Source organism: Pan troglodytes, chromosome 4, assembly GCF_028858775.2.
Source record: "Pan troglodytes isolate AG18354 chromosome 4, NHGRI_mPanTro3-v2.0_pri, whole genome shotgun sequence".
In the NCBI taxonomy this organism is placed as follows: Eukaryota; Metazoa; Chordata; class Mammalia; order Primates; family Hominidae; genus Pan; species Pan troglodytes.
Genome location: NC_072402.2, coordinates 80454419 through 81607851, shown reverse-complemented (window position 1 = coordinate 81607851; position 1153433 = coordinate 80454419). Strand labels below are relative to the sequence as shown.

Sequence of the window (1153433 nt, the reverse complement as noted above, 5' to 3'; positions counted from 1 at the left end):
CAGCTGGGCAGGAATTAATTTAACAAATGTTTATTAGTAACCTGCCACAGGCAAGCCGAAGCACTGCATTAGCTGTTGGGTTACTAAGACGGGAAATCAAGACAAGTAAGAAAGGAAAGCTGCACCATCAGAATACATACGAAGAGTGAACTGGGAGACATTGTTTTTGGTTTTGTTTCCATAGACTGTAATGGTAATAGCGTCCAGCAGTTCAGTACTCAAAAACAGACTAGTATTTATTTCTCAATTAGATCATAAGTTCCCAGGAGGCTGCAACCATGTCTTGTAGGCCCATTATCCCCAGCACAGTCCTAGATATACAAGCTAGTTTATTGAGTATTGATATTAGAAACTAGGAGAGCCTGGTATACTTAATAATCAATGTTCAAAATGTTTTAAATCCAAGATAACCAAATGGGGTTTTTGGTCACCCCAGTTACAGGGCACGATTTATCTTCAACTGTGAAGGAAGTAATACATTGACAAACACCATCACTAAGGACCCAGTTACAGTGTGGAAATGGGCAAAAAGAGATGAATTGCTTTCAGTTTTTCCAGCAGTTATCATCAAGGGGAGAATATTGCTTTAAGGCCAATTCATATTCCCCAATGGTCATAGTTGCTCCATTTTATACGGTATCCATTCAGCATTTTTTGGCTTCTTTGGCCCAGAGGGGAATTGGGAATTCAAGCCAGTCATTTGAGAATCCATGCTGTGCTACAGAGAAATCCTGCTGGTATCCCATGGCTGTGTTGCTGCTGGTCCTGTTAGCTAAGTCCTTCCTGGCTCAGCAATGTTGTGTTACACTACACACAGCTGTAGGGAGAGGATCATGCCAAAAACCAACAGTCAGGGTGTTTTTATAGACCTAACATTTACTCAGTGTTCATAATATGCCTGCAAATATTCTAAGCTCTTTACATAGATTGATTCATACAAGCCTCACACCAACCCTATTGGATGGGTACTGAAATTATCTCCAGTTTAAGATGAAGAAACTGAGGCAGAGAGACATTAGGAAACTTTCTGAAACCCACACAGCTATTAAAGGGAGACACTGGGATATAGATCCAGTCTCTGAGGTGCCTAAGTCCAGAGTCTCAACTGTCCTACACTTTATCAGACTTCAGAGGTCCCTGCCACCACATCACTTTTGCTGAGGGCCTCCGCTCCTGCTTACTGGAATCCCTGGTCTAACAGCCACCCCACTGTCCTCTACATGCCTGCTACACAGCACTGTGGGACCTAAGCACTTACATCCCTTCATTCCACTTTCTTATCCTGATATGGTCTGGATCTGTGTCCCCACCAAATCTCACGTCCAGTTGTAATCCTCAGTGTTGGAGGTGGGACCTGGCAGGAGGTGACTGAATCGTGGGGTTGGATTTCTCATGAATGCTTTAGCACCACCCCTCTTGGTACTGTCCTGATAGTGAGTGAGATCTCATGATACCTGGTCATTTAAAAGTGTGTAACACTTATTGGGCGCAGTGGCTCATACCTATAATCCCAGCACTTTGGGAGGCTGAGGCGGGTAGATCACCTCAGGTCAGGAGTTTGAGACCAGCCTGGTCAACATGGTGAAACCCCATCTCTACTAAAAATACAAAAATTAGCCAGGCATAGTGGTGGGCACCTGCAATCCCAGCTACTCGGGAGGCTGAGGCAGGAGAATCACTTGAACCCAGGAGGCAGAGGTTGCAGTGAGCTGAGATCGTGCCACTGTACTACAGCCTAGGCAACAAGAGAAAAACTCCACCTCAAAAAAAAAGTGGGTAGCATCTCCCCCTTCTCTGTCTTGCCCCTGCTCCAGCCACGTAAGACGTGCCTGCTCCCCCTTTGCCTTCCACCATGATGGAAAGTTTCCTGAGGCCTCTCCAGAAGCTGAGCAGATGCCAGCATCATGCTTCCTGTACAGCCTGTGGACCTGTGAGCCAATTAAACCTCTTTTCTTGATAAATTACTCAGTCTTAGATATTTCTTTATAACTGTTGAACAGACTAATACATATCCTTAATCCTTTCTTTCCACATCACCCCATGTGTCATGTGCCCACTGCATACCTGCCATACTTCTACCAGCAGCTTCATACTACATTCTGTGGAATACCCTCTTTAATCTTCAAACCCTTTCTCAGGAGCATTTTCAAAGTAGGGACAAAAAAAGAGGGTATAGATACAGAAACATATCAGACAGATGCAAACATAAAAGAAGGTTTGGTGCAATTAGATAAGCACAATTCCTTGATTTTCCTTGCCAGTGATAAGATATATTGATGATACATGAATATATTCCAAAGCCTAGTGGTGAGACAATACCTATGTTACATAAGGGAGTGAAAATAAAAGTTAGTAACTAGGGATCTTCAACACCAGAAACACCATAAAAGACACTCTGTGTAACTGTTGAGACAGGCCTTCATGTTCTTCATGTTTGTAAAAATATGTCCCTGGTATGATAAATATCACTCCCAAAAGTCACTTTGAAAAATTCTGAAACTGCTTTCCAGACTCATTCATAAAGAGTGTAAAAAATTTACCGTGCACCACAGTCAGCATCAATGACCACGGAAGGATGATCAATCCATTCCCATAGCCTCCCCAGCTGGTGATGTGGGGTGGGCTGGGCTGCTGGGGGAAGTGCTGCACTCAGGCCAGACACAGCAGGCTGAGAGTGTGGGCACATTAACATTTCTCTGGACAGAATCTCTGGACTTCACCTTTTCCCTTCCTGTTCCTGGATGATATGCTATTACACATAAACTCAGAAGTGTAGCATTATTTATCTCCGCATTTCTCACCTGAAATGTTAGTCTTTGCCTTGTTATTATCAATTCCACCACTAGCATAGGTGGCGCCATAAACTATAAAGGGAGTAGAGAGAGAAGGTTGAAGTTACTGTAGGGTTTGATGTCATTTCTTTACTAGATAGGAAACTAGACTTATGACTGTCAGGTGTGTTTTTATTATTTCACTTGTAAGGAAATAAGAGGCTCTGAGAGAGGTTTTCTGTGAATGATCATCTCCAAATGGGCTTATATATTCTCTTCTGTTTCATTCAAAATTAAGTAGAGTGACCATATAATTACTTATCGTCCAAGCCAAAGCACTTTTGACAGTAAAATAAGGCACGATTAATAATTAAGTCAGTATAACCAGTATACCAGAACTATCTCAGACAAACTAGGCTGGATGATTACCCTAAAGCTAGGCAATCCTACTACAAAATGCTTTTCTACTCAGAACTGAGCCTGGTAGAGTTTATCATTGGTGCTCTCTCCACAGGAGCTGGGCTACCTGACCAATATTTCATGTGATGTCCACACTGGCTACAACCACAGCATCTCTTTCACCACTGATATAGTCTCCATCGTTTATTCTCTCTTGTTATTAACACTCAAAAATATGGCTGTCCATGTAAGTATGTATTAGCTTGAATTGAAAATATTTATTATTTCCCTGGCTGACTTACATAATATGGCCAATCATCCCTGAGTTCTCTTTACAGAAAACTAAATGCAGTTTAATTGCATGGTTTATTTTGCAATTGTAGTATCATTAACTCAGCAAGCTTGTCACAGAGTCAAAAAGAGTGACCAACCAATACATCCGCTACAGCTAACACCATGGATGGGAGTGCCCAGTACATCAAGCTTTGATTTCTATTCCCTGGGAAGGTGAAAATGAAAGTTGGGCAACTATTTATAGAATTGAAACAAGCTGGATGAATATGTCTTTTAAATCGTCCTCACTATCCAAAGCATGGAGATCATTACAGCTCAAGAAATGAATGAGTGTTCATTCTGCATCAAATTCTCACAGTATCTCGCTGCCATCATAATCTAATAATTTAATACCAATAGATTACCAATGTACAGTTATTTGACCTATTAACATTTTAATTTTAACCGGTTTGTAAAACGAAAATGTCTTCAAGACCCACAGAAATAAATCTCCATATGAATGACTTCAGATATTTGACCCACACCAGTATTCCTTGAATCATTATTACCCAGGGAAGAACACAGTGTTTGATTTGATGTGACCCAACTTGCCTGTAAAGACACCTGACCATCTGCATCTCTGGGAACCAACTATTCCACATAAATGAATTACCAAATTTTTGAAACACACCTATTCAGATGCTAAACATCATCAACTCATTCTCCAACTTCTTAAAAAATTATTAGTAGCTTTCTAAGGGAAAGTGACTATAAATTAACTTTTCTTGAGTTTCAGAGTCATCTTTGTGAGCCTTCATCATAGTATTTCTGCAGCAATACCCTCAGTGCCTGCTTTTTTTGTGGTGGTGGTTGTTCTCTTTCCACTCAAGGTCAGCTGTCACTTCTACTGTTATTAAGCTTCCTTCTAACACTATGTCAACTCCTGTCCTTCTCAGTTATTGCTGCAAAACTGCCAAGTGGTCAAAAACTAAATGTTGAGGCTGGGCGTGGTGGCTCATGCCTGTAATCCCAGCACTTTGGGAGGTCAAGGATGGCCGATCACGAGGTCAGGAGATCGAGACCATCCTGGCTAACACGGTGAAACCCTGTCTCTACTAAAAAAAATACAAAAAAATTAGCCGGGTGTGGTGGCGGGTGCCTGTAGTCCCAGCTACTCAGGAGGCTGAGGCAGGAGGGTGGCATGAACCCGAGAGTCAGAGCTTGAAGTGAGCTGAGATCGCGCCACTGCACTCCAGCCTGGGCAACCTAGTGAGACTCTGTCTCGAAAAAAAAAAAAAAAAAACTAGATGTTGAATATAATTAAGGATGGATTGTTAAGAAACAGTCACTTGGATACCATCTTTGTTTTTCTCATTTTGGATTTGGAACTAAGTTGTCAAAAATTCAAAACGAACCTTCTAAGTAGACTGGGACTATCGTCCCTTACTGAGTCTTCCTTCTAGCCCTTTCTGTGAAAAACATGTGATTTTCTTTTCTTACTTGTTAGCCATTTCCTAGCATTTTGTGATTTTTACATCTCTCTTGTTAGTTGAATAAATCCAAAATACAGGGGGTTTTTTCTCCATTTTTTACACTATATTTTAAGAGCTTCACAAGAATAAGAAAGTCAAAAGACGAAACAGGTGAAAAACCATTTCCAAACATCTGGTCTATTCAAAAGAACTACAGAAAACGAATCACGATTGCCTGAGCTGGGCTTCAAGACGATCTGAGAGGGAACAGAAAACGAATGCACACAGCTGCCAAGCGTTGCATTTCAACCTCATCTTCCAAATTTCAAAATTCCTGTGCTTGAGGCAAAGTCATGCCAAATTCCCTCATGTCCTAACATTAGGCATTCCTGAATTACCTTTGTCTTGCGTTCTCCTGAAAATAGCATCATAGAAGGTCCAGAACGCTGATAAAAACAAAATAATGACTGGCACCCCAGGCTGAATTACACAGATCACGGGATTCCATCAATGTGAACTTGACTGTCACTGTCATCTCTCCCAACATGCATAAACCAGAATGTCATCAGCAAAACAAGGCAGAGAACAGAAGTAATTACCTGGCTAATTCAAACAGAAATAAATGTCTCTTGTTTTGGCTACATTACTAAGGGAATCCAGGCAGAAGTGTCTCTCCTACCTGGATTCTCTAAGCAATTACCTCAAACATCCACTTCATTACGAAGCCTGTCAAAGAATATCCAGTCCTCAAATTTATTAACAATAGTATCTCTAAGCAAATTACTGAAGTAACATTTAAATCCAGCTGTCAATCCCTCCAAGGTAAAATTCATAGCATTTTATTCTGCAGCTAGCTATGCAGAGGAGGGAAATGGCTGAAAGAAATGCTAAAATCCCAAGCACAAATTTGCTATAGAATTAATATCACAATTTGTCACTGATAATGAAAGCATATAAAACAGGTCCTGACAGCACGTTATTTCTGTTGCAGATCATTCTTTATAAAATCCAAAGAAGGTTTTCCCTTGCAACCATGGAAATTATTTTTTCCTTAAATTTACAAAGCAAAATAATATTAATATTGTGGTTAGTAGCCATCTGCTGCATGAGAGTCCTGTGCAATCATTAGTCTAAACTGATGGCATTGTGGCAAGCTGCCACCTCCCAAGAGGCTAGCCTCTAAAACCCATCAGCATCTTGCAATTAGTCTCAAATCCGAGAGGGCAAACCGCAAACCCGGAAATCGGCTCTACGGGAAGATCCATGTCATTAAACTCTGTTCTTAGATACTGAACCCCAAAATATTGTCATACCCCAGTCTATATTCAGAGCCATGCATCAGCCAGGCCAGTCAAATGGAGTCACCGGGCGGCAACAAATAAACATGAGGCATTTGGGTCCAATGCCAGGTCCAGCAGAGAAACTAGCGACCTGTATTCCACTCAACAACAGTGGTTTTCACTACAAAGTCAGAAGAGGATCAAGCTGTGAGGAGTTCAGCTTATCACAAAATCTCACTGAAGTCACTGTAACTTTTAGGTTTAAAAAAAAAAAAAGCCACAGAGGCAGCAACATGCAGAGGAATTCAAAGGAGGTGTGAACTAAGTAATATTTCTCACACGGTCTCCACCATAAAAACTTGCACCAGAAATATCTAAATTTAAATGTTTCATCCAGTAGGCTCTGTACTCTCTTGCCATTTTTACTAGCCTGTTCTAATGATTTTCATTTAGAAATGCAAAAGGATGCTGTATTTTTAATGTTTAATCAATCTTCAAGAACTCTGTATGTTTGTAATCATGGGCCATATGAATGCTTGCAGAGTAAGACACGTGCCCAAAAATGATTTAGCAAGATGCACTGTAACTGCTTTTCTCTGGTATCATAATCACATAATCATTTTCTTTTTGGGTAGCCTAGATGCTCCAAGCAGTGGGTGGAAAGGGGGAAGAAGAGATAATAAGGAATGAAGAAATCAAACTAGGATGTCACAGTTAAATGTAATCTTGCAATACTTATGCAGATAATTCAAGTTCCACCAAACATTTTGTCTCATGTAGAAGTTTATGGAAAAACTTGAGTGTAGGAACAGGGGGATGCATGTGATAGAGTTGGAGCACAAACTCACGTATACACAGAACAAGTCACGCTGTGAGAATCTACTTGTTTTCAGTATAAAAATGATGTTTTTTGATAAAACTTATGTGGGGCCTAAATGCATTTGTAGATAAACGCACAAAAAAAGTAATAAATGAAACCACCATCTTTAAGCACACCATATAACTTGCATGCACTTATCCAAAACCCTCATTGACAAACTGTCAGAGATGTTTTAAAAAGAAAAAAAAAAAGACAATGCAGAGGCATATAACATTGCACAATGTATTAGACTAATCTTACATGTACCATCAGTGATTTAAAATAAAACTCTTAGAAGAATCATCCATTTAATTTTGAACTGTCATATAAAATTATCAGGTCTTCCCCCTTGTCTCGTGGCATCTTGAAGTTCTGAAGGAAACTGAGGAGAGGCAAGCTTCGTGCTTCCTTCTTCTTCCACTTTAGGTAAATATCATATTAAAATGAACAAAAAGCAAAATGAATCTTAAGAGATGAAAGGCTGAGCTGTGAGGATCAGGTAGAGACAGGAAGAGTCTACCACCCATTGCTAGAGGTGGTAGAAATACTAATTAACTAGTTGGATGTCATCATATCAGTAGACAGGGTTTAGGCTCCAAGCACTACAATTCACTGCTCAGAGCCAATCTCTCCAAGGCAACAGCCCCAATTTGCTATACAATAGGGTAGCTCTGCACTTATTTTTCGCCAAAAAAATCGTATTTTGCAAAATAAACAGCAAACTAGCAGAAACCTTACCCTCCTCTTCTATTGCATATAATCTCTCACCTCCACATAAAGCCATGGGATTCTTTCCTGCCTTATCAGCTGCAACTTGGGTCATATTCATATCTAAGAACAGAAAGTGTCAACACAACCATTTGAAACAAATATGATACCTGAACCTCATTAAATATATTGAGTTAAAATCACACGCAAGATTTGGGTTCAGCTGTGACCACTGGCTGGCTCAGTGACTTAGACACGTTATTTAATCTCTCTGAGATACATGTTACTTATCAATAAAGTGAGATTATAAATAAAGTGAGATGAATGACTTTAGAAAGTTTTCATGGGAATCAAAAAGGCAACTTATAAAGCACTGCTTGTGTTCCTGGCCCATAATAGGCACTCAATAAATGGAGTGATTATTGTTGTTCAAAAACACAAAGTTATAAGTTTTCTGAGAATTTTAGGGTCTTGTTTTTAAGTTAGAGACAAGTAAACTATAAGAATAAGCTTTTCAAAACAAAGAGCTCAGGATTTAGAAGTTTTCATCTCATCCCCAGATTCTGTTTCTAATAGTTGAAGATAAAGTACTCTTGTGTCTACTATAAAACGACTAGAAGAAAACAGAGAAAACACTTTGGAACACTGATCAAGGCAAAGAATTTATGGCTCAGACCTCAGCAGCGCAGGCAACAAATCAAAAATAGACAAATGGGACTGTATTTAACTAAAATGCTCCTACACAGCAAAGTAAACAATCAATAGAGTAAAGAGACAACCTGTTGAATGGGAGAAAATATTTGCAAACTAGTCATCCAGCAAGGGACTAATATCTAGAATATACAAGGAATAAAAATAACTCAACAGTAAAAAATTATAATAATTAAAAATGGGCAAAGGATGCAAACAGACATTTCTCTAAAGAAGACATACAAATGGCCAATAGGTATATGAAAAAAAATGCTCAACATCACTAATTATCAGGGAAATGCAAATTAAAACCACAGTGAGATATCATCTTAGCCCAGTTGAAATAGCTATTATTTAAAAGATAAAAAATAACAGACGGTAAGAACGTAGAGAAAAGGGAACTCCTATACACAGCTGGTCGGAATGTAAATTAGTACAGCTGCTATGGAAAACAGTATGGAGATTTCTCAAAAAACTAAAAATAGAACTACCATATGATCCAACAATTCCACTACTGGGTATTTATCCAAAGGAAAAGAAACCAATATGTCAAGGGGATACCTGCCCTGGCATGTTTATTGAAGCACTACTCACAATAGCAAAGATGTGGAATCAATTTAAGTGTCCATCAATGGATGACTGGATCAAGAAAATGTGGTATATACACACTATGGAATACTATTTGACCGTAAAAAATGAAATCAACTCATTTGCGGCAACATGGATGGAACTGGAGGTCATTATGTTAAGTGAAATAAGCCATGCACAGAAAGACAAATATCACATGTTCTCACTCATATGTGGGAGCTAAAAAAGTTGATCTCATCGAGGCAAAAAGTAGAATGATAGTTACCAGAGGATGCAGAGTGTGGACAAGAGGGGAGATGAAAAGAGGTTGAGAGGTTAGTTACTGGTTACAAACATACAGTTAGATAGAAAGAATGAGTTAATAACGTTCGATAGCACAGAAGCATGACTATGGTTAACCACACATGTTATATATTTCAACACAGCTAGAAGAGAGGACTTGAAATGCCCCCAACACGTGGAAATGACGAATACTGGAGGTGATGGATACCCCAAATATGACTTGCTCATTACACATTTTGCATGTAACAAAATATCATATGTTCCCCATAAATATGTACAAATATTATATATCCATTTTTAAAAACCCTTGTTTCTAAATCCATTCTAACTTCAAACAGTAGATTCTTGTTCAAGACTCTTAACCTGTCTTGAGTTTGCTTGCCCTACCTGAAAAAATGATGGCCAATGTAAATGCACCCTCTACTGAAGAGAACTGGAGTGAACATGCAGAGGAGTAATGGACATGAAGCATTTTATAATCTGGATAGTGCTGTATAACACAGGCTATTACATTGGGCAGCGATGTGCCATGCTGATGTGGGGTGCCAGAGTTCAAAGCTCCACTCTGCTACCCGCTGGCAGTAGCAGTGTGAGAAGCCATGGACATTAAACTCTGTAAATCTCCATTTACTCACGGGCATGATAAGAATGATTACTTCACAGAGCTGTCCAAAGAAACAAAAGAATATAAACAAAAACTTTTAATACATCGCCTGGCACACTGTAAGTGTTCAATAAAGGTTAGCTACTGAAATGTATTATGGACCTTTTTGGTTTACAAAATATTGAGTTCCTTCTCCACTTTGCAATTAGAAATGTTTCATTTGTGTTGCTTTCGTTTTTTTGAAGGTTAACTAATTATTAGCAATTTTGATAACCACTAAAAAATGTCAAAACATCCTTTAAATGTCTTTATCTGCATTCTTAAGACATGGTTTGTGATATTTTTCAAAGAAGGCTTATATCCCTGATTTTTAATGGGCTTAGTGAAATCTCCTACATGGTAATATTCATGGAGATATGTGATTACGCTTATAAAGACTTTACTAGTCATAGAAACAGTAATAATCGCTTTCCTCAAATTCTTAAATCTTACAAAGAAGTACCAGTTCATATCACACTGTAATACCAATTAATAAAAAGGCATTTTAAAGTATTCAATGCCTCATTAAGAAAAATCAGCTTTTCCTGTGGTTGTTCTTCAAGACTATTATTCCAAATCCATAATGGGCAGCAACAGTTTCAACAGAAAGAGCTTTCCTTTGTCCCCCTAGTGGCCACATACAAAATAACAATAGGTAAAGAAAAGGCTTTCAGACTGCTGGAGTAAAAAACCACTCAACGCCTTCATTTTACAGAAGAAGAAACTAAGGCCAAGAGATGAGGACTTGGCCAAAACTACACAATTTTTCAGCAAGCCATCAGCATATGAAAAAGGCTTTTGGATGTTATGAATATTATGACGTCTGGAAAGATACCCCAAAATAGACTTACCTAAGATTTTACAATTTTCTTGTAAATTGACACTAAGAAGCTTTATTTCCAGTTTTCTTTTGCCTTCTCAGAGAGATAATAAGTACAGTTTCCCAGGGGCAAAGATAAGACCTCAGCTGTGACCAAGAATTCTGCCTGAATCCTTGGTGAAGGATTCCTTTTTGAGGAATAAAGACTACCCCTGAGGGTTGAGAAGTGTACAAAGATAGCTCTCCACAGAAAAGACCAGCAAGAGTCAATGCATCTTTTCAGATGGCCAAGGGCCCACAATGAATAAGACATAAAGGTCAATAAATAAGTTAAATTCAGTTTTTCTCAACTTTAAGGTACCCCCAAATAGGGAAAAATTGGAAGCAGGCAGGGTACACACATGGCAGAAGATAAAACTGAATTTTCTTAATTTAAGAAAAAGAAAACTTATTTGCATTATTAGTAAGCCTGTGTTAGCCCAAAAATTTAACAAAAGTACAGCTTTTGTTTGAACATAAATTAAGGAACTGAAGCCATTATCCAGATATTTTGAGGCAAATAATAAAGAAGACAGTCACGTAACACCCAAAATATGTTTATCTTAAAATTAGAAATTTCAGACTAGAGCAGGTTTCAATTTTTACATCACTTCACATAGATTCCACAGAAAGTTCTGTCAATCTGGAGGCACCTACATGATGATTATGACCACAGGAATTCACCTCAAAGTGTACGTTCAAACCTCAGCTCAGACGCATACTAACTGCGTGATCTTAAGCAAATTACTTTACCTCCCATTCCTCAGTTTCCTTATCTACACACAAGAATGATAACAGTATCTAGCGCATAGGCTGTCAGAGGATTAAATGTGAATAATATACATGGCGAACAAGTACTTGGCACATTGTATGTATGCAGTAAATATTAGTTACTGTTCTTATCAAAATATTGAGGAACCCATTTTCTATACTTTAAGCCTGAAGAGAAAGCAAAGATAAGCAGTGAATAAAAGTATCTTCAGACTGGATCATGGGAGACATGCTAGTCTGGCCTCTCTAGCTCTAATGAGATGTCTGACTTCGGAGAAATCTCTCAACTGGTGTGATCCTTGTTTTCTTATCTGCAAAAAATAAGAGGTTGGATCCAAGTTCAAGAACCTCAAGCTTGACAAAAATGTAAAAGATCATTCAGTTCCAAATCTGATACTTGAGCTCATTTACAACAAGAGCTTGTCTAGATTGTGATTAAATGTCTTCAGGGATGGGGCTCACGTTTATCCTAAAGCTGTCAGGCCCTTTTATCTTGAACACAAATGGCCTGAAAATCCTTTTGTATGTTGAGCTGAAATCAACCATCTGCATGTCATCAGGGCTACAATACCAATGGCAAGAAGTAGCACCATTCCTTAATGTGTTGCTGAGAAAGAAGAGACACTGACAAGTATACCATGACATGATGTTTTCTTATTATGTCAATCGTAAGAGACATCAAAATTTCAGAGTGGTTAAAATATGAAAATATGGGTGTCTTAGAATCAACTAAATGCAATTACAATCCAGCGGCTTCACTAGCTGATCCTAATTGAAGTGTATGGCACATTAAAACCCAGTCTAATTTTCTTCCATAGGACAGTTCCTAAAGTATTTGCAAAGTATCCTTGACCAACTTAAACCTTTCCTTTTCCAGTCTTACCACCTTTAGCTCATATGCAAATCTTAAGACTATAACCATCTCCAGCTTCTGTCTACAGAACCCATTCTAGTTTATCTGAATCTCTTCTTATTCATACATGTGAGCACTAAGCACTTTTTCTACCACCCCAGATAAAAGGATGACCAAAACAGACAATGACTCTGCCATCAATAATTCAATGGATATGCACTCTAGAACATGTAAACAATGACATCAAGCCAAAGTACTATAGGTATTCTATGAAATGCAGTAGAGACATAGCAAAAAAAAAAAAAAGTATATTTAAGTGTGGTACTCAAAGAGGAACAGAAGGCTGTAGGTGAGGTCTGTCTATTCTGAAGAGACTACTAAAGCCTAGACAGAGGGTGGTCTTTCTATCTTCTCATCTTAATCTTTGTCTTCTTTTTGACAGCCATGATATACTGTAAAATTCTGATGTTCTCACAATCTATAAAATCCCAAAATATTTTTTAACACATGCTATTATATTGTCTTTCCCACTCCAACCTGTCACTCTTCCCATCAAGTGCTTCTATAATTGGAAGGGGGTTGGTGGGAGAGAATTATTTTTCCCTCTGGAGGAAAGTAGAAGATGTTCTGTTTATTCTGGTCTATACACTTATTTAGAAGAATGTACTGAGGCAACATATTTCCTCTTAAGGAACTGTTTCTTCTAAACAAGGACATGCCCCTTCATTGCCATAATACAATCTTGATTCTCAGTCTACCAAACTTGAGTTGTACATATCTGATCAGGCAAATTTATATTTTACTACAAACCAGTGAATAAAATGTAAAAATAATTCAGCAAAATTGAAGTCCACACTACTTACTATGAAATACCCACAGTAGTAAAATACCCTGTGTAGGTCAATAACATTTTGCTGCTGTGCATTTATCACATTTGGAAATCTTCTGGCATATTGCAATCTACCTATAGTGATGAGTCAACTATAATGATCAAGATGTCTTAATGCATCCTGGGATCCAACCCACTTTAAATACAGTATTGGAAGCTGTCCCAGGATTAGAAAACCTGGATAATCACATGAATTTTGTGTGAATTTATTTTACTTTGTATTGAGATGTCTATGGCTCTTACAAAAAGGGAATTCCATCGAGGTTTCTTGTCTCCTTTGTTTCAATTCAATAATATCCAGAGTGGTTAAAGCTTTTTTCCCCCTTAAACACAGTATGTGTATGGCGTGTTTGTGTGTGTGTGTGTGTGTGCAGCAGAGGTAGGGGATGGTCATTCATTCCTCACTGAAATCTGTGCTTGTGCACACCATGATGATTAAGCCATAAGCATTGTACTATGTGTGCTTTTCCTAGCAGCAACACATGTAGGACTAAGTTTTAGATCAACGATTTGGATTGGTTGATCAGAGCAGCCGATGCCAATATTCTTAATTAAGTTCATGGTTTAAAAAGTGAATTTTTTCTCCTAATCAAGAATAATTGTTAATGATCATGAAAACACTTTTTTATCAGGTAATCGTTGCATACAGATTTGTATTATCTAAAAGAAAGTCAGAAAACATAATTATTTATTTATATGCATCCCCATTATAAAGATAAGATAGCCTCTTAATCATCTGAAGAGAGATTTAGTGGAAGTTGGAAAATCCTTCATCAAAATTAATATCCCTAATAATGGTTTATAAAGGAGATTTTTTAAAAAAAAAAAGAAATTGAAACTTTGCAAGCTGTAAAAGGAGAGAAGTACCAGTAATTTTGACCGAGGCATCTAAAGTAATGAAGTAGCCTAAAAACTGATGAGATGTTTCAGCTGTACCAAACTACTGAACAAAACAAGAGAATTGGGGAACAGGACACTTTCTGGATTGTCTTCCCAGGATATAAGGACACTCCTTAAATGCTCCCCCTCTATTTGGTCCTGGGGGTGCTAGCCCCAGCTGATGGGTCCAAGACAGTACCGGACCAATCAGGGTCATTTTCTTTTCTCTCTTTTTTTTTTTTTTTTTTTTTTTTTTGAGACAGCGTCTCACTCTGTGGCCCAGGCTGGAGTGCAGTGGTGCAATCTTGGCCCACTGCAACCTCCGCCTCCTGGGTTCAAGCAATTCTCCCACCTAAGCCTCCCCAGTAGCTGGGATTACAGGGGCGCACCACCACATCTGGCTACATTTTTTTGTATTTTTAGTAGAGACAGGGTTTCACCATGTTGGCCAGGCTGGTCTCAAACTCCTGATCTCAAATGATCCTCCTGCCTTGGCCTCCCAAAGTGCTGAGATTACAGGCTTGAGCCACCGTGCCGGGCCTCAGGGCCATTTTCTAAGAAATTAGAAAGGCGGCTGAAAGAGAAACCCTCTTTTCGACAGGTAAGCTCTGGAACTGTTGGGGTGCTGTTCTGCCCTGTGGACTGGAGGATGAAGGAGGCAGGTGTGAATGGAGACAAAAGGAAAGCAGAAGTGTCCTGAGGAGGAGATAGAGCTAGGAGTAGAATGCTGGCGGCTTCTCCGCGCCTGCCCCTGGGCCTTTCCAGAGACTCTGCAGAATTGCCACCCTTAACTTTCAGGAGAAACCCTATACAATAATGACACATACCTCTTCATTTGCTTAACTATCTCTGATGGGCTACTGTTACTTGCCAACATGTTTTGGTGTGATGATAGAGAACAAACCAGAAACAGAACTTACACAACTCCAAGTAATCATTTAGCCTCAGCAACTCTCAGTTCCCAGTCTCTGAAATGAGGATAACATAATTCTACATATTTACATCAATCCTGTATTTGAAGATAAATAATTATTGTGACAAATATTACTAGAAAGCCTCAAAAATCACATAAAATCCTTTAGTACAAGAGCTGTCTTTTATATAATTTCATGCTGCCACCTGAACTGTTCAGAAGCAAACGGATTGTCCACTCATACAGTGGTTGTTCTAAACACCTTTGACATGTAGCTTAATGGGGTTTGAAGAATAGTATATTGCAAACAATTAGAGGTTTCCTTTGTGAGATATTAACTGGTTCAACAGACAGAAAATCAACTTCACTATCAACCCTCTTCTACCGTAAAAATCAGCCAATTTGCACATTTTTTCTGCTAAAGGTGGTCTTAAAATATGACTTATTTTATTGACATATTTACGTATTATGTATTCATGTATTATCCTACTACCACATATGCTAGTAAATTATACCTGTACATATAATCTGTGGGTCTCTATGTCTGCATACACACCTGCACACCCTTTTACCAATAATATTTCTGCTTCTTGTGTGTTCCAGTTTCACTGCCTTGGACATGTTATGTAACCTCTGTTTTCTCTTCATCAGTCTGTTTTCTCTGTCTTAATTGGGAAAATATGACACCACTTGTTGAAGGATGAATTAAATAAAATAGTCTACAAAAGTACTTTGTAAACAGTAAAGGACTACACAGACACACAGAGCTAATATTTCCAATTAAATGTATAAGAAATTCATAATCTGACGAATGGACTATGAATCCAAAGCAGCTTTCTTCTGCCCCATTCTTACTTCATACGTGTTTAAAGAGCTCTATGAAAAGAAAATGTTCAGCCTCTTCTCACAAATTGGTAGCAATTCTTCATTTGGGGAAGGTCTTTTCCAGAAAGAAACTCAAATCTTTCCATCTTCCATGTGCAGAACATCTGTGCTAAAACCATTCCATGCACACTTCTTTGAAGCACTGGCTGCCTAAAGGAATACTTTGATTTGGGCTTTATTTAAATGCCTGAACTTCTATTGGAGAAACAAAAGGTTTTCTAGTAAGAGCTCAGTTGGGAACAGGACCAACCTCCAGCCAGTTTAACTACTCAGAGGCCAAGCAGCCTGGCATTTCTTAGAGCTCTGTGCAATGGAAATCTCCCTGAGAACTTGCAGCACAGGCGAACAGCTGGTTTGGGAGGCTAGTGACCCCGGGTGCAATCACTGTGGTAATTAGATTTAATTTTCCTAATCCAACAGTGGCTGACTCCATCATGCCTATGTCTCCTATGTAGAAAATCATTACTCTCATTTAATGGTACTTTGACATGTTTCACATTTTTGTGGCTTAGTACCTTAATATTAGATATTACCTCTTTGTAACTATCAATCTAGCCATTCGAACAGCTATGTGTACTAAAGAGTTTAATTTGAAGGTTATCCAACTTCGGCAACTTTCCAGAAGGATCTTCGAACGTTAAGCAGACCTTGAATATCATTGTACACCCCTCTTCTGCAAGTCTTTTGTATGCTTGTATCAATTCATTTAGAACGATGGTATCAGTCATAAGTCATTGGCAAGCCTGAAGGGTTTGGGTTTTCAGTGTTTCTGCAAGCCCAGGGAAGCATGGCTTCATGCTACGACATCCTGGGGTCACTCCAAAAGAGTAACAGAGATCATGGGGCTACGTGAAAGCGTGTCTTCCTGGGAGGAGAGAAGGAAAGACATGTATGAATCTATCCATGTCTGCTTGCATCTGGAGAACGCCTGTTTATGTTGTAAAGAAAAGCCATCGGTATTGTCATCTCAGGAGACCGGCTTGTTTTATGTGTGTGCATGTTATACGTGCTATCACACGAAGCTGGCCAACTGATAGAGTGACGAGGTACTGTGTCCCTGGGAATTGTAATTGCTTGGTCGGTGAAAAAAAAAGAACATCAGACCGTTGCTGATAATAGCACAAGGTGCATTTTGATAGTATAAAAGAGGAAACAGACGGAGTCATACAAGTTCTGAGTATATCTTAAACCCCCTCCAAGAAAAAAAAGAAAGAAAGAAAGAAAGAAAGAAAGAAAGAAAGAAAGAAAGAAAGAAAGAAAGAAAGAAAGAAAGAAAGAAAGAAAGGGAAAGCCTGGGGCTGAAGGAGTGTTCCAGGGAGCGAATTGCTCAGGACTTCAAACACTGGGAGTCATTCTGTCAAGGGGAGGGGGCGGGCGGGGGCAGGCACTGGGCCTCTTTAACAAAGTCCTCCTCTCTTTGCTCCCTCCCACTTCATTCACTTGCAAATCAGTGTGTGCCCACAAGAGCCAGCTCTCCCGAGCCCGTAACCTTCGCATCCCAAGAGCTGCAGTTTCAGCCGCGACAGCAAGAACGGCAGAGCCGGCGACCGCGGCGGCGGCGGCGGCGGAGGCAGGAGCAGCCTGGGCGGGTCGCAGGGTCTCCGCGGGCGCAGGAAGGCGAGCAGAGGTGGGTTCGGGCTCCGTTGGCTATGCATACATCTCCCTTTTTTTTTTTTTTTTTTTAATTCTGTAGCGTTGATAGAAGCCAATCAGAGAGAGAGCCCTCTCCGCCCGGTGGGTGCCGCGCGCCGGAGTTGGGAGGGATGCTCTCAGCCTGCAAGCCCGGGTCAGGGCGGGCGCGCGGGTCCGGCTGCGCGGGCGGCGCTGCTGCCGCTGCTCAGGACCGACGCCGTTTCCCGGGGAGCCTGGGCACCGCTCCTCCGCCTCCTGGTAAGACCGATCCGCCGTGGGGCTGGGTGGGGGCACCGGGAAGCGGGCCGCCGGAGAAGAACCCGCTGCCTTTCTCTACGCCGGCAGAGGCTGCCAGGGGAGCTCTGGCATTTGCAAAGTTGGCTGGTCAATTACCAAAGGGCGCTGGTGCGTGCAGGACCCGCCGAGCCGTTTGGGGCTCGATTTATCTCCACCTGCCCGCATCATAAGGGTCTGCGTGGTGACTGCTTGGGCTGAGTTACATTTCTTAGCTTTTGGGGTAAAGCAGAAAATCAGGTAGTCTGAAAACTCTGGAATGCTCCCAGTAAGGAAAACTTAAACTAAAGAGACGATTTGGCTGGTAGAAGGAGCTAAAGAAAACTGTTAGCTTGCACGTTCCGGGCAACGCCTGCCGGCTCATCTAGGACAGAAATGCTTAGGTTGCAAGGAAAGTCCAACATTGGACTCCGAAAATGGAGCACACTGTCCAGGGAAAAGTCATGTGGAAGGCGCAGTTCGCTCGTGCTCCTCCACGGCTGGCCAGGCTCAAATCTGGGGGATAAAGCCTTCCCCGGACTGATTGGAGAGTGGTTGGAGTGCGCTTGGTTTTCGGTGCCAGATGCTGGAAAATTGGAGCCCCCAATGCGTTAATCCCAGAATTTAATAAAAAGGGACGCTGCAATGTTGTGGACTGCAGCAGTTGCAGAGCTGAGATTACTTCTTCCGTAGTTAGATATTCTGTCATGAGTTACCGTAGATCTCGAGATGGGAGATGGTGGAGAGGTCAGCGTGGTGCTAGGAAGTGTCACTGCTGCAATAAAATCCATATTTTATGGGGAGTTAAATGCAGGTCTCTGTCAGTGCAAGGGGCTGGCCACCTGAGTTAACTATGACTCAGAACATTCAAGAACCAAGAAGTTTAATCATCTGGAATAGCCACACATTTCTGTCTCCTACTCCCATTTTAAAAAAAAATTTTTTTAATGATGATAGTCATACTATAGAGGTGTATCAGACCGTGTCTCTGCGAATCTTCACTTTCACTTCGTAAAGCACACAGTGGGAAAGAAGGAAGAGGTTTTCCCTGCAAGAATGTTGCAGGAGTGGCTGTTGTGTACATATATGGCTGCTCTGGAGGGGTGCAGATCAAAATGTGGGCTTTCTGAGTGGTTAATTATCCAGGGGGTTGCAAACTCCTCCCTGTGTTGGAAAAAGGAACCCAGGGATATGCCTAGTTAATGTACAACTCTTCCAAGAAGGACTAACAAATATGCTTATATGAATAGTGCCAAGGGTTGCTTATTTCCTTATAGTGCCAAGGGTTGCTTATTTCCTTTCTTTTCTTGCTGAAAGCTTTACCTGAAAAGGAAAACCCTTAGGATTTTACTTTAAGAGAGAGAAAAAAAATCTCTTCCAGTTTCACCTGAGACTTGAGCATCATCCCTTGTGTAATAGTACTTGCACGGCTCTATGCTTGCTATTTTAGAGAACCGTAAAACCAGTTGTGTGAAGAAAGTGGTATGCTTGAGCAGATGTCTTCATTATGTCATAACCAGGAGGGTAAAGTTTATGCCAGAGGCCAGATTGTCAATGCAGAGCTCAGAAACTTAAAAGAAACCCAACAATTGACTGGAAAATGCAATCACATAGGATTGTATCTCATCCCCTTTTGCTCTTTGGCATGTTCTAATTAAAAAGGTACTGAAGGAAAATAAAAGACAGATCTTTTCCCACCTAATGTAATGGTTCATGCCATACTTTTGAAGCAGAGGAAGTAACCAATTTCTTCAGAAAAACTAAGAGGCAGCAGCCCATTTTTGAAGGAAAATGGCGCCAATTCAGTTCTACTGTATTTGTGTCTACAATTATCTTTTGCTACCATTACAAGAAAGTGACAGTTTGGTATCTCCATAGGGACTTTTAGTCCCTTTACTATCTGGCTTTTACACCAATTTATTGCACTTACATTTTGTACTGCTAACTCTGCAAAGATAATATATGGAAACATAATCATTTTCTACCAAGTTGCCTACTATCAAAAAACGTGTGCCCTACCTCTTCCACCCACCACTTCCATAAGCTTTGCAAGGAAAAACTTAGTGAGGCACTCTTCCTTTTTAAGAAAAAATGTACCTTGCAAAATACTGCTCGAGACACTTGAAAACAGCTAAAAATTTTCTAGAAAGCACAGCTACAGTCACAGGGTATTATATGATACTGTATTATTATAGCACCAAAATCTGAAAATTAGGACTAATTGAGTGAATGTCCCACAGAGATTTCTTTAAAAGGAACGAAATGTGACCAATATTCTGAGTGAAACTACAATCTTCCTAAGGAATTGAAATGTGTGGTCCCCCCTTCTGGCCCCGTAGTTGCTTTGCAGTCATGAATGCCAACACACTAAGGCTGAATCCTTTGAACTATTCAAACTTTTTTTAGTTGGAAGGGACCTCTAGTGGGTCACTCCATGCATTTCTCCCTGGAGTTCAGCTGCAGAATGGATTTTGTTACCTAAGATAAGAGTATAACAACTTTTTCTCTGTAGACAAGTTAGTATTCTCTAAGCACTATCTTAATATTTGTGACAGGTCAAATCATTATTGCTATTATTTCTGTACTTCCTCTAATTTAGGGGACTTACAAATATTTTTATGGTTTTCTGAATATCTAGACTTTTGGTAACTGCTGGATGATTCCAAATGAAAGCAATGGCCAATTAATAAAGAATTTACCATCATCAATATAAGATTTTCTTATTTCTGATCTTTTCCAAGACTCTACTTCCTTACTTCTAATTTACTCAATAACAATAATAACATTATATTTAGAACTCCAAAAGTTCTACATGAAGAGCGCCGCCACCCCCCCACCCCCAACCAACAACAAGAAAAGAAATATTTGCAGGAAAAAAAAGTGCAATGACTGTTTCAGAAATCTGTGAACATTCACAAGTTATGCTGAACTAAGGCCATCTAATTCAAAGAATTCCCCGTTCAAATAAATATATGTTGAACATCCAAAAGCTGTTTAGATACCTGTGTCATCCTTACTCCAGGTTTTTTCTGTTTCATTTCTTTCCTTGATGTATCACAACACATTTTAGGTAACCTACTCCTTAAAATACTCTGCCTGGAACTTGGAGTAACATAATTTCTGTAGGGTGAATCAGCCTCTTCTGCTGACAGCCTGCAGGTTTCAACTTCCAATTTAAAAATCTGTTCTAAAGTTTGAAATGTGTTCCAAATAAGATAACATCCAGCAGAATCCAGTTGCCTTGTGCTTCTTGCTTAGTCATGGCTGCTTATTCTTTGGTGTCCATCAGAATTAGGGTCTCACTTATAAAAATAACAAGCAGTGACTCAGTCTGAATTGCATTCTTAACAGTGTTTCAACCTAGTCAGTGTCTACTGAGCACACTTTATTTACTTCACAAAAAAAGTGAAAATGTAGGCAATCAAACTTTCTCTGGTTTAAATATTTTTCTGAATAATGATTCTAAATTCAAAGACTCAAGAACATTATGGTAATAGGAGAATTGCAGAAAGAAGAAGGCATACACACACACGCAAACACAGCACCCAGTTGTGACAATGTTCCAAGAATATTAGAGAAGAAATACAGAAATGCAGCATATGGGCTGATTTTCTTTTCTTCTTCTTTTTTTTCATGTTGTTTTCTCCCTTGGGATTTTTATTTTATTTTGAAGACAGATGAGTGCTTGAAGCACTTTACTGAAACTAAATAGTAATATTTTTGTTCCAGCTTGCCTTTTCCAAAGATTAACTGGTCTACTTTTTTAAGTTTCTATTCGTACAGAAGCCTCTCTTTTTCAAAACAATCTTATGAGGAACTTCAGGTTCTCTCTAATTAGCTATTGAACCAAATGTGTATAGTGTTTGTGATGCTATCACCCACAAAGTAGGAAGATAAGGGAAGAGGGGAGAGTATAAACAACCCTTCAAAGAAGTGGTGCATTCAAAATTACTACAAAATAGTTGGGTCAGAGGGAGCCATCTGCAGCCAACAGTCTAGTTGTTCAAAATTGAACTCTCCAAGAAACTTTCAACTCTTCCAACAAAGAAAAGTTATTGAAGGCTGAATGCTCTGAGCACACATTCATAAATGTGGAGTAGACTCATATGCAGAGACTATTAAAGATTATTTCATCTGTTTAATATCTTTACACTAACACCATTGGGTGCTGGTTTCTTCCAGCAATCAGATCACCTTGTTATGATTTATAAGAGGTAGAATTTCATTAATGCCAGAGTGTTAATATTAAATTTGATTCGTCATGTAAATGGGCAGCATGGTTTGCAAGCTTTTCTTAGTGTATGTGGTACTATCTTGTGAGAGAAACGACTTATGAAGAAGATGAGGCACATAAAGCTAGCATACCACAGGGTATGATTTATCTTCATATTTCAGCACTTGAAAGAACACTGTGTTTTCTCTTTCTCTAATTTCCTAAATTGGTAGGTCTGGCCAAAAGATATCCAAGAGACCCAATAAGTTATAGGAAGAGAAAACAGCAAGAAAAAATTAACTTGGGGAAGTGTCCAAGTGAGTGAAATGGAAAGAGATGAGGACGTAAATTTTTACAGCAGAGGGAAACATAAGAATAGAAATAGAATCAAAATTGCCATTTTTACATAGGGTGCATTTTCCTCTTTATAAATAGTGCTACTGTTAAATGCCACTTTATAAACATAATTACATCATTAACATATTTATACACACTACTCTTCTCTACCATAAAATGCAAACTTGAAAATTACCATTAAAAAATCACCATCTAAGGGAGGTAACCCTGGGTGGATGGTAAATTAACTGGAGGAATATCTTTTTCAAAGTGGTCTGAAATTGCATCAGAATCAACAAAAAGATTTCCTTAGTGCATTGAAGAATATCAACTCTTTTCCTTCTATTATCTTTATTGTCCTGCATGCTAAATAGAAAAACCATGTATTCCTCTGATGCCTGCAATCCAAAGTATACAGTAATAATATAGACCAAGTATTCTACTTGTCACCCATTTGGATCCTGTGTGTGATATAGCATGATGAAAGGCAGAGCTACAAGACAGCAACCCCTCACCTCTTTACATGGTAAATATATATATATACGCACACATACACGCACACACATATGTGTATATATATATGCTCAGAGCATATATATCTATACACACACATATATATAGTGGACAGAAGGAAAAGAGTTGATAATATATGTGTGTGTATATACATATGGTGTATACATATGATGTATATATATGATATATATGGTGTACATATATATGTACTTTACATGGTGTATATATACGTACACACACGTATGTGTATATATGTACACACATATGTGTATATATGTACACACATATGTGTATATATGTACACACACATATGTGTGTATATATATGCTCAGAGCATATATATCTATACACACACATATATATATCATGGATAGAAGGAAAAGAGTTGATAATATATACGTTTGTGTGTGTGTGTATATGTGTGTGTGTGTGTGTATGTGTATATATATGTGTGTGTATATATATATATATATATATATATAGCAAAGATAAAAAGCACTCACCAGTATCTTGGCTCAGAACTTTTATACATCCAAATAATAATGATAATAAATAATAAACTAACCTTTACTGAGCTCTTCTATGTCACACCCTCTTCTAAGTATTTTACATGCATTTCGCATAGCAATAATTACACAGTAAATCAAAATGACCCTATTATACTTGTATCCTCTTTACTTAGCCCTTTTTTGGTTTGAATTTCCAGGGAATCTCTGTTTGAGCCAAGCACTTAATGAAGGTGCTGTTAACAAACAGTTGTGATGTCTTAGAAGTAAAAGTGTGACTCTCTCTGAGAACTACAGAGCAGCAGAGGGCATGGGAATGATTTGATTATTTTGACCAGAGCTTGGCAGATGTGAAGGCTCAGGAAGATGTTTTTAAGTTATTCATTTTTGAAAAATCATCTGCAAGCATGTGTCAGAATTTATAATTGTAGTAGAAAGCATTGTGTGGGCCATTTTTATGAACATAATGATGGTACTTTTTATATGAGAATAAATTATCTTATCCTGCCTTCAGAGGGATCTTTATGAGGAAAGGGGTATTTCAGGAAGGTAGCTAAAATGACACCTGTTCATTGCATTGAGAGGGGAGGGACACCTCAACCTCACAGCACCCACTAAGGGCATCAGTCCATTCTCAGCTCGTTGACATTACCATGGATGTAGCATTTGGGACTCTGGGTAGAGCTAAGTAAGATAGTGTTTGTGTCCTTCTTTATCTAGTAAGTAAAAATAATTTTTTATGACCACATTTATTTTGTTACTTCATTACTATCACAATTTGGTATTTGTTCTGAATGATTTACCAAGTAAAATTTCACACATACATATATATATATATACACACACACACACACACACACATATACACACCACTACCATGCCACCAGAAAACAATCCCCACAAAAGCAAGGAAAGAAAGAGGGAGGGAGGAAAGGAGAAAGGGAGGGAAGTTGGGAGAAGGAAGGAGGGAGAGAGAGGAGTGAGGGAGAGAGGGAGGAAGGGAGGGAGGAAGAAACCCTCTTAATACAGTCACGTTTTATATGGTTGACATTGATGAGCCATTTTCATTATATTCTCTTCTTTCTATTGCCACCATTCAAAAAGTCATGTAGTTAATCTAGGCTTCAAGGAAAGTTTGATCATTAGAAATATAATCAGAGAATGTGAGACACAGGAAGGAGCTTAAAGATGACTTTATCTAATACTCTTCATTTAACTGTGAGATAACTGATGACCAGAGAGATGAATAACTTATCCATGGATATATTTGATTTATTTTGTTCTCTTATCTCTATCTTTCTCTGCTGTGGCTTGATTTCTAGTTGTTGAATGTTATTGCTTTTTATCATCACCATTTAATTCTGGCATTAAAAATTAAAGAGGAAATTTAAATAAAGAATATTATTATTTATAATTATTCTGTGAAGGGACAAATGTGGATACTTGCGGTGAAGATAAGGATGTAGGCTTCTTTAAGAATTTTGTGTGTTCCTACATTTTGTAAATTTCCTATTGCAAAGAAGAATTAATATTTTCCCTCAAAATATTGACCATTGCTAGGGAGACATATGATAAGGTTTGGGGTTTTGTTTTATTTGTAATGGGTTGATGGCAGTTTTGAGTAAACCTTATCTAAATCAGTGATTCCCCAGGAGACCCAAAGTTGTATCCATCTTTGAAATAAAAAAAATCATTGGTCAGTGGTTAGATATGAGAAATGATGACAACCTGACAACCTATTGTGTGTCTCATAAATCTCAATTTATTTGATTTAAAGAAATCAGACAGTAACCTTCCCACTGCTTTGAAGTTAAAATGTCAATTCTTTCATGGAAATATGGGGAAAGATTATGATGGCTTTTTCCTTGGCAAAATTTAAATTTGGCAAGTAACTCAATGTCAATCCTCTCCCCTTTAAAAAATAAAACTGTTAATGTTCCATGAAATCCAAAAGTCTGGGGACCACTGGTTTAATACAATGACTGACATCATGTTGAGAAATGATTGACCTGGTTCTCTTCCTTCTTATCTGGATGAACAAAAAGTAAAGGGGAATTATAATTATATTTAAAACACCAAAAAGACAAACTAAACAAAAGCCATTTAATGAAAAGGTATCCTTGGGTCTCTTAATTAAAACTTACAGAGATTAATACTAATGTTTGGAATACTAATATGATCTTTGACCATATTAACATATCCTCAAAAAAAAATATGCTTTGCCAAGCTCATGGCCAGAATGTGTCATTAATAGTGAATTTGCCCACTTGATTACATAGTGGATAATTCAGTGGGAAATGAAAAGTTTTAAATTTATATCTAACTCTATAAGCTGGAACAAACACAGCCCACTTTAACCATATAAATTATAAAATCAGTGTCTTTTTTTTCTAAAAGTGAACTTTGTATAATTGTAGACAAAAATTTACTAACATGTTGGTCTGTGTTTTGAGATATGCATTTTTACTTCAAAAAGCAATTGCCTTCTAGTGTATAGTATAGATTTCAGTCATTAAAATGAGCTTATCATATTTTTAACTGCAAAGCTTAAATCTCCTTTTGCAGAATTAAAAAAGAAAGAGAGTCTCATTAATCTACTAGCATCCACTTTAAAATATTTGCAGGCCGGGCATGGTGGCTCATGCCTCTAATCCCAGCACTTTGGGAGGCCAAGGCGGGCGGGTCAACTGAGGTTAGGAGTTTGAGACCAGCCTGACCAACATAGTGAAACCCCATCTCTACTAAAAATACAAAAAACTTAGCCAGATATGGTGGCAGGCACCTATAATCCCAGCTACTCAGGAGGCTGAGAGGGAGAATCGCTTGAACCCAGGAGGTGGAGGTTGCAGTGAGCCCAGATCACGCCATTCTACTCCAACCTGGGTGATAAGAGCAAAACTTCACCTCAAAAAATATATATATATACACGCACACATATATATGCAACTGTATGTATATATACACATATATACATACATGCGTATATATGTTACATATATACATATATGTGTATATATGTAACATATACACATATGTATATATGTAACTTATGTGTGTATATATGTGACATATATAAAACTATATGTATATATACACACACATATATATGCAAAATATATATATATTTGCAACTGCTCAGTTTTGTACTCAACAAAATATTCTAAGCTCCCCTTAGCAACAGTTTCTAATTTAATACCAATCAAAATGGCTTGTGGTCAGTCTAATTACCAATGCAAAATGATAAAATCTACCTTGACTGTTACATTACTGCTGACTCCTCATTTGAACCAAGTTCAGCGACTTTTCTCCCAACAATTATTCTTGTATTAAGCTACTTGTTTAAAAGTATCTAGTAGAGATATTGTCAGTGTTTCATAAAGGATTAATTCTATTAGTGTGGCCTTATGATAAATATCAGTTCCACATTTTCCCTCTCTGATTTACCTGCTTTTTTATAAAGCGAGAGAGAGAGAGAGATGTTTCAGGCAGGTCCTTTTTTTTTTTTTAATTTATTTATTTTTTATTATTGTACTTTAAGTTTTAGGGTACATGTGCACATTGTGCAGGTTAGTTACATATGTATACATGTGCCATGCTGGTGCGCTGCACCCACTAACTCGTCATCTAGCATTAGGTATATCTCCCAATGCTATCCCTCCCCCCTCCCCCAACCCCACAACAGTCCCCAGAGTGTGATATTCCCCTTCCTGTGTCCATGTGATCTCATTGTTCAATTCCCACCTATGAGTGAGAATATGCAGTGTTTGGTTTTTTGTTCTTGCAATAGTTTACTGAGAATGATGATTTCCAATTTCATCCATGTCCCTACAAAGGACATGAACTCATCATTTTTTATGGCTGCATAGTATTCCATGGTGTATATGTGCCACATTTTCTTAATCCAGTCTATCATTGATGGACATTTGGGTTGGTTCCAAGTCTTTGCTATCGTGAATAATGCCACAATAAACATACGTGTGCATGTGTCTTTATAGCAGCATGATTTATAGTCCTTTGGGTATATACCCAGTAATGGGATGGCTGGGTCAAATGGTATTTCCAGTTCTAGATCCCTGAGGAATCGCCACACTGACTTCCACAATGGTTGAACTAGTTTACAGTCCCACCAACAGTGTAAAAGTGTTCCTATTTCTCCACATCCTCTCCAGCACCTGTTGTTTCCTGATTTTTTAATGATTGTCAGGCAGGTCCTAATTAAGACAACAGAATGAAGTGGAGTCACTTACGAGTTAATGTACCCAAGAGGAGGTGGTCCCAAACCTCCAGATACAAAAAGTGCCTGCTCAGCCATAACTTTTGCATTCATAGCAAATGCTATTACCTGGAAGAAAATTGCGTTTAAGATAAGAATGCAGGAATGTCAAATGCAAGTGCTGTATTTAGATATTTTGTCTGATACTTTTTTTCTTCCTCAAGTTCACTTTTGATTCTGTTACCACACTCCAAAATATCTTTCCAAAGAGCACTGTGGTTTGTTTTTCTTAGAAAACTTTTTCTTCTTGAGTTTAAATGGGCATGTACTTTGTGTTCCAAAAAGCAATGAAATTAGATTGAAGAGATGACCTCAGTACATGAGTGGACAGAGCAAGGTGCTTAGTGGTTATCTGAATAACCACTTTCTCCCCAAACGTAACGCTAGGGAGGACGGGTACTTTATTTAAAATATGAAGTTGGAAGCAACATAAGAGTAAAGTGCTCTCAAGCAACTGAGTTTAATTTGATGTAATAAAAGATTTCTATGTGGTGGGCAGAGAAAGGAGAAATTATTGAAACCGTAGGCTGGATTAATTGGGCACTATAGAATAAAAAGTTGGCTTTGCACCTTTGAGGTTCTGAACATTAATTGAGCATATGTTTGCTTCCCAATTTCTCACTAAACCAAAATGGATTTTTAAATGGCTTTTTTCTCTTTTTTCTTTGTATGATAATCTTTTTATCACGGCTGGTTAGAGAAACCAATCACAGAAGATGAGAGCCAAACCTGTCCCGTTTTGGATTTTAAAATATGCACTAATGTCTATAATCTTGTAAAAGACTTTAAAGCGAGAAGTGAAATTTGGACTGCATGTTAAACTCCACAATCAAAAGAAGCAGCTACAAGATTCTGACTACCAAGGAGATGCTGAGTTTGTCAAGTACTTTCCAATTTAGGTTTTACCTGATTGACAAGTGTTCCTAAGAATGATATTCAGCCAAGACTTTTGGGAAAATCCATTATTTGATTCCCTGCACAGCAAAAGCCCACCTGATACAAACATAAGATGCTTTATGGAATAGATAAATCCAGGTTGGGGGAGAAAGGAGAAAATGGCTTTAAAATATCACTTTGCCAACTCAAGATGAGAGTTTTAAGATGAGGGCATCCCTTGTAACTGTAAGCACATAGGGAAGGCTCAATAAATGCTTACTAGGTGAAATTCTTCTCATGTAAGCTACGAAAGCATCTCTTAAATATTTTTACAACTGATTTTCTGTTCAAGCTCATGCTTGCCAGTGAAAATACACTTTTCTATCTCATGCTAACAACTTAATTTTTTATAATTCTGACCACTTTCAAATGAGCCTATTTTGAAGGAAGCCCTATCAGTGGTGTCCTGAGAGCCAGGAAGACTAAGCAAGTTGATAGGGCAGCCCAGCTTTCAATAACGGAGCAACCAGCCCTCACCTTCCTCCAGGCAGGCGTTTTATTAAGGTTGGTATTTAACATTGTTGCCTGGAGCCTGATTAATAATTTATGCCTTCCTAAGCAGATTAGCAGAAGTCTGTCATTTTGATTTTTTAATTCTTAGTTTGTGTTTGGAAACAGAATGTACCCCTGAGTTTACACTTTTAACATATTTTATTTTTTAGAATTCATACCTAAACTAAACAATGTCCCTGCCAAGATTTTTTTTCTCTTACAGTTTTAGTAGCCATGTGTGTGACCATGAATTTTCTATCATAAATAAAACAATTGCTTATTTGCTAAGTGAATGACTTTTTTTTGCCTCTCATCCAAATAATCCTATATGTTCTTTTTAAAGTATTTTGAATTTTGTTACTTAAGGATTAAAAATAAGAAAGATGACTGGGAAAATGAAGTAGAATAATAAAATCTAACACTTAGCACTTACAATATTTCAGGCATCGTTCTAAATATCTTACATGAATTAAATGTTCACAACAAGACTTTCAAGTAAATACTGTCAATCTTCTCAGATTTAAAGATAAAACTAGGGAACAGAACAATTAAGCAACTTGCCCAAGGTCACATAATTGGTTCTTTTTGGAGCTAAAATTCAATCGTGGCACCCTTGAGAACCCACATTGTTTGAACTATTGCATTCTTGTGGCTTTTGTGCTCTATATACATGTACTGAGATCATAGAATAGATAGACGACAGATAGATAGATAGATAGAATAGATGGAAAATAGACAGATAGACAGGTAGATAGATGGATACATAGAAAATAGACAGGATAGATAGATTCAAATGTATGAATCTCAAATACAAAAAAAGTCAAAGGTATAGGGATTTTATATATACATATATCTTATATGTAACATGTACACATTTCTCAAGGCTTAAAAATACAGTTAGAAAGGAAATTCATTTTCTTTTTCATCCTTCAGTGAGTGTACCAGTATATTCTATAACAAGTGAGATCAATTAATTATAGCCCAAAGCAACAGGTTTCAGCCTCATAGAGGCCTTTTAGCTTTAGGCCTATCTGTTCGCTTTAATTTGAGTCAGTCTTATAATCACTTACTGTTGGTCCCAAGGGAAACATCACAAGGGTGTTTGAAAGGTTCAGAGTCATCATTAATTACTTTATTCATTCTGTAATGTTTACTGAGGGCCCCTGTGCTCAGTTCTGCAGAGAAAGCAGGTAACAAGACAAACATACATTGACTAGCAATTTAGGGAAAATAGATTATTTCCTCATACTCTATCCCAATAATACTAGCTTTGTATATAATGAATAGGATATTCAGAATTGATTATGTTTTCTATTCGCCCATGCTTACATCTTACATTAATACAGAAATTAGCTTTGAGTTTCATGATTTGTAAGGTTTCTATTCATTTTCAGGTTTGGCTTTGAACCTCCTACTCAGCTTAGAAAGAAGCACCATACCTCCCTTCACTACCAAAAGCTTAACATGGTTTTATATTTTTGATGATATGCCTCAGAATATTTTCTTGGTGGTTCCTTCACTAATCCCTACAATTTCCCCAGTGATTTTTCCACAAAGCACAAAGCCATACATATACTGGTCAGTCGAAATACAGTTCAGCAAGAAATCACTCTACACAAGAAGACTAGTTAAAATTTAGGATTGAGGTGATAGGATTTCAATTCGACTCGGCCATTTAATGAACACTTTTGGGCAAGGCATTGTGTCAAGTGCCACAGATAATGCCATGCTTTGATGTCAGATGAGGTGCAGTATGTGGTCAAAATTAAACATGACCATTAAAAGCTGCTATTTTAGAAAGTTATTCTTTCAGAATTCAGGTCTTTTAGTCATGAAATCTATTGGGATCTTCCATTACTAACTCTGGAGTTGAATGTGTTGACACTCACACTCCTTGCTAATATCCAGCTGACCAGTGCTCCCACTCATCTTCACCTGGCCAAATCTTATTGGATCTTCAGGACAAAGACCAAGAATCTGCTTCTCCAAGAAGCATTCTCTGACCCCCACCTACCTATCTCACTCTTAGCTTAGATTCCTCATGGTGTGAGTGTGTCAGAGCCTTTACTTAGTCTAAGCGTAACTGTAAAAACATCTTTTCAAAAGTCTCTGCATGACTGTCTAGGTCTCACCTATCACACTGTAAGCATCTGGAAAACAAAGCCACTGAGTCTTCCTTTTACCAAAAAGGCCTAGCCTTGTTTTTGACAAATGGCAAGAACACATTAGATGTTTGTTGAGAGAACAAAAGGAGAGAACTCATTATGAAACTCTGGACAACATTTATATACCTCTCTACATTTTTTGTGTTGGAGGTTAGTTTTCTTTCCTAATAATTTGATTTATTTGGATACATCGAGGCAATACACTTAAGAAGCAAGAAGATTGGGGCCAGCCTTCTAGACTGTTCAAAGGGTTACACCCAACAGAAGGGAAATATTCCCAAGATGACCTTGGTGCCTGTTGGGGTGATCAAGCCCAACACCAGGCCGTCGGGGCTACAAAGTCCAGTGGAGTCAAAGGAATGAGAAAAGGCAAGTTAAGAGTGCATAAAGTGTATCCAGGGGGCTAAGGCTAGATTGGAGGCTGTGAAGGCCCCGAGCTCTGGGAGCCCACACTATTTATTGCTGGAGTAGAAAGGTAGCAGTGCATCAAGTGTAGCTGTGACAGTTTAGCATTTTCTTTGACACATATAGAATATGCTCTGCTGCTTGATATAACGGAGAGCATGTTTATGAGCCTGGGAGAGCAACCAACAAGTCTGTGCACATTCCAGAGGCTACGAGGGGTTTTATGCCCTGAGCCCTGGATTCCATCCAAGCCACAAGGGGTTTTATGCCCTGGGCTTAGATTTGTGGCTTGGCAGGGCAGCCTTCCACCCTTTGGCACAGAGCTTGGTGTTCCAAAGGCCACGAGGGGTTTTAGACCCTGGACCCCGGACATCCTCCAAGGATCTTTTGTATTACGACAAACAAGCCAGTCCTGCCTCAGCTCTTCTACCAACAGGTGCCTTTGGCCAAATGTCTGAAATAGGGTTACAGATTCTATAACTGATGGATCTACTAACAGGATAATTGGGTGTCTTATAGGAAAGTTGACATTTTTTTGGTTACTCTACTCCAAGGCATTGAATTGTTTACAGTTTTTATTTGTTCATGGTGGAAACTGTGGCTGTATATTATTTCTTATTGGTGTAGGCTAGTATGATAAACTTTGCTTATCTTTTAGTTTGTTATCAACCCATAGTAGCACATCAAACTGAATCTACAAAAAAAATCTATGGAAAACTCTTATGTATGTGTTTCATGAGCAAAATTACCTTTGCTTCAAATTCCAACCTTGGAAATGTTTCTTGAGTTTCTACAGGAAGTCTAATACCAGATTCTATGTACCTTGTTGTAACCTTGAACATGCCTGTACCAAAAAGATTGAATTAAATTCAACTGATTATGTAGTCCAATTTCATTCCTTAAGTGGCCGTCAATGCATGGAATAGGATCTTCATGAATATTGCTTGGCAGTGAAACATGCAGTTCAACCCAGCTCTATCTGAGCATGCCAACTGTTTTGTAAGGTTGTGAGATGAAGTGGGAGAGGTCTGGATGATTTCCCTTATATTTCCCTATTTAATGTGATATCCATCATTCTGAAGCCAAAGGTATATGGAGAATTTTAAACTTACTAATCAATAGAATAGAAATTAGGTTTTTATGTTTGTTTTTTTTTTTAACATAAGTGAATTTCCTAGACTAGAGTAGGTACCATGGTAGCTTTTGGCAAATGTTCTACTGCATCTCACCACTGTGGGAAATTGTAACTTCCAAGGAAAAGGAGTAGAAACTACAGGCTCAAAAAAATGAGATCAGTGATTCCCAGCATTGTGTTTGAGCCTCTGCACAATTCTCTTGCTTAAAGCCTTCCAATCAGTAACCTCTCTTATTAACACAAGTGATCTAAACTGGTTAAGGGCATCCTCTCCCACACTGCACATCCCCAGCTTTAGAATGAGAAGTAGAGAGTTAAAAAATTTTCAGGAGTGATTAAGCTAGTGGGAGTAAAGGGGAAGGCAATAAGTAACCCTATTAACGGGAAAGGCGGTCAGAAAAGCAAGCTACAGTCATCCATGCTCAGCATCCTAAAGATCTGATTGCTTCTCACTCTGATTCTCTAAGTGTTTTCGGCTGGTATATTGGGACACTTTGGACTATGAGTAAGAGAAAATCCCATCTCGAACTGGATTAAACAGAAGTAAAATTATTATTTTACATAAGAGACAGTCTACAGGAAAGCAGGCTGCAATCGATCTGTTAGATCAGTGATATAACCAAAATTTCAGGATCTTTCTATCTCCCTCCTGCTATCCTCAGCATCAAAGTCATTCACCTGGTGATTTGCCTCAGAGTCGAAGATGGTTGCTGGTGGCAATTGGAGCTACACCCTTCCATATTTTTGTCTAGTAGAAAAGAGAAAAAAAATCTTTCTCACAATTAAGGATTAAGGGTAATGTCCTTCAGCTCATTGTGCCAACTTAGGTCATATGACCACTCAATACAATATTAAGTGCTGGAAATTCTAGGTGCTACTTAGCTTTTTAGAATAAAGACCCATTCTTGGGACCAACTTTTCTTAAATTGTGTGTGTGTGTGTGTGTGTGTGTGTGTGTGTGTATTTGCAGAAGGCAAATACTTGAACAAAACTGAGATTCTGTTTGGAAGAAAGAAAAGGGTGAGAAAGATGCTGGGTAGTCAACAAACACCATAAACTATGATTTAGTCACTTAAAGTCAGTACCGCTGGGGGTGCGGCGACTCACGCCTATAATCCCAGCACTTTGGGAGGCCGAGGTGGGTGGATTGCTTGAGGCCAGGAGTTCGAGTTAACATGGTGAAACCCATCTCTACTAAAAATACAAAAATTTGCCGGGCATGGTCGTGCGTGCCTGTAATCCCAGCTACTCAGGAGGCTGAGGCAGGAGAATCCCTTGAACCTGGAAGGCGGAGGTTGCAGTGAGCCGAGATCACGCCACTGCACTCCAGACTGGTTAACAGAACGAGACTTCGTCTCAATAAATAAATAAATAAGTATTGCTGATACTTTGTGATTCTGATACTAAGTGAAAATATAAGTACGGTCATCAGTATCTGTAGAAAATTGGTTTCAGGACACCCCTCCTTCCCCCAGCAGATACCAAAATCCAAGGATGCTCAAGTCCCTTATATAAATGGTGAAGTATTTGCACGTAACCTACCTACATCCTCCCATATACTTTAAATCAACTCTAAATTACTTATAATACCTAATACACTATCAATGCAATGTAAATAGTTGTTTTACTGTATTTTTGTACTTGTATTATTTTGTATTGTTATTTTTTGGGTTTTTTTTCCTGAATATTTTTGATCCATGATTGGTGGAATCTGTGGAAGCTGAACGCACAGATACAGAGGGCCAACTGTATTGTATAAGCAAAGGATTCAATGGAATTCTATTTAATAAACTATAGCTTTAGAGGTAATAGATAACAAGACCCAAATCCACGAATTCTGTTCAATGAGGGTTACCTGCAAAATGGCAATTTAGAGCAATACTAATTATTTGAAGGACCTCTGTTCCTATCTTTTATTTTAGCCTGTGTGTGAAGTGGGTTTTTGGTGTGTTTGTTTTGGGAATAGACTGACTAGAAATACATCACTGTCCAAAAGGAAAACATTTTTTTCATCTAGGGATTTGAGGCTTAACTAGCTGAAAGGAAAATATAATTTCATTTTGTTCTCATAGTCTCATTTAGAAAATAACCTTAAGAGATTCAAAGGACATCAGGCTATGTGAGCACTTTCCATGCTCTGTGGGGTGGGGGGATTTGGCTTGGGCTTCAACTTTATGAGTATGTTCTGAAGTGCTTCTTAAGAAAGTTTTTGCCTTTAGCTCTTTCCTAACCACTAGAGCTTTAAGAAACTTGAAAAAAAAAGTGTTCTTCAAAAATAGAATCACAAAACAGTTTTCTTTTTTCTTTCTTACTATAAATATCCCAAATCCTTCTTTAGGGACTTTTTTTTTCTTTTAGGTTTTACTGGAAAGGCGAATAAGCTGAAATGCAGATGTTTATCTAAATCCAAGTCAAAACAGTATGAGAAATAATTATAAAATATAAAATGAAAAGCCAACAGAGTTCTACATCTATTATCTGGGTAATTTTAGGCAAAAAAATGAGGTTCTGGGGTTGTTTTTTTTCACAAATGCATTTAGGTGGTTGTGATGTATGCCACACAACAGGATGTTCCCAAAGTGGAATAAAATCTAGAATCTTAAATTTTGTTCTTAATCTTGTTTGTATTCCCTGAGAACTGACCTTGCCACGGTGTGAGTTCACCTCTCTGCAAATGTAACTAGGACAAATATGTTTTGTTTGTGGTTGGGTTTTGTGCTTTGTGGGGTTTTGCTGTTGTTTGTTTGTTTGGCCTAGCAATCTGGGGACAGAATTAAGGAACCATAACCATAAAAGCTCCATATTTAATTAGGAGACTAGCTGTATGTGTGTGAAATTTGGAGAAAAGGGGGTATCTCATCACTGAGCTCTTCATCTGTCCTACTTTTGTATGACGAATGAATCCCAAGTTGACTGTCTAAGAACTACCTTGTCCAAAAGATGCCCTGTTGGACATTTCTCTCGTGCAGTTTCCACCAATAAAATGAGAATAATGATAGTTTTGACTTAATCAAGGTGTTGTGAGGAATAACTCAGTTAATTGCTAATAGAACTTCCACAAGGGGCCTAGCATGTGAAAACACCCCCAAAATGTCAGATGTTTCTGCTGCTGCTATTGCTGTTGTTACTATTATTTCTTCCAAATTTTCAATCAACTCGGAGGTCCTGGGTATTTTTAAGCAACCTGCAAGCTTTTTAAAAATTTTTTCATTAATTGGAATGAGCCATGACATTTTTTTGTGTACAAATATAATGTGCCACCGGGGCTAATATTCCCATAATTCTACTCACTGAAACGTGATTTGGCTGAAACCGTAATGTGCCAAATGCGGCTGAAATTCAGAATTCCTCAGAGCCCCTTCAGCACCATTCCCTAGAAAATGTGCAACCCGATTTCATTCTCATTTGGGATTAGGAAGGTGTGAACCAACTGCAGCCAAAATTAAGTAAGAATGGGAGATGTAAAATCTGTGAAGAAGTTTGTCATCTTGGCCTGAGGGTATTACTCTAACCTGTTTGCCGGGCTGCCCTTGTCCACGGGGTAACGACTGGAGAAAAGTGATAGATCACAACTGTGGCATCAAAAACTCATGGTGTTCACATGAACGTGCACACACACACACACACACACAGCTCCACCACCAAAAATGCCCCAAATAAAATAGGAGAATTGACTTATAATTCTAGAAATCAAGGCTACCAGCTAGTTGAAGCTGCTTTTCTAGCCCACGCAGATGCCCCTGGACACCTTCCTTTGCTATTCCCCACTCCTGTTTTTCCAGTAGTCATTTATTCATACTCAGTCATTCATTTACTCATTTCTATCTTCAACAAGTACTGATTGTTTGCCTACTATGCACTAATTACAGAAGATAAGATGATAAGCATAATTACTTTTCCTTCACCGAGAGCTTTATGTCTCTAGAAAAATTCTCAAAAAATATGTGGTAGAAGTTATTTTGAATGCGTACTCTTCAAATCTGAAAACACAGATGCAAGCTACACCGCTGGCTAGATAATAGGGATGTTATCTGTAGATAATAGGATGGGAAAGAATGTTAGAACTCAAACAATGAAAGCACAGAATGAAGGCTGCAATCCACCCATCAGAAAATCTCCCAAGCAGCACAAGTTGCAGATATTCAAATGCAGAACAGATGCATTTTACTGCAAGGATGAAATGCTTCAAATCAAAATTGTATCTCCAAATCACACTCACAGGAATTGGCTGTTGGTGTCTCTGTCCTGTGTGGAGCTCAGCAAGAAAACAGGGGTGCTCCTTAGCTGTTGGGTGAAAGGCTGTAGAGCGTGGGTGAAGGGTTGGTTAGGGTGGTGGGTAAAGGAAAACAGCAGACTGTTAAGTGAAAGAAACAGACCAATCTGTGCGATAAACTGCTGCTTAAACAGGTTTATGCAGAATGTGACTGTATGTCTTTTTAACAGCCTCTAAAAGTCCTTTTTTTAAAGCCTTTTCGGAAGTAGTTTCCTCTTTTCCTGTTGGACTGTCAGTTGGCAGATGCCTCTGGGAAACGGGGATCTGCTTTCTAAAAGGCTCTTAAATAATGTTGGTTAAAAATTGCTTTTAAAGCTATCAGCCGAATAGCACATTGCCCTCTTCCCCTCACCCTCCCCAGCCCTATCTGATTTGTCAATTACCTCCTTCAGAAACCTCTCTCGTTCTCTGACACCTGTGCTGACATAACATCCCCCCCCTGGCAGGCACCTGCCAATTCTCACTGAAAAATGATTGCTAAACATTTCAGCACCAGCTCCCAAGAAGAATTCCCTCCTCTGCCCATTGGCACCATAGAAACAGCCATTGTTCCTCATAATTGTGAGTCCGAGGCTTCTACTTTGTAACTCCCTACCCCTGTGGCATTCATGAGCTCTGGAACGTCACAACTGGGGAGGGCCTGTGTTGAAACGGCAATGATTTACCAGAGGGGGCCTTGATGACCAGAAAGGTGCACGGAAAGGAATCTGTGCCTTAAAAAAAAAAAAAACAGGCAGCAGGCTGGGAAAAAACCAGACACACTGGGCAAAGCTTCTGACTTCAGAAAGAGGTCACAAGGCATGTCAAACAACTCAACCACTCTTGTTTTTAACGTTTTTCAGAATTAAATTCTGCAGGCCATTTTTCTACATCCTAAGGGGAATAAAATATCATCCATATATTTTTAAAAGGCATTAATTAAGTTTAGCTCTGACACCCAAGAGTAATGGTCCCTGACCTAAGCCCCAACCTCCAACTAGGGGATTTGGATGAGGCTAATGGTGGTTGCACAATCAGATCTGTGTCGCATATTGAATGTAGGTCAAAGGATGACTGCTCTCTGCAGAAAACAAAAATAATCTTTCTAAGACACCATTTCATATTAGCATAGGCCCATATGCTCAGGATCAGAAAGAAATTATGTTGTATCTAAAAGAAATCACATTGGAAGAAAATCACATTCGAAGCTAAGGCATTTGGCAATGGAACTACATTTCTGTAAGCCTTTATTTACTGATTGCAGATAAATTTTGACCTGAAATTAATGAAAAAATGTGAGCATGTCCTGGTAAAGTTTTGGAACCTCATAGAAACTGCCAATTTTGAATGATTTCATACTATAACATTCATCTCGCTACTTTCAAAATGTCTAGCTTCAAAATGTTTGAACCTTCGATGTAAAAAGCTTCACAATTCATATTAGTTCATTCCTGAGATCCAATGGAAATGGATTAAGTTGCATATATGAGTGATTCGATTTTACTGTTTTTTTTATCTAGTTTCTATGATTGAAATTATAGTCCTGCTGCTGAGGAGGTATCTTACCCACTTTGGGATAAATTGGCAACTTTTTTCTGCTATAATTCTCACTGAATATTCTTTTGAATGATGTGTATAATTAACATTAGTATATTTTCAACTATAATTAGAAGAAAAGTCCTTTAGTAAGCACAATCAACTAGTTAGTGATGCTTTCTGACACTTTGTTTATTGAAAACACTTAATTACTTTTGAATCCTTTAAGTACAATATCACATAGATACTACATTTATTGGACCATAATAAACTGCTGTGGGTATGAATACTATTCAACCTAGGTTTCAATATAGTTTCTACACTGGTCCCTGAAATAATTTAAGACATTTAATTTTCTAGTTTTACTATCCACACCTTTAAGAATGCTGTGAAGGTAATAGGTTTAGGGGTACCATCAATATTTAGGTAATAAAAAATGTAAAACCAAATAGCTGGAAGCCAATTCAGTTCTACCATGTAAAATAATTGCTGACTGGAGCAAATCAATGCTTTGAAGATGTAACCTAATAAAAAATATAACTCTGATAAAGTTAGGTAAATTGAGAATTCTAGGTCTGGTGTGCAGCAGACTCATTATTTATTCCAAAATGATGACTTTAATGTCTCCATTTCTATTTCTCTTTTTTTTTCTCATTGTGGATATTCAAAGTCTCCATGTCTAAAGTAAAGAGCTTTGCCACGGGTATCCAGATGCAGGACGGAATCAAGTCTAAGAGCCAAAGCCTTCACCTGGTACTCACCAGCAGAGTGAGCCTGAGAAATCTCTTTTTCTCTCCATGTCCTACCTCCTAACATTATTAGGAAGATTGAATGAGATGGATGGTAAAGGCTTTGCACAGTTCTTGACTCACATGTAAGGAAACCAGGCAGCTCCCTTCATAGAATCAAACCTGGATTATCCAATTTGACGATGGACAGCAAATTTCCACATAGCAACCAAGAGACAGATGACCTAAAACCTGTGTTTCCTGATAATGACTGTGTGTTTACACTCACCGTCATAAAGTAGGAAGAAGGCCCTTTGATTTTTTTTCAAAATCTATGCCCTCCTACAGCAAAAGTATAAAGGGGTCTTAAGGTGTTTTAAAGTTCTACAACATAGTCTATTATATTATTTAGATCATGCATTTATGTACACATTCAATGAAGTTTTGGAACTTAAAATACATCTGACTTTTTTTTTGAAAACTTAGGGTCTGTTCTAAAAAGTGAAATAATTTCAGAGTTTAAGAAGTTTGCTTGCAATCTAATGCTTATTTTGTCAATTCAGTTGCACATAAACATTACCGTACATGCCTTGAGGGAAAAAATGTTGTTGCTCCAATACAGGGGACAGCAATCTATGGCTCTCAGGCCAAATCCAGCCACTGCCTGCTTTTGTGTGGCCTGCAGGCTAAAAATGGTTTGTCCATTTTTAAATAGTTAAAAAGAATCAACAGAAAAACAGTATTTTATGATATATACTGTATTACATATTATTTTATATAAAATTCAAATTTCAGTGTCCATAAATACAATTTTTGGAACAAATTGTGTATGTATTGCCTATAGCTGTTTTCACTTTACCATAGCATAGTCAAATAGTTGCAACAGAGATGTGTATGGACCACATACACATCTAGTGCATGCGGTAGTAAAGATAGTAAAAATCTTTACTATCTGGCCCTTTAGAAAAACAGTCCACTGACTCCTGCTGTAATATAGCAAGCCCTGCAAACAAAAAAAAAATGCAACAAGGAGTATTCAACTTAGAAATAGGTTTTATACCAAAAATTCATTGGGAAGTCAGTTATCCATGAAAACCAAATAATAAATGGCAGTTTGATTCCTGACTAGCCCGCAAATGCCAATTAACTTATAATTGATTTTAACTGTAGTACTAAAAGCCTGAGTTATGAAGTTTAGAAATATGTGACTGTAAGTTGCAAAAGAGATGAGGAAAAGATTTCCATAAACTTTTCCTGGTTGAGAGACAGTAGAGAGGCTCATGTGTGGCTTTAGGGTCCTTCTCCCTGGGTGCTGTTGTGCTCTCTGAGCAGAGGGACCTTATATTATGCATGTTGATATTCCTCACAGTAATTCAGCCCAGGGCATGTATAGGTGCAACAATATAGACCTGTTAAATGAAGTGGGGTTCGTACATTTCTATGTTCTGTGTGTTGAATAGTCAATTTTCCATATAATCTTTGTCTCTCTTTTGTTAGTAGGCAAAATTTTTCATAAATTTAGATCCGTTTTAAGAAAAACATTTTTAACTTTCAAATATAGTGGTTTTCAACTTTTTACATTGTAAACCACAATAAGAAATACATTTCACATCACAGCCTAATGCACACATCCATATATACTCATAATTAAAACAAAGGTTATTCAAAAAAAATTTTCTACATCAAAAAGTATCTGTTGTTTCATATTCTATTCCGTTTAACTATTTTTAAATTCTCATCAGTCTTACCAGATGGGTTTAGTGGCCTACTAATGCGTCATAACCAACAGTGTGAAAACCTGGACCTATATTATTTCAAAATAAATAGCTGGATACTCACAAGTGAACTGATTCAATCAGTTATTTCAGGACTATTAATTGAGCACTTTAATAAGTACCTGGGCCAGACACCATGCCAGACACTGGGATGCTGTAATCAACAAGACATCCTCCCTAACCTCAAAAAACTGAATGGTTAGGTGGCGAGGTAAAACACAGTAAGTGATGTTGAGGGGGTGAACATTTCTCAGCTCAGCCACAGGTACACACAGGTTACAATATAAAGCCTCCAGGAGTAAGAGAATAAATCCACGTCCCAGGCCCGGCTCTGCCTCTATTTAACTAATGTTTTCATTAACCTTGGATTTAAGGCATGGCTTCCTGTTTTGTTTAAGCTATATTTAGCTTAACTACAGTTAAAACATTGTTAAATTGTTAAATACAGTTAAAAACTGTAAAAGATACAGTTAAAAATTGAATGTAAGTACAGATGAAGCTAAAATTCGATATTTAGAAGTTTTCTTGCTGAAATAGAAATGGCATTTGTTTTTTTATTGTCATTAAAGTCTATTAAGTTAATTTTAATTCGCTTTTACAACCAATTACTAAAAATGGCATTATTATTATAATACATTTGAAATTCCAGAACAGTTAAAATCGTGGAAATACCAAGTTGAAATATACTTGCAATATATTCTTGCAACCATTACTATTTTAAGCTTAATTATAATATATTATCCAATGAAGCAATTAGGCATTTTATAAGCAGATAAATTCACAAAAACAGAAAAAAAGGACACAATGCTCAATCATTGTATTTAAAATTATAGCCAAAAGAAAACTATACCTGAAAGAGGTTTATCTCACATGTCTCTAAGATTTATAGTTAATTAAAGTAAAACATGGGTAGGTAATTCCAAAGGCACAGCAATTTCATCCATTTAACAAAGAGCTCATTTTACTGGTAGAAATTGTAGATATGAGAAAGCACAGGGTTTTTTGTTTTTAAAGAAATTGGACCCACTCTCGTTTATTTCAACAGAAAATTCCTAAGTGTGTTCTTGCTATCTTCCCCCATTCCATCCAAGCCCAGGGTAAGCTCTGGGTTCCTCTTCTGTGAGCCCCACATTCAGCCCATCAGAGCACAGTCATCTCTTCTGCCCAAATATGTCCAGAATCCATTTCCTTTCCTCTCTCCACTTGCAGAACCTAAGTCCAAACCACAATTTATTTCCCCCTGCCCAAACTCCAGCACAGACCTCCAGCTTGTATCCCTGCTTTCTGTCTCTTGCTTCTGTGAAACCCAGGGTCTAACACAGGGTCATCTATAAAATTTAAGTCAGAGCATGTTACTCCTGCTGCTTCAAAAGCTCCCGTGGTTCCCACAGCACTAACCCACCCTCATCCCCTACCACTTCCCTCTTTCCTAGCACACTCCGCTTCAGTCACATTTAACTTCTTTCCTAGATGGGATGGTTAATTTTATGGGTCACCTTGTCTGAACCAAGGTGCCCAGATCATTATGCCAAATGTTTCTATTAAGGTGATTTTTGGATGAGATCAACGCATTTTTAAATTGGTGGATTTTGAGCAGATTAGCTTCCATAATGTAGGAGGGCCTCATCCAATCAATTGAAGGCCAAATAGAACAAAGACTCAAACACACAAACACAGCAAGAAGGAATTCTGCCGGCAGATGGCCTTTGGATTCAAACTGCAATTCTCTTCTGAGTCTCCAGGTTACCTGTGTTTTAAAGTCCTACAAGATAAGCCATCAGATTTTTTTGACTCACCAAGCCTCCATCCACAATTGTGTAAGCTAGTTCCTTAAAGTCTCTCTCTCTAGATAGGTAGGTAGGTAGAGAGAGACAGAGAGATACACATACACACAGCCACACACATCACATCCTGTAGGTTCTGTTTTTCTGGAGCACCCTGGCTATAATACATCAAACATACCCAATTTTCCCTGTAACACTTTTGCTCTTGCCATTCCTACTCTCTGAAACTCCCTTTCCAGGCTCAACATGACTGCCTTCTTCACATCATTCATGCCTTCTTTGAGCTGAGGCATGAATGATGTAAATGAGGCAGTTATATGTTGAGCTCACCCCAGATACACCATCACATTACCCAGTTTCATTTCCTGCATGGAGTTTCTCATCCTGAAATGACTTCTATTCATTTGTTTATTTGTGTATTGTCCAATTTCCCCTGATGGATTCCAAGTTCCAGGAGGGAAAAGACCTGTTATATATTGTTCTTTGTTAGGTTCCCAGCACCTAGAACAATGCATGGGACAAGTATTCAGTAAGTATTTATTGAATAAATGAATTAGTTAAAATGTTAAAAGTTCAAGTGACTTCTATGCACTATCAATCAACCATCAGAATTTGTTTTGTCCAGGAGGTCAATCTCCATTCACAGTTCATACAATGAAGAAGACAGTTGTATATCACATGAAAAAGTTGTTCCCCTCTTAATTTCCACACATATTGTATCATTTAAGTCTTAAATGAGGAAACTCAGATACTTACTAAAATTGTCTTAAACCTCTCTTTTATTTTGCATAGTTTAGTGTAATACATTTGTTATTAAATTAGAGCTAGAACCTTATCCTTCCTTTGTACACTTCCACAATTAAAAACAGTTCTTTATATTTTTCTATGACACATCTTCCGTGTTGGAGAGCATCAAAGCATCTTGTCAGTGTGTGGACCTAGTTTCAAAGGTTCTACCTGCTAACCAGTTCCTTTTTTGAATTAATGAGACAATGTTGTTCATGTTGCCAAAATCAAAGCAAAATACTGATTTTTTTAAATGTGAGAACTCAGGAAGCAGGACCAACTCCAACAGATATGCTAAATCCACTTAAAAGTGTTTGGAATATTTTAACTTCATAAGCACATTATACTGCACTCCTTATATCTCATAGTATCTGATACTCTTAGAGTTAGTGTGAGTTATTAAAGTGAGGGATGCCAAATTCTCTATTTATTTCTTCTCTCATCTGTTCATTCATTTCATTATGAGGCATTGCTAAGGACCAAGTACTGAACTAGGTGCTAAGTATACATTGGTGAATAAAATAGACACAGTCCCTGCCCTTGAGAAGCTTACAGTCTCATGGAGGAAGGAAAAAAAAGGTAATCAAATAAGTCAATACATATGTACATAAAAACTATAATGCATGCTATGAAGAAGATGGACCTGGAAATAAAGGTAGCAAATCACTGAGGGGGCATATTCTCTGATACAGAAGTTATAAAAAGCCTCTTCGTAACAGTGATATTTTATCCCCCAACCTGAAGGATGAAAAGGAGGAAGCCAAGAGAAAAACTGGGGGTGGGAAGATGAAAACTGGCCAAGAGTCCCAGGAAGAGGGGTCAGCATGGGTAAGGAGTGTAGGGAAGCAAGTGACTGATCCAGTTTAAGAACTAAAGGGATTTTTTTCCATGGGGCATCATCCTGAACATCTGGATTTATTCTTTCTCTTAGCCTTTGACTAAGATCTTAAGCGGTCTTGCCTGAATTCTCACCCTATCCTGGATACAGGCTGTTCAGGGGGGAGACATTTAAATAGAACCCATGTAGTTTGTCATGCAAATTGAATCTCTTGAGCAGAATTCGATTTAATAGATGTCCCAAATGTTCATTATGCAAGCACAGCCTGGCTGCACATTGACGAAGTCCTTTGTCAACAGCAGCGACTCAGTCTGTCCCCAGTCACTCACTCACTAGTCAAGCACTCCAGCTGACTGCCAGAACCCTTTAGAAAGTAAACACTACTGATTAGATAGGTTGAATCAATACTTCTTTTCCTTACATACCAGTAGTGTTGTATGTAACAGAACCAGAAACCCTTTATTGGTCTTGTGCTGAACTCACATACTTTTCAGTCATCTGCAGTCAACTTTAATTCTATTCAGAAAGAATTAACACGCAACAGCTCCAAGTAATGGAATCTTCGAATTGAGATAGAAATCATTCTCTAGAATTTTCAAAAAACTTATTTCATTGATGAAGATTTTATCTTTTTTTCAATATTTTTTCACTGACCTTTATTAAACATTTTATTAAATACACCTGAGAAAAGACTGTCATCAAAGATTGATGACTCGTGGAAGAAATTGGAAGGAATCAGAAAGCCTGGCTTAGAGTTATGATAAAACTTGATGACGGTGCCATCTTGCACTTGATCTTTTATTCACAATTTGCACGAGCTAACAAGCTTAGGCACATTCGTCAGTTAATCAACGCAAATGTCGTGTAAGGTACTGGGGAGAGAGTTGTTTAAGAAAGATGATGTGATGTGGTAGACAAGCTTGGGTTGTAGAATATTACACATGAAACTTAAAATTCCAATTTGGCCATTACAAGTTAGGAGTTTTTGAGACAGGTAGTTCCTCAAGTTATTTAATTTTTTTTTTCACTTGCAAAAGTGGGGATCAAATCTGCTAGACTTGTTGTGTGGATTATATGAGAAACCATACGTAAAACCATCCGGGAGGCTTTCTCCCCAGCTAGTCAGCTTTAGAATGTGTTAGCTTGCCTTTCTCTACCTACTAACATTTTCAATGCAACTATAAAATACCTTTTTCTATTGTAGTTTTAAAAATAGGGAAGACTTCCCTTCTATAAAACTTCTTACAAGAGAAATAAATCTTAAAATGGCCAAGTAACTTATTTGAATAGGGATATTCACTACTTCTAGGAATGTTTTAATATTGGAAATATGTAACTGTTAATACCGGATACATAATGACCAAACTCTGACAATCAAATGAACATTCCTTAATGCCAATTTTTCCTTATTCTAAGAATGTAATCCTGCCACCTTGTAAAAGTGATTGATACAGGTGTAAAGTTTGCCCTGCATATAAATCAGAGAAAGTGAATTAGATATAAGTATGTTAAGTTCCTTATTTCTCTATTTGTCATATGAATCAAATTTTATGCATTTTACATTTTGTCTGGAACAATGCTACAGAAAGTTTTTTTAATTAAAACTTTGCAAAGGAATATATTAAATCAAGCTTAATATGAAAGTGTTTTCTGCTCATGATTCAGATATCAGTGCAATTAGAATCATCTCCTGGGTGCCAAGTTCAGTGCTAAGACTTTAGTACATTTTATCTCACTTAATCCTCTTAATATCTATAAAACATAAGTATATATTTACACATATAGAGATAAATTCATTACACAGATGAGAAATTGAGATCCAGAGAAATTAAGAACTTCCTTAAAGTAGAATAATTCACTAATGGTGATTTTATAACCTAAATCAAAGTCTGTCTAATTCCACAGAGCCTCTATTACACCTGGCAAAAATAAAACTAAGCCAATCTACTATAAATTATAGGTCATCTGCTGTTTTCATTATTTTGTGCATTATCCTAATCAATACCATGATCCTTAGATATCTGAAGGACTATATTTTCTTGCAAAGTTCTCACTTTTTTGAGACGGTGAACTCATTTGTTCTTTTGCAGTACCAACTCTCTCTCTCTCCCGCACTTTTCCTCTTTCTCTCTCACTTTTCCTCTCTCTCACTCTTTCTCTCTCTCTCTCACACACACATTCTTTTCAGCCACCTCTTCACTCTCTCAAGCTACACAGTGTCTTTCAGTACCTGAAAAAAATACATCTCATTTTCTTTCCCTGTTGACTTATGTACAAGTTCATTGACGCCATCTTTATCTTTAGAGTAGTAGAGATTTGTTTAGAAGCCCTTTTAAAAGTGAACCGCATTTTCAGGACACAGTTTCATAGTGGGGGATAAAAATTGCTCTTCAAACTTGTTTGATGCATTTTCATCTCTTTCTTTAACTGCTTTGCTCACAATATTCTGACTTTGTATTTATTTCTCCTTGAAGAATTTGTTGTCACAAAAATTAATTACTTTGCTGCTAATAAAATTAGGATTTCAAAAAAATGGAAGCTTTGTAACATTATCCCTCCTTCTGGGAAACATACTTGTGCTCTCTAATGTGGAACTTAGGAGTTTTATAAATCCAGTACTTTGTTTAAATAGTTTAATGAGATTCTTATTTTATTCTTGTTTGTAATTATTTGTAGAATGTGCAGCTCTCAGTGATTTAATTCTTAAAAAACTAATTAGTATGCTATGGAATGATTTGTCTTTTGTTAATTTCTATTAACATTACATTTTGGTTCCGGTGGTGTATGTTGCACTGGATTCCTTGTGGGCATCAGTGGATGAAAGGCATGTTTAACTGTGTCCAATATAATCGTTACTAATTAATGAACAAGTGAAAAGAAAGAAGAATGGATATTTTGATGCACCCTTCATTTGGAAGGCTAAAGTTTGAAATTCTATAAAAGAATTTAAAATGTATTTGCCAAAATAATTATTTTTTTAAAGCTATACTTTATGATTGAAGAATACTGCCCTGCTGCATAGAGAAAGATTTATCAATGATGGTGATAATGACAATGGTGGTGGCAGTGGCGATAAACAACAATGAAAAAAATAATTGTCAACATGTACTAAGTGCTTCTGTGGGCCCAACATTATGACAGTATCTCATTTAATCCTCATGGTAACCCTGCGTACTAGTCTGTCTTCAGACTGCTAATAAAGACATACCTGAAACTGGGAAATTTACAAAAGAAAGAGGTTTAATAGACTTACAGATCCATATGGCTGGAGAAGCCTCACAATCATGGCTGAAGCAAGGAAGAGCAAGTCACATCTTACATGGATGGCAGTAGGCAAAGAGAGAGAGTTTGTGCAGGGGAACTCCTCTTTATAAAACTATCAGATCTCATGAGACTTATTCACTATCGTGAGAACAGTACAAGAAATACCTGCCCCCATGATTCAGTTACCTCCCACTGGGTCCTCCCCACAACATGTGGGAATTCAAGATGAGATCTGGGTGGGGACACAGCTAAACCATATCACCCTGTAAGACATGGATGATTTTTATCCCCATTTCACAAATGACAGAACTTAAACTTTGAGAGTTTAAGTAAATTATCTAAAGTCATATGGACAGCTAGAAGACACAGTTAATCTCCAAGTTTCCAGAGACAAAATTTGAATCACTCTCATTAGTGGTTTTTTGTTTGTCTGAGACAGGGTCTCACTCTGTCACCCAGGCTGGAGCACAGTGGCCCAATTATGGCTCACTGCAGCCGTGACCTCCCTAAGCTCAAGTGATCCTCCCACCTCAGCCTCCCAAGTAGGTGGGACTATAGGCACGTGCCACCACACCCCCTAATTTTTGTAGAACAGGATTTTGCCTTGTTGCCCAGGCTTGTCTCAAACTCTTGGGCTCAAGTGATCCACCTTCTTCAGCGTCCCAAAGTGCTGGGAGTACACACATAAGTCACTGCACCCAGCTCTCAATACTCTTTTTAGCCTTTATAAATTAACATGTAATCTCACAATATTTATATTTCAGCCAAGTTTTCTGTATTGCTTAACTCATAATTTTAAAGCAATGGTTGTCAACTACAGGCGATTTTGCTCCCCAGGGAACATTTGGCAATACCTGGAGGCATCTCTGACTGTTACAACTGGGAGGTGCTACTGGTAGAAGCCAGGGATGCCACTAACATCCTGCAATGCACAGGACAGTCCCACAACAAAGAATGGTCTGGCCCAAATGCAAATAGTGCTGAGGTTTTGAAACCCTGTTTTAAGGAGTTGTCCAATGAATGATTTTCTGGTAATCATGCCTTTTTATGGCTCGATTTCTGTTCTAACTGTTCTATTTGATGCATAAATGACTCTGGGCTTTGTGTTTATAGAAGACACTGCATCAACGCAGAGGGCTGACATCATCCCTCAGAGTCTCAGAGGATGTGAGCCATGTATTCTTTGGGCTTGTTGATATTATTACTCTTACTATAGACACAACATGAGAGCTCATTCTAGACATACACTGTCTGTATTAGTCATTCCCGCATTGCGATAAAGAACTACTGAGACTGGGTAATTTATAAAGAAAAGAGGTTTAATTGGCTCACAGTTCCACAGGCTGTACAGGAAGCATGGCAGGGGAAGCCTCAGGAAACTTACAATCTTGGTGGTTGGCGAAGGGGAAGCAGATATACCTTACGTGGCCGGAGCAGGAGGAAGAGAGAGAAGGGGGAGGTGCTACACACTTTTAAACAGCCAGATTGTGTGAGAACTCACTAACTGTCATGAGAACAGCAAGAGGGAAGTTCACCCCCATGATCCAGTCACCTCCCATCAGGCCTATCCTCCAACAGTGGGGATTACAATTCGACATGAGATTTGGGTGGGGACAGAGAGCCAAACCATATCACTGTCCAACTGTGTTACATATTCAAATGTGCATAATGGTACTGCATGGTGGTTGCGGTTTTCCCCACAGAGTATTGTGGATAAGGAATCTGAATAGCACAGAGGTTAAATAACTTTCCTAAAATTGCGTAGCTGGTAAGTAAATGAACCAGAATGCACATTCCAAGTACATACTCCATTCAACATACCCCAGGTATAATTAGCAGGAGAAACATAGAGTCCTACATCCTGCCCTGGTCCTTTGCTGCCCTAAGAATAGGGTTTTTCCTGAAATAAAGTAATGCACTTCTCAGGTTAGATATAACTAAGTAGCCCATTGGGTAGGAGGTTTGAGAAGACATGTTCTCATTGCACAGAAAAATATACTTTGAACAGTATACACAGAGTACGTATGTATGTATGTATTTTTGAGATAGCATCTCACTCAGTCACCCAGGCTGGAGTGTAGTGGCAAAATCTCGGCTCACTGCAACCTCCCCTTCCCAGGTTCAAGTGATTCTCCTGTCTCAGCCTCCCAAGTAGCTGGGATTACAGGTGCCCACCACCACGCCCAGCTAATTTTTGTATTTTTAATAGAGACGAGGTTTCACCATGTTGGCCAGGGTGGTCTCAAACTCCTAACCTCAGGTGATCCACCCACCTTGGCCTCCCAAAGTGCTGGGATCACAGGCATGAGCCACTGCGCCCGGCCCAGAGTATTTATTTCTGATGGCATACAAGTGATCATCTCTTCAAGTAATCAGCCGCTTTCTTTTCTTGGAAGAGGAACCCAGGGCACAGAGAGGTTGTGCGACTTGGCCATGTTCACACAGCGTATTAGGGAAGTTCACAACCAGAGTGCAGTTCTTCTACTTCTTGTCCCTTTTTGCCTCCTCTCCCAGGGTCCCCACCTCCTTCCTACCAACACGAGAAGAAAACGGTCAATTCAAACTCCTCTTGAACATGAAATGCTTTTACAAACTTGGAACACAAATTCATCGTTTTTGCTATTTTCAGAAACTGTTTGGGACTGAAAATACGTTGTGAAAAACTAGGCTTTTGAAGATGAGACAGTGAAATCCCACTATCCTCATTATTATGCAATCAAATCACTCTGTGAGACTAATTAAGGATTTTGAAGTATGTTGTGTTTCTCAGAATCAAATGTGAAGAAAGGTGGTCTCATGGCTTTCATAAGAAAGGGCTGAGCCTGTTCCAACCATATAAGGGCAAAGCCTGAAAATGACCCGTCCCTGGAAGCTGCTCAGCTTCTCCCAGCACCACACATCGGGTTACAGCAGACACACTCCTCTTAAAACAGGGCTCCTCAAACTCCAAAGCACACAAATCTCCCTGCCTAGCTGATGCTCGGAAAGAAGAGTGGAGGTATCTCCTCACCCTATCCCACTTCACCCCCTTTCTGAAACTAAGTTGGGCGAGAGACAAGGAAAGGAACGTACGGCAGGAGAGCACCTCCGCCCGTCAAACCACATTCTCCCAAACCCTCCTCACCCTCTCCTCCACTCCACGGTGGACGTGGAAGACAATCTACTTGGGCTTTGGGATACTTTACATATTTTCATTATGTACCCTTTCAACTGATATTTTTTATTTGCCCAGTCCCATATACTGTATACAAGTATAGAAGTACATTAATATAATAAGCATAATATAATAAATAAACAAGCATATACATTTTGAAGTTATTTGCTTTATAGTTTTTGGGAGTTCTGAAGAGAAATATTTCCTGGCTTTTTCCCAGCGTTCTAGAATAGAATGTACACCTCCCCCTCCCTAGCAATGCATCAGAGGCAAACACCCTAGTTCTTCAACCTCTTCCTAAAACCTCACAGACCAAGGCTTCTGCCAAGCTTCCTCCAGAATTTACATCCTTTTGGCCTCCAACCCCAATTTTATTCTGTAAAGAATCAAATATAGCTTCCCTGTCAGCCACAAGCTGTGGCCGTGCTTCTCAGATATTCCCTGCTCATCAACATGCCCAGTCTCCATGTTCCATCCCACCTCCTGAGGGAACGGACCCCTACCTTAACCATCCTACATCTAAACAAACGAAGCTTAAGAAACCCAGAAAAGACAAGGAACCAGTATTAGTTGCTTCTTGCTGCTGCACCGCACACCACAAAACACATTACCACAAAACAATACAAACTTATTCTCGTACAGATTTATAGGTCAGAGGTCAGAGGTGATTACAGTGGGCTAAAAATCAACCTGTTGGTGTGCTTGTGTTCTTTCTAGAGGCTCTAGAGGAGAAGCCACTTCCTTACCATCCCCAGCTTCCAGAGGTCACCTGTTTTCTTGGCCCCTTCCTCCATTTTCAAAGCCAACAGTGTAGCATGTTTAAATCTCTCTCTCTTTGTCTCGGACTCATGCCTCACTGTCCCATCTTCTCTGACCCACCTGCCTCCCTCTTTTAAGGTCTAAGGACCTTTGTGGTTATATTGGACCCACCCAGATGATCCAGGATAATCTCCACAGCTCAAGATCCTTAACCATATCTGCGGTCTCTTTTGCCATGTGAGGTATTAATAACATAGTTCTGTGGATTGGGACATGGGCATATTTGGAAGGCCTTTGTTCTGCCTGCTACAGATCCCCAGTGCCAAGGTTCAGGAAGTGAATCAGCTGGAGAAGGAAGCTGCATTCACCTTGATTCCAAACTTCGTGGAATGGAGAAAAGTATGTCCCAGGGTCAGACACCCATGGACTCCCACCCCAGCTTTGCCAATAACCCAGTTGTACAATCCTAGGCAGTGGTCCCCAACCTTTTTGGCACTAGGAACTGGTTTTGTGGAAGAAAATTATTCCACAGATGTGGTGGGGTGAGCAGAGGATATGGTTTCAGGATGAAACTGTCCCACCTCAGATCATCATGCATTAGCTACATACTCATAAGGAGCATGCAACCTGCATCCCTCACATGCGCAGTTCACAATAGGGTTCGCCCTCCTATGAGAATCTAATGCCTCTAATACAGGAGGCGGAGCTCAGGCTACAATGCTGGCTCACCTGCCACTCACCTCCTGCTGTGTGGCCGGGTTCCTAACAGGCTGCAGACTGGTACTGGTCCATGGCCCCAGAGGTTGGGGACCCCTGATCTTAGGCATGTTATTTGATCTCTCCAAGATTTATTTCCTTTCCTGTAATGTGGGGAAAATAATGCATCTCTCATAGGGCATAAAAAGTACAAAAGTACCTTATATAATGATAGACTCTTAGTAGATGTTCAATACAGGTTAGTTCTTTCTCCATTCTGACACTGACAGGTCTAATTACCCGTCATACTAACTAGCACTTGTGTGCCATTTCCAAGGGTACCAACTGCCCAAACTATATCATTTTATTTAATCTACAACACAGCCCTCAAGCTCTACTCAATTCTCCAAAACCTGAGTCCAATCAAGGTGAAGAGACTCAGTCAGTGATAAAGGAAGAAAGGGCAAAACAAAGACTGCAAGCCTACTGGTTTGACTCCAAATCTGGTGCTTTACTACCCTGGCTAACAGACCTCTTGTTATCCAGTTCTGGTCACCATACTGGTTAGAAATTAAATGTTTGGCCAAAATAGATTGGAGGGTAGGAAATGAAGCATATTGCCTGTTATCTTTGTGAAGTTTGCAGAAAAGCAAAACAGAATGAGGAACTGGAGGCTCAGGAAAATATTTTCTCTCTGGAGCTGTTAGGCATTTGTAACAAGTTGTTAAGGCAGCTTGGCTCTTACGACTGTATGGCTGGTGCCAATTTGGAAGCTTTTATAGGTCTCTAGTTCCCCTGATATTATTGGCTAAACCAATAAGTGGTTAATTTTTTTATGTAAAAAGAATTCTAACTCTGAAAACACTTGTGAGAATTCAAGAAACTCAGGAGTCCCACCTAAGGATTTTTTAGTGAAAGAATGAATTATGACAAAGAGAAATGCAATTGTGGACCATCATAGTAGCTGAATAAACATTTCTCAGTACTTAATGTCACAGAACATAGGAAGAAGTTTTGTGTTTTTGTTGTTGTTGCTCTTAATTGGGATTATTAAGGAGCAGCATAATTACGGGCTGAGGCTTTTTGCCCTTGGTGACGTAAGGGACTTTGCTCTCCATTCTCCTGGCTGGTGATTATCAGGCCAGTGACTTGGATCCTGGTATGACAATTAAGATTGAGTAGTGTCATCTGTTTCATAATTAAATTCTATCTTCCATATCCTTTGAATGCTGTATGGGCGTTTAATTGGCGGATGCTATTTCTGCTACCACTGTGGCGTGTCTGAACAACAAAGTCAAAATAACAGTGATTCCGCTCCTTGCAGAATATCCCAGTTGAAGAGAATTTGCTTTCTCTTTGGCACAGAAAGAGCCCTGAAGTCCCAATTTAGACACAGCAGTTAAGAAGTTGAGGGCCTCTGAATTCCTGCAGGTTCTCACTCAAGGTGATATTTAGGGTCTACCATTGCAAATTAAAAGATCAACTTAACTTGCATGGGAGAAAAGTCATCTCTGTCCTGTAGATGACTTCTCCAAAGACATAGAGAACTCACTAGGGGATCATACACAGGTTTGTCTGTATAACCATCACAGGCAGAGAAAATCTTTTTTTAAAAGTCTGGCTCATTTTCCTTCACTTACTAGAAAAAGAGTCTCTGAGAGTATGTATTAAAGTATTTATGTTAAACACCGTTAAAATACACTTCCAGTGTATTTATTAACAGAGAATTCAGAAGCATTAGGCCTCCTCTCCTGTTGCATCTTTAAGAAAGCAGCGGAAGATGTTTAAGACCATGAGTAATGTACTCAGTGAAAAATGAGAAAAGAAACTTATAGGCAAAGCAAAGAGAAACAAATCCTCCGTGCAAAAATGAAAATGCTATTTTTTTAAAAACTAACCTATGATTTAGAAACCATCTGCAGAATAATCTTGATTGTGTCCTCAAGTAGAACAACAAATCCATTGAGTTTAATCAAACTCAAAATAATTCTAAAGAGAAATTAGAGATGTATACAAAAGAAGCTAAACAATACAGTATAGCATCCAGGTAAAAATATTATATGCTAATTAATAAACAATTGTAGGGGACTTCATGAACTGTGAATGAAAAGATTAGTGTGAATCTTTATGCAAAATGCTTAAATCCATGTTAAGACGAACAAACTCTTTAAAATGTAAAACCTACACATATAAAAATATGCAGGAAACACAATATGCTCTTTTAAATATTCTTCTAATCACATGATTATATTTTAATTATAGTTTTCATTTGTTGAAAGTATATTCAAATGCAATATTTTTCTTTTCTTCTGGATAACAGTCTTCACTGCCTTATTTTCATCTTAAGGTGATTCAGCCTATAATGATTTAGAGGCCAAATGTTCAAACTCTTTTTAACAGATTACTCATGATGCAATTAAAATTAAATTATGTGCATAAAATTGATATTTTAATCAAATCATTGCGTATCTCCATAGTGGTTTAGCAATAAGGAGAAAAAGACTGGCCTGAAATTCCCAGGATTTTGTCTTCCTTGCCCTTTGGGAATTTCTTTCCTTTTTAGTATCCTTAACAGATTACTGTTTGGCGGGGTCAGAATTCTCATGAATCATATTTAAAGCAGTTCCAGCTTATTTTGAATATTTCATGGATGCTTCCTGTCTCAGTCCATTTTCTGTTGCTCGTAACAGAATGCCTGAAACTGGGTAATTTATAAGGAAAAAGAATTTATTTCTACAATTTGGAAAGCTGAGAAGTCCAAGGTCAAGGGGACATATCTGGTGAGGGCTTTCTTGCTGGTAGAGACTCTATGCAGAGTCCCAAGGTGGCACAGGCCACCACATGGCAAGGAGGCTGAGTGTGCTAGCTCAGATCTTTCTTCCTCTTCTTATAAAGCCTCCAGCTTTACTCCCCATGATAACTCACTAATTCATTAACCCACTATTTCATTAATCCATTAATCTATGCATGAACCTCTTAAAGGTCCCACGTCTCAATAATGCCACATTGGGGATTAAATTTCAACATAAGTTTTGGAGGGGATAAATATTCAAACCATAGCACTTCCTCTGTAGCTCAGCCTCTAACATAAAGAGATAAAAGGGCATTACCATGTCCAGTTTTAGACCTTTGCTCTTAGAAGAAAAATATTCACTTAAGGAGTAGAGTAAGCCTACTATAATTATGTTTCTTTTAAAATCACCCTGATTTGTTTCTCTTGTTCTGCAGGAATTATTTTGTATCTTCCCGTTCTTGACCTCTATGTCAAATGACTGTTTCAGACTTCACAACTTAGGCATTACCATTTAGCTTCTACTTCTGGTCTTACACTACTTTGTTTCTCACTCTTTAATTAGAAATGGTTAATTTGACTTCATGTCTTAAGGCAAGGAGAAAATGAGTCTTAAACAGTATTAAGCTCCCATAAATATTTCACTTTATGCTAATTCCTGTGCTTCCAGCTGAGCCGTTTGAAGTTCTCAAAAAAGTGTTTCTGTTCCCCTCAATTAAATACATAACTGGAAAACAGTAAAATAATTATCAGTTTTACTACCCTGCACTTTATTTTCCAAGCTTTCATTCTGGACGTTTTAAATTTTTCTTCCACATTTATGTAACCCAACCCAGTGTCATAGGTGCTGCCTCCAGGCTGGTTAGACTCTAAGACCCAGGCTTTGGAGGAATCTTAGAGCTCCCTCAAGTGGACATACGTTTAATGCACCCTTAATCTCTACAAAACGTTTTTGGCTGCACCCTCCGTCCAGGACAGGAGTATTTAACTGTCCCAATTTAGAAACATAAGTAGTTTCCTCTTTAAGCTAAAAATATTCTGAAAAGAAAGAAAAGTTCAAACAAGTTTGCAAAGCAAATAGATTTGAGTGGCCAATGAAAACATATCAAGTCAGGCTTTTTAGTTATTGGTTTTGCTTGTGAGAATGTAACTTGGAATTATTAATTACAATATCATCTATTCATTTGGATAAAATGTTATCTGTTGAGGAAATTATAAATGCAACACTTGTATGGCACTTATGCTATTGCCACATGTACTATACACCAGGCATTGTTCTAAGAGTTTTCCATATATTAATTCATTTCGTCCTCACAACATTCCTCCAAAATAGGTCCTTTAATACTCCCTGTTGTACAGATGAAGAAACTGAGTCACAGAGAAGTTAACCTTTCAAAGGTTGCAGAGCTAGAATATGGAAGAGCCAGTGTGCAAACCCAGGCAGTCCAAAGTTCACTATATCATGCTGTTTCTTACCATGCAATGAACAACTGAATATACAAATACACACACACGTACATAGACATTTCTCTATAAACACACTTATATGTGCACATATGCCTTCACATGTTACACATCCACACACATATACACACTAATGCACACATATACACATACGGAGAGTATATATTATAAGGAGCATATTTTACACAAAAAATAATCAAAGTATAAAAGCTAAAAGAGAAGAGAGATAAATTACAAACATTTTAATCAAAGCTTTAAAAACTTTACTTATCCAACCTGGGCAACATGGCAATGCCCCGTCTCTACAAAAAAAAAAAAAAAAATACAAAAATTAACCGGGCATAGTTGTGCACACCTGTAGTCCCAGCTACTCAGGAGGCCGAGGTGGGAGGATCGCTTGAGCCTGGGAGGTGGAGGTTGCCATGAGCCAAGATCATGCCACTGCACTCCAGCTGGCATGACAGAGTGGGACTCTGTCTCAAAAAAAAAAACAAAAAACAAAACAAAAACTTTGCTTATCATATTTCCTTGTTATTGCTTATCATTACTCATTAAAATTTCTGGTCATCTCATCTCTTACTCTAATTCACTTACTCTGACCTTGCTTCATTAAGACCATTGAAAGTTTCTTTCCTGTGTGGCTACGACATTTGCTGTTTTTTCTACTGGAAACTTCCGCCAGTTCTTCCCATGACTGGCTCATTGTCATGATTCCAGTTTCTTCACGGAGAGGTCCTCCTTGACTTTATAAAACACCCACCGCCTCACTCTCTACTACTCAGCATCCCTTTACCCATTCCACTTTACCTCCATAGGCCTCACCAATGATTCAAAAATATATTACCTGACTATCATTCACTTGCTTCGAGTGTGTCTCCTCTACTAGAACGTAAATTCCATGAGGCAGGACATGTTAGGAACTCAAAAGATAATTCTCAGTGAATGATTGAATTATTACATGTTCCATTCTGATGGCTTTTGAACAAATGAAAAATTGTGATAATAGTCTATATCTCAAATACATTTTTTGTAATGTTTTTCTGTTTAAAGTGTGTTCTTAATACTTTGACTAAGTATCAAATTTTAAAGTCTGAAAATATTTAAATGTGTAGCCTCATAACAATTGTATTTAAAGGTTTTTTTTATTCTTTATTAACATGTTACTCTTGCCTGATGTTGTAACAAGAACTGATGATAAACTAGATGTTTAAGTATATGCAAAAATTGTGCTAAAATAGTACCAGAAAAGAAAATTTGTAAATCTGTAAATTTCTATAAACTGGGATAAAATCTTAAAAGACTTTTTCTGGTTTTATTCATGGACTGTGTCACCATTTTAGAATCTTATTACATATATAGAGTGTATGTCTGCTAATTAAGTCATATTTAGCAAAACCATCAGAGATTGATAATGGGAAGGTATCCACAGAGTAACTACCCTAAAAGAGTGTTACTAATAACTAGATGCCATTTTCCTCATACTTGCCATTCAGCATCCTATACAGCTGATAGGTGGGGAATCCCGTCTCTACCTCCACTCCACCACCAGGTTCTCACTGTAAATCATAGAATGGCCACATTCCTTCCTTTCCACTTCTTTGCTTCTCTTCTGTGACTCTTCTCACTCCCTACCACAAGTATTTAATCAGTTTTTATAAAAATAGACCTTTCTTCTTTTCTAGGCTCCAGGCCTTCTTTCTTAGGCCTCTATTATTATATCGATTAGCTCAAATTATATACATAAACATATACATACATATGCATGACACATATGTATACATATATACATGCATACACATATGCATGTGTATATAGGTTTGCACATATACATACATATATACTCTTTATGATATTGAAGCTACTTTAAAATTAATTTCTTGCTCTATTAGCCTAAGTAACTCAAAGCATCCTGTCCCCAAGCACTCCATTATCCACAGGTGTGTAATATGAAGGCCTCCCTGTGGGGGTGAGGGGGTTTGTCATACTGTACTCAATATCATCAGTTAATAGATGGTTCAACCTATTTTAGATTTTGAGATACTGAGCGAGTTGCCAAATATCCAGCTGAGAAGACCATGGGGTAGAAGAAAATTTTTGAATCACCCATTCAATCCTAGATCCTACTACCGTATAATCAATTTCTTTAGGGTTTAAATATATTTTTATGATACCGTATTATTTCATCTTTTCTATTCCTTTTTCTTTTTTTTTTTTTTTTGCCTTGTATGCCATTCTTTCAAGCCCAAAGTTAGAAAAATTCCATTTTTTTCAGTCAATCCATTACATCAGAGGCAACACCAACAAGAGTAATTTTGTGATTTGAGTGGCTTTTGTGTGTCCATAAGAAAATGTTGTTTTGTGATTTCATTTCAAACTCGACAGTTATATAGCTATCCTCCATTCTAATACATTTAAAGTCTTCTTCTATTTGATTTTTACTGTTCTCCTTTATTCTTTTGTCTCCAGTTTGCTCTAATGACAGTGAAAACTAAGTACTCATACAATTTCTCTGCAAGCAGCTACTGACCACGTGGCGGGAAACAGCGAATGTTATGCATGACTTACTACACAAACCCTTTACTTTAGAGAAACAAGCCCCAAATAAGTAATTTATTTGTAGCAATAAAACCCAAATGAATAAATCTTGTTTTCAGAGAACAAATGAAAGACAATCTCATTTCCAAACATATGTTCTGGTTTTTTAACCCCAAATGAAAGGCCAAAAACTGAATATACTGAAACACAGGCAAGAAGCAATACTTTAGCCACATTCTAGAATATTAATTGTTTTAATTATGGAATTTAAATTTATTATAAAATAATTGTTTTACAATTTTTCTTTTCCTTTGATCAGAAAGGAATTGTGGACATTTTGAGACATTCATTAACCATATTTGTATTAATTTATGCCCATTGTTTGTACTCATATGATTGATATTTGCATTTCTATTTGCTTTTAATTGCCAATAATTTATTCTTTTTTCCATTCAGTTTTTGAACTATAGAAAACATTTGTCAGATTTTTTAATGAGAACCAGATGCCTAAAAATATGTAACAATTTATTATGCGGTATAAATTTTTATTAATGGTGTATATACAAATAGCAGTTCTACACTGTGGCAAATGATTTACATTTTCTATATTCAGTTGGCTAAATGTAAGTAGTTTTGTTAATCGCAGGAAAATTAATGGGAAAATTTGAAGACATTCCTAAATAATGACAATATTCACATCAATTATCCTCATTGTACTCTATAGTTTACTAATAACCACCTCAATCAAGGTGTCTTTCACTGAAACAAATCACTCGAGTTTATTTCAGTTACAGTTATACGACTCATTGAAGGATCATAATATAGTCCTCTAATTGAGAAGGGGTGGGCACACAATATGAATGAAGGTGATGGGAAGCAGAGAAAAGGAGGCACATTTCTCTCCGATTGTCTTAGTTCCCCAAGGTGTCCTTCCCAGGCCCCGCCTCATGGTGAGCTCTGGCACACCTTTGTTGCCACGTGCTGCATCCTACCACAAACACCATTAAATCCTCTCCAACTTTGGCTGGCCTCTCTGCTATTAATCTACTGGAACATTACTGGGGATTTAAAAAAAAGGAGGGCTCTGCTTGGGAGGGATTCCCCGCCCCCCATCTCCCAGTGTCATTTTGTCCTCTCTCTGAACTTGAGTGTGCTGGCTGTGAACCTGTTTTGATCAGCAGAATTTGAAAATCTGGTCCCTCGTGCTGGGATTTAATGTCAATATTTGTGCCCAACATCTGAACGGAGAAGGGGGTCCCCAAGCACTGTTCTCTCCTCTAACTGTCTTTCATCACAGTTACTGCCTTATTCGATGTGATTTCAGATGCTTGGGGAGTGCTGTGGAATCATGCTAATAAGATGGTAAGGAGCAAAATTTGTCTCATTTTGGAAGAAAATTCACATAGATTTGTACGTTTAAGAATACACTGCCACTTAGCCATATTTTTGAACATGCAGAAAAATAACTTTTTGGCAAGATAGTATGTTTTTAAGAATGAATGAATCCATTTTGTTTATCTAAACCTCCCCGTGTTTCAGAGAGGACAGCTGAACGAGGCAGGTTAATGTAAGGAATAATATTTAGTAAATAGTTAGCAATCAAAGACGTGTCGTTTGGAAAAGAATGAATCAGCCACCAGGTTTAGGGTCCACGTTATCCCAAGGCTAAAAGGAGCTCTCGGTAGACTCTCAAGGGCATTGCACGAGGTAAGCAAATCTGTGTCCTTAAAAGGATGGAGGTGTCAGCAGATGGCGATAGCCACATGGTTTCCCACATGCTATCAGCACCCTAGATCATATGGCGAACACTTTGAACCACGCTATCCACAAGCTATTTATTTATTGTCCAGAGAGATCATACTTCATGTTGCTCACATCAGGGTCAAGGGCAGGCTGAAGGCAGAGAGTCCAGTCTCTATCTTATGTAAGGAGGTTTATTCCTCACCAACAGTAATAAATCTGAGCCTCTCTCCATATAGAATCTCCAACCCTGAACTCAGCATTTTTGATAGGTTGACCCCCAGACAACCTTAAACCATATAATTAAAAATTGACTTTTCATCCCTGAGACAGAGGTAAGAGAATGGATCTGACCATTTTTCCCCCCAATATTTCTTTGTGTGTGATATACATGTCACATCCTCAATTCTTTTCACACCTTGTTATTCCTTTCACATTTTTTTTCCGGGAGACAAAGGAGAAGCAGCGAAGTAGCAGTGGAAGTAGCAGCGAACAGAATGCATTGCTGACCCTGTATTATGCATTGTGCAAATGCGGGCAGCCTATTCAACTTCTTGGAAACTCTGGAGTCAGTTTCCTCCTCGGTCAATGGAGATCATGAGGTCTACCCTGCAGGATTGTTGCAATAGTTAAGTATTCCAGAGATTTTTTAATCCCCTTCCTTAATGCCTAGTACCTAAAAGACGGCCAATGGATGTTAATTCCTTTCTCTTCCTTTGGCTCTTCTCTTTAATGAAAACTTGAAGGAAGAAGAAAAGACATTCTCTGAAATCAGGACCATCTAAATCTTTGTTCAGATATTCTTGTAATTTTTGCTTTTTACACAAGTAACAAATTGATTTTTTAAATTATCTTAAGGGGTACATTTAGGGATTTTTTAGTCTGGTATGTAATTGTCAGAGGGTGGCAGCTGATGATAATTTAATCAAATTCTATTGTGCATTTTAAGTATTCTTTAAAACAATCCAATGGGAAAGCTAGAATAATGCCCTGTGCTCTCTGGTGAGAACTGAAATGTACCCATTACAAAGTATATTTCACTATTTCAAGGAAAGACAGTCCATGCATAGGAGTGGCCTTCCCTGTCACTGTCTCCCCAGACCCTCTCACTCCAAACTGCTCTACTTTCCATGGAGCTATCTTGGTTCAGCTGTTCCCTTGAAAGGAGACAGAAAGAACTGTCTTTCTAAATCCTTTTTTTCTTCTTCTTTTGTTTTCACTATCATAATCCTAACAATTACTGCAATTATGGCAGTAAGTAAGAAAGTAGTGAAAGAATCATATGTGTTTTAAAGAGAATGGAAACCATAAGTTTTAAAGTAAAAATAGATGTAAAAGGTTTTTTAAAATAGTGAGATATTTTACTTTGTTTTGTGCTGAGTCTTCAAAATCTGGTGTGTATGTTTTGCACATCTCAGTTCAGACTAGCAATATCTCAAGCGCCAATAGACATGTGTAGCTAATAGCTACTGAACTGGACAACATAGCTCTGGAAAGTTTTGCCTCTTCTCTATGCTGTGTGTATGTCAGCTTTTTCCTAACTTTGTTCTTACTGGCAATGTAGGATATTCAGAAGTTAAAAGCTAGTCTGAGTTTTTGATCATACATTTACTTCTCTATATATGTTTAGGAAAAAGTAACACACTTAAGTAGTCAAATGCCCAAATACAGTTTTGACCAATGGCTAGAACAACCATGCCAGTTCATCCTTCATAAAATAATGGGGAATGATATTGCTGGTTAGGGCGTCTATTTCAATGTATCGTGGCTATGTGGTTCTGGAAATCATAACTGTTCCTCCGCAGGGCATCATATGGTAGATACATATTGAAATCTGCTAAATGTGAAAATTTGGAAAAATAGTAGGAGAATCACAGAATTTCATAGCTCTAAAGGTCCCTAGAGGATATTGTGTCCAGCCTTCTTATTTTACAGTTAAAGAAACTGAGGCCTAGAGAAGTTAAGAAACTTGCCAAGGGCCACAGAACAAATTAGGAACACAGACGAAATAGAAACTGGATTTCTTGGCTTCAAGTTCAGACTTATTTTATTTTACACATAATTAAAAGTGGTTTAGTTATTGCTGGGATACTTCTGATGATTACCAAATCCGTATTTCTTATCCACACTATTTTAGTGGAAGTTTACTTCTCTGCTTATGTTTAAAGGTTTTTAAAAATAAAATTTATCTTTTAGAAAACACTGATATGAAATGTGAAATGATATAAAGAAGCATCCCTAGAAGCATATGGAAGTACCTATTTACAAATGAGTGGCTAATAAAAGCAACTGTAAAAGCAAGGTGAATTTAGGGTTTACCCCAATTATAACAAAATGTGTGACCTGCCAGCAGTGCTTCTCTTATCCTCACAGGCAGTTTAAAGGGGGCGCATGTGATGAAAAGTGAAGAATCTGACAAGGCAAAGGCATAGCATTCATTTTAAAACTCACTTGCACAAAGGCTATTAGAAGAGTCACAGAGGAATCCATAGCTCTTTGGTACAGGGGTGAAACATGCTTGCCAGTTTCACCGGCCTTCACTTTATGAGGGGATGGTCTACCCCTCTCTCTAGTCTAGGAAAAAAGCACATAATTTGAAGAGACAATTCTTCAAATAATCTTTCAGATAAATGAATAGGATTTTACTTTCTCTTTTTATTCATATCAATTTATTACCTGTGAATTTTTCTGCAAAAGGGGAAATGAATTGGACCAGCAGGTCTCAAAGTATGACCTGATGAACATTCACTCCTCCAAGACAATCTAGGGTAAAAAGAGAGTCCCAGGCCTTAAAAGCCTATGGAATTCTGCTTTGTATATGACTGTCATGAGATCCATTCCACACTTGAGCATATTAAAGGCTGTGAAAAGACCTGAGGTAAAGAAAAAACTATTGCCTTTGTTTAGTCCAGATTTACCCAAGTTATTTGACCATAGTGATTTTTTTCCTTCTATAGCATTTATATATATCCAATACAATTACAGTCCTATGAAACACACTTTGGGAAATGCTAACTTTAGGTATTTCTTTCTTCAATTTGCGGGAGTAAGAGGACCTCCCAAGACCAGAGGTGCTGATTGGTGTAGGACATGAGGAAAAGTTTCCACCAACATTAGTACTCTGAAGCTCCCTGGCCTTTACTTAGAGACCAAGTGTTGCAGGCCACAATCAGATCATTTAGGCCACTCTTGAAGCAGAAAATATGAGGCCAAACCAGTGACACCATCATCCTGCACCTCACAGGCAGCAGCTCCACTAAGAATACCTCCCTCTGCTAGGAAAACTTCGCTCTACTCAGACAGCTCACCAGCTACCAAGAAGAAGCACAGCAATTTTTATTTGTTCATTTATGAACTCATTTTTTCCACAATTAGAAGACATAGTGCTGGGATTCATTCCGATTATCCTCCATGCTCATCTGGCAGCACAGAGTGAAAACTAGAGAAAATGGGTGTGTGATGATAGTGTCACTCTAAGTTGTGTGTAGCACAGTTGAACATTATGAAATGACTTTATCTCTCTTCCATTGCTACATTGTTTCATGCTGTCTGAATCTCTCTTTCCTACACTGTCCATAACAACTTGGACAAATTCCTTAACTTTCTGATTGCCTTGTCATTTTTATAGTCCAGGCTAGTCCTGTCCAATTGGAAGTTCCAGTGTCACATGTAGTCTAAAGCTTTTTCAGTTCCTTGGCCTCAGCCAAGCTGCAGCCCCAAGGAAACTGGATTGGTGAGAGATTGTTTCCCTTTTCCTCATTCCCATGAATCTTCTAGTTCTAACCCCTCATCATCAGGTGCAGAGAGGAGAAAATGGACAAAGCAAGTGTCTCTTATCTTACTGGTCATGGCATCTCTCAGCCCATCTTTGCTGGCCATCAATACTCTCTGTGTGGCTGGCATTCAAATAAAGCTCTCCCATGTGAACCAAGGCTGAGTTTTCAGGCATCCAACAGGGCTGCCCGACTGCACAGTTTCCCAAGATGATAGACCAACTCCAGCTCAACCTCCTCCAACTCTCGTGTTTGCATCTCCTTATAGTCTCTTGCTGTTTAGATCCCCTCATCCAGAAAGTATTCCTCGTGGATGGAATATAGGAATCAAGGCCTGTGGCCAGGCTCTCGTCTAAAGTGTGCCATTGACCCAAGGGGTTAGCTTTTAAGGGGCTTTCTATTAGTTGGGGTAATGCCAGCTGCTATAACACATAAACCTGAAAATGAAAGTGCTTTAACTGGCAGAAGTTTATTTCTCTTCTGAGTAAAGCCTGAAGTGGATGTCCTTGGTCAGATGATGATGACTTTCAGATACCCCTGCTCCATCTATCTTACAGCTCTGTCCTTCTCTAGAGCCCTGGCATCATCAGCATTAAGCCTCTGAACAAATGGAGTGCAGAAGATTGCATGGGAAGTTTTTATAGGGTAGGCCTGGAAGTAGCAAACGCTGCTTTCTTCACAGTCCACTAATAGACCTTTGGAGGTCAAAACTAGCTGCAAAGCAGGTTGGAAATTATAGTCTCACCATGTGCCTAGAAGGAAAAAGGAAATGTGTTTTCGTGACTATATTGCAGTCTATGCCATAGAGTTGTTCCACTCTTCCATTACCTTTTTCCACTCTCCATGGCAGTAATAAGTGTCATTCAACAGCGTCCCTGAGCTACTCTTGGCCCCTATTGCAAAGCACCAACCTTATTTCCCCTTGATAATCAGGGCGAATCATCCCACAACACAGTGGCATAGTTTTTCCCTTTTGGCCCAGTAGCCTGCAGAGCCCAATAATCAAATGGCAGTCTCAACATTCAATTAAATGGACCCATTGTTGTGTCCCCTAGTGAAAGTAATTTTCTTTTGCATCACGAAATCTTTGAGCTAGCAGAGCCCAAATCTGTGGAATTGGAAAATAAAATATTTACAAGTGAGATTTACATGTAATAATGAGAACTACCATTCTAACTATAAATTCAGTTTATGGAGACATTGAGCTCTAGATTGAACTCTAGATCAGCTAAATGTTAATCACTAGATCAGAGCATCCCATGGGATAGGAGCCCAACCTCACAATGTTGTCTCTCAACTGTTGCTGGAACTGAGTTCTCAACAGGCCAATCCACTCTTTTGGGTAATGAGGAACATGGTAAAAATCAGAGAATCCCATGGGCATGAACCCACTGCTTTGCTTTTTTTGTTGTTGTTGTTCAGAAGCAGTGTTGGGTGGCTCACCATAACAGTGAATGTTGCAATGTAAGTCCGTTGACAGTAGCAGTGGCAGAATCGTAGCATGCAGGGAAAGCAAATCTCTATCCAGAATTGTGTCTTTTACAAGAGGGAGGAGATCTGATAGAACTAACCTGCAGTCAAGCTGCTGCCTGGTCTTCTCTACAGAATAAGAATTGGGTAGGGGGGGTTAGAAGAAAATATATACCACATTTTGGTCATGTGCAGTGGCTCACACCTGTAATCTCAGCACTTTGAGAGGCTGAGGTGGGAGGATCACTTGAGCTCAGGAGCTTGCCACCAGCCTGGGCAACATAATGAGACCTCGCCTCTACTAAAAAAAAAAAAAAAAAAAAGGTAAAATTAGCCAGGCATGGTGGCATGCACCTGTTAAGGTAGATGAGCAGTCACAAAAAAATAAGTGCACTTCAAGTTTCTATCACTCTAAGTCTTTGGATTCCTTCTACTATGTTGTACTGATGAATCCCTGGCACTGATAAGACCTGTTTTGAATCAACCAACCAAGCCAATAGAACCCAGAATATCTGCTAAGTGCACACATGCACAATCAAAAATTGTGTTTCTCTCTACCTAGTATAACACCCTTAGAATCTCCTTCTTCTCAAAATCTTGCAGTTCTTCTGGTGTGAGAACCCTCCACTCCTGGGTCTGATTTTGTAATTAGCCAATGGAGCCTGCTGAGGTCGGCCACTAGATACAGGTCTGGAGGCAGTGCGGGCTGGTAAGGTGGGGACATGAGGAGAAGGGACATGCCTTGCAAGGTAACCATCCCAATTAGGTTACTAAGCCATCTTTAAGCCAGACCATATCAGTCTCAGCAGACAGAGGAAGATGGCCTGCTATCGCCAGCAAGGAAGCACAGGGGGTGGTTGGGGTTTCAGGATATTCAGCTCATCGGAATCTTCAGTGTTTCTGAAGATTTTAGTGAAAATAGTTCTTTCAATTTCTACTTGCAGCCCCCTCTCTCCCTAAGACTCACGTCTGAGTCCCTGGGGGACAAATCCAAGTGACAGCATCATGCCGTGCTTGGAATTGTCCTTCCAATGTGATGGCTGAGGCTTCTTTACTGGCCCAAGCTTGCCTGCTTGACACTTCCCTCCCTGAGAACAACTTCTCTCCTGGGAGGCATCATAGCATCTCCAGCTCAGACTCCAGGCAGGCTGACCCCAAGTATGTCAGGCACATCTAGACCTGTTAGATCCCAGAGGTAAACACAGCTCATGCTAAAACAGGAGTCCCTGCTACATATCTTTAAAGCAAACCTCAATTCTATCCACTCTCTGCTCAACATCATCAAAGACATCTCATGAAAATGTGCAAATAAAATGTTTGCTTCCAATCTCACGTATAGGTTGGGCACCAAGCCTATAAATATTATTTTTAAAGGAAAAGTTCATGATGTGAATTTGAGACAGTTTTAAAGTTCATTTGTTTTTATGACAATTTCAGGCCAATTTTGTACAGTCTTGTTTTTATGGCCAAATCAAACTCTAAAAGCACTGGATTACCTGCCCAAAGATGTTAAATGTGCTGCAGTGACTTAATTTTGGTGTCATGTTTATATATTTTTAATTGTATTTATTAGGAAGTATTTGCCTATTTTTCTAACTGAATTAAGCCAGATGTGTGTATGATAAGGATGAAGTCTCTTCCCAACTCAGTTGAAACTGATTATCAAGACAAAGTAGACAAGGATAGAGATGCAACTCCCATCCTGTGCAGAACTTACAGATGGAATGAAGGACAACCTCATCAAATCAAGAACATAAAAGGTGGTCATAGAGAGGATTCTGAGATGAGATTACTGAAGAAATTCCTTTGGAAGCCTCTGTTGTTGCAGACTCCCCACCCACCTTTGTTAAGAGGAGCTGCTACCTTCCCATCTTAAGCCTAATTAAGGGAATACTTCATTAAGGGGGACTCAATTGTATGACACAGAGAGCTATGAAATGTGTTCCCTGCAGTTGGGAGGCTCATGCTGGAGAGAGGGAAAGCAGACAAGAACTGGGGACTGAGAGGGGCTGGCTCACTATTCAGGTGACCGAGCCAGGAGCATTCTGCTTCACTGGGATCAGCAAGAGTTTATCAGTATATAGATGTGTATTTCCCATGGACCAGATGTGGGCCACTTGGGAAAGAACTGTCATGGGGTTGCCTTGGGCTGTAAACAATAGGGCTGCCTCGAGGAACAAGGTGGCCTGAATAGAAAGAGTCTTGAAACGCCTGGGACCTAGGAAAGCAGCCCCAACCTGAATAGAACCATCTATGCCTGGGGCAAGGTACTTACTATAGGAGAAGAGGGTCCAGAGTTAGACGACCTCTGAGGACTCCATCAAAGTTCTCCAAGAGAGGAAATGTCCACTCTAATCATATACTGATTAGAGCAGCTTGAAAAGCCAGGCCCAGAAAATATAAAGAAGAGTCCCATGACCTTGCTATTTATCCTTACTAGCAACTTTGACACTGACATGGAGCAGGAAACAAAGTCATAAATGGGGATCTGTGGCTAGGAGAGAGGAAACAGAAGAACCACATCTCTTTCCCCAGTGCAGACTTCTAGCAGGAAGCAAGTCCCAGTGGAGGAGGGAAGATTCACACCAAGCTGAGTTTGGAGGTTTGACCACTGCATGTATATGACACAGTCTGATTACTGAATTGAGGCTATCTACCAACTAAGGAAGGCCTAAAATAGTCATGGACCCTGGAACAAGGAGAGATTACTTCCATCAAAGGAAATTTCAACAGGCAGCGGGAGATCACTTTGCATGGTGATTTCAATTCTTTTCCCTGTTATAAATAGACCATCACTGAGTTTGTCCTTATTCTTCTTCTCTTTCTTTCTCTCTCTTTCCCTTTCTCTCTCTTTTCCTCTGTCTTTCCCTTTCTCTCTCTTTTCCTCTGTCTTTCCCGTCAGCTTACAGGCCTTTGTCCAGGATGAAATGTTAAAAGCCCTTTCCTACCTCTGCAATTTCCACAACTTGTGTGTCCCAGCTCACGGGGGTTAAGAGGCTTGCTGGCTAACAGGGGACATTACAGGGTTTTTACTTTTAAGTTGAATAGTTGTTTAACTCATCAGAATGGCAGAAAGTTGAAAACTAATATAAACCATGATTATTCCTCATCATGGATTTTTATCTACAAGAAATATTTAACCTAAGCCATGAACCCAGTTATCTACGTAGCCAGCTCCTCAAAGCATGTTTTTAACTTTCTTCTCACTTAATCTAAAAGTTATCCACAAATTTCTTAAGACACTTAGGATAAGATTCAACCTCTACTTCCAATATGCCATAATTTCTAGAGCAAGTCTCCTGACTAAAGCCATCTTAACATTTTCTTTTCTCTCTCTCTTTTTTTTTTTTTTTTTTTTTTTTTTGTGAGACAGAGTTTTGCTCGTCACCCAGGCTGGAGTGCAATGGCACAATCTCTGCTCACTGCAACCTCCACCTCCTGGATTCAAACAATTCTCCTGCCTCAGCCTCCCAAGTAGCTGGGATTACAGGCACACACCACCACACCCAGCTCAATTTTTTTTGTATTTTTAGTAGAGACAGGGTTTCACTATGTTGGCCAGGATTGTCTCCATCTCCTGACCTCATGATCCACCCACTTTGGCCTCCCAAAGTGCTGGGATTACAGCCATGAGCCACCGCACCCAGCCTTAACATTTTCTTAATGGACTCCAACATAGCGATGTGACAAGAGCAACATAGAGTGGCACATGCTTTACTGTTGCTTAATTTTTCTCACTAAGGAATAGAAATTTGTTTTCTGCATCCCCCACTCCATTGCACCCTATTGCTCAGCCAAATGGTTAAAATTTTAAATTAAAATGTCAAGGATAATTTATTGGTGAGAACCTACCCTGACTATGTTTCAATTGGGGATGAAGTGGGATGGTCAGGGGGAGGAAGCTCCACCTATCATCTATACAGTAGAAAGCAGGGTTTACAGATGTCTATGTTATCTGGTGTTTCTCCAGCGCAGCCCAGGTGGGCCACACTCAAGCCCAGGATTGTGCAAGAGGCCAGGCAAAGCCACAGTGTGAAGGTGACCCTAGAGCATCAGATTTACAAACTTTGAGGGGCAAACATGATTTTGGCAATAAAACAATTTAGAATTCTTATTGAGTAGACCGCAAAATGTGCATAGGTGTTTAAGATAACATTGAAGAGTTTTTTGTGTTTTGTTTTTTGTTGTGTTGTTTTGTTTTGTTTTGTTTTGTTTCTGAGACAGAGTCTTGCTCTGCCACCCAGGCTGGAGTGCAATGGCATAATCTCGGCTCACTGCAACCTCTGCCTCCCAGTTCAAGCAATTCTCCTGCCTCAGCCTACCAGGTAGCTTACAGGCAGGTGCCACTATGCTTGGCTAATATTTTGTATTTTTAGTAGAGACGGGGTTTCACCGTGTTAGCCAGGCTGGTCTTGAACTCCTGACCTCAGGTGATCTGCCTGCCTTAGCCTCCCAAAGTGTTGGGATTACAGGCATGAGCTACCGCACCCGGCCTAAAGACTTTTTTAATTCCGCATTTTGGGTTCTGCCCTCATACCTTTCAGGGATCTTAACTCAGGACATCTCTGCAGAAGAGTTTGAGAATGGGCTGGCTATCATAAAATCAAAAGTTATAGATGATCAAGAGTTATCAATTCACCAAATCTTTACCAAAAAATGACTTAAAAATAGCTAGTAGGTATCTGCTCCTCTGCACACCTGAGTCATTTGTTCTCCACATTAATACCTTAGGACATGAATATGGTCACTCCTCAGTTTAGAGGAGAAGAAGCTAAAACTTTAAAAGGTTAAGTAACATGTCCAAAGACTCATAAGTAAAGTAAAAATTTCAACCTATATCCAGCTGATTGCAAAGCTCATTCTCTTAATCAGAACATTCCACCTGCTTCTATCTGGTGGCATATTGGTTTGCTGCCCCCACATTGACTGGAGAGGATTGCCTTAGACAAGAAAACATCCAAGGATGCTGTGGCAGGTGTCTTGGTGTCTCACAGGCAATTGCCACTACAATCACTCATCAAAGATAAAGTGCCAAAGTCATTTTTCTTTAGTTGTAAGCAGCAGGAAGTGTTGTGCATGCAGACAGCAATCTGTTGAGCTATGAAAAGTGATGATTCATTCTGTTTTTAAAAAATATTTCTAAATGACTTTAAATGAAAACAAATATTTTCCCATTAGTGGTAGCATCAGAACACATAGTAAATTTCAAAGCACCTGTGACCAAAGTTTTAGGATGAACGCTGCCTTGTTCTTGCAGTTTTCCAGGTTTATATAAAGTGTGGCTGACTCTAATTGCATTAGCAAAATAAAGGATTCCTGTAAAATTACCCTGCAGCCCAAATAGAAACAACCAGAGAAGGCTCAACAACCAAGAGCTATGAGAGGTTATTTATTTGCTAAAATCTTATTCTGGAGACTTTTTTCCATACAGTTCAATGTAATTTAGTTTTAAAAACTAAAAGCCTGTCTTATGTAAATGAAGGTGCCTAGCCAACATAAGGAAATTGTTTTAAAGGTTTTTATTAAGTATGTGTGTTATATGATTGTTCTTTTAAGCAATTACACTATCCACTCTGGCCAGGAAAGCTTTCTTCCTAATGATATTAAAACAAGAAAAAGGACTCATTGGTATGAGTACGATGTTTAACTGTTCAAATTAAAAGCAGACCTCAAAGCAGTCTTTCAAAGTAAGTATTGGAAATAACTTTTCTGTGAACTAAAGCTGGTAATGACTTGGGGGAAGCAAAACCACCTCTCTGTCCTTTTTCCACTCATTTCCAACTACTCTGTGCTAAGGTAGTCCCTGATAATCATACATATTTTATTTTCATCCAACTTATCAGGCGTCTTAATTTAAAAAAGAATCCCATAGTAAAGTACTTACTCAACACGATGAAAGTTCCCTTGCCTTTTGCAATTTCTATTTCATGACAGCCTTCTCTTTATATAGTTCTTTTCATCTCTTTATTTTAAGGACTTGTTTTAGACTCTAATTATTCTTGAGACTTCGGGTTAACACTACCATTAAATCTTGTATAGGTAGATGATAAATTGGTGGCTAACAAGTTGTACTGATCTTTTTCTCAGAATTCTTCTTGTTTGAACTCAACCATCATAAAGCAATATTAAGAAATATCCACATTCCTGAATCCTCTCACAAGCAAAACATGCACACACACACACACACACAATTATACCACCCCAAAAAACCTAGGTAGTATTATGAGAGATCATGCATTGTCTCTAGAAAAGGATTTATGTTGGCCCTTTGGCAGGCAATTTGAGGAAAAATTCTAAATAAGTTATGTCATAGTTTGCAAATTTCATGCTTCATGCCTTTAACCATTTCAAAAGGATCTTAGTCTCCCCCTTCATCCCCTCAATAAGAATTCATTAAATTAGTGTTCCCTTAAAATAAAGATAAGATGGAATGCAGAGGGTTTTTTTTCCCTAAAAAGTTCTCACCACGAAAATAATAATGATGTGAGGTTATGCATATGTTAATTAGCTAGATCTAATCATTCCACAATGTATATATACTTCAAAACATCATGTAGTACCCAACAAATACATGCAATTATATATATATTTTAAATAAATTTGGGGAAAAAAAGGTGAGCCTAACCACTGATAGTCTGTGTTCCTTTCCTTCACAGCACAAATGAGGATGTCCCATTTTCTGCCTTTTGGGTTTTACCAGCTGCTGTAGGTTTTCCATACTCAGTAGTTGCAGTAGACTGGCTGCCCTCTGTCCAACATGCAATGCCACTTGGTATCATTCATGGTTTGATCCCGAGAACAATCCACCTATTATATAATTTTCCCCTCTCATGTCATTCCACTGACCTCAATCAACTGATGTGGTGATGAAATGAAACACATTCATGGAGAAGCTGAGAAAAGTGTGCAAAGTACACCTACAAGGAGAGTTTCCCCATGTTTTCCATAATGTGGCCATCCAGAATGAGGAAGGAACAAGAATACTTGAACATCACAGAGACCAAACCATTTCCACATGTCAAAACCAGAGAGCCTGGGATCAAAGTTATACTTGGAAAAGGGCTGTAAGAAATGAAAAACCACCTAGTAGCATCTGTACTTCCCTTAAAATTCAACTTCCACTGGCTTCCTCTGAATCCATCAGGGTCTTAAATATTTAAAGAAAGGCTAAATTCAGAAGGTATTTAAGAAATAGGCAGGCCCTGCTGGGTCCTGATGAGTCCAGTGCCTCCGGGAGCTGCCCAATGGGCCAGCAGTCTCTGTGGAATCCAGGTGACCCTTCCCACTAGGGATTGGACCAACACTTCATGCAGCTTTCTTCCAAGGTCCCCAACGAAGGAGTGATTTGAACCCAAGTCAAAAGGATGCCCTACAAGGCTAGTTTGAACAGAACCCCTACCCTGATGTGACTCCCAGAGAACAACTGACCAGAGAAATTGGCACTCCAGAATTTAGAATACAGATGTGGTTTCGAAACCAGAGAACATAACACCTCAGACAGAGTCTACTGGGGTCTGGATTGGGGTCGATTTCCTGGAATTGCTATCAGGGAAGAACTGGCTGCACAAACAGGCCTCTCAGAGTCCAGAACTCAGATATGGTTTCATAACCAAAGAGCTTGGCACTGTGGCCAGAGTTGTAGACTTGTGAATTCCCTGGCAGAAGGCCCCAAGTCGGAGACCTCACATGACTGTGTGACAAGGCAAGGCAACTTGTGCATGGCCCCTAGCAGTGGGGTCACTTCCCTCCCTCCAGTTCTTTCAGCAACAACCAGCTCTTCTTCCACCTCACACATGTTTTGGTTCTCGGGTTCCCCCTGGGGTCGGAGTGAGCCAGGCACCAAGGGTCATGATGCTCCAGCCACCAGGCTGTGCCGGGAGGAGAGATCTCTCCACCTCTTCTGACACTTAGGAGTCACATGTCAACAGGCCCAGCTCTAGGAGGGGCGCTCTTACATCCTCTGGCTCCTTTCCAGCCCCCACACCAAGGAAGATGCCAGGATGACAAGGACAGTGACACATGGCCTGGCAGTACTGCCCTGTAAGGACTCTACACAGCCCCAACCTGGCAATCCTAAGCACCAGTTGCAGGGAACTGGTCAGCAAGACACATCTCACCTTATGCAGTGGTGGCACAAGGGGCCCCAAGGAGTGATGTCAAATGGCCAGCTGGAGCAGGGGCACCTCAGCAGCCCACAGAGCCTGCACACACCTGGACATCCCTGTGGCAGTAGCGGGCACCACCAGCTGCAGAGCCATCTCAGGCACTCGAGCAACCGCACAGCTCTCTGCAAAACCCATCCTTTTAGGTCAATGCCTGTCAATCGTATAGTTTCAGAAAAAGACACAAGCCTGCCTGAATCCAAGTCCACAGGAAAAGGTCCCTCCACCATTTGAACCACCTCTCAGTGAGGAAGAATTTGATGCTCTGCCTGATGTGATGCAGACCTCACCAGGGTGTCAGCTTTGGGAGGAGCAAGGCCTCCTTCTCACCTCCACCATCTAGGCCACTTTCCTGGACACAGAATCAATGTGATACCAAGAAGGACAAACAATGCACACACTGTGTTTGGCAGCAAGACCAATGCGAGAAAAAGCACCAAACACTTAGAAACCCAAAGGGAGCATTTTGACTCAGTCTTGTGGGAGGCGCTTGACTTCTGCTCTCACTTAATGGCCTATATGATTGTTGCAAAGCTCTCTACTGCCCCTGTAAGGCATCATGGGCACCAAGCCATGAATGCCTTCAATGCATCCTGAAGAACCAAAGCATTTTTATAGCAAACATCACCTACTCCCTGCAATCCTCACCGCTTGGGCAGTCTGGACTATACAGGAACTGGAACCAAACCAAACCAGGGCGAGGACACTAGGTCTAAGGGGGACATCTCCACACTTCTTTCCTTCTGGCAAGTTCAGAAGTCACACCTGAAAGCAGGTAGATTTCTAGAATATAGGGGGATGCTGTATTTTCTTGTTCTGTGAGTTGATAACAAGGAGTTTTTAATCTCAGCTCTGAGAGTTGCAAATGGGAATTGGAAGTCACTTCACTACCCACCTCTTGGGAACTGATTCCACAAGTTTATATCCATAATCCCGAGTAGGCTTCATGACCAGTTTTCCCTCTGAACATTGAAATGTAGAGAAAATGACAGGAGAAGTTAGAATAGCAACTCCCTTAGATCATTGAACAAAGCATATGAATGTTACTCTTCTCACATTGTTAGCATTTCTGTATGTTAACCTGTACTTCTACCCATCAAGCTGCCCTTTTTATTATAAATAAATGTCAAGTTTAAATAAATCTGAAGTAAGATTATTTTTATGTTCATATTCCAAAATGACACTTCAGAAGTTTATAAAAAATTCCAGGCCAAGCAAAATAAAGACTGCAGCTAATTTCCTCTTTCCCATATAGCTGAAGCTGTATTTTCTAGACATTTTAGTCCATATCCATCAAGAAAAAAATTCTGGGACAAAAATTGGAGCCTTTAATGCTGATTCTTTGCATCTTAATTAATGGTTGCCCATGACCTGGAACACCAACTATTGCACTTCTGGCATTATTTGAGGGTGGCTGTGATTCAATTAATTGAAATTTTTTGCTGTGGCTAAAGAAAATGTGAAATGAGATATTTATAACCATGGATACCTGGTTTTTATTTACAGTCATAAGAAAGAAATTCTACATTAGTACGGGAACCACAACATCTTCTAAAGACAGGATGTCAGAAATACTTGACAGAATACTTTTAAGGTGTATTATGTGTGTGTGGTGTGTGTGTGTGTGTGTGTGTGTGTGTGTATTTTTATTAATCATAAAAATGCTCATTTTACAAAAACTTTTTACTGAGTTGTGGAAAAAATAAACGGCTTCATGAAGTACATTAAACAATTGCTAATCAAATAATCCAATCAATAATTTGGATGCTCCAAATGGAATGATACCTGAGTTTGCCAGTAGTTTATAGAGCTAAATTATATTTTGGCTTAGTTTTCATATTCAGGGAAACTCATGTGATAATTGGTAGGTGTGCAAATATACTGGCACTTTAGATTCTTATAAGGAAAAATACATTAGGAAATTCTATTTGTCCTGTCAAACGAAATAAATAAGAGCAAGTCAATGGCATGCTTAAGTACCAAACGATGCCTGTTCTTAGGTATAAAGTTTTCTTTTCTGAAGAAAAATAATACATAGAAAAAAGAGCTTTTTGTTTTTTTTTTTTAAGAAGGCTGCCTTTTATGATACTCTGACAATGTTCTTTACTGATATTAACTGACTCAAATACAGTAAATTGTTACATGTGCTAGTCTCATATGGCTCTTTGCAGGCAATAATATTAAAATCAGTACTGGCTAATATTTATTTCCTGATAATGTAGCAATGTGCTAAGTGTTTTATGTACTTTATACGTTAGTCTGCTCAAGCTGTTATAACAAAAATACCATGGACTAGGTGGCTTATAAACAACAGAAATTTATATCTCAATGTTTTGGAAGCTAGGAAGTCCAAGATCAAGGCACCAGCAAATTCAGTGCCCAGGGAGGCCTGGCTTCCTGATTCATGGACTATCTTCCTGCTTTGTCCTCACATGCCAGAAGGGGTCAAGGGATCTCATATGGTTTGGTTCTGTGTCCCCACCCAAATCTCATCTTGAATTGCAGTTCCCATAATCCCCACATGCCGTCGGAGGGACCCAGTGGGAGGTAATTTATCATGGGGGCGGTTACCCTCATGCTGTTCTCATGATAATGAGTGAGTTCTCACAAGATCTGATGGTTTTACAAGGGACTTTTCCCTCTTTGCTCAGTACTTCTCCTTCCTGCCATGATGTGAAGAAGGACATGTTTGCTTTCCTCTTCCTCCATGATTGTAAGTTTCCTGAGGCCTCCCCAGCCCTGCTGAATTGTGAGCCAATTAAACCTCTTTCCTTTATAAATTACCCAGTCTTGGGTATGTCTTTATTAGCAGAGTGAGAACAGAGTAATACAGGATCTCTCTGGGATCTCCTTTCTAAGGGCACTAATCTCATTCATGAAGGCAATGCCCTCATGATCTAATCACCTTCCAAATAACTCACCTCCAAATACCATCATATTGGGGATTAGGCTTCAACATATAATTTTTGCAAGCATATATATATTCAGTCAATAGCACTGTATCATATTTAATTTTTATAATAAACCTGCGGAGCCTTAGAAGAAACCTAACTCAACTATCTCACCTGGAGCGAAATTTTAAATAGGACAGCCAAAGAACCCTGCTCCCAATTCAATGTCATTTCCCAGACCTGTACAGGTTGAGGCAGAACTCGTGGATTTGAGAAATTTGGTGATCAGTTTCAGCAATATGGAAACAAACTATAACAGGACTGATACAGGGTTTTTTTTTTCAGAAGCGAATCTGAATGAAATTGTTAATATTGACTAACTTTTCAGAAAAATCTGCTTTTTAAAAAAAGAAAAGGTAAATACAGTAATCCCTCCTGATCTGAGGTTTCTCTTTCCATGGCTTCAGTTACCCACAGTCAACCACAGTCCAAAAATATTACATGGAAAATTCCAGAAATAAATAATTCATAAATTTTAAGCTGCACGCTGTTCTGGACAGCGTGGTGAAATCTTGCCCCCTCCCACACCATCCTGCCTGGATTGTGAATTTTCCTTTTTACCAGCTTATCGACGCTGTCTACACGACCCACCTGTTAGTCACTTAGCCCTCGTGGTTATCAAATAGACTGTCCAAGTATCACAGTGCTTGTGTTCAGGCCACCCTAATTTTATATTTTAATGCCCTAAAGTGCAAAAGTAGTGATACCAGCCATTTGGAAATGCCAAAGATAAGTTGTAAAGTGCTTCCTTTAAGTGAAAAGGTGAATGTTCTCCACTTAATAAGGAAAGAAAAAAAATTGTATGCCGAGGTTGCTAAGATCTTCAGTAAGAACAAATCTTCTATTCATTTGTGAAATCATGGAGAAGGAAAAAGAAATTTGTGCTAGTTTTGCTGTCTCATGTCAAACTGCAAAAGTTATGGCCATAGTACATGATAAGTGCTTAGTTAAGATGGAAAAGGCATTACATTGTGGGTGGAAGACATGAACAGAAATATCTTCCAACTGACAGCAATTGGGTTCGATACTATCCTTGATTTCAGGCATCCATTGGGGGTCTTAGAACGTGTTCCCTGAGGATAAAGAGGACAACTGTACCAGTTATGCTGTTTAGGAAAATAATTTTCTTAATAATGATATTGATAATTAGTGGGATGTGCGCATTTTATTTCTCCAAAAGATTACAAACTTATTTTTGATATTTTTTCTTCTGATGTTTTTCATAAAGCTACAGGGATAACAGGATGTATCTTAGAAAGACTGATTTCATTTTGTTTTTTAGATCATTCACTGCTTTCCAATATCAGTCTTTACTAACACAAGTAATCATCATTAACAAATGGAGAAAGTGGAGAAACTAAAAGAATAAAGGAAGTGTAAAAGTTGGTAACCTATTAAAATTAGAACTAAAAACTCAATATCATCAAAATATTTCTCTTTCTACACAAATGCTCTTTCTATTAAAAAATATTTTTCTGTAGTTTTAAATAATTAAAGGGCCACATTACCGACCTATTAAAAACGCAACATCCAAATATTCTGATATTCTACCATGGAATAACTGAATAGATGAAGGAAATTGAAAAGTGCTTGATTTGATTACTTCGAAACATCAAGCAACAATGAGCAATTATTTTGAACAACAGCTCCCAGTGGGAATTGGCTTTTCCTTGGCCCTCATTGCGTTCTTGTGCCCATTGTTTATAATTACACAAGCGCACTGTGACGGTGCCGGCGTTAAATTAGAAATGGGGCGTCTTTGACAACTGCAGTAAAACTCAACAAAAGACGAATGTGATTTTTTTCTGCTTCCCTTCTTCTTTCACATATTTAAACATGTATTAATTAACTTGTTCTGGCAAGTGTTTAGTAAACATCGAACAAGGGCATTTCTTTAGTGGTATAATTAAAATTCTCTTTTAAATGTTTTGCGTGATATTTTATGTGCAGTTTGACTCTAGTAAACAGAGGTTCTAACTAAAGTTTTTAAATTAAGGCCATCAAAATTGATAAAACATCCAGCATCCCATTCAAACACATTCTCTTCCTGTCTAGAGCAAGTTTAATTTGACTGTCAGTTAACACGAACCTGAATTAGTGAAGATGTCCACACCTTCACAAGCCCCTTTCTGTCTTATTAATAGTTAGTCTCAGGGAAGAAACCTTTTGGTGTTGCAGTATCCCTTTAAGTTATTATACAAAATTTATTACATTAATTATTCTAAGTTATTATACCAAGATATTATGAGAAGCATCTGATTTGCATTATGAATTCTCTGCAAATAAACTTACATAAAACACATTGAATGAACAAAGCTATCCAAACAGCAAGTGGAGCTTTGATTATTTCTTTCCATTATAACTTGGCATAAAGGGTTACACCTCTGTAAATACTGGTATCCTTTTGGGGGAGAAGTGTCATGGTAGTGTTTCAATGCTAACAGGCAAGTATCTGAAGAATCACTATCCCTTTTTGCTGTGTGTGTGTGTGTGTGTGTGTGTGTGTGTGTGTAGTGGGAAAGGTGAAGAGAGACAGAAAAGAATTCATTTGGCCTGTAATGCATTGATTGACCTGAAGTGAAAGATATTTTCAGGGAAACTTTAAATTCCCCATCTTTAAATTATTCATACATTTTTTCATTTTAGTCATGTTGTAAACAACTCCAAAAAGCAAAGCTTTAAATACAAGAACGGTCGGTAAATAATGAGTGATTTTACTGGCTGTCAGGATTACTGATGTCTCAAATGATCTTTCTTAATTAGTGGGGATTAAAACAGATTCCTCCCCATCACTTTCTTCAGACCTTGGGGTCTGTAACTGAGCTGGCCAAGGGTGGGAACAGAAAGGCATTCCCTCTGGCTCCGAACTTAGAATTGGAGCTTGCCACCCAGAGGTAAGAACCACTTGTGCTTTTGTAAAAGAAAGAGCAAAATAAAGTGTAACTCCGACTCCATGGAGAGCTTGCCTAATTCTGGGATTTTCTTAGCAAGCCCTCGTGGCCCTTACACTAAGCCATCTTTCCAACCTGGCTGTCTTTTGTTTCTGTTTTTTAGTAATAAAGGTGATATATTGGTCTTCATCCAACACTCCTGTATTTCTTAATCTTTGGAGTTTGGAAGAAAAAGGAAGATGCTATTTATCAGGTGCCTCCCCTGAGACCCCAAAACTTTACTATTCTTGATTTAAAGAAGAGGAAATTGGAACACATTGTATCAAGTTACTTGCCAATGCCTCATAGCTAATAAGTATGATACTGGGATAAAAATGGTTAAACTGGCCGCCTCTGTGTTTCTAAACACACTGCTATTCTATCCCTGGGTATGAGCACATCGGCCCTAATTTTATACATGAGAAACAAGAGCTGAGAGAGGTGGAATAGCTTGTCTGAGATCACAAGAGAAGAAAGAGAGTAAGATCTAAACCCCAGCCTTTCTAAATACCATTATCACGACTTTCGACAGTAATTTTCCTCGTATTTATTCTGCACATCCATGCCTTTTCAAACCAAACATTCAAAAGAACTTGGACCTTTGCTTAATGGTTCAAGGTCATTTTTATGAATATCAGTGTGCTGTATTTGTAACACGGTGATACCTCCAAGTGCTGTGAAGTATTCGCATGTTTGGTTGTTTGTTTGTTTTGAGACGGAGTCTTGCTCTGTCGCCCAGCTGGAGTGCAGTGGCGCGATCTCGGCTCACTGCAAGCTCCGCCTCCTGAGTTCACGCCATTCTCCTGCCTCAGCCTCCAGAGTAGCTGGGACTACAGGTGCCCGCCACCACGCCCGGCTAATTTTTTTGTATTTTTAATAGAGATGGGGTTTCACCGTGTTAGCCGGGATGGTCCCGATCTCCTGACCTCGTGATCCACCCGTCTCAGCCTCCCAAAGTGCTGGGATTACAGGCGTGAGCCACCGCGCCTGGCCACATGTTCGTTTTTATAGTCATTAGTCATATCTTCAATTCACGCATTTAGTCATTCTTACATTCAGCCATGCACGCATTCATCTATACATTCGCTTATTTTACAAATGTTTATCTGGTGTTACTATGTGCCAGGCACTGTTCTTGGCTCCAGGATGTAGGGCTTCATCACTCTCCCAAGACCAGCCCCTGACTTGTTCTGTTCTGTGCTCAGTTCTTCTGCCTGCCTTTTGTAGCTACTCTGTCTGTGCCTTTCAGCTACCCCCTCCCACTAATGTTGATAGTCCAGCCTCCAGCACTCACTCATCCCTTCAATTTGTGGGGGATTTAAAAACCTGATGATAAATTTTTTCAAATTTTGTCTGAAATGAGAGTAAATACAACCTAGATGCTGTTTCCATGAGCAAAATACAAATGACATTGTGGATATTACAGCTAAGAAGGAGCCTCTAGGTTAGTTGGGTTTTATCCAAGTTCTGCCACTCACTAGCTATATACTCTGGGCAAAGTATTCAGTCCCTCTAAGTCTGTGTTTCTTATCTCTCTGAAAGAGAGGATAAGAAAATGGTCCCCATCATGGAGTGTAAATTAGTTCAACCATTGTGGAAGACAGTGTGTCAATTCCTCAAGGATCTAGAACTAGAAATACCATTTGACCCAGCAATCTCATTTACAGGTATATACCCAAATGATTATAAATTATTCTACTATAAAGACACATGCACACATATGTTTACTGCAGCACTGTTCACAATAGCAAAAACTTGAAACCAACCCAAATGCCCATCAGTGATAGACTGGATAAAGAAAATGTGGCACATATACACCATAGAATGCTATGCAGCCATAAAAAAGGATGAGTTCATGTCCTTTGCAGGGACATGGATGACGCTGGAAATCATTATTCTCAGCAAACTAACACAAGAACAGAAAACCAAACACTGCATGTTCTCACCCATAAGTGGGAGTTGAACAATGGGAACACATGGACGCAGGGAAGGGAACATCACACACCGGGGCCTGTTGGTGGGTGAGGGGCTAGGGGAGGGAGAGCATTAGGAGAAATATCTAATGTAGATGACAGATTGATGGGTGCAACAAACCACCATGGCATGTGTATATCTATGAAACAAACCTGCATGTTCTGCACGTGTACCCCAGAACTTAAAGTATAATTTAAAAAAAAAAAGAAAAGAAAATGGTCCCCATTACAAAGGATTGTTGCAAGACTTCCATGTGTGTAGAGCATTTATCCCATTACCTGGCACATTTGTTTGCTGCTCTTAGTTAGCTTGTAAGTTTTGTAACAACTCTTTTTACCTCTTGGAGACCTCCATTGGTGTTATTTTTTAGGGAATTCATGAAGACTCAATTCTAAGGCCACAACTAGATTGAGCACTTGTCATGTGGGCAGCAGCCTGGCACACACCCCCTTAGAGTGCATTCAGAGTGAGGGCACCCTAGTCTGATGCATGAATTGGGATATGGCTTTATTACATACTCACTGCATGACCATGGACAAGCTATTTGACCTAAGTTTCAGTTTCTTATCTGCAGAAATCGGAAGAATGTTATCCACCTCTCAGGATTGTCACGAGAATTCATGAAAGCACCTTTGTGATGGGCTTAGCAAGGTGCCTAGCACATAACAAGTTCAGGGGTAGAATATAGCAATGTTAACCAGTATTATTATTTATGAATTAGACATCATGTAATTGATAAAAGACGTACATATATCATCCAAAATTAATTAAACATCTCTACTCTTTGTAACACTTTATGCAAGTATTAGCCTCTAAAAATCATCTATGATACGCCAAGTTCACAATTACTTAATGGTAAACTGAACCGTGTGATTGCTTTTGCAATTTAATCAAGTTAAATCTGTTTTGGACTTGCCATCCTCACTAAGATACCTTCATCTCCTGCAGGCCCAGAGCTGCCAGCCAATACTCTCTGGCTGCCCTTTCACTGAGCTGTTAAAAGAAGAGCTAGCTCATAGAAATCATCCATGCTAATTTGTAAGAGGGTTTTGACATCTCCCAGTCTTATTTAAGCTTCATTGTCTTCCATGGCCATGTGTCTAAAAGAATTAATGTAGCTGCCAGGGAACCTAACATATAAGCAGAGAATAATATGAAAACCAGTCTTTCCTACAATTCTGCAACCTAAACCTATAGTTTGCTACAGAAATGTTTAAATTCATACCATGAAGAGCTAATTAAAAGTATAAAAATGCTTTCTCTTCTTCTTTGTTCGCATGAGTAAATCTTTTGGGAAAAGACAGGGTCCACGTGCCCAAAGGGCCCTCAAGAGCCAGGCAAGGTGCTTAAAGGAATGAAACAAGCAGGTCTAGGAAAACCCCAGTGGAAGGGAGATGGCAAATGGCATTTGAACATAAGGCCCCAGCAGGGGAGCACAGGAAGGACAGTGGGGACCGTGGCAGCCCGGGAAGCCCTTGCACTGCTGTGGGAGCAGCTCCCTCCGCTCCAGAAATAAAGGCCACCAGAACTTTCGAGGTTTCAAGTTAATCCACAAATGAGGATCTATTGATTCCTTGAAGAGTAGCAACTGACTTAAGTTTCTTAATTGTAGAATAAAAGGCATAACAAAAAATGCACAAGAGGCAAAATGTGGCCCTAGGATGGCCTATATGTGTCGTCTGCTAAGTAAGATCTTTGGCAGTTTAAGTAGCTGTAGCCATCTTCATGTTCATAAGTAAGACCTCACATGAATTAATTCATTTTTATGCTCACAGCTATCCTATGAGGTAGGTACTATTAATGTCATCCCATTTTACAGGTAAAGAAACTGAGACACAAATTGGTCCCCTCTTTGTCCAGCCAGCATTGTGCGGGGCTGAGATTCTCACCTTGACATGTGGCATGCCGGAGTCTGCTCTTCATCATATTCTCATATTTAAATAGTTTAGTAGTTCTCACAATTAAATAGTTTGGACTTTGCCCCCACATGTGGTAGAAAAACTTTGTCTTTATGCTCTGATTTAAGTTTTGATCCATTTTGTTTTCTGTTCCAAGTATTTCACTTCAGCCCCCCACTACATATAAAATGCCATTTTATGTGCTGTAACACATTGGATTTTATCTTTATTAATGCAATGTGGGGAATATGATTTCAGAACAAGGGCAATCCTGTTAAAATCGCTTCATCTGGAAATACATCAGTTTGCAAACAGATTGGCATATTATCCACAAATATAAACATTTACAAAAATATATATCAGGCATCATTTGGTGGCTCTTGCCATAATGATTCATTGGCACAAGAGAAGTGCTTCATGGTGAGAGGTGCCAAAGCTGTTTGACACATTTCAGTGGAGTTCATTACACACACGAAACGGAACCAATTTTACTCAACAGTGACTTTGACATTTACAGAAAGATGAAATGGAGGTTTAGAAATGAAGACTTCATGTGAAATCCCTACCAAAACTTTTAAATTGGTTCTATCCTTATGTTACCACTTCTAGAAGATCAGCCATGCTCTATAGACACATTTTTATTCACAGCAGGTGGCCACCTATTCAAAACAAAGTTTCTTGGGTTATCGGGAAATTGATCTTGAGCAAGCTTAATTGGCTGTAAAACTCTTCTCTCAGAATAAATACCATATTTTTTTTTAAGATGTACTTGTAGGAAGGCATGTTTCCCTTTGGCTTCACTCTGTTTAATTCGTCTTCCTTATTTTTTCATTCTGTTTCCTTAATTTTCTGAGCTTTCATGGATTAAGTACCATCTTCATCCTCATTGCCCACAAAGACAGGGCAGGACTCTTGAGATTTCAGGCTCAGAGTTGTAATGCAGTAAGACAGATGTTAAAAAGTCATAAATAACCAGCTGTTTTCTACTTCCTTAATGATATAATGCAAGAAAAGGTACCAAAAAGTAATAAGGTATTTATGATACTTATGCTAAAAAGAGTTCTATATTTATGGGTTAGGAAGAGTTAAGTGTAGATCATCCAATGGGGTAGGATGATCTAAGTATAGACCACATTTACAGAAATGTAAAGTACTATGCTACAGTATGTGTATGCAACACCATTTATCTGAAGAAACAATTCATAATAGGTTGTAAAACATTCTCTTACTATGGTAACTGGTTAAAGTATATTAATAACGTTGCTTTACTGAATGCTTATTGTGCTTTCAATGCCAAAGTTAAGGCTCCGCATACTAAAGAACAAATGTGCTTGGTTTAATTTGTAAGTCTAGATAGCATTATAGTAATATTGCACTGATTAGAATTAATCAACAACACCAGAACAAGTCTATGTCAAGTCTAAATTTTAAAACTTGAACGTAATTATATTGCTTTCAAATCTGTCTTATATTTACTTAGTCTGCAAATAGTGTAATAAAATCAGTATCTCAAAACCAGATAATACATTTGAGTCATTCAAACTGCTATCAAACATGTCACCAGAGAAGCAATTCAATCAATAAAAAAATTTCTAATTAGCATATTAATTATTTGCGAATAAAAGTTGATTCCAAAGTACACTAGGGAACTTGAGGACATGCTAGTTTGTCTTCTCATTCTATATATCCCTATGAAATATTTTTGCACTATTAATTTCCAATAATCTAGGGGAAAAGATTTTGCTAATCAAAAGAAAACGTCAGCCCAGACTTTGCATTAATTATCACATATTCTATCTTGATAGGACTTGAATTAATAAGGCCCAGGCTCCTCCAAAATGGCACGTATTAAATAAAATCTGGACTTGACCATGCACTCTTGTGGATATTGAAGTACATATGCATATTGGCTACCAGGCAAATAAATGTTCAAAGTATGCAATTACCAAAGCTATGTGGGCCTTGCCCCACTATCCATAAACATCTCAATTACCTTCTAGTCATCAATAAAACAGGGTTCTGCAAAGATTCAAACTAGTTTTCTTGACCACCAACCACTTTTGCATATCAAATTTCCGAGCATACAAACGATTCCCTGTAGAAAATAGAAAGTTCCTCACAAAAAACTAAGATCCCAACAAAAAGAAAAGGAGACATAGTCTATTAAGCAGGCTTTTACGTCCACTGCTAAACTGTCATTAGACTATAATCAGGTAGTTCACGTTTTATTTTTATAGAGTTGTTCATGTTTCTAATTGGTTGGCTCCTAATGCTAAGAGGGAATGGAGGGTAGGGTGAGGGCAGAAAAAAGGTTCAATATCTACTTCGTTTTGCTTTTCCTCCCTCCCACCATCTAGTCTTCAGGTATTTTGTGATTGAATAACCCTGCCTGCTATTTTAAGTTCAGTATCTGAGCATGCCCTTACTTCTTTCCCCTTTCCATTTACTTCCTGACATCTACAAAATGAGCCACCACATCTGATTGCCACTTACCACATGGTTCCCCTCTACTTTGCCTGCTCAGAAATCAACCGTTTCCCACAGTTCTCAAAGTTGCGCTGCTTCCGGGCCATTGTCTTCCTTTGCTTGAACGTATGACCGTTCTGCACCGTAAGAATCCTGTTTTTTGCATTTAGGGGCATGCTTGCAGCATACTAATTTTTTTCCCATTTATGGTTTTTCAGGTTAAGTAAAATCTAAAATTTGGAAATTGTTTTAGTTCATTTTCTATTGCTTATAACAGAATACCTGAAACTGGATAATTTATAAAGAAAAGGATTTTATTTCTTAAAGTTATAGAAACTAAGTGCAAGGTCGAGGTGCCACGTCTGGTGAGGACCTTCTTACTGGTGGGGACTCTCTGCATAGTATCACATGGTGAGGGGGCTCAGCATGCTAACATGTGATTCAGGTCTCTCTTCTTTTTTTTTTTTTTTTCAGACAGTTTTGCTTTTGTCACCCAGGCTGGAGTGCAATAGCATGATCTCTGCTCACTGCAACCTCTGCATCCTGGGTTCAAGCGCCTCCTGCCTCAGCCTCCTGAGTAGCTGGGATTACAGGCACCTGCCACCATGCCCAGCTAATTTTTGTTTTTTGGGGTCTTTTTTTTTTTTTTTGGTAGAGATGGGGTTTCACCATGTTAGCCAGGCTGGTCTGCAACTCCTGACCTCAGGCGATCCACCCACCTCGGCCTTCCAAAGTGCTGGAATTACAGGCATGAGCCACTGCACTTGGCCTCTCTTCCTCTTCTTATAAAGCCACCAGTCCCACTCTCATGATAACCCATTAATCCATTAATCCATGAACAAGTTAATCCATTCATGAGGGTAGAAAGAACCCTCACAATCCAATCATGTTTTAAAATCCCCACCTCTTAATACTGCCACATGGGGGATTAAATTTCAACATGAGTTTTGGAGGGGGCAGATATTCAAACCATAGCAGATATCATTCATTTTAACTTATCAAATTCTTTTCTGATATAACATTAGAATAATATCAGTATGTTAATTACCTGTACCATTTTTACAGGGGCAAAATTACTAAGTTAAAGCTAGTTCTGATTTTCTTTCACCTGAATAAAGATGACTTTTAAAACCTTAACGTAATAAAATGGAAAGAAGAAAATATAGATTCTATGAATGAGTCCATCCTCCAGTGAACTTTCTTTTGGCCCATATTCTTCTTCATGCAAACAGTGGTGACAAGTCACACAGTATCTCTGCCTTCCCTGTTTCTATACCACTACTGTTAAATGCTGAATTGAAGTCCACACAAAAGAAAACAATTAGTATATAAATTACTTTAGATTTTTCAAGTGCTTCTATTCTTTAAGAAAATTTTGACTTGCTTAGAGATGTTTTCTGATCAATAAACTATCTTCTGCAGATGTTTGCAATGTATTGTAGATGGATTCTATACATGCAATACAAATGAGAATAACAACAATAATTAGTGATTAGAATACCTAATACTTATTAATACCTTACCAAATGCCAGGCACTGTTCTAAATGGTTTGCATGTAATGCCTCATTTAATCCTTATAACACCCTATGAGGTGGATAGTATCATTATCCCATTTACAGAATAAAGAAACTGAGGTACATTGAAATGAAACCATTTTCCCAGGTTCACAGAGACTAATGTTGCAGACCCCAGCACTGTTGATCATAACCACTATGCAATCCTGCCTATTAAGAAATAGTAAATGAGAATTGCTAAGTTATATATTCAACAGTTTAAAGGAGTTTTTTAAAAAAACTATAGAATTTCACAGAGAAATCTATCCCTCTAAAAAACTAACATCAAATATGAGTTTGAGCATATTGATCATAGTAATTCAATTACATATATTAAGTTTTTAGCAAAGATGCACCCTGTCAAGTTGATACAAAAAGAACTGGGTTGTAGCAAAATTAGATGTTGTAGCCTACTTGGAAATACTACTTAAATTTTTATCACTTAAAATCTCATTACCAACTAAGAAAAAGAATGAAATACTTGACATTTTGGTATCTGTGATATTAAAAAGAACTAATATTTAATATTCAAGTGGCAACAGCTTGTAGAGTTTGCACACAACACCCACAGGGATCGATTTTTCTCTAAAACGGCCTTCAGGAGTCTGCCTTTTAAACAGCTGACACCTCCATTCTCTCCATCCCTCTTTCCTGCCAGCACCATGGGGTGCTCACAGAGTGCAGCAGCAGACGTGTAATTCTTCACTGCAGGATTTGTCTTTGCAAATAATGGAGAATGAGGGAAATTAAGAAAAATGTAATTTCCACAGAATTGACCTCAGTGTAATCTCTGCTACTAAAAATGAATAGATGTCTTTAGAGGGCTTTTCTCCATATGCACTCTCAGTCCCTTTTATATACCATCTATGAGGAGAGAGAAGAATCATTCGTACCTAATTGATCGTCAGTCATTCCACCCCTGTACCAAGGCTGCATTATGACAAGTATACTGTTGCCTGGCATTTTTCCAGTATGGCTAATTGTCGCAGTACTAATTTACTTACCTGTGGAATATTCAACTTCCCCAGCCTGCTGTCAAGAAGATGCATAATAATGGAATAAAGGATTTAAAATGCCGAATACTATAAAATATTTCACTTATCTTTCAATAGAAGGCTTTGACTAAGCCATGTATTAGGTGGCTATAATTACTCATTGCTGGAGTGTAAAACAAACAAAAACCTTGTCACATATACATTTACCTGGTAGAATGACAAGAATCAAGTGAACCAATCTTTTCTGATGTAGAGAAAAAAATACTAATCAGATTACCTAAAACATGTTCTTGATCTGCATGGTTTAGAGTAAATGTACCAGTTCAATTACTATTATGTTCCGAATTACAAAACACTTCCTTTTTGTTGTTGTTGTTGTTGTTAGTATTATTTAAGACAATGTTTTTTTTTTTTCTTTTTTTTTTTGAGATGGAGTCTCACTCTGTCACCCAGGCTGGAGTGCAGTGGTGCAATCTTGGCCCACTGCAAGCTCCGCCTCCTGGGTTCACGCCATTCTCCTGCCTCAGCCTCCCAAGTAGCTGGGACTACAGGTGCCCGCCACCACGCCTGGCTAATTTTTTGTATTTTTTTAGTACAGACGGGGTTTCATTATGTTAGCCAGGATGGTCTCGATCTCCTGACCTCGTGATCTGCCCACCTCGGCCTCCCAAATTTGCTGGGATTACAGGCATGAGCCACTGTGCTTGGCAAGACAATGTTTTTTCTATATCAAATAGTAAGACAAAGGAGTAATTTACTGTTTTCTTCGCCCAAAAATGTGGCAAAGTTTCTTAAGGAGATATAGGCATATATGGCTTTAATTGCATAAACTAGTAAACCAATTTGGGACATCTATACCAAGCAATCTGGCCACCAGGATTTTTTTAATGGTAGATTGTGTTTTTGAAAATTAATATTTCCCGTGGAAAATTACCACTCAAAAGTATAATAGCTGACTTTTTTGTTACAGTTTGTTACAGCTCTTACAGTTGATGGCCCTCACTGTGGTACTTAGATATGTTTGACACATCTGTGACAATTACCTAGCAACTGTGCAACTGTAATTTTTGTTATAACAAATGTCATTGTAGTTTTACCAGTTTTAACAAATATGCTTGATTGTTTATGATACAGGCAAAAATTTATAGATAAAGTTTAGGATTTCCTAAGGAAATTTGAATAGAATCGCTCATTTAATTCTTACAGTCTATTAAATACAAATTCTATAGGTTGCTTAATCACCCATCCTATAGTATTATTAGGTCCTCTAAGGAAAAAAAAAAAAGTTTTCTGGTCAAGTTTGGGAAACGCTGGATTAAATATGTATAGGCTTATCTTTATTGTTGCAAAATATCACTTTAAAAACTTTATTTCAGGCACTTTGATATGCTAATCTGCACTCCGAAAAGAAGGTGTATGGTCTTTTCCAACCTTATTTGACCCAAAGTTCCTATCACAGCTCATCTCTGAAGCCAAGAGTCTGCAGAGCTGGCTCTGCCTGACTCACGCCTGGCACATCTCAGGGATTCAATACATTTTAGCAAAATTTCAACATTATCCACTTTCAATTGAATTCAAATGGTCTGTGATATACTTTGCCTTAAACTTGTTCATGAGGATAAATATGCAAATAGAATCAGAAACACAAACTCATTTTTTCTACCAGATCTCAGCCCACATATTCCAAGGTAAAAGAGTAGCGCAATAATCCATTCTGGCACATTGACCTATGGCAACACTATTCCTTAAAATAGGATTTTTAAGCGGTAGAAAAGGAGAAAGAAAACAACAGCTCCCTACCCAGCACATGCCTTCCATTTAGCATGTCTGGAAGACCGTCTCCTTCGTTTCAAAATTGATAGCCAACTTTTTTTGTTGTTTTGCTATTCAAATTTCTGTCCTCTTTTTTCCCAGCCTATTTGCTCTAACACTGAATTTTAAGCATCTCTAAAAATGCTTGTTATGTTATTATTCTTTCCAGATATCCTCTGAGAGCCAAGCAAAGAACATTAAGGAAGGAAGGAGGAATGAGGCTGGATACGGTGCAGTGAAAAAGGCACTTCCAAGAGTGGGGCACTCACTACACAGAGACTCGACGGTGCCATCAGCATGAGAACTTACCGCTACTTCTTGCTGCTCTTTTGGGTGGGCCAGCCCTACCCAACTCTCTCAACTCCACTATCAAAGAGGACTAGTGGTTTCCCAGCAAAGAAAAGGGCCCTGGAGCTCTCTGGAAACAGCAAAAATGAGCTGAACCGTTCAAAAAGGAGCTGGATGTGGAATCAGTTCTTTCTCCTGGAGGAATACACAGGATCCGATTATCAATATGTGGGCAAGGTAGGATTCCTTTGAGTGCTTTGACATGCTGGGTTTAAAGCCTGAAGAAGTTACTTCTAATAAATAGACGGGGAGGATGTGTACTATTCCCCAATATAGTAAGAATTGTTGCTTAACTGGTAAGACTTTTTTTTTTCCACTTGAGTAGTTACGGGAAGAAGACTGTAGCAAAAAGCTGAGAAATGTTAGCCCTGCAACAAAGAGAGAGAAAATGCTCCAGTTGAAAGTGAAACACCCACAACCATCCGCATAGGATTATCATAAATCCTTTAATTTTTACTGTAGCTTAAAAAATGTGGTCTGGCTATTCTATAAAGTAGGGTGTATTAAAAATCGGAATGGAGAGATTAAGCTGTAAGGAAACGAAGGCTCCTTTTTCTCTCATTCTAAAAGCAAATGTTCTGAGCTATAGTCCTTTGGCCAAGTTCAAATTAACTACTTCTTAACTCTGCTACCTATAGCACCATCCATTCTCTGGCCAAATGGAGCCCTTTGCTGTCAAAACCCACCACTGCCTTAGATTTGGCAGCTGCTGCTGCTGCTACAGTTTAGTCTTATCTCAAATAGTTGGCAAAAAACAGGCATTTCAAAATCTTTTGATTTAACTGTGGCAAAATTTGTAAAAGAGAAAAATGCTTATGTAAAGGTACTCTTTCCAAATATCATCTGACCATTTTATTGACTCCAGAAAGTAAAGTGAGGAGGCATCACTTATTATAGCCCTCACAGATTCTGGAGCTGAGTCAGGGAAACAGCTTGGTTAGCCTGTCATCGTGAGTTTCGTTGGAATTTTATCATCAGCTCCATCCTTGTTGCAGAATATCTGCATACTGAAAAGATGTCAAAGAAAAAACCAGGGTTACAGGTTTGTACTTTGTAGGTTCTGTGTCTCATAAGGTAATGTGATTTTTAAAAAATCATTGTCACACATCCCTTCATAAACAAACTGATAATGAACATAAAAAGATACATGAGAAAATGCATTCATTTATGATTACAGCTATGATTTAAAGACATCTATATTAGGATATCATGCAAAAAACATACACTTTGCAGATTCCAAAGGCTGCATGTTCACACTTCAATCTGTGATCAAATATCCCTGAATAACCATATGTAAATATTCTCTTTAAGTATTTACCACCGTAAATGAAGGAAAGCCATCCACGGCTTGGGCTGATGTAACCAGGAAGTATTCCAATGATGTGAATTATTAATGTAGAATAAAGTAAGAGAGGAAGTATCCAGTGAAGGGGTGAACGTCAACACAGATCCCCAAGGATCTAGCCATGTATTTGCTGTGAAATTCACACTCTGTGTGACTATTAAAGACAGTTCAGCTACTCGTACTTCACTCCATTTCCTTTGTGAAATCTGAAGAACACTAGGTGAATCAGGTGATGGTTGTAAAAAATAATCATCATCTTAAAATCTTTAAAGCACTTTTTACAACACAAATAGCATTGTTGCCATAGAAGATTAAGTTTTAAAAAGTGCTTTATCTAAATGATGGTTCCCCTTTTTCCTTTCCAGTTTTCCTCTCCAATTGTGATGCCATTTTACATCTATAATGCCACATATTCTTAAAAAAAAAAAGCGGGGGGGCAGGTTATTTCAGGATACTAGAAACAGCAGTGGCTAAAACCTCGTAAGAATCAGTTTTACAATTATAATTGTGAGAATATTGCCATGGGGAAAAGTTATAAGCTGTGGACTCGAACAGATCCGAGAATGCGTCACTGTGCTGCCAGTTGCCAATTATGTGACCTAGGACAGGTTGTTAGCCTTCTGGGCTTTCGTTTCTTCATCTAGAAAGTGCATGCAGCAATGCCTATCTGGTGGAGTTGCAGTAAGGTGATAAAGGCACTAGTGACAGGGACAAAGTAGGTGCATAAAGAAGTTAATATTATTGGTAAAAATCCATTGTATATGTTCTACTAAATCCATGTGCAACACATTGAAGTGGCATATTGACTTTCATATCACTGCAGAAGTAAACTGAGGTAATTAACAAAGCTCAGTGGAAAATATAGAGAATCATGGCAAAATCTCTTTACAACCACAGCTTCGACTGGATTCGTTGGATTTGGATCTTTTATGGGCAGCTAGATAAATTTCCCTCCCTCTTCATCACCTGTCCTTCCCTGCTGCCCCTCCTTCTCCTCCTTGTAGTTATAACACATGAGATATTTGCTGGAAAAAAAAATCAAGGGCAACAACTGAATTTGTCAAAGTTGCCTCATGGCTGTATCAGACACGCGTTAGAGGTGGTTTTGAGCTGTTGATATGGCATTTCCTCAAATTCCTCTTTGAAGTTATGTGATATAAACAGATGAAACAATTAGACTAGTATTTTTTACCACAATTAAAAATAATAGAAAAAAATACATTTTTAAAAAAGATAAAGGAGAGAGTTGCCCCTCATTTGTGGCCACAAGTTGGTCCACCTTTAATTTATCTGGAATAAAAGAGACACCTGATGCGATTATCCAGCTCCACTAGGTCAGGAAACTTTTGGCAGGAAAAAACGATTAGACCAGAGCAGAGGTTCCAAAACCTTCTTGGTTCACAGAGCCTTTAGGCTCAAAGAAATACCTTATAGTGCCATGTATTAAATAGTTAGACTCAAACAACTTAATAAGAATTTTTGTTCTAACAACTTAATAATTATTTGAAAAAATAATACACATAAATTGACAAAAAAAATTATTTCATTCTTAACCACACTTACAAATGGTATGTGTGCATCTCTTGAGCACGGCACAATTTCTCAATCAGATCGGACACAGCCCTCTCATTTCCTTTTCCACCTTGATCTTTGCACTGTAATTGCTTTTTATCACAGCCACTATGGAAACCCCAGCTTTAGAAATATAAATCATTGAAAGGAATGCAGCACCACCTACTGTTGAAACTGTGAACTACCTTGAGCTAGTAATTCGCAAGGGGTCTGCAGAGGTCACGTGCTGCTTATTTCCCTCCTTTTCCTTCCTTTTTTTAATTTTATTTTTTTTTCTTCTTTTTTGAGCTGGGGTCTTGCTCTGTCACCCAGGTTTAAGTTCAGCAGCGCAGTCTCCGCTTTGCAGCCTCGACTTCCTGGGCTCAAGATGTCTTCCTGCCCCAGCTCCCAACTAGCTGAGACTACAGACATGAACCACCACACCAGGCTATCCCTGAAAATTTTTAAATATTTCCTGGTCAGCTCCCTCCTGCAACCCAGGTTGCCTCAGTGCATACTCTGGGAACCACTAGAATAGTTCAGTTGACATATAAAGGTGTACCAAGGCTAATAGAACCTTTAATCATGCTATTCAAGCAGATTACTACTAAATAAAAATCACTCAGAGCCTATCGTGGGTGCCTAACACTCAAAAGAGCTATCTGTATGTGGAAGGATAGAAGCATTAACTGAGGAAAAGTAATGCTGTTGAGAAAATAACACTTAAAATAGAAGAAAGAAATATTTACCTTATAAACATCTGTTTGTCTTTGTGTTGATTTGAAATTATGATGACACAAATTAATTTGTGGTAAGTCATTGTAGGATGGTGGAGTGAGGAAAATGAGAGTAAGTGAGGGAAACAAAAGGCTTTCAGGTGTAGAAAGGAGGAAAAAAGGGAGGGTCATGGGTGGCGGTGGGGTTCACAACAGCCAATGACAAGAATAGACAAGATGGTGCTTTACAACTGAAGCACAAGCAACTGCAGCGAGACCTTCCTCCTCTGTCTTAACCTTCCTCAGCCTTCCACTGCGTTCTGTTTCCAGTGAGATGAATGCAGAGACACGGACAAGACAAGGTGGGGAGGAATAGTGGAGAAAGCCCATTATAGCTGAAATATTGACAAACCAAATTCTGATTTATGAGAAAATGTCAACATCCACTCACTTAAAATGGTAGTGGCAGGGACAGGTAACAGGATAGGAAGAAATAAGTGGTCCTGTGTCGGGTAAGTTTCTGAGTTCGTTTTAAGATATAAAAACGGGATGTGATTGTTTTCTAAACCACATCTCCATTTGGGGGCTGCTTGGAGCTGCTTTAGCTTGAGTGGCATCTGTGGCACCTGGGAACTTCTTAGGAAGGCAGAGTCTCGGGCCCCACCTCCAATCTGAATGAATCAGAAATCTGCATTTTAACAAGATCCCCAGGTGAATCGTACACATGTTAAAATTTGAGAAGTGCTGCTTTTAAAAATACCTTCCCTGGGTCTCACCTCCCCAGAAATTCTGATTTAGTTGGTTTTTAATTATTTATGATTGTAACATGTTGCCAAATTTGGAAACCACTGTCCTAGGAGGACGTTACTGCCAATCGTGATAACAGAATGTGGCAAGTTCAGTGATAAATTGGGCATCCACAAAGTGTTATCAAAATAAAAAGGAGAAGAGCCAACCAGGCTCTGGGGCTCAGCAGAGCTTCCTAGGTGTTTGAACCCCATCTAAAGACAGAGCCGGTGTTAGCTTATACTGCAGAGGGAGAATTGCCAGGACCTCCCAATTAATCGGATGAAGAAGCCAAAGGTCCGAAAGCTGGAGTTCAAAGAGTGAGAGATTTAGAGATTGAACAACCAGCAGAGTGAATGAGTCCTAATACTGACACAGAAAACAAAGAGGTACATATTTTCTTGTCAGGGGCTAAAGAAAAGAGTATTTTATTTTTGTACAAAATCCACTTGGGTTATCTTTGGCTTATGTAAACTTAATATAATAGAAAAATAGAGGGAAGCCTTATAATTCCACATTTTCAGAGATCCCTGTAACTCTCTAGCCTGTTTTATGTAACATAGCAATTTCTTGACGATGATTGGTATATAGTCTAAGATTACATTCCATAAGAAAAAAAGAGCACAGGTAGATGTAGATACAGATTAGATTTTGAAGACATAGGCATTCATTAATACAAAGATGAATTTACTTAAAATACCAGAATTATGCCTAACTTTAGGCAGAAGATTTGCACAGTACCATTCAACAGCTACAGCAACACTTAATTCCCATCTGCTCCATTTTATCTTCCACAATGTTCTTTAACCCCTCCTTCCACACAATGTGTACATAAGACCAGCCTCCACTAATGCATTCGAGGTGCTTCTATTTTTAGTAACATGCCAGGAGATCTGTTTTTATGGAATTTAATAAACTGTATACTTTCAAAGGTATTTTCTGATGGAAGTTGGTGTTGGTTTTGGGGGGACAGTTTTCAAAAAAATTGATAGGCTGTATTTTTTTAAAAATATTATGAAAATGTGGGTTCTATTTGAGGCCTTAATGTACAGGCTTTCCCAATATGCCTTTATCCTCAGTCTTTAAAATTAATGCCTACCCAATTCAATGAAGCCACTCTTCTCAAGATAATTAGACAGTAACGTTTTAACGGACCATAAAAATAAAAGTTGTCAGCCATACACACCTTTAAAATTAGAAATGAGCAATTATTTGTTACTATAATTACATGATCCAAATTAGTAAACATGAAGCAATATTTTATCCGTTCTGAAAGGTTACTTAAAAGATGCCATCGTTGAAATGTTGCTTTTTTAAATTCTTACACTAATTTTTTTTTCCTAAAAAGAGCATAAGCTGAAGAATAGAAACCTCCTGGCACTAATTCCACGCGTGATTCAGCGAGTCTCTGAACCACTTGTTGCTTCAAATAGCAATGTCAGATGAAAGCATCGTCATAGCTGATATTTTCCGAGCATTACTTTGTTCTAAACCCTGTCCTAAGTGCTTCAAGTGGGTTATCTTCATTGGATCCTCGCAGCAACCCTAATGCATGGGTATTGTTTCCATACAGATGAGTAAACTAAGGCTCAGAGCAGTCAAGTATTTCAGGCCATTGTCTCACACTGCTAAGACCCCGACAGACGATACTGTCTGACCACCTAGCTACTCAGTTATACACCCTCGCCTGTATGTCCACTTTGCAAAGCCATTTTGAAGCACAAGTGAAAAAAACCCGGAACATGCGTTGGTGTTCAATGATTGCATTCTACGCAATACCACAAATACTTATTGAGAATCTATTGTGTGAAACCCAAAGGTAGAGAAAAAAAAATTTTTTTTAAAGGCTACTTTTAAAGAGCTGCACGAATGTCTGCCTTATTGTTATGCACATTCCTTTTACTTTTTAATTTCCAGAACACATTAGTGGTATTCAAAATAGTTACATGTGAGCATTTTAAAAGTAGATATGCAATTAGTGATCTTTCTGGTCACTGTGATTTTTTTTTAAGCGTCTTTTTCTTTCCCTTGATAACCCTCTCTAAACTTCCGTTCTGGTTCAATGACCTGCAATAATCTTTTCTCCCTGAATCAGGGCAAGTGCCTTGGGCACATCTCTCTTCTTCATCATTTAAATTTAATGCTCAGCCATTTAACTAACATTTTTATGTTTCTATGAGTTAGCACATTTAAGAGAAAGTGCATGCATACACTGGCTCATTGGATATACTTCTTAGAAAATATTTCTAGAAGTAACTTCTCAACAGCCGTTATTGGCAATAATCCTCATTTGTTTCTACTGAAAGTGAAACCAACTGATTTCACTTTCTTAATGACAAAAGTTTCAATCTGCTATTTAATACTAAGAAAACGTCTTGTATAGCAGCAATTTTCTGGCTCTTAAACTTCCCTCTGTGCACAGTAGCTCATGTGGAAAGCAGAAAAGTTAGAATGTCTGGCCTTGATCATAAACCCAAGGTAACTCTTACCCTGGCCAGTCGCACAGCAGAGTAACAGAGAAAGCCTCACAAGGAACCGATCCCAGATCCTCTGGCTTCCATTTCATCATGCATGTGGAATCCTAGAGCCTCCTGCTTGAATTTAGTTTGTTAAACAAAATGGAGGGATCGAGCTGGGCATGTGGCTTACGCCTGTAATCCCAGCACTTTGGGAGGCCGAGGCAGGCATATCACTTGAGGTCAGGAATTCGAGACCAGCCTGGCCAACATGGCAAAACCCCATCTCTACTAAAAATACAAAAATTAGACGGGCGTGGTAGCGCATGCCTGGAATCCCAGCTACTCAGGAGACTGAGGCGTGAGAATCACTTGAACCTGGGAGGCAAAGGTTGCAGTGAGCCGAGATCTCGCTACTGCACTCCCAGCCTGGGCAAGAGAATGAGACTCTGTCTCAAATAAATAAATAAATAAATAAACAAGGAGTCAAAGTAAAGAAAAGAGTGAAGAGTTTGGATCCTTTTTGTTCCCACTGTAGCTGTTACTTCCACACTCCAACAAGTTAAACAGAGGTAGAAGTTGTTGCAAGGTTAGAGAGGCTCCCGTGCTCATTTTGGGCACAGCCCTTTGAGTCTATTCTATAGGCATTGTTAAGTATTTCTTTATTGATCAGCATAACTTGTTCGTAGTATTAGTAAACCACGTAGATACTGATTGCACCAGAGTTCTTCATTTTTTTGTCATAATATGGTCTGTAGTAGCAGATAGGAATATAAATAAGCTGAATGCCAACATCCTAGTTTACATTTCTTTTAAAATCAAGATCTCTAATTGTTTTCAACTTCATTTTAGATTCAGAGAGTACATGTACAGGTTTGTTAGCTGATTATATTCCGTGAAGCTGAGGTTTGGGGTATGGCTGATCCCATCACCCAGGTACTGAGCATAGTACTCTACAGTTAGTTTTTCAACTCCTGCCCCTCTCCCTCCCACCTCCCTCCCCACTCTAGTAGTCCCCAGTGCCTATTGTTGCCATCCTTACGTCCATGAGTACCCGATGTTTAGCTCCCGCTTATAAGTGAGAACATGCCATAGTTGGTTTTCTGTTCTTGTGTTAATTCACTTAGGATAATGGCCTCCAGCTGCATCCATGTTGTTACAAAGGACATGATTTCATTCTTTTTTATGGCTGCATAGTATTCCATGGTGTATACATACCACATTTTCTTTATCCAGTCTACCATTGATGGGCACCTAGGTTGATTCCATGTCTTTGCTATTGTGAATAATTCTGCATTGAACATGTGAGTTCATGTCTCTTTTTGGTAGAACAAAAATCCCTAATTTTAATTTTGACTAAATTTTATTTCAAAAATCAGATAATAAATTCCTGACATACTGTAATCAAGCATCAGTAGATTCCTAAACCACAGGTGTTTTTCATTTCCATTGATATGAAAAGCCAAGAATACATTGTAACCAGAATTATACATTTAACTTTTAGAGGCCTCAACCTCTCTAGCCAAATTTTAAAATGTCTTCCTTATGTTCCACCCACATTTACCAAAAATAAACAGACATACGGGAGGGGTCCTCCCTTTGACAGCCTTCATCAAATTAGGAGATTATGTTTAGATGTCAATGTGCCATTGCAACCTCGAGGGGGCAACTCTGTGTGTGTTGGTGTAGGCTGCTGGGCGCAAACTCCCATCTTCCTACAAGCTTTTATTTTGCCAGTTACCAAGATGACAATAAAATGTAACCGTCATGAACATGCTAAATAACATCAGTGTTCTTTGCAAACCTTTCTTTCCATCTAGAATTGAAGATCAAAAAGAAGTACAGAATTCCCCATAAGAAAATTAGAGCTTTTTTATCACAATTATCAATACATAAGTAAAAGTAATGGGTATTCTCAAAGGCCCATGTAAGGAGTCAAATTTGAAATTATGTGACCTGGAATAAGAAGCAAAGAAACATGCCAAAATATTTCCCAGGGAAAGCATTTATAATTTCTTCCAGTTTTTTATTCACAGAGAATATATATGCACAAAAAAGAGAGGCATTTTAAAAGATTAAAATATATACATATAAAAAATATGAATAAATATTTTAGGTGAGTTGGTGTGTTTCAACGGACTTGAGGGCAGTGATAAGGGCATAATAAAAAGCTTGAAATATCACTCTGAATATGGGATTTAATGCCCACTAGAGAGAATGGAGATTGGAGTTAAGAAGGTAGTTGAAGAAGTTATCTCAGTTATGGCCTTTTTGGAATAGATTTGGCTGAGAAAATGCTTTTCATTCATTCAACAATTACTTGCTAGAGAGTGTAAGTCCATAGCATGAGCAGACTGTCTATGTTTCAGCCTCAGCTGCACTTCTGACTACGTGTGTAATATTAGGCAAGTAATTTAATCTCCCTGTGCCCCCTCGATTCCTCAACTGTTAAATGAAAGGAGTCATAAAATTATTGAGGTGAGAATTAAATAACTTAATACACAGAAAAGGCTTAGAACGGGGCCCAAGATATCACACTTACCAGTAAGGAACTAAAGCAAGGGCCGCGTAAGGAGGGAAGGTGCCCTGCTGTGAAGTGTGCCTTCAAAGAACAGGTGAAATGGAGAGAAAGAAGAGCCGAAGGTGAACAGGTGATCCCACTGATGGCCAATGTTGTGAAGCCAAGTATTATGGGTCAGAAGATGCTGCCGAAGCAGTGAAGGCAGCTGAGTCTGATGCATTAACAGCAATTCGGGGCATGAGTTTATATAAAAATATGAAGTTGCCTTTATTATTCTAACTATAAGAAAAATAATATGCACACGACACCTCACATTGTTTGATGATCCCTGGCAACTGGTAGATTCCCCTCTATTTAAGGATATTTATCCTTTCATTTGAAAACATCATCACTTTATGGTACAATTTGGGGTTTATATTATTTCAATTGCCATGAATGTTATTTTAGAATCTGATTAACACTTGTTTGTTTGTAATAAGAAAGTTTAAGGCACCCGACAATTTTTTAAATGATCTTTTCACTTGGGTTATAATAAGGTTTTAAATAGGAATCGTTATCACAGTTAAGTTAGGATTAATATCGTAATCTCCTTATATAATTGAACCAAAGTTTTATTGTGAGAAAATTACTGTTGATTTAATTATTTAATTACACTGAATGTTTCACCTTTTTAAGAGCAGAATAATTAATTCTTTGTTTAAGGTTGAACTTTGACCTTAAATATATTGAGCAGTGTTTCAAATTGGATCCCAGGCCTACTCTTTCAATTAGCACTTCAGATATCGAATGCAAACTTTGGAATACTTACATCTTTGCAAACTCTGCAAGACCCTAGCCTACATGTCTTACTCATCCTTATATACCCAATAGTGCCTAGCACATATTTTTGCACATAAAAACAGCCAAATACTACTTGAATTAAGCTACAGTGAGCACAGAATATTAAAAAACCACCTTGTTATCTAAAAACTACCTTCCAATTTTTCCAGCTTTATTGAGGTATAATTGACAAAAATTATATATACTTAGGGAGTACAATATGATATTTTGATATACATTGTGAAATGATTACTATCATGCTAATTAGCATATCCATTACCTCACATAGTTACCATTTGTGTGTATGTGTATTTGTGTGTGTGTGATGAGAACATTTAAGATCTATTCCCTTAGCCAATTTTAAGTATACAGTATTATATTAACTGTAGTCTCCATGTTGACATTTGATTTCTATGCCTCCCAATTGATTGATGCAATGGTTTGATATGAATATCTTTGATAGTGTTTTGCGGCATTAGCTTAACAATGGAAAATCTAATGTCTTTAAAGTTCAAGGATGTTTTAGATAGTAAACATATAAACCAAGTGTGTTATGAAAGTCTTTCTATGAAAACTACCTCTGGAAATTTCATATCAAAATGGCACAAATATTTTATGATACAAAAGAAGAAAACTCAAGCTTCCTTAGTGCAAAACAAGGGAACTAAAGACAACATGGTGGTCCGTGCACAAACTAACAAGAAAAATAAGAAAAGATAAAACAAATAATATTGTATCATGAAAGCTGGTTCCTTTGAGACTTTTACAAATTAAAATCAGACATTATTTAGGGTCTTGGTAGAAGAAAGTTTGAAACAAAATGAGAAAAAGGCAAACAGATTTGGCCAATGGAAAACAAATTTCTTTTTCTTAAAATTGCTAAGAAGCTACATTGTACAGACAATTCAAGTGTTCAGCAAAAGAGAAATCATTTAAAACCTGAGATTGTTGATTGCAACGATTCACAAAAATATCAGCTATAGAGAGAAATGTGATAATATAGGGACAGAAAAATTCTATGTAATGACATTCTTTTTTTAACCAACTATATATCTTTTAATCAACATATTTTGAGTTCTCACAGAAAACAATCATTTCTGGAAAATAATCTCATCTTAATGCTTTCTACTACTTATGAGTACACATCAGAAAAGAAGCACAAAAGAGGAAATGTAGAGAAAATTCTGCTTTAAAATACAGTTACACAAAGCTTTAGCATGCTGGATTGTTTTGTTTACATAAATTGTGAAACATAAAAATCTGGCTCATTTCCTTATTATTCTAGAGCATGAGGCTTTTTGAGGGGTCAGAGGTATTAGGGGTCAATGAGGATCAACATCCCCCAGGCAGCAAAGTTCCCCTTTAGGAAATAAGAAAAGCATTATACTTGAACATTGAACAACCCAAGGGTTGAGGGCACCAACCTGCATAGTTGAAAATTCTTGTATAACTTTCAACTCCCCAAAAACTTAGCTACAAATGGCCTACCATTGACTGGCCGCCTTAACACATATTGTGTATGTTATATTGTTATATACTGTACTCTTAAAGTAAGCTAGAGAAAAGAATATATTTTTAAGAAAATCATGGCTGGGCACAATGGCTCATGTTTGTAATCCAAGCACTTTGGGAGGCTGAGGTGGGTGGATCACCTGAGCCCAGAAGTTCCAGACCAGCCTGGGCAACATGGCAAAACTCCATCTCTACCAAAAAAAAAAAAAATTACAAAAAATTAGCCAAGCGTGGTGGCATGCACCTGTAGTCTCAGCTACCTGAGGTCGGAGGATCTCTTGAGACCAGGAGGTCAAGACTGCAGTGAGCAAGATCATGCCACTGCACTCTAGCCTGGGTGACAGAGTGAGACCCTGCCTCAAAAAATATATATATAATAATAAAAACTAATAAGAAAATCATAAGAAAGGGAAAATATGTTTACTATTGATTAAATGGAGGTGGATCATCATAAAGGTCTTCATCCTCATAGCCTTCATGTTGGGGAGGCTGAGGAAGAAGGAGGGGTTGGTCTTACTGCCTCAGGGGTGGCAGAGGCAGAAGAAAATCTAAGTATAAGTGGACCCATACAGTTCAAATTCATGTTGTTCAAAGGTCAACTGTACTTTCTTATGCTGTTTGTGCCTTGACTGTTCTGTCTATCCTCCCAACCACATATATCATGTTAAAAGAAAAAACAAAGGGCAGCTATTTAGCTTGTATTAAAGCTATGATCTTGCTGATTACCAATCCACTTGCCTCTTAAAGGAAAATAGAGTCTTCAAGTCAAATCGAGAAAATTCGTTGACTTGGGCAAAGTTGAGTGGTGGTACTTCATTTCATTTTATCTCCTTTTCAACAGTAGACATCGCTTCCCTGAGTTTTAAAATGATAACGTGGCCGTTGAAATCTTGACTGCCACGCAAACCAGCAATTAACACCTGAAGAAGGGGAAGGTGTAGGATGGGAGAGAGAGAAAAGAGAATTCAACACAAGAGAAAGTATTCCCTGGCAGGCTACGAGTCATCACAGATTATCTTTTAGCAGAGTTTCATGGCAGAAAACTTGTAGTGAAGATAGGGAGCAATGATAATATTGTCTCGCATTGTGTCGAGCTTTACAGCTTATAAAATGCTGTCACATGTACAAGCATTCCTCAGGTGATCCACATAACCACTCTCTAGTTGAACTTTCTCAGGGGATCCACATAACCACTCTCTAGTTGAACGTGATTCATTCCTTTTGCGTGTAAGCAAACACAAGCTCAGAGGAGTTCAGGGACCCCAGGGCCATTGCCAGCACAGTACCAAAGCTGAGGCTAGAGTTCAGCTTTCTTGAGGGGTTTAAGTCTGATACTCTTTCCCTATATCACATTATTAAGATATTAAAGTAGCAGAGAGTATTTCAGATATGGTGGGCAAATGAAACAATGACATACGTGGGAGGGAGAGGAGCACAAATTTCATGCCACTGACATTGCAGTGAGGACACTTTCCCCAGCGGGGTCGTCAGATAGTATGAATTTCTCTTTGCTAGTGTTTCAGTTGGTTTCTTTAACTGAAAGAGGAGGAGGGGGAGAAGGAGAGCTTTTGAAATGGAGAAGGAAGAGGAGAGGAGAAGAAAAAGGACAACAGAGAAAGGAGAAAGGGAGCTTTCAAAATGAGGAGGATGAGGAGAGCTTTTGAAATCTAAGCTGGTTCCCAAGCAAAAAAAAAAAAAAAAAAAAACCAATAAATGAGCTCATTATCTTCTTTCCTAGAATCATTTGCCATTAATTCCCTGATGGTATGAGAGGTTATAGAATTCAATTTACTCATCATTTATTGTGCACATACAGGATGCTTGAGAGTTATGAATTCAAGTAAAAAATAGTCATTTGTCTTATAGAGATACATAGCTTTAACTTTTTAGATCCTAAGTAAAAGTCAACATAAAAGAATATAATATCCAACATATTTTTTACCTTTCAGGAAGAACATGTTTTAGAAAAAGTCCATTTGCTATTAAGGAACACATTTTTTTTAAATTTCTGCCCTTTGAATTATTATATCTCAAATGCCTGCATTTTATCTATTGATACTCTCCTCCAAGGCATATGTGTCAAAGAGAAAGAGAGAGAGAGGGAGAAAGAGAAAGGGGGCTGGGGGAGTGTGTGTGGGGGGTGTGTTTGTGTGTGTGTGTCCTTTTTTGGTGATTGCTGAAGAGGTTACACTATAAAGCAAAAAGGTAGCATTCTAACTGGTGAGTTACAACGCCTTACTCAATCAATTTTTGACTGGGATCTGGCTCTCAGCTTGATTTACCACTGGCTTTCTGAAAATGAAAATGTTAGACTAAGCAGGAGCTGAGACTAATGTCACAGTCTGCCAAGGCAAGAGGGACCTTGGACTTCAAAAGCCAAGCATAAAGCAGTAAACAATGCCTTTTTGGGGAAATAACTTTATGCAGTTAATAAACTAAAAGGCATTTGTTTAATTGACGAATCCCGAATGAACAATAACATTTATTATAGTTTGTATCATTTGTGGCAGTAGAATTTACGAATAACTTAGCCTGGGGTCTGATAATAAATACAATGAATACAGAAATGTTTATAATCAGTGTGGGGAGGGTTGCTTTGATGTGAATGAGAATAGACTTTGGAGTCAGGCAGGCCTTGGTATCCTTTCTGGCTCTGCGCTTAACTTTGGGTAAATTACTTAATCTCTCTGGCCTCAGTTTCCTAATCTGAAAAAAATGGAGAAAATAAAAGTTACCCCCTGGAGTCATTGTGAGAATTAATGCATGCAACACACTAACCATTTTTGCAGTACCTGATACACAGTAAAGTGTTCAGGAAGGGTTAGTTTTCCTCCCTCCTCCACTGGGATTCTTGAAGGACCACACGCAGTTTCAGTTCACGTTGAATTTCAGAAATATGGAGCTACTGTCTTAGTTTCTTTTTGCTGCTGTAACAAGTCACCACAGATTTGTGGCTTAACACAATATAAATTTATCATCTTATAATTCTGGAGGTCAGAAATGGGTTTCACTGGGCTAAAATCAAGGTGTCTGCAAGATGTCTTTATGGAGGCTGCAGGGAAGGATCCATTTCCCATCTTTTCCAGCTTCTAGATACCACCTGCATTCCTTGGCTTCTCAGCTCATGGCGCCTTCCTCCGTCTTCAAGCCCAAGTTCTCTCTCTCTCAAATTCTCTCTCTCTCTCTGTCCTTGGCTCCTATCATCACATTTCCGTCTCTCACTCCAACTCTCCCCTCTTTCCCTTGTAAGGACCCTTGCAATTACCTTGGGCTCACCTGGGTAATCCAAGATAATCTCCCCATCTCAAAATCCTTATCTTGATCACATGCATAAAGTCCTTTTTGCCATGTGAGGAAACACAGTCACAGGTCCTGGGAATTAGGACATGGACATCTTTGGGGGAGCAGGTGCATTAGTCTGCCTACTACCACTATTATCACTCTAAAGTTTTGTTCATTTAAGTTACTCTGGTACTTTTGACATGAAATTCAAGGTATTGAGTGTAAAAAATAATTGTCAAGGGAATTAGTAAATTTCTGCTGTGTTTAGGCTTAAACTTCTTTTGCTTTTAGCACTTTGTCGAACATTCTCCTCCACATGACACAAGGTCTATTTCAGGGGTTATTAAATGTAACAAAAAACAAAAAATTGAATTGAGTAGGGTTATGCTGAATCTCTGCAAATACAGATCCCTTATGGTATTATTTAAGTGTATTTTAAAAGTCACAAGGTACACATTGATAAGAAAGATGGAAGGATGGATGGATGGATGGATGGATGGATGGATGGATGGATGGATGGATGGATGGAAGGAAAAAGAGAGAGAGAGAGACAGACAGATTTAAGTTTGATCAATGTTCTCAATTTTCTGACCCCAGGGGACATTTGGAAATATCTGGAGACATTTTTGGCTGTCACATCTTGGGAAGACGCTACTGGCACCTAGTACGTAGGGACAAAGGACTCTGCTGAACATCCTATAATGTATGGGACAGCTCCCCAAACAGTTACCTAGCCCAAAATGCCAATAGAGCAGAGACTGAAAAACACTGAATTAGATAATTCGTTGTAACTCAAAATATTGTTTGGTACAGAGTAAGCCTTTAATGAATGTTTACAGAACTAAATGTAAAAACACAGGGAAAAAAATGTGTTGTGGTTAATAGAGTAGGCCACCTGGACTCAAATCTTGCTCTTATTCATCATGCCATGCTGAGAAGTGATTTACCTCCTATATTGCCTCAGTTGCCTCATCACTTAAGAGGGGATAAGAATAGAATCATAATGAGTAACAAATTATGTAATCTTTGTGACCAGTTCAGGTCATGTCCTGGCCCATGGTATGGGCTTAACAAATGTCTGCTATTATCATTTTTCCAAATCCCAGCCAGACCAATTGCCAGATGATGAATCACAAAAGAGAAGACTTTAAAGATAAAATATTTACACCATTATAAAAATCAATTAAATCATTTCTACTATATAGGAAAATACAAATTTGGGGGGTCATAAGAGCCAACATGGTGTAACAGAAAAAGAACATGAGATATGAAGGCAGCCTGATCCCAGGTTTTGTCAGAAAAATAGATTTTCTAGATTCTCTCTCTTTTTTTTTTTTTAAGATGGAGTCTCACTCTGTCTCCCAGGCTTGAGTGCAGTGGCACGATCTCAGTTCACTGCAACCTCCGCCTCCTGGGTTCAAGCGATTCTCCTGCCTCAGCCTCCTTAGTAGCTGAGCCTACAGGCAGGCACCACCATGCCCAGCTAATTTTTGTGTTTTGGGTAGAGACAGGGTTTTGCCATGTTGCCCAGGCTGGTCTCAAACTCCTGAGCTCAAGCAATTCACCCACCTTGTCCTCCCAAAGTGCTGAGATTACAGGCATGAGCCACCGTGCCCGGCCCTATTTTCTAGATCCTTTTCAAGCCCATTTTATAGATCAAGAAATAAGCTGGCCAACCAAAATAAAACTCACTAATTCCATGTATTAATGTAGTCACCAAGCATTACTTGCAGCATGCTCTGGCACGTAGGTCATTTTTCCGCCCCAGCTATCTCAATGGGGTTTGTACTAGGAATTGGCCCTTCCATCTACTGAAGTTTGTATGGTAGGACATTCCCGAAACCAAGGAACTTCACATTCCTGGCTGTCAAATAACACATACAAAGACTTATTTCTACTGCCCTGAGACACATGAATCTGAATCCACAGGGTGGAACAGTGGCAAGGTTTGGGTAAAGGTGAAAGCAGAGTGGGTTTTTCCCACTTGCCCTGGGGCGATCACGTGGTGAGGGAGAAGCCCTGTTTCATTCCCATGAGCCTTCCTGGGCTTCTCCAGAATAAGAAGGGGGTGGATTGATCCAATAAATGGTCCAGTAGAAGGACAAAGCAATCCTGTAGCTAGGACTACATGTGCTAAGGGTGACAAAGAAGACATAGCCAGACCTCGAGGGCAGTATGTGATGCCAGTGAGGGACGTGAGATGTAGCTATTCACCTTGATCACTGGAGAGCAAAGGTCATGATCTGCCAGAACCACAGATGCCACTGAGGAAAGTAATACATAAGAGATATTCTCTAGAGACCAGAGGATCAGAGGGCAGTATGAGGACTATCCTTGGCTCCAAAAGACCCCAAATCCCTCACTGGCGAAGGCCATGTGGCTTCCTCTCCTTCATGCATGCAGATGTCATCTCGGACTGGATCAGGAGCAAAGCAGGAGGAGAAAGAAACCAGAAAGACTGGGGTTTATCCTAAAGAGACCGTATTACTGAATCAGGAAGATTTTATTGGGATTGCACTAAATTACTGAGTCGATATTCAACCTGTATTGAGCTTCTAATCCTCAATGGCACTAGAGCTTGAGGGAAAAGCTATAAACAAAAATAATTATAAGGAAGCTGCATCTTTCCTTGCACGTTTGAGTGCAGTGTGAGAAAATATGTGACCCTGCAACTTACGGGAAGGAGTGTTTCTATTTTTGCTGACTTTATGGCTTTTCTTACCCCAGGCACATACTCAAGGCCTCTTCTGATTTTCTCCCACACTGAGCCTTGAAACCGTGCCATGTGCTCATATCGGTTGCTAAATCATTTTTCTCTCATCAGTAGTCTAAGCTTCTCCAAGAAGTCTTCCTAAACCATCAAAGAGCTTTCACATTCCCTGATTCGGTCTTCTCCAACTTACAAGTTCCTTCTATGCTATTCTCCAGCTTTTTACTTACCTTGTGAATCCTAATACCTAATAACAGTAAAGTGTCTAATTTCTGCTTTTTTCTGTATATTTTATTCCAACGTAAATGGCAAGTTTATAGAAGGCAGAGTTTAGATGCTTTTATTCATTGCTTTATGCAACTGGTCAGACCGATAAGTGTTTATAAATGGTCGTGGTTGACATAATTAAATTATTTTATTATGAAATAATGTTTCCATGAAATGGAGCATTTCTCTTTAGTTGCTGCAACAGGAGGATACTTGAAATATAGTTCGGTAAAATCTTGCAGCTTTTTCACCATTAACAGATGACTTCTGACCCAGCACCCAATGTATTTATGATGGTCAATGAATTCAATGTACTTACAATTGGTCCATTTCTGTCAACAAATCCAATACAAGTTGGCTTTACTATTGTGTTGAAGTTGAATTTCTTATTAAAAAATGCTTTCAGGTCTGAGGCAATAACTTGAATTACCTCCTCAGATTGTTCAGATTAGACCATGTGTCTAATGTTTAGTAGTAATTGATAAATTATCTGGCAATTTCAGGAATGTATATTTTTGATCTACAGAATTATCCTAAAGTCAAGAAAGAGTATAGAGGACACTAAGATTTATTGAGTGTCTGCTATGTGCCAGAAACCTTCACTGATCATTGATATCTTATCCAATTTAATTTTTACAAGATTCATTTATTTATTCTTTCATTCATTCCTTGCTATCATTGACTATTAGTGTCCATAAAGTGCCTGTATATCAGGCTCTGAGAATACAGAAGTGTCCTAGACAGGTTTGGTGCCTTCCTTTATGAACCTGCAATCTAGCTTGGAAAACAGCTGTAAAACACATCATCAGCAACAATAGAATGTGCTGATGGCTAAGTGGGGAATGAATTGATTGCATATAGGAGGAGACTCTAACTTAGACCAGCAGCTTAAGGAAGGCTTCTCTGAGGTGATAAAGATTAAGCAGACCTGGCACAGGAGTTGGCTTAACTAGGTGAGGATATTAAAAGGGATTGATGTCAAGGGAACCACATGCAGGAAGGCGTAGCTACGAAAGAGCTAGTTAGTGATGTTATCTTCAAGAAACTGCAAGAAGTAGGGTATGGCTGGAACCAGGAGAGTTAAGGGGAGAACGATGGCTGATGAAGCCAAAGAGAGGAGGAGCAGAGGCCGTGCCGGGCTTTGGAGGCCATGTGAAGGGGTGGGGATGAGGGCTTTATCCCAAGAGTAAAGAGGACACTGCAGAATTTAATTAGAGGAGGCTGGCATCTTCAGAGTTGCTGTTGTTCTTAAGTTGATCTAGTTACAGAAAGGAAAATCTAAAGAAAGCAAGCCTGGGTGTGTGTTTGGAGGGCCTCCTTGCGATAGACCAATCAGAAAAGGCAGTAGCATGGACCAGGGTGACAGCAGTGAAAATGGGAAAAGGAAAAAAGTAGGTGAATCAAGCTATACATAAAAGGTAGAATTGACTAGAGTTGGTGGCTTAATGAATGTGGGGATAGTGGCAGAGGGGATGGCCTAGGATGACTCCCTGGTGGCTTTTACAGAGATGAGAGGAGGAAAATGATTTGGAGAGAAGGTGATGAGGTCAGTATTGGATGTGCTGAGTGTAAGTTGTCTAAGAGACTTGCCTAAGAGGTGACTATATTCTTGACTCCAGATCTCAAGAAAATGTTCTTCCCTGGAGTAACAGATAGATTTAGGCACTGATGGTACAGAGATAGCAATTGAATCCATGAAAATAGATAGAGGATCTCATGTGGGGAGAGCATGTGAAAGGAGGGAGACAAGGACCAAAGACACAGGCCTACAGGATACCAGCGTATAAGGGGCAGAGAGAGGAGGCAAAGTTAATCATTTCCAGTTCTATATTAGGACTGAATGGAGACTAAGATCAGTTAATTTATTTCACTGATTAATAGGAAAGTCAGAATTCAGATCCAAATCCCACCACTTTCCCAAAATCCACCTTTGGATATTTGGTGTTTATGAATTCAATAGTAATTTATTGAAGGTTTTCTCTGAGGTAGGCCCTCTACTAAGCATCTTACATACATTATTTTATTTATTGTCCGAGAAACCTACTTGTAAATTAAGTATTATTATTATTCCCATCACATAGATGAGGATATGAAGGCCTGGAGAGGTTAACTAAGTTCCCCAAGGTTATGTGATGAGTACATAGCGTAAATTTACACTCACCTCTTTCCCTTGCCTATGTCCATGCTTGTAACTATTATGGTTGTACTAGTTAAGGCAGTGGCTCTCAAACTTGAGCACTCATCAGAACTACCTAAGGAGTTTCTTAAAACACAGCACTGGTGGGCATCCCCTGAGTTTCTGATTCTGGAGGTAGGTGGGGCCAGAAATTTGCATTTCTAACTAGTTCCCAGGTAATGCCAATGTGGCTGGTCCAGGGACCGCACTTTGAGAACCACTGAGTTAGGGTCAACGCGGAACTACAATAACAACAACAAAACTTCAAAAACATAATGGTTGAAGTGCAATGTCTTTTTTTCCTCTTTCACATACAGGCTGGTCGGATATGAGGTTATTCTAGAACCTGGGTTCCTTCCACTTTGTGGCTTGCCATCCCCTTGGGCACTGTTCTCATCAGCCTGGTGGAAACCAGGTCACTGCCTCATTTACATTGCAACCTGTGGAAAAAAGAAAAAAATAGGACTAGAGCAAGCCAATTCCTGCTAAACCAGGGACACTGAAGTTGCACCCTTTACATTCACACATATTACAATGTGAAAACTGAATCACAGGGCTGAACAGCCACACACCCAGCTGACCCACAGCTGGGAACCTGCCACAATCATATGCTGCCATCAGCTTTCTAATTGGTAAGATAATCATCACATATAAATTAGTTAACTCATGCCAACTTATTAACATTCAAATACAGCAGAATAAAATGTGTCACATGGAATTTTATTAAAATGTACTTTGGATTTACCTAATCCTATAATCTCTAAAACAGAAGCAACTCTAATCCCTGCCATGTACTTCAAGCAAGTTCAATTTCTTCCTGATATAAACTCTACCCAACAAGCTTTTCCCAGCCTTCACAACACTAAGTCTATTTATTAGCATTACGTATACATGCATTATATATAAAGATGTATGTATACATGCAGACATCTATACATATACGTAGATATTGATGCAGTTAAGCCTCAATTTGTCATAATTTGATTGATTGTGCTAATTTAAAGTAACATTCCACCTATTTAACACAAAGATGTTCTCTCTCTCTGCTGTAATTCCTGTTTCTCTCCTCAATCCCAGACAGCATCTTTTCAACACCACTGTTCTCTAATTGTCTTATAATAGCTCAGATTAGCAATCATAACATTTCTTAAAGAGCAACATTACATTTGCACTACACCGTACAAGTCCTTAGCCATAATTCAATTTTTCATTTTAGCCAAACATCACTTCATACCTTTTCTAAGCCCACATAAGGCTGCTGAAGGTACTTTTCTATGTGTGTCATCTAGGTAAGCTTTTGTTTGGATTGTTTTTGTTGGGGGGAGAGGGGGTTCTTTTAATTTTTATTTTAGATTCAGAGGGTACATGCACTTGTTATGTGAGTATTACACGTGTAATGGTGGGGGTTGGGCCTCTAGTGTACCCATCACCCCAGTATTGGACATTGTACCCAGTAGGTGATTTTTCAGCCATCACTCCCCTTCTTCCCCACTTTGGAGTCCCAGAGTCTATTTTCCCCATGTTATGTCCATGTGTACTTTTTGTTTAGCTCCCACTTATAAGTAAGAACATGTGGTATTTGATTTTCTGTGTCTGTGTTAGTTCATTTAGGATAATGGCCTCCAGCTCCATCCATGTTACTGTAAAGGACATGAATTCATTCTTTTTTACAGCTTTGTAGTATTCTGGGGTGTATATGTACCACATTTTCTTTATCCAGTCAACTGTTGGTGAACACGTAGGTTGGTTCCATGCCTTTGCTGTTGTGAATGGTGTTATGATAAACATATGAATGCAGGTGTCATTCTGATAGAATGATTTCTTTTCCTTTGGATAGATTACAGAATGATTTACTGAATTGCTGGGTCAAATGGTAATTCTACTTTTAGTTCTCTGAGAAATCTCCATACTGTTTTCCATAGAGATTGAATTAATTCACCTTCCCACCAACAGTGTATGAGAGTTCCCGTTTCTCCACACCCTCACCAACATTGTTTGGACTGTTTTCTGTCTTAACAATGCATATGCTGCGGAGATTGCATTTGGTCACTGACTCAGATGGTGACTTGGGGACACACAGGAAATGGGAGCAATAGGGCAGCATTAGCTGGCTTCATAGACCACTAAAAATCTTTGTTATGCCTTTGAATTTGATTTAAAGTCAAGTTGGAATTCGGCACATTTAGCGTGTAAAAACATGCTGTGTCCCCAGGAAACCACAACACCCAGCAGGCAAAGATGCTGCCATGGTTTTGGTCCCACCCACCATGGAGCTACATCTACAACCAAAATCCCTGTGTTTATTTGCCAAGATGCTGTATTAAAAAAAAAAAATGGGCACAGTGGCTCACACCTGTAATCCCGGCACTTTGGGAGGCCCAAGGCGGACAGATCACTTGAGGTCAGGAGTTTGAGACCAGCCTGGCCAACATGGTAAAACTCTGTCTCTACTAAAAATACACAAAAAATTAGCCAGGTGTGGTGGTGGATGCCTGTAATCCCAGCTACAGGGCAGGCTGAGCCAAGAGAATCGCTTGAACCTGGAAGGCAGTGGTTGCAGTGAGCTGAGATCGCGCCACTGCACTCCAGCCTGGGCAACAGAGTGAGACTCCATCTCTTAATAAATAAATACATTTTAAAAATCAACAGAGGAAACAGACAAAGACCAAGAGCTCCCTCTGGCACGAAATGCTACAGGTACAGTAGTAAAAAGTCTTACCAGCGACAGGTGAGATGTGACTTTCTGTGGCAAGTGGATAATTTTTACTTCATGGTGAATCGTTAAAAGTGAACCAGATGATTAAACTTAATGGAATAGCCACATTAAACTGAAATTAGTAAAAACATGCCTTGGGCAGCCTACAACCTTTTATTTGTTGTTGTTTAACTTCTGTCTTTTACAGTGGCCATGATGGATGACATCACAAAAGAAAAAATCCAATTAAAATCTAAGTGCTCAATAAACCCCTAATGTCTGATTTTCACCACCACTTTCACAGGCACTGATGTCTTATGTTTCCTTTTTTTCCCAAGAAAAGAACTGGCCCCAGGGGAGTTTGATGGCAGAGGAGGAGAGTGGGGAGAAAAAGCAGAGGCTTTGGGAGGTTTCTGCTCCGTGTACTCGGTCAGACCCAGAAAATGCACTTTGGAGGGAGGAAGGGGGAGGAAGTGAAATTGCTTTATTATCAGACAATGCAAAGAGAAGAGATACATTTTCCCACTAGTTTTCAAATATTGATAAATCAGAATTGTGATCTGCAAAGCAACCCTTGCTCACACTCTTCTTTAACGTCTCCTCTGCCCTTTAACATTGTTTCGGGTGTTTGTTCTATAAGTCATCCAGATGGTCTCACCTGACAGCTAAAAATACATTTCTGATTACTTTTACCTGAATAAATCTTGTGACCAGATGTGGAATTCACCTATTAAGTGTGCAACAATTACATACTGAAACCGATGAAAGAACTAGTGGAGGAGAGTGTATAATCCAGTGGAATGCAGAATATAATAAATCACATGTAAAGATAACAATTGCCCCCCACCGCCCAGTTAAAGAATACTGGCTTTTGATCACAGATTTTACCTTAGAGATACCATGTGTCTGTAAAATTGGGTTTTCAAAGTCTTGAAAACAAAGTTCTCAAAGTCAATATAGGAGAAAAAATATGCTGATTATAAACTAAGAGTTAATAACAGTAGCACTCTCTTAAATTTGGGAGGCACTTTGTAATCTATAAGACCCATATTATGCTTTTGTTGCATGTTTACATGGTGGTTAATGTACTATTTGCATGTGGTCTTCAATTAGATCTTCACAACAGCCTCGCCGTGTAGCTCTTATTATCTTCATTTTGCAGATAAGAATCCTGGCTGAGGGAGGTTAATTGACTCTGCTGTGTTCTTACACTTGCTGAGTGAAAAAGAATGAACATGGCTCATGCCTAGGACCGTGCCCCCCGCACTGTGCCAGGCTGCTGACCACAGCTGCCCTAGAGCAAGGATCCGCCAGGTGGTGACATTGGTTTCCTTACTCATGGGTTAATGAAATATCTTTTTAAGAGCCTCCTCAGTCATTCGAATTTGACGATGGAGAGTTAAACTTTCCCCAGTGGCTCTTTGTGTGTCATGATGGTTTCAGCGTTTCCTTAGCATATCCCATCACTCAAATCATGGGATGCTCTTGTTTTACATTTCTGATTGCATTTCTCACTTCTAAGCAATTTCCTCCCCATTCAAATTTATCTTCCATTATTTCTGCCAAATTGCTTTCAAGGCTACTAATTATATGAATAATATTCTCTTCCCCAAACACCGCGATTAACTAGCTTTTGCTGTGTTACATTAAACACGGTTTCTCTACCTCTAAAAATGAGGAAGTTGCACCAAATAATCTATTAAGCCTCTTCCTGCGCTCAAGAGTTAATCTTCAGACTCTTTTCCCATGAGCTGTGTGATTTTGGAAACATAGCACGCACCGGATTCTCAGTTTTCTTGACTCTACAATGATGGATTTTAAATGAGTTCATGTTTCCCAAACTATCTTTTTTGGAAAATTGGTATGGGGGATATCGATATAAGTTACACCCAAAAAGGATTCTTTAAACAAGACAGGGAAAACTAGATTACACAGAATCAAATGTAGTTTCAAACTGCAGACACTCAGAGCCTTTGACATGTTAACAGTGACTCTAAGAAAGAGGCCGTATATAAAGTATTTCTTTCCCTCAGCACTTCCTGTAAATGATATTACATGGAATACACTTTTAGACTAGGTTGGATTATTTTTAAAGTCTCTTTTTGCCCTAAGAGTCTATTTTCAAATGTGTAATGCTTCTCCGAGCATTTTGTGCAGTATTAATCAACAAGAGAAAGACTTGGTATAACTGTTGTTGCTGTTGTTGTAGCATAGCCCATATTCTGTTTAGACAGAATTGAAGCAAGGTAGAGAGTAGCAGCCTTCCCACTAACACTAACTTCTCTATATACCATGGATGCTTAAAACTCTGGGGATTTATAAATAGTCCTCCTCAATAAAAAGCACTTTTTGAAAATTTGCAAATAGGGTTAAATTATCTGAAAACCTGCAGACTGAATATATATATATATATATATATATATATATATATATGTGCGTGTGTGTGTGTGTATGTGTGTATATGTATATATATGTGTGTGCATATATATATATATGTATGTGTTTGTGTATATATGTCCTATAGACCTATAGTTAGGTCTAGGTACCATCTAAAGCTATCATCTAACCTTTTGCTGGGTGGAAAAAAGGGAATTTAGGAAACAATAGGAAATCAACACTGTGGATATAATCTCTGGGAAAGGAAACATGGACTACTTATCCAAGTTAGGATTCTCATCTTCTATTTCCATGGTATCCTTAGTATTCATTTAATTCCAACTTTTACCCAAACCCATTTCACTGACAGTTAGTCATCAGAGTCTCTGCTTGATTACCTTTAGGAGCAGGGAACTCACCACTCATAAGACAGACTATTTCAATTTTAGGTTGGCTCTAATTATTAGAAGGTCCTTTCCTATCTTATACTAAAGTATAAATATGAAATGCTATTGTTCCAAGTGACCTGTAAATTATCTAGTCAGGTGATTTTCAAGGTATTGCCCTTGGCAGCACTTAGGATATTTCTCAAACGCTTCAAGTTGAATTTCATAAATAAATAAATATCACATCTTCCCAGAAAAAAATGATTATAATCTCTATCACTAAAGACTCAAGGAGGTTGCCAAGCTTCCCTAAATTCACCAAGATAATAAATGTAAGGTAGAAATAGAATATACCCAAGTCTCTCTGATTCAAAAATCAAAGTCCTTTTCTAAATAGGATATTGCTTCCCTAATATGTTTGTGTACATGCAAGTGAGGGCGAGAATGTATTAGTGGAATGTGAAAGCTGTAGTGAAAAATAGGAAAATCGTGAAAAGAGTCTCATTCCAGCCACCCTAATATGTCCTTGGCCACCTTGCTATTGCTCTTGCCTTTTGTTTTCCCTTCTTCAAAATAAAGATTACTAAATTTTCTCCCAAACTCTGTTCCAGTTCTGAAAAATTCCATGATTATAAGGAAACATGTTCATTAATGAATGGTATTTACCATTAAGAGGATATGCAAATAGTAAAAACAAACAAACAAAAAAAAACTTGTATTCCTTAGAAAGAATTTAATAAAAGTTAATGTAGCATGCACCAAAAAGACAAAAACTGTTTAGAACCACATGCTTGACTTTTACTTTCTTTAATTTTTTTTTTTCTACACTAGTTACATTCAGACCAGGATAGAGGAGATGGATCACTTAAATATATCCTTTCAGGAGATGGAGCAGGAGATCTCTTCATTATTAATGAAAACACAGGCGACATACAGGCCACCAAGAGGCTGGACAGGGAAGAAAAACCCATTTACATCCTTCGAGCTCAAGCTATAAACAGAAGGACAGGGAGACCCGTGGAGCCCGAGTCTGAATTCATCATCAAGATCCATGACATCAACGACAATGAACCAATATTCACCAAGGAGGTTTACACAGCCACTGTCCCTGAAATGTCTGATGTCGGTGAGTGAGACGTGACTTCAGCCAAAAGCTGGCTCTCCCCTAGTGCATCCACTGAGTAAGGAATCCCACGAGCTCAAAGTACTGAACTGCATGAATTTAGATGCTAACTTCTTCAATCCATGTATGTCCTTTCTGTAAGTGCATATGTTTCCTAATACTACTCTAGTCTCATTTTGTGATTATTTTAAAAACCACATTTCCTCTAAAGAGGGTCTGAAAAGTGGCAGGGTGGGAGTGGGAGGTTGAAAGAGAGACCATCTCCTTTCTCTCCCTCCCTAAATGCCCATTCTCTTTCTTGGGCTGAAAGACAGCAACCTTCTCCACTTCTCTTAGCCTATGTGGGTGTTAGGGTCCAAGTAACAATCTCCCAAATAGAAAATAAAAGCTTACATTTACAATCCAGTCTAAAAAGTAGTGATAGTTGCTTTAAGTGACTAGTAACTGTATATTTGGAAAGGAGATCAAAGAACTTTTTTTAATACATAAACAATAGGCACGTTATGTCTAGGGAGTGGATCCTTTACTACATGGTGGAAATGAAAAGACTTTCATAACATACATAGAGTGAATTAATATTTTTTACACAATACCACTACTTTTTTAAATAAGTAGTGGATTTAATTTGTTTAAATTGAGAGAAGTAAACAGGATTTAAATTAAGAAAAAGAATTCTACTGACATCACTCTTAGCCACATTGAAATACTTCATGGGAGACACTGACAAATTTTAAGCTACTTATATAAAGGATTATTTTTATTTTCACTCTGTCAGATTCAAAAGGGCTGAAATTACATATTAACTTTATTATGATTCTGTCAGTTAGATATCAGAGACACTGTAGTTCACAGATCCAAGACATAGAAAATAACAAATCCATGGAAATCGTTGTAAAACATCTACATTTTTCTTATGAAGAAATTGCTTTTCTCATTATTTAAAGCCACTTTGTTTTGTTACAAAAATTGCAAGCCTCACAAAGCAAAGAGGGAGATGACTGGAATTTTGTTTTTTCTTCTTCTTCTTCTTCACTGGTTATAGCAGCAGTAGAATGGCATTCTTTAAATTTGTTAGGAAAAAAATTTCTCCTCTACGTGGTAAAAGGCAGAAGAATTCATGAAGAATAGTCTCTTCATCAGCACCACTCAGGGCAACTGTAACCAGATATGCAGGTATTGCACTGCACAACTCTAGGGAGTGCCATTCACTTTTGAAGCCATTATAGAATTAAATTTGTATTACAAACATTTAGGGGTAGTTGACAGTAACATGTCTTGAGAAAAATAAAAAGGCTTTTTTCAGTTTGCACACAGACACAGTTATGGTGACATTGATCATCCTTAATTGATATCTCATTATTGTGATTATAGAAAGGCATCTTCAAGAAATTACATAAAGGCAGTGGGACAACAGCATGGGAGCAAAAATGGACTTCGGTATCAAACAGAACTGAATTTGAAACTATCTCCACTAAGAACCAGCAGTGTAGCCCTGGGCAAATTATTTGATTTCTCTGATCCTCTAGTTCTGTATCTTGAAAAAATAAATAATAAATGTCAACTCCAAAGGGCTATCATGAGGATTAGATGATAAAACAGGTGCAGAGTCCCTAGTACAATATCTGGCAACGAATAGACATTTAAAATGTCCAGATATCATATTCTAAAGCAATCAAATTTTGTGTTAATGTTAAATAAGAACTTGAGTGTTTGTTGACTTGACTCTCACCCTAAAATCATAAGATGTTCTCAGTCTCCACACCTCCCTTGCCAAATTACAACGGTGGGTGGTCTGTTTTGTGCATCAGCACTATACATTCAGGGCATCCAACCCTAACATACTACAATCTATTTCTTCAATAAGTGAAATTGGCTATATACTACAAAAGCAATGTAGAGTTCCTAATATTCCCTGGATGTAACTTACCTACCCCTTTCATGGAAAGGGGAACTCCAGCAGTATGCTTACTGGTTATCTGATACAAATAACAAAAAACAGCCATTAAGTGATCTTAATCCGAGACCCTTATCCTTTCGGGAAGTCACAGAGCCCTTTGAGGATCATATAAAATCTACAGAATTTCTCCTCAGTGAAATAGACCTGTAGGCATACACATGAAAATTTATGTGGAATTTCAGAGGGTTAGGAATACTTTGAAGATTATTAGGCAACTGTGGTATCTAAAATAAGAATGCTGATCTGAAATGTAATAGCCTTCTTTGTATATTTAAGTATAATGACCTTTTGGAATTGCAGATTCCAGATGTTTGTGCTTTGCTGTTCCAATTCATTGATTCTTTATGTAATCCATAACTACATTCTTTAAGTTTCAAGGTCTTTCAACCGTTTAGAACTATCAGATAGATTTATCATTTAGGATGCTTTTATTGGTAAGTAACAAGAAATCCAACTTGAACTAGTTTAAACAACAACAAATAAGTATTTATTTGTCACATTACTTAAGTCCAAAAGTAAAGCGGGCTTTGGACAGGATTTGATCTGAGTTCTAGCTGTTTTTCTGTGATTTTCTATTCTATCCAGCTTTGTCCTCAGGCTGGCATTTCTAAGATCACAAAATAGCTGCTGCAAATGTATATCAGCACATTACGGTCCAAGAAAAAGAGTATCTATGACAGAATTTCCAGCAAAATCATGAGTGGCCCCTGATTGGACAATTCCTAAACTAATTCCTGTGGACAAAGGAAGCAAGATGCTGATTGACTTTGTCCTGAATAACTCGAAAGAATCACTAAAGCAAGAGTCCAGTCAAATCCCGCCATTGGAGATGGGTTGGAATCAGTTCCACCCCAAGTCATGATCATTCCCATACTTCTCTGTAACCTAATCCTTAAAATATTTCTAAATGTTGATTGTATTTCTTTAAAGAATCCAATCCTTTTTCACCCAGCATCCTACCAAAGTTCTCGACTTCCTCAGCATGATATTTCCATACAAAATTAAGATCGTGCTGGTTTTGGTGTGTGTCAAAGATTGATATGAACTCTTGATGTGTTTTCAGTTTATATTTCTGTCATTACAGGTACATTTGTTGTCCAAGTCACTGCAACGGATGCAGATGATCCAACATATGGGAACAGTGCTAAAGTTGTCTACAGTATTCTACAGGGACAGCCCTATTTTTCAGTTGAATCAGAAACAGGTTAGACTTTTTGATCTTCCTTTTTATAATCTATAATTTTAATTGACATGCTCAGCTGAGCTAGCATATTTTTAATAAAAATAATCAATGTGATTGGATTTTCTTGCATACATCCACCAAACACTAATGATATATTTGTAAACATGACATCTGAATCATTTTAATCAAAAAATCTGGCAATGAATCTTTCACCCACCCTTTCTATGGAGTAGATTGAGAAAAATTATGTATTGCCTTAGTTTTCTTCCAGTTTGGGGTGAAGCTAAAAGGTAAACCCCTTTTTGATAGTATTGGTCTGTTTACAGATATTCGGAATCTTCTTTTTCTAATTATTTAGTAGGGTTGTGTCTCTCTATTCTGCTCTGAAATTAGATGTAGCCATGTGATTTATTTGGGTGAATAAAATGTGATAATGATACAAGTCGCTTCTAATTAAAATTTTCAAAGCTGGTACACAATCTGCCACATTGCTGTCCCTTGCCACAGTGATCATGGAAACCAATGTTGAGATGTAGTCTGTAGCCTGAATGTCTGAGTGGTATGGTGAACAAAGCTACCTGCTTACCTGCTCAGAGCATGAGTGAAAAATAAACTTTAGTTGTGTGAAGCCACTAAGATTTTGCATTGTTTGTTATCAAATCATTGTCTAGCCCATCCTAACTGATGGAGTCCTAATCAAAGTGAAATGCCATCTGGAATCCTCTTTTCAACATCTCATTTTTCTGTTTTCTGTATTTTCTCCACAAAGTAGCAACCTATCTTATAATGATTTGTTTTTAGCAAATATCATTTGTATTGTATAGTAAACTGCACACATATTTTTATCATAATGAGTCAATTTCCTTTTATACATTTTTTAAACATCCATTATTCTTAGTAGAAATCAAAACTTCCCTAGGTTCCCACATCCAGTTGGAAATCTCTGTGTTAAGTGCTGCAATGAACTTGGAAAGAATCCCAAGGAGAAAGAAAATGTTGAGTTGAAAAACAATGAGGATGAAAAATTAGAATTATTCAACTTAAAGGACAAAAGGCTGAGGTGATCTCCTGTATTTAAATAGAGAATTACTATTATTTGGAGAACAGAAAGCAGCCGCACTTTCACTGAAGGCAGGACTATAGGAATAAAATTGACCTGTTGTCTGAAGTATTCTTGTTAAATATTTTAAAAAAGATATTTTCGCTTCATTAGTTGTTAAGCACTAGAATGTGTTTCTGCAAAAGGTTATAAAGGCTTCTCCAGTGAAATTTGAAAGAAAGTTAATTTAAGCATAAACCTTACATAGAAATTGGGCAAACTTTTAGAAGTTCTTTAACTATTTTATAACAACCTAACAACAGAGATAAATTTAACCTAACTTAAAAATTTTGGTTGTCATTGGGGCCAGTTGAACTAAAGTTCACGGTCAGCTTTAGGAATTCTAAAAGGCTGAAAGACCTTGAACCTTAATTCCAAAATTCTCTAGAATCATACAAGATGATCATTATGAGAGAATTGATGTTCTATTTTCTAAAGACCATAGTTTTACAATTTAGAAAATCCTCAGAGCATTCATTATGGTAGGTGTATCTGAGGGATAATTAGCTAATCCATAATGGGAAACTCAACAGTCAGTTCAAGTATGTGGCTTTCCTAACAATTTCCTCATAATTCACCTAAATGTCTTTTATCAAGCATATTATAGTATACCTTTATACCACAAGCCATTTTAGATTCTGCTGTGTCATCTTATAACACTTAATGTTTATACATCCATAATGTAATTATAATATTGAGTGTCTTATAACCCTTAATAGTCTATACTATTGCAGAATCTGACATGTACTTATTTTTATTCTCCTTGTATTACAGACTTTTTTTGATGTATCTATCTCCCCTGTGTGGTCGTAATATCCTTCAGTATAAAGGCTGCATATAATTATTTTTATATCACCATGACATCTGCATAGCATTTTGCATATTGTGGGTGACAGTTTATGTTTGTTTGCATAAATCAATGATTCCATAAAGTATTCTTAATGCATCCCTTTGCACTCTTAAATTTCACATCCACAGGTATTATCAAGACAGCTTTGCTCAACATGGATCGAGAAAACAGGGAGCAGTACCAAGTGGTGATTCAAGCCAAGGATATGGGTGGCCAGATGGGAGGATTATCTGGGACCACCACCGTGAACATCACACTGACTGATGTCAACGACAACCCTCCCCGATTCCCCCAGAGTAGGAACATTTGATTGAATGAATTTCTTCAATGTGCTTTTATAAAACTCGAACTTTAAGAATTTTTATTTTCCATTGTCATCATTATTGTCAAAGTTAGTGGACTTAAGAAGAACTGGTACTTTTATTAAAAATGAGTTGACAACATGGCATACACTCAGGAAATGTGAACATTTATGTTCCTCTATTGGTAATTAGCTGAGTGATTTCTGCTGTTGTTGTAAAGGCAACATCATTGTTTCATTTCTCCTTATTAAGAAAACTACCACAGACATAAATCTGCTCATGCAGAACATATGTATACAAGCATGCTGCAATTTGTTGGAAAAAATTTGACTTTATGTTTTGTGAATTTAATCAGGCAAGTAATCTCTTTTAAATCCTCACAAAGCTTTATAAGGGGAGGATTTATTATTTTACTGTTTCTAAAAATACAACTGTGGAAGTAACTAGGTACTTAATCCATTTGTAATCATAAGTCGTTTTCTACATTATGGTTAGTTGAGATACCGAAAGTTGTCTCCAAAATCATTAACTCTAGTGATTAGATAAAAGGAAGAAGAAGGAAAAACAACCTCCATGAATACCAACTTGGTATCAGGAGTATGCTAAAAATTCTCACATAGAGCTACCCAAGAGGGAACTGGTTTTAACGTAACTTTTCATCCAGGAACAAAATCCCTTTGGGACCATGATCTCCTACGAAAGCTATCTCAATTATTCAATAGAAAACCCACTCATTCTATCATGGCATTTTAAAAAAACTAATCAGCTGATACGGGCTTCCTTTAGGGTAGAGCTATACATGGATCAATAGGAAGTAGTTTTATTTTCTTTATTTTTTCAAGTTTTTAATCAGAGTTAGCTAAATGCAAAAAGATCAGAGCTAATTAAAGAATATCTCATATAACAAGTAGAAGAAAGGTTCTATGAGGCCTACCATTTCCCTTACAGAGGCCTGAAATGAAAACTATTAGGATCACCAACAGTTTGCCCAAAACCTGCTTTTTAATATGGAGATTCCCTGGGGAAGAATAACATAAGGGTTCCCCCGCACCCTGGTACCACAGGAATTTGTAACTCACTCTGCTCTGCTTAGATAGCCTGTGACTTTTTAATGAGCAATATGCCAAGGCAAGGGAGGGAGAAGTTAGAAAGGGGCAGGAGGCCCTAAAAATGGAAGTTGAAAACACTAGAGAATACTTAACCTGGGGCACACCAACTCATGCCTGTAATCCCAGAGCTTTGGGAGGCTGAGGGAGGAAGACTGTGTGAGGCCAAGAGTTCAAGAGCAGCCGAGGCAACATAGTGAGACCCTGTGTCTACAACAAGTAAAAAGAAATTAGTCAGGCACGATGGTGTGCACCTGTAGTCCCAGCTACTCAGAAGGCTGAGGTGGGAGGATTGCTTGAGCCCAGAAGTTTGAGGCTGCAGTGAGCCACGATCACGCCACTGCACTCCAGCCTGAGCAACAGGAGGAAATCCTGTCCAAAAAAAAAAAAAAAAAAATGCTCTTTTTGAGTTACGTACTTGAGTCAAAAAAAGTTTAAAAATTTTTTTAACCTGCTTTATCATTTTACCAAGTATGAACTCAAGGGATTACTATTACTGAATGCCTACATTTCAGTAGTGCCATAGACTGTTTAAATTCTTTTCAAATCATTTGTATGAATGGTTAACAAAATGTAATTGAAAAGGGTAGAATAAGCCTTGGTTTTACTATTTTATATTTTTGGTGCTAAGTACATCATGGCCTGGCCAATCTAAACTGAAACTCATATGTAGTCTCTCTAAACTAAGTTTGCAACAGGAGCATATTTTTTTTAAAAAGTGTCTATATAGGAAACATAGGTTTCAAATTAGAATTACAAATATAAGTATGGGAGAAATCTATGCATAAAATAATAAAATTTAAGAGTCAAAAGAAAAAAATTAGGAGTTTTATCACTTAATGTATTTACCTATATCTCTAACCCTACAACTAGGTCCAGCTCCATGTATGAATAAAAGAATATCTACCTGGATACAGCCTCCAAGTTGCTATAATTTCTTTCCACCTCCAGCTATTATTAGCAACGGTAGAAAGAACTCTTTTAAAGAATACCTAGTAATTAACTAAAAGTCGCAGTTCAGATTAAATTCTTCTCTACTCTTTCTGTTAGATGAAGTTAACAAAGGGCTTTGAAACCTTCTGTGCCTCCTGTAGCCATTCAGTTGTTCTCACAATCACACCATAAACTTTGGAGCCTGTTTACAGACAAGAAAAGTGTTCTCCATTTGCAAGGAAACAGGTCATGAAATAGAAGAAACATTCTTAACAACCACGAAAGTAGACATAAGAAGAACAGGCCACCATTAGTTATTTTGAGGAAAGCACACATCTACCTGATGGTAATGTCTTAAAGAACTGTTAGAGAATAGGTTTTGTTTTTATGATGATAGAATGTGGTTAGTCTATGTTTGACTTATATCTGTCTGGTGATTAATAGGTACATACCAGTTTAAAACTCCTGAATCTTCTCCACCGGGGACACCAATTGGCAGAATCAAAGCCAGCGACGCTGATGTGGGAGAAAATGCTGAAATTGAGTACAGCATCACAGACGGTGAGGGGCTGGATATGTTTGATGTCATCACCGACCAGGAAACCCAGGAAGGGATTATAACTGTCAAAAAGGTAATGCCGCTTCTTAAACACCATACAAAGTGAACCCATTTACTTTTCTCCAGTTCCTAAGTTACCAGGGGCAATTATATCTCACATAAACATTCCTTTAGATTTTTATTTTACTTATTATTTTCAGAAAAATGCCAGTTCTGGCCAGGCATGGTGGCTCCCGCCTGTAATCCCAACACTTTTGGGGGCCAAGGCAGGAGGATCTCTTGAGTCCTGGAGTTTGAGACCAACATGGCAAAACCTATCTCTGTTAAAAATACAAAAATTAGCCAGGCGTGGTGGTGGGTGCCTGTAATCCCAGCTACTCTGGAGACTGAGGCAAGAGGATCGCTTGAGCCTGGGCAGCAGAGGTTGCAGTGAGCCAAGATCACACCACTGCACTCCAGGCTAGGTGACAGAGTGAGACTCTGAAAAAAAAAAAAAGAAGAAAGAAGGAAGGAAGGAAGGAAGGAAGGAAGGAAGGAAGGAAGGAAGGAAGGAAGGAAGGAAGGAGAAAGAAAGAAAGAAAGAAGAAAGAGAGAGAGAGAGAAAGAAAGAAAGAAAAAGAAAGAAAGAGAAAGAAAGGAAGAAAGGAGGGAAGGAAGGAAGGAAGGAAGGAAAGAAAGAAGAAAGAAAGAAAAAAAAAAAGAAAGAAAGAAAACCAATTCTAATGACACTGAGATCTCTTGGGTTGGCTTTCAGGAACCTAAAATGATATGCATTCATGTTAATTCTATACATCCAATGAATTTTTATTAAGAACCTCCTAAGTAAATAAGTAATATAAACAAATGATATTCGTAAAAATATATAAAGTAAATACTTTAAATGAACAGTAAATAAACAGTGCCAGACACTGCTCTAGGTGCTGGAGGTGCACTGGTACATATAACAGATGTTCTCTGCCCTCATGATACTTCCAGTCTAGGGGGAAAGAGACAAGGAGCCAAGTAAACAAACAAACAAATATACAACTACAAATTGTGATGCATACTGTGAAGGAAGAGAGTACAGCAAGCAGTGATCAAGATGACTTGCATCACAAAAAGAGGATGTATAAAGACCACAAGTTTAAATTAAATACCATAACAAATTTAAATTAAATACCATAAATTTCCTGGTACCTCTTTAGCTACTTTTTGGAACACAACAATAAATCTTTTGTGTTCTGATTTCTATTTTTTTCCAAAGTACTGGTTCATTATTTTATCCCCTAAATCGTGTAGCACCACAGGGCAGCATACAAAAATACGGCAAAAATTAAAAACCAATGAATTGTATGCTTCAAGACTAAAAATATTAATTTTGGCTAACTTTTTATGATTTCACTTTTATCATGTATGGTGTAATATTTTCTCTCTCCTTTAGCATACTATTATCTTTTCTGGTAAATAAAAGCATCGGTGGATGTAAATAACAAGAGATTTTTTTTCCTCCCAAGCTTTGGATTACGTGTCTTAATATCTGGAAACACAATAAAACATGTTTAAGTGACACTCAGACTAATGTTTTAAACTATAATATAATTAGGAAGCCCATTAGTGTGCATTAACCTTTTTAATTTTCTTGGTGCCTTATCAGATTCGAACTGAAATTTTGCCTAGACGACTAAATCACATTCACTGACGTCTAGATTAATTGTGTTTCTAGTGAGCCTTGTCATATTATCATCTAAAACTAAAAGTCAGCAATAAGCATTTGGGCTCACCATGTCTCCAAAAGCAGACCTACTTTTCCTAAAGACCCTTGACAACAATGATCATTACTTTCTTTGACAAATAATTAGCCCAATGCCCTTTTCAGGATACCATTTGGAATATTTCATTACCTCATGCAAAAAACAACAACAACGACAACAAAAAACTTTAATCTGTGTTGTCTGAATGATGATGAGGGATTCACAATGCAAACCTGTGGCTCTCAATTCTGGCTGCACCACAGAATCACCGGGGGAAGTGTTTAATAATGTAGATTTTAATCTGCATGCCCAGATATGTTGGTTTAATGGTCCACGGTGGGGCCAAGACATTGGCCAGTTTTAAACACTCATCAGTGCAATTAAAGCCAGATATGGCCAGGCACAGTGGCTCACGCTTGTAATCCCAGCACTTTGGGAGGCCGAGGCAGGTGGATCACGAGATCAAGAGATCGAGACCATCCTGGCCAACATGATGAAGCCCCGTTTCTACTAAAAATACAAAAATTAGCTGGGCCTGGTGGTGCGTGCCTGTAGTCCCAGCTACTCGGGAGGCTGAGGCAGGAGAATCACTTGAATCCGGGAGGCAGTGGTTGCAGTGAGCCGAGATCACGCCAATGCACTCCAGCCTGGCGACAGAGCGAGACTCCGTCTCAAAAAAAAAAAAAAAAAAAAAAAAGCCAGATGTGAGAACATCTGACACGGAATAACCCACTGTGTATTTGCCAACTTGCCCCTGATGGCCCCCTCTAGTGAAACATGAGTATTTTTTAAGTGGGGACAGTGTGGGCTCTACCAGACTCCTGCTTCCAAGTGCCCTTCCTGCCTGGTATGATGCCTTGTACCTCACTACCCACTTTTAAGTCAACAGCAGGCATGGTCTCAGCCCATACATTTTTCAGGGCTGTGTGGCATCTGAACTCCTTCACAAACTTTATAATCGTTTCCTGCCTAACAGCCTAGATATAAGAAAAAAATTACATCTTATCTTTTCTCCCTTTGCCCAATATCACACAAATGTGTTTCTCTAAGCAATATGATCGCATTCATTTATCAGTGGTTTACACCAAAAATGTTTCGTGTCTTGGCTTTCTGTGTCTTGGCTGCTTTAAATATGTCACTTCTTCCCCCACCCCCAACCTCAAGCTCTTGGACTTTGAAAAGAAGAAAGTGTATACCCTTAAAGTGGAAGCCTCCAATCCTCATGTTGAGCCACGATTTCTCTACCTGGGGCCTTTCAAAGATTCAGCCACGGTTAGAATTGTGGTGGAGGATGTAGATGAGCCACCTGTCTTCAGCAAACTGGCCTACATCTTACAAATAAGAGAAGATGCTCAGATAAACACCACAATAGGCTCCGTCACAGCCCAAGATCCAGATGCTGCCAGGAATCCTGTCAAGTAAGCACACTTCTGCGACGTGTCTCTTTCATAAGCTTCACTCAATTTATATTCAAATATCTGCCTGCACTTTAGAAAAGATGAATCCCTTTTGTTCCAATTAGACAACTGTGTTTTCCTGAAAAAACTATTCTAAACAGCACCTTTAACTCTCTTTGCTCACTGCATAAATATTATTTTGACAGAAGTACAGTAGTCCCTTGTTATCCCTGGGGGATTGGTTCCAGGCCCACCCCCGTATTAAAATTTACAAATCCGGAAGTTCCTTATAGAAAATGACACAGATTTGCAAATAACCAAAGCTCATCCTCCCCCATACTTTAAGTCATTTCTAGATTACTTATAGTACCAATTCAATATAAATTCTATGTAAATAGTTATTATCTTGATGTTTTTAATTGTAGTTTTGTTTATTGTTTGCTTTTTGTTTTTTCCAAACATTTTTGATCGCCAGTTGGTTGAATCCACATTTGCAGAACTTGTGGATACACAGGGCTGACTGTATAAACCTTAAAAAAACACAAATTTGGGAAGGAAAACAAGCTATAAGGAGTTTACTGCTTAAGTAGAAGTAGTATAAGGTGATGCAGCTGAATAACCTGGGATTATTTTTCAAGATTTGAGATTTTTTTAAGTGTAAGATTTGTCAAAGAGTGGCATAGAAAAAGTATGATTTTTAACAAATCAAGCACTGAGCTTGACAGCCTGTTTTTCAAGTGTAGAAAAGCCTATCATGTAACACTTAAAAGACAGAATTATCCTCCATTCGGATGGTTTTTCCTTTTGTAGATGTAGATAAAAACAAGAATCATTTCATGATATACGTCTGTGAAATCCTAGGGAAATTAATACAACAGAGTCCAAATGTATGCTACGTAAACTAATTCTGTTTTCCCTGTGCTTTCCTTACACCTTAGTTGTAAATCATGTTGCAATAAGGCCTTATTGCTCTTTGGGACCACTGATGCTTCAGTATTCTCGGATCTTAACAGGAAAATGCTGGAGTCAACCAACCTCCAGCCTTCAGCCAGTAGCTTAGTTGACTAAATGAGAAAAGTGCTAGCTGGGCACGGTGGCTCACGCCTGTAATCCCAGCACTTTGGGAGGCCAAGGTGGGCAGATCTCTTGAGGTCAGGAGTTCAAGAAAAGTGCTAGACCAGAGTAGCATTGTGTCAATTACTCCCCATAAACAAAGTAAGCAGACTGAAAAACTAGAGAAACTCTTGCCAATGAGTTCACAAATAGATTCTGGTCAAGGTGCCAGCCAAGTGCCAGGTACATTCTAGGCACTAGGGAATACAGTCCTCTTCCCATGAAGCTTACATTCTAATTGGGGCAAGCAGAAATAGACAAACAGTAAATATGTAATACGTCAGGCAAAAGTAAACTTTAAGCAGGAAAATAAGGTAGAATAAGGAAATAAAGAGCACCTGGAGTACTATTTTAGATAATGGGGTCAGGTTTGACATTCTTGGTAGGGGACTATTTAGTAAAGATTTGAATGAAATTAAAGGGCGAACCATGTTGATGCTGGGGGAAGAACATTCCAAGAAGAGAGAAAAGCAAGGGTAAGTCTGATACCAGAGCTTGCTTGACAGTTGAAAGAACAGCGAGGAGGCCTCCGCAGCTGGAAGAGAGTGAGAGAGGGAGGCGAGGTCAGATATGAGGCCCCAGAGAGGTTTGATAGCTGATGAGGAGTGTGGCAGGTCCTGTAGGTCTTTGTAGTTGATGGTAAAGACTGGATTTTATTCTGATTGAGATGAGAAGCCACTGGAAACCTTTGAGTATAAGAGTTAACTAATCTAAAACTCCGTTTTAAAAGGATAACACCAGCTGCTACATGAAGAATATTATTGCACATAAAAGAATGTGGGGCTCTAAGGCAGCAGTCATTTTCTTACTTTTTCCCAGTTGAGCCTTTGTTCAAATGAAACCTTATGACAAGCCCCACATCTCAAACACAAAAATTCCTGGCTTACTTTCAGGGAACAATTTTAAATCACTGGGCAAATAAACTCTTGTTTTAGCATCCTACTGGAATATCTACAAGACACTTTGAATTGGGCTGTGGTCAACAATGTGAGCTCCATGGACCAAGTGTTTCTCCACATACATTTAATATTGTTAATAAGGAAATGAATGTGGTTTTCACTAATATAGCTTTCACTAATATAGTTTTCACTAATATGTGTGTATTTTCACAACTACTCTCTCTTGGAGTTTGTTGTAACTGCATAAGGAAAAAAAATCTTAGCAAGTAAGTATCAAATTCAATTTGAAAGTGTTAATGCTAGAAGTTTACAAATATGAGCTTTGGTTATCTCCTTGATAGATCAACTTTTTTTAATTAAAAGAGAGAATGTTTTGCGAATTCAGGGAATATTTCCATATCTATATTACTTTTCATACCAAATACCATTTTTACCCTCTGCATTATTTTCTGTTTTATGAAAGAAAGTAGTTAGCTTGTCAGATTATGTTGGCTGTCAGCTAATTTTTAAGTTTTTTGCTGCCAGCCTTTCCTTGGTACATATGGATTTGATACATAGATATAGATTTAAGACTAGAAATACTTATAGATATATTGGTATATAAATGGTATTCCAGTGCCCTTTTATAGGATAAAATTCATTCTTATATTAGAAAAATACATTCATACATAATTTTTGATTATTCAAGACATAAATGTTGAACAACTAAGTGCTAGACAATATGGTAGGTGCAAAATTAACACTAGAAAATTCTTCCCCAGAGCACTGATTTATCATTACACAGGCACAAGTCTTTAATTCTTTAATCACATAAAATTATTTTCTTCTAATAACTTCATCTCAAATTCCCTTTGGTTTCTGTGAAAGGATCTTATAATATGTCACTATACATACAAATTGTGAACAATTTATGCAAACATACATCCTTTCCAGGAAGAACCACAAATCTTCCTGACTTGAGGATATATTAGAAGACAAATTATTTAATCACAGAATACAATGAAGTCCTAGAAAAAAAAAAAAAAGAGCTACCTAGCAGAAGGATCTGCTATAATCATGATGGGATTTTATCTTGTTTCTTATCAGTGATAATTACAATTAATGTGACTGGACAATAAATATCCTTGATATAAATTTAAATTACCTTGAAAGGAAAAAACAACAAACAAGCAAGGCTTGTGTACAAGCAACTTTCCTGAATGATGTGGGCATTTTAGATTTTCTATTAATTTTTAAATGTCCCAACAAAAGGAAAAAATACAATTTTGCTATTTCCTAAATAGTTACTATCTCTTTCAAATTGAAAGCTGCCTTCAACTAAAAATTCTCACCTCTTACCCTTTATGTCAAGGTTTGATAGGAAAATATAATTACTTGTAAAATTTAAAACTACAATGGGGGAAAAGACACAAAGAACAAAACAAGATTATTGCTGTATATTATTGTAACAGCTTACAGAAGCAGCACATCTTAAGCTTAGCATTTTCCATGAGAAAAAAATATATATCTAGATAATTATTAAATTTCTTACGAAGTCTATGAATATTGAGATTTCCTTTTTGTAATTAACGATGTACTATAAATATTTATCATTCTCAAATTTAAAATAAGAAATGATCAAGTAAGTACAATGCTGTTGCCTGAATTCTTAATAAATATTGATTCATGACATAAATGGCAAAACAATAGCTGTTTCATTTGTTTCAACCCTTTTGATAATAAAAACATAAGTTTATGTACATTGAAACTGAAACTCCAATTCAACTTGATATTATACCCATTGTGAACTTCATTAATTCTCTTTAAAATCAGGTTTAAATGGCCTGCAATAATTGAATATCTATTTCATTTAGACACTCACTAGATAACAAAAATAAATTTTATGAAGATAAAATATATTGTTCATTATAATTCACTACTTGTGTTTTAAACCAAAATAATGCATTCAAGTAGAATCTTGGGTGCAGTATACTATGGCAAGTTAGTTACAAGGGTTTATTTTTCTTAGAGCACCCATAATAATTCCACATATATCTGCCTAGTCAGGTCATTTACTTATATTGAATTTCTACTGAGGCAATGTTTTTAACCTCATAAAGTTTTAAAAATCCAGCTGAAATGGGCAATTTTTTTTCTAATGGCCTTAACATATCAACTTTCTTCAGTTTTCTCTGTAATACCCCACCCCCACCCTGCTCATAAACATAGTGTATTAGTCCATTTTTACACTGCTATAAAGAACTACCTGAGACTTAGTAATTCATGAAAAGGTTTAATTGACTCCCATTTCCACAGGCTGTACAGGAAGCATGGCCGAGAGGCCTCAGGAAACTTACAATCATAGCAGAAGGAGAAGAGGGAAAGGAAGGGGAAAGTGCCATACACTTTCGAACCATCAGATCTCATGAGAACTCACTCACTATCACAATAACAGCAAGGGGGAAGTCTGCCCCATGATTCAGTCACCTCCCACCAGGTGCCTCCTCTGACACATGGGGATTACAATTTGAGATCAGATTTGGGTGGGGACACAGAGCCAAACCATATCATTCTTCCCTTGGCCCCTCCCAAATCTCATGTCCTTTTCACATTTCAAAACCAATCATGCATTCCCAACAGTCCCCCAAAGTCTTAACTCATCCCAGCATTAACTCAAAAGTCCAAGTCCAAAGTTTCATCCAAGACAAGACAGATCCTTTCAGTCTATGAGCCTGTAAAATAAAAAACAAGTTAGTTACTTCCATACAATGGGGTTACAGGTATTGGGTAAATGTTTCCACTCAAAAAGGGAGATATTGGCCAAAACCAAGGGGCTACAGGCCCCATGCAAGACTAAAATCCAGCAGCGCAGTCGTTAAATCCTAAGGTTGCAAAATAATCTCCTTTGACTCCATGTCTCACCTCTAGGGCACACTGATAAAGGAGTGGGCTCCCATGGCCTTGGGCAGCTCAATTCCTGTGGCTCTGAAAGATACAGCCCCCGAGGCTGCTTTCATGGGCTGGCATTAAGTGCCTGCAGCTTTCCCAGGCTCATGGTGCAAGCTATTGGTGGATCCACCATTCTGGGGTCTGGAAGAGAGTGGCCCCCTTCTCACAGCTCCACTAAGCAGTGCCCCAGTGGGGACTCTGTGTGGGGGCTCCAACCCCTCATTTTCCCTCCACACTGCTCCAATAGAGGTTCTCCATGAGGTCTCCACCACTGCAGCAGATTTCTGCCTAAACATTCAGGCATTTCCATAAATCCTCTGAAATCTAGGTGGAGGTTCCCAAATCTCAACTTCTTGCCTTCTGCACAGCTTCAGGCCCAACACCATGTAGATGCCACAAAGCCTTGGGTCTTGCACTCTCTGAAGCCACAACCTGAGCTGTACCCCAGAATGGTGGATCCACCAATAGCCACAGCTCGGGCTGGAGTGGCTGGAACACAGGATGCCATGTCCCAAGGCTGCACAGAGCAGCTAGGCCCTAGGCCTTGCCCATAAAACCATTTTTTTTCCTCCTATGCCTCTGGGCCTGTGAGGGAAGGGGCTGCCATCAAGGTCCCCGAAATGCCCTGGAGACATTTTCCCCCTTGTCCTGGCTATTAACATTCGGCTCCTCTTTAGTTAGGGAAATTCCTGCAGCAGGCTTGAATTCCTCCCCAGAAAATGGATCTTTCTTTTCTACCACATGGTCACCATTTTAAATATAAGTTCCAGTTTCACATCATCTCTTTGTTCACACATATGAGCATACACTTTAAGAAACAGCCAGATCACTTCTTGAATGCTTTGCTGCTTAGAAACTTCTTCTGCCAAATATCCTAAATCATCTCTCTTGAGTTCAAAATTCCACAGATCTCTAGCATAGAGGCAAAACACCACCAGTCTCTTTGCTAGAGCAAAGCAAGAGTGACCTTTAATCCAGTTCCCAATAAGTTCCTCATGTCCCTCTGAGACCTCCTCAGCCTGGACTTCACTGTCCATATCATTGTCAGCATTTTGGTCAAAACCTTTCAACAAGTCTCTAGGAAGTTCCAGACTTTCCCACATCTTTCTTTCTTCTTCTGAACCCTCCAATCTGTTCCAACCTCTGCCTGTTACCCAGTTCCAAAGTTGCTTCCACATTTTCAGCTATCTTTATAGCAGTCCCCCACTTTCCTGGTACCAATTTTCTGTATTAGTTCATTCTCACACTGCTATAAAGAACTACCTGAGACTGGGTAATTTATGAAGAAAAGAGGCTTAATTGACTCACAGTTCTACAGGTTGTACAGGAAGCGTGGCTAGGAGGCCGCAGAAAACTTGTAATCATGGCGAAATATAAAGGGGAAGCACTACACTTTTAAACCATCAGATCTCGTGAGAATTCACTCACTATCACAAGATCAGCAAGGGAGAAGTCTGCCCCCATGATACAATCACCTCCCATCACGCCCCTCCTTTGACACATGGGGATTACAATTTGAGATTAGATTTGGGTGGGGACACAGAGCCAAACCATATCACATAGCTATTCTAAAAACTAGTAATACATTTACAAATAAGACAACATTTCTCAAAATCCACTAGTCTTCCATCAGTATTAGGGTTGGAATGTTTGGTTTCCAAATGCTTCTCTTGGTTTCCCTCGAATTTATTCAAACTCTCCTTCTTAAATATTTATCAAGTTCCTAGTCTGTTCCAGGCACCACTGTGGTCTCCCACTGATTTAAGTGATGTAGATGATTCTGTCTTTAGTGTTTCTCTTCCTCCACTGGACATTGTTTTCTTAGACAGCTGAATAGGAAATCTGGGATCAGACCAGATCTTAATCTTGAGCTTCAGACTAGATATCTCTTCCTGAACTTTTCTCAGGCACCTCAGCTTCAGCATAGCAAAAATGGAACTTACCCATCTTCCCCGAATCCTGTTTTTCACTCCTTTTTTCTCTGTTTGTGGCAGCACCGTTCAACTATTCTCCTCAATTCAACCAGTGATCTTTATTAACAATGATTTAGATTGTGGCACTCCCCTGCTTAAAACCTTTTGTAGCCAGTCGTGGTGGTTCATGACTATTATCCCAGCACTTTGGGAGGCTGAGGTAGGTGGATCACTTGAGCTCAGGAGTTCAAGACCAGCCCGGGCAAAATGGCCAAATCCTGTCTCTACAAAAAAATTAGCAGGGCGTGGTGACACGCACCTGTGGTCCCAGCTACTCTGGAGGCTAAGGTGGGAGGATCGCTCAAGCCTGGGAGGTTGAAGTTGCAGTGAGCCAAGATCATGCCACTGCACTCCAGCCTGGGTGACAGAGTGAGAGAGTGAGACCCCATCTCAAAACAAACAAACAAACAAAAAACCCTTGGGTAGATTCGCATTGCATCTAGAATGAATTCCAACTCCTTATCACAGCCTTCTTCTGCAGTCTAGACTCTGGCTCTCTCACCAATCTCATCTCCTATCTCCTTCTTCTGCCTCACTAACCTTGGCCACACTAGCCATCTTTTGCTTATTTCAACAGATGATTTTTAAAATTAAATGGAAAGTAGAAAAATAACCAACACCCTACATATGCATACAAACACACACACACACACACACACACACATTAAAGTTCTCAGGTTGTAAAAACTTGAGTTAAAAATGAAACAATTACTATATAAACTTGATCCAAATTTATACATATTAGAAAAGAAAATTTAATGGTGATCTTCAAAGTCATGCAACTTGTCTAGTGAGTTTACTATTAAGACCTCCATTGTGAAGAACTAATTTCTCAAAATATTTTACTTAATGTCAAGTTGTAGATATTCAAATATGCACTAGAGATGGAAAAAAATTTATGCCACAGATATTCTGGGATATGATGTGTACCAGATGTTTTATGATGTTCTATGATGTGAGAATAGGAAATAGAAAGAAAAGCCTTTCTTAATTCCACTCTGCATTTTCAGGTACTCTGTAGATCGACACACAGATATGGACAGAATATTCAACATTGATTCTGGAAATGGTTCAATTTTTACATCGAAACTTCTTGACCGAGAAACATTGCTATGGCACAACATTACAGTGATAGCAACAGAGATCAGTAAGTCCTACCTAATACCACTGCTGTCCCCTATTAATAGACTGAGTGTCCCAGCAAGGGCTGGCGGAGCGTAGCTTGTCACCATGTATTGACAATCCCACTTGATATATATTGAGGGAAAAAGCCCTGGAGTGGTTTGCAGTAATGTTTCTTCTAGATATACATTGGCTCACACATAAATGGAGAGGCAACCATGGAAGTTCTGTGGTTTGGAAACAATAAAATGGGAATGTATCTCACAAATGAGATTGAATTGGTACTCGGTGGATTTAATTCCAAAAAAGCTTATAAATTAGAACATTACATAAACAGCTGAAAAAAAACAGACTCTCAGTTAGACACTGTGTGTGGGGGCAAAAGATGAGAGGGGTCAAGTATATTGTAAAATGTGGGCATTGTTTAGAAAATTTTAGATATCAATTCCCTAGCTCACTATAGAATTTCTATTTCAAAGTCTTTACAGAATTAAGAGAGATAAATTATCACTTTTCTATGGTATACCAAAGTGAGTATTACAAACCATCAAGTAATCAATAAAATGATTAGAATGAATTTTATGGTAGCCCCCATGAAATTGAAGGCAAAGAACAATAGTGCCAAAAGAATGCTTCAAATAAAATGATTACACACAATGAAAACTAATGTAGATGGTCAATACAATGTACAGGCTGAAGAACATAAGTGAAAAATGATCTTTTTTTACTTTTTTTATTATACTTTAAGTTCTAGGGTACATGTGCACAATGTGCAGGTTTGTTACATATGTATCCATGTGCCATGTTGGTGTGCTGCACCCATTAACTCGTCATTTACATTAGGTATATCTCCTAATGCTATCCCTCCCCCCTCCCCCCACCCCACAACAGGCCCCGGTTAAAATAGAATTTCAATGTTTAAAACTAGGCTTCTAAATTACAGCTCACTTTTTAGTGTTTGTGTTTAATTTTAAAAGTTCTAAACATTTTTAGCTCACTTTGGGTATCTAGTGTGAAATAGTCCATATCGAATAGTTTATTACATTTGTATTCTCTGTCAATATAACTCATGAGATTTGAAGTGACTAAAGGATATTTGGTAGAATAGTAACCAATATGGGCAAAATGAAGCGTTGCTTTTAGATAGCGATAAGGACAGCACATTAGAAATTAGTTAGGTAGGAATTTGCTCTTCAGAATTTTTCAAGATTTATCTTGAAGTTCATGTTAATTTATGTTAAGGGACTGATGTAGATACCAAAGATAGAGCATCTTTAAAGTTTTAAAATTATAAAATTATTTCCCATTGAAAATGACCATTTTTCCTAAGACAATGAAATTTTATTTTTTACCAAAGCAGTCATTTCATAAATATTTTAATCTTTGTGCCTTAAAAAAAGTTTTTAAGATTTAATGTTTCTATGACACATTTGAAAGTATGGGTGACTATCTCTTGAAAGTTAATATTCAGCTGCTCTAACTTTCAAAGAATAATATGAGTAAAATTTTAGACATTTTAAAGAATCTTACTGTCTAATCTTCTTAACAACCTTTGATATAACAGAAACCAAAAGTTTGGTAAAACCAGCTCCCACTCACCTCAGGGCCTTTGCATATACTGATTCCTCGACCTGAAGAGCCAGAAATATTCACATGGCTTAAACCTTCTCTTCATTCATGTCTCTGGGCAAATGATATCTCATCAGAGAAGCAGTCTTGGTCATCATTCTAAGTAACACCTCTATTTCTCTCAATCCTTTTTCCCTACTTAATTTCTCTATAGCACTTAACCATCTGACACATTATATATTTATGAGTTTATGGTTTGTCCATCCCCATTACAATAAAGCTCCAGGAAACAGGATCTTTGTTATGTTTCCTACGTGCCCCAACATCGTAAATAGAGGCTGCTATATATTAGGTATTAGATGCTCACTAAATAATTACAAAGTGAAAAAACAAATAGACATACAAGTGAAGTAAATGAAGAGAGGTGAGGTGATAGATGCTAACTCCTGATTCTTACACTAGGAATCTGTCTTCCATACTATGCTAGAAGATTATCACAGAAGGCAACCAAAATACTTCATTTATCTCAGGTCTGCAAACATTGATTCCGCTTTATCATTAATTTCAAATGAACAGCCTGGGCTTTCAGCCTGGGCTTGGAGTCAGACAGATCCAAGTTTGAACCTGGACTTCACTCTTCACTGTCTCTGTAAACACAGATAAATTACTTAACTTCTCCGTGTCTTAGTTTCCTCATCTATAAAATGGGGGAAGTACCTCTGTCTACCTCAGAAGTTTGTGAAAATTAAATAACGTAATACAGCAAAGTGTTTAGCATGACATCTTGCTCTCGTTCAGCACTCAAACTAAACCACTAAGACTAATAACTATCCTTTGGTCTTCTGGTGGTTCATTCATTTTCCCTCTCCTTCCTTTTGTCCATATGCTCCCCATCTGCCTGCTTCCTTGAAAATCTACCTCTAAAATGCCTTTCTTGGTTTTGTGTTATCTTAAGGTTTATTATACAGTTGAACTATATCAACACAAGTGGCTTTGTCACCCATGTATCTCTAACAGGTGCATCCAACTCCAGATGTACCAAACAATCTAATTCTACTTTTTGTGACCACACTGGTATTTAATGCCCAGTAGTACAGCAGCTTGGGGACTCTGTGCATGAATGAGAATGAAGGAGTTGAGCGGATGTTGTCTAAAGGGAATCAGCAATCAACATGTAAATGCCTTTTTCTTTCTTTTTGGTATGTGACAGATAATCCAAAGCAAAGTAGTCGAGTACCTCTATATATTAAAGTTCTAGATGTCAATGACAACGCCCCAGAATTTGCTGAGTTCTATGAAACTTTTGTCTGTGAAAAAGCAAAGGCAGATCAGGTGAGTTTCATTAAAAAGTATATTCAAGTTGAACATCAGATTAATTTAGATCTTCTTATCATTCAGATGATTCACAGAGCTGAAGGAGAGTTGTGAATTATCTATGAAGTGAATGCTACGGAAATTAATACTATAAATAAGAACCAGGACTTACATATGAGAACTAACAGTTTCGAAGAACTGGAAGTTCATCGAAGACTGAGGCTGATTCCAAATCGATCTTAAGTTTTTATTAAAATAGATTAGTCACGGCTTTATTGGAAAAATCTTTATTGGTGAACAGATAGTTTAATTACCATATGTACTTGAAGTAATAACTAGAACATACTTTATAATTGCCTATAATTCATGATTTCACTTACTTACATTGACCATCTGTGTAAGTAATACAAATTCATGAATGTTTTACTGTTTTACACATTTGTCCCCACATGAAATAGGCCTTTGCTGCCAGTGATATAAAAATTATGTTTCAGTTTGTAAAAATAGAAGTACACTGTTAAAGTACATGTGCAAGTAGAAAGCTGAAGTTACCGTGTTCTATATACTTATTTTCTTTTTCATTTTTTGCAAGTTGATAGCTTATGTAATGCTAAGAGTGCATTTCTAGACAGACTGTCCAAAGAGCACTTCTACTTTGTGAAGTTGCAATGTTGTCACAGACTATTGGGATATTTTATAGCTTTGCATCACTCAAGGCTAAATGTTTCTCAATCAGGGTGATTTCCTCCCTGGGGATATTTACAGTATCTTGAGAGAGTTTGATTGTCACACTAGAAGGTGCTACTGATATCTCGTGGGTAGAGGCCAGGGTGGCTGCTAAACATCCTACAATGCACAGAACATCCTACAGTGTCCCCACAACAAAGAATCATTCCCTGCCCTTTGGCTTTCTAACCCGTAATAGAGCAGATTCACTGTATATTACTTAAAGGCTATCATTTTTATAATTAAATTTTTAAATCATTTTGTCAAGCAATTTATTGCAAAATGGTAAGAAACACTTTTGAGTTATCAAAATTTTATGGCAGAGTTTTGGTTTTTCTCTTAGTTGATTCAGACCCTGCATGCTGTTGACAAGGACGACCCTTATAGTGGGCACCAATTTTCGTTTTCCTTGGCCCCTGAAGCAGCCAGTGGCTCAAACTTTACCATTCAAGACAACAAAGGTAAATGAGTTCAAGTTACCTTCTCTATCTATCTTCATCTATATCCGTACCTGTATCTGTATGTATATGTGTATATGTATATGTACATATCTGTATCTATATCTATCTTTTCTTATCACAATTGATTCAATACATGATGCAGTATCCACATACATTCACCACTTTGCTTTCCGGTTCCAGACAACACGGCGGGAATCTTAACTCGGAAAAATGGCTATAATAGACACGAGATGAGCACCTATCTCTTGCCTGTGGTCATTTCAGACAACGACTATCCAGTTCAAAGCAGCACTGGGACAGTGACTGTCCGGGTCTGTGCATGTGACCACCACGGGAACATGCAATCCTGCCATGCGGAGGCGCTCATCCACCCCACGGGACTGAGCACGGGGGCTCTGGTTGCCATCCTTCTGTGCATCGTGATCCTACTAGGTAAACTGGTTCTCCCTGCCTCCTATCTCCCCATGGTGAGGGGCTCACACTGTTACTGTGACACTCTAGATTTATCTGCCTCCCCCATTAAGGCATACAGCCTGATCTAGGTGAGTCGAGTTACATACTGAGAATCTGTGCTGTACGATGTGAACTCATTTTTGCTTGCAAATGGCTTTGGAAAATGAACAGATGTGAAACTTGCCCGTGTCTTTGCTTGCCCAGGAAGCAAAGAATCTCTTGTCTATCAGACTGGGAATGAATCTCGGGGGATTTCAGGGCAACATAAATGTGCCCTTTTCATTTCATTCGTTGTGTAATTTTTTTACTTGGAAAACGTTGTTAAGTGTCTGGCATGGAGTGTATGATGAGGGCCCTTTCTATAAAGGTAAAGTTCAAAGATCTATGGGAAAGTGGGAAGAGGAGTATGATGACTTTTCTCTCATCCTAGAAAAATAAAAACTATGAAATTTTTTTAACCCAGCAAACTAATGTTGATTTACCATTTAAATGATTACCTTCTTAGCATTACTCTCTGATTGCCACATGCATAAGGTCTATTTCTCACACTCAACAATAAATAACTTCTGTGATTGAGGAAATCAGTATGGGGGCCCAAAAGAAATGAATGTAATAAAAGTGGAAATCAGGGTCTAACAATGATTCAAATGAAATTTTTACCCCTAACCAACTAATTAAGCCTACAAGTCGAGCTCAGATTTCTCAACAGGTCCTTGACTGTGAACTAAGAAATCAAATATTTGTTAACGCAGCCCTTCCAAAAATGAAAGCAAGATTTGTAAAGCTTGCCTATATAGTGAAAAGAAAAGGTAAGAAGTTAAGAGTCAACCTGAATTATACAGGGGGAAATACTCTTTTTTAAAAAATGAAGACAGAATGACTTTGAGAAGAGTGAAAGAGAACCCGCATTTCACCAAGAACAGAATGCCCAGGGATCCCTGCTCGAGCGCTCCTTCACACTCCACATCAACCCTGCTAACTATAACAGAAGCCTTGAAACTCAACTACAGAACTGCGATTCTCTTTGTCAACTAAGACTTGGGGAAAGTATTTTAAGATATGCACATAAATAAAAACTGACAGTGTGCAAAGACAAATCATTGTTTCTAATGGTGTGAGTCTGTAAACATTGTTTTGGAAGAGAAAGATATGAATGTTCTTTTTGATCAAAAGGGTGATTTTTTAGAAGCCTTGGATTGGTAGGGCTGTACCCAAGGAGTATTCCATGGACTCTTTTTGTCATCTATGGAAGGAGAGATGACTCTCATCTGACAGTGGTGATTCTTCCTTTCTGTCATCATCTACCCATTTTCTCTTCCCCCTTTTCTTCCGTCTAGTCAACTCACTGAATCTCGCCCTTTCATTTCCTTCCTCCAATGAATTCACTGTCTCCTCATGACTTGTAATTGGCCTCAGTGCCTCCCACATCTTGTTTAATCTCTTTGGAATTCTGTACCTAACAAAAAAGGAGAAAAATGGGATTTAGCCTTTGTTAGGTATACACCATAGGTCAGATGCTGTGCAAGATGCTTTACAAAGGTTTTTCTCACCTAATCCTCAGCACCATTTGGTGTATAATTATCTGTACCTTAAATATGAAAACTGCAGCTCCAAGATGTGAAGTAATGTAGCCAAGTCACGTGTCTAACACGTGGTAAAACTGAAGTTCCCAACCTAAATTTTCTTCCCCAGGCTTGGTGCCTGAAGACTGCACTCTACTTTCTTTTCAAACTTATGAAATGCAGGGCGATTTCCAGGCCAAAAGACAGCCCAAACTTAAAATGTGACGATAGAAGAAAGTGGAGGAAAATGAAGCAAAGCCACATTGATATAGGAAGAAATCTGGAGTCCAGAAAGTGGATCATATGGTAATGGATATTTTACAAAAATAAAACAACAGTAAAAACAACTAGACAACTACTACATCTCATGTCTTATGGTGCCTTAGAGCTTGCAAAACTTTCACATTTATTAACTCATTCATGACAATAAGACTGGACACTGTGCTATTGATTTTCTTTTACAAATAAGAAAATAGGCTTAGAACGGTCAAATCATTTAATTTAACCCAGATCTCTTTACCCTCTAGTTTTACGATGAAATTTGAACACAAATTTGCCCAATTGTCCCTCTATCCCGCCAAAAATCATACTGCTGTCCTCTGGCTTCAAAAGGGTAAGGGAAAGGGGGAGACTCAGTTCCTGCTGAGGGCACCTCATAGGGCATCACTTTCTAAGAATGTGTTTGCCCCATGTGCTTAGCAATCACATTTTCACTTTATAAAAGTTAGCTCTGAGAGCTCTCCTTCTGGACAGCGACACTCTCAAGAAATCCTGTTCAGATGTGTATTGGGCTAATAAGAAAAGATATAAGCAGTTTTAGCTGTAGAAGAATTAGACCTTGAATAAATGCCTTTGATTTTTTGAAAGTGCCCTCTCCCTCCTAGACAGTTGCGCTTTCAGATGTGCATAAGACTAAAATAAAAGCTATAGATACCTTAAGCCAGGGAAGAACTAGGAGGTGATAAATGCCTGCCCCTTGCCTTACGTGACTGAATGAGCCCATGTACATAAGAGCTTAATTCTTGGAGAGACAGTTGGCTTGATTCTGTTCTCTCATCCCAATGGATGTCCTTACTTCCAACCCTCTGTTTTGCAAATCTATGTCATTGTTCACACTGGCAACCAGTATGAAAGGTAGATCATGAGCATCCCTCTGCCCAAAGCCCTGCAGTGTTCTTCATGTCTTTGCTCAAATTATGCAACCTCCCTCCAATAACATATACAAAACTGTGCTGGCTGGGCATGGTGGTTCATGCCTGTAATCCCAACAATTTGCGAGGCCAAGGCAGGTGGATCACTTGAGGTCAGGAGTTCAAGACGAGCCTAATCCAACATGATGAAACCCTGTCTCTACTAAAAATACAAAAATTAGCTGGGCGTGGTGGTGGGTGCCTGTAATCCCAGCTACTCAGGAGGCTGAGGCAGGAGAATTGCTTGAACCTGGGAAGCAGAGGTTGTAGTGATCTGAGATCATGCCACTGCACTCCAGCCTGGGTGACAGAGTGAGATTCTGTCTTAAAAAACAAAACAAAACTGTGCTGTATGTTCATATGGGCTCCTCAAACATATACAGAAGTATTTTTCTCCACCTTGTTCTGCTCTGCTCTTTCATGTTCATATTGCACTTATCACCTTCTAACAATTTCCTTATTTACTACACACATTGTTTATTTTGTCTCCATCCAACTGTCTCCCACCCCACCCACCCACTCAGTGCCTAGAACTGTACCTGGTACAGGGTAGGCACTACGTAAATATTATCAAATGCATGAATGAATAAATACCCTGAATGGTTGCATCAAACAAGGCATCAGGATACTTTCTGGCAGCAAAAGAGGGTGCATACAACTACAAAACCACACACTTGAAAGTGGCAAAGTTACATTTCCTTTGGAAATAGTCTATACTCCAAATCTGCTTCAAAACATGGCAATTATGACTGCAGGCTTTTTAGTCTGACCAACCTGGATTTGAATTGCATGTACATGTAACATCTTTAAACTTCAACTTCCTCTTATGTAAAATGGGGTTTTAATGATGGTATCTACTTGTAGGGCTATTATGATAATTAAATGAGATTCAGTATGTTAAGCACTTAGTACAGTGCTTAACACATGGAAAGCTCTCAACGGGTAACCAATTATTATTATTAATACTAATGAAATTTTAATATATAGATACATGGGTGTGCCTACATCTATTATTATATAGGTAGTTATGTGTACTCACTAAAAAGGCATTATTCTGTAATTCTTATTGCAGTAATTCAGTTTTCATGTCTCATAAAAATTGGGCCTTGTTATGGATAAAATAGTAAAGAGACATTACTGTGACTTCCTGTAATACACTCCTCTGCACAAACCCAGTTTAACAATTCACTTTTTGGCCTAGATGGCTGTTTTCTCTCTAAGCTTTTACTGTGTTTTTATTTTTTTCACCCATATGTCCATTCATAGATAGATGTGTCTCTCTACAAGTAGCCAGCTGTGTTCCACCCAGCCAGCTGTGAAGAAAGATCAGGAGGTATTTAAACACAATTCTTGTTTTACCTCTAATTTGAGTTAGGAGGGAAAAAATCAAAAGAATGAACATTCTCAATAACAAACTTATAGAACATGAACCTTTGAAAAATAAAAAATAAAAAATCTCACTTACATGTATTTATTTCATTTAGCTCAAACAGAAATAATATGGCATGTGGATTCTTACCTGCCCCCTTCAAATTAGCCAATCTCGAAATCCAAAATGGCTTTCTGAATTATATCTGGGTCTCTCCAGGTATTTTCTGCAATAATATTGCTTTATATGTAGGAAAGGTATGCAAATATTCAATGTCTACTTTGGATTTTAAACTAAATTTTACACTTTTCTCAGGTTAAAAAAAAAAAGGCATAGCGCAAAAGTTATTTTAGATGTGGAGTTGTGCAAACTCTTCAACACATTCCCAAAGGTGCCAGTCTTGTCCTTGTAACCAGTTTCAGAGCATTTTAGGTGTTCAGCATAATTTGCACCCTGATTGCAGTACTTTCACTGAGGCCGAGCTTCTTTTCTTTATTATTTTTTTCCTTACCTTGAAACTAGTTTGCCATTTCAAAGTAAAAAGGAACTACTGCCAAAATATGATGGTGTTTTATCCTCTACTCAAATTATAACCTTCTTTCAAATATTTACTCCATTTTATGGGTCCCGGTTTGATCATGGATGGAGGCAAGTGCATCCTTAAAGAAATAAAAGTTGAGTCTGCATTTTCTAGAGAACTTTTAAAACTTCACATTTGAGCACGGTGTTTCTTCCTGACATTAATTGGGCAGCAAATTAACTTTTCCTTCCCTTTCTGTTTTGTTTTCTGCTTCCAGTGACAGTGGTGCTGTTTGCAGCTCTGAGGCGGCAGCGAAAAAAAGAGCCTTTGATCATTTCCAAAGAGGACATCAGAGATAACATTGTCAGTTACAACGACGAAGGTGGTGGAGAGGAGGACACCCAGGCTTTTGATATCGGCACCCTGAGGAATCCTGAAGCCATAGAGGACAACAAATTACGAAGGGACATTGTGCCCGAAGCCCTTTTCCTACCCCGACGGACTCCAACAGCTCGCGACAACACCGATGTCAGAGATTTCATTAACCAAAGGTTAAAGGAAAATGACACGGACCCCACTGCCCCGCCATACGACTCCTTGGCCACTTACGCCTATGAAGGCACTGGCTCCGTGGCGGATTCCCTGAGCTCGCTGGAGTCAGTGACCACGGATGCAGATCAAGACTATGATTACCTTAGTGACTGGGGACCTCGATTCAAAAAGCTTGCAGATATGTATGGAGGAGTGGACAGTGACAAAGACTCCTAATCTGTTGCCTTTTTCATTTTCCAATACGACACTGAAATATGTGAAGTGGCTATTTCTTTATATTTATCCACTGCTCCGTGAAGGCTTCTCTGTTCTACCCGTTCCAAAAGCCAATGGCTGCAGTCCGTGTGGATCCAATGTTAGAGACTTTTTTCTAGTACACTTTTATGAGCTTCCAAGGGGCAAATTTTTATTTTTTAGTGCATCCAGTTAACCAAGTCAGCCCAACAGGCAGGTGCCGGAGGGGAGGACAGGAAACAGTATTTCCACTTGTTCTCAGGGCAACGTGCCCGCTTCCGCTGTCCTGGTGTTTTACTACACTCCATGTCAGGTCAGCCAACTGCCCTAACTGTACATTTCACAGGCTAATGGGATAAAGGACTGTGCTTTAAAGATAAAAATATCATCATAGTAAAAGAAATGAGGGCATATCGGCTCACAAAGAGATGAACTACATAGGGGTGTTTATTTGTGTCACAAAGAATTTAAAATAACACTTGCCCATGCTATTTGTTCTTCAAGAACTTTCTCTGGCATCAACTACTATTCAAAACCTCAAATCCACCCACATGTTAAAATTCTCATTACTCTTAAGGAATAGAAGCAAATTAAACGGTAACATCCAAAAACAACCACAAACCTAGTACGACTTCATTCCTTCCACTAACTCATAGTTTGTTATATCCTAGACTAGACATGCGAAAGTTTGCCTTTGTACCATATAAAGGGGGAGGGAAATAGCTAATAATGTTAACAAAGGAAATATATTTTAGCATACATTAAAAGTTTTGGCCACCACATATATCACGGGTCACTTGAAATTCTTTCAGCTATCAGTAGGCTAATGTCAAAATTGTTTTAAAATTCTTGAAAGAATTTTCCTGAGACAAATTTTAACTTCTTGTCTATAGTTGTCAGTATTATTCTACTATACTGTACATGAAAGTAGCAGTGTGAAGTACAATAATTCATATTCTTTGTATCCTTCTTACACGACTAAGCTGAATTAGTAAAGTTAGATTAAATAAAACTTAAATCTCACTCTAGGAGTTCAGTGGAGAGGTTAGAGCCAGCCACACTTGAACCTAATACCCTGCCCTTGACATCTGGAAACCTCTACATATTTATATAACGTGATACATTTGGATAAACAACATTGAGATTATGATGAAAACCTACATATTCCATGTTTGGAAGACCCTTGGAAGAGCAAAATTGGATTCCCTTAAACAAAAGTGTTTAAGATTGTAATTAAAATGATAGTTGATTTTCAAAAGCATTAATTTTTTTTCATTGTTTTTAACTTTGCTTTCATGACCATCCTGCCATCCTTGACTTTGAACTAATGATAAAGTAATGATCTCAAACTATGACAGAAAAGTAATGTAAAATCCATCCAATCTATTATTTCTCTAATTATGCAATTAGCCTCATAATTATTATCCAGAGGACCCAACCGAACTGAACTAATCCTTCTGGCAGATTCAAATCGTTTATTTCACACGCTGTTCTAATGGCACTTATCATTAGAATCTTACCTTGTGCAGTCATCAGAAATTCCAGCGTACTATAATGAAAACATCCTTGTTTTGAAAACCTAAAAGACAGGCTCTGTATATATATATACTTAAGAATATGCTGACTTCACTTATTAGTCTTAGGGATTTATTTTCAATTAATATTAATTTTCTACAAATAATTTTAATGTCATTTCCATTTGGGGATATTGTCATATCAGCACATATTTTCTGTTTGGAAACACACTGTTGTTTAGTTAAGTTTTAAATAGGTGTATTACCCAAGAAGTAAAGATGGAAACGTTAAAAGAAGAGAAATGTAGTATTTTGGGTTACCTGATTAGAGTGAAAATTTTTTACAATCATATTATTCCTTGTGTCTTCTGAATGGTTTCCGATTTTATAATGGACTGCCCTATATAGTAACAAGTATTTCATGCTTGAGCTATTTCCTGCTTTCCGGGTTTCTTTTTTCTAGTTCTTCATACACACACACACATACACACACACACACACACACGAATGCAAACAAAAGGCTATATGAGGTCTTCACTCTAATGAATTGATATGTATCATAGTCACAGGTAAGTGTTGAAAAAAGCTTAGTAAAGTTAGAAGCTAGTTACTCATAGCAATAGAACAGCACCTTAATCACACGATTTACTGTAAAATTAAAGAGGTCTCTATCTGTATGTTTCATGTCACGTAACAAATTGAATCAAGGAATATAGTCCTGTAAAAAGAAAGGTATCATCTGAAGTTGAGGATTGACACTAGCAATTTCCAATGTTTAAAGGTAAGATCTGCGTTCTCCTAATAAGTAAAAGTAAGTAGTTCTATAGCAGAATATCTGAGATGTAATTGGCAAGGTATTTTATCCCTCCCTGAAGATGACACAGCATACCAAGAACAGGTTAATATGATTACTTATGGAAATAACTTTAATCTCTTATCATAAAAGCTGATGATGAAGTAAATTTATAGGAAATTGGATGATTTGAGACTGGGGCTAAATATTTAGTACCAGGGTATTGTAAGTATCAAGTTGGAGTGACGTTTTCCTATAATTCAGACTCTTTGACATCGTGGAACCAATAAGAGTCATAGTTCCATCATTCTCCAGCTTCGTCTCACTTCCTTCCCACCCCACCTGAGTATCAGGTCAAACATCATTGCATGCGCAGGTTTTTTTTTTAATTGCTAGGTCCCAGGCAACATGAAAGATTACTGGAGAAAAAAATAATTTTCAGTTCATCTTTTTCATTGTCTGTTTCCTAATTTTAGATGTTGGTGACGGGAAAGATGGAAGGAGAGTGGGAAGAAGTAAAATTTTAATATTTGTTTCAATCACTTTGAAACTAAAATTCATTAAGCATAACCAGATTGCTTTTGTGGGTTGTTTCAAGGACATTGAGAGCTTTCTGATGATATGTTTTTGCCCTCTATTCAAAAGCAAGAGTTCCTTTAAACTACTAAGATATTCCCTAGAATAAGCTGAATTTTAAAAGACATTAAGCCATTGTTTAAAGCCCCTTCACTTCCTGGCCACTTACTTCTGAAAGGCCTAAAAAACATTTGTGCCCAAATAAGTAAATAAACCAAATGGGAAAGAAGCAAAGATTATTCCATAGAACCACAAGAGAGGGAATGTGGGCACGGTAAATAGATGTTTCTTTCAGAACTTTCCTGCCTTTACAGTTTGGGTCCATAAAGGGATGTTCAGCAATGAAATTCCCTTTTCAGATGGAACAAAACCTGCCCATTTAATTTTAACTCAGTATAAAAAACGTGTGGTTTAGTTTTTATTTTCAGCTCCCAAAGAGTTGTGCAGAAAGTCTTAAATTTTTTTTTTTTTTTTTTTTTTGAGACGGAATCTCGCTCTGTCGCCTAGGCTGGAATGCAGTGGCGCGATCTCTGCTCACTACAAGCTCCGCCTCCCGGGTTCACGCCATTCTCCTGCCTCAGCGCCCCCAGTAGCTGGGACTACAGGCACACGCCACCACGCCCGGCTAATTTTTGTTGTATTTTTTAGTAGAGACAGGGTTTCACCATATTAGCCAGGATGGTCTCCATCTCCTGACCTCGTGATCCGCCCGCCTCGGCCTCCCAAACTGCTGGGATTACAGGCGTAAGCCACCGCGCCCGGCCTTAAAAATTGAATCTATAGCTTAGGCCATCCAAATTTTATAAATCCAAATTAACTTTAGAATGTTTCCATTACTTTCACTTTTACATATATAAATTTTCAGTGTCCTGATTGGCTGAACAATATCTCACATCAAATGCTTTGCCTGGAAATAGATATCCCACTGGGGATAATGGTGTGTAAACTATGACTTGGACAATTCTATATACTCAAGCACCATAAAAAGTATGCAGTTGAAAAGAAAATCAAAGTTGATTCCTGGGTGCCAACTAAATATTCAAATCAGGTACTCATCCTTATCAGCTAAATTTATTTTCACCAGGAACAGACCACCAAATAAATTATTTTGTCCTAATAACTAGTTTTGAAGCAGTGTAATTACTCTGGAAGAAAGCTCTAAAAAGTCATGATTCCCCCACTGTTTTGAAATGTATCCTCTAACAAGGATCATTATAGTGTAATCTTAATTTTTATGTTTTATCAAGATGAAATCTTGTTTGAATTGTGACATTATAAAAGGGGACTCAAAAATCCAAGCAGTCTACTGTGTTTAAATTAACACCACAACCTTCCTTATCAGATTATAAGAGTAGAAAAATTAACACTTGGTGTGTGAATCTTCAGGAAAATGAGCTATTTCATAAGCTCAAACAAGCAGCTTCCTTTTCCAGAGAATATAGAATTATATTATGGTCTCCTTAAATGTTTAGTAGCTCTTACGGTCACAGCATTTTTAATCTCCCTATGGCATCTTTATGGAATAATTTTCTAAAGGGATAATTCTCTACTAAAAATATCAGACCCCGACCATATTTAATGTGGAGATCAATACCCTCTTAGAAAGAAAATACATTGACTCATACACTTGTTAAAAGTTAATAAAGAAATAGCTCATTTTTAAAGCCGGAAGTTTACGGTCTCTGCATCGTCAATTTAATTTAAGCATTGCTGAGACAATCTTTAATCTACTCCCCTTTTTGTAGTACCTTATTTATGGTGCATTTTCATTTTTATTTGGGGGAAACGTTAGCCCAACAGAGCCGGCAGATGAAAGTGTTGAAAAGAGGTCAAATGGAAACAAAGGCTCTTACCCGCTGTATTTCAGACAGCACTGAGGCACTCAGCCGAGGAGCCACTGGGTTATTAGATTAATTTCAAAAGAGCTGTTACAAGTTGCTTAATTCCTTTTTTTTTTTTTTTTTTTTCAAAAACCCATGAACCACAAACTCAAATTTCTCCTCAAATGGGGTTAATCTGACAAATGAGGCATGGACCCAGCCTTGTGGAAAAAGCATTCCACGCTAATGAGATCTTGGTCTTTCTTGTGAGGCTACGTTATTTATGTAAATATGTCTGGAGGCACCTTCTCTAAGCTTTTAGTTTTCTATGATCTATTAGTTTAGTGTTTATTAAAGAATCAAATGTATAGAATTACCAGGCATTCGTGGGGAATGCTGTGTAGCAAATGTAAAACTGACCTGCTCGGAAGAAACGTAGGAACGCTTCAAACCCACTGTATTGTTTGGTTTGAGATTATTTTCATTGCTTTGAGAGTGAACTGCCTAAGAGTAGGCCTTATAATAAATGCTATGTGCGTCTTCAGTAGTTCCAAGCTAAAGCAATTTGGCATTCTCCCACTGTGATTTGTGACTTTTAAACCCAGAAAATAAAAGCTTTTTGGTATTGATTGTTTTTAATTAAAAATACTTCCAAGTATAAATTGAAACGGATGCCACCCTTGAAGATTTACTGGCGGGAATGCTCACTCTTGTCGTTTTCCTCAGTATCGTTCATGTCTTTGGCAACAAGAACACCTGATGAAAGCAAGCAATGCTCAGTTCCCATCAACATTTCTAGTTAGGGGGATTCTCATAACCCCACAGTTTACCTGAGAAAGTTTTCTGTGTTAGAAGAATGGGGTCGAGAGTATTAACTTTTAGCTCAGTGTGGCCGGGCCTTTTGTTGCAGTCAAATGGCAAATACGCACTCCTTGAAATGGCTTCTTTTATTTGGTTTTGTTTTCTTAGACTTATAAATTTGAAAAGAATGCAATTTAAAAAGTGATTTCTCACAAAGAGTAAATATGCCTTTTGCAAATCAATTTTTGTAACAAGTTATTTATATGATATTACTTAATAAACTGGTTTTTTTCTAACTTGCTTTTTTTTCAATTCTCTCAAACTATTGTTTATAATCACAGATTTTTTAAATATACATGCTGACATACTTTATCTTTCTGAACCTGCTGTTTTAACCTCTCAGAGAGCTAACAAAAGCTGACTTGTTGTACAATAATTAGCTTGTAAACAATAGTTTTTCCCAGCCAGCAATATATATCATTGGCACTGCCCTGCAGATTTCTTACTGCTGGGACATCAAGAATTCTACTACTATTTATGGAATTGCTTTATTGAGAAGAAAGCTGTTTATTTTCATGGTAATTGCTTTAGATTTAAAAAAAAAAAAAAAGGACAGTTCTATATTTTTGCCCCTCCCAAATCTCCATCCATTATTTCACTCCCATAAAAACAATTGTCCCTGGGTCTCTGATTTAAAAAAAAAAAAAAAAAAAAAAAAAAAAAGATAAAACAGCAGTCAGATCTGAGGAACATAAAAATAAAACCCTTCCAGCATTCTGATACTATGAGTAAAGAAAATGTTTTTAGCATATTTAGAGCTGTAATATTTTACATGCATGTTCTTTTTTAAGCTGCCTTCTATTTCTACAGGGGCCATTTCATAATTTTTTTTAACTGTGAGAATTCATAGCTTTGCAAAGAAGATTTTCATTTATTCATTTGTTCCATATGTATTAGGCGCTCCACTGTGTGCCGCCAAATATTTGACAGTAAGTCCAATTGGTGTACTTTGCTTCCTCTCCAGAAGCTCATGGTATGCGGGGAAGAAATGAGATAAGCTCATCACCACAGTACACACTAGAAGGTGCTGTGGAGACATCTCATGAGAGATACTGATGAAAGGGTCCTTAGGAGGGAGAAACTGTTTCTGCCCAGGTAGAGGAGTGTGGGGGAGGCTTAGGAATCAGTAGAATTGAGATCAAGTGAGATAAGAAATCAAAAAGAATAGCAGGGGAAAGAGAAAAGAGATTTCAAGCCATGTCACTGGTCTCCGCTGAGGTCCTTGAAAGAGACTAGTCTTGGAAAAATCACATGACATCAGAACACAAGGATCACGAATGCCAAAGAAGATGACATTTGTTGTTTTGCTTTTGCTTTTGTTTTTGTTTTTGTTTTGCCATTTAAAGTTAACTTGGTCAGAAACAGAAACCCACAGAAGGGAATGATGCAATTAGAAATATACTTTTTGAAGAACATGTACATTGTCCAGTAGTATGCACAGTGCTCTACAGCCAAGTCCCTCCCCACACCACCCCACCCTGGCCCCAACTCTGCAACCCCACCAGGGTTATGGTACCCCTGAGGCAACGACAGAACAAATGAAGTCTGTAGGATTCTAGAAAACTTCCCTTACCTAATGGTAAGGTAGGCAGGGAGTGCAATGTGAGGTCTCAGACCTGCAAACATTTAGATAGAGTAAGCTTTTTCCCATCACCTGAACAAACCACTTCCCATAATAATTATATATTAGGGTTATTAACCTGGCGGCGGCAGCAGACAAAATCCAACATCTCCATAAAGTGTGTTCCTCACTATTGCAAAGTTCAGGGTGTTTGTAGATCTTTCTTCCCCGGTAGCAATGCCATCTGGAACACACTGCCTGCAAGGTGACCCTGACAAGGAGAATTCAGTCACATGGCCCCAAACTAACTAGGAAGAGGCAGGGAAATGTAGACAAGCACATGTGTATCCACTGAGCGCTAAGAGCTTCTGCCACATACAGCCTCAGTCCCTGTCAATCTTGCAATATCTTTCCCAAATTCCCCCATTTCAGTCACCATAATAAACTACATTCCGTAATAATCATGAAGGTGTTATTAATGGAGAAGGTAGGAAGTTGTTCACAAATTCAACCTTCAAGTTAAAAACCATTTTAAGAGGTGTTTGTCCACCATGCCTGACTCCGATGCCCATGGCAGACATTGCCAATCAATTGACATTTTTTCATGGATCACCTAGATATAACCCTAGAATCCCTAAAGGGAAGGCCCCAAGCAGCCACCAGTGGCAGCGTAATGTGACCTATGTGCCATCCCCACCCTAAAAGATGAAGTTTTCCAGTAAAAAAACTTGTTTTCTTTCATTCTAAGTTTTGTTGACCACTCACCACCAACATTTGCAAAGAGCATTCTGGTCTTGTGATTGCCAAAAGTTTGGAATAATGAAGAAGCTGAAAAGCCTTGGCATATATCTTGATAATAAATCTGAACCATGAAGTAGGTATCTCTTTGCATAATTCAGACATTAATTTCAGCTTGGTTGAGACATCTCCCATCAGCGATACTCCTGAACTTTTACATTCATTCTACCAAAAATCATTTGAGAACCTATTCTGAGCCAGGCACAGATCAAGGTGATAGGGATTCAGGGTTAAACAGGACACACACCCTGTTTTGTGCACACTCTTCCATCAAAGACTGCCATGGTTTAATATCCTGTCATTAATCTTAATTCGCCTGACTAAACATTTTTTACTGAATTACATCCTGATTTTTTAGAGCACCTTTCTAGGTTTCATTTTCCTGAATTCAATACTTTTCCAAATATGTTATGAATAGATATAGCTCTTTAAAAGAAGTAGATTGTCTCCTACCTCTCTCTACAATATACTTATTCCTTTTTTAAAATGTCTTCCTTGACATAGTCGATCATCTTATTGCTTCCTGAGCCATTTGGTCCGCAAACCTTAACTTTTTAACGGCGAATAATGTCATGTTTGCACGTTGGTTTTTTAAAAAGCCTCCTTAGACTCAGTAAAGGATAGGTTTTATTAAAGCTTTTCACTTTGCTTAGCTGCCTGATAATAATGCCTTACTTTTATACAGCACTTTAGAATAACTATATCTATATTACTTAATATAACTCTCATGAAAGCTCTGTACAATAGGTTCTAACATTCACAGAGAAAGCGAGGTCATTTGCCTTTAAGTCCCCATCACAGGAATTCGAATTAAACTCACTTCTTTTAACTCAGACTCTGCGATCTGCCATCGAGCCCCACATTTTTCCCTTTGAATGCATAGTCCAATCCTACCCATTTATGAGAATATTTATTGGGAGAAAAAAGGATACTTTTTTTCCTTTATACAGATTCAGATGATGTCGGACACTGCTGATGGCTGCAGCCTCAAAGATATTCCTCTCCGCAAGATCAGTCCAAAGCCTCTCTGAAGAAAAAAAAAGAACCCGAAGAGCAAAATTCTGCTATTAACCCCAATTACCTAGCTGATTCCTATTATAAAAACAGAGCAGTATTCCTAAGGAAAAATATCCCCAAGACACATAAAATTCCACCTAAGACTACAAAAGCTCTAATTGCTTTTATAAGAATAAGCTTGACACTGTTGAACTGCAAATATCAGATTGTAATGAGCCCTCTGAAGGGTGGGAGTGCTCTGTGAAAGGTGAGGTAAGAGGAGAGGAATTAGGACTCGCTGTATCTTCTTAGGTGATTTAGACTGTGACTGAAGGAGTAGTTGTAGGGGAGGAAGGGAGTCTTGCTGTGTCCCTGAGCAGCTATGGAATCCACTTCTGCCCCCCCCCCAGAAATCCCCAGAAAACACAACTGCTCAGTTAGGTGGGTGTCCGCGTGGCAGAAAAGCAGCCACAAATCTTTGTTCCCAAACTAGAAGACACATACTTGCCTAATTTTTCTGTAACTGAACTTAATTTCTGTGTTAAACCCTGGTTCCTCTGAGGAGCAGAAACTCAACTTGAGTCATATAGGGTTTCTTTCCACAGTCATCACTGATATTACAGGTAAGTTCTAAGGGACTAAGGTGATGTCAGGGGTTGAAACTTGGAGGAAGAAGAGACATAGTCAAAGCTTAGAGCTAATCTGCTAAGAGAGCTAGAAGGAGGAGATGGATTCCAGAAAAAATATGGTAATTCTCTATCTTAACCCTCCCTGTCTGTCCTCTCACCCATCACAAAATGAGAAGACAAGTTTATTGATCAGAAATTTGTTTATGTTATTGCCATTTTTTTCTTATTCTCAGAAGGTCAGGATCAAAAGCTTAAGAAAGATACCTGATTCTTTCCTGACTTATGGTTTTGGCAGAGATTCAGAAAGAGCTGACAGTTATCTCAGAATGCCACTATTTCCAATTTAATGCTAATTTATGACAATGTTTTCTTATGTTTTACTATCTCAAGCATTATTAAATGTATTCAGTTATAATATTAAAATATATTAAATAGTATATTAAGGATTGAGCCCATTTTCACCAATTTTTGAACATCTCTTATGCGATAAGTACTTTACTATCTACTTTAAGTGAAAAATATATTCTGTCTTTATCATAAATCAAGAAGAAAATGACAAACTATTTTTTATTTATGAATACATTTATGTAAAAATCCTGCAAAGTTACAAAAGTTAAATCGCAATTAAATATGTATTTAGTAAGTAATTTATACTGAAAACAATAAATGTGTTAAATCCAGATTGTTCAGCTCCCTTTTGGTCTGATACGGTTTGACTGGGTCTATGCCCCAATCTCATCTTGAATTGTAGTTTCCATATTCCCCACATGTGGTGGGAGGGACCTGGTGGGAGGTAATTGAATCATGTGGGCAGTTACCTCCATGCTGTTCTCATGATAGTGAGTTCTCACAAGATCTGATGGTTTTATAAGGAGGTTTTCCCCCCACCTTCACTCTGCACTTCTCCTTGCTGCCACCATGTAAAGAAGGATATGTTTGCTTCCCCTTCCACCATAATTATAAGTTTCCTGAGGCCTCCCCAGCCATGCTGAACTGTGAGTCAATTAAACCTCTTTCCTTTATAAATTACCCAGTCTCTGATATGTCTTTATTGGCAGCATGAGAACAGGGTCCAAAGCATTTACCTTAAAAGAGTTCAGCAAAATAAAAGTATACAAATGATAGCTATCAAGTGAGAAAAGGTTGAGGGACAGATTGGTTTGGGCATTAGACCTGAGCTGGGCCTCCAAAGAGCACGAGAACCTATAGCAAAATCACCAGAATGCTCTCTAAAGTGCAAATTCCCCAGTCCAACTCCAGAAATAATCAGGGCTGTTTTATGCACTCCACAGGCCTTAGGCATTCCTAAGGGATGAGGAGGGAAGTTCTAATATTTTTAATATGTTAATATTTTATACTGTTTTTAAATTGTATTTATTTATTCATTTAAATATTTAATATTTTAATATCTGCATATACTTTACAACTTACCCGTACCTGTTGGATGCAAAGCATGGGCTTGTCTTGTAAATAATAAAGGGATTAAAACAGGTGCCCTTTCTGGAAAAGGTTGCAAGTTTCTAATTAAAATACCAGGAGTAGTTCACACACATTTATTTAAAACCTCAGATGAAGCTTCCCACAACCCCACATGTTTTTTCAGAACTTTTCTGGCTACTTTCCCTGCATATATCAGTCAATAAGTAGATTGAAATCCCTCTAGAATTGATTCACCAGTCTTCCTAAGCATTTGCTTCTATTTTTCTCTTTTTAGAGTCAGCTGTTATTCTATGAGCCTCGGCTGGGGAACTCCTCTCTCACAGGGCCCAATCAGAATTCCACTTCAATTAGCTTAATTGGAGGAAGACGCAACCACATTTTCAATTAAAGTTCTAAACAGGCTATTAGAACAGACTATTTTTGTCTTCCAGATTAAGCTCTCCTAATAGTCATTTTTTAAAAGGTAAAAATCTTAAAGGAGAAAAAGTGGTCACAATTAGATCAATTACTGCTAGTAATCATTTCTCCTAGTAACGTTCGGTCTTTTCACTTAGGTAATTTGGAAGTAAGACACTTACTCATTTTTCATTAACTTTAATTTTATTAAATTAATATATTGGTTAAAATGCCAAATAGTTCTTCAAAGCTTATGGCAAAAACTTTCCACTCCACTTCCAACTTGTTACCCACAGATACCCAGTTTGACTCTTCAAGATAGCGCTTCTATTATTGACATCCGAGTTTCTAAATAACAGGAATCATTAGAAGCTACCATTTTCGTAGGCGAAAGGGGGTTAATATCAACAATTTTAGATGGTTCAACTTAACACTACTAGTTCTGGGGTTTATAGTTTTGACTATTGTCTACTGACTTCTCACTATGGAGAGTAAGGATTTAGACTACCTACAATATTCCCAACACCCCTCCCCCCCACTGCCCACCTCTCTCTCTCTAAAATACACACACACAAACACACACACACACACTCACTCACTCTTCCCTCATCATTCCAATATAGTTATAGCACAATTGGTAGTTCAACATTGAAAGTTTCTATTATGACTCCTATGTAAATATTGTTCACAGTTGAGCCTTATACTGCACTATAATTTCACTTTCTTCCTTGTTCCACTTTATTTTTTCCTGAAATTAACTGCCTCTTTTTTTAATTGCTTACTTTTCTATAAACCTGTCATAATTCAGACATAAACCTCCTGACATGATCCTTAAATCCCTCTCAACCATGTAAGGGAATCTGAGCTTGGTTTTTATAATTGTTTTTGTTTGCAATAACACTCTCCATCTCTTTGAAGTCATAAAAATGTTTTAATGTTTTTGTCTGCCCCCTGCTGGCTTATCTGTTTTGTTTTATTGGGTTGGTTTTTTGTTGTTGCTGTTGTTTCCTGAGTTTCTTTTCTGTTTGCTTTGGTCTTTGTATTCTAGATAAGAAGTCTTCCTCAACTGTCTGGTGATCTTTAGCTGTCTTTTCATAGTTAATAGTGAGGTACCAAAAAGCTATTAAAAGCTCTATATGTCAGCTGGCAGGCCTCACAATAGAGTGATCAAAGGAAACCGATGGTTTCATTGGGACACCCAATTGCCAGCATTTGTAAACCTTTCGTTTTGGATCCATTGGTTTCCCCTGAGAAGATTCCTTCAATCTCCTTTCTAAGGGTGTAATTCTGGCTACCAGAACTCAGAGAGCTTTGCAGGGGATCCCAATGTTCAAAACATAGATTTTCACTTAATCTACCTTTGGAGTGCAGCTCTTTCCCCTACTCACAAATGCCTGATGTTCCTGCATGTAGGTCCTCTTTTGATTCTGCTTTTCTGGAGAGTAAATCTCCTACCTTCTGCTGGGATGGGGAAAGAGTCGTGAATAAAGTCATCCAGCTGTGCAGGGTAGGGAAGAGGATCTGAGATCTAACTGCTCCTTATACAGATTTGTAGTCAATCTGTTTAAGCCGCACTCCACATCCTGGCAATCAGAGGCATTTGGCATCTCTGACTCCTGACCTTGTCTGAGTTTTGCATTATGAATCGACTTGCTTCTTATTGGATTCCCATTCCTGTGCTAGCAATTAGGCCTCAGTTTCTCCATTCTGCTAGGTAAGTTGCTATTCATTTATCCTTCTTTCATCGTTTAAACTTTTAGAGACATAAGAAGAGGCGAGTGCAGTAATTGAAACAAGAGGTGAGAATGGCCAGCACTAGCACAGTGGTAACAGTAATTTGAGTTTTACATTCATGGATTCACAAGAGATTTTAAATGAGTTTGTGGTTTGACTACATTGTGGACCATCCCTGCATGTTTCTGAAGTGAGCATTTATGTAGCTTGTGATGCTATTATACAGAGGGTCTAGGAAAAAGAAAATATTTGAGGGAAAGATAATGTGTTCAATTTGAGCACACTAAGTTTGAGATATTTATGCGACATTCAAGAGAAGTCAAGCAGCAGCTGAATACATAGATTTGAAGTTTATGGTAACCAATTTGGAATGTAGATGTAGCTTTGAGAATCAGCAACATAGGGATGATAACTTCAGGCAGAGGAGTGGATGAGATTGTGCAGGGAGAGTCCTTAGGGCATGAAGGGAAGAGGGACAAGACAAAACCTACCAGAACACCCATATTTAAGGAATAGACAAAACCAAAATAACTTGCTATGTAGACTGAGAAATATTTACTCAAGAAGTAGAAGAAATGCAGGGAGACTTGATGTTTCCAACTTTAGAAAGAGTTATAATAAAGATGGAGAGTTAGCCCAGAGGTCAACTAATCTAAGGACTGAAAAGTTTCCAGTGGACGTAAAGAAAGGAGGTAACTGAAGACCTTGGCTACAGCAATTGCAGTGGGAGATGATAGGACCCCAGCCAAGTTGCTATGGGTAAGGGTGAGAAGTCGGTGAGCTTTTCCAACTCTCTCTGGCAGTTAAGAAGCGGTGAAAGGAAGGGTGCTGGAGAAGATGTAAGCTACACATCCTCTAAGATGATAGATTTGGAGTCAGGAAGTTTTGGTGTTCTGTGGAGAAGCAGGCATAGTTACCCCTATGGAGAAGAAAAGAGATGACTGGGAAAGAGAAGGCTTTCCAGATAGTATTAAAGACCAAGTTGGTGTTCAAGACCATGAATTTGCAGTAACCCTTATCTCTATCCTAATGTGATTAAGACTTGAATCATCTCCTTTTCTCCAAAAATGTGAAAGATGTAATGTGATATAAAACCATTCACCTTTCCATTAAATTTGTAAGCTACATAAAAAATGTAGGGAAATAGTAATAACATATTTTTATAAAACAATTCAGTGACATATTTGACAATGTTAAAAATTCAGTCTCTTGTCACAGTTTGGAAGATCAAGTTTCTTCTCAGAAAAAGCCTATAAATGCTTCTCTTAGACAACCTATCTGATTATTCCTGCTTCCTTAGTTTCAAGTGTTCTTAGAGAATAAGTAGGTTGCAATATGTACAAAATCCACTCTTCTAATCATGAGATCCCAATGTTGCTTTGCATCGACACCTTTTGATTTAAATCTGTATTATTGTCTTAGGAAACAGAGGACCTCTTTAAGCAAGTCAGACTTATCTTCTTTCACTTGGAAATTTTTTAAAGCATCAGTTCTTGGGGTCCTCTATTCACAATCAAATTTGCCTAGGTCTACATTCTCCATACAAGAGTGTCCTTAAAATTGTCCCTGGTCGGGCCGGGCGTGGTGGCTCACGACTGTAATCCCAGCACTTTGGGAGGCCGAGGCGGGCGGATCACGAGGTCAGGAGATCGAGACCATCCTGGCTAACATGGTGAAACCCTGTCTCTACTAAAAAAAAAAAATTAAAAAAATTATCCCTGGTTATCAGTGAGTAATATATATGTCTTTTGGGGAACTAAGTTGTTAAAGGGATGCCTAGTGTCATGTTATTACTGTATATAAGGAACAGCTTTCATCACCATTTACAATAATCAGGCTCCTTTATTTCTGCTTTGTTGGTAAAGCCTTCTAAGAAATGATACATATATGGTCAATATGATACCACATACATCTTTGTTATCCATCAATGTATCTGCTATGTTACATGTACAGTAGGCTTCCAATGAATATTTATTGAATACCTGAATAAGCGAATTTTTCTCTTTGAAGAATACTCTTTAATAACTATTCTTCAAGAATGTCAAGCTGTGTCTAAAAGTAATCAAGTGTGACAATTGTAATATTTCCCTAAGCTTTTATACCTTAAATTTTGCACGCTTTCACATTCACTTTCAGGTAGCAAGTGCACTGAGCATCTTTTTCATGTTTGCAATGATTCCACATATTACAGATTCTCAGTGTCGAGCGATCGCATGCATTGACCTTGAAATCCCCAGATACATTATTGGATAGTGACTCAGGAAAAGACATTAAATTTTTCTGTGTGTTGAATATTGCAGCTGGGCTTCTTAATCGGGAGAAAAAAGGTTGAGTACCTGGGGGACAAATGTTATATACACACTGAAAGACAGTGTTCATCTCTTTTGAATACATGACAATGGAGAGGACAGTGGTGCTGAGCAAACATAACGTCAAGGGATTAGTGTGGGCCATGAAAAGACACTGCACAATCAGTGCTGAGGGGGAAAGTCTCATCCAGAAGCTTTGAAAATATTGTTTAAATTTGTCAAAAGTTAGGTTAATTTTTTAAAGGATTTGGAATTAATTGCTTTCTGAATTTGTATCTCTTTGTAGAAAGAAAACATTGTGGGCCAGGCACGGTGGCTCACACTTGTAATCCCAGCACTTTGGGAGGTGGAGATGGCCGGGTCACCTGAGGTCAGGAATTCTAGACCAGTCTAGCCAACATGGTGATACCCTGTCTCTACTAAAATACAAAAATTAGCCAGGTGTGGTGGCAGGTGCCTGTAATCCTAGCTACTCGGGAGGCTGAGGTACAAGAATCACTTGAACCTGGGAGGTGGAGGTTGAAGTGAACCGAGATTGTGCCACTGCACTCCAGCCTGGGTAACAGAGCAAGACTGTCTCAAAAAAAAAAAAGAAAGAAAAAAGAAAACATTGTTCCAAGCACGGCAGTGGCTCATGCCTGTAATCGCAGCACTTTGGGAGGCAGAGGAGGGAGGATCACTTGAGGCCAGGAGTCTGAGACCAGCCCAGGCAACACAGCTAGACCTCAGGATGATCTATTGTTGGGGTGAGGGTGTGACAAAGAGTGACAGTTGAGAATCAGCAGCTAAAAGTTCCCACCCAGAAAAAAAATTCTTTAATCACTGGTTTAGGTGAAAATAATGATTTTCCAAATGACAGCTAATGGAATGTAACACTTTTTACACATACAAACTGTTTTGTTTTCAACTTACTCTCAACCTCCCAAACACCCCAGACATTTAATGTAGGGTTTGCTTTCAGTGTATTTTGGCACTAACTTCTCTTTGTTTCTGGATCCATTTATTCAATTGTTTCTGAAAGCATTTGTTGTGCACCTGCTCCATGTATCCTTCTTTGCAAAGCTCTGTCAGAGATAAAAAGAAAGCAGCGTTCTTGCTTATCCTAGAAGAGTTGTTAAATATTTTCATGCTGGGAATGGCTCAGCATTGCTCATTAAAAATGGCTGTATATACCCTCACCAGTGAGAAGAAGAAATTACTTGATTTCCCTACCTATTTTACCCATAATGAATGCTTTGCTAACTAGCCTGTTAGGTGGCTTGAGTTAATAAACCCCCCAAGGAGAAATTAGTAGGCTACCTTTCCATTTATGGAATTGGATACATTGAATGATGCTTCTAAGTATTTCAAGGTATTTAACTTTGCATAATTTTGCATGGAGTGAGGAAAGAAAAACAGCTAAACAAAAAGTATTGCTTCCCATTTGTAGTAAAATTTTAAAAATTAGAATAGTCCAAATTGCTAGTGTTCTTCCTTTATCATATGAATTACCAATTCTTTCATATTATTAGAGGAAAATTATTTAAAAATTAAATTTTTAAGTATTCTATTGATACAAAAATAGTACTTGATGAAGCTAAAAGTATAATCTTTTGACATATCTTTTGATTATTAACTTCTTGTTTCTATATTTTCTATAGGAGAAACCTTTGTATTTTTAGATAATTTTCCAATTCAGAGGAAAACAATATACCCTAAGTGTATTTCTAGAGCAGTGGGTTTTGTTTGTTTCTGAGACAGGGTCTCGCTCTGCCACCCAGGCAAGAGTGCAGTGGCATGATCACAGCTCACTGCAGTCTCGACTTCCCAGGCTCAGGTGATTCTCCGGCTCTAGCCTCCCAAGTAGCTGGGACTACAGGCGCACGCCACCACACATGGCTAATCTTTTATTTTTTTTGTAGAGACAGGGTCTCACTGTGTTGCCCAGGCTGATCTCAAACTACTGAACTCAAGCGATCCTCCCACCGTGGCCTCCCAAAGTGCTGGGATTACAGGCATGAGCCACCATGTCCAGCCTTAGAGCAGGGTTTTTATTATAACTTTCATAGTGTTCATTTGATTAGAACACTAAATGATATTACTAACAAATCTGCATCAAATATTTTTCTCAAGTATCAAAATAACTGGTAATTAAGCAGCATACTTAACGAACAGAGTTCATCATCCTTTGAAAATGTAAAACCAAATATAATTAAATACACAATCAAAAGGACATAAACCCTACATTTTTTAATTTTGTTTAATGTTTGTTTGATTGCTTATTACAAACAAAGTACTCACTAGAAATAGAAAAAAATTAATAAGACTTAAAAATGTTTATAAGCTGGTTGGAGAACCAAACAGGTAAACCAGTGAATACAATTCAGTGTTATTGTAGTCACCTGGTGAGGTATCTGTCAAGTCTTGGTTCCCCAATAAATGACAATCCCACCCCAGCATGATTCGGTTCTTTTACCCATACCTCGTTAGACAAATGCGTTAGGTAGGTCAAGTTTGTTTCCCTTAATTACACCCAAACAAAAGTTGACTAAGAAAATGATGATGAGTAGTGGTTTGGGGTGCAAACAACAGGCAACAGGCAGATCCCAGAGCACCATGCTCCAACACCAATATGCTGGTAGCAGAGGGAAGTGCGTCCTGTCCTCCATCTCCAACATGCAAAAGCTGCTCTAGCTGAGTAGAAGTTGGTGACAGCAGATCAAGTCCAAAGCACCACAGGTGGGACAAAGTCCCTGCCTCACTAGCTACCAAAGAAGTGAAGGCTCCTCAAGGAGGCCACCCACTCCCCACTGTTCCCTCTGTCTGGACTCAAACTAGCATTATGTGAACTGCATTGCTGTCTTTCCTGCCATTAGACTCCTGTTGGGTCAAACCTATAAACCTCAGCATCTCCACAAACTCAAATTTCAAAGAAAGGAGATAGAGGGGTAATTGGACCACCTTTCCCAGACAACTCTGTGTTTCCTATGCAAATTGCCCTATCTGCTTCAAAGCTGGTTATCCCCTAAGACAACGACAAAGACTGAGTTATACTTTGGGTCCTGGGCTGGACCCTGTCTGATACAAATCTGCACGACCCTGGTCTAAATCAAGGGTCTCTCTGCCTGTTGGGAAAGTGGTTGCCAGGGTCTCTGAGTAATGAAGGGGAAAGAAACCCTAGGGTACTCAACTTTCTAAAAATGAAGGGGATTGTGAGGGTGAAGTGTCATTGTCTCACCCATAAAACCCTTTTGAGAAGAGATGACATTCAAATTGAGTCTTCAGGTTGAATAGCAACGTTTCAGATGGAGTTGGCAGAGTAGCCTTCCAAGCACAGAGTAGTGAAAAAAAAGTTTCATTGTAGTAAAGGCAAGTCATTTAGTGTGACTAGAGCCAATGATTAGTGTGACTAGAGCCAATGATTAGTGTGGAAACGTTGAGCTGGAAGCACAATGCCAGGGTGTTTGAATTTTCTTCCGCAGGCTGTAGGACGTCCTTGAAGGAGGTAGAGCAGAAAAGTGACATAATCAAATTAGGGATCTACAAAGTTTAAAACAAGAGCAATTTAGAGAATTAAAGTAAAGCTCTGAGTTAGAAGGCTGTTATAGTAATTTAATCAAAATGTAATGAGGGTTTCTAAATAAGACCATTCAGTGAGAATAAAAAATAAGGAAGGCATTTTGGAAGGATATATGCCAGAACTTATTGACTAACTGAGGGTGAGGAAGAGGGAGAAGAGAAGGCTAGGATGACCACTGGCTCTAGTGACTGTGAGAACAATGAGCAGGTGTGAAGAAAAAAATATGTCCTATATCGGTTTGCCAAGGTGTTGTAATGTTCCCTGATTTCTTTCCATCCAAAATTCATCATCAGCTTTCTCTGTGGAGTATATTAAGCTAGTGAGTGATGTTTATGCATTAGTTTTCCATTGCTGTGTAAAAACTGCCATGGACTTAGTGACTTAAAACAATACCTGCTTATTAGCTCACATTTCTGTAGGTCAGAAGTCTGGCACATCATGCCTAGGTTCCTTGCTCAGGGTCCCACACTCATGGGATCAGCTGGGCAGGGCTCTTCTCTGGAGGTTTGGGGAAAGAATCTGCTTCAAAGTTCATTCAGATCTTTGTCAAAATCTTGCAGCTGTGGGACTGAAGTTCCCATTTACATGCTGGCTGTCAGCCGAGGAGGAGTGTCAGCTTTCAGAGGCTACCTGCATTCCTGGGCATGTGGCCCCCTCCATCTTCAAAGCTAGCAGTAGTGTGCTGAATCCTCATGATGCAAATCTCTCTGACTTTCTATTCTCCCACCAATCAGAGAAAACTCTGCTTTTAAAGGGCTTGCGTGATAAGATGAGGCGCACCCAGGTTGTCTCTCTTTTGGTATGTACCGTGACATCACAGGCGTAACACAATGAAACAAAGGCCACAGGGGCCATCTTAAAACTCGGCCTATCACACCTTCTAAACACAAAGCTAAAAGAAGTGATTCTCCTCCAAGACCTGGTGGTATGAAGAGGTATATTAAGATCAGAGTAGAGAGTTCAATTAAAAAATAGAATCAGAGAGCCAGATGGAGAAGTCAATGTGTCTCTGAAGAGAAGATCCAAAAGCAGAGGCTGCAAGAACGATGAACAAGAGCCAGGAATCTGAGTCCAATAAGTCAGGATAAAAGGGAAAGAGGTAAGCTTGAGGTAAGACGGCGACTTGAACAAAGTATCTCACCTCCTGCCCGGCCCCTTGTGATAGTGACACAGTGATTTTGAAAATGGTGAAAAAGTTCTGTCAACACTTGAACAAGGGAAAATTCCCCCACATGTCATAACTTCAAAGAGTTACAGTTGAGGTGGAACAAGATGATAATAAGTACAGGAGGTCTTGGGGAAACCCCAGCAACATCCTCCAAGTTGGAAGGCCACATATCAAAGAAAAGGACGGATGGTGGAGCAAGCAGGAAGCATGTCCCAGGGAAGCACAATTACTTGGAAGCAACTATGCCATGACCCCAAGAGTGCAGGCTGACCTTCCTAATGGAGAGTTGGTGGCTGCTGGGCTGGATGATGTGACGGGCGGAAGAAACTGGAAAGAACGGCCACCACTTGTGCCCAGAGTAGAAGGTTGAGCCACATCAAAATCTTGGACATAGATATTTGGCCCCTGGAAAACAGTCATCAGAGATTCAACATGTAGGTAAATGCTTAGAACTGAACTCATATCATTGCTACCTGTACTCCTTTCATTAGTCCCGGGGACAATCACAACCTTGATGGGGACTCATCCAACACTCTGTCTCCTCAGCTCATAGCCAGTTAACTTCTCAGAGCTCCAGGCCATATTCTGACTGTTTCCTCAGCATCTGTACTTTTGCTGCACCTAACCCTCTCAAACACAGCATGTCCAAACTTGCCATCTCCCTCAGAACACTCCTGGTCTCCTTCAGGGTTTTATATAACAGGAAAATCATCCTACAGCCTTTCTGTTTGTGAACACTCAAAACCTAGGTGTCATCTGTAGTATATCCTTTGCTCTCATTTTCATAGCCAAGGTGTCACCAAAGTCCAGATATATTGATCTCTTAAATATCTTCCTAATTCATGCTCTCCACGACACCCTGATCCAGATAACACCGTTTCTAGCTTGGAGTAACTTCCCAACTGGTCTTCCTATATCTGCTTTCATCCTGCCAGTCCATTCTCTATACTGCAGCCAAGGAGATCTTTTCAAATCCTAAATCTGAGTGCTTCACTCCTGCCTAAAATTATTTGGCGTTTTCCCATTGCCCTTAGGATGGAGTAGCAGTTCCCCAACATAGGCTACAAAACTCTGCCTGGTGAGGCATGTGCCGTGCACTCTGCCCTCTCTCACTGCACTGGCCTCTCTTTTCCTCCAACACACTTCGCCCCGAAAGTCCTCTGTACATGCTATTCCCATTCTTGGGATGCTGTTTTCCATCCCAACTTAATTTACTTCTTACTCATCCTTCAGATCTCAGCTGTGTTCACCCAGTTCCCTTCATTGTATTCACACACTATACCACATAACTTTCCTTCATCTATCATTTATCACATTGCAATTACACATTTCCTCTGTGCTGATTTAACATCTGACCACAGTAGACTGGAAGTTCCATAGGGGCTGGAAGTTTTTCCCGTTGTGTTCCCCTTTTATTGCCGTCACCTAACACAGCACCTGGCAGGGAATAGATGCTCAGTAAATATGTATTGGTCCAATGAATGAATGATTTACTGAATGAATGTGTTTCATCTAATTCTAGAAGAGGGCCAGACAGGCTCTACCATACTTGGGTTTTTGTGTATTTGTCTTCCATTTCATACAGCTTTATGTTAGGATTTTGATCTAATTGTTTTTAGCATTTAACTGAAAATGACAGACCATTATGGATTGTAAACTTTGTAAGCTTTTTCATTACAAGTGCCTTTTTCTCATTCATTAGTTTCTGCCCTCATTTCAGTCTTGGATCTTGGATAATATTAACATTACAACCCCTGATTCCTTTTTGTTTCCATTTGCCTTGGTTTGTTGTGGGACTTTTTTTTGCAGGGGTACAAGAGTTCACCTACTTTTGATTTTCAACCTTGCTGAGTTGTGTTTTTTTTTTTTTTTCTTTCTCTCAAAATCTCAACAGATTGTTTCCTCCACTTGCATTTATTAATCTGATCATATCTTTGGTCTTAGTGCTAAACTTCACTGTTGTTTTATGTTTTTAATACCTACATTGTCTTATATTTTCCTATGTGATCTGATTTCTCTATTTTGTTTTTGTGTGGCTTTCTGTTTATAATCAATTTTTAGTTTTTAAATGTTATATGTTTGAATAACACATTTAAACAACCTGAAACAGTATCCATACAAAATTCCTCAAAAGGAGATGAGGAAATTCTCATGCACACCTCTCCTCTCAAATTTATACACCCCTCCGTATACTGATTTGGCCAGTTATATTGTTGTTTTCAATTATTCTGGTGTTATCTTTATGCATTAAAATAATGCACTTAAACCTTCGTCATTTGAATTATCAGTATTAGAATTTCTCAAGCTCCATAATGAAATATTGAATAAGAGGAAATGAAGAAATGGACACTTCCTCCCATGTCTACTTCCTTCTGACCTCTTGACTATTGTACTAACATCATTATTTCTAACCTCTTGACTACTAAACTAAGATTATTATTTCTATTCGGTTATGATTTTTAACATTCATTCTTTTCTAATGCCCTAATTCCCAGTTGTTTAGACTTGGTGCCATATCTAAATAATTTCAGTACTCACATCAGTATTCTCATTTCCTATTCCTGAGCTCATCATTTTCATTAATCTCTTATCTCTTGGTTAGCTGGATTTCAGAGTTAAGTAGATTATTTTTTTTGCCAAAAAAGAAAGCTAATGTGTACCATATTTCCTTAGTGCTTTTGTGTGTCAAATTAATCTGTTTTCTATATACTTGAATGACATTTAACCAAGTATAGAAGTCTCAGAACACATTTTCTTTCCCCCAAAGACTTTGTAATGATTGCTTCACCATTTTCTAGTATTGTTGCTATGAAATTTAATACCAACTTGGTTTTCCCTCAATATAGGTGAATTACCTTATTGTCTGGTTTGGTTGTATTCATTTATTCAACAAATATTAGTTGAGTGTCTATTATGTAATAGGTACTATCCCAACTGCTAGGTTTATATCAGATTCTGTATTCTTGACGCCCAACAACTTTACCATTATCAATTATCCCAAGACAGGAGGCCATGGTATGCACCTTCAATCCACAGAATCAAGTCTTCTTCTATAGCAGCAATTTTTTATAGCAGCAATTTTTATAGCATTAAAATCTTTTCAAGGGGGTCTATTAATTCTGTTCCCTTCTTCATGCAAAAGTATTTAAAATTGTATTCACTTCATGATTAAATTCACCTTTAGATGTGTATTGTCCATTTGCCTTTATTTTGTTTTTTACTCCACTCACCCTACTTGCTTTTGTGGTCTTTCTTTTTTGCCTTCTAGCTGTCAAATACCTGTACATGAGTCTATGCTAGATTCTTTCTCATTATGACTTTTTTTTTTTTTGAGACAGGGTCTCACTCTGTTGCCCAGGCTGGAGTGTAGTGGCACAGTCTCGATTCACTGCAACCTCCACCTCCTAGGTTCAAACGATTCTTGTTCCTCAAGCCTCCCAAGTAGCTGGTACTACAGGTGCATGCCACCACCCCCAGCTAATTTTTTTATTTTGGTCTCAAACTCCCGACCTCAAGTGATCCACCACGGGATTACAGGCATGAGCCACCATGCCCAGTCACATTATGACTCATTTTTAAACAAGGGAAGCTCCATCTTGTTCAGTTTTTTGCTCAAGAGTTGTATGAGGAAGGAAAAGGGAAGAGAGAGCCAGGTCTACAGGAGTAATATTGTCCTGGATGACTTTCTCATCTACTCTGCTGTGCCTTTGCTGCAAGGACATTTCTCCTCCCAGTGACCCACATTCCTTCTAAGAATGAGCAGAAGGTTTCTGTGGCTCACAGTGAAGCCCCATAAGGTTCTAGTTCTCTGTACAGTGATTTGGCATTTATTTTCATTCTCCTCAGCTGACATGGATTTACTGATCAAAGGTGACTCCATATCCAGAGCAGAAATGCCCCAGGGCATGGAGGTTAAGAGGACAGGCTTGGCATTTGAATCCAGGCTCTGTAACTGACTTGTAAAATTGGGATAATAATAGTACCATCCTCATAGAAATTATCTTTGAAGATTAACTAAGTTGATACATGTAAACTACTTAAATCAGTGCCTAGCACACAGTAAGCACTCACTAAATACCAGCAATTGTTATGTGATACTGTTAACAGTGGTATTATTATTACATCATGTGCCACCAGCACATTTTCTGCAAAGTTCATGGATTTTTTTCCTTCCAGTCCCATCTGGTCTGCAGTTCCTCAGGGCAGGATGTAGAATTAGTGATTCCCAGTAAGGGACAACTGGAAAAGCCCTTTGGAGCTGTGCCACCTACTGTTGGAGAACTCTGCAATGTGAATGGACGGTCCAATGTGAATCTACATTTGGCATCTTCTGGAATTGGGGCCAAATGCCCCTATATTTAGAAGCAATTCTTCATAGCTTGGGGTTGTGTCTACTAGTTTTGTTAAAGATGGACTCTTGGGTTAGAATTTGTGTTGCTTTCAGTTGATATTAAAGAGTAGAGCTTAGTGCAATTATCTTTATGCTGTCATCTTCAAGCAGACGCTCTTAATATTCTTAAATCCAGAAATATTTTTAAATAAGCGAGAGAATGGCAAACTCCTTTTTCTCCACTGAAGCTTAAATATGAAGACATTATAAGAAGGATTTAAGAGTTCTTAATGCGGTGTTCATAAAAGCACAGTTTAAACCCCAAAATCAGTTCCTACAGGAGATTATTAAATCTTATTCCAATTTTGCACTTGTGACTCAATATTTTTTTTATTTAGAAAATGGTTTTGCCTGAGAAATGGAAGTATAGTTTTAATATAAAATCTTGGTAAATTTCAAATTATTTAAAATTTTCATGAAATATTAACTGAGTATAGACATACCTTATTACCTTTTTATATATAAGTATATATTTTATATTATATATAGTGTGTATATACGTAAATATAGATATTCAAAAGAAATCTATCTATATAAAAGATACATTATTCTTCAAATAATATAAACCTGGTTTCAACCTGTCTTGCACGGATCAGTTTGAATTTTATGGATTTCACTTTTTTGAGTCCATGTCTGTCTTAGTCGATTAAGAAAAGCAGAATAATTAAGCCAGTTAAGGGTTATTTGTGATTTTCATGGTGATGGTGGTGGTGACAATCATGATGATAATGATCTCATATTTATAGTGGATGGGTACTATGTTTATAAATTATTTCATTCTCTTGTCAAAACAACCACATGAGGTAAGATCAATTATTATGCCTACTTCACAGATAAGAAAACCAAGACCTAGGGAGTTAAGTCATGTTCCCAGCATCATGCAACCAGCAAGCGGCAGATTTGCCAAGCCAGACTGGCTCAAAATCCATGCTCTTAAATAATGAGTGAAGCCATTCCCCCATCCTCTAATACTACCTCTCCAGTAATATGGGCACCACAATATTCATTTTATAGGAGGAAAGAAAGTATATTTTCAACTCAAAAATTGGCTCAAGTTCACCCAACTCAAAAGAGAGAATCTTAAAATACACTAATGCTCTTTTCACTACAGCTCTTGAATATTAGAAAACTGAAGGTATATGTCCCAGAATAAGTGAGAATCTTTTAAGCAATATTTTCTAAATTCACTTATAATTCTTTTAAGACCTATTTTCCCTGTCCTAAGAAAGAAGCAGGGGTGGGGATGCTCTCAAAAATGTTCTTTTCCATGGGTGGCCAGGTCTTCTAAAGCATGAATGAATCTCCAAAACAAATGATCACTTGACCATTCAATGTAGGGAGAAAGAAATTGCTCTGAACAATGATGCATATAAACTGAATTTTTGAGGTATAATAAATATGATTCTCCTTGAAGGAGATTTTTTTAAATCAGGTTGCTGAAGTAAGTCAAAAGAGACAAATATAACTCTTTGCTTGTGGAGGTTAATCATAAAATGCATCTTTGTTTTAAAATCCCATGAATGTTGGAACGGAAGACCATCCAATGTCAGTTCATAAATGAACCATTCCCTTTGAAACTTTGACAAATGACTCCCTGATGTTGCTTCTGTTTGCTGAGGAGGGAAGCAGTGGCCTTCTGGGGCAGCAAGTTAAAGATATTTCTATGAGATTTATGTGGCACAAAGCACTCTCAAAGACAAATCAATGTATCCAAGTAGAGCATTCTAATGTAATCACGCTGATCAAGAAAAGTGTTTCATCAACACAGATCTGTCATTTCTTCCTCTCATTGTGTGGAGCTGCCTAAAGGTTTTATGTCCCTGAAACAAGGCTCTGAATGGCAGTCTTCAGTCACATTTGATATTAACAGAATTCCATAAAATCAGTCATCACTCTGGATGCATACTTTCCCTTAGGAAAACCATTGAAGTTCAAACTTGGTGGGAGAAGTATCAGAACAAAACTACTAAAGAAACCTTGGGGCTGGGCACAGTGGCTCACACCTGTAATCCCAGCACTTTGGGAGGCTGAGACAGGCAGACTATTTGAGGTCAGGAGTTTGAGACCAGCCTGACCAACATACTGAAATCCCATCTCTACTAAAAATACAAAAATTGGCCAGGTGTGGTGACACACACCTGTAGTCCCAGCTACTCAGGAGGCTGAGGCAAGAGAATCACTTGAACCTGGGAGGCAGAGGTTGTGGTGAGCCCAGACTGTGCCACTGCACTCCAGCCTGGGCCACAGAGCAAGACTCTGTCTCAAAAAGAAGGAAAAGAAAAAAACATGGGGACTGGGCATGGTGGCTCACATCTGTAATCCCAGCATTTTGGGAGGCCAAGGTGGGAGGATCCTTTGAGCTCAGGAGTTTGAGACCAGCCAGGGCAACATAGTGAGACCTCATCTACAAAAAAAAATGAAAATTAGCTGGGCATGGTGGCATGTAACCATGGTCCCAGCTGCTGAAGTGGCTGAGGTGGGAGGATTGCTTGAGCACAGGAGGTTCAGGCTGTAGTGAGCCAAGGTCGCACCACTGCACTTCAGCCTGAGGGACAGAGCAAGACCATCTCTGGAAAAAAAAAAAAAAAAGGAAAGAAAAAAACATGGGCCTGGATTATGGCCTCAGAATTTGTTGTGAACCCATATTTATACACAATGTTGACCTCAAATACTTTGGCAAATCATAAAGTCTGTAGGGGTGCAGGAATGATGATGTCATTCATTGATCCACACCACTTCTGAGAGAAGATTTACGGGTATCTTGATTATGGTGGGATTCTCACCAGGCCTCATCTTCAGCACTCTCCAGTTCCAGGTGATGCACAGCCTAGCAACCCTCCCCCTGCTGAGATCCAGCCTTTGAGCATCACTGCCCTGGTTTTTCTTTGATGAAGCTAAACAGTGCCCTGATTAAAATTTTCCAAGCTCTTGACATTGAAATAAATGGAGTGAGGGAGAAAAAAAAACTGCCTCAAAATTGTGTATGAGAATGTATTTAAGAAGGAAAACAGGTTGTTGATGGAATTTTAGAGGGTCAGTAAATATCCTTCTCCCTGTTGTGAACTGAACTGTGAACCCCACCTCCACCCAAAATTTATATGTTGATGTTGTAACCCCCAGTGCCTCAGCATGTGACTGTATTTGGAGACAGGGGTCTTTAAAGAGGTAACTAAGTTAAAATGAGGTCAGTCAGGTGGACCCCATAAGAAAAAGTTAAGAAAGAGGCCAGGCGCAGTGGCTCACACCTGTAATCCCAACACTCTGGGAGGCCAAGGCGAGTGGATCACCTGAGGTTGGGAGTTCGAGACCAGCCTGACCAACATGGAGAAACCCTGTCTCTACTAAAAATACAATTAGCCGGGCCTGGTGGTGCATGCCTGTAGTCCCAGCTACTCGGGAGGCTGAGGCAAGAGAATCGCTTGAACCCAGGAGGCGGAGGTTGTGGTGAGCCAAGATCGCGCCATTGCACTCCGGCCTGGGCAAAAAGAGCGAACTCCATCTCAAAAAAAAAAAAAAAAAAAAAGAAAAAGAAATTAAGACAAAGAATCACACAGAAGGAAGACTCCATGAAGACACGAGGAGAAGGTGGCCCTCTACAAAGGGGAAAAGTCTCAGTAGAAACCAACTCTACCAACACTTTGATCTCAGATTTCTGGCCTCCAGAACTGCAAGAAAATAAATTTCTGTTATTTAAGCCACCCAGTCTGTGTCCTACTTTGTTATGACAGCCCCAGTAAACAAATACACTCTACTCCAGAGTTCAGGACCACTGGTAAAAAAGGCTGGACACAGAGCAATGGCGCCAAAGAGTTAGCCATATTATTGATAAAATCCATTTGAGAACATGGTTTTAAATCAGCAGTCATAGGATTTGCATGGAATGTATCACCTCCAAACAAGCAGCCTGCCCTGGAAACATGTCATATGGAGGAGCTGAGGAAGTGCTCCATGGATGAGCAGACAGATATGAAAGAAAGAGGACTCTCTGGGGGGAGTAAGGAGATGGGGAGGAGCTGGGAGTGTTCCTCCTGTCCTTTTTCCTCTGGGTGGGGCAGCAGAAATCCCTCCCTTCTCTGGAAGTATGAGAAATAGGAAATGAGTGTCTCCATGCTCCCACCCCCAACGGATCTCAAGCTTTATTCTGCCATGTGCTTCCTAGAGAGGTGAGGTCAACTCTGGTCATCTTCACTTGGAAAGGCCATATTCAGCTAAAATGTCACAAAAGGAAATCTCACCTTCCCCCTTCAATGTGCTGATCTTTCTATAATTCTTTCCCAGGAGGAACGACATCATCTTCCAACCCTGGGCTAGTTTTCTCTTTCTTCCTGTTCTATGGATTCTTCCTCTTAAATAGCTTACAAACCTGTCTGCCCCACTTCAGCCCATGGCCAACGCTTCAGTCAATCCCCTCATTACCCACCCTGCTGGATTCCAGCCCCATCTTCCCTACTGGCTTCTCTGCCATGTGTGTTCTTCACATTGTCACCAAAGTGAAATGCCTAAAAGCCCAGCTGGACCACAACTTCCCATAAATTAAAATCCTTCTAGTTCCTGAGAAGTCTGCATGTCCTGGCTTCCTCTCCCACTGGGTCTAGCCAGAGCCAGGGGGAACCAGAGTCCAAGGGTCCTCAGACATCGGAGATACCAGGCTTTGATGATGAACAACGGGAAGACATGTTCTGCACAAGGTCTTGGGAGAATCTCCACTGGCAGTGAGGAAGATTTATCTCTCACACCACGTGGAGGGACATCCTGGAGGCGAAACCTCAGCCTCCTTCCTTCCCTCTACTCCTTCCTCCCCACCAGAGCAAGAAATTAAAGAATTGAACCAATATATCCCTCTCTTTTCTGGCATCTGCCTGCCCATAGAGAAGGTGTCATACTCTTAGGACTAAGGGTAAATTTTCATGTAGAGGCTTTGTCCCTGCAGGAGAAAGTGTGCATCCCAAACACCAGCTTAAAGAAGTGAGTTGTTTTAATTCTCGGGGGCAAACTAAGGAAGTCCATTTGACTCTAAGACTAAGCCTCGGCCTCTTTAAAGTTTTGTCAGCACTAAAGATAATTTGTTGATCTCCATCTACCTGACTATGGAGTTTCCATTCTGAACCTGCTTAAGGAAAAATGATGTCTTTCAAACTCACTCAACCCTAACAGTTTTGAAGGCTTGTGATTCTGCCCCTGGGTTATGGGTCTGTGATGTTAAGAGATTATAAATGGACATGGTAGGAAATGTCACAGTTAATGACGTTTGCTTATAAAAGGGGTGAATTATAGCAGAGAGGCCCCTTGGATTGTCATGCAATTAAGGATCATCTATGACAGAGGCTTTCAGTCTTTATCACTCGCTGTTTGTGGAGCCTGTTGCTCTCAAAAACCTCTACCTTTTGAGTTCTCCATTTTCATCAATAACACCACTTTCTTGATAATCATCTGACATCAAAGCTCTGTCACTATCTTCCTCCTTTAATTCTTTCCAACAAATTTGTTAGCAAGCTATGAAGATTCTACATCACTGCATCATCTCCTTCCACTTAACCGTCATCTGTCATTGTTGCTTCTCATTGGAATATTACAATAGCTTCCTAACCCGTCTCTCTGAATTTTGTCTCCCTCTTCTGCAATTCAGCCAATTCATTGCTAGCAGATTAATATTTCTGAAGGGCATATTTGATTATGTCTTTCTCCTATTCAAAAACAGTCAGGGAGTCCCCACTGGCTTCTACGTTAAATCTGATTTCTTCTGCTGGAATTCAAGGAAAGCCCTTCGCAGTAAGGTTCCAACTTCCCCTTTCAGCTCTGTTTCTCAACATTTTTGTATCATAGACTGGCATTACCATCACACAGCTCTACACTTGTCTGCCCTTTTGCTTTTGCTGGTATGTTCCTATGTCTGAGGATATCTTTTTTCCCCCTGTGATGGAGCTTCAAAAATAAGTAAAAATAATAGGCAAACCACAACTATTTTGTGAAATCTCTTATCCTCCCAATCCTGACAAAAGGTTGAGCTTTTCTCCCTTTTGACACCATAGCATCAGAGTACTTTGTGCTTTTCTTACCCCATTTATTTTATTCTACTACCATAGACATATATTGATTCGCCTCTTCTGTCCAGCAGCTCCAAAATTTTCTTTGGACAATTGTCCCTTTCCTATTCTCAGGCACGTGGTTTGGGTGGAATTTGCTTTCCCATTGTTTTCAAGCAAAACATACTGCTTCCTATCTCCTCCTCTCTTCTGTTTCAGAGTCTTGAGAATTTGTTTAGGGAAGAAGATAAGACTTGATTAAGAACCAGGAGACCTAAGAGATATCGGCTGGGACTTTGAGAATAAGAGCCTCCATTATCTTCCGAAAGAACTCCAAGAAGACACAGCCTCACTTTCTCAGATGTTGTAGTGAGGGTGTAAGGTCTAGAATTGCACGAGTCATTTTGGTAGCATGAGGGGGGCCAGCCCAGAGATAAATCAGGCACATAAAGGAGGGGACATGAGCTAAAACAGTCATAGAGAAATTGTGATGTTTTGAACCTCTGGATAAAACAGCACTTGGAGCCAGGCCTAATTTTGTACTTGTCAATTAAGTTAATAAATTTCTAATTTTGTGTAAGCCCATCTGAGTTTGGTGTTCTGACTCCAGCAACAAATCTTCTGTCTTCATACTAGACATATGGTATCTTTTTGTTGGGATAGTTTAAATCTACTGTAATGGATCTCACAGTGCCTTACGTAGCAGCTTTTTAATAGACCTCTTTTAATGGGATTGATTTGTGCAGTGGAAAAAAAATGTTTCCATGAACTTACTCAGGCAACATTTTTGAAAAGAAAATAGAATATTCACTGTTTGCTGAATTGAATTGGATACACTGATACTTACTAAAAACACATTTTATCAAACAGATGGATTGTGGAAAATCGCTTGCAAACCCCATCTTTAAAATTTCTGGTTGTTTAGGAAAGTAGTCAGCAGGTTCTTTTCCTTATAGTAGAGATTTTGTAAAATAAAAGGTAATTCCCATACATCATCTACAATAATAAACAACTCCTGAAATTTGATTATCTAGGCCATTTCTATATTTAAAATGGTCTAGCCCATGAATAGACATGGAGCCACGTTTATTTTTAATAATAAAAATAAGGGTTCTGAGTTTATATGCTTAACTGCATAGAAAACAATCTATTATAAATTTTAAAGGCCCCAAGGGCCATTTCCAAGGCTTCCAAAATTTATTCTAGGTATGTTTTACCTTAGAGGCTGGACAGAGATGGACTCTCTGATAAATGTGTGGCTCCAGGTAAAAGTCTCACTGCTTACCTGAGTCTCATTCCTAGAAAGCTGGAGTCCATGCACAGAGGTGGAGAAACCAGAAAAGTGCAGACTGCTATATGGGTTTTCTATTGCTGAGTAGCAAATTACTATACATTTAGCAGCTTAAAAAACAATGCCTGTTTATTAGCTCACAGTTCTGTAGGTTTGGAGTTTGGCACAGCATGGCTGTGTTCTCTGCGTAGGGTCTCACAAGGCTGACATCAAAGTGCTGACTGGGCTGAGTCCTTCTCCGGAGGCTCTAAGCCATTCGTTCTGCCTCCAAACTATTCGCACTGTTCACAGAATTCAGTTCCTTGAAGTTGTAGAATTAAGGTTCCTGTTTCCTTGCTGGCTGTCAGCCAGGACTGCTTTCAGCAGCTCAAGGCCACCCACATTCCTTAGTATGTGGCCTCCTCCATCTGTAAGCCAGCAATGGTGTGTCAAGTTGGGTTTTTTTCTTTCTTTCTTTCTTTCTTTTTAAAGACAGGATCTCACTCTGTTGTACAAGCTGGACTGCAGTGACAGGACCACAGCTCACTGTAGCTTCACCCTCCCAGATTCAAGCAGTCCTCCCCACCTCAGCCCCCTGAGTAGCTGAGACCACAGGTATGAGCCACCACACCTAGCTAATTTTTTTTAGTTTTTTTTATACAGGTCTTGCTATGTTGCTTGGGCTGGTCTTGAACTCCTGACTCAAGCCATTCTCCCACCTCAGCCTCCCAAAGAGCTAGGATTACCTGTGTGAGCCAGTGCTCCTGGCCTCAAGTCCTTCTTGTGCTTTGAATTACTGACTTCCTGTCTCTGACCTCTAGATCTAAATTTGAAGGGCTCATGTGATTAGGTCAGGCCCACCCACATGCTCGCCCTATCTAATGTCAACTGATTTGGGAGCTCAATCACATCTGCAAAACTTCCTAGATCTGCAAAACTTCCACAGCAGCACCTAGATTAGTGTTTGATTAAATAATTGGAAGAAAGTATGTGTACATCAGGACCAGGAGTCTTGAGGGGCATCTTAAAACTGCCTATTATACCTGCAGTAATCAAACATCAGCCCCCTCCACAACAGGCCACCAGATCTCTTCAGGAAATAACAATTCTCCTGTACCTTGGGTTTTCTTCTCAATCTGGACTAGCCTGGGCCTTTCTATTTCCCCTCCCATCCAAGTGATATGGAAATCAAGCCTTACACCCTTCTCTTCATTTCCTCTCAGATCTGTCTTTGTTAGCTCAGGCTGCCATAAGAAAATGCCACGAATAAATTTATTTTCTCACAGTTTTGGAGGCTGGAAGTCTGTGATGAGGGGCCAGCATGGCTGAGTTCGGGAGAGTGCCCTCTTCCTAGTTTGCAGATGGCCCATCTTCTTGCTAGTTTCCTCATGTGGCAGAGAGACTGAGCAAGTTCTCTGCCATCTCTTCTTTTAAGGACACTAATTGTATCATGAGGGCCCCACCCTCATGACCTCATTTTAACCTGATTACCTTTCAAAGGTCCCATCTCCAAACACCATCACATTGGAGGTTAGAGCTTCAACATATGAATTTTGGGGGGACACAATTCAATACATAGCAGTACCAAAATAAAAATTTCACTCATCCCACCAGAGATAATGAACACTTTGAGTACAAGGACATCCCAAACCATACAGAACAAAAAAAATATTTTTTTCCTACCACTTCTTCCAGCCTGTTCTCCCACTCCACACTATTCCCCGCAAACAGCAACAGCAAAATGTGTCTGGAGACACATTTCTATCTAAGCTGGATTCAGAAATCTATGCTCCTAAAATAGGCTTTTAACACTTCAGTCTCAAACATCTACATCCAGGTTAGAGTTGACTTCAGCCTAGTCCTCGAGAACAGTGGTCCCCAAACGTTTTGGCACCAGGAACCAGTTTCATGGAAGACAATTTTGCCGTGGACTGAAGGTGGAGGATGGTTTCCAGATGAAACTGTTCCACCTCCGATCATCAGGCATTAGTTAGCTTCTCATAAGGAGTGCACAACCTAGATCCCTCGCATGCGCAATTCGCACTAGGGTTCACGCTCCTATGAGAATCTAACTCCCCCGGCTGATCCAACAGGAGGCAAAGCTCAGGCAGTAATGGTCACTCACCTGCTGTTCACCTCCTGCTGTGTGGCCCAGTTCCTAACAGGCCATGGACCAGTACCACTCTGCAGGTGGAGAGCTGGGGACCCCTGCTATAGAATGAAGGGTGGGCACAGATTTACATCTCATACAGACTGTCAAAGTAATAAGTTTACCATAATGGCTCTTGAAAATTACACTACTTTGCAAACAATGATTCTTTGCATTAGTTTCCTATTTCTGCTGTCACACATATCCACAAATTTAGTGCCTTAAAAACAACATATTATCTTCCAATTTCCAGGATGAAAAGTCTAAAATAGAAAGGCAAAGACTACATTCCTTCTGGAATCTCCAGGGGGAATCCATTTCCTTGCCTCTTCCAGCTTCTAGAGACCCCCTGTCTGTATCCTCATCTAGCGGTTCCTTGCTTGCAACTGCTTCCGTCGTCACTTGCTTTCTCTGATCTCCTGCCCTTCCCCTACTCATAAGGACACTAGCAATGACAATGGCCCACCTGGATAATCCACAATAATCCCTCCACCCCAAGATCTTTAACATAACCACATCTGCAAAGTCTCCTTTGCCGCATAAGGTAACATATTCATGAGTTACAAGAATTTTGACATGGACATCATTGGGTGGAGGCCATTATTCTGCCTATCACGTGCCTTGTTTCAGTATAATGACTTTTGTATCCCAAGACATACTAAATAAATGAGATATACGAAATCATATTCTGAAACTATATGTTCAGGCAAAGCCACATTCACCAATTTACTCAGTCCAATGGTTTCTAGTTAGAGAATATCAACTGGAAAAAATCTGAATTGTGCACGTTTAAATGTTTAGCTTTCTGTATACATACACAGAGAAAAAGAAATGAAAAAGTGGCCTCTTCCACTATCTTCATTCTATTGCACTCTTGCACTATTTCCACATCTTCCAAAGTGCTGTCATGTTTAGCTCTATTTTGCCCTGAAGATATTTGTGCTTAAACTTAATTTCAAATGCAGTTTGAATGCAACATAAACACAAGTCCCAAAATGGTTGAAAAACTGGTGAAGAAAGTGGTGCAGGGAAAAAATATGTATACTAAACCTCCATTACATTACATTTTATGTGCAAATTCTATGTGCTTTACAATTGTTGTTTATTAACTATTTAATCTTGTTTTCATTATCCAAATGATGTATTTATCTCTCTGACAAAATTGGTTGTGAGAATTTCAGGTGAGGACAGAATTAATTACAATTAATGGAAATATTTTTCATGTAATAGCTTTTCACTTAATGCCTGGAAAGAATTTAAGCGACAGGAGGGTGTTAAGGGTATTTGCTTTGAAGCGGTTCACCCAGAACAAAAGAACCATCTTCTTTCTCTTTCTTTCTTCCTTCCTTCTTTTCTTTCTTTTCTCCTTCCTACTTCCCTCCCTCCCTTCTTTCCTTTCTTCCTTCCTTCCTTTCTTGACAGAGTCTTGCTCTGTCACCCAGGCTGGAGGGTAATAGCACGATCTTGGTGCACTGCAACCTCTGCCTCCTGGGTTCAAGCAATTCTCCTGCCTCAGCCGCCCAAGTAGCTGGAATTACAGGCGTGCGCCACCACGCGGCTAATTTTTATATTTTTAGTAGAGAGGGGGTTTCACCATGTTGGCCAGGCTGGTCTCGAACTCCTGACCTCAGGCGATCCACCCACCTCGACCTTCCAAAGTGTTGGGATTACAGGCGTGAACCACCCCACCCAGTTGAACTATCTTCTTTAGAAAGGAACTCTGAGGCCTCCACTGAAGTAGACAACTGCTGGCAGTTTTTAAATGGCAGGTTTTCCAACTCCTTCCCAGACTTCAAAAACCCTAAGGCTGAATTTCAACCACAGCACCTGTTAGAGGTATAAATATGTGTATGGAATTTGATTTTGATTAATCCTCATTCCATAATGTTGGCTCTGAAGAAGCTTGCTCCTGGGTGGCCAGATGAATGGCCAGAAAGCAAAGGTGGTTTTCACATATTACATTCTAGCAAAGCAATCTACCCCCAATGCTTCCAGGGTGCTGTCATTGGGAAAGCAAAATTGCACTGTAGAGGTCAGAAGCTCCTATTCACCTCTTCCTCTTCCTAGCCACATGATGAGAATTTTTCTTTGGTAGAACCATGATATCATTGTGGAACAGCATGATTATAACTGTAGTGCCATGGGTTGAAGACATTTTTAGAAAATAAATCTCAGCTCATTCTGTGACTTTTTTGAGTTCCGTAAATACTTTCAAGGGATGTCAGGCTGAAATGTTTAATCACACTAATTGTTCCTACCAGTCCTAAACCAATGTGGGATATATACATAGCCCTTACTCACCTCTCTAGCCTCTAAGAATGAGCTCAGCAGCATGTTGAAAGTGGTACTGCATGTACTGCCTGAAGCACTGATTGGGGGATGTCATGCATATCACTCATACACCTGTACCAGAATGTGTCTCTACTGTTTGGTTCCATTCGCCCAAGAAAATAATGGAGGATATTGGCCAGAGTTGTAGGTATAAAGAACACCCAGACAAAGAAGTGATCTCAGTGCACAAAGGGGCTTTTGCTTGACAACACTACAAGGGTTTGCTGAGCCGTCTCCTTGACCTGCATAATTCACAGTTCTTCATTCCAGGGCCATCATTTGTTTAAGCATGGGTCACATGACTTCAGGTTTCACTCATAACTTCCTATACTCTGTCATTCTCCTGCCTCTGAGAGGACATGGGTTTGTCACAGACCATGACTTTCGAGTCCTCTAACTGTGCTTCCAAAAGCCTAGGGTTGAGTGAGAAAAAGATAGTGATTGATGGGCTACAGCTCAAGCTAAACCTAGGGTGGTGTGTGTGTGTGTGTGTGTGTGTGTGTGCGTGTAAGCCTTGAGAACTACTCCCACTACATTTCACAGAAGACAATCCAAATTCCAAATGTATCATCCCAAGGCTCCAATTGCCATGGCACAACTTTTGATACAATCCCAATAACTATTTTTGAAAAGCCTGCCTATCTAAGCTTTGCATGTTGTTTGTCCTTCTCCTATCTCTTGTCCATCATGTCTATTTCCTATTGTTCTGGTGGTTGCCGTCTTTGCCCATAGAGTCTGGGAATTCTCGCAGAGCTCTGCAAAGCCTCTTTGTGATGCACAGTATTTCATATTCTTAGAACATTTATCAGAGGTATTTTTATCTTTAGTATGCATATTCTATTAGCATAGACCACTGCAGCATATAGCACAAACAAATCACACACAGGCTCATGATTATTTTTTTCTAGTTCAGTTAATATAAAGGTAACATGGATATATTGTAAGAAAAAAATCAAATAGGAAAAAACAATTTTTGATGGAAAGAAATAGTCTCCTACCTTCCCCCCAGTTCCTCTCCCAAGAAACAACATCTTAACTGTTTCAGTTCTTTAATTCTTATACTTGTTACTTTCAAAATACTAAATAACGTGCATATGAGATTTCTGAATGTATCAAATTTATATTTAGCCTATTGTCTCCCAGAAATGAAAGATGAGGATTTAATTAACTTATACAACCGTCCTCTCTTCTCCCACCTTTTCCTCCTTCTAATATTTGATGTATTATCATGTTTACTTCTTTGCTTGTTTATCTTTAATTACTTTAAATAATATACTTATGCCTCAATTTCTTTTGTAGCAAGGTTCAATTTTCTCCAGCCATGTTCTTGGGCACTTAAAAAAAAAAAAAAAAAAAAAAAGATTAACTTTATTTTCTGTAACTAAAAGACCACATTTTACCAGCTGACATAAACCTTAATCATTGTCAATTCCAAGCAAGCACAGTCATTTTACATTTAAACTCTATACAGTCCAACTGAATTCCTCCCTTACCTCCCACTTTCCTGGGAGGGCAGGTCTTTTCTTGGGGATTTATGTGGTGCCAAAGCACTTTGGGGAGGTATCCTAGGTAGGTATGCCCTAAATAGATATGGTTGACCTCTGTCCTACTTGGCATCTCCTGATGTTTGGTCATTAACATCTCTGTTGACATCTGCTGAGCTGTTCCAGGCACCGCCATGAACTCTGGTTATTAGTTCACATGGTTTGAATCATCCATGTTCTCATAAAAGATTTCCTTCAGATCCACTCACCATCTTAACCCTTCTCTGACCCTTTAAGGGAAGTGAACAGTTCTCCAACTGTCTTCTGTGACTATGGGGACACAGGAATCTCAGCAGGGCTGTCTCAGGCCCTCCCCTGAGCCTTGGCCCTCCCCACTACAATTCCCATTGTACAGCTATGGCACACTCTGTTAGGAGGTGGAGGCACTTCTGTGAGTCTTGTGTTTAGCTTGCTGCCTCTCAGAAAGGGGTGTACTGCTCCTTTCTTCTCTTACTCTTTTCCAAACTACCCCCTCCCATTACTGGAAAGCAGTCCCTATTCAGACGCCAAGAGAGGGTTCTTGGACCTCTCACAAGAAAGAATTCAGGGCAAGTCCGTAGAGTAAAGCAAAAGCAAGTTTGTTAAGAAAGTAAAGGAATAAATAATGGCTACTCCATAGGCAGAGCAGTGGTATATACAGCTGCTCAGCTGAGTATACTTAGAGTTATTTCTTGATTATATGCAAAACAAGGGGTAGATTATTCATGAGTTTTCTGGGAAAGGGGCAAGCAATTACCAGAACTGAGGATTCCTCCCCTTTTTAGACCATATAGGGTAACTTCCTGACATCACCATGGCATTTGTAAACCGTCATGGCACTGGTGGGCGTCTTTTAGCAAGCTAATACATTATAATTAGCATATAATGAGCAGTGAGGACAACCAGAGGTCACTTTCATCCCCATCTTGGTTGTGGTGGGTTTTGGCCAGCTTCTTTACCACATCATGTTTTATCAGCAGGGTCTTTGTGACCTGTATCTTGTGCTGACCTCCAATCTCATCCTGTGACTAAGAATGCCTAACCTCCTGGGAATGCAGCCCAGTAGGTCTCAGCCTTATGTTACTTAGGGACTATTCAAGATGGAGTCACTCTGGTTCAAACACCTCTGACACTCCCACTCCAGGATTGGGGTTGGGGGCCGAGGGTGGCCAGGACACAAGCAAGCCCCAAGCACTTGCTTTTCCCCTGACTCTCTAAACCTCTATCCTCCTTCCTCACTTCAGGCAAACTAACCTTTATGCCCTAATTCCTTCAGAGATTTTTCCTTGGCTACTTAAAACCAAGCTTTTGGAATTCAATGACATATTTCTTTCTCTTGCAAAGCAAAAGCCTTTGGATTTCAAGAAAATAAATTTCAAAAGCACACTTAGAATTTCAAAAGCCAAGAACTTGATCAATGCATGTAGCCTTGTCGGCCCTCCTCTGGAATGCCTAGAATGCCTCAGCCTAAAATATTTTATTAAATAGGGAGAAGATCTCAGGATTAAAAAACAAAAAAAAATGTGGAGGTAGATGAGCAATGATTAAATATTAAAACAGGCAAGATTCCAATGACAGAAGTCAGTTTCTCAATCCTACCCTATGTAAGACAAGGCTATTAGCATCACTGTCCTTCATTCCTTCCTTCCTCCTCATTCCACTTCCTTCTTTTATGTTATTAGCCAGTTGCTGTTCAGTCTCAAGTAACGGAATATTTAATTTATAATGTCCTAAATAGATATGGTTTAATTTACTCAAATATCAATGAGTTCAGGCAATCCAGAACTGATACAGTGGCTAATGATGTCATGAGAAACCTAGACTCTCTTTCTCACTATACCCTCTTCGCACATTGGCTTGCTGTCCCATGGTTGCAAGATGACTGCAGTTCTAGGAATTACATCTGTAATCTGGGCAGCAGGAAGTGGAAAAGGGAAGAGAGGGCCAGGGGCAGCTGCATCAGTTACCTTTATCAACCAAGCAAATATTTTTCCTAGAGCGGTTTCCTCCATAAATTTGTGTCTTACTGGCCAGAATTGTGTTGTATTGCTACCACTAGCTGTGTAGGTGACTGGGTGAGTATTTATAGTTACTCCCTCTACTATAAAAGCAAATAACAGCAAAGGAGGTTGCAAGCAGGTGTTGAGTAATCCAATTTATAGTGTCCTCCCTTTGGCTCCTCAATATTCATGTATACTCATAGAACATTCCTTACCCCACCACCAAGGGAGACAATCACAGTCTCATTCAGTTGCTGCACCAAGCTTGAAGTCCACAAATTACAGAAAAGGGGTCCCAATCCAGACCCCAAGAGAGGGCTCTTGGATCTCACGCAAGAAAGAATTCAGGGTGAGTCCACAGAGTAAAGTGAAAGCAAGTTTATTAGAAAAGTAAAGGAATAAAAGAATGTCTACTCCATAGACAGAGCAGCCCCAAGGCATCTTGGCTGATACAGATTACCTTGGACTTTCTTTTCCATGTGGCTGGTTTTTGCCTACGACTGAAGGTTCTTCCTATTTTTTCCCATGACTGATGATGTTCATTCATATTTAACAACAAAAACCTGGGTGATTGGTGTAGCTTTCTTCTGCCATTGTATAAGTAGATCTATATTCCAAAAGGCTCTCTCTTTGAGGGAATTCTGACTGCGAAGTCTATTCAAATGACTGAAGCATATCAGTGACAGTTTTGCTTTAGCCTGCTTTAGAATAAATGAAGGGCCAGCCTCTGTTAGGCAGTAGGTCTACCACAGGCAATAGCACACAGCTAGGACCTTAAATTTTCCTTTGAGTTCATTTTTGTTTTACAAAATACCCCCCTCTGTTTTTGCTGATTGTTTGGATGGTAGGTTGGTGGATTGGTGGGTTGGTTGGTTGGTTGGTTGGTGGGTTGGTTGGTGGGTTGGTTGGTGGGTTGGTGGGTTGGTTGGTTGGTTGGTTGGTTGGTTGGTTGGTGAGTTGGTTGGTTGGTTGGTTGGTTGGTTGGTGGGTTGGTGGCTTGGCTGGTTGGTGGGTTGCTTGGTGGGTTGATTGATGGATTGGTTGGTTGGTGGGTTGATTGGTTGTTTGGTGAGTTGGTTGGTTGGTTGGTTGGTTGGTGGGTTGGTTGGTTGGTTGGTTGGTTGGTTGGTTGGTTGGTTGGTTGGTTGGTGGGTTGGTTGGTTTGTTGGTTCGTTGGTTGGTTGGTGAGTTGGTTGGTTGCTTGGTTGGTTGGTGGGTTGGTTGGTTGCCTGGTTGGTTGGTTTACAGATAAGTCTCAGGTATTTTGCCATTCTGCATACAGAGCTGTGAGAGAGAGCTGTACTTTGTACCCTGCATGAAATACGCCCAATGGGAAAACCAGTTCATGTTCACTTTCTTGATTCCATAAACACCCACATGTATTCATAATAAGTAGAGTTTTAACATAATTCCTATGAGAATTCCACCCACCTATGTAGTTGTTCCATAAGTTGTTCTTTAATTAGTGCCCCTTACTCCTGTCCTATCCTATGGTTTGATGTAGAACCTAAAGTCTCTTCAAGATTCTTGGCTCTTACTTGCTCTACTACCTCCCATAGCATGTTCTGGGCTTCCGTCATTCAACACATTTCTGTTCTCTTTCTATCTCCCAGAAATTTATTAAACTGATTAAACTTTCTTATCTATTGGCTGCCCAACTCTCCTTGTCCTTATCCTGGCCTTCTCACTATGGGTTAGCAACTTCTATCCTTTTTTGGCCCCAGTGGGCTTTGGTGACTCAAAAGGCAAGCATGTGCTCAACCTGCCATCTTCTAACCAAAGCACATATTTTAGAGTATATCGTGTTACACTCCTGCAGAACCTTTCTGAAAGAATGCATCACACACTAATAATGATATCAATATCAAAGTCAAATATCTGTGGAGTCAAAGTCAATATCTGAGATTGGAATCCAGTTTTCCACAGCTCCAAAAGTTTGAGTGTATCATTTTTTTCTGGTTTGCAGGAAGTTTGATGGCATGTCTTTATATCATGGCCATGGGCAGGACTTGGAAAAAGTTTTACCACTAAAGCGTCTATGAACTCAAGAAAGAAAACACTGGCTATGTACAATGATGACTGTGATCTTTTAAATTTATCTCAAATAGCGAACCTACCAGTCATAGTAAGTATTTCATTACTTTCTAATCCAGTTACATAGTTTTAATGCCTAACTGTAAAATAATACATGACTCTGTAGAGGAAAAATGAAGTTGAAGTAGTCTATGGAATTTATAAATCCAGCCCTTGTGATTGGAATAGAGTTTGACAAATGGGTCTCCTAGAAACTCTTTCTTTCATTACCAATGTTACTACAGCAACATGAACAGCAGTCCTGATTTTAGGAGAAACTAATCTCTAAATTTGAATTCCCATGATACTCAGATGGAGAGAGGAGATAGAAGAGATTTTCTGAATAATTATTTTTAAGATTGCAGAACTATCATCTGCGTATTGTCCCAGCTTCCAACCTCCATTTCACAAATTAAAGTAGGACAGAGTCTAAGGGTTTGACACAAATCCTGGTGCATCAGAAAATGCCACAAACTGTGTGGCAAAACTCCATAGGACACTTGAGCAGAGAAACAAAGGGTGGGGTCTTGTTTTGTAGGTGAATTGTTTAACCTCCTGCTCTAATGAAGTACCTAGCAACAGGAGAGGATAGTGAAGGCCCAGAGGGCAAGTAGCCTCCTCATACTAAACACTGCATGGTGAGCCTCAGAGTCATTCCTCTTGCCCTGGGGAGCCAGGCCCTCAGGTGCGGACTTACGGTCCCTCTTTGCTTGCAATGAAAGTCCAGAATTAACTGTTGCCCTTTCTGGCAGCAGCCGCCAGCTATTCTGGTCATACTACCTCTACCATCCACCGCCTTTCCCCAAGGCTCTGACCTTAGTGGCTGCCTTTTCCACAGAAATCAAGCATTTCTGATCACTGCTATACTTTGTACCCTGCATGAAACATGCCCAATGGGAAAACCAGTTCATGTCCACTTCCTTGATTCCATAAACACCCACATGTACTCATGATAAGTAGAGTTTTAACAAAACTGCTGTAAGAACTGCATAGATGCAATACTAGGTAAAAAAAATTTTTAACCTATCCCTTAAAATGTTTCCAGTGTGGACATATTTTAAAGCTCTCCAGGTGAGAGAGCAACTACTTATTTGCAAGGTGGTGCTGGGCACTTATTCCCCTACAGTCACTTGACGGCCCATATTTATCTCATTACACTTAAATGGATAATGAGATGTATCCAAAAGAGAAAAGACCACACGGGAGGAAATTCTGCATGAGACTGTCACAAAGCAACCTAGGTGGAAAATAACAGACTATTATGAAATGCTAAACTGGAAAATAAGTACCTGAACACATTTGCACTGTAACAGAGATAGAGAGTGGCACTGAACGTTTAAGCTCTAATCAATCTAAAAAAGAACACCCGAACTATTCAAAGCAAGGCTGGAGACCCGTTTGAGTTGGCAGAGGGTTTGCTTTCAGTGAGTTGGAGTATTTTCTGCTCAGGCTTAGATTTCTTGTCTTTTTGCAGATGTTCATTGTAAGTCCATTTTCGCAGAGACTAATACTTATTCTTAAACAAATAGTGAGTGTGTGTGTGTGTTTTCTGCAAAGGGAAGAAAGAGCCAGTTGTAGTTCATGACCCCGCTTACACATGGTCAAGATGGCAATAGCACATTCCTGGAAGGGCTTTGCCAACTATTGCTTTGGTTGCCTTTTCACACCCGTGATTTAAACTGTTCAGTCAGCTAAAATGGATAACAAGTGACCTGGTGCAAATTCCAGGAATTGGCAGGACAAGCTCCAGAAAGCACTCAGCCAAATGACTCCGCAGTTCTATTAGACAACCCACAAATTCTTCTGGGAACGGGCCAGAGACCCCTTTGACAATGAGCATTTCTGATTCAGGGCATATTGAAGCCCATCTTCAAGTGAAGTGAGAGCATTACTTGAGAAGTGAGTCATTTCCAGGGCTGAGGAGTAGCTGTGCTTTTAATTTATCTATTGAGCTTCAGTCATGATGAGTAATAATCTTATAGAAAATATCAGTTCTTCACTAGGATATCCATACCCTGAAGCAGAGTGAGTGGTTTGCGGGCTTCCTCATAGGACTCAGGAACGCCTGATTTTAAAGTGCTAACTAAAAATGCCCACAGACCTTTTACAGTCATTCTAATACAAGAGAACAGTGAGACTTGGTACCTAGTTTTTGAGTTTGTTGATCTTGTTTTCTCTTGTAAGGACACTAAAATATAACTCATAAATATGTTATTGATTTATAAGAGTGAGGAAAATTGAGTGTTTTTTGAACGCCTTTCATCTCCCATAATTAAATTTCTGAGTGTGCTGATGCTCACAGGAAAGGAAGGAAGGAAGGGAATGGAAGTTTTCTGAACAATTAGCAAGATCTGATCATGTGTCCTGGGCTTCACACACTTTATCACATTTAATTCATACACCGCTCTAGGAGATATTTGGCATTATTACTTCAATTTTATTTACAAATTTAGCTCTCTAAAGTCACAACATTAGTAAGTTTTGTCTAAAGTTTCTGAGAAGACCATACTTCTCCCATGATCTTTTTCCTTCAACCAACTCAAAACTATTATCTAAAAATAAAGTGGTAATTTTTCTTCTTGAACCACCTTAAACATGAAAACACCATTCATTTTACTCTTGTGGATTACATTATATTACATTAAGCCATGAAAGATCAGAGAAACTCATTGTCGTATTCTTTGTTTTATTTTTTGTGGGTGCAGCTTGCTTCTTTGTTTTATAGATTGAATTTAGGATTAATGCTCAGTCTACTTCCAAGGTAACCCAAAATAATTGGCAAACTAACGCACCATATTACATTTACATCATAAATAGAACTTAGCTGGTCAAAAGGAACTAATTCATTCAGTCAGTCAGTCATTCAACAAATATATATTAACTAAGCACTTCTCTGGGAGTCATCTTACCAGGACCAAGATTAACCTATTAGTATACCTAAGTATGCAGTAATATCCTGGTAACAAAGGGGAGAGGGAAACATGATATATTACAAAATTTGCATATTCTAATAAGTTAAAACTTATTAGAATGGATATTAGTATGGAGGTCTGGTGTGGTGGCTCACATCTGTAATCCCAGAACTTTGGTAGACCGAGGCAGACAGATTGCTTGAGCTCAAGAGTTCAAGACCAGCCTGGGCAACATGGCAAAACCCGGTCTCTACCAAAAATACAAAAAAAAAAAAAAAATAGCCGGGCATGGTTGCATGCACCTATAGTTCCAGCTACTCAGGGGGCTGAGGTGGGAGGATCACTTGAGCCCGGGAAGTCAAGGTTGCAGTGAACTGTGATCATGCCACTGCACTCCAGCCTGCATGACACACTGTCTCAAAAAAAAAAAAAATCAATAAATTTCACATAAGAAATAAATGATTCCCAGAATAAAAATCAAGTAAATTAGTCATATGGATTTTTATAGAAGGGACATTGAGTAACCCAGTGGATAAAACCAAAACTGCCATTTTGAAAAGGACAAGGCATGCTGTCCAAATACATAGTTCTTAAATCGATCCTCCATACACTTACGGTTTATAAGAATTAAACTCTTGGTCATCAAACAACATGGATCAATAACTGGCACAGAGAAGCATTTCTGAACCATCAGACAACAGTACAAGCTTTCAATCCCCACATTACAAGGGAAAAGGATCTTCCCCCCACAAATTTGTTTTTTCAAAAGTGAATTCAGTAAACGATGATACCAATCATCTATTTTTTAAATGCTATGGTATGCTATCAAAAGCCAGATATGCATTACTTCTAAAATATTCGACATAAAGCACAAGCATTAGGGATTGTTTAGATTTTGCTTCATGGGGTTTGAGCGACAATCCAAGATACAGAAAAAGGGGAAAAAATGCCTCAGACATTTATAAAGAGCACCATTCATTTCTTTGCAATAGAAATGATTCTTCCAACCTCCAACAAGACCCTACCTACTTTTTCCTAATTTGGAATTGAGAAGGGATAGAATGTAGTGAACAATTCTTCCGAAAATGCAAGAAAATACTATAATACAAATGTAATAACACAATAAGATGAGGTCTGTGGGCATACCTGGAAAAGTCTGTTTCCTGGTTCTTTTCTTCTTAAAACATGACTACTTTTCTCAGACCTCTCCCTACTTGACATTCTGCAAGCATTTGGCCTTTTTGACAACCCCGCTCTTTTTTAGCCTCTGTCCTCATTGCTTTTAAGATGCAAGTGCTCTAGTGATTATCTGCTGCTCTTTTGGACCACGCCTCTCACTCTTATCCTGGTTTCTCTCAACAATATACCTGGACTGTTATGCCCCAGTGCCCCCATCTAAAACAACGTCATCTGACCCTCTGCTCTGCTCAATCTAAACTCTTTTGAGGAAAACTTATTCATTCCTATTGTTTCCATTGTCACCTCAATTTCTCTATGAAAACACTCTTTCACAGAGCTGCAATTCGAACTGTGTCATCTGAACTTCTGGCATCTCAAACACAACATGGCAGAAACAAAACACACTCCCTGGCACAGTGCCTCATGCTACATGTCATAGAACAGGTAGCATCATCACCATTCTCCTAGATATGCAGATAAGTTATTTACACGTTGTTAGTTTTGCCTCAACAGTTTCTAGAAAGGTTTTAATCCCTTTTGGCCATGGACCTCTTTGAGAATCCAATAAAAGCCATGTGTCCTTGTGGTGATCATGAACAGGAGCCTCTCTGCTCTCCCAGCTGCTGTGCTGAGACATAGAGCGGCTGCATTGGCACCTAGCCTCTGCTTCTGACAGCCCGTTCCCAATTACTAAACACGGCAGGAATACTAAGCACAGCCATTCCTGGAAGAGTAGAGGCTCCTCCGATGGGTAATTTGGCTGGAGGATTCCCCCTTAACCCTCCTTCCTTCCTTCCTTCTCTCTCTCAGAGCTCTCTCAGCCCCTCCCAGCATCCTCTCTGTTTTCTCCCACAGGCATTTCTCCTGTGAAATGTCTTGAATGTTTAATCCCATCTTGGCATCTTCGCTGGGGGATGCTAGCTAGCAGAATCCTCTCCCCAGTTACATTCATATGTGACTCCCACAAAATCTGACACATAACCTTTTAGATCTGTGCAGCCCCTCAGTCCACCCATGGGCCTTGTCGGGATCACCGAGCCAACGTGTTAAGAGCCTTGTGCTGGGACTGAGCGTGGTGGCTCCCACCTGCAATCTCAGCACTTTGGGAAGCCGAGGTGGGCAGATCACCTGAGGACAGGAGTTCGACACCAGCCTGGCCAACAAGGTAAAATCCCATCTCCACTAAATACAAAATTAGTCAGCCATGTTGGTGCGTGCCTGTAATCCCGGCTACTCGGGAGGCTGAGGCACGAGAATCACTTGAACCTGGGAGGTGGCAGTTGCAGTGAGCCGAGATCGTGCCATTGCACTCCAGCCTGGGCAAAAAGAGTGAAACTCTGTTTCAAGAAAAAAAAAGAGAGAGAGAGAGAGAAGCTTGTGCTGGAATCTGCCCTTTTCTTTCCACCTGCACCACCTCTCCCCTACACTTCTAGTTCAGGCTTTCACTTGGTACTTAGCACAGTCTTAGATTTATCTTTCACCTCCAACATGTCTCCTTTCCAATCCATTCATCATGATCCTTCCAGAACTTTTTTTCTAAAGAGAAACAAAATCATTTTCATTACACTCCTGTTCACCAACCACCAACTGCTTGTCATTACTTAGAAGACGGCCCTCAAACAAGGTTGTCTCTGCTTCACCCAACCTTCTCCTTTCCCTACCAACACCCCTCTACAGCCACAAGGAGATTCTTCTCATCCATTAGGTTGCTCCCATGCCCTAAAATGGACTTTCCCACTGTTTTACCAATTAAAAATTCTTCTCTTTCTTTTAGACCCAATTTGACTGCTACCTCTTCCCTGAAGTCTATTTTCTACCTTTCTCTCAACGCTCATCACAAATGGTTCCATGAGAAGCTGCCTTCCCCAGTACGCTGTAGATTCCACAGACGATTTAGTCATCATTTCCTCCCGCACAGAGCAGTGCCTTTCCCAGAGCAAGTGCTCAGTAAGTATTCATTGACCTGACCTCCACCCAAATGCATGGAGAATAAACTCAAGGCCCATCACACGGATGTATAAGACTTTCCACAATCCTGTTCCACATAGCACCCTCCCAACCCATGGCAAGGCTGTCCTCAAGAAGCCTCACACGATTATTTTTGTACTGGCAAATTGACCACCATCCAGTGTCTGATATTCAATCTCAGAAACCAAAAATGGATCTTTCCCATTAGCCAAACTCATTGGTATGATGTAGAAAACCAGAAAGACAGTTTACCATGTCATACTAAGCAATTCCTGTTGAGGAGACTAGAATACTTGAACTGTCTCTGATCAGCACTTCTCTCTCCATAAGCAAATCTAGAAGGAAGGCTAAGTTACAATCAAAAGAATGCATGATGAATATAAAAAGAGAAGAAGAATTGGATTAACGGAGTATTTAATAACATCATTTATTCGCTCCTTTGTTCATCTAATTGAGTATCAACTCAGGCTCTAATGCTGCCTCTCCTGATGCCACGCTCTTCTTGCCAATGAAACCAAAAAATTAGAAATCATTTGGTTAAAACTCCCTCTTGGAGGGCATTAGGACAAATACCTAATGCATGTGAGACTTAAAACCCAGATGACAGGTTTATAGGTGCAGCAAACCACCATAGCACATGTATACCTATGTAACAAACCTGCATTCAGCACATGTATCCCAGAACTTAAAGTAAAATAAAAAATAAATAAAATTTTTAAAAACCCCCTCTTCCCTGACAGAGTTGGATGGGGACAGCCAAATTTCATTTGCTAGGCTCCTTAGACTGACTAACCCTTCTTCTTCTAATTGTTTTTTTGCTATGTGTTAATTTTATAGATTGTATCTTGTTACAGTGCAATCCCCTGGGCCAGGGAAAGGCGTTTATTTTAGGGTGGCCTTGTGTATCTATGCTCTGACAGATTATGCACTGGCAGGCTTCTTACCTCCAGTTCTTGGGGGAGTGCATCACTGTGGCCTCCTTGCTATCCTCCACTTGTCTGCTTCATGGAGTTTTCATCCCAGCCAGCCTGCTAGGTTTGTTCTGAAAACACACCTCACTCTACTCTGCTGTAGTACGTTCTTCTTACCTGGACCCCACTTCCCTCCCCCTCTAGCTCTCCAAAGCCTGCCCCGTACTTCAAGAATCAGGTCAGACTGCAGTTCCTTCATCTGCTCCCTCCAATTATTCCATCCCATTTGCAAATCCTCCCTTCGTAGAAGGTCCATACGTACTGAATGCCATGTATTGGTCATTTTACCCTGTGCTGCCAGAGCTTTTATTTAACCCTCTATTGAGTGAATATAATGCACCATCAGCTAAATCATAAACTGTTTAAAAACATGGATATTGCCTTATAAAGTCACCATTCAGAGAGCCATCATGCACTTGCAGAGACAGAGAATGCCTTTCTCAGTATCCCCTTCCTGGAGCCCTCTGCCATCATGATGTTGTTCCTCCTAGAAGATTCCTCATGGCTAAGCCCCACTCCAACCTTGTCATTCTTCCCACTCACTATGTGCCCTTCTGCCAAAGTCTAGGCTTAAACTTTACTGGCCCCACCCCCTGCCTCCTGTCCCCCAGCTTCTGTCTTGCCCCCACCCTTTACTCTTTCTTATTACCTTGGAAGCAATCTATTTCCTGCCCCCAACCAGCTCCGTCGAGCACTCTGGCCCCCAGCCTGGGAACTGTAACCCCAGGCTCCCCATCTTCCACCCCACCTGTGCCTCTACCCCCTAAAAATCTGTGTTCTTGCTGAATGTGCTGCCCGTGAAGTAACTATTCCCCACCCTCCCTCCCCAACCCTAGCTGAGAGGAAATCACCACTGGAGATCCCAGAAGCATAACAATTGTCCCTTCCAAGTAGCAAGAAGTTACTTCATCTTCTCATCAGGACAAGGTTTCCAACTCTGTTGCCTCTGCAGGGGTGGATTTGTGGATCCTGAATTCTGGCAGCTGTGTGATCCACATCTTGGCTAGCACCAGAGGTCTCTGGCTAAGTGCTATGACAGCAGGGATTCTCCAAGGCCAAGCCCATGGGGTTCAGGCCAGGGATGATCAATCATCAGGCAAAGGTTCCAGGACATGAAGTGCATCACAGGTGCTCTCCAGGAACAGGTACCCAGCCATGCAGGACTAGGAGAGGCCCAGGGCAGCCCTGATTCTCACATGTCCACCCACTGGCAGGAGCTGACAGCTGTGCATGACTAGCTCTCAAAGGCCCAGCTGCATCCTGCCTCCTCCTGCTTCTGTTGAGTCTGGCAGCTACAAGCAAGAGTATGGGAAAGCAGAAGACAGGAAGACAGGTGAATTCATGGAAGATGGAGGCAGAGGGGAAAGTAGAGGCTCTGCAGACCCCATCATGGAGAACAAGAAACCGAGTGGGAGCTTATCGACTTCAGCCTTACCCCAGGACGCACTCTCAACCAAGTTTACTCTCTGAACAGCTCTGAAACTTTTGGTTCAGTCGTGGCTGAACCAACAGGAAATCAAGGGAAATGGCACTTATTTATTATGCAGCCGTAGGCCAATTCCCCAGATGTCATTATTGCACTTCCAGGCCTTTTGCTTAGGCAAAGAAACAGAGACCGAAAGAGACTTCTGAGACAACAGCCAGCAAAGAAGCTCACTGCCTTTTGAAGGGGTTCTCCTCCCATGGGAGAAGAGCTGCTCTGGTCACTTCTACAAGTTCTAGCTGACCAGGCAGGGCCCTGGCTGAGATCTTATTTGGGGACTGATCCTCTACCCTCTTCTCTCCACAAATCAGTGAGCTTTGAGGGGAACTTGACTGCCACCAAACATGAGGCTTTAGGACTGGAGAAGCTGGCAGACAATGGGGTCCCCAGTGATGCCCCTCAGATGGGGCAAAGATATTCTCAACTACACCTCTGTCAATGGTATTAATGGTTTTTAAATGGTCTGTCCATTTTTTCATTAAAAAAGGCACAGTATTAAAAACTTGCCTGGAGTCAAACAGCTAGTAAGAGGCAAAGCCAGATCTTGAGCTTGGTTTGTCAGGCACATAACCACTCTACATTATCTTGTAAACGTCAAAGAAATTTTTTTCTTTTTATTGCCTTAAATCTATTTTAATGGGAATCTTTCAGAAATGGAGCCTTATTTCCATAGATCTGAAAATAGAAAACACTGAAGATATTGACGCCCCCTCGTTCCTATTCCCTAGCCACTGAACAAAAACAGCAGTTTCCTTCCAGCAGCCGCTGTTTTGGTGTAATCCCAATTAAAGTCACTAAGCTTCAAAAATGCACCCCTCTGTCCTGCAGGCCTTGATGACAGGTGAAGATGAGGAGATGGAGGACTCAGTCGGCCTGCACTGCTTTCTTTTTTTCTTTTTTTTTTTCTTTTTTGGAGACAGAGTCTCACTCTGTCACCCAGACTGGAGTGCAGTAGCGCAATCTCGGCTCACTGCCACCTCCATCACCCCAGTTCAAGTGATTCTCATGCTTCAGCCTCCTGAGTAGCTGGAACTATAGGCGTGTGCCGCCACGCCTGGCTAATTTTTGTATTTTTAGTAGAGACGGGGTTTTGCCATGTTGGCCGGGCTGGTCTTGAACTCCTGACCTCAGGTGATCCACCTGCCTCGGCCTCCCAAAGTGCTGGGATTACAGGCGGGAGCCACCGCACCCAGCTTAAAACATTATTTAATCTTGAGCTTACAAATAAATTTATGATCAATTTTAATGTGTATCATGCATGCCCTAGAAAACAGCATTTAGCCAGGCCTTGATTCAGAGTTCTTATCGTGAATACACAGTATTTGGTTTTTTAATAAAAATATGGTTCTAGGTCTAGAATTTTTTTTATTGTTATAACTCTGGACCTAACACGTCACTGGTTCCAGCTATGTCTCTAGCTATTCTGAGACATTCCTTTTCTTTTTCTGTCTTAGTACATACACTGCTTCCCATCTGAAGAGCAGGAGAACTGAGACTCGCACACTTGTTGAAAAGCCTGGAAAAGAAGAGTTAGTAAGTCTGAGAGAGAAACTAAGGAATTACATACCTGGCTTTATTTGAGGCAGGAGTTTTTTTTGTTTTTGTTTTTGTTTTTTTGAGACGGAGTCTCGCTCTGTCACCCAGGCAGGCTGGAGTGCAGTGGCGCGATCTCGGCTCACTGCAAACTCCGCCTCCCGGTTTTATGCCATTCTCCTGCCTCAGCCTCCAGAGTAGCTGGGACTACAGGCGCCCGCCACCACGCCTGGCTAATTTTTTGGATTTTTAGCAGAGACAGGGTTTCACTGTGTTAGCCAGGATGGCTTCGATCTCTGGACCTCGTGATCTGCCCGCCTCGGCCTCCCAAAGAGCTGGGATTACAGGCATGAGCCACCACGCCTGGCCTGAGGCAGGGTTTTTTAAGTGAGGTGCTTTAAAACTCACTTCTTTGGCAGGGCTGTATTTTGGAGAGTTGAAGATGTAAAGCTGGTAAGTGAGAGTCTCCCCTCTTTAGGTAACCCCACAGCATCCCAAAGGAACAGAGGTGACCTTTTGTTTATTGACAACCAACTTGGACTCCTAAAAGCCACCATCTACTTGAGGCCTTTCCTTGAAAACACCTGACCTTTCTAGTTATGCTAGTGGTATTTTAGCTGAGCAAAAAAAATGTGAACAAAAAGGACAGAGATATAATATACAGCCATTACAACTTTACTCCCGAAACTACATTTCAGTCAGCAGAGTGTAAATGACTTATCTGTGCAACCTAGACACATCTGCTAATGTAGCATTCCAATTCATTTGGGTAACGTTGGACCTAGGAGATGTTCCTTCATATTTCTTTTGTGTCAATCATCTCTCGTATCTTGACTTTCTTTTGCTAGTCCTGTCCACAGATGCCTTGTATTCAAACTAAAGGCGAAGATTCCATTCAGAGTCCTCTTCCAAACACTGTGGCTTCCATTCTAAAATACCATGACTAGAGTTGAATAATCCTCACAGCCAGCCATTTATGGCCCAAATCCCTCCAAATTACATTCGATAACAAGTAAACGCTTCTGATTCAGAGGCCCTCCAGTTACTTAATTATAGGTCCCAGCTAAAATCATTTTTGGCAGATGTTGTACAAAACGTAACTGGTACATATCCAATTACATAAAACAGGTACATTTATTTAGAAACTAAAATAAGGACATCGTTCAATTAATGCATCCTGGCAGTATCAAACTGCTTTGATCAAAACTATGTTATCTTTGGGAACATTATCCAGGTTTTCTATGGTCATTGAGGAGAACTAGTACCAACTGCTCTAACAGTTTATGGACCCAAAGCTTCTTCTCATGCTCTATAGAGTAAAATTTTCAGGGCTTCATTAATCATTTTTTCAATCACCAGAAAAGCCCCAGAACTATTTCCCAACAACAATTCTAGCTTTCTGCATCTTGTCTCCATGAAGTGGTCAAACAGCTATCAATCCAAGTAGATGCCATACTTTGCCTACTCACATTTCATTAAAAAGTATCAAATTTCCATGTTTTCTTTTTATTTCCAAAGGATATAGTTCCATCCTCAACGGACACACTGTCTCTCTAAAATATAAAACAGTGTCTGAAAATACAGCCAAACTATCAACTGGCCAATTCTTATCAAAACCACAGGTTAAGAAAAATGATGTCAATGAACAATTATTTAAAATACATAAGATAGGTTGAGTGTGGTGGCTTATGCCTGTAATCCCAGCACTTTGGGGGCCTAGGAGTTTAAGACCAGCCTAGGAAACATAGTGAAATCCTGCCTCTATTTAAAAACATAAATGACCCGATGCCAATGCCATATAGTCTATCCCTTGATCCAATTTGACATCAACACAGTTCAGCACAGAACTGAACCAAGCCCTCTGCAGAATTCCCTTCGCTGAGCTGTATTGTAGGTGCTAAGGCCCTGGCATTAATCAAGAGACACTAGAAGAAAAGCCTTATGATACTAAATGCTATGTTTATTATAGGAATATTGCTTGAAGACATTGCCTTCTCGGTCACTCAGTGCCTCCTTTATGACCCTACTGTGAAATGAACTTTGGAATCCATGCTAACATAATCTATAGCCACCCAGAGAGATATAAGCCTTGTTAAAATCATAGGTGTCACTTACTCCGGTTTGCAATAATGGGTAGATTCTTCCAGTCTAGACATCAATACGATGGTGCCTGGAGGAGCTCCTTAACTCAGGACTTTATGGATCTATTAAAAAGACCAGTGGGGACTGTATACTTTATACGATATAGTAAACTGGAACCTCAGTTATGATGACCTGTAATTCTGCACAACAGAGTTGTGGTATCAGTTACCAGACCTGAATGAAAGGCTGGTTGGGGCTGCATTTCCTTCTTCCTCTTGCTTTGTTTCACTCTCGCTGAAGTGTGTGTTCTTTCCACACCATTCCGGCTCCACCATGTCTGAGTTGGAATTTTCTTTCTGGTTTCAGAGCAACTTTCCCTGATATTCTGTTTGCTTTTGGTCCAGTTTACTTCACCTGCAGCCTTTGGCAATTGTTGGCCAGGAGGCACCTCTGCACGTGCCTTCTGCTAAGTTCCTTTACAAGCCCAGGAACGGCAAACCATCCCTTTCTTCCCTTGGTGTCCCCAGTCCGTGCCCTCCATTAAGGATTGTTCTGCTTGGGCAACACTGAGATAATGGGAAGGTTTTATTCTGCTTCTTTTGCCTTGAAAAGTGATGTTCTGCTGATTCACACTCTGGGCAGAATTTGGGGGCACTAAGACAGTCCCTGGCTAACTCTCTGGTGAACAGCCTCCCTGGCTGGCACAGTTCAGGAAGGCCCTGGCTGAGCAATTTTACTCAGTGTGGTGGGAGAGAATTGAGGGCTTTGGTGCCTTGAGACTTGGCTCTGAATCCTGGCCTTGCCTCCTACTGCTGTGTGATCTCAAGCAGGCTAAGTAACCTCTCTGAGCCTTGGTTTCCTCATCTACAAATAGTACTTACCTTGGCAAAGTTTTAGTAATGATTGCAAATTACTGCTTCTCTGGAACAAAGGAAAGGGGAGAAGATAAAGATGGGGTGGAGGGGAGAAAGGGAGGGGAGAAAGGGAGGTGAGGTGGGGAAGATAGATATGTATGCATTTATTTTCAATAAGAATGAAAAACCACATCTCCCCGTTATTCTTTTGACTCTCAGGAAACTTACAGATAAATCTGATATCCAATTTGAACAGTAAAGTAGACAAAGTCTTCTGACCTGTAATTTTAAATGTTTATTTCTCCTGGATCTTTTGTTCCTACTTTCACCTATTCCTGGATGCTCATTTTTAAATCATTTTTTTATGGTTCATTATTTTGTGTGGCTTTTTTATGTGAGTTTTGAGCTTTGCCTGGGGCTTGACAAATGTCTGGAATCTTTTCCAGGATGAGATGTAGTATATATAAATACGTACATTTAGAGGTGTTGCTGTGAACATTTTTGTGGCACTATATGATAATCTAATCTGTAAAGCAAGCTCACACCCGGTCTTTCTTAATCCTCCCAATGAACTCCAGGGCTGAGATGAGGCAACTCAGCCTCTGTGAGTCGCTTTCCTCAGATCACTAAACTCTCCCAAGGGTCAGAATTTGACGTGCAACCCAGGTCTTTTGAATCCCAACCCAAAGCCTTTTCTTCTGCTACCGAACTGACTCTCTGCGGTCATAACCCACTCGGGTTTGCTACTGGGCCTCATAAATAACACTGATAACAATAGCACACATGTATCACGCACCTGCTATGCGGTGGACATTTTACATGCATTATTGTATTTAGTGCTCCCCACAAGCCAGTGGCATAGCTGCTGTATTATCCTCCTTTATAAACCATGGGCCATCCAAAAGGAGGCTCCCCAAGGTCACACGCCCAGAAGGGGAGGACGGGGGACTTGAACCCAGGTTAGCTCAATTCCAGAGGCCTTGCTGTTACCCACTACCCTCCAAAGGCATCAGTTCTGTCACTGAGTGACACTTCCTGGGGGTAGTGTTCAAAGAACGCTGGGCCTGTGTGATGTCACTGCGTGGCTGTGATAGAAGCAGACAGCAGCAGCAGGCTGTCCCCGCTTCCCTGACCTCTACCCAGTGGGCAGCGGGATCACCTTTGCCACTAACCTGCCGCGGCTCATTAAAGCCTTAGGCCTCCGTGATCTCCTTTGGATCTGTGCAAAAGGGTCACAATCTCAAGCTTTGTTGAAGTTTTCCTTTGCCGCCTGTTTTAAGACCTTGACATATATGATAATAATAAAACACTCATATGAGGTACTGGCCCTTAGAAGCATCCTGGGACTGGTTTTGGAAGTCTAATTGTTACCTTGAAGTCTATTCTTTTTATCTTTTGGATTTATTCAGCTTTTAGAGTCTTCTACCTTAAGATATGCTTTTAGGTTACGATAAACAAGGCTAAATATTTCTGGAAATATTCAAAGAAGGACGCGTTTCTTTTTCATCTTGATATGTGTGCCACTTCTTTTAATGTTAATAGGATTATTTTGTTTTCTTCGTTGGCTGTCTACCCTCTCAACCCAAGCTCTGGATCTGCCTTCTTTCTGGCTGTATCCACAGTTCCTAGCAGCACGCGTGGTCCCGTCTCTACCCATTCCCAGATGTCTCATCTTAGGCTGCTCCACAAGTTCTTGAAGTCTTGGTTTTGTTTAGTTCTTTTTGTTTGTTTGTTTGTTTTTTCAATCATGAAATGAGGATAACAATGACTCTTTCTACCTCTCAGGTTGTTATGAGGCTAAAGTGAGATATTGTATGTTAAAGTGCTTTGGAACCACACATTGCCATAAAAAGGTAAGATCGCCACATGGTCCCTGGTGCAAACTTCTGATAAAGAGCATGTGCTTAAGGAACATGCCAACATTAGTTACGAAGGCACCTGGGCCTGCAGCCTAATTACCTGGAAGAAAAGCAGAAAATTCTATAACTCTATCGTGTTGACTACCCATCATGAATCACAGGCATTGATTGTGGAACCGAGGTTTTGATGACCAGCATTTTAATCCAGATCATCATGATCAAGTCTGCAGAGACAATGGGCAGAACACAGTGTTTTAGTGCAGTTTCCTTTATGGTGGCAGTTTTCAATCTTCTCAGAGCAGGTGTCAGCAACTATAACCCCTGGGCCAAAGCCAGCCCGCCATCTGTTTTTATATATTCCGCAAGCTAAGAATTGCTTTTACATTTTTAAATAGTTGAAAAAAAATCAGAAGGATATTTTATGGCATGTAAAAATGAAATGGAATTCAAATGCCAGTGTGTATAAAATTCTGAATGTTATCAATAAAAATTGGTGAAGATTTGTTGTCTTCTTATAAGTGCCTACATAATAGTCTCGATTTTGCCTGTTGGCCCACAAAGGCTAAAATAAGTACCATTCAGGCTGGGTGCAGTGGCTCACGCCTGTAATCCCCACACTTTGGGAGGCCGAGATGGGCAGATCACAAGGTCAGGAGATTGAGACCATCCTGGCTAACACGGTGAAACCCCGTCTCTACTAAAAATACAAAAACATTAGCCAGGTGTGGTGGTGGGCGCCTGTAGTCCCACCTACTGGGGAGGCTGAGGCAGAAGAATGGAGTGAACTCGGGAGGTGGAGCTTGCAGTGAGCCGAGATCTCGCCACTGCACTCCAGCCTGGGTGACAGAGCAAGACTCTACCTCAAAAATAAATAAATAAATAATACTATTCAGTCCTTTATACAAACCATTTGTGGCCACTGTCTTAAAGCATTCATTCGGTACTCTGAATCCAAGGGATTCAAAATCCTCATCTATTTGAGCATCACCGTGCCTCTTGAGGGACTTAATGTGCTGAGACTGTAACAGAGAGATGAGATCCATTCAGAGAAGGCTGCAACTTGGGGACTGAACAGAGCAGTCCATTTGGGACCCAATCAGGATGGAAATGACCAAAAAGGGAAATGGGACAGAGAGTAGAAGAGAGATGGAAAAAGCTAACAGGGGAAGAAACCAGCTCCCCAGCCCCCTTGGCGATGTGACTGAGATATGGCTAGACCATGTGTGTGCTCTCAGGTCACTTGGTCAGTCTGGATGTTGGACTTAATGCCTCTTTATTCTATTGCTCACTTCCATGATTGAGCAATAGGTGTTTTACTGATGCTCTCTCTGAGGAGACAGAGGGGGGTCTGCCATGTAAACATGTAGCATTTCGTGCCCCTGCCATCGCTGCCTAGACTTTTCTCTGCCCTGCCCCTACCCCATCCCTCCTCTGCCTGGATGGCACTCTCATTATCTGGCTCCCAGCCTCTGAGAACCAGGGGGCACATTCTCACTCTCCTGTTCTCACGCCTTCCCCCCAGGCTTTTGGTTTCTCTTTTCCCTCCTGTGCCATTTAGCGTTGTCCTCCCAAAAGCAATCCTATGTTCCCTACCTTCATTGCTTAACTCTGCCTTGAGGTTTACCAGCAATTTGTCTCGCTGGGGAGTGGGCTGTAAATGACACATGAGGTTTCCCAGACCCAGCGGACACTGAGGGGTGAGGTGGTGTTTGTGGGCACCTCTGGTGGCAGTTGGGCAGCATTGGCAAGGGCTGCTGAAGACAAAGAGTGTGGCTGAGAGAAATGGAGATGGCCCCATGCTAGAGGAGAGGAGAGACCAAAGCAAAAAGAATAATTTCCCTGGCACCCGCCAAGACCCAGGGCACAGAGTTGAATTCTGAAAAAACTAGAAAGGTGACCCTAGATGCGACTGTGATTGTGCCAGGCCAGGACAAAAACAAAAGTGCCATGGCTCCAGGGGGTGCGTGCACACCGAGGCTGTCCTGTCACTCTCAGGCCTTTATGGAGTCTGCAGTCTACATGTGCTCTGTGTGTTGTGCAATACTGCAACATCAATTAAGCTTCTTCATGTAGCTTTACTAAGAGCGATGGACCCAGGAGGGCTGAAAAAGTGGAGGGAGGTGTACAGATCGCCACTGTTCCGTGCAGTAGGTAAATTCACCAAGCAACTTTTTGATGAGGAAGGACGCATTCCCAAGGGAACGGGGAGAACAACAGAGCAAGTTGGCTGAGCAACGGCCACCTGTGGCACCAAGGACAGAATGTCACTGATGACTTCCCGACAAGTGCCCTTTCCTGGGAATAATCTATTGTGAGAGAATGAAAGCTTATTCTGCCACCAACTCCTTTAAGCAGAAATGAAGTCTTAGTGAGTAAAATAACACTGATTAGCACGGCACTGCAGAGAAGCCTCAAGGGTCGGATTTCACATCCCCTTCGGACTTTCTCTTCAGGCAGTTAAGCATTCACAAGAAAATCCCTTCTCTTTATGTGGCTTCTTCAGCCGCATCATTCATGAAACAATTTTCAAGAGAGGAAACACAATAAACCACCACACTTGTATTTCTCTTATCTGAGATGCCTCTTGAAATTTCCAACTAATCTTGAACATGGTTAATTTCTCCCCACCTTCACGCCTCAACCATTAATTTTTTTTTTAAAGGGAGAGGAAAAAAAAAATAAACAGAGGTCCCTTGTGTTACTCAGCAAGAGTATGTGATTTGTAAGTTTCTAAAAATCCTTCCAGCCTTGCTTATTTTGACAAAACTACTTAACACTTCAAGCAATGAACTACAGGGCATAAAAGTATAATCTGCAGAGAAAACCTTAATCCTCTATAGTAACCTATTTGAATCTCCTCAAACACATTTCCGTGTGTAGGCCCGGAGAATTAAGTCAATTGTTTGATCTGAGAAGAAAGACAATTAGGGCTCTCTCTTGATCTTTCTGGTTGAATTCTAGTCAGGGGCAGCCACTGTTCTCCACAGCCCCATTTGAGACCCCTATTATTATAATAATAGAGGTGAGCATTAAAATCGCTACAGTTGAGAGTCTCCCTGCATTTTCATTATAAGTTGTTTTATCCGGGAGTTTCAAATCATGATGGGCTAATATTCAGCATACAAATGATTAGCTAGCGCAGGTCTGGTTTTCTTTTTTTTTTTTAATAACTTCATTTAAAATTTCTTCTTTAACCTGACAAATATTTCAGCTGAAGTGAAAGAAAACTTGCAGAAGCAGCTACTGGGTGATGGGACAGCAGTGCCCATTCACTGCTGAGTTCCTGGCAGAGATGAGGCAGGGGTCTCTTCAAAGGGATGTCTCTGGGGCCACTGATGGTGCAAGAGAGGGACTAAGAATCTAGCTGGGGCAGTCTTGAGGAAAAACTGGGAGTTCTGCCCTCATTTGCTTACTCAGAGCAGCTCCCAAATATCTACATAGGAACAGCACAATGACAACAATCTAGCTGGAAATGAAAACTGGAGATGTGTCTATATAGTTTCATTATATAAGATTGAATAGAGATCATTTGTCCATAGCAAAGAATATTAGAGAGGGAGTTGTTCCTGGAGATTATGGGAGTCGGTGACTGAAGCCTATCCCAAGCCACCCGATAGTGCTGTCACTGATGACTAAGCCTTTCCTCGGGTTTCTGGAGTTCTATCTTATCATCTAAAATAATGCTATGGGAGCTCTTATTCAGCTGCTTTGTCCATTTTATATGAGCTCCCTGACTCGGAGAAGTCAGGGAAAAGCCAGAAGACAAGAGAAGATAAGCTCCCCTGCTTCCTGCCAGATTCCACTGGGCTGGTGGGGTCTGTTTAGCTCACAGCCAAATCCAAGTGCAGAAATCCAGAGAGGGTGAACCTGCTCCTGTCTCCAGGGAGTCATTCTCTGCCTTAGCCCGAGTCCCTGCAGGAGGGTTGCATCCAGGTAGCGGGAGTTCTACTGTAGGTCAATTGAGGCTTGAGGAAGAATGGCAAGGAATGCCTGGCTATTTTTACTTAGCAAACAGTAAGGCAGGGCTCATGAAGAGCCAGACACTGTGCTAGGAGCCCATGGTCCCAAGGCGGGTCAGTGATGATCTTGTCTGCCAGTGGCTTGTGGCATAGTTGGGGAATATGGGTAAGTCAAGAGACGGCGACAACTCAGTGTGAAAAGCGTGATTCAGGAAAGAGCCCGTGAATGTACACTGAACCTGGCTTTAAGGTCCAGGGGAACGTTTGCAGGAGACAGTGCCTGAGCTGAGGCCCAAAGACAAGTAAAAACTAATCAGCAAGGAGGTCGCCTATTTCAGGCACGGCAAAGTCCTGTAGGGGAGAGATGCAGAATTTATTTAAATGTCTGCAACTGGCCAGGTGCGGTGGCTCATGTCTGTAATCCCAGCACTTCGGGAGGCCGAGGTGGGAGGATCACTTGAGCCCAGGAGTTCGAGACCACCCTGGACAACATGATAAGATCCTGTCTGTACAAGAAATAGAATAATTAGCTGGGTGTGGTAACACACACCAGTGGTTTCAGCTACTCGGGAGGCTGACATGGGAGGATCACCTGAGCCCAAGAGGTCAAGGCTGCAGTGAGCCGTGATCACGCCAATGCACTCCAGCCTGGGCGACAGAGTAAGACCCTGTCTCAAAAACAAAAACAAAAAATCTGCAACTAGTTCTGTAAGGCTGGGTTGAATACCTGCTCTTGAGGCAACTAATGCCATCACAAGGAATTTGGGCTTTATTCTACAGGCTATGGGAAACTCTGGGTGGTGGTTGTTTTGTTTTTTGCTTGTTTGTTTGTTTTTGTTTTTTTGGAGACAGGGTCTTGCCCTGTTGCGCAGGCTGGAGTGCGGTGGTAAGATTATGGCTCACTGCAGCCTCAACCTCCAGAGCTCAAGTAATCCTCTTGCTTCAGCCTCCCAAGTAGCTGGGACTACAATTATGTGCCACCAAACATGGCTAATTTTAAAAAAAAAATTTAATAGAGAAGGGGTCTCACTTTGTTGCCCAGGCTAGTCTCAAACTCCTGAGCTCAAGCAATCCACCAGCCTCAGCCTCCCAAAGTGCTGGGATAACAGGCGTGAGCCACCATGCCCAGCTGATAAAATATTTTAAACACAATAGTAACATGAAGAGATTAGCTGTTTAAAAAGAGAACTGGAGTGTATTAGGTGTTTTGGGGGGAGTTTTGAGACAAGGTCTTGCTCTGTTGCCCAGGCTGGAGGGCAGTGGTGCTATCATGGCTCACTGCAGCCTCGACCTCCCAGCCTCAAGCAATCCTCCCATCTCAATTTCCCCAGTAGCGGGGACTACAGGCGCATGCCACCACACCCCGCTAACTTTTGAATTTTTTTGTAGAGAAAGGGTTTCACCATGTTGCCCAGGCTGGTCTCGAACTCCTGGGCTCAAGCAATCTACCTGCTAAGCGTGAGCCACCATGCCTGGCTAGAATGCATTAGTTTTCTATTACTGCGTAACAAATTTCCTCAAACTTAGGTGCTTAAAGCAACATCTCTAGCCAAGCTGACATATAAAATTAACCATCACAAACATCTATTACCCCAAAGAATTTGAGAGCTGGGACTATTGAAATAATTATTTTGGGGGGCATGGAGGGGGAGAGAATCATGAAATACACATTTGCCACAAATTTTGAACCTAAGCCTTAAAATCAAGCCTTTATATTGAATACAGATGATAAAGGGAAGAAAAAGTAAATGACACCACAAGAAAGCAATGCATCAAATGCAGAGTGTGGGAAAGACTGTGGGACAACTGACCCAGTTTCTTCAACTAGTCATGAAAAAAAAAGGGAGTGGAGAACTGTTCTAGATTTAAATGACCTAAGAGACAAAAACCAAATGCAATGTGTGGATTTCTCTGTTTTGCAAAGTGCAAGACAGAGATCAAGAATCTAGTTAGGGTGGTCTCAAAGAAAAACTGGAATTTCTGCCCTTATTTACCTCCTCAGGGCAGTTCCCAAATATCTACATGAGAACAGCACAGCAACAACAATCTACTGGGAAATCAACCTGGAGATGTGTTTACACAGCTCAACTATGTAAGAGTGAATAAAGATCATTTGTCCATAGCAAAGAACACCGGAGAGGAAGTCGCTCCTGTAGATCACGGGAGTCGGTGAGTCATTACTGGAACAAACTAGCTGGACATGTGAATATGGACTGTTTTTTTGTTGGTGGTGGTTTTTTTTGTTTGTTTGTTTTGGTTTGGTTTTTTTGAGACAGAGTTTCGCTCTTGTTGCCCAGGCTGAAGTGCAATGGCAATCTCGGCTCACCGCAATATCCGCCTCCTGGGTTCAAGTGATTCTTCTGTCTCAGCCTCCCGAGTAGCTGGGATTACAGGCATGCACCACCACGCCTGGCTAATTTTTTGTATTTTTAATAGAGACGGGGTGTCTCCATGTTGGTCAGGCTGGTCTGGAACTCCCAACCTCAGGTGATCCACCCGCCTTGGCCTCCCAAAGTGCTAGGATTATGGGCATGAGCCACTGCACCCAGCCTGGACTGGTCATTTTAAGTTATTAAGGAGTTTTTGATAATTTTCTTAGGTGTCATAATGGGAATGTAATTAAAAATAAATATATAAAATGTTTGGTCTGAAAACAAGCTTTTTGTCCTGGGGAGTATGGTAAGGTAAAGTCAGCAGCATGGCAGACTAAAGTCACCCCTGAAGATTAAACTGATCTCTACCCTTCCAGAAGGAATGAGTCACTGTCTCTTCTCTGATCCTCTGTATGGCACCTTATATTCATGGATGTATGTGTTTCCTTTTCTAACTAGAGAGCTCCTTGAGGACAAGGACTCTGCTTTTAACCTTCCACACCCAGGATATATTCGATGTTACAAATACTGACAAAATAAATCTCAGAATGCAACACATCCTCAAAACCCCTAATTCATAAGAATTTATTTTATATCACAGTTGTTATATTTTAAATTTGCTTTTTAATCTAAGAGTAGGGGCATTCCTGAACCACAGGTGAACAAGTCAACATTTAGGAACTATATTAGCCCATTCTCACACTGCTATAGAGAAATACCTGAAACTGGGTAATTTATAACGAAAAGAGGTTTAATTGGCTCACAGTTCCTCAGGCTGTACAGGAAGCATGATGCTGGCATCTGCTCAGCTTCTGGGGAGGCCTCAGGAAAACTTACAATCATGGTAGAAGGCAAATGGGGAGTGAGGTTTCTCACATGGAGAAAACAGGAGGATGGAGGAGGTGCTGCATAAATGATATCTCATGAGAACTCACTATCATGAGAATAGCACCAAGAGGATGGTGTTATGGCATTCATGAGAAATCCACCCTGTATTAGTCCATTCTTGCACTGCTATAAACAAATACCAGAGACTGGGTAATTTATCAAGAAAAGAGTTTCAATCAGCTCACAGTCTGCAGGCTGTACAGGAAGCATGGCAGCATCCACTTCCAGAAAGGCCTCAGGGAGCTTTTACTCATGGTAGAAGGCAAAGCAGAAGCCAGAGCTTCACATGGTGGGAGCAGGAGGAAGAGAGGGCGGGGAGGTGCTGCACACTTTCAACCAAATGTAGAAAGAACTCACTATCACGAGAACAGTACCAAGAGCATGGTGCTAAACCATTCATGAGAACTCCACTGTCATGATTCAATCACGCCCCACCTCTAACACTGAGGATTACAATTCAACATGAGATTTGATGGGAGACACAGATCCAAACCATATCACAACCCCATGATCCAACCACTTCCCAACAGGCCCCATCTCCAACACTGGGGACACAGATCCAACCATACAATTCCACCCTGGACCTTCAAATCCCATGTCCTTCTCAAATTGCAAAATACAATCATCACTTCTCAACAGTCCCCCAAAGTCTTAAATCATTTCAGCATTAACTAAAAAGTCCAAAGTCTCATCTGAGACAAAGCTAGTCTTTTCCACCTATGACCCTGTAAAATAAAAAACAAGTTAGTTACTCCATGATACAATGGGGGTATAGGCATTGGGTAAATACTCCCATTCCAAAAGGCAGAAGTTGGCCAAAAGAAGGGTCTAAGGCCCCATGCAAGGCAGCAGGGCAGTCATTAAATCTTAAAGCTCCAAAATAATCTCCTTTGATTCTATGTCTCACATCCAGGGTGCACTGATGCAAGGGCAAGGGATGGGGTCCCAAGGCCTTAGGCAGCTCCTTCCCTGGGGCTTCTCAGTGTTCAGCCCCTGCAGCTGCTCTCACAGATTATAGTTGAGTGCCTTTAGCTTTTCTATGTGCAGGATGCAAGCTGATGGTGGCTCTACCATACTGGGGTCTGGAGGATGGTGGCCCTCTTCTCATGGCTCCACTAGGCAGTTCTCCAGCGAGGACTGTGTGTGGGGGCTCCAACCCTACATTTCCCCTCCACACTGCCCTAGTAGAGGTTCTCCATCATGGCTCTGCCCTTGGAACAGGCTTCTGCCTAGACATCCAGCCTTTTCTATCCATCCTCTAAAATCTGGGTGGAAGTTCTCAACACTCAACTCTTGCACTCTGTGCATCTGCAGGCTTAACACCACATGGAAACTGCCAAGGCTTACAGCTTGCATCCTCTGAAGCAGCAGCCCAAGGCATACCTGGGCCCCTTTTAGCCACCAGTGGAGCTGGAGCAAATGGGCTGGGGAAAGCAGTGTCCCAAAGCTGTGCAGGGCAGTAGGGCCCTGGGCCTGGCACATGAAACCATTTTTCCCTCCTAGACTTCTGGGCTGTGATGGGAGAGGCTGCCAGGAAGTTCTCTGAAATGCCTTTGAGGCCTTTTCCCCATTGTCTTGCCTATTAGCACTTGGCTCTTTTTTACTTATGCAAATTTCTGCAGCCTGCCTGAATCACTCCCCTGATAATGGGCTTTTCGTTTCTACCACATAGTCAGGCTGTCACATTTTCCAAACTTTTACACTCTGCTTCCCTTTTAAGTGTAAGTTCCAACTTCAGGTCATTTCTTTACTCATGTATATAAGCATAAGCCATCAGAAGTAGCCAGGCCACATTTTGAATGCTTTGCTGCTTAGAAATTTCTTCCTGGCTGGGTGTGGTGGCTCACGCCTGTAATCCCAGCACTTTGGGAGGCCAACGTAGGCAGATCATCTGAGGTCAGGAGTTCGAGACCAGCCTGGCCAACATGGTGAAACCCCATCTCTGCTAAAAGTACAAAAATTACCTGGGCATGGTGGTGGGCACCTATAATCCCAGCTACTCATGAGGCTGAGGCAGGAGAAGCTTGAACCCAGGAGGCGGAGGTTGCAGTGAGCTGAGATCACACCACTGCACTCCAGCCTGGGTGACAAGAGCGAGACTCCATCTAAAAAAGAAAGAAAGAAAGAAAGGGGGGGGGAGGGAGGGAGGGAAAGAAGGAAAGAAAGAAAGAAAGAAAGAAAGAAAGAAAGAAAGAAAGAAAGAAAGAGAAAGAAAGAAAGAGGGAAAGAAGGAGGAAAGAAAGAGGGAAAGAAGGAGGAAAGAAAGAGGGAAAGAAGGAGGAAAGAAAGAAAAAGAAAGAAAGAAAGAAAAAGAGGAAGGGACAGAGGGAGGGAAAGAGAGAAAGAAAGAAAGAAAGAAAGAAAGAAAGAAAGAAAGAAAGAAAGAAAGAAAGAAAAAGAAAGAAAGAAATTTCTTCCACCAGATACCCTAAATCATCACTCTCAAGTTCAAAGTTCCACAGGTCCCTAGGGTAGGGGCACAATGCAGCAAAATTCTTTCCTAGGGCATAACAAAAGTGACCTTTGCTCTGGTTCCCAATAAGTTCCTGATTTTCATCTGAGACCTCCTCAGCCTGGCCTTCACTGTCCCATATCACTATCAGCATTTAGGTCACAACCATTCAACTAGTCTCTAGGAAGTTCCAAACTTTCCCTCATCTTCCTATCTTTTTCTGAACTCTCCAAACTCTTCCAACCTCTGCCTGTTACCTAGTTCCGTAGTCGCTTCCACATTTTCAGGTGTTTTTACAGCAATACCCCACATCTGGTACCAATTTTATTAGGGTGTTCTTGCACTACTATAAAGAAATACCTGAGACTGAGTAATTTATTTTTTTAAAAAGAGGTTTAATTGACTCACAGTTCCATGGGCTGTACAGGAAGCATGATGCTGGCATCTGCTTGGCTTCCGGGAAGGCCTCAGGAAAACTTACAATCACGGTGGAAGGCAAAGGGGAAGTGAGGCGTCTCGCATGGTGATGTCCAACTTGACACCAACACAGTTCAGCACAGAACTGAAAAAATATTTAAATAGTGTTGTTAAGTACCTGCCTCAAATGGTGGTATCAGTTGAGGTAACACTAGCTGCTAGAACAGAGAAATCCCCAGACTGAAGTGGCTTAACATATAGGTACTTGTTTCTCACTTACATTGTCTAAGCAGGATCCCCCTATCAACAGAGGGGAAAGGGTGGGGTGGGGTATGAGTGAGAGACTGCTCCATGCAGCCATTTGTGTGCTCACTGATGGTGGCTGTAAAGGTCACCCTCCCTGGGTATCGAGATCTAGCCAGCAAATCACGATAAGAGGAGGAAGAAATAGCAAACCTGCTTCCTAACACCACAGCCTTAGTTCTTCACATTCCTTAGGTGAGAGCTAGCCATGCAGCCTCAATGAAATGCAAAGATACTGAAATGTGGCCTCCAGTTGGGCAGTCATGTTCTGACAATAATTCTACAAGAGGAAGAGAAATCTTTGCGGATCAAGTAACCATCTCGTGTATGTTTTTTTGGTTTTTGTTTTTTTTGAGACAGAGTTTCGCTCTTGTTGCTCAGGCTGGAGTGCAATGGCGCTATCTTGGCTCACTGCAATCTTCGCCTCCCCAGTTCAAGCAAACTCCTGCCTCAGCCTCCCAAGTAGCTGGGATTACAGGGATGCGCCACCATGCCTAATTTTGTATTTTTAGTAGAGATGGGGTTTCTCCATGTTGGTCAGGCTGGTCTTGAACTCCCAACCTCAGGTGATCCGCCCACCTCGGCCTCCCAAAGTGCTGGCATTACAGGCATGAGCCACTGCACTCAGCCTAGGTTGTTCTCTTAAATGTTCTGATATTTATAAGTAATATGATAATCCCTAATATGCTTATCTTTATTTCACCTTTCATGAGATAATAAGTAATAAGTCTGGTGAAAAATTTTGGGGCTGGTACCTATAAGGAATATTTCTGCAAGGCTTCTGTAAATATGTCTTTACTCCCAGTTCAGAACAATTACCTGGGAAATTCACAAGGGGTCTTCATTTTGTACAAGGTAGTTGTAGAGAAATTTCACAAAAACTTCACAAACTTATGAAAGAAGATGGAAATAATTCTTTAAAAGCCTGCTGGTTTAAGAAAATCTCATCTAGTGATGAAATAATTCAAAGGAGAGTTGAGTTCCTTTGCCGTTATAAATTTATCGAATGTATTAAACCTAGTTTCAAAGCAATACATCATTGAAATGGTTTTCTGTCTTCAGCCTGGAAAAACAATGCCCTCCCTTGTAGAAGTACATATGCCACTGATTTTTCTGTGTCTGTTTCTAATCTGTACTTCAGCCCAAGCATCTTTGTTGGGCTACAAAACCATATATGTAACTGCTTATTAAACATCTCCACAGAGGCATTCTACAGTCCCCTCAAGTTCAACAGAGACAACTAAACACCTACTTTCTAATCCTGCTTCTTTGAGACGGAGTTTCGCTCTTGTTGCCCAGGCTGGAGTGCAATGGCGCAATCTCAGCTCACTGCAACTTCCGCATCCCGTGTTCAAGCAATTCTCCTGCCTCAGCCTCCCGAGTAGCTGGATTACAGGCATGCCCCACCATGCCCGGCTAATTTTATATTTTTAGTAGAGACGGAGTTTCACCATGTTAGCCAGGCTGGTCTCAAACTCGTGACCTCTGGTAATCCACCTGCCTTGGCCTCCCAAAGTGCTGGGATTACAGGCATGTAATTGCAGCGCCAGGCCTAATCCTGCTTTTCTAAAAATAGTTTGCATCTTGATTGCGCAAAAACTGGCCTGGTGCTCTCTCGCTTCCTTTCTCCTACCCTAGTGGTTCTTGACCAGGGGGGATTTTGCCCCCAGGGGATATTTGGCAATATAGAAAGACATTTTCAGTTGTCACAACTAGGGGAAGGGGTGTTACTAGCACCTTGTGGGCAGACACCAGGGATTCAGCTAAACCCCTTACAATGCACAAGAGAGTCCCCTGCCCCAACAAAGAATTATTGGGCCCCAAATATCAACAGTATTAAAATTGAGATACCTTGCCATACCCCATGACCGGTAGATTTTTCTCTCTTACATGTCTCAAATCTGTTCCATTCCAGCATCCATATTCCCAATGCCTTGTTTCAGACCTTCATCACATCTTTCATGAAACATAATAATAGGTTTGCTACAATCTGAATGTTGGTATCCCTCCACACTCCAAATTCATGTCAGAAACCTAATCACCAATGTGGCATTAGGTGAGGCCTTTTGGTATGTGGTTAGGTCAAGAGGACAGAGCCCTTACAGAGAGTAATGCCCTTATAAAAGGCCCCGAGGGCGACCTTGCCTCTTCCACCAGGTGAGGACACTGCAAAAAGTGAGGCTTCACCAGACAACACATCTGCAGGGACTTTGATCTTGGACTTCTCAGCCTCCAGAACTGTGAGAAATACATTTCCCATTTATAAGTCACTGAGTTTATGGTGCTAGTATTTAGTTACAGCAGCATGAATGGACTAAGGCTCCTAACCCATTTTCTTGCTTCTCAATCCTGTTGCTTCCCTGGAAAGCAACATATCTTCCCCCACCTTGCAAACTCCCTCTCATCAAGCTTCAGTGAATTCCTCAAGTATTAACTCCTCTGTGAAGCCTTCCCTGCCTGGGCTACTTTCCCTTCTTTCCTTCCCCATTTAGAAGCCCTTTGTCTGCACACACACCATCATTTGTCTCCCCAGCCAGACCCTAAGTGACTTGTGAGAAGAAACCTACATATTCAGCCTCTGTGACCAATAGCACTTAACACTCAGCTGAGTGAATATTTGAACATCCTCTTGCTGACTCTTCTAATCAAACTGGAACATGTGAGAACATTGGGTTGGGTAGGAGGCGGGGCTGGAATCTGTGGTCATAGGGGCCTCCTGAGTCGGCCTATGTGGCTATGTGGCTAGCTAGTTACAGAATTTAGTGTCGGCCTCACTGTTGCTCTGTAGAACCCTGGGAGCTAAGCTGCGCTGATGTGTGTGGCAGGTTCCACTACAAGAGGTGCTCTAGTGTTTTATGGACTTGACTTCTCCAGGTTTCAAGAGCCATTAATATGGACAGAGAACTTGAAAAGGACCAAAGTGCTACAGAGAGTAAAAGTCAAGGTCCAACAAATTCCTGAAAAGCATGTCGGCTTTGACATTATTTTTATGCAATTCGAGAGTAGTAAAAGTGCTTATTTTTTAAAAAATTCAACTATTTCCCCTGCTTTTTTGCTTTTGCTCATAACATTTTCAAGGCCATCAGCATTCTTTTCCTTCCAGTCCTGCTGTCTGCTGCTCATATAACTTAAATAAAATGCTCAGAAAGAGCGCACCAAATAGGGTGGTAGATGTACTGAAACCAGTGTAGCTCAGAAATGAGCTCTCTTGGCCATGCGCGGTGGCTCATACCTGTAATCCCAGCACCGTGGGAGGCTGAGGAGGGTGGATCGCTTGAGGCCAGGAGTTCGATATTGGGGTGATCAGACCCAACACCAGGTTGTGGGGGCGACAAAGTCCAGCAGAGTCAAAGGATTGAGAAAAAGAGAGTTTAAAAGAGAAAGGTGGGACACCAGGGGGCCATCGCTATTGTGGAGGCTGTGAAGGCCCGGAGCTCTGGGAGCCCACGGTATTTATTGGTAATCCAACAAACAGGTGGTGAGAATGTGGTGGTCAAAAGGACACGTTGCATTAAGCACATGATTTACAGCTGTGATGGTTTAGCATTTATATGGAACATGTTCTGCTACTTGAGATAATGGAAATAGGAGCCTAGGAGGGCTAGAAGCAAGGAGCCAGCAAGTCTAGACACATTCCAGAGGACATTATGCAAGCCCTGCCTCAGTTTCCCTCCCAACACTTGGCTTTTTCCCAACATGCCCCCCTTCTCTTTTTTGTAAAAGAGAAGGTATCATTATTACTATCATTAGTAGCTATCATTATTACTAGCATAAGAGGTGGCCTCTTAATTGAGCAAGGCAATTGCAGGCTGTGCAGCCCTTAATTGCCGGTTGGTGATCCAGCTTCATTTTTCTTAGCCCTTATTCAAACTGGACTTGCTCTGGTTTGAGTGCTTCCCACATATCTCCCCTTTCCCTGTTACAAGAGGACCCTTAATCCTAGGGGTTGCAGAAGGATGAAGGTCCATCTTCTGTAACTTCTTCATGCTGAATAGGGGCGATGATATTCCTGCCTAACTATTAGGGTCTCTTGTATTCAGGGTAGAGAGGAGCTGAGTCAGAAAGCATTGGTCCGTTAAGCATCGTGACTCTGGTCGGTCTTCGTTCCATCTTCGCATTCAGATTCAACTGGCTCATGGCTCATACTGGGGATCCCGGTCCATGGTTGGGATTCATGGGTCCCTCCAGTCTCCTGTTCCATGGTCGTACACATCTTGAGGGCATCCACAAGGTTCATTCATCTCCTGCAAAAACACAAGTATACCCTCACACACACCCCCACCCCCATTAGTAAATCTACTGAAACAGAAGCAAAAACTTTTGTGGCTATAGCCGGGAGGTCACTGATAATGAGAAACAGGCCCCTTCTAACAGAAGTCACAGGGAAAGCAAATTGAGGCTTAAAAGCAATCCTTAAACCTTCAATTTGCACCGTACAGGTGGGTCCTAGATGCGGTGGCTCAATAGATCTTCAGATGTTTGGTGGGCACGCACATAGACACCTGATCATCACCTGGAGAGACACAAGCAAATCTTCCCCGTAAAATTATCTTTAGGCAGGGATCAGAGGAAGTAGACTCAGAGGTAAGGAGAATTTTGGGGCCTAACGGCTTCCTGATGTTTGATAGGTGTTCCCTCGGAAGTTAGGAATTCCCTTTCTCTCCATATTGCTGCGTGGGCATGGAGGACTAGGTAAGCATACTTAGGGTCTGTATATATATTTACCCTTTTTCCTTCTCCCAATTCTAGTGTATAATGGCCCCTGCTTTTGTTAGGATGTCTCTCCCTAACAAAGGAGTGGGGCTTTCAGGCATAGTTAGAAAGGCATGTGAAAAGAGTAAACTTCCCCAGTCACAACTTAGTGGCTGGGAGAAGTATCCAGTGACTGGCTGTCCTAGGACCCGTCGGATAGTGACAGATCTGGAGGACAGTTTTCCGGGACAGAAGAGTAAGACTGAGAAGGCTGCGCCAGTGTCCAGCAGATGGTTAACCTCCTGGCCCTCAATGGTCAAGCATACCCGGGGCTCTGTGAGGGTGATGGCACGGGCTGGCGCTTGCCCCCGGCACCCTCAGTCCTGCTGCTGGATCATCTGGTTAGTGGCTTCTGACTCAGAGGAACTTCGTCCCCTGGGGCAGTGGGCCTTCCAGTGATTCCCTTGACATAAGGGGCATGGAGGAGGGGGTGGCTTGTTTCTATTCGGACAATCTTTTTTTAAAGTGTTGTTGTAGACCGCACTGGAAGCAAGCCCTATTAGGTATTCAGTTTGCCCAGCCTTTCCCTTTTCCAGAGCCTCCAAAGTCTGCTTGCCTGAGGGCCATGACTAAAGAGGTGGCTTTTTTTTTTTTTAATCCCGTTTGTCCCGTTCCACCTGCTCCTCCTGATCTCTATTATAAAAAACCTAGGTTGCCAAGTTCAGTAGGGTTTCTAAGTTTTACTCTGGGCCTAAGGCGGACTTTTGAAGTTTTTTCTAATGTCTGCAGCTGACTGAGTGATAAACTTATCCTTTAAGATTAGTTGGCCTTCAAATAGATTCAGGTGACAGAGAGGTATGCTTTCTCAATGCCTCCCTTAGTCTCTCCAGAAAGGCAGTAGGATTTTCTTCCTTTCCCTGTGTTATAGCGGACATCATTGAATAATTTATAGTCTTCCTAGTTTTCCTTAGTCCTTCTAGCATGCAAGTTAGCAAATGTCTGCGGCACCAATCTCCATGTTCTGATTCTACGTCTCAGTGAGGGTCTACACTGGGAACTGCCTGCTGGCCTGTGGGGAATTGTTCTCTTTCTTCTGTTGTCATCCTATCATTGACCTGACTGAGATACCAGAGATCGCCAAACTCTCGGGCTGCAGTTATGGTAGCACTTCTCTCATTTGGGGTTAGTGTCTGATTTAGCAGTAACATTATATCTCCATGTCAGATCAAAGGATTGTCCTAACCCTTGTAAAACATCAATATAACCATCAGGGTTATCTGAGAATTTACCTAGGTCTATTTTAATTTGCTTCAGGTCTGAGAGGGAAAAAGGTACATGCACTCTGACTGGGCCGAATTCTCCAGAATACATCTTAGGGGCATTTTTGCCTTGGTGGGGACGTTTCCCATCTGAAAAAAAGAACACAGGGACGCCAGCACCCCTAGTCATTTTCCGATGAGCATTAGTCCTAATGCATCCTCTATGGTCCTAATGCTTTTTCCTTTCCAGGGTGTATAACCACCCATGGGCCTCTGCTTATTGGATTAGTTACGCTCACCACTGTAGCAGTCCTGCACCTGTTTTCCCACCTTTCTTGACCACAAAGAAAGGGGTCCAGGCTGCTGGATTCTAGTGGTCCTTTACCAGCGTGCCCAACATTGCCTTTGCGCTCAGAGGTGAGTTCTACAGCTGGGCTGGGTTCCTGAGTATTTCATAACAACCCAGCTGCCCCATCAAGATGCATTCCCATAAACAACAGTTCTTATGCAAATTCGTTTCAGAGGGTGTAAGTAACCTTTTGAGTCAGGATTGAGATAGTTTTTTGATTCTGTAAGTACTTTAAGGCTTGGCTGAGTGCAAACAGCTCGCATGTTTGAGCGGACCAATTATTAGGCAATTTTCCTAACTCTGCTTCTACAAGAGCTTCCCTATCAATTACTGAATACCCATTGTGGGTTTTTTGTTTTTTCAGTCACCCAGGAGGAACCATCTATCGTCCTGTCCTGAAGGGAGTTCCTCCTAGGTCTGGTCGGACCTTGGTATGGTAATTAAGATTTAAATCCCTCAGTAGGAAACCTGCTGGGTTAAGGGAATTTTCAGTGGTTAATGTTAAATCAGCTTTTTCTAACAGAATAGCCCCAAATTACTCAAAAATTTAAGATTTTTGAGTAAGCTACCTTTTTGCATATATATATATATATATATATATATATATATATATATATATATTTAGTATAGCTCTGAACTAGTGAGGTGTGCTCACAATGAGGTTTCCTCTAAAGGTTATTTTTCTATCTTCTTCTGCTAGCCAAGCAGTTGCCGCTACCAATGGAATGCATTTGGGCCATCCGCAGGTTACTGGGTTAAGGATTTTTGATAGGAAGGCTACAGGTTGTCAGTGGGCTCAGTGCTTTTGGGCTATGCTCTTGTTTACACTGACAACAAGGTAGTATTGGAGTGTTATAGGGTCACGGAGAAGACCTTCAATTATACGTTTTAAATTTACCCTGGCTTTTAAAGGAATAGGGTACACTTTTTTCTTTAACTACTTGTATATGTCTTTCTCCTTTGTAGATGGATTTTAGAAACACAGCAGAGGGACGTTTGCTGTCCTCCCTTGCTGGATTATAGTTATGGAAAATTACCATGCTTTCAGGGTCTCCCTCGGCTCTAGCCTTTTGAATAGAATTTTGTATAGCACCACCAATTCCTCCAGGTTTTAGTGCTGCAACTACAGGAGCAGTAAGTTTTGTAGCTAATTCATCTTCTCGCCCATTAAGGGGTGAGAGAGGAGGTGGCCTTCACTTAATTCAGCAGGTGGAGCCGACGGGCTAGTAAAACATACTTTTTCCAGTTTCCCTTTAATTTCCTGTTCCTCACATTCAGAATCTGTAGTTTTTTACACTCGTCCTCTTCCTTATCTGAATCTGCCTCATCTGTTTGAAATGGCTCAAGAGCTGCTTTTATTGGCGCCCACATTGACCAAACTGAGACTGGAATTTTTGCTCCATCTTTATACGTTTTTTTAAATCTCTGCCAATTCTCTTCCATTCCTCCAACTGCATAGTCCCTTGTTCCGGGAACCACAGGCAAAACCGCTTTACTGCACTAAGGAGTGAGTGATAAATTCTGAGTACTATCTTTCACTCCCCCTCTTTGTAATAAATGCCTTAAGAAATTTAAATAAGCAGAATGTCTGCTTTCACTTTGTCCCATTGTTACCCTGGTTCTTCTGAGTTCTCAGCTTTCCTGCCGAGCTTCTTTTAGATGTTCTCTACTTTCACACGTTCTGGCATTCGTTCCTTCACCCGCGGTCTTTGTCGCCCCACGTTGAGCAGCCAGGAATATTGGGGTGATCAGACCCAACACCTGGTGGTGGGGGCGATGAAGTTCGGCAGAGTCAAAGGATTGAGAAAGTTTAAGAGAGAAAGGTGGGATAGCAGAGGGGCCATCGCTATTGTGGAGGCTGCGAAGGCCCTGAGCTTTGGGAGCCCACGGTATTTATTGGTAATCAAACAAAGAAACAGGTGGTGAGAATGTGGCGGTCAAAAGGACACGTTGCATTAAGCATATGATTTACAGCTGTGATGGTTTAGCATTTATATAGAATATGTTCTGCTACTTGAGATAATGGGAATAGGAGCCTAGGAGGGCTAGAAGCAAGGAGCCAGCAAGTCTAGACACATTCCAGAGGACATTATGCAAGCCCTGCCTCAGTTTCCCTCCCAACAATCAGCTTTTTTCCAACAGTTTGAGACCAGCCTGGCCAACATGGTGAAACCCCATCTCCACTAAAAATACAAAAATTATCCAGGCGTGGTGGTGCACACCTATAATCCCAGCTACTTGGGAGGCTGAGGCAGAAGAATCGCTTGAACCCAGGAGGTGAACATTGCAGTGAGCTGAGATCACGCCACTGCACTCCAGACTGGGTGACAAACCAAGACTCCGTCTCAAAAAAAAAAAAAAAAAAAAAGAAATAAGCTCTCTTCTCCCTCCTCACTTGTCTCCTGGCATCACTGGTGGGGAGGAAGGGCATCAGGACAAGTTTTTTTTTTAAAGGCACCACCTTACATTTTTATGATTAGCAAATGAAGACATCCTGGAGAGGTATCTCTCTCCAATGTGCATGTGTGTGTGTGTGTGTGTTTGTGTGTGTATACACACCCTCAAAAAGGTATGTGGCAGCACTATGACAATAAATTGCTTACAACCTACACATCTTTGATGAGACTGGTTAATATATATATCTACCATTGGCATATAAGATGTGCATTACTATGTAGCCATCAACAACTATATTATGTAAATGTGAATTTGTCGCTCAAAGATATTCATATTTTAAAAAGTTAGAAAGGCTATGGAAACCATATGTATGGTATCCTGTTGTTAAAACACATGAATGCATGTGTGTATTTAAGTACAAAGACAGTCCAACAGGACATAAAAATTATCTGGGTGATGGAATCATGAGTGATTTATTTATCTTTCTGCTTATGCTTTCTACTTTTTCCATAATAGTTTCTAAGCAACATTTGTTTCTTTCTCCTGCTAATAAAAGTAATGTGTTTTTCAATTTTTATTTTAATTTTTATTTTTTTGAGACTGAGTCTTGCCCTATCACCCAGGCTGGAGTGCAGTGCCGCAATCTTGGCTCACTGCAACCTCTGCCTCCCAGGTTCAAGCAATTCTCATGCCTCAGCCCCCAGAGTAGCTGGGATTACAGGCGCCCGCCACCATGCCTGGGTAATTTTTGTACTTTTAGTAGAGATGGGGTTCCACCATGCTGGCCAGGCTGGTCTCAAACTCCTGACCTAAAGTGATCTGCCTGCCTCAGCCTCCCAAAGGGCTGGGATTACAGGCATGAGCCACCGTGCCTGGCCCATTTTTCAAATTTTTGATAATACATATGTAATATTTAATAGTTATTTATATAAGAAACACTCCCAGATACCTGAAGCGTTCACTTCCTCTCCTCTTTCCCATCTTAAATAATACCCTTTTAGGGAGAACTCCTCAAACACCTCATTGAAAACTGCACCCACAAGTTCCTGCTTTATTTCTTGCCATTGGGCTCTTGGTCTGTTGTGGGTATACCTGCACTAGCACCCAAGCTCCTCAAGGACCAGGGGTTTTGTTTGTTCTGTTCACTGCTATAGCCCCAAAGGCTAGAACAGTGTCTGATACATAGGAAGCACTCACTATATATTTGCTGAAATGATGAATGAAACAGATTTGTTTTACAAAGAAGTTTTGCCTTTATTAATAAGAAACCAGTGATGTTTAGTTTGGAATAACTTTTTTTAAAATGTTATGTCTTTTAATGTCATGTTAGCCTTTTACTGCAGGGCCCACTTAGAGAGGTTGATAAAAGCTATAAACCCTCCTCCTTCCTGCTCCCCATGCCCTCTCAAATCTCAAACACACACAGAAAATTGAATATAGTATTGGGAGGTTTTTGACTTCCTTGAAGTCTGTTCATTAACTTCTTAAAGGTTCCACTAACCCCAGGGTGAGAGCACTTGGTTTAAAGTGTGGCCTGGCTTAGAATCATGATTTCTCTCCTATTCTAATGATTCAAAGAATCTGTGTGACTTGAATATCAGTCTTTCCCCCTCTCCCATTAGCCAATTAATTGTTAAACGGATTCCTTCTACAAAACACTCACTGCTTAGAGAGAGGTAAGTTCAATATTTGCAGCTGATAACTTGATGAACAGCCACCAGATGAAAGCTGAACAATCTACTTAAAAATCCAGAGATTTGAAAAAGGATAGATGTTTACTAGAGCACAGTCAAAATGTCTAGTAAAGTCAATTTTTTACTTGTCAATTGAAAGTCTAGGGTCACAATCTGGGACACAGATGGAAAAACAGGATCTATTCCACATAGAATATGCTTCTTGAATTTTATTATTTAAAGAGCAAAATAAAAGGAAGTAATGCACATTCACCAAAGTCAAGTTTTCCATTAAATAGAAGAAAAAATCTAATACTTTGTAATAAAGACCATCCAGCTAAAAACAGATCATTAAAACAACAATAGCGATTTGACTCTGTATTTTATTTCAATGAGCACACTTCATTCATTGTCTGCAGGCTAGGTCTCAATAGACAACAGTCACAGTTACTGAGCAAGTAAATACTCCACACTTGCATGCCCTCCTTTATTTCTTGATGTCTTCAGTCTCATCTGGCTCTCTCTCTTGATGCTCTCTTTCCCACCTCATTTCTTTTAACTCTTGTCTGTACTTCCGTTCGATGAACCGCTTCTGATGGGCCATCTGGGGAAAATTATCTGACACAAGGAAATATATTTTATATTTAATAAAATTATATTTAATAATCTAGTGCAAAGAATAATGCAACTAAACATATACACATACAAATATACATGCATATGAAATGTGTATAATTGTATTTTATAAGGCACAAGATAGAAAACTGTTTTCTTCCCTTATTCTTTCATCACTCAAAAACATATTGGAAGTCTGGATGAGTGCCCCTGATTGTAAATTTCAGTATCTGATATGAACTTGGGTATAGCAGGCACCGAACATACAGAAATGGCAAAACACAGACGTGTGGCTTGGGAATGTTACCAAGCAGGTGCTTTAGCATCACTCTCTTAGCAACAGGTGACTTTCTGGGAGAGATGAAAGGATACAGTAAAATGGAGTCACAGTTTTTGAAAAGCTCAAACTAAAAACTTCAAACAAATGATATTATCACACCATTATTTACCAAGAATTAAAGATTCAGAAAAGAGCAAAGAAAGATCAGGTGGACAAAAAGGGGCCACGTTCCAAGTCATTATGTCTGATAATTAATTTTTAGGTTTATGATGACAGGCCCAAAGCTGTATTTGCAAAAGTAACTCAAGTAGAAAACTTATTGGGTTAAAGCGGACACATAACCTCATGTTTCAAACACATGAAGAATCCAAGATGTGGGCGAGCATGGCATGCTTGGGGGCAAGTTCATTTATTTGCTTTAAGAACAATGTGTAGTGAAGTGGATCTACATATACAGCAGGCCCCTCATCAGTGATCTCGCTCTCCATGGTTTCATTTACACATGATCAACCATGGGCCAAAAATAGGCGAGTAATGTACAATAACATATTCTGAAAGAGAGAGAGAAGGCACAGCATACAATCAAGAGTACATTCACACAACCTTCATTACAGTATATTATTGTTCAATTTTATTTAATTATTGTTAATCTTTTTCTGTGCCTGATTTGTAAATTAAATTTCCTCATTCAATTAAATTTTGCATGTGTAGGGAAAAATATAGTCTATATAATGTTCAGTTTTATCTGCAGCTTTAGGCATCCACTGGGGTCAGGTACCCCCATGGATAAGGGGAGATGACCGTATAATAGATCCTAAATTCTTTTTTCCCTCTTAATTATATAGTATACCATCCTTACACCAGGTTGAAGAAGGGACAGGGTGGTAGGAAAAGCATCTGAAAGACAGGTGGGGAATCAGCAAAGACCTGGTATGTCTGGGGGTCAGAGATTGATTTTATTTATTTATTATTTATTTATTTAGAGACGGAATCTCACTGGAGCGCAGTCTCTCAGCTCACTGCAGCCTCCACCTCCCAGGTTCAAGCAATTCTCTGCCTCTGCCTCCCAAGTAGCTGGGATTACAGGCGTGTGCCACCACAACCGGCTAATTTTTGTATTTTTAGTCGAGATGGGGTTTCGCCATGTTGGCCAGGCTGGTCTCAAACTCCTGGCCTCCTGCCTCGGCCTCCCAAAGTGCTAGGATCAAAGGCATGAGCCACCGTGCCCGGCCCAGAGATTGATTTTAAACAAAAAAAGAACATGACATCTGTATTTTGGAAATAAAACAGTAATAAAATCCTATTCCTGAACTGATCAAATTGATTCCTTATGTAGGTTTCAAATATAACTACTTTTTTCAAAAATAAACAAATCCCACTAAGCTGTAAAGCAAGTTTCTACAAAATGAACTCTATTTCTGGAATAAACTCTATTGTAAAATCAAATTTGCATTTGAAAAACAAAATTCACATTTAACTATTGATAAAACTTTAAAAATATATCCTTATAGCCCTTTTCCTATGAAGTTGTACTACATATATATGCAATGTAAATGTGTATATACATACATATATACATATATATACACACACACACATACACCTAGACACTTGAACATTTAAAATCATTACTCATTGGGAAAGTACAATATAGGTACGTATTCATGGGTATACTTTTTTTCACTTATTCTAGTATAAGCATTTTCCCATATCGTTAGTTTTTAAAACCATTACTGTAATGCATACAACATTTGGGTATAGCAAGGGTTGGTAAACTACTATCCACAGGCCAAATACAGCTATCTATCTGTTTTTATAAATTTTTATTGGCAGACAGACACACCCATTAAATAGACACATCCATTAGTTTGCACACTATCCAGGCCAGTGGGCTGCAATGGCAGAGTTGGAGAATTGCGACAGAGATTATATGGTCTGGGAAGTCTAAAATGCCTACTATCCGGCCCTTTACAGAAAATGTTTCCTAACCCCTGGGATATACCACAATTTATTAAACATTTTCCTACTCTAAAACACATAGTTTTTTTTTATCTGCTACTATAAATCAAGTTGTCATGATTCTCATGGTATAAACTTTTTTTGGCGGGGAGGGGAAGAGACAGGCTGGAGTGCAGTGGCATGACCATAGCTCACTGCAGCCTCGAACCCCTGGGCTCAAGTGATCCTCTGGCCTCAGCCTTCCAAGCAGCTAGCACTATAAGTGCATGCCACCAAGCCTGGCTAATTTTTTTTTTTTTAATTTTTTGTCTTCCACCTTGGCCTACCAAGGGTATGAACTTCTTTAAGGAACTGCTACATACTGCCAAATTGCTTTCCAGTAGTTTAAACAACTCACTCCTACCAGTATGGATATGCAGGCCTGTCTCAGAATAGGTGATCTCTCCAGTACTGTTTTATAGTTGAAAACAAACAAAAAATGGAATCTCACTTTTATTTCACTCTGATTGCAAATTTATATGTACAATGGATGAAGTTCCTAATAGCCAGCTTAAAACTCTCAGTGAAGAATCCATGGATGCTGGACCCTGGCAGCATCAGCGTCTGCTCCCACTAAACTCCCTGCCCCTGAACAGGAAACTTTGCTGATTTCCACTTGGCTGTTGGCCTGCTTGCCTTTCCTGGAATCTCTCCCATGCCTGAGGATTCTGGGCCTCTTCACTTTTAGCTTCCCGCATTTTGCTGTCTCCTACCTCATTTAGCAGGGTACTTGAAGCATAATAGAATTGCACTGTCATGTTGCGCCCACAGGTTCTGCTGTGCAGCACAACAGACCTCAGAAGAAAAATCCCTTGCACTTAAGCCTTCAGTTTACAAAAGACTATGCAGTTTCCTACAAGGTCAATCATGTAATTGAAGTTTCTTCAACCCACGCATCCCACTCCTGGGAACCTATTCCACAGAACTAAAAAGCACCAATATATAACATTTATTGGTGATAATGATTTTAAAAAAAAATGTCCACCAATAATAAAAAGGCTGAATAAAATATTGCACACCTATAGCAGGAAATATTATGCAGCCACTAAGAATGAATTGGAGCTGTTTTCTATAATCTGCAGGGCTGCTCATGATACATTATTGAGCAAAAAAAGGTACAGAGAAGTATGTAATAACAGCCCATTTAATAAAACAATGGCCAAAACAAAAAACAGAAAACCTTCACACGTATACTTTTCTGTTACAAGATTTTAGAGAATAGAGAAATGTATGAAAGAAAACACAGGCCGGGTGCAGTGGCTCATGCCTGTAATCCCAGCACTTTGGGAGGCCGAGGTGGGTGGATCATCTGAGGTTAAGAGTTCCAGACCAGCCTGGCCAATATGGTGAAACCCCATCTCTACTAAAAATACAAAAATTTAGCTGGGTGTGGTAGGAGGCACCTGTAATCCCAGCTACTGGGGAGGCTGAGGCAGGAGAATCACCTGACACCTGGACCGGGGAGGCAGAGGTTGCAGTGAGCCAAGATCGTGCCACTGCACTCCATCCTGGGCAACAACAGCGAAACTCCATCTCAAAAAAAAAAAAAAAAGAAAGAAAACACAGCAGGCAGTTCACACAGGTCACCCGCGCTGAGATTAGGACTCTAAGCAAAAAAGGAAACTGCAAATCAAAAAGCACTCAGGAATACTTTTATTTTTAAATATAAGCCGATTTTAGAATGTCTCACATTCTACTATATTCTCTGTGTAAAGAATAATTCTGAAGAAAACAAGATCACATTTTATCAATACTTACCATTTTTCTCCTTCCTCATTTCCTTTCCATAAAACACTCATTACATTATGAACATAATTATAGAAAAAAAATAGGCTTACATTTTTCAAGCGCATCCATTGCTGCTCCCATTTCCGCTTGCTGAATACTATTAAATAAAATAAAAGTAAGACATTCTTTAATTTCAAGATTCTTTTTTTTTTTTTTTCAAAAAATGCAAGGTATGGCTACAAATCTTTCAGGCTGATTTTCACGTTCAGTGCATAAAATCTCCTCTGATTACTTACACTGTCACACACTGAATTGTACAGATAGGAATATACACAAGAGCATGCAGAAATGTCATTGATTTGCACAAAGCCTCCTTAAGTTATTCACTCCACACTTTAATACTGCAATAAAATGCCTTCCATTTATGTTAGGTCTGAAGTATTTCATACTTAAGTTTGAATACCCTCACTGTAAAGTTTAAAGAGGAAAAGAATAAAAAATATATACAGACAGGTTTCAAATCATTTCTCAGTTTAAGATACAGACTGGAGAGTTCAAAGAAAGGTGATAATATACATAATTCTTTTCACCTAAAGATGCTAGCGTTTCCATACAGCTCAGGTGAGTAGTAGTAAATCAAATGTCTAACAGAGCTGGACACAGTGAACTCATACCTAAAATCCCAGCACTTTGGGAGGCTGAGGGGGGGTTGGGACCACTTGAGGTCAGAAGTTTGAGACCAGCTTGGCCAACATGGTAAAACCCCGTCTCTATTAAAAACACAAAAATTAGCAGGCATGGTGGCACGTGCCTGTAATCCTAGCTTCTCGAGTAGCCAAGGCACAATTAGAGGTTGCAGTGAATGGAGATCATGCCACTGTACCCCAGACTAGGTGACAAAGTGAGACTCTATCTCCAAAAAAAAAAAAAAAAAGTCTAATGGTCGTGTCGTGCGACATGACACATCTTACACGCACAGCTTGCATCAAAGTGTGCTCTGGGTAACTAAAACTAGGCAGACCTTCTTACCAGGTAACATAGTTTTCTCAAGATAGCTAAAGCCCCCTTACACAATGGTATTCCCATGGTCCAGGGCTGATTCAGGGCTTGGCTTTGAGACAATTCATGTGGGGACATTAATCCCTGGAATTCACTTTGCTACTACTCTTGAACATTTTATTCTCTGAGTTAAAAAAGACAGATGACTCAGTTTGGAGATAGCAGCTAGGGAATTAGACACACAGGATGTTCATTCAAAGCAATTCCAGGTATTCTCTTCTCATACCTTGGTCCTTTCCCACAGCCTATTCTTTCTCCCTTGAAATAAACAGCCACAGTGTAGGTTCGGGCATGGGATGGGCCCACTGTCTGCAGAGTCCTGAAAGGGAAAGGAAAGAACATTTATTATGGTAAAGTGTTATTTGTCATGGTTACTATGTAACTATGAGGAAAACCATGTACTTACTGCCTAGACAGAGTTAAGTAAAATAACAGGAAATGTGAAAATGGCAGAAAGGTAAAAAGAGTTAAGTTTTTGATTTGCTAATCCGACAAATATCGAGAGCATTTGAAATAGAAATTTTTAAAAATTCTGCATTGCATTTTAATATTTCTTCCCAAAGTAATATAAATAACATCAAAAGGCTAACAGTGAAGTGTAAAATATTTTCAAAGAATTTCTAAGTGTGCATATTCACAAACTTTTATCATGAAAAGTTAAGAGCTCCTGTCTATTGGTTTTCAGTGCTAATCACAGCCTAAAACAATAAATATTGGGGTAATACACTTCAAGCCACATCTGAATGCTTTCACATCCTTTATGGATTCTTTCTAATGTCTGTATCTTATCTAAAAGATCAGAAAATGTATTTAATTTCTGAAACATCTGAGATCACTTCAAAGGTACGCTATAATGCCAAGTACACAACACAATCGCCAAAAAAACAAAGCTCCAGGTACTTGGGATTTTAATGACATGGTGCGGATTTCAAATGCAGTAAAACTGATAACTTCATGGAAAAGGGAAATTAAAAGTAGCCAACAAAGATAATGGAATGAACATAGTAATCTTAAAAAAACCCATGTAAAACAACCCCATGATCTTGATAAAATGAGCAAACTCATCTTGTACTTTCATTTGGGGGATTTATGAGAAGGGAGCATAGCAATTTCCTTTGTGTTCGTACGCTCCATGGGATGAATGTGCACGAGTGACTTCTTGAAGGTAGTACTTATTACAGTAATCATGCCTGTGCTATGGAAAGTTTAGCATCCTCATTTTATTTATTGAACCTTAATTATCACTCTGATGAGGAAATGCTATGAGCCTTTCATAGAATACAGTTTGGATATTCATTATGCTTATTAGGCACATAATAAAGTGCTATTTCTAAATATTTGGGGCTTTTTTCCCCCAATAAATAAAGGAAATATTGTTTAGCAGTGACAGCTTCTTGGTGTAATTTATACTAGCTTGCTGTGGGGTGACTCAACCTCTTCTTCTGGCTTTAGTTTCTCTTTAGCAAAAAGGCCTATAAAGTGTTGTGACTGTTAAATAAAAACACGCGAAAGGATTGAAAATTCCCAACTGCCAGTCTAATGTTTTTCCTTGTGTATTTTGAAATTTGAGAAAGTCCAAAGGGGAGCTTTTACTCCATACAGAACACACACACAGATGCGTGTGCTTGCAACCGTGTATGCATCCACATGGGGTGAAACAGTTTTGAAATAATCTTTAAACATCCTTAAAATCATGTATCCAGACAATACCTTGAGATGCAACCCACCTATTTCAATAATCCTTTCATTTTGTAATTCCACTTTGAAAGCATCTTCTTAATCAACCTATGTGTGTCTCAAGATAATTACTCTACTTCAGAGCTGAACCTCCTGTTTTCATCAAAACGGGTATTAAGTGGTGTAGTGACCCATTACTCACCTACATTCCTTTTTAATGACTTTTGGCTACCACTCAAAGGATAAAGATATTCAAAGTACATGATGGCTTTTGACACACATTCTGAGAAGAAAAGTTCCAAGTTGAAGCCAATAGGGGTTCAGGGAAAGTGCAGAGAGGTACCCAAATATTGCTACAAATAATCATACATGATCTTCTCATCTGGGGGCACAGCCCAGCAGAAGTTACAAGCAAGAAGACAAATATAAAAATGTATATAAAAACCACTGAATCCAAATTTTCTTTTTAATCTCATAATCTTAGTTTGTCTCCCTCCCAGGCAGTAGTTCACAGAGATTTTTAGAAATGGGAGAGAACATTGAGATAATGGAGTGGGACCCACTTACTACAGCTAAGAGTGAGAGCCCCAGTGAGTTTCCCTGTGGGGCCCAAAGTCACACTAGCAGCCAAGAAGTCTCAATCCTGGGTTCCTGTCATGATCACCCCACAGTGACTCATTCTTCAAGGCACATGGAAAGTCAATTCTAGGCATGCTGGATCCAACCAATGGCCTGCAGGCAGCAAGTACTTACTTGTACAGAGGAATGTCTGGCTCTTTTCCTTCTGTCCTAAGTGTCAAGCAACACTGCTGAAGCTGGGATTTGGGGTCATTCCAATCCTGATTCAAAATGAACTCCTGTGGAAGTCCCCAAAAACTATTTAGTAATGGGTTCTGGAATCACCAAACATAAAGCAGACCACTAATTCAAACTTTATATGAGCTTACTTTCAATCGTGGAAAGAAGCAGACATTCATGAAAGTATGAACATATTCCAAATCCTTATCAATGTACAGCGCTGCAATAAATGCTGGGGAAAAAAGAATACTTTAAAATAAACCACAATCACTGCCATCTATCAGAAAGAGTAAGAGACCTAGACTTTTAAGCAAAATTTTAGTAATAGTTTCAACTTCCAGGCCCTCTTTGTTTTTTAGTGCTACCGTTTCATCTTCCCCCACTTTTTATCATTAATATCAGAAGCAGCAAGAGATGTGTAAGATGCAAATCATAGAGTACAAACACCAAACTGCATTTAGCTAAGGGCTAAAGGAATAGCTTAAAAGGTACACAGAATGCCGCTGTATATCAGGGAAAAAATGCTATCTGAGCACCCAACCCTGTTCACATCAAATAAGTCAAAATATTACTTGAAGATTAGATATGATGCCAGAATACGCACATTCTTGGGTCTTGCCATTTTCAACACCAATCCTGAGATCCCCTGTTTTTAAGGATTCTATGTTAAATTTAATGAACAGAAATGGGGTAATTTATAGATTCAATCTGCCCAAAAAGAGAAAAACTTAATACTGATCTTAATGACAACAATATGTCAAATTTTGCATTAATAAATGGTGACCCCCTAGGATGACTTCATTTAAAGGTACCTTGACAAAGCAAACAAATGGTTCATTTTCAAAAGAAGGAATAAAAATAGCTTTCATTGAGCTAAAAAAAAAAGAATGATCTCTCTGTTTAATTTTTATGTGATTTTCATCTTTAAATTACTTTTCTTTCATTGAAAAAGAAGTTCTTTTAAGTTCCTTAGTCAGAATGCCTTTGCACTTTGTAAATAAGCTAGTTTTGCATGGTAGACTTTGATACTTGAATATAATTCCCATTGTCAAAAATACCGTAACATTAAAAAAAAAGTTCTAAGGCTCAGTGAATGGCCCACTTATTTTGAAGTAATACAAACAATACAACTATGTGTATAATCCTTTCGTTAACTATAATAGGATTATTTACAATGCTGCCGGACCATATCGGAAACTGCAAAAGATGACATTTGTCCGCAGAGCTTTGCACTCATTCAAAACAATGAATAATAGTTTCAGTATTTAGTGAATAAATTACCCTTCTTTCTTCTGTGCCCCTATATGAAGGCTGCTGGGTGGCAAAAAGGCTCTGATTTACAACAACTGATCTTCATATTCTATTACTGTTTCACACAAAGGGATGTGGTAGCTGAGTGTTAGGATGGAGGGGTATGTGTTGGGGGTACCACTGAACATAGATTGAACATAAAAATTCATTATTCACATGTCTTAGTTTCAAATTATTTTCCTTCAGAAAAGCTTTGGTAAAAAGCATAAATAAAAAATTAAAATAGCAAACAAGGTTTCTTTAGCCAGAACATCATAATAATGAGGAGGAGGACAAATACGGTTACTTGGACTTAAACTCTGAACCTGAAGGTTGAGAGAAAAGTGTGTGGCACTCACATTCCAAAAGGTCCGCCAAGGTCTTGGTGCGAAGCGCCACGGGCCTCTTGGTCTTGTCGTTGGTTATGGCGTACTCCTGCATGCCCAGCTCCTCCGCTACCTTGGCCTGAGTTCTGTTATTCACCAAAGAGCTTCGCAACAACTGCCCAAAAGGAATGGGGGTACATTGAGAACACATTTCACTTTTGACCTCTCTTATTCCTGCGTTGGACCCAACTAGCCTGAGAGGCTGTCACTGACAGGGACACCAAAATAAGTGAGGTCTATGGCCTCAACCATCACCCAGATGACAGTGATATGCTCCATGCCCATCTACCTTCTCCTTAATAACGTACTCCACTCTACTATCCTGGATTTTTACCTTACTGACATAAATGGCTCATTTACTTCTTTAGGAGCATTGGGGCAGGGCTGTGGTGGGGGAGCGGGGATGTATAATAAGATTTAAGGTCATAGTTTCTAATAAGTTTAATGCTACTAAATAAGGAAGCATTAAGAGTGTTAAAAATCAATTTTATTAAAGTGTAACTTACATTCAATAAAATGCACCCATTTTCAGTGCACAGTTAGATGAGTTTTGAAAAACATGTACATTTTATCACTCCAAACAAATTCCCAGCATCTCCATGCAGCGAATCCTTCCCAACCCCTGACCAGGCAAACGGCCTACTTTTTGTCACTGTACATTAATTTTAAAGGATTTTTTTTTTAAGTCTAAAATAAGCTTCAAGTTTCATGGCACTGATGCTAATTTTGATATTATAGGACTTAAGTGAGGTTTAGGTAAATACTATGAAAAGATTTAAATTATTTATTTACATTTTTATTTTATTATTATTTTAAAGATTTATGGTATCTAGCTTGAGTCTCAGTTTTTCATACTGATATCCTTTTTTTTGAGACAGGCTCTTGCTCTGTTGCCTAGGCTGGAGTGCAGTGGTGCACCATCTTGGCTCACTGCAACCTCCACCTTCTGGACTCAAGCTATCCTCCCACCTCAGCCTCCCGAGTAGCTGTGACTATAGGCGCCTGCCAACATGCCCAGCTAATGTTTGTATTTTTTGTAGAGACAGGGTTTCACCATGTTGCCTAGGCTGGTCTCGAACTCCAGAGCTCAAGTGATCCACCCACCTTGACCTTTCAAAGTGTTGGGATTACAGGCGTGAGCCACTGCGCCCAGCCCATACTGGTATCCTTTGTCTCTAATCAAATTAAAATATAATTTTCATATTTCAACTTTAGGAATTCAAAACAAAAATTTCTACTAGGAATTTCATCAGACAGCTAAGAGTCCTCCAAGAATTTCCAACTAGTAACACTATACACTGCATGAAAATTATGCAACGAATCCATTATAGAAGTGTCCATAAAACAAGTATGGTTTAGGCATTAACACTCATTAACCACTCACTAGGGAAGAGGAGAGGAGGACAGCCGGGAGCAAGGAGGTACATACAAAGATGGGAACTCACCAAACAAAAATGGAACATAATCATCCCTGATCTCTAAGATTTGGGAGAGTAATGCATCTACAACTACAACTTTTCTTAGAATACATATAACAAATTCTCGGTCTATTAAAAAACTTCCTGCTAAGAAACATTCCTGAAAACAGGGACGAGGAGCAGGAAGCAGCTGTGAGTTGTGCTGGTATTCCACTCCCTGCTGTTCCATGTTGCACTTTGTTTATTAGATGCAAGTTTTATGCTCTGTGGCTCCATGGTGTCAACAGAGCTTATGAAAATCAAGATTTATTCTTAGTGTCTGATAGTGAATCCTTGACAACAGATAAATAAGAAACAATATGTTCTTAATTTGTCTGACAATGATTCATGAAGCAAAAATATAACTTGATCTTCATAAGCCATGCTTGCTGTTGAATTTCAGACTATGATTCTTTGCCTGTCTCTGCTTTCTTTCCTCCTCCTGTCTCCCCCTTAGCCCCATCTTTTCTTCAATATAGAGTTTCACTAAAATTAACATCCATAGAGGAACTCAAAATTACAAGGCTAGCATATAACATTAATATAAGGCCCAACCAATAAAGAGCCCATTAGCCTAATATCTTGTAATTATGGAATAATTGAGCTGAAAGTGATACATCTTTTTTGGCTTGGATTTCAAATGGGGACAGGGAGCTTTCCTAAAGTAGAGGCTGTGGGGGAATAGGATGGCTACTATGGGAACAAGGCTATGCTGAATAAGATGGGTCCTCTCCGAATATATGCTTTCAGTATGGGAAGAAAACTCTTTAAGCCGTGTATATGGAATGTTCATGCCTCAGATACAACAAGCCCGACGCACACATGAGCACACACAAATGATGATACCTCACTGGCGGCCAGGCCCCACCTGCCACCTTCCAGTGTCAGGGCCCCTCACTCAGTGCTATACAGTAATGCTGTCTGACGGTGAAGGAGGAAAGCAGTGAGGATGGAATCAGAAGTGCTTCCAGTTTTATTTCAGACAAGCCCTGACAGGTCTTAAAGCAGAAGGGTGGCCAATAATAAGTGAGATCTGTAAGTTCTTGCCAAAAACCCAGAGCCTGAACCAAAAATCAGTGGGGGAGAAGGAAGCTATACATCATCCATATTCTCATCGTCAGTTTAAATTTAGAAAATGAGTTGAAAAGAGAGAAGACCTTGCTCTTTACCTAGACAAGAAAGTCTGAATGGCAGTTCTCTAAATGACAACTTTCATCCTTGTCCTTTGCTGAACTCTACTTCATAATGAATCATGTTATTTGCCAAAGAACACGACCCAGGGGTATCAGCAAGAAAGAAAACCTGAGGTTACGGCAGTTCAGTGCACCAGTGGGTGCAGACCAATTACATGCCAGGCCCCGTGCTGACAGCTGAAGATCCTGAGAGGAGCAACGTGCTGCTGCTGCCCTCAGGAACTGACACCCTCCTCGGAAGCCACGTGCAGACCGGCTGTTGCAATGCACTGTGGTGGCTGCAGTGCCAGCGCAGAGACTGCAGATACACGCAGGTGCTCCTCTAGACCTCAGCCTTCCAGGGAGGCCTCCTGGAGGAGGGCTGACATTTGAGTAAAAGCATTTCAGGGCCTCATTTACCTGGCTGTAACACCAGAATCATAAGGTGCTTCTGAAAAGCTGGTGCCCAGGCTTCTTTCAAGAACCAACGAATCAACATTTCTAGAGATCTAACTTTTGAAAAGATTGATGTCGGTGGATTCTGATGAACACAGAATCAGAACTGAAAAAGACTGAATGAGCCAGTGAGAGAAGGGTGGGAAAGGGTTTGCAAGGAAGAGAGAGCAGCTATGGCAAATGCAAGGGGCCATTACACAGCAAGGTGACCACTGGGTGGACCTGGAAGGGAAATCAGAGCCAAGGGAGGAGAGCTGATGCAGTGAGGCTGGCAGGTGATGTAAAGAAGCCTGCACTTTCCTGTAGGGGAAGGGGAATCCCAAAAGGTATCAAATGGGGGCAGTTGTGAGGTAATTTTTTTTTTTTTTTAGAAAGATTGTTTTGGCGGAAGGATTTAAATGAGGGCAAGACATGAAGTTGAAAAGCCTGTAGATGGTGATGTTATAAATTACTATTTTACAAAGGGGAAATATCTATTTATATATTTTAGTGGAAATCTAGAAAATAAACATTAAGCACCCAATTGAGCAGAAGACAGTTATCAGACTATTTTGCAAACAACGCCTCGCGTTAGAGATAGCAAAAAGCAAAAGATTTCGCACCAAGTTACCTGGGTTCAAATTGTGGCTCTGGCACTTCCTAGTTAAGTGACCCTGTCTAAGTTATTAAATCTCTCTGAGCCTCAGTTTCCTCATCTATAAAATGGAGAATGTAGTACCTAGCTCTCACGATTGTTTTGAGAATTAGAGTGGATGACATATAATCTAACTACAATGACTGGCATATGATAAACACAACAGAAATGTTAGCTGTTGCTGTGTTATTCACAACAGCATCATCATAATTCGACAAAATATGTTTGCTCTTCAGTTATGGGAAAAGGTTCTAGAAAATTCTAAGAATTCCTCTGAATTTGTTTTCAATGTAAAATGTTTTGGATACCCATCCTGTCCACTCACTGTCCTCAAAATTCCCCATTTTACCAGGTGCTAACAACTTTAAAAAAAATACTTCCAAAAAGACAAAGTTTAATTTGAAATCACCAGAAATGACTAAGAAGACTATAATTAAAGCTCTCTGTAAACCTGAGGAAAGGACTGCTGAATTCCTGGTGCAATGTCAGAGACCAGTGTAAATATCCCAGATCTCAAACTCTGGTATTGAGAATCCAGGATGTTTTCTATTATGCCAGCATAGCAGTCTTTCATCATTACTTTAAACTTTCATAAGAAAGAGATTTATTCGTTTAAATAAAACATACATATTGACAATCTTCCTTCAAGTTCCCAATTTCACTCTTGAATCTAAAGGGAAAAACCACAGCTGGGGGATGAGCTACCAAAGAGGGCCACCTAGTGTAAAATAAGCAGACTGTGATTTATTATTTTGAGGGCTTAATATAAGAACACGGGGTGAAAGCAGAATATACTATTGAAAGTGACAGTGATATGCCACACAGCTCTATTATACCAAGAGTGGTCGCCAGATGGTCTCCATTTCCCGTGATAACTAAAGAAAAGGTACATAAATGCTAGCAGGCAAATACAGGTCAGATACAAAGAGCCAAATTATGTCAGTGACAGAAATCCTCAAACAGGAGGCTGTGGAATCTATCTTCTCAACGAGATCTTTTAGATAAAATACCTGTTTGTCTGAATGATTTATGCTCAGTGCTGTGTGGAAGCATCAGGGCAGGATTAGATCACTGGTTCTTGAGCTTTTTATCTGTAATCCTTGCTCTCTTTCCCATGATCCCAAATCATTAAAAACAAACAAAAACTGTAGGTTCATCACCACTATAGTGCATGCCACCATTGGGTACAGTGCCTTGAACACAGCAGGCATGGAGATTAGCAACTATTTTTAGCAAAGAGTAAAGGCTAAGAAAGAAGAATGATACAGAGGAGAAAACTCCTATGGCTTAAGATTTCCAAGGGTTACATTACAGGCATCCTGGCCTGTGTAAACACTTAATTTAAGGTGTTCTCACAATTTATACCTTGACCCTACTGCATACACCAACCTAAAAACTAAAAACTTCAGCATAGGAAACAGAACTTCTTCCCTCTATAACCCAATGCAAACTCGGTTATCCTAGAACAATTGGATAAGCCTAACACTCCTTCCCGAGTAGGCCTTTTGAATAGCCAACTTACAGAACAGAATGTTTTTCCCCATCAGCATTCAAAACTTGAAAGCCATATTACATTTGCTCAATTGTCCTTATTCCCTTTAAGTGTGCAAGGGAATGGCTCAAAGCTAATTAATGCCTCCCAATGTGAATTACTGTAGCTGTGTGCTCTTTAATCACAATAATGAATCATTTGCCATCCCCCAACCAATGCAACTGCAATAAGTAATCCTCTCCAAATTTTAAATTAATTTTAATCCTTAGACACTCATAAGTAAGCCTTCCGCTTCTTCCCTTATATATAAAGCAACAGTCCACTTCCCTCCAGTGCCACTGCCTCTTCCCTCTTGACTTAGCTGACTGCACAATTGTCACTCTTCTATTTATTTAGCAAAGATGTACTGAGGGCCTATCATATGCCAGGCACTGCTGAGCATACAGTGATGAACAAAAACATGCTCTCAAAGAACTTCTAGTCCATTGGGGTAGGCAAACTGAGGTAAAGGCCAGGAAGGAAAACAACACAGAATTTTGATGGGGGGGGGGGCGGGATGGGTAAGGGTGGTCAGGGAAAGTTTCCCGCATCCAGAAGTCACACCAGAAAGGACATCTAAAGGAAGAGTAGAAGATACCAGGCACATAAAAGTAAGGGCTAGAACAGAACAGCTTCCAGGGAGAGGAAGAGCATACACAAAGGCCTGCTGGCAGGAGGAGGCCTGGAGAAATGCAAATAGCAGCTCAGTGCAGAGGTGCAGAGCGAGAACAAGAGCCTGTGGTATGAGGCTGGGCAGGCGGGCAAGGCCAGACCACCCAGGGCTTTGCCTGTTCTTTAGAAACTATCTGAAGAGCAACTGTAGAGAGTTAAGCTGGGATAGGATGATCATTCAGTCAAAGCATACTTGCTGAGCACTGATATGCCAGGTACTTCCCAGGGACCAAGGAATCAGGAATGGAGAAAACAAACAAAAACCCTGGCTTTCATGGAGTTTACACTCTGATTGGAGAAGACAGAGAGTAAACAAGTACATTACATACTATATGCTAAGGAGGAGAAAGGCATGAGAGGTTCCAGGCTGAGAAGGTGTGCTAGAGACAAGGGGAAGTGGTTGCCTATTTATTCAGGGTAGGTTAAGGAAGGCCTTATTGATAAGATGACATCTGAACAGAGACCTGAAGGAGGTGAGCGATTTGGCTGTATAGATTACCAGGAGAACAATACTGCAGCCAGATAAAATGCACTGCAAAGGCCCTGAGGCAAGGGCTTGCTTAGTGTCCTGCAGGAACTGGCATACAGGCCAATGTGAAGAGTCTTATGAAAAACAGTCAGAGATAGGGAGCCAGTTCATATAAGGTGACTGTAACAACATTGTCTTTTACTCTTGAGATGGGAAGGTTTGGGAGGTTTTGTGCAGAAGAGGAATGTAATCCGGCTTCTCTTTAAAAATGATCCCTCTAGATGTGCTGAAAATTGACTGGGGCGCGGGGTATGAATCATTTGGGAGGTTATGGCTAATAATCTGGACTACAGTGGCTCAGACCGGGTGATAATCATAAAAGTGGTCAGAATCTACACAGAACTTAAACAAATGTACAAGAAAAAGGAAAGGGAAAAGGCCAAAGACACAAATTAGGAAGTAGTGTAAAGATGTATTCAAAGCCATGAGACAGAATGAGATCACTTACGGAGCAGAAGTTGACAGAGAGGAGGTCTGACGACTGAGAACTGGGCCACTCCAATGTTAAGAGGTGGAGAGAGGAAGAGAAACAACCAAATGGGACTGAAGATGAATGGCTGGTGTCGTCACAGTGTAGTCACTGTAGATGAAAGGCCAACGTAGATTTGTTGTGAAGAGACTCCTTTGACTACAGCATGTAAAATGGATTGGGCAGGGGCATGAGTTGACATAGGAAGACGAGGGTAGGAAGCTGCAAAAATGACTTCACAAAGGCCTGAGATCTGGGCCTCTTGAAGGATTTCTGCCTGAGAGGCTGTCCATCTCTCAGAGTTCAAAAATGCCCGTAAGAACAGCAAAGGCAGGCTTTTCAAATATTAGGATACATCCAGGAGACACCTGGGGACTCCAGGAGCCCACTCCTCTCACGGGAAGATGCTGCATTGCCTTATGTTTTGCATGAACACAACCTTCAGATTCCTATCCTTTGCAATTTAATAAACGTCACTTCTTTCAACTGGGTCTCTATCAATCACACTGTAACTCTGTGTGTGTGGTGTGTGTGTGTGTGTGTGTGTGTGTGTCACAGAGAGAGAGAGAGAGGGAGACAGAGAGAGAGAGACAGAGAGAGAGAGAGACACAGAGAGAGAGAGAGAGAGACAGAGAGAGGAGAGTCTTGCTCTGTTGCCCAGCCTGGAGTGCAGTGGTGCAACCACAGCTCCTGGGCTCAAGCGATCCTCCCACTTCAGCCTCCCAAGTAACTGGGGCTACAAATGCATGCCACTCTACCAAGCTAGTATTTTATTTTATTGTAGAGATGGAGTCTCATTATGTTGCACAGGCTGGTCTTAAACTCCTGGGCTCAAGCAATCCTCCCAGGTTGGCCTCCCAAAGTGCTGGGATTACAGGCATGAACCACCATACCTGGCCCTTGTAACGTATCGATAGTTATGCAGAAATTAAACTGCAGTGGTCCAGGTGAGTAAGGCAGGTAGGGAGGATGTGGGTGACAGAAAAAAGCTCATAAGGAAGAGGATAAATTCAAGAAATACTCGAGGAGTAACACTGTCAGGGCTTGTGAATGGACTGGGATATAGAAAAGGGAGATAGAGAGAGGCATTCAAGATGTCTCCTAGGTTTCTGACATGCAACACTGAATGGGTGGTGCCGCCATTCAATTACTCAGGGAATACTGGACAAGGACCCAGGCAGGAGACTACAAATTCAGTCTTACACATGTTGAGATGTTGAGAAGGCAGCTAGGGCTGGAACTCAGAAGGGGGACAGGACTGAAGAGATCAGTTTAGAAGTCATCTGCCAGTAAGATGAAACTGATGACACACATTGAAAAGACTGGTAGGAGAGTCTCTATTAAAAAAAGAACATGGCCTAAGAGTGAGCATTTTAGACATGGACTGTTTATTAGCTGTGAGACTAAGATGTGTCTGCAAAGCAGGCTGAGAAAGAGTAGCTAAAGAGGAAACCCAGGAAAGTGCACCGTGACAGAAGCCAACAAAGCTTGTGTTTCAAAAAGGAGGAGGGAGCAGCCATGTTAATGTTAATGGGAGTTGGTATCTGTTAGAATCTGCATTTAGCTTATTCTTTGTCTTTGTCTTGCCCGCAGATCTGCTGATCCTGCTAATTTCTACCAAAGCATTCTTTGAATATAACTCAAAAAGCCTTCACATAATTTTATCATTTGTCAACATCACTGTAATAAGCTAGTCAAAAACTTTCTAATATTAAGACAGCAGGGCTGTTAAATACATTTTGGATAAAACTACACTTCTGGCATTGAAGTGACTTTGGAAAGAACACAGAACTAGAGTCTCTCATCTAGTCCTAGTTTTACCTTTCTCTAGATCATGGACAGGACTCACGCCTTTCTGAGTTTTGGTTTCTGTACTGTTCAATGCTGGGGGTGGGGGAGTGGGGTGGGAGGGGAAATGTACACGGTCAGCAGGTGGGAAACAATAAACTTCCCATCTCTATAAGATCTTAGCATTCACAATTAATTTTGTAGGAATACCAGGGGAAATGTGTGTATTTAAAGCAAACATTTTCAAAAGTGGCCTCTATAGGGCCCTAAGATGAATTACTATTTCAAACTATTTAGTTGGTTTGGCCATTTCTCGGGCCAACCAGATACTCTGACACGTATGAAGTGTCAGAGGATATTGAACATGCAATTTATTGTTTTTCTAATGAACAGTAAGATACTATAGTTCATTTCTCAAAAATGTTTATAGTTTATGAATTTAATATTAAGTCATGAAAAAGATACTTTCTTGTCCACCTAAAAACTGTTAACTTTAAATGGTAATCAAACTGTTAATTAAAAAAAGAGTACTGCTGATTCCTCAGCACTTATGATGGAACTCAAGAGATACTCATCGAGTGAATGAATGCTAGGCTTAGAAATTCCACTGAAAAATGACATCTAAACAGCCAAGTCACCATATTCTCTCTAGTTCCAATATTTATGTCTCACATAAACTATTTCCAGGGCTCACGGTTACAAAGATAAAATCCAATTCTATTCAAAGCAGAACACACATAAAAACTGTAGAGATGCAAAGTTTGAAAGACTTGTTATTTGCTTCAACATACTAAAGACAGACTGCACTAAGTATCTTGCAGTGTACCAGTATTTTTCTTTGCCCAATAAAGTATTTGCTTTCTCAATGTCCAGTCCTCAAGGGACTTCTCAAAGGTTACTCATTGTGCCTTAAGAGATCATCATGACCTCCTTCTGGATGTTTTGTTCACCATTTCAGGATATTATTGATTGGTTTCACAGAGTAAAAACAGTACGCAACAAATAAAAAAGCTCACAAAAGTTTTATAAAATGAAACCAAAGTAAGAGGCATAGGGACCATTTCACTTTGTTTATAAATCAAACCTGTCTCTGTAACTCCCTTTCAACTCTGCCATGGTCTAACCAAACTAAGTCCCTACTGCCTCTCAGTCTTCTCATTTTTTTTATGCCATGCCTTTTCGTTCTGCAGTCCCAGTGTGTGTACTGCCCTTGCATAGACATTTCTTCCCACCAAATCCCAATGGCTAAATCCTAACCATCTTTAAAGGCTCAAACATCATTATACCCATGAAGCCTTCTTTGAACTCCACAGATAGAAGAAACCTCGTATTTTCCTAAACTGCACAAGTACAGCAATTTACCTAGGCTTCTTTATAATATTTAACATGTTCTACCTTGCATTTAGTTATAGTAACTTATGCTTTCTATAGTGTGTATCTACATGTATAAACTCATGATATATATACAGTGTTTATTTTATGGTTATTTATTTAAGCTTTAATCTCCTCTAATAATTTTTAAGCTCCTTGTAAACAGACTTGGTGTCAACTTATCTTTGTTCCTTCCATGGGGCCTAGCTCAATATTTTGCACAGAGTAGGCAGTCAGTAAATAAAGGAGTATAAAATGAGCTCTCATTGCATATGTGCTTTGTATACAATTTGCACAATGAAATGAACAAAGCCATATGATAAGCTAAAGTCATTAAGAGTAAGAAATTAATTACATAGATATATATTTGACCCCTCTAATCTTCACTCTGCTTTACAGCAATCTTATTGGAGGAAGTGATTTAACCAACTCACAGTTAAGTGTCCTTCATGATGATCTGGGAAATGAATGAATAAGTACTCTGTGGCTACCAGTTGCATTATGGAGTCACCTAGGAATTCCATTCTCTGATTGTGGCCTCTGGAAAAAGAAACATCAAAGTAAAGAAATCAATAACCATTTATGGATTTCCAAAAAAACACCCAGAATTTTAAAAAAGGAATGACTTAAAAAGACAATGAGTTCATTTTGTTTTAAAGCACAAAACCAAATACAATTCCCTAAGGCCCCTCGATTGAGAAGAGATCTGAGTTAATATAGGCTGAGTTTTAAAGAAGAATAAAGTGAATATTATCTAAGGATTAAACGATTGCCAAAATAAAGACTGGTAAACACTGCCTGGTCAGAAGCTGAACAGCATAAATTGAAAAATCAAGCATAATACAAACAACAATCTTGAAAGAAAGCAAACAGGTCCAAGAATTTTCTTTGCTAAATTTATTGAAATATATACTCTGGCCGGGTGCAGTGGCTCATGCCTCTAATCCCAGTGCTTTGTGAGGCTGAGGCAGGTGGATCACTTGAGCCCAGGAGTTTGAGACCAGCCTGGCAACATGAAGAAACCCCATCTCTACAATAAAAAAAAAAAAAAAAAAAAATATATATATATATATATATGCCATATATATAAAAATTTGCCATATGTGTGTGTATATATGTGTGTGTGTGTGTGTGTGTGTGTGTGTGTATATATATATATATAAATTAGCCAGGCATGGTAGCACACGCCTATAGTCCCCAGCTACTCAGGAGGCTGAGGCAGGAAGAGTGCTTGAGCCCTGAAGGTCAAGGGCTGCAGTGAGCCGTAATCATGCCACTGCATTCCAGCCTTCACAACAGAGTGAGATCTGTCAGAAAAAAAAAAAAAGAAAGAAAGAAAGAAAAAGAAAAAGAAATAACATACTCCATTATTCAAAGCTGGAATCCAAATTTAAAAACAAAAAAAATCTATGATAAGAATCTTTCATCTTTACAGGTTAAAGAGAGTTGGAAATATTTGGTTTGGAAGAGGGGAGTAAAAAAATGAACAAAAAACAACCCCAAAGAAGTAAAATTTTGCTTCTTAATTGTTTCACTAGCTCACCTTCAAATCATTCATCTAGAGCAGGGGTCAGAGAGCCAAATCCAGCCCACGGACTGTTTCTAAGAATAAAGTTTTACTGGAACACAGCCATGTTCACTCATTTGCATTTCATCGATGGCTGCTTTGATGCTACTATGGCAGAGTCGAATCACTGCACACAGGCCACATGGCCCACAAAACCTAAAATATTGAGTATCTGTCCTGCTGGAAAAAGTTTATACTTCCTTCACACTTCTCCTAAAACTTCACAGAGAAACCAAGATGCATGATAATGGAACCAACAACATTGGATTGGAGCATAACCCCAGGTCCACACTGAGGTCTGTCTGCTCACCCATCTCACAATGTGACTTTCCTGGAAATATATTTGAAATCCCAATTCCTTCGAAGGGCATGCTCCAAAGGTCTGGGACTGCCTCGTCTAAAGGGTCACATTGGGACTACATGAGAACTTTTAACTCACAGGGTCAGATGGTTAAATCCCACAGTTCTCAATGTGAATGCCCTTGCCAGAAGTCGAACATGAGTAAAAATTACTCCAATTGCTTCTTCAAACTCAGTAAGTTTTTGTAGAACCGGAGAAGTTTCAATAAGTTGTCGATCAGTATTTGGCTCTTGTAGCTACAGGAAAATAGAAATAAATAAAAATCATTTTTTCATTTTTGGTTATAAGTGCAATGATCAATTCTAGGACGGTGTTTTGTAAAATTCCTTCTCCCATGAGCAGAAATTTCTGAAATGCCAATAAAGCATGGAAGCTCGTTTCTCATTTCTTTGAATGGCAAACAAATCTAATATTTAAAGAAGGTTCAAATAATATTTTCCAATCTTCTATCAAATTTCAAGGCCAAGTACTGTACACAGATAGTTCAAAATCCCAAGTATTATACTAACTCTCCAAGGAGATTCGAGCTGAAGAACAGCTGGTAGAAAATATATATATCTAGTAAAACAATGGTTCTTAAACTCCAGCATGCATGTTAAACGCAGCAGTCAGCTGGGTCCTGCCCCCAAGATTACTGATTTCCTATGTCTGGAATCAAGACTGGGAATCCGTCTTCCTGACATGTTCCCAGGTGATGCAGATGCTGCTGGTCTGGGTCTGCCCTTTAAAAACTACTGCATTAAAGTAATTTACTACTGTGTTTTCTAGGGACCAACTTATTTTGGCAATGAGCATCATTAAAACAGAGTTCAATGTACATTGGAGATTATTATACCACTAGACAGGTGGTGCTCCAACAATGAGCCTTTAACAACTGGCAGAGAGCAAATATGAAAAGTGTGATTAAAATGAACATTTGCAACAACTTTGGGCGCTCATGTATTAATGAAATATTTTTAAAGTACTCTGAATTAATGTCATTTCTTACTGTAAAGCCTCTTATGAGAGTTCAACCACTTCTTACATTTATTTTATATACATATATAAAAATAAGTATATGAGGATACATATGCATGTTTACATACACGCATATATCTCAAAGTAAAACAGAAATAAAAGCAAAGAATAGTAAGAATTCTTAAACCATCTGGGGAAATAGGTGCCACCACCATATGTAGAGCTTTTAAATTCCAAAATCTTGAGTGAAAAGCTATCACACTATACTAATTTTTTAATTTACAGTAGGTTTTATACACTCTGAATTGAAGCTTTCAATTTCTAAGATCCAGATTAGATTATACGTTAACAATGTTAATTTAGTATTTGTTCTACTTTTTTAGTATGCTCAGACTCGCTTCCATACTATTAACACTTTCCCTGCAAAAGCAAGTGTGTAGATATACTGGAGTCAACATTTCATGCTTTCAATATCACCTTTTGGTGGTGGTGGGGCATCCATAACTACACAGTAGCTCTTCCTTCCTCATTGAGGGAAGATGACTCCCAATGCTCCCCCTACCCTATTCCAGACCACATAAACACAATGCATGGGTTCATTCTCCTATTGTTCCAAAGTTTTCCAGGTCTGACACCTCAGCTTAAAGGCACAATGCCACCGAAGAGAATCAAAAGATAAAAGTGGGAAAGGAAAAAAAGGCAAAGGAAAGTAACATGAATAGCTGGAGTTATAAAGCTCACTGCAGACAGGGAGGTCATACTTACTTGGAGTGGGTGGAGAGGATAATTGAGCCAGACTTCGCGCAGGTCCTGGAAAATGGAGTGATGCCTTTAATGCTCAAGGGAGCCATTTAACGCACTCTAGAGCACTAAATAAAATGTCATTATTTGAAATACGGAACTATTTCAGACACTGACTCCACTTATGGCAAATTCAATAGTGCTGGCAAACTAATTTTTTTTTTAAGTGTATTCACCACTCAAACCGCCTGTAGTGACTCTAATTAGCCTATTAAGCTAGGGGGGGAAAGAGCCTCCTCTAGTCCCAGAAGTCAGACACCTTTTAAAACTAAGTTACACATTTGGTTAACTTAATACACTGCACTAAGCTGCTCTTTTAATCATATTTTTTTCTTACCATTGTCCAGAAATGTGCATCAGCTGTGCCTTTTGTAATTAAAACTCATTTCAAATGTCCTTCATTTTAGGCACTAATTCATTATCATATGAGCTATTTTAAGATGGAGTGGAAAACGCCCCATGTCATCTTCATAAGATCTTACGTTTATGAGATCATGCTTTTACAGTGGGTCACTACAAATGCTCACTTGAACTACTGGAATGAGTGAATTTTATGGAAACCCCTAGTATATTACTGTATCCACTGAGTTAAATCTAGAGGTTATAATGAGAACTTCCTCAGGATTAAAGTGTTTTTCCTTTAGTTTCAGACTCTAGGGAGCCTGTGACTGAATTTACTTCCCGACCTTGATGTTAGATTTCTGAAATAAATAACAAAAAAAAATCCTTAAGAGGAAAAAATATTTAAGTTTTTTTTTAGAGGGGAAGAAGTATAGGAAAATTTAGTACCACTTGTAACACACAGGGTAATAAAAGTAAAATACCTAATATTTCTTGCACAACTGATATCTTAATAAAATACACTCAGGGTTTTTTAAATAATATTTTTTAAAAGCATTTAAACATCAAACTTTCTTTGGGGCACTTTAAAGGACTTCTCTTAACCAATTCAGAAATCTTTCCTTTGAAATCTCTGTAGTGCAAATTATATTGATTGTTCTTACCTTCTTACAACTTTCTCTCAATGCTTTTTTTCTTCCTCCTTTCACCCTAAGTGGACATTTATCAAACTTCGGCCCCTTGCCTGACCTATTCATTACCATTTCCACTGGAGAATTCCACTATTTCCAGTGCTTTACTACTTCAGTTTGGATTACTCATTCACTTCTGCTGCAGCACTGACCTCTTACCTAAGCTCCCAGTCCATAACTCTAAATATCACATGGGCACCTATTACTCCATATGGAACATGATCAAATGATAACTTTTCACCTTTCTCCTTAAACTAGAGCATCTGTTACAGAAGACGGCAGGCTTAGGAGTCAGGCTGCCTGGGTCCAATCCTGATTCCATCTTGGCAAGTGACTTAACCTAAGCTTCCATGTCCTCAAGCTTAAGACAAAAATAATTGTAGGACCTACTCAAGCTGTTCTCTGACAAACACCCTGAGCAATGCACTCAAAGTATTAAACCCAGAGCTGGCCCACAGAAAGTACTACTATTAATAATGATGACAAGAACAACAATGATAAAGAGCTATTTCTTCCAACCAACCCCAGTCTCCAAGGCTCAAAATTCCCAGGGATCTTGATTCACCTTTCTTCTATCACCTTCATGTCTTACACCGAAACAAGACTGTGATTCCTCCTTTCATGTCTGCTGCCACCCATCTTGGTGTAATAGCATAACACCCCATGACCAGACTAATGCACCTGTCCATTTCCTTTCATCTACCCGATAGACACCGAGATAGGGTTCTGCTGCACCTTGGTGTCAGGGGAAATATCCTGAAAAGATCTAGACTGGAACCCCAGTGCTACCATTTATTAGCTCAAGGACCTTAGGCAAGGTCTCTACCTTCAGCTGGCTCTTCTGGAAAATATTCTGATCAGATCATTTGTTCATGCAACATGTTTTTACTGAATACCTAACTCTGTCCTAAAGAGGCCTAGTGAGAAAGAATGAAGGTAAATAAGTGCAATTTAATACATTGTGGTAAGTCTCATAATAATGAGATATATACATATAAGTGTTAGGAAAACTGCCTGGAGGTGTCAGATAAAGCTTCAAAGAGGAGATGATTCTTCAGATGTGTCCTGAGAATATGAAGATTTTGGCAAATCAGTAGAGAGTGAGAATCAAAAACAGGGCACCAGAAACATACAAATAATAAGTCTTAAGGTACCTAGGCACGAAAAGGTGATTCCTAGTGAATGGCACAAAGAGGGATTAAAAAAACAGCTGACAGTCAGATTATGAAAACTATTAAATGCTATGTTATGTAGTTTATAGAGCTTGGGAGGCTGTAACCAAAGATTTTAAGCAAGAAAGGCCCTAACCAAATCTGCATATTGAAAAGAAGAAATGTGGTATGAATGATGGACTGGAGCGGTGGGGGATGGCAGCCAGTTAGAGTTCAAGTGAGAAATGAGGAGGACAAAAATGAAAGCAGTAGGGTAGCAATTCAAGAAATATTAGGGTCAGAATTGATAGACTCTTGCAATTGATCAGATAAAAGGAGAAGAAAGCTTAGGGACAAAAATAAATCCTAAGGTTTCTGGTTTAGAAGATAAAAGTAAGGAAGGAGGAACACATTTGGGGGTTAAAAGTGATGGGTTCAATATTACACATGTTGAAATGAGGTATCTGTGAAACACCTGTGAGGTGCCCAGAGGCAACTTGAAAAGACACTTTTTCCAATTTCTGCAGCTCCAGAGAAAAGGCCTGAGTCAGAGGTACTGGGACAGATGTGTAAAGAGAAAAGGTGCGGAAAGCAGGGGCATAGGAAAAATCACATTAACACCACTCTATCTTCCTAAGCGGGCCATTAACATAATCAAAATGAAACAATGGATCTGAATGTACTGGGTCAAACATGAAGGGTTACACAAAGACCAAAATACAAAACCAGCAAAACTGGGGCTGAAAGAGTAAAACTCAGTTGAGGGTGAAAAAGAAAAAAACAGCCCTGCTGTTTACAGGGCTGAGAAGACAGACACAGATAAAGCCAGCGGCAAAGTGAACAGGAAACAATGTTTTCCTCAAGGTCTTGCAGCTGCTGTAAAATGCCATTATGACCCTCTGACTAAGGATCACTGCAGATACTTAATCGCCAAGCTGCCCTTGCCTTGGGACGGCACCCAATCCCAAAGTAATCTCTTGCTGCTCCTAAACTGGCCACAGCCAAGAACCTCCTAAGAATTATTCAGCACCAGCCCAGGCCTCACAAAGGATGTCTCTCTCCACCCCCACAACACAGCCAATCAACCTGACTTTGTTGCCTACAGGTTTGTCCCTGGCTGTCTTTGGCTAATTAGGCTTTCATGATGCCTTATTCAAAAAAGAAGTACATTGGTTCACTAACATCTCTCACATGCTACAACTAATAGGTGGAAACCAATATGGAGATGTCAAATGAGTCAGTGTCCAAGTTTGTGTACTTCAAAATGCTAAAGAGGAAAACCCATACATTGTGAGCCTTATACAGTTTCACAAAAGACACACTAAAACAAATTCAGAATCTCAACCACCCTGTTTGTAAGATAATGTTCACACTCTGCTTTTAATCCAGTCATTTATTCACTTCACTCTTCTAACAAATCTGTATTAAACGCTGCACATGCCAGCATTGCACTAGGTACTGGAAACATAAGATAAGCTCACTAAGTAGACAACTGGGAGAGAGGCAGTTTAAAGAGAAAAGAATCTAAACACAGACTGATGCAATTAAAGAAGACAAGTAGAAAACTGCAGCAAAACAGAACAACAGAACACAGTGGATTGGGGGATGCAGGTAAGATGGGAGAAGGGGGCAGGGAGGGGGTGGGGGTGGGGGAAGGAGTCTAAAGGGTGCTGGGGGACACACAGACAAGACTGCAGGAAGGAAAGAAAGCAAAGAGGTTGCTGAAATGACCCACAAAAGGTGAAGGCCAGAACAAAGAAAATTTAAGATTTGAGAAGAGGTCTTAAAACACACACCATCTGATACAGATGCAAATCAAGATGCACATGTGTTTATATGTGCAGGACAAAAATGGGGGACACAGAACATCTGTAGATAATCTTCCCATAAGGAGGAAATTCATACATAAAAATCATCACGTATCTCTAGAAAAACAGATACAAAAATCAAATCCTCAGATATGAACATTGTCCAGGTCATATTTTCCAAAACTATTGATCTTTTTTTAAAAAAACTACCCAAAGTAATACAGTAATAACGTCTGACAGCCATTTAAGCTGAAGGTTTCACAGAGGCTTAAACCTGGCTTCCCGTGTTCTTTATTGCTCCATGAGGGCTATTTCATTCAATTATAATGACATTTCAATTTGGAATACAGAGTTGCTTCTCCCTTTAAATGTTAAATTGACTTGTTTTGGTGCAGAAAGCATCCAGTGTGCTCTATTACATGCAGGATTAAAAAGGTATCTCTGGCAATATTAATAGCTTAATATTTAAGTAACAACAGAGACTATTTTAGAATCTATCATTTTTTCTTAAACTACAATTTGCTTTTTAAAAAAGTACTTTCATACTCTTCATCCATAGCCCTATCAGAAACTCCCTATGAACTGACATTTAAAAATAAATAAACATTTATCTAGTCTACATAATTTACATAAAAACAAATCATACACAGAAAAGCCGAAAGGCTATCACTTCAACTAAGCCTGCATGGAGTAGATACCCAATGACTCTAAAATATAAAATCATAATTAGCTTCAAGACACTTCAAAATGAAGTGAAGTCCTATTACATTTGTATTCATATTTAATTTATAAGTGACCATGAGGAAAGACAGGTTCAGGCCAAAGAAAAACTCCTTGTGTAAAGGTCCATGGAACTTTCCATCTGCAAGAGTTGAATAAGCCATTTTGGTGTATTGAAATGTCCCATCTATGGTAGATCTGACTATTTTGTTTCTCCTATATTCTCTTCAAATTACAAAGACCAGCTGAAATAAAATCTTCTGTAATAATATATAACAAAAAAAATCAAATGATTCCATAGAAATACCGGATCATTAAAGAGCAAGCGTCCAAATAACTGCTTGGCTTCCTCCAGGCTTCCCTCCAAGTAAACAGCTCCTAGATGAAAAACAGAGAATGCCAAAAGAGAGTCTCCATCAACAGTCAAAGAAAATGACATATCTCTATAATAAAGCAAAAACGCAAGCCAAAAACTACTCACAGAAAACAAATCAACATGTTCAGAAGCAATTGTCTTAAAGGTGACATTTCCCCTTTTTGCTATCCTTTGCGTTACAAATTAGACTGAAATAATACGAAATTAAATTTACTAAAATCTAAATCTAATATTGTAAGTAAAAGAGGCCAAATATCAACTATTATGAAGGGTAAAGGTATAAACCTTACTAAGGGAGCAATGCACAAATACTTGACTTTAGTAAAGCAAATGTTCTGTTTTATTTTATGCATTTATAGTATACGTTTCAGATCAAATGTATATAGATACCTAAGGAAAAAAAAACCTGATAGACAAAACCCAAGTCTAGATCAATGAAGGCATCTGCAAACAAAATATCAGGGGAAGCTTTACCTTTAATTTGGAATAATTAAGCATTAGGCAAACACACTTATGAATCATAACCAGGAAGTACTATGGTAACATTTTAACTGGGTATCAATTACAATAGAGTACTCATATTTTCTTGAAATCAAATGTTTACACTTGTCTTCAGAAAGGCTACTTTTCCATGTAAAATGTTAAGGCACTTAGTTACCGGGGCTTTTGACAACTAAAGACATTCATTATTTATTGATAATTGTAACAATGATAGTCAGAGTAACAGTGGTAGCAGCTGTTGTGGTTTGGGAAACACTTATGTCCTGGGTACCATGCAAAGCATTTCCACATTCTTATCTTCACTTTCATGGGGTACCTCAGTAGGAGGATGTTAGAACAGGATTTAGGCTCATATTAGTTGATTTGGGGGGACAGCTTAAGGAAGTAGAGCTTTGCTCTGGATTGGATGCTGCCAGAATCAGATATTAAGATCACTATGACAACTCTGCAAGGTAAGTGATACTATCTCCATCTCACAGGCTCACAGATGGGGAAACTGAGGATCAAAGAGATTAGGTAGCTTGCCAAAGACACAGATCTGATAAATGATGGAACAGGAAATTGAATCATGTCTGGCTGGTTCTGGAGGCAATGGTAACACCAACTGTCAAAAATATTATGTGTACAGAGCAAAGTAATTCCATGCGACAAATTCTTTGAAAATAGACATATTTGTGAAAAACAGACATAGCTGTGAAAAGACTGTGGATAATTATTAAACATTCTCTTCCCACTATACATCAGCATGAAACTACAATGGGAAGCTTTTATATTCATTTTCAAAGGAAGAGGGCAAAAATGGTAAGAACAAAGCCCTTTGAAAGCTAAAATGTACTTGATCATTTACTTTAAAAAAAAATCAAGTTGTCAATCTACTGTAACATTTCATTGTAAAGCATACAAACTTGCAGTCGCCAGCTAATTAACTCTTCATAACTTTCCTGTACCAATGGCTAATTGTATTCTGGTTACAGTCAAAAAGAAGCCAAGGAAGTAAAGTGCCTGAGTGAGGAGTGAAATGTCAACATCAGTCTTGCTTCAAGTGAATCAATAACAGTTATACAGACTCAAACCCTGGGTGGGGCTTAAAAAATGTGGTGTTCTCAAGATGTTTAAAACAGAAATCTTACAAATAGTTTAATCAAAAGCAGCACTGGAGTCTCTCAGCAACCTAATCTGTTTGTTTATGTATGTGATCCTGAATCAAATCTGGAAAGTAATCCATCTCCATATTAACTTACCTCATTTCAATTCATTAAATACTAAGCATCTACATGACATCAGACACCAGACACCAATTCAGGCAGTAGAATGCAAAAAAAAAAAAAAAAAAAAAAGAGGCATGTTCACTGCTCTGAAGGAACTGAAATAACTATAATATAAGGTGGTAGGTGTCGTCCTAGGAACCTCATGTGCTTTGGGAACAAGTAATTCTGTCCCAAGTTTCCACACTAAATTTTATGTGCTCTCCAGACTGTTTAGACATGCAAGAAAGTAGACTTCTTGAAGAAGAGAGAAATTACCTATTAATGCTTCAAAACAATTGGCCATTGCATGTCGAAGGTCCGATTCTCTACAAAGGTCAGGCCCGTGAGCATACAGCATAAATCGATCCAGTTCAAGTTTCTACAAAATTCACAATAACAAAACGTAAGAAAGAGTTTGCCAAAATCTTAACTATAGTAACTCAGCATCTCTTGCAGAGAGTTGGTGCGGAGACGAGATGGGGGCAGCGTAATGGTTACAAATCCATGAATATATTAAGAGAGAGTTTAGTTTAACATTCATTAGAAGTCCTATACATACAGCTCAGTTTTCACTAACTCAATTCTTTCCCAAACAGGCTTCTACAAACTCCAATAGTTCAAGTAGGGTTCAGAATTGATCAGATCTGAACTTTCCAATTCCAAGTTCAGATCAAGCACTAGCCCAGGCTGGAATAAGACTCTGCTACAAGCCCCTGGGTTCATCCAATATGCCTAGGGAGAGAATTACAAACCTAACACAAACTTCTGAAAGTCAGTTTTACGTCTTTGACTCAAGTCATGTGGTACTGACAATGTCAGCACCATACAAAACAGATTTTTTTTTTTTTTTTGAGACGGAATCTGGCTTTGTCGCCCAGGTTGGAGTGCAGTGGTATGATCTTGGCTTACTGCAACCTCCACCTCTTGGGTTCAAGCGATTCTCCTGCCTCACCCACCCGAGTAGATGGGACTACAGGCACCCACCACCACGCCCAGCTAATTTTTGTATTTTTAGTAGAGACGGGGTTTCACCATGTTGGCCAGGCTGGTCTCAAACTCCTGACCTTAGGTGATCCAGCCACCTCAGCCTCCCAAAGTGCTGGGATTACAGGTGTGAGCCACCACGCCTGGCCCAAAATAGATTTTTATGTGGTAGAGTAAGTGAGGACCCTCAGAAGACTTCAAAATGCCTTACACTTCTAAATCTTTATTTTTATTTGTTGTGAGGATTTGGGGACCCCTCTGCACTTGTGTCCCCCTTATGAGGTTTCCATACTCATCTCTCTGTGGGTTCACTGAGACCTTCTGAGCAATGAATTGGATTGATCTTAAGGGCTCTGAAAATAGCATTTGTAGTGAATTGTGTTTCCTTTTCTGATTTGGCCTCAGAAGAGTTTAGAGCCAAATTTGTAGCCCAGTTGTAGGTGCAGGGCTGATGAATACGTCAGTGTATACTAACTTTACCTCTGGATTCATTTCACTATCTTACTCATAGTTTTCCTTTACTTTGATCTCTGTGGCTGCTTATTTCTTATCCCATGGCATTACAACATACAAATCAATTCCAGCCTTTTAGAACTAGACAAAATGTGAAAGAATATTTTTTATACAACTCCTGAGATTGAATAAATGGAAATCATAATTCTTTCCATAAAAAAGAAAGCTACAAACATTGCATAAATATGCAATAAATCCATTTCCATTACCATGTAATTCAATTCAATAAATACTAAGCAATAACATGCCACATAACATGGAACAAATCACAAGTCAATGAACAGCCTAGGACAATATGAGTTCCACCAGTCCTCAGACAAAAGACATAGATTCTGTGTGTCTCAGTATGTATCTTAAATATCCATATTTATTCATATTGGAAAAAGACAAAGACAATAAAAATAAGACATATATGCTGTAGTATTTTATACTGTTTGAAATTCGTGATTATAAAACATACTCAAATGAGTTTTGACTACCGCAAATGCAATAGCAGAAAATATCTCTTTTTAAAAATTGATCCCAAAGTGCAAGAGTTTATACTAGAATATGTAAATTTCATCTGTTTCACAACTTCACTGGGAAAATTTAATTGTTTGCTATCTCTGGAGCCCTGCTTGCGAGCAGACTGCAAGCCATATTTTATCTTATAAACATCTACTGTATTCTGGAGTGCTGTGATGTGAATTTCCTGACTTCTTCTAGTCTCTACTCTACATTCTTATTTTTCCATGCCCGCATTAGTACAACTTTTTTTTTTTCTTTGAGAAGGAGTCTTGCTCTGTTGCCCAGGCTGGAGTGCAGTGGCACAATCTAGTCTCACTGCAAGCTCTGCCTCCAGGGTTCACGCCATTCTCCTGCCTCAGCCTCCCGAGTAGCTGAGACTACAGGCGCCTGCCACCACGCCTGGCTAATTTTTTTGTATTTTTCAGCAGAGATGGGGTTTCACCATGTTAGCCAGGATGGTCTTGATCTCCTGACCTTGTGATCCGCCTGCCTCGGCTTACCTCCTGTAATCATGCTGGGATTACAGGCATAAGCCACCACGCCCGGCATTAGTACAACTTTTAAAAAGGATAGAGTGGTGTGCTACTGTTTATGTTTTAAAATGTTCATTAGTCTGGAAGGTGACCTAGAGCTTTCATTAGATTCTCAAAGGGGTCAACAATTCTCCATCAATTCCCTTCCCTTCCAAATGGTTAAGGACTACAGGTCTAGACGGAAGAAAGGTGGGACTGCCACAGCCTTCTGCTGCAGCCAATGGGTGTTGAGTACTATGGGAATGGCAAGCCTTGGGCTTGGTGGAAGAAGACCACAGAGAAATCCCTGAAGGGAGAAACTAGCCACCTCTGTCATTAGTCATGGCTTTGTACAGCACCCAATGGGTTATATAATAGCTTCTGTTTTCATGCTACGGCAATTCCCCACACTTTGTAAATATCCTCCCTACAAGTGTTTGAAAAATAATTATGCCATTCCATTACATCCTAAACTAAAAACAATAAGGAATGGAGTGACTACCTACTTATGAATATGTATTTCCAGTGGCATTTATGTGAATGATCAGGAAGCATTGTGACAATTAAATCAACCAAACACTTAAGCAGTTTTACATAGAGTTGTGAAATTTCATTCATTGTGAGCCTGCTAAAACCAAGTTAGCTTACCTGGTTGCTTACAGGTTTTCATTAAGACATCAATATTTACTTTCTCAAATGCCACTAAAACCAGTTCAAAGCCTACCACTGTAGCTACAACGATGATGTTATCACATAAAATAAACCAATGTGTTATTGCTAACACATAAGCTAAAATTAACCATATTTTGAATATAATTAATGCCTTGGCAAGATCAAATTAAGAAACCAGTCATAAAGCTAGGATGGGCTTTATCTACTCTTTCTATCAAAATCAAACTTTCATATCAAAATTAAGAAAAGATACAAATTACTTTAGGCAAAACCCACAAAAGTTTTTCCAGTGGATCCTCAGTGCTTGGGGATTTAAGAGCCACCATTCTGCCTACTATTAAATAAACCCAGAAGTCTATAAAAATGTAAGGATTTATCACAAGAACATGGGTAGCATCAATAAAAACAGCCCCTACAAAATTATTAACATCTTTGTGTAATTACTATAAACAAGTATTATGCGTAGCACTTTATAAATAACATCATTAAAACTCATAATCTCATTTAATTCTCACAACCAGGCTGTGTGCCAAGGGCTAATGTCATTTCCATTTTACAGACGAGAAAGCAGAGGCTTGGAGAAGAGAACAACAATTTGGCAATTTGTCCATGGCCACCTGTTTGTAAGAGGAGGAGTGTGGACTGGAATGTTCTTATCAGCCATGATTTATTATAATAAGACATAATATGGAGATGGAAACATCAAATCAGATCACATTTATCTGAATTATGAAAAGGTTCTGTTAGTCACTGAGCTAAGTCAATGAGGCTAGGGGAACAGCCTAAACCCTAAATCTTAATAGGATTTGTGATTTGGGGGATTCTCAAAGGTGTAGAAAGTACCCCTAGTGGATAAAAAATGGTCTGTAATATTCTGTTCAAAGCTATCATTTGGCTTGTTAATGTAAATTAAAAACAAATGTACTACAGAAATACTACACAAAGGGAAAAGACAGTATATTTCATTTCTTTTGCTTTGTTCCCATGTTCCTTTTCCCCAAATGTTTAACTGTGTTCATGCACATCTGTCAAATTTTTCTTCATCTGTTCTCAAGTTACCTCACTGTGGAGTTCATTAGCTGCTGGTGAAACTCACAAAGGTAACAGAACTAATAAGACTGGATCCTTAAAACCCAACAAAAAATACTTCCTGGTCTGTAAAATATTAACACTCCTAATATATCCTAACGAGTTACTTATTCAAATGCAAAATTATGCATGGACCGCAGAAGAGCATGTCAGACGTAACTACAAATGCTGCAGATGTCTTCTATACCTTTGCTAGCATGGCAAGGTGCTGATTCTGAACAATGGCAGTCCGATAGGTTGCTAATCCTCCTTCTTCCAGACTAGGAAACAAATAGTACAAATGGACGCTACAAAAAAAAAAGAAGTACATGAATAAATATGCATCACGACATTCTGTCTGTGGCTCTGAGTCACAGAAACAGGGCTGGCACACAGTAGCTGTGCAATGGATATCAGGTGAATCAAACTAAAGGATCTGATTAAAGTCTTTGAAAGTTAAATGGTAAGAACAGTATATCTGAATGTGCTAAAACCCAGACAGCACCATTCACTTGTATTTTCACATTTATTTCTGTTAAAAGATTTCTCTGAAATCTGATGACAACAAAGAGCAGAATAATCAGTTACACACTCTAAGAGCAAACACATTAATACTAAAAATTGGGAGTGAAACAAATGCTTTTCCTTGAGCTGTGTTACGTGTGGCCCCTGGAGAGAGGAGTCCCTTCTCCTGATTATGTCCATCTTGTGAAAAGAAATAACCTAAAGAGAATAAAAACAGCTCAAGAGAGTTCCAAGAGAAGCATGTATTGTCTCCCTTTAAAAGAGAAATTGTGTCAGTATAGAAAAGCAAAACACACTTTCCTGCCCCTATTCCTTTTTTTTTTTTTTTTTTTGAGACAAAGTCTCGCTCTGTCACCCAGGCTAAAGTGTTGTGGCATAATCTCAGCTCAATGCAACCTCCACCTCCCAGGTTCAAGTGATTCTCCTGCCTCAGCCTCCCAGGTAGCTGGGACTACAGGCATGCACCATCACACCTGGCTAATTTTTGAATTTTTAGTAGAGATGGGGTTTCACCATGTTGGCCAGGCTGGTCTTGAACTCCTGACCTCAGGTGATCCACCCGCCTTGGCCTCCCAAAGTGCTGGGATTACAGGCGTGAGCCACCGCGCCTAGCGTCCTACCCCTACTTTCAAATTAAGGATCCTAAAATACTTCTGGAGAGAAACACACACACAGACACACACACACACACACACACACTAGAAAATCTGGTCATTAAAATTACTTGTAAGCTTTACTTCCCTTGAGATCAGAAAGAGTAAGAAAGGGATCAAAGACAAATCCTAGAAGATGAAATGACATTTTAAAATATCATCCCTTTCTTTACAAATTGAATATAAGCTCTGAAGCATCTAGACCAAGACAAGCTGATCTCTTGTGGCTGTAAGCAACTTTAACATATACTTGACAGGACAGAGACACCAGCCTTTCATCTTGTAATCTCACTCATTACAGCATCAGTGAGTGCCAGTTGTCAGGGCAAGAGCCACAGACATGTGGCTTCTGAGCTCTACAAAGGAGATAAAATACACGGTGTATCAATGCCTTATTTGGCTAATTACAAAGAAAGCAATGTAATAAGTATGTTACCTATAAAATGTAATTATTGAGGAATTGTAAAAAACAAAAAAGCCTAATTACCTGGTTAGAAATTCAACAACAGCATCACCCAGGAATTCCAACCGTTCATTGTGGTTAATCCTACAACAGGAATTAAAAAGGTTCCTTAATACAGCATACTAACACTCCCCCCCACCCATCCACCCCCGCAAGAAAAGAACACATGAGGGTTAGCTCCTTTAGTAATCAAACCACCTTCCCTATTCCTCATAATTAAGAGCACAGACCACCATCTTAGCCTAGAGGCATCTGGCACCTGCCTAATGGGAAGGAGGGGTGCATTCCTTCATATCACGTGGGTCAGGCTTTCTACCAGGGGGCTTCCTTCCCCTGGGAACCACAGCCTTCAAGGTGATATCTCACTAACAATCGTGAGTATTTCCATACTACTATCAGGTAGAAGACATAAAGAAGAATGCCTTCAGTGGATTTTCTGACCACTGAAAAATCCATTTTGATACAATGTCCTAAAGACAGTTCCCCATCACTCCAACTCTAAACTCAACCCAGCATCTGAAGTCCTTCAAAATAAGTGTAATCTATGTTTTCAGTCTCATTACCCACTCCTACCCTATCCTATCTACTCATTGGGCCCTGCTCCAAAACTGCCTGGCACTCTCTGAAAGAGGCATCACTTAAGACACTCAGTGTGCCTCTTCAGGCCAAGCTCCCTGCCACCCTAGAGCCTTCCACTCTCTCGCATACAATGAGCCACACTGAAAATCTACTCACCCCTCAAGGCCCAGCAAAAATGTTATCTTCTTTATGAAGCCCTGCCCGATGCCCCTCATCAAAATTAATACTTCTCCCTCAGTGCACAGATCACACTTTATTTAGACTTTAATTATATGATGAAGTCATATCCCACAGGCTGTTATTTTCTCATGTTCACATACAAGGCTGAAATGACCAAGAAGGTGGCCCATGGAAAACCTCCTCCTGTGTCTCAGTGAAGCCAATGGAGCACCCTCTCTCAGTACTAATGTGCTTCTCTCACTGCCCCGTTGGTTGAGCACAGACATGACATGAAGTGATTTAGGTTTTCAACAGGCCACACTGGCTGCTGTGTAGACACTGAGTGCAGGACAGAGAAGCACTGAGGAGAGGCTGCAGCAGATGCAAGGAGACTTTCCTGCATGGGAGGCTTAGGCTGGGGAGGTCACAGTGGAGAGGAGGGAAACAGTCACATTTGGGATGCATTTTGGAGACACAGCTGAAAATAAGTATCGATAGCTGGAGCTGGGATTTGGAAGCTAAGTGAAAGAAAAGAATGAAGGTCAATGGCTAGGCTTTAGCTTAAGTAGCTTGTGAGGAGTGGTGCCGTTTACTGTGGAGGGGAGGACCAAAAGGAAAGCAGGTTTTGGGGAAAAGCAAGAGGTGCATTTTGGACATGTTAACTTCAAAGTGCCCACCAAATATCCAAATGGAGAGATCCAGTAGAGTGCTACATATTAACCTACTGCTCATGGGCTAGGACACAGTTGCTAATGAATCTTTAGGGTTGGTCAATGTTAGACAGAATTTCAGGTGATGAATCATATGACACCACTTGAGAGGATGCAGCCAGAGGGAAAAAAAGGTCCCAGGAACGAACCCAGGGAGTGCTAAAGTTGAGAAGTCAAGCAGGAGGGAAGCCAGAAAAGAAGACCTGGCCAGGGAGGTAGGAGGAAAACGAAGCCAGTATGCTGTCCTCAAGGACAGCATGGTATCCTCCAGCCATAGGGAAGAATGTGTTTCAAGAGAGAAGTGGTAAGTCATGCCCAATGTTGCTTAGATTCAAGTCAGATGAGAACAGACCACTAATTCAGTCCTGTGAAATCACTGAGGACCTTGATAGGCTATCTGTGAAGTGGTGGAGACAAACCTGCATGGGAGTACAGTAGGCTGGAGAAATGATAAGTTGTATGGAATTGTACAACAGCCCTCCCATACCCATGGTTTCACCTTCCACTGTTTCAGTTACCCCTGGCCAACCACAATCTAAAAATATTAAGTGGAAAATTTCAGAAATAAACAAGTCATAAGTTTTAAATTGCATGCTGTTCTTCAACATATGGTAAAATCTTGTGCTGTCCCACCCTATTCCACCTGGGATAATCCCTTTTTCTAGTATCTCTATGCTGTCACTTAGTAGCCATGTGGGCTACCAGATCGATTGTCATAGTATCTCAGTGCCTATGTTCAAGTCATCCTTATTTTACTTAATAATGGTCCCAAAGCACAAGAGTCATGATGCTGGCATATTGTTATTTATTTACTTTTTACTTTTATTTTAGGTTCAGGGGTACCTGTGCAGGTTTGTTACATAGGTAAGCTGCATATCATGGGGTTTGGTGTACAGACAGCATGTTGTTATAACTATTCTATTATTGCTGCTGTTAATCTCTTACTGTGCATAACTTATAACTTAAACTTCATAATAGGTATGTATGTGTAGGAAAAAACATAGTACATAAAGGGTTATGTACTATCTTTGGTTTTATGCACTCACTAGAGGTATTGGAAGGATGGGGAGGGATGACTAAATATGAAAAGAACCTTAATGTCTATTTCAAGGCTGGCTGCTGAAAGAGAAAATATGAGTTTGGGGATGTACAAGGGGAGAAAAACCAAAGGGATGCACTGAGGAGGGAAGGAGGACACGCAGAGCCCATGGGGCCTGAGCAAAGACAGCAAAGGACAGGCTTGGGCATGAGCAGAAGCTGGCCTCACTAACTACAGGGGCTTTCTTAAATCTCTCTGACACCAACCCACATCTCCCCAAATAATTCAACAGCTGCCTGTCGAGTCTCAACCCATCTGGCTTTCAAGGCCATTCTTTATCTAGTTTCATCATACCCACCTCTTTTATCAACTAGCAACTTTCAAGTCCATGTTGATCAACCTGCACAACTGTACCATGCACACACCATCCCCTCTCCCTTCCCTGCTACCTCTCCCAAATTGCACTCATTCCTACAGTCAACTGGGAGGCCGACCTTAAGTACTGGAGCTGCCAGGGGTGCGGGCTAACTCCTACCATCCCACCCTCATTCCCACAAAACTTCAACACTTATCACTTCATTTTTAACAAAATTAGATCATATCTGTATTATTCTGTTTCATGTGTGCCAGTTTAATTTCCATATTTAAAGTATCCCTATAGTTTCCATATATAGTAGAAAATTTAAAATATTTGTAAATTATTCTTAGCTACAAAATCATCTACTTAGAAATTTAAGCACAACTGCTATCATTTCACTTATCGCATTAGTAAGTTTATTCTTCTACCCTACTATTCCTCCACATTTTGGAATTTTACAGGAAATAAAAGGTAATAGGAAAAATCTGCTAGGTTGTGAACAATGAATAAGTGATTCTGAACCCTCCTTTCAATTTATGGCCTTTAATTTATGTGAAAACATCACTCTGGAAAGCAATTACAGGTTAAGCATCCATAACCCAAAATCCAAAGTGTTCCAAAATTTGAAACTCTTCAGTGTCAATATGATGGCACAAGTGGAAAGTTCCACACCTGACCTTATGTGACAGCTTGCAATCATAACTTTGTCTATACAAAAGTATTAATAATATTGTATAAAATTACCTTCAGGCTATGTGAGTCTAAACTCATCTGGTTTTCAAGGCGATTTCAAGGCCATCTTATATATATTTCTTATATATGAGATATATATGAAATATAAATGAATTTCAGTTAGAATTGGGTCCTATCCCCAAGATATCTCACTATATGCAAATATTCCAAAATCCAAAAATAATCTGAAACACTGCTGGTCCCAAGCATTTCGGATAAAGGATACTCAACTGTAATAGCCAATAATGGGAAATGAAAAAAAGAGAGAGAGAAAGAGAAAATACATTCATGTCTAGCTGACAAATTCATAATCTCATAATTTAGTTTAAAAAAAAAAAAAAAAAGGGCAGGCCAGGTGTGGCTCATGCCTGTAATCCTTTGGGAGACTGAGGTGGGAGACAGCTTAGGCCAGACGTTCAAGACCAGCCTAGGCAACAAAGTAAGACCTTGTCTGTACAAAAAATTTTTAAAATTAGCCGGGTGTGGTGGCACGTGCCTGTAGTCTCAGCTACTCTGGAGGCTGAGGTAGGAGGATCACTTGAGCCTGGGAGGTCAAAGCTGCGGTGAGTTATGATTGTACCATTGCACTCCAGCCTGGATGACAGTGGGAGACCATGTCTCAAAAAAAAAGCAGTAGGTCCTAAGACAAACTTTTCTTATTTTTATCAAATGTATGCTAGACTTTAAAGGACTTTTTTTTTGTCGCTACTCCACTAGCCAAGAGTGACTCAAAAGTTCCACAGTGGAGTATGACACATTATATTAACAAAAAAAATTTTCAAAACTTTTCAATACTGAGATTTTGCTTTCTGTCAAATACACCAGAACTTCAAAAGCATCTGCCATCATTCTTGGAGAAAACATCAAGGAATAGAGGCATGATTTAATGGTAAGACAATGTTAACTCCTAAGTCCTCCTGCAATTTCAAGAAACCTATTAAGCTGCTGTCCTGGGTAAGGATAGAAATAAGAAAGAAATAGTGAGTTTTAAAAAACAAATTCTTTTTCATGAGCCAGTAAAATAAAAATGCATTTTCTGTGGCACAGGCTTTATCTTCTTCCTAATAGTGCAAAGTACTACACAGAAAAATCTTCACATGGAAAGCAAGAAACTGGGGACAAAGGAGCTGGGGACAAACCATATTTGGATGTCTAATGCATTTTTAAAGAATAATAAGACATTTAGTCAAATATGACAGTAAGTCATATTTAGTATATGCTTGAAGTCATATACTATTTTAACTGAAGTCATACTGGCATAAGTTTTACCTTAATTTCTTTTATAAACTTTCATGGAGACAAAAACTACATCTAAGGTTTTAATAACCACAAAGTTGGATTATTATTCATTTTGTTGAAATACAAGGTCATGGTTCTAAACAGATTTATTCAACAGAGAGTCTGCCATTTATTAAATAATTTGCCCAAATCCAACATATGTTTTTCTGTATCTACATTATGACTAAACTCTGGCAATAAGCCATAAATAAGAATGGGGATTAAATACCACTTTAGTTTATTATTATACTCTACAATTCCTAAGCCAACGGTTTATCTGGAAAAATGGGAAGAGTGGGCTGCTAGTCCTCACAGCAGTAGCAAATCTTTTGTTCCTTCTTTCATTGTTTAGACTTTCTTTAATCACCCTCTTTATAAATACTAGCAGGTTCCAAGATGAGATGTTTACTGAGCAGTAAACACTCCATTTGTTTTTAAGAAGTGAATCAACAGAGGCATTATGAAATCTAGATTAACTGTAACATTTATACAGCACATTTTGTCTGAGATTTTCAATGCACTTTATAAAACACAACCATCTCCCTGTAACAGTAAGTACTGTAAGGTGCCATTCACTCCAAGGAAAGCCATCTTGGGATAGGCCAAATCCAGTGAGGGTACACAGAATCTTTCGCACTCTGGCATCCCAAGCCTCAAGCAGTGACTCGCAGAGTAGAGCTAGAGGGTGCCTTGGAGGTCAGTGGGAACTTCTACCCAACTTAGGATTCCTTCACCTCACTGCATCTGCCTGGACACTTGTAGGGAGGACAGGCCACAGACCCAGGAGATCTGAGATCCAGTAGATCTCAGATCTACTGGACTTGGGAATTTAACTTGAAGCATTTAGGGTGATGGAATTTACATATATTTAATATATATTATTGTGCTTTTAATGCAAAATATACTTGCAACTGCCATTTCCTTAAATATAGAGACATTAACAAATAGTCCATATGTGTCTCTGTTGGTCCGATTTTTTTTTTTTTTTTTTTTTTTTTGAGACAGTCTCACTCTGTCGCATGATCTTGGCTCACTACAACCTCCACCTCCTGGGTTCAAGTGATTCTCCTGCCTCAGCCACCCAAGTAGCTGGGATTACAGGAGGCCACCACCACGTCTCGCTGATTTTTGTGTTTTTAGTAGAGAGGGTTTCATCATGTTGGCCAGGCTGGACTTGAACTCCTGACCTCAGGTGATCCACCCACCTCGGCCTCCCAAAGTGCTGGGATTACAGGTGTGAGCCACCACGCCTGGCTGAGATTTTTATGCATTATATGTAGCAATGACTCTCCAAAAGAAAAAAAAAATCAAATCAAACCAAGGCAGCTTGGTTTTCCCCTTTGTTCCATTGCCACTCTTCTGGTCCCTCCTTCCCAAGGGTCTTACTGATAATACATCAATTACTTGAATCCACCAAATGCCTAATCCTTCAGACACCCTTTTTGTGCTAACAGTTCATCACAATTTGCATCAGTTCATCACAATTTGCATGAATGAATTAAATATAACTATTCAGCTCAGATTTAGGTGGTTAAACAGTGACATTTAAAAAATTATGGGTGGCATATTTGCTTGAGATAACAGCATCATGAAAGTTAATTATTTTGTAGTTTTCGTGGGCAGCCAGGCTATCAAGAATTATTTATTAATTTTAAGGCTTCATGCCTTTTTTGTAAACCCTAGCCCATCCCAACTGAGATTAAGAAAGATACTACCCAGCCATTTAAACTGCTGACCGTAACCCTTCTTGATCACCCCGCTGCCCTATTTCTAGTCAATAAGTAAATAGCCTGGGATAAAAGTAGTGTGACGAATGGCATTCCTTCCTTTAATACTTATTTACTGAGTACCTGTTCTGTGAAAGGCACTAGTTACAAAGAACAGGGAGAAAAAACATGGGTAGGACCATAGCCCTTCAAAATCTTACAGTCCAGTAAAGAAAAATAGCCCCATAACACAATTATGGGTGCACAGAAGAACAAGAATATGTTCCATAAAACAAATACCAGCAGGATTTGAGCAGGATATTACAAGGTTACATGGGCATGACAGAGGAAGTTTTACAATGACGATCAGCACAACGGGGAAGGGACAGGGTATGTTTGACAACCCAGGTAAGTAGCTCTGTCTTACTTGGGTCAGTCCCTGTGAGAAGCTGTGCCCAGCTGTGGACTGCTAGCTGATAGCAGTCAACTAGCAGCAGATCCTGGCAGCCAAGGCCAAGAGGCTCTTTCTGAACAGACACTTGGGGTCAACTCTGCATCAGCAAAAAGATCATATTCAGGGCAAGAGGCTCTCAACACAAGCAGCAAAGGCCAAATGTCAAAGGACAAGAGAGATTATTTGTTTATTCTCTGTCAATAATATCATTTTCAAAATGGTAAATTCAAACATCACACAGTTTCTCAGGTATCATCCCTTCTGCCACGGTAAGAAAGCCACTACTTTGTAACAGAGCAAAAGAAAACATAAATCATGGGGTTCGAATGACATTATCAAAAGACAATTTACATACCAACAACTGCGGTAGGGGAAGATGAGACAAAGATGATTTAAACCCAGATTTTCATCATTGAAAAGTACATGTCTATGGTGTTCATGCAGCCATGTTAGAGGGCTATGGGTATATAGAATTCTACTTATTAAAATACAGACTTCACAATGTAGCAGGGTAAAATAAAACCATGGTCACACCATCCCCGAGGGTGTGATTAAGGGCTGTTTTAATTCATTCTTTTCTGATCTTAGACTCTCACAGAACATCATAGTGAGGTATATGGGCATATGATCATTTTCAAACAAGAATTTTAAAGCTCTGTCCTGCTTTTCTTTTTACCTCTTGATTGAAGAGGTTTGGTTTCTGATAACCTCAAAAGAGAACAACTCAAGGCAAGTCAATTTTTTAAAAACCTGATATATGAAGGAGATATTGGAAAAGGAAGCCGTGTCAGCCATTGCCGGCAATTTTTGTGGAGGCCAGTGGGCAGCTGAAGTAATTGCCTCGATTTCCTGTCACTTCCAACCCAACTCTGCCCACCTTTAATCCATCTCAGTCTGGATCCCCAGAATGATAAGCATAGCTATTCCACTTTCCAACTCCCCATCTTAAAAACAAAGCCACCCTCAAGCAGTTTCCTCTACTGGCTTTCCATATAGAACCTGCTGTACCTCACACACAAGATAATCCTCCTTGCAAGCAACCCCAGAGCCTCATCAGCCATTAAGCATTTGCTTCCATTCAGTTGTCAAACTGTGTTAATGAGTTTATACAGACCTAGGCCATTCCATTCCCAGATTCTTCAAAGGCCTCAAGACCACACATAAATGAGAATATCAATATGGGAAGGTATCTCATAAAACCAGGAAATTCGATAAGAAAAGCTAACGTACAAAACTTGCCAACTCGTTATATGAGGCCAGTATTACCATTATAATGAAACTAGACAAAACATCACGGGAAAAGAAAACTACAAACAAGTATCTTTTGTGAATACAGACACACAAATCTTAAGCAAAATACTACCAAACTGAATACAGCAGCACATGAGAAGAATGAGACACCACAATCAAGTGGGAGGCATCCCAGGAAAGCCAGGTTGGCTTAACACCCCAAATCAATTAGAATAAAAGAATAAAATGACATGATTATGTTAATAGCTACAGAAAAAGCATGTGACAAAATCCAACACCATTTCATGATAAAAACACTCAGCAAACTAAGAATAGAAGACCTTCTTTACTCTGATAAAAAGCATCTATAAAAACCCAACAGCTAACACCATCCTCAATAGTGAAAGACTGAATGCTTCCTACTGAGATTAGGAAGACAAAGATCTGCTCTCAATACTTCTATTCAGTATTGTACTGGAGGCTCTAGCCAGGGCAACTAAGTTAAGAAAATGAAATTAAAAGGATTACACGGGAAGAAGTAAAACTACTGCTATTTGTAGATGATATTATTTCAAAAATAACAAAATCCTAAGGAATCCACTAAAAGACTATTAGACCTAATGAACAGGAGCAACAAGGTTGGAGGTCATAAAACCAATACACAAAAATTGACTGTATTTCCAAACACCTGCAATGAACAACCTGAAAATGAAATTCAGAAAATAATTCCAGGCCGGGCGTGGTGGCTCACGCCTGTAATCCCAGCACTTTGGGAGGCCAAGGTGGGCGGATCACAAGGTTAGGACATCAAGACCACCCTGGTTAACACAGTGAGACCCTGTCTCTACTAAAAATACAAAAAAATTAGCCGGGTGTGGTGGCGGGCACCTGTAGTCCCAGCTACTCGGGAGGCTGAGGCAGGAGAATGGCGTGAACCCGGGAGGTGGAGCTTGCAGTGAGCCAAGATCGTACCACTGCACTCCAGCCTGGGCGACAGAGCGAGACTCCGTCTCAAAAAAAAAAAAAAAGGATTCCATTTATAACAGCACAAAAAAGAATAACATACTTCAGAATAAATTTTGCAAAAGATGTGTACTCTGAAAACTATAAAACATTATTGAAAAAATTTAAAAAGACAGATAAATGGAAAGACATCCAAGTTCATGAATCAGAAAACTTAAGATTAAGATGGTAAGCCTGGGCAACATAGCAAGAGCCCTGTCTCTATTTAAAAAATAAAAATAAAAAAGGTTAAGATGGTAATCATCAACCTAAATGCCCTTCAATGATAGACTACATAAAGAAAATGTGGGGCCAGGCACGGTGACTCAGGCCTGTAATCCCAGCACTTTGGGAGCCCAAGGCAGATGGATAACTTGAGGCCAGGAGTTGGAGACCAGCCCGGCGAACATGGCAAAACCTCGTCTCTACCAAAAATATAAAAATTAGCCAGGCATGCTGGCGCACACCTGTAATCCCAGCTACTCAGGTGTCTGAAGCGTGAGAATCGCTTGAACCCAGGAGGCGGAGGTTGCAGTGAGCTGAGATCATGCCACTGCACCGCAGCCTGGGCAGCAGAATGAGATACTGTCTCAAAAAAAAAAGAAAAAAAGAAAAAAAAATGTGGTACTTACACACCATGGAATACTATGCAGCCATAAAAGCGAATGAGATCATGTCCTTTGCAGGGACATGGATAGAGCTGGAGGCCATTATCCTTAGCAAACTAACACAGGAAAAGAAAACCAAATACCACAGGTTACATGGACACATAGAGGAGAACAACACACATTAGGGCCTTTCGGAAGGTGGAGAACAAAAGGAGGGAGAGGATAAGGAATAATAACTAATAGCTATTAGGCTTAATACCTGGGTGATAAAAAATCTGTACAACAAACCCCCATGACACAAGTTTACCTATGTAACAAACTGCACTTTAAATAAACATTTTTTAAAAAGATGGTAATGATTCCCAAATTGATCTACAGAATCAACATAATGCCTATCAAAATCCCCACTGACTTCTTTGCAGAAATTGACAAGCTAATCCAAAAATTCGTGTGGAAATGCAATAAACTCAGAATAGCTAAAACTTCATCAAAAGTTTAGTACTGCAAAGGACGTCATCGAGAGAGAAAAGACAATTCACAGAATGAAAAAAATTTTTGCAAATCTGATAAGGAATTTGTATCTGAGAATATATTTAAAAACTATTATAACTCAATAATTTAGAATAACCCAATTAAAAATGGGAAAAGGATCTGAATAGATATTTCTCCGAAGAAGATGAACAAATAGTCAATAAGCACATGAAAAGATGCTCAATTTCATGAGCCCTGAGGGAAATGCAAATCAAAACCACAATGAGATAATACTTCATATTCACTAGAATAGAAGGGCTAGAATAAAAAAGACAGACAATAACAAGTGTTGACAAAAATGTGAAGACATTGGATCCCTGCTATATTGCTGCTGGGAATATAAAATGGTACAGCCACTTCAGAAAACAGTCTGGCAGTTCCTTAAAAGGTTAAACAGAGTTACCATATGACCCAGCAATTCTACTCCTAAGTATATACCCAAGGGAAATCAAAATATATGTCCAAACAAAATCTGTACACAAATATTCAAAGCAGCATTATTCACCAGCCAAAAAGTGGAAACAATCCGTGTGCCCATTAACTGATGAACAGATACATAAAATATGATATGCCCATATCATGGAATATTATTTAGCAATAAAAACAATGAAGTATTGACACATACTATACTATGGACAAATCCTGAAAACATGCTAAGTAAAAGAAGACAATCACAAAGAACTGACTTACATGATGCCTTTCATATAAAATGTTCAGAAGAGACAAATCCATAGAGGTTGAAAATAAATTGGTGGTTGCCTAGGATTGGGCAGGCTAAGGAATATGGGGAGAGATTACTAATGAGTACAGGGTTTCTCTTTGGGGTAATGTCAATGTTGCAAAATTAGATGATGGCCATGGATACACAATTTTGTGAACATACTAAAAACCACTGAATTGTATGCTTTAAATGAGTAAACTGTATAGTACGTGAATTATATATCCATCGAGTTGCTTTTTAAAAATCAACTTTACCTTGAGGGAGTTGGGTCATCTTGGCCAAGGCGTGACATGATATTTATCAAGGTGTTAATCCCTATTTAAAATAAAAAACAAATACACAAGTAAATACGGATAGAAGAATCATAGGACCATCATATTACAGTAGAAAAAAATTATCTCATCTCAATGTGATTTTAAAAGGTTTGGAATCTACCTGTCTAAAAGTGTGATAAACAATTATTTAAAACACTGGATAGGAAAAAGAAATTTCTCTAAAAAACTCATCAACCCTTATTATAGTTCTTGCTCAAAGTAAGTATTATAAAAGAGTCTGTGGGGCCAGGCACGGTGGCTCAGGTCTGTAACTTCAGCACTTTGGGAGGCAGAGGCGGATAGATCACTTGAGGTCAGGAGTTCAAGACCAGCCTGGCCAACATGGCAAAACCCTGTCTCTAATAAAAATACAAAAAAACTAGCCAAGTATGGTGGCACATGCATGTAATCCTAGCTATTTGGGAGTCTAACGCAGGAGAATCGCTTGAACCCAGGAGGCAAAGTTTGCAGTGAGCTGAGATCGTGCCACTGCACTCCAGCCTGTGTGACAGAGTGAGACCCTGTCTCAAAAAAAAAAAAAAAAGAGTCAGTAAGCACTAGAATATGAGACGGTGAAAGAGTCACCCAGGGAACCATTCCTAGAGGCGAAATAATTTATAACAGAAAACACAGGCCAAAATAGGAGATTCACATCTTAAAATCATCCAGACATACCTTTCTTCCGCATGTGCATGTGATGAACTTTTCTGTCTCCGTATTTGGGCTGCCGAATTCCACAGTTAGACAACGAATTCCTGGCATGATCAGGATTCATTCCAAAATTTAAATGATGACTTGGATGAGTCATGGCCAGCTAAAATTTCAATGAAATAAGTTCAGTCTTTAAAACAGCATAAACTGGGTGCAGTGGCTCATGCCTGTAATCCTAAAGTGGAGGGGCCACTTTAGCCCAGGAGATCAAGACTAGCCTGGGCAACACAGTGAGACGCCATCTCTACAAAAAATAAAAAATTAGGCTGGTGTGGTGGCACCTGACTGGAGTCCCAGCTACTCAAGAGGCTGAGGTGGGAGGATCACTTGAGCCCAGGAGGTTGAGGCTGCAGTGAGCTATGATCATGCCACTGCACTCTAGCCTGGATGACAGAGGGAGACCCTGTCTCAAAAAACAAAAACAAAACAAAAACTCAGCATGGGAGCACCATCTTTGTATCATCCCAAATTAAGCAGGAAAGGGAGCTGTCTATGCAGTTGAATTCTAAGCCCTGATCTTTCCATCTTATCTCCCCAAGTATCTGTAAACAGACAACCTACAGAATGGCAGAAAATACTTGCATACTATATATCCAACAAAGGACTAATATCCAGAATCTACAAGGAACTAAAACAAATCAGCAAGAAAAAATAATAATAATAACAATAATAATCCCATTAAAAAGTGGGCAAATGACATGAACAAACATTTTTCAAAAGAAGATATACAAATGGCCAACAAACATGAAAGAATGTTCAGCATCACTAATCATTAGGGAAATGCAAATTAAAACCACAAGGAGATACTACTTACCACTTTACCCCAGAGAGAATGGCCATTATTAAAAAATCAAAAAACAGCAGGTGTTGGTGTGATGCAGTGAAAAGGGAAGGCTTATAATACACTGAACTTTATATAAGCTACATAAATTAGTATAACCTCTACGAAAAACAGTATGGAGATTTCTCAAGAAACTAAAAGTGGATCTAACACTTGATTCGGTCCTTCCACTACTGTGTATCTACCCAAAGAAAAAGAAGCCATTATATCAAAAAGACACCGGCACTTCTATGCTTATGGCAGCACAATTCACAATTGCAAAGATATGGAATCAACCTAAGTGCCTATCAACGGATGAGTGGATAAAGAAAACGTGGTATACATATACCATGGAATACTACCCAGCAATAAAAAGAATGAAATAATGATTTTGCAGCAACTCAGTTGGAACTACAGGCCATTATCCTAAGTTAATTAACTCAGAAACAGAAAACCAAATACCGCATATTCTCACTCACAAGTGGAAGCTAAGCTATGGGTACCCAGGGGCATACAGAGTGGTATAACGGACACTGCAGACTCAGATGGGGAGTGTTGGGAGGGGGGGTGAGGGATGAAAAACTACCTATTAGATGTAATGTACACTATTCAGGTGACAGGTAAGCCCAGACTTCACCACTATACAATTCATCCATGTAGCCAAAAACCACTTGTACCCCTAAATCTATTGAAAAAAATTTTAAAGTGGCCAAAACAAACAAAAAACAAATTTCCAGATCTCTGACGCAAGCCCTCTTCTGCAAACAAACATAAAAATCCACATCTTTAGGCCGGGCGTGGTGGCTCACACCTGTAATCCCAGCATTTTGGGAGGCCAAGGCAGGCACATCACCTGAGGTCAGAAGTTCGAGACCAGCCTGGCCAACATGGCAAAAGCCCGTCTCTACTAAAAATACCAAAATTAGCCAGGCATGATGGCGGGCGCCTGTAATCCCAGCTACTCAGGAGCCTGAGGCAGGAGAATCGCTTGAATCCGGAAGGCGGAGGTTGCAGTGGGCCGAGATCACGCCATTGCACTCCAGCCTGGGAAACAAGAGCGAAACTCTGTACCAGAAAAGAAAAAAAAAAAAACTACATCTTTCAGAGAAGTTAGAATACTCAGCACCTGGAAAGGAGAGCCATAAAGGAGGAAAAGTCGGAATAAGGTACTCAGAGTTGACAAATTTTAGTTTTAGTCAATTTCTTTAGGGACGGTCTCAAATAAATGTAAGAGAATGGGCTGGAAAACAGCAGAGGCAACCAGGGTAGAGCAATGGAGAGAACTATGTTTCTAACAATCCTTGTCACTTCCCAGGATAGAGAACCCAATGTACCATTTGTGACCTGCAAGATGAATTACTCCTATCTTGTTGTTATGTGAGTTTACAGGAGAATAATTCTTACCTGCAACAGACAACGATCTTGGAAAGTATATCCTATCAACTTGTCCAAATGCATTAGGCATTGGTGGTAGCGGATATGATGGGTCAGAACAGGTAGCATCATTGCATGCTAGGAAAAAAAAAATTCAATATGTTTAACTTTATAAAAACTTATAAAGTCACTTCATTTATTTTACAACAAGCCAGAACCATTTTCACATTCCAAATTCCATCTCACTAAGTCCTGAAACAGCTTATTGGCTGCATGGCATTCTGGAGAATCCTCTGTGAGAGACTGTAGCTGTTAAGAGTATATAGTCTCTAGAATCAGAATGCCTGGGTCCAAATCCTGCTCTGCCACTCATTCACTGTGTGACCTGGGGCAAGTTATCTTACCTCTCTGCCTCAGTTTCCTCACCCGCACAATGAGAATAATAAATATACCTACTTCCGAGGATAGCTAAAAGGATTAAAAGAGGAAATACAAAAATCTTCTTAGAACAAGGCCTGTTAGCCCTCATTCCATTAGGAATAGCCCTGGTTCTATCAGTATTCAGCAGGGTAGCTTCGAGTAAGTCACATGCATTTCTGTGCCTCCTTGTCTATCTTTAATTAAAAGGGAATGGATTAGGATTCATTCATTCTGAAACTTTTTTAGGGTCAAGATATTTTTGGGAATCCAAGGAAAATGACTCTTTCCCCAGAAAAATGTCCCTGTGCACAAACATGCAAAAGTTGTACACAATTTTAATGGGTTCACAAACCCCTAAAGCCCACGACTATCCTTGAAGAGCTTCTCAACCAGATATGCCACCCTAAGTTTGACATTTAATGATCTAACATTCTGAAGACAATTTTTATAAAGCCACCAGTATAGTTAAGGTACCAAGGACACAGAATTTAAATTTTTCCTTCAATCCCTTTTCATTTGGCTATAAATTCCTTATTGGGAGATAATTTCATGGAAGGCATATCTTTTTCTTTTCCTTAATACTATTTCCCAAGAACACAAGAGAATGAAAGGAGTCATTCTTATTCATCAGAACCTGGAGGATGGACCCAGCCCACAGAATGAGTGACATATGCTTTATATTATTTCAGTCTTTGAAGTGTTTTAAGCTGGTATTGTTTAAAAATACATGAAAATGGATTTGCTTGAAACTATAGAAATTAGTTATGTTATTAACTTATAAAGAAAGATTCATTCTACCAAATAGGATCTCTAATCAACAAAAAAATCTTTCTTGCCAGTTCAATTCAGTAAGTATATAATTGAGCACCTCCACGTGTAAGGCCTTACAATATGTGTGGAAGATAGAAAAGGTAAAGACATTGTTTTTGCCATTAAAGCTAGAAATATGCCATTAGGATTTGAATTATCAGCACTTTATCCACTTTGCTTTTATAAGTGCTGTGCTGATAAACACAACAATATGGAAACAACATGCACAACCAAAGTCTAATAGTTTTCCAGACATTTAAACTGCAGGAAGCTCAAGAGTTGATGCTAAAAACTCAAGGTGGATAGGACATGGGTTAGGACATGAAGACTATTCAGTGCAACTGCCTTTCTAAAGCATGAACTCAACCTGGTGAATTGTTTACTTTTTTAATATTTCCTATGAGAGATGAATCGCTGCCTGTCAGGAAAATAAAACCCTCTTTAGAGTTTGCTGATTATTAAAAAATTACCTTTATTTTTGAGACAGGGTCTCACTCTGTCACCCAGGCTAGAGTGCAGTGACACAATCACAACTCACTGCAGCCTCGACCTTCCAGGCTCAAGAGATCCTCCCACCTCAGCCACCAAACCCCAGTAGCTGGGACTACAGGCATGCAGCACCACACTCTGCTAATATCTGTGTTTTTTTGTAAAAATGAGGTTTCGCCATGTTGCCCAGGTTGGTCTTAAACTCCTGGGCTCAAGGGATCAGCCTGTCTCGGCCTCCCAAAGTGCTAAGATTACATAGGTGTGAGCCACTGCGCCAGGCCCGAAAATTACTATTAACTTTAAGCCCAAATCTGTATCTTTGGAAGTTTTATCCCTTTAATCCTAGTTCTACTCAGAAACAAAATGCATTTAATGGCAGGCTTTCCACATCTTGTTTTAGCTAACCTACACTTTACTTCCTTACTTCCTTTAACCTTTTCTCATGTAAAACAGCTTTGAATCCCTTAACCACTTCCTCTAAACCTGCTCCAAACAAAGCCTGTTTCTTCTTCCAAATAAACCTTTCGTGAGTACCATGGAAGGGTATAGATGACCCGTGTCCATCTTGAATCCCAGACATCAAGTCTCAATGTTACCTACAAGACTTTAAATTTCTAACTCAGTTTTTAAAAGTATCAATCTTTGCAATATAAAAATACAATCATCTTTATGTCTGGCATCTTTATGTCTGCCAACTGCTTTAATTAAAAAAAAAAAACCCTCAAATTCTCCCATAAAAATAGAGCAACTAGACTAGCAAAATGAAAGACCAATGAATATTATCTACATAAAAACTAAATGACAAGGCACCCTCTTGAATCCCTAAATAAGAGTGTATGAGGAGAAAGAGCTATGTCTCAGCATCTGTGTGAGAGAAGAGAGGCACAGGCCCTGATAATGGAAGAAACTCAAAATTAACAACACATGTTCACCACAAATAACCCAAACTGGAGAGAGCTCTGCCGAATCTAATTTACTGAGTGAATACGGGAGGACAGTTTAACTATGCTTAAGACACCTGGGACCTACAAACACTGAAAACACAAAAAAACAAAAAATGAAGCTCCCTGCAAGGTAGAAGCCCTACAACCAGGAGAAAGTGTTGGGAGTGAAAGCCACATTTCGCAAGAGACGGAAACGAAAGGCAAAAGAGAGGAGGTCCAGACAAAAGCAGAGGGGGCAGATTTTAGCGTGAAGCCATATTATTTCTTTTATCACTGCAAAAATAACAGGAGGAGGAGCTCCAGAACCATGAAAAACTATCCTGGCTTATACCTCCTTTCTAAAAGTACAGGAAACTATTTCATTTGGTTTATTTAATTTTTAAGTTTCTTAAACAGCAACAGAAAAGAATCATGATCAAATCCCATTCAAAGATTTTTCTAAGAAGAGGAGTAGAATAACATCCTTGCTGATAATAAAAACATTCCAGAGGCCCGGCACAGTGGTTCACACCTGTAATCCCAGCACTGTGGGAGGCCGAGACAGGTGGATCACGAGGTCAGGAGATCGAGATCATCCTGGCTAACATGGTGAGACCCCGTCTCTACTAAAAACACAAAAAATTAGCCGGGTGTGGTGATGGGCGCCTGTAGTCCCTGCTACTCGGGAGGCTGAGGCAGGAGAATGGCGTGAACCCAGGAGGCGGAGCTTGCAGTGAGCCGAGATCGTGCCACTGCACTCCAGCCTGGGCGACAGAGCGAGACTCTGTCTCAAAAAAAAAAAAAAAAAAAATTCCAGAGAAACATACCAATAACCTTCGAAATAAGAAAAGAAATTACTAAAACAATAGGAGGATTAACAAAAATTACAAATAAATATTACATAAATTCAGAAATGAGATTAGAGGAAAGGAAGATTTGAAAAGAAGTGACAAAACTCAGGAAAAAGAAACATAAAAGGAGATAAGCATTTCAAGATTAAACAAGAAGGAACACAAAATCAGATCAGCCCAATGAATAGTGCTTTTGAAAAATAGAAATGAAGACTTCAAGAGAAAATGACAGATCCAGAAGAGAAGCAAAAAAGATATAAGATGCATATATCTTATAAGAAGATATAAGATGCAAGAAGTAATTACTACTTCTTGAATGAAGAATTCGAGAGAACATGATAGATCCAGAAGAGAAGCAAAGAAAATACAAGATGCATATAAGTGGAGTACTTTAAAAATCAAAATAATAGAAAATAATGAAACGTGTAATACAAGAAAAAGAAAATTTCCTGAGATAAAAGACAACTTGAAAGTATATACTGAAAGTATATACAGCATACCTGAAAAAATTAACTGAAAAGAGCTGAGACAAGAGCTGAGACATATTCTAGTAAACTATTGGTTTCTAAAGAAAAAGAAAAAATCCTTTGGGCACTCAGATAAAAGGACCAAGTCACTTAAACTCATATTGTTATCACACTTTTTTTTTTTTTTTGAGACGGGGTCTCACTCTGTTACCCAGTTTGGAGTGCAGTGGCACGATCTCGGCTCACTGCAACCTCCATCTCCCAGGCTCAAGTGATCCTCCCACCTCAGCCTCCCAAGTAGCTGGGACCACAGGTGTGCACCACCACACCCAGATAATTTTTTGTATTTTTTGTAGAGACAGGGTTTCGCCATGTTGCCCAGGCTGGTCTCGAACTCCTGAGCTCTGGTGATGCACTTGCCTTGGCCTCCCAAAGTGCTGGGATTACAGTTGTGAGTACCTGTACCTGACCATATTGTTATACTTTTGACAGCAATGTTTTATGCCAGAAAACAATGAGAATGTATTTAAAATATTAAAGAAAGAAAATGGGATCCACAGATTTTATATCCAGCCAAACTGACCGTTAAAACAAAGGCCACAGGCAAACTGTGAGGAACATGCAGAAACTCAAGGACCACTGTTTCTATAAGCCCTTCTTGAGGAATGTTTTAGAAAATGAGCTTCAGACAAACAAAAAAGGGGAGGTGGGAGATTGATAATGACATGATCTGATGATTACTTGCAAATATATTTTTATTGGTACATAATCACAAGTGAGTCAATATACGAAATAATTAAACATTCTAACATTGATTAGTACAACCATCAGAAAACAAGGGGAGAATAAGAAATACATAAAGAGTAGGATGAGGTTGCTGTCTGCCTTATTAACTTGCAACAAAAGGATATCACTTCAAATTAGGTGCCAGGTGAGAGAGAGGATTATGGGAAGAAGCAGAGAGAAGCTATTTTTACTAAAAGACAACAAGATACACACACACACACACACAGACACAGACACACACACACACAGAGAGGAAGAGAAGTAAGGGAGAAATGTAATTATACTATAAAGTTGTCAGTATAAAGGTAATCATTAGAATAAAAATACAAGCCTTCCCGAATACAAAGGATATGAAGAGGAAAAAACAAAGCCAATATAATGGATTTCATAGTAACCACTAACATAAAACTGTTTGACAGACAGAAAGCCAAACATATCAATAAGCTCTATATATTACTACAGAGTGATCTCCCAGACACATGGTTTTGTTGTTGTTGTGGTTTTGTTTTGTTTTTTAGAGACAGGGTTTCACTCTGTCGCCCATGCTGGAGTACAGTAGTACAATCATAGCTCACTGCAGCCCCAAACTCCTGGGCTCAAGTGATCCTTCCACATCAGCCTCCTTAGTGGCTAGGACAACAGGTGTGCACCACCACACCTGGCTAAGTTTGCAATCCTCCTGCCTTGACCTTCCAAAGCACTGGAATTTAAGGTCTGAGCCATCACACCTGGTCCAGACACATTGTTAAGTGAACAAAATCTCAGTAGAGAAAAGTGTAAGATACCACCATTCATACAAGAAAGAGGAAAACAAAGAAAATACATATATATTTGCTTTCATAAAAATAGGAAATTAAGCCTTTTTTTTTTTTCTTTTTTTTTTTTGATGGAGTCTTACTCTGTTTCCCAGGCTGGAGTTCAGTGGCGTGATCTCGGCTCATTGCAACCTCTGCCTCTTGGGTTCAAGCTATTCTCCTGCCTCAGCCTCCCAGGTAGCTGGGACTACAGGCACACACTCCCAGCTAATTTTTTGTATTTTTAGTAGAGACAGCGTTTCATCATGTTGGCCAGGCTGGTCTCGAACTACTGACCTCAGGTGATCTGCCCGCCTCGGCCTCCCAAAATGCTGGGATTACAGGCGTGAGCCACTGCGTGCGTAGCCAGGTCAAGCCATTTTTAAAAGATAGTTACCTGTCCGGGGTGGGTGGCAAGAAAAGGATACAAGCAACAGAGATAGAAGTTAGACTTAAAAAAAGTACACTTGACCCTGTAAATCTGACTGCAGAGTCATGTAAACATTTTACATAATTATAAAACAATCTTTCATTTTTAAAAGGAACCTAGGTCAGGCACAGTGGCTCATGTCTGTAATCCCAGCACTCTGGGAGGCTGAGGCAAGAGGATCACTTGAACCTAGGAGTTTGAGACGAGCCTGGGCAACAAAACTAGACCCCATCTCTACAAAAAATTGAAAAATTAGCCAGGCATGGTGGCACATGCCTGTGGTCCCAGCTACTTGGGAGGCTGAGGTGGGAGGATGTGTTGGGCCTAGAAGTTCAAGGCTGTAGTGAGCCATGATCGCAGTGTCACTGTACTCCAGCCTAGGTGACACAGCAAGACCCTGACTCAATCAATCTGTCAGTCAGTCAATGGAACTCTTAAAATCAAAAGTAAAATGAAACAAATGAATTCTGTGTATCCAGTTTGTGGCATAACCACGGGATACATAAAATTGAGTGTAAATCCCCAGTGAGATACAGCTATAGATAATCAAAGACAAAAATGAACACAGACAGTCCCCAACTTACAATGGTAAGACTTACGATTTTTTGACTTTACAATGACATGTAAACAATATTAATTCCGTATGCTTCTTGACTGATGATATGCTGTGTCCCAATAAACCTATCATAAACTGAAAATTCAACTTATGATCTTATGATATTTTCAACCTACTCTGGGTTTATGGGTTTACTGGGATGTAACCCCATTGTAAGTCAAAGACCATCTGTACTCCCAAACAAACAAGCAACTATTTTCCATCACCATATTGGTGGTGGTGCTGTTAAATTGCTAATCTGGGACTACTTGTATGTTATGGAATAAATCAAATGAGTAATTTTTGGTGCTGTCCCACAGGATCTTCATCTTAGGGTAATCAAATAGTTGATGAGGAAAAGATCCTTTTTCAAAAGTATTTTAAGTAATAAATGAAGAAAGACAGAATTTGAATATCATTTTGGCAGACCCTGGGTCTACATAACGATCCATCAGTGACCGATAATGTCACATACAAATAAAGAGAGTCCTCACCACCAGCTATGAAAATATCTTGCAAAAAAACTGAACTTAAATCTGGTCAGTGCTATTCAACAGAACACTCTATGATGATGGAAATATCCTATTATCTGTGCTGTTGTAATGGGCAGTAGCCACATGTGTCTACTGAGCACTCAAAGTGTGGTGAGGGCAACTGAGAGGCAGAATTTTTAATTTCATTTAATTAATTTAAATTTAAATAGCCACATGCAACCAGTGATACTGGGCAGTGCAGTTTTAGATCTAACTACCAATTTATAGGAAACACAAGGGGCAGAAGTACCTGGTAAATGACACCAGAAAGTTGCAATCAGCAAAACTCAAACTACACTGTAGGAACTCTACAAGACACATAATCCAATTTCTTCAACAACAAATGTTTGCAAGGGAAAAAAAGGAGAAATGGAGTGAGAACCTACAGATTAAAGAGACTTAAACAACATCAACTAATCACAATGTATAGATCTCACATGGATCCAAATTCAAACAGACTAAAATAAATTTAACAGACAATGAGAAAAATGTAAACATTGACTAGGTATTTGATGATATTACAGAAATGCTTTTGAAAACAGTCGAAGCTAAGTGATAGTTCACAGAGTTCATTATACTTTTCTCTTGCATCTTGTATGTTTTAAATTATTCCTAATAAAATATAATACTAGCCAGATGAGGTGACATGCACCTGTAGTTCCAGCTATAGGAGGCTGAAGCAGGAGGGTTGCTTGAGCCCAGGAGTCCAAGGCAAAAAGGCCAGAGTGCACTATTATTGCACCTGCGAATAGCCACTGAATTCCAGCCTGGGCAACACAGCAAGACTCCCATGTCTTAAAAAAAAAAAAAAAAAAAAAATCTCTCTCAGGTCAGTTAGCCTTTAAACAAATCTTTCCTTTCTTCACAAGCAGCACTACGCTCCAATTAAAAAATCAAGTATCTCATACAGACTAAAAATCAAAATTCCTTTGTTAACAATAACTATGAAGCCATTGCCCTCCCAGACATTCCTCCTTCCCCCGCTACAAGATCTAATTTAGAAAATACATCCTTCAACTTGCTGTCCAAAGTCTCTGAATCTCTAGAGATGTTACTTTTCACTGTTGAGTCATTCCTTGACAAATCATTGAGCAAGAGAATCAGATAGTTTGATAATGCATGGCAGCCTTCCATCCCATTCCAGATGGCCACTCTAGGAAGACAGCATATTCATTAATTAGTCCAAATACAGCTCTCTGTCCACTCAATACAAATACCAACCACCACAACTCAGCTTTCCTCAAAGGCCAACAGCTCTCCAGGCACCTGTGCTTCCTTTTTTTTTCCTTAAGAAGTTACAATGTCTCCGCATTTGGCATGAGTCTCCTACTGGTGATGTGACTGTGATGGTGCAAATTCTTTGCTCCTTTTTTCATGTCTTCTGAGTCAGTTTATTGATTTCCATGGACCACCTTCTCAGTATAGCATAGGGTCCAGGTGCCTCCCTCTACAGAAGATACCAATTTAACCTCAGTGTGTGAAACCCTATTCTTAAAAAATACAGATCTTACTGCAGCATGTTGCTTTTCTTCCTCTTCTGAGTCATTATGCTGAATTTTTTAGACTCAGATTCAGGTTTTGATTCCTTTTTCTTCCACATTACCCAGAATTCACTCTAACAAGCAGCAACACAGAAAAAATTCTTCAACAATTTATCTACAAACATAGTGACAGGTCCACATTCGGTTCACATATAATTACAAGTTATAGCACCCACCCCTAGGTTTTCAATCCTCTTAACATTGGCTGGGGCACCAGGTAGAATTTTCTAATCTCCTAACAACCCTTGGTAACTTCTCTGGTTGGGGAAAATGTACTTCCAGAGGGAGATGCTGGTACTGAGGTCACTCCATCTCAGATTTAACACAATGGTTTCGTCTCCTGCAGAAACCAGATAACATCTCAAGGCTTTCACTAGCAACCTACTAGCAATTATTACTAAAAAACAGTAGGTTCTATATCAATGAACTACCAAACACAGAGGAAAAACTACCAAGGATTTTAAATAAATCCTTTCTTGTAAAAATTATGAGCCTATCTGTTCAAAGACTTTGAACAATCATAAAATTATTCAAAGTATTCGGTGTATAAATTCACTTAACTGCTATTTCCCAGTCAATTAGATTTTTATTCTTCATTACCAAAAATACTAAATGCTTTCATTTTGGAGGTTTTAAACTGCATTATGATATGCCACCAGCTTATGTGAGGAAAACACAAAAGAAAACATTTATTCTAATATAAGAAATTAAATATCATTGTAAGCCACAGCCAATTCTACTGGCAAAAAACAACAACAAAAACACTGTTGGTCCCTTTCTCAAAAAATTACAGGTTTTATTAAACATTCATTAAAATCTTTACGTTAAGAACAAAGTAAAGGCCAAATAAACAATAAAAAATGTTAGCATGTGTGACTTGTGACTAGACAAACCTGCACTGGACTAAACATTTATTAAGGACGTAAAAAGACTACCTTATCCTAAAAATACGACCAAAACAGCTTCCAAAATATATTCATAGATGTTTGGTCATTAATGCTACATGATAAAACATTTTATCTGATTTCTTTACAACAAAACTAGAGGGAATGGCTTTGCTGCCTTCATTGTTCACTGAAGGAATTTCAAGGTTAAAAAAATTCAAACAAAATATATGGCAAACATCGATAATTTAAGGGCAACTGTTCAGAACCTTTGTGTGATGCATGTAAAATACCTGAGAATTTTAAAACATAAAAATTCCAGGAAGAGCTAACGTATCATCTGTGGCAAAAACTCTTAGTTAAAATGTACCCAGAAGTTCTCTACTTGTCAAAGATTTTCTGTAAGATGTACCTGTAGAAAGGAAGACTTTCTGACCATTAATATGCAATAGGACAGACTAAGAGAAAGTTCAGTGAGAAGAGTCAAGGGAGTTTCAAATGACTAGCCCATGGCTTGCATAGTCAGTGGTTTATTTATTCCCACATTCATAAAAACAGTTACCACTTCAAACAGTTACCAGTTCCAGTTCATTCTGGCACAAGGAAAGGTATACATAAACATAATGAAAATATTTGTTGCAAAAATACTTATTTTGAGCCCAAAGTCAACTACACTAGTTTACTTTTGCAATTTTCCCCTAAATCATTTTCCCCTAAATCTTACTGTAGGGTTTGTTTTTTTTTTTATTTAAAGTTTGAACTAGGTTGCTCCTGTGTCATGAATGAGTTGATGAACACCTCCAAATTTCCATATGTTGATGTTTTAAGTTCAATGAAGGTTAACAATTTACTTTCACAACCCCAAGAATATTCACTGATGGTGAAATAATATTTAATATGTCAAAATAAACAGATACTTCATCTGTTCATCTAACCTTGACAGCTACAGAATGCATCCAGGATAATTTGATTTTGGTGTGTAAGGTACTATTTCACCAAAGTACAGGGTTTTTTGGTTTTAATAGTTCACTCTCAGCCCCCATGTTGCCACTGTGTAAGTGGCATTTCCTTCTCTTCCGCTTCTATGGACTTCTCAGGTAGCTTGCTGGCTCATTTTCATTCATTTATATGCAGACATTTCTTTACAAACCATAAAGCAATTCCTTCTGTATTCAGTATATGAACTCATAGGCAACAATTTACATGCTTTACCAAGTCATTTACATATGAGTAATTTTATCAAAATCTTAAAAAGACTTCCATTCAGAGGACCAGAGAATGGAAGCATGGCTTCTAAACAGATGGCAGTTCTCTCTGGAAGAGTGAGAGTTCTACAGAGGGAGGAACGCTTATTAGATCATAAAGCATTCACCTTTGCAGGAGTTTAATCGGGATCCCTTTTCTTCCACCAGTTAGGCAAGGAAACTGAGTGAGTCCTTTTGCCTACCAACCTCGAAACAGAATATAGCATATCACACAGCAAGAGACAAGATCACTTACTCCTCCAGCTGCTTCTCAACTAGCTGAGGGTAGAGGTAGGACATTTGTGATATAGCTGAAGAATATAAAACTGTACTGGAACAGATAATTCAGCACTCTTGTTTGCTTCACAAAAAGAAAAAAAAAGGCTCAATGCTTCAGAAAAAAAAAAAAAGATACTGTATTCAGTGGCCTTAGGGACTGCTACAGGAGGTGGGGGAGAAATCAAGTAAAACAGGACACTGTCTCCACTCCCATCTCCCACTAGTCAATCAGGCAGTTATTCTTTATCTTTTTACAAATAATGGCTCTAGAAGGGTTTTGTATGAAAAAAAAAATACTTTGAAGTTAACCAAAAACACAAGTTCAAAACTACTAACTAGAAGGTCTGGAAGGCGCCTTCTAGTTCTTAATGCTCAACAATTTTATGATCTCTTAGACAATCAACTCTGACTTATCACTGAGATCATCAGATTTGGAGCAAACTGTCTAGGATTCTGCTCACTGGTCTGATGATGTCCACCTTTGGATGACATTACGTTGGTTTTGGGGAAACATTGACAAACAGAAAAACCAGGTGATACAGCTTCAAATCGCCCTGAGAGAGAATCAATGGAAGTAAAATATTCATCTGAAAGTACTGATAGTCATAAGATATTTGTCAATTGGTAAAATAACTGTAGACTTGGTGAAAATAGCTGGCTACCACTGTAGATGATTACCCTGAAAATATGGCAATATTACACCAATAGCAGTTCATCTTAATGCAAAAAGAGTTAGCTTTGGACATCACTTAGTAAATAAATTGTGTAGCAATACTTTTAAACCCTGCTAGTCAATATAATAATTAAATGCCAACACTGATTTTTAAAAAAATTCATTATGATGAAATGAACACTAAGAAGAGCTAAGAGTAAGCTGCTTGAACTTACTGCAACACATGCTACCATTGAAACAGATAAATGGAAGCCTGGAAGTATTCTTCCAAAAGGCTGAACACAGCAAACTGCATTACCTAACCATAGCCTGTGTACCCATTTCCTTTACTGTAATTATCATGGACTTCATCCAATATCAATTGTGACAAAAGAATCAAGTGAAAAAACAGAATACGTTGGTTTAGGGGATCTTTAATCACATATAAATTCCACCCATAGGAAAAACAAAAATGCTTATTAGTCAGTCAGTTACATATAGCAGAAATGTTACTCTATTGCGTTCACCCAGGGAAAATATATTATCATTTGGTTCAAATATGAAGTATATACTGATTCTGTTCATGAATGCCTTCCGTTCTCTGCAATATAAATTGCAATGTAAATTTGAGTCATCAGTCTAGAAAACATACACTTTAGGAGTCTGCTTGTATGGCTGCTGGATTATCTCTTTTGTATAAGCACCTATACATGTGCTGCAAACAGGCAGATGCATAAGCAGATGCATGAGGACAAACTTACCTTTATCCAAAGAGAAGACACTGAACTGAACACTACTAAGTAAGCTTCTCCCTGCCCCAACACCCACAAGTACAACATACACACACACACCAGCATCAAAACAGACAACAAAAACAAAATCCAAATAATAGAAAACAATTTATAGTTGATATTCCATTTAGTCTCAAGGTAGTATTTTCTAAAGAACATTCTCAATTAAGAAACCCTCAGTACCAGATTTGTTTTAAAGGAAGAAAAGCATGGGCATAACTGTGTCCTCAGAAGTGTCCCCACCTGACAGACATCAGAACGGATGCCAGTTTTCCAGAATCCTTGGCTACTTAGCTCCACCGTTACTTCTCGTCTCATTGTATTCTTCTGCCGTATTTTTTGGAGGGCTTCCTAGAAAAGAATTCGTTATGATGAGTAACACAACTGCTGTAAAGCAATAGTAAGCCAAACATCAAGCGTTAGAAAATAAGTTGGATTCATTTAATATTACCCTTACATTCAGATACTCAAACCTCTTCACACAAAATTACAATATTTTCTTTAAAATGGAGGCTGGAATGCTCAAAGCTTGGGGTATAACGCAGCCCAGCCTTTCTTGGCAACTAGATATGAAAAACTCTAAACCAAATCTACCATTCTGGTATTTTTGAACAAAATATGACCTTTCATTGATAAAGGAAGCAAAATGTGGTTTGGGATTTGAAATGAGCATGTAAAATTTTTATCAAGCCTCATGTTAAGTATTTACCTCTAAGAAAGAAAGCAAATTAACCTGCGACCCACATAATTCTAACAGTTGCCTTCTAACTTGCAAACCCTTATAAAAACTCTTGCTACAATGGCATACTTTATATAAAAAAAGACTATGATCCAAAATATCACCTGTGAGACATGATTAGGAACTAACTCTTCCCTTTCACGGCCCTTCAAATAATTGTAAAAATAATTGTATATTTGCATGCATGCAATTGAATCAAAATCTCATAGGAATTCATAATAACAGGAACCACCCCCACCCCCACTATTGATTAAGTTCCTTTTACAGGCCAAATAGCACAAGAGGCCCATTAAATGGTGTATTTCAGAAGTTCATGGAACTACCTTTTTCCTTGAGTGCACCAACGGAGGAACACTTTAGTCAGCCTCTCAACCTTAGTTCCCTCCTTTATAAACAGGCTGATTGGCCTAAATCACAGTAAGTGACAAAGCCAGAATTCAAACACTTTTTCCAGCTTCAAAGCCTTGCTCTTACACAACCCCAGCAGAATAAAACCTCCCTGAGACAATAATCTATGTTGATACTGAAACCGTTTATTCTTATAATTAAAACTAAAACGTAAGTTATCCTGGATTACAGGGATAATACTACCCATTAGTAAGGAAATATGGAATTTGGGATACGAAACCTTACAAAATAAGTTTACCATACTAAACTGGCAGACCAATGGAAGACAATCTTTTCCAACTTTAAGACCAAGAAATCTGAGTAAGGCCCAATGTTGTATAATGTGCAACCAAATTAAAGATAAAAGGCTGATTCAACAAATTTAAGCTTTAATATCTATAAAAGATATGTTTGATTCCCAGTGGTAATAATCCATCAAGAAACTGGCATTTTAGGGATTGATACAGTTAGGATGTTTTGGCCCCTCCAAATTTCACATTGAAATATGATACCCAATGTGAGAGATGGGGCCTAGTGGGAGGTTTTTGGGTCATGAGTGGATCCGTCAAGAATAGCTTGGTGCCTTCCCCGCAGTAATGAGTTCATGTGAGATCTGCTTGTTAAAGAGAGTCTGGGACCTCCCTCGTCCCTCTCTTCCTCCCTCTTCTGTCATATGACGTGCCTGCTCCCCATCCACCTTCTACCATGACTAAAAGCATCCTGAGGCCTCCCCAGAAGCCAAGCAGATGCTGGTGCCATGCTTCTTGTACAGCCTGAAGAAACGTGCACCAAATAAACCTCTTTTCTTTATAAATTACCCAGTCTCAGGTATTCCTTTAGAGGAATGCAAAACAGACTAATACAGGGATAAAAAGGCTCTCTCAAATACTAAAAGATTTTTTAAAATCAATTCGTATAATAATGTGGGGGGGAGGGTAAAGTATGATTTTTTTAAAAAAAATCTTTCCATCTTGTACCAGAAGTATAGTGTGATACAACAATCATGAAATAAAGCTGAAGCACATCATCGTTAATCACCAAGGAATGGAGTTTGATACAGACCTCCCTCTGTGCCAGCTTCTGTTTGTCAGTTTGTTTGACTTTGGGACTATTTGCTAGGAGGTGGCGAAGTTTCACATAACTCTTCCACAGTTTTTGGTACCTAAGGAAAAGGACAGGCAAACATCTCAGGTAAAGAGAAGGTAAACCTAAAGTGCAACAAAGTCAGTTATTTTAAGAGGCCTCTTCAAATCATACATTACATTCTTTTGATTATTCTTAATGGCAGAAAGCCATCATTCTAAGGAAGGCTATGACTTTGAGGCTGAGAGTCAGGATGGACAAGAGTCAACTGGAACGTGGTGATTAAGTTGATTATTGCTTATTTCAGTTGGAAATGAGGTGTGACTATATGAATGAATCTCTGGAAAGAATTCCAAAGACACAAAAACACCTCAACCAAAGGAATCATCCTGTTTCTCACTGTTACCTCTTGAAAATAACAGATTTTATTTAAATATACACTTTCTGATATTTGTTGAAAGAAAGACCCCTTCCTTAGGGAGACTGTCAGTTGCTGAACTACTTATACCAAATATAAGTTGAAGAGTATTAGAATAGAGAACCCCATTTGTGCCAAAACCCAAGCTACATAGCTGTATCCATTTGTCCACTGGAGAGGATAAAAGACTAATGGTGTATACCAATTTGTATTTACCATGACAATATAAGCATATTTGTTGCAGCCAAATAAGTGATAACCTAGACCAGTCTAAAGGATACTGTCAAAGCGTCCTGGAAATGAAGCGAATATGCAGTCCTTTATCAATTCACAGTCCTGCCATCTGAGAGTCCACAAGAGCCTCATCACATTCTACTAACATTTTTCTGACAAGAAGGGATTTTCCAAAGATTTTCTGTCACATTAAAACTGTTCCTTTCTTGGCCTTAGCTGGGCCTCTCCTTTTTTGAAAACTTTTTTTTTTTTTTAAGAGAATGGAGGAAAGAAAGAAGTACTTACACAGTGCCTGGTTCACTGCTTCATACTTTTATCCAAAGGGGGAAAAAAAAGAACAAAACCCTTTAGCCTCTTCTAATATATGTCAGCCAGAACTGTATTTATGAATTGAAAATCTCCCATGCCCTTTTCTCCCACTATGAATCCTTTTAAAAAAAAAAAAAAAAAATTAAGTCAGGAAGCTGTTTGTGTGTTTAGCAAGGTAGGAAATCCAAACAGTCCCGAAGAATCTAATGGTACTATCTCCATTCCCACACATCCTAAATCTTCTCCCAGAAAACACTAACATGCCAGTTGGAAAAATCAAAACGTGGAAAGTTACATCAATCCTAAGAGTCAGAAGTCACGGCTCCTACTTCCAACACAACCTTGACTTTGCATGTGATCTTGAACTCTTAAGATGCCCCCAAAAAGAGAACTCTGCATAAATTCGGCAGTGCTAGGAACCAATATGTGCTACTTTCCTCTAGAGGGCACTGAAAAAATAAAAAATAATAATTATTATTATTATAAGGATGAATAAAGAAAAAGTTCCTTAAAGTTTAAAAACATACAAGGACTTATGTTGACCAAGTTTGCCAAAAATATTCTATTGAATAATAGTTTCTTGCACTCAAATATGTAGAGAAAATAATTCTTCAGGAGCTACCACAATTGTTTCATTTGGGTAATCTAAATTGGAAGCATGGCTCATTTCAGGTCTTAATTTTTAAAAAGGAAACATCCACTAAAGGGTATTTCTCTGCTAATTTGGCTGTTAGTAGAAGGTGAAATTGGCTAAGACAAACACTGAGAAATATCTTACTGTGGGTCTCCTGCATAACTCAACTGTGCAGGGCGTATCCCAAAGTGGACGATAATCGGAAAAGTAATCACATCGGGGTTGAACTGTTCACGATCCAGTTGATCGATACGGACAGAGCTTGGTTTCTAGAGAGAAAAATCAAAGCCATTTATTCCCATAAGAAGTCTTTATGTATTGACTTTAACCTAAGTAGGGAAGGAATAAATCGGACTTTTTTCCAGGAAAGCCTTGTCCCCAAAGGGAAAAGGTCATTTAAAACCCTTTAATTACAGCAGCTATACTATCTAAAAACTATAATGACATCCTTGTAAATGAGCCGATGCCATTTGGCATAATGAACAATGATTTTGTCCTTTTTTGCAGTCCACATAGAAACCTTTAAAAATTAAACTTTTAAAAGGACACCTAGTCAGATATAACTTTTCCTTAACCTCTCCGAAGGCACAGGGGAAGGATTCCACATCACAGGCAGAGCCTCTTCTGCTTTAATTTCACATTTCAGAATGCACAGACAGATGCCTCTATTTAAGTTTTTTCCCTCACTTGTTCTCAGTGGATCTTATGTATTCCTTTAATTCTACATCTTTAAGTTAGAAAGTATAGTGGTGCAAAGGCCAAATAGTTAAGCTTCTCTTATTATGTCCATGTAGGACATTTGTGTATTTTAACAGAGAGCCTCATATTTTTTTCTTCATGTCTAATAAAGGAAGACGTGAATGGCTCATTCCTTCTGGATCATTTGTGAAATGGCTTTCATCTTGAAAGCTTAAATTTATGAAAAGATGGTAAAATCACAGAGAACAGGTTTCAGCAACCTCCTTCCTTATAATCACCTCTCAGGACAGTCTCAATTAGAGATTCAGTTTTTACTAGCACACTGTAGAGTCTGCGGCTCAGTTGCTTTGGAGGCTAAGGCTGTTAAAACTGATTCACACAGAGGCCAATAATCTTCATTCTGTCCCACAACAATGCCCAACAATTAGAGTCTGGTTGGCTGCCTGGTTTCCCTGGGACAGAGGAATTTCAATGCTAAAACCAGGAAATCTCTCAGCAACTGGGACAAACTGGTCACTCTACCTACAACTGTGATACCAGCCAGCCATCTGACAAATATTCAATGAGGTGACAAAGGGGATAAACTTGGGTGAATTCACCCACATTACTTAAAACACTCAAACCTTTGGGAGGCCAAGGTGGGTGGATCACGAGGTCAGGAGTTCGAGACCAGCCTGGCCAACATAGTGAAACCCCATCTCTACTAAAAATACAAAAATTAGCCGGGCGTGGTGGCGCACACCTGTAGTCCCAGCTACTCAGGGGGCTGAGGCAGGAGAATCACTTGAACCCGGGAGGCAGAGGTTGTAGTGAGCTGAGATCGCACCACTGTGCTCCAGCCTGGGCAACAGAGTGAGACTCTGTCTCAAAAAACAAAACAAAACAAAACAAAAAAACCCTCAAACTTTTTAAGTGTCATTTAACAAACAAAATGTCACTAGCTTCTTGAAAAGTTGGTCTCTGCTCTCAAAATTTGAAAATGGAAAATATTTTGTTCACATGTAATCCATTATAAAATTATTTAAATGCCCATCAACAGTAGCAACGTGCTATTTAAGGTCAAAGAATTACTTTCATTATTTTGTACAACAAAAGAGCAGGATACATTTTTAGAATGGGAACTGTGGAATAGAATGTTATTGAATTATTCATGTTTCTGTGATTTTAAACACCATGCCATGGTACCAACACAGGAAACAGTGATTTAAAATATCTATAGTATCTCTAAATTTATGGCAGGGGTTGAGGGAGCAGGAAATGAAATATATTCTAGACTTTGGCTACACCCTATAACATTTATTATGCCATCTTTGTTTAAGAATAAAAAATGACAAAAGTCACTAATGACAAAAGTATTCCTTGGAAGATTAATTCTTTTAAGTTCTGCAGCAATATAGTATTTAAAGTGACCATAATGGCTTGAAAATTTTAATAAATTTCCCAATATTCTTGCCATTTTGCAATCTTTCAAAGCAAGTCCTACAGAGGATGAAATGTAGTGTGGTGTCTACCTTGTCGTATGAGTAACTTGCACACTTCTCAGTAGGATGTTTTCATAATACTGAATTCTCAAGATTTTTTTCCTCCTTTAAGCATATCTTCAGATAAACAGTATAAAAGAATTAACTTCAACACATTCCTAAGCCTGACACTGAAACTTCCAATAAAAATCTTTCATACTGACTAGGTCTGACTTCATGTTGTTAATACTGGCTTTACAGCATCTCAAGGATGCACAGTTAATCATGCCAATAATTTCTACAATTTCTCAATTCCTCAGAGATCTTACTGTTTAGGAAGCACCCCTGGCAAGCCTATCCCAGTGATAGCTCCTAAAATGAGAGGCTTTCCTGATACATCCATTGGCTCAACCATTCATCAAAGACTCCTTTCATATGTTAGTGGTCTTTGGGTTTTCACCTGGGCAAGCATCATACATTAGTTTGGTGCAAAAGTGTTGCGGTATGGCAGACCCCCCCCCCCCCCGCAACTACTTTTGTGCCAGCCTAACATATAACTTCACTAGCACCTGGCTCATATAGTAGTCCCTTGACAAATTAGTTGAATGATGATCATGGTGATCATAAACTTCATCTATGCCACTGGCTCAAAAACAAGCAGTGAGAAAATCAAACGTTTGAGGATTTTTTTTTAACTACAGAAAACTGGGCCTCACTGCCTGGAGTATATAAGGTAGCTATATCCTTAAGCCAGGGTATCCTTAAGTTTTTTTTTAAACTCTCCAGCTGATTCTAGATTTCAGGAAAACATAACTATACCATGGAAGGAAGTCCAGGGTGAACGTGCTCCCCCCGTGTCTACCACAGAACATGGAACTCTCCAAGTGGAACCACCCAGCTGAAACTGGACATCTCCCACCACCACCGCCCCATCCTCTGACTCAGCATGAAAAGTGACAGAAGGAATATCAATATATGCAACTGTTTTAAGAATAAAAATAGAATTCACAGTCTTACTCTGAGAGTGTTATTACTTACATATTTCTTTTAAAGTTACTTTAATAATTATGCGGCTTAACAGTATAACGTAAAAATTATACGATTTTCTGGTTTTAAACATGTTTTATGTTTAAACATATTTTTATTAAACAATTTTACTTTCTGGATTTGTTTAAAAGAATCCATACTAGCCAGAATGTTTTATTTGCAAATAGCAACATTTTGTTTGTGCAGATGTTACTGTCATGCTACAAAAAGTAGATCCAGAGTTTTTAGTTTATGAATCAAAGCTATTAAGCAATTGGCAGCTTTTTAGAAAACAACAGCTTTGTTAAGTAGATTATTCCATTTATTTTCACAGAAATATTTTAATTCTTCATTTCTATAAAATTTTATCCTTATAAGATGCCAATATATAACTATTTTATGAAACAGTAACACTAATTTAGAAGAAAAAAATTGATATAAAGAAAATGTTATGTCTTTATATAAGAACTAGTTTTCTTTTAATTATATCCTTTTAATGTTTGCATTTTTTACTTCTAAAATTGAATATTAAAAGCTAATTTTAAAACAAAAAACTTAAGTAGCACCCAAAGAAATGTAAAATATTTATAATAATTATGGTGGAGGATCAATAAAAAAGAAGGCTACAAAAAAGATCAAAGGATATTAACAAGCAATTAACAAAAGAAAACATGAATGGGCAATAAACATTTAGAAATCAAAATAAACACAAAACTGAACTAAGTCATTTCCCGCCCCCCAACTCTCATCAAATTCCCTTAGTATAACCAGCATGAAGATATGGTTGCTCTCATATGCTCCCAGAGTACAAATTTTACAGCCCTTCTGGAAAGCAATCTGCAACATGCATCAAAAGCCTTAAAAATGTACCTATCTTCAGGTAGAATAAATTTACTAAATTAGGTGAATTTACGACCAAATATGCCTAAATTGTAATATTTTCTTATTTACTAAATATTTAAAGGAAAAATTATCCAAGGACAAGAGCAGTGAGTACCTAAAACTTTTAAAATGTGCTGTTACTGTTTTCATGAAACATTCAGATCTGGAAAAGAAGGTCCTCCAGCCTCTGAATATACAGACATCAGAACATACCGTCCCAGGGTTGGTAACAATCATGCCTTTGCATTCTTCTGCATATTTCTGCCACTCCAGCTCCTCCCACTGAAGCATATTGGCAATCTCCTCCTCGGGCACCAGGGCTTTGCTGCACCTTAACAAGTACAGGAGAATCTGGTGCATGGACAGCACTTCCTTTCCTCCATCTTGGGTGGGAATGGGAGTGGAGAGAAGGGGAAAAATAAGGCTACTCAACTTACAGCAAATCAACAACTGAATAAGGAAAAAAACAAGACAATGGAGGAAAAAGAGCACATACAAAAAGGTAATGTAAAATTTACACTGTTTAACCAGGTGCCAAATAATATGAAAGCCATTTGTTTCATTGATGAACAGTGCTCATAAACCATCTCATTTACTAAATTGGCAACAACAACATTATAAATGATAAAAGGCTCCATTTGTGAGGTATGAATATAAAAAAGGTGCCTATCTAAATAAATTTAAAGCCACCTAGCACAAATAACCATAGTTTATAATATACAGAACCATGTTAGGTCTTAAATATTTTATCATTCTTTCTGAGGTAACAGATGAAAGCTCTTTAGAAGTGATGTTACTGTCTTAAGGAAATTCTAAGCTTTTGTGAGATATTTATGGATGTCTTCAATAAGCTGTTGTTGCATTATGGTCTAATTTTTTGGTGCTAATGTGCTGCACCTGCCATGATGAACAGAGCTAAAGAGCCTGTGCTAATATCATGGAAGATCATTATGGAGTTAGTACATGGATAAAATACCAAGTGCTCTGAGGCCTACAGAAGCATATAGCACCAAGTACAGGGGATAAAAATAACAAAGGGCATCATTCAAGTACCTTGGAAAAAGCCAATTAATCTAGTATTTGATGAACTAAAGACATCCACTTCATTTGGGCATTAATGTGGGGTCCACGGGCTTCTGCCTTCTCTTTGGACTTAACTTCTGGACCAACATGGGCAACCATTTTATATCTCTTTTCTTTGCCTACACCCAACCAAACAAAGGACAAGAGCCCTGAAGAGGACAATCATTACCCTCTCCCAGGTTATGAGATAGGCTATGAACAGTAGTACAGGACCAAACACTTCAGGGAGAAAGAAAGGGACCAAGAGCACAAGATGGCAGCAATGGGATGGCATAAAAGAGAGTGTCCTCCTTGGTCAGAGGAATTAGTGGCACCGAGTTTGAGTCTGGGGCACTAAACAAGTTTAATGTGAATTGCTGTGGGCTAAGAACTTAAACAAGACTGCATGTCTGAGAGAAAAGAGAGAAAATATCAACATTTCTGTGTGAGCTGTGTTCCTCCATCTGAGATGTTACTCTGGAACTAGACCACATTGCTATTCTACAGCCAATATATATGTAGGCATGCATTCACTCATTCATCCAAATATTCATTCATTCAACAAATACTTATTGAGTGCCTTTTATGTAACAGCCACTGTTCTAGGCCCTGAGAACACAGCAATGATGGAAACAGCCAAAGCCTTGCCTTCCTGAAGCTTCTACTGCAGTAGAAAGAGACAATATAAAAGAGCTACATAAAAGATCAGGTTGAGGTGAGTGCTACAAAGAAGAATCAAACAGGACAAGGAACTAGAGTTGTATCTAAAAGGATGGATAAGAAAGGAATCTTCTAAGAGGTTTCACGTAGGCAAAACTTGAAAGGAGCAAGGGAGGCTACCATGCAGCAGTCTGGAAGAGGAGAAGAAAGAGCAAATGCCCTAAGGTGGAGTGGAACTGTTGTGCCTAGGAACTGCAAAGAGGCCACTGTGGATGGTGTGAAGTGAGAAGAATGTGAGAGAGGCAGCAGGGAAGTCAGATCTTACAAAGCTTTACCGCTCATTAGGAGCTCTGGAGTTGACTCTGAGATGGGAGCATGTTTTTCGCCATATGTGCCATGCACTGTGAGTGGTCCCATGTCAGTATCACTAGGGAAAAAAATGCCACAAGCTCTAGGTGCTCAGGAAGCACATAGGCTAATAATGATTGATCACAATGGTTCCTAAATGAATCTTTGTAGATAACACTCAGAAAATAAAGTTCTTTTAATCAAAGTTCTAAAGACACTGTGCTTCTAAAAAATAATGATTGTCCAAGAAGTGACAAAGTCACAAAATACATCAACCCACATTAAGATATGTTATATCTACTAATTCATAGCAGTGACTTTTTTTTATGCCTCTTTACAAAGCAACTGCCTTAAATGCAAAAGTCATCATTAATAAGCTAACTTCCATAGCGTTATGGACTCAATGTTTGTGTTCCCCCAAATTTCATATATTAAAATCCTTTTTTTTTCTTTTTTTCTTTTTGATTCAGGGTCTCTGTCATCCAGGCTGGAGTGCAGTGATGCCATCATGGCTCATCGCAGCCTCAACCTCCTGGGCTCAGGCAATCCTCCCATCTCAGCATCCCAAGTAGCTGGGACTACAGGCTTGTGCCACCGGGCCTGGCTACTTTTTTAATTTTTTTGTAGAGACACGGTCTAATTATGTTGCCCAGGCTGTTCTCCAATTCCTGGGATCAAATGGCCCTCCCACCTTAGCCTCCCAAAGTGCTGGGATTACAGTGTGAGCCACGGCACCCAGCCATATATTAAAATCTTAACCCCCAGTATGATGATATTAGGAGGTGGGGCCTTCAGAGGTAATAAGGTCATGAAGGTAGAGCCCTCATAAATGGGATTAGTGCCCTTATAAGAAACATGAAAGAGCTTGCTTCCTCTCTCTTTTATCCACCAGGTGAGGATATAAGAAGATGGCTGGCTGTGAAACAGTAAGAGGACCTTCATCAACAACCCAACCACGATGATGCCCTGATCTCAGACTACCAGCCTCCAGGACTGTGAGAATAAGTGTTTGTTGTCTAAGCCACCAATCTATAATGTTTTTGTTAGTACAGTTCAATCGAAGACACATAGCTAGGGGCATATTTCTCCAAGTCAGTCTCAAAACACATTTCCACCTGGGCATGGTGGCTCACGCCTTAATCCCAGCACTTTGAGGGGCAAAGGTGAGCAGATTGCTTGAGCTCAGGAGTTCAAGGCTAGCCTGGGCAGCATGGCAAAACCCCTCTCTACAAAAAAATACAAAAATTAGCCAGGCATGGTGGTACATGCTGGTGGTCCCAGCTGCTCAGGAGGCTGAGGAGGGAGGATCACCTGAGCCCTGAAGGTTGAGGCTGCAGTGAGCCGTAACTGTGCCACTTCACTCCAACCTAGAGAACAAAGTAAGACCCTGTCTCAAAAAATAAAATAAAATAATAAACACACATTCCAATCCACCTGCTTGTGACATGTGTTCCTCAATCAGTAATGTTCCTCTCTTTGCTAAGGAGCCCAGCAAACCCACAATACCTGTCTCTCAGTCTGAGTCCATGATAATCACCAATTTTCTAAGGGGACTGAGGTGAACAGGTGGATGAGAAAATTCTAATGCCAGAATACGTTGTCTATACACTTCACATGCATACACACAGAACAGCAGGAATAAAGGAAACCTAGAGAACCCTGGAAAGAACTGCCACACTAACTAGGTTCACTAGGAACTAAGGAAAGAAGAAAATAGTTTTTGGCTTATAATGCCTATACTTGGTGAGATTACTTAAGAGTACCAGGGACTTTAAGGACACAATAGGAGTCTAAAATACCGTAAGAAGGAGCAGAATGTTGCTTTGTGTAAGAATTAGAAAAAAGATTCATATTTTCATGGAGGGAGAGGAGGATGACGGAGGGAGTAAATATACACAGGTCCAGGTATATAAAACAGCACTACAATCTCCACACATACATTTACAGCTGCCTGACTCCATGGCACTTCAGATAAAAGGGAAATGGACTGGGGACAGCGAATTTAATGTGAAAAGACTTTTAAAAGAGCTAGTGGGAGAGAGGAATACTTAAGACTACAAACCAAGACTCCCTTAAAGGCTTCATTTCTGTAGAAAATGATTAGTATAGATACTGTCCAATTTAGGAAAGGCACAACTAGATTAAGAAATAAGGCCATTGGCCGGGTGGGGTAGCTCACGCCTGTAATCCCAGCACTTTGGGAGGCCAAGGTGGGTGGATCACCTGAGGTCAGGAGTTCGAGACCACCCCGGCCAACGTGGCAAAACCCTGTCTCTATTAAAAATACAAAAATCAGCCAGTCATGGTGGCAGACTCCTGTAATCCCAGCTACTCAGGAGGCTGAGGCAGGAGAATCGCTTGAATCTGGGAGGCAGGGATTGCTGTAAGCCGAGACTGTGCCACTGCACTCCAGCCTGGGTGACAGGGTGAGACTCTCTATCAAAGAAAGAAAGAAAGAAGATCACAAGGTGCTTATAAGAATGCCAGTTATCCACCTTCTTATTTAGGTACAACGCTAATGATGAGGCAGAAGCGAGTCACATAGCAGCATAGAAACTAGACATAATTAAAAATATACATATACACACATCAGGTGCAAAGTTAACAACACTGAAGGAGAAACCACAAATCCATGTTGAAATCTGCTAAATATTTTAAATGGCAACTAAACCTTAAAGAGATTTTATTTACCACTGTAAAAAAGTAGAAACTCAGGGCAGATAACCAGAGGTGAAAGGTATCTCAAGGAAGGGGGATTGAGACTCTGCTCCCTGTCTGGTTTTGGGGTTCGATTTCCATGGAAAGGTAAGAAGAGATCCATAAATTAGAGACTCCTGCCAGAGCCCACAGGGCATGGGCTATATCTCTCACACCCAGCCTGGCAAAAAGACACTCCATAAACATTTGTGGAATGACTTTCTAAAGCAGACTAATAACTTGGCCACTCGCACTCAGGCTGCCATGAATTCACTAATGTTAATGAATTGGCTCTTTCGGTTTGTCTGCCTTGCCACTTGTTTATGTTGGGGATTTATGGAGCCATGTCACTGAGGGCTAGGAAGTAATTTTTATCTTGTTGGCTGAAATAAATAGGACATGATATAAATGAGAAATGAGAGCGGGTAAGCTAAGGTTAGCAGGAATTCCGCCAACTCTGGGACTGGAACTGTGACAACAGCTCATTATTCGGGAAGAACTGGAGTTTGTGTTTCAGGGAATGAATCTGGACAGTCATTAATGAACTGACAGACTTTATAAACTGTTTCTTAGAGACCCAATTCTCTCAGTTTATATTGCTTGATTATTTATATGGTTATTTGGGGAGGGGGTAATTTGTTAGAGAATCTGTATTAAGAATATGGCTGCTTATAAGAGTATTTCTCAATTGTTAGTACTCAACTTTAAGAAATACAAAAATATTATCCCCTTTCTCTACACTGACAGTAACTGTATGACTGCATTTCTGTGTCTTCTGGATATTCCTGCTGAGACATCCTAATAATCTTATTTTCTAAAATACGTATTAACAAGTCTTTTCTAAATTTTCCAAATGTATATTAAGTTGTGGTACTAATAGATGGTTTTGCAAACTACACTTGCCTCCTGGAAATTTTGCAATACTCTCCCACCTCCTGGCCCCCTGCCAGCCACACCTGAGAACTACTGCTCCAGATGGGGCAATTTCAAAGAATCAATTTTCTAGACAGTCAATTTGCAAAACTGATTCAGGATTTGCAATGCTTTACTAGGGCAGTAATATAAGCAATGAGTAGGCTTTCCCCTAAGTGTGATCTCACTATCTTGAATCACGACCTACCTTTGCCCCAGTTACACTCAGAATAAAACCTTATACTCAGTCTAGTTCATATCAACTATTTTGCGACCAAAGGTAGAGAGTGGGATAGGAAAGAAACAAAAATTTGAGAAAAAATTTTAAATCTCAATAAACTGATTGCTCTATGATTTGGTTTCTGGTAAACTGGTCAACATTGAATAATCCTTGGTTTAAACTATCAAGCTTACTTTTGGGTAAAGTTGTATAAAGCAACTGGGACAGCTATCTTCAAAAGGGATAAACTGAAGAATTAGAGAAATATGATGATGACTTACAAAACTTGAATTTTCAGTTAGATATTATAATAAACTGACATAAACAAAAAGCAAGTAAGAATGAGAAAACCATAAAATATCTGAAAAATGCGGAAAGCTACTCATTCTCAAAGAAGTTCAAGAAACATGCAAATAGTAACATCAGACTTTTCGCTTATCAGATGGACTAAACCAGGAATGTCCAATCTTTCAGCTTCCCTGGGCCACAGTGGAAGAATTGTCTTGGGCCACACATAAAATACACTGACACTAATGACAGCTGATGAGATTAAAAAGAAAAATCCAAAAAAAACTCAAAATGTTTTAAGAAAGTTTACGAATTTGTGATGGGCCACATTCAAAGCCGTCCTGGGCCATATGTGGCCCATGGGCTGTGGGTTGGACAAGCTTGGACTAAACTGTAAAAGACTAGTAACATCCTGGCCAGGTGTGATGGCTCACGCCTTTAATCCTAGCACTTTAGGAGGCTGAGGCAGGCAGACCTGAGGTCAGGAGTTCGAGACCAGCCTGACCAACATGGCAAACCACTGTCTCTACTAAAAACACAAAAATTAGCCAGGCATGGTGGCAGGTCCCTGTAATCTCAGCAACTTGGGAGGCTGAGGCAAGAGAATCGCTTGAACCCAGGAGGTAGAGGTTGCAGTGAGCCGAGATGGCACCACCGCACTCCACCCTGGGTGAGAAGAGTGAGACTCTGTCTCAAAAAAAAGACTAGTAACATCCAGTACTGGCAGGTGTATAGAAAAAGAGTACTTTCTGTTGGTCAGAAAGAGTACTGTTGGTCAGAACTACAAATTGGTATGTCCTTTCTAGAGAAAACTTGGCCAACATCATTCTGAGTTTAAAATGTACATACTATCTTAACACATAATTTCACTACTAGAACTCTACCTTACAGAAACAAACAAATGCAACAGGATAGACACAGACTATTTCTGAAGCATTTATACAAAATGGGGAAAAAATGGAGAACTCCAGAATATTTGTCACCATAGGAATTATAAACAAATTAATGTCCATCCATACTATAAAATGCTAAGTATGCATCAAAGAATGAAGCAAAGCATTTACAGTACAGAGAATGCCTGAAGTATCTGAGTTTAAAAAAAAAGGAAGTTGTGTAACATATTTAGTGTTATTCCACTTGAAGAAAAAAAGCATAATTCTCCTTAAAGCAGTTAAAACAATACAAATCAAGCCATTTACAGCATTTACCCATTTTCACATGTTCAGAAGGAAGTGTTCACTGTTTTTACTTTACATACTTTTGTATTGTTTGTATACACACACATACACACAGAGTCAACTCAATCAAAAGCAAAAGCAACACTTCAATTTTCTAAAGAAAGAAATTGTTCTTTTCAATAAATGGTGCTGGGTCAATTGGATACCCATGTTGAAAATACTGAGTTTTGACCCATATCTCATACCAATTGTGAAAACAAATTCAAGACTGATTACAGCTCTAAAAGTGAAGAAAATATAAATGAGTATCTTGACTTTAGGGTAGGTGAAAATTTCATAAATATGATACAAAAAGCTCTAATCATAAAGGAATATATAACTATAAATTGGACTACATAAAAATTAAGAATTTCTATTCAACAAAAATCATCAAGAAGATCAAAAAGCAATCTACAGAGAAGGTATTAGATATATATATATTCATGACATTTATATTCATGTTCTATATTCACTATATATAACATATATTCACTATATATCTGTATCTGTATATTTGAATAGCATATGTACGTTCACCAAAGACATGTACGTGTTGTTTAGTGAGCATATATATATATATTTTTCTGTTACATATATACCATACCAGGTGGAATTCTGGGTGTGTGTATATTAAGCTTTGTAGACACTTTCAGTTCTCCAAAGTGACTGTACTGCTTTACCTTCTCATTAACAGTGTATGAAAATTCAAGTTATTTCACATTCTCACCACTTGGCATTTATTTTTTCTTTGTCAATTTAGCCATTCTGATGTGTGTTCAGAAGTATCACATTGTGATTTTAATTTGCATTCTCCTAATGACTAATAAAATGGAGCACCATTTCATATATTTATTAGGTACCTAGATAGTGTTTTTTTTAAAGTGCTCATTCAAGTCTTTTGCCCGTTTTTCTATTGGCAATGTCTATATATATATATATATATATATATATATATATATACTGAAAATACTCAAATGTCCATTAATCATAGATAGGTTTATTTTAATTTAGTCATCCCATATAATACTATATAGTAGTGAGAATGAGCCAACTACAGTTAAGTGCAACAGGATATGATTCTGAAATACATTAAACAAAAGACAGAAGCAAAAGAGAATATAAAATTCTAGTTTTTATAGTTTAAAAACAGGTAAAACTAATACATGGTGTTTCAAGTCAGAATAGCGGTTACCCTTGAGGGTCTCAGCAGCGACTGGAAAGGGGTCCGAAGGGGGTTCTTGGAAGCTACTAATCTTGATCTGGGTGCTGGGTGGATGGTCATATTCACTTTGTAAAAACTCACTAAGGTCCTATATTCATGATCCATGCACTTTTCAGTATTTATGTTATAGTTCAACCTAAAGTTTACTTTATAAAAATGAGAGATAATACCAAAGACTATTTGAAAAGCACACTCACTAGTAACCAAAAACATGAATACTTAGATAAGGCATTATTATGACCAATTAAATAAAATCAGTAAACAAGCATTTACTGAGTCCCTGCTATGTGCCATGAAGTATGTTAGCACTAGTGATACAACAAGACAGACAAATGTTTACTCTTCAGCCTCATGGAACTCACCACTGAAATTTTTTAAAAGGAAGAAAGAAAGGAGAGAAGGAAGATGGGAGAGGCAAAATGCAAAAAATGAATAATAATGCATTTTTCATGGCAGCACAAACTGATGTTATTCTTTTGACAAGAAATTTGGCACTATATATCACAATCTTTAAAAATATCCATCTGCTCAATGAATTATTAAAAAATAGATGCAAATCATATACTAGTAGATGACAACTACGTAAAAAAAAACCCTTCTGCACAGAAAAAATGAAAATATATATCAAAATGTGTTTTTAAATTCACCATTTTCTAAAAGATCTTTAACAAAGTCACATTATGAATAACAAATCAACCGTAATTTCCTATCTAATACCAAAATGCATTTTATACATCAGGTATTTTTCTGTATCCTTCGGGGTCTTCTTAGTATGTATATTTTCAAAGGAGAGTCTAATGAAAAGGTAAACCCTGTTTAAAAACAAATCAATAGACCTTTTTCTTTATGACAACCTAAATGTTATCCCCACATAGTTATGTGAGAGTTGAAATCTCACAAAGTAAATATCCAACATCAGATTTTTCTTTAAGGTGATTTTAAAACTGCCCACTTTCTCTCAGACATCTGTTTGGTCATAAAACGCCTACAGGAAAGTAGATATAGAAAGGAAAAGGCTTTTCAGCAAATTCACTCTAACACCATTTTCTAATAAGTTTACTGCTGAAGCTCCATTCTAAAATCAAAAGATTCATTCACCAGAAGAGAAGAAACGGCATCTCAATAAAACAAAACCAGATATAAAAAGGAGAAAAGCCTTTGAATGCATTTCTAAACAAAATAAACATGAACAGTAATACTAAAAATCTGAGTAATGCTAACCTAAAATAAACTAAGCCATTTTGACTGCCTGGACTGAGGAAAGAGTATCAGGAAAAAATCTTGAGAAAAATCTAAACCAGACAGAGTAGACAAGAAACTAAAGCCACACAAGAGGAGTCAAAGAGACAGGAGGAAAGTAAGGAGCGCCCAGGCACCAGAGCAGGGAAGAGACTAACACTGAGGCACATCCTCTGCACTTGGTCTGTAGGAGGCTGCCTCTGGCATCGGCAGCTGCAGTGGGCTAGGGACAGTTAGAGAGGGTCTGGCACTGAAGCAAAACTTGGCTGTGAATGGACAAGGGCACTGGAGGAAGCCAGACTCCGACAGGCTCACTGCAGGGCTCTCAGGCATGAGGGAGACAAGGGCTCCTGCCCAAGGGAGACAGGGGCTTCTGCCCATGGGAAGACAGGAGGCATAAGGAGGACAGCACAAACACAGCACTGAAATTCTTTAACTGCTGATATTGGGTGGAAAGGCTACACGAAGAAAAGCTCCCCAACCAAGATTATAGACCTCAGATTTATAGTAGCAGCTATGTTTTACTCTTCAGTATTACTGAGCGGCCCACATATAGAAGAAAAGGCAAGCAGTTGGGTTGATGACATTAACTCGGAGATGGTGGCCATACAAGCAGCTGAGACAGCTAGAACTGACAGGGTAAACGTCAGAGCACAGGACCTGGTGGGGAAGGCAAAGGAAAGTAGCCATACATAAGGAGAAGAGGGAAGATCCAAGTAGATGCAAAGGCAATAGGGACATGAGAGGCTAGACTGAAGGATGTCACCAGAAAGTGAGATAATGGAGTCAAATTCTAGGGAGAAATTAATGTAGGTTGGTGGCATGGTCCAAGGTTTTATCTTAAGATTAAGTGGCTGAGTGGTGACAATCCTTACAGTAGAAAAAGTCAAATAATTATATAGCTCAGGGTAGAATGGTAAGTGAAGTTCACCAGGCTGGTAACAGAACCTCGTGGAGAGAGGAAACTGTAAGCCAGGTTTCACAGCATTTGATAAAGCAGGTAATTGACCAGGAAATAAATAAAGAAGGAGTGGGAATAGGGTGCCAGAAGCCTCAAGGAGAAAGATTTTGCAAACAAAAAGGCAACCAAAAGATTTCATTAAAAATACTTTTTTTTTTTTTAATTTTTAGAGATAGGGCCTTGCCATGTTGCTCAAGCTGGTCTCAAACCCTCACTGGGCTCAAGCGATCCTTCCTTCTCAGCCTCCCAAATAGCTGAGACTATAGGTACATGTCACTAAACTGACTCCAAGCATTTTTAAAAACACTAAATATAATGCCAAATATTACAGTTGGATTCTTTTTAAAAAATTAGAAAACAGTTAAAATATTGCTTTAAAAAACTGTCATATATTTCCCTATATTTTATTGGGAGAAAAAATTATTTTATACCTTTTTTTCACTGTAAAATGAATTCAAGCACATGTCAAAAGATAAGAAAAAAATCACTATAATCCTACTACCTTAATGTAACTATTATTACAGTAATTTTTTCAGCAGTTATAATCATATTGCATTTAAAATTTTTTTATTGTTTTCCAATTAGCCATATGCATTTTTTAAGCCACAATCATTTCTCCACATTAACACACCTGCATGATATTTTGTCAAGTAGATTTCTAAAATTTATAAATCTGTTCTTCCATTGTTCATCTAATTTGGACTACCATAATTTATGCAGGGATATAAATCCACATGTATAATTTTACATTTCTGTGCCTAACCTGAGAAGTAGATAATTAACAGTATCGAAGGTGGGAAAGTTGTCCCTGAAGACTGAAAGGAAAATGGCAAGCTTATTTTCAGATGCACTATCTCACCAGGTCACTGACAAGCCAGAAGATTTACCTGGAAGAAATCTTACAAAACGTGGCATGAAATGAAATCTTGGGCAGCAGGGAGGACTGTCTTCAAACAAAGGACCTGAAGCAAACAAACGAGAAAAAAAAAAAAAGAAAACTCAGTCTTAAAAAACAAGCACTGCAACTTAATTTCTAAGATTTATGATAACCACAAAAACTACCACCAGAAGTAGAGGCATAAAAAATACCACCACCTCCTGCCACTCCTCCTCAGTGGCTAAATCAATCATTGGTAACTGCCACAAGCACCCAAGGAAGACTGCAATGAGGAGACTACAGGAAGGCAAGAAGAGCATCCTCTTCTTGCCCCAAGTAGCAAATACATACAGTAAAATTATTTTTAAAATTCAAAACTATCAAGACTTATTATAATTGAATTATTGTATGATATAATGTGACTATGTGTTCATTCTTTCCCATTTTAATCACTACACTAAAAAAAAATTGTTGAGAAATGCTATCAGTTTGAAAAGCCATTCATCAATAAATAAGTAACCGTTTGCTAGAATACGGATACTTCCAACCGCCGGGCGCAGTGGCTCACGCCTGTAATCCCAGCACTTTGGGAGGCCGAGGCGGGCAGATCACGAGGTCAGGATATCGAGACCATCCTGGCTAACACAGAGAAACCCCGTCTCTACTAAAAATACAAAAAAAATTAGCTGGGCGTAGTGGTGGGTGCCTGTAGTCCCAGCTGCTCGGGAGGCTGAGGCAGGAGAATGGCGTGAACCCGGGAGGTGGAGCTTGCAGTGAGCCGAGATTGCCCCACTGCACTCCAGCCTGGGCGACAGAGCAAGACTTCGTCTCAAAAAAAAAAAAAAAAAAGAATACGGATACTTCCAAAAAGTAAGCTACTATCCAAGAACCAAGTATCAAGTCTTTGAATCTATCTAGTTCACTCGAAGTGTCTGCGTGTGTGCATGTGTGTGTGTGTGTGTTTTAATGACTAACCAAAGTTTTGCATTTAAATAAACTTCCATCTTAGAAGATTTATTACAGCAAAGTTTACTAGCTTTAAAATATTAACTAATGGTAATTTCCCAGGTACACATATATCAAGGTAGTTACACATAATAACTGGTACCATCTTCAAGCTGCTACCAGCTAATAATAAGCCCTGTCAAACTGTATAAAGTAAAATCCATAGAAACTTATTCATGTCAAATGATAACAAGCATTCCTGTGAATAACACTTTTCTCTGGGTATTTAAAAAATAAGAGAAATTTCAACTATTTCCCTACAACTTTTATAAGAGTTTTCACATATATCATAATGTTCTTCCATAAACATTACTCTCTTCTTTAAATCCTATTACTTACCTTTAAGATTCCAGTCATATAATTCCAAAATATCTCTGAATAGGAACAGTGAAAAGAGTTCAAGCCCTTTCACACAAAAATTCTGAAAAATAAACCAAAATTAAATTACTGTAGTTTGGCAAAATATACATTAACTGAAGGTTCAACTTGTTCTTGTCAAGTGTCTTTAAAAGTGTCTGTTAAAACTATACTAAGACCATATAGTTTCCTGAAGAGTTTGGCCACTGATCACTAGTTTCAGACGGAAATGAAATAGACAATAATGCCATTAGGATTCCTTAATGTCAACTTAGCCCTTCTCAGTATACAAATAAAATAAGAAATTCAAAAAGTAAAGTCTCACTTATATTAATATATTTTTCTAATTCAATTATAAACTGTGTCAGAATCTTCTGAGGATGTTTTGTTAATTCAGATTATACATATGCACCTGATAGGCTTGTCCCCCACCCCTGCCCCATACATCCAGCATAATTGTCATGGAGTTACCAAAAAACAGAGGTCCTGTGTACCCAAAAAGTTCAAATAAGTAATGAATGCAAATAAAGGGCTAAGAAAATTATACAACTCTGCACCAAAATTTCTCCTGTAAACAAGCTAAACAGATGATATATTTGCAAGTGAGACTTATCTCATAATTCTTCCTCCTACTTGTTTTGCTCGGAGTTCATAAATCACCCTGCGTGAGATCACGCCAGAAGTCATAAACTTTTACAATAGCAAATGAAGGCATATGACCTTAAAAACCAAAAGGAAGTTAAAAAAAAAAAAACAAAAACCCTTCTAAAGCAGGAGAATGAAGGGGTGGTTCTTTTTCTTTAATTCTTTTTGAAAGGAAGGTACAATAAACAACACTTGCTCAGAATGAAACAGGTGCCAACTACGCACACATGTGATGCCGATCAATTTCCCCCTCCACGCTCCCTGCCCATGACAGAGCTGTCCCATTAAACAAGGTTTGCAAGCAGAGCCAGGGGCTCCGGAAATTGACCCTGACTCCAACACAATGTTAAGTGCACAAGCTTGTTTGCTGTCTAGTTGTTATTTCTTAGTATGATTTGTTGACACCACTAAATTCAAGATCAGACTATGAATCATTCTGAGATTCACATTAATCTTCCTTTGGAATTTTAAATCTCTTGCATATATTGAGATAAATCTGCTGTTGAGCACTCGCAATGAAAAACAATTAGGAAAAATATGTAAATATATGGGAAGAAAAATGAAGCAAGCATTGATCTTGTCATTGGAGATAACGAATAAGATTATTACAACAGCTATCAGATTGTTTCACTATTCCAATTTCCCCTCTGATAATGGCCAGTAACCAAAATCTGTCCCCTACGTAAAAGAAACTAGAAACAGATGTAAAGTTAATATCAGCAGATGTAACACAAGGAGAAAGGGGTACAAAAACAGGTCAACAAGTTGAAAATTGGCCTGAATTTTAACCTTGATACTAGAGCTACATTTCACTGACTCTTTCAACAGTGAATATGATACTTTAGAGATATTCCTGGCAAAAGCCAGATCTGGCCAAGTTCAATGCTTTAAAATAGTAGTATGGAACAAGCAAAAGAGCAAACTACATCAAACCACTACACAATCTTTTCCCTTACCTCCGGCATCATCTCTTCAATGAAATGAATCGTGTAGTCTATGTTGAATCTAATTACTTTACACAGTGGAATCTGCAATAAAAAGAAGTGAGGTTCAGTTCCCCAACGTCTCCCTGCAGGCTCATATTATACACGTTTGTTACCTGACCCAAAAGGCCATGAACCAAATGAGAAGGCTTCACCTTCATCTCAGCGGCTAACAACACTGCACACGAAGCTTGACCACAACTGCTGGATTTTAATGACAAGAACCCAGCTGGCCTGGCCTCGCCAAGAAACCTGCATAATGTGGTGCTTAATTAACAGTATTAGCAGCAGCAACACAAACATGACAAGAACCCATTAAAACCACAAATATCGCCTCTAAAGAATTAATAAAACCATAACCATAAACATTTCTGTTTCTCAAGTTTTTAAAATATTTTAGAATCTCTGGCTCCTTAGGCAGATCAGGGATAGTAGGGTGATAACTCATCATTTATGGATTCATAGGTCACTGAAAACACCCAATTCATGCTGCCCATCTGGCTCTTGAGCAAAGGCAATTGTGGTAATAAATATAATAATAACAAATGATAATAAAAATAATAATAGCTAACATTTTTTGAGCCAGGCAGTGTCCCAAATGCTTCACAATATTCATTCATGTAACCATCACAACATCCCTATAACATGGGTTTGGCTACCATGTCCACTGAACAGTGCAGGAAGCTAAGGCAGAAGAATCATCAGGTACCATGCCTAAGATAACAGGTAGCTTGGTGAACTGCGAAGTCTTTCTCTAGACTCCAGCTCTTAGCCACTAGAGTATACCCCTCTCATTACCTGTTCTAATAAGATACATGTGAAAATGAAGGAAGGCTCTGCATAAAATAAATCCACATCTATCTTACTTTACCAATGTATCATCAGACAATTGCCTACTGCCTACACACAACAGGTTTTCCATAAATATATTTTTGAATGAATTAAAGAATGAAAAAGGGAGGGAGATTACTGCAGAGAATTGGCTGGCTAGCTGGGGAAAATAACAGACCCAGAAGTCCCAGAGATGCGTTAACTGAGTTTTTCTGGCTGCTTAATCTGTCCATAAGATGATTTTATACAGATGTAATCATTTTCATAAACCACAGCAATCAGAAAGAAACAAATTTTAATTCTATCAGTGAAAGGGATGGTAAGAAAAACAGAAAAATAGTCTTATAATGCCATCTACTGGAAATCCTTTTCTCAGATACAAAGTTTAGTTCTTGGGGGCTTTTCCTTTTTATTCTAAAGAATAGTGGTTAATTTGAGTGAAATTCATAATAGCCATTATCATTTTTAAGTTCTACTTTGTTCTTTTAATCATTTAAAAATATTTAAGAGTTACAAAATTTTGCATGATTCAATGTATTTTTAAAATACCTATTCTTTGCTAACAACTATATTAGGTTCATAAGTACTCTAAAATAAGCTACAGGTCCTATCTTAAGAGGTAAAGATGTGTAAGAAGAAAGGCATGTAAGCAAATACAAACAGAATACAATGCAATGTAACTTCTAAGTTCAATTAAAAAACAAACAAGCAACCAAAAAAAGTATAAAGTACAAAAGAACCAAAGAGGAGGTAACATATGAGTTGTCTTCAAAGATGAGGAGGGGCCGGGCACGGTGGCTTACGCCTGTAATCCTAGCACTTTGGGAGGCTGAGCGGCGTGGATCAACTGAGCTCAGGAGTTCAAGACCAGCCTGGCCAACATGGTGAAACCCCATCTCTACTAAAAATACAAAAATTAGCTGGGCGTGGTGGCGTCTATAATCCCAGCTACTTGGGAGGCTGAGGCAGAAGAATCACTTGAACCCGGGAGTTGGAGGTTGCAGTGAACCAAGATCATGCCACTTCACTCCAGCCTGGGCAAAAGAGCAAAACTCCATCACAAAAAAAAAAAAAAAAAGATAGGGAGGAATTTTCCAGGTCATCCAGAAAAAGTTGAGGCAGAGCAGGTGTTTAGCTTCTAGAAAAATGGAGGAAAGGGAGCTGAGGAAAGAAGTAGTAATTTCACAGTTCAGACAGAAGTGCGTGGAGAGAGAGAGATGCCAGATGATCTAGAGAGGAAAATATGAACTCTATTATGTAGCCCTTACAAACCATGTTAAGGTCAGGGCTTATGGATATATGGCAACAAGAAATCATTCAAGTACTTTAAGTTACAGATTATCATCATTTACATTTCAGATGAGACACTGTGGAAACAGTGTGGGAATGGCTTGTAAGGGAACAAAGAAGACCAGACTGAAGTCTAATGCAATAGTCCAGGAGCCAAATGAAGGGAAGACTGGAAAGGAAGAGAAAAATTTTAAACACAGGAGATATTACTGAAATATACAGTGACCATTCTGATGTGGGAGGAAGAGTGAAGAAAGAATTGAGGATCATTTCTGGGTTTCTGGCGTAAGTGACCAACTAGGTTACTTAATTCAGGAGGTTGTCCCCTTAGTACCTCAAATTCAATATGCAGGGAAGATGATGAGTCTAGTTTCACACAGGTTGAGGGTAAAGTATCTGAGGAAACATCGAGGAGGTTCATTTCAAAAGGCAATCTAAAATGTGAGAGTGGAGTATTAATACAGAGGTACATGTCACAGCTATTAATATTGATCTGGTGGGGATCAGAATATGCATGGGTGGAAATGAACTACTCAGAGAGTAAATAGGAGAGAAAACAACCAGAGCTGTTGGGAATTCTCAAGAGATAGGCAAAAAGCAAATGTGCAAACTTTCTTCCTTGCTATCATAGGAAAAAGCACTCTGCTAGATGATTTATGCACGTACAGTCCTTTCTCCATTTCATTTTAAGTAAAATCACTTCTTGGAATTCCTTCTCTGACCTCTTCTCTTTGTATATACTTTATTTTCTTTTGGGCTTCCATCCATACCACCAGAGCCCTTCTCAGACACACAAATTTGGAAAGGCAGGATCTCCTCATCTATTCAAACTGTAATCTCTCTCTAAGTGTCAAGAACAGCTTGTTATTTTGCTACACAATGGTCAACCAAGAAACTGTGTAACTTCAAAGATCACCAAAATACCTCCCAACAAATGCCATCAAATAATATAAATGACTACCATCATGTTTGAATACTTAAAAGAACATCCTATACTGACTTATACTCCTATCTCACCCTAGCAAAAAACTCAAAAAACTAAAAAACTCTCCAAACCTCCATCTTCTAACTCTACTACTTCAACACACTGATTGACCAAATCCAGGGGTCAGCGAGTCCACTGCAAATGGGAAGCCAACTAAAGTGGGAGGGAAATGATCCAGGGGTTCTCCTGTGCTTTTGAGAATACGACAAAATACGGTGTAACTCATACATATACCTTACATTTTTTTTCTTTTTCTTTTTCTTTTTTTGACACGGAGTTTCGCTCTTGTCGCCCAGGCTGGAGTGCGGTGACGCGATCTTGACTCACTGCAAACTCCGCCTCCTGGGTTCAAGCAATTCTGCCTCAGCCTCCCGAGTAGCTGGGATTACAGGTGCCCGCCACCACACCCAGCTAATTTGTGTATTTTTGGTAGAGACAGGGTTTCACTATGTTGGCCAGGCTGGTCTCAAACTCCTGACCTCAGGTGATCTGCCCGCCTCAGCCTCCCAAAGTGCTGGGATTACAGGTGTAAGTCACTGCACCTGGCCCTTTTCCTTTTTTTTTTTTTTTTTAAGAGACAGGGTCTAGCTCTGTCAACCAAGCTGGAGTTCAGTGGGGCAATCAGCTCACTGCAGCTTCAAATTCCTGGGCTGAACTGATCCTCCTGCATTAGCTTCCAGAGTAGCTGGGACTGCAGACAGGCATTACCACACCCAGCTAATATTTTTATTTTTTTGTAGAGATGAGGTCCCCCTAAGTTGCCCAGGCTGTCTTGAACTCCTGGCCTCAAGCAATTCCCTTGCCTTAGTGCCAGGATTACAGGTGTGAGCCACTGCACCTGGCAAATACACATATCTTTAAAACTTCAGATAAGTTGTCAGAGCTCTTAACATCAGGTATTATAATAACAAATGTACTACATAAAAAGGTAAAATTCTCCCAGAATGCTCTATACTCAGCCAACAAGGCTTTCAATCCACTTCAATTCAAGACCTTAAGAGAACTTATAGAACTAGATTTGGTGGAGATTCTATCATTACCATCATTTGCATGACATGCTTACTGACATTCTCTCTCTAGCAAGAAAAGGAATCAGATTGGTAAAGCAATTTAACAATTCTTTTCCTTAGGAGTCTATTTCAAATTCAAGAGGCCTTTGATGGATCTAATTCCTATGAACTGCACCACAGTCAGCTTAAAACTCTATTTTTATCAACATCTCTAATATAAATGATAGGGTTTGTCATAGAATAAAGTTCTCACCGAGAACTTGAACATTTACATAAAATATATGCTGAAGCCAGGAATTTTTTCTGTCCTTTTGTTTTATAATGACAGTAACGACTGTGACTAATTTAGCATCAGTGGCCTCTCAGGCCAAACCTTGTGCTGGGGGATGTTTTTAAGAATGATGTTTTCTACTCACTTTTGCTGTAAACCTAAAACTACTATTTTTTTTTAAAAAGTCCACATTTAAAAAAAATTATGTCCGATTCTCACTAAAACCCCAAGCATTGCTATCATTAATGAAGTTCAAAGAATTCACTTGTCCAAGGTTAAAAAAAAAAAGGATTCGAAGAAAGATTCAAACCCAGCTCTGTCTGAAATCCTTTCCAAAGAGAGGTGCCAGTATTTATTATGTGCCAAACACCATGGTAAACACTTTTCATGCGCCATCTTATTTATTTTTCACAAAAGCCAATGAGATTGTTCCCACTAATACCCTAATCTTACAGATGAGAAAGCCAAAGCTTATAAAGATTGAAATGTCAAATCGCAGAGCTATCACTAATTTTAAACCCTGGTCTCTCTAAAGCCACACTGCTATCCTTCTTTGTTTAAGGTGATCCTAAAAGTCAAAATAAGATCTATATTACTTCTAGGGAATCAAGAAATAAGATGAAGAATAGTTTTAAGTATTTTCACGCTAACTAAATTCTGTGTATTTATAAGCCCTCTGTGGGGAAAAAAGAGACAGGCAGTAGATGGTGGGGGGTGGAGAGTAATCAACTCTAAGGCTATGAGATTTGGTGTAACAAAGGGTTTCAAAGTTTGTGACACTTGAAAAAAAAAAAAAGCAAAGAAATCATGAAAATTCAGAAACCTCTTAGTACCTTTCCATAAAGATTATTTAAGAATGGCCTAATACTATTGCTTTTCTATATTTATTTATTTGAGACATAGTTTCACTCTTCTGCCCAGGCTGGAGTGCAGCAGCATGATCTTGGCTCACTGAAACTTCTGCCTCCCAGGTTCAAATGATTCTTGTGCCTCAACCTCTCAAGTAGCTGGGTTTACAGACGCACACCACCACGCCCAGCTAATTTTGTATTTTTAGTAGAGACGGGGTTTCGCCATGTTGGCCAAGCTGGCCTTGAACTCCTGACCTCAAGTGATCTGCCTACCTCGACCTCCCAAAGTGCTGGGATTATAGGCGTGAGCCACCGCACCCAGCCCATATTATTGCTTTTCTACATTAGTGAACAGATGGTCCCCCCGAAGAAAAACGTAATATATATTATGAAATGATTTTATTTTTACATTACAATGTAATCATCTTCTCAAAGAAAATTCTCTAGGATAAAAAATACTGTGAAATAAAGAAAATCTCATTAGGAAAACAATTTGTCTTAAATTAGCATCGCTGCTATGGAATCATATCTACTTACATAGAAAAAAAGAATGACAAAAAGGGCTAAGGTAAGGCAAAGATTTGAGTCTTAACTGTACTCTCCAATGGAACAGAATTTCATCTGTGAAGTAAACAGTACTAAAATAATTTTTCAAATTGCAGATGTAATTTCACGTAACCAAACCAGAAGAGGTTAAAGAACATTCTATTTGATGTGGATATACAATAGCTACAATTCAGTAAGTTCTACAACAGCATCTGTACTGGGTCAAGTACACTGCCACACATCTGTTCCTGTGCCACTGCCAGCCAATTCACTCTACATCCAACTGCAATATGAAGTAAGAAAGACAATTCCTGGGACTGTGAGCATGGAGATGGAAAGATTTTGACTCATGGATCAGGAACTTCCATTTGAACTAATTACCAACAAAGCAGACTTAATACCTGTATAAAAATATCATGAATCCATATGTCAAAGTCTCTTGAAGACATATTCCTGGGATTCAAAAGCAGAAAATGTATTTCACGAATTCAGGCTCCAAACGTTCTGAATAAGCTGTTTCTTTTGCTCAGAGACTAAACAATGGCTTCTCCTTAAAAGTTTCTTTTGAAGAACAACCAACCCAAAATAGCTTTAACACATTACTCCACAGTTTATCCTCCTTTTCCAATCTTTCACACTCTCAAAATGTTACTCTGACACATGTTTACTTACACCATTTAATGCAGACCGAACCCGTGACTCATTAGCACAGATGTCACAATGCCACCTGATGCACTGCTGCAGACTTCCTGCAGCTCATTTACAATACAGAGGGATGCAGAGGAAATGTTTCTTAGGAGGCAGATGACAGGAAATGTTTTGACTTTTGGAAAGAAGGGTTGAAGGAGGTACAAGGAAAGAGAAAAGCAGCCAACTGGCACATACTTACATTGGTCAGGGGGGCATGTGCAAACATAGAAAATCCTTCAAAGATATACTCGTGATCATCGTATTCTATAACAGTTGGCCTGTCAGTCTAAAAGCAAACAGAAACACGAACCCCAAATTAAATAAATGACATGAGTTGCATATGCAGAAATCCATCAGGACACAAAGTAACCAATAGAACATAAGGACTTCCTTTCAGACACCAGGGAGAAGTTTATACAAAGTTTAATTTTACATGAAATTATCTGGCTTCAGATAGTAAGTATAATATTTACGTACTTAGACAATGAATGATGTAATATTATGGGTGCCATAAATAAATAAAAGGCTATATTAAGCTTCATTTTCTGGGAACTTGTTTATTTAATCTCACAATACTACCAGTTCTGTTCTTAATGAACTATGTTTCTGAACTAACAGAAGTCCTAACAGGAGCAAGGTAATAACACAGCTGACTCAAATGCAAAGTGGAAAAAGACTCAGCATCATAAAGTGGAGACTAGCAACAGCCTAGAAGTCTCTCAAAGGCCTCTGGGTGCCAGAAGGTCAACCCCTCATAGCTCTATTCCCAGCCTCTCCAAGAAGTCAACCAACCAAACACTGCAACAAATCAATTCCCACACAAGTTCAAAGGCCTTAATTCCCTGAAAATTGGATTTGTAACTAAATAATACATATATCAATCTAAGCATGAAGGCCTCTATTCCTTATGCCATTCTTATAACCCAACATTTTGTGTGTGTGTGTGTGTGTGTGTGTGTGTGTGTGTGTGTGTGTGTGTTTGAGATGAAGTCTCACTCTCTTCCCCAGGCTGGAGTGCAGTGGCATGATCTTAGCTCACTACAGACTCTGCCTCCCAGCTTCCAACAATTATCGTGCCTCAGCCTCCTAAGTAGCTGGGATTACAGGCGTGCACCACTATGCCAGGCTAATTTTTGTATTTTAGTAGAGATGGGGTTTCACCATCCCTACTAGGCTGGTCTCAAACTCCTGACTTCAGGTGATCCACTCGCCTCAGCCTCCCAAAGTGCTGGGATTACAGGCATGAGCCACCAGGCCCAGCCATTTTTAACCTTAAATGCTAAATATGGCAGTAATTATTAAGACTGATGACCTATAAGACATATTTCTAACACAGATATTAATTTCATTCGTTTAAACATTATCTATTAAGAACAACTTGGAAAGAGGGGGAGCAAAAGAATATCGAAATATCTATTATTTGTTTTGCCAATATTATTGTTAATTTATATTTGAAAAACTTCACAAAGATGGTCTAAATTAAATAAAAGGAAAAGAAAGCCAGGCACAGTGGCACATGCCTATAATCCCAGCTACTTGGGAGGGTGAGGCAAGAGGATCACTTGAGACCAGAGTTCAAATTCAGCCTGGGCAACAAAGTGAGATCTCACCTCTGAAAAAAGAAAAAAAAAATGAGCAAAAATGGTACAGCCACTTTGGAAACAGTTTGGCATTTCTTCAAAAAAAAATTTTTTTTTTGAGACAGTCTCACACTGTCGCCCAGGCTGGAGTAAAGTGGTGCGATCTCGGCTCTGCCTCCTGGGTTCACGCCATTCTCCTGCCTCAGCCTCCCGAGTAGCTGGGACTACAGGTGCCCGCCACCATGCCCGGCTAATTTTTTGTATTTTTAGTAGAGACGGGGTTTCACCGTGGCACCCGCCACCACGCCTGGCTAATTTTTTGTATTTTTAGTAGAGACGGGGTTTCACCGTGTTAGCCAGGATGGTCTCGATCTCCTGACCTTGTGATCCGCCCATCTCGGCCTCCCAAAGTGCTGGTATTACAGGCGTGAGCCACCGCGCCTGGCCACCATTCACTAATTTTCAAGAAATGTGGAAGTGTTCTATATTTTCTTCCCACTCCATAGCTCCAACATTGTTGGCTATTATGAATTTGGCTATTAAGTGATGCCAACAATATTTAATGATAAAAAGATATAGCAGTATAGTGAAGAGGAAGCTGAAAGAAACGTCATCGTGAAAAAGGCCAATTTCTCAACATAAAAATAAAATATTTTTCAAAGTAAGAACATTTGAGAACAGAATCAATAACTTTAGCCTATTCACATTTTACTCTATTTACATTTTAAATGATATGCATGTGATTCTTTAGAAACTTACTAAAAAGTTCGTAGGCGGGGAGACTGTGATCCGGTAGTGGAAAAGTCTGCCAGCATTGTTGGTCATAGGACGACAGGGCTTGATGGCCTGAGGGGAAAAAAACGAAAATCAGTTTACAAGTAAAGCAAGAGTACTTTTACTTAAAAATATATTGTATTTCCTAGATTCACATCTAACAAAAGAGGTTTTATGTCTGTTCCTTCACAGACTGGTAGGAAAGAACAGTATTGGCTTTGCCATACCTAGACCAATAAAAAAGGGCTGGCCAGTCTCCAGCTCTCAGTCGCTTCCTCAGGTGCTGGTGAAGCAAGGATGACCAATAAGGCCGCAAATATCTGAGGTTTTGGGGCCTCCAAAATATCATGAACTTGGTAAATGAGCAATTATCATCCATGAGGGTACCAGGGGGACACCCACTGGACTGCTAGTACACATAGGTGGCCTTGATGAAGACTTGGTGTTCTTCCATCTGGGTCGGTGGGTGAGCAGGCCACGTCAGTTGTAAGGAGGGTCTGAAGGAACTCATGAGGCTTGCCGGAGATGGGCCCATTTGGGAGTCCCCTTTATTGCAGCTGCCAGTAGAAGTAGCTCTGCCCTTGTTGCAGACAGCTGGACAGGGTCTTGTCCTGTGGGTGATGGGCCTGGGGAGGCCAAGGAGAGCGATGCCAGGTGTCTGAACCTCTGGCTACAAGGTGCCAAGTTGGGGCTGGGAGAGATGTGAGCTGCAGCTGGAAACACTTGGTTGGGTGGTTGTGTCTTGGCATTTTCCAGCATGGCAAGGGCCCACAGAGCCTGATTAACTTTGGAGACCAAGAAAGCTCGTTTGGCCTGTGATGGGACTCACCTGAAAAACAACTGTAAAGTAGGGCCAGGAACAGTGGTTCATGCCTGTAATCATAGCACTTTAGGAGGCCAAGGTGGGAGGATTGCTTAAGCCCAGGAGTTCAAGACCAGCCTGGGCAACAAGGCAAAACCCTGTCTTTACAAAAATTAGCCTGGTGTGGTGGTGCATGCCTGTGGTCCCAGCTACTCAGGAGGTTGAGGCAGGAGATCACTTGAGCCCAGGAGGCAGAAGTTGCAGTGAGCCAAGATTGCACAACTGCACTCCAGCCTGGGTGACAGAGGGAGACCTTGTCTCAAAACAAAAACAAAAAGAAAACCATAAACATCTGGCTGCAAGGTGGCCTATACAGGGCTCTCCCAGCGGTGCCCCAGTCCCATGGAGGTGGCAGCTGCATAAACCCACTGAAACATGCTTAAATGTTCCTTCCTGAACTTTACACCAGCTACTTTCAGCCCCTGATGGGGACGTTCATGCTGAGGTGTGCTATTCTCCAAGCCATAAACAGCCACTGCAGCAGAGGACAGGGACAGCTTATGGCTGCCTGCTCTATGCCCACAGCCCCATCAAGTTGTGCTCCCTGGATAACCTTGACTGGGTGTTGAAGTCATGAGAGATCTTACCATCTTTGGAGATAGCTACCGACTGTTACATTTTTCAGTCTGTGAGTTACAGTCCAGTTCCTGTGTGATACACACAGTACAGCCAGTGACAACTTTCTCACTGAGTCCCTGCATCAGGTCTTTGAGGAGGCTCTAAATTTCTGTCCTTGACAAAGGGTGAACCTCTTTGCAGACTTCCATGGTGTCTGGGGCATGCCTCCTCATCTGAGCAGGTTGTGGAGGTGACAGCCACTGTCCTAACCATGACCCAGGTGGTGACTGGTAATGCCTGTAGTGCAACCAGTGGTAACCCCATGCACTCGGGATCATCATTCCACAGCTTGAAGGCCTACGGATCAGCCAGGCCAAGTGATGTGACTCTGAGCTGAGCCCATGTGACTGGGGTACGTGGCACCCAGCAGGCATCTGAGGGTAGAGCACATCCCTGGAGAAGCTGCGCAGTCCCATCAGGAGTGCAGAGAGGATAATGTGCCCTTCAGTGATTGTACAGACTTGCAGGGGATCATCTTCTAATTCCCCCACTGGCAGACAACAACAGAGAGGCTTTCTGCAGATAAACCTGACCTAAGACTTCCTGGCCTATGGTGTCACAATCCCAGGATCCTTCAGGCCGAGGTGCTCCTCTGGCATAGCAAGGGCTGGAGACACGCCAGCCGGCAGTCAACTCTTGAAGCCAAGGGCATCCCTGACATCCAGACAGTCCTCCTCCACTTGGGAGCCTGTCCCCCCTTACTATGGGCCTGGAAGGATCTTAAGAATAATTTTGGCATGTGCCTGGTGGCAATTTCCATAACAGAGGTACAAAGTGCACACAGAAGGTAGCAACTGGCCAGAAAGCAGAATAAAAACTGCCAGTCCCACTGTGGAACAGTCCATAGGGCTCACCCAATAGCTGGATCAGAGATAGCTCCCATTCACTCTCTCATGATTCTCTCATAGAAATGAGTGCCATTACTCACCTGCTTATGCAAATCCCATCACCATCCCCAGCTGTCGTGTTGGTGGCTGGGGTGTTTTGAGTGGACCTAATTAACCAGCTCTTTCAGGAGGGACTTCTCCCTTTCCATCTGATTCTCCTCAAAGATAAGTCTTAGCCACCAACCGATGCTCAAGCAGTTTATTCTGCTTATTCTCTTACAAGACAGACAGCAGACGCAGGCCAGATATAGCCAGGGACTTAGATGACCAAGTCACCAGGAGGGTCTTCATCCGGAGACCATTCTCAAGTTTGGAGGATCCTTCTCCTTTGCTTATACCTGTATTCAGTCCAGGTCAGTTACCAGGTGTCTCTTTTCTAAAAGGAGTTTAAACTATTCTTGGAAGGGGAAACTTTGTTTTAAGACTTATGAAAGCTGCATCTGTGCCTAGGTGGCCTTGTCTCCTGGAAATCTCCAGGCTAGGTTGTAGACTGCTGACATAGTCTGACACGGACAACACTGCTGACATGGAGTATCAGCCCTGTGAGACACCTGAATGAAGTTATGGCTACCCTTAATCTTACAGCCACAATATGCCACTTACAGTATACTCCAGAGGGGGTTCAGACTACAAGATTTAAGGATCTTTCTAGATCTAGAATCCTATGACCATCTTCCTTTTACTTGTAAAATAACACAATAACTGACCTTTGGTTATACTTATGAATAAACTGAAAAAAAAAGTGGGGAAATTAATCTGAGAACTAACAGCAGTGAGTGTTAATAGGAAATTTAAAAAGCTAGAAGGAATAAATATGCTGAGTAAAAATCGAAAAGGTCAGAAATGAAGAAAGCATGAGAGGTGGTGGAACAGTATATGCATGGATCTTAAGACGGGAAAAGGCTGGCCAGGCACGGTGGCTCATGCCTGTAATCCCAGCACTTTGGGAGGCCAAGGTAGGCAGATCGCCTGAGGTCGGGAGTTCAAGACCAGCCTGACCAACATGGAGAAACCCCATCTCTACTAAAAATACAAAATTAGCCAGGCGTGGTGATGCACGCCTGCAATCCCAGCTACTCGGGAGGCTGAGGCAGGAGAATCACTTGAACCCGGGAGGTGGAGATTGCGGTGAGCCGAAATCACACCATTTCACTCCAGCCCGGGCAACAAGACAAAACTCTGTATCAAAAAAAAAAAAGACGGGAAAAGGCAAACAAAGCCAGCACAAGAAGTGTGCTGTGACAGCATCAGTTGTGATGGCATCATTGGGTGCACCTGTGATAGACATGGGGCTGTGCCACGCAGACCCACATTCAAGGAGGGACTTGCTGCCTGGCTATGGAGGGCACAGACGGCAGGGAGCTTCCAGCTATAAGTTCCTTCAGGATCTCTCTCCACTGCAGATCTCCATCCTCTGACCTCAGGCACGGTCCACATCAGGTACTGAGCAAGGCAGAGGTATAAAGGCCCAGCCATTTCAGCCCAACTCAAACGGGCAATATGAATTCCACAGATCACCCCCAGGCTGAATGCAGCTTTGGTGGGCCTCACTCACAGTTCAGCCAATCCTTCTGTCCAATCCTGCTTCCACCCTCTTCCTTTCACAGGTGTTGATTCCTAATAAACATCATGCACCCAAAACTCCATCTTAGCATCCGCTTCTAGAGAACCCAAGATGAGGCTGTTGGTACTAGGAGTGACCCAATAAAACAGCAAATAAGATGGTGTTTTGGAGCTCAATCACCTCCCAACAAGCAATGAAGACGCCATCACTGGTGGTAAGTGGAACACAGACAGCCCCTGGCACCAGATGGCAGGGCAACTCAACTTTAAAGATGGTGAATTAGAAGCTGTACACTGGAAGCAAGCCAAACACCCAGGTGTTTAAGACTGTGGAGAAAATGGTAGCTATAAGAACAATGGCTATGATCCTTCAGGGATGGATGGCTGTCGCTAAGCACCAGTGATGCTCTACCATAGTCCCCAAACCTTAGTCTGCCCAGAAATCACCTGGAGGGCTGGTTAAATCTCAGACTGCTTGTTCCCCACTCCCAGTTTCTGATTCAGTGGCTGGGATGGGGTGAGAATCTGCCTTTCTAACAAGTTCCCAGGTGAAGCTTGTATGAGTCTCATTTGGGAGCCTTCACTTAGAGAACCACTACACTACAGAAGTATAACAGCAGAGGAGGAGAAAAGACTATTAGAAACCAGATGTGAAAGCCAGAAGAAACTCTCACTACCTACAGTGGGAGGTCACAGCAAGGCAGGACCAAGCCTAAGGCTTACCTGTGAGAGTGGCCAAGCCTCAAAGAAAATTAGCCACAGTCAGGGCCCAGGAAACCTGAAATGGGGACATTTATGTTTTGACTCCCCAGATTCCTCTAAATCATCTGACTGCAGAGATGGCACATCCCTCCCAATTAAGAGCAACCACTCACTTGTGCCAGAAGACAATGGAAGAACCTGCAAGGCAACACTATCCCCCTTCACACACCCCTCAACCAGTCTCCCCTCCTGGCCAAAACCTATAATTGGGGTCATTTCAGGGCCCCAACTGGGGAGGTGCTGGAAGGAAACAGATTATATTTCAAAAGAATTGCAGGAACTAACTAGCATGTGGCAACAGCCAGAGAAGTCTGCAGAGGACCTGATGATGAGAGCGCTTGATCAACAGGGCCAGAACATAAAATTGTTTAGGGAAGAGTAGATTGACCTGGGAGCACTCAGGATACAACACCACCAGGGTATGTTGAGAACTCCCTACCAGCATGGCTCCTAAAAGCATGAAGAAGCAACGGCCCACGCTGAGCAAAGCTGAAATACCAGAATTGCCGTGGTAGACAGTGGAGGAAGGAATTCAAGGACTCAAGGAAGTTAGAATGGATAAAGTATCTACAGCTGGAAAATATGCCAAATAATCGTGTTGCATGGGAAGCCCCAGAGGACACACCAAAACAAATGTGCAGGTGACAGGAGCACAAACATCATCAGGAAGATCAGTGGTAGCCTCCTCTGCAGGCCAGGGCTGACTACAAAAGTGGTCAGAGAGCAGAGCTCGCCAGCAGTAATAGGGATGACAGAATCCTGAAACAAGAGATGCCAGGTGATAGGACTAAGTGCTGGAAGCCAGGCCAAAGTAGCAGCCAAGGGGGTCTGACCCACAAAGAGTCATGGAAATAGTTAATAGAACATGGTGTCCTTCGGTACAAAATTAAGTGGGTAACCAATAAGAGTACTACTTAGTTTGTACGAACATAAGAAACCAAGAATGGATAACCAAGACACTGAAGGCAGGTCATTCCAATAAATAGTCACACTATTCCTTGCCCAGTTCCAGACGTGATCATGTTTTTTGGACTGAAATCCACCAACTGAAGAGGTGGCCAGATCCCAGGAGGAAGGATCCTGTAACAAAATAACAGCCCTGTCATTCCCCAAAGGGGCTTATGGCCATTTACCTGGGGAGCTGTACACTGGGAAAAGAGGAATAGCAGACAGTTCAAGCCATGTTAGATGCAGTATCTGAATCATCATTGATACTTGGAGACTGGATACATCACTGTGGTGCCCCAGTTAGAGTAGAGAATATGAGGCCAAGGTAATAAATGGATCTTGGTCAACGTCTGACTTACAGTGGGTCTACTGAATCACAGATCTACCCAGTGGTCCTTTCCCTGGTCCTTGAATGTACCACTAGAATTGACATTCTTGGCAGACCCAACGTGCTACTCGACACTGGGTCCTTGACATGTGGAATAAGAGCTATCCTAATGGGAAAGCCAAGCAGAAACGAAATTACCACCACCCCCGTCAACCCAGGCATCAAAACCAATATTGCACTGTGGGGATGGAAGAGGTCAGTGCCACCCTTAAGGATCTGAAGGATATAGGGGAGATGGTACCGGTCCTATCTCCAATTAATTCACCTGTCTGGCCCCTGAAGACCTGAAGGATGACTGCAAACTACCACAAACTCAACCAAGCAGGAACTCTGATTGTAGCTGCCGGGCCAGGTGTTGTAGTTTAGCTAGAGCAGATATAAAGTATATGGCAACTGATTTGGTGAATGGGTTATTTTCTATCCCAATCAGAAATGAGGATCAGAATGGTTCACAGACATTTATAGTTATAGTTTTGCCCCAGTGCTCCCACCCACTCATAATACCAAAGAGCTCCCGACGGTCGGGGCATGCTGTAGAACCTCACACTGCTCCATTACACCTCTGACATTACGATGATCAGGCTAGAGACCTTGGTAAAATGCATGCACCGCAGTGGATGTGAGATAAACCCTACAAAGATTCAGGGGCCTGCCGCAGCCACACAATTTTTAGGAGTCCAGTGGTCTGGGGAATGCCAAGACATCCCCTCCAAAGTAAAAGACAATTATTGTATCTTCCACCTCCTACAATGAAGAAAGCACAACACCTAAGTGGGCCTTTTCAGGCTCAGGAGGCAAAAGAATGCACATTTAGAAACACTGTTCCAACCTGCTTACAGAGTGGCGCAAACAGCATCAACAGCTGCCCGCACTGAGGACAGCCCATGTGAGAAACGGCCTCAGCTGTTCCAGGCTACAGTACAAGCAGCCCTGCTGCTGGGGCCATATGTTTCGGCAGATACTATAATGTTGGTGGGAAAAGTTGCCAAAAGGAATCTGTTGCAGGCCACATTGGGAGAATCACAATGCTGGTCCCTGACGTTCTGGAGCAAGACCTGCCATCTATAGTGAAGAATTATGTGCCTTTGAAAAAATACTCCAGATGTGCTACTGGGCCCTGATAGATATGTAAGGCCTGGCCAAGAGATACCAGATACACATGTGGCCAGAACCACCCATCATAGGCTAAATTCTGTCAATCCCATCAGGCAATACAGCATCAGCAACAATCCATCATAAGGCAGGAGTGGTACTGCCAGAGTCAAGCATACCCAGGAGCCAAGAGCACAAACAAGCTGCCTGGGCAGATGGCCCGGATCCCCACAGCTCCACCACTGTTGCACCAGCTCCCCTCCCTCAGCTGATGACTAAGGATGTATGGATGAAAGCAGAGGAAAAAGCCCAAGCTTGGTTTACAAATGGGTCAGTTGGCAAGAGTGGCTGAACCGAAAACAGATGGCACTACAGCCTCACTCTGGGATGGCTCTGAGAGATAGCGCTGTGGGGAAATCTCTCCCAGTGGGTGGAGTTTCAGGCAGTGTACCTGGTCATCCACTTTGTGTGGAAAGAGAAGTGGCCTGAAGTTAGAATATAGATGGACTCCTGGTCAGAAGCAAGTGACCATGCTTGCTGGTCAGGGGCCTAGAAGAAAAAAGATTGGAAGATGACGGATGAGAAGGTCTTGGGGTAGAGACTTGAAGGTGCACAAATGGAAGGGAGCATGACGAGCTCTATCTCACACATGGAGGTCCACCAGACAGCAGCCACCATGGAAGAGGTACCAAGCAGACAAAATGACTGGGGCAGTTGGTGTCAGCCACCCTCTATCCTTAGCCACCCCAGAGCAACAGGAGGGGCACATGAATGAAGTGACCACAGTAGCAGAGAGGAGGCTTCACATGAGCCCAACAGCATGGACCCCGCTTATCAAGGCTAAGCTATATAATTAAGCTAACTTCTACTGCCAAACATCCAACTAGCCAGATACAATGACTCATGCTGAGCCCCCAAAATGGGACCATTCCTCCAGGAGACCAAACTGTCACCTGCCTTTCCTGCCTACAGGTCCCTAGCTGGCACCACTGCCCATCTAGTCTCCCTTCAAGGAAGGGCCTGCTGTCCAAATGTGCACTGTGTAGTCAGCACACAGCCTGTAGCTATTGGCTCCTTCAGGGTCAACCTCAGCTGCAGAGCCCCCTCTCCCAAGGTTGTGCCCTTCCTGGGGTACTTTGCTCTGGGGACTGAGAGAGATGGGGGTATGACAGCCATTCCAGCACAACACACAAAAATTCTGACAAGCCAGGCCTGATCAGACCCACATCACAGGTGAATAGTTCCCACCTCTGCTCTTTTCCTGTCACAGGTGTTGATCCCTCGTCAACATCTCAGAGCTCCCAACCTGAGGCATGTGCACAAACGCTCACAAGATGCCACCTTGTCCCACAATTCCTCGCTACGCTTGCCAACTTTCAAAGACAAATGAGCAGAAGTGATGCAAGTATTTCAAATTATCAGGCACCATCTCATAGTCTTTATTCCCATTATTGTTGAGCCCTCAAACAAGTTTTAAATAGAAATTAAGGTTTTACGTATACTATGTTTAAATATAATGCGCTGAATTATAAAGTGAGGAGCTTGGGATTAATAAAAATAGCTTACAAAAATAAAAGATAAAGGGAACAAATGAGGGACAATAATTGAAAGGGATAGTTATATATGACTCTACAATGTAAAAGTGTTCTACCTATTCAGTTAAACTTATTTAGAGGGTCCCTGATAAACCAAGGGCGGAGATGCAGGTAAAATAGTCAATATATATTCGGTTTGGTGGAAAGGACAGACTAACAGAGAGAGAAGACATGCGCTTCAAAGCACTTTACTAACAGCGTCGCTCCAGGGCCATTCATAGCCACTTATGATGAAACATAAAACTATAATATGTACAGCTGAAGAATACTTAAAATGGGAAACACATATCAAACACACCATGCCTATTTTAAATAATAAAACGACTAAAACTTTTGTTAAAGTTTCCTTGAGAACATTCCCCACTGCGCTCCCAAAACCCAAGTGCTTTCCTCTGCAATTATCAGTAACAGAGACTATTAGGGAATATGAAGAGAATTTTGATGGTATTATTTCATTTATGGGGGAAAGAACAGCAACAACATCTGTCTACTTCTGGCTTCTCGGCATTTACAAACATAATAACCCAAACCAGTTACCTCTTCTCCAGGATAAATGCTGTGCCTAATTCCTGTGCGTCTTGCCTTTGCGCTGCATTTGCAGAGTGGTCCATCATTCATCTGTCAGAAACACAATGTAATTCGTTTTTATTGGAGGGAAAAATCCACACCATGCACGGTGATGCCTCCGAAAATGTGTGGGTTTTAATGTCATGAGCGCTGAAGCTCTGAGAGGCTGTCACGGTTAGAAGATTAAACGGATGTTCCAAAACCAATAAAGCTGCAAACTGTCTATATTGTCTGATAAAGGGAAACCGTGTGACAACACCGCATTCCTGAGTTATTTGTGCAGCCAAGCAGAAAATATCAATGTCAGCACACTGTTTGCCCCCATCTTCTTCTACCAATTCCCAGGACACTTTTGTTTCCCTATTTCTTATCTCAAGAAAAATGACTCTTTCACAAAAGCAAATTTTATATCCTGGAGGAACACATAGAGTGTTTTGAAGGTGACCTGCGGATTCAATGTTTCAAAAAGAGAAACTGTAAGGTACCTCACTAGCAGAGAGAAGAAAATGCTACTAAAGCCAGAAAAACTTCCCACACTGCTCAGGTTAGATTACATCTCTTTCCCTGAATTTGTTTTAGTGCCACGAACTCCGCCCACAAGGCTCCATAGGCAAGCAATTCTTCAAAACCTCTGGAACGGATGAGTGCTAAGCATGGGGATGATAAAGAGCACCGGGTCCGTGTGCTCGATGAATATCTGTTCTAGACAGGAGAACAACATATATATGATGTGCTTCATAATTGAAAAGAAAAAAAAAATCACTCAAAAGTAGGTACTGCTGGGGCGTCAAACAGATGAGATGGACAAGAAAACAAAATGGCTGCTCCACAAGAGGCACCAGCACGCATGAGAAAAGGAGAGAAGGCAGAAGGTCCACATCATGCTCTGGGCCACAAGACCCATCTAAATAAAATGGACCATTTATGTGGGGGAAAAGACCAAAAGAAGCAGAACTAAGATCAAAATCTGAAGGGCCTCACAAGCCAGGTTCATGAGTTCCTCTGGTATAGATGGTAATACTGAATCAAAAACAAGACCAGAGCTCAGATAGGGAAAATGAATTTCCATTTCCCTTTTTTTGTAATAATTTAAAAATATAGGCTGGTCAGAGTGTAATGGTTTTTACAAGTAATTGATCACAGCCAGTTACAGATTTCTTCGTTTCTTCTCCACTCCCACTGCTTCTTCACTTGACTAGCCTTAAAAGAAAAAATATACGTATACATATATACACACACATATTTCTTTAAAGTTATTGAGATTTATAACTCATTATGTCCAATTAAAATATAAAAGTCAATAAGACTTTTTGAAAAAAAAGTATTAAAGTAAAAAGCTATACCTTTCTTTAGCCTCTTGGGAAATCTAAAGATCCAGGTGGTACAGCAGAGGAATAATATCGCTACCAAAAAGAAATATTATGTTAAGATATTATCTAAAGTAACAGCTGGCAAATAAGAGATGTAACAGGATTTCATCAAAAGTTATAACACAGCTGTGCGCAGTGGCACACGCCTGTAATCCCAGCACTTTGGGAGGCTGAGATGGACAGATGACCTGAGGTCAAGAGTTCAAGACCAGCCTGGCCAACATGGCAAAACCCCATCTCTACTAAAAAATACAAAAATTAACTGGGTGTGGTGGTGGGTGCCTGTAATCCCAGCTACTCATGAGGCTGAGGCAGGGAGAATTGCTTGAACCAGATATGCAGAGCTTGCAGCGAGCTGAGATTGTGCCACTGCACTCCAGCCTGGGCGACAGAGTGAGACCCCGTCTCAAAAAAAAAAAAAAAAAAACTTATAACACACTCCTAAGGCCGGGTGCAATAGCTCATGCCTGTAATCCCAGCACTTTGGGAGGCCGAGGCAGGCAGATCACTTGAGGTCAGGAGTTCGAGACCAGCCTAGCCAACAGGGTGAAACCTCGTCTCTACTAAAAATACAAAAATTAGCTGGGCGTGGTGGTGCAAGCCTGTAGTCACAGCCACTGGGGAGGCTAAGGCAGGAGAATTGCTTGAACCTGGCAGGTGGAAGTTGCAGTGAGCTGAGATTACACCACTGCACTCCAACTCCAGCCTGGGCAACAGAGCAGGAGTTTTCTTGAGACTCCGTCTCAAAAAAAAAAGACAAAAAAAAGTTATAACACACTCTTAATGCCAGTCATGACTTGTTGTGATGAAAAATATAAAAAATTAACTTAGTGCTCACAGATCTCCAGGGAAGCAGAGACATCCTACATGCTTGCCTTTTACCAAGGTCTGGGATCCTACATATTCAGCCCTTCACAAGGCTCAACTATACAGAGGACACAAAACCAATAACACTAAGCAGCATTAGAAAGACTGTTTACAAAGCACTATTGAATTTCTGATAGAAACAGGTATCCATGGAAATCAGTGTAGAGGCTTCTTGCGAAACAGGAAACAACAGTCAAGTAAAAAGACTGGAGGGCCAGGCGCAGTGGCTCATGCCCGTAATCCCAACACTTTGGGAGGCTGAGGCAGGAGGACTGCTTGAGCCTAGGAGTTTGAGACCAGCCTGGGCAACATAGCGAGACCTCATCTCTACAAATAATTTTTTAAAACTAGCTAGGCAGGCCAGGCGCAGTGGCTCACACCTGTAATCCCAGCACTTTGGAAGGCTGAGCCAGGTGGATCACCTGAGGTCAGGAGTTCGAGACCAGCCTGATCAACATGGAGAAACCCTATCTCTACTAAAAATACAAAATTGGCCAGGCGTGGAGGCGCATGCCTATAATCCCAGCTACTCAGGAGGCTGAGGCAGGAGAATCACTTGAACCCGGGAGGCAGAGGTTGCGGTGAGCCAAGATCACGCCATTGCACTCAAGCCTAGGCAATAAGAGCGAAACTCTGTCTCAAAAAAAAAAAAAAAAACTAGCCAGGCATAGTGGGACGCCCCTATAGTCCTAGATACTTGGGAGGCTGAAGCAGGTTTCGCCTGTGAAGTCAAGGTTCCAGTGAGCCGTTATTGCGCCAGTGCACTCCAGCCGGGGCAACAGTGTGAGACCAGGTCTCAAAAAAAACAAAAAAGCAAAAAAACCCATATATGGAGGCAGTTTATTTTACGGGGGACAAAAATGTTCTAAAATTCAATTGTAGGGATAGTTGTGCAGCCCCATGAATATACTAAAAAATGCTGGATTATAAATTTGAAGTACAATTGTATCATATGTAAATTATAACTCAACAAAGCTGTTTAAAAAGAAAACCAAGTTTTAAAATGCATTGGCAGTTCTACAAACATTTCTGCTCAATTCCAAAGAGTAAAAGGAACACACAAAATACATTTCTGCCAGACGTTCTATAAAAAAAAGATGGATAGCTGTCATCTAACAAGAACCAGGAGAAAAGCATTTTAATTAATATAGAATGTTATAAATTTACTCACAAAATATAAATTTTAAATTATCTTTTTATAGATATGCCTTAGCTTCCTAACTTTACATGCATTAAAGATATAATTTTTGTATGTATTATATATCTGTGTGACACAAATCTTTTTTAACAATGCTAATTTTATTATGTATTACTTCATATTAACAGTAATTAAAAATAAAAATAATTATGTCCACTTATTATGTTTCTAGCTCAAACATGCTTAACAAGGAAGAGAACTTGTGACTGTTACCAACTGAAAAAAAGAAATCTTATAAGACTTATTTACTATTTTGCAGCAAGATACCTTCCAGGTGAACTACTTCTAAAAAGACCTCCAAGTTCTCTCTCCTCATCCTACCATGTGTCTCCTTCCATCTACTGCAATTTAATGAGGCAGGGCCATTACTCCTCTCCCCAACATGGAATTTACAAACATCATCAAAAATGATTCAAGGGACAGCTGCTCTGGTGCTTATGCTTTGGAACTAACCTGAAGCTGAAAAGAAATAGCTCTGAAGGACAAAACCCTGACAGTAAAATTCAGTTTCAATACTAGGCAACATGTATCTTCTGAGCCCAGAGCAATAACCGTTATGTCTGGGTTTGCAACCTTCACAGCAAGGGCATAAAAACACGCACCTGGCCTGGATCGTTGTACCAAAGTTCATCATGAAGTCGGTCAGGGTGGGCCTTTTTGCGTTTGATTTCTGCAATAACGTCAAAAACTTCAGAGTCTGAGCTGCTAGAACAGGTGCTGTCCTCATCAGACTCACACTCGGATTCACTGGAACTCTCTAACAGGGGTTGGGAGAAAAATACAGAAATTGATGGAATTAACAAACTGGTTTTTTTTTTTTTTTTCCTGAGTTGGAGTCTCGCTCTGTCACTCAGGCTGGAGTGCAGTGCGCGATCTCAGCTCACTGCAAACTCCACCTCCCAAGTTCAAGTGATTCTCCTGCCTTAGCCTCCCGAGTAGCTGGGATTACAGGCGCCTGCCACCACACCCAGCTAATTTTTGTGTTTTTAGTAGAGACAGGATTTTGCCATGTTGACCAGGCTGGTCTCGAACTCCTGACCTCAGGTGAAACACCCGTCTCGGCCTCCTAAAGTGCTGGGATTATAGGCATGAGCCACCGCACCCGGCTGACAAACTGGTTTTTGTGGAGGCTTCCAAATGACCTAAACCTCTAAAGGTAAGAAGAGTTCTTTATTCTTCTAGAAAATACTTAAAGGCCTACTCTACACCAAATACTCTACTAAGCAACACCATAAAAAAAAATATAGCCCATAATGCTAAGTCACAATCTAGTTGGGGAAGCAAAGAAAATAAAGATCTTTAGAGAGAAAGTAAGACTTGATGAGCAATGTCAGATAAAATGAAAAACCATAGTAGTAGTACGTAGTTTAACACTTAAGCTATGTAATGATCCATAAAAGGGCAGTTTCACTGGGATCCAGAAAGGCTGGTGATAATTTCAAAGAAGGAGCACATGTGACCCAGGCACTGCAACAGGATGGGAGAAGCATGATAAGGAGGAGAAAAGAAGAAGGGAATGAAAAGGGAGCATCGTAGGCAAAAGCGTGGAGCTAAGAACACAGTGGACTAGCTAGAGCGCAGGCCACACGGAAAAACACTGGGAGATTAGGGGCTGGGAGTGCTGGGAATGCCACAGCGAAGACTGGGAATGCAAGACCAAAGACTTGACATTTCTTTTCCCTCAATAACAGCAAGAGAAGATGTTAGTCCTTAAAGTGACTGAATAAAAACAGACACAGACTTATGCTAACTGAAATATGCCAGTCACAAAAAGACAAATACTACATGATTCCACATATATGAGATACCTGAGAGTCAAATTCATAGAGGAAGAAAGTAGCATAGTAGTAATAAAGGAACGGGGGAACTGGGGTCTGGGGAGTTATTCCTTAACAGGTCCAGAGTTTCAGTTTTATAAAAGGAAAACAGTTCTGGAGACTGGTTGCAAACAAGGTCATGTTGAACCCTATTGAACTGTACGCTTAAAAATAGTTAAGATGGTAAATTTTGTATTACTTATATTTTACCACAATTTGAAAAAAAAAAAAAAAAAAGACCTAGAAGTTAGATTAATCCTACATAGTGAGATTCCATCTCCACAAAAAGAAAAATAATTAATTTTTAAAATAAATTAATCCTATAAGAGATTAACATAGTAGTAGCATAATGAAATCCAACATGGAGTTGTATTTACATGTACTGCATGAGATAGATGCTACTGTCTACTGTCATCCCTATTTTACAAATGGGAAAAATCTAAGGAGATGAACCTGTGGCCCAAGGTCACATATCAAGTAGGTGGTAGAGCAGGGATTCAAACCCAGGCCATCCAACTCCCAACTCAGGTGTCTTTGCCCAGTATGGATAACTGCCTCTCAGCGTGTGGGATGTAATGGAGGTGGGCAGATGAGAGCCAGAGAGAACATGTAGCTAAATGCACACTGAATGTCTCATCTGTGCATGGCATTCTGTTAGGGGCTAAGGATACAAAGTGATAAAAAGCAATTTCCATTCTCAAAGATCTCACAACCTACTTGGAACCTCAGAACATACACATGAAAAAATAGACCACCTTATGAAAAAGCTATGCAAACTGTCTACACAAGTGGAGAGAAACCTTCAAACAGAGCTGGGCTATAGTCGCTGTTTCCCTCATCAAACCAGGCGCACCTGGCAAAGGAGAGGGCCAAGGAAGGACACCTGTCCTCATGAGAGGCAGGGGGCATGGGCTCCTGCTCTCGGAAAGATGCTGAACTCTTCCGACTGGACAACTCTCCAAGGGGCACCCTTGTTAGCATGCCTTGCAAATGAGGTCGCTGCTGTATTCTGCCAAATGAACTAAGGAAAAATACGATCAAAAAGAAGGAAGTTCTACTGCTATGTATCTTACTGACTGTAATTAAGAAAAATAAAATGAAAAAGAAGAAATCTCAATGTGGGACTCTCAAGGGTATTTCCCCAAAATTTAGGAATGAAGCTATAATCGCAAGGGTCTCAGGCTAGTTAGTGACTCTGACTCACCTAAATCTTCATCGAGCTTCGTCTTTGGAGGTTCCCACGGAGGCCGAGCAGCTTTGGCCTTTTCTTGCCTGCTCCCCAACTCCTCCTCAAATTTGTCATATAAGTCACGAAGCCTACTCGTTCCAACCACTGTAGAATCTCCCTTTTAAAAATAAAGGATCAATATTAGGAACTATATCAGTAACGATCAAATCAAAGATATGTAAGATCTCACAGGTAATCAAAGCATTTTTAACAGCAAGATGCTATTTTTCAACCCTCAATTTAACAAACATTTGAAAACAAAATGCTCAAGTACTGGCAATCATACTCTGAATCAAACACACACTTATCGCTGACACAGTCTTCAGGTAAATGTGCCTTGCCAACATTCAGAAACATTAGAACAGGCCAGGCATGCTTGCTCACGCCTGTAATCCCAGCAACTTTGGGAGGCAGAGGCAGGAGGATTGCTCGAGGCCAGGAGTTCAAGACCAGCCTGGGCAACATAGCAAGACCCCACCTCTATGAAAAAGAAAAAAATTAGCCAGGTGGTGTGTGCCTGTGCTACCTGGGAGGCTAAGGCAGGAGAACTGTTTGAGCCCAAGAGCTGGAGGATGCAGTGAGCTATGACTATGACTGTGCCACTATACTCTAGCCTGGGTGACATAGAGAGACCTCATCTAAAAAAAAAAAAAAACAGAAAAGAAACATTAGAACAGTTCATCTATGCCCTATTAATATGACATTTTTTTAAAAATCATGACCCTCAGAGAATCATGACAACTGACATCAAATACCCTCGTAGGGAATGTACACTTCCTACTGAAAATCACTGATAACCTATCTTCTCCTATATCAATCCATCGAGCAATAAGAAATATCCTATATATCCCCTCTCTCTCTCTCACACACACACACGCACACACACACACACTCTCATGCCTTAAACACGAGGACATAAACACGCACACACTCTCTCCCACACACACACAAACACATACCACAAACACGGGACTCTGCAACAGATTCCTAGAGAAAATTTTCCACTTTTCCTCACTCAATTTCCAGGTTGAAAATCACTTTACATGTCCACACTCTGACTTAGTAGCCTTAAAATGTAAAAACCAGACCTGTCAAATGTAAAATTAAGGCAAATCATAAAATCTGGTACCCAGAAGAGGGGATAATTCAGGCCCCATCTCATTGTTGGGAGTGGCGATGCTGGTATAGCTTTGACATTCTCACCACCTTCTCTGCACCACAGACGACAAAACTCAAAGGCAAATGTCTGCCTTTTGAGTTTATCAGTCTTCCTCCTACACTGGAGTTTTAATATACTCATAACAATGTAATAAAAAACAACCAGCCCTGCCTGTTTAAACTCCCTGAACTTCAGTGTCTTCATCTTTATTGTTTTAAGAATAATAACACCTATGGCAGCCATTCTTCCCTTCTTCCTAATAGAAGCAGGATTCTGTAAGATTTGGAGAAGAGAACTCCTGATCTCTGGGAAGGTAGGCTGAGCCACCAGCCCCTCCCAAAGATGTCCATGTCCTAATCCCCAGAAATTAAATATATATGTTAACTTACATGGCAAAAAGGATTTGCAGCTGGGAGGACCCAATCTTAGTACAGGAATCCTTAAAATCAGGTAACCTTTGCCAACAGGGGTCAGAGATACAACAGAAAAAGAGGCAAGAGATATTCAAAACATGAGAAGGACTCGACCGCCATTGCTGGCTTTGAAGACAGAGGAAGGGATCCACAAGTCAAGGAATGCACACGGCCTGGAGGAACCAAGAAGTGCCCACACCTGACAGCCAACAAGGACACAAGGTCCTCTGTCCTCCAGACACAAGCAACTGAACTCTGCCAGCAACCTGAATGAGCGAGAAAACAGATTTTCTCCAGAGCCTCCATAAAGGAGCACAGATCTGCCGACAACCTGATGGAGCCAGTGAGGCCCACGCTGGACTTCTGACCTCCCAAGCTGTGAGATGACAAATGTGTGTGGTTTCAAGCCATGCCATTTGTGGAACTCTGTCATGGCAGTAAGGAAAAACGAATCCCTGGGGTAGGCATGTCACATGGCTCTGGTAAAGGGATGGAAGCGGAGTCAAGGGATGAAAGGAGAGCTCGGGCAAGACACTAGAAGAATGCTCACCCAACATGCCTTCTGCGTCCTGCGTGTGGGGACGCGGGTGTGTAAGGACCTGAGGCCTGCTAGTCCTGCATCATCCTGCAACTGTGGAAGATGCTCAGGAAGACAGCAGGGCCTGCCATCACTGAGCCACTCAGTGAACACCAGCCATGGCCTCCCTCCAGGTACCTTATTATGAGAAGAACAAACCCAGCTTGTTTAAGTCCCACTTAGTCAGGTGTTATTACTCCTAGCAGCATTTCTAACGGACAGAACCACCTTCTTGCCAGGGGTGTTTTCAGGGTCAACTAAGACAACACGAGAAGCATGGAGTAACATTCGGGCACCATGAAAGTGCACAGTATGTGAGCTTTCCCTTCCCTGTACCACATCAACTATGACTTAAAAGCCTGCTCTAATTTATCAAATAAAATATCACACCACTATGAGAGACTTCTCAAATCCTTTGTTTCCAAAAACACAGAAATCTCCTTTCAAGCTCCCCACAGATACGAATCCAAATAGAAGCTATTTTCACAAAATTCCAAATAACACAACCCTCTCTTATCTCTTATCTAATCCCATGCACTAAATCTAACATCTGCAACTTTTCATGCCCTAAATCTGCACGAGTTCATTAATTAAATGAATGAGATGTCCACTCATTCATTTAATCAATGAACATTACTACATGCCTACTCTGTGGCAAATATGCCTAACAGGATGGAGGCATAACGCCTAGGGGGAAGAGGGGAAGAGAGAGCAAAAAGGTGACAGTGACAGAAAATAAAATGGAGATGGAAGAAAGAAAAGAGAAGTGAGCATGTAGAAATAGTGGTGGAGTCTGCCATGGCAATGAGCGCGCCGGCTGTAGCACCACAGGCGCCCCGGCCCTGGCAGCATGTGCTCTAGGAGTCCTCCCTCCAGCCCATTCATTAAGGGTGACAATGGCTCTCCCTTTCTACAAAACTAGCCAATATGCATGGGCAACTTCGTAGGGTTGGTGCTCTTTTGGTCAAGGATACACTTCGAAGAGACAAACTCAAATTCTTCCTTATTTTTCATTTTGGAGAAAAAAAACACACACACACACACATATACACATACACACTACAAACTGCATAAACTAGTTACATGTGAAAGCTTATGAAACCACCAGTACTGAGACTACCAGTATCATTAAAAATGTAGAATAGGCTGGGCACAGTGGCTCACACCTGTAATCCCAGCACTTTGGGAGGCCAAGGCAGGAGGATTGCTTGAGCTAAGGAGTTTGAGACCAGAGTGGGCAACATAGTATGACCTCATCTCTACTAAAAAATAAAAAAAAATTAGCCAGTCATGGTGGCACGTGCCCCGTAGTTCCAGCTACTCAGCAGGCTGAAGTGGGAGAATCACTTGAGCCTGGAAGATCAAGGCTGCAGTGAGCCACGATGGTGCCACTGCACTCCAGCCTGGGTGACAGAGCGAGACCCTGTCTCAAAAATAAATAAATAAAAATGCATTATAAAAAGATATTTCAATTAACCTACTGCACTCTTGGCTTTTAGCTTTTTAAAACGGCTTTTGTCTGTAACAGTGATTCTCAACTGGGGGTGATCTTTTCCCCCCAGGGGACATTTGGCAATATTTGAAGACATTTTCGGTAATCACAACTGGGGAGGGGTACTACTGGCATCTAACAGGTAGAGCCCAGAGATGCCGCTAAACATCCTACAATGCATAGGGCAGTCCCCACAATCAAGAATTTATCCAGCCCCAAAGGCCGAGAGTGACAACGCCGAGAAACCCTGGTCTACAGCTTGTCTGCTACTTCAGACCTACCACCTGATCCATGGGGTCACTGGAGTAGTAGTTTTCTGAATGAGTGCATCGAATCCACACAGGCTTAAGAAGTTCTTCTTCTTCCTCCTCATTCTTGTCAGGCATGGTCTCCTCGGGCTCTTTTTCCTTGATTGAGGTATAGTTCTTGTCTTTGCCAGAACTCTGGTTGTCACTCCATCGGTCTTTTTCTTCCTCCCAACGAGCTCTCTTCTTCTCCCTACTTGGGGAGCGACTTCAAAAGAGGGCAAAGGAGGTTAATTATTAAAAATACTCTTCCATTGTAAAAACTATTCTATTTCACCTATTTGGTGCATTTTTCACCTAAAATATGAATACCATGCCAAATCACCGTGTGTACTTTTGTTAAACCAGTGACTCCCAAATACCAGTCTGGTGGCATCAGAATCACCTGAAGTTTACTTGTTTAAAAATACAAATTCCCAGGCCCCACCCCAGATCTACTTACTGATTCACAGTCTCCAGGGGTGGGGCCCAAGAATCTGTATTTTTAATAATCTCCCCAGGTAATTCTGGTGTGCATCCAGCAGGTTCAGGAACAACCGATAAACCGTAACTCCTAAAAGAAAAAGATATTTGCAAAATGTTTGGAAATGTCCACATATGGACAATTTCAGCAATGAGAATACCAGTTTTGAATCCTCCACATCTGTCTTTGCCAGGAAAAAAAGATTTTAAGACTTCACAAAACAGGGTCTCAATATGGCCATAAATTTGGCCTGAGGACTATAATTATAATCCAAGAGTGAACCAGTTATGTCATCCCTAACTGTCTCTGGAACCCCAGTCTTGGGCATTACTACTTGGTGAACCAACACTTTGCCTAATGTTGGTCCTCACAGATATTAATATTAACTCAGTCAATAAAGAAAGATGAAAAAACAACTCCATCTCCCTGACTTCCTGGGGCTTGAAATCTGCAAAGACCCATCCTATGGATGTACTTGGAGGGAAAAACCTATAGGGTCAGCTGGGCGTGGTGGCTCACATCTGTAATCCCAGCACTTTGGAAGGCCAAGGCGGGAGGATCACTTAAGCCCAGGGGTTCCAGACCAGCCTGGGTAACATGGTGAAACCCTGTCTCTACAAGAAATACAAAAATTAGCCAGGCATGTTGGTGCACACCTGCAGTCCCAGCTACTCAGGAGGCTGAGGTGGGAGGATCACGTGAGCCTGGAAGGCTGAGGCTGCAGTGAGCTATGATTGCACCACGCACTCCAGCCTGGGCAACAGAGCAAAATGCTGTCTCAAAACAACAATAACAACAAAACCTACAGGGTAGATTTTAATTTAAGCCCAAGAAATTTAGGTAGAACACAGAGACCTTGAGAATCCAGCTAAGTAGAAAAACTGCTTTGTAAGATCAGCTGGTAGCCTTCACAGCTCCACTAACAAACTTACTACTATCCATGTAAGTTTACATCCAGATCAAAGTAATAAGTATTCTCATTAACTCTACCAGTAACTTGTAATTTTCTAACAGGGAAAGTCTGTATGTATATATATGTGTGTAGGTATGTATACTTTGGGAGGATTAGAAAGATTATACATATTATTTATATAACTTCTAAACATTACAATACGCATCATTAGTTTTGTTACCAGAAAAAATACTGTCAATGTATGTTCGCTGTAGAAAAAAATAAAGCACAAACATAAAAACCACACATAACACCACTCAGAGAAAATCACTATATTTCACAAATGTTTTAATGTTATAGCCTGACCTTCTCATTCAGTAGTAAATCAGGAACACCTATTTCAATAATTATATATTTGGAGCATTTTTAATAGGTACATTATTATTCTTTTATATGTATATACCATAATTTAACAAAACTAATAATAGTCATTTAGGTTAACATTTACTTCTCTTCCACCATAAACAATGCTATCATGAACACATTTGTGTTCTTTGCACACTTGTCAGATTCTTTCCCAAATGCATACTTTTTAAGGCTTCTCTCTAGTTAGGCAGTACTCGTTTAGACTACCATCAAAACCACATAAGAGTTCCCATTTCCACACATCCTGTCACTATGGTTATTTTTAATCTTTGCCATTCTGATGAAACAGTATTTTCATATAATTTAATTTGAAGTATTTTATCAATATTGAAATGAATATGTTTCATACTTAAGTCTTTTGTGAACATTCTGGTCACAGGCTATGCAAATTTTTTAAAATTATGATTAGAGTCTTTAATTTGTTGAAACAGTTTTCATTAAGATAACTGTCCTCCCTCTGTCATATGCATTGTAACCGTTTCCAGTTTCTTGCTTTGAAATCTGTTTGTTTGTTGCTACATACAACTTTTATAAAGTCAAATCTAGAGATCTTTTTATGCTTCCTGCCTTAGTATGCTTGGAAGCCATTTCCTATCCCAAGGTTAAAAAAAGATTTTATATTTTCATCAGTTACTTTTAACACAATTTTTAATTCTCTGTCTCCAAGGTGTAAGGCAGAAATCTAATCTCAATTTTTCCTCCAAATGGCTCACCAATTGCCAGTTTCTCCTCTGATTTGAAAAAAACATATTCTTTATCACATATAGCTTTACATATTTATTAGATGTACGTAATATATATTCTTGAATGTTGCTCTGTAGTTGTTTCAATGATCTATTTAACCCATATCAAATTTTTAAAATTATTATATATTTCCAGAACCTTTAATTCTTCCAGAGTAAGTATCCTTGCATTACTATTTTTCTTCATTATCCTAACTTCTATTCCAAGGAAAAATTAAAGAGTCATTATGAAGTCCTAAAGCCAGTACTTAGGGTCAGTTATGGTGGCTCATGCCTGTAATCCTAGCACTTTGGGAGGCCGGGGTAGGAAGATCACTTGAGGCCAGTCGTTCAAAGACCAACCTGGGCAACATAGCAAGATCCCCATCTCTTTTTACATTTTTAAAAACTAAAAAAAAAAGAAAAAGTACTTTAACTGAAGTTACATTAAAATTATAGATTACAGTCATATGTCACTAACAACAACAGAGATATATTCTAAGAAATGAGTCCTTAGGTGATTTCATCACTGTACAAACATCACAGTGTGCCTACACAAACTTAGATGGTATAGCCTACTACTCGCCTCGGACAGGCGGTATAGCCTGTTGCTACTAGGCTACAAACCTGTACAGCATGTGACTGCACTGAATGCTGTGGGCAACTGTAACACAGTGGTAAATATTTATGTAACTAGACATATTTGAACATAGAAAAGGTCCAGTAAAAAAATAAGGTATTATAATCTTTGGGACCAACATTGTATACAGTCTGTCACTGAAATGCCATGTGGTACATGACTATATTGTGAAGAAAACTGGTATTTTTACGACATGGTCATCCACTACGGGAAAAGGACATACCTTCCTTTTATTACATCACCTTCTTTGTCATCAGCTACATTTTATAGTTTTCTTCCCATTGGTCCTATGCATTACAAGATGCTTAAATGATTTATTAATAACTTTCCATAGTGAATTTTAATTTGTCTTTGCATTACATTTTCTAACCAGGTAGTCCTTTTTACTTAAAAGGCTGTTAAAATACTGTCAGGTAATAATGGCAACTCTTAGCTCCTAGGGACTCTTTTTGGTTTGTTTTGGTGCTTACTCTGAGGCTGGCACCCTGCTAAGCACTTTACTGACATTTCACATTTAATCCTGACAGCAAGCCTAGGAGGCAGATATTAACATCCCCTACAAAGGAGGCAACAGCTTTGAAAATCAGTCACTTGCCTAATACGATAAAGCTAAAAGTGGTAGTTAAATGCTAATATGGTTGATACAGACATTTCAGCATGTTCTAAAAAGAAATTCCACCAAATGTTTTATTGCCAAGAAACACAGGCAAAAGACATCCTCACCCATCCTTTTAAGCAGGCGTTGTGAATGATGTAATGAATGGTCAGGGTCAGTTGTTGTGAACATCAGTTAATATTTTTTTTTAACACTTTGAGAAGGGCATTTCAACACAGAAACAAAAGATCTTTTTTAGGTAAGTGTCTCAGGCACTCCAAAATTCAAAATCCAAACTCCCAATGTTTCTTCTTACCAATATGCCACAGTGCAAACTGGTAAATTTTCCCCCTCACAGTATTTCCATCTCTAATTTTTATTTTCTGCTGCGTTAGTCAGAACTTACAGAATTCAAGTCTACCTTCTCTGCAAGCTACCAGGCATTAGAGAAGAAACCATTAAACCGAGGCTATTTCCAGCACTTATACATGAAAAATCATCCACCTCAAATAGGTCCTCAATGATGTCCACTGACACAATACCCTGGCTTTTCTCCTGTCTCCTCTCCTCCTCCTCAGGCCCTCTTTTCATCTTTCCTAATTAATCCCATCTAACCCATGGTATTTCATCCTTCCTAATTAATCTCATCTAATCCAGAGCAACATGTAAGTGTCCTATCAAACGCACTTACAGCACTTAACTTTCCTTTTCCTATTAAGTGGGGGCCTTTGTTAATGCCTATATCACCCATACCAGTACAATACCCGGGACACACAAAAACACCATGTTTTTAATTACCATGTTGATTGTATCACAAGGATATTCAGTAACAATGATAAGCAATGCGGCCTCCTTGCCTTTTTTCAAATTTGTATAGGAAAGGCCTGCAGGTTTCAACACCACATTTGACTCTTTGGGGATGGTATCCATCAGGTTCATCGTGAGCTAGCATTCTTCATCATGTTAAAGACAACTGTTAATATTTCTAGTTTACTAGTTTTTACTCACATATGGATGCTGGTTTTAGTTTAAATACCTAAAAGGTAAGTACTGAGATAACCCTACAGATTTTGACACATACAATACAGATTTTCTAATATTAACTTTTCTATCCATGCAGTCTTGGAATAAACTCTATCCATTATTTTAACAAACTACTGAAAACACTTGCTAATATCCTAATTCGTGTTTTTATATCCATATTTGTAAGAGAGATTGCTGTGTCGTTTTTGTGTCATTTTTTTTCCCTTGGTTAGGTTTTGCCATCTGGTTTTTCCTGCTACTACAGAATGAGCTGAGCTTTCCTTCCATCTTTTTTTAGTGTTCAAGACCACTTTAAAGCTTTTTTTAGAGGTGGTGCAGAGTAAGCTTTTTCCATTTTTCCAGAGTTATTGACCTATTAAAGTTTTCTGCTTCTTGTGTGAAATTAATTTTTGTTTTCTTAGAAATCAACCCATCACATTCAAGTTAATTTTTTAAACGGTTTTAAATTTTTAAATTTCTTTTCATTCCTGTAATAATACACTTTCTCAAACCTAATGTTATGTAGATTTTTCTTTTATTTCCCACTTTAAAAATTGTATTTGCATTTACTTACAATATAGTTATATCACCGTAGTTCTATTTCCATTTCATTAATTTATCTTTAAATCCCTTTTTCTGCTTTTCTTAAGCTCCACCAATTTCTATAGCCAAGTGCTCAGATAATAATTATATACATAGTTACCATTTATTTGGCACTTACTTCAGGCCCAGTTCTAAGTGTTTGACATGCATTATCTCAATGACCCCTTATCACTCAAGAAGGTATATATAACTGTCCTTATTTTACAAACGAAGACACTGATAACTTTGCCCAGTAATAAAATTGGGAGAGCTAATAACTGACCCCGAATCTGTCAGATTCTAGAGTGCTGTTCTTCATTACCATTATATTAATGTAAGACCACAAAATTTTACTTCGAGATATAGAATTGATTACACCCTTTAAGTTTTGGGTGATAGCAATCTCAATGTCATTTTCTAATGAAAATATGACTGCAGTTTTGCTCTTTTTTTCTGAAACATGTAAATTTAAGAGCATAATTATGAATTTCCAAGGTTTTTTAAAATGATTAATGTATAGTTTTATAGCACTGTGGTCAGAAAAAGTGGTCTGTATAATTTCCAATTTTTGGAAATTTATCAAGATTTTCCTTGTGCATAATCAATGCATCTTGAAAGTAAAGTATTTTAAATTACAGTCTGCTTTAGCTTTTCACAGGTCATCTTGGACAGACTCTGAGGCCATTATGAAGACTTGGCTGTTGCTCCATACAAGCACAAAATCTGAATTCAAGGAGATAATCCTATGACTTCTTTCAGTGTCAACTCCTTGCTTACCTTCCAGATCTCTTATACTCTTTTTTGTAGGACCTTTCCAGAGATGGTGATCTTCGGTTGTCTCGATGCCTGTGTCTCTCCCGTTCTCGCTCTCTTAAAGGAATTAATACACAGAGCTGTTTTCAACAGAAAGACTCAAAAACACCATCTCTTTTCACTGAATTCATCTTGTAAATAAATGGACCACATCTAGGAATTTTTCAGGCACTGTTCACTGGGGGACATTTTTATGCCTTCTTAATTTATTAGAGGATAAAGGAGCTTTTCACTTTACAGAAGTTAACTAACTTGGAGAATTTTTGCAGATTTCTTTAAAGAAAGAAGTCATACATGATGCTACGCAATAATGGGAATTTTATCCTAATCTTCCTTTAAAACCTTGCAATCAGCCAATCCTTGGTTATTTAACCTAGAGGGAAAACTCTAAAGAACTCCACATCCTATTGATTTCTAAAAAATGCTCTATTTCACCTATCAAATAAATGTAAATTATAAAGCTTTTATAGTGAAAATTAGGACAAGGTTCTATAATGAAAGAGCTCTTAATGCTTATGGCTTATAGGCTTGAGTTGTAGATCTAGCTATCACTAACCTGCCATGAGGCCATGACTAAGTCACTCGAATGCTATTTTTCATCTGGAAAAAAAACTAAATAGAGATGTTGGGCTTACTTAATGTAAAAAAAAATAGATGAGGAATTTTTAAAACCTTCCAATGTAAAACTGGGGTTTAATAATATTAATAGCTTTTGAGCCTATTTAACAATGAGGACCTAGAAGAGAAATCTGAACTCTAGTGTGTCTGAATCAGAACTACAAGTCTAAAGGAAGTAACCTTCCAATCTTAGAACAGGAAAAATAAAATGCTATATTAACCTGAGTCCAGAAAGAAGACCATTAAAATGTTTGAACTCAAAAATATCCCCCAACCTATCACCAAACAGAAATGTCAATACATTGAAAATAGAACTTACAAAACTGACAGAGATCGGTGAGTGCTTAGGTATTAAAATAGAAATTGCTTTCCACTTAAAGATTCCCCTGTTCTAAAGGAAGACTCCTTTGAATAATGTTTCTGATATATATACAATCCTCAGATATATACCAGCTATCCCAAATAAAGCAGCCAGAGATTTGGATTCTACATTCTTCATCTCATACGCTTCTAAAATCACAGTTTACATTTGGGCAGTAAATCTTAGTTATTGTATAGAAATTAGTGAACCATGCCACATGTCAAAGATATATGTAATTTGTAATGGCACGGCTGTTGAAAAAAATAATTGCCTACATTTCCAAATAAAAACTCTAATTAGAGGATATTTCTAATATATTTTTTTTTACCATATAGCCAATAGAATTTTGCATTTAAGAATAACACTTCTATCCAGCCTGGGCGACAGAGCGAGACTCCGCCTCAAAAAAAAAAAAAGAATAACACTTCTAATGATGACTGGTACCTCTGAGTGGGTAGGACTTGAAAAGACCAATTTGGATATAAACCATATTAGTAACACTATTAAGACAAATTCTTTTAAAGCAAGAAAAGCTATGTTTGTGTTACTTTTCCCAAGATTCTTCCTTGTTTGCAAACATTAAGATATTCCTTAGGTACATTAGGGTAGTTCTCCAATAGCTACACATTTACTGTCACAAGGTCAGCCGTGAGAATTCTTGCGTGGTAGCACTCCCTAGCTAGGTGAAGCCCAGGGCACACATCCTTACCACTCTGCTCAACAGTGTGCTTGGTGCACTACATCTGCCTGTAGCGATTTCTTTCCTTATCCCTGGAGTAACTTTCATTTTTCATGACAACAAATACATATATCCACTTTTTCACAGACTTTTCTAAAAACAGTCCACCCTAAGACAATCTTGCAATTGTTATTCAACCACATTTTGGAGGCAGAGAAAAATAGGGAAGACAGAATTTGTAAAAGGATAGATTCACTTACCCCAAGAAGCAGGGGAGGGGCAACAAGAAAACAGACTATAGAATTTGCATAAACTTAACACAATCCAAATTTATGAAGTTTCAGTTTTCCAAATATACTTCTAGAAGTTATATTAGGACTTCATGTGCTCCATGTTTGTTTCACAGAAGCATGCCATATAAGACAGATGACTGACATTCCACCTAATTAATATCCCAAAGGGAGCCAATTATAATGTAGCTATGCCACTAGGCAGCTCCAGAGCAAATGCCCCAAGCACATTATAAAACAACTCGAATATAAATAAAGATCGTTTTAGAAAGATATAGATCCTCATAGTAAAGGAGTGTGGTTTAGGATAAATCAGGTTAGAAGTAATTCTTACAACACTTGATTTTACTGAGATCCGCAATTCACAGGACATCTGAGTTTCTTCAAACAAATACATAACTCCAAGTTGAAGCCTTGATGGAAAAATTTAGGATTTACAGCAGAGCCCTGACAACTCCTCTAATTATAGCATCTCAAAACAGAGGCGGAAATACAACACTATCTAGAATGTTTGCTGCAAAATGTTTTCCCAGAAGCAAAATTATTAACAATTACTTTAGAGTCTGAAGAAAACTATTTACAAACTATTTACTCTTTCCAGTTAACATTTGCACTATAAAACTGTAACATTAACTATCACATGCCAGCCAGGAGCAGTGGCTCACACATGTAATCCCAGCACTTTAGGAGGCTGAGGCAGGCAGATCACCTGAGGTCAGCAGTTCAAGACCAGCCTGACCAACATGGTGAAACCCCATCTCTACTAAAAATACAAAAATTAGCCGGGCGTGGTGGCAGGTGCCTGTAATCCCAGCTACTCAGGAGGCTGAGACAGGAGAATCACTTGAACCCGGGAGGCAGAGGTTGCACTGAGCCGAGATCGCGCCATCACACTCCAGCCTGGGGGACAAAAGCAAGACTTTGTCTCCAAAAAACAAAAAACAAAAAAAAAACTATCACATGCCTATGCCTTTGCCAACTAGTCCATCACAGAATATTGACCAGAAACAGTAGTTCATGCTGAAAAGATTTTTAAAGTCTACCAACTCTCACTCAGCTTTGGCCCACCAGAAATCAGTCATCCCTACAAGTAACACATTCCCTTCTATCTTCTACCAGGCCACCAGGGAGAGGCAACAAAGCATTTTCCTTCTGAACCTTCTGAGCACTAATCCCTCTCTTCAGGGCAGAGAATGACCACTATCATTTAATTTACTGGCAAAATGTTCAGTCAGAACCAAATTGATAGAGCCATGAGAAAAATGTGGAAACAGATGTGAACTGGTTCCTAAATCAGCTGCAGAGCAACAAGAGCCAAGACCAGCTCTCTGCAAACCCAGAGTGAAGTGACTTGGTCTGGGGAGCTCAAACACTTTTAGCACAAAAGTTCCACAAGACAATGAAGGTAAGTACACTACTGGGGAAAGAAAGAGAAGCACCGTAATTAGCTTGACAACAGAAGATCTCAAATCTTCATCAGTGTAAGGGTTCACTGAGGCATAAATAAACATTAGCACAATTGATATGTGTCTTTTATTTTTCCATATAAACCAATGGTTCTCAGGCTTTTGGGATAACAGACTCACACCCTCCTCTTTGAGAACCTGATGTAAGTTTCCTTCTAGAAAAACACACACACAAAAAAAGTTGCATATAACTTCAGAGTATTTCTGTAAGCCCAGCTAGAATCCCAGTTTTAGAAATGCCTCCTTGAAACATTATTTCTCTCATATTTATACATATTTGATCTTTTGAAAAAAGAAATGTAATATAGAATGAAACAGTATTTTTAAAATACAACTTTCTTCAGTAAGAATCCATTTCAATGCAACAAAATCAGATTAAAAGCAATTTTAGGCCAGGCATGGTGGCTCACATCTGTAATCCCAACACTTAAGGAGGCCGAGGTGAGTGGATCACTTGAGTTCAGGAGGTCAAGACCAGCCTGGCCAACATGGTAAAACCCCGTCTCTACTAAAAATACAAAAATTAGGCCAGGCTCAGTGGCTGACACCTGTAATCCCAGCACTTTGGGAGGCCGAGGGGGGCTGATCACCTGAGGTCAGGAGTTCGAGACTAGCCTGCCTAACATGGCAAAACCCCGTCTCTACTAAAAATACAAAAAGTAGCTGGGCGTGGTGGTGCACGCCTGTAATCCCAGCTACTCAGGAGGCTGAGGCAGGAGATTCACTTGAACCCAGAGGCAGAGGTTGCAGTGAGCCGAGATTGCGCCACTGCACTCCAGCCTAGGCGACAAAGCAAGACTCCATCTCAAAAAAAAAAAAAAAAAAAAAAAAATTAGCCGAGTGTGGTCACGTGCACCTGTAATCCCAGCTACTTGGGAGGCTGAGGTGAGAGAATTGCTTGAACCCAGGAGGTGGAGGTTGCAGCGAGCTGAGATCTCGCCATTGCACTCCTGCCTGGGCAACATAGCGAGATTCTGTCACCAAAAAAAAAAAAAAAAAAAAGATATTTTGAAAACTAACTTTCATAATGTGTAAATAATCTTACTTCGTTTTACAAAGAAACCAACCAAGAAGGCAACAATGTACAATAAATTTCTACTTATCCTAAAACTCAGAAAGTCCTTCCTGTTAACTAATTTGATTCTTTATTAACATGCAGATCGCCAGTTCCAAAAAAACTCAAATGCTATAACCTGATATGATGATCACATTGAACATAATTTAATCTATGATAACACAAAAAATACAAGATCTTTCATCTCATGGGATCATCATTAAAATGTCAACTGTATTATGCAGAGTAAAAGTCTTATATTCACTGAAATGAATCTACACTGATATATTTGGAATGCTTTTTAAAAGCAATTTTTTTCTGACATCAACTTATTTGTCAGTTGTTTCTTCCTCTTGACAACAGAGTCCAAAATGTGCTTCCTTTCCTTATATAAATCAAGATGCCCTACTGGATCCTTTTGGTTTGGTTGTCATAAATGGAGAATGACCGTGCCTGGGCCTCTGCAGTTCATTAAAGAACTACACACAAGTGGTTTACCTGCTCCGTTCGTAGCTGCGGTGGCGAGATGGTGTTCTCCCTCGGTCATAATCAGATCTGTACCGGCTGTCTTGTCTTCTCCTGTCGGGACTGCGGCCTCGCTCCCGCCGATCCAGGGACCGATGCCTCTCACCTCGCCCATGACTGTGATCTCGGTGCCTGTGGTCATCATAGTGTTTCAGCCTTTCTGGGGACCTTCTCTCACTGGGAGCCTTTGGGAGTGGGTATGGAGGGAGATGTCTGAAATGAGGACTACTGCTGTTATTAGCACTGGGCAGGAAAGAACTAGGGTTGTTCTGGAAACTATTAAAACTGGGAGGTGGGAAGTTGTGGTGAGAATAGCCCGGAGGGTACTGATAATTAACCTGCTGCGGCATGACTGGAGGGGGCGGGGGATGAGGCATGGAGGGAGGGGGCATCATGAAGGGGAAAGTGCCTTGTCCAGGAGGTGCCCCAGGGACTGGGGGGTTATTAGGACAAGGCATTGGTGGTGGCATGGGAGGAAAACAAGGAGGAACTGGGAAGGGGTGCCTCATCTGGTGGTTGGGGAAAGGCGGCCTGATTGGGCAGGGGGGAAGAGGGCCTTGCGCTGACGGAGGCATGGGCGGGGGGAAGGGTACAAAGTCTGGTCGTGGAGGGAGAAAATTGGGGGCTGGAGAGTTCGAGAAAGTGGTGGAAGGGGCACTTGGAGGTTCATATTGATATTGCACAGGAGGCTGCTGAGGGTGAAGCAGCCTCAGATTTTGGGGCCTAAAGGATGGTGCTGAGGGTCTGGCTCCATGTCCTCCTCGTCCTCGGGGACACCCTCGTCCCGGGTGGAACGACATTCTGTGACTTCATGGCAGAAAAGAAAAAGGGAAAAGTTTTTTTAAAAAATAATCCTCACTATGTAAACAGGGTTTCATAAATGCCTGACCATCTTGATGAGCAACTCAAAGACCCCCTAGTCAAGCCACTGGAATAGGCCACCCATTTAATACTGGGTTCCTGCTAACATCTGAAACCCTCATGCTCAATAAACTCCTCTTCCCCTTTCTTGGCCACCCAGCCCACTGCTATGTTTAGTCCCTGGACCGACCATTCCTTAAAGCTGCTCCACTTCCAAAATGACCAATTCAACATCCCATTGTTCACCATTTGCTGTCATGCCTTTGCTCAAGTTCCCCTCTGATCTTGACCTCACAAGATCAAGGGGGCTTGCCTCCCCAGCCCCCACTCCCATCTCCAAATGCAGATTTGGGATTACCACCCCCCCTCTGCAATCCTCCACCTCTCCCTGATACCAGACCCTTCACATCAGCATTTGAAAGTGCTCAGGTCTATTCCAACATAAAGTACTTTCCTTGGCCTCCAGGTCTCCCTTGACTTTGCCCCTTCTTTGTCCTCCCCTTTACAGTCAAATGACCTGAAAAAGTTGCTACAGACCGAATGTTTGTGTCCATCCCAAAATCCCTGCTGATGAAACCATAACGCCGATGTGATGCTATATGGAAGTGGGGACTCTGAGAGGTAATTATGATGGGATTAGTACCCTTATGAAGAGAGAAAGAGAAAAGAAATCCCTGCCACCCACCCCTTACCAGGTGAGACTACAACAAGAAGGCAGCCACCTGCAAGGCAGGAGGAGGGCATGCATCAGAAACCTGGCTGTGCTGGTACCCTGATCTCAGACTGCCAGCCTCCAGAACTGTGAGAAATAAATGTTTACTGTTACCCAGTCTATAGCATTTAGTCATGGCAGCCCAAGCTAAGACAAAAGTGTATATACTTCTAACTCACTCTAATCCGACTTCAGCTTCCACCACCTCTCCAATAAGTGACATGATCAGTGCCCACCTTGTCTTGAAAACCAAAGGTCATTTTCAATCACCTTGCTTGATCTCTGTGCAGCAATCAGTCCAGTTGCCTCCCCAGCCCCCATCCCCATGGATGCGTTTCTTGGCTTCCTGACATGACGCCTTTGCTGTGGCCTTCCTACTTCTCTGGCTGTTCCTCCTGGCAGTCTCCCATACCAGCTTCTTCTCTGCTAGGGGGCCTTTAACCGTCTGGTATTCCTCAGGGGTCTAGCCCAGGCACTCTGCTCACTCTCTCTTCCAAAGTGATGCTACTCACCTGCACTGCTTCAATTGACATCAATCTGTCAGAAACTCCCAAGTTACACCTTTAGCCCACAACTGCTGAGCTCCAGACCCACACTGCCAATTACCAACCCCATCTCTCTCCTTGAGTGTCTCACTGACCTGGACCAACAAATTCAACATAACATATGCTAAAAGGAATTAATGACCTTCCCCTCCAAGACAAACATTTGCTCTTTTCCTAGTATTTCCTATCTCAATAAATGACACCATTAATAGTCCTTAAGACATATAACAGGGAATCATCTGACTTGTCCTCCCTCACCCCCCATCCTTAGCTAAAAATTTACTTTAAAATTGCTGTCACTTATATGGCAACTATCCCTTAATAAAAAATAAACAAAAAATCCAATTGTTTCTGCTTCATAAATATTTCCTGAATTCATCTACTTCACACCATCACCTCTTACATGGCTATTACAATAATATCCTTGCTGGCCTTTCTACAACCACTGTCACTGACCCCAGGGCTTTGTTAGGTTCCTTGCTCTCACAACACTCTGTGCTGCTTCTTAGCAGGTCCTACAATAATTACAATCCACCTTCTAAGGACCTAATTCCACCTTTAATGTCTGCCTGCACCTCGGAACTGCAAGCGCTGTCAGGGCAGCGCTCTGGGATTTCTATTAACTGTTCTGGTCTGGCTTCCCAGCCCTGGGCATGGCCCTCTATTGTATTGTGCCCACTGTTGAAAGAATGAGCACATTATCCCCTCTCCCCATGTATCTAAATCCTTTCCACCCTCTATAGCCCAGCACCAATGTCTGCTCCTCTCTCGGTTCTCCCAAACTATTGCCATTCCCATCACGGCACTCACCATGTGTTGCCCTGCATCATGATGTTCCGCCTGGATATGTCACATCTTCCACAGAGAATATAAGCTCTAAAAAACAGAAAGAATAAAACAGACATAAACATGTTTCCCAAACTGCCAATGCTACAAAATATTTCTGCAATTACCATAACACTGATTTTGCAGTTTCCAATACACTTAGCCTACAAACAAAATTAAAAGCATGTTGAACTGCGTTAAAGTTTCCAACTAAATTTTTAATGTCCTTAAATTTTAAAATGTCATTATTACTAGTTTTGCCAACTCAAAACTATCAGCAGCTAAAAAGACTTATAGGCATAGATCATCTCTAATTTGTTAAAAGACTTGGGAAAAATATCATTTCCCCTCTCCCCCTTCATACTCTCGTTTCCTTCATGGTAAAAACATGTAGGCATAGGCCGGGCATGGTAGTTCACGCCTGTAATCCCAGCACTTTGGGAGGTCGAGGCAGGCAGATCACGAGGGCAGGAGGTGGAGACCATCCTGGCTAACACGGTGAAACCCTGTCTCTGCTAAAAATACAAAAACTTAGCCGGGCATGGTGGTGGGCGCCTGTAGTCCCAGCTACTTGGGAGGCTGAGGCAGGAGAATGACATGAACCTGGGAGGCAGAGCTTGCAGTGAGCTGAGATGGCGCCACTGCACTCCAGCCTGGGCGACAGTCTCAAAAAACAAACAAACAAACAAACAAACCATGTAGGCATAGACCAAACACAAAAATCACAGTGAGACCAGCATTCAAATTCAAACTTAACCAGAATCTTGTTAACACACCAGTTAATGATTCTTAATTTTCATTCTCAGTTCCTCCCACAGAAAAACACTGTAAACATGAATGATTTTCCAAATACTTGAACTTCAGCAAAACATTTTTTAAAAACTCCATAAATATTGAGTACAAAAAGCTGTAACATAGAAACATTTTCCTAAAGTCTTTCTAAAAGTCTCATCAATAGAACTTTACTATGTAGACTTTCAAATGGCTCATGAAAATAATTTCAGATTATGCTAGCAGTCAGTGTGCTTAATAAATAATAGGCACCAAATAATATCTGATTTTTTTTTTAAGACACAAAGTCTACTCTGTCCCTAAGCTGGAGTGCAGTGGTGCAATCATAGCTCACTGCTGTCTCTTACTCCTGGGCTCAAGAAATCCTCCCACCTCAGCCTCCAAAATAGCTGGAACTACAGGCGTGAGTCACTGCACCTGACTCCTTATTACTATTATCCAGTCCAGTACCCTCATGATAAACCTGGGGCCCAGACAGGTGTTCCTGCCACCATAGGCTGCTCACTGCCAACAGAATCAAGTTCAAACTCTGTGCTTGGCATTTAAGGCCCTATTGACTCTGGACCCAGGCTTGTTCTCCAGTACCTTCCCCAGAAAGACCCTACTACCCCATGTTTTCCCAACGGATTACCATTCGAGTACAAAGAACCAGCTAGTTCTTTGCTCCCGTTCTCCTCTCTAAAATCTCCCACCCTAGGCAGAGGTTGCAGTGAGTTCAGATCGTGCCATTGCACTCCAGCCTGGGCAACAGGAGCGAAACTCTATCTCAAAAAAAAAAAAAAAATCTCCCAACGTATGAATCTGCCCAGTGATTTTCTATCCATCTATCAATCTTAAATGCCACCTCCTCTATGAAGCCCTTCCTGATTCCCTTAGGTAATCCCATTCCCTCTAGACTTAGTCTATACTTAATCCTTTTACAGCACTTACCAGAGACTGCCTCATATCATAATGAAGTATGCACATGTCTAACTCCTCCACTAGATTATCAGCTCCTTGATGATATGGGTTGATTCACAGTCATTTCTGTATCCTTCATATCCCCAGGAAAAGCAACCTACACACAGTCGGTGGTCAATAAATGTTTACTGTCTCACCAATAGTATATGTTTCCATGTTGCTACTGTACATTTCCCTTCCATGTACCTCCGCAACAGAAAGCAGACCTTTTCACTGAGTCATGCAATATTTAATGAGCCCATACATGGGACGCACTGTCCCAGGCCCTGTAGACTCAGAGATAATAAGACACACAGCCTGTAGGATTCAAGGAACTCAGAACCCACATACAAGTAAGTGTTTTAAAAATACAAAATAATGCAATAAACACACAAAAAAGAGGTATGTGCAGGGCTTAGGGGAACACAAAGGTGTGTGCCGCACCTAGAGGTGGGCAAAAGTCAGGGTCATGAACACTCTTGTACAGTGTGTAACAAGAGCTGAACATTCATTGCCAGATCCTCATGGATGTTTCAGTAGTTAGAAAATCTAAAAATACTAATCATGAAATTGACCTATTGAAGGCATAGTCCGGCTGTGTTGTGGATGCAGACTTTAATTCAAAAGTCAAGGAATTCACTGCACCTGGAAAAGTAACTCTTTTCTCCGTCTGTCTCTTCTCGGTTGCGGTTTGGAAGCAGAGACACTGAAGGAGCTGTCTTGAATAGTTAACACTGCCAGAACGTCAGTGCATGTAAAAAGAATTTTAAAGTGTGACTACATTTTTATTGAGAACTCCCTCTTTCCCCAGGTGGATCTGCAGGGCAGTCACCTTCATCCTGATCCATAACTGCACATTTACTGTTTGCATCTCCCGCCAGATGGTACGCCCCACGAGGCAGGCGCTAAGCTCAGGATCTCACTCCCCTCCGAGAGCCGGGCGGCCCCAGGCCTGGACCATAGTGTGTGCTCCACAAATGAATGAAAGGTCTCCTTTTTCACTTCCACTTATTTGCGGGATCCAGGCCTAGGGTCGCTCTTTTGCCCTTAGCTGCAGATCTGAAGTGGGGCTGCCCGACCCCAATTCCCGGACGCTTTTCACCCCAGCCCCGGAGACTCCAGCCCCGTTTAAATCCTGACACTCGGAAACTCTCTTCTAACACTTGCAAAGTACCCCTTTTACCTATAAAAGGCTCTCGGGCCGCGAGATCGCCGTCAGAGCAAAGCCAGGCTACTACTGCAGGTACCAAGACAGTGGCACCGCCCGCGCCTCCGGAACAGGAAACCGAGGGAATTAAAAAGCAAACCTGAGAAAGCTGGGCCAAGGGAGGGAAAACTGTTCAGCCCACCGCAGGGCCTTGTGCGCGGTGATTGGCGCGTCAACGAAAGCGATGGACGTCTAGACCAATCGTCAGCAAAAGACCCTTTGGAGCTCGCGCCCCCTCCCCCCACGTCCTCCAATCCGAAAACGCAACCGGGTGAGGGAGCGCTTCCGCCCGGAGAGCGCTGGCCGGGTTGAGGCGCCGGCTTTCCCGGGTCTTCTCCAGCTGCCACCGCTTTACTGCAAAACTGACGGGCGCAAAAACATGAGTGACTCCGCGGGAGGGCGCGCTGGTCTCCGGCGTTACCCCAAGCTCCCAGTGTGGGTGGTGGAGGATCATCAGGAGGTGAGCGGACGGCAACAGGGCTCTGGGGCAGAATCAGCGGAAGCCCTGACGCTCAGAGGGCCAAGCAGAGGGCGCAACCTTAGCATCGGAGGCCAGAGAGTTAACCAGAGTTAAACTGCCCTATTCCGTTGTTGTGGAGAGGACCCCAAAACAGCTAACTAGGAAGAATGAGAACTGACATTTATGGGCGCTTCCTACGAGTCGGGGCAACTTATTTACCTCGGTTTGCCCCCAAATCCCAGAACCAAACAAAAGGTGGCATCGGGATTCGAAACCGGACAGTCTGGCTGCAGAGCCCTGTGTCCTTAACCTGCAGTTAACTCTGGCTTCCAAGTGTCTCCTGGAATCGCTACCACAGCCCTGCTGTTTAGATGGGAGGCTTTATGCTTGGAACGTGGGCTCTGATCTGAAATGGGGACAGTAATCGTAGGACTCACAGGGCTCTTAGGAGTATTATTGTGTGCATACTGTGTTTAAAAATCTTTTTTTTTTTTTTTCTTTTTTGAGACGGAGTCTCTCTCTGTTACCCAGACTGGAGTGCAGTGGCGCGATCTCGGCTCGCTGCAACCTCCGCCTCCTGGGTTCGAGCGATTCTTCTGCCTCAGCCTCCTGAGTAGCTGGGACCACAGGCATGCAGCACCGTACCCAGCTAATTTTTGTATTTTTAGTAGAGACGGGGCTTCGCCACGTTAGCCAGGATGGTCTGAACGTCTGACCTCACGTGATCGGCCCCCGCCGGCCTCCCAAAGTGCTGGGATTGCAGGCGTGAGCTACTGCGCACGGCCCATATTGCGTAAAAAAAAAAAAAAAATTTAACACGGTGCCCTGCATAGATAAACACTAAAAGGGGTTTCCATGTTTATGGCCATGCTGATTTACAGTAGCCAAATTGGTGTCTTAATCTAGACTTTTCCAAGTCAACAAAGGAGACCCATGGATCTAATAAATATGTTTTAAAGTAGCATCAGTAGGCTTGGGATGGGAGGCAGTTCTCTGGATGTTAAAAAAGAAGAGGGATTTACTGATGGTGACAGCTAATAGAAGAGGAAGATAGGTTTCTCAGGACCTGGATATAGTGTCTATGACCTTGAGAGAATGAGAAAGCCTAGGTTAGACGGTGCTTTCAAATTAGGTATTAAACCTAGAATTAGAGAAGATGTAAGAGGAGAAATGGCCTTTACAGACCACCTAGCCCAACCCCACCATTCTAAAGGTACCAAAAAGACCCTAACCAGCCTGGACAGCAGAGCGAAATCCCATCTCTACAAAAATAGAAGTGAAAAAATTAGCTGGGCTTAGTGGTGCGTGCCTGTAATCCCAGCTACTCAGGAGACTGAGGTGGGAGGATCGCGTGAACCCAGGAGTCCAAGGCTGCAGTGAGCCATGATCACACCACTGCTTTCCAGGCTGGGCAACTGACAAGACCCTATCCCTTTTTAAAGGAAAAAAAAAGAATACTTTGAGACCTAGGGTACCTTGAACACCTAGTTAATGTTAGAACAGGCATTAAGCGGTAGTTTGTTCCTGAGCCCCAGTCCTGGTCTGTTTCCCCACATGACCTGTTGAGTTCAAGGGGGCAGCAGGAAGGCAGCTGGAGATGCAGGTTGGAAGTTCTGAGGACAAAGTAATGCTTGAGATTATCACCTGCACCATCTACAGTAAACAAATTTTATGTTTTTCCACTTTACAGCAACATAGTATGCTTTCAATTATGTGCATTATTTAGCATTGTTTTTCAGTCTGCAGTTGAGTGTGTGCTCGTGGTTTCAGTGTTAATTCTTATTGTGTGCCTGTGTCTTTTACAGGTTCTACCCTTTATATACCGGGCCATAGGCTCAAAGCATCTTCCTGCCAGTAATGTAAGTTTTTTACATTTCGACTCACATCCAGACCTCCTTATTCCTGTGAATATGCCAGCAGACACCGTGTTTGATAAGGAAACACTCTTTGGGTAATATGTGATTTTATTCATGGTCTTTTGTGTTTGAAGTACAATTTGCAGTAGATAACAAGCAATTATAGGAAATAGACTTTGCTAAACTCATGGGTTTGGGGGTTTTTTGTTTGTCTTTTTGTCTTTTTCATTTTATTTAGAACAAGTGTTGACAACTTTCTTAAAGAGCCAGATTAGCAAATATTTTAGGTTTGCTGGCTATATGGTCTCTGTTGCAACTATTAATCTTTGCCTTTGTAGTGCGAAAGCAATCACAGGCACTGTGTAAAAAATGACAGTAGCTGTGTTCCAATAAAGCTTTATTTACAATCTGGGCATGGTGGATGAGCCTGTAGTCCCAGCTACTCAGGAAGCTAAGGTGGGAAGATCACTTGAGGCCAGCAGTTCCAGGCTGTGATCAAAGCCTGTGGATAGCTGCTGCACTCCAGACTGGGCAACATAACCAGACCCCATCTCTTAAAAGAAACAAACCAAAAAAACTTTGTTTACAGAAACAGCCTAGCCAATGTTTAATCCTTTTAATATTTGCCTTTATAGAGACCATTGGATTCTCACGTCTATTTCTGCATTTAGTCCATTGCCATATGTTGTTTTGGTTGAAATATATGATGAAGATTTAGGCTTTCACGGGCATGTAATTGGAAAAGGAAAGAATATTTTGATAGCCTTTTCAGATAATTGTGAATATTATTTGATAGTGCGCCAAAACTTGAAAAGTAGTAGTTTATTAAAGCTTATTTGAAATGTAGAATTCAGCAATTCAGTATCAAGTGTGAATAACCATAGTTTCTTGACCACTCCTTTCAAGATAAATGGTGTTCACCTCGAAGTTCAATCACAAGTGCTTTTCCTTGAGACAACTGTTATGCTTCAAACTATGTAGCAGGAGAGCTTTCTATGCATTTCTCATTTTGCCACACATAATATTTAAAAATGTATACTCAGGATGGAAATTTAATAAAATCAAGATGTTCTCGAATGAAACTTTTATATTTATTTATTTATTTATTTTGGCAGTGGTTGGTAATGAAGAATATAGTAACTACTAACAGTTTGGTGCTGCTGCCTTAATTAATGTTGGAACATCAACCCACCAGTGCCTTTGCACCATCTTTGCAAATGTCAGTAAATGAAAACAGGAAATAATACCTTAGTATTTTCATGAAAATAGTTTTGTAATAGTGATGTCCCTGAAAAAGTCTCAGGAACCACTCTAGGGACCACACTTTGAGACCTGTGGTCTTAAAATGTTGTGGATAAAATTACACTTGGGAAAAAATAAAAAATAAAAGTTTTAATGTTGTCTCTATGTTTCTTTTCCAGAGAATTAAGTATTGAAAATTGGATTATGCCTGCAGTTTATGCTGGCCATTTTTCACATGTAATATGGTTTCATCCCACATGGGCTCAGCAAATCAGAGAGGGCAGGCACCACTTTTTAGTAGGCAAAGACACTTCTACCACAACAATCAGGTAATTTCCTCATATTTGTGAATATGGAAGTGATTGAATGTTTCTATCTTATTTTGGATTCCTATAATAACTTCATAAGTCTCTGCACACAAATAGGGTCAGATTAAGCCTCGACTTCTCCAAAGAGTTCTCAAAACACGAAGAACAAACTTTTAAGTCTCTTGATATTCTTCATGTACCATTTATATTTAGTTGCTGGTCAAATTAGATTTTGAATGTAATCATTATCCTCTGGAATTTGGGCTTCATTGGTGATTAACTCCTTAAACCATTGAAGTATCTTATAGATTTATATATTCAGTAGTACATTTTACTGTTTCCTGTCAATATAACTGTTGTCTGCTGAATTTGCCGCAGTGGCTCACGCCTGTAATCCCAGCACTTTGGGAGGCCAAGGTGTGCAGAAGACGAGGTCAAGAGATCGAGATCATCCTGGCTAACATGGTGAAACCCCGTCTCTACTAAAAATACAAAAACAAATTAGCTGGGCGTGGTGGCAGGCGCCTGTAGTCCCAGCTACTCAGGAGGCTGAGGCAGGAGAATGGTGTGAACCCAGGAGATGGAGCTTGCGGTGAGCTGAGATCATGCCACTGTACTCCAGCCTGGGCAACAGAGCGAGACTCTGTCTCAAAAACAAAACAAAAAACAAACAAAAAAAAAAAACAATAATTAGCAGTGAAAGGGCAAAATTATCTCACTTTGATTTTTTTATAAATCCAACTGCTGAATAAGTAGATTTGGGGCTTTAATTTTCTTTATAATATAATTAGTTTCAGATAAGTACTTAACCTAAAGTAAATTACAGTATTCTCTGACTTGAGATAAATATGCAACTGTTTTTATTGTATAAGCTATTTAACAATGTTTTGTGTATCTTGTGATACTATAATACTTTCAGAAATATCAATATCTTCTTGACTTTAAAATTCTCTTGTGATGGGATAAATATTTTAAACAGTATAGCCATAACTTTCTAGAACCTTAAGGATAATGGAGTGAAATGGTAATACGTTGAAAATCAGATAGTCTTCCTCATTGAAAATGATACTTTATTTCTAATTTATTCTTAATGATACAATTAACTTTTGTAGTATATAATCTTGTCATTTGCACAAATAGCTTTGTTGTGATATATGAAAATTGTATTTATTTCAGATATAATTCAAAAGAAATAAGACTCAGCATATAAATATTGTACATACTACTGGTATATGTGAAATAGTAGTAGGGTTTTTATTGAGTACTTCAGTGAGTAGGCCTGATTTAACCTACAAAATCAAATAATTTTCAGCAATCTGACACAGACATTTGAAACTCCATGTGTGATTAACAATTTTGGAAGATTTTGATTCATGACTTTGGTTAATCCTGCAAGTAAAAATGTATGGAAGAGACACATATACATGTTGGTGTGCAGTTTGACAAATACTTGCATGTTTGTATGATAGGAACATGGGAAAACTGCTGTTATTAAAAAGAATATTAATTTAGGTTGGGGGATACAGCCTCATCTTAGGGTTGTACAGTTTTAATAAGCTTGGACATTAGTTTTACTATGTCATTAATCTATTCTTGGAAAATAGCTTTTACAGTTTATAGCTGTGTATGCTGGGAGAGGTCAAGTGGGAAATAAATATTAACCATGATTTTAGGTGGGTAAGGCATGCCTCTAGAAGAAGTATTTGGCTTCACTGTTTGAAGTATTTACCAAGTCACCTTTCATATTGAAAATATTATGGTTATATAGAAATTAACAAAGCTCTAAAATATGTCAGGGGGAGTTTCTATTAAGAGAAATTATTTCCAGATGAAACTTTTCTCTTCAATGATTTTTTGGATAAAGATTCAGCTGGTATGAGAGAGAACAAAGGAACACTGGCTTAAACAAGAGAGTTTATTCTTATATTAGAATTCACTATACACAGTCCAGGCCTATGTGGCAGCTCTAGAGTTTGGGGAACCCTAGTTCCTTCTACCTTTTTGCACCACCATCTCTAGAATATTGCCCTTGTCCTTATAGTCCAGGGTGGCTTGCCACCTCTGTGTTCATATGCCAGTCAGCAGGGAACAACAGGAGAGCAAAGCTCTGTATGATTTTCTTCCATTCACAACCACTGGCCTGAATTTAATCACATGGCCACACCAGGCTGCAAGGCAGACTGAAATGTAGTCTTTATATGGGGCAGCTGTGTGTCCGGCTAAGCATTTGAGGAATGCTATTTCTACAGAAGAACAGGAAGTATAAATACTAGAGACTGCTCTCAGTTTTTGTCAAATAGGTCCGTTCTTATATTTCTGCCATACCATAGTGAAATGTCAACTGATTTGCCCATTCTTCTTAAAAATCGTTTTTTCCTCTGATTCAGGGTTACAAGTACAGATCATTACTTCCTAAGTGATGGTCTGTATGTACCTGAAGACCAGCTAGAGAACCAAAAACCTTTACAATTGGATGTAATTATGGTAAAACCTTATAAACTCTGTAACAATCAAGAAGAAAACGATGCAGTGTCTTCTGCTAAGAAACCAAAGCTAGCCCTGGAAGATTCGGAAAACACTGCCTCTACTAACTGTGACTCTTCTTCAGAAGGACTGGAAAAGGACACAGCAACACAGAGAAGTGACCAGACTTGCCTAGAACCATCATGTTCACGTTCTTCTGAAAATCAGGAATGCCAGACTGCTGCCAGCACTGGGGAAATTCTGGAAATTTTGAAGAAAGGGAAGGCATTTGTTTTAGATATTGACTTGGATTTTTTTTCAGTCAAGAATCCCTTCAAAGAAATGTTCACTCAGGTAAATAATTGTATTTTTAACACATAGATCTTGAGAATTGTATGGCTTTTCTCTAGATGAGGAACCAGCAAACTCTTTAAACAGCCAGCTAGCAATTATTTTAGGCTTTGGGGTTCACATTCTCTACTAATACCCTTTTCTGTTGTTTTCTAAACCTTTTAAAGTTGTATATACCATTCTTAACTTGAGGGCCATACACAAACAGGCTATAGGCTGTGGATTGCCAACTCCTGCTGTAGATAGTATTCATTATTTTGCATTTATTAATTGGGGTAATGTATACATGGGTGATGGATAAAAATTAAGTCATACAGTACAGGTATATACAGTCAGCCCTCTGTATCCGTGGGTTCTGTATCCCTGGATTTAACCAGCCACAGATAGGAAATATTCAGAAAAAATAAAAAACAACTAGAAATAACAATACAAGAGTAAAAAATAATACAAATAAAAAACAATACAGTATAACAACTATTTACGTAGGATTTACACTGTATTAGATACCACAAGTAATTTAGAGATAACTTAAAGTATATGAGAGGGTATGTATATGTTATATGCAAATACTACACTATTTTATGTCAGGGACTTGAGCATCCACAGATTTTGGTATCCACAGGAGATCCCAGAACCAATCCCCCACGGATACCAAGGGACAAGTGTACATTGAAAAACAGCACTCTCTTATCCCCATTCCCTCAGTTCTTTGCTTCAGAAACAAATACTGTGATCAGTTTCTTGTATATCTTTCCAGCGATATTCTATATATAAATCCTGTGTAACAGATTATTCCTTAAACAGTGATGTGCCTGATTACTCACCTAAATATTTGTAATAAATATTTGTAATGAAAGTTTCTAGAAGGTTACATAAGAAATTCAGTGACAGTTATTCCTTTTAGAGTGCTATCAGGAAACCTGGGAACACAAGGATTTGTATAGCCTAAATACCCTTTGGTACAATGGAGTTTTTAAAAAGCATATATTACACTTTATTATTTAGTACCAATTTTTTAAATATCATTAGGAGAGACAGATGTTCATCTTTTTTTTTTTTTTAAGAGCATGTTCAGGCTGGGCATGGTGGCTCATGCGTATAATCTCAGCACTTTGGGAGGCCAAAGCAGGAGGACCACTTGAGCCAAGGAGTTTGAGAACAGCGTAGGCAACGTAGCAAGACCCCATCTCTATTAAAAAAAAAAATTTTTTTTTAATCTAGCCAGGCATAGTGGCACGTGCCTGTGGTCCAGCTACTCAGGAGGCTGAGATGGGAGGATCACTTGAGCCTGGGAAGTCAAGGCTGCAGTGAGTTGTGATCGTACCCCTGCACTCCAGCCTGGGTGACAGCGAGACCCCATCTCATAAAAAAGAAACATGTTCAAAAGTTAGGGGAGTTAAGTTCTGTTGTTACCTCTACTGCTTATTAGCTATATGATCTTAGGAAAATTACTTAACCTTTCTGACCCATAGTTTCTTCAAGTATCAAATCAGAATAATATACCCAACTCAGGATTGTTATAATGAATAAAGCACTGAAGATATGCCACAACATTGTGCTTAATGAATTTTAGCCCTTAGGTATAACCTCTTCCTGAGAATACTCCTAAATAGGATTACTGGGGCCAGGTGTACCCACCTATATAATGGATCCATGTAGCTGTGCTAAACAAGGGGAAACATTATCCTACAAAGTTTGTATAGCAAGCCTCTTTCTCCCCTTGTGTGGTGCCTCCTGACCGAGGTTCTATGTCTTTGACATTCTACCTCCAGTATTGCCTTTGTACTTCAGAGTTCTCTTCTGTTGTTAGAGAAATGGCTGCAAAGTGAACATAGGGAGTTCTTTGTTGTTGTTATTAAAGATATGTATATTTCCTGTAAACAGCTAAGTCTGTTTAGATCCTAGGACATGGCGTTTATATAGCGGAATATTTAAAATATTTTCATCTCGTGACCCATTAGCCACCAAGTATGCTTCCTTAGGTAATTTTTACATAGTATTACCATGCCCAGCTGGATAGAGTTGCCTTGAAGAAGTGATATTTACAATAAAACAAAATTTTACAATATTTACAATAAAATTATTACAATAAAAATCTAAAGTATACATTTTGCCTGATTCTCCCATACATACCTTTAAATAATTATCTAAGATGTTCTTGTATCACAAGGAAGGTTGTCTCTTCCTTAAAGCATATCATTAAAAAATTTTAACTTTTTTTTTTCTGGTATGTGGATTTTTTGTTTTGTTTTCCAGGAAGAGTACAAAATCTTACAAGAGCTGTACCAATTTAAGAAACCTGGCACCAACCTAACAGAGGTATCCTCCATTTGTTTCTTTGGGGTTTTATTCACTTATCATATAACTAATATTATCTTGCAAATTACCACAGTGATCTCAAAGACTGCTCAAAGTGTGTGTGTGTGTGTGTGTGTGTGTGTGTGTGTGTATTGGCGAAGCCCATGGTTAGTACTTGAAAATTATGTTTTAACTAATAGAGCCAAGTTTTTTTTATAATGGGATGTTGCTTGTTTTTTGAAAGAATAACTATATAATCTCAGCTTTTCAATGTATTTAAAGGAAGATTTGGTAGATATTGTTGATACTCGAATTCATCAATTAGAGGATTTAGAAGCCACTTTCGCTGATTTGTGTGATGGTGATGATGAAGAAACGGTACAGAGATGGGCCTCAAACCCTGGGTAAGACTCTCAAACATTTTTTTCCCCCAACTCTACTAACTTTCAGTCCTAGATATGTTCCTAAATTTGCAAGATACATTGCTTTTAAAAAAGTAGTATTCAGCTACTTGGGACACTGAGGCAGGAGAGGATCACTTGAGGCCAGGAGTTCCAGACCAGCCTGGGTAATGTAACAAGACCCTGTCTCTAAAAAAATGTTTTTTAATTAGCCAGATATGGTGGCACCTACCTGTAGCCACTACAGCCACTGCTCCCAGCTACTTGGGAGGCTGAAATGGGAGGATTGCTTGGGCCAAGGAGTTTGAGGCTGTAGTGGGCTGTGATCATGCCACTGCACTCTACCCTGGGTGACAGAGACTTGTCTCAAAAAAGAGAGAAAAAAAAGAATTAGTATTTCAACACATTTACTAACAATAGTAGACATTATTGAGCGTTTTCTGTGTACCCTTTATCTAAAATTTTTCCTTGCCTTATCTCATGTACTCCTTACAACAGTCTTATGGTTTTATTATTATTATGTCAATTTTATAGATGAGGAAACCAAGGTTAAGTAAATTGCCCCAAGTCACATAGTAAGTGGGCATGTTTTTAGTCTTTGTATGGTAGCTGCCCCTAAATATGAGATACTATACAAGTCTTAAAGAGAATTAAAGATGAGTAGTACATAGGCATTCCCTGTTCTAAGTAGAACAAGAAAAAAATACTAACCTAACAACAGAAAAGTAAATTACTTGACAAGTAAATTACAATGTGAAAACTTGGCTGGGCGTGGTGGCTCACGCCTGTAAATCCCAGCACTTTGGGAGGCTGAGGCGGGCGGATCACGAGGTTAGGAGATCGAGACCATCCTGGCCAACACAGAGAAACCCAGTCTCTACTAAAAATACAAAAAAAAAAAAAAATTAGCCGGGCATGGTGGTGGGCGCCTGTAGTCCCAGCTACTCGGGAGACTGAGGCAGGAGAATGGCGTGAATCCAGGAGGTGGAGCTTGCAGTGAGCTGAGATTGCATCACTGCACTCCAGCCTGTGGAGACTGAACTTTTTTTTGAGACTCCGTCTCAAAAAAAAAAAAAAAAAAAAATGCAAAAACTTAGCTTCTTTTAAGGAAAACCCAAACACAAGTGGAAGGGTATTTTCAATCTCTTGACGTGAAGGAGCAGTATTTGAAGGCTAGATTCTCCATCAGGTAATTTATTTGACTGACTGTTCATATTACCTTGAAAGAATGGAGAGAGAAGTTCTTTTTGAGTGAAAGCCTTTAGTATTGAAGCTGGAGTGAAAGAATATTGACATAAATATTACAGTGATTTTTCTCTAAAATAATTCTTAAATCATGTAATCTCAAACAGCCAGAAAACTAAAATAAAACCATCAAACAAACTTTTTGTCCCCATGAGCATAGGAAAACCAGAACTAGCTTATTTTAAAACTAATCTCCCACCAACTGTCATATTATTCTCTCTGGTGTAAACAAAAGAAAATCAGTTGTAAGGTAGCAAGATAAAACGGGAAATTAGAATCAATAGTACTTTAGGCCAGAGCATGAGCAGCCACTAAGATTTGTCATGTTTTGGTTATTAAAAATAATTCAGCAGATCTCTAGAAGAATATGGAAAAAGCTGAAACAGTGGTTGCCTCTGGGGAGAGGAATTCTATGGCTAAATGATGAAGTATATGAGTGAGAAATTACTTCTTTTGCTATGTGCACGTATTATCTATTCAAAATACTCATTGTAATTTTTACTTAAAATATTCAGAAACATCCCTAAAATGTAAACATCATAAAGCTTTAATTATTGACACTAACAAAGCAGTGATGTGGAAGAATAATTCACAGTAATATTAATCACATCAGTAAGTATTGATTAGGCACTTTAACATCAGTTAATGGCCGGGCGTGGTGGCTCACCTCTGTAATCTGAGCACTTTGGGAGGCCAAGGTGGGCAGATCGCCTGAGCTCAGGAGTTCGAGACCAGCCTGGGTGACATGGTGAAATCCTGTCTCTACAAAAAAATAAAAAAAATTAGCCAGGCATGGTGGCATGCGCCTGCGGCCCCAGCTACTTGGGAGGCTGAGGTGGGAGGATCACTTGAGCCTGGGAGGTCAAGGCTGCAGTGAGCTGAGATCGCACCACTGTTCTCCAGCCTGGGTGACAGAGGGAGACCCTGTCTCAAAAAAAGAAAGAAAAAAAAATCAGTTAATGCTTTCTCCTCTTTAGTATAGGTTTCTAAGATGATTCCCTGTTTTTTGAAATGATAGAAGAGGGAGATAGAAAAATAAGTCACAGGACAGGAGTCTTCCTAGAAATACTGAAAAATACCTATTATTTTGTTATTTCATGAAGTCTCAAGCTAAGTTTAAAACTTCAACAACAACAAAATAGGCCTGGAAACCTTGGAATCCTAAGTCCAGCCCACAGACTTCCACTGAAACCCACTCTGCCTACTGAGCATGCCCAGTTAGCTCCTCATCACCAGCAGAGAGTTCTATCACAGACTTGAAGATATGATGAGACTGCAACAGTAGTGAGTTTAGACTGTGCTTGGTATTGAAGGGAGAAAAAAATAGCATAAAGGAAAAGTAGATGACACTGAAAGAAAAGTCTCCCCAAATCAACCATGACCCTAAAGAGCCAGACCCTCGGCATGGAGGCTTCACTATGTCTAGGGAAGTGAGGTGGGTGGTTAGGGTCCAGAAGCCTAGAAAATGTCATTAATTAAAAGGAAAAAGTAACAGGACAAGTGGGCAAGCAGGCAGGCCTCCATGCCTCCTTTTTTCTTTCTTTTTTTACTCTCAGCAAATTCGTGAATATTTGTAGAGGAGGAATTAAAACACTAGAAGCATTAGCCAATCAGAGCTTCCAAAAGGTCCACCTAAATTTAATACCTTAAAAGCATCAATGTGGCCGGGTGCGATGGCTCATGCCTGTAATCCCAGCACTTTGGGAGGCCAAGGCGGGCGGATCATGAGGTCAGGAGGTCGAAACCATCCTGGCTAACACGGTGAAACCCCATCTCTACTAAAAAATACAAAAAATTAGCCAGGCGTGGTGGCGGGCACCTGTAGTCCCAGCTACTTGGGAGGCTGAGGCAGGAGAATGGCGTGAACCTGGAAGGCGGAGCTTGCAGTGAGCCGAGATCGTGCCACTGCACTCCAGCCTGGGCAACAGAGTGAGACTCTGTCTCAAAAAAAAAAAAAAAATGCATCAATGTTATATCAGATGATGTAGGATTTTTCCGATTATAATTGTATTTACTGGCTAGGCCTGGGTTCACACCTGTAAAATCCCAACACTTGGGAGGCTAAGGTGGAAGGGTTACTTGAGGCCAAGAGTTTAAGACCAGTCTGGGCAACATAGCAAGACCCTATCTCTACAAAAAGATTTTAAAATTAGTTGGGTGTGGTGGTGTTCACTTATAGTCCCAGCTACTCGGGAGGCTGAAGTGGGAGATTCCTTAAGCCCAGGAGTTCGAGGCTGCAGTGAGCCATGATCACACCACTGCCCTGTAGCCTGGGTGGTAGCGAGATCCTGTCTCAATAGTAATAATAATTGTATGTACAAATAAACATGTCCTTAATTTTTTTTTTTTTTTTTTAGCTTTCAGGAAACAGCCTTTTTTCATCACAGCATGCTAAAAACACTTAGTTTTCTTGCTAATCAAAATAATTTTTTTTTTTTTTTTTGAGACAGTTTCACTCTTGTCACCCCGGCTGGAGTGCAATGGTGCGGCCTCAGCTCACTGCAACCTCCGCCTCCCGGGTTCAAGCAATTCTTCTGCCTCAGCCTCCCGAATAGCTGGGATTACAGGCATGCACCACCACACCCGGCTAATTTTGTATTTTTAGTCAAGACAGGGTTTCACCACGTTGGCCAGGCTGGTCTCGAACTCCTGACTTCAAGTGATCCGCCCGCCTCGGCCTCCCAAAGTGCTGGGATTATAGGCATGAGCCACCGCACCTGGCTTCAAAATAATTTTTAAAGTCAGTAGAACTTCCCATTTTTGAAGAAGAAATCTCATTTTCTTGAATGCTCACTTTTAGTCTTTAACACAATCTGTAATCTTTTGGGTAAGAAAACAGGAAACATTTATTTCTTAATATTTTAAGATATTTGAACAGCTTTATCTTTTATTTCCCAAGTGCCATATGAAGCATGTTATTATGGTAAATGTTAGTATAATGTATCATTTGCTATTGTCATTTTAGTTGTGGTGGTTGTGATGTTTAATTGAGTGGGATGGCTTTTTTCCAGAATGGAATCACTAGTTCCCCTTGTACAGAGTTTGAAAAAACGGATGGAAGTACCAGACTATGAAATGGTAAATATTTTATATTAACGTGTAAAATTGACCCTTTGTAAAGACAATTTTCTGGGTAGAAGAATTTGCTTTTTGTTAAAGTGGTTCATTTTTGTTTGTGTTCCTGTGAAGTCTGAACAATTATTAAGAAAAGAAATGAGTGAAAAAAATACATACATTGAAACAGAATACTGTTTTCCTGGAAAAGTCTTCCAGGAAAAACTTTTTTTTCTCAATTTTACGTATGAAGCAAAAGTCCTGTGTGTTTTTTGTAATTGTGTCTGTGGTCAGATCTCTCTTCACCAGACAAAAGAAAAGTACACAATTTCTAAAATGGTCCATTTTTTATTGACGAGTATTTATACTGCCTTTTGCCTGCCTTCTTTTCCTCCCTATTTAAAAACTTTTCCGTTTGTAAAAACCACAAGACAAAGAAAAAAGAGAGAGCTGTGACTAGCACATTTTAAATGTGTTAGCTGTTTGTCAACAGGGATCTGAATGCTATGGCCAAAGATACTTTTAGTCATAATTTATTTGTATATCATTTTGCAGTCTTTGAAGCATATATTTTCCCATTTGACCTGGTACTTGAGATGAGAAAGCTATAGCTTAAAATGTTCAAGTGACTTTTCTCAGATTTGATGCCAGGGCTAAGACTTCCAAGTCTCCTTCCTCTTAGTGTGGTCTTTCTCTTACTTCAGTAAGCTGGGTTTGCATATTTTATTTACTTATGGAATACAGTCAGACCGCTGTGTTTGACTAAAGTTGAAGTATTGATTTAAGTATTGATTGAATTTATAAGAATTTGCTGGTACTCTTTAAAATAAGAGATGTCTATTTTCACACTGCTGATAAAGACATACCTGAGACTGGTCAATTTACAAAAGAGATTTAATGGACTTACAGTTCCATATGATTGGGGAGGCCTCATAGTCATGGCGGAAGGTGAAAGGCATGTCTCACATGGTGGCAGACAAGAGAGAGAGCTTGTGCAGGGAGACTTTTGTTTTTAAAACCGTGAGATCTCGTGAGACTCATTCACTATCATGAGAACAGCACAGGAAAGACCCACCCCTACAATTCAATCACCTCCCATCGGCTTCCTCCCACGACGTGGGAATTGTGGGGGTTACAATTCAAGATGAGATTTGGATGGGGACACAGCCACACCATATCATTCCACCCTTAGCCCCTCCCAAATCTCCTGTTCTCGAATTTCAAAACCAATCCTGCCTTCCCAACAGTCCCTCAAAGTCTTAACTCATTTCAGCATTAACTCAAAAGTCCACAGTCCAACATCTCATCTGAGACAAGGCAAGTCCCTTCCACCTATGAGCCTGTAAAATCAAAAGCAAGTTAGTTACTTCCTAGATACAATGGGTGTACAAGAATTGGGTAAATACAGCCGTTCTAAATGGGAGGAATTGGCCCAAAGGGGCAATGCAAGTCTGAAGTCCGTCGGGGCAGTCAAATCTTAAAGCTCCAAAACGATCGTCTTTGACTCCATGTCTCACATCCAGGTCACCCTGATGCACAAGGTGGGTTCGCATTGTCTTGGGCAGTTCCGCCCCTGTGGCTTTGCAGGATACAACCTCCCTCCTGGCTGCTTTCATGAGCTGGTGTTGAGTGTCTGCAGCTTTTCCAGGCACACGGTACAAGCTGTCAGTGGATCTACCATTCTGGGATCTGGAGGACGGACAGTGGCCCTCTTCTCACAGCTCCACTAGGCAGTGCCCCTAGGGACTCTCAGTGGGGATCCGACCCCACATTTCCCTTCCACACTGCCCTAGCAGGGGTTCTCCATGAGGGCCCTGCCCCTGCAGCAAACTTCTGCCTGGGCATCCAGGTGTTTCCATACATCTTCTGAAATCTGGGCAGAGGTTCCCAAACCTCAATTCTTGACTTCTGTGCACTCGCAGGCTTGATCAACACCACACGGAAGCTGCCAAGGCCATCCTCTGAAACCACAGCCCGAGCTCTATGTTGGTCCCTTTTAGCCATGGTTGGAATGGCTGAGACACAGGACACCAAGTCCCTAGGCTGTACACAGCACTGGGACCCTGGGCCCTGCCCATGAAACAAGTTTTTCCTCCTAAATCTTCAGGCCTGTGATGGGAGGGGCTACCGCAAAGGTCTCTGACATGCCCCAGATACATTTTCCCTATTGTCTTGGGGATTAACATTTGGCTCCTTGTTACTTATGCAAATTTCTGCAGCCAGCTTGAATTTCTCCTCAAAAAATGGAATTTTCTTTTCTTTAACATTGTCAGGCTGCAAATTTTCCAAACTTTTATGCCCTGTTTCTCTCTTAAAACTGAATGCCTTGGCCAGGCACAGTGGTTCACGCCTATAATCCCAGCACTTTGGGAGGCCAAGGCTGGCGGATCATTTGAGGCCAGGAGTTCAAGACCAACCTGGCCAACGTGTTGAAACCCCGTCTCTACTAAAAATACAAAACTTAGCTGGGTGTGGCAGTGCACACCTGTAATCCTAGCTACTCAGGAGGATAAGGCAGAGAATCGCTTGAACCTGAGAGGCAAAGGCTGCAGTGAGCCGAGATGGTACCACTGCACTCCAGCTTGGGTGACAGAGCGAGACTCCATTTCAAAAAAAAAAAAAAAACTGGATGCCTTTAACAGCACCCAAGTCACCTCTTGAATGCTTTGCTGCTTGGCAGTTTCTTCCACCAGATATGCTAAATCATCTCTCAACTTCAAAGTTCCACACATCTCTAGGGCAGGGGCAAAATGCCACCAGTCTCTGCTAAAATATAACAAGAGTCACCTTTGTTCCAGTTCCCAGCAAGTTCTTCATCTCCATCTGAGACCACCTCAGCCTGGATTTCATTGTCCATGTCATTATCAGCATTTTGGTCCAAGCCATTCAACAAGTCTCTAGGAAGTTCCAAACTGTCCAACATTTCCCTGCCTTCTTCTGAGCCCTCCAAACTGTTCCAACCTCTGCCAGTTCCAAAGTTGCTTCCACATTTTCAGGTATCTTTTCAACAGTGCTTCACTCTACTGGTACCAATTTACTGTATTAGTCTGTTTTCACGCTGCTGATAAAGACATACCCAAGACTGGGCAATTTACAAAAGAAAGAGATTTAATGGACTTAGTGTTCCACATGGCTGGAGAGGCCTCACAATCATGGCAGAAGGTGAAAGGCACATCTCACATGGCAGCAGACAAGAAGAGAGAGCTTGTGCAGCGAGACTTGTGTTTTTAAAACCATCAGATCTCCAGCTGGGCATAGTGGCTCACATCTGTAATCCCAGCATTTTGGGAGGCCGAAGCGAGCAGATCACTGAGATCGGGAGTTCGAGACCAGCCTGACCAGCAGGGAGAAACCCCATCTCTATGAACAATACAAAATTAGCCGGGCGTGGTGGCGCATCCCTGTAATCCCAGCTACTCGGGAGGCTGAGGCAAGAGAATCGCTTGAACCCAGGAGGTGGAGTTTGCGGTGAGCCAAGATCATGCCATTGTACTCCAGCCTGGGCAAAAGGAGTGAAACTCTGTCTCAAAAAAAGTAAAATAAATAAAACCATCAGATCTCCTGATACTCATTCGCTATCATGAGAACAGTGCAGGAAAGACCCACCCCCACAATCACCTCCTACCAGGTTTCTCCCATGACACGTGGAAATTGTGGGAGTTACAATTCAAGGTGAGATTTGGGTGGAGATACAGCCAAACCATATAATGAGCAAAGCAAAAGAATATTTTGGTGAAACCTAAGCAAATCCAAGACTTAAACTTTTTTGTTTTAACTTTTTTTTTTTCCCCTGGGAGCATACATTCAAATTGCCCTGAATAAACACTTCCAAGACTTACACTTTTTAAAAATGGTAATTAAGAAGATCGTTTTAAGATACTTAAGGTTTGAAAATGTTTAGAGGCCGGGAGCAGTGGCTCATACCTGTGATCCCAGCACTTTGGGAGGCCAAGGCAGGTAAATTGCTTGAGCCCAGGAATTTGAGACCAGCCTGGGCAACATGGCAAAACCCCGTCTCTACAAAAAATACAAAAATTAGCCAGGTGTGGTGGTGCACACCTGTAGTCCCAGCTACTTGAGAGGCTGCGGCAGGAGGATTGCTTGAGCCTGGGTGGTTACAATGAGTTGAGATCCTGCCATTGGACTCCAGCCTGGGCAACAGAGTGAGACTTTGTGTCAAATTTAAAGAGAGAAAGAAAATGCTTTGAATTCATACAATATTATCAAATATGTCTGCAGGCAGGTCTGCTTTAATCATTACATTGCATCTGGGTTTTTTTCGTTGGGTGGGTTTGATGTTTTTTGGGGGGCAGGGAATGGCTAGGGCCCAGTCACAGATTGTGTAATCCATTATGATGTGCCCTACAGCTGCAGAGATAGAACGCTAAATAGTTTTTATCATTTTGGCAAAATGAACATCCAGAATTCATCCTTTTATCATACTGACTGATCATTGCCAGTTAAATTGTTGATGTGTATCCAAAGCCTCCAATAAAATAGTTGATTAGTGTGTTTTTTCATACTTTGCACTTGTGTACTCTAGGCAAAACTATGACATAGTTAATTTCCAGTTTTCAAAACATTAAAGTTAAGGTTGCAGAATGGTAGCATGTGAGCCACTTCTAACTTTCAGGCAAGTTTAGTTTAGTGCTAAGACTAGAACATATTCCATTCAAATTTAAAACACATAGGTAGATAGCAGTAGCTTATGGTTATACATAAAGGATACACAAGAAAACAGTTTGGTTAAATAAAGTAGGATAAATATTTTCTCTTGTATCCTCTCAAAGCTTTGAATGTAGTACTAGGTGCACATATTAATATTTAAAAAGTAAGTAAAATAATGTGTTAAAAATGAGATAAGAATATGTACAATTTTTTTTTTTTTTTTTTTTTTTTTTTTTTGAGACGGAGTTTCACTCTTGTTGCCCAGGCTGGAGTGCAATGGCACGATCTTGGCTCACTGTAACCTCTGCCTCCCATGTTCAAGTGATTCTCCTGCCTTAGCAGGAGAAGCTGGGATTATAGGCATGTGCCACCACGCCCGGCTAATTTTATATTTTTAGTAGAGACGGGTTTTCTCCATGTTGGTCAGGCTGGTCTCCAACTCCCGACCTCACGTGATCCGCCTGTCTCAGCCTCCCAAAGTGCTGGGATTACAGGCATGAGCTACCACGCCTGGCTTCAACTTTTTAGAATCTAGATGAAATGGATAATTTGATAGAAAATGTGAATTACCAAAATTGACCCAAGCCCAATAATCGTAAAATAAAGAAGTAGTTAAAGAATTATTCTAAAAAGAGGCATCTGGCCCAGACAGGCATATAGGCGAGTTCTACCAACACTTCAGAGAGCAGATAACTTTTATGACATAGAAACTGTTAGGGAAAAAATAATCCCAATGCATAAAAATATTAAAAATTAAAAGTTTTTCATATTTAAGGTGTTGGATATCCCAGTTACCCTGATTTGATCTTTATATGCTATTATGAATGTATTAAATTATCACATGTACCCTGAAAATATGCACTCTTTTATGTATCAGTAAAAGTAAAGATTTGTCAATAAGGCCATTAATGATTAAAGAAGCTTATAAAAACAACTGTCATACAGTGTAATTTTTAATTGTCTTATTTTCAGGTTCACCAGGCTGGTTTAACCTGCGATTATTCAGAACTTCCTCACCATATCAGCACAGAACAAGAAATAGAGTGTCTTATTCAATCTGTGCATTATTTACTGAAAAATTTACCAAATCCTACTCTTGTGACAATTGCAAGGTAAGTGTGTTCGGCAGAATAATGGCAAATCAGAGATGTGCACATCCTAATCTCTGGAACCTGTGAATATGTTACATTATATGGCAAAAGGAAATTCACAGTGTGATTAACTTGAGGATTTTGAGATGAGATTATCCTGGATTTATCAGGTGGGCCCAATTTAATCACAAGGGTCATTAGAAGAGAAAGGCAGGAGGGTCAGAATCAGAGAGAGTGATTGGAAAATTCTACACTTCGGGCTTTGAAGGTGGAGGCCACAAGCTAAGGAACACAGGCAGCCTTTAGAAGCTAGAAAAGGCCAGGGGACAGATTATCCCTGGGATCTTACAAAAAGAATGCAGCCTTGTCAGCACCTTTATTTTAGGACTTCTGACCTCCAAAACTATATAATAAATTAGTGTTGCTTTAAGCTACTAAGTTTGTGATGATTTTTTATAGCAGCAGTAGGAAACTAATACAATCTCTGTAGGTAAATATGATTACTAATAAAATAATACAAATTTTTTTTTTACCTACTCAGCTCAAAATTTAGATGTTGTATTTTCTCTTCCCTGTTTTTTTTTTTCTTTTCTTTTCTTTTTTTTTTTTGAGATGGAGTTTCGCTCTTGTTGCCCAGGTTGGAGTACAATGGCACGATCTCGGCTCACCGCAACCTCTGCCTCCCAGGTTCAAGCAGTTCTCCTGCCTCAGTCTCCAGAGTAGCTGGGATTACGAGGATGTGCCACCACGCTTGGCTAATTTTGTATTTTTCATAGAGACGGGGCTTCTCCATGTTGGTCATGCTGGTCTCGAACTCCCGACCTCAGGTGATGCGCTCGCCTCAGCCTCCCAAAATGCTGAGCTTACAGGCATGAGCCACTGTGCCTGGCCCTTTCTCTTCCCTATTAGTGATGATACGCAAACAACGTAGTTACTGTTATCTTGTCTTTGACATTGGTAATATTCAGATGAACACAAGAATTCTCATTTCTGTGTCTACCAATTATTTAGCTGCTGCCATGTTTTAAATTTGAATATAATTGCTGAATAGTTATAACAATTTAATAATGCTTTCCTGTGTTAATTTTTGGGCTGGTTTTGTATGGAAGTATGAGATTCTAAAGTAAGTACTTTAAGTACTCAGGCTAATAATATGTAATTCATGACAAACATTTTGTAATATCCTTTTATCATTCTGAAATCTCATGTAACCTACCTATATATAATTTAAATATATATAGATAATATTCATAATATACATTATATATAGGTAATGTAACCTACTATACACATAATACCTATACACATAGGAGGAATTAAAGTAATTGGTAATAGAATATATTAAAATGCCAAACTAGACTCACATATTTAAGAGATGCAGTTAAAAATGTACTGTAGCAGTTATACTACGTGATGTAAATGTAGCAGTTACACATGCAAACAGATACCATGTGTTGACCAGATGCCATGAACAGCACTGCCATAATGACATTTTTTCAGTCATTGAACAGCCTCTTCATAAGGATCTGCAGTTAAAGTCCAGTCTTTCCCCAATTGACAGAGTAGTTGCATTCCTGGAAAATTTAGTTCATATTTAAGCATTTTTTAAAAATACTTTTATATATAAACAAGTGTTCAGTTCTAGGCTGTATTAGTCTGTGTTCACACTGCTGATAAAGACATACCTGAGACTGGGCAATATACAAAAGAAAGAGGTTTCATTGGACTTATAGTTCCACGTGGCTGGGGAAGCCTCACAATCATGGCGGAAGATGAGGAGCAAGTCGTGTCTTACATGGATGGCAGCAGGCAAAGACAATGAGAACCAAGCAAAAGAGGTTCTCCTTATAAAACCCTCAGATCTCATGAGACTTACTCACTACCACAAGAACAGTATGGGGGAAACCACTGCCATGATTCAATTATCTCCCACCAGGTCCCTCCCACTGCAATGGGAATTATGGGAGATACAATTCAAGATGAGATTTGGGTGGGGACACAGCCAAACTATATCATAGGCTCAAAAAATTAAAAATCACTTTTTCACTTACATGAGTACTCAGTAGACTTTGAAAATATTCAAGACACAGGACAACTATTCATATTGCAGGATGATCCTGCCTGTTGCAAGCCCTGTAGCAGCCCAGCCCTCTTATCCCAGTCCCCTAAATGTCAATAGCATCCCCTATTCATTGTGTCAATCAAAAATGTACTAAGAGATTTTCAAAACACCCTCATGGGAGTAGCTCCCATCAAGAACCACTCTAATAGTGTTTAAAGAAGTCAAAAATTGGCCAGGCACAGTGGCCTCACACCTGTAATCCTGGCATTTTGGGAGTTGGAGGTGGGTGGATCGCTTGAGCTCAGGAGTTTGAGACCAGCCTGGGCAACATGGCAAAACCCTGTCTCTACAAAAGAACACAAAAAATTAGCCTAGGCATGATGGCATGTGCCTATCGTCCCAGCTACTTGTGGAGCTGAGGCTGCAGTGAGCCAAGATCACACCACTGCACTCCAGCCTGAGTGACAAAATGAGACCCTGTCTCAAAAAAAAGAAGTCAAAAATCTTTCCAAAAGTATTGCAGTACCCTTTATTTGTTAAGACTTATAAATTGAGTTTTTACATATGACACTTTAAAGTAGGTCTTGCTGAGCATAGTGGCTTACACCTGTAACCCCAGCACTTTGGGATGCCAAGGTGGGTGGACTGCTTGAGCCCAGGAGGTTGAGGCTGCAATCAGCCATGATCATGCCACTGAACAACAGGAAGCTCTTGTCTCAAAAAATAAAATAGGCCTTTTTCCATATGTATATGTTACTATTTAATAAAGTTTCTCAAGCTAGACGTGGTGGCTCACCCCTATAATCCCAGCATTTTGGGAGGCCAAGGTGGGCGGATCACCTGAGTTCAGGAGTTCAAGACCAGCTTGGCTAACATGGTGAAACCCCGTCTCTACTAAAAATATATAAATTAGCCAGGCATGGTGGCAGGCATCTGTAATCCCAGCTACCCAGGAGGCTGAGGCAGAAGAATCGCTTGAACCCAGAAGGCGGAGATTGCAGTGAGCCGATATTGCACCACTGCACTCCAGCCTGGGCAACAAAGCGAGACTCTGTCTCAAAAAAAAAAATAAAAAATAAAGTTTCTCTTTATTATTTATGTGTCTTAAATTTTCGCATCAAGCCACAAAAATAACCTGGTCACTAGAGCATAAAATGAGTTTATCAGTGGTCTTACAGATTATCTCTTTAGGTTTGAAATACTTGTACTAAGGAGTAGGCCAGATAACTAATTCCAGTTCCTTCTATAAAGATTTCTGTGCTGCTCTTCTCACTCTGTCCTCTAGAAGGCTTTATTCACCCTTATCCGGAACCAGGAGACACTGGTTAATCCAGTTGTAACTGGCAGCAGCATTGTAACTGCCCAGTGCAACTCAGGTTGCAGTTGGTAAGTTCTGGAAAGACTCCCAAAATACAGATATCTTCCCCAACCTACTTTGCTCTTTTCTGCTTCCTACTGCCTAGGAAAGTAAATCCAACACCAGCACATCGCCACATTTCATTTTGGACCAAGCCATGGATCCTTTATAATTTTGTAGTTAACAAATCATTTTTAGAAATAGGATCCTTTTATCAGTTGGAAAACCTCGACCCTCATCATTTCTAGCCCTAGCACACACATAATAAAAGATGTCCCATCGCTAAGATAATAAGCCCCTGTATTCCCAAGCAACATCTCACTTTCAGGCAAACAGTGGTCTAGCAATCAAGCATTAAGGTGCACACCGCATGTCACCTTGCACAGGTTAATCTCTTTCAGATTTCTTTAAAGGGATAGTAATTGTGCCTATTTCATAGAGTTGCTGTGAAAATTAAAGAACGTAATTTATGTAAGGTGCCTAACATGGAGTAAACCTTTACTAGCTTTCAAGTGATATTAATCCAAAATTCAGCACACCTTAATTTCTGTTTTACATTGAAATGAACACAGGCAGCTTTTCCTCACAGTATGATTTTATCCTATGTGTATTTTTCTTCTTTCTCTTTCTCTTGGTTCTAGGTCAAGTCTGGATGATTACTGTCCTTCTGACCAAGTTGACACTATTCAAGAAAAGGTCCTCAATATGCTACGTGCCCTCTATGGAAATCTAGACCTCCAAGTGTATGCAGCAGAGTCTCCTCCATCTTGAAACAAACAAAACATTAGGCTCCTGTTGTATCTTGGTTTAGTAACAGGCCTTTAATTAACTTATTTGTAAATGAGTCTTCCAGAGAACACTGTTTTATATTAACTTTCAGTTGAAATCCTTCAGATATTTTGAATCTCTAAACAACCATTGTCAGTTGTGGAATGATGGTAAATTTTTTGGCATCAAGTCTAATAACCCCAACTGATAGAACTGTTGCTTATCTGTCTTCCTTAAGTATTTTTTAGGGTTTTGTTATTTGCTTTTTTTTTTTTTTTTTTCACTTTTCCCCCAGGTCTATTGGGCTGTATGAGATTCATTCATACTTCATTTATTCATTCAACTAATATTTATTGAACACTTACATGTACCAGACATTATTAAGTGCTGGGTATATGGTAATGAACAGAATAGACAAGGCCCCTGCCCTTTTAGGGGAGACAGATGAGAAGTAAATTACAGGTTATGAGAAATGTTATGAAGGAAAGGACAACAACCGACATGTCTTAGTACTTAGGGTATCATGGCTTTATAGGAAAGTAACATTCTCTCTCTTTTTTTTTTTTTTAATTTTATAAAAATAGAGATGGGGTCTCACCATGTTACCCAGGCTGGTCTCAAACTCCTGGGCACAAGCAATCCACCTGCCTTCACCTCCCGAAGTGCTGGGATTACAGGTGTGAGTCACTGCCCCAGCCAGAAACTAACATTCTCAAAAGCTACTACCAAAAAAACCCCACAAATTTGCCAATCCATGAAAGTATCATAGGAAGTCTACCTTTCCAAGGAATTTGGCATTGTGGCCCTGCTCTTGCCAAATGCTCTCCAGCATTGTTGGTATCAAGGTGGTCTGGTTGAGTAAACTTGACCAAACAAAAATTAACTGTTTTTTGCTTTTCTGTTTTTGTTTTGCTGATCAAAAAAGCCCTTCAGGGTCTTTTGTGCCTCCAGGAGGTCGTTGTAGATATCAATAATATAGTGCCTAAGTGCCACTTTATTGGCAAGTCTAGATTGATACTTTTTTCAGATAAACCAGCTTTTTATGTAAAGAGTAAGGGAAAAAGTTAAATCTTTAATTCTGACCTGCCATAAATACCCAAAGATATAAACTGTCTTCCACCACCCCCCTCATAACTAAGACATCCTTCCTGAGTCACTCTTAATCATGAAACTTGATTTTCTCAATTGGCCAGTCTTCTGATCTTTAGTATCTCTTTAGTTCAGTAATTTTTACCTACCTACTTGATTTATTTTCCTTTAAAAGGTGAAATGACATTTAAAGAAAAACACCCATCATTCCTCAGTCCCAACACAGCAGTTCTTTTCACTCTTGCTTGTAACTTTCAGGCCTTACCCACATGTGTTCCTATAGAGTTGCATGTAGCTAAAATTATAGTGTGCTGCCTAACTTTGTGCTAATAACCAAGGACACACATTATCATTGCCTCTCAGTGGATGGCACCTGACCCCATTTTTCCAAGGATTCTATTTTCCAGTGAATTTTTGTCAACGAGTTAATTTCCCAAGTCTGATAGCATGAATGCTTATTTGTGCTGTGAAAAGCAGAGCAGCCTGACTCAGCTTTCCATTTTCATAGGATAATATGTGCCAAAAAAGGTTTATTTTCTTGGTAAAATCAGAATTGTAGAATTGTGCTATTTTTAATTTTTTAAATGTTTGGTTAGAGCTTATAGACATTACTTTTATGATTATTTTGTGTGCTAAATAAGTTAAAGGGTATGTTTTGAACTATAGCACTAATTAATGTGTGTGATCTTAGTATATTGATAGCTTTGATTTTGTGAGTGGTTTACTAGTCATTTATTATGATTCCCATGAACTCTGATATGATTCATTGTGGTTTTAACTCAGGTTGAATAAAAGCATCCATTTCTTTTATAGGAAGGTTTGTTTAATTCTCATGTTCTGTGATCAACTCTTTGAGAATAAAATTCAGTCCCTAATAGTTGAAAAGAATCAACTTAGTAAATTATGTCTTGCACATTCCAAATAGGAAGGTATTTACTTTATCAAGATGTGTTTCATTTGTGTTCTAAGTACCAGTGAGGGGATACTGTGGTACAGTGTTTTGAATTGTGTACTAATATCACTAAAGCATGGGATTTTAGTGGCTTTTTTAAAAATGTGACTTAAGTCTAAGCATAGACTTTAACTTAATAAGTTGTGTATTTCCTAGTATCTACGGGGAAAAAATTTAAGTCCAGCCTTTCATAATAACCTTTTGACTGTCAATTTTAGATCTCTTTAGAAACATTTCCTATAGTTGGCCAGGCGCGGTGGCTCACGCCTGTAATCCCAGCACTTTGGGAGACCGAGGTGGGCGGATCACGAGGTTAGGAGATCGAGACCACCCTGGTTAACACAGTGAAACCCCGTCTCCACCAAAAATACAAAAAAAAAAAAAAATTCTCCAGGCGTGTCGGCAGGCGCCCGTAGTCCCAGCTACTCCGGAGGCTGAGGCAGGAGAATGGCGGAAGCCCAGGAGGCGGAGCTTGTGGTGAGCCAAGATCGCACCACTGCACTCCAGCCTGGGCGACGGAGACAGACTCTGTCTCCAAAAAAAAAAAAAGAAAAGAAAAATATTTCCTATAGGCATGGGTCTTTATGTGTTCTAGCTTCTCAAGGAGCTCTTAGTCAATCCCCTTCACACTTTTTTTTTTTTTTTTTTTTTTTTTTTTGGAGGTAGGGTCTCGCTTTGTTGCCCAGGCTGGAATGCAGTAGTGTGATCTTCGCTCAGTGCAACTTCAACCTCCTGGGCTCAAGCGATCCTCCTACCTCAGCCTCCCAAGTAGCTGGGACTACAGGTGTGTGCCACCATGCTAGGCTTTTTATTATTATTATTTTGTAGACATGAAGTCTCACTATGTTGCTCAGGCTGGTCTCAAACTCCTGGCTCAAGCAATCCTCCTGCCTCAGCCTCCCGAAGTGCTGGGATAACAGGCGTGAGCCACCATGCCTGGCCTCCTTCACTCTTTTTATGATAATCTCTCCTAGTCTTGACTTTGTTTTCGCAGCAGTGGCCCTGGCTTGCTGGTAGTAAATTCATCATACTGCCAGTAGTTTATAGTCAGTGGTGTGTTTCTCAGTACAAGATTCTCTCATTCACTGTACATCTCAAGAGAGAGCACTTTAGTGAAACTTCAGTTTTTGTTTGACATCTTTCAGAAATGCTTGACATACAGTCTTGCCTTCTCAAAGTATAGTGATACTTTGCTGAGAATCAGCATTTTTTATTGTAATTTTTTTTTTTTTTTTTTTTTGAGACGGAGTCTCACTCTGTCGCCAGGCTGGAGTGAAGTGGTGCGATCTCGGCTCAGTGCAAGCTCCGCCTCCTGGGTTCATGCAATTCTGCCTCAGCCTCCCAAGTAGCTGGGACTACAGGCGCATGCCACCATGCCCGGCTAATTTTTGGATTTTTGGTAGAGACGGGGTTTCACCATGTTGGCCAGGATGGTCTCGATCTCTTGACTTCGTGATCCACCCGCCTCAGCCTCCCAAAGTGCTAGGATTACAGGCGTCAGCCACTGTGCCCGGCCTATTGTAAACATTTAAGATGTACGACATGATGTTTTGATATACATAGTAAAAAGGTTACTATAGTCAAGTAAATCAACATATCCACTTTTCACATAGTTGCCCTTTGTGTGTGTCTGTATGTTTATGTTGACAAGAGCACCTAAAAATCTCTTAGTAAAATCCTGAGTGAACTGCAGCATTATTAACTGTAGTCCTCTAGGCTTGCTCATCCTGTGTGTCAGCCACTTTGCATTCTTTGACCTACATTACCCATTTCCTTCTCTCCACTGCCTGTTGGAACCACTGTTTTATTCTCTAGCTCTGTACGTTTGACTCTTTTTTTAGGCTTCACATGAAAGTGAGGGTCAGTTTTATAAACACTCATTGTCCTGCTCTGCTGTGTCGACTTCAGTGGTAGCACTTTTGTTGCAGTTGCAGTGTTTGTTTCTGCACTAATTGGTCTTGGGCTGCCTCTTGCTTTTGCAGTTCTAGCTGCACCCTGGGATTCCAGACATCAGCACCATCCTTTCCCTTTATTCTCATTTGCATTCACAAATGAAGTTATAATAACTAAGGAGATTCCCACAAACCTTGGTTCTTAGAATAGAGTTCTCTGAACAGTGAACATTCTGGTCACTCACTAGGAGGGTCTATCTTAACATTGCAAATTAGTAAATTGGTATTCTATACATTAATATCTTGTCAGTTTGATTCCTGTAATTCAGAAACAGGAGTTCTGTGATGGAGGCTAAAACAAGGCTGAGATGGCACATTTTTACTTTCTTGGAGGGCCTTCATTGAATAGTCAGCCAACCTCCAACTACAGCATCTCTACCATTTTGCTAACTTCAAACGTTCCTTGACAGCAAGCAGATCTCTGAAGCCTGTCAGTCAGCTATTAGCACTATTTAGAAGCCCCTGTGGCCGGGCGCGGTGGCTCACGCCTGTAATCCCAGCACTTTGGCAGACCGAGGCGGGCGGATCACGAGGTCAGGAGATCCAGACCACCCAGGCTAACATGGTGAAACCCCGTCTCTACTAAAAATACAAAAAAATTAGCCGGGCGTGGTGGCGGGCGCCTGTAATCCCAGCTACTCAGGAGGCTGAGGCAGGAGAATGGCGCGAACCCGGGAGGCGGAGCTTGCAGTGAGTCGAGATCGCGCCACTGCACTCCAGCCTGGGCGACAGAGCGAGACTCCATCTCAAAAACAAAAAAAAGCCCCTGCACCCCATTTGAGGTGACTCATGCCAAAATTGAGCTGAGTGAGAAGTTCCATGACTGAATGCAGGAGAACGTGGTAAGAATGTGGGCTCCAGGGGCCAACCACCTGACTCCAGTGTTCCCTTCCCCATGTGTGAGCTCTGTGACCTCTCTTAAGCCTCAGCTCCCCTTTTACAAGAAGAGAACTTAACTCAGCCAGGCGCGGTGTCTCACGCCTGTAATCCCAGCACTTTGGGAGGCTGAGGCGGGCAGATCACGAGGTCAGGAGTTCGAGAACAGCCTGGCCAACATAGTGAAACCCCATCTCTACTAAAAATACAAAAAATTGGCCGGGCATGGTAGCGGGCACCTGTAATCCTAGCTACTCAGGAGGCTGAGGCAGGAGAATCGCTTGAACCCAGGAGGCAGAGGTTGCAGCGAGCCGAGATCGCGCCATTGCACTCTGGCCTGGGTGACAGAGAGAGACTCCGTCTCAAAAAAAAAAAAAAAAAAAAAGAACTTAACTCCTCAGGACATTATGAAGAAAAATACATATAAAGCCCTCAGCACTGGAATCCTTTAGTAAACATTGGCTGTTGTTTCCAAACTCAGCCCAAATGAGAATATCCTGTGGTGGCTGCTCCAGTCTCAGCTGCTCTTCTCATAATTCTCCAAATACTGATTATTTTCAACCACCTATCAGCCCCCATCATATATCTGTGAATAACAGAATTTCAAGGTTAGAGGTCTATTCAAAAAAGGTAGGTTCTTGCCCATAAGGAAGGAAGTAAGAGATCACTTTAGGCAGTTACTGATAATTAAAACTTTTGTCTTTCAGTTGGTGCAAGCATTCATTTATTCACAATTTTAAATCTTATACTCTCGTGCAATTACAGAGGGTCAAAGAAGTCAAAGCTTGCTCCAGCTTCTTCTTTATACTTTCCCTTCTGCATGCTTGCAGATAAAACTCAGATTTGTGATGCCAAATTTTTGATGTAGACAGTGTTTGGAAGTTGCTACCCCTGGACTTACGAATTGCCTTCATAGAATCTAGGGTTATCCTCACCATTTTTGGTACAGCTGATTTATAGGCAACTTGAAATAACAACAACAAATCCCTCATGAATCAGCCGAAGCGTGACAGGGAGGTGGGGTAAAGTGGGTACCTCCACCCAGTTCACCAGTATTTCCCAAACCACTCCCAAGCATTTCCTTCACCTGGGCCTCAGCCTGACCAAAGATGAACCTCAGCTTGTTGAGGGGTAAGGAAAATGGGATCATTAGAGAAAGGGGGAATGCCTTTGTCAGCTTGGCTTAATAAGATGACAACCCATCAGCTGACCCTGATGACTCAAGGAGGGAGGCTGAAGTCAGGGTTAGCGCTAGGCTCAAAGGCCAGCTTTTTGGGCAAATTACTCTGAGAAGTGCACAGCCACACTGTCTGCCCTCTGCAGCATTGCCCCATCTGGAGCAGGTATAATGAGGGGCAGCATCATCACAAAGTGGCACCTGAAGTATTGGTGGCTTTGGAATCAGTCTAAGTCCAAGTATTTCCTCTGCCAGTTACAAGTTGTATAAAGTTGGACAACTTAAAGTGCCAGAGTCCCTTGATTTAGGCACGATTCAAGGCCCAGCTTGCATTCCTACAGGACAACTATGCTCTGTCAATGCACTTCAGTGAGCTATTTCTGCCCTCCCCATCTGTCCATGAGCTCCTTGAGTGCCTCCTTATACATTTTTGTTGCTCCAGTCTCTGGCATGGTCCCTGTCACACCATAAGGCCTCTAAACATGTATAATGAATTAACAAATACTGAAAAATTGTGATGGTCACTGGAGGCTCGGTGGTGATAAGCCTTATTATCTGCCCTATATTATACATCCTATTATGAACATGCCGTCTTTGAGAGCACATTAAACAAATGCATTAATGCAAGGATGAACACTTACCAAGGATTAAGTGTATTGAATACAAGAATCCAGAACAGCTAAAAGAAAAATACTTGTAATGTAATGATTGTGTCCATAGAACAACTGTGTTATAAACAAAAGAAGGCCAAGGCAAATTGTGTTATTTTCCCAGTAGTTTTGTGATCTGTTTTATGTTCTTACGGTAAGGCCTGATAAGAACCATGTTCCACAATGCATGTATAAGCATGACCTAAAAATACGTATAGTTTAAATTCCTGCCTAACATTCAAAATCTAACATTTGATATATCCAAAAACTGTATGAACTTTTGATCCCTAAAAATATATTGTTTTGCCATTAAAGGAGTGACAATTATTCTCACTTCTGATACTTACTTCCATTTCGAGGTAACTTCTGTTACAGTCCTGCCTTGCTCTGCCCTTTTACTCCTTCCTGAGTGAGGAAAAATGAAAGAAGAGAATTACAAGATGCCTTCTTATAGAAATATATGTTCTGTTTTGCCTTTCCATGCCTTTGGTTTGTAAGGACAGGCTCCATGGGAGAGGCTTACAGTTGTCCCATGCTGCCAGTGGATGACAAAGTCTGTCTCAATGCAGTGTTAAGAAGCTAGCTGTTGCCACAGACATAAGCCATGTTCTCTAATATGTTTCATCAGTAATAGTGATATATCCATCTGCCTGAAGGCCTGCGCCGATTTCTGAGTTAGTAGAAACAGGAGAGAATGGTGATGTTTCTTGTGCTTCCTCAAACCCCAGCTCAACAGTGCTTGCTCGTTAAATAGTATGGACAGTTTATAAAATAGCAGCTCTTTGGAATTCTAATCAAAAAGGAGGGCAACTCTGACCATTGTGAATTAACCTAGAACAACATGCCTTCTCTGAATGCAGTCTGTTTTTCTGCTATACAGTGTAAACATTTTTAAACTTAAGATTTGTTTTGCTTTTAGACGTTTTTCTTGGATGTCCGACTGGTCATTTCGTTTTTATTTGACATCATGCTAAAACAGGTAACACAGCATCCTTGTAGGCTTCCTGTATAAGCAACAGCCAGTTATAAAATATTATAGAAAAAAGATCCTATTTATAATACCATAACTTCAAAAAAAACTATTAGTAAACAAAATAAAAAATTATTACCACCTATACAAATAAAACTTTATAATATTACTAAAGAATAAAAATGAAGACATGACCATCTATGAAGAGAATAATAGTGCTTATGTAAGACGATTCAATATTATAAAGGTGTCACTGCTTCTTATATCAAATTCTAATGTTTATAATTTCCATAAACATACCAAAGGAGGTTTTATTTTAACTAGTGAAGCTGATTCTAACATTCATACGGAAAAATGATCATGCGAGGAGAACCCAAAAAAATTGTGAAAAACAAATGAAGTTATTAACTCCTACTAAGTACTAAAATACATTATGAAACTATGTAAATTAAAACAGCATAGTATGGGCATATGAGCAGAGAAACTGATGAATGAAACAGAATAAGGTCCAGAAATAGACCTATATTAGAGTAAGGACATCTGATTTAATAAAAAGTAACTAATGTCTCATACAAAGTGCAAGTTTATTTCTCATTTTCATAAAGTCCAGAATGTGTTTCTGCTCAGCAGACTTTCCTCTTCACAAGGATTCTGGACTCAGGCTCTTTGCATCTTTGGCTTTCCCATCCTTAACAGGTGGTTTTCAAGGTTTTCTTAGAGAATATCTCTAATCCACCTAGCAAGAAGGCAAAGAGGATGGGGCATCTTTTGGGAGGCTTTTATCTGCCAGGCCTATCAGTTCCTAACTGCAGGAAACCTGGGAAACGTAACCGGTTGTATGCCCAGATAGAAGAAAGAGCAGGTTTGGAGAACACCTACCTTTCTCTCCCACAAGACCCAAGTACATATGGAATTTGGTATACAATCCAGGTGGCATTTTATATCAGTGGGGAAAGATGAGTTAGGAAGTTGCATTCCCAATTTACTCCTTACAACAAATTAATTACAATTGAATCAAATTTTAATAAAGTGAAAAAGAAAAGAAGGAAGGAAACTTTCTAGATCACAGGAGAAAAGGAAAGATTCTTAATAAATAAGCATGCTTGGTTTTTTGTTTGAGACAAGATTTCACTCTGTCACCCATGCTGGAGTGGTGTCATGATCACAGCTCACTGCAGCCTCCACCTCCCAGGCTCAAGCAATCCTTGCATCTCGGCCTCCCAAGTAGCTGGGATCGCAGGTGCGTGCCACCATACCCAGCTATTTTTTTTTTTTTTTTTTTTTTTTTTTTGTAGAGATGGGGTCTCACTGTGTTCCCCAAGCTGGTCTCTAACTCCTGGGCTCAACTGAACCTCCCACCTTAGCCTCCTAAAATGCTGGGATTACAGGCATGAACCACCAGAGCCAGCATGTTTTTTTCTTTTCTTTTTTTTTCTTTTGTTTTTTGAAGATTCAAATGAATATGGGATTCAAGATTGTGTAGCATGATCATTCCAGGTTTCACAGTCCTACTGCTTCCCTTTCTGGGCCCTGAAGTTAACATAGGACATCTGCCCTGGGTGTGAATTTGGCATCCGTTGCAGTGCTGACATTTTTATGATTATATTCTGAGTCTAATATGCAGCATACTCTGCACTCCTGCAGCAAGAGATGAGGATCTAATTAAAGTTGGCCATGAAAGCCTTTGGCTTTCATAGCATGCCCTGAGTTGATAATTGGCTTACCTGCTGTTCTCTGTGCTATTCTCTTCAAGGACTCCAGAAAAGTTTACAAAAGGCAGCCACCTCCACAATCCTTCCCTAGCCGAGTGCTTCCCCTTCTGCCTGTACCTCATCCTAAACAATCATTGGTGAAATTCTTAGTAAACATGCTAAGCCACGGGCTATCACTTCCCCCACTTAGACCAGCAGTGAGGTTCTTGTTGCTCCTGACCGGGGCGTGAGCAAATTCTCATATCCCATTCTGAGGGTCTCCTTTATAGGACCAGCTCTAGTACCATCCGTCTTAGTTTAGGTTTCCCCAAAAGCAGACATTAAGGCAAGGATCTGGGTGAATGTAGTTTATTTGAGAGGTGATAGCAAGAAGTGAGGGAGTGGGGAAATGAGATAAGGAAGGTAGCAAAGTGATTAAAGGATGTACTAACGAGATTACTGCTTTAGCCAACAAGAGCTCAGTTTCACTAGGATCCCCAAAAGAACTGGTAGGAACATGCTTCAGAATTGCCTGCTGAGACATGGGAATTTTGCACATTTATCCGTTGGTTCTCTTTCCTCTTTGGTTGAGGGTTGTCTCTGAGAAGCTGATAGGTTGTTAATTCCCAGCCACCCTGGGAAGCCCACCCTTGGATGGGCTAAGCAAGTTACTGTGACACCTCAAAATGACTCAGGAAAAGAAGCAGAAAGATACAGACACACGTTGGATGCTGTCAGGATGGGCAGTAACCATCCTCTGCAGGTAAACTTGGAAGGGAGATGGAAATACTGGATGGGACATCTGCAGCATCTGCTATAGCAAGAATTGAGAGGCCATTTCTGTATTCCTTTCTGGCAGTTTTAAACCGAGTGTGTTCCTGAAGGTGTGGGAAAACAAGCATGCTGATATATTATTGTTAAAAATACATATTGGTGCAGCCTCCGGAGGGCACTTTGGTGGTAGCTATTAACATTGAAGTATACTGCATACACTTTTAAATTCAGATTTTAGGAATTTCACTTCCAGGAATTTATCCTGCAGATACTTGTGCAAAGACTGACACCACCTTTGCAAAGATTCTGACAATGAGAGAAACGTGACATGGCTGGCTCCATCTTGCTTCTAGCCTCACAGGCTGTTTTTGCTCATTCCTGAGTGTAGGCCAAGCTAACCATGAGAGGAATTTAGTTTACAGCTTAACTTGGAAGCAAGAATGATAATAGTCCCTCCCTACAACTAACCTCTTCCTTGCTCAGGGACCAAAAACTAATGAAAGGCCACGAAATTAGCATTATGGGAGGGGACGGAATTCTGCTAAAATGTGGGCATAGTTTTTATAATCCCCTACTGCTCAGGAGTCGTGTGGCCAGAGGTCACAAGGTTTGTGACTTCCTCAATTGCTCCTATAGATAACAACACTATTGTAGAACCCAAGACTGGCTTTTTTTTTTTTTTTTTTTTTGAGATGGAGCGAGCTCTGTCGCCTAGGCTGAAGTACAGTAGCACAATCTCAGCTCACTGCAACCTCCACCTCCCAGGTTCAAGCGATTCTCCTGCCTTAGCCTCCCAAGTAGTTGGGATTACAGGTACCTGCTACCACACCCAACTAATTTTTATATTTTTAGTAGAAATGGAGTTTCATCATATTGGCCAGGCTGGTCTCGAACTCCTGACCTCAGGTGATCCACCTGCCTCAGCCTCCCAAAGTGCTAGGATTACAGGCATGTGCCACTGCGCCCGGCCCCAAGAGTGGTCTTTTGAGATGCTTTTCAGACTTTTGCATTCTGGCAACTGACTGACCCCATCCAGACTCGTGACCTATGACTCAACCAGTCCTGTGGCCCCACACCCAGAAGAAGGCTCAGTGCAAAAGGACCATTTTCCACACCCCTATGATTGCATCCCCAACCAATCAGTAGCATCCATTCCCTAGTTCCCTGCCCATCAAAGTATCTCTGGAAAACCCTAATCTTCAAGCCTTTGAGGAGACCGATTTGAGTGATAACTCCAGTTCTTCTGCTTAGCTGTATTAGTCTGGTCTCACATTGCTATGAAGAAATACCCAAGACTGGGTAGTTTATAAAGAAAAGAGGTTTAATTGACTCACAGTTCTGCATGACTGGGAAGGCCTCAGTAAACTTAAAATCATAGTGGAAGACAAAGGGGAAGAAAGGCACCTTTTTCAAAGGGCGGCAGGAAGAAGTACCAAGAAAAGGGGCGGAAGCCCCTTATAAAACCATCAGGTCTTGTGAGAACTCACTCACTATCACAAGAACAGCATGGGGGTAACATCCCCCATGATTCAATTACCTCCCACTGGGTCCCTCCCACAACACGTGGGGATGATGGGAACTACAATTCAAGATGAGATTTGGGTGGGGACACAGCCAAGCCATGTCATTCTGCCCCTGGCCCCTCCTAAATCTCATCTCCTCACATTTCAAAACACAATTATGCAGCCGGGCACGGTGGCTCATATCTGCAATCCCAGCACTTTGGGAGGCCAAGGCGGGTGGATCACCTGAGGTCAGGAGTTCAAGACCAGCCTGGCTAAATGGTGAAACCCCATTTCTACTAAAAATACAAAAATCAGCTGGGTGTGGTGGCACATGCCTGTAATCCCAGCTACTCAGGAGGCTGAGGCAGGAGAATCGCTTGAACCCAAGAGGTGGAGTTTGCAGTGAGCCAAGACTGCACCACTGCACTCCAGCCTGGGTGACAGAGGGAAACTCTGTCTCAAACACACACACACACACACACACACACACACAATTATGCCTTTCCAACAGTCCCCCAAAGTCTTAGTTCATTCTAGCATTAACCCAAAAATTCAAGTTCAAAGTCTCACCCAAGACAAGGCAAGTCCCTTCCACCTTTGAGCCTGTAAAATTGAAAACAAGTTAATTACTTCCTAGATACAATGGGGGTACAGGCATTGGGTAAATATACCCGTTCCAAATGGGATAAATTGTCCAAAACAAAGGGGCTACAGGCCCCATGCAAGTCTGAAATCCAACGAGGCAGTAATTAAAGCTCTGAAAAAATCTCCTTTGACTCCATGTCTCCTATCCAGGTTATGCTGATGCAAGAGGTGGGCTCCCATGGCCTTGGGCAGCTCTGTCCCTGTGGCTTTGCAGGGTACAGCTCCCCTCCTGGCTGCTTTCATCGGCTGGCATTGATTATCTGTGGCTTTTCCAGGTGCTCAGTACAAGCTGTTAGTGGATCTACCACTCTGGGGTCTGGAAGACAGTGGCCCTCTTCTCTCAGCTCCAGTAGGCAGTGCTCCAGTGGGAACTCTGTGTTGGGGAGCCAACCCCACATTTCCTTTCTGCACTGCCCTAGCAGAGGTTCTCCATGGAGGCTCCATCCCGGCAGCAAACTTCTGCCTGGATATCCAGGCATTTCCATACATCCTCTGAAATCTAGGCAGAGGTTCCTAAACCTCAATTTTTGACTTCTGTGCACCCACAGGCCCAACACCACATGTAAGCCACCAAGGCTTGGGGCTTGCACCCTCCAAAGCAATGGCATGAGCTGTACATTGGCCCCTTTTAGCCACAGCTGGAGCTAAAGCAGCTGGGATGCAGGGCACCATGTCCTGAGGCTACATAGAGCAGGGGGGCCCTGGCCCAGGCCTACAAAACAATTTTTCCCTCCTAGGCCGCTGGGCCTGTGATGAGAGGGGCTGCCACAAAGATCTCTGACATGTCCTGGGGACATTTCCTGCATTGTCTTTGCTATTAACATTCAGCTCCTCATTACTTATGCAAATTTCTGTAGCCTGCTTGAATTTCTCCCCAGAAAATGTGTTTTTCTTTTCTATCGCATCTTCAGGCTGCAAACTTTCCAAACTTTTATGCTCTGTTTCCTCTTGAATGTTTTGCTGCTTAGAAATTTCTTCTATCAGATACCCTAAATTCTCTCTCTCAAGTTCAAAGTTCCACAGATCTCTAGGGCAGGGGCAAAATGCCACCAGTCTCTTTGCCAAAGCATAGCAAGAGTCACCTTTGCTCCAGTTCCCAATAAGTTCATCATCTCTATCTGAGACCACCTCAGCCTGGACTTCATTGTCCATATCACTATCAACATTTTGGTCAAAACCATTCAACAAGTCTAGGAAGTTCCAAACTTACCCACATTTTCCTGTCTTCTTCTGAGCCCTCCAAACTGTTCCAACCTCTGCCTGTTACCCAGTTCCAAAGTCACTTCCCCATTTGTGAGTATCTTTATAGCAGCACCCTACTCTCTGCTGTATTAGTCCATTCTCACACTGCTATGAAGAAATACTTGAGACTGCGTAATTTATAAAGAAAAGAAGTTTAATTGGCTCACAGTTCCGCATGGCTGGGAAGCCCTCAGGAAACTTACAACCATGGTGGAAGGCGATAGAGGAGAAGGCACCTTCTTCACAGGGCAGCAGGATGGAGAAGTGCTGAGCAAAAGGGGAAAAGCCCCTTATAAAACCATCAGATTTCATGAGAACTCACTCACTATCATGAGAACAGCATGGGGGTAATCGCCTCCATGTTTCAATACCTCCCACTGGGTCCCTCCCATGATATGTGGGGATTATGGGAACTACAATTCAAGATGAGCTTTGGGTGGAGACACAGGCAAACCATATCATTGGCCTTGCATTAAACTTTCTTTACTGCAGTACCACAGTCTCAGTGAATTGCATTTGTCTGTGCAGCAGGCAGGAAGAACCCATCAGGCAATTGCAAGACTTTTATACAAGGATTTTCATTGTGACAGTAAAAGACTGGGGAGGAAGGTCTTTCAACAGGGACTAGTTAAGTTATCAGACATCCATATGGTGGTACCCTTACCACCATAGAAGGGGGCTCCTGTCTGTGTACTGATATTGAAAATTCCACTAGGAGGAAGAGAAAATATAAAATGATTAATAGTATATACAGGATGCCACTATGTATTTTCTTTTTCTTTTTTTTTCTTTTTTGTGTGTTCTAGGAGGCAAGGATGTATTTTATTTTTCTTATAACTTTTCTGTCATTCCTAGGGATTTGAGATAAGAGGGGGAGGCTCCAGGGTATGATTAATCTACCACATGATAGATTATGAAACTAATATGATGAAAACTTACAAATAACAACAAAGTTCAACAAGGTGGCTTAGATAGCAGATGGACATTCATAAATTAGTAGTTTTGTGATACACCAGTGATATGGTTTGGCTGTGTCCCCACCCAAATCGCATCTTGAATTGTAGTTCCCATAATCCCCGTGTGTCATAGGAGGGACCCAGGTAGTTGTCATAGGAGTTAATTGAATCATGGGGGTGGTTATCCTCATGCTGTTCTTATGATAGTGAGTTCTCATGAGATCTGATGGTAAGGGACTTAAGAGTGCCCTTTGCTCAGCACTCACTCTGTCCTGTCATCCTGTAAAGAAGGTGCCTGCTTCTCCTTTGCTTTCTGCCATGATTGTAAGTTTCCCAAGGCCTCCCCAACAATGTGAGACCGTGAGTCAATTAAACCTCTTTCTTTTATAAAATACCCAGTCTCAGGTATTTCTCCATGGCAGTGTGAAAACAGACTAATACAAATAGCAATAGATGGAAAATGTAATGGAAAAGAATTCACAACAGAACCTAAATAATAAATATAGAAGATCTTTACAAGGAAAAATGTAAACTTTATGAGATGTAGAAGAAATCCAAAATTGAGAACATTATTGGTTATAGACGATAAATTTCAGTATTTTAACATGCCAAGCTGGGTGCAGGGGCTCATGCCTATAATCCCAGCACTTTGGGAGGCCAAGGCAGAAGGATCACTTGCGCCCAGGAGTTTGAGACCAGCTTGGGTAACATGGTGAGACCCTTTCTCTACAAAAAATACAAAAATTAGGCCGGGTGTGGTGGCTCACGCCTGTGATCCCAGCACTTTGGGAGGCCGAGGCAGGTGGATCACTTTGAGGTCAGGAGTTCAAGACCAGCCTGGCCAACATGGTGAAACCCCATCTCTAATAAAAATACAAAATTAGCTGGGCATGGTGGCACACACCTGTAATCCCAGCTACTCAGGAGGCTGAGGCAAGAGAATCATTTGAAACTGGGAGGCAGAGGTTGCAGTGAGCCAAGATCATGCCATTGCACTCCAGCCTGGGCAACAAGAGTGAAACTCCATCTCAAAAAAAAAAAAAAAATTAGCTGGGTGTGGTGGTGCATGCTTGTAGTCCCAGCTACTGGAGAGCTTGAGGTGGGAGGATCACTTGAACCTGGGAGGTGGAAGTTGCAGTGAGCAGAGATCATGCCACTGTACTCCAGCCTAAGCAAAAGAGCGAGACTGTCCAAAAAAAAAAAAAAAAAAAAAGCCAGCTCTCTGCAAGTTGATATGTAAAATGTAATCCCCAAAATAACCCAACAGTCTTTAGCATACAATTTGGCTAGCTAATTCAAGAATTCATAAGTAAGGCTAGAAGTGTATGCGTGTATGCATAGCTTAGACAATTTTAGAAGGAAAAAATGGGAGAAACTTGCCCTGGCAGATATCAAAGCATGTGTTTAATATTGTTTAAAATGTCATATTGATGCATGAATAAACAGACAAAATTAGTGAAACATGATGAAGACTTCAGAAAAAAGTTTCCACGTACATAGGAATTTAATATCTAATAAAGGTTGAAATTTATCAGCGGTGAAAGGCTGGACTACTCAAGAAATAGTATTGGGAGAATTGGCCATGCATTTAGAGAAAAAAACGGTTGGTCTCTAACTCACACTTAATAAAAATCAATTGCATATGGATTATATATCTCAGTAAGATTATAAAAGTATTATATAAAAACATAGGAGACTGTGTTTATGACTCTGGGGCAGAAAAGCCTGAATTAAGGAAAGTTGCAAGGGAAGAGATTTGCATAACCATGTCTAAATTTAAACCTTGTAAAAACCTAAAGGCATATGCAAACTTAAAATATAAGTATTAAAAAAGTGCAAACTAGAAATAAATATAACATATAACAAAAAATTTTAATTTGGATATGTATAAGAATAAGACAACTCAGCAGAAAAATGAACAGACAAGGTGAACTGTCAAGTCACAGAAGAGAAAATATGAATGATCAGTAAACAAAGAAATAAATTTTATTCTCCCTAGTCATGTACAGACATGTAAATTAAAGTAAGATGTAACTTCTCACCATATAACTGGCAAAGCATTAAAAAAATTTGGTAATACTAATCAAGAATGTGGAGAAATGGTACTTTCCTACTAAAACTGGAATAAATTACTTCAGCTTCTCTGAAAAGCAACTTGGCAGTAACTCAAAATAGTAACTATTCTCAGTGACCCAGTGATTCCATTTCTCAGTATCTATCCTATGGAAATACACAAATATGTATTTGAGGTGGCATGCACAAAGATTTTTTTCTGTATAGTTTGTAGTTGAAAAAAAGTGGACAATAACCTGAACATTTACCAATACATAATATAGCAAAGTTTAGAATGTGTTCAATAGCATTGCATTTATGAAAATATAAAGACCTCAAAAACTATATTATATGTTTGTACAGGTACTTACATACACAAGTGTTGGGGCTCAGAAATTGATGCCCCAAAGTATGGTGCTTTGGCATGCTGAGTGCTTTTCACTAAAGGAAAATCAAGGTCTGTCTCCCTCCTTCCCTCCCAAAGCGCCAGAGTATGGCTTTCTCTGAAGTTGCTCTAGAAGGAATACAATTGTGAGTCCCTCCCTATAATCCCATTGAACAGGGAAGATTAACTCACAGGAAAGGAGCCTAAACACAGGCCTAAAGTATTCTTTCGAAGACTGCTACCTGGAAGACTATCTGCATTACAACAAAACCTCTGCCAGACATTTTCAACCTTAACCTTCCATAATTTGATGCCACCTCCCCACCCCTGGAAACCCCAAACTACTATTTCTTTCTGTAGCCCAAAATGCTATTTAAGCTTCAGCCATCTGGTCCTTCTTTGAGTCTCATAGTTTGTAGGACTCCCATGCATATGCACATAATCAATCTGTACGCCTTTTCTCCTGTTGATCTGTCTACTGTCCAATTTATTCCAGAGACTAAAATTATCAAACCTTCAGAGGGTGGAAATAAAGTTCCCTTTGCCCCTGAACATAAGTATATATATATATATATGCATATATATATATATTATATATATGCATATATATATTATATATATGCATATATAATATATATATATATGCACACACACAGACACACACACATATTATTTTATTTTATTTAACTTTATTTTATTTTTTGAGATAGGGTCTTACTCTGTCACCCAGGCTGGAGAGCAGTGGCACGACCTACAGCCTCAACCTCTCTGGGCTCAGGTGATCCTCCCACCTCAGCCGCCCAGATTGTTGGGACTGCAGGGGCAGGCCCCCATCCCTGGCTAATTTTTTATTTCTGTATTTCGTAGAGACAGGGTTTCACCATGTTGCCAGGCTGGTCTTGAAATCTCGGGCTCAAGCATCTGCCCACCTCAGTCTCTGAAAGTGCTAGGGTTACAGGCATGAGCCACGGCACCCATCTTATATACATGTATATATATATTTTTTATTTTAAAGGATATTCACTGTTTAGGGTGATAGCCACTAACTGTATGTAGCTATTTTCATTTACACTCGAATTAATTTAAATTTAATTTAAAATTCACCTCCTGGTCTCACTAGCCATGATTCAAGTGCTCAGTATCCACACATGGCCTGTGGCCACTGTATTGGGCAGTACAGACATAAAGCCCTTCCAGTATTTCAGAATATTCTATTGAATGCTGATCTCAACTCTTAGTAAAAATCTATAATCTTCCTTATCAAAGAGGGCTCCATAAACCTGGAGCATCAGCATCACCTGAGCACTGGTTAGAAAGACAGAATTGCAAGCCCCTCCCAAACTTACTAAAACCAAAGTCTACATTTCAACAAGATCCTTGGGTAATCTGTATGCACATTAAGGTTTAAAAGCACTGCACTAGCATCATCCTCATGAGCTTTGAGAAGCTCCTTTAGCAGTCGATCCTCTTTTGCACCTGGCAAAGACTTTCCAGAGACAAAGTATCTGGCCATCTCCCACTGCTTATCAAGCAGTAGCAACCTGGTTTGAATTTGCTCAATTATATGAGTTTGAACAACTTTGCATGCTTTGTAGGATGGAATTGATAAAAAGGAGGTAAAGAAATTCACACAGATTTACTAATTATTCCTAGAAGATGGCTTCACAATTGCAAGATATTATAAATAAGCCATTCACAGAGATCGCTGAAAAGAGATACAGTAAGTGGTTGTTTTGTAGATAATGAGCAATATATGAGTACTTGGCTCAGAACAAAATTTCCAGCAATATCATCACATACAAATTTCTACTCTCTTGAAAATTTAGATGGACTTGAAGATGATGGCCTCTTGAAATGTGTTAAAAGACTCAAAAAGTGATGATGAAACTACTGATAACAGGCATTTCTGCTACTAAACAGCTTTCTATAAAAGACTTATCTTCTGCAAACTTGCACACTAAAAATAACAGGGCTTATGGGGGAAAAGTGTTGAAGCAGGCCACTCAAAGCCTATACAGTTTTATAATGAGAATTCTTTAAAAGCAGAACCCTGTAAGAAATACTAGCATAATAATAAGCAACACAGTAAACTCTTAATAGAAAAATACTACAGTAAGTATAGAATCTTACCTTTAAAAAAAAGAGCTGAAAGTAGCTTGATGGAAGAATGTGTAGTAAGGAATTGGGGCTTCTGGGATGTACAACAAAAACAAAATGCACAAAGATGGTGGAAACAGTATTTTGCACAGCCGAGACACAGCATGTGACCGAAATGAGCAAACAGGAAGAAGAGGATGTGAAAAAATGCAAAGTATGAAAGAGTTAACTATGCCGGGCGCGGTGGCTCATGCCTGTAATCCCAGGCACTTTGGGAGGCTGAGGCGGGCGGATTGCCTGAGCTCAGGAGTTCGCGACCAGCCTGGGCAACATGGTGAAACCCCCGTCTCTACTAAAATACAAAAAATTAGCTGGGCGTGGTAGCGGGTGCCTGTAATCCCAGCTACTCGGGAGGCTGATGCAGGAGAATCGCTTGAACCCGGGAGGCGGAGGCTGTGGTGAACCAAGATCGTGCCATTGCACTACAGCCTGGGCAACAAAAGTGAACTCCGTCTCAAAAAGAAAAAAAAAAAAGAAGAAAAAAAAGAAAAAAAGAGTCACTATAGCATGCTACCCTTCATGTAAAAAAGAAGTGGGGGTGGGGGTGGGAGGAGCCAGGCACGGTGGCTCAGGCCTGTAATCCTAGAGATTTGGGAGCCCAGGCAGGAGGATTGCTTGAGCCCGGGAGTTCAACGCCAACCTGGGCAATGTAGTAAGACCCCATCTCTAAAAAAAAAAAAAGGAAAACAAAAATTAAGAAGGGCGTATAAGAGAACAGATTTCTTATTTGTGCAAAAAATATACAGAAAGATAAATAAGAAACTAAAGAGATTGTTTACCTACAGGGTATGGGTAGCAAAGGGGTGAAAAATGGAGAAATTCGAAAGGAGTTACAGAGAAGGGAAGGAAGTAGTAATGACTGAACAAATTAAATATACTACAAGTGACTCATGACCATACAGAAGGAGATGGGGAAGAAAATAATTAAGTAACTTTGAAAAACAGTATTTTGCCTGGATACTGAAAAGCTAATGGCAAAATGAACTATTTACAAATACTGTACTCGGCTGGCCGTGGTGGCTCACACCTGTAATCCCAGCACTTTGGGAGGCCGAAGTGGGTGGATCACTTGAGGTCAGGAGTTCGAGACCAGCCTGGCCAACATAGTGAAACCCTGTCTCTACTAAAAACACAAAAATTAGCCGGGTGTGGTGGCACACGGCTATAGTCCCAGTTATTTGGGAGGCTGAGGCAGGAGAATTGCTTGAATCCGGGAGGTGAAGGTTGCAGTGAGCCGAGATTGCGCCACTGCACTCCAGCCTGGGCGACAGAGCAAGACTCCGTATCAAAAAAAAAAACAAACCACAAATACTGTACACTAGTTAGTAAATTAATTTATCATAGGGCTATGGATTAGCAATTCAATAAATACTTTGTGTATATACTAGCAATGAATAAATAAATGAACATTATATATAAGAGCCATGTGTCTCTCAAACAAATAAGTTACAAGGAGGGAAAGGGAGATGGCTAGAAAGAGCCTTGTGTTAAACTGGAATCAGATATATCAGTATTACGATCATTTTTTTTTACATTTTGTATTTATTATTTTTATAAAGATGGGGTCTTGCTATGTGGCCCAAGCTGGTCTCAAACTCCTGGCCTCAAGCAATCCTCCCACTGAGGCAGGACTGGTAGTCAAGGAATTGACCATGTTCTCAGGACAAACAACCATGGTGAGCATACAGTCAACACAGTAAGCCTCAGCATTTGCACTGGGCTCACTCAAGCAAAGCTGTCTTCAGCAGGGACTTTCCCTTCTAGAGCGCATGCATATTTGGATTTTACCCATCCTCAAACTGACCCTTTGCTCATTATAACAGTAAAAAACACACCCCGGGTGGAGATTTAAGATGCTAATGAGACATGCAACATATGAACAAGCATGTACAGTTACTGCGCACGTGCACCCAGAGGACCCCCTAGTACATGCTTACTAGCAACACCTCTTTCCAACTCCTTATGAATAATCATGGGAGACTCCCATAAAGGAGTCTCCCTAGCGCCAGTCCCTGCTGTCTCATCCTTATGAGCAGCCCGCCCTGAATCCTCTCACTCGGTGTACTGTCTATTCTGTACCTAACTTCCAAAATATTCTTTTTCTTTTGCAATAAATGACTCTATGCTGCACTTCTTTTGCTGTGTGTCTCTTGCTTAAATTATTTTAAACAAAGAAGACAAGAACCAAGTTATCACATCAGCTATCAACACCACTTCGGCCTCCTAAAGTGCTGGGATTATAGGCATGAATCATTGTGCCCAGTCCAAAATAATTGTTTTTAATATATCAAATATACACATACACACACCTTTACATATAGATGTGTGTATATGTATGAGTTAGTATACATACATAAATGTCCTAGCTCTGTCTGCTAAGAGTACCTAAAGGCAATGGTACTCCAATGGCTATAAGCATACCTAGATCCTAGGTCATGAGCTCCAAACACCATTCTCCTGTGAAAGGAACCAAGTCTCCTTTGCAAAATGCAAAATGAGCCTGGAATAGGTTATTGCACTAGAAAATAAGGAGGTGCTTGAAAGGATGGAAGCATGTTGAGAAGACACAGGAACTAATGTGAAGGAGAGCTCTCAATGGACAAAGCTGGAACAACTGGCATAACCAAATTAAAATAGTATTGGATTTTAGCTCAGAATAAAATAAATTTCCATGAGTCCACACTGATACAAATAAGTGATTGAATAAATAAATAAATGGGAGAAACAGGGTATTTATTCCTTACAAATAATTCTAATTCAAAAACATAGAAGGAATAATAGAAATACAAAATTACTAGGCAAACACCACCATAATTGTTGCAGGCATGATTCATCTGATGGATGCTAAAATCGGTCATGAATATTGGAGGAGAAACAGGATATTTCACAGTATCAAAGTATCTCTCTGAGATATTTATCATTTACAGAAGACATTTCGTGCAGAACGTTATTGAGAAACCACAGTAACCAAATTATCAAGGTTAACATCACCAGTAATGAGTCTCATTGATGTCATTATGTGCTGACATGGACACAACATCACTTCTGGGGTAATCTTACCAAAAATGCATAATCTCAATCTAATCATGAGAAATCATCAGAGGAATCCAAATTGAGACATTCTGCAAAGTAATCATTAGGTCATGAAAGACAAGGAAAGACTGAGGAACTCTCACCGATTGGAGGAGACTAAGGAGATGCATGATTTAGCAACATGGGATCCTGGATTGGATCCTGAAACAGACAAGGGGCTTTAAGGGAGGAAACTGGTGATATGTAAAGTCTGTAGTTTGGTTAATAGTATGGTACCAATGTTATTTTCTGGTTTTGATAATTGTGTAAGTTAACATTGGAAGAAGCTGGGAGAAAGGCATATGTGAACTCTTTGTGCTATTTTTGCAATAATTCGGAAAATTATTTCAAAAGGAAAAAGGAGGGCATGGAGAGAAAGTGCACTGGTTTCAATACTGTACTCCTTTGTATTTGGGGTATTCAGCTGTGCTCATGTGCTTGCATCCTGCTGCTCTTTCTTGGCGGCACAAAATATTACATGCTGGGCAATTTTGCAGATGAACCAATATAGTTTCCACAGCATACTGACCTAATTTCTCTACTTTCAATCTCATAGGAGCTAATCCACCTTAAATAACTGTAGCAGAATAAACCATATTAAAATTGCATGTGATATGTTTAAAATGGCATCATTGGCCGGGCACATCCTAGCACTTTGGGAGGCTGAGGCAGGTGGATCACTTGAGGCCAGGAGTTAAGAGACCAGACTGGACAACATGGTGAAACCCCGTCTCTACTAAAAAAAGTACAAAAATAAGCCAGGCATGGTGGCATGCGCCTGTGATCCCAGCTACTCAGGAGGCTGAGGCATGAGAATAACTTGAACTCAGCAGGCAGAGGTTGCAGTGAGCTGAGATCATGCCACTGCACTCCAGCCTGGGTAACAGAGTGAAACTGTGTCTCAAATACATAAATTAATTAATTAATTAATTAATTAAAATAAAATGACATCATGAAGAATAAGTGGAGGGAAATCAGTATTTTAAAGTTAATATATGAGCACAAATAGCCAAAACAATCTTGAAAAGAAGAACAAATTTGGAGGACTCACACTTCCTAATTTCAAAACTTGCTACAAAACTAAAGTAATCCTAACAGTGTGGTACTGGCATGAGGGCAGACATGCAGACCAAAGGAATAGACTAGAAAGCTCAGAAATAAACTCTCACATATTGGTCAATTGATGAAAACTGACCATATGTAGGTGGGTGCCAAGATCATTCGATGAGGAAGGAACAGGTTTTTTTTTAACAAAAAGTGCTGAGAAAACTGTATATACATATGGAAAAAAATGACATGGAATCCTTACCTTACACCATATGCAAAAATTAACTCAAAATAGATCAAAGACTTAAGAGTTAAAACTATAAAACTCTTAGAAGAAAATATAGGGGAAAATCTTCATGGCATTAGCATTTGCTAATAATTCTTGAATATGACAACAAAAGCATGACCAACAAAGAAAAAATTGGACTTCATCAAAAACTTTCATGCGTCAAAGGACATCTGCATTAGCGTTCTCCAGAGAACCAGAACCAATAGGAGAGAGATTCACAAACACACACACTCATGCACAGAGAGAGGGTGAGAGACAGTAAGGAATTGGCTCATATGGTTATGGAGGCTGAGAAGTCCCACAATGCACTACCTGCAAACTAGACACCCAGTGGTGTAGTTCTAGTCCAAGTCTGAAGGCCTGAGAACCAGAAGAACCGATGGTGTAAGTCCCAAGGACAGGAAAAGAGCAATATCCCAACTCAAGCACTCAGACAAAGAAAGCAAATTCTCCCTTTCTCCACCTTTTTGTTCTATTCAGTCCCTCAACAGATTACATTATGCCCACCCACATTGGGCAGAGCATTCTGTTTAACTCAGTCTATCCATTCAAGTGCTAATCTCCTCCAGAAACACCCTCACAGACACACCAAGAACTATCTGGACACCCTGTGACCCAGTCAGGTTGACACATATGCAATCAAGAGAGTGGAAAGAGAATCCACAGAATGGAAGAAAATATTTACAAATGATATATCTGATAAAGGATTAATATCAAGAATATATAAATAGGGCCGGTTCAGTGGCTCACGCCTGTAATCCCAGCACTTTGGGAGGCCAATGCGGGCAGATCACAAGGTCAGGAGGTCGAGACCATCCTGGCTAACATGGTGAAACCCCGTCTCTACTAAAAATACAAAAAAGTTAGCTGGGCGTGGTGGCGGGTGCCTGTAGTCCCAGGTACTCAGGAGGCTGAGGCGGGAGAATGGCATGAACCCAGGAGGCAGAGGTTGCAGTGAGCCGAGATCGCACCACTGCACTCCAGGCTGGGCGACAGAGCAAGACTCCGTCTCAAAAATAAATAAATAAATAAATAAATAAATGAATATATAAATAGCTCCTACAACTCAACAACAAAAAAGAAACAATTCAAAAATGGGCAAATTTCTTGAATAGACGTCTCTATATAACTGGCCAATAAATACATGAAAATATGCTCAGCCTCATAAATCATTAGGGAAATGCAAATCAAAACTACAATGAGGTATAACTTCAAACACATTAGGATGGCTATTATTAAAAAAGCAGAAAATAACGAGTGTTGGCAAGAATATGAAGAAACTGGAACTTTCATGAATTACTAATGGGAATGTAAAATGGTACAGCTTCTGTGCAAAAAAGTCTGGCAGCTTCTCAAAAAGTTAAACATGGAATTACCATATGGTCCAGCAATTCTACTCTTACATATATACCCGAAAGAATTGAAGCATTATTCACAATATTCAGAATGTGGAAACAAACCAAGTGTCCATCACAGATGAATGAATGAATAAAATGTGGTGTGTGTGTGTATATATATATATATATATATATATATATATATATATATATGATGGGATATTATTCAGCCACAAGAAGGAATTAAATTCTGATAGGCTACAACATGGATGAACTGTAAAAGCATATGCTAAGTGAAATAAGCCAAACACAAAAGGACAAATATTGTATGAAGTACCTATAATATGAGGTACCTATAATAGGTATATGATATGGTTTGGCTGTGTCCCCACCCAAATCTGATCTTGAATTGTAGCTCCCATAATTCCCACATATCATGGGAGGGACCCAATGGGAGGTAATGAAATCATGGGGGTGGGTTTTTACTGCTGTTCTCATGATAATGAGTAAGTCTTATGAAATCTGATGGTTTTATAAATGGGAGTTCCCAAGCACACTCTCTCTCACCTGCTGCCATGTCTTTGCAGACATGTCTTTGCTCCTCCTTTGCCTTCTGCCATGATTGTGAGGCCTCCCCAGTCATGTGGAACTGCAAGCCGATTAAATCTCTTTCCCTTATAAATTACCAAGTCTCGGGTATTTCTTTATTAGCCGTATGAAAACACTAATGAGGTACCTATAGTAGGCAAATTGATAGAGTCAGAAAGTAGATAAAGCCTAGCAGGGGCTGTGAGGAGGGAGCAATGGGAAGTTATTGTTTAATGAGTATAGAATTTCTGTTTGGAATGATTTAAAAGTTCCAGAAATCTGCCAGGCACAGTGGCCCATGCCTGTAATCCTGGCACTTTGGAAGGCAGAGATGGGTGGATCACCTGAGGTCAGGAGTTCGAGATCAGCCTGGCCAACATGGTATAACCCCGTCTCTACTGAAAACACAAAAATTAGCCAGGTGTGGTGGCGCACGACTGTAATCCCAGCTATTCTGGAGGCTGAGACAGGAGAATCACTTGAACCCGGGAGGCAGAGGCTGCAGTGAGCAGAGATCACACCACTGCACTCCAGCCTGGGTGACAAAGCAAGACTCTGTCTCAAAGAAAAAAAAACAAGTTCTAGAAATGGGGAGTGGCGATGGTTGCATGGCATTGTGAATGTACTTAATGCCACTGAATTGTACACTTAAAAATGGCTAAAATGGTACGTGTTGTGTTTATATAGAGTATAAATATGTGTGTGTTTTTATACAGTAACACTATAATTTGATTTAAAGTGCATATGTATAATCATAGTAATAGTAATTATAAGTTGGTATTTGTCTGTTTTGTCCACATCCCCCAAAGTCTATACATTCTCTTGTCCAAAAAACATTTTGGGGAACCTATTATGGGGAAAATGAGGGATCTCCCAGATAGTGTCTGTCTTATCTACGAGCGTGCAGGGGTTTGTGGATGATGACAAATAGAAGAAAGGGGAAGAGGGTGCTGGCCTCTCCATAACTGAAAGAAGATCATCCTTTTTGCCCTGCCTAGGAAAAAGGACACTACCATGGGAGACTTTGAGAATGCTCCAGAAAAGAGGGAAAGCACACATTCCCAACCTCAAACAGAAGGAGGGGAGATCACCACAAAGCCTGCGGCAGTAGCTTTATGCTGATAAACGTGACAAATCAGATGAAAGGAGTTTCTTGAAAAACACAACTTACCAAACTGATGCAAAAAAAAAAAATTGAAAATCTGAATATATTAATTTTAAAAGTTGAATTGAGAATTGAAAGCCATCCCTCAAAGAAAACTGAAGACCCAGATGGTTTCCCTTGGGAATTCTCCCAAACATTTAAGGAAGAAATAATACTAATCTTACACAAACTCCTTTTTTTTTTCTTTTTTTTTTGAGACAGAGTCTCCTTCTGTCACCGAGGCTGGAATGCAGTGGCGCAATCTTGGCTCGCTGAACCTCCACTTCCCAGGTTCAAGCAATTCTCCTGCCTCAGTCTCCTTACAGGTGTAAGCCACGCTCCCGGCCACAAACTCCTTTAGAAAACAGTTTCTTGGCCAGGCCCAGTGGCTCACACCTGTAATCCCAGCAGTTTGGGAAGCTGAAGTGGGAGGATTGCTTGAGCCCAGGAGGTCAAGGCTGCAGTGAGCCATGATCACGCTACTGCACTCCAGCCTGGGCAACAGAGTGAGACCCTGTCTGAAAACAGAGAGAGAGAGAGAGGAAGAAGAAGAAGGAGAAGGAGGAGGAGAAGGAGAAGGAGGAGGAGAAGGAGAAGAAGGAGAGAGAAAGGAAGAGAGAGAGAAAGAGAGAAAGGAAGAGAGAGAGAAAGAGAGAAAGATGGAGAGAAAGAAAAGAAGGAAAGATAGAAAAGGAAGGAAGGAAGAAAGAGAGAGAGAGAGAAAGAAAGAAAGAGAAAGAAAGAAAGAAAGAAGGAGAAAAAAGGGTGGGAGGGAGGCAGGAAGGGAGGGAGGGAGGGAGGGGAGGGGAAGGGAAAATAGAGTGTTGAAAGGAGCAATACATGAAAAGGAAGGATAATACATTGTGACTAAGTCGGGTTTACTTTAGGGATGCAAAGTTGCTTTAACACTTGAAAATCAGTTGTTGCTATTTGTCACACTAACAGAATAAAGGAGAAAAATCATATGGTCATCTCAATAAATGCAACAAAATGCCTGTGACAAAATTCAATAATAGCCATCATGATTTAAAAATGAAAATCTTTTAGTAAACTAAGACCAGAAGGGAACTTCTTGATAAAAGTCATCTAGGAAAAAACCTAAAGATAATAGCATACTTAATGGTGAAATATTGACTACCTTTCCCTTATGGCTGTGAACAAAGCAAGAATGTTCACTTTCCCCACCGTTATTCAGTATTATACTGGAGGTCTTACCAGTGTAAAAAGGTAAGAAAAATAAAGTCATACATATTGGAAAGGAATAAATAAAACCATTACCATTTTTTTCTTTTCTTTTTTTAATTTTCCAAAGGGCCAGGTAGGCATTACCTTTTTTTTTTTTTTTTTTTTTTTGAGACGGAGTTTCGTTCTGTCGCCCAGGCTGGAGTGCAGTGGCGCGATCTCGGCTCACTGCAAGCTCCGCCTCCCGGGTTCACGCCATTCTCCTGCCTCAACCTCCGGAGTAGCTGGGACTACAGGCGCCCGCCACCACGCCTGGCTAATTTTTTTGTATTTTTTAGTAGAGACGGGGTTTCACCGTGTTAGCCAGGATGGTCTCGATCTCCTGAGCTTGTGATCCACCCGCTTCAGCCTCCCAAAGTGCTGGGATTACAGGTGTAAGCCACCACGCCCAGCCGGCATTACCATTTTTAAAAGCATTAAAATTTACAAAATACTTAGGAACAACTTTAACAAAAGACATGTAAAACCTCTACAATGAAAACTATAAAACACATACTGCCAAGACTTATGCTAGCAATTTAATGACTGCTGTTTATTAAAATACTTTAATAATTTTAATTATTAAATATTTAATTAAATTATTTTAAATAATTATTGTTATACTTATTGTTAATTACTAAATTTATTAATTAAAATTATTAAATTTTAATTAATACATAACTTTAAGGAGGTTCTTGGAGGTAATGTTTTCATGAAGGCTTCCTTAAACTGGAGAAAAGCCTTACATAGGTCCTGGAAAGACTCTCTTTACCACTATCAGCACTATTAACAGTTGCTAAAGCATTTTTATAACAGAAATAATTGAATACTCAATTATTATTAACAGTTGAATATTCTAAAATGATTCAATTACTTTGAATAATTCAATTCTCTTTTTTCTCATTCTACCTAGATAATACTGATGTCCCCTTACCATAGCCCCTTATATATGACATTCCAGAAAAGGCAGGGCAGCACTGTTGAAAATCCAAGCACTTTTTCTGGCTGATTTTCCATTGAAGTTAGATGAGCATACACTGCCTACATTCACAGAAAAGAGAAGGACGGTGTTTATCTTCCTCACTCTGAAGGCCACTTCAGGAGCAACCCATTCAAATCTCCTGGGTATGGAGGGTCACTCTTGCTCTTGCTGGCCAATGACCAATATATGCAGGGTGTTCACCTGCTACTGTGATGAAGAGGTACAGGTAAAAAACAGACCCCCGTTATCTTCCTCTTTTCTCCTTCTTTATCCCTTTCAGAGGTCCCTATTTTTCCATTTTTGTGAGCTTCATTCTAACTAGTTTGCAGATAAAACCATTTTGCCCAGTAAACAAACAAACAGACAAACAAACGAAACCTTCTACTTGTGTGCTTCGTGTACTATCAAGCAGTATTTGGGCTTACACCTGTCTTTGTCAACTTGAATTAATTTAAGATAAACATTTTTTAATATTTAGTTTGGGTTTTTCTAGCTAAGATTAGTAAAGAAAGCATAAATAAAAATTCACTGTGGGGATTTTTAAACCCTTGGTTAATTTTACAGGCATTGGCAGAAGCAATGCTTCTCTTCCTGTTCATCGATTCCAAGTTACAAATAGGGACAGAGAAACAGTTTAATGTCTTTCCCATTTAACTGAAACTTAAAAAGTAGCATATTTGCCTCCAGAAAAAACTAATGGACTCTATGATAGGCAAAAATGTCTTTTCCCCAAAGAGGGCCTTATCCAAATCTCCAAAACCTGTGAATAGGTTACGTTATAGGGCAAGGGAGAATTAAGTTTGCAGATGCAACTAAGAAATCCACTGATGACCAGGTGCAGTGGCTTATGCCTATAATCCCAGCACTCTGGGAGGCCAAGGAGGGAGGATTGCTTGAGCTCAGGAGTTTGAGACCAACCTGGCAACACAGCAAGACCCCCATCTCTGTTAAAAGAAAAAAAATCCACTGACTTTGAGATGGGGAGAGTAGCCTGGATCATCCAGGTGGGCCCAGAGGTAGCGTCAGAGGGGTGCATCATGGAAAAGACTCAGCAGTCATCACTGGCTCTGAAGACAGTAGGGGACTGCCCGCCAAAGAATTCAGGCAGCCTCTAGATGGTAGAAAGGGGAAAGACATGGATCCTCCTCTACAGCCTTTAGAAGGAACAGAGCCCTGCTGACACCTTGATTTTAGAGACCCATTATGAACATATGACCCTAGAATTATAAAATAATAAACTTGTATTGCATTAAACCACCAAGTTAGTGATAATTTTTTACAGAAGCAATAGGAAACTAATACAGAATCTTTGTTCATTAACAGGTGCATGCCACCACACCTGGCTAATATATTTTAAGTTCTAATCTTTAATTGTGGGAATATCTTCTTTTAATTAGGGAATTTCAAGTTTAAAAGAGTAAAGCACTGTCCTGCTTTCTGTTTCTATGGATTTGCCTGTCTGGACGTCCCATAAGTGGAATCATACCAGGAAAAAAAAGTATCCTTTTTTCTTTGCTAAATAACGTAATTAAATAGTTTGGACACCAGGTGGCCCTAGACTACCAGATTTATCAAAGGAGTGCTTTTCAGTTTTATGATCTTAACATATTACTATAAAGGCAATGATGCAATTTTCTTTTAATAAGAAGAATGTTAAAAAACATCCCATTACATTTGCATCTAAGTTTTTTGACTATTGCTGGTCAGTCACTTAAATTAGTCTTGACAAATCTTTAAGTTGGTTTCTGACAATTGTTGTGTGTGTGTGTGTGTTTTTAATCTAGAAAGATGAACTAAAACTGAATAGGTGTCACTAGAATATGACACAAGGGTAAGAACTTTTTTGGTTCCCAGTGCCTTGAATACTGACAGCATCCCATAGCCGGCACCCGATAAATAACAGTTGAATGAAAGAATAGCTCATGTCCAGTTTGCACATATAAATTTGTTTCTGAATAATCTGGAACTTGAAGAAAATCCTTTTGTCCAAGAATTTTTAATTTAGCACTATTCATAGAGCACTCATTTCTTTAAATGTGCTTGCAATGCATTCTCCTTTATGCTAGAAATGAACAGCCATTCCTCATTACATGATTACGTGCAGTCCGGCCTGCCCCCGACCCAGGTGTTTCCAGTTCTAACCCAACACCCCTAGGCTTCCTACTCTCCTCCCAGTGTCTGTGAGTGATCTTGGGGGAGAGTGTGGTCAGGTCCACAGTGGACCAGAAGTCACCCACCTCCCTGGATGCAGGGGCTTGCACAGTACCTACCTGTGCCCTTGGATACTTTGTGCCCCTCTGCATTAAGCCCTCTCCTGTTGCCTGTCACGCCCTCCAAGTCAAAGTGAAAAAGTGTCCGCTTCAGAGACTTCTTCCCAGTTGCAGGGATGGAAAAATAATTTTCTCTCTACCCTTAATAGGTCTTAATTGGGACTACCTCTAACAAAAGAGAGATTAACATGAGAAAAACAAACAGTTTATTACCGTATATGCCTCATGTATATTTGGGAGGAAACTCTGAGAAATGCGTCAATATTTAGAGTGGATCTCAAAAGAAGCATTTAAACTTCAAGCTTAAATATCATCATTCCGGGAAAAAAAGAAAGAAGGGTTTGGGGAAAGGTCTGGAAAACACCATAAAACAAAGGTAAGGTTTTTTGTGCAGATTTAAATGTAAGCCTTCTCCATTGGTTATGAGTCTCTACTGATTTACTCTTCCTTTTTCCGTGGTGCAGAGAGAGACACTGTTACAAATGGAGACTGCCTTTAAAGATGTAAATTTCTTTTTTAAAGGGTAACTTTTCAGAAATACTCCTGTGTCTGCACTTTCTCAAAATAACCAGCTCAAAATAAGCAACATGCCAAGGAGGCATATTTTGGGGTGGCATATTCTGGTCTCTTACAGTCATATTTGGTGTGGTATGTTCTGAGCCCCAACACAATGTACTCTGTCTCCAGATATCTTGTAAATTCTGATTCCTTCATAGTACTTTGTTCTCACTGTGTTCAAATTGTTTTATATTTAGTTGTGTACAGTGGCACCAGATTATAATTTCTGTAGATAAAGGGTAATACTTTATCCTTTTTTATATTCCCAGTACCAAGCCAATATTGGGAATAAATAGGAGGAAAAGAGAGGAGAGGAGAAAGGAAAAAGGAAAAAGGAAAGGAGGAAGGAAAGGAAAGGAAAGGAAGGGAAAGGGAAAGGGGAGGGAGAGAAGGCTGTCCTATCATCAGGCTCAGACTGCAGATGGGTAAAATAACTGCTGCTGATTTCTTAACATTTAAATATGGGTGTGTGGCCAGGTGCGATGGCTCACACCTGAAATCCCAGCACTTTGGGAGGCTGAGACAGGCAGACCACCTGAAGTCAGGAGTTCAAGACCAGCCTGGCCAATGTGGAGAAGCCCCGTCTCTACTAAAAATACAAAAATTAGCCAGGCACGGTGCCTGTAATCCCAGCTTCTCAGGAGGCTGAGGCACAAGAATTGCTTGAACCCAGGAGGTGGAGGTTGCAGTGAGCCAAGATCACGCCACTGCACTCCAGCCTGGGCACCAGAGCAAGACTCCATCTCAAAGAAGTAAAAAATATATATATGTGTATGTGCATATATGTTTAATCCAGGAAAAGCATAAACAGAATTACATTTATCATTTCGATATAATTTCCATTTGCAAACTCTTGGATGGTAAATATAATGAGACCTAAAATTAATGCTGCCTTTCCTCTTTAAAAAAGATAAGGAAGGAATTTGAATGCAAATTGTAATATTTTTCTTCAAAGGGGAATGATTTGCCAATCTTTAATTTGATAAAGTTCTTTATGCTTCAAATACATATCCAGGCTTTAAATATTAATAAACCTCAGAAAGCAGAAATAAAATCCTTAACCCTCCATGAATTAATTACCACAATTTAAAAACTCCAGTTTTACAAAGCATATCACAAAGTGCAAAATGGCTTTGCCAAATCATGTCTTCTTTGTGGTAATAACTCATATGATTAAATAAAATTTTACATGTGTTAAACTGAACATTAATGCTATAATTCAAAATTCTGATTTTGTGATATTGTATAATTTCAACTATAAAGTTTTGCATCATATAAAATAACTGTAATTATTATTTTTAATCAACTTTTATTTTTTATCAAAGTGCTATACTTGAATAGTATGAAAAATCAAAGATTGATCAGTGCAGTGGCTCACGCCTGTAATCCCAGCACTTTGGGAGGCCAAGGTGGGCAGATCACCTGAAGTCAGGAGTTCGAGACCAGCCTGGCCAATATGGTGAAACCCCATCTCTACTAAAAATACAAAAATTAGCCGGGCGTGGTGGCGTGCACCTGTAATCCCAGCTACTCTGGAGGCTGAGGCAGAAGAATCGCTTGAACCCAGGAGGCGGAGGTTGCAGTGAGCCGAGATTGTGCCACTGCACTCCAGCCTGGGTGACAGAGTGAGACTCTGTCTCAAAGAAAATCAAAGATTACGAAAATTGATTTTTACAAAATAGCCCCTTCTCTTCACTAGCCTACTGCCACCATTCACCAGTAACTAATTTCAATTTTTGTAAGTTGTTTTCACTGATTTTACTTTTTTATTTCTAAGTAATGTGTACATACTGTTGTTGTCTCTTGGTTCATCTCAGTAGACATATCCATTGATTTCCAGTTAGGAGTAATAAGGATTTTAGCTTACTTATATCTTTTCTTTTCCTTTCACCACCTTCCCCAAAAAATAAAATCTCAAATATCTATTTATTTATTTATTTATTTGTATTTTATTTACTTATTTTTTGAGACAGAGTCTTGCTCTGTCACCCAGGCTGGAGTGCAGTGGCACAATCTCGGCTCACTGCAACCTCTGCCTCCCAGGTTCAAGTGATTCTTATGCTTCAGCCTCCTGAGTAGCTGGGATTACAGACATGTGCCACCATGCCCAGCTAATTTTTGTATTTTTATTAAAGACAGGGTTTTGCCATAATGGTCAGGTTGGTCTCGAACTCCTGACCTCAAGTGATGCACCTGCCTCAGCCTCCCAAAGTGCTGGGATTACAAACATAAGACATTGCACCTGGCCAAAATCTCAAATATCTGTAAAATTTATATTCAGTGTTTTTATAATTTTGTCTATGTATATGTAGTATGCAGTTTACTTCTGAGCCTAGTAGCATGATTATATATCCTTCCTTATGCAACTTGGTTTTTTCTGGGGTTAATGATTGCCTAATTTAAAGACAGTTTCTTAATTTTCTTTGGACAGCTGACTATTTCCACACCCTCAACAGCTCTGTAAAATGATTTTCAATTAAACTTTATACAAAACATGTCAGATAATTAAAGAATTACATCACTGTCTGCCCTGCTTCAGTTCCAGACTCTTCCTAGTGCCCCCATGTTCCTATTCCAATCTGGATGGTTCCACTGTGGGCTTGTTGCTTAATTGTTGTATTGGAACTTCCATTTCCCATCACCCGGGAAATTCTTTTTGCCTCTCTTGGATCCTCTGTTTCTTCAATCCCATGTATTCCAAAATCCCAATATCTTCCTCTTAATTTAGTTTTTTTTATGTGTGAGAGAGTGTGTGTGTGTGTGAGTGTATGTGCATATATGTGAATGCTTGGACACATCCTTAAACAGCTTTCTAAGAAAGGCGATTGGGAGTGTCAACCTTAAATAATGAGATTCAGAAAATACGATGAAGAACAGAGTTTGTTTGAATGCAAGGCTTAAGGATGACCACCCGGGAACACTGACTCCAAACTAACAGGATTGGCATTCCGGAGTGGAGAAGTTAAGGTTTCACTAATACATGCAGAGACAGAGAAATTTTAGCAGATTACATTTTCCTTAAAAGACCAGTGCATGCATTACAGTGATTTGATTGGTTATGGATTGTTACATTCCAAGGCAGATTACTTTATACTCTGTGAGAAGGAGTAGTGAGAGGGTCTTTCCTCTGGTGATATTTAATCTTCCTAATTATTTACAGAAGAAAAAAGGCAGAAGTTGCAGCTGCATGCGGCATGACTCAGGCCACATAGCCACATTCCTCTCAAGGCTCAGAATAATTTAAAGTTCCAACAGCTTTAAGTTTGAATTGTTTAATTTCACATTTCCCTCTTTTCATCGATCTTTTGAAGAAACCATCATAGATGAACTCAAATAGTTTTGGTTCCTTTTAAGTTCAGGAGCTTAGTCCTGTGTTGCTGGGTGGGCTCATTCCTAGAGTGTCATATCCCATGGCAGGAGGAATTTGTCAGGCAATAAAACTGTTGGGGTGGCGGGGCAGTGGCTCCTGCCTGTAATCCCAGCACTGTGGGAGGCTGAGGTGGGGAGATCACCTGAGGTCAGGAGTTCGAGACTGGCCTGGCCAACATGGCAAAACCTCGTCTCTACTAAAAATATAAAAATTAGCCAGGTGTGGTGGCGTGTGCCTGTAATCCCAGGTACTCAGGAGTCTGAAGCAGGAGAATCACTTGAACTGGGGAGGCAGAGATTGCAGTGAGCCGAGATTGCACCACTGCAGTCCAGCCCAGGAGACAGAGTAAGACTCCATCTCAAAAACAACAACAACAACAACAAAACTGTTGGGGTGTAGGCTGAATTTAAAGCAACATGAAGGAAGTGATTTTGTGACCTGAGTCAGGCTACATAGTTGCATCTTCGATTAATGCAATTCTTTGAGCAACCATTATTTTAGTTTTTTCAGTTGTATGTTGACTCCATTGCAAACCAATGCCACAGAAGTAATACAGACAAAAACAGGACAAAATACAACAAATGCTTATAATTCCAAGAACGCATAAGAGCTTCTGTGGCAAAGTTCCCCAAGATCTAAACCTGCTTCTTAGCCAATCATTTAGAGTGGGTGTAGGATCTTAAAGTTTAGTTATTTAGGTTTTCATATCAGCCATTAATTTAGTGATGTTATCTGATTCTTCCAGAACAGAAACACAACACTTTGTCTTTATGATAACATGGGTTCCCCGTGTATTATCACAGGGGATACAGTGAGTATGTTTAAAGCCATATGGTTCTGTAATGCAGCCTTTCTCTCTTTTGTTTTTTTGAAACAGTCTCATTCTCTTGCCCAGGCTGGAGTACAGTGGTGCAATTTCAGCTCACTGCAACCTCCACCTCCCAGGCTCAAACAATTCTCCTGCCTCAGCCTCCTGAGTAGCTGGGACTACAGGCGCACGCCACCACACCCAGCTAATTTTTGTATTTTTAGTAGAGATGCATGCCCAGCTAATTTTTGTATTTTTAGTAGAGACGGGGTTTCACCATGTTGGCCAGGCTGGTCTGGAATTCCTGGCCTCAAGTGACTCGCCCACCTCAGTCTCCCAAAGTGCTGGGATTTGAAGTGGTGTTGTTTTCCTGGGATAATACGGGAGGTTTGTTGTCGGATGACCATGGAAAACTAGGTCGCACACACACAAAGAGTGAAGTTAAGAGTGGAGGTTCAATAGGCGAAAGAGAGAATAGCTCTCTCTTCTGCAGACAGAGGGGTCCCGAATGGGTTTCTGCTACCACCATGAAATGCAGAAGGATTTATAGATGGGTTTGAGGATGCGGTGTCTGATTTACATAGGGCACGAAAGATAGGCCAGGCCATTGCGCCATTTGCATGGCACACAAAGAATTGGTTAGGACTAGGTGTGATGTTTGCATAGCACCCTGATGAAGCTGGCCGCCCCACCCTAATCTTTTATGATGCAGATGGGTTCTCTACCCAGCCATTGCCATGTTGCCTACCTTTTTTTTTTTTTCCTTTTTTTTTTTTTTTTTTTTTTTTTTTGAGACGGAGTCTGGCTCTGTCATCCAGGCTGGAGAGCAGTGGCATGATCTCGGCTCACTGCAAGCTCCACCTCCTGGGTTCATGCCATTCTCCTGCCTCAGCATCCCGAGTAGCTGGGACTACAGGCGCCTGCCACCACGCCTGGCTAATTTTTTGCATTTTTACTAGAGACGGGGTTTCACCATGTTAGCCAGAATGGTCTTGATCTCCTGACCTCGTGATCCACCCACCTTGGCCTTCCAAAGTGCTGGGATTACAGGCATGAGCCACCACGCCACGCTTTGTTGCCTACCTTTTTACTATACACGTGGTGACAAAGAAAAGGAAAGATGGGGCCTCCATGTTGAACATACCTGGCTTCCAGGTAGCCCTTTTCTATTGGCACAGCTGGCCAGCATTCACCTGTGCAAGCTTCCAGCTTGCTTATCTGTGTCTGCAGCTTGATTTTTTCAGGCTGCTCTTTGTTAGAAAAGAAATAATTCTGTGGCTGCTTTTTGTTAAAAGGGAAATTCCACCAAGAACTCTGTTGCCCTTACTATCTAAATAATTTCTTTCTACCTCCTGTTTCAGGGTTACAGGCATGAGCCACTGCACCTGAACAATGCAGCCTTTCTCATAAGAGAAACTTTATTGTTTAATAACAAGATAATCATGAAACTATCATTTAATGTCTTTTTTGTGTAATTGGTTAAGGCCTTTACATGCCAAAGGACCTCTTCAATACCCCATTGTGGCAGAAAGATGGAAGCTAATTGATCATACCAATGAAATACAGAACAAACCCAATAAGATTATAAATGAAGAAGATTTGCAGGCTTTGTAACTTACAAGACTGTAAATTATGCAATCTTGTGCCCAGGCATAATGCAAAGAACACTGCTCTAACCATCCTGGGAGTAACCATGGCCATAGTTTGATGCCACATAGCCAAGATGTCCAGTTTGGAGCTGTCCAGTTTGGAGCTAGCCAGTGTTGGAAATAAATGCTCAGTGCTGCAAAGAATCAGCCCTCCGGCAAAAAGCTTTCTCAGCAAGTGAATTTACCTCTGCAGAAAGGTGTCACTTGCGCCTGGCATGGTCACAAGAGCACACTGAGTGGGATAGGGCAGGGGTTTTTATCTCTAACGCAGCAGCTCCTGTAGCTGTGTCCTTTCCCCACTGACTGGAGTCAGACCACACTATCTAAGCTGACCTGGTTGGCTACTGTTTAAAATTGAACAGGGCTAATTAGGTGGGAAGGGAGAGGCTGTTTGTTACAGTACAAGGCATGTTTGGTCATGTTGGGGCACAGTAAAGGTGGAAGGATGTTTTGGTGGGAAGGACAATTGCAGAATGGGTAGCTGAGGGGATAGATGTGAATTACAGATTAGGGCTGGCTGGAAGGTTATTTACCATAACTAGGGGCAAGGAGAGGTACAAAGAATGAGGAAATTAGGCTTGAAAATAGAGAACAAGGAGCAAGGAAGCTGAACAAGCTGACTCTTTGAAGAGGAGCTTACTGTACCTAACACCAGTAAATACCTGTGCCCCTTCAGTGGCATGTCAATCAATACTGTGTAATATAATGGTGTGGATGCACTGTTCCTTGAGTATCCATCCCATATCTCTTGTACTACTGGGCTGTGTATCCTTGGTGTAATTCTTTCATTCTCAACATTTAGGGGCAAGCTGACTGAGCTGACTGAATAGGGAGTAAGCCAGATAAAACCATCCCAAATTTGCGTTATACTATCTTGAAATTGAGTTGTCTTACCTCTCATTTTGAGCAGTACCAGCAATAAAGCTAATGAACTGGACTCTTTTTCTGAAAAGCCTTCCTATGTCCCTATGTCCTTTGCTCCTTTGCTTTTAATGTTTTGTTTTGTTTTGTTTTAAGACAGAGTCTGGCTCTGTCACCCAGGCTGGAGTGCAGTGGTGTAATCTCCTCTCACTGCAACCTCCACCTCCTGGGTTCAAGCAATTCTCCTACCTCAGCCTCTGGAGTAGCTAGGATTACAGGCATGCACGACCACACCTGGCTAATTTTTTTTTCTTTCTATATTTTCAGTGGAGATGGGGTTTCACCATGTTGGCCAAGCTAGTCCCGAACTCCTGACTTCAAGTGATGTGCCTGCCTCAGCCTCCTATAAAATATTATTAAAAAGGCCCAGACATAGTGGCTCATGCCTGTAATCCCAGCACTTTGGGAGGCCAAGGCGGGCAGATCACTTGAGGTCAGGAGTTTGAGACCAGCCTGGCCAACATGGTGAAACCCTGTCTCTACTAAAAATACAAAAATTAGCCGAGTGTGCTGGTGGCCGCCTGTAGACTGAGCCCGGGAGATGGAGGTTTCAGTGAGCCAAGATCATGCCACTGCACTCCAGCCTGGGCGACAGAGTGAGACTACTTCTCAAAAAAAAAAAAAAATTATTGGCCGGGCACGGTGGCTCACACCTGTAATCCCAGCACTTTGGGAGGCCGAGGCAGGCAGATCACCTGAGGTCAGGAGTTTGAGACCAGCCTGGCCAACCTGGTGAAACCCTGTCTCTACTAAAAATACAAAAATTAGCCAGGTGTGGTGGAACATGCCTGTAATCCCAGCTACTCAGGAGGCTGAGGCACAAGAATCGCTTGAGCCCGGGAGGCAGAAGTTGCAGTGAGACAGGATCGCGCCATTGCACTCCAGCCTGGGCGATAAGAACAAAACTCTGTCTCAAAAAAAAAAAATGTATTAAAAGGCCAGTGATACTTATCATTTCTAGTCATGCTAGTGTTAAGCACCAATGAGTATTCTTGAGAAATACAGATATATTTCTTTCTTTCTTTTTCTTGCTCTGTTGCCCAGGCTGGAGTGCAGTGGCATGATCTTGGCTGACTGCAACCTCTGGTTCCCAGATTCAAGAAATTCTCCTGCCTCAGCCACCTGTGTAGTGGGGATTATAGGCACCTGCCACCATGCCCAGCTAATTTCTGTGGATATATTTCTGACATTCTATCCAATTTTGTTCTTGGAAAGGAGATATCCACCATGTTAAGCCAAAACCACCAGAAAAGGGCATAAGACCACACACCCAACAAGTGTTTTCTGTAATCCATTTGCATTGTCCTGAGCCTACTCCAAGAAGAGGTTTGCTTCATGGACAATAGCTTGTGACAGTAGCAGCAAAACATAAGAACTAGGAATGAAAAGAAAGAAATTTGATAGGTGGGGCACAGTGGCTCACACCTGTAATCCTAGCACTTTGGGAGGCCAAGACAGGCAGATTACGAGGTCAAGAGTTCGAGACCAGCCTGGCCAACAGGGCGAAACCCTGTCTCTAATAATAATACAAAAATTAGCTGGGCATGGTGGTGGGTGCCTGTAGTCCCAGGTACTCAGGAGACTGAGGCAGAAGAATTGCTTGAACCTGGGAGGCAGAGGTTGCAGTGAGCCGAGATCGTGCCACCAAACTCCAGCCTGGGTGACAGAGTGAGACTCCATCTCAAAAAAAAAAAAAGAAAAGAAAAGAAAAAAAAGAAAGAAAGAAATTTGGTGAGAACTTGCAAGTGAACACCTTCTCCATCTATTAGTCATCATTAACATTAAACATTTTCCGGCAGTAAATGAGTTTAATAAAATTAAATATTCATTTAGAGATACGGGCCTCGTCCAGTGTCTTGGGAAAGCTGACTACCTCAGATGTCATCTTTTTCTTGTTCTTGTTGGTTCTGGAGAATTTCCATTTTAGCTCACTGGTTTGAGATGAAGTCCAAATTGGCAAAATGGCTTTCTTTACATGGTGATGTATATCCAGGAATCATTGGTTGGCACAAGAATTTTTGGGGCACCTGATAAGATTCCTTCCACCTCGATTGGTAAGAGTCCTTTAAAAGTAGCGTTTCCAATCAACAAAATCTCCTGGTTGAAGTCCATGGTCCTTGAGTTTTTTTGTCTCCTGGGAGCTCAGTGTGGAAAGAGTCTTTTACTAACTTACAGTTTTTAGTTAGCTGCCTTATAAGGCTACTGCAATAATAGAACATATCCCCTTTTAATATCATAGATTCACGGTTTCCTAGAGACAATTTAATAGGTGTGACTGTAATAATTTCAAATGGAGACAACTGACATTTACCAAAAAGGGTCAATCTTAGGTTAAGCAAAGCCAATGGAAGAGCTTTTGGCCAAAGGAATTTCTCTGTTTTTTTTTTTTTAGATGGAGTTTCGCTCTTGTTGCCCAGGCTCGAGTGCAGTGGCACGAACTCGGCTCACCGCAACCTCTGCCGCCAAAGTTCAAGCAATTCTCCTGCCTCAGCCTGCCAAGTAGCTGGTATTACAGGCATGTGCTCCCACGCCCAGCTAATTTTGTATTTTTAGTAGAGATGGGGTTTCTCCATGTTGATCAGGCTGGTCTCGAACTCCCGACCTCAGGTGATCCGCTCACCTCAGCCTCCCAAAGTGCTGGGATTACAGGCATGAACCACTGCACCCGGCCTTGGCCAAAGGAATTTTTAAAACCTCGGTTAATTTTTGCCAGTTGAGTTTTGGTGATTCTGTGTGTGCATTTCCCTGTCCCAGGTGACTGGGGGTGATAGGCACAATGGAAACATTGGAGAATGAGCAAGATTTTACATGCTGACTGGATTATTTGTCCAGTAAAATGAGCACATCTGTCCACTGTCACTGTGAAGTTGTAAAGGGACTACCCATGTTGCAATAATTTTTTTCTAAAAGAATTTTACTTATCACTAAGGCTGTTGCTCTTCTGCATAGAAATACTTCCACCCTATGACAAAACATACAAACCGTTACTAGAACCTACTTATATTCTTGTAATGGTGGTAGCTGAATAAAATCTAGTTGCCATACCTCAATTAGGCTTTCTGGTAAAGGAAAATGACCCGGAGAACTATGTAAAGGTTTCCCTGGATTATGTTTTGGACATATGTGGCAGCAATTATATATCTTATGAGCAACAGTTGGAGATTTCTAATAATCTTGTTTTTCTCAAGCAATCGTCTTATCAGGGCTCCAATGAGTTAAATCATGCACATGAGTTAAGAAAGATAACTGTAATTTGGTTGGAAGCATAAGTAGACCATTTGGTCCATATCATAGCCCAGTCTCAGAGAAGTACATTCCCCCTTTACTTTCCCAATTTTCTTGTTCTGTTTTTGGATCTTTGGATTGAGCTAATTTTATATCAAAATCAAGTGCTTTCTTAAAAGCTAAAATGGGTTTTCTTGTTCAGATGCACTTAGTACAGCCCTTTTTGCTGTACTATCTGCTAATTGATTTCCTTTGCTTTATGAAATATTTGACTTTGAATGGCATGGAAACTTGATAAAGGGTAAGGATTTGGGCAATAATATAGCTTCCAATAATTCTGAAATAAGGTGTCTATTTTTTGTGGACTGACTGGAAGAGGTTAAAAATCATCTTTATTTCCATAGCATTCCAAAGTAATGAGCTACTCTAAAAGCCTATCAGCTATTTGTATATATATATTAGCAGTTGTTCCTTTTGCCAATTGGCAGGTTTTAATTAATGCTATTAACTTTGCTTTTTGAGCTGAGGTCTCTCCTGGAAGATAAGCATTTTCTATTTCCTCAGTCAAGGATACTATAGCATCACCTGCATGGTAAATTTCAGATCTACCCTTTAAGTAAGATCCATCCGCAAACCAAATAACATCAGCATTAGTAAGGAGGGTTTCTTGCAGGTCCATCCTAGGAGAGGAGCTGGTTGGTTAAGATTATGCAATCATGTGGTGTTTCATCTGAAGGCAGGGGCAGTTGAATTTAGAAAAATTTAGACTTTTACATCTGGAGATTGATTGGGGAGCAGAAAGAAGAACTTTTTATGAGAAGCCAGTCTACTAACTAAATAGTGTTAAATGTGGTGCAAGTTGAGAAGTGCTTCCACAGAATGTGGAATGAAGACTGAGGGGAGATCCTATCACTGTTTGTTTGGTCGCTGTAGGGACAGTAGCGGTTATTGCTGTCATGCAAGGTTGCAGTTCTTTAGCTGCGGGGTCCAGTTGTTGACTGTAGTATCCTACAAGTCTATTTTGATCTCCATGTTTTTGAGTCAGAATGCCTAAGGCAGTCCATGAACAAACAATGAAAATGAAATGTTACAATTCAGATAACCTAACACTGGGGCATCTATAAGACTCTTAAATTTCTTCCAGTGTTAGCCAGGGTTGGTGGCTCACCCCTGTAATCCCAGCACCCGAAGTCAGGAGTTTGAGACCAGCCTGGCCAACATGGCAAAACCCCATCTGTACTAAAAATACAAAAATTAGCCAGGTGTGGTGGCATGCACTTGTAATCCCAACTACTTGGGAGGCTGAAGCAGGAGAATCACTTGAATCCAGGAGGTGGAGGCTGCAGTGAGCTGAGATCACACCACTGCCCTCCAGCCTGGGCAACAGCAAGACTCTGTCTCAAAAAAAAACCAAAAATTTCCAATGTTAACTGATTTTCCTCTGTTCATTCCAGGGGGTCTAGTTTACCTTATTTAAAAAGAGTATATAAAGGTTGAGTTTTTAAGGAGAAGTTTGGAATTCAGTTTCCTCAGTATCCTGTTAACTCCCAAAATTCTCTCAGTTGTTTCTTAGTTTTGGGGGTAAGGAAGGCCAATATTCCTTTTATTCTTTTTTTTTTTTTTTTTTGAGAAGGAGTCTCACTCTGTCACCCAGGCTGGAGTGCAGTGGCGCAATCTCAGCTCACTGCAACCTCCGCCCCCTGGGTGCAAGCCTCAGCCTCCCGAGTAGCTGGGATTACAGGTGCCTGCCACCACGCTCAGCTAATTTTTGTATTTTTAGTAGAGACAGGGTATCACCATCTTGGCCAGGCTGAGTCTTGAACTCCTGACCTCGTGATCCACCTGCCTCGGCCTCCCAAAGTGCTGGAATTACAGGTGTGAGCCACCGCACCCAGCCCAATATTCCTTTTATTCTAGCTGAATTGATAAAGAGGCTTTCCTTTGATATTAGGTAGCTTAAATATCTTACTTGTTTTTGACAGAATTGAAGTTCTTTCTTTGAGGCTTTGTGTTCCTTTGAAACTAATCATTGTAATAAATAAATTCCATCCTCTATGGAGGTTTGTTTATCTCCTGAGCAGAGAAGTAAATTGTCTCCATACTGTATCAAGGTGTATTTCTTAAGGAAGTCAACATCTGAAAGGTCTGCTATTAATATTTGTGAAAAATAAGTTGTACTATCAGTATATCCCTGAGGCATAACTGTTCATGTGTATTGTCTATCTTCCCAAGTGAAGGTAAAGAGAAATTGATTATCTTTATCCACAGGAATGCTGAAGAATGAGCTACATAGGTCTCTTACAGTAAAGAACACACCTTCAGTTGAGATGGCAGTCAACATGTATGCAGGTTTGGTAACCATTGGATGTGAGGAATGACGATGTTATTAATTGCCCTCAGATTCTGTGCAAATCTCCACCCTCTACTGTTTGGAGTATGAGCTTCTATAAAAAATAATCAAGCCTCTTTTCATATAATCCAATAGGTCTTATCCCTTCCTATGCCTCTGATCTTAGAGAATATTGTTTAAGGTTTGGAAAAGGTTTTGATGGATTTATTTGAATTTTAATTGGGGCAGCTAAGATAATTTTTCCAATATTGGTGGAGAATTTTGACCACAATGGATCAAGTACTAGTTTTAATCTTTAAAAAAAAAACTTTTACTAATATAAAATATGGAACATTTCATGAATTTGCATATCGTCTTCATGCAGAGGCCATGCTAATCTTCGCTGTCATCCCAATTTTATTATATGTGCTGCTGAAGGAAGCACTCAAGTACTATTTTTAACAGCTCTTGTTACATAATTCTTCATTATTTAACAGTCTACTTTCCTTCATGACAATATTAATTGCTAGTTGTGATTTAAAAGCATCAGAATTTGAGAAAATTTTGGACCTAATAATTCTATTTTATCTTCTAATTCTAAATACATCCCCACCTCCTTTTCGTTTGAGATGGAATCTTGCTCTGTCACCAGGCTGGAGTGCAGTGGCACAATCTCAGCTCACTGCAACCTCCCCTTCCCAGGTTCAAGCGATTTTTCTGCCTCAGCCTCCTGAGTAGCTGGGATTACAGGCGCATGCCACCACGTCTGGCTAATTTTTGTATTTTTAGTAGAGACAGGGTTTCACCACGTTGTCCAGGATTGTCTCAATCTCCTGACCTCATGATCTGCCAGCCTCAGCCTCCCAAAGTGCTGGGATTACAGGCATGAGTCACCGGACCCGGCCTTCCCCCTTTTGAAAGAAAGATATGTGAGTATTATATAACTCTAGGAAATCTCTCCCTATCAGATGTTTGGAGGCTGAGGGGACAAAGAGGAAGACATGTTAGGTTCCCTCTAGGGGAGCTAACTGAAAAACTATAGGTTGAAATTGATGTAGTGATACAGGAGTATTTATTTCACCCATGATTTGTATTGGTTTTTTACTCTGAGGAATGTAACCTCATAATAAGGTGAGACATATCACTGATAATGTAGCCCCAGTGTCATTAAGAGTTTGTATTTGGTCTCCATTTAAATTAATTCTAACCTTCCCTAAGGTATTTATAAGGAGGTAAGAAAAGGTCCATTTGGTTTCCTCAGAGCATCCTTATTCTTTTTCTTTGACCTGTTGCTGTCATTTCCATTTTAGTTTTCTACAATCCATTTTGAAATATTCAGGCTTTTTGCAGTAATTGCAAAGCAGGGGATTGGGTCAGTTTGGGAACTTTTTAGGCTGTTTAGGGGTTACAAATTGGTTGGACAATTGTTTTAATTGTAAACTCGTGATCTTATTTGCTTTTCCTCCCTGCTTAACTTCCCTTTCCTTTTATTTCTGGGTTAGGGTACAGGACATTTGATCAGCAAAATTAACTAGATCATGAGTTTGAGAGGTACCCCAAATAGGGCATTGTCTTTTTGTTATAACTGCCAATTCTTCACTTAATCCATTTACAAAGCTTGAGTTAAGGAGAATATCATTTTGGTGATTAGTATAACTTTCTTCTGATAAGCCTGAATATTATTTAAATGTTTTTCAAATTTTTCATAGTATGACATTACAGCCTTATCAATATTTTATTTGCATTGTTGTATTTTGCTCCAGTCTTTAGAAACCAAAGGGAATAGTGGCAAGTAAAACTTTGGCAGTATTGCAGACCCATTCATGATCCTCTAAAGGATTTCTCCAACTTGCCTTTGCTATCTAATCTTTGGCTTTAATTTCTTTTCTTTTCTTTTTTTTTTTTTTTTTTTGAGACGGAGTCTTGCTTTGTCACCCAGGCTTGAGTGCAGCGGAGCGATCTCGGCTCACTGGAAGCTCTGCCTCCCAGGTTCACACCTTTCTCCTGCCTTAGCCTCCCGAGTAGCTGAGACTACAGGTGTCCACGACCACGCCCGGCTAATTTTTTGTATTTTTAGTAGAGACAGGGTTTCATCATGTTAGCCAGGATGGTCTCGATCTCCTGACCTCGTGAACCACCTGCCTCAGCCTCCCAAAGTGCTGGGATTACAGGCGTGAGCCACATGCCCAGCCTGGCTTTACTTTGTAACACTAAATGTGAACCAACTGATATAAATCAGAAAATCTAGGATCATAAGCGTGAATGTTTAATTCAAATTCTCTAGCAAATTGTGCTCACTTCGGCAGCACATATACAAATTCTCTAGCAAATTAACCAGGCATCGTGGTGCATGCCTGTAATCCCAGCTACTTCGTAGGTTGAGGTGGGAGGATCATTTGAGCCCAGGAGGTGGAGGTTGCAGTGAAGCGAGATTACACCACTGCACTCCAGCCTGAATGACAGAGCAAGACCCTGTCTCAAAAACAAAACAAATTCTCTAGTAAATCCAGTAGGGTCCTGAAGAGGATCCAGGAATTCTTTAAACCAAGGCAGATTCTCCTCTACTGGACATAGGGTATTCCCAAAATGGAGTCAGAACAGCAGAAGGAGGAGGCAGAGGTGAAGGAAGGGAGGAAGGGAGGAAAGGAGGAAAGGAGAAAAGGAGGAAAGGAAGAGGGAAGGAGGGAGGGAGGGGTGAGGAGAGAGGGAAGGTAAGTCCAAACAAAGAAGTTTTGACAAAAGAGAAAGAAGAGCTGAAGAAGGAGAAATTTCAGCAGTCTTTTTCAATTTAAAAATTGTTTTAGGGCCGGGTGCAGTGGCTCATGCCTATAATCCCAGCACTTTGGGAGGCCGAGGCGGGCGGATCACAAGGTCAGGAGATCGAGACTATCCTGGCTAACACGGTGAAACCCCATCTCTACTTAAAAAAACAAAAAATTTAGCCAGGCGCGGTGGTGGGCACCTGTAGTCCCAGCTACTTGGGAGGCTGAGGCAGGAGAATGGCGGGAACCCGGGAGGCAGAGTTTGTTTGCAGGGAGCAGAGATCGCGCCACTGCACTCCAGTCTGGGCGACAGAGCGAGACTCCGTCTCAAAAAAAGAAAAAAATTGTTTTAGGCACTTTTGTTTTTTCCTTGCAAAGAAATGATTTTATCAGAACCTCTTTTGAAGCTTCCAAGTACCACTGAAAATCAATCTGCCAGTTGCTTTATTTTATTTTAGTGCCAGCTTTTTCTAATTGAGTGTGCAGACTAGGTTAGGTACTTAAAAGGTACCCCCATTTGGCCATTATAATTTGGTCATTGTGAGTTGTGTGAGACCATTTTTCTAAATATTTGCATATAAAGATGCCATAAATATTAAAAATGAATCTAGCTGATGTTTCTAAGGGTGGATCTCTCCATAAGGAAGAAGACTCAGTTTTAGAAGTATGATTGCTCAGAATTTAGACTTTACTTTTGAATGACCAAAAAGACCTAGTGGGAGGTGTTTTGGATTGAGTGTGCTGATTGTGGGAATAGCTCTTCAAAGTATCACCCTGGAGTCAGTTCTTCTCGTTTATGTGTCTTGGTGGTCCCAAGACACTTGAGTGCTTAAGGCACTAGGTGATCAACTTGTATGTGTGCTCACAGGATTAAGCAAAGTTCCCCATATATTCTTCTGAAGGGATTCCCTTTAGAACAGTTTATGTCATCAGCGATAAGCTCCAACACTCCCTCAAGACCTTACTCACTAAAGGTGCCTTTTGGCTGGGAAAGACAATGTCTCTTATCTTCAGGACTTATCTTATCCTCATAGAGAGCCTTTTGTAATATTGTCACTCCAAAAAAAGAAAGCTTAGATTTGTCAATTGAACCAAGCTTCAGAATCTGACCAGCTCTAAAGTTTATAAAATTTTCGCTTAAGCCACAGAGATTCACTTCCTCTTTTCAGAGAAACTGTTTTCTCCCTAACCAAAATTTGGTACAAGAGAAAAGGTTGAAAAACTCCAAGCAGTAGTTCCAAATAAAACCTTAAGCTCAGAGAAAAGTGAAAATTACAAATCTGCAATTATCAGAATCTCTAGAGAATAACAAACCAAACTCCTACCTTGTTGTAGAACTTCAGTTCCAACCCCATTGAGTTAGGAATGTGTGTAATGCAAATAAAGTCTGCATCCTCAACCAATCCAGGAAAACTCAAACTTGAAAGGGGCCTTACCAGAGATTTGCATAGCCTGTGAAGTCAGGAAAATGAAAATCATTTGTGCTGGTACCAAGGCTCAAGTTGTTGACAAAGCAATGAGGATTGCTGAAGTTCTGCTTCAAGTCCCATCATGGTCGCCAAAATGTCAAGCTTAAGTAATGAGATACAGAAAATATAAATTTGTACAGAGTCTATTCAAACACAAGCCTTGAGGATGGCCGCACGGGAACCAGTGACTACAAACAAACAAGGTCAGAATTCCAAAGTGGAGAAGTTAAGGTTTCAGGCCAGGCGCGGTGGCTCACGCCTGTAATCCCAGCACTTTGGGACGCCGAGGCGGGTGGATCACGAGGTGAAGAGATCGAGACCATCCTGTCCAACATGGTGAAAGCCCGTCTCTACTAAAAATACAAAAATTAGACTAGTGTGGTGGCATGCACTAGTAGTCCCAGCTACTTGGGAGGCTGAGGCAGGAGAATCACTTGAACCTGGGAGGTGGAAGTTGCAGTGAGCTAAGATCGTGCCACTGAACTCCAGCCTGGCGACAGAGCAAGACTCTTGTCTCAAAAAAAAAAAAAAAGTTAAGGTTTCACTTATATAGGCAGAAACAGAGAAATTTTAGCAGATTACAGCATTTTCTTTACAAGACCATTCCCTATATGAGAGCAATTTGATTGATTACAGATTGCTACATCCCAAGGAAGATTACTCTATTGCTCCATGAGGGAGGTAGTGATCTGAGGGGGTCTCATGTCTGAGGCCATTTGGTCTTCTTAATCATTTACAAGAAAACAAGGCAGAAGTTGCAGCTGCATGCTGCGTGACTCAGACTACATAGCCACCCTCCACTTGAAGCTCAGAATAATTCAAATGTCCAACAGCTTTAAGTTTGAATTATTTAATTTCACAGGAGGTACATTTTTTGAAGACTTGTATGTGTAAAAATGTCTCTTTTCTACCCTTTTACTTGATAGCAAATTTGGCTAAATATGTAATTCTTGGTTAAACAAAAAAATAACTTTCCCTTGGAAATTTGAAGGTATAGCTCCATTATCTTCTACCTTCCATTTCCATGAGAAGTTTGATGCCATTCTTATTCACAATCTTCTATTCATTAATTTTCTGTCTCCACCCTATTTCTCCACTCCCACCAGAGCTTTTAGAGACTTCTGTTTATCCCTAGGGTTTGAAATTTTGTAATAATAAGTCCTTTGTTGTCACTGGTTTATGTTATTTGATGGTAATTTTTTTTTTTTTTTTTTTTTTTTTTGAGATGGCGTCTCACTCTGTCACCAAGGCTGGAGTGCAGTGGCATGAGGATGGCCCATGGCAGCTTCGATCTCTTGGGCTCAGGTGATTCTACTACCTCAGCCTCCTGGATAGCTGGGACTACAGGAATGTGCCACCACGCCTAGCTAAGTTTTTGTATTTTTTGTAGAGACAGGGTTTCACTATGTTGCCCAGGCTGGTCTCGAACTCCTGTGCTCAAGCAATCCTCCTGCCTTGGCTTCCCAAAGTGCTGGGATTACAGGCGTGAGCCATTGTGCCTGGCCCTGTGGGATATTTGTTTGTTTGTTCATTTGTCTTTTACTCATTGGGCTAGATACCAAAAAGGTCTTTTTGAGAAAAGGCTCATGTTCTTCAGCTCTGAAAAATTCTCTTACATTATTTTATTAATACTTTTCTCCAGCAGTCTTTTCTGTTCTCTTTCTGGCACTCCTATTAATTAGCTGTCAGGCTTCCTGGATTGAGCATCTAATTTCTTATGTTTTCTCTCTTATTGTCCAATTATTTGCCACTTTGCTCTGGTTTTGGATTCCCTAACTGTACCCTCTACTTTACTATTGAGATTTTCATTTCTGCCGTCTAATTTTTATTTTCCTGATGTTTTTGTTGTTGTTATCTGAATACTCTTAAGTCCATTTATATTTGAGAATGGAACACAGAAAAGCTGAGAGCTGGCCGGGCGCGGTGGCTCACGCCTGTAATCCCAGCACTTTGGGAGGCCGAGGCGGGCGGATCACGAGGTTAGGAGATCAAGACCATCCTGGCTAACATGGTGAAGCCCCGTCTCTGCTAAAAATACAGAAGAATTGGCTGGGCTTGGTGGCGGGCGCCTGTGGTCCCGGCTACTCGGGAGGCTGAGGCGGGAGAGTGGCGTGAACCCGGGAAGTGGCGCCGAGATCGCGCCACTGCACTCCAGCCTGGGCAACAGAGCAAGACTCTGTCTCAAAAAAAAAAAAAAAAAAGCTGAGAGCTGTGTTTGTGAACAAGTGTGTGGAGAGTGATCAGGTGTGGGCAATGACCATTATCTCAGGGAACTCCCAAAGGCCAAAATGTGGAGGTCTTTTCTCTATGACTATTTAATTTCTCTAGAGGAGGAACCTGTAATTTCTTGCCAACCTGGTAGATAACCTTGCTGCTGGCCTTCTGAGAGAGAAAGAGAGAGTTGGGGTAGAGATGGGAAGAATAATAGTCATGTTTCTTCTTGATCATCCTACAGCAAAGAAGAAAAAGTGACAAGCCACAATAACAAACCTAGACTTCCCAATTATCTGTTCAATACCTCACTTTAAAAAATATGTACATTTGTACAGATAATCAGGGACCCTAGATATCTGTTTTTACATCAGTTCTGTTTTCAGTCCCACTGCTTACTCTTGTCCACCAATGTATGTCCACTCTTTGCTCCCAAAGTTCTTCAGGGTTCTATCAGTCAAATAATCTTCCTTTTTGCCCATAATTTCCTCTGGAAACCCTTTAAGATATGCCTACCTCTCACTCTACATCAACAACCACTCCTTTGTCTGGTGTTCATCAACTGATAGCCCTTCTACCCTTTATATCATCACTTGGGCTTACATATTTTCCTTTCATTAGCTGTCATTACAGAGGAGTCTCAAAAGAGACAAAAAATAAACAAGTAGATCAACTATTTTTCATCAAAAATATTTAGAAACAATAAGATCTTTTTGCAGAGGGTCATAGCATGTTTTTTGTTTTTGTTTTTTGAGACAGAGTCTCACTCTGTCTCCCAGGCTGGAGTGCAGTGGCACAATCTTGGCTCACTGCCACCTCTGTCTCCTGGGTTCAAGCAATTCTCCTGCCTCATCCTCCCGAGTAGCTGGGACTACAGTCATGTGCCACCACGCCCGGCTAATTTTTTTTGTATTTTTAGTAGAGACGTGGTTTCACCATGTTGGTCAGGCTCGTCTCAGACTCCTGACCTCAAATGATCTGCCCACCTTGGCCTCCCAAATTGCTGGGATTATAAGCATGAGCCACCGCGCCCGTAGTGTCTTAAGTGTCTTAAGCCCATAGTGTCTTAAGATTGCAGTCAAAGAGAAATACTTTAACGAAAGCAATATTCTGTATGAAAGCATATATGCTAAGTTATTCATTCTGGCTTTACTACCTGCTAGTTATATGATTTGGAGCAAATTATTGGATCTCTCAAGAGCCTCAGTTTCCTGCACTTTAAAATGCAATTCATAATACCTCAAGTATTGTCAAGAGTTATGAGCACATATAATGTGTTCAGTCAATATAAGTTCCCTTTTTGCTTTGAAATGAACAAGTAAAAGATGACAAGGAGTGATAAAGCTCATCAAGACTGGACTTCTTTGGTAAAAGCAAAGCTCAAAAGAGTAGGTTGATGACTACTTTACTTAGTGACATCTTACTAGGGGGTCCATTGCAAAGAAAAGAGCATTTTCTTTTTGATGGGTTTTACTCAGTTGTTTTCTTGTTAAGTGTTGCCTTTAAAAACCACATTGTTCCTTTCTCTTCCTCAAGCCATTTTCTCCCTTCTTTTTTCTGCTTCACTAGTCTTACTTGTTTGAAATAAAGAGAGATGAAGTGTGTCAGCCATGATCCCAGCAGAAAGCAGGCTTCACTTAACCTAGTTCCAAAGACAGGACTTTAGTAAGGGAATTTTTTTCAGAGATATGGATAAAGGAACCAACAAAGGTTGTGGAGACACCCAGAGGCTAGCAAGCAAGAGTAGCCATGACCACATGAAGGGCAAAGGAGACAGGGGGGAGGAAATAGAATTCCTGGAGTCTGGTGAGAGCTGGAGATGGGAAGGTGCCATCCAGCAGAATCGATAGTTGTGGAGAGGTGTCACTACTATCAGAGGCCTAACACCAAAACAGAGAGGAAGAGGGGAACAAATAACCCATATGTTTCTCTTCTCCCACCTTCTGATCTCCTGCTAGGGTATCCCATTGGCTACTGCAAGCCAGTTGTCAAGAAAGCCTGGGATGCTGGGCACAGTGGCTCACGCCTGTAATCCCAGTACTTTGGGAGGCTGAGGTGGGCGGATCACCTGAGGTCAGGAGTTCAAGACTAGCCTGGACAACATGGTGAAACCCTGTCTCTATTAAAAATACAAAAATTAGCCAGGCGTGGTGGCGGGCACCTGTAATCCCAGCTACTCGGGAGGCTGAGGCAAGAGAATCACTTGAATCTGGCAGGCGGAGGTTGCAGTCAGCTGAGATCATACCACTGCACTCCAGCCAGGGTGACAGGAGCGAGACTCTGTCTCAAAAAAAAAAAAAAAAGAAAGAAAGAAAAGAAAGCCTGGGAGATATCCTCCCAGGGCCCTGAGCAGAGCTGAGAGAGCCTCTGCAGGGGACAAAAGGAGAATATCAGTATATGAAGATTCTAAAAATATCTGTTGCATTACTTGGGGGGGAATCAAGATGTGTGAAAAGCCTAAACATTCTCAGTAATATAAAGTGGTTGAAATAGAAAACGTTAAGCCATCTTATGAAAAAAATATTATTCACTTTACCTTTGATGCCTGTCATATGTAGAAATAGATTAGAACAGAAATGCAGGAATTTCTATTTAGCAAATAATATTTTTTCATATTGCATGTTTCATGCCTTAAGGTGACTCCTAATTTATCACCTCAGTGAGGGAACCAACTGCCACTCAGGGAAAAAAAACTCAAGAGCAAAGGAGTCAGCTCTGCCTTAGTGGAACAGACCAGGTTAAGGTGTCAAGCAACTGTTTCTATGAGTGCAATTTCAGGAAATGTCTCAGCCCTGTCATGGATGTCTCTAAGGATTTGTTTAAAAATTCAAATGCCATTGATTTATCTATTGTATGCTGAGAAATCCACTGTGCCTTCAGTCATAAATTCTAGATGATGCTTAGTTTAACTTGCTCCTGGAAGTGAGACAATTTATTCCTTGCATTTTACTTAAAGCCTAATGGTATGCCAGGCTGCTTTCCCCTTTATTGACACAAAAATCTATTATAATATTTTATCTAAAAAGTATGCCCCGCTTTAAAAAGCTGTGGCTAACATTTTGGTGCATTGTATCCAGTGAAACTATCTGTCAAACAGTGTGTCCTCTTTCAAGCTAGTAGTGTTTTGTTTTTGTTTTTTAACCAGGAATCAATAGATGGGACACAGAGGCTGGGAAACTCCAAAAATTGATTGCAAAATGTTTGGCATGCATGCAGTTTTTCTGGGAAAAAAGCTATTGTTCCCATAAATACTCAAACACTATGCCTTCCTCTGCTTCTAAATCAATGAGCACTCCTCTATCAAGTTTTCATCAGCCGATGACCTGTGTACCTTTTATTTCATTATTTTGGCTTATATACTTTTCATTCATTAGCTGTCATTACAGAGGAATCTCAAGAGAGAGGAAAGATACACAAATATAATCAGCTCTTTTTAATGTTAAGAGCCATGGCTGAATATAAATATATTGAAAGGAAAACATGGGTGAAGGATGAGAAACTAGAAAAAGCTTTTTTTTTTTTCCGCAAAATGGGAATAAAATATGTAACAAAGATACCCTTCCTGACAGTCTTATTGGCTGGCCTTACAGTACTTTATGTAAGAGAGTTTGGAGTATAAGAAAATAGCCAGGTGTGGTGGCTCACGCCTGTAATCCCAGGACTTTGGGAGGCTGAGGTGGGCAGATCACTTGAGGTCAAGAGTTCGAGACCAGTCTGGCCAACATGGAGAAACTCCGTCTCTACTAAAAATACAAAATTAACCAGGCGTGGTGGTGCATGCCTGTAATCCCAGCTACTTGGGAGGGCGAGGCAGGAGAATCACTTGAACCTGGGAGGTGGAGATTGCAGTGAGCAGAAATCATGCCACTGCACTCCTTGGCAGCAAGAGCAAAATTCCATCTCTAAATAAATAAAATAAAAAGTGAGACAATATTTTTGCTGAAAATAATGATTTGTCCCTGAACAGGAGTAGTCTCATGATTCTGGATTATAACCCATTCTCCTTTTGAGACTTCCATCATATTTATTCAGGGGTTTTACATGATGGTTGGGTGATATTCCTCACCCTGACGAGATAACTCTAGGCAGTCCCATTGATGAAACAGTTCATATACCTAGGAATAGTGCATTGATATAAAGCAATTGCTTTCTGCTTTGGCAGGTATTATATAGACATGGAATAAGAAAGGGATCTCAAACTCAAATGCCTATTGGGAAGCGGGGCCCTTATGAGGTAGGCAAGTAGTATTGAATTAAAGAATTTATGCTGCATCTGAAGGGGGCAGCCTTTACTCAACACCATTTTTTTGGGGGGATAAAAAATTACAATGTGCAGAAGTTGGCATCTAATTCAAAACATTTTACAACACTGTGTGGGATGAACATATGTTTTGAGGGTGTGTTTGGCCCAAGGGCTGCTGGTTTGGGTCTCTGGTGTAAAGTAGTTGTTCCCAAGCCTGGCTGCAGATCAGAATCATCTGTGGAGCTTAAAAAACACAGATGCCCAGTCCCCTCCCCAGATTTGCTGAATAGAATCTCTGGGGGTGAGGCTGAGGCACAGCCAAGATTAAGACTCACAAAAGCAAAGAACCGGTGGATGAAACAGCATTTACCATCATTAAAACTATAAAACTTAAAAATGATCTCAGTAAGGCCAGGCGCAGTGGCTCACGCCTGTAATCCCAGCACTTTGGGAGGCTGAGGCAGGCGGATCACCTGAGGTCGGGAGTTTGAGACCAGCCTGACCAACATGGAGAAACCCCGTCTCTACTAAAAATACAAAATTAACCGGGCATGGTGGTGCATGCCTGTAATCCCAGCTACTTGGGAGGGTGAGGCAGGAGAATTGCTTGAACCCAGGAGGCTGAGGTTGTGGTGAGCCGAGATCATGCCATTGCACTCTAGCCTGGGCAACAAGAGCGAAACTCTGTCTCAAAAAAAAAAAAAAAAGATCTCAGTAAGGGAAGTCGGAAGACAAGTGAACAAACTGTCCCATGGAAGAGAAAAAATGGTGAAGGACTATAGGAATGCCTTTAAACATTTTCCTGTTTCAAATTTTGTTTTTCTCATCCTATTTTTATAGAGCTATGCTTTCCAATATTGGAAGGCACTAGCCACATTTGGCTACTTAAATTTAAATACAATTTAAAGTTCAGTCCTTAGTTGCACTAGCCACATTTCAAGTGCTAAGTAGCCACATGTGGCTCGTGGCTCCTGTACTGGACACAGGTATAGAGATTATATATGAATATCAAGAGAACTTTATAGACCTTTTAAGCCATTCTTGTGGGACTCTGATATTTCAAGGTCTGCTAATTTTTTTTTGTTTTTTTGCTTTTGTTTTTTGTGTTTTGTTTTTTGTTTTTTTTGTCTGAGACAGGGTCTTGTTCTGTTGTCCAAGCCGCAGTGCAGTGGTGCCATCTCAGCTCACTGCAACCTCTGCCTTCTGGGTTCAAGCGATTATTGTGCCTCAGCCACTCTAGTGTCTGGTAGCTGGGATTACAGGTGTGCACCACTACACCTGGCTAATTTTTGTATTTTTTTTCAGTAGAGATACGGTTTCACTGTGTTGGCCAGGTTGGTCTCAAACTCCTGGCCTCAAGCAATCTACCTGTCTCAGCCTCCAAAAGTGCTGGGATTACAGGTGTGAACAACTGCACTTGGCCAAGAACTGGTAATTATTAATACAGAATACAACATTTCTAAAGTTCACAAGGATTTTTCCCCTTAGAAGCAGTAATGCTGGCTGGGCAGGCACAGTGGCTCACATCTATAATCCCAGAACTTCCGGAGGCTGAGGCAGGAGGATCGCTTGGGCCCAGGAGTTCTGGGCTGCGGTGAGCTATGATTGCGCCACTGCACTCCAGCGTCAGCAACAGAGGGAGACCCTGTGTTTAAAAAAAAAAAGAAGAAGAAGAATGCCTCATTTAATGCAAATTAATTAGTAAATGTGGAGATATTTTTAAAGTAAAAAAAGGATTTGTGCAATCACTGGATAAATATTTACCCAGTGCTTTCTAAATGCCAATCACTCTGCTTTTTGTATTTTGATTCGTGGAATCAAGGTTAAAAATTGGCTTGGGCAGCTTCCAAGGGATATTCCCAGGTATGCATATTACCCTAGTTTTTGGTCTACATTTCCCCTTTAATTACATGGAATTTCCCTTAATACAATAGCTATAATTAGGTTAAAACATGTTGTTTGGTGTATGTAAAGTAACCTAATGGTTAAAAGGAAGGTGAGAAAAGCAGCAATGGCTAACAGCAAAGAAGTGTTCCCTTCGTCAAAAAGTGCACCTTTCCTAGTGATGAGTTTTGATCTGACCATGGCTAGATGTAGATGTGACTCTCCTCTACCCAGCAGTGACCTTCTAACACCATCTAACTAGAGTAGCATTCCACATAGCCATTAGTCACAGCCAATGCATATATCTGACTCCTATTCAAACTATATTCTGGAGGATAACAATCTATAAAGATAGACAAGACAGGTAGAGCCCTAAAGTTAAGGGTTTCAAGCGTTGGGGTTAAGTGTACACTTTTAAATTTGTACAAAAATCTGGATTATTGGGAAGTAGAGCATCTTAAATTTAAAAGCAGACTTTAAAGTACAAAAAGAAATCATAAAATGATATAGGAGAAAACACCATTGGATAATAAGAACCGCTTAATATAATACATCTTTATGGAGATCCTGATTAAGGTAAGACCAAGGTGAGTGAGAAATAGCTGCAGGGCACAGGATAGGAGTAAGGGTGATGCTGCACGGTGGCTCACACCTGTAATCCCAGCACTTTGGGAGGCCAAGGCAGGCGGATCACATGAGGCCAGGAGTTCGAGAGCAGCCTAGGCAACATGGCAAAACCTCATCTCTACTAAAAATACAAAAATTAGCCGGGTGTGGTGGCGTGCACCTGTAATCCCAGCTACTCAGGAGGCTGAGGCAGGAGAATCGCTTGAACCTGGGAGGTGGAGATTGCAGTGAGCTGAGATCGCACCACTGTACTCCAGCCTGGCGGACAGAGAGAGACTCTGTCTCAAAGAAAAAAAAAAAAAGAAAATGGAATGGCTTGGTGCCTGGGAGTCTTCTCTAGTCATGAACTGTTAATAAATTCCTCAGGGACATATGGACTAAAATTTAAAATGGCCTAACAAGTTAATGTATTTTTTGTCGGTGGTATAAATTTCATTGAATATTTTATAGTCTCTATGTGACTCTTAGGATCATGATAAAGGCTGAGGCTGCTTCTGGGATGCAGTTAATACTGGAGTCCTTATGTCTGACATGGTTATGTGTCTCTGATAGTGTCAAGGTGTCATTACTAAGGAACTTAATTCTGGAGTTTTGCTGCTAGTCTCCTTTTATATTAGAAACTTTGGTTCTCTAATCTTATTTGAAGTATGAGCTACTTTTTTTTTTTTTTTTTTTTTTTGCGACAGAGTCTTGCTCTATTGCCCAGGCTGGAGTGCAGTGGCGCGATTTCAGCTCACTGCAACTTCCGCCTCCCAGGTTCAAGTGATTCTCCTGTCTCAGCCTCCCGAGTAGCTGGAATTACAGGCATGTGCCACCACGCCCCGCTAAGTTTTTGTACTTTAGTAGAGACAGGGTTTCACCGTGTTGCCCAGACTGGTCTCAAACTCCTGACCTCAGGCAATCCACCCGCCTTGGCCTCCCAAAGTGCTAGGATTACAGGCGTGAGCCACTGTGCCTGGCTTTTTTTTTTTTTTTTTTTTTTTTTTGGTAATGTCAACCAGATCTGTGGGTTCACCATCATCAATGAATGACTTGCACAAAATAAGTACCATCGTCACTTGCATCTCTCTCATAAACACATGTGCTTACATCTATCTGTATTTATAATTTACATGACACACCAGGCTCGGTGATAGGTGATGGGGGAAAATATCCACAAAGTACAGACCCTCTCTTGAGGATTTCATATTCTTAAAGGGGAATCCTATGTGTGAACAAATAATTACAATATGAGGAGGTACAACATTGAGGGGATGACATAAATACACATAGGTGGAGATTGTGGAAAATAAGTCCTCTTTGACTTGATGTTGAGTTTGCAACAGAGATAAAGAGCAACAAGAATGGGGGTATTTTGGTGTATGTTCAGTCTAAGGCTGCACAATCCTGGTTTAAATCTTGGTCATCATCCTGGATTGAAATGGCCCTTAAACCTCCTGCACATAGACTGAAAGCAGCTGAAGGAAGAACCTGAAATGAGGCCAAGAGAGAACTAAGTAGTGAATGGGAACTAAAGTCTTAAAACCCGGAAATGTCAGAGATATAAAACACCAAATAGGTGAGCCTATTATTTTGGCCGGACAAGAGAGGGTGATACTGGCAATGTGGAGTGGCACATGGTGAAGAAATACTGTCAGGAGTAGTTCCATGGACTTGTCTTTCAAAATAGCAAGTGGGGAGCTGACTGGTTTATTGTGAGGAGCAGTGACATGGAATGGCACAAAATGCAGCTAGATCCATTGAGCAAGTTTACACAAATATAATTCAAGAAACAGAAGCAAAACCCTGGGTTTTGGCTAAATTGCTAAGTGACATTATTCATGTTAGGTAAACTTGGCCATGGGTGAATAGTCATGTTTGTATCCATAGTATGAAAACCAGTGCTATTGGCCGGGCACGGTAGCTCACGCCTGTAATCCCAACACTTTGGGAGGCCAAGGCGGGTGGATCACAAGGTCAGGAGTTCATGACCAGGCTGGCCAAGATGGTGAAACCCCATCTCTACTAAAAATACAAAAAAAATAGCAGGGCGTGGTGGCCGGCGCCTGTAATCCCAGCTACTTGGGAGGCTGAGGCAGAGAATTGCTTGAACCCGGGAGGCGGAGGTTGCAGTGAGCTGAGATCACACCACTGCACTCCAGCCTGGGTGACAAGTCGAGACTCCCTCTCAGAAACAAACAAATAAACAATAAGCAAAACATAAAACCAGTGCTATCAGCTGTAATTATAAAATATGGGTGAGGTAAGAAGCTTAAATAAATCTTTTTTTTTTTTTTTTTTGAGATGGAATCTTTCTCTTTCGCCCAGGCTGGAGTGAAGTAGTGCAACCTCGGCTCACTGTAACCTCTGCTTCCAGGGTTCAAGCAATTCTTCTGCCTCGGACTCCCGAGGAGCTGGGATTACAGGCACCCGCCACCACCCCTGGCTAATTTTTAAATTTTTGATAGAGACAGGGTTTTGCCATGTTAGCGAGGCTGGTCTCCAATTCCTGACCTCAGGTGATCCGCCTACCTCAGCCTCCCAAAGAGCTGGGATTACAGGTGTGAGCCACTGCACCCGGCCTTAAACAAATGTTTACTAACTGAGAATATCCTAAGTCCTTTACTTTTTCTCAGCTGGACAGCAAGAACTCTTGCTAGGAACTGTTTGTTCCCTGAGTGGTCTTGTCCCTGCCACAGTTCATCTAGTGTTATCACGTTGTCTAGGATTGAGAGTTCTCAAAGGTAGAACTTGTCTTTCACATGTAGCACTAAGCTTTAAGTATCCCCAGACAAGGCATGTGAATCCTGTTATCTGTTTTTCTGCCCAGTATTCAACCAGCATGCCCTGGCACCACATTTAGGCTAGGTGTGTTTTGATGGCTGGGTGTACTCGCTGTACCAATTGTTGAATATTTTGAATATAATAAGTCCTCATATAATGTAGTTGCTAGGTTCTTAGAAACTGCAACTTTAAGTGAAATGATGAATAATGAAACTAATTTTACCCTAGGCTAATTGATATAAACAAGAATTAAGTTGCTACGACATATTTCTGGTAACAAAAACATTACCAAATTTCTTTTTTTAAGACGGCGTCTCATTCTGTTGCCCAGGCTGGAGTGCAGTGGCATGATCACGGCTCACTGCAGCCTCAACCTTCTGGGCTCAGGTGATTCTCCCATTTCAGCCTCCAGAGTAGATAGGACTACTGGCTCACACAACCACATCTGGCTAATTTTTTAGTTTTTTGTAGAGATAGGGTCTCACTGTGCTGCCCAGGTTGGTCTCAAACTCCTGCCCTCAAGCGATCCTCTCTCCTCTGCCTCCCAAAGTATTGGGATTACAAGAGTAAGCCACTGCCCAGGTTGGTCTCAAACTCCTGCCCTCAAGCGATCCTCTCTCCTCTGCCTCCCAAAGTATTGGGATTACAAGAGTAAGCCACTGCCCAGGTTGGTCTCAAACTCCTGCCCTCAAGCGATCCTCTCTCCTCTGCCTCCCAAAGTATTGGGATTACAAGAGTAAGCCACTGCACCAGGCCCAAACGTCTAAAAAAAGACCAAAACACTTCTAATTTTAAATACTGAAATAAATGTGAGCTATACATACGTTTAAGAGAGACGATAAAAACAAGTAAGATCATCGCTTATTCCAGTTTGGGGTCACAGGTGGCTGGAGCATCTCCCAGCAGCTCAGGGTCCAAGAGGAGCACCAGCCTGGATAGGACGCCATCCCATCACAGGGCTCACTCACACCTACATCCTGACTGGGACCATCTAGACATGCCAGTTCACTCACTTTCACAACTTTCAGATGTGGGGGAAACCAGAGTACCCGGAGAAAAGTCACACAGACATGGGGAGAACGTGCAAACTCCAGACAGACAGTGGCCTCAACCAGGAATCCATTTTTCTTCTTATGGACATTATAATGAAACAACATTGAATGAAATAACATTATTTGAGGACCTGCTGTATTCACCTCACTGTATTAAGAATAGGTAGGGATGTATATGATATGGAAGAATAAAATAAGGCAACTACTGTTTTGTTTTGCGTTTTTTTTTTTTTTTTCTGAGACAGAGTCTCACTGTGTCACCCAGGCTGGAGTGCAGTAGCACGATCTCAGCTCTCTGCAACCTCTGCTTCCTGGGTTCATGCAATTCTCCTGCCTCAGCCTCCCAAGTAGCTGGAATTATAGCCGTGCACTACCATTCCTGGGTAATTTTTTGTATTTTTTGTACAGATGGGGTTTCACCGTGTTGGCCAGACTGGTCTCAAACTCCTTACCCCAAATGATCTGCCTGTCTTGGCCTCCCAAAGTGTTGGGATTACAGGCGTGAGCCACCATGCCCGGCCAGCAACTGCTTTTAACAGATACACTTAAATTTGTACTTTCAACTTGACAAACTTTAAAATAATTTTCTTGGATGAGTCCTTTTCAGAATATTTTAAAAACAACTTTAAATTTTTTTCCTTCAGATATTTCTGGAAGGAAAAGATTCATTTGGATAAGTTGTGGCCTGATGGTTAAGAAGAAATGATTTATAGTATTTAAAGTTGTAAGGCCAGGCACTGTGGCTCATGCCTGTAATCCCAGCACTTTGGGAGGCCGAGGTGGGCGGATCACCTGAGGTTGGGAGTTTGAGACCAGACTGACCAACATGGAGAAACCCCGTCTCTACTAAAAAATACAAAATTAGCTGGGCATGGTGGTGCACACCTGTAATCCCAGCTACTCAGGAGGCTGAGACAGGAGAATCGCTTGAACCCAGCGGGTAGAGGTTGCGGTGAGCTGAGATTGTGCCATCGCACTCCAGTCTGGACGACAAGAGTGAAACTCCATCTCAAAAAAAAAAAAGAAATAAAGTTGTACTTGTTTTAAATCTCATGTTGTTAGATCATGGTCGGATCATGTTGTTAGGAACTGCAAACACCTTTCTTTTGAGCTGCACCCTATGCCGCAGAGATGGAAAGTAGATCACACACTGTGACAGTGTTAAGTCGCCCCTAAATATAAGCACTAAAACAAAACAACACTGAAAGAGCTAAAAACGTGTAATTTTTCATCTTTGTGCTGGCGCAGACATATTTGTGGCTGAGAGAAAATGTAAGAAGCTACCCTTATTCAGTCTGTAAGTTCAGCTCTCTGCTAACTCAGGTGAAAATCTACCATGAGGATCTGTACTCCTCATGCTTGCTATCTGAGGAAGTAAGCATGAATTCCCATTACGAGAGGGGCAAGAAGAGAGATAATTTGGCACGGGTGTGCTGGCTCCAAATTCCCAGCAATTTTTGAGGCTGAAGTGGGAGGAGTACTTAAGCTTAGGCATTTGCGACCACCCTGGGCAATATAGTGAGACTTCATCTCTACAAGAAATTAAAAAATTAGCTGAGTGTGGTGGCCCCCCAAAGTGCTGGGATTACAGGTGTGAGCCACCGTGCCTGGCCCTTTACCCTCTTTTTATAGATAAGGAACCTATGACTCATGGAGGCTGAGGGATTTTACTCATGGCCACACATTCAATGTGCAGCTGAGGACAGACCCAGGACCCCAGCTCTCCATAGTTCTACAATGTTCCATGGAAGTGAGCAATAAGGAAGTCCAACCCCAAGGTCCATTAGGTAACATGGCTGGTTCTGTACTGGATCTGTGGCTACTGCCATGGCAGCCAACTGAGCTACCCTTTGGTATGGAAGAGTTTCATGCTTGCATCTCAGGCTATTCTCTGCCCTCTTGCAGAGTCAGGACTTACACTGTCTTAGTATATGCCCCCTAGTTCCTAGCACAGTGCCTGGCATATACGAGGCACCCGACAGGTGTTTGAGTAAAGACCTTGAAATGTTGCCAGGGCATAAAAGAGAGAGCTGGCCTTGCTACTGAGCTCACACAATCCAGGCCTCAGCTGTTAGCACTCTATGGGTTGACCCACATTTTGCCAGCTCAAGACGTCTCCTTCCTTGGACATTGGGGCAGGAGGCAGAGTTGCTTTCCTTTTTAACCAGAGGAGAGTAATTGTGACTGGTCTCATCACTGCCCAAGTACTGGCAGCCACGCGGGAAATGAAAGAAGTCCACTCAGTAAGTTTTCATTCATTTGGAAATTTGGCTTTGTTTACTCAGTCCCAAGGGCCTTACTGTAAATGTAAGATGAGAGAGCAAGGTCTCCAGAAGTTCCTCCATTTACAGTGGGCTGCTTGTGTGTGCGTTTATGGATGGGCCGGGGAGTCAGACATCCCCCTCTGTCTTTTGGGAGAGCCCACCCTGGAGGCTGTGGGAGTGTCTGCAACACCAGCTCTGCCAAATGAACTCAGCGAGGGATACCGCATTTATGGAAAGAGCTCGCAGAAGCAGGGAGAATTCCCCATTCTATGTCACATCAAACTTCACTTTTTAATTTGCTGCTCTACATTGCTACCTAGTCCTAGACCACTAACTGCCAAGCTGTCGCAATAAAATATGCCTGTACCATTAACCCAGTTTTGCCCTGTATAAGCCGGAAGTTACTCTGGGAGAAAAGTTGAAACATGGGCCAAATTCCAAGTTGCTAAGAGTGCTTAGGCAGTCTCTAGCTTCAAGATGGTATCTCTGACACACACACCTCTTACGTGACATCAATAATTCTTTTTAAAAACTGTTTTAAGTCTGCTGTGGTAGTGTGTGCCTGTAGGCAATCAAAGCTCCCTGCACCCTCGAACTTTTGGGCTCAAGCACTCCTGCCTCAGCCTCCCAAGTAGCTGGGACTAGGTGTGCACCACCACACCCAGCATTTTTTTTATTTTTTTTTTTTGAGACAGGGTCTCTCCATGTTGCTCAGGCTGGTCTCAAACTCCTGGCCTCAAGCAATCCTTTCCAAAGTGGTCTCCCAAAGTGCTGGGATTATAGGCGTGAGCCATTGCAACCACCCAGTTTTTTTTTTTAAGGACTAAATGTTTATTTTATTTTATTTTTTATTTTTTATTTTTTTATTATACTTTAAGTTCTGGGGTACATGTGCACAACGTGCAGGTTTGTTACATAGGTATACATGTGCCATGTTGGTATGCTATACCCATCAACTCATCATTTACATTAGGTATTTCTCCTAATTCCATTCCTCTGCTAGCCCCCCACCCCTCAACAGGCCTTGGTGTGTGATGTTCCTGGCCCTGTGTCCATGTGTTCTCATTGTTCAACTCCCACTTATGAGTGAGAACATGTGGTGTTAGGCTTTTTCTTCTTGTGTTACTTTGCTGAGAATGATGGTTTCCAGTTTCATCCATGTCCCTGCAAAGGACAGGAACTCATCCTTTTTATGGCTGCATAGTATTCCATGGTGTATATGTGCCACATTTTCTTTATCCAGTCTATCATTGATGGGCATTTGGGTTGGTTCCAAGACTTTGCTATTTTGAACAGTGCTGCAGTAAACATATGTGTGTATGCATGTGTCTTTATAGTAGAATGATTTCTAATCCTTTGGGTATATACCCAGTAATGGGATTGCTGGGTCAAATCTTACTTCTAGTTCTAGATCCTTGAAGAATCACTGTCTTCCACAATGGTTGAACTAGTTTACACTCCCACCAACAGTGTAAAAGTGTTCCTATTTCTCCACGTCCTCTCCAGCATCTGTTGTTTCCTGACTTTTTAATGAACACCATTCTAACTGGTGTGAGATGGTATCTCATTGTGGTTTTGATTTGCATTGCTCTAATGACCAGTGATGATGAGCATTTTTTCATGTGTCTGTTGGCTGCATAAATGTCTTCTTTTGAGAAGTATCTGTTCATATCCTTCACCCATTTTTTTGTTGGGGTTGTTTGTTTTGTTTTGTCTTGTAAATTTGTTTAAGTTCTTTGTAGATTCTGGATATTAGCCCTTTGTCGGATGGGTAGATTGCAAAAATTTTCTCCCATTCTGTAGGTTGCCTGTTAACTCTAATGATGGTTTCTTTCACTGTGCAGAAGCTCTTTAGTTTAATTAGATCCCATTTGTCTATTTTGGCTTTTGTTGCCATTGCTTTTGGTGTTTTAGTCATGAAGTCTTTGCCCATCCCTATGTCCTGAATGGTATTGCCTAGGTTTTCTTCTAAGGTTTTTATAGTTTTAGGTCTAACATATAAGTCTTTAATCCATCTTGAGTTAATTTTTGTATAAGGTGTAAGGAAGGGATCCAGTTTCAGCTTTCTGCATATGGCTAGTCAGTTTTCCCAACACCATTTATTAAATAGGGGATCCTTTCCCCATTGCTCGTTTTTGTCAGGTTTGTTGAAAGATCAGATGGTTGTAGATGTGTAGTGTTATTTCTGAGGCCTCTGTTCTGTTCCATTGGTCTATATATCTGTTTTGGTACCAGTACCATGCTGTTTTGGTTACTGTAGCCTTGTAGTATAGTTTGAAGTCAGGTAGCGTGATGCCTCCAGCTTTGTTCTTTTTGCTTAGGATTATCTTGGCTATGCAGGTTCTTTTTTGGTTCCATATGAAGTTTAAAGTAGTTTTTTCCAATTCTGTGAAGAAATTCAGTGGTAGCTTGATGGGGTTAGCATTGAATCTATAAATTACTTTGGTATTTTATAGTATGGTCATTTTCACAATATTGATTCCTCCTATCCATGAGCATGGAATGTTCTTCCATTTGTTTGTGTCCTCTTTTATTTCCTCAAGCAGTGGTTTGTAGTTCTCCTTGAAGAGGTCCTTCACATCCCTTGTAAGTTGGATTCCTAGGTATTTTATTCTCCTTGTAGCAGTTGTGAATGGGAGTTCACTCATGATTTGGCTCTCTGTTTGTCTGTTAATGGTGTATAGGAATGCTTGTGATTTTTGCACATAGATTTTGTATCCTGAGACTTTGCTGAAGTTTCCTATCAGCTTAAGGAGATTTTGGACTGAGACGATGGGGTTTTCTAAATGTACAATCATGTCATCTGCAAATAGAGACAATTTGACTTCCTAATTTTTTAATAATAAAAAATTGTTTTTGTTGTTGCAGCATTACCATTTGTATCTTCAAACTACAACAGTTCTTAGCAACTACTAGCAGCTCACAATGATTGGCTTGAGCATTCTAGCACGAGTCATTGTTTTTCCTCTTCTTTTCCTCTCAAATCCCCACTGGAACTCTTCAGTGGATTCTATGGGCATGGAAAGCCTTTTGAAGGACTGCTAGAAAATAGATAAGTGGAAGGAGAAATTATGCTTAAAAAAAATCTCAGGCTGGGCGTGGTGGCTCACGCCTGTAATCCCAGCACTTTGGGAGGCCGAGGCGGGCGGATCACCTGAGGTCGGGAGTTTGAGACCATCCTGGCGAACATGGTGAAACCCCGTCTCTACTAAAAATACAAAAAATTAGCCGGGCGTGGTGGCGGGAGCCTGTAGTCCCAGCTACTCAGGAGGCTGAGGCAGGAGAATGGCGTGAAGCTGGGAGGCGGAGCTTGCAGTGAGTGGAGATCGTGCCACTGCACTCCAGCCTAGGCAACAGAGCGAGACTCCGTCTCAAAAAAAAAAAAAAAAAAAAAAAAAAAAAAAAAAAAATCTCACTGTGCTCATCTTAATTTCTGGGTCAGTAGATTTCCTTCAGGGAGCTTTGATTTTTAATTAATAGCAAAAGCATGAGCCTTGGTCAAGACCCCAGGTGCACATATAAACCACTGTGGGAAGATCCTGTGAAAATCACTGTCATTTGAACATTGTAAGGCACCTAGCCACAAAAACACAACAACAAACCCCAGTGCGTTGTGAAAGCCAGGAAGCCCTGCCTTGTGATGTGGGCAGAGTGAGATGTGGCGTTAGCGTGTGCCCCTGGGTCGCGCAGCCCCTACAACATTAGTGAAACTGGCTGGCTGTCTACATCTGTAATTGCACTAAAAGGCCATTAGCCTAGGCTGCTTCCAGTATTCCTCTCTCTAGGCAGCTATACCAGAGAGTAGGAGCAAGGAAAACTCAAGGTTATTTCTTGAAAACAAAACAAAACAATGCAAAACTGGGATTATTGTGACAGGCTGGGCTTTACCTATTGGTCTTGGTCGGTAGTTGTGGGGAAGACACTCATAGGATAACAAGCTGTTCCCAGGCATGGGGCTGGCAAAGGGGCTGGACTCATCTTTGAATATCTCACAGGGAAAATACACAGGGGTCCTCTCATCCCAGCAAGGAGCGTGAGATGCCCTCGTTTCCAGCCATGGGAAACCAGAGTGACAGGCAGGGCACCTTGTGTTGTCAACTCTTGATGCCTCCTCCAGTCGGGAGCCACAGGGAGCTGGCGCAGGGCTTAGGCTGTTCACAGCAGCACCTTGTTCTGAGTTCGGAAGAGCTGTGGAGCTCTTTGTTTTTTGGGTGCCTCTGAGGAGTTGCCCACACCTAGCAGAATTCCTCAGAGGCTCGGGAGAGAAAAAGGAACTCTGTTCTGTGCCCAGGGTCTGTGGCTTTGGTTTACTGAACCACCTGACCTAGCTCACACTTGATCTTCCTCCCAACTTCAATCCCCTGTTCCCCTGGGCGATCCAGCTACAGCGTTTGCTTCCCCACCTCCTTGCTCAGAGGCTGCCCTCCCCTCCCTTCTCTGCTCATGGCAGCCTATCTCCTCCTGTTGTTTGACCTCAGCACCACCCCGCCCCCGCCCCGCTTTCATGCAGTCATTTCTTTTCTCAGAGTTTTCACACCCTGTGAAGAGCCTCTGGGTCCTGCCTCTCTCTGGCCCCTGTTTGCGCTCTTCTATTCTTATTAAAAGTTGATTCTCTGCCGGGCACGGTGGCTCATGCCTGTAATCCCAGCACTTTGGGAGGCCAAGGCAGGCGAATCACTTGAGATCAGGAGTTTGAGACCAGCCTGGCCAACATAGTGAAACCCCGTCTCTACTAAAAATGCAAAAAATTAGCCAGGCATGGTGGTGGGTGCCTGTAATCCCAGCTACTCAGGAGGCTGAGGCAGGAGAATCGCTTGAACCCGGGAGGCGGAGGTTGCAGCGAGCCGAGATCCATCTCAAAAAAAATAAATAAATAAAAAGTTGATTCTTACAAAGTCAGCACAGTTGTCACTTGATTCTACTCGGATGCCTCTCTAGGTGCTAGAAACTGCTTTTTTCACATGTGGGCAAGTACAGAGGATTTGTGCCACTTGGCTTCCTGTGCCAACCTAACATGGCTGCCCAGGTAGGTAGCAACAGGTCTTGGCCAAAGATATACAATGGAAGCTGCCTAAGGCTGTGCATAACCTTTGTTTTTTTGTTTTGTTTTGTTTTGCTTTGTTTTGAGGCAGAGTCTTGTTCTGTTGACCAGGCTGGAGCGCAGTGGTGCCATCTTGGCTCACTGCAACCTCTGCCTCCCGGGTTCATGCGATACTCCTGCCTCAGCCTCCCGAGTAGCTGGGGTTACAGGCGTGCACCACCATCCCTGGCTGATTTTTGTATTTTTAGTAGAGACGGGGTTTTACCATGTTGGCCAGGCTGGTCTCGAACTCCTGACCTCAAATGATCCACCTGCCTCGGCTTCCCAAAGTGCTGGGATTATAGGTGTGAGCCACCGCACCTGGCCTGTGTATAACCTTTGGCTCAGGAATGATTAAAGATGGGAAATCCCCTCCTAGTAAGCTGGGAGTTCTGGGATGGATTCAGCTACTAGAGAGATAGACGTTCACCTTGGCGTTATTCCTTCCCAGCCCACAGCCCAACTCTGCCAGGCCGCTGGGAAGCTTCAGGTGGAGGTGGGACATAGTGATGCCAGGCTGGATCTTTCTTCCTTTGGCAGAATGAAGTGGCTAATCACACACATAGAGGGAGGGGAACTTTTAATTGTGAACTGAAGATCAAAATGACCAAGGACCCAGTGTCAGTGAGGCCAGGAAGTCCATGTAGAGAGAAAACACCAAGAGCGGCTGGGAAAAAGTGGGCCTTCATGGCAGGTGGTAGAGATGGTAAATGGAGAAGGGAGTGTGTCCTGAGCTGAGCCCTCTAAGAAGTGGACTCTGAGATGGAGATTTGCATGTGGTAAGTTGGTCAGGGAGTGCTGCTGGGATCAACATCCGCGGAAGGTGGGGAAGGAAGCAGAACTGGGCAGAGGGAGGAGTTGGTCTGTGATGCGGTCTCAGCAGAGGTCTCAGCTAACCTTCCGGGGAACTCAGAAGCTGGGATAACTCTGGGACAACTCTTCCTGAGCTAGGGCAGGCAGGGGCCTGGATCTCTATTGTGCCTTAGGAAGCGGGGTGTGTCCTTGGGCAAGGCAGCTCTTTTTAGCTAAGGTAATTCCCACAGAGGGCTGACACCTGAGCGTTATCCCTGAAAAGCGAGATCACAGAAAGCAGTGCATGGCAGTATTCACTGCACTGTGGAACCTGAGGACTAGCGGCCAGGACACTCAGAAAAAGGAACTCTCTAGAAGCACTGTAAAGAATTAACGAAGAGGCCAGGCGCGGTGTCTCACGCCTGTAATCCCAGCACTTTGGGAGGCTGAGGCAGGCAGATCACTTAAGGTCAGGAGTTTGAGACCAGCCTGGCCAATGTGGTGAAACCCCGGCTCCACTAAAAATACAAAAATTAGCCCGGGTGCGGTGGCTCACACTTGTAATCCCAGCACTTTGGGAGGCCGAGGCGGGTGGATCACCTGAGGTCAGGAGTTCGAGACCAGCCTGGCCAACATGGCGAAACCCCATCTCTACTAAAAATACAAAAATTAGCCAGGCGTGATGGTGGGCACCTGTAATCCCAGCTACTCAGAAGACTTGAACCAGGGAGGCAGAGGTTGCAGTGAGCCAAGATCGTGCCATTGCACTCCAGCCTAGGCAACAAGAGTGAAACTCCATCTCAAAAAAATAAAAATAAAAACAAAAATTAGCTGGGCGTGGTGGTGCACGCACCTGTAATCCCAGCTACTCAGGAGGCTGAGGCACGAGAATTGCTTGAACCCAAGAGGCAGCAGCTGCAGTGAGAGTGAGCTGAGATCATGCCACTGCACTGTGACCTGGGCAACAGAGCAAGATTCCATCTCAAAAACAAACAAATAAGAGAGTTTAGAGAACCGTGGGGGCCAGAAAGGTCTTCCCCACCCTGTCTCTCTGTGTCTTGTTTTCCTTGGTAATGGAAGCAATGGCAATATGGTTAGAAGGAGAGTGGCCTGCCAGGATTTTAGCTTGCCTGGGATCAACAGACAGTTTTTGACTTCATAATACGCAGGGAGTCACTCCCTGATGTCCAGGTTCCTGACATTGGGTTTTCTTGTATGACATCTTTGTATGACATCTCTCAAACTGTCAATACCACAGGTTACTAGAAGATTGCCAGTTTTCTATTGTTTAGAGGGCCATTTTGGGATAAAGATGAGTCTGAATGAATTCTTTTACCACCCAGCTTCCATGTGCCAGGATGTGCATGTGAAGAAAATGCCCTGTTTCATCTCTCCGTCTGTCTCCAAAGTAACCTCCCAACATCACCTGTGATCAGGATCAGGGCTGGACTGGTAACTTTTCATAGTGCACTTTAATAATTGATATCACAGGGCCGGGCGTGGTGGCTCATGCCTGTAATCCTAGCACTATGGGAGGCTGAGGCGGGTGGATCAGGAGGTCAGGAGTTCAAGACCACCCTGGCCAAGATGGTGAAACCCCGTCTTTACTAAAAATACAGAAATTAGCCAGGTGTGGTGGTGGGTGCCTGTAATCCCAGCTACTCAGGAGGCTGAGGCAGAGAATTGCTTGAACCCAGCAGGCAGAGGTTGCATTGAGCCAAGATCACGCCACTGCACTCCAGCCTGGGCAACAGAGTGAAACTCCGTCTCAAAATAATAATAATAATAACAATTGATATCACCTATGTTTCAATTGTGTGTGTGTCTAAAGCAATGCTTGTCCATCACAAGCAATGCCACAGCCTTCATTTTGTGTATGATTTTCTAGCGGAAAGTTCTTTGCAAACATATTAGACAGCATCATTCATTTTTCCAAAGATCTTATATTTTTTTGACATTTAAATCATTGTTTTTTGAAACCCACATTCTGTAACCATCCTTGTTGATTTTTCTTCTCTGAAAGTGTACTATTTTACCCAGTTTGTCAATGTTTTTTCTCTGCATTTCCAGCAATACTTTAAAACTTTTATCTACTTACCAGATACTTCCCAAACACATTTTTTTTTTTTTTTTTTTTTGAGACAAGGTCTTGCTTTGTCGCCCAGGCTTGAGGATAGTGGCATCATCACAGCTCACTGCAGCCTGCCTCCACCTTCTGGGCTCAAGCCATCCTCCCACCTCAGTCTCCTGAGTAGCTGGGACCGCAGGTGTGCACCACTAAGCCTGATTAATTTTATTTTTTCTAGAGACAAAGTCTCCCTATGTTTCCCAGGCTGTTCTCAAACTCCCTGACAGGGACGCATTTGAGAATGTTCTCCCATCTGGCTCCTCCAGGTTTCTTCCACCATTCTGCACTTGTGTCCTCCCACCCCTCACTGTAACGTAGTAGTCTCTGTCCATATCATTTGCTACTGATAGTTTCAAATGTAAGGAGCTCCCTTCTGATGATGGATGTTTCCTTTCTTCAGTCTTTCTAGCCTCTTCATGACTCACTTTAAAAAAATCACAAATCATCATTTTGAACACTTGAAGCATTTTTGAATGATTTTATTGGTTTCTGAGCTAGGATTCAGTCAGTTTATATGAAACTGAATGTCATCTATAAGCTCGATGGGTCTTGGAGAGCCAGACAAAGGGTGGATATTTCACAGGTGCCACACACACACGGCCGATGACACTCATGTGCATATTCCCTTCTGTCCTCTGCCTTGTCTTCCATTTATTTATAGAGTTGCCCATTTATTTATAAAGTGTGATAGAAAGAAAGATATTCGGCTGGGTACCGTGGCTTACGCCTGTAATCTCAGTACTTTGGGAGGCCAAGGCAGGTGGATCACCTGAAGTTAGGAGTTCGAGAGCAGCCTGACCAACATGGTGAAACCCCATCTCTACTAAAAATACAAAAATTAGCTGCGTGTGGTGGCGCGCGCCTGTAATCCCAGCTCCTTGGGAGACTGAGGCAGGAGAAGCGCTTGAACCCGGGAGGCGGAGTTTGCAGTGAGCCGAGATTGCGCCACTGCACTCCAGCCTGGGCAACAAGAGTGAAATTCTGTCTCCTCAACAACAACAACAACAACAAAAGACATTCCAGGGTGCCTTGGCCTCACAAAGAGCATGTAACTTGTTTTGGGTGACTTAGAGGTAATGGAAACAAAGGGAAGTCCTTCTTTGGGACAGAAATAGTGCAGTGGTTAAAAGCATGGACTTGAGGGTCAGGTTTCTGAGGCTGGAATAGAGCAATTAAAGTCAAGCCATTTAAGATGGATTAAAATTTCAAGTGAGGCTTTTTTCTTTTAATGAAAAATGAAGCTATAAATTATAAAAATAACATTTCATCTCATCCAGTAGAACATAGATTATAATTGCAACTATGTGCTCATTCTTAGAATGAATAAAAATAAATCTCATGTGGATTTTTTGGCATAATTTTTAAACTAAAATTATACGATAGCATGATACAACAGCCTTCACTTTGTCTATGATTTTCTAGCAGAAAGTTCTTGGCAAACATTAGAGAGCATCATTCATTTTTCCAAGGATCTCTCATAATTTTTCGACATTTAAATCATTGTTTTTTTGGAAACCCACAGCCTGTTACCATCCTTGTTGATTTCTCTTCTCTAAAAGTGAACTGTTTTACCTAGTTTGTTAATGGTTTTTTTCATGCATTTCTAGCAATACTTCAATGCTTTTATCAACTTCCTAGACTTCCACATCTTTTGAAGTAATTGCAAAGATACTTTGTAATCAATTTGCATTTTATTTGCATTGCATTGTTTTTCTACTTTTTATCTTGAAGTAGTTTTAGACTTACAGAAATCTGCAAAAACAGTACAGTTCCTGTATACTCTTTTCCCAGATGCCCTAAATGGTAACAATTTTCATAACCAGAGAACAATGATCAAGCCCAGGACATCAACACTGGCACATAATTTTTTTTTTTTTGAAACAGAGTCTCACTCCATTGCCCAGGCTGAAGTGCAGTGGCACAATCTCGGCTCACCACCTCCCAGGCGCAAACAATCCCCCCATGCCAGCCGCATGTTACCATGCCTGGCTAATTTTTTGTAGAGATGAATTCTCACTATATTGCACAGGCTGGTCTCAAACTCCTGGACTCAAGCAATCCTCCCACCTTAGCCTCCCAACCTGCTAGGATGTAAGCATGAGCCATTGCGCCTGGCCACTGGTACATAATTTTTATCTCAACTACAGGCCTTATTTGAATCACACCCGTTGTGACACTAACATGCTTTTTCTGTTTCAAGATCCAATCCAGGATCCCACGTTGTGTTGAGTTGTTGTGTCTCCTTGTCTCTCTCAATCTGTGACAGCTCCCCAGGCCTTCCTTATCCTTCCTGGCTTTGGCATTTTGGAAGACTACAGGCCAGTTGTTTTGTACACTGTCTCTCCATGTGGGTATTTCTGAAATGTTCCCATGACTAGATTGAGGTGACAGATTTTTTGTAAGACCACAGAAGTGATGTGTCCTTCTCTGTGCATCCTGTCTGGAGGCACATGGTGTTGCTATGTTTTACCATTGATGAGGTTAACTGTCTGCTGGGTTTCTCCACTGTAAAGTTACTGTTTTTCTCTTTGTAATTAATGAATATCTTGAGAAAGATACTTTGAGAGTATAAAGTAGGTAAGTATCCTATTTTTCCTTAAATTTTCATTCTCTAATTAATAAATGTAAAGGTAATGAGGGAAATAGAACATGCCAGACACCACAGTAATAATTGTTGCTTGTGATGCATAGGTGGACCTTGGATGCAACAGTTATTACCATGGTGTTTGACAAATGGTGGTTTTCTATCCATTTCCCTCATTCCTTCTACATTGTTTTGTTGCTGGTGTTTGTTTTGTTTTCTTTTGTTTAGAGACAGGGTGTCACTCTGTCACTCAGGCTGGAGTGCAGTGGCATAATCATAGCTTACTGCAGTCTCAAACTCCTGGGCTTAAGTGATCCTCCCACCTTAGCCTCCCAAGTAGCTAAGACTACAGGTGTGTGTCACCACCCTGGCTAATTTTTCATTTTTTTGTAGAGACAGGCTATGTTGTTCATGCTAGTACTGAACTGGGCTCAAACAATCCTCCTGCCTTGGCCTCCCAAGGCAAGAGGCCTGCTGGGATTATAGGATTGAGCCACTCTGCCCAGCCTTCTACATTATGTTCATTGAAATTTGGATTTTGAAGACTTAGTACAAAAAATGAATGTAAAATAGCTTATTAATAATTTTATATTGATTGCATATTTAAATGCCAGTTTTTAAGGTGTATTTGGTTAAGCAAAATATATTACTAAAATTAATGATCATGCCACTGCACTCCAGCCTGGGCAATGGAGCCAGACCCTGTCTCTAAAAAAATTAAATTAGGTTTCCTTGTTTCTTTTTACTGTTTATAATGTGGCTACTAGAAAACTCAGAATTACATCTGTAGCCCAAATTTGTGGCTCGCATTATATTTCTATAGGACAGCACTGTTCTGAGGACTTAGATAGTGAACTCTTGTGCCTATTTCATAGGACTATTGTGAGAATTAAATGTGAATTTTATATAAAGTATTTGGCATAGTGCCTAGAACATAATAAATGCTCAATAAAAATTAGCAATTAGTACTAAGATATGAAAGGACAGCCACTCTTAAGGACTCTTGACTGTTCTCTGGGGAACCAGAGTGTTTTCATTAAGAATATCAGATGATCAGGACTACCCTAAGAGGAGGATTGCTGAAGACACTGAGCTCCTCCTCAGACCTGGAGGCCTTGTGTTGTAGTTGAAAGCCAGTGAGTGGCTGGGCACTGTGGCTCACACCTGTAATCCCAGCACTTTGCGAGGCCGAGGTTTGCGGATCACTTGAGGCCAGGAGTTCGAGACCAGTCTGGCCATCATGGCGAAACCCCGTCTCTACTGAAAACACAAAAATTAGCTGGGTGTGGTGGCCCACACCTGTAATCCCAGCTGAGGCTGAGGCAGGAGAATCACTTGAACCCAGGAGGCAGAGGTTGCAGTGAGCCAAGATGGCACCACTGCACTCCAGCCTGGGCAACAGAGTGAGACTCCATCTCAAAAAAAAAAAAAAAAAGGAAAAAGAAAAAGAAAAGAAAGAGAGAAAGAAAGCCAGTAGAGAAAAACCAAAACTTGCTTATAGAAAGCTGGGTGGGTCATTGATTTGAAATGAGAAATTGAAGAAGAGGACAGAGGGAAGAGCACACAGTAATTCAGCCTGTTAGGAGTGCAAAGATGCATTTGCTCGTGGGACGGATGCCTAAGTGAAAAGACCTTTGTGTATGATGGATGGGGAATCACACTAGGCCTTCAGTCAGCAGTGAGGGATGTCTGCTTAAAAGGCCTCTCTTCACTGCATCAGGCCTGTAGGTAAGGCCACCTGGTGCTTCACCTTATTCTTTGGGCATAACTGATTAGCTGCCAGGCTGAGGCCATGGACCAGAATGTGCTTTTCCAATTATCAGCATCCAGTTATATTCTTTTCCTGATGACAGCGAAGACACAAGCCAAATTCCCTTGATCTAATAATTGGCAGTGCTAGCACAGAGGATCTGTTATTTCATCCCAGAAGTTATTTGGGCTACAGCCAAAAAATGTTAAAAAAAAACCGATCAACATTCCAGATAAGTCTATCTAAAGATACATGAATAATTACTAAAATCACTATGTTACTGAATGACTTACACAGTCTTTACCACATACTAGGCATGTTCAAAGTGCTTTCCTTATAATAAATCATTTAATCTTCATGTCAACCCTATGAGGTAGACATGATCATCATTCCTATTTTACAGATAAGAAAACAGAGGCACAGAGAGGTTACATTACTTTTCCAAGATCACACAGCTAGTTGCTAGCCAACTTAGAATTCAAATACAGGCAGTCTGGCTTTAGAGTCCATGCCCTTAATTACAACTCATACTGCCTCTGTATGGGACCTACCCCCTGCCTAATAAAGGAGATATAACAACATTAGTTTTGCATTTGAGGTTCTTAAATTGAGGCTTGTGGAGATTTTTGCTCACCTTAATGGGTGGTTGCTCACCTTTCTGCCAATGGGTAGAACTCCATTTTTTCAGAGAGGGAAATTGAGATACACAATAGAGTGATGGGTTGTCTGTGATTTGCCTGAAGCCTTGGACAGTTGCTTTTAAGACAGAGAATTGATTCGTTGGGAGGATAGAGGACCTTCCACACTGGCTGTCTCTTGGCTCTAAAGAGTGAATCGGTTCAGCTGGGTGGATATGTCTCTCTCTAGTTCTTTGGCTGTCTGTGTTTTGTGTGTTATCATTTGCTAAAGATATGACAATGTGCTCTTTGCTTGGGTTTGCAGCTAGGAGACCTAGGTGTGTTTTCCCACTTCCCCCAGGAACGCAGCCAGAAAAAGCAATGACATCCAGGAGCCATCTGGGAATGCTTCCCAGACCTGCTCTAAATTGGGGCACAGAGCCAGCTGCACACTCCTGAGCTTTGGAGTTCACCTGGATTAGACTCACTGCAGAGGGGTTTATCATCAAGGATGATTTATCTGGGGTCCCAGCTCTCCAGCTTTTGGTGGGTGGTCCTCTTAGAGGGAAGTAGCCATGATGTAGCTCTGAGCTCAGTGGGTAGGGTTCGGAGAGGAGGAGCAGCTCTGACTTTGCCACTGCCAGCCTCTGGAAGCATGGGTTCATGCCTCAGATTGCTTCCAGACTCCTTTGGCCTACTGAGAAATGGGAATAATGGCACCTAACCTCATGTGACATTAACTAAGCTTGCAGACGTACTCAGACTACCAGAGAGATCTACAGAAGCAGCAAGCACCTCTTGAAATATTTTCATTATATTTATTTAGGTGATGGAATTGTATGAGTCAGGGTTCTATCTGAGAACAGTGTGCACACTCAAGCAGGGATAATTGAAGAGAGTTTAATTGGCAAAGGTGTGGACAAATTAAGAGAAATCAGCGATAATGGAGCCTGCCACATCTAGCGAGGGCAGGGAGCTGTAACTACCACAGGCTAGCACAAGCAAGAGGAAGGAGTACCTGCAGAGGGAGGGCCCGGGAGAGTGGCAGGTTAAGGAGCCTCCCAGTAGGAGCTATGACCTTAGGTAGTGGGGCAGTCACTGTCAACCTGCAGCCCAGGGGAGGGGAGAGGTGGGAGAAGATTAATATTTTCTCCTTGCTCTCCTTCTTCCTCCAATCTCTCGCCGGTGGTACCCATTGGTCAAACCCAACCAGAAGGCAGATGTCAAAGGAACATAACAGGATGTCAGCCTCCTAGGACATACAGCAGGGTAGAGAATAGAGGGCTAGCAGAAACCACTGCACAGAAGAGCCACGCGTTATTATGATTTTAGGCTCCTGGGCTTGGATACTTTTTTTTAAGGTCTCACACTATGAAAAGCCAATTATGCCTGTTATAGATGGCCAAAGAGAAGAAATCAATTGAAGAACAACTCACACTCCATGTTACAAGAATAAAATGTATTATTGGTCCTCAGTTTTTTGCCAAATCAAGAAATCCAGAAGTAATTCGAAGTCAGGGCATCATCATCATCGTCGTCATTAAAAATATAAATGGTCTCTACTTTTGCCAGGACTAAGCAATTAACTAAATTGAATGTGTATATTTCCTCCCATTATCCTCACCACAACCCTATAATGTTATTGCCAATCATCCATTTATTCAATAAATATTTTCTGAGTATCTGTCATGTGCCAGGCTGTGTGTCAGGTACTGAAGATTACTTTTCTGAATCAGATAAACAAAGATTTTTCTATCATGAAGTCTTCAGTCTAACCACACAAGCAAGTATTAAACAAATCATTTCAAAAAATTAAGAGCATTTGAGATAAGAGCTTTAAAATAAAAGTGCAAGCCAGGGATGGTGACTCTCATCTATAATCCCAGCACTTTCGGTGGCCAAGGTGGTGGATCACTTGAGCCCAGGAGTTTGTGACCAGCTTGGGCAACATGGTGAAAACCCTGTCTCTACAAAAAACCCAAAAATTAGCCGGGCGTGGTGGCGTGTGCCTGCAGTCCCAGCAACTTGGGAGGCTGAGGTGGGAGGATCACTTGAGCCCAGCCAGTCAAGATTGCAATGAGCCATGATCATGCCACTGCACTCCAGCCTAGACAACAGAGCAAGACCCCTATCTCTAAATAAATAAATAATAAAAGTTCACGCCCAAGGCAGTGGCTCACACCTGTAATCCCAGTACTTTGGGAGGCCAATGTGAGGACTGCTTGAGCCCAAGAGCTCAAGAACAGCCTGGATGACATAGTGAGACCCAGTCTCTATAAAAAAAATTTTTAAAGAAATTAACTGGGTGTGGTGATGTGTGCCTGTAGTTCTAGCTACTTGGGATAATGAGTCAGGGGAATCTGTTGAGCCTAGGAGTTCAAGGCTGCAGTGAGCTATGACTGTGCCACTGCACTCCAGCCTAAGACCCTGCCTGTAAAATAAATAAACAAATAGGCCGGGCGCGGTGGCTCACACCTGTAATCCCAGCACTTTGGGAGGCCGAGGCAGTAGGATCACCTGAGGTCGGGAGTTCGAGACCAGCCTGACCAACATGGAGAAACCCCATCTCTACTAAAAATACAAAATTAGCCAGGCGTGGTGGCGCACACCTGTAATCCCAGCTACTCGGGAGGCTGAGGCAGGAGAATTGCTTAAACCCGGGAGGCAGAGGTTGCAGTGAGCCGAGATCGTGCCATTGCACTCCAGCCTGGGCAACAAGAGTGAAACTCCATCTCAAAATAGATAAATAAATAAAAATGAAATAAAAGTACGTAGTGCTCTGAAACAGGGCACCTAACCTAATCTGAGAGAAATAGAAGGCTTCCTGGAGGAAGTGAGGTTTAATCAGGGTCCTAAAGACTAAGTAGGAATTGGATGAGGGACAAGTGAAAAAGAAAAAAGAGCTCCAAGGCAAAAGAAACAAAGTATTCCCAGTTCTGTGGTGTGGAAGAGCACAGTGCACTGGAGGGATGGAAAGGCAGACAGCACTCTAGCACTGTTGGACTAGGCGAGCAAGGAGTATACATACAAGGTGAGGGTGGAGAGGTAGACACAGGGCTACTCATGTGGAGCCTTGCAGGCTGGACTAGGGACACTGCATTTTATCCCGAGCGTGATGTTTGTGCTCTGATGAGTTTCCGAGGATGGTGATAAGACGTTTTAAAAAGATGTGTGAGAACAGAGTACAAGGTTTGGTGCACGATGCATTCAGGACATTCTTGCAACTTCTCCTGTAAAGGAAAAGCTAGTAAATATTTTCAGCTTTATGGGCCTCATGGACTCTGTTGCAACTACTCAACTCTGCTCTTAGAGTGCATGCAGCCATAGACAGTCCATAAATGAATGAGCACAGCTACATTCCAATAAAACTTGTTTGCTGGCCCAGTGCGGTGGCTCACTCCTGTTATCATAGCACTTTGGGAGGCCGAGGCAGGCAGATCACCTGAGGTCAGGGGTCTGAGACCAGCCTGGCCAATATGGTGAAACCCCATCTCTACTAAAAATACAAAAATTAGCTGGGCATGGTGATGCAGGCCTGTAATCCCAGCTACCTGGGAGGCTGAGGGAGGAGAATCACTGGAACCTGGGAGGCGGAGGCTGCAGTGAGTCGAGATAGCGCCACTGTACTCCAGCCTGGGTAACAAAACGAGACCCCATCTCAAAAACAAACAAACAAACAAACAAACAAAAAACTTGTTTGCTGGAAAAAAAAAGCTTTGTTTTGAAACAAAAATTAAAGAAAAAACTTTCATTTATAGCAGAAGTTCACCAACCTCTGCTGTAAATAAAAGATGAAGGTAGCTTGGACCAGAGAGGTTTAACCAGCAAGTACTTGAGAAAGAACTGATAGGATGCACTTTTTGGATATGAGACGTGAGGGACACTGAGACTTTTGGTTTGGACAGCTCGGAGTATTAGGACCCTCTTTACTGGAATGGCTAACAATAAGGGATAGATTTTGGGGGGGAAAGTTCATGAATTCAGTTTGTACTTCCGTAGTTTGAAGCATCTGTGGAATATCTAAGTGGAGAGATGCCGTCTCCAGGAAGGAATAGGGAGGTGGTCGCTTGAGCCCGGGAGGCAGAGGTTGCAGTGAGCCAAGATCACGTTGTTGCACGCCAGCCTAGGTGACAGAGTGAGACTCCATCTCAAAAACAAACAAACAAAAAAACCAAAAACAAACAAAAAAACAAGGGAGGTGGGTGCTTATTCAGGGAATACCTACTAACCTGGAGGTAGAAAGTTAAGGGGTTCCTATCTGATAACTTTTATCTGGGCATTTTAAAATAAGGTCATCTTCAGTTAAGAAGAGGGTAAGAAAAAGGTAATACAAGAGGAGTCAGAAATTTTACACTATGCAGAAGGTTTGAAATACTTATTGCATACATGGGGGAATGGGTTGATTAGAGAAATGGTTCCTGGACATTGTTGAGAGCCAGTTGAGATGGGCAACCAGGAATTCACCATTTACCCAAGTACATATTTTTTTTCCATCAGTGCTTTAACTTCAAGGTACAAGCCCAGGGAGGGCAGGTTTCATCCTGGATTGCAGTTCTCCAAGTAGATGCAACCAAAGCACAAGAGAATTTAGATAAGAAAGTGATGGAAATGAGAGGCCATGGAATATATGGGCATGGGAGTCCCTCACACCACTCCTGACCTTGAGTTATAAGGTAATGTGTATTGTGATCAAATAAACAGACTAACTAGAGAGAGCTGCAGGGGAGGCCATGTCTTCATTGAAGGATGAAGATCTAGAGATGGGAAGGAAGAGGAAATGGGTACGTGTTAATTACAGCGAGGGAGTGCTAGTTGGTGCAGGGGTTTGGGAGGCAGTGAGGGAGAGGAAACTGCATCAAGGTCGAGACAGAGCATTATGGGGATGAGAACAAGGCAGACGGTGCAGAAGCAAGGCGTACAGCAGGCATGGACCAATGAAAACATTTTCAATGTCTCTCGGAGGCTGCTGAGCACTCCGCCTACCAGCACTCCATTGAGGTGTAGAAATTAGAAAGCATGTGTACAGTGCTGCCAGACCTGCCTCTGCGAATCATCTGTGCAGTGTTGACAGCTGCGTGTTGCTCGGTGGCCTGTATGTGGTCATTCACGAGGGAAGGAGGGAGGTGGGCAGGGCAGGCAGCCGCAGCATGGCATCATGGGGTTCTGTGTCTGGATCCAGCCTGCCCAAGGTCAAGCCCACAGTCACTGGCAAAGCCCAGGCTGATCTCTGTGCTGTCAGTCACTACTGCTACGCTCCCCTCTGCTGATCATCGCCCAGACCTTTCAGGATGTCTTCTGCATTCTAAGTGCTCTGTCAGAGAACCAGGACCAGGGATAGGGTTATGCAAGAGAGGAAGCTAGGGAAAATTTGAAGGACAGTGAGATGGAAGGAATAAGTTCCAGTATTTGACAGCAGGGTAGAGAAATTATAGTTAACAATAATTTATTGTGTATTTCAAAATAGCTACAATAATTATGTTGTTCTCAACATAAAGAAAAGAGAAATGTTTGCAGTGATCGATGTCCCATTTACCCTGATTTGATCATTACACATTGCATACAGGTATGAAAATATGACGTGTACCCCCCAAGTATGTACAACTATGATATATCAATTTTAAAAAATGTTAAGAAGGCATTCATTCTCAGTGTTGTGCACCCACTCTCAGGGCTGACTCTGAAAGTGGGTGCCTCCTTAAATTTTGTGCCCTAGCACCTCTCTTGCCTTGCCCTGGTTCTGACCCAGCAAAGAACTGTAATATGAAGTGGTGTCTATGGGACTATTCACTTTGATTTTACATAAAGGTTTGTCAATTAACAATTCCAGGAAAAAAAGTACCTTTTTTTTTAGTAGATTGTGAGCCCTTGTTAGAAAAAAAAAATTATGTGTCTAGAATAATTCTCAAACTTTGCTATATGCCATTCCACATTACTGCATTTTCTGTGGACTCTTTTGATCTCTAAAAGCACTATCTTGCAGATTCATGCAGAGATACAATATTGATAAGCCCCATGACATCCTGACTGATAGTACACACCACATAAGACTTTAATAAGAAAAACATCATTCTTTGAGGAGCATTTGGAATTTATCATAAGGAATTAATTTATAAGTCTGCTACCTTTATTGGAGAATATTTCCTCTACCAGGGCATAAAGCAGAGATACATGTGCACCCTTCAATGACAGGGAACAGGAATGACATTAGTCCTTGAAGTCAGTCTCCATCTTCAGAGCCCACTGTCCTGAGACGTGGCATCTTGACTGTGAAAACCAGGCATTGGATATTATGCAAGAGATAGAATTAGCATGGCCAAAATGATGGGCAGAAAGAAAGGTCACCTGATCCCACAGGGTCTTTCTTCGCCACCTTTCTAAAATACATGCTGTGTCCCCATGAAGAGTGCTTCCTAGGCAAGCCACAGAACCAACCTGGGCAACGTGATTCCTACGATGTCTCCTTTGGGCTCTAGAATTCTGGGATCTTGTCATCTTCAGAGTGGCCTTCATTCTCTGGTTTCTTCTTTCTTTATTTCCAGGTGGTCTGATTAGGTAAATTACAATAGCAAATTATTTAAAAGCAGTTTGGGCTATTTGCCTGGTTGATAAGCACACAGTAAAGCAGAAAAGATGATTCACACAAAAAATCAACAAATAGAGAAAATGGGCATTGCAACATTTTTTGTGGCATTCTGTTAACTAGAAATGAGAGTGACCCTGTGACTTAAATAAAGGCCAACCAAGGGCACTATTGGCTAGGTTTTTTTCAAGAAATAGCTCAATTGGGAGACCATTCCAATGGGCAATTAGAGAGGAGGTGGTAGTCAGCATTTGCTAAAACCAAAATAATAATAAACATTCCTATATATCTTCAAATGGACAAAGACTTTGCTTTTACCAAATCTGGCTTTTTCAAGTCTGCTCTAGCATTTTCCCCAAGGTTGCACTTTCTGTGGATTTCATTGACCGGTGCTCTTGAGTACAGCAGAGATGTAAAATGCATTTCTTGTTTGGCTCACTAATTCATACTTCATGCAAATAACTTGTGAATGATGATTTATCAATGGCCTCATCAACCGCACTTGGTAATTCTTGCTGTACATTGAGATGAAATGTAAACCATCTTATTCATGTACATTTTAGGACAAATTGTTATCCCAAGAGCTGTTGCTCTCACATTCTCTCATTTGAAGAGACCTTTAAATTTTTCCAAAGTACTTTCCCATTTATGATCTTGCTGTGGACCCAAGATCCTAAAAGACTTTTAGAGATAGGTATTATTATTCCCATTTTACAGAAAGGTGCCCAATGTTACTCGAATTTTACTGTGTTATTGTGATTGGTCACAGAACACAGCACTGGGTCTCTGTTGCTTTTTGGGCTGGGTATCATTAAGCTGACTTTTAGTTCCATGTTCATGTTAGCTCTACCAATAAAGGCAGGTGCTAAGAGAGGCAAAAAGATACAAAGAGGAGTGAAGAAGTACAATTTTTAAAAAATTTTAAAAATGGCAGGGTGTGGTGGCTCACGTCTGTAGTCCCAGCACTTTGGAAAGCCAAGGCAGGAGGATTGCTTGAGTCCAAGAGTTCAAGACCAGCCTTGGCAACATAGTGAGATCCCTTCTCTACAAATAATAAAAAATTAGCTAAGAGTGGTGGGATGCACCTGCAGTCCCAACTACTTGGGCGGCTGAGGTGGGAGGATCGCTTGAGCCTGGGAGGTTGAGGCTGCAGTGAGCCATGATCATGCCACTGCACTCCAGCTTGGGTGACAGAGTAAGAACCTGTCTCAAAAAACAAACAAACCAACAACAACAACAAAAAAACCCCAAAGAAAATGGAATAGATACATAAGAAATATGATTTATTTTTATAATTACTTTTTTTGAGATTATTCAGTGGAAAATATCTGGAAGTAGAAGTATCTGATGAAGGAGTAAAAATAGCATGTGATTGACTTAAAATAATCCCTTTCCATAAGTAAGTAATGCAGAACAGAACAAGAATGATCAGCAGGGGAGATAGGAATTAGGGATGAGAATGTGTTGTGCAAATAGCTTACCTAAATCCTGCGGTCTACAAATTTGGATACACGGTGATTTGACTGAATTCTAACATCCAGGGAACAGGGAATGGGGGAGAACCCAAGCTTCCCAACTTTGCGGGGGGCACTACTGTGCCTGGGTGACAGAAGCTGCAAGCCCCAAGAAGACTCAGTGCCATGTCCTGTCTCTTGTGTAAACCAAAATAAAGACAAAGGCCAAGTATAAAACAAAACCTATGTGTGTGTATAACTAAAACAGCTCTCTTTAGATATACTGATAGCAGAGTACTGGTTATGCTAATCAAAACTGAACCTCTGTCTTTCTATCTTTTTTTTTTAGTAGGTTTGTTTTGCTAGTGTCTTTTTTTTTTAGATGGAGTCTTGCTGTGTCTCCCAGGCTGGAGGGCAGTGGTGTGATCTTGGCTCACTGCAACCTCTGCCTCCCAGGTTCAAGCGATTCTCCTACCTCAGTCTCCTGAGTAGCTGGGATTACAGGCACCTGCCACCACACCCAGCTAATTTTTATATTTTTAGTAGAGATGAGGTTTCACCATGTTGGCCAGGCTGGTCTTGAACTCCTGACCTCAGGTGATCCACTCACCTCGGCCTCTCAAAGTGCTGGGATTACAGGCGTGAGCCACCACGCAAGGCCTGTCTTGCTGGTGTCTTAATGTGTGTTAAGCAAGTAAACTCAAAGGTAAATCACATCCCACCACAGTCCAAAAGAATCTACTTGGATAAACACTACACTCTATCCTATTGCAAAATGATTGAATCATCTATATAAATTGTGAAAGTCATACGTGGTCTGTAGTTACTAGTTTGTAATTCAGTTTTTTCTGCCAAAAATTGTATAAAAAAATTACCCTGGCAACCAATGCTTCAATAGCACAAATGGAAGGCTGAGAGACAAAGATATAAAATAATGGGTTGGCTTGTAAGGGGAAGCCCAGGAGAAAATTACAAATTCTTCATGTGCAGTATTATTAGACCACACTGGAAACAATAAAACACATTTGCATAAAACCCAACGTCATGCTCATGGATACAGTGAAACTCATTTTCAATGTACATGGATGAAAAGTGCTTATTTAAACCTTTCCCCTAAATATATATTTTAAGACAGTATGGGCTGGGTGCAGTGGCTCACACCTGTAATCCCAGCACTTTGGGAGGCCGAGGCAGGCGGATCACCTGAGGTCAGGAGTTTGAGACCAGCCTGGCCGACATGGTGGAACCCTGTTTCTACTAAAAATACAAAAATTAGCTGGGTGTGGTGGTGGGCACCTGTAATCCCAAGTACTCAGGAGGCTGAGGCAGGAGAATCACTTGAACCCAGGAGGCAGAGGTTGCAGTGAGCCAAGATCACACCATTGCACTCCAGCCTGGGCAAAAAGAGCAACACTTCATCTCAAAAAAAAAAAAAAGAAAGAAAGAAAGAAAAAGAAAAAAACCAGTATGCATCAAATGCAGGTCCTTTTTTGTGTTTTGGCTAAATAAAATATTTCATCTGAGATGGGATAAATATTACAACATTTTTATCAATGTTTAAAATAAAGTCTTATCTCTACAGTACTATGACCAAACACTGGAATGTGACCTTGGGCACCCTCTCAGCTGTCATGTCACTCTACTTCAGTGTTTCTCCAAGTTATCCTGTGTGGGCCACCCAAATTACAATCACTGGGGTTCTGGTTAAGGGGCATCCAGGGGCTCCCCAAAGACCAAGTACATAGTGATCTCAGGGGGTGAGTCTGGAGTTTTTTAAATTTTCAAATCTTCTGGGAATCCTTAAGCGTAGTCCAGACTGAGATCCACTGACTTAATGTTTTACTACCATCGTCACTCATTTGTTCTTTTTTTTTTTTTGAGACGGAGTCTTGCTCTGACTCCCAGACAGGAGTACAGTGGTGTGATCTTGGCTTACTGCAAACTTCACCTCCCAGGCTCAAGCAATTCTCCTGCCTCAGCCTCCCCAGTAGCTGGGATTACAGGCGCCTGCTATCATGCCCAGCTAACTTCTGCATTTTTAGCAGAAGCTGGGTTTCACCCTGTTGGCCAGGCTGGTCTCGAACTCCTGACCTCAAGTGATCTGCCCTCTCGGCCTTCCAAAGTGCTGGGATTACAGGCATGAGCCACGGCACTTGGCCTCATTTGTTCTTTTTAAGCCCCTTTCTTGGCCAGGGGATGGCTCGTTCTAGCGTGAGGTCATGAATGGAAGAGTTAGTGGCCAGGAATTTGTGGAAGAAAGAAAAAAGGGTAATTCGCTAGGTAAACAGGAAGCTAGAATCTGTTTTGGAGATAAAATGAACCCACAGAGGCTGGGAGGAGAAAGGGAATTGAGCCAGTTGTTGACTAAGGCTACTTCTCCTCCCTTGAAATTTACTTGGAAGAGCAGCTGAGGCGGAAAGATGGAAAGCAGTCTTTTCAAGAGTTGGTAAGCAAACCTCCAGTTTTAGTTTCAGCTGCCTGGTCTGTAGATTTTTCTTCATAGAGGGAGAAAGCTCAGAAGTAAACCACATGGCACTGCAATCCATGAGAATCTACTTGGACTCACCTAAACCACGCTACATTCTGTCACTGATATAGCTTGGGATCACACATTTTTTCTTTGTTTATCATTTTAATCTTCCTTTGCTCTGAAGTCTTAGATATTCTATATACAGCCTCCTCCTCCACATCACATATATTATGAGCAATAAGTTAAAATGGCAACTTTGATAGAAATACTAATCTGTGACTAAATGTTTAACAAGGGGGCAAAAAGGATTTACATTTTGATCTTCAAACATTGGAAAATAAATGCCCTCAGTTGTCAGCTTTCCAAATTGACAAGACTGCAAGGGCAAAACAAAATTTCCATGCATTTGATTGACCTCTGTGAATTGAGCTATTATTAGCAGATGAGAACTTGCCAAAAATATCTGGAAAATATCAGCTGAAAAGTGATTGAAACGAAGTATTTAAAGCAGGTCAGCAGGGCCACGTCTGAAGGAGACAGATTATAAAATACATCTGCATATATTGTATTTATACATAATATATGCCACATATAACATACATATATATACCTAACAATTCATTTTAATTCAGCAAATATTTATTGAGTGGCTATTGGGTCGGACACCATGCCACCCTAGGCTTTGGGAACACAAACAATAAGCTTTAAGTTCTCTTACCTCCAGGAACTCACAAGCTAGAAATATGTGAGACAAAACGCCATAATTCCTACAACATAATACACCTGACAAGGGTTAGATGAGCAATTTACATAAAGTGCTACCATTGCAGCAATTAACAAGGCAGAGGAAACGTGATGTTTGTTCTGATGATCAGAGAAGCCTTTCCAGTAGAGATGACATTTGCCTCCTTGGGATTTCAGCAGACACAGGAGAGTGAGAATGTCACTCTGGCAGAGGAAACAGAATTTACAGATTAGGAGTACATGGCTGGAATGAAAGAGTTGGGGATGGAGTGGATAAGAAATAACAGTGACTACAGTTTGAGTGATACATTTCTTTGCATATTCATTGATTCAGCAAACTTTTCATTGGTGCTGAGGGAGGTAGGCCCAAGGTATGTGCTGGGTACAAAGGCTGAGAAAACACGGGACAGAGTGGTGGAAGATGGGCCTCGGATTGTGAAAAAAACAGAAAGCACCAGCCCTGTTTGATCCTTCTAGAAGGATTTTTTTGTGGTGTCCCAATGATACCTTTCATTGATAATGGTTACCATTTCATTGAGCACCTCCTAAGTGCTGTGCTGAATAGCTGTGTTACTGCTAGTTCCAGCAATCCTGCATGTTAGGTGTTTTCTCTATTTACACATAGGAAGAGAAGCTCTGAGTGCCTGAGTGCCCAGCTTGTCATATACGATGCTTGGATTTGGGCAAGCATTGATCTCAATGGCCTGGTAATTATAAAAGCTGAAGAACAGCTGAAATCAAGAACTTCTCCACCCCAACCCCTGAGGAGAATACCACCTCCAAATGCCATGGGCCCACTCTGGTCTCTGGTATGGTGGGACAGCGCTGTCCGGTCTGCGTAGGTGATTTATGTCTGCCTGCTTTTCGGAGAGGCCAGAGTTTATTGCCTTGCTGGGCAGAACTGCAGCTGGGGCCTGCCCTGTCCCATCCCCATCCCCCCGAAAGCAAAGATTTCCAATTACTGTTCTGTAGAAAATGTCAAAAGCATTATTCAACTATTCATTATCCCAGGTTTTGCAATTTTTCATATGTTTTTACTCTTATCTGCCAGCACTTGAAAAAGACCAGCTTTTTCCTCTTAAGAGAGCTTAATTTGCAGAGCTGTGCAGTCTTCCTATTATGTTCTTATCATCCTCTCCCTGTGGTAGGCAGAATGACAAGGATGACAAAAAAAGAACCAAAAATATTTGAAGGCCTTCCTGAAAATCCACCGGAATGAAGGATCCCAAAAGCCTGAGGCTCCGTTCCTCGAGTGACCTGGACGGGAGCCAAGGGCGGCTGGCATTAGCTCTCACAGTCCACTCGGCAGGAGCTCGTGGCTAGTGCTCATGGGACCAAAACCACCACCCCAGGGCCATGGGATTTCCCCCAGGGGCTTAACTGGGGGATTAAGCAGCTCTGAGGTGCCAAGAGGTCCCCTCTCCCCGAAATCCTCGTACCAGTGCTAAATTACCTTTGGTATCCCAAGGACCAGAGGCTAAGGGTAGCCTGGGGTGAGTGGTTAGCTCTTCCCCCATCTCTTCTGGCCCCTCCGCCCCATTCTTTGATAAGGTAACTGACATTTTTCTCTTTGCTATGTAAAGTGCATTGCAGAGGCAACTTCACGTCCCCTAGCTCGCTCTGTTCCACCTAGATGGCGCCCTAAGCCCCGCCTGTATGGAGATTCGGAGCAGCCATCTCCCTGGATGCCTTCCTCCCACGATCCCCAGGTTTCTGAAGCGGGCGCACCAGGACTCCTGGCTCACCCAGAGAGACGCCTTGCCCGCGGCGGGGCTTGCTCGGGGAAATCCCCGCCCACCTTGTTATTCCTGCAGGGGAATCCCCGCCCCCCGTCCCTGTCACTCGGGGAAGAGAGTTCCCGCCCCTCGAATCAACCAGGGGGAGGGAATCCCCGCCCATCCTGGAGGCTCGGCGGCTCCCCTGCGCAGCGAGGCGAGGAGCGGACCCCAGCGCCGGTGCGTGCCGGCCCCGGGCAGCGGGACGCGGCGGGGCGGCGGCTGCAGGCAGCCGAGGAGCCGCAGGCCGAGCCCAAGGCACCGGGATTGCGCCTCCCGCGGCTGCCGGCGAACCGCGGCTCTGCAGCTCGGGGCAGGCGCGGCGGCGGCACCGGTGGTGGCCGCGGTGGCGGCAGCTGCGCGGGGACCCGCCGGGCGGCGCCTGGGTCTGGACGCGCGAGGAAGCCGCGGGAGCCTCGGCCAAGCCGCGAGCAGGTGAAGCGACCGTCCCGCTGCAGCCGGGACGCGCGGCTCCGGGTGGGCAGGGGATGGGGGAGGCCCGGCACCCCCGAGACCGTGTGTGCCCAGGAAAGTTTAGCGACAAATCCGGGTGCGGGAATCCCAGCCCTGGCAGGGCGGGGAGTGAGGACGCCGAACCGGGGTCCCACGTTGGGCGGCGCAAACTCCTCTAGCATCCGGCCGGGGACGGGGAGGGCGCAGCGCAGGGGAGGGGGCTAGACAGAGCGGGACCGAGACAGCGGGACAACCGGAGACGCACTGCCGGGGGTACTCAAGACAGGGCCGGGACCTCCTGCCCGGGCGCGCATCCCGGGTCCCCATCCCTGGGCCGTCTTCTGGTCCCTTCCTCCGACAGGAGTGGAGGTACTCAGGTACTCCGGCCTCAGGTAATGTCTTGGGGACCATCCTCCCTCGGGCTTGTTTCATCTCTCAACCCCCGCCTCTTTGCCCAGATGAGACGTTAGACGCGGGGCGAGGGAATGCAGGGGGCGCGCAAAGATCAAGGGCATCTTAGGGCCGGTTATTGGCGTCTGCCGGGGAGATGGGGAACATAGTGATAGGGAAATCCTGCTCTCTCTCTGAAGTCGAGTTTCTCCTAAAATCTGGTTTCCCCCTCCCTCTGTTCCTCTCTCCCTCCCTCGGGTTTGCGTTTGTGTTTTAAGTCTTTGAGCTGCCTGTGGTCCCCGCTATTTGGAAAATCCATTAAAGCGCAAGGCTGAATTCAGCAGCAGGAGGGTCCAGGACCCCTGGCAGGAGTTTGCCAGAAGCTGTCCTCGGCAGCCCAAATCTATGCAGAGACCTTGATAAGGGACACTGGAGTGGGAAGAGGACAAGGTCTGGCATGGGCTGGTCGCAGAGACTGGAATGGCAGGCACGAGGGCATTCCAGAGCTCCAGACCTGCCCTGGGACTGGCCGTTGGGCAGTGTTGGGGGATGGAGCTGAGTCTGAGTCTGACCCCTGCAGCTGGCCTAACCTCTTGCCTCCACCAAAGGTAGGGTAGGTGGATATGTTTGCCTTGACAAATCGCAATGAAACTACTGGAAGTGGTTGCTGAGTGGCTGCAGTAAGTGATGCCCTGATCTGTCCTTGCAGAGAGACCCCCTGGACCTTCAGGGCCTGTTCTCCAGTGGGGTCTATTAACACTGGAGGGCTTTAGGGGCCTGGCATCTCTACTGGGCCAGCTTTTGTGGGTTGTGACTTCTGGGTGGTGGCCAGATAGGTAGAGGTTGGCAGGTGTGAAGTGGGAGTGCTGCTTGTGGGGGCAGAAGAGAATGTCTCAGAACACACCCCTGGCTGTAGGTGGTGGTTCTGGCTTCATGAATTCCTTCTTCCATTAGGATGGGCCCAGAGCTGCTGCTCCTATAATAACCACCTAGTTGTGTGAGTGAGTGTGTGTGTTGCGGGGGTTAGGTGTAGGAGTAGGGGGGTGGCAGGTGCTAGGAGAGGAAAAATCAGAACCATGTAAAGTATATAAATGTACCTACCTTGACATAGTTAATATGCTCCTGGAAAAATATTGAATTATACTTTAAATCTATCACTGAAATTGATTTTGCATGTACTTTATGGCAGTTTACTATTTAAGGAAACTTATGATAATTTCTCTGTTCATTTCAATCATTTTATTTTTGGAATACCTGTGGTTTGCTGTGCTGGAGGCTGAGGAGGCTTCGAGGTTCCAGGATATGCTTAGATGAAAGATGCTCCCTCGCTGCTGTCAGTTTGTCAGTTTCTGTCCAGCAGGAGAAGGGAGAGAAACCTGCTAAGCACTATGGTGCAGACCAGTGCACATGCTGCATGTAGTAGACGCCGTGTGTTTATTGGATGAAGGAGTGAAGAGATAATTAAGTGAGTAAAGTACCTGAAGAGTGGTCCAAATAAAACATTTTGGGAGTATGGAGGAAAAAGAAGTCACTTTTGCCAGAGAGGATCTGAAAGGCTTTGTGGAGGAGCTCTTAGGTAGAAGTCGAGAGGTTGATCCTGAGTTAGGACTCAGTGCTAAGGACTCAGAGGAACTAAGGACTCAGAGGAACTTAGTTCTCCAGATAGTAGGGAGATGTGTGGGATATTTTTTTTTTTTGAGACTGGGTCTCATTGTTGCCCAGACTCAAGCAATCCTCCCACCTCAGCCTCCCGAGTAACTGGGATCACAGGTGTGTGTTACCACAACCAGATAATTTTTGTGTTTTTTGTGGAGATGGGTTTCACCATGTTGCTTATGCTGGTCTCGAACTCCTGAGCTCAAGTGATCCTGGTGTCTTGGTCTCCCAACGTGCTGGAATTACAGGCATGAGTCACTGCGTCCAACCTGGCCCCTCGTTCTGCTCCTACACAACCCTTTAGCACACTCACCATGCTGCCCTGGGTGTGTTTCTTTAGGGCCTTATTTTTTTCATACCCAGATAAGGCCTGGAACAGTTGCTAATCAACTTCCTCAGGTTGGACAGGAAAAGAGGCAGAGGGAACACCCCAGACCCCACTACCCCCGGCTGATCATACTGTAGGGTGTTGTGGAAACCCTCTCCCAGAGGCTCCAGGCCTGGTGAGCTAAACAAGATAACACAGAGCTGTGGATACTCCCTTGCCTTTGATCATGTGGGCCTAAGTGACTCAGACCATGGTGGTGGGGGCATCTCTGTTGGAAGGTGGCTCCAGGTCTCTCCTACTGCACCATCCACAAGGGGACAAATTCCAAAGATGAACCCACAAAAGGTCAGGAGCAAATCCAAAGAGAGGCTGAATCTCTTTAAGAAGACAGACTTAGAGACTCAAGTTTTCAGCCTCTTTCTTCTGCCCTCAGACACATCCCCGCAGCACCAGGGAGGATGCTGAGGTCAGAGTTGAGTTTCAAGGACAGGAAGAGCTATGCAGACAAGCCCATGAGAGAGGTTAGCAGACAAGTGGAGAGGCAGGGATGTCTCAGAGACGCCCATCCCCAGAAGGATGATAGGAAAAGGCCACTGATAGAACAGTGTCTGCAAGGGGTGTTCATGAAGCCAGGCTGCAAGGGAAGAAGGAGACAATGATTGCCAAGACAGTGAAACTGCAGGTATAGACACTGGATCCAGAAGTGTGCTGTTTGAAAATAATCCACAGAGTATTTTGAGGAGGTTGTAGCATTGAAGGAGGGTTTATTCATGAGAGTCCCTCCATTCTCCCTCCCAGGCATGTTTGGTAAACAAAAGAGATGTGGGAGAGAGTAGAGAAGCTAGATCAGGGGTGTTTGGGCTGGAAGAGGTGAGCAAGTGCAGGGAAAGAACAATCCTGGCATCTGCCTTCTCTGGAAGGCCAGAGGGAAGCAGAGGTTGGTGAGGCCCTGGAGAGAATGAGGAAAACAGGGGAGGCATTTGCTGAGACCTGGGGTCACTTTGTGAAGCTGGGGCCTGGAGGAAAGGGCTGCAGTACTGCTGCCTGCCAGGGGAAGCAAACCCGGCACCTGGCACCAGTGGAGGCAGCCAGGAGGGAACGGAAGGACTCCTGAGTTGGGGTCAGAGGCTTTGGCTGGAATCCTAGCAGTGCAGAGAACTTCCTGCTGGGCCAGATGATTAGAAATGTTGAAGCCTCCATTTGCTCATGTATAAAATTGATGCAGTCGCTACTTCACAGGGTTGTTCTTAGGAGGAATCGAAAGAGGTACTAAGGTGTGTTTGGAAGGCCCTCCATGACCGCATCTGCTGTATAGGGGGTCCTTTTGAATAGTGTGTCCAGAAATGCATAAACCTCTCACCAAAGTCAGTGAGAGCCCAGTGGAATGGAGAAGGCAGGAGTTTTTAGCAGACTTGCCTGAAGCTTTCTTTCAGCTGTGGATGAAAAGTTTTGGACTACTCTGAGCAGTTGGGTCTCCCTGTTTGCACCTTGACAAATCCTTCAAGATTTCTGCCTTTTAATCCATTGGCTTGTTGCAGTGCTGCGTCTAAATTTGATGTCCCTCTCTTTTGCAAAGATCCAGTTACCAAGTGCAAGGCAGGAAGAGGCTGGACAGTCTCCTCTGTCCTCCATGGTTTGGAAGGGCATCATGCACTCACACTCGGTAACACCTGCATTTGAGGAAGCTAAGGCCCAGAAAAACAGAGAACTTGCCCCATTAGACAACCAGAACTAGAGTCACAAAACACAGTTGCTTGATCTGGGGAACTCTTGTCTTTCAATAGCAGTGGTGTTGGCCAAGATGCAGGTGGCTGAGGAAGAATTAAAAATCTGCAATCCCCCTTGGTTTTATTAATTGGTCTTTGATTATAGTTGAAAAGATGAAAAAACAGTCTCACTTATTAGTGAAGCGGGAAAGAAAAGGAGCATTTGACTTACTAAACACTAAGTAGATATGTGCCAAATTAAATGAAATTGGGGAAAATGTGAATAATTTTTTTTTTTTTTGAGACAGGGTCTCACTCTGTCACCCAGGCTGCAGTGGCATGACCACAGCTCACAGCAGCCTTGACCTCCCGGCTCCAGTGATCCTTCCACCTCAGCCTCCCAAGTAGCTGGGAAGCTGGGACTACAGACACCACCGCACCTGGCTAATTTATTATTTTTTAAAAATTTTTTGTAGAGATGGGGTTTTACCATGTTGCCCAGGCTGGTATCAAACTCCTGGGCTCAAGCGATCCACCCACCTCAGCCTCCCAAAGTGCTGGGATTATAGGCATTGAAGAATGTTTTTTAAGGAAATTAAAGTATAGAATTATCTGGAAAATTTTCTGAAATTATTCCTTATTTTCCAACCGGATGGTCTATGTCTAGATTTGGACCTATGCATCGGTTGCATATAAAAGGATAGATCTTTTTATGGTATCTAGAAATTTGACAATCTTGATCTCCTATTATCCGTACTTTAGAAATAGAGAAAAGATGGAATTGGAAAAGAATACATTTCCCATGGGTTCTAGCGGGGAGTGTTTGAAGCCAGGTAGGTCATCTGATTCAGTCTGATTGTCTGAGAGCTAAAGAGTTCTGCGTTCTATTTACAAATGTGTTCAAGAAGACACTGGGAGCATTTACAATTTGAAAACTTAATAGTTGAAGAGGCCTTTTGTGGTCTGATAAGGCGGCTGAGCCGAGAGATGGTTTGTTAAGACACTAAGCATGCGGAGAAGACACATTTGTCTTTTAAGCCTTTCCGGCTCCAGGAAGAGGCCTACCCCTGGCCGTGGCCTCTCTCCAATGCCAGTAGTGTGTTCACCTCACACTCTTGATGGGGCCAGCAAACAATCTCCATTCTGAAAGTTCTGGCTGCTCCATGCATGCATTCCCTACCAGAATGTGTTCTGAGTGAATAATGAGTGGTCTATGAACTTCCAGAAAATCAGAAACTTAAGATTCTCAACTCTCTTTATGAAGCCATTGAATGAAACCAGATAGCATTGAACACCTGGCTGACAAAGTTATTCTTGGATTATATGTTTTTATATACAGTGTTTCTGGGGCTCATCAAGCCCTCTAGGAGGCCTGAAGAGGTTTTGGAGAAGCAGCGTTGGGGGAACCGACTTCACAGCACAGAGGATTAATTTTGCACACACAATTGTTGTGAGCTCTGAATGAAATAATAGCAAGGAGATGGGGGAAGTTTTGTTGTCTTTTAAGTCTAAGAAGCAGCCTGAAATGCCTAGATATCCACAGGAGGATTTTAAAAATCACAAATTCTTAAGGATCTGCAAGTCCTTGAAAGGGCATTATCCAATCTCTTGCCTTCAGGGAGGAATAAACTTAGCTCATTCCAGTTAAGGATCTATGGTTTTAACAGCTTCCTGAGGAAGGGGCGTCCATGGCATATTTGGCCCTTAACACAGTGATGCCCCAGACTGGTTCTTTGAGGTGTTTTAGCAGGAGTCGAAATGGATTTCAGAGGGGTTACTCTTGGTCTCTTTTTTTTTTTGAAACGGAGTCTTGCTCTGTCGCCCAGGCTGGAGTGCAGTGGCGCGATCTTGGCTCACTGCAACCTCTGCCTCCCAGGTTCAAGTGATTCTCCTCCCTCAGCCTCCTGAGTACTTGGGATTACAGGTGCGTGCCACCACACCCAGCTAATTTTTGTATTTTTAGTAGAGACGTGGTTTCACCATGTTGGCCAGGATGGTCTTGATCTCTTGATCTTGTGATCCGCCTGCCTTGGCCTCCCGAAGTGCTGAGATTACAGGCGTGAGCCGCTGTGCCCGGCTGGTCTCATTTTTATCAACACTTGGACACCTCTAGTACTTGGCTTTGCAAGCCCTAGACTTTATCATCCAAGTTAACACAACAGACCCTGTTGTCCTGGCCTCAGGACAGCCATCATCCTGCTTGGCTAAAAATAAAGACAGCACTCATATAGTGTAGAATTAGTATTCCTACCGTGAGCAGGGGCATGCTTTGTGCTGTGGCTACCCCAAAGTCAATTCCCTGGCTGGGACCTGCCAGCTCAGGCAGTGGGAGTTGTACTGGGAGGAGGGTGGGAGAGATGGTAAGTTTGGATCTCAGTGTACTTAGTAGGGGGGAAGCGGGTGGGGAACTGGGCTGCCTTACATGGGAGGCCTCCGGGCATTCCCAGGCAGCTGGTGGGAGGAGAGAGGGTGTCAGGGAGCTTTGCACTGCGGGGGGCCTTCTCACTACTGTCACTCCTAGGGAGATCTCAGGATACCTAGGGGGAACAAAATAAACACCAACTCTTTTGTCCCTTTCACCAAAGGCCAGCATGTTTCCGATGCCTGTCTAAGGTGAGCCTGGCTTGTCCTGTTTACACGTCCTGGGAAGTTACTGTAATTCCAGTATTCCAGAAGACTCTGTTTCTGGAGAGTGGAGAGGCAAGTGTATTTTGGGGTAGCCATAATATCTTGGGTTGGTGGGTACAAGTTTGAACACCTAGTAATGCCCCTTACCCCTGAGGAATTCCAGGGACTGAGCCACCACAAATGTCTTCAGGAACCTGACCCCTCCATGTCATGAACACTAAGTAGCTCCTGACACTGCTTATGTTTGCATGCAGGTGATCAAATGGAATCATACACTCTCTCCAAGAGCACGAAGGTTTCTTTTTCTTTTTCTGTTTAATAAAGCAAGATGTCAATAAACTCTACATTTTTGTGTGTTGGCCAATGGACACTTATAAAATGTCTGATTTCAGCTGTGTTTTCAGTTGAACACCCCCCACCACCCGCCCAACACCCTCTTTCTGGCACAGTGTGTTTTATGGAGATTTGGGTAAAACTAGATTGTGCTATATGGGTCTCCTGATGAAGAGAATTCACTTCCAAGGCTAAAGCAGCCATGCAAATATTATTACAAAACCACTCAGCATACAAAATTGGCATAGCTTTCCTCCACAGTTTGCCACTGCCCACTCTCCACTCCTACCCCGCCCTGGCCACCTTAATTCCCAGTATCATTAGGCTGAAAGAAGGGACAGCTGTCTCCAGAAAATGTGCTCCGAGTGTCCCCATCAGCGTGGATTCCCAAGAGAGAGCAGGCAGTGAGATGGCACAAGGAGAGGAAGGTACTGGAAAGAATTGCATTAACTCCTCTCTGGACTTACTGCTCGTCTTTAAAAACCTAAGCAGATGTCAGGCTTATTGATTTCTTTATTGGTGGCAGCTGTGGAGCTGCAGTCCACTATTTTTGGCACCTGGGAGATGCACACGGCCCCTGAGCACACTTCCCGCCTTCTGATCCCTCACCTGCTCAGCTTCCCAGGCTCCGTCTTTATCTTGAGGATCTCTGAAGACTGCCTCTTCCCCTGTACTCTTCAGGATCCAGTACAATGCCTAGTACATGGGTAAAAATTAAAATTATTTGAATGTTCACTATTTGGCAGGCACTGTTCTAGACACTTGCCACATACAGCTCATTCAGTTCTCATAATCTGATGAGGTACATACTGTTATTACCCCATGTTCATTTCCTGGGGCTGCCGTCAGAAATTAGCACAAACTTGTTGTCTTAAAACAACTGAAATTTATCCTCTCACAGTGTCCTCTTCACAGGTCGGAAGTCTGAAATCAAGGTGTTGACAGGGCCGTGCTCCTTCTGGAAGCTCTAGGGGAGAATCCTTCCCTGCCTCTTGCAGCTTCTGGGAGCTGTGGACATTCCTTGCACTGCTTCAGCCCAGTCTATGCCTTTGTCTTCACGTTGCTTTGTCTGTGTGTCTGTGTCTTCTCTCTTGTCTGCATGTCTCTACTTTGTGTGTCTCATTTATAAGGACATTTGTCATTGGAGTTAGGGCTACCCAAATAATTCAGGATGATTCCAACTTGAGATTTTTAATTTAATTACATCTGCAGAGACACTTTTGCCAAATAAGGACACATTTGCAGGTTTTGGGATGTGGGTATGTCTTTTGGGGAGCTACTATTCAACACAGTACAACCCCTTTTGTGATGGAAAAATGGTGATACATTGTGGTTACGGAATTCTCTGAGGTTACACAGCCAGGAGTTGGTAGAATTGGAATTTACACACAGCAGCCTGGCTCTAGAGCTTGCATATGGACCACTGCTCTCTCTTGCCTTTTAGTAAATGTGCTCCGTGATTGTTCACGGTATGAATGGAGGGCAGCATGGGTGGGGAAATAGATGGATAAAAAGATGCTGATAACAGTAGTTGGCCAACATTCTCCTTCTCAATGTATTGAAAATAGTAACAACAACTGATATTCATTGTTTTATGCTCTTGACCCGGGACTCGTCCTTGGATCCTCTTTTTTGGCTATTCTAGGGAGAGCTCAACTATCTCGAGGCATTGCCTACCATTTATGCGCTTCTGCCTTCCAAATTTATGTCCGTAGCCTTGATTTCTCTGCTGTGTTCCAGACTCATGTGCCCCACTGCCCCCTTACCATTCCAGTGGGGGCGTTATAGGGATCTCTAACCTAACACAACAGAATGCAATCCTTGATATGTCTCTTTCAAGCTAGTTCTTTCCTTCTCCTCCTCCCGTCTCAGTAAATGGCACCACCATCCACCCAAAGGCTCATTCCCAAAACTAGAAACCACTCTTCATTCTCTTTTCCCGACACTCTGTATCCAAATCCAGGAATAAGTCCTGTTGGCCCCACCTCCAGCCTCCACCTTGTTCTCCCGCCTCCACAGCAGCCGCCCTTGTTAAAATCACTGCCATCTCACCCCTGGACCCATGCTGCAGTCATCTTCTAACCGGGCCACCTGAGGACACTCTTGACCCCAGTCCTTTTCCTCCGAGCAGCCAGAGGGGTCTTTTATTTTTTTAAGACTTTTTTTTTTAAATATAGCAATTTTAGGTTCACAGCCAAATTGAGAAGAAATTACAGAGATTTCCTGTATACCTCTTGCCCCTACACATGCAGAGCCTCCACTCTCATCAACATCCTTCACCACATAGTTCATTTGTTACAGTCGATGAACCTGTGTTGGAACATCGTTATCCCTCGAGTCCATAGTTTACCTTAGGGTTCACTCTTACGTTCTATGGGTTTGGATAAATGTATAATGTCATGGGTTTGGATAATGTGTAATGTCATGTATCCACCATTATATTATATGAGTAGTTTCACTGGCCTAAAAATCTTCTGTGCTCTGACTCCTATTCATCCCTCCTGCCCCGCTAACCCAGAGGGGTTTTTTTGTTTGTTTTTTTAAGAGATGGGGTCTCACTGTGTCGTGCAGGCTGGTCTCAAACTCCTGGGCCCAAGCGGTCCACCCGCTTTGGCCTCCCAGAGTTCTGGGATTACAGACATGAGCCACTGTGCCCAGCCAGAGGGGTCTTTTAAAAACACAAGTCGTATCACTCCCTGGCTTCAAACTGGACATTTCTCGTTGCCATTTCAGTGTGATTCAGGCTCCTTGCCCCAGTCCACCTCTCCTATGACTCCTTCTCTTAGCACTCATTGCCCTCACTCCATGCCTGACATGCTGTACTTCTTTCAGTTTTGGAACACACCAAATTCTGTCCCATATCAGGGCTCTTCTGCTTGGAAACATCTTCCCCCAGATCTTCACAAGAACATATGATCTAACAGGAAACAGGACCACCCCCAGGTACTCCATCACATGACTCCTGTTTGAAATAAAATCTTTGATTTATTCATTTATTATCTGTCTTAGCTGTTGGATCATACGCTCCATTAAAGCAAAGAACTAGTTTGTGTATGTCACATGCTGAAAATAGTTCCTATTTCTGCCTTTCCTTTAAGGGTTCAAGGAAGAGGGTTTAAAATATCAAGTCTCGGCTGGGCGCGGCAGCGCATGCCTGTAATCCCAGCACTCTGGGAGGCCAAGGCAGGCAGATCACGAGGTCAGGAGTCCAAGACCAGACCAGCCTGGTCAATATGGTGAAACCGCGTCTCTACTAAAAATATAAAAATTAGCCAGGCATGGTGGCGCGCGCCTGTAGTTCCAGCTACTCAGGAGGCTGAGGCAGGAGAATCGCTTGAACCCGGGAGGCGGAGGTTGCAGTAAGCTGAGATCACACCACTGCACTCCAGCCTGGGCGACAGAGTGAGACTCCGTCTCAAAAAAAAAAAAAAAATTAAGTCTCAGGGCAAATCGGAAAAAATCTTGAGCCTCAAAGTAGAGAAAAAGAAATGATATTCTTAGTGTCTCAAGATTAAGTCCCAGGCCAACTAGAGAAATAGTACATTGGGAATCTGAGTGAGTATATTTCTTCCCTCTGTTAATAATCTGAGTGAGTATATTTCTTCCCTGTGTTAACAATCTGTGTCCTGGGTTTATGAGCAGGAAAATGAATTATCTAATAGACACTCAATAAATGTCTGTTGAACCAGTCAAGCACTTAAAGCATTTCAGGCACTGTTCCCAGTTATCCTTATTTTTCAGATGAGGAAACAGAGGCTTGGAAAGGCTAAGTGACTTGACTGAGGTTACATATCTATTAAGAGTTGGAGCAAGAATTTGAATCCAGATCTCTCTGTCTACTAAGCCCCTATTCCCAACCACGATTCCATACAGAATCTCTGAGAAGCAGGAACTGCCTGGGATCCCTAAAGTCTCTACAGAGCCCTGAGTTTACTAATTCATTTTCCCGCTCATAAACCCAGGACACAGATTGTTAACACACAGGGAAGAGATATACTCACCCAGATTCCCAGTGTACTACTTCTCTGAAAAGTTGGCCTGGGACTTAATCTTGAGAAGCTAAGAAGTTCATTTCTCTTTTTCTCCACTTTAGGAGTTTCAGGCTCAAGACTTTTTCTGATCTTTCTTGCAACTTGATGGTTTAAACCCTCTTCTTTAAACCCTTAAAGGGAAGGCAGAGATGACCAGGTTGAGTCCTTATATGCAAAGGTAGAATTTTTCTGTAATCAGAAAAAGCTCTGAGGTCTTCCTCCTCCTGATGTTCCTTACACATGAAGACTTTTATGTAGTTTGGTCTTTTCGGCCTCCGTGTTTCTTCCTAGCTGATAAGAGCCCTAGGGTGAGAGCCTGGACTCCATTTTCAGATTGGCTATTAGCGAGAACCTCTCCATTGAGTCTTGCTAAAAGACTGGTCCATTTCTTGGTCACTAGCTTTGAGCCAGTCATGAAAGAAGACAAAGGACAGGTTCTTGCCAGGTGTAGGGCTCAAAGTTTGCAGACTAGGGAGAATGAGAAATCACCTATTCATCTCTTTCCCTGTTGTTGGACCTCCTTTTAAAAATAACTTCCATCTTGAGAATTACATCAGCATCCCGTAAGTAAACATTGGACAAAATACTACTATTTCAGGCAAATAGTAATTGTGAGGATGTCCAAGACCCATAACTGTAGGTTGGGCTTTTATTCATAGAAAGGTCTATAGTGGCTAATTTTTAGTGTATCTGGCAAATATAGCTGCTCTCCTGCAGAAAGGTAGAACTCTGGCCATTTGATATATCATGCACTTCACCTCTGCTGTCATGAGTGGGATTTGCTATGGTAACCAGAACTTTGCCCGAGGATTGTGCATGTAAGGTGTCACTCATTGGTAGTACTCTTTATTTTTAGCATAAACCAAAGAGGAGCTGCTCATTGTTCCTGCTAACATGCAGGTGGGTAGTCACAGTGGAGCCTGGGAAGAATTGTATGTGCTGTTCTCATGGGGAATGTCACCACCCACCACAGTTCTCATTTGTTGGAGCAAGATGTGCTTCTGGATTTCCATTGGTTAAAATCTGTGCTGAAAGTTGTGCACTAGGATAGTTGGACTTGCTTTATTTATTTATTTATTTATTTATTTATTTATTTGAGATAAGATCTCCCTCTGTTGCCCAGGCTGGAGTGCAGTGGCATGATCTCGGCTCACTGCAGCCTCAACCTCCCAGGCTCAAGTGATTCTCCCACCTAAGCCTCCTGAGCAGCTGGGACTATAGTATGCACCACCATGCCTGGCTAATTTTTTTGTTTGTTTGTTTTTGTTTGTTTGTTTGTTTTGAGATGGTGTCTTGCTCTGTCACCCAGGCTGGAGTGTAGTGATGCAATCTTGGCTCACTGGAACTTTTCCTGTCTCCGCCTCCTGAATAGCTGGGATTATAGGTGCGCACCACCATGCCCAGCTAATTTTTGTATTTTTTTTTTTTTTTTAGTAGAGACAGGGTTTCACCATGTTGGCCAGGCTGGTCTCGAACTCCCGACCTTGTGATCCGCTCGCCTTGGCCTCCCAAGATGTTAGGATAATAGGCATGAGCCACTGCATCTGGCCTGGGTTTTTTTTGTTTTTTGTTTGTTTGTTTGTTTGTTTGTTTGTTTGTTTTAGAGACAGTGTCTTGCCATGTTACCCAGGCTGGTCTTGAACTCCTGAGCTCAAGTGATCCTTCCGCCTTGGCTTCCCAAAGTGACAGGATTACAGGTGTGAGCCACCGCCCTGGGTCTGGACTTGATATTTTAAATAACTCTTTCTCAACTGCTCCTCCCCATCTTCATCTTAGCATAGCGTGTAAGGTTTGCCAACAATGGCGGTCCTGCAGATAGGAGGTGGGTGCTTTCCATAAAGCCACTGGAAACTATGAAAGCTTAGCAAACATTTGAAGGAGGTAGTATTATCTTCTCAACATGACACTCATTTCTTTCCGAGTGCTTATACTTTGTCCTCACTGCCCCCAAATCAACTTTTTTCCTTTTTTCATCCAACTAATGTTTATTTAGCACATGCCACATAGAGAAAAGATATATATACTTCATATTCTCAGTACAGGGAATAAAAATAAAATTCAGTTTGCCTTGAATTATCAATTGCATCAAATTGTTTGGCTGTCTTCCGGACCAGAGGGAGGAAAAATGGTGAAAACATTGCTTCAAGAACATAGTGGCCAGGCGCAGTGGCTCACGCCTGTAATCCCAGCACTTTGGGAGGCCGAGGCAGGCGCATCACTTGAGGTCAGGAGTTCGAGACCAGCCTGGCCGACATGGTGAAACCCCACTTCTGCTAAAAATACAGAAAAGTAGCTGGGCATGGTGGTACACGCCTGTAGTCTCAGCTGCTTGGGAGGCTGAGGTGGGAGAATCGCTTGAACCTGGGAGGTGGAGGTTTCAGTGAGCCGAGATCGTGCCATTGAATGCCACCCTGGGTGACAGACTGAGACTTCGTCTCAAAAAAAAAGACCAAAAAACAAAAAAACACGGTGAGCCTCCTGAACCTCACTTTGCTGGTGACTTGGAACTGGCTGGGATCTCCTGTGCCATATTTGCTGATAGATATGTATATCTAGGACCGAGTGAATCTGGAGCCATGTAACACTGTACTCCATCACCTGTGAGTTTGGTTGAGGATGCAAACTAGTCCAAAGTGAAGCTGCAGTTCTTTTATCAGTTGATATCAGCTGTGGGGCAGAAACACTAGACTGGAAGGTTCTTCCAGGCACAGACTATATCCTGTTTGATGCTGTGACTCAAGTACCTAGTGCAGTGCCTGTACTATAATAGGCCCTTCATGAAGGTTTTTTAATGAGTGAGATTAGCATCAGATTGGCACGTCTGGGTGGGAGAGAAGAACCTGGGCTATACGTCAGGTCCTACTTATAAGGAATCCATGAAGATCCCCATAGTCTGAAATAGTCCTGTCCTTCAAAAACATATAATCTAATGTGAGAGGGAGGACCTCTGAGGCAGCGCTAGTTATGACTTAGGATGTATGGGAAGATGAATCTTCTGATAAAAGCATCTTAAGAATTATCCTGACATCACCAGTTTTCTTTTCAAATGGAAAGATTTCACTTTACATACTGATCATTTTAGATGATTTCATAAACTATCACACTTGTGCAGCCCAATTCATTCATTCAGTAAATCAGATCTTTATTTGACACCTACTATGTGGTACCCCCTTAGATTCTAGTAGGGAAGACAGACATTCAGTATATGTTTTTTGTTTGTTTGTTTGAGACAGAGTCTCACTCTGTCACTCAGGCTGGAGTGCAGTGGCGCGATCTCAGCTCACTGCAACCTCCACCTCCCAGGTTCAAGCGATTCTCCTGCCTCAGCCTCCCGAGTAGCTGGGATTACAGGCGCCCGCCACCACACTCAGCTAGTTTTTTATATTTTTAGTAGAGATGGGGTTTCACCGTGTTAGCCAGTATGGTCTCGATCTCCTGACCTTGTGATACGCCCACGTTGGCCTCCCAAAGTGCTGGGATTACAGGCGTGAGCCACCGCGCCTGGCCCCAATATATGTTTTAAGCTGAGTCCAGAACATGACCCCATAGAGAAGTGGTTCTCCACGCCAATGCACATTAGAAACTGCTCCTATCGTTGTTGTGAATGACATCCATGCCAAGGATCAATTCTGAGCCTTTTACTTGATCCCTCAAAGCATTTGACACACACACAGGTCATCCCTCCCTTATCATTGAAACACTCCTTACCTTGGCTCTCTGGATACCACACTCTTCAGGTGTTCCTCCTGGTGCCACAGGAGCATTCCTTCCTCGGTTTCTAGGCTGCCTCCTCTTCCTCCTGACCTCTTAATAATGCTGGAGGGCCCAGGACTCAATGGTTGCACTTCCTGTCTTTTCTCTCTGTGATTCCTGTCTGCGATGTCTGTCATCCTGATGGCTTTAAATGTTATCCGTAAGCCGAGAACTCCCACCGATCTATCTCCATCCTGTACTCCTTGCATGTATAATTATCTACTTGACCCTCCTGCTGAAGGGTCATCTCAAACTTTAACATCTGAAACTGAATTCTGATTCCCACCCTGCCCCTTCCAGATGCTTCACCTCTTGTTCGCTCTTTAAAAATCATTCTTTAAAATACAAGCATTGCTCCTCACTTCTCCCCTCATGGAAGCTACACTCATCTCTCAATTGGGCTATTTTAGGAATCTCCCAGTTGCTGTTGTGCCCTTTCCTCCTCATAGTCTATTCTCAACAGAGCAGGCAGAAAGATTCTAGTAACATGGAAATCATTTCCTGTCAGTTCTCTGCCCAGACCTTCCCAGGAGCTTCCCATCTCACTCAGAGGAAAAGTAAAACTCATTACATAGCCCACCAGCCCCTTGGTGGGTTCTCCCCTCCCCTTGCCCTTCCTGTTCTGATTTCATCTCTTGCATCTGTCCCAGGGCCATTGCACCTGCTATTCCCTCTGCCTGGAATGCTCTTCCTTCATGTAGCAGACTCTCCCTCACTTCCTTCAGGTCTGATTCAAATGTCACCATCAGTGGAGTCTTCCGTGCTACCCTACACTAGCCCATGGCTTCATATCCCTCTTCTCAGCTTTATTTTCTCCATTGCACATTATCAGTTTTTTGTTTTGTTTTGTTTTTGTTTTTGTTTTGAGACGGAGTCTCACTCTGTCACCCAGGCTGGAGTGCAGTGGCGCAATCTCAGCTCACTGCAACCTCTGCCTCCCGGGTTCAAGCGATTCTCCTGCCTCAGCCTCCTGAGTAGCTGAGATTACAGATGCACACCACCACGCCCAGCTAATTTTCTGTATTTTTAGTAGAGACGGGGTTTCACCATGTTGGTCAGGCTGGTCTTGAACTCCTGACCTCATGATCTGCCCTCCTGGCCTCCCAAAGCGCGGGGATTACAGGCACGAGCCACTGTGCCCGGCCTAGTTTTTTAATATATCATATATTTTACTGACCTAATTTGCTTCTCTGCTTGCTTCTCGCCATTACCATGTAAAATCTATGAGGGTATTTTTTTTTTAGAAGGTGGTGTCTATTTGGTTCATTGATGTATCATCAACACTTAGAACAATACTTGGCTTATAGCAGGCACTCAGAAAATACTTGTCGAGAAAGTGAATCAGAATCATTGGTATTTTTCATTTAAATACTGACGCCCCAGGGAGGGTGATTTCATTGGTATGAGGTATAGCCCAAGCACTGGTATTTTTTGAAGACTCCCCAGGTGATTCTAAAGTGAAGCCAGCATTGCAAACCACTGCTTTCCAGATCTGAACTCTGTTGTTTTTCTCCTTTTAAGGACTTTGCCTCTGTGGCATATGTTGTTGCATTCTTAGAAAATCCATTAGTCTCAAAACTTAAATTGCAGTGGATGGTAGAAAGGAAGTTTGTGTTGTGTGTGATAGCATATTAGGGTTTAAATTGGATCATCTCATTAGAGTAGTTGGAGTGGACATTCTTCCATTTATGAAACCTAGGCTGAACTTCGATGCGGAGGCATAGACCCCGTGCCGCAGAGTCGAGTGTGTTCTTTGTTAATTTCCCAGTTGAGCCTCCGACTTTTGTCTCTACGTTCAAAGAGAGAGAGGGGGTTTGAATCTGGCTAATTATAAACTTCATTTGCTCAAATGGGCTATGCGCATGTATTCCATACTCCCACCCAGAATGTTCACCTGCCCACCTGCCCACTGCCTAAATTCTGTCCATCTCTGAATGCCCAGGGAAAGTCTCATTCCCTTTGAAAAGCCTTCCCCGCCTTCCCTGGCTGGCAGCTTCCCCCGGAACACCTGGCATTTTTACTTGCTACCTAGCACATGTTGCTTTGTTGGTGAACCTTTTGATGGAGGTGTCTTCTTTTTTCCCTTCCCTCCCAGACTCAACTGGAACTTCTCCAAGGGCACTCAGCCATCTCTTTCACCTCTCTGTGTCCCCAGCAGCAGTCAGTAAAGGGATGTTGATGGATTGGTTCGACTATTCTTGTTTAATGTATTGGCAGCGTCTAAGCACCATTGCCGAGGGGAAGGGATGTCACTCAGCGTAAACACCTTGGCATTGTTCCCTCTGGTTTATCGCTGATCTGTAGCATTCTCATTTTATGATTTTTTAAAGCAACTGAATACTTAGCTTTTAAGATTTAAAATCCCAAGGTTTCAGTACCATGTTTGAAAATGATGTATTCAAGAAAGCTCAGATACAATCTCTTTTGGCTTTGTTTTCTAAATCAGATTCAAAGTAATAAAATTTTAACTGCCTTTTAGGGGCTCTAAGAGGAAGCTCCAAGACAGAGCAAAGGGGCTGCTTTATAGGGCCCCTCTCTCTCCATTAGAAGTAGTGGCTTTTCTATTGTAGTCTTATTATCAAGTTAACATTCTTCACCTCAACAGCCTGGGAGATCAGGTAACCCGATACACTGGAGAAGGAGGAGGGTTTAGAAATGAAGTTCTTAACATCTTTGTGGCCCTTTGTAGCCCTCAGCTCGGGGGTGGAGGGAGTGATGTCATACTGAGACAGGAAATATCATAAAGCTGGAAAATGTCATAAACCGATCTCCATCTGGTCGTAGATGTACAAGAAACAGCAAAGAAAAGCACATTGTGTTTTTATCCAAAGGGGATAAGGTTACTAGACCTGTATATCATGGGAAAGCTGTTGATGTAGCCTATCTGGCCTTTTCAGCAAGGTGTTTGGATGGTCCTGTGCAATGTCTTTGAGGGCAAGATGGTGCTATGTGGACTGGACAGTAGCAGCATGTGGTGATTTGCAGCTGACCCTTGAATGCCTGGACAGTGGATGGCGGACAGGTGTTCATCCAGAGAGGAAGTTCCAGAGTGAGTCCTGCACAGCTCTACCGTTGGCTTTATCCTGCTCCTGTTCAACATTTTTATCAACGATTTGAATACAGACGTGGATGACATGTTTATCCCATTTGCTTATGACCCAGATCTGGGAAACACAGTGACCTCATTTCACACCAGAATCAGAATCTAAATAGGCTTACAGGAAAGGCCAAGCCTTGCAAAAGTCAGCCAAGGGGCTCAAGTGAAGGTCCTGCACTTGAACCTGAAAAAAACCACCTGCATTTTTTATGGGATGGTCAGGAGCCTGTTTTAACAGCAGCCTTTGTGTAAAACATGGAGGCAGGTCATGAGACCGTGTGATCCATGTGCATCAGCACTGGGATGTGACTCTGAAATAAGAGCAAATTCCAGGTTTGAGGGGGCCAGGGACAGAGTGTTGACCTCGGCGCTAGTCCTGCACATCTTGACTATTGTGTGCTGCTCCTGGCAACACCCGCAAAGGAGGCATTAGTAGAAGAGATGTACAGGAAAGATAATAGCTGCCTTCCAAGTCCTACTCTTTCCAGCCCATACCCCTAGGAACCATCGCTTTATCTACTTCTTTGCCAATACTCTAACCGTCCTATCTTTTTTCCTTTAGTTGCCCCCATCCAACAAAATCTCTACACAAAATAAGTTCAACCACTGGCATTTTCTGCCCCTATGTGCTAGCTGCTAAGCATTTCTATGAAAGAAAAAATAATCACCCAGCTATTTGGATTGGTGCAATCGCAGAATAATGGTCTCTAAGCTCATCAGATCCACAGGCTGTCAGACAGGTGGACGGACAGTCTTCGGGGCCCCAGCCACCCCAGGGTCTATTCTAACTCTTCCCCTCCCCTTCAAACTTTGACCTCCCTATCTCCTCCCTCCCTCTCAGCAAGGAATCTTCATATTTTCTTCACAGAGGATGATCAGCGGAAACTCCGTTCATCCTGTTCCCTCACTTACAAAGGATCTATTTCCACCTCCAGCCTGCGCTCTTTCCTTCCTGCTTCTGAGAAAATTTCCCTCCTTTTATCAAAGATTTCCCCAGGAGCTCGGGAGCGTGTCTCCTCTCTTGCCTGTAACGATCATATTTGATCAGTATACTTTCTTTTCTGCCGTTAACCTCTCTGTGTCTGTGTTTCCTCTCCACCATGTTTAAACCTCCCCCTTCTTTAACTAATACCCCTTTGTCTTTATATCCTTAACAACCCTATGATTTGAAAATTTGGTCTATGTGGGCTGTTTTCACTTTTTTTTTTTTTGAGACGGAGTCTCACTCTGTCGCCCAGGCTGGAGTGCGGTGGCGCAGTCTCGTCTCACTGCAACCTCTGCCTCCTGGGTTCAAGCGATTCTCCTGTCCCAGCCTCCTGAGTAGCTGGGATTACAGGCACACGCCACCATGCCCAGCTAAGTTTTTGTATCTTTAGTAGAGACGGGGTTTCACCATGTTGGCCAGGCTGGTCTTGAATTCCTGACCTCGTGATCCGCCTGCCTCATCATCCCAAAGTGCTGGGATTACAGGCGTGAGCCACCACGCCTGGCCTGTTTTCACTTCTTAAATCTCTCATTAATTCCACAATGGATGGTGTAGTTTGATTTTGCTCCCAGTTCTTCCTTGAAATGCCCTTGCCGTGTTCACCAGTGGTCCTCTTCCCCTGCCTCCCAGTGAATCTTTTCCATACTGACTTTGGTTGGCACTGCTCTTTTATGAAACTCTATTCTCCTGGCTTCTCTGACACCACTCCTCAGACACTGCTTTTCTCCTACCTCTTTAAATAATACTTAGTCTTAATCTCTCTGAGCTCCTCTCCATGGAGCCCTTTAATTTACTTTTGCAAAACCTTTATTCTCCCTCTACTTTTTTGATTGGTTTCATACTTTGCCTCTTAAACAAAGGTTCTCATCTCACCCTCTGGCAATTTGAGCCACATCTTCAACTTCAGTCACCACCTACGTACTGATCACTTCCAGATCTGTACCTTTAGACCCAACCCTCCTCCTGAGCACTGACTCACACATCCAAGTGTCTACCCGCCATCTCCATCTGGTTGACCCTCAGCTACTCCAGAGTAACAATGTCCCAAGCCAAGCTCACCATTTTCCCCATATAAACCTCTTCCTCTGCTCCCCAGCTTGGTCAGTGTCACCCCCACTCAACTAGCCCCCGAGATAAGACACTCAGACTCATTCCTCACCTCTCTATGGCTCTGTATACTTGTACATGGGGAGTTTGCAACCACTATCCATTGGATAAACTATTTCAGTGGCTTTTCTTGTATAGGACTGCTAAGACTTATTCTCATTTCTGGTCTGGAAGCCAGAATAAGGGCCAAAGCATTGAAGTTAAGGGAAAGACATACAGCCCTATGCCGGACAAATTTTTCTGTCTGTTGTACCTGTCTCCAACTGGTGTGGAGTGCCTTGGGAGGTTGTAAGTTTCCTTTTCCTGCGGCAGAGGTTGGAGGATTGATGTTACAAGACTGAGCTGGGTGGTTTCAAATGCTGATACCAACTTTGAGGTTTAATTCAGCAGCTAATAAGCCCATCCTGCATACTTTGTCGACATCATTTCATTTAAGCTCCCTAATAGATTATTAGCCCTATCGAATTAAGAAGAACCAAAAGCTCAGAGGATCAAGTAATTTTCCTAAGGTGACCCAGCTGGGTAGTCAGACTTTTAAAGGAGACCTGGTGTCCCCACAGTCCACTGTTTTTGGTAAGCCACTGCTTTCCACTTGGCGTTACAGACAAATTTCAATTCAATAGATTGGAATCATCTGCATATCCTCATTGGCACAATTCAACCTTTAGGGATAATAGAAAGGAGCAATTCTTTGATTCATAGATTAAATAAATTTGGAGCCCAAGTTCTCCTTAAATATGTCCCCATATCTATTGGCATGTTATTCTTCCTCTCCATTTCTATGGATACTTTATTGTTATAACAAGTAATTCTTTTAAAAATTTTTTTATAAAAAAATTTTTTAGAGATGGGGTCTGTATTAGTCCATTCTCACACTGCTATGAAGAAATACCTGAGATTGGGTAATTTATAAAGGAAAGAGGTTTAATTGACTCTCAGTTCCGCATGGCTGGGAAGGCCTCAGGAAACTTACAATCAAGGCAGAAGGGGAAGCAAACATGTCCTTCTTCACAAGGTGGCAGGAGAGAGAAGTGCTGAGCAAAGAGGGGAAAGCCCCTTATAAAACTAACAGATCTTGAGAGAACTCACTCACTATCATGAGAACAGCAGCATGGGGGTAACTGCCGCCATGATTAAATTACCTCCCACTGAGTCCCTCCCATGACACATGGGGATTATGGGAACTACAATTCAAGATCAGATTTGGGTGGGGACAAAGCTAAACCATATCAGAGTCTCTGCTGCCCAGGCTGGAGTGCAATGGTGTGATTATAGCTCACTACAGCTTTAAACTCTTGAGCTCAAGCAGTCCTCCCCCCTCAGCCTCCTGAGTAGCTTAGACTAACTACAGGCATGTGTCACTATGCCCAGTGAATTTTTTGTTTTGTTTTGTTTTGTGGAGATGGGGTCTTGCTATATTGTCCAGCCTGGTCTTGAACTCCTGGCCTCAAATGATCATCCCACCTTGACCTCCCAAAGTGCTGGGATAACAGGCATGAGCCACTGTGACGGGCCTATAAGAAGTAATTCTTGTATCCAAGTGCAATTTTCTTCATAAGCCACCACCTCCAGTTTGCAGAGGCTTGGAAAGAAACAAATGAGAAAGGGTTAGCTCTTCCATTTGCTTCGTATGGCTTTTAATTAAATGCAGGTCCTGGCTTCGGAGGTTCTGGGCTGCTGCTAAAATAGCAGCCTGTTGTGTGGCTCATGCTGAGGAGGTCAGTCCTGGGTTTTATTTTACAAACTCAACAGAAAAGATGTCATACATTACAGGGGAATTGGCTTGAGGTATAGGAAGAATATGTAAGCAAATATTTACCTTATTTTAACTTTTGCCTCTAACACATTGTCCCGGTAGGAAGCAGAGGACTGATTAAAACAGCAGATACGCATCAAAACAGGGAGGAATCAGCTTGGGACAGTCACCAGGTGGGAGGAAAGGAGTCCAAGGGGACAGCCGAGCCAAGAATCTGAAACCCAAGCTGTAGAGACTCAACTTGCAGATAACCTGTGAGTGGTTATTTTTATAGCACCCATTAGCTGACACTCTTGAAACACTAAGGAGAACTTATCCTCTCTTCTCCTCTTACACGCTCTAAAGTATGTGATCACTTTTCCATCTTGCACCTGATCCTAACTTTGTTACGTGACTATTCAGAGAGTTTCTTAGCCTTTGGGCTTGAGGATTAGGGACAGTTTGAGTAAATAAAATCCAGCAATAATCCCCAAGGCTAAAGATAGATAGAAATAAGTAGTTCCTCCCTTGGTTTTTTTTTTTTTTTCTTTTTTTTTCATCAGAGATATTCAGGGGCAAAAAGGTAAATGTCGTAACTGTACAAGGTGCAGGCAGGGGAAGATGATGGGAGAGTGAAAAGACTCCTGGGTGGCCCAGACACCAACACTCTCAGCTATAGTCCAGACACGTCATCCTGGGTGAGGTAGCTGGCCTCTTGAGGTCCTAGTTTCCTCACCCTTAGAAGGAAGCAGTTGCAGTTAATAATTCCTAAAGTCGGCTGGGCGTGGTGGCTCACCTCTATAATCCTAGCACTTTAGGAGTCTGAGGTGGGCAGATCACCTGAGGTTAGGAGTTCATGACCAGCCTGGCCAACATGGTGAAACCCCGTCTCTACTAAAAATACAAAAATTAGCTGGGCGTGGTGGTGCATGCCTATAATCCCAGCTATTTGGGAGTCTGAGGAAGGAGAATCACTTGAACCCGGGAGGCAGAGGTTGCAGTGGGCTGAGATCACGCCATTGCACTCTAGCCTGGGCGACAAGGATGAAACTCCATCTCAAATAAATAAATAAATAAATAATTCCTAAAGCCTCTTTTATCTGTAAAAGAAGAAAACGTCCTGACACACAGTTGGAGCTCCAGAATCCACATGCTGCCTGTCTTAGTCCTTTTGGGCCACTATAACAAAAATTCCATAAACTCAGTGGCTTATAAATAAAATACAAAATAAAATTTATTTCTTGCAGCTCCGGAGGCTGGGAAGTCCGAGATCAAGGCACCAGCAGATTTGGAGTCTGGGATGGGTTTGCTCCCAGGCGGGGATGGTGCCTTCTAGCTGCATCCTCACATGGGGCAAGAGGCAAGGCAGCTCTCTTGGATCCCCTTTCTTTTTTTGAGACGGAGTCTGGCTCTGTAGCCCAGGATGGAGTGCAGTGGCGCAATCTCAGCTCACTGCATGCTCCGCCTCCCAGGTTCACGCCATTCTCCTGCCTCAGCCTCCTGGGTAGCTGGGACTACAGGCGCCCACCACCACGCCCAGCTAATTTTTTTGCATTTTTAGTAGAGACGGGGTTTCACCGTGTTAGCCAGGATGGTCTTGATCTCCTGACCTTGTGATCCACCCGCTGTGGCCTCCCAAAGTGCTGGGATTACAGGTGTGAGCCACCTCACCTGGCCAAGGCCCCACCTTCTAATGCTATCACTATGGAGGTTAGGATTTCAGCATATGAATTTGGGGTTGCGGGGTGGGACACAGACATTCAGACCACGGCACCACCTCTCACATGAAAACAATCATCCCTTTCCTGCCTCTCACTACTAAAGATCCATTCACGTCCACAATGCCTTGGACCTCACTTTCTGTCTTAGATGAACAAATTGATCTAAATTAAGCTACCCATAAAAAATATCCTGTTTCTGTTAGGAATAAGTTCCATTAATAGTAAAAGACTTGCAAGGCATGAAAAATTCAGTTTCCCTTCCACTGATGATGATTTCTTCCTCCAACTTTAGAGATTGTCTATTCTAATCTTGTATGTTATAAATGAACAAATCTCAACCCAGAGAGCTGAGGTGGCTTTCTAAGGGTCACACAGTGAAGACCGTTTGGTAGGACTTTTCCCCACTGCCCCAAATGGCAAGATACAGGTACTTGGCATTCAGTGTTTAAAAGGTAATTATAGAACTACTTTTAAACAGGAGGTTGTTTTACCTTGGCATTTTTTTAAGAAAAAAAATAAACAAGTGTACTAGATTTGTCCTTTTAAGCCAGTTTAAGAAGCGTGCCTTCTCTGTGCTGTTGAAATTGGCAGGCCCACATCTTGCAGACAGACTGTTCTGGTCTACTTGGTTAGTTGTTATCCCAAATGCAAATCTGACTCACGGGTGAGATCATGAGAAATCTGGGCTATTTTTCTTGATGACTTTTTCTTTCCTCGTCCAATTTTCTTTTGCGGTATTTGGCTCCGTGTAATACCCATGCTGGGGAACAGAACCTTGAAAGGGTTGTTCCTAGGATGGTCACTGCTGTCGTATGAATCACAAGACAGCTGGGGCAGGCTTGGCCCTGAACTGTTTGTGGCTTTGGTGTGGAAGTTTAGGGGGTGTGTGTGTGTGTGTGTGTGTATGTATGTGGGCACAAGTGTGTGCTTGCACATGTATCTGTGTGTGAGTGTGATGGCATATGGCAAAGTAAGAAGATTACTGCTTACTAGGATTTGAGCCCTTTTTCTAACCAATGGACTATTTTTATTCAACATGTGTTCACTTAATATCCAGCTTTTACTAGGCGGTGATGATATAGAGGGGTCTCTTACTGTCTAGAGAACATTATCTACAATTAAATAAGTAAATATTACCTAGCCTGTGTATTAGGGTAATGATAGTTGCTGTTGCTGTGACAATTAAACCTCCAAGTTTTTTTTTTTTGTTTTTTTTTTGAGATGGGGGTCTTGCTGTGTTGCCTAGGCTGGTCTTGAACTCCTGGTCTCAAGCAGTCCTCCCACCTCAGCCTCCTGAGTAGTCAGGATTACTGACACGCACCACCGCACCCAGTTCAAACCTCCAAGTTTTAACGGCTTAACATAACAAAAAATCATTTCTCTCTCACAAACAGCCTAGTGCAGGGCTCAAATCCCAGGAAGCAGAAATCTTATACAGGCCAGGGCCATCACACTCATACACAGACACATGCGCATGCATGCATACACACACACACACAGGCGCATGCATGCGTACACACACACACACACACAGAAATACATGCACACACACACTAAATTTCTACACCAAAGCCACAAATGGTTCACAGCCAAACCTGCCCCGGCTGTCTTGTGATTCATACGACGGCAGAGGCCATCCTAGGAACAACCGTTTCAAGGTTCTGTTCCCCAGCATGGGTGTCATACAGAGCCAAAAACCACAAAAGAAAATTGGAAGAGGAAAGAAAAAGTCCTCAAGAAAAATAGCCCAGATTTCTCATGATCTCACTCATCCTTGGTCAGCAGGTGGCTCTCCTCCACATGGTGATTCAGGGACTCAGATTCTCTCCATCTTGTGTCCCCACCAATGTCCTAGGGCTGCGAGTACTCTGCCCCCAACTGGTGGAAGGGAGGAGATGGTGGCGAGAAGGTGCATCTACTTCTGAAGTGCCTTGGGTTGGAAGTGAAACACCTCACGTCCTCTCACATCTCATTAGCAAGAACTAACCAAATAGCCCTGCTCAGATGCAAAGGGAGCTGGAAAAGGTAGCCCGCAAGGAGTCTACACTATGAAGCGGGAATATATGGAATTGTGGTGTTTGCCTGCTATTTCTGCTACTGTCTGATAAGTACTTTACTGCAGGGGTTGCACTTGGGATACCACCCAGGCGGGTAAGAGAGGCACCTAACCTGGATTTGGTGCGGGGAGTCATCACACATTGTTCCTTATTTCCCCTCTTCTCCTCCTGAGCTTGATTTCACCTCTCCAGCCTGCCTCTTCCCCCGTGTGTGTCTCTCACACCATTGCACCTGCTCTTTCCTGTCCCTGGAATTTTTCTCCCACTTCACCTTGCCCTTCCTGTGGCTAGTGCAGTATTCCATCAGGGACAAGCGTGGAAAGCATTCCCCCAAGAAGCCTTTCCTGGACCCACAAATTCAGCTTGTGTTCTGGTCTTTTATGGAGGCAAAGAAAGGCGATTTTTATTTATTGGGGTTTGAAAGCTGATATGGTTTGGCTCTGTATCCCCACCCAAATCTCATCTCAAATCGTAATCCCTATGTGTCCAGGGAGGTACCTGGGGGCAGGTGATTGGATCATGGGGGCGGTTTCCCCCATGCTGTTCTTGTGATAGTGAGGGAGTTCTCATGAGATCCGATGGTTTAAATGTGTTTGGAAGTTCCCCTCCCCCCCCTCTCCCTTTCCTGCTGCCTTGTGAAGAAGGTTCCTGCTTCCTCTTCACCTTCTGCCATGATTGTAAGTTTCCTGAGGCCTCCCCAGCCACGTGGAACTGTGAACTAATTAAAGCTGTTCTCTTTATAAATTGCCCAGTCTCAGGTAGTTCTTTGTATCAGTGTGAAAAAAGACTAATCCAAGAGCCCATGAAAAGGCATGTCTGCTAATCAAATGGAAGTTTTACACACATAAACTTTAGCCTCTAGAGAAAAGAGAGGCAGGGGAGCCATAAGGTGATAGGGAAGTGAGGACGGGACCTCATTCATTCACACGTTCAATTTTCCAATAGCTTAGAGGGGAGAACTCCAGCCCTTTGGAGGTGGAGAGGCAGTGTGGGCTCCCAGATCACATCAGTTCAGGAACCTACACTTCTACAAGTGGGTTTTATGAGTTGTTTCTGAGGGTTTATTTCTAGGGAATAAACGATACAAATTTTCAAATGCCAGTTGAGGAGTGGGACACCGAGATCGAGGCAGGGCCCTTCCTAGGGAAAGCGTCCTCTTTGACCAGGGAGGAGAAGGACATGGTTATCCAGCCAGCCTCAGTCTTGGAGCAGAAGGTGGAGGGAAAGTAGACTCCTCTAGGGTCAGAACAATCATGGAATGCATCTTCCAGTTCCAACAGCCCCAGGATCTTGTAAAGGAGCATGGGGTTTTAATTTTTAAATATGAGAAATAAGCATATTTCTCCTGCAGCCGAGCTTATCTCCTTATTAAAAAAAATATTTTCTTACTAATTATTTCTGATGATCTCAAGGGAAAGCGCCTTTTGCGATTATTTTGACAAGTTCATACATGCAAGGGGCTTGCTGATCCTGCATTTACAAGGCGATGGCTGCTTCTACTGTTTAGGTTACCATTAGAGTTCCCTAAAAATAGAACCATGAGCTGGGTGCTCAGAAACAAACTTGGCAGAATGGTTTAGGAAGGGGACTGAGCTAACCTCATTGGGACAGAATACAGTCGGTTTCTCTTATTCTACGCTCCAGTCTGAAAGCATGGTTTTCTGAGGCCACGCGCTGGGCCTGTATACCATAAGAGAGTAATTTCACTGTGAGCGTAATGATAGATGCAGAAACTGCCCGCAAAATATCCAAGATATGGGGTCCATCTTTAAGATCAGATAGAGCAGTTCTTGATTAGCAGCCATTCAGGAACCCTCAGACTCTCAGCCTGTGGGTGGTCCTCAGTGTTTCTTGTGACTTCTTAGCCCAAGCCCAAACATTCACTCATTCACCAAATATTGATAGAGTACCTGCTGTGTGCCAGCCAGGCGCGGTGGCTCACGCCTGTAATCCCAGCACTTCGGGAGGCCGAGGTGGGCGGATCACGAGGTCAGGAGATCGAGACCATCCTGGCTAACACGGTGAAACCCCGTCTCTACTAAAAATACAAAAAACTAGCTGGGCGTGGTGGTGGGCGCCTGTAGTCCCAGCTACTCAGGAGGCTGAGGCAGGAGAATGGCTTGAACCCAGGAGGCGGAGTTTGCAGTGAGCTGAGATCGCGCCACTGTACTCTAACCTGAGTGACAGAGCAAGACTCCGTCTCAAAAAAAAAAAAAAAAAAAAGAGTACCTGCTGCCTGCTGTGTGCCTGGTTCCCTTCTTCTAGACACTAGGGATACAGGGGTGAGTGAGACACTCAAAACGCCCAGCCTACTTAGCACCCACATTCTAGGAGGTGGGAGGACAGACACGAAACAGAAACCAGAGAATGTGCAATAAAACTTCAGGTGGAACTAGGTGCTTCTGGAAGAAAAATGAGGCAGGTTAAGGGACTACGGAGGGATGGAGGGGACCTTGCTGGATAGTGGGGGCTGGGAAGGCTGCTCTGAGAAAGTGACAATGAGGAGAGGCCTGAGCTATAAGAATGAATCAGGCAGGCACAGATTCCAGGGCAGGAGGGCCACCAAGAAGGAACAGCCAGTGCAAGGGCCCTGAGCAGGGAAAGCAGCAGTGCCCACGGTGATGGAATGGGACGTGCCTTTACCTGGACTCCCCTTCATTGCAGCGATCCTGCCCCTCAACAGCCCACTCCTGAAGGCGTAGTCATGGGCTCCCTGACCCCTGCTCACCAGAAGGCAGGAGGCAGTGGGGCAATGTTGCTGGGCCCTGCTCAGGAAGGTAGAGGGGAAGTCTGCAGAGAACAAACTGCCTTTTTTTTTCCTTTTTTTTTTTTTTTTTTTTTGAGATGGAATCTCGATCTCTCGCCCAGGCTGGAGTGCAGTGGCGTGGTTTCGGCTCACTGCAACCTCCATCTCCTGAGTTCAAGCGATTCTCCTGCCTCAGCCTCCCAAGTAGCTGGGACTACAGGCGCCCACCACTACGCCCAGCTACTTTTTGTATTTTTAGTAAAGACGGGGGTTTCACCATATTGGCCAGGCTGGTCTTGAACTCCTGACTTTGTGATCTGCCCACCTCTGCCTTCCAAAGTACTGGGATTACAGGCATGGGCCGCTGCACTTGGCCCAAACTGCCTTTTTTCATTGTGTTGGTGAATGCGTGCAGAGATGGAGGTCTGCTTTCCAATCTTACAGGAATTTGCTTTTCGGTGAAAAGGAAGGAATTGATGAACACAAACAGCCTTGTGGCCCCTGTTCAGAGAAAGCCAATGGAAGTTGGTGGAAGACCAAACCACTCCTTTCTGTTCCTTAGAACCACGGGGCTGCCCACCACCGGGCAAGTGTCTGGCTCGTGAGAGTGTTCTGACTTTTCTGCAGAGAACTTCAGGTCTCATTGTCCCATAGAGCAACTTTGACCATTGCCCAAATAAATCCTTGGATCTGGCTGGTTAACAGCAGCTCTGTTGCTAATAAATCCTTTGAAATCTTTTGCCTTGTGTTTTTCATGACATATTTGCATGTCAGGATCATTTGGGTTTTGGAGTTGCGGTCTCCTGCTGTTCCTAACGTCATAAACGGATAGTAATAACCCAGGAGGGGATTATGTTTTGGGGTTGCAAGTAGATGAGCTTTAAAAACATTAATCTTATTTGTGGGCAAATATGGCTAATGATAGACTGGGGAAAACAAAATAATTCAAAATCTGCAATGAATGCTTGGTTATTTCCAAAGGGCCTGCTTTTTAATGAAGTGCAGTAAATAATGAAGAATAAGAGGGGAAAAATGTAGAAACAGCATCCCAGGAGTTTCTTGGTGTTGTTGTTTTTGTTGTTTTAATAAAAATTAAAATTAGACAAACCAAGGCAAGGGAGTAGCATTGACCTCCACTCCCAAGTGGGGCTGGGGCTGGACCTCAGGGCCGGATCCTATCTGTGGGTCACTGGTAAAAGCAAACCTCCATTACTGGGGTTCTCTGCGATGGGCGACTTTGCCCCAGGTGACACTGGCAATGTCTGGAGACATTTTTGGTGTCCCTGGGGGTGCTAAACATCTAACAGTGCGCAGGACGTCCTATCTTAACAAATAATTATCCAGGCCGTGCGTGTTGCTTTATGCCTGTAATCCCACCTCTCTGGGAGACCCAGGAGGGAGGAACACTTGAGGCCAGGACCAGCCTGGGCAGCATAGCAAGACCACCTCTACAAAAAAATTTTAAAAATTAGGCAGGGGTAGTTGCATGCATCTGTAGTCCCAGCCACTTGGGAGGCTGAGGCAGGAGGATCACTGGAGCCCAGGAGTTTGAGGCTGCAGTGAGCTATGATTGTGCCTCTACGCTCCAGCCTGGGTGACACAGTGAGACCCTGTCTCAAAAAAAAAAAAAAAAAAAAAAAAAAAAGATTTATCCAGCCCCTAGTGTCAATGGTAGGGAGAAACTCTGCTTCCTGGCTGCCCCCTGTCCTGGCCTCATCTCCCGTGTGGATTGGCTCTTGCCACACTTTCCTGGGAGTTATTTCATCTCAAAGTGAAGCCTGCAAGGGGCCTTAACATTATCTAATACTAAGTTTTACTGATAGGACTTGCAGGACTTCACATAGATTGAATGGCTTTCCAAAGTTCACAGTAACAGAGGTGGGATCAATCAACAGGAAAAATTATTAGGAGCATTTGTAAAAGAGGCTTTACAGGCTTTTTACATTCTACTCTTGGATGCTTACTTTGCTGATGCTTACAAGAACTGTTTGTTGAGTGTCTGTTACCATCTATCTGCTCTGCTACCATCTATCACCCGAAGAAACATGAAGGCTGTCTTAAATGGGCCGTAAAATAATAATAATAGTAATAATAATGTTGAGAACATTTGCTGAGTGTTTACTCTGAGCCAGGACTATACTAAACCTTTTAATAAATCCTGGATCTCATTAAATCCTCTCCACGACCCTGCAAGCAGGCACTATTATTGTTCTCATTTTACAGGTGATAAAACTGAAACGCAGGGAGCTTAGGAAGCAGCGGGTGAGGAATCTGAGCCTTGCTCTTCTGGATTGCAGAGCGGGCACTCCTAACTGCTAAGCTCACCCCTTTTCCTCCCTGATGATTAGCAATTCAGTTGTTCCTGTAGTTAGGAGGCATTGTTTTCAGGGTGTTTGAACCTAAACTCAAGGAGAAGAAATGTACATACATTCTTCTGGCTCACACTGCTCAGGCCATCAGTGGGGTTTTTGCCGGTGTTTTGGTTGCTGCTGGTTTTGGATTTTTCAGTCATATCAGGACTTTAGTTTGACTTCCACAAATACTTTTGGTGAAGATTTACTGTGCCCAGGAGGTAGCTAAACATTGGGGGTTCAGCACTGAGCAAAATACTTGTCTTAGTTTGCGTTTATTTTATTTTATTTTATTTTATTTTATTTTGAGATGGAGTCTCGCCCTGTCGCCCAGGCTGGAGTGCAGTGGCACGATCTCAGCTCACTGCAACCTCCACCTCCCGGGTTCAAACGATGCTCCTGCCTCAGCCTCCTGAGTAGCTGGGATTACAGGCACCCGCCACCACGCCCGGCTAATTTTTTAAATGTATTTTTTAGTAGAGACGGGATTTCACCATGTTGGTCATGCTGGTGTCGAATTCCTGACCTCGTGATCCGCCCGCCTCGGCCTCCCAAAGTGCTGGGATTACAGACGTGAGCCACCGCGCCCAGCCAGTTTGCGTTTCTTTTAAAGCAGACCTTGAGATGAGGATTTGGGGCAGGAAGTTTACTTGGGTACAGAAATGAGGAGGAAGAGGGAGGTGACAGAAAAGGGAGAGAGCTGACAAAGGGTGTGCTAATGCGGCAACTGCGGTGATAACCAGGGCTCAAGCCCTCTGTGGATCTCCAAGAGTCTATGTGGAACACATCTCAGAATTGCCCCACCAAGACCCCTGGACTCAGGGTTACCTATCAACTCCCACCCTTATTCCTTCATTGGGTGCAGGTTGCTTTTGGGGGCACGATTCCTTGGTACCTCCCAGGCCTGAGAGCACCCCCAGGGAGAGAGGCAGAACTGTCCTTAGGTGATCCAGGCAGGGTGGGTTGGGAGCTAGGACCACGATGTCTGCTACAATCCATTCCTACTCTCGAGGAACTCTCAGTCCTGTGGGCCAGGAGGATTCACAGAAGTCAGTCACAGTACAGTCAGACAATGGGAAGATAAGCGCAAGGAATGGAGTACAACCAAAAAGAGATGATGATTTCATCAGGGGCATTAAGGAGGGCTTTCCAGAGGAGGTGACATAGAAAGGGTAAGAGCAGATTGAAAATAGTTCCCTGTCACCAACGTCTTCCTTATTCTCACTGCTAGGGCATAGTGTGTGTAACGCTGTGTCCATGGTTGCCGGCATTTGTTGTCTGAGAGCTTTGAAGGCTTCTTTTCCTGTGCAATGTCATGTCAGGACACTCCTGCGGTCAGCATCAGGACTGGGAGCTGGCGTGCTGTGCTCATAGCAGCGGCACAACCTCTAAGCCATTGTCCTTGAAGTTGTGTCTCAAAGAGCCTGGTGCCAGTCCCACGGCCCCCCACATCCACTAGTGCGGCCCTCCTTCACATTCAGATCATGGTTGCTCCTGCTGTGAAATCTTGGGCAAGTGGCCAGCCTGGCTGAGCCTGAGTTTCCTGATGACTAGCCAAGGCCAGGCACCCGCGGCCTCCACTAATGCTTCTCAATGCAAAATTCAAGAAACCAGAAAGCCTGCATGCAGATCACATGGAGAGCTCGTTGAACACCGATTCCTGGGGCCCACCCCTGCAAAGGCTCTGAGTCTGTAGTTATGCGGTCAGGTCTGAAGCTTTGCATTTAAAGGGCTCCCCTGTCTGCTGAAGCTGCTGGTCTGCAGTCCTCACCTGGAGGGGTGGAGCTCTAGGACCTCTCCTCAGTTCTCTCCTGGATGTTTTCACCTAGATCAGGGGATTCTCAGCATTAGCAATTCTGATGCCTGAGGATGGATAATTGTTGTGGGAGCTGCCCGTGAACAGTAGGAGGTTTAGCAGCATCCTTGACCTCTAGCCACTAGGTGCCATTAGCACCTCCCAATAGTGATGACCAAAAATGTCTCCAGACATTGCCAGGCATCCCCTAGGAGGCAAAATCACTCCACCTCGAGAACGACTGTCCTAGATGTTCTGGAATACTGCTTCTCAGACTTGAATGTATGTAGGAATCACCTAGGGGTCTTGTTAAAATGCAGATTCCAATCGGTAAGTCTGGGGAGGGGCCTGAGAGTCTGCATTTCTGTTGCCCTCCTCGCCAAAGCTGCTACAGCCAGTTGGTGGGTCACCCTCTGAGGAGCAGCAATCTACACTCCGGTGAGTGGCATGCTTTGGCTGGACCCAAAGGCTCAAAGGTGTACCTGCCAGTGTGGGATTTGGCCAGTCCCTCTAGTTCCCTCTGATTCCCCCAGGCTAATGGAATCCATGGCTGCTGCTTCTCTTCCCCTGCCAACCCCACCTCCAGCCCAGGGCCTCCTGCCCCACTTGTCCAGGGAGAAGCTAGCCTTCCTTTCAAAAGCGACAGGAAGTCAGTGTTCCTTCAGGGTGCATAAGGATCTCTCGGGCCCTCTCAGTACCCAAATAACCCACTTTGGAGTCTAGTATTTTTTCTTTACTCAGAATTTCTAAAGAGGAAAATAGGAGGAAGGGCACCTTCCTTATGGACAGTGACAGGCACAGGTCTGCCAACCTGAAATTCTAGGAGGTTTAGAGGAAATTGTCTCTGTGCAGTAGGGTGAGCAGGTGGTTCTCAGAGACAAAGAAGAAGCAAATATGGAACATGAAGGGCCTAAGGCATATGGGGTTGGACAGAGCGAGGGCTCCCTTTACATAACACTGAACCCCAGGAATTATTCTGATAACGAAACACTTTGTAGACTTCTAGAAATGCTGTCACTTTGCCCATTGTTATTTTTAGCCATTGTTTCCTTATTGGGAATAGGAAACATTCTTAGGAGACCTTTTTTCCATGGTTTAGTGAGAAGGTTTGAGATACTACGGGGAAAGAAAAGTGGCTACTGCCCTGTAGAGCTCCTGTACGGAAGGTACTCAGGTGTGAGGAAAGGGGAAGGGGCAGCTGACCTCTAAAAGTCAGTGGCAGGGCTCCCCTGGGACATCTCAGGTGGGAACGTGGGCTCTTTTCCAGAGTGACACGCTTCCCTCTGACCACTGGTTCTGTGGGGCTGTGAGGACAGGCCCGCCCTGCACAGGACAGTTCTGTACTCTGCACAATACAGAGTGAGTATGTATGTGTTGATGTGAGGGAGTCTTCCCCATTCCATGTTTGTATGGGGGAATGCACTGCGAGCTCCAAAATGCCAGCTGTTACTTTGGGACAAGTCACCTGCCTGGACCTGGGATGCCATGTTTGATAAGTCCTACCTAGAACAAGAGGTTATGGCTCCTTGGTTTTCCCATAGGAAGGGTGTGTGTGCATGAGGTGAGTTGGGGAAAGATTGGTGTGGGATAGAGCAGATGGGGATTAGTTAGTGCTACAAACTGAATGTTTTTGTCCCCCAACTTTATATGTTGGAACCTCAGTCATCAATGGTGATGGTATTACGAGCTGGGGACTCTGGGAGGTAATTAGGTCTTGAAGATAGAGCCCTCACAATGGGATTACTCCCCTTATAAGAAGAGATACTAGGCAGGGTGCAGTGGCTCACACCTGTAATCCCAGCACTCTGGGAGGCAGAGGCAGGTGGATCATCTGAGGTCAGGAGTTCAAGACCAGCCTGGCCAACATGGTGAAACCTTGTCTCAACTAAAAATACAAAAATTAGCTGGGTGTGGTGGTGCACACCTGTAATCCCAGCTACTCAGGAGGCTGAGGCAGGAGAATCACTTGAACCCGGGAGGCAGAGTTTGCAGTGAGCTGAGATCACGCCACTGTACTCCAGCCTGGGCAACAGAGCAAGACTCCGTATCAAGAAAAAGAGAAAAGAGTTACCAGAGAGCTTGGTTCCTCTCTCTCTCCACCATTGAGGTCATAACCAGGAAGAGAGCCCTCAACAAGAACTGAATCTGCCTGAGCCTTGATATTGGACTTCCCAGCCTCCAGAACCATGAGAAATACATTTCAGTTGTTGATAAGCCACCCAGTCTACAGTACTTTGTGATAGCAGCCCAAGTGGACTAAGCCAGTCAGGAAGATGGCTTAGACCAACAGGCTTCAAATACAGTCTGTGAAAAGACAGGTACTGGTCAGCATTGAAGTTTCAGTCTAGTGAGAAATGAGAAAAATCGAGTCAAGACAGTGACTAATGAGTAAGCTAATTACTCGCTTTAAAGAACAGAGCTTTATGCTACACTTATGGCCTTTCTCCTTTGGAGGAACTTGAACTGTCTTGTCATTAATGAGAGTATGGTGTTTCTCAATGATATTTATTTAGTATCTTTATTAGCCAAAACCAAAAACACTTAGAAATAGTTTGGTTCCAAAAATAATTTGTAAAATGTTTATTGGCCTGTGAAACCCAGATGTCTAGAAACCGCTGAATTGGGCAATTAGAACAGTGAAGGCGCAAGATGAGAGCAGTCTGGTCTCGGGTGGTGGCTGTAGGAGTGGGGGAACCGGGGAGGGAGGACAAGATAGAATTTTGTGGCTGACTGGATGCCTCTGAATCTGGGCAACTGAGAGTGATGATGGGACCTTTTATGGAAATGTGTAAGTTGGAGAGGGAACAAGTCTGGGGACAAATGAAACACTTGGGAGTCATAAGACATGAATGGCTGCTCTTTGTGGCGGGTATGGTACTGTGAGCTCCATTTTCCATTATTTCATGTAATCAATGTGACCGCCCTTCCAGGTGGGGGCTGTTGTTGCCTCAGTGTTACAAATGAGAGCAGAGAGAAGGAGAGGCACATTGTCCTCTGACCCAGGGGGGTGGAGGACTCAAGTGTGGGACTGTGGGATCACGAAGCCCCAGAAGGCACCAGATCCCTGTTCTGTGTTAACCACCCTGTATGTGGGAACCGGGTGCTGTGGAGTGGATGGGATCTGAGGAGAGAGGATGGAAAGGGTGAGAACAGAGCTTAGAGTAAGAAAATATTTGGCTGGGGGACCCAGAAACCCTCAGATCCTGTCTCCTATCAGCCAATCCTCTAAAAGATGAGAACAGGGTCCACAGAGGGCATTGGCTGGCAAGTGGGACCGTTTACTTCTGGGCACTTTTGCTCTCATTGTGCAGCTCTTTGCGTCAGTGTTGGAGGTAGGCTGAAGCCCCAAAGCTGGTGGGCTCGTGGGCTCCTTCTCCCCGCTCCCACCCATTTTCCAAGTCTGCCCTGAGTTCTGGATCTTACAGTAGGAAGGAAAGGCTGTGCTGGCCATGCCCACCAGCAGGAAGCAAAGCTTGTGGAAAGGCCTTTGGTAAGATGGCCTCGGCTGCCCAGCTCAGGGCTGCTCAGGCCCTGTCTGCGTTGGCTGCCAATCCTATCAAAGGGATAATAATAATAATAGTAGCAATGATTTTGATCTAGGCATTGTACTAAGCACTTTGCATGTAATAGAAAAAATGCTCCAAGAAAGAAACAAGCCAGAAAAGCAGTTGTTCCAGAATAGGTGCCCTTTCCACTAAGGCCTTGCACTCCAGAATCACGTGGCCCAATCGATGTCTTACATTCTATCAGTCCTTATCAGCATTCTTATCCCTTGAAGGACTTTTTTATTTTTTTATTTTTAGACGGGCTCCCACTCTGTCACCCAGACTGGAGTGCAATGGAGTGATCTTGGCTCACAGCAACGTCCACCTCCTGGGCTCAAGTGATCCTCCAACCTCGGCCTTGCAAGTAGCTGGGATGGGACTATGGGCACGCACCACCATGCCCGGCTAATTTTTCTATTTTTGGTAGAGACACTGTTTTCCATGTGGCTCCGGCTAGTCTCAAACTCCTGGGCTCAAGCAATCTGCCCTCTTAGGCCTCCCAAAGTGTTGGGATTACAGGCGTGAGCCACCGTGCCCAGCCTCCTTGAAGAACTTCGAATTCCTTACCCATAAAAACTTAGTTGAGCACTCTATGTGTTCCCAATTCATCACAGGAAAGGAAAATGCCTATTTTATACTCTTAAGTTTATCCTTTGAACAAACATTGGACTGGCCATGAGTTAGCCTTAAGCTTTTTTCATTCATTCATTCATTTATTCATGTAATTATTTATTCATTTAACAAGAGCTCATTAATCACTCAGTGTAAATCCACAGCACAGAGGGTGAAATAAACAAAAGTGTACAGTATGATCCCTGTATTTCAAGCACTCATAGGTCTTAACCTACTTGAAAAGACAGAATGCACAGGATTCAATGGACAGCACCCTTGTTCTGACACATACACCGAAGGCCTCAGAGGTCAGAAGGAGTGACAAGTGGACAAGAGGGACTGAGAGAGGCAGCATGCACTTGAAATAGACTTGAAGGCCAGAGAGATTGGGGTATGATGGAGATTGTGGGGAGGGCAGGAAGAGACATTGTAGGAAGATGAGCAGAAATATAACAGCAAAAGAAAGGGACTTGTAGAACAATTTCTTTGCTTTCTCTTTTTTTTTTTTTTGAGACAGAGTCTCGCTCTGTCACCCATGGCATGATCTTGGCTCACTGTAACCTCCGCCTCCTGGGTTCAAGCGATTCTCCCTCCCTCAGCCTCACGAGTAGCTGGGATTACAGGCATCCACCACCATGCCCTGCTAATTTTTGTATTTTTAGTAGAGACAGGGTTCACCATGTTGGCCAGGCTGGTCTCCAGCTCCTGATGTCAGGTGATCTGCCTGCCTCGGCCTCCCAAAGTGCTGGGATTACAGGTGTGAGCTACCGCGGCCGGCCCTGTAGAACAATTTCAAGTGACTCGTCTAAGGCATACGGCTTCCCCAGAGGAGATTTTTAAAAAGGGGGGTTTGGCTTTGAGGACTGCTTTCCCCAAGGCCAGAGACATGGCGGATCCTTTTCCTTCCCCTGCCAGGTGACTTAACTCACTCCCTTGTTCTAGGCCTTTGTGTCCCCTCGATAGGGTCAGCCCTATGAAAAAAGGATGAATCTATCTAGGAGCAAGGCCCTGCTTGGGGAAAAACAACCAAAATGAAAAGTGGTTCATGGCTGATAAGAGCTGAAAGCTTTGAAAGCTTCGGTTGCCAGGAAGGGTTGCATTACTGTCAAGCCGAGGCGGTGGGGAATGACAGCGGATTATTGTGTCCTGCCCTCCCTAGCCTTGCACTGGGTTTCAGGGGAGCTTCTGGGACAAAACCATTCAAGAGTGAGACCCTGTCTCTAAAAAAAATTTTTATTTGTTTAAAAAGGAGGTATATCCATGTGATGGAGTACTATTTAGTGATAAAAAGAAATGAGCTATTGACACATGCAACAATGTGGATGAATCTCAGGATCGTTATGCTGAGTGAAAGAAGCAAGACAAAAAAGAGTACGTACGGCATAAATGCACTTATATATAATAAAATTCTAGAAAAGGCATGCTGATCTTTAGGGGTAGAAAGCAGACCAACGTTTAGGGGGTCGAATGGGGATGGTAGGACAGCAGCAGAGGAGGAAGGGGGGAGGACCAAGGGAAGGGAGGGACTTTGGGGGCTAATGAGTATGTCCGTTATCTTAGTTGTAAAGATGGTTTCATGGATAATGATGGTTTTATATATAACCATGTGTAAAGATGGTTTCATAGGTTAAAAGTTATCAAACCTGTATGCTTTAAATATGTGTGGTTTATTACATGTCAATTATACATCAGTAAAGGTCTTTATAAGGACTCCAGACATGGGGGACAGATGGTCAGCGAGCATTTCCCTAGGGCAGGCCTTGTGTGTTGCAGGTTGGATTCCTGGGGAAGCCAGCTTCTAGTGAGAATACCCTGGAGGAAGCTCCTGGCCAGTACCCGTGTGATGAGACCAGCTGCAGTGCATCCGCCAAGGACTCAGCCTACTCCCACTCACCCCAGAGCTCTGGGCTAGCACAGCCCTTGAGAGTTGTGATCTGGGATCCAAGGCTCTATGTCCCTACGTTGGAAGCAGCAGCTGCTGAGGGGAATTCCCTGAGAGAGCTGGCACCTGAGAGCCTTGTGGTGATACTTCTGGAGCCTGGGGACAGTCAGTTCTGGTGGGGGACGTCTGGAGCCTGGGGACAGTCAGTTCTCAGGGACAGCTGGAGCCTGGGGACAGTCAGTTCTGGTGGGGGATGTCTGGAGCCTGGGGACGTCAGTCTCTAGGGTGATTCATCACAGCACCCCCTACAGCCTGGGTGTTTTCAGTGGAATTTCTTAATTAATTTATTTATTTATGAGACAGGGTTTCGCTCTGTCGCCCAGGTTGGAGTACAGTGGCACAATCTCGGCTCACTGCCTCCTGGGCCCAAGCCATCTTCCCACCTCAGCCTCTCGAGTGTCTGGGACTACAGGTGCTCGCCACCACACCTGGCTAATTTTTGTATTTTTTGTAGAGACAGGATTTCACTATGTTGGCCAGGCTGGTCTCGAACTCCTAGCCTCAAGCAATCTGCCCACCTTGGCCTCCCGAAGTGCTGGGATTACAGACAAGAGCCACCATGCCCAGACTATATTTCTTTTTTTTCCCCCCTTTTTAATTATGTCAAAGGGAAAAATAGCTAGGGTCCCACCTCATTAGGTAACTCTCCCCACTCAACTACTTTTTTTCTTCTAGACACTTCGTGATGTCAAAAAAATTTTCCCTACCAGACTATTTGGGGAAGGGAGGTATGGGCAGGATAGTGGCCTCTGACTACAGAGCCCCCCTCCACTGAACTGACCAAGGAGAAAGGCTCTCTGTTTTGTGGGAGACACTTCTCAGGGTGTTATCTTCATAGTAAGATGAATTGACAGGTGCCTGTTCTTTTCCCTGCCCTTGACTGAAAGATCCATGCTGGATTGGCACAGATTCCAGGCTTTCTTATGGAAAGCAAAATATTCTTTCGCTTTTGCGAAGCAGCTTCTGCATAAAAATATTTCCAGTAGCTTATGTTTTCAAAAGGTTCCCTCTCCAAAGCTGAGGATTTTAAAAAGTGGGTTGAAAGGCGTGGTCTCTGAGGAGGACACTGAGTTTCCCTGCAGGTATCTTGTGGGACATTGTGATCTGAAAAGATGCTTCTCGTTGTACTGTGTTGTGGTGTGTTGTGTTGTGTTGAGTTGCATTTTTTATTTTTGTTTTATTTTTATTTATTTTTGAGACAGGGTCTTGCTGTTGCCCAGGCTGGAGTGCAGTGGTGCCATCTTGGCTTACTGCAACCTCAACCTCCCAAGTTCAAGTGATTCTCCTGCCTCAGCCTCCCTAGTAGCTGGGATTACAGATGTGCACCACCACGCCCGGCTAAGTTTTGTCTTTTTTTAGTAGAGACAGGGTTTTGCCATGCTGGCCAGGCTGGTCCCAAACTCCTGACCTCAAGTGATCTTCCAGCCTCAGCCTCCCAAAAGTGCTGGGATTACAGGCATGAGCCACCATGCCTGGCCTGAATATCAGATTTTTGAAGGTTCCCCCTGGAGGTTAAGTTTCTTAGATCCTGTAGTATTGAGACTATGTAAACCTAGGGTTATTAAACTCACCTTCCAAGTGTCTGTGGAATGCCTAAACTTACATAAAAGCACACAGTTTGTAGAATTTTATCAAATCTTCGAACACCGCAGTCCTCAAAATGTTTAGCTCCAAAAGGTTTAAATGCATCTTCTAGAGCATTTTTCTTGGATATCTGATATGGAATTATTTTATATTTATAATGCCTCGCATTCATGAAATGATTGAGAAGTCTTGTCAAGTCCTCACTCATTCATTTGCTCTTTAATTCATTCATGGATGGAGTAGGTGTCACCAGAAAACTGAATGGACGGTGGGCTTGGGGAGGACAAGGCCCTCGGCTGATTGTCACAAGGATCTGCCTGGGTCCTAGGGGACAAGTCTGATGGTGACTCTAAGCTTCCCTTCACAGAAAGGCTCTTGTCAGATGGAAGGATGGAGCCGGTGGGGAAATGGCAAACTTTTGCTTGGTAGACGTTGCAAAAGAAAGACTTCCATCCATCTATCTGATCAGAGAGGAAATTAGAAGGGTTCTGGGCTCAAATAAAATTTCCGAGACCAACTGCTAATGAGAGGTGAGGATGGCTGGCTGTGGGATTCAGCCTCCTAAGATTTGAGGAGGAACTTCGCACTTGGGAAGCCAATTAAAAAAAAAAATACTCCTCATTTATGCCAGCCTCAGGAAGCTAAGTCTTCCTCTGCTGCCCTGAGGGGCTGGAATCGACCTGCATGTGGCTCCCGTTTCTGTGGCCAGACCCTGGTGGTGAACACATTTCAGGCAGCCAGAAACAGGCTTGTTGTGGCTCTGCAGCCAGACCTGCCAGCCTTCTCGTCAGGACGTGCGAGCTTAATTATTCCACTGCCCTCTGGAAATGATGCCGGCTTGTCCTTGAAATCCCTGACCGGGCGCCAGGCCCTGCTGGATTTGTAGATACTTCCTGTTGTGGGTGCACGGAACCTCTGCCCAGCCCAGCAGCTTGTTCCCTGCAGCTCTGAGAGATGCCTGCCCCACAGCGACGGCCGCAGATCTAGCTTGTGCTTCCCTAGCCGGCCTTGGCCCCTCGGACAATTGCTGACTGTGGACACCCATTCTGGGGACTGGCCAGATCTGAATTCCTTCCCAAGATCCCCCCACCTACCCCCACCCAACTTTCTTGTCCTCAAGTCAACACCTGTAAAATAATTCCCACCATATATGCAAATAATTTTGCTTTTTCCATGAATGGAGACCATTGCCAGATATCACTAAATGCTTCTGAATATGGGGCTGCAACTTGGATGGAAAATTACTGTTTTTTTCTTTCAACATGTAATGAACATTAAAGGCTTATGACTGTTGAATCATCAGTACTTACAACATGTTTTATTTGTTTTTGTTTTTACTTTGTTTTGTTGAGACAGAGTCTCACCTTGTTGTCCTGGCTGGAGTCCAGTGGCACAATCTCGGCTCACTGCAACCCCCGCCTCCCAGGTTCAAGCAATTCTCATGCCTCAGCCTCCCGAGCAGCTGGGATTACAGGCATGTGTCACCATACCCAGCTAATTCTTTGTATTTTTAGTAGAGACGAGGTTTCGCCATGTTGGTCTGGCTGGTCTTGAACTCCTGACCTCAAGTAATCCACCAACCTCGGCCTCTCAAAGTGCTAGGATTACAGGCGTGAGCCTATACATATGTATAGGTTCCTCATATACATATACACATTATATATGTATAATATATATAATATGTGCGTATGTGTCTATGTCTATCTTCCTGTCAACACCTCTCCTACCATATTGGATCACAAAATGCTATGTGGAAGAGTTTTCGAAACTATAAAACTTCTCAAAAGTTAGTTCTTATAATAAAAAGTTTGCCTTAAGACAAGTTAAATGAGAGTTTGAAGATACTGACAAGCTGATTTTAGCAACTGTTTTTGCTCTCAGGGCATGTGATGCTTTTGGTGACCATAGAGACTCCATTTAAATACCCCCAGCTCCCTTGAGCTAGTTTCTCCTAAGAAAGGAATAATACATTTAAAAGAAGGAATGCTGGAGAGGAGTTTACTCCAACTAAATATATTGTAGTGGCATAGCTTAGATTCCTTACCAGAAGCGGAAAATGCATAGTATAGGACCAAAAGAGGGCTATAATTTTTTTTGGAACATCGCATTCTTTCTTCTCCCTAAGACGCATAGATAGATATAATTATATGATTGGAAAATTAGACCCAAGTGGCGAGTTTAAAGGAACTGGGGCTGGTTAAACTAGAGGCGAGAGTGAGGGTAGCAATGATGGTCTGAAGCAGCTGCTGTGTGTTTCCTGGAGGACCCACGGGGAGGGGGAGAGCTACTACACAAGCTTCGCAGAGGGGCTTAGGCAGGGGTCAGTGTTTGAATTGGACACTCTCGCGTCTGTGGTCTGTTTTAAGTTTGGGTGTGCAAGGCCAATATGAACAGTTTTCTTTCTTTCAAGTCCGTGGTTAGGGCAAACTGTCCCCCGGGAGAATGTCGGTGCCTTAGTTGATAGCTTTGTGTTTCTGGAAGCCTGGCTTCCAATAAAGGTGGTTAATTGGGAGAAGTGGAATGGTATATTCTTGCTTTCCAATTAAGAACAAGGCTTCATTACAACAAATAAGGCCAGCACAATCCAATACTATTAACTTTGTATTTAAATAAGAGTGTAATTTTAAAGGTTAAAGAAATGTGAAAATAAGCACTAATCTCCATTTAAAGTTCTTAATAATGGTTTAATTGAACTCTGTTAATTTTCTCCTCCAAGATTAAATAGAACTAGCGCATTCTCAGTCTTTCGGCTGTGTGTGTGTGTGTGTGTGTGTGTGTGTGTGTGTACATGGTTTACACATTTTGGGATTTCAGGACAGCTAACCCTCAAAAGACCTGCAGGTGAATTTTTACGTAGACCAAGACGCTCCATTTCCACCACAAGCTACCTTGTACCTTTTGTATCCTCCACCCCTCCCTTTCCCCTGACTTTCCAGCCATAAGCTTACGCAGAAAGACCCCTTCTCCCGATCATGGGGAGTGTGCACACCAGCTGTGTGAACCCCGTGACACTCTCACCGCCCCCAAGTCAGATGGGAGTCATTTTTCTCTGGACCTGACCAGTACTCTGACTTTATCTCTTTGAGGCCATCTCCCCCTGACCCCTGCCATCTGGTGTTTGCTAGTAATTTGCATTCGGCCCTTAAGTTTTGCTCATTAAACACCCTCCTTGGCAGCTCTGTGGCTCCCCTGCAACTTTTACAGCTTGGCTTTGGGTACAGGCTGCTTCCAACAGAGCCTGAAGGTACAAAATCTCAGTGAGATCAGAATGTTAAAAAAAAAAAAAAAGAAAGAAAAGAAAACGAATTAGAAAAGAAGGTCATAAGATTGTCCTGTAGATTTAAAGTGATTTGTCCACAGTCTTAGTGGGGATGTGGGATCATATTCTTGGAAGTTTTATTTTCTAGTAATATTTGTAAGGGTGCTTTAAAAAAATACATTCCAAGAAGTATAAAGAAAACAAAAAGGTGACCCATAATTTCACCGTTCAAATAGTCCCTACTGGTTTTTTTAAATGGGAAATATGTACATGGTTACAAAATTCAAACTACTTTGGGAATGATAAAAGATGAAAATCAAAAGACTTTGTACATGGACACTCATACATTTACATAGAAGGATAATAAAGCACAAGAAGTTCTGTTTGCTAATTTTTCACATAACATGCCTGGGAGATAGTTTGATATCAGCTCATAAAGGTTTCCTGCATTTTTTGTATCCTCTGCAAAGTAGTCTGTCTTATGGACGTTTGATAATTTATTTAACCAGTCTGCTGTTGAGGCAGGCTTTGCTTGTTTCTAATTTTTTACTGCAAAGAGTCTGCAGCGGACATCCTTGTACCTACATCCCAGGAAATTCTCGTATGTATATCTGTTGAATAAATTAATCCAAGTAGTAGGATTACTGGAACAAAGTCAATATGTATTTTAAATTTGATACCCAGTGCCATATTGTCCCTAAGAAAGGTTGCACAAATTTACACTCCCACCAAGAGTGTGGGAGAGCCATTTGCCACATAGACTCACCAGTATTTTTTTTTTAATTTTTGATCCATTTGGAAGTTATTTTGGAACTTGGGTGTTTTTCCCCAAAAGCAAAGGCAATTGCCTCAACACCAGTTATCAAAGGATCCCTACAGATCTATTTTCCCTGTAGATCTGAAATGCTGTCTTCATTGTATCTTTTGCTGATGCCCCCGTACAAATTTACAGGTGAGCTCCATCCTCCTGTAGCAGCCACCTGCCTACTGACAGTCCTACTTGGGTGTCTGATAGGTGTCTCAAGTGATGGATGGATATGACAGTAGAGTCCTTGATTTACTGTCCCATGGGCCCTGCTCATCTTCTCTTTCTTGACTGATGGTGCCATCATCTACCCAGTTACTTTGACCAAAGCAATGGGAGTCATCCTGGATTCCTTTCTTTTTCTCCACTTCTAAGCCATCAGTATACTGGCACTGTGTTAAAGCCATATTTCAAACCAGACCACTTGTCACCATTCCTGTCACTTCTACCTCTTTTATCCCAACATCACCTCTTGGGTAGACCATTGCAAACTGGAAGTGCATTTCCAGAATATTCTTGTCGGTATAGAACCCTCTGTCTACATAGTAGCTAGAGCAGTTTTTTTTTTTAATGTTAAACAGATACATCGCTCTGCAAACTAAAACCCTTTAAAGTGTTTTCCATCTCAATTAGAATAGAATTCAGAGTCCTCACCAGCCACTGCAAGGTTTATATAATCTAGCCCCTGCCTATCTTCCTTGCCTCTTCTCTGTTACCCACAACCTGCTTTTTGTTTCATGATGTGTGAACTCATTTCAACCTTAGGGTCTTGCTCTTGCCTCTTCCTTTGCCTAGAATGCTTTTCCCTTGTCCTAGATCATCTGTGTTATGCTAGTTTTTAGGTCTCAACTCATGTCACCCCCGTTGCCCTTTATCTCATTGTCTTGCTTTATTTTCTCTAAAACACTTAGCACTATGTAGATGTTCTTATTTATTTACTTATTTAAGGGTAGAATCTTTGTCTGTTTTGCTTGGTGCCAATTATTCAACATGTTGAATAGTGCCTGGCACCTAGCAGGCACTGGAGCCTATTTCTGGAATTTCATGTTGCACCATTGCCCTCTCTGTTTGTTCTCCATTACTAAATTCCTTTCATTATTGTAGCTTTATTAAGTTTCAATGCTTGTAAGAGCAGGCGTTCTCTGCCCTACCCGCTTGACCCCCTTCTCTTTCCTAATTTTGCTGGCTATTATGGTTATTTTTCCAGAGGAGCTTTCTAAAAATACTCCTTGTTGGTATTTTAATTGGGTTTACATTGAGTTTATAGATTAATTTGAAGTAAAAAAAAAATCATCGAACCTTTTTATTTAAAAGCAAGCTAGACTTTTAACATTTTCTTTCAGTTTCTCAACAGGTTTTTTAAAAGAACTTTGTAATATGGAAAACTGAGAACATACACAAAAGTTGTGAAAAGAGTAAAATGAACCTTCTTGTATCTATCACACAGCTTCTACACCATCAGCCCATGCTGCCTCGTCCACATGCATACCCACTACCCTTCGTATTTATTTTATTATTATTATTTTTTGAGACAGGGTCTTACTCTGTCGCCCAGGCTGGAGTGCAATGGTGTTTTCTCAGCTCACTGCAACCTCTGCCTCCTGGGCTGAAGCATTCCTCCCACCTTAGCCTTCCGAGTAGCTGGGACTTCAGATGTGCACCACCATGCCTGGCTAATTTTTGTATTTTTTGTAAAAACGAGGTTTCACCTTGTTGCCATGGCTGGTCTCAAACTCCTGGGATCAAGCAATCCACCTGCCTTGGCTTCCCACAGTGGGATTACAGGTGTGAGTCACCGCACCCAGCCCATATTATTTTCAAACAAATCCCAGACATGGTCATTTATCTGTCAGTGTTTTTACTATGTATTTATGAAAGATGAAGACTTCTAAAAAATAGCCATAAGGTCAGGCGCAGTGGCTCACACCTGTAATCCCAGCACTTTGGGAGGCCAAGGTGGGCGGATCACAGGTCAGGAGTTCGAGATCAGCCTGGCCAACATGGTGAAACCCCGTCTCTAATAAAAATACAAAAATCAGCCAGGTATGGTCCCAGCTACCCTACTACCCTACCCTACTACCCAGGTAGTAGTCCCAGCTACTCGGGAGGCTGAGGCAGGAGAATCACTTGAACCTGGGAGGCAGAGGTTGCAGTGAGCCGAGATTGTGCCACTGTACTCTAGCCTGGGTGACAGAGCGAGTCTCCGTCTCAAAAAAAAAAATAGCCATAATACCATTATAATACAAAAATTTCATATTTCTTCATTGATAGTTTTTAAGTTATTTTCTAACAGGTTAGGCATGTTTCTTATTGAATATCTATATACATATTTTAATATATAAAAAAAGTTTTCTTTTTTTTTTCTTTCTGAGACGGAGTCTCACTCTGTTGCCCAGGCTGGAGGGCAATGGCGTGATCTTGGCTCACTGCAACCTCCACCTCCAGGTTCAAGCGATTCTCCTGCCACAGCCTTCCAGGTAGCTGGGATTACAGGCACCCACCACCACACCTGGCTAAATTTTTTTGTATTTTTAGTAGAGACAGGGTTTCGCCATGTTGGCCAGGCTAGTCTCGAACTCCTGACCTCTAGTCATCCGCCTGCCTCGGCCTCCCAAAATGCTGGGATTACAGGCGTGAGCCACCGTGCCTGGCCAATATATATATTTCTTACCGAATATCCATATATCAAAGTTTTGATGTATCTATGTATCAAATCTTTTACAATCTTTTTAGTTTCTATTGAAAATAGGGATATGGTTTTACATTATATTTTTCAAACTTATTTTTGCATATATTACAATTAACTGTTTTCATATGTTAATTTCATAATCTGCTACCTTATTGAATTGTCTTTGTTTCTAGACTTTCCTAGGCTTTTCATACCTCTTTGGAGGGTTCTGGAACAAGTTTGGCAAGTGCCTAACCACTCGGAATCTCTGCTCACCTGCCATGCGTGCAGGGCTGTGGAGTTGGTGCTGTGAGCCTAAAGAGGACCCCAACGAGGCTGTTATAGACACCAGAGGGAATTTTATTCATCTGGGGTGGGACATAAAAAGAGGCAAAATGATACACTCATAGATGTAAAAAAGTTCATCAGTAAATCCAAGCTACATAAACAAGTTTCCAGAAAGAATTTCAGAGTATGGGAGTGTTCATACCAAAGTCAGGTTAATCGGTAAAGGCTCCCAGGAGCTGATGGACCAAGTCTGGCAGAGAAATGCAAGAGTGTATATGAGTCCACTCAGGCTTCCATAACAAAACACATTTCTGCCAAGTTCTCTGCCACTTTATTATCTATTTTTAAAAAATAAACCCATAGTACCTAAAAAATTACAGATGCACTTTGCCATGTTATGACAAACATGGCCTTTCCTCCAGTTTCCAGTAACATAGTTCTGATTTCTGTCTGAGACCTCACCAGAATGATCTTTAACATCCATATTGATGTTATTCAGTTTACATCAATCTAGGCTTTTTCTAGCATGCACCTCCAAACTCTTCTAGCCTCTGCCCATTACTACCCAGTTCCAAAACTGCTTCCATATCTTTTGGTATCTGTTACAGCAGCACCCCACTTCTTGGTACCAAAATCTATATTGATTTGTTATGCCATAACAAAATACCATAGACTGGGTGTCTTAAATAACAGAAAAGTATTTTATCATAGTTCTGGAGGCTGGACATCTGAGATCAGTGTGCCAACACGGCCGGGTTCTAGCGAGGGCCTTCTTGGCTTGCCACCTTCTCTTCTCACTGTGTCCTCACGTGGCAGAGAGAGCGCGCTGATGTCTCTTCCTCTTCCTATGAGGGCACTAGTTCTATTGGATCAGGGTCCCACTCTCATGACCTCATTTAACCTTAATCACCTTCTTCTTGTCCCTGCCTCCAGTGCAGTCACATGGTGGGTTAGGGCTTAAGCATATGAATTCCAGGGGACACAGTTCAGGCCATAGCAATATTTAACCTTGGAACACAATTTCATATTGGAAATCCTGAGGGCCTGAGCTGTTTTAGAACTCAGCTTTTTTTGAATCTTTAGAAAGGTCAAGCAATATATATACTGTGTTACGTAACATATCCAGTGGGGTCTGGTGTAGCACCTCACAAATAAATTAATATCTCAGCAGCCAAATGTGGAACTATTACAAGAGTAGGATAAATAAAGATGATAAATGGCCTCAGGGTGGTTGAGATCAGGCAAAGTTTTGCTGTCAGATGCCTTACAAAAGAAAAAAAAAAAACTCAGTTGTCAAAGCTTTTTGGATCTGGAGTTGCAGATAGAAACTGTGGACCTATGAAAGTAAAGGCCCTGGTGAGACTAACCAAGTCCTCTGAGGAGGTCTTAAAGAGATAAATAGGGCTGATCCGCTTCTTTTCGGATTGGCTTCCATTGAATTAGTTGACCCAGGCTTTACAGTCTCCAGCTGTAAGCCACGAAGAGCAAACCAGCACCTTAGGCTTCTTATTGCTCCTTATCATTCTTTCCCCCTCTGTGGCAAAACCCACGGGGTCAGGTGCTGAGCTTCCAACCCATTGTCCTACGAGGTGACTCAGGGTAGGTGACGGATATAGTGCAGGCTGCACACACACGTGCGCACATGTGCACACACACACATCCGGGTCCTGGGGTGCTGAGGGGATTGCTCACCAGGCTGTCTTCTCACTCCAGAAAGCTGAGGAGAACCACCTTGGAGGTGCTGATTACCTCCTGCGTTCCCTCCCTTCCTTTTCTCCTCAATGAAGAGTGAATGAATATACTGCAGAGTTGACTTAATATTTGCTCTGCTTGAGAGCATTGGGTTTCCCCAAGCAGGGGGTGGTCAGCCAGGTCACAACAGGCCAAAACGACTCTTTTGGTTTTTGTTTCCTTTCCAGGCTCCCCTGGGGGTAATTAGCATTTCCCAAGCAGCAGCATCAAGGATGTTGCCCTGCATATGGAGGCTGGCCAAGAGCTGGGAGCTCAATGGCCTAGCATCTGTGGGATTCAGGATGGACTTGTCCAGACCCTATTTCCAGATGAAGCCACATGTATCCACAAGGTTTTTTGTTTTCTTGAGTTTTGGGGGGGTTTTTATTTAGATAGAGTTTCGCTTTTGTCACTCAGGCTGGAGGGCAGTGGAGTGATCTTGACTCGCTACAACCTCCACCTCCTGGGTTCAGGCAGTTCTCCTGCCTCAGCCTCCTGAGTAGCTGGGATTACAGGCACTTGCCAGCATGCCTGGCTAATGTTTGTGTGTGTGTGTGTATACATATATACATATATATACATGTATACATATATATACATATACACATATATACATATATATACATATACACATATATATACATATACATATATATATATATATTTTTTTTTTTTTTTTTTTTAAGTTGAGACGGGGTTTCACCGCATTGGCCAGGCTGGTCTCAAACTCCTGACCTCAGGAGATCTGCCCGCCTTGGCCTCCAAAGTGCTCAGATTACAGGTGTGAGCCACCACGCCCAGCCTGCCCACAAGGTATTGCTGTACAAGCAAAACTATGTGTTAAGTCAGCTAGCCCTTCATATGTATGTGATATGTCTAATAAGTTAAGAATATTGGTGTTAGATTTAGTCCCTAAAGTTCCAGCCATTTGGTCTGGATTCTACTGAGGCTTGTCATGGCTGATTGTATCCTTAAAGTCCTGGGTGGAGCTAACCCTGACCTTTGAGATTCTCTTCTCTGTTCCCAGAGAGGGTTCAAGACTCTTCTCTGGTGCACTGCCCTCTGGGCCAGGGAAACTTCTGGAAGGTTATGATGTTCTCCTTGTGAATCCAGTTTCCCATAATTTCTGTTCAAAAGGAAGGCAAAAGTACTCTGATATTTTTCTGCTCTGATAGTCAATGCTGAAGGGTCTCTGGGTGGGGTCTTGGCTTCAAAGTCCTTCCTTAGGAAGGAGAAAGAGAAATTCCCATAGGCCCATGTGAGCTATCTGGCGCTGGCAAACTCATCAAAACCGCTACTTGGGTCATTTGAAACGGCGTGTCCTGTCCCCACAGTTACTCATTCCCTGACTTTAACAAAGAGCCAAGTCTCAGAGACAAGTCTGGTAAAAAGATCATTTGGGATCAAAAGCAAGATCAACTCCTATGTGCAAATCCCTAAGGTGGTTGCAAATAAGGGAGACACTGTCAAAGTGCTTTTTGGTCTTCTACTTGGAGAAAGCACCCATAGAGGGTTGCATTTCTTCTGGGTCCAAACCACCCTGGCCAGTTCCTCACTAAACTTCGGTTTGCTCCTCTGTTAAGTGAAAACAACTTGTGGATTTGTTGGACAGCCTTGCCAAGTGTCTGGTGCCTGGAATGTGCTGTGCATGCTCAGGATGTGCTTAGGAAGGGCCATGGCAGATGACGAGGATGATGGTCAGCATGGTGTCCTGGGCATTTGTGTCCTGGAGCTGCAATGACAAATTTCCATAAACTAGGCGACTTCAACCAACAGACATCTGTTTCCCAGTTCTGGCGGCCCAAAGTCTAAAATAAAAGCTTTAGCAGAGACACGCTGCTTTTGAGACTGTCTTTGCATCTTCCAGCTCTGGTGGCCATACCTGTTCCTTAGCTGTGGCCAGATCACTCTAGTGTCTGCCTCTGCGGCCATGTTGCCCCTCCTCTTCTCTGTATCTTCTCCTCTTTGTATCTCCATGTATCCTCCCTCTGCCTGTCTCCTAAGAATCTGTGTCATTCATTGCATTTAGGGCCTGCCTGGATAATCCAGGATAAGCACCTCCTTTCAAGATTCTGAAGAACATTTGCAAAAACTTTTTCCAAATAATGTAACATTCACAGGTTCTGGGAATTAGGATGCAAACATATCTTTTTGGGGGGCCACTGTCCAGCCCACTACACTCAGTGAATGCTACCCATGATGATGATGATGATGATGACCATGATGCCACTGCCAATACCAACACAAAGCAGTAAAAAGTACGGGCGAGTCTAGCAGGAGTGTAGGGCATGGACAGCAGTGGCACCACAGAGGAGCCTAGGCTCTGGCCTTGTGTCCAGAATTGGTGGGTTCTTGGTCTCACTGACTTCAAGAATGAAGCCGCGGACCCTCATGGTGAGTGTTACAGTTCTTAAAGGTGGCGTGTCCGGAGTTTGTTCCTTCTGACGTTCGGATGCATTCGGAGTTTCTTCCTTCTGGTGGGTTCGCGGTCTCGCTGGCTCAGGAGTGAAGCTGCAGACCTTCGCGGTGAGTGTTACAGCTCTTAAGGCGGCGCGTCTGGAGTTGTTCGTTCCTCCCGGTGGGCTCGTGGTCTCGCTGGCTTCAGGAGTGAAGCTGCAGACCTTGGCGGGGAGTGTTACAGCTCATAAAGGCAGTGTGGACCCAAAGAGTGAGCAGTAGCAAGATTTATTGCAAAGAGCGAAAGAACAAAGCTCCCGTAGTGTGGAAGGGGACCTGAACAGGTTGCCACTGCTGGCTGGGGCAGCCTGCTTTTATTCTCTTATCTGGCCCCACCTGCTTTTATTCTCTTATCTGGCCCCTGCTGATTGGTAGAGCCCGGTGGTCTGTTTTGACAGGGCGCTGATTGGTGCATTTACAATCCCTGAGCTAGACACAAAGGTTCTTCACGTCCCCATCAGATTAGCTAGATACAGAGTGTTGACACAAAGGTTCTCCAAGGCCCCACCAGAGTACTAGATAGGGAATGTCAATTGGTGCATTCACAAACCCTGAGCTAGACACAGGGTGCTGATTGGTGTGTTTACAAACCTTGAGCTAGATACAGAGTGCTGATTGGTGTATTTACAATCCCTTAGCTAGACATAAAGGTTCTCCACGTCCCCACAAGACTCAGGAGCCCAGCTGGCTTCACCCAGTGGATCCCACACCGGGGCTGCAGGTGGAGCTGCCTGCCAGTCCTGTGCCCTGTGCCCACATTCCTCAGCCCTTGGGTGGTCGATGGGACTGGGCGCAGTGGAGCAGGGGGTGGCGCTCATTGGGGAGGCTCGGGTGGCACAGGAGCCCACAGAGTGGAGGGGAGGCTCAGGCATGGCGGGCTGCAGGTCCCGAGCCCTGCTTGCGGGAAGGCAGCTAAGGCCCGGCGAGAAATTGAGCACAGCAGCTGCTGGCCCAGGTGCTAAGCCCCTCACTGCCCAGGGCTGGTGCGGCCGGCTGGGCGAGTGCGGGGTCCGCGGAGCCTACGCCCACCCGGAACTCGCGCTGGCCCGCAAGCACCGGGCACAGCCCCGGTTCCCGCCCGCGCCTCTCCCTCCAAACCTCCCTGAAAGCTGAGGGAGCCAGCTCCGGCCTTGGCCAGCCCAGAAAGGGGCTCCCACAGTGCAGTGGCGGGCTGAAGGGCTCCTCAAGTGCCGCCAAAGTGGGAGCCCAGGCAGAGGAGGTGCCGAGAGCGAGCGAGGGCTGTGAGGGCTGCCAGCACGCTGTCACCTCTCAGCCTGACTCATTTTCCAACCTTTCCCTTGCCTTCTGCACAATCCCCTGCTTCCCTAGCTCTGACATCCTCATGACCTTCTGTCTCCAGCATTGTCAGGCCCTTGGGCCAGCTCACGGCAGCCAGGACACAGAGGCATTGTGCCATTCCTAGACCAGCTGAGGGACGTGGACAGTGTGAGGGCTCAAGCATGATGATATTTCCAACAGGCCTTCTTGTACATGCAGGACAGGCCAGGGCCCGTTGCCAGCACCTGAGAGGAGCTGTGATGCAGCTCATGATCCAGTGATCGCATCCAACTGGCTGCCGGCTGCTGTCCAGGCCTCCGGGAGGACCCGCAGCCTCTGTCCGGGTCAGGGGAATCGGCGTCTTTCCCAGACCACCATGAGGGCTGGCGTTCCTGCTCAGCTGTGAATGCTGCTGTTGTTATGGCTGCTGCTTGGCTTAGGTTAAGCGGCTTGTGTGTTTTCTAACTTCAGGCTGGGAAGAGGGAGCGTTTGGATCTGGCAAGGACCTTGGTGTGCAAAGTGAAGTCCCTGATTGGAAGGACGCAGCCTGGCAGGGGCCTGCTGCTCTGCTCATGATTGGATGTGAGGTTTCTGGGGCCTCTGCAAGCTCGGAGCTAAGAGTGGTGAAGAGTCTGGGTGTGGGGGCGGGAGGACAGGGAAAAGAGGACAGTCTGGGGTTGGGGGCAGGAGGTTAGTGGGAAAGCACTTTTTTTTTTTTTTTTTTTTTTTTTGAGACGGAGTCTCACTCTGTTGCCCAGGCTGAAGTGCAGTGGTACGATCTCGGCTCACTGCAACCTCTGCCTCCCGGATGTAAGCGATTCTTCGGTCTCAGCCTCCTGAGTAGCTGGGACTACAGGTGTGCACCACCACGCCTGGCTAATTTCTGTATTTTTAGTAAAGACGGGGTGTCATCATATTGGCCAGGCTGGTCTGGAACTCCTGACCTCGTGATCTGCCCACCTCGGCCTTCCAAAGTGCTGGGATTATAGGCATGAGCTACCGCGCCTGGCCGAAAAGCACTTTTTTTTCTGTCTCCTTTAGTGATGAAGCTTTGGGGCTGTACAGTCTCCTGTCATCCCCAGCAGGGAGCTCAGAGTCAAGCCCAAAGTGTCTGTGTGCACTCGTGGCTTCCAGAGATCAGCTTGAAGCCAGGAGTTACTTTGTTAGCAAAGTTTAGATGTAACTGGGAGGAAATTGCTCTCCAGTTCGCTGGCATATTCCCCATATGTAGTTAATGAAGGGACCGTCAGTCTCTATTCAGGAGCTGGGAGACTTGGATTCTAGTGCCAGCTCTGCCCTTATGGTCAGAAAACTTTGAGGAAGTTGCTTAAATGCTGAATTTCAGATTCCTCACCTGGAAAATGAGACATGAGAGAACTAACTCCTTCCTGCTTCCCAGGCTGAGGAGGAGCAAAAGGGATTTCATATGTCAAAGCCCTTTTTGAAATAGATCATCATTAACTGCGTCATAACTGCCCAGGATTGAATATTGTTTTTAAAGAAAATGGTAGAATGTACGCCACTCCTAAATAAAATGCTTCGTAATCATGTTAGCATTTAGAATGTCAGGAACAAAACAGTGCTTGTAGGCCGGGTGCGGTGGCAATCCCAGCACTTTGGGAGGCCGTGGTGGGCAGATCACTTGAGGCCAGGAGTTCCAAGACCAGCCTGGCCAACATGGTGAAACCCCATCTCTACTAAAAATACAAAAATTAGCCGGGCGTGGTGGCCAGTGCCTGTAATCCCAGCTACTTGGGAGGCTGAGGTGGGAGAATCATTTGAACCCAAGAGGCGGAGGTTGCAGTGAGCCAAGATTGCGTCACTGTACTGTAGCCTGGGCAACAGAGTGAGACTCCATCTCAAAAAACAAACAAACAAACAAAAAAACAAAAAACAATGCTTGCAGAATGTTAAAAGCTGGAAACAACCACAGGTTTGGCTGTCTTCAGCCATAGGGTGTCTTGGCTTTACATGAGCTCTTTGTGGGTAGTGATTGTATCTCTACATTTTCTCGTGTTTTTGAATCCACACTACCTGGTGTGTAGGAGATGCTTCACGAGATGCTGAAGCCTCAGCACCTGTGAGGAAGGAGGCCTTGGAGAGGAAATGGGACTGGGCACTCCAGGTATGCACTGTGGCTGCGTCTTTCCCCAAACACACTCTGTCCTTCCAGTCCCTATACAGGCTGGGCCTTGGCCTAGATTGCCTTTACAATAAATGCCTTTTTTTTTTTTTTTTCATATGTTACATCCTGGATTTTATTTTATTTTATTATTATTTTTGTGTGTGTGTGAAAGCAAGTTTATTAAGAAAGTAAAGGAATAGGCTGGGTGCAGTGGCTCACGCCTGTAATCCCAGCACTTTGTGAGGCCAAGGCGGGTGGATCACCTGAGATTAGGACTTCGAGACCAGCCTGACCAATATGGTGACACCTCGTCTCTACTGAAAATACAAAAATTAGCCAGGCATGGTGGCGTGTGCCTATAATCTCAGTTACTCAGGAGGCTGCGGCAGGAGAATTGCTTGAACCCAGGAGGCGGAGGTTGCAGTGAGCCGAGATCGCACCACTGCACTCCAGCCTGGGTGACAGAGCGAGACTCCGTCTCCAAATTAAAAAAAAAGAAAGAAAGTAAAGGAATAAAGAACGGCTACTCCATAGGCAGAGCAGCCCATCCTGCTGATTCTTCCAAGTCCACCTTGAATACTGTGTCTTCAGAGAAAGATTTTGGTCTGCCCGTTCCTGGGTGCCCCCGGCTCAGGGCTGCTGAGGAGATCTAGATTTTGGGGGCTGCCAAAACCTCAGTCATCAAAGTCAATGATATTTTGATGCCACATTTCAAAAAATAAAAATTAATGCCAGAAAATCTAGGTTGAACTGAATATTTATGTTTGAAATCAAGACAGAATCTGACCTCACACTTGTACAGCTCAGTTTCACTTACTTCAGTGTAATCCCAGTCCTGTTCTCAAATCCAGTTTTTATTGAAAATATTGACAGTTTGTTCATCATGCATTTTTGTACTAACTTGGATTTTGTCAAAAGCTGCATTGAAATATGAGTCGTCCTGAAGACTGAGTTTTCTGATGCTCCTGAAATTTTGTGCCCAAGGCCCTCTCAGCTCCCTTCTTGGTGCACACCACCTTAGGGGCTGGCTTATTTACAGGGCATCCTTCCGCTGCACCATGAACCCCCAGGCAGGGGCAGCCTCTTTTTATTTGGGTGTAATAAAGATCTGATTGGGTCTCCTTGGTCAGCCTTTGTTCTCACCTGCCTTCTATCTTGAGAGCAGAATGTAGCACTTCCATGGTTCCTACCCAGTTCAACTTCAGAAGCCTTTGGGGAAGGGTGTCTGTTTTTCTGAAGACATGGCGAGGGAGACAGAGGTGCATAACGTCTTCAAAATTCTACCTTAGGCATCTTTTGATTCTCTTCCCCAAAGTTCTCCTCTCTTGCCAGCTGTCTTATCTTTTTTTCACCCTTCTCTATTTCCATAGCCTCTTTAAGACTTCCAGCATTCCAGTGCCCCCCTCAGCTTGTACACCCACTGAGCAAAACAAATGCCCCACCACTATTACTCCTTAAGATTTCCTCGAGCATTGGTGGTGATGGGAATAGTGAGAGAAAGGTCCCAGTTAATCATACAGCATGTGGATGGGATGTAACATCTGCACCTAGAGGGGTTCAATCAGTGACTGATGAATGAATGAATTAAACAACAAAGTTAAACAACAAAGGAAAGGGGGTTTTACTATGGGAGGAGTTCTTCCACACCTTTTTTTGTTTTGACAGATAGGGTCTCACTCTGTCCCCCAGGTTGTAGTGCAGTGGCACAATCATAGCTTACTGCAGCCTCAGACTCCTGGCTCAAGCAATTCTCCTGCTTCAGCCTCTTCAGCTGGGACTACAGGCACACACCACCACACTCAGCTAATGGTTTGTTTTTTTGTAGAGATGGGGGTAGAGGTCTCACGCTATTGCCAGGCTGATCTCAAACTCCTGGCCTCAAGTGATCCACAAGTCTTGGCCTCCCAAAGTGTTGGGATTACGGTGTGAGCCACTGTGCCTGGCCACCTCTCCTTAATTGAGCTGAAAATACCCTTCACAAGAGACTTGAGGGGCTTTGGCAAGTTGCAATGGTTCTCTCCCTTGCTGTCTTTCAAAAAGGATACATTTCCCTAGAAACCTGTCCTTTGGCTACACAGTGAAGTCTCTTAGCCTCAACCCCTTTCTCCTCTTTACAATTTCCAACTCTAGGCTCTTCTCCCCTACAAGCACTGACCAATAGGGACAGCTTTAGGTACCCTGAATGAGCCTCCATCCTATGTTGGAGAGACAGTCATCGTTCAGTTCACCTCTCAAAGGCTTTAGTGGTTCTGCTTGTTCATCTGAAGGTTCCAGGGTCATTGCAGCCTCCTTGAATCCCAGGCCACAGAGTTCTGAGTTTCCACTGCCAGAGACTTCAGAACAGGACGGGATGTTACAATTTAATTGTACTCATAGGGGCATAACTCGCCTGGGGGCCAGCCTGCTCTCAGCCTGAGAAAGGCCAGAGAAACTGGTCCTTTATTAAGTATAATATGGGCCTTATGCCTGTTTTCAGACCATAGAAGCATTCACTGTAGAAAGTTTAGAAAATAGGAAAGAACACAGCTGGGTGTGGTGGCTCATGCCTGTAATCCCAGGACTTTGGGAGGCCAAGGTGGGTGGATCACCAGAGGTCAGGAGTTTGAGACCAGCCTGGCCAACATGGTGAAACCCCGTTTCTACTAAAAATACAAAAATTAGCCAGGCATGGTGGCGGGCACCTGTAATTCCAGCTACTCAGAAGGCTGAGGCATGAGAATCGCTTGAACCCTGGAAGCAGAGGTTGCAGTCAGCTGAGATCGTGCCACTGCACTCCAGCCTGGGTGACAGAGTGAGACTCCATCTCCAAATAAAAAAGAAAAAGAAAAAGGAAATCGGAAAGAACATAAAGAAGATTTAAAAATCACCTGGAATCTTGCCCCTGGAGATAACCACTTACTGTTGACATGTCCTCATGTTCTCTTTTAGACTTTCTTCTGTGTCTCTTTGCAGAAAATAGTGATTTCCAAAGTGAGGAGGAGCCCACTGCCCAATCTGTTCCTCTGGCCCTGAACCAGCAGGGCAGGGGCAGAGGACATTGGCACGAAGCCCCTCCAGCTACTCCATGGTACCAGGAGACCTCTGAGATTACTGTGCTCAATAATACAACCTCCCTTCAAGCCAAGAAGCCACGAGACCTTTGGGTCTGGTTGGGATGCCCTGGCAGTGGCTGAGCACCTCTGGGCTGCAGTCCAGAAAGCAAGTCTCTGCCTCCTTCCTTATTTCTTTATTATTATTATTATTATCATTTTTAATCATTTTTTTTGAGACAGAGTCTCTCTCTGTCACCAGGCTGGAGTGCAGTGGCGCGATCTTGGCTCGCTGCAACCTTCATCTCCCAGGTTCAAGTGATTCTTCTGCCTCAGCCTCTCAAGTAGCTGGGACTACAGGTGCGTGCCACCGCACCCAGCTAATTTTTTTTTTGTATTTTTTAGTAGAGACGGGGTTTCACCATGTTGGCCAGGATGGTCTCGATCTCTTGACCTCATGATCCTGCCTCAGCCTCCCAAAGTGCTGAGATTACAGGCGTGAGCCACCGCACCCGGCCCCTTCCTTATTTCTTAGATTGAATCTCACCCAGCAGGAGCTGCCTGAGTGCATTGTGAATACGAATTTTATTAGGTTCTGCCTCTGTTCTGGCAATATTGAAAAAGAGAAGGCCAGGTGCGGTGACTCACGCTTGTACTCCCAGCACTTTGGGAGGCCGAGTGGGCGGATCACGAGGTCAAGAGATTGAGACTATCCCGGTTAACACGGTGAAACCCCATCTGTACTAAAAAATACAAAAAAAATTAGCCAGGCGTGGTGGCGGGCGCCTGTAGTCCCAGCTACTCGGGAGGCTGAGGCAGGAGAATGGCGGGAACCCAGGAGGTGGAGCTTGCAGTGAGCCGAGATTGTGCCACTGCACTCCAGCCTGGGCGACAGAGCGAGACTCTGTCTCAAAAAAAAAAAAGAAAGAAAAAGAGAAGGCTGGGTGGAACCAGCGCTGAATGTCCGCAAAGCGCTAAATGTTTTACATACATCATTCCATTTACTCCTCATCACAATATCGTGATGTGTGTTATTATTTTCCTTATATTATAAATGAGGACGCCAAGGCCCAGGAATTAAGTAGGTGGCCCCAAGGTTACACGAGGAAGTACCTGCACAAGGAAGTACCTGCAGATTCGGGCGGCAGCCTGAGGTCATCTGCCTTCAGAGCTACCTGGTTTGTGACCCCATCCGTCTTCCTTGCTGTGGTTTGTGGCAGGGCTGGAATGGCAGGCAGAGGATGTGTCTTTGCCTGGAGTATTTTCTATTCCCTCAGCAGTGGAGAAGATCTGACCCTGGCCATGAACCTGCTTTGGGGTTTGGTATTGTTGTGTGTGGACAAGGCTGCTGGTTTTCCTCCATTTGTTAAACAGATATTTGTAATACTCTGCAAGCCCTGAGCTGCCATTAGGGATAGGGAGTCTAGTATTTGTGAAGACCCTGTCTTCACTGATTTTATATTCTGGTAGGGAAGAAAGACACGTACCCAACCCGTCCCGTTCATTGTGGTAAGTGCAGTGGTGCAGGGTACTGGGGCAGGGAAAAAGAGAAGCATCTAAATCAGAAAAATCTCAAGAAGGTGGTGGGCGAGGGGTGGGCTAAGGAATGGCTTCCCAGAGGAAGGAATTTTTGAGCTGAATGTTGAAGGCAGAGGCACGAAGCAGCACGGACTGTTCAGGAAAGTACCTGTGGCTCATTATGGCTAAAATTGAGGCTAGGAGTGAGAGGCAAAGACGGTCTGGGGAGCTCAGAAGTGCCAGATTAGAAAGGAGGTTGGGGCCAGGCATGGTGGCTCATGCCTGTAATCCCAGCGCTTTGGGAGGCTGAAGCAGGTGGATCACTTGAGCCCAGGAGTTCGAGATCAGCCTGGGCAACATGGCAAAACCCCATCTCTAACTTATTTATTTATTTGTTTTATTATTATTATTTTTTGAGACAGAGTCTCATTCTGTCACCCAGACTGGAGTGTAGTGGTGTGATCTTGGCTCACTGCAATCTCCACCTCCCGGATTCAAGCAGTTCTCATGCCTCAGCCTCCCGAGTAGCTGGGATTCCAGGCATACTACCATGCCTGGCTGGTTTTTTGTTTTTTTTTTTTTTGTTTTTTTTTTTTGGTATTTTAATAGAGATAGGGTTTCACCATGTTGGCCAGGCTGGTCTCAAACTCCTGGGATTACAGGCATGAGCCACCGCACTTGGCCCTCTATTTTATTTAAAAAGAAAAGAAGAAAGGAGGTTGGGAGATTTAACTAAAGAGTCTGAATGCCATCCTGAAAGCTTGGGGAACCCTTGAAGAATCTTAAGGATCAGCTCTGTGAGTTAGAAGGACCACTTTGGCTTCAAGAGTGGAAGCCAGCCTGGAGTGGGACAGATGGAGACAGGAGTCTGTTGCAGTGCACAGGTGATTTGGCTCGAATGAGAGCCAGGCAGAGGCCATGGGAATGGACTGGGGGACACGAGATGTGAGAGAGATTGGGAGGAGGACACCATATGATGAGAAGGCAAGTTAGGCCTAGAGGGAGTAGAAGAGGAAGAAAGCCGAGATGATAATGCCTGATTTCGGGGCCAGGAGTGTATGGTGGGGCCTTTCAGGAGGCAGGAGGGAGGAGAGACAGAGGTGGAGGCTGAGGAGGAGGTGGGGTGAGGAAAGGGCTGGCCAGCAGTTGGTGGAGGATGAGCTTGGGATGCCTGTGTTAAAGAGATGGTTTCCAGTGGTTGATGAGGAGTTGGAGGTCTTTGCTTTCATCCCCTCTCCCTTTGTTCCCTTCCTATATCCCTGCTTCCTTTCTTCTCCACCCATGTCCTGCTTAGGTGGCCCCTGTCTCATCCTTGTGTGCAGTTTGTTCAGGCCAGGGTTGCCGCATTCCCTGCAAGGCCCTGCCTGCTAAGATCCCCAACATCCCTGTGAAAGAAAGTCTTATAGCCTTTCCCTTTTGCAGATACAGAAACTGAGGCATGGAAAAATGTTAAGCTGTTTGATAATAGTTTCCCAGTGAGGGAAGGGTGAAGCCATTACGTGGCTGAGGAGGAAAAGGGAAGAAGGATAGGACATTTTAAGGTGACCAGCTCATCCTAGTTTGTCAGGACTGCCATGGCATTAGCATAGGAGGGTCCCACATCCCAGGAAACCTTTCAGACCTGGGTAGACCAGGAGACTTGGTGACCTTAGCTTGGGAGGGGAAAAAGAAGGGAGTTCTTCCGAATGTCAGGAGCTAGACGTCTCTGAAAGTGGGCTCCCATCTCCTGGGGGGCTGTCTTCTTCCCAGTCCCTCTGTCCATAGGACACAGTCATCAGCTGAAGGACAGGCTGCCTCTGGCTGTGCCCAAGGGGGGACAGGTGTGCTTCTAGTGCTGGAGCCACTTGCCGTCTGACACCTGAGTCTCCATTCTCCAGAGTTGAGCTGTTGTACAGACCCAGTGCTGAGCACACAGCGGATCCTCCATGAATATTTGTTCCATGGCTGAAACCTGAATTTTATATGGAAAGGGGGCAGGCCTGGAAAATATATATATATTTTTTTTTTTGAGGCAGAGTCTCGCTCTATTACCCAGGCTGGGGTGCAGTAGCGCAGTCTCAGCCCACTGCAACCTCCACCTCCTGGGTTCAAGTTGTCCTCCCACCTCAGCCCCCTAAATAGCCGGGCTTCCATGCATGTGCCACCATGCCCAGCTAATTTTTTTGTATTTTTTGTAAAGACATGCCATGTTGCCCACGCTGGTCTTGAACTCCTGAACTCAATTGATCTACCCACCTCAGCCTCCCAAAGTGCTCGGATTACAGGTGTGAGCCACTGCGCCTGGCTGAGAAGTCCTTTTTCCTGACCTATTCAATGGGAGATGTCTAGCTATACACACAGGTGTCTTTTTGCTCACTATCCCTTCCACATCCTCAGACATGAAAGCCTTCTTCCTGTCTTATTTAGAAAACCCACTGCCTGTTCTAATGCACTACCTCTAATCTCCCGAAGCCCCACACTGTGCATGGGGCGACCAGTCCCCGAGGCAGCTTTGATGCCACACATTTGCATCTGGGAACGCAACTCTGGTTTTCTCTCACATTCGGAAACCATGGGGATAATGAGCAGATGTTTCCCTAATAACGAGAAGATGTGCAGGCGCCGACACATGAGAATAGTTTCCAGTCCATAAGTTAATTAGCAAGCTGGGGAGCCCAGATAAATAGAGCTTTCTGTTTCCTTTCCTGGAGTCTAAAATATCTGATCTGGAGGTTCCCTCCCTGCTTTCCCCTCCACCTCAGACATCAGGATTTGAGGGGAAACAATTAAATGCCTGATAATCTGTGTGCATGGAACTGGCTTCTAAGCAGCCACATGGCCTGTGTTCCTGAAGAAACTGCCGCTTATAGATACACAGTCAGTTCTCAGTGATTTGCTGGCTGTCTCTCTATCCCCAACACCCCCAACCCTGGCTCATTTGTTCTTCATATTTACTTTCTCATGGGCTCATGGCAGCATTCTTGGGAGTAGAGAGGGGATGAGAGTTATGGAGTTTTATGTGCCAAGCCCTTTGTTAGTGGCATTTTTTTTCTTTGTCTCATATAATCTTTAAGCCATCCCATGAGGGAGGCATCATTGTTTTCCTTTGCTGTGCAGATGGCAAAACTAAGTCTTAGACAAGTTAAACTACTATAGCTGTTAAGCGGGGAAAGAGATTTAAAGCTGGGTTTGACATAGCAGGGCTCAAGTTCCCTACCTTAGGCCTTGGACCTGAGAGTTCAACCAGTCCGATTCTCCCTTTATTTTAAAGGTGCCCATACAATTCCCAAGGACACGCATTGACGATGATGGATCTAAGGGCAGAAGTCGGCCTTCCAGACCTCAGGTCCCACTTTGCCCACTCTGCGGTTCCTTCCCCCTACCCTGCCTTTAAAAAGTCTGCCCTACTGATCTTCTCTCTTTTCTTTGCAAAATGGTTAAGAATAGGAAAGGTTAGTGTTTTCAAGCAGGTTAAACAGTCTCTAGAAGTCGGAGAGATAGCCCGAGATTATCTCGAAATTTCTTCCAGCCAGAAGACCCAGTGTTTCTTTGTAAAACATATAATACTCAGCATTTGAGACTCAGAGTCGAATGAGTGTGTTCCCTGGTTGATAGTGTGTTTACTGACTATCAGTGGCTGTTGCTAACAGTCCTTTGAAACAAGAGACATGTGTTTTTAATAGAATTGCAAGTTTTATGCCTTGTTAAAAATACTGCCATGGCTGCTGGCTGGGGGAATCAGGGAGCTATGAATTCCATCTTCAGTCTGCCGGGGCAGGGGAGAGGGCCTGACTGAGGATGGCCTCTGCCCTCACATTTGCTTTCCTTCCTGTGGCCCTCCCTGTTTGCTCTTGGGAATGACCACTGGTCACCAGCTGGTCTTCTCAGCTCCACTCATACATAGAAGAGCACTGGGCTTCATGCTCTCTGAATGGGAAGAACAAAGCACTTGTTTTTATTTTCAGAGAAGCTTTTGCCTTAATTGTAAAGAGCGGCCATTAGATTTTGTGGAAAGCCTGAATTACAGAGTGCTTTAGGGAAACCAACCCAAATGCCCATTGATGGTAGACTGGATAAAGAAAATGTGGCACATATACACCATAGAATACTATGCAGCCATAAAAAAGAATGAGTTCATGCCCTTGGCAGGGACATGGATGAAGCTGGAAACCATCATTCTCAGCAAGCTAACACAGGAACAGAAAACCAAACACCGCATGTTCTCACTAATAAGTGGGAGTTAAACAATGAGAACACATGGACACAGGGAGGGGAACATCACACACCGGGACCTGTCGGGGGGTCGGGGGGAAGGGGAGGGAGAGCATTAGGACAAATACCTAACGCATGCGGGGCTTAAACCTAGATGACGGGTTGATGGGTGCAGCAAACCCATGGCACATGCATGCCGATGTAATAAACCTGCACGTTCTGCACATGTATCCCAGAACTTTAATTAAAAAGAGAGAAAGAAATGCGTCCCTCTGACTTAAGGGAATACTTTCTGCATGCTAGGACCTGGGGTAAAAGCCAGACCCCAAGCAGGATAACTGGTCATTCTCACATTGCCCAATGCAGCGCCTGTCCCCAAAGTGATGCCTAGAGGTCCTTATTTGACTTCAGCTTTCAATACAATATGTGTTCTTTTTTCCTGATTGTAAAAGAAATCACTGTATAAACATAAAGTAAATTTTCATAAATAATTTTACCCCCATAGATACTGCTCAATTTCTTTCCTTTTTCTCTCTCTCTCTCCTCTCTCTCTTTCTCTCTCTCTCTCTTTCTTTCCTTTCTTTCCTTCCTTCCCTTCCTTCTTTCCTTCCTTTCTTTCTTGATCTTGCTGTATCACCCAGGCTGGAGTGCAGTGGCACAATCATAGATCATTGCAACCTCAACCTTCCAGGCTCAAGCAGTCCTCCCTCCTTAGCCTCCTTGGTAGCTGAGACTACAGGAATGCACTGTCATGTCCAGCTAATTTTTGTATTTTTGGTAGAGACAGGGTTTCACCATGTTGCCTAGGCTGGTTTCAAACTCTTGGGCTCAAGCGATCTGCCAACCTCAGCCTCCCAAAGTGCCAAGATTACAGGCATGAGCCACTGCATCGGGCCAATACTGTTCATTTCTAAGACATTTCTTCTAAATCTTTTTCTCCTGTGTGTATGTATATATGTAAATAGAATGTCTATAACACTGGAATCATAGTCAACATTTCATATACTGCCTTTCCCACAACAAACAGCACACTGTGTGTACCTTCTCATTTCAGTAAGGACCCTTCAAAATGTGTTTCTTTAAAATAATAAGTGCATCCATCCAGTGGACACGCCACAGTTGACTTAACTAGTGCTCTTTTCCTCAAATATTTTGACTGCAGATTTTTCCTATTATAGAAAATACTGTAATATTCTTGCCCTTTGCTCTGAATTACATGAAATGTTTCTTTTGTTGGAACTATCATTGCCTTTTTCCCCATGCTAAATGATGAATGTGTTCTAGCAATGGAAATCAAATTCCCTTTTACATGCAGAACTCCCCTCACCTAAATTAAGAAAACTGGTATTGTTTGGCAAAGAGGGCCAGATCTTAAAAATAAAATAGAGAGTAAGAATCAAAGAATGCACATTACTTCGGCTCTTACAGAAACCTGGATTATATTGTGCAAATTACGAATATTGGCTGGGCGCGGTGGCTCACGCTTATAATCCCAACACTTTGGAAGGCCGAGGTGGGCGGGTCATTTGAGGCCGGAAGTTCGAGACCAACCTGGCCAACGTGGTAAAACCCCGTCTCTACTAAAAATACAAAAATTAGCCAGGTGTGGTGGCATATGCCTGTAGTCCCAGCTACTTGGGAGGCTGAGGCAGGAGAATCAGTGGAACTCAGGAGGCGAAGGTTGCAGTGAGCCGAGATTGTGCCACTGCAATCCAGCCTGGGCGACAGAGTGAGACTCCATCTCAAAAAATAAATGTATACACACACACTCACACTCACTCTACTGGCTCTGTTCCCTCCAGAAGTTTACCGTCTACTCCCAAGGAAGCCTGATACACACACGGGAGAGAATTAGAGAATAATTTATGAAAGACGATAACAGGGTGTCAACATGCTGGATGAATTTGTACTAAGAAGATAGAAAACGAAGAGAAAATCCTTGCATTTTCTGGTGCCATTAAAGACTCCTAGAAAGAGATAGAATTTGAGGTTGGTCTTAAATATCTAGGATTTAAAAAGACAGAAAACTACCTTGTATTGAGCTCCTACAATGTGCTTGGTATTTTATACATATCATCTAATTTATTTCTTACAGTAACTCCATCTAATTATTGTTAAAGGCAATTAGACCCTTACGAAAAATATACAGTACCATAAGTTATAGATTTGTATAATAAAATAAGATTGGAAATACTGTCAAATACAATATGACTGAAATAGACACAGGACAATAAATATTTTAGAAATGGAAGAAATCAGGGCAAAGAGAAAGTATGAACAGGAAGAATAGGATAGGAAGAATGTAAACTCTATGAGAGGGGCCGGGCATGGTGGCTCACGCCTATAATCCCAGCACTTTGGGAGGCTGAGTTGGGTGGATCACCTGAGGTGAGGAGTTCAAGACCAGCCTGGCCAACATGGCGAAACCCTATCTCTACTGAAAAATACAAAATTTACCTGGGCGTGGTGGCGGGTGCCTGTAATCCCAGGTACTCAGGAGGCTGAGGCAGGGAGAACTGCTTGAACCTGGGAGGTGGAGGTTGCAGTGAGCCAAGATTACACCACTGTACTTCAGCCTGGGCCACAGAGCAAGACTCCATCTCAAAATAACAACACCACCACCAAAAATCCTCTATAAGGGGAAGGATTATTTGCTGGTTTTATTCACTGATGGATCCCACACAACTGGATTAACGGCTGAATGTAGTAGGTATTCAATAAATATTTGTTGAATGAATGAATGAGGTGGCCAAGATGTTTGCTGTATGGTCCTGTGTACATTGCTAGTGGCCAGATGTAGTTTTGACTCTGAGCTTCCTTGTAGACAAAGCACATGGAGTAATACGTTCAGCAAAGACCTCAGTTTACGAATAAGGAACAGGTTTAGCAGGCAGTGGGGACAGGTTTTGGCCAGGTTACATCTGGGAGAGATGGGGATCTATTGAAGGGGGCAGGACTGGTATGGGCAGTAGGGGCTGGTGCGCAGGGGAGGCAGAGAAGCACAGTTCAGCAGGTAGGCATGTGGTGAGTGGGGAGGAGCCTCTTGACTGGGGCCAGGAGCATGGTGAGCAGCTACCAGAGAGAGCCTGGGCAGAGTTATTTAAAAGCAAAAGCAGGCCGGATGCAGTGGCTCACACCTGTTATCCCAGCACTTTGGGAGGCTGAGGCGGGTGGATCATGAGGTCAGGAGATCGAGACCATCCTAGCCAACATGGTGAAACCCCGTCTCTATTACAAATACAAAAATTAGCTGGGTGTGATGGCAGGCGCCTGTAATCCCAGCTACTTGGGAGGCTGAGGCAGGAGAATCGCTTGAACCTGGGAGGTGGAGGTTGCAGTGAGCTGAGATCGTGCCACTGCACTCCAGCCTGGCAACAGAGCGAGATTCCATCTCAAAAAAAAAAAAAAAAAAAGCAATCCTGTCATTTCCTTCCTAGACCTATAACCTCTGTTTTGAACTCAATTATACCTGCCCCTCTACAAATTCATGTGTTGAAGCCTTAACCCCCAGCGTGACCATGTTTGGAGGTAGGGCTTTTAAGGAGGTAATTAAAGTTAAATGAGATCTTAAGGGTGGGGCCCTCATCCAGTAAGACTGTTGTCCTTCAAGAAAGCAAACACCGCATGTTCTCACTCATAGGTGGGAATTGAACAATGAGAACACTTGGACACAGGAAGGGGGACATCACTCACCGGGGCCTGTCATGGGGTGGGGGGAGGGGGGAGGGATAGCATTAGGAGATATACCTAATGTAAATGATGAGTTAATGGGTGCAGCACACCAACATGGCACATGTATACATATGTAACAAACCTGCACGTTGTGCACGTGTACCCTAGAACTTAAAGTATAATAAATAAATTAATTAATTAATTAATTAAAAAATAAAAAAGGACTGGTGTCCTTATAAGAAGAGGTAGAGAAACCAGTGCTTGCTCTCTTTCTGCTCACGCACGGAAGAAAGGCACAGCAGGAAGTGACAAGCCAGGAGGAGCAGCCTCACCGGAAGCTAGCCCTGGCAGCACCTTTATCTTGGACTTTAAGCCTTCAGGACTGTGGAGGAAGTAAATTTCTGCAACAAGTCACCCAGTCTGCAGTATTTCATTATGGCTAATATGAGTAATACAGTCTGTATAGAAAGATAGAGCCACACCCACGTGGAGCTACTGCAAAAGTGAACTTGCTTTTTTTTATCGGGGCTTCACTCTGTTGCCCAGGCTGCAGCACAGTGATGCAATCATACTTCACTGTAGCCTCAACTCCTGTGTTCAAGTGATCCTCCTGTCTCAGCCTCCTGAGTAGCTGAGACTACAGGCACCCACCACCATGACCAGGTAATTTTTGTATTATTTTTAGAGACAAGAGTTTCCCTACGTTGCCCAGGCTGGTCTCGAACTCCTGGCCTCAAGTGATCCTTCCGCCTCAGCCTCCCAAAATGCTGGGATTACAGGCATGAGCCACCATGCCCAGCCAGGATGTTCAGTTTTAGAAGAGACTTGAAACAACCAATTCTGAGATGCTCCTTTTCTGTCCCAAAATATATGAGAGCTGTCTTACTCCCACCTTGATAGTAACAGCAGCTCCCGGGCCCTCATTCTCAAGAGATACGTAATAATACTAGGCTGGGGGAGGCAGGAAGGGCATACCCATGTAGTTGAACCAATCAAGTCCAATCTCTTCAATTTTGGTCTGGCGTTTTTCACTGTATCTTTTGCAGCCTATTTATCTAAGTCCCTGGCCCTTTGTGGCCCTTCCCTGCCCGCCTCTGAGCACATATATGACTCACCCACAATTATAAATTAAAATTGTACATCACGGGAATAGATGGTGGGGGGACAGCAGTGGACACTGCATACCCCTCATTTACAGCATCTGGTCCCAACCATAAATGGCCCATGGGAAACCAGTGTCCTAGAAGAGGGGCCACGTGGCAGGAGCCTGGCCGTTTGTTTTTCTTTAGCTGTCTTCTGGGCTTAAATTATGCTTATTCTTTTTCAACTGACTTCTGTAGCCCCCAAAGCTCTTTCTTTCTTTTTTCACTTTGCATCCACTGAAGATCCTCCAAAGGTCTCAGAGTTATTTCAAGGAGAAATTGATGCTTCTGTTTTGTCCTAAGAGGAAATGCTATTTCTGAAAATCATGATTTATTTGTAAAGTTGGGCCACCATGTACATTATGCACTGACCAATTCAGGGAAGTAAAATTCACCCAGTCTACATCATGAATGGAGCCCTCTAGAATTGTGCAACACGATGGTCTGAGACTAGACTTTCACATGGTATTGGGCCAAAGTCAATTTGGGGTCACCTTCAGCTCAGAACTAACTGTGTGCTTTTCTGATAACCCATTAAGGGAAGCCCAGTATGTTGTCTTTTCTTTGCAACTTGGATCTTGATGGCCTGGGTAGTCCTCAGCAAATGTGTTTTTTTTTTTTTTTTTTTTTTTAATTTTTTTAGATGGAGTCTCACTCTGTCGCCCAGGCTGGAGAGCAGTGGTGTAGTCTCGGCTCACTGCAACCTCCGCCTCCCGGGTTCAAGCGATTCTCCTGCCTCAGCCTCCCGAGTAGCTGAGATTACAGGCACGCACCACCAGGCCTGGCTAATTTTTGTATTTTTAGTAGAGACGGGGTTTCACCATGTTGGCCAGGCTGGTTTCGAACTGCTGTCCTCATGATCCGCCCACCTCAGCCTTCCAAAGTGCTGGGATTACAGGCATAAGCCACCACACCTGGCCTTCAGCAGTTATTTTTAAAGATTATAATAATAAGGCCAGTTGCTGTGGCTTAGCACTTTGGGAGGCTAAGGCAGGAGGATTGCTTGAGCTCAGGAGTTCAAGACCAGCTTGGGCAACGAAATGAGACCCCCATCTCTACAGAAAAGCAAAAAATCAGCTGGGCATGGTGGTGCATGCCTGTGATCCCAGCTACATGGAGGCTGAGGCAGGAGGATAGTTTGAGCCCAGGAGGTCAAGGCTGCAGTGAGCCTTATGGCACTGCACTGCAGCCTGGGTGACAGACCAAGACCCTGTCTCAGGAAAAAAAATAAAAGGTGAGAGAAAAGGTGAGAGCTAGGGTTTGTCCTGGGCCAATTTTCTCTTCAGCACAACTTAAATGATAGGGAAATGTGGGTTCAAAAGAAGCACCTCCCCCCACAACTCTAGGGCTTTGCCTTTACCAAGCTTCCTTCAGTATCTTTTCCAAGGCCATAAAGTCATGTCGGCTGGGTGCGGTGGCCCACGCCTGTAATCCCAACACTTTGGGAGGCCAAGGCAGGTGTGTCACCTGAGGCCAGGAGTTCAAGACCAAGCTGGCCAACATGGTGAAACCCTGTCTCTACTAAAAATACACACATTAACCTGGCATGGTGGCACACGCCTGTAATCCCAGCTACTCGGGAGGCTGAGGCAGGAAAATCGCTTGAACCTGGGAGGCAGAGGTTGCAGTGAGCCAAGATCACGCCACTGCACTTCAGCCTGGGCAACAGAGTGAGACTCCATCTCAAAAAAAAGAAAGTCACATCAACACATTTCTCTAAAAACTGGTTGAGAAAGAGCCACTTTTGGAGAGTGTGCACAGGGGAGCGGCTGCTCGCCCCTGACTCTGTTCCTATGTTGGGGAGGAGATTTGGGGCTAAATGTTGAAAAGTGAAGAACCTGTGAAGGAAGTGGCTTAGAGGTAAAAGGGAATTCAAAGAAAAATAACTGGTCCACGAAATTTGGTTTGAAAAATGCATGTAAAGAGCATGAACTACTCGAACTCCCTTTTTGGTTGCTGGACTGTATTTCTGTGATCCCAGTAGCACTCTGAGACTGTCACATGGGTGACAGTTTTGCGTATTTGACATGAATTACACTAGTGAATGATGTGGAGGTAAGTGTAAGTAAATTAGTGCGGGTTTGTGGTATTAAATAAAGTTTCAATAAATCAGCGTCATTATTAGTGCGAAATCCATGCAGAACGTGGATTTTGGAGTTGGCTGAACTTCTATCCAAATTCCGGCTCTGCAGCTTACTGGTCACCTTGAGCTTGTTTCTGGCTTCTTTGACCCCTAGTTTCCTCATCTATAAGGAATAGAGATATGGCCAGGCGTGGTGGCTCATGCCTGTAATCTCAGCACTTCGGGAGGCCGAGGCGGGTGGATCACCTCAGGTTAGGAGTTCGAGACCAGCCTGGCCAACATGGTGAAACCCTGTCTCTACTAAAAATACAAAATTAGCTGGATGTGGTGGCACATGCCTGTAATCCTAGCTACTCAGAGGCTGAGGCAGGAGAATCGCTTGAACCTGGGAGGTGGAGGTTGCAGTGAGCCGGGATCGCGCCATTGCACTCCAGCCTGGGTGACAAGAGCAAAACTCCATCTTGAAAAAAAAAAAAAAAAGAGTAGAGATATGAGAGGCTACCTCATTAGGTTGTTATGGGAATTAAAGGAGATAACCTATTTGCAAAGCACCTAGTACAGTGTCTGGCAGGGAGGAAGGCTTCATTTATAATAAAAAGTACATGTTGTAAAAAGAAAAAAGACACACACAAAAAAGTACATGTTGCAACAATTTCCATTCACGCCTTGTGATAGTAACCGTTGTTTGAGGACCTCTTCCCAGCTGCCGAGTCTCTCTGGGATGCCTCCAAGCCTTAGCATTCAAGCTGGGGTCAGACAGCTAAAGGCATTTCTAGACACCAGGGTCCACGCCAGATGTTCATCATGGATGGATACTGGTCAAGGGATCTGGACTGCCCTTTTTCCTAAAACAAAACCAGCAAGGCTCATTCCTAATGGCTTTGCACCAGAATTTGCAGTCCAACCTAATTAAAGGGCAGAGGGTCCATGTGCACACTACTAAACCAGAACATGTACTGTGTTACACATGTACTGTGTGTATGTGTGACAGGGGATGGGAAGGAAAGTTAAAAACAGAGGAGAGGGTCTCTTTGCTCTTGCCTAGGGTGAGCTTTTCAGTGAACTCCTGCATAAAGACCCCAAAGCATAAGCAAGTCTATGCTTGACTGCACATGTGGCTTAAGCCAAGGGGACTTTAAAGGACACGCACAAGCTGGAGCGTGTGCAAAAGAAGCATTTCCCTGGAGCTGTCAGTGCAGAGAGGTGGAGGGAGGTAGCAGTCACTCCTGAACTCAGGGTGGGTGTTTGCTGCAGTCTCCACCCACTTCCTCTGTGACCCTGAACTAGACACGCCTCATCGACAAGCCTCAGTGTCCTCATCTATAAGATGAGCCAGATGGAACCTGTGAACTGTAGGGCCATGGCAAACTTCAGCAGGACAAGCCCCTCCCCGATCCACGATTGCCCGTGGCTGGAGCAGGGTGAGGGTTATCTGCAGCAGGCCTGCAGGCTTGTCTTTGTAAATCTGAACCAGTCACTGGCTGCAGCTCTCAAAGTCACCAGCCTCAGAAGGAGGGGGAGTTTGCCCTTTGTATTCCTTAAAAATAGAATAACAAATAGACAACACTTGGAACCTTTGAGTCTGGAAGTCAGTAATTAACTTGAGTTCTTGAGAAATTGTACATGTCAGCTTAAAGGAGGGAAATTGGTGGTGAGCTGAGGCCCAGGCTGTGTGTGATCAGAAGTGTGGCGTCTCGGTCCAGGATGCAGGTCCCTGATTTGGGTTGGACATGGTAAGGCCAGGGCACTTACAGGGATCAAGGTAAGAACCCAGAGCCCTGAGGAGCACTTGTAGTTGCCTTGGAGTGGGTCCCGTGAACAGATCATCCTGGTTATCTGTTGCTGCAGTAGAACCCATGCCAAACTCAGCGGCTGAAGAGAACAGTTATTTTATTGCTTATGATTATTTGGGCCAGGAATTTGGGGAGAATTTGGTGGGGCAGTTCCCTGCCTCACACGGCGTTGACTCGGATTCAGCTCATGTCTGGGCTGGTCGAGAAGCCCTAGGAATGTTTTGCTCTCAGGTCAGAGACCTTGGCAATGAAGAGCTGGACGACTGGATTCAGCTGGGGCACTGGGATGGCTGGGCCTGCCTCTCTCGCTCTCTCTCTCTCCCTCTCTCTCTCTCCCTATAGTCACAGGGCCTCTCCTTTTCCATCCAGTCTCTCCAGGTGGTCTCTTGAGTGGGGTCACTAGATTTCTTACATGGCAGCTCATGGCTCCCCAGAGAGAGTAAGCAAAGCTGCTAATTCTTCTAAAGGTTAGGACCCACATGGCACGGTGCATTTTTGCCATATTCCATTGGCCGAGCAGTCACAGAGCAGCTCGGATTGAAAGGAGTGGAGGAATACACTTTACCTCTCAACAGGGAAGTGACGTGTGCACAGAAAAGCGCAGGAATTGAAGGCAGCTGTCTTCAGGGGTAAAGCTGGAAAAGGATTTGGAGCCTGGGGTCGCGTTAAGGGCAATGGAGGGTAATGACGCCAGAGGGTCTTTGCGTGTGCAAGGGTGTCAGCCTAACTGTGCCAGAAGATCAAAACTCCTGACTGCAGGAGTGAGATGTACCCAACATGAGCTTTCTTTGTTCCTTGCATTCTGTAGTAAATAATTCTGACCCGGTGATCTGCTAACTCTGACTATGGCTGCCTGGACCACAGTGTTGAGAAGGATTCTGAGACTTTGTCAAGCTTCAGTGCCATAATGTATTGGTCATGTTTCTCTTGGGTATGGAATTGAAGAGTGGCCTTGTGTCATTTAGATTTATTCCATACCTGGGTCTGACCATGCTCTGGTCTCACCAGAAGGGAGACAGGTATATTCATTGGTCTCAACATTTGCCATGTGTTTTCCCAAATGCCTTGTTTGCAGGGCTGGCTTCCTTCTCAGCGACTGCCTGCAGCCTGCCTGGCCTTCGAGGTCTGCCTCCTTCTCTACGCTCTGCTGGACGACCCTAGCTTCTGGATTTCTATAACCTTGGGCTAAGTGATTTTCCACCATGAGATACTACCGTGCATTGTTAATTATCTTTTCATCTGCATACTAATTATTCCCAGTTAGGCTGCTTGATCATTGAAATCAAGAATACATCTTGGTATCTGCTATGGTTTGGATATTTGAGCCCTGCAAATCTCATGTTGAAATTTGATCCCTAACGTTGGGCCTAACTGGAGGTGTTGGGGTCATGCAGGTACATCCGTCATGAATGGCTTGGTGCTGTCCTTGTGGTAATGAGTGAGTTCTTCCTCTATTAGTTCCTGTGGGAGCTGATTGTTAAAAAGAGCCTGGCACCTCCCTCCCCTCCTAAGTAGCTGGGACTACAGGCGTGTGCCACCACACACAGCTAATTTTGTATTTTTAATAGAGACAGGGTTTCACCATGTTGGCTAGGCTGGTCTCAAACACCTGACCTCAGGTGATCCACCTGCCTTGGCCTCCCAAAGTGCTGGGATTACAGGTGTGAGCCACCACGCATGGCCACTCCACTTTCCATTTTACCATGAGCAGAAGCATCTTGAGATGCTCACCAGATGCAGATGCCAGCACCATGCTTCTTGTATAGCCTGCAGAACCATGGGCCAAATAAACATCTTTTCTTTATAAATCACCCAGCCTCAGGTATTCCTTTATAGCAACACAAATGGACTAAGATGGTATCCATCCTTCTGATACTCAGTAAGTACACTGGCATTTCTCTTTAATCGCAGTGACTAAAGACAAGCATCAGGAGAAGATTTGAACCTATTGAATTTGTCTTTCCCTGCAAATAGGCATCAGTGATGGAAATAGGTTTGTAGCCACTAGGTTGGCTCAGTAAGTTTTTCCAGGAAAGTTTGCCTGGATTGGACATAAGGGTGGCCAGCTAGGGCTGAAGCAGAACTGTGGGTCAGGTACCCCCAGAGGCTGGTTCCGATTGAGGTTGTCAGGCAACCAGGGCTGATGCATGAGTGATTCCTAATGCTGTATCTGTGGGTTCCGCTTGTGTCTCGGCTTCCACAGTCCTTGTTGTTTGAATGATCATGTAGATGCTTCCATCACTATTCTGGTAGATGGATGGGGGATGTTTAAAGACTCCAGAAAGGGAAATAGTGTCATTGAGGAGGTAGGAGAAACTTTTGGAGGTGTTACGGGAATGGGAACAGGTGATCAAGCATCCCTGTTATGCAACCTCATACCGTCCAAGGAAAGGTTTTGTTTCTTTGTGTTGCTGGAGAGCTAATGTTTATCCAGTGCTTATAATCCCATATCTGCAACTCAAAACTGAGAAAGTGGATTTGGCAGAATTCCTTTGAGTCATGTACTGCTCTATTTGAGTTCATCTGTTTGGGCATATAAAGTCCCTAGAGACAAATGTGAAGAAACAGACACATAATTTATGTTACTTTATTTCTAAGAAATAAAATGCCTGGGGCCAGGCGCAGTTGCTCACGCCTGTAATCCTAGTACTTTGGGAGGCTGAGACGGGCGGATTACGAGGTCAGGAGATTGAGACCATCCTGGTTAACACGGTGAAACCCCGTCTCTACTAAAAGTACAAAAAAATTAGCCAGGAGTGGTGGCGGGCGCCTGTAGTCTCAGCTACTCGGGAGGCTGAGGCAGGAGAATGGAGTGAACCCTGGAGGCGGAGCTTACAGTGAGCCGAGATCTCGCCACTGCACTCCAGCCTGGGCAACAGAGCGACACTCTGTCTAAAAAAAACAAAGAAGAAGAAATATAATGCCTGGTTCTGTGGAACCTGGGTTGGTCCATGGGTTGATAGGGCAAGGTGGGAAAAGTCAACATCTTCATTTTGGGCAGGACTCTTAGATATCTGATTTCTGTCTGTTCCTCTCTGGTCTCTGGTAGAGAGGGCTTTGTAGTAGAGAGGGCTTTATAGAAGAAGTTTCTTGAAGAAACTAATTCTTCAAGATTAGATTGGTTCTTCCCTGGAGACAAACACACATGGCTGACATACCTGGGAAGGTTCATAGGTTTTTGGATGCCCCATGGGAAAGTCATGCTTCTTTCTGGTCCAGTGATTCTATGGGTCATCCAGCATCCCCACTGAGTTTCCTTGTGCACATCCAGGAACCAAATAAATCAGGATCTATCTTGTGATCATTAAGATACAGAGGCAATTAATGTTATTTATGACATACTAGAAGCTGGATGACATCTTAAAGTAAATTCAGAATCATCAAAGGAAGATAAAATTGTATGTGGCTCAGCCACAATGTCAAATGAATTAATTTTATTGACTTTTTGGTAGCTGGTCACCTAAAAGTTGTTCACTAGAAAAGCCACTTAATCACAGACTCCATTTTACCAATTGCTAAGAACAACAGCAGTAACAAGTATAATTTGTTGAGCATTCAAGTATAATTTGTTGGTACCAGCCACTGTGCCACATGCTTTGTGTACCCACGATCTCATTTCATCATTCTGGACTAACGGGAGTTTCTGATGCCACCATTAAGAAATAAATACCATAAAAGAGCTGATTGCTTCATCTCTTTGTTTGTTTACATGGCTTTTGTGAAGTCATTCCTGAAAAGGTTGATTCTTGACTTTGATGTAGCAAATGTTGACTGAATCTTCCTGCATTCTCTCAGCCTGTGCAAAGCTCTACAGGGTATATGGAGAAGGCCCCTCTTCTGCTATTTCTTTGCTCTTCATTCTTGCCCCAAATCCATGATCTCACAGTAGATTAGGGACTGCCTATATGTGAATTTGGCCCATCTTCTCCCAAAACTAGCTTTCTCTCTCACTTCCATTCAATTTCAACATAATGACAGATAGAACCAATGCCTCTTTTCTCTCTTTTGAAGAGGATGTACTTTGCACTGCTTGGAAGGAATGAGTTGTTAATTTACAGTTACTGAATGCTTATTCACATTCAGCCATCTGTTTTAAAATGTACCCGGGATTTGTTTTAATCAGGTATGGTAAGAGACACAGACATGGAAATGGCTGTCATGAAGAAAGAAGCTTATACTCACAGATCCTTAGAAACAGAGGCCCAGAATGCCACACGGGGCCACACCTGGACACACTGGGTCAGGAGGCAGAAGGAAATTGAGGGGAAAGTGTGGGGAAATGTCTTTATTGTGGTTTTTGAGGCAAAGAATGGGCAAGGCAGGGTAAGCAGGTTTAGAATTGGCAGTTTGTTGTAGGCCAGGCGCAGTGGTTCACACCTGTAATGCCAGCACTTTGGGAGGCCAAGGCGGGCGGATCACTTGAGGTCAGGAGTTCGAGACTAGCCTGGCCAACATGGTGAAACCCTGTCTCTACTAAAAATACAAAAATTAGCCGGGTGTGGTGGTGGGCACCTGTAGTCCCAGCTACTGGGGAGGCTGAGGCAGGACAGTTGCTTGAATCCAGGAGGTAGAGGTTGCAGTGAGCTGAGATTGTGCCACTGCACTCCAGGCTGGGTGACAGAGGGTGATTCAGTCTCGGAAAAATATAAAAAATAGAATTGGCAAGTTTGAATAATTTTAGTGGCCTTTGGGGTGCAGGGGCTGTCCCTAGTGGTTTAATACCTGGCCCTGGATGATTAGGGCAGGGGGCCCTGTGTGAGAGTTCAAAGAGGTCGTTGGGGTGGGGTGGCGGAGAGAGGGGATAGGAAGGCCTCTTGATTGATCGGTTAACATATGAAAGGTGTACGAAGGTAAGTGGTTTTTTATCTCTAAGAATTGGCTAGCTCTAGAAGAGGAAGTCTCTCCCCAGCCAACAAGGCCCCAGATGCCAAAACATTAAGAATAAAGAAAATAAGAAAAGAGAGTCAATAGATCATCCTTTAAAATATTTATCCAAGAGACAGCGTGTATTGAGTGCCGGTTGTGTCTGGCCTTTGCGAGTCTAGACCCAGTGTGGTATTGGAGCTAGTCCTGGGTGTGTGGAGGCCCTCAGTTAATGTTTGTTCCATACGTGCTGAATGAATGCTTCAAACTTGTGACTGGAATACATAGATGTGCCTAAATCGCTGTCTCTGCCCTCAAGGAGAATGCAGTCTAGCCTGGGAAAGAGATGCATACATATATTTATTATAACATGATCATTGCCCTATTAAAAGCCACAGTCATGTCCAAACCTACTTCTCCTAGGGTCTTTGCTACCAGAGAAAGGTGCCAGTAGCTTACCTGGCCACTTAAGCCAGAACTTGAGGGATCTTAGCTCCTCGCTTGTCCCTGCCTCCCTCCCCCTTAACCTCCCCAGCCTTCAAGTTTGGTGCATTCTACCTTCTGAAGCTGTCCCTGAATTTGTCTCTTCTCCATCTCCACTGACAGTAATGAGAGATGCCATGTGGCTGTCCTCCACCAGCCCCTCCTAGAGGCCTGGTTAGAGTGGGATGTCCCCATTCCGTTGTCCTCTGTGCCACGCAGGGCCTGAGCACTAACTCAGAGCAGCTGTCACCAGCTGCTGGTGGGCATCTGGGAGGGGACAGTGCAGGAGGGAAGGCGGGAGCCCTTCCGGGGGCTTTGCCACCCAGGGAGTCTTGCTTCAGATGCTCTGTCGTCCCTGGAAACCACTGTCTCTGGAAGGAGCCTGGAGCCAGCACAAGTCCCAGGGACAAATTTGTGGTAGACAGTTTGGCTCGGCCCCTCCCAGCTCCTCTTTGCCTCTTTTCCTCGCCTCTCCTTCTCCTAATTTCCCTTGGGGCCTTCTGAAGGGGTCTGGTTTGACAGTCCTGTCAGCTCCTCCCTATAACTCATTCTTGCATTAATGGAATTTAAAGGTCACTCTTTTCGCTGGTTTTGGTGCTGTAAAAGAGCAGAGGAAGGAAGGTAAGATGCTAAGGAGGGCAGGATGCGTGTGTCAAGGAGTGACTTCCCAGTGGGGTTGGTGAGTTGGGAATCTGCTGATTTATGGAGGACAACCCTGTGTGTTTCCCAGTGCAGGGCTGTAATTTGATCTTCCACCTTCCCAGCCCAGGGTGTGGAGAATAAACTGAGGCAAGAGGCAGATGGGCCTGGAGGAAGAAGGTTTGGTAGCCAGAAGCTTCAGTCCAGGTTGCATGGTCTGAGTCTGCAGGCTCCAATTTGAGGCTGGGAGGCCTGAAAGAAAGGCATCTTAGTCTGCCTGGGCTGCCATAACAAAGTACCACAGGCCGTGTGGCTGAACAACAGACATTTATTATCCCACAGTTCTGGAGGTTGGAAGTCCAAGATCAAGGTGTTGGCAGGTTTGGTTTCTTCTGAGGCCTGTTTCCTTGTCTTGCAGATGGCCACCTTCTTGCTGTGTCTGCTTCTGTGCTTACGCATCCCTGGTGTCTCTCTCTGTGTCCTAATCTCCTCTTCTTATAAAGCCACTAGTTAGGTTGGATTAGGGCCCACTCTAACAGCCTCATTTTTTTTTTTTTTTTTTTTTTTTTTGAGATGGAGTCTTGCTCTGTCTCCAGGCTGGAGTGCAGTAGCACGATCTCGGCTCACTGCAACCTCCACCTCTTGGGTTCAAGTGATTCTCCTGTCTCAGCCTCCCGAGTAGCTGGAATTACAGGCGCATGCCACCACACCCAGGTAATTTTTTGTATTTTAGTTAGAGACAGGGTTTCACCACGTTAGCCAGGATGGTCTCCATCTCCTGACCTTGTGATCCGTCTGCCTCGGCCTCCCAAAGTACTGGGATTACAGGTGTGAGCCACAGCACCCTGCCTAACAGCCTCATGTTAACTCAGTGACCTCTTTAAAGACACTATCTCTAAATACAGTCACATTCTGAGGTACTAGAAGTTAGTTTCAACATATGAATTTGTGGCAGGGGTCACAATTCAGCTTGTAACAAAAGGGTAGCATGGTGTTAGGAAGGCCTTTGAATTGGTGTTCTCAGAAATATTCAGGTGGCCAATAATTTGTGAGTCAATGGTGTCTATTCAATAAAATGTTGAGTCATTGGATTCCACTATATGATCTAGGAGCAACTTTACTAGCGGAAAATAGGATGCTGTGTGAAGTGTGCAATCTATTAGGTAAAATTCCAGCAAACAGAATGGGCACAGAAAAGGGGAAAACGTTGAACTAAGCAGACTAGAGGTTTTGAGTTTTTGCTATAATACTTGCTTACTTGCACAATTATTTTTTCATCCACTGAACTTGCCGACAAAACAGTAGCAGGTGCCAGAGTTTTAAAGTTTCTGAGTGACAGCTTGAAACTGACAAAACTCCTTGTACTAAATAAATTATTTCTATATATTTGGAAAAACTCACTATTATTCAGTTTTAGCAATAGAAACATCACTAGTATTCCAAAGGAACATATTTGGAGAATCATTAAGGGAAGCAAAATCCCTGTGTCTTCTCTAATTAGAAGATTAAGGGAACAAATAGTACTTTTCAATGATTACTGAAAGAAAGAGGACTTGAGAAGCTAATCATTTACAGTCTAGCTTCTCCATCCATTTTTTTTTTCATTTAGTCATTTAATCAGCAATAATTGATTGAGGGCCTTGAATATGCATAACATTTTGCTAGAGACTAGTGATAGAGAAGTAAATGAAACTCGATCTCTGCCTTGAGGACCTCAGTTACCAGTTAAGAATTTTAGTTGCAAAACACAGAATCAACTCTAGTTGGTTTAAGCAAAGAGGTTATTTATTAAAGCAGCTCCAGCAGAGGCAGAATTGGCCTGGAAGCAAAGCAGCCAGTCCAGGCAATGCACTGCCCCAGTGGAGATCTTTCACTCATATCAGTGCCCTGGCACCAATGCTGGATGCTGAGTACAAGACACTACTTTAACCTGCTCAGCTGTTGTCTCCTGAAGTTGGGTGTCTGTAACTGCCTTTGCCAAAATGGCTTCCAGAAGACAATTGCTTCTCCACCTCTCTCTCTTCTAATTGGCAGAGCCCAGATCACGTGTCTACATCTTAGCTGCAAGGGCAGCTGGGAAAGCAAGTTTCTGGCATCTGCCTTAAAGATGTGCAGAATCAGAAGAAGGGAACTTCTGCAAATAGAATGTGGAAAGGCAATGAGTAACCAAAAAGCATAGCAGGTATCCATTCTAAGCTCCCAGTCTAATGGAATAAACAGACATACATTCAAAACATCACAACATAGTGAAAAAGATGCTATACTCGAGGTATGCTTATGTCATGATGATATAGGGAAACTTCCCCTTTGCCTCTGAAGATTCACTGCAAATCAGCTGACAAAGGGCAGATTAATAGGAGAAAAAGAATACAAATTTATTTCACCATAGTTTTATGTGACATGGGAGCCTTCAGAATGAAGACCCAAAGATACAGGGGAAAGTGTCCATTTTCATGCTTAGGTTTAACAAAGTTTGGACCGCCGTGAAGAAATATGATTGGACAAAAAGCATATGATCTAGCATGAATTGACTGAGTGGGGAAACCTAGCAAGTCCTATCTGTGTAACTTCTACGTGGCCTCTCTGTGCAGTGTTCTTTCCTCCTGGGGATGGGGCAGGACCCTCTCTGGAAGGGGAGTCTTATGACCTACAATCAAACAAGATAGGTCAGATAGTTTCTTTATGGACAGTTTTTACACAAAGGTTGGGGAGAAGGTGGGAGTTAGGGTAATATTTTTAGGTTTTATGGCTGGCTTTGAAGAATAGGGGTTCTGGTTTCTATGAACCACCTTGGGGAAAAGTCATTCTAGTTTCTGTGGGTAGCCTTGGGCTGGTGGGGGAAAACGAGAGAGGCAGAGACAACAAGGCAGGAGGAGGTTGGAGAGCGCTGCTTCCTATGCTTTCATTTTGGGTTATTTTCTGAGCCCCAACAGTGAAGACCAGTAAGGGAGTTGTTAACAGACTGGCGTGGTCAGGGAAGTCTTCCTGGAGGAGGTGATGGATGACTGAGCACATCCTGATGGATGAAGCAAGAGAGGAGCAGCTTAGAGTTAAATAAGAACAAGGACCCTCACTGTCTGACTTTAAGGTGCCTCCACAGTGAGTATGCCAGATTAGGAAAATGGAAACAGATGAAGCCAGAAGAAAAGACAGATTGGAGAGAACCCGTGTGAGAACTGCCTGGAAAGTGCTCAGGCCCTCCCCTCATAGGGCTGTCCACATAGTTGGCTTTGCTTGTGTCCTTCTCACTCCCAACTCTGTTTTCTTCAGATGTCCTAACAGGTTAGGGCTTCCAGTAGGAAATATACAGTGCCTTTTCAGAGGGGCTTTTTAGAAATGCAAAGCCTGACTCCAAATAACTGCCTCTTTTTTTTTTTTTTTTTTTAGAAAAAGTATTAGGAAACTAATAAGGAAAGGAAAGGATAAAGTGAAACGTACAAGTCGCTCCATAACTAGCATGTATATATTTATGGGCTATCTTTAAAAAAGTAACCAACCTCAAATGCAATTAAATTATGCCTAATGCTTTGCAATTTTTTTCTGCCTTCCCTATCTTAGATTTCTTAAAAAAATGAGTCTTAGCTGTCTCAAAAAAAAAAAAAAAAATGAGTCTTAGCAGTGCCTTGCAGTTGTGTTTGGTCAATAAATATTTATTAATAATGAGGAGGCTAAGAATGAGGATATTTTAATGGCGGAGATCGGTTTACAGAGCTGGTATATGGGACTCTACTTCCCCCTAAATCTGTTTCTCCTCTGGATTTCCTCATCTCCATAAATTGCATCCCTTAGTGATTGGCTTAACTCAGACACATAGCCCAGCCTTCGTTCCTCCCTCTCTCACCCCACAAGCTATCCATCAGCAAGCCCTGTCTGCTCGAGCTCAACATCATCTTGAATGTCTTCTTCTCCCCAGGTGCACTGCTTCCATCCCCAAGCAAGGCTGCTTCCTCCAGCCTAGACAACCTCACATTGCTTTTCTCTAGACTGTTCTCACTGTAGCCAAATATTTCACAACAAAAATGTCTCTTTTGCATAAAACTTTCCAGTGCTGGTTTCCCATTGCTCTTAGACAAAATTCAAGGCCTTGCGTGAGGCAGCCCCTCACCACACCGCACACTCTGCTCCTCCCTCTCACCTTGGCTGGCTGGCCACACTAACCTTCAAGCCATTCCTCAAGCACGCCCTTGGGTTCCTGGCTCAGGAGCTCTCCCACTGCCTGGAAGGACAGCCTGCCCCCTTCCCTGGAACCCTCCCACCCTCTCCACTCTGTACAGCTGATTTCTTCTTATCTTTTATGTTTTTCCCCTTCATTTTGTTTTTATTACAGCATGTTTTCTTAATTTACAGCAAGCAGAAAATAAGCTGGGTCTTGTTTTGATCCAAACATTGAAGTTTTAAAAGTTGTACACAAGATTTGTTAAAAAGAACTTATAAAAATGCCTTTTTAGAAGCTTCTGCAAGAAAGAAAATACAAAGTTTAACCCCAAAACTTTCCTCTTTGCTAGAACTGCAAACTACTGCTACAGTTTTTTGTGGGTTGTTTTTTTTGTTTTTTTTGTTTTTGAAACGGAATCTCATTCTGTTGCCCAGGCTGGAATGCAGTGGCGCAATCTCAGCTCACTGCAACCTCTGCCTCCCGGGCTCAAGCGATTCTCCTGCTCAGCTGCCCAAGTAGCTGGGATTACAGGTGCCCACCACCACACCTGGCTAATTCTTGTATTTTTAGTAGGGATGGGTTTCACCATGTTGTCCAGGCTGGTCGTGAACTCCTGACCTCAGGTGATCCACCCTCCTCAACCTCCCAAAGTGCTGGGATTACAGGCGTGAGACACTGTGCCTGGCCCACTGCCACAGTTTTAAATAGACTTTTTGTTGTTTAAACTATACATCCAGGAAAATCTAAAGAAACGTGCATATAAATGATTGCATAGCACAACATGAACATTAACTGAAAACAGTAAAGAAATGAAAGTTAGAAATACTCTCAAATATACAAAGATTCTAGAATCAATCCTTTAAACACATTCCGCAAACAGTATTTAAAAACCATTGTTTTGTTCTTTACAGGCAAAGCCTACATTACTAACACCAAAACTGAAAAAAATAATCCTTTAAAAAGAATCATTTCTTCATGATAATTCTTACTTATTTCTGTAAGCAAGCAATCTGAGATTTTTTAAGATGCTAGTTTTTTGTTTTGTTTTTTTGTTCTGGAATGAGATTGGACATGTCAAGTCACTTTTGTCCCCAAAACAGTCTTTCAGAGAAATACTAGAAATTATCAATGGTTAAAGGTATTACTTCTTTATTTTTAGTCAGGTATTACACTGATAACCAAAAACTCAAAAGATGTGACTCTTGCTTAAAACTGACTGATCCTTTTTCCAAAATTATTTTAAATTTCATAGCACCACAGAATCACCTAGAGTGAGAGTGTTGTCTTTCAACTTGCCTCTTATTTTATTATTATTATTATATATATTTTTTTGAGACGAAGTCTCGCTCTTGTCACCCAGGCTGGAGTGCAATGGCGCGATCTTGGCTCAGTGCAACCTCTGCCTCCCCGGTTCAAGTGATTCTCCTGCCTCAGCCTCCCGAGCAGCTGGGATTACAGGCGCCCACCACCACACCTGGCTAATTTTTGTATTTTTAGTAGAGACGGGGTTTCACCATGTTGGCCAGGCTGGTCTCGAACTCCTGATCTCAGGCGATCCGCCCACCTCGACCTCCCAAAGTGCTGGGATTACAGGTGTTAGCCACCGCGCCCAGCCCTCAACTTGCCTCTTTTTGAATAAACTGAGGTGTGAAAGGCAAGCCTCTCTCATGAAGAGGCAGGAAATTTTGATATAAATGCACAGGCCAAGTGCTGTAAGCATCAAAATTTCAATTCTTTTACACTATGCACACACACACAGAACCTACTTTGAAACAATTTACTTGCTTCTAACAGCTGTAAGAAAACTAAGCAATATTATGGTCAACAATACTCCTTAAACTTTAGCGTAACTGCATCATCAACCTGCTCAAATTTTAAGGTGAGCTTTTGTGATGTTTTCTATGTTCCAAATCTTCATGGGAACCAGAAAAAAGTCATGAAGTCTCCATGTTTCAGTCAAAGACTCCATCTCCCTAAAAGGCCGGGCGCAGTGGCTCACGCCTGTAATCCCAGCACTTTGGGAGGCCGAGATGGGCGGATCACCTGAGGTTGGGAATTCAAGACCAGCTGACCAACAGGAGAAACCCCATCTCTACTAAAAATACAAAAATTGGCTGGCCGTGGTGGCGCATACCTGTAATCCCAGCTACTCTGAAGACTGAGGCAGGAGAATCGCTTGAACCCGGGAGGTGGAGTTTGCAGTGAGCCGAGATCGTGCCATTGCACTCCAGCCTGGGCAACAAGAGTGAAATTCCGTCTCAAAAAAAAAAAAAAAACAACAACTCCCTGAAAATACTGTGTAACCCAGTTGGCATCATTCCCCAAGACAGTGGGGTTAACAAAAAAACAAATCCACACTGCATCATAAATAATGATCATGGGCCTAGACATCTTGACAAGACATAAAGGTCCACCCTGAACCTAAATGCATCTGGCCAGTCAGTGTTGTACTGTGGCTACCACCTCACTTTTGTATCATTCTGTCTTATTAGCAAGCTACATTTCTAGGTTAGCAGTTCTACCAAATATGAATATGAAAGTTTATTTTTAATAAGACAGTGTTGCAAATTATGGTCAACTAACATCTTTTCACCAAATACTTCAAGCATAAAACATGAGAATTTTTATAGAAATATACAGAGACACCACAAATTGGTAGCTGTCCATGACATTAAACAAACTGGACTCCTAAGAGTGGCTTCTCAGCCGGGCACGGTGGCTCACATCTGTAATCCCAGCATTTTGGGGGGCTAAGGCGGATGGATCACCTGTGGTCAAGAGTTCGAGACCAGCCTGACCAACATGGAGAAACCCCATCTCTACTAAAAATACAACAACAAAAAATTAGCCGGGCATGGTGGCGCACGCCTGTAATCCCAGCTACTTGGGAGGCTGAGGCAGGAGAATCACTTGAACCCGAGAGGCGGAGGTTGTGGTGAGCCGAGATCATGCCATTGCACTCCAGCCTGGGGGACAAGAGCAAAACTCCATTTCAAAAAAAAAAAAAAAAAGAGTGGCTTCTCAACAGCATATCGTTTTAATTATAACCATTGCCTGATACAGGGAAAACTAACAAGTGTTTTTTAAGCATCATTGCAACATTGTATTCCTGATAATTTAAGTAAATAAAACTATGAGTAAATGAATGATCCATGTCTAAAAATGATCATGGTTTATACTACCAGGGGCCACTGGACTTAGGACTAGTCCAAGACCTTGATCTAGATTTTGACCTAGACCTAGACTATGATCTTGACTGAGATTTGGATCTAGGTGGTCCTTTTTTCCTTGATTCCTTTTCATATCTTGAGCCAGACTTGTAATGTGCTTTGGAATCTGTTTTTAGAGATGCCTCTAGTTTTGGTATGAGATGCAGGCCTGCAACGTGATTTAGCCTTCATTTCTTTCTTGGGCTGGGACTTGGACCATGATCTTGAATTGGATTTAGATCTTGAAAAAGATCCACTTTGGTGTTTGAATCTCTCATTGCCGGAATGGCTTCTGCTACGCCGTGGTCTTCCAGTTGGTCTTTTTCTAGGACTATACAATCTCTTCTCACAGGGCCGTTCCTCCAGCTGCCTGGGTCTCCACTCTCTGCCGCATGCGTAACAGATGATGAAATAGGCAGTCTTGGATACTCCTGGGTCTTCCCTGCAGATGCATAATGGAGTAGAAAGCATGCTGAACCGTGAAGGCAGGAGCACAGCTCTGGAGCCCTACTGCCTCCCCTTGGCTGTGTAACTTGGGGAAACTCACTCCGTCCTGAGCCTGCCTTTCCTTATCTGTAGATTGTGAGAAGTGCCTGCTCTGAGTTATCTTCCAGGGCCAGGGAGTGATGCTTGCACATGCCGTTGCCACCTTTTTATGCGTACAGTAGTAGTATATTACCCAGCATGGGCCAGGCGCGGTGGCTCACGCCTATAATCCCACCACTTTGGGAGGCCAAGGCAGGCAGATCGCCTGAGGTCAGGAGTTCAAGACCAGCCTGGCCATCATGGTGAAACCCTGTCTCTCCTAAAAATACAAAAATTAGCTGGGTGTGGTGATGCATGCTTGTAATCCCAGCTACTCAGGAGGCTGAGGCAGGAGAATCACTTGAACCCAAGAGGTGGACGTTGCAGTAAGCCAAGATTGTGCCATTGCACTTCAGCCTGGGAGACAAGAGCAAAACTCCATCTCCAAAAAAAAGTATATTACCCAGCATGCGTAGGTTTCATTTGGGAAGAGGAGGATCAACTTGAAGATGAGAAACCCAGATCAAAGTTGCCTGGACAAAGTTTTTGTACCCCTCAGCAGATCTGGAAGGATTGCAGGAGGACAGAGAGTGGGCAGGGCCGGCCTGGGCTTAGACCTGGGGAAGACCATCCTATTTGAGGCTTTGACCTGTACACTCCACTGTGTTCTAGAGCACAAGTTTGGCCCAGAAAGCTATCTACCACTCAGATAGTAAGGAGCTGTAATAGGCCGTTGTCCCATTGCTATAAAGAAATACCTAAGACCGGGTAAATTATAAAGAAAAGAGGTTTAATTGCCTTGTAGTTCTGCAGGCTTTATAGGAAGCATGGTGCCAGCATCTGCTCAGCTTCTGGGGGGCCTCAGGGAGGCCTTTACTCATGGCAGAAGGTGAAGCGGAAGCAGGCACTTCACATGGCAGGAGCATGCGAGAGAGAGAAAGGGTGGGGGTGCCACACAATTTTAAACGACCAGATCTTGCAAGAAGAGCTCACTCACTATCACGAAGACAGCACCAAGCCATGAGCGATCCACCCCCACCGTCCAAACACCTCCCACCAGGCCCCACCTCCAGCGCTGGGGATTACATTTTAATATGAGATTTCAGCAGGAACAAATATCCAAGCTATCTGAAGAGCCAAGTGAGAAATTCCTTGCCAAGAATAGGCATGAGCTTGATGTCTGCTTGACTTGGACTGTATTTCTTCATCTTGGTGAGATGCCTTTTGGGCCACTGTGAGAGTGGGGTTGGTTGAAATTCTTCTTTCCTCCAATACTACCTCCCACTGCAAATATACCAGCCTGCATTTAATGAAGCTGGGCTCTTGCTATAAGGTCACATGGCCGGGCGTGGTGGCTCATGCCTGTAATCCCAGCACTTTGGGAGGCCGAGGCGGGCGCATCACCTGAGTTGAGACCAGCCATGGTCAACATGGCGAAACCATGTCTCTACTAAAAATACAAACAATTAGCCGGACATGGTGGTGGGCACCTGTAATCCCAGCTCCTCAGGAGGCTGAGGCAGGAGAATCGTTTGAGCCCGGGAGGCAGAGGTTGCAGTGAGCCGAGATCGTGCCATTGCACTCCAACCTGGGCAACAAGTAGCAAAGCTCAATCTCAAAAAAAAAAAAAAAAAAAAAAAGAAGGCCGGGCGCGGTGGCTTACACCTGTAAACCCAACACTTCCGGAGGCCGAGGCGGGCGGATCACGAGGTCAGGAGATGCGAGACCATCTTGGCTAACACGGTGAAACCCTGTCTCTACTAAGAATACAAAAAATTTTGCCGGGTGTGGTGTGGGCCCCTGTAGTCCCAGCTACTCAGGAGGCTGAGGCAGGAGAATGGTGTGAATCCAGGAGGCAGAGCTTGCAGTGAGCCAAGATCGCAGCACTGCACTCTAGCCTGGGCCACAGAGCCAGACTCTGTCTCAAAAAAAAAAAAAAAAGATCAGGCAGAAGACAGTCGCTGACCACCTATGGGCATGTGCTATAGTTGCAAAGAAGTCAAAAATTTCTTCTCTGACTCTAAAGCATGATTTCTCAGCATTACTGACATTTTGGGTGGGGTGATTCTTTGTTTGGCTGGGGTGAGGGACTTGGCAGCATCTTCTGGCCTCTATGCACTAGATGCCAATAGCACAGCACTCCCCCATGCCCCCATTACACAGACACACATGACCACTGAGTATGTCTCCAGATATTGCCAAATGTCCCCCTGGGAGCAAAATCACACACACACCCCTTGAGAAATGCTGCCCTAAGGAGAGTAATGACCCAGTAAAGAGGATGGACATTTTGGATCCTCTTCATTTCATTTGTTTAGCTTTTCTGTTATTTTTCTCTACTTACATGTATTCCTGTGAATAAATCCTTGTTACATTTAAAAAAAAGAATTTGGAAGAGGAGAAAAGGAGAAGGAGTGGCGTATTTTAAGCTGAATGTAAAACCCAAATGCTCTTATGCAAGTCATCTGGCTGTCTAGATGTTGAAGGGCACTTGATTTTGGATGCTCCTTGCGAGTGCTAATGGTGGTGGGGCAAAGATGATAGTGACCACATTCGATCTGATGCTTCTTTATAGCTTTGATCTAGCCTAGGAAAATTCAGAGAGTTACATGCTTCTTGGTTACACAGATTTGTTTACCCACGGACATTTGTTGCAATGGCCATGAAATGATATTTCATTTATAAAATGACTAAGAGAGTTGTTGGGAGGATTGAAATGATGTATGCAACAAAGTTGGCGTCCTATTCATAGCTATTTTATGCATCATTATTGATTAATTTCTATTCCATGTGGTATTTTTATTATACCTATTATGCAATGTGCATCTTGTTCATTTTATTTTATTTTATTTGAGACAGAGTCTCTCTCTCTCTCTCTGTCACCTAGGCCGGAGTGCAGTGGCACAATCACAACTCACTGCAACCTGTGCCTCCTGGGTTCAAGCGATTCTTGTGCCTCAGCCACCAGAGTAGCTGGGATTACAGGCTGAGCCACCGCGCCCGGCCGCAATGTGCATCTTCTATGGTCTATTAGTATTTATAAATCAAATGAGATACATAGCCTTACATGAGAGTGATCGAAATCTTTTTTTTTTTTTTTTTTTTTTTTTTGAGACAGAGTTTCAGTGTTGTTGCCCAGGCTGGAGTGCAATGGCACGATCTCGGCTAACTGCAACCTCCGCCTCCTGGATTCAGGCAGTTCTTAGCCTCCCGAGTAGCTGGGATTACAGGTGCCCGCCACTACACCCGGCTAATTTTTGTATTTTTAGTAGCGACGGGGTTTCACCATGTTGGTTAGGCTGGTCTCAAACTCCTGACCTCAGGTGATCCACCCGCCTCGGCCTCCCAAAGTGCTGGGATTACAGGCATGAGCCACCGTGCCCAGCCGAGAGATAGAAATCTTACATGATCCTCACAATCACCCTGCAAAATAGGTGGCACCATGCCCACTTTACAGATGGAAAAGTGAGATTTGGAAAGGTTTAGTATGTTGCTCGGATCACACTGCCTGTATAGGGTGGGAATGGTGTTTGAACTCAGAGTGTTGTACTTTCTAGACCTGCCTTTTTTCTACTACCCTGGAAGGAATGTGAGATTAGGAGTTAGGGGACTGTCCTTAGCTTTTTTTGTCCATCCACCAACTTCAGAACAATCTTTTTACCTGAGGGTTGTTTTTACAAAATGAGCGTATCTGTTTATGATATACATGACTTTTCTACCCAAAGAACTGACAGACTCCAAGAGGACAGAGAGTGTATCTTGTGATTCTTTGTATCGCAAGAGTCATACCTAGAGTTAGTTCTGTTGTTTTGTTTTGTTTTGTTTTGTTTTGTTTTGAGACTGAATCTTGCTCTGTCACCCAGGCTGGAGGGCAGTGGTGCGATCTCGGCTAACTGCAACCTCTGTCTCCTGGGTTCAAGCAATTCTCCTGTCTCGGCCTTCTGAGTAGCTGGGATTACAGGCACATGCCACCACGCCCAGCTAATTTTTGTATTTTTAGTAGAGACAGGGTTTCGCCATGTTGGCCAGGCTGGTCTTGAACTCCTGACCTCAGGTGATCTGCCTGACTCAGCCTCCCAAAGTGCTGGGATTACAGGTGTGAGCCACTGCACCCAGCCCGGAGTTAGTTATTAATAACTATTTGCTGTTTAATTTTCCTGACTCCTATGTACTTCTAGCAAGATTTAGTGTTTGAGGAGTAAAAACTCTTCGTGCTTCTTAAGGGGTGGAAATTCTGTCTTATAGGTAGGTTAGCTCCAGGAGTGAATGATTTCTTGTTGCCCTCTAATTTTAGAGCCCATGAGGAGCAGCTGTTAAAACAGTACTTGAGTCAGTATTGCCACATCATGCACACATCAATTACTATTTCCACAGGACCTAACTGTATTATCTATGAGAGGCAGAGTACATGTGATTTTGCAAGGAATTGTATCTCTGTTAAGATGGGCCACAGGAGAGGGTCGGCCCTCCAGCCTCCACTCCGCCATAAGGACAAGTCAGCCAAGGAATAAATAAATACTCCAGGAAACCAAGCCACCAGGGGTTTGTGTGTGTGTGTGTGTGTGTAAGGGAGTTGGGGTGGAGGAGAAATCTCTACTAGGTGAATAGCTACAGAGTCCTCCCACACAACAGACCTAGGGGATCAGTATTTTCAGGACGGTCTTGGAATGAGTCTCAAAATGAGAAAGTCACCAGCTTTATCATGAGATGGATGGTGAAATTATTTACATTTTAAAACATTTGATACATTATTGGTTTAAAAGGAAAAAGAAGCTTTGATTCAAGGAATCAAAGGGTGGATATTTGGGTGATAGTTCTCTTGGCCAAGCCAGTTGCTGAATCTGCCTAAATGAAATAATTGATTTTGAGGCCTTTAAATATTATTGTGTCTTCTCAAGGTTGTATGTGTCATAATTGGTCCAAAATGAATTTCTTTGCTTAATTTCTAGTTAAAGCGAAAATACTTCTCATGCCTCTGTTTGAGCTCCCAAGGTATTTGCAAGCCTAAATTGCTTGGCCTTTTGACTTGCAAGTGGTTAATTTATTTCTGCCTCTCCTGTTTCCAGCCTGCAGTTTGGGTATTCAGAGGCTAAAGAGCCTTTTCAGGGTGGCTGGTATTTTTGTTGATGTTGTTTTGCTTTGTTTTACATTTCCAAATCCAGGAAACGGCTGTGGTTAAGAGGCCCAGAATGATAGGGCTCCCATATTTACCAGGCAACCATGGTACCCAGCGCAGCACAGAGCCTGCTTACTCAGGATTGGTTTTATTTATATTTTTTTAAATTGAGGTAAAATTAACCATTTTAAAGTGTACAATTCAGTGGCATTTAGTATGTCCGCAATGTTGTGCAACTGTCTGTGTAATTCCAAAACATTTTCATCATCCCTCAAAAGAGACCCTGTATCCATTAAACGGTCACTCGCTATTGGCCCCTCTGCAGCTCTTGGCAACCACTAAGCTGAACCCTGTGTCTATGGATTTAACTCTTCGGGATGGTTTATATAAGTGAAATAATACAACCTTCTGTGTATTATTCCACTTATATGTATTCTGTGACCTTCTGTGTCTGGCTTCTTACGCTTAGCATAATGTTGTCGTCTGTGTTGTAGCACGTATCCCAACCTTCATTTCTTTATATGGCCAAATAGTATTCTATCATGTGGATGCACCACATTTTGTGTATCCATTCATCTGTTGATGAACATTTGGGCTGTTTCTACCTTTTGACTACTGTCAACACTGTTTTGTTACTATGAACATCCATGTTGAGTATTTGTTTGAATAACTTATCAGTTCATTGGGGCATATACTTAAGAGTGGAATTGCTCAGTCATATGGTTATTCTGTGTTTACCTTTTTGAGGGCTCAGCGTTGGTTTCAGTGGTTTAGCTCCTGGGCTGCCATTAGGGCCATTAGAGGAGCTTTGCTAGGATCATGAAATCTGAGCATTAGAAAGAGCCTTAAAAATCATGTAATCTGTCTTCTCACCCATCACAGGAAGTCTGTCTGGAACAAACCTTGTAGAGGCCCCTCATGCTCTACATGCGTAATTCTGGAGCAGAGGAGGGGCGCCTTACCTCCCAAGCCTGGCTATTCTGTCTATAGCTAGCCTGACCTGATGGCTTGCCCTAGTTCTGCCCTACAGAGAAGCTTTTTTAAACCTGGAATCCATGGACTCTTAGGGCTTATCCACAGATGAGCTTCAGTGTGGAGAGGTGGGGTAAGAGTTTGTAACTTTCATTACTGAGGGGTCCCTGACCACATTTTGAGGTGACTCAATGATGTCATCTCTTTGTCCTACCCATGAGCTTTTTGCAGGTTTGCTAGCAAACCGTTGCCTGATTGATGGTTGTTCTCTGCTCACCTTTGACCTCAGATGCAAAGACCGGCACAGGGAGATGTTTTCTCAAATGCCCACCTCTAAGAGGATGAAGCCCAGGCCAGAAGGCTGAGCAGAAGGAGGTGGGAGGCCAAAAAACATGGCAGGTCCCTCACATGGGCCCCACTGCCTATGAACTTGGCCACCTGTGGTTTACTGCAGATGCTTGAAAGAATTTGCTATCTAAGAGATTGTTTCCTTGGAGAAGGCCATTTCTAAGAGAGCTGAGAAGGTTCTTGAAAGTTCCATAATTTATGATGTTCATAGAGTAGGGAAAATATCAGGAGCAGCTTTTTATTTTTATTTTATTTTTTGAGACAGAGCCTCACTCTGTCACCCAGACCGGAGTGGAGTGGTATGATCTCAGCTCACTGCAATCTCTGCCTCCTAGGTTCAAGCAATTCTCCTGTCTTAGCCTCCTGAGGAGCTGGGATTACAGGCAGGAGCCACCACGCTTGGCTAATTTTTGTATTTTTAGTAGAGACAGGGATTCGCCATGTTGGCCAGACTGATCTTGAACTTCTGAACTCAGGTGATCCGCCTGCCTTGGCCTCCCAAAGTGCTAGGATTATAGGCGTGAACCACCGCGCCCGGCCAGGAGCAGCTTTTTAAATAAACTTTTTATTGAATTATAATATGCACACAGAAAAGGGCACAATCACAATATAGTACAAGCCGTGATTCCATTTATGTGAAGTATCAGAACAGGCCAAACTTACCTGTGCTGTTAGAATTCGGGGTGGGTTACCTTCCAGTGGATAGTGCCTGGAAGGGAGTACAGGGGCTGCCCTGGGGTGCTGGTGATGTTCCAATTCTTGATGGGAACAACGCTTTGTGATTTAACAGAATTTCAAACCGTATTTAGCATGCATCAAACTGAGGATGAAAAAATCCTGGGGGTCCAAATGGTTGACAGCTAAGGCTTGTGCTTTGGGGATATCTTTCGTTTCTGTCTTTCTGGCATCTTTCCCCCGTTCTCTTGCTTTGGAGCTCATTCTTTCTCACTCTCAATCCACGTGCTGCGTGTGGTCTGACCCACACTCTGGTCCCAGGAGCAGGCAGAAAACTCAGGGACTGGCTAAGTGATAGGCACATGATCCAAGTCAGACAATGAGTCTATTCTGGGACTTTTTCTGGAACCAGTGTGAAAGAGGCACATGCTCTCAGCTGGGGTTTCCAAGCTGGTACGATAGAAGCTTTGCCTTCTGGTGGCCGTCTTTACTCCCATGTGCAGAGTGCCAACTGGGAACGAAGCCAGTACATTCAGAAAAGTCGCGATTCCTAGTGACGGTATATGCAGATCCAGCTGTGTTGAGAGCTATCGCTGTTCCTGTAATGCAGGAAGATCCAAACTGTTTTCTCCTACTATCCTCTCACTCAACACAACACAGAACACTTCTGTAACCAGATATGGGGATTTCTTCATACACATGAATTCTCCAGTGGGCACCAACTAGGTGTCTTGCAATTTAATTCAATTCTGACACTGTCTACCTGGAGTTACCATCAGACCTCACAGGTTAAGCGCACAGTCTCCCAAGACTTTTCCCATTTCAGATACCAATATGAAGTCCCAGGTTTTCACCAGTACTTCTGACTGACCAGCTGTAAAATCAGAATTTCCAAAACCCCCTTCTTGGGTTCCATAATTTGCTGCAATGGCTCACAGAACTCAGGGAAATACTTACGTTTACAGTTTATTGTCCAGTGAAAGATAGGATAAAGGATACAGATGAACAGCCAGATGAAGAGATGCATAGGGCGAGGTATGGGGGAAAGGGTGCTGGACTTCCATACCCTCTCGGGGTGTTCCACCCTCCTAAAAAAACCTCTGAATGTTCAGCAATCTGGAAGTACTCCAGACCCTGTCATTTTGTTGTTGTTGTTGTTGTTTTGTTTTGTTTTTTGAGATGGAGTCTCGCTCTGTCTCCCAGGCTGGAGTGCAGTGATGCGATCTCAGCTTACTGCAGCCTCTGCCTCCCGGGTTCAAGCGATTCTCCTGCCTCAGCCCCTTGAGTAGCTGGGATTACAGGCACCCGCCACCACACCCAGCTAATTTTGTATTTTTAGTAGGGACAGGGTTTCACCATGTTGGCCAGGCTGGTCTCGAACTCGTGACCTCAAGTGATCCACCCGCCTCAGCCTCCCAAAGTGCTGGGATTACAGGCATGAACCACCATGCCTAGCCCATTTTGGGTTTTTATAGAGGCCTCATTATGAGGCTTGACTGACCTTTGGCTTCATTGACCATTGGTGACCAACTCCAGCTTCAGCCCCTCTCCCCTCCCCAGAGTTTGGGAAATGGGGCTGAAAGTACCCAATCACGAGGTTGGTTTCCCTGAAAACCAGCCCCCATCCTACAGCTATCCAGGAGCCCTCAGCCACCAGTCATCTCATTAGCATAAGAAGAAACATTTATCATTTCAGAGACTTCAAGCGTTTTAGGAGCTATGCCAGCAACGAAGAGCAAATATGTATTTCTCATTGTAAATGACAATATCACAATTCCTCGAGGACTTTTCGTTTACATGCGTCAGTAAATTCCTTTGTCTGTCTCTGCCCTTCAGAATGGTTGCTATCCCTTGGCTCCAAGGTTCTGACTACATAAAGAGATTCATTTCTCGGTCAGGTCAGTTGGAACTGCTAATATACTTGTCCAGCATTGAACCCTCCACTGCATCTCTCAGCCTCTCCATGAGCCGTGGAGCGTGGATATGATGGCAGCTCAAGATTGGTGGGAGAGTGCGGTAGAAGGGGAGGGCTTCAGAAGTAGCTGGTGGGTTGGAGGGATGAGCTGAAGGGGCTGGTTCTGAAATTGTGTTGGCACAGCTCACGCACTATTTTTGCCTAGTGTGTTTATTTGGGATGGTGTGGTGGGGGCACTTCGTGCTGTCACTGGGTCACTGCTGCCTCCTATTCTCCTGGTAGTTGGATCTCGATGCTTTTTTAAAATCTGTAAGATAAAAGTGTAAGAGATGAGAGTATGTAGCTTGATGGGAGCTTACCATCTGGTAAAGCTAACCAAGAAGAGCCCAATAATGACCTTCCATGACCCATTTGTAAACTCTGTATTTTAAAATATTCCAGGCTGGGTGCAGTGGCTCATGCCTGTAATCCCAGCACTTTGGGAGGCCAAGGTGGGGTGGATCACCTGAGGTCAGGAGTTCAAGACCAGCTTGGCAAACATGGCAAAACCCCATCTCTACTAAAAATACAAAAATTAGCCTGATATGCACCCGGGCTCAGTGGCTCACCCCTGTAATCCCAGCACATTGGGAGGCCAAGGCAGGCAGATCACGAGGTCAAGAGATCGAGATCATCCTGGCCAACATGGTGAAACCCCGTCTCTACTAAAAATACAAAAATTAGCTGGGCATGGTAGCATGCGCCTGTAGTCCCAGCTACTCGGGAGGCTGAGGCAAGAGAATTGCTTGAACCCGGAAGGCAGAGGTTGCAGTGAGCCAATATCGCACCACTGCACTCCAGCCTGGGGGATAGAGTGAGAATCTGTCTTAAAAAACAAAACAAAACAAAAAAAACTCCAAATTATATAGAGCACAAAGGAATTCTAAGGTGACAGTTTTCAGAATACAGCTGTTAAGGTGGTCCTATCTGGGGGCAGAGGGATGCAGTAAATAAAAATCATCTAAAACGGAGGTAATGCTAACAGTATCTTGTGTTTTGCTATGCAGTTTTCAGCTATTCACTGGGTGGAAAATATTCTTCAATAAAATATTTGATGATTTGAGGCAACTTTGTCAGTAAACATAAAAAAGAATATCATTAAAATAATCAATAGGCTTCCTTATTTTTGGCTTATCTTCCTGTCACTGCTCGCGTTCTGCCTGGAAGTCTGCACAGGGCTCGTGGGTGCTACGGCAGTGTATGAGGATCTGTTACAGGCTCGGCTGTGAAAGCCACTCAATAAGGACCTGTTGGCTTGACCTAGTTTGATGCAGGTTTTCTGCAGTGAATCCACAAGTCTACCAACAGCCCATAATCTTGTTTCAATTTCTCATTCTACCTTCTTTGACCCATTTGCCCACCCTAATGTGAACAAAGAAAACATTTCACTAAATCTACAGGAATAAATATTTTAGATCTTAAAACTGTTTATGCAGATGGAACTACATATTCTTATAATACTGAAAAGTTTAGAGATGAGCACTGGTTAATTGCCTTATTTTATTGGTGAGGGGAAGTGACTTGCCAAATCAGTGGCAGAACAAGGTTAGACCTCAGATCTATGGTGCTGCCTAACCTGAAGGTATGGCCACTGATAGTGTGGATATTTGTCCCAGCCCAAATCCCCAGTGTTGGAGGTGGGGCCTGCTGGGAGGTGTTTGGATCATGGGGGCAGATCTATCATGAATGACTTGGGCCATCTCCTTGGTGATAAGTGAGCTCTCACTCGGAGTTCACACAGGATCTGAGATCTGGTGGTTTAAATGTGTGTGGCACCTCCCCCCAATTCTCTTTCCCTTACTCCCATTTTCACCATGGGACGTGCTTGCTCCCACTTCGCCTTCCACCATGAGTAAAAGCTTCCTGAGGCCTCCCCAGAAGCAGATGCCAGCACTATGCTTCCTATACAGCCTGCAGAATCATGAGCCAATTAAACCTCTTTTCTTTATAAATTACCCAGACTCAAGTATTTCTTTATAGCAATGCAAGAATGACCTAATATGCCCACTTACACCTTAGCACTGGGGTGGATGCAGCCATTTTATGGAATGTCAGAGCAGTCTACTTCTTTTTTTTCTTTTTTTTTTTTTTTGAGATGGAGTCTCGCTGTCTCCCAGGCTGGAGTGCAGTGGCGCAATCTCAGCTCACTGCAAACTCCTCCTCTCGGGTTCACGCCATTCTCCTGCCTCAGCCTCCTGAGTAGCTGGGACTACAGGCGCCCACGACCACACCCAACTAATTTGTTCTATTTTTAGTAGAGATGGGGTTTCACCGTGTTAGCCAGGATGGTCTTGATCTCCTGACCTCGTGATCCGCCCGCCTTGGCCTCCCAAAGTGCTGGGATTACAGGCGTGAGCTACCGCGCCCGGCCAGAGCAGTCTACTTCTTATAGGGAAAGGATCTGAGGCCAGTCCTGCTACTGTACAGCGTTCACACTAATGTACATATCCTCAAGAGATGCTAAATGGGGACCAGAATGGCCATAGGTCATTCAATAACTTCACTTTTAGCCGTTGTTACAAATTCCTCCTCCTGTATGTGGCTTATCGGAGTGGCTAAAATAATGCAGATGTCCTCTTGAGGTTTCATCTCCTTTCTTCTCCTTCCTCTGGTGGGGAGGCTGGAGAGCAGTAGTATCCAGAAGGAAAATGTGCCAATAATTTCTAGCTGGATAAATCTGCTTTAAAACTATATCATGACCACTTAGAATGAAATAAGCACTTGTTCAGGGCTCTTTATAGAGCAGGTGTTGTGCAAAGTGCTTATGTGGATTATTTCATTAATTCTCATAAGAACTGTATGAAACAGACATTGCTACTAGCCCTACTTTTCTGATGAGGAAACTGAGGCTCAGAGATGTGAAGTAACCTGCTCAGGGCCACCCAGGTCTGCCTAAGTGCAAGCTTCAGTCACCATGAAAGACAAGAGACCTGAAGGGTAGCAGTGAAAATTACATTTTTGGAATGTTCGAGAGATCACAAGATATGAAATCTACAATGTATTCAGATCATGGGAATTTTTCCCAGAATCGTTTCGTTCCAGAGAGCTGAGAAAATGATAGTGCACCTCACCACACATGGAGTCCTCAGCTTTAACCTCAGACTTTCTCACAACTGCCCAGTCTGATAACGGAAATTCTTCACCTGCAGTGAGTGGAAATCTTGATGATCCTTGGAGGGGCTTCTGGGTGGCCAGCCGTGTGTTGTTGCTTGGTTGTGCTTTTGGGGTTGTCTGGCTTGTGTGGGTGCTGGGTTTGTCAGTGCAGAGAGCACAGCTGGTTCCAGGCTGGCTTCAGAAGGCTGCAGGCAGATTCCTGGGGAGAGGGTGACACTATAGCGCCAGTTCTTCTTACAGTCTTGTTGTGCACTTTCTAAAAATATTCCTGACAAACAGCTAATGGTCATTTTGGCCATTCTATTGCCAAACTATTGCTGCCATTTCAAATGGAATGCTTCTCCTTCAAGCCTGTTCATCTTGATTTATATGATGGGGATAGATTCATCCGTTTCATGGGACTTCACAACAGCCCACTCACCAGAGGCTCTTTGAAAACAATCAAGTGCATTTTTGCCTCTTTTAGAAAATGTTGCATGTTTATTTCTAGTCAAAAATAAATGAAATGAAATGAAATAAAAGCTTCATTGGGAAGAACACAGCTGCAGTTATTGCCTAAGTATCGTTTAGTGATACACAAGGAGAGGGAGCCCCATCTCTTTAGAAAAGTGGTTGTTTCTGAAGTTAAGGAAGACTAAGGGGCAAATACAGGATTTTTAAATATATATAGATTTTTTTTTTTTTCAGACACAGTCTTGCTCTGTCGCTCAGGCTGGAGTGCAGTGGCACCATCTCCGCTCACTGCAACCTCCGCTTCCTGGGTTGAAGCAATTCTCCTGCCTCAGCCTCCTGAGTAGCTGGGACTACAGGTGTGTGCCACCATGCCTGACTAATTTTTGTATTTTTAGTAGTGATGGGGTTTCACCATGTTGGCCAGGCTGGTCTTGAACTCCTGACCTCAAGTGATCCACCCACCTTGGCCTCCCAATGTGCTGGGATTACAGGCGTGAGCCACCACACCGGGCCAAATATGCACAATTTTAATGTAAGTGGCTACTGCCTTTTTTGGAAGGCATGTGTGCAATATGTGCAAAGAGTCTCAAAATGCATGCCCTGTCAACACATGATTCGTTGTCTTTAAATACATCCTACAGAACTAATAGGAAATAAAGGCAATTTTTTATTCATCAGAGCATCATTTATGGTAGCAAAAAAAAATGGGCCATAACCTAAATTCTCAACAATAGAATTAGCAGAATAAATTATGGTGATCCATTTGTTGTAGTATTATATAGTTATTAAAATGTCAGTCTTTGAAGAATTATAATTATATGATAAAATGTTTAAGATAAAAGAAGGGAAGATATGAGGAGACTTCAAAAAGTTAGCAGAAAATGGAATTAAAAGATAAAAATTAAAAAAAGATAAACTTTATTTCCCAACAGGAACTCCATCAAGTTCAAGACACTATTGTAAGCCATGATACCCGCCATTTAATTCCTCCCTAAAGAGCTGAAGGTCTTGGATATTTAACCGTGTCACAGCTTTTCAGTGTATTATCAAATGAAGAAACATGGATGCCCTCTAAAGGTATTTTTAAGATTAGGAAACGAGAAGTCAGAAGGAGCCACATCAGAACTATAGGGTGGATGCCTAAAGATTTTCCATTGAAACTCTCACAAAATTGCCCTTCTTTGATGAGAGGAAAGAACAGGAGCATTATTGTGGTGATGAAGGACTCTGGTGAAGCTTTCCTGGGTGGTTTTGTGCTAAAGCTTTGGCCAACTTTCTCAAAATACTCTCATAGTAAGCAGATGTTATTGTTCTTTGGCCTTCCAGAAAGTTAACAAACAAATGCCTGGAACATCCCAAAAATCTGTTCCCATCATCTTTTCTCTTGACCCATCTGCTTTTGCTTTGGCAGGACCACTTCCACCTCTCGGTAGCCATTGCTTTGATTGTGCTTTGTCTTCAGGATTGTACTGGTAAAGCCATGTTTCTTCTCCTGTTGTGATTCTTCAAAGAAATGCTTCAGGATCTTGATCCTACATGTGTAAAATTTCCATTGAAAATTCTGCTGTTGGCTGGGTGCGGTGGCTCAAGCCTGTAATCCCAGTACTTTGGGAGGCCAAGGCAGGCAGATCACAAGGTTAGGAGATCGAGACCATCCTGGCTAACATGGTGAAACCCCATCTCTACTAAAAATTAAAAAAAAAAATTAGCTGGGCATGGTGGCAGGCGCCTGTAGTCCCAGCTACTCAGGAGGCTGAGGCAGGAGAATGGCGTGAACCCAGGAGGCAGAGCTTGCAGTGAGCCGAGATCTTGCCACTGCACTCCAGCCTGGGTGACAGAGCAAGACTCCGTCTCAAAAAAAAAAAAAAAAAAATTCTGCTGTTGTCTGCAGCTGACCTGGGCATAAGGGTTTTGGTACCCACTGACTGGAGAGTTTGCTCAACTTTAATTTTTCAGTCAGAGTTGTATAAGCTGAACCAATTGAGAAGTCTATAATCTTGGCTATTGTTTGTGGTGTTAACTCTTGGTCCTCTTCAATTAGGGCAAGAACAAGATGAATTTTTTCCCTTGCAAATTGGTGTGCATGGTTCACCACTGCAGGCTTCATCTTCAGCATTGTTTCATCCCTTCTTAAAAATGAGTTATCTATTTGTAAACTGCTCATTTCTTTGGGGCATTGTCTCGTAAACTTTTGTAAAGCATCAATGATTTCACCATTCTTCCACTCAAGCTTTACCATGAATTAGATGTTTGTTCTTATTTCAACTTTAGCAGAACTCATGTTTCTAACAGGGTTTTTCAAACTGATGTCTTATCCTTCTTAGTGCCTCAAACTACATCCTGTTCAGACATGTTTTAACATGCTAGTAGAAGTCTATTTGGGGGCAAAAAATTGTTTGAAATCCATGCATAATTTTTAATAATATACATCTCCCATGTACTTTTTGAAGACCCCTTGTACAAGCTTTAAAATTGCACTTACAGTCAGATCTTGTACAATAGTCTACACACACACACACAGACACACTTCAGAAAAAGATTGAAGAAATAACTCAAAATTGTGTTGGTTTCTGGTTGGTGAGATTGTGGGTGACTTTATTTTCTTTATGCATTTCTCTATTTCCCCCAATTTTTGGCAATGAAAATTGATTCAGTTTAAAGCCAAGATTTTTTTTTTTTTAAAGAAAAAAGGCTCCTCCCAGAATTTTTTTTTTTAGAAGTTTGTTACATGTGCATCCATAGCTCCATGGTGAATTAGAACCTGAAGCCTGCAAGATCACAGCAGGTCTGAGTTCTAGTCTGTGCAATAAACAAGGGACTGGACTCTAGTAAAATACAAGTAAAAGCTGAACTTGGAGTCAGAATACCAGAGTTCTCATCCAAACTTCCCTCTCTTACTAGCTGAGAGCCTTGGGGAAACCATTATGTACTCTGAGTTCCTCTCATTGCCAAGTCTCTTGGAAGAGGAATGGACCCACCAGTGCCAGTTCTAGGCAAAACTGTGAAGCAGCCAAACACTTGTGCCTTTGCTTCTGTCTTGGTGTTTGTTCTCCCTGCACAGGGCTCCCCAACCCCCCAGTGCATACTCTCATGCTGCCTGCAACTCTCTCCTACTGAAAACTGCTCTTTGGAAAGAATCTGGTTCATTCCTTCAAACACATATTCATTAAGTACAAGGTGCATTGACTAGTGAAATCTTAACCCAGGACCCTGCCTAGAGATGGCTTCATTTTCTAGGGAAAAGGAAACAACCTGTAAATCAAAGGGCAGCCTTTCCTCCAGAAAACTGCATAGTGGAGGTCTCTGACCAATGTGGTGGAACTCAAGTCCAGCCTTGATTGATTCCCCGCTTTGGGCCAGGACTTTGAATTGAGGCCCTCTTCTTATGAATAGGTACAGGAAAGTCAATTATCTTTTCTAAATGGGACTTAACCATGTCATTGCAGTCTTCTATTACATTAGTCTTCTAATCCTTCATGGATTCTGTAGCCACACATAAGAAGTCATCCTACTTTCTTCACGGGGTTATTGCGAAAAGTGAAACAACACAGGTGAAATAATTCTTGGCAAAGTGTAAGGTAAAGGTTGCCTCTTGGAAGCACGTGGGCTGAGCTTGATGCAGATGGTTTTGTTGAGTTTGCACAGTGGTTACTTTTTATTTTTTATTAAAGACTGAAATGGTTGTAAATATTTGAAAATTAAGAGATATTATGTTTGAAAGTGTGATTTTTTTTTTTTTCATTTCCCCGGGCCCTGACATTCTGGCATGGCTCTAATCTGTTGGAGCTCAGTTGTAGCCCATCACTATTAGGGGAACCCAACCCTCAGCAACCCCCTCCCCCAACTACCCCCTCCTCACCCCATTCCCCCGCCACTGTTTCTACCCCAGGGGATGGTGGTCTTGAACAGCTGAGGCTGTGGATTCAGAGCTTCCTGCCCTGAGTCTCTGCTCTAGCATTTGCTGGTTGTTTGACTTTGGCCAACCTAGTAAACTTGCAGAGCCATAACTTGCTAGGGCCTCTGTTTCTTCATCTGTAAAGTGGAATAATATTCGTGTCTTCCCAGAGGACTGTAGCAAGGACTAGGAAAAATGCTTGTGATACACTTAGAACAAGCCCTGGTACACAAAGGGCTTTGATCAGTTACCTGCTTGGTCTCTAAAAGCATTTGGCTTACCAACTACTGCTGGAAGATGTGAATTAAATGAAGATTATTGTTTCTTCTGTTTGTCGACCTAGTACTTTTTCTGCTATGTGTTATTTGGTAGTGCTAGATAGAAAATTGAGCTTCTAAGTAAATTCAGAAACTTTTCCAAATATTCTTTCTGATTAGCCAGTCCATCTTCACCTTTGGAGGATGTTATATGAATAGCATTAGTACTCTTTTCCCCTGCTGAATTCTGCCATACATACATTGATTTTGACCTATTCTGAATCTCTTTAGTGTTGAGTATGTCATGTATTTTCATATTAGGTTATATTCTTTTTTTTTTTTTTTTTGATACAGAGTCTTACTCTGCTGCCCAGGCTGGAGTGCAGTGGCACAATCATGGCTCACTGAAGCCTCAACCTTCCCAGGCTCAGGTGATCCTCCAGCCTCAGCATCCCCAATGGCTGGGATTACAGGCATGCGCCACCATGCCCAGCCAATCTTTGTATTTTTTTGTAGAGATAGGTATTCGCCATGTTGCCCAGGGCTCAAGCGTTCCACCCATCTCGGCCTCCCAAAGTGCTGGGACTACAGACGTGAGCCACTGTGCCTGGCCTATATTCTACTGCTTGTCGTTGCTTGTATTTTCTTTTCAGCTACAGTGGAAGTCTGTCATATTTTTATGCTATTGTATCTTGCATGATGCCTAGCATATTGAAAATAATAAATAAATTGCTCATGGAATGAATAGTTAAAATCATCGCTAGAAATAGCGGAATGGCTCTTTTGAAGGCAGGCCTATGGCATCCAGGTTCTTTTAGGACAAATCTTTCACCTGTTCCTTCATCCTTCAGTTCATCCATTCATCTGTCCATCTATCCCCAGCAACCACTGAGAGGGTGGCCACTCTCTGTCAGATTCTCAGCTAGGATATTGGTGCCTCAGATATGAAAGAAATGGAAGAAACATGCCCCACGGAAGAAACTGAAAGACCAGGTATGCATGATGTGTAGTTTGCTAATCCAGACAATGACTGTGCATTTTGAGAGGCTAGTAGGTGAGAAAATGAAATAAAGAATTCTAGACTCAGCTAATTGGCTCAGGCGACATCAAATATAGAGTTTTCTGTCCTAGTCTTTCCTTTTCTTCCCTTTAATTGTGCCTGTTTGATAACCAAAGCACAAGTAACTTCTTACTAATGTGGTAAGAGCTTTATACAGGGCTGATCTGCAAAGCAGAACTGGTTTGTCTGGAACTTTCTGAGGTGGTTACTTTCTAAAGAGTTTATAGGTGGAATCTTTTTCTTGGCATCATTGAACCATGAAGTCTGGTCCTTTTGAGGTCTATGGCTTGGTTGTTGACTTAACCCTGCTCTGATGTTGTTTCCATTTCTAAATCACACTCATGTACTGAAAATTATCGGTTCCTTGAAATTGGGCAGAGTTGTTAGTTTGGCTTTTTTCAAAACTAGGGTGGGACTTTGCCTTGCGCATGTTTACTGGCCACTAACAAAGGAGGGTCAGGAGCAGGTCTGTCACATCCTTACTAGGTAAAAAGTCCCTTCTTTCACAGCTGGTGTCCAAGAGAGGGTCTTAATTCACTTCCAAAAAAAAGAAGGAAAAGAAAAAAGAAAACGAGTTGTTTAAAGTGCCTTTTGATATTGATATCATTTGAAAGAATTATATAATCTTTTTTTGACATGTATTCTCCAATATTAGCTCGATTTGAATTCTGAAAAAAAAAAAGGAAGAAAGATTTTTCCCCTTCATGGTTGAACAGGAAAGAATCTCACTGTAAAAACACTGTATTCTCTTTCTTCTTTTTTGCATGCATAATTATTGAGTCCAAGGATATAGTCAAATTATTTCAGAAGGTTTTACTGAACAACTGAATAGCTTAATCATGCTAAAAAGAATTTTCCCTCTGCTAGGATAAGAAGCTCTGTGTGGCCAGGTGCGGTGGCTGACGCCTGTAATCTTAGCACTTTGGGAAGCTGAGGCGGGCGGATCTTGAGGTCAGGAGATTGAGACCATCCTGGCTAACATGGTGAAACCCCGTCTCTACTAAAAACACACAAAAAAATTAGCCGGGCGTGGTGGTGGGCACCTGTAATCCCAGCTACTCAGGAAGCTGAGGCAGGAGAATGGCATGAACCCGGGAGGCGGAGCTTGCAGTGAGCCGAGATCGCGCCATTGCACTCCAGCCTGGGCGACAGAGGGAGACTCCGTCTCAAAAAAATAAATAAATAAATAAATAAAATAAAAAAATAAACACCAAGTGTCCCTGAGATACCCACTGCCTTCTCTCTTGTGTCTCAGTGCCTTCTTTTTAATGTTTAGTTTTTAAGCAATATTTTTCATATTAATAAAGAAATCTGTGTTTATTGTAGAAAAAATAGACTATGTGGATGGACCCAAAGGGGTATAAAGACCAATAACACCACCATCCAGATAAAAACACTGGTCACACCTCTTCGTATGTGTGGGTACAGGTGTGTAGAGAGTTTTAGTTCCGTTTATTTTGTACATTGTTTTATCCCCAGCATCTAGAATAGTGTCTGATACACAGTAGGTGCTCAATAAGTATTTTTTGATAAAAATAAATGGATTCAAGTGGATGTGGGAAGTCTTTGTCCTCCAAGAAGCTCTCACACACGCCCTGGAGAGACATCCTTGCCCAGGTCTCACTGACTGTGAAGCCCAAATCACCTTCGCTCATGCTTTCACACTCCCTCTCACCTTTCAATACCAACATGCTCATTAGAGTCGTCCATTTTTGCAAAAAGCATTCCATTAGCCTTTTAGCCTTCCTGTTTTAGCATCTTCCCCTCTTTGGAGGTGAAGACTTCTTTGTAAGGTCAAATTTCTTCTATTTCTAGTTGTATTAGGTCACTGTGTCCTATCTTAGTGAATGTTCAGTGATCATCTTATAATTTTGTGGTAAGGTGTTTCCTAACTCATGTAAATGATTTTTTTTTTTTTTTTTTTTGCTAATATTAAGAAATAATGGGTCTGTTCTAGGAAGCAGAATGTTAAATTTCAGCAGAATTGGTCTGAATTGTGCCTTCTACTATAGCCAGAATCTGAGAGGGACACAAAATAACCTAGCGAAACTTGATCCATAGAGCCAAGTGGAGGGCCTAGCATTATAGCAAGCCACTGCATAGATTGTTTCTGAGAGCAGCAGAAGCAACCAAGTATAGGGCTCTAAATAGAACTGTGGAGCTCTAGCTGGTTTGGTCTGATTGGAAGTCAGAGACTGTTGGTTGGATTCTGGGCATCCTGGGCAGAAGTCACTGCCAATCCCTAAAGAAATGAGAGAATAATCTTGGCTTTGGCCAAGACAAATGCCCAGGTTCAACCAGGGCAGCATTTTTATGGCTCTGCCTTCATGGCCTCAGGAAGTTGAAGTCCTTTTGAGTAGCTTCCTGAACAGATGAGGTATAGACCAGCGAGGGCAAATCAATGTCAATTTTTGCATTGACTCATTTTCTTGGCGGTCTGAATTGTTTTGAGAAGATTCTATGGCTTTGTCTAGGATCAGCAGGAAACAGAGCTGTGATCCATTAACAACGTCCATCGTGGGTGCAGAAGTGGGAGTGGATTGGTGTGCCAACTGTTTGTCATTCTTGGTATACACAAGGGATTGTGCTCAAAAATAGAATTTTAAATCATCGCCCTGGCAAAAATATGTTACAAAGGGCACGGTGACCAGTGATTTTTCATAAAATTAGGATACTTGAGAGTAAAAGGGGTGCTATTATCCAAGGACAACAGGAGCAAACAAGTACCTATGACACTTGGTTCATTGCAAATAATCCTCAAATGGAAAGGTGTTCTGTGTGTCCTCACCCCGAGTTTCAGAGGCCACTTGGGCAAGGCTTTTCCACTGTGCTCTGCACTCTTTCCAGGGAACCCTTTGATTTCTTCCCAAAGAGGAGGAAAGATTTATTTCCTTACCCATCACTAGGTTCGTGGCAGGAGTCCCTGTAACGAGACAGGTTAACAAGAGAAAAGCATACAGTTTTATTTCATATAAGTTTTGTAGGTCATGCGCTGGGCGTGGTGGCTCACGCCTGTAATCTCAGCACTTTGGGAGGCTGAGGCGTTGGGGATCATGAGGTCAGGAGTTCGAGACCAGCCTGACCAACATAGTAAAACCCTGTCTCTACTGAAAATACAAAAATTAGCTGGGTGTGGTGGTGGATGCCTGTAATCCCAGCTACTCGGGAGGCTGAGGCAGGAGAATCGTTTGAACCTGGGAGGCAGAGGTTGCAGTGAGCCAAGATGGCACCATTGCACTCCAGCCTGGGTGACAGAGCAAGACTCCATCTCAAAATAAATAATTTTTTAAAAAGTTTTACAGGTCATGAGAGCCTTTGGAAATGAAGACCCAAAGAAATAGTAAACGTGTAAGTTTTTTGTGCTTGGCTTTCGTGAAGCATGGATAGTCATGGAGAAATAGAATTGGACAAAGGGGGTATGATCTAATGGTAGAAAATGGAGCGGAGGGAACCTAGCAAGGCCTATTTGTTCAGATTCTTCTCTGTGTCCCTGTGTCTTCAGTGATAGGATGCTCCTTTCCTCTGAATGTAGGGACAGCAAGGAGAAGTTAAGAGTGGGCTCCCTGCTTCTGCTGTTTTTTCAGGTGACAAGGTGCTGTGTTTTGGGGTAGTGTGTCCTGAATACCATCAGTCTCAACTCGCCAATCTGACAGTGAGTGACCCAAGCATCCACCTCCTTTTGTCCTCCATGTTTGTGTGAAGGAGTTCACAGTAAGAGTTCCATGGCTTGGGGGCTCTGGCCAGCTTCCCGGGCATGTCCAACACTGACTTCTGCTCCGCCTGGTGGCAGAACCATCCAATCCTTGTACCATGCTCAAGGAGTTGTTTTCCAAATGCCCAGGTCGCATTCCCACTCCCTGTGGTGTGAATGGCTGTGCCACTGGACCTCAGAGAACTAGCTCCCCAATACTCCAGCCCCATAATCCTGCCCCAGGAACCTGCCAGCCAGCATTCTCTACCACATGGCAGAGTGCTCAAGCATGGCCCATAGACCTGTTGACGGAGCATGAGAGTTGGGATTCCCAAGGTATGTGATTGTTTTTTCTCTGTTAAAACTCTGGATCTACTTGTATTCCCAAGAAGGTCCTCATTCCTTAGATTACCATGAAAAAGTTCAGACTATGTGGGACTGAAGTCACAAATTTAAAATGATACCATGGGTGGCTGGCCCTTGCCAGCAGAGGTACATTCTGGAAATGTCTAGTTGGCTGTCTTCCTGGTTCATGTGTTGGCCTTGCTCAGACAAGCCACTCGAGAGTGCTAGCTCCATTTTCCAGACTGAGCAACAAGATATTTGATCAGACAAATAATATCCTTGACCTATCACGACATATTCATTTTTTTGTTTTGCTGTTGTTGTCACATCTATTTGCCAACAGGAGATGAGAGCGTTGGAGTCAGAAGACTTGGATTCTAGACCCGACTTGCTCACAAATTATTTGTATGACTATGGACATGTCATTTCCCCAGCCACTCCCCATTCTTCATCTGTAAAGTGGCTGGGGGAACCAAATCAGTGGTCATCAAGCTGTTTCAGAGACAATATCCCCCTTTCAAAACAGCACATAATTCCAACAGCCCAAACCCAAGCTGCTCTCATTGAACCTTCAGGCTCCTCTTCAGAGAAGGCAGGATGGGTCTTTCTGACGCCCCCAGCAGCAGAAGCTGTGGGGTTTCTCTCCTGCTGCCTGCCTTCTGGCCATCCTTCTGGGAAAGGCTGTTCCCTGCATGTAGGCATTCCTGGCAAGGGGTGGGTGGGAAAATTAAAAGGAGATGAAATTTAAATCTCTCCAGTTTGCTGCTTGTCAGCAGCTCTGATCACACGCTTGGTTGGGGTGGAGTTTGAAACCAAAGACTTGGAAAAGGTTTTAGGTTATCTGTGCATTTGCAGTTCCAGGTGTGAGGTTATCTTCGCATTGCAATGACAGATTTTAGGTTACCTGGGCATTGCAATTCCAGTGGGGCTGGGCTTGTTGCACCCGGGAGTGTGTGATGTGGGTGGATTGCCCTGTTCTGTGTCTCTGCCTAGCACTGGTCCTCCAGAGCACTGGTTCTCAGGCCTGGAGTAGCACTGGAATAACCCTGACCCTAGAGTTCTCCAGTCCCTTGTCAGCACTCACTAAAATTAGGAGCAGCCCTAAGCTAGCAAGATCAAAGAACTTCATTAACTCTCTGTTTCATAGGGGGGGGGGCTTAATTTGTATTCACTTCTTACATTTTGCAATACTGTGAGGTAGGGCTTATTGTTTTAAAGTTGTTTCCCTGCTTATCTGTCTCCTGGTAGCATTGAACATGCCTTGAGAGGCAGGAAGGATATTTCACCTGTGCATCTTTTGCCCTAGATCAGTGACACAGCATAGGCCCACAGATACTTGTTTGTTTTCCATGCCTTGTATTGGTGAGTAAATAAGAAAATGAAGCTCAGAGGGGTTAAGTGATTAGCATGGCAGTAAATCTGGGGTAGACATCTGTCTCCATTGTGCCTAGCTGATTCAAGAGTGCAGAAGGTCACTATGTGATTTTTTTTTTTTTTTGAGATGGAGTTTTGCTCTTTCACCCAGGCTGGAGTGCAGTGGCATGATCTCAGCTCACTGCAACCTCAGCCTTCCAGGTTCAAGTGATTCTCCTGCCTCAGCTTCCCGAGTAGCTGGGATTACGGGCGCCCACCACCATGCCTGGCTAATTTTTGTATTTTTAGTAGAGACAGCGTTTCACCATGTTGGCCAGGCTGGTCTCGAACTCCTGACCTTGTGATCTGCCTGCCTTGGCCTCCCAAAGTGCTGGGATTACAGGCATGATCCTCCGCACCCGGCTGTGATGGTGTGATTGTACTGTCTTCACCTTCCTGGTGCTCAGCTGCACTCCATTATGCTCTCCCCAAGTGTTCCTGGGTTGCTCCACAGGCTTTTCCCATCCCACAGGACCACTCCTTCCCCCAGGTGAGCCGCACGTGGCTTCCCCTTCCCGGTGAGGCTCTCAGTGGGGATAAGGAGAAAGACAGTGTTCCTTAGAAAACTGGCATCCCGCTATGATGTTGTTTATCTCTGGGCTTGCAGGGTCCTCTGTACAGTGGCTCCGAAACCTGGGGCCATCCAGGACTGCGGAATCAGGATTTCTGGAGATGCAAATGATTTTTAAAACAATCAGCCCTTTGAAGCCCACAGCAGCTTATCCTGTCCTTGTCCAACTTCATCATCATCTGCCAGGAATCCCCAGGAACTGACTTTAGGGTCACATGGGCCAGTTTGCCATCTCTAGCGCCTGCCATGCCAAATCCTACGCTTCCAGTCATGGCTTTTCTCCACTTGAGAAAGTCCTCACTCTTGTCTGACTTGATCTCCACCACCAGTGGCCTTTGGAGCCCATTGTGCCCCCCAGCTCCCTCTTGCCTGCTTCAGCTCCCCTGTACATCCTCCTTTCTGAGTTCTGTTAGCTCCTCTGGGCAGGGCCCTACAGATTAGCTCTTATTTCAGTCATGCAGTAAATAGCAAGCAGTTGTCATGTACCGAACGCTCACCAGATGCAGGAACGCTACAGCGAACAAAACAAACAGGAACCCTGTCCCCGTGGAGGTAGAGGAGACAAAGCATGAACACAATGTGCAAGTGCATGTGTAACATGAGGGTCCGCCAAGGATGGGTGCCGGGAGGGTGAGGAGTGCGGTCCTGAGGGGCGCCGCTCCAGGGAGGATATTTGGGAAGGTCCGAGTGGGTGCTGTGACGGGGAGATCCACGGATAGTTTCAGGCAGAGGGAACAGCAACTGCAAAGGGCCTGAGGCAGGGGCACTTTTCCTGTATTCAAGACAGAGCAAGGGGCCACTGTTCCTGGTGCATTCCCACCAGTGAGAGGGGCTGCCGGGCACTTGGCAGGCGCTCAGTAAATACCTGATTGACTGTGGCTGGAGTGGAGTGAGTAGGGTGGGTTGTGGGGAAGAAGTAGTCAGGGGTAATGTTATGCAGCACTTTGAAAGCCACGGTAAAGACTTCAGATTTCATGCTAGGTATGAAGGGATGCCATTTGGTGGTTTTGAGTAAGAGTAGCATGGGCCAGGCACGGTGGCTCATACCTGTAATCCTAGCACTTTGGGAGGCCAAGGCAGGTGGATCACCTGAGATCAGGAGTTCGAGACCAGCCTGGCCAATGTGGTGAAACCCTGTCTCTACTAAAAATACAAAATTACCTGGGCGTGGTGGCACGCGCCTGTAGTCTCAGCTACTCGGAGGCCGAAGCAGGAGAATCGTTTGAACCCGGGAGGCGGAGGTTGCAGTGAGCCAAGATCACACCATTGCACTCCAGCCTGAGCGACAAGAGCGAAACTACATCTCCAAAAAATGAAAAGAGAGTGGCATGATTAAATTGACTGTTTCTCCAGTGTGGAGAATAGGCGATGGGGGTTAGAGCAGGAGCAAGGAGACCAGTTAAGAGGCCCTTGCAGGGGACCTTGCAATTAAGAGGTCTAGGTGGGAAATGATGGGGGCTTGTGCTATGATGACAGCAATGAAGCCAATGAAAAGACTTTGGACCCACGATGCATTTTGAAGGTGAGAGACTGGGTTTTGAGGATGGATAAGGTGGGGAGCCAAGTCTGAACTCTAAGGCTTTTATATCAGGAATTGCGTGGAAAGATGATGGTAAGCCCATGTGTTTGCTAATTTCCTGCTTGTAAGTTTCCTTTGGATGAAAGCAGGATCCATGCCTCATAATGAGGTATACCCCTAGCAGGGACCTGGGTCCCAGCTGGTGCTGCATTAAATACCGGGGACATGAGCAGCCAGGACTGTGGATCGGTAACACTGAGCCTGCCCCCAGTTCCTTGGCATCAGCATCCTGGGAGAGGTGGTTTGGGTGCTCTTGAGGCATGAGATTTTTGTGAGGGTGGCCTTTCTGCATCACTCAGCTGTCATCAGGTAGTTAAGATGCCGCCTCTGCCTCTTTGAAGCTGGGCTGGGGGAGGAGGTGGGAACAGAATCCAGAAGTTCAACTGCCTAACTCCTCCCTTTCCAAGTTTAACCATCTTTGAGGGAGGATTTCTCACTGTTCGCTGCACCCCAATGCTTCTCTGCCTTTGTACATACTCTCCTCATTTTCTCTCGAGCAGATTTCTCTCTCTCTCTTTGTATTTTTTGTTTGTTTGTTTTATTGTTTTGGTTTTTTTTTTTTTTTTTTCTGAGACAAGGTCTTGCTTTATCAATCACTTAGGCTGGAGTGCAGTGGTGTAGTCATAGCTCACTTCAACCTCGACCTCCTGGACTCAAGTGATCCTCCTACCTCAACCTCCCAAGTAGCCAGGAGTACAGGTATGTGCCACCATGCCCGGCTAGTTTTTAAAATTTTTTTGTTGAGGCTGGGCACGGTGGCTCATGCCTGTAATCCCAGCGCTTTGGGAGGCCAGGGCAGGCGAATCACCTGAGGTCAAGAGTTCAAGACCAGGCTGGCCAACATGGTGAAATCCCATCTCTACTAAAAATACAAAAATTAGCCAGGCGTGGTGGTGGACACCTGTAGTCGCAGCTACTCGGGAGGCTGAGGCAGGAGAATCTCTTGAACCTGGGAGGCAGAGGCTTCAGTGAGCTGAGATCGTGCCACTGCACTCCAGCCTGGGCAACACAGGGTCACTCTGTCTCAAAAATAAATAAATAAATAAAATAAAATAGGCGTTTTTTCCCCCCCCCAGAGATGGAGTCTCCTTATGTTGCTCAGGCTGGTCTCGAACTCCTGAGCTCAACTGATGGTGATACCTCAGCCTTCCAAAGTGCTGGGATTATAGGCATGAGCCACCATGCTTGTCCTTGAGCAGGTTTCTCTTGATTTTCTTATTTACTTGTCAAGATATCACCCCTTCTTTGAAGCCTGTTTCAAATACTATTTCTTAGATATGGTTTTCCTGATGTCTCAGCCAGATGTGGTTGCTTCCTCCTCTGAACCCCATAGTGGTTGGTGCCTTTCTTATGCCAACATCTTCTCAACGATCATACCCAGTCTTCTGAGCTGAAATGCTCACAGTGAAAGCCATGGGCCTTAGTTATCCTTGAACCCCTCCTCCAAGGCCAGCACAGCCTCTTGACCCTAGTAGGCACTTGATGATTATTATTTGAATTAAAATGGACTTTCCTTATGATTGGTATTTTCAGCAGCTGCTGTAGGACACTTGTCTCCTGAAGGAAATTTTGATTAGAAATCAAACAATTAAATGTCTATGAGGTATCAGTTGGATAACATAAATAAATGAAGTGAGATAAATATAAGAAAAATTTTTATAGAGGTACCATTGTAAGACAGATTTCACTTTCTTCATAACGCTCTTTAAGCAAAAGCACAAGACAAAAGCATACGTGCATGATGAGGGGCACGGATGCAGGTTTTCTATGCCAGGAGGCAATAGGGAGTGGTGGAGACTGGGGTAAATAAGAGAGCCTGTGCCCCATTCATTCATCTAAAGTTGCCAGCAGGGCGGATCACTTTAGGTCACGAGTTCAAGACCAGCCTAGCCAACATGGCAAAACCCTATCTCTACAAATACAAAAATTAGCTGGGCATAGTGGCACGCACCTGTAGTCTCAGCTACTCAGGAGGCTGAGGCACGAGAATTGCTTGAATCCAGGGAGGTGGAGGTTGCAGTGGGCTGAGGTTGCACTACTGCATTCCAGCCTGGGCAACAGAGTGAGACTCTGTCTCAAATAAATAAATAAATAAATAAACAAACAAACAGCGAAGTTTGGCTCCAGATAACCCACAGTATTGCTGGATAATAGATTTTTCGAGAGAGGCTGCAAATTAAGTCTTTTTGCGTGGACGATCCTGATTTCTAGATGTTAGCAAGTGATTCCATTCTTTTCTTTTCAGGCAGCATCACTGGGAGAGCCCTGTTACCAGTTTGAGACCTCACAGAGGTGTTAGGCCTTCTCCCGCTGAGGAAAATAAATAAACTTATTTCAAAATCTCCAGGACATCTAGATGTTTCTCCTACAAGGAGGATGTCTGCATCTTGTTTTTATTCTCCAGCATTAGCATCCCATTGTTCTGCTTCCCACTGAGTGAGAACCCCAGGGTTACTATCATTATTGTAAGCCCGAATCCCAGCTTCATGTGGCATAAGTGCTTCTCTAGTTTGCCTTGAACTCTGTATCACAGGCTTTTTCTTTTCCTCCAGGAGTGGTTTAAATGGAGGCTGCAGCCTTCTGTAAAGTATAATTGAGTTTAAATTGTAGGTTTAATAATAATGATGTTGGGCTCAACATGGTGCCTTGCAGCCTCTGCCTGCAGCCCTTGGCAACCAGTCACTCATTGATCCTCACGCCCTCTTCAGGAGGGGACAGCTGAGGGACCTGTGCACCCCCCACCCCATCCTGATATGGAACCACAGGGATGAGAGATCAGATGCCCCCCTGTAGCCATGGGCCGTCAGAGGAGAGGGCGGATGATGGGCATCCCTTTGTGCCCCAGGCATGAAGGGTCTGAGGCTGAATTTTCGAGGCTCTTGGTTGTCTTTTTCCTCTCCTTCACCTTTGGGTCTCCCCACGGCTCATTAGGGATTCTATTGGAAGAGACGCAAGGAACTCAAATTCCACAATTTGGTTTCTGTGGAGAAGGCTTAATTAGGAGGGTGTATTAACTTAATTGGCTATCATCAGGCTTCCAGCTTCTTTGTGTATTTTAAGTAATTTTCTCTCCTTTTTTCTTACAGCCAGTAGAGCATGCCTTTAAAAGATTAAGTCTTTTCTTTGGTCTCCTTGAGTAAAAAAAGCTCTGGTTCAGAAGTCAGAGAGCCTGAATTTTGATTGTGACTCTTTCTGGAAAGATCTGTGTATACTTAGATCAGATACTCACTCACTTCTCCTGGCCTCATTTCCACACTGGCTAGATAAGTAGGTTAAATTACAGGACCACGAAAGTCCCTTCCGGTGCTTGCAATGCATAACCTAAGTGTTTCTGTGAAATGACATGAAACTCCTCCTAGAACAACATTTGGTGTGTTTCAAAAGTCAATAAAAATACCAATCTACATATGTTATACAACAGACTAACTGAGGCTTGGACAAGTGAGGGCTTGTTCAGCAAAAACTCAACATTGATGTTATAAAAAGCGCAGAGAAGGATGTTGATGTTGTGTGATGTGGGGCATCCTGCTTGAAAATTACAGGCAGCACAGGCAATGACAGGGCAGCAGCAACCCGTGGCCGACTGATGGCCGCCTTGTGTAGGTTTCCCAGGGTCCACCCTCTGGACAAACCGCAGATGTTCAGAACTCGTGGTCTGGTTCCCCACCGATGACAAACAGCTCCTTATTTGTGCTGGTTTCTGAGCTGCCTTTGCTTCGACCCCTGTTTCTGGATGTTTTTTTGTTTTTGTTATGGATGGGAGCAAATTATAACATAGGAAGAATGGGTAGGGGTAAAAACGGAAACATTAAGCCTGAAGAGGTTTCTTTGGGCTTGGAAGTCGGCAATGGCCATTTTAACCGGCATTTCGGGGTGGGGGGTGGTGGCGCTTGCACAGTTTGAAGGTAGTTGGCGTAGGATATCCCATTTTGTACAAATGTCACCTACAACAAAGCTAATCAGATGGCTGTATTCTGCTTCTCTCTCTCCTCGAATGAGTACGCTTTGTTCCTGGAGGCTCCAACTCCATGCATCAGTAAACGTTAGCTATCTAGATCACTTAATTTTTTTTTAATCTTTAGGTGGTGTGTCTTTTTTTTTTTTTTTTTTGCAGCTTTTGTTTTCTCAAAGTAAACATCTTTAAAAAGGACTGAATCTAACGTAAGTAATAGATTCATTGATAAGGGAAAACATGCCCCTCTTTTCCTGAAACAAAATTTGCTCATCTCTCTGTGAAATGGAATAAAAGCTTCTAAATGGCAGCTATTAACAGCTGATGAACGTGGCCTGGCTGGGCTATGTCATGAGTGGGCAGGAGAGAGGAGGAGCGGGGCCAAGCAGTGGAGTAAAAGGCTATGTATTTACTGCTCTTAAGAGTTAGACGTGGCCTTGGCAATAGACAACAGCCCTCATTGACTCCAACTCCTAGTGTTATTGGGTCTCGGTATTTGCTACAGAAAACTGTCTTCAGATGTCTTTAAAAGGCTTGAAAATGTGCTGACCACTGATGTGTGAAGGGCTGCAATTTAGACCTCCAGAAATGCCTGGCCTGTAGAGGAATGGGACACCCGAAAGGTCAGTCATGATGAGGAAGGCAAGGACAGCACTCAGAAAGGATGGAACGGGGAAACGCAGAAGCCCCGGCCCCTCCGGGACCCGGGGGTGCCTGTGCCTGGCTCCAGGTCATGCACTCACCTCTAACGTAAGAGATGCTTGAGATGCGGCCTGGAGTGAAGGTGGCTTAGAAAACGTCAGACTTTTCCTAAAGGCCAGTGTGCACTCAGAGAAAGATCCAGAAGCTGTCTTCTCTCTGAGGATAAGGACCATTTCTAGTTTGTTCAGCACCACATTCCCAGCACTACCAATGCGTATTCTTATTCATTCATATTTGTGAGTAATTAAATAAAAGGAAGGGATAGAGGAGCTTGGCAAGACCTCCCAGCAGCACTCATCAGCCATGTCCTTGGGCCCACAAGAAGTCCTGTGGCCACTGCGGGCCTGTGGCTGGGGGAGCTATGGGGACACTCTAGTGCTTGGTGGATACCAGACCTCCTCTGGATACTCAGAGCAGAAAGAGAATGGATTATAGGATCCTGGGCACCCCACAGAGTGAACAGGGGGATGAACATAGGAGCTGGGTAAAGGTGTTGGCAGTGTGACAGCTGGGACACTGGCAGAGATGGTCTGGGCGACACTGTGCTGGCTCAGTATCCACAGCCCTGCCAGGCACCACTGGACACCTGCACTGCCTTACATGTGGGGAAGGCCCAATTTCTTCTAAGTTGGCCCTGCTGGGCGCCATGCAAAAGACACACATGCCCTAGGGCAGGCATTGGAAGAGACAGTGCTATGAGGAATCCAGTTAATTAAGCAAATATGAATAAAGAAACAAAGTAAAAACACCACTATATACATTTTGGAATTTAATTTTGTGTCCACAGTTGGCCAGGGCCTGTAGTTACAGCATATTAAGAATATGTGGCTGGGTCGGGCGGTTCATGCCTGTAATCCCAGCACTTTGGGAGGATGCAGTGGGAGGATCACGTGAGGCCAGGAGTTTGAGACCAGTCTAAGCAACATAGCAAGACCCTGTCTCTACAAAACATTTTTAAAAATTAGCTGGGCATGGTGGTGCATGCCTATAATCCCAGCTACTCAGGAGGCCGAGACAGGAGGATTGCTTGAGCCCAGGAGCTCCAGGCTACAGTGAGCTATGACCGCACTACTGCACTCCAAACTGGATGACAGATGAGTCCTCTTCTCATTTAAAACAAACAAACAAATAAAAGGCCAGGCACGGTGGCTCACGCCTGTAATCCCAGCACTTTGGGAGGCCGAGGCGAGCAGATCATGAGGTTAGGAGATCAAGACCATCCTGGCTAACACGGTGAAACCCCATCTCTAAGAAAAATACAAAAAAATTAGCCGGGCGTGGTGGCGGACACCTGTAGTCCCAGCTACTCAAGAGGTTGAGGCAGGAGAATGGCATAAACCTGAGAGGCGGAGCTTGCAGTGAGCCGAGATTGCGCCAGTGCACTCCAGCCTGGGAGACAGAGCGAGACTCTGCCTCAAAGAAAAAAAAAAAAGAATATGTGAATGGAAGTGCTCAGTGGCTAGTGTGGCTAATTGGCTGAGGTGACGCCGGCTAATTGGCTGAGGTGACGCTCCTGAATAGCTCAGCACATTCTTAAAGAGTCTTAAGTGAAAGAGAATGGTCACAGGTGGTTTTGTTATGGGCTCAGGACAAGTCAAAACACTGGAGATACCTTCCCTGTCCAGGCTGTCATTTGCCACCTGTGAGGTCAACACCAACTCTATCCCCTTCCCTCCCCGCGAAGCCACCCGCACCAGCTGTGCTGGGCTATTGTTTTTCTGTGGGCCCAGCCCAGCTTCATGCCCTATAAAGTGCTCTGGCTTCTGAGGGTGAATTAACTCTTGTTTTTATTGCACTGTTAATTCCAGCTCTTGTCTGTCTCCCTAATTCATTCCACATGTCTGGTCCCTTCTGCCCACAGCAGTCCCTGCCCAGGCCGGGGCTCATCTGTTTTGTACGTCTCGCCTGACAGGCGCTGGCAGCTCCGTCCAAGAGCTCCCAGGGTTTTTCAGGTGCCTCTCTCAGGGCATGCCTCCTCCTGCCCTGGACCACACTGGATTCTAAACTTTTCAAGAGCCTGGACCTTAACTCATTTGTATTTTGTGTCTTCTCTGAGCCTGATACTTAGCAGGGGCTCAACGAATCTTGTTCAGTCCATGAATGCTTCAAAGCACCTTGGAAGTCGTGCCCAGTGACTGCTGGAAAGAGTGCCGATGGCACTGGAGATGGAATGAGGGTTGGGCAGCCTTACAGGCCAGGGAGGTGCCTCCATGAAGGGCGCCCCAGAGCTCAGCAGATGCATGTGGGGCCTGGAAATGGACCACAAAGGAGCACGTCCAGGCCCTACCCTGAGGGACAGACAGCACATGTGGTGTGGGCACAGGTTCTAGGCTGAAAGCACTAAGAGGGGAGGAGGGACATGACTGGGCCGATGGGCCCTGGAAGATTCTACTCTCACGCTCGGGCCCTACACATGCCTGCCTGGTACGAACCCTTAATCATGCATTACCTTCAAGCAGGAAGGGACTTAGAAATGCCTCTGATTTTGAGTTTCCCAAGATGTGTTCCTTGGAAGAGTCCTCCTCCCTCCCTTTCCTCCATCCTCATCTTAACCTGGCCCCTTCCATCTTCATTCTCCAGAGTTTGAAGGGTGGAGAAAGCACCCCAGGTGGGTAGATGTGTCCATTTCAGAATCTACCCATTTCCTCCCAAAGTATGGAAAGTGTATGGCCTCTGCTTTGAAAGCAAAATGGTAGAGCAAAAAAAGTGTTAGAGAAAGCATCCTGCTGTTCCGCACCCGCCTCCACATGCGTTCCTTGGCTACACTGTGTTCCTGGTCCTGCTTGGCTGTGTTTCCCACTCCCTCCTCCTCTTCCACCTCCATTTCCAACAGGTCCTCACACTGGATGAGCCATTAGCTCTGCCCCAATTTTAACCCCATGAGCAAGACTCTTAGAACCCAGGAGTGGTGAGCTCCCCCACGCCAGCACTTCTCATCATCGGCCCCCACCTCCCCTTGCCGTGCCCACCCCCTCCTCCACCTCCTCCCATTGTTGTTATTTCTGGGAGCTGGGGAGGAACAGCGTGAACTAGCTACTGCAGGATTGAAGTGTATTGTGACCACCCTGCTCAGAACCACAGAGTGTTTGTAAAAGGATGCATTTGAACAGCTGGTAGTGCACACACACCCGGCTCTTCGAGGCTTCGGGGGGAGTGAAGTTTCCTAGTATGAAATTAAAAGATAAGTTCTTTACTCTTTCATCCTAAATTTTGCTTTAGCCTGATTTGCTGGCGCTGTAGTCAGAGGCCAACATGTGGCCCATGGAACATTGTTAGGTGATTCTCCAAAAGTGGGAGGTGGGAATGGTTTGGGAAAACACAGATACACATACCCAAAACCTCCTTGCCAAGGGACTTCTCAGAACTTTTTTTTTTTTTTTTTTTTTTTTTTTGAGACTCACTCTGTTGCCCAGGCTGGAGTGCAGTGGTGTGATCTCAGCTGAGATCAGCTCACTGCAACCTCTGCCTCCCAGGTTCAAGCGACTCTCCTGCATCAGCCTCCTGAGTAGCTGGGATTACAGATGCATGCCACCACTCCTGGTCAATTTTTGTATTTTTAGTAGAGACGGGTTTCACCATGTTGGCCAGGCTGGTCTCAAACTCCTGACCTCAGGCGATCCTCTCACCTCGGCCTCCCAAAGCGTTGGGATTACAGGCATGAGCCACTGCGCCTGGTCTCAGAACTCTCAATAGGGTGTGTTTGGTAAGAGCAAAGACTGTGTCTTTGTCATTCATTCTGATGCCTTCAGATAAAAGATCATCAAAAATGAATACATGTATTATGAATTTCCAAAAGGAGATATGGTTTACACAGCATCTTCCAACCTCAGGACTCTGCATTTGCAGAGCAGCTCAGGGGTGCAGCTTCAGGTTCTGCTCCCGGTAAAGCAGATGGGAGGAGGAGTGGGGAGTGTTTGCTGGCACCTCTTTAAGGAAGCAGACCCAGAGTGGGAGGAGAGTTGTCCTTAATTAATAAAGTGGCCATTGCGTTGGTGGCTCTTATGTTGAACTCAGGCACAATTGCATTAAAACACATATTTACTGAGCATCTACAGGGCACTCAGCATGATTCTCAGGAAATGTGCTGACAGCATGCTAGGTGCTTGAACAACAATGAACCAAACATAGTTTCTGGCATGAAATAATTTCAGGAGTTGCATGAAACAAGCCTAGAGGAATAATCAGAAAACAATTCAAGGCAGTATAAAATTGTGAGCCTAGGTGTACAGTGCCAACAGTAAGCACCATGAACTATAAAAATAAGGAAGAAATTAGACATGCCTAGGTTATCATGGAGATCTTTGGGAGAAAGTGGGATTCGAGGTAGATTTCAAAGAATGGGATGGGTGTGGATTGTAGAGCAATAGAAAGGCAGCATCCTCAGGGAGAGATCTTTATGTTGTCCACTCATGTATCCTAAGCACTTAGTCCCCAGCACAGAGTCACTGCAATAAATATTTGTTAAGTGAGAGGCCAGGCGTGGTGGCTTATGCCTGTAATCCCAGCACTTTGAGAGGCCAAGTCGGGCGGATCGCTTGAAACCAGGAGTTCAAGACCAGTCTAGCCAACATGGTGAAACCCCCATCTCTATGACAAATACAAAATTAGCCAGATGTGGTGGTGTATGCCTGTAATCCCAGCTACTTGGGAGGCTGAGGTGGGAGAATTGCTTGAGCCCACGAGGCAGAGGTTGCAGTGACCCGAGATCACACCACTGCACTCCAGCCCGGGCGATGAGAGCGAGACCCTGTCTCAAAAAAATAATAAATAAATAAATAAATAAATAAATAAATAAACATTTGTTGAGTGGAAGAGTAGAGGAGGGAGGAAGAGCATTCTAGAAGTCAACAGTCAGGCAGAAGCTCTAGGTGGGAATGTGTTCACTCCGTGTGGGGAGGGGGACACAGTAGGGGTGGTGGTGATGGGAGTGGTGCTGTGTAAGAGCTGTAGGTTGGAAAGGTGGGGGTTGAACTGTAAAGAGTCTTGAATATCAGGATGGAAAATTCAAATGCGATGTTGTAGGTTCTTCATTTAGGGAGATAACATGGGAAAGCAACCACAATGAAAAGTCACCCAAACGGAAAAATAACAATGGCAGCAGCGTTTTAGTCTGGAATATTAGTTTGGTGACTGACAGCAGGATGAGAGAAAGGGAGGATCCAGATTCTTCCAAATGGGGTGGTAGCAGCGGGAGTAGAGAAATAAAAAGATAACGTGAGAAATGTTCCAAAGCAAAGACATAGGGCTTGGGGGATAAAGGAAAAGGAGAAAGTTAAAAGTAAAGACGACACTAAGAATTTGAATAATTAGGAGAATGTTGGTATTCTCGGGGGAAAAAAATGAGAATGTATTATAGTCCAGTCTCACATTGCTATGAGGAAATACCTGAGACTGGGTAATTTATAAAGAAAAGAAGGTTAGGCCGGGCACAGTGGCTCATGCCTATAACCCCAGCACTTTGGGAGGCCAAGGTGGGCGGATCACCTGAGATTGGGAGTTCAAGACCAGCCTGGCCAACATGGTGAAAGCCCAGGTCTACTAAAAATACAAAAAGTAGCTGGGCATGGTAGTGGGTGCCTGTAATCCCAGCTACTTGAGAGGCTGAGACAGGAGAATCGCTTGAACCCAGAAGGTGGAGGTTGCAGTGAGCCAAGATCACACCGCTGCACACCAGCCTGGGTGACAGAGCAAAACTACATCTCAAAAAAAAAAAAAAAAAGAGGGTTAATTGGCTCACAGTTCTGTAGGCTGTACAGGAAGCATAATGCTGGCGTCTGGGAGGGACCACAGAAAACTTACAATTATGGCGGAGGGTGAAGGAGAAGCCAGCACCTCACATGGCTAATGCAGGAGGAAGGGTGGGGAAGGTGCCACACACTTTTAAACAACCAGATCTGGTGAGAACTCACTCTGCAGTACCAAAGAGGAAATGGTGCTAAACCATTCATGCAAACTCCACCCTCTTGGTCTAATCCCCTCCTACCAGGCTCCACCTCCAACACTGGGGATTATAATTCAACATGAGATTTGGGCTGGGACACAGATCCAAACCATATCATCAGTTTACTTTCCAAAAGGTCAGAAACCACAGCTGAGATATAGGCAGTTGGTTTTGTTTTTTGTTGTTGTTGTTGTTGTTGTTGTTTTGAGACCAAGTTTCACTCTTGTAGCCCAGGCTGGAGTGAGTGCAATGGCACGATTTCAGCTCACTACAACCTCCACCACCTGGGTTCAAGCCATTCTCCTTCCTCAGCCTCTCAAGTAGCTGGGATTCCAGGCATGAGCCACCACGCTCGCCTACTTTTTGTATTTTTGGTAGAGATGGGGTTTCACCTTGTTGGTCAGGCTAGTCTCAAACTCCTAACCTCAGGTGATCCGCCTGCCTCAGCCTCCCAAAGTGCTGGGATTACAGGCATGAGTAACCACTCCTGGCTCCTATGGGCACTTCTTATGCTAGCACAGGCCTTGCCTTCCCTTCAGTGTGACTGTTTGACACTTGAAGCAGTTCACAGCTGTGCATCAACTTCGATGGAAGCCATGTGTCGTGGCGGCTGTTGAGTACAGTGGGCTGAGTGCAATAATTGGCCATAAATCAAAGCTCATTAGATGGAACCATTAAGTAATCTCAGGATTGGGGAGGGAGGATATTGTAAATTGGGAATTGGATTTGAGAGGTAATCCAGTCTGCTGTCTCTAGTGGCCTTCCCCTGTGGAGTGCTGCCTTCCGCTGTTTCAACTTGGCCTGACATTTATAGGCATTTTTGGCCCCCTCTTCTGCCCCCGACCCCTCCACCACACACTTCCCCTCAGCAATGAGCAAACTGGGAATCATTGGACTTGAAATCAAGGTGGAGCTCAGTAGAGTGGTTAATTAAGAATGTGATTTTTAAAAGCACTTTAGGGAGTTACTAGAAATCGGAAATGCCTTTTTCGTTTGATTAAGAGTTACTGGTTTGTGAGGGCAGTGACTGAGATGTCATTATCTGTGTTTTTGGAAGCTGCAGGGCTCTGAGTCTAGCCCTCAGGAGCTCTTAGCATCAGTGAGCCTTGCCAGCATCAGCAGGCCACCAGCTCCTGCCCACAGAGCACCTCCCTGCCAGGGGCCACAGTCCCTAGGACCTCCGGTATCAGGCGGTCAGGATGACAGTATCCTAAGAAAACCCTTTCCCCTAGCCAGTCCCCAGCATGCGGCACACTGTCTACCTCAGCCATGAGCCTCTGTCCTTGTGTGTGTGCAGTTTCTTGTTTAGAGCAGACCCACAAGAAATAACGAAACTCATGAAACTCAACAAAATAACCACCTACTGCAAGGACAGAATGATGTTTACGAGCCACAATGGAAGGAAGGAACCACTTTGGCAAATTCATCACTGGAATTTGAATGATGCGTATGTGTTCTTACATATAATTTGAAGTTGAGAACGTGGAACATTGAGAAGAAGAGACTGAGAGGTTGTGACGTCATCAAGAAAGCAGAAGAGGTAGCCCCAGACCCTCTTTCCTGGCATGGAGACAGTGACTCAGCACCATGCAGACCAGTTCTCTTTGTGAAAAATCCAGAAACCAGAGGCTCCTATACCTCAGGTGAGCGCTTCACCAGCCTCATCAAAGCTGGTCATCTGACATCAAGCTGGAAATGGCCAACTGCAAGCAGTCTTCAAAGGATCTGAAAATACAAAGAATTTGAAAGTAAAGGAGAGGAGGCAGCCCTCTGATTAAAAAAAAAAAAAAAAAAGTCATAGTGTAGACCTTTAATCTCTGAGAGTAGTGAGCTCGGGCTCTGACTTGACTGAAGGCACCAAAATAGCTAAGCCCAGAAGGTTATTTATTATATATGAATGGGATGGTCTGGCCGTGGAATTCCTCTGGAAGACAAGCTGCAGAACTGCAGGAGAGGGCACCTGCTGCCCGTCACGGATGTCCACCCAATCCTGCTCAGGACGAACTCGGGTCTCAGGGAACCTGAAGCTTTTTACACACTTCCATCCACACTCATTCCCTTCACGGCATCAGCCCATCATTTCTCATGATAAAGTAAAGCATGATTCTGACCCCTCAAAGTAAAAGAGATGGAATTTTCCTTCCTTCAGATGTGAAAACAATTTGGAAGCTCCAGATGATAGTTTTTCTAGAGGGATTCAGAGTGCTAATTTCCTGTTTTCGTCCTTCACGCCCCTTCATCTTTACTTTTCCTCTCAAACCTTCAGGAATCAGGGATAGAAAATAAACCCTTAGAGGATTTGCCTCTAGATCAGATGTCCAAAAACTCTCCTGGAACTTCTGGAATATTTGCCTCTAAGAAGTAGGGCAACCTCGAGTCAAAGCCCCTCCTGCCCTCCTGTACACATTAAAGATTTGAACAACAAACAAAACTTTCTTCCTCTTCTTTAGGAGTGTTCGGGAAATCTGATGGCAGAAAGGACTTTTGTTTCCTCTTCTAGGAATTCTCTCCTCCCGGAAAAAAAGTTTTCCCATGTCAGTATTTTCCAATGTCCACTTCATGCTGTCTCAGACTCATGTTCTGGGTCTTCCTCCTCTTCCCGTTTTTCATCATGTGTTCCTTTGGCAAATGCCCTGATGCCCAGTTTTCCTGAATCGCCTTGGCAAGGTTGTTACCATTGCTTCAGAATTGCCCAAAGGGGCTGGGCACAGTGGCTCACACCTGTTATCCCAGCACTTTGGGAGGCCAAGATAGGCGGATCATTTGAGGTCAGGAGTTCGAGACCAGCCTGGCCAACACGGAAAAACCCTGTATCTACTAAAAATACAAAAACTATCTGGGCGTGGTGGTGCATGCTTGTAATCCCAGCTACTCGGGAGGCTAAGGCACGAGAATTGCTTGAACCCGGGAGGTGGAGTTTGCAGTGAGCCGAGATCGTGCTACTGCACTCCAGCCTGGGCCACAGAGCAAGACTGCATCTCAAGAAAAAAAAAAGAATTACCCAAAGGAAGAGGACAGAGACTAAATTGGGGTTCTCAGGCCCATTGCTGATGGCACTCTCTCCTGGAGCCCCCTCTCTAGTTATAACCCAGACCTCATCCACTGCCACATCAGAGGACCACTGGCATTCCTTCAACACCACTGCTAACGGTAACCAGATTGTCAGAGCTCTGGAGAGGAAACTACATGTACTCCTCGCTGGAGGATGCTCTTCCTCCCTCCCAGAACATCGGTGACCACACTTCCCTCTAGTTTGCAGCCTCAACCTTCAACTTGAAGCCCAAAAGCTACCATTGGGAAAGGACTGCTTATTGTTTTAAGTGAAGGATTTTGAAGATGGTAACTTAACTTTTAATGAAGATAAAAATCAATTTCCTGCCCGCCCCTGTTCTCTCTCTCTTTCTGTCTTCCTCTGGCTCTATTATCTGAAAAATGCAGCTCGGGAAAATATGGCTCTGGGGAATAATGGAAGTGAGAAAGCTGTGTAGCCTGAGCTGAAAAGCAATGAGTTGTCCCCAAGCCATCTCCAAACTAGCAGAGGCGCATCCCTGAGGCCGGAAGACATCACTGTGATTTAGTTCTGTGTGGTCAGTTTGCTGACAGCATGCTGTGTGTCCTGGGGCCCCATGAAAAGTGGTCACCACTTCCCTAGCTGGATGGGACCTTTGCAGGGCCTCAAGAGTCAATGGGTAAGAAAGAAGACCAAGGTAGACGAATCTTTGAATATGTGGCTAGTCGTGAGCTGCTGCTTAGATTTTAAAACGGTAAATTAAGATTCTGAGACCAGGCGTGGTGGCTCATGCTTGTAATCCTAGCACTTTGGGAGACTGAGGCAGGTGGATCACTTGAACCAAGGGTTCAAGGGTTCAAGACCAGCCTGGGCAACATGGCAAAACCCTATCTCTACAAAAAAATACAAAAATTAGCTGGGCATGGTGGTGCACACCTGTAGTCCCAGCTACTCAGGGGGCTGGGGTGGAAGAATTACCTGAGCCCAGGAGGCTGAGGCTGCAGTGAGCAGTGATCAGGGTATTGCACTCCAGCCTAGGCAACAGAGTGAGACCCTGTCTCAAAACAAACAAACAAACAAAAATTCTGCCTGATTGGTTTTTGCTGGACACTGCTTTATGTCAGGAAAAAACAAACAAAAGTATTCCCTTTATAGTATTGTTTTCTACAATGTGAAACTCAGATGTCCATATTTGAAGATGCTAATATAAAAAAAGAAGTCCATGGTCAAATAAGTTTCTTTTTTATTATTGTATTCATTTTATCTTATTTTATTTTTTGAGATGGTGTCTCACTCTGTCGCCCAGGCTGGAGTGCAGTGGCGCGATCATGGCTCACTACAACCTTGACCTCTATAGCCTCAGATGATCCTCCCACCTCAGCCCCATCATCCCCGAGTAGGTGGGACTACAAGTGTATGCCACCATCCCTGCATAATTTTTTTGAATTTTTAGTAGAGACGGGGTTTCACCATGTTGCCTAGGCTGGCCTCCAACTCTTGGGCTTAAGAGATCTCCCCGCCTCAGCCTCCCAAAGTGCTGGGATTACAGGTGTGAGCCACAGCACCCAACCTACATAAGATTCATAAGTTCTTTTTTAAACCTTAAACAGAATTTTTTTTTTTTTTTTTTTTTTTTGAGACAGAGTTTCGCTCTTGTCTCCCAGGCTGGAGTGCAATGGCGCATCTCAGCTCACTGCAACCTCTGCCTCCTGGGTTCAAGTGATTCTCCTGCCTCAGCCTCCTGAGTAGCTGCAATTAAAGTGCCCACCACCACTCCCAGCTAATTTTTATATTTTTAGTAGAGACTGGGTTTCATCATGTTGGGCAGGCTGTTCTCCAACTCCTGACCTCAGGTGATCCACCCACCTGCCTCCCAAAGTGCTGGGGGATTACAGGTGTGAGCAACTGCACCCAGCCTTTTTTTTTTTTTTTTTTTTTTTGAGACAGAGTCTCACTGTGTCTCAGTGGAGACTGGAGTGCAGTGGCGAGATCTTGGCTCACTGCAACCTCTGCCCCCTGGGTTCAAGTGATTCTCCTGCCGTAGCCTCCCGAGTAGCTGGGATTACAGGTGCCCGCCACCATGCCCAGCTAATTTTTGTATTTTTCGTAGAGACGGGGTTTCACCCTGTTGGCCAGGCTGGGCTCCAACTCCTGACCTCAAGTGATCCACCCACCTCGGCCTCCCAAAGTGCTGGGATTACAGGCGTGAGCCACCACGCCCAACCCCTTAAACAGCTTTTAACCATACAGGACTTCTCAGAGACTTCAACAGGAATGATGCCTTGAAGAAGACCATGTGGTAGACGGCAGTTCTCAGATGTGTCTGCCAATGGTCACCCGTTTCAGGAAGGCAGCTCATGGAACTGTTTTTCAGTATCACATGTTTTGCTGCTGTATACCTGTTCCTCATTTCCAAGACCTTCATTTTTCTGTTGATGTTTCAAACCAGATGACTCATATCTTGTAGTCATTTCTCCTTTACAGGATGATTTTTGAGGTAATTGACCCATTTCTGACCACATTTTATAAAAGATCAGTCCGTCAACTTAACGTAAGATGGAGACTATTTAAAGTTTTCAGATGGCCATCTCCTCTGCAATATTGATGGGGCCTGGAGACTTGAAGCAATTGCCCAGGCCCCTCAGTTTCCATGCATGGCCTCCTTTGAGCCTGAGAACAAGGTTCCTGGCCTGTCCCTAGTCTCTCCTTGATCCATACTCCTTAAAAGGATTTATTCAGGCCTCTTCTGCCAACTGCTATTTAGTCATTTTCACTTTGTCCAATTTTGAATTGGCCTATTCCTTGCCAAATATTTTTTGGTAACATACTTGAAAGCAAAGTGATAAATTGGGAACAACCAGATCATTCCTTTGGAACAGTGTCTTTTTTACCAGCCAGGCTTTCCACCTGTGAGGTCAGCTCTTCCTTCCAGGATTGTCACCACATCTAGAGGCTTGGCCCAGCCAATGGCAAGAGGATGAGAGGCACCAACTACACAGAACTGGGACCTGGAGTTAGGTCTCTCCAGTGAGGTGGGGTAGGCAAAGTCTCACGTCAAAGAGGTTTAGCAACAGCACACTGTGGTTCAGGCAAACAGTTGGCACCAGAGTCTCCAAAGGCTGGGAACTCCGTGAAAGGCAGGCGAGCAGGCAGCTTGCAACACACTCCAGCCATCAGCCCAAGGGACAGGGCGATATTCTGGATGCTGCAGTGGCAACTAGAGATAGATGAGGCTTCAGGGATTAGAACCGAGACACAAGGCCAGGCTCAGTGGCTCATGTCTGTAATCCCAGCACTTTGGGAGCCTGAGGTGGGTGGATCACAAGGTCAGGAGTTTGAGACTAGCCTGGCCAACATAGTGAAACCCCGTCTCTACTAAAAATACAAAAAATTAGCTGGGCATGGTGGCACGTGCCTGTAGTCCCAGCTACTTGGGAGGCTGAAGCAAGAAAATTGCTTGAACCCAGGAGGCGGAGGTTGCAGTGAGCCAATATTGTGCCACTGCACTCCAGCCTGGGCAACAGAGCGAGACTCTGTCTCAAAAAAAAAAAAAAAAACTGAGACACAAGATCAGGACTTAAGCAGTGATGAGGCTGAACTCATGCCTGGTCGAAGGGTATGACACTGAGCAGCTCTTCAGTGATCCCTGCCTCATGTCATGATTGCACCAGAGATTTCTAGCGGCACTGGAGCAGGGACAGTGGTGGAGGGGTAAGGGGATCCCATGTAGGAACAGGGACAGGCAGAGGCTGAGAACCAATAGCGCTCCAACTTCGCTGTGGTAATACTGGGAATCCTTGTCTTTCTCATCACCCTCACAAATTTCCTAAAGGTGGGGACAATGTCTGTTTCCATCACCTGCATGTTGCCCATGCTGCCCCCAGGTGTCAGTAAATTCGTCCAGAATGAATGAGTGAATGAACTGAACTACTTAACAGCAGTGGGGATGGAATTCGGTTTGCAGGGGAGACGATGCTCAGGACGCTGGAGATCCACATCCCTGCATTGCCGAGGGCAGATGCAGCCGGAGAGCCCCACTGGGACACAGTGATTTTTCCAGACCCTTCAAGCCATGTGGCTTGTGTGTAGGTCCGTACTGACCAGACAGGCCGAAGGTGGCATGAAGCTGAACAAACCTGGATCGAAGCAAATGCAGTTGGATCCCAAGGTTGCAAGTCTGTTTCTGTTTTGAACAATTTGTCTGGTAAACATTTAGCAGGACCTGTTTCACCTCACTGAGGATAAAAGAGAAGCTTTGGCTCAAAATCCTAGTGCCAGAATTTCTGGCCAGCAGGGACATTTCTAAAGTCACCAAGCAAATGTTTCTCGATTACGAATTGTAATTTGGGATTTCAATGTCGGGAAAAGGACAGCAGATCAGACGTTTTAAAAATGCACAGCCTCCAAGGTAAAAATAGTGGAGGAAAGTCAAGACCAGCTGAATTTTGACTAAAAGAGCCAGGTTTCCTCCTAAGCTAGGTGCTTGGCTTTTATTTTTAAATTGTTTCTCCTGATACTTTGAAACGCTGTTGTGTTCTGAGTCACTGAAGAGTTGGAAGAAGTCAATTAATTTTTAATGCAAAATGCAGAATTTGGAAGTGCCTGAGTGGGTTTTGGAGGGTGGCAGGGTTCCAGGCCGAGGCCACAGAGTCTAGAGTTACAGGACTTGGGTTGTGGTGAGGAACTTCAGAGTCACTTAGCTCATCAACACCATCTTGATGGTATTCTTGTTGATGAAAACTTTCAGACTAAATGCTAATTACTTTCAAGAGGTGGAATCTGGATTTTGTTATTGTTTTGTTTTGTTTTTTTCTTGTGCTAGGTCAAAGTGTCTTATGAGTCCCCAAGTGAAGTCTTTGTAACTCATCTGTCCTCTTCGGTCATCTCACCAACACTTAGATTCTCTGGCAGCCTGAGGCAGACTCTTCTTTTCCGAAAGATGAAAAGCATGTCACTGGAAATATTAGTCAGGCTGAAGAAAAAGCTTTGTGAGTTCTGCATAATCACAAAGAAAGGGAAAGTAGGTCACATTTGGAGCTTGTTCTGTTTGTGGAGGAAAAATAAAAGAGGATGAAGAAGAAAATGTCAGATAATTTAGTTCTACCACAGCTTCTTAAGCCAAACCGATGGTGTCAGAGGTTTGAGATCTGACACCATCCTCACACACTCAGGTCTCCCACAGGTTTAAAGAAAATCTCCCAGGGCTGGGCTCAGAGATACTGCCAGACAACGGGAACTGACGGAACCAATTGAATAGGATTCCCCATATGTGCTTCAGAGAGAATTCATTTGCAGCTGAATGGCAGGCTTTTGGATTGGAAGAGAGTATTTGGAGGGCTTGTCTGAGGTTGCAGAATTCATCCTGAGTAGCTGCCATCCCAGGTCACCCCTGAGTCACCCCCAGTTTCCAGTTCATTGGCTGCCATTGGCTGTCAGTGGGGTCAGGAATTATTAACAGGACTACAATACTCCGGGGACCCAGAGTATGTTCTAATTCCGTTGGTCTTTAGGGTTGTGAGATTTCTTGGTCCAGGCCAGATTCCTGGAAGGAGATGCTACTAGCAAGCTATGGCCACCCCAGAATAGCCTGATGTAAATGGAAGCCAGTGGCTGGGAGAGCTCTACACACTGGGGTTCAGAGGGATGCTTTATGTGCAAAGCACCAAACCAGGGCAGTTTCTCTGCTGTGGCTCCAGCTCTCTTAGAGCCTCAAATTTAGAAAAAAAAAAAAACCAAGATGCCATGAATGGCCTCAGCTCTAGGTCTTATCTTCTGTCTTTTCACTTTTTTTTCCCCTTCTATTTTTCATTTAAGTGCCCCTCAGGTTTTGCAGGAGTTGTAGTCTTGAAAATGTATGTGCTTTTTTTGCTAAAGAAGCATGTATGGTTGAATCATTAGGGAAGCTTGCTGTTTATGGAAAGACTACCGTGATGCAATTTATGAAGGGAAAATCCTTTGGATGTGCAAATAAGCATGATTTAATGAAACTGCCCCAGGATGAGCTTTGAGTCTAATGTATTTGCTGTTTATAAATTGGGAACCTCTGTGACAACAGATATAGTTCTGCTACTTTCTATTTGACAAAACAGGAAATCAGGAGTGATACAGGGACTGTCTGTGACTATTTTAATATTCATGTAACTATTCAGAGCTAGGGGAGATCTCAGTCTGTGTGGATGTTGCAGTATATTTTGGTATTTATCTTGTGCATAGCTACCTGTCATCCCTAAGCTTATCATCAGCACCATTAGTAACACTGAGTCAGTGCCTACTATGCATGGGGCACTGGGTTTATTAAAGTCTATTACATCCTGGGCTGATGAGAGTGTTTTCGAAGTTTTCAGGGCCACCAAGATCTATGTAGATTTGCATTGTGTGTGCACTGTGTAGATTTGTGTGGTTGGGGGAGACAGAGGGTATGGAGTTAAGATGAGGTCTGGCAGGTCTGCTGTTGGATTGGCCAGGGTCCAGGAACAGGAGGCCTAAGTCAAAAAGGAGGCCAGTGTAGGTACTGAAGCCCAGACCCAAATTGAAAACAATCACTTACTCATCAGCAAGAACAAGAACAGTGTGACAGACCAGAAGGACAGGAAGATTGCATGAGGCCAAGGTTAACTGCCTGGCAAGTTAAAGGACGGTTGATGCAAGAGTGATTGGGTGTGGTTAGTAAAGGACAGTTGACGCAAGAGTGATTGGATGTAGTTAGTGGGCAGGCCTGGCTCCTTCACTCACTGCCTGGGTGACTTTTCCCTTCTTAGGCCTCAATTTTTTTAACCTATTAAATGAGATAATTAGATTAGATGAGAGATTTTCAAATATACTACTTTTTAGGCACTGGAACCCTTTCTTAAACTAAGATTTTTGATATGGAATCCCAATGTGTAAATCAATGAAGGTGGAGATGCCCCATCTGGTTGGTGTGGGGGTGGGGAGAGGAGCAGGATTGGGCATGATGGATATAGTGAGTTCTAAATTTCTCTTCAAAGAATCAGTATGTCAGAATGTTCAGTTCTTTGTCCTCCATTTTGAAGTTTAACTTCCTCGTAGTTTCAGTAAACAACCTTTTCCACCAGTTTTAATCAGTAGTTCACATCTGTTTCCCGGGTCACCAGCTCCATCCTAACTCATCCTGGTCACCTGCTCTGACCTAAGTCACCTTTAGTTACCTGTTCTATAACCGTCTTTCCTGCCAAACTGCTCACCCCGCCACTCTGGGTCATACCCTTGCTCTCTTTAAAATAGCCAATAGGAATTAGCTTAGACTGTGTGGTCCAACCCTAGCCAACAGGAGAACAACACAGCAGTAGGGGCTACCTGCATCAGGAATAAGAACCCCTTCCCCTCCGTTGTTCAGGTGTGCTCTCGCCATTGCCCCATCCGCGAGTTGCACCCTTCTATGGAAGTAAAATTGCCTTCCTGAGAAAATTCTTTGAGTGCTAGTTCTCCTTTTTGGCACCAAGGAACAAGTATTTGTTTCTAACTGGCACCTCAACTCCAACCACTTGGCCCCTGTCTTACGGATCTAGGTGGTTCCTTGACCTTCCAGACGCAACATTAGAATATACTAGAATGGATAAATTTTAAATTTCTATCTTAAAAATTTGGTCAACAAGACTTTGGAATCAGTGCTGCCTTTTTATTTTCATGGTTTCCTAGACATTTGTGCCTGGAGGGCACCTCCTGTTTTTAGAAGAATTACATCTGCACAGAATCAGGCCTTTCCATCAATCACAGACCAACCAGAAGTTTCTGCAGGCCAACTGAGTAACTGGAGCAAGGAGACCATTGATTGAAGCTGGACTATATGGTATGGACACACGTGTTGCTCACTGTCTGCTTGAGAAGGTTCCATGGAGTGTCAGAAAGCCCCTCCTGTCCCGGCTTTCTCATGTTCATGTGAGACAGAGGACTTTGGAGGCAACATGTAGTTCTTGAGAGTCACAGTCTATGGGATTAGGAAGTGAAAGCCATTGAGAAGCAACATGTCTGTAACACCAACATTCACCCGACAGTCAAAAGTCTTTGGTACAGGGAGCATGTAGGAAGTAGGAAAAAACAAGATGGAGTTTTATTTACTTTCCTGCAGAGACCATAAACTGGTTCCAAAACCAAGTCAACTTGGGGCTAGTAGCCCCTTTCCTTTACTCAAAAAAGCTCCTAGACTTATTTAATCATGAGACAATGGGAGCTCAAGTTTCATTCTAACTATTCAGCAAGAAATTTGGGGTCTTATGATGTATTCAATATAGTCTAGTGAAAGGCAGATGCGGTGGCTCATGCCTGTAATCCCAGCCCTTTGGGAGGCCAAGGCCGGCGGAACACTAGAGGTCAGGAGCCCGAGACCAGCCTGGCCAACATGGCAAAACCCTGTCTCTACTAAAAATACAAAAAAAAAAAAAAATTAGTGAAGCATGGTGGCGCATGTCTATAGTCCCAGCTACTTGGAGGCTGAGGCAGGAGAATCGCTTGAATCCAAGAGGCAGAGGTTACAGTGAACCAAGGCCATGCCACAGCGCTGCAGCTTAGGTGACAGAGCAAGACTCTGTCTCAAAAAATATTTATTTAGATATATTGATTTATCTACCTAGAAAGAGAGAGAAACAGAGAGAGGGAGATAGTCTAGTGGAAAAAAAGCCTGAAATTCAGTATTAATACCTGGATTATTGTCCCAGCTCAGCTCCTGGCTGTGTGACTTTAGACAAGTCACTTGGGCTCTCTGGGCCCGTGTCTACATATTTGTTAAATTGGGAGAGCACCCAATCATGGCAAGGATACAGTGAGATCATAGATGGAAGAGTGTTGAGAGTGATCTACCCGCTTTACAGATATCAGGAATAGCTAGCATGCAGCTGGTGAAAACCGATGTCGACACCTAGAGGAATGGTGTTCCAGCCACAGAGTCCCAGGGTGACCTGGGCAGTGACTCCTGTTCTCCCCAGCTGTTCATCCCTCCTTTGTTAAATCACCAATAACAGCTTTATGCCCAGAGCAGAGGTCCAGAAGCCAGCTCACCCCAGCCCTAAGCCCAGTGTGGGCTGAGCTGGGGCTGTGTCTTCCTGGAGCCTGGCATCTGCTCACCTGTTCTTATTTCCCGGAGTTCCACTTCACCTGGGGGTAGGTGGGTAGTTCAGATTTGAGCACCACCCTACACAGAGGGTAAAAACCTGAGAGGCCAGGGCAGGAGTAGATAAAAGAAAGATGAGGAAAGGTGTGAATCAGAGCTCAGAAGGGAAAGAAACCACCCCCTTTGCCAAAAAGTTGATCATTGTGCAGAGAATACAGGTTCACTGTAGAAAAAAGAAAACAAGTCAAAGAAGATAAAAACTACTTGTTAGTGGCTAGGTGTGGTGGCTCATACCTGTAATCACAGCACTTTGGGAGACTGAGGCAGACAGATCACGTGAAGTCAGGAGTTCGAGACCAGCCTGACCAACATGGTGAAACTCTATCTCGACTAAAAATACAAAAAAAGTAGCCGGGTGTGGTGGTGCACGCCTGTAATCCCAGCTATTTGGGAGGCTGAGGTAGGAGAATCGCTTGAACCTGGGAGGCAGAGGTTGCAGTGAGCCAAGATCACACCACCTTTGCACTCCAGCCTGTGAAACAAGAGCAAAACTCCGTCTCAAAAAAAAAACAAAAACCAAAAAACTGCTTGTTAGTCTCACCACCCAGAATGAAAACAGTTAGTGTTTTAATGTTTTAGCTATTTTACTTCCTGACTTTTTACACATACACCAATGTGTATATAAATAGAACTTTAAAAATGGAAAGGGATCATACTCCTTAGTGTGCTGTTAAATGTTTAACAAATGGCTGGCAGGGAGGGGCCATCCTGATTTGTAGCATTTGCCAATTTCTGTGGTGTAAACACTCCCACCATGGCTGGTTTCAAAGTATCAACATGATGTCAACCAGCTTGCAAACTTCCTGAAATTTTAACAATCAGCTCTTGGGAAACATCGAGAGCCAACTCCAGCAGGCTGCCAACTACATTTTGTTTTCTAATTAGCCTTTCTTCCTCACGCTATAGTACAAACGTCTTCATGCCTAAACTTTTCAAAAGTTGTCTTTCTCAAATTACTTATTTGAGTCAAAATTGTTTTCCTTTGGGAATCTGGAGCCGATTGTAAATAGTGTCCTCTAGTTAGAATTTGCCTGTTTCTCATGTTCCATAGATCCTTGTCTGAGTGGGGAATGGATCCACACTTTTTATTAGGTGGCTGGAATAGAGATGTAATTGAAAAAAAAAAAAAAGATTAATGTGATGCTGCAAAAGCATGTGGTGGCTTGGCAGTTCATTATCTGAGGACGGATTTGACGTAATAGAGACAATTTTCTCCTTTGCAGCTCCTTCTCCTTGGCCCAGCCAGCTCAGTTCTATACTTGTCACTCATTTCCCTTGGCCTTTCTGATGGAAATTGGTCCCTACTCCAGTCTGCCTGATGAGAGTAGGGCTGCAACTGTTTGGCCCAAGTCAAACCTCATAATCAGATCCATGTTTTCCTTGTTGAATGGGAGCTTTGGGAAATTGGAAGGGGAAGAGGGAGTGGAGAGCTGCACTCACAGAGCGTGTGTGTGTGTGTGTGTGTGTGTGTGTGTGTGTGTGTAGTCATCTCCCACTTGGCTCCAGGGTAACGCGTTGGCCTTCCAACGCTGGTGGACTGTTAGATCTGTGCTGAGAGCCTAGTAGGTGGAAAAACTTGGTGCCAAAGGTCTCCCACACTGGGCTTTTAATTGCTTTAAAAGAGGCTGAGCTTTGTGAACTTCGGTAACAAACCTGGCTCTCCTGGGCCCTGTGGATTTAGATGGGGAGTTTTGGACTAAGGCTTCATGAGTGTGGCCAGCATGCGTTAGGTGGACATGGGGGAGGGGCAGTCCACTGTCACAGTAAGAAGGAAAGCCTTGGCCATTCCCACTAGGTCTGAAGCTAGCCAATGGAACAGAAAGGCAAGAAGTCTGGTTTGGAGTCCTGACAAGAGTGCCAAGCTCAGATTCCTGGAGTGTAAGAGGCAAAGGACAAGGCCTGTGTGAATAAGGGGCCTTCATTGGCGGAGCCCCTAGGTCTCTCCAGTTCCCTAGGTCATCTTGGACTCCTCCTCTTCTCTATCCCCTTCCCCACTAACCTCATTCCAAGTGGTCACCAAGACTAGTTAACTGTGCCTCTGAAACTGTCCAAGATGCCAGCCCCTTCCCCCACCATCCCATTGCCACTCCCCTATCCAGGCAGTCACTGGATCCCATCTGAGCTATGAGGAACAGTCCTCCAACTGCCTCCCTGCCCTGTGGTCTCACTCAGTGCACAGACATCCTTTCGGGTCCCTACCCTACTCCCCATACATTGCGTTTTTATTTTATTTATTTATTTATTTATTTATTTATTTATTTTTAGTAGAGACAGGCTACTTATGTTGGCCAGGCTGGTCTCCAACTCCTGATGTCGTGATCTGCCTGCTTCGTCCTCCCAAAGTGCTGAGATTACGGGCATGAACCACCACGCCTGGCCTAATTTTTATTTATTTATTTATTTATTTATTTATTTATTTATTTATTTTGAGACGGAGTCTTGCTCTGTCGCCCAGGCTGGAGTGCAGTAGTGCAGTCTTGGCTCACTGTAACCTCCACCTCCTAGGTTCAAGCTATTCTCCTGCCTCAGCTTCCCGAGTAGCTGGGACTGCAGATGCACTCCACCCTACCCTGCTTGGTTAATTTTTTTTTTTGTATTCTTGGTAGAGACAGGGTTTCACCATGTTGGCCAGGCTGGTCTTGAATCCCTGGTCTCAGGTGATCTGCCTGCCTTGGCCTCCCAAAGTGCTAGTGAGAGGTGACAACGTGCTGGCGGCCCTCACTCACTCTCAGCACCTCCTCGGCCTCAGGCGTTCACTCTGGCCACACTTGAGAAGCCCTTCAGCCCACCGCTGCACTGTGGGAGCCCCTCTCTGGGCTGGCCGAGCCTGGAGCCAGCTCCCTCTGCTTGCTGGGAGGTGTGGAGGGAGAGGTGCGGCCGGGAACTGGGGCTGTGCACTGGCGCTCGCAGGGCAGCGTGAGTTCCGGGTGGGCACGGGCTCGGCAGGCCCGCACTTGGAGTGGCTGGCAGGTGCCACTGGCCCCGGGCAGTGAGGGGCTTAGCACCCAGGCCAGCAGCTGCAGAGGGGGTGCCAGGTCCCCCAGCACTGCCGGCCCACCCGCACTGTGCTTGAATTCTTGCCAGGCCTCAGCCGCCTCCCTGCGGGGCAGGGCTGCAGCCTGCCATGCCTGAGCCCCCCTCCCCTCGCCCCACCCCACCCCACCCCATGGGCTCCCACATGGCCGGAGCCTCCCCGACGGGCGCCGCCCCCTGCTCCATGGCGCCTGGGCCCATCGACCATCCAAGGGCTGAGGGATGCAGGTGCGTGGCATGGGACTGGCGGGCAGCTCTGCCCGTATGGCCCCCACGTGGGATCCACTAGATGAAGCCAGCTGGGCTCCTGAGTCAGGTGGGGACTTGGAGAACTTTTATGCCTAGCCAGAGGATTGTATATGCACCAATCAGCACTCTGTGTCTAGCTCGGGGTTTGTGGATGCACCAATCAGCACTCTGTATCTAGCTAATCTGGTGAGGACTTGGAGAACTTTTGTATCTAGCTAAAGGATTGTAAATGCACCAGTCAGTGCTCTGTGTCTAGCTCAAGGTTTGTAAATGCACCAATCAGCACTCTGTACCTAGCTAATCTGGTGGGGACTTGGATAACATTTATGTCTAGCTAAAGGATTGTAAATGCACCAATCAACACTCTGTGTCTAGCTTGGGGTTTGTGGATGCACCAATCAGCACTCTGTATCTAGCTAATCTGGTGGGGACTTGGAGAACTTTTATGTCTAGCTAAAGGATTGTAAATTCACCAATCAACACTCCGTGTCTAGCTAAAGGTTTATAAACGCACCAATCAGTGCTCTGTGTCTAGCTAATCTGGTGGGGACTTGGAGAACTTTTATGTCTAGCTGTAGGATTATAAATGCACCAGTGAGCACTCTGTGTCTAGCTCAGGGATTGTAAACGCACCAATCAGCATTCTGTGTCTAGCTAAAGGTTTGTAAATGCACCAATCAGTGCTCTGTGTCTAGCTAATCTAGTGGGGACTTGGAGAACTTTTACGTCTAGCTGGAGGATTGTAAATACACCAATCAGCACTCTGTGTCTAGCTCAGGGATTGTAAACACACCAATGAGCACCCTGTCAAAACGGACCAATCAGCTCTCTGTAAAATGGACCATTCAGCAGGGTGTGGGTGGGGCCAGGTAAGGGAATAAAAGCAGGCTGTCCCAGCCAGCAGTGGCAGCAGGCTCGGGTGGTCTTCCACACTGTGGAAGCTTTGTTCTTTCGCTCTTTGTAATAAATCTTGCTGCTGCTCACTCTTTGGGTCTGCACTGCCTTTATGAGCTGTAACACTCACTGCGAAGGTCTGCAGCTTCACTCCTGAGGCCAGCGAGACCAGGAACCCACTGGGAGGAATGAACAACTCTGGACGGGAGGAATGGACAACTCCAGATGTGCCGCCTTAAGAGCTGTAACACTCACCACGAAGGTCTGCAGCTTCACTCCTGAAGCCAGCGAGACCACGAACCCACCAGCAGGAAGAAACTCCGAACACGTCCGAACGTCAGAAGGAACAAATTCCGGACATACCGTCTTTAAGAACTTTAACACTCACCGCGAGGGTCCGCGGCTTCATTGTTGAAGTCAGTGAGACCAAGAACCCACCAATTCCGGACACACTGGGATTACAGGTGTGAGCCACCGCACCCAGCCACATGGTGTTTTTAAATCAGTAAAGTAATAAATGTTCATAAGCATTTAGAAGATCTAGATATTTAAAGGTGAAAAACCACTCATAGATTTCCTTTCCTGAGATGAAAACAGTCATTTTAGTGAATATCCTTCAAAGACTTTGCATATCAATTTCATTTTTAAAAATGAAAACAATCAAAACTACTTTGTAACCTACTTTCTCCTCACATATTATGGCAAACATTTTCTCATATACTTTTCTAAAATGAAACCACAAATCTGGTTATATCTCTCTCTTGCTTAAAAAAAAATTAAACCACCAATAACCAAAACCCATTACCTATATGACAGAAGTCAAACTCCATGTGCACTCTGCCCCAAACTACACCTGTACACTAACTCCCAGCCCCACCACTGCACACACCCTGCACTGTGCACACCCTCCACGCCAGCCCTCCTTGCCTGTTGCATCAACATACCACCTGCATGTTTACCTTCAGGATTCCACAGGACTGGGCTTGTGTAAATGACTTCTATCACCCTCAATTCCACCTAGTGAATTCTGCCATCCTTTAACGTTATTTATGTAGCTGTCCCTAGGAAAATTGTGAATCTCTTTTTTTTTTTTTTTTTTTTTTTGAGATGGAGTCTTGCTGGTCGCCCAGGCTGGAGTGCAGTGGCGCAATCTCGGCTCCCTGCAAGCTCCACCTCCCGGGTTCACGCCATTCTCCTGCCTCAGCCTCCCGAGTAGCTGGGATTACAGGCGCCCGCCACCAAGCCCGGCTAACTTTTTTTATTTTTAGTAGAGACGGGGTTTCACCGTGTTAGCCAGGATGGTCCCGATCTCCTGACTTCGTGATCCGCCCGCCTCGGCCTCCCAAAGTGCTGGGATTACAGGCGTGAGCCACTGCGCCCGGCCAAAAATTGGGAATCTCTTGAAGCCAAAAACAGAACCTGTTCAGTTTGTATTTTTAGCAATTTGTGGTAATGCCTGGCACAGGGTAGTGGGCACTCAGTAAATATTTAGGGAATTAATTGGCCTCAGTTTGGTATGCCTGTTCTCATCTCCTTGGCAGCTTCACGTGTTCGTTTTTATTAGTGTCCATGATTAATCTGTATTATATTTTCTTGCCCATTTTGGCTGTTTCTGTCTTGCTGTGCTGGAATAAGCACTCCTGAACTGGAGCCATTCACTGCTTTAGTTGTGTCTTCGCTAGAGGATTGAAGATGTCGCCAGTTTCTGGTGGCTTTACTGTACCCCTTAGAAGCCCTGAGAAGCAAGCTCACTTTTCCAGAGTCAATAGTCCAGAGTCAAGCCTCCAGACCTCTTCTGAAGAGTTGACTTAATGGGTTTATGGAACTGCATGAATGGGAGAAGCAGCATTGGTAGAAAGTTTGCAGAGTGGGAGTTCTACCCTTGGAGCCTGGGGACGAGCTCAATAGTCACTGGAGGGGAACGCGGCAGGAAAAGTCAAGCACGTGAGAGTGGGGTGGGGGGTGGAGTCGGCACAGGAATCTATCCATGGGCTGTGGGATTCTGCGCCTTAAGGATGCCGGGGGGGCTTCAGCCTCTGCCTTTGCTTGTGTTCCAAAGTTAAGTTCACAAGGCAGTTCAAACACCTTGTGCTTTTTCTTGTGGTTCGGAGAATGTTTAAATATGGAGGTTTTGCCAGAAGGAGGAGTAAGTTTATTTTTGATATTTCATCAACAAACATTAAAGTAGAGCATTTTTATTCAAAGTCAAAGAAAAGCGAAAGCCAGTGTCTATAGAGAAATAATGATGAGCACATTTCTGCCCTCTGGGATAGAAATAAAGACAGGTAGATCCACTTTTATTGCTGCGAATCTCAGAAGTTTACATTTGCATGTCTGTCTTAGACATTTCCTTTTAATATACAGCTCCAAGCACAGAAGCACACATATAACAGGATGTTTTCAAGAGGCTGGTTACAAAAACCCACCCCAAACCGGCTTCAGCAGGAAGGATATTCAGTGGTTCCGTGGTGTCCTCAGGGTCCCGATCTCATTTTCCCTCTCACTCTGTGATCCCCAGGATTAAGCTTCATTTAGGCTGGAGCAGGGTAGCAGCAGCAGTTCCAGGCGTGTCACTGAGAGCTGATAACATCCAGAGGAAGAAGAGAGACTATCACATCTCAGCACTTTGTCTTAGGAGCAAGGCAACATTCTCCAGAAGATTCTAGAAGGCGTCACCTCATGTCTCATTTCCCAGTGTTGGGTCACCTGCTCATTCCTGAAACCCTGCTGCAAGGGGAGGATGTCACTTACACCACTGATCAGTTAGGCCCTTCTTTAAAGCTGAGGCCCCTGATGGGTGGAAGAGGATGGTTGAATCCTTACACAAAAACTGGGATTCAGGCTGAGCCCAGTGGCTCACACCTGTAATCCCAGCACTTTGGGAGACTGAGATGGGCAGATCACTTGAGGTCAGGAGTTCAAGGCCAGCCTGGCCAACGTGGTAAAACCCTGTCTCTACTAAAAATACAAAAATTAGCTGGGTGTGGTGGTGCACGTCTGTAATCCCAGCTACTCATGAGGCTGAGGCAGGAGAATCGCTTGAACCCAGGAGTTGGAGGTTGCAGTGAGCTGAGATTGTGCCACTGCACTCCAGCCTGGGCGACAGAGCCAGACTCCGTCTCAAAAAAGCAACAACAACAACAAACAAAAACCCAGGCTTCTGTTAGGGGGTAAAAAGGGAGGAAGTGGTGGGTATACAGTGCACAGTGTTCTCCACAGGCCATTGTGAGCATCTCTTAGAACTGGTCGCCAACTCTATACTTCAGTGTGTTAGCTGCTTAAATTCATTCAAATAAAATCTTACCCAGAAGCATAAGCAAATGAAACTAATAGAATCAGAGCAGCTGTGTTTAAATGCTGTACGTAGTCCTAGGATCATGATTTGAAAATCACTGGTGGATTACTTCTTGTAATTACTTCAAACATTTTTCTATTTCTGATCTTTTCTTTCTGTTCCTGATCTTCTTTCATCCTTATAACACAGTTGTATAATGTGAGACAGACGTCTCATTTTGTCAGTGCCTATTTCAGGAGGTCAGCTGGCCAGAGGGGACTACTGTTTACAGGGTTTGGGCGAATAGAGGCATTTAGGGAAGGCAGCTGGGCTGTGAGGAGCAGATTTGGGCATATGAGACCAGAGCCTGCGATAACAGGGGGCCAGGAAGAGAAGTTCCTCCAAGTCAGGTGATGAGCTGTGATCCCAGGTCTGACTCATTCACTCTATGCCGGCACAGTGTGGGTGGCCGTGGCCCATGGGTGCTATCTGCATTCAGGAAGAAGTGAAAGGCCTGTTGAGGCAGGGTAGGGGTGCCGGCTGGGATTCCATATGTCACAAAGGCAGACAGGCATGCAGGTCACAGACTCTGAGAGCTTCATTTTGGGGTGGGGTAGAGTAGGGTTGCCACATAAAATACCAGACACTCAGTTAAATTTGAATTTCAGATAAACAATGAATAATATTTTAGTACAAATATGTCCCAACTATTACATGGGACATGCCTACATTAAGATATACTACAATATTTGGAGCATACTTATATTAAAACATTATTTGTTGTTTTCAGAAATTCATTTTTAACTGGGAGCTATACATTCTTATTTGCTGAATCTTACAACCCTACATGGGTGGGAAATGAGGAGTCTCCGGAGACATTAGGATGTTAAAATTAACTTTCTTCCTGTGGTCCCAGTCTCAGTCATGCAGGAGTTGGCACCTCTTGTTCTAATTGATCAACAGTTTCCAGGACCATGTTATACCAGTTACCCAAAACACTCATTACAAGTACAGGTATCTGCTCGCTGCCACCACCCCCAGTTCTTGGGAATCAGAATCTCTAAGGATTGGATCTGGATCTAGCCTATCTTTAAGAAGCCCAGATGATTCTGGGGTTCAGGCTGGCTTGGAAAGACCACTTTAGATTTTTTTTTTTTTTTTTTTTTTTTTTGAGAAAGAGTGTTGCGCTATCGCCCAGGCTGGAGTGAAGTGGCACGATCTCGGCTTACCACAATCTCTGCCTCCCAGGTTCAAGCAACTCTCCTGCCTCAGCCTCCCGAGTAGCTGTGATTACAGGTGCCCGCCACCACACCCGGGTAATTTTTGTATTTTTAGTAGAGGCGGGGTTTCACCATGTTGGCCAGGCTGCTTTTGAACTCCTGACCTCAAGTGATCAGCCTGCCTCAGCCCCACAAAGTGCTGGGATTACAGGCGTGAGCCACTGTGCCTGGCCACCACTTTAAATTTTAAGTTCCCAAAGGTGAGGACTTTTATTTAAAGTTGGTTTGAACTTTATTTTAGATGAAGTTGGTTTAAACTTTATTTTAGATAAAGTTGGTTTAAACTTGATTTATTGCACTCAATAAATATTTGCTGGATGAATGAATGATTCCTGCCTGAGGAGTCATTCCTCACTGGCTTAACCAGTGTTTATCTTGTGGAACTTGGGAACACCAGAAGCATGCACGCGTCTTTCTTTCCATTTTTTTTTTCTGGTCTTGAGACTCGTGGGAAAGGACTTGGGTGGAAGGTGTCATGGAGAGAGCCTTGGAGAACACGGGAGGGAAGGATGAGGACAGGACTGGGCAGGAGAGCACCTGAGCTTGCCAGGCAGGGGGCTAGAGCATGCGCATCGGGGAAGGAGGCCAAGTTTTTAATCACCTCCTCAGGCGAGAAGACTTGAGATTTCAAGTTGAGAACAAGTCTTCGGTTATTTTCACATAGTTTCTTTAGTGTCTCACTTGGCACAGTCTGCGTGCTCAGCATCACAAAGAGATTGATACTGAACTTGGAGTCGTCCAACCAGGGTGCTTAAAGTATGTTGGAAATGCTTCAGTGGAACCTGGTGGGTGGCAGGTAATGGCCATTTTGCTAATCTTGGTAATTCCCCAGATCGGCAGCGTGCGTGAGAGTGTCTATTTCCTATAGCACCTCCCTCTGAGGCCTCAGCAATGGAAACACTAGACTCCTGTCCTAAATGTACCCAACCGTCTACATTTCCCCTGTGGAGATGTGCCCTTGTGCCTATGTTGTCTCTAATACAAAGAAGTTTTATTTTTTTCCCGCTTCCAATTTCCTGGAGAAAGGCTTTGCTTAATGGATGAGAACCTGCCTTCCAATCTGCAGGGAGTTTTTGCCGAGTGACGTCATGGACACATAGTGCTCTGACTGTCACTGAGTCTCCGGTCCCCTCTCAATCTGTTCCCTCATCTGTGGCACTGGGATGCTGCCACAGGGCCTCAGGACTCTGGAAAATGCAGGAGCTGTCTGGAAATTCAGAGCATAAGGCTCCTCAGTAGGGCTCCAGGTCAAGAGTGGAAAAAAGAACATGAAATCCCGGCTTTGCTTGTGACTTTAGTTCTGTCCCTCCCGTCCTCACCTCCTGCAGGCATTCACAGACACCATTCTGAGCACATCAAAACTGCCTGTGAGTGCCCCAGATGGCCACTTTGCTAGCTCCTGTAGTTACACTAAATCCAGAGGTGTCCTCGGGACCTGGGGCAATAGTGAGATCCCTTCTTCACAGCGCCGAACTTAGACATAAGGAAGTCAAGTTTTTATTTTGAGAATTAAACTAGTAAATACAACATACAGGGTTGGATAGCCAGTCTCCAAGTTTCCAAGGTAAGACATTGTCCTTGAATGCATGTAGAAAACAAACATCAAATCACAGTGATCTTGTGGAGGATGGACTGAAATGGGATTGTGCTTGTAATTCAGAGAACAGAAATCGTTACTTATTGATGTCATAATGTGCACTTTGGAGAAAGTGGGTATGAATAGAAGGGGGGTGGTCAGTGCAAAACAGGGACAAAAACTCTAAGAGTAAGAAGTTAGTGATGCCTGAGGCTAGGCGTGGTGGCTCACGCCTGTAATCCCAGCACTTTGGGAGACCAAGGCAGGTGGATCACGAGGTCAGGAGTTCAAGACCAGCCTGGCCAATATGGTGAAACCCTGTCTCTACTAAAAATACAAAAATTAGCCAGGCGTGGTGGCACATGCCTGTAATCCCAGCTACTGGGGAGGCTGAGGCAGAAGAATCGCTTGAACCCGGGAGGTGGAGGTTGCAGTGAGCCGAGATCGCACCACTGCACTCCAGCTTGGGCGACACAGCGAGATGCCGTCTCAAAAAAAAAAAAGGTAGTCATGACTTTTCTAATGTTTTCTAGTAGTGGGGAGTCTTGGCTAAGTAGACTATTTCCTTTGCAAAGCCTCAACTACAGTGTGGGAGAGGGAGTGCCTGAAGCAACCTGAGCTAGAGCCCTTCCTGTACTCACCTGGGTCTCCTTAGTCCAAGTTTGCCTTTGCAGCATCCTGCCTTCAGGGTAAGCATGCATTGATTATGTGGATGCAAACATCCTGCCCACTTAGTAATTGTCTTTCCAATTGAAAATGAATGAATGAGCTTTCTTGCTGGTAACTGTATGTTTACACATGAGAAATAGATGCCCTTGCAATGTGCTGACAGAATTCATGTTTCCGAGCCTTAGAACCTGAAGACATGGATGGTAGGAAGTTCACCAAGATCAGGGTCACCTTGTGGCACCTCCCTGGCAGTGACCTTTCCCAGCCCATATATATATATGTCATATATATATTTCCCATATATATGTCATATATATTATATATATATACATACATATATAAATATATTGAGACAGGGTCTCACTCTGTCACCCAGGCTGGAGTGCGGTGGTATGAGCATAGCTCACTGCAGCCTTAAACTACTGGGCTCAAGAGATCCTCCCATGTCAGCCTCCCGGGTAGCCGGAACCACAGGTGTGCAGCACCAGACCCAGCTAATTTTTCAGTCTTTTGTAGACACAGGGTCTCGCCATGTTGTCCCGGCTGCTCTTGAATTCCTGGGCTCAAGTGATCCTCCTGCCTCAGGCTCCCAAAGTGCTAGGATTACAGGCATGAGCTACTGCACCCTGCCCAGCCCTGTCTTTTAACTGTGCACATGCCCCTACCACAGCAGGATCTAGAGTGACGGTGGATCCAACCTCATCATTTCCCCAGACCTCGCCCCAAGGTTCGGTGGTTTTCGGCCTAGTTCCTCTCCATTTATGCTATCTCACGTCTTCTTACAGTCGCTCCACATCACTTCTCTCCCACCCTATTAAGGGCCATGATGGCACATGAATAGCAAAGGGGTCATGGAGGGACTCGGGGTTAGTATATTCACCTACCTCCTCCGAAATCTTTCCTTCTGAATTCTGAGTTCCTGACTGAAAGAGGTCAGCTGAGGATTCTTGTTCCTCTCACTCCCATGGACTTTGACTTTCCTTCTCATTGTCTGAGGCCTTTCCCACAGCAAGGCCTGGGAAATGGGGGAGCTTCTCAGTTGACACAAGGTTGAACCTTTGTGCTCCGTGATCTTTTGGTTTCCTCTGAGAATTCATTCTCTGCATCAGGCACTCCAGCCCTAGCTCCTGCAAGCAAGCAGGCGAGCAGTCCAGGGAAGGGAGAGGGTGGACATCAGTCTCCGCACAGTTTAGGCTCTTGCCAAATTAAAGAGGCTGTGGGGCCTCAGTGGAAACCCCAGATTTCCTATTGTACCCCACCCCCCAGGCAAGTTCTTCCCCACTTCTTGAAACCTTGGTTCTATTGCTGTTCCAAAGAGCTTTCATTCAGTAGGATATATTTCTTCTTGTATTCTGGAAAAGCTGGGATAGGGTTATAAGCACATAAATATAAAACCACCCCTGGGGCTCCCCTCCTCCTTTGTCTTGGCAGATACTCAAAGTCTGATAAAGCAATTTGGCCTATCTCCTCTGCAGTTCAAAACTTCCATGGTTGTGTATATGCTTCCTAATGAGGCCAGCTACTTCATCCCTGCCTCACTAACTTAGCTCCAAGATTTGGGGGGGTGTAGGGGGAATGCCGGAGCTGGAAAGAAACTTAGTAAAACCACCTCATTTGGCAGGTAAGGAAACTGAGGCTCAAAGATTTTACATGACTTGCCTGGGGCCTTACAGCTAGCTAGTGGCAGAGTGTATTACTGGCTCTTATAAATATTTGAATCATTGTTAATTAATGATGAGATCAGATCCTGAGTAGTTACATGCTAAGAATTTAAATACGGTAAATAGATTATGTACTCAAAAGTCTAAACACCAGAAGCATCTAACAGCACACTTGGTATGAAAGGATTTGTAAAATATCTATCCTGTTTTAAAAAAAAAAATCACTCTGGTGTAATTAAAGAATATGTGATAATGCTATATGTGGATGATGTGATCTACTGGGTTGTGAATGAGTGGGTTGGTAGTATCATGGCTGCCCGATCCATACCACATGGACAGGATGATCAGAAGGTAATGGGCAGTCACAGTGACCTCATGGCTCTCTTGCTGCTAACACAGAAGCCCTGACTGTTCTCAGTCAATTACCTATTCAGTAGATAGCAACTGTTTCAAAGCATTGAACTGCCATTGTACAAATATGCACATTGCCTTGTAAATGCCTTCTTTCCTCAATTAGTATGCTCTTTTAGAATTGAGATATCTAAACTCTAGAAATATTATTAACCCAGAACTGGCCAAATCCTGACATCCTGAGTAAACAGTCTTAAACCGCAGAGCTCACAGTTGAAGCCACAGCAAATATATTTTAGAAGTAGGTAGGGAACAGAAATAACTTCTAATATTCATTAGGGTTTTTTGGCCTTCAATATTCATGAGTCTACCTGCAATTTCTACTCATTCCCATTTTTATATGGACAGATAGTCCATAGGACATATAATATCTTCAGGTAATAGAGTCTCAAAATAGCTGCCAGGTTATCCTTTTCCATTTCATTCATTTTTTTTTTTCTTTTTCCTATTCTTCAAAGGTCATCAAACCCAGAAATTGAAGGATCTTGGGCCTGCCTTGATGTTCATTTCTCTCATGTATAAAATTGAAGGCTGGAGGAGGTAATCCCTGAGGTTCCTTCTAGGTTCTTACCTTCTATAATTTATTAATATATGGAAACACCTCTCTCATCCCCTAAAACCTCAGCATTGACCTTGGAAAGCCTCACTTCTCAGAATCCATCCTATGCTCCCAAGTGCACCTTCCATGGGTCTTTACGCATTTTATTGTTGCTGTTTATTTTATGGTCTCTTTCTCCAGTGGACCGCAGCCTCCACAGGCTGTTCATCTTTTCTTTTCTAGCCTAGCACAGTGCCTGGCAGAAACAACCCTTGTTGCATAAAAGGCTAGGTCAAATTCTCTGCCTCATACGCACAGCCCTTCATCTAGTGTAGAGTCAGCCATATAGGCAGATACAAATTAGCTCTCCCAGGCCGGGCGCTGTGGTTCATGCCTATAATCCCAGCACTTTGGGAGGCCAAGGTGGGTGGATCACCTGAGGTTAGGAGTTCCAGACCAGCCCAGCCAACATGGTGAAACCCTCTCTCTACTAAAAATACAAAAATTAGCTGGGCATGATAGTGGGTGCCTGTAATCCCAGCTACTCAGGAGGCTGAGGCAGGAGAATTGATTGAACCCAGGAGGCGGAGGTTGCAGTGAGCTGATATCGTGCCATTGTACTCCAGCCTGGGCAACAAGAGTACAACTTCACCTCAAAAATAAAAAAGGCCGGGCGCGGTGGCTCACGCCTGTAATCCCAGCACTTTGGGAGGCCAAGGCGGGCGGATCACGAGGTTAGGAGATCAAGACCATCCTGGCTAACATGGTGAAACCCCGTCTCTACTAAAAATACAAAAAATTAGCCGGGCGTGGTGGCGGGCGCCTGTAGTCCCAGCTGCTCGGGGAGGCTGAGGCAGGAGAATGGCGTGAACCTGGGAGGTGGAGAGTGCAGTGAGCCGAGATCGTGCCACTGCACTCCGGCCTGGGTGACAAAGTGAGACTCTGTCTCAAAATAAATAAATTAAATAAATAAATAAATAAATAATAAAATAAATAAAATAAAATTAGCTCCCCCAAAACCTAAGCTGACTTAAGGGAGTCTCAGTAGTTTGTATTTGCACTGTTTCTCAATCAGTTGTATGTTTGTGTGAGACACCTGGGACTGCACAATTATGCTAATGTATCACTGGTTAAGTTTATGTGTGCTTTCAGCTTTTTAAGGGGCAGACACATGCTCTGTATTTTTTGGCAACCCTCAAATCGAGGCAGGAACTCAGTAATAACTGCTAACTGGAAAAGTAGCAGGACTGAAGTTGAAGGACTCAGGATTATGTTCAGGGCCTTGAATCTGAGGGTGAAAAGTGAATGAAAGCAATATATTCAGTAAGGATTTTATTCAGCTATAACAGAATATCTAATTAACAGGGCTTAGACAAGATAGGTGCCTGTTTTTCTCTCATGTAATAAGAAGTCTGGAGGTAGAATGTCTGGGGCTGGTATAGCTGCTCAAGGTCACAAGATGGTTGCTAAAGCTCCAGCCATCACATATGCATTCTAAGCAAGAAAAAGGAAAAAGAGACCCTATATGAAAGGAGCCTCCCTGGATGCCTCTCCCAAAAACTTCATGAGCCAGGACTGTATCTTATGTCCACTCCTCTCTGAAGGTACATTAAGAAATGGCTTTTTGGCTGGGCACTTGCTCCTCGAACACAGGTGGGTTTCTGTTAGTAAGGAAAAAGCGAGCAGGATACTCTGTAGGGAACTAGAATTCTCTGCCACAGTCCCCTTCTTTGGTTACTGAGACATACCCTTCTTTCCATTCAAGGCGTAGGCCAAGGGAGGTGGCACCCAAGCCTCATCCAGGTAGCATTTCCAGACTAGAGCCCCAGACCTCTGGGTGTTATGTGGTCTTCTCCATCAGCGCTAGATAGGGCTCCTTGTGAGCAATCCCAAAATACAATACTGGAAAAGGTATAAAATAAGTACAATAAAAACTTCCGGGCTGGGCGTGGTGGCTCATGCCTATAACGCCAGCACTTTGGGAGGCCGAGGCATCCGAGTCAGGAGTTTGAGACCAGCCTGGCCAACGTGGTGAAACCCCGTCTCTACTAAAAATACAAAACTAGCCGGGTGTGGTGGCGGGCGCCTGTAATCCCAGCTGCTTGGGAGGCTGAGGCAAGAAAATCACTTGAACCTGGAAGGTGGAGGTTGCAGTGAGCTGAGATTGCACCACAGCATTCCAGCGTGGGCAACAAGAGCGAAACTCCTTCTCCAAACAACAAAAAAAATTCCATTTATAAAAGAAGAGATGGAAAATATCGTGGTCACTGTCCATAGCTATGACCAAATCCTTCTGGCCAAGAAGAGCAAGGGTCCTCACTCTGGCCACCCCTTGCTCTGGTGGAAGGAACTCCTTGTTTATGGCCTTCCATGGCCCTTGCCTCTTACTGGGAGGTCTGTTTGTTTGTTTGTTTGTTTGAGATGGAGTCTCGCTCTGTCACCAGGCTGGAGTGCAGTAGTGCAATCTCGGCTCACTGCAACCTCCACCTCCTGAGTCTCCTGCCTCAGCCTCCCGAGTAGCTAGGACTACAGGCACCCGCCACCATGCCTGGCTAATTTTTGTATTTTTAGTAGAGACAGGGTTTCACCACATTGGCCAGGATGGTCTCAGTCTCTTGACCTCAGGCGATCCTCCCACCTCGGCCTCCCAAAGTGCTGGGATTACAGGCGTGAGCCACCGCTCCTGGCCCCGGGAGGTCATTCTTCATTCCCTGTCCACCATGGCCACTTTTGTGATGGGCACAGGAAAGACACCTTTTCTGGGGGCTGAACATTTTTTGAAGCCTTACTTGTTGATGTCAGTTGCAGGTGAGAAAGAGGGAGAGGAAGAGTTGCAAGGTTGCTGTAGAGATTTAAGCATCCCAGGCTGTTGTGGACCAGGGTTGGAGTTTTTTTTAAGGTATCTAGTCTGTGTGTTTCTGGTCAATTCCTTATGATTTGAATCCTTTACTTTTTAACTTAGAATCCGCACTTATCTCTCTAATTTTTTTTTTTTTTTTTTTTTTTTGAGACAGAGTCTCACTCTTTCGCCCAGGCCGGACTGCAGTGGCACGATCTCGGCTCACTGCAAGCTCCGCCTCCTGGGTTCATGCCATTCTCCTGCCTCAGCCTCCTGAATAGCTGGGATTATAGGCGCCCACCACCGCACCCAGCTAATTTTTTGTATTTTTAGTAGAGACGGGGTTTCACCGTGTTAGCCAAGATGGTCTTGATCTCCTGACCTCGTGATCTGCCCGCGTCGGCCTCCCAAAGTGCTGGGATTACAGGTATGAGCCACCGCGCCCAGCCTAAATTTTAACTTAATGTGTGCTACTTAATGTATGCTGCTGAGAACAGTTGAAACAGTGGTTTCTGCTGGGTAATCACATTTTTGCCAGCAGACTTACAAACTCCGGCTAGTAGGACACCACTTGTCTGCTTCTGATAAAGCTGATTTTTGTAACCCTGCAAGCGTCCATAATGTGGGCTTCCCAGGCAATTTAGATTGCAGACTCAATGTCAAGAGGGCCTTTCTAAGCAAAGTGATAGTTCTCTTTATCTCTGATTGCTTACTGAGTTGGGGAGCTGTAGGCTTTGCTGAGAGTGAAAAAGCACCTATTGGCGAGGCGCAGTGGCTCACGCCTGTAATCCCAGCACTTTGGGAGGCCGAGGCGGGCAGATCACCTGAGGTCAGGAGTTCGAGACCAGCCTGACCAACGTGGAGAAACTCCACCTCTACTAAAAATACAAAATTAGCCAAGTGTGGTGGCGCATGCCTGTAATCCCAGCTACTCGGGAGGCTAAGGCAGGAGAATTGCTTGAACCCAAGAGGTGGAGGCTATGGTGAGCCGCGATCGTGCCATTGCACTCCAGCCTGGGCAACAAGAGAGAAACTCCGTCTCAAAAAAAAAAAAAAAAAAAAAAAGTTAAAAAAGAAAAAGCACCTACCAATATTCTAAATTTTTCTTACCATTTTTCCTAGCTCCACAACCTCAGTCAAGATGTAAATGACTTTGCAACATCCAGCAGTAGGCAATTTGACCAGATACTTCACATTGAACAGCTAGGGTCAACACTTTCCAGTCCGCAAATTTCAAGTCCTTAACGTCTGCTTCCTGACCCCTCCTGCTCATCCAATTCCACATTATAGGTTCTGTTACTTTCAGTTCCCCCAACTTCCAGGCACTGAATTCTGTGTTTGGGGTGTAATTCAGATAATTGGTTGGATTGGTAAAAATCCACATAACAGCGACTTAACGACACAGGGGTTTATTTTTCCTCTAATTTCTGCTCTTCCCTAAAGGAATGTTGGTGTAACCCTACCCAACAATTTCCACTTTCATCCCATTGGCCAGAACTATGTTGTATAGCTATCCATACCTGCAAGAGAGACTGCATTTTAGTTTAATTCATTGCCACTCCCAACAAAATAAAGGAAGAGAGAATGAATATCAGGTAGAGAGCCACACGCTTCTGACACAAACTACATGTTTATCATATGAGGCCCATCCGTGGCTGAGGAGCAGGGACCACCAGACTGGGTGCTGGCCTGGTTAAGTCAGGTATAGTTCAGGGGGGCAAGGTCATCAGAAGCAGGCAGGCAGCAGGCTGATGTACAAGGAGCAAGGCCACGTCCAATGAGTCTGAGTTCTAGTTCTGGCTCTGTTACTTATGAACTGTGAGACCTTGGGTATATTAGTTCGCCACTTTGATTCTATTATTATGGTTTGTTTTGTTTTGTTTTGTTTTTTTAGACAGAGTCTCACTCTGTGGCCCAGGCTGGAGTGCAGTGGCACAGTCTCAGCTCACTGCAACCTCTGCCTCCGGAGTTCAAGCAATTCTCATGCCCCAGCCTCCCGAAGAAGCTGGGATTACAGGTGCATGCCACCATGCCCAGCTAATTTTGTATTTTAGTGGAGACGGGGTTTCACTGTGTTGCCCAGGCTGATCTCGAGTTTCTGACCTCAGGTGATCCGCCCACCTCAGCTTCCCAAAGTGCTGGGATTACAGGCATGAGCCACTGCACCCAACCTTTGATTCCATTATTTATCTGGGCCTATAAAAGGGGGAATACTAACAGTGTCTCCCTGCAGCACCACTGTAGCAGTTAAATAAGGTAATCCATGGAAGGTGCTTATTTAATTTAATTTTATTATTATTATTATATTTGAGACAGACTCTCATTCTGTCTTGCCCAGGCTGGAGTGCAGTGGTGTGATCTCAGGTCACTGCAGCCTCCACCTCCCCGGTTCAAGCAATTCTCCTGCCTCAGCCTCCCTAGTGGCTGGGATTACAGGTGTGCGCCACCACAACCAGCTAATTTTGTATTTTTAGTAGAGATGGGGTTTCACCATGTTGGCCAGGCTGCTCTCGAACTCCTGACCTCAGGTGATCAGCCCACCTTGGCCTCCCAAAGTGCTGGGATTACAGGCATGAGCCACTGGGGCCCGGCCAAAGGTGCTTATTTAGAACAGTGTCTCACACACAGTTATGCTCAGAAAACATTAGCCAATGTTGATAAAATAGGGCCAGACATCCTTGTTTTATAAGGTGGTTGTGAGGATTGTGGGGTGGGGGGTGGGGGAACAGAAGAAGAAAACAAGGAAGCTCCTAGCAGAGTGGGGGCACTTCCCCCTCATTTCTTCTGTAGCTACATCTTTCCTCTTTCATCCTCAGGCAGCCAGGCAAGTCTTTACCCCAGGGCCTTTGCACCTGCAGTTCCCTCTGCTCAGAACAACCTTCCCACAGATATTCTTGTGGCTCAGTGTCTCACTTCATTCAGGACTTGTTATTGAGCAAAAGAGGCTGACTGCCCCATGCACTAGAAAAGCTTTATAATGGCTGGATGCAGTGGCTCATACCTGTAATCCCAGCACTTTGGGAGGCTGAGGCGGGCGAATCACTTGAGATCAGGAGTTTGAGACCAGCCTGGCCAACATGACAAAACCCCATCTCTACTAAAAATACAAAAAATTAGCTGGGCATGGTGGCCTGCGCCTGTAAGCGCAGCTACTTGGGAGACTGAGGCTGAGAATCGCTTGAAACCGGGAGGTGGAGGTTGCAGTGAGCCCAGATCGCGCCATTGCACTCCAGCATGGGCAACAGAGTGAAACTGTCTCAAAAAATTTTTTAAAAGCTTTATATTGAAAGTTGAAGGAAACGGGAGGTCTGGAAAGTCCCTTGGGCATGCACAGTTGTCTCTTCGTGCTAACTCACGGGTCATGTGTGCAAATTTGGGCAGAGTTAGCATGAAATGTGGTGGAAATTCAGGCTGTGATTTCAGCGTGCTCATTCTTTGCAAACTCCAGGTGGCCATATTAGTTTGAAGCAATTTCAGCCAGTTCTTACAGCTCATGTGCAGGGAGTTTTAGTTTTCAGCAAGTTACTTCTTTTAAAAAAAATCTGTCATCCTACCAACACAAAAATTTCTGTTATTGGTTTCTTTAATTCTTTGGGGCACAATTTCAATCTCTCAAATGTCACCTTCTCGCTATCCTCTGACATTACCATAGTTACCATCACAGTACTGTCACCATCTGACGTCATAGTATTTCACATTTGTTTAATAATTCACCATCTTCAGAACACAGGCTTCAAGAAGCTTTCTGGGACATTGTTTTGTTCAGGACCCAGCACGTGATAGACACTCAATCAACATTTGTTGAAAGAATTAATAGTAGATATTTAATCATAGTTGGTTTCTTTCTTTCTTTTTTTTTTTTTTTTTTTTTTGAGATGGAGGAGTCTCGCTCTGTCGCCCAGGCTGGAGTGCAGTGGTGCGATCTCGGCTCACTGCAAGCTCCGCCTCCCAGGTTCACACCATTCTCCTGCCTCAGCCTCCCGAGTAGCTGGGACTACGGGCGCCCACCACCACACCCGGCTAATTTTTTGTATTTTGTTTAGTAGAGATCAGGGGTTTCACCATGTTGGACAGGCTGCTCTCAAACTCCTGACCTCAGGTGATCTGCCTGCCTGGGCCTCCCAAAGTTCTGGGATTATAGTCGTGAACCACCACGCCCGGCCCATAGTTGGTTTCTTTTAAAAATTTTTTTTTTTTTTTAATTTTTGTGGGTACATAGCAGTTGTTTACAAAGTTAGTTTCCTTTTAAAATGATAGCATTTTCTAAAAGTGAGAAGAGCATAGGAAGATTAGGTGAAGGTCGAAGAACTTGGAATTTAGCAGAGGTCAGAGTAGGAGAACGTCTAGAATCCAGGACATCTGGAAGGGAGAGCTAGTACATGACAGCCCGGTGTGAATCTGATTTTAAGGCAAGGTCTAGATAAACCAGAGGATCCTTTTATACCCCCAGCCACGTTAAGGATCTAGGCTCTGAATTTCGGGTGACCCTAGGCCTATAGAAGATGATTAGCTTCAGTTAGTTCATTGGTTCTCAACCCTTTTATTGTCCTCACATCCCTGCCTGGAGAAAAATTAAATTTAACTTCTCTGTAACATGAGAAAATAAATACTAAGGAATAAGATTTTGTTGGGTAGGATCGAGCTTTGGTAGGAGGAGGAGGGGTCTGCTAACCATTAGAGCATCTAAGACTTTTTTTGCCTCCCTCAACTAATTTTCACCCCCTTGTGAGTAATGTCACCTACTGAGAATGCATGGCTTAGCTGAGACAGGATCCAAGAAAGTTGGTAGATTTTAACACCATATCAGTAAATTATCTCAGTAACAGAAGTATTTATTTTGAATGCTAAGGCTATCAGCTTCAAGCGATTCAAAATTAATTTAAATTATCACAGCTATTTGCTTGAGATGGGAATCTAATTGGAGAATTATTTATGATACACAAAAATGGACTGGGCTGTTGCAGTGAACCTCCATGTCCAAAAATTGTGCTCACTGTTGAGATGGATTGACCTTCAAGATGGGAAGCTTGTAGGCCTTTGCACAGACTAGCCATCCAGGGAGGTCAGTATTTCTAACTGCAGATTTCTGTTCTGTATCTTCCCTGAGTCAATGTTTTGCGCACTGGAGTGTTTTATTGGATCTTGTGGAACAACCACACTTTTCATAGTATTGCAACATCTCTGTCTTTTCTTACGCCCTGAATCATCTCAAATCATCGCGAGTGGATATTGATGCTTCTACTTCCCTTATTTATAGAAAAATCCCAGGAAAATGAGTTGATAGAATAAAGGACTGGAAGGATTACTGGAAAGCCCTCAATTATAGGTATGGGATTGAAAGGCTGTGTAGCCCATGGACACCTAAGAATAAGACTAAGTGTCTTTGAGGGTGTCCGTGTATTTCCAACAATTTTTCCTCTTCTGAAAACTGCTTCCCTGTCCATCCCTCCGACCCTCTTCTAGGGCCTGAGGGTGGGCTCTCAGTGGCCCTGTTGCTATCCTGTGGCCCCACCCTCTTGGCCAACAGTGATTGGACATCAGATCCGAGCTGAGCCAATCAGCTTCACTCACTTGCAAAGTAGTAATTAACAACTCGAGTTGCAAAGAGTGGAAAACAACTCAAGGTAAAGTTTATTTTCATTTAAAGTTTTGTTTAGGTTCATTTTGCTTTACCTTTTTTCTTTCATTTTAAAGTCGTCAAAATCTTACAATGTAATTTATTGTAAGGATCGATGCTGTCTTTCTGGTTAGGGCGCGGGCAGCAATGCAGCCCCGTCCGGGATGGCGGAAAGTGAGGACGAGAAAGCTGTGGGGAACCCAGGGGCGCTCTCTCCCCGTCCTGCGCTTCTGCCCGCCACCGATCAACTTCTCTATTTCTTAGCAGGATGACTTTCTTTGCTACTCAATCCACACAGGAGATAGAATCGTTCAAAAGTTCGTTAGTTCAAAAGCTATGACTCCTGCCACAGGGTAGAAACTAGGACTCTTTCAGAGTCGCAGTACTGAGGTCTCGGGGAAGAACCCTGATTGTCCCAGCTTGGGTGAGATGTCAAGCTCTGGACCATCCCCACGAGACGGGAGGGGAGCGGGGGAGGTGTTATCGTAGACCTATTACACACTAATTTCCATTTATTTATGTACCTCCCCACTAGACTATGAATTCCTACAGGGCAAGGAATTTGCCTTATTGCTGGTATATAACCAGTGCCAAGTTCAAGGACTTGATAAATGTTCGATAAATACTTGCTGAATGAATCAAATGAGTGCAAATTGACACCAGGAAAACATTTCCTACTACTCTTCAGTTTGGTTTTCCTCAATCAGACTTATTTAAAGAGCATCTTGACCAAGATATTTACGGGGTTTTTTTTGTTTTGTTTTGTTTTGTTTTGAGACGGAGTCTGGCTCTGTCGCCCAGGCTGGAGTGCAGTGGCGAGATCTCGGCTCACTGCAAGCTCCGCTTCCCGGGTTCACGCCATTCTCCTGCCTCAGCCTCCCGAGTAGCTGGCACCACAGGCGCCCGCCACCACACCCGGCTAATTTTTTTTTTTTTTTTTTTTTTTTTTTTTTAGTAGTGACGGGGTTTCACTGTGTTAGCCAGGATGGTCTTGATCTCCTGACCTTGTGATCCGCCCGCCTCGGCCTCCCAAAGTGCTGGGATTACAGGCCTGAGCCACTGCGCCCAGCCTGATATTTACTGTTTTTATATGTATGGAGCCATCTCAACTGTGACTAACATCCTGAATCACAGGCTGTTAAAATTGTAATGTAAAGGATCTTTTAAAATGTCTTATAAATTATTAGGAGTCTACGATGTGGTAGGTGCTGTGCTGGAGTAGTGAATATATTGATGAATAAGACAGTGACCAGCCTGGCCAACATAGTGAAACCCTGTCTGGGATTACAGGCGCCTGGGATTACGGGTGCCTGCCACCACACCGAGCTAATTTTTGTATTTTTAGTAGAGATGGGGTTTCATCATGTTGGCCAGACTGGTCTCGAACTCCTGACCTTGCGATCCTCCCGCCTCACCCTCCCAAAGTGCTGGGATTACAGGTGTGAGCCACCGCGCCCAGCCTTGCATTTCTTTTTAACAACCATATGATTATATAGATGATATTTGCTAAGCTTTTGATTTATTTGGAACCAATTAATAGCTGGCACTCAAGTTCTTTGGAAACGCAAAGCACGCTATATTGGAAATTTCTTTTTGGTTACTGAGTAATAAGGTCATTTATTATTGACATGGCTTCTGACACCTCTCCCATGCATTATTATTCCTTGTTAAATCACTTCCTGAGAAGGCTGGAGAATGTTTTCCACGTTGGATGGCACGGTTTATATTGACTTTCTCTGGGAGAAAGTGAAGTTCAGAGAAGAGCGTGAAAGGGATCACTTTTCTATGTTTATGGAGAATGGAGGTGAAATTTTTCTTTGGTGGAGAAGGCGAGTTGGCAGTAGAATTGAATTAACCTTTCACTGGGGACTTAATATGTACCAGGCACCGTGCAGAATTCAGAGGGAGTGTGAGGCTTTAGCTCTGGTGGGAGCCGCTGGCCCTGCTGTCTGCTGACTGGTGTCACCACTGTATATAATGTGTTTAAAAGCAAGGCAAAGAAGGCACCTGTCTTCTCGCCCAGGCATTTGGAGGAACATTCCTCTGGAGGGGATGGCTTTTAGGTTGGCCTGAAAATAAGTCAGTTTTAACCATTTACCAAAGGAAATGTAGAGATGATACTAAAACCTGGGCTGCAAAGAGCCAGACTTCCCTCTGAATCTACAGGATGGCGAAGTTTAGGAATGGTGTTGCCCTGGGACGGAGGCGGGATCTCTCCATGGTGTTGATCGGATCTTTCTTCTCTGGGTAGTGTTGTCAGAACAGATTTCTGGAATGGAGAGCCTTCCTGTGTGTACAGCTGGGCTGACCAAGGCAAATCAACATAGATTTTCTTTTTCTAGGAGTGTAAGATTTTAAATATATGCAGATCCTTCCACAGCCTTCCACGGGGTCTTGTCACACAGCCTTCTGGTTGGGTGTGAGTTTGATAGTATGTTGGTGAGGGTTGTCTTGGCACAAGTCATCTGGTTTCTCTGCTGATCCAGGAAACTTCCTGGAGAAGGCCAGTGTTCCAGAGGCGTCTGTCTGAGAGAAGGGAGTGTCCATACAGCATGGAGGTAGCCACACGGGGGAATGGGGAAGCATTAGGTTCTGGGTTTGTGCTTGGTGCCTGAAAAGTACACATGGTCCTTCTGTAACACAGGAGGCTATGTTTTCTAGGTGAGAAGGCTCACTGTTGTAACTGGAGCTTTTTGTGTTTTCCTCTTCCTCTCCCAGGTGTGAATGAGCCCAGGGAAGGACACACAGCCACTGCTGGAGGGATCCTCCATTCCTGTGTCATTTGCCTGGGTCCTGCTGTGAAATGAACCTGGCAGGGACTTGTTAGACACTTCCTTCCTTCCCTCATTGAGCACTCCAGCACCATTGTTCCACAGTTGTTCTAATTGGGTCCTAGCTTCCTCCTGCCAAGGCAAACAGCATAGTCTCGAGTAGGTGTCCCTAGGCTCATCTGCCAGCCTGAACATGAACACAGGCAAAGCTGATGATGGCCAGGGACCCCAGGGGACGTGGGGCCCTGTGGGGTCTGGCCCCCAGGAGCAAGACCTCTGATGATGCTGGTGTCTGGGAGTGAGCACCATGCCCATCACCCAGGACAATGCCGTGCTGCACCTGCCCCTCCTCTACCAGTGGCTGCAGAACAGCCTGCAGGAAGGTGGGGACGGGCCGGAGCAGCGGCTCTGCCAGGCGGCCATCCAGAAGCTGCAGGAGTACATCCAGCTGAACTTTGCTGTGGATGAGAGTACGGTCCCACCTGATCACAGCGCCCCCGAAATGGAGATCTGTACTGTGTACCTCACCAAGGAGCTGGGGGACACAGAGACTGTGGGCCTGAGTTTTGGGAACATCCCTGTTTTCGGGGACTATGGTGAAAAGCGCAGGGGGGGCAAGAAGAGGAAAACCCACCAGGGTCCTGTGCTGGATGTGGGCTGCATCTGGGTGACAGAGCTGAGGAAGAACAGCCCAGCAGGGAAGAGTGGGAAGGTCCGACTGCGGGATGAGATCCTCTCACTGAATGGGCAGCTGATGGTTGGAGTTGATGTCAGTGGGGCCAGGTAAGTAGGGGGAATGCCTGCTGGCACAGGGGCTGGACACGGGAACCCGGTGGTTCCCAGATCTGCAGCTGCAGAGGTTTATGAATCCTGCCAATAAGAAGCTGATGGCATAAGAAATGTCTCATTTAAACCCCCTCATCCATTCAACGCAGCATCACATCTTCAACTGGAGCACCAAAGGTTGGGTCTTGGATGTGTTTTCATCTGCCTATCCCATATCACCTTAGTCCCAGCAACCATGAGGCTCCCAGACTCACAGTCCAGAAGCCCCACCCTGGAAGATCCACTTTGATCTTATCTGAATGCATTGAATACTCTCGAGCATATTTCTGTTTTCTACCCACATGGCCACCCACCACCATATTAAGTTATTGGACTGTCTTCGTGTTTCCCAGGTGAATCAGGGAACAAGACCCCAAGGGCCCCAAGACCATTCTCAGGTTCAGTGATTAACTAGGACTCACAAACTCAGAAAAGCAGTCATATTTCTAGTTTCAGTTCATTACACCGAAAGGACACAGATAAACATCAGCAAATGTAAAAGACACAGAGAGTAGAGTCCGTGGAGAGCAGGCACAAGCTTCCAGTTGTCTCTCCCAGTGGAGTTGTGCAGACGGTGCTCAGTTCTCCCAGCAACGATGTTTGACGCCAACCAGGGACACTCACTCAAATCTTGGTGTCCAAGGTTTTTTCTTGGGGGTGGGTCATGTAAGCGTGGAGTACCTGTGTGGTTGAGCTTAGCTACTCCTCTCCAGTCCCTCCAGAGGTCAAACTAATGCCACATGACCCAAGTCTTCTACCATAAGTCATATTCTTAGCATAAACTCTCTGACAAGGCCAAACACCCCCAGGTATACAAAGACACTATTGTCAAGCAGGATATTCTAAGGGGTTAGATCTTATCTCCCAGGAGCCAGTCCTTTCTTTGGAATGCACATGGTCTCAATACCTCACCCCTGGTGAGTTAACCCTTCACTACACATCAGGGTTTTAATGATAGGTATATAGGAAAGAGACTGGGAAAGAGAATTTGAGGATATTCTGAGTGAGATCCATGAATTTTGTCAAGCTTTCAGGGGCTCCTGGGAGTAAGGCTCCTATGTCCTAGAAGGAGAGAATCGTGGAGAGAAGGCCACCTTGAGAAACGTAGTGACCTTTGGATGATGGAGACAGCTCATCCGAGGAGACTCTGCAAGGAGAGAACCAGAGCAGAAATACCTTGACCTTAATCTTCAACCTCCCTCCAGTGTCAGAGCCTCCCATCAGTGGAAACCAGCCAGGGGCAGGGGAGTCCATTGATTTGTCTATATGTGTCAGTGCCCTGGTGCAAAGTGCAGGGTGGAGAAGAATGGAGATTGGATGTGGTGGGTCAACAAGCAGTCATTGGGCACATACAACATGGTCCAAATTCAAATGATCCAGTACATGGAAAGGAAGTAGCACAGAGCTGGCTCACAGGTGTGAGGACTTATGCAGTAGACACTCTCACCAGTATTTCCTTTGGTTTGCCCCTTCAACTGCAGAGATGCTTTTAGCCAATGGCTAGGTGCCTGACTGGCTGTTACTGGGAAAAGCCACTCATTTTCAAGGAGGGATGAAATGATTTTATTTGGGATTAGAGGTTGTTCTCAGAAAAGGAGCAACGCTGACCACCACCAGGCTCAAGATGCTGCAGAGAGTTGAAAAAGTGACTCAGCTTCCTGGAGGCTGGGTCCAGGGTTAGAAGTGGGGATTGCCATGGAGCTGGAGATAGTTCTTTGAAAGTGGTCCCTAAGAGCCCCTACCGTTTGCAGCTATCTGGTTGGAAAGAAGCTGATTCGGATAGAGAGGTAGAAGGAAGATCAGGGAGGGGACATCCAGCAGGAGGACGAAGTAGTCAGGAGCTCCAGCTCCAGAACAGATAACTGGGGCTGCCTCCTTGGGTTCCCTTTACTAGCTGCTTGATCTTGGGAAAATTGTACCTCTTAGCCTCAGATTCCCCATGTGTGAAATGGGAATCATAAGACTGTTGATGCCAATAACTAAATGATTAAATAGTACATATAAAGGGCTCAGCACTATGTCTAGTAAGTAGTAGTCTATATGTATTAATAGCATCATTACTACCATAATGGAGAGTGTTTGGGAGGTTGCTGGAGTCTTTAGGAGGCAAAGTTTTCTTTCCCGGCCTCTAAGAACCTATCTACCCCTGGGATGAGATGACTTTCCAGCTACCAATGGAGGATTCCTTGATGTTTTCATTTACTTGCTGGGGCAGTGATAGGATGATGCCCAGTTTTGCAAAGAAAGATTAAGAGGAATAGAAGGTGATGGGCCAGGGTCATGACAGAAGGTGGAACATAGAACTAGAATCTTTATTGAAGCTCTGAAGAAGGATCACATGTGGTGTGATGGAGGGAGCAGTGGACTGGGTTTGGGATTCCAGGTTCTCTCCAAGGTCTTCTAGCAACTAGCTTTGGGACCCTAGGTAAGTTTGTTGGGATGGTGGTATTGGGGTGGGAGGGAGGTTCGCTGTAGCTGCCTATGCTAAAATACTAGGGGTGAATCTGTGAGACACTTTTTTATCTATCTGAGCTAGTGTTATTGTTCCAGAAGCCCATAGAGGTTTAGTGGTGTTCCTGGGATGCCGCAGTGATAACTGGCAGAGCCGAGGCTCAGGCTCCGTCTCTGACTCCCAGCCAAATGTCCTATTCGGTGCACCACTCCACTTATGGGCACTCCGAAAGAAATGCTTGGATGGGTGTGACCTCTTGGTATCTGGACTCAAATAGCTGAAGCTGAGGAGCTTAGGAAATAGGAATAGGAGAAAATGTCAGGGAATAGACCAGTGGGATTCGTTAATTGTTACAACTGGCTGTTCTATAACGTACCTGAGATTTGTTTTAATCAGATATGGTAAAAGATGCACACATGAGCCGTGCGCGGTGGCTCACGCCTGTAATCCCAGCACTTTGGGAGGCCGAGGCGGGCGGATCACGAGGTCAGGAGATCGGGACCATCGTGGCTAACACGGTGAAACCCCGTGTCTACTAAAAACACAAAAAATTAGCCGGGCGTGGTGGCGGGCGCCTGTAGTCCCAGCTACTTGGGAGGCTGAGGCAGGAGAATGGCCTGAACCCAGGAGGCGGAGCTTGCAGTGAGCCAAGATCGCGCCACTGCACTCCAGCCTGGGCAACAGAGCAAGACTCTGTCTCAAAAAAAAAAAAAAAAAAAAAGACGCACACATGGAAATGGCTGTCACGAAGTCTCAGATCTGTAGAAACAGGAGGCACGCCACACCACACAGGGCTACACAGGGAAGTGCAGGGGTCAGTGAGGAGGCAGAGAAGAGAGAGGAGAGCATGGCCCAGAGCCTTTATTTTATTTTATTTTTTATTTTTTTGTTGCAGACAGCATCTTACTCTTATCACCCAGGCTGGAGTGCAGAGCCACAGTCATAGCTCACTGCAGCCTTGAACTCCTGGGCTCAAAGGATCCTCCCACCTTAGCTTCTCTAGTAACTGTGTCTGCAGGTGTGCACCACTGCATCTGGCTTTTTTTTTTTTTTTTTTTTTTTTTTTTGTAGAGACGGTATCTTACTATGTTGCCCAGGCTGGTCTCAAACTCCTGGCCTCAAGTGATCCTCCCACCTCATCCTCCAAAAGTGTTAGGATTACAGGTGTGAGTCACTGCACCCGTGGGGCTCCATAGGCTTTATTGAGGTTTTCATGGGAAGGAACAGAGGAGGCAGGGTAGGTGGCTGAGTGTGCTTAGGATTGGATAGTTTGAATAATTTCAGTAGGCTCCAGACTATATGGTCCTTAGTTGTCCCGGTGTCTGGCCCTGGAGTGATTTGAGGCAGGGAGAATATTGGCTTGGTGTGTGAGTTTGATAAAGGAGATAATTGGGTATGGCTCTGGGTTGGTTGGTTTGTATGTTAAAGCTCTACTCACAAGGGAGTCCTTTGCTATCTTTAGGAATCAGCCACCCCTGGGAGGGGCAGCCTGTTGATGTTCAAGACTCCAAATGTCAGAGCATCAAGAATACAGAAAATAGGGGCAAGGTAGCTGACGCCTGTAATTTCAGCACTTTGGGAGGCCGAGATGGGAAGATTGCTTGAGCCCAGGGGTTCAAGACCAGCCTGGGCAACATGGCAAGTCCCCATCTCTATAAAAAAAATTTTTTTAATTAGCTGGGCATGGTGGTGCACACCTGTAGTCCCAGCTACTCGAGAGGCTGAGGTGGGAGGATTGCTTAAGCCCAGGAGGTCAGTCGAGGCTGCAGTGAGCCATGTTTGCACCACTGTACCCTAGCCTGGGCAACACAGCAAGACCCTGCCTCCAAAAAAAAAAGGATACAGAAAATAAGAACATATAATGAAAACGCTGGGCTTCTGGAAACCTTCCACAGCTGAGGAAGTAAAATCTCGTTTAGCGGTCAGCAGTCATGACTTTGAAGTTCCTTTCTGTGTTGAAGCAGCCGTGTGTGTGCTAGACGATGAAAGCCAGGTGAAAGAGGGTGTATCCTGAAGCCACTGAGATGTAGTGGTAGGAGAAAGGGAAGGCCAACACCTATTACTTGGTCTTCATGAAAGAGAGCTTGAAATTGAATCAAGTAATGAGGCAAGGAATCCTCAAGTCCTGGGCTCCTATTGCCTTATAACAATCAAGGAGTTAACAAGACAGACTAGCTTGATTTTTCACTCCCTATTTCTCTTGAATAATTACAAGAAGTACCATTTATTGAGCAGTTTCTACCGTAGAGGATGTCTGCCAGCCGCTGTCTCATTTAATAGCGACCACAATTCCGTAAAGGACAGCCTTTGATGAGAAACCTTGGCTGAATATCACTTCCCCACGGTCACCTAAGTAAGAGGCAAAATTAGATTTGAACCCAAGTCCTTCTGGCTCCATTGTCTGTATTCCTAACCACTGCATTGTACGACCTCAACTTCTGCACCAGATCTGTACTTTGGTCCTTGTGCGATACTACCTCAACTTCTGCACCAGATCTGTACTTTGGTCCTTGTGCGATCTGGTGCATAATTTCATGGATGGTTTACATCTTCACAAAATACCTCCTCAGTATAATCACAGACACCAGGGAAGAAAATGACTTATGAAGAACAAACTATAAGGTTTCTTTTCTACCTGCCCAAACTGACAAGGAAAACAAGCCCCCTGCTTCATCTTGTACAAGGAAGCCCGGCCAGGCGTGGTGGCTCATGCCTATAATCCCAGCACTTTGGGAGGCCAAGGCGGGTTGGTCACCTGAAGTCAGGAGTTTGAGACCAGCCTGGCCAACATGGCGAAACCCTGCCTCTACTAAAAATACAATAAATTAGCCAGGTGTGGTGGTGCATGCCTGTAATCCCAGCTACTCGGGAGGCTTAGGCAGGAGAATCACTTGAACCCAGGAGGTGGATGTTGCAGTGAGCCTAGATTGTGCCGCCATTGCACTCCAGCCTGGGCAACAGAGCAAGACTCTGTCTCAAAATAAATAAAATAAAAGGAAGCCCAATTGTAATATAGACTCCTTTTGGCAAACTTAGCTCTAGCCAGAGCTTCGGGACTAGAAGCACTTTGCAATTTAGGTAGTAGGGATTTGAAAGTGTTTTGAATGTTCTCAAGTGTTCCTTTTCACTCTTTGTGACTGACTGTTTCCTTCAGTGCTAAATTTTCCCACCTACCTATGTGAGTTTTGTCTTAAAAAGTGGTAAGCAGAAATTAGAGTTCTGTACAGACCCCAGTGTACCTCTCTGCCTCCCAGCAAATGGTTCCTCGGTTGATGGTTGCCTGTTCACTCTTACTTGTAAGCAGTGGGTTTCAGGGGTCAACACACCAACTTACCTGCCAGCGTGATAAATGGTCCACACTAGCATATACAGCTGTCGTATGAAGGACTCTCTTGCAATCTCTTCTGCTCCCTGTCTGGAGTTTGATTTTGAATTCAAAACTACCTTAGATGATGTTATGGGTTGAATTATGTCCCCCCAAAATTCATATGTTGAAGTCCTAGCCCCCAGAATATGACCTTATTTAGAAATAGGGTCATTGCAGGAATAATTAGTTAAGATGAGGTCCTGCCGGAGTAGGTTGGCCCCTATTCCAGGATAACTGTTGTCTTTATAAAAAGGGCAAATTCGGACACAGACTCAACACAGGAGTAACACCATGTGTGATTGGAGTTATGCTGCTGAAAGCCAAGGAACGACCAGAAGCTGGGAGAGAGGCTTGGTACAAACCCTTTCCTAGCCTCTCCAAACTAGGGGAGCTTGGCTCTGCTGACACCTTGAGCTGCAGCGTCTCACCTCTAAAACTGTGACACAGTAAATCCCTGTTGCTTAAGCCTCCTGGTTTGTGGTCGCCCTAGAAAACTACTAGTACAGGTGACATTTTGTCCCTGTCACCTTATAGGAGTCCATTTTTCGGATGATTTCCTCCCCGACACTGGACACTTTAGAGCACTGTGGATGTTTTTTGATGAGGACACTCTGAGAACCATGTGTGTGTTAACTGTGAAAGGAGCAGTTACAGTATGTGGAAGATGAGGTCATGATTTGCTTATTTCAAAAATTAGTTTAGGGTCGATTTGGAATGTCCATCCTTTGAGAAAGAACAAAAAATTCAAGGCCATGGGTTTGACAGAACTTCTGTACCCCAGACCCGCTTTAGAGCCTAAACCTGTGACTGCCTCCAAATTACAGACCCCGTTCCTGATTCCTACCTTTTCACTGGCTGGCACTCCTGATCCCTAGTAATCCTGGGAAGCCTTCATTCTTTTGAGTGTTAGCAGCTTTGTCCTGGTGGGAACTTCTAGAGAACTTTCTGGGAAGGGGAGGTATTCATGGTGTTTGATGTCACGTGCCCCATCTTGAAGGCATGGCTGATAACTCATGGAGGAAAGTTTTTGTTTGTGAGCTCCATCACATCCACTCTGGGGACTTTCTGGAATGTTCTACTTACTTGTTTGGTGCAGGGAGAACTGGGAAGGTTTTCTAGATTCATTCCTACAAAGGAATACTTTGTAACGCCAGTCACTCCCTAGCTTTCTATAAGTAAACCAGATCTGTTCCCTAAGGACAGATTGTTCCAAATTGGTCGCAAAATATGGAATTAATTAAAACAAAACCCACACACCAAAACAGAAACAAATGTCTTTTCTGAAAAGTAAAAGTCTTTTCGCTTAAAACACATTTTTGCAGAATGTAAACTTTGGGCGTCTTTGTTTTTTTTTGTTTTTTTTTTTTTTTTAAGACGGAGTTTCACTCTTGTTGCCCAGGCTGGAGTGCAACGGTGCGATCTCGACTCACTGCAACCTCCACCTCCCGGGTTTAAGTGATTCTGCTGCCTCAGCCTCCTGAGTAGCTGGGATTACAAGTGCCTGCCATTATGCCTGGCTAACTTTTTGTATTTTTAGTAGAGACGGGGTTTCACCATGTTGGCCAGACTGGTCTTGAACCTCTGACCTCAGGTGATCCACCCATCTCAGCCTCCCAAAGTGCTGGGATTACAGGCATGAGCCACTGCACCCGGCCATCTTTGTACATTAATAAACGTGAGCAGAGCACAGTGCAAAGAATGCGGGCCTTGGAGAGAGGTGTGTCTGGCTTTTGGACCCACTTAGTGGGTGTGTGATGGGGGCAGGTGACCTCAGCCACAGGCTGTTGCTGCTACTTCCCTAAAGGGGTTGTTGAGTGGATGACAGATGATTTACCTAATGTACTGAATACAGCATCTGGCACATGGTAGATGTTCAGCCAGAGGTAACTTGTAACACCCCACCCAGTCAGCCTCAGGCAACCTGGACCCAGAGCACAGCATGCATCTGAGAAAAGCCCTTTGAGTTTGAGGGAGAGAGAAGAGCCTCAAACTCTGCCTGTTCACTCCACAGGGAAGACAAAGAATAATCTTTGGTCCAGACACTGGGGTCCATTCCAATATTGAGCGAGTGGCGTGGCATGGGGACCCACCATTTGGAAGGGATGCTGGCGGATGCAAGAACCGGGTCCCGGAGCCTGCAGGGCCTGACAGCACCTTTGAGTTCCGGGAGTGTGAGAAGTCTGTGTGGTCCTAGAAGAGGGGCCAGGATGCTGGGCTGGCAGGAGGGGGCTGGGGGGCTCAGGGTGACAGGCCAATTGGTACGGAAGTATGACATGCTGTGAGGACCAGTGGAATGTCAGCCCTGGTCAGAAGTCACCTTCAGCACAGTACCCGCTGCCTTGAACTTGCATGTAAAATTAAATTTAGGGTTGTTGCAAGCTTAGGCTCTGGTTACCCATGGCAACCTTGAGTTCTGTCTGCATTATAGCAGATTTTAAACAGTGTCAAGAGGCTGCTAGAAGGTGTTACTTGGAAAAATGACTGCAGGTAGTGATGTAGGTAGGAGATGGTAGAGAGAAAGAATTGCCAATTGTAGCTTGATACTGTAGTCTCTGGGGCCATTTAGCATAAGGGTCCTGCCTACCTGAATATGCTCAAAGGTGCCTGACGCTCTGTGCAGGACTGGATATATAGTAAGAGGTCGTCATCACCATGACTTAGAGACATTAAGGAAAGGTGAAATTATACTCAGCTTGCTGTTTAAAAAGCCAGAGAAGCATGTAATACCCTTTAGAAAGATTTCCCTTACCGGTTAAAACGAAAACAAGTTTCAGCATTTAAAATTCAATTATGTGGAAAACCTGCCATGTGGAACAGCCCATTCCCCAAGGATGAAGTGTAAATGAAGCATTATGGACTGTTTGTTCGTGACCCGCTTCATTCCTTTCAGACTGCTGTCTCCACGTGCTGTTTCACTCCAGGACTTGGTTTCTGGAAGGTATCCCAGGGTTCATCCAAGTCCTGTTTTCTCACTCTACCAAGGTGGAAACTGAGGCTTCAGGAGGTGGTTTCCTGGGGTCAAGTATCATCTTAGAGAAGAGTGACGCCTAGAATTCATGCCCTCTGACTCAAATTCTAGAATGTTTTCTTTAACATCATAAATAACAACTAATGAGGCTGGGCATAGTGGCTCATGCCTGTAATGCCAGCACTTGGGGAGGCTGAGGCGGGTGGATCACTTGAGGTCAGGAGTTTGAGACCAGCCTGGCCAACATAGTGAAACCCCATCTCTACTAGAAATACAAAAAATTAGCTGGGCATGGTGGCACACACACCTGTAGTTCCTGCTATTCAGGAGGCTGAGGCAGGAGAATCGCTTGAACTGGGAGGCGGAGGTTGCAGTGAGCTGAGATCACACCACTGCACTCCAGCCTGGGCAACAGAGCACGACTCCGTCTCAAAAAAAAATAATAATAAAAATAACTAATGAAATTAGGATGGTTTTTTAACAGTTTATTATTTACATAAAAACATAGAAAATTTATGTTTTTACCTGTTCTGAAAATGGATAGTTACATCTAGAACCTTCCATCTCAACAAGAGTGTAGCTTATAGCTGCCTCCTAAGAGTGTGGCGATGGCCATTGGAGAGGACAGTGGGAGCTTGCTTTCCTCACCTCTTGGGAGTGCCATCTGACAAGCTGTGAGGATCTGAGGGCTGTCGCCTGCCATCTTGTGGTTGAAATCGAGCACAGTGAGAGAAAGTGCTGGGAGCCCCAGTCCAGTTTATTATTCACAGGCTGTGTGTGTTTCACCGCCGTGCTGTTTGGCTGATGTTTTCAGCCTTCAGAGCTCTCTCTTGAATGGCAACATCTGAGCTATCCTCTCCTGTCTGTGACTGGTGTTTTTTCCTGTGGCCCTGGGAGGTGCCCCATTCGAGTCCCTTCACACACACAGCCTCGGCCCTCAGGCGTCGCACTAATGAATGAGGAGCTGATCTGAGAAATCCACCTGTGCTAAGCTCTTGGTGATGGATGACAGAGGGGAGTTATTCGTTCCCAGCTTCTCTAACTCTGTTCTGGAATCAGAAGCCTTTTAAGGAAAGCGTGAGCAGCAAGACAATTTCCAACACTACAATGGCCAGTGGGGTGGGTTCTTCCAGAAAACTGGCAAACTTGGCCACACCCTCCGTCGCAGCCCACAGATCATTGTTGAAAGCCACATGCACAGCTGCTTTTCAGGGTCCACTTGTTTTTATGAGGGAAGAGATTCCATAAAAAGAGCGACTTTCCATCATTTAAAGAGGATTGAGGTTTCAGAGCCAGATCCAGAGATGCTCTTTAATTTTATCCCAGTGACCTGCTCCTCCTCTGGTACCCTGGTCACAACCTTTCTGAATGGGGGCAGCACAGCCCCTGGGTGATTAACTTGAGCCATGGAAGATGGAAAACCCAAATACCTACATAAGACACTCGCTTTTAAACTCTTAGCACTACTTTCGGGAATTGTAATGGTAATTGTAAACCATACAGAGAAGAAAGATAAAAGCATCTTAGTGTGGTTATAGTGTTACTGGTCCAACTTCATACCCTTCTATAGGCACCCCCGGGCCATTTTCAGCAATCCTGACTTCTACTTTATCTTTTGTGTCCAGGTACTAAATACGTTATGAACATTTTTATTCTCTCGTTTTGAGCACCAAATGCCCTCAAAATGGCTTTTTTTTTTTTCTTCTCCAGAGATTTTTTTTTTTTTTTTTGGGATGGAGTCTTACTCTGTCGCCCAGGCTGGAGTGCAGTGGTGCGATCTCCGCTCACTGCAAGCTCTGCCTCCCGGGTTCATGCAATTCTCCTGCCTCAGCCTCCCGAGTAGCTGGGACTACAGGTGCCCACCACCACGCCTCGCTAAATTTTTGTATTTTTTTAGTAGAGACGGGGTTTCACTGTGTTACCCAGGATGGTCTCGATCTCCTGACCTTGTGATCCGCCCACCTTGGCCTCCCAAAGTGCTGGGATTACAGGCTTGAGCCACCACGCCCGGCCGCCTCCAGAGATTTTTGAACTTCAGGCTTTGGCACCTGTTTTGGCCCTTGGCCCTTTCTTAGTTACTGTGGAAGCAGAGGCAGGTAACCGACTGCAATGAGTAGGTGAGCCGTTCCTATGAACTTCACTCCCATTCCACCTGGGTTTGCCGAGTACAGAAATGAACAGACTTGCGCTTGCATCTTCTGGTGTTGGAGGGCACCAATATCAAAAGGTGACCTCTTGCTGGAGGACAACAATATCTGCTATTTAAGGACCCAAATATATAACTCTTGTACAATGTAAAATGAAACAAAGCTTTTAAACAGTTATATAGATTTCTTCATGGGATTCTTCTTTGAGATGTGATCTTTCTCCAAAGATTTTGAGGATGAGAGTTTGTTTAAAATGTTCTGAAGCTCTGATACTAGTGGCCTTTTCATTTTTTATTTTTTTGAGACAGAGTCTCGCTGTCGCCTAGGCTGGACAGAGCACAATGGCACAATCTTGGTTGGCTCAATGCAACCTCCGCCTCCAGGTTCAAGCAATTCTTCTGCCTCCAGCTCCGAGGCAGCTGGGACTACAGGTGCACACCATGCCCGGCTAATTTTTTGTATTTTTAGTAAAGACAGGGCTTCACCATGTTGGCCAGGCTGGTCTCGAACTCCTGACCTCAAGTGATCCACCCACCTCGGCCTCCCAAAGTGCTGCTGTTACAGACCTGGCCTTACTAGTGGCTTTTTTGATAACTTGGAATAACAATGTTGAATTATATGGAGCAACAATGTTGAATTGTATGGATCTCTTATCTTTGAGTCACAGAAACTTGGATGCCAGGTCTGCAGTGATGGTATAATAGCTGACTCATCCCTCAGGGCTCTTTGTTCACCAAAGGAAAGATGATTCTATCATTTGCAATGTCTCTGACTTAAATTTAGCCATTTCCTTTTGGGGAGGAAGGCTGGGCTAGTTCCATAGCTGAAGTGCATGTCTCCCCAGCCCTTAGGCTGGACTATAAGGTTGATCAGTTTAAATGAGGCTGGGATTTATTAAGAAATTTTGACCTTGGGAATCACAAATGTATCTTCACAAATATTCCTGAAAGGAGGCCTGAACTATTATGGGGTCGAGGGGAGTGGATAGCCTTAAAATTTCAAGCTCTAGCCAGGCATGGTGGCTCATGCCTGTAATCTCAGCACTTTTGGAGGCCAAGGCAGGTGGATCACTTGAGGTCAGGAGTTGGAGACCAACCTGGCCAACACGGTGAAACCCCATCTCTACTAAAAATACAAAATTTAGCCAGGCGTAGTGGTGCGTGCCTGTAATCCCAGCTACTTGGGAGGCTGAGGCAGGAAAATTGCTTGAACCCAAGAGGTGGAAGTTGCAGTGAGCTGAGATCGTGCCACTGCACTCCAGTCTGGGCAAGAGAGTGAGACTCTGTCTCAAAAATAAATAAATAAATAAATAAAAATTCAAGCTCTGTTAAGTACAGGTCTCTGTTAAATTCCATGGCAAGTCTGGGTTTTTCCCTGACTCAAGGGTTTTATTTAGTCCAGATATCCACTCCTGTGAAGTCCTCATCTGAACCAGTGTAATGGGCAGAAAGAACTTACATAGAAGTCACCAGAAAATGGTTCATGCTCTAGAATGGTGGTTGCTAAGGTGAGAAGCCTGAGAAGATCCATGGGTAAGAGGAAAAATTATCAGTATCCCCAGAAATTTTTTATCTTTAAAAAAATTTGAGTTTGACCAATAATTTAGATATGGATTGACACTGGCTTCCTTGTTCAATCAAATGTCAGAGAGTCCCATTTTCTGTGTAGTCCATGACATATGCTGAGGGAAGGGGAGAAGGTCCACAAAGGCCCCCTCACTGGTTAATATACAACCCTCTTTTTTTTTCTGTCCCCCAGGCTGAAGTGCAGTGACACAATCAAAGCTCACTGCAGCCTTGAACTCCTGGGCTCAAGCAATCCACCTATCTCAGCCTCTCAAGTAGCTGAGACTACAGGTGTGAACCATGGTGCCTGGCCTGTTTAATCCACTTTGGGCTTATGTCAAGGGACTGGAGTTTATGTAGGGTCACCTGATGAAGCGGGTTTATGGATTAAATTATTTTGTTTTAACTGAGTTAACCTTTACCAAATGGGCAGAAAAACTAAAGAAATTTCTTATTTTTATTTTTAATATACAGAGATGAGGGTCTCACTATGTTGTCCAGGCTGTTCTCAAATTCTTGGCCTCAAGAGATCCTCCTATCCCAGCCTCCCGAAGTGCTGGTATTACAGGAGTGAGCCACTGCTCCCGGCCTAAAAATACTACAATTAATGCAGGTGTAAGCAAACAGTAAGAAATGACTGGGTTAACACTTTTCTTCCTGCTACCATGTGCTAGTTATGAAGTAAAACAGTGACAATCTACGTAGACTGAGAAGTCAGACAAAAACATAAAATTCATCAGGAGACTATGTGAAATATAAACTTACAACCACTAGCATTAAAGAAAAACCTCATCCTAAGCATAGATTGTGCCTTATGGTAATACTTGACGATATGAGACCATCATAATTAGCAAGATATTTAAAATCTAAGTATTCACGGCCGGGTGCGGTGGCTCACTCCTGTAATCCCAGCACTTTGGGAGGCCAGGGCAGGTGGATCGCGAGGTCAGGAGATTGAGACCATCCTGGCTAACACGGTGAAACCCCGTCTCTACTAAAAATACAAAAAATTAGCCGGGCATGGTGGCAGGCGTCTATAGTCCAGCTACTCGGGAGGCTGAGGCAGGAGAATGGCGTGAACCCGGGAGGTGGAGCTTGCAGTGAGGGGAGATTGCACCACTGTACTCCAGCCTAGGCGACAGAGCGAGACTCCGTCTCAAAAAAAAAAAAAAAAAAAATCTAAATATTCACAACGTGAATACAAATAGTTTAAAATGTTTTAGCAGTGTTTAAAATTACGTGTTACTAAATCTAGTCCAGGATTTTAGCAAACTGAATATTTAAGAGCCTGTTTTGAGGGTTTTTAAAAACATAATTGCTTAAGGTAAAAAGCTACATACCAGTAGAAAAACAGCCTTCCTGATGTGGTCAAAATAGCTAAAATAATACATGGAAAACAATATAGCTGCAAAATAAAATGTACGGTTTTGTCAGCAAATTCCGATGCACAGATCCACAGATGTGGAAGATGCACAGAAATATTGCTGAAGTTTCAAAGAAAGAGTGTAGTGGGGGAGATCTGCTGGGCAGTTGGACTTAAGTACTGCTGTTTCGCACATGTTCCAATTAAGAGTATTTGCTTGATTCTGGCCAGGCACGGTGGCTCATGCCTGTAATCCGAGCACTTTGGGAGGCCAAGGTGGGCAGATCACTTGAGCCCAAGAGTTTGATAACAGCCAAGTCAACGTGGTGAAACCCCATCTCTATTTTTGTAAAAACTTTTTTAAATAAAAAAGATTTTTAAAAAAGAATATTTGCTTGTGTCTGTTTCAATAATGAAATAGACCTATTTATTTGTGAGGTCACTAAAAGAAAGAGGTACCAGAAAAGATGTATTTTTCAAAATTCAATGCCTTTGTTAGTTAAAACAATGGTTTATGGGAAAATTATATCAGGTAACAAGTAGCTTTAACTAGAATAAAAAGGAATTCAGGATATCCCAATTACACTGATTTGAGTTTTACAAATTATATGTTGATGAAAAGAGTCAAACTTTGTAAAATATTTAGAGTTTTATTCTGAGCCAAATATGAGTGACCAAGGCCTGAGACATAATCTCAAAAGGTCCTGAAAACATGTACCCAAGGTAGGTAGGTTACAGCCTGATTTTACACCTTTTAAGGGGACAGAAGTTACAAACAGACACCAATCAACATGGGGACAGCCTTCCAGGTCAAAGGTGGATTCAAAGATTTTCTGATTGACAATTGGTTGAAAGAGTTATTATCTAAAGACATGGAATTAGCCCTGGTGTCGTGGCTTACGCGTGTAATCCCAGCACTTTGGGAGGCCAAGGCGGGTGGATCACCTGAGGTCAGGAGTTCGAGACCAGCCAGGCCAACATGGTGAAACCTCGTCTCTACTAAAAAAAAAGAGCCAAGCGAGGTGGTGGGTGCCTGTAATCCCAGCAACTTGGGAGACTGAGGCACAAGAATCGCTTGAACCTGGGAGTCAGAGGTTGCAGTGAGCCAAGATTGTGCCACTGCACTCCTGCCTGGGTGACAGCGAGACTCCATCTAAAAAAAAAAAGAAAGAAGGAAAGAAAAAAAGACCTGGAATCAATAGAAAGGAGTGTATGGGTTAAGATAGGCGGTTGTGGAGGCCAAAGTTCTTCCTATGTAGAAGAAGCCTCCAGGTAGCAGGCTTCGGAGAGAATAGATGGCAAGGCCGGGGGCGGTGGCTCATGCCTATAATCCCTACACTTCAGGAGGCTAAAGTGGGTGGATCACCTGAGATCAGGAGTTTGAGACCAGCCTGGCCAACATGATGAAACCCCGTCTCTCCTAAAAATACAAGAAAATGAACTGGATGTGGTGGCAGGCACCTATAATCCTAGCTACTCAGGAGGCCGAGGCGAGAGAATCACTTGAACCCAGGAGGCAGAGGTTTCAGTGAGCTAAGATCGCGCCACTGCACTCCAGCCTAGGCAACAAGAGCAAAACTCTGTCTCAAAAAAGAAAAAAAGAAAAAGAATGGGTGGCAGATGTCTCTTAATCAGATTGTAAAAGGTGCTAGACTCTTAGTTAAATCTCTCCTGGATCAGCAAAAGACCTGGGAAAGGAAGGGGATCCTTTATAGGATGTAGATTTTCCCCACAAGAGACAGCTTTGCAGGGCTGTTTCAAAATATGTCAAAGAGATATATTTTGGAATAAAATGCTTCAATTTCTTTCAGCGCCTGCTGTCTGTCATGTGATGCTATACTAGAGTCAGGTCAGCATCTGGTGTCTTACTGCTACAAAAAGTCTGTTTTGTCTGTCTTGAAGTCTCTATCTTAATGTTAACGCTGGTCTGTTGTGCCTGAATTCCTAAGGGAAGAGAATATAATGAGGCATGTCCTACGCCTTTTTGCCTGTCATGGCCTGAACCAGTTTCTCAGGTTTACTTTGGAATCCCCTTGGCCAAGAAGCAGGGTCCACTTAGTCAGTTGGAGGGCTTAGAATTTTATTTTCGGTTTACATATGAATGTATTAAATAATCACATGAACCCTGAAAATTTTGTAAAAACTTAAATGTGTAAATAAAATTTTTTTTTTAATTTAGGTAAGGTTACAAAAATAGGCCAAGAGCATGAAATTGATTCAGCCATTTCATCCTCTTGGCCTATTTCAGGGAATGATGATGAAAATATCTTACTACATAGAGGTTTGATGTTTATTTCTAAACAAAGCATTTATTAGAGTAATAGAACTTAAACATGACTGGGATTGGGCCAGGCGCAGTGGCTCATGCCTGTAATACCAACATTTTGGGAGGCTGAGGCAGGCGGATCACGAGGTCAGGAGATCGAGACCATCCTGGCTAACACAGTGAAACCGTGTCTCTACTAAAAATACAAAAAATTAGCTGGGCGTGGTGGCAGGTGCCTGTAGTCCCAGCTACTCGGGAGGCTGAGGCAGGAGAATGGCATGAACCTGGGAGGCGGAGCTTGCAGTGAGCCGAGATCGCGGCACTGCACTCCAGCCTGGGCGACAGAGCCAGACTCCATCTCAAAAAAAAAAAAAAAGATGGCTGGGATTTTTCTTCTACGAAAAAGATAGGTGATTCAAATTTGAGGACCTTATCTCTGAAGCCAAGTACAGTAGTTCCCAGTGGCCTCCCTGGAGGCTATTTTTGCAAGGACAAACACATGTCTCTCCAAGGTAAAGATGGTGTTGTAACAATAAATAAGAACTACTTTTCGAAAGAAAGTCATGCTATGCAAAGGGCATTTTCAAGATGGATATTAGGAAATGTTTCCATAGTGATATGACTTTTCTTTTTTTTTACAAAAATGTTAACATTTGCCAACAAAAAGTTTCAGATGCATCTTTAAAATCTTCAGAGCAAAATTTTATATTTTTAAATCTTCCAAAGAATTTTAGAGGAGCTATATGTTAAAAACTATTAAAAGTACAGTAGCTTCAGAGTTTGCAAGAAAAACTTGACAAAGTCAATGCACAATTTCAACCAAAACCAAAGCACAGGTGGTGGATAGGGTTGGAAAATGACTATTATGATTGATTAAATCATAATCAATGCCACTAACATATTTCTTCCATTTGAATCTATGTATCCTTGTGAGGTATCTTCAGCTATGGCAGCTGTTAAAAGCAGCATCCAGGCTGGGCGCCGTGGCTCACGCCTGTAATCCCAGCACTTTGGGAGGTCGAGGCAGATGGATCACGAGGTTAGGAGATCGAGACCATCCTGGCTAGCAGGGTGAAACCCCGTGTCTACTAAAAATACAAAAAATTAGCTGGGCGTGGTGGCAGGCGCCTGTAGTCCCAGCTACTCGGGAGGCTGAGGCAGGAGAATGGCGTGAACCCAGGAGGCGGAGCTTGCAGTGAGCCGAGATCGCGCCACTGCACTCCAGCCTGGGCGACAGAGTGAGACTCCATCTCAAAAAAAAAAAAAAAAAAAAGCATCCAACCTGGTGTGGTGGCTCACACCTGTAATCCCAGCACTTTGGGAGGCTGACGTGGGCAGATTACTTGAGGTCAGGAGTTCAAGAACAGCCTGGCCAACATGGTGAAACCCTGTCTCTACTAAAAATACAAAAATTAGCCGGCCATGGTGGTGGATCCCTGTAATCCCAGCTACTTGGGAGGCTGAGGTGGGAGGATCCCTTGAATCCAGAGGCAGAGGCTGCAGTGAGCTGCGACTGCACCACTGCACTCCAGCCCGGGCAACAGAGCAAGACTCCATCTCAAAAAAAAAAAAAAAAAAAAAAAAAGCACCCATTTGTTATGAAATTACTTGAAGCTATACTTCTGGATTATCACATCCCAAAATGTTAAACCAAGTTTTTGAAAATCTTGAAGTATATTTAACTACATAGCTTTTAAAATATTAAGCACTTCAGGTTAAACATATCTATCTATCTATCTATATCTATATCTATCTATATATATATAGATATATTTTTTTTTTTTTTTTTTTGAGACAGAGTCTCACTGTCTCACCCAGGCTGGAATGCAGTGGTGCAATCTCGGCTCACTGCAGCCTCTGCCTCCCGGGTTCAAGCAATTATCCTGCCTCAGCCTCCCAGGTAGCTGGGACTACTGGCGCACACCACCACGTCTGGCTAATTTTTGTATTTTTGGTAGAGACAGGATTTCACCATGTTCGTAAGGCTGGCCTTTAATTCACGACCTCAGGTGATCCGCCTGCCTTGGCCTCCCGAAGTACTGGGATTACAGGCGTGAGCCACTGCACCTGGCCATTTTTTTTTTTTTTTTTTTTTTTTTTTTAGACAAGGTCTGTGTCTGTCACCCAAGCTGGAGTGCAATGGCACGATCATGGCTCACCTCAGCCTCAACTTCCCAGACTCAGGTGATCCTCCCACCTCAGCCTCACGAGTAGCTGGGACTACAGGTGCGTGTCACCAGGCCTGGCTAATGTTTTGTGGTTTTTTTTAGAGATGGGGTTTCGCTATGTTGCCAAGGCTGGTCTTGAACTCCTGGGCTCAAGCAATCCACCTTCCTCAGCCTCCCAAAGTGTTGCGATTATAGGCGTGAGCCACCACACCCAGCCTCTCAATTTTCGTTTTTTACTGACAGGCATGAAAAAATCAAAATTTCGAAAGTAGTCATCTCACAAGTAGAGAGTTTAGCCCTGTCCTCCTAGGGAAGGTGTCTCTTTTGAGATCTACAGGATCTAGATGTCTCTCATCCACCCTGTGCCTGCCACCCATCCTCCCCAGAGAACTGGTTTTCTTTGGGATCTGCAAACCAGACCTTCCAACTTCTCCACCCTAGTTTCTCCTCTCTTGTTCTCTAGGTCTGACCCTTGAGTTCCCAAGGAGAGGAGTCAGTGTGTCCTGGCCAGCTACCCTACCAGGCACAGATGCACTGGCACCTCTTGCTGAGTGCTTGCTCCCTAGACCATTTGCAAGCTCTCTGTGGCTCGTTCTTCTCCTGTTTATTCATTTTAGAACAACATATTTATAATTCTATCACTTAATTCCTCAGATACCCCGTCTCTCCTCCCACACTAATTTTTATTTATTTCAATGGCAACATTAAAACAGCATTTTAAAGAAAAGAACAACTTGTGATTCGCCTACACTAATTCTCCATTAATTTAATTTTTCTATGTTAAGATCTAATCTGTGACCATGTGCCTACAGCTCTATCATGCTAACTCAACAGATATAACTTTTCTGTTTCCTTCTAATCTATGTTCATTTGCAATATATATATTTTCAGACTACCTTTGTTGATTATTTTCATTGGAAAAGATTGTTTTACCATGTGCATGAGATAGAATGGAAGGACAGTGAGTGAAAAGTTTCCTCAGTTCAGACCTCCATTCTCTTGTCACTACAACCAGCTATACCCCGAGCCTCACTCTGTTACCAGTATCTTTCCAAGGATTCTCTAAGCATCTACAAGTACTCTGTTAACCTCTTTTTTACACAATGGGGCACATGGTCCACACTATTCTGAATCTTAACCTTTTTTAAAAATCTTAAAAACCCATCTTAGCACTTGTTTCAAATCAGAACATGTCACTTTGTCTCTCGTTCTTTTTAACAGCTGTATAGTATCCCACTGGAGGTTCCTCATGTGATTTATTTGATCAGTCACCAACTGGTGGGTGTTTTTATTGTATAGTCTTTTTTGCTGTGTCCAGAATTCTGGGCTGGGTGCGGTGGCCCACACCTGTAATCCCAGCACTTTGTGAGGCTGAGGTGGGTGGATCACCTGAGGTCAGGAGTTCAAGACCAGCCTGACCAATATGGTAAAACCCCGTCTCTCCTAAAAATACAAAAATTAGCTGCGAGTGGTGATGTGCACCTGTAATCCCAGCTACTCAGGAGGCTGAGACAGGAGAGTCGTTCGAACCTGGGAGGCTGAGGTTGCAGTGAGCCGAGATCATGCCACTGCACTCCAGCCTGGGGGACAGAGCAAGACTCTGTCTCAAAAAAAAAAAAAAAAAAAAAAAAGAATTCTGCAATACATTTTATGTTCATATGTCTGTGTATATGTATGAGTATATGTAATGGATACATTCGTAGAAGTGGGATCCTCAAATGAATCACATTTTAAATGTGTTACTCCTATTGCAAATTGCTTTCCCCAAGAGATTATACTAGTTTGTATCCCCAGTGACAATATACAAAAGTGCTGTTTTTCTCACAGCTTCACAAACACCACAGGAATTACTTTGAATCATACTACGTGCAGAATTCTCTATTATCCTTTTCTTACCCACACAATGGGTGGGTTCAGTCACTTGACAGGTGACAGCCTGATGATGACAATGAAGGAGGATTTGGCAAGGGATTTTATTCCTTGCAACAAGTCAAGTAAGGAGAATACCAGGGATAGCTCCCAATGCAGTGCCTCCCCAAGCTGGGGGCTGGGTCCGGTAATGAGGTGTAACCTGATTGGATCTTGCAATGAGGTGATGCTGGGATACTTGATATGACTGGATGTGGCCATGGGGTAATGCCAGAGCTCAATCTGATTGGATTCTGGATCCTGCCATACAGTGTCCCCTTCTTAATTTCATCCCACTCCTCAGCCCAAGCACTTAGGTTCTTCCTGTGGTTGCAGGCTTGGTTCATCTAGGCATGCTGAGGTCACATGACTTGAGGGACCATGGCAAACGAAAAACAGCTCTCCATCTTTTTACATAAAAGTGGAACCAGATTGGTCTGGTGTGGCTACACTTTTTCACTTAACACATTTGAACACGTTCCTCCGTATTAAGTGGTCTTGATAGGTATAATCATCACTGATAATTTAGGTAAGCATGTTCTTTCTGTCCTTGCCAGTTTGTCAGTGTTAACACGGCATTTTTTTTTTTTTTTACTTTTTTTTAATTTTTATTTTTTCATCCTTGGGCTAGGGCCATGCTAATCTTCTCTGTATCGTTCCAATTTTAGTATATGTGCTGCTTAAAATGCTTGTGATCATGACTATTTTTTTTCCTTTTGAACCATCCTTTTAGGACAAATTTCATGGAGTGAAGGTATTAAATCAAAGGACATTTTTGCCAAATTGTTTTATACAAATTATTTTACCAAATTACACCCCTACCAATAATGTATGAATGCCAGAGTGCCAGAAGCATTTCCAGGTTGGGTATTATAATTTAAATTTATGTTTTCTTTATTGAAATATGGCTCATTTTGTAGTTTTAATTTGCACTTATTTGATCAGGAAGTTTGGCCATTTTGCCCTAATTTTTTTTTTTCTATTTTATTTTACTTGTCATCTAAACAATCTATTCATGTCCTTTGTCCATTATCTCTCTTGGGGCCCTCATCTGCAGCATTGGATATGCATTTAAATATTATAGATCTTAATCTTTTTACCCCATGTGGTTAAAATTCTCCTTAATCTTTTAAATGTTGTTATTATTATATGGAAGTTTTAACTGTCTCTGTAGGCAAGTCTGATTTTTTTCTTTTATAATCATCTTTTCACTTCTTCAGATCTTAGGATGATGTCATTTTCCCAAAGACCCACAACTCTCTTCTACCAATTTTAGTGATTACGTTTTTAAATTTATCTTTAAAATTTAAATTTAAATTTAATGGGCATTTATTTTGATGGAAATTATAAATCTAATTTTTTTGTAAATTACTATCTGATTATCTAAATACCATGTAATCATTAATTTTTCTCAATTTGTGAGGTTTGAGTTATTATTATTTTTTTTTTTGAGATGGAGTCTCACTCTGTCACAAGGCTGGAGTGCAGTGGCGCGATCTTGGCTCACTGCAACCTCCGTCTCCCAGGTTCAAGTGATTTTCCTGCCTCAGCCTCCTGAGTAGCTGGGACTACAGGCGTGCACCACCACACTCAGCTAATTTTTGTATTTTTAGTAGAGACGGGGTTTCACCATGTTGGCCAGGATGGTCTCGATCTTTTGACCTCATGATCTACCTGCCTCGGCCTCCCAAAGTGCTGGGGTTACAGGCGTGAGCCACTGCGCCCGGCCATGATTTTTTTTTTATTACACTTTAAGTTCTGGGATACGGGTGCAGAATGTGCAGATTTGTTACATAGGTATACATGTGTCATTGTGATTTGCTGCGCCCATCAAGCCGTCATCTAGGTTTTAAGCCCCACATGCATTAGCTATTTGTCCTATGCTCTCCCTCCCCTTACCCCCCATCCCCCAATAGGCTCCAGTGTGTGATGTTCTCCTCCCTGTGTCCATGTGTTCTCATTGTTCAACTCCCACTTATGAGTGAGAACATGCGGTGTTTGGTTTTCTGTTCCTGTGTTAGTTTGCTGAGAATGATGGTTTCTAGTTTCATCCATGTCCCTGCAAAGGACATGAACTCATCGTTTTTTATGGCTGCATAGTATTCCATGGTGTATATGTGCCACATTTTCTTTATCCAGTCTATCATTGATGGGCATTTGGGCTGGTTCCAAGTCTTTGCTACTGTAAATAGTGCTGCAATAAACATATGTGTGCATGTGTCTTTATAGTAGAATGAGTTATAATCCTTTGGGTATATACCCAGTAATGGGATGATTTATTATGATTTATATGTGTACATACACAAACTTTTTTTCACGCAATCTTTTTTTTTTTTTTTTTTTGAGAGAGCGTCTCACTTTGTCACCCAGGCTGGAGTGCAGTGGCATGATCTCAGCTCACTGCAACGTCTTGGGCTCAAGTGATCCTCCCACCTCAGCCCCCCAAGTAGCTAGGACTACAGGTGCACACCACCACACCTGGCTAATTTTTTTGTAGTTTTTTTTTTTTTTCCAAATCAATAGGTCTTTTATTGTATCATTTAAATATCACATATAGGTCTTAGGAAGCATCCGGCATCTTGTTTCTGTAGCTGGACAACTCTTAGATCTTATTAATCAGCCTCCTGAATGGTTGGTTTTTTCAGACATAGATACCATCCAAAAATTTCCTGATATCCTTGTTTTTAACCTTGTGGCTTGCTGAATCAAAGCCGCTGAATTTGAAACAAGCTCAATGTCATTTCCTTCAAGGATTAATTCATCTTTCTGAGTTTGAGATACTGAACAAGGAACACCTGGCCTCATCCAAACCCTGCAGATGTATTTTTCACCCAAGAAATTTCGGATTTCAACAGAAGACCAATTCTCCTGGATAATGATGTTGATGGGGAAGTGCACATACACAGACCTCATCTTGTAACGGAAGCCCAGTGTGACACCCTTGATGATGTTCTGTGCATAACTACAAATAGTCCAAACGGTGGCCATCTCCTTTCTGTTACCCCACCATTTGTCAACCCGGGGCCTCTTTTTTTTCTTTCCGAGAAGACTGAGTTCTACGTTGATGTGATTGAAGTCCCTCTGCAGGGTTCCTCTGGGGCCCTTCACAATAACTGTGCATCCCTTTAGAGTAATATTGACATTTTCTGGAATGTCGACAGTCTGATTGCTGAGAATGGTCTTCATTCTCGCAGTAGACGTGGCAAAAAAAAAAAAAAAAAAAAAAAAAGCAAGCATCTTTTGTGGCTCACGCCTGTAATCCCAGCACTTTGGGAGGCCAAGGCACGTAGATCACGAGGTCAGGAGATCGAGACCAGCTGGGCCAAGGCATGGTGAAACCTGTCTTTACTAAAAATAGAAAAAAATTAGCTTGGTATGGTGGCATGCACCTGTAATCCCAACTACTTGGGAGGCTGAGGCACAAGAATCATTTGGACCCAGGACGCGGAGGTTGCAGTGAGCCAAGATCGCACCATTGCACTCCATCCTGGGAGACAGAGTGAGACTCTGTCTCAAAACACAAACAAGCAAAACAAACAAAGCAGAAAGTTTGGCCGGTAACAGAAGTAACACTCAGAAAAATGCTCCAGCTGACCTAGAGGAAAGCAAATAACCTCCACTGTCAACTGCAGATGGAGAAGTGCAACCTCTAGGAACTGAAAGCAGTCCCTGATTGGCAACTCACAGGAAAAAGATACCTCAGGCCTACAACCACAAAGAATTGAACTCTGCCATCAAGCGGTGAGCTTGGAAGATATAGGAGCAGGAAAACCACCTCCATCCTCTTACGGTCCTGAGAATTGAGATAAGATAGATTACAGGAAAAAAGCATACACATTTCTTTACAGATGTTTTACAGGAGTCCTCCTAAAATAATGAAGACCCAAAGAAGCAGTTTTTGTCAGTTTCTTCCATTCTGGATTGGACGCAATAGTAAACTGTGAACATGTGTAAGGCGAAGGGGCTTGCACTAGGATAGTAAATAGGGTACGAAAATAGCTAGGAAGAGAAAGGCTTGTTTGTACAGAATTTCCTTGACCTCAACTTTCTCGTCCTTGATGGCAAGGATGTTGCATCTTACTAGTATAGGGAGGGCGTCTTTCACATGGGAATTTAATCTTCTGCTTTTAAGAAACAGCATGAAGGTCAAAGCGATCTTTTTGCACCTGCTGTTTTTCAAGTGCCTTTAACTTAAATAATCAGTATTCCAGGATAGCATATTTTAACTCCTTCAAAAAGGTCCCTGAGCCCCAGATGAGATTGTTGGCAGCTCCAGTCAACACAAGCCCAGCCATGCCATAGCTGTATTCTTACCTACAGAACCGTGAGCTAATAAATGGGTATTGCTCCAAAGCTTCTACATTTGTGGTAATTTGTTACGTAGCAATAGAAAACAAATACAATGGCAACATGCAATTTAGTACTTGATCCCTCTCCTGTCATTTACTCATTGTTTTGCATGTATAAATCTTGCCTTCCTTAACCAGATTATAACCTCCCTGAGAACCAGACCAAATTTGATGTTTTTTCTGCATAGCCAAATTATCTACCATGCCATAGGGGCTACACTGGGAGGAAGGTGGGGTGAGTGTTTAACATCCTGGCTTTAGAATCAGCCTGCCTTGATCCTTTTGTAGTTCGTGAGTATGATGACTGGGTGTTCACGGCCGTGTGTGAGATGTGCCACCCTCAAACCTTGTTGCAATGTCAGTGCATTACCTGTCTACCCTGAAAAAAAAAAAGAATCAGACTGTCTTGGCTTAAATCTTGGCTTAAACTTTCTAAGCTTTAGTTCCCTCATTTTAAAATGGGAATAAAATGCATTAGGAAAATTATGGAAAGATACACAAACATTGTTATCAGCAGTTACTTCAGAGGGAACGATTGCAGGATCAAATATCATAGGAGGTTTTTAGGATTAAATGAAATGATGCTTAGAAAGTTCTTAGGACAGTGCATGGCACATGGTAAAGCTCTATTAATACTAGCTCCGTGTTTGTAGAAAAACAGACCCTTTGACATGCTCGCCCTTCCTGCAGTTCCATATGTGCTAAATTTGTTTAGTATCACATGACACTGGCCCTGTCTCCCTACACACACCCACGCATCCCCACCTCCACCTCCTGGCCACCCACCAGGGATAGATAGACTAAACCCAGCCATTAGACTTGACTGACAACCAGTTTAATCTCCTGAAAATATGGAATCAAGCCAGTGAGAGACCAAGCTGCTTTGCTGTGTGGGATGAGCTGGAACACCAAACGGAACCACATCTGGATTCATGTCCAGAAAGAGCCAGAGCCACATGCCCGTACTACAGTTACAGAATGGCAGACGTCAAGAGGAAGCTGGTTTCTTTAGAGGAACACAGAGTGGACATGCAGAAAGGGACAGGGATGAAAGACAGTGTCCCCAGAAAAAGGGATGGGACAGTACCTTCCAGGGCCTGGCAGTTTCCAGCACCGTTCCCACAGTGCCTAGCTGGACTTGTTTCCCCAAGATCTCCATGTCCTCATAAGTGTCCTTTGCAAACAAATAAGCCCTAGCCAAAGAAAGGCTGCTGTGGGTGACAAATCAGACAGTCGGTCATGTTCTAATACATCCTGGGACACCGGGCTCTGGTGCTGACTCCACATCAATGTACAAGACAATTAAATGATATTTGTAGTCTTTTTCCAGACCTTTTTTCAACTGTCAGCGCAGTTGAATTCCCAGTGGCCTCTGGAGGGCACTATTCAGTTAAGTTTATTCCACGGTAGTGAGCACTACACCAGCAGAGCATTTAAGGAAAAGGTGTTTGAAATAATAGTTACCATTTCCTGAGTACCAACAACATGCTAACCATGGTGCTGCTTGCTTTACGTATATTATATCTTAAACAATCACAACGACTGTTTCCATCCAGCAATTGGAGATTGTTTTCGAGCATGGTTACTTGTTTCCACAGGCATGTTATTAACAGGTGTCAAGCAAAAGGAAAGCTTTTTTTTTTCTCTTTTAATGAACAGGAAGACTGAGTTTACAGCTCCTGATGCGAACCAGTTCAAGTTCAGTTGCCCCGCAATGTACTCCTTTTTAATTAGAAAAACAACAAATGTAGCACCATTGCAACACAGAGGGGAAAAGATATTTGGTACGGGGGTATAAATATCTGGGTCCCTCTTCTCTCTCAAGGTGAGGCAAAATGTTTCCTGCCTCCTGCCTTTTATCCATGCCCCCAAGATAATCGTGTTGGTTTCATGCCTGGCTGTGGGCTGCTAGGGAGTGGGAGCTGCTCCACAGGGAAGGAGTTTTTGTTCTCTACCTTGCTCAATGCCACCGTGGTGGGGAGGGTAGGAGTGAGGCTCCAAACCTTTTCAGGTAACAGTTCCCTGCAAAGTCTGAAAACAACCACTGACCTGTCTCCCTTTTATTTTTTATAAGATATTTGAGGCCAGCCACGGTGGTTCATGTCTGTAATCTCAGCACTTTGGGAAGCTGAGGCGGGCGGATCATTTGAGGTCAGGAGTTCGAGACCAGCCTGACCAACATGGTGAAACCCTGTCTCTACTAAAAATACAAAAAAAATTAGCCAGATATGGTGGCACGCACCTGTATTCCCAGCTACCTGGGAGGCTGAGGCAGGAGAATCACTTGAACTCGGAAGGCAGAGGTTGCAGTGAGCCGAGATCATGCCACTGCACTCCAGCCTGGGCGACAGAACAAGACTCTGTCTCAAAAAGAAAAAAAAAAAGATATACGAAACCTGTTTGTTTATTCGATATTATCAATGTAAATTAAAACATTTATCAGATATTACCCAAATGAGCCACATGCATTAGGTATATGCTTCTCATTTACTTCTTACAACATCCCTATGAGGTAAGAGGCAAGTATTATTACCTGCATTCACAGATGAGGAAATACAGGCTAAGAAAGGTTGGATAAACCCATCTATTAAGAGACAGAGCCTGGAATCGAGCTGGGGTGACCTGCCTCCAAGACCTGAGTCTTTTTTTGCTGGGTTGCTCTGTCAATTGCTACCCATATGCCAAATAGTGTGTCTGTCCCTATAGACAGCATGTCCATTCCTTATTGCTCCTTATTCATGAGGTCACTGTCTTGCCACTTCTCCACTATGGAGGGGTGAACCAGGAATCAGAAAATCTGGGATCTGAACACTTTCTTAATCTATATTTATTCATTTAAGGATATTTACTGACCACCTACTGTTTCAGCTCTGGAACTGCATATTGGGGAAATACTCTTCTATAAAACATATAAAGTCCCTGGTTTTCTGGGGCTTTTATCCATGCCTTGGAAAACTGACTTATCCTTGTAGGCGTAATTGTGATTAATAACGATATGAAGGAATTTTTAAAGTAAGCTTTCTTGTTATATAATAGCTTTCCTGAGGCTGGGCGTGGTGGCTCATGCCTGTAATCCCAACACCTTGGGAGGCTGAGGTGGGTGGATCACTTGAGATCAGGAGTTCGAGACTAGCCTGGCCAACATGGTAAAACCCCGTCTCTACTAAAAATACAAAAATTAGCTGGGTATGGTGGCATGCGCCTGTAATCTCAGCTACTCAGGAGGCTGAGGCAGGAGAATTGCTTGAACTGAGAGGCAGAGGTTGCAGTGAGCTGAGATCACGCCACTGCACTCCAGCCTGGGTGATAGAGCAAGACTCTGTCTCAAAAAAAAAAAAAAAAAAGTAAAAAATAAAAGTAATTTAAAAATGGCTTTACTGAGATGTTCACCTACTATAAAATTTATCCTTTAAAATGTACAATTGAGTGGTTTTATAGATTCACAGCATTGAATATCACCAATATCTAATTTTAGGACGTTTTTATCCTTCCAAAAAGAAGACACATACCTATTACAGGCATTCTCCATACTCCACTTCTCCAAGCCCCTGGAAACCTACTTTCTGTTCCTATAGATTTACCTATTCCAGATATTTCAGTACATGGTCTTCTGTACTGAAAGTGTAATGACTTCAGTGCTCATCTGTGTTTCAGTATGATTCAGAACTTTACTTCGTTATATTGCCAAATAGTATTCCATATGTTTAACCACATTTGTTTAACCATCCATCCATTTGTGGACATTTGGGTCATTTCCACTTTTTGACTATTATGAATCATGCTGTGAACATTGGTGTACAAGCTTTTGTGTGAGTATATTTTCAGTTCTGTTGGATATATATGTAAGAATGGAATTGATGATGATATAGTAACTCTATGTGTAACTTTTAAGGGAACCCCAAATTGTTTTTCAGGACTATTTTACATCCCCACCAGCAGTGTATAAGGGTTCTAATTTCTCCACATTCCTGCCAACACTTGTGACCTGTCTTTATGAGACCAGCCATCCTAGTGGGTGTGAAGCTGTATCTCACTGTGACTTTGATTTGTATTCTCTAATGATTAATCATGTTGAACACCTTTTCATGTGTTTTTGAACCTTTGTATATCTTTGGAGAGATGTCTTTTTTATTTTTTAAGACAGGGTCTTCCGCTGCCACCCAGCCTGGAGTGCAGTGGCAGGAGTGCAGTGCAGAGGCTCACTGTAGCCTCAACCTTCTGGGCTCCAGCAATCCTCCCACCTTATTCTCCTGAATAGCCAGGACTACAGGCATACGCCACTACACCTGGCTAATTTTGTAACATTTTTTTTTGTAGAGACAGGGTCTTGCTGTGTTTCCCATACTGGTCTCAAACTCCTGGCCTCAAGCCATCTTCATGCCTCAGCCTTACAAAGCACTAGGATTATAAGCATGAGCCACCATGCCCAGCTAGAAATATCTATTTAAATTCTTTACCCACTTTTAAATTGAGTTGTAAGAATTCTTTATATAGCCTAGATACAAGTTCCTTAGCAGATATATGATTTGCAGATATTTTCTCAGGCAGCTGCACGTATTAAACAATTGCCATGGATTGTTTTCAACAAATAACCTAGGGACAAGGCTGCTTTTGCAGCATCAGCTCTGAATCAAGTCAAGTAAAGAGAAACCTTGAAAATGGAGCCTTTCAGAGAGCTGTTGGACAGGTCAAGTAATAACAGTTCTGTGAAGATAGAGTTTTTGGGGGCCTCCAAACTTGTTCTGCCTCAGTGGCTGCTAGTGATGTTTCAAGCTTTTGGCTAACTTCCAGAGTTCTGAAAAAGTTGATTTTGGTCATTTTTTCTAGTGTTTTTGTTACTGTTATAGAGGTGTGGATTTTTGGAGGTCTTTATTTTTATCATTCCAGAAGGGCTTTTTCCAGTAAACTTATCTTTGAAATATGATATACATAAAGGCACATATCAAAAGTATTCAGCTTAGTGAATTTTTTTTTTTTTTTTTGAGACAGTCTTGCTCTGTTGCCAAGGCTGGAGTGCAGTGGCATGATCTCAGCTCACTGCAACCTCTACCTCCCAGGTGCAAGCTATTCTCCTGTCTCAGCAGAGTAGATGGGATTGCAGGCACCACACCTTGCTAATTTTTGTATTTTTATTAAAAACAGGGTTTCACCATGTTGGCATGGCTGGTCTCAAACTCCTGACCTCAGATGATCCACCCGCCTCGGCCTCCCAAAGTGCCGGGATTACAGGCATGAACCACCACACCCAGCCCAGCTTAGTGAATTTTTATATTAACCATCACCCAAACTGAGAAACAGAACTTAACTAGTATGTCAGAGCCCTCCTTCTTACCTCTTACCAGTTACTAACCCCCCTTTACCAAAGTAAAGTGGTATCCAATAGCTGTAAGAACTTTCCTATCTATGGCTGGGTGTGGTGGCTCATGCCTGTAATTCCAGCACTTTCAGAAGCCAAGGTGAGTGGACCACTTGAGGTCAGGTGTTCAACCTGGCCAACATGGTGAAACCCTGTCTGTACTAAAAATACAAAAAATTAGCCGAGCGTGGTGGTAGGTGCCTGTAATCCCAGCTGCTCTGGAGGCTGAGGCAAGAGGGTCACTTGAACCTAGGAGTCAGAGGTTGCAGTGAACCCAGATCATGCCACTGCACTGTAGCCTGGGTGACAGAGTGAGACTCCATCTCAAAAAAACAAAAAACAAAAAACTTTCTTGTCTAGTACCATTCTGATTTTTTCCAACTGTTTCATTCTACTTGTTCACATTTTCCCTCCAAACCACTCCCTTAATACATTTAATCCAATGGCTTTTTTTTTTTTTTTTTTTTTTGAGACGAAGTCTCACTCTGCAGCCCAGGCTGGAGTGCAGTGGCGCGATCTCGGCTCACTGCAAGCTCCGCCTCCCGGGTTCACGCCATTCTCCTGCCTCAGCCTCCCGAGTAGCTGGGACTACAGGCGCCCGCCACCACGCCCAGCTAATTTTTTTTTTTTTTGTATTTTTAGTAGAGACGGGGTTTCACCATGTTAGCCAGGATGGTCTCGATCTCCTGACCTCGTGATCTGCCCGTCTTGGCCTCCCAAAGTGCTGGGATTACAGGCGTGAGCCACTGCACCTGGCTCTGATGGCATTTTTAACTTGTATGTTTTATTTTTTTAATATTCAACTTTTAAAAAATTATGAACTAGCCTATTTGGGACATCCATTTGTTTCTGTCAAGCTCCTCCTGCCTCCCCAGATTCCTCTGTCATCACAGCCATTTCCCTATCAGTAAGCCAGGCCCTGGAGTATTGGCTGTTAATTCTCCTCTATCCCTTTTTCCCAGACTTGCAGACACCCTTGATCATCCACATAAAAAGGGAAGCTGAGATGTCTTCAGGATAAAGTTACATGTTTTTTCATGAGACTTCTGCACAGTGTCCAAACACTCTGATCTGTACAGATAGAAAGGACACTTCTTGAGAGTCTTTTGGGAGAAGCCTTATCCTGCAATTCTGATTTCTTTGCTTTTCCTGACCAAGGCTTCTCAGGCTAATTCAGAGCCATTGTGGCACAGCTCAGACAGCAAGCAGTGACATTCTGAAGTTGCTTCTTCTGAGGAATTCACCCAGTGGGAAAGCAAGGGAGGATGGAAGACTTCTTGGGCAGTTTACGAAGTGTGGAGACCCAGTTCCCTCTTAGTGCTTTTCCTTATCAGAGATCATTACCTGGTAGAAAAGGAGATGTTCTGATGGAGGATTAAGCTACATATAGTAAGTCACAGTGATATGGACATTTGAAAGTAATTGCTTGGGAAATGTAAAGAGGTCACAGTGGTTGAACTTAATGGTACAAAGAATAACCATGGGACCAGGTACAGTGGCTCACGCCTGTAATCCCAGCACTTTGGGAGGCTGAGGCAGTGGATCACGAAGTCAAGAGATCGAGACCATCGTGGCCAACATGGTGAAACCCCATCTCTACTAAAAATACAAAAATTGGCCGGGTGCGGTGGTTCACGCCTGTAATCCCAGCACTTTGGGAGGCCGAGGCGGGTGGATCACGAGGTCAAGAGATCGAGACCATCCTGGCCAACATGGTGAAACCCTGTCTCCACTAAAAATACAAAAATTGGCCGGGCGTGGTGGCTCACGCCTATAATCCCAGCACTTTGGGAGGCCGAGGCGGGTGGATCACAAGGTCAAGATATCAAGACCATCCTGGCTAACATGGTGAAACCCCGTCTCTACTAAAAAATACAAAAATTAGCTGGGCATGGTGGTGTGTGCCTGTTGTCCCAGTTACTTGGGAGGCTGAGGCAGGAGAATTGCTTGAACCCGGGAGGCGGAGGTTGCAGTGAGCCGAGATTGCGCCACTGCACTCCAGCTTGGTGACAGAGCAAGACTCCGTCTCAGAAAAAAAAAAAAAAAATTAGCTGGGCGTGGTGGCACTCACCTGTAGTCCCAGCTACTCAAGAGGCTAAGGCAGGAGAATCACTTGTACCTGGGAGGTGGAGGTTGCAGTGAGCCAAGATTGCCCCACTGCACTCCAGCCTGGGTGACAGAGTGAGACTGTTTCAAAAAAAAAAAAAAAAAAAAGGAATAACCATGGGGTGGGGAGAAGTATAAATGGAGTGAAAATTTTGGGCAAAGATAAGTGACTCAAAGTAACTAATAAAATGATTAAAAATCAATTCTGACTTTTAGTGGGTTTTTGTTTTGTTTTTTGTTTGTTTGTTTTAGAGATGGGGTCTCACTATGTTGCCCATGCTGGTCTCCAACTTCTAGACTCAAGTGATCCTCCCACCTTGGCCTCCCAAAGTGCTTGGATTACAGGCATGAGCCTGGCGTGATTCCATTTATGTAAGCGTCCTAGAATAGTCAAATTCATAGAAACAGAAAATGAAATGGAAGTTACCAGAGGTTGGGAGAAGGGACGAATGGAGAGTTATTAGTGGATGTAAAGTTTCAGCCTGGTGTGATGAAAAAGCCCTGGAGACGGGTAGTGGTGATGGTTGCACAACAACATGAATGTATTTATTGACACTCAACTGTACACTTGAAAATCATTCAAAAGGGTGCTTGCTTAAAATAATTCAAAAGGGTGCTGGCTTTGGCATCACCTATACTAAAATTGGAATAATACAGAGAAGATGAACATGGCTCCTGCTCAAGGATTTTTAAAAATAATAAAAATGGGTCGGGTGCGGTGGCTCATGCCATTAATCCCAGCACTTTTGGGGGGCCCAGGCAGGCAGATCACCTGAGGTGAGGAATTTGAGACCAGCCTGGCCAACATGGTGAAACCCCGTCTCTACTGAAAATACAAAAATAAGCCAGGCACGGTGGCGGGCGCCTGTAAACCCAGCTACTCAGGAGGCTGAGGCAGGAGAATCACTTGAGCCCGGGAGGCGGAGGTTGCAGTGAGCCGAGATCGCGCCACTGCACTCCAGCCTGGGTGACAGAGCGAGACTCTGTCTCAAAAAAAATTAAAATGGTCAATTTTATTTTATGTATATTTTACCACAGTAAAAAGATGTGCAGTTAAGTACAAACCTAGTGTGTGAGGAAAAGTCTGGGGTCACAGGTGGCCAAGGCCTTGGGGAACACATTGGTGTCTTTAAGGAGGTTTTCCCTCGTTCCACAAGTCCCGTGAGCAGGCCTGACCAACCCACTGCCACAGTGTCATTAACACTGTTAGCACAGTCGGTAGCCACTGTCTGTGCCTGGTTGATTAATAAGAAAGTACTTAGCTTCCTTCCAAAACTCTGGAAAAATGAGACAATGTCATTAAAAGGTTAAGACACTTGTTGCTAATATCTTAAAAGTGGCCACTAGAAACAAAGGTGAAGGCTGGGCCTGGTGACTCATGCCTGTAATCCCGGTGCTTTGGGAGGCTGAGGTAGGCAGATTGCTTGAGTCCAGGAGTTTGAGAAAGCCTGGGAGACATGGCAAAACCACGTCTCTACAAAAAATACAAAAATTAGCCAGATGTAGTGGCACATGCCTGTAGTCCCAGCTACTGAGGAAGCTAAGGCAGGAGGATTACTTGAGTCTGGGAGGCAGAGGTTACAGTGAACTGAGATGGTGCCACTGCACTGTAGCCTGGGCAACAGAGTGAGACCCTGTCGAAAAAAAAAAAAAGAATGGCCTTGATCTCCTGACCTCGTAATCCGCCCGCCTTGGCCTCCCAAAGTGCTGGGATTACAGGCATGAGCCAGTTGCAGTGAGCCGAGATTGTGCCATTGCACTCCAGCCTGGGCAACAAAATGAGACCCTGTCTCAAAAAAAAAAAAAAAAAAGAAAAGAAAAGAAAAAAGAAACAAACAAAGGTGGAGATGGAAATGTGAATCCATTTCAGTTACCTGGGCCCTCTAGAGACCTCTGTAAAACCTTTAGGGCAGAGCTTTCTACCGTTTATCCTGAAGCCTGAGACAATCTGGCGACAACCTCAACTGGGACCTTGAGAGCAGCAGTGACCTAGGCTCAGACTCCCCTGGTGGGGACTATGGCCATGGTGACATCATGAGGCTTCCTTGGCCCATCAACCTGTACCCTGTGCCTGCTGGGCAGTGCGGGGTGGTTGAGAGGCCAGGTTAGCCACCAGGATGCCACCATGCCAGAGATGAGGGATGCCTCAGAGGAGAAAGTTCTATGGGGTGTCCACTCTTCCTCCTCTGATGCAGAATTTGATGCAATGGCTGGACATTTATAGGCCATTTTCTTGGATGATGAATTCTGTTTAATACAAAGGAACTTCAAGAAGAAGAAGCACTGGAAGCTAAGCCAGGTTTTGTTGCCAAGAGGAGGAAACAACCAAAAAGGGTTCCCCTACCCTCTGACTCCTTCTTTAAGGGACCCCACAGCTCAACAAGCCTGTGTCCAGTTGGAGCACCTGCCCTGCTCTCCTCCACTGCTAGCTGACCGCCAATTCCAGGTTTGAAGATATGGAACAGGATATGCCCATATTCTCCATTTTTAACTAATAACCCTTTTAGTGAAGAGCTTCTGCCTGAAGAGGGTTCCTGGAAATTAATATGGTTGATTTCATGACAACTAGACATCAGCTTAAAGATGAAGTGGCAAAAAGTTTCTTGAATTTATGAACACTCTTCCCCCCAAAATTTGAACTATGCAACAGAAATAGAAGATAGAGAAAAGGATCTAAACTGTTGCTTAACAGTGAAAGTCTTTGCACATACCTTTCTGCTACCCAGCACATTTTGTGTGGTGCTCATTCCTGGGGAAGTTTTTTCATTTTGGTATTTCAAGCCCCACAGGTGGTAGATGACCTCAGCTTGTGGAGGAAAAAAAAAAATCAGTGATTAGGGATCATACCTTTAAGAGATTTATCTCATTTGGAGCATTGCACACCGGGGCCTGTTGTGGGGTGGGGGGAAGGGGGAGGGATGGCATTGGGAGATATACCTAATGCAAATGACAAGTTGATGGGTGCAGCACACCAACATGGCACATGTATACATATGTAACAAACCTGCATGTTGTGCACATGTACCCTAGAACATAAAGTATAATAAAAAAATATATATTTGTATATATATAACTAGATATATATATAAAATCTCTTTATGTATATATAAAGAGATTTATCTCATTTGATCTTTAGTTGGTCTAAATAAGGAGTGATCAAAAAGCAAGAAACATGAACTCTTCAGGAATATTTGCTTTTGAGAAATATGTGCTAGTGTTTCAAAACTTTGATAGCCTCGTGAAGTGGATTCACCTCTTAGATGATTTTGAGGCAAAGAAAAAACATTCTGTGTGTTAGAGGAAGACACTTCAAATCACTGCTGTGCTGACTTCTTCTTGTGTACATAATCCAAAGGTAGTGGAGCCGAAAGGTGGTCACTGATGTGTGGTCATCATTGAGATGAGATCACTGCAAGTTATTATCCCTCGAATATCTTCCACACCTTTCTTCTATGTGCTGTGCTGTTCTATTTAATGTTTTCAAAAGTGTTTCTTTTAGGGCCAGGAGCAGTGGCTCACACCTGTAATCTCAGCACTTGGGAGGCCGACGCAGGTGAATCACTTGAGGTCAGGAGTTCGAGACCAGCCTGGCCAACATGGTGAAACCCTGTCTTTACTAAAAATACAAAATTAGCCAGGCGTGGTGGCAGGCACCTGTAATTCCAGCTACTTAGGAGGCTGAGGCAGGAGAATCGCTTGAACCTGGGAAGCGGAGATTGCAGTGAGCCAAGATCGCGCCACTGCACTCCAGCCTGGGCAACAAAAGTGACACTCCATCTCAAAAAAAAAAAAAATGTATCTTTTAGCTTCAAGGACCCTGCCTTACTGACCAAGAAGATAAGAATTCATCTAGGGACAGTTACATGAACTCATCTTCTCAGTCTTGATTTCTAGAGCTGATGTTTAACTTTTCATCAATTGGACTGAGAAAACGAGAGCTTCATTGTCTTGGGTAGGGTCAGCATCTCTAACTAGCACAGCACCTAACACCTAGTGAAAACTCAACAAATGTTTGTTGAGTGACATAAGCGTTCCTTCTGAAAATGCACGTCTTGGGTTTGTGTATCTTCTTTCACTGGTCCTGAATCAGTCCTATTATTTCCAGCAGGCTCATCACTCATTGAGAATGTAGTCATAAACCCTTGTGGGTCTCAATTTGGAATGTCCATGATTGTCCACCTAAAAATAAATAGAAGTATTATGTGTTAAGTGCTTTTTAAATCTGCTATGTTTGCAAAAAGGATTCTGCGTTGGTGCTCCCAATTTACCAGTCTGACTTAGATGTTTTGAAATAGAGTGAAATGTATCTTTATTAAAAAACAGCACAGTAATGGTATTTGTGTAAGCTTGTTTCAATGTTTTCTCTATAAACCAATAGTAACTTTATTGGCTTTTTTTTTTTTTTTTTTTTTTTTTTTGAGACAGAGTCTTGATCTGTGGCCCAGGCTGGAGTGCAGTGGAGTGGCATGATCTTGGCTCACTGCAACCTCCACCTCCAGGGTTCAGGCAATTCTCTTGCCTCAGCCTCCCAAGTAGCTGGGATTACAGATGTGCACCACCACACCTGGCTAATTTTTGTATTGTAAAGACGGGGTTTTGCTGTGTTGGTCAGGCTGATTTCAAACTCCTGACCTCAAGTGAGCCACCTGCCTCGGCCTCCCAAAGTGCTAGGATTATAGGTGTGAGCCACTGCGCCTTGCCAATTTTATTGTTTTTGAGGGAAAAATCCACGATTTTTACAAATGTCCCCAACTTGATCTAAATCCTCCTTTCTTTTACAACCTCTCCTAGAGATGATGCTCTAATGACAAAAGCAGAGAGGTAGGCAAAGGTTTTTTATGATCCCCTCTAGAAATTTTGTTTAGAAAAGGGTACCTCATCTGTCCAGGATTAGTAAAATAAATTATGTAGGCTGGGCGAGGTGGTTTATGCCTGTAATCCCAGGACTTTGGGAGGCCCAGGTGGGTGGATCACCTGAGGTCAGGAGTTCAAGACCAGCCTGGCCAACAAGATGAAACCTAGTCTCTACAAAAATACAAAAATTAGCTGGGCATGATGGTGGGTGCCTGTAATCCCAGCTACTCTGGAGGCTGAGATGAGAGAATCGTTTAAATCCAGGAGGTGGATGTTGCAGTGAGCCAAGATCACACCATTGCATTCCAGCCTGGGCAACTGAGCGAGACTGTCTTAAAAAAAAAAAGTAAAGAAAGAAAGAAATTAAAAATAAATAAATAAATCATGTAGACTAATCCACTTCTGGAAGAAGAGGAAAGGTGTACTTGAGTTAATTCCTGCTGTGTAATAAGATTCTATATTGAATTCTCAATGAGAATATCAGCCTGGATCCCTCCCCACAAAATGCAGACTCTCCACACCTGTGCTGTGCATTCTTGAAGGTGAACTAGTCTCATACACACACTTTGCTGATGAGAAGCTCCAAGCCCAGTAGGTGAAGAGACTCCCTTTGGGTACCAGGGGGAGCAGAGTCACGACAAGCAGCTAGGCCTCTGGACTTGCTGGAGCCTTCTTGCCAGGGAACAGCAAACTCCCACCTGCCAGCTGAGAATGGTTTTATATTTTTAAACGACCATAAAGAATATGAGGCCAGGCACAGTGGCTCATGCCTGTAGTCCCAGCACTTTGGGAGGCCGAGGTGGGCAGATCATTTGAGGTCAGGAGTTTGAGCCAGCCTGGCCAACCTGGTGAAACCCTGTTTCTACTAAAAATACAAAAAATTACCCAGGCATGGTGGTCCATGCCTGTAGTCCGAGCTACTCGGGAGGCTGAGGCAGGAGAATCACTTGAACTTGGGAGGCAGAGGTTGCAGTGAGCCGAGATTGTGCCACTGTACTCCAGCCTGGGTGACAAGAGTGAGACTCCATCTCAAAAAAATAAAAATTAGCCGGGCATGATGGTGTGTGCCTGTAGTCCCTGCTGCTTGTGAGGCTGAGTTGTGAGGATCACCTGAGCCCAATAGGTAGAGGCTGCAGTGAGCTGAGATCGCACCACTGCACTTTGGCCTGGGTGAGTAACACAGTGAGACCTTGTCTCAAAAATAAAAAGCAAAAAGTAAATGAAGTAAGACTAAAGACACTAAGATGAACAGCTAAAAAAGAGCAAGAAAATGTATATACACATGGTATCTGTAAAGTTTGGAAACAGGTAAAATACACAAAATTCTGTGAGATCTTCAATCTGTAAAAAATAAAATTATATTAAAAATTATATCCTGTGTTTATACTTTATGGACCCCAGGGTCCACTGTTGGAGTGCAGTGGCATGATCTCAGCTCACTGTAACCTCCGCCTCCAGGGTTCAAGCAATTCTCCCACCTCAGCCTCCCAAGTAGCTGGAATTACAGGTGCCCTCCATCACACCCAGCTAATTTTTGTATTTTTATTAGCGATGGGGTTTTGCCCTGTTGGCCAGGCTGGTCTTGAAGTCCTGACCTCAAATGATCTGCCTGCCTCAGCCTCCCAAAGTGCTGGGATTACAGGCATGAGCCACCATACCCCACCGAGGTATATTTTAATCCCCAGAAATCCATGGAGCTAGAAATGCTCCTCAAAGAGATCCATATAATCACGTGGCTCAGCAGCACAAACAGCCTCTCATCTCTGGAATCACAGTCTAAAAGATTTTGATAATTAACCTTCGTTTTCTACTTTGAAAAAGAAACTCACCCAAATTCAAACAGGTAAACAGTCATGTCAATTTGCAGGTGAGTTTTCAAAAGCTGATCTGGAGGCATTGTTCTGTGAAAATAAATTAAATAGAACAAAGGCTAGGCAAACAAGTCATCGTTATTTTCTTCACAAGGCCATGGTTTTCAGTGGTAGTTTTTCATTGACTTAGTAGAGTAGGCTGATATCCATATAAATGTAACTCTAAAACCTCCCTGCCACTCTCACGTTATAGCACAGTCAGGGCATCTAGGCAAGCCACGGAGAATTCCAGGTCTGGGGCATTCCCAAGAGGCCAGGTCTGTGAACACATTCTGGACACCTGGCTTAGCTGACCTCCACATCAATCCTGTTGTGAGAGTTTCTTCATCTTCATCATCTGAAGTCTCTCTAATGGGTTGGGAGAGAGGGCTCAGTCTCTGCATCCCCCATTCTCCCATGTGGCGTCTCAGCACGTGTCCCTCCTGCCCTCCAGATCATCTGTCCTGCAGGGACCCCAGAAGCTCTCACCAGAAAGAGATTTGGGTGCCTGTTCTGCGTACAGGTTGCCCTCTCCTGCCATCCCTGCATTGTTGTTAACTGCAGAAAGACAGGAAAAGGTCATCGCTTTTGAGTTCCTTCAGTTTGCTTTCAATTCTTTTACTCCCCTCCAGAGGTCATCTTTGAAGACGAGTTTTGTTGACAGGGGGTGCAAAATCTTAATTTATCTTTGTAGTGCTCCTTGAAGAAGACTTCGGAGTTCAAAGCAAACAGTAAGAAGAATGTTTGCTTTAGTGATATTTATCATTTTATCCTCTGTAATGACCACAGAAGAGAAAGGAGTTTGCACATAAGTTATAAATTATCATGTCAAGGGAAAATGTGGTAAAAGAAAAAAAAACAGATTTTAAGAACTCATTGGTGTTATTATAGAATAAATAACTGGCAAATATTTGGTTCATGAGCACATTTAAGGTTTAGAACTGAGATCTGCCTAAGAGACAGAAACCTGAGCTTTTAGGTAGAAGGGAGATGGAATATAATCTTTATTTTCAAGAAGCTTGGGCTGGACATGGTGGCCCACGACTGTAATCCCAGCACTTTGGTAGGCTGAGGTGGGCAGATCGCTTGAGCATTACAGGTTCAAGACCAGCCTGAGCAACATGGCAAAACCCCATGATGTGGTTTGGCTCTGTCCCCACCCAAATCTCATCTTGAATTGCAGTTCCTATAATCCCCATGCGGAGTGGGAGGGACCTGGTTGGAGGTAATTGAATAATGGGGGCAGTTAACCTCATGCTGCTGTTCTCATGACAGTGAGTTCTCACAAGATCTGATGGTGTTACAAGGGGCTTTTCCCTCTTTGCTCAGCACTTCTCCTTCCTGCCATCATGTGAAGAAGGACACGTTTGCTTCCCCTTCTGCCATGATTGTTACGTTTCCTGTGGCCTCCCCAGCCACGTGGAACTGTGAGCCAATTAAACCTCTTCCCTTTATAAACTACCCAGTCCCAGGCAGTTCTTTAAAGCAGCAGAGAATGGACTAGTAAACCCTGTATCTACCAAAAAATACAGAAATTAGCCAGGCATGGTGGCATGCACCTGTACTCCCAGCTACTCAGAATGCTGAGGTGTGAGGATCACCTGAGCCCAGGAAAGCAGGCAGCTTGAGACTGCAGTGAGCCATGATCACGCCAATGCACTCCAGCCTGGGTGAGACCCTGTTTCAAAACAAAACAAAACAAAACAAAACAAAAAAGCCACCTCATTTTATTCTGAAGGTTTCTTTGACTGGGGGGGAAAAAACCTGAAAGTTTAATTACAATGGGCCTTGCAAATGCTATTTATATCTCCTATCACCCACGCTCATTCAAAGAGTAGTCATTTTCATTATATATATATATGTTTATAGTCCAGAGGTCTTTTTTTTTTTTAACAGTAGCTATTTTGCCACGAATTCATAGGGAATGGGTTCCAGCAGCTCAGGCTCCTTCCTACTGGTTCTCACAAAATGTGCTTCTCTGAGTGGAGCAGGCTGGCACTTCAGTTGAACCCAGGTACCTTTCTGTTGGGCTTCTTTCTTTTTCTGATCATTTTCCTCACGCGTTTCAGGAAGCTGTCTCGGCTCTTAGAGTGCTTAATGTGCTCAATACGCACATTAATTCTCTTGGCAAGAATCTTGCCCTTAACTTGTTTGTTTACAACAATGCCAACAGCACGCTGGGGAACATTGTAGACTCTTCCAGTTTTGCCATGGTAACACCTGTGGGGCGTTCCTTTTTGAACAGTACCCATTCCCTTGATGTCTACAATATCACCTTTCTTATAGATTCACATATACATGGACAAAGGAATAACTCCATGTTTTCTTAAAGGCCTGGAGAACATACTGGGTGTCTCTCCTCTTTCTCTTTGTGTTTCTCATTTTGGCGAATTACTGGAGGATGGCGGTTCCACTCATTATATTTTTGAAGCCTCATTTTGGTTTACGTTTTAAAGTATGTTATCTAGAGGAAAAACATTTAAATTATAAAAGCACTACTACTGAGTTCAGTAAGGCATAAAGAAGAAAGTAAATATTACTTGTCATCCCATCATCCAGTGGTGGGATATTACTAATATCTGGTCTATTTTGTCCTGAACTTTCTCTGTGCACATGTGTACACACACACACACACATAAACACACACATCTACAAGAATGCGTGGGCTACACACATCTGTGGGTATGAACTTAATGAGTCCTGATTCTACCACTTACCAAATGTGTGACCTTGGGTTATTTCTTAACCCCACTAAGCCAGGCTTTCCCTAACTGTAAAATGGAATCAAGAACAATACTCAGCCAGGCATGGTGGCTCACACTTGTAATCCCAGCACTTTGGGAGGCCCAGGTGGGCAGATCACGAGATCAAGAGATCGAGACCATCCTGGCTAACATGGTGAAACCCCGTCTCAACTGAAAATACAAAAATTAGCCAGACATGGTGGCGGGCACCTGTAGTCCCAGCTACTCTGGAGGTTGAGACAGGAGAATCACTTGAATCCAGGAGGCGGAGGTTGCAGTGAGCCAAAATTGCACCACTGCACTCCAGCCTGGCGACAGAGTGAGACTTGTCTCAAAAAAAAAAAAAAAAAAACAAAGAACAATACCTGGCTGGGCGCGGTGGCTCACACCTGTAATCCCAGCACTTTAGGAGGCTGAGGCAGGCGGATCATGAGGTCAGGAGTTCGAGACCAGCCTAGCCAATATGGTGAAACCCCATCTCTACTAAAAATACAAAAATTAGCCAGGTGTGGTGGTGCATGCCTGTAGTCCCAGCTACTCGGGAGGCTGAGGCAGGAGACTCGCTTGAACCTGGGAGGTGGAGGTTGCAGTAAGCCGAGATCATGCCATTGCACTCCAGCCTGGGTAACAGAGCAAGACTCCATCTCAAAAAAAAAAAAAAAAAAAAAAAAGAATAATATCTAACTCCTAAGGCGATGAAAGATTAAATGAGGATCTGCATGTGAAGGCTTATTACAAGTACTGACACCCCATGAACACTTAATGAAGGTGAGCCGTTAATTTGTAACTTTCTCTTGTCACTTTAAAAACACATATAGCTTGATAAGCCTTTTTGTAGCTTTGAAAAACTACCAGTTCTCCTCCATTTCATCCCTGTCTTAGCGGGGATTTGCATATATTTGAACTCTTCAAGTTAGAATCCTGAACCTACAATTACAGTCATTGTTAAAATAATGTTTATGCACACTTACAGTTATGTGCCAGTTCATTCTAGCTCACAACACCTCTGCGAGGTAATTGTCATTATCCCCAGTTACAGACGAGAGAATCCAGGCTGGTAAAGGAGGGCTGAGATCTAAATCCAGGCCTCCTGGCTCCACGGCTCTGTTCTTCTCGCCCGGCCGCTCATTCTGACACAGCCCATCCCCAGTCAACCGCACAGCCTTCCAAAGGCACTGGGTTAAGTCTGAAAGCAGTTTCCTGGCTCGAATCTGGCTGGTTCCTAATAGAGCAACTGCTATCTGCTAGGCAGGGAAGGCCCCTGGACCAGAAGTCAAGAAACCTGGGTTCCTGGAAGTTCCCATATCCTTTTCACAGTTTCATCACTTGCGGAGTGGGTAAAATAATATCTGTCATTCCTTCTTTGTGGGATGAAGTGATAGCCAGATAAAAGTGATGATAATACTAACAATATGACAGGAGTTTAAGAAGTTATAGAAGTCTTTTGTGACTATGTACTGATACTTTTATGACTAATTACTAATACTTTCATTACTAGTTACTATAAACCAATAATAATGAAAGTTTTTGTTTTTTTACCACCCATGTTTTTTGTTGTTGTTGTTTTGTTTTTTCTTTTTTCTTTTTTGAGATGGAGTTTTGCTTTTGTTGCCCAGGCTGGAGTGCAATGATGTGATCTTGGCTCACTGCCACCTCTGCCTCCTGGGTTCAAGTGATTCTCCTGTCTCAGCCTCCCGTGTAGCTGCGATTACAGGCATGCACCACCACACCCGGCTAATTTTGTATTTTTAGTAGAAACAGGGTTTCACCACGTTGGTCAGGCTGGTCTCGAACTCCTGACCTCAGGTGATCCACCAGCCTTGGCCTCCCAAAATGCTGGGATTATAGGCGTGAGCTACCGTGCCCAGCCTATCACCCTTGTTTTTAATGATATTCTTCATGACTCTGGTAATTCAAAGTGTTTTCCCACCCTGGGCATATTAACAACAACTTTTTCTTTCTTTTTTTTTTTTTTAGATGGAGTCTTGCTGTGTCACCCAGGCTGGAGTGCAGTGGCACAATTTCGGCTCACTGCAACCTCCACCTCCTGAGTTCAAGCAGCTCTCTGCCTCAGCCTCCCAAGTAGCTGGGATTACAGGTTCCCGCCACAATGTCCGGCTAATTTTTGTATTTTTTAGTAGAGATGGGGTTTCACCATGTTGGCCAGGCTGGTCTCAAATTCCTGACCTCAAGTGTCAACCTGCCTTAGCCTCCCTAAGTGCTGGGATTACAGGCATGAGCCACCACGTCCAGTCATTAACAACTTTTTCTTGATATCATCATGTCCTTCATTCCACATTAACCAGCCTGCCCGAGTTTCCACCAGATCTTGCTTGCTACCCTGATTCCGAGTCTCCCCCACACTGCTCCATGTGTAAACTGGAAAGTAGTCCTAACAGGGTCACAGCAACCCTTCATACCCTTTCCCCGCAGACTGCATTTATAAATGGGCTAAACTCCACCCTCCTTGGGGTTAAAGTGAGGTGGGCCCTTTGTACAGCGCCACATGTAAACAACGTGGCTTTTGAGATGTCCCCTAAAGCCTGGAGAGGAAGCCACGTTTTTCATTTGTGAGAAAATTATTCAAGGTTCTATCTGGTCCTTTGCTTTTCCCAACTAGGAGGTTTTTCAGCTGATGGAGAATGGTGGTGGACCAGATAAGATCAGAACTGAGGCTGGAGTCCTAAAGTTGCTTTTCTGGAGGATTTCCTAGAGTTGGAGAACATGGAATAATTAGGAAGGGGCATCTGATCCTTGAGGTCAATTTGGAAGAATTGAGGGAGCTACCTACCCTCAATTCAGTGTTTCCTGAATGTGGTTCATTGACTTGTAAAGAGGAGACATTTTGATATATCATTGTAAGAGAGCAAGTCAAGGTGAAACGCTCAATTGAATGGTAATTGCTTGGGAAGAGAAGAAGGGTCAAAGTGGTTGAACTTAATGATGCAAAAAGAATGATCATGAGAAGAGAATTATAAACGGAGTGAGAGATGTTAGGCAAAGGTGAGGGACTTCAAGTCAGCTATAAAGAAAATGATTAGAAACCTATTCTTGGAAGCAGATGTCCATCAGAGTGAGAAACAGAGACCATAAAGGAATATCTTCAAGCTTCTCGATTTTTAACAATGTGCATATGTTTTGTTTTCCATATATTTACGTATTACTGAGTATAGAAATGATTTTTGTCAAGACCAAGTGGTAAGGACTTGGTTGTTATAAAATAAGATTGTCAGATTTAGCAAATGAAAAATTCCATGTGATTTTTGGGATCTACTTAGAGTAAAATAATTACTCATTTTTCATCTGTGATTCAAATTTAACTGGGTCTCCTATATTTTATCTGGCAGTGTTAGTATAAACCTGTGTAAGGAAAGGCACCAGCCCCTGCTAGATGAAGGTTTGCTGGGGAAAGGAACAGTCTCTGGGATACTATCCAGCTTCAACTCCTTTATAGAAGGCCCTTCATGGTAACACAGCACTCACTATTATAAAACCATCTGGCAGGGCTGGGTGTGGGCCCGGCCTAGAGGTGAGCAATGGCTGTAATTGATTTTCTGCTTCTGAGTTTACGTTGCCCAATGCCCAGTTCTCAGGGATAGGTCAAAGCAGAAGACCTCTGTGAGTGGGAACAAGTTTCTTTAAACAAGAAACAAGTTTCTTTTATCATATACAACTGAGCACAAATTATTCATGTTTTCGAGACTGTGAAAGGTAGAAATGGAAGAAGATATTGTTACCACGTCAGAAGAATGGGAGATGAGAAGAATTCTTTCTCTCTCTCCGTCAGATGCCAGTAAGCAATCGGACTATCAAACATCTCCAGACATTGCCAAATGTCCCTGCGGGGATAGGGGAAGGGTGTGTAAAATACCTGATTGAGAATCACTGGCTTACAATATCAGGCATCATCCTAGACACTCAGCCTCTCCTCCTCAACAAGCCTTTAAGGTAGACGGTTTAAATATAAGGACAGGAAACGTCAAATGACTTACCCAGAATCTCACGGATAATCATTATGGGATTTGAACTTTAAACCTAGGTCTTTCTTATTCCACTACGTCTCCACACTGCCATATAACACACAGTTCCAACACCAAAGGAACTTCAGAGCTATCTGGAGAGGTGTGATGTGAACCAAGTAAGTTTCAGTGCGTTCCCTGGAGAATGAGTGATGTGAGCACTCAGAAGAGAGAGGTAACAGTGGGAGGGAAGTCAGGGAACGTGTCCTGCACAGATTAGAATGTTCTTTGCATATTTGTGGGCAAACAGTGAGTTTGTACAGAGAAGTGGCAGGAAGTAAGATCCGGACAGATAGCACTGGGTAGCAGTTAAGAGTAAGCACTGGTTCCAGGTAGACTCTCAGATCCAGCTCCTCTACTTATTAGTTGTGTGACCATGAACTACTTAGATAATCTTGTCCAGTTTCATTGCCTGTAAAATGGGTTGCTGTAATAATAGTACATATTCTAAGATTGTAATAGGGATTTAATGACCTAATACATAAAAGGCTTAGAACAGGTCTTGGCATCCTGTATGTGTTCAATACATGCTAGCTACTTAGTACTTGGTTCTGTTGGACTTCAAATAGAGTTTAGAATCTATATTGTAAATAATGGCAGCTTTTGAATCAAGGCCTGCAAAGATGTTCCAGAGGCACCACAATCCCCCTTCCTGTGTGCATTGGAAGATCACAAATTAGTATATCTTTGGATCAGAAACCATTCTCCGGTTCCATGAACTGTTCTGTTCCTGGGGAACTGTGTCAAATGGTTCAGCCCCTCTGTGGTGGCTTTGGGTTTGAAGCATTTTGTTTGTTTGGTTGGTTGGTTTTTTAATTTGAGACGGAGTCTCACTCTGTTGCCCAGGCTGGAGTGCAGTGGCGCAATCTCGCCTCACTGCAACCTCCGCCTCCTGGGTTCAAGTGATTCTCCTGCCTCAGCCTCCCGAGTAGCTGGGATTACAGGCGTGCACCACTGCACCCAGCTAATTTTTTGTATTTTTAGTAGAGACAAGGTTTCACCATGTTGGCCAGGCTGGTCTTGAACTCCTGACTTCAGGTGATCTGCCCACCTCGGCCTCCCAAAGTGCTGGGATTAGAGGCGTGAGCCACCACGCCTGGCCGGGTTTGAAGCATTGAGGACATCTTCCCAACAGAGCTGCAAAGAGGGAAAGAGACATGGGCATCTGTTCAGACGTCATTCACTCATCCATCCATTCAATCAACATTTACTGAATACCTTTTTAATTCTGGGCATCATGTTTCCATTAACTACATCTGGAACACCAATAAGTCACCACCCCGTCTGTGTGTCAGCTGAAAGTTGATTGGATAGAATTGTCATTGTTTAGTTTCAGGACAATTCAAAGTTATATTTGTGGATTGTGTCAGAATCCTGAGGTTTCTTCTCATGCTTTGCTTGGTGCCACTGCTGGGCCTTGTGTTTGTGGAGAGCTGGTGGCCCTGGATGTGGTCGGGGATCTTCTCCTGGGAATTTCCGCTTTCTTTCTCTCTTCAGCTTTTTACAGCTGCATAAGGTTTAGATCTGTTAGCAAACACTTGTATAATTATGCCCCTCTCTGTTTACAGATTTAGGATAAATTGTCCTAATGGGAAAATATCTGTCCTTTAGAGTAATTTGGATCAAGGCTTTTTATTTTTTGTTTGTGTCTGGTTCAGTTGCCTTTCTAAAAATCATTTTGCTGTCTGTTTCACTCATGAATCATCTATTGTTGATATACAACAGCACTCAATAAACCTCGTTAAAAATCTTGTCTTGATCTAAAAGGAGTTGACATTGGGGAAATATGTGACCCATCCATATGCTGTCTCATAGATACTGAATTGAAGGAAACATTGGATTGTAAGGCTCTTTGGGGACATCTGATAAGAAGCCCACAGAAATGACAAGCCAGAGGTCTGTGCTGAGCTGTGACATGAGTCTCTGTTCTGTAGGGTGGGGTTTGTTAAAGTTGTCAGGAATAAGACCTACTTTAAAAGATACAAAATGAAATTTAGAAGACGACAAGAGGGTAAAACCGATTACTATGCTAAGAAACGCTTGGTGATAGAGGATAAAAATAAGTACAACACACCCAAATACAGGATGAGAGCTCGCGTAACAGAGATATCATTTGTCAGATTGCGTATGCCCATGTAGAAGGGGATATGATAGTCTGCACAGCTTATGCACACACTGCCAAAATTTGGTGTGAAGGTTGGCTGACAAATTCTGCTGCAGCATATTGTACTGGCCTGCTGCTGGCTCGGAGGCTTTTCAGTAGGTTTGGCATGGGCAAGATCTAGGAATGCCAAGTGGTGGTGACTGGAGATGAATACAATGTGGAAAGCATTGATGGCCAGCCAGGTGCCTTTACCTGCTATTTGGATGCAGGCCTTGCCAGAACTACCACTGACAATACAGTTTTGGAGGCCCTGAAGGAAGCTGTGAATGGAGGCTTGTCTATCCCTTGCAGTACCAGACACCCTGGTTACGAATCTGAAAGCAAGGAACTTAATGCAGAAGTTAATGCATTGGAAGCACATCACGTGTCAGAATGTTGCAGATTACATGCGTTACCTAATGGAAGATGAAGATGCTTACCAGAAACCATTCTCTCAATACATAAAGAACAGCATAACTCCAGACATGATGGGGATGTATAAGAAGGCTCATGCTGCTATGCAAGAGAATCCAATCTATGAGAAGAAGCCTAAGAAAGAAGTTGAAAAGCAGAGGTGGAACTATCCCAAAATGTCCCTTGCCCAGAAGAAAGATCAAGTAGCTCAAAAGTAGGCAAGCTTCCTCAGAGCTCAGGAGCGGGCTACTAAGACCTAAACCAAACAATTTTCTATGACGATTTTTCAGATAAAGACAATCAACTTATTTACTAAGCAGCTGAAGAAAAGGAAACAGGAAATGACCGACCAGAGCCTTGACCACCATGCTGGAAAACCTCATTTCAGTTCATGTGTCTTAAGGCATCACAGTCAAGAAGCATTTGTATTCATTCATGCCACAGTCACACCTACTATATGCAAAGTTAGATTACAGCTGAATAATTAAATGTATAAAGGTGAACCTTGATTTGAATTCTTCAGCTTTGTGGGAGATAGCAATGCACCCTCCCTATCAGAAAGTGAACTTGGGGCCTGGCGCTGGCTCACGCCTGTAATCCCAGCACTTTGGGAGGCTGAGGTGGGCAGATCACCTGAGGTCAGGAGTTTGAGACCAGCCTGGCCAACATGGTGAAACCCCGTCTCTACTAAAAATACAAAAACCACCCAGGTGTGGTGGTGGGCACCTGTAATCCCAGCTACTCAGGAGGCAGCGGCAAGAGAATTGCTTGAACCCAGGAGGCAGAGGTTGCAGTGAGCCAAGATCGTGCCATTGCACTCCAGCCTGGGCGACAGAGTGAGACTCTGTCAAAAAAAAGAAAAAAGAAAATGGGCCGGGCACGGTGGCTCACACCTGTAATCCCAGCACTTTGGGAGGTCTAGGTGGGCAGATCACGAGATCAGGAGATTGAGACCATCCTGGCTAACACGGTGAAACCCCGTCTCTACTAAAAATACAAAAAATTAGCCAGGCGTGGTGGCAGGCGCCTGTAGTCCCAGGTACTAGGGAGGCTGAGGCAGGAGAATGGCGTGAACCCAGGAGGTGGAGCTTGCAGTGAGCTGAGATCTTGCCACTGCACTCCAGCCTGGGCGACAGAGCGAGACTCCATCTCAGAAAATGAACTTGGTCCTTCCTTTCCTCTGTTTTGCTGGGAAAAGATGATTATTTCCCCAGGCAATGTAAACCTGTGTAAAGCTTGCTTTTCAATCAGTTTGGCCAATAAGCATGAATGCTTCTTTTTGCAATGTTTCCTCCCTCTGAATAGCTAAAAATACCTAATGATAAGAGGCAGTGGTGTAATGATTAAGCACACCCTTTTGAGTCAGACCAAATGGGTTTGAATTAGGACTCCAGCATTTATTAGCCGTGTTACTTAACCTCTTTGTGACTCAGTTTCCTTATGTTAGAATAAGACTAATAATTATACCCACTTCACAGGGCTACTGCAAAAAAATGAGATAATCTAAATAAAGTACTTAGCACAGTGCCCAATATAATTATAGTAAGAGCTTAATAAGTCATAGCTATTATTATCATCATCATCAACTAATTATTTAAACCCATTAAAAAGCAATACGTCCCGTACACAGAACAGGAGCGAAGCTATGAAATACACTTACCAGGCTGGGTGAGGTGGCTCATGCCTGTAATCCTAGCACTTTGGGAGGCAAAGGTGGGTGGATTACTTGAGGTCAGGAGTTCGAGATCTGCCTGACCAACATGGTGAAACTCTGTCTCTATTAAAAATACAAAAATTAGCCAGGTGTGGTGGCATGCGCCTGTAATCCCAGCTACTATGGAGGCTGAGGCAGGAGAATTGCTTGAACCCAGGAGGCAGAGGTTGCAGTAAGCCGAGATTGCGCCATTGCACTCCAGCTTGGGTGATGGAGTGAGACTCCATCTCTCTCTCTCTCTCTCTCTCGTATATATATATACGTATATATACACGTATATATACGTATATATACGTGTATATATACATATATATACACGTATATATACGTATATATACACGTATATATACGTATATATACACGTATACATACACGTATATATACACGTATATATACGTATACATACACGTATATATATACGTATATATGTGTGTGTGTGTGTGTGTGTGTGTATATATACTTATCATCTAGTTAATGTCCACAGTTGGGCATATTTTTAGCGATGCCCATCCCAATAAGGAAAACAAAGGTCCGATGTTTTGAGAGAACATTACATTCTCATGGCACCTTGTTTGTGAGTTAGGGAACACAGAGGTTCAGGATCTTTACTTCCACATATGATGGAATAACAGTGGAACGCTATAGTTCTAGAAGGGAATAGAAGGCGTTTTCTAGCCTCACTTCTGCTTAAACATGCAAAACTATCACTTAGGATGGAGTCTGATAGATGGAGATTGCACAGTGTTATCAGATGAGACTATCCTAAGGTGAAGTCAGTTACCATTAGGATTAAGCAAGTCGACTTTACATTGTACCCAAATTCTTTTTTTTTTTTTTTTTTTTGAGACAGAGTCTTGCTCTTTCACCCAGGCTGGAGTACAGTGGCGCCATCTCGTCTCACTGCAACCTCCGCCTCCTGGGTTCAAGCGATTCTTCTGCCTCAGCTTCCCGAGTAGCTGGGACTACAGGCGCATGCCACCATGCCTGGCTAATTTTTTATATTTTTAGTAGAGACGGAGTTTCGCCGTGTTAGCCAGGATGGTCTTGATCTCCTGACCTTGTGTTCCACCCGCCTTGGTCTTCCAAAGTGCTAGGATTACAGGCGTGAGCCACTTTGCCTGGCCTCCCAAATTCTAAAGTTGTATTTTGAGTCTCTTACCTCTTCTGTCCTCTGTAGAGATGATGAACAGCTGGTCGGTATCCTCTTTATAATAACCCTTCAAGTAGGAAAAGGTTGTTAAGTTTGCCTTTAGGCACTTTTTTTTCACTCTAGACTAAACAACTCCAAATCCTTTAACTTCCCCTCGTAAGTTCTATTTTCTGTCTCTTTAATCATTTAGGTTCTCCTTTGGAACCTTTCCAGTGTCTCCACATCTTCCTTACAATAAGAGGCATCAGATTGGACATACCCCCACCCCCCCCAACCCACCAGTAAGAGTCTGTCTGCTGTCAAATTCTTTATTATGGGGTAGGGAGAAGGGGGGCACTTCCCTTTCCTGTCAAACTCCCACCAGCGTGAATTCACCCCAGCACTGCATTGCCTATTTCTTATCAGTGCAATATGCAGATTCCTATTAAATGCATGATCTGCTGTGATCCTCACCTCTTTGTCAGTTTTTCTTGAATCTAGACATTAAGCCCCATTTGTGCCTGTCATTTTGATCATCACCCCTGAGGATACCACTTTGAAATCAGCCATCATGCTGAACTCTAAACTGTTTTTAATGAACCATTTCCTTAATGTGTGGAAGCTACTTTGGATTCTGTTAACGTATCAGCAGTTCCCACTCAAATTAATGTTATTTGTAGACTCTGGGTATGCATATAGCAATTTCAAGTATTATTTAAACCAGACCCAAGACAAAATCGTAGACCACATGCTAAGCACCCCTTTGTTTACTGGGCCATTGATCTCTTTTCCAGTCAGCAGTGAAACCTCAGTTAGGGAAAAGACGCACCAGATAATATCTTTCTGGCCTGCTGATGAGAATGGCATATGCATGCAAAAGCTTTCCTGAAATTAAGGTATTAGGCAGATGTGGTCACATTTTTTTTTTTTTTTTTCCCTGAGATAGAGTCTTGCTCAGGCTGAAGTGCAGTGGTGGGATCTCGGCTCACTGCAACCTCCACCTCCTGGGTTGAAGTGATTCTCGTGCCTCAGCCTCCCGAGTAGCTGGGATTACAAGTACCCACCACCACACCTGGCTAATTTTTATGTTTTCAGTAGAGACGGGGTTTCACCATGTTGGGCAGGCTGGTCTTGAGCTCCTGACCTCGTGATCCGCCTGCCTCGGGCTCCCAAAGTGCTGGAATCACAGGCATGAGCCACCGTGTCTGCCGTGTGGTCCCATTTTCAATTCCCAGCACTTACGTGCCCCAGACTGAGCTGAGGCAACAAAGATGAGGATGGGGCCAGAATATTTCTTTGCATTATACTTAAAACCATACATTTATTTTTATTATTTATTTATTTTATTTATTTTTGAGACTGAGCATTGCTGTGTCGCCCAGGCTGGAGTGCAGTGGCGCAGTCCGGGCACACTGCAACCTCTACCTCCTGGGTTCAAGCTATTCTCTTTCCTCAGCCTCCCAAGTAGAGTAGCTGGGACCACAGGCGCGTGCCATCACGCCTGGCTGATTTTTGTATTTTTAATAGAGATGGGGTTTCACCATGTTGGCCAGGCTGCTCTCAAACTTCTGACCTCAAGTGATCCAACTACCTTGGCCTCCCAAAGTGCTAGGATTACAGGCATGAGCCACCGCGTGCCTGGACTTTATTATGTATTTATTTTATGTTTTTGAGTTGGAGTCTCACTCTGTAGCCCAGGCTGGAGTGCAGTGATGGGATCTCGGCTCACTGCAACCTCTGCCTTCCGGGTTTAAGCAATTCTCCTGCCTCAGCCTCCCGAGTAGCTGTGATTACAGGTGCCCACCACCACACTCAGCTAATTTTTGTATTTTTAGCAGAGATGGGGTTTCACCATGTTGGTCAGGCTGGTCTCGAACTCCTGACCAAAAGTGATCCACCCACCTCGACCTCCCAAAGTGTTGGGATTACAGGCGTGAGCCACTGCGCCTGGCCCATACATTTACTTTAAACAGCATTGATGTACACATCATCAATTATGTACCTGGATTGAAGGAGTGGAGAAAGAAGCTAAAACATTGGGAAACTGTTGTGGAAAAAACACTCAGAAAGGAAGCAAAGGAGCACTTCTCAAATTATTATTAGAAAGTTATTCAATTTGAACTTAATTCCCATAAAACGTATAGGATGCTAATGAAAGACTACCACTTCCTGGCAGAAGAGTGGGAAAAGGGAAGGGGGTGGAGCCAGCATTCACTGAGACCCTTATAATATGTGTAAGCCAGACACTTTGTGTTAGAGAGTTCTAATACCCTTGGTTTTTTCTGAAATCATCAGCCTAATTTGCTTTGACCCAGGAATTGCGATGTTTGGAGGACTGGTCTACAAAGCTTGTTCTCACTGGGCACATGTAGTGTTCTCCTAAACTCCATGAGGTGTTGTTGGTTGCAGTACCCAAAACTTCTTGAAATAAATCTTATCCTGGGGTTCTGTTTCCTTTTGGTTCTTCCGAAGGAGGAATACCATGACCTGACACTCCTTGCCTGTTTCTGGGTTGGCTGTTGTGCCGACCTGAATGAAGCAACTAGGGGTAATTCCAGGACTGGTAATGATGATAATTATTTACTATGTGCTCTGGGGCTGCTTCTGAGAGTGGGCAGATTTCCAGCCCAGGCTTGACATGGGTTGGCCCCTCCTAGGCTTTAATTACCCATTCCGGTGGCAGTAATGGTACTGGAATTGAAGCTTTCTTTTGCCTCCTCCATTATAATTAATTGCTTCGAATTCCACCAGATCTGTCCGTTGCAAAGCTCATTTACTTTTAGGGGCTGCTGGATGCCTACAACCAGAGCTTAGAGCCAGAGGGGTGGAGTGGGACTGGGGTGTGACTCTAACATGAACCCCAAGGAGTGGAGTGTGTGCCTGCCTGTGCAAGTCCCGGGAGGGAGGCCCAGGGCTTGAGTGAGTTTGTTTGCACTGAGATTGGTGCCATCAACCTCAGGAGCTCTCCATTCCTCTAGCTCAGGTCCCTGGGAGCTCCACCCTGGGTGCCTTTTGAAGCCAGGTGAAATGTGTTTTGAGCAGACGTTCCATAAAGGCTTGAGGTTTGGCACCAGCGACGCTTTTACTTTTCAACAAGTGTCAGGAGTGGGAAAATGGAAAAGAATACAGCTGAAGTTTTGAAAAGCAATGAAATGTGGGGTGACTCCCCCTCCCGCTGCCAGCCCCCCTCCCCTGCTTTAAGAAAAGCAAACACTCTTTTCCTGTCTTATTTGTGTTCCCATTAATTTAAGACAGGAAGCCTCAGTGGGTGTGATGTAAACAATTCGGCCTCGTGGGTCGGGCTTCCTCATCAGTTTGCAGCTGGAGCGATGGCTGCAGGGCCCAGGCCCACTCAGGCCTCCTGGGGGAGGGCTTGTTGACTGAACCCCACAGAAGGTGGGAGGGGTAGGGGAGCGGGAGAAGGTATAAAGGAAATGCTTCAGTCCTGCAGTCACCGGCGATTGTAATTCAGCGGTGTTAACTTTGGTTACTCCAGCAGAAAGGCTCTGACCGGGGATTTCTGGAAAGTTCCCTGACATCCTGCCCCATGCGATGGTTGTGATTTTAGCTGGGGGCTCCACCCCTGTAAGAACTCAGGCTGCCGCGGATTATGAAACGGAGTGGTCATGAAGTGAATTGATGTGGGAAGGTGGAGCTTCTTGCAATGGCTCGGAGGGAGAACTTTTGGTGCAAACGAGGGTCTAGGGTAGGGCGCTTTTTCCTCTAACCTGCTCCAGGTTTGCCCCAGGAAGCTCCTGAGCCCTCGGTGTAAACAAAGGTGTCTGGAAGAGAAGCCCCAAACTCCCTGAAATCCTCCCCAGGGCGGTTTCCTTTTCCCGGCGAGGGGAGTGACCGGGGAGGGGATCTTGGAATGCCGTGGGGTTTTGACAAGTGAGCAGGGGAGTGGCGAGCCGAGTTTAGGATTGCATTACAGGCTTTTCCTAACCTCCTCCACCGCGGCGCGGAGGGAGGAGGGGGGGTCCTCCCACAGACCTGGAGCTGGCGGAGAGCAGCCTTCGGGAAGTCCTGCAGGAGCCGCGTTCCAGGAGGGCAGCTGGCAGCCGCCCCAGGCCCCCCGGCCGCCTGCAGGTGATTAGGCTAATGAGCTGCCCCGGGGGCGCGGAGACTGGCCTGGCGAGCGGATTACCCGGCGCCCAGCTGCTGCCGGCGGAGACTCCCAGGAGCTCCGGAGAGGAACCCTCCGAAGGTGACTTCAGAACTGGAGGTAGGAAATCGGCTTCTCAGGCGAAAGCCTCAGGTTTTCTGATCTGATCCAGGTCGGGTGCAGACTGGAGCTGAATCCACAAATGTGGAGATTTAGCCACAGCCTCGGAGGCGCGGAGCGGCCACCTAAGCGTCTGCCCTTCTCGTCTCCCGGATCACTGGGGTGTGTTGTTTTTAAAGTGGGGGATTTGCGTGTTGAGAGACGGTTTGTGTTCCTCGGGAGGAGTAAGTGACTTGGAGCTGGTTTGTCAATGGCTGGACGGAAGGAGGCGCCCCGGCTGTGTGTGACGGGCAGGGAAGGGGTGCCCAGAGGGGACAGGTAATAGGGGGTTCCGGAGCCACGGCGGCTTCAGAACCTTGGGGGCTGTGCCGTTGAAGCCCCGGTAGGGGCGGGGGGCATGGCAGCAGCCCGGGAAATCTGTCATACTGTCCCCCATCCCTCGCTAGCAGCAGAATGACTGAGACGGAGCAAAGCTGCTTTCTCTACCCGCGGGAACTGTGGATGATTTCACAAGAGGTCGTGATGGCATTTGGAGACAGATCTTTGCCCCCAAATTACTAAACAGCCTGCTTGGACAACAGCCCCACCACTGATTCCCAAAATGTTTTGATTATAGGATCCACAAATCAAAGATATTTAAAGATGCAGGATGTTTGGAAAGAGAATGGCATTTTCTGTCCTGTAGCTCCTCTCTACTAGGTAGTTGATAAACACCAGAAGTGAAATGAAGTCAGTCTTGTCTCATGAGATGGAGGGAAAGAAGGCGGTAACTACAGCTGTCATCCTGGGAACCATGTCTGGGAGAAAAAGACTGTGAATGTAAACAGTAAACAAATGCTTTTCATAGAAATAGGCCAAGCTGAGTTTGATATCATAAGGGGATATAATAAACTCTAAATAATATAGACATATCTTTAAATACATACAAAATAATACTTTCAGAGTTTGCACTCTTACACTGTTTTGTAACTTTCAATTCAACTTCGCAGGTGAATTGCAAGGGCCTCATCTCGTCCCCAGCTGCTAATCTGGCCATTGAATACTAACCTGTAGGCCTCCGTGGCTCCTTTTGCTGAGATGTTAATGGAGTTGAGAGGATACGGGACCCACCCACAGTTAATCCAGGATCTTCAGTCAAACCCAAGGCTCCTGGGTGCAGCTGCGGGACTCACAGACAGGATGGCCTTTGGGGAAAGAGGCCTGTGTCAGGTCTTAAGGAAGAAAAAGAGTTCTCAGAGCGGGCCACAAACAAAAGAAACAAGAAAGGGAAAGTGATGGGGTTCGGAATCGAAGTGAGTTTAAGGCTTATCTGGGCCCTCACCCTCTCGGCGCCTGCATTGCTGGGTGTAATTGCCAGCCTCCCTCTTATCTAGAGTGAAGGAAAGATGGTCTAAGAGCAGCAAAGTCACCAAACTGCCTTTCTGCCTCCTCACGTCCCTAAATTTCCCAGCGGCGCACCTGGCACGTAGTAGCGCTTCCCTTGAGCCTCTGTTCCTGCTAATCTCTGTTACACTTAGGGATGGTGTCATTGAAGAGAATGGTGAGTCCATTGCACTGTTTCCTGGGACATCAAGGTCGCTTACCTGCTCTCCCCTTTTGCCTTCTTCATCGTCTTCTGTTTCCCAGAGGTTTGGCCAAGTGCTTGTTGCTCTGCCCTCCAGAGGGTGGGTGCTTCCTGATTTTACTGGATTTTCATTCCGGAATCAGACTTATAGCGTGAGCTTCCCTCCTTATCAAAACTATATATATATATATAAAACTTTAAAAAGTCAAATATGTCTACAAGGCTTATAACTAGGGACAGTACTCACTCACCTTACCCCTTACCAACTTCCAATTCTTTGTCTTTTCTAGAGGCGTGGTCTTGTTATGTTGCCCTGGCTGGTCTCAAACTCTTGGGCTGCCTCAGCAAACCTCCTGCCTCAGCCTCCCAAAGTGCTGGGATCATAGGCGTGAGTTACCACACTCAGCCTCAACTTCCACTTCTGTGCCCCAGAGACAACCATTTTCAACTCTTTGCACTTATTTCTAGTTAGCAAGTACATACTGCCCACTGGGTCCCTCCCTCATGAGAACTCTGTCCTCCTCCGCTTGCCGCTCTTGAGGCCAGTTGCACATCCATCATTGTGGGGCCTCCTCTCACTGTTATTATGAGAATTCATTTTGCTGATTTCTCATGTAGCATCCCGTGTGTTTTAGACCCCATGTCTTCCTTTTTCTTTACATTCTTTTGCTGGTAAAACACACCTTCCAGAAGTTCCTGAGAAAGAGGACATGGGAGGCAAGTTTTTTGAGATCCTCCAAGGTTGACATAGGTTGCATGGAGTAGGAACTCTAGGTTGGAAATCCCTTTCTCTCAGAAGTTAGAAAGCATTGCTTTTCTAGATTTCAGAATTGCCATTGAGATGTGTGGTGTCATTCTAAAGGCTTATGCTTTGAATGGATATCCCCTCCTGAAAGTTCTTAGGATTTCCTCATCATCCTCTAATATTCTCTCTGTTGTCATGAAGTTTCATTGTAAGACTTGGTGTGAGTCTTTTCCCATCCATTTTACTAGGCTTCCAGTGGGCGTTCTCCATCTAGAAACTCTGCCCTTCCATTCTGAACAGTTTGCTAGAGTTTTGTTGGTTTCGTGTGTGTGTATTTTTATTTTTATTTATTTATTTATTTTGGAGATGGAGTCTCGTTGTCACCCAGGCTGGAGTGCAGTGGTGCGATCTCAGCTCACTGCAACCCCTGTCTCCCGGGTTCAAGTGATTCTCCTGCCTCACACCCCGAGTAATTCAGACTACAGGCATGCACCACCACACCCAGCTAATTTTTGTATTTTTAGTAGAGACGGGATTTCACTGTGTTGGCTAGGCTGGTCTCGAACTCCTGAACTCAGGTGATCTGCCCACCTTGGCCTCCCACAGTGCTAGGATTACAGGTGTGAGCCACCGCACCTGGCCTTTTTTTGTGTGTTTTTAGTAGAGGCGGGGTTTCACCATTTTGGCCAGGCTGGTCTCGAACTCCTGACTTCAGGTGATCCGCCCATCTTGGCCTCCCAAAGTGCTGGGATTATAGGCATGAGCCACCGTGCCCAGCCAGTTTCCTAGAGTTTAAAAAAAAAAAAAAAATCCTTCCTTCTCCTCTGGAACACCCAATTAATTGGAAGGAGACCCGCATGGATTGACTCTCGAATTTTCTTACTTAAACCTCCTTTGCAAAAATTAGTACAGCTGTGATAGTGAAAGAGATGTGATCTGACTCCATCTTGCTTCTAACCTCCAGGTTGCCCTGATTCATTCCTGAGTGTAGGCCAAACTAACTTTGGGAGGAACTTAGTTTATAGTTTAACTTTGAAACAAAGATGATTACAGCCCTTTCCCAAAACAAATCTCCTTATTGCCTGGGGACCAGACTGCCTTTGTAGGACTAACAAATTAGCCATAAGATTTGCAGCTTGATAACATCACTATTGTAGAACCTAAGGTTGGCCTTTTGAGATGTCTTTTCAGGTTTTTGCATTTCTCTTTTCCTTCCTTCATCCCTCCCTTCCTCCCTTCCTCCCTTCCTCCCTTCCTCTTTATGAGATGGAGTCTCCCTCTGTTGCCCAGGCTGGAGTATAGTGGCATGATTTGAACTCACTGCAACCTCTGCCTCCCGGGTTCAAGTGATTCTTGTGCCTCAGCCTCCCAAGTAGCTGGGACCACAGGCATGCATCACCTTGCCCAGCTGATTTTTGTATCTTTAGTAGAGTCAGGGTTTCACCATGTTGCCCAGGCTGGCCTTGAACTCCTGACCTGAAGTGATCCGCCTCAGCCTCCCAAAGTGGTGGGATTACAGATGTGAGCCCCCGAGCCCAGCCAAGGTTTTTGCATTTCTGACAACTAGTGGCTTCACCTAGACCTGCCAAGTGGTCCTGTGGCCCCACCCAGAAGTGGACTCAGCATGAGGACCATTTTCCACACTCCTATGATTGAATCCCCAACCAATCAGCAGCACCCATTCCCTAGCCACTCCCTCCCCCAAACTATCCTTAAAAAAACATAGCCTTCAAATTTTCAGAGAGACTGATTTGAGTCATAAAACCCCATTCTCTTGTTCGGCTGGCTCTGTGTCAATTAAACCTTCTCTATTGCAATTCCCCTGTCTTGATAAATTGGCTCTATCTGGGCAGCAGGCAAAATGAACCTGTTGGGTGGTTACATTACCCTTTTTCTTATACTTTCTATCTCCTTTTAAAAAAAACATTTCTACTTCCTGGGAAATTTCCTCATTTTTGTCTTCCAACCCATATGTTCAGTTTTTATGTCTGTCATCATATTTGTAATTCCCAAGAAAGCCTTAAAAATATCTGAAATTTTCTTTTTATAACCTCCTGTTACTGTTTCTTGGATGAAAAGCTTCTCAATTCTCTGTAGATCTCAATTACAGCTTCTTTGAAGCATTTCTCTACTCCCTGCACTCTTTGTTTCCTCTGATTGCTAGTTTTTTGTTTGTTTGTTTGTTTGCTTTTGGTTTTTAATCACTTCCACATTAAAGGCTTTCTTCAAATGTCTGATGATCCTTGACTGATCACTCACTAAAAAGCTAACTGGAAGGTCTACATAGATGAAATATACCCAAGAATAGTTCCTTCTTACTAAGAAGGAGGCATAGAACAATGTCTCAGAATCTAGAACAATGCCTGGCACACACTAACCTTTCCATACATGTAATATTTGCTGAGTAACTGAATGACATACACTCTTGCTGGGGCCCCGGGTAGTTGCCAGTATTAAAAGCTCTCAGGTGATTGAAATCTGCGGCTAGCACAGAGGACCTCTGCTGTAGGATTAGCTCATTGGTGGTTTCATTGGAGGACTCACACCTGATAGTGGAAAGTCTTTGTTCTCTGGGGAAACTGGGTGAAGAGAAATCCCCTACACTGAGGGGAGTTGGTTGGCTGCAGTGTTCTGGGAACCAGATGAGAAGGAGACTTGAAGTCTAACTATTTGGTATGATGACTGTCCTATTCACCTGTTTTTTCGCCCCTGCCTCAGCTATACCTGGTGTCACTGAGTCCAGAGTTGCCGAGACACAGCAGAGCACACAGATTGCAGAATTTCAGCCTTCACTTGGTACCTAGGGCCAAGGTGATTTAGGGTCCCTTCCGCCTCAGTGCATGTTGCCCCCAGTTCCAGAGGCGTTCTAGGGCATAAATCCCAAACTGGCTTTCCATACTGCTGTGCTAGGTTTTCACTTTCTCCCACCTGCTAAGTTACCACTAGTTTGTCTACATTCCAGCTTCCAAAATTGTGTTGCAATCATTGTTTCTCCTGTTCTCTGTATCTTTGAGAGGCTAGCAATCCTCCCTTTACCCTCACTCATGTCAGACCATTGTGTTTACTGGCAAATGAGTCTCCCTGCCTGATGTCCCAACTTTGCCCCAGAACCCTCCTCTCAGTTTCTCCTTCTGTTGCAGGTGCCCACTCGGGGCCACATTTCAGGTAGGCTACATCGAACTTTCATCTCAGCAGTAGTCATTAAAAACCAGCTGCTGAAGAATGGTGGCTGTTGGTCATTCCTGTTGGCATGGTAGCGTCTTCTTCATTGGATCATTATGCTGCTGCTTCTGTACGGAGTATTTGGCAGAAGGCATTTCTGAACATACTTGATGCTATGACTTATCAGGGTTCTGTCTGTGTGGATAACTGTACAGCACGTTAACTTTGAAATATATTCATGTCCATTTCCTTCTTTGGCCCTCAGTAGCAGCCCATTGCGTGGTGGTGTGGTCAGGTGGACATGGAAGCATTGTTCTCTGAGATGATTAGCCCATTCAGGTCACATATCTCCATTCCATGCCCCAGAGACAAGCATAGGAAAGAGCTCGCTATCAAAGGCTAAGCAATAAAGAGTAAAGGAAAGTCTGTTGTGGAGTTTCTAGGGAAGGTATGCCCACTACCAAGAAAAAGACGCAAAATAGATGGCCCTTTTGCTTTCTCCCTGTGTTGCTGTGTAAACTGGCATAGGCATCTTGTCTCCAGCCTTAGGATGCAGCCACTGTGCAAGAGAGAGTAAGTAGCAGGTCCCAGAGAAGCACAGCTCAGAGCCCCACCCTTCCTCTGCACTTCCTGGCATGTGAGATGATTAATTTTCTCCCTGTTTAAGCCACTTTGAGTCAGGGTTTGATATCATTTGCTGCCAAAGTGATACAGGTGGAGATTTATTTATGCATCGCTTATCTCCAAAAAGAGTTGAGGCAGACCGTGGGCTCACTCAGATTTGAGCTGCCCAATTCCTCTTCTGATTCTCATTCTGATTCCAAGTAGAATTCCTCTCTACTCTATTTTCTAGGCAGATGAAAGTAATTTTATTCTTTCTTCCAACTTCAAAGGAAGGAATAACTATTGAGACATTTGGGGAAAAGGGGGAGTTCCTTGCTTTGGAGATTGCCGGCTGAACCCAGGGAGCAAACATCCTGGGCTGTCACTGAAGTGAGGACTGCTTTTAAATGACACAGCACTGAAGACACTTCGTGCTTCTGCTTGTGAAAAGCCAAGCACTAGTTTTCACTCCCTCCTAGGACTGTGGAGGCTGAAAGGTCTGCCTGCAGACTTGGTATGGTTTCTTCCGTCTTCCACCCTTTGTGCCTCCCAGACTTTGGGAAGTTTTGAAGATGAAACAAGCTCCGGAAGTGCTTGGTGGTGTCAGGAAGACCAGAATACAGGAGAAAGTACCCTGTTTGTTCCTGTATTTTCCGGCCTGACTCAAGTGGCAATGATGTACTCTATTTTTATGAATGGAAGGCCTTCAAAGCCTGTTCTATACTGTATAAATGTATGCCTTATACTATATAGTTCATCATTATATCCTGAACATCCTACACCATCTGTGATATACAATTGGTATTCAAACATTATTGTGAATGAACAACACAAGGATTGCTCATGTTAATAGACTCAATGGTTTTTTTTTGGGGTTTTTTTTTTTTTTTTTTGAGATGGAGTCTCGCTCTGTTGCCCAGGCTGGAGTGCAGTGGCACAATCTCAGCTCACCCCAACATCCACCCCAGGGTTCCAACGATTCTCCTGCCTCAGCCTCCCAAGTAGCTGAGACTACAGGTGTGCTCCACCACACCCGGCTAATTTTTTTATTTTTAGTAGAGACGGGTTTTGCCATGTTGGCCAGGCTGGTCTCAAACTCCTGACCTCAGATGATCCACCCGTCTCGGCCTCCCAAAATGCTGGAATTACAGGCGTGAGCCACCATGCCAGGCCCAGACTCATTAATTTTAATGGCAGCATATTTTCCCATTGAGTTGAAGGACCATAATTTGCACACCTATATCCCCAGGACTGGACATTTAAGTAGTATGGGCTAGAATATCTGAGACATGCGGTCATTAATTGGGAGACAACCATGACACCTTTTTTTTCTTTTTCTTTTTTTTTTTTTTTGAGAAGGAGTTTCACTCTGATCCCCAGGCTGGAGTGCAGTAGTGCAATCTTGGCTCACCGCAACCTCTGCCTCCCGGGTTCAAGCAATTCTCCTACCTCAGCCTCCATAGTAGCTGGGATTATAGGCATGTGCCACCAGACCCAGCTAATTTTTATATTTTTTTTCCGAGACGGAGTGTTGCTCTTTTGCCCAGGCTGGAGTGCAGTGGCCTGATCTCGGCTCATTGCAACCTCTGCCTCCCTGGTTCAGTGATTCTTCTGCCTCAGCCTCCTGAGTAGCTGGGATTACAGGCACGCGCCGCTATGCCCAGCTAATTTTTTTTTTTTTTTTTTTGATAGAGACAGGGTTTCACCATGTTGGCCAGGCTGGTCTCAAACTCCTGAGCTTGTGATCTGCCCGCCTCGGCCTCCCAAGGCGTGGCAATCCCACGCCTGCTGGGATTATAGGCGTGAGCCATGGCGCCCAGCCAATTTTGATTTTTATTTTTTAGTAGAGACGGAGTTTCACCATGTTGGTCAGGCCGGTCTCGAACTCCTGACTGCACGTGATTCTGCCTGCCTCGACCTCCCAAAGTGCTGGGCTTACAGCCATGAGCCACTGCGCCCGGCCATGAGGCCTTTTTTTGACTGTTCTGTTTCTTCTCCATCTTCCTGACCCCCTAACCTTCTGAGAGGCCCTAATCATCCCAGTTCCAGATTGCCATTGACAGCAGCCGAACTCAGCACAAAAGTAGATTGGCATTTTGGAAGCACTGATATTTTTGTAGCTTTTCCCAGGGGTTCCTGTTAAGCATTAGTTGGCAGGGAATTGCCACTTGAAATGTGCATCCCTGAAGTGGTGCCTGCCTAGCGTGGTTTTCCAGGTGGTTTCTTCTCACATATCTTATTACACTTTTGAATCTAGAGATTATATACCTGTCTCTTTGATTTGTTAGGACTTTCTGCTGACCTCTGAGATGCTTGTTTTAATTGCCAACTGATAGAAAATGTAAGTGGGAAAATGCATTAGGGTGCAAAGTTTGGAGTTGGTTTTATCTCTGGAAATTGGTGAGCTTGTGGGGATAGGGGATGAAGGAAAACTGTTAGAGACAATTTTGTCTGGTTAGTGGGCTGTTGTCTTAACAGTTTCACTTGTCAGTCCCTCTGTAAGTATACCATTCCTTAGACAATATAAGCATTCCGTGGAAGTTTACACATAAAGAAATTTCTGTTTTTGTAACTTACATCTGAGATATGCTAGAAGACCTTGATGTTTCCATTTAGATTAATCCTATGGTGAAGACCTTTTGTAGAACAAATAATTTTTTAAAAAAAGTCAAAAGACATTTGTCCCAAATACATAACAGATATATATATGCATGTGAGCGTAACTTACAGTTGTGTATGTGTTGTCATTTCTTCCCCCGCCCCCAATTCATTCTCTTTCTTCCTCTGTACTAAGAGGATTGTGTCTGTGAACTGCAGCAGCTGGACTCCTTGCTTTTTGTGTTTCTGGTTGGGTTCAGCCAATGGGAGGCACTGGCAGGGGATCAGAGGAGGAGGAAAGAGCATCTGGGTATTTATCTCCCTAGCAGTCCCCCTAACCTTGCTGGGCTTCTGACGACGGCTGATTTCTTCTAAGCGCTTGAGGCACTTTCCTAGCTCCAGCTCCTGCATAGTCTGATAATGCTGCTTCCTTCCCATGCTCTTCAGACCTAGAGGTCCTAGCAGTTTCCCTTCTGTTGTTGCTAGCCCCAGGGTGCTGCACTCTGCCTGTCTCCAGTCTGCACCTCTGTAAACAGTCCCTGCCTAAAACAGTCTCCAGCGAAACCTTTTTTAGTGTGCCTTCTGTTTCCTGCTGGACTCTGACTGATAGTCTATGTCCATTTCTTTCTCATATATAATCTTAATTGTCATGCTTGGCTCTAAAATGCCAGTTACGTTTACTACATCTGAATTTGAATTGCATCCTTTTTTTTTTTTTGGAGACGGAGTTTCGCTCTTGTCGCCCAGGCTGGAGTGCAATGGCACAATCTCAGCTCACTGCAACCTCTGCCTCCCAGGTTCAAGTGATTCTCCTGCATCAGCCTCCCGAGTAGCTGGGATTACAGGCATGAACCACCACGCCTGGCTAATTTTTGTATTAGTAGACACAGGGTTTCACCATATTGGCCAGGCTGGTCTCAAACTCCTGACCTCAGGTGATCTCACCTCAGACTACCAAAGTGCTGGGATTATAGGCATGAGCCACAGTGCCCAGTCGAATTGTATCTTGTGTGAGATTTGTCATTTTTTTTTTTTTTTTTTTTAGACGGAGTCTCGCTCTGTCGCCCAGGCTAGAGTGCAGTGGCGTAATCTCGGCTCACTTCAAGCTCCGCCTCCTGGGTTCATGCTGTTCTCCTGCCTCAGCCTCCCGAGTAGCTGGGACTACAGGCGCCCGCCACCACGCCTGGCTAATTTTTGTATGTTTAGTAGAGACGGGGTTTCACCTTGTTAGCCAGGATGGTCTCGATCTCCTGACCTCATGATCCGCCCGCCTCAGCTTCCCAAAGTTCTGGGATTACAGGCGTGAACCACCGCGCCCAGCTGAGATTTGTCATCTTATTCTTGTGTCTATTCTGTCCTTTTCCAATAGATTATGAGTCCTGGGGGAGGAGGAAAATGATTCAGCCTTCTCCCTCCAATGTCTTACACTGTTTAACATAGAGGTTACAACAATTGGCAACTCTTTTTTGTTGTTGTTTTTGTTTTGTTTTGTTTTTGGCTTTTTTTGAGACAAGGTCTTGCTCTTTCTCCCAGGCTGGTGTGCAGTGGCGCCATCACAGCTCACTGCAGCCTCGACCTCTCAGGCCCAAGTGATCCTGCCACCTGAACCTCCCAAGTAGTTGGGACCACAGGTGTACACCACCTCACCCAGCTCATTTTTATTTTTTTGTAGAGATGGGGTCTCCCTGTGTTGCCCAGGCTGGTCGTGAACTCCTAGGCTCAAACAATCCTCCTGCCTCAGGTTCCCAAAGTGCTGGGATTACAGGTGTTAGCCTGTAATCTGTGTCTACTGGCAACTTTTTTTTTTGAGATGGAGTCTTGCTCTGTGGCCCAGGCTGGAGTTCAGTGGCGCAATCTCGTCTCACTGCAAGCTCCGCCTCCCGGGTGCCCCATTCTCCTGCCTCAGCCTCCCAAATAGCTGAGATTACAGGCGCCCACCACCACGCCCGGCTAATTTTTTGTATTTTTAGTAGAGGCTGGGTTTCACCGTGTTAGCCAGGATGGTCTCGATCTCCTGACCTCGTGATCTGCCCGCCTCGCCCTCCCAAAATGCTGGGATTACAGGCGTGAGCCACCGCACCTGCCCTTTTTTTTTTTTTAATCCCCTGGGTTTACCAGGTTGGCAACTCTTGTTTTTGTTTTTGTCTTGTTTTGTTCTTGATTTTGGTTTTTTTTGAGATAGGGTCTCACTGTTGCCCAGGCTGGAGTACAGTGGCACAATGAGAGCTCACTGCAACCTCCGCCTCTCTGGCTCAAGCAGTTCTCCCACCTCAGCCTCACGAGCTGGGACTGCAGGCGGGGGCCGTCACACCTGGCTAATTTTTGTCTTTTTTATGAAGATGGGGTTTTGCCATGTTGTCCAGGCTTGTCTCGAACTCCTGAACTCAAGCAGTCGGCCTGCCTCGGCCTCTGAAATTGTTGGGATTACAGGCATGAGCCACCGCACCCAGCCTCAGGATGGCAACTCTTGAAGTAGAATAATAACATACATATCAAAGCCCTGTGTGTGTTTCCTGTTAGTGCTGTTGGCAGTGCCTTCCAGTAGTGCTGCAGCTGAGCTCAGACTCTTAATTCCTGCTGTCGGCCCGGGCATCTGAGGGCAGAGAGAGGGTGGGTATGACCCCCTGCAGAAGGTGGTGATGGCGTCTGGGAGGATTCGTGCCCTCACAGCTGCTTAGGAGCCTCCCCGACGATACTCTGCCACCACCCTTAAAGGCATCATACCACAAGTGTGCAAATTATTTTTTTAAAAAGAAGAGAAAGGGAAGACAGAAAGCTGCTGACCCTGCCAGCTGACCTCATGTTGGCCATGCTGTCCTGTGGGAGAGGCACCTGTTTCTGTTGCTGTGTTCTTGGGACCCAACGTTTTGGATTCTAGTCTGTATGCGGGTATCATATCTGTGACTGTTAGTGAATTTTCATAACTTTGATTTGTGTCCTTATCAGTGTCAGTTCATTCGTGCAGTAAGCAATTACTGAGTGCCAGTTACAGGCAACACACTGCTAGCAATTAGCTGTCATGTTTTTCAGAGTCAGGGGTTCCTTAAGGAACTGAAATAATAGAATTTTCTAGCTAGAAGGGATCTCAGAGCATGTCTAATCCAGCTTCATCCTTCGAAGGTGAAGTTCAGCCCAAAAGGTTCAGGGCTTTGTCTGGAGCACAGTAAATGCCGTGGATGGTAGCAGACCTCCATGCCTTGACTCTGCCTGGAGTTCTTTCCTCATTTTGCTCTGGTTACACCACCTGGTCATTTCCTGGGTGCTTTCTGGTGCAACTAACCTCCACCAGGTATCCTTTAAAAAGCTTCTTTGCTGCTCTTTATTGCTTCCCTCTGGCTGCAAATGCAAACCAGAAAGTCATGCTCTTGAGCTCATAAAAAAACCTAATGGGATGCAGACAGCAGATTCCAACCTAGACTTCAGCGCAGCCCCAGTGTATACAGTTGGGGGCTATCCAGACCAGCCCACTGCTGCTCTGGAGCATCTCTCCACCTTTAAACTTCAGAGCAGCATTTTATGTGGGTATATGAGGTGCTGGGGTTGGGCTGGGTGAGTTAGTTATAAGTTGTGTGGTTTTTGGAGCCAGAGCCTCAGCCTCATCTGCAGAAGAAGTGGTTTCCTTCAGGCCAGGTGAGGGCTGCTGGCAGAGCCTTTCTCTGGGAGGCCTTTGCTGCTACACGGAGATCGGTGCTGCTTCTGGTTTGGCCCTTCACGGGTCTATATTTAGTTCAAGGACCAGGGTATCAGGTGTCCCCTACAAAATCAAAATATTTTGGCTCCACTAAATCTACAGCTTCAAGTTGGATTCAGATGGACAAGAAAAAGCCTTTCCTTAATGAAGAGACGCAAAGCAAATTAGACTGCCTGAGAGCAAGCCGAGGTCTGTGTGTGATGAGGTGAATCCTAGTTACTGAGTGTTCCGCCCTCCACGTGTTATATTCTTCTACATATGTGTGTCAGCCAGAGTCCTGAAAAATCCTTACCCGTAACTGTCAGACATAGGTTCAGGAAGATTAGGGAAAGGAAGGCAGCAGGTGTGGGGTGGGGCGGGGAGGGGCGGGGCGGGGCAGGGCAGAGCAGGGCAGGGGGAGCTGGTGACCTTTACTGAGTGCCTGCTATTTGTCAGGATTTGTGCTAGGAGTTTTAACTGGGGGATCTCACACCTAGATAACTAAGGGTTATCATTTTGCAGATCTGGGCCTGAGGCTCAGAAGGGCCTTGACATACCCTGTGTTGCATAGGTAAGTGGTATGTCACATGGTCACCTCTGTCCGACCCCACACACAAACCATCTCAGTGAAGGAATATTGTTCTAAAAGCAGCTGTTGGCCGGGCGCGGTGGCTCACGCCTGTAATCCTAGCACTTTGGGAGGCTGAGGTGGGTGGATCACGAGGGTCAGCAGTTCAAGGCCAGCCTGGCCAACATGGTGAAACCCTGTCTCTACTAAAACTACAAAAATTAGCTGGGTGTGCTGGCGTGTGCCTTTAATCTCAGCTACTCAGGAGGCTGAGGCAGGAGAATCGCTTGGGCCTGGGAGGTGGAGGTTGCAGTGAGCCAAGATCGCGCCACCTGCACTCCAGCCTGGACGACAGAGCGAGACTCCATCTCAAAATAAATAAATAAATGCAGCTGTCCCGCGTGAGTTTGGGAAAAGCTAGTTAGCATACCTGCCTTGCTTTTCTCAACAATAAAGCAAGGATAAAGTTTGTCACTCCCTCATAGGTTCATGGTGAGGATGGAGTGGGTGAGGGACTGCGCGTAGTGTTCATTACTATGCCGACCGTGGATGCCCTTGATAAAACTTAACTCCTGGGCCCCTTGTGCTGGGTTTGCTGCTGCTGCTTTTTCTAATGGGTTTTGTCACTTTGGAGCCAATTGTTAACATTCTTGAATTACTTTGCTCATTCATAAAATGAGGCTTGCGTTAAAGGTGAGTTTTTTTTGTTTGTTTTTGAGACAGAGTCTTGCTCTTTCACCCAGGCTGGAGTGCAATGGCACGATGTCAGCTCACTGGAACCACCGCCTCCCGGGTTCAAGCAGATTTTCCTGCCTCAGCCTCCAGAGTAGCTGGAACTACAGGCGTGCGCCACCACTCCTGGCTAATTTTTTTATTTTTAGCAGAGATGAGGCTTTGCCATGTTGCACAGGCTGGTCTTGAACTCCTGGCCTCAAATGATCTGCCTGCTTCGGCCTCCCAAAGTTCTGGGATTACAGACATGAGCCACCATACCCAGCCAAAGGTCAGTTTTCTTAATGGAGAAAATCCCAAAGAGAAAGAGGCAAATCCCCATCTTTCATGTTGTAACTATCAAAGTTCCAGACATGCTTTGTCTGTATCTTCCTTCAGGACAAATCCATTTACTTCTACTGGTGAGAGGCTGGACTTGGTCAGCTGTGCAGGAGGAACCTGTGCTGTCTGTAGGTAAATTCCAGCCACCCTCCTCAGCCCTCACCGCTTGGGCTTCCTCTTCTTCCTGACTCACTGTCCCTGTGACGTATATTCATCAGCACAGTCCATCTCTTTTTTTCTGCCTCCCCCACCCCTTGGAACAGAAATGTATTGGCTGCATACAAAAATTAGCCGGGCATGGTGGCAGGCGCCTGTAGTCCCAGCTACTTGGGAGGCTGAGGCAGGAGAATGGCCGTGAACCTGGGAGGCGGAGGTTGCAGTGAGCCAAGATCGCGCCACTGCACTCCAGCCTGGGCGACAGAGCGAGACTCTGTCTCAAAAGAAAAAAAAAAACAAAAGAAAAAAGAAATGTATTGACTGCGATGAGCACCTTTTATAGCTTGGAATATTGTCCATTGTCCTTTCCACTTCAGTCACTGAAATAGGTAGTGACGGGGACTCCCTTGAAGATCCCAAGGTATTACGCCTTTCTTCAGGATGTTCCAGAAAATTCTCCGTCTCTTACAGCCCTCTCTGGCTCTTGTTGCTATTGGCAGTGCCTTCTAGCAGTGCTGCAGCCGAGCTCACAGTCTTAATTCCTGCTGTCGGCTCTGGCATCTGAGGGCAGAGAGAGGGGTGGGTCTGACCCCTTGTAGAAGGTGGTGATGGCATCTGGGAGGATTCGTGCCCTCACAGCTGCTCAGGAGCCTCCCCGGCGATACTCTCCCACCACCCTTAAAGGCATCATACCACAAGTGTGCAAATTATTTTTTAAAAAAGAAGAGAAAGGGAAGACAGAAAGCCACTAACCCTGCCAGCTGACCTCATCATGTTGGCCATGCTGTCCTGTGGGAGAGGCACCTGTTTCTGTGTTCTTGTGACCCAACACTTTGGATTCCTCCGGAGTCCCCTAGCTCTAGCTTGGGGAATTCTACTCAGGACTTAGTACCATACCGTCTGAGCCACCTGCTGAGGGAAAAGGGCATTTGAGAGAAAATGTGGAAAATAAGTTATATAGCTTACTACATATGCCCACATATAAGGTGGAGAGTCCACCCCGGCCCCTGCAAAAAGTTATCAGAAATGAGACAGTTGCCTTATATTTAAGTCTCTATAAATTCTCTCACACTGTGGGAGCGTCTTACAATTATTTTATTTTGAACGAAGTATTATTTAGAGAACACACATTACCTTGAAATGACCTCAGTCAGTGCTGGTTTGGATGCTTTAGAGGTCAGCTAAGGAAATCATATTTTTAAAAAGGAAGAGGGTGGTTTTAAAAATCTAGTAATATCCCAGAGCATCTGACCTCACAGTAGCAAGTGTCAGGTTTCTTTGTAAACAAGCCTTTTTTAAAGATCATTTTAAAATGGAACAAGTTGGCCAGGCATGGTGGCTCACGCGTATAATCCCAGCACTTTGGGAGGGCGAGGTGGGTGGATCACCTGAGGTCAGGAGTTCGAGACCAGCCTGGCCAACATGGTGAAACCCCCATTTCTACTAAAAATACAAAAATTAGCCGGGCATGGTGGTGGGCACCTGTAATCCCAGCTACTCAGGAGGCTGAGGCAGGAGAATTGCTTGAACCCAGGAGGTGGAGGTTGCAGTGAGTGGAAATCACACCACTGCACTCCAGCCTGTGCGACAGATCGAGACTCTGTCTCAAAAAAAAAAAAAAAAAAAAAAAGGAACAAGTTAAGAACCTTATTCAAATAACTTAGATCAAAGTGAAGAAGATATGTTCTGGAAAACTCAAAATGTAGCTGTAATCACAGGAAGTGGTGTAAAAATGCCAATGCCACTGTAGACTTTAAATAAATGTTTTCTTAAAGTGTGAGAGCGAGAGTTGGGAAGAAACCAGAAATCTTTCTAAGTTAGCATTAATTTATATAATGTTTACATATTCATGTATATAATATACAAGTGTATATGCGTTACTCTTAATACCTTAGATCTTAAGTGTATCATATTTTAATATTGTAAATGGGATATTTGCATCTAATAATATAGATTCTTTCATTTACATTTATCTAATCAAATTGCCCCCAAAACGTTTTCAGCTGTCACCTAATTGGGATAGTAGAGGATCACCTGTATTTGGAATAGCCTTTTGATCTAATGGAGAAGTCTTTAATTCACCCCAATTTTATAGAAAGTGCATGTCAAGAAGTATTTTAATAATATATATTGTCATCTTGAATCATTGCTTCCATACCTTCATTCTCGTTTCTTGCTTGAGCTTTTTTTGTTGTTGAGACAGTCTCGCTCTGTCATCCAGGCTGGAGAGCGGTGACATGATCTCGGCTCAGTGCAACGTCCGCCTCCTGGGTCAAGTGATTCTCCTGCCTCAGCCTCCTGAGTAGCTGGGATTACAGGCGTGTGCCACCATGCCCGGCTAATTTTTGTATTTTTAGTAGACTGGGTTTCGCCATGTTGGCCAGGCTGGTCTTGAACTCCTGACCTCAAGTGATCCACCTGCCTCAGCCTCCCAAAGTGCTGGGATTACAGGCGTGAGCCACTGTGCCTGGCCCGTACTTGAGCTTTCATGATTTGCAACAGTCAAGCCAAAATAAAATGAACATAAATACAGGTTTTTTTGTTTGTATTTGTTTTTGTTTTTGTTTTGAATCAGAGTCTTGCTCTGTCACCCAGGCTGGAGTGCAGTGGTGCGAACACAGCTCATGGCAGCCTCAACCTCCTGGGCTCAAGTTATCAACCCTCCTCGGTCTCCTAAAGTGTTGGGATTACAGGTGTGAGCCACCATGCCCGGCTAAAAAAGCAGAATATTAAAATGACTCAAATATATTTTCTTTGAAATCAAGGGATCTACACTAGGAAAAGGGGTACCAACTTATCTTTGGGAGTCACTTCATATCAGGGCATGTGTGGTATTTGGAGTTGTGTTGAGCAGATTAAGGTGAGTGGTGTGTGTGTGTGTGTGTGTGTGTGTGTGTGTGTGTGTGTGTGTGTAAGCAGCCCACCTGAGGCTGCTGACAACTTGTGGGCAAAGCAGAGAGCCCAGCCATAGAAGGTGGTAGGGCAGTCTAGAGAGTGCTCCATCTCAGGGTCGGTCAACTTGAGGTTTTGGTGAAACAAACACGGAGAATTTCCCTGGGGAAAAATCATGGGTACAGGAAGGACACAGGTCACTTCTCTAGCTCTTCTTCATCTGCCTCCATGGGAGTGTGGACATGCATTCCCTAGAAAGCATCTTGCCAATAAGTAGTCACAGGCAGACAGGGAGATTGCCACTAGGAAACACACATCCAACAAGAGGCCACCTGGCTGAAGAAGTTTATCTTTTCATGAGATACACTTTCCTTGAAAACAAACACAATATATGTTTAGACCCACTGAGTCTATGTTAACTGGCCTGTCATTGCTCCTTCCTCCCCCAAGGCAGGCTTTTCTGCCCTTTTCATTGTTACGAACATTGTATTTATTGTAGCCATTTAGTTGTGGAGAAACCATGGCTGCCCCCAAACTTGAAACATCGGCATATTAGTCAGGGTTCTACAGAGAAACAGAACTGAGAGGATATATATGCACACACATACATACATATATCTACATACGTGTGTGTATGAGTGTGTGTGTACAGTCATGCACTGAATAATAACGTTTCAGTAACCAGTGGATTGCATATACGATGGTGGTCCCATATGACTATAATGGAACATATACAAAAAAACCTGCTAATGGCACTTGATATTGGCGTTGCAGGACTAGTAGGGGAGATGATTGATAGTAATGGTGCCGAGACATTTGGTTTTCCATATGAAAAAATATATAAATAATCTAGTTTTGTGTAAGTACACTGCGTGATTTTTACACAATGACAATCACCTGACAACACATTTCTCAGAACATATCCCTATCATTAAGCAAAGCATGACTACATATGTATATATGTGTGTACATATATATATGTATATAGAGAGATCCTGAGAGCAATTGAGATTTAAGAAATTTGGTCACATATCCTAGCACTTTGGGAGACTGAGGCAGGAGAATTGCTTGAGCCAGGAGTTTGAGAACCAGCCTGGGCAACATAATGAGACCCCATCTCTACAAAAAATTTAAAAATTAGCTGGGCATGGTAGCATGTGCCTGTAGTCGCAGCTGCTCAGGAGGCTGAGGTAGGAGGATTACCTGAGCCCAGGAGGTGAAGGCTGCCGTGAGTCATGATAGAGCCACTGCTGTACTCCAGTTTGGGTGACAGAGTGAAGCCTTGTCTCACCAAAAGAAAAAAAAAAAATTGGTTCACAGCTCACATGATTGTGGAGGATGACAAGTCCCAAATCTGCAGGGCCAGCTAGAAGATTGAAAATTCTTTTCATTCATTCATTTATTTATTTATTTAATAGAGCCAGGGTCTTGCTATGTTGCCCAGGCTGGTTTCAAATTCCTGGGCTCAAAGCGATCCGCCTGCCTTGGCCTCCCAAAGTGCTGGGATTACAGGCATGAGCCACTGCACCCGGCCAGAAATTCTGATAAGAGCTGACATTGCAGTCTTGAGTCTTTTTTTTTTTTTTTTTTTTTTTTTGACAGAGTTCCGCTCTTGTTGCCCAGGCTGGAGTGCAATGGTGTGATCTCGGCTCACGGCAACCTCCACCTCCCAGTTTCAAGCCATTCTCCTGCCTTAGCCTCCTGAGTAGCTGGGAGTACAGGCATGCATCACCATGCCCAGCTAATTTTGTATTTTTAGTAGAGATGGGGTTTCTCTGTGTTGGTCAGACTGGTTGAACTCCTAACCTCAGGTGACCCGCCCACTTTGGCCTTCCAAAGTGCTGGGATTACAGGCGTGAGCCACTGTGCCTGGGCGCAGTCTTGAGTCTTAATTGGGTGCAGGCCAGGCAGGCTGGATACTCAGGCAGGGTTTCTACATGGTAGTCTTGAGGGGACAATTCCATCTGCTTCAAGAAACCTCAATCTTTTCTGTTAAGGTCTTCAGCTAATTGGATGAAGCCCACTCACATTATGGACTCAGAGTTTACTGGTTTAAATATTAATCACTGCTAAAAAATACCTTCACAGTGACATCTAGATTGCTGCTTGACCAAACAACTTGGGCACTATAGCCTGGCCACATTGGCACATAAAACTCAATCATCACAGGTGAGATCAGTAACCATTTATTTGTCTGCCCTGTTTGTGTTACATGTTTTGAAGCAAGGATGGGATTATAAATAAAATACTGAATTGATAAGTCGATGAAGAAATACTAGATTTAACATATGCATTTTTAGAATTCTTTTCAAAACTTAAAAGAGAAAATGCGGCCAGGTGTAGTGGCTCACACCTGTAATCCCAGCACTTTGGGAGGCCAGGGCAGGTGGATCACCTGAGGTTGGAAGTTCAAGACCAGCCTGGCCAACATGGTGAAACCCCATCTCTACTAAAAATAAAAAAATTAGTCGGGTGTGGTGGCACATGCCTGTAGTCCCAGCTACTTGGAAGGCTGAGGCAGGAGAATTGCTTGAACCAAGAAGGCAGAGGTTGCAGTGAGCTGAGATCGTGCCACTACACTCCAGTCTGGGCAGCAGAACACGACTCTATCTTTAAAAAAAAAAAAAAAAAAAAAGATAAAATGCAAAACGGAATCTAGCAAACATCTATATGTCTGCCACTCAGATTTGATGGTCATGAATATTTTGCCATATTTGCTTTTAGTCTTTGTTTAAACAACAACAACAACAACAAAATTATAACAGAAGTCCCCTTTAACCCTGGGAAACCCCAGCTCCATTCCATTCCAGTTTAGTGCATATCTTTCCAGTCTAAGTTTTGATGTTTAAATGCTATGTACTGTTTATAGATAAGCATGTGCATTTTTATGTGTATTTTAGTTGACATAAATAGTATTAATGTATCACGTCTTGCTTTTTATGCTGCTTATTTTTTCCTTTTGAGATCTGGCCATGTCCATGGAGTCATTCATTTTAACTGCCTTTGCTGTTTTGTTTTAAGAAAATTCTCTACATCCTCTATATCTTTCTTCCAGTAATTTTTCATATTTAGGGCTTTTTTGGCTTTCATGTGGAAAATATATAATTAGATCTTCCCTCTGAAGGGAAAAACAAATTTAAGATGAATTAAAAATATATTTCAAGGCCAGGCATGGTGGCTTATGCCTGTAATCCCAGCACTTTGGGAGGCCGAGGCAGACTGATCACTTGAGGCCAGGATTTCGAGACCAGCCTGGCCAACATGGCAAAACCCTGTCTCTACTAAAAATACAAAAAAATTAGCTGGGCGTGGTCGCTCATGCCTGTAATCCTGGCTACTTAGGAGGCTGAGATGGGAGAATTGCTTGAACCTGGGAGGTGGAGGTTGTAGTGAGCCGAGATCACACCACTGCACTCCAGCCTAGGTGACAGAGTGAGACCCTGTTCAAAATATATATATATATTTTAAATATATGCTTAAATATATATATAAATTTAATATATATTTAAAATATAAGCATATAAATTTAATATATATTTAAATATAGTCTATTTGGGATTATATATATACACACACCCCAAAACAATTAAAAATCCAGTGCAGTGATTAACATGGTCTTGCCTCACATATATAGTCCCTAAAAATATATAGGTCAGTGTTACGGTTCTTTATTCTCTTCTGATAATTTGTCTGTTCCTGCATCAGTGTTATGCTAATTACTATAGTTATCTAATGTGTTTTAATATTTGATAGAATGAGTCCATCCTTTCATACTCCTTTTTCACAGTTGTCTTATTCTCAGTTCTTCCCATATAAACATTAAAATATTTTTCAAGTTTCCTAAAAATTCTTGTTGAGAGACTTACTGGAATTTCACTGAAGTTATTAATTGGGAAATATTGATATCTTTAAAATGTTGTCTTCTCTTCTCCATAAATAAGGTTTATCACCTCATTAATCCAAATATTCTTTTGTATCCTTCAATAAAGTTTTATGATTTCTTATTAAAGTTTCTTTTAGACTTGTGTCTATGTACTTTCTAGTTTTGGTTACTATACCAGCCAGTGTTTTTTCTTAGTATTGCATTCTCTATTTGGTTATTGCTAGTGTAAAGGAATGCTCTTGATTTTTGAATTTGAATTTTTTTTCTTTTTTTTTTTTTAAAGACGGTCTCACTCTGTTGCCCAGGCTGGAGTGCCGTGGTGTGATTTCAGCTCATTGCAACCTCTGCCTCTTGGGTTCAAGCGACTCTCCTGCCTCAGCCTCCCAAGTACCTGGTGTTATAGGTGCATGCCCTCATGCCTGGCTAATTTTTGTGTTTTTAGTAGAGACAGGATTTCACCATGTTGGTCAGGCTGGTCTCAAACTCCTGACTTCAAGTGATCCACCCACCTCGGCTTCCCCAGTGCTGAGATTACAGGCGTGAGCCACCGTACCTGGCCTGAATTTGGGTTTTTGTTTCCAGTGATCTTGCAGCATCCTCCTATTCTAATTGTTTGGAGGTTGGTCTTGATAATTAAATGTAATCAACTGTCTGCAGGTCTTCAATACTATTTCGAAATATAAACTCTGTAATTACAATGTCATCCACAATTACGTAAATTTCCCTGAGTATAATATAACACAGGGCATTGACTCTGGAGTCAGGCTATGTGCCAAGCGACATAAAGATGAAAGCAATGGAGCCCCAGTTCTGGGTGGTGAGCAGGTATGGCCTCAAATTCACTCCTTAAAAAATTTCAGTGTCTGTGCAGCTTTTCAAACCACTGGGTTCTGAGACTGCCCAGGTTCTAGCATTTTCACATTTGCATGCCTTGGAAACTATCTGTGCCTCAGGTTTATCTATAAAATGGGGATATTAAAATATCTACTCATGGGAGGTTGTGATGATTCAATGAGTTACTGCATGTGTCCTGCCTGGTTTAAGCTGCTGATAAATGATGATTGTTACTCTATAATAGCATTACTGCATTTTAAAATTTCAGCTGTGTTAAACCTTCTGAGTAGCATAGGATTATTAACAGTTTAGATTCATTAGTACTTTATCAGAAAGTTGTTTTTTTGTTTGTTTGTTTGTTTGTTTTGAGATGGGTTCTCTCTCTGTCACCCAGGCTGGAGTGCAGCGGTGCAATCTCGGCTTACTGCAACCTTGGACTCTCGGGCTCAAGCGATTCTCCCACTTCAGCCTCCCAAGTAGCTGGGACCACAGGTGCATACCACCACGCTGAGCTAATATTTTTTGGATTTTTGGTAGAGATGGGATCTTGCTGCATTGCCCAGGCTGGACTTGAACTCCTGAGCTCAAGTTATCTGTCTCCCTCGGCCTCTCAAAGTGATAGGATTACAGGAATGAGACACCATGCCTGGCCCAGAAATTCAGTCTTTTCTCTTTCATAATTTGTTTTAAAATGCTGTACTTTGTTCATTGTCATATCACTTCTGGTAAGGTCATGCCTGGTATCCCTAATGCGGGTCAAAAGGAAAATTGCTTCACAGAAATTTGCTTGAGAAACTTTGCTGAAAGGTCTATTTATTTATTTATTTATTTATTTTGAGACAGAGTTTTGCTCTTTTTGCCCAGGCTGAAATGCAGTGGCATGATCTTGGCTCACTGCAACCTCTCCCTCCAGGGTTCAAGTGATTATCCTACCTCACCCTCCTGAGCAGCTGGGATTACAGGTGCACACCATCGCACCCGGCTAATTTTGTATTTTTAGTAGAGATGGGGTTTCACCATATTGGCCAGGCTGGTCTCGAACTGCTGACTTCAGGTGATCCACCCACCTTGGCCTCCCAAAGTGCTGGGATTACAGGCGTGAGCCACCACGCCTGGACTATTTTTGTTTATGAAGGTATCTTACAACTCTGTATTAATTAGGTCTAGTCCTAGTATTTTCATAGAGTGATAAATCAGAATGCAGAGATTTGAAGTGGTTTGCATTTTATTTTTTGAGACAAGGAGAAAAATACCATGACTGTAATTGATAAGCTCAACAAGCACCCTAGCACCTCACATGCTCAGATTGCTTATGGTTGGTGGTAACTGAAATGTGTGACAGATAGCAGAGCAAGCCTGGGAGCGCTATCCTGGGCCACTTCATCCACTGGAGATGCCCTCTGCTCCATGCCTTCCCCAGGGGCTTTTTTCTTGGTCCCTGACAACTGGATCCATCCCTTCCCAGTGCTCCCATCAACCAGCCTATTTTACTAGAATGTGCCTTTAAAAGCACTATTCTCTTTTTCTGAACTTCAGAAGAACATAGACAAGCCCAAGACCATGAATGGCATAGCTTGCTGTGAAGTTTCTGGGCCTCTTGCTTAGAGGGACCACAAATGAAGGATACCTGGAGAAGAGCATGGACACGTACAGGTCCTTTTCTTTGGTGGTCAGATGACCTCGGCTTTTTTTTTTTTTTTTTTTTTTTTTTTTTGAGACGGAGTCTCGCTGTCGCCCAGGCTGGAGTGCAGTGGCGCGATCTCGGCTCACTGCAGGCTCCGCCCCCCGGGGTTCATGCCATTCTCCTGCCTCAGCCTCCTGAGTAGCTGGGACTACAGGCGCCCGCCACCTCGCCCAGCTAATTTTTTTGTATTTTTAGTAGAGACGGGGTTTCACTGTGTTAGCCAGGATGGTCTCGATCTCCTGACTTCGTGATCCGCCTGCCTCGGCCTCCCAAAGTGCTGGGATTACAGGCGTGAGCCACCGCGCCCGGCTGACCTCGGCTTATTTTGCAATTTGTTAGAAAATGGCTAACCCAGTGTTTAAATATCTGTTATTGTCTACCCTTCCTCCATTAGCTAACTAACTGCATAGACACGGCACTGTCCAACCATGTAGGTGGATCAGCAGTTGGACCAGAACATTGATATGGTCATTCACTGGGGGTGGCCACCCGTTTATATTCTAATTACTGTCAGTGGTGGAATGCTTAAATGGATGTTAAGAATGGACGTTTCTCGGGCCGGGCACGGTGGCTCACGTCTGTAATCCCAGCACTTTGGGAGGCCGAGGCGGGCGGATCACGAGGTCAAGAGATCGAGACCATCCTGGCTAACACGGTGAAACCCTGTCTCTACTAAAAATAGAAAAAATTAGCCGGGCGTGGTGGCGGGCGCCTGTAGTCCCACCTACTTGGGACACTGAGCCTGGAGAATGGCGTGAACCTGGGAGGCGGAGCTTGCAGTGAACATAGATCGTGCCATTGCACTCCAGCCTGGGTGACAGAGCGAGACTCTGTCTCAAAAAGGAAAAAAAAAAAAAAAATGGACGTTTCTCTTCAGGTGTGACCCCAGCAAGTTGTCACACACACTATTTTTTTTAGAGAATAAAGGCTAAGATTGAGAGTAACTGTAAGTTATTTTGATAGCTGTTTGCTGAGTCTCCTTTTAGCAGGATTTGCAGAGCATCTAGCATTCTTATGAATGGTCAAATCGGTTTCAGCAAGAGGCAAACTCAGTTTGTCTGCTGGTTGGTGTTTCGTGCCTACATTTCTATTGCCTTGTCCTTCCTTTTTCTTTCCTGTGCAGCAGCCTTCAGAGATTTATAAGGATTGGAGAATTTTTTCCCTTCCAAGGCAGATTTTAAAACGTTTTCTTCTTAGCTTTTCTCATTATCTTCAGGGTCTTTGTTAGATAGAGGAAAAAATGTTTATTTCTGGAATTGAAAAAAAAAGTGCCTTCAGTGACCAAACTGATCTGTGATTTAATCACTAGATCTGATTTTGGCTCTGCTAAACTGCCTACAGTTTTCTTAGCAATACCTGCCTTTTTTTTTTTTTTTTTTTTTTAAGACGGATTCTTGCTCTTGTTGCCCAGGCTGGAGTGCAATGGCACGATCTCAGCTCACCACAACCTCCGCCTTCCAGGTTCAAGCAATTCTTCTGCCTCAGCCTCCCAAGTAGCTGGGATGACAGGCGCCCACCACCACCACCACGCCTGGCTACTTTTTGTATTTTTTTTAGTAGAGATGGGGTTTCACCATGTTGGCCAAGCTGGCCTTGAACTCCTGACCTCGTGATCCACCCATCTTGGCCTCCCAAAGTGCTTGGGATTACAGGCGTGAGCAACTGCGCCCGGCCAATACCTGCCTTTAAAAGACGAGAGCAATGATGGACATTTTGCTTTATGCTTTATATGAAACTCCATTAAGATTTTTCAAATTTGGCTAATTTGAAGACACAGATGATTAAATTATTATTCAAATCCTTGAGGGCATATCAAGATTCCATGCCACGTGGATTGCCCATGTCTCAACATTCTGCTGTATATAGGGCATTTCATCGCTGCTTCAATAGTCCTCTGTATGAATGGATAGAAGTAAGCTCGTTCAAAATTCTATGAACAGAATGTTTTCTCTTTCTTGCTTTTCCAGAGTTGGCTTTAGCTTTTATCCTCATTTGCAGAGATCAAAATCTGATCTGCAGGAACCCTATTTTGATTGGCTGTTGGGCATTCATAGCTCTGTACTAAATACCAGTGTATGAAATAGTTATTGTTCCCTGGAGTGGTGGGTCTGGGCCAGAACACATTCTTTTTGATTTCAAGGGGGCCAAATGGAAGCTGTAAATATCCTGGCGGCCAAGTCGGGTAAACATGAGCTCTTATAACCTCAGACACAAGAGTAGAAAGGTAGCTTTCTTTTTTTTTTCTTTTTCTTTTTTTTTTTTTTTGAGATGAAGTCTCGCTCTTGTCACCCAGGCTGGAGTGCAATGGTGCAATCTCGGCGCACTGCAACCTCTGCCTCCCAGGTTCAAGCGATTCTCCTGCCTCAGCCTCCTGAGTAGCTGGGATTACAGGCGCCTACCACCATGCCCGGCTAATTTCTGTATTTTTAGTAGAGACGGGGTTTCACCACGTTGGCCAGCCTGGTCTCGAACTCCTGACCTTGTGATACGCCCGCCTAGGCCTCCCAAAATGCTGGGATTACAGGCATATGCCACCACGCCTGGCTGAAAGGTAGCTTTCTGGCTATGGTTTAGAACTGGGATCTCTGATCAGCAGGTTGGCATTTAACTGAAAGCTCTTCATAAATCTTTTTCTCTGTGGTCTAGGAGTTCTAAGACCTACATCTAATAGTTGCCATTATGATTGGATTTGACTTGCTTTGTAAATTAGGGTTAGTCTCCCAGGAATGTGTTTTTAATGACACTGACTTGTCTCATCCCATTTCCATATATATATATGTGTGTGTGTGTGTGTGTGTGTGTGTGTGTGTGTATATATATATATATTTTTTTTTTTTTTTTTTTGAGATGGAGTTTTGCTCTTATTGCCCAGGCTGGAGTTGGAGTGCAATGGTGCGATCTCAGCTCACTGCAACCTCTGCCTCCCAGATTTAAGCCATTTTCCTGCCTCAGCCTCCCAAGTAGCTGGCACTACAGGCCCATGCTACCATGCCTGGCAAATTTTATTGTATTTAGTAGAGACGGGGTTTCACCATGTTGGCCAGACTGGTCTCAAACTCCTGACCTCAGGCGATCCACCCACCTCAGCTTCCCAGAGTGCTGGAATTACAGGCGTGAGCCACTGTGCCGGGGCATGCATATACATACACACAATACACACACATATATATATACACACTTTTTTTTTGAGATGGTGTCTCACTCTGTCACTCAGGCTGGAGTGCAGTGGCATGATCTCAGCTTACTGCATCTCCGCCTCCTGGGTTTAAGTGATTCTCCTGCCTCAGCCTCCCGAGTAGCTGGGACTACACGCATGCATCACCATGCCTGGCTAATTCCTTTGGTACTTTTTAGTAGAGACGGGGTTTCTCCACGTTGGCCAGGCTGGTCTCGAACTCCTGACCTCAAGTGATCTGCCCACCTCGGTCTCCCAAAGTGCTGGGATTACAGGTGAGAGCCACTGTGCCCAGCCCCATTTCCTTATATTTAATAGTGCTTAGTTTGACTCCATCCCGTTATTCTGGGTGTGTAAAAACCCATCCTAAAAGTTGACAGCTTAATGGACCATCATAACTGATAAACTCTAGTGATTCCGTTTGTGTGGCATTACGCTAAGCCACATGCATACATCGACACTAATCCTTTCCACTGTTATGAAGCATAAGGCCTATTGCTGTGTCCTCTTTACAGAGGAGGAAGCTCAGACTTAGATCCCATAAGTGGCTCACCTCCTTAAGTTCCCACAGTTGGAGTTAGAAGAATAGCAGGCAAGACAAAAGGACCTCAGACCAAAACACAACTGATCGAGGCTGCCCCATCTCTCCTGGGATTTTTATAAAGGGCCCCTCAAGTACCAAATTCCTGTAAAACACAGGGATAATAATTAGAAGCCTGGACAGTTCCATAAAGAAGGAGAGGGAGGAGAGGGTGTTTTCAGCAGTATTGCTCTCACTTATTCCATGTGGATTATTATCCAGACCCTGAGATTTCTGCCTGCCTTCCACTTTTCAGACCATTCACGAATGGACCAGCTATTCTAGCAAAGGTTACATTAATAAATGCAGTTGAAATTTTTAAAAATAAGTAAATTGGATCATTTTAGGCTTGCTTTTAGCTGTAGTGAATAGTTTTGGAGGTAATGGTTGAAGTTATTTAGCAAATATTTATTGAAACCTACAATTTAAAAGGCCCAGGTCTGGGCCAGATACAGTGGCTCACATCTAAAATCCCAGCACTTTGGGAGGCCGAGGTGGGCGGATCACTTGAGGCCAGGAGTTGGAGACCAGCCTAGCCAACATGGTGAAAACCAGTCTCCGCTAAAAATAACAAAAGTTAGCTGAGCCTGATGGTGAGTGTCTGTAATCCCAGCTACATGGGAGGCTGAGGCACGAGAATCGCTTGAACCCTGGAAGCAGAGGTTGCAGTGAGCCAAGATCCTGCCACTGCATTCCATCCTGGGTGACAGACTCTGTCTCAAAAAAAAAAAAAAAAAAGGCCCAGGGGGCATAAGAAAGAAGGACAGATAAGAATTCCCTGCTCTCAGGGAGCTTATATTGTGATGGGGAGAGACAGGAAGTTAATGCATTAATAACTAGACAGTCATGATAAATATTCATTAAAATGAGTTTTGAGTGAAATTATGAGTTTATTAGCATGCTACCTTTTTTTTTTTTTTTGAGATGGAGTCTCACTCCGTCGCCCAGGCTGGAGTGCAGTGGCACAATCTCAGCTCACTTTAGCTTCTGCCTACTGGGTTCAAACGATTCTCCTGCCTCAGCCTCCTGAGTAGCTGGGATTACAGGTGTGTACCACCAGGCCGGTTTAGTTTTTGTATTTTTAGTAGACATGGGGTTTCGCCAAGTTGGCCAGGCTGGTCTCAAACTCCTGACCTCAGGTAATCTGCCCACCTCGACCTCCCAGAGAGCTGGGACTACAGGCATGAGCCACCGCGCCTGGCCAGCATGCTACTTTTTCTTTGAAAGAAAAGTACATGAATCAGATGCTAAGTTGCTGAGTTTTGTTTTCAGATCAAATTTGAATTAACCAATCCTCTGTAATTTTTTTTTTTTTTTGAGACAGATTCTCACTCTGTCACCCAGGCTGGAGTGCAGTGGCTTAATCTCGGCTCATTGCAACTTCCACCTCTCATGCCTCAGCCTTTTGAGTAGCTGGGATTACAGGTGCCTGCCACCATGCGGGGCTAATTTTTGTATTTTTAGTAGGGGCGAGGTTTCGCTGTGTTGGCCAAGATGGTCTGGAACTCCTGGCTTCAACCGATCTGCCTATCTCACCTCCCAAAGTGCTGAGATTACAGGCGTGGGCCACAGTGCCTGGCCCTATTCTCTATAATTTAAATCCTGTGTTAAGGCCGGGCGCGGTGGCTCCCGCATGTTATCCCAGCACTTTGGGAGGCCGAAGAGGACAGATCACCTGAGGTCAGGAGCTTGAGTCCAGCCTGGCCAATGTGGTGAAATCCCATCTGTACTAAAAATACAAAAATTAGCTGGGTGTGGTAGCAGGTGCCTGTAATCCCAACTACTCAGGAGGCTGAGGCCGGAGAATCACTTGAACCCAGGAGGCTGAGGTTGCAGTGAGCCGAGATTGCTCCATTGCACTCCAGCTTGGGCAACAGAGCGAGATTCCATCTCAAAAATAACTGCATGCATACATACATACATACATACATCCTGGGTTGGGTTCACAGACACGTAACAGAGACCTTAGGTCTGGCCGATCTTGTTTCTGTTAGGAGGCCTTAGGCTTATCCCTCTGGTGGCTTTTATCCTAGATTTCTTCATTTGTTACATGAGGGAATTGGACTGAATCTGTGGTTTCAAATTCTGCTCTTAGAAGCTCTGAGAAACACTTTGGAATCAAGATAGAGGAATTGGTGAGACCCTAGGATGCCCATTCAGCCTCAGCCAGGGCAGGTCTGCTGTTGTCTGCTGTTTGGGATTCCACTGCACTCCAGAAAGGATTCTACTGTTGACAACAATTTGGACGTCATTGTATTGTGTTTTTTTTGTTTTGAAGCAGAGTCTTGCTCTGTCACCCAGGCTGGAGTGCAATGGCGTGATCTCGGCTCACTGCAACCTCCATCTCCCAGGTTTAGGCGATTCTCCTGCCTCAGGCTCTCAAGTACTGGGACTACAAGTGCCCGCCACCATTCCTGGCTAATTTTTGTGTTTTTAGTACAGATGGGGTTTTGCCATCCACCACCACTCCTGGCTAATTTTTTTATTTTTAGTAGAGATAGGGTTTTGCCATGTTGACCAGGCTGGTTTCAAACTCTTGGCCTCAAATGATCCACCCACCTCAGCCTCCCAAAGTGCTGGGATTATAGGTATGAGCCACTGTGCCTGGCCGGCCACTATATTGTTAATAGGAAGCTACCACATTGTTTGTGGGACGATGCCATAAGTAAAGTTTTAAAGTGATAGACCAAGAGAAACGTACAAAACAGAATAGATGATGGATTAAGTGAATACATAAAAATGTGTAAGTTAATGAGTAAAATACCCAGAAGAAAAACGGGTGGAGTGTATGAAATGGCAACTCCCAGAAGAAAAAGTGCAAACAGCAAAAAAAAAAAAAAAGAAAAAGAAAAAAATGCTTGAGCTGTTAGGTAATCAGAGAAATGCCAATCAAAGCAGTGGGATTTTTTTTTTTTAATACTACTCTTTACTATCCAATTTAGACAATGTTAGAATTAAGGTTAGGCTTAGGTAAAAAATTAAGAATGATAGAAGCAAGCAGGCTAGAGTTCGGGTCTTTGTATACTGTCAGAGTGAGACACGTTACAGGTATTTTGTCATCTGTTAAAATTGTACATATTGTTTGACCCAGAAATTGTACTTCTAGAATTGTGTTCTAAAGAAATACTTGCATCCAAACACATATTCACTCCAGAAGTGTTTGAAATGGGGACAAATGAAAACTAAACATTTATCAAAAGAATGAATAAAATATGTAAGTCCACATTACAGAATACTATGTGGCAATTTCAAAGAAGGAAGTGCATTTTTTTATATGGATGTAATGATCTCTAAAACATCTCTCCCTAATCAGCCACAAATGTAAAAAAAGAAAAATAATAAAACATATCACTAAGGAAAGAGAAACATAGTATAGCATAAGTACACTATGTAGCCATTAAGTCAAGTGATGATTTTTTTTCTATACGAATATAGCATTAGATAAATGCTGTGTCCAGAAGGTTGACATGAAAACCAGAAAACAGCAATTATCTTGGGAAAAGAGAGTAGAATTAGGGAGGAGATTAAGCATTATCCGTATAGTTTGTTTTTGATTTTTTTGTTTGTTGTTTTTGAGTTAGTTTTTTTTTTTTTTTTTTTTTTAAATAATTTCTCTTTTTCTCCAGGCTGGAGTGCAGTGGCTCACTGCAGCCTCTGCCTCCCGGGTTCAAGTGATTCTCCTGCATCAGCCTCCCAAGTAGCTGGGATTACAGGCACCCACCACCACACCTGGCTAATTTTGTGTTTTTAGTAGAGACAGGGTTTCACCATGTTGGCCAGGCTGGTCTGTAACTCCTGACCTTAGGTGATCCGCCCGTCTTGGCCTCCCAAAGTGCTGAGGTTACAGGCGTGAGCCACTGTGCCCAGCCATTGTCTATACAGTTTGAATAACACACTGAAAAAACAGATGAGTGCATATCTTCCACAATTAACAATGCATTTGTTTAGAGCATGTTGCTGCATTGGGTGAACTCTCAGGCTGGTAGCGACTCCAAGCTTTGGCTGAGTTTGCTAGTGCCAAGTTGTTAATGTGCCTCCCCTTGGCCCCTTCCTTCCCTGCCACTCCTTCTTCCTCCCAGCTTGCTGAGCTTGCTGCCCGGACTCCCTTCCTCTCTCCTCTCTGCTGAGGTTCTGCCCGCTGGAGAAATTCCTCCCTTTGCCTCTCCACCCTTCTGAGAACTGTGGGTTGTCAGGAGACCAGGAAACTCCCTGATGGAAACTGCTTTTGTGAAGGATGCTGAGATGTGTGGGCCCTCAGCCACGGCCCAGGGAGGAATTGAGGTCTTATTGGAGGACCCAGTGACTGTTACAGGTCTGTTACAGTGACTGTTACAGGTAGAGCCCAGAGGCACTTCTGCATCAGGTAGATTCTGCACTTGTCTCTGTCTCTCTTTTTTTTTTTTGAGACGGAGTCTTGCTCTGTCGCTCAGGCTGGAGTGCAGTGGTGCGATCTCGGCTCACTGCAAACTTTGCCTCCCGGGTTCACGCCATTCTCCTGCCTCAGCCTCCCGAGTAGCTGGCACTACAGGCGCCTGCCACCACACCCAGCTATTTTTTTGTATTTTTAGTAGAGACGGGGTTTCACCGTGTTAGCCAGGATGGTCTTGATCTCCTGACCTTGTGATCCACCCGCCTCAGCCTCCCTAAGTGCTGGGATTATAGGCGTGAGCTACCATGCCCAGCCAAGACCGAGTCTTATTCTGTCGCCCAGGGTGGAATGTGGTGGCAGGATCTTGGCTCACTAACCTCTGCCTCCTGGGTTCAAGCCATTCTTGTGCCTCAGCCTCCTGAATAGCTGGGATTACAGGCACCCGCTACCATGCCCGGCTAAGTTTTTGTATTTTTAGTAGACGGGGTTTCACCACATTGGCCAGGCTGGTCTTAAACTCCTGACCTCAGGTGATCCGCCTGCCTCGGCCTCCTGAAGTGCTGGAATTGTAGGCGTGAGCCACCACGCCTGGTCTCTGTACTTATCTCTTGAATGCCGCCTGGGTGCAAGAACCAGTGCCAGGCTGTGCCATGCATAGTTGGACTGGCCTGTTCCTTCTATGCTTGCTTCCTTGATGTTTGCTATGGGCTGGGCTCATTCTTACTGTGGATTTCTGTATGTTGACCAGTTCAATGAGTTCTGAAAATCCTACAACGTAGTGGATATTTTTAAGTACACACTTGGTAGGCTCTAGGGGAAAAGCAGATTTTACACACGCACACACACACACACACACAAAATCGATATGTAGTGTGAATGGAGAGGCAGTGACAGAGTGGGAATTGTGTTAGGAAAGTGACTCTTGCTTCAGAAATGCTTGGAGCACTTTTGGTGTCCTGGGTCACCCTCTCTGGAAGGACTTTGGGTGTCAGTGGAGAGACCACATTCGGAGCCTGAGAGCGGTGTGCACTTTTCATCCACAGGCTTAATTTTGTTTCATTTTGCTTTTTGAGATGGAGAAAGCAGTGTTGAGGATGGAGGAGGGCTAGGAGGTTGGCAGCTTTTCCAATAGGAACCATTTTTACAGCAGAGAAGTGCCATTCCTGAGATGTGCAGAGTCTGCTTCTCTCCTCTCACTGTCCTGATTATCAATTGTCCGTTGTTCTGTTGGAACAATGGGGCTGATTTTTCTGTAGGAATCTGACAAAATTTCGCATAGCTGTACAGAGAACTGCCAGTTAGGGGGACAGTGTCAAGAATGACACAGGCCCAAATGCTGAGGGTTGCCTGTGCATGCCCTGTGTCTCAAAACTGTCCTACGCTTTGCTTTCAGTCATCAGTTTTATGTGCGGGGGAGGGGGGGAACAGCACTTTTTCTAAAGGAAAAATAAAATGGATTGGTCTGTGGGGGGACAGTTACACATAGCTTTGAAAGGCTGCTTAGCTGAAGAGTGGCGAGAGTCGGGGAGGGAGTGGGAGTTGTTCAGCATTGTTAACTTCCAACACACGATGGGCGTTTGGGGACATCAGAGGGATACAACCCTATTTTTCGAGCCTGGGTTCCAGGGGTGCAGCTGTTTTGGGCCACTTACAGCAGTGGAATTTGGATGGCGCAGATATTGCCCATAGAAGCTTTGCCTGCCTGCCTTCCTTTCTTGTTTTGTTTCCTTTTCTTTTTCTTTTTTATTTTCTCTTCTTTCCTCTTTTCTTCTCTTCTCTCTTCTCTTTCCTTCCTTCCTTCCTTCCCTTCCTTCCCTCCCTCTGTCACCCAGGCTGGAGTGCAGTGCTATGATCTCAGCTCACTGCAACTTCCGCCTACTGGGTTCAAGTAATTCTCCTGCCTCAGCCTCCTGAGTAGCTGGGATTACAGGCGTGCCACCATGCTTGGCTTAATTTTTGTATTTGTAGTAGAGATGGGGTTTCACCATGTTGGCCAGGCTGGTCTCAAACTCCTGACCTCAGGTGATCTGCCTGCCTCCACCTCCCAAAGTGCTGGGATTACGGGTGTGAGCCACCGCACCCGGCCCCATTGAAGGTTTTCTAAAAAGAAAATGGGATTGGATTGGTCAGGGCTATGTACTCCGATTTGTGAGGCAGTGGTGTCTTTGTAGGCTTGGCTGTTAATGAGGTGGTTTATACTCTACAAGGCATGTGAAATTATTTGAGGGAGAGGGGAGAATGTGTTTTTCTAACCCTTACTATGTCCTAAACACACAGGGTAATCAATAACCAACTGTTGAGGATGTAGTTTTTCTTAACACTAAATCATTCCCTGAGAGAAGTCCGTAAGCTTGACTGATTTTAACTGCCTGTGAGTTGGAAATCTTTGATAAATGCTCTGAGGGATGGGAAGTCAGTCTGGGATGATACAGGGCGTGGGATCTCACCATCGGGAGAGTGGTCCCATTCGATAATGGGAAAAACTCATGTTGGATGGAATGGAAATGTTCCCAGTCAAGATACCCTCATGCCCAGAGCCAGGAGAAACTTTAGACCAACCTCCGTCGGCTTCAGTTTCTCCTTCCTCAGTTTCTTGATGCTCCTCCCCGAGCCCCCTCCCCTATCACGTATGTTTTGCGGGTTGTTCTGTTGTTTGTCTTTGAAAAGATTGATTTATACATTTGTACAGAAAATCCCAGAGCCTTTTCCTCTTCATGCTATAAAGTTGCTATTTAATGAGGCGTTTGGAAGGCCACCCAGCCACTTGAAATCTGAAGTGTCACGCTGAGGGATTGTTACCAAGAAGTATTTACATTGGAGCCGTGGTTTTAGCTCTCTTTTGGCAATTGATTAATTTAGTGCGAGAGCCAATAAATCCCTGGACAGATGAGGAACAGATTGGAGGGGAGGAGCTTCTGTTTCGGCCTTTTCTTTTGGAATGCTTTTAACACTTGGCCGGGGGAGGACTGTGTCCTTTTGTTTTGTTAAATAGTTCAAGTTGGCCATTTTCTGGTGCTGTTCAGAAAGGCCTGTCAGGCCAACAGGAGGGAAGTGATTGGTTGTCCTGGACCCTGGCTTTGCACAGACCTCACACTCCTGTTGAGAAAATGTTTGAAATGCATTCTCTTAAAAGTAGGACTGTGTAAATAATAGATTAGGTCTGAAAGGGCCATCTGAGTATAAAGGCAGTGGGAGCCAAGGGGGAAAAGCCCTTTACTCGCCAACACTTGCTTTAAGTGTCATCTTTCTAGAATTTGAAAGAGGGCCTGGTGGTGGCCCACTGTGTCCGAGTAAGGGACTCCTCTTCTTGGAGGCATTAAGACACACGGGGGCCGGGTGCAGTGGCTCATGCTTGTAATCCCAATACTTCTGGGAGGCTGAGGTGGGCAGATCTTTTGAGGTCAGGAGTTCGAGACCAGCTTGGCCAACATGGTGAAACCCCCGTCTCTACTAAATGTACAAAAATTAGCCGGGTGTGGTAGTGCACACCTTGTAATCTCAGCTACTCGGGAGATTGAGGCAGGAGAATTGCTTGAACCCGGGGGGGCAGAGGTTGCAGTGAGCCCAGATAGTGTCACTGCACTCCAGCCTGGGCGACAGAGTGAGACACTGTCCCCCCTCCAAAAGCAAAAACAAACACCCCCCCACCCTCACCAAAACAAACAAACAAAACCGTACGAAACATTGCCCTCCTGAGCATTGACAAGGCTGGGTTGTTCTTTTTTGTGATTTTTTTTTTTTTTTTTTTTTTTTTTTTGTGGAGAGAAATCCAAGAGAAGCTGTGGAGCAGCACTGTCCAATAAAACTTAATGGGTGATGGCAGTGTTCTTTCTGTGAGGTGGCCAATACGGCAGCCACTAGCCACGTGCGAAATGTGACGCACATGACCCAAGAATTGAATTTTTCATTTTAATTAGGTTTAAATAGCAGCATGTGGCGAGGGTGTATGGTATTGGACAGCGCAGTTCTGTGGTGGCTTTTTAATACTTTTGCAAGATAATTCTGTTAACCCCCTTTGATTTTCACAGCCTGCTCACAAGGGACAGAGGTTTGGTAGAGGGTCGATTCCCAGTAGGGAAAAATGAAGAAACCAAATGAATGGTTCAGATCGTGGACTAATAAAAACAGCCGAGCCGGGCCTAGAGCCAGGGCCCCTTCTTCCCTGACTCTCACCCCTTCCAGCCCCTCAGAACCCAGCTTTAGATGTTAATTGCTAGTACTACTTAGCAGGGGACCCCAACCACAAAGAGAACGCTGGCTTAACATCTGGAATCTTGGCTGTGGGCTGTGTATTTAATCTTCTCCTTTTAAATCAAACAGGCTTAATGAGTGGCGAGAGTTGGGAAGTCCCTGTGGGCCCCTAAATCCAAGGAGGAGTTTCTCTGGAACCAGAGGAAACAGGCCAGACAGGTGGAGTAACAGTAACTCCCCTCCCTCTTGGCCGCCTTTGCATGGCCCTGTCTGTGGCAATTAGAAGCAGAGAAGGACCTGTGGAGACTTGTGGTCCTAGTCTATCCTTCATACCCTGTAAAAAGGCCAGACCCCAGGACAAATGGCATCCACTTGGATAATTCCGATGCTGTCAGTGCGTCTGGCAACCGTATTAACACGCCCCTTGCCACACCGTATCAGCCAGAACCCTGAGCTGAGTGCCTTAATTGGCTCCAGCTCCATCCTCACCTTCTCATTCTCGCTGCTTCCTCTCATCCTGGAGGATTGTAAGCAAAGCTCAGGGGATTTTCCTTTTTTTTTTTTTTGAGACGAAGTCTCGCTCTGTCGCCCAGGCTGGAGTGCAATGGCGCGATCTCGGCTCACTGCCCTCTCAGCCTCCTGGATTCAAGTGATTCTCCTGCCTCAGCCTCCTGAGTAGCTGGGACTATAGACATGTGCCACCATGCCCGGCTAATTTTTGTATTTTTATTTTTATTTATTTTTTGAGACAAAGTTTCATTCTTGTTGCCCAGGCTGGAATGCAGTGGCGTGGTCTCGGCTCACCGCAACTTCGCCTCCCAGGTTCAAGCGATTCTCCTCCCTCAGCCTCCCTTACAGCTGGGATTATAGGCATGTGCCACCACGCCCAGCTAATTTTGTATTTTTAGTAGAGACGAGGTTTCTCCATGTTGGTCAGGCTGATCTCGAACTCCTGATCTCAGGTGATCCGCCCGCCTCTGCCTCCCAAAGTGTTGGGATTACAGGCATGAGCCACCATGCCCGGCCGGTTTTTCCATTTCTAAGGGCACTGAAGAAGTGGTGGCATTGTGGGCAGGGTACTGAGCCACTGAGGCAGGGAGGTCCAGGGTGGAATGGTGAATGCTCACCAACGCTGTCAATCCCAGCAGAGCTTTCCCCACTGCTCCCAATACATTTTAGCCATTGCCAGCCTCACCCTGTGCCCAGATCGTGCCAGTGTGCTCAGTGGAGCCAAGGAGAGTGAAGGCTGATACTGTTACCAAAGGGTTAATGAGATAATTAGGAAATCTGCTGTGACAAATCCAAGCTACCTCTACCAGTCATGCCTTCTTTTTTTTTTTGCGGAGGGACAGGGTCTCACCCTGTTGCCCAGGCTGGACTGCAGTAGTGCGATCATAGCTCACTGCAGCTTCAACCTCCCAGGCTCTGACAATCCTTCTGCCTCAGCCTCCTGAGTAGCTGTGACCACAGGTGTGCACCACCATGCCTGGCTAAGTTTTTTTATTTTTTGTAGAGATGTCTCATAATGTTGCCCAGGCTGGCCTTGAACTCCTGGGGTTCAAGCATTTCTCCCACCTCAGCCTCCCAAAGTGCTGGGATTACAGGCATGAGACACTGTGCCTGGCCCCAAACTCTTAACAAAACTAATTTCTGGATTACCTTCTCCTCAAGGTCTATCTACCCAGCTCCCTAATGTACCTATTGCTCTGCTGACCAGCAATAACCACAGCAGGTCAAAGGACATGATCTTAAAAATAAGACTCATAAACCAAGAGCAAGATTTATTTACTGTTTACTGACAGGGTGATCATAGGATTTATTGCACACACAGGGCACCTCTGAGAGTGGAGGAGAGCACTGATAATTAGGCTGGGATAACCAGTTTAAACCAGGATGATCCAAGAACAGCAGGGCAGGTTGGGCATCTACTGTGTGCCAGGCTGTGCCTGAGTTTGGGGTACACAGGTGTAGTGGGCCTAGTTTCTTTTGTGGCGGGGGTGGTGTAGGGGAGTCTTGCCCTGTCACCCAGGCTGGAGTGCAGTGGCGGGACCACAGCTCACTGCAGCCTCGACATCCCGGACTCAAGTGATCCTCCCACCTCATCCTCCCTAGTAGCTAGGTCAACAGGTGTGCACCACCACACCCGGCTAATTTTTTGTATTGTGGGTGGGTGGGGGGGGGTCTCACTATGTTGCTAAGGCTGGTTTTGAACTTCTGGGCTCCAGCAGTCCTCCTGCCTCAGCCTCCTAAAGTGCTGGGATTACAGGTGTGTGCCACTGTGCCCAGCTGGGCCTAGTTTCTTATGGAGCTCACAGCCTGACGGTGGAGACAGGTGTGTAGACACACGCAGTGCTACAGCATGGGTGCTGAAACAGGTGTGAACAAAGTGTGGCGTGGGAGGAGCAATGGAGAGGGCAAGGGAGGGTTTTCCTAGAGGGAAGCAGACAAAAACTAAGCTTTTCTTTTTCCTGTCTTGGCTTATTTCTCCAAGAAAGAATATTTTTTTGGATAATCTTGAAACTATTAAACTTGTACCCACTGACCAGGACCTTTCGCCCTTGCCCTTGTGAGGGTTGTTTGTGTAGGCCTTGGCAGAGTCACATCTTGGTGAAGACCATAGATAGCAGCAGTCCTTGAGACCATCCTGTCCCCACGTTACTGCTTAACCTGCCATTGATTGTGGTTTGCATTTAAAAACAAAAACCTGGCTGGGCGCGGTGGCTCGTGCCTGTAATCTCAGCACTTTGGGAGACCAAGGTGGGCAGATTGCTTGACCCCAGGAGTTCAAGACCAGCCTGGGCAACATGGTGAAACCCCGTCTCTACAAAAAACAAAAATTAGCCACACGTGGTGGTCCACACTTGTAGTCCCAGCTACTCAGGAGGGCTGAGGCACGAGAATCACTTGAACCTGGGAGGCAGAGGTTACAGTGAGCTGAGATTGCATCACTGCAGTCCAGCCTGGGTGACAGAGCGAGACTCTGTCTCAAAACAAACAAAAAGACAAAAAAACAGGTGGATAATGAATTTCCATGAGTATAAAGAGATTTTCCGGTGGAATAAATGTAGCGATCAGCTATGTCTAAGTCTGTCTTAAAGTATAAATCACCTTGTGTAGGCTCTTATTCTATTCTTCTTATACTGGGGACTGTTTAGTTTCTCAGCAGGGATTGTGTGTCTATGTGTCTGTGTGCTACAGTTACTAAAAATTTCAGACTAGTTAGAAAAAATTGGCTTAGACATTTGTTCACATGAAGTTGTACAGAAATTCCTGGGTTTGGTCTGATAATCAGCACATTTATTTATTTGTTTGTTTATTTATTTATTTATTTATTTATTTTGAGACGGAGTTTCACTCTTGTAGCCCAGGCTGAAGTGCAATGGTGCAATCTTGGCTCACTGCAACCTCCACCTCCCGGGTTCAAGCGATTCTCCTGCCTCACCTTCCCGAGTAGCTGGGATTACAGGCATGCGCCACCACGTCCAGCTTTTTTTTTTTTTTTTTTTGGATTTTTATTAGAGACAGGGTTTCACCATGTTGGCTAGGCTGGTCTTGAACTCCTGACCACAGGTGATCCACTCATCTCAGCTTCCCAAAGTGCTGGGGTTACAGACGTGAGCCACCGTGCTCAGCCAGCACATTGCATTTTAAGGGTGCTCTATATTAGTGGAATTTGCACTGAAGTTTCGACCAAAAGACATTTAGTCTTCAACCTTTCATTCCCCTAAGCTCTGGCCACAGCTGCAGCTGCAGCTGCATCTGGCGTACTCTTGAATGGACTGGAAGCCTGGCACGGTGGGGTGTAGGATTTCAACAGTGGTCTCAGTCCAGATTTTCCTGCTGTGGGCTGAGTGACATCAAGGAGATAGGGCCGTTCTTGATGTTTTTTCCCTTCCAGCTTTTATGTATTGCACTAATTTAAGATCAGAATTACTTTAAAAAAAAAATCTTTAAAGGGAAAATTCTCTTCAATCCCACCACTCAGTACATATCAAGTATATTTTGCTTTTCCAAGCGCTTCCAGACCCCTGTCTGCATGTACACTTATAACATGGTTATAATTAGCGTGTGTCCCGACTTCATTTTATTCTGGTTTTTCTATAGTCTAAAATTAAGTTTGGGGTGAGCTGGTGTGACCTGAAGGGTTGAAAGATAATGTCGTAAGTATGGCTGTATCCTCAGCCCAATGCTGCATGAGGGAAATGCCCCAGAAGGGGAACCAAAGGGTTGTTCAAGTGCTAGACAGTTATTCTGGAGTTTGTTACCTCATTTTCTCAGTCTTGTCCCAGTCTTGCTCTCCTTTCCCTTTCCCTTCCCTTCCCTTGATGGAGTCTCACCCCATGGCCCAGGCTGGAGTGCCATAGCATGATCTCGGCTCACCGCAACCTCCGCCTCCTGGGTTCAACTGATTGTTCTGCCTCAGCCTCCCGAGTAGCTGGGATTACAGGCACCCGCCACCACGCCCACCTAATTTTTGTATTTTTAGTAGAGACGGGATTTCACCATGTTGGCCAGGCTGGTCTCAAACTCCTAACCTCGTGATCTGCCCTCCTCGGCCTCCCAAAGTGCTAGGATTACAGGCGTGAGCCACCGTGCCTGGCCGCCCTTTCTTTCTTTTGCCAAATGCAATGGACTGAATGTTTTTGTCCCTCTACAGTCCATTTGTTGAAATCCTAACCCTGAAGGTTGAGGGTATCAGGAGGTGGGGCTTTTTGGAGGCACTTAGGTTGGAGGGTAGAGCTCTCATGAATGGGATGAGTGCCATTATGAATGAGGCCTGAGAAAGACTCCTTATCTCCTCTGTCATGTGAGGATACAGCTGGAAGACAGCCATCTATGAATGACCTCTCACCAGGTACTGCCAGTACCTTGATCTTGGCCTTCCTGGCCCCAGAACTGTGAGAAATACATTTCTACTGTTCATAAGCTACCCAGCCTATGATATTTTGTGATAGCAGCCCAGATGGAAGAAGATACCAAGATACTTTTAGCTCACTGACATGTCTTCTGTTGGGATTTGTCAGAAAGAGGATCTTCTCATTTGGCTGAGCTGATAGAGTGACTTTAAATTCTGCCCAGAGCCTTACATGAACATATTGTAAATCCCCTTCCTCGTTTTTTCGCTCAGCCACAAAATACACATACCTCCCTCATGAAGGCGCCTCTACCTTTTCCCTTCCTCACTCTGTCTGCTCCCACCCCTTCCAAAAGACAGTGTTATTATGTTGATGCCTGAGCAGCGTAGCCTTTTCCCCACCCTGCCTCTGTCCTTTCTTCATGGCTGTAGATAATAGGTGCCATGTTTCAGCCTCTGTTGGGGAACTGGCTTTACTAAGCTCCAGCGATGTGCCAGGGCTTTTTCATACATTCTCACTGTAACCCCCCCAGCCACACTATGCAATAGCGATTTGTTCCACTTTGCCCATGTGGAGGCTGCAGGTTGGAATTTAAGAATTGTGCCCAAGGACACAGACTCGGGAACAGTAGGATCCAGAGCTGGCTGACTTCAGATCCTGGCATTCTCCATTGGACCATGCTTGCACGTGACCCTCTCTGACACCTCCCAGGTATTGTGACGGAAAGGTAAAAAATAAATACACTACTCTAGGCATATAACTGTGAGGTGGGGTAGAGACTTGAGAGTCCATGTCAGCTGGTTTCTTGGGGGTAACTGCTGGCAGAGTTAGCTCATCCTAGGTGACTTTATTGCCTCATCAGATTCCTATTTGATACTCTCGTGTGTGTGTGTGTGTATGTGTGTGTGTGAAATATCCACCTACCTAGGGTCACAGTTTAGTGCCTAGGTCTTGGGCTCACCCACCTCAGCAATGTTTTAAACCTTGGACTTTACCCAGCTCCTTTCCCCAGATAGAATTCATCCGCTCAGAAAAAGTTTAGTGAACTGCTGCTATGTGCCAAGCCCTGTGCTAAGGGCTGGATATTAAATCCAGAGAGACTGTTAAACAGGTTAAAGTTCTGTTTCTCAAACAAGGGTTTCTGAGTCTTTAGAGATACATACGAATTTTTAAAATTGTGTGTGTTACAATAATCTTATTTTACTGGCTGAGTGCTATGGCTCATGGCTGTAATCACAGCACTTCACCAGAGGCCAAGGTGGGAATATTGCTTGAGTTCAGGAGTTCGAGACCAGCTCTGGCAACATAGACCCAGTCTCTACAAAAAAAATTAAAAATTAGCCAGGCATGGTGGCATGCACCTGTGGTTCCAGCTACTTGGGAGGCTGAGGTGGGAGGATTGCTTGAGCCTGGGAGGTCAAGGCTGCAGTGAGCCATGATTGTGCCATTGCACTCCAGCCTAGGTGACAGACTCTGTCTCAAAAACCAGTTACAAAGAAAACTTCTTTTATAGCAATACTTTACAGCTGAAAGCGCAATAAAATCATTTTATTTTCTTAAATGTTACTCAAATGAGATCTCTGGATGTAGGGTGGGGATCTGGTGAGTTTTTTTTTTTTTTTTCTTTAAAATGTCTATACATCACTCGTGAAAAATAAAAGGTTAAACTATTTTTTTCCTGCTGCAGAAACATATTTATATTTAAAAATACTTTTTGAATTAGCACCTAAATCAGTGAACTAACTCAAATCTTGAAATTTAGGGCACCAGGAGTATGTCAGGCTGATGGGGAAGATATTCCTGAGAAAGTAAACCTCGAGTATCTCTTACCACAGTGTGAAAATTGTGTTCTGCTCCCAGAGTCTGTGGACAGCCTGGACTGGTTTTCATCTTTTCTGTGGAACTTAACTAGCCAGCCAGTATGATCCCTTTGTCCTCTCAGCCCTCAGAGTGTTGTACACACCTCTGTTATTCCCTGTGTTGTCTGATGTTCAAATATAAGTCGCAAGTGATGTGTGTTCGGAAGAATCACTGGCCGAAGTTGCACTTGAGATCCCAGTTGTCACTGGAGTTGAATCTCTCTGTCCCCCAGCATCACTGAGTGCTTCCTATTGATGTGAAAATATTCTCTTTTTCTGGGGATAGGGCAGAAAAAGAAGTAGCATGCAGAAAGTTTCCAACAACCAACACATCAGTCTAGTTAAGTACAGAAGAGACGCATATGAAACATGAAACATGCAGATGATATAAGGTCTCATTTTGCTTGACTGTTGGCTTTTTTTTTTTGAGACGGAGTCTCGCTCTGTTGTCCAGGCTGGGGTGCAGTGGCGAAATCTCAGCTCACTGCAACCTCTACCTCCCAGGTTCAAGCAATTCTCCTGCCTCAGCCTCCTGAGTAGCTGGGATTACAGGTGCCTGCCACCACATCTGGCTAATTTTTTTGTATTTTTATTTTTCAGCCGGGTTTCACGATGTTGGCCAGCCTGGTCTCAAACTCCTGACCTCAGGTGATCTGCCCACCTTGGCCTCCCAAAGTGCTGGGATTACAGGCATGAGCCACCGCACCCAGCCAGTTTTGTGTATCTTTTCTTTCCCCCTCTAGAGGGTGGACACTCATCATTTGTCTCCTCCCTGGAGCCAACTATATTACAGGCATTTTGTTTAGTGATGAACTCATATGAATTACACCAAAAGTACAGAGTATGGTCGGATCCAGAGCTGGCTTGCTTCAAATCTGTTAGACCATTCTTGCCTCTGTAGGATTATCTGCTTCTACCAGTTTATCAGGTAACTGCACATAATAAATGGCCAATGATAAAAGTGGATATACAGCTGTAAAGCTAGGCTTCAGGACAGTAGGAAGGAGCACTGGTAGATTAGGCTCCTCCAGCCAGTTGCCAGGGAGGGACAAAGGACAAGAGATGGCTTAAATAAAATGCTGACACGCCCAGGGTACTCCTGTTGAAGCTGTTGAGTGAAAGTGAGTGCTTCAGGGATTTGGTGCAGAATGCTTTTCTGACAGCTGCTCTACTGCCTTTTCCTTTGAAGGCAGCTTCCCACCTTCCCCCCCGATTGTCTGTAAGCTTTGGACTTGGCTGTCCTTAGAGGCGCAGTACCACTGGTATGCGTTGTTTGGTGTGAACTGTGCTCCCCTGTCACATGGCAAAGTGATGCTTGCACATAGTGTGTGGATGCCGAGAGCTTCCTGAGCCAACCCTTTTCCAGCCAAAACTTTCCTAGCTGTGAGGGACAGTTTCCTTCAAATGTGTGGGAACTCACTAGACAGGTCATCCAGGATGGCTTTGGGATCCTTCTTAAGGATAGATGGAGCCTCTCTTCTTCTTTTTTTTTTGTTTTTTTGTTTTTTTTCTTTGTTTGTTTGAGATGGAGTCTCGCTCTGTCGCCCAGGCTGGAGTGCAGTGGCGATCTTGGCTCACTGCAAGCTCCACCTCCTGGGTACACGCCATTCTCCTGCCTCAGCCTCCCAAGTAGCTGGGATTACAGGCACGTGTTACCATGCCCAGCTAGTTTTTTTGTATTTTTAGTAGAGATGGAGTTTCACCATGTTGACCAGGCTGGTCTCGAACTCCTGACCTCAAGTGATCCGCCCACCTCATCCTCCCAAACTGCTGGGATTACAGGCATGAGCCACTGCGCCTGGCTGGAGCCTCTCTTTTCACAAGGGAAAGCTCTGGACTTCTAGCATTGCCCTGGAAGGTGAGCTTCCTGCTGACAGTACAGTCTCAGGATTGGCACCTTCTGTCTTCTGTGATTTGGCTTCAAGGATGTGGTGTCCCATCACAGCTCTACCATGTGTGTTAGCTGTGTGGCCTTGGATGAGTTACTTATTTTCACTGAATGTGTTTACTATGATCGAATGTTTATGTGCCCCCTAATTCATATGTTGAAATCCTAACCCTCAAGGTGGTGGTATTGGGAAGTGGGGCCTTTTGGGAGGTGATTAGGTCATCAAATCATCATCAAATTAGAGCCCTCATGAATGGGATTAGTGCCTTCATAAAAGAGGCCCAAGAGAGCTCATTTGCCCCTTCTACCATGTAAGGACGCAGTCAGAAGACACCATCTGTGAACCAGAAAGTGACTGTTGACACTCAACCCGCCGGGGCCTTGATTTTGGACTTGCCAGCCTCCAGAATAAATTTCTGTTATTTATAAGCCACCTAGTTTATAGTGTTACGGCAGCTTGAACAGACTAAGGTGGTGTTTTTCTGTCAATTGAGAAGAATAACACTCAGATTTGTTGCCGGACTAGAATGGAAGAATGCATATAGAGGCACTGACATAATGCCTGGCAGGTGGCACACAGCAAATGACGTAGTGAATGGTGTCACCAGGATTTTGAGAATGGCAGAGGGTGAGCATTGGGGTGGATGGTGGTGTATCCTCACATGTATCCCCTCTGGTTCCTTCTCTCAGCTGGAGATTCCAGGGAGGTGTGGGTAGCGCTGTGTACCAGCTTTCCGTAGTCCTGGGGTTGTGTCAGGCAGTCAAGAAACACTTGTAAATAGATGTGATCTTGGCTGAATCTGTTAATGGATTTGCTGACTGTTATCCTTACTATATAGAAAGCCATTTACATGTAGACCAAATTGTAAAGGGCTCACTGTTGATGGCTGATGAAAGTCAGCCAGCCTTCCTTACCTGAAGGGGATAGGGGAGGGACTTCGGGCCTGGAACGAGGATCAGCTCCAGGCTGCCCGAGGCTAGGTTTTTTTAAGAAGGGAAAGGGGTCATGTCAAAGGCTCCTGCAGGATCTGGCCAGTCCTTCCCACACTCTGCTTGGGTCCTGTTGTTGAGCATCTGTCTGCCTTGACCTGAGGAAGCAAGGCCCTGCCGAGAGGCAATGAGCCTGGGGACCATAATTAGGTGATTTCATGTAAAATGCTCTTCAGTTATTTCTTGAGAGGCTGAAGATAGAAAAATATGCGAGCCTCCAGAAGTCCTGAAGCCATCTCTAGATTATCACCCCGAGGAACAGCTAGTTTTCCTTCCTTGAATTTTTGTTTATCTGTGTAATAGACTTGCTTGTTAGTTGTTGCCAGGCCCCAAGGTTTCTGTGGGTGTGTGTGATGAGGAGGAGGAAAACCCCATCGAAAATGCTTAAAGGATTTTGCTGACAAATTTTCTACTAAAAGTGAGTTTCCTAAATCTTCCCGGACAAATACTTACAACTCATTAAGAAATAACTTAATTTTTCTGGTTTTCTCTGAACACTAGTGTGTTGCCAGTTTAGAAAAGGGGAAGGGGAGTTGGAGGCAAGAGCTGACCTTTCTAAGAACTTTCTATTATACTTGCCAAGCATTTTAAATACACATTTAGGCTAACAGCTATAAAAACAGGTGACTTTGGCTGGGCATGGTGGCTCATGCCTGTAATCCCAGCACTTTGGGAGGCTGAGGCGGGCGGTTCACTTAAGGTCAGGAGTTTGAGACCAGCGTGAACAACATGGTGAAACTCCATCTCTACTAAAAATACAAAAATTAGCCAGGCGTGGTGGCATGTGCCTGTAATCCCACCTACCCAGGAGGCTGAGGCGCAAGAATCGCTTAAACCTGGGAGGTGGAGGTTGCAGTGAGCCAAGATCATGCCACTGCACTCCAACCTGGGTGACAGAGCAAGACTGTCTCAAAAAAAAAAAAAAAAAAAGAAGAAGAAAGGTGACTTTAAGTTAGCTTTTGTGAATCTTGATTGTTGTCTGTTTCAAATTGGAGAAATGAATACTTCCCCTCAATCAATTTTCAGTACCTTTGTGAGGGGACATACACTGTTGGGGAGTCCACACACTTACATCTGTCCTCCTAGGAGGTTTTTTTTAAAAAACAGTTTTATTGAGATTACATTATTACACATTTCATGCATTTAAAATTTACAATAAATAGTTTTTAAGTAAATTCAAGCAGATCTGTAGACATCACATTATCTACTTTTAGAACATTTTAATCACCCCTAAAAGAAACCCTCCATCCATTAGCAGTCACTCCTCACTTCACCTACAAACTCCTCAGCCCCTGTCAACCACTCTTTGATTTGCTATCTCTATAAATTTCCTTTTCTGGACACTTCATGTAAATGAAATCTATGTGGTCTTTTGTGACTGGCTTCTTTCACTTAGCACATTTTCAGTGTTCATACACATGTGACATCTGTCACTACTTTGTTTCTTTTTATCACCAAATGGTAGTCCAATGTTATCTATTCACCAGGTGATCGATATTGGGGTTGTTTTCACATTTTGGCTATCGTAAATAATACTGCTACGAACATTCATGTACGAGATTTGTGTGGACATAATGTTTTCGTTTCTCTTGGGTATATACCTAAGAGTGGAATTGCTGGGTCATATGGTAATTCCATGTTTAACATTTTGAAGAACTGCTAAACTTTTCCAACATTACTGCACAATTTTACATTCCTACCAACAATGCATGAGGGTTTCAGTTTCTGTACATCCTCACCAACACTTGTTGTTATGTCCTTTTAAAAAATTATAGCCAATCTAGTGTGTATAAAGTGGTATCTCACTGTGGTTTTGGTTTGCATTTCCCTGATGACTAATGATGTTGCACATCTTTTCCTGGGTTTGTTGTCCATTTTTGTATATCTTTTTTGGAGAAACATCTATTCAGATCTTTAGCCTGTTACTCAGTTGGATTGTCTGCTTATTATTGAATTGTTAAAGGGTTTGATTTGGATACTTTTTTTTCTTTTTTTTTTTTTTCAGACAGATTCTCATTCTGTCGCCCAGGCTGGAAGGCAGGGGCGCAATTTCAGCTCACTGCAACCTCCTCCTCCCAGGTTCGAGCAATTCTCCAGCCTCAGCCTCCCGAGTAGCTGGGATTACAGGCATGCACCACCATGCCTGCTAATTTTTGTATTTTTAGTACATGGCCAACATGGTGAAACCCCGTCTCTACTAAAAAAAATAAATACAAAAATTAGCCGGGTGCAGTGGCACGTGCCTGTAATCCCAGCTATTCGGGAGGCTGACATAGGAGAATCGCTTGAACCTAGGAGGCGGAGGTTGCAGTGAGCCAGATCACGCCACTGCACTCCAGCCTGGATGACAGTGAGACTCCATCTCAAACAAACAAAAACTTAAAATTTTATTAAGGGCTTTATTTCTTTGCATGTCAATTTCTCATTGTTCCAGCACCATTTATGAAAAAGATGGAAAGAAATGTTCTGCAAATAATATATATGATAAGGGATTTGCATGCAGGAGGGAAAAAAAAAAGTCCTACAACTTGAAAGTAAAAATTACATTTTGGGAGGCCGAGGTGGGTGGATCACCTGAGGTCAGGAGTTGGAGACCAGCCTGACCAACATGGTGAAACCCTGTCTTTACTAAATACAAAAAATTAGCCGGGCGTGGTACTGCATGCCTGTAATCCCGTCTACTTGGGAGGCTGAGGCGGGAAAATCGCTTGAACCCGGGAGGCAGAGGTTCCAGTGAGCTGAGATCACACCACTGCACTCCAGCCTGGGCAACAAAGTGAGACTCCATCTAAAAAAAAAAAAAAAATTAAAATTAAAATAAAAAAATATTATTATGTAATCTAGGGGTAGAAAGAATAGGAAAGGCCAGACATGGTGGCTGACACCTATAATCCAAACACTTTGGGAGGCCATGGTGGGAAGATTGCTTGAGCCCAGGAGTTTGAGACCGACCTGGGCAACATAGTGAGACCCTGTCTCTACTAAAAATACAAAAAATTAGCTGGGCAGGGTGGCACATGCCTGTAGCCCCAGCTACCCAGGAAGCTGAGATGGGAGAATCACCTGAGCCTGAGAGATGATGCAGTGAGCCAAGATCACACCACTGTACTCTAGCCTGGGCAATAAGAGACCCTGTCTCAAAAAAAAAAAAAAAAAAAAAGGAAAGAAAGAAAAAGAAAGGAAAAGTCATTGTAAATTAGTGAAAAACATTTTTTGTTTTTGTTTTTTTCTTTTTGAGACGGAATTTTGTTTTTGTTGCCCAGGCTGGAGTGTAATGGCGTGATCTCTGCTTACTGCAACCTCTGCCTCCTGGGTTCACGCAATTCTTCTGCCTCAGCCTCCCGAGTAGCTGGGATTACAGGTGCCCGCCACCATGCGCAGGAAATTTTTGTATTTTTAGTAGAGATGGGGTTTCACGGTGTTGGCCAGGCTGGTCTCTAACTCCTGACCTCAGGTGATCTGCCTGTCTCAGCCTCCCAAAGTGCCAAAGTGCTGGGATTACAGGCATGAGCCATTGCACCCAGCCACTTTTTTTTTTTTTTTTTTAGTATTTTAAAGCAGTGTATTTCTTTCAATTGTATGTGTTTCAATTAGCCAAAATACAAACAAAACCAAACCAGCAAAATAACCAATAAGTCTTTATCATGAGATTTATTCAACATTAAGTTATGCCACTTCTTATAAGCTCAATTAATAAGAACTTACTACATCTACAAATTACAAGTTGCTGAAGGTTAACATAGTGAAATCAGCCACAAATGTTAAAAATCAAGGAAAAGTTTATTTAGTCAACAGTCATTCAATAAACAAACATTTAATGAGCACTTGCTGTGGGCGAGGCTGGTCATGGATGAAGCCAAGAAAATAGATCTCTTATCTTCCCAGGGCCTTTTAAATGAACCAGTATTTATAAACATTCCAATACATTGCCTGAGAAAACAATTAATATTGCTATTATCATAACTTAGATGCTGAGATGTGAAAACTTGAGTCACTGGAAACCAATACTTGTTAATATGTCTTTTATTTATTTATTTATTTTTTTGAGACAGAGTCTCGCTCTGTCGCCCAGGCTGGAGTGCAGTGGCACGATCTCGGCTCACTGCAAGCTCCGCCTCCCGGGTTCACGCCATTCTCCTGCCTCAGCCTCCCGAGTAGCTGGGGCTACAGGCGCCCACCACCACACCCAGCTAATTTTTTTGTATTTTTAGTAGGGATTACAGGCGTGAGCCACTGTGCCCGGCCAATATGTCTTTTTTAAAAATTAGTAGTAGATGGTGAATATTATTGGAAAGGTACAGATACAGAATTCTGGGCACAATTGCATCGAATAAGGCTGAGGTTATAATTAAGCATTAGGAAAAAAGCAGCACATCTAAATGTTGCTGCTTGTGTTTCAAATTCGCCTATAAAATTATGCAAGTGAGTCTGCTTTTACCAGAAGGAGTGAATTTGTGTGTGTGTGTGTTTTGTTCTTTTGTTTTTTGGAGACAGAGTCTTGCTCTGTCGCCCAGGCCGGAGTGCAGTGGCCCGATCTTAGCCCACTGCAACCTCCCTCTCCTGGGTTCAAGCAATTCTCCTACCTCAGCCTCTGGAGTAGCTGGGATTACAGGCACTCGCCACCACGCCCGGCTAATTTTTTGTATTTTTTTTTTCTTTCTTAGTAGAGAGGAGGTTTCACCACGTTGGCCAGGCTGGTCTCAAACTCCTGGCCTCAGGTGATCCACCGCCCTCCTCAGCCTCCCAAAGTGCTGGGATTACAGGCGTGAGCCACCGCACCTGGCCAAATTTGTGTTTTGATCAGTGTCCCTTTCTTCTTTTTAAGTGGTTGAAGCAATGCATAGCAAACCTTTCTACTGCCTTGCAGGTGTTCTAGTTTAAGCTGAAGTGGCTTGATAGTCTCTTTTTCCCCTTCTCTACCTGCAACCTGAGGATGCTGGGGTTGCTTTTCTTCCTCTTCTAAGCCAGTTAGTGTAATCTTCCTCCATGTTCTTGGCCTGCATTTTTCCCCTCTGGGGTGGAGTTCAGTTTACCACTGGAAGATGTTTGCATTTTCCAACCCAGCAGACCCCTGGTCAAACATTAAATATAGCTTCATGCTAGCTCTGTGTATCTTCTTGGTCAGGAAAGTATTTTCTCACTACAGAGTTAACCTTCCCACTAAGAACTTCCCAGAGTAAGAGTGGATTTATTCAGGTATTGGGTACCTTCTGAGGATGTGGATTTCTGTCAACACTGATCTATAACTTTTCATTTTGAAAGGCTTGAAACAACCCATTCAGAGCCTGGAGGCCATGGCTCATGTGCTAGAAGTTGATAACTTTTGTTATTGGACTTTGGACGGGTAGGGAGTTTGCTTATTGTTATCATCTTTCCTTGGTAGAGTGCACTTACACATCACTATTTTATATCAGCTCCCCTCCCCCATTATTGCCTAACTTCAGTGGTGGTTCTTGGTTTTTAAGTGTGTATTTGTGTTGCTAAGAGTGAAATTGAGGTTATTTTATTTTTATTTATTTTTATTTTTATTATTATTTTTTTGAGACAGAGTCTCGCTCTGTCTCCCAGGCTAGAGTGCAGTGGCACCGTCTCGGCTCACTGCAAGCTCCGCCTCCCGGGTTCATGTCATTCTCCCGCCTCAGCCTCCCGAGTAGCTGGGACTACAGGTGCGTGCCACCACGCCCGGCTAATTTTTTTTGTGTGTATTTTTAGTAGAGATGGGGTTTCACCATGTTAGCCAGAATGGGCTCAATCTCCATTGATTACAGGGATTACAGGCATGAGCCACCACGCCCAGCCTTATTTTATTTTTTTGAGATGGAGTCTCACTCTGTCACCCAGGCTGGAGTGGAGTGGTGTGTTCTTGGCTCACTGCAACTTCTGCCTCCCAGGTTCAAGCTATTCTCCAGCCTCAGACTCCCAAGTAGCCGGGATTACAGGTACATGCCACCACACCCAGTTAATTTTTGTATTTTTAGTAGAGATGGGGTTTTACTATGTTGGCCAAGTTGGTCCAAACTCCTGAACTCAAGTGACAACCCACCTTGGCCTCCCAAAGTGCTGGGATTACAGGCATGAGCCACCACACCTGGCCTGAAATTGAAGTAATTTTAACTGAGATACCACACAAGTAAAATATACTTCATGTTACCGATGTCCAAATGTTCGTTGGTTTTTTGTTGTTGTTGTTGTTGTTTTGAGATGGGATCTCACCCTGTTGCAGAGGCTGGAGTGCAGTGGTAACCCTGACCTCCCCAGGCTCAGGTGATCCTCCCACCTCAGTTTTTGTATTTTTGGTAGAGACGGGGTTTCGCCATGTTACCCAGATTAGTCTTGAACTTCTGGGCTCAAGCAATCAGCCTGTCTCAGCCTCCCATAGTGTGAGGATTACAGGTGTCAGCCACCATGCGCGGCCTTAGTTTGGTTTTTATCAATGATGTAGGAAATCTATTAAGAGACTATTTATAGCCGGGTGCAGTGGCTCACCCCTGTAATCCTCGCACTTTGGGAAGCTGAGGCGGGCAGATCATCTGAGGTCAGGAGTTCCAGACCAGCCTGGCCAACATGGTGAAACCCCATCTCTACTAAAAATACAAAAATTAGCCGGGCATGGTGGCACGTGCCTGTAGTCCCAGCTGGTTGGGAGGATAAGGCAGGAGAATAGCTTGAACCCAGCAGGCGGAAGTTCCAGTGGGCCAAAAGTGTGCCACTGCACTCCAGCCTGGGCAACAGAGCAAGACTCTGTCTCAAAAAAAAGAAAAAACAAAAGAGACTACTCACAATATCTAGAATAGAATATTTGAACATATTTTCCACCTTTGGATGGGCTCATATCCAATAAGAATTAGATTAAATGTTATGTCTAAACTTTGAAAGTTGTACTATCCATCTAATTCTGGGTAGAATGCTTGGTTAGCCCAAGCTGATAATCGAGAACTGAGAAAAAGATCAACACAAAGGGATTTGTCTTGTTATAGTGGATGATTGTTTTCTTGACAGTTTGGTTATGATGACTTCTTAATGTTTTAAGTGGCCGTACTCCTTACCTGTCTTTGTGCAGGGTGCCATAATAAAATACTGCATGGCTGACATGATAGACATTTATTTTCTCGCAGTTCTGGAGGCTGGAAAGACGAAAGTACCAGCAGCATGGTTGGTTTCTGGTGAGGGCTCTCTTCCTGGGTTGTAGATGGCTGTCTTCTCACTGTGTCTTCACATGGCAGGGAAAGCAAGGAAGCAAGCTATCTGGCATCTCTTCTTATAAGGGTACTAATCCCTTCATGGGGTCCCTTCCTTGACCTCACTGAAACCTAATTACCTCCCAAAGATCTTATCTCCAAATACTATCACATTGGGGATTAGGGCTCTAACATGTGTATTTTGAGAGGGGACACAGTTCATAGTATTAGTCATAAATGACATAAAAGCTCTGGTTAATACACCCGTCTGGGTTATTGTGCCTTTCCTTCAAGAGACCCACTAATAGCTACATGTAGTGGATTATCAGGCTGAATTCATCCATCTATTTCCCATGAAATACAGATGAGAGAGGACACTGTGAAATACAATATTTTATATGTTTAATGTTTCATGCCTTATGAAGAAAGTCTTGCTATTTTAGTTGGATTTTATTCCTTAATCCCCACCCCCCACTCCCAGTTACGTGAAGGCATAAGAAAAGGATCTCCCAATTAAATGAAGGCATAAGAAAAGGATCAGGTGGCTGGGCCCGGTGGCTTATGCCTGTAATCCCAGCACTTTGGGAGGCTGAGGCGGGCAGATTACGAAGTCAGGAGTTCGAGACCAGCCTGGCCAATATGGTGAAACCCCGTCTCTACTAAAAATACAAAAATTAGCCAGGCATGGTGGTGGATGCCTGTAATCCCAGCTACTCAGGAGGCCGAGGCAGGAGAATTGCTTGAACCCGGGAGGCGGAGGCTTCAGTGAGCCGAGATCCTGCCATTGCACTCTAGCCTGGGCGACAGAGCCAGACTCCGTCTCAAAAAAAAAAAAAAAGAAAGAAAGAAAAGGATCAGGTAGTAAATAGAATCGAATAACATCTTTATCCATGTTGGAGATTTTATGTATATTTAAAATGCACAAAGATAGTCTACATTTCCCTCTATTTTCTTTTATTTTTGGTTTGATCCTTTTTTTGTTTGAAATTTAAGCAAGGCCCCGCCCCCGCTCCCCATGAGCGCAGCTCCAAGCTCCGGGCTCCTAGAAGGCAGCGCCACTGGTCGTCTCCCTTTAGCTGCCATCGGCCGCCATCATGATTATCTACTGGGACCTCGTCAGCCATGATCAGGTGTGTTCACGAGATCCGGGAGATCCCAGACTGGCTGTGCGTGGAAGTGGAGGCAAAGATGGTCTGTAGGAGAGAGGGTAACACTGATGACTCGCTCATTGGTGGAAATGCCTCCGCTGAAGGCCCCGAGGGCGAGGGCACGGAAAGCACAGTAATGGCTGGTGTTGATACTGTCATGAACCATCACTTTCAGGAAACTAGCTTCACCAGAGAAGCCTACAAGAAATACATCAAAGGTTACGTGATATCAATCAAAGACAAACTTGAAGAACAGAGACTAGAAAGAGTAAAACCTTTTATGACAGGGGCTGCAGAACATGTCAAGCACATCCTTAGTAATTTCAAAAACGACCAGTTCTGGCCGGGCGTGGTGGCTCACGCCTATAATCCCAGCACTTTGGGAGGCTGAGGTGGGAGGATCACTTGAGCTCAGGAGTTTGAGACCAGCCTTGGCAACATAGTGAGACCCTGTCCCTACCAAAAATACAGAAAATTAGCTGGCTGTGGTTGGTGCACACCTGTAATCCCAGCTACTCGGGAGGCTGAGGTGGGAGAATTGCTGAACCCGGGAGGCGGAGGCTGCAATGAGCTGAGATTACTGCACTCCAACCTGGGTAACAGAGCAAGACTGTCTCAAAACAAACAAAAAGCTACCAGTTCTTTCTGTATTGGGGAAACCATGAATCCAGGTGGCATGGTTGCTTTACTGGACTACTGGGAGGATGGTGTGACTCCATATGTGATTTTCTTTGAGGATGATTTAGAAATGGGAAAATGTTAACAAATTTGGCAATTGCTTTGGATGTATCACCTGTCATCGTAACTGACTGCAGCTTGTCATCCACACAACAACAGGACTTAAGAAAATGGGAATGATGTCATCTTGAGCTCTTCATTTATTTCGACCATGCTTTATTTGGAATGGAGGCATTGTTTTAAGAAAAGCACGTCATGTAGTTTGTCTAAAAATAAAATGCATTTAAACTCAAAAAATCTAAGCAAAAGAGATCATAAGGGCATTAATTTGGGGAGCAGGGACATGTGGTTAAGATGCTTTTTGATAACAGTTTGAATTTTCTATGCTGATTAAAAAAAGAGAAGAACATTTTCTTTTACCCCATACAGTAGAATATAAACCCCATACATAATAAGCAAGAGCTACAAAAAGGTTTTTGGCCAACATTAATATACGCGAAATACTATATTTAGTATACTAAAAGGATAACAATTCAGTTTACTACTAATAATACAGTGATGTACATGAAATAGTCATGTATAGCTCTAATATTCACATATATAATTAAAATCACATTTAAAATTTAAATGACATTAATTTTGAATATTCCTTTTCCCATTCATATAGTTTATGAAGCAAATTTATTCAAATAATCAGAGCCAAATTTTGAGTCAGCTGAGTCAGTTTTAAGGGTGTATTGCTTTCCATCTTTATTATTTGAAAGACTGTAATATTTATATTCATGTATGGTGCTGTCACTGGACATTTTATCCAAGACCACAAGTATTCATATGACCCTGCCACAGTTCCTCCATACCTTCATCCCTTCATCCTATAATTGAAAATAGCTTACGTTTATGGATGCGTTTACTACGTGCCAAATACTGTCATCGGTGCCTTACATGTATTAACTCGTTTATGCAGAGAAATCTGTGAGATTGATACCTTATCTCACTTTATTCAGGGAACTAAGGTTCAGAAAGGTCAAATAACTTAACTATGCGCTCAAAGTCACATAGTTCATGAAAGGCAGAGCCAAGATTCAAACCCAGCTGTGGAGCTCCAGAGTTCCTGCATTTTTTTTTTTTGGAGACTTAGTCTTGCTCTGTCGCCCAGGCTGGAGTACAATGGTGTGACCTGGCCTCACTGCAACCTCTGCCTCCTAGGTTCAAGCGATTCTCATGACTCAGCCTCCCAAAGCATCTGGGATTACAGATGCCCCACCACCATGCCTGGCTAATTTTTATTTTTTCTTTTCCTTTCTTTTTTTTTTTTGAGACAGAGTCTCACTCTGTCAACTGGGCTGGAGTGCAGTTGCGCAAACTCTGCCTCCTGGGTTCAAGCGATTCTCTTGCCTCAGCCTCCTGAGTAGCTGGGATTACAGGCACCCACCACTACCCCAAACTAATTTTTTTGTATTTTTAGTAGAGATGGGGTTTCACCATGTTGGCCAGCCTAGTCTCGGACTCCTGACCTCGTAATTCACCCACCTCGGCCTCCCAAAGTGTTGGGATTACAAGCATGAGCTACCACACCCAGCCTTTTTTTTTTTTGTATTTTTAGTAGAGACGGGGTTTCACCATGTTGGCCAGGCTGGTCTCGAACTCCTGACCTCAAGCTATCCATCTGCCTCAGGTTCCCAAAGTGCCGGGATTACAGGCATGAGCCACCACGCCCAGCCAGTTCCTGCTTTTAACCGCCATGCTACTCTGCTACAAGAAAATATAGCACTTAAAATGGTGAGATTATCTCCCCTAGGCATAATTGTTAAATTTAATATTAAATTGATTTCCCCCCTTTATTTTAAACCAGTTCTGTTTAAGCATCTAAAATTCCCATTGATATGAGATAATTGTGTCTTCTCCCAATAGTAATTTGTCATCCAAATTAATATAATTGAAAGAGGTTCATAATATAATTTGTACAGACTCAAATATGTAACAACTTCCTCTTTTATTATAATGTTAGAGAAGAGAAAATATAACCTTATATTTTGACATACATGGTATGTAAGCCAAATCAATTTGTGATGATTTGATGGGATAGTTACACTATTTCTGAAACAACTGCTGGTCACTAGGCACTGTACTAGGCTGTTGACATATTACCTATTTTCTCTGAAACTCTATAAGGAAAGTAGCATTGTTCTAGTTTTGTAGATGAATTAATTCAGGCTCAGATAATATGAGAAACTTGTCCAGCACAATACAGAGCCTGGGGCAGTAGAGTTGAGACTCACCCTTTGTGGAGCCATCGCTAAAGCTTCTGTTCTGTGGATGCCACTATGTGGCTTCACTGGACATACAGAACTGGGTTCAGAAGCCCCTGACTTGGAGCACGTGGCCACTGCATCGCCCCTGTCAGCTGACTCCTACAGTCCTTCCCGCTTTCTTTCGTTTCTCTGTTTTCTTGCCGAGTCTGGCAGGACTTTTGGCTGCAAACAACAGAAATTCCTGTAGCTAGTTTAAGCAGAAAGGGATGTGTTAACGGTTGTTGGTTAGGTGGTTCACAGAAGTTCTGGGAAGAACCAAGAATCAGGCTTGGATGTGATGGAGCCAGGAAAGGAGCCAAACCATACCATGGGTCTGTTCTAGCAGAAAAATCATGCTGCCTCCGCTGGCTGCTGAGTCCCCAGGAGCTGAGGGAATGAATGCCAGGACTGCGCTTCTCTTCTGCCATGCTCCTCAGAAGGCCTGGATCATAATGGGTGACCCTTGCCGCCTCTGTCACTCACACTGCATCCAGGTTATACTGGGATGCTTCTGATTGGTAGAAATAAGCTCACATGCCTGCAACTCTGGCTGCAATGGGGTATGGTTGTTTCACATTTTCTGCTAAATGGGGATTGAGTGAATCAGTCTACAGTGTCTGCCGTACTTAATCCACCCTGGTCCCGGCCCCAGCCCCAGCCCCAGCCTTGGCTCTACTACACAAAAGACCAGACAGTGTCTTAGTCCATTTGGTCTACTATAACAAATACCATAAATGAGATGGCTTATAAGTAACAAACTTATTTCCCATAGTCTAGAGGCTGGGAAGTCCAAGATCCAGGTATTAGCTGATTCAGTGTCTGGTGAGGGTCTGCTTTCTGGTTCATAGACGGTGCCTTCTTGCTGGGTCTTCATATGGTGAAAGAGGCCAGGCAGTTCTCTAGGGTATCTTTCATAAGGACACTAATCCCACTCATGAGCGCTCCTCTTTCATGACCTTATCGCTTCCCAAAGGCCCCACCTCCTAATATCGTACCTTGGAGGCTGAGATGGGCCTCCCAAAATTTGTATGCTAAAATCCTAACCCCCAAGGGGGTTCCTCCAATTTTGGAGGAACACAAAGATTCAGACCATAGCAGACGGGTATCCCATTTGTGCCTCATTCTCTAGTGCTTTGGTGGATACAGACTGAATTGATTGACATTTCTGTGCTTGTCTAAGTGTAACCAAACCCCGCAATTGACATGCTAGAGAAGGTTCGCCTTGTTCTGTTTCTCCTCCTGTAGCCGATATGGCTAACAGTGGGACTAACATGAGGGTCCAAAGTGAAAAAACTGCTCAACCACTCAAAGGAAACCCACTCCATGGAGGTGTCTTTCTAGCATGATGATCTTTCTGAAATTACGTTTTGTTTTAGTGGAGGAAGGCTTTCTTTTGAAGTCGGTATGCTATTTGGAGTTCATAGGGTGAAGAACATAACCTTCCATTCCCACGTTTCTCTCTGAAGTTCGGGCTTTCATCTGCTGGGTCCCACATGCTGAGTGCAAGGATAACAAATGTACCCAGTGAACAAAAGTTTAGCGTCTTTTTTTATATGAAAAACATTGCATCCTTCTTTTAGGGTACAGGTTTTCAGTTGCCTTTGAGAAAAGCATCACATGTAGGCCCAAGATCTGAAAATAAAGGAGACTTGAAGAAAATACTGTTGATTAGAATAGTATCAGACCAGATGTGGTGGCTCATGCTTGTAATACCAGCACTTTGGAAGGCTGAGGTGGGTGGATTGCTTGAGGTCAGGAGTTCAAGACCAGCCTGGCCAATATGGCAAAACCCTGGGCATGGTGGCACATGCCTGTAGTCCCAGCCACTCAGGAGGCTGAGGCACAACAATTGCTTGAACCCGGGAGGTAGAGGTTGCAGTGAGCTGAGATCATGCCCCTGCACTCCAGCCTGGATGACAGAGTGAAACTTCCTTGGGAAAAAAAAAAAAAAAAGAATAGTATCAAAGGGAAAGAAACACAAAGCTAAGATTTAGCCCATGGTCTGCATTACTGAGGACTTCAGGCATATTGAATTCATATCTCTGATTAATTATCTAGTTTGTACAATTGAAAAATACAAAGGCTAAGACCCTAAGAGTTACTATATGAAATGTACAAACTCTGGATGCAGTGTCTGATTCATACTATTATAATGTTAACTTCTGGGCATTTCTAGAAGCTATGAACCTACTGGGTGGGGCTGTTCGTCATGGCTCTTGCTGCCAGTGTGGGTTTCTGTCTTTCTTAGTTTGGTAATCACATGGATAGTTGACATCATCAGGTGAATAAGCAGGTCAAAGTTGAAGGGGGAAAAACCAAATCTGTTTCTTTAACACCATTGTTCACTATGGCCAGGGTTTAGAGCTTACACAGTATTAGAAGTACAGTCGTGAAGGATTTTAGTTTGCATTTTTCTGGTTATCTTGAAGTCTTGATTTTGCCAGAGGCTTGCAATTTATGTATTAATTTTCCTTCAGGTTCATTTAGCAGCAAGCGGAGGAACATTTGCATTTTAATTGTGTCATTCTCCAACCTCTCCCCTACCCCCAGCACACACTCTCTACTGCTAAAAGCTAGAGCCGGATGTCACTCCCTGCCTCTGGGTGACAGGAATGTCAGTGCCTCTGGGTGACAGGAATGTCAGTGTCTGTAACTCTTCAGTGGCTACCAACCCAACCACAGTGTGCCCCAATGAACTTTTCCAGTGCCACGTGATCCCAGAATTAAACAGCTAATGAAATTCTCTGCTCAAGTGGCACATGCCTACACGGCTCCAAAACATTAAAACTTGGAGGTTTTTTCAAAATTAAAATGACTAAATAAAGTTTATTGCATTGTCATTCCAGTAAGTCATACTCAAGATTCTGATCCTGGCCGGGCGCGGTGGCTCACGCCCGTAATCCCAATACTTTGGGGGGCTGAGGCGGGTGGATCACGAGGTCAGGAGTTCAAGACCAGCCTGGCCAAGAAGGTGAAACCCCGTCTCTACTAAAAATACAAAAATCAGCCAGGCATGGTGGTGGGCACCTTAATCTCAGCTACTCGGGAGGCTGAGGCAGAGAATTGCTTGAACCCAGGAGGCGGAGGTTGCAGTGAGCCGAGATTGCACCACTGCACTCCAGCCTGGGTGACAGAGTGAGACTCCATCTCAAAAATAGAAAAAAAAGATTCTGATCCTAACACAGGGATCTCATTTTGAAAAGGAAAAATTTAGGAGTAGATAGAACATGTCTCAGAGGACAACTTTGAAACTTTCAGAGGACAGATGTCAATGTGAGAAAGGGTACTCAGTGAAATCTGGTGCCATTGCTAATGCCATTTTCTTAGATGATGAAACGGAGACAATAATTCAGTGACAAAGACTGTTTTTGTTCCAGGTGGTGTTCTATTGAAATTGAGGCTATGCTGTGTATAGGACCACTTCTTAACACAGAATTGACATAGAAAGCTGGTGAAGCAAACCTAAATTCAGGCTTAGCAGCCTCAGTAATTCTGACATGTGCTCATACAGGAGTGGAGGTAGCATGAAATATTTACAGTGAGCCTGGCGGGGACTAGTGTATACAGAGGTTAAGTTCAGCAAAACGTAGGGGGTGGGGAAAGCCTGAAGTGGTGAAAACGTGTACCTAGTTGTCCCTGTGAGAGAGGCAAAGTTTTGGAGTTGAATTCCTATTTCTTTTAGAAGCTGTAGGGGGTCTTCATTGGATACCGTTACTTTCTAAACAACAGAGAGTATGTTGGGTGTTTCCAGAACTGTGCAATGCTGCAAAGGAATACTGGGACCAGATGCCACCTACCCTCCTGATGCCTACTTTCCAATTGGAGAAGCATCCCTCACTTGAAATCCCCACATTATTAGATTGCCGCTGTGACATCCAGGCAAAAAAATGATGAGCCCGTGGCATCTACACTTGGCCCTTCCTATCAGATTCAGCTTCGTGGCCCCCAGATTCTGCTGATTCCCCAGTTAACCAGTTATGGACCTTCTGTGCTAGGGGGTGTTCTCCACAGAGACAGCAAACCCTGAGGCCAGGAGTCTCCTCTATTTCTTGCTACTTGTCCTCTGGGCTCTTGACTAAAAGAACCGTCTTTGTCTTGCGTCCAGACATTTCAGCCTAGAAGCAGGCAAACTCTCCGGGAAAGCCCTGCTGTGTCCCCAGGAGAAGGGCATTTCTGGGTTTGGGAGAAAACACCCTGAAGGCGGGCAAGCTTACCATTTGCTCTATATACAGGCCAGAGAGTTTCAAAGACCCAGGGCCCAGGATGTGAGAGAAGGGAATTCTGATTTGTGTGTGTGTGTTAATTTTTTTTTCAAACACTTAACTCTTCGTAGAGACAAATATTACTCTTTTCAGGTCTGTTTTTGAAAAACAGATGAAAGGACCAGTAGTATGTAGACAGGTTAATATCCACTTGGCCTTTCTATCTGAGCCCAGTCCTGATTTCATTCTGTCCATGGGGAAAACTTCCTTTTTACAGTGTACCTACAGAGCGGAGCTTTGTTCCGGAATCTTTTATTGGGAACCTTTTGTTTTTAAGAATTTATTGGAGATTGGCTTGGCAGGGACTCCAAGTGTCAGCTTATATGTGTGTTGGGGGGACAGTGGGAGAGAGAATGTTGGATAGGGGCCCCATATGTGTTCCTGATGATTGTAGGTGCTCCTAAAGTCTAAAGACTGAATCTGTAGAGGGTAAACAACTGTTTTTTGGTTTTTTTGTTTTGTTTTGTTTTTAATGCTGGAATTTATTTTTCCATCTTGTTTTTTCTCCCGGACATTTTCCAGCTGCAGAACACTGGGTTTACAAAATAAAAAGCCTTCATCATTAGTCCATCCCGGAAGAAGGCATTGGTGTCTGTGTTGGTGGCTTTGGTTGCCCTGCCCGGAGCAGGCTCATCTCCCTCGGTGTCATTGGATACAGTTGGCTGTATCTAAGGGTTGCCTTCCCTACTTCAGTTGCATTTGCGTAGAGCAGGCTCAACCCCTCCAGGGGAGGGTGCCCTTGCGTACCCACAGTCAGGTGTAGAGGCCTGGTTCTACTCCCACTGGGTCCCCGATTGCCCTTGAGCAAGGGTTGAATGACAGTGCCTGTTCATCTTTTTGTTGCCTCATACCCGGAGCGCTGGCTGTCCCAGCCCAGCAAGTGAGGCCAGGTGAGTTAGGTGTGGTGTTCTTGTGCCTTCTGGCACCTTCTGATGTCCCAATTCAGGTGCATCTATTTTTAGATTGGGCTTGCCCTGGCTCGAGTGTCACTTTTGCAAGACTGTGACCTTGCACGTGTTCAGCTGTTTCTTCACGGATCCCTGGGTGTTCCCTGATTCTCTTTGGAGGCCTTGTGCTCTGCATAGAGCCAGTACAAAACCCCCTTGCTTAGCTGTTCCTGGGCAAGGGCGTTTCATCTAGCTAGAGGTAAAAATTAGTGTCCAGATGCCTGGGGAAGGGAGGGGGCTTACAGGCTTGATGGGACAGTTCACTTGAGTGAGTGTGAGCCTCCTACTAGCATCCATCTGGTTTTAGTGAGAGCCCTGTGCTAATTGTCATCATGACAGGCCCAGTTTGTGTGAAACTGTTTATAAACTCCATAAAACCATGTGCAAATGTGGGGAACTTAGGCTGGCACGAGTGGAAGGAGGTTGATGAGGGACAGGCACTACCTCTTAAACAAGGGTGGGGACACAGTATCTTGCCACACAAGATGGAGGAAACCAGATGGAGCTGGCAAGGAAAACAGGGTGAGCCACTTGAAGTGTTTAGTGGCCACATTCAGGAGTTTGCACTGGATCCAGAAAACCCTTGGGAGCCACAGGATTGGGACGATTATTGCATCTGACACTTGTCAGGTAGAGAATATTGTAAACTTGTGGCCAAGGAGAGTTAAGAAGGAAATAAAAAGTGAGATCTGGATGGGTGCAGTGGCTCACGTCTATAATCCCAGCACTTTGGGAGGCCAAGGTGGGAGGATTGCTTGAGGCCACCCTGGGCAACATGGCAAAACCCTGTTGCTACAAAAAATACAGAACTTACCCTGGCATGGGTGCCTGCAGTCCCAGCTACTGAGGAGGCTGAGGCAGAAGCATCACTTGAGCCCAGGAGGTTGAGGCTGCAGTGAGCCATGTTCACACCACTGCACTCCAGCTTGGGTGACAGAGTGAGACCCTTTCTCAAAAATAAACATTAAATATCCCTTTCCATTGAAGGATGTATAGAAATAAAGAAATTCTGGAAGGATTTCCCAAGAGCTCAGAGTAGAGGTGCCTGTGAGACTTGTATTAGTCTGTTCTCACACTGCTCTAAAGACATACCTGAAGCTGGGTAATTTATAAAGAAAAGAGGTTTAATTGGCCCACAGTTCTGCAGGCTGTACAGGCTTCTGGTTTTTTTATTTTTATTTTTTAGAGACAGAGTCTTGCTCTGTCGCCCAGGCTGGAGTGCAATGGCGCGATCTCGGCTCACTGCAGCCTCTGCCTCCCAGGTTCAACCAATTCTGTCTCAGCCTCCCGAGTAGATGGGACTACAGGCGTGTGCCCCTACACCCAGCTAATTTTGAATTTTTAGTAGAGATGGAGTTTCACCAAGTTGGCCAGGCTGGTCTCAAACTCGTGACCTCAGGTGAGCCACCGTGCCCGGCCAGGCTTCTGCTTCTGGGGAGGCCTCAGGACACTTACAGTCATGGCAGAAGGTGAAGGGGAAGCAGGCACATCTTAAATGGCCGGAACAGGAGCCAGAGAGCAAAGGGAGAGGTGCCTCACACTTTTAAACAACCAGATTTCATGAGAACTCACTATCATGAGAACAGCAAGGGGGAGATCCACCCCCATGATCCTGTCACCTCCCACTAGGTCCCTCCTCCAACAATGGGGATTAAAATTTACATAAGATTTGGGCGGGGACACAAATCCAAACCGTGTCAAGACTGAACAGGAGTCCCTTGGGGAAAGGAAAGACACTGAGCTGGGTGAAAGGTCACTGGCATGTTCCATTGGAAATGTCAATTCCTTACATATGACACAGAACCAACTAGGGTGAACAGAGTTCCTGGGATTGAAAAGTGAAGATAGAGAAAGAACCATCTGGAAATCATTCATGGGCATCATTTTGGGCATTTCAGAATTCTCCTTTGAGGTTTATTATAGTCAGCAAATGGAAAGGACAGAAAAAGACGCCTGGTGTTCTGACTGTCTCAGGGATAACCTTTCTTTTTAAATAGTATGGTTAATCATGCTGGTTTAAGCTTCTCTTTTGATTTTTAGGGTAGCCTTAATCATTACAATTCTTTTATCTTCCATTAGACTTGGCTCATCCCTAGCCAGTAAATAATTTGGAAAATAAAAAAGATGAAGGTTACAGTGCACCTGAGGAGGGAAGTGCAGTTCCCTTCTGAGTGGACCCCAAGATCTCATTGATGGCACCGGCACTTAGCCAGCAAGATGACCAGGAGGCTTTTCTGTGCTACTCCAAGAGTGGGTGTTTTGTGTAGCTTTTCCAGGGGAATCCTGGGTGGCATGTGGTTCCCGGCTTCCTCCTCTTGTCAAGTAACTAGTGGCCTAATTGGAGCTGGCAGCCCCTTTGGGAACCGCCGAGTGCTGACTTCTGAGTCTTTCACCACGGCTGTGCACTGAGCTCTCTGTTTTCATTTCCCACTTTCCCCTTTGTCACTTTCAATTACACCAGGACAAGCTATGTATAATTTGGTTAGTGATGTAAATAAGCCAAAACAGCAGAAAGATTGAAATGTGAAGAAACTGGTGGAGGAGTGAGTAGGTTTTACTGGAGAGTCACTGTAACCACAGCTTGACAAATGCCCACTGTGGCCGGCACTGAGATGATCTAAAGCACTGTCTCTTGATTTTAGCAAAACCTCTGCAGCTACGTCGCACATTTTCGTATGAGGAAACTGAGGCATTGAAAGAGTTATTATTCATATGGCTAGTGAGCAGGAATGCTAAGTTTAGCCCCATAGTTGTTTAACTGAAGCTCATTGTCTTGTCTTTTTTTTTTTTTTTGAGACGGAGTCTCGCCTAGGCTGGAGTGTGGCGGTATGATCTTGGCTCACTGCACCCTCTGTCTCCCAGGTTCAAGCGATTCTCCTGCCTCAGCCTCCCTAGTAGCTAGGATTACAGGTACACGCCACCACGCCCAGCTAATTTTTGTATTTTTGGTAGAGACAGGGTTTCACCATGTTGGCCAGGCTGGTCTCAAACTCCTGACCTCAGGTGATCTGCCTGCCTCGGCCTCCCAAAGTGCTGGGATTCAGGTGTGAGCCACAGGGCCCGGCCGTCTCTCTCTTAAGACTTAATTTTTTTAGAGCAGTTTTAAGTTCACAGCAAAATTGATAAAGAAAAAAAAAAGGAAAAAAAAAAAAAAAGGCCAGGCACAGTGGCTCACACCTGTAATCCGGGTTATAGGGGAGAATGAGACAGGAAGATCACTTGAGGCCAGGAGTTTGAGACCAGCCACCTGGGAAATATAGTAAAACCTGTCTCTAAAAAACAATTTTTTTTTTTTTATGAACCAGGCGTGGTGGTGTGTGCCTGTAGTTTCGGCTGCCTGGGAGGATGAGGCAGGAGGACTGCTTGAGCCAAGGTCTTTGAGGCTGCAGTGAGCTATGACTGTGCCACTGCATTCTGGCCTGGGTGACAGAGCAAGACCCAGCCTTTTAAGTTTTTTTCTGGCCAGGGGTTTTGGGAGGCTAAAGTGGCCTTCTTGAGCTCAGGAGTTCGAGACCAGCCTGGGCAACATGACAAAACCACGTCTCTACCAGAAATACAAAAGTTAGCCAGGCATAGTGGCACGCACCTATAATCCCAGCTACTCGGGGGGCTAAGGTGGGAGAATTGCTGGATCCCAGGAAGTTGAGGCTATAGTGAGCTATGAGCGCGCCACTGCACTCCAGCCTTGGTGACAGAGTGAGACCCGGTTTCAAAAATAAATAAAAATAAATAAATAATTTTTTCTGAGCAAAAGATAGAGATTTCCTATATATCTCCTTTTCCCACACATGTACAGCCTCCCCCATGATCAGCACCCCCCCACTGGGGTGGTGCATTTGTTAAAATTGATGAACCTCCATTGACATCTTTTAATCACCCAATGTCCACAGTGTACATTAGGGTTCGCTCTTGGTGTTATATATTAAAAAAAAAAAAAAAAAGTCCAGGCACGGTGGCTCACACCTGTAATCTGGGCTATAGGGGAGACTGAGACAGGAAGATCACTTGAGGCCAGGAATTTGAGACCAGCCTGGGAAATATAGTAAAACCTGTCTCTAAAAAACAATTTTTTTTTTTAAATGAACCAGGCGTGGTGGTGTGTATAATGACACACCAAATGTATAATGACATGTATCCATCATTATCATACAGAGAAGTTTCACTGCCCTAAAAAACCTCTGTGCCCATTTTTCCCTTTTTCCCTCCAACACTTGGCACCCAGGGATCTTTTTACTGTCTCCATAATTTTGCCGTTTCCAGAATGTCATATAGTTGGAATCATACCACAGATGGCCCTTCAGATTGGCTGCTTTCACTTAGTAACATGCCTTTAAGTTTCCTTCATGTCTTCGTTCCTTGGTAGCTCATTTCTTTTCAGTGTCATGTAATACTCCATTGTCTGCGTGTGCCGCGGTTTATCTAGTCACTTAAGGACATCTTGGTCATTTCCAAGTTTTGGCAATTATGAATGAAGCTGCTGTAAACATCTGTGTGCTCACTGTCTTTTCACAAAACATTCTGTCCCCCTTAAGAGGTTTCATGGAGGACTCGCTTAGATCCTCTGTGACAAACGGGACATGGTCAAAGCCTGGTGCCAGAGAAGAAAGAACATAGGATTTGTTATCAGGCAGATCTGATTTGGTTGGGAGTCTGAATCCCAACTCTCCTCCATCTGTGATTTAAAATCCTCAATATTCTCTGCCATTAATGTACAGTGCTCTATGAAGCATTTAGCCTTCTGTGGGCACGCTGAAATTCATGTGTGAACTATGCTCAAATGGTTGTACAGGTAAAAAAAATTTGAAGCTCTTAAGGCCGGGTGCAGTGGCTCACGCCTGTAATCCCAGCACTTCGGGAGGCCAAGGCAAGTGGATCACTTGAGCTTAGGAGTTCGAGACCAGCCTAGGCAGCATAGTGAAACCCTGTCTCTTCCAAAAATACAAAGAAAAAAAATTAGCTGGGTGTGCTGGTCTGCCCCTGCGGTCCCGGGTACTCAAGAGGCTGAGGCAGGAGGATCGCTTGAGCTTGTGAGGCAGAAGTTGCAGTGAACCAGGATTGTGCCACTGCACTCCCACCTGGGTGACAGAGTGAGACCCCATCTCAAAAAAAAAATTTTTTTTTGAAGCTCTTGAGCCGAATATCTTTTCTTACAGAGTCTGATATTCTTGCTACTTAGATTATGAAGGCTTTTTGCAAACTTTTTTTCATAGGTCATAGAAAATTTAAGCTTTAGTTGGTCAGTGCTGGGAGGATTACACTTTCTTAGTTACATACAAACCAGAGAGGCTTTGCCCTAGTGCCCGCCCTCCTCTGAGGTACTAGAAGTACTAGAAGTTCCACACTTTGGCTGTTGTTCTTACTACCAGAATTTGCATTGTTACAGGCCAGCCAGGCACATTCTTGTGTCTTTTGTTGTCAAACTGTTTTAGATAGAGTTTAAGACCTGGAAGTCACCATTGCCTGATTCCCATGGGAAATCTCCAATTATTTAGAGAAAATTCTTCTTGTGGGAAAAAAGGGGGAAACAAATAACTGATTGTTTAGAGGCTCATAGAAAGAAATGTCCATATATGACCCAACTTCCTTGCCAATGTTTCAGAAGGCTGTGGTTTTGTGAGTCAAGTTCCTGCTACCATAGAATGGACGTAATTCCAGGAGAGGATTCTTCATGGTAAAGATGAGAAATACCTTGAAAGTACAGCTCTGAGCCCAAACATGTCATTGAGCGTAATGTGGTTTTTGATAGATTTCTTCCTCCACAGGCTACGCTCTTAATCTTCCCCACTTGAATAAGAAAGACTTATATGTATATATATTTTTTATCATAATGGAGACTTAGTAAGCTTAAGGGTCTGTTTTTTGTTTTTGTTTTGTTTTTAAGAGGAATTATTTTGAGATCTGGAAATTACACCCTGAATGCAGTAAATTTTTAAAACTGAGCATCACTGGGAACTGAACGTTGCTACTGTTAAGCTTACGGAAGAGCAGAGGGAGACAAGGAAGGAAGGGGTTGATTAGCCACGGAAACTACTCTGAAAGACACACCTTTCCAGTTCAAAGAAGCTTCACTAGCCTTTTGTTTTGTTTTGTTTTTTGAGATAGAGTCTTACTCTGTCTACCAGGCTGGAGGGCAGTGGCTTGATCTGGGTTTGCTGTAACCTCCGCCTCCTGGGCTCAAGTGACTCTCCTGCCTCAGCCTCCTGAGTAGCTGGGACTGCAGGCATGCACCTCCAGGCCCAGCCGATTTTCGTATTTTTAGTTAGACATGGGATTTTACCATGTTGGCCAGGCTGGTCTTGAGCTCCTGACCTCTAGCGATCCACCCACCTTGACCTCGCAAAGTGCTGGCGTTATAGCCCCTGAGCCACCACGCCCAGCTCTTCACTAGCCCTTCAAAAATGCGCTTGCAGGCTGGGCGTGGTGGCTCATGCCTGTAATCCCAGCACTTTGGGAGGCCGAGGCAGGTGGATCACCTGAGGTCAGGAGTTCAAGACCAGCCTGGCCAACATGGTGAAACCCCCGTCTACACTAAAAATGCAAAAAATTAGCCAGGCTTGGTGGTGGGCACCTGTAATCCCAGCTACTCAGGAGGCAGAGGTTGCAGTGAGCTGAGATCGTGCCATTGCACTCCAGCCTGGGCCACAAGAGTGAAACTCCATCTCAATAAATAAATAGATAAGTAAAAATAAAAATAACTTCTCCCTTTCGGATTCCCGATGTGGTGGTTGCTGTAAGGGGTCCTCCCTGTGCCACACGGCCGTCGCCATGGTGAAGCTGAGCAAAGAGGCCAAGCAGAGACTGCAGCAGCTCTTCAACGGGGGCCAGTTTGCCATCCACTTGGGCTTATCCCTCTTGTGATTTACCTGGGATTTAAGAGGGGTGCAGATCCTGGAATGTCTGAACCAACTGTTTTGAGCCTACTTTGGGGATAAAGGATTATTTGGTCTTCTGGATTTGGAGGCAATCAGTGGACAGCATGAAAGATGTGTGCTCTGGCTCGGATAAGAGATGGAACATCATTCAGTCACTATTTGGATGGCACAAGGCTCTTCACAGATGAACCTGTAGCAGAGTGGAACTTGTACTAACTTATGATAGAATGTATCAGAATAAATGTTTTTAACAATGTTAAAAAAATAAAAATAAAATACACTTGCAGATAAGTCACAGTGGCATGAGGTATTTGTTGAATGCACACTCTGTACAGGTGCCTGGAGAAGCACAACATCAGTGACTGCCCTTGACCACTTCGGCACACTGGTGAGAGTCAAGTTTCAAGCTTATTCCCCTGTTGAATGAGAAGAACACTAGAATCGTGTCTCCTGCTTCTGACCCACCTGGGCTGCACCTCCACACTCGGTGGCGTTAAGATGCACCACACTCAGGGGAGTCATTAGGGAGGAAACAGCCACATCGCCTTGAGTTTCTGAAAACCAAATGAATGGCAGTGCTTTCACTGACAATGACAATTCAGTGCAGTAAAGATAAAATACAAAGAGTTGGAGCTTCCAAACTCTCCCCACAGTTCCAAGCTCTCCCCACAGTCTTAGTGGAATTGCGATGGGCCTTTGGTCTGCTGGTCCAGTTAATACGCTCCAAGTAGCATGGGCAGCAGTCTGAACCCAAACCCACTTGGCTGCCGTCCTTCCCAGAATGCCTGTTCCACAAGCCTGCCATTTGGCTTGTTCTCCCTGCTGTGCGGTGCCAATTAGGTGGACTGAGCTAGAATGTAATTGTCTCCAGGTACAGCTGCTGTGAGGAGTAGCCCACTTTCCTTTTGTCCATGATGGGGAGAAGCTTGGAACTTGGGCCAATGTCAAGAGCAAGAAACCAGCTTTGAGGCTTTCCTGAAGACGCACTTCTGAAAAATCGCTCCTGATTCCCCCAGCCCATGGTGATAGGTCCCTGTGGAAACGCTGGAGTCCCCACTGCCTTTATCCATCACTTCACGTTTGGCGTGTGTTGCCTCGTAGTGGTGGGAATCTTTTCATCTGGATACTCTTCATCTTCCCAGCAAGTTTATGTGGCGCATGTGCTTAGAGGAGACGCTTGTTAATTATTTGTCTGATTCTGGTCTTGAGACGTAGCCAATCTCATGGACACCAGCAGGATCATACCCCAAAGATTTTATCTTTAGGGATTCTTAGCAAAATTGATTTCTTAGAGCTCCCAGAGCCTTGAGGCATTAGACAGAATTCTTGAGCTGAAATTGACTGGTGATATTGGCCCAGAAAATTCCTTATTCCTTCTGCCCAGTAGAGTGTGTGTTGTCACCAACACTTGGAGCCTGTGCCTGAGGGTCTTCATGTCTGTGGCAGGATTCCTGGGAATAAGTTCAAGTCCTGGTGGAGCTGGATTGAGTTTCCAAAACCAAAATTGTCTCCATTTCTGTGAAGAAAGAAACTACCCCTAACTCAAAGGATTGATTGGACTGACAAGCCAGGCTGGAAAATGGGGACTGAACACTTATCTATGTCCTGCAGTGACTGGCAGGAGGGTCTAAGGGGCTAAGGAGGCACAAATGCCTTTAAGTGAGGCCATGGAAAGTCATCCTAAGTAAAAAGAACAAAGTCAGAAGCATCACATTACCTGACTTCAGACTATACATAAGTCTATAATAACTAAAACAGCACGGTACTGGTACGAAAACAGGCACACAAACCAATGGAACAAAATAGAGAACCCAGAAATAAAGCCACACATCTAAGGCCGTCTGATCTTCCACAAAGTTAACAAAAACAATGAGGAAAGGACTGTCTATTTAATAAATGGTGCTGGGATATCTGGTTAGCCATATGCAGAAGAATGAAACTGGACCCCTACCTTTTTACCGTCTTCAAAAATTAACTCATCGTGGACTAAAGATTTAAATGTAAGACCTCAAACAGTAAGAATCCTAGAAGAAAACCTAGGAAACATCATTCTGGACATCGGCCTTGGAAAAGAATTGATGGCTAAGTCCTCAAAAGCAGACACAACAAAAACAAAAATTGACAAGTAAGACCTAAGTAAAGAGCTTCTGCACAGCAAAAGAAATTATCCACAGAGTAAACAGACAACCCACGGAATGGGATAAAATATTTGCAAACTCTGTTTCCAACAAAGGTCTAATACTAGAATCTATAAGGAACTTAAACTAGCCAACAAGCAAAAAAAAAAGATAACCCATTTACAAAGTGGGCCAAAGACAGGAAAAGACATTTCTCAAGGAAGACATACAAGTGGCCAGCAAACATGAAAAAATGCTCAACATTGCTTATCACCAGAAAAGTGCAAATTAAAACCACCATGAGATACCATCTCACACCAATGGCAGTTATTTGTGAAGTCAAGTGCCTCATACCTATAATCCTAGCATTTTTTGGAGGCTGAGGTGGGAGGATCATTTGAGGCCAAGAGTTCAAGACCAGCCTAGGAAACGCATAGCAAGACCCTGTCTTGACAGAAAGTAAAAAAAATTAGCCAGGCATAGTGGCATGTTCCTATAATCCAGCTACTTAGGAAGCTGTGGCAGGAGATCCCTTGAGCCCAGGAGTTTGAGGCTGAAGAGAGCTATGATTGTGCCACTGTGCCCCAGCCTGGCCAATGGAGCAAGACCCTGTCACTTAAAAAAAAAAAAAATTAAAAGCCAGGCCAGGCATGATGGCTCACGCCTGTAATCCCAGCACTTTGGAAGGCTGAGGCGGGCGGATCACCTGAGGTCAGGAGTTCGAGACCAGCGGCCAACATGGCGAAACCCCATCTCTACTAAAAATACAAAATTAGCCAGGCATGGTGGTACGAGCCTGTACTCCCGGCTACTCCAGAGGCTGAGGCAGGAGAATTGCTTGAACCCGGGAGGCAGAGGTTGCAGTGAGCCGAGATTGCACCACTGCACTCCAGCCTGGGCAACAAGGTAGAAACTCCATCTGGAAAAAAAAAAAAAAAAAGAAAAAAAATTAAAAGCTAAAAAATAACAGACGCTGGGGAGGCTTTGGAGAAAAGCGAATGCTTATACACTGTTGGTGTGAATGTAAGTTAGTTTGGCCACTGTGGAAAGCTGTTTGGAGATTTCTCAAAGAACTTAGAACTACCATTCAACCCAGCAATTCTATACTAGGTATATACCTGAAAGAAAACAAATCATCCTGTCAAAAAGACACATGCACTTGTATGTTCATCTCAGCACTAGTCACAATGGCAAAGCCATGGAATGAACCTATGTGCCCATTAATGCTAGATTGGATAAACAAAGTGTGGTATATATACACCATGAAATACGACACAGTCATAAAAAAAATGAAATCATGTCTTTTGCAGCAACATGGACGCGGCTGGAGGCCATCATCCTAAGCAAAATAACACAGGAACAGAAAACTAAATACCGCATATTATTCTCACAAGTGGGAGCTAAACATTGGGTATTCATAGACATAAATATGGCAACAATAGATGCTGGAGACTACTAGAGGGGGTCAGGGCCCAGGGTTGAAAAACGTAACTATTGGGTACCATGCTTAGTACCTGGGTGACAGGATCAGTTGTACTCTATACCTCAGCATCATACAATATACCCAGGTAACCAACCTGCATATATACCCCTGGATCTAAAACAAAAGTAGAAATTTTAAAAAATTAAATGTAAAATAATAAAACACAGTACCATGTTGCATCATGGGAGAGAAAAAAAGTGAGGGCAGGGCTGGTCCAGCTCTTTCTGGTAGAATGTGTCTGATTGTTTGGTAGTCATAAAAACCTTCTGCTACTTTCTTTTTTGGGTGTTTTTTGTTTGTTTGTTTGAGACAGGGTCTCACTCTGTCACCCAGGCTGGAGTGCAGTGGCACTATCTCGCTCACTGCAGCCTTCGCCTCCCAGGCTCAAGTGATTCTCCTGCTTCAGCCTCCCGAGTAGCTAGAATTACAGGTGCCTGCTACCATACCCAGCTAATTTTTGTATTTTTTAGTAGAGACGGGGTTTCACCATGTTGGCCAGGCTGGTCTTAAACCCCTGAGCTCAGGTGGTCCACCTGCCTCAGCCTCCCAAAGTGCTGGGATTACAAGCATGATCCACCGCACCTGGCCTCCTGCTACTTTGTAGTTAGACTCTCCTTGCCCAAAGTGACTGGCCCTTTTTTCCATCTAGCTCCAGAAGATCTATGCTTATCTTTTTCAATGGACCTAATAGTCATTAATGGACCTTGATTCTGAAAACTAGCCAGAGGTGACCCATGGGCCTAAGAGATGTGTGTCCTTGTCTAGGACCCAAGTCACTGGGCCACACCGACGTGCACTTGCTCTCCAGCTATACCCCCATTTCACAGGGTGACTCATTGCCTTCCTCCATCTTCACCAAGATGGCTCCTTCTTGAAGAAAACCAGGCCATTTCAGTATGCCTACCCTCACTGAGAATATGTAAGGAGGAAAGAACAGGTCTCTGCCTGAGGGATGGGGACTGAGTTAGGATGAGCTGGGACTTCTCTGCACACAAATGGAAGTTTAAACTGAGATGGCCTTCTGCTGAAGGAGAGTGCAGATCAGACAGCCAAGGAGAGTGCTTGAGTATTTCACAAAGTCTTCAAAGCGCTGCTTCCCTAAATATTAAAATATTTCACTATAAAAAGATGGGGTGGGAACCATTTGATAAAGTAAGATTTGGTCACACCAGTTAAAGGAATAGCTAGTAAACACTTCTGCTGACCTCAGGTGATCCACCTGCCTTGGCCTCTCAAGGTGCTGGTAAACACTTCTCAAACCCATTTGACCACAGAGTTAAGGAGCATTCTTTGATAGAGCATCTCCTTCTTTCATAGAGCATTTCCCAAAATATAGAATGTATTTTTGGAAAAACTAGATTAAGGTCATTAGAAAAATTACAAAGAATTTTTTTTTTTTTTTTTTTTGAGTCAGAGTCTTGCTCTGTCATCCAGGCTGGAGTGCAATGGCTCGATCTTGGCTCACTGCAACCTCCGCCTCCCAGGTTCAAGGGGTTCTCCTGCCTCAGCCTCCTGAGTAGCTGGGATTACAGGCATGTGCCACCACACCTGGCTAATTTTTGTATTTTTAGTAGAGATGGGGTTTCACCGTGTTGGCCAAGCTGGTCTTGAACTCCTGACCCCAGATGATCCACCCACCTCTACTTCCCAAAGTGTTGGGATTACAGGCCTGAGCCACCATGCCGGGCCAAGAAAAGAACCCCTGAAAAGAAAATTCAGAAGCACAGGAAAACTGTATTAAGGATCTGAGTTGAGAGTTTTGCCCTATTTTTCCATTTACTTATGAGAACTTAGGAGTATGCTGGACTCTGAAAGGAAATGTAAGAGGGTATGTTAAGGATCTAAGTTGAGAGTTTTGCCCTATTTTTCCATTTACTTACTAGAACTTAGGAGTATGCTGGGCTCTGAAAGGAGATTTAAGAGGGAACTTTTCAATAAATATTGATCCATACTTGCAATGAAATAAGTACCAGAAACAAACTGTCCCCCACCCTTGCTTGGGAGCCTCGTAGAAGCTGTGACCCATCCACCTGCTGCATGGCTGTGCTCAGCGTCGTGGAGTTTTGAATCTGAATGCTTTAGAAAGGGCATGTTGGCTCCAGACTCAGCGTCTGCTGTTGATTTTGTCTAACCTGCTTCTCTGATTCACTTAATTTTCTGCACCCTGTCAGCATTTATGCTTGCAGCCCATAGAATGAAAGCAATCACGGTAATAATAAATGCAGTATAACCTTCTAAGAACCTGTGTCACGGTGTGTGCTACAGATCATTCTTTGTGGGAGGACTGTCTTGCATACCATCAAATGTTTAGCTGCATCTCTGGCCTCTGCCACTAGATGCCAGCAGCAATGCCCCACCCATCCTAGTTGTGACAGTTTAAAATATCTGCGGACAGTGCTAAATGTCTCCTGTGGGGCAATATCTTCCCCAGTTGAGAACCACTGGCATATGTGAAAGCACAGATACATGAAAAAGAGCAGTGGAAGGCCAGGAGCAGTGGCTCACGCCTGTAATCCCAGCACTTTGGGAGGCCGAGGCGGGTGGATCACCTGAGGTTGGGAGTTTGAAACCAGCCTGGCCAACATAGTGAAACCCCGTCTCTACAGAAAATACAAAAAAATTAGCCGGGTGTGGTGCTGGACATGTGTAATCCCAGCTACTCGGGAGGCTGAAAAGAAAAGCAGCGGCTAGCATGACTATCTGTGGGTTTCATGATGTGGGCATTGATATAGTTTGCATGTTTGTCCCCTCCAAGTCTCCTGTTGAAATGGGATTTCCAACGTTAGGGGCTGGGGCCTGGTAGGAGGTGACTGGATCATGGGGGAGGATCCCCCATGAATGGCTGAGCACCAACCCCTTGGTGATAAGTGAGTTCTTACTTAGTTAATGCGAGATCAGGTTGTGCAAAGGTCTGGGACCTCTCCCCTCTAGCTCTTCTTGTGCCATGTGAAGTGCCTGCTTCCGCTCCCTTTTTGCCTTCTGCCATGAGTAAAAGCATTCTGAGGCCTCCCCAGAAGTCAGGCGGGTGCAGGTACCACGCTTCCTGTACCGCCTGCAGAACAGTGTACCAATTAAACCTCTTTTCTTTGTACATTACCCAGTCTCAGGTTTTTTTTTTTTTTTTTTTTGAGACGGACTCTCGCTCTGTCGCCCAGGCTGGAGTGCAGTGGCGTGATCTCCGTTCACTGCAAGCTCCGCCTCCCGGGTTCTTGCCATTCTCCTGCCTCAGTCTCCCAAGTAGCTGGGACTACACCACACCTGGCTAATATTTTTGTATTTTTAGTAGAGTTTCACGGTGTTAACAAGGATGGTCTCGATCTCCTGACCTCGTGATCCGCCCGCCTCGGCCTCCCAAAGTGCTGGGATTACAGGCGTGAGCCACCGTGTCTGGCCAGGTATTTCCCTATAGTGACACAAAAGCCTGAATAACACAGGAATAGATGAAGAATGGTCTCAAATACGCATCAAGGTGTTTAGGCGTTATCCTTTGGACAATGAGAAATTATTTGAGTGTTTCAAGCAGATGTTACGTATTTGCCACCGGATACCTCTGTGTGCAGGATATACTGGAGGGGTAGACAACTGAGGAGGTGAGAGCAGTCTAGAGTCAAGGCCCTAAGGTGTGACTCAAAACAGCAGAAGGGGACCTCAAACTTGGCATGCCCTAAAAAACCCACTATGCGACCAGACGCGGTGGCTCAGGCCTGTAATCCCAGTACTTTGGGAGGCCAAGGCTAGTGGATCACTTGAAGTCAGGAGTGAGAGAGACTGAAGAAGTGGAGTTGACAGGACCTACCAGCAAGGGTGGAGGGGAGAGAGGAGCCAAGGGCGACTCAGTTGTGCTTCAGTGACAGGGAATTGGCATGAGTTGGAAGAGGAGATACAGGAGGGGGAACCTGTCTGAGGGAGAGCATAATGGGATTGTTTATTTGAGGCAGGGTCTCACTCTTTTGCCCAGGCTGGGGTATAGTGGCACGATCTCAGCTCACTGCAACCTCTGCCTCCTGGGTTCAAGCAATTCTCCTGTCTCAGCCTCTTGAGTAGCTGGGATTACAGGCATGTACCACCACGCCTGGCTAATTTTTGTATTTTTAGTAGAGATGGGGTTTCACCATGTTGGCCAGGCTGGTTTCGAACACCTGACATCAAGTGATCCACCTGCCTCAGCCTCCTGAGTAGCTGGGATGACAGGCGTACACCACTACGCCTGGCTAATTTTTGTACTTTTAATAGAGACGGGGTTTCACCATGTTGGCCAGACTGGTTTCGAACTCCTGACATCAAGCGATCCACCTGCCTTGGCCTCCCAAAGTACTGGGATTACAGGTGTGAGGCACTGCACCTGGCCGCATAGTGGGTTTTTTAGGGCAGGCTGAGTTTGAGGTGGCTGCAGGACACCCAGCTGCAGCTGGGCAGGAGGTGAGGGTCTGAGCTCAGAAGAGAGATGGAGATTGAGGAGCTGGTGGCTCTTACTTGGTTGCTGTAGCTATGGAAGTAGATGGGATAATCCAGGTGACAGGAGGGAGGAACGAAGAAGCTGGTGCCCCTCCAAGGCCCACCCTGGCCTGGCAGGACGAATGAGACTGAAAAGAGGGGGCCAGAGAGCTGGAGGCAGCTCTGTCCACTAGAGGCTTATGGCTCATGGGACAGATTTGACAGCTAAGAAACAGATCTGTATACGATGAAGGCCCCAGAGCATGATGGTGTCAGTGTATGCTGCCGGCATTGTGTGAGTTGAGGGTGTGTGAACTCCAGGAGGGCTGGATGGGAGGGGAGAAGTGGGCCACAGCCACACGGAGCTTTCTCGGGTGTGATTCTGAACGCTCTCCATTAATGGCAGAAGTTGGAAGGGAGCTGCTTCCCCACATTTGCAGGCCAAGGTCCTCCCCGCTTGCACAATCGGCAGGGTGTTCCCCATCAGCGCTGACATTATCATCTCCCATCAAGGGGCAGGAAAACAAACCTTGTTTGCTTTCATAACTTTCTGTGTGTGATTTTTGACTGGGGGATGGGAAAAGGAGAGAAGGAAATGTTAGTGCTTCCTGTTGTTTTTAAGACCATTTATGAATTGCATTTTATGGTCTTTTCATTTTGTGACATCAAGCATATGAAGCATGATAGCCATAGAACTGGCCAATGAGAAAATGTAAAGAAAACCAAACCGGGTGCAGTGGCTCAGGCCTGTAATCCTTGTACTTTAGGAGGCCGAGGCAGGCAGATCACCTGAGGTCAGGAGTTCGAGACCAGCCTGGCCAACATGGTGAAACTCCGTCTCTACTAAAAATACAAAAATTAGCTAGGCGTGGTGGCATGTGCCTGTAATCCCAGCTACCCGGGAGGCTGAGGCAGGAGAATCGCTGGAACCCAGGAGGCGGAGGCTGCAGTGAGCCAAGATTGCACCACTGCACTCCAGCCTGGGCGACAGAGCAAGACTCTGCCTCAAAAAAAAAAAAAAGAAAGAAAGAAAGAAAGAAAATCCAGGCTCCATTGACTTCACACACTTAATATAAAAGTTCTCATTTTAATAAATTTAAATGTATAGTTTTGTGGCATTAAGTATATTCACACTGTTGTGTAACCATCACCACTATCCATCTCCAGAAGGCTTTTCCTCTTGCAAAACTGAAACTCTGGATCCATTAAGCAGTAACTTCCCATTCCTCCTCTCCCCAGCCCCTGGCAACCACCATTCTACTTTCTGTTTCTGTGAATTTTACTATTCTGAGTGCCTCATACAATTAAAATCATATAGGGTTTGTCCTTTTATAACTGGCTTATTTCACTTAGCATAGTGTCTTTTTTTTCTTTGTTTTTCTTTTTTTTAAGACAGAGTTTTGCTCTTGTTGCCCAGGCTGGAGTGCTATGGCGCAATCTTGGCTCACTGCAACCTCTGCCTCCAGGGTTCAAGCGATTCTCCTGCCTCATCCTCCCGAGTAGCTGGGATTACAGGTGTGTGCCACCACGCCTGGCCAATTTTTGTATTTTTAGTAGAGATGGGGTTTCACCATGTTGGCCAGGCTGGTCTCGAACTCCTGACCTCAAGTGATCCACCCACCTCGGTCTCCCAAAGTGCTAGGATTACAGGCATGAGCCACCGCGCCCGGCCAGCATAGTGTCTTTTCAAAACTCATCCAAGTAGTAGCATGTGTCAGAATTTCCTTCCTTTTTATGGCTGAATAGTATTCCATTGTACATATGTATCACATTTTCTGTATCCATTCATCCATCAGTGGATGCTTAGATGGCTTCCACCTTTTGGTTATTGAGTGAACAGTGCTGCTACAAATATCGAGGGTGTGAATATCCATTCGTGTGTCTGCTTTCCGTTCTTGGGTTTATACCTGGGGTGTCCCTTGGCTTTTGCTGTATGATTGACTCCTGCTGGGGATTTCTGGGATTGCCCTCTTTGTTACCTTTCTGTTTTAGCTTCTGGGAGAATCTTAGGTGTGTCCCTAGGCTGGGCTTTGTGACCAGCTGGACAGCCATTACTGAGCCCCTGCCTACAAAGATCCACACCTTGTCCACTTGGCACCATCTTAGAGTTTGAATCAGGAAGATTTACGTTGTAACCTCAGTACTTCCACTAATGTGCCCTGTGATGTTGGAAAGCTTCCTCATGTTCCTGTGGGCCTCTGTTTCCACACAAACGCAATGAGAAAGTAGAACTCAGTGATCTTCAGGGTCCCTCCCAGGTGATGGACAGTGAATGCACAGTGGTCTCCTAAGCCCAGTGACCAAGGAACCAAGGTGGACACGAAGAAGGCAGAGCCCCAGATGCCTGTCATGGATAATGCAATTCAGCTTCCCAGAAACTTGGGGCAGTTAGGTGGCTTGTGTACTTGCTGAATTCTGGTACATGCTACGTGGCTCGTTTTGTGAGTAAATGTAGCAGTAATTCCCCTTAAAGCAAAACTATATGTTATATATTATCCACCCTTCGTTGAGAGAATGGGACAAAGAGAGGCGGGATAACTGGTTTTACCATAGATTTTTGGCAGATGTCACCAACTAATACTGTCAAGAATATTTTATAGGCAAATTTTACCTCTTGTTAGGACTGCAGTTTGGTCACAGGCCAAGGCAATTTTAATCTTTTTCCCTCACTTCTTTTAAAAGAAAAAAAACTAAAGAGCAGACTTCCTTCTCCTTGGCTTGAACTGTGAGCAGGAGTCCACGCTTTCCTGAACTAGGAAGGTGAGTTCCAGGAAGTTACCCACACGATCAACTTTCAGGCCTCTTGAATGCACACAAAAAATGTGGACTTGCCTGGGGCTCCCTGCTGGTGTTTGGAGACTAGGAACTAATCCTCCCATTAGTTCTTTCTCTGCCGCACCAGGGAAACATCATATATACTAGTGACTTTCTGTCTTCTTCATCTCATCAGTAAAAGGCAGATCCTGTTTTTGTTTTCAAGAATGTGTTAGGGTATTGGGATGGCTAGAATCCATTTGGAGCACATGAGAAAATGTATAGCATTTTCTGTTTAGGAGACATTTGAACCATCTAATTAAAAAAAAAAAATAAAAAGACTGAAGTCCAGATACTAGACCACCAGTTTTTTAATACATGGAAAATTTAGAAGCAATTTCAAAAATGTGTCACTGTGACTGGAACTAGGTTATGTCAATACAAGGGTCCTAGGGGAAAAATTTATACTGGATAAAACTCTAAAATAAATGAATATACTACAAAACACCAAAAATCTGGCCAGCAGTGGTGGCTCACACCTGTAATCCCAGAACTCTGGGAGGCCGAGATGGGCAGATCACTTGAGACCAGGAGTTTGAGACCAGCTTGACCAACATGGTGAAATCCCATCTCTACTAAAAATACAAAAAATATCTGGGCATGGTGGCGGGCGCCTGTAATCCCAGCTACTCCAGGAGGTTGAGGCAGGAGAATCTCTTGAACCCGGAAGATGGAGGTTGCAGTGGGCCGAGATTACTCCACTGCACTCCCACCTGGGCAACAGAGCCAGACCCTGTCTCAAAAAAAGAAAAAAAAAGAAAGAAAATAGAATGGCTGCAAGAAGTAAACAGAGGGTGTTTGCTCCTATTTTGTTCCTTACAAGTATAGCTAACAAAGGACCTTGTGAGTATTGGAATAATAAAATGTCATTCCCATTTAAGTTGCACATGTACATTTTTATACCTACACCAAAGGTTTTTGGAATCTTTGTCTCTGGCTGTTGGATCATGAAAGACCCCTTTGGCTTCAGCTGTAAAACAAGGCAAATTTTACACATAATAGAAACCACTATATATGTGTGTTGGTTTAGGGAAGCCTATTTTTTAACATTCTATTTCCTGATAAAACCTTAGAAAAATCATATTGTGTTTAAAAGTTGAGGATGTTCTCAGCAACTCAAGGGCTGACTGATAATTTCTGGTTTTGCGAGTACTTGTCTACAATGGAAGTTGGAAGCTTAGTCGGAGTAGAAAAGTTGTAAATTTGGTGTCATCAAGACAAATGGCTTTTATTTCCCAACAGACTTCTTTATAAAATAATTTAACCCCTTGATTTTTGTTTGCATTTGGATGCAATTTAAAAAAAAATCTGGCCCTTTAATAAGTGCAAGACAGATTAAATGTATTGTGAAATATCAGGTCACTGAGTGGAAAGTTTCTTCACTGATCATCCTAGCTTCACATTTTTAGTTATGTGAAGTACACATTTTGATAATATTTTGGTTTTCTCCTGCCTGAAATCTTCAGTCCACCTCCCCGGCAGTCTGTAGAATGAAGCAGCTGTGGTCCAAGTGTGCGTGGCCAAGTGTGCGTCCTTTGGTGATGGAAGAGCTGATCTGCAGATACCTGCAGGAGGAAGCCATGCATGATGTCTGCTGGGATATGATTTCCCCCCATACTCCTGGAAAATTAGAACCGTTTATAGCAGCCTGGTTCCAATACACTGGCAGGGCAAGGATTGGCTCGTTCTCTTACAAACACAGCGTGGCTGGATGCACTCATAAATGAAAAATGATCTGAGTGCTGTGGGTGGGTGGGGCTCTGGAGCTCAGGAGGTGAAGCCGGGAGGAGAGAGAGAGAATCTGCTCCTCAGCTCCACAGAGCATGGGGAGCTGGCAGGAAGTTGGAGCACGCATGGCGCAGCTTGTATTTTTGTTGATAGTTAATAACCCAGGACTTTAAAGACCTGAATGGAGAAGGGAAGTGAAGCACAACCAACTTTGGAGTCTGTCCCATTCCAGAGGCTGCTGAAGCACAGCAGAGCACGCTCACCTGACCAGCTCATAAAGCAGGTAGGACGGGAGACCTGAGCGGTGAAGAGAATCACATTTTCTCTCTGAACACAACTTACAGGTCTTCCAAGGGTTTATTATTTTTTAATTATATGAGAGATGAGCAGGTAATAATAACATAAAAGACTCAGCTTGAATTGTGCTGATATCTGCCCAAGCAAGAGTTTTCTCAGTTACTAGTGTGATGACCAAATGACAGTTTTATTCTGAGAGTTGCTTTTAAAAAAAAAAAAGAAAAAAAGCATGCAGCATTGAAGCTTTTTTAATTTAAACTCATTTAAAAATTGGCAGATGATAAATGAACTGCAGACACTGTGTTTTAGAACAAATACTTTGAAGGGAGTCAACCAGAAACTGATTTTCAGGCTTGACTATGGCTCTATTTTCATATTTCAGAGCCAACGAGGTGCTCACTAATTTTTGCTGGCTTTTGTAAGAAAGGAGGTGGATGTATAACAGCTGTGAAATATCCAGAAATTGACTGGGATCCAGAGTGAAGCCCGAATGCACTAATGTTTTCTCCATTAAGGCAGGCTGCCTCTGCTCGGCTTCTAAGTCAAGGGATTGGAAAGCAGTGTGAAAGTGAAGTGTGAATCCTGAATATTTGTCATGGAGTGGGGGGAGTGCAGAGGGTTGGAAACTGTCACAGTGACGTTTCACACTCAGAAGTAGAAAATAAATGGGGAGGACCATGGGTGGCAGCCACATGCAAGGATAATTTTAAAACTGATTTTTGATTCCCATGATTGTAGCCGAGTCTCAGGGTGTTCCTTCCGTTGTCAAGGTTTGGGGCTTGTGATGAGAGAAGTAGAACAGAATAAAGATCATCTCCAGCCCCAGGTTCTGAATCATTTCTAGGCCTTGCTTCTCCTGGGCACTGGGATGATCTGACATGTTTTCCCTCACTAATGAAGTGGCCAGGGTGTTGGGGGATTGGGCTAACATGGAGGAGGTTGGATAGAAATGGTGCGTGTGGTCAGCCTGAGAAGAACGTCAGAGGTAGGTGGAGAATTTTGTTTCGGTAGAATAGCCCAGCCTGAATCCTGGAACTCTTTGCGTTGAGTTTTGGAGAATGCCCCGTAGCCACAGGGGTGTGTCTGAAAAGGCAAAATTGGGAGCTGCTTGGGTTACTGCTTACTGCCTGGCTGGCATCCTCATGCTGTGGTCATCCTCATGCCGTGGTGGCCACGTTTTGTGGCTTTGCATTTTAGTCCTGGAGGGCTGGGGGATGGCTGTGTTTAGTCAAGCAAGCCCACACATCATTGCTAGTCTCTCTTTCTGTGTGATTTCTCAGCATTACACAGCTAGCCTTCTATGGGAGGAGGAACAGCACCTCCTGTGGTCTTTTAGAAAACTTTTCCACCCCATGTTCCTACCATCGCCACCCCAACTCTTGTCCTTTCTTGCCTACTGTTCACCTGTTGTGTGTGTCCCCTTTGTCTCCCATCCTTCAGACCGATCTGTCCCAGGTGCTATCTGCAGTGACTTAGAAGCTGTGTTGGGGACAGGTTCCTTCCCAGGGTTCCTGCTGGAAGCGGTGTTCGGCAAGCTATGGCCCTTAGGCAAATCCAGACTGCCCTAGCCTGTTTTTGTATGGCCTGGGAGCTAAGAATGTGTTTTATGTTTTGAAGAGTTGAAGAAACAAAGAAGAATATAGGACGGAGATAGTGACCCACAAAGCCTATCTGATCTTTAGAAAAAAACATTTGCTGGTTTGCTGGTTGGTCTGTTGATTTCCGCCCCCGTTTAGAGACAGTTTCACCATGTTGGCCAGATTGGTGTCAAACTTTTGACCTCAAGTGATCTGCCCACCTTGGCCTCCCAAAGTGCTAGGATTACAGGCGTGAGCCACTGCTCCCAGCACCCCACCTTGACCTGTTGATTTTTTAATATCATTGGTGAATAATGTGATCAGTGGGTTGATGCAGCAAATTAAGCCCTCAGCAATTTGAATGGGCTCTTGTTTGGGAAACTGATTTTAGTTTCTTAGTCTGTATTGGTGCTATCGCCTCCAAATGGGTAGATTCAGGAGTTAGGAAGTTGAAGCTTTTCTGCAGGGTCCCAACAATAGTAAAGAAATATTAGATGAACTATGTGCCTGTGGTTGGATTTTCACCCTCTTTCCTGGTTTATGAACCTGCTGGAGAAGACACCTATGAGTCCAGCCATGTAATGACTGTGTGCCCTACTGGAAGAACCCAGTGGGGACCAAAACTCTGGTAATTCACACAAGTCATTCACTTCTTTCTCTCTTGCATACTGAATGCTGGCTAGACTTCCACAATCTGAGAGCATTTGGTGTTGCCACTTTGGAAAAAAAAAGATGTTTTTTGTAATTATAAAAAAAAGACAGCTGAATACCATGTTTTCTCATATTTAGAACAATGTTTCTTTATTGCCCTCTAAGAAAGCTTACTGTAGGCCCTCCAACCTTACCTCTGAACATGCAGTGCTCCTCTACCCAGCACAGTATTTCATTGTTATGTCATTTCTAATAAAGGAAGAGGAAAATCTGGTGACCTTGTTCATGTTTAACTTGTGTCGAAACTTCAGGCCTCGGTATGGAGCCATCTTGTGTAAGTAGCTTTTTGTCCATTGCAGAAACACAGGAAAGCATCTCACAGGAGATTGTTGTTTACTACCGGGACATTTCAACCATCTTTTCTCCTATATTTGGAAATTGGATGTTGTCAGTAGAGAAGAATGGGGGTGGGGCCCAGTTTGACAAAACAAGTGAGGAAGGATGAAACTATGAAAAGTATGGCGCCCCACAGGAGGTAGGGCCTGGAAAACAAGATGGCGCCTGTACGCTTGATGAGCCAGGTTGTCAGAGCTGGGAGGGGTGGGTCCTTTAATCTACCATGGGAGCTGGGCAGCACTTTCGTATTTAGAAAAGGGGTTGGCTCTGAATTTAGAGATTAAGCAACCTGCTGTTCCTGTATGCACTGGAATTTCAGACACAGTCAGAAACCTGATTTGCGTAACTGCTGAAACTCAACTGGAAACCAACCAGACTGAGGTCTGGACTCCCCAGGCCAAGGGGCAGTTAGGAATCAGCACGTGAGAAAATGTATTAGGCTTGCCCAAGAGGGAGTGGTGCTGTGTGGCCAGATGCAGTGAGGCGGGCTGTAGGGTGAAGGGTTGGCTTTGGGTTCCCAGAAGGCTCAGGCTGGAGGGTGAGTAACCTCTTCCTCTGCATGGGTAGGCAGTGTGTGTCAGAATTCTATAACTACCTGGTACCACACGGTAGCACGTGGGACCTTTTCGCTTCTGAGCCATGCAACCAAGCTGGCTTCTAAAGAGACAGAAACCACCAAAGTCTAATCACTTTGGCGTGCAAGCCATGAGCAGCCCTTAACAAGCCAACTCATCTATACAGTGTTGTGAGGGCTGAGTGTCCAGCCCAAAGCTGAAGCATCTGTCATCTCCCTTTGGCTATGGAAACAAGGCTGGAATCAGACATCTATTTATCATTTTTTTCCTCATGGTGAATAGAATCAAAGACCAAGCCAGACGTCTGCATATATGCACAAAGTGTATAAACCTAGAGGAGAGGAACAGCCAGACAAAATAGAAGTTATGATTCTGAATTCAAGAAAACTTGTGACCGTGTCTATAAAAGGGAATCAATAATTTCGTGGCTCAGTGGCCAGCAGGGGATTCCTTTCTGTGGCTTTGTGTTTACATACAAGCTGTGCCCCTCTTAAGAGCTTTTGTAGGTGATATAGTCTCTCACTTCCAAACATGAGTTCTTCACATTACCTGCGGTGGCACTGGGGGTGGAGCACAAGGTCCCTCATGCCATGGAGATCCCGACTGGAGCCCTGCCTTTCCTTGGTGACGGGGGAACAAGATAGCAACATTCTCCCTCCATGGACATGGCAACTGTTCCTTGCAGCAGGGCATACCCCTTTGTGACTTCTTCTGTTGTCTTTGCTGTCCCTTGTAGGCCCATCTGCCCAGATTGCCTTTGTTAAGCGCAGGGGTGCCTCACTGGATAGCCACACTGTGACTCCACAGATGGCCTCAGCAGGGCACATTGTCAGCCCTGCACCATGAGGTCCCTGTACCACGAGTCAGGCCATGACAGTTGTTGACTTGGGACTCTAGATCTGCCTTCCCTTTCTTTCAGGATCTCTTCCTGTAGAAGCAACCCAACTATATTTTACATGCAGCAGAGGAACTTGGTCCTTAAAGGGACCAAAAGTGACTCATTGGTAGAAGAGAAGGATCACCCTATAGTCTGTATTTTTGGTAATTTTGAGGTTTGGAGGTTGTCAGGTAGCCTAAAGCCTCATACACCCAGACCATCTCTTTGCCTTTCTCATTTCAACACTTCCCAAATTAGAAGATGGAAACCAAGTTGGAAATTGGCAGAGTAAGGTGAATCTGAGGAAGGCACGAAGTGGCCCTTGAGAATCCGTTTGGTAAAAAGTCTCTATTTCAGTGAGACACCTGAGACCGCAGGGGCAGAACATCAGTGCAGATGACTCCCAGTGAAGGGCAGATAAATGTTCTTGTGTTTATGTATTGTGTTTTTCCAAGGCTTGCCCTTTTAACAAAAACTTAAAATTCTTACAAACTCTCCTTCCCATCCCCATGCCCCCCCACCCAAAAAAAAAGTGGTTCTGCAGTGAACAATTTAGATTTCCACACAAATCATAACAAAAATAGAAGACCACAAGCCATGAGGTGAGTGGCAGGAGATCCAAGGGTAGCGGAGCTGGTCTTCATTTGAATGGCATGAATCCCAGAATTCATCATGGTGCTCTTTAATGGAATAGCAACCTTTTGCTCTTGCCTTTTGCACCAACATTTCTGCCCCTTTGGCAAAAGTGTTCATATTTTCTCTTGCTGGCCACTTCCACCAGCAAGAGGAGGATCTGCTTTCCAAGGAGCCCCATCTTTGACTTGCCAAATTCCACCTTCGCCATGAGTTTGCAACACTTTGACTTCAGTTCCCAGACGACTGCCCATGGGATAGAGGCTTGACTTTTGGCAGTAAGCTGCTGGCTTTGGAAAACATCACAGATATTTTATTGTAACAGATGCAAGACAGTTTTGGCAGGGGAGCAATAAAGACCTGGAGGGGAAACAGAAAATTACATCTAAGTGCTGCAGGAAAGAAGGTGGCAAAAATAAAGGATGCAGTTTGGATTTGTAAAGCTAAGTCCTTTGCACAATCTGTTTTACAGGCTAGAACTTGCTTGACTTCAGTTTATCCCTCAAGTGAGTCAAGGAATGTTAGAATGAAATGCTGAAGCTGTGAAATGTACGTACTTGGGGACAACTTGGTGTTTGAGGATGTTATTGGGGTCCCACTGGCCCATCCAAACTTTGTGTGATGAAAATCCTGCTGTTTTCATACTGCTGAGACATTAGATGCTCTTATGCCTGTGTCTAATTAGACATTTGTAATGAGTTTGTTAGGGTAATAGAAATTTAACTTCTCATCTTAAAAGTGAACGGATTCAGCCATTTCAGTAGAAGAAACATCAGTCTTCGCTATAGTCTCTGGTGGCTTCATTCATTACATTTGTTGCCACTGGGATTTCAAAATGGGGATAGAATCTGCTGTCAGTTTTAGTATGTGTTTTGTTTTTTAATTCTGTGGGTTCTTCATCTACTCCAGAAACAACCTCTGGGTCACTTTAAAAAACCTAAGCAGTCTTGAAGCCAGGATCTCAAACCTTGCAAGTTAGTCACTATTCTAGGCCACATCACAGTGAATGATATAGCACTGATTTTTAAAATCGTTTTTACTCTGTGATTTACTGTGATAGACTCTTGTTATCCACAGATTGACTCTGAAATCTGTGAGGTTTCCTCTGCTTTCAACCTATTTTCTTTTTTATGGCAGTATCTAACATGATTAGCCCTGGAACCAGGATAGGTGGAGAACTAGGTCAAGATGATAATGCAACGGACTAGTCTTAGAATGTTCAGACTGCAAGGTTTAGAGATGTATTTTTCGGGTGACCAAACCTAGATAAAGAGAAGCTAAGTGTGAGTGCTATCCTTTGTGTGCATATGGGCATGTGTGTGTGTGTGTGTCAGGGAGGGAGAGATGTAATTATTTCATGTCACTCACATGGACCTGGAGACATGGCTCTTTTTGAGCAAAACTTTTTTTTAAAGACACAAAGTTTCACTCTATTGCCCAAACTGGCATGCAGTGGTTCGATCCTAACTTGCTGTAACCTTGAACACCTGGGCTCAAGTAATCCTCCTGCCTCAGCTTCCCAATGTACTGAGATTATAGGCGTGAGCCACTGCACCCGGCCAAACAAAACTCTTTATGTAAGACTGCGTCTCAGTTTGTAGGTCTGCCTTCTCTTTTGTAAACATGTGGTCCAAACACACTCACATGGTTTGTTTTTGTTAGAGAAATGCCTCATGGTGTCGTGACTACTTTTCGGTGAGAGTTCAAACCAGTGTCAGATGAACTCCCCAAGGTTGATGTGCTCAGTTCCATTTTGCTTTCATGGCACTTGGGTTGATGTGAGGGGAAAATAGCCTACAGAACAGTCTAAGATGCTTCGGATGTGTAGTTTTGAAATTCAGAGACAAGGCCGGGCACGGTGACTCACGCCTGTAATCCCAGCACTTTGGGAGCCCAAGGCGGGTGGATCACCTGAGGTCAGTTCGAGACCAGCCTGGCCAACATGGTGAAATCCCGTCTCTACCAAAAATACGAAAATCAGCTGGGCGTGGTCGCATGTGCCTGTAATCCCAGCTACTCCTGAGGCTGAGGCAGGAGAATCTCTTGAACATGGGAGGCGGTGGTTGCAGTGAGTCGAGATTGTGCCACTGCACTCCAGCCTGGGCGACAGAGCAAGACTGTGTCTCCAAAAAAAAAAAATCAGAGACAAAATCGATTTTGGCTTTTCCTGAAAATGGATCTTATTTTGAGAACTACAGTTGACACGGCTGTGGGAAGTGTTGCTTATTCTTGGCAAGAAAACTACCCTGAAAAGGTGCTTATGATCCAGGAGACAGAAGCCTGCCCTAGGCACTCTGGCAGAGCTGGGGGAACCGTTCAGAACTCAGCATCAGTAGTTTGTAGTAAATCCACATTGGTATGGTAGGACCCACCCAGATGAAGAAGGCGCATCCTAAAAAGCGGGGTTATTGTAGTTACCCTGTGTAATGGTATTCAGAATGTAACATGGGAATGTACATTCGGAATGTAATATTTCTGCTTCAGAAATATTTAGAACCCAACCTAGAGGGTTTAATCCAAAGGACGTATTAAACACTTGCGTGCTTAGCTACGTAGAAGCCACAAGACACAAGCCGACGAGGCAAATGCAGTCGCTATCAGAGAAGGAAGTGATTTGACCAGCTTGTCCTCAAACTAAATCAGACAGAGAGACAGACAGATATAGGGCACAACACTCTCTTTATTCCTTTTGCCCAAGATCTTTAAACATCTGTCTATCTTAACCTGGATTCTATTAGTAGATTTCAGAGGGACTGTGAACCTAGAAGGGAAGAAAACTGAACTGTAGCTCAAATTTGGTATTTCCTTCAATAATGGATGTAGGCAACAAAGGACAGTAGTATTAGCAGTCCTTATGTCTTTGTCACCAGCACAAATGATATTCATTATTTGTAGCAGTTAAATCCCAATATCATCTACAGTCATTACTACTTGGAGAATAGGTCAGTTAGTCTGTTTAGCAACTATGTTGCTAGATCTTTGAATTCAGTGTAACAAGCACATGCAGGTTACTACATTACAAATCTTTAAATATTTAGGGTATTGTTTTTCCAGATAATTGGTTTTCTTTGTAATCCTATGCATTTTATACATTTAAAATATAATTTTTGAAACTTTACCAGGTAGCCAGAGAGTCTATGAGAGAAGGAAGAAAAGGAACCCTGTCTTAAGGGCTACCATTTGATATTTACTTAGATCTTCATTTACTGGGGAAAAAATAAGAGCCCAGGACAGTGTGGTATGTTCTAGCCTCTCCCCAGGTGACTGGGGGATCTTGATAAAATGCTGTAGGCCTGGAGTGGGGCCTGAGACCTCTGCTTTTCTAACAAATTCAAACAAATTCAGAATAGCCAGGCTATAGCCTACAGCAATTCAGATAAGAACCTCTGTTTTCCAAACTCACTTCCTATAATTTTGGTAAATCTTAGTTGTAGGTAGCTTAAGTATTCCAACATGTGGTTGTGGGAAGAGATGTTCCAGGAGAGGAAATGTGGGAAAATCCCAGAAGACAGACTTCGCCTGCTTCCAAGTGTGTACGTTGCCTCCTTTAGATCCCAGAGTAACTGCCCTGTTGGGGTGTTAATTAGGTGGAAGCTCAGGCTCTGGGAGAGGCTGCCAAGGTGGAGGGTGGGGTGGCAGCGTGTGCACGTGTGTCCCCAGGTGACTCTCTCATGGTGTGCATTCCCTGGGAAGCAGCTGCAGCTGCGCCTTGGAGGGGCCGCTTCCTGGCCTCATGGCCCGTGTGCACCAGGTGAGCTGTGAGCTGAGCCGTGCGCAGCAGCTGCTTGCCTGTAGCCAATTACCTCAGCCCTGCTGGGTGCAGAAGAGGGCAGATTACCATCTGATCCCATACATGTGTGCGGACCAGATGCTCTGCGCTCAGGAGGATTGTGTATATGGCTTTCTTCTTTCCAGAAGGGAGATTTATTAAGTGTGTCATTGGATGATGCAAGTTGTATATCTTTGTAAGATTTTCATGGATGTTTGCAAGTTAGAGAAAGGTCCTTTGGCAGAGTATCAGGGAGTAAAAATGTCCCTGTACTTCCGCAGCCCAAGCAGCTCCAGAACCCCGAGATCTGACTGACTATGCCCTAATGGTGTGCTTTTGGCCTTGGTCAAAGCACTTATGTCACAGGCCAACTGGTGGCTTCACAGGGTGGCACTTATAAACAGAAATCCAATTTTGTGTGTTTATCAGAGGTTGTCAGCGGCCTGGAAACTGACTCATGCTAATCAAATTCCCAGGAGACTGGCATTGAGCAGTCCAAAGCCAGGTTATTGATTCCTAGTGAAGGAGGGATTCTTCCACTGGCCAAAGATGTTATTGCCATCTCTTGTTTGTTTCTGCTATCTCGGTCCTATCTTCTGGGGAGAGAGGTGGTTGACTATGAGAACATCATGCGGAATATGTCTTAAGGAATGTTCTAGGATTCTAGATACAGCGTCTCCGTTTATGTAGAGGGCTGAACCACATCAAAATTCTGTCTTTGGGTTTGGCTTTACTAGATTCCCCTGAGAAACTCTCCCCAACCCTGTTTTTCCCCCTTGTTCTCTTCCCTATGGGAACCCCCTAGGGTGTCCTGCCGCAGCTTTCATAGTTTCAGACTCTACCTGCCTGAGACCACATCGTCTTCCCTGGCTTGGATCCAGGTGCTTCCTGGGTCTCCTCCCCCAGGAAGAGTCTTTAAGGAGATGGGCATTAGGATGGGGACAGGTGCACAGCCATTATAGGGTGATCCTTACTATTTCTGCTATTCCTACTCTTCCTTTTTTCCTCTTTCTATTTCTACTCTTGAGGTAAACTCTCTGTAGCCCCAAGAGTGTTCATCTTAGTCTTGAGGAAGCACAGGTGGCACCTCATGACTGGAAGAATTCTCCCTGGCAAACATGCTGTTTTATTTTCATTTGTTTTTGTTTCTCTTTTTGAGATGGAGTCTCCCTCTGTCACCCAGGCTGGAGTGCAGTGGCACGATCCAGGCGCACTGCAACCTCTGCCTCTCAGGTTCAAGGGATTCTCCTGCCTCAACCTCTTGAGTAGCTGGGACTACAGGCGTGCGCCACCACACCTGGTTAATTCTTGCATTTTTAGTAGAGATGGGGTTTCACCATGTTGGCCAGACTGGCCTTGAACTCCTGACCTCAAGTGCTCTGCCTGCCTCAGCCTCCCAAAGTTCTGGGATTATAGGCGTGAGTCACTGCGCCTGGCCAAACATGCTATTTTATACCAGTCTCTGCAGGAAGAGTCCCTATTAATTATCTGTGTTCTTGGTTCCCAAAATCTATTGTGTGAACCTGACTGCATCTCGTGAGGCATTTCAGGAAATACAGATTGTTGGGCCCTCCGGCGGGTCTGGGTGGGGTCTAGAGTCATATTTGTAAAACATTCCTTGGGAATAGAGGAATTCCTTGGATTGTGCTCCCCACCGCCATGTCAGAATGTTTTTATGGCACTGCTGTCCTACCACCAGTGAGTAATAGATGATTAGGAGGTCCCTTATTTATACTTGTTTGCTTAAATCTTTACCGAACAACTGTCATTTTACAAAGCAGTCCTTTTTTTCTTCAAAGAAAAGGCTCCATAGATTATTCTTTTTGTTTCGTTTTGTTTTTTGTTAAGAAATGGTATCGCTCTGTTGCCCAGGTTGGAGTGCACTGGTGCAATGATAGCTCACTGTAACCTTAAACTTCTGGGCTCAAGCAATCCTCCCACCTTATTTTCATTTGTTTCCCAAGTAGCTGCGAGTACAGATACACACCACCACTGGCTAGTTTTTAAAAATATTTTTTGTAGAGACATGGGTCTTAACGACATTGCCCAGGCTGGTTTTGAACTCCTGGCCTCAAGAGATCCTCTCACTTCTCCCTCCCAAAATGTTGGGATTACAAGCATGGGCCACCATGTCCGGCTAAGATGGTTCTTTTGATCAGTCAAATTTGGAAACCACCACTGTAGACCTGGTATCCCAGACTCAGAGCCCTGATTTTATGGATGAGGAAACTAAGGCCTCAAGAAAGAACGGGCTAACTGGTATCAAGGGTGCCAGGACTGACCCTTGGTTTAGAGGGACAATATACAAAGGTACATTGGATCTACAAAGACCAGAGTCTACAAAGACCAGGTTCTATGTGTACTCTCTGGTTGTTGATGAAATCCACTATTCTAAGCCCCGGGGGCCTTGTTTCTGGGCTGTCGCGTTAGAATGGCCATGATGAAATGCCCATGTATGCAGGGTACAGAAACAAATTTAACCTGAGCATCCTTTCTCAGTTCTAGACTAAAACTTGAGTGACGTCAACCATCCTGATGCTTCCACAGCTGACAGGCCCCTGGAATGCCCCAGGTGCCCTGCCTCTTCAGTAAACCATTTCATCCTTCAGTGCCTCAACTTCACCGTCTATAAAATAAAGATAAATCTATCTGTGCTACCTCTCTTACAAAGTTGATATGAAAATCAAATGAAACATAAGCCAGGTGTGGTGGCTCATTCCTGTAATCCCAGCAGTTTGGGAAGCTGAGGCAGTTGGATTGCTTGAGCCCATGAATTCAAGACCAGCTTAAAAATTTTTTTTAAATGCAAAAATTAGCTGGGCGTGGTGGCACAAGCCTCTGGTCCCAGCTACTCAGGAGGTTTAGGCTGGAAAATCGCTTAAACCTGGGAGGTGGAGGTTGCAGTGAGCCAAGTTGGCACCACTGCCTTCCAGCCTGGAGGATAGAGTGTGACCTGGTCTATGCATCTGTTGGTGGGGGGTGGTGGATGGGGACAGTGAGAGAGAGAGAGAAAGAGAGAGAGAAGTAGGGGAGGGAGAGAGAGGGAAGGAAGGCCAAGCGAACAATGTATGTGGAGGGCTTTGGGAAAGAAAGTGCCAAGCATTATATAAACTTTAAGGGTGGTCTCATTATCATCATCCCTATTATATATTATCTCCAGAGATTTTACATGTCTGCTGAGTGGCTCCAAACAGAATCAGTACAGGTGGAAGAAATACTTTATTATAACCCAGTGAAAGGCTACTTTTGGGAGGAGTCAGGATTTCCATAGAAGTACATCACTTCTGAATTTCCTGAAGTAGCTCTAATGGCCCATTAGTGAATCATTTCACACCCTCTGCCCTTTTTGTGGCAGCTTTCCAGCTATGCTCCAGAGTTCGGAGTTGTTTGGGCGAGCAAGCTGGGACATGTAAGTCAGAGGATGTTTTTTTGTCTGCTCAGGGGCGAGGGCTGTCTTTGATACCTCTGCTGCTGCCGTAGATGGTGCAGATGCTCCAAGATTTGTCATTTTGAGAATGGCAGGCTTTTCGACCTTGTTTTCCAGACTAGATTAAGAACCAGACAGATTTTAATATCTCTAAAGAGTTTCTGCAACTGTTCCAGCAAAGAGATATCCCTAGAACAGATAAAGCTTTCTTTTCCTCCCCTGGAAATGACAGAGCTTGAGAACAACAGAACTCAGTCTGTGGTATAATAATTAACCTTAATGATCTTAAGTACCAACGAGGTCTCCATAGAGTTGCTTAAAGAAAACATACAGATTTGCAGACATAAGGTATAAAAAGAGAAAAATAAAATACGAGAAATTCTAATAAAAGGAGTATGTGATTTAACGATATGATGTAAATGGCCTGTGCTTCCTGGAGGGTACTTCTGGCTCTGAGGTCATGTGATTCTGTAACAGTCCCAGCTTTGAATGGTTGGGTGGAGTAGGTGAGAGAACCACTTATATATATAAATTGTTTTAGGCTGGGTATGGTGGCTCATGCCTGTAATCCCAGCACTTTGGGAGGCCAAGGAGGGTGGATCACCTGAGGTCAGGAGTTCAAGACCAGCCTGGCCAACATGGTGAAACCCCATCTTTACTAAAAATACAAAAATTATCTGGGAGTAGTGGCAAGCGCCTGTAATCCCAGCTACTCGGAGGCTGAGGCAGGAGAATCGCTTGAACCCAGGAGGCGGAGGTTGCACTGAGCTGAGATCGAGCCACTGCCCTCCTGCCTGGGTGACAGAGTGAGACTCTGTCTCAAAAAAAAAAAAAAAAAATAGTGTTCCTGGCTGGCTTCTTCTCACCCCCACTCCCATCCCTAGATTTATTATTACAGAATCTTGGAAGCAGTAGAAGGAAGATAGAGAATCTCATTTTTTTTTTAAGTTCTTCACGTGCAACCAACGTTAGGAAGTATGCAACTTTCTAAGAACTTCATCCTCATGTGTGACCCAAGGACAATGTAAAATAGCACCTCAAACCCCAGTTCCCCAAATTCATGCAATTCTAACAACTGGAGTTTGAGATATGCAACAGAAAACAATTCTGGCTCATTTAAGCAGAGAAGAAATTTAGTGACAGAATTTTGGAAAGCTCACAGATACCAATGGAAGTGTGAAGGTCTGGGCTTAAGAGAATGGGGAAAAACCAAGGGGGACTAGGTGGCCAAGGGCGAGTCCAAGGTCATGGCACGGGAGCCATCTGCTTAGGACACTACCACCATTACTAGACTCCTGTACCAGTCTTCATCTGTCCCCATGTCTATGTCTTCATGTCCCTCCCTTATAATCCAGAATGCCAGGCAAGGTCTCCCAGGGGGCCAAATCTAGATCATATGCCTGTTACTCATGCCTGGGAGTGGGAAGAGAGAATAGACATCTCTTCTCTATCAGCTCTCTTATAACAGGCATTTCCCCCAACTCCAAAGGGTGATTAGATAGGTGCTGGATAGCCACAAAACTGTTCATCTTCCCCACCACGTGGGCAAAATGAGTTGGAGAGATGTGTCTCATCTTTATCTGCCATCTTTTCTTGGGTCCACATCTTTCTCTTTCCTGACCTTGCTTTCCTTCTGTGCCTGTCCCAGATGCTCACCCTCTCAGGCTTGGCACAGCTGATAGACCACCAAGCTCAGTGTAATTGGCTCACTGTTGGTCATTTCTCTTTGCTCTTCTCTTCTCTTCTCTTCCCTCTCCCCTCTCCCCTCTCCTCCCCTCCCCTCTCCTCTCCTCTCCTCTCGACAGAGTCTCGCTCTGTTGCCAGGCTGGAGTGCTGTGGCTGATCTCAGCTGACTGCAATGTCTGCCTCCCATATTCAAGCAATTCTCCTGCCTCAGCCTCCCTAGTAGCTGGGACTACAGGCATGCACCACCACACCCAGATGATTTTTGTGTTTTTAGTGGAGATGGGGTTTCACCATGTTGGCCAGGATGATCTTGATCTCTTGACCTTGTGATCCACCCGCCTCGGCCTCCCAAAGTGCTGGAATTACAGGCGTGAGCCACTGCGCCTGTCCAGTCATTTCTCTTCCTGTTAGTCCTTTCACTCAGCGCCCCCTCCACCAGCCAAGTCAGAAACCCCGACTGCACCATCCCTGGTGGCCTCCATGCCCCAGCAGCCATTCCATCAAGGGACAGCCCTAGGTGTTTAAAAGTTTTTGTTTCATGAAGCCAAATATCTTCTGCCCTTTAATCTTTTTCTCATTGGTACTAGTTCTGTTACCTGTGGCACCCTGAAGTGGTCTACCCCATTCTTCTTGTTCATATATTTTTTGTATGAAACCATCATATCCTATCCCATACCCCATCCTCCACCCAGATTGTCTTCTTCGGGGTTAAGCACCTTAGTCTCTTCAGCTGCTCATCGTAAGATAGCATTGCCATTTTTAGCTTTTTTTTTTTTTTTTTCCAAGACGGAATCTTGCTCTGTCGCTCAGGCTGGAGTGTGGTGGTGCGATCTCAGCTCACTGCAACCTCTGCCTCCCGGGTTCAAGCAATTATCCTGCCTCAGCCTCCCAAGTAGCTGGGATTACAGGCATGCGCTACCACACCGGCTAATTTTTTTTTTTTTTTTTTTTTTTTTTTAATTTTTAGTAGAGATGGCGTTTCAACAGTTGGCCAGGCTGGTCTCAAACTCCTGACCTTGTGATCCTCCCACCTTGGCCTCCCAAAGTGCTGGGATTACAGGCATGAGCCACCATGCCCGGCTGCCATTTTTAAATTTTAATGCCAGAACTGCATCAGATTCTCTATATGCAGTCTTATCCAGAAGAGGCTTATTACCTCCTCCAGTGATGTGGACAGTTGACTTCTCTTAATGCAGTCAAAGATTGCAGTGCCTTTGTAGTTGGCTCTGTCATGAACTTAAGCTTACCATCTATGAGACCCCATAGGTTGTGCCTGAAACCATGTAGACTTGTTCAGAATATCCTGTGGGATCAGATTCTGATCCACGAGCCTGGGCCCATGATCCTGGCACTAGCATTCTACGCTGTTAACTTGGTTTGCTTGAGAGAATCTCCCCATGGCCCTGTGGAAGGACTGAGAAGGTGAGTTGTAGATTGCTGGAAAAACGAAAAGCTCTAACCAATGAGGAAGGCTGGGTTTTATATACTTTATTTTCATTAAGTGGATCCTCATTCCTAAGCAAATAACTGACGTGCTCTTGTTGGATAGAAGATGGTATGGGAAGACAGGGTGAGGATTGGTTTGCATTTTGAGTTGAGTATTTTTTTATTATTATTAAGTCAGGTTTATTGAGATATAATTTGTTTACTCTTCAGCATGATAAATTTTCCCCAATTCCAGAAGAAATTAAATGGAGTTACATTCACAGTACAAAATTGAGATATTAGACTAAAGTAAGAAGCTAAAGGAAGACCTCTTTAGTTGTACCAGTCTGTAAATTGTGGCAAACACAAGTCTTGTGAATTACCACCACACTCAAGACAGAGAACCATTTCCTCACCCTTGAAAGTATCCCCCAGAGTCATCTTTTTCCTAATCTCCAGTCTCTGGCAACCATGATATATACTCTCTTCCTATTTTGCCTTTTTCAGGATGTCATGTAAATGGAATCTTAGTCTGCTTGGATGTCTATTAAAAAATACCTTAGACTGGGTTGTTGATAAACAACCGAAATTTATTGCTCACAGTTCTGGAGGCTGCAAAGTCCAAGATCAAGGCACCGGCAGATTCAGTGTCTGGTGTGGGTCCTGTTCCTCATAGATGGCACCTTCTTGCTGTACCTGCACATGGTGGAAGGGACAGATAAGCTCCCTCAGGCTTGTTCTTTCTTTTCTTTTTTGAGATCCAGTCTCACTCTGTCTCCCAAACTGGAGAGCAGTGGCGCCATCACAGCTCACTGCAGTCTCAACCTCCCGTGCTCAAGCGATCCTCCCACCCACAGCCTCCCTGGTAGCTGGGATTACACGTGTACAGCACCACACCCAGCTAATTTTTAAATTTTTTTAAGAAACAGGGTCTCACTTTGTTGCCCAGAATGAACTCAAACTCCTGGGTTCCAGTGATCCTCCTGCCTCAGCCTCTCAAAATAGTGGATCTACAGGGTTGAGCCACTGCACCTGGCCTTCAGGCTTCTTATGTAAGGGTTCTACTCTCATTCACGAGGTTCTCTAATCTCATGGCCTAATGACCTCTCAAAGGCTCGACTTCTTAATACTATCACATTGGGGATTAAGTTTCAACATAAGAATTTGGGGAGACACAAACATTGAGTCCACAGCAGAATCATACAGTTTGTAGCCATTTGAATCTTCTTTCACTTAGCATAATGGATTGAGTCATCCATGTTGTTTCATGTTTCAGTAATCCATTCCTTTTAATTGCTGAATAGTATTCCTTTGTATACATGTGCCACAGTTGGTTTATCTGTTTGCTCTTAGAACGTGCTGTTACATCAGGTAGAAGTTCGCATAGCATCTCATGAAAAAGAGGTTTTGTGCCCTTTCTCTCAGAAAAATACGGTGAATTGGACAAAGAAACTTTTGCTCTTGTATGTGATCACTGCATTCCAGTCATGCTAGATTGTCATCTCCTAAAGCTTTGGAAAAAAAGTATGAAAAGTAAAGTATTTGAAAAAGAGTATGTATGTTTTCTTTTTCTTTGCCCGCAAGCGTCAGCACTAGATTTTTGTCTATTTTTTGTTTTTGTCTTAGATTTTTGTCTATTTTGAATACAGATCTTATTTCTCTCTCTCATTACACTTTGAAACAGGTTTAAACCTTTTTGGGTTTTGTTCTATTTAAAGAAAGATCTGGTCAGTATCTCTAAAGAAAATCTGTCACTATTTTATGTCTTTATTAAATTGTAATTATTACATAAATAGGGATGCCAGAATTAAACTCTTTTTAAGTACTGTTTTCAGTTTAAAGTTGGACTTGTTCCACTGTCTGTGGTCATAATTTTGAGATATCCATGCCAAGAGATACATCTTAAACACTGCATTCTGAAATGCAGGTTAGAGTGGAGAAAGGGATATCATAGCAGACAGTGATTTGAAATAATTATGTGATGGGAATGTCTGAATTTGTAATCTCTGTGTCCCTTTGATTTATGAACTGGTAAAAGTAACATTAGAAGAAAATCTTGGATTTCAGAACCTCAATTGAAAACTTTTGGGATGCTGATTACAGCATAAAAATGTACTTTAAAGATTCAAAAGTGACCACTAGGGCTGGCTAAGTGAATTATTTGTTTGCTTATTAATGGGGCCAACCTTAACTTATTGCATTCTTAAGTAAAGAACAGTAGCTCAGATTGTGTATCTACAACCATAGTTCCTGTAACTAATAAATGGACCCTGCAGACATTCTTTTAAGGACACCAGATTCTACTGTCTTCCTTTCCTATCTATAAATAAATACAGTTTCCATCAAATCTGAAAAGAATTTATTTGGAACTTGAACAAATCAACTAAAATTCATATAAAAGAGGGGAAAGTGAGTGAATAAGAAATATTTGAAAAATAAGAAGAATAGCCCAGGCACGGTGGCTCATGCCTGTAATCTCAGCACTTTGGGAGGCCAAGGCAGATGGATCACCTGAGGTCAGGAGTTAAGAGACTAACCTGGCCAACATGGTGAAACCCTGTCTCTACTAAAAATACAAAATTAGCCAGGTGTGGTGGTGCACACCTGTAGTCCCAGCTACTTGGTAGGCAGAGACAAGAGAATTGCTTGAACCTGGGAGGCAGAGGCTGCAGTGAGTCATGATCGTGCCACTGTACTCCAGCATGGGCAAGACAGAGTGAGACTCCATCTCAAAAAAAAAAAAAAAAAAAGAAAGAAAAATAAGAATAAAGAGGGGTTCTCACCAGACAGCAAACTGTACTTTAAAGTTCTAGTAATTAAAAGAGTGTGGCATAGGAACTGACACACAGATCAGTGGAACAGAATAGGGAATCCCAAATTGGCCCATATGGGACAGGAAATTTTATATATGGAGAGGAAGTATTTCAAAAGCAGAAGATAAAAGACAGTCTGTTTAGTAAATTGTATTGAAATAATTGCCTAAAACTTTGGGAAAAAAGTATAAAGTTAAATCCTACACACAAAATTCCAGATGAGATAAAAATAGCTAAACATAAAATCTGTGAAAATATTAGAAGAAAATAGGATTTTTTTATTATCTAGAGTGGCTAAGCCTCCTGAAGTAAGACTATCAGTGCAGGAAGTCATAAAGGAAAAGATAAACTAAACCGATGTGTGCTAATACACCACAAAAAATAAAAGTTGAGACCTGGCATGGTGGCTCTCACTTGTAATCCCAACACTTTAGGAGACCAAGATGGGAGGATTGCTTGAGCCCAGGAGTTCAAGATCAGCGTGGGCAACATAGCAAGACCCTGTCTCTTTAAAAAAAAAAATTTTTTTTTTTTTTTGAGACAGTCTCAATCTGTTGCCAGACTGGAGTGCAGTGGCACAATCTCGGCTCACCGCAACCTCCGCCTCCCAGGTTCAAGCAATTCTGCCTCAGCCTCCCGAGTAGCTGGGACTACAGGCACGTGCCACCATACCCAGCTAATTTTTGTATTTTTAGTAGAGACGGGTTTCACCATGTTGGCCAGGGTGGTCTCGATCTCTTGACCTCATCATCTGCCCACCTCAGCCTCCCAAAGTGCTGGGATTACAGGTGTGAGCCATCGCACCTGGCTAAAAAAATTTGTTTTTAATTAGCCAGGCATGGTGTCTCTAGGTTATAGTCCTAGCTGCTCTGGAGGCGGAGACAGAAGGATCACTTGAGTTCAGGAGTTCAAGGTTATAGTGTGATATGATCGTGCCACTGCCTTCCAGCCTGGGCAACAGAGTGAGACACTGTCCCTGTCTCTTAAAAAAAAAAAGTGACAGGAATGGTTTTGCGAGTGGTGTGAAGGAGTAACTTGGACATTTTACTCAGTCTGCTTCTCCACCACATGAGTTTTGTTTTTTGTTTTTTACAAGAATGTATTTACAAATTGCATGATTGCATGATTTCCTCAACGTTCTTGCCGTAGTACATAAACCATGGTTAACACTCATAAATTATAGAAGCTATTATTATTTTTAAACTGCTTTCCTCACAGTGATTCATATTTAGAAAATGTGTCTCCATGTCTAAATGTGTTTTTGTAAAATTTTCTTATGGTTTGAATAGCATTGCCAGTTTGTTGTTGTGGTTGATACCCTGTGTTTTTCTGCCATTCCTCATTACTGCTCAGTGCAGAGGGTAAAATATTTAATTATATTATTAAATGCATTGTGACTATTGGCTTTGGAAGAGTCAGGGACACGAGGTTACAAAAGTACCATGAACCCTCTTCAAGGTGTACACAGTCTTGTTTGACATTATGTTCCCATAAAAACCACTAAGAGGGGCCGGGCGCAGTGACTCACACCTGTAATCCCACCACTTTGGGAGACCGAGGCAGGTGGATCACGAGGTCAGGAGATCGAGACCATCCTGGCTAACATGGTGAAACCCCGTCTCTACTAAAAATACAAAGAAAAACAAAATTAGCCGGGCGTGGTGGTGCATGCCTGTAATCCTAGCTGCTCAGGAAGCTGAGGCAGGAGAATCGCTTGAAACCCGGGAGGCGAAGGTTGCAGTGAGCCGAGATCGCGCCATTGCACTCCAGCCTGGGGGACAGAGAGAGACTCTGTCTCAAAAAAAACAACCACTAGGGAACAATTTGAGAAAGTTTTCTCTCAAGTGCCAAATTGAGTGTAATCATATCCCCGCCGGGGTTGAGCACTGGAGCATCCCCAAGCCCCGTACCCTGTGGAACGTCTAGAGAGGACCTGTCTCTAGGAGCTGGGAAGAAATGGACCAAGGAGCCGAGAATGGGATACAGATGTTTCTGAGAACTTTCCCTGTCTTCTTTCTTTTTTGGAACAGGCTTCTTTCTAGCTGAGCCTATGCGCTGACATTGGGATGATTCACATGTGACCCTCTAGAATGCTAGATTAGAAGGTTGGCAAGAAAAGAAGGATGTTGGTTGGCCTCCATCTTTGGTGGGTTTTTTTTTTTTTTTTTAATTGAGACGAAGTCTTGCTCTGTCTCCCAGGCTGCAGTGCAGTGGCATGATCTCGGCTCACTGCATCTTCTGCCTCCCAGATTCCAGCAATTCTCCTGCCTCAGCCTCCTGGGTAGCTGGGATTACAGGCATGCACCACCACGCCCAGCTAATTTTTGTATTTTTAGTAGAGACGGGGTTTTACCATGTTGGCCAGGCTGGTCTTGAACTCCCGACCTCAGGTGATCTGCCCCGCCTCGGCCTCCCAAAGTGCTGGGATTACAGGCGTCAGCCACCATGCCCGGCCCTTTGTGTTGTTTCCTAGTCTCTCATTTATCTTTCCCTGACCTTTATGATTTTCTTCCTTCTGCTAACTTTGGGCTGTGTTCTTTTTTTTTCTTTTTCCTCTAGTTCTTTCAGATCAAAAGTTAGGTTATTTGCAATCTTAATTTTTTCTTAATTTAGGCATTTATTGCTATAAACTTTCCTCTTAGAACTGCTTTTGCTGTGTTGAAGTTTGGGTATGTTGGGTTTCCATTTTCACTTTTCTCAAGATATTTTTAAAATTTCCTTTTTGATTCTTTGACTCATTGATTGTTCAGGAATGTATTAATTTCCACATATTTGAGTTTTTCCATTTTCTTCCTATTATTTGTAGTTTTATACCATTGTGGTTGGAAAAGATACTTGATGTGACTTCAGTCTTCATAAATTGTTAAGACTTCCTTTGTAGCCCAACATATCTATCCTGAAGAATGTCCCATGTGCACATGAAAAAACTGTATTCTGCTGCTGTTGGATGGAATGTTCTAGATATTTGTCTGTTAGGTCCATTGCTCTATAGTACTGTTCAAGTCCACTGTTTGCTTATTGATTTTGTCAGAATGATCTATCCATTGTCCAAAGTGGGGTATTGAAGTCTCCTACTATACTGCTGCTTATTTCTTTCTTCCGTTCCGTTAATATTTGCTTTATATGTTTCGGTGCACCAATGTTGGGTGAAAAACAACAGAAAAGATCAATGAAACTAAGAGTTTTTTTTTTTTTTTTGAAAAGATAAAGTTTAGCTAGACTACCTAAACATTGAGAGGAGACTCAAAATTATAATGAAAGAGGAGATGTTAGTCCCAGCTACTCGGGAGGCTGAGGCAGGAGAATGGCGTGAACCCGGGAGACAGAGCTTGCAGCGAGCCGAGATCTCACCACTGCACTCCAGCCTGGGCGACAGAGTGAGACTCTGTCTCAAAAAAAAAAAATAAATAAATAAATAAATAAATAAATAAAATAAAAATACAAAAATTAGCCGGGTGTGGTGGCACACGCCTGTAGTCACAGCTATTCGGGAGGCTGAGGCAGAAGAATCGCTTGAACCAGGGAGGTGGAGGTGGCAGTGAGCCAAGATTGCGCCACTGCACTCCAGCCTGGGCAACAGAGCAAGACTCCGTCTCAAAAAAAAAAAAAAAGGGACAAAGAGGAAACTGATTTCCTCCCAAAGCTTAGGTTCCTTTAAGCAACCTGCGTGAAGCATGGATAGATGACTTTGACATCTCCATTAGATTTGTTTGCCTTTTATTTTTATTTCTTTTTTTAGAGATGGAGTCTTTCTGTGTCACCCAGGCTAAAGTGCAGTGACACGATCATACCTCGCTGTAGCCTCGAACTCCTGTAACATCTTGGTTTACTGTACCTATAGGAGATCACTGGTTAAGACAAAAAGTATAAGGGACACTGATGAGTCAAATTAATGAGGCGCAAAACAGTTCTGATTCTCTATGTTCTCAAGATGATCTTCACCAGCCTGGAACTCCTGGGCTAAGGGTTTCCTTTCACCTCAGCCTCCTGAGTAGTTGGAACTACGGGCATGAGCCACCATGCCTGGCTCATTATTTTTAAAAAATAATCTCTGCAGTGTGTTTAGTGAGGAGACCAGCTGAAATGACAGCACACTTAATGCCTATAGGCTCCTTGCCCCAGGAGGACATCGCCAATCACACAGTGGTTCAAGCTCTAGGAATTTAATCTAGCACAAGAGCCCACACTCGGTCAGGAGGTTGCACATCACAGACCAGTGCCTGGGGTGTTACGGGGCTGACCAGGGTAACATTCATACATGAACGAGTCAACTTCACACGCATTACCGAAAATCAGAAAATAATTGCTTAAACATTTTCCCTCTGAAATAGAAAGGTTTGAGAATCAGAAGCTGGTACTAAGTGGGAGAACAGTGGATGTTATGACCCAGATATCCAGTTCATCCCTCAGGTGATCAACTCTAGCCTCTGGAGACCAGGGGGTTGCCCATTTATATGGCCTTAAGTGGTTTCTCCAGCTTGGTATCATAACATCTTGGTTTATTATTCCCGTAAGAGAACCATTGGTTAGGACAAAAGGCTTCATGGACACTGATGATTCCAATTAATGAGCATAACAGTGATGATTCTCTGTGTTCTCCTCAAGATGACTTCCACCAGACCTTCAAGTTGGAGTCATCCGATCAAAATATTTATACAGGAGCAATCTCTTGTTGTTCTGTCCAATGTAACTGCTGTTTGTTGAGGTAAAGGCTATTCATCCTTGCAATATATACATTGAGGCGGTGTGATTACAAGTCACAGCTGGAAATCTCTTTTGTCTTGCCACCTAGACACCAAACATCATAATTTTAAAAACAAACCCGGAAATTTTGTACCATTTAAATGCAAAATTTACAAATGTCCGAGAATTAAAGCAGCAGGGCTTCCGTATTATTCATGTCATAACACATAGGTAATTTTTCTCAGAATTTTAAAAATGTACACATTTAATATGTTTAAGTGATATATATTTACATTTTAGTAGCTCATCTTTGGTCTTATGTATTAATCTGAAGTAAATGAAATGGCAGGCATCATTTGTGAAATAGAGGAAATTATCTTGATATTTTTGTTTGCTTTTTGTTTTTTTTTTTTTTGAGACGGAGTCTCACTCTTTTGCCCAGGCTGGAGTGCAGTGGTGCAGTCTCAGGTCACTGCAACCTCTGCCTCCTGGGTTCAAGAGATTCTCCTGTCTCAGCCTCCTGAGTAGCTGGGATTACAGGTGCCCGCCACTGCGCCTAGCTAATTTTTGTATTTTTAGTAGAGATGGGGTTTCATCATGTTGGCCAGGCTGGTGTCGAACTCCTGACCTCAAGTGATCCACCTGCCTCAGCCTCCCCAAAGTGCCGGGATTACAGGTGTGAGCCACCACAGCTGGCTTATCTTGATATTGTTAAGGACTGTACTGCATTTTATTTATTATTAGTTTTAAAGACAAGTTTTAAAGTACTCCACCCCGCCCCCGTCATAGGATCTTGCTCTTTCACCCAGGCTGGAGAGCAGTGGTGCCATCACAGCTCACTGCAGCCTCGACCTCCTAGGCTCAAGCAATCCTCCCACCTCAGCCTTCCAAGTAGCTGGTGCTACAGATGGATGCCACAGCACCCAGCTAATTTTTTAAATAATATCTTTTGTATAGATGGTGATCTCATTTTGTAGCCCAGCCTCTTCTCAAACTCCTGACCTCAAGCGATCCTCCTGCCTTGGCCTCCCAAAATGCTGGGATTACAGGTGTGAGCCACCCGGCCTTTAAAGCACTTGATTGACTGATTGATTGATTGATTGAGATGGAGTCTCGCTCTGTCACCCAGGCTGGAGTGCAGTGGCGTGATCTCAGCTCTCTGCAACCTCCGCCTCCCAGGTTGAAGAGATTCTTCTGCCTTAGCCTCCCAAGTAGCTGGGACTACAAGCGTGTGCCACCATGCCCGGCTAATTTTTGTATTTTTAGTAGCAACAGGGTTTCACCATATTGGCCAGGCTGGTCTTCAACTACTGACCTTGTGATCTGCCCTCCTCAGCCTCCCAAAGTGCTGGGATTACAGGCATGAGCCACTGCGCCTGGCAAAGCACTTTAATATATATATTTTTATATATATATAAAATAATATATTTACTTAAAATGACTTTGTTATATAATCATGCAATATGTTATTTTTAACAGGTCTTAGGGTTGTACCAGACCACTTATTGTGAAAGGTTTGTTTGTTTTTGAGACAGAGTCTCACTCTGTTGTCCAGGCTGGAGTGCAGTGGCATGATCTCAGCTCACTGCAACCTCCTTCTTTTGGGTTCAAGCGGTTCTTCTACCTCAGCCTCCCAAGTACCTGGGATTACAGGCATGCACCACCACTCCCAGTTAATTTTTGTATTTTTAGTAGAGACAAGGTTTCACCATGTTGGCCACGAACTCCTGACCTCAGGAGATCTTCCCACCTCGACCTCTGAAAGTGCTGGGATTACGGGCATGAGCCACTGCACCTGGCCTGTTGTGAAATTTCAAGAGTCAATAAAGCTTGGAAAAATCTAAAGCGAGGGAAGAAGCCTATGTTACCTTTCTAGGACAGCCATAGCAAACCACCACAAATTGGATGGCTTAAAACAATACAAAGTATTCTCTGACAGTTCTAGAGACTTGAAGTCTGAAGTCAAGTGGTCAGCAAGGTTGGTTCCTTATGGAGGCTTTGAGGGAGAAACCCACTTGGCCATACCTCTCTCTCAGTTTCTAGTGGTTGGAGGCATTCCTGGCATTTCTCGGCTGGTAGACACATCCCTCAGTCTCTACCTCCATCTTCACATAACCTTTTTCTATCTCTGCGTCTCCTTTTCTATCTCTTATCAAGACACACTCATTGGATTTAGGGGCTGCCCTAATCCAAGATGATCTCATCTTGATCCTTAACTAATTATATCTTCAAAGACCCTGTTTCCAAACAAGGTCACATTCTGAGGTTTCAGGTGGACAGGAATTTTAGGAGGGGTGCTGTTCAACCTAGATGCTTGCTTGCTTTCTTTTCTTTCCTTCCTTCCTTTTCTTTCCTTCCTTCCCTTTCCTTCCTTCCTTTTCTTTCCTTCCTTCCTTTTCTTTCCTTCCTTTCCTTCCTTCTTTCCTTCCTTCTTTCTTTTTGACGAAGTTTCGCTCTTGTTGCCCAGGCTGGAGTGCCATGGCGCGATCTCGGCTCACCACAACCTCCACCCCCCAGGTTCAAGAAGATTCTTCTGCCTCAGCCTCCTGAGTAGCTGGGATTACAGGATTACACCACTACACCACGCCCGGCTAATTTTGTATTTTCAGTAGACACAGTTGGTCAGGCTGGTCTCGAACTCCTGACCTCAGGTGGTCTGCCGCCTCGGCCTTCCAAAATGCTGGGATTACAGGCATGAGCCACGGTGCCCGGCCAACCCAGATGCTTTCTACTCCTCCATTTCCAGTTGGAGGCAGAGTTAGAATTCATAGTCCTAACCCACTCTCCTCTCTCCTCCACCTAGATCCTGTGCCTTCACCTCCTCCCAGCTTAGCTAACTCCTGCTGGACCACGAACCACTGCCACTTCCTAAGGAAAACCTTGCTATCCACATCTACCCCCAAAGCAAGCCAGTCCCCCTTTTATAAGCTTCTGAAGTAACCCGTGCTTCTGTTGAAGCATTCTTCATATAATTAGTGTTGTTTTTTTAATTTATGTAATGTAAATTTATATTATATATTTTGTACATTCTATTTAATATTTTATGCTATGTAATATTTTATATAAAGTATAATTTTGTTAACAAATGTGTATAATTCTTTTAATGAATTACATATTGACTGTAAACTCTGTGAGGGTGTAGGGATCGACTGACTTATTCATTGCTTTGTACCAGCACTGAGCCCAATGCCATCACTCAGTTTTTGAACCATATTCTCTTTATAACATCACTTTAATTTTTCAGAGAAAATCTGCTCCTCAGCACAAGACTGACCCCCTTCTAGGTCTGCTATTGAGTGCCTTATCAGGAATTCCCCTTTTGGGGATGCAGGCTGGGGGAGTTATGTGTTTTCTTTATTCAGCCTTCATGTCCCACAAAGCAGGGAAAAGATCTATGGTTGGATTTTGTGTTGTCTGAGGGATGTCTACATTGCCTTGAAATCTGAGGCAGGGCATTTAAAATACAGCTCCTTTGCCTGTAATCCCAGCGCTTTGGGAGGCCGAGGCTGGCAGTTCACTTTGAGACCAGGCGTTTGAGGGCAGCTGGGGAAACATGGCGAAACTCCATCTCTACAAAAAAAAAAAAAAACTTAGCCAGGCATGATGGTGCGCACCTGTAGTCTCAGCTACTAGGGAAGCTGAAGTGAGAGGATCCCTTGAGCTCAGGAGGTCGAGGCTGCAGTGAGCTGTGATCACACCATACACTCCAACCTGGGCAACAGAGTGAAATCCTGTCTCAAAAAATAAAATACAATACAGCTTCATTCATTGATCCTATTGAGATTTAAGAAAAGAATAGCATAAGGAAGCTCACTTTTCTTATTTGTTCTTCCTCTCAGTTGCTTTGTTTTGTTTGTTTTTTTGAGATGATGTCTTGCTCTGTCGCCCAGGCTGGAGTGTGGTGGCGCAATCTCGGCTCACTGCAGTCTCTGCCTCCGGTTTCAAGGGATTCTCCTGCCTCAGCCTCCTAACTAGCTGGGATTATAGGCATCCACCACCACGCCTGGCTAATTTTTGTATTTTTAGTAGAGACGAGGTTTCACTATGTTGGCCAGGCTGCGCCCACCTTGGCCTCCCAGATTCTGGGATTACAGGCAGGAACCACCAAGCCTAGTCTCAGTTGCTTTTTTTACCCTTTCCCTCCCATCTTCTATCCACCACCCTGGCTCCAGGTAGAGAGAGAATTGGGTCATCTAAATTTTAAAAACAAATTTTCTTTAGACAGGGTATCAATAGTCTCCGATTTGGAACTTTAGCCATATGAAAGGGCCTTGTAAGGGTCCTTTAGACTTAGTCACACGTTTGTTTTTTGAAGATGTTCCCAATGAAATTGGACCTTATAAACTTTGTGCCTGATGATTTAAAGAACCCCCTTTTTCAGCTCTTCTCTTGAGAAATAGTGTTGACATTTTCCACAGATCTGCTTGTGTATCTTAACTTCTCTTTCCTTTAAGTCATTTCTGACTTTTAGCCATCTTTCCTTTAACTCCTCTCCTTTTGCTCAAACCCAAAGTACCTGGAGGCCGTCCCTTTTGAGAACAGGTGGTGCCAATACGTAAATCCTTTAGGGAAGTTGGACAGGAAGGGAAAATAAATCTCACCTGACACTCTCAGCAGGCCTGAAGAGCTTGTCTCAGAGGGCTGCAACGAGTCTCTTAAGAGGAAATGTCTGCAGAGAGTCAGGGTGTGAAGTGTTAACAACAGCAAGAACCCCGTGGTTGAGTGGTGCTCTGCCCTTGGCAGTGCAGTGTCCTGGGCCTCCCCTGGAACCTATTTTGAGCCTGTTAAGCATCTGGTGAATTGTGTATCTCAAGTCCTGAACTGGGACTGCTGCCACCCGCATAAAGCTCCAATCTGCACGGAGAAGGAGTGTGGTTTGCACCCCAGCCTGGGGAGCTAGAACAAGTTGGGATGCCCCTGTATCTGTGAAGAGTATTTGTGAGTCTCAAGGGAACAGTGCCACAAGGGAAAACGCTCTTATCAAGGTTTCCTCCCTACCCCACCCAGAGATTTGAGGAACTTCTCTGTTCAAATGCTTTTGTTTCTGTCCCCTTCCAGATTCTTCCAGATCACACTCTTCCCGGTGTGAAGTTCAAGAAATAATTTTTCTCGGTGTTTGTTTTTCTATGCAGGCCCTGGCTTTGATTTTGCTTTTGGATGCTTTCCGTTTTCTCTAAATAGGAGGGTTCCAAGTCTAGTGTGTGCTGTCTGCCTGTTATTTCCTGCTGAGAACACTTGGTAATGAAGTGAGTTCCTAGTACTCTAAAACATGTTTGTGGCTCAAAAGCCCATACCTGCTCATACCTCTGAAGTCAGGCCAGACAAGAGCAGAGGCCCCAGCTATTCATGCTGTGGGCATTTTCTCCCAGAGCTGGAGTTTTATGTCTGCAGAGACCTTCTCTTGACATTTAAAAACCATCACAATGTTGACTGACTAATGGCATTGTAATATGTTTAAACATTTAATATTACCACAACAGAGCTTTTGAAACTCCTGCCTCAGGAAAGGGAAAAACTTGATTTTTTCCTTTTAAAGGAGGCAGATGAGCCAAAAGGAAGGGCTTTTGCCCAAATATTTGTGACAAATGGAGGGAAGATAAGAAAGCAGCTTTTCTGACCGGTAGGCCAGAACAGGGTGGGTGCTGGGAGAGGCGGGAGCTGTGCACACACACACACGTGCATCTGATTTATTCGTGGTAGTTGCTTGTGTCCGTGGGAGCAGCCTAGCCTGCATGTTTTACAGAATATTCAGGGGTCAGCTGATCCCGCAGCCTCGCTGGGATGGGCAGCCTCCCAGGCTCCACCTTGAGTCTTGGGGCAATTCCAGGACCTCTGGGATCATCCTCGGAGTTCAGGTCAGGCCAGAAGGCGTTCTGTTGCCCTGGGAGTTGAGTCAGACTCCAGCTGATGGACCGGGAAGCAAAACAAGAGTCCAACATTGGTCTGTATTTTGAAAAACATCTGTCTCATCTCTCTCTGGCAGAAGAGCGTGGCTTGCAGTTAGCCCCACTCTGTGCTTAGGGTCTATACTAGCTCAATCCCCCAATGCCCAGCACCCAGGCATGCCCACACACACCCCCATCCTTCTCAGTGCCATGATGTAGGCCCACCCAGCCCTCACAATACGTCTTTGCCTCAAGGGGCCAGCAGGGGCTCTGCCTCTAGGGTACATTTGCCCCAGCTTTCCAGCCCTCGAGTTTTAGAGTCCATTTCTGACTCTCTGCCTGTTCATGTGAACTTGATTTTTCCAGAGATCCTTTTTTTCCAGACATGGCTACAGTTCCTTTTGTCCCACTCCTACCACAGAATGTGTTTGGACCCACCACCCTGTGTGAGTTCACTTTTCAGGGCTTCCAGCCTGGACAGTCACAGCAGACCAGTTTAACTAGTTGACCTCTGATTACTCAGAACATTTCTGACTGAGAAAGAAACTAACGGTAATTGGTATTTACTGTGTGGCAGGTGGGAATCTCACCATCTGAGTCCATTATCCCATTGAAGCCTCCTGTAGGTAGATGAGCCTGAGGGACTCATCTCTGAAGTTATATGGCTTTTCCAAGGGCCCAAATGGCAGTGCTGAGACCTGAACAAAGGATAATCTTGCACCAGATAGTTAATATTCAGATGAATTTGGATAAAGCTCTTTAGGTATTAGGGACAGAGAGTCCCAATCGGAAGGGGCCTTTTTTTGTTGTTTTTTTCCCACTACCAGCCCACAGATTGAACAGAAATCTTTGTGGATGCCTTTCATCCAACCTGGCTTCCCAAATATGCCTCCACCATCTTCTTTTACATCCAGATTAGCTAAGTCCTGTCCATTCCTGACCAGCCTGTTTTGACGACTGTTATTTCCCACCATCTCCTTTTTGGGAAATATTTGGTTGGTATAAAACTAATTGCGGTTTTTGCCTTATTTTTATTTTTATTTTTTTTGAGGCGGAGTCTCGCTCTGTCGCCCAGGCTGGAGGGCAGTGGCGCGATCTCGGCTCACTGCAAGCTCCGCCTCCCGGGTTCACGCCATTCTCCTGCCTCAGCCTCCCGAGGAGCTGGGACTACAGGCACCCGCCACCACCCCCGGCTAATTTTTTTGTATTTTTAGTAGAGATGGGGTTTACACCGTACCGTGTTAGCCAGGATGGTCTCGATCTCCTGACCTCGTGATCCGCCCACCTCCGCTTCCCAAAATGCTGGGATTACAGGCATGAGCCACCGCGCCCGGCCGGTTTTTTTGCCATTTTAATGGCACCAACCTAATACTGATAGGGCTCCGATGAGTGGAGCAACACCAGGTTCTTCCTCTCCAGTCAAATTAGATAAAACGACACGGACACACGTGGAGTGGTTTTAAGGAGTGGTAGAGAGTTTAATAAGCAAGAAAGAAAAGAGAAAACAGAAGGAAGAGGCTCTCCCATACAGAGACGGAGGAGAGCTCCAAAGCCAAAAGAGGAGACCCCCAAGTGGGGTGGAAACCAGCCAGGTATGTGTAGAGGCTGGAGGAGGCAGTGTCTGATTTGCATAGGGCACAGGGGATTGGTTTGACCAGACATGTCATTCATGTAACCTGCAAAAACATTGGCCCTCCCACCCTAGCCTTTTAATATGCAAATACAGGGCACCATGATGTTCTACACACGGGGGGATATGTTGTCAGGCACGTGTGGGGCAAGGGCAAGAAGACAACAGTGAGAATCGCCATGTTTGGGTAGACCCAGTTTCTAATGGCCTGTATTTGCATATCAAAGGTTACCGGCTCTAAGAGCTGGGGCTTTACAAAAAACTGCTTCCTGGAGCTGCTTTAAAAATGGAAACTTCGGCTGGACGCAGTGGTTCACGCCTGTAATCCTAGCACTTTGGGAGGCCAGGGCAGGTGGATCACCAGAGGTCAGGAGTTCAAGACCAGCCTGACCAACATGGCGAAACCCCACCTCTATTAAAAAATACAAAAAATTAGCCAGGCATGGTGGCACACACACCTATAATACCAGCTACTCGGGAGACTGAGGCAGGAGAATCACTTGAACCCAAGAGGCAGAGGTTACGGTGAGCCTGGATCGCACCATTGCACTCCAGCCTGGGCAAGAGTGAAACTCCGTCTCCAAAAAAACAAAAAAACAACAAAAAAAAACACCAACCAAAACACTTAAAATGCAATCCTTTATCAAGTTAAAGTGGGGCAAGTCCTCCTTGGGTTGTTTGAAGCTGCAGCCCTTCTCCTTATCCAAACCTGGTCATGATGAGCAGCATTAGGATGGGACTTTGCCATAGGGAATCCCAAGGTCATGGTAAGGGTTTTTGTTTTGTTTTGTTTTGTTTTTTGGGAATCAGACAGAGGCAGAGTTGAATCCCAGCTCTACTGTTTTCAGCTTTCTGACCTTGGGCAAGTTAATCTCTTTAAACCTCAGTTTTCTTACCTTTAAAAGACAGATTATGAATTCTACCTTGGTAGGGTTGTTTTAGATTGAAATGAGCTGATGTGTGTGTGCAGTTAACACAGTACACAGACTATAGGTACTGTAGTTAATATTGTACCTCCCCCCATGTCTTTTATAAAACCCACATTAGTTTTTGGAACTCCTAAAATAAACATACCGTTAAAAGCAAGCTTTGCATTTTCAACATTTGTTTTTGTGCATCCAACAATTTAGGGTTTCCTTAATGCTTCACTTACCATTATTTTTAAATTAAATCCCAGTAGATAAATCCAAATGCCTCTGCATTTTCCTGTCTGAATATAACTGAGAACCAGGGGTCGCAGAGAGATTGAACCCATCACAGTTTCAGTTGTCAACAGACCCATGAAGAGTGCACTGATCAGAATCCAAGACTTAAAAGTTGCTCTGTCAACATCTGTAAAGACATGGCTTATCCGTTTTTCTAGGCCAGGGTTCTGTTGGTTTAGTTTTCTTGTAATCAAAGTCCTATAAACCAAGAGGAAAAAATCGAAAGAATTGTGAAGACAGATGAACAACAGGGAAAATATCCGACTAACTTGGCTTCTAAGGAGTATCCTTTGCTTGGGGAGGAAGGTCACAGAACTTAGCAAGCCAGTCTGCATGAGCCATCGTAGATTAGGGGACTTGCCGGCCCCACCAGCCTGCCTGCCACAGAGCCTCTGAAAAGAAAGAGAAAATCAGATCTTCAAAAATGCTCCGTACACTGTAGAGAAGAGATTCAGGAGAACAGTGCGTGACCTTAGCCAGAACATGTTGATGGGGATAGTCATTTTTGCAATTTCTTGAATATCTTTTCTCTGCTGGTTTCAAAATTGTGAAGTAAATTCAGAAAAGAAGCCCACTATTTTGATGGAAGCTGTTTTGACATAAGTGAAACCAGGCTTGGCACAAGGTGGAAGCAGGCTCTGGCCCAGGGAATGGAGCGGACGCTGGGAAGAATTGAGGCAAGCTGGGGAAATTGTTTCAAGATGGAGCTGGATCCACTTGAAAGGGAAGGGAACTGGAGGGTACAGACATGCCGTCAATGTTTGAATTTGTGTGTGAGGAGCATCAAGTGCCTTCTGAGATACATGGACCCACGGGAATCTCCCTTCTTTTAGAGTCGCCTCTGAGGAAGGTAAGGAGAGTGGCCGCCTTTTGGATGCTGCACTGTGCGGGCTTGAGGATTACTTACTGGCCCGTTGTGACCTGTTGGATTTGGCTGGTTTGGAGAAAGTCTGGCAGAAATGGCAAATGTGCCAGCAGCTCTCACAGTGGAGGAACATGGGAGATGTGGCAGGGGCAGTGTGCAACTCAGCCGTTAGATCATCTTTGACACACTTTTCAGGGTGTGGTGGCCTTGAGGTTAGAAGATACATCAGACATAATCTCTGAGATACGGTCTGCCCTCAGTTATCCCTGGGCGTTGATAGTAGCCTCTTCCAAGGCAAGGCTAAGGGCACTGCTATGTGTAGGAAAGCACAGGAATTGCCACGGGCAATGCACCTGGCAGGGCTGAAGACTTGGGGAGGAGGATGCCCTGGATTTTCTGTTTTTCAGCCCTGGGCAATCTTCAGCTCTGAAGGACAAGTCATAGCAAAGCCCCCTGTGATAGGAAATACATGTTTTTGGCTGGTCCAGGGGGCAGGGCACAGGGGAGGTTTGGAAGCTTATTAGCACATGAGCTGGGCCAAGAAAGTAGAGAGATTTGGACACAAATACATAGAGAAAGTAAAAAATAAAATGCAGTTGATATGATTGCATGGTAACATGAATATATTAGCATATACAACTGCTATAGACTGAATGGTCTCTCCACCTGGAATCGACATATTGAAATCTAATCCCCCATGCAAAAGTATTTGGAGGTGAGGCCTTGGGGAGGTGATTAGATCATGAGGGTGGTGCCTTCATGAATGGGATTAGTGCACTTATAAAAGAGACTTCAGTTCGTGACCAGCCTGGCCAACATGGTGAAACCCCATCTCTACTAAAAATACGAAAATCAGCCAGGCATGGTGGTGCATGTCTGTAATCCCATCTACTCGGGTGGTTGAGGTAGGGGAATGGCTTGAACCCGGGAGGCAGAGGTTGCAGTGAGCCGAGATTGCACCGCTGTGCTCCAGCCTGGGCGACAGAGTGAGACTCTGTCTCAAAAACAAAAAACAAGCTGGGCGCGGTGGCTCACGCCTATATTCCCAGCACTTTGGGAGGCTGAGGTGGGTGGATCTCCTGAGGTTGGGAATTCGAGGCCAGCCTGACCAACGTGGAGAAACCCTGTCTCTACTAAAAATACAAAATTAGCTAGGCATGGTGGCGCATGCCTGTAATCCCAGCTACTAGGGAGGTTGAGGCAGGAAAATTGCTTGAACCCAGGAGGCGGAGAGGTTGGGGTAAGCCGAGATTGCACCACTGCACTCTAACCTGGGCAACAAGAGCGAAATTCTGTCTCAAAAAACAACAACAACAACAACAACAACCAGACTCCAGAGAGCTCCTTTACTTCATCCACCATATGAAGACAAAACACAAAGGCGCCATCAGTGAAATGGGAAGTGGCCCTCACCAGACATCAAGTCTGCTGCACCTTGATCTTCAACTTTCAGCCTCCGGAACTGTGAGAAATAAATTTCCGTTGTTAATAAGCTACCCAGTCTACAGTAATTTGTTATAGCAGCCTGGATAGATAAAAACGAATACATATCAATACTATTACTTTAGCAGTGTTTGGAGCTTTTGTTAATGAGGAAAGACTTGGTTGCATGATGACAAAGTGGAGTTGATTTGTGACGTTGGAATGGTGGGAATAATGTGGAGAGGATGCTTTCTCCACTTAAGTGGGGTCACATGAGCAAGCTTTGGTGGTGGAAGGGGCCACCAGGGGATTCATGGCCTAAACTAGATGGAATGGTAGATACTCACTGGACTGATGTGAGGGGAAGGGATGTGTGAGATGCTAGCAGGACTATGAGATCTGTCTCTTCAGGGTAATGGGGCATGTTAGGAAAGTGAGAAGGAAAGTGAGAAAGATACCACCAAAAGGACATGTTCAGCCAGGCACAATGGCTCATGCCTGTAATCTCAGCACTTTGAGAGGCTGAGGTGGGCAGATCGCTTGAGCTCAGGAGTTGGAGACCAGCCTGGGCAACATGGTGAAACTCTGTCTCTACCAAAAATACAAAAAATTAGCTAGGCATAGTGGTGCACACCTGTAGTCCCAGCTACTCAGGAGGCTGAGGTGCGGGAATGGCTTGAGCCTGGGAGGCAGAGGTTGCAGTGAGCTGAGATTACACGACTGTACTCCAGGCTGGGTGACAGAGCAAGGCCCCCTCTCCAAAAAAAAAAAAAAAAAAAAAAAAGGACATGTTCTCACAAATTGAGATTTTGTAGGGGGTAAGTGGCTCTAGAGATAGAAAGTGGTGGCTGGGATTAGAATGGGCATTAACTGTAAAGTGGGCATGAGGGATCTTATTAGAGTGATGAAAATGTCCTAAACTGATTTATGGTGATGGTCACACAACTTGGTAAATTTCCTAAAAATCATTGAATTATACATTTGAAACAGATGAATTATATATGTTGGATATGCCTCAGTAAAGTCATCTTTTAAAGAGTCTCTTTTTTTGTTTTTAATGGATCTTTTCATGGACCAGCATTTTTTTGTGGTGCCGCCACTGTGCTGGTGCATGAGGGTGCACAGACTAAATAGTTTATTTATTTATTTATTTTTTGAGACGGAGTTTCGCTCTTGTTGCCCAGGCTGGAGTGCAGTGGTGTGATCTCGGCTCACCGCAACTTCCGCCTCCCGGGTTCAAGCAGTTCTCCTGCCCCAGCCTCCCGAGTAGCTGGGATTATAGGCACGCACCACCACCCCTGGCTAATTTTGTATTTTTAGTGGAGACAGGGTTTCTCCATGTTGAGGCTGGTCTCGAACTCCTGACCTCAGGTGATCCGCCCACCTCGGCCTCCCAAAGTGCTGGGATTACAGGCGTGAGCCACCGCGCCCGGCCCGACTAAATAGTTTTACAAAGGGCAAAAATAGGCAATTCTCAAGACAAATGACTACTAAGAATTTTGACCTCAGTAGTCATCACTGACTTGTGGATTTGAAGTAAAGTGAGGTAGCTTTTGGTTATTAGACTGGCAAGGATTATAAAGAGCGACAAGAGTGACAAGATTGTAAAGAGTCAGAAGAGCACAGTGGCTCCCGCTGGTAATCCCAGCACTTAGGGAAGCTAAGGTGAGCAGATCACTTGAGGTCAGGAATTCGAGACCAGCCTGGCCAACGTGAAGAAACCTTGTCTCTACTAAAAATACAAAAATTAACCGGGCATGATGGTGGGTGCCTGTAATCCCAGCTACTCCAAAGGCTGAGGCAGGAGAATTGCTTGAACCTGGGAGGTGGAGGATGCAGTGAGCCGATATCACGCCACTGCACTCCAGCCTGGGTGACAGAGCGAGACTCCACCTCAAAAATAAATAATTAAAAAAAAAGAGTGACAATATTCAGGAACACATGGGTTCTCTAAGACACCACTGATGGGATTCTAAGTTGTCACCCTCTTGCTAAAGGAAAGATTGGCAGTACATATGAAAGAATTTGAATGTGCTTATGATCCAGTAAGACCTTTGACCTAGGAAATCCCCCTAAAGGTATTTATCTTCAGGAGACTTCACCATCAACATGCTGAAACTTTGCACACTTTTATCTCCAGACCAGTCTGCTGCCCCCAAATCCATTCAGATATCCAGCTGCCTCACAACTACCACATGAGCACCTCAAACTCAAGGTGTCCAGAACTTCTGAATAGATCTATGCATTCAGAATAGGTCAGATAGACCCTTCCCCAGAAAGCTGCTCTACAGCCTCAGGTGATGACTGCTCACTCCATCCTTTCAGGTGCTCAGATACCTAGACACCACCTGTCTCAGTCCATTTGTGCTGCTATAACAAAAATACCACAGATTGGGTATTTCATAAAAACAGAAACTTATTTCTCACAGTTCTAGAGGCTGGGAAGCCCAAGATCAAGGCACCAGCAAGCTTGGTGTCTAGTAAGGGTGTGGGCTCTGCTTCCAAGATAGCACCTTGTTGCTCCATCCTCCAGAGGGGATAAATGCTGTGTCCTCTTACAGTAGGAAGAATGGAAGAGCAGAAAAGGCCTTGCTAGTTCTTCCAGTCCTTTTATTAGGTAGCTAATCCCATTCACGAGGCCTCTGGCCCCATGATATAATTACATCCTAAATGCCTCACCTCTTAATGCTATCACATTGGGATTTAAGTTCCAACACTGGGATTTTGGAGGGACACATACACTAAAACCATAGTACCATCTCGACTCCTCACATCCCATATCCAATCAAAAAGCAAAAGCTGTTGTCTCTAGCTTCATAATTGATGATGATTTTGGCCATTTCTTACCATTTTCACTGCTATTCTACAGTGAGCCACCTTTTCCCTCACTGGAATTCCTGTAGATGTTATTCTCTCTGGTCTCTGCTTCTAACCTTGCCCAGTCATAGTCTATTCCCAACACAGAAACAAAGGGGTCATATTAAAACATAATACATTTCACATTCGTCCTCTGCTCAAAACTCAGTGGCTCCCCAATTTGCACAAAGGTCTTTAACAACAGCCTAGAAGTCTTTGCATAAATGGGTCTCTGTTACCTCTCCTAACTTAACTCCTATTACTCCTCACTCACTACTTTTCAGCCACAAAGGCCTCCTTGCTGTTTCTCCAACACAGCAGGTATGATTCCAGTTTACCACTTTTACGCTGGCTGTTCCCTCTGTCTGGAACACTCTTCTCCCAGGTAGCTGCATGGCCAACTCTTTGCCTTCTTCAAGTCTTTATTCAATGTATTCTTCCCAGTGGGGCTACTCTAACTGCAGAATTTAAAATTTCAACCTGACTTCCAACCCTTTGCATGCTGGAACCTTTGTAGCCTGTTCAGTGTTTCGTTTAGGGTTTCACTCCCATTGCCCAGGCTGGAGTGCAATGGCGCAGTCTTGGTTCACTACAGCCTCTGCCTCCCAGGATCAAGCGATTCTCTAGCCTCAGCCTCCCAAGTAGCTAGGACCGGAGGTGCACACAACTGCACCTGCCTAATTTTTGTATTTTTTATAGACATGGGGTCTCACCATGTTGCCTAGGCTGATCTTGAACTCCTGAGTTCAAATGATCCACCCGCCTCAGTCTCCCCAAGTGCTGGGATTCCAGATGTGAGCCACAGCACCCAGCCTTTTCAGTGTTTTCTATTTCTTGTAGCCCATCTCACTTTCTAACACACCTTATAGATGGATGCTTACTTTAATAGGTGTATCATGTCTGTTTGCCCCACTAGATTGTAAGCTCCACAAAGACAGGAATCTTGGTTCACTTCTGTGTCCTCAAATGCCTATAACAGTGCCTAGCTTGTAGTAGTTATTCAATAACTATTTGAATGAATAATGAGTGAGTGAATTTGTAATGAACAACTAGTAATTTTATGAACAAAAATAGCATCATGTCAAGAGGAAGAAAAGTGAAATGAGTTCCTACATATGTGTTCTGATGCTCCTCAGTTCCCTGATGAGGTGAGACTGACTCAATCATGTACAGCAAAGTCTGACTCCCACCACTCCCTGTTGTACCACCCCTCTGGGAAAATGTGGCAAACCTCATCAAGATAAGTTGTGTGGTAGAGCTGTGTGGCTAGAGTTCTAATTTGATTGTGTATAGACTGCAGGTAAATCTTAGAGAATTATAAGGAACCTTGATCCACTCACAGTAATTTAATAAAGAAATGCAATCACTGGCAAATAGAAGCCTAGAGATTCTCTCTCTTTTTAGGGCCAGTATCTCTGCAGTACGTTTTATAAAATCAGTTCTCATCGTTGATCAAGAATTTTCTGCTTCATTTAGCTTCCGAGTTCCTATTTCCAACAGGTGTATGGGTACTGTAAAACGCTTTTATTGATTCATAAAGAAAGGAGGTGCATGAAAACCTTTGAGGAAACCAAATCTTCATGTAAGCTTACGTGATAGAAAGGCCATACTGTTATTCCCTTCCTGTGATGCTTTATGGGAGTTGAAATGTGCAGTGCATCATATTGGTGGAGTTACTTTGTTGTAAGAGTGTAAATTTAAGTCATTCATGATAGTTCGAGATGTGAACTTTCAAGATCAATATGAAAGTGAAACTTTGTTGCATGGAGATCAAAATAATTTTTTTCATTGATCATATCATTTAGCTGCTTTTTATCTGGTGTTTTCTGTAGTTCTCCCTCTTCGTACTCCTTAAATCTAGGAGCTCTTAGCAGTAAACAGAAAAAGAACTACCTCTGCTTCAGCACAGAGGGATATTGCAGCTAATGGTCCAGTGAGTGCCAAGAGGTGGAATTTAACCAGGGAAAGGTGGAGGATGGACACTTAATGCTGATTGACACAAATGTAGCTGCTGCCTTAGAAGCTGGTATCCTGAATTTAGTTAGAGTGTTATGCAATCATAGAGTAAAATATCTATCTCTTTCTTACTCCTCTTAATATAATTCTACCTCTGTTCTCTCTTAAAGAGAAGTTTATTTTCAGCTGGACTCAGTGACTCATGCCTGTAATCCCAGAACTTTGGGAGGCCGAGGCAGGAGAATCACTTGAGGCTAGGAGTTTGAGACCAGCCTGGGCAACATAGCAAGACCCCATTTCTATCATACAAAAAATAAACTAGCTGGGAGTGGTGGCCTGCGCCTATAGTCACAGCCACTTGGGAGGCTGAGGCAGGAGGATCACTTGAACCCAAGAGTTCAAGACTGCAATGAGGTTTGTTTTGTTTTGTTTCATTTTGTTTTGAGACAGAGTCTCACTCCATCACCCAGGCTGGAATGTAGTGGTGCCATCTTGGCTCTCTGCAATGTCCACTTCCAGGGCTCAAGCAATTCTCCTGTTTCAGCCTCCCAAGTAGCTGGGATTACAGGCACCCGCTACCACGCCCAGCTAATTTTTGTATTTTTAGTAGAGATGGGGTTTCACCATGTTGGCCGGGCTGGTCTCTAACTCCCGACCTCAGGTGATCTGCCCACCTTGGCCTCCAAAAGTGCTGGGATTACAGGCGTGAGCCACCGCACCCAGCTGGCTGCAGTGAGTTATGCTTGCAGCACTGCATTTCAGGCTGGGCGACAGAGTGAGATCTTGTCTCACAAAAAAGAAAAAAGAAAAAAAAATTTATTTTCAATATTGGTTTGAGTTTTAAGATGCGTATTGGTTTATATTAATCATTGGTATCAAGAATAGAATGTCATTGAGCTCCTTTTACAGGCTTAATGTTGGGGAAAAGACCAATTATAAACTGACTTATTTTGTGTATTTTCCCATTATACATCGAGAACTATGATTTTACTCGTAAGCTACCAAGCTAATGCACCAGAGTTTTATGGATGTCGGCAGAAGACAGACTCCTGGCTCAAAGATGAAAAACGTTCATTACTGACAGAAATAGCAGTATCCAGAGTATCAGCATATTTGCACTGGCTTCCTAAGCCCCAGTTCCTTCAGGGCAGTATGGACCTCTGTCTTGGTGTATAGATGAGTGTGACTTAAATTCCACTGCTAAACTATGTGGTGTCCGGGTGCAGTGGCTCACACCTGTAATGCCAGCACTTTGGGAGGCCAAGGCAGGAGGATTGCTTGAGCCTGGGAGGTTGAGGCTGCAGTGAGCCATGATCGTGCTACTGCATTCCAGGGACATAGTGAGACCCTGTCTCAGAAACAAACAATAAACTATGTAATGGTAACAAGATTTGGTAGCTGATAATTTGAATTGGGCATGAATGACTAATAATGTATCATTGGTCAGAAAAAAATCTCGAATAAATATTTACCCTAATTATTTCTTCACTCAGCATGTGTCTCCCAATTTAAATTTTGTGATAACAATAATTAAATGTACACATTTTGTAATGAAGAAGACATATTTGTTTATTTGTATTCTGTATTAGTTTTTCACACTGCTAATAAAGACACACCCGAGACTGGGTGATTTATAGAGGAAAGAAGTTTAATGGACTTACAGTTCCATGTGGCTGGGGAGGCCTCACAATCATGGTAGAAGGCAAATGAGGAGCAAAGTTACATCTTACATGGCAGCAGGCAAGAGAGCATGTGCAGGGGAATTCCCCTTTATAAAACCATCGGATCTCGTGAGACTTACTCACTCTCACGAGAACAGCACGGGAAACACCCACTGCTATGATTCAGTTACCTCCCACCAGGTCCCTCCCATGACATGTGGCAATTATGGGAGCTACAATTCAAGATGAGATTTGGGTGGGCACCCAGCCAAACCATATCATATTCCCTGCTCTAGATTCCAGATAAGGGAGAGGAGGGAGGCGGTGCTCAGCCCCAGCCGTTTATGCTGAGTAGAGGAGGTGAGAAGTAGTTGGTAGTGGCTTCCTCAGTCTCTTCCTTCAGAGAGCAGTTGGAATGCACTGTTGTAGTCACATCTACTCCTAGGCCTAGACTCTGACCTGTTTTCAAAGTCTCATATACCTAAGCCCTGGCTCACTCTCTCTCCCTTTCTTTATTAGCAAAGAAATCGATTATCTTCAGGAAAGGTATTATGAGCACACTGAAGATATCAGTCACTTTTTTTTTTTTTTTTTTTCAGACAAGGTCTTACTCTGTAACCAAGGGTGGAGTGAGGTGGCAGAGTCATGGCTCACTGCAGCCTTGACCTCCTAGGCTCAAGCGATCTTCCCGCCTCAGGCTCCCAAGTAGCTGGGACTACAGGTGTGCACCACCACACCTGTTAATTTTTTGTAGAGATGGAGTCTCACTATGCTGCTCAGGCTGGGATGTCAGCCAGTCTTACCAGACAATATTCAGCCAAAAAAATTCCACCTTGAGTCCCTTAAGGACAATTTGACTCTGTCTAGGGAGGCTTGTGGAATCTGTGAGGAAATTCAGTGTAGTAGGGAGGCGATACCTGAGAGAGAGTGCCCTTGGCAACCTGGGTCCCATCCCTCTTATGGAGCTGTCCAAACTTGCCCCCATTTCTCAGCTAGGACTTCCCTGGGAAATTAATCTGTATAGATTTAACACTTCCTCTCAACCAGTTGTTCTCTGGGAACCTGTAGATTTACAGCATCAGACAGTTCTCTGAGTTAATTAGGCTTAGCAGGTTTTCAAAAGACCACAAACAGCTTTGTAGCCTCCCATTACTTCTTAGGGGAGGGAAAATCCTGGGCACAAACAATTAATTGCTCTCCATCCATCCTGTGTGTCCAACAAGGTGACTATTAGCAGCTAGTACTGTCCTATAAACTCAGACCCTGTCATAATAACTCATCTGTAAACATCCCCTTGTGGTTGGTGTTTATTCTCCTGTTGTCTATGTAGGGACCTGACATACTCAGATGAAGTAAGAGTGCCTGCTTCGGTGAAAAGTCTTCAGAATTCTCTTGTGTTTATGTCATTGTAGTACAAGCCAGTGTCCAGTGGTGGTGATACAAGTTACTTTGTTTTTTTGTTTCTTTCTTTTTCTTTTTCTTTTTCTTTCTATTTTTTTTTTTTTTTTTTTTTTTTTTGTGGCAGAGTCTCCCTCGGTTGCCTAGGCTGGAGTGCCCTGGTGCCATCTCGGCTCACTGCAACCTCCGACTCCTGGGTTCAAGCGATTCTCCTGCCTCAGCCTCCTGAGTAGCTGGGATTACAGGCGCGTGCCACCACGCCCGGCTAATTTTTGTATTTTTAGTAGAGATGGGGTTTCAGCATGTTGGTCAGGCTGGTCTCGAACTCCTGACCCCATGATCCACCCGCCTTGGCCTCCTGAAGTGCTGGAATTACATGCGTGAGCCAACGCACCTGGCCATTTTTTTTTTTTTTTTTTAAAGTAGAGACAGCTTCCTGCCATGTTGCCCAGGCTGGTCTTGAACGCCTGGGCTCAAGCGACCCTCCTACCGTGGCCTCCAAAAGCTCTGAGATTACAGGTGTCAGCCACAGCGTCTGCCCCCAAGTTACTGTGAATTGCACACATAGACACCCATGGTTCAACTTGGCAGTACCCGCCATGGGTTCACACTATGTGCCAGGCATTAATAATTGATGGCTGAATGCCCAAGATGATTTTCAGAGGTACCTGGAAATTGTTTCTTCCAAAGGTTTTGGCAAAACAGTCAAATATCAAAACTATACAGCTGCCTCAAGCCCTCTTTTAATAGAATCCCGGCATAGATAAATTACGTAAGTCTTCAGCCTTCTGACATCTCCCTGTATTTGCCCCTCTCTTACCTATTTTCTTGTCTTTCTTGGTCTTTAAACTCCAGGCAGCTTTATTCCTCCAGCTTTTCTAAGCCCCCACCCTCACCCGCCAACCTCTTCCCGGGACTCCCACCCTTGGAGAGCCCAGACTCCAGAATTATGATAGAGCATCAAGGGACAGAGGAGTTGCTCAAAACTTTCTGCCTGGTGAGGTAAAGAACTGCAACTGGCCAGACGCAGTGCCTCGCTCCTGTAATTCCAGCACTTTGGGAGGCTGAGGCGGGCAGATCACTTGAGGCCAGGAGTTCGAGACCAGCCTGGCCAACGTGGCAAAACCCTGTCTCTACTGAAAATACAAAAAATTAGGCAGGCATGGTGGTGTGCACCCGTAATCCCAGCTACTTGGGAGGCTGAGGCAGGAGAATCACTTGAACCTGGGAGGTGGAGGCTGCAGTGAGCTGAAATCACACCACTGCACTCCAGCCTGGGCAACAGAGTGAGACTGTGTCTCTTAAAGAGAACTACAATAGATTTCAGAGGGAAAGTTCTAGGCTAAAACTCATGAACCTCATTTCTGGATACTGTGGTCTTTCCATTTGTCTTAAAGTCATCCTGCAAAGGTCAAAGTCAAATAAATCTTAATTGAATTAATAATTTTGCATGCCAGAGGAAAATTGCAAATTAAAAAAATATGTGATGGAGAAGTGTCTGAAAGACTAACCATACCTGTTTATGGAGAGGAAGCCTTCTGTTTTTCTAGAGGACATGATTGTATTACATTTCTTTCTCAAATACTGACTTCAGAGTTTACTGTAATGATTCTAATGCTGGGTAAGGATCCTACTGAACAGAAAAAGGGACTTGAATGTATGAAATAGTCAGAAGGGGTTGGAAAAGTTACATAAATCATTTAAATACACATGGATGGAGAATGCGGAGGCCTCATGTTGAAGGTGGTTTAAAGAATTCTAAGAATGGCCAGGCATGGTGGCTCACGCCTGTAATCCTAGAACTTTGGGAGGCCGAGGTGGGCGGATCACGAGGTCAGGAGATCGAGACCATCCTGGCTAACACGGTGAAACCCCGTCTCTACTAAAAGTACAATTAGCCAGGTGTGGTGGCAGGTGCCTGTAGTCCCAGCTATTCAGGAGGCTGAGGCAGGAGAATGGTGTGAACCCGGGAGGCGGAGTTGGCAGTGAGCCAAGATCACACCGCTGCCCTCTAGCCTGGGCGACAGAGCGAGACTCCATCTCAAAAAAAAAAAAAAAAGAATTCTAAGAAAATACCCCCCATTTAAAGTCTCTTTCTCACCAGCTTGCTGCAGCATCCGTAATTCATTCATTGCCCTTTGTCTGCAGGAAGACCTTAGAAAATTCAGTGTCCAGGAAGGAATAAAATAACCTGTCATACAGTTCCTTTAAGGTGACACGGTCTTATTTATTGCCAGGAAGCTGGAGAGGACAGGGAGATGGTGCTGAACTCAAGATAAACTCCTCTTGGCTTTGTCATTTTGCCAAGAATGGACCCTGCAGAAGAAGTAAAATACTGTCTCAGTCACAGGCACCTTCCAAGGTTCTTGGAACTTCCATGAGAGTACAGGGGAGAAAGATATCTAAGTTCTTATACTCTGAATCAATAGGCCAGACTTTTTGGTACTGAAAAGGTCTCTGCATACCACTCATCGTGCTGTTTAGAGATTTAACGTATTTAATAAAAAGTAGATTCCCAAAAAGCAATTTTAAATGAACTTTGTCTCCAAGCTAAATCTTTTTCAGGATGATCGTAAATGTTTCAGAGGCCTAAGACAACTTGGAGATAAAATGAATATTTCTGGCCAAGAGTGGTAGCTCACGCCTGTAATCCCAGCACTTTGGGAGCCTGAGGTGGGTGGATCACCTGAGGTCAGGAGTTCCAGACCAGCCTGGCCAACATGGTGAAACCCCATCTCTACTAAGATACAAAAAAATTAGCCGGGCATGGTGGTGGGCACCTGTAATTCTAGCTACTCGGGAGGGTGAGGCAGGAGAACCCCTTGAACCCAGGAGTTGGAGGTTGCAATGAGCTGAGATTATGCCACTGCACTCCAGCCTGGGCAACAGAGTGAGACTCTGTCTCAAAAAAAAAAAAAAAATTCATTTTTTCCGGGTTTATGTTTTGTGCTGTGCACCAGATCAATACTGTTGGGATGACTTGCTCCTCTTATCCCCAGAATTCTTCCTGGGAAACTAGTGTTCACAATTATTAGAATGTGAAAACAAATGAGATGATCCATTTTAACACCCTCACTTTACAGATGAGGAAACTAAAGTGCAGGGTTGACCATGACTTAAAGAGAATTGCACAGTGGACAGAGTATAGGCTTTGGAATCAGGCAGGTTTGGATCTGCTGGTCAGTAGTGATGTGAACTTGGGCAAGCTGATTGATATTTCCAAGCTGCAGTTTCATCTTCTGTTAAGACCGTTCTTAGGTAAATAGTGTCTATGAGGCACCTACTCAAAGAATGAACTCAAAATTTGCCCATAATAATACTGTATTCACTATGAACACAAAATTTGCCCAATAATACTATGTTCACTGTTTTTTAAAAATCGAGACATACTCACATAACAGAAAATTCACCATTTTAAAGTGTACATTTCATTGAGTTTTAGTGCTGGGTTGGGCAACCATCACCACTAATTCCAGAACATTTCCTTCACCCCCACAAAACCCTGGATCTATTAGCAGTGAGTCCCAATTCCCCTCTCCCCCAGCTCCTGGCAAGCACTAATCTTTCTGTCTCTATGGATTTGCCTGTTCTGGACATGTCATATAATGGAATCATGTAGCTTTTTGTGGTCTGACTTCTTTCACTTTGCATAATGTTTCTAGGTTTCACCCATGTTGTAGCATATAATTTATTCCTTTTTTACTGACAAAGAATATTCCATTATATGGATATATCAACAGTTGTTTATCTGTTCATTAGTTGATGGAATGGAAGACCCAGCTGTCAGGTGTGATGGAAAACTGTTGCCATTGTTTTAATGTTAGGTCAAAGCCAGAATGAGGACTTGGGCATCCCACTCTCAATCTAGTCTTGTGTTTATGCCCTGCACTGTTTTTCTTGACATCTGAGCACATGTATTTTAAATAGTAGTGCTTTTCTGAAAGAAAATCTTAGAACCTGGCTACCTACTTTTAGGATTTTATACCTCTCCATGGATTTTTCCAGTATGGAAAAAATGTTTACAATGCAAAGAAATGAAATCTATACGTTATAGAAAAATTGTGCTGAGAGACAGGTTTAATTTTTATTTTTGAGACTAGTGGATGGTGTTTGTTTGTTTGTTTGAGATGGAGTCTTGCTCTGTCGCCCAGGCTGGAGTGCAGTGACGCGATCTCAGCTCACTGCAACCTCTGCCTTTTGGGTTCAAGCGATTCTCGTGCCTCAATTTTCTGAGTAGCTGAGACTACAGCCGCGCACCACCATGCCTGGTTAACTTTTGTATTTTTAGTAGAGACGGGGTTTCACCATGTTGGCCAGGCTGTTCTGGAACTCCTGACCTCAGGTTATCCTCCTGCCTTGGCCTCCCAAAATGCAAGGATTACAGGCATGAGCCACCGCACCTGGCCTAGTGGATGGTCTTAATGCCTCTTTGTCCCTCTGTATTTTGCAGGGTGACCTGGCGTCTGTACAGTATCTTTTATCTGCCTGTTTTTGTACATGTAAGTTTACTACCATGGTTTCTAGCCTGGGATCAAAGAAGGTTTGGTTGATGTTTGAGTCATGAGTCCCCCCTCCCTTTTTTTTTGTTCACTTTAAAAAAAATTAAAATGGTCACTGTCATTCCATTAACGTGACCATTAGGTATGGGGAATATATGCCTTTGGGCCAGAATTTAGTGCATTTCAAGCACATCTGGTCACCTCTCCTTCCCGCTCCCTTGCATGCTACCTAAGTGAAAGCTCACTATGAGATGAGAGGAGGCCTTTGATGATCTGGCCTCCTTCCAATGTAATGTAATGACTGCCCCAGCTCTCAGGTCTGATTTCCCTGCTGACAAGATCCCAGAAGGCATGTTAATGTCTGTTTACCTGCAGTCATCATTTCTTCAGAGGCAGCATTGCATGTAGCCCCAGGCTTTTGCTGCGTGAGCATATGAAGTCCAGAAGCAGATCTGATTTGTGAAGGATTTGGTTGTTGACACTTTTGCTTGGGAACGAGTGATGTGTAGAATGTGGCAAGATTCCAGTGGAGAAGGCGTTGTCCTGGGTTCATCAGGGATTTGTGCTGCTTTATCTTAGGTAGCATGAGTGGAGGGTCCAGCCCAGCCTGGTTTCCTGACTTTGCACAAGGGTTTTCTTTGCCCAAGCTTTGATGATCCGGTCCCGAATACCCCTAATTACTCATTTCATTTGATGTTGTATTTTCTTATCGTTTTTAAGATCTGGAGCAGTTATCATGTCATGCTTCACATACCTTATCTCCTTTGTATTACTTCCTGCTTCTAAATACCTGCCAGCCCTCACATATATGAAAAAGCGACTGACCCTGACCCCTCTCCATGCTGAGTGTCCTTTATTCCTCCGACTGTTCCTGGTTGACACAGTCTCCAACAGCCTTTTGTCCTGGTCCTTCTTTGTCTATGTGTTTTCCACATTGTCAGTGCTCCTCCTAATGTGATGTCCAGACTGGAAATGACACTCCATGTGTGCTGTGATCAGCCTAAACTGGGACTGTTACCAAGACGTGAGCCTGATCCTCATTCAACACAGTGTACTGTTGCCACCAGTGCCTACTTAGCCAGTTGCCTATTTGTTTTGTTTTGTGTTTTTGGAGACAGGGTCTCACTCTGTCACCCAGGCTGGAATGCAGTGGCGTGATCTCGGTTCACTGCAGCCTCTGTCTCCCAGGCCCAAGTGATCCTCCCACCTCAGCCTCCCGAGTAGCTGGGATTACAGGCAGGGACCACCACACCGGACTAATTTTTGTATTTTTAATAGAGACGGGGTTTCGCTATGTTACCCAAGCTGGTCTCAAACCCCTGGACTCAAGCAGTCTGCCCACTTGGCCTCCCAAAGCGCTGGATTACAGGTGTGAGCCACTGCACCCAGCCATCAGTTGGCTTTTAATACCAGTCATTACCTGTTACCCCTGCTCAGTGAGGCATAGGCTCCCATTGTTGTGCTGTTGATTATTTGCTCCTAAGAGCAGAACTTTATACTTCCCCTAATCCACTCTATCCATTCTTTACCCTGGGGACTCATAGTTTTATTCCATTGCAACTATATGGATGGGAGCCTAGCATAATTCTGATGCAAGAAATGGTTGGAGTGAAGAAGAATTTTATTTTTTAATGATATGTTAGCATTGGCTCTGTTCCTAGAAAAATCCTTCTCCAACTCCTGATCCTACGGTACTTAAATTAGTCATTTCTAGTTCATGGGGTTTTGTGTTTGTTTTGGGAGTTTGGGGGTAATTGTTTGTATCAATTATTACATAGATGAAAAGAATGAATTGGGTGTTGAATCTCTTTAGGAAGCTCAATACCTCAGTCCATCGGCCAACTTGTCATCACTTGGGTGGACCCTTGAACGCGTCTGTCTGCTGTGCTGTCTAGGAAGGGTGTGTGGGGTTCTAACTGGCACCTCTCTGTCTGTTGCAGTTACCTGGCTGAGCAGTGCTGGAATGGCGGCTTTATCTACCTGATCATGCTGCGTCGCTTTAAGCACAAAGCCCACTCCACTTATAATGGCAACAGTAGCAACAGCTCTGAACCAGGAGAAACACCTACCCTGGAGCTGGGTGACCGAACTGCGAAAAAGGGGAAACGAACCAGAAAGTTTGGGGTCATCTCCAGGCCTCCTGCCAACAAGGCCCCTGAAGAATCCAAGGGCAGCGCTGGCTGTGAGGTGTCCAGTGACCCCAGCACTGAGCTGGAGAACGGCCCTGACCCTGAACTTGGAAACGGCCATGTCTTTCAGCTAGAAAATGGCCCAGATTCTCTCAAGGAGGTGGCTGGACCCCATCTAGAGAGGTCAGAAGTGGACAGAGGGACAGAGCATAGAATTCCAAAGACAGATGCTCCTCTGACCACAAGCAATGACAAACGCCGCTTCTCAAAAGGTGGGAAGACGGACTTCCAATCGAGTGACTGCCTGGCACGGGTAAGGTTTGGTTTGATTATGGAACCAGAATTTTATTTATCGTGTGTGTTTGTTTGTTTTTGCAGCCCAGCCCATGCGGGAAATACAAGCTGGGCTCAGAACCAGAATTTTGAAAGAAATATTGTTTGAAGTTGCTTTTAAGGTTTAAAAAATATACCTAAGATGACCTCGCATTGAGAAGCCAACAAATGCATTAAGAAAAGTGATCAGAGGAGAATGACGAAAAAGCTCCAGTCATTTTATCCTACTTAAATAAAGAGCTAGTCAAGTGATCCTAAGTGGAAAACTCAAGCCTTCTGTGTTAAAATTTGAGTCATGTGAGGTCCAGATAAAGTACTTCGCTGCATCGTTATTTATCGCTGCTGTCACCAGTGGAATCGCTGCTGCAAGGCCAAGAATTCCTGATGGCAGCTGACACCACAAACATCTAAGCCTCAGTATTACACAGGAAGGGTATTCAATACACAGGGAAGCATCTGCTTTTATTTTTAGCAGTTCAAAATTAGTGATGTTTTCATGGGATCACGTTATTACATTGCTGAGTTCTAGGGAAGTTTGGAAGCTTGACAAAAATCTCTGATACTATGAAATCCAGCTGTGAGGGTCAAAGTTGGTTACCACACCTGCTTTGCCTTTAGGTGTATTCTGAATGATAAGGGGTAAGCTTCTAGCCTCAAATGGTCTCCCTCATTATAACCAACATTCTGTCCTATGAGAATTGCATTTCTTTAGGGTAGACATGTTCATTCCAAGAATCTTCTTAGATATTCCTGCAGGCTCCATTTGAAATGATAAACTGCCTACGTGGATGCTGACTGGTTTCTTCTCTGACTCAGGAGATGCCCCTTAGGGATGAAAGAGAAAGTTATAAAGATCAAAATGGGCGTAGGAGTATCAAGTTGAGGCCAGGCGTGGCAGCTTGTGACTGTAGTCCCAGCACCTTGGGAGGCTAAGGATGGTAGATCGCTTGAGCTCAGGAGTGTGAGACCAACCTGGGCAACATGGTGGAACCCTGTCTCTACCAAAAATACAAAAAATTAGCTGGGGGCCTGAGTGAGAGGATCGCTTGAGTCTGGGAGGCGGAGGTTACAGTGAGCCAAGATTCTACCACTGCTCTTCATCCTGGGTGACAGAGCAATACCCTGTCTCAAAACAAGAAAAGAAGTATCAAGTTGAGTTTTGTCTGCTGAGAAATGGTGCCCTGGGGGTAAGTGTGATTTCTGCCATTATAGCCAAATGTACAATGGGTTGAAAAGAATTACAATAGCCCCTCTCTCAAGAGATTATGTTCCTTCATTTGAGGAGCTGGGTGATCTTCATAAAGTTGGACACAGAGAAGGCATTATTTGTAAATAGAATGTATGAATAAGAAAAAAGTTGATGTCTCCATCAATGATTTGCTACTAATTTTATGAGTTCCCCCAAAAAGGATTAATAGGACAAAAAAAAAGATTATAATATACACCTCTTCCAAATTAAGGGCAGTGAAAATATTATAATGTGTTTCTTATCAGTGCATACCCTATCTTGATAGGATTTCTTCCCTAATGATTAGATTGTGCATACACAGAAAGCCTAATGTGAACAAAATAAGGTTGTGGGTATTGGCTCCCTTAATCATTTGAAGGTTTAAGGCACCAAAGAAGGTTGAATCTCACATATAGTCCCAAGAATAGGCCTTCATTTGACCTAGGACACAGTGGAAATAATTTGGAATGATTTTAAAACAAAGGGCCAGGTGCAGGGGCTCAGGCCTGTAATCCCAGCACTGTGGGAGGCCCAGGCAAGTAGATAACTTAATGCCAGGAGTTCAAGACCAGCCTGGCCAACATAGCAAAACCAAAAATACTAAAAATACAAAACTTAGCTGGGCATGGTTGCACATGCCTGTAATCCTAGCTACTCAGGAGGCTGAGGCACAAGAATCACTTGAACCTGGCAGGTGGAGGTTGCCGTGAGCCAGGAATCGCACCACCACCCTTCATCCTCGTCAACAGAGTGAGACTGTCTCAAAAACAAACAAAAGCTAAACTTTTAAGAGATTACTCATCCTCTGCTTACCTTAATTAAATGTAATAATACTATTAATAATAAATTTAATTAAAATTGAACTTCTGGCCGGGCGCAGTGGCTCACGCCTGTAATCCCAGCACTTTGGGAGGCCAAGGTGGGCGGATCACCTGAGGTCAGGAGTTCGAGACCAGCCTCAACATGGAGAAACCCCGTCTCTACTAAAAATACAAAATTAGCCGGGCATGGTGGTGCATGCCTGTAATCCCAGCTACTCGGGAGGCTGAGGTAGGAGAATTGCTTGAACCTGGGAGGCGGAGGTTGCGGTGAGCCAAGATCGCGCCATTGCACTCCAGCCTGGGCAACAAGAGCGAAACTCTTGTCTCAAAAAAAAAAAAAAAAAAAAAAAAATTGAACTTCTGGAGTCGCTATTTGAAGACTACACATATCACAGTTCCTTTACGTTGTTTTTATGCTCAAGGTCAAACATCCTATGAGGTGTAAATGAAAGAGTGAAAACAACCAAACTGATCCATTGCCTTTAGGGCATTTTTTTAAAAAAGCTGCATGCCTATAGAAAGGGGAGACTTGCCATCTGGAATTTGCATTCTTTGTAACTGTTTATAATTCATATTCTGATTTTTGGCCCCGGGTCATACTTTTTGTCTTGGTAAATCAGAATGGACCACACATTTTCTCAGGCTCGAATATTTTAGCACCCTTTTCAACCATAAAATTATCTTTATTAGGTGCATTTGCCCAGGATTGATAGGGTTGGCAAAAAGTAGATTTTCACAGCTTTCCCCCACATTCTGATGGCACCAAAATTGGAACCAATAGACCTTCATACAAGATTGTTTAAGTTCTTGGGATTTTTATTTTTAGTCCAGGACAGAGATCAAGGTCTTGCTAAAATGGAATTTCCAGAAAAACAGAAAATGCCTATTTACCTCTTAAGCCTTTGCGGGGGGCGGGGGGGAATTTCATTCCATTTGAATAATGGGAGATTAAACATGTCAGTATTTTTCCATTTCTGTCTTTATAATGATTTAATATAGCTGCAAAAACTTAATAAATGACAAAAGAGCTCATAATCATTCAGACCATTTTTGTTTGTCAGGTACTTCTTTTTCATAGACTGTTACTTGTTCTAAGAAAATGTTACATTAAAATAAACCCTCAGTCTTTCCTTTTCCATCCAGTTCCCTCTTAACAGAGCAACAGGAAATATATTTTCTTTAAACAAATTTTTCTTTTTAAAAAATGGTATTTTCTATAAAACATTAACTCACAATAATACATATATAAGCAGATGACTATTTAAAAAGACAAAGTTGGGTTTGTCCTCTAAAACAGAATCTCCTAGGACATAGACAAACTATTTTAGGCATGAGTTCAAAGTTCCTCATTATCTTCTTAGCAAAGATCTTTACTACTCTGAGAGTTTTTGCGAGTCTGCTTATATAGAATGTAATGTATTTTTGTAATGCTGCATGTTGAAAATGAATACAACCAAATGTAGTCACATAGCAAAAAAAGAACCCTACCACTTGCCAAGCAGACGAGTTTATTCATGACTGGCATGGGTATGTCTATGGGTACATTTGTGGTCTTTCCCTAGGAATCGTAATCTACCCTGTACACTACCAGACCCTTTTCCTATGCCTCCTCTGTAAGTGGTTCAGCAGAGACCTCATGCAGGCTTCCTGGATCTGCATCTGCAGAAACGGGTAGAAAACTCAGAAGGAGCGTCACACTCAGAACATCTCCCGATGAGCCCTCACGTTTGCATCAGAGGCAGCCTGAGGATGGTCCTTTTCCAGGAAGCCCCCTTGGTCACTGGGTGAACTCACATTGTCCTACATGGTAACATCTCCCAAGTCTGTGTCTGAGCCCTCAGCTCTCTCCTGAGCCCCTGAGTTTTGTGCCAACTGCCTGCAGGATGTCTCCATCTTGGATATATTTCACATCATGCCTAAAACTCAGCACATCATTTTCCCATACCGCTGAACCCACTCCAGTGCTCCAGGTCTCCCCATCCCCAAAGTTTGCCCAAGCTGGAAGTTTGATGAGATTCATTGGGGGTGACCAACCATCCTGGTTTGTCCAGAACTTCCCCTGGTTTCTCACTGAAAATCCTGGGAAACCCTCCGTCCTAGGGAGAGTGGGACAGCTGGTCATCTTGGAGTCACTTGAAGCACTGCCCACTGCCTTCTGCCATGTCTGGTCAATCACCAAGTCCCCTCAACTGTAGCTCCTTTTGAAATCCTGCAGCTCAACCTGCCACTCTCTTTACTCCCATAACTTCAGGTCAGGGCTAGGCTGCTTTCATTTTGCCCCCTGGGCTGTCACAGTACTCCCCTACCCGGGACATCGCCCCACTCCTATCCCATTCATCCACTGTCCCAACTGCCACCAGAGGGACCTTTCTAAACAGCACATCTCATTACTCACACACATACACATAGGTGCACAACATACATGTGCATGCACACACACACACACACTGTAGCTGAAACCCGTTTGGTGGGTCCACTTTGCCTTCGTGGTTGTTACCAAACACATTGGGATGTCATTTGAGGCCCTTTATTATCTGATTCCTGGTTAACTGTCTGCCTCCATCTCTCACTGCTTTCTTTTTTTCTTTTTTACCTTTACCAGTTTATTATATAATAAAGAATACAGATGAAGAATTACATAAGGCGAGGTCCAGAGGGTTCCCAGCACAGGAGCTTCTGTCCTTGTGGAGATGGGGGGGCGGGGGTGCATCACCCTCCTGGCATGTGGATGTATTCACCATCCTGGAAGCTCTCCAAACCTCATACTCTAGAGATTTGCATGAAGGCTTCATCCTGAAGGCATGATCATTTGTTAACTCAAAATCCAGCATTTCTCCCCTGACTCCAGAAGATGGGGGTAGGGCAGAAAGTTGCAAGCTTCTCATGGCCTGTCCTTTCTGGTAACTCACCCCCGTCTGGAAGCTATCCCTGATATCCAGTTTCTTACTCCCTGATTTGGAGTGAATTCACTGCAAGCTTTTTCAAAGACCATACTTACTGTCACCTCTGAGCCTTTGCGAGTGCTCCGCTCACTACCTGGTTTCTTCTCCCCTCTCCCACGTCGCTTAGCTTCTACCTTTCCTAGGGGACCAAGCCTCAAGACACCCTCCTGTAGGAGGCCTCTGTGACATTCCTGCCGTCTGCTCTGTCATTAGCCATCTCCTCTTCGGTCTCCTGCGGTACCCTCTGCTGGTCTTCATTCATGCCCGAGCCCCAAGTATTCCAATTACCATTTGGCTCATCGTGTTCCCAGTAGACTTTAAGAGCAAAGCCTTTGATTTTTTAAAAATGTTTTATATATTTGGGGGATGGAGGTGCAGATTTCTTCAACACATATATTACGTAGTGATGAAGTTCAGGCTTTAACGTGCCCATCACCTGAATAGTGAACATTTTTCTCGATAGATAATTTTTTAGCTCTCACCCTGCTTCCCCCTTTTCCAGTCTCCAGTGTCTGTTATTCCACTCTGCATGGACAGCCATTGTTCACCTCCCACTTATGAGTGAGAACATGGAGTATTTGACTTTGTGTCCTGAGTTATTTCACTGAAGGTAATGGCCTTTGGTTCCATCCATGTTGCTGCAAAAGACATGATTTAATTCTGTTTTATGGCTGAGGAGTATTCTGTGGTATATACCACATTTTCTTTTCTTTTTTTTTTTTTTTTGAGACAAAGTCTCACTCCGTCACCCAGGCTGGAGTGCAGTGGCGCGATCTTGGCTCGCTGCAACCTCTGCCTCCTGGGTTCAAGCAATTCTCCTGCCTCAGCCTCCCAAATAGCTGGGACTATAGGCACACGCCACCATGTCCAGCTAATTTTTTGTATTTTTAGTAGAGAGGGGGTTTTACCATGTTGGCCAGGCTGGCCTCGAGCTCCTGACCTCTAGTGATCTGCCCACCTCGGCCTCCCAAAGTGCCGGGATTACAGGCATGAGCCACCACACCTGGCCTGGTGTATACCACATTTTCTTTATCCAGTCAGCCATTGATAGACACTTAGGTTGATTCTGTATCTTTGCTATTGTGAATAGTGCAGGGCGGGGCCTTCTTTGTCTTTGTTTCCCGTCTTAGCTCAGTGCCTTGTAGATATTTATTAATCAAGGCCCCAAGAATACTGGTCCTGGGAGATGGGACCCTGAAGTTCCTGCCTCAGTTCTGCCATCCCCAGCACTGTGGCCTTCAGGTTGCTGCGGCCTTTCTCTGGCCTTCTGTTTTCTCACCTATAAACTGAGCATTTTGGTCTGATGACTAAGGGACTTCCAGCTCTGACATTATGCTCACCCATTTCTTACTGATCATTCTGAATAAGAAGGGGTAAGCAAACGGTTTCAGAAAAGGTTTGCAACTAGCGCCGGAGTATTTACGGCAGCAAGATTCTGGTTGGATTGTGTCTTCTCACATATGGGGCAAAGTTGCTGTTGTAAAGTTTTATTTTTGGTTCCAGCAGTAATGAGGTCATTTAAATGCTGTGAGACAGCTCCCTTTAATGTACCGCTCCTGTTTTGGTAAATAAATCCCTTCGTTGGCTTCAGTGAAGGGATGCATGTGTGAACTCACGCAGTAATTGGCAGTTTACAGGAAAGGGTAACACCCCAACAACATTAGTGCAGAAGTCCATAGCATCCAGTTTTTCAGGGTTTGGCTTTTTCTCAATAGGCTGACAAAGTCTTGTTGCCCTTTAAGCTAATATAAAAGAAAACAAATGCCCAAACCATCTGTCTAGACAGGGTCTGTTGCAGAACTCGGTCTCTCCAACTGGACCAGGGTTCACACAATGAACACTGGCAAACAGACAGATCTCCCATCTGTGTGAGCTTCTTAACCTCAGTCGCAAGGACCATCATGGAACTGTAAGATTAGCAGATAAACATTCTATATTTGTTCATTCAGTGCTATTTATGGGATATTATTATGTGGTAGACACTGTTCTAATTGCTAGAGAACTAGTTGGTAAACAAGACAGACAAGGTTCTTATCTCACAGCATTTATAGCATACCACAAACAATAAATAAGCAAATCCACAAATCACAGTGTCAGAAGCTGATGAGTCAATGAAATAAAACAGGGTGAAGTGAAAGCTGGCCGGGCAGTGTCATGGGCAGGGGGCTGGTTGATGTTGGGTGTCAGAGCAGGAAGATCTCAGTAAAGAGGCGATGTTTGAGCTGAGGATTGAGTGTCAGAAAAGGGCAGCCCTGCATAATCTGGGGCAGAATGTTCCCAGGGAAGAACCAGCAAAAGCATCTGCCCTCAGGCAGGAATGACAGAGTGTTCCATGAGAAAGACACTGGGCACCAGGAGATGATTCAGGAGGTGTGGGCAGGGCTGGTTACAGAGGTTCGCATATGCCACCTTGGAGTTTGAACCTTATTCTCGGTCCTGTGGGAAGTTGTTGGAGGGCTTATGCTGAGTGCATCACAGCCTATGTTTTTTAAACCTTCCCCTTGGATGTTTGATGGAGGATAATGGATTGTAGGAGGTGAAATGTAAAAGGGAGACCAAACTGGAGGCTATTGTGGTCACCCAAGCTAAAGATGCTGGTCACTTTGACGGGGGAGGTTAGGGAGAGGAGAAGGCCAAAGTCGGTGGATGTGGCATCTATTTCAGAAGTAGACTCTACAGATGGTGCTCGTGGTTCAGATGTGGGAGATTAAACAGAAGGAATCAAAGATACTTCACGGACTTTTGGCTTGTGGATCATCTTTAGCCTGAGTAGAGGATAATGCTGTTTCCATTGAGATGGGAAAGCCAGGAGTAAGAGAGGAAAAAAGTCCAGTTTTGATTGTACTAAGGTGTATATCAGATACCCAAGTGGAATTGTTAAGGAGGCAGTTGGAAATATCCTTAATATCGTTATATTTAAGTTGGCCTGTTAGATTTTGGCCAGTACAAGTTTTAGCCTAGTAAATATCGGACACTGATTTATTTTTTACTGAACGTTGCTGTAGGCAAATACATTTAAAACTGACAATTGTGGGCCCGGCACGGTGGCTCACGCCTGTAATCTCAGCACTTTGGGAGGCCGAGGTGGGCAGATCACCAGTGGTCAGGAGTTCAAGACCAGCCTGGCCAATATGGTGAAACCTTGTCTCTGCTAATAATACAAAAATTAGCTGAGTGGATGTGGTGGTGTGCACCTGTAATCCCAGCTACTCGGGAGGCTGAGGCAGGAGAATCGCTTGAACCCAGGAGGCAGAGGTTGCAGTGAGCCAAGATTGTGCCATTGCACTTCAGCCTAGGTGACAGAGTGAGACCCTGTCTCAAAAGAAAAAAACAAAACAACAACAAAAAAAACTGCTAACATTTACTTCTTGTTGCTTGTGTCTTCCTTTGTAGTCCTCTGAACTCCCTTCATTAGATGATCAGAAATTCCAAGGTGAGGAAACTTGCATTAATTTCTTTGGACACTCCCCTCCTATCTCCTACTTTCAATTAAAAAAAAAATTATGTTATCGGATAAAAGTGAAAAAGAAGGTCTGTTTCTTGACTAGTGTAGTTGGGGGCTGTATTACAGATTAGTGATTTCTGCCCTCTGAAGCCAATTTTATTTGTTAAGAGTTTTGCATGACTTTATTTTTAACGAGTTTTGTGGTTTGGGGCTGGGGGCAGGCAAGTGGAGTGGAAATGTGGGTGCTCTTGATGGAAAGTGTCTTGAACTCTTCTGTCAGTATATATATATATACACATTTGAGCTGATATTGTATTCCCATGAACATCGTTTTGCATGTTTCTTGTCACATGTCCTACTTCTAAAAGTATTTAAAAATTAGAAAGGAATGTACCTAGTATTGTCACATCCTTTGTTAACCATACTTACATGTTTTGTTTAACAAAGAGGAGAGGGGAAAAGGGGAAAAGAATGATGGTGTAAACTAGTAAGGGGGATGGATAGGTTTTTACTAATTTGCGCTAAAACCCAAATAGATTTTCTTATTTCTGGACTCTAAGAATGGTCCCTGTTGCTCTTGGGAAAGAGGTTCACAGCTTTTCTGTCCTGGGGGAGGAAGAAACACTCATCTTCTAGACCTCAGCAGCCAGAGCATATCTTCCACGGAAAAAAACAGCCAGCATCCTTCTCTCAAGTGTGCCTCTTCCATGGAAAAAAAAAAAAAAGCCACCATCCTACTCTCACGTGTGCCGTGAGGCAGCCACAGGGCTGCTCCCTATGCTGGCGTGGGAGGCCCAGAAAGCCAGGACAACATCCAGTCAGCACATCCCTGATTCTGTTCTTTTCAATGGTATCCACTAAGCCATCGGGCCCCATTGGAAGTGTTGAAAGTTGCCATCTTGGCGGTTGCACTGCTCCTCAAGAATGGCTTTTTGGAAGTAGTAGAGCCATGAGAGACTTCGAAGGCCAGGGAGGATGTTTCTGAATGGGGAAGGGAAAGGTGTTCCAGAGGTCAGAGGCAGCAAACCAAAAACCGTAGAGTCCAAAATGAGGTGATTGGATGAAATAGAGATCATTGACAAGTTCATGAACTACTGTGGTAAGCCAGTGACTTCTGAAGTTACATTTGGCCAGACAGGCTTCATTTGACTGTGGTCAGGGGATGGAGGAGACAGTTGGCACCAGCGTCTGTTCCTGGGATAGCGGAGCCCCACCGAACAGCACGCTACCCGAAGGGAGTGTGGGATCCAACAGGTCTCTGTCTGCTAATAATTTCCCCAGACATTCCTATTGCTGCACATCAATGACTGCTCAACATCTGTTTTTTTTACTGTTGCATAAAGTTTCATTTCAGTTTCTGACTGTGTATTTCAGATTTTCTAAATGCCACACATTCTTTCTCCTTTGCAAGCAGCTTGAACAGGCAGGTTGCCTATTTCTAGGGGGATGGTGGCTTTGTCCATGTTGTACCTTAACGGTTCCATTGGACTTTTCATGATGGATGTTAAAAGCAGATGGCTTTTGTTTCATATATCATATGTCATTTGTTTCATATGAAGATGGCTTTTGTTTCATATGTCTTGTGACTCAGGCCCATATAGCTAGGGCTAAAAAGAGCTACAGGGGTGAGTCTGAAGTGAGACCCCAAAGTAAATCACTTTGGAAAGTTTTGCTTTCATTTCTCTAAATAGCTAAGGACTTGGGGGAAGTCAACAGTTTTGCAGTGAGCATATGTGTGTGTCCTTGGAGTGAAGTAAGGAGACAAGCAGAGGATAAACCAAGGTGGAAAAGCTATCAGCAATCAGATGGCTTAGAGACATTGATTAGTTTATTTATTTATTTATTGTTTTTGTTTTTTTTTTGTTTGTTGGGGGGATGGAGTCTCACTGTGTCACCCAGGATGGAGCACAGTGGTGTGATCTCGGCTCACTGCAACCTCCACCTTCTGGGTTCAAGCGATTCTCCTGCCTCAGCCTCCTGAGTAGCTGGGATTATAGGTGCCCACCACCACGCCTGGCTAATTTTTTTATATTTTTAGTAGAGATGTTGGACAGGCTGGTCTTGAACTCCTGACCTCTGGTGATCCGCCCACCTTGGCCTCCCCAAAGTGCTGGGATTACAGGCATGAGCCACCACGCCCAGCCTGTTTTTTTTTTTTCTTAAAGATTTTTATAGGGGTTGAAGCATTTCTTAAATGTATTTAGGGAACGTGCAGCCCACTGTCTGTGGCAGTGGGTATCAAATTCATCAATTAATTTTTTGTTTTGGTTTCTCTACCAAACGTCTCATTTATGTTTTAAGGAAGTTTGAGATTCAATTCAATATGGTGTTTTTTGTTTTTTTGGTGATGGAGTCTTGCTTTGTCACCCAGGCTGGAGTACAGTGGCACCATCTTGGCCCACTACAACCTCCACCTCCTAGGTTCAAGTGATTCTCCTCCCTCAGCCTCCCGAGTAGCTGGGATTACGGGTGCTTGCCATGATGCCCAGCTAATTTGTTGTATTTTTTGTAGAGACGGGGTTTCACCATGCTGGGCAGGCTGGTCTCAAACTCCTGACCTCAGGTGATCCACCTGCCTCGGCCTCTCAAAGTGCTGGGATTACAGGCATGAGCCAAAGCACCTGGCCCTCAATATGGTGTTTTTAACATAAATATGCTTATATGTGTATATATAAGTAATATAGTTACCTACCAACATTTATTTACTGGGTGTTGTACTGCCACCTATTTGCACAAATATCTCATTTAATTCTAAGAACAAACCTGGAAATATTAAATTCCCAATTTGGAGGCAAGGAAACTGAGACTTTTAAGCATTAGGTGGCTTTCATAAGTTATAAATGGCAGAGCTAGGTTCCAACTAGTTGAAGTCTCCTGGCACCAAGACCTGAGCTTTGCCTTCCTTTCATCTTTGTTAATTAGTAGCTGTGCAGAAGTCAAAGGCCCCCAGAAATAGCCAGTGTTGACGTGCACAGTGGCATCCGGGTTTCAGGCAGAAGCAGCTTCACCTAACAGGACCCTGTTCAGGAAATTTAATCACTTTGCTGTGCTGCCCATAGCATAGTCATTAGCCACAGGTGGCTCTTGAAATTTAACTAGAATTCAATTCAGTTACAAATTTCAGTTCCCCAGTTGCCACTAGCCACATCGCAAGCACTCAATAGCCACCTGTGGCTGGTGGCTCCGTCTTGGATGGCTCAAATATAGAACATTTCCATGATCACAGAAAGTTCTATTGGACAGCACTGCCAGCCAGAGACTTGGGTCCAATCGGCAGAATTCTTTTCTACTGTGATAATCTGTGATATCTGTGGACAAGTGATGGATATTCGGCCAGACGTGACAGCTCCGTTCTCCTGTGTCAATGCCGTGTGTCTGTCAACCTCCTTCATGGTGTGCTCACTTTTTCTTCCAAGGAGGAAGTTGGCCGAATATGGAAGATGGAGCTGCTCAAAGAATCGGATGGGCTGGGAATTCAGGTTAGTGGAGGCCGAGGATCAAAGCGCTCACCTCACGCTATCGTTGTCACTCAAGTGAAGGAAGGAGGTGCCGCTCACAGGTGACTAGATAACTCTCCCCCCTCCCCCATCCCTCTGCCTCCTCTCCTTCCCTCTCCCTCCCCGCTGGTGCAGGTGCTCTTCCACTTGTTCAAAGCCCTGGCGATTATAGTTCATAAAGATTATGCTGGAGCACAGAAGGAAACCAGGCAAGAGTGGTTCGAATTGAACACACCTCTGAGCACAGGAAGTGGCTAACTGCAGAAGATATTGCAAGATCTTCTAAAACAAGGAGAGAGTGGATCTCTTTATAGTCCAGTTTTAGTTTCAAGTGAATGTTACGTATCCTAACTTGCTGAGATGATATGAGGCTACTTATTGAGAATATGCTGCTGAGTAGAACACCGCATTCCTAAGATCTTAACTCCCGTAAGACTTGACGAATGACCCGGGAAAGTGATTGGTTTTCAGTCCGACCACAGTTCATGCACTGGGGCTCCACTTGTCAGGTCTATCAGGATTTCAGGCATACTTAGATATATGTATCTCTGTCGTGCAGATGTGGAAGGGAAATTAAGTAAATGTGAATTTTTCTCCTTGCGATCTGAAAACAATTCATACCTCAAAACTTCTTTTGTAGGCCAGGCGCAGTAGCTCACGCCTGTAATCCCAACACTTTGGGAGGCCAAAGCAGGAGGATTGCTTGAGCCCAGGATTTTAAGACCAGCCTGGGCAACATGGTGAGACCTGGTGTTTACAAAAAATAAAAATTAAAAAATAGCAGCTGGGTGCGCCTGTAATGTGGGTGCTCTGGGAGGCTGAGGCGGATCACCTGAGATCAGGAGTTCGAGACCAGCCTGGCCAACAGGTGAAACCCCACCTCCACTAAACTTACAAAGACGTGAGCCAGGTGTGATGGCGTGTGCCTGTAGTCCCAGGTACTTGGGAGGCTGAGGCACAAGAATGGGTTGAACCTAGGTTGTGGAGATTGCAGTGAGCCAAGATCGCATCACTGCACTCCAGCCTGGGCAACAGAGTGAGACTTCGTCTTGATTAAAAAATAAAATAGAACAAAATAGCTGGTCATGGTAGCACACTTCTGTAGTCCTAGCTACTCAGGAGACTCAGGTGGGAGGATCACTTGAGCCCAGGAGATCGAAGCTGCAGTGAGCCATCACTGTGCCAGTGTACGCCAGTCTGGGTGACAGAGCAAGAGACTCTATCTCAAAAAAACAAACAAAAACTTATTTTTTAATCCGAACAATGATCTGGAAGTAGGAAGAGGAATGGTGTTTAGCTAGAGCATGTGCAAAACAGTTTATTTTGAGTAAGAAGGATGTAGCTGTCCCAAAATGTCAGGCAGGCTCTTGACTGCTAGCTAATTGCTTCCACGCACATAGGGTGTCTACTATTTGCAAGGCCTGCTGGGGCGTGTACGTATGTTGTATGCCCACACATATACAGTAGGCATATAAAAGGAGAGTTTCGTTGATAAGCGAGTTGATCATCTTTTATCTAGTCCGGAACTTGGTGTTCAGCTCAGGTACCCTGATTCTAAGAGGGGTGTGGCAAACCAGACTGGTACTGGCCTGCCCAAGCTTGAGAGGGGACACAGAAGGATATCACATGAGGTACAGTTGAAGGAGCTGGAGATAGTTAGTCTGAAGAATGGAAAACTAAGAAGAGGACCAGGGCACAAACCAGCAAAGTCTTTTATGCTCATCAGTTCTTTTATTACAGAATAGAATGCTAATCACTAAAGTAGAGATAAGATTAACTGCAATTGTTAGTTGTCTGGGTGGTAGTAATTATTGAAGGATTAAGACCTTAGGTGGTTTTTACTCCAAAGAGCATTATTTAACTTCCAAAATGACATATGTTTTGAGGAGCTCCTGTCAGATAGACAGTTTCCTATTAATCATAGGTCTTAAGTTCTAGTCTTCCTTTAACAAGTTGGCCATTAGGAAATTCCTGTGCCCAGAGATAAACTTACAAAGAACTGTTCTTGTCTATTTTCCATCTGAGCCATTTCTATTGGGTCTCATCCTTTTCCTTTCATTCTTAGCCTGGAGTTGTGTGTGTGTGTCTCTTTGAGCCTCTGGGGTATGCGATTCACAAGTGGGGCATTTTAGTTAATAACAGGAGATGAGAGAAATGAAAGAGGGAAATAGGAAAAGGGATGGGGATGGTCTTTTTTTCTTTTTTGAGGTGAAGTCTCGCTCTGTTGCCTAGGCTGAAGTGCAGTGGCGCGATCTCGGCTCACCACAACCTCCGCCTCCCGGGTTCAAGTGATTTTTCTGCCTCCACCTCCCAAGTAGCTGGGACTACAGGCGCTTGCCACCGTACCCGGCTAATTTTTGTATTTTTAGTAGAGACGGGGTTTCACTCTGTTGGCCAGGCTGGTCTTGAACTCCTGACCTCGTAATCCACCCATCTCAGCCTCCCAAGGGATGGAGATGGTCTTGATGGCATTCTGAATAAGTAAGCCCAGGACACTGGTCTGAACCATTGTGTTCTTGATTCCTCAATCCCTCTCCTCCCACAGGAAACAGCTCCTGAGTGGCCCACTCACACAACTCCTGAGAGTCCAGCTTGTTTCTTCTGTGGTCTTCCCATTCCCCTTCTCCCACCCTTCCAAACAACTAGTGGGGCCCTTAGCATTTCTCTGCTTCAGGAATATTTGAAGGACAGAAACAGAGACTATCAGAATTCTCTGGTGCCTCCTGTCTCCTGTTAAAGCCCAAATTCATAGAAAAGACAATGGCACATGCCCTAGAGGAAGGATACAGAAAGTGAGAGAAAAGCTATTGAAGGAAGGAAAGGGGAGGGAAGGATGGAAAGAGAGAAGTCAGTTGATTGATTGAAAGAAAGCCAGGGGAGAGCCTAGAGACTGGAGACAAACGGAGCTTCTGGGCGTGTTGGAGGCGTGCATGTGTTTCATGGCAGCACCCTAGGTGCTGATGTGAACCTTTAGAACAGAGAAGTCCAATCTTTTGGCTTCCCTGGGCCACATTGGAAGAGGAAGAATTGTCTTGGGCTACACATAAACTACATTAACACTAACGATAGCTGATGAGCTTAAAAAACATCACCAAAAAATCTCATCATGTTTTAAGAAAGTTTACCAATTTGTGTTGGGCCATGTTCAAAGCCATCCTGGGCCACATGCAGGCCACAGGTTGGCCAAGCTTGGTCTAGAGGATGCGGTGGGATCCGAGGCTCGAGGTCCCTCTGCCTCACCAGCTTTCCTATCCCACATTCAGCCATGTCTGGCTCCTTTGGGATCCTGGGAGATCAGAGCACTGGAGGCTCTGGTGGAATCCACAGAACTGTTGACTCACCACGATTGAAGGGGCCTGTCCAGTGCTCTGGCACAGTGTGCCATGCCGAGCCCTGACACTCCCTAGGGGAGGCAGTCTCCATGACACCTGAGTCTCTTGCCAGCCCAGTGGGAAGAAAGTTGAGTCAGGCATAATTTAATTTAAGGGAAAGAAACAGAAAATGTTTGTGTACACCGTGTTTGTAGCCCAGGTCTGATACCTGCAGTGACAGCAGTTTAGGCAGTTTATTTGTTCTTTTCCTTTCTTAATTGCTTTTTGGGGGGGGGGGGGGGCGGGGTTTGTTTTTTTGTTTGTTTGTTTGTTTTGATTCGTCCTTCTGTACATGAAGTTTGGCTGGAGAGACTCAAGGATGAAAAAGGAGCTGAAACCAGGCCTGGTGGCACGCACTTGTAGTCCTAGGTACTCAGGAGGCTGAGGCAGGAGGATCACTTGAGCCCAGGAGTTCCAGGCTGCAGTGAGCCAGGATTGTGCCACTCCACTCCGGCCTGGATGACAGAGCAAGACTCTGTCTCAAAAACAAACACACACACAAAAAATACTTTAAAAAAAAGAAAACAAGGTGCCGAGAGTGAGAGACTTTACCCTCTGGGACCTGTAACTCTGTTGGGAGATAGAGACACGTGTAGTGTAGTGTGAATCACAGGTGCCCCAGAGGACATCTGGTCAGGGTCACGTCCCTGGGAAGAGAGGAGTGCAGTGCATTAGGTAAGGAATGCAGGTGGGCTTAGGATACCTCTGCTGTTTCTGAGCTTAGCTCAGTGACTCAGTCATCAGGGCAGGATGGCAGGGAGGATTAAGAAAAGAATGACTCGACTCTCCTCAAACCTTGGGGTCTTGGTTCCTCTATCAACATCTCCACCTGGATGGGAGTTTCACTGACATTGATGCCAGGTAGGCCGGTGACCTTAATGTGCATATTGCTGAGCCACTGCCTGAAATCATGGAGGGAATCCTCTAATGGGAATCTGGACACATGAATAAAGCAATTGCATCCCCAACTGCCTCTGGCTATCACAGTATCCTCTTTAGCCCAATCTTAACCGTCCCTCCTCACAACCCTCCCTAGCTCCAGAAAATGGCCCTTCTCAGGCCCAGAATGTCTTGACAAGGGATCTTTTTCCCATCTCCCTTTCCTCAGGGATGGCAGGCTGTCCTTAGGAGATGAGCTGCTGGTAATCAATGGTCATTTACTGGTCGGGCTCTCCCACGAGGAAGCAGTGGCCATTCTTCGCTCCGCCACGGGAATGGTGCAGCTTGTGGTGGCCAGCAAGGTAGGTCGTGTTTGTTTTTTGGTACTCGTAATGGTGGCAGTGGTGAGTTGGGGTTGAGCCCCACCTCCCATGCCACACACACACACAAAGACATGTGTGCACTTGTACGTTTGCCTTGGGCCATTGAAACAGCCTTGCTTCCACAGGGCAACGCTATGTGGAGACCCTTAGCTGAAGTGCAATTAGTTACTTGGCTTTCCTTAAGAAGTTTTTTTTGTTTTTGTTTTTTTTGAGACGGAGTTTCACTCTTGTTGCCTAGTCTGGAGTGCAATGGTGCGATCTCAGCTCACCGCAACCTCCACCTTCCGGGTTCAAGCAGTTCTCCTGTCTCAGCCTCCCAAGTAGCTAGGATTACAGCCGCATGCCATCACACCCGGCTAATTTTGTATTTTTTATAGAAATGGGGTTTCTCCATGTTGGTCAGGCTGGTCTCAAACTCCTGACCTCAGGTGATGCACCTGCCTCAGCTTCCCAAAGTGCTGGGATTACAGGCGTGAGCCACCATGCCTGGCCCTTTAAGAGTTTTTATAGGTATATGTTAGGGCAGGTGTCCCCAACCCCTGGGCTGTGGATGGGCACTGGTCCATGGCCTGTTAGGAGCTGGGCTGCGGAGCAGTAGGTGAGCGGCCTGTGAGAGAGCGTTACCTCCTGAGGGCTCCGCCTCCTGTCAGATCAGCGGCGGCACTGGACTCTCATAGGAATGCGAGCCCTATTGTGAACCGCACATGCAACAGATCTAGGTTGCACGCGTCTTATGAGAATATAATGCCTGCTCATCTGAGGTGGGACAGTTTCATACCAAAACCATCCCTCTTGCCCCTACCATCCTTGGAAAAATTGTCTTCCATGAAACTGGTCTCTGGTGCCAAAAAGGTCAGGGACTGCAGTGTTAGGGGATGGAAAGGACAGAACAGAGCTAAAGAAAAGGTAAGAATGGTAAGGAAGGACAATGTGGAGAGAGTGGCAGCTCTTCCAGGAGGAGCTGAAGAGGAGACTTGGAAGCCTGGGCAGCTGGAAAGGGAAGAGAGGCTCAGGGGCCGCCGAGGGCAGCCTGTGGCTTCTGCTCTCACTTGTGGCCTCTTGAGTGTTGGAGCTGGAGGAGGCGCTGTGAATCCTGTTTGCCCAGCCAATTTACAAATGAGACAGTGAGGCAGAGCTTCCATGGCCACTACCGTCTTGCAGAGGCCATGATGCCATCAGCAGCGCCAGGACCCGGGCCCTAACGCCCAGCCCAGTGTCTGTCCCCTGTCTCCCTGCCGCCTCTTCTCCACGGGTCCTCCACAGGTCCTGACGCCCCAGGCAGGCCAGAGCTTCTTTCACACCCACCCTAGAGTGCATTAATATAGTGCCCAATTCTGAGCCTCAGCATCTCCTTCTTAAAGCACTGGCTAGTCTGCAGGACTTCACAACTGTGGTAAGAAAGAGGAGGCGTTGACCTCTGGTGTGTCTGAGCTGTGAGCCGATGTGCTGTTGATGAGACTAGGGCAGCATCTATGTGGCCTGGTGAGAAAGAGGAGGCAGTGACCTCTTGTGTGTCTGAGCTGTAGGCCGATGTGCTGTTGATGAGACTAGGGCAGAGGCTATGTGACCGAGGAACTGGTGAAGTGGAGCCATGAGGCTTTATTCCAATTCCAGCCGGGAAGGACGGGATGAGGCCACACCCTCTTAGCCCTGTGCAGCATGACGCTCTTGCTAATATGGGGAATCCTTTTTCCATGATCTCTGTTGTTATTTCAAACTTGGCGTCATAGGTCTCTTTATATTTTCCCCCTTGAATTGCAAGATCGATTGCTGATTTTCGGAGTATTGAACAAATAGATTAGAAGAACATTTTGGGCTATCCAAAAAATCTGCTTTCCTTTCTTTACACCTTTTACCCCAAACCCTTGACCTAGACTCTCAGACTTCCAAAGAGAATCTATCGACAGAGTTCTGGTGAAGACTTGGCAGGAAGAGGGGGCGTCTGAGTCCCTGGAGGTAGGCGTTGAGACCACTGTCCATTCATAGGTCCTTTCCTCCTCTTCCAGAGGTACCAAGGGACACCTTGGGGTGTCTCTTGAGTCCATCGCGCTCCCTGCATGTCTTCACCCAGAGCGTCTGCCTGTGGGCTGTCTGTAGCCCCTCGCTGGAAATGGGGCAGCAGAACAAACCCCGGGATTCTGTCAGCTGGTGAATTCCACCAGGAGGGAAATGCTGCAAGAGAAGGAGAAACTAGTTCATTATTTTGCCAGATGAAGTGGGAGCCTGAAAGCATCTTTGGGTCTTATACACACACACACCCCCCACACATACCACACACACACACACACCACACACACACCACACACACACACCAACACACACCACACACACCAACACACACACCCCACATACCACACACACACACCACACACACACCAACCCACACCCCACCAACACACACACCCCACACACCAACACACACACCCCCCACACACCACACACACCACACACACTACACACTACACACACCACACACACACCAACACACACACCCCACACACCCCACCACACACACACGCCACACACCACACACTACACACACCAACACACACCAACACACAACCACACAACCACACACACCAACACACACCACCAACACACACCACACACCAACACACACACCACACACACAGACCACATACACCAACACACACACCACACATACTACATACACCACACACACACCACACACACCAACACACACACCACACACACCAACACACACACCACATACCACATGCATATCACACACACTACACACACCACACACACATCACACACCCACACACCAACATACACTCCACACACACACGCCACACACACACCACACACACCACACACCACACACCACCAACACAAACACACCACACACCACATACCACACACACCACACACACACACTACACACACCACACACACATATCACACACCCACACACCAACATATACCTCACACACACCACACACGCCACACACACATGCCACACACACACCACACCAAACACCCCACACACACCCCACACACACACCCCCCACCACACACACACCCACCACACACACACCACACACCACACCACACACACACCACACACACACCCACACACGCCACACACACACACTCCTCCACACACCCCTACACACTCCCCCCAACACACACCCACCCCCCACACACCACACTACACACACACCACATCATAAACAAACACCACACATATGCACACACACACACAGAGGCATGTGTCTGCAGAGAACGCGTGTTTCATTTGCACAGCCCACCTCAAAATCGTGTGCTGAAGAACATGGGTTTCTGCACGAGCATTCTACCATGTACTGCTAAACCTGCATTTCTTGTGCTGACTTCCTTCTCTTGTTAGTTTTTTTGTTTTTGTTTTTGTTTTTTGTTTTTTGAGACAGAGTCTCACTCCTGTCACCCAGGCTGGAGTGCAATGATGTGATCCTGGCTTACTGCAACCTCTGCGTCCCGAGTTCAAGCGATTCTCCTGCCTCAGCCTCCCAAGTAGCTGGGATTACAGGTGCCCACCACCACGTCTGGCTAATTTTCGTACTTTTAGTAGAGACAGGGTTTCGCCGTGTTGGCCAGGCTGGTCTTAAACTCCTGACCTCAGGTGATCCACCCACCTTGGCCTCCCAAAGTGCTGGGATTGCAGGCATGAGCCACTGCATCCAGCCTCTCCTGCTAGTTTGGAAAATGGGGAAGGGGATGGCTTTTCTTTGTCAAGCCATTATCCAGAAACACAAAACATAAGATTAAAAAAAAAAAAAGGTGGGGGGCCACTTATGGGTAAAGCAAATAATGAAGGGGTTTTGAAAACTTGGAAAACTGGTTCCTCGATGATGCCTGCTCCCTGTGAGACACACCGACTTAAAGGAAGAAAGCACGCTGCATGTACCAGGTGCCCACAGGGTGCCAGGTGGTTTTAGTTCTTTTTATTCAGTGAATGGTATTAAGTTCCAAGTGGTTGGACTGGGCATGGTGGCTCATGCCTGTAATCCCAGCAATTTGGGGGGCTAAGGAGGAGGACTGCTTGAGTCTAGGAGTTCAAAACCACCCTGGGCAAAATAGTGACACCTCTTCTCTACAAAAATAAAAAACAAAAAATTAGCCATGCATGGTAGCACACACCTGTAATCCGTGCTACTTGGGAGGCTGAAGCAAGAAGATTGCTTGAGTTTAGCAGGTCAAGGCTGCAGTGAGCCGTGGCCATGCCACTACACTCCAGCCTGGGTGACAGAGCAAGACCCTGTCTCAAAAAACAAAAACAAACAAATCCCAGTGGTTAATTAACTTGCCCTGAGGTCACACAGCAGTAGAAACCAGAATCAGGTTTTAGCCTGAGTCCACCAGACTTCAGAGTTCAAGCTGCTTCTCGTGCACCAAGCTGCCTTTATGCAAATAAAATATAAAGAACACTAGAGCCAATGGTATTAGAAAAAGATAATGTGTTCCTGCTAGAGGCTTTGACTTTTAGGGACGCTTGCTTGGGTCCTCGTGGGGCTGAGTAGCATTCCAGAACCAAAGGATGGGTGTCCATCCAAGTTCTCAATCCATTGGCCCTTGGGCATCTGTACTGAGCTGAAGTGCTAAAGCTGACCCAGGCCTCAGAAGAGTGAGGCCTTTCTCTTCTTCCAATACACTCCATTTTACAATTAGGCACTAAACTGCTACAGCAGCTGCCTGCTGCTCCTAAACTTCATCTACACCATCCAAGGTCCTCATCCACATAGGAGAAAAAAGATAGCAGCCTTCATGTGCCTCTTGACATGTTTCTCTTCTTTATCCAACAAGAGCAAGTAATCCACAAGCTTCCTTGCTGTCTTCACACTTGAAGAGGGAGGGGAGAGCTTTTGACTTGCTGAATATAAAGAATAACAAAAATGTAAACTATTCTTATTATGGATAATAGTCACCTTGTTGCAAAACTTTAAGGCATTGTTTTGGAAATACAGCAGTTACTTTCTTGTGGAGAGGATGCCTTATGTTTCCACACAAATAAATTGTTTGCTTATAGTAGGAGCTTAGGAAGTTTTTATTGAATGAATAAACTCAGAATATACAAGTTAGTTTTGATATGCCTGGAAGCAACATATATCAGTACAGATCTCTTGCTCACTTTTTTGCTTTTTTCACTCTTGGTTTTTATTAACAAGTAATATATATGTATTGTATCAAATGTAGACAACCCAAAAAAAAAACAGAGAAGAAGAAGATGATGAAATTCTCATAATACCACCAATAGTACTTACTATTCATTAACTGGAGTGTCCTTCCAGCTGGGAACATCTGTATGTGTGTGCAACATGTACATACATGTTTTCTGTAAAATGGAGTCAAATACAAGGAAACGGCATATATACCCTGGAGGCAGTCCCACCTGGACTTAAATCGAGCACAGCCCTTTAAAAGCTGCATGTCCTGGCCAAGTTGTTACCTCTCCTAATTCTCCGTTTTCTTCCCTGTACAGTGAGAATCAGTAACTACCTCATGAGGATGATGTTAGGAGAATTAAATGAGATATCAAGGGGGCAGGTGCAGTGGCTCACACCTGTAATCCCAGCAATTTGGGAGGCCAAGGTGGGCAGATCACTTGAGGTCGGGATTCGAGACCAGCCTGCCCAACATGGTGAAACCCTGTCTCTACTAAAAACACAAAAATTAGCCAGGCATGGTGGCGTGCACCTGTAATCCCAGCTACTAGGGAGGCTGAGGCAGGAGAATCGCTTGAACCCAGGAGGCAGAGGTTGCAGTGAGCTGAGATCGCGCCACTGCACTCCAGCCTGGGTGACAGAGTGAGACTCCACTTCAAAAAAAAAAAAAAGATATCAAGGGCCCTGAGCAGTGTAGCTGGTTATAGCAAGAACTGGATAAATGTTTGCCTTATGGTTATCACAGTTTATTACCTTTAGCTTATTATTACATACATTATTAATATAGTTATTACATATTACTTTAACCTGCTTTTTCACTGAGTAGCATACTGTAAGAATCTTTCCATGTTAGGAAGTACAATTTTTTTTTTTTTTTTTTTGAGACAGGGTCTTGCATTTTTGCCCAGGCTGGAATTGAGTGGTGTAATCATACAGCTCTCTGCAGCCTGAAACCTGAGGCTCAAGTGATCCTCCCATCTTAGCATCCCAAGTAACTGGGACTACAGACACGTGCCACCATACATGGCTACTGTTCGTTTGTTTGAGACAGATTTAAACAATTTTTTGTAGAGGCAATCTCTCTCTGTGTTGCTCAGGCTGGTCTCAAACTCCTGCCCTCAAGTGATCTGCCTACCTAGGCCTCCCAAGGTACTGGGATTACAGGCATGAACCACTGCCAGGCTCAACACCTTTTTTTTTTTTTTTTCCTGAGACAGAGTCTCGCTCTGTCACCCAGACTGGAGTGCGGTGGTACAATCTTGGCTCACTGCGACCTCCGCCTCCTAGGTTCAAGGTATTCTGCCTCAGCCTCCTGAGTAGCTGGGACCATAGGCACGTGCCACCGCATCTGGCTAATGTTTATATTTTTAGTAGAGACGGGATTTCACTATGTTAGCCATGCTGGTCTTTTTTTTTTTTTTTTTTTGAGACGGAGTCTCGCTCTGTCTCCCAGGCTGGAGGGCAGTGGCGCCATCTCAGCTCACTACAAGCTCCGCCTCCCAGGTTCACGCCGTTCTCCTGCCTCAGCCTCCTGAGTAGCAGGGACTACAGGCGCCCGCCACCACGCCCGGCTAATTTTTTTTGTATTTTTTAGTAGAGACGGGGTTTCACTGTGTTAGCTAGGATGGTCTCGATCTCCTGACCTCATGATCCACCCGCTTTGGCCTCCCAAAGTGCTGGGATTACAGGCTTGAGCCACCGCGCCCGGCCTGCCATGCTGGTCTTAACCTCTTGGCCTCAACTGATCCACCCGCCACAGCCTCCCAAAGTGCTGGGATTACGGGTATGAGCCACTACACCCAGCCCCAGCACCATTTTTAATGGTCACAGAGTAGTCTATCCTGTATCTGCTAGGCCTTTACTTCACAGTTGGGATTTAAAAAAAAAAACAAAAAACACTCTTTTCGGTTAATCTAGCAGAAGTAGAATTGACATCACAGAAGAGGACTGAACTCAATTTTTTTTCCCTTTCCTTAGATAAGGCCTAACAATATAGGATTCACAATTACTGATCCAAATTATCTTCAGGTACTTTGAAGGTGGAACCAACGTGAAACTAGTAACAGACATCACTGTCGCTAGATGCCAGCTTGCTAATATTTAGTAACATCCATTGTTTAAGATGGGTTTCATTCATTTATTTTTTGGTCCTCTTTTCTGTTAACCATCACGCAATGTGATTAAATATGATTAAGACGTTCTGTGTGTTTCCTTCCTTGTGGAAATGGCCAACGCAAAGGACTGAGAGAATAGGTAGCTCTTCTTGCTCTTTCTAGAGCCATGGATTCGCTCTAGAGCCCCAGCCCCCTCCCTGGCCCCCTGGCCTTCTTGTGCTGCGGCATTTCCCCGGAGGGCTCTGGCTCCTGTGTGGTCCACATTTGCAGCAAGGCCTTCATGATCTCACCTGCGTCTTACAACCTACTCTAGCCTTACCTGTACATAAGATCAAAGGGCTGTGTGTTGGCGATGCCCCTTCAGAATCTTATCCAAATGGAGTCTGGGCCAGGCGCGGTCCCTCATGCCTGTAATCCCAACACTTCAGGAGGCTGAGATGGGAGGACCACTTGAGGCCAGGAGTTCAAGACCAGCCTGGTCAACATAGCGAGACCCCATCTCTATAAAATAATAATAATAATAATAATAATAATAATAACAACAACAACAACAACATAGCGAGACCCCATCTCTATAAAATAATAATAATAAATAAATAAATAAATAAATAAATGGAGTCTTATTCCATGTATTTTTGTTGACCTTTAAAAGTTGTTCAAGGACTGCCTTCATTGAAAAAGACCTTATCTGACATTTTGATTCAACAATCTAATCTCTTTTGTTTCTTTTTTTTTTTTCTTTTTTTTGGATGGAGTTTTGCTGTTGTTGCCCAGGCTACAGTCTCAGCTCACTGCAACCTCCGCCTTCCGGGTTCGAGGGATTCTTGTGCCTCAGTCCCCCAAGTAGCTGGGATTACAGTTGCCCACCCACCACACCTGGCTAATTTTTGTATTTTTAGTAGAGACGGACGGGGTTTCACCATGTTGGCCAGGCTGGTCTTGAACTCCTGATCTCAGGTGATCCACCCGCCTGGGCCTCCCAAGTGTAGGATTACAGGCATGAGCCACTGCGCCCAGCCAGTTGAATCTCTTTCTAATGACCATATGCTGGGGAAATGAGCACAGGAGCAGGAAGGAGGAGATCATGGATATGTGAGCTCTGGGCTAGGCCTGGGGACACAGCAGTGAATGGAAATGGTGTTAGGTGGGAGCAATTCTCAGACATGCAGGGGAGATATACAAGTAGACACACTGCAAGGGGATGAAAGCAGTAGTCAAAGACTTTAGAGAAGAAAGGAGAGGCAAATGGAGTGGCTCCTGAGATGACCCAGGTGGGCTTTCGGAAGGAGAGGTGTTCAAGCCTTGCCCGCGTGGGCCTCAGTCGTGAAAGGAAGGGTGATCCCAGCAGAGGGAGCTGATGGCGGAAAAGGCAGTGGGCAAGGAAGAGTCCAAAGGGTTTGGAAGGCAGTGTGGCATCAGAGTGGGTTGGTGGGGAGACTGGAGGAGGGGGATGAGTTTGGAGAGTGGGGCAGAAGCAGCTCTAAAAGATGCTGATCTAGCCGGGCTCGGTGGCTCATGCCTGTAGTCTCAGCACTTTGGGAGGCCAAGGCAGGCAGATCACGAGGTCAGGAGTTCGAGACCAGCCTGGCCAACATAGTGAAAACCCCGTCTCTACTGGAAATACAAAAATTAGCCAGGCATGGTGGCGTGTGCCTGTAGTCTCAGCTACTTGGGAGTTGAGGTGGGAGAATCACTTGAACTGGGGAGGTAGAGGTTGTGGTGAGCTGAGATTGTGCCACTGCACTCCAGCCTGGGCAACAGAGCGAGACTCTGTCTCAAAAAAATAAAAATTAAAATTAAAAAATCAATAAAAAAAAGATGCTGACCTCTTTAGACAGCATCCTGAAGGCAGTCCAGGGGAGGCCAGCAGAGGATCTTGGGCCAGGTGTGGTGACTCACTCCTGTAATCCCAGCACTTTGGGAAGCCACGGCAGGAGAATGGCTTGAGCCCAGGAGTTTGAGACCAGCCTGGGCAACATAGTGAGACCTTGTGTCTACAAAATAAAAAATTTTAATTAGCCAGGCATGGTGGTGCATGCCCTGTACTTCCAGCTACTCATGAGGCTGAGGCAGGAGGACCACTTGAGCCCAGAGGTTTGAGGTTGCAGTGAGCTATGATTGCACCACTGCACTCAGCCTGGGTGACAGAATGAGACCTTGTCTATTAAAAAAAAAAAAAGATTGTTTTATAAAGGGATCTTAAATTCAGGGAGCTTGGATTGCCCATAGAAACACTGAGCTAAAGGCCGGGTGTGGTGGCTCACGCCTGTAATCCCAGCACTTTGGGAGGCTGAGGCAGGTAGATCACTTGAGGTCAGCAGTTTGAGACCAGCCTGACCAACACGGTGAAACCCCATCTCTATTAAAAATACAATGCCAGGTGTGGTGGTGGGTGCCTGTATTCCCAGCTACTTGGGAGGCTGATGCAGGAGAATCACTTGAACCCAGGAGGCGGAGGTTGCAGTGAGCTGAGATCACACCACTGCGCTCCAGCCTGGGCAACAGAGCAAGACTGTCTCAAAAAAAAAAAAGAAAAAGAAAAAGAAAAAAAAGAAACAGCTAAGAATCATACATTCTCTGTGGGGGAAAAATGGGTTTGGGTTTAAATTGGGTCCACACCCCTGGCCTTTGAGGTAACCTTGCAGACACACAACATTTACTCCATGTAGTCTTTGGTTTGGGAGCATGTAGCTTGACTGTGCCAGGTTGCCTTCAAGAACTGCTTGGTTCTGGGGAGTAATTCATGGATGGGCCTTTAATTGTGTCCCCATAGGAAAACTCCGCAGAGGACCTCCTCAGGTTAACATCTAAGAGCTTGCCAGATCTGACCAGCTCAGTAGAAGATGTGTCCTCCTGGACTGATAACGAAGACCAGGAGGCAGACGGGGAAGAGGACGAAGGAACCAGCTCTTCTGTCCAGAGAGCAGTAAGTGGCTCTGTGCTCCTGGCTTTCTGTTGGAATTACTTTTTTCTGAAGTCCTGGGCGCCAGGATTAGGGGATAAATGCTTGAGATAGTATGATAGAGACCATGATGGGAAAAGACACCAGTGCATTCTTTCTATGTTTTTCTCGGAATCTCTGAGAAAAATCTGTGAGGGTGATATTTTTCCTTTAAGGAAAAAAATGAAATGGTAAACAAGATAAGCAACCCAGGGGGCTGGGCACAGTGGCTTACACCTGTAATGCCAGCACTTTTGGAGGCTGAGGCAGGTGGATCACCTGAGGTCAGGAGTTCAAGACCAGCCTGGCCAACATGATGAAACTTAGTCTCTACTAAAAATACAAAAATTAGCCAGGCATGGTGGTGCAGGCCTGTAATTCCAGCTACTCAGGAGGCTGAGGCAAGAGAATCGTCTTGAGCCCAGGAGGCAGAGGTTGCAGTGAGCTGAGATCTCGCCACTGCACTCAAGCCTTGGCTACAGAGCGAGACTCCCTCTCCAAAAACCTCTCAAAAAAAAAACAAAAAATGGATATTGAGTTCAGTGCATATATTAATTTCTAGAATGCTTTATAATATATACAAGGATTTTGCTGCTATGCCTTGCTAGCGTGTTTGACAACTACTATTAGTGAATTTAGACTTGGATGGAGAGATTTCTGGTTCAAAGTGGAATGTTAAAATAACACAAAAAGGCTAGGTGCTGTGGCTCACGCCTGTAATCCCAGCACCTTGGGAGGCCAAGGTGGGTGGATTGCTCGAGCTCAGGAGTCGGAGACCAGCCTGGCCAACATGGCGAAACCCCATCTTTACAAAAAATACAAAAAAAAAAAAAATTAGCCAGGTGTGGTGGGGCATGCCTGTAGTCCCAGCTACTCAGGAGGCTGAGGCGGGAGGATCACTTGAGCCTGAGAGGTCAGGCCTGCAGTGAGCTGTGATCATGCCACTGCTCTCCAACCTGGGCTACAGAGCAAGACCCTGTCTCAAAAAATAGTAATAATATAAGGCTCTGTGTTCTCTTCTTTGCGTCCCAAATCTGAAAGATGTGTCATTTTTAGTGTGAACTCTTATTAGCCCTTGTTCCCCATCTAAACAGCTGTGGGGTGGGTGGGCGCCCTCTCTCTGCCCCTTGGAGCCCCTTCCTCCTTCCCACTCTCCTGAACCTAGGCAGCATAGGTAAGCACTGGAAAATCAGCTTTGCTTACAATAAGGCCTTACAAGATGAAAGATGTATCTCATTTACCACAGTAAGCTATATTTAAAGGGGGAAAAGTTGCTTTTCGTCTTCCTTTTTGTTCCTGGAAACCTAGGGCTACCAAGCATGGTTGTGCAGGTTGTGGACTGCACAAAGGTGTCACTTGTAAGGGTGTACCATTCACATCATAAACATCATAAGCTTTTAGATTTATTATAACCGTTTTCTGAAGGATGGCAGTATAGGGGCTCCCTGTGCTCTGTGCTGGCACGGCAGTTACCCTCTGCTCCTTGTTTTCCATGGTTACAAGAAGGGAAATGATGTGGCGGTACAACAGCAGACTTCAGCTCCAGCACAACTCCAGCATTCTGACCTTTCCTTACTGTATATCCTTCACTAGCAACTCTCCAGCCCAGGGGGTTCCTCATTGCTCTCGTCCCCTCCTGTTCCCACAGTCTAGAGGGCTCATCCCTACTGAGCAGGATCTCATTGCTCAGCAGTTGTGCCCGGAGACATCTCAGCCAGCTTTCAGTGGAAAGCTAAGCAAGCCCTGGGTCTGCGGCGAGGACAGCCCTGCAGCACGTCTGCACCCCCTCTGCTGAGCCTCCAAGCCATTGATGGAGCATAACAGCTCTTTGTAGAGAGCTTACAAACACACATATTTAAAAAAAAATTTTTTGTTTGTTTTTTAGAGACGGAGTCTTGCTCTGTCGCCCAGACTGTAGTGCAGTGGTGTGATCTTGGCTTGCTGCAACCTCTGTCTCCCGGGTTCTAGCAATTCTCCTGCCTCAGCCTCCCGAGTAGCTGGGACTACAGACGCACGCCACCGTGCTTGGCTAATTTTTTGTATTTTCATTAGTAGAGACGAGGTTTCACTGTGTTGCCCAGGCTGATCTCGAACTCCTGAGCTCAGGCAATCCACCTGCCTCAGCCTCCCAAAGTGCTAGGATTACAAGCGTGAGCCACCACACCTGGCCCAAAAAAATTTCTTCAGTCATACTCTCTTGCAAAAAAACTGCAAGGAATTATTTAATTCGAACTTCATATACTGAATACTAGTATATGAAGCTCTAATAAATAACCTATCACATATATTAAATATATTACATGTCATATAATGTATTTTTATTTAAGTTATTATTTAAACTTACAATTTAAATAAATTTATTATAATTCTAATGACTACATATAATTTAAATTATGTGTAATTCATATGAGTTTTTCTGAGTATAAAAGTAATGTTTTACTATGTAAATGTTTTTGACCAAAAAAATCCTAAAGACAGGATAAATCACCAACAATTCTATATTCAAAGATAGCCATCTATAACATTTTGCTGTGGCTTTCTAATTTTTTTTCTTTGAGCATATTTGTATTTTTAATTGACCTTATATTAACATGCTTATGAAACGCTATGGTCTTAATGACATAATCATGAATGTATCCCTATGTCATTAAAGGGTCTTCTGAAACATGATTTATAATGGCTAATATTCCTTAACATAAAAGTGCCGTAATTTTTTTCACAAATGTACTTCACATTTTGTATTCAAATTTTTTTAATGTAATTTCGTATAGAACATCTTTGCTCCTATATCTCTCTGTGTTATCTTTTTTTTTTTTTTTTGACATTTCCTTACATGGCTTATAGCAGTAAAATTGCTTAGTCAAAGGTTTTTTTCTGGGGAGATTATAGTAATTTACACTTGTAGGATAGGCCAGTTCCCACCATCACCAAAAACATTATCTTTAGAAAAGTTTACCAATTAATCACACATTGTTTTGTGAGTTTATTACTGTAGTTTTTTCAAGGGAATTTCAATGCATTTTGTCATAACACACTAGATTTGGGAAGCTTTGTGTTGCCTTTAAGGGGAAGCTAAGCCTCTCGGCAGTATTTCACCACCGTTGTACCTGTTGTCCTGGCTCTATTTCTGGGTTTCTCTGTCATGCCACCAGAAGCTCTTAATACACTGATCCTAAGCCCATTATCTTCGGTGGAGAAACCAGCACTGATCCTACTTTGACAATTCTCCTTCCCTTGTGCACCAGACGGGACACCACCTCCGCCTCCCTCCCCTTCTGCTCCACCCCCATCACAAGGCACTCACGGAGGAGGTGGAACAGGGCTTCATGCCTGGCCATCACCAAAGCCTCAACACCCATCATTTCTCAGCCCTCTCTTGAGCTCTCGTTGCAGCCCAGGGGAACCAGGCCTGAGACAGAGCCCTGCAGGGGGCAGGAAGTGTGGGCAGCCAGGAGAGGACATTTTCCAGGCTTCACAGTCTACCAGGGTCGGCCCTGCTGTGCCTTATAAAGGTGCTGAACTACTGAAAAAATGTTCTTTCTTTTTTAGTTATATGTTCACAATCTATGATTCTTTGTTTCAGCGTTTTTAAAAATGAAAGGACCACTTAAAGAAATGTGGTACTGTTTTAATCACCTGAGTTACAAAAAGCCTTTTAGTTCACAGATGATGATGATGAAACCTGCCGCCAAATTCTAGCCAGACATGGACTATTTTTGCACCTGTATGTCGTGGTGTGCTCCGAGCACTTAAGCTGAGCAAATGCAATACAAATGCTGAGGATCTGCCATGCGTCCCCTTATGATTTATTTTTAATGGCTACAATAAAGAGCAATGAGATTTTCCTCTCAGAAAGCTCCATCCATGCTTAGAATAAAACCATATGGTGAATATCAAGTTTAAGGAGTAGAAGCCAGTGAAAAAGAGAATGGGAACAGGATGGTGAAACCCCACAATCATTTGCATAATTGTCAGTCAGCTCAGTGGGGTCTGGCTTCAGTGACAGGGCTCGCCGTCTGCCACGACTCACCCCCACTGTCACCACCACCACAAGATTAAAGACTGCCAATTTGGTCTCAGAAATATCAAAGTCTAGCCCTTCCCCCATACCACCCATGGCACTGTTCTACCTGATTGGCCGTTCTTCTCCGAATCTCTCTTCATTTTCTGCTCTGCAATGACAATTTCTTTTTTTCTTTTTCTTTCTTTTTTTTTTTTTTTTTTTTTGAGATGGAGTCTCACTCTGTCACCAGGCTGGAGTGCAGTGGCGCAATCTCTGCTCACTGCAACCTCCACCTCCAGGGTTTAAGCGATTCTTCCGCCTCAGTCTCCTGGGGACTATAGGCACGTGCCACTATGCCCACCTAATTTTTGTATTTTTAGTAGAGAATGGGGTTCCACCATGTTGGCCAGGATAGTCTCAATCTCTCTCTTTTTTGTTTTTTTTTTGAGACGGAGTCTCACTCTGTCACCCAGGCTGGAGTGTAGTGGCACAATCTCGGTTCACTGCAACCTCCGCCTCCTGGGTTCAAGCAATTCTCCTGCCTCAGCCTCCTGAGTAGCTGGCACTACAGGCACCTGCCACCACACCCAGCTGATTTTTGTATTTTTAGTAGAGATAGGGTTTCACCATGTTGGCCAGGCTGGTCTTGAACTCCTGACCTCAGGTGATCTGCCCGCCTCAGCCTCCCAAAGTGCTGGGATTACAGTCGGTAGCCACCGCACCTAGCCTGACAATTTCTTTTTTTCTAGAGACAGGGTCTTGCTCTGGCGGTACCCAGGCTGAAGTGCAGTGGTGTGATCATAGCTCACTGTAACCTCAAACTCCTGGGCTCAAGCAGTCCTCCCATCTCAGCCTCCTGAGTAGCTGGGAGTACAGGTGCACACCACCACATCCTGCTAATTTTTTAAGTACTTTTTTTGTAGGGATGGGGTGTTGCTATGTTGCCCAGCCTGGTTTCAAACTCCTGGCCTCAAGTGATCCTCCCACCTCGGCCTCCCAGATGGCTGGGATTACAGAAGTGAGCCACCTCGCCTGGCCATGCAGTGACAATATTTTAAATGAGAACCTGGCATGTCACTTAAATGTTTACGATCTCCAATAAAATGAGTGGCACATGCATTGTGATTATTGGCTATTCAAAAAAGATATGTGTCCTTTCTCAAGTGTAAATAATTTCTTTGAAAAAGAAAGAGATTTTTCATGAGAAAAATCTATTTTCTAGCCTTCTGAGAGAGAAACTTTAAAATGAAGAGAAGAGGAAGAGTTTCAGTATAATAGGGTGTGAAATGGGTGATACTTATTAAGTGATTGGAGCCTGTCTCCCTTTTTATATTTTAACAAAGAAAAAAAAATGGAAGTAATGGTTGTCTTTGCCAAATCTGCAATTGTAAAGCTCAGCTCGGAAGAGTTTGTTTAGCACATCAATCAGGAGACCCGTATCCGGCTTCCTTTGCCATCAAGCGAATCAGTTCTAACATTTTTGGAATCACAAGTTTGGAAAAATCTTGGAGAACTTTTGGGCGATTCAGGAATAAGGAATTAGAAGGAATAAGGGACCTGTTTCTTACAAGGAAAGAAGAGCAAAGCAGGACCTTCCGATTCTGTGAGTCTGATATGGGTGTTTGATTCTTCGTTGGTGGAACTGCCAGGGGTATGGGAGCCTGAAAGCCAGTACCCTTGAGTGTAGACATGAGGCCTGTGGAAAGAAAGGAGAGGACCTCTTGTGTTTTATTTGGACTGAATAATTGATCAAATGTCCGCTCTAAATGTCTCCAAATGTGGCCGGGCAGTAAGGACTTCTGTTACAGCATCTGAATGTATCATTTTTGGTTGATTCGTGGTATCCTAGATGGGAAACTCTCTCTTGTTTCGGGGTTGACCTGGTTTTTTCTGGCAAATTGAACTTAGAGTCTAATACAAAGAACAATGAATACCAAGGGTGTAAACCTGTGATTAACATTAGAACAGAAAGACACAGAGTCTGACTGGAAGGCAGATCTTCAGAGTAGAACTGTTAATCCTGAAAGACACCAGCATGGAGCTCTGCATATATGGGGAGCGCATGTTCTTCCTCTGAGGCCTTGAGGATAGAGGGTTACCACTTAGGCTGCTTCTATGGGCAGTGTGGGCTGAGCTCACAGTCTCTCTGAGCCCAGGGCAATCACAGCAGCCTCTGCTTATGGATTCCCCACTCTGCACCTGGGTCAAGAACAGTCTGCCCTTCTCTTTGGACTTCCACTTGCTATTTATGTAACTTCAGGATTCACCTCTTCCAGGAAGTCTTCCCAGAGCCATACATCCTACCTGCCTGGGCCCCCAGCATGCAGTGTGCCCTATGTTGTCTTCCCTGGCCCTTAACTCAGATCGTAGTGACATTGTTATTCAAGTGACAGCTCATTTAATGTCATCCTCCATGAGTTGGAGGCTCCACGGGGGCAGGGCCCCTGTCAGGTTTGCTCACTTGCATCTCCCAGGTCCTCACTGTCACTGTGTGTGTATGGAGATACATGGATGGTTGGACAGATGTGCAGATGGGGGATGGTTGGTGTACCCTCTCACCATCCCGCAATGCCCCCTGCATACCTCTCGTCGTAAGCTTTGGTCGCCTTCCACTGTCTTCCCCAGCATACCATGAATTTAAAATGGCCTGGGCCGGGCACAGTGGCTCACACCTGTAACCCCAGCACTTTGGAAGGCCTAGGCAGGCGGATCACTTGAGGTCATGAGTTCGAGATCAGCCTGGCCAATACGGCAAAACCCCATCTCTATTAAAAATACAAAAAAATTAGCCAGGTGTGGTGGTTCACGCCTGTAATCCCATCTACGAGGGAGACTGAGGCACAAGAATCGCTTGAACCCCGGAGGCAGACGTGGCAGTGAGCCGAGATGGGTGCCACTGCACTCCAGCCTGAGTGACAGAGCCAGACCGTGTCTCAAAAAAAAAAAAAAAAAATTAGAAAAAAATAGTTTAAAATGGCCTTGGCACATAGTGGACATTTGTTTCTGTCCCCAAATGAGAGAAAGTCTCTCTGCTACGCCCTTCTGGGAATTTCTCCCTGGGATAAGAATATCAGTGATTTAGACATCATTTTTTGAAGTGTAACAATGGGAGAACACAGTGTTCCTTCCCTTAAAATAGGATATTTGTGGTAGCATCTCATTAACAGATAAGTGATTTCTTCCTTTTTGTTTGGTTAAGGTTAGAAACCTGCAAGCAGCTAGAGGGAATTTAGGACTTGGTTTTTTAATGAATCAGCAGCAAAAACAAAGGATTAAACATCCCAGGGGGAGTTGGTGAAGAAATAAGTGGGATATAAGTGAAAAGACCAAAAAGGCACCAGGGCAAAGAGCCCAGAACTGTGAGTGTCAGAGATGTGGGTTGTGGTAAACAACCATAAAGTGTTAGAACTGCAGGGAACCTTGGGGAGTAACTGGTCCCAACCTCGCATTTTATAAGCTGGAAGATCCACAATGAGAGGGAAGACCGCAGGGCTCCACTGATAGCAAACTTGTTCCCCTGGAAAAGTCACATTATAGCTCAAGGCAGCTGTGAGGGGAAAAAAAGAGCCAGGACAAAGAGATGAATGCAGTGCTAAGAGTTCACAGACTGTACCGAAATGCAGAAGGATCACTGTTTATGCAAAAGCATGAATGGGCGCAGGGAGCTTCCACACTCCTGCATCCGGCTCATGTGTGCTCTGGAGAGGCCTCCTTGGCAGGTCTGAGTGGAGTAGGGCCCAGGAGTCTGTGTTTCTGGTGATTCTGAAGCTCAGTGAGATTATAAAAAGTGAAAGTGGCAAGGCTTCTAAGAGTCTCCCAGCTAGGGGCTGGGCGATGCCCAGGGACCTCTGTGTGCACGGCGTTGAGACAAGGGGAGGTTTTAGGCCCCCAACTGTCTCCCTATTTTCTGCAGTTCAGGGACAGAGGGAGTGAGGCCAAGGTGTTTGTGGTGCTCGTGGGAAACTTAGAAGCACAGATCCCCCAACCTGCTGCGGATCCTCATGAGCACAGACTGGCTTGCACATCATTGTTCTCATTGCCTTCCCAGACACCAGTTCCTGTTATATAGACCAGGGCTGCTGATGCAGAAACTGCCTCATTCTCGGCACAAACCCGCAGCAGGCGGCCACACATGCCAATCCACAGCTCCCTGAGTTGTGCATTTCCTCCCCACTGCCCCAAACTGAACTTCTCTCTCTCCCCCACCTCAGCCCGGGACTTCCCAAGTAGGTCTCAGTTCACTTAGACGTTCCTTAAGCAACACTTCAGCTGGCACAGGACGTATAAAAGGTTGCTTGAAACTCAATGCCTTATGTCGGATTGCCAGAGCAAGATAGGAAAGACAAGACTGCAATGATTGCTGGTCTGAGAAAATAAGATTTACATTTGGGGGTGGTTTTTGTTTGGTTTGGTTTTATATTTAAGAAGATGAAGTGATTATTTAAGTGGGTGGAGGAAGAAAGGAGATAAGAGTAATTACTTGGGCGAGATGAATTGCCTGGAAAACTGCTGAAGTTTGAATCCTGTGGCACACTCTCAGGGGCCTGTTCCAACTGGCTACCTGGCCTTGCTGCATTTTTATCTAAGGAGTTTGCAGTTCTCTAGGTAAACAGCTCATGTCATTTGCATAGAAAAGCTTTTTTTTTTTTTGAGACAGGGTCTCACTCTGTTGCCCAGTCTGGAGTGCAATGGCACAATTATGGCTCACTGCAGCCTTGACTTCCTGGGCTCAAGAGATCCTCCCACCTCAGCCTCCTGAGTAGCTAGGATTACAGTTGCATGCCACCATGCCCAGCTAATTTCTTTGTATATTTTGTAGAGACGGGGTCTCCCTATGTTTTCTAGGCTGATCTCAAACTCCTGGGTTCAAGCAATCCTCCCGTCTCAGCCTCCCAAAGTACTGGGATTGCAGGCGTGAGCCACGTTTCCCAGCCAGAAAAGCAAATATTGTATTTCACATGGATCCTCAAAGAGCAGTGGTCTCCATAATAGAATAGGCACACCCAGAGGAGAAGCCAGATGATCCCTTGGGGTGTGGGAGGAAAATAGTAGAATGTATGTAGGTCTTACCATGTTTTAGATTGTTTTGTTTTATGTCTACGTTAGGCGTGCTTGATGGCTTCTCAGCCTAGAAAGACTGACATCATAGCATGGAGCATTAGGAAATACAGTTTAAAAAATTTCCTTAGTATGCAATCAACTTTATTATCGTTCTTTGGATTTGAAAAATTCTTTCAGATTTCAATGAAAATAAAATATGAATCATTGGAGCATATATAAAGTTTCTTGGCCCTCAAGTTAATTTCTTTTATGAACATAATATGTAGAAGTCATGTAATGACTTTCTCACGGGAGGTAAGTTTCTTCCTGTCTTTGTGCATTTCATTAGTCTTCCAAGAAGGCTTCTCACCCCTGTTCCAAATTTTCCTCTTATTTGTACCACTCCTATTTGGTTAATTTCAGTTTATATGTCCTTAAGGGGTTTATGTCTGTGGTCCACAAGCTGAAATGTAAAGTAGAATATATATATATACACACATATATATATATTTTTTAATTTAATTTTTTTTTTTTGAGACAGAGTCATCCTCTGTCACCCAGACTGGAGTACAGTGGCACAATCTCAGCTCACTGCAACCTCCACCTCCATGCCTAGCTAATTTTTGTATTTTTAGTGGAGACAAGATTTCACCATGTTGACCAAGCTGGTCTCAAACTCCTGACCTCGTGATCCGCCTGCCTTGACCTCCCAAAGTGCTGGGATTACAGGCGTGAGCCACCACCATGCCCAGCCAAAATAGAATATATTAAGACTCAAAGGAAGATGGCTGTTCAGAAATGAAACTGAAATAAAAATTTCTTCTGCCATAGACAAAATTATGGCAATAACCACACGAAGTGGGAACAGGGTAACGTGGCTCATTTTTGCACCATGTATCTCAGGATAACTCTGTTTATGAGCTTCGCTGAGCCTTTAAGGTAACAAAAATCCTTGAGATGTGTCTTCTGAGACTGTAATGTAGATAATGTTGCTGCACTGTCAGAATCTTACTCTTAAGAGGAACAGGAGATCCTCACTTAGTTTCAGTTTCAGTTATTGTGCTGGATTATAGGCAAATGACAAAATGATCTTTTTTTTTTCTTTTTTTTTTTTTTGAGACAGAGTCTCACTGTCACCCAGGCTGGAGTGCAGTGGCGCGATCTCGGCTCACTGCAACCTCTGCCTCCCAGGTTCAAGCGATTCTCCTGCCTCAGCCTCCCAAGTAGCTGGGACTATAGGTGCACACCACTATTCCTGGCTAATTTTTTGTATTTTTAGTAGAAACAGTGTTTCACCATGTTGGCCAGGCTGGTCTTGAACTCCTAACCTCAAGTGATCTGCCCACCTCAGCCTCCCAAAGTGCTGGGATTACAGGAGTGAGCCACTGCACCTGGCCAACAAAATGATCTTCGACGGTGCATAGATGAGTTAGATAAATGGGCATTGGGTGCCGGGGGGAAAAAACCCCCACCTTACTTAAAGACTTCATGTGCATTGAAGATTTGGAATTTTTTTTTTTTTTTTTTTTTTTTTTTTTTACATTTTCCTCTTTTTAGCCACATCTTATGCAACATGGTAGCACACAGCCTGAGAAATAAAGCAAAATACAAGAGGTCAGAAGTTCCCCTGTGGAATCCAGGGCAGAAATTTCACAAAGAAATGGAGCGATTTAGGACAAACTCCTCACCCCACCCCCTACCGTTACTGTTTGCTTGCCTTGATTTTTTTTTTTAATTGTTGTTGTTTTTGAGACAGTCTCGCTCTGTCACCCAGGCTGGAGTGCTGTGGCATGATCTCGGCTCACTGCAACCTCTGCCTCCCGGGTTTAAGCAATTCTCATGTCTCAGCCTCCTGATTTCAAGCAATTCTCGTGCCTCAGCCTCTCGAGTAGCTGGGATTACAGGCACCTGCCACCATGCCTGGGTGATTTTTGTATTTTTTAGTAGAGATGGGGTTTCACCATGTTGGCCAGGCTGGTCTTTAATTCCTGACCTCAAGTGATCCACCTGCCTCAGCCCCCCAAAGTGCTGGGATTATAGGCATGAGCCACCGCATCTGGCCTCCTGACAGAGACTTTCTAACTCCTCCACGCCTTCAGTAGTCTCTCCTTTCTCTGATTGCCAGTCTTACCTGTTTCTCACATTTTAGCACTTAAAATCAGAACGTCAGCTCCCGGTTTGTTAATGGGCAGGTGTTTTCCAAAATTTGTTGGTAAAGCTTTTGTTTGGATATTCAAATTTATTTCCCCTTGAAACAAATATATCTACTTAGTAAATATCTGTGGAATTATCTTTTAAGCTATGAGTAGCAAAAAGGTGGCCTTTGTGTCACCCACTTACCCCTCCTCTTTAGCTCCTGGGGCAGACATCTGGAATTCTTCCTAGCACTCTTCCTGCTGATACCAGATATAACCGCAGTAGTTCATAACATGACCCTGCAGGTGCCCACAACCAAGGCATTGTACGAATCAATGCTGGATGATGGCCAGCCTGACATCTCCGTCCACACTCAGCACTGTGCTGGGTGCTTTGGGGATACAGAGATGGCAGACCCAGTCTTGTTTCTTCTCTCATGGCATTTTTTATATTCCATAATGAATTATGATTATTTCTGTACTTCTTCTTTTTTCGTTTTTTTTTTTGTTTGTTTTTTTGTTTTTTTTTGGAGTGGGGGGATGGAGTCTCACTGTTGCCCAGGCTGGAGTGCAGTGGCATGATCTCTGCTCACTGCAACCTCTACCTCCCGGGTTCATGCAATTCTCCTGCCTCAGCCTCCCAAGTAGCTGGGACTACAGGCGCACACCGCCACTCACAGCTAATTTTTTTTTTTTTTTTTTTTTGTATTTTAGTAGAGATGGGGTTTCACCATGTTGCCCAGGCTGATCTCGAACTCCTGAGCTCAGGCAATCTGCCTGCCTCGGCCTCCCAAAGTGCTGGGATTATAGGTATGAGCCCCCGCACCCAGCCATTTCTGTACTTTTCATAGTCCCCTTTTCAGCATAATGAATCCTCAAGGAGCCATGTGCAGTACTGACCTAGAGAAGAGATCTGATTCCTTCTGGGGATCAGCAGGGGTTCAATGGATGGGTGGCATTTGACTATTCCGTAGGACTTCCACAGGAACACCTGCAGAAACTGATGACATTCTGGAACAGAAAAATAACATGTACAGTGGTCCTCATATAGGAAATTTTGAAGTCTGTCCACAGATCCACAAAGTCTATTGAGCAAAATGTTCAGCCCTTGCTTCTAGTTTCAGACTATGGAATTTTGACTTCTTTTGCAAGGAAAGTGACTCACTGATGGCTTTTCAGTTGAGTGACAGGGTCAGAGTTTTTAAGATTACTCAAGCAGCGGGGCAGAGGAGGAGTGGGATTGAAGAAAGGCAGGATGGAGGTGAAGAGATGGATTTGGAGGCCTTTGCTGTACCTAGTCCCATTGAGAGGTAACCAGAGCCTGTGCTGCAGGAGTGATGGTCATGAGGATGGAGAGGCAGGAAGCCGTGTGAGTGACAGGCAGTGGGAGGTCACCTGCCAGTCGGGGTGCTGGCTTCTGGGAGCAAGGGCCCCTTGGCATGGAGGGAGAGGATGAAAAGTTTCCTTCCCTTTTTTCCTGAAGGCAGGGCTGGCCCTATGCAATATTTTGAATGGGTTTCTATTTGCCTTTGAACCCTTGTGTCATCCCCTCCTGCTCACTTGATGCCGGCTGTCTTTACAGGCCCCCGGAGCCCAGAGCTTTCATCCTGGTCTGAACTCTCCACTGAGGTCCCCACCGTCTCCCCTCCCAGACAGCCTCTCCTTCCTCCTTCTCCAAGCCACGTTCTCTCATTGCACCACCACCAACAACCCAAAAGACCAAAAAACAAACCAACCTTTTCCATTTTTCCAAGCAGTGTGTTTGTTAGGAAAGCAATCTGACTTAAAACCTATTTAAACAGTGGTAAGTGATTCTGGGACACTTAGCAAAGTATGTACATTTTAAACAGAGAATCCTTCTTAAAGAGTTTATCTGTATCATTTAAAAATGAAATTTAAGATAAAATTACACAGAATCCTGGATGACAAGGTTGCTTTTAGAGGAAATACCATGCTAGCTTCTTGCCTAAGATGTCTCTCTCTGTCACTTCCTTCCCTTCCACTTAACTAAGTCATATTTTCTGAAAATTCTCAAGTCTTCATAATGACTCTGGGTACAGATGGCAGTGGGGAGATGGGTAGGGCTAGAGTATGAACTATTCCTGACCGTAGCCCCCCTTATCCAGAGTTTTGCTTCCTGCAGTTTCCTTTACCCACAGTAAACCTCTATCAGAAAATATAACTCCAGAAACAAACAATTCATAAGTTTTAAATTGTGTGCCATTCTGACGAGAGTGGTGAAATCTCATGCTGTCTTGCTCTGTCCCGCCTGGGACGTGAATCACCCCTTCATCCAGTTTATCTACACCATCTACACTACCTGCCCGTTAGTCACTACGTAGCCAGCTCCATGATCAGATCAACTGTTGTGGTATCACGGTTCTTGTGATCAAGCAGTTGTATTCTGCTTCATGATTGCCCCGTCGTGCAAGCAATGATGCTGGCAATGCAGATATGCCAAAGAGAAGCCATGCAGGGCTTCCTTTTGGTGGAAAGTTTCTTGAGGAAGGAAGGAAAAGTCATATGCTGAGGTTGCAAGATCTATGGTAAGAATGAATCTTCTATCCTTGAAACTGTGAAGAAGGAAAAAGAATTTTGTGCTAGTTTTGCCATCACCCCTCAAGCCGCAAAAGTTACAGCCACAGTGCATAAGCGCTTAGCTAAGATGGAAAAGGCATTAGATTTGTGGGTGGAAGACGTGAACAGAAACATGTTCCAATTAACGGGGCCGGGCGTGGTGGCTCATCCCTGTAATCCCAGTACTTTGGGAGGCCAAGGCGGGCAGATTACCTGAGGTCAGGAGTTTGAGACCAATATGGCCAACATGGCGAAACCTCATCTCTACTAAAAATACAAAAATTAGCTGGGTGTGGTGGTGCACTCCTGTTATCCCAGCTATTCAGGAGGCTGAGGCAGGAGAATCGCATGAATCCGGGAGGTGGAGGTTGCAGTGAGCCAAGATTGTGCTATTGAACTCCAGCCTAGGTGACAGGGCAAGACTTCATCTCAAAAAAAAAAAAAGAAAGAAAGAAAGAAAAAAGAAAAGGAAAGAAAGAAACATGGGGTTTGGCACATATGCCCCATGGATGGGGGCTCCGTTGTAGATGAGGAGTTACAACTGAAGGGCCACATAATAAGCATTTCAGGCTTTGCTAGCCAAACAGTCTTTGTTTCAACTGCTCACCTCTGCCTTTGTACTTTGAAAGCAGCCATAAACAATAAATAAATGGGCATGACTGTGTTCCAGTAAAACTTGACAAAAACAAGTGCTGGGCCGGATTTGGCCCCCAGGCATGTTGGCTGAGCCCTGCTGTAGGTGATCATTTTTGAGCCTGGAACAGCCTCTCTTTTTGCTCCTTCCTGTGGGCTCACCAGCATCTCAGCTTTCCCAACAGATTATCTTAAAGAAGCGCCTGCCCTTAGAAATATATGTCAGCAAAGCCCATGAACTCAACACTATTCCTAGAAAGAAAGGAAGGAAAAAGAAGGAAGGAAAGAAGCAGCAAGGAGCTCATATTGATCTGGGGAAGGCAGCGGAAGGCCAGAGAGTGCTGCCTGGAACTTAACAGTGAGCCCTGGCCGGGTGCGGTGGCTCACATCTGTAATCCCAGCACTTTGGGAGGCTGAGGAGGGCGGATCGCCTGAGGTCAGGAGTTCAAGACCAGCCTGACCAACATGGAGAAACCCTGTCTCTACTAAAAATACAAAATTAGCCGGGCGTGGTGGCACATGCCTGTAATCCCAGCTACACGGGAGGCTGAGGCAGGAGAATCACTTGAACCCAGGAGGTGGAGGTTGTGGTGAGCCAAGATCGCGCCATTGCACTCCAGCCTGGACAACAAGAGTGAAACTCCATCACACAAAAAAAAAAAACAACAACTAGTGAGCCCAAATGTAACCATGATGCTTTTTTTTTTTTTTTTTGAAACAGTCTCACTCTTGTCACCCAGGCTGGAGGGCAGTGGCATGATCTCGGCTCACTACAACCTCCACCTCCCGTTTCAAGTGATTCTCTTGCCTCAGCCTCCCTAGTATCTGGGATTACAGGTGCCCTCCACAAACGCCCAGCTAATTTTTGTGTTTTTAGTAGACACAAGATTTCACTATGTTGCCCAGGCTGGTCTCAACCCCTGACCTCAAGTGAACCACCTGCCTCAGTCTCCCAGAGTGCTGGGATTGCAGGCATGAGCCACCAAGCCCAGCCCACAATGTCTTACTTTTCACCTAAAACCTGCCTAAATGGCATGCCCAGTTAAAACAATCTTTTTCTGTTACAATAATCCATGTAAGAGTATGACACATTTTCTGAAAGATTTGTCTAAAAAAAGCCTGGTGTGTTTACTGTTGCTGCTGAATTGGATTTGACTCCGCTGCTGTATCAGGGCCCCTTCTGACAATTTACCTCTTGCTTCCTTTCCTGCTAATTGTCCTGTTGACTACTTTTTTTTTTTTTTTTTTTTTGGTAACAGTGTCTGGTTCTGTCACCCAGCCTAGAGTGCAGTGGCACAATCTTGGCTCACTACAACCTCCATCTTCTGGGCTCAAGCTATTCTTCCACCTCAGCCTCCCGAGTAGCTGAGACTACAGGCATGTGCCACCACACCCAGCTAGATTTTGTATTTTTTGTAGAGACGGGGTCTTGTGATGTTGCCCAGGCTGGTCTTGAACTCCTGGGCTCAAAGCAATCCGCCTGCCTCCGCCTCCCAAAGTGCTGAGATGACAGGCGTGAGCGACTGTGCCCAGCCCTGTGTACTTCTTAGGGCTCTTTTACATGCCTTTCTTTTTTTAACAGCCTTCCCACCTCTACCTTTTACATGTCTTGAGATTTTCCTGTATGCATGTGTATGCGTGCATCTGCACGCGCGTGCACACACACACACCTGATTTTGTCATTCTGGTGTTTAAAGCATATCATAGTCCTACTTCCAGAAATACGTCCAATGCAATGAACCTGGTAGCCAACCCTGCTGAGAAATGACCCAAGGGTCTACCTTGAGTAGCCAGCCCCCAAATCCAAAGAATAGCTCCAGACCCCATAGTTTTCTCACCCACTAGGTCATGGGACCATGGCAAGAGTGAGAGAGTTCCACTTCCCAGAGAATGCCTGTTATTACCTTACCTCAATTTGAAATCTGTACTAAGGATGAACACATGCATTCTCCTCCTTGACATCCACATCCCCTGTTGTTTCCTTTTTTTGTTGTTTTTGTTTTTTGTTTTTGTTTTGAGACAGAGTCTCGCTCTGTCGCCCAGGCTGGAGTGCAGTAGCACGATCTCGGCTCACTGCAGTCTCTGCCTCCCGGGCTCAAGCAATTCTCCTGCCTCAGCCTCCTGAGTAGCTGGGATTACAGGTGTGTGCCACCACGCCCGGCTGATTTTTTGTACTTTTAGTAGAGACGGGGTTTCACCATGTTGGCCAGGCTGGTCTTCAACTCCTGACCTCAGGTGCTCCACCCGCCTCGGCCTCCCAAAGTGCTGGAATTACAGGCGTGAGCCACCATGCCTGGCCCCCCTGTTATTTTCAAAGAGCTGAGAGTTACTAGAGGACACTAGCCTCTCTTGGGAACATGACACATACAAACCCACTGCAAGAGGGTCAGTTACAAGCTAATGACTGATTACATTCCTGTGCCCTTAAAGGTGATTACCTCAACTTTCTAAGGAACCAAGAGATCTCTTTAAATTTCAATGCATAAAAATAATCACTCTCGATGTGTGTTAAGCCCATTCAAATTGTTTGGGGATGATGAATGGGAGGAAACTGGAAATGGGCTTAGCTAGAACAAGGGCAGTATTAATTCATTTGCAGAGCCACAGCCTGAGCGTCGCAGTGGGCATCAGCTGCAGCTCCCCCGACTCCCAGCTGCATCTGACAACCTCTGATCTATGCACACATGCCCGGCGTGTACCAGAGCACGCTCAGGGTTGACGAGTTTGACTTTGTGGTGTTGCTGTTTTCCTCTTTAGTTCTGAGTTACTCTCTTGATTGGAAAGCAGTGGGTCGAGTGTAGCAGTAGATTCCTGTTTTAATTTCTACACGTAACTTGCAGGCTTCTTGCTACTTTGTGCTGATTTATTGTTGTCCTGATTCCCATTTTCTGAATGGTTATTCATTCCCAGCCCAGGCCTCTTTGATGACCATCTGGTTCTCCTTCGGTCACTCAAACATCTGCCCCAGAGACTTGGAAAATGAGCTTCCTTTGGCAACCTAAAAATAATCTTAGTGTGACTGAAGCCTGAAAGGGAAATCACCGCGTTCCACTGTCCTATGGACACTGACCAGGGGAATGAGCCAACAGAGCTTCCTGGGGATTTGGAGCTTAGATGTCTTCTGTCACATCTGCAGATTTTTTCTTTTTTTTTCAAGTCTTGGGAACCATAAAAACATGGTGAGAACTGGGTGCAACCAGTCCTGAAGTTTTCTTTGGGACTAGGCATGCTTGCACAAAGGAAACAGCTGGAGATAAAAGCCACGCTTTGCATGGTTTGTTTGTAAGGCTGCAAGAGCTGGCTGAGAAAGACAGAGGATACTCAGGATTGCGACATGCTATTAGTCACAGTGTGTTCCAGGAGAGCTCACAAATGCTTTGAAACAGTTACAGGATATTTCTAAGGACGAGACTTTTAGCTTGGACCTAAGAGGCCTGTCTCATGGGCAATGATGGTTTGCTGCCCACCCCTAGAAGACGAAATTTGCCAGAAACTAAAACTCAGTCCCCGTGGTATTTCTCATCCAAAATTATTTCTAGCCACATTGTCTAGTGCAACTTTTCAGAGGTTCTGCAATGATATAAAATGTCAACATAATAATGTTCAAATAAATTAAATGCCCTTGTAGGTCATAATCCAAAGATGTTAAAATCTAAAGTAATTAACATCTCAACTTAAATTTCCTTGACTTTTTGTGTTTAAAAAAAACCAAAGCCCTTAATGGCCTCCTTTGATCTCTCCTATTTCTTATTTTGCTCCTTCTATTTTTTTTTTTTTTTGAGACAGAGTCTCGCTCATGTTGCCCAGGCTGGACTGCAGTGGCACAACCTTGGCTCACTGCAACCTCTGCCTCCCGGATTCAAGGAATTCTCCTGCCTCAGCCTCCCGAGTAGCTGGGATTATAGACATGTGCCACCACACCCAGCTAATTTTTGTATTTTTAGTAGAGACGGGGTTTCACCAGGTTGGCCAGGCTGGTCTGGAACTCCTGACCTCAAGTGATCCGCCTGCCTTGGCCTCCCAAATTGCTGGGATTGCAGGCGTGAGTCACCGTGCCCAGCCATTATTTTGCTCATTCTTAGTTAAGGAGATCCTTGGTGCTGGATGCTGGAAAAAGATTGTGTTTTTCAGCATCTGCAGCCTGGGCTGTTTTCCACAGGAATAAATACAGTTTTTTCCAGCTCCAAGAAGACTGAATTCATTCAACAGCAAGTCTCTCATGTGCTTTACTTTTTAGTGATATGCAAATAAAAAAAAGTAAGTGGACCCTCAATAGTATCAAAACATTGTCCCCACGCCCTTAACATTTAGAAAGATGACCCAAACCCCAGTCCCTAGACAGTTGTCCTAGGCAAGATTTTGTTCTTGGGACCTTATTTAAATTTGCCAAAGGTGGTATCAAGAACTGTAAAAAAAAAAAAAAAAAAGCTTTTCCACTATAGTTTCATGGATGCTGGCAGGACTTGAGATTCCTGAGTCAGAGACAAATGACTTTTTATTACTCATGGCACAGCAACTAGATTTTAGCTTCCCTAATCTCAGTTTTTAGGATTTAACCCCAGTTTATTTAGGGCTTTATGTTCACATCATTTCCCCTTCCCACCACAAGTCCTGTGGCGGTGACACAGGCTCGGGGGTGTGCACATGCAGTGGATTTGCATCACAGCTGAGGATCCCTCACCATAGGCAACCTCAGTCTTTTATGATGGGCTAGAAGCAGACCTGACCAACCTTTGCACCAGAGGAAGGAACCTGTCCCTTCCTCCTGAGACACTATCTAACTTTCAAGCCTGTTCACTCTACAAACATCCCTGGAAAGACAGATAATTCCATGTAACAACAGCCTCTGTCTCTGTTTGCACGCCATGCAGAAATGCAAGAGACCCAGGGAGAATTACCTCCCAATAGGGCAGACCAGAGAGACTCAGTAATATCAAGAAAAGGCAGGTTGATGAGGAAAAGATTCCTGGCGTCTCTTAAAGATGCCAGTCAGTCTGACAGTTGTCTGGAGTTCACGACCATGAACTTAAAGCCAATTGGCAGGAATCTTCCTCCCAATTGGAGTTGGAGGGAAATCAACCCGGTCCTACTTCAAGTGCTTTCTGTGTGTATTCAGTAGCTTCTTGACTGGCATTTTCACTTTGACATAAAAGTAAAGGGCTTCATGGCGTGCTGCATTGGGTGTAGATGGTGCCTCTGATGGAGCTCTACCTTCTTAAACGCAGCAATGTTCAGTCAGTCCTGGGCCACATTTTCCATTTCCACTGCCTCTTGGCATGGAAGTGCTTAGACTGAAGAAAGCTTCATCTCTCCTTCCACATTTTTTGAGCTGGAAAAACACCCTCTGCAGATTCATGATCCAGACCTTCTGTTGATGATGCTAGAGCTTGTGCCCCTAATGAGCTAGTAAGGGCTAATACCTCTGCCGCCTCTTCCTTGGGATTAGTTTTTTCTCAGGTTTTGAGTGTCCCAGGGATCACGTGGCATTGCTTTCTCCTACATATTTTGGGGCAGTAATTGGATATGTCTGTAGTGATTCATATCCTTCCCCTTTGGGAAAGACTTAATTGAGTTTCCTTTTTACCTGCTGCTTAAATTAGTTCCATTTCTTCTTTATAGGTTTGCGTGCTGAATTTGGGTGTTTTTTAAAAAGTATTTCTACTGTTTCTTTGCTTTCTGACTCAGACCTTTTTTCCTAACATACTAATCTAGATAATATACAGGGTCCATCACTGTGAAAGAGATGAAATCAATGACTCTTCTATTTAGTGAAATATCCATTGTTCAAATGCATGCTGACCACCACTGGCTCTGCGTTAGCTAATTCCACCTAGGAAATGTTCTCCTATCAGACCAGCATCAAGTTCTAGCCTATTCTCCTCCTGCCAGGCCCCGCCCCCTTGGTATTTCTCTTATTTACTCCCTTTAGAGTCCCTCATTTCATGCATTTCTCGGCCCACTTTCATCAGAGCAATGACCGATAACTGTGTTCTGTTAGAATTTACTGAGGATTTTTTTCATTCTTCTCGGTCTTCCCTGCAGTTTTGCCTTCAAGTCTGTCCGCATATGCTGATCTCTCTTGGGAGAGCTGTCCCAGATTATCCTTCCAAAGCTCTTCCTCTGCAGTCTTAAAATCATTTCTCTCATGTTTTCTGGGCCTGGAATTCCACTCTCTTCCCTGTGGTTTTGAATCTCAGGTAGCTTTCTTCAGGTCCCAGTCACCCCCACTAATTTAGGAATAACATAGCATCTCCCTGCTTTTGTGACAGACCCTTTAAGATAGGAACCGTCAAGAGTCTTTTCCATACATCACTGTGCTCTGGGACTTCACAATCCCAGTTACTCATCAGACTCTGGAGTCTGTTGTCTAAGATCTCTTTTAAGGAAGTATCCCTTTTTCTCTAGTTAGTCATCATGTATTTCTTTATTTTCTCTTTTCCACTGCGCCTATTCTGATCAGGGACCAGAGCATGTTTTCAAATCCTCCTTGTTCTTGTGCGCAAACCTGATTTCTAAAAACTGAGCATTTCAGGCACATGCCTTTAAAAATGCCTTCTTAGCTGTGAGTTTTGCAGTAATTTTATTAAAGGGTTTTTTTCCCCATCTTCAAAGAAGATAGCATGTCTTTGGATCTCCATTGGTTTCTCTTTATTCTTTAATGAAATCTGCCACTTTCCATAGGTATGAAGTTGAAATGTATATCTCTGCAGTCTAGAGCCACAGTCTATGTAATCATCAAATCTGGAGGCACCCTGAGACCTGGGGGGAGAAAGCTTGGGCCTTTTTATTTCTTTAATTTCGACTAAACCTTACCTATATTCTTATGATACACATTAGGTACTCCACAGTGAATTTCTTTTTAACCCTCATGATAACCCTGTAAGACAATTGCAAGGTATTTTTAACTCTTTAAACATAAATACGATTGTTCCTATTTCACATAATGAAAAAACTGCCTTGGATATCAATGATCAATATGTTACAGGCACAATCCGTGCTGCTGCCTATGGCACATGTAAATTGCATTATACTCTGCATACACCTCCCGTGCTTATAGTTTATACATTGAGCAGAACAAGTTTCCATAAATCGCTGATTAAAATATGTATACTCTGAATAGGGAGCAACATGACAGTCACCCTTATTTGTTGGCTGGTGGGCTACTCAGGTACAGCTGAGAAGCTTTCATTTCTTCTCTTCTTCATTTCTGAAGTAAACGTGGGGGAGAGCAGGAAGAACTGGGAAGTCGCAGCTTAGTTCCGTGTCCAGTTCCACTGGAGGCTGGTTCTGTTGGCCCAGGGCAGTGGTGAATTCCAGAGGCCCAGGCCCTGTTCCTCTTCCATGAGCCTGGTCTCTGTGTTCTTTGTTAGCTTTCCTGCTGATTCTGATGCACCTCAAAGTTTCCCTAGGCCATTCTCAGCCCCTGAGAATCTGCCTCGGAATCAGACCTGTGTAAATCAGTGGCCACGTCGGTCACTTTCACTCTCTCGGTCGTTCCTTGGGCCACTGCTTCTGCCTTCATGCCCACTTCCAGAGGTCCTCTTCTGGCAACTCCTGAGCTTTGGGGGAGTTCTCTGTGTGAACGTTCAGCCTTCTCCAGTCCACACTTAGGATTCAGCTTTCTCAAGTCAGATCCATTGCCACGTGGTTGTCAGCTTGCTGGTTTCCAGAATTTGTTGCTTTTGTCTTCTGTTTTCTTTATCCTTGTGAATTATGTCTGTCTTTTCCTAAAAAAAATTTTCCCTGTCATGTTAGTGTGGTTTCAAAGGGAAATCAGGAGAAATCTGCCACCTTTAGTCAGAAACCTATGTTATTTAATTCCCAAATGCAGGCCCATTTTTCAGATGAGGACACTGACGTTCAAAGAGGTTGACTGACGTGCCTAAATTGCAGTAAAATGGTATAATCAGGATTTGTGCCCAGGTAGCTGGCCGGATTCTCAACCACTCTGCCCCACTACCTCTCTACAAAATCAGATGCTAAAGATGCTTCTTCATTGAGTGCTGTGTATGCTACAGGTGTGGAAAATGATGCAAACAGGAAGGCTCTACCATGGAAATTGGCAAATTCTATGAGACTCCATTAATATAATGGGATTGTTTTGTACTACACTTGATGTTAGCCAAGAGGCCGAGAAGCAATAATGGCATTGTTTTGTAACACATGAATTAGAAACTGCTCATGAATAATAGATTTTATCAACTGTTTCGTTGAACTGAAGGCCTTCCAGGAGAACATTTTGCAAATTTCGGTTCAGAACAGCTAAAATGACATCATTTCCAGAACAGTTTGCTCTGTGCATTGGGAACAAAACCACACACAGAAAAGGGACTCTCTTAGAGTGTGGACATTTTCAGACAATAGTCAAAGTGTAATCAAAATTGCATTTTATATTGCTACTTCCTGACATAATCTGGAATGAATGTGTCTAAGCAACCCACTTCCTGTTCAGTGAGTTACAAGTCATCTAATATCACAACAAACTCAACGAAAAAACAGTTTTTTGTTATAAGAGGAAACAGTTCCATTTAAATTCATTCCCCACTGCTAACCCTTTCAGTGGGTTCTGAAATAAGATGTCACTCCTTCCTTGCTCAACAGCAAGAGCTCTCTGCTTGCAACTCTTTGAGATATCTCTAGGTCCATTCTTACTGGCTCTAGCTACAGGCATTAGGTAGCCACATACACCATCTCTCTTTTTTTTTTTGAGACAGAGTCTCGCTCTTTTGCCCAGGCTGGAATGCAGTGGCACGATCTCGGCTCACTGCAACCTCTGCCTCCTGGTTTCAAGCAATCCTCCTTCCTCAGCCTCCCAAGTAGCTTGGACTACAGGCGCTCACCACCACACCCGGCTAATTTTTGTATTTTAGTAGAGATGGGGTTTCGCCATGTTGGCCGGGCTGGTCTTGAACTCCTGGCCTCAAGAAATCTGCCCACCTCGGCCTTCCAGAGTGCTGGGATTACAGGTGTGAACCACCACGTCTGGCTCACATATACCATCTTTAGCATAAGATTTCTTTGACGTAAAAAACCTACTGGCATTTTGTAGATCATAGAAACTGAATCTGTCTATCATGACCAGAAACCTTTCAGGCAGGCTCCTTTCCTTCTCAGGTGCTCAGAAGTGCTTGTATCATCTCCAAAATGTCTCTGATCCTATGAAAACCTGGGGCTGTGTTGGGAAAATAAAGGAGAAGACAGATGCAGAAAACTTCCTAAGTCCAGAAACAATAGGCTGGCATGGTTTTCCTCACTCCGCATGAGCATCTCAGACAGACTTTCCAACGTTTGGGACCTTGGCCACTGTGTAATAAGCTACCCATTTAGTAGGCACCAAAGGCGGTAATGTCTTACAAGCCAGGGAATCCCTTACTCTGAAGGTCGATAGCCTGGGTCAGGTGGTATTATCAGAAGGAACCAGGAATTTTTTTTGTTTTTTTTTTTTTTGACACAGAGTCTCGCTCTGTCACCCAGGCTGGAGTGCAGTGGCGCAATCTCAGCTCGCTGGAACCTCTGCCTCCCAGGCTTGAGCTATTCTTGTGCCTTAGCCTTCAGAGTAGCTGGGATTATACAGGCACGTGCCACCATGCACAGCTAATTTTTGTATTCTTTGTAGAAGTGGGGTTTCACCATGTTGGCCGGGCTGGTCTTGAACTCCTGGCCTCAAGTGATCCACCCGTCTCCGCTTCCCAAAGTACTGGGATTACAGACGTGAGCCATCACACCCAGCTGGAACCAGGAATTTAACTCACTCTCTGGTAATTGCTGTTCACAGTCTGGAGACAGTATGGAAAGAACCTGGAGACAGGTTCTTTGCATAAAGTTTTTAAGTCAAGCAAAGGGGAGGCTCTAAGGCTTTTCTCTGGATTCTTCCATTTGTATGTGGCCCAGAGCTCAGGATGTCTCAGAGATGGCTCTTTCTTCTCTGTGTACATATTGATGTCAGGATTTGGGGTTGGGAAAGACATCCCTCCAGGGAATCTCTAAAATCACCCTCAAGATTCTGTTCCTGCTTTTTCTTCACAATTTAAACCTGAACACCTGCCAGTTCCTGATAAGGTAATATGAATGCAACAGATTTATTACCTTTGTTTTTGTATGTCAGAATTAATTTGTTTTCTCAATGCCCCTTTCTCAATTTTGCCTACGTTTCCTCATTCTCAGACCTTTTTATTCCTCTTTCTAACCCAGAAAGATACTTGAACTTGAGGAGGAAGAGGGAATCTTCCAAACTTTACACATTGTATACAGAATTTGTATATAAACAATTATTTCTTAAAAGAGATTACCTACGTAATTACTCTAACTGCTTACTTTATACGTTTTTATGTATTGAATTTTTTTTTTTTTCTTTTTTGAGATGGAGTCTAGCTCTGTCGCCTAGGATGGAGTGCAGTGGCGTGATCTCGGCTCACTGCAACCTGCACCTCCCAGGTTCAAGTGATTCTCCAGCCTTAGCCTCCCAAGTAGCTGGGATTACAGGTGTGTGCTACCATGCCCAGCTAGTTTTTGTATTTTTAGTAAAGACAGGGTTTCACCATGTTGGCTAGGCTGGTCTTGAACTCCTGACCTCAGGTGAATTTTTTTTTAAGAGAAAGAAAGGGTCTTGCTATGTTGCCCAGGCTGCTAATGTTGACCTCCTGGGCTCAAGTGATCCTCCTGTCTCAGCCTCCTGAATAGCTGGGACTACAGACACCCACCACTGTACCCAGCTATATACTGAATTTAATATACAACATATAATTTTCATTACCTGTTAATTTGAGGTGAGAAGTGACACTATAATTACATCACCTTTTGATAACCGGTAAGAGAAAATGCAAATCAAGAAGCTTTTGAATACATACAAAAAGCACTTTAAGTAGGACCAGGTTGATTTCTCCCAACCCCAACTGGGAGGAAGATTCCTGCCAGTTGAGTTTAACTTCATAGTCATGAACTCCAGACAACTGTCAGGCTGAATGGCATCTTTAAGAGAAGCCAGAAATCTTTTCATCATCAACCTTTGTTTTGTTTTGTTTTGTTTGTTTGTTTTGAGACAGTCTCGCTCTGTCGCCCAGGCTGGAGTGCAGTGGCGTGATCTCGGCTCACTGCAACCTCTGCCTCACGAGTTCAATCAGTTCTCCTGCCTCAGCCTCTCGAGTAGCTGGGACTACAGGCACCCGCCACCATGCCCGGCTAATTTCACACCCGGCTAATTTTTTGTATTTTTAGTAGAGACGGGGTTTCACTGTTTTAGCCATTAGCCAGGATGGTCTCAATCTCCTGACCTCGTGATCCGCCCACCTCTGCCTCCGGGCATGAGCCACTGCACCCGGCCTCATCAACCTTTCTTTACTTGATACCTTATATGCCTTTTTAAGTATGTATATCTTACTTAGTGAGAATATTACCTATTTTAATATGACTGTTTTCCTCTAGAACCTCAAAGGAAAATAAAATGTCAAATGGGAAGATTTATTGTTTGATGTATCTCAAAAGTCTTGTACATGTAAATTTACCCCACAATTTTTTATAAACACTCTGAAGTGCATGTGTCTCATTTTCTTCTCTAGTAAATGGGGGTTTTGTTTTGTTTTTAGCATGTTGGGTTTCTCTAGGATGGAGGACCCAGTGAGCCTTGGGATCAGACTTTGTGCATCACCTCCTGGGGTCACACAACTTCCAGATGTGTGGGCTGACCTCATGTCGACGCCTCCAGGGTGCCTGGGGCTGAGCTTGATTCCAGGAGCCGTCTGATCAATACTCACTCAGGAGCATAGCACACAGAACATTTGGTTGACTAAAATGTATAGCTGCCACAAAATCAAATTTTTACTGTATTTTAGAAACCTTAGAACTGGGTTTGAATTTCTGGTTTAATATTTGTTGCAACTTGCATTGTGGGAAAAAGCACTGGCCTACAGGTCAAGAGACCTGGGCTTGCATTGTAGCTTTGTAGTTGACCACTGGGAGACCACCTGGGTAACTGATCAACAAGTGTCCTCAGCTGTAGGATGGCAGACGAAGTGGCCCTGGGGGCCCTGGTTCCATGCTGCGCGGTGAGACGTGTGCTGAGGAGGACTGGGGGCCCTGGTTCCATGCTGGGCGGTGAGACGCGTACTGAGGAGGAATTGGCCAATGCAAGGCGTTGCGAATGCAGCTTATCTGAAGGGCTGTGCTTTGATCCCGTGGTCCTTCTTCTCACATAACACCTGTATTGCTGCTCCTTGAGCCTTGAGATAACATTGTGGAGGGGGACAGCATAAGTCATCGCAGGGCTGGGCTCTCCCATCAGCTCTGTGCTTTCTGCATTTCAGATGCCTGGGACAGATGAACCCCAAGATGTGTGCGGTGCTGAGGAATCCAAGGGGAACTTGGAAAGTCCCAAACAGGGCAGCAATAAAATCAAGCTCAAGAGTCGCCTTTCAGGTAGGTGGGGGCTCTACCTGATGCAGCCTGTCTAGGATGAGTTTTCAGCCTCAGGAGCAGGGAGATGAAGCCATTGCCGGGATGAGCTCCCGTCTTCCTTAAAACCTCAAAATCATTTTTTCCTTGGATGGTGCATATCCCAGGCATAACAACTGCATTTAGCCTCCTGCCTGTGTGAATTTCATTTTTTTTGAGTCATAACAAAGTGGATGTCAACATTCCTGTGTGTCTCTGTGTCCTGAAACATGACTGTCTTATGTTTGGTTCGTTTACTTCAATCAGATTTCACATGATCCTTTCAATGTGGAGTTAATATCAAATCTGCATTTCAATAAGCAGGAGAAAGATGGGATGGAGTTGCAGCTTTTGGAGCAAATAGACTCTATCTCCTGGGCATTTCCTTACGGTAGCTGGCCTGGGCCCAGAGAGGGAAAGTCAGCATTGAAAGCAATGGCTGTGTGCAGGAGGCACCTTAGAACTTTTGTGTATCATTATGAAAGGCATTTTTTTTTTTTCTGAGATGGAGTCTTGCTCTGTCACCCAGGCTGGAGTGCAGTGGCACGATCTCGGTTCACTACAACCTCCGCCTCCCGGGTTCAAGCAATTCTCCTGCCTCAAACTCCCGAGTAGCTGGGATTACAAGCGCCCGCCACCGTGCCTGGCTAATTTTTTTGCATTTTTAGTGGAGACAAGGTTTCACCATGTTGGCCAGGCTGGTCTTGAACTCCTGACCGCGTGATCCGCCCACCTCAGCTTCCCAAAGTGCTGGGATTATAGGTGTGAGCCACCGTGCCTGGCAAAAGGCATTTTTTAGGCACATGATGGGTCTTTTCCTCCATTAAAAAACAAAAAAAAAAGTAAAAATTGTATTTTATGGCTGTGTTGGTATAAAGATACAGCTGGAGGCCGGGCGCGGTGGCTCACACCTGTAATCCCAACACTTTGGGAGGCTGAGGCAGGCAGATCACGAGGTCAGGAGATCAAGACTATCCTGGCCAACATGGTGAAACCTCGTCTCTACTAAAATACACACACACACAAAAATTAGCTGAGTGTGGTGGCGTACGCCTGTATTCCCAGCTACCTGGGAGACTGAGGCAGGGGAATCACTTGAACCTAGGAGGCTGAGGTTGCAGTGAGGCCAGATCACACCACTGTACTCCAGCCTGGCAACAGAGCAAGACTCCTCTCAAAATAACAACAACAAAAAAGATACAGCTGGATTCATTAGTGTCTATTCATTACTATTACGTTTATTTTTTTTCTGCTTATTTAAAAAGATATTTAAAAGGAAGCATTTTTATGGGTCCCTGAAGGTGGCATGGGCCCTCAGCACTGTGCCTGCTGGCTTAGTGGGAAAGTCAGCCGTGGCTCCCCCTACAACAGTCATCTGGTATGGCAGGAAAAGGAAGAGTTTTGAAGCCTGGCAGAACCAGGTTTAGCCCTCAGCTCCTGAGTTTACCTTGTGACCGTAGGCTAATGATTTAATCTCCCTGAACTTCCACTCCCTCACCTGAAAAAAGAGGAGAACACCCTGACTTTGAAAGGCTGAGCAGATTTTTAAGAAATGCACACTAAAGCATTTAGCACAATGTGTAGTACATTAACGTTCAAAAAACATTCACGTCCCCTTCCGGCCACCCAGATTGGTGGAGAGGGCATGCCCGCACTGCTCCAAGTTTATTCTCAGAAAGATGGCAGGTTTAAGACGGTGAAATACCTGTTTTTAAGAAAACATCCCCCCTCTCCCCCTCTCCCCCTCTCCCCCTCTCCCCCTCTCCCCCTCTCCCCCTCTCCCCCTCTCCCCCTCTCCCCCTCTCCCCCTCTCCCTTCTACGATCTCCCTCTCTTGCCGAGCCTGGACTGTACTGCCATGATCTCGGCTCGCTGCAACCTCCCTGCCTCGGGCTCCCGTGATTCTCCTGCCTCGGCCTGCCGAGTGCCTGGGATTCCAGGCACTGCACCCCCACTCCTGATTGGTTTTTGTATTTTTGGTGGAGACGGGGTTTCGCCGTGTTGACCAGGCTGGTCTCCAGCTCCTGGCCTCAGGTGATCTGCCCGCCTCGGCCTCCCGAAGTGCTGGGATTGCAGACGGAGTCTCGCTCACTCAATGCTCAATGTTGCCCAGGCTGGAATGCAGTGGCGTGATCTCGGCTCGCTACAACCTCCACCTCCCAGCCGCCTGCCTTGGCCTCCCAAAGTGCTAAGATTACAGCCTCTGCCCGCCCGCCACCCCGTGTAAGAAGTGAGCAGCGTCTCTGCCTGGCCGCCCATCATCTGGGATGTGAGGAGCCCCTCTGCCTGGCCGCCCCGTCTGGGAAGTGAGGAGCACCTCTGCCCGGCCGCCACCCTGTCTAGGAAGTGAGGAGCCTCTGCCTGGCCGCCCATCATCTGGGATGTGAGGAGCACCTCTGCCCGGCCGCCCCATCTGGGAAGTGAGGAGTGCCTCTGCCCGGCCGCCCCGTCTGGGAAGTGAGGAGTGCCTCTGCCCGGCCGCCCCGTCTGGGAAGTGAGGAGCACCTCTGCCCGGCCGCCACCCCATCTAGGAAGTGAGCGCCTCTGCCTGGCCGCCACCCCGTCTAGGAAGTGAGGAGCATCTCTGCTGGACTGCCCATCGTCTGGGATGTGAGGAGCGCCTCTGCCTGGCCGCCCCATCTGGGAAGTGAGGAGCTCCTCTGCCCGGCCGCCCCATCTGGGAGGAAGTGAGGAGCGCCTCTGCCCTGCTGCCCCATCTGGGAAGTGAGGAGCGCCTCTGCCCGGCCGCCCCGTCTGGGATGTGAGGAGCACCTCTGCACGGCCGCCACCCCGTCTGGGAAGTGGGGAGTGCCTCTGCCCAGCCGCCCTGTCTAGGAAGTGAGGAGCGCCTCTGCCCGGCCGCCTGGTCTAGGAAGTGAGGAGCGCCTCTGCCTGGCCGCCACCCTGTCTAGGAAGTGAGGAGCGTCTCTGCCAGACCGCCCATCGTCTGCGATGTGAGGAGCGCCTCTGCCCTGCTGCCCCATCTGGGAAATGGGGAGCGCCTCTGCCCGGCCACCCCGTCTGGGAAATGAGGAGCACCTCTGCCCGGCCGCCACCCCATCTGGGAAATGGGGAGCGCCTCTGCCCGGCCGCCCCGTCTGGGAGGTGAGGGGCGTCTCTGCCCAGCCGCCCCGTCTGGGAGGTGAGGGGCGCCTCTGCCCAGCAGCCGCCCCGTCTGGGAAGTGGGGAGCGCCTCTGCCCGGCCGCCCCATCTAGGAAGTGGGGAGCACCTCTGCCTGGCCGCCCCGTCTGGGAAGTGGGGAGCGCGTCTGCCTGGCCGCCCATCGTCTGGGAAGTGAGGAGCACCTCTGCCTGGCCGCCCCATGTGGGAAGTGAGGAGCGTCTCTGCCCGGCTGCCCCATCTGGGAGGTGTACCCAACAGCTCCGAAGAGACAGCAACCATCGAGAACGGGCCATGATGACGATGGCAGTTTTGTCATCAAGAAAAGGGGGAAACGTGGGGAAAAGAAAGAGAGATCAGATTTTTACTGTGTCTGTGTAGAAAGAAGTAGACATAGGAGACTCCATTTTGTTCTGTACTAAGAAAAATTCTTCTGCCTTGGGATGCTGTTAATCTTTAACCTTACCCCCAACCCTGTGCTCTCTGAAACATGTGCTGTGTCAACTCAGGGTTAAATGGATTAAGGGTGGTGCAAGATGTGCTTTGTTGTTAAACAAATGCTTGAAGGCAGCATGCTCGTTAAGAGTCATCACCACTCCCTAATCTCAAGTACCCAGGGACACAAACACTGCGGAAGGCCGCAGGGACCTCTGCCTAGGAAAACCAGAGACCTTTGTTCACATGTTTATCTGCTGACCTTTCCTCCGCTATTATCCTGTGACCCTGCCACATCCCCCTCTCCGAGAAACACCCAAGAATGATCAATAAATACTTAAAAAACAAACAACAACAACAACAACAACAAAACTATAGGTAAATAAATTTGAAAAAGAAAGCAAAAAAAAAAAAAAGAAAGAAAACATCAATTGCCGGGCTCGGTGGCTCACGCCTGTAATCCCAGCACTTTGGGAGGCCGAGGTGGGCGTCTCACGAGGTCAGGAGTTCGAGACCATCCTGGCTAACACGGTGAAACCCTCAGGAGATCGAGACCATCCTGGCTAACACAGTGAAACCCTGTCTCTACTAAAAATACAAAAACAAAAAAATTAGCTGGGCATGGTGGCAGGCACCTATAATCCCAGCTACTCGGGAGGCTGAGGCAGGAGAATGGCATGAATCCAGGAGGCGGAGCTTGCAGTGAGCCGAGATTGCACCACTGCACTCCAGCCTGGGCGAAAGAGTGAGACACTGTCTAAAAAAAAAAAAAAACATCTGGCCGGGCATGGTGGCTCACGCCTGTAATCCCAGCACTTTGGGAGGCCGAGGCGGGTGGATCACCTGAGGTCAGGAGTTCAAGACGAGCCTGGTCAACATGGCAAAACCCCATCTCTATTAAAAATACAAAAAAAAAAAAAAAAAATTAGTTGGGTGTGGTGGCATGCGCCTATAATCCCAGCTACTCGGGAACCTGAGGCAGGAGAATCACTTGAACCCAGGAGGCAGAGGTTGCAGTGAACCAAGATTGCACCACTGCTTTCCAGCTGGGCAACAGAGCCAGACTCCATCTTAAAAAGAAAAAGAAAAAAAAGAATGTGATTGACAGAATGAGTTATTTTGTGCTCATGACTCAGAATAATTAGGCGGTGTTACACTTGAACGAGTTACAACATGGATTGGGGACTGAAAGGAGTGGTGATGACCAGCGGCTGAAAAGGAGAAGTCTGAAGGGAGCCGGTGACCAGCCCCTTCCAGCCCTGAGGAAGAACAAAGAGAAAGTCATTTAAGGCCTTTGTGTTTGGGGCGAGGGAGTCACAAGGGCACAGAGGAGGCCTTCCTGTTGTCCATCTTGGCAGAGTTGTTCAGGACCTTATAAAGGGTTCCCAGGGAGGTGCCCAGAACTCTGAGGAAATACAGGGGCCTCTGAAACCAGCGAGGTCACATTCCTCATTTTATGGATGAGACCAGAGAAGTTCAGAGAATCCCAAAGGTCACTCAGTCAATGCCGGGAAAAAGATCTGCCTCCCAGACAGAATTCTCCTTCCCTGCCCTTTGGCTTCTGGGGAATCTTGAAAAGAATTCTATTCCAGGGAATCTTGAAAAGAATTCTGTTCCCCGATCTGGGGCTTTATCAATACAGATATGGGGAGGGGGCGCTGGAGGGCCTCCCAGATGTGTGATACTCTGACTCTGATCCTACTACTTAATTCAGAACAAGTGGCATATTTGGCTGAGTAGCTATTCCAGGGCTGGCCACTGTTTGCCACAAATGGATGCCACCCTCTCCTCCTGTGTCCTTCCCAGACATTCAAGGCCACAACAAGGAAACGTAGCATGGAGGAGGAAGCATATGCAGGAATCCAGCAGAACAGGGTCGGTTCCCACATCCACCACCTCTGGTTACATGACCTGGGTCAGGTGACTTTCTTGGATCTCAGTTTCTTTATCCGTAAGGGTTATGTTTTGTATTTATTTTGCCAATAAACATGAGTGCCTTCTAGGTGCTGTGCCTTGTTGAAAGGTTGCTTTGGAAGAATGCATATGGCACTACCACTCCATGGTGTGGCAGCAAAAAGCCCTCGCCATGAGGCGGCTGCCACTGTTATTACCACTGTCATTTTCTTTTTCTTTTTCTTTTTGAGATGGAATTTTGTTCTTGTCTCCCAGGCTGGAGCACGGTGGTGTGATCTCAGCTCACCACAACCTCCGCCTCCCAGGTACAAGTGATTCTCGCGCCTCAGCCTCTTGAGTAGCTGAGACTACACGCGCAGGCTACCACGCCTGGCTAATTTTGTATTTTTAGCAGAGACGGGGTTTCACCGCGTTGGCCAGGCTGGTCTCAAACTCCTGACCTAAAGTGATCCACCTGCCTTGGCCTCCCAAAGTGCTGGGATATCAGATGTGAGCCACCGTGCACGACCTAACCACTCTCATCATTAATATTATGTTCGTTGTCATTTTTATTTTCATTCTTATTGTTCTCCTTCCATCTCAAGAGAGGAAGAATGGGTTTGAATGGGTTCAGACAGGAAGGCCTTCTAGGCTGGGCTTGGTGGTTCATGCCTATAATCCCAGCACTTTGGGAGGCTGATGTGGGCGGATCACCTGAGGTCAGGAGTTCGAGACCAGCCTGGCCAACACGGTGAAACCTCATCTCTACTAAAAATACAAAAATTAGCTGGGCATGGCGGCAGGTACCTGTAATTGCAGCTACTCGGGAGGCTGAGACAGGAGAATCGCTTGAACCCAGGAAGCGGAGGTTTCAGTGAGCTGATATTGTGCCACTGCACTGCAGCCCGGGCAACAAGAGCAAAACTCCGTCTTAAAAAAAAAACAGACGGCCTTCTAAAGAACTTATAGTCCCAGTGGGAGGTAGTACACACATACACATAGTGATGGGCACCATGAGGCACATACGAGAGGTACAGGGAGTGGAAGTCTGTCTGGATCTCAAGGATGCAAGATAAAGAGAGGCAGTATGCTGGGGGAATTTGGTAGACTGGAAGCAGGGGACAGCGGTCTAGACTTAGGACAAAATGAATGAGAGATGTTTAGGGATAATGGGAAAAAAATTAATTCAATAAGTTTTTGGCAGCTGTTTTTCCTCCCCAGCCACTTGAAAAAGCCAAGAGAATCTGACAGTCGCAATGCTTCAGTCCAGCAGAGTTTGTCAGAGTCATTAGGGAAACGGACATAGCAGAATTTTTGGGTGGGAGATGATGGTGCAGGGAAAGTTGGGTAAAACTTCACGTGATATTTATATGCTCCGCAGTTTTGGAAAGAAGAGGACAGATCTCTCCTTTGACAAGCATCAGGATAGATCAGCGAATAGAGTGGATAGTGGAAGATAAGTCTGGAAAAGTAATTTAGAGACACATTAAAGAGGCTTAAGGAATTGGGCTTTGATTCAGTGCTGTGAAATATGTTCATTCTAAAGATATTTACATGCAGATTTTTAATGTGATCAGCTCTTAATTTGTCCTGTAAACTTGGATATTTAGTTCATGTTTTCTTAAAATGAATCACTCTGGTATCCACATATCAGCATAGATGCTACTGTATGTGGTTTCTCTTCTGTTGATGACAAGTGCCTCCCTGTCAGCTCAAAAGGAATTTTCTACTAATAAATCTTTTTCAGATGAGTAAGCGTGCCAAGAGAGATTAATCTGGTCCTGAGTTAGTATTAAGTCATGAATTATTAAAGAGCTCCTGTAGAGGTTCCAACTCTTTCCACTAAGGTTTTGCCCAGACTGGCTCCAAAATGGCTAAAGCAACATCATCTCTCATTTCATGGAACATTTTTCTGATATTCTAACCTGGGTTTTCCTTACTTCATACCCCTTTTTTGTCAGCAGAGTTTCCTTTTAATTTTGGTACTTTCAGTTTATCTATGTTAATATCTTAGATTTGTGATCTTTCTTTTTTTTTTTCCCCCAAGACGGAATCTTGCTCTGTTGCCCAGGCTGGAGTGCAGTGGCATGATCTCAACTCACTGCAACCTCCCCTTCTGGATTCAAGCGATTCTCATGCCTCAGCCTCCCATGTAGCTGGGACTACAGGCACATACCACCACGCCCAGCTGTTTTTTTTTTTTTGTATTTTTAGTAGAGATAGGGTTTCACCATGTTGGCCAGGATGGTCTCGATCTCATGACCTTGTGATCCACCTGCCTCAGCCTCCCAAAGTGCTAGGATTATAGGTGTGAGTCACCGCGCCCAGCCTATGATCTTTTTAAGAACAAAATTTGTCTTGATTGCAAAGCAATTTCATATGTTTAAAAACCTGTATCACAAAATAAATATTTAACTTTAAAAAAAAAACAAACCTTTAATGGCATTCATTGCCATATGACTGTATAAGCTTTCTTCCCACTTTCTATCACTTTTAATAACTCATCAATACTTTTTAAAACAATAATCTTGTTTTATTCAGTGCAAAACTTTCAGAGTAATATTTAGGTAAATTGAAATTTTAGGTAATCAGATGAAACATTACCTAGTCTAGGTGATGAACTTGATATATGAGGAATCTGTATATACACACAAACACATATGTATATACATGTACACACGCAGATAGGTATTGTATATCATATAAACATTGTAATATGATTATAGCTATATTCATATGTAGTTGATACATCATTTAAGATTAATGTCCCTTAAATTATTTTAAAATAACATAATATAGACTAGGTATTGATAAAGTCTTTAAAATTGTTACTATAGAAGTTTTGTTTTTGTTTTTGTTTTTTTTGAGACAGTCTCTCACTGTGTAACCCAAGCTGAAGTGCAGTGTTGCGATCTCAGGTCACTGCAACCTCAGCCTCCTGGGTTCAAGCAATTCTCTGGCCTCAGCCTCCTGAGTAGCTGGGACTACAGGTGCACCCTACCACACCTAGCTAATTTTTTGTATTTTAATAGAGATAGGGTTTCACCATGTTGCCCAGTGCAGTCTCGAATTCCTGAGCTCAGGCGATCGGCCCACCTCGGCCTCTCAAAGTGCTGGGATTACAGGCATGAGCCACTGCACCCAGCCTAAATTGTTACTATAGAAGTATCTTTAAAAGAACACAAAATTTTAAACCATAAAGTTTTTAAAAAGACGTACTGTACTACATTAAAATTTTGAACTGTTTTTTCAAAATATACATTAAGACAGTGAACAGGCAAAGCGTAGACACGGAGAAGATATTTACAATCCATAGATCCCATAAAAGACCCTTATTCAAATTACATTAAAAATTTGAAAAAATGGGCCAGGCGCAATGGCTCATGCCTGTAATCCCAGCATTTTGGGAGGCCAAGGCAGGTAGACCACCTGAAGTTAGGAGTTCAAGACCAGCCTGGCCAACATGGTGAAACCCCATCTCTACTAAAAATAAAAAAATTAGCTGGGCATGGTGGCGTTCACCTGTAATCCCAGCTACTCGGGAAACTGAGGCAGGAGAATCACTTGAACCTGGGAGGTGGAGGTTGCAGTGAGCAAATTGCACCACTGCACTCCAGCCTGGGCAACAGAGAGACTCCATCTCAAAAAAATAAAAAGAAAACACCAATAAATAATAAATAAATAAATAAAAATGCCTATCAATCGATAAGAAAGACATCCAATTTTAAAATGGGCAAAAGACTTGTTCAGGCACTTTACAACTTTACGAAAGGAACACAGCCAATGAATGTATGAAAAGAATCTTGATCTCGTTAGTCATCAGTGAAATGCAATTTAAAAAAAACAAATGAATACCGTCATATTTTCCAGAATAGCCAAAATTAAAGACTGACACTGCCCAGTGTGACAAAGATGTGGAGATTCTAGAACTTCCCTCTGCTGGTGAAACAGCATGGGTAAAGCTGGACAGATGCTCGTAGTGTAGCCCAGAGACTCCACTCCTAGGTGATATCTAATGACATGTGAGAGAATATTTAGCAATGGGATATTCTAGATCAAGGTTCAGCAAGCTATAGTCCACAGCTTTGTTTGTAGGGCTCACAAGCTAGAAATGCTTTCTACATTTTTAGTGGGTTGTTAAGAAAAAGAAGAAGAAAAAGAATATGCAACAAAGGCCATTTGTGGCCCACAAAACCTAAAAACGTGGCAAAAAGCTTGCCAACTCTTTACCAAAAAAAGTGAACATACCAAAAAGTGTTGCCAAAAATCTTTGCTGACCCTTGTTCTAGATCTAAAACTGGAGACACAAGCCAAATGTCCACCAACAATAGAATGGATAAGTAAATTGTGGTATGTTTAGACAACAGAATGTGTTTAGACAATGGAATAGCCTACAGAATGGGGATGAACAGGCTATTGGCATGCAATACCGTGGTTGAATCTCATAAACAAATGCTAAGAACAGGAGCCAGACAAAAAGCATGTGTTGTGTGTATTCATTGATGTAAAATTAAAAACAGATAAAAGTAATCTGTAATGTTAAAAGCTGGGATAATGGTTACCCTTGGGTGAAGGATGGTTAGTAGCACAAAGGGTGTTTTTGAGGTTCTGGTTAATATTCTGCTTCTTGATCTAGGTTTTGGTTATGGGTATATGAAATTTCATTGAACTGTATATTTATGATTTGTGCACATTTCTATAAGTTGTTATACTTTAATTAAAAGTTTATTTTAAAAGTCGTGCCTATACTTGGAAAAAAAATATCTGCACCAACAATGAAACTATACCAATCACAAAATGATATTCCTCCATCATCAGGAAAAATTCTAATAGCCTTCTCACTATTCCCTTATCCACTAGAGCTACATCTTTTTGGGAACACACATTTACATTGCCCCTCATCTAATCTGGTCATTTCAAAAACTGGCAGTTTTTTCGTAGCCTGACACTAATGGCTTCAGCACGTAACTAGCTTATGCAGAGATTGCTATTAGGATGGGCTAGGCTCTGTGCTTTGAGTGTATTGGACGCTAGGCTTCTCAAAACCATGAAGGTGGGTGTAAATACAATGAGTTTATGCCTCTGGATGTGCTTACGATTCTTTTTGTCCCATATCAAACTATGTTTTCTCCTCTGTTTTCTCAAGGGGGTGTACACCGCCTTGAGTCAGTTGAAGAATATAACGAGCTGATGGTGCGGAATGGGGACCCCCGGATCCGGATGTTGGAGGTCTCCCGAGATGGCCGGAAACACTCCCTCCCGCAGCTGCTGGACTCTTCCAGTGCCTCACAGGTCCGACCAGGGCTGTGGATCTTTTCAAAGACCATAAGGGCTTACATGTTAAGAAGAACTGCCCATCCATACAGGCCAGGAGTGTCTGGGGCTAGAGAAGTGGGATAGAGAGAGACAGCAGACAAAGTGAGGTCTACCCAGAGAGGCTACAAAGAAGTCAGCCTAATACTTGAAAATAGTGGGGGGAAAAATCCCTTATTGGATCTCAAAATCTTCATCTCCTTCCTACTGTGTGTTTTGGAACCTAGAGGTGCTTTCAATTGCCAGGAGACGATGGCGTCTCATAGTCTGTGGTGAACCAGCATTGCTTGATTAATAGGAGCAGCCTGTGTCAGTGTAACAACTGTGTGGGTGGGTATGGGCACATGTATGAGAGAGGGAGTGTGCGTGTGTGCCTGTACATGCATCCATGGCTCACCTGGAGTCCTACCTGTTACACAGTAATGACTCAAGCAGCCAAGGTCATGGGGGGCTGTAGAGGGGGGCTGCACTACCTGCTCAAGTTGATGTTACAGAACCTGCTCCCGTCTGAGATCTGGACTCCACAGCCCTGCATGAGGGCCGCTCCTCCATCTCAGCATCCTCAACCTGGTAGAAACTGGGCAGGTGGTCTCCTAACCAAGGCTAAGGCAGGCTCAGTCCCTGAGAAACCTGTGGGGTATTCTTTGAGTCCTGGCACCACTAACCAAGGGGCTCAAGAGGAACCGTTAGCAGCTTGTCCCCAGCCCTATGATGAAGCAGAGATAGAGGACGGGTGTGGCAGCAACGACATCCACACGTGCTTGGAAAGCTGTAGAGGGTAGAGTTCTAAAGGACCTGGGTCAGGGCATCTGAGGCAGGCCCTTACTTCTGGTGTGTTATGACCCATTTACAGATGGAGCAACTGAATCTCAAAGGGGTTAAGTATTTTGCCCAAGGTGATATGCCAGAACCTCGTAAAGCTTTAAAGGTGCTCGAATCAGTCAATTATGTGTCAGGATAAAGTATTTCTGTTGCTTCCGATGCCCTTTATCTGACCAGGAGAATAACATGTGCCCATGTTTCAGGGACAGTTGCTCATCAGCCCATTTTGGGTTGAATTCACCCAAAGGCAACTTGAGGGGCATTGGGGCATTGAGTAAAAGCAGAGAAAAAACTGGCATGGGACCAGTCAAACTTGTCCAGGCCCAGGACTGCGACCTGCTCAGAATGGTCCTGTTGGACCCACAGAGTCAGGGGAGATCAGAACATTGGAAGATGGCCTGTCAGTCGTTCTATTTTTTATTTTTTGAGACTGAGTCTCACTCTGTTGCCCAGGCTAGAGTTCAGTGGTGCGACCTTGGCTCACTGCAACCTCCACTTCCCGGGATCAAGCAATTCTGCCTCAGCCTCCCAAGTACCTGGGATTACAGGTGTGTGCCACCACACCCAGCTCATTTTTGTATTTTTAGTAGAGATGGGGTTTCATCATGTTGGCCAGGCTGGTCTCAAACTCCTGACCTCAAGTGATCCACCTGCCTCGGCCTCCCAAAGTGCTGGGATTACAAGCATGAGCCACCGTGCCCGGCCTTGTCAGGCTGTGTGAAAGATGAGAGAGGGTTTACAGCCATCATGGCCACAGATCGAGTGTTGAGGTAATTTCTTAACTGACCTGCTGAGGAAACCCGACAGCATTTGTAGCCCAGAAGCATCCATTTCTAACCACACTTCAGGGATTGGGAAGCCCAGGCCAGGGTAGAAAGTTTGAAAGGAGAGTTTTTCCCTCTCTTTTCAAGAAAACTGTCCTTTCTCTTGTCTCCTCTTTTTATTTTCTGCCCTTTTTCTCCCAGGATTCATCTTTCTTTTTTCTTTGTCTCTCTCCCTCCACTATAAAGTATTACCTAGAACCAGGCTCATGCCCGTAATCCCAGCACTTTGGGAGGCCAAGGTGGGAGAATTGCCTGAGCCCAAGTTCAAGACCAGCCTGGGCAACATGGCAAGACCTTATCTTTAGGAAAAAAAATTTTTTAATTAGCTGAGTATGGTCGTGCATACCTGTGTTCCCAGTTACTTGGGAGGCTGAGGCGGGAGGATCGCTTGAGCCCAGGAGGTCAAGACTGCAGTGAGCTGTGATCACGCCACTGCATTCCAGCCTGGGTGATAGAGTGAGAGACCCTGTCTTAAATAAACAAATTAAATAAATAAATAAGTATTATCTAGATTCGACCTCTCCAGTAAAACTTTCAGCAATGATGGAGATGTTTTTTATTTGTATCGTCCAATATGGTAGCCGTATATGTCTACTGAGCACATGAAAAGTGGCTAGTGGGGGGTGTATTTTTAATTTTAATATAGATACCTACAGGTGGCAAGTGGCTACCATGTTAGACAGCACAGGTCTAGAAAGTTCAAGGAGATCCTGGAAACTCTCTGAGAGATTGGTGAAGCCTACAGGCCTTTGGTTCCTTCTGGTTCCCAAAAGAGAGATGGAGTGAAGTACTGCTGAAGATTGGTGACCAGAGAAAGAGTTCCCTTAGGAGTTCACACACAAACCTCTGTATTCAAGGACTGAAAAACCCAGACTATGTTTGGCCATCACTGCAATGGTTTCATTAAAAGGGCAGTAACCTTGCCAAGCCCACATCATTTTTTTTAATGATTGAAAGTCTGGGAGGCCAACATTGTTGGCAGATATTTTGTAAAACTGCAAAAAAGAAATAATAATAATTGTTCTAAGCTGCCAAAAATACAAAAATATCACTGGGGACATCTAATTTTTGTGTTTGAATGTAGTATACACAGAGATTCAGGATAAAACTGTTTTGTGATGTCTCTTTTCTCATATTAAACATAAAGTGATTTTTTTGGCTTAGGTAGAATATCTGCATCAGTGAAGAAGTTTATTATTCTAAGAAGAATAGCAAGGAGCAAGATTATAGAAGTGCTTTGGTGATAGAGTCATTTGATCTCTTTATGTTCTAAGGAGCGCAGCCTGCTTACACGCATGTATATTATGGGTGATGGACACAAAAAAGGGGTGAGATTGGAGCTGCTGCGTGTCAGGAAGGGAAAGTGTGGCTCATTATGGGAAAATACTTTATTTTCCAAATGTGAGAGATGAGAACTGAAGCTGCTGCCGTCTCTCAGTGGGATGTTTTATGTGGAATAACAGTTGTCTGGGTTTGTGGTTTGGGTTTTATAAGAAACAAGGGCTTGCTGAGTTTTTGATCGAGTGAATTAAGCTTAAAATGGCAAGATACTTTCTAACCATGATGGTGAACTTGGGATGGAGGCAGGGGTGACTACCAAGGGAAAGCCCGACCACAGGTGGTCATCCTGTATCACTGAGGCCTCTTGTTTCTGCTTCCTGACTCCATTCCAGATGTAGAATCTGTGGAAGGAGGTCAAGGAAAGAGCAACACAAGGTGCTTAAGATCCCCAAGCAGTTCTTTATGTGGGGGAAGAAGTCATGGCAATCTGTTGTAGTAGGGGCTGTTCTTCCGATAGTTTTTTTGAGACGGAGTCTCACTCTGTTGCCCAGGCTGGAGTGCAGTGGCACAATCTCTGCTCACTGCAACCTCCACCTCCCAGGTTCAAGCGATTGTCCTGCCTCAGCCTCCTGAGTAGCTGGGACTGCAGGCATCCACCACCACACCCAGCTAATTTTTGTATTTTTATTAGAGCCGGGGTTTCACCATGTTGGCTAGGCTGGTCTCAAACTCCTGACCTCAGGTGACCCACCTGCCTTGGCCTCCCAAAGTGCTGGGATTACAGGCATGAGCCACGGTGCCCAGCACCTGCGATAGTATTTATAGGAAACTTTTTTAAGTCACTGAACCAGAGAGAAATGTCTAGTACTGAAGACATCTAAGATTTTCAAAGTCTGAGTGTATTTTTCTGCCAGATACCACAATAGAACAAATGAGAGTAATCTCTGACCTTGCCGTGTGCTGACTTTTAGGAATACCACATTGTGAAAAAGTCTACCCGCTCCTTAAGCACGACTCAGGTGGAATCTCCTTGGAGGCTCATTCGGCCATCCGTCATCTCGATCATTGGGTTGTACAAAGAAAAAGGCAAGGTGAGCTCTTTTCTGCAGACTGTTCTGCCTTCTGGGTGAATCTTAGCACACATTTTTTGTTTTATTTTATTTTATTTGTTTTTGTGTTTTTGTTTTTAGAAACAGGTTCTTGCTCTGTTGCCCAGGCCGGAGTGCAGTGGTGCAATCATGGCTCACTGCAGTCTTAAACTCCTGGGCTCAAGCAGTGCTCCCACCTCGACTTCCCAAAGCACTGAGATTATAGGCATGAGCCATTGCACCCAGCCACACATGTTCTTTAAATGGTTACTTTTTATTTGTCTTTACATGAAATGAAAAGTAACAGGTATAAAGAAGGACCGCTAAAGTGGCCTCTGTATGGATTCAAGTGGATTCCCTGGCATTCTGTACTATAGGTCTCAGTGTGAGATGGCCATGCCCTCTTTGCTCCTACGATGTAAGGAGTCACCAGCACTTGGCTGCTAGGGCCAGAACCAAGGGTGCAATGAATGACCCTCAACTTTTATCTCCAGTGAAAGAAAAGCAGAGCCTGCAGCTTCAGGGAGTACCCTTGGTTATCCTTTTGAATGAATTTCATGGCGTTGCCATTATCATAAAGGAAATGATATGAATAACTTGACATTACACAAAAATCAAAATATTCATTTTGATATTATACAAAATGGAAAGACTAAAACAAAAGAAAACAAATGTGGCACCTGCATGTAAGTGGGAAATGACTCTTAAGAGCTATTTAGTGGATCCATATGAAATTGCCATTTGTGGAGGTCAAAGATTGTCAAATATTGGCAATTTGGTATGTTTCTGCCTAAAACTTTTTCCCTTAATGTAATGCATGGCTAGTGCAGCGTAAATAGATCTGAGGAGGGGAATAAGGAAGAGAACACAAACTTGAGTTTGCAGCTAGTTGCCTAGTTTAACTCCAGGCCTGGTTAGGGAGGGCACTTCAGTTAAATACTACAATGGGACAGATGCCTTCAGTTAAATACTACAATGGGAAAGATGCCCTCAGTTAAATACTACACTGTCAATCTGGACTCTCATCTGCTTCGGATCTAGGGCCTTGGCTTTAGTATTGCTGGAGGTCGAGACTGCATTCGTGGACAGATGGGGATTTTTGTCAAGACCATCTTCCCAAATGGATCAGCTGCAGAGGACGGAAGACTTAAAGAAGGTAGGGGAAAGCCTCTTGTATCCTCAGTGACAGTGACTTTGATCCCATGAGAATCTGCCTCTTCACAAGATGTGAGTGAATGCCACAGTACCTAGTAGACCTGGGCGGAATCTGCCTGGCATAGTCAGTGTAACCTGAGCTTCACTTTCCCTAGTTGTAAACTTGGAATATTAACACCTGCCTTGAAGAGTGGTTGTCAGGATTACATGAGATAATATGTGGAAAGTGGCTTAATATTTCTGTTGGGGTCTTTAGTGTCTTATCTTGTCAACTTGGTCTGATCATGTTCCTTTCCCTGAAAATTTTGAGAGTTTGGGGTCCATTCTTACCTTAGGGCTGGTGTGGAAGCAGAGCGCCTGGTCATTAGTGGATATTTAATATCTTGCTACAGAAATCAACCACCACATAGTCTGGTTCCTAAATGAACATCTTTTTTTTTTTTTTTTTTTTTTTTTTTTTAATGAGACAGGGTCTCAATCTATCACCCAGGCTGGAGTGCAGTGGCATGATCATGGCTCACTGCAGCCTCAACCCCCTGGGCTCAGGTGATCCTCCCACCTCAGCTTTGCGAGTAGCTGGGACTATAGGTGCACACCGTCATGCCTGGCTAATTTTTGTATATTTTTGTAGAGACGAGGTTCCACCATGTTGCCCAGGCTGGTCTCAAACACCTGGGTTCAAGTGATTCGCCCACCTCAACCTCACAAAGTGCTAGGATTACAGGCATGAGCCACTGTGTCTGGCCCTAAATGAACATCTTTTAATTCTCAATAGCACCTGCCATTTTGCCATATGCGAATATACTAGACAAGTGCTTCTGAATGCAAATTAAAGTAATATTGAGGTGCCAAGTTCTACCTTGCAAATAATTTTTTTAATGTTTAAATATATCATTTTATAGTGCTTTAAACACTTAAAAAGCAATTCCACATATTCAATTATTTCACTAACTGCCTTGCAAACTTGTCAAATTGGCATTTTGGAGTGACCATCTTAGAAACAGAAAAGTGACACTCAGAAATGTTAAGTGACTAGAAACTTGTCCCATCCTTAGTAAAGAGCAGAAGTGAAATTTAAACCCAGCTTTGTGATTCCAAGTTCAATTCACTTTCCCACCTTACTTGAGAAAATAAAATATAAATAGGCCAAAGTTTCCTTTCTGTACAGACACAATAGCTGCTTTTGATAGAATATCTAGAATAGATATACATATCTTTATATTTTCTGTGAAATGTTTATCTGGATTAAGTTTATATACTTTTTATAAAGAAGAATTGCCCAGAAGTTCTGAACACACACACAGGTATATACATATATATATTTATTTTATTGTACTTTAAGAGGCAGGGTCTTGCTCTGTCATCCAGGCTGGAGTGCAGTGGTGTGATCATAGTTCACTGCAGCCTCAAACTCCTGGGCACAAGGGATCCTCCTGCCTAAGCTTCCCAAGTAGCCAGGACCACAGGTGTGCACCACCGTGCCCAGCTAAATTTTTTTTTAAGAGATGGAGTCTCACTATGTTACCCAGGCTGATCTCGAACTCCTGGCCTCAAGTGAATGTCCCACCTCTGCCTCCCAAAGTGCTAGGATTACAGGCCTAAGCTACAGCACCTAGCCTGGACATATTTTAAATAGCATTCACCAGAGCATGAATCCCGATTTTTTCCTCTCACTTATTAATATACTTCCTTCATGAAATATTTAAAGTAGAATATTTTTAGTTATCTTCAAAAATGCTGTGACTGTTCAGTTCAATTGACCTAAACTTCAGGTGCTTTTGTGTTATACGGGTTCTTTTTTTGGAACTGATGAGAATGAATTGGAATCTCCTATTTTTTAGGCAGAGCAACCATCGAACCCTGTATGCTAACAATAAGACATGACCAGGCTTCATTCTCCCACGGCAGAATATTTATTTCTGTCTCTTAGAGGAAGGGTTAACTCCCAGGTGGTGTTTGTGTTGAGTTTTAGAATAATATAAAATTCTAGCAGAGCATTTTTATAATGGATGTGCCATGTGTTCACTTAATTGAAACTCATCCTGCAAGGCTGGTAAAATGGAGCAAAATGGGGGAAAAAAATCAATAGTTAAGAAAGGTTAATAGCACTTGATTCTCCTAAATAGCGTTTTTTTCATATGTGTTCATTTACAAGAAACGTAAGTCATTGGAGTGGATTTCAACCTGTTGAGTGATACTTCTTTAAAAAACTTTGCATACATTTTAAGAGTGCGAGTAATCATTTTAATATTTGCTCCTTTTCCCCTATGGAAACAACCTAAAAACATCCACCTCCTCACCTAATTGAGTAATTGGTTATGCCAGATTTTTAAACAGAGATTACTTCACTTATTTTATAGCTTCTGTAATTGCATTAAGGGGAAGCCACATAACAAATGCATGGGGCACAGCTACATTTTTGTAACTCATCTACAGGATTCCTTGAATTGTGCACACAGTGTGCTCCTGGGATTGGCTGTCTGCGAGAGGTGACAATGTGTGTTCTTATGCTGCTTTGCACTTTCTTATAGGCGTACAGAGTCCCTCTTCTCTACAGCAATGCTGTGCAAAGTTCATCTGTTCTTCTCTCTGGGGCATCTTTGTAGTGTTTTTGATGAACTGTTATTCCAAAAAAGCAGGCCATGTCACAAGAGTGCAAACCAGAAACGAGCTCTGATAAGTCAACAGGATGTCCAAGTTCTTTTATATTCCTAGCAGACACTATCAACAGCTTGAAAAACGACCTGACTGTGCCGCCTTAGAGTTAAAAATAATAGGAGAGCTGGGGCAGGGGGCCATGTGCGAGCATATTCCTGCACATGCCTGGCAAATTAACATGACCCTGCAGTCATCTCTGAGATAGAAGCTTATAGTAAACTTGCCAGCTTACTGACAGAGAACCTGGAACTACATCAGTAAGATTATTTTTGGGCCGGGAGCAGTAGCTCACACCTGTAATCCCTGCACTTTGGGAAGCCGAGGCGGGCAGATCACTCAAGGCCAGGAGTTCAAGACCAGCCTGGCCAACATGGTGAAACCCTGTCTCTACTAAAGATACAAAAAAAAATTAGCCATATATGGTGGCGTGCACCTGTATTCCCAGCTATTCAGGAGGCTGAGGCATGAGAATAGTTTGAACCTGGGAGGCAGAGGTTGTAGTGAGCTGAGGTCATGCCACCGCACTCTAGCCTGGGTGACTGAGCCAGAGCAATACTCTGTTTCAAAAAAAAATTTTTTTTTTAGTAAAAAAAAGACTATTTCTGGGCTGCCATTGCTCAGTAATATTTTAGCAAGTTTTTGTTATCATTAAAGCCATTTTCCATACACCATGCTGATTCTCTGTGCTTGGGGAACTTGTCTTTCTACAAATATAGGAGTGACTTCTCAAATGTTATATGTGTTCATGCCTCATTGCCAGTGGGTTTAAGTTTTTAAACAATGACTATGAGGAACGCCTTTGAACTAGATTTCTGCAGTTTGATTTCGAAACATAGGACATCTGTTGTCAAACTTGGCAATGGCTAAAAAAATAAGATTTTCATGCTTCCCATAGTTATTTTAATTGAAGATTGAAATACAGAATTACTGCGAAAGAATATGCGTTGTCATTAATTGTCCCATTTTGTGACATTCCTGGGAGCTAAGCTAAACAATAAAAGTTATTTTATATGGTAGTAAATCAGGGACCATATGGTATCCCATAATAAGTCTGACTGAGCAGTTAAATTCCAGGAAATTAAAGGCTAATGTTAATGTAATTCTCACATTTGATCACTAGGGGATGAAATCCTAGATGTAAATGGAATACCAATAAAGGGCTTGACGTTTCAAGAAGCCATTCATACCTTTAAGGTAACAACATTCTTATTGATCTCCTTTATCCTATTTTCCTTCCTTTATTTCCTTCTGGCTTGGGTTTGGTGAGTTTTTTTTTTTTTTAACCCTTTGATATAAGGACATTCCAAATGTTTCAGCCCACCTTTCCTCACTGTTTTCTCAGCAAATCCGGAGCGGATTATTTGTTTTAACGGTACGCACAAAGTTGGTGAGCCCCAGCCTCACACCCTGCTCGACACCCACACACATGAGCAGATCCGCCTCCCCGAACTTCAATACCAGTGGGGGAGCCTCGGCGGGAGGTTCCGATGAAGGCAGTTCTTCATCCCTGGGTCGGAAGACCCCTGGGCCCAAGGACAGGATCGTCATGGAAGTAACACTCAACAAAGGTGATAGCAGCTATTCCTTACCTTTGTCTCATTTCTTGAATAACATTTTGGAATCTGTTGTTAGCTTAATTCTTCCTTGTTGTTCTATGAATTATTCCTTTGGTACAATCTTCTATCAACAACACGTGGTCTCTGCGTGGGACAGTGAGGTCAGGTAGAGAGATGTTAGTCACTTTAGTCAAAGTGAAGGGAAGTTACCAGTAGCATGGAGCTCTCTAAGCTCTCCCCATGAATCACTGTGCGTCAGAGGCTTGTGTTTAAAAAAAAAAAAAAAAAAAAAAAAAAATCACTGGCCAGGCACAGTGGCTCATGTCTGTAATCCTAGCACTTTGGGAAGCCGAGGCAGGTAGATCACCTGAGGTCAGGAGTTTGAGACCAGCCTCCCCAACACGGCGAAACCCCGTTTCTACTAAAAATAAAAAAAAATTAGCTGGGCGTGGTGGCAGGCGCCTGTAATCCCAGCTACTCGGGAGGCTGAGGCAAGAGAATCGCTCGAACCCGGGAGGCAGAGGTTGCAGTGAGCCGAGATCGTGCCATTGCACTCCAGCCTGGGCAACAAGAGCAAAACTCCGTCTCAAAAAAAAAAAAAAAAAAAAAAATCACCGATGAGCTTAAGTCTAGGGCTAATATAAAATTTTAAAGAACAAAAGATTACAGTTAAGGGTACAGTTAACACTAGCAACTAGAATTCATGCATGGTCACCAAATCTTACTGCTTTTCATCCCTGTTTCTTTTTCCTCCCCACCTACTCTAGAAACATGATGGAAGATTAAACAACCAAGAGAGTATTTGTTAAAAAGAAAAGCAAAAGAAAGCTTGAGTTTGTGTACCTAGAATAAAAACGTTACTTGTAGCCTGCCTATTTCTAAAAACAGATATGAGGAGGTTAGTTAGACTAAGCAGAGAGTTGACCGTTGGATAATTCAGTCCGTAACTAGCTCCCAGGTTAGCCATGGGCTCATTCTATTAACAGCAGTGGCAGTGTTGACAAGGAAAAGCTGGATTTACATTCTGAGTCTGGACCAGAAATAAACGGTTATTGGTCTGAATAGATATTAATTCTGTTTCAAATCAGTTACACATTTTTTCTAGTGATTGTGTAATTTTTGTTTTTATTTTCTTTGAATGGTGCCTCTCACAGAGCCAAGAGTTGGATTAGGCATTGGTGCCTGCTGCTTGGCTCTGGAAAACAGTCCTCCTGGCATCTACATTCACAGCCTTGCTCCAGGATCAGTGGCCAAGATGGAGAGCAACCTGAGGTTTGTTGTTTGCCTGATAGTGTAAGGTTCTGGAGTGTTCATAAATATGAAATATACACGTGTGATATTTGTTCTATTACTTTCCTTTGAGGGATGTTGAAGCTTTGAATTCTTTCCAAGAACGTAGCCAAGACTACAATTAATAGCATCTCCAAAAATGTAAATGTTAATATAAATGAAATTTGGTTGAATTTGAGAACTCTAGATCTTGGCTTCCCTACTTATTTTGTTCTATTTGGTCTCAGAAGTCCAGTTTCAGAAACTTGACAAGATACAACTCTATACAGATATCTATGATTAGCTCAATATTTTCTTTCATTTTATATTCACATATGTAAAATTCATATGAAATACTGGAACTGCTGAAATGGTTCAGAATCACTTGATGCCAAACAGTCCTGAAATTGTGCCCTTGAATAGGAGGCATTTCTTATTAAGTATGCTCTCAAACTTTTCCTGTCATTTTCATTCCTTGTTGAATGGCCATGTCTAGGTGTCTACTTACTGAAGTCACTGAGTGTCTGATTTCTTAATCCAGATAGTTGAGTTGTAACATGGGCGTTCTGTTTACACAAGAAATATCTAGGTGTTCTATTATATAGAAATTGCAGTGAGTCAGTGCCCACCTAAACATCACAAGAATGTACGTGTATTGCACAAAGCACCCTGTGCTAACAGTTTCATCTTTCCGCCCTGTAAACTTCCAAGTCCTTTAGTGGTTAAGGGATTGTCAAAATGGCATTCATTGAGGTTGCCATTTTGGGGCCCTGTTAATAGCTTATATTATGTTTTTAGTTAATCATTAGAGTAAATTTCCATATGAAAAAAAATTTAGCAAATCATCCAAAGTACATTAAAGAAAATATACTTTTAGAACCCAAGGAAAAAAATCCTTTAATGACATCCCAAGATGATGTTTCTTTCTTGAATGATTCCACATGTCTGGAGCCTGCCAAATGAACATTCTTCAAATCCCATATAAAGAGTCTTTGTTCTCTCCTACTGACTTCTCTCCCTGTAATTTCCAGTCAAAATGGGCAACTTGTCCCCAATTTCTCATTTGTTCAAATTTGAAACGTTTTTACAAATGCTTGGGTAACCTTTGAGCCTCAGCTATTTCCTCCTTAAGTTATATTATAATAATCATTTCAAGATGGTAGGAAGAGAGAACTGCTGGTGGTCGAGGGGTTCTGTCATGTGATGGTTGACAGTCAGACGGACCCGAGTTAGTTCAACAGTGTGTGACATCTGGGTGACCCCTCTGAGCCTGTGTTCCTATCTGCACAATGGGAATAATTTTACTTACTCAAAGCTTTGTTATACAGCATGCTTTGTATAGTGCCTGGCATATAGTATATGCTCAAAATATGGTAGGTTTCATCATTGTCCTTATTATCAATTTTATTTGACTTTGCTGTTTCTGAAAATGCCAGTAAATATGCATAATGACCTTTGCCCACTTAAAATCGAATGTGTTTTTATGAATGTGTTGCATTTTTACATGTATGCCAACGGGAAAAGATATCATGTGCTTCTTTAAAGTATTCAGAAAAGATTTCATATTATAAACCTATCCTAGCAAGAAGGCTATTTTAGCTTTAAGAAGCTGGCTGCTAACACAGAGTGTGGATTCTGTTGCCCTCCCTAGCCGCGGGGATCAAATCCTGGAAGTGAACTCCGTCAATGTCCGCCATGCTGCTTTAAGCAAAGTCCACGCCATCTTGAGCAAATGTCCTCCAGGACCCGTTCGCCTTGTCATCGGCCGGCACCCTAATCCAAAGGTGAGGTGGTCCACCCTCTTCTGAACGTGGGAAGATGATACACCTTCCTAGGATATCGTATACTCTTTGGTGAGATGGTTTTCCCAGCTGGGGATAGGCAGGCAACCTACGGGTGGTTCATGTGGGAAATGAATCTCTAACCTGGACTTTGTCTTCACAGTCTTAGAAAATCTTACTGGAACATTTTGACAATGTTATCTGGTAAATTTGAAACTTCTGTGGTGGGAGGTAAGAATGCTGTGTTCTGAGTACTGGCTTTTTGAGCTCTGGTGAGATACTTAACCTCTTTGGGTTTTTGCAACAACAGAATCTGCAAGCCTTGGACTGGACGATCTCTATGACCCTGTCAGTTTCAAGATAAGAAGGCTTTTCTTACCACATCTTTTGTTTGGCCATATGTTGGGAATTCTCTCATCTTTAAGTTTAATGTTGAATAATTAATTTATTTTTAAAACAGTTTCAGTGAATTTTAAACTTTGTTCAATTAAGAAATGAGGGCCAGGCTTGATGACTCACTGGTAATCCTAGCACTTTAGGAGGCCGAAGCAGGAGGATCACTTGAGCTCAGAAGTTTGAAACCAGCCTGGGCAACATAGTGAGACTTCATCTTTATTTTTTTTAAATAAGAAATAAAAAGAAATGAGAAAGTGTCAAGATAAGTATAAAAATAAATTGTTCATAATAGTTGGAAAGAAAACTATTTAGAATTTAACTTGGGTAATATACTTAATTAATTTAAACTGTTTCTGTGTTTCCATAGAATTTCTAGAATAGAAAGTTTTTCAGTTTACTTAAAAATTGTTTTTTTTAAATAGAGATGGGGTCTTGCTATGTTGCTCAGGCTGTTCTCAAACTCCTGGGCTCAAGCAATCAATCCACTTCGGGCTGGGATTAAAGGTGTGAGCCACCATGCCCCACGTTAGATACTTTTAAAGGACAAATAAATGTCTTCAGATTTGTGGAGGAATGTTTCCTTCTTAATGTTCATTTAACTGTTGAGTCAGAAAAATACCTGTTTATCTTATCAAATGATTATCTTGAAATTTAAATAAATGAAAATAAAATGAAATCTGGCTTTGCAGACCAAATGCTTATTTGCAAATGTTACTTTGTAGATTTTGCTTCCATCAAAGTTGGGGAAAAAATAAAGCCCAGCATTTCAAATAAACTATAATGGAAAAGTTATTTGTTAAGTTTATGCAAAATTATGAAGGATACTATTTTTCTGATAGATCAAGTCCTCAAGACTAAATTTTTTTTTTTTTTTTTGAGACAGGGTCTCCCTCTGTCACCCAGGCTGGAGTGCAATGGCACAATCATGGCTCACTGCAACCTCGACTTCCCGGGTTCCAGCGATGCTCCCACCTCAGCCTCCAGAGTAGCTGGGACCATGGGTGTGTGCCAATACACTTGGCTAATTTTTACATTTTTGGTAGAGATGGGGTTTCACCATGTTGCCCAGGCTGGTCTCGAACTCCTGAGCTCAAGGCATCCACACACCTTGGCCTCCCAAAGTGCTGGAATTATAGGCACGAGCCACCGTGCCCGGCCAAGACTAAATTTTTAAATTCATGCCAGGATCCTTTTCATTAACTACTCACACAATTGTTCTGTAATCTACCTAAGCAGCATAAATATGTATTGAAATTCTCCTGACCATGACATTTAACGTGCATTCACATTTTCCAGTACTGGTTTTGCTTGTTTCTCTAACGACACATTCTGAAAGTGGGAGTTCTTTCTTTGGTTTATCTAATACAGATGGCTCCACGGGAGACCAGAGGAACCACATGGGGCCTTGAGCCAACGGACATAGTATATCACTGCAGCTCCTTACATTTTATCATTGTAAAGATACCCATATAGTCTTCTGTTGAGAATGAAATATTATTATTATTATTATTATTATTATTATTATTATTATTTGAGACGGAGTCTAGCTCTATAGCCCAGGCTGGGGTGCAATTTCGTGATCTCGGCTCACTGCAACCTCTGCCTCCTGGGTTCAAGTGATTCTCCCGCCTCAGCCTCCTGAGTAGGTGGGATTACAGGCATGCGCCACCATGCCCAGCTAATTTTTGCATTTTTAGTAGAGACGGGGTTTCACCATGTTGGCCAGGCTGGTCTCAAACTCCTGACCTCAAGTGATCCTCCCACTGGATGATGGGATTATAGATGTGAGCCACCACACCCGGTCTGAGAATGAATTATTAAATGACTCTTTCTTACTTACAAGTTTTACTTGGAAGGAAAGAGAGAAAATCCTTCAAGTCTAATGTTAGCTGCTTAGCCTGGGTACCACCAGCCCATGTGAACCTGGTATTGAACAGGAGGCAGAGGCACCAAGGAGGCCCTGGGGGTGAATTGGGATGGGTGTGGAGGTTGTGAAGCAGGCAGGCAGGCAGGCTGCCAGGCATCAACAGACGGACTATCCTTCCCTGTCTCCCTCCAGCCAGGGCGATTCAGATCATCTATTCTCATCCTATATCAAATTCATTACCTAAACATTTATTGTGAGCTTCTACTGGGTGCCAGGCAGTGCCAACATACCAGGGATACACAATTAATTCGAACGTATCTCAAGAAACTTGCAGCCTACTCTGAACCTGAAGTTCACGGGACCTTTACCAGGACATTACGAACTACACAAATGTGGGAATATATTTGCAATTGTGGACGGAATCAATAGCTTCTATCAAATTCTCAGTCATTCGTGACCCCAAGAATGTTAAGCATTTTGTTAGAGTGTGAGGATGTTGCTGTTGTTAGACTGATGAAAGACAAGACCCAATTTAAAGAGTGGCTCCTCCTCTGTCTAAGCCAACCTTGACCTGAGCAGAGTACTTCTGTAATTAAGGCCTAAGAGCCCACTAATTTTTTTCTCAGCATCAGCGTCACACTCTTGACCCATACGGAAGTTGCGATAGTCATGGTCCCTACATTGTTGGACTTGGCTGTTATTTGGTTGTATCTCTTCTATACTTGTACAGTTGCCTTTAACTTTTTGAAGCTAACCGTAGGACACTTCAGCAAGTTCAACTCAACCCAATTTTTTTTTGTTTGTTTTTGGACGCACACAGGAAAAGAAGGAACCAACTCAATTCACTTTTTTTTTTTTTCTTTTTTGAGACAAAGTCTCTCTCAGTTGCCCAGGCTGGAGTGCAGTGGTGCAATCTCAGCTCACAGCAACCTCTGCCTCCCAGGTTCAAGTGATTCTCCTGCCTCAGCCTCCCGAGTAGCTGGGATTATAGGCGGGCGCTGCCACGCTCGACTAATCTTTTGTATTTTTAGTAGAGATGGGGTTTCACCATGTTGGCTAGGCTGGTCTCGAACTCCTAACCTCAAGTGATCCACCCGCCTTGGCCTCCCAAAGTGCTGGGATTACCAGCATGAGCCACCACGCCCAGCCTCAATCCACTTTTAACACTATTTTTTACTCTTTTGAGCGCTTGTTGTAAAAGTCTTTTTAAATTAGCTTACCTCTAATGTTGTGGTTAAGTTGTATTTAAGAAAATTTAGCGGCCGGGCGCGGTGGCTCACGCCTGTAATCCCAGCACTTTGGGAGGACGAGGCGGGCGGATCACGAGGTCAGGAGATCGAGACCATCCTGGCTAACACGGTGAAACCCCGTCTCTACTAAAAATACAAAAAATTAGCCGGGCGTGGTAGCGGGCGCCTGTAGTCCCAGCTACTCGGGAGGCTGAGGCAGGAGAATGGCGTGAACCCGGGAGGCGGAGCTTGCAGTGAGCCGAGATCGCGCCACTGCACTCCAGCCTGGGCGACAGAGCGAGACTCCGTCTCAAAAAAAAAAAAAAAAAAGAAAATTTAGCTTTTCCTTTCAGCAACTCAAAATGTTCACTAAGGGCGGGTGCGGTGGCTCACATCTGTAGTCCTAGCACTTTGGGAGGCCAAGATGGGTGGATCACTTGAGGTCAGGAGTTTGAGACCAGCCTGGCCAACATAGCAAAACCACGTCTCTACTAAAAATACAAAAATTAGCCGGGTGTGCTGGCGGCTGCCTGTAATCCCAGGTACTCAGGAGGCTGTGGCACGAGAATCACTTGAACCCAGGAGGTGGAGGTTGCAGTGAGCCAGGATCGTGCCACTGCACACCAGCCTGGGTGACAGAGCAAGACTTTGTCTCAAAAAAGTAAAAAAATAAAATCAAAGTGTTCATTAAGACTGTTACCTCTTGGCCGGGTGCAGTGGCTCATGCCTGTAATCCTAGCACTTTAGGAGGCCGAGGTGGGCAGATCACTTGAGGTCAGGAGTTCGAGACCAGCCTGGCCAACATGGCAAAACCCTGTATCTACCAATAATACAAAAATTAGCCAGTGTAGTGGTGCATACCTGTAATCCTAGCTACTCCAGTGCTGAGGAAGGAGAATCACTGGTACCTGCGAGGTGGAGGTTGCAGTGAGCCAAGATTGTGCCACTGCACTCCAGCCTGGGCAACACAGCGAGACTTTGTCTCAAAAAACAAACAAAAAAAATACTTCTTACCCATGCCTGTCATATGGGCATACCTTGGTATTCCTTGTAGTGTTGCTTAATTACATCCTAAATGTTCCCAGGCTACTGTGCTTGATGGACTGGTATACCACTTTAAGAGTAAGAAGTCTATGCCAAGAGACCTTGTGAGTCCCTCTATGTGCCATATCCGAGATTTCTTGGTGGCATCAATTTAGACACTCAGTGATGTTCATTTGTGGTCCTGGTCCTCCCCAGGATAAATTAGTGCTATCAAGCTATGGCTCTATGTCTTGATCTGGGGATGTGATGTCAACAACAGTGCTGGGACAAAATCACCGTTAGACTAATGCAAAGGCAACTCTGCTTTTCTTCAGATTGTGTTCCCTATATGCATCCTCAGAAAGGTCTTGCATCCAGAGTTTTTTGAATAAATAATATAAAACCAGGCCGGGCTCTGTGGCTCACGCCTGTAATCCCAGCACTTTGGGAGGCCAAGGCGGGTGGATCGCCTAGACCAGTCTGGCCAACATGGGTAAAACCCTGTCTCTACTAAAAATATAAAAATTAGCTGGGCATGGTGGCAGGCGCCTGTAATCCCAGCTACTCGGGGCCGAGGCAGGAGAATTGTTTGAACCTGGGAGGCGGAGGTTGCAGTGAGCCGAGATAGCACCATCACACTCCAGCCTGGGGGACAAAAGCAAGACTTGGTCTAAATCAATCAATCAATCAATCCAAGTACCAGCTGGGTGCAGTAGCTCACATGTGTAATCCGAGCACTTTGGGAGGCCAAGGCAGGTGGATCATTTGAGGTCAGGAATTCAAGACCACCCAGACCAACATGGTGAAACCCCATCTCTACTAAAAATACAAAAGAAATTGTCAGGTGTGGTGGTACATGCCTATAATCCCAGCTACTCGGGAGGCTGAGGCAGGAGAATTGCTTGAACCTGGGAGGTAGAGGTTGCAGTAAGCTAAGATCACGCCACTGCACTCCAGCCTGGGCAACAGAGCGAGACTCTGTCTCAAGTCAATCAATCAGTCACTCAATCCAATCAAACCAACCAAGTCCTGCTTCCACGTTTTTCTGTTTTTTCCTCCTTGTCACCTCCCATTTTTCTCCTTTCTATTCTGTGGTTCTGACATCTTCACTTAAAATCTGTTCTCTTTTGTTTCACTGCTGGCTCTCTTTGCCTGAAGGTTGCATCTAAAGCAGTTCTCAGCTCCTTCCTCCAGAATCTCCCGTTGGAGTCTACCACCCACATCACCTCCTTTCACCTCGGGAAGCAGTCCAGTAACCTGTGGCTGCCCTAATACATCCGTCAGCAATGTTACAGAAAACTGAGTTTTCAGTGGTTTGCAGTCATTGGCTTCAAAGCATGTCTGACTTCAAAATAACAGCATAACATGGGTCACGATTTGTTCAGAGGTCTAGTTCATCTCAGCTCCAAAACTCCTGTCTATTTTGCCAATACAATCAAACATCCAAATGGCATTTCAGCGCAAAGCATCATATCTGGTGGCCGCCATGCCATTGACCATACAGGTTCATCCATGTTTCTAGCCACAATAAAATGGTCATCTGTGATAGTGTTGGAGCTATGTCCGGCAAAACCAAATGCCAGTGTTTGTTTGACTGGATTTCACGTTTCTCCCTAGGTAAACGTGGTGTTCTTAGTTGTAACCTCATGCTGTATTTTTCTTTTGGTTAAGATTCCATTTTATGTTTAATGTATTTTTGTACCACTTAGCCCAGCATTTCATGCCAATGGTACATTTTGATACTGAATGTATGTGCTTGCTTAGTTTTCTTGTTATTCCAAGAGAAATACCACAAGGATTTCTTTTCTTCTGTTTCTCATAATGTCTGGAGCGGTTGCTGCCCAGTTGGGTTACTTAAGCCTTCCAGGTCTAGTCAGGCTGAGATTTGGACTTGCTGGGATAGCAGCTTCTAACTTATGTTAAGTGGAAGAAAGTAATAGAAGTCCATTTTTCTCCTAGTCAAAAAAAAAAATTGCAACTATTGAAAGTCTAGTATTAAGAAAAACAGCAACCACTCTTTAAGCTGATATTTTCCCTGACTCATTTATGTAAAATTATTCTTTACTATGTAGAGGGGGGTGTGTGTGTAAGTATATATTCCTGAGTGCATGTATGTGTACATATTTTATTTCCTGTGAAGCCTACCATAAAGCATTACATAAAGGCCACAATGTCATCATAATTTACCTGTTATGATAAAATATAGTGCTGAATTCTATATAGAAATATTTATTAAGACAAATTGCTATGCTTATCCAAACATTGCTTATGCCAAATATTATTTTAGTACATAAAATTACCATTCTAAGTTTTAAATACTCCTACCTTTAAAAAAGAAACTCCACATTTTCTTACTATTTTAATCAATATATTTCAGTATATATGAGGCTTTTTAAAAAAATCTTCCCATGAATAATGACAGTTATGGATAACAACAGAAAAACATCCGTGAATCTGCCATGATACTAATAAATATAGAAGGAATAGAAAACTTATAGAAGCACTGTTTTGAAAGCTTCATAGTCATACTTGATTTAAGCAATAATAGTCAATGATGTTAAAACCATGGGGTACAAATATATTGGAGAGCGGGATATTTACATAGTCTCAAACTGTTTCTTCACAGATTACTCATTAATGACTGAAAAAAATTCCAGTGGAGAAATCTGGCAAATTCCATCCCTAATCAAGAGATCAAAGTTATCACCGATTATAAGACACATTGACCCTTAGTGCCTCTGAATGCACTGAGAAGGAAATCATTCTTGTACTTTTTCTGCCAAAAAAAAAAAAGCGTAATCTGAATCTAAGCATGAGGAAACCATCAGACAGATGCTAATTGAAGGTTTGGATTGGCCTGGTTTCTTCCGAGATATCAGTGCCATGAAAGACCAAGGAAGATTCGGGAGCTGTTTCAGATTAAAGGAGACTAAAGACATACAACAACTAGATCCTGGATTGCCAAAAACAATTTTCGTAATAAAACATCACTATGCAAAGAAGTTGATCCATGGCAGCCTGCTACAGGTCCACAGCAAGATGTGTTTGCACCAAAATGTAAACATTGTGTCACCATGCACACTATTAATAGTTCAGCTGACATTTTTTCCTTAGCATGATGATTTTGATGAAGCCGTATGCTAATTTGCATTCTGGAGTTAAGTTCTTATCTCATCACAGGCTGGCATTAAACTTTCTGTGAGCTAGTCCCAGACTACAGACACACTTTGAGTAGTACTTGCAAAGGACACTATTAGAAAAGTACTGTCAATATGCAGTATTTAGTCACACTGGAATATGAAATCTATGTTACACAGTCATCAATGTTGCATTTCCTGAATTTGATAATAGTACCATGGTTATTTAAAAGAATGTCTTTGTTTCTAAGAGACCCATGCTGAAATATTTACGGGTAAAGGGTCACGATGTCTGCAACTTACTCGCAAATGGTTTAGCAAAAAGCTGTAATTCTGTGTGTGCGTGTGTGTGTGTGTATGTGTCTGTGTAGGGAGGACATGCATGTAAATGTGGCAAAATGTTAAAAATTAGTGATTCTAGGTGAAAAGTATACTACTCTTGCACTACTCTTACATGTTTTATGTAGGTTTAAAATTGCTTAAAAAGAATTAGGCCGGACGCGGTGGCTCACACCTGTAATCCCAGCACTTTGGGGGGCCGAGGTGGGTGGACCACAAGGTCAGGAGTTCAAGACCAGCCTGACCAATATACTGAAACCCTGTCTCTACTAAAAATACAAAAATTAGCCAGGCGTGGTGGTGCGCGCCTATAGTCCCAGCTACTTGGGAGGCTGAGGCAGGAGAATCACTTGAACCTCGGAGGCGGAGGTTGCAGCGAGCCAAGATCAAGACGCTGCACTCCAGCTTGGGTAACAGAGAGACTCTGTCCAAAAAAAAAAAATTGAAGTGAGTTTTCCGGAGAGGCAGATATCAGCTGTGTTGTTGGTAATCATAGCACTGAATGCTTTGCTTAATGAACTTGGGCACCAGTTGAAAAGTCTTGTTATGTGTGTGTTGCTGAACTTCTTACATGCTCTGAGTTACAGCTTCAGAGGATGGTCATAATCCTTGGCCCTGTGGTTTGCCTCTTTATCTGCACTTGACTCTGACTCTGGTCCTAGGTACTTTCATTGGGAGAAATAAATAAATAAAACCATCTAATCTTTGCTTTCTGCTGAAAATCAGGTTTCCGAGCAGGAAATGGATGAAGTGATAGCACGCAGCACTTATCAGGAGAGCAAAGAGGCCACTTCCTCTCCTGGCTTAGGTACTGTAATCTCACATTTTCATTCAACATTCAGAAGAGTTTCTCATTAAGTTCACCCACAGGCACTCCCCAGTGCAGTATTATTGGATTCTTGGTAATTATCAGGTTTGGCAAAAGTAGCTGTCAAAGACAGTCTATGCTTTCTCTTGGCTGCTAGTTTTGATTTCTGCAGTTATTTAATGTGCTTCATTAAAGATCTAATCATGCATGCTTGTTATACTACTTCCAAATAATTTGCAAAGGTAAGTTAGAAGTATTGCATGTATTTATGCTTGATTCATTCGAAATGCTAAAGATGAAAGGGAAACGATATCCAGAATTTCAGTAGTTTGGTAGATGCAGAGTATTATCTACCAAAAGGCCTGAGATTTCTTTACATGAATTAAAAAGTTTCCATTCAAAAGGGTAATAGAGGTAGCAAAAATCATGATTTCGCTCAGGTGGAAAAGTTCAGGCAGAGAAGGCTTGAGATATTAGGAATTTCATATGAATTTAAAATATGAAACATTATATCAAGTCTTAAAAATAAAGTTTCCTTTAGCATGGAAGCCTAAAGGGACTCTTCACACATTTCTGAGCTTGAGATTATACTGACGTTCAGATTGCTACCTGGGAGGAAAAGGAACTGAGACATAAGTTATTAGTTGTCAGAGGAAAAGGAAAGCATAGGGTTTTTTGGCAATCATGAAATACCCTGATTATTTACATTCATAATTAATATATTTGAAGTGGACACAGCCATCATAGGCTTTCTATTCAATCAGTTCATCATCCCGACCTGCCTGAAAGCTGTGCTCTCATAATCCCAGCATTTCCACTTGATCATTTATAAAGAGTTTATTAAGCTGTAACCCTCATGCCCAAAATCCCTTCTGCTTCATGGCATATGGTTTAAATCCTGAGCCTTTTCACCCTACAGTTAAAAACTAAAATAGATATTCAGTCATCTTCTCAGTTCTTTCATGAGTTTCTTGGGTGATGTTCATTTGTTCATTCATACTTCAATCCATTCAGCAATTATCACCGAACACTTAGTAGATATGAAGTACAATGTCCAGCTCCATGGAGCCGGGCGCCATGGCTCACGCCTATAATCCCGGCACTTTGGGAGGCCAAGGCGGGCGGATCACCTGAAGTCTGGAGTTCGAGACCAGCCTGACCAACATGGAGAAACCCCATCTCTGCTAAAAATACAAAAGTAGCCGGATGTGGTGGCGCATGCCTGTAATCCCAGCTACCCGGGAGGCTGAGACAGGAGAATTGCTTGAACCCGGGAGGCAGAGGTTGCAGTGAGCTGAGATCATGCCATTGCACTCCAGCCTGGGCAACAAGAGTCCAACTCTGTCTGAAAATAAATATCTAGCTCCATGGGGTCAGATCAGTCAACATTTCTGCTCTGTAGATTGAAGAAGGGAGACAAGACACATCCACTCATACATTATATGATGTACGTGGAAGTTGATGTGTGGGTAGGATAAAACACTTTGGAAATTCAGAAGAAATTACTTCTAACTGGGATCATCATGCAGGTAGTAGCATCTGAGTTAGGGCTTGAAGCATCATGGCAGATGGGATGGGGATGAGGATCAGGTACCCAGGTAGACTGCATGCACGTCTAACCCTGTGCATGCAGCCCATCATCAAGCAAAGGGAGTTTTGTTTACTGTGTTTGCCACCTCCTTTTTTAGTTAAGGATGTGAGCCTATTTGTGACTTGAGCTTTATTGTTTTGACAATATGGTGAATTTTCCCTCCAACAGGTACCCCCTTGAAGAGTCCCTCTCTTGCAAAAAAGGTGAGTCAAGGTGAACTGCTACCTGCCTCCCTCAGCTGGACCACAAACTAATTCCTGGAGCCCACAAGTCAAGCCGGAGGGCCCAGTCCCTGTTTCTGCCCATGAGTCATTTTTGCCACTTTATACAGGAAATCGCAACAATGCTCATTTGAGAATAGATGCAAAAATGTGTGTTTCTTTTGCTAAACACTTATCCAGGAAAAGAATAGAGCAACAAAATAAAAGAACTGAACTACAGTTTGCAAAATAAGTTTTCAAACTGCTCCATAATAAAGCAGCGTGAGTCAGGACTCGGGGCTTTAAGGAGGCCACGCAATCTTCCTCAGCTAGGCTCTTGCTGAGTCTCAGTGCGTCGGGGTGCAGGATTCAAACTCCCCTGGTTTTTGTTCACCATTTGGCTAGACTGGTTGGCTTGAATCACATTTGTCTTTCCCATCGCATCCCCCCAGTGTTTTTCCTGGGATGGCTGATGTGTTGCTGCTGTGGCTTTTCCGATCATTGCCAAAAGTTTAGCCAAAAACAAAAAGTCTCTAAAAACATTGTCTGGCAGCAGTCACCTTTTTATTCACTAGTTGTCAGTTTAGCCGTTCTGAGGTAAATGGAGGTTGGCGTTTACTATCACAGCTATTTCAAGTGACCGTGGATTAGAACGAACTGTTCTTGGAAAGATAGGACGTCATAACCCTTGGAAGTCTGCTTCTGCTGTGTTTTCTTAGTTATCGGATGTTTTCTTCTTCAACAGGACTCCCTTATTTCTGAATCTGAACTCTCCCAGTACTTTGCCCACGATGTCCCTGGCCCCTTGTCAGACTTCATGGTGGCCGGTTCTGAGGACGAGGATCACCCAGGAAGTGGCTGCAGCACGTCGGAGGAGGGCAGCCTGCCTCCCAGCACCTCCAGTAAGCAGGGGTGCCCCAGAGGGCCTGGGCTCTGCATTCCAGTCAGCAGTGACTGGTTTCCACCTCTATGCTGGCGGCTACAGTGGTTTAGCTACCCTGGCGCTGTAATACGAGAAAAGAGCTGGAGACCAGGCCGGGCGCAGTGGCTCACGCCTGTAATCCTAGCACTTGAGGAGGCCGAGGCGGGGGGATCACTTGAGGTTAGGAATTCAAGACCAGCCTGGCTAACATGGTGAAACCCCATCTCTACTAAAAATACAAAAATTAGCCAAGCGTGGTGGCACGCGCCTGTAATCCCAGCTACTTGGGAGGCTGAGTGGGGAGAATTGCTTGAACCTGGGAGACAGAGGTTGCAGTGAGCTGAGATCGCACCATTAGACAATGCTGTACCCTGAGAGCTTACTCTTGGAAAATGCAGCCACTGTTAGTGACTGGCCACTCAGTTACTCAGTAAATGGGCTGGATACACATTCTATAGTCAGGTGTGGATGGTGGCTAAACCAGACCTCCTTTCAATGCCCTTTACATAATGTAGTCTTGAATTTTATGGCATCAAATCAGGATGGGCAACCTGATGCCCTTACATTTTAGGGAATCCAGCCAGATTCCAGGTCCCTTCCCTCACCAGGCCCTAGCTTCATTCTTTGTAGAAGGCTGTAAATTAAAGATTAAGAACTCATAAGAGACATATTATCAAAAGATTTTTTAAAAATCTCATTGATATATCAATTCAAGATAATATGAGATGATAATCTGATACAATCCATACCGATTTCTCAGACTTCTTTCTGCTGGTGAGGTTTCCTCTTAATTTCTAGCATCTGAAGAAGAAAATCCCCTTGTTTTAGGAGAGGTAGGCGACGACCACTCTGACTCATTTGGAGCTATCGATGAGTTTGCTCTGTTCTTATAGAAACATTTCAAGGTGCAAACGTGTAATTTTTCACTGCATTTAACAAGATATAAAAATTGTTGCAGATTCAGGTTGGCATTGTTCTAGAGTATCTTTAAGACATAGCACAGTTCAGGCTGCAAGCATTCACGTGCCTGTCAATCAAGCCTCCCTTTCTGCAGATGAAGGAAGGACCTCAAGGGGCCAAGAAGGCAGCCCAGGTGTGTGGGACATGTCATCAGTCCCCGGGCATCCTTCTATGGAGGAATTCTCAGCAGCATTTAGGTTAAACCCTAACAATGTGTTAGATAATCATGGAGGTGGAAGAATTAAGTTTCTGTCTTCCAACAGCACACGTTTGAGTTAATCCAGAGGTTGGGATTTAAGAAAAGGGGGTGGGGGTAGGTCAGTAGGGAAAAGAGAAAGACAGCCCGCCTATCTACTCCATATAGCCTCCAGGAAGCCATGTTGCCTAGGCCTTGTGTCCAGTGGCTGAGGCTGTGTGTCTGGTGTTAGTGAATGTGGAAATGCTTATGTGTAATGATGGGGTCAGATGATAAGACAGGGCCAAGCGGGAAGCTCAATTTCACTTGACTTTTCTGTCCCCACCTCCGCCAGCTCACAAGGAGCCTGGAAAACCCAGAGCCAACAGCCTCGTGACTCTTGGGAGCCATCGGGCCTCTGGGCTCTTCCACAAGCAGGTGACAGTTGCCAGACAAGCCAGTCTCCCCGGAAGCCCACAGGCCCTCCGAAACCCTCTCCTCCGCCAGAGGAAGGTAGGCTGCTACGATGCCAACGATGCCAGTGATGAGGAAGAGTTTGACAGAGAAGCGGACTGCATTTCACTCCCAGGGGCCCTCCCGGGTCCCATCAGGCCTCTGTCAGAGGATGACCCAAGGCGTGTCTCAATTTCCTCTTCCAAGGGCATGGACGTCCACAACCAAGAGGAACGACCCCGGAAAACACTGGTGAGCAAGGCCGTCTCGGCACCTCTTCTTGGTAGCTCAGTGGACTTAGAGGAGAGTATCCCAGAGGGCATGGTGGATGCTGCGTCCTATGCAGCCAACCTCACGGACTCTGCAGAGGCCCCCAAGGGGTGCCCTGGAAGCTGGTGGAAGAAGGAACTGTCAGGATCAAGTAGCGCACCCAAATTGGAATACACAGTCCATACAGACACCCAGAGTCTGACGAACACTGGGAGCCCCAGTTCCCCCCAGCAGAAAAGTGAAGGCCTGGGCTCCAGGCACAGACCAGTGGCCAGGGTCAGCCCCCACTGCAAGAGATCCGAGGCTGAGGCCAAACCCAGTGGCTCACAGGCAGTGAACCTGACTGGCAGAGCCAATGATCCATGCGATCTGGACACGAGAGTCCAGGCCACTTCTGTCAAAGTGACTGTTGCTGGCTTTCAGCCAGTTGGAGCTGTGGAGAAGGTAACTGACTTTCTCTTAGTTACTTGGAATGGAAGTGCATGAATATGTGTGAGTGAAGATGGAGTCTGTTGTAAAGCATGGGTAAGCTGCCAGTGGGAAAGGATGATGGCTGGAGAATTATCTTTCAACAGAGTCAGTCATTTAAATACCTGGACTGCTTGGAAGCCTTTTTTTTTTCTTGGAGACGGAGTTTCGCTCTGTCACCCAGGCTGGAGTGCAGTGGCGCAATCTCAGCTCACTGCAACCTCTGCCTCCCAGGTTCAAGCGATTGTCCTGTCTCAGCCTCCCGAGGAGCTGGGACTACAGGCGCACACCACCATGCCTGGCTAATTTTTGTATTTTTTAGTAGAGACAGGGTTTCACCATATTGGTCAGGCTGGTCTCAAACTCCTGGCCTCAGGTGATCCACCTGCCTCGGCCTCCTGAAGTGCTGGGATTACAAGCGTGAGCCACCGCACCCAGCCTAGGGAGCTTATTAATGTATCAGCAGGTTGTTAGTCATGAGATCATTTGGCCAGAAGATACTATAGAATCTCTGTCTTACCTGTACACAGCACCTGTGGCTGATGATGGAAAGGCAGTGTGGCACAGGGAAAGTAAAACCATGGGCCTGGCATGAGCTCCACCGCTGACTAGTTGGCACCGGTCGAGTTACAACTTGGGCAAGTTATTAAACGTTTCTGGGCTTAGTTCTCTGGGCTGGTGCTCTCTGCCTTGGTCATCTCACAGAGCTGGAGGCACCATCAAATATATGTTAACAGTGATTCCCTCCAGCTGATAAGGTTATGAGTGATCCTTACATTTTTCCAAATTTCTACATTGGTTATATATAATTATAGCCACTCATAACCTTGCTGTGGTATCATATGGAATAACAGGAATGCATTCACTTAGAAATTGATAATGTACCACATTAAATGCAAGTTAATATTGGTTATGTTACTACTTGGTTATGAGTATGTTAGAATTATCAAATTGTTCATTTTTAAAAATGTTCAATATACCTCTACTTTATCAAGGAGACAGTATGAGAAATCAATGTTGTTTATAATCTCCTTAACATAAATAACTTCTCTCTCTCTCTCGCTGAACAAAGAATCTGAGATGACTTATAAAGCCATATTATTACAGATGTGTGTTCAAGTAGTTTATATAAACATATATGTCAATAGACCTGGAAAATGCTAAGTCGTAAAAATTATACCAGGCAAAAGTCATTTTTTTAACCTTATTTTTGTTTTAATAGAAATGCACATCTTTTTTCCTTCTCCTCAAATATCATATTTTACCTCCAACCACTACCTGTGTTTTAAAATATAATGTTTGGCCATTGGGTAAATTTCTTCTTTTAAAAAGCATCGGCCGGGCACAGTGGCTCACGCCTGTAATCCCAGCACTTTGGGAGGCTGAGGCAGGTGGATCACCTGAGGTCAGGAATTCGAGACCAGCCTGGCCAACATGGCAAAACCCCGTCTCTACTAAAAATACAAAAATCAGTCAGGTGTGGTGGTGTGCACCTGTAATCCCAGCTACTCGGGAGTCTGAGGCAGGAGAATCTCTTGAACTCGGGAGGTGGAGGTTGCAGTAAGCTGAGATCATGCCACTGTACTCCAGCCTGGGTGACAGAGCAAGACTCGGTCTCAAAAAAAAAAAAAAAAAAAAAAAAATCACAAGTTTTGGATAACTGTATAAAGGCAAATTAGGATTTTTATTCATAATAATTTATATCTATTAAAATAAGAGTTTTTGTAATTCTAAATTAATACTCTCAGAATGAACTTTTGAGCAGCATTTGAAACTTGTACAACAAGACTAATTTTTCTCATAAAAATTTTAGTTACAAAATTTGATTTTATTTATATCTGAGAAAAAATAGAATGGATTGCTATAAAGTATATATCCTCAAATATTGAAAGAAAAAACCTTCCTCTTTTGGTAAATGAGTTAAATTCTGTTTTTATTTACTACTTGATTTAAATTGAAGTGAAATTCATATAACATGAAATTAACCATTTTGAAATGTACAATTCAATGGCACTTAGTACATTCAGAATGCAATATGACCCACCACCTCTGTCTAGTTCTGAAACTCCTCTACTGTTTTTATGTTACATTTGTGTTACTAATAAATAGAAAATTAACTGAGTTAAACCCTATCTAGGTTTCCCTCAGCTGGTAACTGATATTTTATGAAAAGATTTCTTACCAAAGCTGCTGAAAGACACATTATCCCTTTCACCTCTGTGCTCTGCTGCCACCTTTGGGCCACTTTATGACTCACAATGGATAAATTTCACATGAATCTGATTTAACTGTTAGTTTTAGAATTTCATTGCATTGAATGTTAGGTAGAAGAAGAGAAAGTAATGGACACTTAGCCAAAGTGAAGTCTTGAAATATGAAATGTCAATTTTGTTTATCCAGATTCGTTCATTCCCTCACTACCAAACTAAGGAGTTAGTGTTATAGTCTTGAATATCTCTATGCAATATAATAACAATACCTTACATCTGTCTAGCCTTATATGTGCTGTTTTTATAACTGTTCTCATTTAATCATCTTCTTTTAAGCTCTATGAGTAAGACTGGGAATGTTTTATGCCCATTTTAGAGTTGAAAAAATGGAGGCTTGGGGAAGAATGATAAGACCATTTAATTCCTAGCAGACCTTAAACCCACAATCTGGATCTGCTGGCTCCTAGTCCAGGGCCCCTTTGCCTTTTCCTAAACTAGCTCTGCTCTCTATATATGATCTCATCTTATGGTGCAGAAAGCCTGAAAGTTATTTCAAGTGGCTTGTGGTTGTCATTGTGCCAGGAATCTCTGGGAAAGCTGACCACTGGAGATGCTTGTGTCTCTACCAGCTGTGCACTAGCCAGTGCTCTGTCCCATCCGGATGCCAGCCACCTCACAGAGAACCTGCCCAAAGCTGCATCAGAGCTGGGGCAACAACCCATGACTGGTAAGATTATTTTCCCATTTGTTAATCTTAAAGTAGGTGGGGAGATACCCTAATGAAAGCATTATACAGGCCAGGCGCAGTGGCTTACACCTGTAATCCCAGCACTCTGGGAGGCCGAGGTGGGCGGACCACTTGAGGTCAGGAGTTTGAGACCAGCCTGGCCAACATGGTGAAACCCCATCTCTACTAAAAATACAAAAATTAGCCGGGCGTGGTGGTGCGCACCTGTAATCCCAGCTACTTGGGAGGCTGAGGCAGGAGAATCGCTTGAACTGTGTAGGCGGAGGTTGCAGTGAGCCAAGGTGGCACCATTGCACTCCACCCTGGGCAACAAGAGCAAGACTCTGTCAAAAAAAAAAAGAAAAGAAAAAAGAAAGAAAGAAAGGAAATTGATATTTTTAAGGAGAAAAATCTTTTACACAAATTAACATTTAAATACTGCCTGCATTTAGCACCTTTACTATATCATTGGGCCTAAACTCATCGTTTTCATGCCATGTTGAACACATCCATTTTCAGTCAGTTGACCCTTTTTACCCTTTTGTGACACCAGCAAGACATAAGATGAATCAAAAGGACTTCCCACCCATCAAAATCTCAGCACTCTGCCTACGTGAAATCAAATGCACTGAGAAATGGCAACAAAAACCTCCACAAAGGACAAGTGAAATGATACTGAAAAACCACACATAAGTGTTGATGAGAGATTAAGTAACATCGTGGAGGCAGAAGTCATCTCAGTATTTATTTAGGTGCCAGGTGCAGTGGCTCATGTCTGTAATCCCAGCACTTTGGGAAGCTGAGGCAAGTAGATCATGAGGTCAGGAGTTCAAGACCAGCCTGGCCAACATGGTGAAACCCCATCTCTACTAAAAAGACAAAAAAATTAGCTGGGCATGGTGGAGCACGCTTATAATACCAGCTACTCAGGAGGCTGAGGCAGTAGAATTGCTTGAACCCGGGAGGTGGAGGTTGCAGTGAGCCAAGATCATGCCATTGCACTCTAGCCTGGGCTATACAGCGAAACTGTATCTCAAAATTAAAAAAAAAAAAAAAAAAAAAAAAAGGAAATTAGTTAGATGTGGTGGCATGTGGCTATACTTGGGAGGCTAAGACAGGAGGGTTACTTGAACCTAGGAGTTTGAGACTGCAGTGAGCTATGATCATGCCACTACACTCCAGCCTGGGTGACAGAACTAGACCCAATCTCTGGGGAAAAAAAAAAAAAAGTGTGGGGTGTGTATGTGTGTGTGTAAAATTTGGCTACCCATCATCTAGTAGTTGAACAAAATAATATTGTAAAACATGATTTTTAAAAATCAACTGAATTAAGTGATTTTGCTTCCTTGTTAGTGGAGACCTTTATTGAAAATTTGGATTCTGGTGGGGCGCGGTGGCTCATCATGCCTATAATCCCAGCACTTTGGGATGCCAAGGGGGGGCCGATCACTTGAGGTCAGGAGTTCAAGACCAGCCTGGCCAACATAGTGAAACCTCACCTCTACTAAACATAAAAAAATTAGCGGGTGTGGTGGTGCATGCCTGTAATCCTAGCTACTCAGGAGGCTGAGACACGAGAATTGCTTGAACCCAGGAGGCAGAGGTTGCAGTGAGCTGAGATTGTGCCATTGCACTCCAGCCTGGGGGACAGAGTGAGACTCTGTCTCAAAAAAAACAAACAAACAAAAAAAAAGGAAATCTGGGTTCTAAACTTGCACTCTGTGGGTAGGGGACACTCTTCTCAGTGGCTGGTGATGACTGTGATCCCACTTGTCGAGCTCTGTGGGAGTCCCGGCAGTCCTCCGCAACTGTCGGCTGGTTGTTACTGTCTCAGCGCCTGCCTTCTGATTGGTTAGCAAACTACGGTGGTAGACAGAAAAAAGATAGCCTTACTTTTTAGGGCTGTCCTACAAAATAAAAATGTGGGCCGGGCGCGGTGGCTCACACCTGTAATCCCAGCACTTTGGGAGGCTGAGGCGGGTGGATCCCCCAAGGTCAGGAGTGCGAGACCAGCCTGGCCAACATGGTGAAACCCAGTCTCTACTAAAAATACAAAACAAAATTAGCTGGGCATGTTGGCGGGCGCCTGTAATCCCAGCTACTTGGGAGGCTGAGGCGGGAGAATCGTTTAAACCCAGGAGGCAGAGGTTGCAATGAGCCGAGATCGAGCCATTGCACTCCAGCCTAGGCAAAAAGAGCGAGACTCCGTCTCAGAAAAAAAAGAGAAAGAAAGAAAAAAGTGAAACCCCAGAATATCTATCCCATACCCTGATGGCTACTCACAGAAAAAATACAGGCCCCTGATGTCTCTGTTCTGTGATCCGAGGCTCTTTGTTCCTTTGTTAGTGATGAGGCTGTTACTGTGGGTTCTGGTTTCTCTTTCGGGTTCACATTCACTTGCTGGACAAACACTAACAGGCATTGTTTTGTTAGCAATTTGACTTTACTGCAAAGAGTGTTAAAAAGGGTTCTATTTGGCCGGGCGCAGTGGCTCACACCTGTAATCCCAGCACTTTGGGAGGCCAAGGCGGATGGATCACAAGGTCAGGAGATCGAGACCATCCTGGCTAACACAGTGAAACCCCATCTCTACTAAAAATACAAAAAATTAGCCAGACGTGGTGGTGGGCGCCTGTAGTCCCAACTACTCAGGAAGCTGAGGCAGGAGAATGGTGTGAACCCGGGAGGTGGAGCTTGCAGTGAGCTGAGATCACGCCACTGCACTCCAGCCTGGGCGACAGAGCGAGACTTCATCTCAAAAAAAAAAAGTGGGGGGTTGGGGGGGTTTCTATTTGAGGGAGATGAAGTTACATTGAGGCAGCCTTCAATGTCACCTTTCAAAGTAAGGCTTCATTTGAGGCCAGTATCTTCATACATTTTAAGAGTGCATGTTCTACATAATGGTCCTCTGGAAGTTTTCTTGGAATCCAGATTTGCTTTGGAATAGAAGAGGGACAGCAAAGGGTTGGTTTTTTTTCACTAAACCAACATTTCCTATTTGCAACCTCATGCAGAACATTCTTTCCTTTCTTGCCACTGAGGAATTTCTTATTCTAGGTAGGCCAGTTTTTGTCAATACTGAGGTTTTCATCAGTGTTAGAAAATGTAGTACATATACACTATGGAATACTATGCAGCCATAAAAAGGAATGAGATCATGTCCTTTGCAGGGACAAGAATGGAGCTGGAAGCCATTATCCTCAGCAAACTAACACAGAAACAGAAAACCAAACACCACATGTTCTTACTTATAAGTGGGAGCTAAACAATGAGAACACATGGACACAGGGAGGCGAACATCACACACTGGAGCCTGTTGCGGATGGGGTGGTGGGGGGAGGGAGAGCATCAGGATCAATAGCTAATGCATGCAGGGCTTAATACCTAGGTCACGGGTTGATAGGTGCAGCAAACCACCATGGCACACATTTCCCTGTGTAACAAACCTGCGCATCCTGCACATGTATCCCAGAACTTAAAAAAAAAAAAAAAAAAAAATACTGCGGGTTTGTACCTTAAGTAAGTGGGTTGCTGCATGTCAAGTTCTCTTGTGTTATAGTGTAGAGAGAATTTCGTCTCCCAGCCCCGTACTCCCTGGAGCTCTGTGCACCTCTCTGACCGTACTGACCCCGGTGGGTGCAGATGTTTGGATGCTTTTCTGCCTTGCCCTCTCTGGATTTCCCATAGATAATGAGCCTTGAGAAAGGTGCAGCTGTGTGTCCCTTACACCCACTGAGCAGCCAGGAATGCTAGACCAGGAACTGATTATATTTAACAGGCAATGATATATGTGCTATATTTAGTTAACATGTCAAAACATAATATATTAGTTACCATTTAATTCTTTAAGGGTCCTCGTCAGGATTGATCGAGTTGCAGTGACACACTGGCACCCTCAAGGGCTTTTGGGGTGTATCTGAAATACTCGATTACCTGATCTCTAAAAGATTTTAGAGCTTCTGTCTCCTTTTGTTTAGGTATTTCTCTCTCCTTCCCAATGAAAAGGCTATCTGTGACCAGTTGGTCCTGCTGAGTACTTGAGTGCTCGTAGCAGTTCTTCTTCCAGTGTTATTACAAATAGCTGCTTTCCAGTATGTAAGAAGGATGTTCTTCAAAACATGTCTTTGGTTTTGTTTTGTTTTGTTTTGTTTTGTGGCGGAGTCTTGCTCTGTTGCCCAGGCTGGAGTGCAGTGGTGTGATCTTGGCTCACTGCACGCTCTGCCTCCCAGGTTCACGCCATTCTCCTGCCTCAGCCTCCCGAGTAGCTGGGACTACAGGCGTCCGCCACCACACCCAGCTAATTTTTTTTTGTATTTTTAGTAGAGATGGGGTTTCACCGTGTTAGGATGGTCTCAATCTCCTGACCTCATGATCTGCCCACCTCAGCCTCCCAAAGTGCTGGGATTACAGGCGTGAGCCACCGCGCCTGGCATATCTTTGTTTTTTTTTTTTTTTTGAGACAGAGTCTCCCTCTGTCACCCAGGCTGGAGTGCAATGGCGCGATCTTGGCTCACTGCAACCTCTGCCTCCAGAGTTCAAGCAATTCTCCTGCCTCAGCCTCCTGAGTAGCTTGGATTACAGGTGCCCACCACCACGCTCGGCCAATTTTTGTGTTTTTAGTAGAGACGGCGATTCACTATGTTGGCCAGGCTGGTCTCGAACTCCTGACCTCAAGTGATCCACCCACCTCAGCCTCCCAAAGTGCTGGGATTACAGGCATAAGCCGCTGCACCTAGCCAAAACATATCTTTTTTAAAACTGAAATATCCAAAAATGCATAAGTGATCAAAGAAGGAATACCTTATCATTAAAAAAAAATCCAAAATGACCCATACACTGCACGGTGGTTAAGCACACAGGGGCATACGCAGGCTGCCAGGGCTCAGATCTGAGCCCCAACTTTGACCAGGGAAGGGACCTTGGATTGGTCACTGTTGTCCTAAGTTACACACCTCATGGGGTTGTTGAGGAAGAATCAATGACATTTTCATGTGTAGCATTTGGAACACAATCTAGTACCTAATATGTTGAGTAAGTTATATTACGTGTGTGTATGTGATTTGCCTAAGAGAAACATATATGTGTGTATATATCTGCCTAGTATATGATACACAGTAAGATACGTGTGTGTATATATATGTGTGTATGTATACCTACAAACATGATTTTCCTAAGAAAGTTTTAGAAACTTTAGAAACACAGGAGCAAATGGCCGACCAAGATGTGTTGATTGTGAGGTCTGATTTTAGAGCCATTTAGCTTTCTGGCAGCAATTGACTCTGTCTGTTAAATGGTGGCTCTTGGAAACCAGAACGAGAGGAGGTGGTAGCTGTTGGAAAAGCTGTCAAAGCTGTTGTGAGAAACTGAAGCAGTGTGGGGAATCCAGGCCCCTTGTTTGTCACTAAATGTTTAACTCTGTTATGGACGGGATACATGTTTATTCTAGAAACTTAAGAAATTACAATTGAGAGGGAAGTTTTGAAAGATAGCATAAAAATCACCTAAGCCCAAGCGAAAAACCTCTGTTAATATTTTGGTCTGTATCATTTGAGTCTTGTGCGTATATGGGTGTGAATAAATATATAGTCCTGTGCTTTTTTTGTCTTTTTGCCAAAAAAAAAAAAAAAAAAAATCCACTGTGGTAGTCACCAGTACCTAACAACCTTTTTAAACCTCATACATCCACACGAAATAATATTTGAGCAGCCTGCTGGCATCAGTAAGACTGCTCCTCAGCCCATGGGCCTGACCTAGCAGGCTGTCCCTCGCACTGACCACTCTGGTGTCAGCACACCCATAGCCTACTCTAGGAAACCGCACTGCTATCCTGCAGGCTCTTCTACACCCGACATCACTTGGAGAGGCTGCTGGGCCTTCCACCCCACGGATGTGCTGTAACGAGTCAACCTTCCTCCCATGATTGGGCATTTCGAATGTTTCCAGAGAAAAGGTTGTCTTGAAAGGTGACAACCAAAGGCTGCCTCAGTGTAACCTCGTCTCCCTCAGATGAAGACCTTTTAAGTTACAGACTTTGCAATAAAGTCAAATTGCTAACATGAATTGCCTGTTTAGGTTTATTCAGTGAGTGAATATGAAATTTATTTATTTTTGAGACGGATTCTTGCTCTGTCGCTCAGGCTGGATGGAGTACAGTGGCTCGATCTCGGCTCACTGCAACCTCCGCCTCCCAGGTTCAGGCAGTTCTCCTGCCTCAGCCTCCCAAGCAGCTGGGATTACAGACGTGCACCACCACACCTGGCTAATTTTCGTATTTTTAGTAGAGATGGGATTTCCCCATGTTGGCCAGGCTGGTTTCGAACTCCTGACCTCAAGTGATCTGCCTGGCCTCAGCATCCCAAAGTGCTGGGATTACAGGCATGAGCCACCGCCCACGGCCTGAATATGAAATTTAAAAACAGAGTTTAAATCCCCTCCTTTTGTGTCATTGCTACTCCCCCCCACCACCCGCACTACCACCCATATTTGCTGTCACCAGAAGCAGGAACATTATGCTTAAGGGGAAGTTCAAAAAAGGTTGAGCAGAGAAGGAGAAGAGCACGTGGCTTTGAGTCTTGGCAGGCCCCTGGCCTTCCACAGTGGGCCTGGAAAGCTAGTAGCTAGTACGGTCTCCATGGGGATCTCGACGATCCAACCTTGTGATTGCCAAGGGCTCTCCACGCAGAGGCCACACAGTCAGGGTTTAGGCAGTAGCATGGGCTGCGGAGCCAGCTTCCTGGGGCGACCGCTGGCTCTGCCACCTGTGAACTCTGACCTCAGACACATTGCTTAACCACGCTGTTTCTCCGTCCTCATCCTTCCAATGCAGATGGTCACAGGACATACCTCAGTGTTAGGAGGAAAATTAAATGTGTACAAAACTCTTAGCACAGTGTTAACTCCTTAATTATTGGAAAACCTCTTAGCACAGGGCTGAGTCCTAATAATTAGTTCTTAATTATTCACATAGCAAGGTCAGGAGGTTAAAAAAATGCAATTAAGATGATTTTATGTGAGAGCTGTGGAACGAACATAATATTTGGGGAAGAGTTGGTTTGACTTAATTCTCAAACCAAGAGCTTTCATGGAACTTCATTTTTCACTCTAACCTCAGACCCATAGTTCCTAAGAAAATAGCTTTGTTCTTTCTGATGCCAGATTTTTTTTCCCTGTTGCAAGATGCTGTGTGTCTGAGGTGGAAGATTAGCCCAAGCCTATGCAGGGCCTTATGAACAGGCACTTTCAGGAGTGAGTGGCTGTTGGAACCCACCTCCTAGATGACTTCCCACTGTCCACTGGCACACATCCCCTTGCCCTGCCACCTCCAAGATTTCAGGCTCTTTCTTGCTTCTCTGCTTTCATTCTGTTGCCTTTTTTTTTTTTTGAGACAGAGTCTTGCTCTGTTGCCCAGGCTTGAAGGCAGTGGTGCAATCTCAGCTCACTGACCTCTACCTCCTGGGTTCAAGCGAATCTCGTGCCTCAGCCTCCCAAGTAGCTGGGATTACAGGTGCATGCCACCATGCCTGGTTAATTTTTGTATTTTTCATAGAGATAGGGTTTCACCATGTTGGCCAAGCTGGTCTCAAACTCCTGACAAGTGATCCGCCTGCCTTGGCCTCCCAAAGTGCTGGGATTACAGGCGTGATCCACCGCGCCTAGCTGCCTTTTTTTTTTAATTGACACATAATTGTACATACTTATGGAGCACAAAGTGGTACTTCAGTACATATATACATTGTGCAATGATTAAATCAGGGTAATTAGCATATCCATTTGATACATCAAATGTATCATGTCTTTGTGGTAGGAACATCCCAAATTCTCTCTTCTAGCTATTTCAATAAATGTAATACCTTATTATTATTATTATTATTTTTTTTTTGAGACGGAGTCTTGCTCTGTTGCTCAGGCTGGAATACAATGGCATGATCTTGGCTCACTGCAACTCCACCTCCCAGGTTCAAGCAATTCTCCTGCCTCAGCCTCACAAGTAGCTGGGATTACAGGCGTGTGCCACCACACTCAGCTAATTTTTGTATTTTTAGTAGAGACGGGAATTTCACCATGTTGGCCAGGCTGGTCTCGAACTCTTGACCTCAGGTGATCCACCCGCCTTGGCCTCCCAAAGTGCTGGGATTACAGGCGTGAGCCACCATGCCTAGCCCTGTTTTTGTTGTGTTGTTGTTGTTTTGTTTTGTCTTTTGTTTTTTTTAAACTCAAACTGCCTTGGCTATTCAGAGTCCTTTGTGGTTCCATGCACATTTTACAACTGTTTTTTTTTTTCTGTTTCTGTAAAAAATGTCATTGGAATTTTGGTAGGAATTGTACCGAATCTATAGATGACTTTGGGTAGTATGGACATTTTCACGGTACTCTTCCATTGTCTTCCTTACCTTCCTCCTCCTCACTCTCTGGCCAAACTCCCCTTGTCAGCCCCATTCATGTCCCCACTTCCTCTGTCAAGGCTTCCTGGGATAATCTGGCTTCTCACTCTCCCACTCCTCTGAATTTGTCAAGACAGCCAGAGCTCGGTGTAGACCTGTATCCCAGCTTTCGTATTCTGTATGTTTTCCCTAGTTAGCCTCAGTCCCTGCACTAAAAAGGAAGCCTCTTGAGCTCGGCACTTGGACTGTTTTACACTGAAGTACATCATTCACATCCCCCCAGTGTGAGCCAAACCCACACACCACTGGCCAGATACTGGGACTGAGAGGGCCAGGAGGGCCCTGCTGCATCCACGCAGGAGTAGGGAACCAAATAGAACAAGAGCCTGATGCTTGCGGCTTTGCCATCAGAGGGTGAATGGCATAAAGAGACCCAAGTGTGCAATGATTAAATCAGGGTAATCAGCATATCCATCACATCAAATGTATCATTTCTTTGTGGTAGGAACATCCGCCATCATAGAAATACCAAAAGAGAGAAAAATGAGCAGATGTAAATGTTTCTTCTGCCGGTTAATCTGAGTTCTCTTAGAGCGTCTAAAGCAGGGTGGTATTTGTTAGATGTGGGTACTCTATAATTTTAGACAGAAAACCAGAAAGACAAGAAGGGCCTTCATTTAGGCCACAGAACGCCGTTTTTTTTTTGTTGTTGTTTTCTGAGACGGAGTTTCGCTCTTTTTGCCCAGGCTGCAGTGCAATGGCACATTCTCGGCTCACTGCAACCTCCACCTCCCAGGTTCAAGCAATTCTCCTGCCTCAGCCTCCCAAGTAGCTGGGATTACAGGTGCCCACCCCCATGCCCAGCTAATTTTTTTTTTTTTTAGTAGAGATGGGGTTTCACCATGTTGGCCAGGCTGGTCTCGAACTCCTGACCTCAGGTGATCCACCCGCCTCAGCCTCCCAAAGTGCTGGGATTACAAGCATGCACCACCACGCCCGGCTTTCTGAAAAAGAAAAAAATATTTGAGGTTGTTTATAATTTTCTAGTTTTTAATAATTGAGGGGCTGCTTTCTTATGTTTTCCCTTTTATCTCCCCTACAACCTCTCCTGTGTATGTACCTTCTGTTTACGTTCTCCACGTAGAACTGGACAGCTCCTCAGACCTCATCTCTTCCCCAGGGAAGAAGGGGGCCGCTCATCCTGACCCCAGCAAGACCTCTGTAGACACAGGGCAAGTCAGTCGGCCAGAGAATCCCAGCCAGCCTGCATCGCCCAGGGTTGCCAAGTGCAAGGTCAGGTCTCCAGTCAGGCTCCCCCATGAGGGCAGCCCCTCCCCGGGGGAGAAAGCAGCGGCTCCCCCTGGCTACAGCAAGACTCGATCAGCATCGGAAACCAGCACACCCCACAATACCAGGAGGGTGGCTGCCCTCAGGGGAGCGGGACCTGGGGCAGAGGGAATGACACCAGCTGGTGCTGTCCTGCCAGGAGACCCCCTCACATCCCAGGAGCAGAGACAGGGAGCTCCAGGTAACCACAGTAAGGCTCTGGAAATGACAGGAATCCATGCACCTGAAAGCTCCCAGGAGCCTTCCCTGCTGGAGGGAGCAGATTCTGTGTCCTCAAGGGCACCGCAGGCCAGCCTCTCCATGCTGCCATCCACTGACAACACCAAAGAAGCATGTGGCCGTGTCTTGGGGCACTGCTGCCCGGGGGGGAGTAGAGGGAGCCCTGTGACGGACATTGACAGCTTCATCAAGGAGCTGGATGCTTCTGCAGCGACGTCTCCGTCTTCCCAGACGGGGGACAGTGGCTCTCAGGAGGGCAGTGCTCAGGGCCACCCACCAGCCGGGGCTGGAGGTGGGAGCTCCTGCCGTGCCGAACCAGTCCCGGGGGGCCAGACCTCCTCCCCGAGGAGGACCTGGGCTGCTGGTGCCCCCGCCCACCCACAATGGGCCTCCCAGCCTTCGGTTTTAGATTCAATTAATCCCGACAAACATTTTACTGTGAACAAAAACTTTCTGAGCAACTACTCTAGAAATTTTAGCAGTTTTCATGAAGACAGCACCTCCCTATCAGGCCTGGGTGACAGCACGGAGCCGTCTCTGTCATCCATGTATGGCGATGCTGAGGATTCTTCTTCTGACCCTGAGTCACTCACTGAAGCCCCACGAGCTTCTGCCAGGGACGGCTGGTCCCCTCCTTGTTCCCGTGTGTCTTTGCACAAGGAAGATCCTTCGGAGTCAGAAGAGGAACAGATTGAGATTTGTTCCACACATGGCTGCCCCAATCCACCCTCGAGTCCTGCTCATCTTCCCACCCAGGCTGCCATCTGTCCTGCCTCAGCCAAAGTTCTGTCATTAAAATACAGCACTCCGAGAGAGTCGGTGGCCAGTCCCCGTGAGAAGGCCGCCTGCTTGCCAGGCTCATACACTTCAGGCCCAGACTCTTCCCAGCCGTCATCACTCTTGGAGATGAGCTCTCAGGAGCATGAAACTCACGCGGACATAAGCACTTCACAGAACCACAGGCCCTTGTGTGCAGAAGAAACCACAGAAGTCACCAGCGCTAGCTCAGCCATGGAAAACAGTCCGCTGTCTAAAGTAGCCAGGCATTTTCACAGTCCGCCCATCATTCTCAGCTCCCCCAACATGGTAAATGGCTTGGAACATGACCTGCTAGATGACGAAACCCTGAATCAATACGAAACAAGCATTAATGCAGCTGCCAGTCTGTCCTCCTTCAGCGTGGATGTCCCTAAGAATGGAGAATCTGTTTTGGAAAACCTCCACATCTCTGAAAGTCAAGACCTGGATGACTTGCTACAGAAACCAAAAATGATCTCTAGGAGGCCCATCATGGCCTGGTTTAAAGAAATAAATAAACATAACCAAGGCACACATTTGAAGAGCAAAACCGAGAAGGAACAACCTCTAATGCCTGCCAGAAGTCCCGACTCCAAGATTCAGATGGTGAGTTCAAGCCAAAAAAAGGGCGTTACTGTGCCTCATAGCCCTCCTCAGCCGAAAACAAACCTGGAAAATAAGGACCTGTCTAAGAAGAGTCCGGCAGAAATGCTTCTGACTAATGGTCAGAAGGCAAAGTGTGGTCCGAAGCTGAAGAGGCTCAGCCTCAAGGGCAAGGCCAAAGTCAACTCTGAGGCCCCTGCTGCGAATGCTGTGAAGGCTGGGGGGACGGACCATAGGAAACCCTTGATCTCACCCCAGACCTCCCACAAAACACTTTCTAAGGCAGTGTCACAGCGGCTCCATGTAGCCGACCACGAGGACCCTGACAGAAACACCACAGCTGCCCCCAGGTCTCCCCAGTGTGTGCTGGAAAGCAAGCCACCTCTTGCCACCTCTGGGCCACTGAAACCCTCAGTGTCTGACACGAGCATCAGGACATTTGTCTCGCCCCTGACCTCTCCCAAGCCTCTTCCTGAGCAAGGCATGTGGAGCAGGTTCCACATGGCTGTCCTCTCTGAACCCGACAGAGGTTGCCCAACCACCCCTAAATCCCCTAAGTGTAGAGCAGAGGGCAGGGCGCCCCGTGCTGACTCCGGGCCGGTGAGTCCAGCAGCATCTAGGAACGGCATGTCCGTGGCAGGGAACAGACAGAGCGAGCCGCGCCTGGCCAGCCATGTGGCAGCAGACACAGCCCAACCCAGGCCGACTGGCGAAAAAGGAGGCAACATAATGGCCAGCGATCGCCTCGAGAAAACAAACCAGCTGAAAATCGTGGAGATTTCTGCTGAAACAGTGTCAGAGACTGTATGTGGTAACAAGCCAGCTGAAAGCGACAGACAGGGAGGGTGCTTGGCCCAGGGCAGCTGTCAGGAGAAGGGTGAAATCAGGCTCTATCGCCAGGTCGCAGAATCATCCACAAGTCATCCATCCTCACTCCCATCTCATGCCTCCCAGGCACAGCAGGAAATGTCACGATCATTCAGCATGGCAAAACTGGCGTCCTCCTCCTCCTCCTCCCTTCAAACACCCATTAGAAAGGCAGAATACTCCCAGGGAAAATCAAGCCTGATGTCAGACTCCCTAGGGGTGCCCAGAAACAGCATCCCAGGGGGCCCCTCGGGGGAGGACCATCTCTACTTCACCCCAAGGCCAGCAACCAGGACCTACTCCATGCCAGCCCAGTTCTCAAGCCATTTTGGACGGGAGGGTCACCCCCCACACAGCCTGGGTCGCTCTCGGGACAGCCAGGTCCCTGTGACAAGCAGTGTTGTCCCCGAGGCAAAGGCATCCAGAGGTGGTCTTCCCAGCCTGGCTAATGGACAGGGCATATATAGTGTAAAGCCGCTGCTGGACACATCGAGGAATCTTCCAGCCACAGATGAAGGGGATATCATTTCAGTCCAGGAGACGAGCTGCCTAGTCACAGACAAAATCAAAGTCACCAGACGACACTACTGCTATGAGCAGAACTGGCCCCATGAATCTACCTCATTTTTCTCTGTGAAGCAGCGGATCAAGTCTTTTGAGAACCTGGCCAATGCTGATCGGCCTGTAGCCAAGTCCGGGGCTTCCCCATTTTTGTCGGTGAGCTCCAAGCCTCCCGTTGGGAGGCGGTCTTCCGGCAGCATTGTTTCCGGGAGCCTGGGCCACCCAGGTGACGCAGCAGCAAGGTTGTTGAGACGCAGCTTGAGTTCCTGCAGCGAAAACCAAAGCGAAGCCGGCACCCTCCTGCCCCAGATGGCCAAGTCTCCCTCAATCATGACACTGACCATCTCTCGGCAGAACCCACCAGAGACCAGTAGCAAGGGCTCTGATTCGGAACTAAAGAAATCACTTGGTCCTTTGGGAATTCCCACCCCAACGATGACCCTGGCTTCTCCTGTTAAGAGGAACAAGTCCTCGGTACGCCACACGCAGCCCTCGCCCGTGTCCCGCTCCAAGCTCCAGGAGCTGAGAGCCTTGAGCATGCCTGACCTTGACAAGCTCTGCAGCGAGGATTACTCAGCAGGGCCGAGCGCCGTGCTCTTCAAAACTGAGCTAGAGATCACCCCCAGGAGGTCACCCGGCCCTCCTGCTGGAGGCGTTTCGTGTCCCGAGAAGGGCGGGAACAGGGCCTGTCCAGGAGGAAGTGGCCCTAAAACCAGTGCTGCTGAGACACCCAGTTCAGCCAGTGATACGGGTGAAGCTGCCCAGGATCTGCCTTTTAGAAGAAGCTGGTCAGTTAAGTAAGTATCTGCCCCCTACTTTTATTTCAGATAAACTTGTTTCATTTTGGAATAGTTTTAGATTTATTGAAAAGTTGCAAAGATAATGCAGAGTTCCCACTTACTTTTTTTTTTTTTGAGATGGAGCATTGCTCTATCGCCCAGGCTGGAGTGCAATGGTGCGATCTCGGCTCACTGCAACCTCTGCCTCCCGGGTTCAAGCGATTCTCCTGCCTCATCCTCCTGAGTAGCTGGGATTACAGGCGTGCACCACCACGCCTGGCTAATTTTTGAATTTTTAATAGAGACGAGGTTTCACCATGTTGGTCAGGCTGGTCTCAAACTCCTAACCTTGTGATCTGCCTGCCTCGGCCTCCCAAAGTGCTGGGATTACAGGCTTGAGCCACTGCACCCGGCCACTTCTTACCCACTCTTCCTAATGTTCACATCTCTCATAACCACGGTCCATTCGTCAAAAGTAAGAAATTAATGTTGGAACAATACCATTAACTACAGACTTCATTCAGATTTTGCTGAATAAATTCTGCTAATATCGTTTTTCTGTCCCAGGATCCAGGATACTACATTCCATTTTAGCGCCCTTGGTTTTTAATATCACTGCTGGAAAAATAAAAGTGCCTGCAGGGAAACATGTTTACCAAAGTGTCGCTCTGAGGAGAGGCTTCTAGAGGACATGGCACTTAAGCAAAAGCAACATGAGAGGGGCGTGCAGAGGAAGAGAGAGCGCAGCACAGGGGGGAATTTGGACCTTTGGAGGTGGCTGGAGTTAAAGGGAGAATTTCTAACATATTTAAAAATATTTCACTTGAGGCCAGCCGTGGTGGCTCACACCTGTAATCCCAGCACTTTAGGAGGCTGAGCCGGGCAGATCACTTAAGGTGAGGAGTTCAAGACCAGCCTGGCCAACATGGTGAAACCCCATCTCTACTAAAAATACAAAAATTAGCTGGGGATGGTGGCAGGCGCCTGTAATCCCACCTACTCGGGAGGCTGAGGCAGGAGAATCGCTTGAACCCGGGAGGCTGATGTTGCAGTGAGCTGAGATCACGTCACTGCACTCCAGCCTGGGCAACAGAGTAAGACTCAATCTCAAAAAAAAAAAGCCAGGCCCAGTGGCTCAGGCCTATAATCCCAGCACTTTGGGAGACCAAGGCAGGCGGATCACTTGAGGTCAGGAGTTCAAGACCAGCCTGGCCAATATGGTGAAACCCTCTCTCTACTAAAAATAAAAAATTAGCCAGGCGTGGTGGCAGGTGCCTGTAATCCCAGCTACTCGGGAGGCTGAGGCACAAGAATAGCTTGAACCCAGGAGGTAGAGGTTGCAGTGAGCTGAGATCGTGCCACTGCACTCCAGCCTGGGTGACAGAGCTAGACTCCATCTCAAAAACAATAAAAATAAAAATATTTCACTTGAACCTATGTATTGAATATTTTAAAACATGTCAGAAGTGTCCTGTTAAGCTCCGGCATTGGTCCCATAACTTCTTGAGGGGATCTCTGAATTCATAGCAGTTCCCCTTGCCATTGGCAGTGAATGACATTTCTGTTCAGCACTCAGGATTTATTCTTCCATTAGTTTGGAATGGAAGTTTTGACCAAAAGAGAGCAGAAAATACCTGCAGTATAGTAGAAAGGAGATCATTTTAAATGCATTCTTATAAAATGAAGAAATTGCTTTTTTCTTTAATGTTCTTCAAATATATTTATATTATTTAGTTTGGATCAACTTCTAGTCTCAGCGGGGGACCAGCAAAGATTACAGTCTGTTTTATCGTCAGTGGGGTCGAAATCTACCATCCTAACTCTCATTCAGGAAGCGAAAGCACAATCAGAGGTGAGTGAAACACAGAAAGCTCAGGAACATGAATTGCGGCCACGTGAGTGCCCAGGTATGTGCCACCCGCCCAGACAGCCGAGGAGAGCCCACCCCGAGTTCTGGAGAGGGAGGACTGCCTTGGGTTGCGAGTTTCACAGCTCAGTCTGACTTTGGCCTCACGTGCTGCTAGCCAGCTTCAGAAGCTAGACCTTGTCTTGAATGTTCATGTGCCAGATGGGTGTCACTGCTGTTTTCATCCCCCAAGTAGCAACTAGTTACCATTTTCCCAACTCCTACATGTGGAGTTTGTTTGCAGAGAGTCCTCAAAGCAGAGCTAGTCATCTCAGAAATATTGCAGAATGACCTCAAGTACCTCTCGCCACCTAACTGTGGACATAAACTAGTCAAGGGAGCCACCTGCTGGTGAGAGAAGAGTTACATTGGTGTAGTCCCGCCCTTGCCCTGAAATACGGTGGACCCTTGAACAACATGAGGGTTGAGGCACTGACCTTCGAGCAGTGGAAAATCCGCATATAACTTTTAACTCCCCCAAAAACTTAACTACTAACAACCTACTGTTGACCGGAAGCCTTACTGATAAACAGTCAATTAACACAAGTTTTGTCAGTTATATGTATTATATATTGTCTTCTTACAACAACGTAAGTTAGAGATAATAGAACGTTATTAAGAAAATCCTAAAAGGCCAGGTGCAGTGGCTTACACCTGTAATCTCAGAACTTTGGGAGGCCAAGGCGGGCAGATCACTTGAGGTCAGGAGTTCAAGACCAGCCTGGCCAATATGGTGAAACCCTGTCTCTACTAAAAATACAAAAATTAGCTGGACATGGTGGCGGGTGCCTCTAGTCTCAGCGACTCAGGAGGCTGAGGCGAGAGGATTGCTTGAACTTGGGAGGCAGAGGTTGACATGAGCTAAGATTGCACCACTGCATTCCAGCCTGGGTGACAGAGCAAGACTTCATCTCAATTAAAAAAAAAAAAAGTTATAAGAGAAAGTGTATTTACTGTTCATTAAGTGGAAGTGGTTCATCATAAAGGGCTTCATCCTTGTCATCTTCACACTGAGTAGCCTGAGAAGGAGGGAGGGGTTGGTCTTGCTGTCTCAAGGATAAAGAGGCTGAAGAAACCCTGAGTGTGAGTGGACCTGTACAGTTTGAGCCTGTGTTGTTCAAATGTCACCTGTAGAAGAGCATCTGAACCCTGGAGTACAAGGAATTACAAATAAAATCTTTCAGTAAATCAGTTGTGACAATAAACATTGACAGAAGAAACCACAGGTTCACATCTAGGATACTAATCTGAAGATCAATTTCTTGGGGCTATACGTAGAGATTTGAACCCTAATGAATGAATATTTTCTATTTAGAGAAATAAATATGAATGTTTCTTTAGTGGTAGTATACCTGGGTCACTGAAGTCATCTAAGAATGCTGTTCCAGAAATTCAAATACAGAGGGGCTATGTGGTTTCTCAGCCAACAGCCAGCCTTGGCACCTAGTAAGGAGTTGGCCAGGAGGCGAGGAGAGAGGTTGGAATAGAGGAGACCAGTCCCTTCAGGTTCCACTCCCTTCTGATTCTCAGCCGCTGATTTGGGTCTGTGCAGTTAAGACATGCCTTGACAGGAGGATCATCTGAGGCCAGGAGTTCGAGACCAGCCTCATCAACATACTGAGACCCCCTCATCTCTCAAAAAAAAAAAAAAAAAAAAAAAAGATTAAATTTAAAAAATTAGCCAGGCGTGGTGGTATATGCCTGTAGTCCTACCTACATGGGAATCTGAAGCAGGAGAATCACTTGGGTCCAGCAGTTTGAGGCTCAGTGAGCTATGATCGTGCCAGCGCACTCCAGCCTGGGTGACAGAGCAAGACCCTGTCTCTGAAAGAAAAACAAAATGTCTTGAGATGCTAAGCACTTCCGCTTTCAGTAAAAGGGAATAGCCCCTCATCTCTCTTCCTCCTCCCACTTGTTATTACAATAAGGAAGGATTTCATGTGTGAAAGTCTCATTCTGAGACCACCAGTCAAGGGGGCACAGGTGGGGTCACACGTTGCCAGGCCCCCTTTACCCCAGACATTTTAGTGTTAGATGAAATGTCAGAGGAGAAGACCAGACTGTCCAGCCAACCACAAGCAAGAGGTACATCTCCAGGAACCTCAAACAAAGTATGGCCAGCATGCCACAGTGCTGCCCGAGGGTGGCTTATTCTAGGGCCTTCCTAACCCCCTACTACTCACGCTCACCACGAGGCAGGGTTGTGGTTTGGTTTGAAGATCATTCCTATTTATCAGAACACGGCGTTCTTTTCCCTTTATTTTCTCACTGTCTTTCAGAGAGGAGCGTTGAGCAGGGCTATCCTTACTCTGCCATCCTCAGTCTAGAAGCTTCCTGCCTTGCTTTTTCCAATGAGTATGGTTTGCAGGTACTAAAAATAGAACTGCACAAAACTATTTTCTGTGTCCTTGGCAGTGCTGTGAGAGATTCGAGGCTTCGAGGCTGAAAACAAACCCTGGCCTCCTGACTTCAACACGCCCAAACCTTGGAGAGCTCTTGATGGTTGCTCTGGCCGCCCTGAGACTGTGCTGAGGCTCTCAGAGGCAAAATTTGGCCCAATAGTCAGCTTCTAGCGTATCTGTGTCCTTAAACACCACTGGAAAAAAATGTGAATACATTGAAATTTTTGTGATTTAACTTGTCCTGGAATGCAGGAGGGCCTCATTTTCTTTTTTTTTTCCTTCTCCTTTTTTTTTTTTCTTTTTTTGAGATGGAGTCTTGCTCTGTTGCCCAGGCTGGAGTGCAGTGGCGCGATCTCGGCTCACTGCAAGCTCCACCTCCTGGGTTCACGCCATTCTCCTGCCTCAGCCTCCCGAGTAGCTGGGACTACAGGTGCCCGCCACCACGCCCGGCTATTTTTTTTTTTTTTATTTTTAGTAGAGACGGGGTTTCACCGTGTTAGCCAGGATGGTCTCCATCTCCTGACCATGTGAACCACCTGCCTCCGCCTCCCGAAGTGCTGGGATTACAGGCGTGAGCCACTGCACCCGGCGTAGGAGGCCTCATTTTCAAATATTGTCTCTTTGCTCCCATAAGACACTGAAATATCTGAGAAGTGTTCCTATTTTCAGCACCACATTACCTCCTAGAAGCTGGACAAAGACCATTTACTGGGTCCCGTATTCCCATTTTTGTTTGGAAAGCTTAGTCAACCTCTTTCTCCCCATCAATCCGTGTGTGAGCATACATATGGTTGAAGGTGCCCATGAAGTCAACCTCCCAACTCCCCCAAAAGTTCTGCAGGACAGTCTAGGTTTTGGTTTGAGTGAACTTTGGGGGTTTTTTGAGACAGAGCCTCACTCCATCACCCAGGCTGGAGTGCAACTGGCATGATCTCCACTCACTGCAACCTCTGCCTGCTGGGTTCAAGCGATTCTCCTGCCTCAGCCTCCCAAGTAGCTGGAATTACAGGTGTCCGCCACCACGCCCGGCTAATTTTTGTATTTTTCAGTAGAGACGGGGTTTCGCCATGTTGACTAGGCTGGTCTCGAACTCCTGACCTCAGGTGATCCGCCCGCCTTGGCCTCCCAAAGCACTGGATTACAGGCGTGAGCCACTGCGCCTAGCCATGCTATTTTTTTGGCATCAGTTAATTAATTGCACCTGAAATCCAATGATGGGGAGGGAGATGTAGAAAACATGGCCTTGATATGCTCTTATCCTGCCTGTTGCCACTGACGCTTATCTTTCTGCTGTTGTCAGGACTGGCTTTGCTAAATTGTAGACTTAAAGAATTATACAATAAAGGATTCCCATCATGATCAAATTATGTACTATGATTTTTTTTTTTTTTTTTTTTTTGAGACAAGGTCTCACTCTGTCAACCAGGCTGAAGTGCAGTGGCGTGATCATGGCTCACTGCAGCCGTGACCTTCCGGGCTTAGGTAATCCTCCCACCTCAGCCTCTTGAGTAGCTGGGACTACAAGTGTGCACCACCACACCTGGTTAATTTTTGTAGAGACAGGGTTTTGCCACATTGCCCAGGCTGGACTCGAACTCTTGGGTTCAAGAGATCTGCCCCCCTTGGCTTCCCAGAGTGTTGGGATTACAGGCATGAGCCACCATGCCTGGCTGAGAGCCAAAGAACCTTTAGGGTCTGCAGTGAAAAGCCCCTCCAAGAGGATTGACATCAGAGCTTCCTTACTCCTGGCACAAGGGGATATGTTTTTCTTTCTTAATTTTTTGCAGCTCCAGCTCAAAGGATAATTTTTGTTTGTTTTCACTAGAATAAAGAAGATGTTTGCTTCATAGTCCTGAACAGAAAAGAAGGCTCAGGTCTGGGATTCAGTGTGGCAGGAGGGACAGATGTGGAGCCAAAATCAATCACGGTAAGTGACAGAGTCATTAGGCTCTCAGGAAAATCCCCCCTTAAGCAGCCTCAGAATGTGATCAGGGCACAAATTCCAATCAGCGGGTTCAGAGATTGCTGGATTTCATTCCCAGCTACCAACATAAAAAGGGAGAAGTGGGAGAAGTAGTACGTAAGGTTTTCGTTGACAAAAGACAAGCATTTTTAACACAGAGCTGACATGTATAGGCCATTTCCAATCCCTATAAACACAATTCGCTATAGCCTTATAATTTACCTCCATATTTTAAGCAGTAGAAAACATTAGAATCAACTGGCCAAACTTGTGTTTATACAATTACTCCTTTCTCAAAAAGTCACTCAAAATTTTACATCATTCAAAAGCCTTCAGGACCATCCAGAGGGTCACCTTCACTGCACGAGCCCAGGCCTCATTTATCTTTGTATTCCCATTGCCTCCTGGATGCCAGGCCCACGTCAGACACTAAAAAGGAGTTAAAAAAAAAATGTGTGGAGACACTGGCATTGACATTTGTGATCCATCCCCCGCACTGAATGTATGTTTTTTTTTATAAAGCAAGTGTCTACCTTAGAAAGTTCCTTTACTACAAGACCCGGCACGGTGGCTCACGCCTGTAATCCCAGCACTTTGGGAGGTCGAGGCGGGTGGATCACCTGAGGTCAGGAGTTTGAGACCAGCATGGCCAACATGGTGAAACCCTGTCCGTCTCTCCTAACAATACAAAAATTAACCTGGCTTAGTGGTGTGTGCCTATAATCCCAGCTACTCAGGAGGCTGAGGCAGGAGAATCGCTTGAACCCGGGAGGCTGAGATTGCACCACTGTACTCCAGCCTGGGTGACACAGCGAGACTCCCTCTCAAAAAATAAAAATAAAAAAGGAAGGTTCCTTTACTACAGATACGCAGTTAGTTACTGTCTCCCTTTTACCGGAAATTGTAAGTGGATCTGGTTTTTGTTCCCTTTTCCTTTCCTCATCCCAGGTCCACAGGGTGTTTTCTCAGGGGGCGGCTTCTCAGGAAGGGACTATGAACCGAGGGGATTTCCTTCTGTCAGTCAACGGCGCCTCACTGGCTGGCTTAGCCCACGGGAATGTCCTGAAGGTTCTGCACCAGGCACAGCTGCACAAAGATGCCCTCGTGGTCATCAAGAAAGGGATGGATCAGCCCAGGCCCTCTGCCCGGCAGGAGCCTCCCACAGCCAATGGGAAGGGTTTGCTGTCCAGAAAGACCATCCCCCTGGAGCCTGGCATTGGTAAGATGATCATTTCAACAACCAGCAGGCTGTGAGCTACTGCAGAAAGAGGAGATTCTGGTTGAACATGAAGGAAAATAACAGCTAACTTCTAGATCGAAAAATTAAATGTAGCGAAGTCTAGTGTGTTTGGATGCTGCTTACAAAAGCAGTGTTACAAATAAATTAGAAAAAAATTAGAAAATTAGAAAAATTCCCCCAGTAGTTCAAGCTATACTGTGGAAGATTTAAAATGACTGCGTAACAGTTTCCCTAAGTGTCCTAAGAAGGAATCTCTTTTATATTCACACCCTCTTGTTAGGACTGGTAAGGAAAACAGGAAACTACGTGATGGGGCAAGCAGTGTTGAAGGAGAAATTCCAGAACTAAGATTTATCCTTGGGAAACAGCAAGGTTGTATTCTTTCCTGGTTTAGAAGAACAGAAGGAAATGAGGGGGCAAGAGTATTTTGTGTCTGAAAACAGAAATTGCAGCCTTAGTCAACCAAGAACAACTCACTGGAAGAGGTTTAGAAACAGATTTTCTACGTTCCGTCCATATTCAGAGCCTCAGAACCACGTGCAGCGTCTGTTTCTGCAGTGCGAGCTGTTTAATGCCCTGTTAAGTACTGCAGATGTCTGGAGTGCCGTGCATCTTGGCATTCAGGGGTGACGTCTTTTTTTATTCGAGAGGGCAAAGCAGAGGGTATGGGTTAGGCAGTGCCTTCTGGGAGGGGCCTTTTGTTCCTTCTCCACATCTCTCCCTGATAAGGGTAGCTGGATTCCTTTCTACAACTTGGCTTCCTTGTGGCCTGAGCTGTTTGTAGTCCTTGCTGAAAATGGCTCCGATTCCATTTAACAAATGAGAAACACTTCTTGTCCAGATGCCTCCATGGTCCCCAGTCTTCCTTCTGTGTCATTTCACTTCTCCTCTTCCAGAGGGCGGAGGCCCTCCTCAATACAGGGAAACACCTTGGTCATCAGATCTTGTCATGCTTGCCTTTGCCCCAAAACTATCTCGACCACTTGGTGGACTTTCAGTGGGATCCTTGTAAACTGTCAAAGGAAACCACTTCATCCTCACAGCTGCCAGTTTTTAAGCCTCGTGAACTCAGATCTGGATGGTCCTTCTGTCATTTATAATCAATCATCACTCAGTATTCCTGCAGCAACTTCAGGGCCTCTGGTCTTGAAGCAGACCCTGCAGAGCAATCAATCAAACGCTGAGCGCCTGGAGGGCTTAACCTCGCTCAGTTTCCTGTTCTTCAGTCTCCCTAACCCAGGTCTACCCGGTCCTATGCAGTTATATTCCTTACCATACACTGACAGCGTCCAGCTGGGGGCCCGGTGCAGTAAGCTGCACAGTAGAGATGCTGGGATGGTTTTAAATTCCTGATGCCCAGGAAATTCCCAGCTTAATTAAATCAGAAATGCTGCAGTGGGGGCCAGACACCGTTTCACGTTCCCAGGTGACTCCAGTATGCAGCCAGACTCGAGCCACTGCAATAGACCCATTTTCCTGTTGAAAAATCATGCTCCCCCCAGTGTTAGTAAATGTCCTTCAGACCCTGTGGAGTGGCCTTCTTTAAACCACGACAATGGACTGGCCTTTATGTCCAAAGGAGACAATGCTAGCTTGGCTTCAGCCCTAGTGAACACAGTGAACACAGGAAGCAGGCAGTTTAATCCATCCGTGGTCCTTCCTCTGCCTCCCAATTAACTAAGTGTGCCTTTGCAGTCAACTCTGACGTCGTTGGCTGATAGGCAGGCAAGGGAGGGAAGTACAAGGCAAGTTTACAATCCTGATTCAAACCAGCCCACTATCCCGAAACCAGCACACAGAGCCGGCATCACCATGGAAACGCATTTCCTCACAGTGGAGCAAGATGCCAGTAGAGGCAGCGAGTGTGTTTGTGAAGACAGCCATAGCCAGGGGCAGGGTTTCCCTTTGCAGGAGCAGGAGTGGCAGGAGCGGGGAGGCAGGAAGCTCTCTGGGTTCCTGGGGGCTTTGGAGTCCATTCTAACAGTCTCACATGAGGCTGGGCATTTTGGTGCTGCCAAGTCTTGGTACCAGAGGATGATCTTCTGCTGCCATTAGCAGCCAGGGTTGGCAGAAAATCAAATTTGGAGTCCCCAAGTGTGACTTCAGTCCTCACTGAGAAGTGCACAGCTGGTGTGGGGGGCTTAACAAGAGCACTTTGCTTTCTGGGGATTTCTGCTTGGGCATAAAAGCCATTTGCCAATGCTTGCAGAAAACACAGAACAAAGAATGCAAGTACAGCAGCAACACAGCCAGGAGGGCAGCCCCAGAATTGGGAGGCCAACAGTGCTACTGGGCTCAAGTGCTGTTATAAGTAAGTGCCCCAGGGTAGATGGGACTTGAGTGTGCCAGAAGTACATGGGGCTGGAGGCGATGCATCCTGGGGGACTTGGACATGTGGCATGATGAACAACCCTGTCATTTTCATCTTGGTGCACGCTGCGGCTGCAGGGAGAAGTGTGGCTGTACACGATGCTCTGTGTGTTGAAGTGCTGAAGACCTCGGCTGGGCTGGGACTGAGTCTGGATGGGGGAAAATCATCGGTGACAGGAGATGGGCCCTTGGTCATTAAAAGAGTGTACAAAGGTAATGTTCTAGACAACTCAGTCAGCCTTCTCTCACCTGTCATTTTTCCATGGATGTCTCAATGAAAAAAATGCCTTCCATTTAGAAATCAAAAAACCTAAACTGTTTTTAATGCTTTGTGACATACAAGGTTTATTCTGTATGGACATGTATTAACTCATGCCATCCACGTGGCAACTCTATCGGGTGGGTGTCATCATTATCCCTATTTTACAAAAGGAGAAACTGAGGCACGTAGGGTCACACAGCTGTAAGTGGCAGAACCAGGCTCCAGCCCAGGCAGTCTGGCCCCAGAGCGTCTGTCCCTGACCCCTGTACTGCAGCAGTTCCTTACTCCGGGCCCCTCTCTCTCTGATGTGAACACACCACACTAAGTAACACCACTAGACTTGCCAGTCAGGAGTACTTAATACTGGCCAAGATCTCATTGACTTAAAATACTAGACTTGTAAATGCTAGACTGCAAGAAAGGAATACAGTCCAAGCATAGCCTTTGTGGGAAAAAAAAGATGGGGGATAGATATTATTGAAATGCTTGGTAAATATACATCTCTTTATCAACTTGCATAATTCATTTTTTGGTCTTGGGCAGTTTTTCAAAATCTTATATTAACTCATAATTGTACTAATAATATTAACAGTATAATTGTATGAACATTATTGATATGTAATTATACTTGCAAATAGATCAGAAACCCATTTAAAGTTACAGTATGTAACAGAATAAGTAGGTCAGCAAATAACAAGGTCAATTCTTCTTAGCTAAGGATTGTTGTTTCTTTAAATGACCATCTAGTTAATGACCTTGAGATATTTCTACAATTGCATAGTAATCCCAAAACCTCTCTCCACTCTTGACCTATAGTGTTAATAGGAAAAAATACTTTTAAAAATGTATAGTTACACTTAAAAAAAAACCCTCTATGGATCAAAAGTGGAAATGAAGCCTCTGTGGTAAGCAGCGCTGCATCCTTGGGGCCCAGAGGAAGCGGAGGATGACAGAGAAATGTGCACTGCAGGCTGGGGCCCACCCAGGAGCAGGGGCGCTGCAGACTCAGTGCCCACCCAGGAGCAGCGGCTCAGCACCCCTGTGGGCAACCAGAGCGAGGCATCTCGTGATGCAGAGGCCTGGGACCTGCTCTTTTGCCAGTAAACTGTGGTCACAACAGGTCTGCTTTACTCGAGTGGCCGCCAGGATAGGCTGCCTGCTCCCAACGCCCGGAGCAAGCAGAAGACAGGCATAAATCAGGAGTCAGGTCTCTGTTATGTGTGAACCTATGGTACCAGGGTGAAGAGAAAACCTCAGACTCATCAAGTTAACTGTTCAAGTTGACAGAGCAGCAGAAGGAGGAGAACTAGGCTCAGGCAAGCATGTGGCAACTTGACTATAAGAGCCCTCACAACAGAAAGCTCTCAGACGAAGGGTACAGGGCAACATCCATTGCCAGCAGACCCGAAAAACAGGACACCCCATTCATGACAGAGGCAGGAATGTTACCCATGAAACAGGACCGAAGAAGGTATTCAGAAGGAGCAAGCAAATATGTAAAAAAAACAAAATGCAGGCTGGGTGTGGTAGCGCATGCCTGTAGTCTCAGCTCCTTGCACTGCTTGAGCCCCAGGAGTTCAATACCAGCCTGAACAGCAGAGCAAGACCCTGCTTCTTTAAAAGTAAAAACTAAATGCACATACACCCTCATTAGTGAAAATGGAGTTAAATGTATTTTTAAATTAATGAGTAAAAGTAAAAAATAGACTAAATCCATGTGAAGATAGAATTTGTAAAAACAGAACAGAAGAAACCATTAAAAAATGCAGTATAGGGAAATAAAGAGATGACTACAAAAAGGTAATGAAAGAGTTCCAGAAGGAAAAAATAGAATGAGAGGAAATATTTGCAGAAATCATGACTAAGAATTTTCCAGAAGTGAAAAAATGACAGGACTATGCAGACTGAAAAACTCATCAAGGGGCAAAACAGTCTGAATGTATTTAAAAAAAACAAACAAATAAAACACAAGCCTTGTTAGGCAGAGTGGTGCACACCTGTGATCCCAGCTACTTAGGAGGCTGAGGCAGAAGGATCGCTTCAGCCCTGACTTGGAGGCTGCAGTGAGCAGGACTGCACCATTGCACTCCAGCCTGGATGACAGAGTAGGACCCTGTCTCCAAAAAAAATAAAATTCAAACCTTGATATAATAAAGTTTCAGAATATAAAGAAGAAAATCTAGAAAGCCAAGAGAAAATTCTAGTTTGCTCACTGCATACAACAATCAGAGTGGCGGCATCAATGCCTGAAGCCAGCAACACCTTCAGAGGACTGAGGGAAAATGTCCATCACCTGAAAACCCAGCACCCAGCTAACCTGTCATTCAATAGGGTAGCTAAAATGGAGGTATTTTAAGACACTCCTGAGGGGAGCGGGAGTGGCCGCCTCCGTGGTTGGTCACAGGACACGTAGCCTCTGCAGTCCAAAGGGACACAACCCAAAAAAGCGTGTGAGCCTGCGAACCGAAGGACCAGGGCAGACGCTGACTAAAGCAGCACATCGGCTGGGGAAGCCAGGCTTCGGGACCCCACACTAGAAGAAGCCACAGGAGAGATGACATCCTTCAGATCTGCCTCCAGCAAAGCAAGAATATGACGTCCTGGACAACTTCTCAGCCTTTGTCTCTAGCATCTGGCCACAAATCTGTGAAAACTGCTATGGAAATGGATAGAGAAGAAGAAAATTGTCGGTCCCACAGACTAGCGCTTTAGATGCTCTCGTGTGCAAGCCTGTGGTTTTGTTCTTGGGGAAAGCCATTCAAGTATTTCTGAGTATGATACGGCAGATCCCACCTTTGGAAACTAGTGAGACTAAAGATGTCATTATCTGGCCGGGCATCGTGGCTTATGCTTGTAATCCCAGCACTTTGGGAGGCTAAGGCAGGCGAATCACTTGAGGTCAGGATTCACCTTATCTCGTATTTCATATTTACAAATTTCATGAGTACAGGTTTTCTGTTCATTTTGTTTTCCTGTGTCTTTTAGCTCAAGCATTAGAAAACAATATAGCAAGACTGATTTCTTTGAGTAAGGTTATTACGGAACAAGCATTTAAATAATAAAGAATTTTTTTTTTTTTTTAACAGGGTCTAGCTCTGTCACCCAGGCTGGAGTGCAGTGTCACAATCTCTGCTCACTGCAATCTCTGCCTCCCAGGTTCAAGTGAGTCTGGTGTGTCAGCCTCCTAAGCAGCCCGAGGTGGGTGGACCACCTGAGGTCAGGAGTTAGAGACCAGCCTGGCCAACATGGTGAAACCCCGTCTCTACTAAAAATATGTTAGCTGGGCATTGTGGTGCATGCCTGTAATCCCAGCTACTCAGGAGGCTGAGGCAGGAGAGTCACTTGAACCCAGGAGGCGGAGGTTGCAGTGAGCCAGGACCACACCACTGCACTCCAGCCTGGGGTCAGAGAAGGCTCCATCTAAAAAAAAAACAACAAACAAACAAACATATAAAATGTTCATTATATGGCAAAATTTATAAGCAAATTCAAAAGTAAGTGATTAGAAGATATTTACAATATATTTAATAAACAAAGGGTTGATATCCAGAATAGGCAGGGTACCGTGGCTCACACCTGTAATCCCAGCACTTTGGAGACCAAGGTGGGCAGATCACTTGAGCCCAGGAGTTCAAGACCGGTCTGGGCCACATGACGAGACTCCACCTCTACAAAAAATACAGAAATTACTCGGGTGTGGCGGCACGCACCTATAGTCCCAGCTACTCAGGAGGCTGAGGTGGGAGAATCATTTGAGCCCAGGAGGTCGAGGCTGTGGTGAGCCATGGTTGTGCCACAGCACTCCAGCCTGGGTGACAGAGGGAGACCTTGTCTCAAAAAAAAAAAAAAATCAATCAATCAATCAATCAATAAATCCAGAATATATGAAGAACTATATAATTCAGTAAGAAAAATACAAGAGAGAAAGTTTGGGTAAAGAAAGCAATAGCAAATGGACAGAAGTTAAAACCTAGGTGGCCAAGAAACACAGGAAGATGCTCAAACTTAAATGTATTGGATGAAAATTAGAAATATTATAAATCATTCTTTTAATCTATCAAGTTGGCCAAAAATAAAAAATCTCATACTATGATGTGTTGGCAAGGATGTGGAGAAAGGAAAACACATTTTTTTTCTCATGCAAGTATCTACTGGTTAATCTTTAAGGAAAATTTTAGCAGTGCTTACGAAAATGGAAGCTATGAAACAATTTAAATTTCTGTCTGTAGCAGAATAAAATATATTCATCTAAAGGAAAGCTAAATAGCAGTTGAAAAAATAAATTACATCTCTCTATATATATTAACTGGGACCAGCTCAAAAACAGTGTTGAATGAAAAAAAAGCCAAATGCAGATTGTGCACTGTGTGACACCAATTCATGGTAAGCATAAGGAACCTAAGAATGTGTTCAACAAAAGCTATGCAAGACCTTTTTGGGAAAAAGCATAAAAGCTTTCTAAAGGACATTTTTTAAAAATCTATGAGTAAATGGAGAGAGAGACATATCCTGCTCAAATCTGTTAAGATTCAGTTTGGCCTCATGTAATAGGAAATCCAAAATAGCAGTGGTTTAAACGAGAGAATTTATTTCTCTCTTGTGTAAAAAGTCCAAAAGCTGGCAAACCTCTGCTTTGTACAACACTGAATGTTTCCTAAAGGAGCAGTCCCCAAGCTTTTTGGCACCAGGGACTGGTTTTGTGGAAGACAATTTTTCCATGGTGAGGGTTTGGGTGGGGGATGGTTTCAGGATGATTCAGGTGCATTACATTTATTGTGTACTTTATTTCTGTTATTACATTTTAATATATAATGAAATAATTATACAACTCACCATCATGTAGAATCTGTGGGAGCCCTGAGCTTGTTTTCTTGCAACCAGGCATCCCATCTGGGGGTGATGGGAGACAATGACAGATCATCAGGCATTAGATTCTCATAAGGAACACGCAACCTAGATCCCTCGCATATGCAGTTCACAATAGGGTTCACACTCACGTGAGAATCTAATGCTGCTGCTGATCTGACAGGAGGCAGAGCTCAGGTGGTAATGTGAGTGACGGTGAGAGGCTGTGAACAGAGGAAGCTTTGCTCACTCACCCACTGCTCACCTGCTGTGCAGCCCTCCTGCCACCAGTCTGTGGCCCAAGGGTTGAGGACCCCTGTCCTAGAAGACTTTCCTCTATTTCATCTCATTCAGTCCTTCTAACAACCTAGTAAGATAACAAGACAGATATCATCATCACCATTTTGCAGATGAGAAAACTGGAGTTTGGAGAAATCTGTAACTCGCCTGAAGTCACAGATTTGAGACCAAACCCAGTCTGATTGCTCCTTCAGTGTGCGTCAGGCTGTTCTGGTTGCCTGGAACCTCCCATGTCCTGAAGCCCAGGTGAACACTCAAAAAATTCTTTTGTTTCACATAACCTGAAGGCCTTCAGTTAATATGCTAGAATAGGACATTGGGTACTAAGTTAACACAAATATAATTGGTTCTTTGGTCCTTCCAAAAATGTATCTCAAGAAAAGCAAGGACTAGGGACCAAATCATTTTCCTGGGGCCCACTACAGGGCTGATATTGGTGAGGTCTCTCTTCTAATGTAACTAACTGCCTCTATCATTTACCACAGAAAATGTTTTTGTCCTTGTGTGGGCTGGATTTCTTCCAAGCTGTATTTTTATCACATAATATTTATTTCAATAATTTCAATAACGACTTTCAGTAATTTAGGATGAAATCGATACATCTGCTCAGTCTTTTGATGTCTAATCAAAATTTCTGAGAAAATTTTTTTCACACTTGGGACTTTTTCTTTCAATGCCATTTTTTTTCCATAAGATGCCTCCATAGCTGGTGTACCTTTAGAAGTATATGTGTGAGAACGCAGATGGAGGGTTTACACTTGCATTTTTTTCAAAGCTCATACAAAGCTAGACAAAGCTATAATGTGAACATGCTAAACTCTGTAAGTAGTCTCCATGGTCACTAATGAGCACATAATCACTGATTCTCAGAACTTGCATATATCAGCCAGAATCTGTTAACAATTAGAAGCTGACAGCCTGGGCAACATGGCAAGACCCCATCTCTACCAAAAATATATAAAAAAAGCTGTGCATGGTGGTGTATGCCTGTGGTAGCAGCTACTCTGAAGGCTGAGGTGAGAGGATCGCTTGAGCCCAGTGAGGCGGAGGCCGCAGCGAGCCAAAACTGTACCACTGCACTCCAGCCTGGGTGACAGTGTGAGGCCGTCTCAACAACAACAAAAAGAGTTGAACCTGCTTTTCTGTGTTTACTGGCTGTTTGGATTTCAGCTGTTGATTTCCTTACCCCAACTTTATTTTGTGTTATTCTTGTTGACTTGTAGCTCTTTAGTCTGGATGTTAACCATTTGTTGATTAAATACATAGAGAGTATCTTCCCCTTGTCAGTTTATTTTTATCTTATCTTACAGATTATGTTTGGAGGGGCGGCAGGAGGGCTAGAGTTGCACTGTTTTCTGTAGACCAGTTTACTTTTATGGATATATGCTTTTTGTGTTCTAAGAAATATTTCTCTATTCAATAATATATTATTATTTAGATATTTTTATCACTTAAAAGTTTTTAGTTTACTTAGGATTTTTGAATACTATGAAACTGCCAAGCTATTATTCTGTGTTTATTCTCGCAGGTGGTGCGGCTGAACAAGCTGGAATAATAGAAGCTGGAGATGAAATTCTTGCTATTAATGGGAAACCTCTGGTTGGGCTCATGCACTTTGATGCCTGGAATATTATGAAGTCTGTCCCAGAAGGACCTGTGCAGTTATTAATTAGAAAGCATAGGAATTCTTCATGAATTTTAACAAGAATCATTTTCTCAGTTCTCTTCTTTCTTTAGCAAATCAGAGTGACTTCTTTAAATCACAGGTTGTTGAAATGGCCAACACTGGTACAGACACGGACTGTAAAAATCTCCAAGCTTGTGCTTACACATGAAGCCTGACTTAACTGTATGTGCAACAGCAATGAAATTAACTCCAGAAGCCTTCCACCTGCGTCACCCAGGCCGGGAGGGTTCCTTCGTTCCAGTGCCTGTCCCCTACCTTTATGTTTACTGATGGGGATACAAGATGTGACACACCCTTCTTTATTTGAAACAAACACTTAGCTAGACCTTTGCTTCCTTCTTGCCAGCTCTCCCAACATACCCAATCCTGGTGATCAGGGAACTAAAAGTCTGAGGGGGACACAAATGTCACACCTAAGAGGACTATCAATCATTTTGTATGATTTTGTAAGTAAGTAAATGACAGAATGCTTTTAGGCACATTCAATGGAAGGAGGCGATGTAGGTCTGTATATGTTACCCTGAAAAGAGAATAAGACTTAAAAAAAATGAATTATGACCTGTTAGGCTGAGCTCAGGAATTGTCCAAAAAGGAAAAAGCAAAATAATTATTAATAGAGAGTATTTTTTAGTGAGTGTAATGTATAATGTACGTATGCAAAGTTCAACTCAATAGGTTATTGATCACCATGAAGTATTGATCATTTTCTATCTCAAAAGTGTAAGCCATAAGGCTGTTTTACAGAATAGCACTTCTGATAAGCTGTATTAAACAGCCATGAGCTTCACTGCTTAGAGGGAGCAGAAAGGTCAACATCTAAAAGCACCTTACAACTAGTTTTTGAACCTGTCTTGATAAGTGCTTGAATTCAAGACTGGTCAGTACAAGAGCAGACAAAAATATCACAAGTCAGTCACTGGGTTTCCATTTCTGAATTTTATGCACTCCAACCATGAATTTAAACTAAATTTTTAGAAATCAAGTATCTTTCTAAGTGTCCTTGGATTTATAGACAATGTATGTACAATCCAAATAGAGGAGCTTAATGGAATCCTTTTAGGAGACTGGTTGGTTTTTTTCCCTCTTTCCCAACATGTTTAAGAAATGTAACATTCTATAAGTATTGGATCTCTTTTCTTGACCTAGTATAATGACAACTGCAGTGACTTTAAGTTTTTGCTGTTTTCGTTTTCCCGCTTTGCAATTTCCTCCTTTTGCCAAAAATGTTTTCCTACAGAAGACTGTCGTGACTCACGCTACTTGGGAAACTCACTCTGGCCACTCCTCCTCTGGTGGCATGAGCTGCTTCCCAGTAGCTATTCCGATTGGATATTCCGTTCGTCGTCACATAGCTGGCTTTTCTCTCCTCATGATGTACCTTATTTTCTTTTCTTAGGTAAATTCCAAACTCTCATCGGGTCATAAAGAGGAGGAGAAACAGGGTGAGTCAAGGTAAAGGAGCAGAAATGTAGTTACAAGCCAGGTCGTCTTCAGTGGCACAAACCAACCCGTTGAGCCCTGACAACATGAGTGGAGAGTGCATTTGCCATACCTGTGTGCATGACACTAAGATTTTATGTTGGAGATACTTCTTTAAATAACCTACAGCTTGGGTCTATGGCTGTGACCCCCAGATTCATGGAGGGGCTTTAGCCATCAGCTTCGTACATCATTTTTCTGAATGACCAATCCCACTAAACATCTTTGAAGTCGGCCTAGAGAGGTCCTTCAGATGAGAGAGAAATAGCTGGCTTGTCTGAGTCCAGATTTCTCATCAACTGGCAATACAAAGGAAAATATAGTACAGGAGTTAGTTAGTTAGAAAGGTCTTATTGATTTTACTTCTACTTTTCACTACAATTACAGGTAGAATACTGTAGGAAGTCAGTGCAAGGTGCATGCTTGATTGATTGATTGTTTTTCAGTCTCTGGGGTCAGTTTTGTGGTTTCTGCTTTCTTGCCTAAATCAAAGACTATTTCAAGTCAACACTGAAAACTGCTTTTCGCCTCCACTCTTACAGCTGTGCCTAATAATAATTAATAAACATAATAATTAATAAACGCACAGCCCTATGTGAACAGGCAGGAATTTCTTGTGCAATGTGGAGCAAATGGAATGGTCTCCTTCCGCAAGTCTTTAATCCTCATATCTGGAGTACAAGGGTAGACCTCTGGCTTACCACATACACTATGCTAAAGTCATCAGCCACTGCTACTACATCTTGCCAGAAGGTTTCCCTCGCCAACAGTTGAAATTTAAGGGAAGAAGCAAAAGCTAAACTGTCTTTGACCCTAAGATAGAAAGCTATTTATTTGTCTTCAGTGTTCAAGGCATGACTAGTATTTCTAATTAGCCTAATAAATTCCCACACTTTCTGAAGTGAACACTAATGGTATTGTCCTACTAAAACTGTCATTGTTTCTTTTTTTTTAACTGGTCAGTCATTCACAATAAGCTATGAGGGTAAATATGTGTTATAACAAGTAAATCGTAGTTGCAAGAATATACCATGAAGATTAAAGTAGGCTGGGTTTCATTTCCATCTTCCCACACATCTCATTGAATTTGATGGTTGACTTAATTGGCACCATAACTTTGTATGATATTATACATTATCCTTTATTTATGTAAAGTAAAATGCCTTATATATTAAAGAGTAAGTGCAATAATATGAAATAGCCTGTACATTTTAAAAATGTTGTCACCAAGTTATATAAATCCACATCTCTGTAAACAACCTTTTTTAAGTAATTTTAAAAAAATAAACACTCTGCTTACTACTTGATTTTTTTTTCTCTTTTGGCTGTTTGTTTGTTAATAGAGTAATATTAAGATGAGAAATGTTTATTGTCACCTAAATGCATCAGAGGTACAAAGGCAATAGAACTCAAATTAGCCACCCTTTTCCAGGCCACACTCACAATCTTGACACAATCCAAAACTTTTCCACCTCTAAATCTTTCTTACAATTGAACATCCTACTCTTTTACCACACGCTCCCAGCCTCCTGGTCACTTCCTCCCACGTCTTCACTTTCAAAAAGCCCTTGACAGTTTTCTCCCTATCAGAACTCCACCCTTCCATTCCCTTCTCAGACCAGAACCCTAGCGTAGCACAGCAAACTCTGCCCAGCCCACAGGCTTAGATCCTTTGCCCCACTGTTCTGTCTTACCAGGCGATTCTGGACCCTTCCAAATAGCCAGCATCTTGGTTCCTATAACCGTATTCCTAGAGAAAAATCCCACAACTAGACAGAACGCTGCTGCTGTAAATTCACGGTTTCCAGGCTTAACTGGACCCTCGCTGCCACTCAGCACTTGTTTCCTTGTCAGTTTTTTCTCTCATTTTTCACAATAATGTTCTTTTTCTCAAAAACCCTACCCATTCACCTTCCCCCTCCTACTTGGATGATCTGGGATCCTACCTCACAGAGCTCAATAAAAAGCATCTACTTGGCCGGGCGTGGTGGCCCATGCCTGTAATCCCAGCACTTTTTGGGAGGCTGAGACAGGCGGATCACGAGGTCAGGAGATTGAGACCACCCTGGCTAACACGGTGAAACCCCGTCTCTACTAAAAATACAAAAAAAAAAAAATTAGCTGGGCGTCATGGCGGGCACCTGTAGTCCCAGCTACTTGGGAGGCTGAGGCAGGAGAATGGCGTGAACCCTGGAGGCGGAGCTTGCAGTGAGCAGAGATCGTGCCACTGCACTCCAGCCTAGGCGACACAGCAAGACTCCATCTCAAAAAAAAAAGCATCTACTTTATTTAGGTGCCCTGGTTTTAAGATGGAGATACCAACCTACAGTAACGCAAGGAAAAAGGCAAGATGGCCTCTTGCAGGAATCTCAGAACAGGACCCAGCATGTGACCTGGCCTCAGACGGGAGGAACTCTGCTTCACCTAGCACCCTCCCCACTTCAGGTCTGTTTCTGCTGGTCACAGCATCCTAATCCCCAGTCCTTACCAGTTCTTTACCTAGAAATCTCCTGTGAAAGCCATTTGTCATTTTGGCCCCATTCAATACCACAGAGTTTCTCTGGACGTAACAAGCTGTTGCCTGCCTGATTTTCTATATACTTCCCAAAATTGAAATTCTGATTGGTTCCCTGCCCCTACTTGGGTAGAGCTTTTTCCTAGGAGACAGAGTGCTTGTTTGCATAATTCCCCTCCTCGAAACCCAATGAAATGAACAAATACAGAGGGAAACTCTGGTAGTTTTAAAATGGAAATAGCCACAAACCCATTATATGAAATGGAAAACTACATACCATGTATAAGATGTAAAACCAGGCTGGGCACGGTGGCTCACTCCTGTAATCCCAGTAGTTTGGGAGGCCAAGGCAGGAGGATCACTTGAGGTCAGGGGTGGCAGGCCAGATTTGAGGGGAACCCCCACCAAACAGGAACCTGCAGTTAACTGATTAAGAGATTAGCTGCCCCAGCTCGCCCTCACCCCATAAATGCCATGGCCACCATCACTCCACACAGCCTCCTGATCCCTTCAAAACAGCTGGGTATCTCAAAGATTAAAATCAGCTAGTCCCCAACTTCCTTCTCTTGTCCTAAGAGACGATTTGAACAATGCTTAAAAACAGAGAGCTATAAAGGATCCACCACTGATCAATCTTGGGCAAATGGCAGGCTTAGTAGAATTCACTTATCCCTACTGAACAATCAAATTCAGCAAGGGTCCTACTTACGAATTCAGAACTGGTGAAGAGAAGGGAGGAGAATACAAGGAGTGAAATACAATTATGCAAAAGGCAGATAAAAAATATAATTTGGAGGCCGGACGCAGTGGCTCACGCCTGTAATCCCAACACTTTGGGAGGCCGAGGCGGGTGGATCACGAGGTCAAGAGATCGAGACCATCCTGGCCAACATGGTGAAACCCCATCTCTACTAAAAATACAAAAATTAGCTGGGCATGGTGGCACGCGCCTGTAGTCCCAGCTACTCAGAGGCTGAGGCAGGAAAATCACTTGAACCTGGGAGGCGGAGCTTGCAGTGAGCTGAGATCGCGCCACTGCACTCCAGACTGGTGACAGAGCAAGACTCTGTCTCCAAAAAAAAAAAAAAAAAAAAAGAAGTAAATATATAATTTGGAAGATGACTCGGGAAAAGAAAATTCTAAATATAAACTGTTTTGTACTCTCAATGTACTTAAGTAAACGTGGCTTCTAAGCAGCACAAGTTCAAAAGAGCAGTAAGAAAACTTGAGATTAATACAGATCTGGTAGAAGTAAAACTAGAACAATCACCTTACCAAACCAAAGCCACATTAGAAGCAACAAGTCAAATAAAATTGTAGACATCTAAGTGACATTGAAGATGAACTTGAAAAATCCTGATTAAATGTTAGCCAATAGAATTCTGCAGTACATTAAAGAAAATATGCACAATTGATGTTAATTCCAGGAATATGTGAACAGTTTGAAATTAAGAATCTATAGATGTAGTACGTTACATTAACAGGACAAAAGAGAAAAAGAATCTTCATGAAAGATGTCCAGAGGCCAGGTGCAGTGGCTCACACCTGTAACCCCAGCACTTTGAGAGGCCGAGGCGGGTGGATCACCTGAGGTCAGGAGTTTGAGACCAGCCTGGCCAACATGGTGAAACCCCCATCTCTACTAAAAATACAAAAATCAGCAGGGCGTGGTGGCAGGCGCCTGTAATCCCAGCTAATCGGGAGGCTGAGGCAGGAGAATCGCTTGAACCCGAGAAGTGGAGGTTGCAGTGAGCCGAAATCGTGCCACTGCATTCCAGCCTGGGTGACGAGCGAAGCTCTGTCTGAATGAATGGATGATGTCAACAGACACTAAAGCCTACATCATGCTCTAATGGAGGAACTCCAGAAACATTCCCATTCATCAGGAATACACATGCCCAGGATGCTCAAAAGTATGATTGTTGAAAAGCAATGTTCTGGAGGTATAAGCCAATATAATTAGGTAACATTTTATTTTATTTTTTGTAGAGACAGGGCCTCTCTATGTTGCTGCTCTCAGGTGATCTTCCCACCTCAGCCTCCCAAAGTGCTGGGATTACAGGTGTGAGCCACTGTACCAGGCCCAATTATGTAAAATTCTAAAAAACAGCTATAAATAACAAAAGCAAAAGTATTATGATTTGCACATGACAAAACTTGGGTACATATAAACACAAAAGTTCCAATTGAAAAACTATTAAAATAGTAAAATTCGGTATGGGGGCCACAAAAATTAACATTCACCGAAACAACAGCTTTTTTCTTTTTTTGAGACGGAGTCTCGCTCTGTCGCCCAGGCTGGAGTGCAGTGGCGCCATCTCGGCTCACTGCAAGCTCTGCCTCCCAGGTTCACACCATTCTCCTGCCTCAGCCTCCTGAGTAGCTGGGACTACAAGCGCCTGCCACCACACCCTATTAATTTTTTGTATTTTTAGTAGAGACAGGGTTTCACCATGTTAGCCAGGATGGTCTCAATCTCCCGACCTCGTGATACAACTGCCTTGGCCTCCCAGAGTGCTGGGATTACAGGAGTGAGCCAACGTGCCCAGCCAGCTTTTTTTTTTTTTTTTTGAGATGGACTCTCACTCTTGTTGCCCAGGCTGGAGTTCAGTGGCGCCATCTCAGCTCACTGCAACCTCCACCTTACGGGTTCATGCCATTCTCCTGCCTCGGCCTCCCAAGTAGCTGGGACTACAGGCACATGCCACCACACCCAGATAATTTTTGTATTTTTAGTAGAGACGGGGTTTCACCATGTTGGCCAGGATGGTCTCGATCTCCTGACCTTGTGATCCGCCCACCTCGGCCTTCCAAAGTGCTGGGATTACAGGCGTGAGCCACCACCAGCTCTTCTATAAATAATAACCAGTTAGAATATACCATGGGAGAAATACTCTATTATGAATGCCAGCAACTGAAAATATAAATTTATTCTTAGCAAGAACTGGCCAAGACCTAAAAATATTATAAAACTCTATTAAGGGATGTAAGAGATAACTAAAAAAAGGGGGGTAAATATATGTATAGCTTCTTGGACAGGATGACTCAATACTATAAAGATCTCAATTCTCCCCAAGCTAATTTATATATAAGTCCAATCATAATCTCAAATTCTTTAACCTGACAAAATTATCCTAAAGTCCATCTGGTAGGATAAACACACAAAAATAGCCACAAGAAATTTGAAAAGACAGAGTAAGAGGGGAACTGGTATTAAAATATTATCAGAAAGCTGTAATAATTAAAATGTTGGCTCCTCTACTATAGAACTAGACAGGCAAACCACTAGAACACAGACCCAAATATATAGCAATTCCAAATTCAACAAAAAAGGGGCATTTTAAATCAGCAGCAACAAAGCAAAAACAAAACACCACACACACCAATTATTCAATATATTCAATACCTGGTGTTGAGAAAATTGGCTAGGTATTTTGGAAAGAGGAAAAAGCTAGTCCATTTGCAACAAAATCCCTGACATCAAGATAAAATTCCAGAAGGGTCAAAGATTTAAAAGCAAGAAAGGAAACAAAAACAAAAACAATCCCAAAAAACCTAAATATATTCCTTTAATCATAAAGTGAATAAGCTCTTCTAAGCATGAAGCTAAATTCAGAATCTACAAAGCAATAGACTCACAATTTAACCAGACTATATACAAACTAAAAACTACCGGGGGCTATCCCAGTGGATTCAAGCAAGATGCCAGGAACACTGGCATAGTTTTCTATTCTCCCCATATCCCCACTAACACACCCGGGAAACACACAACACACACACACACACACACAGTTAATATAGAAAAACACAGTAAACATCCACAATAAAACTAGATACAAAGGTATCCCCACAAACTCCAAAATATACAAGTGTGTGGGGGATATGCCACCACCACCACCAAGACCAATTTGAAATCACCATCTGTACAAGAGAAGTAGAAGGAAGCAACACAGCATGTGATGGCCCCATGACCTCGCAAAATCACCAGGAGAGCTCAGAGGACCAGCAGGACAGCAGCAGCTGGGCGTGGAAGAGTTTTCATCTTCTCCTAGTGGGCAAGTGTGTGAAGTCCATGATGAAGGAGGAAAGGGCTGATGCGGGCTATGAACTCTCAAAACCCCATGCTAAGGAGAAACTATGGGAAATAGAATCCAAACTGAGCAGGACAAGAGCAAGGATAAAAAATAAGATTCAGTTAAAAGTATATGAGGGGAGCAGATACAGGTCTTTTCACTCCACAAAACAGAAGAGGGAGAGGCTAAAGTTAAGCTACTCCAACTCAAGTCTTTCTCTTCTAAAAGAACAGGAAAGGCAATTTCATGTAAAAAGGAGTAACAGAAGATAATCTTGGGTTAGATCCCATACAAAGTAGTTATAAGAAAAAAGAGGCTGAGTGCAATGGCTCACACCTGTAATCCCAGCACTTTGCGAGGCTGAGGCAGGTGGATTGCTTAAGTCCAGGAGTTCAAGACTAGCTGGGGTAACATGGCGAGACCCCTTCTCTACAAGAAATACCAAAAAATTAGCCAGGCTTGGTGGTGCATGCCTATGGTCCCAACTACTCAAGAGGCTGAGGTGGGAGGATCGCTGGAACCTAGGAAGTCAAGCCTGCAGTGGGCCATGATCGTGCCACACTACTACACTGCAGCCTGGGCAACAGAGTGAGACCCCATCTCAAAAAAAAAAAAAAAAAAAAAAGTATAAGGAACAAATATAATCCCTACAGACAACAAAAGCACACCAGTAAGCTATGCCCACAAAACCAGTGAGAACTATAACTCAGTACCTAAGAATGAGTTAAAATAAAATATATCAAGAAAATGACCTGGAATATGAATAATATAAACCGAAACCAGAAAGACTCAGAAATCAGGTATTAAAACTCAGGGAAAAAAATCTAAGATAATTTCAGAAAAGATGAGTCATGTGGAAAGACCATTTCCAGTGAATAAACCACAATAATGCCTTCAGAGAAAGAGAAGAGAAAAAGGGGACAAATGTTTAAAGATCAGTAAGAAATAGAGGAAAAAACCCCAGCAAAACACGAAGATGGAAAATGAGTCCCTCAAAAGGAAAACCTGAACAAGTGAACAGAAGACTAAATATTTTAATTTTCCTGAAATTGAGAATTAAAAAATGGTCAACACTACATGTTGAAAGATCACACCATGTACTTGGGAATACTGATCCAGAACGACCAAGACAAAAACACACTCTAGTAACATTGGAAAAATACCGGAGAGAAAATATCCCATGAGCATCCAGGCAAAAACAACAAGGCAATTATGAGAGAAAGAAAATCATTATCATATTATAATCCTAGTATTGTTTAACAGCAATGCTTTATGCTAAGAACATACTTTGGTTACCCAAAGAAAATGTGACTTAAGAATTTTATTGGCCGGGCACAGTGGCTCACACCTGTAATCCCAGCATTTTGGGAGGCCGAGGCAGGCGGATCACAAAGTCAGGCGTTCAAGACCAGCCTGGCCAACATGGTAAAATATGGTCTCTACTAAAAATACAAAAATTAGCCGGGCGTGGTGGCGCATGTCTGTAATCCCAGCTACTTAGAGGCTGAGGCAGGGGAATCGCTTGAACCTGGGAGGCAGAGGTTGCAGTGAGCCGAGATCGCGCCACTGCACTCCAGCCTGGGCGACAGAGTGAGACTCCCAACTCAAAAAAAAAGAATTTTATCCAGACATACTGACTTTCAAATAAAAGGCTACAGATAAACTGCCATCAGCATACAAAAATTCAGGACTATTATTCTCACAAACCCTTTCTGAAGAATCTAACAACAAATGAGCAAGGCAATCAAAATGATGGCCAGGCAGTGACACTGGGAATGGTGATGAGCACTAAACAGGTATTTACCTGAAGAGCTGAGACTAAAGGAAGGGTTAAAAGGAAAAGATTAAAGTATATAATGACTACATGTTCTTACAATGTAGATGTAGCCCAACTACAAAAAGGGTGGTGGCGGAGGTGAACGGAGCAAGCATATAAAAAAGTCTTATTAAAAACTCATTTTTAAGTAATCAAATTGTTGGTATAGTGCTAATACTATTATTTTGAGAATGTCTTATGTGGAAGCAAATGAATAACTATGTGATATTTTATTGTCAGTAATTTCCATCATTCTTGATATAGAAAAGTAGAAGACAGAAAAACCCTATAAATTGTAAATTTGAATCTGAGGGTTGAGTGGGGTGGCTCACACCTAAAATCCCAGCACTTTGGGAAGCTAAGACAGGAGGATCACTTGAGGCCAGGAGTTCAAGAACAGCCTGGGCAATATAGTGAGACTCAATCTCTACAAAAAATTTAAAAATTAGCCACGCATGGTGTCACATGCTTGTAGTCCTAGCTACTTGGGAGGCTGAGGCAGGAGGATCACTTGAGCCCAGGAGTTTGAGACTGCAACGAGCCATGATCAGGTCACTGCACTCTAGCCTGGGCAACAGAGTGAGATCTTGTTCTCAAAAAAATAAATAAATACATTTCCATCTGAATTGTCAATGTAAAATCATAAGGCACTTTATTTTTCATTTTTTTATTGTGGCAAAATATACATGAAGTTTGCCATCTTAACTTTTTTTTTTTTTTAAGACAGAGTCTTGCTCTGTCGCCCAGGCTGGAGTGCAGTGGTGCAATCTCGGCTCACTGCAACCTCTGCCTCCCAGGTTCAAGCAATTCTCTGCCTCAGCCTCCCGAGTAGCTGGGATTACAGGCACCCGCCACCATGCCCAGCTAATTTTTGTATTTTTAGTAGAGACGGGGTTTCACCATCTTGGCCAGACTGGTCTTGAACTGCTGACTTTGTGATCCACCCGCCTCAACCTCTCAAAGTGCTGGGATTCCAGGCATGAGCCACTGCGCACGGCCCATCTTAACCATTTTTTAAGCACACAGTTCAGTGACATTAAGTCTACTGACATTGTGTAATCACCACCATCCATCCCTGCAACTTTTTGTTTGTTGAGACGGAGTCTTGCCCTGTCACCCAGGCTAGAGTGCAATGGTGCAATGTCAGCTCACTGCAACCTCCACCTCCCGGGTTCTAGCAATTCTCCTGCCTCAGCCTTCCAAGTAGCTGGAATTACAGGCACCCACCACCACACCCGGCTAATTTTTGTATTTTCAGTAGAGATGGGGTTTCACCACGTTGGTCAGGCTGGTCTTGAACTCCTGACCTGAGGTGATCCACTCACCTCGGCCTCCCAAAGTGCTGGGATTACAGGCGTAAGCCACCACACCCAGCCCCATCCCTGCCACTTTAACTTCCCGCACTGAAACTCTGTGAGGTACTTTTCATAAACACATACATACACCACACAAACACACATAAGATTTTCCCCCAGAAGCAATGACCAAGGCAGTAGTAACAAGTATTCTGAAAGCCCAAATTACGGTCTCGAAGTACCATTTCATGCTAAAAGAAACATGGCTTGTTGGAAAAATAGATGATTCCAGATACAGGGTAGGAAATATACAAAATGAACCTGAAACATCTTGCCATACCAGGAAGTTATCAAAGACTACTAAAACTATCAAAAGGACTCCAGATCCTTGAAGAGAGTTCCACTGGCCAAAGATAGGGCATTTTGAGCATTAATAGGGCTAATAACTGTAGACCAAAACACATAAAAGAATGATTATTCCATTACACTAAGTGAAATAAGGCACAAAAAAGACAAAAAAAAAAAAATCTCGCTTATATGTGTAATCTAAAAAAGCCAATCTCATAGAAAAAGAGTAGAAAAATGGTTACTAGAAACTGACGGGAAGGGAAGAGATAGGGAAACAAACGTTGTTCAAAGGATACAAAGTCTCAGACTAGAGGAATCAAGTTTTAGTGATCTATTGCATTGCATGGTGACAACAGTTAATAATGTATTGTGTTTCAAAATTGCTAAAAAGGACTATTTTTAGTATTCTTACCACAAAAATATAAGTTGGTAAGGTGATGGTTATTTTATTAAGCTTGACTGAATCTCCAATGTGTACAAAGACTAAAACATTACATTATACCCATAAATATACACAATTATTATTTGTCAATTTAAATAGAATGTGTTTCCATAAGTTCATAATACTTTAAAAATTAAAGTTATTTTTGGAGGGTGCCATGGAACCGGCTGTATTTTGAAAATAGGTAAATAAACTGTAAGAATTATTCTACCTTCCCTCTATGAATTATAGTAAAACGTAATGTAGATAACACGTCTCTTTATAGAAATATTCTAGCTAATAAAAAATAATAATAATGAGGGCCAGGCGCCGTGGCTCAAGCCTGTAATCCCAGCACTTTGGGAGGCCGAGGCAGGAGGATCACAAGGTCAGGAGTTTGAGACCAGCCTGGCCAATATGGTGAAACCCTGTCTCTACTAAAAACACAAAAATAGAAAAATAACCGGGCATGGTGGCAGGTGCCTGTAATCCCAGCTACTCGGGAGGCTGAGGCATAAGAATTGCTTGAACCCAGGAGGCGGAGGTTGTATTGAGCCAGAGATCACGCCACTGCACTCCAACCTGGGCGACACAGTGAGACTCTGACTCAAAAAAAAAAAAAAAAAAAAAAAGAAAAAAGAAAAAGAAATAATTGCCGGGTGCGGTGGCTCACGCCTGTAATCCCAGTAATCCCAGCATTTTGGGAGGCCGAGGTGGGCAGATCACAAGGTCAGAAGATCGAGACCATCCTAACATGGTGAAACCCCATCTCTACTAAAAATACCAAAAAATTAGCCGGGCATGGTGGCAGGCGCCTGTAGTCCCAGCTACTCGGGAGGCTGAGGCAGGAGAATGGCGTGAATCTGGGAGGCAGAGCTTGCAGTGAGCTGAGATCGGGCCACTGCACTCCAGCCTGGGCAACAGAGTGAGATTCCATCTCAAAAAAAAAAAAAGAATTATTATTAAAATATCACATTGCAACCCCAATAAATAAGAATTGAAAAGCAAGGCTGCTAACATCACAAAAGGAAAATATGAGACATTATGTGCCTCCTGGTGGAAGCATACACCACCACTGATTAGTATTGCCTACACAAACAAACCTGAATCTAAGCTTCTAGAGCCAATTACCAATTCTTGGGAAATGCAGTGTAGAAGTCAAACACCTTAAATCACACCATGTGGAAACCATCAACAAAATCCAAACCTTGGAAAACTCTGCAGGACAAATGATCCAATTTCATCAACAAATATTTTGCAAAGGAAAAACAAGAGAGAGATGGGGGAAGAACCTACAGATTCAAAAAAAACTTAAAAGACATATCAAATGAAACAAAACAATACAATCAAAGATTCACACTGGGTCAGGACAGTACTTACTCTTATGAAGACTGTAATTGGGAGAAAGACTTGAACAGCTTCAGGGTATAGCTGGCAAGGTTCTATCTCCTGACCTGGGTAATGGCTGTAAACATGGGTGCCTTAAATTAATTAATGTAAATATTTGAGATTTTCCATTTATATTTTAATCATAAAAACTTTTAATGAAATGCTTATATACATATTCTTAACCTAGACATTTCGACTTTTTCCATTTTTAAATTTGATCATACCCTCCCAAAGTTAATATATATCAAATCTGACCACCAGACATCTCTTTAGAAGAAGGATCTCCACAAATTGCATGCTCAAGCACTGCACCTTACACTTTTCTGAATGTTAAAGAAAGCAAAAGCAAAACTTACCATCTGCCAGCTCCCAAGACTGGGAAAACAACTGCATCATAGGCTTAAGTCCTCGTGAATCAGTACATAAAAAGATCAATGCCCTTTAGAAAAATGAATAAAGAACACGAACAGGTAATTCACAGGAAAAATACAAATTACCAAAAGGCAGTAAATGATAACCCCTCAATAATGAACATAGACTAGGAGTGATGATATCCTCCACAGAGGGGTCCCCAACCCCCAGGCCACGGACCAGTAATGGTGGTCTGTTAAGAACCAAGCCACACAGCAGAAGGTGAGCAGCAGGCAAGAGAGCAATACCACCTGAGCTCCACCTCCTGTCAGATCAGCAGCCACATTAGATTCTCATAGGAACTCGAACCCTATTGTGCACCTAATCGAACTAATGCTTGATGATCTGAGGTGGAACAGTTTCATCCTGAAACCACCCCCCAACCCCCAGGTCCATGGAAAAACTGTCTGCCACAAAACTGGTCCCTGATGCCAAAAAGGTTGGCGACCACTGCTCTGCAGTATTGGCTAGGGTATAGGAAAACCAGCATTCACCTTATTGTCAGAAGTGTAAGTTACCATAAAGCTTAGAAATCAATTTGGCTTTATCTTTTACATTTTCAAGGTATATTATTTGAGCAAATCCATTTCTATTAAATCCTTCTAGAGAAATGAGAAATAAAGACATAAAAAAGTATGCTACAATAGTGTAATAATGTAAAATATGAGAATCATCTAAATGTCCATTAATGGGAGATTTAACTAAGCTATACAACAAAGCCATTCAAAAGAATGTGTACTTACCCTGAAATCTCTCCACAACATAAATGCAAAAAGTAAAATGCACATCGGTGTATAAGGTAGCCACACTACACCAATTGTTCTATCAGGAGTAAATATCTATATAATTCTGACACTGGGCTGAGAAAGTATGACTACCGGTTTAACTAAACCATGTTACCGTCCATACCCCTTTGAAGGATAGCCTGCAAGGTCATGAATATTAATACCACCACTTTACTGATGCTGTTACAGAATATATGACATTTGTGCAGAATTTACAACAGTCAAGCATATCATCCTGGGACCCAATGGGCTGAGATGAATTGGAACTACCTCAGTTTGTCAGTCATCTTAATCTGGACAAAAGTGAAATGGAGCAGTATTACCTCACATATATAAGTTAATACAAGATAGAGAAGCCACAGAGTTGGAAATTAAACTTCATAAATACCTCACATAAACTTGCAACTGCTGGGTGGGAGTAGCCACACCTGGCAGCCATGGGCCCTTGACAGTATCAGGCTAGGTGTCACTACTTACTGGTCTCATGTGTCACTGAACCAATCAGGCCCTAGCCCCTTTCTCTTTCTTTTGGGAGATGACCAAATTCAACGGTTTACTACACTTAGAGTATTGTACCTATCTGTTCACAAACAGTAAGAACGGCTGAGTGGTGGAACGAGTCAGAGATCATTGGTCAACCTTGCTTCAGGAGGCCAGGGACTTTCCTGGTCATTAGACAATTCTGCTTTGAGAACACACAGAACTGGTCAACTTTTTCATCCCCAAAAGATAATTTATGCAAGTTATACCAAGATATTAGAATAGAGATGTTCTTTAATCTTTTTATTTTGCAATGCCATGAGAGTATTTTGCACGCCTATTCTGTCTCTGTCAGGGAAAGGAAGTGCCCAATTAAGAAAGGAACAATTGTAGCTGAATGCCATCACTGTTCCTCAATCGCCTTAGCATTAAAAGCTCGAACAGTTAGTAGATAATGTGACACTGAGCGAATTCTCCTCTGAGCTTGTTCTTCACAAAGTGAAGATAGTAACTGGAATTTGGGGAGGTAAAAATGAGATATAAAATAGCATGCGCTTAGTAAGCTTCTGTTAGTACATTGTACCAATCAGGTTATTTTAAGGAACACTCAACCAATTACAAAACATATGAAGCCACCAAAAAAGAAACAGCAACTACTACTTCTCTGCACAATAGATATCTATGTAAAGGCTTTTAATCAAAGTGGCATAAACCCATGGAAGTACTGCTCTTAACACAGACAATACTTATTTCCATGGAGTCACATCATTCCTGCTTTCAAGAGGACTGAAAGCAACAATATTCCATAGGACAAAGAGTTCTTGATAACACCACTACAACCCCCCCGAGATTTTACTACACTTCTTCTCCTCTGGAAATAGAAACACACTGAAGCTGGGGCCGCACACAGGTAGAGCTAAGTGTGCACTCTGGTCTAGTGCAAACACTGACAGAAGTTCAGGCGAGGTCCTTTTCCCCCTTGCTTGGGAATACTGATGCTGCTGATGAAGTGAATACCTCAGAAATCTATTACCTCACCTCTAACATCTTCTCAAGTGAAAAACAGGAACTTTTCACTCGATAAGAAATTCCAGTATACTGGTATCAGTTTCCCAATATCTACTTTATGGGAAGACACTTTAATAGTTCCTACATGTAGTTACCACCAGCAGTGTCATTTTTGAAGGTAAAGAAGGTTACTCCAATGGATAGAAAAATCTGTCTTTTTTCCATGCATTAAAACTGGGGCCTTGACCAGCCCCGTTTTTGCAAATAAAGTTTTATTGGAACACAGTCTAACCTATTTATTTGTATTATCTATAACAGTTTTCATTCAGTAAAGTTCAGTAGTTGCAACTGACACAGCTGGTGGCTCACAAAGCCTAAAATATCTACTATCTGGCCCTTTAAGAAACCCAAGCCCTGCATTAAAATATTACAATGCTATAGTAAGTAACATTTCATTTCAAAGAAAACTAAATGAGAATACAAAAATACAAATGACATGCTTGCTCTGATTCAGGCACTTTCAAGATCATTGTTTATTTATTACTTCAGATAAAAAGATAGTATACATATTAGGGAATCCCTTAAAATTCAACTCTAGAGTTATACACCATCTAGTACTTTTGCAATGAATGTTAACAACAACAAAAAAAATCTCTAAACACCTGAAAGCCCCACTATTAACATGGACTATGGTAACAAAAAATTTTGACATTTAATTTGTTCAATATATAGTATTTACATTATGAAACCAATGGTGATGATACAATAAAGTGATAAAGAAATAGTAAAAATAAACTTTAAAAAGCAAAGGTTTATAGTCTGACAATGCTAATTATCCTAATTGTATATAAAAAATTAAAACATAGCAGAGCTTTCTGTTACAAAATTCTTAATCCTCTGGGTTGTAATCATTACTTGCTACCAATTTACATGCAACATCTGCTAGGACTGACATTTGATTTTTTTCCCCAAGAATGTGTGAGTAGATAAATGACATTTCAGAGCAGACATTAATTTACTTGTGGACAGAAAAAGAAACTCAAGATTGGTACTGGTCACAAGCCTCTTCCCAATAGAAATTATAAAAACAGTAAGATAAAATTTAAAAAAAATCTAAAAAGGGGATGCATAGGCAGAGTACCATAAATGGCACAGCTCAAAAAATCCCAGGACCAATCAGACACACATCTTTTCTCTCTCCTTCAGCGATGAGAGGTCGATTTTGCCATCAAATAACCATGATTGAAGCAAGCGAGGGGCACCAGGTGTACAACCTATTAGATCTTGCAAAATACTAAGATGGGAGCAGGGGTGGCCAGAAGAAGGGGTAATTTATATATAATTCAAACTATATACAGCATAAATGGAATGCAGCCCATCCCAAACTGGCTCTGTGAAACAATTGGACCTTTATAGTTAAAATTATAACAAGTGTAATAGTACAATAGATTTACATGGGAAGCAAAATCCAAGGGGCATTTTATATTAAGTATTTACTGTGCTGTTTCAATTTAAAAATAATTTTGCTAAGTATACATCTCAACTGAACTCTATGTATAAAATGTCCTAATAGATACAGATATTTACCTTTGGTGAGTTGAAGGCCTTTTTGTGACTTCTGTCTGAACTGTAGGCAGAATGCTAGATGTACATGCACATATGGAGAAACTCAAGCTGAGGTCATCCAAAAGCTGTGCGTATGAGGAGGCTGGAGGTACTTTGAAAGTCAAAGTAGACCAGAAACCCAAAACAGGTAACAGTGAGGATGGCAACAGGGAATGGAATGCCAATATGGCAGTAAAACTTTTTTTAAAAACAGAAAGAGGAAGGCCTCTCGTACCAGCAGAATCCTGTACACATACAAAAAAGAAAAAGCCACCCACCATTTTGTAAAACAGAAGCCAATTATAGTGTGGGAAAGTACAAATTACAGAAAACCAGAAGTCAACAGAAGAAAAACTACTGGTTTACTTGAGAGAAAGGAGAATGGTTCACCCCGAGCAGAGTTACTTGGTGAACGCCGCCACCACCGCCCACAGAACCTCATTGGTGTTGGCCTTCAGACATTCCACTTCAGGGTCTAAGTCGAGAAGCTGCCGCACTCTCTTGGTAGCCAAATCATACTGCTCGTCCAGAAGAGGAGCAAAAGCATTCTCCAGGACGTCCGAGGCATGAGCCAGGTAAATGAGGGCCAGCAAGCGCCTGTCCATGCGGTGAGGGTCATTCACCCATTTGTCAAGAACGGCTTCCTGTACTTTCTTGATGAGGCGCTGCTTAATGTTGTTGTTGGTGAGGGGATGTGTTGTCATGTCAAAAAGTAGGAAGTTCTGTTTCTCTGTTGTCAATACACCCTTTTCCACCAGGTTTTTAGCTAATCGTTCCCGTACATTTCTTAACTGATAATGCAATTTTAATGGATTCCATGTCTCACCTAAACAAAAGATTTCAGAAGTTAGAAATGATGAGTATTATCTGCTAATTTTGCAAAAATTTTGTACTATTAAACAGTAAAATCTGATTTTGCCCCAAGAAAAACAGAAGAAAATCTGCCATGTTTTTCTCCCTAACTAGACCATGAACCCCTTAAGCCTAGCCAGACCTTTGGATTCTAAGCACCCGGCACATCCTCAGCCACAGGAGTCACTCAGACGACTAAACTGCAAGCAGTCTTCAGACCAGAGTCAGTAACCCTTAGTCTTATGTGGAAATGAGCCAAATATTATGTTTGAGCTTCCTTCCAGCTGATGTCAAAAAGCAGCCAATAGCCAAATAAGAAGTTTTCTATTAAACACCAGTCTGCAACTAATAGACTAAAAAAAAAAGCTTCCTGATTAATATGTTATTCCTGAAACTGCTACACATATACAGCCTATAGAGGTAGGAAAGCCTGTTTAGGCCATGCTATTATTTGATAACAATATAAAGCTAATTCTGGAAGGATACAAATTTTCACAATTTTAACCTTGCCATCTATACATATTTCCTTTTGAGAGAGAAATATTTAAAATAAAACCAAACGATTTTTCACTAAAGTGGGTTCTTCTTTATAGAAAACTGGAAGGAAATACACCAAAATATTAATCTTACTTATCTTTGGGATTATGTGTGCTAAACTTTTTTTGTGCTTTCTGCATTTTCCAAATGATCTCCAATGAACATGCAACTGTTTTTATACTTAAAAAAACTATATTTTTCTAAATTAGAATATGTTAAAGATCAACCACAGGCATCTTTTTTAAATGCAAACGTTGTAAGGTCGAGATTTTGTAATACTGAGAGAAAACCTTCAGCCACACTGTCCATTACAGGAGCCATTACCCACATAGAGCTATTTAAATTAATTTAAAAATTCACCTCTTCAGTGGCACTAGCCACATTTCACGTATACAATAGTGACGTATGGCCAGTGGCTACACCCCACAGGAACAGAACATTTTCATCATCAAAGAAAGTTCTAGCGGACTATCTTAAAATGTTAAGTTGCTGTCTTAAAATATATTACCATTCAACTGGACAGAGACACAATTATTTTCCTATACTTAATACTAAACAACACAGGCCTATGATGAAGTAATCATTCCTAAAGCTGCCCTCTCATTGTAATTAGAAATCTCCATAAAATATACGAAAAAACTGTTTTCAGACACTAGTCAAAAGCAGCCCAGAACTGTGACACATGAGTGCAGCCTATGTGAGCCGGACAACTGCCTAAGCTTACCACCTAGAGGCACGTCCCAGGCAGCACAGCAGGCAGGAAGACCCCAAGCAGAGCACAGCAGTCCCATCACGTTAAGGCAGCAGAGATCAGAGTTCAGGGTAGCTAAGGCAGCTGCAATGTGCAAAGCAGACTACTGGAGAAGGGGGACCTACGCAGATAAAGAGGTCTAGAAATCTGCAAGGTGTTCCTTGAGTCTTGGGCTGAAAGCTAAAGCTACATGTGTTAGGGTGAGAAATTCCACAAAGCTAGGCAAAGAACACCTACCAGAAAGTGAACGATTCTAAGAGTTCAGTAGAGCTGGGAAAAATGTGATTGCCAACTAGCCAGAGAGCAAAAGCCTCACTAAAAACCAGGACATTCAGAAGGAATACTAGAAAATTCACATCTTAGTAGTAGGGCTAAACCAGTCCTAGAGTATAGACCACCCTAAACATGCCCTAATAAAGATTAAAAGCGGCCAGGCGCGGTGGCTCAAACCTGTAATCCCAGCACTGTGGGTGGCCCAGACGGGTGGATCACCTGAGGTCAGGAGTTCGAGACTAGCCTGGCCAACATGGTGAAACCCCATCTCTTCTATAACTGCAAAAAATTAGCCGGGCATCGTGGCAGGTGCCTGTAATCTCAGCTACTCGGACGGCTGAGGCAGGAGAATCATTTAAACCGGGGGAGGGCAGAGGTTGCAGTGAGACGAGATCGTGCCATTGCTCTCCAGCCTAGGCAACAAGAGTGAAACTCCATCTCACAATTTAAAAACAAAAACAAAAAATTAAAAACAAGTTGATCCACAAGTAACTTAGCTGCCTACCAAGACAAAATTCAACACTCTTTAAAGAAAGACCATAAAATTCATCACTTAACATTCACACTGTCCAGCATCGAAGTTAAAAAAAAAAAAATATATCACTAAACTTGCAAAGCGCAAAAAAGTGACCTAAAACTAGGGGTAAGGGGGAAGTCAACAGAAACAGTCCCAGCCTGGGCAACATGGTGAAATCCCGTCTCTACAAAAAATACAAAAGTTAGCCAGGGCCAGGCATGGCGGGTTACGCTTGTAATCCCAGCACTTTGGGAGGCCAAGATGGTGAAACCCTGTCTCTACTAAAAATACAAAAATTAGCCAGGCATGGCAGCAGGTGGCTGTAATCCCAGCTACTCGGGAGGCTGAGGCAGGAGAATCACTTGAACCCGGGAGGCGGAGGTTGCAGTGAGCCGAGATTGCACCACTGCACTCTAGCCTGGGTGACAAGCACAAGACTGTCTCAAAAACAAAAACAAAAACAAAAATCCCCAAAAAACAAAACCAAAAAAACCCTAGTGTCCTAGTGCAAGTCATCTTAATCTATTTCTCCATTTACTCATCTATAAAGTGAAAGTAACAAATTTATCAAGCTCATAGGGCTATTATGAGGATTAAATATTAAGTTCTTAGAATGAAGCCTAACACATGGTAAGCTCTCAGTAAATGTTAGCTACTATTTGCCCATGTGCAGAATAAACATTCTGGCAGAATTTATAGTATTTATAATGTTCTAAGAATCCTGTTAGGTACTGAGAATACAAACATTAGGATATACTTCTAACCTTGTAGGAATTTAAAATCAAGTGAAAATAACATTCATAATATATTACATATTAGAACTAACTATACTGGCCAGAAGAAAATGGGAATAGGGTCATAAGAACAAAATGAACAAAGTGCCTAGAGGAGTAAGAAATGACTCTGGTTTAATGTTATGGGGTATTTCATAGGAAAGTTATAGAAAAAAAGAATCTTCAAGCTAAATCTCGAAATCCAGCAGGATTCACCACATCCTACGAAAGGGAGAGAAGCCTGAATTCCAGGCAAAAGAAACAACAAAGTACATAGGCAGCAGAATAGAATAAGCCCTGGAGTAGCGGCACACATCTTTCAAAAGTGTGTAACTTCCACCCTTTTTTTTTTTTTGAGACGGAGTCTCACTCTGTCGCCCAGGCTGGAGTGCGGTGGTGTGATCAGGGCTCACTGCAAGCTCCGCCTCCTGGATTCACGTCATTATCCTGCCTCACCCTCCCAAGTAGCTGGGACTACAGGCACCTGCCACCATGCCCAGCTAATTTTTTGTATTTTTAGTAGAGATGGCGTTTCACCGTGTTAGCCAGGATGATCTCGATCTCCTGGCATCGTGATCCACCCACCTGGGCCTCCCAAAATGCTGGGATTACAGGCATAAGCCACCGCACCCAGCCACTTCCATTTTTTTATAATTGTGTAAACCCAATGTCCCACCAATAAATAACTGCTGCATCTTTCACTAGTATGAGTTTTGCTTTTTCTAATGTCAATGGCAGGTGTTAGGCAGCCTAAGACACTAGGCTGGAATTGGGTAACTATTGTGTTAAACGACTTAGGGAAATTTAAACTAATGCAACAAAAAATAATAAACAGCCTATTTAAAAAACTACAGTTCAATCCTAAGATTAATTATGTAAAGAATAATTTGTTAAGTTACCTATCAACTCTAATTTGGTATCACTGACTTAATATGTTTATGTTGTCACAAAACCTAAGTATAGCAGAATAAATGACTCCCAAGCTATCCATTTTTATTTTACCTTCCCAAGTCAAATAGGAAGGAATTCTATACTCCAGAGACATCTTAGCCAAACAACATCTACTGCCAAACAACAGAGGGGAAAAAAAAGTCAAGAAACGAATTATTCTGAGAGATCTACAGTTAAACTTCTCTTTGCAGCTTTCCACTCCCCACCCAAAAAAAACACCCCCTCCCCCATACACACATCCCTCTAATGCTGTTCTACAATATTTTTGTTTCTTATGGGAAGTAAGTGGGATTAACAGTTTATGACTACTGTCTCTTATACTGAACTTATGCTAAGGTTTATCCTCACCTTATCCTTAGTTAAAACTTACATATTGCAACCAGTGGAAATACATGCTTAGTAAATTTTACAGAAGTTCCTGTGGAAATTTCCCAATTCCAAAGTATACTAACTTACAGTTTAATGTTTCTACTAAAAATGAGAAGAGCCTAAACACAGACCACCTTCAAATAAAGTATTCCACTTATGACTGGCCCTTCCTACTGGCAATCATTTCTGACTCAAAGGAAGCAATAAAAAGGGACCCAGCCATCATCTTCTCCTGTAGCAATTCCCTGGGAAGAGGGTAAACCCCGTGTGCTCACTCCAACAAATAGACGGTTATTCAGATCTCCTCAAGTATTAGAGAAAAATAAAGAAATCTCACGAGCAGAAGGCTAAAACTGTGAGGAAATATCCCAAATGTTGTTTAATAGTATTTGTGGTACAGAAAAAAGGCACAAAGTAATAACCAAGTAGTCAAAGTATCTTGGTATTCTGGAATTTCTGCCTTTTATTTTCGAAGAACTAAGCTAAATCAAAAGAATAAAGTCACACCTGAGTTTAGCATAAGTAAGACATCAGTATAAGTGGGATGGGAAGACAATAGATGGATTTCTGAGGAGAAGATGCAATAAAAGTTTAGCTTCTAAAGATTTAGCTACTTCAATTTTTAAAAGTGAATACTTAAATACTTTGAAATAAATGTTTGATAAATGAATAGTTCTTGAATTCTAGATTAAAAGACGTTACTGTGATCCATGCTGTTAGTCCTCAGTCCCTAAATTATTCACCATATATGTGAAAAGACTTTACAAGTTATACAAGCAAATTTAAAATGTAATGAATCTATTCATAGTTTACTTTTTTTGGTAAAGGAAATTGTGAGAAGTAAATATGGAGAGGAAAAGTTCTTCAAAGATTATTCATGTCCACTGCCCAACAATCACTTTGGTGGAGAATGACATGCTGACAGGTACCTAAATCATTTCACTGCAAAGAACACTTATCTTCCTTGACATCATCTTACAAAACTAAAAGCAGCTTTGGCCATAAATTTGGCAGTGTAGTGATTCCTTGTGACCAAACTGATCAACCATGCCTTAAGATTTCAGAAGCTAAAAACTATTCTTAAACAGTAGTCTTAGCCTGGGCAACATGATGAAACCCCATCTCTACAAAAAAATACAAAAATTAGGGGGGCGTGGTGGCACATGCCTGTAGTCCCAGCTACTTGGGAGGCTAAGGCAGGAGGATCAACTGAGCCTGGGAGGTCAAGACTGCAGTGAGCTGTGACTGCACCACTGCACTACAGCCTGGGTGATGGCGAGACTTTGTCCCAAAGACAAAACAAAACAAACAAAATACGTAGTCTCTCAACTTGCCTCAAACTTATGTATACTAATTTTAAATTATTAGAAAATGTTTAAAATTTATCAAGAGTTTTAACATGTATACATGTACAGTATAAATAATAATAAAATGAGCCCCTGGGTATCCTCCACCCCAGGTAAAGAAACTGTTCTTTATTAAAACATTCCTTGGCTTCACGGCAAGGAATCCCTCTGAACAAGTATATTTCTTTCTTTGCATCTCATTCTTACCCTTCAAAGGCCTAATCTAAGCTCCACTTCCTCTTGTAACTACTAAAGTTCCCAAGGATTTTTCTTTTCTCTGAACTACTGAACTTTCAGAGAACCATACTGTCAAACTCTCATCTGTTCTATCAAATTATTAGATGTATAAAACTGTTCCCCAATCTGAGAGCACATTTTAAATTTCATAGCACATATGTCATTATTGGTGCAATAACTGGTGTTTGATACCACATATTATATTGAAGCAACAGAAAATTTTTAAAAATCTAAAAATCAGCAAGCTAGCCAAAGAACTGTATGCTTAAAAATGGTAAAAATGGTAAAAGTTACATTATATATATTTTACTACAATTAAAAAATCAGCAAGCTGGTATCTTGATACTTTCAATTAGGTGAGAAATAGATATTTTTTATTTTCTTCTTTTTACATGTCATTTGCCAGGAGATTTTTTTTTATTTTTTTAACTTTAAAAAAAAGTCCTTTTTCCTCCTTCTCCCACTCTGGATTCCCTTCCTTTATTCTGAAGCAGCAGCATTCCCAATGTATGTCAAGAGCAAGCAACTCAAGTGCTACAGGCAATGTTCTGGCATCAACAGCCAATCTAAAACTCACAGGACATTGTTTTTTAAAAAACCTTGCTAAGTATTAGTCTCACATTTTACCCAGATTTCTAATCCAAACAGACAGTGCTTTACAAAATCCTGTGTTTACATACTTGTGAGAAAAGCTTTTAGACTTCTCATCTTTTCACTGCTTAATCAAGTGGGGACAGTGCAACAGCAGCCATAGGTGAGAACCAAGTTCAGTTAGCATTTATATTGATAAGCTTCATTTACAAAATGTTACTTAACAGGTTAAGTGTAAGATGCATTTCAGTAACAGGAAAGTGAAGGCAAAGCCCACTCTACATTCCATAAAAAGAATCTTTAACACTGTAACACATCTAACAAAAAAAGTCACCACAACTTTGAGAAACCCTTCTTTTGGTCAGCTGGGAACCAAATTACAAATTCTAATTTGCAACACCAGAAGCAGTCATGGGCCAACACTGGCAGCACAACATGAGAAAGATCCAAAGACTGGTTAAGCCAGTGCTCTGAAGACAATGTACAAAATGATCCGTCACAGTATAAACGTTATTAGCAGTTCTATTTCTATCCTAAAACATTATGTTTGCTAATATTTAACATATAGAGTTGACATTAATGCCCTGAGTCTCTGTTAGATGGCTGCATGTCACTGACAGGCATACATGGGAGGCTAACTCAGACAGCATTGACAATGTGATGGGTATTTGTGATGATTAAGTGAATTTGCTGATAATATAATCTAGTTTTAACCAAACAAGCCCTCATCAAATGGGCAAAGTAATTTTAAAAGATTCTTGCAAAAGAAATTACAACTGAAGACAACTCTAATAAGCATAAAGGGGAGAAAGTATAAGTCAGAGTTACTCTCAATGAGATAAAAAGGAAAATTATCAGAGGTAGAAGAGGGTTATCCAACAAAAATGCAAATTTATCAAGAATACGTTTACGTTCTTACCAATAAGAAAAAAGAATGAACCTTGCCTTAAGTGTAAAGTGCCCATTATTGCCGTTAGCTAAAAATGGAGTGTATGTACTTAATTTTTAAATAAACAAATAAATATAGGCTGAGCATGGTGGTTCATGCTTATAGTCCCAGGGCTTTAGGAAGCCTTGATGGAGCACCACTTGAGGCCAGGAGCTCAAGACCAGCCTGAGCAACACAGCAAGGTCCTATCTCTACAAAAAATAATTTTTTTTCTTGAGACGGGGTCTCACTCTGTCACCCAGGTTGGAGTGCAGTGGCATGATCTTGGCTCACTGCAACCCCCGTCTCCTAGGCTCAAGCGATCCTCCCACCTCAGCTTTCCAAGTAGCTGGGACCACAGGCATGTGCCACTATGTCTGGCTAATTCTTTTGTATTTTTTGGTAGAAACAGGGTTTCACCAGGTTGCCCAGGCTGGTCTTGAACTCCTGAGCTCAGGAGATTCACCCGCCTCAGCCTCCCAAAGTACTGGGATTACAGTAATGAGCCACCATGCCTGGCCAAAAAATAAAATTAAAAAAAAAAAACTCAGCGAGGCATGGTGGCACACACCTGTAGTCTTAGCTACTCCAGAGGCTGAGGCAAAGGCTGTGGATCACTTGAGTCCAGGACTTAGTTCAAGGTTACAGTGAGTTAGGATCATGCCACTGCACTCCAGCCTGGGCAACAGAGTGAGACCCTGTCTCTTAAAAAGAAAAATATTTATGTATACATATAAATAAAATCAGCTGGTCCAAGTACAGCAGTTATTTACAGCTAACTGATCACAAGTTAGATTTTTTTGTTCCCTCCCACTCCCACTGTTTCACTTGACTAGTCCCCCAACCCCTAAAAAAACCTCTTTTACTGACAGAAGAATAATCCAATAGGACTTTTATAAATTCTGCTTATCTGTAAGAAAACTCACATCATGTTAATACACAAATAACTTTAATATAAACGTCACAGTCCTCCATGCTATCAACCAAACTTTTCACGTTCTCCTCCCTAAGGTTGCACTTCCCTGTCTCCTTGAAGTTAGGGGAGATTGTGTGATTTGCTCTGATCAATGAAACATGAACCACATGTCATTTCTAAGCAGAAACTTAAGAGCCAGAGTGATGTGCTATCGTATTCCTCCTTTTATGATAGTGACTGATACTGCTCCAGGTGGCAGTGGCTCCATCTGCCTGGCTGCCAGAGTGAGGATGAGGTAGCCTGTGACTGACTTACAGCCTGAATGAGAAATAAATGGTTGTTTTAAGCAACTGAGGTTTTGGGGTTTGTTACCACCACAGCTTAACCTAGCCTATCCAGATTAAGGTAGCATGTGGTAATTTTGATAAAGAACATGGGAGCTCTAAGAGTATTATCTTCGCATTCTGTATCTGTTCAGTATTGTTAAAGAGAATGAAATTTTATAAAAACCATTACTTCCCCACTCTATGACTGATAACTTTCAAGTTTGCCTAAATAACTAAACAAGTTTCTGGCTATTTTGTATAGGTTCCTTTCAAAAGGATTTAAACTTCGCAATCTTTTAAATAGAAGTTGGTTTTTGGTTTATTCACAGCAGCTTACCACTAAGTAATTCAATCCAGTTCTGGACCGTTTCTGGAGGCTGAGTTTCCTTAACATGCTTCAGAGCTTCATCAAGAAGAACATCCCCTGTTGGAGCATCTGACTTACAGATTACCTAAAAAGAAAGCAAAAAGAATGAAAGGATCCACGAATGCCTTTTCTGAGTTGATCTCATTAAATGAAAAACAAACAATTATATAAATAATTCATTATGCTTAAAGCCTCAAGCTTTCATGTAGTATCAAAGTTCAGATTTTAAATTACTTTTATGTTAAGGAAATCCAATATTTAACCTAACCAGATTAGATATAATAATGAATGAAAATTGGCTAGACTCAGTAGCTCATGCCTGAATCCCAGGAGGAGGCTGAGGCAAGCAGATCACTTGAAGCCAGGAATTCGATACCAGCCCAGCCCACATGGCAAAACCCTGTCTCTACTAAAAATACAAAAATTAGCCGGGTGTGGTGGTGCACGCCTGTAATCCCAGCTACTCAGGTAGCTGTGGTGGGATCATTTGAACCCAGGAGGCAGAGGCTGCAGGAAGCCAAGATCACGCCGCTGCACTCCACCCTGGATGAAAGAGTGAGACTATCTCAAAGAGAAAAGAAAAGAAAGCTACTGGTCGGGCATGGTGGCTCACTCCTGTAATCCCAGCACCTTGGGAGGCCGAGGCGGGTGGATCACCTGAGGTCAGGAGTTCAAGACCAGCCTGGCCAAAATGATGAAACCCCATCTCTACTAAAAATACAAAAAATTAGCTGGGCGTGGTGGCAGGTGCCTGTAATCCCAGCTACTCTGGAGGCTGAGGCAGGAGAATTGCTTGAACCCAGGAGGCAGAGGTTGCAGTGGGCCGAGATTGTGCCACTGCATTCCAGCCTGGGCAACAAGAGCAAAACTCCGACTTAAAAAAAAAAAAAAAAAAAAAAAAAGCTACTGTGCAATAATTAGTAAAGCAACATACTAGGACAGTTTATACTCACTGACTCATCACCGAACCTTGGACTATGTGATCCAGAAATTCATTTAAGCATTATTATTAGTTCCAGAAATAAGACTAAATTATATTTAAGAATTCAGTACAGGCTGAACGTCCCTAATCCGAAAATCCGAACTCCTTCAAAATCTGAAATTTTTGAGCACCAACATGCATCCATTGGAACATTCTGGATTTTAAATTTTGAAGTCAGGAATGCTTAAGTATAATACAAATATTCCAAAATCCAGAAAATTCCAAAATCTTAAACATTTCTGTTACCAAGCATTTCAGATATAGGATACTCAATCTTATATTATAAAGGTGGTATTTCACATCAGTGAAGAAACAAATTTTTAAACAAATGTCATTAAAACTTGCTAACAAATTATAGAGGTAAGAAAGGTTTCTTGGTTTCTTTTTTTTCTTTTTGGAAATGGAGTTTTGCTCGTCACCCAGGCTGGAGTGCAGTGGCGCAATCTCGGCTCACTGCAAACCTCTGCCCTCCCTGGTACAAGCGATTCTCCTGCCTCAGCCTTCCAAGTAGCTGGAATAACAGGTGTGTGCCACCACGCCTGGCTAATTTTGTATTTTTAGTAGAGACAGGGTTTTGCCATGTGGGCCGGGCTGGTATCGAATTCCTGGCTTCAAGTGATCTGCTTGCCTCAGCCTCCCCCTGGGATTCAGGCATGAGCTACTGAGTCTAGCCAATTTTCATTCATTATTATGCCACTGCATAATAAGATGGGGTTTCTCCATGTTGGTCAGGCTGGTCTTGAACTCCCGACCTCAGGTAATCCACCCACCTCGGCCTCCCAAAGTGCTGGGATGACAGGAATGATCCACTGCACCTGGCCCTGAAAGGTTTCTTTTAAAATTGTCCCGACTAGCAGAAAGCTTAAAGAAATTATCAATAGCGTTGATTACATAAATTTTTTAAATACTGCAACTTTTTTTTAAAAAAAGCTACACTGAGGCTGGATGCAGTGGCTCACTCCTATAATCCCAGCACTTTGGGAGGCCAAGGCGGGTGGATCACCTGAGGTCAAGAGTTTGAGACCAGCCTGGCCAACATGGTGAAACCCGGTCTCTACTAATAATACAAAAATTAGCCAGGTGTGGTGGTGCATGCCTGTAAACCCAGCTACTTGGGAGGCTGAGGCAGGAGAATCGCTTGAACCCAGGAGGTGGAGGCTGCAGTGAGCTGAGATCGCACCATTGCGCTCCAGCCTGGGCGACAAGAGCAAAAATCTGTTTCCAAACAGAAAGCTACATTGAGATATAGAATCCATTTTAAAAGTGGAAAAATCCAGAGGGAGAGATGGGAGGGAAAATGTTACACCGCTTTAGACAAGTATTAGATCCCTATAGCCTTCATTCACGTTGTTGGCTAAGCTATAAATTTCTAGTTAAAATTCCATAATATCAAAATTACATCCATTGTATTGTATTATTTTATAATGTTAGCTATTTAAATGTTATAAAATTTAACATTACGGGTTTTTTTTTTTTTTTTTTTGAGATGGAGTCTCACTCTGTTGCCCAGCCTAGAGTGCAATGGCGTGATCTCAGCTCACTGCAACCTCCGCCTCCCGGGTTCAAGCAATTCTCCTGCCTCAGACTCCCAGATAGCTGGGATTACAGGTGCACACCACCGCATCCGGGTAATTTTTGTATTTTTAGTAGAGACAGGGTTTCATCAAGTTGGGCAGGCTGGTCTTGAACTCCTGACCTTGTGATCTGCCCACCTCGGCCTCCCAAAGTGCTGGGATTGCAAGCATGAGCCACCGTGCCCCACCAATTTAACATCACTTTTAAAATGTTGAGAGTCCTCTCTTAAACTTGTCCTCAAAGTGTCCTTTACTTTGTCAATCTTATAAAAAATTAAAAATATATACATACAGTATCTATCTCTGTGACATCATGACCAGTAGAAATATAAAAACCACAGTACAAGTCACAAATCTATTCTTCAATTTTATTTTATTTTATTATTATTATACTTTAAGTTTTAGGGTACATGTGTACAACGTGCAGGTTTGTTACGTATGTATACATGAGCCATGTTGGTGTGCTGCACCCATTAACTCGTCATTTAGCATTAGGTATATCTCCTAATGCTATCCCTCCCCGCTCTTAAATTTTCTAGTAGTTATATTTTAAAAGAAAAAAAGGCAAAATTAATTTTAATATTTTGATTTAACCAAATACAACCAAAATATTAACAGGTAATAAGTATTTTAAAATTGAGGTACTTAATATATTTTTCCATACTAAGACCAAAAATCCAGTGTATCCAGTGTATGTTTTTACTAACACCATGTGTCAATGTGCAGTAGCCAAACTTCAAGTGCTTAAGTGTCTGGCTCATAGATGTATGTAGCTAGTAGCTACCATATTGAACATACAGATCATTTTCATCATCAAAGTTCCATCAAACAGTGCTATTCTAGACCATGCTTTCAGTGAAGGGTGAGAGAGCACAAGAAAATAAAGAAAGCAGAGCCTCAGGAGAAAAAGTTACATCTAAATATGGTGGCCATGCCACCACTTCTTACGTCCCACTCATTCTTTATATTTATTGCAATTTGGCCTCAAAGCTCGCCCACGCACATCCGTTTGCAACGGATCTTATGTCAGGGACACCAGAGCCTGGGTATAGTGAATCACTTTTTCTTATGAAGTTCCGTCCTCTAAATCTTTCTCAAATGTTTCACTTTTCTCCATCATCTTGCCAATATAGTCGGCCTTCCGTATCTATAGATTCAACCAATTGAGGATCAAAAATATTCAGGAAAAATAATACAAATTTTAAAATGCAGTATAACAATTGTTTATACAGCATTTACATTGTATTAGGTATTGTAAGTAATCTGGGGGTGATATAAAGTATAGAAGAGGATGTGCATAGGTTATATGCAAACACTACAACATTTTATATAAGAAACTTGAGCATCCACAGATTTTGATATTTGAGGGGAGTCCTAGAACCAATCGCCCACAGATACTGAGGGACAACTATATTCTAGTCTGCCTAATCTGGCTGTTTTTCACTTGGATTAATTTAAGCCTCTTAACTAATTTCCCTAAACAAGTTTTAGCCTTTTCAATCCATTCTCCTCACTGATCTTTCTAACAGACAAATCTTACCATGGCATTCCACTGCTTCTGCTTACAACTTTTCAATGACTCGAGTTAGTTCTAAATTCCTTTTAAAAATTCAGTAGTAAGTGTGGTTCACAAATAAATATGTTCTATCCAAACATATCATTTTTATTTAGCTTCTTTTTTTGGGGGGACGGGAACCATTCCTAAATATAAACAGACAATCACGGATAACGTGAAAGAAAGCTTCCAACACAGAAGAGATCAAAAAGAGAAAATAAGAACTCTGAAGAAACAGATATAATACAGATAAAGGAAATTTTCAAAAGAGGTGTGATACCCTCAGAAATCTAAAAGAAGGTATTACATCCATAAAACAAACTACGGTTTTTAAAAAGAAAGCTCATGGAAATCAAAAACAGGAGAGTCACAATAAAATCTCAACAGAAAGGTTAGAAGACAACTCTTTAAGAGTAGCCAAGAAGTCCGTATCCAATTTACAGAGTTCTAGAAAAAGAGGGCAAAAGATATCAGAAATACAAGTTTTCAAAACCAAAATATACACATTTCTAGACTGAAAAAATTAATGCATAATGAATTTAAAATGACCCACATTAAGGCATATCATACAATTTCAGAAAACCAACAAGGATAACAGAAGATCCCAAATGCTTCTAGAGGAAAAAAAAAAATAAGATTGAAAAAACAGGAGGCCCGGCACAGTGGCTCACGTCTGTAATCCCAGCTCTTTGGGAGGACAAGGCACGAGGATCACTTGAACCCAAGCATTCAAGACCAGCCTGGGCAATAAAGTAAGACCTTATCTCTAACAAAAATAAAACAACAAAAAAAATTAGCCAGGAGGCTGGGCACGGTGGCTTATGCCTATAATCCCAGCACTTTGGGAGGCAGGTGGATCATTTGGGGTCAGGAGTTCAAGACCAGCCTGACCAATATGGTGAAACCCCATCTCTACTAAACATATTAAAAAAAAAAAATTAGCCGGGTGTGGTGGTGCATGCCAGTAGTCCCAGCTACTAGGGAGGCTGAGGCAGGAGAATCGCTTGAGGCTGATAGGGAGGCGGAGGTTACAGTGAGCTGAGATGGCACCAACTGCACTCCAGCCTGGGTGACAGAGTGACACTCAGTCTCAGAAAAAAAAAAATTAGCCAGACATGGTGGCATATACCTATGTAGTCCCAGCTACTTGGAAAGCAGAGGTTGCAGTGAACCAAGATCATACCAACCACCCTCCTGCCCAGGCAATGGAGTGAGACTCTGTCTCCAAAAAAATAAAAAAAGGAAAAGAAAATCAGAAGGGCACCAGACTTTACCAGCAACTCTGTATACTAGAAAACAGTGGGCTGGGCATGAGAGCTCACGCCTGTAATCCTTGCACTTTGGGAGGCCCAAGGCGAGCGGATCACTTGAGCCCAGGAGTTCGAGAGCAGCCCAGGCAACATAGCAAAACCCCATCTCTACAAAACATACAAAAATTAGCTGGGTGTGGCAGCACACACCTGTAGTACCAGCTACTTGGGAGGCTGAGGCACGTAAATCACTTGAACCAGGGAAGCAGAGGTTGCAGTGAGCCGAGATCACGCCACTGCACTCCAGCCTGGGTGACAGAGCAAGACTCAGTCTCAAAAAAAAAAAAAAAAAAAAAAAAGATGCATGAATGGTGTTCTTTCCTACAGAACTATTATTCTCTATAGCTTATTAATCAAGAAGCATTCCGCTCTGATCTAAAACTTTTAGATTCATTAGGACACTGATTTAGGAAAAAAACTAGTTTTGAAACACCATGCTCAAGAAACACAATGACAAACTGGAAGAAAAACAGTCTTAAATATTTGAGATTGAGGTTGAAGTTAAATTTCTAAAAACTAGCCAATATTACCTCTATTAAGAGAAGCACCTACACAGACCTTCAACAGACAGGTATCTGAAAAGTATTCATAATCTGATGAAAAGATCAATAGCCTATGCGTAAATTGCACAATAACACTTTTGAGTTTTTAATGTCAAGTCTTTCAAAATTATGGCTTTTAAAAGCTGCAATTGAAGTCTAGAATCTTTCTGAAGATGTAAGATCCAGTGGCCGGTTACCTTAACAATCAATTACATTACTCATTGTAGGTACAAAGAACCAGGAAACCAAGAATGCAAAAAAGATATGGAAATACAATCGAAGAAAGACAACTTTAATATCAACTTCCACTTTAATTTTTGAAGGCTACTAGTAAAAACATACATTTTAAGCAGTACAACCTCTTTAAAAAGAATGTTACTCAGCACTCCTCTTACCTTTCTTGTTAATAGACTTTTACGTCTCATTCCACAAGCCTCTAGTTGTAACCTTCCTCTCAATGCTAATTCAATTAACATACAGCCACGTAATCCAGATGATATACAGTCATTCCAAAATGATGTGTAACCCTATTAAAAAAAGAAGAAGAAATAAAACAAAATAGCTAATTTACCTTGAATTCAGAGTAAAAAACAGAAACATTATCAGCCAAAGTCATATTTGGTGCCTTTTACCTTTCCTGTCTTTCTATAATAATATACTGAAAAAATACAATTAACATAAATTACTAATCGAGAATTTTCGGGGGCTTATCTTTCCACCACTTATTCTTACATACAAACAACAAATAACTTTAGAGATCATAAGTTTAGAAACATAACTCACATTTCACCAAGCTGTGTGTTTATTAGGTTCTTTCAGAACCCTGCAAACTCCAAGGAATACTCAGTTAACCCCAGATTATAGTGATTTATTTATGTGGACAAGTTAAGAAGCTCAGGGAAAGACAACCTAGCCAAGTTAGCTTCACAGAGAATTAGAATACCATTCATTTATTGCTGTTTAGGATAAAACCACAAGGTTAATCCGAGCACTTTGGGAGGCTGAGCCAAGACGATGGCTTGAGCCCAGGAGTTTGAGACCAGCCTGGACAACATAGTGAGATCCTGTTTCTACCAAAAAAAATTAATTAGCTAGGTGTGGTGCTGCACACCTGTAGTCCCAGTTACCCAGGAAGCTAAGGCAGGAGGACCACTGTGTCCAAGAGTTCAAGGCTACAGTGAGCAATAATTACACCAACACACTGCAGCCTGGGCAAAACAGTGCAACATTGTCTCTTAAATACACAGTTAATTTTGTAAGAAGATATTAGAAAAACACACATGCGCCCACAAACAAACGGATGGCTATAGGCCTAAAATTCTCAATAATAAACAGTATAACAATCAGATTGGCCCCAAGAGAGAATGTAAGGGCAGCATCCACAGTGGAAGAACAGCCAGACATAAGGAGGTTGATAAACATCTAGAGATCTGGGATACTGGTCAAGCAGGCATCACCAGATGAGGTCAGGACACTGTAACAGCAAACAACTGGGGTTGTTCAAATTATAAAGCCACAAATCTTGCCAGCAGGATTGCCGACTATCAATTTAAGATACCCAGTTCTCATCAGACAGCAGAAACTATAAATAACTCTCATTAAGGCTCAGAACAGGGTAACACAATTTTGGTAGGAGAACAGGCCAACTGAATCTCTAAAGAATGGAGGGCCCAGGATTAGGAAGGCCTGGCCCTCACCTCTGGCACTTTTCCAAGGTCAATCCTGGCACTTTGTCAGGCCAGAGTAGTGAGCTTGTGTTTCAGAAGATGACTGACCATTGAGGTCCATCAAACTTCATTTTTGATACAAGGAGTTAAATTCGCCTCACCAAGCTACCACTTCTGAGAATGTGACCTTTGGGAAAATAACAATTTAAAGGAGGCACAAGCGGATAAACAAAAACATCAGTGTTAAGAGATCAATTTAAATGTGAGGTATAAGCAGCAGACACTGACTGGATTTTAGGGAGTCATTTTAAACTTAGGGTCGGGGCCTGCTCAAATGAAGATTACCAGAGATTTAGCAAAGTGGCTAATAATACCAGTACTTTATAGAGGTTAGGTAAAATGCATGGCTTCTGTGTCCATGAAATTAAAGCCCTAGGAAGCCTGAGAATGAATTCCACATGAAATTAAAGTTACAGATATCTGGCTTTGACTGGCCTGGACATGTAGACAGAGTTCCTAAATGAGCCTCTACAAACTGTAAACAACAGAGAACACCTCATAAAGCAATAATGGACGTGAACAGCCCTACAGCCTGCAAACTCCAGCTGAACAGTACCTGGAGGCTTACATTTGATAGCAGAGAACTAAAATATGTCTCAATCTCAATTGCTCCTAGAGTAATGGCATACCCAGAGATATTAGCAAAATGGGGTCTTTAGTAACAGACTTCAGAGATCTAAATTTAGTGAATGGCTTTAGGCATCATCGCTGAAAGACACATGCTTAAACAGAATTGGATTCACATGGGAAAGTAGATGAATGGGAATGGACAGTTCTGTACCACAGCTTCTGGGACTCGTCAGCAATATTCCAAAGATAAATGAAGCCAACAAAGACACACCAAACAACAGAAAAGTACAGTATGTTGATACTCTCCTGCTAAAATCCATGTCATAAAAGCAGGATCAAAAATTAACCATAGGGTGGCCAGGCGCAGTGACATACACCTGTAATCCCAGCACTTCGGGAGGCAGAGGCAAGCAGATTGCTTGAGCCCAGGAATTCCAGACCCCTGGGCAACATGGTGAAACCCCATCTCTACAAAAACTACAAAAATTAGCCGGGCATGGTGGCACCCATCTGTGGTCCCAGCTACTTGGAAGGCTGAGGTGGGAGAATCACCTGAGCTCAGGAACTTGAGGCTGCAGTGAGCCATGATCATGCCACTGCACTCCAGCCTGGATGACAGGAGTAAGACCCTATCTCAAAAAAAAAAAGGATAAAATATGTGGGGAAGGTTAGTAACTGGCAGTATCAAGCAGCTTATGACTGTAGTCATAATTAGTTCCTATGTTCTAAAATATAAGGATGGGAGAGGACAGAAACATCCCAAGCAGGCTGGGCCATACACTACCAGACCTCCATCTGCCTGATTCCCTTTATTCTTTCAAGTGGCTCAATTTGAATGGTAGAGAAGGGTATTGTTTATTAAGTCCCCTAAAACTGCAAACACTGAGAAGAGTTCTCACCATTCCAGTTAAGAGCTACTGTTCTGCTCTCAACTGCCTACTTACCCAGAAGCTTTTTGTTAAGAAGGAACTCAAAAGGTTGGTAACCCAAAATGAAATGTAATAAAAATATTTTGTATAAAGATCATTAACAGGGATATAACCAGAAGTATAAGATTTTCCTTATATGTTATTAAAAACATTTACAACATGGGAAAATGCTCATAATATATATTCTACATGAGAAACAGATAAAAAATTATATTATCTAAAGCAGAGTGTCCAATCTTTTGGCTTCCCTGGGCCATACTGGAAGAATTATTATCTTGGCCCACACATAAAATATACTAACACTAATGACAGCTGATGAGCTAAAGAAAACAAAAAAAAAAACCTCATGTTTTAACAAAGTTTACAAATTTGTGCTGGACCAGATTCAAAGCAGTAGGCCACCTGCGGCCCACAGGCCACGGGTTGGACAAGCTTGATCTAAAGTGTAATCTTATTTTGAAGTTATATAAATATTAATACATATGTATATCATAGGTTTGTATTTACAAAAAAACTTATAAATGTTCACATCCTTTGACACAATTCTTATGGGCCTTTAGTTAGAAAATACTGTGCACAAAAATATATGTACAAATATATTGATCACATCATTATCATAGTAAAACACAAAAACAATCTAAAAGCAAAAAAAAGGGAATAAACTCACCGCTTCCCAAACTTTCCTGACCTTGAAGCATTTTAATTTACAGTATACTTTTAACAGCCTACAGAATATTACAATTCTATGAAAATCAGTTTTAAAAATCCTGGTGCAGGAGGCGGAGGCTGCAGTGAGCTGAGATTGCACCACTGCACTCTAGCCTGGTGACAGAGCGAGACTTCATCTCAAAAAAAAAAAAAAAAGAAAAGAAATCCTGGTGCAGAGGTTATTACAAAACATGAAAAATTATTATGAAATCGTGTGTGTGTGTGTGTAGAGAGACAGAGAATAGTCCCATTTTTTAGGGAGATTAGAAGAAAAGTTTTAGCAGCAGTAATGTCTGGTGATTATGGTGATCTTGATTTTCTTTAGGCTTTTCTGTATATAGTAAAGGAAAACTCGTGGCAAGGAGATAAGTAAGGTTTTCCTTACTGATCAACTATAGTTATAGTTGTTCAAGCTTAAAAGGCAATAGTTATGATAGTGGCAGTAATTTGACAGAGGCAAAACACTAGAAGAACTAAAAACTCTCCATGAAAATAACTATGAACCACAAAGTAAAACATATTTGTGAAGTAGTAAAGAACTGTGCTCAAGAGCCCAGACCGCACAAACACCTGGCGATTCAAATCAACTCCAGCTCTACCACATACTATATAGTTAAATTTCTGAGACTAGTTTTCTTCATATAAAACAAGTTGTGAAGATTAAATAATATATATAAAGCACAACTCCTGGCAATTAGTAATTACTTAATTATGTACAATTAGAATGGAATGGGGATGGAGGACTGCAAACTCAGTTACTTAGAAAGTACAAAGAACATGACTGAATAAAGAGACCCAGGTGTGGATTGCAGCAAGTTGGACAATGTCCTCTTCCATCTATCTGGGGAAGACAGCTTAGCCCTTATCAACTGTTGCCATGTGTAAAATGTGGGCCTGCTCTTGCCACATCTTTTTCAAGAGGGCAGAAACGTCCGTTTCTATATATTACTTCCATCTTTGAAAGGATTACAACTCAAGTTTTACTAAACAAAACATATCTGGCAAACCAGTTTGCAACCGCTAAACATTTTACAAAACATACTACGTTATAGGAATGTTCAGTTACTAGTAGTCTGTATAGGCATAAAGTACTCAAAATAGTTTCATTTTGTTTTTATGTACAAAATATTTCAAAATGAAATCACTAAAAACACTATATTTTCTATATAAGGTTGAATTCTGGTGTGACCAATGTTTTGGAAATGGCTTTCTAATAGAAATATAGGCCAGGTCCACATGGTGGCTCACGCCTGTAATCCCAGCACTTTGGGAGGCCAAGGTGGGCAGATCACGATGTCAGGAGATCGAGACCATCCTGGCTAACACGGTGAAACCCCATCTCTACTAAAAATATAAAAAATTAGCTGGGCGTGGTGGTGGGCACCTGTAGTCCCAGCTACTCGGGAGGCTGAGGCAGGAGAATAACGTGACCCCGGGAGGCGGAGCTTGCAGTGAGGCGAGATCGCGCCAATGCACTCCAGCCCGGGCAAGAGAGCAAGACTCTGTCTCAAAAAAAATACAAAATACAAAATACAAAATTACCCAGGCGTGGTGGCGCATGCCTGTAATCCCAGCTACTCAGGAGGTTGAGGCAGGAGAACCGCTTGAACCTGGGAGGCAGAGGTTGCAGTAAGCTGAGATCGCGCCAATGCACTCCAGCCCGGGCAAGAGAGCAAGACTCTGTCTCAAAAAAAATACAAAATACAAAATACAAAATTACCCAGGCGTGGTGGCGCATGCCTGTAATCCCAGCTACTCAGGAGGTTGAGGCAGGAGAACCGCTTGAACCTGGGAGGCAGAGGTTGCAGTAAGCTGAGATCGCACCACTGCACCCCAGCCTGGGCAACAAGAGCGAAACTCCATCTCAAAAAAAAAAAAGAAAAAAAGAAAGGTGATTGTACTTGCCAAATCTAAATGGACCAGGATGAAAAAATTAAGTCTCCCTCCTGAGTATCTGAACTTGCCATACTGAATCAGTTATATGGGCATGGCACTGGAGCTGTACTGGTTGTGTGGATTCAGAAGCTACTGGCCATTGGGTACAAATGCAGAGAATGAAGGTAACAGAAAGGAAAACAGAAGACAAATGCAGAGTAGAAATGAGAGAGGATGCAATGTGAGGCAAACCAAGACATACAGAGACAGAGAGGCAGACAGGCACATACACGGAATAGCATGTTTGTTGTTTTAACCTGCTATGTTTTGTTATGCAGTAAGATAATTAATACAGTGGGTGCCCAGGGCTGGCAAAATGGGAAAAGGGAGAGGTAATGGCTAAAGGGGATGAGCTTTCTTTTGGAAGTGATAAAAATATTCTAAAATTGATTATGGTGGTGGTTGTGCAAATCTGAAAACCTTGAATTGTACACTTCAAATGACAATTATATGGCATATGAATCACATCTCAGAGCTGTTACAAAAAAACATTCTATAAAGTCACTTCTGAAATCTTACATGAAATTTTGATTATGTCAAAAATTAAGAATCAAAAAGTTCTTGACAAAAATAACTAATCAAGAGAATGAAGGTGACTTCAGGTAAAAGCAGATTAAAAAGACTAGACAAGAAAAGGTATCTACAGATATAAGAACTGTTAAAGAAGTAGTAAGGCTGGGCACTGTGGCTCACGCCTGTAATCTCAGCACTTTAAGAGGCCGAGGCAGGCAGATCACCTGAGGTCACGAGTTCAAGACCAGCCTGGCCAAGGCGGCAAAACCCCATCTCTACTAAAAATACAAAAATTAGCCAGGTGTGGTGGCTCATGCCTGTAATAGCAGCTACTCAGGAGGCTGAGGCAGGAGAATCGCTAGATCCCGGGAGGCAGAGGCTGCAGTGAGCCACTGCACTTCAGCCTGGGCAAAAGAGTGAAACTGTCTCAAGAAGAAAAAAAAAAAAGTAGTAGTAAAACTGCATTTGCTGGTGATATTGTTGGATATTTAGAAAAACTCATGAGAGTAAATGGAAAAATTACTATAGATAGGAGTTTAGTAAAGTAGCCAGATTATATAAAATTAAACATCAGTTGTCATATACAAACAAAATACACATGTTGAAATACTAAAAAGTTAAAATATAATTGAAAAGACCTTTACAACAGCAACAAAAGGAACAAAAAATACCATGGCAAAACCTATATGAAAAGTTTAAAGTCTCTTGAAAGACTTAAAAATAGACTTGAATAATAGAAAGATATTTCATTCTTATATACAAAGTCTCAGCATTATTATTAGTTCTTCCTAAGTTAATAAATGTAATATCCCAATAAAAATAGCAACAGATTTTCCCTGGAGCTATACAAGTTACAAATAAAAGTTCCTAAAGAAAAAAAAAAAAAAAGAATAGCCAGGAAAACTTGGGGAGATAGCAACATATGTAGGGAACAGAAATGAAAGCTGTCCTACTAGATACTAAAATAGATTTAAAAGTCTCTAAAATTAAAATGATGTCACACTGGCACATGAATAGACAGACCAGCAGAATAAATTCCAGAAACAGACCCAAGAACATACTGAAATCAAATACAGATTGAGTATCCCTTATCCAAAATGCTTGTGACTGGAAATGTTATGGAGTTAAGATTTTTTTTCACATTTTGGAATATTTGCATTATACCCAAATCCGAAAATCTGAAATCCAAAATGCTCCAATGAGCATTTTCTTTGATTCTCACGCTGGTGCTGAAAAAGTTTGATAGTAGAGCATTTACAATTTCAGATTTTCGAAATTGGGATTCTCAATCTGTACACGATAAAAACGTCATCACAAATCAATGTAACATGGAAAGATGAACATTTTAATCAAACGTGTTGGGACAACCGGATAGTCATTAGGAAAAACATAATTGGATCAATTCCTTATTATACATCAATATAAATTCCAGATGGATCAGAGGCTGAAATGTAAAGTGAAATAATGTAAGTACTAGAAGACAAAATAAGAGAGAAAACCTTTATAATCTGGGAGTGGAAGAAAAAACTTCCCAGCTATTCTCAAAATCTAGGAGCAATAAAAGAGACTACCCATTTTTTTGGTAAAGTTTGCAGGGTAAAAATCATAGCAAAGTCACTTATATCACAGATAAATCTCTAGTATACAATTAGTTCCTAAAAATAAAGTTGCTTTTTTTTTTTTTTTAATATTTTGAGGCCAGGTACAGTGGCTTACACCTGTAATCCCAGCACTTTGGGAGGCTAAGGCAGGGGGATCACCTAGGCCAGGAGTTTCAGACCAGCCTGGTAACACAGTGAGAGCTGTCTCTACAAAAAATGTTTTAAAATTAGCTGGGTGCGATAGCACATGCCTGTAGACCTAGCTACTCGGGAGGACTTGAGCCTGGGAGGTTGAGGCTGCAATGAGCTATAATTGCACTTATGCACTCTAACCTGGGTGACAAAGCAAGATCCTGTCTCAAAAATATATATATTTTGAAATATTCAATTTTTTAAAAGGTAACAGATGATGAAGTTCACAAAAGAAATGGAAATTGCTAAAACATACCAAAAGATGCTTTGTCATTCATAATAAAAATACACATTTAAAATACATGAGACCTTAACAGCAAAAAGAAACCCACCTAATTCAAAAAGAGGCAAAACATGTATATACAAACCATGAATTTGGATAAATATAGTATATGCATACAAGAAAACAGTATTCAGTCTTAAAAATTAAAATTCTGATACACAGATCTATGTAAAATTCTGATACATAGCTACAAAACATGGATGAACTCTGAAGACATTATGCTAAGTGAAATTAGCCAGTCATGAAAAGACAAAATACTCTATGGTTCCACATATATGAGGTACCTAGAATAGTCAAATTCATAGAGACAGTGGTTCCCAGGGACTGTGGAGAGAAGGAAATAGTAGCTATTGTTTAATGGATAGAGTTTCGGTATGAAATGATAGAGAAGTTCTGGAGAGGGATAGTGGTGATGACAGCACAGTGTGAATCTACTTAATGCCACTAAACTGTACCACTTAAAAATGTTTTAAATGGTACACTTGATGTTATGCATATTTTACTTTTTTTTTTTTTTTTGAGACGGAGTCTCACTCTGTTGCCCAGGCTGGAGTGCAGTGGCACAATCTCAGCTCATTGCAACCTCCACCTCCCAGGTTCAAGTGATTCTCCTGCCTCAGCCTCCCAAGTAGCTGGGACTACAGGCGTGCGCCACCATGCCCGGCTAATTATTCTATTTTTAGTACAGATGGGGTTTCACTACGTTGGCCAAGCTGGTCTCGAACTCCTGACCTCGTGATCCGCCCACCTCAGCCTCCCAAAGTGCTGGGATTACAGGTATGAGCCACCGCGCCTGCCCCCCGCCACCGCCTTTTTTTAAACTACATGAAATCATGCTTACCTATCAGACCGGCAAAAATCCAAAAGCTTGGCCGGGTGCAGTGGCTCACACCTGTAATCCCAGCACTTTGGGAGGCGAGGCAGGCGGATCACTTGAGGTCAGGAGTTTGAGACCAGCCTGGCCAACATGGCAAAATGCTGTCTCTACTAAAAATACAAAAATTAGCTGGGCGTGGTTGCATGTGCCTGTAATCCCAGCTATTAAGGAGGCTGAGGCAGGAGAATCGCTTGAACTCAGGAAGCCAAGGTTGCAGTGAACCAGGATCACACCACTGCACTCCCGCCTGGGCAAGAGAGTGAGACTCGGTCTCAAAAAAACAAACAAACAAACAAAAACAAAACCCAAAAGCTTGACAGCATAGTTGGCAAAAATGAGGGAAATAGGCATTCTCATAACTATGATGGGAATGTCAAAATGACACCACTTTTACTGAGGGAAATTTGGGGATCTAGAAAAATCACACATAGATTTACCCTTTAACTTGACAATTCTACTTCTAAGGAATCCACTATGAAGAAACAGCCCCATAAATATGCAACAGTATATGCATATGGTTATTGTGATATTATCTGTAGGAGCAAAAGTTTGGAAACAACCCATAAATCCATCAATAAGGGACTGGATGAATATACAAAGATATATCTACCACATAATGGAATACTACAGAACCATAAAATATTTCTAAGTAATAGTGATAGAGAACAATCTTTAGAATATAACATGTAAAAAGCAAGGTGCACACAGTGTATGTAGTCCATTACCTTGTATATGAAGGAGAGGAGCAAGAATATGAATATACGTATAGTTTTGCTAACAAAATATCAGAAAGATAAACTCTAACTTTTCAAGACTACTAATGGGGGAATGAAAGAATGAGGTAGAAGAAAGATGGAAATGAGACTTTTGAATATAACTTGCAATATAATTATATGCACTGAAAACAGAAAAAAAAAAAACTCCTGAAGAATGAAAACAACCGTATACTACTTAGTGATAGAGCCACAAAGAAAAGCTATTTTAACTTTAGAATACAGTATTTTGACTGCACATTCTTAATAAAAATACTACAAAGAAATTGTAAGCCAAACTCAAGTCAATTAGCAGTAATGTTGACATTTTTATTTTGAAACTGTTTTAAGACATTCTTTAAAACTTCTGTTAAAAAGAACATTAGGTCCTCTCTCCTCTCCCCTCTCCCCTCTCCCCTCTTTCCACGGTCTCCCTCTGATGCCGAGCCGAAGCTGGACGGTACTGCTGCCATCTCAGCTCACTGCAACCTCCCTGCCTGATTCTCCTGCCTCAGCCTGCCGAGTGCCTGCGATTGCAGGCGCGCGCCGCCACGCCTGACTGGTTTTCGTATTTTTTTGGTGGAGACGGGGTTTCGATGTGTCGGCCGGGCTGGTCTCCAGCTCCTAACCGCGAGTGATCTGCCAGCCTCGGCCTCCCGAGGTGCTGGGATTGCAGACGGAGTCTCGTTAACTCAGTGCTCAATGGCGCCCAGGCTGGAGTGCAGTGGCGTGAACTCGGCTCGCTACAACCACCTCCCAGCCGCCTGCCTTGGCCTCCCTAAGTGCCGAGATTGCAGCCTCTGCCTGGCAGCCACCCCGTCTGGGAAGTGAGGAGCGTCTCCGCCTGACCGCCCATCGTCTGGGATGTGAGGAGCCCCTCTGCCTGGCTGCCCAGTCTGGAAAGTGAGGAGCGTCTCTGCCCGGCCGCCATCCCATCTAGGAAGTGAGGAGAGCCTCTTCCCGGCCGCCATCACATCTGGGAAGTGAGGAGCGTCTCTGCCCGGCCGCCCATCGTCTGAGATGTGGGGAGCACCTCTGCCCTGCCGCCCCGTCCGGGATGTGAGGAGCGTCTCTGCCCGGCCGCCCCGTCTGAGAAGTGAGGAGACCCTCTGCCTGGCAACCGCCCCGTCTGAGAAGTGAGGAGCCCCTCCGCCCGGCAGCCACCCCGTCTGAGAAGTGAGGAGCGTCCTCCCTCCTCGTCTGGGAGGGAGGTGGGGGGGTCAGCCCCCCGCCCGGCCAGCCGCCCTGTCTGGGAGGTGAGGGGCGCCTCTGCCCGGCCGCCCCTACTGGGAAGTGAGGAGCCCCTCTGCCCAGCCAGCCGCTCCGTCCGGGAGGGAGGTGGGGGGGTCAGCCCCCCGCCCGGCCAGCCACCCCGTCCGGGAGGTGAGGGGCGCCTCTGCCCGGCCACCCCTACCGGGAAGTGAGGAGCCCATCTGCCCGGCCAGCCGCCCCGTCCGGGAGGGAGGTGGGGGGGTCAGCCCCCCGCCTGGCCAGCCGCCCCGTCCGGGAGGTGAGGGGTGCCTCTGCCCGGCCGCCCCTACTGGGAAGTGAGGAGCCCCTCTGCCCGGCCAGCCGCCCCGTCCGGGAGGGAGGTGGGGGGATCAGCCCCCTGCCTGGCCAGCCGCCCCATCCGGGAGGGAGGTGGGGGGATCAGCCCCCCACCCGGCCAGCCGCCCTGTCCGGGAGGTGGGGGGCGCCTCTGCCCAGCCGCCCCTACTGGGAAGTGAGGAGCCCCTCTGCCCGGCCAGCCGCTCTGTCTGGGAGGGAGGTGGGGGGGTCAGCCCCCCGCCCGGCCAGCCGCCCCGTCCGGGAGGGAGGTGGGGGGGTTAGCCCCCCGCCTGGCCAGCCGCCCCGTCCGGGAGGTGAGGGGCGCCTCTGCCCGGCCGCCCCTACTGGGAAGTGAGGAGCCCCTCTGCCCGGCCAGCCGCCCCGTCCGGGAGGGAGGTGGGGGGGTCAGCCCCCCGCCCGGCCAGCCACCCCGTCCGGGAGGGAGGTGGGGGGGTCAGCCCCCCGCCCGGCCAGCCGCCCCGTCCGGGAGGGAGGTGGGGAGGTTAGCCCCCCGCCTGGCCAGCCGCCCCGTCCGGGAGGTGAGGGGTGCCTCTGCCCGGCCGCCCCTACTGGGAAGTGAGGAGCCCCTCTGCCCGGCCAGCCGCCCCGTCCGGGAGGGAGGTGGGGGGGTCAGCCCCCCGCCCGGCCAGCCGCCCCATCCGGGAGGGAGGTGGGGGGGGTCAGCCCCCCGCCCGGCCAGCCGCCCCGTCGGGGAAGTGAGGGGCGCCTCTGCCCGGCCGCCCCTACTGGGAAGTGAGGAGCCCCTCTGCCCGGCCAGCCGCCCTGTCCGGGAGGGAGGTGGGGGGTCAGCCCCCCGCCCGGCCAGCCGCCCCGTCCGGGAGGGAGGTGGCGGGGGTCAGCCCCCCGCCCGGCCAGCCGCCCCGTCCGGGAGGTGAGGGGCGCTTCTGCCCGGCCGCCCCTACTGGGAAGTGAGGAGCTCCTCTGCCCGGCCACCACCCCATCTGGGAGGTGTACTCAACAGCTCATTGAGAACGGGCCATGAAGACAATGGCGGTTTTGTGGAATAGGAAGGGGGGAAAGGTGGGGAAAAGATTGAGAAATCGGATGGTTGCCGTGTCTGTGTAGAAAGAGGTAGACATGGGAGACTTTTCATTTTGTTCTGTACTAAGAAAAATTCTTCTGCCTTGGGATCCTGTTGATCTGTGACCTTACCCCCAACCCTGTGCTCTCTGAAACATGTGCTGTATCCACTCAGGGTTGAATGGATTAAGGGCGGTGCAAGATGTGCTTTGTTAAACAGATGCTTGAAGGCAGCATGTTCGTTAAGAGTCATCACCACTCCCTAATCTCAAGTACCCAGGGACACAAACACTGCAGAAGGCCGCAGGGTCCTCTGCCTAGGAAAACCAGAGAACTTTGTTCACTTGTTTATCTGCTGACCTTCCCTCCACTATTGTCCTGTGACCCTGCCAAATCCCCCTCGGCGAGAAACACCCAAGAATGATCAATAAAAAATAAAAAATTAAAAAAAAAAAAAAAAAAAAAGAACATTAGGCAAAAGCAGAAAAAAAAAAAAAAAAAAAGAAACTGTTTTAATACAAGCGGTAAGCCAATGCAAATATTTGAAGAACCAAAATTTTCAGTAAGAAAAAAGATAAATATAAAACCCAGTAAGTTAAATAAAAATCTATAATGTTAAACTTGAACCAAAAACCACGTAAACAGATTTTTTTTCCTCTAAAATGTTTGCTAGCTCTGTCCCTTGAGGAAAATATATCCTATCTCTGTATACGAAAGAGTCCTACAAGCAGTAACAACTCGGTAACACTGAGTACACCCAGTGTACTCACACCAGAGTGTGGTCCATTCCCCACCAGATGGAAAACAGGATTCCTTGAAGGAATGACTGATTACAAGTCTGAAACAGGAAATGTACGAGTTGAGTCCAGGACATTGTGTTGGCCTTGCCAAAAAGCAAGAAATTATCAAAGGTTAATAACCTGTATCACAAAGAACACTGAAACCAACTTAGAAAATAACTCCCATAGGCTAAAAGTGAGACAATTTAAACATCAAGAAGAGTAATTAATATAAGTGAATGAAACACAATGAATATATATAAAACCGCAAGTCATAATTTTAAAAAGAAAAGAGCCCATACCTCACTAGATACCACTGGAAGTAGCTAAGGCACAAACTCCTAACCCAAAACTTAGTAATTAAAATGAAATTAAGTGTTTATCCTGCCTTTTAAGTGCATAAAATGCACAGGATTATAAAGGAAACCAAATCAGTCATCAAAATATTAAAAATGAATTTGTGATATATGTGCTTTATTAGCAGATTAAACAAGTTCTAGTGGCAGATCTAATAACTATTATAATTCCAATGTAGTAGTGAGCAAAGACAGTATTCTGAGATATCTGCAATAACTGTGATGTGATATGAAAGTATCTCTGGTCTCTCTAGTGGTGACAAACTCACAGATACTGTTAATACTTCTTTGGCTTGTGGCCTACAATTATAGTTGATGTAGATGTTAACTTTCAGGTATAGGTCACTAAAAATAAATTAATTTTTCCCCTCTCAAATGTTTCCTGAATTCTACAGTGACCCCAAGCTAAGAATCCCTAAATTAGATGAAAAGTAGGGGAAATTTCCAACAGGCAGATAGGTCTGTCACCAAATGAACTCACTGGTCTTCAAATTCTAAAACCAGACACTGGATGACTCCTGATGCAATGAACATGAAAACACATAGGATTATCTAAGAAGTCATCTTGGCTGGGTGCAGTGGCTCACGCCTGTAATCCCAGTACTTTGGGAGGCCAAGGCGGGCAGATCACGAGGTCAGGAGTTCGAGACCAGCCTGGCCAACAGGGTGAAACCCCGTCACTACTAAAAATACAAAAATTAGCCAGGCGTGGTGGCATGCGCCTGTAATCCCAGCTACTTGGTAGGCCAAGACAGAAGAATCACTTGAACCCAAGAGGCAAAGGTTGCAGTGGACAGACGTTACAGTGACCCAAGATCGCACCACTGCAATCCAGCCTGGGCGACAGAGCAAGACTCTGTCTCAAAAAAAAAAATAAAATAAAATAACGTTCTAAAATGTATTATGGTGATGGATACACAACTCTAAATACACTAAAAGTCACTGCATTGTTACCTTTTACTTTTTTGTTTTTTTTAAGACAGGGTTTCATTCTGTCACCCAGGCTAGAGTGCAGTGGCTTGATCATAGCTCACTGCAACCTTGAACTGCTGGGCTGAAATGATCTGCCCACCTCAGCCTCCTGAGTAGCTGAGACTATAAGCAGGCACCAGCACACCTGGCTTTTTATTTTTATTTTTTTAGCAATGGGATCTCACTACATTGTCCAGGCTAGTCTCAAATTCCTGACTTCAAGCAATCCTCCTGCCTTGGTCTCCTCCAAAGTGCTAGGATTACAGGCATGTAATCCTGGATTGTACTGTTTAAATAAGTGAATTGTCAATTAAATCTCAATAAAGCTGTTACCAAAAAAACTAAGCCAAAAACTCCCCTTAAGCATTTCAAATGACTAAAGAAAGCCCTCAGCTTTCTGATTTTTTTTTAATTAGCAAAAGAGTAAGGCTATAGACTACATGTTTGTGTCCCCCCAAAACTCTCATGTTAAGATTCTAGCCGGAAGCGGTGGCTCATGCCTATAATCCCAGCACTTTGGGAGGCCGAGGCAGGCAGATCACCTGAGGTCGGGAGTTTGAGACCAGCCTGACCAACATGGAGAAACCCTGTCTCTACTAAAAATATAAAATTAGTGGGGCATGGTGGCGCATGCCTGTAATCCCAGCTACTTGGGAGGCTGAGGCAGGAGAATTGCTTGAACCCAGGAGGCAGAAGTTGCCGTGAACCAACATTGAGCCACTGCACTCCAGCTGGGCAACAAGAGTGAAACACTGTCTCAAAAAAAAAAAAAAAAGATTCTAACCCCCAACAGGGTCTCTGGAAGGTGATTAAGTCATGAAGGCAGAAGCCTCATGAATGCAATTAGTGCCCTTATAAAAGAGGCCCCAGAGAGTCCCTATGCCCTTCTGCCATGTGAGGATGCAATGAGAAGACAACCAGGAAGCAGGCCCTCACCAATTTCTTGTTCTTGAACTTCCCAGACTCCAGAACTGTGAGAAATAAATTCCTGTTGTTAGCTGGGCACAGTAGCTCATGCCTGTAATTCCAGCACTTTGGGAGGCTGAGGTGGGCGGATCGCCTGAGGTCAGGAGTTTGAGACTAGCCTGGTGGTGGTGGTCTCAGCCATGATAAAACCCTGTCTCTAGTAAAAATACAAAATGAGCCAGGTATGGTAGTGTGCACCTGTAATCCCAGCTACTTGGGAGGCTGAGGCAAGAGAATCACTTGAACCTGGGAGGCAGCGGTTGCAGTGAATGGAGACTGCGCCACTGCACTCCAGCCTGGGTGACAGAGCGAGATTCTGTCTCAGAAAAAAAAAAAATCTGTTGTTTATAAGTCACACTGTCTATTGTGGTAGTCCCAACCTTTTTGGTGCCAGGGACTGGTTTCAGGGAAGACAATTTTTTCCACGGACTGGAGCGGGGAGGGGGATGGTTTTGGGATGAGCCTGTTCCACCTCAGATCCTATCGGGCATTAGTTAAGATTCTCATAAGGATCGCCTACCTTAGATCCCTCATCACATGCGCAGCTCATAACAGGGTTCACACTCCTATGAGAATCTAATGGCTGCTACTGATCTGACAGGAGGCGGAGCTCAGGCAGTAATGCTCGCTTGCCCGCCCCTCACCTCCTGCTGTGCAACCTAGTTCCTAACAGGCCACAGACCAGTACCGGTCCACAGCCCGGAGATTAGAGATCCTTGGTCTATGGTATTTTACAGCAGCCCAAATAAACTAAGACAGATAACAAAACCAGTAAAGTAACTAAATAATGATTGGATTTGGGCGCCATCCACACGTGTAAGTTACTGGTAGTAATCAAGTTATGATTACGTTTTAAAAGTTCCCTTTTAAGCAATTTGTAACACAGAATGTATTTTTTCACAGAAGTAACAGCCAGGGCCGGCCCTCAGGGCCTCTATTCTCATGGTCTTCACTCAAAACCAGGGATCTTATCTGCCACTCCCTGGGAACTTGGACATCAGCATCCTTAAACCCACAACCTTTTGATGAGAACCAAATCCAACTCGGAAATTCAATCCACAAGTAACTTTTCATCATCCTTATGGGGATTCCAATCCTCAGCCTTCCTCCCTTTTTCCCACCAGTCTCCTCCGTTCTTTCCCTCATCCCCACCCAGCACAATAAGTTACTGTGCACATACCATGTGCAAAGCACTGTTCTGAGTACTAAGTACTGTGGGAGCTCATTTCAACCTTCGCAACAACCTTCTGAACTAAGTGCTATTATTATCAATCCCAATTCAAAGATGGGCAAACAACGCCAGAGTACACTACCTTCAACTACACCCTTACTAGTTTCCTAAACACATCCATTGTTTCCCACTGCATTCAACTAGCAGAACTCCAGCCCCGGATCAATCCAACTGTCACTTTTTCCATATCTGTACCTGTGTTTCTGAACTGCTGATGTAAAAAAATATTGAGATCTCAGTATATAAATGTACTGTCTCCAACTTAAACTAAACCTTTAATGATACTGGGGTTGGGCATAGTGGCTCACGCCTCTAATCCCAGCACTTTGGGAGGCTAAGGCGGGTGGATCACTTAAGGTCAGGAGATTTGAGACCAGCCTGACCAATATAGTGAAACCCCATCGCTACTAAAAATACAAAATTAGCCGGGCATGGTGGTGCATGCCTGTAATCCCAGCTACTTGGGAGGCTAAGGCAGAAGAATCGCTTGAACCCAGGAGGAGGAGGTTGCAGTGAGCCGAGATCACGCCATTGTACTCCAGCCTGGGTAACAAGAGCTAAACTCTGTCTCAAAATAAATAAATAAATAAATAAAACACACACACACACACACACACACACACACACACACGGCAAAATCAGTTTCCCTACTCAGAGCTCTTACCACTCTCCATATCAGATATTTCAAAACCCCATTCTCCCCAAATCTCTAAAGCTCAGCTCATTTTCAGCAGATTACTTCACAAAAACAAACCAACTCAATAAACTCAATTTCATACATACCCACTCTTTTGTCTGGTTACAGTGCAGTCTGCCTAAAGCTAATCCTACCCATTCTCTCCTACTTCCCTTTGTTCACAACTCCTGCCCTCCTAAAATACCTTAAATCTCTAACATGTATACTAGCACCTGCCTATTGGCCTTCAAATATTCTCACATTTACCATCATACAAGAGACAGACCCAGACCAACCCTGCCCTATCTCCTTTCCATTCACAGCAGACTCGAAGGTATCATCAGCAAGTCCATCTCCACTACTCTTCACTCTTCCTCCTGCTGGCTCCACAATCCCCCTCTTCTGGCAGCTCCTGCTCGGGCTCTTTGTCAGGTTACTCTTCTGCTGCCTATTCCTCCAACGGAGTGCTCTTGGCCACTTACACAGACTTCTCAGGTACTCTCACTTATTTTCAAAAAAAATTCAAATAGAAATACATGACAGAAAATTAAAAGTCTCTACTTTCTCTTCCGCTTCCATCCCTCACACATTCCCTCTTCAAGATACTCTCCATTAACATTTGGAATGTATCCTTCCAAATCCTTTTTTAAAGTGCACACAGTCATACTCTGCCATACACTGAGTATCTACGCTGTTAAAACTGTGCTAAGCATTCAGTGTACATTCTTTCTAATTCTTAGGAAACCTTGTAAAGTAGGTGCTATTCTTCCAATTTCACAAGATAATGGAACTGAGGCTCAGAGGACCTGCCACGCACTGAGTGGCAAAGCAGGGAATGAAATTGGTCTGCCTGGGTCCAAAGCCCTGGCTCCTTTTCTGTCTTGCCTTCCAAGACCTGTTTATTTAATGCATGATCTAGGTGTGCTTCCTTTCAGCCCCCTGAAAACAGAAGAGGGTACAGGTTGAGTATCCCTGTACTTGGGACCCGAAGTGTTTCAGATTCTAGATTTGGAATATTTGCAAATACATAATGAGATACCTTAGGGATGGGACCTAAGTCTAAATACAAAATTCATTTATGTTTCACATATACCTTATACACATAGCCAAATGTAATTTTACACAATATTTTAAATAGTTCTGAGCATGAAACAAAGTGTGCCAGGTATGGAATCTTCCACTTGTGATATCATGTCAGCACTGAAAAGGTTTCAAATTTTGGAACCATTTCAAATTTCAGATTTTCAGCCTGGGGTGCTTGACTGGTATCACTTTTTTCTTTCCACACCTGCCACTGATCACTTCACAGCAGAGAGCACAAAACAAAGTGTGAGCAGACACTCCCTCTCAAGCAAATGAATTTTTAAGGGTTTTTCACTAGTGGTTTTTTAAAGTATATTTAACAGCATCTTGTTAGTAAGACCTAAATATAAGCTACAGTCTTTATTCTTCTGTAAGAAACACGAAGGTTTTAATACAAGAGAATAACATTTCAGTTTGCAAAGCCATTTATAAATTATCATCTAGGTTCTACAATTACCTAGTAAAATATCATCACCTTTTTACATTTGAAAAATCTGAGGTTTAGAGAAAGTAAGAAATATGACTACATTCACACTCTAGAGCAGTGATACCTCGAGCCCCAGAGCTGTGACTCTAGATACAGCACTTTTACTACTGCATCATACTGTAAGTATTTTAAGTTGAGGACATTTTGACAAGTCCTATGTAAGTTTTATATCAAGTCACTATAACATTTATTAGATACTGGCCTCTGCATTATTTTCTAAAAGCAGAAAATCATTCCCACTTGGGAGGCTGAGGCATAATGCTGCATAAAGCAAAAACTGTAATTATTTAAATTCTCAAAATAGACTGAGGTGGGAGGATCACTTGAGCCCAGGAGTTCAAGGCTGCAGTAAGCTATGATTATACAACTGCACTCTAGCCTGGGTGACAGAATGAGACTCTGGGGAAAAAAAAATTATTGGAAGTAATAAATTTCTATTTGTTTAATATACATTTTTATTATTAAAATAGAGACAGGGTATTGCTGTGTTGCCCAGGCTGGTCTCGAACTCCTGGACTCAGGCAATCCTCCTATCTTGGTCTCCCAAAGTGCTGGGATTACAGGCATGAGCCATCATACCCAGCTGGAAGTAATATATTTCAAGAATAATTTTAACTCAATAAACTCTACTGAGTGCCAAGACATTACTAAACAGAGGTGATAAAGACGACTAATATACAAAGGCATAGAATGAAAAGGAAGAAATAATAATTACAATTTCAATGTGATTATCATAATACTGATATAAATAAAATGGTGTCCCCTCACTCATTCTAAAGACAAACACTTGTGCAATACTAAGCATTGTGCTAGATGCTAGAGATACAATGGTAGGCAAAAAGGATGTGAGAGCAACTAAGAAGTTAGATTAAGGTGAAGAGTCTCACTAGGCAGTAAGAAATAACTAAGAATTGGCTGCTAGGTAGAAAAAGGCAGAGCCTTACATATAAGGATCCACTAACACAAACATGAAGACCTAAAAAAGTAATCATGGGCCGGGAGGAGTGGCTCACGCCTGTAATCCCAGCACTTTGGGAGGCCGAGGTGGGCAGATCACGAGGTCAGGAGATCGAGACCATCCTGGCTAACACGGTGAAACCCCGTCTCTACTAAAAATACAAAAAATTAGCCAGGTGTGGTGGCGGGCATCTGTAGTCCCAGCTACTCAGGAGGCTGAGGCAGAAGAATGGTGTGAACCTGAGAGGCGGAGGTTGCAGTGAGCCAAGATCGCACCACTGCACTTTAGCCTAGGCAACAGAGGGAGACTCCGTCTCAAAAAAAAAAAGTTAATCATGTGATTTCCAGACCATTAAAGAAAAAAGTAATGAAGACCCACAATATGACCATATTTTGTAACGCATACAGGTCTAATAAGATTACATAACATGTTCTATAATGCAGTCACTACAAATAATGAGACATCATTCTTCTGATTGTGTCATTTGAATTTTTTTCCATGAGCAGATACCATGTAAATCTGTATTTATCTGTGGGAAAGAGAGTTTCTGGGGTGCCAGTTGAGTTGGTCTCCCCTGTGTAAGACATCCATGGGGAGCCACAGGTGGCCTCTAAGAAGAAAAGTCTCCTTAGTGCCTTCATGTCTTTATGCCCCAAGGGCATAACCGCTCAGCAGCATTCCACAGGTTGCTGAGGGAGACAACACTCCCTTGAGGCAGTGGAGTATAATCAAACATCTTGGCTCCTCCTGAACCCGCTACCACCGGTAAGCTAAAGATCTTAAGTAGTTTGACACACGCCTTTGCTCATGGAAATTCACAGAAACTGCCACTGCTATACATTTTATTGAATGACTCACAAGTTCTCCTTCACTGATTAATCCTTTCTTCATCCCTTCCTCCCCCTCCCATCTGCCCTAAGAACAAACAGCTCCTTTGTCTCCGCCAGATTCTGGGTACCCACTGGGTGGTATGGGGCTGGTTTCCCTGGCATCTGGCACCCAACACGGGGCTCCCCATAATCTCTACAAATAATCCGGTGAAGAAATGCCAGAGCATGGAAAGTGGAGGACGACTGATGAAGGACGCCCGAGTACGTTTTCACTTCAGGCTCTACGGGTAAGTAGGGCATTTGGAGAATTCCAGGGTAACCTTGGGAAAATATGGATCAGGCTGAAAGTAAGTTTACTAATTACTTAAGCCTGGTGCAGCAGTTATTGCACCATGGGTGGGTAATTGTGAGTACCCAAAATCTCACATCTTTGTTCCATCTCATAGGAAAGCATTCTCCTTGGTTCCCGGAATATGGAACCATGGATGTAAAAGATTGGGACAAGGTTGCATCAGACTTAAAACGAGCTCAACAAGAGGGCCGCGATATTCCCTTCTCCACTTGGTCTGTGTGGTCGGCAATTAAAACAGCACTGGAGCCCTTCCACACTGAGGAGGAGGATGAGGAGTTTCAGGATGATATAGAGAAGTTTAATAATCAGGAGTCTGATGGCCAGCAAAGTGAACCATCACAGTCTAGTTTAAAAAAGGGGGAGAAACAGGAAGCTATACATGCTAACCTCCAAAAACTTAAGAAACAGTTCCACCTACTGCAGAAACAGTGCCACCTACTGCATCTTTATGGGAAGGTCCAGAATGGCCACCCCTGCCTCAGCCTTATGAATTTTTGGAATGGGAGCCTGAGACGCGGCTTGACGCTCCCACTGTTGCATGCCCTGCCATTAACTATGGCAAAGGGAAGCTTCAGGCTCACCCAACAGCCGATTATGGTGAGGGAATGATCCAGGCTTGTCCACCTGTAGTTATGGTAGAAGAATGCTGTGAGCCGGCCCAAATACAAATTACAGCACAGGGACAATCCAGGCATCCATTTGCCAAACATGAGAAATGGGGCATTTGGATGCTTGGCAGTTTCTGGCAATTATTTCGCCAGCTGAGGAGCCCAGAGAACACACTCAAGCACGCTGGGAGCCATTTCCTTTTAAAATATTAAAAGACTTAAGTGTACATATCCATCCTATCAACAACAACAAAAATGGCCAGGCACGGTGGCTCAGGCCTGTAATCCCAGCACTTTGGGAGGCCGAGACGGGCAGATCATGAGACCATCCTGGCTAACATGGTGAAACCCCGTCTCTACTAAAACTACAAAAGATGGCAGGCGCCTGCAGTCCCAGCTACTCAGGAGGCTGAGGCAGGAGACTCGCTTGAACATGGGAAGCACAGCTTGCGGTGAGCAGAGATCACGCCACTGCACTCCAATCTGGGTGACAGAATGAGACTCTGTCTCAAAAAATAAAATAAAATATTAAAAGACTTAAAGCAAGCAATTGGACAATATGGGCCAAATTCTCCTTATGTTCATTCCTTGTTACAATCTGTGGCTTATAACCGGCACTTCATACCTAGGGATTGGGAGTCATTAGCCCGATCCACCCTGTCCCCGTCTGAATTTCTCCAATTTAAAACCTGGTGGACAGATGAAGCAACAAATCAGGCACGCAGAAATGCTCAAGCCCAACCTCCCGTTAACATCACATCTGATCAATTGCTTGGAATCAGACAGGCATGGGATACTCTAAATCAACAGATGGTAATGAGTGATGAGGCTGTTGATCAGCTCAGAACTATATGCCTAAGAGCCTGGGAAAAAATTCACGACCCTGGTACTACTTATCCTTCTTTTAACTCAGTTCGACAGGGTCCAAGGGAGCCTTATCCAGATTTTATCACCTGTTTGCAAGACGCGGCTCAAAACACTATTTCAGATTCTCATGCCAGAAAAGTGATCGTTCAGCTGCTTGCTTATGAAAATGCTAATAGAGAATGTCAGGCAGCAATTAGACTTATCAAGGGAAAGGCAGATCCCAATGAGGAAAAAACTTTAAGTGAATATATTAAAGCCTGCGACGTCATTGTGGGGCACTTACATAGGGCCAGCTTCCTTGCTCAGGCAATGGCTGGACTAAGGGTAACAAAAAAACACATGAGTGTTCCCTGGATTTTGCTATAATTGTGGACAGATAGGACATACAAAAACAGAGTGTACAAAGAGCCAAAAAAGGCAAAACTCAGGAGGAAAAAGCAGGGAACCAGGTACCTGTCCTACATGTAAAAAAGGAAAACACTGGGCTAATCAATGTTATTCAAAGTTTGATAACAGCGGATAGCCCTTGCCGGGAAATGGACAGAGGGGCCAGCCCCAGGCCCTGATTCAAAACAGGGCATTCCCAATTCGGGATGGGACGTCCCCAACTCCAAACGGAATGTGTCCGGCCCAGTCTATCCCTGTACAAATGTACAACAATTGTCCCCCTTCACAGCTAAAAGTGGGGCAGTGGATTTATGCTGTACCAGAGCCGTATCCCTCCTTCCTGGGGAGCCTCTTAGGAAGGTCCAAACAGGAGTTTACGGCCCATTGCCAAATGGCATGGTAGGACTTATACTGGGAAGGTCCAGCTTAAACTTAAAGTGAATTCAAGTACATACTGGAGTAGTGGACTCTGACTGCCAGGGCGAAATTCAAATTATCTCCTCCACTGTTCCCTGGAGTGCTAATCAGGTAACAGAATAGCTCAACTGTTGCTTTTACCGTATGTTAAGTTAGGAGAAGGCTCAGAAAAAAGAACAGGAGGATTTGGAAGCACAAATTCAGCAGACAAGGCTGCCTACTGGGTAAATCAAGTCTCTGACAACAGACCTATTTGTATGGTCACTATTCAAAGAAAACAATTTGAGGGTCTGGTCGACAGAGGAGCAGATGTGTTGGTCACTGCTCTTTATCAATGGCCAAAAAACTGGCCCAAACAAAAGACCCCAGTGGGTCTTTTTGGGGTCAGAACTGCTTCAGATGTTTTCCAAAGTACTTTTACCTTACCGTGTCTTGGTCCAGAAGAACAGGAAGGCACAATACAACCTCTAATTACTCCCATTCCTGTTAACTTATGGGGGAGAGATCTGCTTCAGCAATGGGGCACAGAAATTTCAATCCCTTCTCCCCAGTACAGTCAAGCTAGTCAAAAAATAATGTCAAACATGGGCTATGTTCCTGGAAAAGGCCCAGGAAAACAGGAGACGGGCATTATTGAACCCATACAGGTTACCATAAAAAAATGACTGAAAAGGATTAGGTTACCATTTTTAGGGGTGGTCACTGTTGAGCCTCCAAATCCTAATCCCTTAAAATGAAAGACCCAAAATCCTGTTTGGGTTGAGTAGTGGCCACTTTCTCAGGAAAAATTAGGGGCCTTACAGGAATCAGTCAAAGAGCAATTAAACAAAGGAAACATTGGGCCCACATTTTCTCCATGGAATTTGCCAGTGTTTGTAATAAAGAAAAAATCTGGCAGATGGCGCATGCTAACCAACTTACGAGCAGTCAATGCAGTCATCCAGCCAATGGGGGCCCTGCAGCCAGGGCTTCCATCCCCCACCATGATTCCTAGAGACTGGCCATTAATAATTATAGATTCGAAGGACTGCTTTCTTACCATTCCTCTAGCAGAGTCTGATTCTGAGAAATTTGCTTTTACCCTGCCGCAGGGTATGCTGAATAGTCCTACTATTTGTCAAACTTTTGTGGGGAAGGCTATTCAACCTGCAAGAGATCAGTTTCCAGATTCCTATACCATTCATTATATGGATGATATATTGTGTGCAGCCAAAAATCGAGACCAACTTATCCAGGGTTATTCATATTTACAGGAGGTGGTAGCCAATGCTGGATTGCTCATAGCACCATATAAAATTCAAACGGCCACTCCTTTCCAATATTTGGGAATGCAGGTTCAGGAAAGGGCAATTAAACCCCAAAAGGTTCAAATTTGAAAAGACTCTGAAAACTTCTAAGGATTTTCAAAAATTGCTAGGGGATATCAATTGGATTTGACCTACTTTGGGAATCCCTACCTATGCTATATCTAATCTGTACTCTATCTTAAGAGGAGACCCTGCTCTCAATAGTAAATGAGAACTGACTCCTGAGGCTGCCAAAGAATTACAAATGATTGAAGAAAAAAATACGACAGTCCCAGGTTAATAGAATAGACTCAAGTTTATCATTACAGTTGTGTTCCCCACTCTCCATTCTCCTACAGGGGTTATAGTTCAGACAGAGGACTTAGTTGAATGGTCTTTTCTGTCTTACAATACTGTCAGAACACTCACAGTATACTTGGACCAGATCGCAATCTTGATTGGGCAAGCTCGCCTTAGAGTTGTTAAACTTTGTGGCTCAGATCCAGATAAGATTATAGTTCCAATGAACAAAAATCAGATTTGGCAAGCCTTTGTTAATTCAGTCAATTGGCAAATAAATTTAGCTGGCTTCATTGGAGTTCTTGACAATCATTATCCAAAAAACAAAATTTTTCAGTTTTTAAAGCTAACAACAGGGGTCCTTCCAAAAATTACCTGTAGTGCTCCATTGGAAGGAGCAGTGACTGTAGCAATGGAAAAGCAGCTTATGTAGGACCTAAAAACGGAATTATTCAAACTGACTTTCAATCGGCACAGAGGGCTGAATTACAGGCTGTTATAGCTGTTAGAAGACTTTAAGCAACCTGTAAATACTGTCTCCGATTCAGCTTATGACGTTCAAGCCACTCAATACATAGAAACTGCACTAATTAAATCACTTGTGGATGAACAACTTATCAGCTGTTTTCCTCTTTACAAAAGGCAGTGTGTGATCGCTGTTTTCCTTTCTGTATTATGCACATTCGAGCACACACTAATCTTCCTGGGCCCCTTGTAAGGGTTAACGATGAAGCTGATTTACTAGTTTCCATTGTGCTTACTAATGCCCAATATTTTCACTCCCTAACACATGTTAATGCAGCAGGACTTAAACAAAAATATCAAATTACTTGGAGACAGGCAAAGGACATTGTGCAACATTGTCCTCAATGCCAAGCACTACAACTGCCACATGAAGGGACTGGTGTTAACCCACGGGGATTAACCCCCAATATGTTGTGGCAAATGGACGTAACCCACGTACCTTCATTCGGGAAACTTTAATACGTTCATGTTACTATAGATACCTTTCGTATGGGAAACTTGCCAAACAGGTGAGGTGGCTGCTCATATTAAAAGACATTTACTTTCCTGGTAGGTCAAGAGATCGAGACCATCCTGGCTAACACGGTGAAACCCCGTCTCTACTAAAAATACAAAAAAAAATTAGCCGGGCATGGTGGCAGGTGCCTGTAGTCCCAGCTGAGACTGAGGAAGGAGAATGGCGTGAACCTGGGAAGCGGAGCATGCAATGAGCCAAGATCCCACCACTGCACTCCAAGCTGGGAGACACAACGAGACTCCGTCTCAAAAAAAAAAAAAAAAAAAAAACTTCGATTTGTTGTATACATGACCTCTAATTGGACAGTCCTATTGCAGAGTTGTGTTAAACCTCCTTTTATGTTGGCAGTGGGCAAAATTAACATCCTACCTGACTCTCAAACCATATCATGCCTCAACTGTCGTCTTTTTACCTGCATTAATTCTACCTTTAATAAAGATAATAGCATTTTACTGGTTAGGGCCCGAGAAGGAGTTTGGATATCTGTTTCCCTCAACAGACCTTGGGAGGCCTCTCTCTCCATACATATTATCACTGAAGTACTAAAAGGAATGCTTAATAGATCAAAGAGATTCATGTTTACTTTAATAGCTGTGATCATGGGCCTTATAGCTGTCACAGTTACTGCTGCTGCTGCTGGTGTTGCTTCGCACTCTTCTATTCAAACCGTAGGCTTTTTGGATAGTTGGCAGAAAAATTCTTCTAAGCTTTGGAATTCCCAAAGCCAAATAGATCAAAACTTTGCAAATCAAATTAATAATCTCCGTCAAACAGTAATTTGGATGGAAGATCAGATTATGAGCTTGGAGCATAGAATTCAAATGCAATGTGATTGGAATACTTCTGATTTTTGTATTACTCCTAGCTCTTATAATGCCACTGAACACCATTGGGAGACGATTAGACGTCACCTACAAGCAAAAGAAGTTAATTTAAAACTAGATATTGCTAAACTGAAAAAACAAGTCTTTGAGGCATCTCAGGCTCATCTCACCCTGTTGCCTGGAGCTGATATTCTTGCTGGAGATATTCTTGCTGGATGGCCCTTCTAATACCAATCCTTAAAGTGGATTAAAATCATACGTGGATCAACAATTCCCAATTTTATTTTAGTTTGTATCTGTTTATGCTGTTTGTTTTTAGTCTACAGATGCAGATGGCGCCTTGGGAGAGAAGCCAGACACCATGAACAAGCCATGATAGCAATGGCAGTTATTAATTAAAATAAAAATGAATAAAGACAAAAAAAGGGGGACATGTGGGAAAGAGAGTTTCTGGGGTGCCAGTTGAGTTGGTCTCCCCTGTGTGAGACACCCATGGGGAGCCATGGGCAGCCTCTGAGGAGAAAAGTCTCCTTATTGCCTTCATGTCTTTATGCCCTAAGAGCATAACCACTCAGTGGTATTCCACAGGTTGCTCAGGGAGATAACACTCCCTTGAAGCAGTGGAATATAATCAAACATCTTGGCTCCTCCTGAACCCACTACCACCCGTTTCAGTCCAGATAAGCTAAAGATCTTAAGTAGTTTAGACACACGCCTTTGCTCAGGGAAATTCAGAAACGCCACTGCTATACATCTTACTGAATGACTCACAAGTTCTCCTTCACTGATTAATCCTTTCTTCATCCCTTCCTCCCCCTCCCATCTGCCCTAAGAACAAAGAGCTTGTAAACCAATAAATTAGGCGGAGCCCGAGAGCTCTGGGCCATGAGCAAGCCTCCGATGCTCTGGTCCCCTGGACCCGCCTTTTAGACACTTATTCTGTCTCTTTCTAACTCCTTTGTCTTCGCGGGACTTGGGGTACCCGCTGGGTGTGGGGCTGGTTTCCCCAACATTTATCAACGTGAGAAGATGTTCACTATATGTAATTAAGAGAAAAAGGGTTACAAAGCAGTCTTAAGATACTTCCCCCATCCCTTTTTTTTTTTTTAAGTAAAATGGAACAAGGGCAAACTCATTTAAAACAAGACTGGAAGAATAATACATACCAAGATGTTACTTCCCAATTTCCTTCACTTGCCTTTCTTCAATTCATTCAGGAGTTGCTGTTTGAGACAGATTGTCACTCTGTTACCCAGGCTGGAGTGCAGTGGCGTGATCATGGCTCACTGCAACCTCAACCTCCTGGGCTCAAGTGATCATCCCACCTTAACCTGCCAAGTAGCTGGGACTAAAGGGATGCACCACCACACTTCACTCTTTTTTTTTTTTTTTTAATTTTTTGTAAAGACAGGGTCTCACTGTGTTACCCAGGCTGGTCTCGAAGTCATCTTCCCGCCTCAGCCTCCCAAAGTGTTGGAATTACAGGCGTGAGCTACTACATCTGGCTACTTTTTTTTTTTTTTTTAATGAAGACTGGGCATATCACTCCCCAAAAATCCATCAATGGTTTCCCAATGGCACTCAGTATGAAAATACAAAACCCTTAACCTGACTTGTAAGGCCTTGTGCGGTCTGGTCCTGTCTGACACTATCTCATGCCTTTCTCCCGGTCATCCCACTCCAGCCACCTAGACCAGCTTTCTGTTCCTCAAACAAAAACAAGCTCTTTCTCGCTTCAGGGCCTTGAGTATTCAAGACCTACTGTACTTCAGACCTATTTTACCAGTAGGTCTGTCTTCACTGGACTTGGTTCCTACTCATCCTGTGGGTCTCTGCCTTAAATACCATTTCCTTAGAAAGACTGTCCCTGTGCCCTCCCCCACACATCCATTCTCACACAGTATCTTCTAATTTTCCTTCACAACTATTAGTTTGTAATTACGCAAATACATACATACATCTGTTTATACATGCATCTGTCTTCCATAGCACAGTGCCTAGCATATAGCAGACAACAAATCAAAGTAGAATTCTGAATGAACACAAGGAGAACTATGGGTTTTATTTTTATTTTTTGCAATCTATATTTTCTAAATCTTTTTCTACAATTAGCATAGACAACTTGCTAATAATTAAGACAGTATTTCTACCCTACTGGTTCCTCAAACTCAAACCAATATTCTTCTCTCCTAAGCTTTAATGATTGTGAAATCCTAAGAATTCTTCTATAAAAAATCTTTCTGATCAATCCTGTTTGCTCTATCCAAGACCCGAGCACCAAATTTCACAAGTTCTAATAACCTCAAGCCTACTAACAATCTTCCTGTCTCCAGTTTTTCCATCTACCAATCCTTCCTGAACACAAAACAGTCTTCCAGCCAGGGCACAGTGGTTCACGCCTGTTATCCCAGCACTTTGGGAGGCCAGGGCAGGCAGACTGCTTGAGCCCAGGAGTTTGAGACTAGCTAGGGCAACATGACGAAGCCCCATCTCTACATAAAATACAAAAATTAGCCAAGCATGGTTGTGCACGCCTGTAGTCCCACTACTCAGAGGTTGACGTGGGAGGACCATTTGAGCCCGGAAAGCAGAGGCTGCAGTGAGTCAAGATTGCGCTGCTGCACGCCAGCCTGGGGTGACAGAGTGAGACCCTGTCTCAAAAAAATTAAATAAAAATAAACTTACAGCTTTCCTTCTACTCTCTTATATGTACCAGTCATGATTAAGACTACAGAGACTGTGAAAGGGAACCATACTTTACTTGTATAATGTTTCTAGCCCAGCACTTTGAAACTGCCCAGATCATAAAGGACCCTCAACTATTTGAGGACAAGCAGACAAAGAAGAGATTAATGGATAGGTGGGTGGATGGATAAATAGAACATTGTAAGTCCAAATTTTACAAACAATAATTTCTAAATATTTCACGTATCTTGTGAAAATCATTAAAATGTATGTGAAAACAATTTTCTAATTCAAAATTTCACAGAAGCCACCTTAAAAGAGTATTTGTGATAATCAAATAGAAGCTAATTCTGAAACTAATTTCCAGTCAGCTTCAAAACTGCTTTGTGATTAGAATTCCCTAGCAGGCTCTGTTCCAAGCCCTGGCTCCCCTACTCCCCCAGAATGGAATGCCCACACTTAAATAAATTTTGCAATGCCCAGCTCCACTCCCCTCTACTCCTTTCCCTCCCTGAACAGCCTCAGCCTAAATTACTACTTCCCCTGAACTGAACATTTAGTTTCTACTCCCCACCTAGCTCTTAAGACAGTACTACTGGACACTGTAATTCTAATTCTCAAGTCTCATCTCTCTGCTATTGGACTGTAAACTTGAAAAGGCTAGGACTTCTCATGTTACTTTTTATTTCTAAACCCATTTAACAAAAAGCTCTGCACCAAGTATAATCTTATAGTTCAGTGCAATTTTGCTAATTATTCGTCCCACATCTTTCCCCATTCTCAAGCCCCTTGGGGATGAGGCCTTAGTAGTCGAAGAACCTCACAATGAGGCGGAAATGAAAAACGATCAAATTAAAAGATAGACAAGAGGAAAAAAACTTCAATGAAATAAAAAAAGGGTTAAGAGCTACTGCCTTCTCCAAGAGACCGAGTCCTACCACCTTCAGTGAAGATCCTGGCCTTGAAGTCAGGCAGCAACCCTTCCACCTAAAAATAGGGTACCATCGGCCAGGCGCGGTAGCTCACACCTGTAATCCCAGCACTTTGGGAGGCCGAGGCGGGCGGACCACGAGGTCAGGAGATCGAGACCATCCTGGCTAACACAGTGAAACCCCGTCGCTACTAAAAATACAAAAAATTAGCCAGGCGTGGTGGCGGGTGCCTGTAGTCCCAGCTACTCGGGAGGCTGAGGCAGGAGAATGGCGTGAACCTGGGAGGCGGAGCTTGCAGTGAGCCGAGATAGCGCCACTGCACTCCAGCCTGGGTGACAGAGCGAGACTCCGTCTCAAAAAAAAAAAAAAAAAAAAATTGGGTGGCATCAAAAAGATAAGGTGAGGCTGGGCCCGGTGGTTCACATCTGTAATCCCAGCACTTTGGGAGGCCAAGGTGGGAGGATCACTTGAGCCCAGGAGTTTGAGACCAACTTGAGCAACACAGCAAAACCCCATCTCTACAAAAAATACAAAAAGTAGCCAGGTATGGTGGCGCACGCCTGTAGTCCCGGCTAGTTGGAAGGCTGAGGTGGGAGGGTCACCTGAGCCCAGCAAGTTTGAGGCTGCAGTGAGCAGAGATCATACCACTGGACTCCACCCTGGGTGACAGAGCATACCTTGTCTCAAAAAAAAAAAAAAAAAAAAAAAAAACCAAAGCTGAGAATATGGAAAGGTGGAGAGAACTGGTGACCACAAGGGCTGGAAGAGGTCAAGGCCTTTTGAGTTTTCTGATTTGGAGCATCAAGGCGTAATGAAACTTAATACTTATTGTGCACCAACTATCAGGCACTTTACATGTGCTATTTTATTTAATTGTCACTGGAGTCATTTTGGAGGCTTGGAGGCTACTGATACGTCTGGAGGCTAAGCAGTATCTGGAAAAGAGGAATCATGGAACCAATCCCAAGGATTCTTTAAGGAAGACTCTGGGCTTGACCTAAAAATCAGAAGTCGGGCCAGGCGCGGTGGCTCACGCCTGTAATCCCAGCACTTTGGGAGGCAGAGGCGGGCGGATCACGAGGTCAGGAGATCGAAACCATCCTGGCTAACACAGTGAGACCCCGCCTCTACTAAAAATACAAAAAATTAGCAGGGCATGGTGACGGGCGCCTGTAGTCCTAGCTACTCGGGAGGCTGAGGCAGGAGAATGGCGTGAACCCGGGAGGCGGAGCTTGCAGTGAGCCGAGATCGCACAACTGCACTCCAGCCTGGGCGACAGAGTGAGACTCCGTCTCAAAAAAGAAAAATAAATAAAAAATAAAAAAATAAAAATCAGAAGTCAAGTGGTACTTCAAGTTTCCAGATTTCCCAAACCAGTTTTGCCAGGAATTACAAAAAGAAAACTGACCAGAGGTTCAGAACAAAGGTAGAGATAAATACACCTACTATGTGCCCATAAAAATTAAAATTTTTAAGGCCAGGCGTGGTGGCTCACGCCTGTAATCCCAGCACTTTGGGAGGCCAAGGTGGGCGGATCACGAGGTCAGGAGATCGAGACCATCCTGGCTAACACGATGAAACCCCGTCTCAACTAAAAATACAAAAATTTAGCCAGGCGTCGTGGCGGGCCCCTGTAGTCCCAGCTACTCAGGAGGCTGAGGCAGGAGAATGGCATGAACCCGGGAGGCGGAGCTTGCAGTGAGCAGAGATTGGGCCACTGCACTCCAGCCTAGGCAACAGAGCAAGACTCCGTCTCAAAAAAAAAAAAAAAAAAATTAAAAATTTTAAAAAAATACAGGCATAGATGAGCATCTGAATTTGAGTAAAACGTTCAGTAAGCCCAGCATATAAAGTGCAAGAGAATCAAGAAATAGTAAAAATAGTGGAAATATTAAACACTTGTCACTTGTCAAGACCACTATAAACTTTAACTTACTTCTCTAGGCTAGGTAATTACCCATTTGCATTTGTTCAGCACCATGTGGTTTTCAAAGCACTCACATATGCCAACACATTGGATCCCTACAACTTAGAGGCTTTCGGACAGAACACAAAAGTAGGCCCGTGGCCGGGCGCGATGGCTCACGCCTGTAATCCCAGCACTTTGGGAGGCAGAGGCGGGCGGATCACGAGGTCAGGAGATCGAGATCATACTGGCTAACATGGTGAAACCCCGTCTCTACCAAAAATACAAAAAATTAGCCGGGTGTGGTGGCAGGCGCCTGTAGTCCCAGCTACTCGGGAGGCTGAGGCAGGAGAATGGCGTGAACCCGGGAGGCGGAGCTTGCAGTGAGCCAAGATTGCACCACTGCACTCCAGCCTGGGTGACAGAGCGAGACTCCGTCTCAAAAAATAAAAATAAAAAAGTAGGCCCATTTTGCCCAGGAGAAAACTAAGGTTCTAAAATTCAAAATATTTATTCTAATTCTTTCAACTACTCAAGGGCAAGGCTAGGTGTCAAGAACACAGCAGTCTTGCAGGTCCTGATCCAAAGCATCCTCCCTATGTACATCCTTACTGCACCTAACACATACTCCCATAAAAGTTAGTAACTCAGAAGAGGCAGGCAGGATAAATAAAGTTAATAATTCACTTTATTGAAATCATTCGCAAATCTGTCTTCTATGCAGACTGAATGCGCCTTAAAAGCAAAAAAGTTTTCTTTGTGGCCGGGGGCACAGCGGCTCACATCTGTGATCCCAGCACTTTGGGAGGCCAGGAGTTCAAGACCAGCTTGGCCAACATGGTGAAACCCCGTCTTTACTAAAAGTACAAACATTAGCTGGGCATGGTGGCATGTGCCTGTAATCCCAGCTACTTGGGAGGCTGAGACACAAGGATTGCTTGAACCCAGGAGGAGGAGGTTGCATGAGCCAAGATCATGCCACTGCACTCCAGTCTGGCGACAGAGCATGACTTGGTCTCAAAAATATATACATATATATATATTTTTTTCTTTGTAACCCCAGCATCTGGCAAAGGGAATGAATGGCACAGAGAAGCTGTTCAATACTTGGATTAAACGGAACATATAAATACTAAATAACCTCTGATTTCACTTCAGCTACACAACATGGTATAGACAAAAATTAAATGGTATACTCCATTCAGTGACTGAACTGAAATTTAAGTTCTTAAGTGTTATTTCTGAGGTTATTTTGTTAATACGGTATAAACTGTTTAGCATTTCCATTTAAGAAACTGGAACTAGAAAATGAAACCAGAGTAAAAATAACCATTAGCAACTTTTACATACAGTTTCTTAATTTCTTATCTGTCCCAGAAGGTAGTGGTAGAATACATTTGCCTATATATTATCAATAAAAATAACTTTTACCTTAAAACTTTAACTCATAAGTTCCTACATGCAGTTCAGTATGCTAAAATTGTTCCTCTTCCTACTGAACTACAAGCCAAATTCTATTGCAATAAAAATTCCTATCAGAGAAAAAGATTTCTAAACCTCAACTAAGCACAAGCTTATAATTTTCAATAGTGACTTATTTCAATGTTTCTCACCCTTTATTTCATCACTGTTCCCTTAAGAAGTACTTCCAGATTTTTTCCTCATTATCTTCTCCCCCATGAAATTTTAATATGATGGAATATACATATTTGTTTGTACACTGTAAGTGTGCCTTTTTATACATAAGAGGAGTAAGATTCTTTTTGAGACAGAGTCTCGCTCTGTTGCCCAGGCTGGAGTGCAGTGGCACAATATGGGCTCACTGCAAGCTCCGCCTCCCGGGTTCACGCCATTCTCCTGCCTCAGCCTCCCGAGTAGCTGGGACTACAGGAGCCCGCCAGCACGCCCAGCTAATTTCTTTGTATTTTTTTAGTAGAGACAGGCTTTCACCATGTTAGCCATGATGGTCTCCATCTCCTGACCTCGTGATCCGCCCGCCTCAACTCCCAAAGTGTTGGGATTACAGGGGTGAGCCACCGCGCCCGGCCAAGAGTACGATTCTTTCACTACCACGCCCAGAACCAAGTTTCACTCCCTTGGCAATGACATTACCACACTGGGAATACATAATTTACTTAATAAAGCCAGTAATCTACTTAATTAATAAAGTAAATGTATTAAGTAAATTTATTTAATAAGTAAATTTACTTTAATAAATAATATTAACTTACTTAATAAGGTAAATTATGTATTCTTTTTTTTTTTTTTTTTTTTTTTGAGATAGTCTTGCTCTGTTGCCCAGGCTGGAGTGCAGTGGCATGATCTTAGCTCACTGTAACCTCCACCTCCTGGGTTCATGTGATTCTCCTGCCTCAGCCTCCCGAGTAGCTGGGATTTCAGGTGCATACCACCCTGCCTGGCTAATTTTTGTATTTTTAGTAGAGATGGAGTTTCACCATGTTGGCCAGGCTGGTCGCTAACTCCCTGCCTCAGGTAATCCCCTTGCCTCAGCCTCCCAAAGTGCTGAGATTATAGGCATGAGCCACCACACCTGCCAGGGTTAGGTAAATTATGTATTCTTAATGTGAGTAATGTCATTGTACTGAGTGACTGCCAAATGCCAGCCTGAAATATATGACATCAAAAAATTATAGAACAGGCCAGGCAGGGTGGCTCATGTCTGTAATCCCAGCACTTTGGGAGGCCAACGTGGGTGGATCACATGAGGTCATGAGTTTGAGACCAGCCTGGCCAACATGGCGAAACCCTGTCTCTACTAAAAATACAAAAAGTATCCCTGTGTGGTGGTGAGCGCCTGTAAACCCAGCTACTCAGAAGGTTGAGGCAGGAGAATCGCTTGAACCCAGGAGGCAGAGGTTGAAGTGAGCATAGATTGCACCACTGCACTCCAGCCTGGGTAACAGAGCAAGACTCTGTCTCAGAAGAGAGAAAAAAAAAATTCTAGAACAGCAACATAATTTAGTTTTGTAGTTTACTATATGAGCTTTGACACACAGAACTAAAATGAATGAACTTGAAGACAGACATGTTCTTCAGTGAATTTGTACTTAGTAAAGGACCTCTCACAGAGCATGTGCTCAGTAAACATTTGATGAATGGATGAAAACTGTTAGAATCCTAGATGTGTGGTAATCCTAGATTAGAAGCAGTTATGCTGCTTCTAAATGTCATTTAGCAAGATGAGAACCTCTAGACAGGCCACAGAAATGTGGACTTCGTATCTCAAATCACTTAAAATTCAACTCGCTACAACCCTGGAAACCTGGAATTTTCTGTAGTTAATTTTCAGGAAGGAAAAAGAAAAGACGAAAACCTTAAGCTAAAACAAACAGTTCCTGTTTGGTAATTTTTAACCTTCCTGATTCACTAAATGCTTTGAGTATCTAATGAAAGCTCTGTCCTCTTTCCCCAAGAAAACACACAACTGCAGAGAATTCACAAAGTTTCTCAGCTCTGTTCACTCCAATTTAAGAACTTCTCCATTAAAGGAATATGTAACCCAAATACAATGCATTAAGTTTAAAAATAAGTAAATTTTTTTGTTGTTGTTTAAAATGTTATTCTTAAAAGTGACCAGAAACATCCTTTTTGGCAATACACTGTACTTTAATATTAGTTGTGTTTTTGCAGATGAGAGGTTTACCAAACAGGAAGAGAAATAGCCTATGTTCTAAATATATTTGTAATACCTAAGTCAAAAACCTCAAAATGTACTAGATTACATTGTAATACTGTACAATGCTATTAAAACAGGTTGCAGTCTTCCCAGCTTTGATAAGAGAAACCTGAAGCCAAAAACATCAATTTCAAAATGAAGCCAGGTTTCCACTTTTGGCACTTGTCAGGACACTTACTAAAAAGCAGCAGCATGGCCGGGAACAGTGGCTCGCGCCCAGCCCTTTGGGAAGGCGAGGTGGGAGGATCACTTGAGGTCAAGAGTTCGAGACCAGCCTGGCCAACATGGTGAAACCCCATCTCTACTAAAAATACAAAAATTAGCTGGGCATGGTGGCAGGCGCCTGTAATCCTAGCTACTTGGGAGGCTGAGGCAGGAGAATCACTTGAACCCAGGAGGCGGAGTTGCAGTGGGCCAAGACGGTGCCATTGCACTTCAGCCTGAGTGATAAAAGCAAGACTCCATCTTAAAAAAAAAAAAAAAAGCAGGAGGAGGAGAAGCACTGTCTTTTTGTGCTGCTTCAAAGGGAGACTCACAACATGAAGATAAATCCTCTAAACAAAGACTACAGCATAGTTTTATACTATTTAATCTGATTAATGGCAGTAGAAAAGTTATGCTGTTAGAAGGGGGGGGGGAAGTTTGCAAAGACATAAAAAAGTGTACAGCCAAAAGCTTAACATTATGTACCAGAACAAGCATAATGCCTGATGCCTCCAGGGTATTTAAGATTTACATGTAAGATGATATTATAAAAGTGTATTTCTTTAAATATCAGAAAAATCCCCCAAATATTTCAAAATCTATCAAAATAACTTCAAAATACAATTCTTTTGTTTTGTTTTGTCTTTTGAGATGGAGTTCCACTCTTGTCGCCCAGGCTGGAGTGCAGTGGCGCAATCTTGGCTCACTGCAACCTCCGCCTCTCAGGTTCAAGTGATTCTCCTGCCTCAGCCTCCCGAGTAGCTGGGATTACAGGTGCTCGCCACCATGTCTGGCTAATTTTTATATTTTTAATAGAGACAGGGGTTCACCATGTTGGCCAGGCTTGTCTTGAACTCCTGACCTCAGGTGATCCATCCACCTCGGCTTCCCAAAGTACTGGGATTACAGGCGTGAGCCACCGCACCCAGCCTTCAAAATACAATTCTAAAACGTAATTCAAATGCTCCATACAAGAACTCTCAGGTAGTCCAAAATTAACAAATATCAAATATTAGTATAACTTATGAGTTAGTGAATATTTTGACCATATTGTAAAAGAATCCCAAAGCACTAAAAAGTAATTTCAACAGTATAAAATCTTGTTGAAAAGGTATAATAAGCAGACCAGGCGTGGTGGCTCACACCTGTAATCCCAGAACTTTGGGAGGCCAAGGCGGGAAGATTGCTTGAGGCCAGGAGTTCGAGACTAGGCACCATAGTGAGACCACGTCTCTACAAAAAAAAATTTTTTTTTTTAATTAGCTGGGCATGATAGGGTGCGCCTATAGTCCCAGCTATTCAGGAGACTGAGGAGGGAGGATTGCTTGAGTTCAGGAGGTCGAGGTTGCAATGAGCCATGATCACACCACCACACTCCAGTCTGGAAGACAAAGCTAGGCCCTGTCTCAAAAGAAAAAAAAGTACAATCAAATAGTTTAATGAACTTCAAAAGTAATTTCTGAGATCCTGTATATCTCATACCTGTGTTTAAACACCTGAAAAAAATAGATAAAAATTCAAAACTTCAAAAAATATGAAGGAAATATCATTTGTATTAGAAACAATGAAAATTCATTAAAAACTCAGAAGCCTTTATTATATTTTAAATTACTAAAACTCAGCACATCTGGAAATTCTGAATACTTGTTGACTGAATTTCTGATTTACAGATTTGATATGTAGAGATGGTGGACATCACCACACGTATAGAAAGGAAAACAATTTTTGTTAAGTTATACATCTTCATCACTATTATACTTCAAAGTAGTAACCTTGGGAACCTTATTCCAAAAATGGAAAACATCTTTGGAGCCTGTGTAAAAGCCACACAAAAGTCAGTTCTATCATTTTGGTTAATCTTAAGTATTTTACCCCATTACATATTATTTACCTCAAGTACCTACTTATTTTTCAAGACATAGAGTTAAGTTACTGTATTACAGTTCTTGTCTACAAGCATTAGAAACATTAGTAACTGACTCTGGCTATCTTTAAAAAGCAACTTTACTGGAAGGCTGTTGAAACTCACAACACTGAAAGATGACTGGAAAATCAGACCGGAAAAAAACAGTGCCAACAGACCAGAGAAAGCAGCTCAAAGAACCATGCCAAAGAACAGTCTGATCCACACGCTGACATGACTCTGGAAAGGTCTCCAAAAAACCCTACAGCTCATTATTCTCTCAAGATCCAAAGCCCTGAAAGAAAACATATGATTGGACAAGTCTGGCTGCATGACAAAACAGCAGGGGAATAATATGATTCAAGAATGCATCCTAGAGCCGGTCGCAGTAATCCCAACACTTTGGGAGGCTGAGGCGGGAGGATCACTTGAGGCCAGGAGTTCGAGGCTGCAGTGAGCTATGATCTCGCCACTGTACTCTAGCCTGGCGACACAGCACAATCTGTCTTAAAACAAAAAACAAAACAAAAAAACAGGTGCGGTGGCTCATGCCTCTAATACCTGCACTTTGGGAGACTGAAGCGGGAGGATCACTTGATCCCAGGAGTTCAAGACCAGCCTGAGCCATGTGGTGAAATCCCTGTCTTTATAAAAAAAAATTTTTTTTAATTAGCTGGGCATGGTGGTGTGTGCCTGTGGTCCTAGCTCCTTGGGAAGCTGAGGCAGGAGGATCACTTTAGCCCAAGAGGTTGAGGCTGCAGTGAGCCAAGATCGCACCACTGCACTCCAGCCTGGGTGACAGAGAAAGACCCTGTCTCAAAAAAAGGCAACACACTATGGGGAAACCCTAAAGTAATACAAAATAAAGCAAAGACCTGGGGAGGAGTTAATAAACGTCCACAGCAGTACAATCAGAACCATCATATGGAATGACTATTTTTCCATTATACATGAAAACACTGAAGCTCAGAAGGCTTAAATTATATGTAAAAGCCAAAGAATACACTTTGGACAGGACTATAAAGCCTCTCTCTGCTTCTGCTGTTCCATAGGCATACTCCAAATTATACTTGGCCACTGAAAATAATTAAATCTAACCTTAAAAGACTAAGATTTGCCACCAACGAAGACATTCAAATATATATGACACCAGTTATTTGTGGTAATTCTCAATAAAGCATCCTGAAAATATTCTATGGAAAGCATCTATGGAATAAACACACACAGGGAAAGGAAAATACCTGGCACTTTTGCTGTCCCTCCCCCTCAAACACTGGGGCAATTAAAGAAATACTGCTAATTACTTGGCAGTTGAATTTAGGTGTAAACTATCTGCCATCCTTATTGTGGTCTTTAAAGAGTTACTTAAATACTTATGCACTGATTCTCTGCCCAAGTGAGCATGAAAATCTTCTGAGGGGCCTAGGCATCCCTGTTTTATAAAAGCAAAAAACAAATATCATTGGTTAAAAAAAAAAAATCTGAAATGTGTAAAGAAAAAAAAAATCAATCACAATGACTTTAGACTCACTCCTAACAGGTAATCTGAAGCCAGACCATCTGCTTATTCAAAAACTGAACCTTCTGTTCAGCAAAAAAGAGAGGGAGACTTGACTCAGAATATGTCAAAGTAATTTTGTAAATATTATAGATTATAAACATGTTAAAAATAAATTGGTAAGACAATAAGAACAAAGGACAACCTCACACGATATGGATGAATCTCACATTGAACAAAAAGCAGACACAAAGTACAAAAAACTAGGCAAAATTAATCTATGCTGAATTCTAATATTAAGCCAGTGGTTACCCCTGAGGAATGGGTAGTGACTGGAAAGATACTCAAGTGGAGGGCTAGGGCTTCTGTTTCTTGCTCTAGGTACTGGTTTAACAAGTATATTCACATAAGGTTATTAGCTCACATATATAAAATATTTCCAACATTAATGATTTGCTTAAATGTAAAGTTTATCTTTTAAAGTTCTTAGGAGAATCCAGACATTAAAAAGATAAATGCTAAAGTAAAAATCAGTTAAAGCAATGAGTTAGCATAAACGCCTGGGCTCAGGGTAATACAGCAATTCCTGCCTCCTAAAAAGAGTACTATAGGTTAAAAACATGGTGGCGAGCCTCCCAAGGGAAAAACATACGAACAGATAAGTTGACAGGGCTGGTTATTAGAGTGTAAATACATGATGAGTTGGCTTGATGGCATGCACCTTGTATTCCCAGCTACTCAGGGCGGATCACTTGAGCCCAGGAGTTTGAGTGCAGCCTGGGCAACATCTTGAGACCTCCATCTCTTAAAAAAAAAAATTTTAAAGATGTGATGAAAGGAAAAAATATATAGGCTAATCCCTAAAACCAAAACCTAAAGCAATACAAAATCCCAGTAGTCTCAACCCCACCACCCCTCAACTCTCTGGACTTGCCTAAAAAAAAAAGAGAAAAAATTTCCCCATGTGGTTGCTGAAATCAGGAAGAAATGCTCACAATAAGCTAGCAAGCATCTGGACCTTAGCCATGACTAGCAAAGTATAATGAGTGACTCTTGATGCAAAATAAACAAAACACATGGTTTCAATTACCTGCCAAAGAACTTTAAATTGTTTAAATTATGTGAGTACGGTTAAACTTCAACAAATTATTTAGATTATCTTCTTGAGACCCAATCACCGAAAAACAGCATGTTAATATGCTTCACCTTAAACATTTAGAGCAAAGGTGTCCAACCTTTTGGCTTCCCTGGGCCACACTGGAAGAACTGTCTTGGGCCATATATAAAATACACTAACACTAGCAATAGCTGATAAGCTTTAAAAAAAAAAAAATTGCAAAAAAAAATCTCATAATGTTTTAAGAAAGTTTACCAATTTATGTTGGGCCGCATTTAAAGCCATCCTGGGCCACATTTGGCCCGCAGGTTGGACAAGCTTGATTTAGAGTAACATGTACTTGAAAAAACAAATAGGTATTTCCTCACTATAATTTCTCAGTGTGACTCAGAACACCAAAAGCTTATTTTTTAGTTTTTTTTTTTTTAGGTTTTTGTTTTCCACCGAGTTTTATCCACACGGAAAACTCTCAAAAACTATAAACCAAAATGTTCACTCAAGAATGTTTTAATTTTGCTTTTTTTTTTTTTGTATTTTCTAAAATGTCTATAATAATGTTATTTTTGTCCAAAAAGAAAAATGTTTATGGCCGGGCGTGGTGGCTCAAACCTGTAATCTCAGCACTTTGGGAGGCCGAGGCGAGTGGATCACTTGAGGTCAGGAGTTCAAAAGCAGCCTGACAAACATGGTGAAACCCCGTCTCTACTAAAAATAAAAACATTAGCAGGGCGTGGTGGTGCATGCCTGTAATCCTAGCTACTTGGGAGGCTGAGGCAGGAGAATCGCTTGAACCCGGGAGGGGGAGGTTGCAGTGAGCCCAGATGGCGCCACTGCACTCCAGGCCTGGGCGACAGAGCGAGATTCCGTCTAAAAAAAGAAAAAAAAAAAAGACAAATGTTTATAATCAAGATTTCCAATTTTGAAACCTAAAGCTGAATATTTTCTAAAAATTACATTACTAGGACGCTATACACCTAGTTTACTTTTTCATCCAAAGAACAAGGAACTGCACATACAGCCTGCTTTATCATCACAACTCAATCATTAAACAAGTACAGCAGCCCTTTCACAGCCAGAGGAACATCAACTTTTTTCAAGGTTACTGTTATTAAAACCTGAGAAATGGGAAACCAAGATATGGCAAATGCCCCAGACGTATCTATCAAGCTAACCGTTAGTTCATTAGATTTCTAAATAAGAAAGGTCCATAAACAGTCCATATAAAACTCGCCTATATCTAGTAAGTTTCAGTGACCAAGAAAGATTACGTTGTTTTGTAAGACTTTTTTTTTTTTTTGCCCACCTTCCTGAATTTGGAAAACTTTCTTAAAATCAGGCCTGGGCGCGGTGGCTCAAGCCTGTAATTTCAGCACTTTGGGAGGCCGAGGCAGGCGGATCACTAGGTCAAGAGATCGAGACCATCCTGGCCAACATGGTGAAACCCCGTCTCTACTAAAGGTATGAAAATTAGCTGGGCATGGCGGCGCACGTCTGTAGTGCCGGCTACTCGGGAGGCTGAGGCAGGAAAATCGCTTGAACCCGGGAGGCGGAGTTTGCAGTGAGTGGAGATCGCGCCACTGCACTCCAGCCTGGGCGACAAACTGAGGCTCCGTCTCAAAAACAAAACAAAACAAAAATACAAAATTAGCCGGGCATGGTGGCGCATGCCTGCCTCAGGAGGCTGAGGCAGGAGAATCGCTTGAACCCGGGAGGCGGAGATTTCGGTAAGCCGAGATCGCGGCATTGCACTCCAGCCTGGGCAACACGAGCGAAACTCCGTCTCCACATAAATAAATAATGATTTTTGTAGGCAAATATAACAAATACAGCAAAACGTCATAGAATCTAGAAAGAGTATATATGCATATGTATCTATCACTTTTTCAACTTTTCTGTGTGTGAAAATTTTGGACACTGAAGTGAAAATAAACGCTTTCAAAGTCAGAATACAAAGAATTATCTATTGCAACTTCAACCCACCTGAAGCTTTTGAGGCCTTTGATCAACTCACAAACCTACATTTCAAGCACTCGATGAAAAAGCCCTTTCTTAAGACGGCAAGACTTTGAGATTCATCAACTGATAAAATATAAAAGCGATACTAAAAATAATCTCTCACCTAATGCAAGTTCACCTAGAAAGTCATTTACCAGGAGGTTTCATGAGAAATTTGACTTAACTTTACTCAGTAAAAGAGCTTTTCCCTCTATTACCACTTCGCCTACGTTTTTCGTAATTCCCAACAGTAAGCTTTAACTGAAGAAGAAGAAAAAAAAACATCCCCAGCAAGCAGATCCGGGCACCCCTCCCAGGTCCTAAAGCCTGCAAAAACCAAAAGAGTTCGTGGCGCTGGTGGCTCCAGCTGTTAGTTTCCCGGGCAGTCTCCGGGTTGGGTTTGCACCCTGGGGTCTACACGGGTTAAAAACGCGGAAAAAAGGCGACGAAGAAATACAAACTGCCAGGGTGTCGAAATGAAAGGAGCGACTGTGAAAGGGGTAAGGAAAAATCCAAGCCATCTCTACGGGGAGGATCCAGAAAGCACCAGCCGCGCCAGGGGATCAACCAACTCCGACACCGCTCGGCGTCAGCTGGGCGCCACCAGGCGCGGACTTCGGAGCGAGGGCAGGTGCGCGGGCCGGAAGCCTCGGGCGCTCACCTGGCACCTACCTGGAGCTCACCTGGCGCCCGGGCCCCGCGCCGCCGCCCCCCGCCCAGCCCGCCGCGCCCGCACCTCGCGGTCCTTGAGGCCCAGCAGAAGCACTTCCTCCATCAGGGTCAGCCGCGTTTCCTTGGAGTCGCCCTTGTCGTCGTCGTCCTGCTCGTCGCGGCGGCTCTGCGCGTCGTCCTCGCTGCTGCCGGCGCCGCCGCCCGCCGCCCGCTCCTTGTCGGCGGCGTTGCGGGAGGCCTCGGTGCGCCGCTGCACCAGGCCGGAGCTGCGCTGGGTCAGCGAGGTCATGGCTCCCCCCGAGGCGCCGAGCCGGGCCGAGAGGGTCGCGGGACCGACCGGGTCGCCCTCCTCCTCCCCGCGCGGCCTCCGACCCGGGTTTCCGTGTTAAATCCGGACGCCGGGGCGAGGTCCGTCGGCAGCGGGGCCGGGGGCAGTCATGAGGAAACAGGTCAGGGCGAAGCGGGCTGGCCGGGCGTCGGCGGGGCAGGAGAGGAGCGCCTTCCTGCCTGTGGCCGCAGCCCCCGAAACACCCCGAGCTCCAAGGCGGAGGCGGCGGCGGCGCCTTTCCAATATGGCGGCCCCGGCTGACGTCACCGGAGGATGTGGCAGAGTCGGCGCGGGAGAGCTGGGCCGGGAGGCGCCGGAAGCGGCGGCCGGGGATCCGCTGCCACTGCAGCCTACACCCTTCCCGGCCCTCGGTGCTTGTCTTTTCTTTGGCGTTCCTGCGCCCCCTGACCCGCGGTCCTGCAGTCCTGCTCCCGTGACGTGCCCTCCCTCCTTCCGTTCCCCGTTTCCCCTTCACTACCCAGGGCTGGAGCCTGAACCTGGCGGGGCCCCCCGTGAATGGAAGAGCCTGGGCCACGCGAAGGTGGACCCCACTCAGCCTCCAGCCGTGCCCTCCGCGCCCCAGACACCGCCGTCTTCGGAGGCGACTCCGCGGTCGTGCGGACGGGGTCCCATTTGGACTCCGGGGTCTGCAGGATCGGCAGGAAGGACTTTGCTCTCTGCTGCTGGGCGGGGAGGGGTACGCTGTCTGCCGGGACTCCCTAACCCTTTAGAAGGAGCAAGTGCGTCCAAATGGTTTGAAAGTGGACCTTTATTGTTTTCCAGGAGTAAGAAGATAGAACAGTTGACCAGTTTTGTTTGTAAAACTTCTTTCCTTGCCTCGGACTTGTGCTATAAAGTGACCAGGGCGTAGTGAGTACAGTTAGTACCGCACACGTTAGCACGCTCGACCTTAACGATCTTTTTATAGATACAATAAACCTGCAGCGTTTCATGCCACGTCTTTGTACGCATCGGATGTCTCTCCGTGTAGTTACTAGGTGAAATCCTCTTGGCGTGCGCAAATTAGGTTAAAAAAATAGCTGTCAAACCTGAGACAGGAGTTGGAGGAGTAGAGGGTGGCGCTTGTTAAGTGAAACATTTAACCAGGAATGGTATTGTGTGCCATCCTGTATTAAACAATGTATGGACAGAGTGGAACAACAGCAAAGCAAAAAATAAAAATTTTTTTAAAAAAGTGATCATGGGCTGTGGCTAAAGAGTGCTTTAGATGGATTCTTCTCTTCCACAAATCCATTATCCAGAACTGCTGCTGCCTACCATCCCATGCCCTGGAAAGTGACAGTGCTAAATGAGGGGAAGAGAGGGTCCAGGGGGCGCACCAAGTAGACCTTCCCTTTTTCCCACCTGTCTTGGTGAAGGTCGATTTCACCTCAACCAATTTCTCCCATTCACACCCTCTTTTTTTTTTTTTTTTTGAGACGGAGTCTTGCTCTGTTGCCCAGGCTGGGGTGCAGTGGCACGATCTCGGCTCACTGCAAGCTCTGCCTCCCGGGTTCATGCCATTCTCCTGCCTCAGCCTCCTGAGTAGCTGGACTACAGGCGCCCGCCACCACGCCTGGCTAATTTTTTCTATTTTTAGTGGAGACGGGGTTTCACCGTGTTAGCCAGGATGGTCTCGATCACCTGACCTCGTGATCCGCCGGCCTTGGCCTCCCAAAGTGCTGGGATTACAGGCGTGAGCCACCGCGCCCAGCCCACACCCTCTTTGGACCTTTTTTCTTCATCTTTTCTGATTTTACCAAATGTTGTAGCTTGAAATGTTTCTTTGTAAAATAAATGTAATTAATTTATTATTTGAAAAAAGTTAATCAGGAGTAGTGGCCCACATCTGTAGTCCCAGGTCTTCGGGAGGCTGAGGCAGGAGAACCGCTTGAGCCCAGAATTTGAGGCTGCCATGAGGGTGATCGTGCCACTGCACACCAGCCTGGGAGACAGAGCAAGACCCTGTCTCAAAAAAAAAAAAAAAAAAAATGGCTGGGCGCGTTGGCTCACGCCTGTAATCCTAGCACTTTGGAAGGCCAAGGCGGACGGATCAGGAGGTCAGGAGATCGAGACCATCCTGGCTAACACGGTGAAACCCCGTCTCTACTAAAAATACATAAAATTAGCCGGGCGTGGTGCCGGGCCCCTGTAGTCCCAGCTACTCGGGAGGCTGAGGCAAGAGAATGGCGTGAACCCCGGAGGCGGAGCTTGCAGTGAGCAGAGATCGCGCCACTGCACTCCAGCCTGGGTGACAGAGCGAGACTCCGTCTCAAAAAAAAAAAAAAATTACTTGACTAATATAGTCAAGTATGTAGTTCAAAGAGTACAAAGATATGTGTAGTGAAAATCTCCCTCCCAGCTCTGCCCCTGTTCACCCAGTTGTTCTCCTTTCTCTCCTGAAGGTTTTAATGCCAACAAATCCTCTGATACTCCTCCCCTCAAAATGTGAAGCCTAATTTCCCTCCCCCTGAGTGTGGGCCAGACTCAGTGACTCTCCTGAAATGAATAGAATGTGGCCAACATGACTGTGTGGCACTTCTCAGGTCATGAAAGTCTATGCAGCTTTTTTTCCTCCCCAGCTGCCCTCCACCCCCAGCCATCATGATGGGTGGGGGTGGAGGGCAGCTGGGGAAGAAGTGAGGGAGGAAGGAAGGAGATATTTTAAAAACAGGAAGGGGAAGAAAGGATATTTTAGGAAGGAAAAAAGAAGGAATTTTAGGAATGAGAATATTCCTAATTACAACAATGAGTGTTACTTTTTTTTAAATTTTTATTTATTTATTTATTTATTTTTGAGACAGAGTCTCATTCTGTCGCCCAGGCTGGAGTGCAGTGGCGTGATCTCGGCTCACTGCAACCTCCACCTCCAGGTTCAAGCAATATCCCTGCCTCAGCCTGCCGAGTAGCTGGGATTACAGGCACATGCCACCACGCCCAGCTAATTTATTTATTTATTTATTTATTGTTTTTTTGAGACGGAGTTTTGTTGCCCAGGCTGGAGTGCAATGGCACAATCTCGGCTCACCGCAACCTCTGCCTCCCAGGTTCAAGCGATTCTCCTGCCTCAGCCTCCCGAGTAACTGGGATTACAGGCATGTGTCACCACGCCTGGCTAATTTTGTATTTTTAGTAGAGACGGGGTTTCTCCATGTTGGTCAGGCTGGTCTCGAACTCCTGACCTCAGGTGATCTGCCCGCCTCGGCCTCCCAAGGTGCTGGGATTACAGGCATGAGCCACCGCGCCTGGCACGCCCAGCTAATTTTTTTGTATTTTTAGTAGAGACGGGGTTTCACCATGTTGGCCAGACTGGTCTCGAACTCCTGACCTCAGGCAATCCAGCAGCCTCGGCCTCCCAAAGTGCCGGGATTACAGGCATGAGCCACCGCGCCTGGCCATGATTGTTTGTTTATTGCCTACTGAGATGTGCCAGGCGCGGTCTCCAGCAACCCCCACCAGGACCCTGCAGGTTAGGTGCTGCTGCTGTGCTGACCAGCTCCACATGGACTGCAACCATCTCATGCAGTGCGGTCTGGCAGCACCTCCATGCCTACCTACAAGTGTGGGAGAGTAAGCACTTCAAGCAGGTGGATAACAGGACCCCTTTCTTTCCTCACATGAACTGTCCTGAGATCGTTTATACAACTTCTCAGTAGCATTTAGCTCCAGCAAGCTCAACGACCCCTTCACTCCTCACTCCCCTCCACTAGCTTCTGCTCCCAGCTGTTGCACTCCCTAATAAAGCACAAAAGACTTTGTCTTAGGCCCTGCTTCCTAGGGAACACAGATTAAGATGCCCATTTTACCTATGAAGAAACAGTTCAGAGAAGTTAAGTAATCTGCCCAACTTAACACTTCTGGAAAATCACAGACCTGGATTAGAACCCTGGTCCTTAATTCAGTATCAAACAAGTATATTTCTACATGTTTGCTGCATGCCAGGCATTGTCATAAGCAATAAAGATACAATACTAAGCCAAAAGAGACATAGCCATACTTTTCATGAAACTGACAGTTTAATGAAGGGCACAGATATTAAGCAAATCCTGATGCTAATTAATGTATAAATGTAGAAATGCTTTGAAAGAAGGAATACAGTCCTATGAGATCATGTACTGTCATATATGTGAGAAACCTAAGTTTTTATCTGGGACTCAAAGCTGCTCTGAAGAAGTCATAAGCCAAAGAATGAACTGAAGTTAACCAAGTTGGAGGTAGAGGACATTCCTGAGAGGAAATATGCAAAGGCCCTGTAGCAAAAGACAGATCATGGGATGGAGGAGAACCAAGTAGAAGAGTTTTTACCTGGGCTGAGGGAGGGAGTGATGGCAAAAGCAATAGTTACAGACAAGGTCCAAATCATACAGTGCTGTCCATTTTAAGGCCATTTTAAGATTTGGGTCTTTTTTTTTTTAGACAGGGTCTCGCTCTGTTGCCCAGGCTGGAGTGCAGCGGCGCAATTTTGGCTCTGCCTCCTGGGTTCAAGCGATCCTCCCACCTCAGCCTCCCAAGTAGCTGAGACTACAGGTGCATGCCACCACACTCTGCTGATTTTTGTTTTTTTGTGTGTTGTTTTTTTTGTAGAGACAGGGTTTCACCATGTTGCCCGGGTCTTGAACTCCTGGGCTCAAGCGATCCGCACCCCCTGACCTCCCAAAGTGCAGGGATTACAGGTGTGAGCCATCGTGCCTGGCCAAAATCTGGTCTTTATCCAACCAAACTCAATGGGAAGCTATCAAGGGTACTTTTAAATGCCCTCTGGGGGGGAAGAGGAGATGGGTGGGTGAGAGATGTTACCAGATTTGCATTTTGAAAAGCTTGCAGGATATACCCAAGGCATGGATATAGGATACAGAAGCAGCTCATTTTTGCAGTAGTCTACAGAACCTGATGGTAAGTTCGACCACAGTGGTGGAAGAAGAGAGGGTGGTAAGTGAATGTATTCAAGAGATAGTTAGTAAGTTAAACTGACACAACTCAATGAAAGACTGACTATGGAGTGTTGGGGCATAAAGGAGCGGAGATGTCGAGGATTACTCCCACTTCTGGCTTGTGTAGGAGAGGATGATATAGGGATCGCTGGGCAATGACCAGGTTTGCGTGAGTTTATTTCAGTTAAGCTTTTAAGAAGTATATAAAACTTCCAAGAGAATTTGTTGTGTAGGTAGTTCTATGTACAGAGTCTTTCTGGGTTTTTTTTATGTTGTTTTTTGGTTTTGATTTTGCTTTAAGATGGAGTCTTGCTCTGTCACCATGCTGGAGTGCAGTGGCACGATCTTGGCTCGATGCAACCTCTGCCTCCTGGGTTCAAGTGATTCTCCTGCCTCAGCCTCCTGAGTAGCTGGGACTACAGGCACGCGCCACCACGCCCAGCTAATTTTTGTATTTTTAGTAGAGATGGGATTTCACCATGTTGGCCAGGATGGTCTCAATCTCTTGACCTCGTGATCCACCTGCCTCGGCCTCTCAAAGTGCTGGGATTACAAGTGTGAGCCATCACACCCGGCCCAGAGTCTTTCTGTTTTAACCCAATAAAAATTTCAAAATGCCTAGAAAATGAAAGGCACCAGAAGAAAACTATGGGTAAATTCTTTTATAATCAAGGAGAGAAGAAGCCTTTATTATCATGACTCAAAATCTGATTTTTAAAAATTTGAAATAAATTCACAGGAATTGCAAAATTAGTGCAGAGAGAGCTTGTGTACCCTTAGTTTCCCCCAGTAGTAACATGTAACTATAGCACTATCAAAACCAGGAAATTAATATTGGTATGATCCACAGACATTATTCAGATTTCATGGGTTTTATGTGCATTGATTTATGTGTGTGTCATTCTATGCAATTTTACTACATGTAGATTTGTGTAAATACCACCACAATCAACATATAAAAATAAGCCAGGCATGGTGGCACACAACTGTAATTCCGGCACTTTGGGAGGCTGAAGCAGGAGGATTGCTTGAGCCCAGGAGTTGGAGACCAGCCTGGTCAACATAGCGAGACCCCGTCCCTACGGACTTTTTAAAAAAAATTAGCCAGGCATGGTGGCGATGCCTGTAGTCCCAGCTACCTGGAAGGCTGAGGCAAGAGGATCACTTGAGCCCAGGAATTTGAGGCTACAGTAAGCTCTGACTGTGCCACGGCTCTCCAGCCTAGGTCACAGAGTAATATCCTGTCTCTAAAAAACATAATAAACAAATAAAAAAAGATATAAAATTGTTCCATCATCACAGAGATCCCTCATGTTGCCCCTTTACAGTCATGGCAGCTCCAGCCCCTCCCCCGACTCTATCTCCGACTCCTGGCAACTACTACTTTGTTCTCCATCTATAATTTTGTCATTTGAGAATGTTATATAAATGGAATCATACATTATGAAGCCTTTTGAGATTTGCTTTTTTCACTCTGCATAATTCCCTTGAGATATGTCCAAATTGCATACACCAATAGTTTGTTCCTTTTTATTGCTGAGTGGTAATTCATGGTACTCAGGTACCATATTTGTTTAACCATGGATCCATTGAAGGACTTTCCGGTTGTTTCCAATTTGGGGCTATCACAAATAAAACTGCTATGAACGTTCATGTACATGTTTTTATTTGTTTGTTGTTGTTGTTGTTGTTGTTTTGAGACTGAGTCTTGCTCTGTCACTCAGGCCGGAGTGCAGTGGCACGATCTCAGCTCACCGCACCCTCCGCTTCCCGGGTTCAAGCAATTCTCTTGCCTCAGCCTGCCGAGTAGCTAGGATTACAGGCACGTGCCACCATGCCTGGCTAATTTTTGTGTTTTTAGTAGAGATGGGGTTTCACCATGTTGACCAGGCTGGTCTCGAACTCCTGACCTCAAGTGATTCACCTACTCAGGCTCCCAAAGTGCTGGGATTACAGGCGTGAGCCACCGTGCCTGGCCTATGTTTTTATTTGGATGTAGTTTTCATTTCTCTGAGATGAACACCCAGGAGTGCAATTGGATCATATGGTAATTATATGTGTTTAATTTGTTTGTTTGTTTGTTTTAAGAAACTGAGATCCAGTCTGTCCCTGGATCTAAAACAGAGAAAAAAACGGAAACTGGGAAATTGTTTTCCAGAGTGGCTGCATCATTTTACATTTCCACACTAGCTTTATTCTGAAACACAGCAGCATTATTGAACTAACTAGCAAATCTTCCAGAGGCTTTCAACAATCTTCTTTTTAAAAAAATCTGCTGCAAATATTTATTAAGCATGTACTATATTCCAGAGAAGGCTGTAAATGTTTTCAGGTTGCTATGGTTTGAATATTTGTGCCTCCAAAACTCATGTTGAAATGTAAGCCCCAATGTAGTAGTATTGAGAGGTACAGCTTTTAAGAGGTGACTGGGTCATGATGGTTCTGCCCTCATATGGATTAATCCATTTACAGATTAATGGATTAATGGGTTATCATGGGAGTGGGACTGGTGACTTTGTAACAAGGGGAAGAGAGACCTAAGCTAGGAGTACTGTAATTAGCCCATTTTATGAAAAGAGAAACAGGCACGGAAAGATTCAAGATTTTGCCCAGGGTTACACAGCCTGGCTCCGGAGTCCATGTTCTTAACCAGGACCTGATAATAACTTAATGATTTTAGGGCCAAAACAACTACACAATGAGGTCCTTGTGGTAAAAGACATAAAAGTCTGAGGCAAATACAAAGACTAAATTTTATTTTATTTTTGAGTAAGTAATAAATTCATGTACTTCAAAATCAAAACAGATAAAAGGCCTGTACAGAGAAGTTCTACACTGGCCCATGTCCATTGATTGTAGTCATAATTTTAAGATAGTCCCATGATTCTTATCCCCGGCATTTACATTTTTCTCTAGTCCCTTCTTCCTGAGTGTGGGCAGAACTTCTGTCTTGCTTTTAACTAATAGAATGTGGCAAAAGGTGAAAGAATGTTGCAGATGTAATTAAGTCCCCTAATAGGTGGGGCACGGTGGCTCTCGCCTGTAATCCCAGCACTTTGGGAGGTCAAGCCTGGCGGATCACGAGGTCAGGAGATTGAGACCATCCTGGGTAACACGGTGAAACCTCATCTCTACTAAAAATACAAAAAATTAGCCGGGCGTGGTGGCAGGTGCCTGTAGTCCCAGCTACTAGGAAGGCTGAGGCAGGAGAATGGCGTGAACCTGGGAGGCAGAGCTTGCAGTGAGCTGAGATCGCACCACTGCACTCCAGCCTGGGTGACAGAGCTAGACTCCATCTCAAAAAAAAAAGGCCCCTAATAAATTCATATTGAGTTCATCAAAAGAGAAACTCTCCTGGGTGCTATAGTTTGAATGTTTGTCCCCTCCGAGTCTCATGTTGAAAATTTGATTTCTGGCTGGGCACGGTGGCTCATGCCTATAATCCCAGCACTTTGGGAGGCTGAGGTGGGCAGATCACTTGAGCCCAGGAGTTCAAGACCAGCCTGGGCAACATGGTGAAACCCTCTCTCTACCAAAAAATCAAAAAATTAGTGAGGCATGGTGGTGTGTGCCTGTAGTTCCAGCTACTTGGGAGGCTGAGATGGGAGGATCACCCGAGCTCAGGGACATCAAGGTTGCAGTGAGCCATAATCATTCCACTGCAGTCCACTCCAGCCTGGGCAACAGAGTGAGATCCTGTCTCAAAAAAAAAAAAAAAAGAAGAAAGAAAAGAAATTTGAAATTTGATCCTCAATGTTGGAGGTGGGGCCTAAGGCCCTCTGTGTCGGGGGCAGAGCAAGTGAGTTCTCATTCTGTTAGTGCCTGTGAGACCTGGTTGCTAAAAACAGCCTGACACCTCCCCTCTCACTCGCTCTTGCTTCCTCTCTCACCACGTGATTTCTGCAGACACCAACTCCCCTTTGCCTTCCACTATGAATGGAAGCAGCCTGAGGACTTCATCAGATGCGTGGTCTTCCTGCCAGCAGAATCAGTCATGAGCCAAATAAACCTTTTTTTTTAATAAATTACCCAGTCTCAGGTGTTCCCTTATAGCAACACAAAATGAACTAAGACATTAAATGAGCCTGACATAATGAGCCTGACATAATCGGGTGGACCCTTAAAAGAGGCTCTAACCCTTCCCTAACAAGGGAGACTTGAGTCAGCTGAGATACTCTTCTGATGGCCTTCAAGAAGAAAACAGCCATGTGTGAACTGCCTATGGAGAAAGGTGGCCTCTAAGAGCTAATGGTCTCCTCTTATAATCACAAGCATCCGAAATCTGCCAACAACGTGATGAGCTTGGAAGAAAACCCTTAGGTCAAGATGAGAGTGTAACCCAGCCAACACCTTGATTACAACCTCGTGAGACCCTAAGCAGAGGGCCCAATAAGCCATGCCAAACTCTGTCCTGTGGAAGTGAGATCATAAACATATGTTGTTTTAAGCCACTGAACTTACAGCAATTTGTTATGCCACAAATACAAATAAGTTGAAAATAAAAAGATGGTAAAAAACAGCAGCCACAAAATACCTGGAGTGACTATACTAATATCAAACAAAGTAGACTTTAAAACAACAAAAAATAGTTAAGAGAAATACATGCTCACATTATGGGTTTTTTGTTTGTTTGTTTGTTTGTTTGTTTTTTGAGACAGAGTCACTCTGTTGCCCAGGCTGGAGCGCAGTAGCGTGATCTCGGCTTACTGCAAGCTACGCCTCCCAGGTTCATGCCATTCTCCTGCTTCAGCCTCCTGAGTAGCTGGGACTACAGGCGCCCACCACCACGCCTGGCTAATTTTTTGTATTTTTAGTAGAAACAGGGTTTCACTGTGTTAGCCAGGATGGTCTCGATCTCCTGACCTAGTGATCCGCCCGCCTCGGCCTACCAAAGTGCTAGGATTACAGGCGTGAAACACTGCGCCCGGCCTCACATTATGGTTAATTGGTTTTGAACAAAGGTACCAAGACAATTGAATGGGGGAAAGAATAGTCTTTGCAACAAACAAGGTCAGGGAGAACTATTTATCCACATACAAAAGAATAAAGTTGAATACCTACCTCATACTATATGCAAAAATTGACTCAAAATGGATCAAAGATCTAAATGTAAGGGTTAAAAATATAAAACACACAGAAGAAAACATAGGTGTAAATCTGCATGATCTTGAATTAGCTATGGTTTCTTTTCTTTCTTTCTTTTTTTGTTGTTGTTGTTGTTGAGATAGAGCCTCGTTCTGCCACCCAAGCTAGAGTGCAGTGACGCAATCTCGGCTTGCTGCAACCTCCTTCTCCCAGGTTCAAGTGATTCTCGTGCCTCAGCCTCCTGAGTAGCTAGGATTACAGGCACATGCCACCACACCTGGCTAATTTTTGTATTTTTAGTAGAGATAAGGGTTTCACTATGTTGACCAGGCTGGTCTCAAACTCCTGACCTCAAGTGATCCACCCATCTCGGCCTCCCAAAGTGCTGGGATTACAGATATGAGCCACTGCGCCTGGCCTAGCTATGGTTTCCTAGATATGACACTAAAAACACAAGCAACAGGAGAAAAAAAGAGATAAATCTGACATCATTAAAAGAACTCCATCAAGGCCGGACGTGGTGGCTCATGCCTGTAATCCCAGCACTTTGGGAGGCCGAGGTGGGTGGATCACGAGGTCAGGAGTTCAGGACCAGCCTGGCCAAGATGGTGAAACCCTGTCTTTACTAAAACTACAAAAATAAGCTGGGTGTGGTGGCGGGAGCCTATAATCCCAGCTACTCAGGAGGCTGAGGTAGAGAATTGCTTGAACCCGGGAGGCAGAGGTTGCAGGGAGCTGCGATCATGCCACTGCACTTTAGCCTGGGTGACAGAGTGAGACTCCGTTTCAAAAAAAAAAAGAACTCCATCAAGAAAATGTACTTTAGGGCCAGGTGCAGTGGCTCACACCTGTAATCCCAGCACTTTGGGAGGCCAAGGTGGGCAGATCACTCGAGGTCAGGGGTTTGAGACCAGCCTGGCCAAAATGGTGAAACCCCATCTGTACTGTAAATACAAAAAGTAGCTGGGCATGGTGGTACATGCCTGTAATCCCACCTATTCAGGAGGCTGAGGCAGGAGAATCACTTGAACCTGGGAGGTGGAGGTTGCAGTGAGCCAAGACTGTGCCATTGCACTCCAGCCTGGGCGACAGAGCAAGACTCTGTCTCAAAAAAAAAAAAAAAAAAAAAAAGGAAGAAAGAAAATGTACTTCAAAGGATATCCTCAAGAAAATGAAAAGACAGCCCATGTAATGGCAAAAACTTTATAAATCATATGTTTGATAAAGGACTTTGTTATGGTTTGCATGTTTGTCCACTCCAAATCCCATGTTAAAATTTGATTCCCAGTGTTGGAGGTGGGGTCTTGTGGGAGGCCATTGGATCACAGGGGGCTGATCCCTCACAAATGGTTTAGCACCATTCCCTTGGTGATAAGTGTGTTCCTGCTCAGTTAGTTCATGAGGGATGTGTTGTTTAAAAAAGTCTGGGACCTCCCCCTTCTCTCTCTCCTGCTCCCACTTGCACCATGTGATACTTTGGCTACCCCCTTCACCTTCCACCATGATTGTAAGCTTCCTGAGGTCCTCACCAAAAGTCCAGCAGATGTTGGTGCCATGCTTGTACAGCCTGCAGAACTGTGAGCCAGTAAAACCTCTTTTCTTTATAAATTACCCAGCCTCAGGTATTTCCTTTTTTCTTTTTTCTTTTGTTTTGTTTTGAGACAGGGTCTTGCTTTGTTGCCTAAGCTGGAGTGCAGAGGCACAATCTCAGCTCACTGCAGCCTCTACCTCCTAGGCTAAACCTATCCTCCCACCTTAGCCTCCCAAGTAGCTGGGATTACAGGCGTGAGCCACCACGCCCAGCCTGTATTTTAGGTATTTCTTTATAGCAATGCAAAAAATGGCCTAATACAGATTTGAATCTGTAATATATAACGAGCTCTCACAGGCTGGGTAAGGTGCCTGTAATCTCAACACTTTGTGAGGCTGGGGTGGAAGGATTGCTTAAGCTCAGGAATTCCAGACCAGCCTAGGCAACATAGTGAAACCCCATCTCTGCAAAAAATACAAAGAGGAAACAAACTTCAATGAAATACAATAAAAAAGGAAAGGATTGGGAGCTATTGCCTTCTCCAGGAGACCCAGACCTACCACCTTCAGTGAAGACCCTGGCCTTGAAGTCAGGCAGCATCTCTTCCCCCTAAAAACAGGGAGCCATCAAAAAGGGGGGGTGAAGTGGGGTGCAGTGGCTCATGCCTGTAATCCTAGCACTTTGGGAGTCTGAGGCAGGTGGATCACTTGAGCCCAGGAGTTCGAGACCAGCCTGGGCAACATGGCAAAACCCCGTCTCCACAAAAAATACAAAAATGAGCTGGACATGGTGGTGTGTGCCTGTAATCCCAGCTACTTGGGAGGCTGAGGCGGGAGGATCATCAGAGCCCAGCAGGTGGAGGTTGCAGTGAGCAAATGCCACTGCATTCCAGCCTGGGCAACAGAATGAGACTGAGTCCCCGTCTCAAAAAAAAGAGAGAACTCCCACAATTCAATAATATAAATACAACTCAATTTAAAAGTAGGAACTGAAAGTTATAAAGCATTAATGAATGATTTATTTATTTATTTATTTTTGAGATGGAGTCTCACTCTGTCACCCAGGCTGGAGTGCAGTGGTGCGATCTCGGCTCACTGCAAACTCCACCTCCAGAGTTCAAGCAATTCTTCTGCCTCAGCCTCCCGAGTAGCTGGGACTACAGGCATGCACCACCACGCCCCTGGCTAATTTTTGTATTTTTAGTAAAGACAGGGTTTCACCATATTGGCCAGGCTGGTCTCAAACTCCTGACCTTGTGATCCACCTGCCTCAGCCTCCCAAAGTGCTGGGATTACAGGTATGAGCCACCACGCCCGGCCAATTTTTTTTTTTTTTTTTTTTTTTTTTTTGAGTCTTGCTCTTTTGCCCAGGCTGGAGTGCTATGGCGCAATCTTGGCTCACTGCAACTTTCGCCTCCCAGGTTCAAGCAATTCTTCTGCCTCAGTCTCCCGAGTAGCTGGGATTATAGGCATGCACCGCCACGCCCCTGGATAATTTTTGTATTTTTAGGAGAGAGGAGTTTTTTGCCACGTTGGCCAGGCTAGTCTCGAACTCCTGGCCTCAAGCAATCCGCCAGCCTGGGCCTCCCAAAGTTCTGGGATTACACACCTGAGCCACTGTGCCTGGCCCTGTTAATGAAATTAAAGACACAGATAAATGGAAAGACATTAGATGTTTACAGATTGGAAAAATTAATATTGTTAAAATATCCATAATACCCAAAGTGATCTACAGATTCAATACAATCTTTATCCAAGTCCCAACATAATTGTTTATAGAAATGGAAAAAACAATTCTAAAATTCATATGGAGCCAAAAGTACCTCTCAAAAAACCCCAAATAGCCAAAGCAACCCTGAACATGAAGAAAAAAGCTGGAGGTATCACACTTTCTGATTTCAAGTATATTACAAAGCTACAGTAATTAAAACAGTATGGTACTGACATAAAAACAGACATAAACCAATAACAAACTAAGAGAGTCCAAAAATAAATCTGTGCATTTATGGTCAACTGATCTTTATCAAGGGTGCCAAGAATACACGATAGAGATAGGATGGTGTTTTCAATAAATGTTGTTGGGAAAAACTAGATAACCACATGGAAAAAATTAAATTAGACCTTTATCTCACACCATATACAAAAATCAACTCAAAATGAATTAAAGACTTAGGAACTGAATTCTGTACTTTATAGGGGTTAATCACATGGTATGTAAATTACATTTTAATCTATTATTAACAATAATTATGCATCTTTGGATTAGGTTTGGTTAGGAGTATGTCCCAAGGTAATATATTATTGAGAAAAAAAGATTTAGACTAAAAATATATTTTCTGTAATATGTGCTTTTCATTTTTAGGTTATAACGTTTTGAACAAGATTTGCTCATAGGGAGGTGAAAGAAACAAACATACTTTCAGGATAATAAACTATACATTTTTAGCCAATAAGTTTGTACAATGATTTAAAATTTGAGAGAAATACAGAACATGATGTTTTTATTTACCTTCATTGAGCATTATAGAGAGGAAATGAATATCAAAGGAATACACAGACTAGATAAACTAAAAAAAATTATTTTAGTTATTTGTTTACATAGCAGTCTGTCACACAAATTCCAGAATTATATAGTTTAAGGAACCCTCAAGAGATCAAACAGTTCACAACTCTGAAACTTTTCTAACTGCCTATTCATTATTCCTAGAAATCTAGAGACAAGATTTCATGATTTTACTAGGTAAATTTTAAGTCTTTCTACCATGATCATCAAGAAGTCTTCTAGGCTGGGCACAGTGGCTCATGCCTGTAATCCCAACACTTTGGGAGGCCGAGGTGGGCGGATCACGAGGTCAGCAGTTCAAGACCAGCCTGGCAAAATGGTGAAACCCCGTCTCTACCACAAATACAAAAATTAGCCAGGCATAGTGGTGGGCACCTGTAATCCCAGCTACTTGGGAGGCTGAGGCAGGAGAATCGCTTGAATCCGGAAGGCGGAGGTTGCAGTGAGCCGAGACGGTGCATTGCACTCCAGGCTGGGCCACAGAGCAAGACTCCATCTCCAAAAAAAAAAAAAAGAAGTCTTATAAACTTCTAAGCTACATCCTTAATTATTAGTTTCTATAACACAGAATATGGAGTGCGATTGACCCAAAGAAAGATCAGGGATCTCCCAACTTATTAGTAAGGGTCTCTCCTGTGATCCAGAAGTTTTAGCCAAAGCTATCTTCTGGAAGTTTAATTCAGGTTTATGTATGATCCTCTACCTTCTGTTGTACTTGACAACCCCTTTTTCTCAGCTCAGTGGAAATGGAAATGGAATTGCTTATTCATTGTTATGTGGAAAAATCTCCTAGCGTATGTATACACTTTTATTTCATTTTATTTATTTATTTTATTTTATTTGAAACGAAGTCTCGCTCTGTTGCCCAGGCTGGAGTGCAGTGGCGTTATCTTGGCTCATTGCAACCTCCGCCTCCCAGGTTCAAGCAATTCTCCCACCTCAGCCTCCTGAGTAGCTAGGATTATAGGCGTGCACCGCCACACCTGGCTAATTTTTTGTATTTTTTAGTAGAGACAGGGTTTCACCATGTTAGCCAGGCTGGTTTCAAACTCCTGACCTCAGGTGATCTACCCGCCTCGGCCTCCCAAAGTGCTGGGATTACAGGCGTGAGCCACCACGCCCTGTATATACATTTAATTCGTTTTCTGCCTCACGTTCCCTAAGTAAATTATCCTCAGTTCCTTGAGTCAGCTTCGAAAATAAATGCTCTCTTGTCCTGGATTTTAAATAAATCAGAGTGTGATAAGAAAGAAATTACCTTCTAAAGCTGTAGAATGCCTTTGTCTTCCGCGCGGTGGCTCACGCCTGTAATCCCAGCACTTTGCGAGGCCGAGGCGGGCGGATCACGAGGTCAGGAGATGGAGATCATCCTGGCTAACATGGTGAAACGCCGTGTCTACTAAAAATACCAAAAATACTAAAAATTAGCCGGGCGTGGTGGCGGGTGCCTGTAGTCCCAGCTACTTGGGAGGCTGAGGCAGGAGAATGCCGTGAACCCGGGAGGCGGAGCTTGTGGTGAGTCGAGATCGGGCCACCGCGCTCCAGCCTGGGTGACAGAGCAAGACTCTGTCTCAACAAAAAGAAAAAAAGAAAAAAAAGAAAAAAAAAAAGAATGCCTTTGTCTTTTCACAAAGCAAACATTTTTCTTCTAGGAATAAAGGTTGCTTTCCTTTAAAAGGATTGAATGCTGAAGCATCCCGAGCAGCTACATTAGTTTTCTGTGTTATGTAACAAATAGCATATGTTTCTAATCTCGCCGTCTGTGGGCCAGGAGTCCAGGCACAGCGTAGCTGGACCCTCAGCCTTGCAAGTCAGGAGCTGCAAACCAGATGTCAGCTGAGTTGCATCTCATTTGAAGGCTCCACTGGGAGAGAGCTGGCTTCAGAGCTTGCTTTGGATTGGCAGAATTCATTTCCTTGTAGAGGGGTTGTGTTTCTTGTTGACTATTGGCTGGAGGCTGCACTCAGCTTCTAGAGGCTTCCCATAGTGTTTTGCCATGTGGGCTTCTTCAACATGGCCGCCGACTCAAGCCGGCAAGGAGAATCCCTAGTGTGAATCTGCTGGCACAATGGAGTTTCAGATAACGCAATAAAATCACAGGAATGACATCTCATCACTGTTGCCGTATTCTGTGGGTTAGAAACCTGTCATCCCATACTCAAGAAGAGTGAACGCCAGAAGGCAGGTATCATTAACAGGGGTCACCCTCGGGTCTACCCACTAGAGCAGCCTTTAATCCTTTCTGCATGGAGATGGAGAGTATGTGATTAAACATATTAATGAACAAAAGCAAACCTATCTTTCATTATTTATTTTACGTTTTTTTTTTTGAGACAGAGTCTCGCCCTGTCACCCAGGCTGGAGTGCAGTGGTGTGATCTCGGCTCACTGCAACCTCTGCCTCCCAGGTTCAAGCGATTCTCCTGCTTCAGCCTCCTGAGCAGCTGGGATTATAGGCACGTGCCACCACGCCTGGCTAACTTTTGTATTTTTAGTAGACACCAGGTTTCACCATGTTGGCCAGGCCTGTCTTGAACTCCTGACCTCAAATGACCTGCCCACCCTGGCCTCTCAAAGTGCTGGGATTATAGGCGTAAGCCACCACGCCCGGCCTTCATTATTTTACATTATCTTTTTCTCTATTCATAGCTCCTCCCCAAAACAGTTTTATAATTATTTATTGCAGTATAACAAACCATCCCCTCAAATAAAACAGCAACTATTTTATTTGCTTCTTAGGCTGTGGTTCAGCAATTTGGCTGCGCTTATTCCTATGGTCTCTCATGGGGTCACTCATATGACTGTAGTCAAACTGCAGCTTGACTTGAGCTAGTTGGTTTGATGTGGCCTCACTCACAGGTATGGGAATTGGTGTTGGCTATAATCTATGCCACATGTCTTCAGCAGGATGACCCAGTCTTTTTCAAATGGCATCTGGCTTCCAAGAGGAAGAGAAGATGCAGGGTTCAGAAGTGATACAGTATTACTTGTGCCACATTCTATTGGTCAAAGTAAGCCCAAGGTACCCCCAGATTCAATGAGTGGACAAATAGACGCCATCTCTTTTCCTTTCTAGAATTATGCAAAGTTCAAACCTGAGAGCACTTTGATTTACCCGATAACTATCACAAAATATTATTCTTTGTATACAAAATGATATACTAACTGGATAGAAATATAATGGCATTTAATGTTTATCATTGTTAAAAGTAGTTCATTAATCTTTGCTTATGTACAGTCACCTGTTATTTATGGATGTCTTTGCATATTAGTGTTAAATATTGCTAGATTTATTCTTTTTTTGCTTTTTTTTTTTTTGGAGACAGAGTGTTGCTCTGTCACCCCGGCAGGAGTGCAGTGCTGTGATCTCGGCTCACTGCAACTTCCGCCTCCTGGGTTCAAGTGATTCTCGTGCCTCAGCCTCCTGAGCAGCTGGGATTACAGGCATGTGCCACCATGCCCAGCTATTTTTGTATTTTTAGTAGAGACAGGGTTTCGCCATGTTGGCCAGGCTGGTCTCTAACTCCTGACCTCAGGTGATCCACCTGCCTCAGCCTCCCAAAGTGCTGGGATTACAGGCGTAAGCCACTGCGACTGGCCCATTTCTGCAATTAGATTGACAAGTTTGGCTCACAGCATGTTTTGCAAGTTTTGACTACACCGTGTAGACAAAAGTATGGATAAAACAGAACTGTTACATATTGCTGGTAGAAGTGCAAAATGGAGAGCAATTTGATAATATCTACCAAAATTACGAATGCATTTACCTTTTGAACTAACAATCTCACTTCTGTGAGTTTATCTTCCAGACTGATCTGAAAGTGTATGAGATGACATATCAACATGATTGTTGTAGCATTGTTTATAGACATAAAAGATTGAAATAACCCAAAGGTTCATCAATAGAAGACTGGTTAAATAAACTGTAGAACATCCACACAATGGAAGACCATGAACTCTGAAAATGAATGAGAAAGCTTTCTCTGTGCTAACGTGGAACAATCTCTAGCATATATTGCATAGAAAAAGACAAAAAGCAGAACAGTTTCTATAATGTGCTGCCTTTTGTGTAAGAATGAGGGGAACAAAAGAGTACATATTCACATTTGTTTATGTATATCTTTTTTTTTTTGAGATGGAATCTTGCTCTGTCACCCAGACTGGAGTGCAGTGGTGTGATCTCGGCTCACTGCAACCTCTGCCTCCCGGATTCAAGCAATTCTCCTGCCTCAGTCTCCCAAGTAGCTGGGATTACAGGCATGTGCCACCACGCCCGGCTACTTTTTTTGTATTTTTATTAGAGACGAGGTTTCACCATATTGGCCAGGCTGGTCTCGAACTCCTGACCTTGTGATCCACCCACCTTGACCTCCCAAAGTGCTGGGATTACAGGTGTGAGCCACCGCGCCTGGCCTATATATACATTTTTTAAAATCTTGGAAAGACACAAAAGAAACTAACAAAAGGAACTGCAAGATATGAGAGTAAGAATAGGGACGCAGTAATGGACATGTAGAAGGTGTATTACTTTGTTCCAAGCAGCATGAATTTTTAAAAATCTACACATCTATATATTTTTATTTATATTCAAATTTAAATTTACTTTTTTTGTTGTTTGGTTTTTTGGTTTTTTGTTCTTGTTTTTTTAGACGGAGTCTCGCTCTGTTGCCAGGCTGGAGTGCAGTGGCGTGATCTCAGCTCACTGCAACCTCCGCCTCCCGAGTTCAAGCGATTCTTCTGCCTCAGCCTCCCGAGTAGCTGGGACTACAGGTGCATGCCACCATGTCCAGATAATTTTTGTATTTTTAGTAGAGATGGGGTTTCACCATGTTGGCCAGGATGGTCTGGATCTCTTGACCTCGTGATCCTCCCACCTCGGCCTCCCAAAGTGCTGGGATTACAGGTGTGAGCCCCTGCGCCCGGCCTTAAATTTACTTTTTCAAAATATCAGCTGTTGATATTTAATTCACTATTTAAATTGTACAAATAGTTTTTAGTATACTCACAAACTTGTGCGACCATCAGCATAATCAATTTTAGAACATTTTCATCATTCCCTCCCCAAAAATGCCTACCCACTGGCATTCATCTCCCATTGCCCCTCACCTCGGTCCTCCAGCAGTAGGCAAACATTAATCTACTTTCTGTCTCTGTCGATTTGCCTGTTTCCCTGCTCTGTGGGTGTGGGTTCCTCTTTTCTTCTCCATGCACACATTTAATCTATTTCCTCACTTACCGCCACCTCTGCTCACTGTGGCCCGGTGCCAATCCAAACATCTCCCTCTCCAACTGTCACCATACTTTTTATTTAGCTTTGTTCCCATAAATGCTCTACGTCAGTAATGAGTGGCTCTCTGCCAGCTGCCCATGGCCACTGTCCCTAGCCACCGTGGAATTTCCTAAGCAGTTTTCTGCTCCTAAAGAAGCCAGCGCGGCTCACTCTGTGCCTCTGCTTTACCTGCCACAGGGCGGAGGAGCGCCTCTCAAGGTATATCACCGGGACAGCAGACTTTCTGGTCTCCCCTCATCTCCTGCTCAACTTTAAAAGATACGATCATTTTATTACTTTGCATTTATATAGCCCCCTTTCTGGAAGCTCTTCAGCCCCCAATGGCACTTTTTACAACACTCTCCTGAGGGTTGCCATGACAGTCCTCCTTCCACACTTGTTCCCACTCTGTCACCTTCTCAGTGCCAACACCTTTCCCCATCAATTCACTAAGAAAATTCAGAAAGTATTCCAAACGAATTTTTTTTTATTATACTTTAAGTTTTAGGGTACATGTGCACAACGTGCAGGTTAGTTACATATGTATACATGTGCCAAACGAATTTGTAACTGAATATAGTGAGAGCTCTTCTGAATAGAGTATATTTAAACCATAAGAAAAAGCAGCAGGGTTTTACCAAAATACGATTTACTAAAAATGTAAAATATGATTTCAACTGAATTTTTTCTTCCTACCAATAGGATAAGATGAGGATGCAGCAAAGTTATTCTAATAGATGACATAGTTATGTACATAACAATCGTAATTACTACAATATCTTATTTTACTCAAAATCCCAGTAAAATTTTACCTTGCACCACTTAATAAATAAATAGGATCATGCGACATAATTAACTATCTCTTTCCCTCTCTTATGAAAGAGAAGGTTTAAATAAGTCAAAATGTCAAATAACTAATAAATAACCTTAACTTGACATTGAATTTGGTTGGTTTTTTGAAGAGTTTCTTCTTGATTAGTTAGGCTAAAAAATTGTGTTGTTGCTGTTTTTTGCATTTACTTTTGAAGGCAAGTATTTCTGGGTTTCGGAAAAATTCATTTTCAACCAAACTATAGAAGATCTGATGGACAAGGCCGGGTGCGGTGGCTCACGCCTGTAATCCTAGCACTTTGGGAGGCTGAGGTTAGTGGATCACGAGGTCAGGAGATCGAGACCATCCTGGCTAATACAGTGAAACCCCATCTCTACTAAAAAGTACAAAAAATTAGCTGGGCGTGGTGGCGGGCGCCTGTAGTCCCAGCTACTCGGGAGGCTGAGGGAGGAGTATGGCGTGAACCCAGGAGGCAGAGCTTGCAGTGAGCCGAGATCGCGCCACTGCACTCCAGCCTGGGTGACAAAGCAAGACTCCGTCTCAAAAAAAAAAAAAGAAAAGAAAAAGAAAAATACTCAGGTTAACACAGCAGTAATGAAGAGGAGACAGGATATCTGCTCTCAAGAGCCAGGAGAGAACCCCCCTCCTGTCAGGTTAGGGGAAAAAAAAGTCAAACTAGTTAAGTGACCTAAGTGTGAATTTGAGGATTTGTCACGGAAATCATTTCTTGGTTTCTTAGCTCTTGAAGGAGGATGGGATGGAGTCAGATGCCAAGGAGCTATTCACACAAGGAGTTCAGCAAATCATCATAAATTCAGTCTTCTTGTCTTCAAGAGGGATTGAATGCATCAAACGATCTCTCAAAAGCTACTCAAGTATACAAGCTCAGAGACTGAAGTACATTTTAAAAGTTACTCAAGTAACCTGAGCACATTCTTATAAAAGGTTCAAACAAGAATCAATTCTAGGCCAGGCACCGTGGCTCACGCCTGCAATCCCAGCACTTTGGGAGGCAAGGTGGGTGGATCACCTGAGGTCAGGAGTTTGAGACCAGCCTGGCCAACATGGTGAAATCCTGTCTCTAATAAAAATACAAAAATTAGCCAGGCATGGTGGTGTATGCCTGTAATCCCAGCTACTTGGGAGGCTGAGGCAGGATAATCACTTGAACCCAGGAGGTGGAGGTTGCAGTGAGCCGAGATCATGCCACTGCACTCCAGCCTGGGTAACAGAGTGAGACTTCGTCTCAGGAAAAAAAAAAAAAAAAAAAAAAAGAGAATGAATTCTAGAGAGCAAAAATATATGTCACCTTTTATCCTCATTGCCATGTCCACTCCTTCCCCCAGAGTAACCAGGACTGGAGTTTGGTGCCCAGTCTTCCCACCTCCGTTCTGCACATTTACATGCGTACACCTACACATATATCATAGAGATTTTTAATGTAAAACGATCATGCCATATACATTGTTCTACAAGTTGCTTTTTCCACTTAACTATGTATTGGGGATCTCCTCCTATCAGTTCATTTACCTCTACATCAGTCTTTTTTGGTATAAATTTAAGAAGTACGAATACAATTCTGTTACATGGATATATGGCATATACCTCACTCTTTTTAGTGGCTGAAATGTATTCCACAGTATAGATAAACAACTTAATCAGTTCTGTTGCGATGGACATTTAACTTATGTCTAAATGTTCACTATTCCAATGGTTCTGCCATAAACACCCTTTTACAAACAACTGCATGCTGAGTGTTTCTATAAGATACATTCCATGTTATTAATTAAATATGAATTGAACAAAGCAGCTTATGTTGTGTTTGTTTGTTTGTTTTGAGACAGGGTCTCACTCTGCCACCCAGGCTGGTGTGCAATGGCGTGATCTTGGCTCTCACAGCAACCTCTGCCTCCTGGGCTCAAACGATCCTCCTGCTTCATCCTCCCGAGTACCAGGGACTATAGGCATGCACCACCATCCCTGGCTCATCTTTGCATTTTTTTGTAGAGATGGAGTTTCACCATGTTGCCCAGGCTGGTCTCGAACTTCTGGACTCAAGCGATTCACCTGCCTTGGCCTCTTAAAGTGCTGGGATTACAGGTGTGAGCCACTGCGCTCAGCCACAGCTTATGTCTTGATTTCCCCAACTGACATGAAACATACTCTCTGACATCCTTTTTTCCTTTGCCTTTAACTGTTTCTTTTTTTTTTTTCTTTTTTGGAGATGGAGTCTTGCTCTGTCTCCCAGGCTGGAGTGCAATGGCACTATCTCGGCTCATTGCAACCTCCACCTCCCGGGTTCAAGCGATTCTCCTGCCTTAGCTTCCTGAGTAGTTGGGATTACAGGCGCCCGCCACCACGCCCAGCTAACTTTTTTGTATTTTTAGTGGACACAGGGTTTCGCCATGTTGGTCAGGCTGGTCTCAAACTCCTGACCTCAGGTGATCCGCCCACCTCGGCCTCCCAAAGTGCTGGGATTACAGGTGTGAGCCACCACTCCCAGCCTCCTTTAACTGTTTCTTTAGTGACTTCTCCTAAGGAACTTTAGAATGGCTACTCACTAAGGAAACAGAATACCCTAGTGGCAGGAAAATTAAGATTCCGAAGCTGAGGTTAAGTAAGACCTAGAATTTGAGACGAGCAATTGGAAAGCAATTTCACTCTCCCAAAGAGTTTCTTAATGAAAGTGGCCTTGAAATAGGTTTACCATTCTTGGTAACTCTACTATTTTTAGTTCCTTGGGTAAAGTTAATACTCGGTTATATTATAGGCTTTTAAAATAAAAGAAGGCCAGGCGGGGTGGCTCACGCCTGTAACCCCAGCACTTTGGGAGGCTGAGGCAGGCTGATCTGAGGTCGCGAGTTCAAGACCAGCCTGGCCAACATGGTGAAACCCTGCCTGTACTAAAAATAACAAAAATTAGCCAGGCGTGATGGCAGGCTTCTGTTATCCCAGCTGCTCGGGAGGCTGAGGCAGGAGAATTGCTTGAACCAGGGAAGCAGAGGTTGCAGAGAGCTGAGATGGTGCCACTGCACTCCCGCCTGGGCGACAGAGTGAGACTCCATCTCAAAAAAATAAAAAATAAAAAATAAAATAAAAAAATGAAAGAAAGGAAGGCTTATAACACAAATGTAGAAAGTTTCCATTAGAATTAGTCATCTCTCACTATAGACAGCCACCCTGGAGACAACATGGAAGCATCATTGATTCTTTTTTTTTTTTTCTTGAGACGAAGTTTTGCTGTTGTCACCCAGGCTGGAGTGCAGTGACGTGATCCCAGCTCACTGCAACCTCCACCTCCCAGGTTCAAGCGATTCTCCTGCCTCAGCCTCCCGAGTAGCTGGGTTTACAGGTGCATGCCACCATGCCCGGCTAATTTTTGTATTTTTAGTAGAGACGGGGTGTCACCATGTTGGCCAGGCTGGTCTTGAACTCCGGACCTCAGATGATTCAACTGCCTCGGCCTCCAAAAGTGCTGGGATTACAGGCGTGAGCCACCACGCCCGGCCCATCATTGATTCTTTTATCCTATTAGCCTCTGCTAATACATTTTGCCTGATTGTACTAATGGGTACCTCATGACCTGGAAATTTTAATATCTTTTCCAACGGTCATTACCCACTTTGAGGTAATATAGCCTTAGCTAAGTCTGAAATCATAGCTCTTTTCAGCCTTTTGGTCTGTCCTGTCAGTTTTATTTTTATTTATTTATTTGTCTCAGTAAAAGGGGAAAGGGGAGAAATGAGTAGGTTTGCTTTCTGCAAAGGCCAGATCACTGGGCAAAGAGGAACATAAATGTCAGATGGGCCTTACACACTGAATTGTATTGCACCTGACATGGTAGTAAAACAGTGGCAATTCTTCCAGCTACATCAAAGACACACCCACCATTCTGAGATGTGCTCCCACTCTTAACCAAGCTCTTAAGGGGCTGGGGTGTCAATTCTACTCCAGTTACCACTGACCTGACATCTCCCACTTGTTCCTCATGAGAAAAGTTTATTTTCTTTCTTTTGGAGATGGAGTGTCCCTCTGTCACCCAGGCTAGAGTGCACTGGTGCAAACTTGGCTCACTGCAACCTCCGCCTCCCGGGTACAAGCAATTCTCCTGCCTCAGCCTCCGGAGTAGCTGGGACTACAAGCATGCGCTACCATGGCCGGCTAATGTTTTTTGTATTTTTAGTAGAGACGGGGGTTTCACCATGTTGGCCAGGCTGGTTTTGAACTCCTGAGCTCAGGCAATCCACCCGCCTCAGCCTCCCAAAATACTAGGATTACAGGCGTGAGCCACCACGCCCAGACAAAAAGTTTCTTTTCATTGGTGGTTTGTTTGTTCATTGACAGGCATCTTTCAGATTGCCTCACTTCAAAAATAAAAGAATGTTTTTGGTTTGCAATAGAAAAATAAGCCTATAAAGGCTATTAGAATTTGAACTAAGAGTTGAACCTTAAGACAGGGATGATATGAAATTACGATCTAGAAAGATGAGATTGAAGAGATCAGTTCTTTGGCTGATGGGATTTAAATGACTGAAATAGACAAGATGAAGTACCAGTGTCCAGCCCCCGTGGTCTCTCCACTGTGCTATTTCATCAGGAGTAAAGTAGGGAGAGTAACAAAGTGGTGTGATGGAAGCAGGGAGATCCCTCCATCTTTCATTTCTGAAACTTATTACCATCCTTTACTTCCCTCCCTGTCCCCTTCCATGAAACATGCTTATAACACTCCACAATTATCACTTTGGTTTTTCTCCTACCCCAGGTAAATTATTTCCATGGAAGTAGCTCAGTTATGCGTGTGTGTGTGTGTGTGTGTGTTTACAGGTGGTTATTAGGACTTACAATTCTACCAGTGGTATAGAGAGTTTTAGTTGCTCGCCATTCTTTTTTTTTTTTTTTTTTTTTGAGAAGGAGTCTCACTCTGTCACCAGGCTGGAGTGCAGGGGCACGATCTCGGCTCACTGCAACCTCTGCCTCCTAGGTTCAAGCAATTCTCCTTCCTCAGCCTCCCAAGTAGCTGGGATTACAGGCACCCGCCACCAGGCCCGGCTAATTTTTGTATATTTAGTAGAGATAGGGTTTCACCGTTTTGGCCAGGCTGGTCTCCAACTCCTGACCTCAGGTGATCCGCCCGCCTTGGCCTCCCAAAGTGCTGGGATTACAGGCGTGAGCCACCGCGCCCAGCCGTTGCTCTCCATTCTTGCCGACAACTGGTATTGCTGGCTAAACATGTCTTACATATTTGTGTAAATATATAAAATATGTGGAGTGTTATGAGCATGTTTCACGGAAACATGAAGGCACTGTCTCATTGTGGTTTTAATTTTCATTTCCTTGATGATTAATAATGTTGAGCACATGTTCTTTGCTTATAAATATGCATACATTTTTAACCCAGCAATTCCATTTCTGGGACTTTACCCAGAAGAAATACACACACACACACACACACACACACACACACACAGAAACTGGGAATATCCAACAATTGTATTTTGGTGAAATATATTATTTTTGGTGCATTCATACTGGGAAGTATTACAGTTGCCTAATGATAACCATCACCATTAATATCTCAAGGTGGTTAACTCTAAGTGATAGAACAACAAGTGATTTTTAATATGTTCTTAGCTTTTATTTTCTGAATTTTTCATAGTGATTATATATTGCTTTTATATTCAGAAGAAATGGCAAGGGATACTTCTACTTTATTTTGGAACCAACAAAAAATACAATCTTAACCTGACAGAATACCAACAATTCAATCATGAGCAATGTTTTTTGGGGGTCAATGAGTTCCTCATTTAAAATGCAAGAGGTGTGCCCATGTCTTTCTAAGTCCTATTCTATCTTTAAAAAAAATTGGGACTCCTTGGAAGAATGGCTGGATACGGGGCTGGGGCAGGAAAAGCACAAGGTTAGCCAGGAACACAGGAACATTCTGATATGCCAGAAAGTAAGAAAGTGAGAAGGAAGGAAGGAAGAAGCAAGGAAGGGAGGGAGGGAGGGAGGGGAGGGGGAGGGGAGTGGGGTTGGGAGGGGGGAAGGAGGGGAGGGGAGTGGGGTTGGGAGGGGAGGGGAGGGAAGGGGAAGGGAAGGAAAATATCAGGACATGTCAAAAGGACAAGAGCTAGTTTGAAGGAGAAGGAGAGCCCGCTGGCCAAGTCTGGGATAATTTTGAGCTAAAAATAAATCAGGACAGTAAAGGATTACAACTTATTGAATAAAACATTAATCATCAGGCCAGGCACGGTGACTCACGCCTGTAATCCCAGCACTTTGGGAGGCCGAGGCGGGTGGATCACGAGGTCAGGAGTTCAAGACTAACCTGACCAGCACCGTGAAATCCCATCTCTACTAAAAAAAATACAAAAAAATTAGCCGGGTGTGGTGACGCATGCCTGTAATCCCAGCTACTTCGGAGGCTGAGGCAGAAGAATCGCTTGAACCCAGGAGGCAGAGGTTGCACTGAGCCGATAACGCGCCACTGCACCCCAGCCTGGCAACAGAGCGAGACTCCGTCTCAAAAAAAAAAAAAAATTAATCATCAATTCAGGCAGCTGATAAGTAGGTAAATAAATAGATGGAGGTAGTAAGGGAGGGCTTTCCTTATAGTGAGATGTACATTAGATTGATACATGTGGAGGGAGGGATGGAGTTGAAAAATCACTGTTTTGCTATCATCAAAGCAAAAAATTGGGCAAGAAATAGCATTGATTGCTAAATCTAGGGAGATAAAGTCTGATGAAAGACAGGATATTTAGTCAGTCCTAACGTGGCTCTCCACAGATTACTTATTAGTTGCAAAAGAAAAATAGTAACTTATCAGTGAAGAAACTGGACAATACTGGGATCAGGTGACTAAAATTAACCCAGGGACAGATTGACACGCTGTGCCTCCAGGTACCCTGAAAAGAATATAACATCACTTTTTTCATAGTTTGGCAGGGGACCAAAAACCTGAATTAAGTCACGAGGAAACACCAGGCAAGCCCAACTGAAGAACATTCTATAAAACAACCGATTTGTGTTCTTTAAATATATCAATGTCATGAAAGAGAAAGAAATTCTGAAGAACCATTCCAGATTAAAGAAGATTAGAGAAACATGACCCCTTCAGGCATATGTGATCCTTGGTTGAAACTTGGACTGGGGGGATGCTGTAAAGAACTTTACTGGTATAATTGACAAAATTGGAATATGGATTATAGAGTAGGTGAAAGTACATATCAAGGTTAAATTTTCTGATTTGATAATTGTATTTGGATTATGTAAGAAACTATATTTGTTCTTAGGAATTACACACTGAAGTATTAAGAGTATAATAAAGGCATGATCTTTATAACCTCAAATGGTTTGGAAAAAATAAATACAGAGGGAGAGAAGAAGAGAGAATAATTAAACAAATGTGGCAAAATGTAAAAAAGTTGGTTAATCTGGACTGGGCGCGGTGGCTCATGCCTGTAATCCCAGCACTTTAGGAGGTCAATGCGGGTGGATCACGAGGTCAGGAGATTGAGACCATCCTGGCTAACACGGTGAAACCCCGTCTCTACTAAAAATACAAAAACAAAATTAGCCAGGTGTGGTGGCGAGCACCTGTAGTCCCAGCTATTCGGGAGGCTGAGGTGAGAGAGTGGTGTGAACCCTTGAGGCAGAGCTTGCAGTGAGCGGAGATTGTGCCACTGCACTCCAGCCTGGGCGACAAAGCGAGACATCTCAAAAAAAAAAAAATTTTTTTTTGGTTAATCTGAATCATGGCTATATGAGAGTTCTCTATTATTTTTGCAACTTTTCTTTACATTTGGAATTATTCAAAATCATGCCCGGCCTAAAATTTAATTTTTATTTGCTCCCAACCACTTGATTTTGCCCTCCAAAGAGCAGCTACACTTATGACTAAGACTTTTTGTTTTATTTCATGAATACCAATGTTAGTTCAAGAGAAATCATTCCAGTAGATGAGATCAGTTGTTGGGTGGAAATGTGTGTTTAGAAATACTGATGATACTTTAGGGAAATATCCACCCAGCATTGCACCAAGTCCACACATGGTCCAAATAGAACTAGGGAAGAAATCCTAATCTGAATTTTTTAACCTCTTATATAATGAATATTTCATGGTATAATTTATGGTTTTTCCAACCACATTTCAGCTTGTATGACTAAGTAAAGCCTGCCAGCTTATTATCCAGAATACAAAGTTAGGTGTGCAAAAACATAATCTTGTGTGTCTATAATTAGACTTTATTTATTTATTTTTCTTTTTTTGAGATGGAGTCTGGCTCTGTCACCCAGGCTGGAGTGCAATGGCAAGATCTCGGCTTTGCAGCCTCCGCCTCCTGGGTTCAAGCAATTCTCCCACCTTAGCCTCCAGAGCAGTTGTTGAGACTACAGGCACACTACACCACGCTCAGCTAATTTTTGTATTTTTAGTAGAGATGGGGTTTCACCATGTTGGCCAGGCTGGTCTCGAACTCCCAACCTCAAGTGATCCACCCGCCTCAGCCTCCTAAAGTGCTGGGATTATAGGCATGAGCCACCGCACCCAGCCTTTAATTTCTATCTAAAGCCTTCACTCTGCTTCTGTATGAAAACTTAATTTTAGTCAATTTGGGTGAAACTGTCAATTCAGGATGTTTTCAGTCATTTCTGGGTTTTCCCACTTCTTTCTAGAGTCCCATATAGGCTTTAAGGGGAGATCCTCTTAAACCATACTAAGACGTGGCATGAGAAAGGAGCTTTGTAGTGAATTCCTATAATTTTACTTTGCATTCATTTTGAACACAAGTGGACTTCCCCATACCAGAGGCAAGGTTTAGTCACCCTTGACACAGTTTCCCATTTTCTTTTTTTTTTTTTGAGACAGAGGCTCGCTCTGTCACCCAGGCTGGAGTGCAGTGGCCTGATCTCAGGTCACTACAAGCTCTGCCTCCCGGGTTCATGCCATTCTCCTGCCTCAGCCTCCCAAGTAGCTGGTACTACAGGCGCCCACCACCACGCCCGGCTAATTTTTTTTGTATTTTTTAGTAGAGACGGGCTTTCACCGTGTTAGCCAGGATGGCCTCGATCTCCTGACCTTGTGATCTGCCCGCCTCGGCCTCCCAAAGTGCTGGGATTACAGGCGTGAGCCACTGCGCCCGGCCAGTTTCCCATTTTCTGCCTCTGCCCAGTTCCTCAATGCAATGGATCCAGATGTCTGCCTTATGCAACCACTACCTGGTGACCACTCCCTCCCAGGGACAACAGGATACAACCCACTTCATTGGTCCCACTGATCCCCGCACTGCACTTGGTATATATGCTGCAGTCCCATTGTGACTCCGGAGATCTGCCACCTGCTTGCTGTTAACCTGCCAGGTAGAACTCCCTGCAGGAACCTCACCCGAGGAACATCCTGGAGCCCAAACCCACAGGTTTCCCTGTCTGTCTATTGCTCCCCACTTGTTGATGGAGCGCACATGTCCCAAGATAGCACCCTCCTTCCATTAGCCCTGTGTGTGAGGCGGTCACCCACTTCCCTCTGGGATCTGTAAGTCATAAACTACTTCTGTTATTTCATATGTTTCATTGAGATGTCACTTTTACATCTCACCTAACTGCCACGCAGAACCCAGCTCCTTTCCCGGCCAGGGCTCTCCTAGGGAGTGGTGGTCTTGGCAGTAATAAACTGGACAGAGGTCAGACAAGAGCCGCAAGGGTGTCTGCCAGGATAAACAAGTCTATCCTGTGAGAGGGACAGCTGATAGAGAGTTGGACACAGGCATCAGGTCCGCTGCTAAAATTGAGAGGAGTCCCCTAAAAGGCACATCATAAACATCGTGATCAAATCTCCTGAAGACCTGTCAGGGCTCGGCTAGTTTACAGCCACTCTCTGGAGGAAGACCTCAGGACCAGATGAGAGAAAAGTAGAAGGCGGCTCTCTCCTGGCCTTTGCGGTTGCATGTCCCCGTCCTGCACAAGACCCTTCGGATTCCTTGACCCTCTCTCCGCTCCTCCAGACCACTCTTGGCGGTATGGAAACCATCTTGCTCTTCTCCCCTGCCACTCTAGACCACCTCGGACTTCTCTTATGATATGCCCCCCGGCCCTGCCACCCCATCATCTACCCTACCAGCCCTTTCCATGGTGTGTGGGGAATTCTACGAAATGTGCTCTTTTGGGGGCTACCAATGGGGAGTGAGACATAGGTCTCCTCTACTCAGATTCCCAAGTCAACATTATGGGTTGCAGGGCAGGAATGCTGACATTCCTCTGCACATATTCAGGGGACTCAGGGGCAGTCCCAGGGAGCAAGGGGCTCTGCCTCTGCCCTGCTGTCCACAGACTCTTCTTCCCAGAGGAGCTTTAGTAAAGGGAGGTGGGGGAAAGGGAACAAGGAGTCCTTCAGGGCCCTGCTCTGCTCTTAATACTTGCAGTGTCTTATGCCGAGCTCACGCTTGTAATCTCAGCACTTTGGGAGGCTGAGGTGGGTGGATCACCTGAGGTCAGGAGTTCAAGACCAGCCTAGCCAACATGGAGAAATCCCATCTCTATTAAAAATACAAAAATTAGCCAGGCATGGTGGGCACCTGTACTCCCAGTTACTTGGGAGGCTGAGGCAGGAGGATCACTTGAACCCAGGAGGTGGAGGTTGCAGTGGAGCCGAGATCACTCCACTGCACTCCAGCCTGGGCAACAGAGTGAGACTCCATCTTAAAAACAAAACAAAACAAAACAAAACAAAACAAAAAATACTTGTAGTGTCTTTTATGATGGTGTATAAATTAAAAGCATTACACAGGAAAGAAATCACATCCATTAACTTTTTTTTTTTTTTTTTGAGACAGAATCTTGCTTTGTTGCCCAGGCTGGAGTGCAACGGCATGATCTCCACTCACTGCAACCTCTGCCTCCTGGGTTCAAGCAATTCTCCTGCCTCAGCCTCCGAAGTAGCTAGGATTACAGCTGCCTGCCACCATGCCCTGCTAAACTTTTTTGTATATTTAGTAAAGACTGGTTTTACCATGTTGGCCAGGCTGGTCTTGAACTCCTGACCTCAGGTGACCTACCCACCTTGGCCTCCCAAAGTGCTGGGATTACAGGCATGAGCCACTGTCCCTGGCCACATTAACTATTTAAAATACCCATGACCAAGTTTTTCCAAAGTTGGAATCAGAGGAAGCACGGTTTCTCTCCTGTGTAAACTTTAAGGTGTTAGTCTGTCCAGCACTTGGAAGGGAGGGTGTTTGCTACATGAACTTTCACTGCATGGTGCAGTGTTCCTAGGGTAGATTCTGCAAACTGGTTCACCCAGTGTGCCTCTCTGACCTTCTCCTAACATGCAGCTAACCTCATAGCACTAACTATATGCTGCACACTATTTTGTTTGAAGCTTTTTTTTTTTTTGACACAGGGTCTCACTCTGTTGCACAGGCTGGAGTGCAGGGGTGCAATCACAGCTTGCTGCAGCCTCTGCCTCCCGGGTTCAAGCAATCCTCCCACCTCAACCCCCTGAGTAGCTGGAACTATAGGTGTGTGCCACCACGCCCAGCTAATTTTTTGTATTTTTTGTAGAGGCAAGGTTTTGCCACGTTGCCCAGGCTAACTTTAAATGTATTAATTCATGTTATCCTCATAAAATCCCTATGAGGTACATACCACTATTATCCCCATTCTCCAGATGGAGAAACTGAGGTAAAGAGAGATTAATTAATTTCCCAGAGTTATAGTTAGAAAGTCACAAAGCCAGGATTGGAACCTAAGTAGTCTGGGGTCCGAGTTTATGCTATTGATAACTACAATATGCTACTATGATCAAAAACATCTGTGTTAGCTGAAAATAGAGGAAATCCATTTTTCCTAAACAATTACAGATATAGGCTCAGAATCTTTTTTTTTTTTTTTTTTTTTTTTAAAGGCAGAATCTCACTGTCACCCATGCCGAGTGCAGTGGTGTGATCATGCCCCACTGCAAACTCAACCTCCCTGGGCTGAAGCCTCCCACGTAGCTGGAAATAACTACAGGCCAGCTAATATTTTGTTTTTTGTACAGACGGGTCTCACTATGTTGGCCGGGATGATCTTGAACTCCTAGACTCCAATGATCCTCCCGCCTCAGTCTCCCAAAGTGCTGGGATTATAGGCGTGAGCCACCCTGCCTAGTGACTCATATTTTATTTAACAATTCTGTTGACAGAACAAAAATAATTTTCAATGCACACCCATTTCCTTAAAAAGAACCTTGTTTCCAAAAGAATCATGAAAAATAAAATAAAAATAGATTACATTCTGTATTAGGAAACCCTTGGTGATCTACTAAGGACTGTGGCAAAATTACCTACCACCAGATGTGTAGGTACAGCTCTACTAGATCTTTCCACTTTAAATTTCGCTTTCAGCTTAGTCTCCAGCTCAGCAAGAAGTAACCTTCCTTCATGAAATTTACATGTTCTCAACGTGAGGCGGCTGCTGACTAAGTGTTTTAGCCAACTGTTCTACATAACAAATTACCCCCCAAATTTAGTAGTTTAAAACAACCAAACAATTTTTATGATCTCACAGTTTCTGTGGGACAGTTTTTGTAAGGCGGGATGGCCTAACCAGATCCTCTGGCTCCAGATCTCTTACAAAACGGCAGTCAAGGTTTGGTGTGGGGCTGTAGACCAGGTTTCTGGCTCACTGTTCAAATGGGGGAGGATCCATTTCTGAGCTCATTCATGCGGCCATTGGGAGGCCTGAGGTCCTCAATGGCTGTCAGCCGGAGACATCACTTTCATGCCACATTGACTTCTCCATAGGGCAGCTCTACAAAATGACAGCTTCCCTTTCTCAAACCAAGGGCTCCACAAAAGGGAAAGAGGTATCACAGTCTTCTGTGATCTAATCACTTGCGCCATGTCCTGTTTGTTAGAAGCAAGTGACTAGGTTCACCCATACACAAGGAGAGAAGATAGAGAAGATTACACAGCCATGAACCCTGGGAGCCATGTTAGAGGCTGTCTGCCCTACTGAGTAATTTTTTTCTTCCTGTTAATTAGCATCTTTGCCATCCTGGTTTGTTTTTTCTTTGATGCAGGGTCTTGCTCTGTTGCCCAGCTGGAGTGCAGGGGCGTGATCACAGCTTACTGCAGCCTCGACCTCCCGGGCTCAAGCAATCCTCCTGCCTCAGCCTCCTGAGTAGCTGGTTCTGTAGGCATGCACCACTTTGCCCAGCTATTTTTTAAATTTTTTGTAGAGATGAGATCTCCCTATGTTGCCCAGACTGGTCTCAAACTCCCGGGTCAAGTGATCCTCCTCCCTTGACCTCTGAAAGTTCTGGGATTACAGGTGTGAGCCACCACGCCTGGTCTCCATCCTGTTGTAATAAAATGTTATAATAAAAAGAAACCCCATCTCTACTAAAAATACATACGTGGAGGTATGTGTTCAGGTATTTGGACTCCCAGATGAACAATCTGTAACATTTGGAGGTAGGAGGCTCCCTTTGTTTGGAATATGCCTACCCCCCTCCGGTATACCTTTGCCCTGCCTATGATCTGTGAGTTACAGTTAATTATGCATGAAAAGAGACTGAAGAGACCCAGTGGGTGTCCAGGTCTAGGAAATGCAGCTGAATAGAGCAGCAGTGCTGTGGGACCACCAGGTCCACTGTGCGTCCAAGACTTTGTTCTGAATAGTCTTGGGGCCCAAGCTCGGTGTGGAGAGGGTGAATGAAGGATGGGTGGTTGGGCAGGGGAGAAGAAATGCACTTGGCACGAAAGCTGCTGAGAGGACATTCCGTGAACCCCCTGGGGGGGTGGCTTGGCAAGTCATTTCACCCCTCTGGGCTTGAGTTTATCCTCTCTAAAATGACACGGTTGAAGAAGATACTGTCTACATTTTGTGACTAGTAGAGAGAATTTGTGAGACCACTAATTAAGAATGAGTGTATTATCCAGCCTGGCCAACATGGTGGAAACCTATCTCTACTAAAAATACAAAAATTAGCCAGGCATGGTGGTGCACAGCTGTAATCCCAGCTACCTGGGAGGCTGAGGCAGGAGGATCACTTGAACCCAGGAGGTGGAGGTTGCAGTGAGCTGAGATCGAGCCACTGCACTCCAGCCTGGGTGACAGGGAGAGACTCCATCTCAAAAAAAAAAAAAAAAAAAAAGTATGAGTTTAGGTGTTTAAAAATGAGAGGTAGAAATAAATGCTGATTTACAATGTTATACACAATTTATGAGATTTTAAAGATTTCTTTTCTAATTTTGATAAAGTTCCATGTTGTTGTGAAGACTATTGCTTTGTAAATAGTGTGGGGGGTACGTGTGTGTGTGTGGACAGTACATGTATGTGTGTGTACAGAAGAGTACACACACACACGCACACCACACATGATTACCATGGAAGCCGCCATGTCAGTGCGCCATGATTCTGCCTGTCTGCAGGTGACTGCCTCAGGGCTGTGTACTTATCCCAGCTGAGACACTCTCAATCCTTACTCTGGAGATTTAGATCTGAAAGTCCCAGGGTTATAAATTTTTAAGTCAGGGGCTTTAGGACGCACATTTTCCCTCACTTGGACCAGAGAAAACTGATCCAGAGAGAAAGTGGGGAGGAAACAGAGTAAACAAACTGAGAGAAGCCCCTGAGATGGAGAAAGAACGTAGGCAGCATTTGCATTTCTGGTTCCAGTAACTGGTGAGGCCTTGCTATTTCCTGTCATTGAGTTTCTGAGATAGAACAGGATCCTTATGACAAATTCTCCCTTTGGTTAAAGCATAATCAATTTGGGTTTCTCTCTTTCGCAACCAAAGGGAAAAAAATCAATAGCTAACTCACAAGTTCATTGTAGGGAAAAAGTTCAATTAAAAAATATATAAAGAGGCCGAGTGTGGTGGCACATGCCAGTAATCCCAGCACTTTGGGAGGCTGAGGTAAGTGGATCACTTGAGGTCAGGAGTTTGAGACCAGCCTGGCCAACATGGAGAACCCCATCTCTACTAAAAATACAAAAATTAGCTGGGTGTGGTCGCAGGTGTCTGTAGTCCCAGCTACTCAGGAAGCTGCAACAGAAGAATAGCTTGAAACCGGAAGTCAGAGGTTGCAGTGGGCTGAGATTAAGCCACTGCACTCCAGCCTGGGTGACAAAGCGAGACTCCAACTCAAATAAATAAATAAATAAATACATACATACATACATATATATATATATATATATATAGAACCCCAAATATATGAACATCTAATGTGTCAATAAAAATAAAATAATATATAAAAAGGAGAAAAAAATGACCAATAAATCCATTGCTTTGAGATAACTTATCTTAACATTTGGGAATGTTTTCCTGCTACTTTTCCATGCATTTATGTAAATTAAACTAGAATTTTGACTTTTTTTTTTTTTTTTTTGGAGACAGAGTCTCACTCTGTGGCCCAGGCTGGAGTGCTGGAGTGCAGTGGCATGATCTCGGCTCACTGCAACCTCCACCTCCCGAGTTCAAGCAATTCTCCTCCCTCAGCCTCCCAAGTAGCTGGGACTACAGGTGCCCACCACCAGGCCTGGCTAATTTTTTGTATTTTTAGTAGAGACAAGGTTTCACTGTGTTGCCCAGGCTGGTCTTGAACTCCTGAGCTCAGGCAATCCACCCGCCTCAGCCTCCCAAAGTGCTAGGATTGCAGGTGTGAGCCACAGCACCTGGCCATGATTTTTAAATTCATACTTTTTTCACTGAATATATTCTGGCAAGACATACTATTTGATTGCACAACAGGGTGACTATAGCCAATAATAACTTAATCGCACATTTTTAAATGAGTCTAATTGGATTGTTTGTAACACAAAGGATAACTGTTTGAGGGGATGGATAGCCCATTCTCCATGATGTGCTTATTTCACATTGCATGCCTGTATCAGAACATCTCAGCCGGGTGTGGTGGCTCATGCCTGTAATCCCAGCACTTTGGGAAGCCGAGGTGGGTGAATCACGAGGTCAGGAGATGGAGACCATGCTGGCTAACACGGTGAAACCCTGTCTCTACTAAAAATACAAAAAATTAGTTGGGTGTGGTGGTGGGCACCTGTAGTCGCAGCTACTCAGGAGGCTGAGGCAGGAGAATCACTTGAACTCGGGAGGTGGAGCTTGCAGTGAGCAGAGATCGCATCACTGCACTCCAGCCTGGGCAACAGAGTGAGACTCCGTCTCAAAAAAAAAAAAAAAAGAAAAAAAAGAATATCTCATGTACTCCACAAATATATATACCTACTGTGTACCCACAAACATTTTTTAATGTAAAAAAAAGAAAATATTATGGACATTTTCTTATGTCAGTTAATATACCTCACAATATGATTTTTTTTTTTTTAACAGTCTCACACTATTGCCTGGGCTGGAGTGCAATGGCACAATCTCAGCTCACTGCAACCTCTGCCTCCTGGGTTCAAGTGATTCTCCTGCCTCAACCTCCCAAGTAGCTGGGATTACAGGTGCCCGCCACTACGCCTGGCTTATTTTTTGTATTTTTTAGCAGAGATGGGGTTTCACTATGTTGGCCAGGCTGGTCTTGAACTCCTGACCTTGTGATCCACCCACCTTGGCCTCCCAAAGTGCTGGGATTACAGGCGTGAGCCACTGCCCCTGGCCCACAATATAATTATTATGATTATGACGATTTGTGTTTATGAGATTTTTGTAAATGTATTCTTGTAGTATGAGTGCAAAGACAAATTCAGTTTGATTTGATCTATTTCTGAGAATAAGATCTGTGATGTAATTAATAGGAAAGAAAAAATGGCTAACATGGAGGGGCAACATTGATTTCTACTAAATGAGATAAAGAATAAAGTATTTGCATAATGTAATTTCCTTGGAAAACTGATCATTGATAAAAGCCACTCTTCCTTTCTCCTTTACCATTTACCCAAACACAAGGAAGTAGTTCTAGAAATAAAAATAGTTTTTAGAAAAAATAGTCAACATTTACTAAGCACTCCCTATGACCAACATTGTACTATGCACCTTTCATGGACTACTTTTTAAAATACTCAAGTAATTATATGTAATATCTAGTCAAAAAATGGGTATTTCAAATTCCCCTCTTGATACTTACTGCAAGAGAAACGACATCAATATAAGTTTTGCTGGCCAGGTGCATAGCTAGACTATACCTATAGTCCTAGCTACTCAGGAGGCCAAGGTGGGAGGATTGCTTGAGCCCAGGACTTTGAATCCACCCTGGCCAACATGACAAGACCCTATCTCTAAAAATGAATAAATAAACAAATAAATAAAATAGGGGTACTCAATAGATAAAATATTTATATATTTATTTTTAATGGTTTAATGTTTAATGATAATCATTGTTTTGCCATGGGGTAACTAGACATGACTGGCAGTTTATATAAATAACCCATAATTAGTCCACTTCAGTACAAACCAAATAATCAGTTTCTCTCTTTTCTTTTTGTGAATTTTCCTGGGTCATATTGACAATTTTTCCTAATACTACACACTGTTTCATCTTTGTCTTTTTCATGCATGCTTCATTGACACATATAAAATTAAATGTCTGCATCTTGAAGGTCCCAACAGTTAGTTCTCTGGTTCCCAAATCTTTTGTTTGTTTATTATTGTTATTATTTTACTTTAAGTTCCGGGATATATGTGCAGAATGTGCAGGTTTGTTACATAGGTACACATGTGCCATGGTGGTTTGCTGCACCTAACAACCCATCATCTAGGTTTTAAGCCCCGCATGTATTAGGTATTTGTCTTAATGCTCTTCCTCCCATTGCCCCCAACCTCCAACAGGCCCCAGTGTATGATGTTCCCCTCCCTGTGTCCATGTGTTCTCATTGTTCAACTCCCACTTATGAGTGAGAACATGACATGGTATTTGGTTTTCTGTTCCTGTGTTAGTTTTTTGAGAATTATGGTTTCCAGCTTCATCCAAGTCTCTGCAAAGGAGATGATCTCATTCTTTTTCATGGCTGCATAGTATTCCATGGTGTATATGTGCCACATTTTCTTTATCCAGTCTATCATGATAGGCATTTGGGTTAGTTCTAAGTCTTTGCTATTATAAATAGTGCTGCAATAAACTAGATAAAATATTTATAATAAAACTAGTATTATGTTAATATAAAAGTTGAGATAAAGTACAAGGTCAAAGCCAAGGTCTGATTACATTGCTTTACCATGAGACCCCCTTCACTTCCCTGAAAACTGATGCTGAACAATGCACCATAGCTTCTATCCTTGGGTTCCTTTCTCAAGCTTTTTCTAATCATTGCTTTTCTTATGTGGAAGCAGGCAGGGGCCTAGTGATGAAGGGTCCTATTAGGCTGGGACCTGAGGGGCTGAGGAGTCGTATTTATCCTAAGGGCAAGTAGAGGCCTTAAAGAATTGTATGTAAGTGGCATGATCTGGTTGGCATTTTAGAAAGATTCTGGCTGCAAAGTGGGGCTCAGATTGGAGAGAAACAGGAAGGACGCAATCAGAGAAGTTGATAGAGGAGTCCAGGTGACAGCACAGGACGGCAGGGTGCAGGGTGGTGACAGTGGGATGGAGAGAAGTGGAAGGACTCAAGACAGGCAGCAGGTGGACTCAGTGGACCTTGGGGGTCAATTAGGGCTAGGGAGTGAGGGGAAACAAGACATCTAGAATAGTTCCCAGATCTCTAGTTTAGACAACTGAGCAAATGGCACACACATTTTATAAGACACAGAGTTCTGAAGGAGAAGCCAGTTTGGAGAGAATAAAATGAGTTTAATTTTGAATGTGTTGAGTTTGCAGTGCTTTTAGACATTTGAGTCTTGTGATATGGGTCGAAGCAGGAGATGAGATTTGTTGGTCATCTGTGTATAGGCAGGAGGTAAGAATTTAGAGGTCATTTGTGCACACGAAGTAATGAAGGCCACCTCCCCCAGGAAGAGGGTTAAGAGTGAACACAGCCAGGCGGGGTGGCTCACGCCTGTAATCCCAGCACTTTGGGAGGCTGAGGCAGGTGGATCACCTGAGGTTGGGGGGAGTTCAAGACCAGCCTGACCAACATGGAGAAACCCTGTCTCTACTAAAAACACAAAATTAGCTGGGTGTGGTGGCGCATCCCTGTAATCCCAGCTACTTGGGAGGCTGAGGCAGGAGAATCACTTGAACCTGGGGGGCAGAGGTTGCGGTGACCTGAGATGGCACCACTGCACTACAGCCTGAGCAACAAGAGCGAAACTCTGTCTCAAAAAAAAAAAAAAAAAAAAAAAAGAGTGAACAGAGACCGATGGAGGGCAGGAGAAAGACCATTCTCCCAGGGAGGCCGAGAAGGAGCAGCCAGAGGGACGGAAAGGAAACCAGGAAGTACAAGATCATGGAGATCAGGAGAAGAGAGGCGTTCAAGAAGGCAGTGGCCCACAGAGCTGGCCACAGAGGGAGCCAAGCTGGGTCTGACAGACGTTGACAGGAGCCTTCCCGTGTCTATTCTCTTCTTCCTGGTTTGTCACACTCAGTTCTAATTGACAGAAAAGCTGAGAACTTGTCCTGAACACTGTCCTTTGGGTTTGGTGGCCTGGAGTGGACTGACAAGTGAGTGTGACATGGGGCAGTGAAAACCCAAATGAAGGTGACTCTTTAAGGCACCCCCAGCCCGTGGCCTATTAGGGACTGGGCTGCACAGCAGGAGGTGAGGGGAGGGTGATGGAGCATTACTGCCTGAGCTCCGCCTCCTGTCGGATCAGCAGCAGCATTAGATTCTCTTAGGAGCGGCAACCCTATTGTCAACTGTGCATGCGAGGGATCTAGGTTGCACGCTCCTTATGAGAATCTTAACTAATGCCTGATGATCTGAGGTGGAACAGTTTCATCCCGAAACCATCCAACCCAACCCCTGCTCCTCCTTGGTCTGTGGAAATATTGTCTTCTGAGAAATCAGTCCGTGGTGCCAAAAAGGTTGGGGACCACTGCTTTAAGGAGTTTGGCTGGCCAGGCGCGATGGTGCGTGTCTGTAGTCCCACCTACTCAGGAGGCTGGGAAGATCCCTTGAGCCCAAGAGTTCAAGTACAGCCTGGGCAACATAGCAAGACCCCATCTCTAAAAATAAACACATAAAAAATATTATTATTATTATTTTTTTGAGACGGAGTTTCACTCTCATTGCCCAGGCTTGAGTGCAGTGACGCAATCTTGGCTCACTATAACCTCCACCCACTAGGTTCAAGCAATTCTCCTGCCTCAGCCTCCCATGTAGCTGAGATTACAGGCATGCACCACTAAACCCGGCTAATTTTGTATTTTTAGTAGAGACAGGGTTTCACCATGTTGGCCAGGCTGGTCTCGAACTCCGGACCTCAAGTGATCCACCAGCCTCAGCCTCCCAAAGTGCTGGGATTACAGGCATGAGGCACTGCATCTGGCTAGATTATTCTTAAAATAAATAAATAAATAATAAGTTTGTCAGGCTGATAAAAACAGGGAATAGGGGTGGGGAGTGTAGCTTGAAGAGGAAGGTAGGATCCAGGCATTCATTTTGTTTTGAGATAGGCTAGACCAGGGCACATTGAACGGGCGGGGTCTGTAGAGACCAAAGGACTGGGAGACAGAACATAATAGAAAGCAAAGGCTCCTGAGGGATAATGGAGGGGGGGATTGGGAGGGTGGGGGGCACAGGTATAGGGCCTGGGTGTGGGGAGAAGGAGGTCGAGACTTCCCCCGGAACAGGTGGGACTGCGGGAGAATGGTGGGCCATGGGCCATGGAGCCTGGACTGGTGCGGAGAGAGGAGCAGGAGACACAGCCTCCCTTGACAGTGCTCGGTTAGATCCGCAGGGCTCGGGAGGAGTTTCTTTCCTATCCTCTTTATTAATAAAACTGCCCTTTTATCTATTTTTTATTGGTTTTTATTTTGGGAGACAGGGTTTTGCTTTGTCCCCCAGGCTGGAGTGCAGTGGTGCGATCTCTGTGCACTGCAGCCTCGATCTCCTGGACTCAAGCAGTCCTCCCACCTCACAGTTCCCGGAGTAGCTGGGACTACAGGCCTGCACCACCACACCCAGCTAATTTTGTTTTTGTTTTTGTAGCGATGGGGTCCCGCTATGTTGCCTAGGCTGGTCTCGAACTCCTGGCCTTCGTCAATCCTCCCCACTCGGCCTCTCAAAGTGCTGGAATTACAGGCATGAGCCACCATGCCCGGCCCAAACTGCCCTTTTTATCTCTGGTGATGGCTCTATCCACAAATATTAAAGATGATTTTTTATAATAATATAACAAATCTCGAACCTAATGGTTTAAATTCACCCTCCTGAATTAGCTTCTTCAGCATGTATTTACTGAGTGAAAAGTAGACAGCAGGGCTACCACGCCGGGGCAATCACTTCTGTGTCCTACAGTAGGTCCCTAGTTAAAATGAGTATTTGGCCAGCAGCCAAAATGGAAAGAGAGGCCTCAAAGAAACTTGCAGCTGCGGGACAACTTCCCTCTCCCCAGCCTGTCCTTTCTGAGAGCCACGAATACCTTCAACCACCTGATTTAAGTAGAGGAATACCCAAAAATGCGAGCCGTTGGGGCCTAACCACAGAACTACATCTCTGAACGGAGCAGCCATGGCTGTCGCGCTGGAATTCACGCGTCTAAGCTGCTCTTTGTCTTCACAATTTGGCTTCTTTCTGCTTGAGTCAGTCCAGAATAAGTTCTCCTTGTGCCTAGAACACACTGAGCCCTTATTCCCTGGCATGTGCTATGTTATTACGAAGAAAACCAGCAAGTTTTGAATCTGCTCGCACATTAGAACTATGCATCAAACTGGTTATGCAAAAGGCAGGGAATGGTACGTGTTACGTTACATTTTTCTTACCACCTACCATAAACAGAGGCTGTTTAATTTCTTGGCTTTTCACTCATTTTTTTAAAAAAATCACGAAACATTTCTTTCCTGAATAGTGTTCTGTAGTGTGAACGATTTGGGGGGGGGGGGTGCACATTTGAGAATGTTACTGTACTTCAAAGGCTTGGCAGGACTTCTTGAACTGAGATGAATGGAGAGGTGCTTTGTATATTCAAGGCATTGTGTGGGTTTTTTTTTTTTAATTTTATAAAAACTCCACATTAAGGATTGAATCACATAATCATCTAGTTAGTTTTGCCATTTCCTGTGAAGCAAGGGGCGGTGTGGGTCAAATCTTCAAGAGTTCTGGAAAATCAGCCCCATACCCAGAAGCCCCAAGACAGGATGAAACTCGATTCCCTGGTAGAAATAGGAAGGGCAATTTAGACATGGCCCCCAGGCTTTGCGAATCTAAAAATGTTTCCCCTTCGTAAAGGGGAGGCACAGGCAGCCCACAAGCAGGACTGGGGAGAAATCAGGCAGTTTCTGTTGAGGTAGGAGGGAGCTGAAAGCATTAGTGAGGAATGGGCTTGAGACAAGACTGTCACAATTCCCTGCACGTGCCCTTTGAGAAGCTGTGGAAAAATGCACTAGAGGCTGGGCGCGGGGGCTCACGCCTGTGATCCCAACACTTTGGGAGGCCGAGGAGGGGGCTATTGCTTGACCTCAGGAGTTCAAGACCAGCCTGGGCAACATGGTGAAACCCTGTCTCTACCAAAAATACTAAAACGAGCCAGGCGTGCTGGTGCGTGCCTGTAGTCCCAGCTATTCAGGAGGCTGAGGTAGGAGGATCGCTGGAGCCTGGGAAGTTGAGGCTGCAGTGAGCCCTGATTGTACCACTGCAATCCAGCCCGGGTGCCAGAGCAAAAAAATAAATAAAAATAAAAATAAATAAATAAATGTATTAGAACTCCACCTCAATTCAGAGCAATTTCCATGAGACAATGCAGACTGAGAAAAGCAAGATAAAGAGATGTGGTATAAACAATACCCCAGTCCCACCTCAAATTCATATGTTTAATTTGAACCACATGAAAATGTCATTTTTGTAGTAAAGAGTGGTCAAATGTTGGCAGTGTCGTATTGGTTCAAAATGGTTAAATGTTGGGAATCTAATAAATATATATACATATATATAAATATATATATACATATATAAATATATATATACATATATATAAATATATATATATATATAAATATATATATATATATTTTTTGGAAGTGGAGTCTCGCTGTGTTGCCCAGGCTGGAGTGCAGTGGTGCAATCTTGGCTCACTGCAACTGAGTAGCTGGGACTGCAGGAAGGCACGCACCACCACGCCTGGCTTTTTTTTTTTTTTTTTTTTTTTTGAGACAGAGTCTCACTCTGTCACCCAGGCTGGAGTGCAGTGGCACCATATTGGCTCACTGCAACCTCCATCTCCTGGGTTCAAGCAATTCTCCTGCTTCAGCCTCCGGAGTAGCTGGGATTAAAGACACCCACCACCACGCCCGGCTAATTTTTTTATATTTTTAGTAGAGACGGAGTTTCACCATGTTGGCCAGGCTGATCTCAAACTCCTGACTTCAGGTTATCCACCCGCCTCAGCCTCCCAAGGTGCTGGGATTACAGACGAGAGCCATTGCGCGCGGCCCCTAATTTTTTTTTTTTTTTTTTTTTTTTGAGACAAGTCTCACTCTGTCGCCCAGGCTGGAGTGCAGTGATGCAATCTCAGCTCACTGCAAGCTCTGCCACCATTCTCCTGCCTCAGCCTCAGCTGGGACTACAGGCGGCCGCCACCACACCCGGCTAATTTTTTTGTATTTTTTAGTAGCAACAGGGTTTCACCGTATTAGGCAGGATGGTCTCGATCTCCTGACCTCGTGATCCGCCCGCCTAGGCCTCCCAAAGTGCTGCGATTACAGGCGTGAGCCACTGTGTACAGCCTGTATTTTTTAGTAGAGGTGGGGTTTTGCCATGTTGGCCAGGTTGGTCTCAAACTGCCAACCTCAAGTGATCCACCTGCCTTGGCCTCCCAAAGTGCTGGGATTACAGGCATGAGCCACTGTAATCCCTTTCAAAATAAACAGGTAAGAAACTGTAGCTGCCTCAGAGAAGAAGAGGGAGACTATTACTTAGAATTTGTGGAAACCGAAAATTATCAGCCCCACATTTAAAAATTCTGCCTTGACTGAAAAAATGAAAGCCTGTTGACACAATTGCTTTAAAAATACAAGGCCCTGAACTAGCCATGATACTATTTTTTTTTTTTTTTGAGACGGAATTTTTTTTTTTTTTTGACAGCTCGTTGCCCAGGCTGGAGTGCAGTGGCACGATCTTAGCTCACTGCAACCTCCACCTCCCAGATTCAAGCTATTCTCCTGTCTCAGCCTCCCAAGTAGCTAGGATTATAGGTACCCACCACCATGCCCGGCTAAGTTTTGTATTTTTTGTGGATACAGGGTTTCACCATGTTGGCCAGGTTGGTCTCAAACTCCTGTCCTCAGGTGATCTGCCTGCCTCAGCCTCCCAAAGTGCTGGGATTACAGGTGTGAGCCACCGCGCCTGGCTGTTTTCTTATTTTGATGTACCACCCCCTTGAATGAGCAGCTAAATATTTGGGCATTACTGCAAGTTGCAGAGGCCTGGCCCCTGGGTGGGGGATTGTTACACAGTGTGCTTGGCTAGGCTAGACCAAGCCAGCCAGGTGCCTGGCTTGGAGGCTTTGTCAGAGATGCTGTCCCCAGACTTGCTGTGGCAGGAAGGCTGTCCATCTCCCAGCGGACCCTATGGACTGCAGTAGGCGGTCCCTTGCCCACATCTCTGGCAGTCCCTGCACACACCAACAGATTCCCAGGAGCAACCCGCCCTCAACTAGTGGGGAGAGGAGTTGTTGTCAGTACCCCAGCTTCCTCACTCTTCTGTGGGACTATTCCAAACATGCTCCGCATGGTCTCTCGGGAGTCCCCAGGGGGCTGGCCCCAGTTGCCCACAGTAATCACTCGTTCCTTACTGTATCTGTTATTCTTTGTTTTCCCTTTCTCCGTTCCCCATCATTTCACAGTGGTACCTGGGAACACTGCCCAGATAAACCACTTGCACCCAAATCCTTGATCCAGAGCCTGCTTCTGGGGGAATCCAAACTAACACATATAGACCTCAGGCAAAGAGCTCCTAGGCAGCAGCCATGGTGGACAGAAGGCCACCAGCAGAATTCATATGCCCTGGGCTCCCGCACAGCTCTAAGGAATGAGCAAGGAGGCCCCCAGATATAACCATGAATATCCAGTAAATCAACTATAATGTAATTATGATAGAATTTCCAGTAAATCTGGTAGGATGTCATAGATTGACCTAAGTCAACTTGGCCATTCGGCAATGGTGATGTCCTTCTGGTGTCAGTAGCTTCCGGCAGTTAGAGGCAGGCAGGGCTATAGCTCCCTGCTTCCATCACCACCACCTCCCCAGCAGTGGTGTTTTACAATGACAGCGGGAGCCTTGGACTTTTGTTAACAGCCCATAATTTCTGCCTCTTTGCTATAGGCCCGAGTGATTGCTGCCAAAATGGACAAATTCATGAAACCTGGGAAGGTGGTGCTTGTCCTGGCTGGAGGCTACGCTGGACGCAAAGCCGTCATTGTGAAGAGCAATGATGATGGCACCTCAGACAGCCCTTTCAGCCATGTTCTGGTGGCTGGAATTGACCGCTATCCCCTCAAAGTGACAGCTGCCATGGGCAAAAAGAAGATCTTCAAGAGGTCAAAGATCAAGTCTTTTGTGAAAGTTTATAACTACAATCACCTAACAGCCACAAGGTATTCTGTGGGTATCTTATTCCCTTAGACAAAACTGTCATCAATAAGGATGTCTTTAGAGACCCTGCTCTTAAATGCAAGGCCCCACGAGAAGCCAAGGTCAAGTTTGAAGAGAGATATAAGACAGGCAAGAACAAGTGGTTCTTCCAGAAGCTGCGGTTTTAGATGCTTTGTTTTGGTCATTAAAAATTCAAAAGAAAAAAAAATAGTCATATTTCCTGTTCTTAGACTTTGTGGAGGATTCCCACTCTGTGTCCTCAGGCCTCCACACAATACCTTGCATGAAAGTTTTACTCTTAAGTTAGATACAGGCTGGGCGTGGTGGCTCACACCTGTAATCCTAGCACTTTGGAAGGCTGAGGCAGGTGGATCACTTGAGCTCAGGAGTTAGAGACCAGCCTGGGCAATATGGCAAAAACCTGTCTCTACTAAAAATACAAAAATTAGCCGGGCACGGTAGCACGCCCCTGTAGTCCCAGCTACCAGGGAGGCTGAGGTGGGAGGATCACTTGAGCCTGGGAGGCGGAGGTTGCAGTGAGCCATGACTGCGCCACTGCACTCCAGCCTGGGTGACAGAGTAAGACCCTGTTTCAAAACAAAAACAAAAAGACGCAACGAGACAGCAGGACCAGCTAACCCTGCAGTCCGTCTGGTGATGTGGAGGGTTTTTAGGCCTCGTTCTCTGCTCTGATGCGTTTATACTGCTGGGCCTGATGGATTTGTATATCCTGTAGGTGTGAGAGTGAGGCCTCTTTGATATTTCTAGCCAACCACATACCTCAAGTACCCACTCACTGCACCTTTGAAAGATGATTTTTAACATTCCATGTGCTGTTCAACAAACCTTCTGGGATAGATTTTGAAAACATTTGAAGTGCTTATGTAGCCACCTTTGGAACCTGGGTTCCTGTTTAGGACACTTCAAATGTTAATTGTTCCTGGGGTGCAGATTAAGTTTAAACACACACACACACACGCACACACACAGACACACACACACATCCCTCTGTTTACATGATGTATGTAAATGACCACACACATAGATAATAATAGCTCCATGTATTGAATATTTACATTATAATAGACACTTATCCTTAACCCTCCAACTCTCCAGTGAGGTGGGTTCTGGGCATGGTGCCATTTTACTGATGAGGAAACAGAGATGGAGGGATGTTATCCTAGTTTGTAAGCTGCAAAGCAGGGGTTCAGACTCAGGCAGTCTGGCTTCAGAGAGCCAGAACCAGGCACGGTGGCTCATACCTCCAAACCCACCACTCTTGGAGGACAAGGCAGGAGGATCACTCAAGCTCAGAAGTTCAAGACCGGCCTGGGCAACATAGTGAGATTCCATTTCTACAAAATGGAGGTCAAGGCTATAGTGAGCTGTGGTCACACCACTGCACACCAGCCTTGGCAACAGAATGAGATCCTGTCTCAAAAAAAAAAATTTTTTTTTTTTTGGCCAGGCGCGGTGGCTCACGCCTGTAATCCCAGCACTTTGGGAGGCCGAGGTGGGCGGATCATGAGGTCAGGAGATCGAGACCATCCTGGCTAACACGGTGAAACCCCGTCTCTACTAAAAATACAAAAAAAAAAAAAAAAAAAAAATTAGCCGGGCCTGGTGGTGGGCGCCTGTAATCCCAGTTAGTTGGGAGGCTGAGGCGGGAGAATTGCTTGAACCCGGGAGGCAGAGGTTGCAGTGAGCCAAGATTGTGCCACTGCACTCCAGCCTGGGTGACAGAGCAAGACTCTGTCTCAAAAAAAAAAAAAAAAAAAAAAAAAGATATACAATGCTACCATCTACCATCACTCCAGAACATTCCCTTGTGCCCCTTCCCAGTCCACCCCTGCCCCACCCCCACCAATCTCTACTGTTTCCCCCCACCCCACCCCCATCAGCTGGGGAGAGAGGAGAGGTCTTTTCCATCCTCTCCTGGAGGCTACTGCAGTAGCATTCCAAGCAGAGTCCTCAGGGTCAGTCCAGGGATGAAATGCCATCCATCTGCATTCTTTTCCTTCCCAGGAATGGCATGCACTTGTGCCCTTTCAGTGCTGGGGATGAGTAAGCACAACATTCATCGGGCCCCAGACTTCTGCGAAGACAATTTGAAAAGTCCTCCATTCAGGATTTCATAAAAACATTCAGGGCCAGACAGCCCTTTATGAAACTGGCTAGCAAAATGGAAGTTTTTAAAAAACAAGTCCAAAAAGCTTACTGTGTGTGAACCTACAGATTATATATTGAAAAAAGCTTACTGTGCATATTTTCATATAGTAACACACTTTATATCTTTTAATTGCTAAGGGCAGACAGTGTAATAGGGGATTTAAAAAGAAAAGAACCTGGGTCCGAACCACAAAACAGGCTGAGATGTCTGTTTTCAGACATAAAACCACTCAAATTACTTTTCAATACATGATATTTAAAACACTGATTTTGCACTACCCACAGCTAGCCTGGTTATCAACAAACTCAAGTGTAGGCACTTGGACACATCCCTGGTTACACTGGAACCCACGGTACAAACAGGGTCTTGCCTCTCCCACCCTCTGGCTAGTACTTTTCAGGGTGTTGTATGTGTGTGTGGAAGGTGGACCCAATAAGGCCATGCATCTCTATAGCTCTTGTCTCTGCAGCAGGGCAGGGGCATCCTGCGTGCTCAGCCCCAAATTGTCCTGCCCCAGGGACACATTTATAAATAATCTAGAGCCACAGTGGGACACAAGCCCAGCACACGACCACAGGAAGGGCTCAGAAAACAGGCTTGCTTTATTGATTTATTTATTTATTTTGAGACAGAGTCGCTCTGTCGCCCAGGCTCGAGTGCAGTGGTGTGATCTCTGCTCACTGCAAGCTCCGCCTCCCAGGTTCATGCTATTCTCTTGCCTCAGCCTCCCAAGTAGCTGGGATTTCAGGCGCCCGCCACCACGCATGGCTAATTTTTTTGTATTTTTAGTAGAGACGGGGTTTCACCATGTTAGCCAGGATGGTCTTGATCTCCTGACCTTGTGATCAGCCTCCCAAAGTGCTGGATTACAGGTGTGAGCCACTGCGCCTGGCCAGAAAACAGGCTATAGACAGGCCCCCCTCTGCCTCCAACTCCCTTAATGATAGGGGACATGAAGGCACAGGGGCTAGTTCCCAACAGGAGCCGACCCCCCACCCTGTTTCACACTGGACGGAGAACATTCCACTCTTTACTCCCCAAGTCCCTCCATGCCCTCACCTGGACATCAAGGAACAAGCAAAATCAAGAGTGAGAGACAGCTAAGTCCACCAAAAGTACAAGACCTAAACAAATGTGGAAAATAAGACGAGAAGCTGCTAAACTCTACGGTCACAACTACTACTTGGGAATTTAATACAAACACCAAAGAAGCAAAACATCTGAAAAGCACGTGGCATCCATGAGAGCTTATTAAATTCCAGGGGTGTCTCAGAGCTAGCTTTCTGGACATAATGTGCTGGCCAGATAGGAAAGGGGGATGGGGACAAGCAGCAGAGTGGGAAGCCTCCTCTGTAGGTAGGAAAGGTCAAAGAAATATGAGACTTGTTTCTCAGAACATACAAAGTGCTATGTCTCAATCTAGTTAAGTATTAAACAAAACGAATTAGAAACAAATCCTACTCTCATAAGCCATCTTACCCTGTGCTCGCTCACTTAACCTCTCTGAAAGCAAAAACAAAGCCTTTTTCTATCTTTCATGGTTTAAATGTACTCAGATCTCTTCCAGCAATTTTTATTCCAGAGTAACAGAATTCTATTTTTACAGATCCCCACAAAAAGCAGAGAGGTAATAATATTTAATTTCAGGGTTAAAAACTCTTTTCTTTTAATCACCCTATCCCCACCCTATTTTTTCTTCAGCATTTTATCATCACCTAGGATTTTTTTTTTTTTCAGACAGAGCCCTCCTCTGTTGCCCAGGCTGGAGTGCCGTGGTGAGATCTTGGCTCACTGCAACCTCCACCTCTCAGGTTCAAGCGATTCTCCTGCCTCATCCTCCCAAGTAGCTGGGATCACAAGCATGCGCCACCACACCCAGCTAATTTTGTATTTTTAGTAGAGACAGGGTTTCACCACGTTGCCAGGCTGGTCTTGAACTCCCGACACTTCAGGTGATCCGCCCGCCTTGGCCTCCCAAAGTGCTGGTATTACAGGCATATGACACTGTGGTATTACAGCCACAGTGTCAGCTAGATTTTTTATTATTTTTACTTTAGATTCAGAGGGTACATGTGCAGGTTTATTACATGGGTATATTGCGTGATGCTGAAGTTTGGGCTTCAATTGAACCCATCACTCAAATGGTGAACACAGTACCCAATAGGTAGTTTTTCAACCCTTCCCCGACTCCCTCCCCATTTTGAGTCCCGTGTCTGTTGTTCATATCTTTACGTCCAATACCCAATGTTTAGCTCCCACTTATGAGAACATTCAGTATTTGGTTTTCTGTTTCTGCATTAATTCACTTAGGATAATGGACTCCAGCTGCATCCATGTTGCCGCTAAGGACGTGATTCCATTCTTTTTTATAGCTGTATAGTATCCCATGGTGTATATGTACCACATTTTCCTGATCCAATCCATCACTGATGGGCACCTGGGTTGATTCCATGTCTTTGCTATTGTGAATAGTGCTGTGATATACATGTAACTGCAAATCGCCTATTGTAAATATTTGTTTGGTTATTGGTTCCCACCACCAAACCTCCCTGTGCCCCACAAGAACGCAAACTGCACTCTTCCCTGCTGTCCCCACTGGCCCTGCCAAGTACCCAGTACATGCTCAGTATTTCCTGAAAGAATGAAAGGGATTACTCCATGTGTTATACCAACCACACCAAGTACAGTACTGCTTGTAAATTGTGCTTTAATTTCTGCAATCAGATATGATGCAGTGAGATACAAGTATAAACTTTCATTGTGCATCCAGAAAATAAAAAGCACAAGTATACAGGTTTAGCTCAACAGCTTATTCCCTTATAAAGAAAAAAAAAGTTTTGAATTAAAGCTAGTTTATCTTCAGTGTAAAAACTTGGAGGTATAAACAAACTCAAGATATTATATACAGTAAATTAATTTACATTTCCAAACTTGCACAGTACAGCATTTTAAACAAAGTAAATGGTCTCATTTCAGCTTTCACTGTTAAGCATAATCCACATCCCAATCTCGGATAAAAATTTCACAATATATAAATCCATTGAGAATTCTGTACACAAATACGAGTTATAGAAATCTGATTTCAAATATAAATACAAAAATTGTCATGACCTTACACGTTACAACAGCTTATTTTTCTATTGTAATTTTAAAAAATCATAGAAAAATATTTCAATGCACATTCAACTGCTATGACAAAGGCCATGACCTTGTGCCTTTAAACCATACTTTGTAGAGTGTAAAGCATCACACCGGGCATTTTTGGAATGAAAATTACAAAGCCTGAAGAGGCTACTGTATAAATATTCACGTTATAATGTGGTAACAAAAATAGCTCCATAGCATATTTGGGAGGCAATGGGGCAGAGAAGGAAGTGGAGGTTAGTGCTAATTTAAGAAGGCCTATAGAATGTATGTGAAGGTAGCTAAGGAACTAGTTAGTGTATTTTAAAATCCCTATTGCAAGCCTAACACTGACCTCGCTAACTCTTAAGGCAATCAAGACAGAACATGTGTTTGGCCCCCAGATGCACGAATCCTGCCCTCCCCTCAACCTTTGTTCATCCTAACAGACCAACCTGGCTCCTGCATTAATATGGAGTGAGGAAAACAGCAAAACAATTCACCGTATGTACAAAAGACAATTCAGTGCAAACCTAGAAACTTCTCTTAGTCAATAGTTTCCAATTTTCTTTTTTTTTGAGATGAGGTCTTGCTCCATCACCCAGGCCAGAGTGCAGTGGCACGATCTTAGCTCACTGCAAACTCCACCTCCCGGGCTCACGGGATCCTCCCACCTCAGCCTCCCGAGTAGCTGGGACTACAGGCATGCACCACCACACCCAGCTAATTTTTGTATTTTTAGTAGAGACAGGGTTTTGCCATGTTGCCCAGGCTGGTCTCGAACTCCTGGGCTCAAGCAATTCAACCACCTGAGCCTCCCAAAGTGCTGGGATTACAGGCGTGAGCCACCACACCCGGCCTCAAATTTTCTTATTGCCCTTGAGCAACTGAAAGTTTTTCCGAACATGTAACATTCAAATTGGGATCCATACTGAAGAGCAAATATATGTAAAAGGCAAACATTCAATTTAAAACATTCTAATGAGTTTTGTTTTTTTTCTCTTTTATGCGATTTGACAGGGTTCCACTGAGAACAAAAAAATCTGCTCCTTACAAAGTATACTTTCCTGCATTAAAAAAAAATATATCATATATATCATATATATATCATATATATGATATATATGATATATATGACATATATGAGATACATATGAGATATATATCTCATATATATGATATATATCTCATATATATGAGATATATATGTCGTATATATGAGATATATATGTCGTATATATTAGATATATATCTCATATATATATATATATATATCATTTAGACAGCAGATCCAAGAAGGTGACCAGGCATAGTCAAGTTTCTTCTATGGCTTTTAAAATCACTGAGGTATCATATGATAATCATCACTTCTGATATTTATGTTTAAGCTGCTTTCCTATGAAAGCCACATTCAAAAGTGACCCAATCCCATCAGTCCATAAAGGTAAAAGAATGTGAGGAACTCGGCTCAGGGGTTGCGGCAGAAAACTGCAATCACAAGTGCTCCAAAGCTTCAGCAGGCAAGTAGAAAAAGGCGAAGCGATTTGTTCCAAACAAGGAGAGACTCCAGAGGAACGGAAGCTCCTCAGGAAGGATCTCAGGCAAAGAAACAGATCCCCGCAGCGTAACCAAGAGGTTTGGCAGTGAGACACTGGGACTACACGCACCAAGGCAGGGAGTGCAGAGGGACAGCGGCGAGTGGTGTGGAGCAGGCGGAGGAAGACCTGGGGCTGGCAGCACAGAAAAGAGGGTGGTGGCTGGCTAGCCCCCACCCACAGGCAAAGTGACACGGTCTGTGAAGAAGGGAGGGTGGTCTGAAGCATCAGGGTGGATGACACCAGTGGAACTTCCCAGGTGTTTTACAGGCAAGGGGGCGTAGAAAGAAAAAATGTGATGGTTTAAGTAAATGCCACACATCTTAATACCTCTATCTGAATCTTCAACTCCCCATACAAATACATAAAGCTGAACTTGCTTCTATAATTGAGATGGGTTACACAGAAACTTACTATTCCCAATGACTGGATAAATTATCTTGGCACAAAGAGGATCTGAAGAAAGTATCAAGTCCAAGAATATCTTACTGAAGCCCTTTCTGGTAGTAAACTGGCCATTGTGGGCTCTGTATAATACTTAGGCATCAGAAAATGGCCACAACCCTATTACTGGTCAAGTAATAATTCCTTCCAATTAATAATACTACAGATGCGGTTTTAATTGCATAGTCTTTTAGAATCATAAAAAATAATGAGAGCCACCTCTTTTCCCGAAGGCCCAGGTTTATTCTAACGGAGTGCTGGGCTAAGGACCCAGCCAGCATTAGCTGTAGCGTGACACAAATCCAGGGATCAGCTGTCCCAATCTCCCACATTCCTCTTTCACAATCACTCAACAAACAGGTCACACATCCCCTAGGTCCACGAACTCATCTTCTCGTTTGGCCAAATCGTCTTCATCTCCCAAAGCTTTCCAGCCACTGGTGGGTAAGACGGGCTTAGAGGAATGTCGCTGGAGCAGAGCGAAAGGAAACAAAGACGAGAGGCGGGCAGAGTTCCTCAGCAGGCAGGGGGCCTCAGCCTGGGGGGCCTGCTGGCTGTGGTGTCTCTCGTCGATCTTCTCTTGTAAACTCTGGACTTCCTCCATCATTTCCAAGAGTTTGCTCAGAGTGGCCACTTGGCCACCACCTAGGATTTGGGCTTCTGGAATCCAACGTAGGTAGCGCTGGGCCCAGACTTTGATTTCGGGCCCCTCGATATGCGGTAACAACAAACCATGGTAGTCAGTGGACTTGCTATGCCAGCTGTCATAGAACTCTCGAAAGTTGTCTTGGAGCTCATCAGAAGAATTAATAAGTTTGCTAATTCTCTTGCCCAGAAGGTTTTTAATTAAATGATCTGTTTCTTCCCTGAAAAATCCTCTTTTGGGAGATGACTTAGATTGTGTAAGTGGCAAAGAAAGTTGTCGTTGATGCTTTGAGAGAAAACACAAATAAAAATCACTGGTTAACATAACAGGCACAGTTAACAGCTGTTACCATAACAAAAAGAGCATAACCCTGCTTTAACAAGTTCCAAGAGACATCAGTGTTGCCATGTGAATGCACACTCATTAACACGCTGTGACATCCAGAGGTGGGGTATTCCTGTGTATTCCCATGGTGCACACTGTACCAGAAACAAATGGGAAAGCAGGTGCACGTGGCAGCTGTGCAGAAAGGCATGCTGGGACACAGAGAAAGGAGCTTTTGGTGCCCTCCTCCTCTGTCACAGGGGCACCACAGGACACAAAGCACTTCTGAAAAAGCTGTTTAACTTAAGATAGTTTAATGATTTAGGGGAACTTGTGGGTCAGGCCCATTCATGTTCTAAAGGGAAAAAGATGTTTCTTCTTTGAGAACTTTAAGGCTGTTAACCACTACAATCTTCTAAACAACTGCAAGGAGGCACTGCTAACTACCAGAAGATACTATCACATGGGTGAAATAGCAGCTTATCAGGCATCCAGTGGGAGTTTAAGCCTAAGTCATAAAGATTCTTTTAGATAAAGAAAACAGGCAGGTGAGAGCAAAGAAATGTGATGAGCCAGCTAAGCTGACCAGACTTGTCTGGCAACCTGCATGGAGTAGAAAATGGGAGAGCATTTTCACATTTTCATATTTCCCCCCTTGGTCATTCTCTCTGTGGCCAGAGCAGAGTATTATATTTGGGGGTGCACTGAGAAAGGGTTGTGAGGCTGGGCGCAGTAGCTCATGCCTGTAATCCTAGCACTTTGGGAGACCGAGGCGGGCAGATCACCTGAGGCCAGGAGTTCAAGACCAACCTCAACCTGGCCAAAATGGCAAAACCCCGTCTCTACTAAAAATAGAAAAAATTAGCAGGGTGTGGTGGTGGGCACCTGAGGCTGAGGGAGGAGAATTGCTTGAACCCAGGAGGCAGAGGCTGCAGTGAGCCGAGATCACGCCGTTGCACTCCAGCCTGGGCAATGACAGCACAACTCTGGCTCGCAAAAAAAAAAAAAAAAAAAAAAGGGTTGTAAAAGATGGATGTGGTCGGAAGGTCATGAGGGTTCCCCAGTGCCCAAAGCAGAAGTAAAAACATGTGGGGAGAAGCTGTTTGTCCAGCTCTTTTGCTACTGTTCATTTGAAGTAAGAAGAGATAACAACTTAATTTTCAGGTTCACTCTAAAACTCTCTAACATATTTCCATCAATGGTTCTTCCTTGTAAAAAGATATTCTTTATTGTAAAGAAAATTATTTCCTTATTATGAAATATGGAATAACAATAAAAATATTAAAAAGAAAACAAAACCATCCACAAGACCACAGCTCGGAGGTGACCAGGATTTGACTTTCCATCCAGGGTCAGGAAAGATGAAGGCCAGGATTCAGTGGCCTCTCTTTTTCTCCATCGTGAAGATGTGTCAGGCAGGGCAGGGACTACACTGAACCACCACCCAGTGCTTCCTGCCTGCTCGGTTCTGTGCTCAGTACTCACATTCACTGAGCACCTCATTCTCAAAGTCACTATTATTGCCCCACTTTACAAGCAAGGAAACTAAGGCACAGAGGTAAGCAATCTGCCGAAGGCACTGCTGCTCAGTGCCAAAGGTGGTTCAAATAGTCTGGCTCCAGAGCCTGGGCTCTCTACTGAGCTCTCCTTGGTCCTGGAAGCCCCCTTCTCTCTATCTCCTAAGCGAAGGGAGCACTCAAGACCAGCTGACATGCCAGCAGCTCTGCAGGCCAAAGCCTGGCCCGGGCCTGCGGCTGACACCGAGGCTGCACACTGGAATGGGTCCCCCCCACCGTGTGGCATGTGCACGGCAGCACCACATGCTGCTCAGCCCCTGCTTCCTCAGAGTCTCTGCAGAACTTCCCCCAGGCCACCAGGCCACTCAACACATCGCTCCACCTGATATCTGGTCTTCTTACCCAAAGGCTTCAAGGTTTCTTGTCGCCCCCGTCCCAACTGTGATTTAGCTAGTGCAACCTGAAATTCTCCACCCCTTCAGCTCAGTCCTTTCCCACCTGCCAACTCCTGGAGCTTAGGCTGTCTGTCCCTATCTCCCAAGGAAAAGAGACGATTAGAAAAGCTAGGTCTGAGGAGAGAAATGAAATCCATTATTGGAAGGGGGAGCCTTAGGTTCCTCCCGTAAAACAACGGACGTTGTCCTCGCTGTCTCTGAGGTCCCCTGCCACTCTGGCACAGGGCAGTTTCTGTGGTGCCAATCCAGCTCTCATGAGAATGTGCATGCAGCCACCAGGGGGCACAACACACTGAAGAAAAACCAATTTCTGGCCAAGCTATTCTGGGGCTCAGGGCAATTCTGGTCAAACTGGCAGAAGAGGCTCAGCCAGAAACGGGAAACTCCACCCTGGGCCTGCGGCCCCTAAAAGGGCAAAGTGGCCGTTCTGAGTCGTTCAGCAGCCAACATCGTCTCTGCTGGCCGTGGCTCACCCAGGTCCCCAGTCCTCTTTAGAATGGAACCAACTCTGACACCAGAAAGGGCCAGGCTTTCTGAAGCCCTCCAGATCAGGCAGGATAAGGATGGCATGGAGAAGGCAGTGACACACATCGACTTAGACTTACCATCACTGCTCTCTCCTTTGTGGACTCTGTGGGGGAGAAATTCTGGGCCTGGAGACAGAGCTAGGAAATGTCAGTTAAATAATTCATCAGTTAGGGAACTTTGGGATTATCAACTAAAATGACTTTCTGACATTTGTGGCTCATAGCATAGGTCAGCAAACTGGCCACCCCTCAGGCCAAATCTGGCCTGGCGCCTGTTCTCGTAAACACTGGAACACAGCTATGCCTACTTGTTCACCTACTAAGGCTCCTTTTTTTTTTTTCAAGTAAAGGAATAAAGAATGGCTACTCCAAGGGCAGAGCAGACTAAGGCTTCTTTTGTACTACAACAGTAGAGGGGTAGTTGTGACAGAGACTTTGCAGCCCTTGACAGAGTTTTGCAACCTGTGGTTTACAGGCACAGCTCATTAAGAAAAGTCTTACTATTTATTATAATAAATGAACTGGTATCGGCCAAGTAAAACCCACACAATCAATGTTCCTTTTACTCTACTAACACACACACACACACACACACACACACACACACACACACACAGAGGCAGGACAAGAGGCACGATTCCATGGAGTATGACCAGGGCGGCAGCATCCACAGTGACATCTGGCAAATGGCCCTGTTGTACCAGGGCAAAGGTGATTTGCTGAAAGCAAAGGATTCTAATGGCCCTTGACAATTTGACCATCACAAGTCTCAACTCTGCAGACTGCTTCGAGGGGTAGAAAATGCTGGCAGACAGAATCCATAAGTACCTTTTATCATTACATGCACGGGGTCTGGGCAGCTGAAGGGGTTTAGACATGTGGACATCTTACTTTGAAGCGCATTCCTTTCCGTTGGCCTTTGTCCAGTTTTGGCTTTTCCACATAAAGAGGGTTTTTGAGCAATGTCTGGGCTTTGGGTTCAAACTGCACCGACCAATCCCACACGGTGAGCAGATTCAAAGGCTTGCTTTGTGTATCCTGGCCTTCTCTACCCTGCCAAAACAAGCACAGGTCATGCTGTTTTCCAGGGAGGGCTGAGGAAGGCAAACACATACTTCTGGACACAGGCACCAGGAAGCATGCTCCTGCTCTGCCCTGAGAATGAATAATCATGGGCATTTAAGGCTGATGCTACCTGTGGTTATTCACTACAAGCTTTTGGTGTGGGAGGAGGGCAAGAACAAGGACACTTCCTTTCCAGCAGTCTACACACCAGCCGCTGTGCTGGGTGCTTCCACAGCCTCGCGAGGCAACTGTTGTTTTTCCAATTTTACATTTGAGGAAACCAAGGCTCAGAAAACTGAACTGCCCAAGGTCACAAAGCTGGTGAGTCACAAGGCTGAGCTCTGAAAGCAGGGCTGTTGCTCCTACTTCACTGGGGGATTTGGTAATCCTCCCAGCTCAAGCAAAGCCTGTAGCCCTCAGGAGGCTGCTCAGAAGCACTGAGATTATCTAATTGGGGGCACAGTCCAGGGAGGGCCAAAAGGTTTAAGATGGAAGGAAAAGGCTAGCTTCCCTGCTCTGCTGGTCCCCATTCTCTTCACAGAGGAGTTCCAGGCATCAGGCAAAATCGGAGGACATCTGGTCTAACTGTCTTTCAAATGAACAGCTTTGAATTTTGCTTAATTCCCCAGCTTCAACACTTGCTTCCAGTTCCAATATTTACCATGTGACCACGAGTGAGTTACTTATCCTTTTTTTGCCTCAGCTTCCTCCAGGATAATAAAAATGCATATGCCATAGGGTGCTGTAAGGAGTAAATATTAATACCTAAGAAGCTCTTAGACCAATGCTTGGTATATAGTTAGTGTTCAATATCTTTTTTAAAATATGGAACGTCTCATGAGTTTGCATGTCATCCTCTCGCAGGGGCCATGCTAATCTTCTCTGTATTATTCCAACTTTGTTTAGTGTATGTGCTGCCAAGTGAGCACCATTTTATTTGTAGCATCAGTATTACTGCATCCTACTTGTGAGAAGAAGCCTCTTTAATACACAGGTTCCTAAGAGGGACTCTTACCATGTTAGTATCTTTTTGATGAGGTGAATTGAAGAAGAAGGTGCTAAAAATAGGTATATACAGGCTATCTGACAAAACAGTCAGGTAAGTCTCTGTGAATTCAAATGCCGGGGGATGCTGGTGCACCAGCTGCCAGACACAATCTAGGAAAAGCAGGAACACAGGAACCTGCATGAAAACAAGATACGTTACTTGGTGGGCAGAGCCCAGAGCAAGCCATCCTGAGTTCAGGGGGCAGCCACCTCAACAGCTGTGGAATAAGCACTTCTGAGGACTTCATTCTCTGGGAAACACAGAATACTCCATACCATCCCAAGTGAGAAATACGCTCAACTGAAATCACATGCTTGCGATTTACATGCCTATCTGTGTCAAAGACATTTCAAAGACGAAATATGTAACAACCTCATTATGGATCAGTGTTACAGATGAGCATCTGCAATTGATTCTGATAATAGAAAACACTAACTTAGAACCCCAATTAAGCAAAATATTATCTCCTCCAAAAAAATTCCATTCTTCCATTAGTAGTACTGTATTACCAAACAATGTACTTAATTATGAGTGCTACTTTGAATTTTGTCAATAAAAAGTTACGGGGGGTGGGAGGGAACTTCTATTCCCCACCTGCCCACACACTAACTGACAGGGTTTGATCTTGGAGACCAACGTGGAAGGAGAAGCCTCCTGTCCACCCCGCAGTGAGGGCCCAGAAGACAACGGGGATGGGAGACAAGGGAGAAGCAGTGAAAGTGAGTTTCAAAATGTTTTCAAAATGTATCTTTACAAATCCACAAGCCTCATTTATTAGCTCCCAGAGGCGAGCCCTTGATGAGCAGGGAGAGTAGTTTCTAGTGTGCTTTATCATTTAGAAAGCGCTTATCCTCCCAGATTAACCAGTGATCCTGCCAGGGGGCTAAGAGAAGCTATTTTAGTCTCTCCCTTACAAAGGAGGAAAGGGAAGATTGGAGATGCCTGGAGGCCGGTCCCCAGGGTCTCACACAGGGCTCATGTTTCTTTTCAATTTTCCTTCAAAACTCCAATATGTCCATGTTGAGATGCTAAGAAACATTTGTACAGCAACTTTATTTCACACTTCATTTTATGCATAATATCATTAAATAGAGTGGAAAATATTTGAACTGCAATGTATAGGCAGGGCAATAGGCTCAGAAAATACAAGTGACTTCTCCAAGGGCTGGGTGAACAGCAGCAGATCAGGTCTCTTCTTAGACCTCAGACTCTTTCCCCATTAGACATGGTGCCTGCCAGTCCCCCTTTTCTCAAGATATACAAAAACATATGGGTAGGCGCGGTGGCTCATGTGTGTATTTCCAGCACTTTGGGAGGCTGAGGCAGATGGATCACCTGAGCCCGGGAGTTTGAGACCAACCTGGGCAACATGGCAAAACCCATCTCTGCAAAAAATACAAAAATTAGCTAGGCATGGTAGTGTACGCCTATAGTCCCAGCTACTCAGAAGGCTGAGGCAGGAGGATTGCTTGAGCCCAGGGGGTTGAAACTGCAGTAAGCCATGACTGTGCAACTGTATTCCAGCCTGGGCAAGAGAGAGACCATGTCTCAAAAACAAAACAAGGCTGGGCGCTGTGGCTCACGCTTGTAATCCCAGCATTTTGGGAGGCTGACATGGGTGAATCACCTGAGGTCAAGAGTTCGATACCTGACCAGCATGGTGAAACCCTGTCTCTACTAAAAATAAAAAATTAGCCGGGAATGGAGGGGCATGCCTGTAATCCCAGCTACTTAAGACGCTGAGGCAGGAGAATCACTTGAACCCGGGAAGAGGAGGTTGCAATGAGCCAAGATCGTGCCATTGCACTCTAGCCTGGGCAACACGAGCGAAACTTCTTCTCCAAAAAAAAAAAGAAAGAAAAAAACAACCATACTCGTCTCCACAAAGTATCAGCTCTCTCTGCCTCCCATGTTATGTAAATGCCATCAACCTTTCAAATTAGTTTCTTCAAGTCCCTTCCAGGACTGAAAGATGTGATTTCTATTCAGCTCAATGGGACACAGATAAGTACAGGCCAGGCCTGAAAGAAACCATCTTGCTCAGTGAGAGAGACCTGGATCACCCAAGGAACCTGCCAAGCCCTTACGATCAGGAGCCATGGCTCTGTGTGCCCACAGCATTCTGTGTCAAGCTGTTCTGTACCACAGACAGACATGCTGACTACCTGGAGTATGAAAAACCACAAGTAACACTGCTAGCATACGTCAGCACTGCACATGAGTTGATTAAAGAAAGTTTGTGTGTTTTCATTTTTCCTTCCAACAATCATCAATAAGGCAGCCAAGGGAGTGTGTACAGCTGTCATCTAGACATGTACACCACAATCTGGGGGACTCATTTTCACCAGGTGACCTAAAATGCTAACTCTCCTGTGCCTGAACTTGGAGGTCCAGGCCTGGAGCGATTAATCCAGACAGAAGCAGAAGAGGCTATGGGGACATTCCCACCCACGCTACCACTAAGGCCCTGGTAACAGATGGCATTAACATAACCCTGTGCTTTCTTCTTTTTTTTTTGGAGATGGAGTCTCATTCTGTCACCCAGGCTGGAATGCAGTGGCACAATCTTGGCTCACTGCAACCTCTGCCTCCCGGGTTTAAGTGATTCTCCTGCCTCAGCCTCCCAAGTAGCTGGGACTACAGGCATGTGCCACCACACCCGGCTAATTTTTTGTATTTTTAGTAGAGACGGGGTTTCACCGTGTTAGCCAGGATGGTGTCGACCTCCTGACCTTGTGACCCACCTGCCTTGGCCTCCCAAAGTCCTGGGATTACAGGTGGGAGCCACCGTGCCTGGCCCCTGTGCTTTATTTCAAAAAGGTTTATGTGCAAGGAAAATTGACTCTGAATGGCCAGGTGTGGCGGCTCATGCCTGTAATCCCAGCACTTTGGGAGGCTGAGGCAGGTGGGTCACTTGAGGTCAGGAGTTCAAGACCAGCCTGGCCAACATGGCGAAACCCCATCTCTACTAAAAATACAAAAAATTCGCCAGGCATGGTAGTGCACACCTGTAATGCCAATTACTAGGGAGGCTGAGGCAGGAGATAAGCTTAAACCCAGGAGGCAGAGGCTGCAGTGAGCTGAGACTGCACCACTGCACTCTAGCCTGTGCAACAGAGCAAGACTCCGTCTCAAAAAAAAAAAAAAAAAAATTGACTCTGAAAATCTGAAATCATTCAGTTCCAAAATCTAAAACTTTATTTATTTTGAGATAGGGTCTCACTGTCACTCAGGCTGGAGTGCAGTGGCACAATCATGGCTCACTGCAGCTTTGACCTCCCAGGCTCAAGCAATCCTCTCACCTCACCTTCCCTGGTAACTGGGACTGTAGTCAGGCATCACCATGCCCAGTTTATTTTATTTTATTTTTATTTTTGGTAGAGATGAGGTCTGTCTATGTTGCCCAGGCTGGTTTCAAACTCCTGTTCTCCCAAAGTGCTGGGATTACAGGTGCAAACCACCATGCCAGGCCTCCAATTTTTGGATTAAGGATGCTCAACCAGTAATGGAATGCAAATATTCCAAAATCCAAAACAATTTGAAATCTGAAACACTTCTGGTCCCATGACTTTCAGATAAGGGATGCTCAACCTATATTTTCTGTAGAAAACCTGCACCCTGAATATCTTTTTATTGCAAAGACTAATTTTGTGGAAAAGGTAGGAGTCTCCCTCACTGAGTTACTTTATATTTAAGTCTTATTAATAAATATTATTCCCACTGTGAAATATGTATACACCCTTGGTGTACACAATTTAGAAAACTCTGAACATACTTGTTAATATCTCTTTCCTCTGGGAAAGGTTTCACTATTATTTAAAGTATCCAAAGTCATCACACAATGAAACGATCCTAGTTTTCTTAACAAACCTGTTTGGCTTACACTTTGCAAGCAGCAATCCTACTACATCTGATGACAGGTATTAAATAAGAGATTTAGTAGTTCTCCCCATGACAGAAACAGTCTGCAGTGAGGGAACTCACCTCCTCTTTGTCGTTCTGGCGGAGATGGTTGCAGCGATCCAAGAAACAGTGGCCACCCATGACCCACTCCTTTTGGATGAGGCTCTGGAAACCAATTCTGGTTCTGCAGTGGGGGTCCATCATCAGTTGCACCAGAGAGGAAATGAGACAGCAGAGGTCGGATGCATTCTCCTCTAAGAGAGGCCCCAGCAGCAGTGCAAAGAGGAAGGAGGGCATAAAATGTTAAAAAGTTTCAGAATGCTCTCACTTGCACAGTTAAAAGTAGGATTCCCAACACCAAGGTCTACTATTAACGGTCATGTTCTTATTCCCTAAAGGCAAGGGCCAATAACAAAGGGTTATGTTTTCAGACTGAGACATGAACTGCTCTAGCATGTCTAGTACAGGTTCTGGCATACGCTGGTACTAAATGTGGATTTGCATACTGAATAAATAAATGCAGCACTGCAAAGCTACTTTCAGCACGTGGGGGTCTAGGTGTGCCACACAGAGACAGCAGAATCACCCACATAATGATGACCTGCCAGGCTCCGCAGGCCAAGACTAAAGTTCTTCCCTCCTAGGGTGTGGAAGCCTCCGTCACTGAACTCCTCCTGGGGTGTGGACGCCTCCGTCACTGAACTCACTACTTCATGGCTCAGCTGCTTCTCAAACTCACCTCAGACATCCCTTCCTCCACTCCTAAGTCCTCCACTAACTCTACTTTGGAGAAAGTTTAATATTTCTTGACTGTAGCAAAATTATTTCTATTTTCAGCTCTAAGGCTCTGTCCTTTTCTGTTTGAGGGGCACAGAGGTGCCTGCTTCTCCTGCCTATCCTAGGAGACAAACTCTGCTTGGCCTACTTCTACATGCCCACCTGCCATGCACTTTCCAAAACTCATTTGATGAAAAGTCCACTCACATACTTGTTTAACATTCATGACTTAGAGCAAAAGAACCACATATCTTTATCCGTGCATTTGTCTTAAGGGTTTTAAGATCCTAAAAGTCAGGGTCTACATCCCCATAGTTTCCCTTTCACAAAAATAGGTGCAACTCGAGTTGTTTTTAAAAAATGTCCATGAGGAGGATGGTGCTAGTATCATTGGTGTTAGAGAAACTTAAGAATGAATTGTAGGCCAGGCGCGGTGGCTCATGCCTGTAATCCCAGCACTTTGGGAGGCTGAGGTGGGTGGATCACGATGTCAGGAGTTCGAGATCAGTCTGACCAACATGGTGAAACCCCGTCTCTACTAAAAATACAAAAATTAGCTGGGCATGGTGGTGCACGCCTGTAATCCCAGCTACTCAGGAGGCTGAGGCAGAAGAATCGCTTGAACCAGGGAGACAGAGGTTGCCGTGAGCTGAGATCGCACCATTGCACTCCAGCCTGGACAACAGAGGGAGACTCCGTCTCAAAAAAAAAAAAAAAAAAAAAAGAATGAATTGTAACTAGGGAGGTGCTCATATTGTGATAACTCTTTCATCCTGACCCCTATAATCACAGAGCACTATGGGTCCAAGCTTACACTTCTCCCTCCAGGAAACAAGCCTCAACTATGGGATGACATGGGTTACAGAGAAACAGATTTTCATTTTTGTCTTCTAGTGCTATCAATTTTCAAAACAAGTTTTTTTTTGGAGACAGAGTCTCACTCTGTCACCCAGGCTGGAGTGCAGCGGCACAATCTTGGCTCACTGCAACCTCTGCCTCCCAGATTAAAGCAATTCTTGTGCCTCAGCCTCCCGAGTAGCCAGGACTACAGGCACACAGCACCAAGCCCGACTAATTTTTGCATTATTAGTAGAGACAGGGTTTCGTCATGTCGGCCAGGCTGGTCTCCAACTCCTGGCCCCAAGTGATCTGCCTGCCTTGGCCTCCCAAAATTCTGGGATTACAGGTGTGAGCCACCGTGTCCAGCCACAAGTTTCATTTTTAAGGAACTCTTTCTTCTTGGATCTGAAGGGTGTTAATGATACTCCTGTGGGTAATGGAATGAAGGACTAAAAGAGATTTCCAAGGTGAGACAATTCAGTAGTCCATCCAGGAGTGAAGGACGTCTCAGTTCTATCAGTCAAAGATTCAAATTTCACTCTATGCAACTCTGTGATTAATGTGTTCTGGCCCTGAGTCCTTCCGTTTCTTAGACCTCCAATCTTTATCCCTCCCCCTTTTCACTAGTTGCTCAGTACTCAAATAATGCTCTGTTCTGTCACAGCTGGTTAGGTCTTTTTCAATAGCACACTTAAGGCAACTCTCTCATTAGGTTGCAAACTTCTTGAAGGCGGAACAGAGCCCTGCACATGGCAGAGGCTCAATAAATGTATTCAAATCTAAGTCGGTCAGCCAATATCAGATGGACAGAAGCCACAGAAAGATACATTTTCCAGGCTGCCCTTAGAACCCAGGGCCAACAGTTACAGAGTTTCAGAGAATGATAAAAGCTTGGGGGTATAAAGCATGAGACAATCTACTTAATTTATAGTGTGGGGCTAAACGAAACATAGTATTTCTAAACAGCAGGTAATGTTTTAGCTCATATGTAACTAGTTACAGCACCAATCTTCCTTGCATGGTGGTTCACACTTGCTTTCGCACATTCTGAATGTTTGCATCATGTACAGCGAGTTAAGCCCGCTGAGGAAAAGGAACTCACAGGCCACCAAGTTTCTATGGTAACTGAATAAAGTTGTCAACCACAAAGATATAAAAATAACAACCAAATCATCCATGGATCTCTTTATATAAGACGGATTCTAAAAAGATTTTAAATTTAACCAAGCTCAGTTAATATAAAACAAAATCCAAAACATTAAGAAATGTGAGCTTTGGTAAAGATACCAACAATTCCTTTGTGGACTGTGAATAGGTCTGCCAAGTGCAAAGTGAAAGAATTTTGTTTTAAACTCTAACACTGAAATCCAAGGCAAAGGATTCCAAGGTTAGGGAGAAAGGAATAGGAAGGATTTCTACACTAACTCACTCCTTTTGTTTCCAAATACATAAAGCTACATATACAAAAATTGAATCTCAAGTGAAGGAAAATGGAAATCATCCTTTGTGCTTCCTATATATTACCTAAAAGAAGAACATTCATGTTTTGTGCTTCCATACATTCTGTAATCTCTATTGCTTTTTTCAGGCAACGTCTGAATAGGAAAGACACAAGAAAAAGGGGCATTAGTTCATGAGCTTGGTAACACAAACATTATGTAGTTTAGAGAGAGTCTGACTTGATCTTCAGTCTTCTCTCTTATTTTTTTTTTTCATGCTAAAATCCTCTAGAAAAGAAACTAACTTCCATTTACATTATTTAGATACCGGGATATATTCCTGCCCATTAGAAACTGAAAATTTTCAGAAGGGAATCCTAAAGTTGATGTGAAAATGCTCCTAGGTAATTTCTAAACTAGACATTCTTATTAAAAACTCACGCCTGAGTCTGCTGGTGAGCAAGATTCATAAAAATCCATACCTGGAGAATGTGAGACATGTCCAGATTGCTTTACTTAAGGTGACCTGCTGAATGTATCAGAATGGCTAAAAAGCTCCAATATGCTCAGAAATCCTTTTTGTCTCTCTCTACACGTTATTCCCTTTGCAACTATTGCCGCGATTCCCAGCTTTGACTTGTATAACTGGGGGCCTTCACATATGTTGTCTTCTGCTTGCAGAGGTGTCCTCTCCTACCCCCCAGCCACCTTCCCTTCCCACACCCCGACTCTTCATCTGGCTAGAGATGCTCACCCTTCTCTGCCCACCCCACACAAAGAAGGGTTCTTTGTTTCCATAACATTTATCCCTGTCTGCCATTATATATTCAAATTATGAGACGTGTAGCAGGATGTCTGAAGCACAGTTCAGTGTCTGGAGGGCCAAGGCTCCTTTCCGCAGTACTCACTTCAGAATGGAGGGAGAATGTGTGTGAGGCAGTAGGAAGCATTGCTCTCCCTCCTGAAATGTAGCCTAGCATTAGAGCTACTCTGTCATCCTGATCATCATTTCTGTTTTGCACCTTTCTCTGCCATATCCTCTATTTAATGGCAACAGAGAAGAGCTATTCAATATAGAAAGTAGGAAAGGCAATATAACTGTTTTCTGGAACTCTCAACGGTCCCAAACCAAAAATAACTGACATTAATCATGGTTTTTAAAAACACAGATAATATATGCATAAGACACAAGATTAAAAAAGGTATTCAGTGAAAAGTCAGTATCACTCCTGTTCTCACCCTCAATTTCCTCCCTGGAGGCCAGCACTGCTGCCTCAATAATAATTCTGGGTTGTCACACTCTTTCTGTGTTTTTTCAATGCCTTGTCTGTAGAGTACATCTCCTTGTAAGCAGGTGGCATGTTCATAAATTCCTATCAAATGTGCACAGAAATAAGTAGCAAATATAAAATCTAGCTGTAGAACATGTGATCTAAGAATATTTAACTGTCAAATATCAAACAGTTAAATTATTTGTCGGTTTGATCTACTACCCTGAGTTATACAATTACAAAATTCATGAGTAAAACAATGGTTTGAAATACCTGATTATGTCAAGCCAGCTGCTACTTTCCAACAGAGAAAACCATTTTATATCTGTGTCCCAAAATTCAGTACTGTTATCTGAAAAAAGAAAAAGGAGTAAAGACGTCAGGTCATTGTTCACTGACATACTTGCCACAAAAATCCTGTGCTCCTCAACTGTGTCATTCAGATTAACAGTCCTGACTCAAACTGCAGAATCCAGGCACAGGACTCTATTTTGAGTAAGGGTCATTTCAAAACTTCAGCTGAAATGGTTTCTGAGCTGTAGGCCCCTAGAAGATTGTGGTGGTCAAAAAGAGATCTTTATTGCTGAAATAAGAAATTCCTACAATGCATACACAAAGCCATGGTTCATCCTGTAAGTCGACAGAGAGTAACATGCTTTAGGCAGAAATAGTTGACATCCAGGCTGTTAATTCTAGAAGTGGAAAATGCAACTGGATCCATACTGATGCCACGGAAGCCTAAGGGTCAGGCTTAACTTTCATTAGAATCTCAATGCACAAGTTCGTCCACCCAGCATACCATGACATGACTCCTCCTACATGCCTTATAAAACAGAGAACCTTAAATCTTACAGAAATCCAATATATTTAAAAGCTGCAAACTCAGGCTGGGTGCTGTGGCTCATGCCTATAATCCCAGCACTATAATCCCAGAAGCAGGAAGATCACTTGAGGCCAGGAGTTTGAGGCTGCAGTGAGCTATGGTGGCGCCACTGCACCCTAGCCTTGGCAACAGAGTGAGACCCTGTTTCTAAAAAATGAAAAGAAAAAAAAAAAAAGGCCAGATGTGGTGGCTCACGCCTGTAATCTCTGCACTTTGGGAGGCGGAGGAGGGCGGATCACTGAGGTCAGAAGTTTGAGACCAGCCTGACCAACACAGAGAAACCCCGTCTCTACCAAAATACAAAAAAATTAGCCGGGGGTGGTGGCCCATGCCTGTAATCCCAGCTACTTGGAAGGCTGAGGCAGGAGAATTGCTTGAACCGGGGTGGCGGAGGTTACAGTGAGCTAAGATCGCACCATTGCACTCCAGCCTGGGCAACAAGAACAGAACTCCATCTCAAGAAAAAAAGAAAAAAAAAGTTGCAAACTCAAATCAATAAAAGACAGATATCCCTGAAAGTCCTGAGTGACTGAAATAAAACTAGAATGAGTGTCCTTGATTAAATAGTAAACATGTATTGTAATGTTTTAGTTTGAGTCATACATTGCTGTTTCCCCTGCAAGAATATAAGCTCTTGGTGTTATATTTCTCTTTATCACCAACGCCTAGCATAGTTAGTATATACAAGGGGACTTCAAAAAGTATGTGAAAACATGGAACTAAAAGATGAAAATAAAAAATATAAACTTTATTTCTCAACATAAGCTCCATCAAGTTTAAGACACTCTCAACCCCCTCTAAAGAACTGAGGGTCCTGGGAATTTAACCATGTCATTGCAGTCTATTTTACATTACTAACTGAAAAAAAATGTGTTCCCTTCAAGGATTTCTGTGTTTTTTTTGAGATGGAGTTTTGCTCTTGTCACCCAGGCTGGAGTGCAATGTGCAATGGCACAATCTCAGCTCACTGCAACCTCTGCCTCCCGGGTTCAAGCGATTCTTCTGTCTCAGCCTCCGGAGTAGCTGGCATTACAGGTGCCCACCACCATGCCTGGCTAATTTTTGTATTTTTAGTAGAGATGGGGTTTCACCATGTTGGCTAGGCTGGTCTTGAATTCCTGACCTCTGGTGATCCGCCCACCTCGGCCTCCCAAAGTGCTGCAATTATACACGTGAGCTACTACGCCCAGCCCCCTTTAAGGATTTTTTAAGATTAGAAAATGAAGTCAGAAGGAGCCAAATCAGACTTTTAAGGTAGATGCCTAATGAGTTCCCATCAAAACTCTTGCAAAATTGCCCTTGTTTGATAGGAGGAATGAGCAGTAGAGAAGGACCCTCTGATGAAGTCTTCCCAGGCATTTTTCTACAAAAGCGTTGGCCAACTTTCTTAAAACACTCTTATGGCTGGGCATGGTGGCTCATGCCTCTAATCCCAGCACTTTGGGAGGCCGAGGAGGGTAGATCACTTGAGGTAAGGAGTTCAAGACCAGTCTGGCCAACATGGTGAAACCTTGCCTCTACTAAAAATACAAATATTAGCCGGGTGTGGTGGTGCACACCTGTAATTCCAGCTACTCAGGAGGCTGAGGCACAAGAATCACTTGAACCCAGGAGGTGGAGGTTGCAGTGAGCCAAGATCACACCACTGCACTCCAGCCTGGGCAACAGAGTGAGAATTTGTCTCAGAAAAAACAAAACCTCTCATAAGCAGATGTTTTTGTGCTTTGGTCAGAAAGTCAACAAGCAAAATGGCTGGAGCATCACAAAAAACTGTTGCCATGACCTTTGCTCTTGACATATCTGCTTTTGCCCTGGCTGGACCACTTCCACCTCTCGGTAGCCATTGCTTTGATTGTATTTTGTCTTCAGGATTGTACTGGTAAAGCCATGTTTCTTCTCCTGTTACAATTCTTCAAAGAAATGCTTCAGGATTTTGATCCCACTTATTTAAAATTTCTGTTGAAAGCTCTGCTCTCATCTGAAGCTGATTTGGGCACAATGGTTTCGGTGCCTATTGAGTAGACAGTTTTTTTGTTTTTTTTTTTGAGATGGAGTCTTGCTCTGTCACCCAAGCTGGAGAGCAGTAGCGTGATCTTGGCTCACTGCAACCTCCGCCTCTTGGGTTCATTTTCCTGCCTCAGCTCCTCCAAGTAGCTGGGATTACAGGCACCCACCACTACGTCCGGCTAATTTTTGTATTTTTAGCAGAGATGGGTTTCGCCATGTTAGCTGGGCTGGTCTCAAATTCCTGAACTCAAGTGATCCGCCCGTCTCAGCCTCCCAAAGTGCTGGATTACAGGCGTCAGCCACTGCGCCCAGCAAGTAGGTTTGCTCAACTTTATCCTTTCAGTCAGAATTGTGTAGGCTGAACCAACTGAGATGTCTATGGAGTTGACTATTGTTTCTTCTGCTGTCGGTCCTCTTCAATTAGGGCAGAAACAAGATTAATTTTTTCCTCGCAAATTAACGTGGACAGTTTGCCACTGCAGGCTTTATCTTCAACATCATCTGCTCCTTCTTAAAAATGAGTTGTCCATTTGTAAACTGCTGATTTCTTTGGGGCACTGTCCCCGTAAACTTTTTCTAAAGCATCAATAATTTCACCATTCTTCCACCCAAGCTTCACCATAAATTCAATATTTGTTTTTGCTTCAATTTCAGCAGAATTCATGTTGCTCTAATAGGGCCTGTTTTCAAACTAATTTCTTACCCTTCTTAGCTCCTCAAACCAGATCCTGCTCAGGCATGTTATAGTAAGTTACTATGAGTTATTTTGGGGTAAAAAAGTTTTGGAATTCATGCATAGTTTTTTCATAATATACATTTTCCATGAACTTTTTGAAGACCCCTTGTTCAATGGAAACTCAATAAATGTCACTGAATGAATCCCAAGACAGTTAAGAATTTGCTAGGCTAAAAAGTCCAAGTTAGTCCAGGCAGCGGCTCATGCCTATAATCCCAGCACTTTGCAAGGCCAAAGTGGGAGGATCGCTTGAGCCCCGGAGTTCAAGATCAGTCTGGGCAACATGATGGGACTCTGTCTCTACAAAAAATGCAAAAATTAGCCAGGTGAGGAGGTGTGTGCCTGTAATCCCAGCTACTTGGGAGGCAGAGGTGGGAGGATCACTTGAGCCTGGGAGTTTTAAGGTTGCAGTGAGCTGTGATCATGCCACTGCACTCCAGTCTGGATGACAGAGGTGACACCCTGTCTCAAAAAACAATGTCCAAGTTAGGAAAAGTTATCTATAGGCATGACAAATCTCAGAGCGTAAAGACTCATTCCAGAATGAAGAGAATCAATGAGTGACTGAGCAGTATTAAATATGAGGCACCAGTAGGCAGCCTGGGCAGGAAAATGGGGGTAGCTGGGACAGGCATATTTCATTTTCTACTTTGTACATTTCTGGTAGAACTTTTAATATTGTTAGAAACTGTATATTCCCAATCAGGGGAAAAAATTAAAGTATTTCCACTTTGGGAAAAAGTCTACAGAAGAAAACGAACATTATTCACTTTATAAATTACTGCAAGTCAACAAATATAAATACTACATAGTTCAAAAACTTTTAAAGGAAGAAACCAAAATGCTCACCACTGGGCAACTGGTATGCTGAGGAAGGGGAGAAGAGGAGGGTGGCCGTGTGATCACTGCCACAATAAGGAGGCGGGGAGGGAAAGCCTGGAGAGAGATGGAGAGGGAAGTGTGGTAATGGCAGCCAGACCCCTGGCTCCATGACATCACAGCCCTGGGCTCTGCGTACTAACGTAAGGAACCCAGGGAAAAGGCACCAACTTTCACCTGATCTGCATGGCATGTCTTTCCCCATATAACACAAAAGTTTTTGCTCAGTATTCTTCTCACCTATCAGAAATAGCTGTTTAAATTTAGAGTATGCAGTCTGGATTTCCTGCAGGGACAGGAAGTTGCTTGACAGGTCTTCCGTTTTAACAATTTCATAGGGTGGCCTGTGGATGGTCTTGTAAATTCTAGGTATCAAAAAGGAATATGAGATTAGAAGAGCAAACTCAAATTTTGCTTAAGGATTTACTACGTGCCACAATCTGTGTTAAGGGCTCAGTAGGCATTCTCCCATTTAATCTTCACCTACCAGGCAATTGCTGCAGGACTCCTGTTCCCAGTCAATGGGTGTGGAAATGGAGGTGCATAAAGTAAAACTGCCTGGCCCAAGATTATCCAATTTATAAACTGATAGAACCATGATTTGGACCAAGGCAATGTAACTCTGAGTCTATTCCTTCTTTTTTGTTTTAAATTCATCTACTTTGGGTTTTTTTTGCTTTGTTTTTTTAATTTGAAACATGTAGAAAGTAGAATAGTATTGTGACATGTACCATGACCTAAATTTGACAACTGTTAACATTACAGACATCATGTCACCTCCCCGCTGAAGACTTTAGCGTGCACCTCTAAAAACGACGCAGGTGACACTCTTAATTATTATGTTATACTGACTCCTTTCAAATTAACTCAAAATGACCACTGTTAAGTTGTATTCCCCTAGCATTAAGCTACCAGTAGGTAAACAGAAATAGACATACTACTAAGAGCTGTTCCCTGCTTCTTGGAAAACAAGAACTGAACAAGAACAAAATGTAGAACTAGTACTGACCCATCTAAGAAGCTCTTTTGGATTTGTAAAATGCCGTCATCCTGTTCTTTGGGCAGTGCTGACATTTTCAAAAGGGCACTTCCATTGTGGCAGGACCAACACCATATCTGTAGAAACAAATAAAGCTTTACCAGATACAATAAACACAACCCAACAGGGGACACATAAGCTTAGCATTTAAATGCATACAGGGAAATCTGTAACTTCAGTATGAAATGGCTGGACATACTTAACTTTATTAAGCCTGGGAGTATTTAGTCACAATGAAAAAGAATGATTTAGTTTGAAAAAATAAAACAGGTCTAGGTAGTCAGACACAGACTTATGGTCTAACATATACCTTTTGACTTATCATCAGCTGGTAACCCAGATGATGACAACAACAACATTATTATTATTAGGATAGTAGCTATCATTCAAGTGCAGCTTATTACATGTCAGGTATTTTACATGAATTAACTCATTTAATTGTTATGGTAACTCTCTGTGATGGGTATGATTATTTATCCCCCTTAACAGCAAGAAACTGAGGCTTGGAGAGATGGAAGGACTTTCCCAAGTTGTACAAAAGTAGCTGCAGTGTGACTCTAAAGGCTGTGTTGTATATGGATGGCCAAAAGGGGGCAACTCTCATTAGAGAAAATCCACACTAGGAAGAATGGAATGTTGGCTATTTGACATAACTGAATTCAAGACTTGTGACATGCAAGGCACCACATTAGGTTGTGAGAGGGCACAAAGATACTAAGATACTGTGTCTACCTTCAGAGCTTAGTTTCAAAAGGGAAATAAGCTTAGGAATATAAAATAAGGTAGAATGTATTATATAACTGAAAAAAGAAATTTCAAGGCACAACAAAAACAAGGCAAGGAGAAAGAAGTCACACGAGTGACCAACAGTGGCAGGTGAGGCTGTTTAGGCTTTCTTCTGCTTTGGCAACAGGTTAAGGTGTTCAGGCTTTTTTCAGGTTACAGTGGGGGGTTTTGTTTGTTTTTCAGGAACAAAAGGAGATTACAACTGATCTTGGGGCAAAGTAATCTGCCAGTGGAAGCTAGAATGGAGAAGAAAGACAGACTGGTTGGACGGATGAGTACAGTTGTGGACTTTGAGTCCTGCATAAAGGCCTGGCTAAGTGCTTGAGAGTGGCTAAGGTCCAGCCCTTGCTTTGCTGACCAAGCCATTGGCCCGGACTCAAAGATAAACCTGGAGGAAAGACCTTTTATAATTCGGCTTCCCAGAGGGAGCACCTTTTTGCCATTCATCTGCCAGGTATAAACCATGTGTTGGATATGCTAGCAGTGGCGTAGACCGAGAGTTAGAGATCGGCATGACAATCCAGGTGATATTGTGCACTACACTTAGAAAATCACAAAGGGGAACTGGTTCGGGATTTCTGGGGAAGGTGATGGAATCAGCACATATTGGGTGTCTAGCATCAACAGGACCTCCGTGTGAAGATATTCAGGAGGCCCCTAAAATGAGAGGAAAACAGGCCTGGCACTCTAGAAATGGGAGCTGATGGTCTGCTGCAGTGGGGGAGCTAATGAGCCCAGCCAGAGAGCAAGGACAGAGTGACACAGAACTGCTGTAAACAGCAACAACTCCTTTCTTGGGGCCAAGCCACACTTTAAGATTCATGATGAGGTGGAAGTGTTAGAATGTAAGATAATCAAAGGGCCCTTTACTGTTCTTGCATTCCCTTTCTCAATGCCATGCTAAGCGATGTGCAGAAACCACCATACAGTTTTCAGCTCTCTGCCTAAGGTGGTGAAATTTTGGTGCCCAGGCAATTGTGCCCCCCTTAGTTGGCGCAGCTCACTTGGATAAAGGGGGAGATACTCTTAGCCATGACTGGATGGTGAGTTCTAAGAAACTAAGTGTTCTTAACCCTTTTTATCTCCTCTTCTGGAGCAGAAGGGCAGAAAGCATAGTCCCTTGGTGATATCCAACTATAACTCATTTTCCATCTGGGGCACATGTAATAACTTCTAATCATAACTGTCTCATCTCATCTGAGGCGTGAAGGGCCAACTCCCTTACTATTCTCTGCGTGAAACAGTAAATAGAAAAAAGCAAAGTTCCTGGTCAAACAGGCTTCTCACAGAAATTTAGCAAAAAGTCTTCTGTTGCTGCAATATCTCTCTGGGAACTGTGAGGGCCAGAATTCTTAGTATGAGTGACTTCACAGGCAAGAACCACAGTTTGTTAATCTTATTTGTTTTTTTTAAAAAAGGATTACTCATTATTCGGTACATTTTAAGGTCCCTCTCTTAATAGAGTCAAAAACAGAGCTTTAATAGAACATCTATAATCTGAGGCAGAAGGCAGCATAAGCAGGAAAGGATCATGAAGGAGGTCAGCAGGCCAAGGGAGTACAATGTTTCCAAGGCCAGGACAGGAACTTAAAAGACAATGTCATCAGAGTCAAACACTGCAGTCATGTAGGGAACTGGGGCTGCACACGACGTAAGGACTTCTGGGAGGGAAATGTCCACAGCGTGTGGGGAGTAGAAGTCATGTTACAAGAAGAAATGGTAAAGAAAACAAGTATAGACTCTTTAAATATGCTTGGCAGTACAGGCAGAACAAGAGAGCCGCTTGACTACTAAGGAAGTGCCTCAGGTTAAGGGAGACAGAAGGATGTCTTCAAGAACAGACATAGCAGAATAGACTTGGGAAAGGCAACCACGGAAGCGGGAAGGCCCATGGAATGGGACTCCAAACAAGGCAATCAAGAGCCCAGAGACCCAGATTCTGTATGAAGGAAACGGGAGCCCAGAGAAAAACAACAGGAGGCTGAGTAGAAGGAAGCTGAGGGAGTTCTTGTCGCTGTCCTGGATCCCACTGGACTAGGGAAAAGGTTGTCACTGGGAGTCAAGAATGATACAAAAAACTTAAAGGGATGAAAACCTGTTCACGCAGAGAACAATGATATAGGAACCAAAAAGAGTTAAATAGCATACTGCTGGGCGGGACAAAGCATCACCAGTGGTTTTCACGGTCTGTTAAGCACAGTTTGCTGTTTGGTTTGAATAATCCATAACAATGTTCATTTGTCCCAGAGGAAAAAAAAGATACTCAGGGTTGAAGAACAGCGGCCAAAGCCTTTAGAATAGCGGCAAGGACATGAAAAACTGACCAATTATACAGGTCTTCCTTGAAAAGAAGTGAAGGCAGGGAAGAACAGACTGGGTGAAAAGCCAGGGTAGACAGCATGGAGATGTGGAAATGTTCTGGAACAGACTGTGGTAATGTTTGCACAACACTGAGAATATACTAAATGTCACTATGGGAAGTTTTATGTTATGTGTATTTTACCACAATTTTTAAAGATTCTGTGAACGAAATGAAAGATCGACTGTTCATAATCTAGCCCCAAACTATCTCTTCAATCTTAGCTTCCTATGCACCTACTGCAAATTACCTGTTACTATTGATTTGAGTGCTTATATGCCAGGTCCTAGAGAAAATGTATGTACATGCAATCTTGCAGATCAGTGGTTCTCAAACTTTTTGATCTTAGACCCCTTCATGTTCTTAAAAATTACTGAGGACCCTGAAGAGCTTGTGTCTACATAAGCTATAGCTATTGATATTTACCACATTAGAAATTAAAACTGAGAAACTTTTAAATACTAATTCATTTTAAAACAGTAATTACCAATTACCTGTTACTGTAAATAACATTTTCCACCCAAAAACATATAGGAAGATAAACGGCTTTGTTTTATGTTTTTGCAAATCTCTTAAATATCTGGTTTAAGAGAAAACAGTTTGATGTTCTTATCTCTTAACAACAAAAATAAGCACGGAGAATAAGTGTAAATATGAGTAGGTTCAATAGGAATGAGAGAAAGAAGAACAAGGTAAAGACGAAGCCAGAGAGGGGCTTACGGACACTCACATCAACTAGTTGTCACATTTTCTGTAAGTCTCTTAAGAGTCAGAGGAGACACATGCTAAACAGAAAACAGTCCAGATCACCTAAAGCAGGGGTTTTCAACCTGCATTTTGTGCCCCCACCCCACCCACGAGGGGACATTTGGCAATACCTGGACATATTTGTTGGTTGTCACAACTCACGGGATAGGAGTGCTACTGGCACCTCAGAAAATGCTACTGGCAGTGCTGATGCTATATATTCTACAATAACAGCCCCCCACAACAAAGAATTATCTGGCCTAAAATGTCAATAGTGCCTAGGTTAAGAAAGCCTGTCTTAAAGAAAACGAAAAACAAGAGGCTATAGTGGTACTGTGTACATTTAAAAGGATTGGGTATTCTAGGTTAAGGTACATAATTTCACCGATTCCAAATATAAAATAAATTACCTTTTAATTTGCTTAAGACCATTTCTGGTGATCTAAATGTTCCAGTCAAATGAAAATTTTATGTTAAAAGAAAAGAGAGGGAGAAAGAGAGAGAGAGATTGAGGGCTCTATGTTTCCCGGGTAGATGTATAAATGCCATCTTGTGTAATACTTTTTTGCTGTCCATTCACACAAACTCCACTGTAACTTTTAGGACGTATAAATATGGGAAGAACTAATGAAGTGAGAACACGTTCTCACAGTTTTCTTTTCTTTTCTTTCTGAGACAGAGTCTTACTCTGTTGCCCAGGCTATAGTGCAGTGGCACGATCACAGTTCACTGCAGCTTCGAACTCCTGGCTCAAGGGATCCTCCCACCTCAGACTCCAGAGTAGCTGGGACTATGGGCATGTGCCACCTTACCAGGCTAATTTTAAAAAATTTTTTGTAGAGATGGAGTCTCGCTTTGTCGCCCAGGCTGATCTCAAACTCCCGGGTTCAAGCGATCTGCCTGCCTCGGTCTCCCAACGTGCTGGGATTATAGGCGTGAGCCACTGCGCCCTGCACTTCCCACAGTTTCTATCAAAGTAATGCCTCAGGCTCCTCACTCGAATCTTATCAGAACATTTGCTACTTCTAAGGCCCAAGGCCTGGCTAGAATGCAGAGTATCTACATTTCATATACTGCAGGGATGGAGAAGTAGCCTATTCCTACATATGTGAACAGTTCATCTCTGTTTCTTCCCACAGAGCATATCCTCTTTTCTAGATCCCTCTATGAAAGACTGAAATATAGAGACTCTCATTTTCATTCCTCTAAAGCATCCGTTTTCGAAGTGTAGTATACACTATGCTGGGAGTTCTCAAGATCCTTTCAGGTAGTCTCAGAGGCCACAGCTATTTTCATAATAACGCTAAGATATAATTTGTCATATGTACTGTGGTGACTTTTGGTACAAAAGCAGTGGTGGTAAAATTGCTGGTGACAGTACCAATCAAGGCAGGGCCACCCAACTGTACTGATGCTCACTGTATTCTTCACTGCCACACCAGCAGAAAATAAAAAGTTTCCCTTCAGAATGTCCTTAATAAAGAACTAAAAATTATGAATTTTATTCATTGTGACCAACTCTGTCCCCAAAACATGCTTTTAAACATCTGAATCAGTGACATATATTTAGAAATTAGGAAAACTCACATAAAAATCTGTATCTAGGCCAGGCATGGTGGCTCACACCTGCAATCTCAACACTTTGGGAGGCCGAGGCGGGTGGATCACCTGAGGCCTGGAGTTTGAGACCAGCCTGGTCAACATGGCGAAACCCCGTCTCTACTAAAAATACAAAAAATTAGCTGGGCCTGGTGGTGGGTGCCTGTAATCCCAGTTACTCGGGAGGCTGAGGCAGGAGAATTGCTTGAACTTGGGAGGCAGAGGCTGCAGTGAGCAGAGATTGGGCCATTGCACTCCAGCCTGGGCAACAAGAGCGAAACCCCGTCTAAAAAAAACAAAAATAAAAACAAAACAAAACAAAAATCTGTATCTATGGCTTCTCCTGAAAAATCAGGACATCTGGCAACACTTGGCTCATATTCCCACGTGGCATATACTGCCTGGCACTGAAGAGATGTCCCCCTAGACCAGGCGGAGGGCCTCTGGTTCACAAGGTCATACTCATTACCTGCTTGGACTCCATGGGCTTCTGGGCACGTGACCCTGCTTAACCATACCTCCACCCATATGGTAGTGACCCTTTTGGTGAACCAGCTGTGCACACAGCACAGCACTTATTTATAATTCTCATTCCTTACTAAATACCCTGCAGGCCTGGCAATTCCCAACCACCAATTAGAAACCGGAGTAGCTGCCAGAGTCTTGCTTTCTTTGATCAGTGACACATTAAATATGGCTCCAATCCCACTCTATTCTGTGAAAACTAAGAAGCACTCCATGTTGTCTCTGGGAGAAAACACCACCATGCCCACACAAAGATTAACAGTGTGGGCCAAAAAGAAGCTTAAATCCTACTACCCTTGGCATGCTTTGGCTCAGGTTCAAAATGACTTAGGTGTTAAACCGGGCTTGCTTTCAACACCAGACACATCTATGATCCTCTTAAAGCTCTGTTAATGTCTCTTCTAAAAACTCAAGTGCATTTGTGAAAACTTTAGAACTCTGTCCCAATGACGTTTAAGAGACTCTTCTAGGGAGTCCCTAAGATATTTTTGGATTGTTCTTGGACTGAAAACAAACTCTAGAACAAAAGCCAAGGGCTTTCAGTAGGATCATTTTGCCAGGATAGACCAATGCACAACCCACACCTCTTAGGGTTCCCAGATGCACTTACTGGTATGCCATGACCCTGAAAGCGCTGCACATTCTCTTCAGGAAGAGGGGTGGGGACAACAAAGTATGCTGGCAATCTAGAAGAAAGAAATGTCATCAAGTTTTAGTACAACACTTAATTCACAAAATATGAAAGCTCAACTTCAATGGATACGATGAATACAAGCAGAGTGTTAAGCAGATGGGACCATATTTCCCTGTTCAGAACCAGCTCAGAGGAACTGCTGCTTTCAGTGTGGCGTGAAGTACTCTGGACAAATCAGTGGGGAATCTAAGTTCAAACTGTGGCTCTGCCTGCAATTCTGTACAACCCCAGGTAAGTTATTCTACCTCTCTGGGTCTGTTTCCTCTTTCAAAAATGAGGGGATAGGAAAATATGATACCTAAAAGCATCGAATTCTGAAATTGGGAGTATTGTTCTCATATAGTAGCCATATAAGCACCTGTGTTGTTTTCAGTTAAACTAATAGGAAAAACAGTAATTATGAGGTTTGCTGCCCAGACATTTTATCAAGTGCTCTGACAAGAACATTTAAGTGCTACTGTGTACCAACCACTGTTCTAATTACTTAACACCTCTTATCTAATATACTTACCAATAAGTACTGAACATTACTTATCGATTTAATCCTCCCAACAATTCTATGAGATATGTAATATTATTTCCATCTTACAGATAAAGAAACTGAGACACTATTCTGCTAAGACTCTTCCCTGGTTACACAACTAGTTAGCACACAGTGCAGCTGGGACCTGAACCCAAGCATTGGGACTTCAACTTCTATAGGAGAAAATTTAGTCTCTAAAAAGAACAAACTTGTTTAGTAGTAGGACATGGTAGAATGAAAGATCAAAATTACTTGGGGACATCATCTCTCAGGCAGCAGATGTAGGTTTCTGTTAATAAGAAAACTGCCTAAGTTTCTATCACTGTGAATCTATAAGAATCTGTAAGCATCTTTCCCTCAAAGAGCTTGAAATAAAGCCTCACAAGAAATAAGGTGCTTATGGTGTTAAGTTACAATGGAAAATAATCAATGGCGTTTGTATGCATGCTGCATGTGTGATGTAGATCAGTTCATAGGAGATGGGGCAACAAATAAATATCACCATGGGGATGTGATCATCAAAACCCAGGCTGTGGAAAACTATCAGTCAAGTTTCTTCAACATATTGCAAGAAAAATATGATGGCTTGAAAATCTATAGATGAAGCAATTTAACAAACCTACAAATCTCATTTAATCTTGATTACTTTAAAAAAAAAAGATTAAAAAGATGACAGAGAAAGGGTTTAAAAATTTGTAAGACACGGCTGGACGCAGTGGCTCACACCTGTAATCCAGCACTTTGGGAGGCTGAGGCATGGTGGCACACGCCTATAATCCCAACACTTTGGGGGGCCAAGGTGGGAGGGCTGCTTGAGGCCAGGAGCTTGAGACTAGCCTTGGCAACATAGTGAGACCCCATCTCCACAAAAAAATTAAAAAAAAATTAGCTGGACGAAGTGGCACACACCTGTAGTCCCAGCTACTTGGGAGGATCACTTGAGCCTCCAGGAATTCAAGGCTGCAATGAGCCATCACTGTGCTACTGCACTTAAGTCTGGGTGACCCTGTCTTTAAAAAATTAAAATTAAAACAAGATAATCCAAGAGAGGGTGAAGCAGGTGGGGTATAGAGAAAACAAAATTGGCCATCAGTTGATAACTGTTGAGTCTGGGTATTTTAGGGTAAATGGGAATTCATCATATCTTCTTTCCTTTTATACTACTTGAAATTTTGCATTTAAAAAATCATCAGCCGGGCATGGTGGCTCACACCTATAAATTCCCAGCACTTTGGGAGGCTGAGGTGGGTGTATCATGAGGTGAGGAGTTTGAGACCAGCCTGGCCAAGATGGTGAAACCTTGAATCTACTAAAAATACAAAAGTTAGCTGGGCATGGTGGCGGGCGCCTGTAATCCCAGCTACTCGAGAGGCTGAAGCAGAAGAATCGCTGAACCTGTGAGGTGGAGCTTGCAGTGAGCCAAGATTGCGCCACTCTACTCTAGCCTGGGCAACAGAGCAAAACTCTCTCTCAAACAAACAAACAAACAAACAAAAAACTTGGACTGGGCATGGTAGCTCACATTGTAATATCACCTGAGTTCAGGAGTTCAAGACCAGCCTGGGCAACATGGCAAAATCCCCCTCGCTACTAAAAATATAAAAATACAAATATAAATAAAATGTAGATATAAGTTTTTTGTAGTCATATAAAATATAAAAAATTGAGCCGAGCATAGTGGTGGGCACCTATGGTCCCAGCTACTCAGGAGACTGAGGTGGAAGAATCGCTTGAGCCCAGGGGGTAGAGGTTGCAGTGAGCAGAGATCGTGCCACTGCACTCCAGCCTGGGTGACACAGTGAGACCCTGTCTCAAAAAAAAAATCCAAAACCAAAAAATCTTAAAAGTAATTAATGAAGAAAAAGTTCCAATAAGATTGTGATAGAAAACCAGGTTTGGAAACTAATGGTCACTAAGACACTTCAAACCATCAAAACTGTGAAGAATGTTTGCCTTCTGAACTTCTGAAGTACTTGAAATATTTTCTTATAAGTCTGCCTGAATGGGTGACTGGTAAGGCATCCCTTTTTCAGGTGTAGTCATTGAAGTAAAAACCTCTCCACAGATCAACTGCTCTTAAACTCAGGCTGCTCATTCAAATCAAGTGGGAAGATTAAAAGATTACCAATGTCCAGGCTCCATCCAAGAACTATTAAATCAGAAGCTTAAAAGCTCTCCAGGTAAGCAGTTGGGATGAACACTGTTGTTCCAGAAGATCCTGCTACTCACAGTTTCAGCAGCATGACCTGGAAGCTGATGAGGACTGCAGACGCTCTAGCCTCCCCCAACCTACTGAGTCAGATGCTGAATATTAGACAAGAGCCTCCAGTGATTAGACACACATTAAACGGAGATGCACTGCTCTAGATGGTAGCTTACAAACAGACCACTGTTTCTCAACCTTTTCAGGACAGTCATCTGTGCAGTTGTTTAAACTAGATCCTGAGCTCCTTCCTCAGTGGCTCATGCTATAAAGCTGGACTGGGGCCCCACGGTTTTAAAAAATTTCCATGTCTTCCCCAACTAGTGAGGTTGAATATTTTACACTGTTAGTTCATCGGTGAGTTTTCTTATAGATGGTCTTTCACAAAAAAAAAAAAAAAAAAAAGTCAGAACCAAATGTATTGGCAAATATCCCATCCATCACCCAGCAGAGAAGGCTGTACAGAGACGAAGAGCACTGCAGTCAGTGAGAGGTGTGGAGGGGGTCCTCTCCTGACCACTTAATTCCAGGTGGATTCCATGGAGTCCCCACTGTGACATTCCCATTGGACACAAGCAATCAATCCTCCCTCCTTGGAAAGCAGTCATTTCAGTCATTAAGATGAGCTTAGAACACAAAGTAAACAGTTCCTGCAAATACCAGATGACTTTACTCATGGAAAATTGTGTATCTACTCAGGCACAACCTCCCAGAACAGCAATGTCTTCTGTGCCAGCAACAGCTCCTAGGTCCCTCTGTGTGGTACACACTCCACAGAGCCACATACCATCCTATGCGTTTACAGGGAAGTGGGATGGGAGAAAGGTTTGTTAGGAGGAGAATGAAAAAGAGAAGGAAGAGACCTGTGGTACCAGAATAGCCAGCTCTGACCTTGTGGGAAAGTGAAGTAGACAGTTCCTTGTTCTTACCCAAACTGACACAGGTCCCCCTCTAAATACAAATGGGGCTTTTCCTTCTGTCTCCTATTTATTGAGCTCCTCTTAGAAGCCAGCCACCGTGTTATACTGAGGACATAACAATGGGCAAAAACAGCATCCTTTAACTTCGCAGAGCTGTAGGTTGCAGAAACTCACATTAACCAAATGATGATACAAAATAACAACAAACTTGCCATTGCAGGAAACGCTGTGAAGAGGGGCAGATAGTGCAATGAAAACTCACAAGGACACCTGACTTAGCCTTGGAAAAGCTTGTAACTTAAGTGGTACCTGGGGCTGGGCATAGTGGCTCAAGCCTGTAATCCCAGCACTTTGGGAGGCTGAGGCAGGCGGATCACTTGAGGTCAGGAGTTCAAGACCAGCCTGGCCAACATGGTGAAACCCCGTCTCTACCAAAAATACAAAAATTAGCTGGGCGTGGTGGCGCATGCCTGTAATCCCAGATACTTGGGAGGCTGAGGCAGGAGAATCGCTTGAACCTGGGAGGTGGAGGTTGCAGTGAGCCGAGATCACACCACTGCACTCCAGCCTGGGTGACAGAGTGAAACTCAGTCTCCAAAAAAAAAAAAAAAAAAAAAGCGGTACCTGGGGTAAGATCCGACTGATGAAGCGGAGTTAATTATACTTGTGCAGCTAGAAGCAAAAAGGACTTCCAGACAGGAGCCTGTGGGTAAGACCTGTGGCAGGGAGGTCAGTATAGCCAGAGGGGTGGGACACAAAGCTGCAGTCAAACCATGAAGGGCCTTGAGAGTGCTTGTTGAGGGCTCTGTTCTATACCAAGAACAGCAGGAAGCCACTGAAGCCAGGGACAAGTGCCATGAGATGCGTGTGGAGTAGCCTGCTTGGCATACGACATGGAGAATGGATGCTGGGGCACCAGTGGATGGGGGAGACCACGGAGCAGCAACTACAGTGGTCTGGAGTGAAACAAACCACAGCTTTTCCTGTATATTTCTGACATGCTAACACCTATGCAAATGCCAACTGATTAGTATGTGGCAGGATTTTTTTTAAAAAACAATTCTGGGAACTTATGTTAGTATCAACATCTTATTACAAACTATCATCTCCTAGGAGCAGGGGTTTCTAACTTCTTTCTGAGCAAGAGCTAGCTTTATCCTTTCAAGCTTTAAAACCAGGAAAGAGAAAAGAACAGGGTGTGGCTGACAATGAGGTTCTTGGTGGGGGTCAGGACCCTGGCAGGCCCTTCCCCACTGCCACCACAGGTCACACTGTGAAGGCACTGCAGGGCGGGGGGGAGGGGGGCCAGTGGCAGCAACGTGATAAATACTGAGAGTGATCAGAATCAAAACTGATTACTGAAGAGGCCTATCAGAACCATGATACAAAGAGCTCTACAAAAATACAAAGTTGTATGAATCTGTTAGCAGGGTGTTAGGGAGTATGTTCCAAAATGATAACATTCAAGTTTCTGAAAACAGATTATACAGTCATGCTTTAAAAATGTAGGTCAGCCAGGCGCAGTGGCTCACGCGTGTAATCCCAGCACTTTGGGAGGCTGAGGCAGGCAGATCACTTGAGGTCAGGAGTTCAAGACCAGCCTGGCCAACATTGTGAAACCCCATCTCTACTAAAAATACAAAAATTAGTGGGGCGTCGTGGCAGGTGCCTGTAATCCCAGCTACTCAAGAGGCTGAGGCAGGAGAATCACTTGAACCCAGGAGGCAGAGGTTGCGGTGAGCTGAGGTAGCACCACTGCACTTCAGCCTGGGTGACAGAGTGAGACTCAGTCTCAAAAAAACATGTAGGTCAGATCATGTCTGCTTCTGCTCAGCCTCCCTCTCACTGTCCTCCCATCAAAGTCTCTGGGCCCATCATCTCCCACTCCTCTCCCTAGCTTGCTCCTCCCCCATCCCTGGGCACCTTGCTGTTCCTCCCCCAGGCCTTTGCTCTTACTCCTCCCTCCACCTGGAATGCTCCTCCCTCGGGTGTCCTCTGACTCAAGCTTTCACTTCCTTTACGACTATGCTCACAAGCCACCATGCAAAACCTTACTTCCACCACGTAAAACCTTCCTGACCAACCCTCCCACCATCACCTCCAGCACTCCCTAACCATGTGCTGGATCTGTTTTTCTCCATAGCACTTCTCTTTTAACATGCTATAATTTACTTCTTTATTCTACCATCATCTTCTTCCCTCCAGAATGATAGCTCCAAGAGGGCAGAGGTTTTCAGGTGCCCTGTTGACTGCTGCCATCTCTAATAGCTAGGACACTGCCAAGCAAATGGAAGGCACTCAAAAATTTTTGGTGAATAAATAAAAGAAGTGCTCAATAAAAGGGAAGAAAAAGGCCGGGCGCAACGGCTCACATCTGTAATCCCAGCACTTTGGGAGGCTGAGGCGGGCAGATCACAAGGTCAGGAGATCGAGACCATCCTGGCTAACAGGGTGAAACCCTGTCTCTACTAAAAACACAAAAAATTAGCCAGGCGTGGTGGCAGGTGCCTGTAGTCCCAGCTACTCAGGAGGCTGAGGCAGGAGAATGGTGTGAACCCAGGAGGCGGAGCTTACAGTGGACCGAGATCACGCCACTGCACTCCAGCCTGGGGGACAGAGAGAGACCCTGTCTTAAAATGAATAATAAATAAGTACATAATAAAAAGCTAGTATTGATGTGGAGAAAGAAACTCTCATACACTGTTGGTAGGAATATAAAATGGAACAGTCTCTGTGAAAAAGTCTGTGAGTTCCTCAAAAGGGTAAACACAAATTTCCACAGGATCTGGCAGTCCACTTCTAGGTAATATACCCAAGAACAATAAAAACATACATCTACACAAAAATTTATAATTGAATGTTCATATCAATATTATTCATGGCCAGGCATGATGGCTCATGCCTGTAATCCTAGAAGTTTGGAAGGCCGAGGTGAGAGGATCGCTTGAGCCCAGGAGTTCAAAACCAGCCTGGGCAACATGGTGAAACCCCATCTCTACAAAAAGCAGAAAAATTAGACAGGCATGGTGGTGCACGCCTGTGGTCCCAGCTACTCAGGAGGCTGAGGTGGGAGAATCACTTGAGCCGAGACAGAGGTTGCAGTGAGCCGAGATGGCACCACTGCACTCCAGCATGGTGCAGCATGGGTGTCGGAGCAAGACCCTGTCTCAAACAAAAACAAAAACAAAAACAAAAACAAAAAACCAAAAAACATTATTCAAAGAGCCAAAAAGTGAAAATAATCCAATAGTCCATCAACTAATAGATGGATAAATTAAATGTGCTATATCCACATTATGGAACATTACTTGGCAATAAAAAAGAATGAGATTCTGATACAAGCTGCAAAATAAACAGACTTTGAAAACATCATGCTAAGTGAAAGAAGCAAGTCATAAAAGATCACATATGATATGATTCCATTTATATGAAATGTTCACAACAGGCAAGTCTATAGTGATAGAAAGTAGATTAGTGGTTGTCTAGGACTGGGGAAGAAAGAGAGGTATTCGGGGAAAATGGGGAGTGACAGCCAATGGGTATGGAATTTCTCTTTGGGATGATGAAAATGTTCTAAATTGACTGTGGTGATGACTGCACAACCCTGTGAATATACTAAAAAACACTGTACACTTTTAATGGGTGAATTGTACAGCATGTGCCCAGCATGGAAAGCTTACCTCTCACAGACTTTATAGCCTTCGTTGACACTCACTGCTTTGTACTTCATGTTGCCTTTGGTCCGTTCCAGTTCCCAACACCAGTCCTTAAGTGTGTCAAACATTACGGTATGGTTCTTGGGATCAGTGACTAAGAGAACAAAATGTAAAAGACAATAAAATCTTTCCATGAAGCACTGGTGCTTTTATTATGTGAAAGTCCCTCCTTAGGTTTTGGTTTCCTCCACTAAGCCCATTTTTATCCAAGCAGAATGAATTGATTGCTTAATCCTAACCTTGTTCCATTTTTTGTCATTAATCCAAAATTATGACTGAGTCTTTTTTTTTTTTTTTTTTTTTTTTGAGATGGAGTCTTGCTCTATTGCCCCTGCTGGAGTGCAGTGGCCAGTGGTGCCATCTCGGCTTACTGCAACCTCCGCCTGCCAGGTTAAAGTGATTCTCCCGCCTTAGCCTCCTGAGTAGCTGGGACTACAGGAACGCACCACCACATATGGCTAATTTTTGTATTTTTAGTAGAGACGGGGTTTCACCATGTTGGCCAGGTTGGCCTCAAACTCCTGACCTCAAGTGATCCACCTGCCTCAGGTGCCCAAAGTGCTGGGATTACAGGAGTGAGCCATCGCGCCGGGCCAGCTCTGTCTTTTTACATTGTAGGAACTGAGTTCCATTCCTTGGAAAAGTAATTTATAGCTCCATTTCTAGTCATCTGACCATGAGTTAATTTATATAACACAAAAAGATCATGTGAAGCACTAAAAGACAGGCTTGGCACAAATGCTAAAGTGACAAAATATTTTTAGCCCTGCCAATGTGTGCATAAGACGGCCAACTAATTTGAATAGTATCTCAGGATCTTCAATGTAAATCCTCCTTCAGTTTGAAGATGCACTGCTTGTAAGAGGATTTGTCTAGTGTGACAACCGGTTCCTGAAGGCCATAAACAGATGATGGCCATGGTGAGGATCAGGGCCTGCTAGCCAAGGCTGAATCATGGTTATGGGTACGTACTTCTATCCCCAACCCAGCCCTGCCACTACCTGCTAGGACAAAATGCCCTGGAGCACCGCTCTTGCAGCCTAGCAGATGTGTCCTTGGTCTTCTCCCAAGCCACAGCACTGCTTGCCGGGTATTTACACATGTACCACAATAGTCTTGAGTATATACACAAATTCTATCACAAATAGTTCAAGTCTTTGCACATCTAAAAAAACCAAGCCTTCCGGGAAAAACGAAGGGTTTACAAAAACTACCCCAGCTCCTTTTCATAAAACCAGATCATAGCAAAAATAAGAATAATGATGATGATAATAGTGCTTGTATAGCACTTACTAGGTACCAGGTACTGTTCTGAGCATATTACTTTTTTTTTTTTTTTTTTGAGACGGAGTCTCGCTCTTTCGCCCAGGCTGGAGTGCAGCGGCGTGATCTCAGCTCACTGCAACCTCTGCCTCCCAGGTTCAAGCGATTCTCCTGCCTCGGCCTCCTGAATAGCTGGGATTATAGGCACCCACCAACACGCCTGGCTAATTTTTGTATTTTTAGTAGAGACGGGGTTTCACCATTTTGGCCAGACTGGTCTTGAACTCCTGACCTCATGATCCACCCACCTTGGCCTCCCAAAGTGCTGGGATTACAGGTATGCAACACCACGCCCAGCCTATATTACATTTTATTAACTCAATCCTCACAACCCTATAGAATAGATAATACAATAGGTAAGATCATTTCCTCCATTTTACAGATATAGCACAGAAAGGTCAAGTAACTTGCCTACGTCACAAAGCTAGGCAATGATGGAACTGGGATTCAAACCCAGGAAACTATAAAAGAAATTTCCATAAAGTTCTAATCCTGCCCCTCCAAACCCCACCAAAAAAAAAAAAAAAAAAAAATCCCCATGGATATAAGGTAGTAACAACATTCCCATTTACCACAGTAGGCCATCTTCTAGGCAATACAAGGAACTCCTTCCCTAAAATGCCATGTCATAAACATTTAGGACCTTCCAACCAAAACACATTTGTGAATTATGAAGCCAGGGAATAATTAAAGGTATTCAAATTGCAAAACACCCACCTCTACAAACCTCTATTCAATGAAAAAGCTATTTGGTCAATTAGCATCCATGAGTTATAACCTTTACTTCTCAAAACAAATGAGGGCTGGAAGGAAGTAGAAGAAGAGTGGAATTAAATCAGAATAAAAGATGCTATTAATACATATCCTGGGCCTCAGGCACAAAAAGCCACCAGAAGGTAATGAAACTGCCAAGGTTGATCAAGGTAAGGGTTTTGGCATGCTAATCCACATATGTTGGCAGGCCGAGAAAGTGTCCTATGCTGGGTACAGAACAAAAATCAGGATACAAGGAAAATCAGAATTCCTGAAAATAGATATGATTTTGCAAATGTGCACTCAATAAATGTTTATACAAATTATAGCAATCAACAAGTCATATTTGTATATGTCATATTGCCACAAACTCTAAGACAGCACCCAGTTAATCAGCACTTGTATATATAGCTGCAGTAAAAATCTGTCATTCACAAAGATAAACTGAATGAATTAAGGGATAAATTTTACGTTCAACCTAATATTACTGGGAAGTGTATTTTATGTCAGTGTAATTCTCTAAGCATAATCTGTCCTCAATAATATGCAGTTTTACTCTTAATTAATTCCCAATTAATGACTGCACCTTATGTGCCATCCATTAACAATTTATAATTCTCACAAGACTTATTGCTGCTATTTTTAAAATAAGAAAGCAGAGGTTTTCTTATTTTAACAGAGTTAAGTGTCATCCCCAGGATCACACAGCTGGAAAACAGCAAGGCCAGGATTTGAACACAGGTCAAATGGACACCAAAACCTATCTATACCTTTTCTATGAAATCACCATAGCTCCCAAAATGCAGCATGCTCTCTGAGATAGCCACATCTCTATACACGCCAATCCCTCTGCCCAAAATACTCCTTTAAGCCTACCAGATGCTCCACTATCTGCTAAGGCCCAGACTTCTCCCCTCGATAGTCCACCCTCCCCCAGAGGGTGGGCGCCTCCACAGAGGACACATCACTCAGCTTCCTCTCCTATATGACTTTACGTTTTTTTTGTTTTTGTTTTTGTTTTGACTTTACTCTTCTTGAGGGCAAGGATTTAGTCCTGTTTATCTCCATATACCCACAGAACCTGGCTTACAGCAAGCAGTCAATACATATTTACTAAAAGAATGGATAGTGACAAAGCAACTCTGCCTTCCAGAAAGCCTTATGACAAAGCCTTGTGTGCTTTTTAAAAGAAACTGCTAGGCTGGGCGCAGTGGCTCATGCCTGTAATCCCAGCACTTTGGGAGGCCAAGGCGGGCAGATCACTTCAGGTCAGGAGTTCGAAACCAGCCTGGCCAACATAGTGAAACCCTGTCTCTACCAAAAATACAAAAATTAGCCAGATGTGGTGGCATGCGCCTGTAATCCTAGCTAATCAGGAGGCTGAGGCAGGAGAATCACTTAAACCCAGGAGGTGGAGGTTGCAGTGAGCCGAGATCCCGCCACTGCACTCCAGCCTGGGTAACAGTGTGAGAGTCGTCTCAAAAAAAAAAAAAAAAAAAACAACCAACAACAACAAAAAAAACTGCCACTTCCCTGACAAAAAGTACATAGGACTCAGGATCACTAAACATCAGCTTCATGTTAAGAGTAATGGATGGAGCCGGGCGAGCTGGCTCACACCTGTAATCCCAGCACTTTGGGAGGCCAAGGCAGGAGGATCATGAGATCAGGAGTTAGAGACCAGCCTGGCCGACATGGTGAAACCCCGTCTCTACTAAAAATACAAAAAAATTAGCTGGGCATGGTGGCGCACACCTGTAATCCCAGCTACTCAGGAGGCTGAGGCAGGAGAATTGCTTGAACCTGGGAGGCAGAAGTTGCAGTGAGCCAAGATCACACCAGCGCACTCTAGCCTGGGCAACAGAGCAAGACCCTGTCTTGAAGAAAAATAAAAGAGTAACGGACAGGCCCTTGAACCTGTAATCCCATCACTTTGGGAGGCCGAGGCCGTGGATCACCTGAGGTAAGGAGTTCAAGAGCAGCCTGGCCAACATGGTAAAACCCCGTCTCTACTAAAAATACAAAAATTAGCCGGGCGTGGTGGTGTGTGTTTGTAATCCCAGCTCCTCGGGAGGCTAAGGTGGGAGAATTGCTTGAACCCGGAAGGTGGAGGTTGCAGTGAGCCAAGATCGTGCCACTGCACTCCAGCCTGGGCGACAGTGGGAGACTCCATCTCAGAAAAAAAAAAAAAAAAAAAAAGAGTAATGGACAGAACCAAGTGAACAGACTGAGGTGAAAGAACAAGAGGAAGAAAACAGACATCTGTGAAAACATGTCCAATGCTAGGCATTGTTAATGGCTAATTCAGATGACCAGTTTTGTTCTTAAAAGATTGCTCTCTTTTTCACCAAACTGAATGAAAAACATTTGGAACTTTAAGTTTTGTCTTACTAAATTAGTTGCTGGATGTGCTCTTCTTATGTATAACTGTCCCATTTCCCCTAAAATATTTGCTATAAAGTATGCTCTGGTTGTTTAAAAACTTCCTAGAATGCAAGAAATTCTCTATGGTCTTATGAAATAAAATCAAGCATATTTAAATAGAAAAACCCAGGGACAAACATGGTTATTTTAAACTTTTCTCAATTTTGTTTCCCTATAGTCTCACATTCCTAGTTATAATACATTAATCTTATTTTTGCTTTTCTTTTTTTTTGAGACGGAGTCTGGTTCTATTGCCAGGCCGGAGTGCAGTGGTGCGATCTCAGCTCACTGCAACCTCCATCTCCCAGGTTCAAGCGATTCTCCTGCCTCAGCCTCTCAAGTACCTGGGATTACAAGCATGTGCCACCATGCCCAGCTAATTTTTGTATTTTTAGTAGAGACAGGGTTTCACCAGGTTGCCAGGATGGTCTTGATCGCCTGACTTCGTGATCCACCCACCTCGGCTTCCTGAAGTGCTGGGATCACAGGCATGAGCAACTGTATCTGGACCTCGATCTTATCTTTCATAAAATGCAACCAATCAAACAATCCCTTGCAAAAAGCAAGCAAACAAACCTAAAAGAAGGTAAACAAAGATCACAGGAAGCCTGGCCCAGTGGCTCACACCTGTAATCCCAGCACTTTGGGAGGCTGAGGTGGATGGATCACTTGAGGTCAGGAGTTTGGAACCAGCCTGACCAACATGGAGAAACCTCATCTCTACCAAAAATACAAAAATTAGTCAGGCATGGTGGTGGGCACCTGTAATCCCAGTTATTCAGGAGGCTGAGGCATGAGGATTGCTTGAACCCGGGAGGCGGAAATTGCAGTGGGCCAAAATCATGCCGTTGCACTTCAGCCTGGGCTACAAAGCGAGACTCCATCTTTAAAATAAAATAAAAAAAAGATCACCGGAAAGAAAATGTAGATATCTAAATGAATCACTCAAGCAAGGGGTGACCAATTGGTAGAGGAGACAGGAAAAAACAAAACAACCCATAGATGTGTTCTCCCCCACTGGCTTCAGGTGGGAATTGGAAGGCTTCTGCTTACCCTCAAATTAGAACCCAGAAGATATTTACCTGTATTGTTTTGTGCAGCAGTCGCATAGGAAAACAGAAATAATCGTTTAAGCAGTTTAGGAGCCTGGGTATGATGAATTATGCCACTGACAATCTAAAAAAGAATCGAACAATGGATATAGTTATGCTTTTGACAGATAAACACTAACAAAGACAAGAGTCAAGGTGTCTAAGTTCTCAGTCATGCCAAAGGGGTTCCAATGGACGACATATTAATTCTCATTTGAGATCTGTACCTATGACATTAGCTTTTTGGAATAATGGCAAATCAACAGGATGCTAACCATTTTGTCAGGTTTTCTTTCTTTTTTAAAAATTTTTATTATTTTTAACTTTTTTTTTTTCTGAGACAGTCTCGCTCTGCTGCCCAGGCTGCAGTGCAGTGGCATGATCTTGGCTCACTGCAAGCTTTGCCTCCTGGGTTCAAGCGATTCTCCTGCCTCAGCCTCCAGAGTAGCTGGGATTACAGGCCTGCATCATCACGCCTGACTAATCTTTGTATTTCTAGTAGAGACGGGGTTTCGCTATGTTGGCCAGGCTGGTCTTGAACTCCTGACCTCAAGTGATCTACCTGCCTCAGCCTCCCAAAGTGCTGGAATTACAGGCATGAACCATCCTGCCCAGCCTATTATTATTATTATTACTGTTATTGAGACAGAGTTTCACTCTTGTTGCTCATTGCAACCTCCACCTCCTGGGTTTAAGTGATTCTCCTACCTCAGCCTCCTGAGTAGCTGCGATTATAGGCATGCGCCACCACGCCCGGCTAGTTTTTTGTATTTTTAGTAGAGACAGGGTTTCGCCATGTTGGTCAGGCTGGTCTCGAACTCCTGACCTCAGGTGATCCACCCACCTCGGCCTCCCAAAGTGCTGAGATTGCAGGCATTGGCCACCATGCCCAGCCCAGTGTGTCAGGTTTTCTAAGAACTCTGAATTTCTAGGGAAAATTTTAAAACATAGTCTAATTTCTCAAAAACAAAGTGCTAAAAAACCTAAGTGCCACATTAAGTCAGATACTCCAAAACTCTGACATGTCAAAGACTTACAGCTGATATTGGATTATAACCAAGACACAGCTGTTCTGATCCATTGTTGAGGCCTTTAGGATCTTCTTATGGAAGATAAGGGAAAGAAATCAATCTATCACGCTTTCTGTTTCGTGTGAAACTAAAGTATATTTGGTTAAGTGACTAAAACCATTGTTCAAATTGAAGTTTCTGCCTTCTCAGGAAATTTTCTATATCTATACTCTTTTGTTGCTCAGAATAGATATCAGTTATGTTTATTATTCTAACTGAACTACCACACTACTTAAAGGAAATTAAGGAGTTACCACTAAGTGTGCAAACTCACTGCAGCCAAGACAGTATACATGAACAGGCCTCCGGATAGGTTTCCCCTGATGTATTTATACCATCAGAGGGAAAAGTCTGAGATCAATATCTTAGTAAGAGAAATCTTGGATACCACTGGACTTCAGCCGGGGTGACAGAGTGAGACTCGGTCTCAAAAAAAAAAAGAAAAAAAAAATCTTGGAAATTACAACAAACATCAAATTGATACAACCACTTTCTGAATTCACCTAGTTGCATATCTCAACTTGCTGTGGCGACTAGGAGATTATGTTTACTTAGTCTCTAAAAGCATGTCTGATTATTTGGCTTTGCTCATCTGACCTGTATACTTCCTCCTTTCCATGCACAACTACTACCTCCCAGAGGTAAACTCATTTACTCATAGAAGTTGGAATTCTCCAACACTACTGTCTTTTGGAAAGACTGTCAGAGGTGGGAGAATAGGGATAAACTTTTAGCTGTCTCATCCTTTCTTCATTTTCCCCTACCGCCTCCTGACCTGGTTTACCACCTCCCACCATTTAGTGGCTCCAGGAATAAAAACATTATGAATTGAAGTATTAAAGGTAGCATGTGCCAAGATGATACACAGGCATGCTTTATCAAATTACTTTTCACATTCTAATCAAAGAATATGGGATTACAACCAATTTCAAGTTCACAGAGTGAAAGCCTCCCCTCAACCTTCATGCAACGTAAGCAAAAACTAGAGCTAGTGGGGAAAACCTGATGGGAAATAAAACCTAAAAACACATGCAACTAGTTACCCTTTTGACTTCCTCTTCCTTTGTGTACCTCAGACAAAACTGGAACACTCGAAGGTCTTTGCAGTGGATGATGAGCTTCTCAGGGTATTTCTTCAGTTGTCCAAAGAGAGTTTTCTTTTTCTCATCAAACACTACAGATCAGCAATGAAATCAGGAAGGGAAATTATGTTACACAGCAGTAAGTGAATGCTAAAGAAATGAAGCAGATGATCAACTTCTAGGGATACTTCCCAAGAATGAGAGGAAAGGTGCTGCCTGACTTTTAAGTGACTGCCAAAGGAAGCCCAATCTCTTCCAGCAGGGGCCCTGGCTCTCTGAGAGCAGTCAGCATGCTTCACTCCTCTGGAGTAAGCACAAGAACAGACTGGCCACTGTTGGCAGAACTGATTCCAGTGGCCCAAAGAAAACCCACTCTGAAAGCTGAGCTTATAAAAGATGAAAGGGAAATGACTAGAGACATGCTTTCATGACAGTCAACTCCTGGGTTTACAGCTAGGACCCCTCCTGAGACCCCCTACTGTCCCAGAATGTGGACCCACTCAGCACCTAGTAGTCTGGAGAACATCATAAGTGATCACTGAATGATTTCTGAAGATGCCCCGAATACAAAAATAGAGAAGTGGAACAGAGAGAGGCTTGGCAGGAGAGGCTTGTTTAGTCAGCAGAAAAGACATCTTAATGCAATACAACAGACCTTTTTATCAGAGCAGCCTATAAAGTAAAACCTACACAGCTAACTCTGATATCAAAAAGTCTGATCAACATCTAGCATATAATGGTGTCATGTGAAGTATTAAAAAGAACAGGTTCCAAGTTCAAGTCCAAACTCCTCTAGCTAAGTGACCTTATATAAACCACTTTACATCTCAATTTTAGCATCTATAAAACAGATTTAAACAAGATGATATATGTGAAAAAAATTTTAAAAATTATAAATGGTCATAAAAATATTATTATCATTATCACCTATACTCTCAAAGGTTGCCAACACCCCAGGGAAAAACAGATACTTACCTCCATAAATCTGATCAACACAGTGGAGTGTAATGTCATTTTCTCCTATAACCTTATTCTTAAATTGAGTTTCCTAGAAGATTCAAAAGGAAACAACTGTGACTCCTCTGCATACTGTTAGACATTTATAGGCAGAGTAAATCACCATTCTCTACTTGGATATTAAGAAAAATGGGGGGCCGGGTGCAGTGGCTCACGCCTGTAATCCCAGCACTTTGGGAGGCCGACGCGGGCAGATCACGAGGTCAGGAGATCGAGACCATCTTGCCTAACACGGTGAAACCCCATCTCTACTAAAAATACAAAAAATTAGCCAGGCGTGGTGGTGGGCGCCTGTAGTCCCAGCTACTCGGGAGGCTGAGGCAGGAGAATGGCGTGAAACCAGGAGGTGGAGCTTGCAGCCAGCCGAGATCGCACCACTGCACTCCAGCCTGGGTGACAGAACGAGACTCTGTCTCAAAAATAAATAAATAAATAAATAAAAATAAATGGGGAAATGCAGCGACATTCCTAAAAAAGGGACGATGAAGTATGTGAGAAAAGCTCCTGAGATTCATTCTGAGACAGGGTTTAGTTCTGTCACTCAGGCTAGGCTGGAGTGCAGTGGGGCAATCTTGGCTCACTGCAACCTCCACCTCTCAGGCTCAAGCTAACTTTGCACCTCAGCCTCCTGAGTAGCTGGGACTACAGGCACACTCCACCACTCCTAGCTAATTTTTGTGCTTTTTTAGAGACATGATTTCTGCATGTTGCCCAGGCTGGTTTTGAACTCCTGAGCTCAAGCAATCCACCTGCCTCAGCCTCCCAAAGTGCTGAGATTACAGGTAAGAGCCACCGGGCCTGGTCCAGAACATGCCATTTCTGGGCCCCTCCTAGGCAAACCCACCATGCCACACACAATCACTTTGAGAAGTGTGGGGAAGTTATGTACAGGTTAACATTTCTCCAAACAAATGTGAATAGGGGATTGACAGAGCTACCTGAAGTCAGCTTCAGAAAGAACAAGAGATTCAAGTTTCTGGTGAATGCTCTCTTTGTACAGGACTATGAACCAAGCCCAAGGCCAGATGGAAGAGGCAGTACTGGTGCTGCTGTTTAAAAAACAAGGGTGATCTGGGACAGTTGGCACATTGGGGCCAGGATGTGCCTTGGTTGGGTTTCCACTAACATATGGTGCTCTCCTAGTGTATGGGCAGTTCTCTCCTTACCTGATTGCTCATTCTTCATGAATAGGAACAAATTTCACAAGGCTACTGCTACTAGGTTCAGATTAAACATAAGGTGAGCCGGGTGAGGCGGCTCATGCCTGTAATCCCAGCACTTTGAGAGGCCAAAGCGGGTGGATTTCTTGAGCTCAGAACTTCGAGACCAGCATGGGCAACATGGCAAAACCCTGCCTCTACCAAAAATAACAAAATTAGCCAGGCGTGAATGTCACACGCCTATGGTCCTAGCTACTCAGGAGGCTGAGGTGGGAGGATTATTGGAGCCACGACTACGCCACAGCACTCCAACCTGAATGACAGAGTGAGACTCTGTCTCAAAAACAATTAAAAATAAAAAACAAAACAAAAACAGAGTGAACCCAAATTCAAAGGCTGCATTCACCATCGGTTTCATTACTGAACTCAGTTCCTGGGTTTAAGGAAGAGCTTAGTATAGAGAAAACGTGGGGAACTAGTATATTTGGAAGATGTTATTCCAGTGAGTGATATATATTGCACTGAAATACAGAAGAAAATTAAAAGTTGACACATGAGGTCAAAAGCAAGCCAGTATGACATGAGGCACGGGTGAGAAATTTCTTAACGGTCCTGCCACGGAAAGGAGACCCTGAACGACAGAGAGCAGGCCAGTGATGAGAAGGACTCCGTCCTTTGTGTGTATTTATGTGGGGTGGTGGGGAAGGTGGGGATGATGGGAAGTGGAGTAACTGAGTAGCTGGGGGAAAAAAGACAACAGAGCTACAAGTGTGCTATTCCCCCCAAACTTCACCAAATGCAGTTCATACATGCAGGATTTCTGTCCTTTGTGTTTATGTGTGTTAGGGGGTAGAGTAACTGAGAAGCTGGGAAAAAAAGACAACGGAACCACAACTACACTGTTGCCCACAAACTCTGCCAAATGCAGCCCATACATACATCATTATCCAATGCAGATTCATCATCACCCAAGAAGGCAATCTTGAAGTCTGTGCAGACAAGCCTCCCATAGACCCCATGCTGACAGGAATCTTCCTGGACATACTTCAGTACTGTGCTGGCTTCACAAAGCAGCTGTTCACCTGGTAGAAACCAAAACAGGTCCTCCTTAGAGTTCTCAGGGAACATACGATATGCAAACACTAAAGGCTTTCCAGCCCTATTTACATAAGGACAAACATACAATACAACACAGGGCTTTAGAACTTTACACTTTTCAGCATGGCAGGAGCTGCAAAAACATAAGAGAGAAGATGAGGCAGAGTGGAAACCACCAAGAAGTGAAATTGAAATGGCTCAGATACACCTCTGTGCAGGACATTTCTCTATCTTCTCACTGGGAATAATGGAAATTTCCAAATAGGTACTAATGATCTGAGCTGCACTTTCACGCAGAAATCTTAGTGTTTTCATTACTTTGACCCAAGCAGATGTTCCATAGAAGCAATACCCTAAGTGAACACAGATGGGCTTGCCCCAGTCTGCCCTAAAAAAACGCAGATCCCAAGCCCACTTTCCTGTGAGAGGGGGCAGCTTCTAATACTGGAAGTGCTGAGAGAGAGTGACAATGCCTCCCTGGCCATGGGACTTCCAGGCAGCTTCCATAGATCCAGGAGGTGCTGCCGCCTTCCACAGCATGACCACCCTCGTTCTGGCTCCACGCTGGGAGGAAAACAGAGGTCAGAGGTTTGTGGGGAAAAAACGTGTTTCCTCTCTTTCTTAGTTAAGCGTATTTCCTTTCAATGCGTCACCTCTCCTCCTCCATCTGCAGCACCCAGCCGACGTGAGAAGCTGCAGCCCCTGGAGACAGAAAGTATCCCTCCTTGCAGTCAAAAAGATGAGGATTAGGGAATAGGTCAGTATTCTCTGCCACCTGGAAGCAGAGGAGCTCACGGGGGCAGGCAAAAGAGAAGACTATGGGGGAAATGAAAAACTAAGTATAAATGTTTTGCAACAACAACAAAAAAAACCCACAGGATTTTTCTTCTCATGCAACAGATATCCATCTTCTCCTTGGAATCTCCCACTTGATAGCTCCTTCAAGGTCTTTAAATTTACTTTTTGGCTCAAAATTTATTTAGTCTACCTTCAATATGAAAACGAACAGTTTCAGACACTCAGAAGGGACAAATATTATGGTGTTGTTCTCTCATCTTTCAAGGGGTTAATTACCTCTGGCTGAAACACTAAGGAAATACTGGAAGATGGCTCAGTCACTAGGTCAGCCTCTCGAGAGATCACAGTTTGAAGGAAATAATGAAGACAGGGCCTCATTAGGGTTTAAAATAGTCCCAGAAAAAGTGTCTCTGCCAAGTCCATGGGGGAAGACATGTAAGCAAGGCTTCCTGTGCTTTCACCTCCCAATACTTTTAATGGTGAAATACTTTTAATGGTGAGGCTCTCCCCAAGACCAGGCCAGCCCCGTCCCATGCTCATGTACTAGCGACCAGAAATTAGCATGCACTAGCTAATACAACATTCCTGGTGAGGCCCTCTGCAAACATGGCATGCTGTGCCATAATCAGCTGGTTTATACCAGATCACAGAGTCTAGAAGCACAAGAGTTGGGAGCTAGAAATGATCTTTGTGTAGTTTGTGAAACTAGGCTCAGAGAAATTAACTGTGAACTCACTGCTGCACACCTACACCTAGATGAGACTGTGAAGTAATTCAGGAGGGGGGAGAATATGCATAATGCTAAGCTAAAAATAAAATTTCTGAATCTATAACACCAAGAAGAGAAAAAAAAGAGGAGATAAGGTTTAAGTCATCACTATAGAAAAAAAGCCTTTGGCATTTAAAAACATCAAAAAAAGTTATAGAATTCTTTTACCAAATAACGTGGATCAGTCAGAAACTTGCACAGATTTATATCCCCTCAATAAACTGGAATAAAATAAAAAGCAGCAGAATAAAGCCTGTATTGTTTTGGGGAAATGTACCTTAAAGAACTTATTTTAAAAAAGCTATTTTGAATTAAGAAAAAGAAAGTAGAAAAAGAATTAAATACATGGATCACAGAATATCCCATATATGGAGAGGATACACCACCAAGTAGTTTCTATTCCTGAACATGGAAATGACTAAAACTTAACTTAAGCTAAAGTCACTGTCCTCTATCTCAAAAATATTTAACCAATCCAGGCTCCTTCGCAATGACTGCAGGGCGAAGTGCTGGCAGCCCCAGGGCTGGTAAACCCCAGCATCCCCAGTACACGTGCTCACATGCACAAGTGGGTATGGACCAAGAGGTAAAGCCACCCACCAATGGTTGCCTTGGGAGGCCATAGCAGTTGAATTGTTTTCCTCAATTCCCTACAGATTGGGGATCAGCATACTGGAAGAGGCCATTAGAATGGCCTGAAAAAGTCCTCATTTGCTTGTGAAAGCAGTGAGAATATTCCAGGTTTATTTTCATCAGTTTGGGGGAAGAGGAAACAAGAAAAATTCTTTGCAGATGTTGTAATACTCAGACCCAGGTGTGTAGTTATTGAACTAAAAACCTTGATATGTTTTTTCAATTCATTACTGTTATATGTGAGAGGATGAAAACAAAGGAGTTTAAATATAGCAAGGCTAGGGATGATGTAATTTATCATTGGCTTTGCCTTGCATAGGAGTTACTATGCTAACATGACAGTTACCTGGCAACAAGTGAAGAGTTACTTCCTTCTCTGTTACTTCCTTTTCGTTTGTGTGAATTTCCTAAAAGAGAAGAGCAAAGGATATTTTTCTTTGTTTAAGGGTTTAAAATGAATAACATTAAGCCACGCTTTCAGAATACACACTAAAATATCACATACCCTCAGGAGCTTTTCGTTTATGTTACAAGCTACTTTTTTTTTTTTTTTTTTTTTTTTTTTGAGACGGAGTCTCACTCTGTTGCCAGGCTGGAGTGCAGTGGCACGATCTCAGCTCACTGCAACCTCTGCCTCCCAGGTTCAAGTGATTCTCCTGTCTCAGCCTCCCAAGTAGCTGGGACTACAGGCGTGTGCCACCACGCCCAGCTAATTGTTTGTATTTTTAGTAGAGATGGGGTTTCACCTTGTTGGTCAGGATAGTCTTGATCTCTTGACCTTGTGATCCGCCCGCGTCAGCCTCCCAAAGTGCTGGGATTACAGGCGTGAGCCACTGTGCCTGGCCCAAGCTAGATACTTTTTTAAAACAGGAAGTGTTCTAACTAAAGGAAGACAGAAAACTCCAAGTTATGGATATTTAATGTATTAAACTAATTATTTAGGACTGATAACTAGTAGCTGTCCCAAGTAGAGGGGGTGAGGTGGGCACTCCTTATCTCTCCTTATCTAAGGAACAACTTGAAGTGTCACACAGCAAAGCAAGGCTGCTCAAACACAGAATCTGAAATAAAAGAGATGGCCCGGCGTGGTGGCTCACACCTGTAATTCCAGCACTTTGGGTGGCCGAGATGGGCAGATCACTTGAGGTCAGGAGTTCAAAACCAGCCTGGCCAACATGGCAAAACCCCGTCTCTACTAAAAATACAAAAATTAGCCAGGCACGGTAGTGAGTGCCTGTAATCCCAGCTACTTGGGAGGCTAGGGCAGGAGAAACACTTTAATCCGGGAGGCAGAGGTTGCAGTGAGCTGAGATTATGCCACTGCACTCCGGCCTGGGTAACAGTGGGACTCCGTCTCAAAAAAAAAAAAAAAAAAGAAAAAGAAAAAGAAAGAAAGAAAAGAGACAACACGCCACAGCATGATCCCCTCTCCTTCCAGTGAGGATCAAGGGTTGAAAGCAAAAGATGATGTGTTCTTGAAAGAATATGGACACATAAATAAGGCCCAAAGGTAAGAATAGAAAAACATGAATGTATCAAGTCAGTATTGATCCAGCTAATCTATAGCACACCAGGGCTCAGTAAAGAGAGCTGGGACATTCTTTGTCCATTCAAAGTTACCTAAAACCACAAGACAGTGCCAAGGGATACAGTCATTTCTAACAGAGAATCAAGGCCAGTTTCTGGGTCACTGCTTCTCAGTAAAAATATATTCAAATGCCTCTACTTGGGGCTCAGTATTTATGGGATATTCAAAGATAATTAATTACAAACATGAATGAATTAATAGACCAAAGCAATGATCATATATGGCTGTTAACATAACAAAGAGAGGCACCATGGGCCTCCTAATAAAGTGTACCACACCATCCAGGAAGTGTTCTTGCCAAAATATCTAACCTCAATCTCCTTGAACTTCCACAGCAATCAGCCAATGTATCAGAAACACTGGGACAGAGAAACATGTCAAATAATACAGTGGGGATATAATCAGTCAAATTCTGACTGTGAAAAATTCTACAAGACACAACCAGTTTTGTCAACAAATAAAATCAGATTTTTTTTTTTTTTTTTTTGGTAGAAGGCCCTGGGTGGGAAATTTTCTGAATTTGTTAATTCAGACTCAAATATGGCATTAGAAGAAACTTGGGTACAGCCTATCTTGAGGCTGAAGAAGAATGTTAGGGCTTTTCCTGAGAACCCATTTTTGAGCATGGTATAAATTGGAGGTGACTAAGATGCCAATAAACCAAGTCCCTCTGAGGCAGTGTGGTCAGATCACGTGGGAAGCTTGTTATCTAAACACTCTCTGGCACCCATAAGCCTGCGGACTTATAGTGCAGGGATGCGGGCTGGCTCTCTGATTTTGTAAAAAGCTCCCCAGATGATTCTGATGTACTGGTCTGGGGCTTAAGCAAGAGGAACTATTCCTGCATGTTAAAAGCTATGAGTGTTTTGGTAATTTAAAAATTCTTGGCCAGGTGTGGTGGCTCACGCCTGTAATCCCAGCACTTTGGGAGGCCGAGGTGGACGGATCGCCTGAGGTGGGGAGTTCCAGACCAGCCTGACCAACATGGAGAAACCCTGTCTCTACTAAAAATACAAAATTAGCCGGGGTGTTGGTGCATGCCTGTAATCCCAGCTACTCGGGAGGCTGAGGCAGGAGAATCGCTTGAACCCGGGAGGCAGAGGTTGCAGTGAGCCGAGACTGTGCCTTTGCACTCTGGCCTGGGCAACAAGAGTGAAACTCTGTCTCAAAAAAAAAAAAAAAAAAAAAAATTAAGTTATGGCTGGGCGCAGCAACTCACACCTACAATCCCAACACTTTGGGAGGCCGAGGTGGGAGGACTGCTTGAGCCCAGGAATTTGAGACGGGCTTAGGAAACAGAGTGAGACTCATCTCTACAAAACAAACAAACAAAAAAATTAAAAAATCATCCAGGTATGGTAGTACACACCAGGTACCTCCCAGGTACCTGGGAGGCTGAGGTGAGAAGATCACTTGAGGCCAGGAGGTCAAGGCTGCAGTGAGCCATGACTGCACCACTGCATTCCAGCCTGAGAAACAGAGCAAAACCGTGTCTCAAAAAAAAAAGTTACTAACCAAGGATCTGCAAGCCCCATTGAACTCAGAGCCTACATTCTTCGCTGCTATGTACCAATTCTAACAAACATGGTCTCCAGTTTCCCATTGCAAAAGAGAAAATCAATGTAGCATCCATTGCTTGTAAAGGAAACTCTTACTACAAAACTGATCAGAACAAATAAGAAAAATTCCATTAGGAGAACTACTTCACATTCAAGGATCTGCCACACACAGCAGCATTCCCCAACCTTTTGGAGCTAGGTGTTGGTTTCGCGGAAGACAATTTTTCCACGGACCTGGCAGGGGGGCAGGGGATGATTTTGGGATGAAACTGTTCTACCTCAGGTCATTAGACATTACTTAGATTCTCATAGGGAGCGTGCAACCTGGATCTCTTGCATGTGCAGTTCACAATAGGGTTCATGCTCCTATAAGAATCTAATGCTGCCACTGATCTCACAGGAGGCGGAACTCAGGAGGTAATCCTTGCTGCCCCCTACTCCTACATTCAACTCCTGCAGTGCTGGCACAGACTAGTACCAGTCCGCAGTCTAGGGATTGGGGACATACAGGACAAAAGCACATGGATGTTAAAGTCAACTACCACTCTTGAGGACTTGCTGAGAGGCAGCCTGGTGGTATTTACTTCACTGGTTCTTGAAAAGTCAATTCTTTGGACTCTTACCAAGTTCACATTCAGAGTGCACATCATCTCAAATGTGTGATGATCCTGGGGCACCTTAGGAGAGGTAGAAAAAGGGTAGGGCCCTGCCAGAAAGATCTTGAAAAGAACTGGGGTGTGGTGTGTGGGGGTACAATGAAGCTCTCATAGGTCAAAATGCTTATAAATGCTCCTATCAGCTTTAAATCAAAAACTGAAATTGTTGTTCTCAGATTAATTTTATCCAGCCAGAGGGACAAACTCTAAGAAGCAACATCTCTAAAGGTTCCAAAACAATTTCTTTCCATTGCATTTGACACAGTGCTAAAAGGACATAATACAGACATTTCATTTCCTAAAAGCTGCCCTACTTTTCTAGAATGAACACTTAATACTCATTTTTTTCCAGCTAAGTAGAAAATCTGAGGGAGAAAAATGAATTTGCATCTACATATTAGGTAGGTATCCATGTATATCTTAAAACAAAATTTTTTTAAGTAGAAAGTTGTATTTTTTATACAGCATAGTACTAATAATTTAAGTTTTTGTCTTTCTCTATGTTTCTCCAATATTTTCTCTGTGCATGTACTAAAAACAGAAAGAATACCGACCTGGGGCCACAGTCCAAATATGGCTCTGGCATCCACAGACGTGACTTTGGTCATGTCATTTAAACTGACTGTCAGTTTCAGTTTCCTCCGATATACTAAAATGGAAACAATACTACCTAGTATGAGAGCTTTAAGAGATACATACATAACTTCAGTGACACAGGTACTTGGTCATGTAATTTGTTATAGCTGTTGGGGGTAGCAGGATCTGTGCTTCTGCTTGATTTCCTTTCATGAGTAAACAAAGAGCAGGGGAATTATTCAAGAATCTCTCGGCAGGGTGTGGTGGCTTACGCCAGTAATCACAGCACTTTGGGAGGCTGAGGTGGGTGGATCACTTGAGGCCAGGAGTTTGAGAACAGCCTGGCCAACATGGTAAAACCACGTCTCTACTGAAAATACAAAAATTGGCAGGATGCGGCAGCATGTGCCTGTAATCCCAGCTACTCGGGAGGCTGAGGCACGAAAATAGCTTGAACCCGGGAGGTGGAGGTTGCAGTGAGCTGAGATCGTGCCACTGCACTCCAGCCTGGGCAACAGAAGGAGACTCTATCATTAAAAAAAAAAAAAAAAAATCTGTTACATAAGACTAGTAACTTCTACTTTTCTCCCAATCTTGTTTCCCATATTAAACTAAATTGACTCTACTCAGGCTCACAATTCTTTTTTCTGTGGATCAGGAATTCCTGAAATTAGCAACACTGAAGTTGGCCCTAAATCTGTAAGACTTTAACTACATTAGGAATATCTGAAGCCAGGGTAAAGGAAATAGCATTTTTCTATTAATAGGATTTATCTTCTAGCAGCACACCATGATTTATGTCTGGTCATTATGCATCTTATCTTTTGCAATAGAAAGCACTTTGAACCCTCTGCAAGACCAAAAAAGTAGACCAATGGCTTTCTTAAGAAACCACATCTGGGCCGGGCGCAGTGGCTCATGCCTGTAATCCCAGCACTCTGGGAGGCTGGGGCGGGCGGATCACAAAGTCAGGAGTTCGAGACCAGCCTGACCAACATGCTGAAACCCCGTCTCTACTGAAAATATAAAAAGTAGCCAGGCATGGTGATGCATGCCTATAATCCCAGCTACTCAGAAGGCTGAGGTAGGAGAGTCACTTGAACCTGGGAGGTGGAGGCTGCAGTGAGCTGAGATCATACCATTGCACTCCAGCCTGGGAGACAGTGCGAGACTCCGTCTCAAAAAAAAAAAAGAGACCACATCCGAGAGGAAGGACCTGCTTGGGCATGCACACACAAAAAAGCTTTCTCAGCTACTAATTTTGTTGACAGTAGATCAAGTTGCTAAAAGGTGGTAACAAATTGAGAATAGAAACCTATATAACCACTGGAGCACTGGAATTTAAGGTGCCACACTGTACTCAATCATCATGAGCATCAGGCTGGGTGCGGTGGCTCATGCCTGTAATCCCGGCACTTTGGGAGGGCGAGGCGGACGGATCACAAGGTCAGGAGATCGAGACCATCCTGGCTAACACGGTGAAACCCCGTCTCTACTAAAAATACAAAAAATTAGCTGGTGAAACCCCATCTCTACTAACAATACAAAAAATTAGCCAGGTGTGGTGGCGGGTGCCTGTAGTCCAGCTACTCTGGAGGCTGAGGCAGGAGAGTGGCGTGAGCCCGGGAGGCGGGGCTTACAGTGAGCCGAGATTGTGCCACTGCACTCCAGCCTGGGCGACAGAGCAAGACTCCATCTAAAATAAATAAATAAATAAATAAATAAATAAATAAATAAATAAAATAAAAAATAAAAATCATCATGAGTATCTAATCCTTTCTGGTTAACACTTCAAAAAAATTATAAATATACACTATGCAAGTCTTACAGATAATTAACTCAGGTAAAAAACAACCATCATCACCACTATCAACTGCTTCCCCCTACAAACAAAAATCCAAACCAGTCCCAAGAAGAGAAATAACCTAGAGGACTCCAAAAAATCAGGGTATACAAATAAGAATCATAAAGAAATCCTTGCCTCAAAAATAAGTTTAATTGGAGTTTTTCTTTGAATTTGATTTTCACAAGTTACCTGTTTGGGTGGGTAGGAAGGACGGAACGGGGAGTATTCACTGGCAATGTCTGTAGTCTCTTCATCCCTATATTTCACAATCGCTTTTTGAACTCCACAAGAAAAACAAAGAAAGAACTGACAAATATGGAGCTAATATATTTCAATATTCTTAAGAGAAAACGGATTTACCATTCTTTGCTGGTTGATCACAGGAGAATGAACATAGCTGAATGAAGGAGAGCAGAGGTGGATACCAACAAGGTACGAGAGCACCCGTATCTGGATGTGCTGAGTCCTACATGTGGATCTTGGAGTGGGTTCCCCTGAAATTCCCCTATGTGCATCCTACTCCTAACCATGCTGTATTCTGAATGTGTATAAGCTGTTGTTTTCATTGGCAAATTTGTTGGGTGAGTGATTAAAGGCTGTCCAACCTTTACAATTGAATGAGTAAATATAATCTCTTTCTTAGTGGCATTACAAATTACTACACTGTGACCAAGAGTCACTTGTGGACTGTAGACATCACAGATGTCCAATCTGTGAACACCAAAGTCTACTGTTCCTTTTTCCAAAGTGGGTACAGGGCCAGCCCTTACTGAGGTTGAGAAGTGAATAATAACAAACATTTCTTGGGCTCTAAGTGCCAGCTACTGTCTAAAAAGCTTTGTATTTATTTATTAACTCATTTAATCCTCACAGCAAACCTTTGCAATAGAGTTATTATACCCATGATTGTCTCCATTTTACAGATGAAGACACCCTGCTAGTATGTGGCACAGGTGAAAAGTCAAACCCTGTGCGCAGTCTGCGTTCCTGGCCTAGTCTGCATTCTTATTCAATGCCACACTGTCATGTGGAAAGAAGGAATGAAAGGAAAAAGGAAAAACAAGGCAGAATGATCAGTGAAGTACCTGCTAGATCCACCTGAAACCAGGTAAAAGCGAGCAACACAAAGTGACCAGGGAAAGCCTCGAATGAGAGTTATAGAGAGGCCAAAGGAAGCTAAAGGGAAAACAACAACAAAAGACACCTACACCCAACCTAAGTGACACTGGCCAGCTGCATGGAGAAGAACCTGGAGGCTCCTCAACACCTACTGAAAGTGTTACCTCTTATGACTCACTCCACTGGGTCCTCTGAGGCATGAGTCTCTAATTTTCAAGCCAACTGACTCGAGAGTTCAATGGGACTCCAGGAAAGGCTCTAACCATGAATAACACTGGTATGTATGCGTGAGCAATTCTTGCTTCCTTTCAAGAGTATATAATCTTGGCCAGGCGTGGTGGCTTATGCCTGTAATCACAGCACTGTTGGAGGCCAAGGTGGATGGACCGGATCACTTGAGCTTAAGAATTCGAGACTAGCCTGGGCAACATGGCCAAACCCCATTTCCACAAAAAAAATTTTTTTTTTTTTTAAATTAGCCAGGCATGGTGGCATGTGCCTGTAGTCCCAGCTACTCAGAAGGCTGGGGCGGGAGAATCACCTCAGCCTGGGAGGTCAAGGCTGCAGTGAGCTATGATTGCACCACTGTACTCCAGCCTGGGTGACAGAACAAGACCCTGTCTCAAAAAAAAAAAAAAAAAAAAAAGAATAGAAAAGAAACAATAGCTAGGCTTAGCCACTAATATGGATGGCATCACCAAATGCTCTACTCATATTGCAATATACTGGAAAACAGAGGATTCCTCTAAAGCTTAATGGAAAGACTATTACTTGTGAAGCCTTTTCAGAGAGAGCAGTAGATAGGCCCAGCACATCCCAGGATCTAACAGCCAATTCAATCAGCATCCAGTGAGAGCTGCCTGTGTACTATCCCTATTCTTTGGGGTGGTGGGAGCTTCTTAAACCATAAACTAGTTTTACAGAAGGGTCTAGAGTTGCCCTTAAGCCTCTGCGCCTTTAACTCTGACACTCCCTACCAACTACCTAGTTAGTAGATGTTGACAACCTTACTTCTGCAGCTGTGAAACATGAGGTAACATTCCTCACTTATTCCACTAACCATCATGTTCAATGTGCAGCAAAAAGGTAGAAAAGGTATAGTTCTTTAATACTCAAGCAGAACTGGTTCTACTGGTTAGGCTGACAGACTTTTCTTAAAAAACTAACTCTGAAAATTATGGAAATTTTCAACAAATGCATCAGTTAAAAATGGTCTTTGTGCTTTGTATACCACCTCTTGCTGCTCCATTTGAATTTGAACAAAGCTTGCCATTATGGCACAAAGGAAAGGCAAAAACTGCTGGCACCAGGATCACAGCATGTCCAGGTTTTCTAAACTAGAATATCTCAGTGGGGCTTAAATTCAATTAGAACAGAAGCATGGGCCAGGCACAGTGGCTCACGCCTGTAATCCCAGCACTTTGGGAGGCCGAGGTAGGTGGATCACTTGAGGTCAGGAGTTTGAGACCAGCCTGGCCAACATGGTGAAACCCCATCTCTACTAAAAATACAAAAATTAGCCGGGTGTGGTGGCACACGCCAGTAATCCCAGCTACCTGGGAGGCTGAGGCAGGAGAATTGCTTGAACCTGGGAGACGGAGGTTGCAGTGAGCCAAGAATGTGCCACTGCACTTCAGCCTGGGTGACAGAGCGAGATTCCATTTCAAAAAAAAAAAAAAAAAGAGGGAACAGAAGCATGACAGCCTCAAGTGATCCTTCTGCCTTGGCCTCCCAAAGTGCTGGGATTATAGGTGTGAGCCCCCTGCCCCGCCACTGTTAATTCCTTACTTCAACATTTACTCCAATGTTATGGCTACTTTTTATTTATTTTATTTTTTAAAAAAAGATGAAGACATGAAAAATAAGTCTTCCAGTTTCCGCAAGTTTTCCCCTACAGATCAAAAGAAACTGGCTACATCTGTTCTGGATCCCACTGCGAGTATCAGCAATTCCCAGAACCCACAGCTGTGACTACCCCCACATTATCTAAGAACCTCACCCATGCTGAGCCAGAAGCACTCCCATCCTGGCAATGTCTAGGCCAGACAAGAGATGAGAATTTGAGAACTGCCACCCATTCTTTAGCAAGCTTATGGCCCAAAGGAGACACACCTGCTGGAACCCATATCACACAGCTGGTCTAGCATCAAAAAAGTTGCCAACCTAATCGCTTCTCAGAACTATGTTTCTGAGGAGTGGCCCAAAATCACAGGTCTCCAATGGGCCTGAGTCAATATTTAAGTTGTGTATCTGGTTACTCAGAGTTGCAAAATGACCCATCTCTAATATATACCAATTCATTTCAACAAATAGCTCCTGAACATGTTAAGTACCAAACGCTAAGGATAAAATGATGAATAAGGCCAGACACAGTGGCTCATGTCTATAATCCCAGCACTCTGGGAGGCCCAAGGCAAGTGGTTCACTTGAGCCCAAGTTCGAGACCAGCTTGGGCAACATGACGAAGCCCTGTTTCTATAAAAAATATAAAAATTAGCAGGGCATGGTGGCATGTACCTGTAGTCCCAGCTACTCAGGAGGCTGAGGTAGGTGGATCACCTTGAACCTCAGGAGGTGGAGGCTGCAGTGAGCTGTGATTATGCCACTGCACTCCAGTGTGGGTGACAGTAAGATTCTGTCTCCAAAAAATAAATAATAAAATGATGAATAAGAATTGACTTTTATTAGCCAGGCGTGGTGGCATGCACTTATGCCAGCTACTCAGGAGGCTGACATGGGAGGATTGGTTGAAAGTTGAGGCTGCAGGGAGCCATGACTGTGCCACTGTACTCCAGCCTGGGCGACAAAGTGAGACCCTATCTCAAAAAAAAAAAAGGATTGACTTTTGCCCTCACGAAATTCAGATGACAAAAAATAACTAGAATACTAAGTAATGAGTGCTGTAAGTACCAGAAGGCTACAAAAGATTCTGTCTCTACACATCATCTCATTTATTATTCAGAGCTTAGTTAACTACTATTATTGTTTCATTTTAGAGATGAGGAAAATGAGAGTAAGCCAGGTTAAAAGAAATGGGTCTCAAGCCTTTACCTGAAAGGCTTTACCTGACAAAGGTTTATCTGACGAGGGTTGTACTCTCAACCACAATCCAACCTGCCTCCCCTGGCCGACCATGCCTCCTCCTCCTGGGCACTGCTCCTCTCCTTGAGTTCACATGCTCTTTTATTCACTGAATGATCATCTCTTATGCACCTGCTCTCTTCCACGCACAGCAAACACAGGAATGAACACAACACACAGCACCTAAGTCCTCAGAGAACACAGGAGTCTGACAGCCTTGGTAGAAATGTGCTATATGTTAGAGGAAATACAGGGTACAATGGGAACACTTAGAAACACTGAACTACATTCAGAAAGGGTCAAAGAAGACTGCTGCACTCAGCAAGTGTTATTTATACTGAGACCTGAAAATGAGCAGAAATTAGTTCCAGGCAGAATGGCCACGTGATGGTTAATACTGTGTCAACTTGATTAAAGGATGCAAAATATTGATCTTGGGTGTGGCTGTGAGTGTTGCCAAAGGAGATTAACATTTGAGTCAGTGGGCTAGGAAAGGCAGACCCAGCCTTAATCTGGTGGACCAATCTAATCAGCTACCAGTGAATATAAGGCAGGCAGAAAAACATGAAAAGGTAAGACTGGCCTAGCCTCGCAGCCTACATCTTTCTCCTGTGCTGGATGTTTCCTGGCCTCAAACATCAGACTCCAAGTTCTTCAGTTTTGAGACTTTGACAGGCTCTCCTTGCTCCTCAAGCTTGCAGACAGCCTATTGTGGGAACTTGTGATCATGTAATTTAATATTTAATAAACTCCCCTTTATATATATACACATACATACATATATCCTGTTAGTTCTGCCCATCTAGGAACCCTAATACGGATTTTGGTACCAGGAGTGGTTCTAGAGGAACAGAATAGTAAGGATGGCATTCTTTCATTTGTCGTGGGGTTTCTGGAGTTGGCTGCTTAATATGATTAGACCCAAAAATGCTAAGGCCTCCACTGATAATGGAAGTAGAGAACACTGATAGTCCTTGGCATGAACTGTTCAGAAAGTTATGCAAAACAAACACATTTGACACTCCTGATTCATCGCTCATGAGAGGCAAGGAGTTTAGTGACTCTATACATAATACCTTTGACCATATGTGGAGAACCAAGGAACATAATGAAGCTGGTTGGTTGCTCCTAAGTTCAGTGGACAAAGTGATGAATGAAAATGATGAACTCAGGGATTCTACCTCCTGGGTAGAATCTCCCTTCAGAAGCAGACACCCAGCCTCAAATCTGCTAAGACTGTCCTGAGTGAGAGTCTTATCTCTGGCAGAGAAAGAGCTGAAATTGTGGAAAAACAGATACAAGCTCTTATCATGTGAGTGGCTGACCTGCAACAAAAGGTGCATGCACAGCCTCGCCAGGTGTCTTTTGTTAAAGTGAAGGCATTCATGGGAAAAGAATGGGACCCTGCAACTTGGAATGGGAACGTGTGGGAGGACCCTGATGAAGCTGGGGACACTGAGCTTGTAAACTCTGATGAACTTTTTTTGCCAGAAGGAACAGCTTCCCCATCCCCAGTAGTGGCAACATCCCCTCCCTAACCCATACTGCCATCAGCCTTTCCACCTTTGTCTGAGATAAACTCTGCACTGCCTGAGGCAACATTGATGGCCTCCCCTGAGGCAGCTGCCAGGCAAGATAATGTTGATTCTCCTCAGGAGTCACCCCCAACACCCCTGTTTGCTTCTAGACCTATAACTGGACTAAAGTCCCACCAGGTGAGGTGAGGTTGAGACTGTGACACGTGATGAGGTGCGCTACACTTGAAAAGAACTGCTTGAGTTCTCTAATTTATATAAACAGAAATCTGGAGAATAGGCATGGGAATGGATATTAAGGGTATAGGATAATGGTAGACGGAACATAGAGTTGGATCAGGCTAAATTTATTGATTTGAGCCCACTAAGTAGGGGCTCTGCTTTTAATGTTGCAGCTTGGGGAGTTAAAAAAGGTTCTAATAGTTTATGTGCTTGGTTAGCTGAAATATGGATTAAAAGATGGCCCACTATGAGTGAGCTGGAAATGCCTGATCTCCCTTGGTTTAATGTAGAGTAAGGGATCCAAAGGCTTAGGGAGATTGGGATGGTGGAGTGGATTAGTCACTTTAGACCTACTCATCCCAGCTGGGAGGGTCCAGAAGATATATCCTTGACCAATGCTTTGCAAAACAGATTTGTGAGGGCAGCATCTGCATCTTTGAAGAGCCCTGTAATTGCTCATCTCTGTATGTCAAATCTAACAGTGGGAACTGCAATCACTCAACTACAAAATTTAAATACAATGGGAATAACTGGATCCCTAGGTGGCAGGGGCCAAGTGGCGGCACTCAACTGTCAAAGACAAGGTGTTCGTAGCTACTGTAATGGATGGTAGAGACAAAGCAGCAATCAGAATAGTCTGACTCACGTAGAGCTCTGGCATTGGCTAATTAATCATGCTGTTCCTAGAAGTGAAACTGATAGGAAGCCTACTGCATTCCTACTTAATTTATATAAACAGAAAACTTCCAGGTCGAATGCACAAAAGACTAGTTTGAATTATAAAAACAGAGAATCACGGCCCCTCGATCAATTTCCAGACTTGAGCCAGTTTACAGACCCAGAACCCCTTGAAGGAAGGGGAGGCCGGGTCCCCTTGAGGAAGGACCCCACCACATTACCAACAATTTACGCAGTGGATCTTTCTCTCATCCTTCCCCAAGGAGACCTCTGACATTCTACCAGGGTAAGTGTGCACTGGGGAAAGGGAAATGATCAGACATTTGGACTAATGGACACTGGTTCTGAGCTGACGATGATTCTGGGGTACCCAAAGTGTCACTGTGGTCCTCCAGTTAAAGTAGGGGCTTATGGAGGTCAGGTAATTAATGCAGTTTTAGCTCAGGTCTGACTTACAGTGGGTCCAGTGGGCCCCCAGACTCATCCTGTTATTTCCCCAGTGGCAGAATGCATAATTGGCATAGACATACTTAGCAACTGGCAGAACCCCCACATTGGTTCCCTAACTGGTAGGGTGAGGGCTATTATGGTGGAAAAGGCTAAACAGAAGCTGTTAGAGCTGCCTCTACCTAGAAAAATAGTAAATCGAAAACAATATCACATCCCTGGAGGGACTGCAGAGATTAATGCCACCATCAAGGACTTGAAAGACGCAGGGGTGGTGATTCCCACATCCCTGTTCAACTCTCCTATTTGGCCTGTGCAGAAGATGGATCTTGCAGAATGACAGTGGATTCTCATAAGCCTAACCAAGAGGTGACTCCAGTTGCAGCTGCTGTACCAAATGTGGTTTCATTGCTTTAGCAAATTAACACATCTCCTGGTACCTGGTATACAGCCATTGCCTTGGCAAATGCCTTTTTCTCCATTCCTGTCCATAAGGCCCACCAGAAGCAATTTGCCTTCAGCCGGCAAGACCAACAATATACCTTCACTGTCCTACCTCAGGGACATATCAACTCTCTGGCTTTGTGTCATAATCTTATTCGAAGAGACCTTGATCGCTTTTTGCTTCCACAAGGTATCACACTGGTCCATTACACTGATGACATTATCCAAGAAGTAACAAACACAATGGACTTACTGGTGAGACATTTTCATGCCAGAGGATGGGAACTAAATCCAACTAAAATTTAGGGAACTTCTACCTCAGTAAAATTTTTAGGGGTTCAGTGGTGTGCAGCCTGTTGAGATACTCCTTCTAAGATGAAGGATAAGTTGCTACATTTGGCCCCTCCTACAACCAAGAAAGAGGCACAATGCCTAGTGGGCCTATTTGGATTTTGGAGGCAACATATTCTTCATTTGAGTGTGTTACTCCAGCCCATTTATTGAGTGACCCATTTATTGAGTGGGGTCCAGTAAAGGAGATGGTTCTGTAACAAGTCCAGGCTGCTTTGCAAGCTGCTCTGCCACTTGGGCCACAAAACCCAGCTGATCCAATCGTGCTTGAGGTGTCAGTGGCAGATAGGGATGCCGTTTGGAGCCTTTGGCAGGCCCCCATAGGTGAATCACAGTGGAGGCCTCCAGGATTTTGGAGCAAGGCCCTGCCATCTTCTGCAGATAACGACTCTCCTTTTGAAAGACAGCTCTTGGCCCGTTACTGGGCTTTGGTAGAAACTGAATGTTTGACTATGGGTCAAGTCACCATGCGACCTGAACTGCCCATCATGAATTGGGCACTTTCTGACCATCTAGCCATAAAGTGGGTCGTGCACAGCAGCATTCCATCATCAAATGGAAGTGGTATACACATGATTGGGCTCGAGCAGGTCTTGAAGGCACAAGTTACATGAGGAAGTGGCTCAAATGCCCATGGTCTCCACACCTGCCACCGTACCTTCTGTTCCCCAGCCTGCACCAATGACCTCATGGGGAGTTCCCTATGATCAGATGACAGGAAGAGAAAACTAGGGCCTGGTTCACAGATGGTTCTGCAAGACATGCAGGCACCACCGAAAGTGGACAGCTGTAGCACTACAGATCCTTTCTAGGACATCTCTGAAGGACAGCAGTGAAGGGAAACCTTCCCAGTGGGCAGATCTTTGAGCAGTGCACCTGGTTGTGCATTTTGCATGGAAAGTGAAATGGCCAGATGTCCAATTATATACTGATTCATAGGCTGTAGCCAATGGTTTGGCTGGATGTTCGGGGACTTGGAAGAAGCATGATTGGAAAATTGGTGACAAAGAAATTTGGGGAAGAGTTATATGGATGGTCCTCTCTGAGTGGTCAAAAACTGTGAAGATATTTGCATCTTCATGTGAGTGCTCAGCAATGGGTGACCTCAGCAGAGGAGCATTTTAATAATCAAGTAGATAGGGTGACCCATTCTGTGGACACCACTCAGACTCTTCCCCCAGCCACCTCTGTCATCACACAATGGGCCCATAAACAAAATGGCCATGGTGGCAGGGATGGAGGTTATGCATCAGCTCAGCAACATGGACTTCCACTCACCAAGGCTGACCTGGCTACGGCCACTGTTGAGTGCCCAGTTTGCCAGCAGCAGTGACCAACACTGAGCCCTCGATATGGCACCATTCCTCAGGGCGATCAGCCAGCTACCTGGTGGCTGGTTGATTATATTGGACCTCTTCTATCATTGAAAGGGCAGAGGTTTGTCTTCACTGCAATACACACTCTGGATATGGGTTTGCCTATCCTGCACACAATGCTTCTGCCAAGACTACCATCCATGGACTCACGGAATGCCTTATCCACCATCATGGTATTCCACACAGCATTGCCTCTGACCAAGGCACTCTCTTTGCGGCTAAAGAAGTGCGGCAGTGGGTTCGTACTCATGGAATTCACTGGTCTTACCATGTTCCCTATCATCCCGAAGCAGCAGGATTGACAGAATGGTGTAATAGCCTTTTGAAGTCACAATTACAATGCCAGCTAGGTGACAATAATTTGCAGGGCTGGGGCAAAGTTCTCTAGAAGGCCATGTATGCTCTGAATCAGCATTCAATACATGGTACTGTTTCTCCCATAGCCAGGATTCACGGGTCCAGGAATTAAAGGGTGGAAGTGGAAGTGGTACCACTCACCATCACCCCTAGTGATCCACCAGCAAAATTTTTGCTTCCTGTTCCTGCAACATTATCTTCTGCTGGTCTAGAGGTCTTAGTTCCAGAGGGAGGAACGCTGCCACCAGGAGACACAACAATTCCATTAAACTGGAAGTTAAGATTGCTACCCGGACACTTTGGGCCCCTCCTACCTTTAAAGTCAATAGGCTAAGAAGGGAGTTACAGTGTTGGCCGGGGTGACTGACCCGGACTATCAAAATGAAAACAGTCTACTCTCCATAATGGAGGTAAGGAAGAATATGCATGGAATACAGGAGATCCATTAGGGCGTCTCTTAGTATTACCATGCCCTGTGATTAAGGTCAATGGGAAACGACAACAGCCCAGTCCAGGCAGGACTACAAATGGTCCAGACCCCTCAGGAATAAAGGTTTGGGTCACTCCACTAGGGAAAAAACCACGATCTGCTGAGGTGTTTGCTGAAGGCAAAGGGAACACAGAATAAGTAGTAGAAGAAGGCAGTCATCAATACCAGCTACGACCACGTGACCAGCTGCAGAAATGAGAACTGTAATTGTCATGAGTATTTCCTCCTTCTTTTGTTAAAAACATGTTTGTGCATATATACATGTTTTATTTCCTTTTCCTTTATCATATAAGATTTATTGACTTCATATCAGCATTTAAGTATTGTTAACTTTATGTAATGGTATTTGGGTTGGGGATTGGTGAGTTTCCAGTTGTATGAAGGATAGTTGTATTATGTTAGGTGTAATTATGACCTTACTATTGTCTTTATTTGAAGATTATGTGTGATCTCAGGAGATGTGTATGGGTTCAAGTTGACAAGGGGTGGACTTGTGATGGTTAATACTGAGTGTCAACTTGATTGAATTGAAGGATACAAAATATTGATCCTGGGTGTGGTTGTAAGGGTGTTGCCAAAGGAAATTAACATTTGAGTCAGTGGGCTGGGAAAGGCAGACCCATTCTTAATCTGGTGGGCACAGTCTAATCAGCTACCAGTGAATATAAAGCAGGCAAAAAAAAGGTGAAAAGGCGAGACTGGCCTATCCTCCCAGCCTACATCTTTCTCCCATGCTGGATGCTTCGTGCCCTGAAACATCAGACGCCAAGTTCTTCAGTTTTGAGACTCTGACTGGCTCTCCTTGCTCCTCAGACTTGCAGACAGCCTGTTGTGGGACCTTGTGATCATGTAAGTTAATACTTAATAAACTCCAGATATATATAGGAGATATATATCCTATTAGTTCTATCCCTCTAGGGAATCCTAATGCAGGCTAACACTCACCTTCTCGGGCTCTTCTTGGTCAAGTCTCCTTTCTGGGCAGGGTCCTCTTACTTCCTCACAAACCCTGTGTTCCCTGGATGAGCTCTCTCACTCAAAGGTGTTTCAACAGTATAGGCTGATGATCCCCAAGTGGTACTTCACTCCAGATCTGCCTTCAGAGCTCCAGGCCTGGACACCTCAACAGCCTCCTGGCCACCTGCACCAGAATGTCCCTCATATCCTTCAAATTGACATTTCAAAATCAGCTCATCACCACCCCTTGCCAAATCTGCTGCTCTGAGCTCTGGTTCAGGACCAGCCATCCAGCTGGCCACACCAGAAACCTGAGAGTCACTCTTACCTACTCCCTGCCTCTCACACCCTGTGCTCTGCTCCATATTGCCCACGTCTATCCATTCCTGTTGTCGCTCTGACTTTGGGCCACCATCATTTCCTAGCTCGCATGCTCCCGACTGCCAGTCGCACTGCCTCCAACTGGCCCCTACTGCATCCTCTGGGACCACCCAACCCACTGTCTCCACTCCTGTCCATCCAACTCACTGTCAAATCCACTGTCCACACAGTTCAGGTCCTGTGAGGCTTTCTGTGGTCAAAACTCTCTCCATCAGAACACTGAGGTGCCCCTTTGCTAGATACCCAAACCACACTCTATATATGCCTCCAGAACAGCACTTTTCCTTTTTTCCTTTTTTTTTTAAAGACAGAGTCTCCCTCTGTCCCCCATGCAGGAGTTCAGTGGCACGATCTTGGCTCACTGCAACTTCTGCCTCCCAGGTTCAAAAGAGTCTCATTCCTCAGCCTCCTTAGTAGCTGGGATTACTGGTGCCCACCATCACATCTGGTTAATTTTTTTTTTTAGTAGAGACAGGGTTTCACCACGTTGGCTAGGCTGGTCTTGAACTCCTTACCTCCAGTAATCTGCCCACCTTGGCCTCCCAAAGTGCTGGGATTACAGGTGTGAGCCACCGCACCTGGCCAAGCATAGCACTTTTCACGCTGAACTGCAAGAGTCTCTTACCTTGTCTGTCTTGCCAACCAATGATACAAACTGAGGGCTGAGGCTGTACCTTTATGGATTTTTAGCCTCAACTCCTAGCATATAATTCCTGACAAGACAGTAAATTGTCAGTAAGTCTGCTGAAAGAATGGACACATGAAAACATACATAGAGACAATAATTCTTGATCTGGATAATATTCTTCAATCCTATGCATAGCTCTTGTGAAATTAACAAAATTGCTCTATTAAAAATTCCTACCTAAGTGTATTAGTGCCAAGTATCACCGAACTATTGTCACATTCTTCCCTTAGCTGGCTTCCAGAAACACATTCTGGTCTCACTAATAGAGTAGGGGCATAGCCAAGGTCAGACTTTTAATTTGGAGCTTTCTCACTGAGAATACAGACTAAAGACTGAATGAATCCATCTACTATCCAGCTGTAGGAAGCTAAAAACCAAAACAGGATTTGTTTCCTGAAGCTGATTCCCAAGGCTGCTGGTACCCCACTCCTGGCCAGAAGGCTTGGCTACCTCCGAGCAGGCCTGACTAGCAGGCTCATTCCCCACGCTTCTGAAAGCATGACAGGAGGCAGCTTTGCTGTTGACCACAGCTCTATTCCACTAGCTATATACTTTCTGCAGTTACAAGCAACAATTACTCTGACAACAAACCAAGAGAACAGCATCTGAAGCCAGGGAGGCAGACATGCAGTAAGAGGCTAACTGACAACGTCTGGTCTCAAGGTAACAAACCACATACACAAATTCAACCTGGTACCTGGTCTTTCAATATTCTCCTGTTTACGTGTTATGCAAATCAGTTCTCAGCCCTAAAATGGACAAGTTGAGTATTCTTAATCCAAACATGACACTCAAGGGATTTTGGATTTTCAGATTAGAAATACTCAACCTGTATTCATTTCAGAGGGCTACTTGGAAACTCAACAGAGCATTTCAGACTACGAATCTATTATCCACAATGATATATGCCTAAATTAAACACATAAAAATGTCATAGGAGTTTATTATGTCCACTTTCAATGTCCTATGTCACTTATCTTGACAACAATCTGTATGGTATTTTCATCCCCACTTTACAGATAAGGCCAATGAAGCACTAAGGGTTTAAATAATAAACCCAGGTTCACAGAACTAAATAGATGGTAAAGCCAGAACTCAGTATCAATTCTGACACCAAGCTTATACTTTTGAACTTTAAACTCTGTCTTTGTAAAAGCTTTATTAAGGCTGGGCATGGTGGCTCATTCCTGTAATCCCAGCATTTTGGGAGGCCAAGGCGGGCAGATCACCTGAGGTCAGGAGTTCGAGACCGGCCTGGCCAATATGGTGAAACCCCATCTCTACTAAAAATACAAAAAAAAAGTTAGCCGGGCATGGTGGCACACGCCTGAAATCCCAGCTACTAGGGAGGCTGAGGCAGGAGAATTGCTTGAACCCAGGAGGTGGAGATTGCAGTTAGCTGAGATCACGCCATTGCATTCCAGCCTGGACGATGAGGCAAGACTCTGTCTCAAAAAAAAACAAAAAACACTTTATTAAGATATAATTGAGGTCAGACACAGTGGCTAACGTCTGTAATCCCAACACTTTGGGAGGCCGAGGGTGGGAGGATCTCTTGAGCCCAGGAGTTCGAGATCAGCCTGGGTAACATAGCGAGACCTTGTTTTTACAAAAAATGAACAAAATTACCTGGGCATGTTGTGTGTACCTGTAGTCCCAGCTACATGGGAGGCTAAGGCAGGAAGATTGCTTCAGCCCAGGAGGTTGAGGCTGGAGTGAGCTGAGATCACACCACTGCATTCCAGTCTGGGCAACAGAGCAAGACCTTGTCTCCAAAAAAAGAAACGAAAAAAAAGGTGTAATTGGCTGGGCATGGCGATTTACACTTTGCCTGTAATCCCAGTACTTTGGAAGGGTGAGGTGGTGGGGGAGTGGGGATTGCTTGAGGCCAGGAGTTTGAGACTAGCCTGGGCAACACAGTGAAACCTGTCCCTACCAAAAAAAAACTTAGGAACTGTAACACGTGCCTGTAGTCTCAGCTACTCAGTAGGTTGAGGTGGGAGGATCCCTTGAGCCCAGGAGTTGAAGGTTGCAGTGAGCTATGATCACGTTACTGCACTCCAGCCTGGGTAACAGAGGAAAACATTCTCTTTAAAAAAAAAAAAAAAAAAAGTGGCCGGGCACGGTGGCTCACGCCTGTAATCCCAGCACATTGGGAGGCCAAGGTGGGCAGACCACAAGGTCAGGAGATCGAAAACATCCTGGCTAACATGGTGAAACCCTGTCTCTACTAAAAAATACAAAAAATTAGCTGGGCGTGATGGCGGGCGCCTGTAGTCCCAGCTACTTGGGAGGCTGAGGCAGGAGAATGGTGTGAACCTGGGAGGCGGAGCTTGCAGTGAGCCGAGATCGCACCACTGCACTCCAGCCTGGGTGACAGAGCGAGACTCCGTCTAAAAAAAAAAAAAAAAAGATATAATTTACCAACCATGTAATTCACCAAAGTATTTAATATAATGTTTAACAATATAAAGTGTTGAAATGGTATTCAGTATATTCATAGTTGTACAATCATCACCACAATCAATTTTAGATCATTTTCATCATCCCAAAAGGAATATTCTAAGGCAAAGCACCTCATACCAAAGCTGACCTGTTATTCCCCACTCAATCCCTCTGTTTACATTGTACCTCTAACCCTAGGCAACCACAAATCTTCAACTTTTTTCCTATTACAAAGTAATACCTACAAATGTTCTTTCAGTTGTAACAAGTCTCCAGGGCAGGGGAACAGGCAATGACCTTGGACAATTCATTACCCCCAACAGCTAAGCAATACTTATTCACTTGGTCATTCTAAATCCTTTTCTTCACATTTAGACCCTGCTTTTTTCCTGACCTCAGGTTTTTTTTTTTTTTGAAGGAAGAGAGTATCTGCTCATTAAGATGCAAATTAAATTCCTCACTCTGTTTTGACAGCTCATCATTTCTTGAAGTGCAGCGAAAGCATTACTCATTTATGATTCTTAGCAAGGATCACTCTCACCAGGCATTCACTTGGCCTTTAAACAATCCCAATACCTCATTAAACTCTCCCTAATAAAGAAAGAAATAAATAAAACTTACATTAGAAAATAAATGTTAGGACCCAAATACCAGTATAAGCCTCAGATCCCACAGACCTGATCTCACCAAACAGTCAACTGGCTTGGTTCTCTTATTATCGGTGAACCACACCCAAAGACGGTTGGCAAGCTTGATGGGATAAGGACTTGCCTCAGGAAGCAAAAGGTCACACAGAAAAGAAATGGCTAGAGCCAGAGGCCTCCCAAATCCAAGCTAATGCTCCTTCAACAGAACCAGAAGCAGGCAGGATCTTGGCTGTGCCTTGAAAGCTAGTAAGGATTTGGATCAGTGGAAGGGGCAAGAAGCGTGGAGGGCTCTTAAATGGGAAGATGACAACATGAAGGCCGCGTTCAGCAGAAGGCTGGCTGTGGTGTGTGGGCATCTGGGGGTGGTGCAGACGGGGAGCAGTGGGAAGTGGAGAGGCCAGTCAAGCTCTTGTGGTAGGTGGTTGCATGCACCAGGAGATGCTAGACAGAAGGTGGCCATGGAAACACAGACGGATCACCACAGAGGGCCCCACAAAGGGCACAGTGGGGGCTGTGATTGGTTGGGCATATGAGTGATTAGGGAAAGAAGGGTGCTGTTGGCAGAAGCTGGGAAGGCTCACTTGAAAGGAGAGAGAAGCCAAGCTGAATTGCAGGTATCAAGCTCTGGACTTAACATACTGCCCAAACCCCAAGTCCTCCTAGAAGCCCTTGAGACAGATGAAGATACTGTTACAGGACAGAAAGGAAATCCATGAAACGACTCACTGAAAAAGAAAACTGTGCAGGAAGGGAGGCCCTCCAGGTAGACTGTAAAGGTACCCATGGTGGGTATGGCAGTCCTATAAGAGGGACAGCATGCCTGGCTCCAGACACACACTTAGAGTGCCAGAGAAGAACAATGCTGAGTCCAGGCGCAGTGGCTCACGCCTGTATTCCCAGCACTTTGGGAGGCAGAGGCGGGCGGATCATGAGGTCAGGAGATCAAGATCATCCTGGCTAACACAGTGAAACCCCGTCTCTACTAAAAATACAAAAAAAAATTAGCTGGGCGTGGTGGCGGGCATCTGTAGTCCCAGCTACTCTGGAGGCTGAGGCAGGAGAATGGCATGAACCCGGCAGGTGGAGCTTGCAGTGAGCCAAGATCGCGCCACTGCACTCCAGCCTAGGCGACAGAGCGAGACTCCATCTCAAAAAAAAAAAAAAAAAAAAAAAAAGAACAATGCTGGAAGGAAATGAGGTCAAGTCTTGCCACAATCAGGACCTGCACTGGTGGCCCAAAGAACACACACATGAATGTGCACACACACACACACACACACACACACATACACACACACACACACATACCTGCAGCTTCTGGGGTGGTGAGGAATAATAGCAACTAAATAACATTTAATAAATGTCCACTACATGCTAGGTACTGTGTAAACAGCTTTCCACAGATTGCATCACTTAAGACTAACAGCAACCTTACGGGCTACTTTTATTTTATTCCCATTTCACAGATCAGAAAGCTGAGGCTCAGAGAAGTTAAACACCCAGCCCAAATTCACCATTAGCAAGTAGGAAGCCCTGTGTGACACCAAAGCCATGCTCTTAACTACCACATTATACTGAAAGTAAAGATTGTTGTGCTGGGATATGTACAAGTGCCAGAAAAAAGGTGTCAGGTGGCAGTTATGGGGCTGTCACTGCTTTATGATTTAAGCTAACGGATGTGACTGACAGCAGCTGCAGAGACACATGGCATTGCCATCTGTGCCTCCCCTTCTACCACCGCCTCCAAAACTGCTCTATAAACATTAAGTTAGGGGAAGAGCTGGGAGAAGTTAAAAGGCTTGGAGCAGGAAGAAGGCAAGAGGAACCAGGGACAGATGAGAGGTGCCCACAGGCTCACTAAGGGCCAGACTGATCTATGGTACAGCAGCATGTCACAGAAAGAAGGAATCCTCATAGAATCTTGGAGATACTCCTGCAGGTCCTAGCAGTGACCCTTGGATTCTATTCCTCAAGACTTCTCTCTCACCATCACACACGTGTGCACACACCTTACATAAGAGATGGGGAAAGAGGTCACCCAGTCCTAACACAGCTATGAGCCTTTCACACCCCTCTTGCCTGCTTGCTACATTATCCCCCTCCTCCCCACACCAAATCCCGCTTTAATGTCAACCTTTCCAAGTCCTACACAGCTTTTGCATAAGACCAGATGCTGCCTTGGGTTCTGCAGTGGGTCTTGCTCTGTGCCGCCAGAGCACTTGGGCATGCCTCCCTCATAAGTAGGCAGCTCCGACCTCTGTGCAGAGAACTCTGGTGACCAGCCATCTCCCCAAGAGAATGTGAAGCTCCTGAGTGCACAGACTGTTTCTTTGCATTCCTAATTTTAATAGTGCTTAGCAAATGGTAGATACATAAAAATGTTGCTTAAATAACAAATCTTCCAGTTCAAGTTATTAATAATAACAGCATCTAGCAGTTGTTGAGTATCTGCCATGTGTCAAGTCCTTAGCTGGGTTTATATGGTTTATTTCTTCTCATCCTCTAAATCAGCCTGCAGGGAAGACACCTATTCACGTTACAGGTAAGAAAAGGAAGTCTCGGATAGGTGAAGTTACATGTCTAAGGTCACCACCAAGTGGCTGAGCCTGGATCAGAACTTTCCAAAATCAAAGTCTCTTCCACAATGCTATGGCACCTTGTTTCCATCCCCAAACTCCTACTGTGGTTGGTTTATTCCTCAGTTGCTCCTCTGTAACAGGACCAGACACAGAGACAGCCACACCCTCACCACACTGAGGGCCTCTCTCATGCACCCCAGAGCTCCCATATCCCCTCTCTGTCTGCCACCCAGATTACATTTCCATACTTACTGCGCTCCTCAGGTACTACTTATAGGTACACCAGGTTCTTCCTGTCACCCTTTTAGCATAGATCATCTTTATTCAGCAGGTAGCAGAAAGTGATCATTAAAACAAAAAGAGAAAAAGCAGCCACTTCTCTTCTCCAGAACGTAAAGCTGCATAAAGAGATTTGTAGGGGCCAGGCACAGTGGCTCACACCTCTAATCCCAGCACTCTGGGAGGCCGAGACGGGTAAATCACCTGAGGTCAGAAGTTCAAGATTAGCTTGGCCAACATGGTGAAACCCCATCTCTACTAAAAATACAAAAATTAGCCGGGTGTGGTGGCATGCGCCTGTAGTCCCAACTACTCAGGAGGCTGAGGCAGGAGAATCGCTTGAGCCTGGGAGGTGGAGGATGCAGTGAGCCGAGATCTTGCCACTGCACTGCAGCTGGGTAACAGAGCAAGACTCCATCTCAAAAAAAAAGAAAGAATGAAAAAGATTTGTAGGGCAAGTGAACTTGAAGCTAAACTAGGCAAGCTGGGGTGGGGCTGGGGGCTGCAGACAGATGACAGGTACGTAGGTAGGTAAAGAGTGAAAAAAGAGGGGCCAAGAGAATACATTTGGGCATCAAAGGAGAAGGCACAAAGTATAAACACTGAGGCCAGCCCAGGAGTCCCTCAGAGATAAAACAGGGGTACTTGCTGATGCCAAACAACTCATCCCTGGGATCTGAGCCCCAGATTCCCTTCTTTAACTAACAAGATACCCAATACCACAGACTGACTGACCCCCTAGGGAAAGTGCTATTCCCAGTGGTTTGCATAGACAGGAGGCAAATATTCACGGTGAGACCAAGAGTGAAAGAGAATCATTACTTCTTCCAAGGACAGGGACACATTGGGAAGTTGATCTCAAGGGATTCAATTTTATGTTTGGAGGAACATAGATTTTTTTATTTGAAAAACAGGACTCATTCACTTCAAGTATTCTCAAGTACTTCAATACTCTTAGCAAAGGCTGGGCGCAGTGGCTCATGCCTGTAATCCCAGCACTTTGGGGGCCGAGGTGGGTGGATCACCTGAGGGTAGGAGTTTGAGACCAGTCTGGCCAACATGGCGAAACCCTGTCTCTACTAAAAACACAAAAATTAGCCGGGCATGGTGGCACACCCCTGTAACCCTAGCTACTCAGGAGGCTGAGATACCACAAGAATCGCTTGAAACTGGGAGGCAGAGATTGTGCCACAGCACTCCAGCCTGGGTGACAGAGACTACTCCATCTCAAAAAAAAATAATAAAAATAAAAATAAACAAAAAAAACAACAACAAAAAAACTCTTAGCAAAAGCAAAAAAACAAAAACAAAAACAAAAAACAAAAAACATTGTCTGAAACAGGAGCTGGCAATCTGTCACAAGAGGAAGGTCATCTTCAACATATTTCATCACTGTGGCCAGGGCTTCCCTTGCCCCCACTTATACATAAGCCCTATCTTACGGCTGAAATCCCTCCCTTCCCAAAACAACTGAGGTTTTGCATGCCACCTCTGAAAGCCTGTGCACCAGCCAGGCCTATAGGAAATGAAGGACAGGGTACGAGAGGGAAAAGTGATGGCTATTATTTTAGGAAAAGCATTTAAATATGAAATCAAAACAGCATGGTTTTACAACTGCCTTTGAAATAAAGAGAGTATTAGTTTCAGAGACAATTTGATTTTATTTATGCTAGTTATGATTTTACTTGATTTGATTTACTCATATCTTAAATGAACCACTAAAGAGATGTGATAAATGGACAAAATTTAACCTTTGAAGAGAGACCATTAGAAATTAGGAAAGAGGGGCTGGGTACGGTGGCTCACGCCTGTAATCCCAGCACTTTGGGAAGCCGAGGTGGGTAGATCACAAGGTCAGGAGTTCGAGACCAGCCTGACCAACATGGTGAAACCCCGTCTCCACTAAAAATACAAAAATTAGCCAGGCATGGTAGCACGAGCCTGTAACCCCAGCTACTTGGGAGGCTGAGGCAGGAGAATCGCTTGAACCCGGCAGGCGGAGGTTGCAGTGAGCCAAGATCACGCCAATGCACTCCAGCCCAGGCGACAGAGCAAGACTCCGTATTAAAAAAAAAAAAAAATTAGGGAAGAGGGAAGAAAAATAAGTCCACACAATGAAACGAGCAAAATGTCAAAGGCCAAATGTTAATAATGAAAAAAGTCAATAACTAAGTGTTCTCATTACATCGGAATTTTAAATATAACCAAATCATTCGCAAATGTATAAAGGAACAAGGAAAAGAAACTTTTAGAGATAGCAAAAAATTTTCTAAGAAAGAGTTACCACACAGGGAACTTTCCTGGCATGACAACATGGCAACAATCACAACAAAATACTCCCCTTTTATTAATACCTTAGCTGGGAAAGATTTATGCACTCTCAAGATTAATGATTAAGCACTTTCTGAAGCCATCCAAGTGGCTCTGACGAAACTTCTGAATAACAACAAAATAATGGCCTACATCTCTTAAAGGTTAACTACATCTAAGTATCCTGTGCTAAGGGCTTTACATGCATAATGGCATTTGATATTAATAAATGTTCATACATGCCTATTATATAACATGGACATATCATTATTCCCATTTTCGAGGTAGAAATATAACTGAAGCTTAAAGGAACTGGCATTACAGCTAGTATGAAGAGCTACCGACAAGCTCTTGCTTTCCTTAGAGTTGCGATACGGGAGGTAAGCAAAGGGGAATAAAGGAAGGGTGAGGCCCTGAGGCCTTTCCATCTCTCCCAGCACTGTACTCCCTCCCAGAATCCCTCTCTATTTCCACCTCCCCTATTCCTCCTCCCAAAGCCAACAGGAGATTAGAGATTAAAAGAATTATTTCAGTTCAATCCTGCCTCCCAATCTCAAGAGGTTTATTTCAAATGATTCATTTTGAAAGCTTAGAAGACATTTTTACATAGCACTCATCCATCATAAACTTGATTCAGTGAGAATAAACTCATGGTGCTAGGCTGAGACAACTTTGGCTTATCAATGTTGCTGAATTTGTAGTTGATCGAAACTCCATCCACCAGGGATGTCTACCACTGCTTTTTTATAAACCTCATGTAGGCCCCCACAGGTGGCTACCGTGGGCATCATCCTAACAAAGCCAAGATCTCAGCTTGAGCCCTTTTCAGAACCTGCATGTTCTCTTGTCAATGGCTACAAACTCACTGCCCTCTTTGTCATCTCAAAAAAAAAAAAAACACAACACGTCAGAAGTCACAAGCACAACTTGATGAGAAACTGAGAGTGGGTATTTACTGGAAAAACTTAACCTATATAATCTACCAATATGGATCAAGCATAATATCTTCACACATGACAACCACATGTAGGCTATAAATTTTTACACAATTACAAATGCAACCATAGGCTGGGCGCAGTAACTCACGCCTGTAATCCCAGCACTTTGGGAGCCGAGGCGGGCGGATCACAAGGTCAGGAGATCAAGACCATCCCGAATAACACAGTGAAACCCTGTCTCTACTAAAAATGCAAAAATCAGCCAGGCGTGGTGGCACGTGCCTGTAGTCCCAGCTACTCGGGAGGCTGAAGCAGGAGAATCGCTTGAACCCGGGAGGCAGAGGTTGCAGTGAGCCAAGATCGCGCCATTACACCTCAGCCTGGGAGACAGAGTGAGACTCCGTCTCCAAAAAAAAAAAAAAGGAAAGAAAAGAAATGCAGCCATATGAGATACACACTCACGAACAAAACACAGACATACTTATAAATGGAATCATTGCTTTGGTTAAGGTACCATCATTGGCACTTTTATTTTTCTAACTTCCAAACTCTGCAACTTTACTATATTGTCTTTATCATAATAAGGTATACATTTTTTGTAGCAATAGGAAGTTTTTTAGCCCTTATGATAATGGAATTTTCTCCAAAGCACACCATCACATAGGGTGGTTTAATGTGGAAGAACACCCAACATCCTGTTTAAGATGTTTAGAGAAAGATCCAGAACTTTAAACTTCTAAGCGTGGGGTCCCCACAGCCTAAAATTCTGATGGTAGCCCTGATTTTAACGTTCGAGCTAGAAGTAGGGTGCAGAAGTATGTGCTCTTAGACAGTGGCTGTCCATGTGGCAGCTGTTTGATCAGGCTGCAGGAAGTGCTGCTTGACAGAGCCTCATGATGCTTTCTGAGGCTCCATCTGCAGAAGTTGTGTGGTGTTGGATAAGACTCAGGGAGATGCTGCAGGAAGCACAGGCAGGAGAGAAAAAGCGGAAGCTTTGGACAGATCATCGGGCTAAAGCCACAGCTAAGAAAGTGACCATCTCTGGAGAGACCTTTAATGCCTTCTGATGGCCTACCAATGACCTCCACGCTCAAAGAGAATATTCTGCAATTAAGAAATTAGCTGGGTGAGTTCTGGGAGATTTTTAAAAATTAGTTGAGAATGGAGAAAAGGTTATGAATTCTTTCTTTTTTTTGAGACGGGGTCTTGCTCTGTCGCCCAGGCTGGAATGCAGTGGCGCGATCTCGGCTCACTGCAACCTCTGCCTCCTGGGTTCAAGAGATTCTCCTGCCTCAGCCTCCTGAGTAGCTGGAATTACAGGCGTTCGCTACCACGCCCGGCTAATGTTTGTATTTTTAGTAGAGATGGGGTTTCACCATATTGGCCAGGCTGGTCTCAAACTCCTGACCTTGTGATCCACCCACCTCGGCCTCCCAAAGTGATGAGACTACATGTGAGCCACCGCTCCTGGCCAGGTTATGAATTCTTAAAAAAAGAAGGCAAAGGATCTAGACTTTGTTTTTAAAGTTATTTTTACCGCTAGGACTAAGGCAGGAGGTCTGTTTAAGACAAGCCAATCTCTTCTTGTTATCATCTATCCGCCAAAGACATCAAAGTTAGTGGTCCAATAAAAATCATCCCAATAATTTCATCTTTTCTGTAAACTGATGTATCCCCACTCAATACCTAGAACAATATCTGGGATACCGCGGCCGGGCGCGGTGGCTCACGCCTGTAATCCCAGCACTTTGGGAGGCCAAGGCAGGTGGATCACCTGAGGTTGGGAGTTCGAGACCAGCCTGACCAACATGGGGAAATCCTGTCTCTACTAAAAATACAAAATTAGCAGAGTGTGGTGGTGCATGCCTCTAATCCCAGCTACTCGGGAGGCTGAGGCAGGAGAATCGCTTGAACCCGGGAGGCGGAGGCTGTGGTGAGCCGAGATTGCGCCATTGCACTCCAGCCTGGGCAACAAGAGTGAAACTCCGTCTCAAAAAAAAAAAAAAATCTGGGATACCGCAAGTGCTGAGTAAATATGTGCTGAACTAATTAATTCTATCTTTCGAAAACACCAGCTCTAGAGATGAAAACAACCAACAGATCCCTGTATCTGCTCAGCAGTTACCTGGTTGACAATCTAGCAAAAGCCAAAAAAGAAATTGCTACTAGAGAACACTACTAAGGAAGTACTCTAGTGTACAAAGGCTAATCATGATATAAGCATGTTTCACTAGTAATATTCCTTACATTCATAAATGTAAGAATAAGAGAATGGGCCCCGAGATCAGACTGCTCTAGTTTAAACCCTGGCACAAACTCCATGACCCTAAACAAGGTACTCAACTTCTGAGTCTCAGTTTCCATATCTAAAAACAAAAAAGATGGGTAATAATAGTATTCCCTTCATGAAACTTGTTGAAAGGGGAAAATGAGATATGCGTAGTTCCTGGAACACAGAAGTGCCTAATAAATACTAGTAATTATTCACTTTCATTTTGTATATACCCACAGTCATATCTCTGGGAGGACTACTGGATCATATATTCACTTCTCCTGACCAAAAGAAATGGCCTTAAATAAGAACTAGGCAATAGAATGCATTTTTTCCTGAGGGATAAATGAAAAAATTAAAAAATAGCTATTAACACCATATATATATTTTTTTACTCTTTTCAATCTTCATCTGTCTTGACTTTTCTTCCCACATCTAAATAAAACCTTTCCTGAGCTCATGTGACCCTGGTTTAGCACTGGCACTGCTGGCTAGTAGGAGAGAGTTTTTATCTCTGTTCTGCAATAACACTGTGTCTGTGGGCAAGATATTAAATTTTACAGGGCCCCAGTTTCCACATCTGTATGATGGAGGATGAGTATAATGGAGGCAGAGTATATTATCTTTAAATTCTCTTCCAAAGCTAAAAATCCACAAATAAGTGCCCGTTAACTATTATTAGTTCATTCAGGTCAAACACTGACCTAAACTGTTAGGAAGTATATTTTAGCCCTTGTACCCACAAAATGGGTACAAGTACAGCCACCCTCTGAAAGCTAAATTTTGCCTGGCCAGTTTCAAAGGTCTAATTTTAAATGACATTGTGGGATAGCAACTGACATGGAAAGATGTTTACAATATACATTTTTGGTGAAAAAGGCAGATTACAAAATATGATCAGCAATATTAATCCCAATTTGGTTAAAATATATATATACCTACACATATATCTACTTGAAGTGTACAGAATACACTCTGAGTTGTTTATGTTTATAACCGTTCTTTAAAAAATGTTTTCGCTTATCTGTACCTTATTTTTCTACAAAGAATGCTTATGGCTTCTGAAATAATTCAAACAGGTGTTTTATTTAACAAGAAAGATGGATTTGGTACCCAAACTATAACCATATCCCTCCCTAGAGCAGAGCTCAGCACCCAGCAGGTCCCCCCACAGAGGCACCGACATCCTTTGCACCCTGTGTCTGGGGCTGGGCTGGGGTGGGGGTGCTGCGATGTTTTTAGGTACCAGCCATCAGGTACCATCAAGATGGCCCCAGATCCCTCCCTCCTATTCATCTCAACTTTCAGAGCCATCAGCTGCCCACTTAACTAGCTTTACCAACATGTAATCCCCTGAGCAGAGTTTTCAAAACATAATCAAAGGTCCTAAATTATGGTCCTATATACAAAATTATGGTTTTAACTGTCACATTCACTGATTTAGAATAATCAAGGATAGAAGAATCCATTTTACTCTGGCAGCAAGCCAATTTTAAAAGTCAGAGTTAACTACTCGTCCTCATTTTACGCTGTCCAATGCCAGTCCTTTCTGATCATGAGGAAAAAAAAATAAGCTCACCGTGTTTAAAAGCATAATCTTAAAATACTTTATCCAGTTAAGCACTTTTGTTCCCAACACAAAGTGCTGACTCTTGACAGATTCTCTGGCATACTGAAGGCCACCACTGCTGAACCTATCTGATCAGCCAAGAACAAGCTTATCACCAGGTACAGGTATCATTACATCATAAGGTATAAAGGTTGTTCTGGCAGCTCAGTCATCTACCAGGTACAGGTATCATTACATCATAAGGTATAAAGGTTGTTCTGGCAGCTCAGTCATCTACCAACAAACAGGTGTCTAAGAAACTGAGATTTCCCAGCTACCAAAACCCATACAAAGAAATAAGCAACAGTTGGCTGGGTGGGGTGGCTCACGCCTGTAATCCCAGCACTTTGGTTGGCCAAGGTGGGCGGGTCACGAGGTCAGGAGTTCGAAACCAGCCTGGCCAATACGGTGAAACCTCATCTCTACTAAAAATACAAACATTAGCTGGGTGTGGTGGTGCGCGCCTGTAGTCCCAGCTACTCAGGAGAATCGCCTGAACCTGGGAGGCAGAGGTTGCAGTGAGCCAAGTTCATGCCACTGCACTCCAGCCTGGGTGACAGAACGAGGCTCCATCTCAAAAAAAAAAAAAAAAGAAAGAAGCAACAGCATGACATACACCAAGGCAGTTCAGAGAAAGGCAACATGAGGGAAAGCAGTGTAGAAATAGGAGAGAACAGTTCAGAAGAGTGTCCTGAGGAACTCCTCCCACTGGGTAAGCCAACAGAAGGTTACCAGACCCAGGGCTCTCAGAAGCACATAAGCCATGCCTCGATGTTGCTCACCTGCATTTCCCGTAAAATGATTACCTGGCAAAACCTATATACTTAAAAATACATTGCCTTCTCACCCCTTCCTACCCTTATCTTCTTTTTTTTTTTTTGAGATGGAGTCTCACTCTGTCACCAGGCTGAAATGCAGTGGCGCGATCTTGGCTCACTGCAACCTCTGCCTCCTGGGTTCAAGGGATTCTCCTGCCTGAGCCTCCCGAGTAACTGGGACTAACTACAGGCATGCACCACCATGCCCAGGTAATTTTTGTATTTTTAGTAGAGACAGGGTTTCACCATGTTGGCCAGGATAGTCTGGATCTCTTGGCCTCATGATCCACCCACCTCGGCCTCCCAAAGTGCTGGGATTACAGGTGTGAGCCACCACGCCCGGCCTTACCCTTATCTTTTAAAAAACCATCCACAATTTAGGACAGAGCCTTATCCTCTGTTACAAAACATGTTTAGAGTCAGACTACAACCACGAGGCATAGTGTCTGCACAGCATTATTTTAATGCAAGAAAACAAAGCTGCCAACTATAAGGATCTGAAAAATGTGACCACTTCAGGCTTATTTTGAGACTGAACCACTCCCCTTCCCTAATTATCCCTCAAAGGAAATACATCAGGCACTGTGGGCAAAGAGGGAAACATGTCTAATTACAACATGTGCACTTGGTGGACGAAGAATTTGAACATTCTTGAACTCTGGCCACATTTCAGAAGACTTTCCACTTGTAATTTAATTTCACTGAAGAGAAAAGTTTAAAGATCAGTTGCACTTCAACCAGGGCTCTATCAAAAAAAGACATAAAGAATACCCAACAAGCATAGGCAACCAAAGCAAAAATGGACAAATGGGATCACATCAAGTTAAAAAGCTTCCTCACAGCAAAGGAAACTATCAACAAAATGAAGAGATAACCCACTGAATGGGAGAAAATATTTACAAACCATCTATCTGACAGGGGATAACAAGAATATGTAAGAAGCTCAAACAACTCAATAGGAAAAAATCTAATAATCCACCTAAAAATGGAGACAAGATCTGAAAGACATTCTCAAAAGAAGATATACAAATGGCAAAAAAGGTACATGAAAACGTGCTTAACATCATTGATCACCAGAGAAATACAAATCAAAACTACAATGAGTGCTCGCTTCAGCATCACATATACTAAAATTGGAAGGACACAGAGAAGATTAGCATGGCCCCTGCACAAGGATGACATGCAAATTCGTGAAGCGTTTCATATTTTTAACAAACCCTTAAATGTTAAAAAAAAAAAAAAAGTATGAGATATCATCTCATCCCAGTTAAAATGGCTTATATCCAAAAAAGATAAGCAATAACGAATGCTGGTAAGGATGTGGAGAGAAGGGAACCTTCATACGCTGTTGGTGGGAACGTAAATCAATACAACCACTGTGGAGAACAGTACGGAGGTTCTCAAAAACTAAAAATAGAGCCACCATATGATCCGGCAAGCCCACTGCTAGGTATACACCCAAAAGAAAGGAAATCAGGGCCAGGCACGGTGGCTTATGCCTACAATCCCAGCACTTTGGGAGGCTGAGGCAGGAGGATTGCTTGAGCCCAGGAGTTTGAGAGCAGCCTGGGCAAGACAGAAAGACATCACCTCTACTAAAAATTTTAAAATTAGCCAGGTGCTCTGGCATGCACCTGTAGTCCCAGCTACTTGGGAAAATGGCTTGAGTACAGGAGGTGGAGGCTACAGTGAGCTGTGATCATGCCACTGTACTTCAACCTAAGCGACAAAGCAAGATCCTGTCTCTAAAAAAGGAAGAAAGAAAGGAAATCAGTACATGGAAGAGAAATCTGCACTCCCATGTTTATTACAACACTATTCACCATAGCCAAGATTTGGAAGCAACCAAAGTGTCCATCATCAACAAATGAATAGATAAAATGTGGTACATACACACGAGTACTATTCAGCCATAAAAAAGAATAAGATCCTGTCATTTGTAACAATGAACAGAACTGGAGGTCATTATGTTAAGTGAACTACGCCAGGCATAGAAAGACAAACTTTGCATGTCCTCACTTATTTGTGGGAGCTAAAAATTAAAACATTTGAACTCACGGAGACAGAATGATGGTTAACAAAAGCTGGGAAGGGTAGCAGGGGAAAGGGAAGTGGGGATGTTTAATGGGTACAAAAACACAGTTAGAATAGGATCTAGTAAGTGATAGCACAACAGGGTGACTACAGTCAACAATAATTTATTGTATATTTTATAATAACTTAAAGAGTATAATTGGATAGTGTGTAACACAAAGGAAGGATAAATGCTTGCAGTGATGGATACCCCATTCACGCATTGTATGCCTGTATCCAAAGATTTCTTTCTTTTTTTTTTTTTTTGAGATGGAGTCTCGCTCTGTCGCCCAAGCTGTAGTGCAGTGGTGCGATCTCGGCTCACTGCAGCCTCCGCCTCCTGGGTTCAAGTGATTCTCCTGCCTCAGCCTCCCAAGTAGCTGGGATTACAGGTGCGCACCACCATGCCTGGCTAATTTTAGGGTTTCACCATGTTGGCCAGGCTGGTCTCCAACTTCTGACCTGAGGTGATCCACCCACCTCAGCCCGCCCAAAGTGCTGGGATTACAGGTGTCAGCCACCATGCCCAGCCGAAATATTTCATGTATCCCATTAAATATATACACCTACTATACCCACAAAAATTTTTTAAATTTCTAAATGTTTTAAAAAGACACAAAGAGAAATTGACCATATTGCTTAAATGTGATACCACAAGGGAAGCCTGCTGAAACTTTAAGATGACCCTGACTCCACATCAAGTGCTAACAGAGGAAATGGTTACAACTAGGACTAAAAATAAGACCCATTTTAAGAGCACTCTCCCCTGGAGAAAACACACATATCTTGAATTTAAAGATACATATGCAAATGCCTCAGGCCCCAGGTGGTCTTTACAGAAGCAGTCCCTGATCAGATCTCTCATCCACAGCCCACGTGCTTCTGCATTACAGAGGTGGGAAGACATCTGCAACAAATTTGGCGGTGCTTCTGCACTTCTGCTGGAGAGAAGGGCAGAAAAAAACCTTCACAGATCCAAAACGAGAAGGCTTCTCATTAGGCATTTGGATTAAGAACTATTGCTCAAGAAGCCCTGAGCAAGGCCTACAAGTTCTGATCTCTCTAACCTCCTCTCCTATGACTGTCCCCCTTGTCCATGGGCCTCTGCCATGCTGGCTTCCTTGACGCTCCGCCAACCCTTCAGACACACTCCCACCTCACGACCTTCCCGGGGGCTGTGCCCTCTACCTGGACGACTCTTCTCTCAGACCTCTCGTATCTTCAAGTCTCGGCTCAAATGCCACCTTTGCGAGGAGGAAAAAGATTTCTTTTCTTTCCCATGATATTTATCACCTCCTACTACACCGTATAATTTACTTAAATACCTATAATTCACCCCGTTTCTCCTTTCCCCCTCAAATAAGCTCCAGGAATGCAGAGATCTCTGTCCTGTTCACTGATGTCTATCACAAGCACTTAGTGCCTGACACACAGTAGGAGCTCGAGAAGTATTTTCTGAATGAATGAACAAATTTCTTGACCTGAAGATTCAGAAGAGTAAGAAGTGGGTGGAAAGGATGATGGTGAGGGGATGAGGAGAAAGAAGCGACAGCGGAGAATTCCCAAGGGAGAGACAAGCAGAGACTGGCTGAGGCCAGGCCGACCCCCTTTTCTCCCCGCAGCGCTGACGGGAGGCGGACGTAGGTGCAGGGCATCCCGCCAGCCGCACCCGAGGCACTCAGACGCAGGCAGCGGAGGCCGGCGGGCTTCTGGGCTCACTGAGAAAGTCCAGAGGCAGGACGGACCCACGCGGGCTCCGAGCAGGCCCCGTTGGGGGCTCCGACCCACGGCCCTACCCCTCCCAGCAGTGCCCACAACCCCAGGTCCTCTCCAGAATCCCCAGGGGCGTTCCGGGCCGCAATCCCTTCTCGGCTCGGGCCCCTCCACCAGCCTCCAGCGCTCGGGCCCTGCGCTCAGGCACCTGCCTGCCTGCGCCAGGGTCCCCATTCCGGCCCGCGCGGAGGCCCCAGCGCGCTCCTGCGGCCTCAGCCCGCCTGGCTGCCCCGTCGCCCGGCACAAGGGCAGGAAGCGCTCCGCGGCGCTCCCCGCTGCAAGGAAGGGGCTCCCGGCGCCCCTCGCCCCGGCCGCCCCTGCCCGACGCCCCGCCTGCGCGGCGCCCCCTCACCTCAGGGCGTACGTACGACACGAAGGAGGGCTTGGGGGCCTTGGTGCCGCCGCCACCGCCGACTACTCCTTTCCCCAGCATACCGCCGCCCTGGGAAGCAGCGACGCGCGGACGCAGAGGCGGCGGCTCGGGCTCCAGCTGGGGCAGCAGCGGCGGCCACCAGCACTAGCGGCTGGGGCTCCGCCCATCCCCAGGGCCGCGACCGCCGCGATGCCGCCCGCATCCGGCTCCGCCGCTGACACCGCTCGCCCCGCCCAGGCCCGTGGGCCCCGCCCACCCCGCGCGCGGGCCCAGAGAGCCGGGAGACCGCAACTGGAGGCCACGCCCCCCCATCACGTCAGGAGAGTTGGACCCGCCGAGATTCACCACCTTCCTGCGGCAGAGCCCGCCCTCATGCTTTCTCTGATTGGCCCGAGGCGCTGCCGGCCGAACCCCGCTCCCAACCCATTCTTGAGTGCACTTGGAGAGATGTTTCCTCCAACCAATCCAGAGAGCGTTCTCTCCGGACTTTCCAACGATTGGATGGCGAGGATAAAACCGTCGTCCAATGATCCTGCAGTCACCAAGTTGTCGTTAGCAGTGGTTCACGGCAGTCGTTTTCTTCCCTTTGCTTGTGTCTTTGGAATAAAACGTCCAAAAATGGGATGTATGGAATCTTGCTATAGGAGTTCCCAACTTACAGCGATGACGTTCAAGGTTTTTTATTTTATTATTTATTTACTTTTGAGACGGAGTTTTGCTCTTGTCGCCCAGGCTGTAGTGCAATGGCGCGATCTCTGCTCATTGCAACCTCCGTCTCCCAGGTTCAAGCGATTCTCTTGCCTCAGCCTCCTGAGTAGCTGGGATTACAGGCGCCCGCCACTACATCCAGCTAATTGTGTGTGTGTGTGTGTGTGTGTGTGTGTGTGTGTGTGTGTGTCGTTCTGTCGCCCAGGCTTGAGTGCAATGGCGTAGTATAGGCTCACTGCAACCTCTGCCTCCCAGGTTCAAGCGATTCTCCTGCCTCAGCCTCCCGAGTAGCTGGGATTATAGGCGCCTGCCATCACACCCGGCTAATTTTTGTATTTTTAGTAGAGACGGGGTTTCACCATGTTGGCCAGGCTAGTCTCAAACCCCTAACCTCGTGATCCGCCCGCCTCAGCCTCCCAAAGTGTTGGGATTAGAGGCATGAGCCACCGCGCCATGCCGCTAATTTTTGTATTTTTAATGGAGACGGGGGTTTCACCATGTTGGCCAGGCTGGTCTCAAACTCCTGACTTCAGATGATCCACCCGCTTCGGCCTCCCGAAGTGCTGGGATTACAGGCGTGAGCCACCGCGCCCGACCTCAAGGTTTATTATTTTAAATGTAAACAAAAATGAGACAAACGATGACTCACGCCTCTAATCCCAGCACTTTGGGAGGCTGAGGCGGGTGGATTTCTTGAGGCCAGGAGTTCAAGACCAGCCTGGCCAACATGGAGAAACCCTATCTCTACTAAAAATACAAAAATTAGCCTGGTGTGGTGGCGGGCGCCTGTAATCCCAGCTACTCGGGAGGCTGAGGCACGAGAATCGCTTGAACCAAGGTTGCAGTGAGCCAGGATCGCGCCACTGCACTCCAGCCTGGGTGGCAGAGCAAGACTCTGTCTCAAACAGAAAAAAAAAAGTGTCAAATCAAGTGTTAACAAGGCAGTAAGGAATAAGTTTGAGTGTTTGATAATAAAAGACTTTGTCAA

The 1153433-nt window shown here is 42.9% G+C and overlaps 8 protein-coding genes, 4 non-coding genes and 5 pseudogenes across 75 annotated transcripts; 10 read left to right on the top strand and 7 right to left on the bottom strand.

The window, feature by feature from the left end:
• The first annotated feature begins 17440 nt into the window (after positions 1–17440).
• On the top strand, positions 17441–148408 carry CDH6 (cadherin 6). Of its 2 annotated transcripts, none has more exons than XM_016953493.4 (12): positions 17441–17641; positions 91150–91505; positions 117758–118052; positions 121091–121210; positions 123267–123434; positions 125924–126111; positions 128933–129186; positions 137089–137225; positions 139980–140101; positions 141153–141270; positions 141451–141702; positions 146642–148408. In XM_016953493.4, the coding sequence occupies exons 2-12, from the start codon at positions 91278–91280 to the stop codon at positions 147130–147132; spliced, it is 2373 nt and encodes a 790-aa protein (XP_016808982.2). In that variant the 5' UTR covers positions 17441–17641; positions 91150–91277; the 3' UTR covers positions 147133–148408. The 2 variants fall into 2 exon arrangements, with proteins under 2 accessions (XP_016808982.2, XP_016808983.2); XM_016953494.4 differs by lacking the exon at positions 17441–17641 and adding an exon at positions 17814–17904.
• Positions 148409–224880: 76472 nt separating this feature from the next.
• On the bottom strand, positions 224881–356094 carry DROSHA (drosha ribonuclease III). Of its 36 annotated transcripts, none has more exons than XM_063811350.1 (36): positions 355914–356068; positions 355376–355464; positions 354722–354848; positions 352985–353050; positions 350030–350863; positions 345028–345120; positions 339350–339460; positions 338884–339115; positions 334938–335079; positions 332519–332673; positions 328452–328532; positions 319185–319271; positions 317045–317131; positions 310345–310416; positions 308726–308807; positions 307392–307466; positions 295892–296061; positions 291780–291880; positions 289996–290095; positions 288051–288158; positions 275349–275456; positions 273089–273227; positions 272354–272414; positions 261017–261076; positions 259560–259659; positions 255372–255474; positions 253279–253349; positions 248226–248270; positions 246582–246739; positions 245010–245115; positions 234470–234611; positions 232970–233052; positions 232776–232879; positions 230572–230664; positions 229397–229443; positions 224881–225283 (listed from the first exon to the last, which is right to left on the bottom strand). In XM_063811350.1, the coding sequence occupies exons 4-36, from the start codon at positions 353002–353004 to the stop codon at positions 225153–225155; spliced, it is 4101 nt and encodes a 1366-aa protein (XP_063667420.1). In that variant the 5' UTR covers positions 353005–353050; positions 354722–354848; positions 355376–355464; positions 355914–356068; the 3' UTR covers positions 224881–225152. The 36 variants fall into 36 exon arrangements, 32 of the variants coding, with proteins under 32 accessions (XP_063667420.1, XP_063667419.1, XP_016808978.1 ...); XM_063811349.1 differs by having other exon boundaries at positions 291756–291880; positions 355914–356047; XM_016953489.4 differs by lacking the exon at positions 355376–355464 and having other exon boundaries at positions 355914–356094.
• Positions 356095–356188: 94 nt separating this feature from the next.
• On the top strand, positions 356189–381460 carry C5H5orf22 (chromosome 5 C5orf22 homolog). Of its 4 annotated transcripts, none has more exons than XM_054684428.2 (10): positions 356195–356397; positions 358203–358348; positions 359675–359824; positions 362191–362620; positions 364874–364936; positions 365198–365319; positions 369573–369639; positions 372414–372611; positions 375256–375395; positions 379435–381460. In XM_054684428.2, the coding sequence occupies exons 1-10, from the start codon at positions 356317–356319 to the stop codon at positions 379562–379564; spliced, it is 1527 nt and encodes a 508-aa protein (XP_054540403.1). In that variant the 5' UTR covers positions 356195–356316; the 3' UTR covers positions 379565–381460. The 4 variants fall into 4 exon arrangements, with proteins under 4 accessions (XP_063667442.1, XP_517821.3, XP_054540403.1 ...); XM_054684429.2 differs by having other exon boundaries at positions 356213–356397; positions 358203–358256; XM_063811372.1 differs by lacking the exon at positions 372414–372611 and having other exon boundaries at positions 356189–356397; positions 358203–358256.
• A 42324-nt stretch (positions 381461–423784) lies between these two features.
• LOC112209290 (U6 spliceosomal RNA) lies at positions 423785–423889 on the bottom strand. The gene has a single exon (XR_002944039.1). It is a non-coding gene; the product is annotated as a U6 spliceosomal RNA (small nuclear RNA).
• A 44785-nt stretch (positions 423890–468674) lies between these two features.
• Positions 468675–940884, top strand: PDZD2 (PDZ domain containing 2). 11 transcript variants are annotated; one of them, XM_054685114.2, is made up of 27 exons: positions 468675–469128; positions 601867–602017; positions 628094–628929; positions 813477–813978; positions 825851–825993; positions 830411–830543; positions 840617–840769; positions 867472–867583; positions 878193–878338; positions 882258–882377; positions 883416–883530; positions 887308–887381; positions 887530–887755; positions 888898–889015; positions 890664–890796; positions 899511–899592; positions 901352–901386; positions 902129–902285; positions 903796–904607; positions 907424–907568; positions 917094–921141; positions 922858–922975; positions 927257–927358; positions 928343–928613; positions 930844–930945; positions 931083–931217; positions 937940–940884. In XM_054685114.2, exons 3-27 carry the CDS (start codon positions 628454–628456, stop codon positions 938104–938106), a joined length of 8625 nt encoding a protein of 2874 aa, XP_054541089.2. In that variant the 5' UTR covers positions 468675–469128; positions 601867–602017; positions 628094–628453; the 3' UTR covers positions 938107–940884. The 11 variants fall into 11 exon arrangements, with proteins under 11 accessions (XP_054541089.2, XP_016808968.4, XP_054541092.2 ...); XM_054685113.2 differs by lacking the exons at positions 468675–469128; positions 601867–602017 and adding exons at positions 539114–541256; positions 616840–616921; XM_016953479.4 differs by lacking the exon at positions 601867–602017.
• LOC112209301 (U6 spliceosomal RNA) lies at positions 649769–649864 on the bottom strand (annotated as a pseudogene).
• LOC107974776 (large ribosomal subunit protein uL6-like) lies at positions 651792–652361 on the bottom strand. Its single transcript, XM_054685118.1, has one exon. It carries the CDS (start codon positions 652359–652361, stop codon positions 651792–651794), a length of 570 nt encoding a protein of 189 aa, XP_054541093.1.
• Positions 653801–653904, top strand: LOC112209367 (small nucleolar RNA U13). The gene has a single exon (XR_002944104.2). It is a non-coding gene; the product is annotated as a small nucleolar RNA U13 (small nucleolar RNA).
• On the top strand, positions 654503–678962 carry LOC134810037 (large ribosomal subunit protein uL18-like; annotated as a pseudogene).
• LOC112209307 (U6 spliceosomal RNA) lies at positions 661600–661696 on the top strand (annotated as a pseudogene).
• On the top strand, positions 737658–742649 carry LOC129144087 (translationally-controlled tumor protein-like; annotated as a pseudogene).
• Positions 752376–753050, top strand: LOC129144088 (mitochondrial import receptor subunit TOM7 homolog). Its single transcript, XM_063810506.1, is given in 2 exon segments — positions 752376–752737; positions 752740–753050. Coding segments are annotated over 2 exon segments (165 nt in total). The 5' UTR covers positions 752376–752667; the 3' UTR covers positions 752835–753050.
• A 13738-nt stretch (positions 940885–954622) lies between the features above and the next one.
• On the bottom strand, positions 954623–1016643 carry GOLPH3 (golgi phosphoprotein 3). The gene is made up of 4 exons (XM_517830.6): positions 1015191–1016643; positions 971816–971947; positions 965428–965542; positions 954623–956549 (listed from the first exon to the last, which is right to left on the bottom strand). Exons 1-4 carry the CDS (start codon positions 1015413–1015415, stop codon positions 956125–956127), a joined length of 897 nt encoding a protein of 298 aa, XP_517830.1. The 5' UTR covers positions 1015416–1016643; the 3' UTR covers positions 954623–956124.
• Positions 1016644–1045588: 28945 nt separating this feature from the next.
• LOC471580 (large ribosomal subunit protein eL27-like) lies at positions 1045589–1061517 on the top strand (annotated as a pseudogene).
• A 7329-nt stretch (positions 1061518–1068846) lies between these two features.
• MTMR12 (myotubularin related protein 12) lies at positions 1068847–1151980 on the bottom strand. 15 transcript variants are annotated; one of them, XM_024356647.3, is made up of 19 exons: positions 1151717–1151966; positions 1115617–1115677; positions 1112912–1113054; positions 1110771–1110843; positions 1109757–1109887; positions 1107635–1107728; positions 1102017–1102146; positions 1098346–1098489; positions 1094607–1094682; positions 1087951–1088057; positions 1087182–1087306; positions 1086912–1086998; positions 1082710–1082788; positions 1081251–1081321; positions 1078191–1078363; positions 1074174–1074341; positions 1072985–1073146; positions 1072172–1072231; positions 1068847–1069555 (listed from the first exon to the last, which is right to left on the bottom strand). In XM_024356647.3, the coding sequence occupies exons 1-19, from the start codon at positions 1151795–1151797 to the stop codon at positions 1068986–1068988; spliced, it is 2535 nt and encodes an 844-aa protein (XP_024212415.3). In that variant the 5' UTR covers positions 1151798–1151966; the 3' UTR covers positions 1068847–1068985. The 15 variants fall into 15 exon arrangements, with proteins under 15 accessions (XP_024212415.3, XP_024212416.3, XP_054541083.2 ...); XM_024356648.3 differs by lacking the exon at positions 1072172–1072231; XM_054685108.2 differs by lacking the exon at positions 1074174–1074341.
• Positions 1073978–1074087, bottom strand: LOC112209273 (U6 spliceosomal RNA). Its single transcript, XR_002944024.1, has one exon. It is a non-coding gene; the product is annotated as a U6 spliceosomal RNA (small nuclear RNA).
• LOC112209403 (U6 spliceosomal RNA) lies at positions 1148622–1148728 on the top strand. Its single transcript, XR_002944131.1, has one exon. It is a non-coding gene; the product is annotated as a U6 spliceosomal RNA (small nuclear RNA).
• Positions 1151981–1153433: the final 1453 nt, after the last annotated feature.

Excerpts from the sequence above, each read along its gene's own strand:
- DROSHA (XM_001157472.6), bottom strand. The coding sequence starts at position 353,004 with ATGATGCAGGGCAACACATG. Across the intron at positions 310,417-317,044 it reads CACATGCCCCCCTGACCAAT|ATTCCACTGTGTAAAGTAAT; the intron begins GTAAGTATGTGC and ends TTTTTATTGCAG. Across the intron at positions 232,880-232,969 it reads GCTTCTTTCCACGATTGAAA|GAGTTCATTTTGAATCAGGA; the intron begins GTAAGCTCATAT and ends GGACTTCCACAG.
- GOLPH3 (XM_517830.6), bottom strand. The coding sequence starts at position 1,015,415 with ATGACCTCGCTGACCCAGCGCAGCTCCGGCCTGGTGCAGCGGCGCACC. Across the intron at positions 971,948-1,015,190 it reads TGGGCCTCAAGGACCGCGAG|GGTTACACATCATTTTGGAA; the intron begins GTGCGGGCGCGG and ends TTTTTTTAATAG. Across the intron at positions 956,550-965,427 it reads CTGGATTGAATTACTTAGTG|GTGAGACATGGAATCCATTA; the intron begins GTAAGCTGCTGT and ends TCTTTTGTTTAG.
- C5H5orf22 (XM_054684428.2), top strand. The coding sequence starts at position 356,317 with ATGAGTGACTCCGCGGGAGGGCGCGCTGGTCTCCGGCGTTACCCCAAG. Across the intron at positions 356,398-358,202 it reads TGGTGGAGGATCATCAGGAG|GTTCTACCCTTTATATACCG; the intron begins GTGAGCGGACGG and ends TGTCTTTTACAG. Across the intron at positions 358,349-359,674 it reads GATAAGGAAACACTCTTTGG|AGAATTAAGTATTGAAAATT; the intron begins GTAATATGTGAT and ends TTTCTTTTCCAG.
- PDZD2 (XM_016953479.4), top strand. The coding sequence starts at position 628,454 with ATGCCCATCACCCAGGACAATGCCGTGCTGCACCTGCCCCTCCTCTAC. Across the intron at positions 825,994-830,410 it reads GAAGGAGGTGCCGCTCACAG|GGATGGCAGGCTGTCCTTAG; the intron begins GTGACTAGATAA and ends CCCTTTCCTCAG. Across the intron at positions 882,378-883,415 it reads TGTACAAAGAAAAAGGCAAG|GGCCTTGGCTTTAGTATTGC; the intron begins GTGAGCTCTTTT and ends CTTCGGATCTAG.
- LOC107974776 (XM_054685118.1), bottom strand. The coding sequence starts at position 652,361 with ATGAAGACCATTCTCAGCAATCAGACTGTCGACATTCCAGAAAATGTC.
- MTMR12 (XM_024356647.3), bottom strand. The coding sequence starts at position 1,151,797 with ATGCTGGGGAAAGGAGTAGTCGGCGGTGGCGGCGGCACCAAGGCCCCC. Across the intron at positions 1,113,055-1,115,616 it reads AACTCTTCACTTGTTGCCAG|GTGAACAGCTGCTTTGTGAA; the intron begins GTAACTGTCATG and ends GGTTTCTACCAG. Across the intron at positions 1,074,342-1,078,190 it reads GCCAGAACGACAAAGAGGAG|GTTCCTGTGTTCCTGCTTTT; the intron begins GTGAGTTCCCTC and ends GTTTTCATGCAG.
- CDH6 (XM_016953493.4), top strand. The coding sequence starts at position 91,278 with ATGAGAACTTACCGCTACTTCTTGCTGCTCTTTTGGGTGGGCCAGCCC. Across the intron at positions 91,506-117,757 it reads ATTATCAATATGTGGGCAAG|TTACATTCAGACCAGGATAG; the intron begins GTAGGATTCCTT and ends TTTCTACACTAG. Across the intron at positions 141,271-141,450 it reads TACCATTCAAGACAACAAAG|ACAACACGGCGGGAATCTTA; the intron begins GTAAATGAGTTC and ends TTCCGGTTCCAG.